At 42.5% G+C, this 1153433-nt stretch overlaps 3 protein-coding genes across 9 annotated transcripts; 1 reads left to right on the forward strand and 2 right to left on the reverse strand.

The window, feature by feature from the left end:
* Positions 1-354: 354 nt before the first annotated feature.
* On the reverse strand, positions 355-69969 carry GDAP2 (ganglioside induced differentiation associated protein 2). 4 transcript variants are annotated; one of them, XM_033943035.1, is made up of 14 exons: positions 69697-69969; positions 65469-65716; positions 63268-63407; positions 51380-51533; positions 50808-50896; positions 46953-47029; positions 42306-42465; positions 41567-41714; positions 33828-33925; positions 28071-28147; positions 26918-27057; positions 8326-8380; positions 5374-5517; positions 355-1785 (listed from the first exon to the last, which is right to left on the reverse strand). In XM_033943035.1, the coding sequence occupies exons 2-14, from the start codon at positions 65645-65647 to the stop codon at positions 1741-1743; spliced, it is 1506 nt and encodes a 501-aa protein (XP_033798926.1). In that variant the 5' UTR covers positions 65648-65716; positions 69697-69969; the 3' UTR covers positions 355-1740. The 4 variants fall into 4 exon arrangements, 3 of the variants coding, with proteins under 3 accessions (XP_033798926.1, XP_033798925.1, XP_033798927.1); XM_033943034.1 differs by having other exon boundaries at positions 65469-65719; XM_033943036.1 differs by having other exon boundaries at positions 356-1785; positions 33828-33904; positions 65469-65719.
* A 156-nt stretch (positions 69970-70125) lies between these two features.
* WDR3 (WD repeat domain 3) lies at positions 70126-207276 on the forward strand. 3 transcript variants are annotated; one of them, XM_033941948.1, is made up of 29 exons: positions 70179-70274; positions 81727-81873; positions 91107-91307; positions 99711-99920; positions 107896-108014; positions 113298-113376; positions 115817-115912; positions 133108-133200; positions 133320-133421; positions 133640-133737; positions 134569-134670; positions 149173-149403; positions 151255-151348; positions 152598-152699; positions 154178-154263; positions 156732-156873; positions 167875-167931; positions 171267-171367; positions 172011-172122; positions 173036-173170; positions 175687-175737; positions 177117-177182; positions 178627-178719; positions 181980-182027; positions 188549-188592; positions 196430-196558; positions 202305-202398; positions 203296-203513; positions 206651-207276. In XM_033941948.1, the coding sequence occupies exons 3-28, from the start codon at positions 91137-91139 to the stop codon at positions 203449-203451; spliced, it is 2811 nt and encodes a 936-aa protein (XP_033797839.1). In that variant the 5' UTR covers positions 70179-70274; positions 81727-81873; positions 91107-91136; the 3' UTR covers positions 203452-203513; positions 206651-207276. The 3 variants fall into 3 exon arrangements, with proteins under 3 accessions (XP_033797838.1, XP_033797839.1, XP_033797840.1); XM_033941947.1 differs by lacking the exon at positions 81727-81873 and having other exon boundaries at positions 70126-70274; XM_033941949.1 differs by lacking the exons at positions 70179-70274; positions 81727-81873 and adding an exon at positions 70326-70451.
* Positions 207277-218555: 11279 nt separating this feature from the next.
* On the reverse strand, positions 218556-961206 carry SPAG17 (sperm associated antigen 17). Of its 2 annotated transcripts, XM_033941512.1 has the most exons (49): positions 960710-961206; positions 948837-948977; positions 947917-947982; positions 911930-912061; positions 879255-879417; positions 867234-867407; positions 849384-849559; positions 832441-832602; positions 828924-829020; positions 802108-802199; positions 775196-775333; positions 768836-768949; positions 745262-745412; positions 718138-718368; positions 717640-717692; positions 656086-656199; positions 646290-646444; positions 643473-643642; positions 641175-641260; positions 624029-624283; positions 592185-592296; positions 589886-590014; positions 577918-578031; positions 568586-568764; positions 554555-554657; positions 522988-523154; positions 510103-510250; positions 458372-458592; positions 454955-455096; positions 451423-451577; positions 442852-443040; positions 429043-429188; positions 392185-392315; positions 391891-392018; positions 376690-376872; positions 345483-345596; positions 329956-330010; positions 317480-317570; positions 298582-298632; positions 292530-292632; positions 291262-291373; positions 288755-288832; positions 287133-287339; positions 265545-265714; positions 264980-265146; positions 247916-247976; positions 226788-226929; positions 219587-219724; positions 218556-218905 (listed from the first exon to the last, which is right to left on the reverse strand). In XM_033941512.1, exons 1-48 carry the CDS (start codon positions 960800-960802, stop codon positions 219588-219590), a joined length of 6498 nt encoding a protein of 2165 aa, XP_033797403.1. In that variant the 5' UTR covers positions 960803-961206; the 3' UTR covers positions 218556-218905; position 219587. The 2 variants fall into 2 exon arrangements, with proteins under 2 accessions (XP_033797403.1, XP_033797404.1); XM_033941513.1 differs by lacking the exons at positions 219587-219724; positions 226788-226929.
* Positions 961207-1153433: the final 192227 nt, after the last annotated feature.

The raw sequence follows: 1153433 nt of genomic DNA on the forward strand, positions 1-1153433 counted from the left end.
CACTAAAGCAGTATTTCGGGAAAAATACACCATACAATATCAAGAGATACTACTGAAAGAAGCCAGTCAAGTCAACATTGTGTAAGACCATTTTTTATAGTTAACGGTAAACAAATAATTTTTTTTTCCTTTGCCGATTTTAAGCTCTTGACAGTACACCAGATGATGGACCAAACATAGTTCAACCAATCAAGAAGATATGTAGACAATTTTTTTTGCTCTAACTCAGTGGTTCCCAACCCTGTCCTAGAGGACCCCCAGGCCAATCGGGTTTTCAGGATAGCCCTAATGAATATGCATGAGAGAGATTTGCATATAATGGAAGTGACAGGCATGCAAATCTGCTCCATGCATATTCATTAGGGCTATCCTGAAAACCCGATTGGCCTGGGGGTCCTCTAGGACAGGGTTGGGAACCACTGCTCTAACTTGTAAACTAATGTTAAAAATTCTTACTGGGCTCCTTATTGCACAATTAAATTTATTAACCATGGTTTGAGCAATATGTATTTTATTTGCTGCTTCTAGGGTCACAGAATCCATTTCCTTATTTAATCAAAATGGAAATTGTACCATAGCTAGCAAAAGACATGGGTATTTGCTTTATAAACACTGTGGTGATGTGAATAAAAATATGCCTTGGCCCTAAATTTTGCAAAAAAAATGTCAGATACCAGACACTTCTGAAGACTAAGCAAAGTTCAACACAAAAACTCATAATAAACAAGTAAACATTCTGTTTATAACCTGGAGATGTTCTCTCTCCTATGCTACAAGTAAGCTGGTGTTGGACAATGTGATACTTAGGGCTCCTTTTACAAAGCTGCAATAGCGTTTTTAGCGCACGCAGAATTTTAGTGCGCGCCAAACCCGCGCTACGCGGCTAGAACTAACGCCAGCTCAATGCTGGCATTAGCGTCTAGCGTGCACGGCAATTTAGCGCAAAAACCACTAGTGCAGCTTTGTAAAAGGAGCCCTTAGTTTTAGGAAAGAAGCAGTGAGGAAGACATATAGCATCTCCTACTGATCATTCAAGCACAGTACTCCAATAGGTTGTCAGTCCATTGCTGGTATTGTAGGTCGGGCTCCAAGAGCTGCACATTCTGCAATGGGCAAGGAAGCAGAGAACAAAAGGCATAGAACACTCCAGTAGAATTGCAAGATCTGTAATGGGAATTTCTCTATATGGTTCAGAAATAACTGGATAGCTCTAGAAGAGATTACTTTGGCAGAGATTAAGCTCACTAGCCAGACTGTTTCCTCCTTCAAATGTCCATTGTTTAATGTTTACCAAATATAGTTGCTTCCGGTGTTCTGCTGTTCTTTATGATTACAAAAAAGAGTTTGAAATAAATGGTAATAGCTTGAAATAAACGGTTACACCTTGAACTTTTCCCTGAAAACAGATTAAGAATCACCATGAAGTGTAAAAGTTTTCAGATGTGCAGAAATCAATTCTGTAGATTATCATGAATAAAATTAGGTGTCCACTCTTAGTTTAAAAAGAGAAAATAAATAAACCATTAGTTGACTCCCAAATCAAATGCTCTTCACAGTGGCATTACGTTCTCAGATTTCTTGAAACCATTCCTTTGTCAATGCAAAACAAAAATAGTAGAGATGGCAACAAACTATCTCGTGACAATATTTTGTTTGTTATTACACATGTTCAATGCCTCCATATATCAACTGTTGGTAGCGTGGTCCAGAGAGACATGAAAAGTGCTAGCCGTGATGTAATCAAAGATCAGGAGAAAAAGGATATGAATAATAAGGTCCATATTCCTGAGAAGAAAAAAAAGAATAAAATTAATTTTTAGGATTGGATGTATGAGCACAAAAGAGATCACTGGAAGAGAGGACAAACCTTACAACTCTTTACTATTATATAACAATACTCCCTTTCACGGTTTGGTCAGATTCCCTTATTTCTGATTTCTTATTTGTGAATGACAACTTATTTTCTTCTTTTTATTCCTTTTCACTATTACAGATCCAAGTACTCTGCAGTACACTTGTCTAACTATTCTATGAATCCCATGCTAGTGTCCTCTTTTGAAATCATTGATGGCTGGAGAAGAAAATCTGAAGAAGTTGTAGCTAGCTATAATAAAACCATGCACATCTGTTATTCCAAAAAATTGTCAGAAATGGGTTCAAAGGAAATAAAAAGAGGTAACATAGGTGAAGAGACAGAAGAACTGCATGAAAAGTAGCTACATTAAAAAAAAAAGAAAATCAGAGCTTAGGGCTAGATTCACTAAAGTCAGCGATTGTTGCTAAACCTGTTTTCATAGGTTTAGCAAGGATCGCTGCTAACCGACTGATTCACTAAACAGCCCACTGCGTGCTTTTCCCCTCGATCGCCCATTTTTCAATCTGGCCATGCAAATTAGTAAAACCACATGCAAAATAGCCAAGCGATTGATTCACTTATATTACTTGGCTATTTAGTATCGGGTTTTACTGATCCTAAAACCCGATTGCTGTAGACCTGTCCCTTAAAAAAAAAAAGAAAAAAATCCCCACCGCTTACGCTGGCCCTCCCCAACAACCCCTGACAATCTTGCGCCCCCCCCACCCCAATTGTGGCGACCTAACCAAATTTAAAACAAATAGCTGGAGGGATGCCCACGCCCTCTTCTACCCCGAAGAAAAAGGCAGGAGGGATGTCCACTCCCTCCTGCCCCAAAGGCGCCCACCCGCTTCCTGAAAAAACAGCAGAAGGGATGCACAAACCCTCCTGCCACTGAAGCCCCCTCACCCCCTCCTCCTCCAGGCCCCTGTACCTTTGATATTGGGAGCAGGAGGTACTGAAAACACCTCCTGTCCCAGCTCCTCCGCAACCACACCCTCCCCAGTGCATCGTGTAATGCATGGGGAGGGGCCTAAGGCTATGATTGGCTCAGACACCTAGGGCTCCTCCTTTGGGAGTAGACTGAGATGTCTGAGGCAATCAGGGCTTATGCCCCTCCCGTGCATCACATGATGCACTGTGGAGGGACCTAAGGCCCAGTGTTGTCGTGGAGCTGGAAGTGTTTTCAGTACCTCCTGCTCTCAACGTCAAAGATATGGGGGCCTGGAGGGGGGCCTCCGGTGGCAGGAGGGAGTAGGCATGCTTCCTGCCATTTTTTGGGAGGGGGAGCGGGTGGGCGCCTTCGAGGCAGGAAGTAGTGGACATCCCTCTTGCTGTTTTTGGGGGTGGCACCTTCGGGGACAGGAGGGAGTGGACATCTCTCCTGCCTTTTTCTTTGAGGTTCGGGGGGGGGGGGGGGGGTAGCTCAGGAGTGCTCGTGCCGGGGGGGGGGGGATGCTTAATGGGACAGAACATCTGTTCCATTAAAAAAAACAAACCCAGAAGCCCTGACAGCAGTGACAGGAGGCTGCTTCCCCTGTCACTACTGTTAGGGCTCTGAATTGTATCAATTGCTCACTGAGCAATTGAGTTGATGGGTTTGCATGCAAATGATTTGCACCTCCATGCTTAATAGTGAATTAATTGCTTAACTTAATAGTAACTTAATAGTGAATTAATCGCTGTACAAAAAGCATCCCCCCTCAACTAAATTCCTAGAAATTAGACCCTATCTTCCAGAGGAGTTCCTAAACAATTAGGACAGTGGTTTTTGTTAATTTTTCAGTTAGAGCTAGTATAGATCCAAACAAGCTGAAGGAAAACCACCAAATATCTTCCTAGGCAGGTTCGCAACACTGCTGATTAGCATGTATCAATGACATCCATCCCTTAATTATTATTTGAATTTTTTTCCCGCCCTCCCTCAGAATGTGTTACACATCAGGTACTCAAGCATTTTCCCCATCTATCCTGGTGGGCTCACAATCTAATCTAATGTATCTGGGTCAATGGAGGATTAAGTGACTAGCCCAGGATCACAAGGAGCAGAGTGGGGTTTGAACCCATAACCTCAGGGTGCTGAGGCTGTAGCTCTAACCACTACACCACACACTCTCTCTCCCTTCTAGTCCCCCTTCAAATTTTCCTTTTGGGGTATCCTCAAAGAGGTGGGTGTTTCTAAATAAGTTTAAGTTTATTTGGGTCTTGATATACCGCTTTTATAAGTAAAGCGGTTTCCAATTTATACAAAGGGGTCCTTTTATCAAGCCGTGCTAATGGGATTAGTGCGTCGGACATTTCATCACGCGCTAACCCTCAAGGCTGGCTAAAAAACTAACGCCTGCTCAATGCAGGCATTAGCGGCTAGTGTGGCAAACGGTTTAATGCACGTTAAACCCCTACCGCAGCTTGATAAAAGGACCCCAAAGTATTAAAATGTTTTTTAAAAAAAATATATAAAATAGAGGGAACAAATTCATGTTTAGGCTACGGACATAACATGATACACATGGGCAGATGGGTAAGATACATTGCTTAAAATAAAAGAAAGAGGAGGTAAAAAACAAAAGGAATAAAGGGGATCTTTATTGTAGGGCCTGAGGTCCGAAGTTTTTTGAATAAGAGATTAAGTATAAATTTCAAAAGCATCTCTGACGAGAAATGTTTTAAGATTAGATTTATTTTATTTTATTTTTTTAATTCTTTATTCAGTTTTAACTCTTGCAACAAGTGTACAATATTCAATCATATAATTCGTACAAATCACTTGACATTCTAACAATTATTGTCAAATGCATATAAAAAAGACCCCTCTCCCACCCATCCCATTCATCAGGAATAAACCCATTAAATCACATAACATACCTCCCCATTCCCACATTAAATATAGTCCTATGTAATAAAAAGGTGTCCAAGGTGTCTATGGCCCCCAAATCTTTTTGAAAATATTAGATTTAAAATTATTGAGATTCTTTTCTTGTCTCAGTGTCAGAGGTAAAGCATTCCACAATGTGGGAGCAGTTACAGAGAAGACTGTTTATGTGTTGTGTCATAAAATAATTGACGAACTGAAGGGATCGCTAAAAGGTATTGTTGGGAGCAATGGCTTATGCATATGGCTCTCACCCCATCTGCTTCCTCCTTTGTTCACTACCTTAAAACAGCAAAAAAGGGGAACCCAGAATCACAATGGAGGCTGCCCAGAGGTCTCAAAGGGCCGCCACTGGCTACCAGGCCTTGCATTGAAGAACATTGAATTAGGAATAAGATATGATTGTCATTCACTGCTCAGTTATTCAATCTTTAAAACGTTTATATGAAAAAAAAATGTTTAGAAAGCAGAACAAAATAAAGTTGAAAATTGCTTCTTTTTAAGAGACAGTAAATAATTGATATTTTTCCCCATATGCTTTAATAAAATAGGAGTAACCAGCTATACTGGGATAGAAAGTGAGAGAACAGCAGAATAACTGTACAATCACCCTTGGTTAGAAGTGAGCTTCCTTTTAGGCTCTTACCCTGGCATCATACTCCAGGACAAAAGGTGGGAAGTCAATCTGTTCAGGGTCTATGGTTGTAAACAGCTGCTGAAGTCTGTCCACATGATGAACTTTTTCTTTCAGGCCAGACACTGTGAAAGTTGTAAAAAACCATGTTGATATCTAAAACACAGAGGTGGGGAAAATAAAACAAATAAATTAAAAAGTTAGTAATTAAATCTGTAGCAAAATAAAATGTAGTTACAGAATGTAATTATAAATAGCATTTCACTTTTGGTTCTGTTCAGGCTGATGCCAAAAATTTAAACCTCTTCAGAAACATTAAATTTTGGATGACTGTTACTGCCCACAGTTGGAGGCCCAAAAATCATGAACTTTTGGTCTAGGTTATCTTGGTGGCAAAATTAAAGCTTTGTAGAGTCTCCAATAATTTACATAAACAATTCTACAATACTTGTGGGTTTATATAGTATTTAACAAGCACAATTCCAATAGCAGGCACACACCTTAGGTACAGTCATATGAAAAAATTAGGACACCCTGTGAAATATTCAGTGCTTTCTTAAGAAATGTTCACATATTGATGTCAAATCTTTTTTTAGTTATTTATCTTTGGAAAAGAAAGTGATGTAATTGCAGGTAAACAACAAAAATTTTCCTTAATTTACTCATGAAACAAAAGATATCCACAAAAATGTGTATTCTAACTGAGGAATAAATTGAGACACTATACCCTAATAGCTAGTGTTACCCCCTTTGGCTGAAATAACTGCAGTGAGACGCTTCTTGTTGTCATCTACCAGTCTCTGACATCAGTCTGAGGAAAGTTTGGCCCACTACTCAATGCAGAATTCAGCTGTGAGATGTTTGAGGGGCTTCTTGCATGTACAGCCTGTTTCAAATCACCCCACAGCATCTCAATGGGATTAAGATCAGGGCTTTGACTCGGCCACTCCAGGACTCTCCATTTCTTAGTTTTCAGCCAGTCCTCGGTGGATTAACTGTTTTAGGTCATTGTTGTGTTGCAGGGTCCAGTTCCGTTTCAGCTTTAATTTTCTTACAGATGGTCTCACATGTTCCTCAAGCATCCTCTGATGCATGGTAGAATTCATGGTGAATTCTATGATGGTGAGCTGGCCAGGTCCTGCTGCAGCAAAGCATCCCCCAACCCATGACATTTCCACCTCCATGCTTCACAGTGATATGAGGTTCTTTCCCTGGAATGCTGTATTTGGTATACACCAAACATGTCCTCTTTTCTGGTAACCAAATAATTTAATTTTAGACTCATCTGTCTATAGAACACTATTCCAGAAGTCCAGTGTTTGTCTACGTTCTCTCTGGCAAACTTCAATCTGGCCTTAATGTTTCTCTTAGAGAGCAAAGGTTTCCTCCTTGCAAACCTCCAATGCAAGTTAAATTTGTGCAGTTTCTTTCCGATTATAGTGGCATGCACTTTCATATCAACAGTAGGTCCCCATAATGACATTTTAGGTCCCGTGATGACATATTTGGGTTTTTGGAGACTTCTTTTAGCATCTTGCGGTCTGCTCGGGGAGTCAACTTGCTTGGATGGCCAGACCTGGACATGTTGGCAGTTGTTTGGAAAGTCCTCCACTTATACACTATTTTGTGGGGTCGGTAACCAAGATCACCTGTTTACTCTGGGCACATCTCTTGAAGCCACTGGGGGTCTTCTTGGACATCGCAAAAAGTATCATAGCTAAATTAAACTCCTCAATGGTGAACAAAAGAGCAGGCTCAAATTAAGGTCAAACTCTGGTCAAAAAACAGGCCTTACACCATGAAAATAGACTAAAACCTATAAAGGCAGCAAAAACAAATAAACAAAAATACACAAGGAAGGATAAAATAGAAATCTGAAGAAAACGAGAAAACAAAATTAGGAACCTGAAGGGAGGATACTCAACTGTGCAAACGAAAATTTCCAAGAACTTTGAAATGTGCTCTCTCAGCTTCATGGAAAAAGACTGAGGGACTTCTGCTAGCACGTTAGGTGGGAAAGCGCCTGTGTGGTACAACGAGGCTAGAAGTTTCTATTTTAAAAGCTAGTTAGCTCTGTGCCAGGCTATATCAGATGACGTCACCAAGCTATTAGAATTAATGGCCAACTTGTCCTCGGAGAATGAACATTACTATGTGTTAGCATGTGCTAAATTTAGTCCATAATCTGCATATCTGTGTACACTCCAAGGGAAATTTAACACAATGTAGTTCAGAACACTTCAGTTTTGGCCAACACTGTCCTGCCCCAGTGCACAAGCCCAGAAACCAATTTCAATAAGAGTGGTACACAAGAAGATAAAGTCAGAGTAATATACCACACAGGTAATTATCTCAATGTCATACCTTTACTGTGAACACCAAAGTAGCATCATATATGATCTCTCTGTATTGTAAAAGTAAAGGACAATTCTGCCGTGTGCTCTGCAGAGCTTGAGCTTGTTCTAATATAGCATTTTATGAACTCTGATCTTATTACCAATAAATCTCAAGCACCAGTTTAACAAGGATACTAAAAATTTCCTTCTGGTGCCTAGGATTTGTATGCCCTGTTACCACTACTGGAACAAGAGCTTCCTCCTTTAGATTATGTGGCTATGTGTCAAGTTTGAATTACTTGATACAGGAATCCTTCTTTGGTCTTAGAATCAAAACGAGGGTTAGCTGGGGGCTGCTTGTTATGTATTTCTGTCAGAGGCCTGCAGTGGTGCATTCATGGATTCATTTTAGTAAGCTCTCTTTTCCCTTGGACATAAAAATGGGATAAACACTTATTAAGTGAGGCCCCAAAGGAGCTACAGTAGTCCTCATAGAAGATTCCTATCAAAGCTTGTTCCGTTCCACTCCCATCATTAGTGGAAACAGCTAGAGAAAGGATTGTCTCAGAAAATTTCAAGTGGCTGGTTACAGGCTGAAATGGCTATTTTTTGTTTGAATGGACATTACCTTTGAGCGAAATGTTGGATGAACAAAGTACAATGCCCTCAAGTTCTTCTTGTACCTGGTTTAAGGAATAAAAACAAAATTTTCAATTGGTTTTTTTCTCACATTAAAAACACTGTTCTAGTTTTTATTTGCCTTTGTGAACATTTAACATTTTAGTGGAATCAGAACTTTGTTCTTTGAGGAAATACACATTAGAGAGCTGACACACAGTATCTGCATACTCAAAAGACATTAGACACAACAGTGAAAACAAGGTTAGTTTGAACTCTTTGCATTGTAAGTCAAAGAGACCCTTGTGGCACTAGGAATCTGGTGCAGTGCCCACTGTACTCTGCCCCAAAATGTTGCATTAAGCAGCATACCATACAAAAATGAAGCTCTGAGCCAGTGTTTATGCTTGTATGTTTCAGTTAGCTTTAATTATTTTTTTTACTCAGCCACATGCCTGCACTGTGAACTTACAGATATTTTAGTCTGGTTTTCAGGATATCCGGAATGAATATGCATCTAAAAGATTTCTGTATATTGGTGGTAGTACATTCAAATCTCTAATACAGGGGTGCCCAAATGGTCAATCGTAAAGGCAACGTGAGTTGATTGCGTTGCCTTCGCAATCTTGTTCTTCCTGCTTCCCCAAGCCGAGTCAGGCCAGGCGCATACAAGCACCGGACTCACAAGCCTTCACCTCCGACGGAAGTTCTGGGCCAGTCAATTGCTGCCTGGCTGGCCTGGAACTTCCTCTCCGACATCAGAATTGATGTCGGGGCGGGGGGGGGGGGGTAGGCTTGTAGGCCCGGCACTTGTACGCGCCAGGTCTGGCTTGGGGAAGTAGGGAGAAATCGGCGTGATGACTAGGGATTAGGGCGAGAGAATCAGGGAAATGGAGAAATCGGTGTGATGGCTTTGGGGGAGCGGGGTGGCATGGGGAGAGAGAAAGAAAGAAAGAGACAGAAAGAAAAGGGGAGGGGGCAGAAAGAAAGAAATATTGGATTTACAGAAGAAGGAAGTGCAATTAGAGACTCATGAAATCACCAGAAAAAAAGGTAGGAAAAATGATTTTATTTTCAATTTATTGATCAAAATGTGTCTGTTTTGAGAATTTATATCTGCTGTCTATATTTTGAACTATGGCCCCTTTTACTAAACCGCGATAGTGGTTTTTAGCGCAGGGAGCCTATGAGCATTGGGAGCTGCGAGGGGCATTGAGCGTAGCTCCCTGCGCTAAAAACCACTATCACGGTTTAGTAAAAGGGGAGGGGGTATATTTGTCTATTTTTGTATAGTTGTTATTGAGGTGACATTGCATATTTTAAAGTCATCTGCCTTGACCTCTGAAACCCCCCTCGAATAGTGTGCTTTGTGTTTTTTAAAATTTTATTGTTGGTAGATCATTTTGACTTGGCCATTTTAAAAGTAGCTCGCAAGCCAAAAAAGTGCGGGCACACCTGCTCTAATACATAGTCATTCTGAATATCCTGAAAACCACACTGGTTAGAGAATCATTACATTACATTACATTACATTAGTGATTTCTATTCCGCTTGTGCCTTGCGGTTCTAAGCGGAATCACTGCCCTAAAGTACACACCAACCATAAAAATTCTTGCTCTGTCATTTACAATCTCATTCAAAACTAATGATTCTCTTACTAATCCTGATGGACAGTCTTTTGAACTCCCAGAAACTACAGATGGCAAAAGTGACCCTTTCAGCCACATATTCTATCAAATTACATAAACGTACATGAATATTACAGCTTAAGTTTTATATGCTGTAAAACAGATTTGATGGGTATTGTTTCTAACTTTACTACTGCCATCTACAGGAGTTCTGCAACTGACATGATGGACCCTTGCAGATAAGGCTTATATTCATTCACAATTCATAATACATAGAACAGGACAAAAGGAGAGGGGGCGGAGAAGGAAAAGCAATCTAGCAAAGTAGAAATGAGTTTTTCATTGTGTTTATACCCAAAGGTATAACTTATCCTTCCCCTCTCTACACGGTATTCGCTATACAGGCAAACTGGGAAAATCCCTTCTCTTCAGAATCACAGGTCTTTGGAACGACCTTACTACCCCGCTGCGGAACCTGGGCTCCCTCCAATTATTTTGCAAGCAACTGAAAACCTGGCTTTTCACTAAAATGTAATTCTATCCCCCCTTACTCTTCTCTTCTATATATAAGTTCATGTAAACCTTTTTTTTTTTCCTTCTCTTCCTATATTTTAAGTTCTTGTAAACCGTGCCGAGCTCCACAACATCCGTGAAGATCAAGTTTCAAGTTTATTAGGATTTTATATACCGCCTATCAAGGTTATCTAAGCGGTTTTACAATCAGGTACTCAAACTTAAGGTTTAGTTTAGTTTAGTTAGTTTGTTAAAAAAAAAAAAAAAAAGAGAAAATGAACAAAAGCTATTGATTTCCAAATGCCTCTAACCATCACATATGAGAGTTACTAAAAGTTTGGGTTCTGCTGGCCATTGCTGAAAATTGTTTCGCCAGAGGTTCTATGGTCAGTTTATCTGTATAACTGTGTTGCTTAACAACCACCATCAAGGTAGAGTTACCGGTAAATCTTAAAGAGACAAATCTGTCTCGTAAGTAAAGTGAAAAGTATTTAAAAAAAAACAAACCCAAAACACAAGTACTAAACTTCTACAATGATCAAACTGACAGGACATAAGCTTCATTACTTGTGTAGAACAAATACTGACTAAATGACTGAGTTCCAGTGACTAATAATCATCTATCTATTTCTGTACTGAAATGTATCACATCATCTGCTCATAATCATTAAATCATTAAAAAAAAAAAAATGAACATACAAATAAAACTGGGGTGAGAACTAGTCACCCCGACTCTTGTGGGGTGGAAATAAAAGCGCTTAGAGGATTACCTCAGGGACAATTATGTAAGGAGTAATGAACAATTCAAGTTTGCAATGTATTTCTTGAGATGTAGTAGGAGGCATTATGTCACTTGTGAAACATGGCAAAGGCATAAGGTAGGTATTATTCATCTTTAAGTAACCAAACTCAGAGACCTACAGCATCAAAAATTAGAGACCTGTGGGTAGAGGTCTCAATTGCATCTTTGGGAAAAACACACACACACACACACACACACACACATACAGGAGTGGTTATATTGCTGAGTAAGACCCTTGTGGCCACAGCAAAAATTGTGGTTAAGGATGTAGTAGGGAGACATTTAGCAGTTAGAAGATACAGGGGAAAGAAGTCCTAGTTGCTCCAGCATATGCACCAAACATCCACGATAGCAGGAATACATTGCAGAACTGTATGGGGTTTTTAGATCATCTTTTTTGACACGACTGTCAATCAACCTGCCTCTCCTATCACTCCATAAATACCATGGCTATCCTGGCCAGATAGCAGGCTCCAAAGGCTGCCATTCTGTTTGGTATGTATAGTAACAGTAGCAGTCATTGTCTTCTATAATAATTTCCTCTCTGTCCCCCTGTAATATAAATTCCTATTTCAGATTCTCTTACAAATTTCTCTGTACCCTAGCTTCCTATTGCTGGGCAACAGGGAAGAGGAGAAAAAATTGCTGGACTAATGATCTGACACAATCTACATTTCTTCCTTACTGTACATTTATTCTTAATGCCAGTGATTTTCCACATTTTTCATCTCATAGCACACTGTCAAGGCACACCATCAGTTATATTTTAAAGATATGTATTTTCTATACCACAAGGAAATTATAATAGTTTCAAAAAGATTTGGGGGTCATTGATTGAATATTCTAATGATTAGACACCTTGGACACCTTTTTATTACATAGGACTATATTTAATGTGGGGATGGGGAGGTATGTTATGTGATTTAATGGGTTTATTCCTGATGAATGGGATGGGTGGGAGAGGGATCTTTTTTATATGCATTTGATAATAATTGTTAGAATGTCAAGTGATTTGTACGAATTATTTGATTGAATTTTGTACACTTGTTGCAAAAGTTAAAACTGAATAAAGAATTTAAAAAAAAAAGATGTATTTTATCATTTATCAAACAAGTATTAAGATTGTGTTTAAAATTTAATAATCAAATGTTTAATTATTGTGTTACCTTTATAGCTGAATATATTTATTGAAGACAAGAACTGACCAAAGGTCAACAATATGAAGGGCCACTGAAAAGTTCTCAGCCCAACCAACAAAGCTGGGGCAGTCTCCATCAAGGGTTATACACTTACCACCCTGTTTTACTAAGGTGCGCTAAGCGTTTTAACGCACGTTTAGCAAACGCTAAATCTACGCATGCACTAACCGCTAACGCTTCCATAGACTAACATGCACATGTTAGTATTTAGTGTGCGCTAAAAAAGTATACCTTGGTAAAATGAGCCCTTAGTCTAGCGATTTCCCACTTTTTTCATTCTATATTTTTACAATAGAAATGCTTTTTTGAGGAAAAATCTTTCTGAAGAAAGCTTTCTATTTAAGATACATTATAGTCCAAAAGTTAATCATCATGAAAGAAGGATTAGTTTTTAATTATATAGCATGAGGCTGTATATTCATGCATCATCTTTCCCAGAACCGAGGTCAAGCTCACCAGCCTGTAGTTTCCTGGGTCACCCCTTGAACCCTTTTTAAAGATGGGCGTGATATTTGCTATTTTCCAGTCCTCCGGTATCTCCCCAGTTTTTAAGGATAGGTTACATATTTGGCGAAGTGGTTCCGCTATTTCGTTCCTTAGCTCTTTGAGTACTCTTGGGTGGATGCCGTCCGGACCCGGTGATTTGTCACTCTTTAGTCTTATAAAATCTGTCGGAGGACATCCTCTTGTCTTACCTCTAGTTGGACCAGCTTTTCATCCTGATCCCCATTTATGATCTCCTCGGGTTCTAGAATATTGGATGTGTCCTCTCTCGTGAAGACTGACGAGTAGAACTTATTTAACCTGTCAGCTATCTCTTTTTCCTCCTTTACTACTCCCTTCTTGTCTTCATCATCCAGTGGTCCCACTTCTTCCCTGGCCGGTTGCTTCCCCTTTACGTACCTGAAGAACGATTTGAAGTTGGTTGCTTCCCCCGCCAGTCTCTCCTCATATTCTCTTTTTGCTTTCCTAATCACTCGGTGACATTCTCTTTGGTGTCTTTTGTGTTCCTTCTGGTTGTCCTTTGTTTGGTTCTTTTTCCATTTTCTGAATAATGCTTTCTTGTCACTTACTGCCTTTTTCACTGCATTTGTTATCCACACTGGGTTTTTTGTTCGATTTTTTTGCACCCTTTCCTGAACAGGTTCTGTGCCTCGTGCACCTTGCCTTTGAGTAGGGACCAGGCTTTTTCTACGGTCTCCATCTTCCCTGAGTTGCCGCTGAGTTTCTTTCCCACCATTTTCCTCATGGCATCGTAATTCCCTTTTCTGAAATTGAGTGCTGTCGTTGTGGTTCTTATCACCTTTGATGACCCACTTTCTAGCTTGCATTGGATTATGTTGTGATCGCTATTTCCTAGTGGCGCTAGTACCGCCACCTCCTTTGCGGGTCCCCCTAGCCCATTGAGGATTAGGTCAAGAGTGGCATCTCCCTGTGTTGATTCCGTGACCAGCTGTTCCATGAAACAGTCCCTCATAGCCTCCAGGAATTTGGTCTCTCTCGTGCAGTTTGAATGTCCAATACTCCAGTCTATCCCAGGGTAGTTGAAGTCCCCCATCACCAACACATTTCCGCTTTTGCATACCTGCCTCAATTCAGCCTCCAGGTCCTGGTCGATTTTTTCCGGTTGTCCAGGTGGGCGATAGTACAGTCCCAATTTGATGTCTGCTCCAGTTCCCCTTTGTAGCTTAACCCAGAGTGATTCCAAGCCGTCCGCCCTTACTGTTGTTTCCATCCTGGTTGAAGGAATGGAGTCCTTTACATATATCACTATTCCTCCACCCTTCTTGTGTGACCTGTCTCTCCTATAGAGTTTGTACCCTGGTATGACCACATCCCATTTGTTGTCATCAGTCCACCATGTTTCTGTGACTCCAATTATGTCCAGGTCCTTTTCACTGGCGATGACTTCCAGTTCTCCTATTTTGGCTCTTAGGCTCCTAGCATTAGTGTATAGGCAATTAAGTCCTGGTCCTCTCTGGTTTTCCTCGTGGTTTGGCGCTCCTGCCCTCATGGGTTGCCAGCCCCCGAGCTTTGTTACGTTCATCCCCATCCTGCGGTGTGTCTGTGTCGTTCTCAGCCTGCTTCCCCATGTTAGGATGCCCCTCTGGCTCCTGTTGTTCTCTCTTAATCCTGCTTGCTAGGATCATTTGTGCTTTGGGACCTTGCATTGCATCCTTGGGTCCTATTTCCAAAAGTTCCCACTCAGTCCCGAGCCCTCTTTTACAATTCCCTGGTTCAGCATCCTTGTTTGATACTTTGGTCTGATGTGTCGAGGTCAGATCGACTATCGGCTTTCCCCTTCTCCTCAGTTTAAAGCCAAGTCTATGCCGCTCTGGACATTGCGTGCCAGCATCCTCGTCTCAGCCGTGCTCAGGTGCAGTCTGTCCCTCCTGTAGAGCTTGTTCTTCCCCCCAAAAGTTGTCCAGTTCCGTACAAAGTGGAAACCCTCCTCTTCGCACCATCTCCTCAGCCAACCGTTTATTGCTTGCAGCTTGGTCTGCCTCCTTGCATCTGCCCTCGGTACTGGCAGGATCTCTGAGAAGGCTATCTTCCTTGTCCTCAGCTTCAGTTTCCTCCCCAGGATCTTGAACTGCTCAGTTAGTTCCTCCTGCTGACGTCATTGTTTCCAACGTGGATTATTACTGCTGTCTCCTCCGTCTCAGCTCCTTCCAGGATTCTCTCAATTCTGTCGAAAGCCTATATTTTTCACACACTAATCCTAAACGTTCTCTCACATCTCTTAAGGTAGGTACATTTAGCGGATGCCATTGCAGAGCTAGTGTGAGACTAGCAGCTATGAATGTCAAGTCCTTAAGTTTAGATTGAGAAGATGTTGGACCCTCTATTCTTACTCCCAGCAATGCCATTTCAGCATTCAGCTTAAGTGAAGTTTGAATTAATCTGCTTATATATTCAAAAACTTGCTCCCAAAAGTTCTGGACCCTTTGACATTTGCACCACATATGATAGAATGTACCTCTTTCACCACATCCTTTCCAACACGTAGGATCACTCTGTTTGGTACATTTACTAATTAAAACCACCAAAGTGGCAGCCCTAGCTGTCTAAAAGAGATGCAATACAATTACCCTCCACTCATCTACAGACCAATCCTTCTCCAAAACTTTTTCCCATGCTTTCATATATGATGTTTTGGTTACTTTATTTTCATTTATAATTTTATATAACCAAGAAACGCACCCTTTTGCTACTGGTTCTCCTAACCTTTTTTCAAGTTCAGATTTCTTTAAAATTCCATTGCTCTTCATCTTATATGTTAATATATAATTTTTTATCTGTAGGTAAGGAAAAAGATCTCTCGTTTCTAGTTGAAATTGATCCTGAATATCTATAAAGGCTTTAACTTCACTTTCTTCAATTAGTTGACCAAAACATGCTAACCCTTTTGCTTCCCACTTCTTAAATATGCCTGGTATAAAGTCTTGTGCATATAATATAAGCGAGAAAAAAATGCTTTTTTCTGTTCCTAAAAGTTTTTTCCTAACACTTTTCCAGGTTTTCAGAGAGCATTTGCTAAAGGGATTATTTATATTTGTTAAGTCTTTTTCTCCCACCCATGGTAAATATTTCAAATCTCTTATTCCTTCTCTCCTATCTATCATTGCTTGTTCTATTTTTACCCAAAGCTTAGAAGGGGATGAATGCCATTCAACTATTGCTCTCAACTGTGCTGCTTTGTAATAATTCTCCAAAGAAGAATTCTCTAAAGAATAATAATTTTCCAAAGAATAATTATCTAGCATGCTAGTCCTCCTTCCGCCTTAGACTTAAACAGTGCAACTTTCCTCCCCATAAAAATCCCAATATCATATTATTCCATTTTTGGAAAAACTTTTGGGATTTCTATCGGTAGTACTTGGAATAAATAAAGAAACCTAGGGAGAATCATCATCTTTACCACTTCCATACGTCCTAACCAGGAGATAAACAATTTATTCCACCTATCTAAGTCTTTCTGAATGTCCTTTATCAATGGTAAGTAATTTTGCTGGAACAAAAGTATCCAATCTGCTCCCAAAGTTATTCCCAGATAGCGTGTGGAGCCCTTTACCCATCTCAGGGGTACTGATAAGGAAAAAAAAAATTGATTCGATTCAGTCTATTGAATTGGTTTTTCAATTCGATTTTCCTGCCCAATTGGGTGGTTTTTTTTTTTTTTTTTCAAACATCCTGGTGGGTTTATTTTATAGCTTCTTCACCCCCTTTGGCTTCTCCTAACCACACTGGCGCTGTGGTATAAACTAAATAAAGAAACAAAAAGGACTTTTCCTCTCTCTGTTAAGTCCTAGCTCACGTATCCAGCTCTGGCAGGATACACTTTTCAAATCTGACATATTGTAATCACAAAACAGAAAATAAAATTATTTTTTCTACCTTTTGTTGTCTGGTCAATATTCAAATCTTGTTGGTCCCAGCCTCTGGTTGTCTTCTGATAACTTGCTTGCCAGGGTCTCCTTCTTTCTTCTTGCTAACCATCTATCTGCCATCTCTGTCCGCCCCTTCCATTTCCCTTCCCTCCCCCGGAGGTCTGTCATCTTTTCTTTTTTTCATCTCCATCCACAGATCCACCTTTTCTCAACTACCCTTTCATCCAGCATCTCTCCCTCCTTCCCCACCACCCCAGGGTCCACCATCTCTCTCTTCTTTTCCCAACACCCTCCTATCCAGTATATCTATCCCCCCTTCCACACCATCCCTTGTGTCCAACTTCTCTCCCTTTCCTTTCTTCCCTCCCTAAATCCCATTGCCCATCATCTCTTTCCCTCTCCTCTATTTTTAGACCAATTATTTCTTCCCCCCCAAGTCTGGCATATGCACGTCTCTTTGAACCCCCTCTTCCCTCTCTCCGTGTACTTCTACACCAGGGCCCATTCCCCTGAAGGTTTGTCCCCCCCCCTGAAGGCCTGCTTGTCCTTCCTGAAGGCCTGCACCCAAGGCCTGATGTCAGAGGAGGGGCGGGACCATGGCAGAGAGAAGGCTGCTCGGAAGACCTGATGGTAGCTTACAAAGATTGCTAGCACTAGCGATCTTATCCAGGCTGCTGAAATTAGGTAAATTGATGCCGGGAGGCCAGGGGGGAAGCTGTACAGAAGCACTTTCCGACTGACACTCCACACTCGCCCTCTAAAGCAGGAGCGGCAGCAGCTGGCCAGCAAGAGGCAGTGCTGCTGATCCTGCTTTAGGGGGCGAGGAGGGAAGGGTCAGTTGCCGAATCAGGAGGTTGATTTTTTTTGTTTTTGAATCGATTCGAACCGATTTACCCAAAATGAATCAGTGAATCGATTTGAATCGTGAATCGGGTAGCACTAGTTCTGACCTTTGTAATTCCGTAATCTTTTCTGTTGGTGCTGAAATATTCATCCCTTCTGTCTTGTTTAAATTAGCTTTAAAGCCTGATAATTGGCCATATTCACCCATAATATCTTTAAGGGCAATTAGAGATTTCTCAGATGACTCAACAATGGCTAATATGTCATCTGCAAACAGAGACAGCTTTTGTTCTTCACCCACCACCCTTTCTCCTTTTACCTGTTGGGATTGTCTAATTTTCTGTGCTAAAGGCTCGATAATTAATGCAAAAATCAAGGGGGACAAAGGGCATCCCTGTCTTGTTCCTCTTTAGAGTTCGAATGTAGTGGAATAGGTTCCATTTATTTTAACACATGCAATTATATATTGTAAATATCCAATCCCTATACCTTTTCCCAAGGCCTAAATGCCCCAAGACAGCATCCATAAACCTCCATTCAACTCGGTCAAATGCTTTTTCAACATTGACCGAGACTTCCACCCATCCTGTTCTTTCCTTTTTTGCCCTCCATACCAAATCTAACACCTTTCTGATCCCGTTGGATGCTTATCTCCCGATAATAAAACCTACTTGATCCAGATGGATAAGTGATGGCATATATGATGATAATCTATTAGCAAGAACTCTGGCCATAATTTTTGTATCTATTCCCAGCAGGGAAATGGGTCTATAGCTAGCACAGTATGTATTATCTTTTCCTGTTTTAGGTATTATTGTGATTCCCACCAGTCTCATAAAATATGGTAATTGTTCTCTATCTTTTAAATTATTAAACAATTTTGCTAAGAGAGGAGTTACATAAAATATAAACTTTTTATAAAACATTTCTATAAATTCATCCATTCCTGGAGACTTGCCCATTTTAATTTGATTTATTACTCCTTAAATCTCTCCTCAGTTATATCTTCATCCAGTCTCTAGGCTTCTGAATCTTGAAGCTTATTTAATTCTAGCTGAGACAAGTATTGTGTCAGGGATATTTCCTGTCCCTGATACTCTGATGTATATAATTTCTTATAAAATTCTACAAACCTATCACAGATCTCCTTCTCTTTTGAGAAGAGGTCACTGTGTTCGGATTGTATGCTCGTAATATTACCTTGTTGATGTTGGACTTTGATGCGATGTGCTAATAATTTTCCTGCACGATTCCCAGATTCATAGTGTTTAAGTCTGAGGCGGTCTATATTAAATTGAATGGCTTCATCTTCCATTTTTTCTAAGCTCACAGGAATCTCTTTTATTTGGGTCCTAATCTGTTCACCCGAGAGTCTTAAAGGAATTGAAGGTTGAAATCGGAGAGTTATTGCAAAAACTTGCAAACCTGACAATCAGAACTGGACAGATACCGGACGACTGGAGGATAGCGAACGTCACGCCAATTTTTAAAAAAGGATTGAGAGGGGAACCTGGCAACTATAGGCCTGTGAGTCTTACGTCTGTCCCCGGCAAGATGGTTGAAGCACTGATCAAGGATAGCATAGTCTGGCACTTGGACGCACACGACTTGATGAAACCCAGTCAACATGGATTCAGGAAAGGGAAATCATGTTTGACGAATTTACTCCAATTTTTTGAGACTGTGAACGAGCAAATTGATAGTGGGAAGCCGGTGGACATAATATACTTGGACTTCCAGAAAGCGTTCGACAAAGTTCCACACGAAAGACTTCTCAGGAAACTACAAAGCCATGGCATAGAGAGGGATATACAAAGGTGGATAGGCAAATGGCTGGAAAACCGAAAGCAGAGAGTGGGCATAAATGGGAAGTTCTCCGACTGGGAGAAAGTGACTAGTGGTGTACCACAGGGCTCGGTACTTGGGCCGATCCTTTTTAATATTTATATCAATGACCTGGAGGAAGGAACAACCAGTGAGATCATCAAGTTTGCAGATGATACAAAACTATGCCGGGCAATCAGATCGCAGGAGGATAGAGAGGAACTCCAGAGCGACTTGTGTCGGTTAGAAACATGGGCGGAGAAATGGCAGATGAAGTTCAATGTGGAGAAATGCAAGGTAATGCATTTAGGCAATAAGAATAAGGAATACGAGTATACAATGTCAGGTGCAACTCTGGGGAAGAGTGAACAAGAAAAGGACCTGGGTGTACTGATAGATAGGACCCTGAAGCCGTCGGCACAATGCGCGGCAGCGGCAAAGAAGGCAAATAGAATGTTGGGCATGATAAAGAAAGGAATCTCGAGTAGATCGGAGAAAGTTATAATGCCGCTTTATAGGGCAATGGTCAGACCACACTTGGAATACTGCGTCCAACATTGGTCTCCCTACCTAAAGAAGGATATAAAACTGCTGGAGAGGGTGCAGAGACGAGCAACAAAACTGGTGAAGGGTATGGAGAAACTGGAATACGAGGATAGACTTATAACACTAGGATTGTTCTCCCTAGAGAAAAGGAGACTGCGTGGGGATATGATCGAGACCTTCAAAATACTGAAAGGAATCGACAAAATAGAGCAGAGAAGATTATTTACATTGTCCAATTTGACACGGACTAGAGGACATGAAATGAAGCTAAGGGGGGACAGGTTCAGGACTAATGTCAGGAAGTTCTGCTTCACTCAGAGAGTGGTTGACGCCTGGAATGCCCTCCCAGAGGAGATTATTGCGGAATCGACCGTCCTAGGCTTCAAGAGCAAACTAGATGCATATCTCCTTAAGAGAGGCATATAAAGATATGATGGACTATAAATTACGCCAGGGTACACCTGGCAGGGCCTCCGCGTGCGCGGATCGCCGGACTTGATGGACCAAAGGTCTGATCCGGAGATGGCAGTTCTTATGTTCTTTTTATCTTGTATTGCTAATCCCATCAGTTTTTCTCTTAATCTTTTTTCCTCGGGTCTTTTTCCTATAGGAGCTATAGAAATCAACTCTCCCCATAAGACAGTTTTTAAGGATTCACAAATTGTGATGGGTGAATAATGATCAGTACTGTTGTTTGCAAAAATTTCTGAAAGATTGTTCTATTTTCTGGACTACCTTAGGATCTTTTAATAAAGTATCATTTAATTTCTAATATCATATCCCTATTTTAGCATATCCCCATGCTATATCTACCCATAATGGAGCGTGGTCTGCCCAATTGGTTTCCTCTATTGTTGCATCGATTAACTTACCTCCTAAAGATTTATCCACTCAAATCATATCAATATGAGAGTAAACCTTATGTGGGAAATAGTAGTAAGTATAATCTCTTCCTAACATATGTATGTTCCGCCATCCATCCAATAGATTTAATACTTTGAGAAATCTTTTTAATTGTTTCCTATCTTTTTTAGTTCTATCACTTTTAGTAGTCGTAGTATCCCAACGAGGATCCATGACTAGGTTAAAATCCCATCCTGTTAACAGTAAACCTTCCTGTTTTTTTAAGATTATACTCAAAGGGTCTTCAAAAAATTTCCCTTGGTTGAGGTTAGGTGCGTAAAGGTTCACCAAAGTCATCTTTACCCCATTCAATTCACCCACCCAAATAATCCATCTACCTTCATCATCCCTCCATTCCCCTTTTGTCAGGACTTTCAGGTTTTTTTCAAATAGTATTCCCACTCCTGCTTTCTTTTTCTCCTTTTTATTAGAAGCCCAAACTCTCACCGGATAGTCTTTAAACTGGACCATCCTTTCTCCCGTTTTTTGTAGATGCGTTTCTTGTACATAGCATATATCAAGCTTCAGCCTTCTCATCTCATTTAAAAGCAACTGGCGTTTCCGAGATATATTAAGTCCATTCACATTTAGACTTCCTAATCTTATCTTACTTTCATACATTTTTTCAAACCCGGTTATAGTTTCTTTTCTAGCTTTCCTAGGTTGCAAATCCTGTAGTTTTTTCCTAAGTCGCCTTATCTCCTCCACTATCCCCCCTTCCCATCCAATCATACCTAAAAAGACAACTAATTTACCCTCCACCCCCTTTCCCTCCTCCCCCCGAAATCTCTCTCATCTTCTGTCCCTGGTTCTAGATCCAGACACCAGTCGTCGATAGGACCAGATGCTAGATCCATTTCCAGACATCAGAGTCGAAGAAAGTTAACCTTGACCCGGCACTCCAAACATTTATTGGATAAAAATATTAGTATCAGCAATTATTCTCATTGTCTCTGTAATCTCATTTTTTGTTCTACTCTATGCCATCTCTGACTTGGTGGATCCATAGGTGGAGGTTGTGATGGTTCCTTTTGCAGTTTTCCTCCCTCGGTAGTCCAAAGTTTAGCCTATATAAGTAGCTGTTGGGCTTCTAAAGCTGATGTAACTTTATGTAGCTTGCTTTCTAGCATAAAAGAAATCCCAAATGGGTAGTGCCATTTATAGCGAATATTACTCTGCTGCAAACATCTGGTTACTTTGCAACAGTCTCGTCGTCGTTTCAGAGTCACTGATGAAATGTCTGCAAACAGTTCCAGTTTTGCGTTATTCCACATCAGATATTTATCTACACAATTATGGACTGAAGAGAATTGCTGGAGGTTCTGTTCGAAGTAACTACAAAGTGAGGACTAAACTACTGAAGAAGAGACTTCATAAGTACCTGAAAACCTGAACTTACCACGTAAAGACTAAACGACTGTTGCCACCCGGATGTTAAGCTTAGAACAACAGAGTGAACTTTCTTTTGTTTTCTTGCAACTATGGACTTGCTGTTGATTTGCATTTTTTTATCTTTTTTACGGACTTATGCAGTACTGGTTTATGTGCATTACCAAGTGTGTACAATGACAAGATAGTGACAGACCCATTAATAAATTTATGCGCTTTACTGAATGCAACTTTTAGGAAATCCAGTATGTATTTTTTCATCCTGTTTTGAATCCTGTAACTGCACCTTAACTGTCTCCCACTTCAGGTGATTCTTCCAATGCCTTTCTTGCTGTTCGGCTGAAGTGAAGTGAAGCGAAGCAAAGAAAAGAATAAAGATGCCATTGGCAGATGCTGTTGTAAAGAACATGATCTCATGATTTCAACTGCACTGCGGAACATGAGAACATGACTTCATCACCTCGACCTGAAAGCATGACCTGAAAATCTGGAGTTAACCACGTCTGCACAGATCTCAGCTTTCTTGGTAGGACATAGCAACAATCTAGCTTAAAGTGATGAGTTTTGTTAACTTGTTCCTTTAATAATAATAATAATAATAATTTATTTCTTATATACCGCTATACTGTGCGGTATTTATACAGCTATACCGTGCGGTATTTAAGTGCGGTAAACTCATGACAGGATGAAGCTGTAAGGTATATCTAAATGTCCAAAAGTATAAGAATCATATTCAAGTGGATAGGATGTTTTGCTTAAGTAACTATTCTTACCCGTACAAATGTAAGTGGGTATCTGTTTTTTCCATGCGATTTACTACTGCAGAATTGTCTGTTTATGTTCTTTTGCTTTATCATATAGTTTTGCTCTAAATGCTTTTTGTTTATAATGTGATGTCATTACCAAACTGGGATAGATAGGGTTGGGTTAACACGCTTCTCTCTGGATTGCTGCACTAAGTCTTGGGCTGTGCTCTCTCTCTTCCCAGCCACCCCCATCCATCACATCACCGACCTTCAATCTTCAACGAACCTGCCTGCCCCAAACTGCCAATGGGTGATGCCCCTTCTGGGGTATCAGGGGCATCAAGAGGGGAATGAGGAAGACCTCTGTGGGACCCCAACATCATCAGGCTCTGGCATGGGGGTCAAAGGACAGAGAGAAGCAGGCCAACCACTGAAAATTGATTTTTATGTAGCTCCAACTATAAAACTTTAACAGACTTTCTCTCATGTACTGTGTAAAACTTAAAGTTCAGATGCCGTTTCTGCAAATTATTTGGCAATTTCCTACAAGACTGGACTGACCATTGAGATAAGCAGGCACACAAGAAAAAGAACAATCTGCAAATTTTCAGGGAAAGAAAGTTATAATACTATTGCCCAGCAAAAAGGCTGAGATGGACCAGCAGAAATGGGATGCAGATGTGGGACCCTCCAGCACTGAACCCTGAATTCCTTGTAAAGAATCAGGCCTGGTCAAGCAAAGAAAAGCATGCCAAGCATAAGGACTAGAACATAAGAAATGCCGCTGCTGGGTCCATCATGCCCAGCAATCCACTCCGCGGTGGCCCTTAGGTCAAAGACCAGTGCCCTAATTGAGTCTAGCCTTACCAGTGTATATTCTGGTTCAGCAGGAACTTGTCTAACTTTGTCTTGAATCCCTGGAGGGTGTTTTCCCCTAGAATAGCCTCCGGAAGAGCACAATATAGACTCTGTGCATCTGCAAACTTCTAGTATTCTTGTCTTACTGACAGTTTCCAAGCCATAGATGGGCCAATTTCAGAATAAGCGCTTGAGGATATTGGTACAGCATCAGTGGGCATCATTTAACACTTGAGACCAGCACAGAGAGGCAGAAATAACTGCATTTGCCTTGGCCCATGGAAGCTTGAACACCAGCTGGCCAGCACGTACGCATAGAAGAATGAGGAACCATGAGAGGGTGTGGGGCCACTTGGGAAAGACAGAGGTCATGCTCAGATGACTTTAGTAAAAAGCCCCCAAAGACAGCGTGTTGGAAACAAATAAGGCAGGTGGTTTTTGGTCACCACTTCAAGTTTGGAAATGGCATGCGTAAATGCTAATGATGTACGTTAGTAAAGGGCATAATCAATTAGGAGAGTAAATATGCATCTATGGCCAATCAATTAAAATAGTAGTTAAGATATCAAGATAGCTGCCAATCATATTAGCGTAGCACTAGTATAATGGATTTGTAAAAGGATAAAAGTAGTTGGAAAAGAGGAACTTAGTTAGAGCAGACTCGGGGCTCCCAGACAAGCATGCATCTGGGGGTGTCATTTCTGCTCCCACAGTTGCTGTGTACCTGTCTTTCTGATTCATCTCATGTAAGCTGCCATTTACTTTATTACTCATTAAACCTAAATAATTTGAAACAGCAATTGTGTTGGTGTCAAGGTCATTTCATGAAGGGCTAAGCAGCCGGCCTTTCAAACTTCTCTCTTGGAATCAGGCTTACTGAGGGTTAGACACTAGGCTAGCATTCCTCCCCTCAAGGGTCACCTGTGGAGTCTGATCTCTAATAAAGTCCTCAGAGTTCAGTAGGATTTATCATCCACCCAACCAGGATGATGAAATAGACTAACATGCATACAGAATAGTCGGGTTACTAATGTTAGCAACATAATAACATGAGATATCAAATGGCAAAAGTCTCATGGCAAAACCTCAGGAAAATTAGGGGAAGATTCTCAAAACCCACCATGCCTTTAACGAGGGTCACTAAACCTGTTCCAGCCGGTTTAGAATGGAAATATTCTACTGGCCAATTCTCAAAAGGGCTCACCATGGTCTTTTCTGAGCTTCCTGGTAGACTCTGATTCTACCATGCAAATGAATTACAAGAGGTCATTAATATTTAAATGAGAATTTCAAGTGATTCTCTATTACCTCTCTGATCTACATTTGTGGGCAAATTTTCCGGCAGGTCTGAGCTGTTATAACCTTATTTTCTGGTCAGTGCCTGAGTGCTGATTGGCTCAGGCACTGACAGGAAAGTAAGACTTTTGACAGCTTAGACCTTGCAAAAATTTTTGCCCCCCCCCAACAGGAGGGATGTCCACTCCCTCCTGCCACCAGTGATTCCCAGCCCCCAGCAGGAGGGTTGCCCTTTCCCTCTTGCTGCTGGTGATACCCTTCCCTTCGACACCTCCATACCTCTCAGTCCAAGGCCAGCCGGAGGGATGCCTATTCCTATAACCCACTGGAGGGGCCTTAAGCACCTGGGCCAATCAGAGCCTTAGGCCCCTACCTGTTACATTCCAGGATGCACCAGGGAAGGGAAGACCCTCTATTTTGAAGAGGCGGGCATACTGGCCAGAGAGAGTAGGCATCCCTCTGGCCAACCTTGGACTGGAGGAGTATGGCGGTGTCAAGGGTGGGCATCACCGGGTGGCCAGAGGAAGTGGGCATCCCTGCTGCCGTTTTTTAATTCAGGTGACTAAAAAAAAAGTGTGTGTGTATTCTGTGCATATGCTGATCACTATCACCATCGACTCATAATATGTAAATATAGTGACCCTCTGCGAACCTCATTTGCATGTGTGGGTTTTTGAGAATGACTTATCTTTTGCAAAACATTAAATTTACGCCTGCGACAGCGGCCTGTCGGATTTTACCAAGATGTTTTGAGCATCTTACCCTAAGTTTCTAGACACCATCAAAGAACTGCTTCATGGAGCAACTGGTCCTAGAACAAATGAAGCTTATCTTAGTTCTTATTCTCATAGGGTAAATAATGGTGGACCTGCTTGGCAGTACTGGCTATATTAAAAACAAATTTGAGATAATAACTGCTGGGGGGGGGGGAGAGAAAGAGGAGGGGACAAAAATGAAACTAAGCTGTTTACCTATTGATGAGTTTTCCCAAAGCCTACAAAATTGATCTGATGCAGAAAGAGGTAAGTCACTGGACAGTACTGAAACAAACAGCTCAGAACTAGCGTAAAAATTCTCCACATGTCTGGCCCTTCCCATATTCAGTAGTTCCTTTAGTTAGTTCCATAGTTCAAGAAGTACAACTCTGATAAATGCATCAGAGAGATTGTTGACCCTAACTGTGGATTATCCTGAAAATCACACTGGGAAGGAGAGTACTACAAAACTGGCTTGAGAAACACTGAACTAGAAGACCCAACATAAAAGTACATTTTTTTCTGCTTAAGAACAAACTGGAATTTGTTGCCAGAAGATGTGGTCAATGCATTTATCATAGCTGGGTTTGAATAGACACATTCTAGTCCATAACTTATTATTAGCCAGGTAAATGTGGAAAGCCCAAGTACCACCGTGAATCCACAGTATGAGAACTGCCAGATACCTCCTAGTGATCTGAACTGGTCACTGTCTCATATGGGATGCTGGGCACAACAGACCTTTTGCCCTGGTTTAAGATGCACTTTGTATGTTCTTTCTAAGAACATTCCACTTGTCCTTTATGTTTATTCATATGGCTAATTTTAAAGTACCTTAAATAAAATACAGTAATTTTCCACTCTACTTCATTACTGTTCAGGAGCTAGAAGTAACTGGCTCATACTTACTTGAAGTCAACAATATCATACATTTTCTTCAGGAATTCAGAATCCAAGTGGTTGTGCTCACTTGTAAGCGTGTGGAAATACACAATAACAAACTCTTTTACAGCAATATGATCCATGACATGGATAAAATATAAGAGAGCCTGGAATGGAAAAGTTTAAACAAAATTTTAATCAGAAAATTTCAGAATCATTAAGTCAATTATATTCATTGTTTTCATACAGGAAACCATTATGCTATAGTCGGCCTCCACTTTAGACTTAAGACCTTCCAGGCCCAATTCTATAAAAGATGCCTAGATTAGGTACCATAACGATGGACACCTAACGGCCCCTTTTATCAAGCTGCGCTAGAGGTTTTCAGTGTGGGCTGGTGCGATAAATGCTTTGATGCTCACAGAATTCCTATGAGCGTCAGAGCACTTATCTCACTGGCCTGTGCTAAAAACCTCTAGCACAGCTTGATGAAAGGGGGGGGGGAGAGGCAAGATTAGCGTGCAACTAAATTGTTTTTTAATTGGTTAAATGGTATGGCAATTGACCATTCCATTAAAAACCAATTAAAAAAAAAAAAATTATACCAATTAAGGCTCCGTGCGGATATCAGCATGGTGCCTAGTGGCACTTAAATCAAGGCGCCCTCTGATGTCTAACAATGCCTACCAGAAAAGTGGGTGTGGTTATGGGCAGAGAATAGGCATGGTAAACGTTGGCATCATTAGGCATGCAAGTTAGGTGCCAATAAATTAGGCCAGGTAAACCCTGGCCTAATATACCGATGCCTACCTCAATGATGCCTAGCAGTTGACTGACAACCATGCAGACTGACCCAAGTTAGGCGCTGTTTATAGAATCAGGCCCTCCCTGTTTAAGAAACTGTGCCCTAGTTAGTTATAGGAGTGAACTGAGGAAGTTAAAAATAGAAATTACTCCTTTTTTTTAACCATCAAAACTAATCTTAATCTGTATTTACAAAAGTAAAATAGGTGTTCAGTGAAAGAAACAGGGGTGCTGTTTTTCCAGATTAACAGGGGTTGCCTGAAGGAAACAAACAAACAAAAAAATCCCATCTGAAATTTGACCATTGCAAGACAGAGATTTATTTAATGGACCAGGACAGAAACTCCGCCCCCCCAAAATCCCAGATCATATTTACCTTCTCCATGTCTATTAGTGTTACAGGAATATTTCGTCCGACAACTACCATAACTGTCCGGCCACAGTTATCCACACCTGCACAAGCATAAAATACACTTCATTTTGTGGTAAATTAAACATATACGTGTGAGTGCGTGTGTCTCTATATTTATACCGTATATGCCTGTTTTATATACTAATTCCTTATATAACTAGACTAGATTATTTCAATCATCTTTACTATGGCTTACATAAAAAAATATTGTTCACTCACACTAAAGATGGCACTATTTAACTCTATTTCATTAATGGTTGGGAATCATAACACACAAATCTCCAATACTTTACCCAACCTCCAAAATATCCAGGACACACGCACAAGCTACACTGCCTCCAATGGTTACCTTACATTCTGGGACGTTGCCCGCATCATTGCTGTAACTTCATGCAAGCGCTTTCCTACGTCTGTACGTGATTGTGAGGTGGAGTGGAGAGGACAATCGCGTACAGACGCAGGAAAGCGCTTGCGTGAGGTTACAGCAGTGAGATGGGCAACGTTCCAGAACACGATCGCCAGACACTTAAGGCACAAGTTTTCCATAAAGAATCATTCTTTATAATAATAATAATAATAATTTTATTTCTTATATACTGCCCAACCAGAAGATCTGGGCGGTTCACAGCAAGAGAACTGAGGCATATCAGCGAAGATGCAAGATACAGTAGGAATCAGTAGAATTCAATGCTATACAATACAATAAAATACAACATGATACAATGTAGAGTGATACAAAGCAAAGTCATCGCATAAATTTACCAAACAGGTTTTCAGTGATTTTCTAAACTCATAGTAAGATTGGGAGTGGGCAATCAGAGAACACATCCAAGAGTTCATTCTCCCCGCTTGAAAGGCTAGAGTTTTGTCAAAAAAACTTTTATAGAGGCAGGCTTTCGGAGTAGAGTACATGAACATGCCCGAGTTTCTTGTGTTCTTGCTTGATGTGAAAGGATTTAATTGGGAAGATAAGTATGATGGTAGTAATCCAAAGATAGCTTTATAGCAGAAGCAGCTGAATTTAAAAATGACTCTAGCTTCAAAAGGGAGCCAATGGAGTTGCATGTAAAAAGGGGTTATATGGTCAAACTTTTTCAGTCCAAAGATCAAACGTACAGCTGCATTTTGAACCAGGTGAAGTCTTTGTAGTGTTTTCTTGGTTGACCCTAGATATGTGATATTACAATAATCTAAGGTGGAAAGGATAGTGGATTGAACTAGTATCTATACAGGGCCTCAAAATAGTACCTGGTGGGCCACATGCGGCCCCCGGGCCGTGAGTTTGAGACCACTGCTGTATGTAAACTGCTTTGAGTATGGTTGTATAACTATAAAAAGACAGTATACAAGTCCCAATCCTTTTCCCTTCATCCCACAGACTGACATCCTTAAACTGACAGGGCAATACTGAACTTGCTTATCAATAATGCTATATCACAAATGTAACCCAACTTGCTATAAGCCACAATGATTCCATGTTGAAATTTGCAGGATATAAGAAATTGTATTGTATTGTTATATTGTATTCTTGTCGATTTAAAAGCAGGTTGATTGTGAGTTGCTGATAATAAAACTGGTTAAGTAGTACCAGGAGAAAAGCCACAGCTGACTTGACTTATTTCTTTGTTGGATTATAAAGGTTATTTCTTTTAAGCTAGAAAACCTTATAGAGAGTACACTCCTGGTAGAAACAGGTGACTGGGCTCAGTTAACAGAGGAACCCTTACCAGCCAAAGGAAGTTGGTTTTAACTCTGTATCCAGCCTCAGGCGAAGCAGATCAAGGGAGACTTATTTAGGTGAGAATTAAAAACTTTACTCACATAATCCTCTTGAGGGAACATGACAGGTCTACTGAGACCTTGCAATACCAGATACCTTGTTCTTCTGATAGCTCCTCAAACAGTGGCTACTCCTTGACCTCAAGGCAAAAAGAATCCATCGAGAGCAAGATGATGCACCAGAGTGAGCAACCAAAGAGCCCCTTTAATGAACCAGGTGACATCTGGGCGAGAGGTCAGAAAGATTCTTCCCCCTGAACTTGGAAGCAGGAAGGACCTGCTATATGCACTTTCAGTGACCCAACTGATAGATCCTCTGAAGTCTCTCAAGCAAAAAGCCCAGGACTACCAAAATTGAAGCTCGCGAGAGTACCTCCTGTGGGCTAGAAAAATGGGAATGTAGAGATAGGCTTGTCAAATTGCAAGAAATTCTCCCGGCGCAACTGCTGCTATGACCAACCAAGCAGAAGTGTGGCACTTTCAGTGTAGCGCTGTCTGACTTGAGGTCCAAAATTGGCCTCCAGTCATCTGAGCCTTTCTTCGGAACTATGAAGTATCCACCCAAGACTGATTTTTCATCCAGGACTGACTCTATGGCACAAAGATCTAGTAGTCTTTTTACCATTGCCTTGATTCCGAGGACTCTTTTTGGCTGAGGAATCTACAAAAAAGTCTGGGAGGCACAGAACTTGATTTTGTAACCTTCTCTAACAACTTCTTGGACCAACAGTCTGGGTAAATCTGAGCCCATTCTGACCAATAGGCCCAACAGCTTGTTTCCTATCTGGGAGGGCTTGGCCCCTGTCCTGGCATCATTGCACTTTCTTGGAGGCTGGAGAGGGGTAAGAGCCAGAGGCTTGCTGTCTCCTGCCACCGCTGAACCTCTGCCGTGATCCCTAAAAGGACCTCTTCATTGCTTGGCCTCCTGCATAAGAACGGCATCTTTGAGAGCCTTAAATTCCCATTTCCTGGACCCCATGCCATCCAGGGTCTGCTGTCCAACATGGCCTTAAGGCGACAGTCCACAAACATTGGCCATCAATTCATCCTGACCTTTGCCAAATAGCATCTGCCCCTGCAAGGGAAGCCTGCTCAGTGTGGCTTTAGAAGCTGAATCTCCTGCCCACTAGATGCTGATCCAGAGCATCTGCTGGATAGAGACAGCATAGGCTGACATCTTGCTCATGACTCTGACAATGTCAAATAAAATGTCCACTATATAATTCACCCCCAGATAGGAGCATTTGGGGTTTTTCATCTTCCTCCGAGACCAGAACTTGAAAAAGTTGGGTGTGGCAAGCATACATTACAAAGGAAGCTGCAGCTGCTGCCTTAATCCCTAGGACTAAAGCTTCAAACTGTCTCCAGGACTACATGCACTTTACGGTCCTGAGTATCACACCTCCTTCACTAGGCAAGGAGGTTTGCTTGGTGATATGAGCTACCAGCAAATCCACCTTCAACTGAACAGCTACAAGAAATCCAGAGTCACAGAGTAAAGCCTAGCCATAGACTTAACCACTCACAAGGACCCCTCTGGCAACTCCCAGTGTTCTGTGACCAGCTTTGTGATGTCCGGATGTGAGGGAAAGAATGCAGTTGGAATAATTGAGCACTGCGATTAGGGGGCTGGAGGAACTTCCAGCTTCAGTTCTCACAGTGAGGTACAAATAAAGCCCGAGAGCAGAGAGGCTTTAAACAGCTGGTGTACCGTGAGGCCTTCCTCCTGCTGCAAGGCCACTACTGCTTCTTAAACATTGTTCTCATGCAGAGAACCAGACTGTCGGAGAAACTGCATCCTGGGACAATAATGGCATAGAATTGGACTTTCTAGCCTCCCAGTCTATGTTAGACCAAACATCCTAGTCCAACTTTGTGTCCTTGTCTGGTCAGGGTGCAAGCTGAGGGGATATCCCCTGCACTTCCACTTTCATTGCGCTTAATACAGGCACTGAGGTCTCTCAGCAGTTCAAATAGGCATTCCATATGAGGATCACAAAATCCAGGGTGAAGCCTTATACTGGAAGTCTCGAGAACCACGGCAATGAATCCATGCAGGTCCTCCTGGGTTCAGTGGCAACCACGCATCTGCACATAGTCAATGCACCTTCGGAGGGTTCTGGAAATGGGCTCTTGTGGATCCCCTAGCATGATACAGGGGTAAAAAGGCCTGAAAGGTCCATTCCTATTGATTTTAAGCAAAATTGAGGGGTTTTGAAGTAAATGGAGGCTTTAGAAAAAAAAAAAAAGATAGTTTAAAATCTAAGATGGCTGTGCCAGCAAAATCACACCAAAAATGGCCCATGAGAACTCTCCTGAAGTACAAAAAAAAAAAATGCAGAGAAAGGTGTTTTAGAGAGGGAGGGGGGAATCTTGGCTCTGGCTGCAGAAACCTTAAAACTCCACTTTTGGAGACACCCCCTCCCTCCCGTTTTCCCCATAGGCTTCAATAGTCTTACTTACTGTGTCATACGCTTGCATGCTTCAGTTTAGGAGAACAGCTGGGACAACTGGAGAAGAACTATAACTCAAACTTGGGTCTTCGGACTGCCAGCCCATTATTAAGCCCAGCCAAGTTGGGACAAAACCAAACAGCCTGCGCTCAAGCTCCTGATAAATCAGGGATGCGAGCAGCTATGCAGGGGAAAGCCCCTGAGCGCCAAAAAATACAAAAGCAGGCTGGTTAGCTAGGTGTCCCCAAGGGCTGATCCTGCTAGTGGAAGACTTCCACAACACGAGTCTGCAGCTTCTTCCAGAAGAGGTCCCAAAAAGTGAGTACTCTGGGCAACGAGCCTCCAACCAAACACTAAGAAAAAAATACCCGAATATAATAAAATCGCAGGAGCAGAGCAACTCAAATTATTTCGACATTCTATTTGCTGGTAGCTCTGAAAAACTGATAAAAGCATTTACAAACGTTACAAAATACAACAAGATTATGTTGTGGTTGAAGCCTTAATCTAACTCTTCTTCTGAAAATATTGCTATTAGAGGCTCATGTGACCTTCAAAATATATTATGGTATTCAGAATTCATAGCTTAACCTTGTCCTATATGCTTCCATTGTTGACCTTTTCTTCATCAAACTGAATTTTACATAATAGAAGTCGATCAATAATTTATTTTTCATCTGCAGAGAATACAAAATGTAAACTAATCTTTTCATCGTTTTATTATCAAGCAGCAAAAATTTAGAATATTTTATTAAAAAATAATCTGATTCAGATCAAATATATGGACTTTCACAGGAAGCTGAAAATTTTTTTTTTTCCTGAACTGTGCAACACTTAACTCTATTGTATTCTAATGTGACACCCGAGTGATTTTGAATGGTCTCTAATGTAATCTGCAATGAACCAGTGATCTGTTAATTGCAAATATAGGCAATGCATTATATTGTACTGTATTGTATAACAACTGACCATAATGAGGAAAAATAATTTTTATCTCACTTTTTATATATGGACAGAAAACTAGTGCTTAGTCACCCATTTCTCCTTATAGAGCTCTAAGGAAAAAAAAAAAAAAGGAAAACTAGGAGATTATTACTCCTGTTAGAAGCTGCTGAACTGTTAAATTTGCAGTAATCCCAGTGCCAAAAGTAAGGTTGGGCTTCCACATCCTCAATACTACACTGTAAAATGTTCAAACTTCTACTGATTAGAAAAACTGGTAAGAAATTAGAATGTATACGGATTTTTAATGGCATGGTAAACTTGACTAATCATGCTGTCTCGAAAAAAGACAATACATTAGCAAATGATGCTATGATGTCCATTTATGAATATTTTATAGATGCATCATGAATAGGTGACACCCAAGTTATGATTCCATGAAATTATTTTTGTGAGTCTGTATAATGATAGGATGCTATATAAATACCCAAATTAAAATCTTTACGAGTGTGGTTCCATACTGCAATTTCACAGAGTTAAAACTCACCTGTCTGGTACAGAGCTCTTAGGGCTGCAATATCAGATAGGTCTTCTGTTCTAGCTCGTGATAACCAGCGATTATAACTAGAACAAAGAAAAATTAAACTACATCTTACATCATTTTGAACTTTCTGTTGCAGAACCAAGTTCAAACTTATTACCCTCCATAAGAACCACCATCTTATCATTAAGGCAAAAAAACAGGAAGACTGGACATAAAGGAGGGGAATTCTATACTCAACACCGATATCAGCAGCTGCCTCAGAAGCGGCCTACGATAGTGTGTCATTCATGAACCAGCACCGATGATAGAATTTTGCTTTTTTTTGTTTTTACACCGGGGCCTTAAAAATAGGACAGCATTTTAGAAGACTACATTTAAGGTGCCGGTGTCGCACTTAAAGAAGAATGTAAGGCAACTTGTGGCGCAAGCCATGCCCTGTTGGCCTAATGCGGCCTAAGTGCTTCAGTAAGTGCAACAGTGGAACCGTAAATGAAGAAATGTTCACGCCTCCATTATTTTTATTTTAGAAAACGTGCTTCCAGATTGGTTGGTTAGCCAGCGGTAGGGCGCCCTACCACCGGCTAACCTTCAGCGCGTCTTCAATAATTTTCCCCCAAAAGACAACAAGACAATGAGATATATGAATTGCAGATCTACAAATTCATGCTACAGCACTAAAACAAACCCATTTTCTCACCCCCAAGTTCTACAGAAATCTGTTTAATCAGCAAGCAAGATGTTTGATGTGCATGGCGCTTCTGTAGATAATCTCTTTAAGCTGCACTATGCTTATAAAATGCTAAACATGCAAGGTAAACAGCCAACAACCAGGTGGCAGCACCAAAAAGCCCAGCTACTGACATATCAAAGCTGCTTCTAACTGGAATTCCATTCCTGCTTTTAGCAATATCTCTCCTACCTCAGACTAAAAGAGTTGCACAGGGACAGAAATCCTGCCAGCCCCCACCCATCCCTGGCAGAATCTCCTCCGTCCATGCGAGGAATCCCTGCCTGACCGCCCATAAATATTGTAATATGCACACCATATAAATGATTCTGTTAACTTTCACATGAATATATAAAGCAAAATAAAAAAATGGTGGTCTTAATGTTTACTTTAACCACAAAGTAAACTAGTATATCAATACAGTGGTACCTTAGATTACGAGCATAATCCGTTCCAGGAGCATGCTCGTAATCCAAAATGCTCGTTTATCAAAGCGAGTTTCCCCATAGGAAATAATGGAAACTCGCTTTGATAGGTTCCCACCCTCCACCCCACTCCCCCAGGCCAGCAGCGCTGTTTCCCCCCCTCACGATAACCGGCATTGCTCCCCCCAAAGGCCCCCCCTGCGAACCGGCTCCCTCCCCCCCGCGACCTGAGGTCCCCCAACCCACTCGAACCCTCTTCTTACTTCAGTGTAGCCTCCGCACCGGCACCAGCATGTCCTGCCGGTGCCTGAAGATCTGCCTCCAGTGCTGGGCCTTGAGCATGTGCACATGCTCAAGGCCTGAGAGTTCACATGCTCAAGGCCCAGCACAGGAGGCAGATCTTCGGGCACCGGCAGGACATGCTGGTGCGGAGGCTACACTGAAGTAAGAAGAGGGTTCGAGTGGGTTGGGGGACCTCAGGTCGCGACGGGTGGGGGGGTGCCCGATGGCAGCGGGGGGGGGGGGGGGGCGCTCGCAAATCGAGGCGTGCTCGGTTTCCAAGGCGCCGATTTTGTGAATGTTTTGCTCGTCTTGCAAAACACTCGCAAACCGGTGCACTCGTAAACCGAGGTACCACTGTATTACTAATCACACTTGCACTTGTCTCAAGGCCTCTCTTTCCCTTCACCATAGGAAATGCCTATACCAAGAACACAGAGCCAAATGCCATCACCATTGCTTGCATTTCCTCCTCAATGCCACATGTCTCTATGCTCACTTTTAGGCCTTCTTTTAGTTCTATCCTATTATCATCCTCCTACCCCCCCCCCCCCAAGCTACAGCTCTCATTCTCCTATACCCCACACTCAGGGGCCTCTTCCCTCAGTTTTCTTTCTTGCACAGAAAGAACCAGCGGTGAAATGATAAATCTCATCCCTACAGCTCCGTTCCACTATAGTGAAATGGAGCTGCAGGGATGAGATTTATCATTGAAGCACTGCATTACCCAGCACACACTGACACTCTCCCTACAAGAGGATTTAATCCCTATTTACGTCGGCCTTGTTCTTCTGATAGCTCCTCCAACAGTGGCTACTCCTTGACCTCAAGGCAAAAAAAAAATCCAGCGAGAGCAAGATGATGCCTCAGGAGGAAGCATGGCTATAGGTTATCTCACCAATCACCATGCGCACATGCCTGATGTTTGGCGAGTGCAACCTCTCAGTCCCGCCCCCTGATCAGTGAGATTGAAAGGAAACTCTGCAATGAGATGAAGTTAAGAGTAGAGAGCTGCACGGGAACGGGGATGACAGGAATCCCGCGGGTTCCCCCTTTGGGTCACGGGGATCCCATGGGGATGCCCCCTAGGGTCGCAGGGATCCCGTGGGCACGCCTCCGAGGGTCGCGGGGTTCCTGCGGGGTTGGATCGCAGTGCATGACTTGAGCCGCGAGGGTAGTCTTCTTCTCCTTACCTGCCCTGCCGCAGCACACAGCCGACCGGAAGTCTTCCCGATGTCAGTGCTGACGTCGGAGGGAGGGCTTAAGCAAAGCCCTCCCTTCCTCCGACGTCAGCGCTGACATCGGGAAGACTTCCGGTCGGCTGTGTGCGGCAGGGCAGGTAGGGAGAAGGCAATGGTGTACGAAAGAGAGTGGGGGGAGAGGTCCGCCCCGGGGAATGTGCACAGCCGGTCAGGTCCCCCGATCGACCGACAACAGGCCCGGCCGACAAACCTCCCTGCCCTGTAGCCGCGAATCTAAATTACCTCTTACAGCAGCTTCAATACTCCAGCTGCTGTAAGAAGGTAATTTAGATTTGCGGCTAAGGACAGGGAGATTTGTCCAACCAGGCCTGTTATGTTGTCGGTCGGGTGGGGAAGCGCCACAAAGGTAAGGGGCAGGGAGGGAGAAAGGAAGGAAAGGTGGAGTGGAGAATAAAAGACGCTTAAGGGAAATGGGTAAAACTGAGGGGGGAGAAGGCTGCTGAAAGCACTTGGGAAGACAAAGGGGTGGAGAAGGACGCTGAAAGGACATGGGGAAGACGGGAGGGGGGGGAAGGATGCTGAAAAAGCACATGGGGAAGACAGAGGGGGGAGAAGGACGCTGAAAGCACATGGGAAAGACAGAGGAGGGAGAAGGACGCTGAAAGGACATGGGGAAGACAGGGAGGAGGACACTAAAAGGACATGGGGAAGACAGAGGGGGGAGAAGGACGCTGAAAGGACATGGGGAAGGCAGAGGGGGGAGAAGGATGCTGCCTGACAGGACATGGGGAAGATGGGGGGGAGAAGGACGCTGAAAGGAAATGGGGAAGAGAGAGTGAGGAGCAGACGCTGGCAGGGAAGAAGACAGAGATGCCAGACTATGGGGGGAGCAGAGGGAAGAAGATGGGTTCCAGACCAATTTGGGAGGGGGGAGAAAGGAAGAGGCACAGTAACAGAGCAAATGGAAGACACAGAGAGAAGAGAGACAGTGGATGGAAGGAATTGAATGAGAACATGAAGAAAGCAGAAACCAGGCAACAAAGGTAGGAAAAAAATTCTTTTTTTTTTTTTGCTTCAGGATAAAGTAGTATATTAGTTGTGTTGATAAAAATTTATAAACATTAGAGGCTCTGGTAGAAACCCGTTTACAAAGTATGTATTCTTCCCAATTAATATTTCCAAATTAATAAAGTCTTTTTGCTTATTTTTAAATGGGTTTCTACCAGAGTCTTTAATTCAGTAGCATAATTAAATGAAATAACTATTTCTGTAGTTTATAGGGACGGGCGGGGACGTAGGGGATTCCTCGCGAGGATGGGTGGGGACGGAGGGATTCCTCGCGGGGATGGGTGGGGGCCCCACTGTTCCCTCTAAGCTGAGCAGGAGTCCTCCACCCACAGTCTCACCAATAGAGGGTGCTGTTTTACTGTCACATTTTTCAATTGTGAGGGACATGCAAGTTCTGCAGGACTCCAGGGAACATACCTGTCCTTAGCGACTGAAAATATTCCACCCCCTAGTGGTAGCAATGCAGCTGGAGGACACCTGCTCAGCTTAGAGGGAACACTGAAGTCGGGTGGGAGTCCTCACGGGGACGGGTGGGACTTTGGCGGGGATGGGTGGGATTTCTGTCCCCGCGCAACTCTCTAGTTAAGAGGTGATAGGCTCTGGAGTAATCTAAGAAATTACATTTTACAGAAAGGGTGGTTGATGCATGGAACAGTGTCTCAGAAGAGGTGGTGGAGACAGAGACTGTGTCTGAATTCAAGAGGATCTGGGATAAGAACTTGGGATCTCTCGGAGAGAGAAAGAGATAATGGTTACTGCGGATAGGCACACTAGATTGGCCTTTGCAATTTTCTTGTGGAAGGTAATAGATTTTGAGGCACAGGATTGAACCCCAAGTTGAAACATAAAAACAGGAAGACAGAAAGTGCCAAAAAAGTAGTCGGACCAAGGGACTTGTTCCCAACGAACATCTTCAATTAAAGTTTTATAATCATTAAGGTCGAAAAAGCTGATATCAAGACAGTGCCCCTTTTCATGGGTTGGAGAGGTCTTAAGAGAGGGAAAGCCCAGAGAAGTAAGAAAACTGCTGAATTCAATTACATCCTTACTAGTGTTATTATTTAGATGGAGATTAATATTACCAATAATTAGTTTGTTGGGATAGACTCAGACTTGAAAAAGGAGGAGGAACTACAATCAGTATAGGATAGAGACAGAAAAAGAGAAAAACAAAAAGGGGTTACATTGATTGTTGCTTGTCTGCTTTCATGACACTGTCAAATAAGCACTAAGATGGATTATTCAAAAGCGTCCCTAAATAGGTAACTTTTTAGTTTCCCTTTAAAGTTGTCAAGGGATTTTTCTTCCTGTACCTGGGCCGGTAATAGATTCCAAATTTGAGGGGCAGTGACTAAAAAAAGTGTATTACGCCTGGTGTTGATGGTACGCAAGGATGGAATTGTAAGATTTTTATCTTCTGATTGTAGAGTACAAAATGGACTGTAAGGAGTAATGACTCTATCCAGGAATAGTGAGGCATTGAATACTTTAAATGTACTCAGTGCCAGTTTATATGTAATTCTATGATTGATGGGGAGCCTATGTGCATTGTTCAGAAGGGGCGTTACATGATCAAATTTCCTTTATCCTGTAATTATTTTTATTGTAGTATTTTGTATTATTTGTAACCTTCTAACTTCTTTTTGAGCGATACCTTTGTAAAGATCCTTGAGAAGACCATATTATTGCAAATCCGGGCCTTCATTGACAACAGAATGCCCTCTCCCCTTACCAATCTGGCTTCAGAAAATTCCATAGCACAGAAACAGTCCTAGTGGACATTAATCGATGACTGCTGGAACATACTAGACAAAGGAAACGATGGGCTACTGGACCTTCTAGACATCTGTGTCAACTTCAGTACCATCGATCACCCCTGCCTCCTCACCAGACTCGCATATATTGGAATCAATGATCAAGTACTACAGTGGTTCTCATCATTCATAAGCAATAGGACCCAAAATGTCCTACTAAGATCGGTGACCCATCAAAAGCGCGGCGACAATCCCATGGCGATAATTGCACGCAAGATGTATGCACGCTGCCAGTCCCGCCACTTTAAACCTGTACTGCCACAGACCCTCACAGCGCTAACACTACATGAACAAGTCCTCGCGCTTCTGTTTGGGTGTTTATGTGTGGGGGGAATACCCCCCACTACACTGAAAAACTGCCGACCACCAAAAACTGAAAGGAAAACAGAAGTTTTCAATGTACTTGCCGTGGGGTGGGGGGGGGGGAGTGCGAGGATTTGTACATGTACTAGGGGTTCCCTCCATGCCCCCCCTCACAGCACTAACGGTAAGGCTTTAAAGCAGCAGAACCGGCAGCGCGTATACGTCTTGCGCGCAATTGTCGGAGTGTTTTTGTCCTGCACTCAATTATTATGGTACCACTAAGATCTATTCTATCAAATCTAAACCAATAAAATATGGAATACCAGAGTGTGCTCTCCTGTCCCCTCTGCTTTTCAACCTCTTTATTAGACGGTGATAGACATCACCTTAAAATACCAAATAAAGATCTACTCGTTTGCCGATGACATATAAACTGTACCTAATGCTAGACTCAAACCAAGACACTCAAATCTCCAAACTACACAACTACCTCTCAGACATAAAAAGCTGGTGATCCAAAACAAGATGCAATTAAATGTGGCAAAAACAGAGCTCCTCTGGATATGAAGAAGTGATCCCGAACGCACCCACCCGTCAATCTCTTGGGAATCTGCCACCCTGACAGCCAACAACAGAATACGCAGCCTAGGGGGTGATCTTTGACAGCAACCTTTCACTACTCTCTCCCAAGTAGCATCCGTCTCGTTCTACTACCTCTAGCAAATATGGAAAATCAGACTTCTCTTAACTACTCTACGCCTTCGTCCTCTCCCATATGGACTATTGCAACGCACTCCTAAATTGGCTCACTACAAAAAACCTCCACTGACTATGAGTACAAAGTATTGCCATCTGGCTCCTAAAGAATCTTCACATATGAGACCCAATCAACCCAGCAGTGTGCACTGCCCATTGGCTGCCGATCAACAAACAATGTATATTTCAAGGCCTAATAATGGCCTACAAACTCTTTCACAACATGGTACCAGCCTATATGGCCTCCATATTTCTGCCCTACACCCTGAATTAACTGTTTTGCTCGCAAGAATAAAACGGATAACACACGCCCTCAAGACGCACCCTCCACCTTGAGAACACCTGGAAAAGATCTTACTCACACTACCTACTGTGCCTCTGGAACAAACTACCCACATAAGATCATTAGAAGGTTTACTGAACTTCAAGCAGGCAATAAAATTTCACCTCTTCCCTTGACCCTCTCTCTACGAGTGCGTGCCGACCTAAATTCCCCAGACCTTAGGAGAAAGAGCACTGAACCACCACTGTTTCAAGTCTCAAATGCTAATGTGATTCGTTCTGTCATGCACATAGTTTTGCCCATCATATAATGTTCTACCATACCATGTTCCCACTGATATGTATGGTCCCACTAAACTATGTCTGACCATGCCATGTTTTTTCATACAATGTTTTGCCACACTTTGTCATACTGTCACCATTTTTGTCATAGCATTCTATATGTCGTGTTTACTATATTATGTCTACTATGCTATGATTTCTCATGCTATGTCTGCCACACAATGTTTGACATTCCATGTCTACCATGTCATGTTTAATTATGCTGTGCTTCCCTTACTATTTTTGCCATGCCTGTAATACCATGCTCACCATGCTATAGCTCACATATTGTTTTACCATGCTTTGTTAAATATTATAATTTTTGTCAGACAATGTTTTGCCATATTATGTTTAACATCACTTTGTATAAATATGCTTTATTATGCATGTAAACCTGTAACCCATTCTGAGCTCTTCTGGGAGGATGGATGGATATAAAACCAAATAAATAAATTGGCAATAGAAAAAAAACCCATCAAAGGAAAGCTCAAGCCTACTCAAGTTTTGAAACTGCAGGCAAGAAAATTATAAAACATAACTATTAACACACATGGAGATAACTCACTTTCTCTGGTGTTGCTTCTGCAGAGCTACCTCTGACATCTGACCCTGAAGAATCAGACGCCTTCGTTTGTCCACATCTTCTTCCATGCGAGCAAAAGCATGAGAGCCAATGGAAGACAAATCCATTTCCAACTCATCATCAGACCCATCTAAAATAGAAGGGTACAAAAATATTTTTGGGGTAGCAAGAGTTTATGACAGAAAACACTTTTCATGCTCGCCTACACAAAGAGAAACTGAAGGGGGCAGCAGATTCCTGAGAGAAGGAGAAGGTTTCAAAAGGCGTGATTGACATCTTTCTACAGTATGCTCGTGAGAATGGACAGAGTACCTTAAAGTTCATTCCTATTGCACTGGAAAGCTGAGTTGCAATTAGATCTTATTTTAAAAGCACTGTTGATCTAGCTACAGTGAACCTTCTCTGGGAGTTTTCCTATATAAAGTGTTTCATAGCAACATCAAGCAAAATAAATCAGAAATTACACAAAAATAACGATTTCAAGATTATAAAATACATTTAACATGTGTAGATGGTACAATGAATAATGAAGAGTTGCACATTTGACAGCTGCAACAGCTATAAATTGGTGTTGCTTAACTGAGCAGCCTCTGGAGCTTGTCCCTTTAATTACTACATCAAAAGAATTAACCAATACTTTCTCTTGATGTAGTAATTAAAGGGAAAAGCTCCAGAGCCTGGTCAACTAAGCAACACAAAAACTCAGATTAATATGACTTACCATCAGGTAGACCTGGTTTTTCACTGATTCGGATTTGCCGCTCTGGTACAACTGGCTCCCCTTCAGCATTTCCAATATCTGCAGGAAGACATGCAAAGGACCTACTTTCTTCTTTCAGTGTCCTTGGGAAATACAGAGGCAACAACTTTTTGTATGTCGCCTATAAAGAAATAAGACGAGAAACTCACAGAGGCCTATGTAATAAAACATGTTACAGTAAAAGTGTATTAAAAATGTATTTAAAAAGTTGACTCCTACTGCAGTAAACTATTTTAGCTCATTCATTTGCATATTCATACAAAATGTGTATACAAAACATGAGTGAAAAAGGGTGATAGTGTACTTTTTTATATTGGAAGGTAAGCCATAAATGGTAGTAAAGGTATATTTTACATTTATATTTGTTTTACTTATATACCATATATAAAATAAAATATCTAGAAGTTTACATAGTCAAAAATGTTTTGGGAAAGAAATGCGAGAAATGATAACAAGTGGTCTGGGTTACTTTACTACTGTTTTAACTTTCAGCTTTTCTAACTTAAGGTCTAGTCTAAGGGTTAGATTCACTAAGCTCACCGATTGTGTGCCGACCAGTTTGCAAACCTTTTCTGACCCCGACTCGATTCACTAACCTTCTGCCCGATCCTATCCGCACATGCAAATGAGGGGAAATGCATGCATAAGTAGGCAGCGATTCAATAAACAGAAGAAGGAACACTGACTGGGCTTGCCGATCTAAAAAGAAGCACTGCTGAGGGACAGCTGCTCACTTCCTTGCCAACTGTCCTGCTCTCTGCCGCCCTGAAATCATCAAAATAAAAAAACATCTCCCTTCTGGGTCATTCCATGTCAAGTGGATCAATACTGAAAACCGCCTACGCTCGACCCCCTTGAAATCCAACCAAATTTTATAGGGGTGTTGTCTAGGGTCTCAAATGAAACTGCAAAATTTTTGGCATCTATCTCAATTTGGTCAGGAGTTAGGGGTGGTTGAACAAAAGCATCAATCCACTCTCGTGCCTCGTGTGACCTAAAACGTCAACTTTGCTTAAGCACTGCGGCAGAAGGAAACTACTTAGGAGTCTGAAATTTTGCAGTTTGGTACAACACCTTGGGGCAAGTTTCTGTGCAAAGTTTGAAATCTTTTGCGAAGGTGCTTCCATTTCTACAGGTCATCAACCTGGAGAATACTTAGCTTGCATATATGACAATTCTTGGTGGATTGGTCATGTATGTGAAATTTCAATGGAAGAATGCGACATCCTGGTTAATTTTTTGCATCCACAAGGTCCTGCATGGTCATTTCACTGGTCTCCCCGCAGAGACATATGCTGGATCCCTGAACAGCATATTATTGCAGGCCTTAATGCACCTATGACCACTTCATCAGGCAAACAGTACACTTATCCACAAGCTATTTCAGCAAATATTGACCAGACTTTCAAAACCATGTGCAAGAAACTGAGTTAAAAGTTGAATTTAAACGATTTCCTGATCTTTGTCAGTATGTATGCGCACTTTAAATAAGTGTGGTTTTTTCACTTTTCTTTTTTGTCTTTAATAAAGCTTAGAAATTTGAGGTTGCTGACGTGGTTGTTGCTGTTGTCTCTGTCGCCTAGGCTGAGACCGAGGCTGGGCCATAGGCTTTGCAGCAAACCGTCACTGATATGACGATTGTGGCCTAAAAAGACGAAAAGGTGGAGGCTTCTTCTTGGGTTGACTAGAGTGTCCCATCTAGTCTCATGAGCAGACAACTTCTGGGGAGCCATGTCCATTGAGGCACCAAAAAGCTTGACCCCAGACAAGGTGATTCACATCTAGCTCTGACACCCGAAGCCAAGCTAGGCGCCACATTGTTGTCGCACGTGAAGTGAGCTCGAAAGTGTCATAAGTGGATCTCACAATGTACTTGCGGAGCTGAAGCAAGTCGGTGATGAAGTGCTGAAAAGCAGGAAGTTTACATTCTGGGAGATATTTTTGAAACGTAGCAACTTGTTTCGAAAGATGTTCCATATAAAATGAAAAATGAAAATTATAGTTACCAGACCAGTTGGATAACATTGCATTTTTATAGTGGCGTTTGCCAAACCAGTCCATAGCTTTGCCCTCTCTGCCAGGAGGTACAGAGGCATAAACACTTGATCCCGAAGATTTCTTTAATGTTGACTCCACTAGGAGAGACTCATATAGAAGCTGTGGTTTGTCAAAACCCAGGATAGGAACCACTCTATAAAGAGAGTCTAATTTGCGAATGGTCAGAGGTGTTTCCAAGTTTTTATAGAAAGTTTCCCTCAGGATATTAAGGAGAAACTTGAGGAGTTCCTTGGGTCGCTGATCATAGTCCAAGGCATCCAGGAATTGTTTTGATTTTTAAGAATCAGCCTCTAAGGGGATGGATAAAGTCTCAGACATCTCCCTGAGAAACATGGCAAAAGTTGACTTTTCAGATGGTAGAGGAGCCTCTTGAGAAGAGTGACGAGTAGAATTATCCTCCGAGGAATCCTCATCCTCAGAGAGAAGTTCCTGCTCAGAATCCCCCCAGAGATCCGAATCTCTAGTAGTTCAGGGTCAGTGTCGAGCAGATGGTACTGAAGGCTTTGACTTTTGCAGTGTCTTTCCAGACCGCACTGACACCATCTCAGGTGACGTTTGTGCAGAAGATGATCAGTATCGAGAAGTCAGTTCCCGCACCAGAATCGACGCCGCACTGGAGGCTCTTGAACAGGTGTAACTGGTGTCGATGGCTCAGACCTGACCGGCACTGGAGGAGTCAATGTCGACATGGGAGTCAGCATAAGCAGCTGAAATTGCTCTTTTAATTCCTGTTGCAGCAATTCCCTAATTTGCTGCTGAAGAGTGAGCACCGGTACCGCTGGCTTTTTAGCCAGTACTTCGATGCCGCTCTATGCTCCTGCTATGAGGAGGCCAATGTCAAGGAATTCACCAGGAGTGGAGTGTTTTTTGGGGTGCCTCGAGGTCAGCAGGACTTGACTCACTGCTTCCGTGGCCTGAGGACCCGAAGGAGTGGGGGAAAGCTTCTTAACTGGTTACCCACTTCATGCGATATTGAAGAGGGCTCTTCCGATGTCTAGAGTTGCGGTGCCGATTTAGACGGTGCCACCGATGCCGAGACTGATGTCGAGTCTCCTTCCATGCCGACGCCAAAAAGAAATCTCTGCTGGATGAAGCACGATTCTTAAGTGTCCGCTTCTGAACGACAAGCAGCGAGAACAAGTCTTTGGACGGTGCTCAGACCCCAGACACTGGAGACACCAGCGATGTGGATCAGATATTGAAATGGGGTGAGCACAACGTCCACACTTTTTAAAACTCGTTTGTGGACGAGACATTGATGGCAACACGGCCTCGGCAAAATCAAAATCTGTTGCTAAGGTGGAAAAGTAGGCCCCGTCGGGCCGAACCCGCGAAAGGGAAAAAGTAAAATTTTTTACTTAATTTAAAAACAAACAAACAATAAACAATACTGAAAGAAACAAAAACTGACTAAAAAGTCAGAGAACTGCGAGAACGGGAAGGCAGCGGAAAAAAAATTTCAACGATCGTTGAAAAGACGTGTCTTCTTAGCTCTGCGGAAACTAAGAAACCGAGGTACCGCACAACCACGTCGAGTGGGAAGGCACTCGCGCATGCATGGTTCGGGCTAATGTGAACTTTCTAAAGACTTAAAGTAGCGATGCACTTTTAAAGTGGTCCGTACCAGGGCTCCGTCGGTGACATCACCCATCCGTGAAAATATGCTGCCTGCTTGTCCTGGGATAACCCTATATACTCTCCAGGCTTCTTTTACCATATATACTCTAATATAAACTGAGATTCTTGGTCCAAAAAATGGGGGTATCAGTTTATATTCAGGTCCTCGAGTCTGCGCCTGCCATCCACCCCCACCTGGACCTGTTACAGGCTTCCCTGAAGCCCTGGTGGTCCAGAGGTGAGCTGGGACAGGAATGATCCTTCCCATGTTCTGTCCTTGGTGACAAAAAACCACCTTGCCTCCTCCCACCTTCCTAACCCCTTACCTTTGAAGCTCTGGTGGTCTAGCGGTGAATCGGGGCAAGGGCGATCTTCCTATGATCCTGCCCCATGAGAGCTGTGATAAAAAATACTTGCTGCGAAACTGCAACTTGGACTCACAGCAGGTATTTTTGATCTTGGCTCTCACAGAGCAGGAAGATAGGAAGATCACTCCTGTCCCGCTTCAAAACTGGACCACTAGAACTTTAAAGGTAAGGTGTGCAAGGGTCAGGGAGGTGGAAGGGATGCAAGGTGGTTTAGAGTCAGCCGGAACAGGATGTTGGGAGGATCGTTCCTGTTCCTACTCACAGCTGGACCACCAGGGCTTCAGGCAGCCTGTAGTGGACATCAGGGGCTGGGTAGGAAGGGAAGGAAGAAGGAAAGGTGGGCTGGGTGTAAGGCAGGACACTTGAATTTAAACCCCATCCCCCCAATTTATATTCGAATCAACCTTTTTTCCTCCTTTTTGGGGGAAAAATACTACCTCTGTTTATATTCAGGTTGATTTATATTCGAGTATATGTGGTATTCAAATTCAAAGTTTCTATATCACGTAATTCACTTAAAGAAAACATAACTTAGAAAACTTGGGCAGCAGAATGTTAAAAGTACCTCTTCTTGATCTGTGACAGCAAAAACCACAGTGTCAATGGTTTCTCCATGGATCTCCAAAAATCTTCGAACTGTTCCTATACAGAAGAGGATAGCGAGGTCAGAAACATAGAATAACCTAATGAGTACAGCACTGGGCTGAAAAAAAGGCAAATTGTGGTTCAAATTGCACCAACACTCCTTGTGACCTTGGGTAAGTCACTTAATCACCTCAACTACCAACTCAGATTGTAAGCCCACCAAGTGCTAACTGTACCTGAATGTAATGGAAGATTGGTTTTTCACCTTTAATAATCATCTTTCTGTTAGTTTCTTGAGGATTCAGTATGCTAGGTATTCAATCCCTTTCCACAATCCGAGAGTTGCAGAAGTCCAAACACTTTTCTGAGCATGTGCTCCTCCTACCTTAGAGAGAGAGTTAGAGCCTCCTACAGTTCAGTCCCAAAGCCAAGTAACATAATGGAACAAATCCATGACATATAAGGGGCACAGGGAAACCTCCCTAACAAACAATTTCTGTTCTGGGCTGCTCTGTAAAACACGAAAACAAATAATAAACAGGCAAAAGGCAACACAGAAAAACACTGAGGAACAACGCAAAACTAACCTGCTGTATGTAATGAGCACTCACATGAAGCAGCCATTGGTTTTATGCAAACTCACGGTGAACTCCCCATAGAATCCGTCTACTGGCTGGAAGATCCTGAAGCCTGTAAGGAGAATAACTGAGGCCAAAGAAAGCAGGCGATTTAGAACAACTAAACTTACACAGAGAGGATGGGCCATACTGAATCCTGCAGGGACTAACAGAAAGAAGAACATCGAAAGTGAAAACCTAATCTTCCATTCTGATACATTCCATAGACCACCCCCGAAGCTCCCATAGGAAGGAGGTCTACTTAGTGTTTGTGCAGTGCTTGCCTGTTGGCTCTTTTACACTGCAGTTGAATGGAGGAAAAGGATTTTATGCCTCAGAAACTACTCCAAAAGATCAAACAGACTCAGACTGTAACCTCCACCACCATGAAACCACTTCACGCGACAGGGAAATGCAGAGTGCGCCCTGAAACCCTGAGGGACTTTTACTTAGGACACATACAGCCTGCGCTTAAACCCTTGACAAAGTCAGAGGACAAGCAAACTCCCAGTTGAATGGGCCCGGAGTTCAAGAAGAGTGGCACAGAGCAGGCTAGCTTCACAGGTCCATCAAAGTTTCTCTGCAAAGCAGAAGTCTAGCTCTGCAGGACTCTGTTTTCCAACAGAGGGACCACCGCAAACGGGTCTCACAGGACTCAAGCCACCAAAAAACCCCCAACAACTTTTAAGCAAAAGAAAAAGATGCAGGGCAGAGCAGAAAACTTCTGCATGGATTGCTTGAAGAAACTGAAATTGTAGGGGGATCTAACTCATTCTCTAAGGTAGGAGGAGCACATGCTCAGAAAAGTGTTTGGATTTCTGTAACTCCTGGTTTGCAGGAAGGGACTGAACACCTACCGTACTGAATCCGGAAGAGACGTAACAGAATTTCCCTTTAACTGCTAATTGAAAGATGTGAAAAGTTCCAAAACCTACTTGAGAGTATTTGATTACATGCCTTAAAAATCTGACCTGAAGGTGATTTACACATACATAGATATAGAACCAAATAAGGAATAAGTCTGCCAGTAGTATCCTACCCAGAATCCACCAGATCCAATGAAGTCCTTGTGATTATCTTAAGAATCAATTTTTCATTCTGCAATTAATGCTGTATTTATAAATCACAATTTCTATTACGAGGTATAATATATAAATCATGTAAAATCACAATACAGTAGAGTCTCAGTTAACCGGAACTCTCACCCAAACTGCAAAAAAGTCACCAGTGAAAAATTAAAATGTCCCCGAAGTACCAGTGGTCCTGAGTCGCAACCCCCCCTCCCTTAAGCTCCGAAGAGCTTAAGGGGCAGCAGTCCTGAGCCACGAACCTCACCTCCCTCCTGGCCCAAAGTACCAGCACTGCAGCGTCCTGAGCCACAAATCCTCCCTCCCTCAAGCCTCCAAGCTGCTACAACCCCTCCTCCCACCCTGAAGCACCAGCGCAGCAGTGGTCCTAAGCTGCAAAAGCCCTCCTCTCTCATTCCCTCAAGCTTCTTAGTGGCAGAAGCAGGCGGCGGTCCCGAGTTGCAAACTCCCTCACTCTCTCTTCTTTACCCATCAGCAGGAGACAGCCTCAAAACAGGCTGTTCACGGCCAACCCCGACAGGGCCTTTCCTCTGATGCGTCACTTCTGACACATCAGAGGAAAGGCCCTGCCAGGGCTGGCCATGAACAGCTTGTTTTGAGGCTGCTTCCTGTTGACTACTGCACTTCGAGTAAGGAAGAGAGAGAGCAGGTATTCACGGCTCAGAACCACTGCCTGCTTCTGCCACTTTGGACTTGAAAGGGAGAGCATAAAACATAAGAACTGCCATCTCTGGATCAGACCTACGGTCCATCGAGTCCTGTGATCTGCACACGCGGAGGCCCAGTCAGGTGTACACCTGATGTAGTTTTAGTCACCCATATCCCTCTATGCCTCTTGTAAGGAGATGTGCATCTAATTTGCTTTTGAATACTAGAACGGTGGATTCCGCAATAACCTCCTCTGGGAGAGCATTCCAGGTGTCCACCACTCGCTGCATGAAGCAGAACTTCCTGACATTTGTCCTGGACTTGTCCCCCCCCCTTAGCTTCAGTCCATGTCCTCTTGTCCGTGTCACATTGGATATTGTAAATAATTATTTTCCCTGCTCTATTTTGTCGATGCCTTTCAGCATTTTGAAAGTCTCAATCATATCCCCTCGCAGTCTCTTCTCAAAGGAGAACAGTCCCAGTTTCTTAAGTCATTCATCATATTCCAAGTTCTCCATACCATTTATTAGCCTCATTGCTCGTCTCTGCACCCTCTCCAGCAGTTTTATATCCTTCTTTAGGTTGAGAGACCAATGTTGGACACAGTTTTCCAAGTGTGGTCTGACCATTGCCCTATAAAGCGGCATTAAAACTTTCTCCGATTTACTCGTGATTCCTTCCTTTATCATGTCTAACATTCTATTTGCTTTCTTTGCCGCTGGCGGGCATTGTGCTGATGGCTTCAGGGTCCTATATATCAGTACACCCAGGTCCTTTTCTTGTTTGCTCTTACCCAGAGTTGCACCTGACATTCTATACTCGTATTCATTGTTCTTACTGCCTAAATGCATCACTTTGCACTTTTCCACATTAAACTTCATCTGCCATTTCTCTGCCCATTTCTCGCAGTTCTTCTTGCCTCTTCTCATCCGCTCTCAGTACCGGGGGGATCTCGGAGAAGGCCACCTTCACCTCCCTGACTTTCAACTTTCTTCCGAGCGAGCGGAACTGGTCCTTCAGTTCTTCCCTGTCATATTTACGTCCACTCACATCGTTGGTTCCCACGTGGATAAGCACAGCAGTGTCCTCTCCTTCTATGTTGTCTATGATCCTGGTGATCCTGTTGGCCACATCCTTCACTCTTGCTCCGGGCAGGCAGGTGACAAGTCTATCTTCTTTTCCTCCTGCGGAAGGAGGGCTTTGTGGCTGAGGAATGCTGCCATGCTGGTGCTTTGAGGCGGAGGGGGGAATTGAGACTATGTTAAACAAGATTTCTAACACAATCTCAATTAATCAGAAAACAGTTATCCGGTATCCACCAATCCCCATGGATGCCGGATGGTTGAGATTCTACTGTATAAATCATATAAAAATCCAGAAAATGTTAAAAACAACAGCCTCAAACACTTTTAAATCAAGAATACCATCCTTGTCTCTGCAGTCTAGAACTAATCCTAGGAATCTGAAATATAATTTACTTACTGAGAGCTATATGGGTTGCATCTTCTAATGGGTAGCATCTCTTGGCAGATGCAATGACACAGAAACCCACAGACGACATAGCATATTCCCTAAGGTTAAAAAAATAAAATCAGGGATTAAAGATATAAAATATTACAAATTAATATCTTGCAAGTGAAGTACATTTATGTTATAAATGAGAAGAGGGTGAGCGGTTATGGAGCAGCACTGCAAAGTCTCAAGCAGCAACAGACAAGATAGAGGAGTTTACTTCAAGTATGAAGTTCACCAACCAGCATTTAACATACTAAAAGGTTCAAAAGCAAAATAAGACAAGAAAAAAACGACCATGAAGTATTTTCACCGAACTTAAGGGTTCCTTTTACTAAACAGCACTAGAGCTTTTAAGCCAGCAAGGTAAATGCTCCGACACTCATAGAATTCATATGAGCGTCGAAGCATTTACCTCACCGGCCCGTGCTAAAAACCTCTAATGCTGTTTAGTAAAACCCATCATAAGTCTCCAAGCTTTTTAAAAGTTATACAGCATGCAAGTTTTAGCGTGGACTAAAAAAAAATAAATAAAATCTTACTTTGCCAATTGTAAGACATTTCGATAGCAACTGTATAAGGAGCTCTCCGCTGCAGTGCGGTACTTGGGCTTGTATTTGGGTCCCACCGTATGAATGATGAAACGTGCTGCCAAGTTAAATCCTTTTGTCAGCTTTGCTTCACCTGTCCTGCAACCTTTATAAACAAATAAATAAACTTCCATGAGCCAGCGAGCCAGCATTGTATGTTTAAACTTGTTTATTTAAACTCTCACCTGAATGTAGAGGTTAAGAATTTTGCCTTGTTGAACTTCTTTATAAATCAATAAGATTTCTTAAATCACAAACTGGCAAACCATCACCAATGAGATTGTCAAAACAGACTTTAATCCAGTGGTGTAACTTGTATTCTGGATTGTTTTATTCAGTTATGACATGCTGATGATTTTTAGGATCAACTCAGATGCTTATTCTTAAATGGTGATGGGGTTTTTATACAGATGCTGTGCATTATTTCTCATTATTGTTAGGTTGTAATGTGTCTGATCTCTCTGCATAATTTTATACAGAATGATTTAGCTACACAGATATGAAAGTTTGGGAAAGTGAAGATTTTTAATGACCAATATTGTACTGTAATAATAACTAGGCTACTTTGCCTCATTTTGTTGTATATAAAAACATTCTGCATAATCAATTAATCCGAAGATTCTCAAAACTTAATGGTAAAATCCGATGGGATGCTACCGAAGTCGCTATTGTAACGAGTTCAAAAAGGCGAGTCATTCTCAAAAGTCATTCCCTGCATGCAAATGAGGTTCGCAGATGTTCACATAGGCTGCTAAATTTACTTGAGATGAGTTGCTGGTAGTAGCAATCAGCACATGCACCGAATACACCATGGACCAACGCAATCAAATATTTTCCTCATTAAAAATGCAAAATAGTTTAAAACTTAAAGAGCTGATCATATTTTGATGTTAATGTATGCCACTACTATAGAAACTTCAATGACCTGTGACCCTTATTTTCAGGCACTGTTTTGATTGAGTTGAAAAACAAACAACTTTTTCAAAGGGTCTGAAACATGCTCTTTCTAAGAGTTAGATTGAAAATGTTTCCAGAATACTCTTTTTTGTAAAAGTTTTTGAAAAATACCCAATTTTTTATATTTTTCATAAAAACAAACTTTAATTTGAAATTATAAAGGAACAAGATTGAAATCATATATTTGTAGAACAAAGTCATATCACAAAACAAGAAGACAAAAATTTTATGGGGACAGCTTCATTATTACAGAAGCCACAGAAGGTTAAACTTTGAAATTTTTTTAGCCTGGTCCATTTTTTCAGACCACTGAGGCTTTTCACATGTCAGTTTCAAAAAATGAAAATCTGCCTTAGTTCCATTGAATAGATCATAAAAAGTTGTATAAGATTGCCAAGTTTCATTTGATTAGCTTCTTCAAAAGCCAAGGAAATATTTTGACTCAAAGTTACCAAAATTGTGCAGGGATACTGTACATGTACGTGGTATGGTATCAAACAAAGAGCTATATCTCCACAAGTATTCCACTGGCAGATCTTAAACTTTGTACCAGAGTTTGTTTGGGTCATATAAGATTCAGCAAACAAAGTTTCATCAAAATCCGTGATGGTGAGGTCGGGCACTTGATACGGAAAGACCCACAAAAAAACCAAAACCAAATCAAAGATCGGCAGGAAAGATGCCCACTCTTTCCCACCACGCTAGAACATCTGCACACCCACACCTGGCAGCAGGAGGGATGCCCACTCCCTTCCTCCGCTGTCACACAACTTCCTGACATCCACCCCTGGCAGTGGGAGAGATGCCTTCTCCCTTCTGCCGCACAATCCCCTGACACTACTATCACCCCCCCTGTAGCAGGAGGGAAGCCCACTCCCTCCCACCATTGCCCAACCCCCCCAATGGCCCCCCAGCCCCTCCCTACCTTATCGACCAAGTCCAGCCAGATGGACGTCTACCTGCTCGGGCTGGCAGGCCTGCCCCTTCCCGGTGCATCCTGGGATATGCCGGGGAAAGGCCTAAGGCTCTGACTGGCCCAGGCGCTTAAGGCCTTCTGAAGGGTGCTGTGGCAGCTGCTCTAACTACTGGTTTCCTTTTACTGTAATACCTGAGGTTCTTTAAATTAAAATATAATACAAGAATGTAAATAAAAATGACAACCTAGATCAAGGCTTCGCACAGCCATTCTGGTGATTTTCACAATCAAATTTTTTAATAAAGCTTAAAACTAGACAAATAAAAGGGGGCTAAACTAGACCCACAACAGACAGGAATAAGTGAAAGTCACTGTAGTGTCACATGAGACTTATGTAGAGAGTCTTGGTGCTCATATCTCCCAGGTCAGAGAAAGCAGGGATCACATGCTGTAGTAGGACATATCAGAATCTGTACATGATAGATAAGGGTTTCAAGAACTGAAACTTAGCTAGCACACACACAACTTCCTGTTGTTGCTTTCCCGTCCAAATCACACAAGGATTAGCATTTGGGGTTTTTTTTTTTTTTGGTTTTTTTTTTAAATCTTTATTCATTTTCAAAAATTACAAGTGTACAACATTCATTCAGAAATACCTTAATTCATCACTTGACATTTTTATTTGTATTATTCCAAATAAATAATTATATAAGAAACCCACCCCTCCCACCCATATACCAATAAATAATAACTATCAATATATTATCCGTCATAATTCCACCCCCCCCCCCTTATCTTATCCAATATTCTGGTGTTTAAGATGTCTGATCACTAGAATAAATCGTCAATGGCCCCCAAATCTTTTTAAACTTATTATAATTACCTTGTTGCAAAGCAGATATACCCTTTCCATTTTATAAATATGGCACACTGAATTCCACCAAAAAGTATAATTTAGTTTAGTATAATCTTTCCAATTCCCTGTAATCTGCTGAATGGCAACCCCTGTTAATATTAATAAAAGTTTATTATTATTAGCTGAAATTGGGCTTTTAAATCTTATTGAAGTACCAAATAATATAGTATCATATGAAAGGGCAACATGATTATCTAACAATGAATTAATTTGGGGCCAAATTAACTTCCAAAAGGCATTAGCATTTGTTTTATAAACCAAATGCTTAGCACCTTGCTAACAAGAACAAATATTCAAAACATCTATTTCTGATATGTATAGATACAAATGGGATAGCTGATAAACTGCTACTTTGTCTCATTTTGTTGTATATAAACACTATCTAAATAACCAATTAATCCAAAGAGATTCAGTGCTGTAAAAAAACAAGTACAGTACTCCATTTCTCATTTTGTTTCCCCTTCATTTTTTGTTGGTACAGCAAATACTGTAAGCACCAACTACATTATCACAACATGCTCCTGTATGTCTTAACACTTGCACTATGCATTACATCAGTAAATACATCCAAATCTTGCTCAAGCAATTACAAGAAGTCTTAAGCAGCTGACAGAAAGAAGGGAAGATTAGGAAATAAAACTTGTTGGGCAAGGATAGGTCAGTTACTGAGACTGGTCAATTCTACCCCACCCCCCAAAAACAAAACAAAACACAAAAAACCTCACCTGGAAACAAGGTCAAAATTAATGTATTGATGACAGCAAAGTATTGTTCCACTGCACAAATTATCCTGTACACATTGTAACATGCTTAATAAACATTGCGATAGGACAAGATGGCGGCGGCGTGACTGCACTCGGTACCGGAGTTCCGTCTTACCTTGCTGCTTTTTCTTGCTAAATGGCTTTTTCTGCTTCGGATACAATGACCCATACTAAATGCAAGGGCATTCTCCGAGGGGGACTCCTCCACACCTGGACAATCGTTGATGGACCGGTTCCTGACGAGCTCACCGGTAATTGTAGGAGGGGGAAATGCGCCCGCTGATGCCCCGCTGGAAGGAGCCTCTGGAGCCTTGGGCTTTGAAACATCTCTCTCCCCTCCAGCAGCCCGCTCACTGCTGAATCCGGCGCAGGACAGTGCTCAGCGTGAGAGTTGAGCGATCGATGAGCCCGGCGTCTGCACACGGAGGGGGCTTTTGCACTGGACAGGATGCCGAGACAACATTCTCTGGGGTCGTTGAGAGCATGGACTCCTCTGCAGTGACTTTTGGAAGTATTTGGAAGAGTTTCCAGAGACTCGAAGCAGCGGCTACAAAATCATCTGAAGACATCTTTAAGGTAGCAACTAAATTGGATGATTTATCTTCCTCAGTACAAAATATTCAATCAGAAATGCATTAAAAGTTTAAATTAATGGACAAGGAAATTTCTTCACTAAAATCTATTTCTTCTACTATGGTTCAAGATAGAACCTTTCTTCAATGCAAAATTGAAAACTTGGAAAATTTCAGTAGAAGACTGAACTTAAGAGTGTTGAATTTTCCTAAGTTAGCTTTGGGTATACCTATTGAAGTTTTTAAAAGATATTTAGTGGAGACTTTAAAAATTTCACCAGAATGTATGCCACCTATAAACAAAATATATTACCTACCAAAGAAATCACAAAACTCTGACCCTCAGGAATTAGACTTAAACAACTTAACTGGTATTCTTGAAACTTCCCAGGAAGAAGTCCAATATCGAGGTACTATGATTGTTTCATTGGTGTTTGAGCAGGATTTAAACATGATAATGAAAACTTATTTCCGTTTTTCCCAAAACTTGTTTTTGGAAGAAAAAAAAAAAAAAAAGTGGGGATTTTCCCCGATGTTACTAAATCTACTCAAGAGCGGAGGAAATCATTCCTGAGTATGAGGAAAGAAACAACAAAAATGGGAACTACCTTTTTATTAAGCTATCCTTGTAAATGTGTGATAAAGTAGGCAGGAAACAAATATGTATATTTTGTACCGGAACAGCTTCATAGATTTCTGGACTCAAAAAAGTTGACTAATTAATAAAGAGCTGCTAGATAGATTATACCAGGATTAATCATGTTAAGCCTTTTTACCAATGATTAACATTGTTACAAGATCTCCTTATCTTTATCATCATCTTGTCCTTTTAAGAGTAGCTTTAGTGGTCTAAGGAAGAGTATATAATTAATTACTGGACAATATTGCATAATTAAAAAAAAACTTTTGCTTTATGTTTTATTATTATTATTCTTTATGTATCATGCAATATGTACAATATTTTGATTTTTGTTTATCTATTCCTCTGATTTTCTGTAACAAGAGGATTCTTGTATTATATTTTGAAATTCATAACTAAATAATTAAAAAATAAATAAATAAACGTTGCGATAATACATCAATATTATGCAGACAGAGATCTTTGGTGAGGTCTTTGTCAGCATGGCAGTGCTTTTCAGGGCTAACTACAGCAGCAAGCCTTAGTTGACCCAGCAAAGGCCTTTGGGAGTATCATGAATCTGAATCCTTGTATCATCCCTAGGGATGTCAGTAAAGACTGGCTATTTTACACATTTTAAAACTATTGCTTAGACCAGCGTTTCTCAACTCGGTCCTGGAGTACCCCCTTGCCAGTCAGATTTTCAGGCTATCCACAATGAATATGCATAAACTTGATTTGCATACACCGCCTCCATTATATGCAAATTTATTTCATGCATATCTGACTGACAAAGGGGTACTCCAGTTGAGAAACACTGGCTTAGACTAGCAAGATGACCCAGACATACAACTCCAGAAGCCAGGGTCTTCAAAAAGAACTCGCACCTACAGTCCATTATTACTATATGCGGCAGTATGGCTCCCGAAAATCTTTGTGAACCACAAATTCATGAATAACGAAAGACTGCGTCTATGGGAAAATAGATGTTAGATTACAGCATGCATATGGCTCCTCAAAACTGAAGAAAATGAATAATGGATCCTATAGGAAAACATGTTTATCTTAAAGGGTAAAAGGGATGGGACTTGATATACTGCTTTTTCTGTATGCAGTTATATGGGACAACACTTGACAAAAACCATAGTAGAACATTCAGAATGTTGTAAACATATTTGTATTTTTATTTGCAGTACTGATTATAGAAGTAACATCCTTAAGGGAAAAAATGTGCACAGAACAGTGCTGGAAAATAAATAAATGTACTATAGAGAATGACACAGGGAAAAAATCTGTCCGTGTCCCCACCCCATCTCCATGAGCTGAATCCCTATCTCCACCCTGTCCCCACAAGCTCGGTCCCCACCCCGTCCGCACAAACCATCTTTTCCCACCTGCGCAAGCCTCAAGTTATGATTTTATATTGAACTTATTTCATTAAAGTATAAAAAGAAACAATATTCTGTACAATTGTCATTTTATAAACACAAATACAGAGCAAGGATCAACAAAACCCCTGTCTCCCTGAATAAGCCAAATTATTATAGAATGCTACACAGAAAAATCAGGCTAACTGAATACCGCAGTCACACATGACAGGTATCGTGTTAGGGGAGTGCAACTAGGGTAATTGCCCCCTGGTCAGAGAGAACTCTAAGCCAACTGGAAGCTAAAGAAGCATGGCCTGGGCTTTGTGGTCCCCAGTTATGTCTGACACCAGCTCTTGCAGGATACATATTTCAAATCTGATATATTCTTTTTTTTTTTTAAATCTTTATTGATTTTTAAACTAAAAACAGTACCAAACAAATAAAGAACAGTAGGTATTACATACAATGCACTATTATCTGTACAGGCAACTTATATATCATTCGAGATTTTCAAATTTCATATATTAAATAATAACACAATTTAACATAATATATGATTTAAATAATTCTTAAAGTTACCTAAATGTCACCCTTCAGTACTTATTTATTTCCCTCCCTTCGCCCCCATGGATGTGTATAGGAAATGAATAAAAGAAATATTATCATATCTCCATAAATTTAGTCAATGGGCTCCAAATTTTATTAAATGCACCACTAAATCCCCTACATTCGGCGTTAATTCTTTCATATTTGTATGTAGTGCATACATTCACCCACCAAAAAGTTTAACTTAATCTGTTCTGATTTTTCCAATTACTCGTGATCAATTGCATGGCTATGCCCGTCATGATCAAATCTGATATATTCTAATCAGAAAATAGAAAATATATATATTTTTTTCTACCTTTTGTTGTCTCATCATTTTATTCTTCAAATCATGTTGGTCTCAAGCACTGGTCTCTGTTTTCTTTTGTCTTCTTTTAACTCACTTGCCAAGGTCTTCTGATCATTTGATATTTCTTCTTTCTCCATGCTCACCATCCATCTTCTATCTCTGTGTATGCATTGTTCCCCATGTTCAAACAACTAAGAGAAAGTCCAATAGGACAAAATGCCACAGGTACTCAGCAGCAAAGAAGACAGTGGGAACAGACAATGAACACTCCTGCAGGACTATGGGCAGACTAGATGGGCCATTTGGCCTTTATCTGCCGTCATGTTTCTATGACTAGTGGTGTGAAGTAAAACCTTGTTTATTTCAATCTGAGACGTACAGTACTGTTTCGCAAAACAGAAGCGCCTGCATCAGGCCTGCGCTGAATTTAAGAAGGAAACAGGAGATGGTACTCTGATATCGTGGAGGATTCTGGATTCTTGCTGCTATGAAGATTCTTGTTTTTATCCGTGAATCCAATGCTACAGTGACCCCTGATGCAGGTGCTTCTTTTCGCCAAAACATAGTACTGTGTCATGTCGGATCCATGTTACTGTATGTCTCAGATTGAAATAAACAAGGTTTTATTAATAATAATAATAACAACAACAACAATTTTTTATATACCGCAAGACCGTGAAGTTCTTTGCGGTTTACAATGAATAAAGATGTTACAGATAGAGTGGAATCACCAATAGTCCTGCAGTAGTGTTCATTGTCTGTTCCCATTGTCCTCTTTGTTGTTCCCCATGTTCAGCATCTCCCTTCTCTATGTCTCCTATACGTCCCTTTCTAGCATTTCCCTAGTGCCCAACTCCCTGCCTTCATCATCTCACCATTCTATGATCCCCTCCTCCTGTGTACAGTATCACTCCTCTATATCCCTATGCCCCCCATCCAGCATCTTACTTCTGTTTTTATTCTCCATGTCTAACCATCTTCTCCCATGTCCATATAACCTCCTATGTCTACAATTATCCCTGAGTTCATATACCACTCCCATGCAGCATTCCTCTTTTTATCCCTGTTCCTATGCTCTCCCTTCTTTTTGTATATCTCACTGTGTCCTCCCTCTCTCTCTTTCCTCCCTCTGCTACGTTCAATATTTCACTCACTCTTCCTTCATCCCCTTGGTTCAGCTTTTGTCTTTCCCTTTCCTTCTCTTTCTTCCTTCCTGCAGGTCCTGCACCTCTCTCCCTTCTCTCTAGCCCCCCTCCCATGGGTCCCCCCCTCCCTTCAGTGCCCAGGTTTAGGGCTGGCACCTCTCCCTTCCCTCCAGCTCCACTCCACCCACATGGGCCCAGCACCTATCTCTCCCCCCCCAATCCCCAGACTAGATACGGCAACTGTCTCCCTTCCTTTCAGCTCTAGCTGGTACAGCAGCCCAAGCAACCCCTCCCCCCTTTGCGGGTACAGCAGCAGCCCCCCCCACCTCGCGAGTCCAACAGCCCCCTCCCTATTGCGGGTCACCCAGTCAAAGAAATTAAGCAGATTTCTCTGACAAGACCTACCTCTAGTGAATCCATGTTGCCTCTGGTCCTGTAATCTATCGGATTCCAGAAACTTCACCATTCTCTGTTTTAAAAGTGTTTCCATTAATTTGCTTACCACAGAAGTCAGACTTACTAGCCTGTAATTCCCTACTTCCACTTTTGTGTAGAGGGACCGCATCCGTCCATCTAACATAGTAAATGACGGAAGATAAAGATCTGAATGGTCCATCCAGTCCTCTGGTACCACTCCCGACTCTAGAGAAGCACTGTCTATCACTTTGTCCATCTTTAATTTAGCTAGCTCCTCAAGAACACAACCCTCTAAAAATGGATCAGGGTCTACCACTCTTCCATCCCTATTCATATTTGTCTTCTGCAGTCCCGCTTCTGGCGCTTCAGCTGTGAACACAGAACTGAAATTCAGCCTTTTCTTTATCAGCTTCTACATATTCCTCTCCTTCACTTTTGAGTCTCACAGGCCCAGATGCTCTAAAGTCAGCAATCATTGCTAAACCTATTTTAACAGCTTTAGCGAGAATTACATTTGCAAACCCGATGCAGAAAAGGGCTCACTGCCTGGTTTTCTGAAAGATCGCTCTTCCCTGCAATCGAGGTCTGGCACAGCCAGACAAGAGAGCTCCCAAATAGGAAGCTTCGCCACAGACACCATAGACTCAAAAGGCACCGATGTGCCCGCTGGCTGTGTCAAACGAGTGGGATTTTAGGATATGATGTTCAGAGGAGCTGAACAAAATCTGGTGAAAAGGCCCATTCTGCAACCAGAGCAGGGCTCTGTTGAGGTACATGCATCTCGTCAAGAGTCCCAGACTCAGAACACAGGCATACTGCGCCATACCCCAGAACAGCCCCTGGGTGAGATTTTTTCAGAAGGCACAGACCCAGGCCGGCTCTTCAGTCCAAGAGGAAACGAAGGAGGTGAAGATTGCAGCTCCTGCCCCCTCCCTCTGTGTGCTACGGCATACAGTACAAAATCGCTGATTCAGTACACATCGACACAATCAATGTCCACATCATATAAATTAGCAGCTGGGGAGTCCATCCCAATCGATTTTGAGTCAAATCGAGGGTTTTTTGCAGCAGAAATAGAAGTTAGAAAAAAAGATCGATTTTAAAATCCAAGGTGCCGCCGTCACAAATTCATGCCAAAAATGGCGAAAATAAAAAAAATAGCAATTTGGGGTCTGGGGAGGTGGGGGACCTGAACCCTATCCACAGAAACTGTGAAAAACAAAGTTTAAATCGATCCACAAGCCACCCCCAAAGTTCCCATAGGAAATATTGGAGGTACTCACAGTCTCTGTAGTGCCTTTGCCTGTCAGCGTTTTTGAAAAAGGACTTTCTGTCTCAGAAACAGCTCCAAATTGCCTGGAATTGAAGATCTTCGGACTGCCAGACGGCCAGAGACTAACCACAACCTCCTTCCCCATGGATCCTCTGCCACACGGTCAGGGGCAGGAAAGGCAGCCTGCAACTTGAATTCTGGGTGGGTTTCTGTCCAGATGCACACAGCCTGCGCTAGAAACCTGTGACAGAGTCACCGGCCAGCAGACTTCCACGGGAAGGGTGAAGAAGGTAGCACACAGCAGGCTGGCTCCACAGATACACCAGAGTTTCTCTGTGAAGCTGCAGTCTGGCATCGCAGGACTGCATCCTTTTCTCTGACAGGGGACCACCAGGGAGGGGTCTCAAGGCACAGAAGCCACTAAAATTAACTTTAAGCGAAAAATTAAGAAACAGAAGCAGAACAAATGTGAAGACTTTTGCATGGAATGTTTGCAGAAATTGAAATTGGGATTGTTTACTAACTCTCAAGCTAAGGGGGTCGAGCATGTGTTCAGAAAAGATGTGGATTTGTGCAACACCTAGACTGTGGGTTGCGACTGAACACCTAACGTATGGAATCCGGAAGGGACGTAACAGAAAATGATTTGCTTTCCTCTCTTTTATCCCTTCTGCTCCACATTATTTTCTCTTTCCTGCATCCCTCCCTCAACCCTCTTGCAATTTTTTCTTATTCTCCTACAATTCTCTCACTTCCCCATTCATTCTATTTTGGCCTCACCAGCTGTATTCCACACCTCATTCTGGTACACCTATTGCTTCTTTCAGTGTGTTCCAAGTCTCACTCTGATTTTGAGTTCGTCCTATACAGAGTTAGTTTTTTTAGGCCTGGCCCCTTTTTTCTCCTCTCCTGGGCAACAGTGTCTGTGTGATGATGCACAACAGGCATTTACCGTATTTCCCCACATATAGGCCACAAAAAATGCCTATACGAGTATAAAAACTGGTAGATAAGACCACATTGTATTAGCCGTGGCTTATCTACCAGTAACTGGGGGCGGCCTATACAAGTTTTAAAAATCATCCCCCCCCCACCTTACCTCCCTCGCTGGACAGCCCAAATCACTGCCACCTCGAATCGTGGCCAGTGGTGCAGGGCAGGAGAGATCTTTTCGATCTCCATCCCGGCCCTGCACTGCTTCCTGCGTGCTGATTCTGTCAGTTCAGTTCTCACGAGACTTGCAAGTCCCGCTAAACCTGATGGTATCGGCATGCAGGAAGCAGCGCGGAGTCGGTATGGAGATAGAAAAGATCTCTCCTGCCCTGCACCGCTGGCTGCGATTCGAGGCGGCAGCGATTCAGGCCCTCCAACGAGGGAGGTAAGGTGGGAGGGATGATTTTTTAAACCTGTATAGGCCACCCCAATTTTGCAAGCTGCACCCACTGGAACGGCTTGCAAAACCCATATATAGGCCACAGCCTAAATATAGGAAAATACAGTATATCTCGGGCTCTGCCCCCAGACAAAACATTTAAAAAAAGCTGCCCGGACCCCCTACAGAGCCATAGAAAAGACAACATGCCCAGGAAAACCTGGACATATATGGTAACCCTATCCTCGACAAGCTCAGCACCTAGAATTCCTTCTTTATATCTACTCCAGGATGAAACAGGCCAGTTGAAGTCTCTGGTAGATCAGAATATATTGTGATGTAACTGAGTATTTTTAAGCTGCCCTGCATTGGTTAGAAGTCATAACTATATGCAAATTTCTATATGGATAAGGAAACCCAGCATCACTAAAATATTCACAGCCTGTTTGCCAACATTCTTCATACCAGTCATTTTTCTGTTGCCCTATTGCCAGGTAATTTTGTAAACAGGATGTAGACCTTAAATATAGAATCAGATTAAACATTATGATGAGGATGCTAGAGGCCCAATAATACCACCAACTAGATCACAAGAAGCTGCAGAATGGAGAACAAGGATCTTACCTTTAAGTTTCTGAAGATCTTCCTGAAGCTCTGGCCCTGCATATATTAATATGCTCTCAGATACAGGATTCTTATCAGTAAGAATCTCATTGCTGGTATTCACTATTGCTGTGCAGTTGAGTAATGCTACATCTCCTTTCCTGAGACATTAAAAAACTCAAATATCAGAAATCAGCATATGCTGAGCTTTATCAATCTCGTGCATATATATCACTACATAATTCTTACAGTTCTATTGGTTATATTCTGCTAGTAAAGGTAAATTTAAAATGAGAAAAATTACATACTATTAACAGACAATAAAAATCACACTTGGGGGATAATACCAATATATCATCATCTCAAACTATGTTTGTTGGTGAAACTAGGGAAATCTGGAACATTGTCAAATATGGCTTTCGAAACTCTAACCACATATGTATTTGGAAGAACGTTGTATAAAAAGTGCAGCATGCCTTTCAAAACAGGCAACTACAGTCCAAACGTTTATAGTTAGTATTTATGAAACATACTAAGCAGTATGGACTGGATAGACTTGTATAGGCCATATTTTCTGTATCTGTCACCATTTACTATCAATGCCAAAAAAGTATGGTGATAATTAATATCCCTTCCTTATATCCTGCCAGACCAGACAAGTAGGTTATGTCCCTCTGCCAACAAATGAAGCCAGAGGAAAAAAACCCAAAATCAAACCTGATGCATTCAATCACTTCATTGACACTCAGCCAGGAATGAGAATCCCATACACCAAAAGATACAACTACATTCAGAGTAAGCTATAACTTACTCATTGTTAACTTTATGTCTGAATTTGTCAAAAAGACGGAAAAGTTATGTTTTACCTTATAACTTTCTTTCCTTTAGCCCTATCAGACTAGTCCAGACAAATGGGTTGTGTCCATCTACCAGGCAAGACTCCACACAAATTACTCTGTATGCTGAAAAAAACATCTTTAAATCGAACCTGATAAGTACGGGTTTGAAAGAAGCCCTGAAAACATTGAAATATTTCTCCAGCTAATACCTATGGCATCCAAACATTTGAGCAATTTTTCATGATCAAGATCAAAAGCACAACTCAAGTTAAATTGTAATATCAGGGACTCCCATGCCTTTGCTAAGCAAAGTTTGCAAATGGTCCAGAAGTGAAGCTAACACTGTCTCAGTGCTTTATAAAGGTTGAAACCCCAATTCAGATACATGTAGAAGTGTATATTGCTCCAAATAATCCAACAGTTTTAAATATATTAATCCTTCCATCAATTTAACAAAAAAAAAAAAAAAAAAACAACAAACCAACAGAATGGCTACTATAGGTCTACAAATTAGAAACTTGAGTAATGGGCATCTTTCAACAGTTCTAATATTTCAGAACCTGTGTCCAAAGAACTCTGGCTTGATGCTCTTAAATTACAAACCTTCAAACAAAAATACTGAGATAACTCCTTTGAAGATGGAGGAATTTCCTGTGGGGCCTGCTTAAAATTGGCAACATCAAATATAGAAGCAACCAACCTAAATAATTTTTTTGTATTAATCAAATTATGCCCTACTCTAGTAGAGTAATATGCTCGTCTTTCTTTTATCATCCTTTTATAATCATGTACCCCCTTTCTCCACTACTCTTGATAGACATCACTTTCAGTTTTATGCCAATCTCGCTCTAGTTGTCTAATAAAGCATTTCAAATCCAAAAGTTCTTTATCAAACCCCAAATAAGTCTGTTTTCAAGGGGTGAGAGAAATCAGCCCCAAAAGGACCGATGCTCATTGCATCCTCTGGACTTGGTCTTTACTCCACTAGGAACCTGAGCCTACAGCAAAAGCCCACATTTGTACCATTTGCTGAAGCCAGAGAAATCCTAGGAAGCTGAATTCTGCACCAGTCCCCCTAAAAGATGAGTAAAGTCAGCTTGGAGGTATTTTTTTTTTTTTTTTCTAGCTCCAACCACTTGCAGAGGGACATAATCCACTCATCTGATTAGTCCTTTGATCAGGACTACCAATTAGTTCAGAAGTCAGTCTAGTTAAATTTGTTGGTTAAGATTAACCAGCTAAAATGGGTGGGTGGGGGGAGGGGAGAGGCACAAAGGGAAAGTTTAGTGTATATGGAGAATCCAGATTTAAACAACTAAAATAAAATTACCCAGGTCAAAACTCTATTATAACAGAAGCCGTTGTGTGCATCTGTGTTCTTACCACAATATGACTTTAGCATTTATATTTTTGCTACATGGGAAAGGTGAGTTAGCAGATCCATCCTGTTTGTTTTCCAGCTGGGCTTCTGAGGAGTCAACTTGATCATCCTCATATATGTCATTCCAACATGGCAAGGTCTCAATGTTCACAAAATGTGATGGTGCACCCAGTGGATCCATGAAACAATAACTGTTGCTCCTTGGCCTTCTAATCTGGCAGTCCCTGTGCCAACAACACTTTCTGGATTCCTACTGGAAATCAAAGAGAGTAATGTGAAATATGACAAACTCTGAAACATAACATTTTGCAAACACTAAGGGGCTCATTTTCAACTTAGACACAAAAAAGTAGGAAGTAAAATAATGGAAAAGCTTTTAAAACAGACAATAATGAAGTTACTGGAATCCAGTGGATTAGAAGACCTGAGGCAACATGGATTCACTAGAGGAAGATCTTATCAGACAAATCTGATCAATTTCTTTGACTGGGTGACCAGAGAACTGGATAGAGTATGCTAGATGTGGTGTATTTAGATTTCAGCAAAACCTTCAACAGTGTTCCACACAGGCGTCTAATAACATAGTAACATAGTAAATGACGGCAGATAAAGACCCAAATGGTCCATCCAGTCTGCCCTCAGTATGGGCCCCAAAATGAAAAGCTGGGTCAGAACTGGTTGAGTTACCAGTGGTGTGCTGGCCCGTGCCCTAGATAAAGAACTAGAAGCTTACGGAGGGGGGGGGGGGGGGGGTGAAGAAAAGTTTCAAGTTTATTAAAATAAATTTTAAACCGCTGAATCAGGTTTCTAAGCGGTGTACAATATAAAAATTAAATAAAAACAGATTAAAAGTTAGGAATACTAGACAATACCAAAATAACTTAGTGGAGTGGAGATGGTCAATGTTTCATCCCGTTATCATAACTACTATAACGGGATGAAACATTGACCATCTCCACTCCACTAAGTTATTTTGGTATTGTCTAGTATTCCTAACTTTTAATCTGTTTTTATTTAATTTTTATATTGTACACCGCTTAGAAACCTGATTCAGCGGTTTAAAATTTATTTTAATAAACTTGAAACTTTTCTTCACCCCCCCCCCCTCCGTAAGCTTCTAGTTCTTTATCTAGGGCACGGGCCAGCACACCACTGGTAACTCAACCAGTTCTGACCCAGCTTTTCATTTAAATTAAAGGGATTGTTTTATTGTGAATGTGCGATACCCAACCTTTCTGGAAGAGCGTGGCTGTGAATGGCTGTTGGAAACAGAGCCTGGATGAGCACACAGCATGGAGCGCGCTGTGATAAGAGTTGGCTGCATGTGCACGCTCGTGGTTGCTCCACTGTGCTGGAGGGGGCAGGCTCAGAACGAAGATGGAAGATGGGGGGCACAAAAACGGGGCTAGGCCAGTTCAGTGATGGGGCAAAGATGGTGTAGTAAGGAGACAGGATACGTCTGTTGTATAGAAGATATAAGAAAGAATAAGGTAGCACAAGGAGAGGATGGTGATTGGGTGGGGGGAGGGGATTCAGAAAGACAGTGGGGTAATGGAATTGAAAGAACAGGTTGAAGATGGGATGAAAGAGAGGATTAGTGCAACAGCAAGGAAGATAGGACACTGCAAGGAGGAGATGGGGAGAGGGCTGTTTGGAGATAAGCAGGAAGAACTCTCTTTGATATGAAGCATAGATGTGAGGAAGGGGTTCAGCACAGAGATGGAGAAGCAGATGCGAGAACTGACAGCAGCCATTCAGGGAGCAGTGTGGGGCCAGGCTGGAGCGTGAAAAGCTTGCTCCTGTCTTGTGCGCCGCTGGCCGCAAGATTTGATGAGACAGCCATCCAGTGAGAGAGGGGTAGAAGCGCAGAAAGCTTGCTCCTGCCAATACACCACTGGACCACCATAATTTAAAAAGGTACCGGGGGTGTGTATGTGTAAAAAATTGTTAGTCGGCTCCTGTCCCAGCCTACCACTAGATCACAAGGAGCGTGGGGTTGGGGGCAGAGCCTGGTAAGCAGTGAGGTGGGATTGGATGCAGAGCCTTGCAAGGAGTGAGGTTGGCTGAGTGCAGAGCCTGGTATATTTTATTAAATATATTAGTACACAATTTGGTTCAGAATGTTTTTTTCTTCATTTTCCTCCTCTAAACCTAGGTACGTCTTATGGTCAGGTGTATCTTATAGTGCAAAAAATACAGTAATTTGAGCATAGGGGTAGGTGGGCAGAAGCAGACAGTAGTTCACAGGTTGCAGTGAAAACTATCTTTAATGCAGAACCTCTACAACAGGGGTGCCCAATACGTCGATCACGATTGACTGGTAGATCGGGAAGGCAACGTGAGTCGATCTTGTGATAGACTTGTGTTGCCGTCCCAATCAGCCTTCCTCTCCCTCGGAGAAAAAGTTCTGGGCCAGCCAATCGAAGTCTGGCTGGCCTGGAACTTCCTCTCCGACGTCAGAGTTGACATGGGGAGCGGAATGCTGGTCAGCGCGACGCTTCTGCAGGAAGAGCTTGGGGCGGCGGTGGCTTGGGGGCCTGTTCCCAAATGGCAGTGACAGCAAACCTAGTGGCTTGGGGGAGGGCAGGGAGAAAGAAAGAAAGGGGGCAGGCAGGGAGACAGAAAGAAGGGGGCAGGGAGACAAAGAAAGATGGGAAACAGAAAGAAAGGGGGAACAGGGAGATAAAAAGAAAGGGGGCATGGAGAGAGAGAGAAAGAAAGAAGAGGCAGGGAGACAGAAAGAAAAAGTTAAGGGAGAGAATGAGTCTGGAGGAGAGGAAGCATACAGAAGGCTGAAAGAAGGGAAGAAATATTGGATGCAGTCAGAAGAAGAAAGTGCAACCAGAGACTCATGAAATCACCAAACAAAGATATGAAAAATGATTTTATTTTCAATTTAGTGATCAAAATGTGTCTGTTTTGAGAATTTATATCTGCTGTCTATATTTTGCACTATGGCTCCCTTTTACTAAACCGCAATAGCGGTTTTTAGCGCAGGGAGCCTATGAGCGTTGAGAGCAGCGCAGAGCATTCAGCGCAGCTCCCTGCGCTAAAAACTGCTATTGCTATAGGCTGAGGGTTAGGCACTAGGCCAGCATTCCTCCCCTCAAGGGTCACCTATGGAGTCCGATCTCTAAGAAAGTGCCATCCTATCATAATACAACTACTTATTTCCACAGCTCTGAAAGGCGTACGCAGTGCTGTACATTTAACATTCAACTGACGGTCCCTGCTCAGAAAATAGAATGCTAGGTATAATCAAGAAGGGTATTACAACCAGAACGAAAGAAGTTATCCTGCTGTTGTCTCGGGCGATGGTACGCCCGCATCTAGAGTACTGTGTCCAATATTGGTCGCCGTACCTAAAGAAGGATATGGCGACACGTTTGATTAAAGGTATGGAAAACCTTTCATACGCTGAAAGACTGGAGAAACTGGGGCTCTTTTCCCTGGAGAAGCGGAGACTTAGAGGGGATATGATTGAGACTTATAAGATCATGAAGGGCATAGAGAAAGTGGAGAGGGACAGATTCTTAAAACTTTTGAAAACTACAAGAACTAGAGGGCATTCGGAAAAATTAAAAGGTGACAGATTCAGAACCAATGCTAGGAAGTTCTTCTTCACCCAACAGATGGTGGACTTCCAGAGGGTGTGATAGGACAGGGTACGGTATTGGAGTTCAAGAAGGGATTGGACAACTTTCTGAAGGAAAAGGAGATAGAAGGGGCTGGGCATGATGGACCTCTGGTCTGACCCAGCAGAGGCACTGCTTATGTTCTTATGTTCAATCTAATTTAGACAGACAGGATATCTCTGAAAGAAATTCCCCAACCCCTATATGTCCTGCCTGTCTGTCCAACCTAGATTGTAAGCTCTTCTAAGAAGGAACCGTCTATTGTGTGTTGATTGCACAGCACTGCGTACCCTTTTCAGTGCTATAAAAATGATAAACATAGTAGTTGTAGGCATGACAGAGTGGGATCTTCCAAACCCACGTGAATTTGGAGGAGCCTTCTCTCCTGTTTCTTTCCCAACGGTAGCAGGATCTTTCTCCATAAACACAGACTTTGTTCGCTTTCACACTAGTGAGGTTTGTGGTCAGTGGGTAAAATGTCTTTCCCTTGTTTGGCATCACTATAACCCAACTTTCCATAACCTCTTCAAACTCCCTCCCTCCGGTGCAACTTCAAGGTCTCTGTCTCATCTCTTCCTCGTACCCAACAACCTACCAGAGATTCTCATCCGTCAGCCTCTCCGTCCTCAGGTTATGCAGTCTCTCGAGCCCTCATAGCGGGGCTCCCGACTTTACTCGCGCCACGGCATGAAACACTAAAATAACTACGCAGTCAATAGACTGTAACAATTCAACACCACCACCGTTAAGTTTCCAGCACCACAAAAGCTGATTTCCGCTGTCTAAGGTCCCCTGCCTCGTCAGCTGATCGCCAGCAACCGGAAATCACTCGAGCCAGAAGAAAAGTACTCCCCCCCCCCCCCCCAACAACCTCACACACAGGAAGTAAAATGCGCTTCGGTCACGCAACAGTAAATGCGCGCATGTATACCTCCAACGCTATTCCGGCTGGCTCTCTGTGAATTTCAAGCCTCATTCTGGGGCTCCAATAGTTTCTCTCGTTCTATTCAAGTCAGATTCTGGTGCTCCAATAGCTTCAGTCGGAGCGTTCCAGACCTCACTCTTGCTACTCACCTACTTCCTGCTGATGAACACTCCCCCCTTGACAACGTGATGATTGCTTGCAGTCTCCCATCCACCTAGAAGAGGCTTTTGGAAATAAGAAAACAAGGGGTAAGATTAAACTGATTTTATCTGTTGCTAGTTGCTCTGCTTTTAATCCTATATCCCCAGTATCTGGTTTTGTTCCTTTCTGTATGCAAGATGAGGAAGCAGATTGATTTGTAAAAGTTTTTCCTAACCTCAGGCAGGAGAAAGATGTGGGGTGATGTTAAAAGCAGATCGTTCATGGTAAGGCTCCTCTGTACTCACTGTTCACCGGGCAGGAATGTTGTTTATAATACAGGGGCTCACTTCTAAATATATTTACAAATATCTGGACTTTTGGTGCTGGTGCAGATGTGGATGAAAAACTGTGGTTGGTTTGTTCTGAAGTACAGTATTAATGTAATTTATGTTTTGGGTTGTCTATTTTATGTCATTTAAAATACTTTGTGAATCTGGCACAAGGTTCATTGGGAGATTGGTGTGATATGCGAGATAAAAGTTTTTTTAAAAAAATAAAAATAATATGACAAGGTGGAAAAAGTTTAACACAGTTGTTAATATTTCAAAAATGTGGAAGTCTTATAACTGATGAGTAGTATGGATCTTTTAATTCCTTTAAGTGCTAGCAAAAGTAGAATAGAAACATAGAAACATGACGGCAGATAAAGGCCAAACTGCCCAGCTGCAGTAACCATTATCTCTTTCTCTCTCCGAGAGATCCCACATGCCTATCCCAGGCCCTTTTGAATTCAGACACAGTCTCTGTCTCCACCACCTCTTCTGGGAGACTGTTCCATGCATCTACCATCCTTTCTGTAAAAAAAAAAAAAAAAGTAAAAGTATTTCCTTATATTACTCCAGAGTCTATCACCTCTTAACTTCAATCTATGCCCTCTCATTGCAGATTTCATTTCAAATGAAAGAGACTTGACTCATGTGCATTTACATTGCATAAGTATTTAAATGTCTGTCTTCCCTTAGCCTCTTTTTAGATGATGAGGCCTTTCTACAGGATTGGTGCGCGATTTTGAATAAATGCGCATTAGACCTTATGATTTTAATTGTAGAAACAGCAAGAAAGAAAAATGATTTTTTAAACATCAAAATAGAAGAACAATGCAATCAGTTAAAAGAAGAAGATGTCAATTTTGATTGTATTATGAATGGAGTAGAGAAGAAATTGGAATCCTTTACATTAGGGATCAAAAAGACCAAAAATTCTAAAATGCAACGTGATCTAGAAGATTACAATAAAGGGAGTATTTACCCTTGGAGTAAACCTAGAGAATTTCAGAAAAGAAGGAAAGTTTCAATTTTTAGAAACCAAGATCGTTTTTATCATACAAACCAAGGCAATCAAGGCCATCAAAGAAAGAATAAGGGAGATAAACAAGGCACCTCTGTTCCCATTATTCAGTCACCTAATGGTACCATTAATAATGGACCATCGACCTCGGGCACTCAAATGAGAAAAAGGATTAGGAGTGACTCAGATGAACTTTTTGTATCTCCACTTAAAAGCCCTATTATTCCTGCCTCTCATCTTGTTTCTCACACAGATTCTCATACAGATAATTTTTTAGAGAAAATATGGCCCGAAAAAGGGCCGATACATCTAAACAACTACAGACCATTAATAAAACATCAGGGTCTGAATACAAGAGGGGGTTATCAGTATTATCAACAAAACAGATATCCACAGCCTCAACAGTACCAAAACAGATCTTTTTATTCGAACAGAGGAAGAGGAAGAGGCAGAGGAAGAAGCAGAAGCAGAGGCAGTGTAAGTTATTAAATAATTCTCAATTCATGCTATCCCAAAATCAAAATCAGAGAGAAGAAATTCCCATATTTAATATTTCTAAATTTAGTCTATCTCAAGCTCAAACAGATGTTCTACGCAAAGGTTTATCCTTTGTCCCATCAAGTCCATATGATTCATTTCAAACTAAAATCGATCTTTTTAGATTTCAAAGAAAACTTCAAATTATGCACTTTTTTTCAAATAGTCCATCTTATACAGACATGTCTGTTCTTAAACCTGTATTGAATTGGTTTCCTCCGGGCCCTATAGACCCACTCATTGAAGCTTTTCAGTCATGTGTCACTCATGATATTGCCATTTTAGAAAAAGAGCACAAAAAGAAAATGTTCTTCAACCTTTCAAAACCTGAGCAATCTGCTATTAAAGAGTTAAAAGGAAATACTGACATTGTTATCAAGCCTGCTGATAAAGGTGGTGGGATAGTCATAATGGATCGTTTGTTATATATTTCTGAGGTAGAAAGACAAATTTTTGACCAAATATACTATGCACCTTTACAAATTGATCCTACCGAACAACTCAAAACGGAGATTGATTCTCTAGTCAAGATAGCTAAAGAAGCAGGGTATATCACTATGAAAGAGAGTGCTTTTTTGACTGTTGATTATCCTACTATCCCTACCATCTATATGTTACCAAAGATACACAAATCTAATACTAATCCTCCAGGTCGCCCTATTATTTCTGGAAATGGTTCCATCTTAGAACCTTTGTCCAAATTTGTAGATTTTTTTTCTAAGACCGTTTATTCCAGGCATTACATCATACATTAGAGATTCTTCACATATGATCAATATCATTGATGAATATGAAGGTTTGTTGAATGAAATCATATTGGTTACTATGGATATCGAATCATTGTATACGAATATTCCACAACTGTCTGCATTAGAAATCATTGAAAGAACACTCAGAAAAAGAGAGACACATAAAAGAATACCTAATCATTTCGTACTTACATTAGCAAGCATAGCATTAACAAATAATTATTTCTGTTTTCAAGGTCAATTTTTTCAACAGATTAAAGGTACAGCCATGGGATCATCCATGGCTCCGGACATTGCTAATCTCTAAGTTGCGAATTTTGAAGATGTTTTTTTACAAACACATCCCTTCCAAAATAATGTGGTGTTGTATAAAAGATATATTGATGATATTTTTATATTGTGGAGGGGTACAAATGAAGAACTTAACAATTTTCACCAATGGTTGAACACGTGTGATGAAAATCTGAAATTTAAGATGGAATATAATAGTGAATCTATTTCTTTTTTGGATATGAGAATTTTTAAAACGGTTTATGGTTTAAAAACCACCATTTTTAGAAAAGAAACTGATAGGAATTCCTATCTGCATTTTACAAGTTTTCACAACAGGAGTCTCAAGAAGAATCTTCCTTTTTCACAATTTTTAAGGTTACGCAGACTTTGCACAGATATGGAAGAATTTGAGAAACAGGCTCCGGCTATGCGATACAATTTTATAGCCAGGGGATATCCAGAAAAGTGTGTTGATGAATGTTACCAAAAAGCACTAACAAAACATAGAGATGACCTATTACATCAAGTTGCAGTCAGATCAAAACCTGAACTGGTGTGTACTCTGAGATTTTCATATCTTTCTAGTGATATACAGAATATCATTAGAAAAAATTGGCATATCTTACAGCCTCATGCTTGCTTCGAAAGTGTTAAACCAATAATAGCATATTCAAGAAATAGGAATCTAAGAGACATTTTAGTGCCATCTGCTTTACCAGAATCCCTAGTTATCAACAATGGTCCTGTGGGACACATACCTTGCGGACATTGTTCTGTATGTAAGCATAGTATGACGGTGACTAGTTATGAACATCCAGTGACTAGGGCTAAAATAAATCTAAAAGAATATAGCGACTGTCAGACATCTCAAGTGATTTATGCCATCATTTGTCCTTGTGATAAATGGTACATTGGTAAAACAAAACGTATGATCAAAACTCGATTAATAGAACATAGAAGCTGTATCAGTAGAAATGTACAATCTGCTCCGATCGTTGAACATTGGTATGATAAAGGACACTGCATTGCGGATTTAAAGTTTTTTGTTTTGAAAGTTGTTAAAACCAGATGGAGAGGTGGTAATTCTGATAATTTCCTTATAAAGGAGGAACAACGTTTTATACATAATTTCAATACCATCAGTCCACAAGGTCTTAACATAGATTTAGACTTGAGATCTTGTATGTGAGCCCCATATTTTTACACATTATTTATATTTTTTATACATATATTTTTTTGATGTTGATTATTGAAATATTTTATTATTTTTTCTTTTCAGTCATATTGATCTTTTTGCTTTATTTGTTTTTCCTCTTTTTTTCACATGTGCATATATATACATTTTTTTCATATATATATATCTTTTTCATATATATATTTCTTTATACATTTCTTTATATATATATATTTTTATATTTTTCATATGTTCAGTACGTTTTTGTTTTGTTTTGATGTGTTCTTCCTTTTGTGGGCATCTGTTCCTTTTGTTCTTATAGTTTTTTACTTTTGTTATAGTTTTTTACTTTTTTGAGAAGTTCATGGTGTTCTTTTTTCTAAAGGGTTTTGCTTTTTGTTCCTTTACAGACACGGATGACGTCATCACGTTCTTTACGTCATCACGTTTTTTCCGTTTTTTATTCACTGCGTTTTTGCGACCTGGTCACTTTTCAATTTTCTTTACAGCCAGCATTTACACGACGGCGTTCTGGTAAGAGCTCTCTTTTCCTTTCAGCTTTGTCTTTTAGTTTTGTTTTTCATTAGTTTATGGGGTTGTGGTTTCATAAGTTTTCCCCTTTACTTTTGGTGCTAGCATTTAAGCGACGGCGTTTCGACAACCGCCCTTATCTTCAGCTTTCCTTTTTAATTTTATTTTCAGCTTTGTCTTTTATTTTCATGGGTTTATTGAGCTGTGGTTCTTTTGTCTCACCTTTTGACTTTTTGCACTAGTTTTTTAGCGACTGCGTTTTGACAACCATCCTTATCTTTAGTTTTAATTTTTAATTTTTAATTTTCAGTGTCTATCGGTTTGAGATACTTCGGTTTGAGATACTTCAGTTTTATATATTACATCAGTTTCTTTTTTGTTACATATATATTTTTTAATAGGTGCACTATTTCCATTTTAGAGTAATACAGTTTTCTAAAGTGGTCCATACCAGAGGTTATTTACATCCAAAGATCTTTAAGGTACTGCAGTGTTCTAATATCTTCTTATGTTTCATTGATTTTACTTAGTATGCTTGGGTTATTTACATTCTGTCTTAATATTGCTTTTCTAGTTGTTCTTTTTTAATATTGATCATAATTTTTAATATTGATCATTGTTTTTGGTTTAATTCTAAGTATATTGTGGGACATTAAATCAATGATTTTACAAAATGTACTTAAATAATATTTTATATTTGTTTCTATTGTTTAAATACATTTAAATACATTTTAATTCTTTGTGGCTATTGATTATACAGTGGTTCAGACACATTGTTTGATTTTAACTTGTATATTATATATGTTTTATACAGTTTTTTTACTGCATAATTTACAATATATTAATTTCTAGGAATTATACATTGGTTATTTTCAATCTCCTTGGGATAATACATTGATCTTTTTTAATTATTTAATTAATATTTATTTTAATTACTTAATTAGTAATTATTAACTTTTAATTACTTGAGTAATAATTTTTAATAATTTAATCAGTAATAATTATTATTTTTCAATTACATGATTATTCATTTTTGATTCGTTGATATATGAATATGTTTAAATTGCTTTGCTGTGACATCTAGATTATGTTTGATTCTAATTTCATGTGTTGATATGATAAATTTATACGATATTAGTTATTTATACATTTGTATTAAAATATATGGTTGTTTGCATTGATGTATGATTGTCCAGATGAGTTGAAAGACATCCTTATTTGTTGCACCTTTGCTTATTGGACATTCCACTTATTTTCATTGTTCTATCTTTTGTGGATTTGTTTCCCCTGTGTTTTGCTTCCCTTAGCGCCAGCAGCAGATGAATCCAGAGACAGGTGGGATAGCACACATCTACCAGCAGGTGGAGATAGAGAACTAACTTGCAGGAGTATATCATGGATGGAACCCCTCCTTGCCAGTTAGCAGCCATCCAACCTGCTGGAGATAAAGCATACTATTTTGCTAGCTCTTGGCTTCAGCTCCAGGTCTTGGAAGGCTATTTGCTCCTTTGGCTGCAGCCTTAGTAGAGCTTAGGAGTGTTGGCCAGATGGAGCCAACTTTGGGGGCAAGACCTGGGCCCTTCCCCACCCTTCCCGCCGGTGGAAAAAGGAGGACTTGTTTCGGAGGTCATCTTCTTCCCATTGGAAAAAACCCCCAGTCCCCTAGTCAAGTTTGCCTGCACAGTGGCTGTGTACTTCAAGCAGGAAACACTCCTTTTGCCTTTCAATAGGATAGGTGCATGTGAGTACTATTTTTCTGTGCAAGTTTTAGTCGGGCTGGAGCAGAGTAGCTGGGAGGGGGAGGCGGTATGCATGACGTAAGCAGCTAAACTGTGTTCCCGCTTTGGGAAGTGGAAAACACTGGTGGGAGTTTGTTCTGTTGCTTGTTCGGGGGGTACGGGTGCGGTGATAATGGCGCAGGAAGGCTTGCCTGCTTACCACACGAGCGATGCGGGGTTGGAAGTAAAGGTGTTGCCTGTGCCGGCTCACGAATAGGCCTCCTTGGCGATGGGTTCTATCAATCTTCTGGAGCTGAGGGCAATCAGGCTGGCTCTGTTGAAGTTTCTGCCACTGATTCAGGGCAGGCCGACCAGGGTTCTATCAGACAGTGTTCCTGCCCATCATGTTTCCCCTCTCCAGCCTTTCTGCTAAAGTATAAATATTGAGATCTTTATGTCTGTCCCTATACGCCTTATGATGAAGACCACGCACCATTTTAGTAGCCTTCTTCTGGACCAACTCCATCCTTTTTATATCTTTTTGAAGATGTGGTCTCCAGAATTCTACACAATATTATAAATGACATCTCATCAGAGTCTTATACAGAGGCATCAATACCTCCTTTTTCCTACTGGCCATACGTCTTCCTATGCACCCTAGCATCTTTCTAGCTTTCGCTATCACCTTTTCAACCTGTTTGGCCACCTTAAGATCATCACATGCAGTCACACCCAAGTCCCGCTCTTCTGTCATGCACATAAGTTCTTCACCCCCTAAACTGTACTGTTTCCTCGGGAATTTACAGCCCAAATGCATGACCTTGCATTTCTTAGCATTAAGTTTTAGCTGCCAAATTTCAGACAATTCTTCGAGCTTCGCCAGGTTTTTCTTCATGTTATTCACATTATCCGGCGGGTCTACTCTATTGCAGATTTTGATATCATCCGCAAAGATGCAAATCTTACCCGATAACCTTTCAGCAATATCATTTATAAAAATGTTAAAAAGAACAGACCCAATGACAGAACCTTGAGGCACACCACTGATAACATCCCTTTCCTCAGAGCGATCTCCTTTGATCACTACCCTCTGTTGCCTTCCAGTCAACCAGTTCCTCACCCAGCCCATCACTTTGGGACCCATCTGTGTGGGACTCTGTCAAAGGCTTGCTAAAATCTAAATACACCAAGTTCAAGTTCAAGTTCACTTTATTTTTGATGGATCGCCTATTTAAAACATTCTAAGCGATGTACACTTAAAAACAGATTATAAAAAAACATTCAGTCATATTAGTAAAACATTATAAAAGTAAAAACCAAAAAACACATATTTGTTAATTAATTAAATTAAATAATACATTAAAAACAAACATGAAAAAGGGAGGAAAGGGGGGAAAAGTTACATATTTTCAATTGGTGAAAAAAACATATATTGGGAAAAAAACATAAAGTAGGGATGTAAAATAAAAAAAAGGAAAATTATTCATTATTCATAAAAGCCTGGCTGTTAAGGGATGTAAAATAAAAAGCAGAAAAGTTATTCATTAAAAGCGTCATTAAATAAAAAAGTTTTTAAGAGTTTTTTAAAAGAGATAATATCTCTCTCCTTTCTAATAAAAAGAGGCAGAGTGTTCCAGAGTTGGGGGGCTAAAACAGAGAACATATCATTTCTCCTTGTTCCCACAATTTTGAGTGAGGGGACCAAAAGTAACTCTTGTTGAGATGAGCGAAGTGTTCTATTAGAATGATAGGGGATAATCATTCTAGAAATGAATTGAGGGGTGTTATATATTAGAACCTTAAAGACTAAAAATGCTATTTTAAAAGTTATGCCACATCTAGCGCATATCCTCTATCCAATTCTCTGGTCACCCAGTCAAAGAAATTGATCAGATTTGTCTGACAAGACCTACCTCTAGTGAATCCATATTGCCTCTGGTCCTATAATCCACAGGATTCCAGAAACTTGACCATTCTCTGTTTTAAAAGCATTTCCATTAATTTGCTTACCACAGAAGTCAGCATTACTGGCCTGTAGTTCCCTACTTCTTCCTTACTTCCACTTTTGTGGAGAGGGACCACATCCGCCCTTCTCCAGTCCTCCAGTTCCGGTACCACTCTCGACTCTAGAGACTCATTGAAAAGGTCAGTCAGCGGAGTCATCAGAACTTCCCTAAGTTCCTTCAGCACCCTTGGATGTACACCTTCTGGCCCCATTGCTTTGTCTAGCTTTATTTTAGCTAGCTCCTCACGAACACAACCCTCTGAAAATCGATCAGGATCTATTACTCCTCCATCCATGACTATGTTTTGTTTTTATGTACTCTACTATTTATCACTTCTATAGAGCTGAAGGGCATGCGCAGCTCTGTACATTTTGACATTTAATAAATGGTCCCTGCTCAGAAGAGCTTACAATCTAACTCGGACAGACAGATATAACATATAGAGTTAGGGATGCAGAACCTAAGGTGAGAGGAGTTAGGAGTTGAAAGCAGCCTCGAAGAGGAAGGCTTTTAACTTGAACTTGAGCACTACCAGAAACGGAGCCCATCGTAGGGATTCGGGCAGTTTGTAGCAGGCATATGGCAACCCCCCCCCCCCCCTTTTAGACAGGATCTCACTTTAATGCATTCTTTACTGCTATCTGTCTAGTGAAGTCTGTGCATATGTCTGCTGACAATGAAGGAATAACACAGATGTGGTGAGTACAGAGTAGAAAAGCATATTTAGGACTTCTTGTATTCTAAAAGGGAATGTGCCTTTCCAGACTCATTTTAGGAGTCCTAAAAAATGTATCTTAAACTTTTGGGTTATAGCTTAGATGTGACTATTGTAGATCACAATATTTTTTTTTCTGTTAATGATTACAAAATCATGTTCTTGCTTACTCTCAGCATCCTATTTTGATAAATTATCCAACCTACTATGCAGGGTATGCTATTTATATGAGATGTTCTGAATACAAACATGAAATAGTTTCAAATTTTATTGAAAATTTGATATACTGCTCAGAGTGAAAAGTGGTGTACAGGAGAATATAACTTTCTTTGTCATCAGCAGCAGATGAATCTAGAGACTAGTGGGATTACATTCATCAACCAGCAGATAGAGAGCACTTGATTTATCCTCGGGTATATCTTGGATGCACAGCCTTCTGGCCAACCAATATACTCTATCTCTAGCAGGCTGATGGATGGGTTTCTCACAGCTCCTGCAGTGGATTTCGAGCCAGGCTTGGCTGCAGCTACCAGCACCAGTTTCCTGGATCTGAAAAATGGCTGCTATCGTTCTGGTTCCTGGGTGTGGCTCTTGAGGACAGAAGGCTGTTTGCTCCTGTTGCTGCGGCTTCAGTAGAGCCCAGGGGTGTTGGCATAACATTCCAACTTTGGTCCCTTCCCCACCCTCCCAGCTGGTAGAGAAAAGAAGCTGATGTGCTCGGAGAGTCCTTTCCCATAAGAAGAAAAGCCCGACTACGGATGCCATCACAGTTCCCTGGGCGCTGCAGCACTAGCACTTCTCCCTTTGCCTTCCAGTAGTGCAGGAGCACGTGAGTACATGTGTTTGGCCTCAGTAGAGAGAAATGTTCCTGTGGCTTAAGCCTCGGAAGAGAAATGGGCCTGGGGGTGTTCCTGTGGCTTGAGGCTTCAGTTAAGACATGAGCCTGCGGCTTAGGCCTCGGTTGAGACATGGGCCTGCTGCTTAGGCCACGGTTGAGCTGCGGGATGGAGGCTGAACAGTGCCATTTTGGTGGGGGCAACACCTGGTCTCCTAGGTCCTTTCCCTCCCTACCCCCTGAAGAACCTGGATACCTAAGTCCCATAAGCTCACTCGTTCTGTGGGCGTGGGGCTACAGAGATCACCATTCTCTTTGGAGAGGCGCCGGTGGCAGGAGTTGTTACTCTTTTGCCGCGTAGGGCAGCACAGGCTGCCTCAGCCGTAGTCGCGTATGGCCACTGGCTTGCAGCTTGGGCAGGCAGCAGTGGGCGGTAGGAGACCCTGAGGGTAGTCGGCCAAGGCCTTTCCCTCATGCTGCGAAAGGGGGGAGGGGGGTTGCTGCAGTTGCCGGCACCGCCCCTGTCAATCTTTCTCCTCTCGGAGGAGGGACGCTGCCTCTGACAGTAATGCCTTTGCCCTCACTATTTGGCAAGCCCCAGGAGGTTGGCCGGGGCGCCATTTTGCTTGCAGCCTAGTGTACCTTGTTTAATCCCGGCCAGCTGACAGTTAGCTGGGGCTAGGCTAGTTGCGGGCTCGTTGCAGCTCTTTCTCTCTGGCTCAGAGTTTTTCTTTCCACTCCTTCTGGGTCATTCATGTGGAGGAGTGGGCTAAAACTTGGATCAACCGTCTCAGTGTCTGAGGTTGTAACTGTATCTCTTTGGGGGTTCTGTGAAAAGCACTTCTCATTTCGGGGCCCAGGTACAGTTTTGGTGTCTTGCCTCTTCTCTGGCATTCTTATTGACTTTGGTCAGCAGTTTGTCTCCTGTGAGAGCCCTATGGATTTGTGCTTCAAAGGGCTTCAGTTAGAGAATGAGTCTCCCTTGTCCCGTTCCAGGCTTGATGCCCTAGCCTAGACCCTTGCAAGGGAAAGAAGGTCTGGTCTGTGGTGGTGCTCATGGGTTTTAACATCAGCTAAGGACCATTGCCAGGAATGATTGTTCCATTCCACAGGAAGTTATTTGAGGCCTGGCGGTCATGATAGGAGGTTTCTTTGCACTCATTCTATTCATGGAGGGCGATGTAGCTGTGGTTTCCTCAGCATGGTGCTCTTAGGTGAGGATGGCTCCTGCTCACATGTGCTAGGGAAGTTAGCCTCTGTATGATCGTGAGTGATATACTCTCTGGAATGTAGTATTTCCTTGGATGCATGCTGCAGGGCAGGATTTGGGGTGAGGGATTTCCCGTTCGCTTGTTTATTTCCCTCCCTACGTTTGGACTGCTTTGGTACATCCCACTAATCTCTGGATTCATCTGCCGTTGCTGACAAGGAAGGTAAAATTATGTCCTTACCTGATAATTTTCTTTCCTTTAGTCACAGCAAATTAATCCAGAGCCCCACCATGTTGCAGGGCTTTGTCACTCTCGGACGCGGTTTCAGCATGCTTTCGGCTGAAATTGCATTCTCGATTTTGAAACATCAATGGTGTGGGTAGCATATATGTGTCTTATGTTTCATATGTCTCATGCCTTTTATGTGCTTTACTTTGTGTTTTCATTCAACTGCTTTGAGAAGACCTATACTGGTTGGCCAGGAGGCTGTGCATTCAAGATATACCCCAGGATAAATTAAGTGCTCTCGATCTCCACCTGCTGGTTGATGGATATAATCCCACTAGTCTCTGGATTCATCTGCTTTGACTAAAGGAAATAAAATTATCAGGTAAGGACATAATTTTACCATACACAGTGGGTACATGGTTAATAAAAAGATAAAAGTAGTTGTGAAAAAAAAGAAAAGGGGGGAAGTGAAGATTTAGAAGGAAAGGAACTCCATTATTAATAGAAAAGAGTAGATAAAATAAGGGAGAACTGAGATGGGATGGGCAGCAGTGCCAGTGTGCTGAGGTGGAGGCTCAACCAGCCACTCTCTAAGAAGAAGTCAGAGATAATGGCAAAAATATTAGTCAGGGAAGGCTTCGTGGAATAGATGAGCTTTGAGGGAACTGTGGAAATCTGAATAAAATGTTAAGAGATCTAAGTTCTGGAGGTAAAATGTTCCATAATGTAGGGCCAACTTCACTGAAGGTTTGTTCTGATAGAATCATGGCAAATCTGTTGGAGGGATGGTTTGTGTAGTAGATTGGTTTGGGAAGATCTTAAGGTACGGGAAGGCATATATTTTATTTATTTTAAAAATTTCTAGACCGTTTTTAGACCAAAACGGTTTACAAAACTGTTACATACATAAAATTTAAAACAAGTTAAGACAACTTTCAAACACAAATTAAAACAAATAAGGGCATAAGGATTCAATTCTTTCAAGAAATCAGCAAAGAAAATCAAATGCTTAAAGGAAGGCATTTACAAATAAATGTGTTTTAAGTAACTTTCTAAATTCTCCTCTATCACTGCTTTTCCTAATTTGCCCTACAAAGGAATTCCACAATTTTACTCCTGCACATGAAAAGGTCATCGCATTAGTTTCCACATATTTTGGATTGATATTTGTCTTCAACAGCGCAGAATTTTCAGAACGCAATGCTCTTGCTGGTTGGTAACTAGACATTTTATTCTTGAAGAATTCAGGGATCGTATCATTTAATATGAAATTAATATAGCATGAAAGATAAAAGGATATGGCTGAAGAGGGTACCTTATGGACCAAGGAGAGAATAAATAGTTCATAGTTTATTAAAATTTGATTGAACACTAATCATAAAATTCAAAGCATTGTACAATAAAAAAATAGTTTAAATATAGATGGGGAACAAACAATATAAACATAATCCCTATACACCAGACAAACTTGATTAGGGAAAGGAAGTCAAAACGATACAATTTAAAAATAATTTGGATTTATTTGACTTGGAGTTATCTGTTATTACTGTGCATCTGAATGTTTTTGTTCATTATTGCACGTACATGTAAATTTGCAATAGCCATATGACAAAATAATGGTGTTTGGGGTTGAAACAATCTTCAAAATATACCAAGGATAAAATGCACTTACATGCTCCCCCAACCTAATAATTTGCTTTTGATGGCTAGGGAATGGGGGTAGGTAGGGGTGGGGATTACAGTAGCAGCAGTACGCACTGACCTCCAAATTCTGTATTTGGCACCTTAATTTGTATACGCAAATCAGTGAGCACAGCTGATTTGTGTGCACAACTTAATTAAACTAAACTAAAACTTAGTTTTATAGACCGGGTCATCAACCAAAAAGGAGCTCGACTTGGTTAACAGTAATGTAATACATAATACATAAACTTGACAAGGAAAGTAGACTAGAATAGTTAGTTTCCAATATGTTTAGCAAACAAAAAGGTTTTCAGAGCTTTCCGGAATAAAGCAAAAGAACCTAAATGTATTAATGTAAGCGGTAGAGCATTCCAGAATTCGGTTAATTTAAAAGCAAAAGAATGACTAAATCTCTTGAAGGTTCTGTTTTTACCACTGAGAGAGGGAAATGTATGTTTTAATTTTTGAGAACTTCTGGCAAGATGAGACCTATGCACATTCCAGTTTAAAGGAATCGAAGTGATGAAAATGCCAAATAAGATCTTAAATGCAATACAAATGCACTTGAATTGAATTCTGAGATACACTGGGAGTCAATGTAATTCCTTGAGCAAAGCTTAGCTGCAGTATTCTGTATTAGTTGAAGTCTCTGCAGACTAGCCTTTGAAAGGCCTAAATACATTGAGTTACAATAATCCAACCTTGACAAAATGATTGATTGAACCAATAATGAGAAATGTTGCTGATGAAAGAGTGCTCTCACTCTTCTCAGAACACAGAGGCTGAAAAAAACACTTTTTTACAAGCAAACTTAATTGTTCCTTGAATGTAAGTGATGAATCGATGACAACATAAGAACATAAGAAATGCCTGGGGTCCATCCAGTCCGGTGGTCCGCACACATGGAGGCTCAGCCAGGCGTACCTGGGCGAATACCTTAATCATTTGTATCCCTCAATGTGTTCCGCAAGAAGATGTGCATCCAATTTTACCTTAAATCCTAAAATGGTGGTTTCCTCCACCACATCCTCTGGGAGAGTGTTCCAGGCATTCACCACCCGCTGTGCGAAGCAGAACTTTCTGACATTGGTCATGGCCGTGACCCCTCTCAGCTTCAGTCCATGACCTCTTGTCCGAGTCACATTTGACAAAGTGAATAACGCTGTTTCTTGCTCTCCATCCTTTCCCCTTGTGAGTGAGCTTGCTCCATTTTGTCGATTCCTTTTAATATTTTAAAAGTCTCTATTAGATCCGCTCTCAGTCTTCTCTTTTCAAGGGTGAATAATCCCAGATTTCTGAGGCGTTCTTTGTAGCTCACATTCTCCATACCTTTTACTAGCTTCGTCGCTCACCTCTGCACCCTCTCCAGCAGTGTTGTATCCAATACCCAATATTAGCAAGGAAAACTCAATTTTTTTTGTTTAACAAACCTAATTGGCTAATTAGCAATTAACACCTCATAATTGACTATAATTGGCACTAATTAAAAGGTATACATACAACTTGAACCCGGATGCACTAAAATGGTCATTAAAACCGAGTGGGTCGCTATGAACTGATCCCTTGCCCGATTTTTAAAACGGTGATCGATGCTCAACCAACTTTGCATGCAAATTAGTTTTGTGGAGTTCAGTCTTAATCCCACCCTACATGCACAGAGTTGGCAGGGGAATCCCCAAAGTAGCCTTCTGCTGCTCAGTTGTTCTGGACAGGAATCCTTTTTTTTTAATGGGCACAAATGTTGTGCATGTGTTATATACGCATAATACCTGTCTCCATTAAAAAAGTTATGCCACCTCTGCTGCCCCCCTCCCCCTGACTACAGCCACCCCACTGATGACAACCATATGCGGGCCTCCCAATTACATGCTGCCAACAGCCGCTGCACCCCCTTAATGACAGCCCCCACAAAATAAGAGAGTCAGGAGGGATGCCCACTCTCTCCTGCCTTTGCAATCCAGCCTTATGTAGTGCAACCGGGCCACCCCACCACACTCCTATGGTAGAGGCCTTAGGTATCTGGGCCATTCAGAGCCTTAAGCCTCTCCCTGGTGCATCCCAGGATGCACTGGGAAGGGGAAGGACCGCCATTTTGAAGAGGTGGGTCTGCTGGCAAGAGGAAGAAGGCATCCCTAGTGTCTGATTTCTACGACAAGGTATTGGAGAGGGGAGGTTTGGGGTGTATGCATGAGCTGGGGGGATTATGAGCTGACTGCCCCCAGCCCATCAGGGCCTTCTTTTGGGTACTTATTGGAGTGGTGGGAAGGGTTGGTGGGGTGGTGGGAAGGAGCCTTCATGTCAGAGAGAGAGTGTGTGGGTAGGTGGGTGGGGGGTGGTGGGGTCCAGATGCACTACAAAAGGCCAGGATGCTGAGGTAGAAGGGAGTGGGCATCCCTCCTGACTCTCTTATTTTTGGGGGACCATCGTCAGGGGGTGCAGCGGCTGTCATCGTGGACCCTGCAGTTGTCGTTGGAGGGGGGTAACCCACAGCTGTTGTCAGGTGGGGGGGGCAGTACAGCTTTTTTTAAATGGGGATCGGTATTGTGTGTGTGTAACGCATGCACAACATCTGTGCCCATTTAAAATAATGAAAAAAATATGGCAGTTCTGCACCTGTTGTTTTTTTAGTGTCATTTTGAAGTAATGGCTAAATTTAGTGCTTGGCGAAGCAATGTTTGGGCATCGATCGGTGGGCTAGTTTTAATATTAATGACCTCGTTGTAATACTAATGAGGTTGTTTGCATGGCAAATTCAGAGAATGTATGAACATGTGGAAAAGCATGCAGTGGGCCTCTGTGTACATCAGGTCAGCAAATTAGGTTGTCGCTAAACCAGTCAAACTGGTTTAGCGATGATTAAAAACATAAGAAGTTGCCTCCGCTGAGGCAGACCATAGGTCCATCCTGCCCAGCGGTCCGCTCCCGCGGCGGTCCATCAGGCCCATTGCCTGAGTAATGGTCTATACTATCTATACCCCTCAATCCCTTTTTCTTCTAGGAATCTATCCAAACCTTCTTTGAAACCATTTAATGTTTTCTTGTCTACAACAGCCTCTGGAAGCGCGTTCCATGTATCCACCACCCTCTGAGTGAAAAAGAACTTCCTAGCGTTTGTTCTAAACCTGTCCCCTTTCAATTTCTCCGAGTGCCCCCTTGTACTTGTGGTGCCCCTTAATTAGAAAAATCTGTCCCTGTCTACTTTTTCTATGCCCTTCAGGATCTTGAAGGTTTCTATCATGTCTCCTCTAAGTCTCCGCTTTTCCAGGGAGAAAAGTCCCAACTGCTTCAATCTGTCGGTATATGGGAGATTTTCCATTCCCTTTATCAGTTTAGTTGCTCTTCTTTGTACTCCCTCAAGTACCGCCATGTCTTTCTTGAGGTACGGTGACCAGTACTGGACACAGTACTCCAGATGCGGCCGTACCATTGCACGATACAGCGGCATGATAACTTCCTTCGTCCTGGTCGTAATACCCTTCTTAATGATACCCAACATTCTGTTTGCTTTCCTTGAGGCCGTGTTGCATTGCGCCGATGCCTTCAGTGTTGCGTCTACCATCACTCCCAGGTCTCTCTCCAGGTTACTGACCCCTAGTGGTGTTCCCCCCATTTTGTATGTGAACATCGGGTTCTTTTTCCCCACGTGCATGACCTTGCATTTCCCCACGTTGAAGCTCATCTGCCATTTTTCGGCCCACTTTTCCAGCTGCGTTAGATCCTTTTGGAGTTCTTCGCAGTCTTCCCTGGTTTGAGCCCTGCTGTATAGTTTGGTGTCATCTGCAAATTTAATGACTTCACACTTGGTTCCCGCCTCTAGGTCGTTTATGTAGATATTGAACAGGAGCGGTCCCAGCACCGACCCCTGCGGAACTCCGCTCGTGACCCTTTTCCAGTCTGAGTAGTGGCCCTTTACGCCAACCCTCTGCTTCCTGTTTGCCAGCCAGTTTTTGATCCATCGGTGGACCTCCCCTTGTACCCCGTGGTTCCATATCTTTTTAAGCAGTCTCTCGTGTGGCACCTTGTCGAAGGCTTTTTGGAAGTCAAGGTAAATGATGTCTATAGATTCCCCTTTATCCACCTGGCTGTTCACCCCCTCAAAGAAGTACAATAAGTTTGTGAGGCATGACCTACCCTTGCAGAAGCCATGTTGACTCGGTTTTAGCTGCCCATTTTTTTCGATGTGCTCACAGATGCTGTCTTTAATCAGTGCCTCCATCATCTTTCCCGGGACTGAGGTCAGGCTCACCGGCCTGTAGTTTCCTGGGTCTCCCCTTGCGCCCTTCTTGAAGATGGGCGTGACATTTGCTATTTTCCAATCCTCCGGGATCTCTCCGGTTTTTAAGGATAGGTTGCATATCTGTCGAAGTGGCTCTGCTATTTCGTCTTTTAGTTCCTTGAGTACCCTTGGGTGAATGCCGTCCGGACCTGGCGATTTGTCGCTCTTTAGTCTGTCAATCTGCTTGAGTACATCCTCTTGGCTTACCTCTAAATTGACCAGCTTATCGTCTTGGTCTCCTATTATGATCTCCTTGGGTTCCGGAATGTTGGTTATATTCTCCATCGTGAAGACTGACGTGAAGAACTCATTTAACCTGTCAGCTATCTCTTTCTCTTCTTTTACTACTCCCTTTCTGTCTCCATCGTCCAATGGTCCCACTTCTTCTCTCGCCGGTTGCTTCCCCTTGACGTATCTGAAGAACGACTTGAAGTTTGTTGCTTCCTCTGCCAGTCTCTCTTCGTATTCTCTTTTTGCTATTCTAACCACTCGGTGACATTCCCTCTGGTGTTCTTTGTGCACATTTTGGTTCTCCTCTGTTTGGTCCTTTTTCCATTTTCGGAACGATGTTTTCTTGTCGCTTATCGCCTTCTTCACTGCATTTGTTATCCACACTGGGTTTTTTGTTCTATTTTTTTTGCACCCTTTTCTGAACTTGGGGATGCATAGGTTTTGCGCTTCGTGCACAGTCCCCTTGAGTAAGGTCCAGGCTTTTTCTACGGATTCCGTCTTCCCTATATTGCCTTTGAGTTTCTTTCCCACCATTTTCCTCATGGCATCATAATTTCCTTTTTTGAAGTTGAATGCCGTCGTTGTGGTTCTTTTCCCCTTTGATGATCCAATTTCAAGCCTGCACTGGATCGTGTTGTGATCGCTGTTACCTAGCGGGGCTAATACCGCCACCTCCTTTGCTGGCCCCCCTAGTCCGTTGAAGATTAGGTCAAGAGTGGCATCGGAGATGATTGGAGAGTTTAGTGCATCTGGGCCTTGGTAGGCACATTCTATAAAGTGCTGCACTTCAGTTCTAGGGTGTGAATCTGAAAAGGGGATGTGACCAAGAGAGGAGCATGAGCAGATTGTGGGTGTTTTTTAGGCTGACACCATTACAGGGCAGAAGTTCCCGTGGTCTTCATGGAGCAGAAGTCCTAGTGAAGATGATTGCATAGTGACACGGGTCATATCAAGCTTTCTGCCAATTGGTCAATGGATGTTAAATGTGGTTGGAATATGTTCGGTTATAGTAATTTTTCTTGATCTCCTGACGAAGCCACGGGCAAAACAGGCCCCATTGAGATCACGATTGTGAAGTTTCATTGCTGTTTAAAGCTAAGTTCCACACTTATAATGTTTACATTTATGATATTTATAATATTTATTGTTTTAACACGATAAGATTTTGCATTAAGGTTGGTGGTGGTGATTGACCAGTGATGATAAATTAATCCCCTGAATGGATCAGCTTAGGCTGTCCTACAGTGAGTTGGTGAATGAATTTCTGAGATCTCACCACAAATGAGTTTTTTATATTTTGAATGAAAGCTCAGTCTTACCACTCTTTTCAGTATTGATTAATGAATTATTTATGATCTTTGGTAATAGTTATTTCACCCCACATTTTTGTTGTTTATCATTTCTTTAATAAGACATTAACTTTTTTCTGAGGCCCTCCAAGTACCTACAAATCCAAAATGTGGCCCTGCAAAAGATTTGAGTTTGAGACCACTGGCTTAAATGGATGCTCCTAAAAGTTATGATGCACACTGTTGCTATAACATGCATATAAATTTTATAGAAAAGTGCTAATTCCATTCTAATCACCAATTTAATTTGGGCTTCGTATATAGAATTTGAACCTGAGTGCATTTCTGCCCACAGAAAATAACAACCTTCTCTCTTTTTCCCTGTTCCCCAGCTTTGGTACAGTCTTTCTCTACTCTCCAAGCTCATGTGCATGTCTTTGTCCCTTCCAGTTACCCCCTCAGTGTCATCTTCTTCCCCTTTGATGGGGAAGGATAAACATGATGACAGGTAAAGGCCAAAAGGCCCATCCAGTCTGCCCATTCTCAAATTCCACTATCTCGTCCTCTCTTATGTGCCTGTCCAACGCTTTCTTGAATTCAAAGTCTTTGTCTCCACCGCCTCTACCAGGATACGATTCCATGCATTTACTACCCTTTCTGTCAAAAGTATTTCCTTAGATTACACCTGAGCCTATTACCTCTTAACTTCATCCTATGCCCTCTCACCCTGGTGTTTCCTTTCAATTGAAAGAGACTGGCCTCATGTCTATTTATGCAACATAGATATTTAAACGTCTCTATCATATCTCCCCTCTACCGACTTTTCTCCAAAGTATACATATTGAGATCTTTAAGTTTGTTAGCATATGCCTTATGACGAAGACCATGCACCATTTTAGTAGCCTTCCTCTGGACTGACTACATCCTTTTTATATCTTTTTGAAGGTGCGGCCTCCAGAATTATACACAATATTCTAAATGAGGTTTCACCAGAGTCTTATACAGGGGCATCAGTGCCTCCTTTTTCCTACTGGCCATACCTCTCCCTATGCACCCTAGCATCCTTCTAGCTTTCGCTGTCACCTTTTCAACCTTTTTGGCCACCTTAAGATCATCACATACAGTGACACCCAAGTCTCACTCTTTTATAAGCACATAAGCATTGACTCTGCCGAGTCAGACCATAGGTCCATCATGCCCAGCAGTCCGCTCCTGCGGCGGCCCCCCAGGTCAATGACCTGTAGTGATCTATTACTTTACAGCCTTTTGTACTGTATAGTAACCCTCTAATTGTACCCCTGGATCCCCTTTTCCTTCAGAAACTCGTCCAATCCCCTTTTGAACCCCAAAGTCGTACTCTGCTCTACCATCTCTTCTGGAAGCGCATTCCAGGTGTCCACTACCCTCTGTGTGAAGAAGAACTTCCTAGCATTTGTTCTGAACCTATCTCCCTGTTGTGTTCATAAGTTCCTCACCCCCTAAACTGTACCATTCCTTTGGATTTTTGCAGCCCAAATAATTGACCTTGCATTTCATTAGGTCCTTGCTCATATTATCCACACCATCAGGGGTGTTTACGTCATTACAGAAGTTGGTATCATCTATAAAGAGGCAAATCTTACCTGACAGCCCTTCAGCAATATCGCTTACAAAAATGTTAGAAAGAACAGGGCCAAGAACCGAACCTTGAGGCACACCACTGGTAACATCCCTTTCCTCTGAGCGATCTCCATTGTCCACTATTCTCTTGTCACCTTCCTGGTATTGTGTTGCTGCCTGTCCTTCAGCACTCGAAATTGTTGCCCTCTGCCATCTGTCACTTTCTGTGGGCAGGAGTGTTGTCCAAAGTACTCTTTATACCAGTTACTACTTACACTTGGCAGTGGCTGTGGGGTGAATTTTTTTCCTACAGGTCATTCTGCCATGTCCTAATATCAATAGGAGGTGTTTGTTGGCCCTCAGTGAAAGTCAGCTCTCCTTAGGGAAGCTTGGTTTTTCCATCCCTAATGTTAGAAAAGTTTAACTGTTGCTCTCAAGATATTTATTATGCGTGACTTTCCTGGATACATTAGTAACAGATCACCATTTAATATCTTTTGTCTCTTCTTCCCCCCACCACATCTTTTTACCTTGCAGTGCTTGATGTAATCGGAAGCTTTTGATAGCATGGGTCTCACTAAACAGTACTTGCGCTATGTTAGCAGTGCAGTGTTTGGGGTGATTGCAAGCCAGAAAGCTAATGTTGTGTTTTTGAACCTGCGAGGTGAGAAGGGACGTTATGTAGCTGTGGCTGCTTGTGAACATGTCTTTATCTGGGATGTTCGGAAAGGTGAGAAGGTAAGTAACATGTTCTTTTCTCTTTCCTCTTTCATGCACAAAAGACTTCTTCAAGTTTTTTGGTGCAACCAGAGGGCTAACAGGAATCATGTAGAGATAACTGATAGTCTATCCAATGAATAGTAAATACAGTAAAACCTTGGATTGCAAGTAACTTGGTATGTAAGTGTTTTGCAAGACAAGCAAAACATTATATTAAATTTTAACTTGATATATAAGCAAGGTCTTGCAATACAAGTACATAGAGTATACACACATCACATCATCACAATTGAGCCAATGGTTCTCTTGCTCTCTCTCTCTCTCTCTGACACTGTAGGAGTGTAGTGACTGTTCTAAACAAGCAAGGTCTTGAAATACGAGTACGTAAAGTATTTTCTATTAAAGCAGGGGTGTCCAACCTGTGGCCCGAGGGCCGCATGCGGCCCTGTGAAGTATTTTGTGCGGCCCTGGTCAAGGGTGATGCAGTGTTTTCCTCTGCTGCCCCTGGGTGTTTACCGTCTTGCCAGCTTCCTCCTCTGTCTTGCTGCAGCATTTGCGAGTTTACGCGGCCCCAGAAACATTTTTTTCGGCCAATGCGGCCCAGGGAAAACAAAAGGTTGGAAACCCCTGTATTAAAGCTTTTGGGTTGTGGAGTTTCTCCATTATTTCTTATGGGGAAATTCATTTTGATATACGAGTGTTTTGGATTACAAGCATGTTTTCGGAATGAATTATGCTTGCAAACCAAGGTTTTACTGTAGAAACAAATGGAACCCAGCACATCAAACCAATATATAAACCAAATTCCATAAATTATTTGGCACAAATCACCCCCCATATTTGTTGAGGAGGTGAACGTTTTGAATGCCGAAATCCCATTGCCTTGAAGTAGCATTTTTTAGCGAAATGCTGGCCTTGGGAGGGGCACCAAATTGGGACAAAGGCTGGAAGGAAGGGAGGGGGCATGACACAGAAGGAAGAGAGGGAGCGCATTGGGACACAGAAGGGAGGGGGGCATGAACGCCAGATACCAGAGGGAAGGCTTCCGGGTCAGCAGACCGCATGCACGAGCCGCCAATCGCAGCTAAAGCTACTAATTACAGCTTTGACAACAGAAGTGCAGCTAGGAGGAGGGAGCTGGCAAGAGGAGGTAAATGCAGGAGGCACGAATTTGGGACATGGAAGGTAGGAGGAGGGTCGCGTTAGACCAGGAAGGGAGGAAGAGGGACTGTGTTGTCATAGGAAGGGAGAAGCAGGGTCACATTGGGATACAGAAGGAAGGGAGGAGACACAAACTTTGGACAAAGGATGGAAGAAAGAAGGGAGGGAGCATGCATATGGGACACAGAATGGAGTGAGGGGGGGAGCATGAACTTGGAACATAGGATGGAAGAATGGAGGAAGTGAGGGAAAGAAATGCTGAGGTCAGGAGGGAATAGAAAGGGAGAATTGTTAGGCATGGATGTCTGAGTGAGAGAGAAAGAGAGATGATGCACATGGGGAAATAACGAAAGCAGGTGAATTGTTGGGCATAGGAAGGGAGAAAGAAATATTGGACATGATGGTGGGAGAGGCATAAGGTACAGATGTTTGGGGAAGAGAGAGGGAGAAATGTTGGATATGGTGGTAGAGAAGGAAAAAGTGGGACTGATGAAGAACAAAAATAAATGTAAACCTCCTATCTTTTCTTTCTATTAAAACTACAGGACTTTATTTTGAAGACTGTTTCTTTAATGTTTGATGTTTTTATAGACTGTGTACTGTACAGGATCGGAGTTACATACAAATTCAACTTAAGAACAGTTTAAAAAATGGAACTCATTCTTAACCCGGGGACTGCCTTTATGTAGGTGACATGGGCATAGATTTATGGGCAAAGCCACAAAGTAGATTATAAAAAGTACTTCCATAGCAAAGCAGCAGATGAATCCAGACTAGTGGGTATAGCTCACATCGACCAGCAGGTGGAGATAGAGAACTGATTAACAGTTGGCCTTAAAGCCTGGTGTTCCGTCTGTTGATTCAGTTTTGCTCTATCTCCCAGCAGGGACTGAGCTAGCCCTCTAGCTCTTGGATTCTGGATGCTGACGGAGATATTGGTGTTCGGTGGACTTCCTCTGTTGAGACTCTGTCTCTTCAGTAGGATAGGGGTGCCTGGCTGAGTGGTGCCGGCTTTAGGAGTTACACCTGGGCCCCCCCAGGTCCCTACTCCACCCTCCCCTCCGGGTGATTGAGGGTTTGTTTGTCCTGCAGGAGTCTTCTTTCTTTCTTCATTCCAGTAAAAAAAAAAAAAAAAAAAAAAGAATCGACTTCCTGTTTCTGGCTGAGCTTGGCAATCTGTGCTTTGCTTGCAGTACACTTACCAGCTGTGTCCTGGCGTCTGGGGTCGCGGGAGCAGAGGGGTGAGTGTATTCCCTGCCTCGGGGCTTGGGTGTCGCGTTCCCGACTGTAGGGGCGGTTAGGGGCGGAGTCGGGAGTCGGCGGCGTTTGCCGCGTGTAAGAAAAAAAAAAAAAAAAAAAGACGCGGCATGGCAACGGAGGCCGGTCAGCGGTGTTCGCGCTGTGGAGCGCGCAGAACACCGTCGGGCCTTTGCTCGGCCGAGTGTGAGCTTGCACTGGCTGAAGGTGCCTTGTTGCAGGCCTGTGAGATGGCGATTACCCGGGTCACAGAGGCACGGGACATGTCCCCGGCACGCAAGGGTGAGTCAGAGCTGCGAAGCTCTTCCTTAGCATGGGGGAGTTCAGCGGCAGTGGGGGAGGCGGGAGCAATTGCGGAAGTCGCGGCCCCGCTCCCCGGCCCAGAGCAGGGCGGTTCAGCGGCCCTTCAGTGGGGTTCATTTTCGCCGGAATTTGTGATGCTGCTGCACCGGGCGTTTTTGTTACAGGGTGCGCAGCCCGCCCCGCCGGTACCGGTGGTCGATGTGTCCCTTCCGGTGCCCTCGATGTCGGCGGTGGTGCCTGGGGAGACAGGCAAACCGGCTGAGGGCACGGTGGGGTCGCCAGCGGGGGCGCTGGGTGTAAAGAAGCGCAGGCTGGCGACCGTGGAAGCTGAGGATATTCTGGCGAGATCCCCTTTTTCTCTTCCAGAATCGTTGGAGGAGGGGGAGGTCCTGGATTGGGATGCAGGGGATCCCCCGGGTCAGGAAGTGGATGACCCGTCTGCTCTACGGTTATTTCATAGAGAGGAACTGTCTTCCTTAATTTCAAAAGCTTTACAGGGGCTGAATATTTCTCAGGCGGATACTGCGGTATCAGGTAATCCCCTGATGGCTGGCACGCGTAGGCCACCTAAGTCTTTTCCGGTGCATGAAGCCATGCAGGAGCTGATCTCGGCGCAATGGGATACGCCGGAAGCCAGTTTAAGGGTTGCAAAAGCCATGCGGCTCTTGTATCCGGTTGACCCGGCGGAACTGGATAAGTTTAGATTGCCCAGGGTAGATGCTTTGGTGGCCGCGGTAACCAAACGGACTACCTTACCGGTGGAGGGGGGAGTGACGTTGAAGGATGCGCAGGATAGGAAGATTGAATCTTCCTTAAAAATGTCCTTTGAGGTCGCGGCAGTTACCTTGCAGGCCGCCATCTGCAGTTCTTATGCGGCACGAGCATGTCTGCAGTGGGCGCAAGGGATGTCAGATAATTTAATGGAGTCTGGAGATTCGGTCCATTCGGAGCTGGCAGATTTGGAGTCCGGCTTGGCTTATTTGGCTGACTCCTTATATGATATTATTAGGGCGTCTGCGAAGCAGATGTCTCTTTCAGTGGTATCTCGCAGATCCCTATGGCTACGGCATTGGGCGGCCGATGCTGCTTCTAAGCTTCGGCTGGTAAGGCTCCCTTTTAAAGGGGGTTTCTTGTTTGGTGAAGATTTAGATAAACTGGTGAAGGATTTTGGGGATACCAAAACTCAGCGTTTACCAGAGGATAGGGCTAGGCCCCCGGTGAGGCCCTCATCGTCGAGACCGCGCTTCAGGGATGTGCGGAGATCCAGGTCGGGTAAGCCTTTCTTCAGATCGGCTGTTGGTTCGTCCTCTGCTTCGAGACCAAGGTTTCAGCAGAGGGGTTCCTTTCGTACGACGAGACCCTCGTCGGGGCAGTCCACACGTACCCCAGCCACTCGCACTCCACAATGACGGGGGCGTGGCTCCCTCCGCCTTTCCCTTAGGGGGCCGGCTTTCGGAGTTCCGGGCGGAGTGGGCCACGATCACGTCAGATCAGTGGGTGTTGGACATTGTTCAAGAAGGGTACAAGTTAGAGTTCGCCTCTCCCGTCGTAGATTCTTTCTTGGTGTCCCCGTGCAATGGGGCGGCCAAGGGAGACGCGGTCCGGTTGACTCTTCAGGGGCTGCTCGAGCTAGGGGCAGTGGTACCGGTGCCCCCGGAAGAGGTAGGCACCGGTATATATTCCCTTTACTTCATTGTGCCAAAGAAGGGGGGGTCCTTCAGGCCGGTGCTGGATCTCAAAAGAGTCAACAGATTTCTCAGTGTTCGCCATTTCCGGATGGAGACGGTGCGCTCGGTTATTGCGGCTGTACGACCGGGAGAGTTCCTCACGTCCCTAGATCTCAAGGAGGCATACCTCCATATTCCGATCTGGCCTCCGCATCAGCGGTATCTGCAGTTTGCGATTCTGGGCCAGCATTATCAGTTTCGGGCAATGCCCTTTGGCTTGGCAACGGCCCCCCGCACCTTTTCCAAGGTCATGGTGGTGGTAGCCGCCTTCCTCCGCAAGGAAGGGATTCGGGTACACCCTTACCTAGACGACTGGTTAATCCGCGCCTCGTCCAGACAGGAGAGTGTGGCGGTTACTCAGCGAGTGATTTCTCTCCTACAGTCATTGGGGTGGATTGTTAACTTTCCCAAAAGTTTTCTGTCCCCGTCGCAGTCGTTGGTGCATCTGGGGGTGCGGTTCGACACGGCTCTGGGGAAGGTGTTTCTACCCCGAGACCGGGGGGAGAAATTACAGGCTCAAATTCGCCTACTTCTCGGTACGGCCAGACCACGAGCTTGGGATTATGTACAGGTATGGGTTCCATGGTGGCGACTCTGGAGGTGGTCCCCTGGGCGCGGAGCCACATGAGGCCCTTGCAACAGTCTCTGCTCTCTCGCTGGTCCCCAGCTTCTCTGAACTACAATGTGCGTCTCCCATGGAGTCGTCGAGCAGCTCACAGCATGCAGTGGTGGCTCCACGAGTTGCATCTGTGGAAGGGCATGCCGTTGGCCACGCCGGACTGGATAGTGGTCACCACGGATGCCAGTCTGCGGGGTTGGGGGGCCCAGTGCCTGCAGGCGTCAGTGCAGGGAAGGTGGTCCGTCCAGGAGGCCCAGTGGCCCATCAATTTGTTGGAATTAAAGGCGGTCAGGCTGGCGCTGCTGGCTTTTCAGTCACTGATTCAGGACAAGCCGACCAGAGTCTTTTCGGACAGTGTCACGGCGGTCGCCTATGTCAATCGGCAGGGGGGCACCCGGAGTCCGCAGTTAGCAGAAGAGGCAAGAAATTTGTTTCGATGGGCGGAGAGGCATGTGCCGCTTCTGTCGGCGGCATACATTGCAGGTCACGAAAACGTGCAAGCGGACTTTCTCAGCAGAAATCTTCTGGATCCGGGAGAGTGGGAGTTGTCTCCTCGAGCGTTCAGCCGGCTAGTCCGTCGGTGGGGCTTGCCGGAGATGGATCTCATGGCCTCGTCCCGCAATGCGAAGTTGCCTCGGTTCTTCAGCAGACGCAAGACAGAGGGTTCGGAGGGGGTGGACGCGTTAGCTCTCCCATGGCCTCCGAATTCCCTTCTGTATGTGTTCCCGCCGTGGCCCATGATAGGGCGAGTGTTGCAGCGCATCTCTCGCTTTCGCGGCAGAGTCATCCTGGTGGCTCCGGATTGGCCGCGTCGGCCGTGGTACGCAGATCTGATTCAGCTGTCGGTAGGCGAGCGGGTGACGTTCCAGGTAACGCCGGACTTACTGACTCAGGGGCCCATATGGATAGAAGATCCGGCCCGCTTTGGTCTTACGGCCTGGCTATTGAGCGGTCAAGGCTAAAAAAGAAGGGCTATTCAGAGAGGGTGATCGCCACTCTGCTTAAAGCCAAGAAACTTTCGACGTCAGCCTCCTATGCGAGAGTCTGGAAGATTTTTGAGGCATGGTGCGGTCGCCAGGGAGTGGCGCCCTTCAAGGCTTCTCTGCCGGCTATTCTTGCTTTCCTGCAGGAGGGCGTGGAGAAAGGGTTAGCCTACAACTCTTTAAAGGTTCAGGTGGCGGCCATTGCCTGTTACAGGGGCCGGGTGGATCGCTCGGCTCTCGCGTCGCAGCCGGACGTGGTCCGTTTCCTCAAGGGGGTGAACCATATCCGCCCGCCGGTAAAGCGTATTTGTCCAACGTGGGATCTGAAACTCGTCCTTGGGAAGTTGCAGGGGGCACCTTTTGAGCCCCTGTCAGCGGCCACGTTGAAAGATGTCACACTGAAAACAGTTTTTTTGGTGGCGATGGCTTCAGCAAGGTGAGTATCGGAGCTGCAGGCGCTTTCTTGCAGAGAACCCTTTTTGCGTTTTTCGGAGACGGGGGTGTCGGTGCGTACGGTGCCGTCCTTCCTGCCGAAGGTTATTTCTTCCTTTCATGTGAACCAGAGTTTGTTCCTGCCTTCCTTTCGGAGGGAGGATTGGGGGAAACGTTTTGTGTCTTTACGGCTGCTAGATGTACGCCGTATGCTTCTCCATTATTTGGAAGTGACGAATGATTTTCGTCGGTCGGACCATCTCTTTGTCGCTTTCGCGGGTAAAAACAAGGGTGGCGGCGTCTAAAGCGTCCATTGCGCGTTGGGTCAAGGACACTATTGCTTCGGCGTATGTGTTGTCAGGGAAGAAGGTACCGGAGCACCTTCATGCTCATTCCACTCGGGCTTTGGCGGCCTCTTGGGCGGAGTCCGGGGGGATGTCTTTAGAGGAAATTTGCCGAGCGGCCACTTGGTCGTCGACAAATACTTTTTCACAGCATTATCGTTTAGATGTGGCGGCCCGTGCAGAGGCGAGTTTTGGCGCGGCAGTGCTGACAGAGGTGGCATTGGCGTCCCACCCAGTTTGAGTTTGCTTTGCTACATCCCACTAGTCTGGATTCATCTGCTGCTTTGCTATGGAAGGTAAAATTATGGTCTTACCTGTTAATTTTCTTTCCTTTAGAAGCAGCAGATGAATCCAGAGCCCCTCCCCAAAGGCACTGGTTGTGTGTAGGGTGTTTAGTTGATTGGGTTGGTTGGGGCTATGGTTGGTAAGTGTATTATTTCATTACTGAAAAAAAAAAAAAAAAAGGTACAAGAGAGAGACATATGATCATATTAAGAAGAGAAAGACACATTTTCTACTGGAATGGAGTTTTGTTGCGGCTCATTCTCCTTTCGGGGTGCTTGGGCAGAGTGCATAACTGAATCAATAGACGGAACACCAGGCTTTAAGGCCAACTGTTAATCAGTTCTCTATCTCCACCTGCTGGTCAATGTGAGCTATACCCACTAGTCTGGATTCATCTGCTGCTTCTAAAGGAAAGAAAATTAACAGGTAAGACCATAATTTTACCATACATTACTGAAGCACACTTGCATGTGCATATTATACACCTGCCCCTGAGCTGGTGTAAATGTGACTATATTGTAGCCACAATTTTGTTAGGTTTTGTGCTGCTATTTATAAATCTTGTCAGGTCTTGATTCATAGTTTCATAGTTTATTTAAGTTTTCATTAAACGCTTATCCAAAAGTAAAAAGCGTTGTACAAAATATTTAAAAATAGCTGAGAGATGAACATTTTACATTATTAGACATACATGAACCGATTATTGGACATACACGAACTAAACAAACATACTTAAGACTTGAAAACAATGGGAAAAGAGGGAAGAACTACAATTTTATAGAAAGAATACATAGAAGGTCAATGTTGGAAAAAAGATACTGGGCTTGATGGACTTTGGCTTTTTCTAGTATGGCAAATCTTACGTTCTTAAGAGGGGACATTTTCAAAACAACATCCAAGTCGGAACTGAGAGGTCCAATTCATAACATTCCAAAAACTGACCATCTTACAGCCGTTTTTTAACAGGAAAAATGTCGAGATTTCCTGTTTGAAAAATCTGTGAGGACATTCTTATGCTGAAAACGTCCAAAATAAATAGACATTTTCCAAAATGAAACATCCAAAAAAGCAAGTAAAAATGTCTGTCTGGCATCTTTTGTACAAAAAATGACCACACAAACATCGTTGCAGAGCAGAGAGACAGCCTAGTGTTCAGTGCAGTGGACTTTATACAGTGGGACCCAGGTTGATATTTTACCTTAATTCTACTATGTGGTGGTGTGAGCCCCCCAAGAACAGCTGCCATATAGAAATGTTGCAATGATTTGTATGTAATTTTTTTCCTTTAACTTTCTTTTGCAAAATCCTAGGTTCTTATCCTTTCAGGACTCAAACATGAAGTCACTTATTTGTGTCCTTCTCCTGATGGGTTGTACTTAGCAGTCGGGTATGAAGATGGATCCATTCGAATTTTTAGCCTTCTCAGTGGAGAAAGTAATATAACTTTCAATGGGCACAAAGCTGCTGTCACAGCTTTAAACTATGATCATCTGGGAGGCAGACTGGTTTCAGGATCTAAGGTAAGAATCATCTGCCCTTTGTGTAAAAACCAGGGATGAACAGCCAGAAAATTTAGTTTTCTTTTTTGTTTGAAAACAAATGTTAGTAGTGCACACTGTTAACATTCTAGGGTCCACCTTGGAGATTAGCACTAGAGAATGACACGGTGAAAAAATTGGTCCCCGTCACCGCCCCGTCCTCGTCTCACCATCCCCGTCACCGCCCCGTCCCCGTCTCACCATCCCCGTCACCGCCCCGTCCCCGTCTCACCATCCTCTTCACCGCCCCGTCACCGCCACTGCCATCCCATTCACCGCCCCGTCACCGTCACTGCTGCATACATAAAAGCCTCAAACAGGTACGATTTTATATACTTTTCTAATATCTCCCCTATGTATCTGCCATTGCCCCCCCCTGTGTCCATATTCCATCCACATGGCATGTCCCCTTTTTGTCTCTGTCCCTATGCCCCAATGCACATAATTTCCCCTCTTTCTGTTACCTTCCTGTGTCCAGATTTCTCCTATCTTCCTCTTCCATACCAGTGTGTCTCTTCTTTTCAACCCCATCTAGCTTTTTTCCCTCTTTCTTCCCCCCCCCCTGCTTCTAGCATCTGGCTCACCTGCCTGTCCTTCCCTTTCTTTCCTGCTGTGGGTTTTTCTTTCCGTTTTCATCACCTTGGCCCAGAATCCTTTTCCCTTTCACTCCCTCCTTACAGTCTGAGCCGGGAACACTAGCGATCGCACGGTCCTCGCAGCCCCCACCCGCCTGCCCAATCGATCCTAGTGTTTAGCCAGCTCTCTCCCTTCTCCTCACCTTAATTTGCAGGCTTTCTTTTTCAGCGACCTGCACGCTTTCCCAAAGAGCCGCACACGCGCGGCTGCTCAGTGTTCAATCTTCTGCTCTGCTGCAACTTCCTGTTTCCGGTTGCGTCAGAGCAGAAGATCGAAACTGAGCAGCAGCGGGTGCGCGGCTCTCTGATAGCGTGCGGGTCGCCGAAAAAGAAAATCTACAAACTAAGGTGAGGCGAAGGGAGAGAGCTGGCTAAACACTAGAATCGATTGGGCAGGCGGGTGTGAGCTGCGGGGACCGTGCGATCCTTCATGCCTCACTGCGGGGACAAGACCCATTCACCGCCCCGCGGGCGGTGAATGGCCTTGTCCCCGTCGCCGCAGCGACTGCTAGTTTTCTTCCCCGTTTTCGGCGGTGACCCGCGGCTAAAATGCGGTGACCGCGGGTAAACCGCCACCGTGTCATTCTCTAATTAGCACCCAAGAAAAGGTTCTGGGTATCATCGTAGACAATACGATGAAACCTTCCACCCAATGTGTGGCGGCGGCCAAAAAAGTAAACTGGATGCTAGGAATTATTAAAAAAGGGATGGTTAACAAGAATGTTGTCATGCCCCTGTATCGCACCATGGTGCGTCCTCATCTGGAGTATTGCATTCAATTCTGGTCTCCTTATATCAAGAAAGATATAGAGGCACTAGAAAAGGTTCAAGGAAGAGCAACTAAGATGGTAAAGTGGATGGAACTCCTCTCATATGAGGAGGGAGAACGAGAGCCAGAAGGCCTTGAGCATGCACAGATACACAAGGCCCAGTCGGAGGAGAGGTACGATCTTCGGGCACCGGCACCTCCTGTGAGTTGGTGCTGCATGACAGTGCCACATTGGGGGGTAAGCTTTCAGTTTGGGTGGGCGGGGGATGCCAGTTCACACGTGGGGGCGATGCCGGTTAGTGGGCAGGGGGACTCGCAAATCGAGTCAATGCTCGGTTTGTGAGTCACGATTTGTGAGAATGTTTTGCTCGTCTTGCAAAACACTCGCAAAACGGTGCACTCGTAAACCGAGGTTTGACTGTTTTTCCTTCGTGGCCAATGATAGGAAGGATCCTCCAAAGGATCGCAAGCCATTGGGGACAGATCATTCTCATGGCTCTAGACTGGCTGCGCAAACTGTGGTATGCGGATCTAGTGCATGATTCTGGTCTTTGGCTGCAAGTGCAACCAGACATTCTTTCTTCAAGGTTCAGTGATCAGAGAAGATCTGGATCGCTTTGCACTTAAGACATGGCTCTTGAGCGCGAGGCATTAGCATACAAGGGGTACTCGGAAGTTGTCATTGCTACTTTACTTGGGTCTTTATGGAAGAAGATGTAAGAGATCTACCAGAACTGGAAATGGTATTCAAGGGTGATGATGTGGAGGAACTGAAAGAAATCTCTATGAATCTGGAAGATGTACTAAGCCAAATAGACAAATTAAAAAGGGATAAATCACCTGGACTGGATGGTATACATCCCAGGGTTCTAAAGGAACTCAAACATGAAATTGCTGACCTGCTGTTAGTGATCTGTAACCTGTCGCTAAAATTAGTCAGAGACCACTGTTCAGGCAGTGGGCCTGATGGGCTGCCGCGGGAGCGGACCGCTGGGCGAGATGGACCTCTGGTCTGACTCAGCGGAGGCAACTTCTTATGTTCTTATGTTCATCTGTAGTACCTGAAGATTGGAGGGTGGCCAGTGTTACACCGATTTTTAAAAAGGGTTCCAGGTGAGATCTGGGAAATTACAGACCAGTAAGCCTGACTTCAGTACCAGGCAAAATGGTGGAAACAATTATAAAAAATAAAATTGTGGAACACGTAGACTAGGTCCCCAAAGTCTCTCCTTGAGGGCTAAATCCAGTCAGGTTTTCAGGATTTTCCCCAATGAATATGCATTGAAAGCAGTGCATGCACATAGATCTCATGCATATTCATTGGGGAAATCCTGAAAACTCGACTGGATTCAGCCCTCAAGGAGGGACTTAGGGACCCCTGATGTAGACAAACATGATTTAATGAGACAGAGTCAGCATGGGTTCAGCTGAGGGAGATCTTGCCTCACCAATTTGCTTGACTTCTTTGAAAGTGCAAATACAAAGGTGAGCCGGTTGATATAGTGTATCTAGATTTTCAAAAATACTTTTAAAACCAATAGGAGGAAATATTAACCACCAGAGGGTGGTGGTTAATGGAAGTCGCTCGAAGGAAGGAAAGGTGACTAGTGGAGTCCCTCAGGGTTCGGTGCTGGGGCCAATCCTGTTCAATATGTATGTAAGTGACATTGCTGAAGGGTTAGAAGGAAAAGTGTGCCTTTTTGCAGATGATACCAAGATTTGTAACAGAGTAGACACCGAAGAGGGAGTGGAAAATATGAAAAAGGATCTGCAAAAGTTAGAGGAATGGTCTAATGCCTGGCAACTAAAATTCAATGCAAAGAAATGCAGAGTAATGCATTTGGGGATTAATAATAGGAAGGAACCGTATATGCTGGGAGGAGAGAAGCTGATATGCACGGACGGGGAGAGGGACCTTGGGGTGATAGTGTCCGAAGATCTAAAGGCGAAAAAACAGTGTGACAAGGCAGTGGCTGCTGCCAGAAGGATTCTGGGCTGTATAAAGAGAGGCGTAGTCAGTAGAAGAAAGAAGGTGTTGATGCCCCTGTACAGGTCATTGGTGAGGCCCCACTTGGAGTATTGTGTTCAGTTTTGGAGACCGTATCTGGCGAAAAACGTAAGAAGACTTGAGGCGGTCCAGAGGAGGGCGACGAAAATGATAGGAGGCTTGCACCAGAAGACATATAAGGAGAGACTGGAAGCCCTGAATATGTATACCCTAGAGGAAAGGAGAGACAGGGGAGATATGATTCAGACGTTCAAATACTTAAAGGGTATTAACGTAGAACAAAATCTTTTCCAGAGAAAGGAAAATGGTAAAACCAGAGGACATAATTTGAGGTTGAGGGGTGGTAGATTCAGGGGCAATGTTAGGAAATTCTACTTTACGGAGAGGGTGGTGGATGCCTGGAATGCGCTCCCGAGAGAGGTGGTGGAGAGTAAAACTGTGACTGAGTTCAAAGAAGCGTGGGATGAACACAGAAGATTTAGAATCAGAAAATAATATTAAAGATTGAACTAGGCCAGTTACTGGGCAGACTTGTACGGTCTGTGTCTGTGTATGGCCATTTGGAGGAGGATGGGCAGGGGAGGGCTTCAATGGCTGGGAGGGTGTAGATGGGCTGGAGTAAGTCTTAACAGAGATTTCGGCAGTTGGAACCCAAGCACAGTACCGGGTAAAGCTTTGGATTCTCGCCCAGAAATACCTAAGAAGAAAAAAAAAAAAAAAAAAAAAAATTTAAATTGAATCAGATTGGGCAGACTGGATGGACCATTCGGGTCTTTATCTGCCGTCATCTACTATGTTACTATGTTACTCAGATAATAGTTATGCCAGAGGTTATGGTAAAAGCGTAGCTGGTTTTAAGAAAGGTTTGGACAAATTCCTGGAGGAAAAGTTATTTAGACATTGGGGAAGCCTCTGTTTTAGTGCTGCCCGATTCAGGAAAAAAAAATTTCAATTTGATTCAGCCTACTGAATTGGTTTTTCGTTTCGATTCGATTTTCCTGCCCATTTGGCTGTTTTTTTCAAACATCCTGGTGGGTTTATTTTATAGCCTCTTCACCCCCTTTGCCTTCTCCTAACCACACTGGCGCTGTGGTGTAAACAAAATAAACAAACAAAAAAGACTTTTCCTCTCTCTCTTAAATCCTAGCTCACGTTTGCTGTCTAACACCAGCTCTGGCAGGATACACGTTTCAAATCTGAAATATTGTAATCACAAAATGGAAAAGAAAATTAGTTTTTCTACCTTTTGTTGTCTGGTCATTAGTCAAATCTTGTTGGTCCCAGGCTCTGGTTTTCTTCTAACAAATTGCTTGCCAGTGTCTCCTTCTTTCTTCTTTCTCCGTTCTAACCATCCATCTGCCATCTCTGTCCTCCCCTTCCATTTTCCTTCCCTCCCCCGGAGAGAAGAGAGTTCCAAAGCCGTACAGCAGCTAGCAATGATTGCTAGCGCCAGCGATCTTATTGCAGGCTGCTGAAATTAGGAAAATTCATTCCGGGAGGCCAGTGGGGAAGACGAACAGGACAGCATATCAGCGGGAGGCCAGCGGGTAAGCCACTTCCTGACTGACCCTCCCCACTCGCCCTCTAAAGCAGGAGCGGCAGGCTAACAAAAGGCAGCGCTATCACTCCTGCTTTAGAGGGCGAGTGGGGAGGGTCAGTCAATGAATCGGGAGGCCGATTTTTTTTGTCGGGGTAAATCGATTCAAATCGATTCACCCGAAATGAATCGGTGAATTGATTTCGAATCATGAATCGGGCAGCACTACTGTGCCCTGGATTAGTAGCATGGAATGTTGCTACTCTTTGGGTTTTGGCCAGGTACTAGTGATCTGGATTGGCCACTGTGAGAACGAGCTACTGAGCTTGATGGACCATTGATCTGACTCAGTAAGGCAATTCTTATGTTCTAATGGTCTCTGCCTATGCTAAGGCTTGGGAAACTTTACAGTATCAAAGGCAATAGACAGGTCAAGAAGGATGAGAATCGATCTGGCCAGGAATAGGTCACTGTAGACTTTGGTGAGGGCAGTCTCTGTAGAGTGTAAGAGGTGAAATCCTGATTGTAGATGATCAAGTCTTTTGAGCTGAAAGGAAGTCAAGGCAGTGACAGACAGCATGCTCAAGAAGCTTGGATAGGAACGGAAGAAGGGAGACAGGACGATAGTTGGGAGGGCAAGTGGAGTACTGCAAGGCTTTTTGAGAAGCAGCTTAACCATAGCATGTTTGAAAGCATCAGGGACAATTGCCATGGAAATGGATAAGTTGAGGATATGGCAGATGGGAAGGATAACAGTTGTGAGATGGGGTCAAGTAGAGAGGTGGGAATAGGATCTGAGGGAAATATAGTAGGCTTGGCTGAGGATAGTTGTGCAGTTTCTTCCTCTGTAATTTCAGAGAATGAAGAAAAGTCAGTGGTAGCTGGAGGGTTGAGAGGGTGGGACCAGGCAAGGGGAGGATGGGCAGGTGCTTCCTAATTTGGGCGAAGGAAGAAGGGATGGTATGAGCTTGAGGGTCAGGAGAATGGATGATAGAAAGGGGAGAAGGATGTGACTTTGTAATGAATTCAACGGCGATCTTGTGAACCTTGTCATGGAAGTATTCAGCTATCATCTGGGGAGAGAAAGATGGAGGGGTTGGAAGGGGGGCCACTTTGAGGAGGGAGTTCAGTGTGGTAAAGAGACGGCAGAGGTTGGAAGAAAGAGAGTTAGCTGGATGTAGTAGTCTTGCATGACCAGTGTAAGAGCAGAATTAAATGAGGTCCGCATAAATTTAAAGTGAAGGAAGTCAGCACGTGTGCAAGATTTGAGCCGAAGGCACTCGGCACAATGGGTACAGGAATGTAAGTAGTGGATACTGGGAGTGAGCCAAGGTTGAGGTTTGGCATGACTTGCAGAGTGAGGAACAAGGGGAGCAAGGGTATCCAGAGTAGAGGAGGGAATAGAGTTGTGCGATGAATCAGCCTTGTGGACAGATGTGGATAACGGTGGAGGTGAGGAGAGGTGAAACAGTAGTTGAGAATGTGGAAGGATCAAGGGCTTGAAAATTTCGAAATAGTTCAAGCAAATATTTCTTCATTTCTACTTATTTCAACTGTGATTTGATGTAGATAAGACTCACTTTAATCAGTTTTTGAAGATAGTTTCCATTCAAAACTGCATAATTTGGACACTAGTAGTTTGTAAAGTTTGAAAAAATAAAAATCTGCCCCTAAAATTGACACATCCTAGTATGGCAGGGTGGGGGAGAGACTAATGGTGTCAGAGATGCAGTGGGATGTAAAGGGATCATCTCTTCCTCTCCCAATCTTACCCTGTTTCCCCGAAAATAAGCCCTAGCGTGATTTTTAAAGATGCTCCTAATATAAGCCCTACCCCAAAAATAAACCCTAATTAAGATCATCCCCCGAAGCCCCTTCCCCCCCGAATGTCCCCAACACTCCCTGACTCCATCCCTGCCTGATTCGCCAAAAAAATCGGACTCGTCGATTCAGCAACCCCCACTCCAGTGAGACTTACATACCTCCGCTCCGAGACCTCCTAAAGCAGCAGCGGCGGCCGCACTCTAAATGAGCTGCTTCACGGCCTTCCCCGCCAGGGCCTTCCCTCTGTCGCATCACTGAGCGCTACCGCCGCTGCTGTTTTTGGAGGCCTCAGAGCGGAGGTATGTCAGTCTCATGGTGGGAGGGTGGGTGGGGTCCTGCTGCACAGGTGGATGGGAGGGAGGGATAGAAAATGCTGCACAAGGGGATGGGTGAGAGGGAAGGAAAGATGCTGCACATGGGGGGGGAGGGAGAAAGAAAAGAGGAAGAATTGGGATGGAGGAGAGGAAGAGAGAGATAATTGTTGAACATGAAAAAAAATAAGACATCCCCCGAAAATATGCCCTAATGCATTTTTGGGACCCAAAATTAATATAAGGCACTGTCTTATTTTTGGGGAAACATGGTCGATCCCGTTATCATCCTTCCTTCTTATTCTGTGCTCCCTGATTTCCTTCTATGCCTCTGTTCTCCCTTCATCACCTGTCTTTCTGGCCTTCTTGTCTTAGATCCCTTCTCTGAGATTTCCCCTTTCTCTTTCTCCTTCCTTCCTAGCACTGATCACTAAAATCACCTACTCACACCAATATAAAAGGGCCAAATAAATACTCTGAACACAGAAAGCTGTTAGAAAACTTTTGTAGAGTCATATTTTACATAATTTAATTTGCAGATATATGGTGCATTATGCAAATAATCCTCCTCACCCCTTCCAGTTGGCCTTAAGTGTGGCCTGACATTGAAACAAGTTTACACACTGCCTGGCCAGTGTGCCTTTATTCTACTGTACAATTTAAATGGTTCGAGAGGCCAGTCTTCTAGAGTGTGGTTAATAATTTTCATACAATTCTATAGATCTGAATTTAATTGTGACAAAATGATTCTTGAACTACAATAGGATGTTAAATTATTATTTCTTGCATCAATATGCACTGTGAATGCCATACAGCATTGACAAGTATTGCATTGTCATCTATTGCATTTGTTAATATAACTTGTCTTTACAGGACACCAACGTGATAGTTTGGGATGTGATTAATGAAAGTGGCTTATATAGATTGAAGGGTCATAAGGATGCAGTCACTGAGGCCATTTTCTTCAGAGAGAAGAACTTGCTTGTTACAAGGTGAGAGCTATAGCATAAGAAATTAATACAAAGACATGAAGTAGGTTCCAGTCTCAAACTTTCCTTAAATTTGTCTCTCTTTTCTGTTTGGTTTGTATGAGTGTTTCTCTTTTTAAATCATTTATATTAAATGAAAATAACTTGTGTTCTTCAGTACTTTGTATAATTCACTTCAGATTACAGTGTACACACTAGGTCATCCCTAGGAAATCCCAGAATAGAAATTAAAAGTTATCTAATACAAACTTCAGGGCTTTCTTATACACCATGCAATCTTTGATCATTTTAATATCTAAAAGTAGAACATTCCATATCAATAGAGTTTAAAAATTTCATAATTTTAATACTTGGAAATTTAAAGTAGAGCCAAATTTCAGAGGAAATGCACCCTCATATCTTGAGATAATTGAATATGTGCCAATGTATAAGGGGCATAACCATATAAAACTTTATGGGGTCCTTTTATCAAGCTGTGGTAGGGGTTTAACGCATTAAACCGGCTGCCACGCTAGCCGCTAGCGCCTGCATTGAGCAGGCATTAGTTTTTTAGCCGGCCGCGGGGGTTAGCGCGTGATTAAATGTCCGACGGGCTAACCCCGCTAGCGCGGCTTGATAAAAGGACCCCTTTATGTTTAAATTGCATGCGAGTCATAACCGGTAGCCAGTGAAGTTCACAGTAGAAAGAAGTTATCCTGTCAAATTTTGATGCACCACAAATCAAATGAACAGCAGTATTCTGCACAGTTTACATTTTTTGTATAAGAGATGTAGAGCATCCTAGTTATACTATGTTGCAATAGTCCATTGTAGATAAAATGAAACTTGGACTAAAAGATGAAAAATAGCAAAATCAAAAAAAAATCTAATATTTCTCAGTTTCCTCAATAGTAAGAAAGAGCTTTTTACTAACAAACTGACCTGTTTTCCACAGTGAATAGGCTTTCTATTTGAACTCCTAATACTCAAGTAGAAGTGTCAAATTTATACTGAACAACCTTAGTCACTAAAGTTGGATTTATCATAAGAACATAAGAATTGCCGCTGCTGGGTCAGACCAGTGGTCCATCGTGCCCAGCAGTCCGCTCATGCGGTGGCCCTTAGGTCAAAGACCAGTGCCCTATTAGAGTCTAGCCTTACCTGCGTATGTTCTGTTCCAGTAGGAACTTATCCAACCTTGTCTTGAATTCCTGAAGGGGTTTTCCCCTATAACAGCCTCCGGAAAAGCATTCCAGGTTTCTACCATTCTGGGTGAAGAAAAACTTCCTTACATTTGTACGGAATCTTTTCCCTTCTAACTTCAGCAAGTGCCCTCTCTTCACCTTGGAGAGGGTGAACAGTCTCGCTTTCTCTACTAAGTCAATTTCCTTCAAAATCTTGAATGTTTCGATCATGTCCCCTCTCAGTCTTCTCTTCTCAAGGGAGAAGTGGCCCAGTTTCTTTAGCCTCTCGTTGTAAGGCAACTCCCCCAGTCCCTTAACCATTTTTGTCGCTCTTTTCTGGACCCTTTCCAGTAGTACTATGTGTTTTTTCATGTACGGCAACTTGTGTTGGATGCAGTATTCCAGGTGGGGGCGTACCATGGCCCGGTATAAAGGCATAATAACCTTTTCAGATCTGTTTGTGATCCCCTTCTTAATCATTCCTAGCATTCTGTTAGCCCTTTTTGCTGCTGCCGCGCATTGCATGGACAGTTTCATTGACTTGTCTACAAGTACTCCCAAGTCTCTTTTCTGGGGGCTCTCTCCAAATATAGCTCCGGACGTCCTATATTCGTGTATACAATTTTTGTATCTTTAATTTCAGTCTATAAGTAGATACCCATTCTTGACTATAGGCAGGCATAATTGTCTTTGTTTAGTGTTTAATTCCCACCCTCCCCAACTCCCATCCATCCAATTAGAAGGCTAAAAAAGTAATTTCATTGCAATAGGTGAGACATACCGTATTTTCGCGGATATAACGCGCGCGTTATACGCGATTTTACCTACCGCGCATACCCCTCGCGCGTTATATGCCTGAGCGCGGTATAGAAAAGTTTTTAAACATAGTTCCCACCCCGCCCGACGCCCGATTCACCCCCCCAGCAGGACCGCTCGCACCCCCACCCCGAACGACCGCTCGCACGCGCTCCCACCCGCACCCGCATCCACGATCGGAGCAAGAGGGAGCCCAAGCCCTCTTGCCCGGCCGACTCCCCGACGTCCGATACATCCCCCCCCCCGGCAGGACCACTCGCACCCTCACCCCGAAGGACCGCCGACTCCCCAACAATATCGGGCCAGGAGGGAGCCCAAACCCTCCTGGCCACGGCGACCCTCTAACCCCACCCCGCACTACATTACGGGCAGGAGGGATCCCAGGCCCTCCTGCCCTCGACGCAAACCCCCTCCCCCCAACGACCGCCCCCCCCCAAGAACCTCCGCCCGTCCCCCAGCCGACCCGCGACCCCCCTGGCCGACCCCCACGACACCCCCACCCGCCTTCCCCGTACTTTGTGTAGTTGGGCCAGAAGGGAGCCCAAACCCTCCTGGCCACGGCGACCCCCTAACCCCACCCCGCACTACATTACGGGCAGGAGGGATCCCAGGCCCTCCTGCCCTCGATGCAAACCCCCCCCCCCCCCCAACGCCCGCCCCCCCCAAGAACCTCCGCCCGTCCCCCAGCCGACCCGCGACCCCCCTGGCCGACCCCCACGACCCCCCCACCCCCCTTCCCCGTACCTTTGGAAGTTGGCCGGACAGACGGGAGCCAAACCCGCCTGTCCGGCAGGCAGCCAACGAAGGAATGAGGCCGGATTGGCCCATCCGTCCTAAAGCTCCGCCTACTGGTGGGGCCTAAGGCGCGTGGGCCAATCAGAATAGGCCCTGGAGCCTTAGGTCCCACCTGGGGGCGCGGCCTGAGGCACATGGGCCAAACCCGACCATGTGTCTCAGGCCGCGCCCCCAGGTGGGACCTAAGGCTCCAGGGCCTATTCTGATTGGCCCACGCGCCTTAGGCCCCACCAGTAGGCGGAACTTTAGGACGGATGGGCCAATCCGGCCTCATTCCTTCGTTGGCTGCCTGCCGGACAGGCGGGTTTGGCTCCCGTCTGTCCGGCCAACTTCCAAAGGTACGGGGAAGGGGGGTGGGGGGGTCGTGGGGGTCGGCCAGGGGGGTCGCGGGTCGGCTGGGGGACGGGCGGAGGTTCTTGGGGGGGGCGGTCGTTGGGGGGGGAGGGGGGTTTGCGTCGAGGGCAGGAGGGCCTGGGATCCCTCCTGCCCGTAATGTAGTGCGGGGTGGGGTTAGGGGGTCGCCGTGGCCAGGAGGGTTTGGGCTCCCTTCTGGCCCAACTACACAAAGTACGGGGAAGGCGGGTGGGGGTGTCGTGGGGGTCGGCCAGGGGGGTCGCGGGTCGGCTGGGGGACGGGCGGAGGTTCTTGGGGGGGGGCGGTCGTTGGGGGGAGGGGGTTTGCGTCGAGGGCAGGAGGGCCTGGGATCCCTCCTGCCCGTAATGTAGTGCGGGGTGGGGTTAGGGGGTCGCCGTGGCCAGGAGGGTTTGGGCTCCCTCCTGGCCCGATATTGTTGGGGAGTCGGCGGTCCTTCGGGGTGAGGGTGCGAGTGGTCCTGCCGGGGGGGGGGATGTATCGGACGTCGGGGGGGGGCATCAGGCTTTCAGGATGGGGACAGACCTTCAAGGGGGGACAGGACTTCAAGGGGGGACAGTGCACGGAAAGTCAGGGGGGGTGAACGGAGAGTCAGGACAGCGCACGGAAAGTCAGGGCAGTGCACGGAAGTCAGGGGGGGTGAACGGAGAGTCGGGACAGCGCACGGAAAGTCAGGGCGGGCGAAAGGAGCGTCGGGCATCATGCGCGTTATATGCCTGAGCGCGGTATAGAAAAGTTTTTGGTACATATCATCGTGATTTCTGCGCGCTATACCCCTGTGCGCGTTTTACACAGGTGCGCGTTATATCCGCGAAAATACGGTAGATAGATGGATAGTATCCCCATGGCCGCATAGCATTTGCAGAAGGAATCCACTGGATTTTTCTCTGTGTCCCTGCTCTACTTCACTGGGCTCCTTAGCTTCCTCTACAGCAGTGTCTCGCAAACTTTGCGAGCCGCAGCACACTAAAGTGGAGACCATGGCTCGAGGGCACCCGGAAGTGCACGGACGTCAATGCGATGTCACGTTCAGGGTTTGAAATGGCAGACATACTCACCAGTTTTTGTATCTTCCCCAACCATGATAAAGGATTGCAAAACACATCGGCAAGGGGATGAACTATGCATAAATTTAAAATAAAATTTACCTCAAATCTGGTTTTGATCAGGATTTACACCACAGCAAGTTATGCTACTCGGGTGGCAGTCTGACAATCCTTAACAGCACTAACTGGATTACTGTAATTCACACTATACTAGTCTAACTACAAAAGGTCGTCCCTAGCTCCAATTGATTCAGAATGCAGCAATAAGACTAATAAAAGGTGGTTGGTTTTTTTTTTTTTTAAATTCTTTATTCATTTTTACAAATTACAACATGTGTATAAGAAAAATCATTCGAACTTATAAATATACACTTGATTAACTTTCATATATCATTAAAAATATAACTTTTCAGCCAATACCTATATTCTATAATATTTTGAATATTATGAGCTATTCCTAGTATCTAAACAATTGATATCAAGTTAGAAAACCCTCCCAACCCCTCCCTCCCCTTACAAAAGTTCCATTCCCAATACATCACTAATAAAAGGTTGTAAATGATGTGACGACCTCATCATTTTTGAAAAAAACTTCACTACAATACGAAACTCTGTCTGATTTTCAAGGCCCTCAAAGGAAATGGCAGTACTTGAAGAACAGGATCTCATGCTATATATCTCCAAGGCCGCTAAAGTCCTTTGTAGATGGGATCCTTAAGTATACCCTCTACAAAGGACATCATACAGTGTGATACTCACCACCCAGCCTTCTCTGGAATGCACCCCCCTGACAGGCTGTGCTTAACACAAGACTCTTGAGGAAATAGGTGAAAGCTTAGCTCTTCAATGAGGCCTTTAATTGAAGAAGTAACTAACTTGCTACAGACAGACACATTTGCTTTAACCACGTTGATAAGTATTATAAAGCTTTAGGCTTTGTGCTTCTTTCCTGGCTTTATTTTTTATTCTCTTTTGTGGCTTTGTTCATCTGTATATTGTCTCAGCGCTCATAAACTCCTCTGATAACTTGTTGAAAGGCAGAATGGAATGTATAAATAAATATAGCTATAGACACAGATTCTTTTTATTTTCAGTGCCAAAGATACACTGGTGAAATTGTGGGACCTGGACACTCAGCACTGCTTTAAAACTATGGTTGGACACCGTACAGAGGTAAATGCAAATAGACGAAAAGACCACAAGAAAACTCAGGTTTAAAAATTGGTAAATAGGTTGCTGAAAGCCCATTCCTATGAAGTGGAGATTTAAGGTTATTTTAGAATGCTTGTGTAAATAATGGTATGGAAGGACCTTTTGTTGTGTGGGCCCTTGTATCCTCTATAATAAAACCCTTACCCACGCATGCGCAGTTGAAATGGCATAATCCCTGCTGCCGTGATTTGTGCTTCCGTGCCGTGTACCATTTGCGGCGCATGCGGCAGTGAGAGCAACAGCAGGAGGGTGTCCTTCAAGGTCCTGCGAGGCGTCTGGTTGCTACTGTTGCACAGGGAAGTGGAGGGGGAGAGGAAAAAGTGGCTGCTTTGGGGGGAGGGGTGTGCTCTGGGCAGGCAGCAATTTTGGTTTGCTCAGGGGCCCAGAGAGAGATAGGCAGAGGGCAAGGGAGAGAGACAGAGAGATAGACAGAAAGAAGTGGAGGGGGAAAGAGAAAAGGGGCTGCATTGGGGGGAGGGGTGTTCTGGGGGGCAGGCTACAATCTTGGTTTGCTCGGGGGGCCAGAGAGAGATAGGCAGGGAGCCAGGGAGAGAAACAGACAGAAAGAATGACAACAGACAGGGGGCTAGAGAGACAGACAGACAGCGGCCAAGGAGTGAGAAAGAAAGACAGACAGACAGTGGCTAAGGAGACAGAGAGACAGAAAGAAAGACAGACAGACACATCTATTCTAGCACCGTTAATGTAACGGGCTTAAAGACTAGTTTAAAATAATCATCCTTTGATGTAAAGGGCTGTTTAGGAGAATCTTAAGGCTTTGTTGTTTTTAAAGATTATTTTGAATAATAGTATGGACAGCTAGGGTAACCTATTCTGATTTTATTAATTGTATTAGAAAACTCTTTTTATTTTATAATGTAATCTGCTACATTGCTTTCCAAATAATAAATCAGTAAACTGTAATAAGTGCTAACCCGTGCTTAGTGCTGCTTAAAATGCCTTACAGCAGGTTTAGTGTTGTCTAGAAAAACCTAAGGACCCCTTTTACAAAGTGTTTTAGCACAGGCCGGTGCGGTAAATGTCCCAAAGCCCTAAGGGATTTTAAAGGGCTTTGGGAGTTTTGCTGCACGGCACGCACTAGAGCCACTTTGTAAAAGGGGGCCTAAAGTTAGAAAAACTGTACAACTTGACGTTTTTCCCATTAATTTGATTGTGCTTGATTAGAAACTAATTTTTTTAAAAAGTTTGAAAGCCCATCCTAGGGCCCCTCAAAGTGGTCTAGGACAATTCATCACAGCCATTTCAATGCGATGAACTGGCTGCGATTAATCCAATTCAGTGTTTGGGGGGCAGTGCCCCCACTCCCCAAAAATTATACGGCATTGCCCCTCCCACAACACCCCCAGAATTAGCAGCAGGCTCTGAAGCAGCAGGCCACAGGGCAAGAGGGGGTAGGGGGAGCCAGCGGTGAGCAGCAGGCCTTCTTAGGGTGAGGCTGGGAAACGTGTGGGCGGTGGTGGCTGGTGGGGAGCCTTGGAACCTGGGCCGGAGCTGCTCTTTAGCTGCGTCATAGATAGGGCCCTGGGGGAAGAAGCTATCGCCAGAACTACTCATCACAACAAGCAGTTGACAACGGCTGGCAGGGAGGCTGGCCGGAGCTTTTAGTTATTTATCTCTGAAGCCCAGCCTCTCTGTAATGGGATGATTCATCATGGCCATTTCATTACAGCCATGATGAAACGGCCACAATGAATCGTCCCATTTCTTGGGATTATAGCTTTAACTTTTATGTTTCACACTCAGCAATGATACATTGATAAAAAGAAATTTTATGTCATCTGTTTTATTGAAAAAGAACAATAAATCAGTACAGAAATAACACTAGAGTCTCCAATATGCTTATTATAACAAGTGGTGACGGATTCCTTAAAACCCCACTAATACAATGTTACAACCAGAAAAGAATAGGAAAACATTCTCCTGTCATCAAATAATGATAGACATTTTATGCAAAATATTTAGCAGTATTTTATTAAATGAACCTTCAATATCTGCACTTTATTGTGGAAATTTAACATATTTATCTAATAGCTAAACACGTACACTTTGGTGTAGTCATCTGCCAATGGCGTTCCAAACACTCAAGCATTCAATATCTTCTTGAGATAGGATGAAGCTGTATTGCATGAGGCTTCAAAACACTCAAAGTGTTTCCACAATTTTGGCCATTAGTGTAGATGCCCTAAATATAGTTTGGTTTATAGATGCCAGCATTATTTCAGTGCACACACTTCAGCAGTGACCTTCATGTTTGCTATTGAGAGAGAGATTAATATTAACACTGTTGGGTATTTCCTTTTTTTTTTTTTTTTTTCTTGTGATGATCACATCTTTTATCCTTTCAATATTTCCATAAAGTACTAAATTTGTGTTTTGGTAGGTTTGGGGAATGGCCTTACTTGTGAAGGAGAAAAGAATTCTTACTGGCTCAGGAGACAGTGAACTAAGAATCTGGGACATCGCTTATCAAGGAGAGGTATAAAAGAACCAACCAAATGAACAAACCCTCCCCACCTCTGTCACCCACCTTAAGCCTCTCTCAGCTACTGTGGATTTTATTTGGACACATTCAGAACAATTTTATAAATTAGCCATTAACATAAACGTGTTCATAATGCATGTAAATGTTGAAAATGCCAGCATACTGTCCCTGCTTAACTTATATAGCATGTATTTGCAAGGGAGTTTAGAATGGGCAGGACTCCCACTTAACACACATAATTAAGGAATACTATAAGGGTATGTGGGTGTCTTCCACCCTTAGCTGCTTGCACTTACATTGACTGTATGGTGGTTGTAAGTGTTTGTGCCTAAATGTTAAGCATGTATATACCAAGTTATGCTAGAATACTAATAGAGAAATTAGGCACCTACTTTTCTTTATAGAATAGGCTCCTACTGTATGCTCTCTAAGGCACCTAATTGTAGGTGCCATGTTATACACTAGAATTGCCCCCATTCTATTGGTAAAAGTAAGACAATTCTTGTAGGCAAAAAAAAAAAAAAGGTTAGGCTTTTCCTGCCAGTGCTTATTGGTACAAACTGGAACACACATTTCATTGAGTAAAGGCACTGGGGGCGTGGCTTGGACGCGAACTCTGACGGTTGGATGAGAGAGTAGCTCCGCATAAACAAGCTATATATATAAGAATACTACCAAAAAAAATATATATTTTAAAAAGAAAATAACTGAAATATATCAGAACATGGCTTCAAACAAACAAAATAAATCTGACTTGGGAGCCGGAGTATCTGGAACAGGTAGCAACAAGAGGTCGAAACCAGAACCGGGTACACCCTCTAAAGTGCCGCTGCCGTCAGAAAAAAATCTTGACGTTATGGAAGAACTGAGACAAATAAAAGAGATTGTCTTAGATAGTAATAAAAAACTACAAAAAGCGATTGAAGAAGCTGCAATCCTTACAAAAAGAGTAGACATGACAGAAAACAGAATTTCTACATTGGAGGATAATTCAGAACAACTAAACATAGATATGAGATACAGCAAAACCATTTGGAAAGAGGTGACAGAAATTAAAAGAAATCTTGAAGATAGCCGGAATCGTGAGCGAAGGAACAATTTAAGAATTATTGGACTACCGGAAGGAGTGGAAAAAAACGATCCGATAGCCTTTCTGGAAAAATTTTTACCTAAAATATTACCATTAAAATTTAAAACAGAATTGGAAATAGAAAGAGCACATAGGATTCCAACACAAAGAAATAATACTCAAACGGGACCAAGGACTTTAATATTTAGACTTTTAAGACATCAACAAGCAATGGAAATATGTCAACTAGCCAAGGAAAACAAAAATCTAAAATGTCAAGACTCAAAAATACATATTGTACCAGACTTCGCAAAAGAAACAGCATCAAAAAGAAAACAATTCCTGGACATGAGACCCCAACTGAGATCCTTAGGAGCTAGGTTTGGTCTCCTTTATCCAGCGATAATGAAAGTTACTATCGCTAACAAAACCCAAAACTTTATGGAACCCAAAAAACTACAAGAATTTATGGACCAACTTGATCAACCAATGACAACTTAAAAACAATTGATGGCTACTTTTAATATTTATTTACTTATATATACTCATATAGTAAATAAATCTTTCAATATAGAAGAAAATTGAAAACATCGGTTAAAGATTTAAAACTCTCAGGTCAACGGAAAATTTGCACGAGGACCGAATTAAAAATTTGAACAGCATACAACATTCTCAATAGGAAGCAAAGAAGAAATAAAAATCTAAAGAAATCCACATGATTCAATTCTAGAACTTTTAAACAAGAATAGACTTACATGTAAAACTCTTAACTGGACAGAGATCCATCTTGAAATGGTGACGAAGGAAGATTTTCTCTTTGACAAAAGAATAAGGGATGTGCTGATTGGTTAGAAACTATTAGGGGCGGAGTATAGAAAGAAAACAGAGCCATCCTTCAATCATAACATGATTGGTTTAATCGGGTGATTTCCTGTAAGAGGCGGTACTTCCGGCTAAACTTGCGTTTCAAATACAATAGATTGCGTTTCAATAGAAAATATATACAAAAATCTCAATCTGAAACGAAAGTTTACCGGAAAAGTTTTTGATTTATTTTATGGAGTCTCTTATACCTCATAAATATTCCTCATATAAATATATATATATACATTACAGGAAAGCACTTTTAAACTGAATGATGACCTGTGGCTGCCAATGCTGGACACTGGCCTATGACAGACAGTTACTGCCAAAGCACCACCCCAGGGTTGCTCCAGAGCACCCTCTTAGCTGAGGGCTTCTATTCCGTGCGATGCACCCTGCCTCACTGTGGTTTGCGACGTTGTAAGAAGTGTGAAATACAAAACTGGTAGCATTTTAATAGCCTGAAATTAAAAGTAATGTACTCTGGTGCCATGAAAGTGTGTCTGTGTGTCCGTCCCTTTACCACAGACTTCAATTCCTGACATCATTCTGTGTGGACAGTACCATATCTACAAAATATTTATAGTGGATAAATTTAAAATAACAAACTCTGATACTTTGGAAAACAGTAATGGGAGAATGAATTTCTTTTGATATTAATTTTTTTTTTTTTTTATATATTAATTTGATTTAAAAATCTATTGATATATAAAGAAAAAAAAAAATTGGTAGTAATTTAGATAATTTATTAATAGCTTGGGGGAGTTATTTAAATCTAACCTCAATCTGCGTATCCAAGTTTTCGTAATAAAAAGGGGAGGGAAGGGAGGGATGGGAGGGAATAGAGGGGGGATATATAAGAAATGGATGGATAAGGGGAGGGGAAAGGATATAAAATATTTAAATTACTGGGAAAATTTTTTCTTAAAATCATTTATTGTTTACTATCTGAAAATTAAAAAATAAAATAAAATAAAATAAATGGATTTTAAAATAATGTCCTTAAATGTTAATGGTCTAAATCATATGATAAAAAGGAAAAAAGCTTTATCATTTTTAAAGAGGCAAAATTCAGATATATGCTTCATACAAGAGACCCACCTTTCACATATTGAATCTAATAAGCTGGAAGGAGGTTGGGTCAAACACTGTTTTTTCTCACCAGCTATAGGGAAAAAGGCAGGTGTTGCTATTCTAGTTAGTAAAAAATGTTCTGCTTCATTCAAATTAAAAGCTTCAGATACTCATGGAAGATGGGTAATAGTGGAAATGAATATGGGAAATACTACCATGATGTTGATTAATATATATGCCCCTAATTCGAACCAAAATGAATTTTTTAAAACCCTTCAACAACTGATCTTACCACTAGCTACTTCAAATCTAATAGTAGCAGGGGATTTCAATGCTGTAATGGATCCTTTATTAGATAAAAACCCAAGTAGAGTTATGAAATCTATGGGATTAGAAAATTTGACACAATCTTGTGATTTAACAGATATTTGGAGAATACTTCATTTTAATGATCGGGAATTTTCCTTTTGTTCTCATGTTCACAATTCTTTTTCAAGAATAGATTATATATTTATTTCAAATCATCTAGCACAGCAAGTGACACAAGCAGCCATTGATCCTATTGTTTTATCTGATCATGGTGGAGTATGGATAAAAATTAAAATTATTGATCAAAATAATAATAGACCAATTTGGAAGTTCGATAATACATTGTTGGCTGATCCAATTTTTTGTGAAAATCTTTTAATAAAAATGAAAGAATTTTTTCAAATTAATGATAAAGATGAGATTAATAGAGAAATTTTATGGGATGCTTTTAAAGCATCAATTAGAGGACAAATAATTTCCTATTCGGCTTTTCTCAAAAAACAAAATAAAAAACAATTTTTAATTTTAGAAAAAGAGATTAAAAATTTGGAAACAAAATTAATAGAAAAATGGGAATATTCAATTCAACAAGAATTATTAAAATTAAAAATTAAATATAATGAAATCTCATCTAAAATGATTAGAAAAGAATTATTTTCTCAGCAAACATTATATTATGGTAACTCAAATAAGTCGGGAAGAATATTAGCAAACTATCTTAAAACAAAAAAAAGAAAAACAAAATTAATAGCTATAAAAAATGAAAATGGAGACACATTCACACAAATTGAACCTATATTAAAACAATTCCTAAAATTTTATAAATCTCTTTATTCTTCCGAGACTTATAAAAATAAAGAAAAAGATGGTTTAGAATTTTTGAAAATGTTAGAGGGTCCAAAAGTTCCTGAACATATAAAACGAAGTTTAGAAGAACCAATATCAATAAAAGAATTAGGAACAGCTTTGAAATCCCTTAGAGTTGGATCCGCTCCAGGTGGTGATGGATATACAGTTGAATTTTATAAAACATTTCAAAATTTTTTACTACCCTATCTACTAAATCTTTATCAATATCAACTTAATAAAGGTTGTATTAAAGGCACTATATCAGAATCTTTAACTATTGTTTTGCCAAAACCTAATAAAGATCCCACTTTGGTCTCAAACTATAGGCCAATATCTTTAATAAATGTAGACGGAAAATTATTAGCAAAAATACTTGCGTTAAGATTGGCTAATGCTCTCCCCCACATTATAGGTATGCATCAAACAGGATTCGTTGCTCAAAGACATTCATCTCACAATACCAGATTAGCATTCCATATGCTATATTTAACAAAGAAAATGAATGAACCTACTTTTGCTATTTCATTGGATGCAGAAAAGGCTTTCGATAGAGTAGAATGGCCTTTTATGTACCAGGCAATGGAATGGTTTGGTATAGGTCCTGGATTCACACAAATGATAAAAACATTGTATAGCTCCCCTTCTGCAAGATTATATATCAATAATACTTTTTCAGAAAAATTTAATCTACAGAGAGGAGTTAGACAAGGATGTCCCTTGTCTCCTTTACTGTTTGATATTGTTTTAGAACCCTTAATATTAGCTATCCAACAAACAAAGGAGATACAGGGTATACCTCACTCAGACAGAGAATATAAAATATCTGCTTGACGATTTATGCAGACGATTTATTATTATATTTGAGAAATCCAGAATCTACCATTCCATATCTACTTGAATTAATTGAGAAATTTGGAACTTTTTCAGGATATAAAATTAATTGGAATAAATCAGAAGTTCTTCCTCTAAATGTATATTGTACAAAAGATTTATTTGATACATTCTCTTTTGTTTGGAAGGAAGAATCTATTAAATATCTTGGAATTTGGATAACAAAAACAATAGATGAAACAATGAAAATTAATGAAAAATGTCTAATACAGAAAGTGACAGAATTCTGTGAGCAATGGAATCCTTTACATTTATCTTGGTGGGGAAGAGTACAAACAGTTAAAATGATGATTTTGCCTGTAGTTTGCTACCAAATGGGAATGATACCAATTTTCTTTCAAGAATCTTTTTATACAAAATTAAATAGAATTTTGACAAAATTTATTTGGCTTAATAAAAAACCAAGAATTGCTTTAGTGTCGCTGCAAAAAACAATTAAAGAGGGAGGGGTAAATTTTCCCAACTTTTATAGGTATCATCAAGCCTATATTTTACAACATGGTATGTATTGGATCCTCCCAGAACCCACTGATAATATTCCAGACTGGTTTTGGCTGGAATGGAGACTTATATTTCCATTACGTCTTAGTCATGTAATTAGTATCAAAATGCCAAAGTTATACAAAGATCATAAAATATTTATGGATACCTGGAAAACTCTAAGATACATAAGTAATATAACTCAAATTCCAATTAATAAATCAACTACTCAAACAATATGGCTAAACCCCAAGATCAAAATTGGCAGTTTTAAAGTCATCTGGAAACATTGGATGATAGCAGGTATTCGTATTTTAGATGATGTGATAAAAAATGACAAATTGATGGAGTTTTCACAATTGCAACATAAATTTGGTCTTAATAAAACACAATATTTTAAATGGTTGCAATTGAAGCAATCTATTCAGGAAGGGTTCCCTGAATGGAAAAACCTTGCTAAATATCACAGTTTAGAATTCTTATGTTTCCAGATGGACTCAATAGGACATAAAGCCGCACAGTGGTATAAATTAATATCTGGATTTATAAATAAAAAACCAAAAAATACTCTTAGAGACATTTGGAGCATTGAGATAAAACACCAAATTAGTGCATCTCAATGGCCACAACTTTGGTCTTGGAGGCTAAAATGTACGGTATCAGCATCTATGAGACAAACTTGGTTTTTTCTTCTTCACAGAGCATTTTGGACCCCTACACGTTTACATAGAATAGATAGCTCTAAATCCAATAGATGCTGGCACTGTCATGTTGAAATTGGGACATTAGACCATCTTTTATTCTTTTGTCCATTTATCTTATCATTCTGGAAATCAATTTGGCCCCAAATTAATAGAATACACTGCACAACAATTTTTTGGTTAAGTCTTGATTCCTGAAAAGTTTTTGGTGATTATGACAGGTACCAACTTGGTATGCTCAAATATGGTTTTGGTTTTACTGCATCACGTAAGAACTATGAGAAATAGACATTTTTATGTTTACTGACAATAAAATATATAGTCAAGTTTACGTTTCGCACAAGCGACTAAATGAAACAGAATTAAAAGTGTTTTGCTCCCGAGTTTCTTTTATATTCAGTGTCTGGTGCATCACGTTGTAGCATCCAACAATAGTCGGCAAGCATTGACGGATTCCAATTGCCCTGGTATCGTTTCTCCATCGTAGCTATGTCTTGATGAAACCTTTCACCGTGCTCGTCACTCACAGCACCGAGATTTGCGGGGAAGAAGTCCAAGTGTGAATGGAGGAAATGAATCTTGAGTGACATATTGCACTTCATTCTCTTGTATGCTTTGAGAAGTTTGTCTACCAGCTGAATGTAGTTTGGGGCTCTGTAATTGCCCAGAAAATTGTCAACAACGTCTTTCAAGGCTTTCCAGCCAATTTTTTCCGGCCCAACTAACAGATCTTCAAATCGCTTGTCACTCATAACATGTCTGATCTGGGGGCCAACAAAAATACCCTCTTTGATCTTGGCATCAGTTATTCTTGGGAACATCTGTCTTAAATAACGAAAACCTTCCCCTTCCTTGTTCATTGCTTTCACAAAATTCTTCATGAGTCCCAGTTTAATGTGAAGAGGAGGCAAAAATATCTTTGTCGGGTCAACAAGCGATTCATGTGCTACATTTTTCTGTCCTGGAACTAACTTTTTACGGAGTGGCCAGTTCTTTCTAGAATAGTGCGACTCTCTGTCTCGGCTGTCCCATTCGCAGATGAAACAGCAGTACTTTGTATAGCCAAGCTGCAGTCCTAGTAACAGAGCAACGACTTTGAGGTCTCCACAGATATTCCAGTTATACCTGGTATACTGGACATACTTTAGTAACATTTCCATATTCTCATATGTTTCTTTCATATGTGCTGCATAGCCAACAGGTACTGAAGGATAAACGTTGCCATTGTGCAACAGAACAGCTTTCAGGCTTAACATTGACGAATCAATGAAAAGACGCCACTCTTCCGGGTTGTGATCACAACCAAAGACCGAGAACAATCCTTCAATGTCACAACAGAAACAGAGACTGTCGACTTGTGCAAAAAATTTGGTTATATCATGATGCCGGTCTCGAAACACAGAAATTTTCGTACCTGGTGATAGCAAACACCATTCCTGCAGTCTCGAACCTAGCAGCTCAGCTTTTGCTTTTGACAGACCCAAATCTCTGACCAAATCGTTCAATTCGGACTGTGTTATCAGATGTGGATCGCCTGATGAGGATGGTTCAAAATCCGGGTCAATGTCACTGTTAGAACCCTGCACTGCAGTTTCTTCATCTGGTTCGTCTAAGGTCCAATCCTCTGGTGGTTTCGGAACTGGAAGACTGTCATCATGTGGCATGGGTCTCATTGCTGAAGGCAGATTAGGATATTCAATTGACTTCTTGTTTTTGGCAGAGAAACCAGACACATTAGTCAAACAGAAATAACAGTCCGTCACATGGTCTTTCTGTTCTCGCCATATCATCGGAACAGCAAATGGCATCGTCTTTCGAGTACCTCTGAGCCAGGCTCTCAGACTAACAGCACATGTCGCACAGCAAATGTGAGGCGCCCATTGCTTGTCTTGATCACCTATTTTGCAGCCAAAATACAGATGATAGGCTTTCTTTACAAGGGCAGTCATCGAACGTCTCTGAGGCGTAAGTGTATATTCCCCACAGATATAGCAGAATGTGTCGCGGCTGTTACGACACCGACGAGACATATTGCCCGACACCAAAACGTCTATATAAGAACATAAGAACATAAGAATTGCCATCTCCGGATCAGACCCATGGTCCATCGAGTCCGGCGATCCGCACACGCGGAGGCCCCAGTCAGGTATACACCTGATTGTTCTAATCACCCATATCCCTCTATGCCTCTCATAAGGAGATGTGCATCTAATTTGCCTTTGAATCCTAGCACAGTGGATTCCTTAATAACCTCCTGTGGAAGAGCATTCCATGCGTCCACCACTCGCTGCGTAAAGCAGAACTTCCTGACATTTGTCCTGGACTTGTCACCCCTTAGCTTCAGACCATGTCCTCTTGTCCGTGTCACATTGGACAATGTAAATAATTTGTTTTTCTGCTCTATTTTATCGATGTCTTTCAGTATTTTGAACGTCTCTATCATGTCCCCTCGCAGCCTCCTCTTCTCAAGGGAGAACAATCCTAGTTTCTTGAGTCGTTCCTCATATTCCAATTTCTCCATACCTCTTATTAGTTTCGTTGCTCGTCTCTGCACCCTCTCCAGCAGTTTTATATCCTTCTTTAGGTTGGGAGACCAATGTTGTACACAGTACTCCAAGTGTGGTCTGACCATTGCTCTATAAAGCGGCATTATGACTTTCTCCGATCTACTCGTGATTCCTTTCTTTATCATGCCCAACATTCTGTTTGCTTTCTTTGCCGCTGCCGCACATTGTGCCGACGGCTTCAGGGTCCTATCTATCAGTACACCCAGGTCCTTTTCTTGTTCGCTCTTACCCAGAGTTGCTCCTGACATTCTATACTCGTGTTCCTTATTCTTACTACCTAAATGCATTACTTTGCATTTCTCCACGTTGAACTTCATCTGCCATTGCTCTGCCCATTTCTCTAGCTGATACAAGTCGCTCTGGAGTTCCTCGCTATCTTCCTGCGATCTGATTTCCCGGCATAGCTTTGTGTCGTCTGCAAACTTAATGATCTCACTGGATATTCCGCCTTCCAGGTCATTGATATATATATTAAATAGAATCGGCCCAAGTACCGAGCCCTGGGGCACACCACTAGTCACTTTCTCCCAGTCTGAGAACTTCCCATTTATGCCCACTCTCTGCTTCCTGTTTTCCAGCCATTTGCCTATCCACCTTTGTATATCTCCCTCTATTCCATGGCTTTGTAGTTTCCTGAGAAGTCTTTCATGCGGAACTTTGTCGAATGCTTTCTGGAAGTCCAAATAAATTATGTCCACCGGCATTCCACTATCAATTTGCTTGTTCACGGTCTCAAAAAATTGAAGCAAATTCGTTAAACATGATTTCCCTTTCCTGAACCCATGTTGACTGGGTTTCAGCAAGTCGTGTGTATCTAAGTGCCGGACTATGCTATCCTTGATCAGTGCTTCAACCATCTTTCCAGGGACAGACGTAAGGCTCACTGGTCTGTAGTTGCCCGGTTCTCCTCTCGATCCTTTCTTGAAAATTGGCGTGACATTCGCTATCTTCCAGTCATCTGGTATCTGTCCAGTTCTGATTGTCAGATTGGTGAGTTTTTGCAATAACTCTCCGATTTCAATCTTCAATTCTTTTAAGACTCTCGGATGAATTCCATCCGGTCCAGGGGATTTGTCACTTTTAAGTTTGTCGATCTGGTAGTATATCTGGTCCAACTCCACTTCAACTGTGGTGAGGCTGTCTTCTATTACTCCATTAAACACTTTCATTGCCTCTGGTATTTTTGCAGTATCCTCCTCCGTAAAGACAGACGCAAAGAAGGAATTTAGTTTGTCCGCAATTTGTTTATCTTCCTTAATGTACCCTTTTCTTCCCTGGTCGTCCAGGGGTCCCACCGCCTCTTTTGCGGGTTTTTTCCCTTTCACGTATCTAAAGAAGGGCTTGAAGTTCTTGGCCTCTTGCGCTATTTTTTCTTCATAGTCCTTTTTGGCATCCCTCACCGCCTTGTGACATTTCTTCTGTTCGTCTTTATGTTTTTTCCATGCTTCGGTCGTTTTGATGTGTTTCCATTTTTTGAAAGAGTCCTTCTTTTCTTTTATGGCTTCCTTCACCTGTCTGGTAAGCCATGCCGGTTCTCCCTTACCTTTTGTTCTCCCTTCTTTGGAGATCCTCGGAATGTGTAGGTTTTGTGCTTCTGTGATAGTACTTTTCAGTAGGGACCATGCCTGGTCTACTGTTTCAATTTTATCCACCTTTTTCTTGAGTCGTTGTTTCACCATGGCTCTCATGCGATCGTATTTGCCCTTTTTAAAGTTAAAGGTTTTGGTTAAGGTTTTGGCACTTTTTCTATTCCCGATGTCAAGCTTAAAGATGATCACATTGTGATCGCTCGTCCCCAGCGGTACCGTAACTTCTACTTCTTTTGTCGGTCCCGTGAGGCCATTTAGCACCAAGTCCAGGGTGACGTTGCCTCTTGTCGGCTCTTTCACCATTTGTTCCAGGAAGCAATCCCCTAGCGCCTCCAGGAACTTGGCCTCCTTGCCGCAGTTGGAGGTTCCTAGTTTCCAGTCTATCCTCGGGAAATTGAAGTCTCCCAATATTATTACATTGCCCGTCTTGCATTCTCGTTTGATTTCCTCTATCATTTCTAAGTCAGTTTCATCCGCCTGTCCCGGGGGACGATAAAAAAGGCCAATTTTCGTGGCTGCACTGTTTTGTCCAGGAATCTTGACCCAGAGGGACTCTAGCTTCTCTTTCGTTTCCATCGTAGCCACTTCAACAGATTCTATTCCTTCCTGCACATATAGGGCATCAAGCTTACTTACTGTTATATTGCTACAGCTACTATACTACTATACTTTACTATACTGATACTATATACACACACGGACTATCTATATTAACCAAATGAGCAGGATCGGTGTATGGAAGCCACCATTATAGCATGGTGAGACATATAGCATCAAGCTTACTTACTGTTATATTGCTACAGCTACTATACTACTATACTTTACTATACTGATACTATATACACACACGGACTATCTATATTAACCAAATGAGCAGGATCGGTGTATGGAAGCCACCATTATAGCATGGTGAGACAGCGCAAGCTCGTTCAGACCTGCCCAGACATGCCCAGGATGTCATCTTCCATAAAACAGCTTCCAACCTGGCTAGATTTTATGCATGGACATACCCAGGCGGCACAAACCTTTGTTGATAAGACACTTATGGGAGAAAAAATTGTTTGCATCCAAATATAAGAAAAAATCACGACAAAATTGAAGATTTCTCTGAAATGGTACGTGATGGGTAATTTTTGATGTAATATTCATGATCAGCACCCAAAATTCTATAAGAAACACCCAGCAGTGTTCAGGAAGCAAAAACTTTGTTGTGCAGTGATATTAGAAAATCCAGTAGCCTTGACATATGATACTATATTATTTGGAACAACCATGAGAGCAAAGAGCCAAATCTCATCAAGTAATAACAAACTTTTATTTATCCTAACTGGAATAGCAATACAACAAATTACATTTAATTGGAAACAACATGATAGATTGAATTATATGTTCTGGTGGAATTCTGTATGCCATATATATAAAATGGAACTCGCTATTGCAACACATAAAGGATATATGAATAAATTTCAAAAAATATGGGGACCATTAAAAGATTTTTGCAAAGAATGATAAACTTTCTCATGAATAAAATTTGGAAAAATCTGAAGACCGTTAACAGATTTCTTTAATGGATGATTAACTTTTCCCATGATAACATTTGAATAGAGGGGAATGGGGTGGGCTTTTAATTCTGATTATTATATAATAATTAATATATGAATGAATTACAATTAAAAATTGATTTATGTATTAATGATTGGGAGGGAGGGAGGGAGGGAAAGGGGATTATTATATCTAATAAGAATTATATAAATTTTGATTTCTTGCATAATATTATAACTTTATATAATATTAAATTTCTAATGAAATGTTAAATTTGATATTAATATATGAGTTAATCAAGTGTGTATATTCAAATTTCTAATGAGTTTATTGAAACACTTGTTGTAACATAAGAAAATGAATAAAGATTTTAAAAAAGAGTAAAGGCACTGCATTCCTGTAGTGCCATATCAAGTTTCCATGGTATTCACAATAATAACTAATAATAATTGTATTTTTATATATCGCCATGCCACAAATAGTTCAAAGCGGTTTACAGGGGAAGAGACTGTATACAGACAGCGACATTACAGAGAACATTCTAAATTACATTGGCATGTTAAGCTACAGCATCAAGTCTCTTGATGCAGACCACGCATCGACCGCATCTGTAGGTTGTCTCTTCTCCTAGGTGTGCATCCTCTTCGAGGTCACCCTCTCCGAGACAACCTGCTGCACCGATAGTACTGGCTGGTGAGCCTTCAGTACTGGTGCATGCTGCTTGGCAGGCATCACAGGCCTCGAGTCTCTTGATGCAGATCAAAAGACGATGTCATCATTCTGCTGAGCTGCAAGTTGTTTTTCCCATATGGGGTACGTCTTCTGCCAGGTCACCCACACCGAAACAGCCTGCTGCACTGACAGTACTGGCTGTTGAGCAATTGCTACTGGTGCATTCTTTTTGAGAGAAGCTTGATGAATTATTTCACAGGGAGATTGCCACTGTTTTTAGGTCGCATTGCATGCATGTCCTACACTCAACTCCCTTGGTACTAGCCCATCCTGCTCATACCACTGTGAAGCATCAAGGTACCGATAACACTGATCCATTGGAGCAACAAAATACTGCTCAGGGATCTTCTATGAGGTGTCATGGTTCTACCTCTCAGTGCTGATCTTTCTCCAGGCATGGTTCTTTGTATTGAAGTTGTACTACTTCTCAACAATGCTCTCGTTCGAGACCTAGAGCTGCTACTTCGGGCCATAAGTCCTCTTCTTTTGTGAGGCGTTCCAGGCTAAGACATTGGAGTTCCTCTTCCACTTGACCTCCTCTTTTGAAGAGACATCAGGAACTTCATCGATCCACTTCTGCCTCTTCATTAGACCAGTACCAAAAACGTTGCAGAACTTCTTCTAGACATTTTTTCACAGAAGTTTTTCTCGGATTTTAAGTCTGACTCGGAGTGTGGTGTTTCCCTTTCTGAACCTGAGTCTGCTGGTGCAAAAGAAGGTCTTCTCCTGAAGAATTCTCCTTTGCCACTTATATTAACCAATTATGCAAGGATTTGTCTCTTTCAGTGGAGGCTGATGCCTCATTTAATGCTGAACACAATATATTGAACTTACGTGGACCTTCCAAAGATCTCTTCAAACTGCCGTTGCATGAACTTTTCAAAAATTGTTAGATGCTTTTATCTGTCAAGGCTGCTCTGGGAAAGATGAATTAGCTTTACAGAATTTTCTCTACTTCAGGATTTGATAGTCCCCAACTTTGCATGAACTGTTTAAACAAATCCTTTTCAAAAATTGGTAGATGCTTTTATCTGTCAAGGCTGCTCTGGGAAAGATGAATTAGCTTTACAGAATTTTCTCTACTTCAGGATTTGATAGTCCACAACTTTGCATGAACTGTTTAAACAAATCCTTTTCAAAAATGGGAGATGCCTTTATCTGTCAAGGCTGCTCTGGGAAAGATGAATTCACTTTACAGAATTTTCTCTACTTCAGGTTTTGATAATCCACAACTTCCTCATCATTCATTATTAGTGGACAACCCTCAAAAAATATTTTCCTACCAGAGTGCATGCCTCATTGACTCTGGGACATGAAGGCCGTACCATGGACAAGTTTGGATGTCGCCTTTATCAAAAATCTATGCTGCTGAGCAGAATTCTTAATTACACTTTCTACATGTCTTTGTATCTTCAACAACATGTTCAATTGTTGACTGATTTCGAGCAATACATTCCTTCAGAGCATCTTCTGGAACTTCAGTGGACTATACATACTCTCTCGCAGACTGCAACGTATCTTCCAAGATCACTCTCTGATGCTTTTCAACTGTCTTCCAGAGCGTCCACTATGTCAGTAGCTATGAGACACCTAGCTTGGCTTAGACTCTGATATAGAGCTCAATCTTCAAAAAAGATTAGCCAGTATTCCATGACTAGGGAAGGAGCTTTTTGGTGAGCCCATCGAGGTTGATGCACAAAAGTTAGCTCAACATGAGCAGATTTGGAATAATTTAAATAAAGAAAAGTCTAAGGTCCTCTTCTATCAAACTGCGCTAGAGTTCCTATGAGTGTCAGGAGCAGCGGGGGCCATTCAGCGTGGCTCTCTGCACTAAAAACTGCTAGTGTAGTTTGATAGAAGAGGCCCCAAGTCTTATTCTTTAAAGAGATCTACTAAACAACCTCTTTCACAGCAGAGACATTCTCCTTCTACGCCTTCTGGTTCTGGGCAGCCTCTGAAAGAGCGGCAAATGTGCTAGAGGCCTTGAACTGATTCAGTGGGACTTGTTCATGATTCTGCTCAATTATTCTAGATCCATCGAAGCTTGCCTTTACTATACTATCAACATTGGTCTCTCATATTAACTGCAAAAATAAACATAACCAGTTGGTCGCGACCCGCATTCAATCTCAAATTTCTTGATTTTCAGCGGCATTTATACTTCATATTCCTATGAGCTCCGCTGTGCAAACTCACATTAGTAGGAAATCCACCATGGGTGTAGACCCTTTAAGGTGTTTTTTCCCAACTGCCTGGACTCTACTCCACTGAGAAGGGAATCTAACATGGGTGGAGAGTCTGTAAAGTTAGATTCCTCCACATGTTTTTCAGTAAGAATAACATCAATTGCCATTCATCAATCAAGCTACAATTACTTCAGGATGCCACCATGCAGTGTTGAGCCTGTAAGGTGGTTATTTTTCCTGCTGCTAATATACATGAATATAAGGATATGATGAGATATAACAGGGTTGTAAAACCTGCAAGTTAGATTCCTACTACTGCTTTATTTTCGAAGCAGAACCAATCAAGTTTTTCTTGAAACATGTCTTTCACTATACCATCAATGTTTATACAGTACCTTCCAGAAGGCATCCATTTACTTCAACTATTTTCCATACACCTGTTTGTTCATGAACATTCCCCCAAAACTTTTTACTCCATCTCCTTTTGATTCCAAAAAGCCAGGAGGTTTGGGAGTGGCTGTAGGGGAGGAAGAGGCCACTACATCCTTTTTAGGATGTTGTTGTTTTTGTTTTTTTTGCTTCAGTTTATCTCAGTCCTAGTCTCTGGACTGATGGTTTCTTCTATATGACTACAATTAGATGCTTATGCATTCTGCAGTCAGTATGCACATTAAAACCTGTTCCTACTGGGTTTTCCATACAGGTCTCTTAACATTTCTTTCACTTTTGCTTACGCACACAGAAATTTCTGTGCTCAAGTGTACCTCATTTGAATTTTTCCTTGTTGCTGAGTCACTCAAGTTGCACTGTACTATATACCTCAGCCAGAGATTCTAATTCTCTGTCTCTCTATCAGTGGACCGAGAATATTTAGCCCTAGGAAAGAACTTGGCATACATATTTTAATCATAAATCACCTTTTTGTTCTAGACAATCTTCTCCTCATTGTCTATTAATGGTGGCTTTTCTCCTGGATGGAATGGACTAATCCCTCTGTGCGTTTCCTGCAATTCTTCTCTTGCTCAATTTGCCAGTTCAGCTCCCTCAGGAAATTGGCCTCCATGCTTTTTGTACCCTCTTGTGTGCCAGACAGCCATGATACTTCTTTTTCTTCTAGCCAGAGACAAAAGTTTTGGAGTCTGGAATAATACTGCATACTGTGCTAGCTTTCTTGTTGTAGATAGTATCCAATTTTTGCACTAACCAGGAAGTTTAGTTGGCTGCATTTACACCTTTGAGGTCCAAGTAGAGTGATGACGTTTTGAGAATGTAGGGCATTTGCAGGGTATTATTTCGTTCTCTGGAAGTGACGGGAGTTCCAGTGGTTGGATCATCCCTTTGTGCTAGCTGCGGCTGCCTACAGGGGCGATCAGCTTCAAAAGCGACCATTTCAGGAAGGATTCATATGATCATTTCTTCAGCAGGAAGTGTCTTCCCGTATCATTAAAGGCGCATTCTATTAGAAGTGTGGCTTCCCCCTGGGTGGAGTCTAGATTAGTTTTCACCAAGGAAATCTGTAGCTTGGCCACATGGTCCTCCCTCCATATTTTAATAAAGTTTTATAGGGTGGACATAGCAGCAAAATTCAATACCATATTTGGGTCTTCAGTACTTGCAGCAGACTCATCTGTCCTGCTCTAGGTTCCAGGGACTACTTTGATACATCCTGAATGTTCAAGAATGAGTATCTTGTTGTATTAGAAGGGGAGATTAGGTGCTTACCGCAATAATCTTTCTAGTAAATAGGCACATCTTCCCTGAAGCCTGCCCTGTCAGATGTTCATTAGCCTTCTTGTGGTCTCACACATGTTCATATTACCGGATTCTTTTTTTCTGTCCCTTGTCCAGTACAGTCAGGGATGGTGGGGATGGGTAATTGCTAATGGGAAGAGACCGTGGAGTATTTTTTTTCAGAATTCAGACTGTTGGTTCAGCTTGCACTCAGGTAAGGTGGCTTGTTCATTCCACTTCATTATGTAGTTAAATGTTCATGACCCCATACCCCTCCCTCTTATGTTTCATTTCTAGGGCTGACTGTCTGCTTTGATATGAACTGAGGAATTACAGGACAACCTAGAGTGATGGGAGGTGGAGTGAAAAAATTCTCATGATGCTCTCTACACAGAATCTTACAAGGAGGGATTGACTACCCGAGTATTCAAGAATGATGTGCCTATTTATTAGAAAGAAGATTATCAAGATAAGTACCTAATCTTCCCATCACAGCATTACATCAGATGAAGAGATCTATTAAAATGTTGCTGGATTGTGTGTGAAATTTTTTTTATTTGTCAGTGGGGATACAACTAATTTTAATATTATATTTACTTCAAAAGACAAACGACCCAGAAGAGCCAAAATTTAAAAAATACAAAGGCCTACCTAGCAACGAGGAGAACACTGAAGAGTCAGAGGAGAGTCCTGAAGAGGTAACATTATAGATCTTTCATAGCACTATCTGCTCTGAGTATTGCAGACATTTAGGGGAACCTCAGAAGCCTGTCTGCAGTAATTATGTATCACCATAATTTTCTTCTTTCTTTGCCAGCGCATCTTGAAATGTCACAAAGCTGGTTCCATTATGCGAGAGGGAAGGGATAGAGTTGTTTCCCTGAGAGTGGACCATACAGGAAGGATTCTGGCTTGCCATGTGAGTTACCCATTCTCCCAGCTGGCTTGACTGAATGTCTTTTAGAACCTTGGGTCTGTCTGCCAGGAGGGATGTTTCATGTGGCCTGGTATTTCATTAGCGGATGATTAAATCTGTGTGTTGAAGTCTTTGGTCACTTTGGGCAGGTTGCTAGCTATTTTCACATAACAACTATCCAGTGGTAATGTGCATAAAGATTATCTGGCTTATTTTATAAGGGAACAGATGCTGTTCTGGAAGTATTTTGTATCTTCAGTGAGGATGAAATAAACAAGAAAATGGAAAAGAAAATGAAGAAAGCAAAGAAAAAGGCAAAGTAAGTTCACTTTAAATCTAATAAAATCTACTACTACTATTACTATTAATTATTTCTATAGCACTACCAGATATATACAACGCTGTACATAGTCATGAAGGAGACAGTCACTGCTTGAAAGAGCTTACAGTCTAAACAAACCAGACAGAGAAAAAACAGGATTCTATGGATACAGTTAGGGGGAATGGGTAATCTTCTGGCTAGGTCAGTGGGGAGTAGAGTTATGGATTGAAGGCTACATCAAAAAGGTGGGTTTTCAGTATGCTTTTAAACAAAGTAAGGGAAAGGGTGTGGTGGACAAACTCAGGCAGTTTATTCCAGGCATACAGGGCAACTAGATGAAAGGAACGAAGTCTGGAAAAATCTCGAGCTTTCTCAGAGGCAGTGCTGCTGCACATTCCATGCAGAGAGAACTGAGCTTGGTTTTCTGGCTTGTGTGTTCTGCTCTGTGGGTTGGCTCCTAGTTGAGAACTGTCAGGTCAGTGATTAGGCTAAATGATCTGGCAGGGAAATATAATAAAAGAGGGGAAAAATGCCATGGTTAGGCATGCACTAAGGCTTATGACATTACAGTCTAATGAAATATGGTTATGATTGAGCTGACAGGCCAAAGGAAACTGCTGAGTCAAACTCTCACCTCTCAAGATTAAAACCTAGGATAAGAAAATAATATTTTCTATGATAATATGCAAGTATGATAATATTCCAAAGGCCAGGCCTTGCACTTTTACAACAAAGATTCTAGTCTGTTTATAGTTTGCATTTCCTTATTATGTATGTATAGGCAGCCAATATATCTCTGTAATTTTATTATCTGGCTTCTTTTTCCAGGAAATCTAATGTGGAAGACAATGAAACGGAGCCTGATGTAGAAATAACTCTTCAAGATGAGATACAGAGGCTTATTAAAATCAAAGCTTCTTCCAAAGTCAAGTGAGAAATTTATGTTTTCGTTTTCCCTCTGCAGTTATAGTGCTTTGTGCTATAAAGAAGTGTTTTGCAAGCTGGTCTTGTAACATCCCCTAAACAGTTGGGTTTTCAGGGTATCAGCAATAAATATGTACAAGAGAGATTTGCTTGCATACCACCTGTGTTGTAAGGTGTACACCAGGACCAGTTTGAAAACAATGCTGTAGGAGTCTGCACAGCTTGCTAGGAATATGATGAATTGGGGTGGGCACATTGTTGAAGGGTGTGATTGGGTACAATAGTAATGCAGAAGATCTGGGCTTGGTGTTGAATGCTTGGTGGTGTTTGGGTAAATTGTGGCAGGATTGTATCTACAGAAACTTTTAAGAACTGTAATGCAATAAATGCAGTCAGTGAATGCTTAATTTCTATTCGTCTTCAACAAACCCCCATTAGTATAACTACTATTCAACTATAAGTGCCAACAACGGATGCAGAAGAGGACAAAGTTGATCAGTTCTAAAAAGTACAAACTGAAATGGACAGAACATTCAAACAAGATATATTCCCAACTTTCGCATTCTGGTCATGAGTGATTGGAACATAAAGCTGGCAACAAAGAAGTCCAAGTGGTTAGAAATAATGGGCTCAGCAATAGGAATGGTCTTAGCACGAAGGAAAGAGGAAGAACTTAAGGGTTATTCTGTCAGGTCATACCAAGAATGCAAGTAGCCCACTATCCTATTTCCAAAAGTGGCCAATCCAGGTCTCAAGCTACTTTTTGAAACTCTGAGCTAGATGCACTAACACAGGATTGGTAAGACTGCGTGGGTCCACTCCAATCCAATTTTTTGCCGATTCTAAAAGAGCTATCGATGCACTCAAAATTTTGCATGCAAATGATTCGTGCGGAGGTTCGTCGTAATTCCTGTCTCTCTTGTCTGATTGATCGTTGTTAGAGCAACTTTCACACATCCGCAGAGCCGACAGGGGAAGCCTTCTTCCACTCAGCTGTTCGGAGCAGGAAACCAGAAAACCTTTTTTTTTTTTTTTAAATGGACACAGATGCTGTAGTGTGTTACACATGCACAATATCTCCCCCATTAAAAAAGAAAAAGGCCTTCCCCCCGCCAATGATGGCCCTCCCTGACATCTCCCCCCAACGAACTGGCACCAGTCACCAGAAGAGAGATGGAAGAAAAGATGGGAATAGGGGAGAAGAAAGAGGGAAATGATACACATGGATGGAAGAGAAGGAAGGGGAAGGGCAGAGAGAGAGAAAGGAGATGGTGCATATGGATAGATGGGAAGGGAAGACATGGAAAAGTAGGTAGATCTGAGAATGGAGCAGAAAATTTGAAGAAAGCTGAATATTAAAAGTTAATGTCAATGATTTCGAAGTAGGTATTTTCCAAAAAATAATGGGATTTTTGCTTCAAAGCAATCACTAATTTGGGGCTAAAGGCTAAATTCTATCAAAAAATACCCAAACAGGTAAATGTCCGCAATTTAACAGTATAATTTTGACATTTAGGGCTCCTTTTACGAAGGTGCATTAGGGCCTTAATGCGCGGAGCTAGCCACTACCGCCTCCTCTTGAGCAGGCGGTAGTTTTTCAGTTAGCGCCCACTAATCCGGTGCGTGCACTAAAAACGCTAACGCACCTTCGTAAAAGGAGCCCTTAAATTATTATCTGAATATGCTCATAGACAAAAAGTTTGCAGGGCGCCATACAGTGAAGAAATTCTACCAGTGGTGCATACTGCATCATGCCACATATCTTGGTCAGAGCACCTAGGCTTCAAGTAGCTTAAGAGAAACATAGAAAATGACGGCAGAAAAGGGCCAAGGCCCATCTAGTTTACCCACATTAATGGCCCACCCCTTAACTACCTCCTTGAAGAGATCCTACATGAAGAGATTTTTGTTTGGTTTGTAACACTAACATTTATCTGTTTTATTTTTATTAATTAATGTTATTATTATTGTACATCGCCTAGTAATCTAAATAGGCGATTTATCAAGAACGATTAAACTTGAAACTTGAGATCCCACATGCCAATCCCATCTTTTCTTAAAATCTGGCATGCTGCTGGCCTCAATTACCTGTTGTGGAAGATTATTCCAGCGGTCAACCACCCTTTCGGTGAAGAAATATTTTCTGGTGTCGCCATGAAATTTCCCACCCCTGATTTTCAACGGATGCCCTCTTGTTGCCGTGGGTCCTTTAAGGAAAAAGAGATCCTCTTCCACCTCAATACGGCCCGTGACATATTTGAACGTCTTGATCATGTCTGCGTTCCTCGAATGAGTACAGCTGCAACTTACCCAGTCGTTCCTCATACGGGAGATCCTTGAGTCCTGAGACCATCCTGGTGGCCATTCGCTGAACCGACTCAACTCTCCGCACATCTTTTTGATAATGCGGCCTCCAGAATTGTACACAGTATTCCAGATGGGGTCTCACCATGGATCTGTACAACGGCATTATGTTAATATGATGTCTCTTTAGATTTTTTTTAAAGAATGAGAATCAAACACTTATCTGAAGAAACTGTTCATGTGGGAGATAGTTTGACGTGCTGGATGTGAGGTGTTTTGGGGGGGCTGATACTGTGCCTCATTTTTCACCACTGTTTTTGATATAGTGAAGACACACAAGTGGAGTTTTTAAGCCATATGAAGCTTAACTGAGGCTTTTTCTCCACTTTTTTTCTGTGTCTTCTTTTTTTCAGACTGTGGGTGTATGTGTGATGTGTGGGTGGCCTTGCAGTGTCCCATAAGACTCTTGAATGTTCTATTTAGGGCGCATTTTGAGGTAAATGGTGATTATTTGTGTCTCTATCCTAAGTTAGTTTGGAGATAGTAAACCCCAGCTTCGACATGTATGTAGGGCAGATGGATGTAGGGTAGAAAGTGAAGGAGAGAAATACAGCAAATGCATAAGAAGACCCTGAAAACAGAGTTAAGAGCACAGTCAGAAAGAAGTGCAACCAGAGACTGGGAAAAAATGATTAGAAAACTAAAATCACCAGACAACAGAGGTAGGAAAAATGATTTTATTTTCAACTTAGTGATTTTTTTTTTTTTAATAATTCTTTATTCGTTTTCAAATTGAACAGCAAGTGCACAAAAGAATGTTATGCAAATTATTACCACAATAGCACATTAATATCTACCACATAAAAATCTAGTGATGCAATAACCCCCACCCAACCACCCACCCTTCATCAACTTAGTGATTGAAATATGCCAGTTTTGAGAATTTGCATTTGCTGTCTATATTTTGCATTGTTTAGGAAGCAATGCATTTGTTTCTTTTTCTCCGGTGTTGTACTGCATGCTGAGTCTGGTTTAGTTTGTGTATATTAGGGTTTAGTTTGTTTATATTAGGATTTTTAGTTTGTGGTCCTGTATTTGCATAGGGTTTATCTGTGTTCTGCATATGTGACCAAGGCCAGATGTTCTGGTAGGAATGAATGTCAAGAAGCGTTATTGGTGTCGTGGCCCAAAGTAGGAAGATATTTTATTGGCTCTCCTTCATCCCTTTTGGACCCAAAACAGCCCTCGCTTAAAATTAGCAAAGACCACTGATTTGGATTTTTCAAAGAAATTAAAGCAATAGGGGTCTCAATTGGTACTACTTCATCTTCCAGCTTTGGGTGTGATAAAACTTTCAACTACCAGAAAAAGAGTATTTTCATATACAGTAGTACCTTGGATTATGAGTATAATCCGTTCCAGGAGCATGCTCGTAATCCAAAATGCTCGTTTATCAAAGCGAGTTTCCCCATAGGAAATAATGGAAACTCGCTTTGAAGCGTTCCCTCCCCCCCCCCCGAGAACCGGCATTGTTCCCCTCGAAGGCCCCCCCCTGCGATCAGGCACCCCCCCCCTGCGATCCAGCACCCCCCCTGCCTCGAACCGGCACCCCCCTGCCACGATCCGACCCCCCCCGACACGATCCGACCCCCCCCCCCCCCCCCGACACGACTGGGCATTCCCCCCGACACGATCCGACATCCCCCCGACACAATTGGGCACCCCCCCCCCCCACCGCTTCTTACCCTCATCTGGGCACTCTAGAAGATCGGACTCCTCGTCTGCAGGGCCTTGAGCATCTGACTGCGAGTTCACGTTCACGTTCAGAACGTGAACTCGCAGGCCTTGAGCATGCTCAGATGCTCAAGGCCCAGCAGACGAGGGCCGATCTTCAAGAGTGCCCAGATGAGGGTAAGAAGCGGGGGGGGGTGCCCAATTGTGTCGGGGGGGAGGATCGGATCGTGTTGGGGGGGGAGTTGGATCGTGTCGGGAGGGTCGGATCGTGGCGGGGGGCTGCCGGTTCGAGGCAGGGGGGGTGCCGGATCGCAGGGGGGGGTGCCGGATTGCGGGGGGGGGGGGGGTTGCTCGTAAATCGAGCCATGCTCGGTTTCCGAGGCACCGATTTTGCTAATGTTTTGCTCGTCTTGCAAAACACTCGCAAACCGGTGCACTCGTAAACCGAGGTACCACTGTACTGGGCTTTTTCCTTGGATTTAATTACCAGATTAAATTTGCAACACCATCTCATATTTGGGTTTTTGTAACCTTTTGTGAAAACATGAGTTTTTCAGCAGTGTTATTATGCTTAAATAGGAGAGAGTAATTTTTTTGGGAAACTTGTCAATTGATGAGACAATTTTTTCAGCATATATTATATTTGTTTAATTATATATTGTAAGCTACCTTTACATTCTGATAAAGGATGTATATAAAATAAATCTTTTTTTTTTTTTTTAATTCTTTATTCTTTTTCAAATTGAACAGCAAGTACACAAAATAATATATTATACAAATTATTCCACAATAGCACATTAATATCTACCACATAAAAATTTAGTGATGCAATAACCCCCCCCAACCACCCATCCTTTATCATATTTTCAATAGGAATATACACGTGGAGGGGCATAATCAAAAAAAGCGTCTAAGTCCCCTTTTGGCCTAAGTCCTTAAACGTTCAATGCAGAAGCAGGGAAAGTTTCCATAACCAAAACAAACGTCCTTGTTTTGATTATGGCCTTCCTCTGCCTAAACGCCCAATCTCCACTACGTCTACATGTATACCTACACGACGTCTACACTTTTTAGCCATAATGAAACAAAAAAATGCCTAAGCTCCAAACGTCCAACAGAAGGGCTTTTAGGTGAAGGAGGAGCCAGTCCTTCACCTAAAAGCTGGATTCTGTAACTGGTGTCTGTCAAAAACAACACCGGTTACAGAATCCCCCCCCAACCATCCAGGCAGGCCCAAGCCCTCCTGCCATGTCAAACGCGACCCCCCCCCCTCCCGTCAACATCGGGGCAAGAGGGAGCTCAAGCCCTCTTGCCCCGGCCAACCGCGGCACCCCCAACGATATCGGGGCAAGAGGGAGGCCAAGCCCTCTTGCCCCGATGATTAACATCGGGCCAGGAGAGAGCCCAAGCTCTCCTGGCCCCAGTGACCACCCCCCCCCCCCCGCGACTGGCTTGGGCCAGGAGGGAGCCCAAGCCCTCCTGGCCCAGGTGACCCCCTACCCCCAGCCCACACTACATTACGGGCAGGAGAGATCCCAGGCCCTCCTGCCCTCAACGCAATCCCCCTCCCCCCAATGATTGCACCCCCCAGAACCCCCGATCCCCCCCCAGCCGACCTGCAACCCCCCGGCCGACCCCATGACCCCCCCACCCCCACCCCCCTTCCCCTTCCCCGTACCTTTTTTCCAGTTGGCCGGACAGACGGGTGCCAAACCCGCCTGTCTGGCAGGCAGCGAACGGCAGAATGGGGCCGGATTGGCCCAGCCGTCCCAAAGCCCCGCCCATAGGTGGGGCCTAAGGCGCCTGGGCCAATCAGAATAGGCCCGGGAGCCTTAGGCCCCTCCTGGGGGCCAGGCCTGAGGCACATGGGCCCAACCCGGTTCATGTGCCTCAGGCCCCGCCCCCAGGAGGGGCCTAATGCTCCCGGGCCTATTCTGATTGGCCCAGGCGCCTTAGACCCCACCTGTGGGTGGGGCTTTGGGACGGCTGGGCCAATCCGGCCCCATTCTACTGTTGGCTGCCTGCCGGACAGGCGGGTTTGGCACCCGTCTGTCCGGCCAACTGGAAAAAAGGTACGGGGAAGAGGGGTGGGGGCGTCGTGGGGGTCATGTGTCGGCTGGGGGGGCAATCGGGGGTTCTGGGAGGGGGCGGTCGTTGGGGGGAGGGGGGTTGCATCGAGGACAGGAGGGCCTGGGATCCCTCCTGCCCGTAATGTAGTGGGGGTAAGGGGTCGCCTGGGCCAGGAGGGCTTGGGCTCCCTCCTGGCCCAAGCCAGTCGCGGTGGGGGAGGGTCGCCGGGGCCAGGAGAGCTTGGGCTCTCTCCTGGCCCAATGTTAATTGCAAGGGGGGGGTGATGGATCGCGGCAGGAGAGATGCCTCATCTCCCCTACCGCGATGCCATCACTCCTCTACCGGAACTGCCGCGAACCACGGCAGGAGAGATAGGGCATCTCTCCTGCCACGGGTCGCAACATTTCCGGTAGAGGAGTGATGGCATCGCGGTAGGGGAGATGAGGCATCTCTCCTGCTGTGATGGTTGCGGTGGGTAGGTTGCCAGGCCGCTGAACTGATGGCGCCAGCGGCCATCAGTTCAACGGCCCCTTTTTCGGCACTTAGACCTGGTTTAACTACGTCTAAGTCAAAAAGGTCTAATTGCTGACTAGGCAACCTGTAAATATTTTGGTTATACCTGTTGTACGCCTAGGTGTAGGTCGGCCCACCTCCCGCCCACTGCCTGCCCTTTCCCCTCCTCTAAACACACCTCTTTTCTCTCTGTGCGTCTAGAAGCAGGGGAAAGGCCTAAGCTGTTTTTAGATACGTCTAAAAACCAGCTTTGGTTATAGGTACTTGGACGATCAGGCTTTTTGATCGTCCAAGTAGCCATTTAGGACACTTTTTAGACTTTTTTTTTAATTATTATTACCCCCATATTATATAGCATATTATAACATATTATGTAAAATTATTCCCAACTCCCTCCCCCCTTTAGTGTGCTAAAAAAGAAAAGAAAAGGAGAAGAGAAGATGACTATTCACCACAATATTTTGCCAATGGCCCCCATATTTTTATAAAGTTAGTATATGTCCCTCTTTGTACTGCTATTGCTCATTCCATTTAAAATATATGACATAATGAATTCCACCAAAATGTGTAACTAAGGTTTCTGTGATTTTTCCAATTATTGGTTATATGTTGGATGGCAACCCCTGTCATAACTAATAAAAGCTTGTTGTTATATGATGATATTTGACTCTTTTTTTCTCATCATCATGCCAAATAACACTGTATCGTAAGAAAGTGCAACATAAATCAAATTCCATGCTCTTAAGGCAGTTTTTAGTGGCAACCGATATTTTTATCTTCAGCCATTTTAATAATTTTTGCTGATCTTTTCTTATTTCTTTGTGCTGGATTATTTTTTTCCTCCACCTTTAAATATTTATGTACACCCCCCTGTTCAAGTTCCTTATATGTTACAGTCTTCAGTTAGCATTATATGTTCAATTTTACTCCACTTTATTTTAAAGACGATTGACTTGGCACATTTATCCAGGCTAAAAGTCATCCAAATATGTGAAAAATCTTTTACCTCTCTAAATTGTTCTATTAAAAGTGATGATCAGTGGAGTTCTTAAGCTTCAAAAACGAAAGAAAACCACAGGTAAAGGGAGAAACCAAAAGAAAAAGGAAATTATGGAAAAGATGTTCCTGATACAGGTGTTTTTTCAATCCAACACATAGATAAAATATGTACATCAATCCACATAAGATATTAATGGTGCAGTTTCATTTAGAAATCCACATATAATGTCAATACAGTTTCATACAATAATCCACATCAGATGTCAGGGTCCACTCTATTCAGACTCAAAGTGGTGGAAAGGTCCAGAAAAAGCCTGGTGAACTCAAAATTTCACACTCGATTCTTTATTTCTTTAATACACCATATGTTGACTTGACATGCGCATGTTTTGGCCAAATAGGCTTGCATCAGGAGTCTCATAAAACATCCAATGTTCATTACATAGTAACATATATCGTGCTGTAAAATAACACTACCATTAGCCAACTGTATACGGATCCACTCTATTGATATCTGATCAGGTTTCTCAGCCGCTACAGGCTATGGAGGGAGCTTTTTTGGCGGGAAAGTCGCCATCTTCTCTGTCTGGCCCCTCCATTTTGTCTTCCACCTCAAGTGACCTTCCCCCTGTTTTGACTATGCAGGGGCAGGTTTCTGCTGGGTCCCCTGCTGTGGCAGGGAGTCCCTTGGGACCCTCGGGGGTTTTTTCTCCTGATTTCTTTTTTTCATTATGCCGAGCCTATTTTCAGGCGGCTGGGGGTCCCGGTTGCGCCCAGGGGGTTTCGGGGGGTGGGGTCTCCTCCGCGCTCCCTGCGGCTTTGCCTCTCTCGTCTGGTGTGGCATCCCCTCCGCCGCCTCCCTTGTCGAAGCGTCCGCGGGACGAGGATTTGTGGTCGGAGGAACGTGTCGGTCTGGAGGAGGACCTGGACCCTTCTGAGGAATTCCAGGACCCTCTGGAGGGGACGGAAGCTGGCGGCGGGTTGTCGGGTTTCCCGTTCTCCAGTGAAGAGGCGTCCGTGGTGCGCCTTTTTCAGAGAAATGAGCTGCCTGACCTTATTCAACAGGTTTCTTCGGTTTTGCGTTTTGAGGACGCGCCGCCGGAGACTCCGCGTGTGGGGGACCCTCTGTTACGGGGGATCCGTTCCGTTTCCCGCTCTTTTCCTATGCATCAGGATATTCGGGATATTATTCTAGAGCAGTGGAAAACGCCGGAGACGCCGTTTCGGCTGGCGCGCAGCATGGCTCGCTTGTATCCCATTCCAGAAGGGGATCGGGCTACGTTAGCTTCGCCAGTCGTTGATGCGGTGGTCTCGGCAATTTCCAAACGGCATACCGTGCCTGTTGAGGGCGGTTCTGCCTTGCGGGACTCCGAGGAGCGCAAGTTGGAGAACATCCTTAAGCAAAATTTTCAGGTTTCTGCTTTTGGGGTCCAGGCGGCTATTTGTGGGGGCCTGGTCACTCGCGCCGTGTTTCGGTGGGCGGAGCGTGTCTTGGATCGGGAGTCTGATGACTGGTCTCTGGTGGATCAGGAGGTAGCGAAGATTGAGATGGCTGCCTCATTCCTCTCAGATGCTCTATATGACTTGGTGCGGATCTCGGCTAAGTCTATGGCTTTTGGCGTGGCCGCAAGGCGTGTTTTGTGGCTGCGCGCTTGGGCGGCGGATGCTGCGTCCAAAGCTAAGCTTACTAAATTTCCCTTTCGGGGGTCGTTTTTATTTGGGGAGGAATTGGATAAGTTGATTCAGACTCTGTCGGACTCGAAAGTGCCCCGTCTGCCGGAGGTCCATGCCCGCCCTGCGTCTCGGGGTGGTGCGGCCCGGGGGCGTTTGCGGGAATTTCGCAAGTATCGCCCTGGGCGTGGGGCTGCTTCTTTCCAGTCTCCGGGGTTTTCCCGGGGTCGGTTCTTCCAGCGCATGCAGCCCTTTCGGGGGGCCCGTCGGGGGGCAGGGAATCCCTCCGCCGGTTCCCCCGCTTCCCGTCCTGCACAATGACGCCTTGCCGGCACCCCCGTTGGTTCCGGTGGGGGCCCGACTGCGCGACTTTTTCCCCAAATGGGCCGAGATCACGTCCGATCAGTGAGTCCTGGAGGTGGTGCGGGACGGTTATGCCCTGGAGTTCACCCGCTCTCTGCCGGACTTTTTCCTCGCTTCTCCATGTCAGACTCCTGGGAAGACGCAGGCTTTTCGCCAGACCCTTCAGCGCTTGCTAGATCTCAGGGCAGTTGTTCCAGTGCCCCCTCCGGAGTGGGGCACGGGCAGGTACTCCATTTACTTTGTGGTGCCCAAGAAGGAGGGGACCTTTCGGCCCATCCTCGATTTGAAAGGGGTCAACAGGGCTCTCAAGATTCCCTCTTTCCGTATGGAAACTCTGCGGTCGGTCATTCTGGCGGTTCAGCCGGGGGAGTTTCTCACTTCTCTCGATCTGACGGAGGCCTACTTGCATGTTCCCATTCGGGCCTCTCATCAGCGTTTCCTGCGCTTTGCGATCTTGGGTCAGCACTATCAGTTCTGTGCGCTTCCCTTTGGGCTGGCCACGGCTCCCTGGACGTTCACCAAGGTGATGGTGGTCGTCGCGGCAGCCTTGCGGTCGGAGGGCATCCTGGTACACCACTACCTGGACGACTGGTTGATTCGGGCAAAGTCGTTGCAGGAAAGCTCCCGGGTTACGGCTCGGGTGGTGGAGTTTCTCCGGTCGCTGGGCTGGGTGGTCAACCTTTCCAAGAGCCGGTTGGTCCCGGCTCAGCGTCTGGAGTACCTTGGGGTTCTGTTCGACACCTCCTTGGGGAGGGTCTTCCTCCCAGAGGCCCGGGTGAGCATATTGCAATCTCAGATTCGCCTGCTTTTGGCGTCCCTGTGTCCTCGGGCGCGAGATTTCCTCCAGGTCTTGGGGTCGATGGCGGCGTCCCTGGACGTGGTGAGGTGGGCGCGTGCCCACATGCGTCCTCTCCAGTATGCTCTGCTCCGGAGGTGGTCTCCCCAGAGGCACGGGATGGATGTTCAGGTTCCCCTGCGAGGCTTGGCGCGCTGCAGTCTGCGTTGGTGGCTCCGGACCCCTCACCTAGTTCAGGGGGTGGGTCTGGATCTTCCGCAGTGGACGGTGCTCCTTACGGATGCGAGTCTCCTGGGTTGGGGGGCTCAGTGTCTGGGTCACTCAGCTCAGGGTACCTGGTCCGCGGAGGAGGCCTCCTGGTCGATCAACGTGTTGGAGACCAGAGCGGTCCGGCTGGTGCTGTTGGCTTTCCACTCCCTTTTGTTGGGCAAGTCGGTCAGAGTCCTGTCGGACAATGCCACGGCGGTGGCTTATGTCAATCGTCAGGGGGGCACCAAGAGCACTCAGGTGGCGCAGGAGGCGGCTCGGCTCATGGTTTGGGCGGAGTCACATCTTCTGGACCTCTCGGCCTCTCACATTGCCGGGGTAGAAAATGTTCAGGCGGACTTCCTCAGTCGTCACTTCTTGGATCCAGGAGAGTGGTGTCTCGGCGCCGTGGCGTTTCAGTTGATAGTGCAGGCTTGGGGGCAGCCCCTGATGGATCTGATGGCCACAAGTGGCAACGCCAAAGTGCCCCGCTTCTTCAGTCGTCGCAGGGACGGTCTGGCCGAGGGTCTGGATGCTCTGGTCCATCCGTGGCCAACGGAGGGACTGTTGTATGTGTTCCCTCCTTGGCCATTAGTGGGCAGAGTACTGCTTCGCATTGTTCGCCATCCGGGGTTGGTGGTTTTGGTGGCTCCGGATTGGCCTCGTCGTCCGTGGTATGCGGATCTGGTGGCGGATCCTCTTCCTCTGCCTCTCGTGTGCGATCTTCTGATGCAGGGTCCCATTCCCATGTTCGACCCGTCTCCCTTTTGTCTTACGGCTTGGCTCTTGAAAGGGGCCGCCTTAGTAAGAAGGGATATTCAGATAAGGTGATCTCTACACTTTTGGGGTCCCGGAGGCTTTCTACCTCTCGGGCTTATGTGCGGGTTTGGCGTCTTTTTGAGGAATGGTGCCGGGCGCGGAGAGTGGTCTCTTTTCACGCTTCCCTGTCTAACATTCTAGAGTTCTTGCAGGATGGCCTGGATAGAGGCCTGGCTTGGTCTTCTCTCCGGATTCAACTGGCGGCCCTGTCGGCTTTTCGGGGGCTGGTGACAGGTCAGCGTTTGTCGGCCATTCCTGATGTAATTCGCTTTCTTCGGGCAGCCAAGTTGCTCAGGCCTCCCATTCGGCCCTCGATTCCCTCTTGGGATCTCAATCTGGTTCTCGCGGTTTTGGTGCGCCCGCCTTTCGAGCCGGTGGATGGCTGTTCTTTGAAGGACCTTACGCTGAAGTCGGTCTTTTTGGTGGCCATTACTTCCGCTAGGCGGGTTTCTGAGCTACAGGCTTTCTCTTGTAGGGCTCCCTTCTTGGAATTTTCGAGGGAGCGGGTTGTTTTGCGGCCTGTTCCTTCTTTTCTGCCGAAAGTAGTTTCTCCTTTTCATGTCAATCAATCGGTGGTCCTCCCGGTCTTGGGTAGTCGGGAGGGCTCTTCTGAGCAACGGCAGCTGCGCAAGTTGGATGTCGGTCGGGTCCTCCGCGCTTATGTGCAGCGGACCCGGGAATTTCAGAGCTCCGATCATCTCTTTGTTCTTCTGGCGGGTCCTCGTCGGGGGGCTGGTGCTTCTAAGGCTACTATTGCGCGCTGGATCAAGGAGACGATTGCTTCCGCTTATCTTCTGAGTCAGAAGCCGGTTCCGGAGTTTCTCAAGGCTCATTCCACTCGGGGTCAGGCGGCTTCTTGGGCTGAGTCGTCGCTCGTGCCTCCGGTGGATATTTGTAAGGCTGCGGTTTGGTCCTCCTTGCATTCCTTTGTTAGACATTATCGGGTAGATGTTCAGGCGCGTCGGGACGCGGTGTTCGGTGAGCGTGTTCTGGTATCGGCCTTTCGGGGGTCCCGCCCGTGAGAGAGGGACTGCTTTGGTACGTCCCATTCGTAAAGATTAACCTCTACTGGTCTGGAGAGTGCTAAAGAAGGAGAAATTAGGTTCTTACCTGCTAATTTACTTTCTTTTAGCTTCTCCAGACCAGTAGAGGTCCCCACCCTGTCTGTTGTTGTTATTGTTGGGGCTGTTTCGCGGGCAGTTTTTGTTTTTTGCTGCGGGTTCTAGTATTTTTCTAGGGCCGGGGAGAATTAAAGAACAGCGGCTGTGGCTCGGCTGGCTTAGCTGGCGAGCTGTGGGGACATTTTCCTTCGGGTATTTCTCCTCTGCATTTTCCAACAGCATTTGGGTATGTTATTTGTTACTCCTGTTCGGAGTATTGTTTTCTTTCTGTTTTCCAGTTCTTGGTTCTGCTTGGCTATTCGGCAGACTGAGGGAAATAGAGAAGGGAGGATAGTATATACTGTCCCAAAGTTTTGTTTTCAGTCTCCACCTGCTGGTCATGATTGGATATATACCCATTCGTAAAGATTAACCTCTACTGGTCTGGAGAAGCTAAAAGAAAGTAAATTAGCAGGTAAGAACCTAATTTCTCCTTATTGAGGTCGAATGACCAATACTTATTGGTCATTCCCTCTCTCAAAATTATTAACACACGGCGGCAATCTATCTTTTCCATTACAGCTCCTCAAACATGGAATTCACTTCCAATTTATTTAAGAGAGGAAAAGAATTTGGAACAATTCAAGAGCAAACTCAAGGGTTTTCTTTTTAAAGATGCATTCAATGATTAAATGAATTGCATATGACTTTCATTTTATCTTCATTTTTTTGAGAGTTTTCGCCTTCCCTTTTCTATTGTTCTTAACCTTAATTGTTTTTCTTTATATTAATCAGATTGTATTTCTTTCCTAGCCTTTCCTTGTGTTTTATTATGTTTGTATAAGTTGGTTTACATTATGTTTAGTAGTTTTAGTCCCTTTGTTAGTTATGTTTGTTTCCCCTAACTCTGTAATTTTTATCTATTTGTACATCGCTTAGAACTCGGAATAGGCGATTAATCAATCAAATATTATAATAAACTTGAAAGCTACTAAATAGTGACTTAAAGGGCAATTTTAAAATTGGGTGCAAGATAATTGGCACTTATGTGTATATGTGCCCTACTTGATGCTATATAGTACATATTTGCTATAGTACATAACTGCAAGAGGGGGAGGGTTTTAGGTATGACTAGTTTATGCGTGTAGCTTATAGTTATGACCATCACATGCCTCACATAAGTGTATCTGTGTACTTCTGCAATTGACCTGGTGTAAATGTAAATTTAGACTCACTAAAATGGATTTACACTAGAGAGTTGCATAGGGACAGAAATCCCATCCATCCCCGCCCGTCCCCACCAGGATCCTCTCCGTCCCCACCCGTCCCCGTCAGGATCCTTTCCGTCCCCACCCGTCCCCGTCAGGATCCTTTCCGTCCCCACCCATCCCCGCAAGGAATTACCTCCATCCCCGCCCGTCCCCATAAAAAGCAGCAATTACTTCTGACAGGATCATCAATTCCACAGTTTCTTTTGTGTTTGCGCTGCTGTTTTCCTTGTGGAATCTCTTTGGTGGAACCCTTTTTTTTGTTTTCTGTTCAGGTAATTAACTTATAAACCCCCTCTTTTACTAAGGCTGACGTGTCCATTATATTATATGGACGAACCCTGCTTCCAAAGCCTTCCATCCCCGTGGGAATCCTGTTGGCTAGAGGGGGGTCCCCGTGGAAGTCCCTTGGGCCAGAGGGGGGTACCAGTGGGAGTCCCGTGGGTTAAGGGGGGATTCCCGCGAGACCCCCGCGATCCCCGTTCCCGTGCAGACCTCTAATTTACACTAATATTCCATTATATAATGGGCATGTTCGGTACTGCAATGGGGTGTCTAAACCAGATATCCTGTTATAGAATTGCCCCATATAGTAAAATCTTGCTCTTTTTTATTCTGATCACAGATCATTTGACCTGGTGATGTGTTCAAAGGGGGAGCTGAAGATTGCGTTACTGCTTCAGAATAACTGCCTTGAGTCTTACACCCTGAACACGATGGCAAAGGTTCCTGACTGCAACAAGACGGCCAGAATCACCATTGGGGGCCACCGCAGTGATGTGAGGACGCTGTCATTTAGCTCGGACAATATTGCAGTTCTGTCTGCTTCTGCTGAAACAGTGAAAATATGGAACAGGTTTGGGTTTTTGTTTCTACCACATCTTTCATGAACTGATTCAAAGTCTTCTCCTTTGTGTCCAGGCAAAATAGTTTGAATTTTATTTCTTATTTAAATATGCACAGATTGACTTTTGTCAAAAGCTGTCTGCTCTTAGTAAATAGAGATTTTCTTTAGTAACATTATACTTTTATTCTTCCAAGAGGATTTAAGCCGGTCTTCAGCCTTCTTTATCCACCTTTACTTGAGTCTTTTTCTTAGTGCTGTAGGTGTAAAATGCCTCCAGATTTTTTGATATTGGTTTCCTGCTAAACAAGAGTGAGTGAATTATGGCTTTCTTGTTGGAATTTTTGTTATTGTAATATGGACATGTGGTTGGTCCTTAACGTGGGCATCTACATTTATTGTAGGTTATTACAAAAATGTATTTCCTCCCTTTCTTCAACAATGAAAACATGACTTTTCCTGGACCCTAGTCATTGGTCTTGTCTCCTTTAGCCTCTTTGACCCTACTACAGAAGTCAGTTTGTGGATCTCCCCTGGGTCTTGTAAACAAATAAAGATTGTTGACTTGGGTGATAACTGTTGCATATTGCAAGCACACATAGGTTCTCCTTTGCCTGTGATTTGTTTGTGAGATGATGGGTTCCTGATAAGTCGTATGCTAACATGTAAACCTCACCTTAGATGCACTGCCACGGAATCTGTATACTTGTATATTTCCCTTCAGTAATAAATTGTTAGCCTTAATATTGTACCTAAGCTCTCTCTACTTTATAACCTCCGTGCTCTTCTATTACCCCGCTCTCTGAATCTGTGTTTGTTCTACTGTTACCTGCCCTGAGCTTTCTGGGAGGGTAGGATATAAATCAAAATAAATAAATAAATATTTTGTTCTCATAAGCCTTGAGACTAGAGACTTTCCCCCTCTTATACTAAGGTGCGCTAACCGATTTAGCGCGCGCTAATCGCTAACGCGTGCATGTTAGTATATCAGTTTGCGCGCGCTAAATCGGTTAGCGCACCTTAGTAGGGGGTTTGTGTAAATACAGATGTATTATCTCTCTAAAAAGAAAAAAAGTGAAAGTTTCGTTGCTGTTGCATCTTGTGCAGCAGTTGGATTGCAGCCAGAGGTCTGAACCACCGGTGACTGCTTTGCTCATTTTCAGTTCTGTCCATAACAAACTACAAGTCCAGTGTGTGCAAATATCTCATGTGTATTCATTGTGACAGTCATGAAGACTCAACTGGCTAGGCGCGCCCCTAGAGTCAGAGTTGGGAAGAACTAGTTGGCTTGAAGCAACTACAGATGTGAATACAGCATCAGGATATGCTTAAGAACTAACCCCTTCTTCTACAAAGCCACGCGGTAACAGCCCCGAAGCCCATAGAGCAGGGGTAGGGACCTCCGGTCCTCGAGAGTCGTATTCCAGTCGGGTTTTCAGGATTTCCCCAATGAATATGCATGAGATCTATTTGCATGCACTGCTTTCAATGCATATTCATTGGGGAAATCCTGAAAACCCGACTGGAATACGGCTCTCGAGGACTGGAGTTCCCTACCCCTGCCATAGAGGTTTAAAGGGCTTCGGGGCTGTTGCCGCGCGGCAGCCGCTAGTGTGGCTTTGTAGAAGAGGGGGAAAGTGGCTCATCTGCAGAAACTGTTTCTTGATATTAAAAAAAAGATTGTTGTCGCAGAGCTTACTTGAAGTGTAAAATAACATTTTGGTTGTTAATTTACTTATTAAAATATTACCATCACTTTTGTAGTTCTGTAATATAAATCCGTTCTCATTAAAGTGAGGTGCAGAAGCAATAGTGTGCTTTCTCTCTAGCCTTATCTTAATTAATGCGTGTTTATTCTCTCAGATCAACTCTACAATGTATTCGGACGATGTCTTGTGAGTATGCTCTGTGCTCTCTCTTCGTACCAGGAGACAGACAAGTTATCATCGGAACAAAGGTACCCTTCAAGAACCTCGGGGCACTCAGCCAGTCACTGAAATTTTTGTGTGTGTGGAGGGGGGGGGGGGGTAGAGGGGAGCTTGCAAAGTACCAAAATACTATCATATGGTTTGGAGAAGTGTTTCTCAACTCGGTCCTGGAGTACCCCCTTGCCAGTCAGGTTTTCAGGATATCCACAATGGATATGCATGAAAGAAATTTGCATATAATGGAGGCAGTTTAATGCAAATTAAGTCTATGCATATTCATTGCGCATATCCTGAAAACCTGACTGGCAAGGGGGTACTCCAGGACAGAGTTGAGAAACACTGGTTTGAAGAACACAAAATCTTTTGGAAATTTGAGTGCCATGGTATTTGAGTCACGTGAAAACCCATTTTACAACATGGAGAGAGGAAATGAGACATAACAGTTCCCCCTGTATTTTACAAAGGCTCTGGCAAATGTGGAACCTTTTGTAAAGTATCTAGATAAACCCTGGCAATTTGTAGGTATGCCCCTAGAGAGCAGTGATTTTTTTAAAAAAAACTGCATATGTTCTGCTTCGAGAGGGCAGAATTTTAAAATTGCTGCTCTCAACTTCCATTTATCACTGAGCCTCCCTTGAAGCAAGTAACTTCCTCTCTGAACCATCCCCTCCAGGTAGGTCTCTACCTGTATAAACCCCCCTTCCCCACCTGGCCAGTCAAGTCATGCTGTCTAAACTGCTCCCCTTTCCACTGGGGATCAATAGTACACTATTTGGAATCCAGTTGGTGACAAGTGGGATCAGATGATTGGGAAGGGGATCTGAACTGCCAGTGGGATTAGGAGTTCGGAGAGGGAGGGGTCTTTACTTGGTTGAGGTAATTACCAGTTTAAAGTAGAAAGGATATCCCTTGCACCTGACTCTTCAAGCTGGTAGTTGTACAAGTGTAAAAGACAATGTTGAAAATATTTGGCCAGCATATCTGCTCTTGTAAAATGGAAAATACTTGTCTATATTTTGACCCACCCCACCCATGCCCTATCTATCCCTCCAAACAAACCCCCTTGAAATCTTTATGTAATGTGGATCTCCAAGGATAAATAGCAGATTTCTGAAATCACTATTTATATGTGTAGCCAATCTACATATACACACGCACATGCTACCATTTACCTATACGATACTTCTAATATAACCTCCAAGAGGTATTGGATGTGGTCTTCACCTGATAGAGAAATGGTAATTGTTTGTAATTCTCAGCTGAATGTTGTGTCCTCAGACAGGAAAGCTACAGCTGTTTGATTTGGCATCTGGGAGTTTGCTGGAGACTATCGATGCTCATGATGGAGCCTTATGGTCTATATGTCTTGCACCTGACCAGGTAACTGATTTAGTAAAGTTTGTAAAATCATGTAATAAAACATATCTAAATACAAGTAACAACTGACTGATCAAAAGTCTTTGCAAACATATGAGTACATGTGAGCTTCAGCATAAATAAACCTGATGATCTAAAGAGGGGTGTGATGCCAGGAGGGGTCAATAGCCATTTGGTAATAATCAGATAAAATTAATTTGAACAGTTTTGGTTAAATTTATCCAAATATTCAAAAGTGGTTTGTTTAACTTTTGAATCCAAATGGAGAGACAGATATCTACAGCACCATAGAAATACTAGAGTAGGCAATGGAAAATAACATATAACACCCAAAATGTTTGTGGATCAACATTCTATGCTGGGAGCAATTTGTCAGCCAAGAACTTCCCGTTTGTTTCTCTGCTCTCTGCCTGAGGTGTGAGAGCTTGCCCCACCCCTTTTGCTGATGTCCAACACCACTGGAATATAAAGGTGGCCACTAGGGGCGCATTGCTGCTTGGCACATTGCCTAAGGCGCAAGTCAAAAGCACTCTCCTTTGCGCATTCGGAAAAGTTAAGAGGGGACAGATTCAGAACCAAAGCTAGGAAGTTTTTCTTTACCCAAAGGGTGGTGGATACCTGGAATATGCTTCCAGAGAGTGTGATAGGACAAAGTACGGTATTGGGGGTTCAAGAAGGGAGGGGGAAGTGTAGAGTCTTAGAAGATTATCAATTTGGTTGCACAAAAATTAGGTTTTTAACAATCTCTTAAACATCCTAACAATGCTACATGCGTTCATATGGCCTGGTATAGCATTCCATATGACTGAACTAGTCACTGAAAGGTATCATATAGACCAGTATATTGCAAACTGTGTGCCGCAGCAGATTCCAGGTGTACCGTGAGACGCCCGAGGCGGAAAGGTGCCGGCACCAGCTGAATGCTTACAGGATTTGCCTCTTGTGACGAGAGGCACGTCCTATAGGCAGTCAACCGGTGCCGGTGCCTCTCCTGCTTTTTGCATCTCTCCTTCTCTAGAACCCCACCACCGGCAGCAATAGGAGTCTCAGGGCTGCAGCTGGAGCACATCCGCGCATGCGCGGACATCTACATGATGATGTCGTACATGACATCATCACATCAACATCTGCATATTTGTAGATACCCTCCAGCCGCCGGCCCACGTTTAGTGTCCCACGGCTTTGAAAAGTTTGCATCACACTGGTATAGACTCTAATAATATAATGGCAATAGAGCAGAAGACCAATGCTGTAGTTTTGTTGGGGGGGGGGGTTACTGTTGCATGCTGAGCAGATTTCAATGTATTTTCCACAATGAAACATAAATCTTTTTCTTGGGTGATGATTACTAATGCAGAGTCACTGTCAAAGAAAAAGATCTTTCTAGCATACAGATTTACTATAAATTTTTACATGGTTTAATTAGTGAAACTAGTTGAGCCTGTATTTTTATTTAAATAAAATTTTCCCCCTTGTTTAAGCGGGGTTTTGTTACAGGTGGAGCTGATAAATGTGTGAAGTTCTGGGAGTTTGAGCTGGTGAAAGATGAGAACAACCCCCAAAACAGGTTTGAAACGAAAGACCTTCTGTTAACGTATTAGATTGGTTAAGACACATTCCTATGTTCACTTTCAGTTATGAGTACACTTCTCCCTCCAAATCCGCAGTTTCAGTATCCGCAATTTTTTCTTTTTCTACAAAAAACCTAGTTTCATTTTTGGGCTATTTTTAAGCCGTCCAAGTCTCCCCAGAACCTTACCTGGTGGTCTAGCAGTGAAGCGGGGCAGGAGCGATCTTCTTATGCTCCTGCCCCGTGCAGAGCCGTCATCAGAATGGCTGCCGTGAGTTCCCGGCTATCAACGCCCCCGACAAGCGCCTCTTACCTGCATCCTCCCGCCGCCGCCTCTTCACTCCCCCAGCCCGACACCAAAGCGGGGAAAGAGGAGACTGAAGCACCCGCACTGGCCCTTCTCAAACACACAAAACACACGGAGGGAGGCGATCGGAGGCAGAGACCACCAGGTAAGGTCCTGGGGTGGTTCAGAGCTTGCACAAAGTTATTTGTGATTTTTCACACTTTGCAGTCCGGCTCTGCCCCTAACCCACACAAATACCGAGGGAGAAGTGTAGTATCATGTGATTTCTTTTGATATAGTGCTGTAAGACTGTAGTCCAAACAGTGAGGAGAGAGACTACTTTTACTTATGAGTGTCTGCTTTGGTACCTTTTGATATATTGTCAAAATACATATGTAGTGAGATGAAAAAAGTGGTGTAGGTATAGGAGAAAGAGCATGAGTATTTGAAATATACACTCAGAAAATTGGAGATAAACTTAATAAAATCAAATTTAGCAAGAATAGATAATATGAATAAATATTTTATTTTGGGGATTCTAATACTTTACCAAAAAAGAGTAAATATAAGAAACTATAGTTCAATAATCCAGTCAAATAAAGGCAGCAAAGAGAGAAGAACTTTGACTCACAATTCATAGCCCCTTTCTTGGGGAGATAAAAGATTACAACTCTGAGGTTAGAACAAAACCTATGTCATTAATATACATCTATTCCAGTCCTTCCAATCATAAATCCCAAAGAAAAAAGGTCTGTAAAGTAATGGAAATGGCCAGATCCAGATCCAAATTTTATCTGCTCCAGAATTTACTAATATACACACATCTAACTCCCTGATAAATTACTGACCACTGTCAGCATTGTGATTACAGCAGCACAAGCAACCCAGGGTCCTGGTTTCCTGTACTGGAGTGCTAAGAGAGAGAAAGAACTTCACACACACACACAAGCAAGGATCAATGTAATTAACCACGAAAGCGTTCTGAAGGCAGAACCTGGTCAGTTTAAAGCAGGGATCTCAAAGTTCCTCCTTGAGGGCCGCAATCCAGTCAGGTGAAAGCAGTGCATGCACATAGATCTCATGCATATTCATTGGGGAAATCCTGAAAACCTGACTGGATTGCGGCCCTCAAGGAGGGACTTTGAGACCCCTGGTTTAAAGGCAACTGAATCCTCAGGTCTGTCTCATAGTATCTTTGCCAGTCTCATGTCTAAGCTGCAGGAAAATCAGGGGCGGGAAACTGCACGGGGACACCAGGAAATTCTTTTTCACTGAAAGGGTGGTTGATAGCTGGAATAGTCTTCCACTTCAGGTTATTGAGGCCAGCAGCGTGCCTGATTTTAAGGCCAAATGGGATAGACAAGTGGGATCTATTCACAGAGAAAGGTAGGGGAGGGTCATTGGGGTGGGCAGACTAGATGGGCCGTGGCCCTTATCTGCCGTCTATTTCTATGTTTCTATGATGGTTATTTATAAGCATCCATGAACATATATGTGTTTATATGACAGCTTTGAAGTCATTTATATATGTATTTGCTGCCTAACTTTAAGTGGCTCCTTATAGAATTACATCCTTAGTTTATCGCTTTGGTAGCCCATTTAAAATTTCATGATGTTAAAAGTTATCGGACTCTTATTAACTGGAGTTCTTTTTGCTGAAGTAGGTTGATAGTTTTTATTTTCTCGATAGGAAGGCAGGACTTAAATGGGAAGCCAAGGTGGCAAGGGAGCCCCTTCTGATGATTCAGACAGGTCTTGACCTGTTTTGGGCCGCCGCGGGAGCGGACTGCTGGGCGGGATGGACCTGTGGTCTGACCCGGCGGAGGCACTGCTTATGTTCTTATGTTCTTAAGTCTCCTCAAAGTGTATATTTTTTTCTTCTCCTGTATCTCTTCCACTTTAACAGTTTTGTGGTGTATTTGTCCTTTGGTTCTGTAGCAAATAAATACTGATAGTACAAAAAATTTTGTCATTTCATGCTGATGACAATTTAACATCCTACTAAGATATGACAGAAAAAAAGATGTCTGTCAGTCAATAATGTTATTGGCTGGTGGACTTGCAGTGGTTCTTTCATGTTACCAAGTGCTGATGATGTCAGATTGCCTGTATTTTAGTGCTAGGAATTCATTTTACAGGCATCTACTTATGGCAATGTTCCTTTTATGTTTTGCTTCAGTCGGCGCCTATCAGTGAAGCAGACACGTGTCCTCCAGCTAGATGAAGATGTCCTTTGTGTGCGTTACAGTCCCAGTCAGAAGCTCTTGACAGTTTCCTTACTCGATTGCACTGTGAAAATCTTCTACACAGACACACTTAAGGTACCAGGATTGGTGGGGACATTTACAGCCTTGTTTTTAGACAGGTTGAAGAAGTTGGAATTGAGACCTGCAGGCCAACATGTCTCAAGTTTCACCAGTATTTTAAAACAGAATCTGCCAATGTAGAGCCTATTCCAAAATACAGGAGAAAAGGACGTTTATTCACCAGGTCCATGCAGTATAAGCATTCATTTTAGGAAAATAAACATATATTAATGCATTCAAAGCTAGCACAACAAAGGTATGTGCTGGTACATAATCAGTTATCCTTGTGCTCTTAGAAACAAAACCAGATATTATCTCAGTGCCGTCACAGTGACTGGTTTCCCTTGCCAGTTTGGCTTTTGAAGGGAACAAAAAACATTGAGAGATTAAAGAGAATCTCCCTCACCCCATCCCTCTAGTGGACTTCTGCTCAATAGCAGCTTTAACCAAATCCTTTAAAGTGTTTGGTAACTTCCAGGTTGATCTTTTAGGACAGGGAGGTTAATCCCCTTTTGAAATGATGAATAAATGAACATTTAAGGACAGGGATAGAAGAATCAGCACTATTAAATGCATTTCTAGATCCAAATTCTATAATCCATAATTTTCTTGTGAATTTGAAAAGATCTAATCTAGTTTGAAATGCATTATAGTGCTGGTTGTTACAAAATTTAAGCCCTTCTTAAGTACATTTGTTTCATCCTGTATTAGATGCGTATCTGAAAGGTTAAAGACAAGGACATTACGTCTATAGGACTTTTTATTCATGTGCTTTTACATGTAATTTATTTTGAGTTTATAGAAACAAAGGATTGTTTGTCTCAAGGTTGACGTGTTCTATCTCACTCCCCACTTTTGCTCTTTCTGAATAAATGAACATGCCATGCCCTTGTCCTACCCAAAACACATCCAGAAAATACCCCCTTGCCATTTGCATGCACTTGAATTTGATGCATGCATATCCCAGCTTTGTAAAATGGGAACTTAAAGACATTTATGCAAGATAAACATTCAGGGTTGTGGAGTCAATACACCAAACTGCAACCAAGATTCCTACTGATATTAGGCTTTAAATTTTTTTATTTTTTTTTTAAATTCTTTATTCATTTTTAGAACATCAATTGTGCATAAAAGAAGATGCATTTACATAAATTATCATCATTACAGCACAATATACTTAATAGAATAAAAACAAGACTTATGTTATATCTTTAAAATGGAAAAGTTTATGGCCATTCAGAAGGGTTATTATAAAAAATTTATGGAAGTTTGGGAACCATTAACTAAATATTGTAAAGATTGATTTATTTGTATAAACTGAGCGAAACGTACACATCCGGGAGAGGGGAGGGAGATATGCTTTGGCATTTGTTAAGAAATATAGAAGGGTTGATTACAAGTATTTTTATGAGGTGTTTGTAAATTGGAAAGTGGGTGAGAGAAAATAAGGCTTAAAATTTTTGTTCTGGATCTGATGTTCTGGTAAATATAACTTATAAGAACATAGGACAGACCGAAGACTCATCAAGCCCAGTATCCTGCTTCCAAGAGTGACTAGTCCAGGTCCCAAGTACCTAGCTAGATCCCAAGTAATAGAACAGATTTTATGCTGCTTATCCTAAGAAAAAGTGGTGGATTTCCCTAAGCCTTTTCAATAATGGCCTATGGATTTGCCTTTTAGGAATTTATCCAAACCTTTTTTTTAACCCTGCTAAGCTAACTGATTTCACCACATTCTCCAACAACAAATTCCAGAGATTAATTAAATGTTGTGTGAAGAAATATTTTCTCTGGTTGTTTTGTTTCTCCGGTAGTTTCTTCACATGCCCCCTAGTCCTAGTATTTTTGGAAAGAGTTCATATCTACCCTTTCCATTCCATTCAGTATTTTATAGACCTCTATCGTATCACCCCTGAGATGTCTCTTCTCCAAGCTGAAGAGCCCTAGCCGCTTTAGCCTTTCCTCATAGGGAAATCATCCTATCCCTTTTATCATTTTCGTTGCCATTCTCTGTACCTTTTCTAATTCTGCTATATCTTTTTTGAGATACGTGACCAGAATTGCATACAGTATTTGAGGTGTGGCCTTACCATAGAGTGATAAAAGGGCATTATAACATTTGCATCTTTGTTTTCCATTACTTTCCTGATGATTCCTAACATTCTATTTGTTTTCTTAGCCACCGCCACACATTGAGCTGAGAATTTCAACGTATCCTCAGCATTGATATCTAGATCCTTTTCCTGGAGGGGGCGTGGCTTGGACGCGAATGATGACGGTTGGGTGAGGAAAGGGCTCCGTATAAACAAGCTTAATTTTCAGATAAAACTACAAAAAAAAGATTTTTTTTGCGTTCTTGATGATGATAGATTGAAGTCTACTTCCTTAATTGAGTCGGAGAGATGTTTTGGAGGTGAGAATCGGGAGATAGGGGTGCCGTTTTTGTTTCCTGGGAGGCGAGGTGTGGAGGGCTGAATCCGTCTCAGCGGCTCTTCAGTATTGCCAGAGGAGGCTAATCCGGACGCCGTGGGGCCGAAGAGGCTCTCTTTCCCCTCCTCTTTGGCATGGTCAAATTTCTGCAGCGTAAAGCGCCAGTGGAAAAGTTTCCCGTGGGGTTTTGTGGGCGGTTGCTCAGTGCACCACGACCGCGGCCATCTTGGATCGAAAAAAAAAAAGATTTACAAAGTCTGGGTTTGCCGGTGAGCTGCCTAGCGACAGGGATAAAGGTTTTTTTTTTTGAAATGCCTGATGCCTGTCATACTAGGGAAATAAGCTGTTTTGAAGTAACTGTCCTTTGCTGGAGATGAAGCGAGGTCTGCAGTAAAATCTACTTGGCAACGGTTTTTTTTTTTAACTATTTCCTTGCTGCTAACTTCGGGGGAAAAAAAAAGAAATTGTGTAGGATAAATATAAATATCAATATAAATATCAATCTCTGCTGCTGTAATTGAAAAGATTAGATATAGGAGATTGTAGGTTTTTTCAGCGTTTGGGCTGTGAGAAAAGGACAAATAAAAGGATTAATGATTTCTTTAACCTGAAGAAAAGTGACATTAAGGCAATTGAGAGACGCTGAAAATACATATACATACACATTGAAAGACTAAAGTAAATATACTGGATGGAATATTGCTCTCCTCGGTAAAGGCTGCGATTGGGCTTATAAGAGGAGAGTCAGAAAAGAAGGCTACAATTTTTTTCAGCGCTGAAGCTAGATGTCAACAACGAGTTTGATAAATTAAATCTATAAAAGAATAAACAGCCATATCTAAAAAAGATCTAAGGAAAAGAAAGGCTACTAATTTGAATGTTATTGCCTTCATTGAGACTGAGATTGGGATTGAAAGAGAATAAAAAGAAAGAAAGACTACCGACAGTTTTTTTTTTTTCACAGCAATAGAACCTAAGATAAATAACTTACAGTTGCTTTAAGAATACTGTAAAAAAAAGGAGGGTGGCTTGGACGGATGGTTGGATAAACGAATAGCTCCTTATATGCAAATATATTAAAAAGAATTACTACCAAATATTCTTAAAGAAACTAAAATATATATTGAAATATGACTTCAACTAAACAAAATAAAGCTGACTTGGGAGCTGGAACATCGGGAAGCAATAAGAGGTCGAAACCAGAGCCAGGTACACCCTCTAAAATCCCATTACCAACAGAAAAAAATCTGGATGTTATGGAAGAACTAAGACAAATAAAAGAAATTGTCTTAGATAGTAACAAAAAACTACAAAAAGCAATGGAAGATGCTGCAATCCTAACTAAAAGAGTGGACATCACAGAAAATAGAATTTCAACATTAGAAGATATTACAGAACAATTAAATACAGATATGAATTACAGCAAAATCATATGGAAAGAAATAACAGAGATAAAAAAAAAAATCTTGAAGACAGCCGGAACCGTGAAAGACGGAATAATTTAAGAATAATCGGATTACCTGAAGGAGTGGAAAAGAATGATCCGATTGCATTTCTTGAAAAATTTCTACCTAAAATACTACCATTGAAATTTAAAACGGAACTGGAAATTGAAAGAGCTCATAGGATTCCAACACAAAGAAATAACACTCAAACAGGTCCAAGAACTTTAATTTTCAAACTTTTAAGACATCAACAAGCAATTGAAATATGCCAAATAGCTAAGGAAATCAAAAATCTTAAATGCCAAGATTCAAAAATATACATTGTCCCGGACTTTGCAAAAGAAACAGCAACAAGAAGAAAACAATTCTTAGATATGAGACCACAACTAAGATCTCTAGGAGCTAGATTTGGGCTCCTTTACCCGGCGATTATGAAGGTAACCATTGCTAACAAAACGCAAAACTTTACGGATCCAAAAAAACTACAAGAATTTATGAATCAACTGGAGCAACCTATGACAATCTAAAGAACATTTAATGGGTTCATACTAAAGACTATTGACCAATTTGTGAAAACTTTGACTTATATGATAATGAACTTCAATAAAAGAACATTGGTTAAAGAAAGATCGGAACGGAAAGCAATGGAAAAAGAACACACAAGGATCGAATTAAAGACTTAAACAACTTGCAACATTCTCCATGGAAAACAAGAAAACTGGAAAAGAAATATACAAAAATTCTAGAATTCTACTCAGAATAAATAGAATAACTTACTGGCAAGAACGAAAATGAATTGAAACACATCTCCGAACTCAAATGATGACGAAAAAAGTTTTTTCAACAAACTTAAAGATGTACTGATTGGTTGAGAAATTTTGAAGGTGGAGTAATGATGAGAAGGAGAATCATCCTTCAATCACAGAGAAGATTATATAAAAAAAAAGAAAGACGAAGTGATTGGTTTGTTATAATTCCTGTTGATGGCGGTAATTCAGGTTTAATTTTGCGTTTCAAATACATTAAAATGCGTTTCAAATACGATATATATGAAAAGAATATATCTGAAACGCAAAAATTGCCTGAAAAGTTTTTTAAAAAATATATATCTCAAATTTCATATTTCATCTTTATAGATAATTGTTCTTTTATTTATTAAGTTGAATTTTAGTACCCACAATTTGTTCAACCTGGCAATCCTCTATGGGAGATAAAGGGAGAGTTTTTGGCACAGGACTTCACTCTCGTCTGCACAGGCCTCAGATACTTTAAAATCATAGATGTCTGGAGAGTATGCTATTGAGACAGAGCTTACAAGAACACAGATGGGATTGTTAGCTTCTCTTAATTGACAACTATCTCGTGAATCATAGGAAAATAGTGAGCATAAGAGATGAGGGGATTCCTGTGCTGAAGACTCTTGTTACAGTTCTGAGGAAAGAGACTAAATTAGAATGCTCTTAACATGATAAACTTATTATACCCAGGTATGAAAGCTTTTTAAAGTAAAAATAATATACCACCTGAAAAGAAATGAATTGTAATTGAAATGTTCTTAGATATAAGTAATGTAATATAATCATTCTTATGGATTTAAAGACATACAAATATAGAAAATAATCTTTCAATATATAAGAATGAAAAACTTTTTACTTATTCTTATAATTAATAATAAAATAAGAGAAAATATACAGAAATAGAGAAAAAATGGTAGTACTTTAGATAATTATTAATAGCTTGTGGGAGTTATCTAAATCTAACCTCAACCTGCGTATCCAAGTTTTCGTAATTAATGAGGGGGGGAAGGGAGGGATAAGAGGGGTGGGAGGGAATAAAAAGGAAATATATATGGTAATCATGGGTGAAAAGGAAAAAAGAGAAATGAAATACTTAAAACATTGGGAAAATATACATAATTTAATATCTGAAAATTTAAAAATAAATGGATATTAAAATTATGTCTTTAAATGTTAACGGTCTAAATCATATGATAAAAAGGAAAAAAGCACTATCATTTTTAAAAAGGCAAGATGCAGATATATGCCTTATACAAGAGACCCACCTCTCACATATAGAATCTAAAAAGCTAGAAGGAGGTTGGGTCAAAAAATGTTTTTTCTCACCAGCTATAGGGAAAAAAGCAGGTGTTGCTATTTTAATTAATAAAAAATGCTCTGCTTCATTTAAACTAAAAGCTTCAGATATTCATGGAAGATGGATAATGGTGGAAATGAATATGGGAAATACTACCATGACGTTAATCAATATATACGCCCCTAATTCGAACCAAAATGAATTCTTTAAAACTCTTCAACAACTGATCATACCACTGGCTACTTCAAATCTTATAGTAGCAGGGGACTTCAATGCTGTAATGGATCCTTTATTAGATAAAAACCCAAGTAGAGTTATGAAATCTATGGGACTAGATAATTTGATTCAATCTTGTGATTTAATAGATATATGGAGAATACTTCATTTTGATGGTCGGGAATTTTCTTTCTGTTCTCATGTTCACAATTCCTTTTCAAGAATAGATTATATCTTTACTTCAAATCATCTTGCACATCAAGTGACACAAGCTGCCATTGATCCAATTATTCTATCTGACCATGGTGGAGTGTGGATTAAAATTAAAACTACAGATCAAAATAATAACAGACCAATTTGGAAAATGGATAATACACTGTTGGTTGACCAAAACTTTTGTGAAAATCTTCTAACAAAAATGAAAGAATTTTTTCAAATAAATGATAAAGATGATATTAACAGAGAAACTTTATGGGATGCTTTTAAGGCATCAATTAGAGGACAAATAATTTCTTATTCGGCTTTTCTAAAAAAACAAATTAAAAAACAATTTTTAATCTTAGAAAAAGAGATAAAAAATTTAGAATCAAAACTTATAGAAAAATGGGAATATTCTATTCAACAAGAATTATTAAAATTAAAAGGTAAATATAATGAGATCTCATCTAAGATGATTAGGAAAGATTTATTTTCTCAACAAACATTGTACTATGGTAATTCTAACAAATCAGGAAGAATATTGGCAAACTATCTTAAAGCGAAAAAAAGAAAAACGAAATTAATAGCAATAAAAGATGAAAATGGAAATACATATACACAAATTGAACCTATTTTAAAACAATTCTTGAAATTTTATAAATCTCTTTATTCTTCCGAAAATTATCTAAATAAAGAAAAAGATGGTTTTGAATTTTTAAAAATGTTAGAGGGTCCAAAAATTCCTGAACATATAAAACGAAGTCTGGAAGAACCAATATCACTAAAAGAATTAGGAATAGCTTTGAAGTCCCTTAGAGTTGGATCCGCTCCAGGTGGTGATGGATATACAGTGGAATTTTATAAAACATTTCAAAATTTTTTATTACCCTATTTATTAAATCTCTATCAATATCAGCTCAATAAAGGTTGTATTAAAGGCACTATAGCAGAATCTTTGACTATTGTTTTGCCAAAGTCCAATAAAGATCCCACTTTGGTCTCAAACTATAGACCAATATCTTTAATAAATGTAGATGGAAAATTATTAGCAAAAATACTTGCGCTAAGATTAGCTAAAGCTCTCCCCCATATAATAGGTATGCATCAAACAGGATTCGTTGCTCAAAGACATTCATCTCACAATACCAGATTAACATTCCATATGTTATATTTAACAAAGAAAATGAATGAACCTACTTTTGCAATTTCATTAGACGCAGAAAAGGCCTTTGATAGAGTAGAATGGCCTTTTATGTATCAAGCAATGGAATGGTTTGGTATAGGTCCTGGATTTATACAAATGATACAAACAATGTATAGCTCCCCTTCTGCTAGATTATATATTAATAATACGTTTTCAGAAAAATTTAATTTACAGAGAGGAGTTAGACAAGGATGTCCCTTATCCCCTTTGCTGTTTGATATAGTTTTAGAACCCTTAATATTAGCCATCCAACAAGCTAAGGAGATACAGGGTATACCTCATTCAGATAAAGAATATAAGATATCTGCTTATGCAGATGATTTATTACTATATCTGAAGAATCCAGAATCCACCATTCCATATCTACTTGAATTGATTGAGAAATTTGGAAATTTTTCAGGATATAAAATTAATTGGAATAAATCAGAGATTCTTCCACTAAATATACATTGTACAAAAGGTCTATTTGATACATTCCCTTTTGTTTGGAAGGAAGAATATATTAAATACCTTGGAATTTTGATAACAAAAACAGTAGATGAAACAATGAAAATTAATGAAAAATGCTTATTACAAAAAATAATAGAAATGTGTGAGCAATGGAATCCTTTGCATTTATCTTGGTGGGGAAGAGTACAAACTGTAAAAATGATGATTTTACCGGTAGTATGTTACCAAATGGGGATGATACCAGTTTTTTTTCAAGATTCGTTTTATACAAAAATAAATAGGACTTTGACAAAATTTATATGGCTTAATAAAAAACCAAGAATTGCTCTAGCGTCATTACAAAGACCAATTAAGGAGGGAGGGGTAAATTTTCCCAACTTTTATAGGTATCATCAAGCCTATATCTTACGTCATGGTATGTATTGGATCCTCCCAGAACCCACAGATAATATTCCAGACTGGTTTTGGCTAGAATGGAGGCTTATGTTTCCATTACGTCTTAATCATGTAATTAGTATCAAAATGCCAAGGTTATACAAAGATCATAAAATATTTATGGATACCTGGAAAACTCTAAAATACATAAGTAATCTTACTCAAATTCCAATTAGTAAATCAACCAACCAAACTCTATGGCTAAACCCCAAGATCAAAATTGGCGGTTTTAAAGTAATCTGGAAACATTGGATGATAGCAGGCATTCGCACTTTGGATGATGTAATTAAAAATGATAAATTGCTGGAGTTTTCACAATTGCAACAAAAATTTGGTCTCAATAAAACACAATATTTTAAATGGTTGCAATTGAAGCAATCTATTCAGAAAGGGTTCCCTGAATGGAAAGATCTCGCTAAATATCACAGTTTGGAATTCTTATGTTTCCAGATGGACTCAATAGGTCACAAAGCCGCACAGTGGTATAAATTAATATCCGGATATATAAATAAAAAACCAAAAAATGGTCTTAGAGACATTTGGAGCATTGAGATAAAACACCAAATTAGTGCATCTCAATGGCCACGACTTTGGTCTTGGAGGCTAAAATGTACGGTGTCAGCATCTATGAGACAAACTTGGTTTTTTCTTCTTCATAGAGCTTTTTGGACCCCTACTCGTTTACAAAAAATAGATAGTTCAAGATCTAATAGATGCTGGCACTGTCATATTGAAATTGGGACATTAGATCATCTTTTATTCTTTTGTCCATTTATCCTATCATTCTGGAAATCAATTTGGCCCCAAATTAACAGAATGTTAGAAAATCCAGTAGCCTTGACATATGATACTATATTATTTGGAACAACTATGAGAGCAAAAAGCCAAATTTCATCCAGTAATAACAAACTTTTATTTATTTTAACTGGAATTGCAATACAACAAATTACATTCAATTGGAAACAACATGATAGATTGAATTATATGTTCTGGTGGAATTCGGTATGCCACATATATAAAATGGAACTCGCTATTGCAACACACAAAGGATACATGAATAAATTTAAAAAAATATGGGGACCATTAACCGATTTTTGTAAAGAAGGATAATTTTTCCTATAAATAAAACTTGGAAATATCTGAAGACCGTTAACATGATTTCTCTAATGAACTTTTCCCATGATAAGATAATTGTAAAGAGGGAAATGGGGTGGGCTTTTCAATTTTGATTATTACATACTAAATTAATATTTAAAGAATGTACAATAAAATTGATTATGTATTATTGGTTGGGAAGGAGGGTGGGACAGGGGATTATTATATTAATGTTAAACTTGATATTAATATATGAGTTAGTCAAGTGTGTATTTAAGTTTCTATTGAGTTTATTTGTAACACTTGTTGTAACACAAAAAAATGAATAAAGATTTAAAACAAAAAGATAGATCCTTTTCCTGGGCAGTGACTCCTAACATTGAACCTTGCATCACATAGCTATTATTTGGGCTCTTCTTTGCGACATGCTTCACTTTTTAAACATCATCTGCCATTTTGATGCCCAGTCTCACAAGGTCCTCTTGCAATTTTTCACAATCCTCTTGTGATTTAACAGCTTTGTATCATCAGCAAATGTAATTATTTTAATAGTTATTCCCATCTCTAGATCATTGATAAATATGTTAAAAAGCAGCGGTGCCAACACAAACCCCTGGGGAATTCTACTACTTACTCGCAATAACTATAAGCTGCAAATACACTTCCCCCTCCCCATTCGCGGTTTCCACACTCGCGGTTTCACATATTCGTGATTTTTTTTTGGGGGGGGGGAACCCATATTTTACCACGTTTCCGCCTCTCTCCAGCCTTCCTCCCGGCATCCCGGCCTTACCTGGTAGTCTAGCAGGCTTTTAGGGTAGGAGCGATCTTCCTACGCTCCTGCCCCGTGTAGATCGCCAGTAGGAAATAGCTGCTGTGAGCTCCCATCGCAGGGAGGGGGGGGATTTTAAGTATAACATCTTATATAAAGTAATTTAATTACTTATTATGAAGGGAAGGGAAGGAGATAAGATTTTATGATTGGTATTATTGCTGAATATTAAGTGATATTCTCAATGTGTAAATGTGTTTATGTATTATCACACTTATTGTATGTATAAAAATGAATAAAAATTTACAAAAAAAAAAAAGATAATTTTTAAATCATAAGGACTATCTGTCCATATTTACAAAATCAGTTTGTGATGAACTCCTTAAGTGCCAAGCATTAATTTTAAACAGTCTCTTCAACTTGTATCAATTTCTAAACTAACAAAAACTTATCTGTGATATCTTGTGAGGACCAGCTGCTGACATGAATTCAAGTTTTGGTGTCTGCATCAGGGGAGGTGGTTTCCTAAATGTCATTAAGCAACACCTTCATTCCTTATGATTTAAATGTTGTGGATGGTCCTCAAATTTCTATTACCCCCTATGTTAAAGGTTCAGTATTCTAATTTCATTTGTAGGATTGTTTCTATAAAGTCATCTTGCCACTTTCTTTTGCAGTTTTTCCTCTCCCTTTATGGACACAAGCTGCCTGTGCTCTGCATGGATATATCTCATGTGAGTGATATTTGGTTACGTATATTAGAAAAAGTGTGGCTGGAAGGCACATTTGATTGGAGAGGTTTTTGCTACAGTTTTTTGGGATAGTATAGTGGGGGGGGGGTTGTTTATATATATATATATATGAGTTATATATATATATATATATATATATATATATATATATATATATATATATAAGAATTCCCAAACATTTTCACTTGGGATGTAGTTTCCTAAAAATGAAAGGCAGATGACATATGTAAACAGAATTTTGCCTTTTTAAGGGGTTATTTTATAACAGGAGGTCTACGTGAAAAGTCAAAACGCCTATTTTATAAAGATGCCTATGTGCCTTTATAATAGGGAAGGGCAACCTCAGTTCTTGAGGGCCGCAACCCAGTTGAGTATTCAGAATTTCCCTAATGAATATGTATACCACAATATAAGTAACACTGGGATTTATAATGTTGATTCAATAGCTCTCATACATTAAAACATAACTCATAATTAGAAAGAGCTATACAATTAGCATAAATATTATAACTATTGCCACTTGCCCAAATAATGTGTTCACAAATTTATTACTTTTTTTTAAATTACATTACAGAAGTCTATCTACTTATAATTCATACCTATAAATATATTAAACATACACAATCTGTCCAAACACCTCACTAAAAGTTCATTCTTAAAGTGCAACAATGTCCTTATAATTTACTGCAATATCTTCAATACTGTATTAATTTTCCTTTGTCAGTTGTATTCTTTCTAATGTAGTCCTTCATACGTCATATTCCATTTTTCTTCAAAATACTGGCGTGTCTATTCAGTTTTATGAAGAAAAATGGAGTATGACGTATAAAGAAGGAAGGGGAAGGTAAATTTTCCCAATTTTTATAGGTATCAAGCCTATATTTTGCACCAAGGTATGTATTGGGTCCTCCCAGAGCCCACTGATAATATTCCAGATTGGTTGTGGTTGGAATGGCGACTCATTTTTCCTCTGCGATTAAACCATGTTCTTAGTATCAAAATGCCTAGGATATATAAAGAAAACAGAGTGTTAGTTGATACATGGAAAACTTTGAGATTTGTGAATAATTTAACACCTGTTCCTATACATAAATCAACAAATCAAACTATATGGCTTAACTCCAAGATTCAAATAGGCGGATTTAAATTCATCTGGAAGTATTGGGTTATGGCAGGTATAAGAACTTTGGACGATGTTATTTCTAATGGTAAACTGCTTGATTTTTCACAGTTGCAACATAAATTTGGTCTTAATAAATCACAAAGTTATAGATGGTTGCAACTGAAGCAGGCCATTCAGGCAGGGTTCCCTGAATGGAAAAATCTTAATAATCAATATAGTCTAGAGTTCTTGTGTTTTCAGGTGGACTTCTTGGGACACCAGGCCGCACAGTGGTATAAATTGATGTCTGGATTTATGAATAAAAAACCAAAAACTGGTCTTAGAGACATTTGGAGCATTGAGATTAAGCATCAAATTATTGCATCTCAATGGCCACGAATTTGGTCTTGGAGGATGAGTTGTACAATGTCTGCATCTATGAGACAAATTTGTTTTTTTCTGTTGCATGGAGCTTTCTGGACCCCTGTTCGTTTACAAAAATTAGATAGCTCTAAGTCTAATAGATGTTGGCATTGTCATCTCGAAGCAGGGACTTTAGATCATTTATTGTTCTATTGTCCATTCATTTTGGCTTTTTGAAAATCGATTTGGGGCCAAATAAATTGTTTGTTTGAAAATCCTGTGGCTTTATCCTATGATACTATATTATTTGGAAAATCAATGAAGAAGAAAAGTCAAATTTCTGCAAAGAATAATAAGCTATGACTTATTATGACAGGAGTTGCCATTCAGCAGATTACATTTAATTGGAAAAATTGGACTAGATTAGATTATGGTTTTTGGTGGAATTCATTATGTCATATGTACAAGATGGAAAGAATGTTAGCCTTGCAGAAAGGTAATTTTAATAACTTTCAGGAAGTTTTGAGGCCATTAATAGAATATTGGATTATCATTTTTCCCTAATAGGTATAATTGTAAAGTATGGGGGGGTGGGATTTCCGATTTGATATTTAATGATTAGATTAATAGGACAGAATATATAATATATTATATGATATATGTACTATATATGAATTAGCAGGGTTGGGAGGGAGGGTTTAAATATTATGATTTAAGTTAAATTGATAGAGAATCAAGTGATAGTGTATAAATTTAAATGTTATTTTATGATACACTTGTAAGATGTAAAATGAATAAAGAATTTAAAAAGAAAAAGAAAGAACTTATTCTAACAGTTTTGAATTGTATGGGAATATAGTGCCAGATTACAGCATTGGAAAGCAGAATTATGACATTATTTAACTGATTTCCGCCCCCCCCCCCTTTTTTTTTTAAACTAAACCGCAATAAAGGTTTGTACCATGGCCTGGAGTGCTAAATGTTCTGACGCTTCTCTGACACTGATAGAATTCTATAAGTGTCGGAGCATTTAGCTTCCCAGGCCACAGTGGAAACCTCTACCATGGCTTAGTATAAGAGGGCCGTAATGCAGTATTTTTGGACATTTTTGACATATTCTTCACAACTGGATATTTATTTCACAGACTATTTAGTTTATTTCACTTTGGAGATCCAAGAGACCCCTTTATGTTCTCAGTAACCATATTCCTTTGTGGAAGATCCAAAAAAAAGCTCCCATGAGAGAGCAACTGTTACTTTTTAAAAAAAGGAACAGTTAACTGAGGGCCCTCGTTTATTGACTATTTTATTTTTAGCACTGTATGGTAGGTTGTTTCTTCTAAACGGCGATAGTCTTACATTTGAATGCGATATAATTTATATAATTTAATGAGGGTATTTTTTTTATATTTATACTTTTGAATGTATCTGCTTGAGTCAGTATAGTACTGGAAACACTAGGCTAGGGATCAGTCAGCAGGTGAGGGAGCCCTCATTTTCTCTAGTAAAATTTTGCCCCCTACAAGTGAAAGAATTGCCTGTGGAGCATACTGCATTCTGTCCAGTGCTGGCATTGCATTTTAAAACTTCTGGGAGGGCTGAAATTCTTTTCTTTTCTGTGAAATAAATATCCAGTTGTGAAGACTATGTCAAAAATGTCCAAAAATACTGCATTACGGCCCTCTTATACTAAACCGTGGTAGAGGTTTCCTTTCCTGATCATTAAAACATTATTTGCTTAGTTTCCATAGTTATACTTACATACACGAGCTTGTATCTGGAATTCTGGTTAACACTGGTGAGAATGGAAGGCTGTACTTTTAATGCTTTCTGGTTCTGCTTTTTGCTATAGGATAGCACACTGATTGCCACAGGCTCGGCAGACAGGAATGTGAAGATCTGGGGCTTGGACTTTGGAGACTGTCACAGATCTCTCTTTGCCCATGATGACAGGTAGATATCTGAGCGAGAATATTCATCTTGAATAAAGAATGTACATCCTAAATGGAACTTTTTACTGTTTGTAAAGCAGCTCTTCTCTAGCCATGCTTCACCCTCAAGTACAGTCAATTTTTTCAAACCGCATCAAAAGTTACCAAAGAGAAAGAGAGAGTAATTTTATAACAAAGCGCCGAGACAGGAAAATGCACATTAACACATATGTTGCAGCTAAACCGTAATGGCAATGCAAGTGCATTTATAAAATATCCCATCAAAAAGCTGCCATAGTTGCTTGTTTTACTTTGTGACTAAAAAAATAGATTGTAGATATGTGCAGAATGTCATGTATTTCCAATCCCTCCATGGAAAGAGTATTTCCAGATGTTGCTCTTAAGTCTCTCACTCCTCTTTTCTCATCGCACTACAATAGTGATTGAATTGTGACAAGCATCTAAGATGTTATATAGTTGGTTTTGCAGAGAAACATAGTCTTTGCTGTCCTGTGATGATAGTTTTTATTCAGTGATGTCCCAAGACTGCCATCTTGTATCGTGAGTGGGTCACAAATAAGTTGTGCAGTGGGATAAGTGACATGAGTTCTAGGCTAACAGGCATTTCCAGTCTTGACGTTGTTTTGTTTTTGTGTGTTCTCCAGTGTGATGTATCTACAGTTTGTACCAAAGTCCCATCTCTTTTTCACAGCTGGAAAGGATCAGAAAATTAAGCAGTGGGATGCAGATAAGTTTGAGCATGTTCAAACCTTAGAGGTACTTCACACACAAAACAACTGTGAATGATAAGATTATTGAATTGCATAATTGTTCTGATTATTGGAAACTTGTAGCTTGTCACATTTCCTGTGTCAGGACTACACACAGCTAGAATGATCAGATGCAGCTTCAAAAATACAGAATATGAATTTGAAAAACTCATGAAATAGGACACCATTTTGATTGTGTTATTGACTGTTTTCTTCTATCTATTTCATAGTCTGCTTCTGTTACTACTGCTACTACTTATCATTTCTATAGCACTGCTAGACGTACGCAGTGCTGTATATTAAACATGTAAGAGACCATCCCTGCTCAGAAGAGTTTACATTTTAATTAGAAAGGGGTTAGGGAGTTCTCACAGAGGGAATGATAAAATGGGTATCTTACAAGAGAGGCGTAAAAAAAATCCTTGAAAAAGTGGGCTTTTAGCCTGGATTTCAATACTGACAGAGATGGAGCTTGATGTATTGACTCAGTCTGTTCCAGGCATAAGGTGCAGCAAAATAGAAGTGATAAAGCCTGGAGTTGGCAGTGGAGGAGAAGGGTACAGATAAGAGAGATTTACCCAAAGAACGTGTTACTATTCAGAAGCTACTAGTGTATGTGGATTTGGTTTTTTTTTAATTAAATACCCACACCCCATTTTCTAATTACTTTTAAAATATTTACCTTCTGTTTTGGATATATTTGATTGCTTTGGGGTTATAATTAACGCCACCTCCCAATTTTCTCATAGCCACAATGTTGGAATCTGTATTGCTTTTTTCTTTGGAAAAAAAATAAAAGAATAAAAGTTGATCTGATTTGGTTTAACTTTCTCTGAGTAACTGTTCAGTGTTCTGCTATTGCAGAAGCCTTAGTGTGTTGTGTGATTGTGGTCAGTTTGCATCTTCTGTGTGCTTTGCAGGGCCACCACCAGGAAGTGTGGTGTTTGGCAATCAGTCCCAACGGCGATTACATTGTGTCTTCATCTCATGATAAATCCCTGCGTCTGTGGGAAAGAACAAGAGAGCCATTGATTCTTGAAGAAGAGAGAGAGATGGTATAGTATGAGCTTATATAATAGAAGTCCTGGCACGCTCAGCACGCTTTTCCCCCTACAAATCCGAAGCAATCTCTCAGGTCCCCCCCTCACTTCCCTTGCCTTACAACCCCTCTTACTTTTCCTCCCCTTACTACCCTTTTCTTCTGTAACATTCCCCCTCATGCATTTGTAATTCGCTGAATGTCCAGCCTTCTTTCGATGTGAACCGCCTACAGAAGTAGTCTGACTATGGCGGTATAGAAAAATAAAGTTATTATTAATATTATTATTAAAAAGTAGGGATGGGCATTCGTTTGAAACAAATACCGTTCACTGTCAACAGCACGCACTGCGCACATATAGGACTAGATTCAGTGAATGGCACTGAACAATATTATATAATGGGTGTTTTAGAATAGCGCATAGTGCCAGGATCCACAGTCAACTTTGGGCATAAGGATTTACACTAGGTGTAAATCCTCGCGCATAAGATAGGTGAGGATCCCCAGTATTTGGTAATACTGAATGCCCCTGACCTGCTCATGGTCATGCCCCCCTTTCAGTTGCACACTAAAAGATTTGCAGGTGGATCTTTATAGAATAATGTCTAGCAAGATGCACGTGCAGATCCATACTGTTGCCAAGGAACGCCAATAATTGGTTGTTAGTGCCCAATTATTTGCTAATTAAGTGCTCGTTATTAAATTAAGTTGCGCATGCAATTTAGACACCATATGTGGAATCTGGGGGATAGTGTGCACTCTCTTTAAAGAATGTGCACTATTGCACTTAGGGCTCCTTTTACTAAGGTGCGCTAGCGTTTTTAGCGCGTGCTAAACAAAAACTACTAACGCAAGCTCTATGGAGGCGTTAGCATTTAGCGCGTGCGGTCAAACCGCTAGCACACCTTAGTAGAAGGAGTCCTTAGTGTACGCTCTTTCCCAATAGCACATGCATGCACAGTAGCTCTTCACATGGGTGTGCGTTGGAAAAGAATGCACACTAGGTGTAAATAACACAGTTTTTGAGGAGCGCACAATCTATACTGTGTATGCATAGTGCGCACTAAAGTCTTTTATGAAAATGAAAAAAAAAACCCAGCTGAACACAGCTATTGTGTGCCCACACCTAATAAAAATTGGCATCTTATGTTACCTCATTGTAATTGTTTGTTGACTTTGAATCAGTTTGTTCTTTATTATGGTACATATCCAGGGCAGGGGGAGAAAGGGATTCTTTATGTCATAAATTGATTTTTCAATATTTATAATTGGGATGGGCGTGAAGATATCATTATTCAGAATAGATAGGATATTTATGATAATATATGTTTGTGTTATACGGAATGATAATTGTTTGGGTGGATGGGTGGGGGGGGGAAAAGGATGATTATGAACATGAGAAAGATGAATGTGCTTTTATTGTATTACTATGAGTTGCATTGGTTGCACTGTTGTAGATTTGAAAATTAATAAAGAATTAAAAAAAAAAAAGTAGCATAAACATGGAATGATAAAATATTTAACTGTGAAGAACACAGTGAGTGGTTGTGTTCTGATATACTACAAGAAACCCTTCTTGGCTTTGAACTGACTTTTAAAGTATGAAATGACCACAAATAGTGGCAGAAAGTGCCCCTTATTCCTACGGTAGCATCCAAGATTTAGGTAATAACTTGCATGGGGAAACACTAGGCAGGCGAGTGGGATATCATTAAAAGCAGCTTTTTATTGTATAAATAAAGGACTTGACACAGGTCATGTTTCGGCAAAAGCCTTCATCAGGAGTCCTCAAACAATCCACTTGTATGTTGCAGATTACACAATAAAAAAGAGCAGTATGTCAACAATATGCTTCGAAAGATGAGAGAAGCTAGAAAATAATTTATAGGATCCTAAAAACTGCAGATCTTACATTGTGGCTTCTGATTCATTTGCCTAGTTTTTGGAGGAAAATTCTAGAATGGGGAGCCTATAAGGAGCCTATTCTATAAGGAAACATAGACACCTACTAGTTTTTTTAATAGTATATTTTAGGTATGATCACTTACACCATCTATAGTGACAGTGTAAATTCTTATGCCTGTATTGTTAATTATAATATTTTATATTGTATGTGTGTAAATGTGTATCCTGCCCATGCAAGCACATGCCGTTGAATATAGCTGTGTGCTTGCTGAATGGGGACTAGCCAAAATATGGTCATTTACACGCTTATGTAACACATGTGGTACATAACTTGAATGCATTTTCTTGTGGCCTAAATCTAGGCAGCTCCTTATAGAGTTACCCCCTTAGGTGCCTAGTGCTGAAATTCAGTGCTAAGCTCCTAATATATTTTACTCCACTCTATAATCAGCCACTTTTTAGGTTCCTAAATTAGGAGCCTAGAGTTATAAGATCAGCCCTAATAAATTTTCAAAGGTGTCAATTTAGGATCTTTGAGCACTTAAACCCTCTGAAAATTAGCCTAAAAGTTTTTAATTACCTGTCAACAGTGAATTTATTAAATATTTCCCCTCTTCTTTTTTGCAGCAAAGAGAAGCAAAATATGAGGAAAGTATGGCCAAAGGGGAGGAACCTGTGGTAAGTTCAGAGTAAAAGTAACTAAATATAAGAGGATGTAACCATCACACGCCACAATATTTCTGCTAGAGTTTTACAAAATAAGTCAAATATATGAAAATAGTTCCTTCCCCTAATATTCAATGCTATTTAAACAGCCAGAAATGTCTGCTGACCATTTAAATAGCGTTTTGGCACCTAACCCTGAATATTCAGTGTGAGATAACTGGTTATCTCTGCTGAACATTCATGGTCGGTGCCAAAAAGTTAACTGGCTATATCACACAATAGCCAATAATAATTGGCACAGACCAGTCAAGTTTAGTGGCCAAATCAGGCAATATAAACAACAGGCCTATCTTTGGCCTCTATTAATTAACCAGCCAACACTGAAAATTCTTAGCCGCTTAAGTTAGCACCAGCCAAAAAAAAAAAGATATTCAATGCCAGTCACCAGAAATAGCCCAGCATTACATATTGGGTCAGCGCTGACTATGGGACTTGTGTGGACTGCCTGAATATTGGCCCCTGTAAAATGTGTTCAAACACTCTGGACTGGACTGATCTATAACTATCAAAGACTGTTTTGTGGACTGAATATACATTTGTCATGTTAAGCTTGAGCACATATTAGCAGTACACCATATTTAAAAGATGTTTACTGAATGGTCTGTGTAATGGTATTTGAGTTCTGTTGGAAAGATTGCTCTGGATTTAACATGGCACAGAATTTTGAGGTATAGAGGTTGGCAACAGATTGTATGTACTTTTATTAATTTTAACAGGGGTCGCCATTCAGCAAATTACTCAGAACTGGAAAGATTATACTAAATTAAACTACACTTTCTGGTGGAATTTGACTTGTCATATATATAAAATGGAAAAAGTACTGGCATTACAACAAGGTTATATTAAAAAATTTAATAAAATATGGGGACCATTGACAAATTTTTCTAATGATCAGATATCATAGCACATATACAGAACATATAAAAAGGGCAGGGAGGGGAAATTATTGTAATAATATTTAGATATAAAACTCTGATAAGGGGGGGGTTTAATTTACAATGTAAGAACAATTATTAAAAATTTTCAAGTGTTTAATATAAATGAATGTAATACATGTATTTCACTTGTTGTAAGAATTAAAAAAAAAAAAAGAATAAAAAATATATTGGAAAAAAATATGTACTGTATTAAAGAAAAGATTTTCTGGCAGAATTTGCACACAGATTTTCATCTTTTAAAGCATGAGTGGGCTAGGGTGCTCAGAATGAAATCTCCCCTTTTTAGAGGGATTTCTGGTGGAGGAAGGGATACTATAAATACTGTCCACTCTCCAGATTTGAGTGGCAAGAGGGGATGCTTTCTTTAAGTGGCTTGCTTGTTTTTTTTGGTAGGTTGCCGGTGAGATCCCAGGAGAGTCTGGATTGGCAGGAAAGAAAACCATTGAAACCATTAAAGCAGTAAGTGAATCTGCGATGAGTGACCCTTGACTACTTGCTTCTTCACATCCTGTTGATGTCTCATCCTTGCACTAGGATGCATTGTGTACTTGAATCTCCTGCATACATTTCTAGTCACTTGTTTGAACATGGTACAATAATTTAATACAAAAATACTTCTAAAAGCACATAAAAAGCCAATGATGAAATGTCCTGATAAGAGGCAACAATTTCTAATACTTCAAAAGAGTTGTGTGTTAAAAAAACACATTTTTAAAAGTCTGCAAAAATGAAAATGCTCTTAAATTAGGTGAATAGAGGTTCCTTGCATCACTGCCACCATTTTTTTTTATCTTGAGCAAGTTGTTTATGTTCTATATGAAAGCATGAATGAAATAAATTAGACAAAGGAAAGTGAACCATTAGTTCATGTTTAACAACTCTATTCTGAGGCAGGGGCATAGCCAGACCTCCAATTTTGGAGGCCTCCAAAAGTAGACTGTGGGGAGCAATGCATTCATCCCCCTCCCCTGCACACATGTGCTAAAAATATCTTTTGCTGGTGGGGATATTGAGGCCTGCCAGCCAAATAAAAACAGGGCTCAGGCCAAGCCCCTCCTCCTCACTCTGCTTCCTTAAGCTGCCAACTTCTGCATTAAGGAAGCAGTGTGAAGAGGAGGGGAACAACTTGGACGCTGTATTTATTTGACTGGCGGGGCGTTGGCATCCACACCAGCAAAGATAAAACAGTGCTGCAGTTCTGCAGGTTGGGCACGAGCCCAAAGTAGACCACATGCCCCCCCCCCCCCATGGTTTTGCCATTGTTCTGAGATTCCAAGAAAGCACCCACTCTTTAGCCGTAGTTCTCACATTGCAATATGAACTTTTGATACGCTGTATGAGAAGTTGGCAATGTTTCTAAAATGTCCTTTCTCTTAAATTCTGGATAACTGAGATTCTACTATATTGTATGTATTCCAAACTTGAAGGTAGTTGTAAAACTTCCCTTTCTTCTATAATTGTTTGACTCGAGACATGCTTCCTTAAACATTTCATAGAGGAGACTGGTACGCAAGTATTATTCACACTCTTTACTTGTAGTTCTCACATTGCAATATGAACTTCTGATATGCTCTAATACTTTGATCATGATTTTATAAGGCCCTTGTATGAGAAGTTGGCAATGTTTCTAAAATGTCCTTTCAGTTAAATACCCTTTTTAGGTAATTATGCCACATATAAATTTACTTAAGGAGAATGCACTTTTATATTATTGGCAGTAATAAACCATTGGAAAATAACAAAATGCCATTGACTCTATCAGCAAACAGATGGATAAGTTGTCAAGTCTAGATGAAATTTTGAAATATATTCAGAATTCTATACAGCAAAGTTTGTTCACAGTAAACATTATGTAACTAATTTTCTCTGTGCCTGCATATTTTTTTTTTCTGCTGCTTGTCAGGCTGAGCGGATCATGGAAGCCATCGAACTCTACAGGGAAGAGACTAAAAAACGAGAGGAACACAAAGCAATTTGCAAAGCAGCTGAGAAAGAGGTGAACAAACCAAAACATGTTTTGGAGATCATTTTAGAAGCACCTACACATGGAAAGAGTGGCATTTACATATACTTCAAGTAGGACCTCACCAACAACTTGTACACCTCTTTTCTTATGCTGCATCCTGGCCACGACTAGCATATCTTTCCAGAGAAGGGGAAGCGGTAGAACTAGAGGTCATGAACGTAGGTAGTGGGCGGGGTCGACTTAGGAGGTCAGAGAGAACTTTTTCACAGAAAGGGTGGTGGATGTCTGGAATGCCCTCCCGTGGGAGGTGGTGGAGACAAAAATGGTAACAGAATTCAAAAATGTGTGGGATAAAATGCAAAGGATTTCTGCAAGGAAAGAGAATGGAAGCAAAAAACAAACAAAACCCAACTTAATGGCGCTTAGACAATAACTCCAGTAATTAGGAAATCTGTGGTCTGTGCCCTAATTATGGCTAGAATCATCTGGATGGGCTGGAGTGGGCTTGCAACACATGCTACGAGATTATCTTGTTGGGCAGACTAGACAGATCATGCAGGTCTTTATCTGCTGTCGCAAGCATGTGTAAAGGGCAATTTAAGAAAGCCAGGATACAGAGATTTCAAAGGGGCGTGGTTTGAGTGAGTTGAAATATTATACATGTATATTTGAAAAACCCTTTGCGCCAGTTTTTACCCCTGTTTCAAGGCATGCCCTAGCGTTTGCAGCCTGATCATTTGGATCTGGATTTTCTACCAGTGATTCAGGGGGCATTTATTTATTAACCACCTTTATGAAGAGATTCACCAAGGCAGTGCACAGCAGGTACAGTTTAACATAAAACTTTTTAACAGCATAACAATAGTAAAATGACTAAATGTATACACAAATATGTCAAATAAGGTACTCTTGGAAAATTGTGCTAACCTCTGCACTGCCTTAACACCATCTTTAAAATTCATTTCAATCAGCTACTTAATTGGCTGCTGTCCCAGCACTAAAGTATATTATATTGAAACCCTCACATGCTGCTTATAGTATTTGTGCACTGTTCCTGCATAATGTACTATGAATTATGTATTGTGCCCTGAGTGGTGACTCGTTTCACTTGAGCATATTCTCAATAGCTTATGACTCGTCTCACTGTTCATCGGACTACTGTGTTTTTATTATCCATAACTTTATCAGATAAAATGTCATTGCTGATTTTTTACTAGGGCTGCACGTTAATCACAATTAATGCTGTGAGTAATATGTTAATTATTAATCACAGTTAAAAATCTAATTGCGATTAAAAATTAATGACTTGCAGCTCTTCTGAATGCCTCCCTTCCTCCCCTCCCCGCATAGTCCGTCATCTCTTCTTCCCCTCGCAATCAAGGCTTGTTTCCCTCGCAGTGGCATTCAACTTATTTTTCCAAACCACTCTTTGGCCCTGCAGTCAGCCACAATCCTACAAAAGACTGCCTGCATCAGGCCTTTTCCTCTGACCTGGCTCGCCCTTTTAAAAACAGGAAGTTACATCATAAGGGGATAAGTAGTAATCAATAAGTAGTAATGGTGGTGGGGGGGGGGTAGTTGAAGCCCCATCAGCCAAAGAAATCTGCTGTCTGAATCAACCCCTTCCTCCTCATACTGCCTCAGGAGCAGAGAAGTCAATGGCACACCTGCAGTCACTGACACTTGCACTCTCCAAGCATGCTCAATTCACCCATGAACTGAGCAGGCTTGGGGAGTGCCGGCATCGGTGCCTGAAGGCACCCTGCTGACTTTCTCGGTCTTGAGACAGCATTTGGAGGAAGGAGGCAGCTTTAGGAATGGATTTCTTTGACCAGAAGTGAAAGGCTGCTACTTTACCTCAGGTCCGATGTGATAATAAAAATAAAAACCAACAGGATTACATTGTATATTCCAAAGCAAATAATTTTTTATTCTAGTAATTAGTATTATAGCAGCATTTGACAAATCAGAAATAAATCAGTGCCGGTATCTTTCTGTAAGCATGGCGCAATTTTGCTAAAGAGACTGCCACAGCATGGGGGATTTATACAGGAAATATCTTTTACTAGTAAGACCTTCCCTTGGCTATTATGTACCACCCTATTGGATAATCCAAATGCCTATCTAACTCCCTCTCCTAGTCCACACCTCCATTCTTCCCTTGGGGGTCCTGGACAGGCATAGCTTCTAGAACTTTCTTCTTCTTGAAATTTCCATTCTTCACAAGGGTACAGCATCACTTTATCAGTTCTTAGGTTCCCGGATGGAGAATCTCGCTGACTTGCATTTTCCTTTCAGCACTGTTCATTGTCTTTCCAGCACTGGTTAGTGTCCTTGAAATACACACTCACATGCCACACATTAGCATCTCAGCATCTGAATTGAAACCAGTTTGCACAAGCCCGTGCCTAACAACTTCAGTTCAGCAAAAGGTAGGAATAGGTCTCGCAACCTGTAAAAGTCTCCCATAGGCTCCTGCCATCTATCTCAGACCTAAGGTGAGGAGGAGGAGGGAGAAGAAATGTGTGCCTCCCTTAGTCCTCTCCCAGGTGCCCCCTGCATGATTAATCATGATTAAACATTTTAATCAAAGTGCAGCCTTATTTATATTTTCTTCATATTAACTATCAGTTGTCAAAGGACCAGCAAGTGATGTGATCCATGTTGCGTGCTCACTGCCTCGGGGGGTTTGTTCCCTTTTTTTTGCTGTTGCCATCCTTGACTCAGTGCTTTTGCATTGCAGCAAGCAAAGGGGGTCTAACTCACCAAGGAAATGAGTTTGTAACAAATTTGTAAGCCCTAGCCCGAGCATTATGGAAAAAAACCCTTAAGTGGTTTTTCCTGCACATTAAAGCCATTTTTACCGTTCCTTTAAAATGTCCGATTTTCTATTTTTTTTTATTTTTTTTTTGTATTAATCACTGTGTGCTAATGTTGCCTTAGCATGCAGCCATTTAAAAAAAGATTAACACTTGAACACTTACCACCACTCATTTTGTAGTCTGTAAGGGCTCACATGGTATTTCTGCACCAACCAGTTAGTGTCTGTTAATGTAAATGCGGTTTAGTGCCGGAACACCCATTCTCTGCCTCTGACATGCCCTCTCAAAGAAAAAATTTAAATACTTTTTAGCATGCAGTTAGAATGCATACATTTGGCAGCTACTGCAGGTTACTCTTCTACTTTAATAACAGCATGGGTTGATACTAAGGCAGCATATTTTCATTGATGTTCCATATTTGTACATGTACGTCATTGTGTATATATCATGTATGTTTTATTTTTGCAGGTTCCCTTTCTGATCAACCCCATTCTACAGGCTTATGGTAATATTTCAGTAAGTGGAATTTCAGAAAAACTTCAACTCACAGTTTTTATTTAGTACTGTGAATTTGTTGTGTTCTTTTGAGAATATAAATGGGTAGAATGCACAAGTCATAGGAAGATTTACTTGAGAGAGGTGTATTGAGGCTAAAGACAGCAGCAGTACATGATCCCCCCTTCTGTTTGTTTTGGGGACATCATTAGAGATTGATTCCATAGCTACATTGTGTATACATCCCACCCTGCCCCTCATCCCACCCACCTCTAGGTTCGCAATACATGTATACTCCTATTAATCATCCTCAGCAATCCTCCAGCTGATCCTGAGAAATGAAAATCATCAATAATTGTAGATCCTACTTCCAAACCTTTATCAGGTGACTTTCTAACCTTGACTATCACCAATTCACCCTTTCCTTATACTTAGAACCACTGCTTCTATACCCAGAAGTTGTGGGATCAAATCCCAGCACTTCTTCTGACCCTCAACAAGTCTCTTAATCTTCCACTTCCTTCCACCTTGAATATGTAACCACAAGAATACAATACACAACTCCCATTCCCTCTCCTCTTCACTTATAACTGCTACTTCAGAGTAATCTCTATACCACATCCATCCTCCTCATCAAGCAGACCTTACAATCCACCAGCAGACTCCTCCGCTAGGATATTCCCTGACCCATCTAAATCTACCTCACTCCAGATATCATTTCCTTCTCCTAGTCTATGGCTGCATTACACCTTTTCTTGTTACTGACCTTACCCAATCTCCCCCTCCACCCCAAACTACTGCATTTCTCAAGTCCCTTCTTTCTCCCACCTTCTTCACAGCTCTAAAGCTTCAACAGTTTCTTCCCGTCATTCAACCCTCCCCATCTTGTCTGATCGCATTGCCATCATCGCACCTCTCCTACTCTGCTCTGCAGTCTCCTACTACTTTTGCTCACTGCAGGGGACATCAACCCCAATCCTGGTCTTCCTAATCAACTCTCACCCTGCTCATGCAGACCTCACCACAACATCTCCAACCTTATTTCTGTTCCTCTTCTCTCCCCTTCTTCTCTACTTTTCTCATGTGCCCTGTGGAATGCTCACTTCATCCCCAACAAGATCGCTTACATTCATCACCTCTTTCTCTTTCATTCTTTCCACCTACTTGCACTAACTGAAACTCTGTCTCAGTCGCTGCCCTGTGTCATGGAGGTTACCACTTCTCCCATACACCTCACCCAGTAGGTTGCAGAAGAGGGGTTGGGTTGCTACTTTCACCCTCCTGTAGATTTCAACCTCTTCCCCTACCTCAGTCTCACTGCTTCTCCTCCTTTGAAGTCCAATCTGTCTGTCTATTTGCTCCCCCCTCTCTGAATAGCAGTTATTTATCAACCTCCTGACAAATCCATTTCTTTATTTATCGCTGACCTTGACTCCTGGCTCTCCATCTCGAACCATCGTCTTCTTCTCTTATCATTGATGAGTTCAGCATTCATACTGAGGACATCTCTGACTCCTACACCTCAAAGTTTTTTGCTTTAATATCCTCATTCAGTTTTCAGCTGTTCTCCGCTATCCTACATACCAGAATGGCCACTGCCTTGACCTTGTTCTGTTCTCTAACTCCTCAGTTGCCAGTTTTCTCCATCTCAATTTTCCTGCTCTCTGACCATCATCTAATAACCTTCACGACTTGACACGCTCCCCCCCATACACATCCAATCCTCACTAATACATTCAGGAATCTTCAGGTTATTGACCCATGTGCTCTCTTCTCCACTATCTTCCCGCCCCCCCTTCTCTCAAACACTATACAAATCTGTCAATGCAGCAGTCTCTTCTTATAATATTGTTCTCTCCTCTGCCCTTGATACCCTTGCCCCTCCCATTTCATGTCCTCCAAGGTAGCCCCCTAAGGCAGACAGGCAGGCTTCCCCCCTCCCAGGTGTATCCCCCAGGCAGGCAGGCAAGCCTACCCTCTCCCAGGTAGCCCCCCCCAGGCAGGCAGGCCCAACCTCACCCTTCTTATTTTTAATTCAGCAGGCAGGCAGGCCCCCACCCCCCGTACCTATTTTTAATTAGGCAGGGCTGCTCCTAGCTTCCCTCCCCCCTCACCATTACCTTTTTAAAATTCTGAGGCCCTCCCTCGCTGGACTCGGCTGCCTGGAGCACTGACAGCTGACACGGCTTCCTCAGTTTTCTTCTCTTGTGGCAGAACGGCGCGTATGGCTGTCGGCCTGGTCCCGCACCACTTCCCGTGAGAACTCTCCTATTAAGAACTCTCGCGGGAAGTGGCACGGGACCAGGCTGGCAGCCTTATGTGCCGCTCTGCCGCAAGAGAAGAAGACTCCGAGGAAGCTGTGTCAGCTATCAGCGCTCCAGGCAGCCGCATCCAGCGAGGGAGGGCCTCAGAATTTTAAAAAGGTAACGGGGAGGGGAGGGAGGCCAGGAGCTGCCCTGCCTAATTAAAAATAGGTTCCGGGGGGAACGGGGGCCTGCCTCATCAGCCGCATCAACTGTCAGTGCTCCAGACAGTCGCATCCAACGAGGGAGGGCCTCAGAATTTTAAAAAGGTAACAGGAGGGGTTTGGGTATTCGCTTCATAAGCCGCACCCTTATTTCCACCCCCTTTTTGGGGGTGGAAAAAGTGTGTCTTAAGGAGCAAAAAATACAGTAATTTCTGCTGACCTTTTTCCAATCCGCCTTTTTGCTTGCGAAACAAGACTACTATGCTCACTTGACTGATATTCTTGGATTCAACCCTCACCATCTTTGCCATGCTTAACTCGTGACTCAGAGTGCCCTCACCTCCATCACTTTCTCCTCAGACCATGGCTGAGTACTTCCACAACAAGGTTAACCAGATTAGCCTTGAATTCTCGACTGAATTGCCTCTGCCTCTTCCTTCTCCCGTCTGCCCCGCTGACCCATGCCACCACTTCCAAAAAATGGCAAACAGTAGAACATGCCTGGTCTTTTTTCAAAGACACAGTGAGCGAGGCACAAAATCTGCACATCCCCAGATTCAGAAAGGGGTGCAAAAAGGGTCGAACAAAAGACCCAGTATGGATGACTAAAATAGTGAAGGAAGCGATAGGCAATAAGAAAAATTCATTCAGGGAATGGAAAAAGGACAAAACTGAAGGGAACCAGAAGGAGCACAGGAAGTATCAAAAAGAATGTCACCATGTGGTTCGAAAAGCCAAAAGAGAGTATGAAGAGAGGCTAGCCAGGGAGGCACGAAATTTCAAACCGTTCTTCAGATATGTTAAAGGGAAACAGCCAGCTAGGGAGGAGGTAGGACCGCTGGACGAAGGAGACAGGAAGGGAGCGGTGAAGGAGGAGAAAGAAGTCGCAGAAAGACTCAACATGTTCTTCTCGTCTGTATTTACAAACGAAGACACAACCAACATACCGGAACCTGAACAAATATTCAATGGAAATCAAGCAGAAAAATTAACATCCATGGAAGTGAGCCTTGATGATGTACACAGGCAGATAGAAAAACTTAAAACTGACAAATCCCCGGGTCCGGACGGAATCCATCCCAGGGTTCTGAAGGAATTAAAGGAGGAGATAGCGGAACTACTGCAGCAAATTTGCAACCTATCCTTGAAAACAGGCATGATCCCGGAGGATTGGAAGATAGCCAATGTCACGCCCATCTTTAAAAAGGGATCAAGAGGTGACCCGGGAAACTACAGACCAGTGAGTTTGACTTCGGTTCCGGGGAAACTGACGGAAGCACTGATTAAAGAACACATCGATGAACATCTGGAAAGAAACGAACTTTTGTAAACAACCCAACATGGTTTCTGCAGGGGGAGATCGTGCCTAACGAACTTATTGCACTTCTTCGAAGGAATTAACAAACGGATGGACAGAGGAGACCCCATAGACATCATATACCTTGATTTCCAAAAAGCCTTTGACAAGGTGCCTCACGAACGTCTACTCCGGAAACTGAAGAACCATGGAGTGGACGGAGACGTACATAGATGGATCAGAAACTGGTTGGCGGGTAGGAAACAGAGGGTAGGGGTGAAGGGCCACTACTCGGACTGGATGGGGGTCACGAGTGGTGTTCCGCAGGGCTCAGTGCTCGGGCCGCTGCTATTTAATATATTCATAAATGATCTAGAAACAGGCACGAAGTGTGAGATAATAAAATTTGCGGACGATACAAAACTATTTAGTGGAACTGGGACTAAAGAGGAATGCGAAGAATTGCAAAGGGACTTGAACAAATTGGGGGAATGGGCGGCGAGATGGCAGATGAAGTTCAACGTTGAGAAATGTAAAGTATTGCATGTTGGAAACAGAAACCCGAGGTACAACTATACGATGGGAGGGATATTATTGAATGAGAGCAACCAAGAAAGGGACTTGGGGGTAATGGTGGACATGACAATGAAGCCGACGGCACAGTGCGCAACAGCCGCTAAGAAAGCAAATAGAATGCTAGGCATAATCAAGAAGGGTATTACAACAAGGACAAAAGAAGTTATCCTGCCATTGTATCGGGCGATGGTGCGCCCGCATCTGGAATACTGCGTCCAATATTGGTCTCCGTACCTTAGGAAGGATATGGCGTTACTCGAGAGGGTTCAGAGGAGAGCGACACGCTTGATAAAAGGGATGGAAAACCTCATACGCTGAGAGATTGGAGAAACTGGGTCTCTTTTCCCTGGAGAAGAGGAGACTTAGAGGGGATATGATAGAGACTTATAAGATCATGAAGGGCATAGAGAGAGTAGAGAAGGACAGATTCTTCAAACTTTCGAAAAATAAAAGAACAAGAGGACACTTGGAAAAGTTGAAAGGGGACAGATTTAAAACGAATGCTAGGAAGTTCTTCTTTACCCAACGAGTGGTGGACACCTGGAATGCGCTTCCAGAGGGCGTAATAGGGCAGAGTACAGTACAGGGGTTTAAGAAAGGATTGGACAATTTCCTGCTGGAAAAGGGGATAGAGGGGTATAAATAGAGGATTACTGCACAGGTCCTGGACCTGTTGGGCCACCGCGTGAGCGGACTGCTGGGCATGATGGACCTCAGGTCTGACCCAGCAGAGGCATTGCTTATGTTCTTATGTTCTTCCTTCTCTAAAATCACAGAGGAAGAAACCGCACATTTTCTCCCCTCTAAATTTTCCACCTGTTCCTCCGATCCTATTTCCTTCTTTCTACTGATCACCATATGTCCTACTATCATATTCACTATTTGCCACATCCTCAACCTATTCTGCTCTACTGTGACTGTGCCTGATGCCTTCAAACACGCCATAGTTACGCCACTCCTAAAAAAACCCTTGCTGGACCCTACCTGCACCTCCAACTATTTATTTCAGGGATTCTTTAGTGTCCCTCCAGACCAGCACAGAATGGATGGGTTTTTACTCTCCTCTGCCAGCAAGTGGAGACTGAGACAATGCCTTTTGGCTGTAGTACAAGTGGGCTGTGCAGTCCCATCTCTAATCAGGACTACATATCTTGCATATTCTCAGAAAAAGTAAAATGGCTGTACTGTAACAGGTGTTCAAGTTCAACAAGATATTAGTCCTCGTGAAACCTACTCCCCTAGGCTTCATGAGGACTAATTAAGGGCTTCTCTTAATTTTTTGTGTGGAACTGATGTTATCCTGTGTGGTTCCCCATGCATGAATATTACAAAGCAGTAACTGTGGTAGTTCAGAGAACTTGGTCATGGTTCATGTTCTACATTGTCTGCCAGTTAGAGAGACAGTGCTGTATACTTCCTATTTACACTATAGAAATAATAATTAATAGTTATAGAGAGATGTTAAGTACTATAGGCCATTTTCTATATATAGCACCCAAAAAATCAGTGCTTAGAATGGCACTTAGCTCGATTCTATAAAAGGTATGCGTACCTTATAGAATCACGCTGTGCCAGTGCGTCGCATAACCAGTCCTAAATACCTGAGCCTAACTTATGTGTGCATAAGGCATAATCTATAAAAGTGCATACATTTTAGGAACACTCAATCCATCCATGCTCCTCCCCTGACCATGCCCCTCTTTCAGATTCATGCACTAGAACAGGCACACAGCTGTCCAAGTTGTGTACATAACTTATTAGTGTCAATTAGCATCAGTTATGTGGAATTAATTGCCAATTATCAATACCAATTGGTCTTGTTAAATAAGTTGTGCACACAAATTGGCTGTGTGCACCGATTTGCAGATATAACATAAGGTGCCATATACAGAATTTGGGGGCAAATACAAAAAAAGCTCTAATAAGGGAATTTATTAATTTATATCCTGCAGCATCTCCAATCTAGGTGAGTTACAAACTTACACACCAAAAACATGTATTGCTTTATTTTTTAATCTGAGTGCTGTGTAAATGCATAAAAACAGTGACCTATAAAAGCTTATTTGGATTTTACTATACATCACATTCTGTGTTGTATAAATAAACCCATTCATTGGTGTACTGCAGAGTAATTGGAAGTGTCAAATCAGTCTTTTTAAGGTCTGACAGCAGATGTCATCAGTTCTTTATTTCTCTTAACAGCCATCAGCTTACGTGTTGGAGGTTTTCAAGAAAGTTAAATCCAGGTAGGTTAATGAAGCTTAAGTGGTGTCTCACATTTCCCCTCAGTATGTAGCATAATAGGATATTCTTGTGCAAAAGACATTAGTCTTGAACCAGTGGCTTATTCACCTCTACTTGCAAGTTTCTGTAGAAGGCATCATCTACATTTTCAAGCTATACCTCCCCTGCCTCTGAATTTTGCTTTTGCTCCTTAGTTTCTCCTTCTACACCCGAGTTAAAGGTGTCTTTCTGATCTTCTCTGCTTTTGGTTTGTAATTTTTGGGTATTTTAGTCTCATTTTTTAGAGGCTTATAAGTGCTACAGGTCCCCAGGTTCCATGGAGCAACTCTACCTAGGTGAAGACTCAAAAATCTCGCTGTCAGAGGTCTGTAGCTGGGAGGGCAACCTTTTTTTCAGGGCACCTACCTAACCAGCCTTCACTAACACTTTTGGTGGGTTGGGGACCATTCCCCTGGTAGCGAAGCTCACTCCTGATCATTACCAGAGCTAGAGCGCAGGCTGTGTGGCATCTATATTGTTCACAAGGACTTTATTGGTTGCCAGCTGCATTTCCCCCCTGAAGACACGTGAGGAGCTGTGGGGGTTTGGGGACTCGGGCTTTAACATGAACTTGGCGGTTCATAAAAACAAGCATCTGGAACTATTTTTGCATACTTGTCTGAGGCAGTAGTCTTTCCCCATCTTCCAGCTGCTCTTTCAGCTGAAGCAGGTACAGCACCAGCAGAACTGTAATCTATCAGAGACATAGGGGGGTTTGTGGCCCCGACAGTATGCCACCTTTTGAAGCTTGCGGCTTTGCTGGAGGTCATTACAGAATCCTTGCAATTATTGAAGCTTGAACCACAGACCTCTGCTGCTCAGCATTCTGTCATGAGCAGCTCTAAACCTCAGACCACCTTTTCTCTTTCACATCCAGACATTAAAATGATGTTAACAGAGCACTGGGAGACTCCAGAAGGTCCCTTGCGGGTTACCAGGACTATGACAAAGCTGTATTCGTTGGCTCCTGATTTCCAAGAGCTGTTTGTCCCTGTTAAAATGGATTTGTTTGTGTCACAGGTTTCCAAATATATTTCTTACCTAATGAAAGTGGAGTAATTCTAAAGGATGCACAAGACTAGAGGGTAAATTTAGTCCTCAAAATACAATTTGAGGCCTTGGCTCTTGGGCTCAAGGCAGCAGCAGTGGCTTCTTTTGTCACACATGCCTGCTCATACTATCCTGCGGCAAGGTCCAACAGCAGAGGAATACTCCTCCCAGTTGCTAATTTCGGATGTGGATTATGTAGTGTATGCTTTATGTGACATGCTCAAGGTCATGGGCAAAGTCTCTGCTTATTCTGTTTCTGCCTGTAGAATGCTCTGGATCAGGCAATGGGCAGGAGAGTTCCAATGCTACTTCCAAGACTACTTTGAACAGGCTACTTCCAAGGCTACTTTGAGTAGACTACCTTTCAAGGCCGTATGCTCTTTGGCAAGAGGTTGGAGGATTTGACCAGTGTGACAAATCATCTTCCTAAATTTGAGAGAGCTACAAGTTGGAATTCCATCATCCTCTGCTGGATTTATTTATGGACTCTCCAGCCAGCCAGAAAAAACGATCAGAGTCTGAGCAATGGTAAAACGGCTCCTGGATATTCAAGCTGTTGAACCCATCCCAACCGATAAAATTGGGCTTGAGCAGATATCATGCCCAAGAAAGATTCAGACAACTGGAGGCCAATCCTGGATTTTTAGTCAGTCAATGCAGCACTGAAAGTGCCCTGATTCCTGATGGAGACCATTCGGCCATTGCTTTGGTGGCACGGGGGAATTTCTAGCCTTACTGGATTTGACAGAGGCTTCATTTAATATTTCCATATTTCCAGCTCACAGGAAGTTTCTGAGATTCCATGTGCTGGAGAGACCTTTCCAATTCTCAGCATTCCCATTCAATCTGGCAGCGGTGCCTCACACCTTTACCAAGGCGATAGTTATTGGGGTTGTGCACTTGCACAAGGCAGGGATCCATGTGCATCCATATTTGAACGATTGATTGATCCGAGCCCCTTTCAAAGCTGACTGTGGTAAAGCAGTGTTACAAGTTGTCCTATTGCTGCAGGACCTGGTTTGCATCATCAATTTTTGGAGGAGCTTTCTGGAGCTGACACAATCCCTAGAGTACTTGGAGATCTGCTTCGACATGGCAAAAGGCCATGTTTTTCTTCCAGAAACATGCAAACTGAAACTGTGATGCCAGATTTTGGAGATGCTGGCAATACCAGCTCCCACTGCTTGGCTGTATCTCCAGGTGCTAGGGATGATGGTCATGACCATAGAGATTGTTTCTTAGGCAAAAGCTCACGTATGCCCTCCTTAGGACGCATTGTTGTCCTATTGGTCTCCGCAGATGGATTCCCTCCAGATGCCACTGACCTGGACAGTGGGGGCGTGTCTAAAGTTTCATTGGTGGCTCCATCCAGAGTTATTGTCGAAAGTTTTGTCTCTCCTTATCTCCTCTTGGGTGATCCTGATGACAGATGGCAGTCTTTATATCTTGAGGGGGTGTCATTGTGAGGGTCATCCAGTTCAGGGCCGATGGTCACCATATCAGGAAACGGCCCATCAACAGATTGGTGAGAGCCTTTTATTTAATTCTACAGACATTGGAGACTACCCTGGAAGGCAAGACAGTCAAGGTCTTCTTGGACAAGCCACACCTATGACATATGTCAACAGACAGGGGGCATCAAGAGTGCCCCATTGAGAATGAAGGCCTAGTTGTTATTTCAATGGGCAGAAGTCCACCTTCAAGCACTATCAGTAGTACATGGGGTGGGAGTGCAGACTGACTATCTCAGCCAGCAGACCCTAGATTCGGGAGGGGGGGTAGTCTCTTTTTTTGGAAGGACTTCAACAGCATTATGAATCACTGGGGATATCAGACGTTCAATCTTATGGCATTGGAAGCCAACAGAAAAGTATCTTGCTTCTTTATTCAAGCCCAGAAGCACCAGTATGGATGTTCTAGTACAACCTTGGCCAGAGAAGGTAATGTTGTACATGTTTCACCCATGGCCCTTGATAGGCTGGGTCATTCAAAAATAGCGACCCACCTGGGGTTGGTAATCCTGTTTGCCTCAGATTGGTCCATCTACAGCGGGACCAATGTGTCAAACAGCTGCTTCATTCAACTCTTCTCTCACAGGGTCCAGTGGCCATAGGGGATTGGAAACAATTTGGGCTCATAGCATAGCCCTTGAGCATGCAGCTTTAGCAAGCAAGGGCAACTAGGAGGTGGTCATGGCTGCCCTCCAAATATCTAAGAAACTTGGGACTATTGCATCCTATGCTAAGGCTTGGAAGACTTTTCAGTGCTGGAGCACTAAGCAGAATGTGGAGCCTTTTCATACTCTGTTGTCAATTGTTCTAACGTTTCTTCAGGACAGGCTAAAGAAAGTCCTGGCAGTCGATTGCCTCAAAGTACAGGTGGCAGGCTTTAGGGCTCGAGTTGAAAAAGTTTCTTTGGCTTCATATCCTGATGTGGCAAGATTTTTGAAGGGAATGATGCAGCTGTAGCCGTTTTCAACTTTGAATCTTAACATTGTTTTGCATTCTCTCGGCAAGGCCCTATATGAGCCCTTGCAAGATGTGTCACTGATGGATCTTACCGTTAAAACAGTTTTTCTGGTAGCAATCACCTTGGTGAGAAGGGTCTCGGAGCTGCAGGCTTTGTCGTGCAGAGAGCCTTTCCCCAGGTTTAAGGTTTATGGAAGCAGGGGTCTCACTGTGCCCGATACCTTCCTTTCTACCAAAAGTGGTCTCAGCCTTCCATATAAATCAGGAAGTTCTGCTACCTGCAATCTATGCCGCGGATTTGAAGAAGGACAAAGTCTTGGCATTGCTGGATACTAGGAGAGTTCCTCGTTATCTTGAGGTGATAATTGATTGTCATCTCTCAGATCATCTTTTTATGCAAACGAGTCCTAGTTGCATAGGAAAGCTGGCTTCTGAGGCTTCCATTTCAAGATGGATTCTCTCCAATTCTTTATTCATTTTATAACTTACATCAAGTACATTAATATTGATATTAACATTGTAACATAGATAATTCACTTGAGACTTTACAATTAAACTTTATCAAATTAAATTTATCCCCCTCCCTCCCTTCATTTTATATTTCATAAAATCATTTTCTTCAATAATAAAATCCCCCTCCCCCCGCCCAATTTTTCATTTGTACTAAACAGGGAAGAAAAATATATACTTATTCTTTACAATATTCTGATAATGGCCTCCACACATCCTGAAATTTATTAAAATTCCCTTTTTGAATGGCTAATGTTCTTTCCATTTTATAAATATGACATACTGAATTCCACCAAAAACTAAAGTTCAGTCTATTCCAACTATTCCAATTATGTGTTATTTGTTGTATGGCAACCCCTGTCAAAATGAGCAATAATTTATTATTATTAGAGGTTATTTGGTTCTTGGCTCTCATTGCCATGCCAAATAATACCGTGTCATATGTTAATGCCACATGATTTTCTAATAAGCAATTTATCTGGCTCCAAATTGATTTCCAAAATTCCATAATAAATAATAGGGCAGAGTACGGTACTGGGGTTCAAGAAAGGATTGGGCAATTTCCTGCTGGAAAAGGGGATAAAGGGTATAGATAGAGAATTACTGCACAGGTCCTGGACCTGTTGGGCCGCCGTGTGAGCGGACTGCTGGGCACGATGGACCTAAGGTCTGGCCCAGCAGAGGCATTGCTTATGTTATGTTCTTATGTGGTGAGCAACCACAGATTTCTTTGAGAGCACACTATGAGGAGTCTGGCTTCTTTATGGGTGGAGTGCTGAGCAGTTCCGTTCTAGGAGATTTGTAGGGTGGCTATGTAGTCCACCCTCCATACTTTCACAAAATTTTATAGGGTGGATGTTGCAGCATGAATGGATGTTGCTTTTGGGTCCTTGATGTTAGCAGCTCACCTGCCCCGCCCTAAACTCAGGGGACTGCTTTGGTACATCCCACTGTTTCAAGACTCCTATCCCTTTGCACTAGAAGGGAAAATTAAGCTCTTACCTCCATCCTGTCAAATTTTCATTTAGCCTGCTTACTGTCTCAGACATGTATTTATTTTTTAGATGCTTGACCTGGATTCTACCTTGTTTTTTATGTTCATTTTGTCATTGGTTTTCTTTAATTGTAGTTGAAAAAGATCAAAGCAGACTTGACTTCATCAGGGAGTTCCACATGCCCCTCCTTTTTCTTTTTCCTGTTGTAATAATTGTCAACTGCTTTGGTACGAACTGAGGAACAAGAGCACAGTGCAGAGATAGGGGTGGCAGAGCTGAAAAATGTAGATGACACCTTTTACACAAACCCACGAGTAGAGGTGAATAACCCACTGGTTCAAGACATATGCTTTTCTACTAGAAAGAAGATTATTGATGTAAGGACCTAATCTTCCCATAATTTACTATCAGATTAGAGCAACAGTACTGGTTAAACAATAACACTAATTCTGTTGATAATATTTTGCCTTCTTCTTAGGTTGAGAGGAAGATCTTCTGTATGCATATCCTCCAATTCCTCTAGTAGAAATGACTCTCTTCAGAGCACTTAAGAAAATAGCCAAGAGAGATCTATTTCTTGTCCTATGTGAATTGTCCATCATGGAACTGCTTTGGCAGTCAGGAAAATTGGTTACTTCCAGCATCAGCTCCCTGGCCCTTACAACTTGAGTACTGAGAAACTAACATTAGGTCACTGAATCTGTCTAATAACATTTCTCAAATCTTCCTGGCTTTTGTTCAGGCAATTAAAAAACATATATCTAATCTAATCCTTAGGTTTGTATACCTATATCTATCTAAATCTATATATCTATATATATCTAAATTTAGTTCATGCCACCCTAGTATATTAGCTCCTCCTAGTAAATTGGGACATTATTTGCCAGTCCTCATCAGAGGCATTATGCTGATAAGTCTACAACACGGAAACAAGTGGAAAAAAGATTAGGGTAAGCCAGTGGCTGACAAATTTCTTTTTCCCTTCTTCATTAAAATAATTCTTACCCCTGTGAACTATTTATTGTCTGCCTCACTCTCTTGTTCATTTCCATCCAGAAACCCCATTGTTGCTCCTCATTTGGCTCTTTCAAGACATTTGAGCTGTTTGCTGTTTTTAAGAGGTTGGCTAAGCAGGTTCTTGAGAACAGAGCACAAGCAGTAGGCACAGCAGAGCCATGTTGGAGTGGTAATAGTGGTGGTGGTGGTGGTGATGGTACATCCTCATTCCTACCACATTGTGATCTACAACTCGGGGCATGGTCATAAGCGTGTACAATAAGCAATTGCAGAACAATTCTATAAATTAGGTGCTAGCATGTACTTGGCCTTTGCATGCATAAATTTATAGAATACTAGCACTTATATGCATAAGTGTACACTTATCTGTGAAACATGTACCTTTGAAACTCCCACTTATACACATAATTTACAAAATATTTGTAAGTTGTACACGCGCTCATAGTTTCACCAGGTTTCAAGTTTCCAAGTTTATTTAAAATTTGTTAAACCGCCTATACAAGGTTTCTAGGCGGTGTACAATTAAAATGGGTCTTTACTTAAAAACAATGTACATAAAGGAAAGAAACAAATAAGGTTAAAAAAAACCTGAGGCTGCAGATGCTGTTATAGATTAGGCTCCTTCTGCACATCCTCCAGACACCTAAACAGAGATGCCCAGTTGTATAATTGTTCCCTTAGGATTTAATAAAGCAGATCTAAAAGAAGCAGCAAGATACCAGTACAGTTGCTTTAACGCCATAATCCAGCACCTCAGCTGTGTCTGTTGGAATGCTTTTTTTTATATCAGTATCCCTCTTTTTAATTTTTTTTTTTTTTGTTTAGAAAATGTAAACAATAAAGTAGTGAATTACATTCTATCATTATAGTCTAATAATTAATTACCAATCTGATTATCTGTTGTTCCAACTTCAAAACAATTTTTGGTGTATTTTTGTTTGGTCAGAAATGCCTGTAGTATTTATGATAGTTTAAATATTTTAAAATCAAGTACTGTAATACCATTACAATCAGTGGGTACACAGTGATATTTATCTCTATAAAGTTGAGAAGCATTAGACAAAAAAGGACCTTTAAGCAAAGCTAAGAAGTTGTATTTGTGGCCAACAGGACAAGAGAGACCTTGAAAGGTAGTATTTTTAGCACATGCACAATTTTTTTTTTTGGGGGGGAGGATGGGCTGGAGAGGGCTTCAATGGCTGGGAGGGTTTACATGGGCTGGAGTAGGTTTTAACAGAGATTTCGGCAGTTGGAACTCAAGCACAGTACTGGGTAGAGCTTTGGATTCTTATCAAAAATAGCTAAGAAGAAAAAATTTAAATTGAATCAGGTTGGGCAGACTGGATGGACTATTCGGGTCTTTATCTGCCGTCATCTACTATGTTACTATGAAAGAAACAAAGGGGTCCTTTTACTAAGGCGCACTAGCCATTTTAGTGTGCATTAAACGCTAACGCGTCCATAGACTATAATGGATGCGGTAGCGTTTAGCGCGCTTTAAAATGGCTAGCATGCCTTAGTAAAAGGACCCCAAAATGTGAAAACTTCTGCCCCCATGTTAGGCAATAGAAAGAGACAGAACATATTTCCTTGCATATGATAACACCGAACATAGAGCCCATGAGTATGGCCAGCTGTGTAAATACTTATACATAAATACTAGGTCACTTACCCTCAAGTTATGAACTTTTAAGCAGGACTTAAAAACTATACTGTAGTGAAATTCTAATTTTTTTTTTGTTTCCTTTTTTCTGTACTAGTGAGTTGGAAGAGTCTCTTCTGGTGCTACCATTCTCTTATGTTCCAGATCTGCTCACCCTCTTTAATGAATATATTCAGCATGGTTTGGTTGTGGAGCTTATCTGCCGTTGCCTCTTTTTCATACTCAGGTAATCTTTTTTTTCTACTGCTTTTCCAGCCTCAACTTTCCCCTCAAACCTTCGCTTATGGAATGCTATTTCATTTAAGAGCCTAAGTGCTAAGCTAGCTTAAAACTGATTTACAGAAACCTGCATCCAGTCCCAATATGTGCAAGATGCAAATGGAAAAGATCCTTTTCCTATTGCTTGTTCCATAAGTAAGAGGTAGTGATAGTCCTATCAGTCTGTCCAATTACAGAGCTGATATTTAGAAACTTATTTAAATCTTTTTAAAACCCAGCTGTACTAGTAATGTTGGCCACAGGGCTGGCTGTTTTTGAACAGGTAATAGGAAATATACTATAAAGATAAATTCCAAACTGAAGAAGTACAAAGTGTTCTAATGCTATGAGCAGTGGGGTGAGAACCAGGGAATCCAGATTTCAAATTGCAATCTTTGGTTGACTCATGTTATCTGTGATTACCTCATCTTCATATACCCACCTAAGGGCCATCTAATATACATCATGGGTAAAAATTGTGTACTAAAATTTAGAGTATATTTTTAAAACTTATGCGTAAAAAAATAATACTTCACATTTTTCAAGGACAACAAGGCATAATATTCTCACATGGAACCCGGTACAGACACTGCCAAGTGCACTTTCACTTTAAATCTTTAGTTGTGATGTAAACCGCTTTGATCCTTTTGGGCTATATAGGCAGTATATAAAGATTTTAATAAACATAAACCATGCACGTACTGGTGCCTTTGTGCCTGAAGTTGGCTTGCAAGCCTGTCAATTCTTAGTTTTCTGCGGAGCCAAGAAGCTGTGTTTTTGGTTTTTCCTCAAACTTAAGTCATTGGTCCTTCCCAAATCTTAGTTTTTGTCTTTTTCCTCGTAATTCTTCAACATTTATCTATTCATTCAATTTTTTATACCGTTCTCCCCAGGGAGCTCAGAACAGTTCATATGAATTTATTCAGGTACTCAAGAATTCTTCTCTGTCTGTCCTGGTGGGCTCACAATCTATCTAATATACCTGGGGCAATAGGGGGACTAAATGACTTGCCCAGGGTTACAGGGAGCAGCGTGGGTTTGAATCCGCAACCTCAGGGTGCTGAGGCTGTAGCTTTTAACCACTGCACCACACTCTCCCCCTCTCAGTATACTTTTTACTAGAGCTTCCTGGGACATCCAGTCCTTTGATGTTGCATTGGCTGTTTTTCGCTCTGTGTCCAAAGAAAGTGCCGAGTAGCCTCAAGAAATGTACTCTGTGGAATAATTGGACCATTTCAAGCTCTGATTAGAGAATGACATGGGGACAAACTTTGGCCCCCACCTTCACCTCGTCCCTGTGTTTGGTCCCCATCTTCGCAAACCCTGTCTGATTCCATCCGCATAGGCCTCAAATAATTATGATTTTATATTGAGAAATCATTTTATTAAAGTATAAAAAGAAACAAAATTCTGTAAAACTGTCATTTTATAAATTACAAATACAGAACAAGCATCAACAAAACTCCTGTCTCCCCTCCTCCTCATAAATATTTCCTCCACTATCAAGAAAACTGAACAAGCCATATTACTACAGAAAGCTAAATAGAAAAATCATGCTAACAGAATACCTCAGTTATACATGGCAGGAATAGTGTTAGGGGAGTGCACCTAGGGCAACTTCCCCCTGGCCAGAGAGAGCCCTAAGCCTGCTGGAAGCTAAAGAAACATGACCTAGTAGTGGGCTTTATGGTCCCCAGTTATGTCTAATAACAGCATACAGTCATGTGAAATATTCAGTTCTTTCTTAAGTAATGTTCACATATTGATGTCATAAGAACATAAGAATAGCCTTACTGGGTCAGACCAATGGTCCATCAAGCCCAGTAGCCTGTTCTTACAGTGGCCAATCCAGGTCACTAGTTCCTGGCCAAAACACAAGGAGTAGAAACATTCCATACCACCAATCCAGGGCAAGCAGTGGCTTCCCCCCAAACTATGGACTTTTCCTCCAGGAAATTGTCCAAATCTTTCTTAAAACCAACTACGCTATCTGCTCTTACCATAACCTCTGGCAAAGCATTCCAGAGCTTAACTATTCTCTGAGTGAAAAAAAAATTTCTTCTTATTGGTTTTAAAAGTAAATCCCTGCAATTTCATCGAGTGTCCCTTAGTCTTTGTAATTTTTGACAGAGTGAAAAATCGATCCACTTGAACCCGTTCTACTCCACTCAGGATTTTGTAGACTTCAATCATATCTCCCCTCAGCCGACTCTTTTCCAAGATGAAGAGCCCCAACCTTTTTTGTCTTTCCTCATACGAGAGGAGTTCCATCCCATTTATCATCTTGGTTGCTCTTCTAGCGCCACTATATCTTTCTTGAGATAAGGAGACCAGAATTGAACGCAGTATTCCAGATGAGGTCACACCGATGCTAATTGACACTAATAAGTTATGTACACAACTTGGACAGCATATTCTACAAAGTGCTGTGTGCGTGAATCTGAAAGAGGGGCATGGTCAGGGGAGGAGCATGGGTGGATTCCTAAAAATTATGCACTTCTTTTATAGATTACGCCTGATGCACACATAAGTTAGGCACCCTATAGCATTTCGCTAGGATCTTGTATATTCAATGTTTAACCTCTTCCATTGATATGATCCTGGTAGCTTGGGAGTTTCCACATATGAGAATATTATGCCTGCTTGTCCTCGGAGAAAGCAAAGATATTTACCTGTAGCAGGTGTTCTCTAAGGACAGCAGGCATATATTCTCACAACCCACCCATCTCACCTAGTTGGCGTCTTAGCTTTGTTATTGAACTGCAGGTCCCGTGAGCCAACATCAGGCAGGAAGGCACTGCCTAAAGATTTAAACTGACTGCTGTTGGCAGTGTCCGTACCGAGTTCCATGGATGATGTTGCCCACATGTGAGAATACTTACCTGTTGTCCTTGGAGAGCACCTGCTACAGGTAAATATCTTTGCTATTCAGAAAACAATTAGTAGTGCACAGTATATGTAGCCTAATGGTTAACAGCTGTGGCTGAGAACCAGGAAAGCCAAGGTTCAAATCCAGCTGATGTCACTCCTTGTGATGTTGGGTAAGTCATTTAACCCTCCATTCCCTCAGGTACAGACTTAGATTGTAAGCCCTTGGGGACAAGAAACTACCAAATATACCTGAATATGATTTGCCTTGAACTATTGTTTAAAAAAAAAAAAAGGCCCAAGCTAAATTTTATTTTATTAGGTATTTATATACCGTCTATCAAGGTTATTTAAGTGGTTTACAATCAGGTACTCAAGCATTTCCCCTGTCTGACCCAGTGGACTCACAGTTTATCTAACGCGCCTGGGGCATTGGAGGATTGAGTGACTTACCCATGGTCACAAGGAGTAGTGCAGGGTTTGAACCCACAACCTCAGGGTGCTGAGGCTATAATTCTAACCACTAAGCCACTCCTTCCTCCTGCATGTAAATGTTTTGTGAGTTTTGTTTTGTTTTTAAAGAAAAAGCACACTAATAAAAAAAATATGCATACATACATGGGAAAGTTAGTACATTGAGTGGGTCTTATATATGGTTAGTATGTGTTACCTGTTACAGGACCTCCTGGAATAAAATGGGTTTTGGCTGAAAACATGTGCATTAGTAAAAGACCCTCAAAATTTAGTGCACCTTTTTCACACTGGAAAATGGGCTAAAATTATACTAAGGTATCTAATTTTACTACTGTTTTTAATTTCAATGATTTGGAGTGAAATTTGAATTAATGAAATCTAGCCTGGGACCCCTAAGCCACTAACGTATACCCACTAGTGCTGCCTAATTCAGAAAAAAATATTTTGATTCAATTTGATTCAGCCTATTGAATCGATTTTCCTGCCCAAATGGGTGGGAGTTTTATCAAACATCCTGGTGGGTTTATTTTATAGCCTCTTCACCCTCTTTGCCCTCTCCTACCCACACTGGAGCTGTGGTATAAACAAAAAAGACTTTTCCTCTCTCTGTTACATCCTAGCTCACATTCGCGGTCTAACACCACCTCTGGCAGAATACACATTTCAAATCTGACATATTGTAATCACAAAATAGAAAATAAAATTATTTTTTCTACCTTTTGTTGTCTGGTCATTATTCAGATTTTGTTGGTCCCAGGCTCTGGTTGTCTTCTGATAACTTGCTTCTTGCTTGCCAGGGTCTTCTTCTTTCTTCTTTCTCCATGCTAACCATCCATCCGCCATCTCTGTCCTCCCCTTCCATTTCCCTTCCCTCCCCCGGAGGTCTGGCATCTATCCTTTTTTTCGTCTCCATCCCCAGATCCACCTTTTCTCTACTACCCTTTCATCCAGCATCTCTCCCTCCTTCCCCACCAACCCAGGTTCCACCAGCTCTCCCTTTCTCTTCCCAACTACCCCCCCACCCCATGTACAACTTCTCTCCCTTTCTGTTCCTTCCCTCCCTAAATCCCATTGTCCACCATCTCTGTCCCTCTCCTGTTTTTAGATCCATTATTTCTTCTATCCCTCCCCTCTCCCCTAAGTTCTTCTCTCCCTCCTCCAAGTCCATCCATCTTCCCCCCTCCATCTTCTCCCCATCTCTCCTTCTCCAGTCCACCAACTCCAAGTCCATCTCCCCTCTCCCCCCAGCTCTGACTCCCAACACAGAAGCCAAGTATTTGGCTGTCAGAGGGTAACACTCGTGCATTGTGGCACCTACCAAGAGCTCTGGGTGCTTCGCAAAGCGGACATACACTTTTCCTGTGAGCTGCAGAAGATGCAGCCTTGCAAAAGCCAAGTGAAAAGCGTCTCCACACTGCAGCACTTCCAATGCGCTCACACTGCTCCTCGAGAGCCCCAAAAGCGATACGTCACCCGGTGCTTGCAGGTGCGCAGGGCTCTGGTCGTCATGTGGCCGATGAAAGGCCAGCCACTGGCAGGACCCGGAAAAGCAGGCGTGCGCCACTGAGCAGCAGCAGCAGCAAGAGCGGTGCATGCAGGTGGTGGATTGGGGGCATTTGCCGGACTTCGGGGGCAGAGGGAAAGCCCGAACGGATCTCTAGCAAGGGGGCCGATGAATCGGTCAGTTCGATTTTTTTACAAAATCGAATTGATTCACACGAAGTGAATCGGTGAATCGATTCGAATCGCGAATCGGGCATCACTAATACCCAACACCCATCTAAATTCTGGAGCTTGTGTTAGTTTGTGGTTCTGTATCAACAAGATCCCTTACCTGCAGTTCCCAGGTGTAGTATCTATCCAAGCTACCTGAGTCTAGGATTCCCACAGCCTAGAACTCTAGGTCTGGTAGCATGCAGCCTCAGCATCATAGATTGACACTAGCTCCAGAACTGTGAAATATCTGGGAGTTAAATTTCATGCATTAACAATTCATGATTTAAGCCTTCAGGGCCTTAAAACACCTGCCAGCACTGGGGAGTTATAACTAATCTTTTCATTTAAATGGGATTTTCATGGCGGTACAGCAATTTTAGCACATCCAGAGTAAGTTTAGCTTGAAAAATAAAGCATTAAAATATGAATTAAAAGGTTTACTACATGTAGAGAAATGTATTGGCTTCTTAGATTTTAAGCCCTTTGCTAACAAAGCTGCAAACTGCACTAAACATTATTTAGAAAGGTAGGATAAAAAATATTCAAATAAGAGACTGACAATGACAGGTGTGTATTGACTTTCAATTAAAATACCTAACTACAGTTGAAAGGATCTATGTAAATTTGATTACTTTTTTTTCCTTTGATCCTTATAGGATTCACTTTGGACAGATCACTAGCAATCAGCTCTTGCTGTCAGTTATTGAGAGTCTGAAGAACAGCACTATTTCCAGAGTCACTCAAGTTAGGGTCAGTATCTTCTCTCAAACATTCTGACTTTGTCGTTCTTATATATATTCATTTTCAGAAGATTCTGCATATCATTAAGAGAAAATTATGGTATTTCTATTTATCTGGTACAGTTGTAATGCACGTTGAAGTTGGGGGACTGGAGGGCATTTTGTTTGTGAAAAGAATAATTTATCTACAATATCAACTAATCTGATAAGTGAAAAATTCAATTAAGTATCAAACAGCTGATTTGTACAGAAATAATTTTCATTCACCAAGTATGTGAAACAGCAAATGTACGTTATATAATAAGGTGCTAGTGAAGAGGTCTTTAAACTAGAATCATAGGAGCAGGGTGATCAAAGCCTGCAGATGAGTATAAGCCCTCAAGTAAGTGAATCACTAAATATGTCTACCCAAATGGGAGAAGGAGGCAATGTCTGGAAAGCAGTATATACTAATGTTTGAAGTATGGAACTTGAAGGGACTCAGAGAGGGCATGGAATATTGCTACTATTTGGGTTTTTGTCAGGTACTTGTGACCAGGATTGGCAATCATGAAGAATAGGATACTGGGCTTGATGCACCATTGGTCTTACCCAGTAAGGCTATTCTTATGAGATGTGATGCTGGACTGGACTGAGGGGGTGGGCAGGGAAGGGAGATGCTGGATCCACAGGAACAGGTAGTACAACCTGTGCTAGCTTTTGTGCCCCCCAAAGATTGGCACCCGTCCTGCTGTGCTTATCAGGTTGCAACGGCCCTGATTCTCCTTCTACACTGCATTACTCAAGCAACCTTACCTCTATCAGTGAATAATATTGAACAATAGTACCCTACAGAAACAACTTCAAAGTAATTAGCTTAATGTTTAGTGTGACCTCTCATTTTCTGTTCCTTATGTTTTATATTTAGGATGGTCTGGGATTTAACATGGCTGGTCTTCAGTTTCTTAAGAGAGAAATAGAAGCCAAGGAGGAAGTAACTTTTTTTGCTGATGCCATAGCCAAGTTCGAAGAGAAGAAGAGGAAGAGAAAAAAGCGCGAGAAAATAATCCTTGCAATTGTTTAGGGTTTTTACAAGATAATTAACAGATTTTTATTGAGGTCATATTTGAAAGTGTCATTGTTCAAATTTCCAATTTTATAAGGCAGTAAAGATCTATTATACTAAGGTTAATAATATAGATCGAAAATAACAAAAGCCCTTAGATATACATATAGTTTGTCCCGTTTAAGACCTCAGCGGTGCTAACTGTGAGAAATTTTCATTCACAGATTACAAGCACAAAAGTCTTCATCGGTCATAATTTTTCATAGTTTTTTTCTTATATAAATAAATTTTTTGAAAAAATACTCATCTCTTTGTTAGAGAAGCATAGCAGGGGTTCTTCACCAACATAGGCTATGTTTCGCCCAGGGGGCTTTATCAAGGTATTTCCCCTGACAAAAGAAGAGAGAGTTTTACTATACATAACTTCAACTATTATTCATTTTACAGAACTAACTTATACAAGCATAGCTTAGAGCCTATATCAGTAGTCTGACACAATTTAGAAAATGCTCAAAAATATTTAAAGCCCGTACCTTTAGTATGCCTGTTCCATGAGTGCTGCCGAAAAAGTTTTTTAGAGCAGAGACATGGCGGCGGCGTTCTTTAAACAAAACTGTCAACGTAATGACCTCATACAAACGTACCCTATCAGAATCAAAAACGAGCATGGAGACATTTAAACCAGTGTCATCCACTCCACTTCAGCATTCAGCCCGTTCGGTTTAACTGTGTTAAGTGAAAAAATCATCTTTTGTTCCATGAAATTTAAACGTTCAACATGATTTCCACCCTCCCACCCTATCTCAATGCAATCAATTATTCTCCATTTTAGATCACTAATTTTATGCCTCATAGTCTGCCAATGCTGAACTAATGGCGCTTCTACACTTCCGGTATTAATTTTAGACTTGTGCTCTGTTAATCTAACCATAATTTTTCTATTAGTTCTCCCTATATATACCAAATGACATGGGCATTGTATTGCATAGATAACATGCATACTATTGCATGAAGTGTTCATCCTTGATTTAAAGACTCTCTTAGTACCTGGATGGATCCATTCTGGGCCCACCATTGCTTGAGAGCACCACTGGCATTGTCCACATATTTCCTGTGTATAGACTTGCTCAATAGGAATAGCTTCATATTTTTCCTCAAACTTTTGAAAAGCCAAAAATTCACCGATAGTCCGCCCTCTCTTAAAAGAAGCTATCGGGAGTTGTTGAAAACATGGATGAAGTTTCAGTATTGACCAGTGGGATTTTATACTTTGAAAAAACGTATTACTTAAATCGTTATAGGGAAGCACACAGATCAGATTTTCTTCTATTTCATTGTTTTTACATTCCTGAATCAGCAAAGATCTTTGTGCATATTTCGCTCGAAGATACGCTTTCCTAATAGATTTTTTAGGATAATATCTATCACAAAATCTCTGAGTCAGAATTTTAGACTGTTTCTCAAATTCTTCTCGATCTGAGCATATACGTCTTATCCGTAGGAACTGGCTAACCGGTATATTATATTTCAAAAAATATGGATGGTAGCTCAAAAAGTGCAAAAAATTATTTCGTTCAACTTCTTTCCTATAGAGAGTAGTTTTCACAACTTGATCTTTAATTATCATTATATCCAGGTAAGCAATCTTATAAGGATGAGATGTCATAGTAAAGGTGAGGTGTGGATCCAAGGTATTAATCCATGTAAAAAAATTTTCCAATTCAGCATAAGATCCTCCCCAGAAGAAGAGTACATCGTCCAGATAGCGTTTCCCTAACTTTACATTATGAAAAACTGGGGCTGGATATATTAAGTCAGCTTCAAATTTAGAAACATATAAATTAGCCACTGAGGGGGCAAGAGTCGCCCCCATCGCGACTCCTTGAGACTGAAAATAAAAATCCCCTCGATACCAGAAGTAGTTGGATTTAACCACTAGAGTAGCTAGTTTCATAAGCCAGTCTTTATTAAAACGGCCCAAATCCATATTCAGTAAAGTGTCTTCCACAATCTGCAAAGCAGCATTCTGAGGTATGCTGGTATACAATGAAGTAATATCTAAGGTGACTAAATATGTAATTTCAGAAAGATTGTTTATTGTTTCCAAACATCTTAGCAAGTGAGCTGAATCTTTCAAATAAGAAGGGGCTTTCTTCACTTCTGATTTCAAAAAATAATCAATAAGTTTAGATAATGGTTCCAACACAGAATTTCTAGTAGAGACGATAGGGCGCCCTGGAGGATTCCTAAGATTTTTATGAATCTTTGGGAGTAAATATAGTTTAGGAGTAGATGGAAATGGTTCTATTAAAAATTGCGCTTCCTTTTTTGTAATCATTTTTCTTTTTGAACCTTCCTCCACCATCTCCTTTATCTCCAATTTCAATTGCATAACAGGATCTTCATCGGTTTTAACATATGCAGAAGTATCGGCTAGTTGTCTCAAAGCCTCTTCATGATAATCAGAGCGATCCCAAATCGTAATGGCCCCACCTTTATCAGCCCGAACCACCAGTATATCAAACCTTTTTTGCAGATCTTTCAAAGCCGTCATCTCGTTTCTAGAGAGATTGAATTTCCTATGCTGAGAGGAATAAACCTCCTCCATGGTCTCTAGATCTTTTAAAACAAGATCCCGGTATGTACTTAAAAAAGGTTGCAAGGCACCAGGAGGGCACCATCTGGATTCTTTTTTAACAATAGAAATATCCAAAGTAGGAGGATATTCCTCAAAGAAAACCTTAAGTTGTAACTTGCGAAAAAGTTGAAGAAGGCAATTCGCATCCGAAAAGGATCATAAGCTGTAGTAGGGACAAATCCCAAACCATATTGTAGAACCTCGGTCTGCTGTGTAGAAAGAGGAGTAGAGGATATATTAATTATTGTTGATAGCGATTCATTCGAGTTCGAACATTTGGTCCCTGTGTGTCTTTCGATCTCTGGATTTGTTTTCCTCTCCCTTTTGGTTGATCTCCTTGTCGGGCGAAACATAGCCTATGTTGGTGAAGAACCCCTGCTATGCTTCTCTAACAAAGAGATGAGTATTTTTTCAAAAAATTTATTTATATAAGAAAAAAACTATGAAAAATTATGACCGATGAAGACTTTTGTGCTTGTAATCTGTGAATGAAAATTTCTCACAGTTAGCACCGCTGAGGTCTTAAACGGGACAAACTATATGTATATCTAAGGGCTTTTGTTATTTTCGATTGTTCAAATTTGCCATTCTACATATTGGGGGGGGGGGGGTGTGAAAGAATCAAGTAGGCTCTGTGGGCCAAATTCTATAAATGATGCCTAGATTAGGCTCCCTAATGGGGCCACCTAGCCAAGTTTCACGTGGAGCTCAAAATTGACTATTGAGCTTAATTGGCATGGTAATTGGTCATGCCATTAAAAAACTAAGAGTTCCATGCAGAACTTGGAGCAGCACCTAACAATGCCTACCTCAAAAGTGGGTATGGTTAAGGGCAGAGAATAGGCACGATATTACTTAGGTGACTATGTTAAGCGCTGGTAAATTAGGCCAGAATAACCCTGGCCTAATATACTGGCATCTAACATTAGAATGCCTAAGTCAAGCACCAGCAGGTGCAATTCTGTAAAAGGTGCCTAGCGGTTGATTGACAACCATGCCATGCAGCACCTAGGAGTTATGCGCTGTTTAAACAATCAGGCCCTGTCTCTCTTGTTAATGATAAAAGCAACCGTTAAAGTTACCCATACTAAAGTTATTAGCATTCCCTCAGAGCTTTTCTTGGGGAGAATGATGGACTATAAGCTTAAATAGAAACAGAAGTATAATAATTTAAAAAAAAAAAACAAAACAACAACTGTATTGTAGATTTGTTTGGGATTATCAGCTGGTTTAAAGTCCTGCCAAGCTCACTCTTGTACTATGTGTTTTTATACTGCAGTAAAATAAATTATAAGTTTCTTGTCAAATGATTGTTTCTTTATATTGATTAACTGGTATGCATGTCTGAATAAATATTGATTAAATATTAGAATTCATATAACACAGTAAATGATAGCAGATAAAAACCCATATGGTCCATCCAGTCTGCCCAACAAGGTAGCCAGATCCATAACTGACACTGTGTGTGGGCCCCAGCTGCCCATGTTTAAACACTGGTTGTCAAGTCTCCACCATGCCAAACATACAGGCAGCCAAACATGATGGGAGTCTTGGTTATAAACCTCTATCATCCCTAAGTATATATTGCTGACAGTACTCAATTTACCAGTCAAAATATTTTCTCATCCCCCTGAGTCACACAGTACCCTTATTTGCAGCATATGGCAATGACGTGATCTACAGTATTGGCATTGCTGAAGCTTAAACTCTCTTTTGCCATTTGTGGCACACTCACTATAGAAGATTGTCTGGCATTGGCCTTGGTTTCCCCTATGCTGATGTTGTTGAATCTTCAGTCTTTTGCCATTAAATATTATAAGTGAAGCAGTGAGATATAATGATAAAATTATGCATAAATTATGTAGGAGTAGAATAGTGTCTGGCTCAAACTTATTTATAAATTACCTACAAAGAGATTTAGAAGGTCCAGAATAAACTAGGACATAGCAGAAGGTGACGCTTTCCTAGATTACAGAATGCAGTAAAATATGCATGGTAGTATTCATAGATTATCTAAAACAAATTCCTTTAGGACATGTCAACCACTCAAATCTGTGGTGCTTATATTTGTCCCTTCCCATATTTAAGATGTAGATGGTATATTGTTCAAAGTTGCACTCCAGCTGAGGTTTAGAAAAAAAGCCATTACTTAACATATTTGCTGTGACAAATTTTAAATCAAATAAAGTTTACTTACCTGTAGTATTTTTTTAAAAAGTCCCACAAGTGGATGACAACATTGTATGGCACATAATGATGTGCCTTGTTTAAGATACAGTGCATAGCAAATTGACTTTTTTCAAAAGCCAGTAACCTCCAGTTGTCATACCTAGGTTAAGAATGGGTTTGTGCTGTTGTAGTAAACATTTTGGGAGCTTTGATGTTTGGGATATTGCTTTCTTCATGGGCAAGCAAGTTAAACAAGAAGGAAAGATTAGGTTCTTACTTCGATAATCTTTCCAGTATAAGAGTACAGTTGGCTTGACCAGTTCCTTTTCCCCAACCGCAAAGATTGCAGAAGGCATCATTTACATTTTTTTTAACTGCCTCCTCCTGTCCCTGGGCAGTTCCTCAGCTCCTTGGTTCATACAAAAGTAATTGCTATCCCCTAAAAAAGGAAACATAACCAGAAGAGCATGAGGAACCCCCTGACCAATTAAGTCTTTTTTGCTCTGCAACAAGAACAATTAATTTAAGCCAATGGACAGTTATCAGAAACAACAGTTGAACCAAACAAGCTAAGTGCAGACAGCATTAACATTTATGCAGCTCCTATAGCCTCTCACAAAAGATTTTGCTATAGAGCTACCTGATAACTCTTCTTGCGTGTGTAACAGAAGAACATTAATAATAATAATAGCTTTATTTATATCCCGTCAAACCTTTTCAGTTCAAGACAGTATACAGTGTTGAAGCAAACAGCGTGATTACATGGTATTGGTTTAGTTACAGGTTTGTGGAGAGTACAGGCGTATCACAACAATACAATATGGATTTGGGGAGTGAATAGATGGAGGGGAGCAAGGTAAAGAAAGGAAGAGGGGATATGTTGGGAGGTTAGTCATTGGGAGGAAGTTGGCAATTCAGACGAATTTGTCAAATAGGTGGGTTTTCAGAGCTTTTCTGAAACATTGGTATGTAGGGGAGTTCAAGAGGAGGTCACTTAGGGTGTTGTTCCAGATGCCTGCTTGGAAGGATAGAGTTCTATCCATGAATCTTTTTAATTGGCATCCCTTGGGGTTCGGGAAAGCAAATAGTAATGGTTTGCAAGAGAGGCGGGGTTTAACCTGTAGGACAAAGTGTCTCAGGAGGTAGGTGGGTGAGGTGCCGAACAGTGTCTTGTAACATAGGTACCCGAACTTGAAGGTAATTCTGGCCTTGATCAGTAGCCAGTGGAGTTTTTTGAAATATGGGGTGATGTGGTCAGACTTTTTCAGTCTGAAGATTAGTCTTACTGCCATGTTTGGATCGTTCTCAGACTTTTTATGTTATTTTTTGTGGGATCCTAGGTAGATTATGTTGTAGTAGTCCAGGGAGCTTAAGATTAGTGATTGTACTAACAATCTGAACGATGCAAAGTCAAAGTAGGGTTTTAGTGTGCGTAGTTTCCATAGAAGGCTGAAACACTTTTTGATTAGGATGTTGGTGTGGGCTTCGAGTGGTAGTTGTTGGTCATGAGTAAAGCCTAGGATTTTTATGGTATGGTTGATTGGGAAGTTTTTTCCATTTGAGTTGATTAAAGTATCGGTGAGCTTTTTTGTTGAGATGGTCATGAAGAATTTGGGTTTTTCTGGGTTTAGTTTGAGTTTGAAGATTTTTTGTCCAGTGTGTTACCTGGTCGATGATTCATGAGATGAAGCGTTTGGTTTCTGTCGACAGGGTAGATATTGGGATGACGATTGTGATGTCAGCCACATAGATGTAGGATTTGAGGTTCAGTTTTGATAGTTCATGGTTTAGAGAGGACATGTATACATTGAAAAGGGTGAGGGAGAGAGGGGAGCCTTGAAGGACGCCACAGGGATTGATTTATGATTGTAAGTAGACTTTGTTCACTGATGACTTGGTGGGAGCGATTTTTTAGGAAGTCATTGAACCTGTTGAGTACATGGCCCGAGATACCTATTGCATCCAGACATCTGAGAAGTATGTCGTGATCTACCAGGTCAAAGGTACTGCTTGGGTCGAATTGAATCGGTGCCTGGATTCCTGAGCTGAGTATGTGAGAGATGTGATCCACGATGGGGGCTAGAGTAGTTTTGGTGCTGTGGTGCGCACAGAATCCTGATTGGTATTCATGTAGTGAGAATTTATCCAGGTAGTCGGTCAGCGCCATGTTGATCAGTCCTTTCATCAATCTGATGAAGGGGATGTTGGCTACTGGCCTGTAGTTGGAGGTTAAGGGGATGGGGTCTTTGTGGTTTTTCACGATGGGTGTGATGAGGATGTGGCCTATTTTGGATGGGAACTCACCTTTGGTCATCCGTTGTGAGATTCAGTCATAGATCAAAGCTTTAAAGGGAGAGGGGGCTGTTTTCATGATGCAAAATTCTACGAAAATCACATCGTAAAACTAAGATTTTTAGACTTTAACATATGCAATTTTAAAAAAGAGGAACTCACTGCTTGAGATACTTGTGCATTTATTGTCAACTTGGAGTCCAATACAACACCCAACATGCGTAACTCATTCTGTACTAGTATTAACACACAAATTCACTGTTGTAGGCCAGGCCTCATTATCTTGTTTTCTTACAAACATAACTTGTGTTTTAGACACATTTAAAACCAAATTATTCCCCAGTTTGTGTCCTCGGAAGCTTGTCTCGACTCCCTATACAAGCAACTGGCAGAAACCCAAATAGTAGCAACGCTCTGTGCTACAAATCCCAGGCAAGCAGTAGCTTCTCCCATGTCTCTCTCAATAGATCAGATGGTGCTGCTGAGTATCCCCTCTAATCATCTCTAAGCCACAACTGCCTATGTTGTGGGCAGTCTAGAGGCAGAATTGGCATTTATCCAGTTAAGTGATATTCAGCATTTAACTGGATAAGTTAACCAGCCAAATTAGACTATATAGAATATAGTCCTATCTTTGGTTCAACTTATCCAGTTGGCTGAATACTGGCCCCTACCAGGATAAGTACTGACAATACACACATACCTAGAAATTAAATGCTGGTGGTTGGATATGGTCTAGTATTTAATATCTAGACATAAAGCCAGCAGCGTGAAAAAAATTGCTGCTGGCTGAATGAGAGCAATTTCCAAAAGTCAAGTGTACAAGTAAAAGGACTATATGAAAATTAATCGTCCACTGCCCCTATGGTTAAAATTGCACCGATAGCTACATACATTTAGGGCTCCTTTTACGAAGGTGCGCTAGCGTTTTTAGCACGAGCTACAATGCTGCACGCGCTAACTCCACGCTACACGGAAAATACTAACGCCAGCTCTATGAAGGCGTTAGCATCTAGAGTGCTAAAACCACTAGCGCACCTTCGTAAAAGGAGCCCTTAAAGATCAGGATCTACTATTTTGCTTTGACTGTAGCCATTCATTACTGCTGCCCTAGACAACTGCTAATCTGCTCAATAGTTAAACGACTGGCCCTCACTGAGGGGGAGATAGAATGTGGGCTGGCACTGGAAAAAAATCCCCCACCCTATGATGGTCCTAGTTCTCATAATGTTTTTCTTCAAAGTGGCCTTTTGAAAACTAGTGAAGATTGCTGACCTCTCATGATTGTAGTGCGACCATATTTTACAAGATGGAGACTAGCTTTGCTATCTTAAAGTGTATGCAATACAGTCATGTGAAAAAAATTCTTTATTTGTTTTTAAAATTTCTATTCCATTTTATTCCAAAACGGTTTACAATGAAATTACATACATAAAATATTGAAACAGGTCAGAACAGATAAAAGCAAAAGCAGAAAGATTCAATCCTTAGAATAGGTCAATTGCTCAAAGAAATGCATCAACAAATAATTGCATTTTCAGCAGTTTCCTGAATGAACTCCTATCACCACATTTCCAAATTTGGCTATTCCACAGTTTTACTCCTGCACACGAAAAGGTCATAGCATTCGTTTCCACATATTTGGGATTGGCCTTTGTTTTCAACAGTGCTGAATATTCAGAACGCAAAAAATTCGGGAATCGTGCCATATAGAAATTGATGACATAGCATAGTTGCTTTATATTGGATTCTAAATACAACTGGTAGCCAATGCAGTTGTCAGAGATATAGGGTAATATGCTCATATCTTGGCGTTTGGTTAGCAATCTGGGTGCGGCGTTCTTGATCACCTGCAATGCCCTGCACCTGGTTTTAGTTATTCCCAGGTACAGGACATTGCAGTAGTCCAGCTGTGACAAAATCATTGCTTGTACAACAGCACGAAAGTCAATTAGTGATAGCATTGGTTTTAAATGATATAATAAATGTATCTGTGCAAAGCATACTTGCACTTTCTTTACCACTTGACAACTCACTGTAAGTCCTGGGTCCAATTTTACTCCCAGGACTATCATGGACTCCCTCACCAGCAATACCTCATCTATCACTTTTAATGTTTTTGGCCAATTGACCCAGTAAGATTTACCCACAAACATTACCTCTGTCTTTTCTACGTTCAATCTCAAGCCTTGCTTTTCCATCCATCCAGTAATTTCACTAATATAATTACTCATCAATTTTTCTAACTCATCTCCCCATACACACACTGGGAAGAAGAAAATGATATTATCTGCATATATGCGGTATTCAACCCCTAAAGATTGGAATAACACCAACTGTGGCCATATAAATATTGAATAGTAACACTGAAAGCGCCGATCCCTGGGGGACTCCACTCCTCACCTGAAATTTACTCGAGATCTTATTCCCATTTCTTACTTGAAAAGAGTGATCTATCAAATACAAATTAAGCCATTTGAGGACTGTACCACCCACCCCGAGATCTTTCGATCTTAACAACAATTTCTGAAGGTCTGAGTCAAAAGCTCCTGATATATCTAAAGATATTAAACAGAAAGTTACATGTTGATTCAATCCCAATCGTAAGGTGTCTTAATAATGATGTCAGTAATAGCTCTTGCACTATGAGCTTTCCGAAAACCAAATTGGTTACGATCCAAGCACCCAGTTTCCTGCACAGAATCATCTAACTGAGGCAAAACAATTTTCTCCAAAATTTTACCTTTAAAAGGCACTATCAAAATTGGTCTAAAATTTTTCAACACTCATATCCAGACCTTTTCGTTTACATATTGATATCAAATCTTTTTTTTTTTTTAATTTATCTCTGGAAAAGAAAGTGATGTAATTGCAGGTAAACAACAAACATTTTCCTTGATTTACTCATGAAACAAAAGATATCCACAAAAAAGTGTATTCTGAGGAATAAATTAGGACACCAGTGGTCCCAAACTCAAACCCTTTCTAGGGCCATATTTTGGATTTGTAGGTATTTGGAGGGCCTCAGAAAAAAATAGTTAATGTCTTATTAAAGAAATGACAGTTTTGCATGAGGTAAAACTCTTTATCTATATATATAAAATCGGAGGTATGTATGTGTGTATGTGCCGCGATCACGCAAAAACGGCTTGACCGATTTGAACGAAACTTGGTATGCAGATCCCTCACTACCTGGGGTGATATGTTCTGGGGGTCTCGCGGCCCACCTGCACACGTGGGTGGAGCTACAAACAGATAATCAGATTTCACCCATTCATGTCAATGGAAAAAATGTAAAATGCTGCCATTCTCACAGTAATTCAAAATCGGCTTGACCGATTTGAACGAAACTTGGTATGCAGATCCCTCACTACCTGGGGTGATATGTTCTGGGGGTCTCGCGGCCCACAACTCAATGTTGCTTGCTCAAGGGTGGGTTCACCCAAGAATTTATATGTTCTTGCTCCTGGAGGTGAAACTAAAAATGTTGTTTATAATCAAGTTTTGCGTTAGTTGTATTGTATTCATTTTGTCAAATATTTCACATTATAATTTGAATATATGTGTGTGTGTGTATGTATGTATGTTCCAGCATAACTCTTCAATGCATGGACAGATTTCAACCAAACTTGACATACACATTACTTACTATCTGAGGACAAACACTGTGGGGTTGGGAAGGGGGGATATGTAAAAATGATTGAAAATGACAGATTTTAGTATCTACCCCATAGTGTTTTCGGGCTCACAGATGAATACTCAGCATAACTCTGAAACGCATGGAGAGATTTCAACCAAACTTGGTATACATATGACTTACTATCTGGGGAAAAATATTGTGCAGGTGGGACGGGGTAAAATACTGTGGGGGTGGGAAGGGGGTGATATGTTAAAATTATCAAAAGCGACAGATATTAATGTCCAACCCATAGTTTTCGGGCTCGCAGAGATGAATACCGACACTCCCGATGCCGTTTAAGTCTAACTTCAGCCCCATAGAGAGGGACATTCCTTTTGGGACATATGGAGGATAGGGGGTTGGGACATGGGGGTGAGGCATATGGGACATGTGGGGGGGGTAACGTGGGGGGTGGGACATGTAGGGGGTTGGACATTTTGAGATAAATAAATATCCGGGCAACGCCGGGTAATCAGCTAGTAGTTTATAAATCTTTCCTTTTGGCTAAGTCTTAATAATAGTATTGTAATTTATAGCTAAAGAGACATATGATTAAGAAACTGTTTTATTTTACTTTTGTGATTATGATAAACATACTGAGGGCCTCAAAATAGTACCTGGCTTGCCGCATATGGCCCCCGGGCTGCGAGTTTGAGACCACTGTCCTATACCCCAATAGCTAGTATTACCCCCTTTGGCTGAAATAGCTTCAGTGAGAAGCTTTTTGTAGCCATCTACCAGTCTCTGGCATCGGTCTGAAGAAAGTTTGACCCACTTCTCAATGCAGAATTCTTTCAGCTATGAGATGTTTGAGGGGCTTCTTGCATGTGCAGCCCGTTTCATATCACCCCACAGCATCTCAATGGGATTAAAATCAGGGCTTTGATTCAGCCACTCCAGGACTCTCCATTTCTTAGGTTTTCAGCCAATCAATGGTGGATTTACTGGTATGTTTTGAGTCATTGTCATGTTGCAGGATCCAGTTCTGTTTCAGCTTTAATTTTCTTACAGATGATCTCACATGTTCCTCAAGCACCCTCTGATGCATGGTAGAATTCATGGTGGATTCTATGATGGTGAGCTGGCCAGGTCCTGCTGCAGCAAAGCATCCCCAAACCATGACACTACCACCTCCATTGCTTCACAGTTAGTATGAGATTCTTTTCCTGGAATGCTATATGCCAAACATGTCCTCTTTTCTGCTGTCCAAATAATTCAATTTTAGACTCGTGTTCATAGAACACAATTCCAGAAGTCTTGGTGTTTGTCTACGTTCTCTCTGACAAACTTCAGTCTGGCCTTCATGTTTCTCTTAGAGAACAAAGGTTTCCTCCTTGCACACCTCCTATGCAAGTTAAATTTGTGCAGTAACTTTCTGATTGTAGAAGTATGCACTTTCACATCAACAGTAGCAAGAGTCTGCTGTAGGTCACGTGACAACATTTTAGGGTTTTTGGAGACTTGTTTTAATATCTTGCGTTCTGCTCTGGGGTCAACTTGGATGGTCAGACCTGGGCATGTTGGCAGTTGTTTGGAAAGTCCTCTGCTTGTACACTATTTTCCAGACCGTGGAATGGCTAATGTCAAATTCTTTCGAAATCTTTTTAAATCCCTTACCAGACTTATAAGCTGCTACAATCTTCTTTCTGAAGGCTTCAGCCAGCTCTTTTGATCTCACCATAGTGTTCACTCTCAGTGCAACAGTTATGAGTACACCAAACTAAGGGCTCCTTTTACTAAGGTATGCTAGCGTTTTTAGCGCATGCAGGAAATTACATAGAAACATAGAAAATGACGGCAGAAAAGGGCTACAGCCCATGAAGTCTGCCCACTCTGCTTACCCACCCACCTATGCCCTAATGACCCAATTTCCTTATCTTGACCCTCGTAGGGATCCCACATGGGTATCCCATTTATTCTTAAAGTCTGTCACGCTGTCTGCCTCACAATTACTGCACACTACGCTTCTAGAACTAACGCCAGCTCAATGCTAGCGCATGCGCAGCAATGTAGCGCACGCTATTCCGTGCGTTAAAGCCCTAGCACACCTTCGTAAAAGGAGCCCTAAATGTCTGAGGTTTAAGTAGAGCAAACTTCCTTCAAAATGCTGAGTAACAATATTCTAATCATATGCATCTGATGTGATGCACCTGCGTGTGATTTGAACCACTTTAAATGGGAGGATATGTGGGGGTGTCCTAATTTATTCCTCAGCTAGAATACACATTTTTGTGGCTATCTTTTGTTTCATGAGTAAGTCAAGGGAAATTTTGTTGTTTACCTGCAATTACATCACTTTCTTTTCCAGAGATAAATAAAAAATAGATTTGATATCGATAAGTGAATATTTCTTTTTTTTTTTTTAATATCTTTATTCCTTTATACATTATACAAACAAGTGTACAATAAATCAAGTCATACTATACATTCTTCACTTGAAACTTTACAATCATCTTATACCATAAATTACCTCCCCTCCCTCCCTTTCCAAATATTTTTGTAACTACTCATCCTAATGTCATAAAACCCACCCATCCACCCTATACATACTAAATGGGGATAAATTCATTTATTTATTACAGTGGTGCCTCACACAACGAACTTAATTCGTTCCAGGAGCAAGTTTGTTATGCGAAAAGTTCGTTATGTGAAACGCGTTTTCCCATAACAATACATGTTAAAAAAAATAATTCGTTCTGCAGCATAAAATATGCTAAGATGACATAAAAAAAGATAAATTTGTCAAAATGGTGAAAATGGTGGTCTTGCTGAGGCCAAACTCTTTGACGAGGTCACACTGTTTTACCCCACATTCACTCCTTCTAATTATTTCCCGTTTCATTTCAACAGAAATCACCTTCCTGCTTCATGATATATAAAAAATATTGAGTTTATCTTAAAAGGACGACTGTATACAGTGAGAGAGGGCAGTTAAGTGCAGTGCCTGCGCGGAAGGATGCAATACATCGGCAGCTCGGGCGACTTCGTTGTGTGAAACGAAGTTCGTTGTGTGAAACGAAGTTCGTTGTGTGAATCAAGACATGAAGTTCGTTGTGTGCAGCGTTCGCTGTGCGAGGCGTTCGTTGTGTGAGGCACCACTGTATAGTAATCAATTAATGGTCCCCACACATCTTTAAATTTCTTATAATATCCTCTCTTAATCGCCAATGTTTTTTCCATTTCATACACATGACACACCGAACTCCACCAGAAACAGTAATTCAACCCCCTGTAGTCTTTCCAATTGTATGTTATTTGTTGGATGGCAACTCCTGTTAAAATCATTAACAGCTTATTATTATTCGAGGAGATTTGACTTTTGGCCCTCATAGACATCCCAAACAAAACTGTGTCATATGACAGGGCCACATGATTCTCTAACATACAATTTATTTGTCCCCAGATCAATTTCCAAAAATTATTAATAAGAGGACAATAAAATAATAAATGATCTAGGGTTCCAGCCTCAAGATGACAATGCCAACATCTATTAGACTTAGAGCAATCCAATTTTTGTAAACGAACAGGGGTCCAGAGTGCTCTATGCAACAGGAAAAACCATGTTTGCCTCATAGACGCAGACAATGTACATCTTATCCTCCAAGACCAAATACGTGGCCATTGAGATGCATTAATTTTATGCTTAATCTCAATGCTCCAAATATCTCTAAGTACAGTCCTTGGTTTTTTATTTAAATAGCCAGATAATGTTTTATACCACTGCGCGGCCTGGTGACCCAGAAAATCTGCCTGGAAGCATAAGAATTCTAGAGTAAAATGAGTATTTAAAGACTTCCATTCAGGGAACCCTGCCTGAATGGCCTGCTTCAATTGCAACCATTTATAACTTTGTTTTTTATCAAGACCAAATTTATGTTGCAATTGTGAAAACTCCAGCAGCTTACCATCATTAATAACATCATTTAAAGTACGTATTCCTGCCTCAATCCAATCCTTCCAGACAATCATAAAACCGCCTATTCGTATCTTGGAGTTCAGCCAAATGTTTTGACAAGTAGATTTTTGAATAGTAATAGGAGTTAAGTTGTTAACATATTTTAATGTTGTCCATATGTCCATTAATATCCTATTGGTTTTCCTTATTCTAGGCATTTTAATACTAAGCAGATGACGAAGCCTGATAGGAGACATGAGCTGCCACTCCAACCATAACCAATCTGGAAGCTTCTCCATGAGTTCTGGGAGGACCCAATACATACCTTGGCGCAAGATATAGGATTGATGAAACCTATAAAAATTTGGAAAATTTACCCCTCCCTCCTCAATTGGTTTTTGTAAAGTCACTAGAGCAATTCTTACAGTTTTACCCAGCCAAATAAATTTACTAAGAATATTGTTTAATTTTTTAGATAAGTGAATATTTCTTAAGAAAGAATTGAATATTTCATGGGGTGTCCTAATTTTTTCACATGACTGTAATTCAATCACCATCATAAGAATATTATAAAGATTATTGTAGTGTTAAGATCCTTCTCATCATGAAATATACACCAACTTTGTCAGTAAATCTTAAATAATATACATGTGACTATCAAAATGAAATTGTTTCTAATTTATTGCTACATAATAAAAAATATATTCAGTTGGCATTTTGGGGAGTGCAAACAATTAATTCAAATATTTTTTGCTTTAGAGTCCTTTTAGTATCTTTCTTTGAAGTTTGGAAGTTCAGTCTGTAAGAAAAAAATTAAGAGTTTTCAATATTAGTATATAATTTAGGCATATATTTTAAAACCCACAAGCAAGTATACATCAGCTATAACCACACATATGTATAGATATGATATAATTTTATAAGAGGCCTTTTCTGTACAGAAAAGGTTTATAGAATTATCTTCTTAGTGCCTTAAACTACAAGTTTAGAATACAGAGAATTATTTATATGTGAGGTAAGAGGCCAATCAAATTTTGATTTCAATTTTGGTTCTGAAATCAGCTCAGAATCCATATACAGTGCTGTTTTGATCTCTGCTGAAAAGCCTAGTATGCTTTTAGCTTAAACTTAAACTTTGTACTGTGTCCAGTAGCTCCCCCACCTTCCACGAACAGATTGTTTATGGTCTAGCAAGGAAATCAAGGCAAGAGTCACCCTCATTCCAGCCCACGCTAGCTCTGCTGTCAAAATGGTTGCTGTGACCTTCACTGGTACTTTCACACGACTATAGGGCAGAAGCAAGTGAGACTCGTGTGTAAGGTAGGCTTGAGTGGGGGGTGGTCTACAGGTGGGTGAAGGCAGGCACTTTGGAGGAGGGGGATCTGGTTTTGGTTGGAACTGAGGAATGAATTTTGGTTGCAAATTAGGATTTGGCTAAAACTATTACACCCCATTTCACAAGGTCTCCACTATTACTTACCTTATGTAGGAATTTTGTTTGGCTGTATTTTTCCTAAAGTGGAGCGAGGTCTTGTAGGGACTTCTCGGACTGAGGGAGCTTTTCCTCCTTGGGGGAAGCCTTCTGGTCTATTTTCATAACAATATTCTGACAGAACTAGTGAGGCTATAGTTAAGGGAAATTCTTTTTTTTATTAGCTATCTTTGTTTAGTAGCTTCAATAATGATGCTCAGAACAATTATCAAGGGTCAGCTTTCCAGACTATATACACTACTTCATAAAAAAAAGTCTTCATACCCTGGTACATTTTTCATATTCTGCATTCTAAAAAACACGATTCAAAATGCATTAAAACAGGAATATATTTCACTCTATCTATGCAACATTATCCATACATTCAAAATGAAATAACAATGGTAGAAAGGCTTAAAATTAATTATGGATTTCAGGTGATGATAACATAAGATGGAAGCAAAGCTCTGGTGCTCTGCAAATACAGGTGAGATTAGCATATTAGCTCAGCAAAATGCCAATAATGCAGAGCTAACTAGCGAATCTGGAGTAGTATCAGAGGTAATGGCCCAGAAAAAAGCCATAGACTCAAGTTTCGTTTGTTGGTGTCTAGATGCAGAAGACTAGAAAAAAATGTTTGTTGAATTCAAGAAAGAGTGGGACAAGCATGTGAGATTTCTTAAGAAGAGGAGGAGATAGTCAATGCTAGGGATGGGCAGATTGGATGAGCCATCTGTCAAAAATAAGGGGTATTGAGGCAGATGGCTGCCACGATAGCAATTCTGGTGCCTAAAACAGCCTGTGGAGAAAAGAAATGCAAACTAAAATATGCAGGGAATGGGTTTTGGGAGATGAAGGACACGATTCCTCACCTCAGAAACCTTTAAAAAGGTTTTTAAGGAATCCCCCCTCTCCAATTTTCCCCATAGGCTGCAATAGCCTTACTCTCTGTGTCATGCTTCTGTGCTGGAGCTACATAGGGAAACCTCTGATCAAAGGGGAGATTTATTCCTCAGATAAGTCTGGAGTCCAACAGATGGCTTGTCCATATGCCATCCAGTTTCCAATATATACCCCTGCTGGGGCTACAGAATGTCATGGAGGGACGATTAACCACCACGGGAACCGCTCAGTCTGTGCTTAAGCCCACTGTGAACAAAACCTGAGGCAAGCCACTCAAGCCTATTGCAGACAAATCTGGGGCGAGAATGCTCCCAACTGTATGGACCGTGAGGTCTGAGAACTACTGATGCAGACTGGCCACATAGAAATCATATGAGGCATGTGCCTGTGGGAGACTTATCTTCTCACAGCTAGAGATGCCCAGGGGTGACTAGGATCTTCTGCAGCCACACTTCTCATCGAATGTGCTTGAAGATCGGTAGCTGCAATGAAGTTACTTGGAAATATTTTTAAAACCCAAGCACAGTACTGGGTAAAGCTTTGGATTCTTGCCCAGAAATAGCTAAGAAGAAAAAATTTTTTTAAAAAAAAATTTAAATTGAATCAGGTTGGGCAGACTGGATGGACCATTCGGGTCTTTATCTGCCATCATCTACTATGTTACTATAAAACAAATAGGAGGAAATATTTTTTCACTCAACAAATAGTTAAGCTCTAGAACTTGTTGCTGGAAGATGTGGTAACAGCAGTTAGCACATCTTAGTATTAGCTTCAATTTTAAGTCACCTTTATGTTTTTTTTAGCACAGGTACTAGTACTTTAATTTTACAACTGGATCTTAGCAGTGCATTCGACTTGGTCGATCATGAAACCAATTTTAAACTAAAATTGATTACAGAAAAGACAAAAATCTTTTTAGCAAGTCCAAATGACAAAATAACTAAGACATCGCTTCACCTGAATGGTCATGACTATCCAATTTTAAAATCTATAAAAATATTGGGAGTCACCTTAGACACCCATTTAACTTTGGTAGAGCACACAAATTTGGTGGTGAAAAAATGCTTTTTTATATTATGGAAGTTAAAGACTATCAAAAATTATTTTGATTTCTTAGCTTTTAGACTGTTGGTGCAGGCATTGGTATTATCCATATTGGACTACCGTAATATTGTCTACTTGGGTGCACCGAAGAAAGTTGTGAAAAAATTAAGAATTGTGCAGAATACGGCTGTTTGTCTGATATTCAGACTAAAGAAAAGTGATCATATCAGTCCTTATTACCGATTACTGCACTGGTTGCCAGTGGAGGCACGAGTAATGTTTAAATTCTCATGCCTTTGTTTCATTTTGTGTTATATGCGGATAACCAGGAACTGCAACCTATTTGCTTACCCGAAGATTTTAAGCTGTAAATTCAGGTCTTATTTAGATAGGATGCTTGCTTTCCAAACAAGCAAACAACAGTGCTGGTTGGGTAACTATATCAGCGGAGCCATGTTGTCCTATAGCGCTTTTAGAAAAGAAATCAAGACAATGTTATTTGATAAATTCATCTCTTAATCTGTGCTTTTATCTTTATTTTTAAACATAACTAATCTTATCCTATCAATTTTAAACTTTTTATGTCTTTTTATTCAACAAGCTGTATTCATTTTTTACTATTTTGTATTTCACTGATTGTCCAGTTTTTCTCTTTTGTGGAAACCACCTAGAATTATTTTGATTAAGGCGGTATAGAAAAATAAAGTTGTTATGTTATATTATCTGGGTTTAAAAAAGGTTTGAACAAATTCCTTTTCTACTATTGAGACAGACATGGGGAAAGTCACTGCTTGCTCTAGGATTGGTAGCATGGAATGTTGCTACTATTTGGGTTTGTGATCTGAACTGGCCACTGTTGGAAACAGGATACTGGGCTATAGACCATTGTCTGACCCATTATGGCTATTCTTATGTTCTAAGTCATGGCAGCCATTTTTCAGAGGCAGCTACTTTGGATAAAAGCAAGTAGACATCATTCCTTCCTGTTCCCCCACTAGGTATCCAGTGGGGAGGGGAATTTGGAATGGACTTGACATTTGTTCGAGGGTGCTTAGGGAGGGGGATTGGAATGTTGGGAGGCAGGGGTTTGGGACCTGGCTAAATTCTCTTATGCCAGTGGTCTCCCAACACACAGCCCAAGCAGTCCTCCTTTGTGGCCCTCAACACTCCCTGCAGTTGGCACGTTCCAACTTTTGGCTCCGTTCATACCCCTGCCTTAGCTCTCTGAACTTTCCTCAAGTACTGCCATGCCAAAGGCATGCCACTTCTTTCACTGCTCAAGGCCTCTCTCTAGCAACGTCCTTCTCTGACAGAGCTTTAGGCCCCTCTCTGGTGGTGGCCATCTTGGATTTTTATCAATCTTTTCTTCAAAGTTTTATTTCTGCCTCAAAACCCCTCAATTTGCCTAAAATCATTTGGGATGGACTCCCCATCCCCTAATGGTAGTTGTGGTGGCCTTTCTCCACCAGCGGTAGTGCTGCCCAATTCACCAATTCAAATCAATTCACCAATTCACTTTGGTGAATCAATTTGAATTGATTTTGTTTCCTTAAAAAATCAGACTCACCAATGCAGTGATTCCAGAGTTTCCTCCGAGTCTCCTAAAGCAGCAGCAGTGCTGTTAATAAATGCTAATAAATAATGAAAATGGAACTAAGGTGATATCTTTTCATTGAACTAATTTTAATACATTTTTGATTGATGTTGGCAGACCAAACCCTCCCTTTCTCATGTCAGAACAAGGTACCATAACTGCTGTATTCTGTCCTGACCTGAGGAAAGAAGTTTTGGCTTGTAAAAGCTAATTGAAAAATGTATTTAGTCCAATGAAATGGTATCATATTACCCAAAATTTGTTTTATCTGTGTTTGTTACCTATTGTGTAATGATTGTAATATATCAGTTTTTGAAATTTATTTCTGCTATCTTTATAGTTTACACAGTATTGGGAAACATGCATCACTTTTTCTCTTTCTCCAATGTTACATTGTGGCTTCTTGGGAGAGTACTGGAAAATAGGCTGGAGAATATGTGGGGGCAGTAGAGGACAGTATCAGGGAGGGGACTGGAGAACATGGGGAGAGGGGCTATAGAAGAGAACATTAGGGAAGAGGCTAGAAAGCATGTAAATTCATTTAAGCAGGGATTACCGGTATCTCCTTTGTGACTCTCTACAGTACTACATAGTGCATACGCCTTGTGCATACTCTAGAAATAATAGTAGTAGTGCTGTAGAGGAAAGCATCAGGGAGGTGTTGTAGATCAGTGTTCTTCAACCTTTTTACACCTATGGACTGGCGGAAATAAAATAATTATTTCGTGGACTGGCAAACTACTAAGACTGAAATTTTTTTTAAAAACCATCGCCGCCCCGTCCCCGCGAGCTCGGTCTCACAAACCATCTGATCCCATCCGCACAAGCCTCAAATAGTTATGATTTTATATTGAACATATTTTATTAAAGTATAAAAAGAAACAATATTCTATACAATTGTCATTTTATAAATACAAATAATACAGGGTAAAGATCAACAAAACCCCTGTCTCCCCTCCCCTTCACATATATCCCCTCTACTATCAAGAAAACTGAATAAGCCAAATTATTACAGAATGCTACACAAATATCATGTAACAGAATACCACAGTCACACATGACAGGAATGGTGTTAGGGGAGTGGAACTAGGGCAACTGCCCCCTGGTCAGAGAGAGCCCTAAGCCAGCTGGAAGCTAAAGAAGCATTGCCTGGGCTTTGCACTCCCCAGTTATGTCTAGCAAGATACATATTTCAAATCTGATATATTTGAATCACAAGATAGAAATAATTTTTTTTTTCTACCTTTTGTTGTCTCTGGTTTCTGCTTTCATTGCCTTTTCACTCTCTTCCATCCAGCGTCTGCCCTAAGAACATAAGAACATAAGAATTGCCACTGCTGGGTCAGACCAGTGGTCCATCATGCCCAGCAGTCCGCTCACGCGGCGGCCCTCTGGTCTAAGACCAGCACCCTAACTGAGACTAGCCCTACCAGCGCATGTTCATGTTCAGCAGAAACTTGTCTAACTTTGTCTTGAATCCTTGAAAGGTGTTTTCCCCTATAACAGCCTCTGGAAGAGCATTCCAGCTTTCTACCACTCTCTGGGTTAAGAAGAACTTCCTTACGTTTGTACGGAATCTATCCCCTTTCAACTTTAGAGAGTGCCCTCTCTTTCTCCCTACCTTGGAGAGGGTGAATAATGTCTTTCTTTACTAAGTCTATTCCCTTCAGTATCTTGAATGTTTCGATCATGTCCCCTCTTAATCTCCTCTGTTCGAGGGAGAAGAGGCCCGGTTTCTCTAATCTTTCGCTGTACGGCAGCTCCTCCAACCCCTTAACCATCTTAGTCGCTCTTCTCTGGACCCTTTCAAGTAGTACCGTGTCCTTCTTCATGTACACTGACCAGTGCTGGACGCAGTACTCCAGGTGAGGGCGTACCATGGCCCGGTACAGCAGCATGATAACCTTCTCTGTCTCTTCAGTCCAGCATCTGCCCCTTCCATTCACTGTCTGTCTTTCCATGCCATCTCTCATCCTGCCCTCCTCCCCCCCAATTTGGTCTGGCATCCATCATCTTCCTTCTGTTCCCCTCATGGTCTGGAATCTCTGTCTTCCCTCCCCCCTGTGGTTTTTAGCATCTCTCTCTTCTCATTTCCTCCACTCAAATCTGATATCGTTCTCTGCTCTCTCTTCCCTTTTCTTCTCTGGTCTTCCTTCTCTATTTTCTGCCTCCATCTAAATTAAATTCTTTCTTACTATTTAGTCCTGTTTACCTCTTTTCACTGTGTCTACCCACAGCTTGTCACCCCTTTCCCTCACTCCTCTATTATCTTACTATTTTCTTCCCCCTTTATTTATATCCTCCTTCCATCCAGTATGTGTTCTTTCCCCACTTCCATTCAGCATCTGTTCTCCCCTCTCAATTGACATCCATCTGCCTTCTGCTCTCTCTCCCTTCTTCTCACTTCCATCATCTGTCCCCTTCTCTCTCTCATCTCCTCCATTCCATCATCTGCCCCTTCTCTCTCTCCCCCCCAACTTCCATCATCTACCCCCCTTCCCCTCACCTTTGCGGGTCACTTTCTTTCCCCTGAGGGTGGCTCATGTCAGAGGGGAAGCTTTGGCCAAGCAGAACCGCTTGCAAGGAACAGTGGAACTTACTTTATGTCGATGTTGGGGCCCGTTGCTATTTGAAGAAAAAAAAAAAAAGGTGGAAAAAAGGGACCTGCAAAGGTGAGAGGAAGGGAAACCTCCAGGACAGCTGCTCTTTGCCCTCCTTCAGTGGCCCAAGAGTCTTTAGGCAAGTGGCAGCTCTGTGTGCTTTTAACTTCGGCACAGAGCTGCCCCTAAGCAGTAGTTTAGCGTGGTTTCATGAGGCAGCCTCGGGGCCTTTTTGAGTTAATTAGATATGGAGTGGTATAACTGAATTAAATACAGTAAAACCTTGGTTTGCGAGCATAATTCGTTTCGAAAGAATGCTTGTAATCCAAAGCACTCGTATATCAAAGCGAATTTCCCCATAGAAAATAATGGAAACTCAAGACGATTTGTTTCACAATCCAAAAACTTTAATACAAAGTAGGGTACTCTGCGTACTTGTATTGCAAGACCTTGCTTGTTTTGAACAGTCACTACACTGCAGTCAAATTGGGTGTGATGCTTGTATTACGTTCATCTGCGCTCAGCGATGCGACACGCATATATTGTGCGTACTTGACGTGACGCACGTATACGTGCTTGTAGTGCAAAACTATGCTCGTTTATCGAGTTAAAATTTAATAAAATATTTTGCTCCTCTTGCAAACCACTCGCACACCATGTTACTCGCTATCCACGGTTTGACTGTAGTGTAGTAGATGGAATTCCTATTAAAGGCTGAGAAAGGAGAGGTTTTTTATGTGACAATCTAGGTGTTTGACTTTTATTACATTTTAAATAGAGTTAGAATTGGTTGATTAATCTTGTTGTATTAGCTGCTTTAAGAGGGAGAGAGAGGAAAACCTCCTTTCAGAACACGGCATTAAGGAATGCAGATGCTTCAGTGTGCTTTGTGTAGTTTAATATTGTGGTTACCATTATATACTGTTAATAAGATTATATTGCATGTATTCTGTACTTTTCCTCGTTCCCTTTTTATAATAAGTAACAACTGGAAGTCCTGCCTTTACATACAATATTATAACTGTACAAAATACTGATTCTTTTATTTTCACGGTATCTGAAAGGATATTAGCACTGACAGGCAGGTAAAAGGTCTCTGCCTCTGTATGGATCTCAATCTGATGCTCTACCTTTCTAATTCTTTCAGAACTTTCAGAAACTTTCATAGGATACAACTCCACTTCCAAGATAGTCTTCAATCCTGATGCCAACTACAGAAGGAAAATCAATAAGTGAGGGATCATCTTATATGTTTGTTATTCTTTCCAATCCAATAGTTGTAGGAAAAATTATATACAAGAAGTTTGTTTGTCCCTCTGTTTGGAGTGGGGGAGGGGGGGATGGGGGGCCCTCTCTGGGTTGGCATGCTTTTCCCTTTCTTTCGGCATTGGACTTCTGTTGCCCTGCCTTTTCCATCCCGCTGACAAACTGACCGAACAGCTGCCCGCTGACTCCTCTGTGCTTTCTGCCGCAGTCCGAGCCCATAAAGAAATAGGAAGTCGTGTCAATGGGAGCAGAGCGTGGAGAAAGGAACGCATGGAGGAGGCTGCAGACAGTGCTTTGGTCAGTTTGTCAGCAGGATGGGGAAGACAGGGTGGCATCGGACTGACACCAAAAGAAGGGGAAAGGCAAGGCATGCCGGCCGAGGAAGCCCTCTGGACCAGCTAGCTTCTTTTTTTTTAGTAGAACGGGGGAGGGAGTTAAAGAAGTTCCAGACTATGGGTGAGGGAGGTGACATGAAGGGGAAGAACTTGTGAAGCCCAGAAAAAGGAAATTTAGAAAGATGGTGGGCAAAGGTCTGAAGGAATACAAGAGAAAAGGAGAGAAGTTGGACGTGGGGTTGTGTGGAGGGAGGGAGAAAGAACCACTTGAAGGGAAGACAGTTGGGAAGAGAAAGTGAGAGATGGTGGACCTGAGGGAGGGAAAGATATAGAGGATGGGAGAGTAGGGTAGTTGGAAAGAGAAAGGAGGGAGATGGTGAACCTGTGAGGAAAGGAGAGAGATAGGGGGTATTTGGGAAGAGAAAGGGAGAGAAGTTGGGCATTGGGATGGAAGGGAGGGAGGGAGAAAGAAATATTAGGTTTGGGAGAGGAAGGGAGGGAGGGATGCAGCATCTTTTATTCTTTCTATCTTATTCAGCTCAAGAGGGAAGAAGAACAGAAAAGAGAGGGAGAAATGTTGAACAATGGGGGGGGGGGGTGAGAGAGAGAGAGAAGAGAAGAGATGGACCCATAGGAGAGCAGGAAGAAGAGAGGTGGGATAAGAAGATGCTAGGGGATGAGGAGAAAGGGACGGGGATATAGCCTGACAAGATGGAGAGAGGGAAGGGGATTCTGGAAATGATGGAGCCATGTGGAAGAGATCAAAAGGGTGATGACAAGAAGATGAATGAGACAACAGTGAGAGAGAAGTGAGTACAGTGGTAGAAATATGGTAATGGGGAGTAGGAAGAAGAAAATAGGAGGCTGGGAATGAAGTGAGACGGGAAATGGGAGAGCCAAAGCATGAAAAATGGAGAAGGAAAGTTGGTAGGTAGTTGAAAAGTAAAATAGAAGGGTGAAATTTGAGTGGATATAGAGGCAGAAAAGAAAAAAGGGTGAGAAGAGCTAATAAGGAAAGATCAATATATCAAGTACAGGTACAGAGGGAATGAAACAGGACAAGAGAGAGGAGAAATGGCATATGGACAGTAACCACTAGAAAGAGAATTATCAGAAGACATAAGAAAGCAGAAGTGACAAATGGACCAACAAGACGGAAAAATAAAATATCCAGACAACAAAGGTAGAAAAAGCACAGTTACTTACCGTAACAGGTGTTATTCAGGAACAGAAGGCAGATATTCTCAAGTATGGGTGACGTCACCTATGGAGCCCCAGTACGGACCACTTTAAAAGTGCATCGCCACTCTATGACTTTAGAAAGTTTGCGAGTAACTTTCCAACATAGGGCGCGCGGTCCCTCAGTTAAGATAAGCCAGCTAAGAAGCCAACCTGGGGAGGTGGATGGGTGGTGAGAATATCTGCCTGCTGTCCCTGGATAACACCTGTTACGGTAAGTAACTGTGCATTATCCCAGAACAAGCAGACAGCATATTCTTACGTATGGGTGACCTCTAAGCTAACAGAAATGGGATGGTGGGAGTGTTGGCCTTTAGGAAAATAAATTTTGTAATACAGATTGACCGAAGTGCCCATCCCGTCTGGATAGATTCCAGACAGTAGTGAGAAGTGAATGTATGAACGGAGGACCAGGTGGCAGCTTTACAGATTTCCTCAATGAGAGTAGATCTGAGGAAAGCAACAGAAGCAGCCATAGCTCTAATTTTGTGGGCTGTAACACGACTCTCCAGTGCCAGTCCAGTCTGAGCATAACAGAATGAGATACAGGCAGCCAGCCAGTTGGAAATCTTTCTCTTGGAAACATGATGCCCCAACTTTTGGGGAAATGTTCAATGTGGCTTTGTCCGGTCAATGTAATAGGCCAAAGCCTGTTTATAGTCCAGAGTATCTAAAGCAGTTTCTCTGGCATGAGAATGAGGCTTAGGAAAAAACACTGGTAGAACAATTGACTGATTAAGATGAAATTCAGTGACAACTGTTAGAAGAAACTTTGGATATGTTCATAGAACCACATTGTCATGATGAAAAACTGTGAAGGGTGGATCTGCTACCAAGGTTTGCAATTCACTGACCCTCCTGGCAGAGGTGAGAGCAATAAGGAAGACAACTTTCCAGGTGAGAAACTTGAGATGAGCTGTGGCTATTGGTTCAAATGGTGGCTTCATCAAACTGGAAAGTCCACATTAAAGTGAGGCTTGAGAGGTGGTTTAACATTGTATGAATCTGGAGACTAAAGGATGAGCAGTAAGAGGTTTTCCCTCGATAGGCGTGTGGAAAGCTGTAATAACTCTGAGATGGACTGTGACAGATGTAGATTTGAGGCCAGAATCAGATAGATGAAGCAGATAATTCAATACCAAAACCACTGATAAGGAAGTTGGATCGTGATGATGAAGGAGACACCGGGAAGAGAACTTAGTCCACTTTTGTTGATAATATTGCTGAGTGGCTGCTTTCCTGGATACATTAAGAATTTGTCTAACAGGCTAAGAAAGATGTAAGTTAGATGGATTCAGCCCGAGAGAAACCAAGCTGTCAGGTGTAGTGATTGCAGGTTGGGATGCAAAAGAGATTCCTGATTCTGAGTAAGCAGAGTAGGAAATAATAATAATAATAATAACTTTATTTTTGTATACCGCAATAACACAAACAGTTCAGAGCGGTTCACAATGCAAGAGACTGTACATACACAGCGAAGATACAATGTAAGGGAATGCAGTTGAGAGCAGCTTACAATGCAGGGGACTGTATATATTCAGCATGGGTGTTTATATAGCGAAGATACAATGCAGATTTACAATGCAAGAGCCTGTACATATACAGCGGAGATATTTATACAGTGAAAATACAGTGCGAGAGGCTTATAGAACGGATACGATGAGCGAGACTGTACAATGCGGTTGAAGTTGATTACTATGCAAAGATAGTTACATATATAGCAAGGATACTGAGTGGTGAATGACAAGAAGAATGCAACTAGTATCAGTTATGAGAGGGTGCCGAGGGGTAGGGGTAGGTAGGGGGAAGGCAGTAATGGATTGAGGGGGAGGAAGGGGAGGTCGGGGGAAGGAGAGGTGATAGAGTTTGGTTATTTGGGGGGAGAGGTTCAAGAAATTTATCATAGAGGTAAGATTTGAGAGATTTCCTGAAGGATGGATAAGATGGGGCAGATGAGATGAGGGTGGTCAGGCAACCTGTCCATCTGCCAGCTTGGAATGAGAGAGTTCTATTAAGGAATCTTTTGTAGGTGCATCCTTTTGGGGATGGGTAAGCAAACAGATAGGCATTGCGCGTTCGATTGGTGCCTGGGAACGCAAAGTGGTGAGACAGATATATCGGGGACAAGCCAGTTAAGGTTTTGAAGCAGAGGCAGGCGAATTTGAAGATGACTCTCGCTTTTATTAGCAACCAGTGAAGTTTTCTGTAGTAAGGGTTGATATGGTCTGATTTTTTGAGGCCATAGATTAGGCGGACGACGGTGTTTTGGATGAGTCTCAGTCGTTTGATGGTTTTCTTGTAGGAGCCCAAATATATGATATTACAGTAATCCAGGGTGCTTAAGATTAGGGATTGGACCAGTAGTCTGAAGGAGGGGAAGTCAAAGTAATATTTGATGGTACGGAGTTTCCAGAGGGTGTAAAGCACAGTTACTTACCGTAACAGGTGTTATCCAGGGACAGCAGGCAGATATTCTTAACGTATGGGTGACGTCACCGACGGAGCCCCGGTACGGACCTTTTTAACTAGAAAGTTCTAGTTGGCCGCACCGCGCATGCGCGAGTGCCTTCCCGCCCGACGGAGGAGTGCGTGGTCTCCAGTTAAGATAAGCCAGCTAAGAAGCCAACCCGGGGAGGTGGGTGGGTCGTAAGAATATCTGCCTGCTGTCCCTGGATAACACCTGTTACGGTAAGTAACTGTGCTTTATCCCAGGACAAGCAGGCAGCATATTCTTAACGTATGGGTGACCTCCAAGCTAACAGAGAGGGAGGAGGGATGGTTGGCCGTTAGGAAAATAAATTCTGTAACACAGATTGACCAAAGTGTCCATCCCGTCTGGAGAAGGTATCCAGACAGTAGTGAGTAGTGAATGTGTGAACTGAAGACCAAGTGGCCGCCTTGCAGATTTCCTCAATAGGCGTGGAACGGAGGAAAGCCACAGAAGCAGCCATAGCTCTGACCCTGTGGGCCGTGACAGCTCCTTCCAGTGATAGGCCGGCCCGAGCATAACAGAACGCAATACAGGCAGCAAGCCAATTGGAAAGCGTTCGTTTAGAGACAGGACGACCCAGACGGTTGGGATCGAAGGTCAGAAAAAGCTGAGGAGAGGAGCGGTGAGCCCTGGTACGGTCAAGGTAGTATGCAAGGGCACGCATACAATCCAGCGTGTGTAACGCCTGTTCCCCAGGATGAGAATGGGGTTTTGGGAAGAAGACAGGCAGCACAATGGACTGGTTGAGGTGAAAGGCTGAAACCACCTTGGGGAGGAATTTAGGATGGGTACGCAGAACCACCTTGTCATGGTGAAAAACAGTGAACGGTGGATCGGCGACCAGTGCATGCAGCTCACTGACCCTCCTGGCAGAGGTGATGGCAATGAGGAAAAGCACCTTCCATGTGAGAAGTTTGAGCGAAGTAGTAGCAAGAGGCTCAAAAGGAGGTTTCATGAGGGCTGATAAAACCACATTGAGGTCCCAGACGACAGGAGGAGGCTGTAGAGGTGGTTTGATATTGAAGAGGCCTCTCATGAACCGGGAAACCAGGGGATGAGCCGTGAGAGGTTTTCCGAGGATAGGCTCATGAAAAGCAGTGATGGCACTGAGGTGGACTCTGATTGAGGTAGACTTGAGGCCAGCATTGGACAGAGAGAGCAAATAGTCCAGTACGGTCTCCACCGCCAATGAGGTGGGATTGTGATGATGCAGGAGGCACCAAGAGGAAAACCGGGTCCACTTCTGATGGTAACATTGGAGCGTGGTGGGTTTCCTGGAGGCATCCAAAATGCGACGGACAGGCTGGGACAGATTCTCTGGAGAGGTCAGCCCGAGAGAAACCAAGCTGTCAGGTGGAGGGAAGACAGATTGGGATGCAGTAGAGACTGATGCCGCTGCGTAAGTAGAGTAGGAAACACAGGAAGAGGAATGGGCTCCCTGGAGCTGAGCTGAAACAGGAGGGAGAACCAGTGCTGTCGGGGCCACCGGGGGGCGATGAGAATCATGGTGGCCCTGTCCTTACGGAGTTTGAACAAGGTCCGCAACATCAGAGGTAGTGGAGGAAAGGCATAGAGGAACCGATCCGTCCAGTCGAGCAGGAATGCATCCGGGGCCAGGCGATGCGGAGAGAAGAGTCTGGAACAGAACTGGGGCAGCTGGTGGTTGTGAGGAGCTGCAAAGAGGTCCACCTGCAGGGTGCCCCAGCGAGCAAAGATGGAGTGGAGAGTGGGAGGGTCCAGGGTCCACTCGTGAGGTTGAAGGATGCGGCTGAGATGGTCGGCCATGGAGTTCTGTTCGCCCTGGATATAGACAGCCTTGAGGTAAAGATTGTGGGCCGTGGCCCAGGTCCAGATACGGAGGGCCTCCTGACACAGGAGACGAGATCCGGTGCCGCCTTGCTTGTTTATGTAGTACATGGCGACTTGGTTGTCCGTGCACAGGAGAAGAACCTGAGGGTAGAGAAGGTGCTGGAAGGCCTTGAGAGCATAAAACATGGCTCTGAGCTCCAGGAAATTGATGTGATGTTGACGCTCCTGAGGGGTCCAGAGTCCCTGGGTGCGGAGATCTCCTATGTGAGCCCCCCATGCATAGGGGGAGGCATCTGTGGTGATGATCATGGAATGAGGGGGTGGATGAAAGAGGAGGCCCCTGGAAAGATTTGAGGAGTTCAACCACCATTGAAGAGATTGCTGAAGAGACGATGTCACAGAGATGGGATGAGAAAGAAGATCCGTGGTCTGTGACCATTGGTTGGAAAGGGTCCATTGAGGTATCCTGAGGTGGAGTCGCGCCAGAGGAATCACATGGACTGTCGAAGCCATGTGGCCCAGAAGGACCATCATCTGGTGAGCAGGGATGGATGGATGAAGGAGCACCTGCCGACAGAGGTGAAGCAGGGTCCGGTGCCGGTCGGCAGGAAGGAACGCCCTCATCTGATTGGTATCGAGAACTGCTCCGATGAACTGAAGGCGCTGCGTGGGAAGCAGATGCGACTTGGGATAATTGATCTCGAACCCCAAGAGATGGAGGAAAGAGATGGTGTGATGAGTGGCTTGCAGCACAAGTGGAGATGTAGTTGCTTTCACCAACCAATCGTCCAAGTAGGGGAACACTTGTAGGTTGTGGGACCTGAGACAGGCCGCTACCACAATCAGGCATTTGGTGAACACCCTGGGTGATGATGCGAGACCAAAGGGCAGTACTTTGTACTGATAGTGGTGATTCTGTATCTGGAATCGGAGGTAGCGACGTGAAGCCTGATGGATTGGAATGTGAGTGTAGGCCTCCTTGAGGTCCAGGGAACATAGCCAGTCATGTTGAGATAGAAGAGGATAAAGCGTGGCAAGGGAGAGCATTCTGAACTTTTCCTTGACCAAACACTTGTTGAGGTTCCTGAGGTCTAGGATGGGACGAAGATCTCCCGTTTTCTTGGGTACCAGGAAGTAGCGGGAGTAAAATCCCTGACCTCTTTGGTCTGGAGGAACTTCTTCGATGGCATTGAGGAGGAGGAGGGATTGGACCTCCCTGAGGAGGAGTGGAGTTTGGGAGGAGTGAGAAGCAGAGTCTACGGGAGGATGGTCTACAGGAAGAGTCTGGAACCTTAGTGAGTATCCGTGACGGATGATGTTGAGAACCCACAGGTCTGATGTGATGGCCTCCCAGCGTTGGAGAAAGATGGTGAGGCGGCCTCCGATAGGTTGAGGAAGAGGCATCGACGGTTGGAGACTGGCTATGCCCTGGAGAAAGGAGTCAAAAGGGCTGAGGAGGTTTAGTCTGAGGGAGAGGCTTGGTCGCCTGGTGAGACTGAGAGCGAGCCTGAGTGTGCTGTTGTTGGCGAGGCCGACGGGATTGCTGTTGAGGAGGATTAAGTGGCCTAGCAGAGAAGCGACGTTGGTAAGAGGACTGAGGTCTGTATGGTCGCGCAGGTGGAGTCTTCTTTTTAGGCTTAATGAGGGTGTCCCATCTGGTCTCATGAGCCGAAAGTTTTTGTGTTGTGGTATCTAGAGACTCCCCAAAAAGTTCATCACCAAGGCAGGGTGCGTTGGCGAGACGGTCTTGGTGGTTCACATCAAGATCAGACACCCTCAGCCAGGCAAGGCGTCGCATGGCTACCGCCAGTGCAGAAGCTCGGGAAGTGAGCTCGAAGGAATCATAAATCGAGTGCACCATGAATTTTCTGAGCTGAAGGAGGGTGGAAATCTGTTGCTGGAAGAGCGGGACCTTACGCTCAGGTACATATTTTTGCAGAGCAGAAAGTTGTTGGACCAGGTGTTTCATATAAAATGAAAAATGAAAGGTGTAGTTGTTGGCCCTGTTAGCCAGCATGGCATTCTGGTACAGGCGCTTTCCAAATTTGTCCATTGTTTTCCCCTCTCTGCCAGGAGGGGTGGAGGCATAAACACTGGAACCCTGAGATTTTTTGAGAGTGGACTCTACGAGGAGGCTCTCATGGGGTAATTGGGGTTTATCAAATCCCGGAATAGGGATGACCCGGTATAAACTGTCCAGTTTTCTAGGGGCACCTGGAACAGTAAGGGGATTTTCCAAATTTTTATAAAATGTTTCCCGTAGGATATCATGTACGGGCAGTTTGAGAAATTCCTTGGGAGGTTGGTCGAAGTCCAAGGCTTCTAAAAAGGCCTGGGACTTCTTCGAGTCGGACTCAAGTGGTATGGAGAGAGCCGCAGACATCTCCCGAAGGAATTTCGTGAAGGAGGATTGCTCGGGCTTGGAGGTGGATTCAGCCATGGAGGGTTCCTCATCTGTAGAAGAGGCATCCTCCTCGGTACCGAGTGGGGATTGCTCCCATAAGTCTGGGTCCCTGATAGCCAGCTCAGTATGGCGGGTTTTAGAAAGGGACTTGCCAGATCGCATGGATACGGTGCCGGGAGATGAAGACCGGCGTCGATCCCTGTCCCGGGAGGAATGGTGCGGATCCCGGTCCCGAGACGACCGGCGTCGATCTTGGGCCCGGGAGGGGTCCTCTGCAGAGCAAGTCTGAAGTGCAGGCTGGGCAGATAAGACCGGCATGGAAGTGTCCATCGGTACCGAGGGGGTGGACACTGGTGGAGTGGTGCGAGGCTCGGGCCGGACCGGTACCGGAAGGAGCGGTGCCAGTAGGGTCGGAAGGAGCTGTTGGAGTTGCTGTTGTAGCTGCTCCTGGAGTTTGTCCTGGAGGATGGCCGAGATGCGGTCCTCCAATGGGGGCACCGGTACCGTTTTAGATTTCTTCGGTACCATAGGTGCTGCTCGACGCTCCGGCGATGAGGAGGCCGATGACGAGGCACTCACCGAGATCGGAGCGGAGCGTTTACGGGATCGGCGGGACGCCGGAAGGTCCGGGGTCACCGCTGTAACTGGAGGGCGCTCAAGGGAAGTGGAAGGCTTCTTAGCCGGCTTACCTGGCGCTATCGACCCCGAAGGAGGATCAGGCGGTGTCGATGTGGTCGGTGCCGATTTAGGCGGTGCCGTCGACGTCGGGGCCTGATCCATGGTAGAACCGGTGCCGAAAAGAATATTTTGCTGTATTTGCCGGTTCTTAAGAGTGCGTTTCTTAAGAGTAGCACAGCGGGTGCAGGTGTCAGCCCGATGCTCTGGACCCAAACACTGAAGGCACCAGTTGTGTGGGTCAGTTAGAGAGATCGGGCGTGCACACCGCTGGCACTTCTTGAAGCCCGGTTGAGGGGGCATGAAGGGAAACACAGCCTCCGCGAAATCAAACCCGGAGGCTTGGATGATTACAACAGGCCCCGCCGGGGCCGGCTGCAAAAAACAAAGAAAAAAAGACACGAGTTTTTTTTTTTTTAGAAAATTAAGTCGAAAGACAAAAAATAGAACAAAAAGGGATCAAAAAATCGCGAGCGGGAAGGCAAAAATAGAGTTTTCAACGGCCGTTGAAAAGCACATGCGTCTTCTTCGCTCCGCGGAAACGAAGAAACTGGAGACCACGCACTCCTCCGTCGGGCGGGAAGGCACTCGCGCATGTGCGGTGCGGCCAACTAGAACTTTCTAGTTAAAAAGGTCCGTACCGGGGCTCCGTCGGTGACGTCACCCATACGTTAAGAATATGCTGCCTGCTTGTCCTGGGATAAAAGCATTTTTTTGGACCTGAGCATTGGTGTGGTCCACGAAAGTCAAGCAGCGGTATAGGATGACTCCAAGGATTTTGATGGTGGGGTTGATAGGGTAAGTTAGACCGTTGAGTTGTAGGGTGGTGGTTGTTAATTTGTGGTTAGGACTTGCAAGGAAGAGTTTAGTCTTTTCTGGATTTAGTTTTAGTTTGAACCGGGTGGTCCAGTGTTCAACCATGGTGAGTATTGAAGAGATGTGCTGTTCTGTTTCTTGTGACAGTGAGGAGATGAGGATGACAATTGTAATGTCATCTGCATAAATGTAGGATTTTAGGTTTCATGCAGATAACATGTGTCCCAGTGAAGCCATGTAGATATTGAATAGGGAGGGAGATAGGGGGGAGCTTTGTGGAACTCCACAGGGGTTGGACCAGGTATGGAGTAGGTTCCCTCGTTGTGGACTTGGTAGGTGGGGTTTTTTAGGAAGCCTTTGAGCCATGTTAGTACCGGTCCCATAATGCCTATAGAATCGAGGCAACTAAGCAGGATGTCATGGTCTACCAGGTCAAAGGCACTACTGAGGTCGAACTGGAGTAGCAGAGTGCTGTTTTCCTGGGAGAATAGTTGGAGGAGGTAGTCGGTTAGTGACGCTAGGATGGTTTCCGTGCTGTAGTTAGTGCGGAATCCAGACTGGGAGTCATGAAGGATGTCGAACTTCTCGAGGTATGACATGAGATCCCAGTTGACAAGGCCTTCCATGATTTTGAGGAAGAGGGGTATGTTGGCAATTGGTCTGTAGTTGGTGGCTGTGGAGCGTGGTTCTTTGGGGTTTTTGATAGTTGGAGATATGAGGATGTGGCCGAGTTCCAGCGGGAAGTAGCCGGTGAACAGGCAGAGAGTGAACCAGTTGAAGAGCTCCACTTTGAAGGGGGAGGAGCTATTTTCATGATGGAGGGTGGGCAGTTATCTAGTAGGCAGTTGGATTTGGAATATTTAGAGTATAACTCAAGAAATAGGTTCCAGTCTGGGTTTTCAAAACGATTCCAAGTCATGTCGGCAGTTGAACCTTCATTGTTTGAGGTAGGTAGGTTGGTTGGTGGACTGGTGTTTGTTGTTGCAAGTGAGGTTTTTAAGTTATGAATTTTTTTGGCGCAGTAGTTGGCTAGGTTTATAGGGGAGGGTGGAAGATCTGTGAGGGAGCTTTTGTATGAGTTAATGTCAAATAATGAGTTGACTAGTCTGAAGAGTTTATTGCTGTTCAGGGATGGGGTATTGATTGATTGGGCGTAATATTTGGAGCGTTTTTCTTTGATCATTCTTTTGTATTCAATAACTTTTATGCGCCAAGAGTATCTGTCAGTGTCTGTGCCGGACTTGCACCAAATTCTTTCTAGTTTGCGCATTTCTTGTTTCAGAGCTAGATGGTTTGCGTCAAACCAGTTGGCAGATGAGCGGTGTTTTTTCTTGCAGGGTTTCAGTGGAGCCAAGTCGTTTAGAACCTGGGTGCTGAAGTTATTCCAAGTTGGGATGAAGTTGGGGTTTGGGTCTGTGATGGGTGTTGGGTTATAATGGGACCAGAATTCTTCAGGGTTTAGTTGGCCTCTAGTCCATATTGTTTTTTCTTTATGGGTAGTTCTTGGTGGCCTTTGGTTTTGTTTTTTGAGCCAGTGTAAGTTAAAGTTGCATCGGAGGTGATCTGACCAAGGGGTGGTGATCCAGGATTCGTCTTTAAGGCTTATGCTGGGGGAAGCAGAGGTATTGGGAAGGAATTAGATCAGGTCTAGGTGATGTCATTTAGTATGTGTTTTGGTTGGGGGTGGTTTAGAGAATCCTAGGGATGTTAGGAAGGAGAAGAGGTCAGAAACATTGGAATTCTCTGCTTGCTCCAGGTGTAGATTTATATCGCCAGCGAGAAGGGCATGGGTGCCAGCAGTGGAGTTTGCGAGGAGGAATTCGTAGAGATCTTCTTTAGCTTGGTTCCATTTGTTAGGGGGGGGGGGTGTAGAATACTGTAATGGTCAGGTTATCTTTACAGTCTGCTTTGGATAATTTGCAGGAGAGGATTTCCAGGTCATTGGTCATTTTGGAGTCTAGAGTTTGGAATTGGAAGTGGTCCCAGAGGATTATAGCTATGCCGCCTCCTCTCCTGGTATGTCTTGATAGCGGGATGATTTTGTAGTTTATAGGAAGTAGATCTCCAATGATGGTGTCTTGATCGGAAATTAACCATGTTTTGGTTAAGAGAAGTATGTCGAGGTGGGTTTCTTCTAGCCAATCTTTAATCAGTTGGGCTTTGTTTCTAACCGAGCGAATGTTCAGATAGGCACCACTAATTGTGTGGTGCTCTGTGGGGCTTATGGGCTGTGTGATTGGTAGGCTTTTTAGGAGTCGGTTTCTTTTGTGTGATGGTCTGGGGAAGTGTCGGGAAGTATTGACCACGGGGATAGGGAAGAGGCCTGTTTCCTTGTAGTCATGGAGGGTACGGGGGGAAAGAGTGGTTTGCCTGGTTTGGTGATTCTGTTCCAGGTGGAGTAGATGGGGATGGGTTCGAATGCTAAGGCTCTGGGGATCTATTTCCTTGAGCTAAGAAGATAGAGGAGGAGGAGGGCTAGCAGTTTTCTTGTGAAGTTGGACATGGTGCTCCTTATTGAATTGGTGAGAGAGTGGGGCGTGAGGTGGGAAGGATAAGGGAGATGAGGGGGCTGGTTGAGAGAATTGGGGGAGGATGGGACTGGCTAGGTTATGGAATAGCCAGGAGATAGAAGATCAGGTATACAGGAGTTAGGATTGATCTGGTAGAGGATAATACTGGCGTGTGTTGGGTTGGTCAGATAAGACAGAGTATGTGGTGTCCAGGTTGGCTTGTAGCATGCAGTTGTTAAGGTATGCAGGAGGGCAGAGTCATGCAGGTACTTAGTAGTTGAGTCGGTCCGAGCTGTTGGTAGGACATGCAAGAGGATAGAGTCATGCAATTACTTAACTGTTGAGTCGGTCCGGATTGCTGGTGGGATGTCCTGGTCTAGATTGAAATAGTTGAAGCTTGTTGTTTGCAGGGGGTTCCCTCGATTGCTGGGAAAGTCTTGAAGGACCGGTTCTGGAAGCTGGATAGGAGGCGATTTTGTGCTCCGCTCAGTCACTTCGCAAAGGCGCGCACTACGGCACGCACCTTTGCCGTGCGCCTTAGCCGGAGCGCCAAACGGATGTGCGCCGTTGAGCAGCCAAAGTTTAGTTCTCCCGGCAGGCAGGGGCTGGGGGGCAGAGCAAACTCACACGCCCGGCTCAGCAGTAAGAAAGGCGTCGGGTGAGGCGGCTGGGGCTGGAATCAAGGCAGGCAGCTGCCGAAGAAAAGTTCTCCCGGCAGGCAGGCAGGCTCTGAGTTGCGGGGCAAAGGCTGCAACGGCTGCAAGATGGCTCCTCCAGAATTGAGCAGCCGAAGTTAGTTCTCCCGGCAGACAGGGGCTGGGGGGCGGAGCAAGCTCACACGCCCGGCCCAGCAGTAAGAAAGGCGTTGGGTGAGGTGGCTGGGGCTGGAATCAAGGGAGGCAGCTGCCGAAGAAAAGTTCTCCCGGCAGCAGGCAGGCTCTGAGTCGCGGGGCAAAGGCAGCAATGGCTGCAAGATGGCTCCTCCAGAGTTGAGCAGCCGAAGTTTAGTTCTCCCGGCAGACAGGGGCTGGGGGGCAGAGCAAGCTCACACGCCCGGCCCAGCAGTAAGAAAGGCATCGGGTGAGGCGGCTGAGGCTGGAATCAAGGCAGGCAGCTGCTGAAGAAAAGTTCTCCCGGCAGGCAGGCAGGCTCTGAGTTGCGGGGCAAAGGCAGCAACGGCTGCAAGATGGCTCCTCCAGAGTTGAGCAGCCAAAGTTTAGTTCTCCCGGCAGGCAGGGGCTGGGGGGCGGAGCAAGTTCACACGCCCGGCCCAGCAGTAAGAAAGGCGTCGGGTGAGGCGGCTGGGGCTGGAATCAAGGCAGGCAGCTGCCGAAGAAAAGTTCTCCCGGCAGGCAGGCAGGCTCTGAGTCGCGGGGCAAAGGCAGCAACGGCTGCAAGAGGTATGGGCTCCCTGGAACCGAGTTGAAGCAGAAGGGGGAACCAATGTTGTCTGGGCCACCATGGAGCAATGAGAATCATGGTGGCTGCTTCTTGCTTCAGCTTGAATAGAGATCTCAACTTGAGAAGGATTGGAGGAAATGCATATAGAAACAGGCCCATCTAATCCAGGAGAAAGGCATCTGCTTCCAGACGGAGAGGAGAGTGAAGACTGGAGCACAACTGGGGCAACTGGTGATTGTGAGGAGCCACAAACAAGTCCACTTGTGGGGTGCCCCATTGAGCAAAGATGGACTGGAGAGTTACAGAGTTAAGAGTACATTCGTGAGGCTGAAGGATTCTAATGAGGTTTTCTGCTAGGGAATTCTTCTCCCCTTGAATGTCTACAGCCTTTAAGAAAAGGTTGCGAGCTGTCCCCCAAGTCCAGATTTTCTGGGCTTCCTGACACAACAGGAGAGAACCCATGTTTCCTTGCTTGTTTATATAGTACATTGCTACTTGATTGTGCAAAGGAGGAGGACTTGAGGGCAGAGAAGATGATGAAAGGTCTTGAGGGCATGAAACATTGCTCTGATTTCCAGAAAACTGTTGTGAAATTTCCTTTCGTTGGCGATCCAAAGACCCCGAGTCTGAAGACCGTCCATATGAGCCCCCCCAGGCATAAGCGGATGTGTCCATCATGATGACTTTGTGATGAGGGGGCAAATGAAAAAGGAGATCTCTGGAGAGATTGGAAGAGGTCATCCACCATCGAAGTGACTGCAGAAGTGATGAGGTCACAGATATATGTTGTGAGAAACAATCTGTCACTTGAGATGATTGAGAAGCAAGGGTCCACTGAGGAGTGCGAAGGTGTAGTCTTGCCAGTGGTGTCACATGGACAGTGGAAGCCATGTGGCCTAGAAGAACCATCATGTGCCTAGCAGAGATGGATTGAAGAGAAAGCAATTGCTGACAAAGGTGGATGAGAGCCTGAAGATGGTCTTGAGGAAGAAATGGTCTCATGAGAGTGGTGTCTAGGATTGTCCCAATGAACTGCAAACATTGAGTTGGAAGATGTGATTTGGGGAAGTTGACTTCAAATCCTAGAACCTGAAGAAAAGAAATGGTCTGAGATGTTGCTTGGACCACTTCCTGAGATGGTCCATCCTTGATCAACCAGTCATCCAGGTAAGGGAAGACTTGGAGGCCGTGGGAATGGAGAGATGCGGCCACTACAATATGGCACTTCATGAAGTCTCTGGAAGAAAATGCCAGGACTGGTAATGACATCGATTGATTTGAAAACGGAAGTATTTCCTGGAAGCCGCATGAATTGGAATATGTGTGTAGGCTTCCTTGAGATCCAGAGAGCATAGCTAGTCATTCTGATTGAGGAGAGGATAAAGCAGGGTGAGGGATAGCATCCTGAATTTCTCCTTGACTAGAAATTTGTTAAAAGCTCTGAGATCCAGGATGGGTCTCAGTCCTCCAGTCTTCTTGGGAACTAAGAAGTAATGGGAATAGAATCCCTGCTTCTGCTGATTAAGGGGAACTTCCTCGATGGTATTCAGCAGGAGAAGGGATTGAACTTCTTGCAGAAGAAGGGAGGACTGTGCAGGGTCCAAAATAGATTCGTTTGGAGGATGGTCTGGTGGCAGAGTGTGAAAATTGAGAGTGCAATCCTGATGAATGATGGAGAGGACCCAAAGGCCTGATGTTATGAGCTCCCAGTAAGCAATAAAGAACTAGAGACGATCTCCGATGGGCTGAGGCAAAGTCTGCAGAATGGTAGCATTGGCTATGCTCTGAAGAAACATGTCAAAAAGGCAGTGTAGGCTTTTGGGGGGCAGCCTGTTGCTTTTGCTGTTGACGTGGTTGTTTCTGTCTATGCCTCCTGGGTTGAGGTGGAGCAGGGGATGCAGTTTTTGCAGCAAACCTCTGATATGAAAAAGCCGGTCTGAAGGGATGAGAAGGTGGAGGCTTCTTTTTGGGCTTAACCAGAGTGTCCCATCGGGTCTCATGAGCAGACAACTTCTGGGTAGCCATGTCCATGGAGGCACCATAAAGCTCGTCCCCCAGACAAGGTGCATTGGCTAACCTGTCTTGATGGTTGACTTCTAGTTCAGAAGCTCGGGGATACTGCTGCTAGCTGCAAAGCTTAGAGATTTCTAGTTACAAGACCAGAGGAGGTGGTCTTCAACTGGTAGTGCTTTGGGATCCCCACCAGCAAGGGAGGTGGCTAATTTTAGGAGATTCTGGGCCCAGGACCAGCGCAGGATTACCGTATTTTCACGTAGATAACGCGCACCCGTGTAAAACATGCACACGGGAATAGCGCGTGGAAAACACAAATTTATGTACAGAAATTTTTATATATCGCGCACACCCGTATACCGCGCATGCTGCCCGACTCTCCTTTTGCCCGCCCGACTCTCCTCTGGCCACCCCGACTCTCCTCTCCCCCTTGAAGTCCTGTCCCCACCCTGAAAGCCTGATGCCCCCCCCTCCGACGTCCGATTCACCCCCCGCTGGACCGCTCGCACCCCCACCCCGAAGGACCGCTCAAACGCACTCCCACCCGCACCCCCACCATGAAGGACCGCTCGCACCCCCACAGCCTCCCGACCCCCCCCCATCATGTAGAAGCTCCTACCGGTGTCCTGCTGCTTCCTCTTCCGGCGGTTCGCCCTTTCTCTAACGTCAATCCCTCTTGCCCCGCCGACTCCCCGACTCCCCGACACGATTGGGGCAAGAGGGAGTTCAAGACCTCTTGCCCCAGCCAACCGCAGCACCCCCGACACGATCGGGGTAAAAGGGAGCCCAAGCCCTCTTGCCCCGCCGACTCCCCAACTCCCCGACAATATCGGGCCAGGAGGGAGCCCAAACCCTCCTGGCCACGGCGACCCCTACCCACACCCCGCACTACATTACGGCAGGAGGGATCCCAGGCCCTCCTGCCCTCGACGCAAACCCCCCTCCCCCCAACGACCGCCCCCCCAAATAACCTCCGACCGCCCCCCCAGCCGACCCGCGACCCGCCTGGCCGACCCCCACGACACCCCCACCCCCTTCCCCGTACCTTTGTGTAGTTGGCCAGACTGACGGGAGCCAAACCCGCCTGTCCGGCAGGCAGCCAACGACGGAATGAGGCCGGATTGGCCCATCCGTCCCAAAGCTCTGCCTATTGGTGGGGCCTAAGGCACCTGGGCCAATCAGAATAGGCCCAGGAGCCTTAGGTCCCTCCTGGGGGCGGGGCCTGAGGCACGTGGGCCCAACCCGACCATGTGCGCAAGGCCCCGCCCCCAGGAGGGACCTAAGGCTCCCGTGCCTATTCTGATTGGCCCAGGCACCTTAGGCTCCACCAGTAGGCGGAGCTTTGGGACGGATGGGCCAATCCGGCCTCATTCCGTCGTTGGCTGCCTGCCGGACAGGCGGGTTTGGCTCCCGTCTGTCCGGCCAACTACACAAAGGTACGGGGAAGGGGGGTGGGGGTGTCGTGGGGGTCGGCCAGGGGGGTCGCGGGTCGGCTGGGGGGTGCGGTCGGAGGTTCTTTGGGGGGGCGGTCGTTGGGGGGAGGGGGGTTTGCGTTGAGGGCAGGAGGGCCTGGGATCCCTCCTGCCCGTAATGTAGTGCAGGGTGGGGGTAGGGGGGTCGCCGTGGCCAGGAGGGTTTGGGCTCCCTCCTGGCCCGATATTGTCGGGGAGTTGGGGAGTCGGCGGGGCAAGAAGGCTTGGGCTCCCTTTTGCCCCTATCGTGTCGGGGGTGCCGCCGTTGGCAGGGGCAAGAGGGCTTGAGCTCCCTCTTGCCCCGATCGTGTCGGGGGTGCCGCGGTTGACTGGGGCAAGAGAGCTTGAGCTCCCTCTTGCCCCGATCGTGTCGGGGAGTCGGCGGGGCAAGAGGGCTTGACGTTAGAGAAAGGGCGAACCGCCGGAAGAGGAAGCAGCAGGACACCGGTAGGAGCTTCTACATGATGGGGGGGGGGTGCGGGTGGGAGTGCGTGCGAGCGGTCCTTCGGGGTGGGGGTGTGTCGCGGGAGGGAACTATGTAAAAAAAATTTTATATAGCGCGCTCATGCGTATACCGCGCAAGGCTATGCACGGTTTGTAAAAACACGTATAACGCGCGCGTTATATGCGTGAAAATACGGTAACCAATAGTCCAAGTAGACACGTGCCTAGGGCCCAAAATGGTCAAAGGGGCCCGATGAAGGAGGGCATCAACATTGTTTTTTCCAAATGGCAATGGGCCCTCCAGCATCGATTGGCAACACGCCCCTCCCCCCCGATCAGCAACGCGGCCCCCCCTAATCGACGGAAAGTAAGACAAGCAAGCAACACAGGTAAGAAAGGAAACGGGTACTGTAATTTTGGAAGCGGTGCTGCTTGCCCAAAGCTTCCCTCTGACGCAGCTTCCTTTTCTGCCTGGGCGCATGGTGGGATGGGGCGGGGCAGGGGCCCAGTGTACTTGGGTGCCTAGGGGCCCTCGACGAATTAATCCTGCCCTGCCGAGGACCCCTATGTGTCCAGTACTGGTTTTCTTTCTCTTGCTGAGTTTAATTTCTTGGGGTTTCCAGTTCTATATTTGGTAAAGGTCTGTATTTTGTGTGTGAAGAAGCTATTTAAAGTTGTTTTTATATGTGGTAGTAATGGCAGGAGAGGAGATTAGAGGGAGGAGGCAAGGAAGAGAAAGGATCAACAGTCCCCTCCTTATTTTCTGCCCTGTTACACAGGGGGATAGGAGGGAGGGATGGAAAGCTGTTATACGAGGGGGGGGGGGGGAGAGGAATAAAAAATCAAATAGGCAGGAGACTCTGGTGAGCAAGTTAACAGAAAACAAACAGAAACCAGAGCCTGGGACCAATCTGGGGAGGATGGGTTATAAAAATAAACAAATAAAATTACTAAAAATATTTTTTTTAATGGGGAGGGGGTGGTTAATAAAAATGATCGGTCCCGGGTATCACATACCCTAGGTATGCCACTGGTCATAAATGACAGGCTTGATATTCAAAAGCACTTAAGTGAAGCTTTAACTAATCTGGGTTGCAAAGTGGATGAACTTTGGCTGTATAAGTTGACATCTGTTTAATTTTAGACAGATAAATAGGATACAAAATAGACCAATATATTTGACAATTCAATAGCCACGGCATGGCACTACTAGTAGGGGTCTTTTTTCTAAGCCTTGGTATAGTCTGCAGTTACTGCAGTTTAATAGGGAACTTAATAGGGCAGTCTTGCTTGGTCTGTGTCTGTACATGGCCGTTTAGTTGAGGATGGGCTGGGGAGGGCTTCAAAGGATGGGAGGGTGTAGATGGGCTGGAGTGAGCTTTGACGGATACTTCAGTAGTTGGAACCCAAGCACAGTACCGGGTAGAGCTTGTCCAGAAATAGCTAAGAAGAAATTTTTTTTATTTTTTAAATTGAATCAGGTTGGGCACACTGGATGGACCATTTGGGTCTTTATCTGCCGTTATCTACTATGTTACTATGTTTTTACCATGCAGTAGCTACAGATTTAACATGGTTACCATTGGGGGTATTCCCAGCATTTCAAGATATAAATGCTATGATAATTTCCACATAGTGCAGAATATTGTGCTTGGAGTTAGCACAGAAGCACTTAGCAAATCCTATCTATCTATTTATTTATTTCTAAAATTTCTAAACTGCCTATAACTAAGTGGTTAACAATTAAAACATTCACAGTAGTTCATAGACAATGCATTTACAAAATGCATTCAAATTACATTGCAATTGCATAATAATTTAATCCACTTAAGCTCAATTAATTTACACGTTAACCATCCCCACTAAATAAAGTGCAACGATCACAGTTCAGGATTTTTATTAAATATGCCTACCAACATAATTTCAGAGAAAAGCCTCTACAAACAATTGTGTTTTCAACATCTTTCTAAACTGTAAACGGTCTTTGGAGGCATAAGTGGTCCTGTCCTAATTGCAAAAGTAGCAATTAGTGCGTGTTATTTGCAAAACATCTTCCACACCCATTCTGCACCCATGACACTCCCTCCCCAATAAAAGTACTTAATGAGTGGTTTACTGTGTGTTAACATAGTTATACACTAGCAGTTACCGTGTGGTAATTCATGCATTCATGCAGCCTATTAAAAGGCTCCCTTAATTTGGATAATGTCCTCTCTGACACAACTTGAATGGTCACCATCGTTTGCGCTCACACTTTCCAACTTTTTATGCTATGACTCATTTACTACAGAATACTGCTTGAGTTTCTTGCCCTTCAGTCTTGTGTACACTAAACTGCTAGCATATAATTCTATGCTAAGATTTGCTGTAAGATCCACAAAAGCAGTGTTTATTAAATGCAGAAGAGAAAACGAGTATCAGGTGAAATGAAACTGCAAATGGAAGGACAGAATACACACTGTCATACATTTGGTAGGAATCTATTAGGTTTTCAGGATATCCACAATGAATATTCATAACAGAGATTTTACATGTATTGTCTCCAATACATGTAAATCTCTCTCATGAATATTTATTAACAATTTCCTGAAAATCTGACTGACTGGGGGTCCCCAGGACAGATTTGAGAACCATTGTAATAGAATAGAATACAGGAAAAACACCAACATTTTGCTGCACATACTGTATACACAGTCAAAAAGACTAAGGGCCTCTTCTATCAAGCTGCGCTGAATGGCCCACGCTGCTCCCGACGCTCATAGAGTTCCTATGAGCGTCGGGAGCAGTGTGGGCCATTCAGCATGGCTCTCTGCACTAAAAACTGCTAAGGCAGTTTGATAGAAGAGGCCCTAAATGTAAAAGATATGTAAATGCACCACACCATGATGTTTAGTATTGTAAAACCATCACAGAAACGCTAACTCTGTATTGCAACAACTTTGCAGAAGCTCAAGTATTGTAACACCTTGTAAACCGCTTTGAATTGACTCACCCAGTCATCAGTAGCGGTGTAGAAGCTTTCAATAAACATAAACATAATCATATATAATAAAGGGACATTTATATACCTTTAAGAAGTTATTGAAAAGACACTTATTTTGTAACATGAAATATGGGGAATGAGTTTATTATAATGGTATAAGCGCTAGTCACTGATTTATTGGTATTTTAACCATGGTGTATGTATATATGTTTTAAACACTGTGTATATTCTTATTGTAAACAGTTCAGTAAAAAGCGGGTTATAAATGAATAAAAACAAAACAAACAAAACACTACTCGTAATCTAATTTCATAAAAATAAACACACATATTTACTTACAGGTCCTGGTGTATAACTCACTCGCAATCCTGTGCTAGGTGGGGGCTGCTTCACCCAAAATCTGGTGGAAAGAGCATTCATAATCAGTATGCCATCTGAACTGCAAAGGGTAATGTGAGATACTGAAACCTATTAATGTACGAGGGGCATTCAAATTTATCTACCTGAGTATGAAAGAAAGTAGCAAGCCTGTTGAAACAAGTCTGTGCATGTTGTGACATGTCTCAAGGTTACTCATGCATAGTTGCGGCTCAGTGCGAGTCTAACAGTCCAAAAGACAGGATGCCAAGAAAGTCTTGACTGCTAGATTTGTAGCACCGTTCAGCGATAAAATTTCTCACAGAAGAAGGGAAAAAGCCAAAGGATATCTATGAATGCATGACTACAGTTTATGGTGAGTCTGCCCCGCCCCATCATTCTACAAAGTAAAATTCTGGAACAAGCAGTTTAAGTGGGGTAGAGAGTCCATTGAAGATCACCCTCAGAATGGGCGGCCTGTGAAAGAAACTTCCACAGAAATGTGCAAGAAAGTTGATTTAATTTTATCAGGTAGACGAATTAAGGTTTTCCGAATAGCTAAAGAAATGGGTATCTCGGCAGGTACCTTGGAAAATAATTAATGAAAAGTTGGGCATGACCAAGATTAGTGCAAGATGGGTTCCAAGAAAGCTGACGCCATGTCAGAAGGCCAAGAGGCTCCAGTCCTTGGAGATGCTCTATGAAGACCAAGATAATTGTTTTCATCGTTTGGTGACTAGAGATGAGACTTGGGCTTATCACATAGATCCTGAGTCCAAAATGGAGTCAATGCAGTGGAAGCACAAGTCATATTCCACCCCAAAAAAGTTCAAGACAGAAAAATCTGCAGGCAAAGTCATGGCAACTGTCTTCTGTGACAATGAAGGACTTTGTTTCTGGAATTTATTCCACATAAAACAACCATAACAAGGGAGAGTTACACCAACACAGTGATCGCTTTACGGGAGTCAGTCAAGGAGAAAAGACGAGGAAAACTCACAGCAGGTGTGCTGCTTCTTTATGACAATGCACTGGTCCATATGTCACAACAATCAAAGGCTGCCATCCAATAATGTGGGTTTCAGCAGCTGAACCATCCACCCTACAGTCCTGACCTGCCTCCCTCGGCTTATTTTCTGTTCTGAGAAGAAATATCTGTGAACAACGGTTTTCAAGTGATGAAGATTTCAAGGAAGCTGTGATATCCTGGTTTGAAGGTCAAAAAGAAGAATTCTTTTCCAAGGGGTTAAAGTCATTGCAAAAAAAGTGGATGAAGTGTATGGAGCTATCAGGGGACTATATTGACAAATAAAACAACAATTTTTGTAAACTCTTCTTTCCTACTGAGGTAGATAAATTGACCGCCCCTCGTAATGAAGGTTTTCAACAGCATGTGTACATAAGGCTAATACCTTCTAAAGAATTGTAATACTTGTATTAATGTTATATATGCTGAAGCAAACACTCTGGGCTCTTCATCAATGGTGGCTCAAGTCCATTTATAAATTTAAAAAATAATAAAATGCAAACATCACGATACCAACTTGAAATGAAAGAATACAAGAGCCATGGACAAAAAAATGTATTTTTGAACAGGCTAGGTTTTTTAAATTCCCCCCATTTTGGAACATTCTACAGTAAACGACCAACATGCTTTCCTCAAGGTAAATTGATCAAGAAGTTGAAAAACATTTTGCAGACAAGACATGTACCCTAACATTTTTAAAGGACTTGAAGGCTTTGGTTAAAGCATATTTTGTACATTATCACTAGAATAGCTTTAAGATTTTGATTACAAGTCTGGCTTCCAGCTTGTATGGGTTCTACATCACCTTGCAGAGCCCAGGAAGAATATTAGAGAAGTTGTGAAAATCTATTTGATCCTCTCTTTATATATATATATATATATATATATAAAATCGGAGGTATGTATGTGTGTATGTATGTGTGTGTGTGTGTATGTGCTGCGATCACGCAAAAACGGCTTGACCGATTTGAACGAAACTTGGTATGCAGATCCCTCACTACCTGGGGTGATATGTTCTGGGGGTCTCGCGGCCCTTCTGCACACGTGGGCGGAGCTACAAACAGAAAATCAGATTTCACCCATTCATGTCAATGGAAAAAATGTAAAAAGCTGCCATTCTCACTGTAAGTCAAAAACGGCTTGACCGATTTGAACGAAACTTGGTATGCAGATCCCTCACTACCTGGGGTGATATGTTCTGGGGGTCTCGCGGCCCACCTGCACACGTGGGCGGAGCTACAAACAGAAAATCAGATTTCACCCATTTATGTCAATGGAAAAAATGTAAAAAGCTGCCATTCTCACAGTAATTCAAAAACGGCTTGACCGATTTGAACGAAACTTGGTATGCAGGTCCCTCACTACCTGGGGTGATATGTTATGGGGGTCTCGCGGCCAACAACTCTATGTTGCTTACTCAAGGGTGGGTTCACCCAAGAATTTATATGTTCTTGCTCCTGGAGGTGAAACTAAAATTGTTGTTTATAATCAAGTTTTGCGTTAGTTGTATTGTATTCATTTTGTCAAATATTTCACATTATAATTTGAATATATGTGTGTGTGTGTATGTATGTATGTTCCAGCATAACTCTTCAATGCATGGACAGATTTCAACCAAACTTGACATACACATTACTTACTATCTGAGGACAAACACTGTGGGGGTGGGAAGGGGGGATATGTAAAAATGATTGAAAATGACAGATTTTAGTATCTACCCCATAGTGTTTTCGGGCTCACAGATGAATACTCAGCATAACTCTGAAACGCATGGAGAGATTTCAACCAAACTTGGTACACATATGACTTACTATCTGGGGAAAAATATTGTGCAGGTGGGACGGGGTAAAATACTGTGGGGGTGGGAAGGGGGTGATATGTTAAAATTATCAAAAGCGACAGATATTAATGTCCAACCCATAGTTTTCGGGCTCGCAGAGATGAATACCGACACTCCCGATGCCGTTTAAGTCTAAGTTCAGCCCCATAGAGAGGGACATTCCTTTGGGACATGTGGAGGGTAGGGGGTTGGGACATGGGGGTGGGGCATATGGGACATGTGGGGGGGATAACGTGGGGGGTGGGACATGTGGGACATAGGGGGGTGGGACATGTAGGGGGGTTAGACATTTTGGGATAAATAAATATCCGGGCAACGCCGGGTAATCAGCTAGTATATATATATATATATATATATATATATATATATTCTTTATTCATTTTTAAAACTTCAATTGTGCACAAAAGATGATGCATTTACATAAATTAATATCATTACAGCACAATATACTTAAAAGAATAAAGACAAGACTTATTTTCTCCTACCCACTTTCCAATTTACAAACACCTCATAAAATTACTTGTAATCAACCCTTCTATATTTCTTAACAAATGCCAAAACATATCCCCCTCCCCCCTCCCTGGATGTGGATGTTTTCCCCAAATTATACAAATAAATCAATCTCTACAATATTTAGTTAATGGTTCCCAAACTTCCATAAATTTTTTATAATAACCCTTCTGAATGGACATAAACTTTTCCATTTTAAAGATATATCATAGGGATTCCCACCAGAATGAATAATTTAATCTATCCCAATTTTTCCAGTTCTTTAAAATAAACTCCATGACAACTCCCATCATTATAAACAAAAGTTTGTTATTTTTTGCCAAAATTTGACTTTTTGCCCTCATAAATGTTCCAAATAAAATGGTATCATATGATAGTGCCACTGGATTTTCTAATAAATTATTACCTTGATCTCAAATCTAGCTCCAGAATTTTAGTATCAAAGGACAATAATATAGTAAATGATCTAACGTCCAACTTCCAGATGACAATGCCAACATCTATTAGATTTAGAACTATCTACTCTATGCAAACGAACTGGGGTCCAAAATACTCTATGTAATAAGAAAAAACATGTTTGTCTCATAGATGCAGACGTTGTAAATCTCATCCTCCAAGACCAAATTCGTGGCCATTGAGACGCAGTAATTTGATGCTTTATCTCAATGCTCCAAATGTCACGCAGACCAGTTTTTGGTTTCTTATTCAAAAATCCAGATATTAATTTATACCACTGAGTGGCCTGGTAACCCAGGAAGTCTATCTGAAAACATAAGACCGGCAAGCTATTTTGAACCTCCAAATTTTTCCATTCAGGGAACCCTTCCTGAATGGCCTGCTTCAACTGCAACCATCTATACTTTTGTGTTTTATTAAGACCAAATGTAATGTAGGCCTAGGTTTAAAAGTGCCTAAGTTTGATGGAGAATTGCAGCTAGCAGCGCCTAAGGTCATCTCTGCCCCAAACCACACCTACTTTGACCATGCTTAGACACGATTCCAGCACCTACATTTTTTTAAAATAAGCTTTTGTTTTTTTTAAATAGCATAGTCAATTACTGCATCAATTAAAGCAATTTAAGCTGCAATAAAATCAACTACCATCACCTAACTTATGGCGCTGTTTCTAGAATCCAGGCCTTTTCCGGTTTTGCCCTTTGTAAAAAAAATAATTAAATGAAAGTAATCCAGAAACCATAAAATGGTGTAAAAGAGTGGAATTCAGACCCTCATAAAGATTCCATAAGACATAGAGGGGCATAATTAAAAAATGTCCAAGTCCGTTTTGGGCCGAGTCACTAGTCACCCAAAGTGGGACATGCCAAAAGTCCATTTTTGAAAAATATGTCCAAAATATTATTTTTTCCGAAAATCGTCTAACTGTACGTCCAGACCACTATGTCGTCTATCTTTATACCCCATTTTCGTCCAAAAATTCATCCAACTCATAAACGCCTAGAACAAGATATTTTGGACGTGGGAGTGGCCAGCAGAGTGATGGACTGGACACCCGGACATGGCAACAGAGTAGTGGGGCACCTTACAGGGCACTGCTGTGAACTTCACAAAAAGGATGCCACATAAATATCTCACCATAAGCTGGATTCTGTAACCGATGTCTGTCAAAAAGAACACCGTTACAGAATTCACAGCAACCCCCCCCAGCAAGTATCGCGGCAGGAGAGATGGCTCATCTCCCCTGCCGCGATACCGATCCCAATGTGCCACCAACCGCGGCACATCAGATTGCTATCGTGACAGGAGAGATAATCTCTCCTGCCACGATCCCCCCCTGAAATGACCGAGGCAAGAAGGAGCCCATGCCCTCCTGCCCGAACAACCCCCACCCTCTCCAACATGATCGGGACAAGAGGGAGCACAACCTCTCCTGACGAACAACCCCCCACCCTTCTCGACATGACAGCGAAACAGAAGGAAGTTCTGTAAGGAGCGCATATGAGCTCCAGCCCAAAGTATCACTTCTATCATGGCCACCATTGAACCCAGGACTTAAAGATAGTTCCAGGCCAATAGAGATTTTTTAGCCAGAAGAGCTGAAATCTGGCCTCAAAGCTTCTGTTTGCATGGTTCTGGAATTTTAAAAAAAACTCATTCTGTCTCTATATTGAACAGAACACCCAGGTACTCCAGCGACTGGACTGGCTGCAATTGGCTCTTTTTCAAGTTGACAATCCAGCCCAGACTCTGAAGGGTCACCATGACAGCCTGAACTGCTCTCTCCACTTCCTCTTTCAAGGGGACTTAGGTGAGCCAGTCATCAAAGTAAGGGTGGAAAAGCCAACCCATTTTGCGGCGGTGGGTTGTCTCAGCTACCATCACCTTAGTGAAGGTCCACAGAGCTGTGGCAAGACTAAAGGGCAGGGCCGTGAACTGAAAATGCTGTTCCAGGACATGAAAATGAAGGAAACGCCTGTGATCCACAAAGATGGGAATGTGTAGATATGCTTCCGTCAGGTCCAAAGCTGCTAGGCAACTCCCCTGGCGGCACTGAGGCAAAGCAAAAACGTGGCACTGTGAGAGCCACATTGATGTGCTTGAGATCTAGGATCGGTCTCCGATCCTCGGAGCCTTTCTTGGGCATAATGAAGTATATGGAGTATCTGCCAATGCCCGAGTCTGTGTCTGACACCTATTCAATCGCCTGAATGTCAAACAATCTATTTAGGGTCACTTGGACATGGGTGGTTCTTTCCGGTCAGCCTGAAATCAGGCAGAGAGAAGATGGGCAAACTTCAGCTTGTAGCCATCTCTGATAACTTCCGGTACCCAATGGACAGTCTTGATAGCTTCCCATGCTTCCAGAAAATCCATCAGCCGGCCTCCAATCTTGATCGGGGGGGGGGGGGGGGGGGAGGGGGCAGAAGCCTGACATCATTTGATTTCAAGGGCTGCCAATCTGGACAAGGGGTGGATCTCTGGGACTTTCTATTCCCAGTTAACCTCTGCCATGGGCTCTGAAAGGATCTCTGGGATGAGGATCCAGAAGTGACTAGGCATCCATGGCGTGAGCCTCAAAAGGACCCATGGGTTTGCACTTTTGCAGTCCAAGGTCTGCTGGATGGTGGTTCTGGATGCTAGCCATGAGATCATCCAATCCCTGGCCAAATAACATTTGGCCCCTGAAAGGAAGCCTGCTGAGAATGGCTTTGGATATAGAGTTTCCAGCTCAATGTCTGATCCACAGAATTCAGCGGGCAGAGACATAATAAACAGAGACCTTGCCCATCACCCCGGGCAGGTCTTAAAGAACATAAGCCACATAGTACACTCCCACAAGCAACAGCTGGGATGGTGGCTCTGAAGCCGCTCCTCCTGGGCTACACAATTTAGAGTGGCATGCTTGGACAACAAACATAGAAACATAGAAGATGACGGCAGAAAAGGGCTACAGCCCATCAAGTCTGCCCACTCTGCTTACCCACCCCCTGTCTATGCCCTAATGACCCAATTTTCTTATCTTGACCCTCGTAGGGATCCCACATGGATATCCTATTTATTCTTAAAGTCTGGCACGCTGTCTGCCTCGATTACCTGCACTGGAAGCTTGTTCCAATGATCAACCACTCTCTCTGTGAAGAAATACTTTCTGGTGTCGCCATGAAATTTTTCGCCCCTGAGTTTGAGCGGGTGCCCTCTTGTGGCCAAGGGTCCCTTGAGAAAGAAAATATCATCTTCCACTTCGACACGTCCCGTGAGGTACTTAAATGTTTCGATCATGTTTCCCCTCTCCCTACGTTCCTCGAGAGTGTAGAGCTGCAATTTGTTCAGTCTCTCTTCATACGAGAGACCCTTGAGCCCCGAGATCATCCTGGTGGCCGTCCGCTGAACCGATTCAATTCTGCGCACATCTTTACTGTAATGTGGCCTCCAGAATTTCCACCACAGCAGAGTCAAAGTTTCAAACTGCCTCTTGAGCAACATGTCCAGACTATAATCCTGTTGATTCTTGAGCACCATGCCTCCCTTGCTGGGTAGGGTGTGCGCTTTGTCATCTGAGCCACAAGAAAGTCAATTTTAGTCATGGCAAACACCTGCTGGAACTCCTGGTCCATAGGATACAACTTGGAGCCCCCAGGGTTATCTCATTGTTCAGAAGTCAGAACTTTCATATCCAGATGTCACGGAAAGGCAGTAGATTGAGAGTGGATCCCACTGAGCAGAGAACATTGGGTAGTAGGCTGGGGAGGATCAATTTTATAAGGTTCCTCAGGGTAGCAGACTTGAACAGACTGTGAACAGAGGGGTCTTTGCCCTGGTCCGCAGCAGCACTTACTCCCTGGTTCACTTCACTCAGAATTGCATCATCCTTGAGTGAGGTTTCACTCTGGGAAAGAGGAAAAGCATTCAGATCAACCTCCTCAGTGACCCCATCTGACCAATTGTCGGAGACTGTGGGAGATGCAGGTCTTCTTAGTGGAACAGACGCTGGACTTTGGGAAGGCTGCTTGGCCAATTGCTGTCCAGTGGACCCAGAAGGTGCGCTAATGCCACTGACATAAGCTTGCCAGAGCAAGTTTACATAGTTAGGCATAAAGGACTGAGAATCCCCTACAAGAGGAGGTTTAGAGTGCTTTCTTTTCAATCTAGGGCCATCAGAGCCCTTACTAGGCACTGGCGCCACACTCTGGGACTCAAGAGAGGCTATAACCATCCCCCAACCTTCCAAATAATCTTTTGGCAGCCTTAATGAGGTGATCAGAGGCTGGACCAGAGGTTCCCGCCTCCCCATCTTGTGTGGAGGAACACGCAGCACAAAGATGCTCTTCCAGTTCCCAACCGGAACAAATTTCACATATATTCTTGTTAGTGGAACCAGAGGACTCCATCCCTGGTAATCAGAATCAAAAATCAAGCTTTTTAAAGAAGTCGGAGAACTTAAAAATCCAAAGTGAGAAAAATCCAAGATGGCCACTACCAGGATTTCCTGTTGAAAAAATGGCTGTAATTTCAACAGAAGACAGCAAAAAACAGAGATTTTAGGATTTTTCCAATGAGGAAACAAGGCTACATCAAATTAAACCTTCAAAAACAACAACTTTCGAACCCCCACCCCGCACTGCCCTGTGGGTTATGACTAAGTTTACCATATGGCTCCAGAAAAGGAGGTCAGATTGAGACATCTGGGTTTTATTTCCATTGCTTTCAATGGAAGTAAAACCTAGATGATTCAGTCTATCCTCCTTACTTCTATTGTTTTCAATGGAAGTAAAACCCAGATATCTATCTATCCTCTTTTTTTTCTGGAGTCATATGGTATCCCAGCTATGACAACCCTATTCACAGACCAGACACTGGAAGAAGTGCTGCAGACTGCCTTAGCTCCCTAAGGACAGCTGGAAACCGGAGAGGACCTCTGACTCCAGGAAAGCTGTCTCTTCTGAATCTTCAGCTGCCAGTCAGACCACTGCTGGACTAAGCCTCAACCAAGATCCAAATGCTGCAAAGAGGGGGGAGGAAAGTGCAGCCGATACCATGTACTTTCTGAAGAAACACAATTGGTGCCTGTACAGCATGCACTAGCACTCCTGATCAAGTCAAGGAGTGAGTCAAGCAGTAGGGGAAAACCCAGAGCTCCACAGTTCAGCAGGCTCTCTGAGCAGGTCCCCGCAGGATTCATTTATCATCTGCAGACCAAAGTCTGCTCCTCTCACGCAGGCTAGGCAGTCACTAGAGCTTTACTGGAACATATAGTACTGCATGAAAATTGCAAAAAAGGAAACCGAGCAGATCCAAGTTGCTCATGCAGGCTTGTTTGCTGAAGAAATAACTGACAGAGGGCAGCAGAGAGCAGGGAAAAGGAGGCGGTGCTGAAAATGGTGATCAGCATCTCCTGCAAAGAACTCGAGGAAGCAGATCGAAGACCCTTAGTTCAGCATGCCATCCCTATTGCACTGGAAAGGACCCTAAGTTAACTGGACAAATCTGACCACATACAGTACAGCTCAACTTTTTATCTGGTTTCACTTAGGTGGTTTAGTACTGAATATTGCACTTCACTGGACAAGAGACAGCTGGCCACATAGGCGTTGGAACGGGGGGCCACAGGGGCCATGGTCTCTCCCAAAATTACCTCTCCTGTAGATGATCTAGTGGGGGGAACCCCCCCCCCACACACACACACACACAAACGCACTTCTTGCGAGGCTGGGAGCTTACTACCAGCCAGCATGTCTCTCTAACATGCCCTACCAGTATCTACTTCTCCCCCCTCCTCTCTCCCACCTGCTCACCCTCCCGCTGTGTTTAACTTTTTAGAAAGCACTGCACTGCTGCTGGCCCACCCTCTCTTACAACTTCTTGTTTCTGATAGGCCGGCCGCAGTGGAGAGAAAATGCTGAGGCTAGCAGCAGCACGGCGCGCTTTCTATGATGTTAAATGCACTTTTCTATGAAGTTAAATGCTGCAGGCGGGTAAGCAGGTGGGAAGGGGGAGGAGTAGATGCCTGCTGGAGCGCATTACAGAGTGCCGACAGCTAGGTATAGAAGGGAGAAGCATGTGGGTCTGGGGAAGGTAGAAATATGGACAGAAGTAAGAGAAGGAAAGATGGACATGGGGAAAGGGTGAAATGGATGTGGAGGCGGCAAGATGGGTAGAGGGAGATTGATTCAGGGAGGGGACAGAAGGGGGAGGGAGAGATATGTACAGAGGAAGTAAGAGAGGGAGAGATGGACATGAGGGAAGGTGGAGGGGGAGAAATGGATGTGGAGGGGGCAAGATTGGGAGAGGGAGAGAGATTCAGGGAGGGGACAGAAGAGGGAGGGAGAAATGGACAACTCGAGGAAAGAAAAAGGAAGAGAAGACATGGCTAGGAACAGGAGGAGGCAGTGGCGTACCTAGGGTATGTGGCACCTGGGGCCCATCATTTTTTGACCCCCCCCATGTAAAAAAATATTTTATGTAATGACCATGAAACGGAATAAATGGTCAGAATAGAAACAGGCAGTGAAAATTTTCTTGTATTGAACCTCATACATGTAACCATTATTCCAAACATACCATAACATAACATAAATTATGTCTGAATTGTCATGACATCAGAAGTACATATGGAGTAGTTGCAGGTGATGCTTGGGACAGTTCTGATTATGTTAGTTCGGTTTTATGTGTTTTTTGAATAGAAGGGTTTTTATTTCTTTTTGAAGGTTTTGCAGTCTGTGGTCGATGTCAATTGGTTGTAGAGTTGGGGGTCGAGTGTTGCAGCTCGAATGGCTAGGAGGTTGTCGAACAGTTTTTTTCTTTTGACGTTTTTAGTTGGAGGGTGTGTGAATGGTGCGAGAGTTCTCCTATGTCTGTTTGAAGTAGATTGAATTATTTAGCTGAAGAAATTAGTTACCCCCTCATCCCACACACATTAATTCTCTTCCATTTTTGTTCCCATTATAAAAAACACTGATAAGTTCCCAGAAAAAAAATACATTAAAATAAGAAGTGAAAACAAAGGCCCCTACAGATGAGAACATAACATAAGAATAGCCTAACTGGGTCAGACCAATGGTCCATCATGCCCAGTAGCCCATTCTCATGGTAGCCAATCCAGGACACTAATACCTGGTCAAAACCCAAAGAGTAGCAACATTCCATGCTACCGATCCAGGGCAAGCAGACACTTCCCCCATGTCTTAATAACAGATTATGGACTTTTCCTCCAGGAATTTGTCCAAATCTTTCTTAAAACCAGCTACACTATCTGCTTTTATCATAACTTCTGGACACTTCATTTTTAAGTTTAGATCTTTCCTTTCAAACAGAGACCTTGCTAGATGTCAAATACAGCACAAGGTAACTTCACATGGACTTAGCTGTGCAGGAAATGTGAATCTCCTCATACACCCACCATACAGTGCAAAAATGTGCAAAGGTCTGTTTTTTTCTTTCGATCACTACATAGCCTAATGCCACACAAGCAGCGCTGTTACAAACATATTCTGTAGGTCAATGCTAAGGATAACAAAGTTTCCTTCCTTGGACCAGAAGGAGATACTGATAAACCACTGGAAGAGATCCCAAAACAACACCCAAAGACCCACTCAGTGTGTGAACCAGTTGAGTGGAGTGGACTAACTGGGGGGGAGGAAATGGGCCCGGAGTTTGCTCAGCAGAATTTCCCAGACCACCTCTTCCTCTCAACACATTGACACGCTGCCACCACCACCACTAGGAACACCTCACTGGGTAGGCCAGCTATGCTATAAACTTTATAAAACACATTATTATATTTTCTTATAAAGCACATATTTTAACTGAACTCTCTGACATCCTCAGCCTTTCCATTCACAAAAATAGAAGGAAGAAAAGTTCCCGTTTCCTGCTGTCTCATGTCCCCGGCCTATACAATATTTTTTTTCTGCAGACCCTTCAAAAGTCTGACCAAATCCTCGTTTCACTTGCATTATAAAGTACTGAGGATGCCATCTCTCCCCAATCCCAGGTCCTAAAGTCTAAGACAGTAGTGCAAATTAATGCTGCCAGATTCAGGAAAAAAAAATTTGATTCGATTCAGCCTATTGAATTGGTTTTTCAATTCGATTTTCCTGCCCAGTTGGGTGATTTTTTTCAAAACTCCTGGTGGGTTTTATAGCTTTTTCACCCCCTTTGGCTTCTCCTAACCACACTGGCGCTGTGGTGTAAATAAAATAAAGAAACAAAAAGGACTTTTCCTCTCTCTGTTAAATCCTATCTCACGTTTGCGGTCCAACACCAGCTCTGGCAGGATACACATTTCAAATCTGACATATTGTAATCACAAAACAGAAAATAAAATTAATTTTTCTACCTTTTGTTGTCTGGTTATATTTCAAATCTTGTTGGTCCAAGGCTCTGGTTTTCTTCTGATAACTTGCTTGCCAGGGTCTCCTTCTTTCTGCATGCTAACCATCCATCTGCCAACTCTGTCCTTCCTTTCCATTTCCCTTCCCTCCCCAGGAAGTCTAGTATCTTTCCTTTTTTTCATCTCCCTCCACAGATCCACCTTTTCTTAACTACCCTTTCATCCGGTATCTCTCCCTCCTTCCCCACCACCCCAGAGTCCACCATCTCTCCCTTTCTTTTCCCAATTACTTTCCTATCCAGTATCTCTATCCCTCCTCCACACCATCCCTTGTGTCCAATTTCTCTCCCTTTCTGTTCCTTCCCTCCCTCCCTAAATCCCATGGTCCATCATCTCTCTCCCTCTCTTCTATTTTCAGACCCATTATTTCTTCCCCCCCCCCAAAGTTTGGCATATGCACATCTCTTTGAACACCCCCTTCCCTCCGTGTACTTCTAAACCAGGGTCCCCCCAAAGGCCTGTCCCCCTTAAAGGTCTGCCTGTCCCCCCTTGAAGACTTGCACCCCCTTGAAGGCCTGTCCCACCCCCTTGTAGGCCTGTCCCCCCCTTGAAGGTCTGTACCCCCTGAAGGCCTGCACCCCCCCGAAGGCCTGTCCCCCCCTTGAAGGCCTGTCCCACCCCCTTGTAGGCCTGTCCCACCCTTGAAGGCCTGCCTGCCTGTCCCCCCCTTGAAGACCTGTCCCCCCCTTGAAGGCCTGCACCCCCTTGAAGGTCTGCACCCCCCCAAAGGCCTGTCCCCCCCTTGAAGGCCTGCACCCCCCCGAAGGCCTGTCCCCCCCCTTGAAGGCCTGTCCCACCCCCCCCTGTAGGCCTGTCCCACCCCCTTGTAGGCCTGTCCCCCCTTGAAGGCCTGTCTGCCTGTCCCCCCCTTAAAGGCCTGCACCCCCTTGAAGGTCTGCACCCCCCCCCAAAGGCCTGCACCCTCCCCCGAAGGCCTGCCCCCCCCTTGAAGGCCTGTCCCACCCCCTTGTAGGCCTGTCCCTCCCCCTTGTAGGCCTGTCCCCCCCTTGAAGGCCTGCCTGCCCCCCCTTAAAGGCCTGTCCCTCCCCCTTGAAGGCCTGCACCCCTTGAAGGTCTGCACACACCCCGAAGACCTGTCCCCCCCTAGAAGGCCTGCCTCCCCCCTTGAAGGCCAGCCTGTCCCCCCCCTTGAAGGTCTGCCTGCCTGCCTGTTACCCCCCTCCCCCTTGAAAGCCAGCCTGCCTGCCTGCCTGCCCACCCGCCCCACCCTGAAGGCCTGATGCCCCGACCCACTCCGAAGGACCGCTCGCCCCCTGGCCTCCCCGCACCACCTATGAAGCAGCCGCAGCAGGATAGCGACGTCAGCGATCCCTGCGCTGCTTAGGCGCTGCTTCCTGCACTGCGGCCCCGCCCCTCCTCTGACGTCAGAGGAGGAGCGGGATTGCGGCGCAGGAAGCAGCGCCCAAGCAGCTCAGGAATCGCTGACGTCGCGATCCTGCTTCAGGCTGCTTCATAGGTGGTGCAGGAAGGTCAGTGGGGCGAGCGGTCCTTCGGGGGTGGGGGGGGACTGAACGGCAAGGCCGGGAGTACCCCCTCAGGACTGGCATCCGGGGCGGACCGCCCCTCCCGCCCCCCCTTGGTACGCCACTGGGCGGAGGCAATATGGACTGGGGACTGTGAGACGTGAGAGATGTTATGCTTGGGAGCACACCGGGACCTTTGGCCATACTCTGCTGCTGCTACCTGTGGCTTTATGAAAAGAGAAGTGCAGCTGGATAGAATGAGGAGGAGACCTACTTGGAAGTTTTAGAGCAGTGTTCTTCAACTGCCGGTCCGTGGACCGGTGCCAGTCTGCAAAAATTTTCTGCCAGTCCACAGGGCCAGCATGTCCATGTCCAGCATGTCCAGCATGTTCTTTAGCCATCAGTCCATGGTGCGATCAACGCGGCATCTTCGGGCCAGTTCCCTGAGTGCTGCAGTGCACAAAGCCATGGAAAAAGGCTCCTACCTGCGTCCTGCGCCTGAATCGTAAGCCTTCTCTCTGATGTCGCAATGTCAAAGGGAAGGCTTCCAGATGAGGCGTGAGGAGTTGCTGCCCACAGCTTTGTGCAATGCAGCACTCAGGGAGCCAGCCCGAAGAAGCTGCGTTGATCGCACCATAGACCGGTCCAAAGATAACACCGGGGGGGGGGGGGGGGCAGGCCAGAAGGCAAGGCAAGGCACATGGAGGGAGAGAGACAACAACGGTAGGAGAAATGCTTTTATTTTTTTTATTTAGTGATTGATTTGTTTGTTCAGGAAGAAATGCATTTGTTTCTTTTCCTCTGGGGTTGTACTGCTTGCAGAGTCTTGCATCTTAGGGTTTGTTTGTAAATATTAATACTTTTCATTTTTGGTCCTGCATTTGCATGGGGTTATCTATTTTCTGGTAGGAATGAATGTTGAAAAGCATACAGTGCGCTTTGTGTATTTTAATTTTGTGGTTAACCATTATGTGTTGTTAATACAATTATATTGTGTGTATATATGAAAAATGAATGGAAAAAATGGTGTTACAATTAGTACTATTATGGGGGCGGGGTCTGGGGCAGAGATTGAGTGGAGATGAGCATGACTTAGCCCATTGTTCTTCAACTGCCAGTCTGTAGACCGATGCCGGTCCACAAAATAATTATTTTATTTCTGCCGATCCATAGGTGTCAAAAGGTTGAAGAACACTGTTTTAGAGCCAGCCAGAACACAGGTACAGACTCTTTGGAGGGGGCATGAACTTGGGACACAGGAGAGAAGGAGGGAGGGGGTATGAATTTGGGACATAGGATGGAAGGATGGGTGAAAGAGATGCTGAGGTGGGGAGGGAATAGAAAGGGAGAATTGTTAAGCATGGGTGTGAGTAAGAGGGAAAGAGATGGTGTATACTTCTCCCTCCGTATTCACTGTGATAGGGGATTAACAGAACCGCAAATACTGAAAAATCACGAATAATTTTTTTATATGTTATTTGCTGTTTTCTATTAAAAACTATCGTGAATATGGTGAAACCACGAATAACATGGTGGGAGACCTGGCCTGTTTCTGAAGGAGAGGAGGCAAAAACAAGGTGAAAAAAGTCCTAGGAATCAGCGATTTTCTATGTAAACACTTAAAGTCGGCGATTTCTCTACGCAAGCTGATGTAATTTGGGGGGAGGAGCCAGCAAGCTAAAAAACATGAATAATCAAAACTGCGAATGCTGAAACCGTGAATACGGAGGGAGAAGTGTACATGGGGAAAGGAAGAAAGAGGAGAATTATTGGACATGGTGATGGAGAGGTGTGAGGTGGAGAGAGATAAGAGGGAGAAATTTTGGATGTGGTGGTGGAGAGGAACAGTGGGACAGATGGAAATGGATGCAAGAGGGAGGAATGTTGGACATGATGGTGGAAGGAATGGAGGAAGAGATGTGGCATAGAGCTGGAGAAGGGTGATAGAAGCAGAAATGTTGGACATGGGACTGGTGGGCAGGGGCGAAAGATACTGCACACAGTCCAGGAGATAAGAGAGAGAGAAATATTGCATGTGGCAGTAGAGGGGGTGGGAGAGAGGCACCCTGGATCCCTCTCTCTCTCTTTCCCCATTCCCTTTGCAGCAAGGAAGGGAATGAGAGAGAGGAAGACGTTGCACATGGGGGTGGAGGAGAGAAGAAGAAATGCTGTGCAGTGGTGGGAAGGGGAAAAAGAATGCACTTTGTGTAGTTTAATTTTGTGGTTACCATTGTGTATTATTAATAAGATTATATTATGTGTATATGAAAAATGAATGGAAGAAATGGTGTTTACAATTAGTACTATTATTATGGGGGTGAGGTCTGGGGAGGAGCTTGGGTAGGTCTGGGGCGGTGTCTAGGTTGGAGCTTTTGGACCCCCCAAACAAAAAGGAGAACCCACGCACTATTCACACACCCTCCAACCAAAAACATCAAAAGAAAGAAACTGTACGAAAACCTCCTAGCCACTCGAGCTGCAACACTCGACCTCCAACTCTACAACCTTTTGACCTCGACCACAGACTACAAAACCTTCAAAAAAGAAATAAAAACCCTTCTATTCAAAAAACACATAAAACTGAACTAACTCAATCTAACTAAATGTCCCAAGCATCACCTGCAACTACTCCATATGTACTTCTAATACCATGACAATTCAAATGTAATCCTTAGCAACTCAAAGAAATGTACAAACTACTCCCTAAATACTTCTAATGTCCTGACAAACCACTTGTAATCTGCCTTGAACCGCAAGGTAATGGCGGAATAGAAATTCCTAATATAATGTAATTCCACTGCCTTTGGCTGGCCATATAAACTCAGATAGATATTCAAAGCAAATTCTCACACCCAAAAATAATCTTTAATTTTGAAAGTAAGCTTAGAGAACCATAAGTTTATGCTTCTCTATAGGTGAAGGCAACTGGTAAAAAATTATTTGACATGCTGAAACACAGTGATCTCTGGGCTCCCATGGATAAAGTAGACTCTGTACAATTATGTAGGGGTGGTAACTCCTGCAAATGCTTAGTAAAATTTCATACAAAGCACTAAAGCTATGAAAACATTGCTCTGACAGTGGGCTGTCTTTGATGATGTCACCTACTTGTGAAGGCTGTTATCCTGCTTATTCTTAGCTGAAAAGAGATTTTCTTGCATAAATCTTGAATAGTATTTGTATACATATAACAAATCTGCTCCTTAATATGAATTTGTTAGAGGCATTTCCTATGATTTATTTTGTCTTCTTTTTTTAACCTCAAATGTAAAATCAATAAAATAATCCTGATATTGGAGTATATAGTTGTAAGATTGTAATTTCATTTATATCTAACCTGGGAAAGTCCACACCTACATTCTTCATAATAACGCTGACAGAGTGAGTGCAGCCCTCTTTGAGAACGCCAAAATCTACCTTATGTGGCATGAGATGAAAGCCACCAGGTAGGGGCTTCATATTATTTATGTTTTTCCACAATCCAGAATGTTCTACACCGGCAAACTGGAATCAAAGGTAAAGAAGTTTGGTTTATATATACACATTTATATTTACTGAAAAGGATATATTTGGCAAGAAGAAATGTGCACACATTTTTGAATATAAATCCACATTATGAATACCACAGCGTATATATATATATATATATATTTTAAATTGAGGATTTAAATTGAAAAAAAAAAATTCTGTATTTATCCAGGGATATTATCTTCCATGTACAGCTGCAAGAATACAAGCGAAGCTAAGCTGAAATTTTTTTATTCGTTTCCAAGTGTTAAGGCAGTTTGGAACAAGATTCATTTTTCCTGCTTAATCCCTTAAGACCTCAGAATTCTAGGTCACTGAATTTTCAGCTCTTGTTCTACTACATAATTCTTGCATAAGCATAGCAGCAATCAAACCTTTGTCTTGAGTACTGATGATGGTTTAGAGCTAAGAATGGAAGCTGGTAGTTTTACTCTCTCTTTCCTTGGTTGCCCGGTGACATCCACCATCAAGCTTTGGAAGCGGGAACTTTTTTTTCCTCCAGAAGATATAGGAGCAAAATTAAGTACCGGTATGTCTTCTTTATCTGTTAAAATGGGAAGAATATTTTACTTTGTGCTATAGAGAATTTATTTTGAATAAGATTAGGATTCTAGTCCTTTCAGAAGAAAAAGCAGAGGATAGCAGTTACATAGTTCTGATACATATGTAACAGAGCCTTTGATGGGGAAAAAAAATTGAAGCAACAAGTTCTTGAAGCTAAGGGCTTTTTAGAATGGTGAACTTGTGTGGTGCTTCCGGTGTCTGTATTATCATGAAGAGCAGGGGGGACTTTGTGAGGACTATGTAACTACTGACTTCACAGAACCCATGTTACAGGGAAGTAGCTTTATTTTCTCCAAGGACAAGCATGTCATACAGTTCTGAGTGACACATGGAAATCCCTAGCTGCAGTTTGCTTTTAACAAAAAAGGAAACAATGGAAAAATAGAGGGCTAGAGTCACTAAGGACACAGATCATGTCCCGACCATTTGGCAACCACTTTGCGACCCAATTTTCCTCCAACCCGATTCACCAACCTTGTGGCCGATCATCCTCCGATTTGAACAGGCAAATGAGGGGAAACGAAACGGCATGCAAAGTAGGAAGGACGCAGTTTCATTAAACTAAAGAAGGCAAACCGACTGGGCTGGCCAATCCAAAAACAAGTGACTGGTGAGGACCAGTCGCTTGAGCAAAAACCCTACTCTCTACCCCGATTCTCCTGCACTTGGTGCCCTGGTCTCTGCCCCGATTCTGCTTCTCTGCCCTGATTCTCATGCTCTTGGTGCCCTGTTCTCTGCCCCGATCCTGCTTCTCTGCTCTCTGCTCCGATCTCCTGCTTCTCCTGCTCTCTGACCTGATTCTGCTTCACTGCCCTGACTCCGTGGTTTTAACCCGTGGTGTAGCCTTGCTTTCAACCCATGGGTTAAAACCACGGGCTAGTGAAAGTTTCCTGCTTGATAACCCCCCCAAAAAAATTTCAAATGCAGTGAGCATGCACAGACCATCTACAGGCAAAGGAGATGGTCTGCACATGCGTCAGGATCACTGGAGAGCAATTCATGCGGTCAGTGGGGGGGGAGGGGGGAATGATTATGATCGCCCTCATTTGCATGAGGGCACTTCGTGAATCAGGCCCCCGGCCACGGATCGGATCGCTCACAGATCGGATCCAATCCGTGGCCTTAGTGAATCTAGCCCAGAGTGCTGATGTTTTCTATGGCTTTAAATTTTTAAGAAGGTAACCTGAAGTTTAATGAAAGATCCAAGGGGGAAAAGTGGGGAGGAAGGAGTTGGATTCTAAACCTCAAAGAATTTCCTCATGACACATATGAAAAATCTACTGTTGCATCAGGAATTCCTTTTCAAACAACAGTGTAATGTGAATGTGTGGAAAGCTTTGAAAATCTCTTACATGGAGTCCAGTCTCAGGACCACTACTGATGCTACCATAAGTAGTTCTGACACTATGGGCTAGATTCACTAAGGCCATGGATCAAGTTTCAAGTTTTATTTTAGTTTGATGAATCACTTATTTAGTTTTACTAAGTGAGATACAACATTAATAATAAAAAAAAAAGCATATATTTAAACATATCGTTTAAAATTTAAAATAATGGGTTAGACAGACAGACTTACAGACTAATCAATACACAAGGTAAAGAGGGACAGAACTACAATTCAATATTTTAAAGTACAGAAGAGAACCATAATAGAAGAGAACATTAGGGAGGGAAAAATGGAAACCTGAAAGAAACTAATGTAAAAATTTGAACATAATTTAAAGATTAAAGGCATCTTTAAAAAGGAAACTCTTTAAGTTACTTTTAAAATGACTCAAATTATTTTCCTGTGTGATCTGATCCGTGGACAGGGGGCTGATTCACAAAGCACCCTCATGCAAATAAGGGCGATCTTAATCATGCCCCTCACTGACCGCACGAATCGCTCTCCAGAAATCCTGACGCATGTGCAGACCATCTCCTTTGCCTGTAGATCAAAGGTGTCAAAATCCCTCCTCGAGGGCCGCAATCCAGTTGGGTTTTCAGGATTTTTCCAATGAATAAGCATGAGATCTATTAGCATACAATGAAAGCAATGCATGCAAATAAATCTCATGCATATTCATTGGGGAAATTCTGAAAACCAGACTGGATTGCGGCCCTTGAGGGACTTTGACACCCCTGCTGTAGATGGTTTGCACATGCTCACTGCACTTTAAACATTTTTTTTTTTTGTTATTAAGCTGGAAACATTTGTGAGTCTGTGGTTTTAACCTGTGGGTTGAAAGCAGGGCTGCACAGCGGGTTAAAACCATGGAGTCGGGGCAGAGAGCAGGAGATTAGAACAGAGAGCAGAGAAGCAGAATCGGGGCAGAGAGCAGGGCACCAAGAGCAGGAGAATCGGGGCAGAGAGTAGGGTTTTTGCTCAAGCGACTGGTCCTCACCTGTCGCTTGTTTTTGGAATGGCCAGCCCAGTTGGTGTGCCTTCTTTAGTTTAGTAAATTGCATCCTTCCTACTTTACATGCCGTTTCCCCTCATTTGCATGATTGGATCAGAGGATCATTGGCCACGAGGTTAGTGAACCGGGTTGGAGGAAAATCGGGTCACAAAATGGTTGGGACACAATCCTTAGTGAATCTAGCCCTATGAGTCTTGCATGTACTTTGATGGTCAACTTTGCCTAGGCATGTCTGAAAGAGATGTACTCTGTTATCCAGATTGAAAAGGTACATTTGGCTATATCAGTCTCAAGGTAATTGGGGCTAAAATGAAAATCTGGCTGTAATTTAATCCACTCCAAGTAGAAAGTAAATCATCTCTTGAAATCCAAAGTGTTCAAGATACATCCACCTTCATGATAATGTGGCCTTGGGAAAATACTAGGACAACTGATTGGTTATAGTACTAATATTACTACTATTATTAATTGTTTCAATAGTGTTACCAGACATATGCAGCTCTGTACAGTCACAAAGAAGACAGTTCCTGCTCAAGAGCTTACAATCTAAACAAACAAGACAGAAACAGGATGTCATAGATATAGTTAAGGGGAACGGTTAATCTGCTGGCTAGGTTGGTGGGAAGTGGGGAGTAGGGTTATGGATTGAATGCTCCATCAAAAAGATGAGTTTCAGTCTGTTTTTAAACAAGGGAAGGGGCGCCTTGATAAAACTACCCACTCACCTAAGGATCAGGGTCTGTAAATTCTACTTTTATACTCAAATCAATACCCTATATGGAACTGACAAAAGGCTCTACAACACTAAAAGGCCTCAATCAAACACACCATACATTCACACAACCACAAGTGGAAAAACCAAAAGAAGAACAGGAAAGAAACAAAGAAAAAAAGAAAGAAATGGAGAAAAAGCCTCAGTTCTGCTTCATCTGGCAAAAAACTCCACTTCATAAGATAACCTCTTGCACATATGAACATAAAAAGTGAAAAAAAATGAAAAAAGGCACTGAAATAGCCTGTAGAGTAATGCCATACAGCACGCCAGGGAACAAAACCCCAAACCGTGATATTGTGGGTAATTGAGCACTTCCGCACTACAGTCACTGATATTGCATAGGAAGCAGAATAAAACAGAAAAACTTAGCTGCCAATAATGTCCAGGTTCTCTTCAATCCCATCTCTCAATCCTAGACCCTGCACCTAGTTGACCCGACGGGGAACTCTCCATTTCGCTTCGTCTCGCTGCATCAGGGGTATCAGTTCCACTGCTTCACAAGCAATATATCAAGACCCACTGTGCATATCAGGCTCCCATTCCACTTTCCAAATCACTTCTGGCGCAAAGAGATACGCAGTCACAGGCTGATAAACTTTCCAAAAGCTACGCCCCTCATTACCACTTACCAATCAGAACGCATCATGAGCCAAAGAACGCCGCCCATTCAATCCAGGCATTTAATCCCTTAGGGTGAACCGATTACATGGTGTAGATCCAACGCTGTTCCTTCTGTCGGAGTAGATGCCTTCAATCTCCATGACAAACTGGGTAACAAATATGTTCAATCACAGTGCATCGCAATACCCCAAACTCATGGTGAGCCTCCAAACAAAGCACCACCAAAGGCTCCTCCAGACGTCGGGTATTTAAACAGGATCTGTGCTCAATTAGTCGAGTCTTAAAACGATGGTACATGTGTCTCATATACAGTTTTAAACAGGGGCACATGATGATATATACTACCCCTTCTGTTAAGCATGAGGTGGAACTCTGTAACTTGAACACTTGGCCAATCCCAGGATGAACAAACTCATCAGACTCTATCATCTGGGGGCACAGAGAGCACTGACCACAGCTTCGCTGGCCAGGTTCTACCGCTGTATTTAGTTCAAATGTTATTGGTCTAAGCACATTAGGACTTAAGATGTCACAAAGATTCCAATTACGCCCATAGGAAAATAAAATCCTGAGATGTTGAAAACTCGGGTGTATCCGTACAATGTTCAAATGCCTAAGGATCACCTGCTGTGAAGTTCTAGACATCTGATTAAACGTGGATACAAATGGAATCATGTCCTGTGGAGATTGTACATTACGATATTTAAGTAGGGATTACCTGTGATTATAAAGAGCCCTCTTGGCAGCTCTTGCTACCACAGAGGCAGGATAACCCCTCTGATCAAACTTCTCCTGTAATCTGGCAGATTGATGACAAAATTCTAAATTGGTACTACAGATGCGTCTGTAACGTAAAAACTGAACAAAAGGAATGCTCGTCTTCATTGCATATGGGTGCATACTATTAAACTGTAAAAGGGAATTACGATCACATGTATAGTGGTGTGCACCAAACCATCCACTATCTCCACACTGACATCTAGAAAAGCAATCTTAGTTTGATGGAATTTCATCTCAAATCTCAATGAGGGATGGCATGTATTGATGTAATCTCTGAATGACAAAAGTTCATCCAGAGAGCCTCGCCACAGACAAAAAATATCATCTATGAAGCGGTCCACCCCATCATCGCCTGAAAAAATCTAGAGGAATAAATGAACCGTTCTTCAAAATAACCCATGAACAAGTTCGCTATTGTGGGAGCGAAGATAGCACCCATAGCCACCCTAGAGAGTTGCATATAGAACTGTCCCTCAAATAAAAAATAGTTCTTCTTCATAGCTAGAGAGATCAGTCCAACAAAAACTCTGGGGGAACCAGCCAAGGACGAGGCAATTGACTCAAAAACTGTTGTAAAACCTCCAAAACCTCATCCTGAGGGATGGAGGTATACAAGGAGGCTACATCAAATGTCACTAAAAAGCTGACTTCAGATAATCCAGGTTCCCAACTTTCCAACAATTTCAAAAAATGTGTGGTATTTTTCAATAAAGATTTCACAGATAAAAGACAAGGTTGAAAATGAGCATCCACATACTTACACACTCTCTAATAAGGAATCTCTATAGGTCTACCTGGGAGGGTTTCCATATTCTTATGTATTTTCAGAAGTAAATAAAAGACAGGCACCTTAAAATATTTAAAAGTCAAAAAGCTATATTCAGCTAATGTAAGGAAACCTTCCTTTTTACCTTTATTCACCATCCCCACCAGTGTGTCAAACATTTCATCCAAAGGGTCTCTGTCCAGGGGGAGATAATTGTTAGCCTGATAGAGTTGATTATTAGCTTCTGCCAAATATTGCTCCCGTCCCCAAATCACAATAGCACCCCCCTTATCCGCCTGTCGTATCACCACTGAAGTCTCGGTTTTCAACCTCAACAATGCGTCTCGTTTGATGCATGTCAAATTATGGTGAAAACGCCTATCCAGCCTCTCCACCTCTGTAATATCTTTTAAAACAGCGAGGCAAAAAGCACTGAGAACAGGATCCAACCAGATTTATTTCTAGCAACTGAGTGGTCTAAAGGGGGATCCAGAGTTTGATCAAAAATAATCTCAACTGTAGCTTCCTAATAAAATTCTCTAGTTCCACCTGGAATTGGAAAGGGGAATGTTTTTCAGTTGGTACAAATGACAATCCCCTAGCTAACAAACTCTCCTCTGCTGCACTGGACAGGGCATACCCTGAAATATTTACCACAGCTGATTTGCTCTGGACTGGGACCTCGTTTGATATTTCCTGCTGCGACTCCTGCAATTGCTGCTTCGCCCCCCGGTTTGCTTGGGATCCCCTTCCTTCTCAGCTCTCTGAGAAGAATCATCACTGCCACTGGTCCCACCCAATGATAATTGAAATCTAGTGGCCTTATTCTGAATCCCCTTATCATTCACACCATTGTCTTGTTTCATCCATACATATACAAAACAGAGGAATAATCTCTCTGGTCTCTTTAAAACTTCTTGATTTTTTGCTGACGTAATTCCCCTTTAAACCTATCAGCTTTAAACCGCATGTCATTTAATTTACTCTCATAGGCCTCAGAGGTTTTAAGGGCCTCTAGTGCCTCTGTTACAATCTGTTGCTCCCCCTGAATTCGGGTCTGTGCCATTTGAATCAACAACAACATTAAATTGAGGGAGCAACGATTTATTCCAGTGGTCTACAAAACTGGGATCATCCTCAAATAACCGGGGGGGAGGAAGGGGGGGGGGACACGAGACATCCAAAGCCCCCTCGGGATAATTTCCAGTTTGCAATAATCAACCAGCGAGGCACTATGCAATTCTAGGCATATGAGGTCTTTTTGTTTATTAAAGACATCCATCCAACCATCATCAAGAGCCACTGTAGTATTATCCATTCCTAGGGATGGAGCTGTTAAAATCTCAGCTCTCAGCCCAGATAAAACCCCTTCGGGTGAAACATGTTGGCAGTATAAATCTCTGAAAGCATGACCACAAGTTTTAAGCTAAGCATTTAAACTATTTATACTCTAAGGTGGAAAAAAGTATTTATAAATTTAATAGCAAAGTATGGAAGATCCGGTGAGGAAGTAGTACATAAAGCCTGACACAATGAATTTGTATGAGTGCTAGGTGGTACTTCTGAGGAACTATAAACGTTGTACTATTTACTGTGAAGAGAGTTAGGAGGGGTAAGAGAATATACACCCGTCCAATCTGAAGTTTATTTATCATTACACACAAATTAATATTCTATCAATATTGTATAGTGCTTATATTTTATTAACCCTCCCATTTATTTATGTTTTGATATTCCTTTTTAATGTTTATATTTATTGTGAATTTCATTATTTGCAATTTTGTTTGTCTTGATCATTTGTATTACGCTTGATTGTCTTTTTACTGTATGAAAGGGTGGGTGGGTGGGGAAGGGATATGTATTTATTATATCATTTGATGGAATTAAGTGCTGTTTATTTTGTACATTGTTTGATAATATGTTGCACTTGATGTTGGTTTTTAAAATGAATAAAGATATGGAAAAAAAATTTAAAAAATTTTTTTTAGTTGTTCTATTCCTTGAAGAAGGCAGTTTTCCTGCCTAAACCAGGATCCTTGTTGGGACTATATCTATAATAAAGCTTAACCTTGGTTGGATTAAGACATCTACTTTTGCCTTTTTCTTGTGGTTAAGGAGAGGGTCACGAGTGTAGCAAGGTTGGTAGAAGATGAATCATGCAGCAGAGTTTTGCACAGATTGCAGGGGGAAGAGGCAGCACTAAGGGAGATCAGTTAAAAGTAGATTGCAGTAATCTAAGCATGAGGTTATGAGAGTGAGGACAAGGATCCGGGTAGTGTGCTCAGAGAGGACGGGGCAAATTTTGTTGAAGTAGAGATAGAAGCAATATGCCTTAGCAGTTTGTTGGATGAGCATATAAATTGAGAGGTCAGAATCAAAGATGACTCCAAGGTTGCGAACATATTAGACTGGAATATTTACAGAGATGGAGAATGGAGGAAGCGGAGCAGCTCAGTCTTAGACACCCCCTTAGGCAGGAGCTTTGTTTATGTGTACAAATTCCCCCTATTGTTAGAAACATTTTATAGGATACATTACCAAAGTTTCTTCCAAAAGCAATCTCAGGTTTTCATACCAATCAACCAATAACCAAACCAGTTTTTCACCCACTACTTCATATGAATGGCAAGCAATGACTTCACATGTTAAATGCATTTGAAGTATTCTCCTAAAGTCTATGTAAAATAGCTTCTACTAACGGACCTTCTCAACTTTTCCTTTCTTTTGATCTGAACAGGAAAAATATTGCAGTTAATGAAAGAAAATTGTCTTCATGGATTCAGACTGCATAGCCTTGTGCTACCAAGAAGCAAACTTATGCTCATCAGGGAAACTCACCTTTCCCTCCTCCGAATGAATTCCATTAACCACCACCTTCTGGCATCTGCCCATCAACCAGTTTCTATTCCAGTTCACCACTTTGGGCCCTAACTTCAGCCTATGGAGTTTATTCAAGAGCCTCCTATGAGGAACCATGTCAAAGGCTTTGCTGAAATCTAACTAAATTGCATCTAGTGCACATCCTTGGTCCAATTCTCTGGTCACGTCACCCAGTCAAAGAATTCAATCAGATTCGTTTGTTACAATTTACCTTTAATAAACCCATGTTGCCTCGGATCTTGTAATCCATTAGTTTCTAAGAATTTCACTCTTTTCCTTTGGTAATGTTTCCATTATTTTTCCAATAACCGAAGTGAGGCTTACTGGCATGTAGTCTCCTGCTTCATCTCTTTGACCACATCCACTCTTCTCCAGTCCCGTGGAACCTCTCCCTTCTCTAAAGATTTATCACACAACTCTTTCAGAGGACCCGCCATAACCTCTCGGAGCTCCCTCAATATCCTGAGATGGATCCCGTCTGGTCTCATAGCTTTGTCCATCTTCAATTTTTCAAGTTGTTCATAAACACTTTCTTCCGTGAATGGCGCAGTATCAACTCCATTCTCAGGTGTAACTTTGCTAACCAATCGCGGTCCTTCTCCAGGTTTTTCTTCTGTATTTGTTTAACAGGTTTGCTTTTTCCTCATCACTCTCCACATAGCGGTTCATACCTTCTTTCAGTCTCGTAATTCTAGTTTTTGTCTTCCTTCCTTTCACTAATATACCAGAAAAAGGTTTTGCCTCCCTTTTTAAAATTTCTATCAATTTGCTCTTCTGCTTTCACCAGACATCTCTCTCTCTCTTGGCTTCTTTCAATTTCATCCAATATTCCTTTCTGTACTCCTCTTCTTCAGTTTTTCTATATTTCATGAACACCAACACTTTTGCCTTTATTTTTCCGCCACTAGTTTGGAGAACTACTTTGGTTTCCTTTTTCTCTTATTTTTATTTATTTTCCTCACATAAAGGTCAGTAGCTCTTTTTATTGCACCTTTCAACTTGGACCACTGTTTTCCATGTCCCTTATGTTTTCATATCCAATCAGCTCTTTCTTCAGGTACTCCCCCACTCTACTAAAGTCTGCACGTTTGAAGTCCAGGATTTTGAGGTTTGTGTGGCCATTCTCCACTTTGGATGTTATATCAAACCAAACCGTATGATAGTTGCTACTTCCCAGGTGGATCCCCACTTGGACATTAGACACACTTTCCCCATTTGTGAGCACCAGATCCAGTATCATTTTTCCCTCATCAATTCTGTCACCATTTGTCTGAGCAGAGCTACTTGAAGGGAACCCACTATATCTCTACTTCTTTCCGATTCCACAGACAGAATTTTTCAATCAGCATCTGGCAGGTTGAAATCCCCCAGCAACAGTACCTCTCCTTTCTTTCCCAGCTTTTGGATATCTGCAACAAGATCTTCATCAATTTGCTGCTCTTGAGTCGGAGGTTTGTAGACAACACCCACATAGATAGAAGTTCCATCTTCTCTTTCCAAAGCTATCCATATCGCTTCTTCTTTTCCTCAAGCCCCCTGCATTTTAGTCGCTTGGATATCAGTCTTCACATAGAGAGCTACTCATCCACCCTTTTGACTATCTCTGTCCTTCCTAAAAAGGTTATAGCCTGGTATGGTTGTATCCCATCCATAGGAATCACTGAACCAGGTCTCTTTGATCGCTATGATATCCAAGTCTGCCTCTAATATTAGGGCTTGCAGATCATGATTTTTGTTGCTCAGACTGCGAGCATTTGTGATCATTGCTTTCCAACTACTTTTCTGTGGCAATTTCATTTTTTGTCTAGTTTGTTTAGTCTCACTGCCTGTTGCCTTGCTAAGAAGGGTATTGCAAATATTGTTGTATACTACATATCTTTACTACTGTCACATCTTGACTTCTAGCCTGAGATATGACAAGCACAAATAACACTATTTAATAAAATTTTATAAGGTGCTCTTTCTTAATTGCCTATTCCACAAAAGTATAGAAAATGGTTATCATTCCCCTCCAACTTTGCTTTTGTGATAAGGATGTTGATATTTTGAAATTTACCTTTTATGCAGATCTTAAGCCCACCAGCTCAGTTCCAACTGCCTAAGTAGTATCATATATCTACATTGTTTTAGATGGCATCATAGAGAATGACATGAGGATAAATTTATCCTCAGTTCACGGGATCTATCTCCATCCCTGTCCCATCCCCATTAATTCTATCCCTGCAAGCTCTGTCCTCATCTGCACAAGTATCAAACATTTATGATTTTAAAGTGTTTGAGGAATGTGCAGACGTTGACAGAGCTTGCAGGGATGGGGCAGGGGCAGGTCCCACAGAGATGGGGACGAATTTGTTCCTGTGTCATTCTCTAGTGTAGTGTATCACAAACTGTGTGCCACCACAATATTCCAGGTGTGCCGTGAGATGCTGGTGAGGAGGAGAGGCGTCTTTGCTGGCTAACTGCTTACAGGACTTGCCTCTCACAGTGAGAGGCACATCCTATATCAGTTAGCCTGCGCCTCTGCTCCTTCTCCTCACCTTTCCTTCTGCAGCAACCCCCAATGGCAGTAATGGTAGGCTTAGGGCTGCAGCTGGAGGACATCCACAAATGCACAGACATTGATGTGATGATGTCACACATGCATGTGTGATGTCATCGCGTTACTGTCTACATTTCCGGGTGTCCTCCAGCCACAGCCTGAGATTAATGTGCTGCAACTTTTTTTTTGTAATCTTTATTGATTTTTAATCTAAAACAGTGCCAAACAAATAAAAGAACAAATAAATACTCCATAGAAGCATCTGCTAAGATGTGCAGTGCCTACAAGGCATATTTCATCATGCCTGCTGGGAATCAAAACAAATCTTGGGCACCTCACTTCACATGCGAACACTGCCAAAAAAACTCTGGAAGGTAAGACAATTTTGTTTCTCACTAGGATGATGAAATTTTCTGCTATAAAATTTCTTAGAATGTTTAATTTTAAGAAATATTTAAATTGACAAATTCAGTGTTATTTAAAAATATATCATATATGAAATATGTTGTGAGAATCTCATACACATTAGTCATAGGTGAAATAAATGTATTGTTTTCATTACCATAATTTCATTTTGTTCTTCTACAGGATGTTACAGAGGGGAAAAGAGAGCAACGGAGTTTGCTATCCCACTGACCACTCAAGCAACTGCTACTTCTACATGTTGAACTGGCAAGAATGCATTTGTAATCACATATCTGGACATTTCTTCATCCATCGCCTCAGTGCCACATTGCCCTGAGCTGCCCATTCCCACTTCCTCAGAGAAACAGCAGCTATTTTCAGAAAAGAGCAGCAAGTCAGAGAGTGAGGGAGATGTAGATCCAGTTTACAATATCAGTGGTGCAGCTGATGAGAGAAACCCATACAATCCAAACTATTTTATTATGTGTGTTTTTATTTACCTGTGTATTACTATGGGATGCAGTGGGCTATACATTTTTAAATAAATAAGACCTCAATGACTTGAGCAGAGAGCTTGGTCTCATCAAGTCCAATGCCAAGCTTTTGACGTCTAGGCTCAAACAGTGGAACTTCTTGGATGAAAGTGAGCAAGTCACAAATCTAGGGTTACCATATGGCTCCAGAAAGAGGAGGACGGATTGAGACATTTGGGTTTAATTTCATTGAAAGCACTGGAAGTAAAACCTGGATGTCTCTTTTTTTAAAAAAATAATTCTTTATTCATTTTCAAATTAAACAAGTGCACAAAAGAGTATATTACAAACAAATTATTCCAAAATAGCACTTTGATATCTGCCATATAAACTTCTAGTAAAATCAATAACCCCCTACCACCCACCCTTCATCATATTTTCAATAAAAATATACACATATTATATATCATAGTATAACATATTATGTAAAATTATTTCCAACTCCCTCCCCCCATTAGTGTGCTAAAAAAGAAAACGAAAAGGAGAAGAGAAGAAGTGATGACTATTCACTACAATATTTTGCCAATGGCCCCCATATTTTTATAAACTTAGTATATGTCCCTCTTTGTACTGCTATTGCTCGTTCCATTTTAAATATATGGCATAATGTATTCCACCAAAATGTATAACTAAGGTTTCTGTGATTTTTCCAATTGTTGGTTATGTGTTGGATGGCAACCCCTGTCATAACTAATAAAAGCTTGTTGTTCTCTGATGATATTTGACTCTTTTCCCTCATCATCATGCCAAATAGCACTGTATCGTAAGAGAGTGCCACATGATTTTCCAATAATGTATTTACTTGAAAACCCGGATGTCTCAATCCATCTTCCTTTTTCTGGATCCATATGGTAACCCTACACAGATCAGAGGAGGTGTCACCAGGCTTTTCCCACCTTCTTCACTCATCAAGGTGGGCTCTGCTTCTGCCACAATATGACCAGTCTGAGGTAATTGGAATCGACTGTAACTCGAAAGAGTGGTGTTTCTTCATTGATAGCTCATCCAAGATAATCAAAGCTGTGTTGCTCCAAAATGGGAACAAGTACCTGTCTCTTCCACTAGCTCACTCAGTACACCTCAAAGAGGATTACAACAGCATTAAGACCTTACTAGGCACCTTGAAGTATGATGAGTACAACTGACAGGACATTGGGAACTTCAAAATGGTAGCATTTTGAACGGGTCTCGAAGGCAGTTTTACCAAGTTTCCCTTCTATCTCTGCCTTTGGGACAGCAGGAACACAAAAAGGAACACAAAGACACCCTACCAAAGGCAGGACTGGCCAAAGTGGACCAAGTTCGCTGTGGGGAGAAACAACATCAAATGTGAACCACTGGTGCACCCCCGGAAGGTGCTGATGCCACCACTGCACATCAAATTAGGCCTAATGAAAAATTTGTCAGAGCTATAGCTAAGGAGTCAACAGCCTTCAAGTACCTTCAAGACATTGTCTCTAATCTCTTTGAGGCAAAAGGCAAAGCTGGTGTCTTCGTCGGACTACAGATAAAGAAGATTTTGGAGTGCAAAGAATTTCCCAATAAGCTAATTAGGAAGGAGAAAGCAGCTTGGAACAGCTTCCTGGGCAATCACATGGGCAAAAACTATGTGGATTTGGTTGAGAATATGCTGAAGAATTACAGTAAAATGGGCTGTAGGATGTCTCTCAAATGGGCTGTAGGATGTCTCTCAAAGAACATGGGAGCATACTCAGAGGAGCAAGGTGATTTCTTCCACCAGGATATACTGAACTTTACACACCACTACCAAGGACAAAATATTGAGAACGTGATGGGAGACTAAATCTGGGGGCTGATTCATGAAAGTGACTTACAATATAATCACAAATCTCAAAAAAACTATTCACTTCTAAATATGTGATTCATTTGTTGCTTTTTCTTACTTTATAAGAATGAAAAGATAAACATTTGGTATTTTCACATTACATACAGGTAAATTGCAAAAACTTACTATCCTGGTCAAAAAAACAAAGATTTTTTAGAAATAAGACATTTTCTATACTTTTTAGGCTTGAGCAATTAGGAAATTATACTAAATGCCCAGGAATAAAAATCATGCTACTTGGAGGGGCAGTTTTGAAAGGACGTCTAACTTAATATTTGGATGTTTTGAGAAGTATATCCAAAATTTGGGTGCTGAAAATGTCCATTTTGTGAAACCACTAGACACCCATCTTTTTTTCCCCGAAAATGATCTATTTAGATGTCTTGGACTCCTAACTTTTTGGTCTTTTTTAACCACAAAAATGTTCAAGTTCAAAACATCCAAAATCAAGTCATTTGGATTTAGGCGGGGCCACCATTTAAACTACATTGGCCACATAGACAGACATGCTAGCAAAGCAGTGGGGCACCTTAGAGGGCACTGCTGTAAACTTCATATAAAAAGTTTCAGGTGTACATCTTACCAGAACTCCCTTATAAGGTATGGTGAACCTTCCAAAACTCCCTAAAGCCTACTATACCTACTTGTCTACCACCCCAATAGCCCTTATGTCTCCAGATGGCACCTACTATATGGCAGTATAGCAGGATTTTGGTGGGCTCACACTTACCACCATAAATGCAGTGGTTAGAGTGGGATATAGGCCTGGGTCTTCCTCTCTATGGTTTGCTACACCACCTACCATGTTACTCTAGACACCTGCTTGCTGTTCTACTAGGCTTTCCCATACCAAATGCTGCTGTTCTAGACAAGTATGTATTGTTTCATTCAAATCTTTCAGGAGTGGGAGGGGTCAGTGACCACTGGAGAAGTGTGTGTGGGGGGGTCCTTAATTCCTCTAGTGGTCATATGGTCAGTTTGGGTACATTTTTGGCACTTAGACACTTCTAAAATAGGTCTAACTCCTGACATCTAAATTGCGTCTTGGACATCTTGGGAAAGGTTTAATGATCACTGCAAGACATTCTAGTGCTAAGACTGCCCATAATACACCTCCAACATGCTCACTTGAACTTTGGATGCATAGCAACCAAGAAGCCTTACAAGATGTCCAGAAAGTCAGTTTTGAAAATTGGCACTTGGACATTTTGGCAAGAAAAACATCCAAGTGCCGGTTTATGCCATTTTTTGGAGATCTTGGTGTTTTGAAAATGAGCCTCATAGTGTAATGGGTGTCATCTTGTACATCAGTCACATATCTTGGAATCACCGGCAGCAGTGAAATCAAATGTCTCAGTGTGAAAAAAAATCAACCAGTGCCCCTCTATGTACTGGATATAGTGCAGACTGCCGCTGTGCCAAAAATTAAGGAAAACTTGAAAACACAATTAAAAAAAACCCAAACAACACCCCTACCCAGGGGGTTTGTAAGTAAAAAATGGAGCAAAAATGTAGGTGTCAATCCAAGGAACCTGGCAAAAGTGGCAGAAAAGTTAGCTATGAAATTTGACTCAGTTATATATTTGGATGATTTCCCACTTGCTCTTTTCTGCTTGTTCATATGGTTGTTCTTCTTGTTCATGGTACCTGATTGTCCCTAGGTGACCATGGAAACAAGATATATATCATAATGGCTCCAGAAGAAAAAATAAAAATGAGATGGCCTCATATGATGATACTGATATGAGAAACATCATTACCATTGACAGCAACATGGAAGATTTAGAACATGTTAAAATGCAATCCTATCTTTTATGCAGTTCTTCATAGCTGATTAAGAGCCAAATATTGCACTGACACTGTATACCTGGAAATTCAATTCCAGAGCTTAGACATGGCACAGAATTGAATTTCCTGTTAATGGCGCCAGCTGAATATTTGGCCCAAAGTTTTCTGGAACAGACTCTGTTGGTGATATCATTCACATATTAGAGGTATTGAATCTGCTTGTCCTCAGAGAAAAGGTCTAGACCAGTATCTCTCAAATTTTTTTAGCTCTAGCACACTAAATGGAGCAAATGTTTTTCGTGGCATATTATAATTGAAATTATAAAATTGCAAAACCAACAAAATATGAAATCTGAGATTTATTTATTTATTTAAAGTTCTTTAAGTTATGTGGGTAATTGTAACAATGGTGAAATTAAAGTAGATAGAATAGAATTGCTAATCAAAGCAATGGATATGCTTGTTTTTGAGTGCAATTAACTCAAAACACGGCTCGATAGTCGACAAGCAAACACACATTTCATCATTCACCATCTGCAGTCATTCTCTTTTTTTCAATTTAATTTCTGTCAGCTGAAAATCCAAGTTCTTTAAAGATAAGAAGATCCAAACTGTAACAAAACCTTGATTGTTTTGTTGCTCGTTAACTACTGCATAAAAAATAAAATTAAAATTGCTTGCCATTAGTTTTCAAATCACATCTAAGAATGATGCTTGTCTGGGCAGTTGTATCCTTATGCACACAGACGCTCATAATATTGACAGACTCTCGCATACACAATGTATACTTATGAAGGGAATTTTTTAAAATAAAGTAAATTTATGGAATCTCTCATGGCACACCCGGAATCTCTTCAGGGCACACCACTGTGCTGAGGCACACAGTTTGAGAGAAACTGGTCTAGTCTAAGAGGGCATACATCCCCTGCTGTTCTTTGCACTCTTCTACAACAAACAGCCCTCAAGTGAACATAATACATTATAATTAACAAATAGCTGTATAAAGTGTAATATAAATCATTTAGGGCTCCTTTTACTAAACTGCGGAAGAGCTTCTTACAGCAGGCCAGCAAGATAAATGTTCCTTCCGATGCTCATTCTATTCCTATTAGCATCAGAGCATTTGCCTCGCCAGCCCACGGTAAGAAGCTCTTCCACGGTTTAGTAAAACTCAGTATTAAATATAAAAAATCATTTTCTATACACAAAACCAAAATTTGTAAATACAATTCTATTGCACCAAAATTTAAAACTGAAAAGAAAACCAATTTGCTAAAGAATAAGGGGTCCTTTTACTAAACTGAGGTAAACACTAGCACACATTTACTGCATCTTAAAATGGTTTACAGGACATGCTCAGACATTCTGCGGTAAGTTCCAAATCTAAAAGTGCTACCCAGAAGCTAAAAAAAATATTTCAAAATTTTTGTTGCAAGCGGCACTTCTGGGGAGTGGAGCAGGTATTCCTGCACTAATCATTGCTTCCACATTACTGCACGCTAACTGGTTAGTGCAGAACTACCACATGAACCATTACCACCTGCAAAATAGGTGTTGATGTTACCATGCTAATTCTTTTTAATGACCATGTGCTAATGACAACATTAGCACATGTTCTTAGTGCACAAAGGCCTAAATTCACTAAGCAAACCAATCATGTACCAATCGGTTTACGAGCACTTTGTGACCAAATTTCCCTCCAATCCCATTCACTAAAGCCTGTAGTGATCCTCCCATGCAAATTAGCAAAATAGCCAAGTGATTGATTCACTAACAATTGCTTGGCTATTTTGAATCGGGTTTTACTATTAGCCCGAGGCGTCTCAGCCAATCAGTGCCTTAGGCCCCTCCCCGTGTATCAGATGATGCGCTGGGGCAGGGCCTATGGCCGCTATTGGGTGGCAGCTGGACGGAGGAGCAGGAAGACTTTCCTCTGGCTCCAGAAAATTGGCGTAGGAGCAGGAGGTTCTGGGCAATCCTCCTGCTCCCGAAGATGGAGGGAGCCTTCGGGAGCCTTGTCGCAAGGAGCAGGAGGGACCGGGCACCCTTCCTGCTCTCAACTATTTTAAAGGTACCAGGGTGGGTGGGCCGGGCCCGACCGCTTGAGCCGACCAGGGTGGTTTGGGGTGGGCCAGGGGGTTGGAGGCCTAGGAGCAGGAGGGACTGAGCACCCCTCCTGCTCCCAACTTTTTGGTGTCGGGGGGTGGGCCGTACCGGGTGGGCCATGCCGGGAGAGGGGATGAGGGCTGTGCTGTGCCGAGCCAAGGGAGGGCAAGGGAGAGATCAGGACAGAGCATGGCAGGCAGGAGATATCGGTGCCTGTGGGGGTGTCTGGCAGAGCTGGTGTGTCGGGCTAGTGTAGGCTCTCCTGCCTGCCCTGCTCTGCCCCAATCTCTGTTGCCTGCTCACCGGACTCTCCTGCTCTCTGCCGCCGTTCCCCACAGTGCAGGCCCATTTTAAAACCACGGGCTTGCACTGCAGGGAACAGCGGCCGAGAGCAGGAGAGTCCGGCGAGCAGGCAAGAGAGATCAGGGCAGAGCAGGGCAGGCAGGAGAGATCAGGGCTGAGCCCTGACAGCAGTGACAGGAGGCTGCTTCTCCTGTCACTACTGTCAGGGTGTGCGCATGAGCGGGATTGCTTTCTAGTGATCCTGGCTGTGGATAGAGGGTGTGTTAACGATCGTCCGTATTTGCATGCAGGCCTTTAGTGAATTCGTCGGCCGGCATACAAACGGAAACAGAACACACACATTTTGGAGGTTTAGTGAATCTTGGCCAAAAACCTGTGTAAAGGCAAGCTAATGCCACTTTTTACCATAGTTTAGTCCAGGGAAACCTAATTGAATAAATGAAAATATACTTGCATAGAACAGAAATAAAGAAGAGCAGGAAGGGAATGTAGTGTATAAGAAGAATCTTTAAAGGATTGGTGAATGGGTCTAAAGTCTGGGATGGATAATGTTTTATAAGTCTCGGTATCACGTTTTACATTTTTAGCACAATGATGAAATGGTAAGTTTTTATCTTAGACTCTGCATTAAGATGTTTTATATTTCTTTTTAACTTTTTTATTACTGTATTATTTAATTGTAATGTGTTAACCACGGGACAGCTATTTTCTGGGAGAATGGTACATAAAAATAACTGTAATGGAAATATAGGGGGTCAAAATTCAAGTAGGCAGGAGAGGCTTTTACTCATTTAAATTGCATTCAGTGAGCCAGGTACCAATATTCAGTGGCACTTAACTGGTCAGTGCTGCTGAACATTGGCATTGTTCAAACCCAAAGCTGGGCAGCGGAGTGATGGACTGGGGTGGAGTCAAAGAGGAGCTGGCATGGGTCTATTCAGTGCTGGTGCCTGCATAGCTAAGCAGCCAGATAGGACCACACAAAAAGCTGTCCTATCTTCTAGCTATGGTACTCAATATTGTCTGAGATCACTTAAACACAACAATAAGAGATCCTAAATTTACCAAGCAAAAACAAAACGAACTAGATCTCAATCTACCAAAAATGGAGGAAAAAAGCCTCTGAGTAGAGAATGACACGGGGAAAAAAATCTGTCTCTGTCACTGCCCCATCACCGCCATTCCCTTCACTGCCCCGTCACCGTCACTGCCATCCCATTCACTGCCCCCGCAGCATCCATATAAGCCTCAGTACTGCAATATTTAGCTTATTCCTTCCTTATAAATCAAAGTTCTGGCTGCTGAACTAGAGAAAGAGATGTTCATCTGGCAGGGCTTTGTTTATAAAATTTTATCAACTACTTTATCCTAAAGCAAAAAAAAAAAAGAAAATAAATAGAATTTTTTTTTTCTAGCTTTGTTGTCTGGTTTCTGCTTTCCTCATCTTCTCATTCAATTCCTTCCATCCACTGTGTGTCTTCTCTCTGCGTCTTCCATTTGCTCTGTTACTGTGCCTCTCCCTTCACTCCCCCCCCCCAATTGGTCTGGCATCCATCTTCTTCCCTCCGCTCCCCCATAGTCTGGCATCTGTCTTCTTCCCTTCCAGCATCTTCTCCCCACTCTGTCTTCCACATTTCCCTTCAGGGTCTGTTCTTCTCCAACCTCCTTCAATGTCTGTTCTATTCCTTTCCACCACCACCATCTGTTCCTTTCTACCACCCTACAGCTCTTCTCACGTGGCCTATCTATCTAACTTCCTCCCTCTTACTTTCGTGGCACGTTACAATGTGTGCAAACCGCTGGAGCCTGCGAGCTCAGTCCCCAAACAATCTCGCTTCTGTGTTCCTATTTTCCCCATTTCTAATATCTCCCCTATGTATCTGGCATTGCCCCCCTGTGTTCATATACCATCCCTATGGCATGTATTTTCCCTTTATGTCTCTGTCCCTATGCCCCCATGCACATAATTTCCCCTCTGTTTCTGTTACCTTCCTGAGTCCAGATTTCCCCTCTCTTCCTCTTCCACACCAATGTGTCTCTTCTCTTCAACCCCATCTAGCTTCTATCCCTCTTTCTTTTCCCCCCCCCCTGCTCCCAGCATCTGGCTCACCTGCCTGTCCTCCCCTTTCTTTCCTGCTGTGGGTTTCTTTCTCTCCCTCTTCATTCCCTTGGTCCAGAATCTCTTTCCCTTTCACTCCCTCCTTCCTAGTGTGAGGCGGGAACACGCGTGATCGTGCAGTCCAGCAGCCCCCTCACGTCCGATTGCAGTATTCCGTCAGCTCCCTCCCTCTACCTCACCTTAGATGCTGAGTTTGCCGGCTTTCTTTTTTGCCCAGCCACACACGCGGCTGCTCAGTTGTTCAATCTTCTCCTCTGACGCAACCGGAAACAGGAAGTTGCAGCAGAGGAGAAGATTGAACAACTCGAGCAGCCGCATGTGCGGCTGGGCGAAAAAGAAAGCTGGCAAACTCTGCATATAAGGTGAGGTGGAGGGAGGGAGATGGCAGAACGCTGCGATCGGGCAGGTGGGGGCTGCTGGACCACGCGATCCTTGATTGCCTCACTGCGGAGACAAGACCATCCACCACCCAGCAGCGACCACTATTTTTTCTTTCCCCATTTCGGCGGGTTACCCAAGGCTACTCGCAGCTAGCCGTGGGTAACAACCACCGTGTCATTCTCTACCTCTGAGGTCCAGAGGTGAGTCGCTATATCAGCATATATATCAACACTCCATACATGGACTCAATGTCTTTCTTAGACACAAAAAACCTCCATGATCAAATTCAGCATGTGATGATAATAAACCAGCACTTATCTTGTGGCCTGAGGGGGGACCCGTATCATATTCAAGCTTCTTCAGGGGATCCAAGTGTTGTGTCTGGAACAGAGTGTATTAAGACTTCAAAATGCCTCAATGTGCTTCTCAACCTTCAGAAAAGGTTCAGAGAAGCACGTTAAGGCATGGCCTGAGGAAGCTTGAATGTGAAATGGGACCCCATTGGGCCACAAGATAAGTGCTGGTTTATTATTATCACATGCTGAGTTTGATTATGGAGGTTTATTTTGCCTACTCAATATTGTCCAACACTCAAATAACTTTCAGGCCACCAATTCCATCTTTCCGCAAACTCCCCCATTTGGACTCCTAAATGGTAATGATGGCTTCTCATTTCAGTTCTCCTGAATTCAATTCAAAGACCCCCCTCTCCTGATTGGTGCCGGATCCAAACCCCACTCTTTCAAGTAAGTGCCTTTTCTAAAGCTACACCCTACACACATGTACAGCCCTCCTCAAGATCCCCTTCAACCCTTGAACTTACCCAGAACTTACCCCAACCTCTAGTGGCAGTACTGCAAGACAACCACTGGAGATCAGCCTTCCATATATAACTGACTCCCTAGTGGTTGTACCATGAGAATACTGCTAGGGGGGTCAGCCCCATCACATAAAGTAGGTCCTAGTGGCTGCCTCCTAGTTGATCATGCCCGGATATTCAAGGTCAGTGCCTGGACATGACCTGACATTGAATATCCAGGCCTAATTTAATTGGTGTTGTCAGTGCATAAAAACATGCTGATTCCCTACAGGTTAAATATTAGAGGGATAGTCTCTGCAGCATTATTGCAATGAGAGTCAAATTCTCATATCTTTACCTATTTGAGATATACAACTGAGATTTTCATTTGACTTAATTGAGGGACTAGAAGATTTCAGAAATTCAGGCCTCTCTTCTATGCTTTCAGAAGATTGGAGATAAATGGCCATCTCTTCTATGTTACTGGTAGATGACATAAGGATGTCTGTTTCTTCTTCATAATCGGAATACAGATCTCTTTCTTCACACACCATAGTTTTTTGGTCTAAAAAATGAAAACAGAAACAGTTTACCCAGCAAAATCTTGACCTCTCCAGTATGCAAGCTGCCTTCAATGTAAGTAAATTTTGGTGACTAGAACACTTGCAAATATTATCAATTTAGGAATAAATCCTTTTATATTGTTGATTTATTTTAAATAAATTTATTAAGAACAAAGAAACAGGACCAGCTGAGTGACACCACTGTGTGCTGCTCTGTAGAAGTTCCTGATTTAATTCTTTGATTTGCACCCTAGGTTATCTGTAGCTGGGAATGCATGGCGACATTGTTTGTAGCACCAGGAAGCCAGGGAGTTGTAGTCATCAATAAGAGTGATATTTGGAGGCTGAATTTGGAGTTCATAGAGGTTATTTTTGAAGACGTCTCAAAATGGCCAAAACAGCTAAAAAGCAATTTTTGGCCATTTTCTACTGAGTTTGTCTAAATAACAAGGGTATATGTTGTGGGCATGTTTTGGGAAGAACTATGGTAGGCTCAAAATGAGAGCATCTTTCAGTGATAATGGAACAGGAAAACATATCCAAGTCTAAAAGGAAGTATGTTTTTTATCTAGATCTGCTTCAATTACGTCCAATTTAAAAAAGATACTTTAAGTGACCTAACTGACCACTGGATGGATTAAGGCTTGATTCCCTCCTTGTGGATGCTGTCCTCCTCCCCCTCCCCTGAGAGGGGATACCAGGCACTATGATAGCATTAGTTATTACAAACATACTCAACATAGCAGCAAGCAGCTGCCAAGAGCAGCCTACTGGTCAGTGCAATGGATTGTGAACAAAGGGATCCAGGTCCAAATCCCACTTCACCTAGTACATTTGTGGTGGAAATTGTGAGCCCTCCCAAATCACCAAATTACCTGCTGTACCTAAATATAGGAGACATATGCAGTATGGAAGGCAATTGTAATAGTGTACAGTTAGGTACAGTAGGTTTTATTCTATTTCTGGAGAGCTCAGAATACAAAATGGAGTTATGATGGGAATTGTACCTGGGTGCCAAGTTCACTGCACTGACTATTAGGCTGCCCCTCTGATCTGCAGGGACATCTGTGTGGCCATATCTCTTAAAATGATGCCAGACAATGTTCTTGTGCTTGTTTTTTTTGGCATTTATAAGTTAGACGTGTCAGTTTTGAAAATGGCTCTCCTTTTTATACATCTTTCTGTACAAATACATCCATTTTAGAGCCATTTCAAAAGGGAAATCCAGTCTTTTTCCTGTTTGAAAGTGGTTCTAAGATGGATGTGTTTTTTATAACAAAATGAGCTTAATGCTCCAATACTGACTTGAAAGTTTTTTCAAAAATGTCCCTTCATGTTATAGTTCCTACTGCAGAACCATCTACTTGTTCTTTGCTTTCCTTTTCCTTTTCTCTTTATAAGGTTTCTCTGTGCTTACCCCGGGCTTTTGAGAATTCTCTTACTGACGGTGCATCCATTAAATCCATTGGGAGGTCCCATGTGCTCATCACAATTTCTACGAAAAAAAGATTTCCTTATGTTACTCCTGAATACACTCTTTAAACCTCATATTCTTAGAAGGTGATTTCAGAAAGGCCACATACTTGTATGCAACTGAAAAAATGTCTAAAACAAGAGAATATGAATATACCTTTCCTTCTAAAAGCTTGACTTTTTTGCACAACCTGTATTAGCTGGCACATGTATATAATGTACTTAAGCCTGCTCTGAAGCAAACATAAATAAAATGAAGTTACTTACCCATGGTGCCTCAAGAGGAGACATTCAGCCACACTTAACCTGGCAGTGTCACTGAATATCTTGGCAGACTGCCGTGGCAGTCTAGAAGTAGAATCAGGGCCAAGCTAGAATGTACTCAACCCCCCTTTTACTAAGATGTGGTAGAGGTTTTTACCACAGCCTGGAGTGCTGAAAGCTCTGACGATTATAGAATTCCTGAGTGTTGGAGCAGCATCAGAGCATTTAGCACCCTGGGCAGTGGTAGAAATCTCCACTGAGGTTTAGTAAAAGAGGGCCTCAGTTAGTAGCAATATTCAATCTGCTAACTGGGTAAGTAAGTAGATAAAGACAGGGCAGCAAAAATGCTGTCCTAACTTTATCTGCTGATATAACCCGACATTGAGGGTTCCTTTTACGAAGCTGCGTTAGAGGTTTAATGCGTGTAATAGCGTGCACTAATTTGCTGGCCACGCTAGCCACTACCGCCTCCTCTTGAGCAGGCGGTAGTTTTTCGGCTAGCGCGGGGGTTAGCGCACACTACAAAGGTGCGTGCGCTAAACCCGCTAACGCAGCTTCGTAAAAGGAGCCCTGAATATCTATGCTTAATTCAGTACATGGTTATCAGCAGCTTAAAAACTATCGACTACCATAGGCTGAATATCGGCTCCTAAATTATTCACTACATATGAATCATATTTTCTAACATTCTGTGGAATTATGATGTGCTATTAAATTTCTAATTTTGAACAGAATTTTAAAGAAATAATTTCAACATGGCCATGCAATGATCAACTTCATGGAAAAACCATGGGTGTAGAGCTTTTCATGATCCACAAAATTATGGAACTACTGTACTGTAATAACTTTCTAATACTCAGAAATCTGCTAAAGGAAGTTGCTATATTTTATTTTGGTATTATTGTTCAAAATTATTGGCATTCAGTTTAATGCACAATCCTACTAAAATCCATCTTATTTGCATATCTCCAAGTATCCTGCAGTAGCCTAGGGATAGAATGCTGCAGAAAGTTTCTGAAATTCTCCGATAATTCTATAGCATATTTGAATAACTAATATGCAAAATGATATAAATGGGCTCTTTTACAAAGCAGCGCTAACAGCTGCTGCGCGGCAACAGCCCCAAAGCCCTTTAAATCTCCTTGGGCTTTGGGGCCGTTAGCACAGCACAGCCGCTAGCGCAGCTTTGTAAATGAGGCCGAAAATATACAAATTTGTATTGCCTAATAAAAAATATTTTCAATCCTTACCTTATGCCTAAATAACAAAAAAAGTATTTTTCTACCCTTGTTTTGTGTCTCTATAATTTATTTTGTTGTTTTGGGAATTTTATGGGGGCAGGATAAGAGGCAATCTCAGGAATGGGCAGAGGGAAGGATGGAGGAAAATGAAAGTGGACTAGGAATAAAGCAAGAAGAAAATAGGATCAGAGTTTGCAAGTGAGAAGTGGAAGGCAGAAGGACTTGGAATACAGGAGATGGAGGGAAGATCAGGAATAGAGGATAAGAATAGGGGAAAACATGGGAGAGAGATTCTTGACTCTTAGGAGAGACACAGAGGTTTCCCTTTCATAGACCCAGACCCAGCTCTTTGTCTCCTTATATTCCCACAATCTTTATTTTCCTCTTTCCTTTCATGGTCCACTCCTGCTCTTCATCCTTTGATTTTCTTCTTCTGCCCATCCGATACGCTATCTCTCCTTTATTCTCCCCACCTTTAGCTCACTTTCTCCAGCTGTCCTCTCTCTTACTTACCATCTCAAATACCAATACAAACATACACAATTATCCTCTCCCTAACTCCTATTCTCTTGACTCTGCCGAACTTCTTTTAGCTCTTCAATGGACCAGTGGAGGAGGTGGGAAGTAGCAGCATTTTTATAAGCTATGTCCTTCTTTTCTGCTGCTTGTGGCCCAACTGCTACTTTGAATTTTATACGATGCCCATTCTGCAGTGCAAGACTTCAGGCAACAGAAGAAGATGACATAAGCTGAGATGCTGCCACTTACCAGTGCAGGGAAGGGGGAACTGATTTGCAAAAGGTGAGAGGTGGTAAGGAGCTGTTTCAGATCCCATTCACCTATTGGGATTAGCCAATTTCTCAACTATAGTCAGATTTTGCAGCTCTGTCCACAAGCACAGAACTGTGGTAGACCAAGGACTCTCCCACCCATATTTAAGAGTTACCTGTATAGGTGTCAGGAGCACTACCAGTTGATTCCATATCTGTGTCAAGCATCCATGTCTCTTTCTTGGTGGGTGGTGGTGTAGGTTTACAATCTGATTTCTTAGCATGATCCTGGGAAAAACCTTAAATTGCAGTTCACAATTGCTAACAAAAGAAGACAACCCAATATTTCCACAGCAAAAGTGAAGTCCAGAAATCAAAACAAAAGAGACTGTGGAAAGAGATGTTCCTGATGCAGGTTTGTTTATTCAAGGTTTTTTGCATCCAAAATTCAGTCAATAACAATCCACATAAGACTAGAAAGGAGAGGAATCAACACGGTCCATGTTTTGGCGAACATGCCTTCCTCAGGGATCCTAAATAATGGTTTTAATTCCAAAAGGCAAATGTGTATATAAAGCAATAGACATAAAACCACTACTTCAATTCCAATTGCAAAAGACTGTATTGCACTTAGCAAGCAAAAGAAGTTCACAATTGCTAACCAGAATACCAGAAAATTAAGCAATACAATCAATTCCATCTGAATGCTTTCAAAATATTTGCACATTTCAAAAATATGTACAAATTTTTGATATGAGTGTTGATGGCATGTGAAGGAAATTATAAACCTATGTTTTCTGCTGTTATGAATTGTGCAGAGGCAGGATGCACAATGCTCCGATACCATGGTATTTTTTTACTGTGGTGTCAGAGCGTTGTGCATCCTACCCTCAGCGTTTCACTCTGGGTTGGTTTTGGGGATGCTCTTTCCTGTTTGAAGGATCCCAAAGCCCCTCTGGGTGATGCCACTCTTTAGTGGTTGAGTGGCTTCCAGGCCTATCTCGTCACATCCAATGTATAACATTATATAAAAACAATTAAATTGACAGTATTTTTGTTATTACTCTCATACAGACAATGCCTTGTTTATATTGATGGTAGAACAAATGGCAAAGTGGAAAACACTAGAACATGCAATTAAAAAAAAAAAATCAGATTATCCTGAAATACAAAAAATGATGACAGATTAAGACCATTCATCCTTATCCACTCTGTCATCCATACCAATTTCAGTTCTACAATCCCTTCTTGTCTCTCAGAGATCCTCTGTGCTTGCCCAATGCTTTCTTTAATTCAAATAATGTCTTCATCTTTACTACTTCCACTGGGAGTGGGCAAGTGGAGAGGTGGGAAGAAGGGTGTGCTCTACACAACCAGTATCAACATCCTTCATCAATTTGGAAGCAAGTGCATACTGTGAAATAAAAGTATGAATTTCTATTACCTGTTTTAGCAAAAGTGTCTTGCTGATATCTGATTCAAAGTAGGGAGGGACTATTCGATCTCTTATTGCATTTAGATACTTCTCTGTTTCACGAATCTCCTTTCTGCCATTTCATACAGAGACAGGAAAATATTACTATTACTCAATAAAAGGCATGTGAAGCAGAATAACAGTTTTTACTTTTTTACGTTATCAAGACTTGTGTGCTCTCTTGAAAAATTTACTGGAACTTCTCTAGGTAGTAGTGGCTCCTTTCTAGATAAGTCCCCCTCACTGTGTCATACCCAGATTTTTAATAGCACTTACCTGAATATTACCACCAAAAATCTGGTCTGACCACCTATGCATTATCCAGGCAGTGCCATACTGGGAGCAGAGTATGGACAGAGCAGGGAGTTACCCAGCGGCTTTGTAAAAAAGGCCAAAAATGATACAAATTTTGCAATATTTAGTCCACTACAAATGAGCAATACAGTGGTGCCTCGCATAACGGACGCCTCGCACAGCGAACGCTGCGCACAACGAACTTTATGTCTTGATTCGTACAACGAACTTCGTTTCACACAACGAAGTCGCCCGAGCTGCATCCTTCCGCGCAGGCACTGCGCTTAACTGCCCTCTCTCCGCCTGGCTCCCTCTTGCCCCCCCCCCCCCGACTCCCCGACACGATCGGGGCAAGAGGGAGCCCAAGCCCTCTTGCCCCCCCGACTCCCCGACACGATCGGGGCAAGAGGGAGCCCAAGCCCTCTTGCCCCCCCGACTCCCCGACACGATCGGGGCAAGAGGGAGCTCAAGCCCTCTTGCCCCCCCGACTCCCCGACACGATCGGGGCAAGAGGGAGCTCAAGCCCTCTTGCCCCCCCCGACGCCCCGACACGATCGGGGCAAGAGGGAGCCCAAGCCCTCTTGCCCCCCCGACTCCCCGACACGATCGGGCCAGGAGGGAGCCCAAGTCCTCCTGGCCACGGCGTCCCCCTAACCCCACCCTGCACTACATTACGGGCAGGAGGGATCCCAGGCCCTCCTGCCCTCGACGCAAACCCCCCCTCCCCCCAACGACCGCCCCCCCCAAGAACCTCCGACCGCCCCCCAGCCGACCCGCGACCCCCCTGGCTGACCCCCACGACACCCCCAACCCCCTTCCCCGTACCTTTCTGTAGTTGGCCGGACAGACGGGAGCCAAACCCGCCTGTCCGGCAGGCAGCCAACGACGGAATGAGGCCGGATTGGCCCATCCGTCCCAAAGCTCCGCCTACTGGTGGGGCCTAAGGCGCCTGGGCCAATCAGAATAGGCCCGGGAGCCTTAGGTCCCTCCTGGGGGCGGGGCCTGAGGCACATGGGCCCAACCCGACCATGTGCCTCAGGCCCTGCCCCCAGGAGGGACCTAAGGCTCCCGGGCCTATTCTGATTGGCCCAGGCGCCTTAGGCCCCACCAGTAGGCGGAGCTTTGGGACGGATGGGCCAATCCGGCCTCATTCCGTCGTTGGCTGCCTGCCGGACAGGCGGGTTTGGCTCCCGTCTGTCCGGCCAACTACAGAAAGGTACGGGGAAGGGGGTTGGGGGTGTCGTGGGGGTCGGCCAGGGGGGTCACGGGTCGGCTGGGGGGGCGGTCGGAGGTTCTTGGGGGGGGCGGTCGTTGGGGGGAGGGGGGGTTTGCGTCGAGGGCAGGAGGGCCTGGGATCCCTCCTGCCCGTAATGTAGTGCAGGGTGGGGTTAGGGGGTCGCCGTGGCCAGGAGGACTTTGGCTCCCTCCTGGCCCGATATTGTCGGGGAGTTGGGGAATCGGCGGGGCAAGAGGGCTTGGGCTCCCTCTTGCCCCGATCGTGTCGGGGGGGCGGGGGGGGCAAGAGGGCTTGGGCGCCCTCTTGCCCCGATCGTGTCGGGGAGTCGGGGGGCAAGAGGGCTTGGGCTCCCTCTTGCCCCGATCGTGTCTGGGAGTCGGGGGGGGGGGCAAGAGGGCTTGGGCTCCCTCTTGCCCCGATCGTGTCGGGGGGTCGGGGGGGCAAGAGGGCTTGGGCTCCCTCTTGCCCCGATCGTGTCGGGGAGTCGGGGGGCAAGAGGGCTTGGGCTCCCTCTTGCCCCGATCGTGTCGGGGAGTCGGGGGGGCAAGAGGGCTTGAGCTCCCTCTTGCCCCGATCGTGTCGGGGGTGCCAGGGACCTCACGGAGTCACCCACCGTACCACCCGATTCGGGTAAGCGCAGGTATCGGTGGGTGGCTTATTTGCGGGGGGGTGCCTTATTTTACATTTTTTTCTAAAAAGGGGGGGCTGTCTTATTTGATGGCCCTGCCTTATCATCGGGGAAACACGGTAGAAAAAAAAAAAATGAACAGTTAAGTCCCAGTTTTTGCCGCTGAGACTCTGCCCTCTCTCACTGTAAAATTAGACTCTACTTAGTCTGTCTTTAAATTTAAAAAATGTGTGTTGTTTTAAAAAACAATTATGTTTTTAGATGTATCTAAATAAAAATAATAACCAAAAATTTATCTTTTTTTATGTCATCTTAGCATATTTTATGCTGCAGAACGAATTATTTTTTTTTACATGTATTCTTATGGGAAAACGCGTTTCACATAACGAACGTTTCGCATAACAAACTTGCTCCTGGAACCAATTAAGTTCGTTGTGTGAGGCACCACTGTATTTAGTCCACTAATAGGATAACAATCTGGATAAAGTTAGGACAGCACAAAGTTATCTAGCTCCTGGTCTGAAATTGCCCAGATAAGATACCTGAATATTCAGTACTAGGATCCAGGTATGGTCCAGTGCTCAATATTCGGTTGAAGACCTCCAATATTTATATAAGTTCTTATTAGGGTGTGGGGGGGAGGGGTGGGAATTAATACATACTAGATAATAGATACATACTAGATAACATATGTTTGTTTTAGAATGGTAAGATAGATACAAAATTTCTGCTTCTTAACAGTAAAGTAAAGCTGTTCACTTGTAATAAGTGTTCTCTACAGACTGCAAGATTAATTATGTATACAAGTGGGTGACGTTAATCTTATTGCAATGGAAACAGCTCTTCCTGAGCTCAGATCTTCCTCAAGTTAAAGATCGAAATCAGCTCTCATGAAAGTGGGTGAGGTGGTACAGTGAACATCTGTAACAGGTAAGAAACTTCCTCACTCAACAAGCAGCATTGAATCAGGCACTCAAGTGGGTGACTACTAAGCTCTGGGTTGTTCCCACATTTGAGAAAAATGTTCTGTTACAGAATAATCTGCTAAAATGTTTCCTGTGAGAGTTAAGTAATACATATGGGCATATTGTTCAGCACTACTTGACTAAACACACTGTCCTTAACTGAAGACAGAGCCAGGCAATAATGTGAAGGAAAAGTATGAAATAAGTACCAGGTAGCTTCTTTGAACACTCACATGATGTAGATAGAGACCTATGGAAATAGTAGTGGCTCTAATTTGATGAGGGTTGACTTTTGACAAAGGAATTTAAACTTGATTAATTATTTCATAAATTTAATACATGATAGCCATAGAAATACCAAGTGTCTTAGGGTCTTTTTACTAAAGCATGTTAGCACTTAATGTAAAAATCAGTACACAGTAACTGTCAGTGGACAAGCATGGTAACTCCTACTGCAGTGGTATGATAATGTGAACTAATTCAGGCATTAACTGCATGTTATGTTGGGGCAGGAATTAGGCGGGTCATGAATGGAGAATGGAGACATCAGAGGGAAGGCTTTTAGCTCAACCATGGGACGTGTGTAGGAGCCACTGCCCACAGCTTTGTGCAGAGAAATGACTGTGGCTATTAGGAGAGAGTCGGCCAGAAGAAGGTAAACACCCACTGGAAGGAGGCACGTACTTGGGGCACAGAATGGAGGGAGGGAGAGAGAGGGGCATGTTGGGACATGGGAGGGAGGGAGCACAAATTTCAGACAAATGAGGTCAAGAAGGCATGAACTTGGGACATAGAATGAAGGGAGGGGAGCATGAGCCATAGGATGGAAGAATGGAGGGAGTGAGAGAAAGAGATGCTGAGGTGGGAGAAAGAATAGAAATGGAGAATTGGGTGTCTGAGTGAAAGAGAGATGATGCACATGGGGAGATGAAGAAAGAGAATTGTTGGGCATAGGGAGGGAGAGAGAATTATTGGACATGGTGGTGGGAGAGGAGTGAGGTAGAGATGAATGGGGAAGAAAGAGATGAGAGGGAGTAATGTTGGATGTGGTGGTGGAGAAGGAACAGTGGGATGGATGGAAAGGAATGTAAGAGGGACCTCAAGGAGATGGAGAAGGAGGGAAGAATACTAGGATCTGAGTTACATATAAATTCAACTTAATGGTTTAAAACACAAAACCCGTTCTTAACCCGGGGCTGCCTGTAGAAGAAAATGTTTGGTATGAAATGGTATGTTTACTACATGCTGACTGGCAACCATATGGTTAACAAAAGTTCACTTACTGCCTCCTCAAGAGGAGGCACAAGGACCTGATTCTATATAGGACACTGGTCTTGGCGGCCACCTAAGAAGTGGCTGAAAATCACATACCGGCATCCTATGCAGAATCATGTTTACCAGAAAGGACAGATGCCTCCCCCCCCCAAGTCTCCAATTGGTGCTGATGTCAACCGGTGCCAATTATAGAATCATGCTTGCCTGATCGCAAAGATAGGCAGCTCAACTGCCTAACCCTAACCTTTGCTATCAACTGATTGCGGCATGGGAATCCCCAATCAGCTGAGCCAGCAGGACTCCCCAAAACCATGACACAAAATACCCCTGCCACGATTAGCTGAGTTGGCTGCAGCAGAGGACCCCTATCCCCCAGCATCTGTGATCAGCAAGAGGGATGCCCACTCCCTCCTGCTGCCAAGCCCCCTCGATTCACCAATCCCTCCAACACTCCTGACACCAGGAAGAAAGCCCCCTTGGTCTTTTCAAAATAGAAGTGGTCTCCTCTATCCTTGACCTTGTTGGACAGAAGAAAGAAACAAGATATCCAGTAATACTGATAAGCTTGAGACAGCAAACATGCTAATGAACATCTGACAGGATGACAGAAAGATTATCAAGGTAAGTACCTAATCTTCCCTTCTAGTGCAACAGGAACATTAGTCTTGAACCTGTGGGATGTACCAAAGCAGTCCCCAGATGAGCCTGCTGAAAATACTGAAGATCCGAATGCGGTATTCAATTTAGCTGCTACATCCACTGCAGATGGAAATGGAGAAGGAATTTCTGCCTCAGCCAAGCAAGGGTAACTCCAGCGACTTGTTTCTTCTGGCTAATTTTTACTCAGGTTCCAAAAACCTGATACCTTTGACCCCTCACACCCACATGATATTTCAGGAGGGGTGACACAGCCAACCTCTGCCAAGCCTCATGGCCAGTCATGGGTCAGATCAGCCTGAGCACACGCGCTTGACTCCGCAGGAGCAACACTGCTCCCAGGGAACCTATTCCCGAGCTCCAAGTGTTACATCAGGTCAGCCAGGCAGGTGCTTCTTTTAAAAGTGTGACCCTGCTTGCTTCAGGCCCCAATATCTGGCCTTTCTCCCAAGCAGAGCTATCTCAGGACTATTGTGAACATCTTAGCACAGGGAAACCTTGAACAAGAATGGATTAAATCCAGAAAATAAAAAAAAAAAGCTAGTGTAGAGTGGATGAAAAGACATCTTCTCAACTTGCTTGGAGAAGTTAAGACTGAGGAGAGGGGGCACTGCCCAGAGAGATAAGAGAATAGAGAGAAGAAAATGATTGATGTCTTCTGCAAGAAACTCATGAGTTGAGGTGCTTAACCCATCCGTAAGGAATCGTGTGCTGTTTGTACAGGAAATCCTGCTTGATGACAAGAGAATCTAAATTACCTATACATATCATTATTTCTACGATCTCTACACTTCACTTTAAATAATAAGCTTAAAAACAATTTTTGCCTGACCATTTAAAAATATCTTCTTTCATTTTACAAATATAATAGGTGATATTTATGGTGACACCATTCCATCAATATCTGTGTTTACAAGTGTGAACATTATTAAATTAAGCACAAACTTTCATTTCATGAAGTATTACCTGGTTTGTTCCAATTTCTCTGGCCATTGAGATCCCCGCTTCATTTTTTGTCTGTATGTTTAGAAAAGAGATATAACAAAAATGAGATCAAGGCATCTTAAAAGCAATTCCATAAATTGGGTGCTAACATTAACAATTATAGTACTGAATTTATCTGCACATGTGCTAGCAAAGAGCCTCAGTGCTATTTTGCAAATACTTAATTAATTTACATAGCATATGTTTGCAAGTGGGAATACAGAACAGCAAAGCATGGGTGGGACAAAGGCAAGGCAGGGCTTAAGTTACATGTATAACTTCAGAATACTATAAGTTATGGAAGTCCTGTCACATTGCTGCCAGACAGAGATTGCTGCCAGACAGAGTTTGGAAGTCCTGTATTGCCTATGGTGAAGTGAAAGGTTCACACCATAAGGTAATGTTTTGCTCCTGATGCAGCCCTTTTTAGGTGAAACACATCCTTGTCAGGCTTGATTTTATATTTGATTCTCCAATAAAATATCTTTTATCCTCCATTAACCCTGTCTGCTTCAGTGCCTAAATATTAGGTATACTGATAATGAATTATGCTAGTATTCTACAATGGAATTTAATTGCCTAGATTTCATTATAGAATAGGCTCCTAACATAGGCTCCTAACATACAGTCCCAAGCCACCAACTTATAGAATTGCCTCATTTGAAGACCGTTATAAAGAATTTAGGGGGAATTCATCAAGCAGCATTAGGGCCTTCGCACAGCAGTTATGGTCTTAATGTATGTTAAGGGAATTCATATGTTAAATGCTAAGAAGCCCATTTTATACCTGTGGGCTTCTTAGCATTTAGCATGTGTTAATTCTCTTAAGTTATGTTAAGGCCCTAACGCTGCTTGATAAATTTCCCCCCTCATGCTCCTAACTTTGAAAGTTATGCTCCTAAATTAGTTTCTTTATAAATTTACTACGGCTGTGTGCCTAAATTTCTATTAAAAATTTCATTAAATTCTAAAATTTAGGAGCATTAAATGTGATGGGCAAGAGTCAGATTTTGGATGGGAAAGTAAACTTAGGACCTTAGCATTGACTTTCAGTACTAAACTCATAAATTTGGCTTATAATTCTAGGCAAATGAATGGCAGTCCTAAATTTATAATCATAACTTTAAAGCTCCTAAATTAATTTGAATTTTCAGCTGAAAACTTACAGTAGGCTCCTTAACTTGGTTGAAAATAGGGCACAAATATAGAAGCCTAACTTAGGGCCTAAATTTAAGAGATCAGAATTTTGTTCAATTTTGGACTGATTGCATACAAAACAATTCAGTCTGGCTTCTGACTTATAAACGAGTATAGTATAGTCAGCAGCCCATTTTTATGGCGACCCAGAGGTGGATTAGAGGAGCTATGCATTTCCTCTCTGCTCTCTTACCCACACCCATGATAAAAAATCTTACCACTCCTGGCAGGATTGTCAAAGCCCCACCAGCTGAAGAGATCTGCTACCCAAATCCCTCCACTCCCAGTGCTGTTTCAGCAGCAAAGAAGTTGGCAGCATGCTTTCCAGCTGCTTCCGCTGGCACTCTTCATGTGTGCCCAATTTGTACATTCAAGGGTGCTGCAATTTTGGAAGGGGGCTTGAGTCCAATATGGGGGGCCCAGGAATCCAAGCTTTCCCCCTCATGGCTATGCAACTAGTATGCATGACTATTTTCCACCATTGTTGAATTCTTTCAAGTTTTGATATGGATTAAAAAATCTTACAGAAAAATGTACCAATGTATAGTATGTCAAGATGATTTCTCAATATGTTCCAAATAGCACTGTTATTTACTGTAACAGATGTTATCCAGGGACAGCAGGCAGATACTACTATTAAATATTTCTATAACACTACCAGACACACGCAGCACTGCACAGAGTCACAAAGAGTAAGAAAACAGTCCCTGCTCAAAAAAGCTTACAATTTAAACAGGCAAGACAGACAAACAGGATGTCATGGATACAGTTAAGGGGAACAGTTAATCAGCGGGCTGGGTTGGAGGGCAGAGGAGTAGTGTTAAGGATTGAAAGTTATATCAAAAAGGTGGGTTTTCAGTCTGCTTTTAAACAAGGGAAGGGAAGGGGCTTTACGGTCAAACTCAGGTAATTTATTCCAGACATAGGAGGCAGCTAGATGAAAGGAACGAAATCTGGAATTGGCAGAGGAGGAGAAGGGTAATGCTAAGAGTGACTTATCTGAGGAATGGAGTTCTCTGGTAGGTGTATATGGAGAGAGAAGCGAGGAGAGATATTGAGGGGCAGCAGAATGAACACACTTGTAGATCAGCAATAAAATCTTGAACTGTATGCGATGGCAGATAGGGAGCCATTGAAGAGACTTAAGGAGAGGGGAGACATGAGCATATCGAGGTTGGTTGAAGATGAGATGCGCAGCAGAGTTTTGCATAGATTGCAAGGGGGAGAGGTGACACTGCGGGATACCAGTTAGGAGTAGATTGCAGTAATCTAAGGGTGAGGTTATGAGAGCTTTGACAAGGGTCCGGGTAGTGTGCTCAGAGAGGAAGGGCCAAATTTTGTTGATATTGAAGAGATAGATGCGACAGGTCTTAGCAGCTTGTTGGATATACATAGAAAATGAGAAGTGAGAATCGAAGACCATTCCAAGGTTGCGAGCAGAGGAGACTGGAACAATGACAGTATTATTTACAGAGATGGAGAAAGGAGGAGGAGCAGAGGGTTTAGGAGGAAAGAGGAGCAGCTCAGTCTTGGACATATTTAGTTTCAGATGACGGCAGGACATCCAGGCAGCAATGCCAGCCAAACAAGCAGAGACTTTTTCTTGGACTTTAGGTGAAATTTCAGGTGTAGAGAGGTAGATCTGGGAGTCATCAGCATATAGGTGATACTAGAAGCCATGGGAGGAGATCAGGGTAGAGAGAAAAGAGAAGAGGTCCTAAGACAGAACCCTGGGGTACACCAACCGCTAGTGGGGTAGCAACAGAAGGGAACCCACCAACACATACACTAAAGGTGCATTGGGAAAGGTAGGAGGCAAACCAGGAGAGAACAGACTCACGGAATCCAAACGAGGACAGCATATCAAGGAGTAAGCTGTGATTTACAGTATCAAAGGCAGCAGACAGGTCAAGAAGGACCTTAAATCTGGCCATGAATAAGTCACTACAGACCTTAGTGTTGGGGGCGAAAACCAGATTGTAGAGGTTCAAGAATCTGTCGAGTTGAAAGGAAGTCCAGGCAGTGACAGAGAATATCACGCTCAAGTATCTTGAATAGGAATGGAAGAAGGGAGACAGGGCGATAGTTGGACGGGCAGGAGGTATCCAGTGAGGGTTTTTTGAGAAGTGGCTTAACCACCGCATGTTTGAAGGCAGCAGGGACAGTTGCAGTGGAAAGAGATAGATTGAAAATATGGCATGTGGGAGGGATAACAGTATATGAGATGAGGTTGAGTAGAGTGGTGGGAATAGGGTCAGAGGGGCATGTAGTAGGCTTGGCTGAAGACAGAAGTTGAGCAGTTTCTTCCTCTGTGATTACAGAGAAGGCAGAAAAGTCATCAGTAGTTGACAGAGGGACAAGCGGGTGGGACCAGACAGGAAAAGCTTCCTGAGCTTTTTGGGTGAAGGATGGAGGGGACGTGCGAGGTTGAAGTTCAGGAGACTAGGTGGTGGGTAGGGGAGAAGGATGTGACTTTGTAGTGAACTCAAGGGCGATCTTGCGGACCTTGTTATGGAAGTAATCAGCCTTAATCTCGGGAGAGAGAGAAGGAGAGGTCAGAAGTGGGGGCGCATTGAGGAGTGAGTTAAGTGTGGCAAAGAGATGACGAGGGTTGGAAGAAAGGGAGTTAGTTAGTTGGATGTAGTAGTCTTGCTTGACTGTGTAAGTGCAGAATTAAAGGAGGTCATCATAAATTTAAAGTGAATAAAGTCAGCACATGTGCAAGATTTGAGTCAAAGGCGCTCAGCACAGCAGGTGCAGGAACATAAGTAACTGACGCTGGGAGTGAGCCAAGATTGAGGTTTGGTACGCCTGACAAAGCGAGAAATAGGGGGAGCAAGGGAGTCCAGAGCAGAGGAGAGAATAGAGTTGTACGACAAGACAGCCTCGTGGACAGACTTAGATAACATAGTGGAGGCAAGGAGAGGTGGATATTCTCACATGTGGGTGACGTCATCCACAGAGCCCCGATGCAGACAGCTGCAAAAGCATTTTTGCTTGAAGAACTTTAGAAATTTTGTGACTGACATCACCACGCATGCCCTCCTGTCCAACATAGGGCGCACGTCTCCTCACTTTAGATAGCTAGCTAAGAAGCCAACCAGGGGAGGTGGGTGGGTTGTGAGAATATCTGCCTGCTGTCCCTGGATAACATCTGTTACAGTAAGTAACTGCTTTATCCCAGGACAAGCAGGCAGCATATTCTCACATGTGGGTGACTTCCAAGCTAACCAGTATGGTATGGTGGGATTGTTGGCATTGTAGAAAATCAAATTTGAAATACTGAACGGCCAAAGGGCCCATCCCATCTGGAAAAAAGTTCCAGACAATAATGAAAGGTGAAAGATATGAACCGAGGAGAAAAAGAGTGACTTCAACTATTCTGTCAATCGAAATAGATTGAGAAAATAATACTGAATCTGCCAAACTCGAACCTTTGAAGGGTTGTGACTCGACTCTCTAATTGCAGCCCAGCCTGAATATAACAAAACAAGATGCATGCAGCTAACTTGTTGGATATTAATCCTCTGGAAACAGGATGTCCCAACTTATTAATGTCAAAAGAGACAAAAAGTTGTAGAGGTGATCTGTATGATATAGTCTTCTGCAAATAAGCAGCTAATGCTCGTTTGCAGTCTATAGTATGAAGAGTCGATTCTCCTAGATAAGAATAAGACTTGGAAAAAATACTGGTAGCACAATTGATTGATTGGAATAAAAATCAGTGATAATCTATGAGAAGAAGTTTGGATTCAGTGACAACTATTGATAAGAACTTTGAATGAATGTGAAGCACAATATTGTCTTGGAAGGAACGCTGTAAAAAGTGGATCCGCTACTTATGGTTCAAGTCCATTCACTCATCTGGCAGAAGTGCAAAAGAGATGAGAAAGAGAACTTTTCAAGTAGGAAAATGGAAGGCATTTATTCAAATGTAAACTTCCGTAAATGGACAGGAACCACATTGAGATTCTATACCATTGAGAGGTGGTTGCACATTGAAAAGACCTTTCATAAATCTAGGAATGAGAAGATGAACAGAAATAGATGCATCATCCACTGGCCAATGAAAGGCAGAAATAGTACTAAGACGGGCTCTAATAGAAGAGAGAGTCAAAATTAGAGAAAAAACAAAGAGATGACTTCAGATCCTAATGAGGAATAAGACACCTAGCAGAAAAAATGTGTCCATTGTTGCTGGGAACACTGTGAAATGGCAGGTGTTCTTGAAGCTGTTAATATCAATGCACTAGGCTGAGAGAAATGAGGAATAGCTGAATTCTACCTGAGAAATACCAAACTGTCAGGAGCTAAAGCTGAAGACTTGAATGTACACCAAACCTTGACTCTGCGTAAGAATAGATGGAAAGATTGGCAGATGGCATCAAATAAGTTGAAAAAGAAGGAAAATCAAGGTTGCCACTGAGGCGTTATCTGAATCATGGTGGCAATCTCCCACTTGAGCTGGACAAGTGTCTGAAAAGAAGAGGAAGACTGGACACATCTGAAACTTGTTTGTCCAGTTTAGAACAACGTCCAGTTCTAGGAGATGAGGCATATACAGCCTGGAATAAAACCAGAGTAGCTGATCATCGAGGAAAGATGCCAGGAAATTTACTTGTGGAGTGTACCATAAAGAGGAGATGGAATGGAGAGTTGCTTAAACCAAATTCCATTCATGAGGTTGAAAAAGTGCTTCTGTACGAGTTCGTGAGAAAAAAAAATTACACTCCCTTTGAATGTAAACAGCCTGAGATAAGTGTTGTGAGGAAGTGTTGCAAGAGAATGTGTATCAGCTACTAACATTGTGAAGGCAGGGGCCATTAAGGTATCCGTAGATGAAGCCATACAAAGGGAGTCACTTGGACTGTGGAGGCTATGTGCTCTATGATGGGAGTAGAAAAATAGGATCAAAAAATGGCCAAATGGAAATAGGGTGTTCTGATATTGTTGAGTAAGGAACACTTTGAGTTAAATAGAGTCTGGTAGAGCTCAGATGAACTGGAGCTTCTGAGATGGATGAAGTTGAAATTTTTGAAAAAAAACAAATTTCAAGTGCGAAAAGTAAAGGAATAGCAAAAGTCTGTTGTGTCGCTAAGAGCACACCCTGAGACATAAGATACTGAATAAGCTAGTTGATCAAAGAAAACCGAAAGGCCCAGCGACCTCTAGGTCACTGCCACCAAACCAGGTGCTTGGTTAATGTTCTGAAAGAGGATACCAAGCTGGTAGAGAAAAATGGAATATGCGCAGGGGTATCTGGCCATACTATAGATCTGAACCCCCGGGCCATGGAAAATGGCATAGTGTCTTTAACCATCGAACCACCGGAACTTCCCATGAGAGACTATCAGGAATCCAGATGAAAAATAAAAGATAGGCAATCAGTGCAATCAAAGAAGGATAGAAAATTGCCAGAGATAAGATGCAAAATTTCTCTTTGAGAAGAAAATTGTTAAGAGCTCGTAAAAATAAGAGTGGTCAAACCATCTCTTTAGTGAAGACAATAAGGCTGTTGGTACCCTGAAGAGGGAAGGCAAAGCCGAGTCATAAAGGCAAAGGTAAATATATCTTGCAAAAGAATATTCTATATGCAGGGTTCAGGAGGAAAAAGAAAAATTCCCCAAGATTGAGAGAGTATAAACAGTCAATTAAAGAGGGAAACAGAAGTTACACAGTGGAAATGTGTGCTGTTTGTGAACGAAGAAAAGGGAAGTACCATATTTTTCGCTCCATAAGACACATCTGACCATAAGACGCACCCTAGATTTAGAGGAGGAAAACAAGAAAAAAAACATTCTGAACGAAATTCTCCCTGCCAGGCTCTGCATCCAATCCCACACTCCTTGCCAAGCTCTGTACCATGTCCTCCCTCCCTGCCAGGCTCTGTACCCTGTCCTCCTCTGGTGGTTTAGTGGTAGGCTGAGACAGGGCAAGCAGGCCTAATAGCTGGCGGGCAGGTAGGCTTAGCGGCTGGCAGGCAGGTAAACAGGGCACTGGGCAGGCAGGCCTAGTATCTGGCAGCCAGGCAGGCCCCCCGAACCTGTTTTTAATCCCGGCGCTTCCCTCGCTGGATGGCTGCGGTAGCAAGAGGCAAAGCAGCGAACAAGGCAGGCGCAAGCTTTTCGCACGCCTGCTTGATCCCACGCTGCTGCCTGAATGGCTGCCTTCAGTTCTCATGAAGAAGAGAGAGGGTGATGCATCTTCCCTTCCCCCCCTCCTAATGGTGCAGCAAGACTACTACCCTCTCCATTAGGCATCCCTAAACTACTGCCCTAGCTTCAGCAGCATTTAAGAAAACAAACACCATGCAAATCTGCCAACATTCACACTCAGATGCAGGCAGCACTAGAAAATCTCACTTCCTCCCCAGTACGGCAGCATAAACAAAGTGCCGCCCCCTTAGTAAACAGCTCCTGGAGGACTGTGAGAAAGCCACACACTTTCATACTTCTAATTAACAGTGGGGTTTCTGAAGTTGTATTTAGCCGCCTGTGTGGGAGCTGACTTGCTCTTTCTCTGGCGGCTGTGCAGATGGCTAATTCGTTTGTGTGGGTTGGTGGCTGGGGGCCGGTCGGTAGTTAGCACAGAGCCGGAAGTGGAGGGATAGCACTGTCTGAACCGGTTGTGGTGTGGAAGCTTCTGCGTGGTGGGCACGTAGTGTTCCGCTTCGGGTGTGCATGACGGAGCATGCTTGCTACATGGATCCTACTGGAACTGGGGGTCCTGAGTGCTAAAGAGTTGCGAGAACTTTAACCCTGCTAGCTGCTGATCACCTTTGCATAGGACTCGGAGCCCCCTTGCCCTAGGAGTCTGCCTCCCCCTCATTCCTGTTGCATGAAAGGAGAGTTTTCTCTCTGGGTTCCGGTACTGGCCTCGGTTCTATGAGCAGCAGGGAGAGGGATGGGCCGCCGCACCTCACTACCACAGCTGTCCAGTAAGGAAAACGCCACGATTAAAATCAGATATGTGTGTGTGTGTGTGTTGGGGGGGGGGAGGGGTTGTGGTATTCGCTTCATAAGATGCACCCTTATTTTCACCCACTTTTTTGGGGAAAAAAGTGTGTTTTATGGAGTGAAAAATATGGTAAGCCCCTGTTGTCCAACTGACATAATTAGGGAAAAAACATCCTGAAAGGGATTTAGTAGCCTCTATTGCCACTCCCAAACCTCCAGGATATGAGACCCAGGATAAAGGATATAGAAGAAAAAAGTTGAGGTAATGGAACGCTTGTTGGAAACACAGGCTACAATTGGTGATACAGTGGGAGGCATGATTAAAGAATAAAACCCAGTTGATCCTGCTTGTAGAAATATTCGTTGCAAGGTCTAAAGTGGAGGAAAACTAATCTACAGGCTGTATACCCTTGTTAGTTTCTGCCATATCATGCTCGGAGTGTTGAGGAATCAACCCAAAAGAAAGAGCATAGAAACATCAAAAAACACCTGCTGGAAAAACACAGGCCATGAATTGATTAGAAATGAAGATCCGAAGCTTCAGGCATGGAGAACATGCAGTAGAGAGATGCTTGGTTTTGGTAGCATGTTTCCCTGATTTTGAGGATGGAGAGCGTGGAGACGAATGTCTGAAACAACTAGACCTGTGCCCAGAACAACATTGATGATATAGTGGCAAGCATGATGAACAGCTTAACATTGGCGATACAGTGGAAACATGATTTTGAAGTGACAGAAGATTAACCGACACGCTCTCCGTTATATCATGTCTGAAGGCTTTTTTTTTTTAAAAAAAACATGCTTCCAAACTCTAACTTAAAGAGAGCATCGAGCTTCTCTTTAAATACTTGCACCGATACCTGGGGTGTAGAAGCCGGTATCACTCGTGTGAACAATTAGAAGCACCTGTAGAAGGAAAAAACACAGGCTAACATTGACGGTGCAGTGGCAGCTTGATCCTGATTTGAAAAAGGTTGACATGGTCCTAATCCAGTATTTCAAATACGAGGTGCAGTAAAAGTTATAATAGAAGACTCTAGTGGCCAACATAGAGTTTCAGTATAACCGCTTCCCAAACAGGCTGTTGCCCTAAGACATTGGTGGTACAGTGGCAATATGATTCTGAAGTGGCAGGACATTGGTGGTGCAATATCATGTCCAAAGACCATAACATGTCTTGAGCGTTCATGAAGAACCAAGGACATCGGGGACAAAATTGAAATGATACTGGAAGGGGCGGAGACAGAAGAGACCGCTGTAGTGATCCACATCGGGACGAACGATGTCAGCAGGAGAGACTACAAAAGAAGCACGCTGTTAGAACAATTCAAGATTCTGGGAAGGAAGCTGAAGATGAGAGCCCAGAAGATAGTGTTCTCTGAGATCCTACCAGTACCGAGGGCAGATGTGAAAAGGCAGGAGGAACTACAATCAATAAATACGTGGATGAGGAGATGGTGTGAGGAAGAAGGATTCCACTTCGTGAGGAACTGGACGGCGTTCTGGGGCAAGAGCAAGCTATACAGGAAAGATGGACTGCACCTGAGCGCAGCAGGAACTAGACTCCTAGCAAACAACGTCAAGAGAGGAATAGAACAGGCTTTAAACTAAGAAGAAGGGGAAAGCCGACAGTTGACAAAGGGTCGACGATTCGGAAGACGGTATCCTGTGAAGATACCGAGGGGAAAAATGGATGGGAAGGAACAAGGGACAAACTGCAGGAGTCGACTAACCCAGAAGAAGTGATTACAATGTCTGTAGCAAAAGAGAAGAAAATATGGACCGAAGCACAGGGAAAAGAAAGGAGGACAGCAAAATACCAGGATCTAAAGTGCATATATGCTAATGCAAGGAGCCTAAGAAACAAAATGGGGGAACTAGAAGCCTTGGCCAACGCAGAAGACATCGACATCATTGGAATCTCTGAAACATGGTGGAATGAGGAAAGCAAATGGGATACAGCACTACCGGGATACAAGCTCTATCGCCAGGACAGAACAGGACAAAAAGGAGGTGGAATAGCCCTATACATAAAAGAAGGCATACAATCCACACAAATGGACACAGCAGAGACGGCCAGCAAGCCGGAATCTCTATGGGTTAAAATACCAGGAAGGAAAGGGCCTGAAATAAAGATGGGCCTGTTTTATCGCCCACCGGGGCAAACCAGAGATATCGATGAGGAAATGGAAGCCGAGATGAAGCGTGAATGCAAAAGCGGCAACATGGTTATTATGGGAGACTTCAACTACCCTGGGATAGACTGGAGGCTTGGAAGCTCGAAATGTGCTAGGGAGACAAAATTCCTGGAAGCTACACAGGATTGTTTCATGGAACAGCTTGTTAGAGAACCGACGAGAGGAAATGCCACTCTGGATCTAATCCTAAATGGGTTAAGGGGACCTGCAAAGGAAGTAGAAGTAGTGGGACCGTTGGGAAACAGCGATCATAATATGATCAAGTTCAAGGTTGAGGTAGGAGTGTCAAAAGGCAAGAGATCCATTGCGACAACTTTTAACTTCAGGAAAGGAAACTACGAAGCAATGAGGGAATTGGTAAGGAAGAAACTTAGGAACACTTCCAAAACATGGCTAACGGTAAATCATGCCTGGTCCTTCTTCAGGGACATGGTGAGCGAGGCGCAAAATCTGTATATCCCCAGATTCAGGAAGGGGTGTAAAAAGAATTGAACAAAAGACCCGGCGTGGATAACCAAAACAGTGAAGGAAGCGATAGGCAATAAGAAAATATCATTTAAGAAATGGAAAAAGGACAAAACTGAGGGGAGCTGGAAAGAGCACAAAAATCATCAAAAAGAATGTCACCGTGAGGTTCGGAAAGCCAAAAGAGAGTATGAAGAGAGGCTAGCCAGGGAAGCAAGAAATTTCAAACCATTCTTCAGATATGTTAAAGGGAAGCAGCCGGCTAGAGAGGAAGTGGGACCGCTGGACGACGGAGACAGGAAGGGAGTGGTGAAGGAGGAGAAGGTAGTGGCAGAAAGGCTTAACATGTTCTTCTCGTCTGTATTTACAAACGAAAACACGTCCAACATACCGGAACCTGAGCAATTCTTCAACGGAAGTCAGGCAGAAAAATTAACATCCATAGAAGTGAGCCTTGAGGACGTTCGTAGGCAGATAGAAAAACTAAAAACTGACAAATCCCCGGGTCCGGATGGCATACATCCAAGGGTTCTGAAGGAATTAAAGGAGGAGATAGCGGAACTACTGCAGCAAATTTGCAACTTATCCCTGAAAACAGGCGAGATCCCGGAAGATTGGAAGATAGCCTACGTTACGCCCATCTTTAAAAAGGGATCAAGAGGTGACCCGGGAAACTACAGGCCGGTGAGCCTGACTTCGGTTCCAGGGAAAATGGCAGAAGCACTGATAAAAGAAAACATCGATCAACATTTTGAAAAAAATGAACTTCTGATAACCAGCCAGCATGGTTTCTGCAAGGGAAGATCGTGCCTAACGAACTTATTGCACTTCTTCGAAGGGATCAACAAACGGATGGACAAAGGAGACCCCATAGACATCATATATCTAGATTTCCAAAAAGCCTTTGACAAGGTGCCCCATGAACGTCTACTCCGGAAACTGAAGAACCATGGGGTGGAAGGAGACGTACATAGATGGATCAGAAACTGGTTGGAGGGTAGAAAACAAAGGGTAGGAGTGAAGGGTCACTACTCCGACTGGAGGAGGGTCACGAGTGGTGTCCCGCAGGGCTCGGTGCTCGGGCCGCTGCTATTTAATATCTTCATAAATGATCTAGAAACAGGAACGAAGTGCGAGATAATAAAATTTGCGGACGACACCAAACTATTTAATGGAGCTCGGACTACAGAGGACTGCGAAAAGTTGCAAAGGGACTTGAACAAATTAGAAGAATGGGCGGCGAAATGGCAGATGAAGTTCAACATTGAAAAATGTAAAGTATTACATGTGGGGAGCAGAAACTCAAGGTACAACTATACAATGGGAGGGATGTTATTGAATAAGAGTACCCAGGAAAGGGACTTGGGGGTAATGGTGGACATGACAATGAAGCCGTCGGCACAGTGTGCAGCGGCCGCTAAGAGAGCGAATAGAATGCTTGGTATAATCAAAAAGGGTATTACAGCCAGAACGAAAGAAGTTATCCTGCCGTTGTATCGGGCGATGGTGCGCCCGCATTTGGAGTACTGCGTCCAATATTGGTCGCCGTATCTTAAGAAGGATATGGCATTAGTCGAGAGGGTTCAAAGGAGAGCAACACGTCTGATAATAGGTATGGAAAACCTGTCATATTCTGAGAGATTGGAGAAGCTGGGTCTCTTTTCCCTGGAGAAGAGGAGACTTAGAGGGGATATGATAGAGACTTACAAGATCATGAAGGGCATAGAGAGAGTAGAGAGGGACAGATTCTTCGAACTTTCGAAAAATAAGAGAACAAGAGGGCATTCGGAAAAGTTGAAAGGGGACAGATTCAAAACAAATGCTAGGAAGTTCTTCTTTACCCAACGTGTGGTGGACACCTGGAATGCGCTTCCAGAGGATGTTATAAGGCAGAGTACGGTACTGGGGTTCAAGAAAGGATTGGACAAATTCCTACTGGAAATGGGGATAGAGGGGTATAGATAGAAGATTACTGCACAGGTCCTGGACCTGTTGGGCCGCCGCGTGAGCGGACTGCTGGGCACGATGGACCTTGGGTCTGATCCAGCAGAGGCATTTCTTATGTTCTTATGTAACTCATTTAAACCAGTACCGAGCGATTGAACATCGATGAACATCAATGGTACCGGATAGTTGAATAGACATGGTCAGTACCGATATTCCGTCATTAGGGAAATAGAGTTGTTCTCGAAGAGAAAAAATCCCATCGATACCACTGGTTACGCAGCCGGTACCCAGTATTGTTGACAGTACCTTCGGCATCATCAGTACCACATAACTTTCGATACACTCGGAACCCTCGGTACCACATCGGTTTATCAGTATCGTTGGAACATGTCCTATTCCATCATATAGAGTTCTTCTCAAAGAGTAAAAATCTCACCGGTAACATTGGTCATGCAGCCGGTACGCAATATTGTTGCCGGTACCTTCGGCATCATCAGTACCACATAACTTCCAATGCCCTTGGTACCCTTGGTACATAAGAACATAAGAATTGCCGCTGCTGGGTCAGACCAGTGGTCCATCATGCCCAACAGTCCGCTCACGCGGTGGCCCTCTGGTCAAAGACCAGCACCCTGAGACTAGCTCTACCAGCGTACTTATCTAATTTTGTCTAACTATCCCTACCAGGAACTTGTCTAACTTTGTCTTGAATCCCTGGAGGGTGTTTTCCACTATGACAGACTTCGGAAGAGCATTCCAGTTTTCTACCACTCTCTGGGTGAAGAAGAACTTCCTTACATTCATACGGAATCTATCCCCTTTCACCCTCTTGTTCTCCCTACCTTGGAGAGGGTGAACAACCTGTCTTTATCTACTAAGCCTATCCCCTTCAGTACCTTGAATGTTTCGATCATGTCCCCTCTCAATCTCCTCTGTTCGAGGCAGAAGAGGTCCAGTTTCTCTAATCTTTCGCTGTACGACAGCAACTCCAACCCCTTAACCATCTTAGTCACTTTTCTCTGGACCCTTTCGAGTAGTACTGTGTCCTTCTTCATGTATGGCGACCAGTGCTGGACGCAGTACTCCAGGTGAGGGTGCACCATGGCCCGGTACAGTGGCATGATAACCTTTTCCGATCTGTTTGTGATCCCCTTATTAATCATTCCTAGCATTCTGTGAGGAGTTGCACTTGCTCGTGGGCTAAAGGGGGCGTTATAAAGCGGCAATGGCATGGATAGTGTGCAAGACGTGTTTGTGGAGTATAATGTGGATTTTGTCTACATATAATGCCTGCTTTTCGTATGGTTCTGGGTAACTCTAGTTAGATATAAACATATGTGTTAGTTAAGGCCACGCCCAATAGAAGCATATGGAAAAGTGGCGCATGAAAATCTGAATATGGATGTAGCCAGGGTCAAAAAAACACACTACAGATTAATATTAAGGAAAAGTATAATAATATTCTCTTTAGGTATTTTGCTATTAAATCAGACCATAGAGGAAATCAGGTATAGATATACATAATACATAGAGGTATTAAGAACTCCATCTTGTTTCAATGACTCCATCTTGTTTTCTGTCTTTCTGTCTCTCTTTGTTCTCTTTGAGTGTTCCCGCCTTGAGCCTCATGGCTCTAATTAATACCAGACCTCTCAGTCTGGCTTGTGGAAGATATAGGGTTTCACATTTTTGAATACAGCTAGTTATATGTATCTTATGAATGCAATATAACATGTTGGGTGTGTGACGGGATCCCATGAGTGATTGTGTGTGTGAATGAGAATGTGTTATTAAACATGAGAATTGGTTTTGAAAAACATATTTTATATATTTTAAACCTGAAAAAACTTTAAGGGAGCCTGAGAACAACATCTGGAAATAGTTAGAGCCAGAGACACTGTACTAGTCTTTGAGAGGTCCAGAGCAGGAAAGGTCATCTAGTTTGACCTCCAGCATAGGAGGGAGGGGGAGTAGGTTTTTCCTGCTTCACTTTTAATACAGGGACACAAACTTATCAGCAGGCTGGCTTTAACAGACGAACTGTTTGATTTAAGTTTTGAGAATGACAAAAAGTGTATTGGATATGTTATAATGGTTTATGCATATTTAGAAATTAATATAAACAAAAATATGATTGGTGAAACTTTTTCTCTATGTCAAAAGGAATGTTCTTTGTTCAAACTTAAGGACAGCCTCTGTTGGCGATTGGTTGACAAGTGATGATGTCATACTGGATAGAAAATATATATTGGTGAACAACGAAGTATAGGTTGGGATTCTTTGCTAGGAATGCCAGATTTTGGCCTCTGTAAAGACCCCCAATTACACAAATAATCTTTTGATAGTTGTTATGGAAATAAATAAAAGCAATAAATTTTTTGGAACATTTTGCGTCATTTGCCATCATTCCTGTACACTTTACACACCTAAGAGCAAGCCTAGCTGCTCATCTGTTCGCCCTTTTCGCTGCCGTCGCACATTGTGTGGATGGCTTCATCGACTTGTTGATCAGAAATCCCAAGTCCCTTTCCTGGGAGGTCTCTCCAAGTACCGCCCCGGACATCCTGTATTCGTGCATGAGATTTTTGCTACCAACATGCATCACTTTACATTTATCTATGTTGAACCTCATCTGCCATGTCGATGCCCATTCCTTAGATCTTCACAATCCCCCTGTGTCTTCACTACTCTGAATAGCTTTGTATCGTTCGCAAATTTAATCACCTCGCTCGTCGTACCTATGTCCAGATCGTTTATAAAGATGTTGAAGAGCACAGGTCCAAGCACCGAGCCCTGCGGTACTGTTGGAACATGTCTCCAACTCTAAATTAAGAGCGCTTCTCTTGGAAAGTCTACCCTGAGACCTAGAGCATGGATGCTCGTATCACTGGTGCTGCAATTAGAGCCTTTCATTTACCAATGTGTTAAGAAGCACTGGTACCATTGCTCTCGGTACGAGTATTCTTCGGTATCCTCACTACCATCGACACTCTGGGCACCCTCGGTGCTGGTGGCAGATGTAAGACACCGGTACCTTTGAGGCCTGTCAGCTGGTACCTTAAGTGTCACAACTCACCCAAAGAGGGAGCTAAGAATAAGATGGAACCCTCGTTGAAGATAGGTGAGCTGCAAGGTGGTTGCTGGAAAATCGGCACAAATGAACTCAATGCAATAATGACTTGCGACATAGTTGAGTGAAATTTCCCCAATAGGCAAAATAACATCAGTGAGGAAAACCACCGCAGCCAAAATTTAATCCAAAGCTGAGGCGATGTGAAGAGGCCCTGCTGAGAAAACTCTTTTTTTTTTTTTTTGAGTCGTTTAACAAAAGAGTAAACTAAAAGAAATAAATAGAATTAAAGAAAAAATACGTGTGAGCGGGAAGGCAAGACACAAAAAATGAAGAGCATTTGAAAAGATGACTTCTTAGCTCTGCGGAAAGCAGAAAACTGAGGAGATGCACGCCCTATGTCATGCAGGAGGGCACTCATGCATGCACGATCAGTCACAAATTTTCTAAAGTTCTTCAAGCAACAATGCTTTTGCAGCTATCCGCATCGGGGCTCCGTGGATGACGTCACCCACATGTGAGAATATGCTGCCTGCTTGTCCTGGAATAAAGGACACACTAATTTTTTTTTTTTTTGTCTCTCCAGAGTGGGGTGCAGTATGTTTTCTCTTAGAGGCTGACTGAATTTTGGATTCTGTTTCATCCCGAAACCAGCTTGAAATTCTGATTCAGTCTTGTTTTGGTTTTGGCCAAAAATGCCGGTGCATTTTCAACTGAAACCAAAACTACCCCCTCTTGACTAAAATTGCTGCCTACTCTGTCCACTTGACCTAAATTACCACCAACCTGCCACCATTCCTAGGCCCTCCCCAAACCTAACTTAGGAGCCCTGGTAGTCTAATGATAAGAACCGACTGTTTATACTTTTTAAGAAACTGATGTACTTTTATGAATTCTATATTCCTGAATGTTCAGCTTACTTGTTGTGAACCGCTAGAACCATCCGTGGTCTGGCGGTATATAAGAATAAAGTTATTATTATTATTATTATTATTATTAATGCAGTGTTTCTCAACTTCTTCAAGCCAAGTACCCCCTAAGTTTAACAAATATCAAATGAGTACCCCCACCTTAAGCTCTTCCCCAGACCCATAAGGCTCCACTCCAGACCCCACCCCCATAATACTACTAATTGTAATGCAATTTCTTCCATCCATTTTTCATATACACACAATATAATCTTATTAATAATAATGGTAACCACAAAATTTTTTAAAAAAACCCCAAAACACAGTACATAGAGAAAATCTTAAATCATTTAAATTCTTTTTTTTTTCAGAGGTCAAGGCAGATGACTTTAAAATATGCAATATCACCTCAGTAACAACTATAGAAAAATAGACAAAAGAAAGACAGATCTAAATTCTCAAAACAGACAGTTTCACTAAATTGAAAATAAAATCATTTTTCCTACCTTTGTTGTCTGGTGATTTTATGAGTCTCTGGTTACACTTCCTTCTGACTGTGCATCCAATATTTCTTTCTTTCTGCCTGCTGCATGCTTCATCTTCTACAGACCTCATTACCTTCCCCCAACCAACATCTCTCTCTGTCCCTCCATGAGTCCAACTTTTCTTCCTCTCTCCTCCACCCCTATTGGCAACATGTCTCCCTCTCTCTCTCTCTCTGTCCATCTGTCTTGAGAGATCCAGGCATCTCTCCCACCACCTCTATTGCCACATCCAACATTTCTCCCTCTCTCATCCCCTGGAGCATGTGCAGCATTTTTCACCACTGCCCATCAGCTGCATGCCTGTTTCTCCTAAACCGTAGGGTTCTGCATATGATGAACCTGCAAGTTGCTTTTAGAAAACTTGTCAATCATGTTTTCAACTCCACCTCCTTTGTTTCTGGTGCAATTCTGTCATCAAAAAAGGCAAGTGCTGCTAAGTGATCATAAAGAAACCATAGATATCTGGAAATGGCTATGAGTGCCTTGTTTGCGACAGTTTTATTTGTGTAGTTTCTTCAATTTCCTAATGCAAGAGTCTATGTGTTGTGTCGGTATCCTGGCTTGATCCCTTACTACCACTGCTGACTCACATGCCAACTTATAGCTTTCAGGTAAAGGTTTCCTTCATCATAGTGATGCATACTTGGGTGTCCTCTAAATATTGTCTAATCAAGCAGAAATTTGACACATGAGTAAGACATACCAAGGTAAAAAGGCCCTGGTAAGACATACCAAGGTAAAAAGGGTTCACCCCTGTTGATTTTAAGCAAAATTGAGGGGTTTTGAGGCAGATGAAAGCTTTAGAAAAAAAAAGATCATTTAAAATCCAAGACGGCTGCTGCCAGGAAAATTGTGCCATAAATAGCTCTTGGAGACCTCCCTAATGGTCATAAAAACACACACACAGGGAAAGGGGTTTTAGAGGAGGAGAACATAGGCTCTGGTTGCAGAAACAATCAAAATTGACTTTTGAAGAGCCTCTCCCACAACTCCACCCTGCCTATGCAATTTTCCTCATAGGCTGTAATAGCCTTACTCACTGTTCCATGTGGTGCCTGCCTGCTTCAGCATAGGAACTCAGCTGGAACAAATGGAGAAGATATCTGCCCTACAGATTCACTCAGGGATGTGAGCAGCTATGCAGGGGATGACCCCTAAGCTATAAAAAATACCAGCAGGCTGGTTAACTAGATGTCCCCGAAGGGTGATCCTGCTAACAGCAGACTTCCATGGTATGAGTCAGCATCTTCTCCCAGGCAGAGTCCCAACAACCTCTGGGCACTGAGCTTACAAGAAAACAATGAGAAAAAATATCTGAAAATAATAAAACCGCAGAGCAGAAACACTTCTGAGCAACTTACTTGTAGAAAACAAACTGAGGGGGCAGAAGCAGCTCTGTGGGAAGGAGGTGGAGTTGAAAACATGATTGACAGTTTTCTGTAAGCAACTTGCGGGTTCAAATGCAGAACCCTACGGTTCAGGACCACTAGACGTTGCACTAGACAATGATTTTAAAGTTTAAATTCTGGATTTTCAAGGAAGAGTTACTGTTCAATACAAAAGGACTGATATAGAATCTCCATCTCACCCATACCTATCCAAGTCCTTAGAATCTCTCTCTTTTTCAGTCTGATTTAGTCGAGACTGTGAAGACACTGCATGTTCATATATCTTAGCAATATCAGCTGCAATTCCAAAGAAAGACATAATCACAGGCAAAAACAAAATTAAATTCAGATTGCAGTAATTACAGTACTTAGGTTAGAGGGTAATTATAAATGATATATTATAAAACAGTGTTTACCACTCTTTGGGGACCTTTTACAAATGTGGTAGTGATGCTACTGCAGTAAGTTATCCCTAATATGTGTCGAGTTAGGATAAAAACTTGTACTTGAAAAAGCTTGTACTGTAACTATTACAAATTGTTAATAGTTACCTGTTAACTATATGTTAGCCTGTAACCCGTTCTGAGCTCTTTGTGGAGGATGGGATAGAAAATGAAATAAATGCACCAAAGCCCATTCAATTCTTATGGGCTTCGGTACATTTACCATGGTAGCATTGCTACCGCAGCTTTGTAAAAGGTGCCCTCAATAGCTGTGACCCCATTATAGTGGCCAGATAAAACTGTATGAACCTGACAATGCAGAATAATGTACTTATGAAGAGCTCATCCAGGTGATGACCCTAAATGTTGGTTTTGTGACCACATTTGAGGTCCTGACTCACAGTTTGAGAAGCTCTACATTCTGATCTCTTTGAAATACTTAAGGCATAATTTTATTTGATGATTTGTTAAGAAAGGAAAGTTTCTTATCCATAAAATGAGTTCTCTGAAGACACGACCAGGATAGAAGTCTTTGTGTATGAATTACATCATCCAGTAGAGCTTGAACCAGTGAGATACGTTTCAGAGTTCTCAGAAATTTAAAAGCCTTTCTGTGCAGTGTACTACATATAGTATGTGCATAGATTCCCATACTGCTGGCATCAGACAGCATCACCTTGGTTTTATACACAGCTAATTACTTGAGCAGGTGTCATGATGACTTCTATGCTACTTTCCTCAGATAACTGCATTTGGTAAATAATTTTGCTCTCTTAACAAAGGTGATGGTGAGTCCTCATATGGAAATCCCTAGTTACTATGTTGCTTTTAACAAAGGAAGAATGGAAAAAGACAGAGGGCCTGATTCTAAAAGAGGTGCATAGGTTAGGTGCTGCCAGGCACCTACATTGAGAACGCCTATCGATGTCTAACTTAAATCTGCAAGTAAGTTAATTATTCTAAATCGAGTTAAATGATGTGGTAATTGACCACGCCATTAATTTTTAAAAAAAATATCAATTAAGGTTGCATGTGGAATACCATGTGATGCCTAAGCTGAGGCACCTTGCATCGCCAAATGACACCTATCTGAAAAGTAGGCATGCTTAGGGGCGGAGAATAGGTATGATTGACATAAGCATTGTTAGGTATCTGTTAAGTGTTGGTAAATTAGGCCAGAAAAAACCTGGTGATGCCTAAGTTCACTTAGGCACCGCTAGGCGTGATTCTATAAAAGACCATGGAAAGGCCTGTAAATAATAAACAAATAGTTTTAGGAGGGATAGAGTTGGATTTTAGACCTCAAAGAGATTTCTCAGTACAGACTGATCAAATATGCACATTAAGCCTCACTCTCCAAACATTTATGAGATATAAAATCACAGAAGCCCAATTTTCAAGTAGACTATGAAGCTACCATGATCTGACACTATGAACCTTGACATGTCCTTCTAGGTTCAAGCCCACCAGGGTGTAAGTGAAAAGGTGCAATCAGATAAGCAATTAGGATATGTTTGACCGTGGGAAACCAAACGTTATTTAGGCTAAATGAAACAAAAACTGAGTACATCTTTTTTTTTTAAATTTATTAAATGTAAAAAAAAATAAAGAGCACAAGCATTCAGTGTATGCATGTTGCTTCTTCAATGCACCCACCTCATAATCAAAACAAACCAGCCAACAGCAATTCTCCATTCCCATTCCCTTATCCTCCAATAGTCCACAACTCAGACAAAGTAATCCTTATAATCTGTAAAGTCTGTTTAGTCATTAACAATACATGTGGAAGGGCATAATCAAAAGAAACATCTAAGTCCGTTTTTGGTGTAGGGTGCTAGTCGTCCAAAGTCGGCAGTGGGAAAATGCCCATTCTCGAAAAATATGTCTAAAATATATATTTTTTGAGAATCATCTATCTGTATGTCCAGGTGTTTGATTGTCCAGCTGCCAAGTCATCTATCTTTATACCATGTTCTTGACCCAAAATTTGTCCAAGTCCCAAACGCCCAGAACAAGACCTTTTGGACATGGGAGGAGCCAATCTTTTAATGGACTGGCCACTCAGACATGGCAACAGAGTAGAGGGGCACCTTAGAAGTCACTGCTGTGAACTTCACAAAAAGGATGCCATATAAACATCTCATCAGAACTACCATATAGGTTATGATGAGCCCCCCCAACACCCCCCAAACCCACTATACCCACCTGTCTACAACCCCAATAGCCCTTATGGCTGCAGGTGGCACCTATATGGCAGTACAGTAGGGTATTTTTTTTTTTTGGGGGGGGGGCGTTGGTGGACTCACATTTTCCACCATGAATGTCATGGTTAGAGTGGCCTGGGTCCTCCTATCTATGGTTCACTAGCCCACTCCCCAGACTACTTAAGCCACCTCTGTTCAGCTCTACTAGGCTTTCCTATGCCAGATGCTGATGTTCCTGAGGCAGGTATGTACATTTTTATTCTGATCTTTGTGGGGGTGCAAAAGGTAACTAATAAACAGTGTTGTTCAAAGTACATGGTCAAAGTACTTACATAAGAGTAAAATTAAATATACTTTTTAATACTAAAGTACAAGTGTAGTGAAGAACACATTACAAATCTTACTAAAGTGGAAATAGAAAAGTTATTGCCTAATATAAACTTTCAGTAAAAGTACCACAACTACAATGAATGCAACTATTGTTAAGATTTTTATCCCAACAACTTTATTGCTCTAAACTTCAATACACTTTGGGGCTCATTTTCAAAAAACATAGACATCTAAAAGACAGTATAAACCAGCACTTGGACATTTTACTAGTACAAATGTCCAAGTGGGCATTTTCAAAACTAACTTTTAGATGTTTTTCTGATTGTTTGTTTCCAGTGCATCTAAATCTTAATGTTATAGGCATGTTTTGGGCAGGATTATGGCAGGCTTAGCACTTAGACATTTTACAATGATACATTTTTACAAAATGTCCAGGGCACAATTTTGATGTTTTGGACTAGACCCAGTCTTAAAACAAAAAAGGGCCAAAAAGGTACCTAAACTGACCAGATGACCACTGGAGGGATGAAAATATGGCTCCCACACATTCCCCCAGAGGTCAAACTCTCCATCTCCCATATATCTGCATTTGTATGAAGTAGAAAAGTGCATGGAATTTCCCTATCTGTCCCAAAATTGGGATTACAATATAGCTAAAGTGCCTAAGAAGTAATGATATAAACCAGGGATCTCAAAGTCCCTCCTTGAGGGCCCCAATCCAGTCGGGTTTTCAGGATTTCCACAATGAATATGCATGAGATCTATGTGCGGCAACTGCTTTCAATGAAAACCCGACTGGATTGCGGCCCTCAGGGAGGAATTGAGATCCCTGATGTAGAGTGACAATCATCCAATCTCTGAAGATGGGATAGCAGGCTGACCACAGATCTCCCGATGCCAAGCCCCATACACTCCATCTCCTTTCCCAACAGATAGGAGAATGGCACACAATAGACCCTGGACTCCTGATGACATGAGAGGGAGTCGTGCCAAAATTGCTGTCGCCAGTGGAGAAACAGCTGCAGGGCCCAACAGTCAGCCTCTTCCAACAGGGCCAATTCACCGGAATCTTTGGTTAGAAACATAGAAATAGACGGCAGATAAGGGCCACGGCCTATCTAGTCTGCCCACCCCAATGACCCTCCCCTACCTTTCTCTGTGAATAGATCCCACGTGTCTAACCCATTTGGCCTTAAAATCAGGCACGCTGCTGGCCTCAATAACCTGAAGTGGAAGACTATTCCAGCGATCAACCACCCTTTCAGTGAAAAAGAATTTCCTGGTGTCCCCGTGCAGTTTCCCGCCCCTGATTTTCCACAGATGCCCCCTTGTTGCCGCGGGACCCTTGAAAAAGAAGATATCTTCTTCCACCTCGATGTGACCCTTATCCTTGAGTCCCGAGACCATACGGGTGGCCATTCTCTGGACCGACTCCAGTCTCAGCACATCCTTACAATAATGCGGCCTCCAGAATTGCACATAGTATTCCAGGTGGGGCCTCACCATGGATCTATACAATGGCATAATGACTTCAGGCTTACGGCTGACGAAACTCCTGTGTATGCAACCTATGATTTTCCTTGCCTTGGATGAAGCTTGCTCCACTTGATTGGCAGTCTTCATGTTCTCACTGACGATCACCCCTAAGTCTCGTTCTGCTTCAGTTCTTGTTAGGATCTCGCCATTAAGGGTGTAAGTCTTGCATGGATTTTGGCTGCCCAGGTGCATGACTTTGCATTTTTTGGCATTGAAGCTGAGTTGCCAGGACCTAGACCAGCGCTCCAGTAGGAGTAGGTCGTGCATCATGTCGTCGGACATTGAATTTATGTCTGTTGTGCTTTTGCCCACTACATTGCTTAGTTTGGCGTCATCGGCGGATAATGTTATTTTACCTCACAGCCCTTCTGCCAAGTCTCTTATAAAGATGTTGAATAGGATCGGGCCCAGGACCGAGCCCTGCGGCACTCCACTGATTACCTCCGTCATTTCTGAGGGGGTGCCGTTCACCACTACCCTCTGAAGCCTACCTCCAAGCCAGTTCTCAACCCATTTCGTCAATGTGTCGCCCAATCCTATAGAACTCATCTTGCTCAGCAACCTGCGGTGTGGTACGCTATCGAATGCTTTACTGAAGTCCAGGTATACGATGTACTGGGACTCCCCAACATCCAGCTTCCTCGTCACCCAGTCAAAGAAGCTGATCAGGTTGGATTGGCAGGATCTCCCCATGTTGACGGGGATCCCGTAGATTCTCCTCGTTCAGGATCGTATCCAATTGGCGTTTGATTAGAGTTTCCATTAGTTTGCACACTATTGATGTGAGACTCACCGGTCTGTAGTTTGCTGTCTCCATCTTGGAGCCTTTCTTGTGGAGTGGAATGACGTTAGCCGTCTTCCAGTCCAACTGGACGTTACCCGTACTAAGGGAGAGATTGAAGAGCGCGGATAGCGGTTCCGCCAAGACATCACACAACTCCCTGAGCACCCTGGGGTGTAGGTTGTCAGGCCCCATTGCCTTGTTAACCTTAAGCTTTGACAGCTCGCAGTAGACACCGCTGGGTGTAAACTCGAAATTACTAAATGGGTCATCTGCGTCAACCCTTGTCTGTAGCTGAGGGCCGAGTCCTGGCGCCTCGCGGGTGAAGACTGAGCAGAAGTATTCATTTAACAGTTGGGCTTTTTCTGAGTCCACTTCTACATAGTCTCCGTCTGGTTTCCTAAGACGTACTCTGCCACCGGGAGCTGCTTCTGCTACACTAGCGACCTCGGGCTGCGTGGGAGCCCTGCTCCGCCCCCCGAAACCCCAGCAACACTACTGCCTCTTCAAAAGCAGTTCCTTTACCACCGGGAGCTGCTTCTGCTACACTAGCGACCTCGGGCCGCGTGGGAGCCCTGCTCCACCCCCCGAAACCCCAGCAACACTACTGCCTCTTCAAAAGCAGCTCCTCTGCCACCGGGAGCTGCTTCTGTTACACTAGCGACCTCAGGCCACGTGGGAGCTCTGCTCCGCCCCCCGAAACCCCAGCGACACTACTGCCTCTTCAAAAGCAGCTCCTCTGCCACCGGGAGCTGCTTCTGCTACACTAGCGACCTCGGGCCGCGTGGGAGCCCTGGTCCACCCCCGAAACCCCAGCGACACTACTGCCTCTTCAAAAGCAGCTCCTCTGCCACCAGGAGCTGCTTCTGCTACACTAGCGACCTCGAGCCGTGTGGGAGCCCTGCTCCGCTCCCCAAAACCGCAGCGTCTCTGGTCCAATCCACTCACTCGCCAACACTCTGATCCAATCCACGCACTCATCCCCAGACACCAAACATGAAGCTAGCCCTGAAAACACACACTCAAGCCACCCTACTGATAATCCTCCTCATCACCAGATGGAAAGTAAAAGCAAACAACCTGCCCACCACACCCACATGTTCCACTGCAACCAATATCCAGCATCTCAACAGAAGACCCCTCACAACAAGAAATTCGAACCACCATACCAGCTCTCAACATCCTATCACCCTAACCTGGAGAAGAAGACCTACGCATCCCAAAACCAAACCTCAACCTCTTTCCAAAGCACTCATATACCCTAAAACAGCTCACTATCATCAAACAGACATCGCCTCACTGAATTGTGCCTATGTAAACATCAGAGCCTTAGGACCCAAAACAGAACACATAAAAAATTGGATAAAAACCGAAAACCTAGACTGCATCTTCCTCACAGAAACCTGGTTAACCTCTGAAACAGACCCCAGAATAACAGAGGTATGCCCTCAGGGGTACAAAATAACAGTGACCTGCAGGGAGAAAAAAAGAGGAGGAGGACTAGCAATAATAATAAAGGACTCCCTAACCCTATACATACTAGAAAAAACTTCCACCCCGCAAATGGACTTCCTAGCCTGTCACCTTACAAGCACTACACTAAAAAACTCACTAAACTGCTTGCTCTGTTATATAACACCAGGTAACTGGACAACAGTGAGACCGGAATTCGAAAACTTCATCTACCAAAACTCTCTAACAGCAGAATATAACTTCATCCTTGGAGACTTAAATCTTCACCTAGAAGACCCAGCCTCCACACCAGCAAAAAACTGTCTATCTTTTCTCAATGCCCTATCCTTCCAAATCCTAAATCCACAAACCACACATGAAAAAGGCCATCAACTGGACATTGCAGCATTCATGACCCACCAAACATCCACCCCAGCAATCCTAACTCCCAACGGAACCTGGTTCCCCTCCCTCTGGTCAGACCACTGCACATACAACTTCAACCTCAGCTGGACCAAGACTAAAACTACACCTCAATCCAAAAAAATAACATACACCTCATGCAAACATATCGAGCCAACCACTTTCTGGTCAAAAGTAGATGAAACAATCCAAGACTGCGACCCAATAGACTTCATCTCTCATTGGAAAAATCTATCAACCAACATCCTTGATGAAATAGCCCCACTACAAACCAAAACCAGAAACAGCAGGAGATCAGACCAATGGTTCGACAATGAACGGCTCCAACTCAAAAGACAGTGTAGAAGACTAGAAAGAAAATGGAGAAAAACAAACCTAGATCAAACTAAAATCGCTTGGAAAAAAATCAACAAACAATACAAACTTCTACTAAAGGACAAGAGAAAAACTCATTACACAAATCTTATAGGCACAGAAACCCAAGACTCCAAAAAACTATTTCAAATCTTAAAAGACCTCACAGATACCAAACCCTACACAACCACTAATAATACCCCTCCCCCCTCAGCTACCCTCCTGGCAGAACACTTCAAAAACAAAATTACAAATGCCAGAGCCACCCACCCTCAATGTTACCCCATCCCTCCTAAACATAATCACAACTCACCCTACAGACAAAGATTCAACTGCAGTAGACAGAACTTGGTCACATTTCTCCAAAATACAATGGTCCGAACTCAACAATCTCTACAAAAAATACAGCCACGCCTCCTGTGACCTCAACCACTGCCCTTCATATCTCCTTACTACCTCCAGTGTAAAATTCCGTACTCTACTTCTACAATGGATTCAAACCACGCTCAAAGACGTCATTTTCCCCTCAGTCCTCAGCGAAATCATCATCACCCCAATCCAAAAAGACCCAAAAGGTCCACCAGATCAACCATCCAACTTCAGACCTATTGCCTCAATACCACTATACGTCAAACTCACAGAAAGCCTAGTAGCCAAACTCCTCACCAACTATCTGGATGACCATAACCTACTCCACCCCATGCAATCTGGCTTCAGAACAAATTTCAGCACAAAGACACTACTTGGCTCCCTCATGGATACAATCAGACAACTAAGCACAGGAAAAAAAATACTTCTCATACAACTGGACCTAACTGCAGCATTCGATCTAGTAGACCATAATATCCTTCTGCAAATATTGGATACAATAGGTATCTCAGACAAAGTATACTCTTGGTTTGAAGGTTTCCTAAAATCCAGAACCTACAGTGTAAAATCTAACAAAGAAAAATCAAAACCTTGGTCAAACCCCTGCGGAGTACCACAGGGATCCCCACTATCCCCTACCCTCTTCAACCTATACACTGCCTCTCTCGGAACACATCTAGACAATCTAGGCATAACCACCTACAGTTACGCGGATGACATTACCATTCTCATACCCTATGATCAATCAAAGTCCTCCCTGACTAAAACACTACAATGAACACTAGACTCCATTACGACCTGGATGAAAGATCACAAACTTAAACTCAACCCAGACAAAACCAAATTCATTCTCTTCGAAAATGACAAAATCAAAACCATAGCCAACCTAGAACTCAACTCAATCAACTACCCCATCCAAACCACCATAAAACTACTAGGAATAACTATAGACAGATGCTGTACCATGCAACCGCAAATAAACAACACAATACAGAAATCCTTCGCTATCATGAGAAATCTCAGACAAATTCGGAAATTCTTTGAAAGAACACAATTCCAACTTATAGTACAATCCCTAATCCTAGGACTACTGGACTATTGCAACATCCTCTACCTCCCATGCCCAACCTTTATGACCAAACAACTACAAACAATCCAAAATACAGCTTTAAGACTCATCTACTCATTGAGAAAACATGACCATATCACAGAAGCCTACATCAACTCACATTGGCTACCAATCCAAGAAAGAATACAATTCAAATTCTACTGCATGTTATTTAAAACTCTTAACGGAGACAGCCCGTCCTACCTGAACAACCGCCTCATCCCAGCATCCACAACCAGACACAGAAAAACACAATCCCCATTCATTCCCCCCCGATCAAAGAAGTAAAACGATCAAAACTACACGACGGCCTCCTAGCCACTCAAGCAGCAAGACTGGACAACCGGATCTCCAACCTTCTGATGTCCACCCCTGACTACAAGACATTCAGAAAAGAACTAAAAACTATACTTTTCAAGAAATTCCTGAAACAGCCCTAACCTCACGTACTCTCAACAACACTAAAATAGACAAAGGATCTACCCTTTACTATCATAGCAAGGACAATTGTAGTTTATAAATCTTCTGTTAAGCCTCCCTGTTCTTAACTACCAAAGAAATATCAAAAGATCTACTCTCTACCACTCTAGCAAATCTATTGTTCTCCCATTGTAACCCTGTTTATAAATCTTTTGTAAGCCGCCTTGAACCTCAAGGTGATGGCGGAATAGAAATTCCTAATTTAATGTAATGTAATGTACTAGCCCGCCTGAGTTCTTATTTCTGTCACTGATATACCTGAAGAAGGATTTATCTCCTTTCTGGATGTTCTTCGCTAGAGACTCCTCCATGGTTGTGTGCTGCTTTGGTTGAGGGCCTCTGCTACCCCATCTCCGGCTCCATTAGCCGCAGGCGCCGGTGGCTCTTCATCATCTGACTCTGTCTCATTCCTGAGCAGGGGGTGAGGCCCACAGAGAGGACTTAACACCATCACCCCGATCCCTGCCAAACCACACCATTGGGCAGAGAACCGGAGCAGGCCACCGCACAGCAGGAGAATAAGGCTAAAAGGTCTCTCCGATCGCTGCTGGGCTTTCCAACCGAGCGGGCTGGATCTGAGGCAGAATGATTACACCCTCTTTGGCATTTTGGATGTCACCAAGGGCTTCAACCTCCATCGACTTGCATCTTTCAAAATGCGCCGCTCTCACCTTGCGCCGCACAGAGGGAACATCGATCTCCCCGTCACTGTCCTCCATTGCCACAGCACACCACCAAATACCAGTGAACTAATGAAAAAAAATCACTCAGCACAAGGTAGGTAGAATGACCACTGCCATTGAAACCGTTAGGGCATAGAACCAATGGTCATACCACAGTGGAATAAGATGAAAAATTAAATTACCGTTAAGGCAAAAAAGTTCAAATCATGTTAGAAACAAAAGGAAAAGTTAAAAGATTAAAAATTAATGAAAGATGATGAAGAAAAATGAAAATAAATTCAAAATAAAAGAAATAAGGGATGGAGGCACTACCACCTATGACCTATAACCTATGACCTATAGGCGCCATTTTGAAATAAAAACCCAAACAAACCTCAGCACAGACTGCACAAGCTTACCACTCCACCTGCTAGAGACTGAGAACAGACTGATTGTAATAGGGACTGCACAGCCCACTTGTACTGAAGCCAAAAGTTAATGTCTCAGTCTCCACCTTCTGGCAGAGGAGCGTAAACCCATCTGTTTTTGTGCTGGTCTAGAGGGACGCTAAAGAACAGTAGGTATTTTTCTGTTCCTTGAGGGCTCACAATTTTTAAAAAATCACAAACAGCTGGTGGGATTTCAATCTGGGTCCCCTGATGGCCAGCCTACTTCTCTAACCATTAGTCTAGCCTTCTGCTCTGCATGGATTGTTGTGTGGCCATTTTATAAGATATATGTTCCTATGTTGCTACTCAGATATCTATGTCTCTTGTTTTCCCTGTCCTATTGTAAAGTGATCTTTTCCAGGATTGTTCCTCTCAGACATTTTCCTGCCAGTTTGGTTGTTTTCTGTGGGGGTTTTTTTAATATTTTGTTTTCCCAAGATTCAAGTTGGCGGATTTAAGATTGTCTGGAAGCATTGGATAATTGCAGGAATAAGAACGTTAAATGATGTTCTTTTAAATGGAAAGATGCTTGATTTTACACAATTGCAACATAAATTTGGACTTAATAAATCACAAGGTTTTTGTTGGATTCAATTGAAGCAGGCCATTCAGTCAGGGTTCCCTGAATGGAAAAGTCTTATTTCTCAATACAGTTTGGAGTTTTTATGCTTCCAGGCAGATTTTCTGGGTCACCAGGCCGCACAGTGGTATAAAGCTATTAATGATTTGGTTAACAAAAAACCTAAAAATGGTCTTAGGGATATTTGGAGCATTGAGATTAAGCAGCAAATTTCTGCATCTCAATGGCCACAAATTTGGTCTTGGAGAATAAGATGTACGATGTCAGCATCTATGAGACAAACATGGTTTTTTCTTCTTCATAGAGCATTTTGAACCCCTGTTAGATTGCAAAAGTTGAATAGTTCTTTGTCTAATAGATGTTGGCATTGTAATCTTGAGGTAGGGACTTTGGATCATCTTTTGTTTTATTGTCCCTATATTTTGGCCTTTTGGAAATCAATCTGGGTTCAAATAAATTGTTTATTGGAAAATCATGTAGCGTTATCTTATGATACTGTGATATTTGGCATGTCTATGAGGAAAAAGAGTCAGATATCATCATGTAACAATAAACTTTTATTGATTATGACAGGAGTTGCCATTCAACATATTACTAATAACTGGAAAGACCACAGAAGGCTTAGTTTTAATTTTTGGTGGAACTCATTATGTCATCTGTATAAAATGGAAAGATTAATAGCGGTACAAAAAGGAAATTATAGAAACTTTATTAAAATTTGGGAGCCATTAGCATTGTATTGTCAAGATTAGATACCATGTTTTCTGTGAATGATACACCATTTTATAGTAGAAGGGGGGTGGGAGGGTATTGGAGAGTTATTTGGAAATTAATATCAGGGGGGGAGGAGGAATTATTATTTATATAAAGACACTGCTGATAAGATTTTCAAGTGATTTATTAAGTGTTGATATGTGTATTGTACACTTGTTGAAAGATGAAAAAATGAATAAAGAATTATTTAAAAAAAAAAAATCTTGTTTTCCCGTGTTCATAATTTGGAAGTTTCAGTTTGTAAAATGGATGTTCTCAGTACATGGATGTTCATTTGACATGTATTTTAGAACAGGCTGTATCCTGTTCTAAAATATATGTGAGATGGATGTCCATTTGTGATGTTCTGAGTTGGACACCTTTCTAAAATGCAGATCCATATCACTATAAAGCAGCAGCCACAATTAATGGTCAGTTTCAGGGTACATGCTTACTGAGTTTTGGAGACCGTCGACCAAGGATTATCTCTGCAATGGCTGACCAGACAGGGAGAAAGGCTTTTAAATAAGGGACACCTTGGGTGGTGCATAGCTCCAGTAAGAAGCCAGCTTCAAATTAAATGGAAGCATAAAAGAGCAGGAGAAAATTGCTTGTCCAAAAAAAGTGCAAGACCTATAGAATTACTTTACACATTCCTTTAACCTGAAAAGATCATAGAGAATGACAATGCACTGTTTTAAATATATCTAGTAATCAATTTTAATAAGAAAGCATCTCAAAAGTAAGCATTATGGTACCTTTATTTTCCTTTCTGCTCAGATGTTCTGGAGAAGCATTTGGATCCGAGAATGACTATATTGGAGGATAAAGATGTTTAAGTTTCCTGAATCCTTGTTTATAAATACAATCATCCTAAAGAATTTGCATTCTCAGGTCTCAAAGATGTATGAGCTTACCTTGAGACTCCTGGCTAACTCTTAAATGCTAGTTTCATAACAGAGCACCTAATAATGTTGAGACACATAAGTGAACACATTACAATTATTTTATGAGGGTTCTTCAAAATGTTTCTGCGCTTTCACATTTTCATAGGAAATGGTTGGGGCGGGAGAAGTGATAAGAGAGCGCGTTGTAGAATGTGATGTGACTAGTCAGTCAGGCAAGCCGGCTCACCTTGCAGGTAGTGATGCAATTTGCTTGCGATATTTAATGGTACTAAAAAAAAATAAAAGTATGCAAACTTTTTGAAGATCCCTCATATAAAGGCAATATATGCACCTTTATAAAATGATCACATTCAAAGCTCCCACACAAAGTTATACCTGCTGTAAGGGTGAGTATAATTTTATCTAAGTTGGCAAGGATATACAAAAATCTCACAGATCTACTCTGCATTGGGAATGATATTCATATATCATACAAAAGTATTTACTATCCCCCAGATTTTATATTTGGTGCCCAAAATTAGGCGCTGCTATTTGGGAGCCGAGCCAAAATATGTGCCCAATTAAATTGGCTAAGGCCAATTTATAGCCACTAGGTGCTAATGGGCACTAGTCAGCACCAATTTGGAAATGGGTGCACATCTTGTTACACGTTATTTTATAACAATGTGTGCAAAAACCTCATGGTGTGCCACTCAAAAGGGGCATGGCCTTGGAAGGTGAATGATGAGAACAGGGGCAATCCTAAAATTTGCACACAGCATTGTAGAATAGCAGGGATGTTCACCTAAATTGGGTACTGGAATTTACACTTGGTTTCAACAGGTGTAAGTTCTGGTGCTTAAATAATAATAATAATAATAACTTTATTTTTCTATACCGCCATAATCTTACGACTTCTAGGCGGTTCACAATAAAGAGAGCTGTACAATCAGCGAATTACAATCTTAAAGACCAATGAATTACAATCTTAACAATCAGCGAACTACAATATAGTATTAACATGTTACAGTGAAAGGGCTGGATGGCCAATACAAATGGAGAGGAAGACACTGAAAAGACAGAGAGCACAGCTTTGATGTTCCTGGATAAGCTGTCAATGAAGAGATGCCACTCTTCAGGGTTAGAGACGATTCCAATTGCCTCAAACAGAATAGTCACATTGTGGTAGAAGCAGAGCCCATCTTGATTGGTGAAGAAGGTGGACAAAGCTTGGCGAAGCTTTCTCTGATCTGTGGCTTGAACACTTTCATCCAGCAAGTTCCACTGCTTGAGCTTAGACATCAAAAGCTCAGGACTGGACTTGGTGAGACCAATATCTCTGATCCAGTCATTGAGGTCTTTTTGGTTTGGATTCTCTCATCAGCTGCACTACTGATAAATTGGATCTACAACATCCCCCTCACTCTCTGACTTGCTGCTCTTTTCTGAAGACAGCTGCTCTCTCTTTCTAGGGAAGTAGGTATAGGGAGCTCAGGGCAATGTGGCACCGAGACAATGGATGAAGAAATGTCTGGATATGTGATTGCAGATGTATGTTTGCTAGTTCGATGTTTGGAAAGGTCCACCATGCAGAAGTAGCAGTTGCTTGAGTGGTCAGTGGGTTCCTGTCAAAATCTGTAAGTGCCTGTTATAAAATAACACTGAGCATTGATTTTTAAGTGCCATTTACTGAATCTAGCTGTAGGGGGGTAATTCCATAACAATAGGTTAAAGTTAGGCTCTACAATGCTGGGTGCTATGTGCAAATTCTATACTGACAATTAAGAGCACAATTGCTGTTATAAAACATTAGTATAAGACTGTAATTTAGCACCTAACTTTAGTCATCAACGCTTATGCTCCCGTCTAACTGCTCAGTTATTCACATAATAGACAGTATGCTATAATCTTAGCGTATAGGTTCTGGGAATGCCCCTGACCCGCCCATGCCCCTCCCACATCTGCATCCGCTTAGCAGTTGCATGCTAAAGGAATTATGCTCTTTGGTTATGGAATTACAACTAAGGGCATTTACAGACATTATTGCAAAAATGGCAGATTGGGCACACGTACTGCTGAGCCATGGAGAAGAAGTGGAAGAGGCGGCAGTACTGGGCTTGTCATCTAAGCAGTGGCGTACCTAGGGTATGTGGCACCCGTACCAATCATTTTTTGACACCCCCCCCCATGTAAAAAAATATTTTTTGTAATAACCATGAAAAATAAATGGTCATAATAGAAAAAGGCACTGAAAATTTTCTTTTATTGAACCTCATATATGTAACCATTAATCCAAACATAACATAAATTATGTCTGAATTGTCATGACATCAGAAGTACATATGGAGTAGTTGCAGGTGATGCTTGGGACAGTTCTGATTGTGTTAGTTCGGTTTTATGTGTTTTTGAATAGAAGGGTTTTTATTTCTTTTTTGAAGGTTTTGTAGTCTGTGGTCGAGGTCAATAGGTTGTAGAGTTGGGGGTCGAGTGTTAGGAGGTTGTCGAATAGTTTTTTTTCTTTTGACGATTTTGGTTGGAGGGTGTGTGAATGGTGCGTGAGTTCTCCTATGTCTGGTTGAAGTGGATTTAATTATTTAGCTGAAGAAATTAGTAAACCCCCCCATTCCACACACATTAATTCTCTTCCATTTTTGTTCCCATTCTAAAAAACACTGATAAGTTCCCACAAAAAAAAAAATACATTAAAATAAGAAGTGAAAACAAAGGCCCCTACAGATGAGAACATAACATAAGAATAGCCTAACTGGGTCAGACCAATGGTCCATCATGCCCAGTAGCCCATTCTCATGGTAACCAATCCAGGTCACTAGTACCTGGTCAAAACCCAAAGAGTAGCAACATTCCATGCCACTGATCCAGGGCAAGCAGACACTTCCCCCATGTCTTAATAACAGACTATGGACTTTTCCTCCAGGAATTTGTCCAAACCTTTCTTAAAATCAGCAATGCTATCTGCTTTTACCATAACTTCTGGCCACTTCATTTTTAAGCTTAGTTCTTTCCTTCCAAACAGAGACCTTGCTAGATGTCAAATACAGAAAGAACAAGGTAACTTCACAAGGACTTAGATGTGCAGGAAATGTGAATCTCCTCATACACCCACCATATAGTGCAAAAATGTGCAAAGATCTGTTTTTTTCTTTCAATCACTACATAGTCTAATGCCACACAAGCAGCGCTGTTACAAACATATTGTGAAGGTCAATGTTAAGGTTAACAAAGTTTCCTTCCTTGGACCACAAGGAGATACTGACAAACCACTAGAAGAGATCCCAAAACAACTACCCAGGCACAACACCCAAAGACCCACTCAGTGTGTGAACCAGTTGAGTGGAGTGGACTAACTGGGGGGGTGGAAATGGGCCCAGAGTTTGCTCAGCAGAATTTCCCAGACCACCTCTTCCTCTTAACACATTGACACGCTGCCGCCACCACTACCACCATTAGGAACACCTCAACGGGTAGGCCAGCAATGCTTATAAACTTTATAAAACACATTATTATATTTTCTTATAAAGCACATATTTTAATTGAACTCTCTGACATCCTCAGCCTTGCCATTCACAAAAATAGAAGGAAGAAAAGTTCCCGTTTCCTGCTGTCTCATGTCCCCGGCCTATACAATATTTTTCTTCTGCAGACCCTTCAAAAGTCTGACCAAATCCTCGTTTCACTTGCATTATAAAGTACTGAGGATGCCATCTCTCTCCAATCCCAAGTCCTAAAGTCTAAGACAGTATCGCAAACTAGTGCTGCCCGATTCAAGAAAAAAAATTTTTCGATTTGATTCAGCCTATTGAATTGGTTTTTCGATTCAACTTTCCTGCCCAATTGGGTGTTTGTTTGTTTTTTTTAAAACATCCTGGTGGGTTTATTTTATAGCTTTTTCACCCCCTTTGGCTTCTCCTAACCAAACTGGCGCTGTGGTATAAATAAAATAAAGAAACAAAAAGGACTTTTCCTCTCTGTTAAATCCTAGCTCACGTTTGCGGTCTAACACCAGCTCTGGCAGGATACACATTTCAAATCTGACATATTGTAAATCACAAAAACAGAAAATAAAATTAGTTTTTCTACCTTTTGCCGTCTGGTTATTTTTCAAATCTTGTTGGTCCAAGGCTCTGGTTGTCTTCTGATAACTTGCTTGCCAGGGTCTCCTTCTTCCTTCTTTCTGCATGCTAACCATCCATCTGCCATCTCTGTCCTCCCCATTTCCCTTCCCTCCCCAGGAGGTCTGGCATCTATCCTTTTTTCATCTCCCTCCACAGATCTATCTTTTCTTAACTACCCTTTCATCCAGCATCTCTCCCTCCTTCCCCACCACCCCAGGGTCCACCATCTCTCCCTTTCTTTTCCCAACTACCCTCCTATCCAGTATCTCTATCCCCCCCTCCACACCATCCCTTGTGTCCAACTTCTCTCCCTTTCTGTTCCTTCCCTCTCTAAAAACTATGGTCCATCATCTCTCCCTCTTCTCTATTTTCAGACCCATTATTTCTTCCCACCCAAAGTCCGGCATATGCGCGTCTCTTTGAACCCCCTCATTCCCTCTGTGTATTTCTACACCAGAGCCCCCCTCCCTGAAGGCCTGTCCCCCTTTAAAGGTCTGCATCCCACCCCTGAAGGCCTGCACTCCCCCCGAAGGCCTGCACCCCTCCTCCGAAGGCCTGCACCCCCCTTGAAGGCCTGCCTGCCTGTCCCCCCCCCTGAAGGTCTGCCTGCCTGATCCCCTTGAAGGCCTATCCCCCCTTGAAGGCCTGCCTGTCCCCCCCCCTTGAAGGCTTGTCCCTCCCTTGAAAGCCTGCCTGCCTGGCCCCCCCTTGAAGGCCTGTCCCTCCCTTGAAAGCCTGCCTGCCTGCCTGACCCCATCCCCTTGAAGGCCTGTCCCCCCTTTGAAGGCCTGCCTGTCACCCCCCCTTGAAGGCCTGCCTGCCTGTCACCCCTCCCTCCCCCTTGAAGGCCTGCCTGCAGGCCTGCCTGCCCGCCCCACCCCGAAGGACCGCTCGCCCCTCCTGGCCTCCCTGCACCACCTGAATCAGGCCCTGAGGAGGTGCTCCCGGCCTTGAGTTCAGTCCCCCACCCCCACCCCCGAAGGACCGCTCGCCCCCCTGGCCTCCCTGCACCACCTGAATCAGCCCGCAGCAGGATCGCGATGTCAGCGATCCCTTCGCTGCTTCGGAGCTGCTTCCTCCACCGCGGTCCCGCCTCTTCTCCGACGTCAGAGGAGGGGAGGGGCGGGACCGCGGCGCAGGAAGCAGCGCCAAAGCAGCTCAGGGATCGCCGACATCGCGATCCCGCTGCGGGCTGCTTCATAGGTGGTGCAGGGAAGCCAGGGGGCGAGCGGTCCTTCGGTGGTGGGGGGGACTGAACGGCAAGGCCGAGAGCACCCCCCTCAGGGCTGACACCCAGGGCGGACCGCCCCCCCCCCCGTCCCCCCTTAGTACGCTACTGCATCTAAGCCCAATTCCTGGAAAGATTCAGCAATGAAGTCAGGGAGTGCTGCAACCTTAAATAAGTGTCCCACAAACTGGTCTGCTCCAGGATCCGGAGTCCTCAAGGGATCCATGGATCCTGTATCCCAAACCAGATCCTCCAATTCGGGGAAAAATAATCAGCGAGGTCCAGATTCACCACTGTAGTCTCCAGCACAGACTGTGAAACAGCCGGGGAGGTCTAAAAGACTGATTTCCCCGAAGAAATACCTGCGTTGTGCGATGCCATAAGGGTAACAGACACCTTAATTGAAACTCAGACCACAAAAATTTCATGAGCTCTGAGAAGGCATCTGGACCCTGGGGCATAGAGTCACCCTTAGATGCCTTAGACTTGCGCTTTTTAGGCTGCGGAGAGTCCATCTTGCAGCAGGACAATAAATGCGCAGTCCCAAGCCCCAAAAATAAAGATGGCCACCCCAATGGGCTAGCTGAGCATTGTATCACCTGCTTCTGCAGAAGGGAGGCTGAACCCATAGTTACCAACCGCGCAGCATGTGGTGCATGGATACTCCAAAAGCAGCAAATTTGCACAAATTTTACATGAATCCACACTAGGAGACCCAGAGGACTCCATCTCAGCAGTTTTCCTTGCAAAAATTTGATGAAGCAGGGAAAAGTTTAAAAAAAAGATTGCTAAAAATCTAAGATGGCTGCCGGATCAAAATTGCGCCAAAAGACGGCCTTCCCGAAATTAAATAATTTGGAAAATAACAGAATTCGGGTTAGGGAACCCCGGGAAGCTCTAGAAAACCCTCAAAACCCTTCGAAATTAGATTTTTAAATTGCTGATAGAGCCTGTTAGCTCCTCTTACTCACAGTACTAAAGACAGAAGCTGCACTTGCTCTCTAGCCTCTGTGAAAAGCCAGAATCAGAATTCACTGCCACACTGCTGGGAAAGCTGATATCAAGCTGATTCTTCAGGCTGCTGGTCAGACTGACTGTCTGACTATGCCTCCACCTCGGCTGACCACCGATTGCGCACCAGGATGGGCAGAGGCGCAAAATGCAGCCTGCACGCTGCGGAACACCACTAAGCCCCCTAAGCATGCTAAACGGTCTCCACTTAAGAGGGAGCGAGACCAGGTCAGGGACGGTCCTGAGTTCCAAGAAAGACTAACAGACCGGCTAACAGGTACCCCAAAGGGATCGGCCTGTCAGCTACAGACTGAAGTCTGTGAATTCTCAAGCAGGCAGCTTTTCAAAGTGCTTGAAACGCAAAGAACTGTGAAAGGGAACAAAACTACGTCGAATTAAATCCGTGTGCCCAATCACTCAGGAGGGGGGGGGGGGGTTGGTTCAGTGGGATTGAAAGTGTGGATGTGTATGCGTGTGAATGGGTTGACTGGATGTTCTGCTTTGGAGGACTTTTTCCTGTTTCTTTTTTTTTTCCCCCTCTTAAAAATGGAAGGTACTGAACAGTCTGTTTTATGTCTGTTATTTGCCACTGGCTTTCTACTCTTGGGGTTGTTGGGGACCAGCCCTGGAGGGAGTGCGAGGGGCCTCGGCCTCACCCTCTCTAGCTTGTATGCTGTGTACTTTGCACTTGGTAACTTTGTCTCCATAGACTGTATGTGCACTGTTGCTTGTTCTGTATGTTCAATACTTTCTGCTCAATAAAAATTATTTCAAACAAAAAAATAAATAAATAAATGTGGGAGAGCAGAACTCTAACACCAGCACCATGCATGCAGAAGAGAAAGATGAGGAGGAGCTAAGCTAGCCTATGACGTACCCTGGAAGTAGAGTGGAAAACCTGGAATGGTTCTCTTCTGCAGTCCATGCGGATAAAGGGAAATAACCCTATGGTCTAGAATGTCTCATCTATTACACTGGAAAGCCTATTATTGGTAGTTAGTTCCAATTAGTGCTAAATTTAACAATTATGTTATATTATTATTATTTATTCATTTTTCTATACCACTCTTCCAAGGGAGCCCAGAACGGTTTACATGAATTTATTCAGGTACCACAACTGCTTTTATTCCAGTGGTTCCCAAACCTGTCCTGGTGGACCACCAGGCCAATCGGGTTTTCAGGATAGCCCTAATGAATATGCATGGAGCAGATTTGTATGCCTGTCACTTCCATTATATGCAAATCTCTCTCATGCATATTTATTAGGGCTAGCTTGAAAACCCGATTGGCCTGGTGGTCCTCCAGGACAGGGTTGGGAACCACTGTTTTATTCTATAACCTGCAGGCACAAATTTGCATACTAAGTGCAAAAATGTGCAGGCAAGATTATGGATTCAAAGTGTATGGGGGTCATAAAAACATAAGAATAGCCTTACTGGGTCAGCCCAATGGTCCATCAAGCCCAGTAGCCCATTCTCACAGTGGCCAATCCAGGTCACTAGTACCTGGCCAAAACCCAGAGAGTAGCAACATTCCATGCTACCGATCTAAGGCAAGCAGAGGTTTTCCCCCATATCTTAATAACAGACTATGGACTTTTCCTTCAGGAATTTGTCTAAACCTTTCTTAAAACCAGCTATGCTATTCGCTTTTACCACAACTTCTGGCAACACATTCCAGAGCTTAACTATTCTCTGAGTGAAAAAATATTTCTTCCTATTGGTTTTAAAAGTATTTCCCATAAGAACATAAGAATAGCCTTACTGGGCACCTCCATTTAGGTGCCCTAATGCAGCCCTACAATTAAGGTGTCCACAGTTATACTAACCTGGCATAACTGTGGGCACCTAAATACAGCATAGGAGCATATAACTTACAGAATACTGTAAGTTATATGATTATGTGGCAGCCCCACCTATGTCTCTTCCATGCTCCACCCATGTATATGCCTGCACACATGATACTTATGCACACCCTTATGAAATAGAACGTAGACCGCTTGTGGATATAACTGCTAGTTTTCTTTCATTTACATGTGCATGATGCATGTACCTGCATGCACTGAATTTAGAAAGATTAGGTTCTTAAGTTGGTAATCTTCTTTCTAGTAGATGTGTTTAGTGGCCTTCAATGCTGGGGTCTTGTATCTGAACCAGCAAGTTGCTTGCAGAAAAACTGTCAATCATGTTTCCAATTCCACTTCCTTCCCAGGGAGCTGTTCTTGCTCTTCAGTTTGTACAAAAGCAATCAAGTAGCACTGTAATAAAAGACATAACAAGAAGGAGGAGAACGGGGAAAAATCCCCAGCACTACAATTTTATTCTGCTCTGTAACAAACATAGGAAATAACATATCATCCAAACTTGTGCAACCAGCACCAATTATGTATAGAGCTCAAAGCTGGTGACAAATACCTGTGGAAGCAGAGTTTGCTGATTGAGAAAGTCGGCCTGCCTGCACATTTTCCACTGTTCCAGGTTCCAGGCGATTTATGGACCACTTCTGCTAAGTTGGATTCCACACTGTTGCAATGATCTTCCAAGCCATAAAGACTATCATTGATCATTAGTATCTCCCAGGAGGAGATCCAAAGAGGCATGTCCTTGGAAAAGGCAGCTAGCCTCAGCCACCACTTCAGGCTGCACTTCGCTGTAGGTAGCCAGGAAAGCAGCTGTTGTAGTGAGTCCAATTGAGGGGACAAGCAAGACAGAACAGAGTCTTGGACAGGTCTTATTTACACTCTGGTGCAAGGAACCCCCTCTATGGTCACTGCCATTGACTCCAGGACATGCAGATAACGCCATGTCATGGCAGCCAGTCTTTGAAGTAGCTCAGAAATCTGCTTCTGTAGCTTCAGTCTGCATGGCTCTGGAAGAAACACTTAGCCCAAGACCATGTCGAACAAGACTCCCAGGTACTCCGAGTGCTGAGTTGGTTCCAGCTGACTCTTCTTTAAGTTGACTATCCAGCCCAAGCTCTGGAGGAGTTGCACCACTCAAAACCACCAGCTTCCCTTCCTCCTTGGATGGAGCTCTGATAAAACAATCATCCAAATATGGGTGCACCTGAATCCACCTTTGTGGAGGTGCACAGCTACCACTACCATCACCTTGATAAAGGTGCGAGGTGCTGTGGCCAGGCCAAAAGGAAGTATGGAGAACTGAAAATGCTGCTCCAGCACATGAAATCACAAGTGCCTCCTGTGGGTAGGGAAAATGGGAATGTGAAGATACAGAGGGACGTAAGGGAGGCAAGAAATTCCCCCCGGTGCTACTGCTGCTGTGACCAACTGAACAGTCTCCATGTAGAAGTATCTTCAGAGCCGCATTGACTGATTTGAGGTCTAGAATTGGTCTGCAGTTTTCTGAGCCTTTTGTTGGCATGATGAAGAATATAAAGTATCTGCCTGAGCCCATCTGTGTCCGGGACCAGCTCTGTGGCCCAAAGAGCCAGTAGTCTTTTCACAGTAGTCTGAACTTTGAGGGTTCTCTCCATCTGGCCAGATGGCTGGAGATGTTACAAAGTGGTCTGGCAGGGGGGCACAGAGCTCTATTTTGTACCCTTCCCAGATTACATCTAGAACCTAATGGTCTGTGCTGATCTGAGACCAGACTACCCAAAAGATTGACAGCCTGCTCCTTATAATAATAATAACAACTTTATTTTTGTATACCGCAATACAAGCAGTTCAGAGCGGTTTACAGGGGAAGAGACTGTATACAGACAGCGATGTTACAGAAAAGGACTTTCAAATTACTTTAGCATGCCAAGAGTAGTCAAGATTTGTCCAGAAGCATTTCAAAGATACAGCAAGGCAGGAAAAGAGTCAGAGAAATTTATCAAAGAGATAAGTTTTAATTGATTTCCTGAAGGTTTGGTAGGAGGATACATTTGAAATGAAGGTGGTTAGAAATTTATTCCATTTGCCTGCTTGGAATGATAGTGATCTATCAAGGAATCAATTGTAGATACAGCCCTTCAAGGATGGAAAAGCAAACAGATAGGCACTACGTGTGCAAGTGGTGCCTGGAAATTCAAAATGGTGGGACAGGTAGATTGGAGATGAACCAGTTATGGTTTTGAAGCAGAGGCAGGCAAATTTGAAAATGACCCTTGCTTCCATTGGCAGCCAGTGTAGTTTTATGTAATACGGGCTTACATGATCTGATTTTTTGAGACCATAAATGATACGGACGGCAGCATTCTGAATGACTCTTAATCGTGTGATGGATTTTTAAAGGATCCCAAATATATAATATTGCAGTAATCTAAAATGCTTAAGATCAGAGATTGAACCAGCAGTCAAAAAGAGAGAAAGTCAAAATAGTGTTTGATGGTACGAAGTTTCCATAGGGTGAAAAAACATTTTTTAACTTGAGCATTAGAATGGTCTTCAAAAGTTAAGCATCGGTCCAGTACGACTCCAAGGATTTTGGTAGTAAAGTTGATTGGGTAATCTAATCTGTTTAATCTCAAAGAGGTATTCATTATCTTGTAATTAGGACTTGCCAAGAAAATCTTGAAAGAGCTCAACTTCTGTCCTGACATCATTGTGCTTTCTGAATGGTTGGGGGAGGAGCAAGATCCCAATGCTTGCTATCTCCAGCCCCCACTGAATCTGACACGATCCCTGAAAGTGTCTGCCTCCTGAATAGATATGAAATCTTTGGGATCCTCAAAAATGTTCTTACCCAAACTCCGGGCTGTCCAGGGTCTGCTGACTGGTAAGGATTTGGGGCAAAAGTCAGTCACACTGGCCATCATGTCATTTAGACCAGTGTTCTTCAACCACCGGTCCATGGACCAGTGCCGGTCCACAGAAATTTCCTGCCGGTCCACAGGGCCAGCACATGCATCAGGCCCAAAACAGTGTTCTTCAACTGCTGGTCCACGGTGCGATTGATGCGGCGTTATCTTCGAGCCAGCTCCCTCTTCCTAACTGATTTAGAGCACAAAGCCACGGGCAGCGGCTCCTACGGGCATCCTGCGCCTAAACAGGAAGCCTTCTCTGACGTTGCAATGTCAGAGGGAAGGTTCCAGATGAGGCACGGGACGTGCAAGGTGCAATTAGTACTATTATGGGGGTGGGGTCTGGGGTGGAGATTGGGTAGAGATGGGCGTGATCTGGCCCACGACTTAACACAGTGTTCTTCAACCGCCGACCCACAGAATAATTCTTTTATTTCTGCCGGTCCATAGGTGTAAAAAGGTTGAAAAACACTGATTTAGACCCTTGCCAAAGAGTATTTGCCCCTGAAATGGAAGCCTGTTTAGCATAGCTTTAGAGCAGGGGTCTCAAAGTCCATCCTTGAGGGCCGCAATCCAGTCAGGTTTTCAGATTTTCCCCAATGAATATGCATGAGATCTATGTGCATGCACTGCTTTCAATGCATATTCATTGGGGAAATCCTGAAAACTTGACTTGATTGCGGCCCTCAAGGAGGGACTTTGAGAACCCTGCTTTAGAGGTAGCATCTCCTGCCCAATGTCTGATCCAGAGCATCCATTGGGTAGAGACAGCATAGGCTGAGACTTTGCTCATAACTCTTGATAAGATCATACAGAGCATCAGCAATATAATTCACCCCAAAGAGGAACTTTTGGGTCCGAGACAGGCAAGTGTGACAAGCGCCACAAAGGAAGATGAGGATGCCGCCTAAATCTCTGGGACCAAAGCTTCAAATTGATGCTTGAGGAGTAAGTCCACTTTGCAGTCCTGAGGATCCTTTAATATTACCTCTCCTTCACTAGGGAGGGAGGTTTATTTCCTGACCTGTGCCACCAGCAAATCCATTTTCAGCTGCACAATCAGCTGCTGGAAATCTGGTGCACTCTGATACAGCTTGGCCATAGTTTTAGCCACTCAAAGGGATCCCTCTGGTGACTAAATGGTCAGAGACCAGCTTAGTGATGTCTGGATGATAGGGAAAGAATGCTTTCAGAGCCATAGAACTGTTCATTACTGAGCATTGAGAAGAAACTGACAGAATTTCCAGCTTCAACTCTTGCAGCAAGGTGGAAACAACGCTTGAAAGTGCAGAGGCCCTGAGCAACCAACGTATTGTGAAGTATTTCCCCTGATCCAGTTTTGTCACCACCTCCTGACCACTGTCCTGCATGGAAGCAGACTGCCAGAGACACTTCATCCTGTGATAAAAGTGGTATGGAATCAGACTTGCTATCCTCCCAGTCCGTAACAGACAACCTCCTGCTCCAAGTCTGCATCCTCATCTGGTTGGTGTGCCTGTCGTGGGGGGGAGGGAACACCTGTGCTGATTCGCTGATAACAACCACTGAGGACTCTTAGCAGTTCAAATAAGACATAAGGCTCACAAAATCCAATGTGAATCCTTGTACAAGGGGTCTCTGTGATCCTGGCAGGGACTCCCTGCTGGTCCTCCTGCGCTCCGTGACTGTGCTTGGCCAATACAGATTTGGAGGGTCCTAGGAGGGGTCTCTTCCCCTGGGGCTGTACCTCCTGCAGATTCCTAGCCCTGGAGAACTTGGAGGCCAAGGCTCCCACCACTCTCCATTCTTGTGAGAATTGTTATTGCTCAGAATAAGACTTTCTTAACATACCATCCATCCTATGATTAATATCCCATAAATCCTTGAGAGTACCTTTCTGCTTATCAGTTACAGGTACAATCAATTGGGAGTCCAAAGATGCAAGTACTTGAGGCATCTCAGTAAAGGTCACTTTCAATTCACTTTGTCGTCCCTTTTGATATCCTGTTTCTGACGGGGGTCCTTCCAACAGGGTTCCCCTATCACAAATTTCAGAAGGAGAAGGGGGAATATGATCCAGGGGAGAGCCCTGATTCTTACTATGATTCAGGGAACTTCCTGAAATTATATGATGATCCATAGGGCCAGCAGACACTGGAGTAGAAACTTTAACTTTTGCTTTATGCTTCTCCATTATAAACAAATATAGAAAGAAGATCAAGAAAATAAATCAAAAGTACTTCTGATATTTACTTCACGTCATTCTATGGGGCTCCCAAGGGGAAGGGTATGCCCCTCTGGGCACACCCCTTTGGCCATTCCCTGCAGCTGTGCGCCACAGAGATGTGAATCTCTTGTAGGGAGCCACAAGGTCCCTTATGATGTCAATGGGGCAGCCTCTTCTTTGCCTGATGGAATTGGCGGTAAGGCACTGGATAACCCGCTAAACCAGAAACATGGGTTTCAAGTCCCCTAAAAGACGCTCCAGGAAACAACTTCTCTCCATCCCAGTCGATTTTGAGCAAAATCGAGGGGTTTTGAGGCAGATGAAGGCTTCACAAAAATAGATCGTTTAAAATCCAAGATGGCTGCCACCAGAAAATGTGCGCCAAAAATGGCCCATGGAGACCTTCCTGAAGGAAATAAATCACAGGGAAAGGGGTTTTGGAGGTGGGAGACCTGGGCTCTGAGGTCAGAAACCCTCAAATTCAACTTTTAAGAACCCTCCCCCCCCCCCCCCCAATTTTCCTCATAGGCTTCAATAGCCTTACTCATTCTGCCATGTGGTCCCTGCCTTCTTCAGCATAGGATTTCTGCTGGACTCAAAGAGAAGAAATTTGCCTCACAGGTTCACTGGACAAACCTAGTCTTCCGGCTGCCAGTCAGACTGAGGTTAGACTAAACCTCAACCCCTGGAAAAACATGCTATGAAAAGGTGGAGAACCAGGCAGCCAGCCCACTGTTAGTCAAGGCTGAGCCAGATAGAAACCCACACTAAATCAGGGATGTGAGCAGCTATGCAGGGGACAGCCCCTGAGCTCTAAAAAAATGCCAACAGGCTGGCTAGCTGGATGTCCACAAGTGGCTGATCCTGCTAGCAGCAGACTTCTGATGTGCAAGTCTATGTCTTCTCCCAGGCAGAGGACCCACCAAGTGGGAACCTTCAGGCACCAAGCCTCTAAACAACACTGAGCAAAAATACCCCAAAATAATAAAACTGCAGAGCAGATGAAAACACTTCTGAGCAACTTGCTTGAAGAACACAAACTGATGGGGTAGGAGAAGCTCCCTGGGAAGTAGGTGGTTCAGATACAAGACCATAGCATTCAGGACCATTAGACACATTGCACTAGAAATAAAATTGCCTTTCATATGTCAATAGTGTATACTTTTATGCATGTATATCCCCACAACTTATAGACATGCTTATTTCTCTATATAAATACTATTTTCCATGAAAACAACAGAAGATCAGAAACATATTGCTGTCTATAGACTAGATGACTCCATTATATGTTACTGACAAGAACCAATTCCATTTACTGCTGACTCCATGGTACAGATAATCAAATAGAGACACGTTACATATTGACAAGATTTAAAATATATTTGTAAGACTAAATTATATATTTGCTATAATGCCAGAGTTCCAGTTTATATTTTAAAACCAATCATGAGCTCTATGTTCTATTACTGTATGGTATTGACAATGAATTATCATAGGAACAAATACCTTAAGGCAAATATTCAACGTGGCAGGTGTCTCAAAGAAGATTTCTGTAATTTTATGCCTGATATTCATACTGAATACTGCAGACTAAAGCTATTGAAATAATTTACGCTGGGTTCTACTAAATGGCGGTAGAGGTTTCTACCATGGGCCAGAGAGTTAAATGCTACAATGCTCATAGAATTCCTATGAGCGCTGGAGCATTTAACTCGCCAGCCTGCCGTAGAAACCTCTGCTGCCGTATAGTATAAGAAGCCTTTAACTAGTTATCTTATATACTTGTAATATTCAATACTAAAGTATAGGAGTATGGTGTTTTTTTGGGAATTGATAAACTGTTTGTGGATTAAAAGTTTCCATGAACTTTGTCTCAGTGCAGGTAGTTTGAAATTTGCCTTTATATTCTCTAGGATAAAATCAAATTAGGACAATAAAGAGTTTTATATGTACGTACATTGATCTTGAAAGTAGTAACACAAATCTTAAACCAATGTATTTAAAATTTGCTTGGGTGTATATATCTCTATCTCTATCCATATCCATATATACAGTATTATGATTATCTTACCAGCACCAGTTTCAGGATGTCAGCTGCATGCATCTTTTCCTCTTCGCTTCTGGGGTCCTTCAAGCACATATCTTGCTCCTCCTCCTCCAGTTTCAAGATGCTGCTTATGTATTTCTTATAGAAGAAAGTAGGGCAAATGATAAAATTTTGCATTTATACAATGGTTACTTGGTTTCTTTCCAATTATATAAAAAAAATAATCAGTCAATATTTAGCTACTGTACATGCCCAGTTATTTTTTTTTTTTAAGTTCAATCATGTTTATTGAAGTTTGTAAATAGTAGAAAACACAAAACGAAAAACAACAAGCCATGTATTATAGCAATACAATCAACGAGTCAAAAGATGTGCAGTAAAAGAAAGTCAGTTAAGGCTAATTGCAGTCATTGAAAAGCAGGGTAAGCGTAGTCAAACACATCTCAAAGAGAACATTATGAAAAGACTCTAACAACAGTTTGATTAAGATTATGTTTGTCTACTTCATTTTGCAATAGACTAAAACAGGAGACCATACTTTGTTATAGGTGTGACAAGAGTTCGTCTTGTCAGCAGCTATGAGTTCAAATTTTGAAAATAAACATACAGTATTCCACCACGAATTGTGATGCAAAGATGAGAAGTCTTTCCAATTTGATAAGATAGTTTTAATTTCAATGAGAATTAAACATTTAAGCAATCGGGCTCCATACTTATCCAGATGATGATTCTTTAAGGCACTCGACCCATAGATGATAATAGCAAATGATAGATCTTCTCTTAAGTGTAGTATCTGACTAATAGTTGTCCATACATCTGACCAGAACGGTGTCAATTGGATACAATGATAAATCATGTGATCTAAGGTACCTACAGCGTCCATGCAAGACCAACATTTGTTGGAAACAGAAGACCCAATTTTGGACAATTTGAGCGGTGTCCAATACGCCCGATGATACAGGAAGAGGACAGTGTGCAAGGTGGTAGAGGATTTCAGAGCCTTGAATGAGGTTAGCCAAATTTTCTCCCAGTCATACTGTTCAGCAGGTACAGAGGCATCATGAGCCCATATATCATATAGGGCTAAAGGTGGTGTAAATTTCTGTTTGTGCAGTAACTTGTACCAAGCAGATGCCTGACCCGCTTTAGAGTTGATCAAGGCAGACCATTTGAGTAGAGTAGGCGTGTCAGTTGATAATTTGGTCCTCTTAAAACAAGAAGTTAAGCAATGTTTCAGTTGTAGCCATTTATAATGGTGAGATGATGCCGGATCATATGTCTTAGCGAAAGTATCAAAGTCTAGAAACTTAGCGTCTGATAATAACTTGCTGATGGACCAGATGCCCTTCTTGTGCCAAGATTTCCATTCGATATAGCGACCCTGAATTTGTACGCAAGGATTTCGCCATATAGATGAACTAGTGGTAGTATTCCATCGTATAGGAGCAAAACCATCCAGTTCCTGAAGTGCAGAAATGATAGAAGAAAATATAATATTACTGCCAAGCGTACTTTCTCTGGTAGTAAATGGTACATAACTGAGGTTTTCATCAGGAAGTAAAGCACGTTCTAGTTTCAACCAAGCAGGAATGTGCGACGTAGCTGTAGGTACAATCCAATGCGATCCTTGTCTGCACAAAAAGGCCACATGATAGTCATAAAGACTAGGAAAGTTGACTCCTCCATGTTCTTTGGTGCATTTTAGTTTCTTCAGGGTGATTCGAGGTGGTTTAGCATTCCATAGAAATTTAACCAGTGCAGACTCGAATTTCTTATAAGCAGCAAGAGGGAAGCGAAAAGGAATCATAGATAGAATGTAAGTAATTTTTGGTGCTAAGACCATTTTAATACAGTCCAACCTACCCCACCAGGATAATTTCAGTGGTGACCATCTGGTGGTGGTGGTAGTGATAATGTCCAAGATATAGGTAATATTATAATCTTGAGTCTCTTCAATGGAAGCTCCAAAATAGACTCCCAAATACTTCAATTTAGTTGGGGCATACTTAAGACCCAAAGCCCTAACCTCTGCACCACAGGGCAATCCAGAAAGTGGCATGACTTCTGATTTGGTCAAGTTGAGTTTGTATCCAGATATAGAGGAATAGGCGTCAATGGTGTGTAATACTGTTGGTATAGACTCCAGTAAGGTGTATATTTGAATGTCATCCGCATAAGCTGTTTGTTTGATGGATAAATCAGCCATTTGGAAACCCCGGATAGAAGAGTTGGATCTAATGTCAATCAGTAGAGGCTCTAAAGCCAAATTAAACAGCAGGGGGGAAAGTGGACAGCCTTGCCTCGTGCCCCTCGATGGAGAAAACATCTCAGAAAGGAAGTTATTGATACGGAGTCTAATTGCTGGGTAAGCGTACAGTACCTTTACCATTTGAATAAAAGGGTCTCGAAAGCCAAACCAAGTTAGAACTTTGAACATAAAGGTCCACTCCACTCGATCGAACGCCTTTTCCGCATCTAAGGCAATGGCAACATGGGATGATGTCGACCCAGAAACTTGTGATATGATGTGAGAGAATAGACGAGAGTTATCACTAGCTAGACGGCCTCTCATGAAGCCATTTTGATCAGTGTGAATTAATTTCGGTAAAACAAGTTGCAATCTAGATGCCAATACTTTTGCGTATATCTTGGCATCGACGTTTATCAAAGATAGAGGTCTGTAATGTTGAACATAAAGTGGGTCCTTGCCAGGTTTCGGTAAGATAATAATCAATGCTTCAGTAAACGAACCCATTGCTCTGCCCTGATCGATAAGATGAGTTAAATAGGATGGCAATGTTGGCAATAGAGCATCTTGAAAGACCACATAAAACTCAACTGATAGGCTGTCAGGTCCTGGAGCTATATTTTTGGCCATAGAATTCAGTGTCTCTTTGAGATGATCCAAGTCCAGTGGTGTCGATAAAAGTTCAACGTCATCCTCATCTAATCTGGGTCCATCAAGATTAGCAAGGTACTCGTCCATCAATGTCAAAGAAGGGTTCTCAGACTTGTAGAGATCTCGATAGAAGCAGAGAAACTGGTTACATATCTCTTTGTCGGATGTTAAAATCTCATTATTATTCGTTTTAATGGCTGGTATAGTTGTTTTCTCCATTTTCAGTTTCAGATATTGTGCCAGTTGGTGGCCAGCCTTATTAGAAGTGGCGTAATAGTGTGAAGCTTGAATGAGCACCTCAGAGGCAGCGGCCGTACTTAAATGCAAATTATAGTCATAGTGGAGTTTGTTTAATTCAGTTTGAAGGATGATGTTGGAAGAATCAGCGGTATGTAAGGATTCTAGTGTCGATATCTGTGATTCCATCAATTGTAGTTGTCTTCTAGATTCAGATTTTTTCTTAGCAGCATAGGAGATAATTATTCCCCGGATATACGACTTAAATGCATCCCATGTTGTTTGCCAGGAGGTCTTTTCCACTTTGTTATAGGCAAAATAATCACTAATATGCTGTTTGATATGCTCTATGAAAGAAGGATCTGTTAACAATGTAGAGTTAAATCTCCAGACACCTGATGTCTTCGGAAGTGCAATATCTTTAAATGTAAGCGTAATTGAAGAATGATCTGATACAGATATAGGCTGAATCTCAGAAGAGTCCACTTTATGTAGTAATGAGTAGCTGAGGAGAAAAAAGTCAATTCTCGAATATGATGAGTAGGGAGGGGAGAAAAAGGTGAACACCTCCTCATTTTGATGCAGTAGTCTCCATGGGTCCACTAATTTCAGTTGGTAGAGAAGGTCCTGTAGACAATGCCAAGCCCTGGACTTTTTGTAGGGAGTCTTGGATTTCCGATCATGTTCCGGATTCAAGATCAGGTTAAAGTCACCACCCAACAATATTGGATGAGTGGCAGCAGCACTGATATCATCTGCCAATGCTTCAAAATAAATAGGGCAGTCTTGATTAGGTGCGTATATATTATAAGTGTGTATAAAACAATTGCCCACTTGCAGAGTAACTCTAAGCCACCTACCATCCATGTCATGTGAGGATGAAATTATTCTGATATCTGGTCTTTTTCTGATCAAGGTAATAACTCCATTTTTTCTCCCCGCAGCAGGAGAAAACAAAGGAGCAACGCCCAACGAGGAGCAATCTTTAGGGCTTCGGTAGCACTAAGGTGTGTTTCTTGATAGAATATGACATCAGGATTATATTGTTCAGTGTAGCGCAATAATTTAAGCCTTTTCACCGAATTGTGGAACTCTTTCACATACAGGGAGAAACATGTTAAAGACATACAATCAAAATCATAACAATACGCATTGAGTCAGTATAATAAGCATTATATGGCAGTGGAATATATTCAAAGAAGCATGGAATTATAAAAATTAGCCTAAGGCATGAAAGACAGTCAACTTCTGCACAAAAATTGAGCAAGAATAGCTGCAACATCACAATAAACTGTATTAAACAGGGTAAAGTCACCATGGGTCAGAAAGCTGACAAGAGAGAGAAGCCTAAACTGCAGGCTCCAACAGTTCAGGAATTGGGAAATTAGACATCACTATCGTAATAAGCAAACAGTAAAACTAATGACAACAACAAGTTGTGATAATAGGTAATGAGCTGCCTATACCATGTAAAGCAGAGTGAGCAAGCAGTACCCAAGCATATCAGGTGTAAAGTGGTCAGGTTTTGTCTATAGATGTAGGTTTCACACTCTCAATAAAATCAGCCAGGTCTGCAGGATTGAGGTAATCCTTAGTGGAGTTATTAAAGGTAACCCCCAGGCGTGCTGGATATAACATGCCAAATTTGGCACCAAGATTTTTAAGTTGAGGTCTATAGGATAATAAGAGCTTCCTCCTCTTCGCTGTCTCCTTAGCCAGATCAGGAACAATTAGAATTTTGTTGCCCTCCAACGTAATGGGTGAATGCAGCTTGGCCTGTTGCATGATTTTAAGAACCTGCTGGTGCCTCAATAGTGTAATAAGTACAGGTCTGGGCAGTGGCGTACCTAGGGTATGTGGCACCCGGGGCCCATCATTTTTTGACACCCCCCCCCCCTCATGTAAAATTTTTTTTTTTTTTTTTTTTTGCAATAACCATGAAATGGAATAAATGGTCAGAATAGAAACAGGCAGTGAAAATTTTCTTTTTTTTTTTTTTTCCAAAGTATTTTTATTGAGAATGGCAAAAGGTCCAGACAAGCAACCATGGTCTGTACAGAAACTTATACATTATCAAAAAGAACACAGAATGAGAGTAACAGCAACAACAAGCATGAACAAGCCTCTCCCAAGAGAAAATTGCCAATGAGAGGCATAGCAATACACAACAAAAGGCCAAAACTTGGGGCAAGCAAACAAATCCCACCCCAGAACCCACAAGAATAATAAGCCGGACTAGACCCTCAGCCATATTTTATAATGAAAAAACCCCCCACAAGCAACAACACCCAGACCGCTCACCAGACACACCAATCCGCACAACAAGCACCCAAGAAACACCCAGCCACCACCCAGACAAAACTACCAGACACACCTACCCCACCAAGCCCAGACCCAACCCCCCCTCCCCAGAGAGTGCAAGCGCAAAGTGGACCGTGAAAAGGGCAGCTGCAGAAGTGGAAAGCCCCAGATAAGTAGGTTAGCTAAAGAAAGCCCACAGATAGAAGAAATCAGGATAACAGAAGTTCCAACAAATGCTCCCACAGAAAATTTTCTTTTATTGAACCTCATTTATGTAACCATTATTCCAAACATAACATAACATAAATTATGTCTGAATTGTCATGACATCAGAAGTACATATGGAGTAGTTGCAGGTGATGCTTGGGACAGTTCTGATTATGTTAGTTTGGTTTTATGTGTTTTTTTAATAGAAGGGTTTTTATTTCTTTTTTTAAGGTTTTGTAGTTTGTGGTCGAGGTCAATAGGTTGTAGAGTTGGGGGTCAAGTGTTGCAGCTCGAATGGCTAGGAGGTTGTCGAACAGTTTTTTTCTTTTGACGTTTTTGGTTGGAGGGTGTGTGAATGGTGCGTGAGTTCTCCTATGTCTGTTTGAAGTGGATTGAATTATTTAGCTGAAGAAATTAGTTACCCCCCCCCATTCCACACACATTAATTCTCTTCCATTTTTGTTCCCATTATAAAAAAACACTGATAAGTTCCCAGGAAAAAAATACATTAAAATAAGAAGTGAAAACAAAGGCCCCTACAGATGAGAACATAACATAAGAATAGCCTAACTGGGTCACACCAATGGTCCATCATGCCCAGTAGCCCATTCTCATGGTAGCCAATAGTGCTGCCCGATTCAGAGAAAAATATTTCATTCGATCCGATTCACCCTGTTGAATCGATTTTTCGATTAGATTCACTGTTAATGACACCGCTTTTTAAGTTTAAACAAAGTATAACAATAAATTTCACAACAACAATAAATTTCACAAAGTACTTAAAAAAAAAAAAAATCACATTTTTCCATTAAAGCAGTTCTGGAGACATTTGCTTGAACAGTCTTTTTTCCCAGTCCATAAGCAAGCAATATGAAAAAGATTTCCTTAATTATCTACTCAAACATTTTTGCTATTTACTTTCATTGTACCTATACTATTATTCAGTAGAAAAAATGGACTTAACTGTGCAGGAAATGAATCTCCTCATACACCCACCATATAGTGCAAAAATGTGCAAAGGTCTGTTTTTTTCTTTCGATCACTACATAGCCTAATGCCACACAAGCAGCGCTGTTACAAACATATTCTGAAGGTCAATGCTAAGGTTGACAAAGTTTCCTTCCTTGGACCAGAAGGAGATACTGACAAACCACTGGAAGAGATTCTAAAACAACTACCCAGAAATAACACCCAAAGACCCACTCAGTGTGTGAACCAGTTGAGTGGAGTGGACTAACTGGGGGTGGAAATGGGCCCAGAGTTTGCTCAGCAGAATTTCCCAGACTACCTCTTCCTCTCAACACACTGACATGCTACCACCACCACCAACACTAGGAACACCTCACCGAGTATGCCAGCAATGCTTATAAACTTTATAAAACACATTATTATATTTTCTTATAAAGCATATATTTTAACTGAACTCAGCCTTGCCATTCACAAAAATAGAAAAGTTCCCATTTCAAGCTGTCTCATGTACACTTTTCAAATCTAACATATTGTAATCACAAAACAGAAAATAAAATTATTTTTTCTACCTTTTGTTCTCTGATCAATATTCAAATCTTGTTGGTCCCAGGCTCTTGTTGTCTTGCTTGCCAGGGTCTCCTTTCTCCGTGCTAACCATCCGTCTGCCATCTCTGTTCTCCCCTTCCGTTTCCCTTCCCTCTCCCGGAGATCTGGCATCTTTCCTTTTTTTTGTCTCCATCCACAGATTCACCTTTTCTCAACTCCCCACCACCCCAGGATCCACCATCTCTCCCTTTCTGTTCCCAACTATCCTCCTATCCAGTATCTCTATCCCCCCTCCACACCATCCCCTGTTTCCAAGTTCTCTCCCTTTCTGTTCCTTCCCTCCCTAAATCCCATTATGCACCATCTCTCTCCCACTCCTCTGTTTTTAGACCCATTATTTCTAACCCCCAAAGTCTGGCATATGCATGTATCTTTGAACCCCCCCTTCCCTCTCTCCCTCTGTGTACTTTTACACCAGGACCCCCCTCCCCCGAAGGTCTGTCCCCCCTCCGAAGGGCTACACCCCACCCCTGAAGACCTGCACCCCCCGAAGGACTTTACCTCCCACCCGAAGGTCTGTCCCCCTCTGAAGGCCTAAACCCCCCCCCTGAAGGACTGCACCCCCCCCCCGAAGGCCTGCACTCCCTTGAAGGTCTGCACCCCCCCGAAGGCCTGTCCCCCCCTTGAAGGCCTGTCCCACCCCCTTGTAGGCCTGTCCCCCCTTTAAGGCCTGCCTGCCTGCCTTCCCCCCCCTTGAAGGCCTGTCTCCCCCTTGAAGGCCTGCCCCCCCCCTTGAAGGCCTGCCCCCCCCTTGAAGGCCTGCCCCCCCCCTTGAAGGCCTGCACCCCCCCCCTTGAAGGCCTGTCCCCCCCCTTGTAGGCCTGTCCCCCCCCCCTTGTAGGCCTGTCCCCCCCTTGAAGGCCTGCCTGCCTTTCCCCCCTTGAAGGCCTGCACCCCCCTTGAAGGCCTGCACCCCCCCTTGAAGGCCTGCACCCCCCCTTGAAGGCCTGTCCCCCCCCCTTGTAGGCCTGTCCCCCCCTTGTAGGCCTGTCCCCCCCCCTTGTAGGCCTGTCCCCCCCCTTGTAGGCCTGTCCCCCCCCTTGTAGGCCTGTCCCCCCCCCTTGTAGGCCTGTCCCCCCCTTGAAGGCCTGCCTGCCTTTCCCCCCTTGAAGGCCTGCACCCCCTTGAAGGTCTGCACCCCCCCAAAGGCCTACACCCCCCCCCCCCGAAGGTCTGCACCCCCCTGAAGGCCTGCCTGCCTCCCTTGAAGGCCTGCACCCCCCCCCCCGAAGGCCTGTCCCCCCTTGAAGGCCTGCCTGCCTGCCTGTCACCCCCTCCCCCTTGAAAGCCTGCTTGCCTGCCCGCCCGCCCCACCCTGAAGGCCTGATGCCCCGACCCACCCCGAAGGGACCCGCTCGCCCCCCTGGCCTCCCCGCACCACCTATGAACAGCCGCAGCAGGATCGCGAAGTCAGCGTCGGGTACCAGCCCTAAGGGGGTGTTCCCGGCCTTGCCGTTCAGTCCCCCGCCCCCCCCGAAGGACCGCTCGCCCCCCTGGCCTCCCCGCACCACCTATGAACAGCCGCAGCAGGATCGCGAAGTCAGCGTCAGCGATCCCTGCTGCTTCCTGCGCCACGGTCCCGCCCCTCCTCTGACGTCAGAGGAGGGGCGGGATCGCGTCGTAGGAAGCAGCGCAGGGATGCTGACGCTGACTTCGCGATCCTGCTGCGGCTGTTCATAGGTGGTGCGAGGAGGCCAGGGGGGCGAGCGGTCCTTCGGGGGTGGCGGGGGACTGAACGGCAAGGCCGGGAACACCCCCTTAGGGCTGGTACCCGGGGCGGCCCGCCCCCCCCCGCCCCCCCCCTAGGTACGCCACTGGGTCTGGGATACTTCTTGTGAAAAACATTAGGTTGTGGGAGACGGAAGGCACAGTCAAAATCTAACTTGGTGTCATCGCTCATTTTTAAGATTTGAGGCAGGAGAACCGCAAGGAAGTCCACAATATCACAAGCCTCCTGTCCCTCCGGGAGACCTAAAAGACGAAAGCTGGTTTTCCTCGCGCGGTTGTCCGTGTCTTCAAGCGCACGCTCTAGCGCTGCCACGCGGTTCATCTGTTTGAGCAGCATTTTTATTGAGCACTCAGCAGCCGTGGTCCTAGTCTCCAAAAGAGCCACCGTGGTTTGCATCGCTGCAAGCTCTTCCTTCATGGCAGTGAAGTCAGCTTTCAAATCGCCGATATCCTGCTTGGTTTCAACAAGCAGCTCTCTGATTGCCCTCAGCTCACCTAAAATGGCCACCGAGGTCGTGTCATCAGTCTTACCGGCATCCGATTTTGACGGCGACGAAGGTTCAGCGCTTTTGCGCTTGTGTGGCTTACCGGCAGACATTGACCATTATATTCGAGAAAAGAGGATTTTACAGTGAGTGATAATGATGTCGTTTGATTGATTTTTGAGCCTGAACGGCCAGAGCTCGCGCGTTCAGCTACCTAACTCATCGGGCTCACCAGCGCCCCCTTGCCCAGTTATTTATACAGGTACCAGCACTCCAAGATCATCCCCTGGACTGCCCTGGTACTAATTGGTGAGAGCCATGATGGTCACATCATATTTTCAGAAGCACTGTGTGGTTAACTATTGCTCAATATCCATGGATGGCCTGCTCACAACAAATTTTAAGTAGAAGTCTCTCCTGCTTGGTTAAATCATTCTGTATATTGACATAATTTCACCAACAAGATCCTCCCAGGTACTCAGCTGCACAAAAAACCCTACCCTATGACAAACCTAACCTTTCATTTTCTGTTCTCTCTTCTAGTTTGAACAGATACAGCAGTATAGGTAGACAGGATGAATGCATGAATGTCAATGGATGGTGAGCAGGAGCAAATTTTGAAGATTTAAGGACTGACACTCTTCATCACAACTTTTAGATATGAGCTAAATCATTTTTCTTTCATTAGTTATTTTCAGAATTAAAATGTAGTTTTATAACTGGGATAATGGGTTAAGATTCAAAAATATTTAGGAGAGGTGACCTAAGATGGTGGATTCATTCTTTCCAAACATAGAGAAAGGGATTCTGTCTCTGCCCAGGAGAAGCAAGTGATGCAAACAGAAAAAAGGCAAGGCTGATGTCCTTTTTCAACCAAGGCAAACTTTATTTTATGTAGAAATCATAAAAACTGATCCCAAAGGGGATTCCAGTTTTGGTATAAAACTGCCTTCTTCAGGGGACAAAAAGCTACTTATTAACTTGAGAGATAAATTGAAATAGTAGCATCATAAATAACGCCTTTAATTAGAACATGAAAACTAGTAATATCTACCACACTCTAAAACCGTCTTTCAACATGCTTTGATCAAACCCCCAACTGCTTATTTCCTTAAGTTTTCTTGATCTAATTGATTTCCTCAATGTGGAAAAGAAGGGGGCAGACTTGTACTTAGCCCAAAGACAAGCTTTCCCCAGTAGTTGTGGGTCTGATGGACCTCTTCAGAATGAGCAGTGGAGGACCCAGACTGAGTGTGTCACTGTAAGAGGAGATGGGGAAAGGAGAACCACTCTCTCTGTTTAATGCTAACACCTCATGGAGTCCAGAGACAAGAGACTCACTGCAAAATCTGCTGAGCTCACAGAAGAGTAAGGAGCAGCATTCATGCCATTTAAAGCATATGGTGCTTAATCAGCAGGGTCAGCTCATCCAACAGTGCCAATGGAAGGGGAAGACTTGGCTTTCACGCTGATGATAGAGACATACGGTATGTTGAAGGACCTGAGGCCTGCTCAAGAACTTCAGCATGACATTCAGAAAACAGCACACATTTTGGAGGAGCTGCATAAACTTGCTTTGCGTGGTAAACCTAAAGTTTCAAGTTTATTTAAAATTTCTTATATCATCCAATCAAACCTTCTAGGCGGTGTACAAAAATGTTAAAACCATCTACTGACTAAAATACAGTTTAAAAAACACGCAACAACACTACGGCAAATACTAGCTTTTAAGGACTAATAAACTAACAAAAAATTAATGAACAGAGAGAGAGACAAGTAGGAAAGGAGGGCTGGAACTACAATATGTAAAAAAAAAAAGAGAACATGTAAAGGAGAAGAACAATAGGAAGGGGAACAGGTATTAAGATTCCTTCTAAATACTGGGTAGTCCTTAAAAGGATAATTAGGTGTCAAACGCATTGAGAAAGAGAAATGTCTTTAGTTTTGATTATAAGTGTTTTTCGCGTAAGTAGTTTGGAATACTGTTCCAAAGAGAAGGGGCGCTAACAGATAAAATTGCGGTCCTTAATGTATTTATATGTTTCAATGATGGGATAACAAGAAGGTTTTGAACTGATTACACTTGATGTTATATGGGAAGCTTTTAACTAAGTTAGACATTTCTTTTTCAAGTAAGTTGAAACTTTTGGCCTCTCAACTATCTTTGAACTAGGGATCTTTATTGGAGGCTCAAAACAAAATTTCCAGTTTCGAAAAGGATTTAAATTCTTTCAAGTAGAGGTTAAAGCGGTTTCTTTATTTCTTTATTTATTAATTTTCAAATTTAATTACCACGTAGAACTTGTACAGAAAACAAATATTAGTCATTTACATATTTCATTGCTTTAAAGTATTCACTTTAACAATAATCAACAAGAAAAATACACTTTGGCTAATTATGCTCAAGTCCTCCAATAAAATCCAAGATGTTAAGATTTAGCGAGCACAAAAAGAAAATATATTAAAGATTAATACTGGCTATAGAGCTGACAGTGTAGGTGCATATTTCATGTTATTAGGGCTCAAGTTTTTCCATCTTCAAGCGGGATAATGACAAAAAAGTTGTCTACTGACAGCTCAATAAAGACATATTTAACAGCACGGTAACACACAATGCACTTACAAGGATGCCATAAGTAACCCCAGATCTCATCAAAAGACATTCACGGTGACGCTTCTGCGTCTCCCTTGTAAGATCTGGAAACATTTGTACTTTAAGACCCATAAATTCTTTTTGCCTGTTTTTGAAGAAAAGTTTCAATAGCCATGTTTTATGAAGTTTCAAGTTTCAAGTTTAATATGTATTTGATTAATCGCTTTGTCATTATTCAAAGCGATTTACACGTAATTAAAATTACAATATAAAAGAAATTTTAAAATAGATAAAGACTAACGGGACACAGACAATTACGACACGAACTGGAAACGAAGGGATAGGTAGGGGAAGAAATTACAATATATTATAGCAGAGTGGGAGACAAAAATGGAAAACACATATGGAAGGGATAAAAATAAAGATGATTGAATAAAGGTTGTGGAGAAAGGAAAAGGTTAGTTCCAAGACTTATAAAATATTATTAAAAGAAATCAATAGTGTTAAATTGCGAAGGCATCGTTAAAAAGGAAAGTTTTCAGTTTACTTTTGAATTTTTCTAAATTGATTTCTTCTCGTAGATAACTGGGGAGAGAATTCCAGATTTGGGGAGCTGTGACTGAAAAGATATACTGCCGGCGTGTATTTATTATTTTTAGCGAGGGGATCGTTAATAAATGCTGTTCATCTGATCTTAAAGTTCTATTAGAAGAGTAAGGGATTAATAATTTATGAATAAAAGCCGGAGTTTTGAAAAGAAGAGATTTAAATGTGAGTAAGCTAAATTTGTATATTATTCTGTGGGCCACTGGAAGCCAATGGGCTTCCTTAAGAAGAGGAGTTATATGCTCGAATTTTTTAGCTTTTGAAATAAGCCTAATGGCTGTGTTTTGTATAATCTGTAGACGTTTGATTTCTTTTTGTGCTATTCCCTTAAACAAAGCGTTACAGTAATCTAATTTCGAAATAACGAGAGAATGAATGAGAATTTTCAGAGAGTCGGTACTGAGTAATTGTGAGATAGAACGTATTTGTCTAAGTCTAAAGAATGAGGACTTAACGACGCTACTGATATGGTCATTAAAGGAGAGTTTGTGATCCAAAATTACTCCGAGTATTTTGGTTTTTTGTACAACTTGTACAATTGAAAGAGCTACAGATATAATCAAAGTAGCTGGGACTGCTGCCTCTTTATCTGATATCTCCAACATTTCTGATACATTCAAATGCTCTTGATCTGGAGAACTTTTTCAAAATTGATTTTTATCAGGCAGATAATATACATGAGAGAATGGAGGTAATGCTTCCTCTGAAATTCCCAATATTTCTAATAAATATCTCATTAATAATAATAATAATAATAATAATAACAACTTTATTTTTCTATACCGCCATAGTCAGGCGACTTCTAGGCGGTTTACATTGAAAGAAGGCTGGACAGTCAGCGAATAATGAAGAGCCTAAAATAGAAAAATTACATAAACAAGTTACATACTAATTTAAGTTCCATGGGTAAAGGATACATGAAAAATTGGAGCTACCTGAGAGATTGAATAGCGTTTATGGGGGTTTGTTTTAGTTTGAGGGTGGTCTGTTTTGGTCAATGAATTTGTCGAATAGGGCGTTTTTTATTGCTTTTCGGAATGCATTGTAAGTCAGTTTGGGTTCATTTATGCAGTTTCGCAACCAGACTTGTTGTCTATTCACTTGGAACATGAAGGTTCTATCCAAGAAGAATTTGTATCTGCAGCCTGAGATCTTTGGGTAGGCAAATATGTTTTTGTTTTTGGTTGTTCGTGTGGGGTTGTGCAGAATGAAGTGAGTTTGCAGGTAGGAAGGTGCTAGTCCCCAGACTTGTTTGAAACAGATACATGCAAATTTGAATAGTATTCGCGCTTCTATTGGTAACCAGTGTAGTTTTTTATAGTAGGGGCTGATATGGTCTTTTTTTCTCAGATCGAAGATTAAGCGAACAGTGGTGTTTTGTACTAATCTCAATTTTTTTACTGTTTTTTGTGGGATACCCAGGTAGATGATGTTACAGTGGTCAAGGAGGGATAGGATCAGCGATTGCACCAGCAACCTGAAGGATGTTGGGTCGAAGTATTTTTTTATGGTCCTTAGCTTCCACAGCGTTTAAAAACATTTTTTCACCAGTAAGTTTGTGTGGTCAGCCATGGTTAGGTGTGTATCTAGAGTGATACCCAGTATTTTTATGGTATTGGATATTGGGTATTCGTGGTTGTTGATTTTTAGCGATGTTCTCGTAATTTTGTCATTGGGGCTTGCCAAAAAGACTTTTGTTTTCGCTGTGTTTAATTTCAGTTTGAAGGTGGTGGTCCATTTTTCGATTTCTGTCATTGTGTTTGAGAGGTTGTCGATAATTTCATTTGTGATGTCGGTTAGAGGGATTAAGATGGATATGTCGTCTGCGTATATGTAGTGCTTTAAGTTTAGTTTTTGTAGGAGGTGACCTAAGGATGCAACATAGATGTTGAACAGAGTGGGCAATAGGGGGGAGCTTTGGGGCACGCCCGATGGGTTATTCCATGGGTTGGAGTGATGTCCATTGCTGGTTACTCGATAGGATCTATTTGTTAGGAATTCTTGGAACCATTTCAACTTTCAAGTTTTATTAATGCTTGATAAATCGCTTATTTAATTTCCTAAGCGATGTACAGTACAAATTAAAATATAACAACTAATAAAATAACAAATAAAGGACAAACTAAATAAGACTATACATGAGTCGGGAAGGGAAGAAGGAAAAAGTTACAATTTCTTTTAAGGAGTTGAAAAACATAAAAGGGAAATTCCCATTGCGTCAAGGCACAGTAGCATGATCTCATGGTCTACCAGGTCGAACGCACTGCTGAGATCTAGTGGTAGAATCAGTGCACTTTTACCTTTGCTAAAAAGATTATAAAGGTGGTTTAGTATGGAGGCTATGACGGTTTCTGTGTTGTATCCTTTTCTGAAACCTGATTGGTGTTCACTAAGGATGTTAAATTTGTCTAGGAAGTTTACTAGTTGTAGGTTGACCAAGTCTTCCTGTATCTTTGTGAAAAGGGGAATACTTGCTATGGGTCTGTAGTTGGATGTCAGCGCTGTAGAGGTATTCTGATCTTTGGGGATAGGAGTGATCAGTATGTGTCCCATGTTCTTATTTAATGTTTCGTTTATAAGGGCGGTTGTTAGCCATGTGAATAGTTCCTTTTTGAAGTCTAGAGGGGCAACTGTCATGATTTTGGGGGGACATGCATCAAGTAGACAGTTTGATTTGGTGTATTTGTTGAATAATTTTAGAAACTGGTGCCAGTCTAGGAACTCGAAGTGGTCCCAGATCATGTCTGTCTGGAGTCTTGGTCATGGTGTTCAAGGTAGTGAATTGTGTTTATTGTGGGTGTGGGTAGGGTTGCTCTTAGGTTTGTGATTTTATTTTTTTAAAAGTTGGCTTGGATCTGGGCAGATGGGGTGCACTCATTGTCCTTTTTCAGGATTCATGTTGTATCTGTTAATGTTTTTACTAGTTTGAACAATTCTTTACTGTTTATTTTTGTAGTACCTATTTTATGTGCATAGTGCTTTGTGCGTTTTTCTTTGATCAGATTTTTGTATATTTTCATTTTTTGTTTCCTGTTTGTCTTGTCTGTTTCTCTGTTTGTTTTTTGCCAGGTTCTCTCCAGTTTTCTTAGTTCTTGTTTGGTGGTTAGTAATTCTGCGTCAAACCATTCATTTGGTGGTCTATCTGTTTTTATGTATGTTTGGTATGGGGATATTTGGTCTAAGAGTCCTTTGCTGAAATTTTCCCATCTTGTTGGGAAGTCCTGAATTTCTTTGGTTGTAGGACTTAGCTCATAATGAGTCCAGAATTCAGTAGGGTTTATAGTACCGCAACTGGTTATTGTTTTCGTGTTGTCGCTTTTGTGTTTAGGTTGTGTGCTCTGTTTTTGCCAGCGTAGGCTGACCTTGCCAATATAGTGATCTGACCAGATGTATTTATCCCAGGACCCTGGGTAGCATTGTATTTTAGGGTCTATTGTATCTTTGTGGGAGAAGGTGATTATGTCTAGTTTATGTCCTTTTTCATGAGTTATTTCTGTGTCTGGATTTGGAAAGTCGAGTGACATTAGGAAGCTGGCGATTTCGGTTACTTCTGGTTTTGTCTTTTGTAATAGGTGTGTATTTATGTCCCCCAAAAGTAGGTTGTATGATCCTTTTAGGGTAGTTACTGTTAGGAATTCAAAGAATTCTTTTGCGTTTGGCCATTTTTTGGGTGGGATATAGAATAGAGTTGTGATTAGTGATTCTTTTAACTGTGCGTTAGTGATTTTGCAAGTAAGTATTTCAAGGTTTTCTGAAGGTTTTCTGAAGTTTTGGAGTCGGTCTTGATGTAGTCAAAGTGTTCTTTTAGAATAATCGCTAGGCCTCCTCCTTTTTTCCAGCTTCTTGATAGTGGGATTATTTTGTATCCCTGTGGTAAGATTTCTTTCTTGATAGTGTCTGTGTCAGAGGTCATCCATGTTTTGGTCAGAAACAGGAGGTCAGGCTTTGTTTGTAGTATCCAGTCGTTTAGTATGTGTGCTATGTTTCTCATGGAGCGGGTATTTAGGTAGTATGCCTTAATCTTTTCGTAACTGGTTGGGGTTGGAGGTTCGGAATGTGTTATTTTTTTTAGGTTTCTGTTGGTCTTGTTCCTGTATGGTTTGTGTTGTTTGCGGGTGGTGTTTAGCACTGAGATTTGATGTGGGCCTTGTTCTGGGTGGTATTGTAGGAGTTGGGGAGTGTTGGTAGGATTAGTTAGTTCGACTGGTCTGTGCCAGGAGGGATAGGTGTGAATGGGTTGGGGAGGGTTAGCTTCGTTGCCCCAGCATTTAGAGCATATTAGGTACAGTATCCCTAGTAGTAGTTGGTGTTTGTTAAAGTTTGCCATGTTGCGTGATGAGTTGAAGATGTGAGTGGTATATAAGGTATGGGCGGGGATCGACAGGACTCTGCAGTCAGCAACTGGCTGACTTATGGGCTGTGTGTGTAGGAGGTGGGTGTTATACCTGAGGTAGTAGGTTAGAAACATAGAAACATGACGGCAGAAAAGGGCCAAAGCCCATCAAGTAGGTTGAGCATACGGTAAACATACAGTATATATGCAGTGATAGGTTGAGCAGACGGTAGACATTGTAGCATGGCCGGCCCTCGAGGCTTGCGGTAACCGGACCACACTTAAAATATTCTCCCCAGCGTGCTTCCCCAAGAGGGAGGAAGTCCCTGTTGTGAATAAACTTATCCTATGTGCATAAAACAGAATGGCCTCACATAGGTAAGTAATGAAATAAAGAAATCAGATTTATTGTTCAACTGAACAGGTCCAAGCAAAAATGCATGAAATGAAAAAGGACTCAAAAGGTCTTGGCCATAATAATGAAGAACAAAATAATATGTTGGTAACCAGCCTGGTCTGGATAACTTTTCCAAAGTTCTTTTATCAATGTCCCAGGTATAACAGAGTCTCTGACAGTCCTTGACTCTCCCAGAGTCTTACTTGTTAATTGACAAATAAACTGTGTCACACTGCACTGTGCAGCGTTGCCCTCTCAAAAGCAGTGGCAGAAGGCTGGCGGATTCGCCAAAGCGGCTCCTTGTTACCAAGAGCAAAATAACCTGCAAATCTTCCACTATGGTGTTGGGCAAATTCTGCCCCAGCTTTCAGGATATTCACTCCTTATGAAAGCAATTGCTGAAGTTTTAACACAGCAGCCATCTTGGCATAGAGAGAAAAAAAAAAATTCTCATACAAGCAAACACTTTGCTAGCATACATTCCTTTAGCTAGCAGGCTCAAGGAAAATCCTTATGCCCAGCAGAAATGGAAACATTCAAAACTTAACTTAAAAAAAACAATTCCAAACTACCGTATTTTCACGCATATAACGCGCGCGTTATACGCGTTTTTACCTACCGCGCATACCCCTCGCGCGTTATATGCGTGAGCGCAGTATACAAAAGTTTTAAAACATAGTTCCCACCCCGCCCGACGCCCGATTCACCCCCCCAGCAGGACCGCTCGCACCCCCACCCCGAACGACCACTCGCACGCGCTCCCACCCGCACCCGCATCCACGATCGGAGCAAGAGGGAGCCCAAGCCCTCTTGCCCGGCCGACTCCCCGACGTCCGATACATCCCCCCCCCCGGCAGGACCGCCGACTTCCCGACAATAGCGGGCCAGAAGGGAGCCCAAACCCTCCTGGCCACGGCGACCCCCTAACCCCACCCCGCACTACATTACGGGCAGGAGGGATCCCAGGCCCTCCTGCCCTCGACGCAAACCCCCCTCCCCCCCAACGACCGCCCCCCCCAAGAACCTCCGACCGCCCCCCAGCCGACCCGCGATCCCCCTGGCGACCCCCACGACCCCCCCACCCCCCTTCCCCGTACCTTTGGTAGTTGGCCGGACAGACGGGAGCCAAACCCGCCTGTCCGGCAGGCAGCCAACGAAGGAATGAGGCCGGATTGGCCCATCCATCCTAAAGCTCCGCCTACTGGTGGGGCCTAAGGCACGTGGGCCAATCAGAATAGGCCCTGGAGCCTTAGGTCCCACCTGGGGGCGCGGCCTGAGGCACATGGGCCCAACCCGACCATGTGCCTCAGGCCGCGCCCCCAGGTGGGACCTAAGGCTCCAGGGCCTATTCTGATTGGCCCACGCGCCTTAGGCCCCACCAGTAGGCGGAGCTTTAGGATGGATGGGCCAATCCGGCCTCATTCCTTCGTTGGCTGCCTGCCGGACAGGCGGGTTTGGCTCCCGTCTGTCCGGCCAACTACCAGAGGTACGGGGAAGGGGGGTGGGGGGTCGTGGGGGTCGCCAGGGGGGTCGCGGGTCGGCTGGGGGGGCGGTCGTTGGGGGAGAGGGGGGTTTGCGTCGAGGGCAGGAGGGCCTGGGATCCCTCCTGCCCGTAATGTAGTGCGGGGTGGGGTTAGGGGGTCGCCGTGGCCAGGAGGGTTTGGCTCCCTTCTGGCCCAACTACCAAAGGTACGGGGAAGGGGGTGGGGGGGTCGTGGGGGTCGCCAGGGGGGTCGCGGGTCGGCTGGGGGGGCGGTCGGAGGTTCTTGGGGGGGGGCGGTCGTTGGGGGGAGGGGGGTTTGCGTCGAGGGCAGGAGGGCCTGGGATCCCTCCTGCCCGTAATGTAGTGCGGGGTGGGGTTAGGGGGTCGCCGTGGCCAGGAGGATTTGGGCTCCCTCCTGGCCCGATATTGTTGGGGAGTCGGCGGTCCTTCGGGGGGAGGGATGTATCGGACGTCGGGGGGGGGGGCATCAGGCTTTCAGGATGGGGACAGACCTTCAAGGGGGGACAGTGCACGGAAGTCAGGGGGGGTGAACGGAGAGTCGGGACAGCGCACGGAAAGTCAGGGCGGGCGAAAGGAGCGTCGGGCAGCATGCGCGGTATACCCGTGAGCGCGGTATACCAAAGTTTTTGTACATATCATCGTGATTTCTGCGCGCTATACCCGTGTGCGCGTTTTATACGGGTGCGCGTTATTTGCGTGAAAATACGGTAATTGATATCCATTTCCTCAAATAGTCCCACCTCTGGTAAAGTACTGCAATCCATAGCTTCACATTCTGGATTTACCAGGGTTGTTCCTTCTGGTTCAGAGTCCAGCATTTCAATGTCCTTTGGCTCTGGGGAACTTGGAGGCTCCTTCCACCTGAGAGCTTCTCTACTGTCTCCCCTTCTCCTGGACAGCCAGCTCTCCAAATGATGCAAAGCTGCTGTACCACGCCCAGCCCTACTCAGGGGCTGAACTTCCTTCAGCTGAGGCTGCCTTCTCCCCTGCTTAGCCAGCTTCTCACAAAATGGAGGATTTAAAGGGGCCCTACCAGTTTTCACCAGGCTGTGTTCTGCAGCAGGTCTGAACACAGCCTGTGCTTCCTGGTCTTGTTCCTGCCTAACAGGGACAACGTGGTTAGCCCGGACTAGTTTCAGGGGATGTTTTTTATGACTCTTCCCTGGCACAAGGCCGGCATTGGGCTCGGGTTTGTGACAACATGCAGTATATATGCAGTGATAGATACCTGGGGTAGCAGTTTAGACATGTAGTATACAGGTTGTGTCAGGTTAAATATGTAGTTAACAGGTTGTAGCTGATAATATGTGCGGTAACAGGTTATACATGCAGTTGCAGGTTGTTCGTGCAGTAACAGTAACAGGTTATACGTGCGGACGCAAGCTATACATGCGGTATCAGGCTAAATAAACTGGCTGTACATGCGGTTATTCATGAGATAGTAGGCTATGTATGCTAGTTATGCATTCAGTTTATACAAGCAGACTCTAATTGAAGATTATACAATTGAGGAATCGTATGTTCTGGGTTTTGGACGATTCGCACAGACGCCGGCGTGCCGCGCAGCTGCGCTCCGTTCTCTCTGTGCAGTTTAATTGGTTTCAGCAAAGTTGGTTTCAGGGAAGGGGGGCAGAGCCGGCTCACATGCCCAGGTTGGAGGGGGGGGAGGCAGTTTCGCTAGAGGCTCCGTGGAGGAACCAGCCCCAAGGTGTGATTGCTGCCGATTGCAGTTGTGAGTGCCCGCAGAGGCTCTGTGGAAGAACGGGCCCAAAGACGGCAAACTCCACCAGCTGCAGGCTCAGCACAATGCAAAAGCAATAGCAATGGGCCTCAGGCGGGACCAATGGACTCCCCCTCTGTCGGTGTGGGCTGGTCCCCGCCGCTGGAGCTCAAAGAAGAGGAAAAAAAAAGTCTCCTCTCCTGGCTGGCAAAGGGGAGGAGGCTGAGCGGGGCTCGAGTGACCTGCAGGCAGGTCCGATGGAGGCTTTCTGTGGTGGCGTGGGCTGGTTCCCGCTGAACTTCGATGAAAAAAAGTCTCCTCTCCTGGCTGGCAAAGGGGAGGAGGCTGAGCAGGGCTCGAGTGACCTGCAGGCATGTCCGATGGAGGCTTTCTGTGGCGGCGTGGGCTGGTTCCCGCCGAACTTTGATTTTGCACCGAGACGGGCTTCCCTAGGAGTTACCAACATAAGCCTAGGGAAATTAATCAATCTTAAGTTATTATAGCGTGAATTGTTTTCAAGCATTTCCACTTTTCTTCTAAGATTGATATAGTCCTTCATTAAGTTATCATGCAATTGTTTAGGAGTTGTTATTTCCTGTTCATGTTTCGGAACCAAAGAATTAGAGGCAGTTACTTCAGTTTTCAAATCTTTTAACTCTTTAGAATGTTCAAGTAGTTTCCCTTCAATTTGCTGAAGATTGGGACTTATGGCCTTCACCAAACCAGCCATAAGATCACATAAAGACTCCAGGGTTACCACTGAGGGCTTTTCAAGTGGTATTAAAGATTGGCTAGTGAAAAGGTGCTCATCAGTCTGTAAAATTTCTTGTTGTCCACCCGCTTGGCCCAGTCCATCCTCTGACATTGGAATTGCCCCATGCATTTCAATTGGGCTCCCTTGAATTGGAGCACCAACCTCCAGACTCATCGCTGTAATGATAATCGCCTCTGGAGAATGGAATACCCCGAGCTCCGGGGTTTCCATGCCCCTTGGAGAGCTGGTAATCTGAGACTGCAGGGGTGGCACCCTTACGTCGGTTCTAAGAGTTGTTTCTAGCCCAGGAGGAACCACCAAGGTCTCACCTGTTCCCTGTACACTCTGCAGGCTACTTCCTGACTCCACCGACACCACCTGCATCTGTCTCAAGAGCTCCTCGATATTACCGATAATGGGCATCCCAGTCCGCCGTGAGGTAGCAGCCACACTCTGGCCTCTCCGTTTCGGCATCGTAAGTAATTATCCTCTTAGAAGAAAAGTTTAAATTCAATTTCGCACAGCTGTAGTGCGATCTTCTCAGCATGTCCAGCCAGTTGCCATCTTGGATCCAAGGTTAAAGCAGTTTCTAATACCCAAGCAAGGTTAATTAAAGAGAACATGGTAATAAACCACAGGCTTTAAGTTTTAGAAAATTAATTATGTTGGAAAACTTTAAGATTTGTAAATTTTCCTACAGTAATCGCTGTGGCTTCATTAATGATTTTTAAAAGATATTTTTCTGAAGTTTATTAAATACCAGAGCAATCATACCCATGAATTACAAAAGCTTATTATTTACTAAAAGTGGCTGAAAAGCCACTGATCAAGACTTGCTCCTAGGTCAGATGTTTCTTTTGATGAATTAAATGTGACTCAGATTATTACCAGAGAAGATCAAGAAGCTGTTCCAGCAACTTTAATAGAAAATTTTGGGCTCCTTTGCCTAACCATAGAAGTTTTACTGTGGGCCAGCGAGGTAAATGCTCCAATTCTCATTCAATTCCTGTGAGCGTTGAAGCATTTACCTCACTGGTCCCCGGTAAGAAGCTCTTCTATGGTTTAGTTAAATCAGTGTTTGTTCTTGAACCTGATAGAGACTACCGGTAGGTATTGTGTTTGTTGTTTAGAAAAAGAGAGCAAAAGTTTCCGAATTGCTTAGTTCAATCCAGTAATGACAAAAACTGTTTCTTGCAATGAGAGCTAAGGTACTACAATTAGGTGGGTTATTCTGGTTGAATTTTTTATGTAAATGTATAATCAAATTAGAGTCTATTAGATGTATTTTCTATAAACCAACTCATTTGAATGTTTTCTTGTTATCTAAAAGTAGAGACTCTTCAAAGACCTTAGGAATGCCTATTGGAAAATCTACACCTTGATATAAGACGGTTCTGCTCTTTACTATATATACATAATGTTGAGTGACAAGTTTATTTCTTGGAATTATGCCTAAGATCTCTCCCTCTAGTGGACTGATATGGGTGATTATTATATAATTTCCCATTTTAACAAGGTGATGTTTTCTTTTACTTAGTATTAAGATGTATAATAATTTTCCTATTTCACCAAGTAGGATTTCCCCTGTGTAAAAATGAGATTTCATTAAAGTCAAAAATATTTAGGAGCCTATTTACTAACCCCCTTTTTTATCAAGTTGCACTGCCGAGCAGCACGAGCTAAAAGCCGAGCTGCCCATAGGATTAAAATGGGCGGCTCAGCAGAGCGGCTTGATAAAAGGAAGGGGTGATTAAATTCTTAAAATACTTTAGGTTCAGAATCTAAGCAGAACCAAAGTTAAGGTAATTAGATATGAAACATCTGTGTTAACTTTTGGAGGGTGTTCTCAGCATTTTGGGGAAGGCATTCATACAGTTAACATGGAGCAATGGTCGCTATTTATTTATTTATTAAGTAACTGCCTTTAATGCATAGTTGATAATGTAGAGTTAGGTATAGTTAACTGCAGCATGTTATCTGCCACACTTAAAGTTAATGCATAGTAATAACTTAAACTCAAGGTGATATTCCTGTCCATGTAGTGCTCCTTAATGGGAATTTCTGCATTAGATCAAGCAGCTACAAGCATCCATAATCAACTGTTAAATCCATAATCAATTAGTACATGTTCAAAACTTCCTCTTCCTCACCACGAGCTTGTGTTTCACAGCTTGCTTTGTCAGGAGGAAGAACTCTGTCTGAGCAGAACAGGATAACAGGATTACCAGCAGGAAGATTTAGCAGAGTGAGTGAGGGTTGGGTACAGAGCCTTAACATATACAGCCTCTCAGAGGGTTGAAGATAAAAGAAAACCACTTTATTCAAAAGAAGGTTATAGCCTGTCACTTTCACAGGCTTGATGAAATGAGAACAAAAGCAGTCTTCTGAATTCAAGGATAATCTCCCTGTAGCCTATCCTTGACAGGACCAGTGTGTACTAGTCATTGTATTCAAGCCTGGCTTCCAAGATTATAATTTCCTCAGGTTTCTAAGATAAAACTTGGCCTGCCTAAATCAAACTTCTGCTGCTTATACATATTTGGTGAAGGCATATACTGGAGGGCAGCTCTTGTCTTCCCTGGGCCTCTCCGGCTTAGCTGAACTCTAGAGTTTTATTTTGCCTGGACCATGCCCTCTCTGATCTGAATTGTGGGGTTTAATGTCATTTAGGGGAATTGGTAACTTCCTATACATTCCCTCACAGGGGGTAATTCTGTAACTGAGAACCCATAAATAGGTACTCATAGGATGTCTTGTAGGAGTCTATTCTTTAAAATAATGTAGGTGCTTACTTTTCATTATAGGATACTAGAATAACAATGAAAATATGTGGCTGTAAGTTAGGTGCAAGCTCTGTGTGAATCCTACCCACAATCTGTCCAGACGCTGCCTATGTGTATTGTGACCAGTCAGGCTCCATGCCTGCCAAGGTCCCTGTGGGTGCCAGGAGGAAAGGGGATAGGAAACCCAGAAAGGGGATGCCAAGGGCCCGGCCCCGTCACAATGTGGATTTCCCTGAGCCTACTAACAATCTAGAGTCAGGGATTGGGAAAATTCCTCACAAACCTCAGGAACACAGCAGAGCTAGGACCCAGGAGGGTAAAGTAGGACCTGAAAGCAAGCCAAGGTCCTATTATCTAGGTCACCGGGGGAGCCAAAGAGAGGAGCAGATCCCTACTGACTCAGGTAGATCAGGGCGTGTCCCTCCCCTAGAAAGGCCAGCAGTCCTCAACAAATTGTTAGGCAGGATAGGGAGGAAGCTGAGGGCTCTCTCCCATGAGGATCTCCCTGGCTCAAGCAGGAGTAATGGCTGTGCACCTATGGAGGTGGAGGAAGCTGGAACCCCTCCAGAATTACCAGTAACGGATGAAGAAACTCCCATGGAATTACAAGAGAGCTGTCTGCTGAGGAGCTGTGTGTGATTCCAAAACCGATAGATGTGGGAGTGGCTGTTCGACCAGCTCCGTCTGAGCTAAGACTGTGAATGTTTGTTCCTATTTTTGTGGCTGGGTTCTTTTTCCTGCTCCCAGTCGACGTTCTGGGGCAAGAGCAAGCTCTACAGGAGAGATGGACTGCACCTGAGCGCAGCGGGAACTAGACTTCTAGCAAACAACATCAAGAGAGGAATAGAACAGGCTTTAAACTAACAAGAAGGGGAAAGCCGACAGTCGACCAAGCGTCGATGATTCGGAAAAAGGTATCTTGTGAAGATACTAAGGAGAAAAAAGGCTGGGATGAGACAAGGGACAAATTACAGGAGTCGACTAACAAAGGAGAGGAGATTAGAAAGATCATAACCAAAGAGAAGAATCTAATGACCAAAACACAGGGAAAGGAAATGAAGGCAACAAAATTCCAGGAGCTAAATTGCATATATACTAATGCAAGGAGCCTAAGAAACAAAATGGGAGAATTAGAAGCCATGGCCGTTGCAGAGAACATAGACATCATTGGAATCTCCGAAACATGGTGGAATGAGGAAAGCAGATGGGATACAGCACTGCCGGGGTACAAACTCTATCGCCGAGACAGATTAGGACAGAAAGGCGGAGGAATAGCACTATACATAAAAGAAAACATACAATCGACAAGAATGGACATAGCAGAGACGGCCAACAAGCTAGAATCGCTATGGGTTAAAATACCAGGAAGGAAAGGGCCTGAAATAAAGATAGGTCTATACTATCGTCCACCCGGAGAAATCGATGAAGAAATGGAAGCCGAGATGAAGCGAGAATGTAAAAGCGGTAACACAGTTATTATGGGAGACTTCAACTACCCTGGGATAGACTGGAGTCTTGGAAGCTCAAGATGCGCCAGGGAGGCAGACTTTCTGGAGGCTGTACAAGATTGCTTCATGGAGCAGCTTGTTAGAGAACCGACGAGAGGAAATGCCACTCTGGATCTAATCCTAAATGGGCTAAGGGGACCTGCAAAGGAAGTGGAAGTAGTGGGACCGTTGGGAAACAGCGATCATAATATGATCAAGTTCAAGGTGGAAATAGGAATACTGAAAGGAAAGAGAACCAAAGCGACAACTTTCAACTTCAAGAAGGGAAACTACGAAGCAATGAGAAGAATGGTAAAGAAGAAACTTAGGAACACTACCAAAAAATGGCATACGGTAGAACATGCCTGGTCCTTTTTCAAGAATACAGTGAGCGAGGCGCAAAATCTGTATATCCCCAAATTCAGAAAAGGGTGCAACAAGAGTCGAACAAAAGACCCGGCGTGGATAACTAAAATAGTGAAGGAAGCGATAGGCAATAAGAAAAAGTCATTCAGAAAATGGAAGAAGGACAAATCTGAGGGAAACTGGAAAGAACACAGAAAGTATCAAAAGGAATGTCATCGTGTGGTTCGAAAAGCCAAAAAAGAGTATGAAGAGAGGCTAGCCAGGGAAGCACGAAATTTCAAGCCGTTCTTTAGATATATTAAAGGGAAACAGCTGGCTAGGGAAGAAATGGGACCACTGGACGACGGAGACCGGAAGGGAGCGGTGAAGGAAGAGAAAGAGGTCACAGAAAGACTTAACATGTTCTTTTCATCGGTATTTACAAGCGAAGACACAACCAACATACCGGAACCTGAACAAATCTTCAAGGGAAATCAAGCACAAAAGTTAACATCCATGGAAGTGAGCCTTGATGAGGTGCGCAGGCAGATAGAAAAACTAAAAACTGACAAATCGCCGGGTCCGGATGGAATCCATCCAAGGGTTCTGAAGGAACTAAAGGAGGAAATAGCAGAACTACTGCAGCAAATTTGCAACCTATCTCTGAAACAGGTGTGATTCCGGAGGATTGGAAGATAGCCAACGTAACGCCCATCTTTAAAAAGGGATCAAGAGGGGACCCGGGAAACTACAGACCGGTGAGTCTGACCTCGGTTCCGGGGAAAATGGCGGAAGCACTGATAAAAGAAAACATCGATGAACATTTTGAAAGAAACGAACTTCTGAAAACCAGCCAACATGGTTTCTGCAGGGGAAGATCGTGCCTGACTAACTTACTGCACTTCTTCGAAGGAATTAACAAACAAATGGACAGAGGAGACCCCATAGACATCATATACCTAGATTTCCAGAAAGCCTTTGACAAGGTGCCTCATGAACGTCTACTCCGGAAACTGAAGAACCATGGGGTGGACGGAGACGTGCATAGATGGATCAGAAACTGGTTAGAAAGTAGGAAACAGAGGGTAGGGGTGAAGGGCCACTACTCAGACTGGAGAAAGGTCACGAGTGGTGTTCCGCAGGGCTCGGTGCTCGGGCCACTGCTTTTTAACATATTCATAAATGATCTAGAAACAGGGACGAAGTGTGAGATAATAAAATTTGCGGACGACACCAAACTATTTAGTAGAGCTCGGACAAAGGAGGACTGCGAAGAATTGCAAAGAAACTTGGACAAACTAGGGGAATGGGCAGAGAGATGGCAGATGAAATTCAATGTTGGGAAGTGTAAAGTATTGCATGTGGGAAGCAAAAACTCGAGGTATAATTATGCGATGGGAGGGAAGTTTTTGAATGAGAGTGCCCAAGAAAGGGACTTGGGGGTGATGGTAGACATGACAATGAAGCCGACAGCACAGTGCGCAGCTGCCGCTAAGAGAGCGAATAGAATGCTAGGTATAATCAAGAAAGGTATTACAACCAGAACGAAAGAAGTTATCCTGCCGCTGTATCGGGCAATGGTGCGCCCGCATCTTGAGTACTGCGTCCAGTATTGGTCACCGTACCTTAAGAAGGATATGGCATTGCTCGAGAGAGTTCAGAGGAGAGCAACACGACTGATTAAGGGGATGGAAAGCCTTTCATATGCTGAGAGATTGGAAAAACTGGGACTCTTTTCCCTAGAAAAGAGAAGATTAAGAGGGGATATGATAGAGACTTACAAGATCATGAAGGGCATAGAGAGAGTAGAGAGGGACAGATTCTTCAAACTTTCAGAGAATAAAAAAACAAGAGGGCATTCGGAAAAGTTGAAAGGAGGCAAATTCAAAACTAATGCTAGGAAGTTCTTCTTTACACAACGGGTGGTGGACACCTGGAATACAATTCCAGAGGAAGTTATAGGGCAGAGTACAGTACTGGGGTTTAAGAAAGGTTTGGACAAATTCCTGCTGGAAAAGGGGATAGAGGGGTATAGATAGAAATTTACTGCACAGGTCCTGAACCTGTTGGGCCGCCGCGTGAGCGGACTGCTGGGCGCGATGGACCTCGGGTCTGACCCAGCGGAGGCATTTCTTATGTTCTTATGTTCAGTCATTTTGCAAGGACTGTCTGAATGGTGCATTTGTGAGTAAAGCTAAGAGTGAGTGGGGGGAGAAGTTTGCTTACATACGGGAGGGAATTTTTGAAAGCTTTTGAAAAGGCAAACTTATAGCACTCCTCTGTGCCCAGCCCTGATATATTTTAGGCTGGAGCGCTTTATGTTTTGGTATTTTCTTTTTTTTTTTTTTTAATTCTTTATTCATTTTTGCATGTTACAACAAGTGTAGCAGTTAAACTCATATGAACTTAAAGATACACACTTGATTAACTCTCTTATATGCATTAAGTATAACATTTCATTACAAATTAATATTCATAATATTTTAAATATTATATAAGAAATCTAATCTATAAATTATTCTTATTGAATAGAATAACCTCCCACTAAGGATCTTGGAGTGAAAAAGCATATTCTACAGACACTGTTTTGAATACTGTGGATTACATTTACCTGAGCTCTGCTGTGGAGCAGACTTGGGGAAAAGAAGTTTGGGATATAAGCAGCCCTGTGAAAGAATATATCACAAGCAGGACTGAATCATTGAGAAAAGATATCCTGAATGCTGGCAGGGTTTTTCCTTGCCTTGTTTTTTTTTTGTTTTCTTGTTTGAACATTTATTTGCTACAATGAACTCTGAACCATTTTGATTGGGCCATTCTGACGTTATTTTGAGAAGTAAATTTGCTTTATTGCCATTCAAACAACTGTGTTGGTGTTTTGATTGAGTTCCTTAAAAATCCTGCAGGGTGACTCCAGTCTAAGTCACACACCGGTGCACTTTTTGTTGGTGGCTGCTGGAGACCCAGCTGAGTCCTGGCCTAGGGCTCCAGTGCTGGCTCCAGTATGCCCAACTGTAAAATATACAGCAAGGTCAATGTCAGTGTATTTTGGTTCGAAAACCCCAGCTATATTATTTCATTGTACTTAATATTGTTTTTATTTCTTTTTTAGTTGTATTTTACTATAAAACTTATTGTAAACTGTTTAGTTATTGTATGAAAGATGGTATATCAAGCAACTAATATACTTGGTAAGTAAGATACATGTGTATAAACAGGATAGCAATTAGGTGGCATGCTATCATTTACACATATACATCTATATGCCATTATTCTAAGGCATTATATGCCCACCACATGTCTAACACTGCAGACAGTGAACATTAACAATTAATGCAGCAGTGTACTGTTAGCATGCATTAAAAATTGTATTTAATATTGTGATGAGGCTCTGGGCCCTTAACCCTTCAGGGCAGTTTGGGCCCGCCTTCCCTTGTAGTTTTGTGGGAGAGCCAGCTGGACACTTGACCTTCAGTGATGCAGATAGGACCTAGCTGCACATTTAGTTCAGCAAATAGTAGTTCCAATTCTGAAGATCTGTACACTTAGGGTGATTTCCCAAGATCCCTCTTTTCTTACAGCAATCTTTAATTATTTTCCTGCTGTTACTCCCACATCAAACTGGTTAATTCCTGAGCCTCTTGACTCTGAACAGACTTGGTTAAAACAGACTTGGTTAAAGTTTAGGACATATGCACATTAGGCTTTCTCCAGACTCAAACATTATGCAACTCCCTCCATTACGCTCCTCTAACCAATTCTGTAGGGGAAATTCCTTCTCATAGCACTGCTTCAGCTGAGTCCTCTTTAATAGGTAACAGGGAAACAGCTACCATACCTGGATCGGACAAAACTTCAATGTGATCTTATGGTCCTGTTCTCCACCCCCAGCTGTTTGGCTCTGTTCAAAATCACAGTTCAAAGTCCATGGTTAAAGCATAGATAAGTACGGTACCTTTTCCCCCTTTGATTCAGGTGTAATGGGTCCAGCTCCCTTCCATTACTAGGCTATAGATACTTTTGCTTCTCCCCATTCTTCTCTCTGGGCCTCTTCCTATTGCCTACTTTCCACCCTAGGAGTCCCGTTGGGCCATGGCTGTTTGCGACCACTAAGATAAGTGTGGTCTGTTCAATTGAGCATGTTATATTGATTCAAGCATCAAGCATGAGTTTTAAATGTTGCATGAAGTTAATAGAAGGAAATTAAAATATTAAAAGTATTAAAAAACAAGCAAATAGAGAGAGGTTTTTCAGGATCGATGATAGAAACATGGAACCTTGTAAGACTTGGTTAAGATTTATTCCTTAACATTAAGCAGGTTTAACCTTTTCCTCTCATATAAACATTTATTGTAGAGTGTTAAGGGGGATTTAGTGCATTCTTTGTGGAGTGTTCCATACCAATCCTCCATACCATCTTGTTTAGTGGAACAGTGTAGTCCTAAGACCTTTCTCATCTTTTTAATTCCCACCTATAAGAGCACTTTCCCCTCCCCCTCCCAATTTGAACAGAAGCCTTATTCCTCCCAAGCACTCTAAATATGGACAATGCTTCCTATGGATTAACAGGCTCTCTCTGCCTCCACCCTTCTATAACCTTCCTCTCATAGAAGTCACCACTGGGCTAAAATATTCCTGGTTTCTCTCCCCTTTACTTAAATGGGCAATTATCCTAACAAGTTCTAGGTCTATCAGATCTTATAGGGGAAATACAACCCTCACTCTCCCCATTTAGCTTAAACAGGGATATCAGGGAGCCAGAGTTCCCTCTTGTGCCAGCTCTGTGACCTGTCACAATATCTAATGCAACTTATTAAATAGACTCAATACTGGGAAGACAATTTTGAAAAAAGGCTATGACTTTTATCTGCATGTAGAAGGGCATACTTGTGGAGTCAGGACAGGCACTCCAACAATGTGCATAGCTTGTATTTCTAAAACTATGTTTGTTGGGGGGTTTTAATTGTTGTTGGAGGTGCACCTTTCAAAGTAAAAATAAAAGTACCTTCAATTTGGAGAAAACTGATACAAAATCTGAAAGTAAAAAAGTACCCAGGACTTCACAACAATTCAGGCAGCAAGAAAATTGCCCTCTTAAGAAAAGTCTTAGAGACCCCCTTGCATTAATTACTATGGCTTGGTTGCTGCTGCAGTAATCACTCCGACGACCTTAGGGATTTAATGAGCGTCAGAGCACTTTCTGCGCGGCAGCCACTACTGCAACTTTGTAAAAGGGGTGATATATGTTTTGCATTTTTTTTTGTGTAGTTTTCTTACCAGGAAAGAAAGCTGAAGCTGCCTTCTGAGCTCTTGGTTTATTGGCTCATACTGGATCAGCTGACGGACCTGAAGCACATTAGGACACTTCAACACAGGGACTGGATTAGCAGGCATGTACTCGGATCTGATGTATAGGCCCTTCCCTGCTGTAGACCCAAATGGAGGGCCCATGGTTTTCCTCTAAAAAAGTTAAGTGACAACACAATCAGGTGTGAGAGTCTTGAAAACATTCTTTCTATTGCACCGGAAATCATTACTTTTTAGTTATATAATACCATATTTTTATTCTTAACTTTTAATTGTCCAAAAGACAAACTATACACACAGCTAAAAAAAAATCCAAAATTGACAAGTTCAAGGTAGGTAATGCTTGCTAAAATACAAATCTCTGCTACAGAAGTATAAACTCTGCTTTGTTATAGTACAGCTAGACATCTGCCTAGTGTAAACCAGGTAGGCTAGGACCAGGGACACACACTCTTGTTTCTTTGTAGAATAACCATAAGACTTTAAATCCATATTTCCATTAATAATTCAGACTACACAAAGTCTCTATTCTTCTGAACCAAATCTTTACTGCTCCTTTACTTGCTAAAGAAACAGAGAAAGGTATTTGTAAAACGTGCAGCCAACTATGTAGTTCTGCCTCCTCTCCTCTAGAAGCACAAAAGTATTTGGCGATCTCCTGCTGAATATTAGTGGTTAGCAGGCCAAACGCTATTTCATCAGCTAGGAGCTGTTCCTGGCCGGTTAAATAACAATGAATAATGGGAGGAAAGAGTCTATTCAAGGTACCTGCTATATCAACCTGATTCCCTGTTCCAAATCTTAAGGGGCAAAGTTCCACCTAGGGCAGAAGGGTGTAAGATCTTTTAAGGATTTATAACACCATCTACAGAGCCTCAGTGTTTATCACCTGTCTTTGACTGTTATTAACTTAACTAAAAGCACTGAATATTTGCTTAGCGGGTTACTTTAAAGCCAGCCAAGAAAACCCAACACCCAGCCCTGGATATTTAATGCTGGTCACTAAAACAGCCCAGCATTGAATCTCCGGGTTGAGCGCCTGGTACCAGCTGAATAAAGGCCCCTTCTCTCTCTGGACTTTTTAGGAGTGTAGAGGTTCCCCATACCTCCACACTGCACAAACCAGCAACCTCTTCAGTTCTCGTACTTGACCCTAGTCCATAAATTCTTGCTCTGATGCCTCTATAGTGCTAATCTGTGAGGATATAATAGGCTGACTCTTTATTCAGGATACTGCTGCAGGCATTGCAAGAAGAGGTCTCTCTGTGAACTATGGGTCAAAGGCAGGAGTTAGTACCTAAGACAAGTTAAGGTACACAGAGTGGGCTTATATAATATAGGGAGAGAAGGGGCACTACTGCAGCAGCAGCTGCCACCAGACCGTTCCCTCTGTTTATCACAGGGCGAGTCTGGAAGTTTTTTTATGAGGATCTGCCAGACACTCTGCTGAGATAAGTGGACATTTTCTTGAGCATTTTGAAGGAGCTTATCGGGTGCCTGATGTTTGATTAACATTTTGGGGAAGCACTGATATGTTACTCATATAAAAATTTTATGGAGAGGAGGTTTTTATGCCTATGAGGTTTCTTCCAAGTAATAATCTGTTAGCATAGAATTTGATGAAGTAGATGAGAGTCTGAAGCTTTTCTTGCTTTTCTTAGAGTTAGTTTCTTTAAAAGCCCTTCCAAGGTGGCAGGAGTTTATGGGTTTTTGTTTTGTTTTTGCTGTGAAGTCGATTTCTCCCCAGCTTAAATTACTAGAGCAGACAGTAACTCTGGTGGAAGAGAATTTGAACGATTTGGAGACAAAAATCTGTTACAACTCAGGTTCAGAAACTGGAATACTTACTCTAAACTATATGATAAATATGTTAAATCATATTGTATTTTGGACTTGACATATAATTTAAAGAATGGTAAATTTCCTATTAATAAAGGTCATATTATAATTACTCCAATTCTTAAAAATCCTAAGGAGTCGATTGAATTATCAACCAATTATAGGCCAATAGCATCCATTCCACTATTCTCTTTTTTTTTTTAGTTTGAACATTTTATTGATTTTAATATACAATGTACAATAAGTACAGAAAGAGAAATGTTAACGAGGCAAGATACAGACATGTTGAACATATAAATGAAATTCAAACAATAATATCCACGTGATACAACAAGCTGATCTAAGCCTATATATATAGAAGAGGAATGTCGACACAACATGCAGCCACAGTTACTAGAGCGTTCAAGGTACAGAGAGACAACGTGACTATAGACCGAAACCAGATCAAAAATGAGCCATAACATGTGAGAGTTATGGTGGAACACGGTTTGCCTCACAGTGAAATATGAAAGTGTTATAGCTCCTATGCTAAGATTTGGAGCCCGGTCCACACCTTTTGCAATATTCTCTTTTACATGAATCCCAGTCAGGTTTTAGACCTTTGTTTAGTACTGAAACAGTGATCACTGCTATCCTGGACAATTGATATAATTTGTTTAGTAAGGGTCTTAATGCTTTGATTATGCAGTTCAACATGAGTTCTGCTTTTGATTTGGTTGACCACAACAAACTATTGGAATGCTTGGATGCAATTGGCATTGGAGGAGAGATGTTGGAGTGGTTTTGGGGCTGTCTCACGTTTTGTACCTATCAGGTTCATTTTAATGATGATCTCTCAGGAATCTGGAATAATTCATCTGGTATTCCTCAGGGCTCACCATTATCCCCACTGTTTTCAAAGTTTTTATGTCCTCTCTGGGTTCTCGATTTGGGGATAAAATTGTTTAATTACGTGGATGATATTAAGATCATCATCCCCTTTGCTGATTCCCTCTCAGAAGTAGCTCTGTTTTAAATCTTTATTCATTTTTTTGTGTTACAACAAGTGTTACAAATAAACTCAATAGAAACTTAAATACACACTTGACTAACTCATATATTAATATCAAGTTTAACATTAATATAATAATCCCCTGTCCCACCCTCCTTCCCAACCAATTATACATAAATCAATTTTATTGTACATTCTTTAACTATTAATTTAGTATGTAATAATCAAAATTGAAAAGCCCACCCCATTCCCCTCTTTATAATTATCTTATCATGGGAAAAGTTCATTAGAGAAATCATGTTAACGGTCTTCAAATATTTCCGAGTTTTATTTATAGGAAAAATTATCCTTCTTTACAAAAATCGGTTAATGGTCCCCATATTTTTTTAAATTTATTCATGTATCCTTTGTGTGTTGCAATAGCGAGTTCCATTTTATATATGTGGCATACCGAATTCCACCAGAACATATAATTCAATCTATCATGTTGTTTCCAATTGAATGTAATTTGTTGTATTGCGATTCCAGTTAAAATAAATAAAAGTTTGTTATTACTGGATGAAATTTGGCTTTTTGCTCTCATAGTTGTTCCAAATAATATAGTATCATATGTCAAGGCTACCGGATTTTCTAACATTCTGTTAATTTGGGGCCAAATTGATTTCCAGAATGATAGGATAAATGGACAAAAGAATAAAAGATGATCTAATGTCCCAATTTCAATATGACAGTGCCAGCATCTATTTGATCTTGAACTATCTATTTTTTGTAAACGAGTAGGGGTCCAAAAAGCTCTATGAAGAAGAAAAAACCAAGTTTGTCTCATAGATGCTGACACCGTACATTTTAGCCTCCAAGACCAAAGTCGTGGCCATTGAGATGCACTAATTTGGTGTTTTATCTCAATGCTCCAAATGTCTCTAAGACCATTTTTTGGTTTTTTATTTATATATCCGGATATTAATTTATACCACTGTGCGGCTTTGTGACCTATTGAGTCCATCTGGAAACATAAGAATTCCAAACTGTGATATTTAGCGAGATCTTTCCATTCAGGGAACCCTTTCTGAATAGATTGCTTCAATTGCAACCATTTAAAATATTGTGTTTTATTGAGACCAAATTTTTGTTGCAATTGTGAAAACTCCAGCAATTTATCATTTTTAATTACATCATCCAAAGTGCGAATGCCTGCTATCATCCAATGTTTCCAGATGACTTTAAAACCGCCAATTTTGATCTTGGGGTTTAGCCATATAGTTTGGTTAGTTGATTTACTAATTGGAATTTGAGTAAGATTACTTATGTATTTTAGAGTTTTCCAGGTATCCATAAATATTTTATGATCTTTGTATAACCTTCGTTAGAAAAACATACAGGGACTCATATGTGAATACTAGTCAGTAAATTGAATGAAATAATAAATAGAAGACTGACTATGTAAATACTATGTACCAGTGGGAAGAGAAGTCAGTCTTCTATTTATTATTATTATTATTCTTTGTATAACCTTGGCATTTTGATACTAACTACATGATTAAGACGTAATGGAAACATAAGCCTCCATTCTAGCCAAAACCAGTCTGGAATATTATCTGTGGGTTCTGGGAGGATCCAATACATACCATGACGTAAGATATAGGCTTGATGATACCTATAAAAGTTGGGAAAATTTACCCCTCCCTCTTTAATTGGTCTTTGTAATGACGCTAGAGCAATTCTTGGTTTTTTATTAAGCCATATAAATTTTGTCAAAGTCCTATTTATTTTTGTATAAAAAGAATCTTGAAAAAAAACTGGAATCATCCCCATTTGGTAACATACTACCGGTAAAATCATCATTTTTACAGTTTGTACTCTTCCCCACCAAGATAGATGCAAAGGATTCCATTGCTCACACATTTCTATTATTTTTTGTAATAAGCATTTTTCATTAATTTTCATTGTTTCATCTACTGTTTTTGTTATCAAAATTCCAAGGTATTTAATATATTCTTCCTTCCAAACAAAAGGGAATGTTTTAAATAAACCTTTTGTACAATGTATATTTAGTGGAAGAATCTCTGATTTATTCCAATTAATTTTATATCCTGAAAAATTTCCAAATTTCTCAATCAATTCAAGTAGATGTGGAATGGTGGATTCTGGATTCTTCAGATATAGTAATAAATCATCTGCATAAGCAGATATCTTATATTCCTTATCTGAATGAGGTATACCCTGTATCTCCTTAGCTTGTTGGATGGCTAATATTAAGGGTTCTAAAACAATATCAAACAGCAAAGGGGATAAGGGACATCCTTGTCTAACTCCTCTCTGTAGATTAAATTTTTCTGAAAACGTATTATTAATATATAGTCTAGCAGAGGGGGAGCTGTACATTGTTTGTATCATTTGTATAAATCCAGGACCTATACCAAACCATTCCATTGCTTGATACATAAAAGGCCATTCTACTCTATCAAAGGCCTTTTCTGCATCTAATGAAATTGCAAAAGTAGGTTCATTCATTTTCTTTGTTAAATATAACATATGGAATGTTAATCTGGTATTGTGAGATGAATGTCTTTGAGCAACGAATCCTGTTTGATGCATACCTATTATATGGGGGAGAGCTTTAGCTAATCTTAGCGCAAGTATTTTTGCTAATAATTTTCCATCTACATTTATTAAAGATATTGGTCTATAGTTTGAGACCAAAGTGGGATCTTTATTGGACTTTGGCAAAACAATAGTCAAAGATTCTGCTATAGTGCCTTTAATACAACCTTTATTGAGCTGATATTGATAAAGATTTAATAAATAGGGTAATAAAAAATTTTGAAATGTTTTATAAAATTCCACTGTATATCCATCACCACCTGGAGCGGATCCAACTCTAAGGGACTTCAAAGCTGTTCCTAATTCTTTTAGTGATATTGGTTCTTCCAAACTTCGTTTTATATGTTCAGGAATTTTTGGACCCTCTAACATTTTTAAAAATTCAAAACCATCTTTTTCTTTATTTAGATAATTTTCGGAAGAATAAAGAGATTTATAAAATTTTAAGAATTGTTTTAAAATAGGTTCAATTTGTGTATATGTATTTCCATTTTCATCTTTTATTGCTATTAATTTTGTTTTTCTTTTTTTCGCTTTAAGATAATTTGCCAATATTCTTCCTGATTTGTTTGAATTACCATAGTACAATGTTTGTTGAGAAAATAAATCTTTCCTAATCATCTTAGATGAGATCTCATTATATTTACCTTTCAATTTTAATAATTCTTGTTGAATAGAATATTCCCATTTTTCTATAAGTTTTGATTCTAAATTTTTAATCTCTTTTTCTAAGATTAAAAATTGTTTTTTAATTTGTTTTTTTAGAAAAGCCGAATAAGAAATTATTTGTCCTCTAATTGATGCCTTAAAAGCATCCCATAAAATTTCTCTGTTAATATCATCATTATCATTTATTTGAAAAAATTCTTTCATTTTTGTTAGGAGATTTTCACAAAAGTTTTGGTCAACCAACAATGTATTATCCATTTTCCAAATTGGTCTGTTATTATTTTGATCTGTAGTTTTAATTTTGATCCACACTCCACCATGGTCAGATAGAATTATTGGATCAATGGCTGCTTGTGTCACTTGATGTGCAAGATGATTTGAAGTAAAGATATAATCTATTCTTGAAAAGGAATTGTGAACATGAGAACAGAAAGAAAATTCCCGACCATCAAAATGAAGTATTCTCCATATATCTATTAAATCACAAGATTGAATCAAATTATCTAGTCCCATAGATTTCATAACTCTACTTGGGTTTTTATCTAATAAAGGATCCATTACAGCATTGAAGTCCCCTGCTACTATAAGATTTGAAGTAGCCAGTGGTATGATCAGTTGTTGAAGAGTTTTAAAGAATTCATTTTGGTTCGAATTAGGGGCGTATATATTGATTAACGTCATGGTAGTATTTCCCATATTCATTTCCACCATTATCCATCTTCCATGAATATCTGAAGCTTTTAGTTTAAATGAAGCAGAGCATTTTTTATTAATTAAAATAGCAACACCTGCTTTTTTCCCTATAGCTGGTGAGAAAAAACATTGTTTGACCCAGCCTCCTTCTAGCTTACTAGATTCTATATGTGAGAGGTGGGTCTCTTGTATAAGGCATATATCTGCATCTTGCCTTTTTAAAAATGATAGTGCTTTTTTCCTTTTTATCATATGATTTAGACCGTTAACATTTAAAGACATAATTTTAATATCCATTTATTTTTAAATTTTCAGGTATTAAATTATGTATATTTTCCCAATGTTTTAAGTATTTCATTTCTCTTTTTTCCTTTACACCCATGATTACCTTATATATTTCCTTATTATTCCCTCCCATCCCTCTTATCCCTCCCTTCCCCCCCTTATTAATTACGAAAACTTGGATACGCAGGTTGAGGTTAGATTTAGATAACTCCCACAAGCTATTAATAATTATCTAAAGTACTACCATCTTTTCTCTATTTCTGTATATTTTATCTTATTTTATTATTAATTATAAGAATAAGTAAAAAGTTTTTCATTCTTATATATTGAAAGATTATTTTCTATATTTATATGTCTTTAAATCCATAAGAATGATTATATTACATTACTTATATCTGAGAACATTTCAATTACAATTCATTTCTTTTCAGGTGGTAAATTATTTTTACTTTAAAAAGCTTTCATACCTGGGTATAATACGTTTATCATGTTAAGAGCATTCGAATTTAGCCTCTTTCCTCAGAACTGTAACTAGAGTCTTCAGCACAGGAATTCCTTCATCTCTTATGCTCACTATTTTCCTATGATTCACGAGAGAGTTGTCAATTAAGAGAAGCTAATAATCCCATCAGTGTTCTATTCATGAGCCTGGACCCTAATTCAAACTAGAGAATGACATGGAGACGAATCTGTTCCTTTCCTTCAGGAACTAAATTTCCTTATCTCGTCTTTGCCCCATTGTTGTAAGCTCTGTCTCAATAGCATACTCTCCAGACCCTTATGATTTTAAAGTATCTGAGGCCTGTGTAGACGAGAGTGAAGTCCTGTGCCAAAAACTCCCCTTATATCTCCCGTAGAGGATTGCCAGGTTGAACAAATTGTGGGTATTAAAATTCAACTTAATAAATAAAAGAGCAATTGTCTATAAAGATGAAACATGAAATTTGAGATATATATATGTAAAAAACTTTTCAGGCAATCTTTGCGTTTCAGATATATTCTTTTCATATATATCGTATTTAAAACGCATTTTAATGTATTTGAAACGCAAAATTAAACCTGAAGTACCGCCTTCAACAGGAAATATAACAAACCAATCACTTCGTCTTTTTTTATAATCTTCTCTGTGATTGAAGGATGATTCTCCTTCTCACCATTACTCCGCCTTCAAAGTTTCTCAACTAATCAGTACATCTTTAAGTTTGTTGAAAAAACTTTCTTCGTCATCATTTGAGTTCGGAGATGTGTTTCAATTCATTTTCGTTTCTGCCAGTAAGTTTATTCTATTTATTCTATGTAGAATTCTAGAATTTTTGTATTTTTTCCGTTTTCTTGTTTTCCATGGAGAATGTTGCAAGTTGTTTAAGTCTTTAATTCGATCTTTGTGTGTTCTTTTTCCATTGCTTTCCGTTCCGATATAATCTGTAACCGATGTTCTTTTATTGAAATTCCTTATCATATAAGTCAAAGTTTTCACAAATTGGTCAATAGTCTTTAGTATGAACCCATTAAATGTTCTTTAGATTGTCATAGGTTGCTCCAGTTGATTCATAAATTCCTGTAGTTTTTTTGGATCCGTAAAGTTTTGCGTTTTGTTAGCAATGGTAACCTTCATAATCGCCGGGTAAAGGAGCCCAAATCTAGCTCCTAGAGATCTTAGTTGTGGTCTCATGTCTAAGAATTGTTTTCTTCTTGTTGCTGTTTCTTTTGCAAAGTCCGGGACAATGTATATTTTTGAATCTTGGCATTTAAGATTTTTGATTTCCTTGGCTATTTGGCATATTTCAATTGCTTGTTGGTGTCTTAAAAGTTTGAAAATTAAAGTTCTTGGACCTGTTTGAGTGTTATTTCTTTGTGTTGGAATCCTATGAGCTCTTTCAATTTCCAGTTCCGTTTTAAATTTCAGTGGTAGTATTTTAGGTAGAAATTTTTCAAGAAATGCAATCGGATCATTCTTTTCCACTCCTTCAGGTAATCCGATTATTCTTAAATTATTCCGTCTTTCACGATTCCGGCTGTCTTCAAGATTTTTTTTTATCTCTGTTATTTCTTTCCATATGATTTTGCTGTGATTCATATCTGTATTTAATTGTTCTGTAATATCTTCTAATGTTGAAATTCTATTTTCTGTGATGTCCACTCTTTTTGTTAGGATTGCAGCATCTTCCATTGCTTTTTGTAGTTTTTTGTTACTATCTAAGACAATTTCTTTTATTTGTCTTAGTTCTTCCATAACATCCAGATTTTTTTCTGTTGGTAATGGGATTTTAGAGGGTGTACCTGGCTCTGGTTTCGACCTCTTATTGCTACCCGATGTTCCAGCTCCCAAATCAGCTTTATTTTGTTTAGTTGAAGTCATATTTCAATATATATTTTAGTTTCTTTAAAATATTTGGTAGTAATTCTTTTTAATATGTTTGCATATAAGGAGCTATTCGTTTATCCAACCTTCCGTCCAAGCCACGCCCCCTTTTTTACAGTATTCTTAAAGCAACTGTAAATTATTTGTCTTAAGTTCTATTGCTGTGAAAAAAAAAAAATGTCGGTAGTCTTTCTTTCTGTTTCTTCTCCTTCAAGCCCTATCTCAGTCTCTATGAAGGCAATAATATTCCAATTAGTAGCCTTTCTTTTCCTTAGATCTTTTTTAGATATGGCTGGTTATTTTTTTTATAGATTTAATTTACCAAACTCGTTGTTGACATCAAGCTTCAGCGCTGAAAAAATTTTGTAGCCTTCTTTTTCTGGCTCTCCTCTTATAAGCCCAATCGCAGCCTTTATCAAGGAGAGCAATATTCCATCCAATATATTTTCTTTCAATGTGTATGTATATGTATTTTCAGCGTCTCTCAATTGCCTCGATGTCACTTTTCTTCAGGTTAAAGAAATCGTTAATCCTTTTATTTGTCCGTTTCTTACAGCCCAAGCGCTAAAAAAAAAAAAATCTACAATCTCCTATATCTAAATCTTTTCAATTACAGCAGCGGAGATTGATATTTATATTTATATTTATCCTTCACAATTTCTTTTTTTTCCCCGAAGTTAGCAGCAAGGAAATAGTTAAAAAACCGTTGCCAAGTAGATTTTACTGCAGACCTCGCTTCATCTCCAGCAGAGGGCAGCTACTTTAAAACAGCTTGTCTCCCTGTTATAGCAGGCATCCGGCACTTTAAAAAAAACAAAAAACTTTTATCTCTGTCGCTAGGCAGCTCACCGGCAGTCCCAGACTCTGTCAATCTCCAGCCTTTTATACCTCGTCTCTCAGGAAACAAAAACGGCACCTCTATCTCTCGATTCTCACTTTTAAAACGTCTCTTCGACTCAACTAAAGAGGTAGACTCTAATTTATCATATCATCAAGAACGTAAAAAATCTTTTTTTGTAGTTTTTTCTGAAAATTAAGCTTGTTTATACGGAGCTTTTTTTTCACCCAACCGTCATCATTCGCGTCCAAGCCACGCCCCTCCTCTCAGAAGTAGCTCTTATGGTAACAGAAGCATTAGGATTAATGGAACAGTGGGTGACTGAGTTTAAATTAAAGCTGAACTCAGAAAAAACAAAGTTCTTTATTGCTTCTCCACGTCCATGTGATAGTGATACATCTTTGATCATAAATAAACATAGCTATCCTGCTCAATCAACCATTAAGATATTGGGTGTGATATTGGATCAGGGCCTGACAATGAGGAATTAGGTGGACTCTTTAGTTAGGAAGAGATTTTTTACCCTCTGGAAGCTTCAATCCATTTGGGCTTACTTTGATATTTCATCGTTCAGACTTTTGGTGCAATCCCTTATACTTATTCAACTTGATTACTGTAATATTGCTTATTTGGCAGTATCTCAAAGACATATGCAGCAACTATTCATAATTCAGAACACTGCGGTTAGATTGATTATTGGACTGAAGAAGTATGACTATATAACACCTTTTTGGGGGGAATTGCACTGGTTGCCGGTGGAGGCGCGGGTGAAGTTTAAGTTCGGGTGTTTTTGTTACAGGGTTTTGTTTGGTCTTACCCCTAAATATTTAATTGATCTTTTCTCTTTTGCAACTAATAAAAACAGAAGAAGTTTGCATTTGAATTTTATCTTTCTGCCCGTAAAAGATTGTGAACTTAAAAAAAAATCACCAACATCTTCTATCTTACGAGGCGGCTTTATGGGGCAAGGATTTATAGTGTTTGATCATGTCTCCAGTTCTTACTTGGAATTTAGGAGGCATTTAAAAACATACTTATTTGTCAAATATTTGAGTAACTAATTTTTCCATCTAATTGTACATCTTACTTTTTGTAAACCACATAGAACTTTAAGGTCCTGCGGTACATAAGCTGATTGTTATATTCTGTTATGTGAAACAGATATGTCTGAATTTCAAAGTGTTCAAACAACTACTCGTATTATATAAGATTTATCACCTTAAAAAAATAAGTCAGGGCAGTTTCAGAACTTTATTTCAAACTGGGCCTCTATCCTGAATGTGCCTCCTCCTTCTTCCTGCAACAGGAGTGACTGCAGAGGTAGCTCTCCAGCCTCCATCTCTCTTGTTGCCTAACTCTAACTCCTACTCCTTCTGCCTCTGGCTGGCTGGTTGTAGCCCCTCCCAAGAAAGCATTCAGGTGACCTCACTAGCCTTGCTCCATATTTAATCTCAGCCAGCCCTGTCTGGGCAGTACCCTTTACAAACTGGGCCTCTGTTCTGCATGGGCCTCCTACTCCTTTCTGCAACTGGTCTCGTTGTACAATTCTATTCTTTCCTTTGCTCTGGACACCCTTGCTTCCCCTGTTCCCCACTCTGGCAGGAGTACCAAACTTCAATCTTGGCTCACTCCCAGTATCTGCTACTTACGTCCCTGTACCCACTGTGCTGCGTGCCTTTGGCTCAAATCAAACACACATGCTGACTTCCTTCACTTTAAATTTATGCTGACCGCCTTTAATTCTGCTTTTACACTAGTTAAGCAAGACTACTACATCCAACTAACTCCCTTTCTTCCAATACACAACATCTCTTTGCCACACTGAATTCCCTCCTCAAAGCAACCCCTCCCTCCTGATCCCTCTCTCCCAGATGATGGCTGACTACTTCCATGACGAGGTTCACAAGATTGACCTTGAATTTACTTCAAAGTCATATCCTTCTCCCCATCCACCATGCACTCTCCAGACCTTCAAGCTCACACCACCCCTTTTTCATTCACCCAAACAACTCAGGATGCTCCCCTTACCTGGTCTCACCCTCTTGACCCTCCATCAACTACCACTGACTTTCTTCTTTCTCTGAAATCACAGAGGAAGAAACCACACAACTTCTGTCCTCAGCCAAGCATATTACATGTCCCTCATACACTATTCCCACCCACTTGATTCCATCTCACATACTGTTATCCCTCCCATCTGCCATATTCTCAACCTATCCATTTCTACTGCAACTGTCCCTGATGCCTTCAAACATGTGGTGGTAAAGCTGCTTCTCAAAAAACCCTCACTGGTCCCCATCTGCCTGTCCAACTATCGCTCTGTCTCCTTTCTTCCATTCCTATCCAAGCTACTCAAACATGCTGTTCTCCGTGCTGCCTTGACATCCTTTCATCTTGACAGATTCTTGATCCTCTACAATCAGGCTTTTGCCCCTGACACTCCTCAGAGACAGCCCTCACCAAAGCTGCAGTGACCTGTTCATGGCCAGATCTAGGGTCTTTACTTGATCCTCATCCTTCTTGACTTGTCTGCTGCCTTTACTGTCACATATTGTATTTCTCCCCCCATTTCCCTTAAGGGTTTGTTCATGTCTATCGTTTTGTCTATGTTGATGAGGTCGTCTCCCCATAACGAGAAATGTATTACATGTTTTTTTAGACTTGTTCATCGCTTTGTATTAAGATTAAGCGAGTCATCAAATTTTAATAAAACTTGAAACTTTATACTGTTAATCACTGCTTGCTCCTTGATATGCTGTCCTCGCTTTGATTCCACGAATCAGGCCTCTCCTGTTGCACCTTTAGTATATGCATTGGTGGGTCCTCCTCTGCTGCAATTCCGCTAGTGATTGGCATACCCCAGGGTTCTATCTTAGGACCTCTTCTTTTCTCTCTCTATACCTCTTCCCATGGTGGACTGATCTCCTCCATGGCATCCATTATCACCTATATTTTGAAGACTCACAGATCTACCTCTCTACACCCAAAATTTCATCTAAAGTCCAACAAAAAGTTTCAGCCTGTCTGGCAGACATTGCTGCCTGAATGTCTCGTTGTCACTTGAAACTAAACACGTCCAAGACTGAGCTACTCCTCTTTCTTCCTAAATCCTCTGCTCTGCTCCCTTTCCTTCATTCTCCATCTCTGTTAATACTATTATTCCAGTCTGCTCTGCTCGCAACCTTGGAGTCATCTTGGACTCTGACCTCTCATTTTCTGCACACATTCAACAGACTACTATAGCCTGACGCTTCTATTAGAGAATGACACGGGGAAAAAAATTTGTCACCAACCCCATGACCACCAACCCTGTCCCCGCCCCATCCCTACGACCACTGTACCCGCCTCATCCCCGTGACCACTGTCCCCGCCCCATCACCGTCCCCACGACATCCTCACAGCATCCATACAAGCCTCAGTACTGCAATATTTAGCTTATTCCTTCCTTATAAATCAAAGTTCTGGCTGCTGAACTAGAGAAAGAGATGTTCAGCTAGCAGGGCTTTGTTTATAAATGTTTATCAACACATCTAATATACTACTTTATCCTAAAGCAAAAAATAAAATAAAATAAATATAATTTTTTTCTACCTTTGTTGTCTGGTTTCTGCTTTCCTCATCTTTCTCCTCATTCATTTCCTTCCATCCACTGTCTGCCTTCTCTGTATCTTCCATATGCTCTGTTACTGTGCCTCTCCCTTCCATCTCTCCCTCTATCCCCCACCCCCAATTGGTCTGGTACCCATCTTCTTCCCTCCGTTCCTCCCATAATCTGGAATCTCTCTCTTCCCCATTTCCCTTCAGCGTCTGTTCCTCCCCATTTCCCTTCGGTGTCTGTTCCTCCCCACCCCACCTTCCACAGTTCCCTTCAGCATCTGTTCCTCCCCAGTTCCCTTCGGTGTCTGTTCCTCCCCACCCCACCTTCCACAGTTCCCTTCAGTGTCTGTTCCTCCCCACCCCACCTTTCCCAGTTCCCTCCAGCGTCTGTTCCTCTGCACTCCACCTTCCCCAGTTCCCTTCGTCTGTTCCTCTCTACCCCACCTTCCCCAGTTCCCTTCAGCGTCTGTTCCTCTGCACCCCACCTTCCCCAGTTCTCTTCAGCATCTGTTCCTCTCTACCCCATTTTTCCCAGTTCCCTTCAGCATCTGTTCCTCTGCATCCCCACCTTCCCCAGTTCCCTTCGGTGTCTGTTCTTCTCTACCCCACCTTCCCCAGTTCCCTCCACCCCACCTTTCCTACCTTTTTCCCTTCCTGCCCCTTACCTTCGCGGCAGGCGATTTCTCTAAATGTGCTTCTTACGAGCAGCCGGAGCACTGAAATCGTGTATGGCTGCAGGAAAGGTTGTCTCTGATGCAACTTCCAGTTGTGTCAGAAATGACTTTTACGGCAGCCACACGCAATTTCAACGCTCTGGCTGCTCATAGGAAGCGCATTTAGAGAAATTGCCTGCCGCGAAGGTAAGGGGTAGGGAGGGAGATGCTCAGGCGGTGGCGATCAGGTAGCAGCGATCCATAAGGAGGGAGGGAGATGTTTGGGCAGCAGCAGTGGCAATTGGGCGGCGGCAGCAGCGGCTATCAGTAAGGAGGGAGGAAGCGCGATTGGTGACCGCGCATGTTCCCTCCCTTAACTGCGGAGACAAGGCCATTCACCATTTGACTTTTAAATACATTTGAGTCATCCATTCTAGCTACTCTTGAATTTTACTTTTAAATATATTTGAATCAGTCAGATCATCGGTTGCATTTATTTTTGTTTTCCTGGATTTTCTTGGTTTTGTGAAACACTGATATTTTTTTAAATTTTATAAATCTTTACGTTGCAAATTAAAATAAACCTTTTTTAATCTATAGCTAAATGACAGCTAAAATATTCATTGTGCAAAGCTATTTTTACCTCAACAGGAGGGAAATTCTCCCAAGTTCTTGACATGAGAGGTGGAGGAATAATATCCTCTGGATCCTTCTTCATGGACCACGGAGAAGCTTCATTAAAAGGTCGGAGGACAGTAATACCAAGAACACCTGATTCAAAGAAAAACAGTGCCAACTCAAATTTATAAAACATTCTCCCAAGTGGCTTATTGTTTAGCAATTTGTTCTAGATATAAGATCTATCAGAATAATGTCAAATTAAATTATTTTATTTCAGCCTTTTGTGCAATTGGAGTAATCATCAAATTCTCTCTACCTGGATAGTCTGGGATGGGCTCCTTTATAATGGCAATGGTAGGATCCAAGTAACATGCAGCAATATATTCCTCTACCTCTTTTTCCCGAAGGAGTTCCAATCCTGATCCATTCTCATTGATAACGAACAACCTAAGGTATGCATTCAACAGATCATTAATCCCTAGATAAAGAAATCAAACAGCAAGCTAGATTCCTCCAAATATCAACTCACACAATTCTAGACTTTACTATGTTTCCATTTGGACCTTTTCATGTTTTTTTCTCATATTAAGAACAACTTACAAACAATTTTACCTATGTAACTAAGAAATTGCTATTATAAATAGAGTTCAAAACCGTTTCACAATGCAATATTTTTACCCATGCCACAAAAGGGCAGGCCCAGAGGAAGGCAGAGCTGGGTAGTAATGTGCAAGGATATCATTTTGAAATCCCCATGTGGATTCAGCTACTGACTGTTCCTGTGGGCCTATACCCCCTGTGCAAAGTTTTGCAACTATCCCTATTATATTTTATTGTATGAATTGTTATATATATATTTTTTTAAATAACAGCTTTATAATTTTTATTATTGTCATGACTGGAGTATACATACAAATCCATTTCTTTAAGCTACTTAAGCTTTATTCATATGTCATGTATTAGAAATACATTCTGATGAGGACCATCATGCCAATTATGTTATCTGGATTCAGAATGGTGGGAACATTCAAAGGTTTTTCAACTAATAGCACAGAAAGCACAGTTACTTACCGTAACAGGTGTTATCCAGGGACAGCAGGCAGCTATTCTCACATGTGGGTGACGTCATCCGACGGAGCCCCGATGTGGACGCCTCACAAGCAGACTTGCTTGAAGAAACTAGAAGTTTCGAGTCGCCCGCACCGCACATGCGCAAGTGTCTTCCCGCCCAGCACAGGGCGCATCTCCTCAGTTCAGATAGCTAGCAGAGAAGCCAACCAGGGGAGGTGGGTGAGTTGTGAGAATAGCTGCCTGCTGTCCCTGGATAACACCTGTTACGGTAAGTACTGTGCTTTATCCCAGGACAAGCAGGCAGGCAATTCTCACATGTGGGTGACCTCCAAGCTAACCAGAATGGGATGGTGGGAGTGTTGGCAACTTAGGAGAATACATTTTGTAATACTGTTTGGCCAAACTGTCCATCCCGTCTGGAGAAAGTATCCAGACAATAGTGAGAAGTGAAGGTATGAACCGAGGACCAAGTAGCAGCCTTGCAAATTTCCTCAATAGGTGTAGATCTGAGGAAAGCTACTGAAGCTGCCATTGCCCTGACTTTATGGGCTGTGACTTTACTGTGAAGGGGTAATCCAGCCTGGGCATAGCAGAATGAGGTACAAGCCGCCATCCAGTTGGAGATGGTACGCTTAGAAATAGGATGTCCCAATTTATTTGGATCGAAGGAGACAAAAAGTTGAAAAGCAGTTCTGTGTGATTTGGTGAGTTCCAAGTAGAAGGCCAAAGCACGTTTACAGTCCAGAGTATGAAGAGCTGATTCTCCAGGGTGAGAATGTGGTTTTGGAAAAAACACTGGAAGAACGATGGATTGGTTGAGATGAAATTCTGAGACCACTTTAGGTAGGAATTTAGGATGAGTATGAAGAATCACCTTATCATGATGGAACACAGTGAAAGATAGGTCAGTAACTAAGGCTTGTGGCTCACTAACTCGTCGAGCAGAAGTGAGAAACACCATTTTCCAAGTGAGATATTTCAGATGAGCCTTATCAATTGGTTCAAATGGAGGCTTCATGAGTTGAAAAAGGACAACATTGAGGTCCCAAACCACAGGTGGTGGTTTGAGAGGAGGTTTGACATTGAAAAGTCCTTTCATGAATTGGGAAACCACCATATGAGGAAAGGCTGAATAAATTGCAGCTATACTCACTCGAGGAACGTAGAGAGAGAGGAGACATGATAGAGATGTTTAAATATATCACGGGCCGTATTGAGGTGGAGGATGATATCTTCTTTCTTAAAGGTCCCTCGGCCACAAGAAGGCATCCGCTGAAAATCAGGGGTGGGAAATTTCATGGCGACACTACGAAGTTCTTCTTCACCGAAAGGGTGGTCGATTGTTGGAATGAACTTCCACTTCAGGTGATTCAGGCCAGCAGTGTGCCAGATTTTAAAAGGAAATGGGATACACATGTGGGATCTCTAGGGGGGTAAACATGGAAATGGGATACACATGTGGTATCTCTAGAGGGGTAAATTCAAGGGGGTGGGGTCGTTAGAGTGGGCAGACTTGATGGGCTATGGCCCTTTTCTGCTGTCATCTTCTATGTTTCTATGTTTCTAAAGGGGTTTCCCTTCAATAGGCTGATGAAAAGCTGCAATTGCACTAAGATGGACTCATATAGATGTAGACTTGAGGCCAGAATTGGATAAGTGCAAAAGATAGTCCAAAACAGAAGATAAGGAGGAATGCTGAGGCTCCTTATGATGAGAAAAACACCATGTAGAAAATATAGTCCATTTTTGGTGATAGCATTGTCTAGTGGTAAGCTTTCTAGAAGCTTCTAAAACATCTCTTACAGATTGAGAAAACTGAAGAGGGGTTATGTTGAGAGGTACCAAGCTGTCAGGTGTAGAGACTGTAGGTTAGGATGAAGCAGAGATAAGAACATAAGAACATAAGCAGTGCCTCCGCCGGGTCAGACCATAGGTCCATCCTGCCCAGCAGTCCGCTCCCGCGGCGGCCCAAACAGGTCACGACCTGTCTGAATCACCAGAAGGGGCTCCCTTGCCACCTTGGTTTCTCATTGAAGTCCTATCTTCCCATCGAAGTCCTAACCCTCCGGTCTTGCACATGCACGACCTGATTGGGTTTCTATACTTATTACCTGGTTAGCTTTCTATACTTGTGTTACATCCCAGCACCTCTCTCAGTATCCCACGATCCCTTTATCCCTCAGAAATCCGTCCAATCCCTGTTTGAATCCCTGTACCGTACTCTGCCTGATCACTTCCTCCGGTAGTGCATTCCAAGTGTCCACGACCCTTTGTGTGAAAAAAAACTTCCTTGCATTTGTTTTGAACCTATCTCCCTTCAGTTTCTCCGAATGCCCCCTCGTACCTGTTGTCCCCTTCAGCCTGAAGAATCTGTCCCTATCCACCCTCTCTATGCCCCTCATGATCTTGAAGGTCTCTATCATATCTCCCCTGAGCCTCCTTTTTTCCAGAGAGAAGAGCCCCAGCCTATCCAACCTCTCGGCGTATGGGCAGTGTTCCAGCCCTCTTACCAGTTTCGTTGCTCTCCTTTGGACTCTCTCAAATACTGCCATGTCCTTCTTGAGGTACGGCGACCAATATTGAACGCAGTATTCCAGATGTGGACGCACCATCACTCGATACAATGGCAAGATGACTTCCCGCGTCCTGGTTGTTATGCCCCTCTTTATGATGCCCAGCATCCTGTTGGCTTTTTTCGAGGCTGCTGCGCACTGTGCAGATGGCTTCAGTGATGCATCCACCAGCACACCCAAGTCTCTCTCAAGACTGCTGTCTCCCAACAATGCCCCCCCCAATTTGTAGTTGAACAACGGGTTCTTTTTCCCTATATGCATGACCTTGCATTTTTCCACGTTAAAGCGCATTTGCCATTTGTTTGCCCAGTCTTCCAGTTTGTCCAGGTCCCTTTGTAGGTCCTCACACTCCTCCCTGGTCTTAACTCTGCCGCACAGTTTGGTATCGTCTGCAAATTTTATAACCTCGCACTTTGCCTCCTTTTCCAGGTCATTGATAAATATGTTGAAGAGTAACAGCCCCAGCACCGATCCCTGTGGTACACCGCTCGTGACTCCCCGCCAGTCAGAATATTGTCCCTTTACTCCGACCCTCTGCAGTCTACCCGACAACCAGTGCTCGATCCATCTGTGCACATCCCCTCCCACCCCGTGGTTCCACAGCTTCCTAAGCAGCCTTTCATGTGGCACCTTGTCGAAAGCCTTTTGAAAATCGAGGTAAATGATGTCTATAGGTTCCCCATTGTCCACCCGACTGCTTATTCCCTCGAAGAAGTACAGAAGGTTCGTTAAGCATGACCTTCCCTTACAGAATCCATGCTGGCTTGTTCTCAGTAGGCCATTTCTCTCGATGTGCTCGCAAATACTGTCCTTGATCATAGCTTCCACCATCTTCCCTATAATTGAAGTCAGGCTCACAGGCCTGTAGTTCCCGGGGTCACCCCTCGATCCCTTCTTGAAGATAGGTGTGACATTCGCCAATTTCCAAGTTTTCAAGGATAGGTTGCAAACATGCTGGATTGTGCCCGCTATTTCTTGTCTTAGTTCCTTTAGAACCCTTGGGTGGATCCCGTCTGGGCCCGGCGATTTGCCGCATTTTAACCTATCTATCTGTTTGAGGACATCCTCCTTACTTACCTCTATGTGTTCCAATTGTTCCCCACTCATGAGCTCCTCTGAGTCCGGTATATTAGATGTGCCTTCTCTCGTGAAAACCGACGAGAAGAACGTGTTCAACCTCTCAGCTACCTGTTTATCCTCCTTAATCACTCCCTTCCTATCCCCATCTGATCCCTGACTCTGTGTAAGCAGAGAAGGAAAAACTGGTAGAAGGAATGGCTCCCTGCTGCTGAGTTGAAGTAGAAGGGAGTACCAGGGTTGCCTCGGCCATCGAGGAGTGATTAGAATCATGGTGGCATGATCATTCTTCAACTTGACCAGAGTCTTGAGAATGAGAGGAAAAGGAGGAAATGTGTAGAGGAAAAGACTCGTACATTCCAGAAGAAAAGCATCTGCCTCAAGGCGGTGAGGAGAGTATATCCTGGAGCAGAACTGAGGCAGCTTGTAGTTGTGGGGAGCTGCCCCAAAGAGGTCTATCTGAGGCGTTCCCCACCGTGAAAAAATGTGATGAAGAGGCGAGGAATGGAGTGTCCATTTGTGAGATTGCAGGAGACGACTCAAGTTGTCCGCCAAGCAATTCTTCGCCCCTTGAATGTAGACAGCCTTGAGGAAGGTGTTGTGACGGATTGTCCAGTCCCAAACTTCCAGAGCTTCTTGACAAAGGGAGGCAGACCCTGTCCCTCCCTGTTTGTTGACATAATACATGGTGACTTGGTTGTCCGTGCGAATGAGGACTACTGTGTCGTGAAGGAGATGTTGAAAAGCATGGAGAGCTTTGAGGATCGCTCTGAGTTCCAACTGATTGATATGACACTGATGATCCGTACTGGTCCAGAGGCCTTGAGTACGGAGACCATCGATATGAGTGCCCCAAGTGTAGGTCGAAGTGTCTGCTGTGAGGACCTTCTGATGAGGGGGCATTTGAAAAAGTAAGCCTCTGGAAAGATTGGAAGAGAGCATCCACCAATGGAGAGACTTCTTGAAGGAAGGAGTGACTGAAATGTGTCGGGAAGGAGAGTCGCAAACTTGCGTCCATTGAGATGCCAGGGTCCACTGAGGAATTCTGAGGTGAAGTCTGGCAAAAGGAGTCACGTGTACTGTGGAGGCCATGTGACCCAGAAGTACCATCATGTGTCTCGCTGAGATGGAAGAGCGGGAAGACACTGTGTGACAAAGTTGTAGAAGAGCCTCCAGATGTTGTTGAGGAAGGAATGCTCTGAGTTGGACAGTGTCCAGAACAGATCCAATGAATTGTAGATTCTATGAGGGTTGAAGTGGAGATTTGGGAAAGTTGATTTTGAATCCCAAACTTTGTAGGAACCAGATAGTCCGTTGGGTCGCTACAATAACCCCTTGAGATGTGGAATCTTTGATGAGCCAGTCATCTAGTTAGGGAAATATCTGAAGACCATGATTCCGTAGAGCTGCTGATACCACTACCAGGCACTTGGAGAACACCCTGGGAGATGAGGCCAGGCCAAAGGGTTGAACTCTGTATTGGTAATGCAGATTCCCCATCCGAAATCTGAGGTATTGATGGGAGGCCGGATGGATGGGAATGAGTATAGGCCTTCTTGAGATCCATAGAGTATAACCAGTCGTTCTGCTTGAGAAGGGGATAAAGAGATGCCAGGGACAACATTCAAAATTTTTCTTTGAGTAAAAATTTGTTGAGAGCCGTGAAATCCAGAATGGGTCGCAGATCGCCCGTCTTCTTCGGAACAAGGAAGTAACGGGAGTAAAACCCCTTGTTTTGCTGTTCCAAGGGAACTGGCTCAATGGCCAGTATTAAGGAGGAGCTCTGCAAACTTAAACAGGAATTGAATACAATTAAAGCAGCTTCCATCACTCCACAAAATCATACCAACTTACCACCTCTACCTCAAAGAATAAAACAGCCCAGGAATAAATGGGTCACAGTAGGCTCAGGAAGACTGCGACATGTAACACAGAAACATCCACCTTCACTAATATTACCTCTACAGAATTCCTTCGCTCCACTAGTGCACTGCGATACTCAGGAAAACAGAAGGGAGGTGGGACTGGAACCAATGAAGGTAACTCAAGAGAACAAGCGCACCCTAAGTACAAATAAAAAAGCCAAAAACAGAAAACTATTACTGTTGGGGGATTCCATCATCAGAGGCATTAACCTTGGAACACAGGGCGAGGAGACCAAAATAGTGAAATGTCTTCCAGGATCCTCAGCTACCAGGAGTTCCAGGCAAATACTGACTATAATTAAGGAAGAAACTAAGGATTTTAACACTGATGTTGTTATCCATCTGGGAACAAATGACCTGGCCAACAACTCTACACTTGCAGCACAGAAAGCTTTTCGGGAGCTTGGTGAGGGCGTGAAACCTTTTGTAAAGACTTTAGCTTTTTCTGAAATATTGCCTGCATATGGAAAAGGAGAGCAAAGAGTGAAAAACACAGAGGACTTTAATAGATGGCTCAGAGCCTGGTGTCATCAAGAAGGCTTCAGGTACATAGGAGGATGGGGAAATACATGGAAGGACAAGAAGCTATATTGCACTGATGGGCTACATATTACTACAGCAGGAAAAAGAAACCTTGCAGAGAAATTTAGACAATATTTTTCTAGGCATTTAAACTAGAAGATGGGGGTGGTGTATGTACGAAGGACAATTATAGAGACCACCCCGGCAAAAGAAAAGATGTGAGAGTAGTAAAGGCTGCAACATAAGCAATATCAGCAACTCATTTCTTAGTATTGCAACGGAAAGTGAAACGACACAAAAATCCATACAAAAAAGGAGATTATCGCTGAAAAATAGCTGGAAAGCGATGACCACAAATGCTCGCAGTCTAAGCAACAAAGTTCATGATCTGCAAACCTTGATGTTAGAGGCAGATCTAGATATTGTTGCTATCACAGAGACATGGTTCAGTGAATCACATGGATGGGATGCAAACATACCGGGATATAATCTTTTTAGGAAGGACAGAGATGGTCATAAAGGTGGAGGAGTAGCTCTCTATGTAAAGATCAATATCCAAGCGACTGAAATGCAAGGAACCTGGGGAGAGGAAGAAGCGATATGGATTGCTCTGAAAAGAGAAGATGGAACTTCTATCTATGTGGGTGTAGTCTACAGACCTCCGACTCAATCGCAGCAAATTGATAAGGATCTGATTGTGGATATCCAAAAGTTTGGAAGGAAAGAGGAGGTTCTGCTGTTGGGAGATTTCAACCTTCCGGATGCGGACTGGAATGTTCCGTCTGCGGAATCGGAAAGAAGTAGGGAGATTGTGGATGCCTTTCAAGAGGCTCTGCTCAGACAATTGGTGATGGAACCCACAAGGGAAAAAGTGATATTGGATCTGGTCCTCACAAATGGAGAGAGTATCTCTAATGTTCGAGTGGGTGCTCACCTGGGTAGTAGCGATCATCAAACGGTTTGGTTTGATATAACGGCTAAAGTGGAGAGCGGCCGCACGATACTTAAAGTCCTAGATTTCAAACGTACGGACTTTAATGCAATGGGAAAGTACCTGAAGAAAGAGCTGTTAGGATGGGAGGACATAAGAGAAGTGGAAAGACAGTGGTCTAAGCTGAAAGGAGCGATAAAAATGGCTACGGACCTTTATGTGAAGAAAATCAATAAAAACAAGAGAAAAAGGAAGCCGATATGGTTCTCCAACCTAGTGGCTGAGAAAATAAAGGCGAAAGAGTTGGCGTTCATGAAATATAAAAAAAACCAAGAAGAGGAGAGCAGAAAGGACTACAGGGTGAAACTGAAAGAAGCCAAGAGAGAGATACGTTTGGCGAAGGCACAGGCGGAAGAACAAATGGCTAAAAATGTAAAAAAGGGAGATAAAATTTTTTTCAGATATATTAGTAAAGGAGGAAAATAAAAAATGGAATTGCTAGGCTAAAAGATGCTGGGAACAAATATGTGGAGAGTGATGAGGAGAAAGCAAATGTGCTAAACAAATACTTCTGTTCTGTGTTCACAGAAGAAAATCCTGGAGAAGGACCGAGATTGTCTGGCAAAGTTACACGAGAAAATGGAGTAGATTCTGCGCCGTTCACGGAGGAGGGTGTTTATGAGCAACTTGAAAAACTGAAGGTGGACAAAGCGATGGGACCAGATGGGATCCATCCCAGGATACTAAGGGAGCTCAGAGAGGTTCTGGCGAGTCCTATTAAAGACTTGTTCAACAAATCTCTGGAGACGGGAGTGATTCCTGGGGATTGGAGGAGAGCAGATGTGGTCCCTATTCATAAAAGTGGTCACAGGGATGAAGCAGGAAACTACAGGCCGGTGAGCCTCACTTCAGTTGTTGGAAAAATAATGGAAGTGTTGCTGAAAGAAAGGATAGTGTATTTCCTTGAATCTAATGGGTTACAGGATCCGAGGCAACATGGCTTTACAAAAGGTAAATCGTGCCAAACGAACCTGATTGAATTTTTTGATTGGGTAACCAGAGAGCTGGATCGAGGACATATGCTAGATGTAATTTACTTGGATTTCAGCAAAGCCTTTGATACAGTTCCTCATAGGAGGCTGTTGAACAAACTTGAAGGGCTGAAGTTAGGACCCAAAGTGGTGAACTGGGTCAGAAACTGGCTGTCGGACAGACGCCAGAGGGTGGTGGTTAATGGAAGTTGCTCGAAGGAAGGAAAGGTGACTAGTGGAGTCCCTCAGGGTTCGGTACTGGGGCCAATCCTGTTCAATATGTATGTAAGTGACATTGCTGAAGGGTTAGAAGGAAAAGTGTGCCTTTTTGCAGATGATACCAAGATTTGTAACAGAGTAGACACCGAAGAGGGAGTGGAGAATATGAAAAAGGATCTGCAAAAGTTAGAGGAATGGTCTAATGCCTGGCAACTAAAATTCAATGCAAAGAAATGCAGAGTAATGCATTTGGGGATTAATAATAGGAAGGAACCGTATATGCTGGGAGGAGAGAAGCTGATATGCAAGGACGGGGAGAGGGACCTTGGGGTGATAGTGTCCGAAGATCTAAAGGTGAAAAAACAGTGTGACAAGGCAGTGGCTGCTGCCAGAAGGATTCTGGGCTGTATAAAGAGAGGCATAGTCAGTAGAAGGAAGAAGGTGTTGATGCCCCTGTACAGGTCATTGGTGAGGCCCCACTTGGAGTATTGTGTTCAGTTTTGGAGACCGTATCTGGCGAAAGACGTAAGAAGACTTGAGGCGGTCCAGAGGAGGGCGACGAAAATGATAGGAGGCTTGCGCCAGAAGACGTATGAGGAAAGACTGGAAGCCCTGAATATGTAGACCCTAGAGGAAAGGAGAGACAGGGGAGATATGATTCAGACGTTCAAATACTTAAAGGGTATTAACGTAGAACAAAATCTTTTCCAGAGAAAGGAAAATGGTAAAACCAGAGAACATAATTTGAGGTTGAGGGGTGGTAGATTCAGGGGCAATGTTAGGAAATTCTACTTTACGGAGAGGGTGGTGGATGCCTGGAATGCGCTCCCGAGAGAGGTGGTGGAGAGTAAAACTGTGACTGAGTTCAAAGAAGTGTGGGATGAACACAGAAGATTTAGAATCAGAAAATAATATTAAATATTGAACTAAGGCCAGTTACTGGGCAGACTTGCACGGTCTGTGTCTGTGTATGGCCGTTTGGTGGAGGATGGGCAGGGGAGGGCTTCAATGGCTGGGAGGGTGTAGATGGGCTGGAGTAAGTCTTAACAGAGATTTCGGCAGGTGGAACCCAAGCATAGTACCGGGTAAAGCTTTGGATTCTTGCCCAGAAATAGCTAAGAAAAAAAAAAAAATTTTTTAATTGAATCAGGTTGGGCAGACTGGATGGACCATTCGGGTCTTTATCTGCCGTCATCTACTATGTTACTATGTTAGCTTGAGCTTCCTGAAGAAGAAGGGCGGTCTGGGATGGATTGGAAGGATACTCTCTTGGAGGAAGCTCTGGTGGAACCTGATGGAAATGGAGAGAATATCCTTCCTTGATGATGGTAAGAACCCAGAGGTCGGATGTAATTAGTGTCCATCGATTGTAAAAATGATGGAGATGACCTCCTATAGGGGGAAAAGGAGACAGAGACAGAATGATGGAGGTTATGCTCTGTTGTAAACAGTCAAAAAGGCTGAGAAGCCTTAGGTGCAGCAGAAGGTTGGGATTGCTGTTGCTTCTGAGGATGCTGATTTTTCAGAGGAGGGCGAGTATAAGGGGCTGACTGGAAGAAAACGCCTTTGATAGATGACAGGAGGGCGTGTAGGCTTGGCTGGAGCTGGCTTTGGCTTGGGTCTGACGATGGAAGCAAACGATTTCGCATGGTCAGATAATTTCTTGGTGGCCGCCTCGATAGATTCATCAAAGAGGTCGTTGCCTTGACAAGGAAGGTTAGCTAAGCGATCTTGAAGGTTAGAGTCCATGTCAATGGTTCGAAGCCAGGCAAGACGATGCATAGCCACTGAGCAAGCAGCCGCTCGGGCAGATAACTCAAAAGCATCATAAGATGATTGAAGGAGATAGAGACGTAATTGAGAGAAAGAAGCAATCATTTCTTGAAACTCAAAATGCATTTGGTTGTCCATATGAGCCAAAATCTTCGGCAGAAGGGAAAGAAGAAATTCAAAATAAGTAATAAAATAAAAATTATAGTTGAGGACTTTAGAGGACATCATAGCATTCTGGTAGATGTGACGTCCAAATATGTCCATAGTTTTCCCCTCTCTCCCAGGAGGAACTGTGGCATAGACCTTGGAAGGATGGGATCTCTTCAAGGAGGATTCAACAAGCAATATCATGTATCAATTAGATCACCAAAAATCAGTAATACTCATTTCACTAGACTTATCGTCGGTCTTCGATACCATAGATCACCAATTGTTAATCCATAGGCTTGGCGACATAGGAATCTCCGATCAAGTACTAGATTGGTTTATATCATATTTTAAAGATCATTCCTCTAAAGTCCGGTTTAACGGTTCTACCTCTAATACTTTTTCTAATAGTTATGGGATCCCACAAGGTTCCATTCTGTCACCTATGTTGTTTAACATCTTCCTCGCACCACTCATCACACTAGGGCAATCAATAGGGTTTTCTATCTTCGCTTATGCGGATGATATTCAACTTATTCATCCCGTTGACCTGGAAAACCCCGCAGATATTTCTTCCATCAATTTGAAACTGAATCAGATATGCCACTGGTTAAACACAAATATGTTAGCCCTCAACATCAGTAAAACCAAAGCAATGATTTTTCCCAGTTAAGGAAGATTTCTCCCCTTTCGTCCCTATTACATTAAACTCTGTTCCCGTTTAAATAGTTACTTCTGTTAAAATTCTTGGAGTTATCCTCGACGGAAAATTCTCATTTCATGACCACATAAGTTCAGTAGTCAAGAAATGTTTCTACCGCCTCCGAATGATTAGATCTCTTGCTACTATATTAGACCAAACTTCTTTAAAAATTCTTATTCATTCGCTAGTCATTTCTTGTCTGGACTATAGCAATGCATTATATAAAGGCATTACTAAGAAAGAAATAAAATGCCTCCAAATTGTTCAAAATACTGCCATCAAAATCATTTCAAAATCCCGAAAATTCGATTATGTCACCCCACTTCTGATAAACGCCCATTGGCTTCCCATAAACTTATAAAATAATATTACTGATACATAAGACCATAGCTTCCAGTCTACCTGATTTCATCAATAGGTTATTAATCCCCCACACCCCCCATCGCACATTACGTTCTTCTAATTAAAACCTGTTATCTATTCCCTCTTTAAGACACATTAGCACCATGCTTACTAATATTTTTTCTGTTACGGCCCCTACCATCTGGAACTCAGCACCAAATTACATAAGAGAAATTTCATCACTTGATAAATTTAAAAGTAATTTGAAGGCCTTTCTTTTTAAAGACGTATTTGGAGTATAATAGTCCTTTTAAGGACTCCAAAGGAATTTCGTTCCTTGCTTTTTCTTATTCATTTTAATCTTTCCCACAAAGTGCTAGATTATTTATTTTTGTGTTCCCCTCCCTTTTGTTTTGATCCTTCTCCCTCTCTTTTTCATTATACAAATGTATTTCCACCCTTTTTCATTTTGTTTCGGTAAGTTAATGTTTGTCTGTTTTATTAACTATAATTTGTTTTTAACCTATGCCTTTTTATTCTCTGTTTTTATATATTATGTAAAACCGCTTTGAATTTTGATAAGGCGGTATATTGAATTTTTAAATAAACCTGAAACCTGAGTTGTCAAAGCCCTTGTGATGCACAGTTTTATACCTCGAGTCCAATTTTCCTGGAACTGCTGGTATGGAAAAAGGGGTCTCCATGCACCGAGCAAAAGTCTGATTCAAAAGCTTATGAAGTGGAAGCTTGAATATTCCTTAGAATATTTGGAGCCAGTATCCAATTTGACATCCAAGTCCATAGCCATCTGTCACAGGAAAGACGAAAAAAATAGCTGATCTGGTAAGGCTTGGTCTCGAGAAGGACTCGAGGACATCGAGGCAGCTTGTGTCGAAGAAGAAGCTTCGGCATGGAAAAAAGCATTGAAGGAACCTAGTGACTTGGATGAGGCAACTGAGACCAGAACATCCTCGAGGTCCAGCATCGGAGACCTCGACCGAGGAGTCGGTGGTCTGGTCGAGGTTGGAGTAGAACGAGGCTTCAAGGAAGAAGGAATGTCCTGCGAAGAACGATGCCTGGAAGAATGCCTCGATGAAGGCCTCCAACGATGGTGAGAGCTGTGTCTAGAACCAGATCTCAAGGATTGAGGAAATTTCGCCTCGGAGACACAAGCAGCCAATGCCAATGTGTGAATAGGGCTAGAGGCTGTAGATTGAAGCTCCAGAGGCTTGGAGGAGGAACCTCGATGCACTCGCAAAGACTCTGCTCCTTGCTGAGAGTGTGAGGATTCTCTTCGATGCACTCACAAAGAATCTACTCCTTGCTGTTCGTGCTTGGATGGCAGACCAGACACTCGCAGAGACTCTGCTCCCTGCAAAGAATGTGAAAGCCCTGACTGGGACATTGGAAGCGGCTTGACCTCGCGGGAGTCTGCTGAATGCCCAGGCAGGATAATAGGAAGCAGTTAGGACCCATAATAGTAAGGTACTGGAACGTTTGACAATAGACGCTTTAAATGTTACTGAACTATTAGAAACTACTCTTTCCGAATCCACAGAGAGAGCCACAATGTTCATATCGTTTGTTTTCGAACAAGATATGAATGCAATTATGCGTTTATATTTCCGAAATCCTCAACAAATGTTTCTTGGAAAGAAAGTATGGATTTTTCCAGACGTCACAAGAACAACGCAGGAGTGAAGAAAATTATTCTTAGCAATGAGAGTAGAGACTTTGACCCTTGGAGCAACATTCTTATTAGCATATCCATGCAAATGTTTAATTAAATATCAAGGTGTTAAATATGTCTACTATGCACCAGAACAGTTACGCACCTTTTTAGATTTAAGGAATCTTGCTACCTGGAATGTTTAAGAGTAGGAAGAAAAGAGGGGGTTAAAGACTGTTAAGCCTTTCAAGAATATAGTTATTACTTATGCTTGTTATCTCTTCAATATATTCATCTCCTCTCCCTCCTGAGTTAGTGGTCTAAGAAAGAATGAATTTTTTTTTCTGATAGCAGTAATTGTGAGTTTATTTAATTTGTTTTTTTTCTGCTTTACTTGTACAAGAGGAATATTCTTGTGAATTATATAAAATTTCAATAAATTAAAAAAAAAAAAAAATAGTAAGGTACTGAAGAAACTGCTTCTCTAATTTGGTCTGGAAAGTTTAAGTTTAAGTTTATTAGGATTTTATATACCGCCTATCAAGGTTATCTAAGCGGTTTTACAATCAGGTACTCAAGCATTTTCCCTGTCTGTCCCGGTGGGCTCACAATCTAACTAACATACCTGGGGCTATGGAGGATTAAGTGACTTGCCCAGGGTCACAAGGAGCAGCGCGGGATTTGAACCCACAGCCCCAGGGTGCTGAGGCTGTAGCTTCAACCACCACGTCACACACTCCTCCTGAAAGAAGCCGGCAAGGGTGGATCCGTGTCTGAAACCGGTCCACCTGCCTTGGCTGGAGATTCCTTCGAGGCAGTGTGAGTGTGCTTCGACTTAGTAGTCTTGGACACTTTAATCACCACTGGTGGAACTGACTGCTGAGCTATATGACCGGAGGAAACAGGGGAAGATACAGCAGGTGATGTCGAAGCAAGAGCCGCTGCAAACGATGAAGGTTTGATGAGGCTCGAGGTGGAAGCAGGAAGCGCAGAAGGAACCTTGATGGAAGCCGAGGTCGAAGACGCCTTCGAGGTCGAGGGATCAGCTGGAGACTCCATGTTGAAGAGCTTATCCACCAAAATGCAACGACGCTTGAAAGCAAGAGGCTGGGGGAGCTGCTTCACCTCTTGTGCTGGGACGTCGGAGGAGACTCTGTTTCGCTGCCCCGTGTCTCCCGCAGCAGCGGCAGGGCTCGGTGGTGGAATCGGGCAGCCACTGTAAGAGACGGACCCCTGACGTCATTGGGTCCGTCTCTGCTAATTGATTTCCTTCAAATTGGATACCGCTGCTGCGGTTTACTGGGAGCAGCTTCACCTCTTGTGCTGGGACGTCGGAGACTCTGTTTCGCTGCCCCTTTTCTCCCGCAGCAGCGGCAGGGCTCGGTGGTGGAATCGGGCAGGCACTGTAAGAGACGGACCCCTGAAGTCATTGGGTCCGTCTCTGCTGATTGATTTCCTTCAAATTGGATACCGCTACCGCAGTTGCGGCCACAGCCGCGCGGAAGCAGGGCATAGCCGAAGGGGTGTGCCCAAAGGGGCAGGTCTCGCCCCTTAGAGCAACGAGGAGCCGGGGAGCGGGAATTCAGGTCGTATAACATTAATCTGTCATATCATGGGGAAAAGGAAAATTAAGCCTAAGAGCTCAACACCTGCTGTATCTGGTCCCATGGACAGGCATTTGACTTTTTCTACAGACAATCCACCACAACCTTTACTTGATATGAACTCTTCTATATCGGGTGCATCAATGAGCCACCTTGAAAGGACCCCCCTTCACCCAGTATCAAGTGATAGCGGGAAAATTATCCCCGCTATTTCTACTGAATATGTGGTACCCTCTACTCAGATAAGTAAATTAGCCTTTACTGAATGCCTAAACCACTTGAATTTTCAGGTGTAGTAGAGCAGTGTTCTTCAACCTTTTTACACCTATGGACCGGCGGGAAAAAAAAAAATTATTTTGTGGACCGGCAAACTACTAGGACTGAAATTTAAAAACCCCATTTCCGCTCGTCTCCGCGAGCTCGGTCCTCGCAAACCATCTGATCCCATCCGCACAAGCCTCAGTTATGATTGTATACTGAATGTATTTTATTAAAGAAACAATATTCTGTACAATTGTCATTTTATAAATACAAATAATACAGAGCAAGGATCAACAAAACCCCTGTCTCCCCTCCCCTTCACATATATCCCCTCTACTATCAAGAAAAGTGAATAAGACAAATTATTGCAGAATGCTACACAGAAATATCATGCTAACAGAATACCGCAGTCACACATAGCAGGAATAGGGTTAGGAGAGTGCAACTGGGGCAACTGCCCCCCTGGTCAGAGAGCCCTAAGCCACTGCCTGGACTTTGCAGTCCACAGTCATGTCTAACACCAGTTCTAGCAGGATATATATTTCAAATCTGATATATTCTAATCACAAAATAGGAATATAATTATTTGTTTCTACCTTTTGTTGTCTCTGGTTTCTGCTTTCATCTTCTTTTCACTCTCTTCCTTCCAGCGTCTGCCCTCTCTGTCTCTTCAATCCAGCATCTGCCCCTTCCATCTACTGTCTGACCTCTCCCCTTCCATATGGTATTTGTCTTCTTTCTATGGCCCCCTCCCCTTTCCATCCAGCCTATGCCCCTCTCTCCTTTTTACATGATTCATTCCACCTTCACTGCTCTCTTCATTTTTATCTCTCCTACACCAGATCTAGCATCTTTGTTCCTCTCAATTTCTCTGCTGACCCCCCTTCCCATCTCATTTCTGTCTCTCCCCTTCCCCTCCTCTAATCTCCCTGCAAGCTGTTTCCTTCCTTTTTTCTTCTCCCTTCCCTCCTCCCCCTGTCCAGCAGTAACTCTCTTCCATTTCCTTTCCCTCCTCCCCTCTCAGCAGCATCTCTCCTTCTCCCAACCTCCAGGTACAGTAGCAGCTGTCCCTTTTTTCCCCTTGCCCAGCAGCTTCCCAGACTCCTTTCCCTCCTCCCCTCCCAGCAGCATCTCTCCTTCTCCCTCTCCAGGTCCAGTAGCAGCTGTCTCTTTTTCCCCTTGCCCAGCAGCTTCCCAGACTCCTTTCCCTCCTCCCCTCCCAGCAGCATCTCTCCTTCTTCCTCTCCAGGTCCAGTAGCAGCTGTCCCTTTTTCCCCTTGCCCAGCAGCTTCCCAGACTCCTTTCCCTCCTCCCCTCCCAGCAGCATCTCTCCTTCTCCCTCTCTAGGTCCAGTAGCAGCTATCCCTTTTTCACCATGCCCAGCAGCTTCCCAGACTCCTTTCCCTCCTCCCCTCCCAGCAGCATCTCTCCTTCTCCCTCTCTAGGTCCAGTAGCAGCTATCCCTTTTTCACCATGCCCAGCAGCTTCCCAGACTCCTTTCCCTCCTCCCCTCCCAGCAGCATCTCTCCTTCTTCCTCTCCAGGTCCAGTAGCAGCTGTCCCTTTTTCCACTTACCCAGTAGCTTCCCAGCCTCCTTTCCTTCTTCTCCTCCCAGCAGCATCTCTCCTTGTCCCTCTCCAGGTCCACTAACAGCTGTCCCTTTTTTTTTTTCACCATGCCCAGCAGCTTTCTCCTCTCCCAGCAACTCTCCTTATTTGCAAGTGCTGCGATGGCAGCCTCGGGTCCTTTGTTGGGTCGCACCGCCCTGAGGAAAGCAGAAGTTGCATCATCAGAGGCGGCCCAACTCAGCAAAAGCTCCAAGGCTTCCTTCCTGAATCGCTGTGCTTGTAAGGAGAGCCGCTGGGAGGTAAGAAAGCACAGTCTGAGGCTCCCCATTATCTCTCCGGCCCTGCGCTCCTCGATCTTGCCGGTCCTGTGCGGACTGGCAGGAAATTGAAGATGTTGATCTCTCTGGTCCTGAGCGGACCGGCAGGAATTTTCTGCGGACCGGCGGTTGAAGAACTGTGTAGTAGAGGATCAACCACTAGCAGTGGAAAAACAAGATATTACCCTTAAAGATTTGTGGTTAGGTATTTCTAGAGTTGAAAGGTTTCTCAGAGAATCAGTGAAACAAACATTGGACTATTCACAGTCTGTGTCTCAAAAGTTTGAGAATGTGGATTCCAATTTAAGTTGTTTGGATAAAAGATTAAGTGTGGTTGAAACTCAAAGTAATACACTGCAAGCTGTCTCAGTATCTACTGTTAAGGATTTTACGGTGTTACATTCTAAATTGGAAATGATGGAAAATATGCATAGAGCGAGGAATCTCCGCTTCGTTAATTTCCCAGTGACTCATTTATTATCTCCTGAAATTTTGTTAAGGAAATTTTTTAAAGAAATACTGGGATTACCCAATGCGGAAAATTTCCCAATAAATAATAATTATTATATTCCGCAAAGGAAAATAGATCTGTCCAGGAGATGGACCACCCATTCACAAATGAAATAAATTTTTGGAAGATAGTCAGGATGTGATCCAGAGTAGGTCCACTATGGTAATAACATGCTTGAGTGAGATAGATAAAATGCTGATAATGAAACTTTACTTTAAAAATAGGTTGACAAAATTTTGTGGAGATTTGGCCAGAATTTTTCCCGATGTTTCAAGAGCTACACAATTAAGAAGGAAATAATTTTTGAAATTAAGAACAAGAGTTTTAGCACTTGAGGCATCATTCTATCTAAAATTTCCATGTAAATGTCTTGTTAAATTACAGGACATTGAATATGTATTTTGGGATCCCATTCAATTGCAACAATTTCTAATAGCTCGAGAACAGAAATGAGTTTTTCTTTTTCTAAATGTTTCACTACTGAGAAAATTGGAGGATGTAAGAATTCCAAATAGTAGGGAATGGTCAAAGATTCATATGAATCAAGAACCAATTCTTAGTTTTCTTCTTATTTTTGAAGTTGAAAATGTAGCATGTCTTCCCATTGTTGTGGGCTTGAAAAGGAATTTTGTGTTGTATGTATAAGTATCATTAAAATTTTGTGTAAGAATCCTTTTTTTCTTGGTATCATCTGATATTGTAATTATTAAATCTGTACATAAATTTAAAAAAAAAAAAGAAAGCACGAGGCTGAAGTGTTTGGCAAGGCAGGCACGACGTTGGATGATGTTTCGGCCCAAGGCACTTGAGGCAGCGTCTGTGAGGGTCCGTGAGGGAGATTGCGCGCCGATACTTGCTACACTTCTTAAAGCCTGTAGCAGACTGGGACATAGGCCGAAAAATAGCCACCGCAAAGTTAAAGCTCGCGGGTTGCGGCCGAGCGGCCCGTCCCGGAGAACGTTCGGAAGACAAAATAAAACAGCAATTCGTGAATAAAAAACACCAACCGCGGTCATAGAGAAGGCAAAAAGTGAACGAAGTTGAACGCAGAGAGTCAAAGACGGACATCTCGGCTCCGCAGAAAATTAAGAACTGAGGAGACGCGCCCTGTGCTGGGCAGGAAGGCACTCGCGCATGCGTGATGCGGGCGACTCAAAACTTCTAGTTTCTTCAAGCAAGTCTGTTTGTGAGGTGTCCGTATCGGGGCTCCGTCGGATGACGTCACCCACATGTGAGAATAGCCTACCTGCTTGTCCTGGGATAACAATGTATTACTTCAATTTAAACTAGATACAAATAAAAAAAAATTGTATTGCTTAGAGATTGTGAAACTAATTTATTAGCACTAATGTTGCATTTTATTTGACTCACCTTTGCACTTCCATATTTATTCAAGGGGTTGCAGGGACAGTATGACCCAACATTTTTGCACCAATATTAAAGACCTGCTAGAAAAGCATATCTTTCTAATGAATTCATTTTTATCATCATCTTGCATGACTAATTTAGGGGCTCTTTTAATATGGTGTGGTAAATTTTTCATTTACCACATGTTTACTTAAAAAATTAATATGCAGTAATCCCCAAAGTCTATAAAGTCCGCCTAAAGTTAGGCACCTACATTGGTGCATCTAGCCGATGTAGGTTCCTAATAGAAAGTGACACAAGGACAAAAATGCATCCCTGTCCTCTCACCGTCCCTGCATTTTCATCCCCATCCCTTAACCACCCCACAGTGAAGTACATTTTTTTCAATCCCCCATCCCCTCACTGTCCCTGCAGTCTTAATTTTCTTGCCTGCATCTCTTTGCTCAAAGCAGAAAGATTATTTTAAGCAATTTTATGGGCCCATGGCATTACAAATAAAAATTTTAAGCCTATATTGGGGAGTTTCTAACTTCTATTTTGATTGAAAGAACATCAATAAAAGTACAACTTGTGAGGCATGCTGTCCTGGGTTGCGTACAGAAAATCAAGCATCAGGACCAAGCTGACTTGAGTAAAAATGGAAGATTAGGTTCTTATCTCAGTAATCTTCTTTCTATTAGAAGACATATGATTCTGTACTGAAGCTGTTATCTTCCCAGTCACAAACTCTGAAGAAGTGTATCACTTATACATACCTTTCAACTCTTCCCCTTCACTAGTGGAGAATAGCTTCCTCTTTAGTTAGTACCAAAACAATCTAACTCCACTGAAACAGAAGAGGAGGAGAGGCATGGGGAACTTCCCTGAGACGAGCTACATTTCTGTTCTGTTCTGTAAATTATGTCAAAAAAACAATGATTAACAATAATTAGTATGAACTTGAATTTAGGGGTATCCAACCTGCTATCTTATAAGACCTCAAAGGATAAAAGGGAGAGCTGTAATATCTTTTTTTGGGGGGGTTCCCTACTCATCCAAATGACAGGAACTGAAGACCTGTGATGGATACCAGCAATGTCCAAAGCAGAAAACAGGTGAATCAAAGGTCTGCACAGGGCGGGCTATACATAATCCTATGTCTTCTAACATAAAGAAGATTACCGACGGGACTGCTATCATAGCCATTCCAGTAGCGAATTAAACAAAGCGAGTCATTCTCAAAAAAAAAACGCTCATGCAAATGAGGTTGGTGGAGAGTAGCAAAGACTTACTAAATTTGCATGTGCCCATCGCTGGTGATAGTAATAGGCACATGCGCAAATGCAAAAGCAAAAACAAAAACAAAACAGCGGGAGAGATGTTCAAGCTTTCCCGCTGCCAACCAACACCTTCCCCTGAAACGGGAGAGACGCCCACTCTCCCCTGCTGCCAAGTGAATCCCCATCCCCTCAACAGAGGGAGAGATGCCCATTCTCTCCCGCCACAAATACCACCTAATCTGCAGTGGTGACCCCCCCCCCAGCAGCGGGAGAGATACCCACTCTCTTGCACCATAAACACCCCCACCCCCGCATCAATGACCCTCCCCAGCAGTGGGATAGATGCCCACTCTCTCCTGCTGCCATACAACACTCCCCCCAGCATCGGGAGAGATGCCCATTCTCTCCTTGGTACTTCAGGCAGGCTCATCAGTCCCTCCCTAGACATCTGGCACTGCTTTGTTTGGATGGGAACAGCTGAACGAAGTAGAAAAGCAGTGGGCAAAACTGAAAGGAGCTATTCTAAAGGCGACAAACCTTTATGTTATAAATTATTTATTATTTATTATTTATTATATAAATTATAAATTATTTATGTTATGTTATGTTTAAGTACATAAAGGTAAAAGGAAAAGAAAGCCATTTTGGTTCTCAAATGTAGTAGCTGAAAAAGTGAGAGAAAAGGTTAGCCTTCATAAATTACAAGACATTGCAGAAAAAGGAAGACAGACAAAAGTATATGGAAAAGCTATGAGAAGTGGGAAAAGCTGTAAGAAAAGAAAAGATGCAAATGAAAGAAAAGATAGCCAATATGGTAATATTGGGGGACAAAATGTTTTCTAGATATATAAGTGATAGGGCTTACAAGGTTTGCCTATGCAGATGATGTCCAATTAACACACCCGATAGATCTAAATAATCCTTTAGAAATAAAGTTTATAAACCAAAAATTGGAAAAGATTAACTCTTGGTTGGACGTACATATGCTTTCGTTGAACATTGAAAAATCCAAAGTAATGCTGTTTTCCAACAAGGAAGGACTTCCTCTTACATTCAAATCTCAACCTATTAAAACAGTACCTGCACTTAAATTATTTGGAGTAACTTTTGTTAATAAATTTAATTATCATCTTCATATCAGTACAGTGGTCCAACGTTGTTTTTATAGGCTACGTATGATCAGATCACTATCGAAACTATTAGATGCTACATCTTTGAACATTTTGATTCACTCTCTCGTGATTTCGTGCATTGACTATTGTAATGCCCTTTATAAAGGTATAACAAAAAAAGAAATACGAAGACTTCAGATAATACAAATCACCGCTGTAAAAATCATATTCAATGCAAAGAAATCTGACAATGTCACCCCCTTGTTTTAAGAAGTCCACTGGTTGCCAGTGGAACATAGAATCACATACAAAATTCTTCTGTTAACATTTAAGACTAGACAAAACAATCAACCGGAATTTATAAATAATTTTCCTACCCTTTATATTCCTTCTAGGTCCCTAAGATCCATACCGTCACTGAAGTTTATATACACAATGAGATCTTCTCTATCACTGCCCCCTCTCTCTGGAATAGTATTCCAAATTATTTACACGAAGAATCAAATCTTAATAATTTTAAGACGAAGCTAAAGACATTTCTCTTCCATGATGCCTTTGAGGCCTAACTGTCCTTTTAAGGGCAATTGAGTGAAATTACTACTGAGCTTACAGCAGCCCTCCCTCTTGCTTTTTTCCTTAATTGTTTTTTTTTACTTTGCCTAATGTAGTTCTTGCCTTTTACCCAATGTTCTTGTTTGTCTGTGTTTTTAATAGTTTTTTTTAAAAAAGAAAAGAAAAAAAAGGAATTTTGGACTGGTCATGGTAAAACATAAAAGAAAATACAGGATGGATAACATTGTGTTGTCGGAGCAGTAGGCGCAGGAGACCCGCTGTCATTGGCTCCGCATTAAATCAGAAACCACTAAATTAGAAGTGACCAGTGGGAGTATCAATCGTTGTAACTTTTTTAAAAATTCATTCTGATTCGTATTTGGAGCATTCACATTAAACAAATCCAGGGTATTATTTCCCAAGCTCATTTTCACATGAACCCATCTACTCAAGGGATCAAAATCAATCAATTGAAAATTAGCTGTGCATTTTTTATTAATTAATATGGCCACCCCACTTTTTTCCCAATTGCAGGGGCAAAAAAACTTTGTTTTACCCAACCCCCTTCCAATTTTTTTGATTCTACTAATGATAGGTGTGTCTCTTGTATGTAACATATGTCCGAATTCTGTTGCTTCAAGAAGGCTAGCATTTTTTCTTTTTTATTTGATGATTAAGGCCATTAACATTTAGTGAGAAGATTTTAATCTCCATTATATATTTTTATTCCCAGATTCATAATCCCACAATAAATTCTAAATTTATTTAACTTAATATGAATAGACACTAGTGCCCCATACTTAAAACTTTTGAAGTAAAAATTCTCCTTTCCAAATTTTCTCAACCCCCTTTTTATGAAATCCCCCTCCCTTATCCCACCCCTGCCACCTACAGAAATTTACTGTCTTGGAACGCACATAGGATTAGTAATCACAATGTCTTGAAAAATCAAACAAGTAACAGAAGGTATGAATGAAGCAAAACAAAAATTGGAAAGTAAGATTCAGCAGTTTTCTGAAAGACTTTTCATCCTGACACTTTTGAGAAAATGTGAAAATCATTTGGAAAACAGACAGTCATGCTTATGAAGTAACACATAAAGAAAACAGCTAATGAAGAATAGAAGAAATGTATGAAATATCAGAATTTAGCAATGCGTATGGACTGACAAAGACTAGATCTCTCTTAATTGAGAAAAAAGAGAGGACAGAAGTATGTACCTTGGACAAAGAGACAATTGTCTTGAAAGAAGAAATGGAGTGGATAGAAAATGAAAATGTCCACCTAAATGCTTTGAATCTACGGAAGAATGCCCTCATGCAAGAATTGTTGGAACTCCAGCAAAATTTAAAAGATATCGAAGAAAATATAACCAAAACTATAAATATCACAAAAGCTTTGGAAGTAGGAAAGATGCACTTATTCAAAAACCATAACTGAATCCAGAGTGTTTAAGGCTTAAGAAAGAGTTGGAACTCAATAAAGAAGATGATATGGAAATATTAGGGAATCTCTTCGCACTGAAAGACATTTTGCAGATGAAAATACTTTAAAATGTGAACAAGTAACTTACCAACAATCAGAATGCACATCTACAATATACCATTCGGCTAATTTGTTTTTTATTTCAACTATCCCTTATCTTACTTAAGTCTTATCCAGAAGATACCATTTCCACTCTGTTAGCTTCTGTCTCTGGACAGCAACTCTAGTTGTACTTAATTTTTATTTGTCAGGTTGTGCAGTTGCATATGCTCACTTTTGATATGATATGATATGGTTTTTTAATAGGTCTTAATTTAAGAAGTTGACTTCTGTTGAATGAATTTTAGGGAGAAGATTAATAAAACTCTAATTTATATGATGTTAGAATGGGGGGAAGGAAAGAGAAAGAAAAAAAGGAAAAAAAAAGAGAGTTCATTTTCAATATTTTGGAAACATGAATTGATTAATAGAGAAGGTGATTTTTCTCTGATTTTAAAGGTTCTATATAAGATTAACTTGGATTATATTGAGAAGGATTTTAATATTTGCAAAGAGTGAATTGATTAAATGTGAAATGATTTAAATTATACAAAACATGGGGGAATAGTTTTTAACTGGAAGTTTAAGAGTTGATTAAGAATACTGTCTTGATAAAAAGGGTCATAATGTTTTATTTCTTTCATTTTAAAAGGAATTAAAATGATTTATGGAAATGGTCAGATATAATCTTGTAAAACTGTTTTAATTGGAAAAGATTTAAAATGGGATTTATGAAAACATTTTTTAATATAAATAAGTAGAATTTCATAATAATATGGGTAATTATTTGAGGGAGTATTTGATTTCTAATGCATTAAAGTATAAGTTTATTACTTTTAAATATTGTCAAGGGAAAGGGATGATGGAAGTTGCCTGGGGGAGGGGATATTGTGATTACTAATCCTATGTGCGTTCCAAGACAGTAAATTTCTGTAGGTGGCAGGGGTGGGATAAGGGAGGGGGATTTCATAAAAAGGGGGTTGAGAAAATTTGGAAAGGAGAATTTTTACTTCAAAAGTTTTAAGTATGGGGCACTATTGTCTATTCATATTAAGTTAAATAAATTTAGAATTTATTGTGGGATTATGAATCTGGGAATAAAAATATATAATGGAGATTAAAATCTTCTCACTAAAAGTTAATGGCCTTAATCATCAAATAAAAAAGAAAAAAATGCTGGCCTTCTTGAAGCAACAGAATGCGGACATATGTTACATACAAGAGACACACCTATCATTAGTAGAATCAAAAAAATTGGAAGGGGGTTGGGTAAAACAAAGTTTTTTTGCCCCTGCAATTGGGAAAAAAGTGGGGTGGCCATATTAATTAATAAAAAATGCACAGCTAATTTTCAATTGATTGATTTTGATCCCTTGAGTAGATGGGTTCATGTGAAAATGAGCTTGGGAAATAATACCCTGGATTTGTTTAATGTGAATGCTCCAAATACGAATCAGAATTAATTTTTAAAAAAGTTACAACAATTGATACTCCCACTGGTCACTTCTAATTTAGTGGTAGCTGGAGATTTCAATACTGTCATGGATTCATTAATGGATAAAAACCCAAGTAAAATGATGAAATCATTAGGATTAGATAATTTGGTTCAATCTTGTGATTTGAAGGATATATGGTGGATACTTCATTTTGATGGATCGGGAATATTCTTTTTGCTCACAAATTCATAAATCCTTTTCAAGAATAGACTATATTTTTGTCTCAAATCAATTAGTACAAGTGACAAAAGCCTCCATAGATCCTATAATTTTGTCTGATCATGGAGGTGTATGGATTGATTTTAAGTTTGATGAGCAGGATTTTAGCAAGTCTGTAGGAAGATTCGATAATACATTGATTGTGGACTCAAAATTCCTTGAAGAATTTAAATTAAAAATTATTGAATTTTTTCAAATTAACACTTCAGAAGAAATTACCATTGAAACATTATGGAATCCATTTAAGGCCACTATGAGAGGTAATATTATTTCATATTCAGCTTATATTAGAAAACAACTTAAAAATCAATTTTTCAATTTGGAAAAAGAAATTAAACAGTTGGAAGCAAAATTAGTTGAAAAGTGGGAGCAAAGTACCCTACAGGCTATATTAAAAGCAAAGGGTAAATATAATGATATATCTTCAAAATTGGTAAGGAAAGATTTATTTTCCCAACAAACTCTGTATTATGGAAGCTCAAATAAGGCGGGAAGATTATTGGCAAATTATCTTAAAGAAAAAGAAAAGAACAAAAATTATTGCAATAAAAGATGATAAAGGAGAAATACATACTCAAATTGGTAGTATTTTAAGTCAATTTTTAAATTTTTATAAAGACCTATACTCCTCTGAGCCTTATGAAGATAGGGAAAAAGATGGTTTAGAATTTTTGAAGTTATTAAAAGTGCCGAAAGTTCCTGAGCATATAAAATTTTTTTTAGAAGGGCCTATATCATTAAAAGAAGTGGAAACAGCGTTCAAGTCTCCTAGAGTTGGATCCGCTCCAGGTGGTGATGGTTTCACGGTAGAATTTAATAAATCATTTCAAATTACCCTATTACCTCATTTAGTAAATTTATATCAGACTCAACTAACTAAGGGTTTGTATTACAGGTACTATGGCAGAATCAATGACTATAGTTTTGCCAAAGCCAAATAAGGATCCCATGTTGGAATGGTTTGGAATAGGTTCAAGATTTATACAAATGATTCAAACATTGTATAGCTCCCCTGTTGCAAAATTATATATTAATAATAACTTTTCAGAACGCTTTAATTTGTGGTGGGAAGTTAGACAAGGTTGTCCCCCTATCTCCTTTGCTTTTTGATATTGTTTTGGAACCCTTGTTATTAGCTATTCAGCAAGTAAAGGAGATACAGGGTATTCCTTATTCAGATCGGGAATACAAAGTCTCTGCATATGCAGATGATATTTTGCTTAATTTGAGAAATCCAGAAACAACCCCACGAACAGCTGCTTAAGAAGCTGTGAAACCACGGGGTGCAAGGGGATGTCCACCGTTGGATCAAACACTGGCTGGCAGGCAGGAAACAGAGGGTTGGAGTAAAGGGCCACTACTCAGACTGGCAATGGGTCACGAGCGGAGTTCCACAGGGGTCAGTGCTGGGACCGCTCCTGTTCAATATATTTATTAACGACCTGGAGGCAGGAACAAAATGTGAGGTTATTAAATTTGGGGATGACACCAAACTCTGCAGCAGGGTTAGAACCGTGGAAGACTGCGAAGACCTGCAAATGGACCTAATGAGGCTGGAAGAGTGGGCAAAAAAGTGGCAAATGAGCTTTAACATAGAGAAATGCAAGGTCATGCATGTAGGGAAAAAGAACCCGATGTTCAGCTACAAAATGGGGGGATCATTGCTAGGAGTAAGCAACCTTGAAAGAGACCTGGGGGTGATGGTGGACACAACATTGAAAGCATCAGCATAGTGTGCGACAGCCTCAAAGAAAGCGAACAGAATGTTGGGTACCATTAAAAAGGGTATCACGACCAGGATGAAGGAAGTCATCATGCCGCTGTATCGTGCAATGGTGCACCCACATCTGGAGTACTGTGTCCAGTACTGGTCGCCGTACCTCAAGAAGGACATGGCAGTACTTGAGGGAGTTCAGAGAAGAGCGACTAAACTGATAAAAGGTATGGAAAACTTTTCATACGCTGACAGGTTGGAAATACTGGGGCTATACTCCCTGGAAAAGCGGAGACTTAGAGGAGACATGATAGAAACCTTCAAAATCCTGAAGGGCATAGAGAAGGTAGATAGGGACAGATTCTTCAGACTGTGGGAAACTACAAGTACAAGTGGGCACTCGGAGAAATTGAAAGGGGACAGGTTTAGAACAAACGCTAGAAAGTTCTTTTTTACCCAGAGGGTGGTGGACACATGGAACACGCTTCCGGAGGTTTTGATAGGCCAGATCACGCTACAGGGGTTCAAGGAAGGTTTATATAGGTTCCTAAAGGATAAGGGGATTGAGGGGTACAGATAGAAGTAGAGGTAGGTTATAGGAATAGTCAGGGACCACTTCACAGGTCATAGGCCTGATGGGCCGCCGCGGGAGCGGACCGCTGGGCGCGATGGACCTCTGGTCTGACCCAGTGGAGGCAACTTCTTATGTTCTTAACCACTCCATGCTTACTTGAATTGATTGAGAAATTTGGAAAATGTTCAGGATACAAGATAAACTGGAGTAAATCTGAAGTTCTTCCACTAAACGTTGTAGCGGAGCCGGTACCTGTGACTTCAGTGTTGCCGGACTCTGCTCACTTAAATGCAACCTCGACGTGCTTCCTTAAGGTAGGAAGTCCTGCTGGAACACTCTTCATAATGCAGAAAACCAGAATTAGTACAAAAACAGTTCTTGTTGAAAGATCAAGTATCTTTATTATGCACTGGAATGCTGGAGTCTATTTTCACACGCAGTCCTGACTCCACAATTATAAAGATATTCCACTAACAAAAATATAGCTGAGTCCACACAGTAAGGCTCAGCTACCACCTTAATGCAGGTAAGTAAAGGCATAACATAGTCCAAAAAACCTTGTCCTCAGATAGTCCAAATAAACATCAAAAAACATGCTGCTGCTTTTAAACTCCAATAGTCTTTCAGCCTTATAGCTAGCACTCTTAGTAGTGCTGGAACCAAGCCTTGAAGTTCAGCTGGCTTCTTCCCAATCAGCTTCCCTGAACTGATGTGGGGGAGGGGAGTAAGTGAATCCACTATTAAACTTTTCTGTAAAACAGAATGCCATGAATGGCCCCACTAACCCTCCTTGTATGGAAAGTGGATTCTCCCCAACTACTCACTTCCCTCAGTTAATTATAACAGCCAGAAAGAAAACTAAATAAACTTCTGATCTTCTGGCATTTAAAGTTTAGAACAGAACAAAAACGTTTTTTTTTCTTTCTGCTTTAAATCAGCATAGCAGTATCACACTCATTCCCCTTACAGGGTAATTTGCTTTAAGCAACACACAGAGCAATTATTACTGCTACCTTGTAACCTAAGCAGACCTGCCACTTAACTTAGATCCATGGAAGAATCTTCAGGCAGTCCCTCAGTATGGGTCCAGTCCATGGACTCTGGAACTGTTTGCTGGCTGGTCACAGAGTCAGCGTCAGCTCCCCTCATCTCGATGTCCTGTATCTCGAGAGCAATATCAGGTGAGTACTCTCCTGAAGCAGGTCCAGGAGGAACTAACTTTTTCCTCCTGAGAACCTCCTCTAAATGGCACAACCGAGCACGCCCCGTTCTTAGAGAAGGAGGAGCTATCTGTGCTGCAGGCTTAGCTCTTCCTGGTTTCTTGATTATTCCCTTCAGCTGGGGACTAGCAGAGAGAGCAGGCTGCCCTAGAGGCTGTTCTAGGCTATTCCCCAGAGTACCCTCTACTCCCTGAAGGTTATTTGTTTCTTCATTAAAGGGCCAGTCAGTACTTTCTTTTCTACTGCTACTCACCCTATCTATTTGAAGAGCCTTTTGTAACCTAGGGCTAGCTTTAGCCCTAACAAGGCTAGGCATGAGTCTAGCTTTAGGGCTAGGATCGTGACAACGTGTATTGTACAAAAGGCTTGTTTAGATTCATTTTCTTTTGTATGGAAGGAAAGTGGATTAAAATACTTGGGAATTTGGATAAAAAACACGTTGGAAGACACAATGAAAGAGAATGAAAAATCTTTATTGCAAAAGGTAATAGAAATGTGCGAGCAATGGAATCCACTACATTTGTCTTGGTGGGGGAGAGTTCAAACTATTAAAATGATGATATTGCCTGTGGTTTGTTATCAGATGGGAATGTTACCAGTTTTTTTTAATGGGTCCTTTTATAAAAAGTTAAACAGTATTCTTACACAATTTATTTGGCTGGGCAAAACTCCTAGAATTGCTTTAGTACAGTGGTCTCAAACTCGAACCCTTAGTGCGGCCACATTTTGGATTTGTAGGTACTTGGAGGGCCGCAGAAAAAATAGTTAATATCTTACTAAAGAAATGACAACTTTGCATGAGGTAAAACTCTTTATAGTTTATAAATCTTTCCTTTAACAGTTAAAGGAAAGATTTATAAACTATAAAGAGTTTTACTTTATGAAAAATTGTCATTAAGTATTTTTTCTGCGGCCCTCAAAGCATCCTATTTTTTCTGCAGCCCTCACATTTAAAGTTTAATATCTTTCCTTTCTCAAAACTGACACATTTCAATCACTATATTGAAAATAAAATCATTTTCCCTACCTTTGTTGTCTGGTGACTTTATTTTTCTGTGCATTTAACTATGTTTCCAGGGTCTTCTTGTCCTTTGACTGGTTTTCTCTCCATCTTCACTTTCTGCCTTGCATCCATCTTTGTTTTCTGCTTTCTTTTCAAAATCTACGTTTCCATGTCTTCCCTTCCCTTCTATCTCTCTCTTCTTCTGTCCCTATTTCCATGGTCTGAAATCTCTTTCTTTCCTTTCTCTCCCTCCTTCCTTCCTTCCTTTCTCCTGGTCTGGCATCTGTCTCCTTCCCTCCCCCAACTTTTTATTTCTTTCACCCTGCCCCCTTCTTTCTTTCTCTCTCTCTCCGTGCCCCCTTTCTTTCTGTCTTTCTGTCTCCATGCCCCTTTCTGTCTGTGTCCCGTCTCCCTTCTTTCTTTCTGTCTCCCTGTCCCCCCTTTCTTTCTTTACTTCTCCCTGCCCTCCCCCAAGCCACTACCATCGGGGAACAGGCCGCCACCACCGCAATCGGGGAATAGGCCGCTACCGCCGCAATCAGGGAACAGTTCGTGCCGAGGTCTTAACTCTCCCTGCTTATCTTCTCCAGCGCAGGGCCGACCAATTCTCGCCACTCGACGCAATTCTAAAGTCGGGGAGGAACTTTTGGGCCAGCCAGTCAGCGATTGGCTGGTCCGGAACTTCCTCCCTGACGTTAGAATTGATGACAGGTGGCGAGAATTGGTCGGCTCCGAGCTGGGGAAGATAAGCAGGGAGAGGTAAGACTTCAGGTGCTGGCCTGTTCCCCGATTGCGGTGGCTTGGGAGAGGGCAGTTGGAAGGGAAGTAGATTGGAGACCCCTGCTTTAGTCGAGGACAGATTGCGGGCCGCAAAATAGTCCCTGGGGAGCTGCATGCGGCCCGTGGACCGCGTGTTTGAGACCGCTGCTTTAGTATCTTTTGCGGAGGGTGGGGTAAATTTTCCTAATTTCTATAGGTATCATCAAGCCTATATTTTGCACCAGGGTATGTATTGGGTCCTCCCAGAGCTCATTGATAATACCCCAGATTGGTTGTGGTTGGAGTGGCGACTCATGTTCCTTCTACGTCTATGTCATGTTCTTAGTATAAAAATGCCTAGATTGTATAAAGAAAACAGAATATTAATGGATACATGTAAAACTCTGAGATATGTTAGTAATTTACCATCTATTCCAATCTATAAATCGACAAATCAAACTATATGGTTAAACTCCAAGATTCAAATTGGCGGATGTAAGGTCATCTGGAAGCATTGGATGATAGCAGGTATACGGATTTTAGATGATGCTACTTCAAATGGTATACTGCTTGACTTTTCACAATTGCAGCATAAATATGGTCTTAATAAATCACAAAGCTTTAGATGGTTGCAATTGAAGCAGGCCATTCAGGCAGGGTTCCCTGAATGGAAGAATCTTAATACGCAATATAGTTTAGAACTTTTATGCTTTCAGGTGGACTTCTTGGGATACCAGGCCGCACAGTGGTATAAATTGATAAACGGATTTGTAAATAAAAAACATAAAAATGCACTTATGGATATTTGGAACATTGAGATCAAGCATCAAATTACTGCGTCTCAATGGCCACATCTATGAGACAAAGTTGTTTTTTTCTTTTGCATAGAGCTTTCTGGACCCCTGTTCGTTTACAAAAATTAGATAGCTCTAAGTCTAATAGATGCTGGCATTGTAATCTTGAGACTGGGACATTAGATCATTTGTTATACTATTGTCCCTTTATTTTGACCTTTTGGAAATCAATCTGGACCCAAATAAATTGTTTATTAGAGAATCCTGTAACTTTGTCTTATGACACATTTCTATTTGGTATGTCAATGAGAACAAAGAGCCAAATTTCATCAAATAATAACAAGCTTTTATTGATTATGACAGGAGTTGCCATTCAACATATCATGCATAATTGGAAAAATTGGAGTAGGCTTAATTACAGTTTTTGGTGGAACTCATTGTGTCACATCTATAAGATGGAGAGAATAATAGCCATACAAAAAGGGAATCATAAATAATTTAAGGAGATATGGGGGCCATTAACAAATTATTGCAATGAATAGATACCATTGTTCCATGATAAGTACAATACAAGTGAAGGGATGGGAGGGAGGGAATTCTGAATTTTATTACATTATTATATCAGTAAAAAGAATTTTCATAAGAATTATTTGATTACATTTGTTATGGTAGGGATGGGAGGGAAGGGGTTAAATTTTATATATTATTGTTAAATATGACAGAAATTCAAGTAATTATTTAAATTTCAATTGTCAATTTATTGATACACTTGTAATATGTAAAAATGAATAAAGATTTATAAAAAAAAAGTTTTTATAGTTTTAGTTTGGTGACGTAATGTCACTTCAAACTTTTATTTTACCTAAAGTTTGTCCTTTGTTTTTACAAATTAGTACACCGCCTAGAAGACTGGTTGGGTGGTATAAGAAATTTTAAATAAACTTGAAGTGTCAAAATGGCATAGTGAGGCTCAAGGGTGAAGGGAACAAATATGCAGAAACCAATAAGGAAAAGGCAGAACTGCTTAACTTTATCTGTTCTGTGTTCACTCTGTGTTCACAGAAGAAAAACCTGGGGTAGGACTGCAGAAAACGAACACAAATGGGAATAGATATGTAGTAGATTGGGAAAGATTCTCATAAGATTATATTTGTGAGGAGCTAGCTAAATTAAAAATAGACAAAGTAATGGGGTCTGACAGGATACATCTGAGGGTACACAAGGAACTCAGAGAGGTTCTGGTGGCTCCGGTGTCTTATCATTTCAATGCTTCCTTAGAGTCTGTTGTGGTCCTAGAGGATTGGAGAAGGGCAGATGTGGTCACTCTGCATAAGAACAGAAGTAAGGAGGAAGTTGGGAATTAAAGGCTGGTTGGTCTGACTTCAGTAGTGAGTAAACTAATGGAAATGCTCCTTAAGCAGAGAATAGTGAGATTTCTAGAATTGAATGGATTGCTGGACCCGAGGCAGCATGGGTTTTTTTGTGTTTGTTTGTTTTAGTTTGGGGGGGGGTTATTCTTTATTTATAATTTTCAAATATTTGACAACAATATCGGTCAAAAAGAAAAAATACAGTGAACTGAAACAATTTCATTGTAAAGGGTCAAAAACAGATGATCCCTACTTTTAGGATAATAACAACTTATCAAAGTATGGTTAGTCCACAATGACAGAGAACGGAGCTAAAAGAATTGACTGAGAAACATCATAAGGGTAACTAAAGAGAAAAAGAAAATAAAGACGGCTTGATAGCCAATAACAAGGGTTCCAAAATAATATCAAATAGCAATGGAGATAACGGACATCCCTGCCTAACTCCCCTTTTCAAGTAAAAATGTACTGAAAAAGTATTATTAGTATATAATCTAGCAGAAGGGGAGCTATACAAGGTTTGAATCATTTGTATAAATCCAGAACCAATACCAAACCAATCCATAGTCTGATACATGAAAGACCATTCTACTCGATCAAAAGCCTTCTCTGCATCTAAGGATACAGAAAATGCCGGATTATCCAAATTTTTTGTCAAATTTAGCATATGAAAGGCCAATCTAGTGTTATTTGAAGAATGTCTATGAGCAACGAACCCCGTTTGGTGAATACCAATAATATAAGGAAGAGCTTTTGCCAAATGTAAAGCTAATAACTTAACTAATATTTTCCCATCTACATTAATCAAAGAAATCGGCCTGTAATTAGAAACCAACATGGGATCTTTATTTGGCTTGGGCAAAACAATAGTTAATGATTCTGCCACAGTACCTGTTATACAACCATTTTTCAGTTGATCTTGATATAAATTTAGTAGATGAGGTAACAATATGTTTTGAAATAATGTATAAAATTCTACCGTATATCCATCACCACCTGGAGCGGATCCAACTCTAAGGGACTTCAATGCAGATTGTATTTCTTTTTGTGAAATGGGTGCTTCTAATTTCCTTTTTTCATGCTCGGGAATTTTAGGCCCCTCAATCAACTTCAAAAATTCTAACCCTTCTTCCTCTTTAGTTAAATAATGCTCAGAATACAAGCTTGTATAAAATTTCAAAAACTGTTTTAGTATATTATTAGTTTGATATTGAATTTCCTTTTTTTCATCTATAATTGCTGTAATATTTATTGTCTTTTTTGCTTTTAAATAATTAGCCAGTAATCTTCCTGCCTTATTTGAATTTCCATAATATAAAGCTTTATGAGACACCAACTGTTTTCTATCCAACTGAGAAGAAATTTCATTGTACCTTAATTTTGGGCCTGAAAAGTATTTGAATTCCAATTTGACTTCAATTGTCTCTCTAAATTTTTAATACTTTGTTCTAAGATAAGAAATTCTTTATTTAGTTGTTTTCTAATATATGAAGAATAAGAAATTATATCTCCTCTCATGGTAGCCTTAAAGGCATCCCATAATGTTTCTATAGATATTTCATTTGTAGCATTAATCTGAAAACATTCATTCATTTTCAATTGAAATTCCTTTTTAAAGTTGGAGTCTGCCAGCAATCTATTATTGAATCTCCATACAGATCTATTATTTTCTTGTCCATCTATACTATATTCAATCCAGACACCTCCATGATCCGATAAAATAATCAGATCTATGGTTGCCTTTGTTACATAATGAACTAAATTATCTGATACAAATATATAATCAATTCTTGAAAATGATTTATGTACATGAGAGCAAAATGAAAATTCACGATCATCAAAATGAAGAATCCTCCACATATCTTTTAAATACACAAGATTTTACCAAATTATCCAAACCTAATGATTTTAAAATTTTATTAGGTTTTTTATCCAATATTGGATCCATAATCGCATTAAAGTCCCCTGCCAATATTAAATTGAAGGCTGGCGATAATAATACCGATTTTTGGAGCTTGTTAAAAAATTCCACTTGGTTCGAATTAGGGGCATATATGTTAAACAGCATCAAGGTATCTTTCCCTGAGATCATTTCTATTTGAATCCATCTTTTATTTATTTTTTTATTTCTCACAGGCAGTGAGTGGGATTCAAACCAACAATGTCAGGGTAGAAGGCTGTAGGTCTTATCAGTGTGCCACAGAGTGAGCTAGCATGCTCCATAGCAACTGTAAAGCAAGTATACTTTTGAGCATGGTTTGGGTGATTGATAGACTTAAGTTAGGTGGACGGGACTTAGGCGGGCTTTGAATGTCTCCAATGCATTTCGCTAAATAGTTTTTTATTTTTGCTTTAATAAGCTCAAAATACATAAACAGAGCACATTAATACAAAGATATTGCATGCAAAACCTTCTATTTATGTGGGAAAACAGCAATGTTATTTGCTAATTATAGGAAAAGATCTATTAACTGAAGCAGAGCACATGGAAAAGATACCCTTTTTTTCTGACTAAAGAGTGCTGCAATGAGCTAATTCTTGAAAAAGCTGTATCAAGCAAGCAAAGCACATGACAAAATATATATATATTGCAGATAACTTCATTTCCAAAAGTTAAGTACTGAAAAAAAGAGATACAGACCTCAGCATGGCTTGTAGTTCATTGCAAATGGAGGTCTCCAGATGCACAATGGTGATGTCACTATGAAATCATCAAGGTGCACTTAGAAGGTAAAATGCCACAATTAAAATAGGGATATGTGCTGGGGGAGTTGACCATACTTGGGATTCAAACCCATGACATTGGTCAATGAAAGCAGTGCTCTAAACCACTGAGCTAGAGCTGCTTTCTTTCAGGTGGCTGTGATATGATACCTGAAGAGATCATACCTTAAGAGATCCCTAAGGTATCATATCATAGGGCACAAAGAGCCACCTGAATGGAAGCTGCTGTAGCTCAATGGGTAAAAACTCTGTTATTTTCTAAAGGTCATGGGTTTGAATCCCAAGTATGGTCAGCTCAAATGGACATTTTGATTGGAAAATAGCAAAAATTTGGGGCAGCTTCACCTCAGGACATCTGATTATAACGTGAGCATCATGTGACATCCCCCCCAGCTTATTTTTCTTCTTATGTTAATGGAGAAATTATTAATAAATTAAAAATCAGTATCAATTAAAGTCACTACTACTAGAAATCCTTGAAGACAAACTAACACTCATCCCAATTTTCTGAAGCAACCCGCTCTACTCCTCAATTCCTCTGGAAATGGTCAGATAACTCTTTTTGCAAGGTAATGGCGGAATAGAAATCACTAATGTAATGTACTATTAATTATTTCTATAGCACTACCAGATGCACGTAGTGCTGCACAGAGTCACAAAGAGTAAGAAAACAGTCCCTGCTCGAAAGAGCTTACAAGGCCACATAAGGTAAACATTGCAATAAAATATCAATATGCATTCCCCAACACATACCCCCTCTTCTACAAAACTGTGCTAGCGTTTTTTAACACAGAGAGCTGTGCTGAATGGCCCGCACTGCTCCCAATGCTCATAGGAAATCAATGAGCGTTGGGAGCAGTGTGGGCCATTCAGCGTGGCTCTCTGCGCTAAAAATCACTAGCGCGGTTTTGTAGAAGAGGGGGTTAGTGCAATCCCACTTCCCAATCTTAGGAGAAAAACAACCTATTACAATAATAAACAAACAATCTCCCTTTCTAAAAATAATTGCCATATAAAATCCTTATTATCTCTGCAGAACAGTAATAGAAATAGCTACATGGTTATAATTTCTAAAATATGAAGTGCAAGAACACTTTTATAGCCTCAAAATCCATTAGACAGCATGCACCTTGGTGTCTTATTACTTACTAGCAAATTATCATGGACTAATTAGACTGTAGAATTTTGTGGACTACTTTTATATTGCACAATTATAGCCTGTGATGGTATTTCATACTTTACCTTGGAGCATGGTTTTGATAAGAGAAAGGACGGCGCTTTACTTGTTTACTCTGTTGGGAAATGTCTTCTTCCATAACTGTCTCTTCCCCAATAAATGAAGGTTCATTGTTGGGATTAAATACTGATGTTTCCCCATCAACCATGACCTGAATGACAAATATATCAAGAATTACAGAGTCACTAGGATCAATGAGGCTTGGGTGCCATGAAAGTATGTGGCATGAAAAAATGTAAAGTCAAAGATCAAAAGGATGGTAATGGCTCAGATACCATTACAAAATTTTTATTCATATCTGTCACCTTATATCAGAGAATTGGATAGAGGATGTGCGCTAGATGTGGTGTATTTAGATTTTAGCAAAGCCTTTGACAGTGTTTCACACAGACATCTGATAAATAAACTGAGTTCCCTTGGGATAGATCCCAAAGTGACGAGCTGGGTCAGGAACTGGTTGAGAGGAAGGAGACAGAGGGTAGTGATCAATGTAGATCGCTCTGAGGCAGTGGCGTACCAAGGGGGGGAGAACCGCCCCGGGTGCATGCCCCAAGGGGGTGCACAGCTGGCCACCCACCAGGGAATAGGCTGCCGCCGGGGAAAGGCTTCCACTGCCGTCATCGGGAACAAGTCAGCCGAGTTCTCCCTTCTTTTCTTCCCTGCAGGGCCGACCAACTCTCGCCGCCCAATATCAATTCTGACGTCGGAGAGGATGTTCTGGGCCAGCCAATCGCTGCCTGGCTGGCCTGGAACATCCTCTCTGACATTAGAATTGCCGTCGGGTGGCGAGAGTTGGTCGGCCCCGTGGGGAAGAGAAAGAAGCAGGGGAAACTCGGAGCAGGTGGCAGCATTTTCCCAATGGCGGTGGCATGGGGGAGGGGAGGGAGAAAGAAAGAAACGGGGGTGGGGGGACAGGGAGCCAGAAAGAAAGGGGGCAGGGTGAAACAAAGAAAAATAAAAGAAAATGGGGCACGGGGAGAGAGAGAGAGAGAGAAAGACAGAGAGAAAGAAAGAAGGGGCAGGGTGAAAGAAAGAAATTGGGCATGGAGAGAGAGAGACATAGAGAAAGAAGGGGGCAGGGTGAAAGAAAGAAATGGGGCACGGAGAGAGAGAGAAAGACAGACATAGAGAAAGAAAGGAGTCATGGAGAGAGAAAGAAAGAAGGGGGCAGGGTGAAAGAAAGAAATGGGGCATGGAGAGAGAGAGAAAGACAGACATAGAGAAAGAAAGGGGACATGGAGAGAGAAAGAAAAAAGGGGGCAGGGTGAAATAAAGAAGAAGTTTGGGGAGGAAATTAGGTCTGGAGGAGAGGAAGCACACAGGAGGCTGAAAGAAGGGAAGAAATATTGGATGCACAGGCAGAAGAATAAAGTGCAACCAAAGACTGATGAAATTACCAAACCGAGGGAGGAAAAATGATTTTATTTTTAATTTAGTGATCAAAATGTGTCCGTTTTGAGAATTTATATATGCTGTCTATATTTTGCACTATGGCCCCCTTTTACTAAACCGCAATAGCGTTTTTTAGCACAGGGAGTCTATGAGCGTTGAGAGCAGAGTGGGGCATTCAGCGCAGCTCCCTGTGCTAAAAACCGCTATCGCGGTTTAGTAAAAAGGGAGGGGGTATATTTGTCTATTTTTGTATAGTTGTTACTGAGGTGACATTGATAAAGTCATCTGCCTTGACCTCTTTGAAAACCCGCAGAATATAAATGACAATTAACATTTTCTCTGCATACAGTGTGCTTTGTGTTTTTAAAATTTTATTGTTGGTAGATCATTTTGACTTGGCCACGAAGGTAAGGGGGAGGGAGGGAGGGGAGCTGCTGAAAGACATCTAGTAATCCTTGCAGGCTTGACTGTGCAGGAAATTATTTTTGTAAAATCATGTTTTGTTATGTGACTGGCATTATTTAGACTTTAATTTCTATGAATGAATAGAATGAAAATGATATAAAATTACTTGCTTGTTTTTATGTGCGTGCACTGAAGGAAAGTGGAGAGAGAGTGGGCTGAGGACGCTGAAGGGAAATGGGGAAGAGAGAGTGGGGAGAAGACGCTGATTTATAAATTGAAAATTGTACAGAATATTGTTTATTTTATACTTTAATATAATAAGTTCAATATAAAACAATTCAAGGCTTGTATGGATGGAATCAGGTGGTTTGCGGGGATGGGGATCGAGCTTACGGGGATTAGTCCAATAAAATGGTATTTTCTTATTTCTCATTATTTGTTTTATTTTTATTTGTTAATTTGTAAAGTGGTGATTGTTATGTATCAGTTTTTTCAAATTTACATCTACTGTCTTTATATTTTGCACAGTATTAGAGGACATGTATTACTGTTTTTGTGGTGTTGTAGTGTTGCATTGTATGCAGAGTCTGGTTTCTTGGTGGTTCAGTTTAACTTTTGTCTACATATTTCTATTTTTAATTTGTGATTATTCCATATTGGGCGAGGGTGTATCTGTCTGTGTGTATGAAAGGGACAGGCTTTCTGATAGCATCAACTGTACAGGATCAATTGACTGTGCAGGATCTGGCTTGTTTAGTTTTACAATGTATGTGTTGATGTTCTAGTGCTCACTGCAGTGTTTAAGATGATGCCTTTTCCTAGGTACACTCTTGTGCGATATGTGAATTGTTACTAAAAATCATATTTTTCATATAGATGGGGGGGGGGGGGTGTGTCAAAAAATGATGGGCCCCGGGTGTCACATATGCTAGGTACGCCACTGCTCTGAGGAAAGGGATGCTACCAGTGGTGTGCCTCAAGGTTCTGTTCTTGGGCCTGTTCTTTTTAACATTTTTATAAATGATATTGCCTCTGTATAAGACCCTGGTGAGACCTCTTTTAGAATATTGTGTACAATTCTGGAGGCCGCATATTCAAAAAGATATAAAAAGGATTGAGTCAGTCCGGAGGAAGGTTACTAAAATGGTGTGTGGACTTTGTGATAAGGCATATAGGAACAGATTTAAAGATCTCAATCTGTATACTTTGGAGGAAAAGTGGGAGAGGGGAGATATGATAGAGACATTTAAATATCTACGTAATATAAATGTGCATGAGTCAAGTCTCTTTCATTAGAAAGGAAACAGTGCAGTGAGAGGGCATAGGATGAAGTTAAGAGGTGATACGCTCTGGAGTAATCTGAGGAAATACATTTTTATGGAAAGGGTGGTAGATGCATGGAACAATCTCCCAGAAGAGATGGTGGATACAGAGACTGTGTCTGAATTCAAGAGGGCCTGTTGGATAGGCATGGGAGAGGGGTTCCACTTACATTAGGGAAGAAAAAAAAGACTTAGGGCTCCTTTTACAAAGCGTTTTAGTGTGCGTGTTAGTGTATGGACATGTTAGCGTTTAGCAAGCGCTAAAAATGCTTTAGCGCACCTTAGTAAAACAGAGGGTTAGACAAATTTAAAGGGGCTTTATAATGTTTCCTCTTTAAAGACACCTTCGAGCTTTAATGTTTCCCCATATTTTCTAAATAGTAAGCTGCAGCTATAAATACAACCTTCTCCTCCTCTCTTCCTCTTGTATTTACTTCTTTATGCCAGACTTTTGTTGGAAGAAAGATGGAGAGGAAAGGGGAAGAAGATGTTCAGACATCTGTGGGAAGAAATATGGGGAGGAAAGATGAACATGCCAGACCTCTGTGGGAAGAAAGATGGAGAGGAAAAGGGAAGCGCAGAGAAAGGAAGATAGTGCACATGGATGGAGAGGAGGGGAAGTCATGGAAAAATAAACAGAGAAGGAAGCAGAAAATGAAAGAAAGACAAATGTTAAAAGTTAGTGCGAAAGATGGATGTAGGGCAGAAAGTGAAGGAGAGAAAAACAGAAAATGGATAAGGTCCTAGAAAAAGAGTTAAGAACACAGACAAACGAAAGTGCAGCCACAGCCTGGGAAAAGATGATTAGAAAAATAAAAAAAATCACCAGACAACAAAGGTACAAAAAATGATTTTATTTTCAATTCAGTAATTGAAATATGTCTGTTTTGAGAATTTACATATGTTGTCTATATTTTGCAAACTTCAGGAAGAAATGTATTTCGCTCTATTTCTCTGGTGGTGTACTGCATGCAGAGTTTGGCATCATGGGTTTCAGTTGTGTATATTAGGACTTTTAGCTTGTGGCTCTTATTTGTATAGGGTTCATCTATGTTCTGTATTATGTGACTAAGGCCACCTGTTCTGGTAGGAATAAATGTCGAGAAGTGCTATTAACATCATGGTCCCATGTAGGAAGATATTTGTTGACTCTCCTTCAGTCCTTTTGGACCCAAATTGGCCCTCGCTTAAAAATTAGTGAAGACCACTGCTCTAGTTCTACTGCTTCTCCATCTCTGAAAAAAATTAATTTGCATATTTATACCTTTTAAGTATTTAAACATCTGTATCATATCCCCCCATCCCTCCTTTCCTCTAGGATATACATATTGTGGTCTTAAAGTTTTTTCTCATATCTTTTTTAGCACAAGCTCCATATCATTGCTGCTGCCTCCATATCATTGGCCTAAAACCAAATCAGTAAATATCAAGCAATCCATTTTCATGTATAAACTCTTGTAATTGATAAAATATCAATTTTTCAAAATGTTTTGCTAAAATAGCCAAAGATGTGGACATAATTAGTTGATAATGATGGATCTAAAGATTCTCCCTTTATCAAGATTTCTTTAAGCAATCTAGTAATATTCCTTTATCCATTGATCTGTTTGATAAACCTTTAACAGATTCTGCAATATAATCTTTTAATGTTTTAAAAACTGAGATTGAACATGGATCAAGACTACATGATGTGTTTATAGGTAAATGAATTGAGATTCAAAGTCCTGGAGCCATTGTCTTTGATTAGGTGCTTAGAGCCAGTGTTTAGCAGGAAAGGGCCATTTTTCTCAGGTACCTGCATTTCTTGGGGACTGCTCTGGGAGAAAGATTGTTTTACATACTTCTAAAAGCTAAGTTATTCAAAATTTCATATTTCTGGTCTTACTCTTATAGCATTTTATACCTACCTTGATCCTCTTCTCCTTTCTATCCTCTTACTACTAAGAACCACCTCCCCCTTCTGTTCCTAACTGTATTGGGAAGTTTGGCTCTCTGCTTGTGCAATTGTTTTTAAATCCTGTGTATACTTGTCTAGGACAAGGAAGATTATAAATTTTGAAAATCCTGTTTTATCCTTCTCATAGGAAAAAGGATAAGATTTATAGTTCCATCCACCCCAGTGTTTGCTACTCACATATAGACTAACAAATCAAAATTACTCTGTCAACTCCCATTCCAACCAATCAGGATGACTTCTATTCAGTGCAATCATTGTGGTGCTTTAGTTCCAAGGCACACTATTTGGAAGCTTAAGGCTTATCCCATCTGTCTTCAGCGTGCTAGTATTAAAGAGGAGCTCTATAAACTTAAGCAGGAATTGGATGCAATTAAAGCAGCTTTTATTACTCCACAGAATCATATCAATTTACCACCATTGCCTCAAAGGATAAAACAATCCAGGAATAAATAGGTCACAATAAGATCAGGTTGACTGCAATATGTAACACAGAAACATCCACCATCACAATTATTACCCCTACAGAATTCCTTTGCTCCAAAATTCCTTTGCTATAGCAGGAAAAAAATCCTTGCTGAGAAATTCAGGTAATATGTTTCTAGGCATTTAAACTAGAAGATGGGGTGGTGTATGTATGAAACACAGTTATGGAGACCACCCCCAGCAAAAGACAAGATATGATATAGTACAGATAGCAACACAAACCATATTAGCAACTCACTTCTTAGCAATATAACAGGAAGTGAAACTAAACATAAACCTAAACAAAAGGCAAGTTTACCACTGAAAGATAGCTAGAAAGCAATGACCACAAATGCCTGAAGTCTAAACAGCAAATCTTAGAAATGTATTACATATTTTTATTTTAATCAGGTACATTAGCTAGATTGTGAGCCTTCGGGACAGATAGGGTAGTTTTTCTCAAGTACGGAATTTTGTTTTAGTTTGATACATTGTAAACCGCTTAGGTCAGTAAAATGCAGGAGCAGTATATCAAATCTTAAATAAACATAATATATTCTCCTTAAAAATCACAGGGAGGAGATCGGTAACATAGAAACATAGAAAGATGACGGCAGAAAAGGGCTACAGCCCATCAAGTCTGCCCACTCCATTTACCCACCCTATTAAGTCTGAGTGCTAATGACCTAGTTCCTTAACTCGACCGTCATAGGGATCCCAAGTGGATGTCCCATTTATTCTTAAAGTCGAGCACACTGGTGGCCTTGATCACCTGCACCGGAAGTTTGTTCCAGTGATCTATCACCCTTTCTGTGAAGAAATACTTCCTGATGTCACCACTAAATTTCCCTCCTCTGAGTTTGAGCGGGTGCCCCCTTGTGACCGAGGGTCCCTTGGGAAAGAATATATCGTTTTCCACCTCTACACGACCTGTGACATACTTGAATGTCTCAATCATGTCACCCCTTTCCCTGCGCTCCTCTAGGGTATAGAGCTGCAGTTTGCCCAGTCTTTCTTCGTATGAGAGACCCTTGAGTCCGGCGACCATCCTAGTGGCCATCCGCTGGACCAACTCAGCTCGAAGCACATCTTTACGGTAATGTGGCCTCCAGAACTGCACACAGTATTCCAGATGAAGTCTCACCATGGTTCTGTAGAGTGGCATTATGACTTCAGGTTTGCGGCTGACGAAGCTTCTATTATAAGAACATAAGAACATAAGAAGCGCCATCTCCGGATCAGACCTTCGGTCCATCAAGTCCGGCGATCCGCACACGCGGAGGCCCTGCTAGGTATACACCTGGCTTATTTTATAGCCAACCATATCTTTATATGCCTCTCTCAAGGAGATATGCATCTAGTTTGCTTTTGAAGCCTAGGACTGTCGATTCCGCAATAATCTCCCCTGGGAGAGTATTCCAGATGTCAACCACTCTCTGTGTGAAGCAGAACTTCCTGATATTAGTCCTGAACTTGCCCCCCCCTTAGCTTCATTTCATGTCCTCTTGTCCGTGTCAAATTGGACAATGTAAATAGTTTTTTCTGCTCTATTTTGTCGATTCCTTTCAGTATTTTGAAGGTTTCGATCATATCCCCACGCAGTCTCCTTTTCTCAAGGGAGAACAATCCCAGTGTTTTAAGTCGATCCTCATATTCCAGTTTCTCCATACCCTTCACTAGTTTAGTTGCTCGTCTCTGCACCCTCTCCAGCAGTTTTATATCCTTCTTTAAGTAGGGAGACCAATGTTGGACGCAGTATTCCAAGTGGGGTCTGACCATTGCCCTATAAAGCGGCATTATAACTTTCTCCGATCTACTCGAGATTCCTTTCTTTATCATGCCCAACATTCTATTTGCCTTATTTGCCGCTGCCGCGCATTGTGCCGACGGCTTCAGGGTCCTATCTATCAGTACACCCAGATCCCTTTCTTGTTCACTTTTTCCCAGAGTTGCACCTGACATTCTGTACTCGTATTCCTTATTTTTACTGCCTAAATGCATTACCTTGCATTTCTCCACGTTGAACTTCATCTGCCATTTCTCCGCCCATTTTTCTAACCGACACAAGTCGCTCTGGAGTTCCTCACTGTCCTCCTGCGATCTGATTGCCCGGCAGAGTTTTGTGTCGTCTGCAAACTTGATGATCTCACTGGATGTTCCGTTTTCCAGGTCATTGATATAAATATTAAAAAGGATCGGCCCAAGTACCGAGCCTTGGGGTACACCACTAGTCACTTTCTCCCAGTCGGAGAACTTCCCATTTATGCCCACTCTCTGCTTCCTGTTTTCCAGCATTTGCCTATCCATCTTTGTATATCTCCCTCTATGCCATGGCTTTGTAGTTTCCTAAGAAGTCTTTTGTGTGGAACTTTGTCAAATGCTTTCTGGAAGTCCAAGTATATTATGTCCACCGGCTTTCCACTATCAATTTGCTCGTTCACGGTCTCAAAGAATTGGAGTAAATTCGTCAAACACGATTTCCCTTTCCTGAATCCATGTTGACTGGGTTTCATCAAGTCATGTGTGTCCAAGTGCTGAACTATGCTATCCTTGATCAGTGATTCAATCATCTTGCCGGGGACAGATGTAAGACTCACAGGTCTATAGTTGCCCGGTTCTCCTCTCGATCCTTTTTTGAAAATTGGCGTGACGTTCGCTTTCCTCCAGTCGTCTGGTATCTGACCAGTTCTGATTGACAGGTTTGCAAGTTTTTGCAGTAACTCTCCGATTTCGACCTTCAATTCCTTCAAGACTCTCGGGTGAATTTCATCCGGTCCAGGGGATTTGTCACTTTTAAGTTTGTCGATCTGGTAGTATATCTGATCTAAGTTCACTTCAACTGTGGTGAGGCTGTCCTTTATTTCTCCCATCATTTGCCTTGCCTTGGATGAGGCCTTCTCTACTTGTTTGGCAGCCTTCATGTCTGCGCTGATGATCACTCCCAAGTCCCGTTCTTCTGAAGTCCTAGTTAGTGTTTCTCCATTCAAGGTGTATGTTCTGCATGGATTTCTGCTACCGAGATGCATGACCTTACACTTCTTAGCGTTGAAGCCCAGCTGCCATGTCGAGGACCAGTTTTCCAATGTGATCAGATCCTGCATCATACTATCCTTGAGATTGCTTTCACCTACTATATTACACAGTTTGGCATCATTGGCAAACAGTGCTACTTTACCCTGAAGCCCTCAGGTCAAGTCCCTTATGAATATGTTGAAAAGGGATGGTCCCAGGACTGAGCCCTGCGGCACTCCGCTAGTCACTTCCGATGTCTCAGAGAGGGTACCATTGACCACCACTCTCTGAAGTCTTCCACTCAGCCACTCCTTGACCCATGCAGTTAGTTTCTCACCTAACCCCATTGATTTCATCTTGTTTAATAGTCTACGGTGTGGAACACTGTCAAAATCCAAGTACACTATGTCCAGAGACTCTCCCAAGTCCAGCTTTCCTGTCACCCAGTCAAAGAAGCTGATAAGATTGGACTGGCATGACCTGCCCCTAGTGAATCCATGTTGGCAGGGATCCCTCAGATTCCCCTCATCCAGTATTGTGTCTAGTTTGCCTTTAAGTAGAGTTTCCATGAGTTTACACACTATTGATGTGAGAATCACTGGTCTGTAATTCACAGCCTCCGCTTTGCAACCCTTCTTGTGCAGAGGAACAACGTTGGCAGTTTTCCAGTCCAGGGGGACTCTCCCCGTTCTCAGGGAGAGATTGAAGAGCACGGCTAACGGTTCCGCCAAAACATCGCATAGCTCTCTGAGCACTCTTGGGTGCAAATTATCCGGTCCCATGGCTTTGTTCACCTTGAGTTTTGACAGTTCTCTGTAAACATCAGCTGGTGTGAACTCAAAATTCTGAAATGGGTCTTCCATGCTTTGCTTTGCTTCCAGCCGTGGCCCGTGCCCTGGTGCCTCGCAGGTAAAGACTGAACAGAAGTAATCATTCAGTATTTTGGCTTTATCGGAATCTGTTTCCACATAATTCCCGTCTGGCGTTCTAAGGCGTATTATCCCATTTGCGTTCTTTTTCCTGTCGCTAATGTATCTGAAGAAGGATTTGTCCCCTTTCTTAATGTTCTTCGCTAGAATTTCTTCCGTTCGAAGTTTGGCCTCCCTGACTGCTGTTTTGACCGCTGCAGACTTTGTCCTGTATTCAATGTTAGCTTCTTTTTCCCCGGTGCGTTTGTATGAGAGAAATGCTTTTTTCTTCTCCTTGACTAGGTACGAGACCTCATCTGTGAACCATTGGGGTTTCTTTTTATATATAAGTAAATTTTTAAACATCGAACATACCTGATTTAAATTCTGAATCTTGGCAGCTGCTCCTTTTAGTTTTATTTTAATAATTTTCCTCATTTTATCACAGTTGCCCTTTTGAAAGTTAAATGCTGATGCAGTAGATTTCCTTAGTATCTTCATTCCAGTTATTTATTCAAATCTGATCATGTTATGATCACTACTGTCATAAGAACATAAGTATTGCCATACTGGGACATACCAAAATCCATCAAGCCCTACAGTAGCCAATCCAGGTCACAAGTACTTGGAAAGATATCAAAATAGAAAAAAAACATAGGCGCCAGCTCTGTGGGTGCCTGAGCACCCCCAATATTTTTGGGACCTTACATGACTGCAAGCCAATAGCGGCTCACGCAGCAGTCTGGATTACATTCCCCCCCCCACACACATAGGAATGTAGGTTGGTCACAGGGGGATTGCGGGTGTAGTGTAAGGGGTCATTAGAGAAATGCTGGACCACAGGATGGAGAGAAAAAAAAAGAGATGCTATACCTCCAGGGCAGGGAAGGGAAAGAGAAGGGGGAGTACAGAGATACCAGACCATGGTAGGGAGGAGGAGGAGGGAAGGAGAGAATATACCAGATCACAAGAAGGGAGAAAGAGAAGGAGAAAAATGTCAGACTATTGGAGGGAGAAGGAAGGACAAAGAAATGCCAAACCAAGGAAGAGGAGAGAGGTAGGTGAAAGAGGGAAGAGAAGGGCAGGGAGATGTGAGACCACAAAGGGGGAATATAGAAGGGAAGGAGGGGAGAGAGATGCCAGACTGGGAAGGAGAGGAGAAAGATGACAGACCACCAGAGGGGGAAAGAAAGGGAGGAGATGCTGCACAGGTATGGAGATGAAGATGAAGTGAAGAGAGAGAGATTGTGAAAAATTGCAGACAGACCTTAGAAAATTGGAAGACTAGGCATCCAAGTGGCAGATGAAATTTAATGTAGACAAATGCAAAGTGATGCACATTGGGAAGAATAACCCAAATCATACGGATGCTAGGGTTCACCTTGGGGTTTAGCACCCAAGAAAAGGATCTTGGTGTCATCATACACGATACAATGAAACCTTCCACCCAATGTGTGGCAGGGCCAAAAAAGCACACAGGATGCTAGGAATTATTTAAAAATGAATGGTTAACAAGAGTAAAAATATTATAATGCCCCTGTATCGCTCCATGGTGCAACATCATCTGGAGTATTGTGTTCAATTCTGGTCTCCCTAGCTCAAGAAAGATATAGTGGCGCTAGAAAAGGTTCAAAGAAGAGCGATCAAGATGATAAAGGGGATGGAACTCCTTTCATATGAGGAAAGACTAAAAATGTTAGGGCTCTTCAGCTTGGAAAAGATATGGCTGAGGGGAGATATGATTAAAGTCTACAAAATCCTAAGTGGAGTAGAACGGGTACAAGTGGATCCATTTTTCACTCCGTCAAAAATTACAAAGACTAGGGGCCACTTGATGAAGTTACAGGGAAATACTTTTAAAACCAATAGGAGGAAATATTTTTTCACTCAGAGAATAGTTAAGCTCTGGAACACATTGCCAGAGGTTGTGTTAAGAGCGGATAGCGTAGCTGGTTTTAAGAAAGGTTTAGACAATTTCCTGGAGGAAAAGTCCATAGTCTGTTATTGAGAAAGACATGGGAGAAGCCACAGCTTGTCCTGGATCGGTAGCATGGAATCTTGTTACTCCTTGGATTTTGTCCAGATACTAGGGACCTGGATTGGCCACTGTGAAAACGGGCTACTGGGCTTGATGGACCATTTGACTGACCCAGTAAGGCTATTCTTATGTTTTTTTGAGGGAGGAGTATTTGCACAGGGGAGGGATGGGGAAGGGAAGAGAGATGCAAGAAATACTGTTTAAGAAACGATGGGAATAGGGGAGAAGATAGAGGGAGGAGATGGAACACATGGATGGAGGGGCGAAGAGGAAAAGGGCAGAGAGAGGGAGGAGATGCTGTGCATGGATAGATGGGAAGGGAAGACATGAAACAATAGATAGATTTGAGAAGGAAGCAGAAAAATTGAACAAAGTTGAATATTAAAAGTTAATGCCAGATAGATATAGGGCAGAAAGTGAATGAGAGAAAAGGGGAGAGTGTGGCGCAGTGGTTAAAGCTACAGCCTCAGCTCCTTGGGGTTGTAGGTTCAAACCCACACTGCTTCTTGTGACCTTGGGCAAGTCACTTAATCCCCCCATTGCTCCAGGTATATTAGACAGATTGTGAGCCCACTGGGACAGACAGGGAAAATTGCTTGAGTACCTGAATAAGCTCATGCAAACCATTCTGATCTCTCCTGGGGGAACAGTATAGAAATAAATAAACAGCAAATAGATCAGCAGGTCCTTGAAACGCAGTTAAATGCACAGACAGAAGAAAGTTCAACCAGAGGCTGGAAAAAGATGATTAGAAAAATAAAATCACCAGAAAACAAAGATAGGAATAATTATTTTATTTTTAATTTAGTGATTAAAATATGTCAGTTTTGAGAATTTGCATCTGCTGTCTATTTTTTGCACTGTTCAGGAAGAAATGCATTTATTTCTAATTCTCTGGTGTTGTACTGTATGCAGAATCTGGCATTTTAGGATTTCATTTGTATATATTAGGACTTTTAGTTTGTGGTCCTGTATTTGCATAGCATCTATCTGTGTTCTCTAAAAATGAATGTTGAGAAGCGCCAAACTGTGTGCTTTATGTAGTTTTTGTGATTATTAATAAGATTATATTGTGTGTATATATGAAAAGTGAATGGAAAAATGGCATTACAATTAGTACTATTGTTACAGGGTAGGGTCTGGGGCAAAGTTTGAGCTCCCCCAATCATTTTGAAAAGTTGGCTCCTATGGTAAAATATATGTTATGCTGCTATCCCAGAAATAAGCAGATGATTTTCCCAAACTCCATCTTAATAATGGGAGTGTCAGGGGTTCAGAGAGGGTTTTGGGGAGTGTTGCCAAGAGGATGTGGGCATCCCTCCTGCCGATCTCGGGGCGGGAGGGGGTTCGGTCAGGAGGGAGTAGGCATCCCTTCTGCTGATCTCGAGGGGGTGATGTTTGAGGGTGTCAGGCAGGAGGGAGAGGGCATCCCTCCTGCTGATCTCAGGGGGTGTCAGGCAGGAGGGAGAGGGCATCCCTCCTGCCAATCTCGGGGGGGGGGAGATATCAGACAGGAGGGTGTGGGCATCCCTCCTGCTGATATTGGGTGTGTGTGTCGGGGGGGAGGTCCTCTGCCCCAATCAGCTGAGTCGGCAGGACTCCCCGAAGCCATGGTTTTGGAGAATCCTGCTGGCTCAGCTGATTGGGGATTCTAGTGCTGCAATCAATTGATGGCAAGGGATCCCTCGGCAAAATAGGCAGCTGAGCCACCTATCTTTGCAATCGGACAGACATGATTCTCTATCCAGCGCCAGCTAACATGGGTACCAGTTGGATAATTGGTGGTGGTGGTGGTGGGGGGGGGGTAAGGCATATGTGCCTAAGGTAGACATGATTCTGTATAGGACACTGGTGAGTGATTGACATGCGATTCTTGACCGCTGCTTAAGAGGCTGCTGAGACTGGCAACCTATACAGAATCAGGCCCGTTATCCAGGTACTTTCTCTGTCCCTAATGGGCTCATAATCTAAGTTTTTTGTGCCTAGGGCAATGGAGGGTTAAGTAACTTGTGAAGTCACAAGGAGCTGCAGTGGGAAAATGACTTCAGTCTGTTGCATTAGCCATTTGGCTATTCCTCCACTCATGCTTCCACTCAAAACATACTGTTGGGTGTGCTTCTTCACAATCCAGTGAAATGTATGTATGTTGTGAAATCCCAATTGAGGGTGGGCAGTTTTCAGACAGCCTTAATTGCCATTTCTGAGAACAGTTTAGTTAGTAGTTTTCAACAGTAATTGCTATCAAATAAAAATGTATTTTATACCATATGCCACTCACTTGTCTGCTAGGTAAAAAAAATTGTAGGGCGGGTGTTTACCTGAAAAAGATTGCCTTCAGGATCCATAGCTTCACAAATAACATACGCGGTATGCTTCATGAGATAATATTCAGAAATGTTCCCTGAGTCATTATTGTAAGCAAGTCTGGAAGAATTCTCTATCTTAGAGGAATACATCATGTTTCCCTCTAGGTCAATGGAGAAATAGCCTTTAATGGAAGGAAACACCTATAAAAACAGAGCAAGAAGAAACACTGAGGCCAGTATTTAAAAGATATTATTTATTTAAAACTTTTTATACCATTTACAAAAAACTAACAGTTTACATCAGTTAAAGCATATATAAGGTAAAACCAAACCATACCATAAAATCAACATAATCAATTTCTTCTCTTCACTTGTCATCTAATTTATCACAAGAGTGCAATAGTAAACATGGTTAAACAGATTCTTTTCTTCAAAAGCGGACTAATAAATCACAAAAATGAAGTAACATATAGCTGAATTTTCAACTGCTTCTTAAATTGAAACTGGTTTACACACAGATGTAATTGGCCCACCAGGGCATTCTACATTTTTACACCAGCAATACAGAAAGCCATCGCTCTACTTTCTGCATAATTTCCCTGCACTATTAGAATTAATAGCTTCTGATTTTCAGATCATCCTCTATAATAAAACCCTAAGCGCACATGTGCACTTACAACTCCATGTTCCCTGACAGCATAATGTGTGCCTCCGTGCCGAATTCGATTTCAGGCGCATGTGGCGGCTTGTGGTGGCTTGAGGCGCATGGGGTGGCTTGCGATGGCAGTTTGACTCCTGCGCTGCTGCTGCTGGGATGCCTCTTCTCACCCCCGATCCAGCAAACGCAGCAGTCGTGGGGCATTTGCTAGACCGGCCCACTTCGATAATGCGGGGTAGGCCGCCCTAGCAAAAGCCCCGAGGTTGCCCGGGCTAGCGGATGCTGGACAGGGGGAGCAGAGAAAGGAGAAGGCCTACTGCTGGACAGGAGGGATCAGATAAGAGGTGCTGCTGGACAGGGGGGAGATAAAAGGAAGGGAGAAGGCCTATTGCTGCACAGGGGGAGCAGGGAAGAGGTGCTGCTGGACAGGGGGGAGGTAAAACAAAGGGAGAAGGGCTGCTGCTGGACAGGGGGAACAGGGAAAAACTGCTGCTGGATAGGGGAGGAGGTAAAAGGAAGGGAGAAGGTCTACTGCTGGACATAGGGGAGGTAAAAGGAAGGGAGAAGGCCTACTACTGGACAAGGGGGAGCAGGGAAGAGGTGCTGCTGGACAGGGGGGGAGGTAAAACGAAGGGAGAAGGGCTGCTGCTGGACAGGGGGGAGGTAAAATGAAGGGAAAAGGGCTGCTGCTGAACAGGGGGTGCAGGGAAGGAGTGCTGCTGGACACGGGGGAGGTAAAAGGAAGGGAGAACATAAGAACATAAGAAGTTGCCTCCGCTGAGGCAGACCAGAGGTCCATCTCGCCCAGCGGTCCGCTCCCGCGGCGGCCCATCAGGCCCATTGCCTGAGCAGTGGTCCCAGACTATCCCTAAAACTACCTCTACTCCTATCTGTACCCCCTCAATTCCTTTATCCTCTAGGAACCTATCCAAACCTTCTTTGAAGCCTTGTAACGTGCTTCGGCCTATCACAGCCTCCGGAAGCGCATTCCATGTATCCACCACCCTCTGGGTGAAAAAGAACCTTCTGGCATTTGTTCTAAACCTGTCCCCTTTTAATTTCTCCGAGTGCCCCCTTGTACTTGTGGTTCCCCATAATCTGAAAAATCTGTCCCTGTCTATCCTTTCTATACCCTTCAGGATCTTGAAGGTTTCTATCATGTCTCCTCTAAGTCTCCGCTTTTCCAGGGAGAACAGCCTCAGCTCTTTCAGTCTGTCAGTATATGAGAGGTTTTCCATACCCTTTATCAGTTTAGTTGCTCTTCTCTGGACTCCCTCAAGTAGAAACATAGAAACATAGAAAAAAACGGCAGATAAGGGCCGCGGCCCATCTAGTCTGCCCACCCCAATGACCCTCCCCTATTTATCTCTGTGCAGAGATCCCACGTGACGATCCCATTTCTTCTTAAAATCAGGCACGCTGCTTGCCTCGATCACCTGAAGTGGAAGTCTATTTCAGCGATCAACCACTCTTTCGGTGAAAAAGTATTTCCTGGTATCGCCGTGCAATTTCCCGCCCCTGATTTTCCATTGATGTCCTCTTGTCGCCGTCGGACCTTTGAAAAAGAAGATATCTTCTTCTACCTTGATACGGCCCGTGAGGTATTTGAACGTCTCGATCATGTCTCCCCTCTCTCTGCGTTCCTCGAGTGAGTATAGCCGTAATTTATCCAGCCGTTCCTCGTACGGGAGATCCTTGAGTCCCGAGACCATCCGGGTGGCCATTCGCTGGACTGACTCAAGCCTCAGTACATCCTTGCAGTAATGAGGCCTCCAGAATTGTACGCAGTATTCCAGATGAGGCCTCACCATGGATCTATACAATGGCATAATGACTTCAGGCTTGCGGCTGACGAAACTCCTACATATACATCCTATGATCTGCCTAGCCTTAGATGAAGCCCGCTCCACTTGATTGGCAGTCTTCATGTCTTCACTGATGATTACCCCCAAGTCCCGTTCTGCAACAGTCCTTGCTAGGATCTCGCCATTTAGGGTGTAAGTCTCGCATGGATTTTGACTGCCAAGGTGCATGACTTTGCATTTCTTGGCATTGAAGCTCAGTTGCCAGGTCCTAGACCATTGCTCCAATAGGAGTAGGTCGTGTTTCATATTGTCCGTTGTGCTCTTGCTTGATATGTTACACAGTTTGGCGTCATTGGCTAATAACGTTATTTTACCGCGAAGCCCCTCAGCCAAGTCTCTTATAAAGATATTGAAAAGGATCGGGCCCAAGACCGAGCCCTGCGGCACTCCGCTGATCACTGCCGTCATTACAGAGGGGGTGCCGTTTACCACCACCCTCTGAAGCCTACCACCAAGCCAGTCCCCAACCCATTTAGTCAAAGTGTCACCTAATCCTATAGAACTCATTTTGCACAATAACCTGCGGTGAGGGACACTATCAAATGCTTTGCTGAAGTCCAAGTATACAATGTCCAAGGACTCTCCAACATCAAGCTTCCCCGTCACCCAGTCAAAGAAGCTGATCAAGTTGGATTGGCAGGATTTCCCCTTGGTAAATCCATGCTGACAGGGATCCCGCAGATTCTCCTCATCCAGGATCATATCTAATTGGTGTTTGATTAGAGTTTCCATTAGTTTGCTCACTATTGATGTGAGACTCACTGGTCTGTAGTTCTCAGCCTCTGTCCTGCAACCTTTTTTGTGAAGTGGAATGACGTTAGCCGTTTTCCAGTCCAACGGGACTCTACCTGTACTAAGGGAGAGATTGAAGAGCACGGATAGTGGTTCCGCCAGAACGTCCCTACTGCTGGACAGGGGGAGCAGGCAAGGGGTAGTGGTGGACAGCCGAGGAAAGAAAGATACAGAAAGAAAGAAAGACAGACAGCGGCCGAGAAGAGAGATAGAAAGACAGAAAGAAAGAAAGACAGACAGAAAGCGGCCAAGGAGAGAGAGAAAGAGAGAGAAAGAAAGAAAGACAGACAGAAAGCGGCCAAGGAGAGAGAGAAAGAGAGAGAAAGAAATATAGACACACACATCTATTCTAGCACCCATTAATGTAACGGGCTTAAAGACTAGTAAAGATATATTAGGCTTACAAAGTGCCACAACTTGTCAAAAGTACCATGGTGTTTGATGGTAAATAGTCTGATGGACCACAGAAACAACATTATGTTGCACCCAAAATACAACTGGTAACCAATGTAATTGCTTTAGAATTGGCATAATATGTGCCATCCTGTCAACTCTCATTACTAATGTTGTTGCTGCATTTTGTACCAAATGTAACGCTCTCCCTCTCGTTTTCAAAATTCCAAGATAGAGAGTGTTACAATAGTCTAACCTAGACAGAACCATCCCCTGCATAACAGTCCAAAAATCAGAAGGCAAAATCAACAATTTCAAGCAATAAAGCATATGAAGTTGGCTAAAAAAACATGCCTTACCAGTCTTAACTATTTGCAGCTTCATAGTCAGGCCTGAATCCAAAACAACCCCCAGAACAGTCATTTCTTTCCTCCTAGGTAGTGTCATCCCCAAAACACTTAAGGAATCAGGCCTCAGCTCTTCCCCACTTCTTCCAACAAACATTACCTCTGGTTTTCTCACATTTAAGCATAAACTATGCTTTCTCATCCAGTCTTCTATCTTTAACATGTAATGATTTGTGGACTGTTGCAAATCCATCCCCCACTTATGTACTGGAGACTGGGGCATCAAAATGGCAGATGACGTTTAATGCGAGCAAGTGCACAGTGATGCATGTGGAAAAGAGGAACCCAAACTTTAGCTACATGATGCTGTGTTGTATGTTAGGAATCATTTCCCATGAAAAGGATCTAGGTATCACTGTTGGGGATACGTCCAAACCCTCAGCTCAATATGTGGTGACGGCGGCAGCTGATAAAACAAATAGAATGTTAGAAATTATCAGGAAAGGAATGGAAAACAATGATGAAAATGTTATAATACTCTTGTAACACTCTATGGTATAGCTGCAACCTGAATACTGTGTGCAGTTCTAGTCACTGTATCTGAAAATAGATATAGTGGAATGAAAAAAGGTACAGAGAAGGGCGACAAAAATTATAAAAGGTTTGGGATGCCTTCCCTATGATAAAAGGCTAAAGTGGCTAGGGCTCTTCAGCTTGGAGAAGAGACGGCTCAGGGGTGATATGATAGAGGTCTATAAATTACTGAGTGGAAAGGGTAGATGTGAAATGCTTGTTCACTTTTCTACAAATACTAGGGGGCATGCGATGAAGCTACTAAGTAGTAAATTTAAACAAACCAAAAAAAATATTTAAACTCTGGAATTCATTGCTGGAGAATGTGGTGAAATGTTAGCTTAGTGGGGTTTAAAAAAGGCTTGGAAGGCTTTCAGAATGCTTTAATTTGCGGAGGGGGGTTAGACAAGGTTGTTCCCTATCTCCTTTGCTTTTTGATATTGTTTTGGAACCCTTGTTATTAGCTATTCAGCAAGTAAAGGAGATACAGGGTATTCCTTATTCAGATCGGGAATACAAAGTCTCTGCATATGCAGATGATATATTGCTTCATTTGAGAAATCCAGAAACAACCGTTCCATGCTTACTTGATTTGATTGAGAAATTTGGAAAATTTTCAGGATATAAGATAAATTGGAGTAAATTTGAAGTACTTCCACTAAACGTGTATTGTACAAAAGGCTTGTTTGATTAATTTTCTTTTGTATGGAAGGAAGGTAGATTAAAATATTTGTGTATTTGGATAAAAAACACGCTGGAAGACACAATGAAAGAGAATGAAAAACTTTTATTGCAGAAGGTAACAGAAATGTGCGAGCAATGGAATCCATTACATCTGTCTTGGTGGAGGAGAGTTCAAACTATTAAAATGATGATATTGCCTGTGGTATGTTATCAGATGGGAATGTTACCAGTTTTTTTTAAGGGGACCTTTTATAAAAAGTTAAACAGTATTCTTACAAAATTTGTTTGGCTGGGCAAAACTCCTAGAATTGCTTTAGTATCTCTACAAAAATCAATTGCAGAAGGTGGGGTAAATTTTCCCAATTTCTATAGGTATCATCAAGCCTATATTTTGAGACAGGGTATGTATTGGATCCTCCCAGAGCTCATTGATAATACTCCAGATTGGTTGTGGTTGGAATGGCGACTCATGTTCCCTTTGAGACTATGTCATGTTCTTAGTATTAAAATGCCTAGGTTATATAGAGAAAACAGAATATTTGGAAAACTCTCCGGTATATTAGTAATTTAACGCCTATTCCAATCCATAAATCAATTAATCAAACTATATGGTTAAACTCCAAGATTCAAATTGGCGGATTTAAGGTCATCTGGAAGCATAAGAACATAAGAAGTTGCCTCCGCTGGGTGCATTGGATGATTGCAGGTATACGAAGTTTGGGTGATGTTATTTCAAATGGTAAGCTGCTTGACTTTTCACAGTTGCAACATAAATATGGTCTTAATAAATCACAAAGCTTTAGATGGTTGCAACTGACACAGGCTATTCAGAAGGGGTTCCCTGAATGGAAAAATCTCAATTAGTATAGTATGGAGTTCTTATGCTTTCAGGTGGACTTCTTGGGTCACCAGGCCGCACAGTGGTATAAATTGATAAATGGATTTATAAATAAAAAACCTAAAAATGGACTTAGGGACATCTAGAGCAATGAGATAAAGCATCAAATTACGGCGTCTCAATGGCCACAAATTTGGTCTTGGAGAATGAGATCTACAGTGTCTGCATCTATGAGACAATCTTGGTTTTTTCTTTTGCATTGAGCATTTTGGACCCCAGTTAGATTACACAAGGTGGATAGCTCTAAGTCTAATAGATGCTGGCATTGTAATCTGGAAGCAGGGATTTTAGATCATTTAATATTCTATTGTCCCTTTATCATGGCAGTTTGGAAATCAATTTGGTCTCAAATTAATTGTTTTTTTAGAAAACTATGCAGCATTATCATATGATACAATAATGTTCAGTATGTCAATGAGAACAAAAAGTCAAATTTCATCAAGCAATAATAAACTTTTATTGATCATGACAGGAGTCGCCATACAACACATTATCAGTAATTGGAAAAATTACAGTAGACTAAACTATACCTTCTGGTGGAATTTGTTATGCCATATTTACAAAATGGAAAGAGTACCGTATTTTCACGTAGATAACGTGCACCCATGTAAAACGCGCACACGGGTATAGCGCGCGGGAAACCGAAATATATGTTTAAAAAATTTTGTATACCGCGCATGCTGCCTGACTCTCCTGTCGCCGCCCGACTCTCCTTTCGCCCGCCCCGACTCTCCTCTGGCCACCCCGACTCTCCTTTTGCCCGCCCCGACTCTCCTCTACCCCTGAAAGCCTGATGCCCCCCCGACGTCTGATTCACCCCCCCCAGCAGGACCGCTCGCACCCCCACCCCGAAGCACCGCTCGCATGCACCCGCACCCCCACCCTGAAGGACCGCTCACACCCCCACAGCCTCCCGACCCCCCCATCATGTAGAAGCTCCTACCGGTGTCCTGCTGCTTCCTCTTGGCGGTCCCGCCCTTTCTCTGACGTCAAGCCCTCTTGCCCCGCCGACTCCCCGACTCCCCGACATGATCGGGGCAAGAGGGAGCTCAAGCCCTCTTGCCTCAGCCAACCACGGCACCCCCGACATGATCAGGGCAAGAGGGAGCTCAAGCCCTCTTGCCCCCCCGACTCCCCGACGCGATCGGGGCAAAAGGGAGCCCAAGCCCTCTTGCCCTGCCGACTCCCCAACTCCCCGACAATATCGGGCCAGGAGGGAGCCCAAGCCCTCCTGGCTCTGGCGACCCCCCCCCCCCCCCCGCTAGTTGTTCGGGCCAGGAGGGAGCCCAAGTCCTCCTGGCCCTGGCGACCCCCCCGCTAGTTGTTCAGGCCAGGAGAGAGCCCAAACCCTCCTGGCCACGGCAACCCCCTACCCCCACCCCGCACTACAATCGGACGTCGGGGGGGGAACTATGTAAAAAAAATTTTGTACAACGCGCTCACGCGTATAACACGCAAGGTTATGCTTGGTTTGTAAAAATCATGTATAATGCGCGCGTTATATGCGTGAAAATACGGTAATTGCCATACAAAGAGGGAATTATAATAATTTTAAAAAGATTTGGGGGCTATTAACAAGTTATTGCAATGATTAGACACCATTATCCATTGAAAGTACACTTATACATAGGGGGAGGGTATAAAGTTATATTAAGATTCGATCAATTGATAATATTTATATGATATTTCTGATTAAAATATTTGTGGGATGGTGGCAGGGGAGGGTATAAATGTATGTTTTTAAGATTATGTTAAAAGAAATACAAGTAATGTTTACAAGATTTAAATGATGTAATATTGTGTTCTTGATGTAAGATGGAAAAATGAATAAAGAATTTGGAAAAAAAGAAAGAAAGAAAAAAAAAAGGGCTTGGATAATTTCCTAAAAGAGAAGTCCATAGGCAATTATTGAGATGGCTTGGGGAAATCCACTGCTTGATCCCAGGATAAGCAGCATACGGTCTGCTTTACTGCTAGGTACTTAGGACCTGGGTTGGAATACTGTTGGAAACAGAATACTGTCCCAGTATGGCAATTCGTATATTTCTAAAGCACTGCTTGCACATCTGGGTTGTCAGGAACTACTCTATCCACAAGGCTTAGTGATGTTCCATCAATATTCTGCTACATAAAAGATGCTTCAGAGACAGCCAAAACAGAGATCTCTACCGCGCTATAACTGTTCCTGGTTGATATGCATCCAGGATAAGTTGTCTTGCCATCAGAATCTGGAAGAAAGAGTCTGGTTTCCCCATTCCTTTTCTCCATCTCATCACAGGTAGATGAAAAAACAAGCAAATTATTTTTTGGACAAAAGAGAGCTCAGATCAGGGCTTCCGCATAACAATTATTTTTGAGGGTAGAAAGGCTTACCTCATAGATTCCTTCTGGCTTTATTTTAACAGATGTCCCATCCCCAAATCTAGTATAATAATTATTCTCATCACAATGCATTATGGCTGTAGCAAAATCCTTGTGTTCCACTTGTACACACCTCACTTCTTTTGTGAATGTCTGTTGGATTTCCTCTAAGCAAAAACACATGACAAAACAGAATCAATCTCCCAGATTCAGTCAATAATTAAAGTTCATGTGATAAAGAATTTTTAGAATATACCTCAACCAACAAAACTGCTTTGTTAGTTTTAATGAACTGGAAACTGAGCCCCTGATTCCTCAGCCCTAGATGTACCAGAGGGGAATAAGCCCAGGACTTCTGTCTCCCCCATCACATGTATTGCGGCACATGGATGTTCCTCAGCTGACCATCCAGCACAAACCTAGCATGATACAGGTTGGAAAGGTCTGAGGAGTCCATATTAACCGATTTTAAGTAAAACTGAGGCAATTTGAGGCAGATAGAGGCTTTTTAATTAAACTGGGAACTCCAAGATGACCACCTGGGTAGTGTTTTAGCACCAAAAAACAGCATGGGGAAAGCCACAGCAAATAATAAAAAAAACTAAAGAAAGGAGATTTTGGAGGTGGTAGACCCTATCCAGCCACAGAAACCTCCAAAACTGACTCTGAGACACCTCCCTCCCCCCCCCCTGATTTTCCCATAGGTTGTAATGGCCTTACTCACTGTGCTGTACTGGTGCTAGCCTGCTTCAGCTCTCACTGCAGCTGGACAATGGAGAAGACCCTTGCCTCAAATAAGTAAATCCTCAGTCCAGAACCCTTCAACCTTCAGGCTGCCAGTCGGGCTGATGCCAGACTCATACCTCAGACCCCCAAGAATCCTGCACACCTTGAAGGAGGAAGGAAAACACAGCCAGCACCCATCAAATCCCTCCCAGGCTACCGTGGGACCAAAGACCCTGAGCTCAAACTCCTGATAAAACAGGGGCATGCCATGCTCCCAGGGGAATGGTTCTTAAATGATAGAGTAGGCTGGCTAGACATGTTCCTTTACAGTTGTCTTGCCAACAGCAGACAGCTCATCAGAGTTTCTGTGTCCTCTCTCAGGCAGAGCTGCCCCAGGGCTATTGGGAATCTCTTGAGCACTGCAAGCATCAAAATCAGATTTTAAAAAACCTGAAAATAATAAAAACTTCTCAGAGCCAACAGAAAAACACCTTCCAGCTTGCAAGCAAAAGGAAAAACTGAAGAGTGCAGTACAGCACACTGAGGAAGGAGGCAGAGCTGAAGAAAAAGTATTGACCCTTTCTCGCAACAGCTTGCGATTTGGAATTTGTCAAGACTCGTATGAGTTGTGTAACAGAATAAAAATTATTTTTTAGTGCATGAGAAGTGCATGCTGATACAAAAGGTACCTTGGGATGCCTGAGCACACCCTGCAGTAGTGCATTTTTGCCTGAGATAAGCAAGCATTAGTGCTTACCGCAGCTTAGTAAAAGGGCCTGCTAGTTTTTTATATTGATCTTTTCACTCTTATGGCCAGATCGTGGGGGGGTGGGGTGTTGGGAATCGCGGTGCAAGAGGGCTTGGGCTTCCTTTTGCCCCAAACATAATTGGGGGTTCGGTGTGCTGCCGGGGCAAGAAGACTTGGGCTCCCTCTTGCCCCAAACATAATTGGGGGTTCGGGGTGCCGCCGGGGCAAGAGGGCTTGGGCTCCTTCTTGCCCTGAACATAGTCGGGGGTTTGGGGTGCCAAGGGCCAGGAGGGCTTGGGCTCCCTCCTGCCCGGATCGTTGTGTGTGTGTGTGTGGGGATTCTGTAATCGGTGTTGTTTTTGATAGACACCGATTACAGAATCCAGCTTTTAGACGAAGGACTGGCTCCTCCTTCGTCTAAAAGCCCTTGTTTTGGGCGTTTGGGACTTAGGCTTTTTGTAGGTTGATTATATGGTGTAAGTTTAGATGTAGTGGTGGTCTGGGCGTTTAAATAGCGGAACGTAGAGGTAGGCCATTATAAAAAAAAACCTCCTTTTGGATGTTTTTTTTAAAATAATGGACATTTTCCCTGCTTCTACTTTCAACATTTAAGACCTTAGACCAAAAGGGGACTTAGACGTTTTGTTTGATTATGCCCCTCCAGATGTCCCAATTTTTTTTAAATCATCTACTTAGACATCTGGGCCACCAGGACATCCAACCTTAGGATGTCCAACTTTATTCATCATTTTTGACCACAGAAACGTCCAAGTGCAAAACATCCAGATCCAGGCCATTTGGACATAGGAGGGACCAGCATTGTAATGGATTGGCCACCCAGACATTCCAACAGAGCAGTAGGGCACCATAGAAGGCACTGCTATGAACTTCACATCTCACCATAACCCCCTTAGAATTTATGCTGAGCCCTCCAAAACTCCTCAAAAACCTTCTATACTCTCCTGTCTACCACCCCAATAGCCCTTATGAATGCAGATGGTACCTATATGGAAGTATAGGAAAGGGAAGGCGATTAGGACATATACTACCTTTTTAGTCATACAATCACACTCAAAGCGGTTTACGTACAGGTACTTCAAGCATATTTTACCCTATCCGTCCTGGTGGGCTCACAATCTATTTAATGTACCTGGGACAGTGGAGGATTAAAGTGACTTGCCCAGGGTCACAGGGAGCAGCACAGGGATTGAACCAACAACCATAGTGTGCCAAGACTGAAGCTCTAACCACTGCACCACACTCTCCTCCATATAGTAGGATTTTTGTGGGTTTTGTGGGGCTCATATTTTCCACCATAAATGTAGTAGTTCAAATAGCTTATGAACCTAGGTCCTCCTCTCCATGGCTCACTAGCCCACTCACCAGGTTCTGCTGTTCTAGAGGCAGGTATGTACTGTTTCATTCAGATTTTTGAGGGGTGGGAGAGTCATTACTTAATCCCTTCAGTGGTCATCTGGTCAGTTTGGGTACCTTTTTGGCACTTAGACACTTTGAAAACAGGTCTAGCTCAGAATATCCAAGTTCTGTCTTGGACATCTTGGGAAACATTTGATTATTGCTGCAAAACATTCAAGTCTAAGACTGCCCAAAGCCTGCTCAGAATACAACTCCAATATGCCCCCCTTTAGTTTTGGATGCACAGTGGGTCAGGTGCCTCACAAGACATCTAGAAAGATGATTACTAAAATTGGCACTTGGATGTCTTGGCGAGTAGGATGTCCAAGTGCCGATTTATGACTTTTTTTGGATGCCTTTATTTTTTTGAAAATGCCTATATATGCTTTTGTGTATGAGGGGCAGGCTTTCCTATAATAAACGGAATTTCCTTTTAATTTTATTATTTGTTGTTTCTTGTGTTTGTTCTGAAAAGTAAGGTGAAATATCATATTAAAAAAAACATAAAAATAAAATTCTTTTGATTACATACTCATTGTGACAAACTCATTTATTAGAAAGAGAAACATATCCTCTTCATCCGTGTTTGTAAATTTTACACTTTCCTCTCCCTATTCTTTCTTTTTCTTCATCCCATCTATTTTATAATCTTACCTGTCTCTTCATTTTCATCAGCCAGAGGGAACTCAGCAGTCTTGAAAGAGGTAGTTATCCTAGTACCATCAGCATGATCCACTATTATAGTACCATCTTTCTTTAGAACGGTTATTACTTTGTCTTCTCGGGTTACTATCACCTGTGTGGACAATGATTGCAGGTAAAATCTCCATTGGGTAATAGTTTCCTTTATTTTTTCTTGAACTGCACCATTCTAATTTGAAGGGGAAGTTGCAATGCAAGAATAACGAAGATTTTGAGGGGCAATTTGGACTTTTGTTAATTGTCTTTCCTCGAGTCTTGCTGGACTAGACCAGATGAGTAGTTTATGAGCCCCTGTCAGCAGAGAGAAGAAGAGAAAAATATCAGAGCTGACTTCATTCTTTTTATAGGGGGCTGGTGCTTCTCAGCTAAAGCCCAGTGCAAAACCTGATGAAATCAAAACATTTCATGTCCACCAACAGGAACAGGATAATTTCATATATTAAGAGTACAACTAATTTGAGACCAGGATGCAACATACTCACTGATAGCTTTTTGCATTTGACATATTGTGAAACCTTCTTGGCCAATGTTTTCATGGTCGGGTTCAGGCCAGACCTGCATTCTTATGCTGAGAACAAATGCAATGGAAGCAAAGGCACTAGCCTTCATTATTCTCTGGAATACAGATTCTAATTCTGCCTATTAAGACTCTTGAGCTCCAACTGAATGAGGGCACCAAACCTCTTGCTGTTGTGGTTTAAGATGATCATCTCCTTGACTCTTCCTGAAACTGATTTCTTAAAAACCACTGTACTTTATTAGTATGCATCAATAGACCAAAGACCTATCCAAAATTTAGATACCTACAAACATCTGAAAAATCACTGACAACTAATTTGAGAATGGTCACCATTGTCTTGACCTACTTTACTGACTTCTTTACCACTGGGAGAGCCTGATTCTTCCAGAACAAAACACTACCCCCAGAAGAGGAGACCATAGGGGACAGACATATATTTTCCTTTAAAATTACCCAAGGAGACTAACCTCTGCCCCCAAGATCTATAAGTGCTGTCTGGCAAAGCTTGAGAGCAAGGAAGATCTGAGCCCAGGTTCCAAAAATGGTATTGTTCAATTCCCCAGAGAAGAATATTCCATCCTTGGCAGCTTGCTTTCCTTTGATCACACATGCTGGGGGGTGGGGGGCTGCCTGATTCTCTACATGCCTCGCCTAAAGGACGCATATTGCTAGACTTCATCTGGCCATATGATGCAACTAGCACCCAAGTGAAGGTAGAAAATGACTTCTTAATCTTGTCTAAAAGGTTGGTCCTAAATGACTCTTTTAAAGTTGTGCATGTCATTAATGGTTTGGCATCTTTCTCCTCTCCTTTCCTCTCCCCAGGTCTGTTATCTTAGTTTCTGTCCCTTCCTTCTCTCCCATCCCACCCCATTGTCTGGCATCTGTTTCCTTTCCTTCCATCTCTTCTTCACCCCCCCCCCCCCACCATGCTCTGTCATTTCTTTCCTCCCCTCTTCATACCTCCCCCCACTCTCATAGTCCAAGTGGCAGATGAAATACAGTTACCGGTTGCTGGGGTCCACCTTGGGGGTTAGCGCCCAAGAAAAGGATATGGATATCACTGTAGATAATATGATGAAACCTTCTGCCCAATGTGTGGCGGGGGCCAAAAAATCAAACAGGATGTTGGGAATTATTAAAAAAGGGATGGTTAACAAGACTAAGAATGTCATAATGCCCATATATCACTCCATGGTGCGACCTCATTTGGAGTATTGCATTCAATTCTGGTCTCCTTATCTCAAGAAAGATATAGTGGCACTAGAAAAGGTTCAAAGAAGAGCAACCAAGATGGTAAAGGAGATGGAATTCCTCTCGTATGAGGAAAGACTAAAATGGTTAGGGCTCTTCAGCTTGGAAAAGAGACGGCTGAGGGGAGATATGATTGAAGTCTACAAAATCCTGAGTGGAGTAGAACGGGTACAAGTGGATCGATTTTTCACTCCATCAAAAATTACAAAGACTAGGGGACACTTGATGAAGTTACAGGGAAATACTTTTAAAACCAATAGGATACATTTTTTTCACTCAGAGAATAGTTAAGCTCTGGAACACGTTGCTAGAGGATGTGGTAAGAGCAGATAGCGTAGCTTGTTTTAAGAAAGGTTTGGACAAGTTCCTGGAGGAAAAGTCCATAGTCTGTTATTGAGAAAGACATGGGGGAAGCCACTGCATGCCCTGTATTGGTAGCATGGAATGTTGTTACTCCTTGGGTTTTAGCCAGGTACTAGTGACCTGGATTGGCCACTGTGAGAATGGGCTACTGGCTTGATGGACCATTGGTCTGACCCAGTAAGGCTATTCTTATGTTCCCTGCCCCCACTCCATGTTCTGGAATCTCTGTCTTTTTCCCTTCCCTTCCATCTCTCTCCCCCTCCCCTGTGGTTTAGAATCTCCCTCTTTTGCTTTCCTTTCCTTCCTTCCCTCATCCTGTGATCTGGCATCTATCTCCCCCTTTCCTTCCCTGGACTTCCTTCTTTCCTTTCTCCCTCCCTCTCAATTTGGTTTTCTCCTTTACCCCCTCCCCCCAATCAAGTTCCCCCAGTTTCCCCATTGGATGGGTAACTCTTCTCATTTTTCTCCTCCAGGACAGGCTGCCGCTTCCAATGTTTGGGACATCGGCAGCTTAAGTCAGCTGAATATGCCACCTTTGACGGCCCCAGAAGCTTTCCCTCAGTGTCAATTTCATTTCACTGCAGAGGCACAGCTTCCAGGACACTGAAGGCAGCTTGTTCAGCTGTCTGAGCTGCTGGCGGCCTAAAAAAATGCAAGCTTGCCTTCAATGGACTAGAGCACCATGCGGACACTTGGACATAATGAAAAATGGGCAAAAGCTGCCCAGACACCTGATGGAGCCCTCATAAAGAGGACATGTCTGGGGAAACCTGGACATCTGGTAACCCTAGCCATACAGAGAGCTGATGCACAAAAATGAAAGAAAACAAATTAAAAAAAAAAAAAAGCAAAAATCAAAGCCTAATAAAATGCTATTTAGGGACGATACCCAAGAGATCCAAACCAGGAGATATTAGAAAACAGGTTTTACAGAATAAAATACCTCAGAAAGAGGAAATAAAGCAAGAGTTCACCACAAATCTACCATTGGATTCTATGGAAAATCAAACTGGGAGAGACCTTGCATACCCACTGCCATGAAAGAAGTATACTGCACCTGCTAAGGTGAGCATTTTTCAGAGCTTTAGATATACAGTTTTAGCCTTTAGCTCTACCGGATGACAAAATCCATAAGTGAATATTTTATTCATCCTTGGAGAATATGCTAAATATATTGTTAGCAGCCACACTACAAGTTTCTGTTAAATTAACTAGGGTTTTGGATAGCATACCGTTTCATTAACAGGATCAGTAATTTTATAGTATAACACTGGCTCCAGATCCAGTCTTTCTGCTCCTTTGGTTCCTACTCGCAGGCCTGATGGCGTGGTTGTTATCCAGGTTCCTGCCTGAACCTCAGGCACACCTGGCCCGACAAGATGTGTTGAGAGTATAGGTTCTAGAATCTCAGGTTTGACGACTGAGGCTGGGTTGTGCTTGTGCCCACCCCTTCCTGCAGAAGAACAGTCAAAAAATAACTGCAAATAATTGAATGATTACAGTAGCATTTCAAAGAAATTGTATTCTTAGGAGCCCTTTTACTAAATCTTAACATGTGCTAACAAAATTAATGTGCACTAAATGTCAAGAAGCCCATTGGTTAAAATAGCATGTGGCATGAATTAAGCTTTAGTAAAAGGGCCCTTTAATCTGTCTGAGGTAAACACATTATTTTATAAATATTTTATTATTATTATATGTTTTAAACTTCTTTAGCAGATATAGAGAGGCATTTTTGATATTATGTCTAAATCCAAATTCAGATGTTTTGTGGAGCATGCACAGTAGAGAATGACAAGGTGACAAAATTCATCACCGTTCCCGTCCCCGCAGATAACCGCGGGAAATAATCCCATGTCATTTTCTAGTGTCTATTTCAACCTCGGTCCTTCTACACCAGCATTCTTCAAAGCAAAGCTTGCGGGTCAGTGGTTGTGCCCAATTATACTCTGATTCTTCCCTCTCTCCTTAAAGAATGACATGAAGATGGTTTCCCGCGGTTATCCGCGGGGACGGGAACGGTGATGAATTTTATCACCGTGTCATTCTCTAATGCACAGAAATCCAGTACCAAACATCCTCATTTTCAAAACTGCAAAACACCTATCTTGGTTTTTTGAAAATGGATGTGTTTGTGCTCAGTATGTCTTATCATTTTGAATCCTTTTCAAACAAATCAAGACCAAAAAAACCGCACAGAGCAAGCCATTGGGATGTAGGAGGGGCCAGCATTCTTAGTAGATTGGCCTCACAGAAATCCCAGCAGAGCAGGGAGGCACTGCAATAAACCTCACTTAAAAAATGTATCAGGTACACATCTCACCATATTCCCCTTATATTGTAGGGTGAGCCCTCCAAAACCCACTGGACCCAACTGTAAACCACACCAATAGCTCTTATGCCTGCAGTGATACCTATATATGGGTACAGTGGGATTAGGATGAGGTTTGGAAGGCCCACAAATTACACCATAAGTGTAGAGGTTAGAATGGAGTATGGGCCTGATTTCCCATCTCTATGGTTCACTACACCACCCACCAGGCTACTCCAGGAACCTGCTTGCTGCTCTAAAAGAACTGGCCATAATATCTAAAGCTGTAACACAAGCAGGTACACACTGTTTCATTGACATCTTTGTGGGATTGGAGGGGGTGAGTGATCACTGGGGAAGTATAGGATGGTCATGCTTACATCCATTAAGTGGTCATCTGGTCAGTTTAGGCATATTTTTGGCACCTATACATTGTTAAAAGAGGTCTAGCCCCAGACGACAAATTTGTACCCTGGATGAATTCTTAAATGTTTGATTATGGCAGAAAAACATTCAAGTCATAAGCCTGCCCATATTAAACCTCTAATACACCCCCTTGAGATTTAGACAAACTGCAGAAGGAAAGATTAGGTTCTTATCTCAATAATCTTCTTTCTAGTAGATATACAGTACACTTTATTTCTGAACTTGTGGGTAGTCAACCTTTTCTCATGAGAACTCTTCTAGGGAGTTCCATTTCCATTCTTTTTTGCTCCTCCTCCCTTACATCTGGGCTACGGGGACTCTCCCCGAGAAACATGTCTGTTCTGCTCATATCATCAAACATATTATCAAACATATAACAGATAACCAAATGCAAACATTTGCAATACATAACAAGATGAAAATCAAACAAGTCACTAACCTGAGAATAACCTGCACTAAGACTGTGGGAGATATGTATAGATACCCCCTGGAAAGTAGCCACAACCTCCATTCTTGTCAAGACTAGACTGAAGAAACAAGATGTCTGAATTGTCAGGTCTTATTGAAGCAGGCTAATTCACAGCTGACAGGGTGGGCTTCAGGAATAGAGTGTATGTCTACTAGAAAGAAGATTATCGAGCTAAGAACCTAATCTTTCCTTCTAGTACAACAGACACTCTATTCCTGAATCTTTGGGATGTAACAGAGCAGTCCCTCAAGCTTAGGGTGGGAGAGATGAGCCTTATACCAGAATTGAAGGTCCAAATGTGAAGTCCTGCTTAGCTGCCATGTCTACTCTGTAAACCTTCATGAACGTATGCAGAGAAGTGGTGGCTCTACAGACCTCTTCTGGGGAAACCGCAGAGGATTCCACTCATGAGGACGCAACACCTCGCGTGGAATGGGCCATCACAGACATACCGTATTTTTCACTCCATAAGACACACTTTTTTTCCACCCAAAAAAGGGTGGAAATGGTGTGTCTTATGCAGCAAAGATACAAATTTTTACCCCCCAATACCTTTTAAAAACACCCCCAGCCCCATCCTACCTTTTAAAAACACCCCCGCCCCGTCCTACCTTTTAAAAACACCCTTATAGCCTGGTGGTCAAGTGTGTAATGGCACGGGCAGGAGGCAGCTTTCTGTGTTGCTGCCTGGGCCCGCCCTGCTTTTTGACTGGCTGCCGTCAGTTCTTGGGAGTCCCGCGAGAACTGATGGCAACCAGTCAGGAAGCGGCGCGGGCCCAGGCAGCATCACGGAAAGCTGCCTCCTGCCCATGTCGTTACACGCTGGACCACCAGGCTATAAGGGTGTTTTTAAAAGGTAGGACGGGGCGGGAGAGATGTTTTTAAAAGGTATGATGGATGTTTTTAAAAGGTTTCACTGCATAACTGGGAAGGGGAGGGGGGTTTTGGGTGGGGGTTCGGGAGAGCCGAGGATTTGTGTGTCTTGGAAGGGGTTTCACTGGGGTTCACAAGAGTCTAGGGCCTTGGTGTGTTATGTTGTTCCAGTAGGTTGGGGGTGTGTTTTGATTTCTATTAGTGATGATCATGGCATGTCCTCCTGGTAGGCTGTGATTCCCTTCTTGGGCTTGTCGGACAGTTAGGTATTCTTTTTGTATAGTCAAGGTTTGATCTCTATTGTTCGCATCCACCGGTATCTCTTGGGCTGGAGTGGGGTGGAGGGTGGAGGGGTATTTGTGTTGTTTTACTGTGATGCACTCTTCACTGTTGTATTCCCACTTTTGTACTTGTTGCAATGTCAAATTCCTGTATTGTTCTGTCTTTTTTTTTTTTTTGTTATAATTTGAAAACCTAATGCTGGACTTTAGATGCTCCTTGTAGCACTCTTCACTGTTGTATTCCCACTTTTGTACTTGTTGCAAATGTCAAATTCCTGTATTGTTCTGTCTTTTTTTTTTTGTTGTTATAATTTGAAAACCTAATGCTGGACTTTAGATGTTCCTTGTAGCACTCTTCACTGTTATATTCCCACTTTTGTACTTGTTGCAATGTCAAATTCCTGTATTGTTCTGTCTTTTTTTTTTTTTTTGTTATAATTTGAAAACCTAATGCTGGACTTTAGATGTTCCTTGTAGCACTCTTCACTGTTGTATTCCCACTTTTGTACTTGTTGCAAATGTCAAATTCCTGTATTGTTCTGTCTTTTTTTTTTTTTTGTTATAATTTGAAAACCTGATGCTGGACTTTAGATGTTCCTTGTAGCTACATTCCTGCATTTGACATTGGTGATTGTATTTGTTTCCCGGCTTTGTTTCTGGATAGCATCAATAAAAATTGTTTGATCATAAAATATATGAAGGGGTGGGGGGTTATAAAGGTACAGGGGGCGGGGGGTGTTTTTAAAAGGTACTGGGGGGAACAGGTTGCAGAGCCTGGCAGGGAGGGGGGACAGGGTGCAGAGCCTGGCAAGGAGTGTGGGGTTGAGTGAAGGGCCTGGCAGAGAGGGGGGACGGGGTATAGAGCCTTGCAAGGAGTGTGGGTGGGGTGCAGAGCCTGGCAGGGAGTGAGGGGGGCTAGTTGCAGAGCCTAGGTTCAGAATGTTTTTTTCTTGTTTTCCTCCTCTAAATCTAGGGTGTGTCTTATAATCAGGTGCGTCTTATGGAACAAAAAATATGGTAGGTGGTCACTTTCCACTTCTGATATAGGTGAAAGAAATGACCATGCAGATCCACCTTGAAATCGATGCTGGCTGCCCTTTATGGGCTGCTCCAGACAGCACAAACAGATATCTGACAATTGAAAATCATTCGTAACTTCTAGGTACCGCATTAAAAATCAGCGCACATCCAAAGATTTTAACAACTTATCATGTTTTCTCGAACCAGAGGGTGTGTAGACAGGCAAGTGTACTTCTTGGTTGATGTGGAAGCTGGTTATCACTTTTGGCAAGAAAGATGGGACCAAGACCGGTGTTGGGGGGAGAGGGGGGGGGCAAACAGGCCAGCTGCCCTAGGCCTCAAAGCTCCAGGGGGCACCATCGTCCAGGTAACACCTGGTAATGAAGAGCCCTCTGCCACCCTTCCACTGCCATCCTTCCACGTAGTCCAGAGTCCATACATGGCCCCCAACACCAGTGCTAACTTAAATGGCAAATAGCTTTCGATTCTATCTGCTCGTAAGGCCCTATGGTATCGTCCCTCTGAAGCATACGTGTCAAAGTGGGTGGAGCCAGCAGGGCCTTCCCAAGCACAGGGACTTGAAAGCTCTTCATCACTGAAATTAGTGCCAGTGCTGGGTCTTGTGTGGACTCATCATCGATGAAGCGGAGCCATATGGCGATATGGATCATCCATGTAGATGGATATAACAGACGTTCCTCAAAATTTGAAACGTAAAGATTAGCCACACTGGCTACCCCGTGTGTTTGGAGATAAAACTCCCCACGTACTTCAAAAAAGTTCTTTTGTAACACCAAGGTGGCCAATTGCATAAGGAAAGCTTTGGTTATACGATAGTGAGGCCCCGTTGATAGATGATGTTCAACAATCTTTAAGGCTTCAGTCTGAGGTATATTGCTATATAAAGCTTCCAAATCCATGGTTACCAGAAGATCGGACTGCTGCACCTGGATAATGTCAATTCTATTAAGAAAATTGGTGGTGTCCAGAACAAAAGACCGTGCCTGAGCAACCTGGGGTTTCAAAAAATGGTCAACCATTTTGGACAAGGGTTCAAGGATGGTACCCCGGAGCGACACAATAGGTCTACCCGGGGGGTCATTAAGAGTTTTATGAATTTTGGGTACAGTGTAAAAGTGGGGGTTACGGCTGGGAGCCTGGGATAAATATCTGGCCTCAGATTTAGTGATAATGTTATTCTGCAGTGCCTCCTGCACCACAACTGCAATCTCCTGACGCAGAGCGGGGGAGGGATCCTCCTCAAGTTTAACATACCAGTCTGCGTTGGAGATGTGCGCGTCCACCTGAGCATTGTACTGGGTCAAAGATTGAACGACCACAGCTCCGCCCTTATCAGCGGGTTTGATGTCCAAGTCAGGGGTGTCCTGGCGCAGTTTTTCCGTTTGTGTGACAGTTTTGGATAAGTACTGCTTATTTTTGGATATGTTTTTCACTTTTTGGTATGGTTTTTGATTTTGTTTGTGATTTTGTGCGTGCTTTTTGAGGAGGTTTGGCTGGCAGGGTTTGTGTGGGGGTCGCTAAGGTTGTTTGTGTTGAGTTTCATTTACTCATTTTGATTGTTGATTGGTTTGATTCTTGCACACACAGGGCGCTCGATGATGGTGTGCGGGTGGAGGCTTATTGCCTTGACCCAGAAGTGAAGTGTCGGAGCTGCGCTCCTATCACTGAGGGTTCACACTGAGAGCGCCCTACAACATTATACAGTGTGACATGGTTTTTGACATGTTACACTGTATTTGGCTTGTAAGTTGTGAGCCAAGTTTGGCACTTTGAGCTTCCCCCACGCAGGCCTTGATGTGACTTGGTTGCCTTCCTTGTTTTTTCTAGTTTAGGATTTGTTTGGCAAATCAGGAGTGTGTTGTTGTTGGAAATTAGAAGCCAACAGGTAGAATTTGGACATGGTCTTAGCTACCCACAGAGAGCCCTCCGGCGCATTCCAGTACTCTGCAATTAACTTAGTGATGTCTGGATGCGAAGGAAAGAACGTGGTCTGAGCTATGGAGCCACTCATAACTAAGCACTGTAAAGCTGAGGCAGCAAATCCATAATAATGTCTGGGAGCAATGCTGTCTCGAACAGGTAATGCACTGTAGGGTTCTCCCCTTGGTCTAGGGTCACCACAGCCTCTTGACCACTGGACTCACATTGAGAACCAACATCTTCCAGGAGAGGAGCAACTCCCTGTGACAGTAAAGGCATGGATTCAGACCCCCAATCATCCCATTCCTTCTCCAACTGGATCTCTTGGTCCTGGGCTGGGTATGACTTCAGCAGGAGAGTATTCTGAGAATCCATGAATGCTCCACCCCTGATGCATCTTCAGAAAACACAGGAGGACCCCAACAATTTAAATAGGCACTCCACATCAGACTTAGAAAATCCAGAGTAAAGTACTGTCCTGTCGGCCCAAAGGACCCCCGCAGGGACTCAATCTGTTTCCTTGGTAACTGCACATCTGCACTTCATCAATTCACTGTCTGAAGGCTCCTGCAGAGATCTCTTCCTTGGAAAACAAACCCCTGCTGATCCCCAGTCTTAGAGGTCTCAGAGGTGATGGAGCACATAGTTCCTGTTCCCCCTCTCACATGCCCTGTAGCACATGGAACACAGACACTCCTCAACCGACCATCCAGCACAAACCTGGCATAATAGAGAATTAGAAAACCTTGAGGAGTCCATTCCTGTCAATTTTAATTGAGGGGTTTTGAGGCATTAGAGGCTTTTAAAATGAAATCAGGAAATCCAAAATGGCCACCGCATCAATGATTTTGGCACCAAAAGCAGCCTAGGAAAGTCAAACTCTGCAATAGCCTTACTCACTGTGCAATGAGGTGCCTGCCTGCTTCAGCTCAGAACTGCAGCTAGGAAACTAGAGAAAATCTCTGTTTCAAATTAACTCCACAATCTGTGGTCTTCGGGCTGCCAGTTGGACCAATGTCGGACTGAGCCTCAACCCTCTTTAATTCTCGCACCATGAAGGGATGAGGAAACACAGCTGATTCCTAATAAAGCCCAAACAGCTAGACACAGAGCCAAACAGCCTGCATGTAAGCTCCTGATAAATCAGAGATGTGAGCAAGCTAATAGGGGAACGGACCCCAAGCTCCAAAAATAGTAAAGAAAGATGGCTAGACAGGTATCCTCAAAGGTTGATTCAGGCAGCTGCAGACTTCAGCGCAGCGAGTCTGCATCTTCTTCCAAGCAGAGGTCCCAGGTTATTGGGAAACTCAGGACACCAAACCTGAAAAAACTGGATCCAAAAAAACAAAACCAGAAAATAATAAATATGTAGAGCAGATCAGAAAGACATCTTTCCTACTTGCTTGCAGAAGGGAAAATTGAAAGGGCATGGGCCAACCTACTGGGAAGGAAGTGGAAATGAAAGATGTGCGACATCCTTCTGCAATCAACTTGTGGGTTCAGGGACATAACTCTAGACACATTGCACTAGAATGGAGAATAATATTTATAATTTTTCCTCTCAGTTCAATCTCTGACCATAGCCCCTCTCAATACCAGAGTTGCTCAGAGAAAGTAAGTTTTAAAAGAGAGATTTCCAGTTCATGGAATTTCATGTTTCCACAACCTTGTTCCCTTTCTCCATCCTTCTAATGAAATACCTTAATTATCCCTGTGACTGCAAGGTTGGAAGAAAAGAGAAGATACCCAAACTGACCCAGCTTAATTAGCAATATAACACATTCCCACCCAGTGATTCTTGGCCTTGCTCAGGTATGGGGAGCAGCTGATAGATTTCAAACCATGCCCCCCAAAATCTAAAAATGTTTTTTTTTTTGTTTCTGATTTATTTTTTTTCTTCCTAGTTCCAACTCTCCTACCACTTCCATCCCTCCAACCTGATCCTCTTTCTCAGAATCCTGGGGATTGGAGAAGAGTGGATGTGGTCACTATTCACAAAAGTGGTCACAGAGATGAAGCGGGAAAGTACAGGCTGTTAAGCCTCACTTTGGTTGCTGGAAAAATAATGGAAGTATTGCTGAAAGAAAGGATAGTGAACTTCCTAGAATCTAATGGGTTACAGGATCCAAGGCAACAAGGCTTTACTAAAGGTAAATCGTGCCAAACAATCCTGATTGAATTTTTTGATTGGGTGACCAGAGAACTGGATCGAGGACATGTGCTAGATGTTATTTACTTAGATTTCAGCAAAGGCTTTGACACAGCTCCTCATAGGAGGCTCTTAAACAAACTTGAAGGGCTGAAGTTAGGACCCAAAGTGGTGAACTAGATTAGAACTGGTTGTCGGACAGATGCCAAAGGGTGGTAGTTAATGGAAGTTGCTCGGACAAAGGAAAGTTGAGTAGTGGAGTCCCTCAGGGTTTGGTGCTGGGGCTGGTCCTGTTCAATATGTTTATGAATGACATTGCTGAAAGGATAGAAGGTAAGGTTTGCCTTTTTGTGGACACCAAGATTTGTAACAGAATAGACACAATGGAGGGAGTAGAAAACATGAAAAAGGATCTGCAAAAGTTAGAAGAATTGTCTAATATCTGGCAACTAAAATTCAGTGCAAAGAAATGCAGAGTAATGCATTTGGGGATTAATAATCGGAAGTGACAGGCTGGGTCAAAAACTGGTTGAGTGGAAGGCGACAGAGGGTAGTGATCAACAGAGATCGCTCTGAAGGAAATGGATGTTACCAGGGGTGTGCCTCAAGGTTCTATTCTTTTTAACATTTTTATAAATGATATTGCTGAAGGGTTGTCAGGTAAGATTTGCCTCTTCGCAGATGATACCAAAATCTGCAACAGAGTAGACATGCCGGATGGTGTGAATAACATGAAGAATGACCTGGCGAAGCTTAAAGAATGGTCTGAAATTTGGCAGCTAAAATTTAATACTAAGAAATGCAAGGTCATGCATTTGGGCTGCAAAAACCCAAGGGAATGGTACAGATTAGGGAGTGAAGAGCTTATGTGCACGACAGAAGAGCGGGACTTGGGTTTGATTGTATGTAATGATCTTAAGGTGGCCAAACAAGTTGAAAAGGTGATGGCGAAAGCTAGAAGGATGCTAGGTTGCATAGGGAGAGGTATGGCTAGTAGGAAAAAGGAGGTATTGATGCCCCTGTATAAGACTTTGGTGAGACCTCATTTAGAATATTGTGTACATTTCTGGAGACCGTACCTTCAAAAAGATATAAAAAGGATGGAGGTCAGTCCAGAGGAATGCTACTAAAATGGTATGTGGTCTTCATCATAAGGCGTATGGGGACAGACTTAAAGATCTCAATCTCTATACTTTGGAGGAAAGGTGAGAGAGGAGAGATATGATAGAGACATTTAAATACCTATGTAATGTAAATGCACACGAGTCGAGTATCTTTAATTTGAAAGGAAACTCTGCAATGAGAGGGCATAGGATGAAGTTAAGAGGTGATAGGCTCCAGAGTAATCTAAGGAAATACTTTTTTACAGAAAGGGTGGTAGATGCATGGAACAGTCTCCCAGAAGAGGTGGTGGAGGCAGAGACTGTGTCTGAATTCAAAAGGGCCTGGGATAGGCACGTGGGATCTCTCGGAGAGAGAAAGAGATAATGGTTACTGCGGATGGGCAGACTAGATTGGCCATTTGGCCTTTACCTGCGGTCATGTTTCTATGTTTCTATGAACTGTATATGCTGGGAGGTGAGAGGCTGATATGCACTGAGGGGGAGAGGGACCTGAAGATCTAAAGGCGAAAAAACAGTGTAACAAGGCAGTGGCTGCTGCCAGAAGGATGCTGGGCTGTATATAGAGAGGCGTAACCAATAGAAGAAAGAAGGTGTTGATGCCCCTGCACAGGTCGTTGGTGAGGCCCCACTTGGAGTACTGTGTTCAGTTTTGGAGACTGTATCTGGCAAAGGACATAAGAAGACTTGAAGCAGTCCAGAGGGTGACAAAAATGATAGGAGGTTTGCGCCAAAAGATGTATGGAAGCCCTGAATATGTATGCCCTAGAGGAAAGGAGAGACAGGGGAGATATGATTCAGACATTTAAGTACAGTAAAACCTTGGATTGCAAGTAATTTGGTTTGCAAATGTTTTGCAAGACAAGCAAAACATTTGATTAAATTTTATCTTGATATAAAAGCAATGTCTTGCAATACAAGTACATACAATATACACACATCACAATTGAGCTGATGGTTCTTCTCTCTCTGACACTGCAAGAGTGTAGTCACTGCTCTAAACAAGCAAATTCTTGCAATACGAGTATATTACATACATGCAATATGAGTACATACAGTATACATGCGTCGCATCAAAACTGAGCCGATGGTTCTTCCCTCTCTGACACTGAGGGAGTGTAGTGACTGTTCCAAATGAGTGAGGTCTTGCAATACGTATAATATTTTGTATTAAAGAACGAATCGTCTGAATTTCCATTATTTCCTATGGGGAAATTTGCTTTGATATACGAGTGCTTAGGATTACAAGCATGCTTCTGGAACGAATTATGCTCGCAAACCAAGGATTAACTGTACTTGAAAGGTATTAACATAGAACAAAATCTTTTTACGAGAAAGGAAAATGGTAAAACCATAGGGCGTAATTTGAGGCTGAGAGGTGGGAAACTCAAGAGCACTGTAAGGAAATTCTTCTTTAAGGAGAGGGTGGTGGAGAGGAAAACGGTGACAGAGTTCAAAAGAGCATGGGAGGAACATAGAGGATCTAGAATCAGAAAATAATAGTAAATATTGAAGAATTAAGGCCAGTACTGGGCAGACTTCATGGTCTGTGTCTGTATAAGGCCGTTTGGTTGAGGATGGGCTGGGGAGGGCTGCAATGGCTGGGATGGTGCAGATGGGCTGGAGTGAGCTCTGACGGAGACTTCAGTAGTTAGAACCTAAGCACAGTACTGGGCAGAGCTTTGGATTCTTGTCCAGAAATAGCTAAGAAGAAAAAAAATTTTTTTAATTGAATCAGGTTGGGCAGACTGTATGGACCATTCGGGTCTTCATCTACTGTCATCTACTATGTAACCCTTTTTTCAGCTTATTTCCCCTATCAGCCCCTCCTCTTTCAACCCCACACAATTCGTCTTCCTGTCCTAATTTCTTCAGCACATTCCTCACCTACTTATCTTTGTATCACAGCCCATGTCTCCATCAACTCTGTTCTTCCCTTTGTATTCCCTATCTCTTCCCTCAGCCCCTTACAGCCCAAGTACTCCAGCTCTCACTGCCTATATCTACTGTTTCCTTCCTCATTCCTTTTCTAGTGCCTCCCTCAGCACTTTTCCTCCTCTCTGTGGAAGACCAACGGTTGTAACCTACAATGCAACTCTTCTCTGCCCTGCTATTAAGCCCATAAGAACATAAGAATAGCCTTACTGGGTCAGACCAATGGTCCATCTAGTACAGTAGACTGTCCTCACAGTCGCCAATCCAGATCACTAGTACCTGGCAGAAACCCAAATACTAGTAACATTCCATGCTGTCGCCTGGCCGGACCCGCTAAGGGCAATGCGGTTACCCACTACCAGGCAGCACTGAATACTAGGTCTGCCCCTCAAAATGAAGATGGCCCTACAGGCAGTGCTGGCTGTAAAGCTTTGCCAATGCACCTTTACAGACCACCCAGAAATGCTCACAGGAATCACAAAGGCAAAGGTATAATTGTTGAAAACAAGAATAGACTTTTATTACGCAGTCTTTGAAAAATAAACAGGTTTTCAGGAAAAACAAAACCAATTCAAAAACAGGTCAAAAACGTAAAACAGAAATCAAATAATGCAGCACTTTAAGCCAACATAGTTCAGAATGGTAAGTATAGGCAATGGTTAACTGCTTGCATTCAGTGGGTCTTTGGGCTTCCTTCAGCCTGGTTGGATACCATGCCTGGCCTCTGATTAGGTCTTGTTTCAGGATATCAGGAGGCTCATAAGAGAGGAAAAATAAACAGGGCAGGATTAATTCTTCAAGGGCCCCTAGGCATACAAGTACACTAGCCCTGCCCCATTTATTTACCTGTTTTCTTATTTACTTCTTTATTTCCACTTGTATTTCTTTTTTTCTTTTATTATAAAATTCAAAACAAACAACAAAGATTACCTTACCAGTGCCAGTGTACAGTTTTAGTTTTATGCAATCCCGAAACATCTCTGAACAAATCCCCCCTTCCTCCCACCTACTTACCCAGGACTTTAACTCTGAACCCTTTCCATACGTATATAAAAGTATTCAAATGCATACTATCTGAAACATAAGACTGTATTAATAACCACTTCTCTTAACTACTCTATGTCATCCAACTTTAACCCAAATATCTATATACAGTATATAAAATTGGATGTATGTGTGTGTATGTATGTATGTATGTATGTATGTTCCAGCATAACTCTGAAATGCATGGACAGATTTCAACCAAACTTGGTATACATATGACTTACTATCTGGGAAAAAATACTGTGGGGGTGGGAATGGGGTAACATGTAAAAATTATAAAAAAAAAAAAAAAAACCCCGACAGATATTAGTGTCTAACCCATAGTTTTTCGGCTCACTGAGATGAATACTGATACTCCCAATGCCGTTTAAGTCCAAGTTCAGCCCCATAGAGAGAGATATTCTTGTGGGAAGGGGGTGACATGTAAAAAATAATCAAAACAACAGATATTAAGTGTATAAACCATAGCTTTTGGGCTCCCTGAGATTAATACTGACACTCCCAATGACGTTTAAATCCAAGTTCAGCCCCACACAGAGGGACATCCTTGCTGCTAAAAATGAAGATGTCCACAAAATAAACAATAAAATACTTCCCGTTTTACCAAGCATAATCAATGAATACAATCTATTGATACTGGAAGATTGGGATAAATAAATAACCGGGCAATGCCGGGTGATCAGTTAATTAATTAATTAATTTAAAAATTTATATACCGCATACAACTATGCGGTTTCCATATCACATACATAAAGTCTTGTTTCCCTATGATTATCACAACATAGACATGTCTAAACAACATCATTAATTGTTCCTGTTATAAACAGGGATAGAGCCCAAATTCAATCAATTCAGAAATACAAGCAAGCTTTAAATCATACATTGCTGTCAAAAAAAATTCTAAAAGCGATTATCAACTGAAATATACCTTTGCATAAGAAGGCATTGGCAAATAATTGAGTTTTCAGTATTTTCTTAAAATTCATCCTCCCCATACAAAACCGCAGGATACCAGGCAAGGCATTCCATAGTTCTAAGCCAACTACATATATCATTTTGCTGTCACAGATTGGGATTTTTTCTGTAAGTTATATTCAAAGTATGCAAAAAAATACTGCCAATTAGATATTTGTCCGAGAAATGTACTGAAGAACGCATCATTTACTTTTAGAGCTCATCTTTATAAATAGATTATTCTTCAGTTGCAGAAGGGACAATTCGAGCAAAATTTAGGAAGGACCATAATTACACCTATTGTAAAAAAATTCCAAGGAATCACTTACATGTGAAAATAACTATAGACCAGTAGCTAGAATTCCACTGTCTGAAAAAATAATGGAGGGACTGGTAAATGCTGGATTAGTAAAATATCTGGATAAATTTAACATTTTACATGATTATCAATCAGGGTTTCGTTCAGGATATATAGCACAGAAACAGTAATAGCATCATTACTAAATCAGCTCACTATTCTATTTAGCACTGGCACTAGTGCCCTTATACTGCAGTTGGATCTGAGCAGCGCTTTTGATCTAGTGGATCATGATCTACTGTTGAGCTGCTTGGATTCAACTGGGATCAGGGGCAACGTTCCTTTGTTGTGAACTTCCTAGAACTGTTGGTGGGAGCGGTCAGGGCCGCCATCAGAAATTTCTGGGCCCCTTACTGAGCAATCCTATTGGGCCCCCCACGCACCCCTTCCCCCCCCCCCCCCCCTTCTTCCATGGGCCGAATACACACATACTTTTCTCTGTCACCGCACTCTTTGACCAAAAGATTTGTAAGCCTGCAACCACGTCAAGGTAGACTCTTTCAGCAGGGCCCTAACCTAACCTAAACTAAACTAATCTATATCTATCTATTCTAAACTAACATATGTCTAGCGCACACAAACCCCTGCTCTACGTGGGAAAAATAACACCAGCTCAATGCTGGCGTTAGCATCTAGCGCGCGTGGCGTACGCTAAAGCCACTATCGTAACTTAGTAAAAGGAGCCCTATTTTTATTAGTTAATTATTATTATTATTTTCCAATGCTCAATATGACTTCCTTTTTTAAGGTTTGACACTTGTGCCAGAATATTTTTACTAAATTTAAGAAGTATTTGCCCTCTTTTAAATGGTATAGAAGTTAAAAAAAGGGACAGGCGTTAATGAAGTCATTAGGTTCAATCTAGCCATTTATTTCTGCATGAATTTAAACAAATAAAAAAAAGATAAATATAGTTCATCCAGTCATACAAGAAATGGTTCTACAGCAGGGGTGCCCACACTTTTTGGGCTTGCGAGCTACTTTTAAAATGACCAAGTCAAAATGATCTACCAACAATAAAATTTAAAAAAACCCACAAAGCACACTGTATGCAGAGAAAATGTTAATTATCATTTATATTCCGCGGGTTTTCAAAGAGGTCAAGTCAGACGATTCTATGCAATGTCACCTCAGGAACAACTATACAAAAATAGACAAATATACCCCCTCCCTTTTTACTAAATCGCAATAGCGGTTTTTAGAGCAGGGAGATGCACTGAATGCCCTGTGCTGCTCTCGATGCTCATAGGCTCCCTGCGCTAAAAACCGCTATTGCAGATATAAATTATCTAAACAGACACATTTTGATCACTAAACTGAAAATAAAATCATTTTTCCTACCTTTTTGTCTGGTGATTTCATGAGTCTCTGTTTGCACTTCCTTCTTCTGACTATAAATCCAATATTTTTTCTTTCTGCCCCTCCCCTTTTCTTTCTGTCTCCCCCCGCCCCCCCCAAGCCATCGCGCCAATTTCTCCCCTTCCCCGATTCTTTCCCTACCCCCTAAGCCACCATGCCGATTTCTCCCTGCTTCCACGAGCCAGGCCAGGAATGTACAAGCGCCGGACTCACAAGATTTCACCTCTGATGTCAATTCTAACGACGGAGAGGAAGTTCCAGGCCAGCCAGGCAGCGATTGGCTGGCCCAGAACTTCCTCTCTGATGTCAGAATTGACGTCGGAAGTGAAGTCTTGTGAGTCCGGCACTTCTACACGCCTGGCCTGGCTCAGGGAGGCAGGAAGAAAAAGATTGCCAAGGCAACGCGATCGACTCACATTGCCTTTGTGATCTACTGGTTGATCGCGCTCGACCATTTGGGCACCCCTGCTGTTATGGCATCCTGTCCTGACCTGAGGAAAGGGGTTTAGTCCCCAAAAAACTGCCTTATTTCCATTTCCTATTTATAAACTTTAATCAATAGATACAATAGTACTTGATTCTACGTAAAGCAACAAAACAATTTTTTCTACCTTTTGTCGTTTTTGCTTTAATCATCTTGTCTTCACTCTTCTTTCTAGCCAGCATCTGTCCGCTCTGTCTTCCATACAGCATCAGCCCCTTCCATCCACTGTCCGCCCTCTCCCCATTCCATATGGCATCTTCCCTCTTTTAATGCTCCTTCAATAAACTGTCTATCCTGTGCCCCTTCTCTTCTCCTTTGTACATGATTGATTTCAGCTCTGCCACCTCTCCATTTTTCTCTCTCTGTCACCACCCCGTCCCCTATGCTCTGGCATCTCTCTCTTCTCCTTTCTTTCCTTCGCACTCCACAGTCTGGTATCTTCCCTTCCCTGATTCTCTAGCATCTCACTCCTTTCCTTTTCTTCCATCTCTCCCTCCCCCTCCATGCTCTGACATCTCCTCCTTCCTTTTCCCTTGGTCTGGCATACTTTCCTCCTTCCCTCCATGCCCTGGCATCTCTTCCTCCCTCCCTTCCCTCCAATCCCTGGCATCTCGTTTCATTCCCTCCCTCATCTTCTTTCTCCCTCCAGTTGGGTGCAGTAAGTCTCTCCCCCTCTGCTCCCTTTCCTCCTTCTGTCACCCATGACCTGGAGTCATGAACTTCTTCAGGCAGCAGCATTCACAATTCGCTGCTGTTGCCAGCTTTGGGCCTTCTTCTGTCGGGTCCTGCCTTCATGGAAACAGAAGTAGGCAGGACCCGGCAGAGAGAAAGGCCTGAAGCTGGCAACAGCAGTGAATTGTAAATGCTGATGCTAGCGAAGAAGTTTATGACGAACACCCGGGGTAGACTGCTACTCTCCCCCCCCATGACCCTCCTATCTCTCCCTCCCTCCCATCACAAGACTCTAAACAGCACTGCTCTACTCTAAGCAGGCTGCTTCAGGGCTTTCTCCTGCCGTGATTCCCTCTGGCACGTCACTGATGAGGGAAGGAGGGAGAGATAGGAGGGTCGGATCGGGTAGGGGGTCACCCGGGATGATGATGAGGCTGCTGCTGCTGCCAGGCAGGCCCCCCCCTGACTATTTCGGGCCCTAGGCCTGTGCCTACTGGGCCTATCCTTTAATCTGGCCCTGCTTCCCCCCCCCATATACCCTGACATCTCTCTCTTCCACTCCATGGTATGGTATCTCCTTTCCCTCCCACCCATGGCATCTCTTTCAAGTTTTCAAGTTTTTTTCAAGTTCAAGTTTATTAGGATTTTATATACCGCCTATCAAGGTTATCTAAGCGGTTTTTTACAATCAGGTACTCAAGCATTTTCCCTCTCTGTCCCGGTGGGCTCACAATCTATCTAACGTACCTGGAAAAATGGTGAGGTGGCAGAGCTGAAATCAATCATGTACAAAGGAGAAGAGAAGGGGCACAGGATAGACAGTTTATTGAAGGAGCATAAAAAGAGGGAAGATGCCATATGGAACCTCCTTTTCCTGATCTTCCTTCTCCCTCCTTCCCTCTATCTCCCCAATTGGGTGCAGCAGTATTTCTCTTCCCCCTCCCTCCACTGGGTATAGCAGTATCATCAACAGCAGAAGCAGCATTTCTCTTCCCCCCCCCCCCCTAATTGGATGCAGCAGCATTACTCCTCCCATTCCCCCCACCCCCCGTCTCACACACCCGGCAGATTCGCTACAGACAAAGGCAAGTTGTAAGTTTCCCTTGGTCGCTGACCTATCTCCCAAAGAGCAGCGACAGAGGGAAGTTTACAACTTGCTGCTCTTGCTTACTTCGGGCCTTTCTCGTTGCCGGGTCCTGCCTTCACGGAAACAGAAAGTAGGCAGGACCCGGCAGCGAGAAAGGCCCGGAGTAAGCACCGTGGCTGGCCTATCTCCCGCATGCTCCGAGGCTCTAATGGTCCATGCCGGCTTCTCTTCTCTACCCCCCCCCCCCCGACGTAACTTCCGGTTTCGGAGGGAAGCCGGGTTCGAGTCGCTTGCTGGGGGTTTTTTTTGTTTAAAGTCCGGCGGATTTTTCGGCGGCTCTTCAGGCTGCGCATTAAGCAGTGGCGGCAGCAGGATTCAGCAGATGACAGCCGGGCGGGCATCTAAATTTGCTGGGCGTTGCGCCCGGCTGAAAAGCGCTGGGGAGAACACTGGGGAGCCTGGGCCCTCTGTCAGCTCCGGGCCCCTGAATGCAGGACTGGTAGTACTGCCCTGATGGCGGCCCTGGGAGCGGTATACAAGAAAATAAATTATTATTATTATCATTGATGCTCCGATCCTAGCATGCATACTCGACATTCTATCCTTAAACTTAATTTCATCCCATTTACATCTCTAAGCTCTCTTCTCAGTTTATAGATCTAAAAGAATTCTTGTAAGATCTTTGGGAAAGCATGATATAATGTCTGATGTATAATCACAACAATCTTAAACTGCACTCTTTGTTGCATAGGTAACCAGTGTAGTTTCTTCAACAACGGAGTTATATGGGTACTCCTGGGAAACCCCTGTGATTAATCTTGCAGCAGAGTTGATAAGCATTTGCAAAGTCCTCACCTTCCCTTTCACAATTCCTAAATATAGTGAATTACAATAATCCACCCTACTCAGAATCAATGTCTGAACCACAGTACGGAAATCATATGCTAGTAATATTGACTTCAATCTTTAAAGCATTTGAAGTTGCATGTATCCCACCCTGATTTTTTTTAATATTTGGTTTTCCATTGTCAAACAACTATCTAAGCACACCATGTATGTTAATTTGTAACAAAACAACAAGGCAAGTGGTCCACCAAAGAATCCAACGTGGAAGAAAAGAAGATCGGCAGACAATAAGGAGATTCAAATCAGGTTTATTCAAGGTGTTCCTGGGAACCAAGCCTGAAGCATTTCGCCAAACAAGGCTGGTCAATGCTAAAAGAAAACCATGTCTTTCATAGACACAGGACACAGAACCACCCTCACCCAGTATGGAATAAGTAATCACAAACTAACTCCATTTTATTTATTTTTTTACAAAAGCACGGAAAAGGTTTTTACTACTAGCTGGCATGCTGAATGCTCTGCACTGTTCCGATGGTCATAGAATTCCTATGATCATCAGAACAGTGCAGAGCATTCAGCATGCTGGCTTGTTCTACAAACTGAAGGAATGGTATAGTTCAGGGGGTTAAAAAGCAGTGATGCCTATCTTCCAATATTGAACAAAATCTAAAAATAGCAAATGTAAATTTGAAAAAAGAGAAATAACAAATTACTTTACAAATTAACAAATAAAAATAAAACAAAAAATGGACAATAAGATAATATCATTTTATTGGACTAATACATTTTTAAATTAGCTTTCAGAGGTCAAACCCTCTTTCCTTAGGACAGTAAAGTATACTGCTGTTACAGTATCCTGTCCTGACCTGAGGAAGGCGAATTTGGCTTCTAAAAGTTAGTCAAAAATGTATTAAAATTAGTCCAATAAAACCATCACCATATTTCCATTTTCTATTTATAAACATTTATCAACATAGCTACAATACTACTTTATCCTATAGCAAAAAAATTTAAAAATATAATTTTTTTTTCCGACCTTTGTCGTCTTGATTTTCAAATAGGCTTTCTATCAGCTGAATTATGTGTTTGGGTATTCCTATTTGCACTAGAGTTCTATATAGTTTATTGTAATCCACACAGTCAAAAGTCGAAGAAGCAAAGGTATAGGGGGTTTTGGACTAGGAATTGAGCACGAGTTGATGGCACCTAACAACCTTTGTCTCTCAGTTTCTGCTTTCCTCATCCTGTAATTTTCTTCCTTCCATCCACTGTCTGCCCCTTCCATAAACTGTCTGCCAACCCCCTTCCATCTTTCCATTTCTCCTCCTGCCCTCCCTTTGCCCCCTTGGTTTGGCATCCATCTTCTTTCCTCTGTTCCCCTCATGGTCTGGCATCTCTCCTTCTATCTCTCCTTCCTTCCCTCTTCTCATTTCCTCCACTCAGATCTGATATTTCTGTCTCCTTCCCCCTTTCCCTCATGCTCTGGCATCTCTCTCGTCTCTATTTTCTGCTTCTGTCTAAATTAAATTGTCTCTTACTATTCAGTCCTCAGTTTCCCTCTTTTCACTGTGTCTACCCACAGATTGTCACCCTTCACCCCTCCACTGTATCACTAACACTCTTCTTCCCCCCACCCAGCATATTCCCTTTTTCTTTATCCCCCTCCTTCCATCCAGTATGTGTTCTCTTTTTCCACTTCTATTCAGCATCTGCTCTCCCCTCTCAACTGACATCCAACGTCTGCCCTCTTCTCTATCTCCCTTCTCCCCACTTCCATCATCTTCCCCCTTCTCTTCCTCCACCCCAATTCCATTGCGTTATCCTGCCCCCTCACCTCCTCACCGCTGCTGCTTTCCCACATGCTCCTGACGCTGATAGCATAAATTCTTTCCACTTCCATCATCTGCCCCTTCTCTCTCTCTCTCTTATCCCCACTTCCATCATCTGCCCTCTTTTCTCTCTTTCCCCCCACTTCCATCATCTGCCCTCTTCTCTCTCTCTCCCTTTTCCCCACTTCCATCATCTGCCCACTTAACCTCTCCCCCTAGTTGACCCATCTCTCTCCTCCTCACCTTTGTGGATCATCTTTCCGATGTTTTCTTTGTCAAATAGGCCCCGGCATCAATAGCAAATATTATTTTGCAAGCGGTGCTAGGCTCAAAGTTTCCCTCTGCCGCGAGCCGCCAAGGCGGAAACAGGAAGCTGCATCAGAGGGGAAGCTTTGGGCTGAGCACCACTTGTAAGATAATACCGTGTTCCCAAAAAATAAGACAGTGTCTTATAATAATTTTGGGTCCAAAAAACGCACTAGGGCTTATTTTCAGGGGATGTCTTCTTTTTTTTCATGTACAATTATCATCTCTCCCTTCCTCTCCTCCACCCCAATTCTTCCTCTTTCCTTTCTCTCCCCCACATCTGCAGCATCTTTCCTCTCCTCTCACCCATCCCCTTGTGCCTTCCCTCTGCAGCATCTTTCTATACTCCCTCCCAGCCTCTCCATGAAGCAGAACCTTTGAGCAGCATCTTTTTATCCCTCCCTCTCAGCCCCCTCCATGAAGCAGAAACCCTTGAGCAGCATCTTTCTATCCCTCCCTCCCAGCCCCCTCCATGAAGCAGAACCTTTTGAGCAGCATCTTTTTATCCCTCCCTCCAGCCCCCCCGTGAAGTAGAACCCTTGAGCAGCATCTTTCCATCCCTCCCTCCCATCCCCCATGAAGCAGAACCCTTGCACAGCATCTTTCTATCCCTTTCTCCCATCCCCTGTGGAGTAGAACCCTTGAGCAGCATCTTTTTATTCCCCCCCTGCCCACTGCGCAGCCGAACCCCCACTGACTCTCCCATCTTTCCATCTCTCTCTCTCTCTCTCCCATCCGAATCCCGCTGACCCTCCGACTGCGAGATGACCAACATATCTCCCTCAAAAGCAGTGTCAGCAGCACTTTAAACAGGCTGCTTCGTGGCTTTCTTCTGCCGTGATTCCCTCTGCTGCATCACTGATGATGTCATCAGCAACGCGGCACAAGGAGGGCCCCGGCGAAGGCCGTGAAGCAGCCTGTTTAGAGTGCTGCCAACGCTGCCGTTGAGGGAGATATGTCGGTTGTCTCGCGGTTGGAGGGTCAGCGGGGATTCGGCTGTGCGGCGGGTGAGCGGGGGAAGCGCTGCTGTCAGTGAATCCAGCAATGGAGTCAGCCACGAAGGTGAGGGAGATGGGCCAGTTAGTGGAAGAAATGTCCGGACCGCGAGTATCCAAACGGCCCTACAGCACCGCACCGGCAGGCCCCCCTGACATTTTCGGATCCTAGGCACGTGCCTACTGGGCCTACCCTTTAATCTGGCCCTGAAAACAAAATAACCTTGAATAAGTTTTAACCACAGTCACAACTTCACAGTTTCATTTATCAGCAGTACTGAATTGGTGTTGCTCAGTTAACTCCAAACAGTGTGCATAGTGTAGCATAGGTTTCAAACAATGCAAAGAAAAAACTCCTTATTTGGAAAACACAGATCTTGCACAACTCAAGTAAACTGAAAGAGTTTCTCCTTAGACTTAGTACAGGTTCCACAGTTGAGTTATATTCATGCAACCAGTCCCAGAACAAAACAAAAAAACAAAAAACACATCCAGAAAAAAGAAACAAAATTCAAACTGATTCCTCTCAGGTGAGAGCAATAAAGGCACTTTCCTTCTAGTTTGTAGCATCCAAAAACAAAAACACTGTGGGGAAGATGATGTCCAATATGCAGGCTTTATTGAAAATACGGTCAATTAATCCACAAGATGAAATGTCTAGGACCCAAATGATTGGGGACTATGGACCCAACACGGTGTGTTCTTCAACAACCCTGTCTTCCTCAGGGCTCCTATGAGTAATAAAATATTGAATGGAATGTGTCCTAAAATGATATATAGTTTATTTGGAAAGAATGTACAGTGAATTGTGATGAAAATAACAAGTTGAAAAGTGACTGGTATCAAAGTGGTGTTTAGTGAATATAGTGTTAGAGAGTATCTAAAAGTGACTGAATAACAATTGTGTGTAGAAGTGACCAAATCGTAACTGTGAGCTCCACATTTAAGAATAGTGAACTTACATCTAATCAAGTTTCAAGTTTATTAGGATTTTATATACCGCCTATCAAGGTTATCTAAGCGGTTTTTACAATCAGGTACTCAAGCATTTTCCCTATCTGTCCCGGTAGGCTCACAATCTATCTAACGTACCTGGGGCTATGGAGGACTGAGTGACTTGCCCAGGGTCACAAGGAGCAGTGCGGGGTTTGAACCCACAACCCCAGGGTGCTGAGGCTGTAGATCCAACCACTGCACCACACACTCCTCCTCTAATAGTGTGAGAGTGGCGTTTGACATGGTGTGAGTGAATCTAAAAAGATGCCCTTCCAGTGATTTGCATAATAGATGCCATGATGCCTACAGGGGAGGAGGATGAATCTAATCTAATCTAATCCTTAAGTTTGTATACCGCATCATCTCCACGTTCGTAGAGCTCGGCGCGGTTTACAGTAGAAGAAATAGGAACTACAACAGAGGGTTAGAGATAGAAGTGTGAAGAAAGTTTAGAGGGCTTGGGATGCCAAGATATAAGAGTTTCCTTGATTCCTAAGTTGGAGGGAGACTTACATTTTTGAGAAAAGCCAGGTTTTCAGATGTTTGCAGAAAACTTGGAGAGAGTTCAAGTTCCGAAAAGGGGAGGTAAGGTTGTTCCAGAGCTGAGTGATTTTGAAGTGAAGGGAGGTCCCTAGCTTTCCTGTGTGGGAAATGCCTTTTAGTGAGGGGAAGGATAGTTTTAATTTGTGGGAGGATCTGGTGGTATTAGGGTTTGAGGAATTCCAAGAAAGAGGGATAAAGGGAGGGAGGATACCGTGTAGGATTTTGAAAGCTAAACAGGAGCATTTATAGTGGACCCTGGCGATAATCGGAAGCCAGTGGAGCTTGGCCAGGAGCGGGGAGACATGGTCAAATTTACTTTTAGCGAAGATGAGCTTGGCCGCGGCATTCTGAATCCGTTGGAGTCTGTGGAGGTTTTTCTTAGTTAGGCTTAAGTAGATAGAGTTGCAATAGTCCAATCTGGAAAGGATGATGAATTGGACAAGGAGGTAAAATGTTTTTGATGGAAGCAGGATCTAACTTTCCTCAGCATATGAAGGCTGAAAAAGCATTTTTTTACCAAGGATTGGAGGTGGTCATTGAAGGACAATGTGGAATCGATGGTGATGCCCAAGACCTTGCTCGAGAACTCAATCTGCAGAGAGGAGCAGAGGGTAGTGAGATAGAGGTGGGTAGGTGGCCTAGTTTTGGGCCGAGCCAAAGAAGTCTTGTTTTGGACACATTCAATTTCATTTGCACAGTGTGAGCCCAGGATTGTAGGTTCGTTATACAAGAGGATATGTTCTTAGACAGGTTGGTGAGGTTCGAATCGGTCTCGAGGAGGACAAGGATGTTGTCTGCATAAGTGTAAATTGTTTCAAGGGGGGATAAGTGGAGGAGTTTTAGGGAGGACATATAGATGTTGAAAAGGAATAGGAGATAGTGGAGAGCCTTGTGGGACTCCACAATTTCGATTTCCAGGGGGGAGGATGAGATTGCCATTCATGTTAACAATGTAAGAACGAGGAGCGGAGGAATTTTAGAGAACCAATCTAGGACTGTGAAGTTGATGCCCAATCTTAGAGAGTTGGTAAACAAGAATATCATGGTGGACAACATCGAAAGCAGCGGAAAGGTCAAATTGTAGGAGGATGGCGAACTTGTTTCGAGAGTGAAGTTGTTGAACCCTTGAAAATCAGGGAAGACAGTAGGGATTCGGTGCTGAAGTTAGGACGAAAGCCATGTTGATAGGGTAGAAGAATAAAGAATCTCTCTAAGTATGATGAGAGTTGGGTAGAAATGATGGACTCTAGCATCTTGGTTAGGAGAGGGATATTTGCAATTGGGCGATAGCTGGATGGTATGGAAGGGTCAAGGTCAGATTTTTTCAGTAGTGGAGTCAAGGCGATATGACCTATTTCTGGGGAGAAATGGCCCGACTGAAGGGCGGAGTTTATGAGATTGGTGATAGAAGAGATAGCCTGAGCGGGAATGTTCTCGTATAGGTAGGAGGGGAATGGGTCCAAGGAGCAATTACAGGATTTCAGTTTGAGGCAGAGATTGAGGACCAGGGATTCAGATATGCACTCAAAGGTGGTCCAGGATCTGTCAGCTGGGATAGGGTTGGAGACCATTAGGGTGGGAGTGGAATCAGTGGGCACTAGGAAGTTGTAGGAGACTGAAGGAGGGAAGGAGCATCTCAAGGAAGAAACCTTATCGTTGAAGGAATTTTGCTAGAACATCGGCTGAGGGAGAGGAGGGGAGCACGGTGGGGTCCTCTTTTGGAGGTAGGGAGTGCCAGATGTTGAATAGTGTACTGCTCTGATGTTGGACCTGGAGATTTTGTCGCCATAGAAGTTCTTTCTTGCTTTTTTTTTTGCGCAGTACTGTACAGCTTGATATTGACTCTCCAGGACTGTCTGTCTGTCTATGGGACATTTTGATTTTTTTCCATATGGACTCAGAGCTCAACATTTCTGTTTTAGCTCTCTGTGATATGGGAGGTAGCAAGGGGCCTTGCGGGGGTAGGAGATGGATTTAGTGGAAAGAGGGGCGAGGGAAAGATAGGTGGATTCGTAGAGAGTGACCCAGTTATGCCAATTAGTACCTGAATCTGCAGGCTTAGGGGCAGAGGAGGATAGATTGAGAAATTTAGACCAGAACAGATTACTTGTGATTTTTTTGTGGAAGGTAATGGGGTTGGAAGTGCGAGGTGGAGCCCCAAGGTGCGACATAAAGATGGGGAGACAGAAAGCCCCTAGAAAGTGGTCAGACCAGGGGACATGTTCCCAGCGAGTGTTGTCAACTGACGTCTTGTGAGCGGTAAGATCGAGGAAGCTAATGAGATCTAGTGTGTGCCCCTTTTCATGGGTTGGGGATGGTGTAGGGGGGGAGGCCAAGGGAGGTGAGGAAGCTAATAAGTTCAATCGTATCCTTGCTGGTAATGTCGTCTAGGTGGAGAATGATGTCAGTAATGAAAGATTAGGTTTCTTACCTCTGCTAATCTTCCTTCTTGTAGATCTCCTCTGGAGCCTGAATTAGCAGGTAGATGCATCCATTCCAGCCTTGGCTGCAGAACTTAAAATAAAACCAACCCCCTCTGCAAGGTCACCTGTGACAGCCACTCCCCTTGAAGTTCAGTAGGTAGCCAAAGCCAACAGTATCTAATACAAACAGGAAACACAAGAAAAAGTGAGGGAGGTGCGGGGAACTACACCGATACAAATCAATGCTGCTCATGATAACCAAATACATAATCAACAACTGCCAAAAAAAGGCCAACTTACCCAGTTACTGGCAGCGACGACCTGCGAATTGGACAAACAGATGGATGGGAGTTCAGGCTCCAGAGGATGATCTACAAGAGGAAGATTAGCAGAGGTAAGAACCTAATCTTCTTATTCTTGTACAATCCCTCTGGAGCCTAAACTAGCGGGATGTATCAAAGCAGTCCCAAATCTCAGGGGTGGGGGACAATGAGCCTGCCGCCAGAACAGAAGGGCCAAAGGCCGCATCACCCATAGCTGCCACATCATGCCGGTTAAAACCCAGAAAAATGTATAAAGGGAAACACATGTGGTACGTTTGCCAAATCTCCCTCAGGCAAGAGACCACATGAGTGTCAGCCCACGAGGAAGCCCTTCCTCCGGTAGAGTGAGCCCTTACGCCAAAGGGGAGGCTGCATTTCCCTCGCTGACAACATGGGCCACACATAACCAACGGCTAGAAAGGTAGCTTCGGAAGCAGGCACGACTCCAGCGTGTCGGAGGCCGCCAGGACAAACAGATGGTCCGACAGACCGTAGTCGTTAGTATCTCAAAAGGCATCTCAAAAGGAGCCGCCACACCTCCAGAGGCCACAAAACACGGGTCTAGACTTGGAACCCGAAAGAATAAAAGTGGGTAGCTGAACTACCTGGGTGACGTGGACAGATGATCCTCGTGCAGAAGAAGACACGGTCCTCAAAACAACCGCAGACTCCGTGATGCGGAGAAAAGGATCCCTGCATGACATAGCCTGAAGCTCTGACAGACCCTGAGCAGAAGCAAACCAGTCTTGACGGCAAATCTCTCAGATGAAATCCCATCCAGGGGTTTATAGATCATATGAGCCAGTGAGTGGAGAACCAGACCCAGATCCCTTGGAGAACACGGCAATCGCAAGGGAGGCCACAGCCCCCCCCCCCCGTAAGAAGCCCACAACATCTTGGGGAGACACCAGAGAACCCCCGAGAGAAGAGGGACCCGACAGTTCTGCAACGGGGACCTGGAAGAAGAAATCGCCTGAGGCCAGCCCACAGGAAGGCCAGAACAGGCGCTACCAATGGGGCCAAAGGATCCACATGAACTACTGCACACCAGGCCGAAAAGTACCTCTAGGCCTTCGTGGAGGCTGACCCCGTCGAATTTCTGTTGCCATGAAGAAACGTGGCAATGACAGCAGAAGAGAAACCCCTAGCCCTCAAGGCAGCGTGTAAGACCACCAGGTTGCAAGACCAAGCCGTCCGGAACCGGAAGGGCTATCGGCTTTGTGTGAGCAATCTCCGATGGCAAGGAAGACACAGACTCCTCACAGAGCTCAACCATACCAGGTCTGTGTACCAAGGACAGCCGGGCCAGTCTGAGGCCACTAGGAACAGCAGACCTGCATGAGATGCCACCCGGCCCAGAACATGCCCTATCATAGGCCACGGGAAAAAGCCATACAGAAGTTCCTCATCAGTCCATGGTTGAACCAGAGCGCCGAGCCCTGCTCTGCCAACCTCCCATTGGCGGTTAAAGAACCTGTCTGCCTTCTGGTTCTCTGAGGACGCTATCAGATCGAAGGCAGGGTGATCCCTTTGAAGAAACATGGCTTAGAATGCTAGCCCAGACAGGGACCATTCTCCCGGGTCCATTATCATACAACTGAGGAAGTCTACCGGAACATCGTCCACCCCTGCCACATGAGTGGAGGACAAGGCCATCAGATGCTTCTCCGCCTAGGCAGCAAACATCCGAGCCTCTAGGCTCAGCAGGGGACTCCTTGTGCCTTTTTGACAAGATGACATAGGCAAACCATTGGCGCAATGTCTGAAAATATGCAGAGAATCCCTTGAAATCACAGCAGGCCAGACAGATCCATACACATCTCCAGCTGATTGAACAACCATCTGCTCTCCAACGCAGTCACCAACAGTGGACTGGTAAACTGCTCCCCAACCAGAGAGAATTGCGTCCGTCGCCAGGGGCACTCAGTCTAAGATTGCGCAGAGGGAGCCCTCTGTACAGAGTAACCAGGTTCACCCACAAACACTATACAGCTGTGAGTTGTTGCCAAGCATGGCAACTTCACCCCAGCACATCCTGCTGAGGATTCCACCAGGACAGAAGGGACAACTGAAGAGGACGGATGTGAGCTCTTGCCCACGGATCACTTCCGTCAAAACTGCATTGCATCAAGGAGGCAGACAGAACTCCAAACTGTACATTCTGTCGGAATCACATGGTCTGAAACCAGGTTCCGTGTTCAAGACTAGCCGCCTGTCCGTTTTTATTTTTGGGCTACTGTGAAGAGCTGGCACTCTGCCTGGTGATCCGCAAGGTCTTGGAACCCACTGGTCTGGGTATCACCCAGATCCGCTAAGTTAGCCACCTCTGCTAATTCCGCTGAATAAACAGGCGACAGCAAACAGCACAGACACCAAAGCAGAAGCAAGGACAGGGACTCACCGCCTGCTTTCGGGCACCCCAGTAAAGGAACAAATCATCATGCTGGCATCCAAAAGTGGAACAGACTGTTGTACTGGAGTCTGAGTGAGTCTCCTGGTTTTTGGTTTTCTTTTTTACAGTCAGATACCTCAGAGCCCCAAATTCTGGGGAAAAACAGTCACCGGCGGCTGGAAACCATTCTGTGCGTCTCAGATCTCACAGGATTAGCTAAAGCTGAATAACTGTTGAGAAGGAAGCCGATCTTGATGTGAGGCTGCTGACGGTTGATTGTGGAGCTGTGACAGTTTGATACAGCCTTCTCCTGCCAGCGCTGAGACAGGCTGATAAAAAACTTTTTCCCTCCGTGCTAAAACGAATAGATATTGGGGGAGAGTAAAGCTAAACGGAGCTAGAGGGAAAAAGAGCTGACAAGATCTGTGAAAGGGAAATCAAAAATAAAATTTGCAGTTTTTTCTCAGCGCTGAAATGACGCGACATCGGGAGTGAGTAACTGACAGAGCTGTTAAAATTAACTGTTGAAAAAGATTGTGCCGCTGTAGCTAACGGAACCTACAGGAAATAGGAAATAATCTGTTTGATTAAATATTACCCTCCTCCGTTGAAAACTGAGACAGGTCTTGAGAGAGGAAAGCCAGAGGAAAAGATTACCGGCATTTTCTTTTCAAATACTGGAACGGAGAGGAACTGGAGATAAATAACTGACAGTTGCTTCTAAGAATACTCTTAAGAAAAGACTTGTGCTGTTTTAAAGATTGCAGTGGTCTTGCATTGAATTGCCCGATGATATAAAGAAAAAAAAAAAAAAGAAGTGTTTTTCCCTTTTGGTCTGATATCAGTGGAAAGCTGTTAGTTTCTAAAATATGGCGGTTTGAGATAGCCTTTCTTGCTAGTATTGAAGTGTAAACAGATCCTAAGTAGAGGAGTGTTATTTCTCAGTGCAAGATTGGTGGCAGTTACATAATAAAATTTTTTGGATGGAATGACTGACAAAGATTTTGACTACATTTCAGTGCTATATAAAACAACAAGAAAAACTGCTGATATAATAAGATATCAAAGTCAGATTATTGGGAATTGTGACTGAAAGATACTATTGTGTCTCCTAATAAATATAAATAAAGAAAAATCTAAGAAAAAGAAAATAACAACATGGCAAGTACCAGACAAAACAAAAATGAGGCTGGTATGTCAGCAAAAAGACAAAAGCAAGATCAAATAATCACCAAGCAAGATTCCACTTCCTGTTTGAAGAATCTGACATATTGAGTAGAGCTGAAGTTATGGAAGAACTAAGACAAATTAAGCAAATGCTAAAGGAAACTGTAACCAATATGTCAGATATGAAGGAAGAAATATTGAACATCCACAGACAACTGGAAGTTAATAATAAAAGAACAACTGTACTAGAATCTAAAATGGAGGTCATAGAAAGTGAAACAAACAGATGCAAAAATGACAGTCTGGAATTAAATAAATTGAAAGATCAACTAGAAGACTATGAGAATCGAGGAAGAAGGAAAAACATTAAACTTTTTGGAATACAAGAAAATTTAGAAGGAAAAAATACTATACTTTTTCTAGAAAACTTAATTCCAAAAATATTACAACTGGACTTGAAACAACCACTTGAAATAGAAAGAGCGCATAGGATTCCAGTTAAAAATGTAGAAAATAAAGACAGGCCAAGACCAATAATTTTCAAAATGCTTAGATACCAACAAGCATTAGAAATATTAAATGCTGCAAAGAAAGACAAAAATCTAAATTATAAAGGATCCAGAATATGGTTTTTGCCGGTACTTTGCTAAAAATACAGCAAATAAAAGAAAGAGATTATTAGACATGAGACCTCATCTAAAAGAAAAGGTTTTAAATACGGTCCTATATTATCCGGCAAAAATGAGAGTATCATCTGGAGATAAATCCTTGTATTTCGAGGATCCAGAAAAACTAAAAGCTTTTCTTTCTAAACCAGAACCTATGATATTTTAACATAAAACATTAAGATGGATTTTGATGACTTTATGAAAAATTATAAAAGTATGAAATATTGAAATATCTGAAGAAAGGGGAAAAAAAATGATATAAAGAAAAGATAATGAAAATTTATTTATGAAAAAATGACTAAAGTTATTAAAGGTTAATAATAGACAGATTAGAAGGGGAATTTGTTTGAATATTGAATATTGATTGCCCTAGGGGAGAGGAGAATGTTCGGGTTACAATTCCAATGTGTATCCTTAAGCAGCCTCATTGTATTGGGTGGGAAAGGGAGGGAAAAGGAGAGTATTTACTAGAATGATTAAGGAAAAAATAAACAAGAGATTAGATACTTTAGGGGTAAATATGTGTGTCATGAAAAACATTTTTTGGATTTTAAATATGAAAGAAGAGGGGAAGAAGATTATAATGAGAAATATTAAAATGTATAATGTCTTTTAAAATATATTCTTATTAATGTCAATGGCCCTGAATCACTTAATTAAATAGGAAAAAAAGTATTAACATTTTTAAAAAAGCAAAATGCGGATATTTACTGTCTGCAGGAGACCCATCTTAATATAAAGGAATCACAGAAACTATCGGGTGGATTGGGTAAAGGAATGTTTTTTTGCTCCAGCAGAGGGTAAAAAAGCAGGGGTAGCAATTTCTTATAAATAAAAAAATGTATGGCCAAGATTAAGGTAAAAAATTCAGATCCACATGGAAGATGGATACATATTGATATAGGTATGGGAAATGATACCCTGACGTTGTTTAATATATATGCCCCTAATTCGAATCAATCAGAATTTTTTAAAAAGTTACAGAATATGTTATTACCACTGGCTGACTTCTAATTTAGTGGTGGCTGGAGATTTTAATGCTGTAATGGATCCATTATTGGATAAAAAACCAAGTAAAAATATAAAATCTTTAGGTTTAGATAATTTGGTTCAATCATGTGATTTGAAGATATATGGCGTATTCTTCATTTTAATGATCAGGAATTTTCATTTTGTTCACAGGTTCATAAATCATTTTCAAGAATAGATTATATTTTTGTTTTAACAAATAAAGTGCAACAGGTGATTAAAGCTTCCATAGATCCTATTATCATTTCTGATCATGCGGGAGTATGGATAGAATTACAATTAGATCAATTAGAGAATGGTAGACCTCTTTGGAGATTTGATAATGCATTGCTTGTGGATGACAAATTTTTGGAAAATTTTAAAACACAAATTAACGATTTCTTTCAAATAAATTTAGTGGAGGATACATCTATAGAGAATGTATGGGATGCATTTAAAGCAACTATGAGGGGTAATATGGGATCCGGAAGGTTCGCCCCCCACATTTCGCCCCCAGCAATTCGCCCCTCACATTTCGCCCCCCACATTTCGCCCCCCAGACACATTTCGCCCCCACACATTTCGCCCCCGCACATTTCGCCCCCCGGATGTTTCGCCCCCACACATTTCGCCCCCGCACATTTCGCCCCTGAGTGTCAGACTATTCCTCTCGCAGGCGATTTCTTTGCCGACACGACGGCGCTCTCGATGAGGGAGAGGACGGTGGGGGCGGCCCGCCCGGAACTTGCGTGCGGGGTCCGCCCGCCTTAGAGCGCTGCGCCTTCTTGCCGATCGGCTTTCTGCCCTCGGCGTTTTTTTAAACTTGTTGCCGGCTCTCCCCGCGTGGAGCTGGGTGCAGGAGGGGGGGTGCGGCTTGCAAGGAGTCGGGGCGTCGGCCGCCGCCGGCTTTCAGGGCCGCCGACTCCTTCCTCCCTGGCCGCAGGTTGCTTTGCCGTTCGGGGTCGGCTAATCGTTGGGGGTGGGCGGCACCTCTGCCCCAGGCCGCGGGCCGTGTGTGAGCCAGCGGCTCGCGGCACCGAACAACTCTCTCTTCCTGGCAACTATATGAGCGGGGCGGGGTCGCCCCACACGTGCGGGCTGGTCCGCCTGCCCCGGGAGCGTCGGATTCGGATTCCTGCCCTTAGCCGGTAGTCTTCCCCTCCTCTCATACCGCGGGCCGCGTTGGAGCCAGCGGTCCGCGGCGCAAAAAACGCACCGTACCGGCGCTCCCCTCTCCCCGGCCGGGCCGCTTGGGGGCTCCTTCTCCCCCCTCGGCACCAATGGCGACCGCACCAGACCGGCGCTCCCCTTCCACCCCAGGCCGCGAGCCGCGTTAGGGCCAGCAGCTCGCGGCGCAGAACGCGCGTGCCGGCGCTCCCCCGCGTTGGGGTTGTCTGCTCGCGGTGGCGTTCGGGGGTCGGCTGGTCGTTGGGGGGGGGCCGCGCCTCTGCGCGGGCCGCGTTTGGGCTGGCGGCTCGCGGCGCCGAGCGACTCTCTTCGCGCTGGGGGGGTGGCGCCGGCGATTCGGGGGTGCATCAGCATACTCCCTGACTCCCTTAAAAAAAAAAAACCGCTACAAATTCAAAGTGCACAGCTGGCGGCCCTGCAGCTCCGGACTTCCCCACACCTGCTCTCTCCCCCCCCCCCCCGATCACTATTATTTTAAATGTTATGGCAGCCACGGCGCTGTATCCATCGGAGGAGACTTCTAACCTCGGCCTGCCCCGGAACTCTTCCTGCAACAGCAACTTCATGGCCGAGGTTAGAAGTCTCCTCCGATGGATACAGCGCCGTGGCTGCCATAACATTTAAAATAATAGTAATCGGGGGGGGGGGGGGAGAGCAGGTGTGGGGAAGTCCGGAGCTGCAGGGCCGACATTAGAGGCAGTGAGAACAGCCAGCTGTGCACTTTGAATTTGTAGCCTGCCGTCGTGTCGGCAAAGAAATCGCCTGCGAGAGGAATAGTCTGACACTCAGGGGCGAAATGTGCGGGGGGCGAAATGTGTGGGGGCGAAACATCCGGGGGGGCGAAATGTGCGGGGGCGAAATGTGTGGGGGCGAAACATCCGGGGGGCGAAATGTGCGGGGGCGAAATGTGAGGGGCGAATTGCTGGGGGCGAAATGTGGGGGGCGAAACTTCCGTGAACCGGGTAATATTATATCATATTCAGCTTTTATTAGGAAACAGATTAAAATACAATATTATAGAATTAAAAAAGGAAATAAAAATATTAGAAGCTAAATTGGTAAGTAAATGGGAATATGAAGTTTTGCAAGCTCTTTTGAAAGCAAAAGGTAAATATAATGAATTAACTTCAAAAATGATAAGAAGAGATTTGTTTTCCAAGCAAACAATGTATTATGGAAATTCTAATAAAGCGGGGAGATTATTGGCAAATTATCTTAAAGCAAAAAAAAGAAGAACTAATATTATTGGAATAAAAGATGATAATGGTATAATAACAAATCAAACAAAAATAATATTAAAACAATTTTTAAAATTTTATAAGGACCTGTATTCTTCTGAGCCTTATTTGGAGAGACAAAAAGATGGGAAAAATTTTTTAGATTTAATTAATGGACCTAAGGTTCCTGATCATATAAAACGGAGTTTAGATGAACCTATATCATTAAAGAATTAGAAACAGCATTGAGATCTCTTAGAGTTGGATCCGCTCCAGGTGGTGATGGTTATACAGTAGAATTTTATAAAACATTTCAAAATATCCTTTCCCCACATTTACTAAATTTATATCAGACACAACTTATAAAAGGTAATATTAAAGGTACTATGGCTGAATCAATAATAATTGTTTTGCCTAAGCCAAATAAAGATCCTACTTTGGTTTCAAACTACAGGCCTATATCTTTGATAAATGTTGATAATAAACTTTTGGCGAAAATTTTGGCTTTGAGATTAGCCAAAGCTCTCCCACATATTATAGATATGCATCAAACGGGTTTCGTTGCTAAAAGACATTCCTCTAATAACTCTAGACTATTGTTTCACATGTTAAACTTATCAAAAAAATGGATGAACCGGCTTTTACAGTTTCATTAGATGCTGAAAAAGCATTTGATAGGGTAGAATGGAATTTTATGTATCAGGCTTTAGAATGGTTTGGTATAGGTTCTGGATTTATACAAATGGTAAAAACATTGTATAGCTTCCCGATTGCAAGACTAAATATTAATAATAAGATATCTGATGGTTTTCAATTGCAGAGGGGAGTTAGACAAGGTTGTCCTTTATCTCCTTTGTTATTTGATGTTGTATTAGAACCCTTATTGTTAGCAATACAGCAAAAGAGGGAGATACAAGGTATTCCATATTCAGATATGGAATATAAAATTTCGGCTTATGCTGATGATATTTTACTTTATTTGAGAAATCCAGAGTCAACCTTATCTTCTTTATTGGAATTAATTGATAAGTTTGGTAAATTTTCAGGTTATAAAATTAATTGGAATAAATCTGAAATTATACCCTTGAATGTTCATTGTGTAAAAGGATTATTTGATATTTTTCCATTCATATGGAAAGAAGAAGGATTTAAATATCTTGGCATTCAAGTTAAAAATACAATTGAAGATACTGTAAAAGAAAATGAAAATATGTATTAAAAAAGTTACGGAGTTATGTGAACAATGGAACCCATTACATATTTCTTGGTGGGGAAGAGTTCAAACTATTAAAATGATGATGTTACCTGTAGTTTGCTACCAAATGAGTATGATACCTATTTATTTTCAGGGGTCCTTTTATAAAAAGCTCAATAGCATTTTAACAAAATTTCTTTGGCTTGGTAAAACACCTAGAATAGCTTTAGTAACTTTGCAAAAATCAATTAAGGAGGGAGGGGTAAATTTTCCAAATTTCTATAGGTACCATCAAGCCTATATTCTACGTCAGGGTATGTATTGGATCATCCCAGAACTTATGGATAATGCACCGGATTGGTTATATTTAGAATGGCGCCTTATGTTTCCCCTAAATTTAGTTCATCTACCAAGTATTAACATACCTAGAAGATACAGAGAAAATAAAATATTAATGGATACTTGGAAAACGTTGAGATTTATTGATAAATTAACACCTATCCCAATAAACAAATCAACTAATCAATCTATATGGATAAACTCCAAGATCAAAATTGGTGGAGCTCAAATCCTATGGAAGAACTGGATTATTGCAGGCATTAGATCTATAGACGATGTTATTTCAGAAGGTAAACTGCTGGATTTTTCACAATTGCAACATAGATTTGGTCTTAATAAAACACAAAGTTTTAAATGGTTGCAGTTGAAGCAGGCCATTCAGGTTGGGTTCCCTGAGTGGAAAACATTAAATAATCAATATAGTTTAAAGTTCTTATGTTTTCAAGCAGACTTCCTAGGACATCAAGCCACATTGTGGTATAAATTAATATCTGGATATTTGAATAAAAAACCAAAAAATGGTCTAAGAGATATTTGGAGCATTGAGATTAAGCATCAAATTAATGCATCTCAATGGCCACTAATTTGGTCTTGGAGAATGGGATGTACAGTGTCAGCATCTATGAGACAAACTTGGTTCTTTTTATTACATAGAGCTTTTTGGACCCCTACACGTTTGCAAAAATTAGACAGTTCTAAGTCAAATAAATGCTGGCACTGTAATTTAGAACCAGGGACATTAGATCATTTATTGTATCATTGTCCCTATATTAAAACTTTTTGGAATTCAATTTGGCCACAAATTAATAAATTGATGGAAAATCATATTGCAATATCATATGATACAATATTATTTGGAATGATGATGAGAAAAAAAAGTCAAATTTCACCAGAAAATAACAAGCTTTTATTAATTATGACAGGGGTTGCCATTCAGCATATAACTAACAACTGGAAGAATTATAACAACCTAAATTATACATTTTGGTGGAATACAATATGTCATATATTTAAAATGGAAAGAACAATAGCAATACAATATGGGGGCCATTGACAATATGGGGGCCATTGACAAAATACTGTAATGAATAAATAGTAGGATTTTTCTTCTTTTCTTCTTTTAAGGATTTTTTTTTTTATGACACACATAGAGGGGGGGTAAGGAAAATAATTTCTACATAATATGTTATAATATATTATACAATATGTAAGGTATGAATGAAAAACAATAGAAGGGTGGGGGGAGGGAGAGGGGATAAAATTTATTTAGAACATAATGTATTAGATATAAAAATGTTATTGAATATTCATCAATTGTATTCTAACATGTTGAACACTTTCTGTAAAATTTGAAAATTAAAAATATTATATTAAAGTAATAAAAGGGTGGGGGGAGGGTGAGGGGGAAAATTAAATTTAGATATATAATGTATTAGATATAAAAGTGATACTATGTATTTATCAATTGTATTTTAATATTTTGTACACTTTATGTAAAATTTGAAAATAAAAAATAATGAGAAAAAAAAAGGATTAGCAGACTGAGGAGATTTTTTTCCCGAAATTGCGCTTGCATTTCGCAAAAACGCCATCTGTGCCCTGTTTAGGCACCCCGGATGCAGCAATCACGACTCCGGTGGAATTAAAGGGCATTAGGGCCTCTCAGGAGGAGGGGAGCGTGGGATCTGCTCATGACTCACCCCCCCTTGTGGCCCTAGGCGCACGGGATAAACGGTCGCAAATCCAGCCGCCATCCGCCGCATCTAAATATCTAAGAAAAAGGACCATTTAAATTAAATTAATTTATGGAGCATGTATGGTTGGGCAGACTGGATGGACCATTCAGGTCTTTATCTGCCATCATTTACTATGTTACTAACTAAGGCATGAATCCATGCCATCTTGTCCTGAGGTTGCCATCTGTGAAGTTTGGAGCATAAACAAAGCTTCTAAGTCCAAAAATATACTTTTAAAAACTTTTAAGAAAATCCAAGATGGCCAGCGCAGGTGCCTATTTTGACAGAAAAACGGCCGTTAAAAACGCAGGAAAATGCTAAAAATGGTGATTTTAGGATTTTACAGGTGGGGGGACCAGGACATGCAGGGAAACCTCCCCAAAACCCCAATTTGAGGACCCCCCCAAATTGACAAATTCTGTGACTCACAAACACCACATATTCATGTGCTGCAATGCATTTCAATGGCAGCCAGCATTACAATGCATGCTTAAGAGGATACAGGGATGTATATCAATGTAGTCAGAAAATTGCTGAATGATAGAAAAAACAGACTGACTGTAGTAATAATGTTTAACAGTGAGGAGGGAGTGGAACTACTGGTGTTCAAAAAATGCTCAGAGAAGTGAAACCCTGAAGAGGGGGTGAAAACCACCTCTTGAAAGGAAGAGTTTACCATCCAATCATTGCATTTACATGTAGAAAATCACTCTCTGGTCACTGGTAAAAGTATAGGTTCATATACTCAATGCAGTATTATTCCAAAACTTATAACAAAAAGTTCTCTATATGGACAAAATGATGTAATGCACTTAGCTGCAAAAGACTTAAAAAGATTGAAAGTCTCAGGGGTCCCAACGTGGCCCCGTTTCGAGATCTTCTGCTTCAGGAGACCCAAACGTAGTTTGTTTTAAAGCCCTCTGTGCAGACTTAGTAGAGTCAATTATTTGCCAAGAGAAATCTGGAAAAAAATATACACACATTATTAAGAACCCCACATCGCAGCAGTATTCTCAAACTTACTGCAATGAGAGAACAAGTTAACATCTTTTATGGCAAAAACGAAGAGGAAGAGAAGGGCTGAAAACTCACATACCGGTCTTAAAATTCAAAAATTCCGAACGACAAGGAGCACGAACCACCTCACCCGATTTATATCAAACAAAGGGGGAGGGGAAGGTAACCTCCGTTGGAGCGTGATGACGTCAGCAAACGTCAAAAATATTTCTACTGACACAAGCTAACTGTTGTTGTATTACATAAAGCATGTTGAAAAAAGAAAGAAGAAAAAAGAAAAAAGAAAATCACAGAAAAGCAACCCACTTGATTTCATTGTTTAGTCCATATGGGTGTAAAGTGTTCAATGCAAAAATCCACTGCTGTTCTTTGCGCCACAATGTCCTTTGTACATCACCCCCCCCCGAGGGAGAATGACAATGTCCAAAATAGAAAATTTCAAATCAGCTATGCTGTGAGCATGATGAAGCCAGTGTTGAACCAGCGGGGCTTCTCGTACACCAGATCTTATTCTGCTGAGGTGTTCTCCTATGCGGGTCTTTATACTACGGATAGTATGGCCCACATATTTCATGCCACACGGGCATTGTATGATGTATACCACTTCTTTGGTATTGCAATTAGAAGCCAAAGAGGTGGGTGTCTTCTTCGTGGTTAAATTCATCTCCTGAATGGGGACACTGTGCGGACACATTTTACAGTTGCCGCACGGCGTGTGCCCACTCGCATCCAGGGAGGCTGCTACAGGTGTGCTAAAAAATTGTGAATGCACCAGGCGTTGTTTAAGATTCTGATTTTTAGTAAATGCAAAGCGTGGATAAACCTGAAACTCAGGGTGATACTGCATGATGTGCCACTTCTGCTTAATGATACGTTTGATGTGAAAGGCTAAGTGTGAGTATGGTAAAACACACACCAGGGGATGATCTACAGCTGTGGGTTGAGACTCCAACAACAGGGAACGGTTTGGCATACAGCCCCCTCTTGTATGCTTTACGAATGACTCCAGCTGGATACCCTCGTTCTTCGAATCTTGATTTCATAACTTCCGATTGCTGAATGTAATCTTGTGTTGTAGTGCAGAGTCTCCGGAGTCTCAAAAATTGTCCCGCGGGAATGTTGTCCCTCAGGTGTCTAGGGTGAAAGCTGTCATATTGTAGAAGATTATTGCGATCTGTGGGTTTACGGTATATAGTTGTTTGAAAATGACCATTAATCAGCAGCACATTAATGTCTAAAAAAGGAACTTGATGATAGTTGATGGTCATGGTAAATTGTAAATTACCATCACAATTGTTGAGCCATTCCAAAAACTGATGCAATTCACTGACTGTTCCCAACCATACTCCGAGTATATCGTCAATATATCTCTTCCAAAACAACATGTGTTGCCAATGAATTGAAGGGTACAGAAAAGTGTTCTCAAATTTAGACACATACAGGCAGGCAATGGACGGAGCCATTTTGGCTCCCATGGCTGTGCCCTTTACCTGTTTGTAAAAGACATCACCAAACTGAAAATAATTCATGCCTAATGCAATAGCGGCCAAGGTGGTCAAAAAAATCAATTCTGGTGTCTGAAATGTCCATAAGATGCAATTCTGCTTTGATGATGTCTATTGCCTCACGTTGGGGTATGTTGGTATACAGTGCAGCAATATCCAAGGTGAAAAGTATAGCACCCTCCGGGATGTTGTGAAATGTGTCTAAAAATCTGATGATGGAAGCTGAATCTAGAACGTATGAAGGTGCTAAAGGCACCCTATCCTTCAAATAGGAATCCAACATAGACGACAAAGGTTCCAGTATAGACCCTATCCCTGAAACTATGGGTCTTCCTGGGGGTGATTGTAAAGACTTATGAATTTTAGGAACGAAATAGATGACAGGGGTCCTAGGATTTTTACAAAATAAAAATCTATATTCCCGATCTGTAATAATGCCATGCTCCAATCCCTGGATTAAATGATGTGAAATGACATCCTGAATGTCTCCTACATTTTCAAACAACTATATACCGTAAACCCACAGATCGCAATAATCTTCTACAATATGACAGCTTTCACCCTAGACACCTGAGGGACAACATTCCCGCGGGACAATTTTTGAGACTCCGGAGACTCTGCACTACAACACAAGATTACATTCAGCAATCGGAAGTTATGAAATCAAGATTCGAAGAACGAGGGTATCCAGCTGGAGTCATTCGTAAAGCATACAAGAGGGGGCTGTATGCCAACCGTTCCCTGTTGTTGGAGTCTCAACCCACAGCTGTAGATCATCCCCTGGTGTGTGTTTTACCATACTCACACTTAGCCTTTCACATCAAACGTATCATTAAGCAGAAGTGGCACATCATGCAGTATCACCCTGAGTTTCAGGTTTATCCACGCTTTGCATTTACTAAAAATCAGAATCTTAAACAACGCCTGGTGCATTCACAATTTTTTAGCACACCTGTAGCAGCCTCCCTGGATGCGAGTGGGCACACGCCGTGCGGCAACTGTAAAATGTGTCCGCACAGTGTCCCCATTCAGGAGATGAATTTAACCACGAAGAAGACACCCACCTCTTTGGCTTCTAATTGCAATACCAAAGAAGTGGTATACATCATACAATGCCCGTGTGGCATGAAATATGTGGGCCATACTATCCGTAGTATAAAGACCCGCATAGGAGAACACCTCAGCAGAATAAGATCTGGTGTACGAGAAGCCCCGCTGGTTCAACACTGGCTTCATCATGCTCACAGCATAGCTGATTTGAAATTTTCTATTTTGGACATTGTCATTCTCCCTCGGGGGGGGTGATGTACAAAGGACATTGTGGCGCAAAGAACAGCAGTGGATTTTTGCATTGAACACTTTACACCCATATGGACTAAACAGTGAAATCGAGTGGGTTGCTTTTCTGTGATTTTCTTTTTTCTTCTTTCTTTTTTCAACATGCTTTATGTAATACAACAACAGTTAGCTTGTGTCAGTAGAAATATTTTTGACGTTTGCTGACGTCATCACGCTCCAACGGAGGTCACCTTCCCCTCCCCCTTTGTTTGATATAAATCGGGTGAGGTGGTTCGTGCTCCTTGTCGTTCGGAATTTTTGAATTTTAAGACCGGTATGTGAGTTTTCAGCCCTTCTCTTCCTCTTCGTTTTTGCCATAAAAGATGTTAACTTGTTCTCTCATTGCAGTAAGTTTGAGAATACTGCTGCGATGTGGGGTTCTTAATAATGTGTGTATATTTTTTTCCAGATTTCTCTTGGCAAATAATTGACTCTACTAAGTCTGCACAGAGGGCTTTAAACAAACTACGTTTGGGTCTCCTGAAGCAGAAGATCTCGAAACGGGGCCACGTTGGGACCCCTGAGACTTTCAATCTTTTTAAGTCTTTTGCAGCTAAGTGCATTACATCATTTTGTCCATATAGAGAACTTTTTGTTATAAGTTTTGGAATAATACTGCATTGAGTATATGAACCTATACTTTTACCAGTGACCAGAGAGTGATTTTCTACATGTAAATGCAATGATTGGATGGTAAACTCTTCCTTTCAAGAGGTGGTTTTCACCCCCTCTTCAGGGTTTCACTTCTCTGAGCATTTTTTGAACACCAGTAGTTCCACTCCCTCCTCACTGTTAAACATTATTACTACAGTCAGTCTGTTTTTTCTAGCATTACAATGCAAGCATAATAATAATAATAATAATTTATTGTTTATATATAGGGAGATCATTACCTCAGGAGCTAATTAAACTGGAATTTCAGATCTGGTCGCCTCAATTTCCCTGCCACTTCAGATCACGACCACCAGGACCCCTCAGGGAAATCAGGGAAGACACGCGGCATGGTTCCAATCCCAGCGTATCGCCTCGGAACCGCAGCAGCCTGCATTCTACCCCTTTGCGGACGAACCAGGGGAGAGATAGCTCCCGATCCTGGAGACCCGATCCAATCTGCAGGCTGTCCAGAGGGCTTACTGCAGATTCAGACTTACATAGCACCCTCCAGAAGCAGATAAACTTTAAAATGTCTGCGATCTCCCGCCGAAGGATCACTTGCACAGAGTTGATCCGCAGCACGAGGGCAAACCCGCGGTACCGAAGAAAATAAAAGACTAGGAATTGAGAAATAAAATCATGAGCAGAAGAAAACTAGAAGTTCTCAGCAAGGCTGCAGAATCAAAACTGAACTTCAAGGGGAGTGGCCGCACAGGTGACCTCGCAGAGGGGGGGGTGGTTTTATTTTATTTTATTTTTTTTAATATCTTTATTCATTTTTAACTCAAATAACAAGTGCACAAAAATGTATCATAAATAATTCCAATACAGCACTATAATATCTAACACATAAAATCTAATAGTATAAAAATCCCTACCCACCCTTCATCAAATTCTCAACCAGAAAACATTATACTATATTATGCAATATATTATAAACTCTGCGTGAAGACCATCATGGAGACTGGAAAGACCCAAGATGTGATGTCAAAAGGGGGAGGGGTCTAGTGCTGAGCTGACGTAACAGAGAGCGGAGGAACACGAAATGTGATGTCAAAAAAAGGAGGAGACTAGTGTAACTATGAAACTCATACTTAGCTGATGTAAATTAGGGGTGGAGATAGAGCATAGTGTCAATAAAAGGGGAGAAGGTCTAGTGCTAATCTGACACAGTATCAGAAGTAGATGATCTCCCGGACTGACATAAACGGATGTAATATAAGCCGACCATGGCGAGGGTATTATAGTAACAAGAAAGTTAGAAGAGTTTGGGGAAAACCAACTGAAACAAACGCAGACATTTAAACTAGAGGTATATGACCAGATAATAAAACCAAGGAGTGTGTTACAAATGATGAATTAATCAATTGCCGAATTGCAAAACCAAAATGTATATTTTATGATACGTATATGATAAATTAAATAATTACTGGAAGTTGAAACCAAAGTGTTTAGGCATATGATAAATTAATAAATAAATTACCCCTGTGGAAGGTACTTTGTAAACATATGGTGGTGAAGAATCATGAAAAATATTGTGGTCCCCCAGTTAGTTAAATACATAATGTAAAACACATCGATATGATAAATACGAATTAAGGGCTCCTTTTACAAAGGTGCGTTAGCGGTTTAACGCGCGTAATAGCATGCGCTAAACCGCCAGCCGCGCTAGCTGCTACCGCCTCCTCTTGAGCAGGTGGTAGTTTTCTGGCTAGTGCGGGAGTTAGTGTGTGAATTAAAGTCGCGCGTGATAAAGCCGCTAGTGTGGCTTCGTAAAAGGAGCCCTAAATGAAGCTGATGTAAAAAACCTAATGAGTTATACATAATAATGAAATATAGGGCAGAAGTATATGAGATAAAATACATAAGTACATGCTTGTAAGGATGTTAAATATGATGATAATTAATTAAACATAAAAGGTTGATGAATAGTAATAGTAATAGATAAACATAAGTAACATAAAAGATAGTTCATACTTAAATAGAGATTTATAAATTAATAAATATGAATGATACGTTAATAAAATGATTTTGAAAACCCAAAATATGGAACATGCAAATACCACTTGAGAAGGGAGAACAACCTCTAAAAATTTTTTGAAACGGCACAAAATAAACATTCAAACTATTACAGACTTTAGTATACTTTATGTTTTGACTTCAATGAATTTCAAGTACATCATAAAGGTGATAATATTTTAAGGATACCTAAAGTTTAATGACCAGAATAATGTAATAACCAATTTTACGCTAAAAAGAACTAACATAGCTTACAATCAAAATACAGTGGTACCTTGGATTACGAGCATAATCCGTTCCAGGAGCATGCTCGTAATTCAAAATGCTCGTTTATCAAAGCGAGTTTCCTCATAGGAAATAATGGAAACTCGCTTTGATTCGTTCCCACCCCCCACAACCGGCATCGCTCCCCCCCCCGCTCGCAAAGGCCCCCTCGCTCCAACCGGCACCCACCCACCGCGCGAACCGGCCCCCCGCCAGTACAACTTAAATTTACCCACCTCCCCGTCTAGCACCAGCACCGGCACCGGCACGCAGGCACAGCTCGTGTGCCTAAAAGATCTTTCGGCTTCGGTTCCATAGACAAAGCGCGCCTTTGTCCCGGCGCGCTTTTGACCTGATACCTCCGGCTTCTGCCTGCCTTGAGCATGCATCTGCGCATGCTTAAGGACTTCTATTCTCCAGCGAGAGGGAGAATAGAAGTCCTTGAGCATGCGCAGATGCATGCTCAAGGCAGGCAGAAGCCAGATGTGTCAGGACAAAAGCGCGCCGGGACAAAGGCGCGCTTTGTCTATGGAACCGAAGCCAGAAGATCTTTTAGGCACACGAGCTGTGCCTGCGTGCCGGTGCTGGTGCTAGTGCTAGACGGGGAGGTGGGTAAATTTAAGCTGTACTGGCGGGGGGGCCGGTTCGCGCAGTGGGGGGGGGGTGGCGGTTGGAGCGAGGGGGCCTTTGCGAGCGGGGGGGAAGCGATGCCGGTTATCGGGGGGGGGGGGGTGCTTGCAAATCGAGTCAACACTCGGTTTGCGAGTCAAAAGTTTGCTGAGTGTTTTGCTCGTCTTGCAAAACACTTGCAAAAAGGGTTACTCGCAAACCGAAGTTTGACTGTATATGTGAAAAGCATAAATGAAATACCGAAAAAATGCACACATAATTATCATATAGGTCACGTTACAGAAAGTGTACATATTCCAAATCCTGATTAAGGCCTGCAGGATATACTGTGTTTACTTCAAAGATAGCTCTTTGTTCTGATTGTAATAGCAATAGGTTTAAATCTCCACCTCTCCAATGGCGTTTAAAAGTCTTACATACAAAAAAATTTAAATCATTACTACAGTGTCCCAGTTACATCCAGTGATTAACTAGTGGAGCTGATGTGACCTCTCTGAGGATTCAGCTCCTGTGTTCGATGATCTGAGTCTTGATTTTCCTTTTCATTTTCCTAATATACAAAATTTCACAAGGACATTTAATGATGTATAGAACGTTTTCAGAGTTGCATTTGCTGTCAAATTTAAGTATATATTTCTTCCCTGTTCGGGGATGTATAAATTCATGAATAACCATGGTGTGCTTGCAGACAGAACAGGATTCACATGGTTTATGTCCCTGATGTATCTTGATCTTTTTTTTGGTTCAGGTAATGCAGAGGGTACTAGTTTATCTCTCAGGTTCCTGCTTCTTGATAGTGCAATGGTAGGTTTAATATTTCTAAAACATTTGTGAAGAGATAAAATGTGCCAATATTTAGAGAGGATTTTACGTATGTCCTGAGACAAGTGCGAGAATCTGAGTGTACACACTATGGGGTCCTTTTATCAAGGCACGGTAGGGGTTTAACGCGTGGAATACCGTGCGTTAAACCACCTGCTGCGCTAGTCGCTAACACCTCCATTGACCAGGCGTTAGTTTTTTTTGCTTGCCGAGGGGGTTAGCGTGTGATGAAATGTCCGACGCGTAACCCTGCTAGTGCGGCTTGATAAAAGGACCCCTATGTCAGGTGTTGTTTTAGTTTTGTGACCTGTTTTCAGTAAGTCTTCTCTATGTAATGATTTGGATCTCTGAAGGCCCTTTTGAATTTCTCGTTGCAGGTATCCTCTGTTTTCAAATCGGTCTGCCATTCTACTTGCCTGTGATTCAAACTCAGAATAGTTCGAGCAGAGTCTTTTTAATCTTAAAAACTGGCAGTATGGTAAATTATTTTTGAGCTGTGGTTGGTGGAAACTGGACTAGTGCAGAAAACTGTTCCTACCAGTAGGTTTTTTTATATATTGTGGTCTGAAAGAAATAACAATCTTTCTTAATCATGATGTCCAAGAAGGGTATATGACTAGAGTTAAATTCCATCTTAAATTACTGTCCCGTGAGTTGAGCCAGTTGAAAAAACTTTGTAATTCTGGCAACCACTTCCCTTTCAAATGATAAAAACATCATCAATGTATCTCTTGTACAGTCTAACTTCTTCTCTTGAAATGGGTTGGTCTTTAAGATGTTTGTGCTCAAAATGTGCAACATAGAAATTGACTATATCCGGAACCATTGAAGCTCCCATGTCACGGTACGTACTCCATTCTTGTTTGTAACTTTGCAAGACAGACAATCTTGGTCCTTCTCCGGGATCTTCTTCATGAACACAGAACGGAAGTATTTGTTTAGCATGTTTGCTTTTTCCTCATCCCTCTCCACATATCAATATATATCATTTTTTAGTCTCAAAATTAAATTTTTCATCTTTCTTTTACCAATATATCTGAAAATTTTTTTGTCTTCCTTTTTAACATTTCTAGCTATTTGCTCTTCTGCTTGTACAAATCTCTCTTGGCTTCTTTAAGTTTCACCTAGTAGTCCTTTCTGTACTCTTTTTCTTGAGGTTTTTGTTTTTTTTTAATATTCCACGAACACCAACTTTTTTGCCTTTATTTTCTCTGCCAATAGTTTGCCTTAGTTTTTTCTGCCATATCAGTTTTCTTTTTCTCTTGTTTTTATTTAATTTTCCTCACATAAAGGTCAGTAGCCATTCTGATTGCTCGTTTCGATTGCTTAGACCACTTTTTTCCACTTCCCTTATGTCCCTTCATCTTAACAGCTCTTTCTTCAGTTACACTTCCATTTTACTAAAGTCCGTATATTTGAAATCTAGGACTTTGAGTTTTGTCTGCCCGCCCTCCACTTTAGCTGTAATATCAAACCAAACCATTTGATGATTTCCCATGTGGGCACCACTCGAGCATTAGAGATCTCTCCTCATTTGTGAGGACCAGATCTAGTATCACTTTTTTCCCTTGTGGGTTCCATACCATTTGTCTGAGCAGAGCCTCTTAAAAGGCTCCCTACTTCTTTCCGATTCTGCAGATGGAACTTTCCAGTCCGTATCCGGCAACAACACCTCCTCTTTCTTTCCAAATTTTTGGATATCTGCAATCAGATTTTTATCAATTTGCTGTGATTGAGTCAGAGGTCTGTAGACTACATCCACATAGATAGAAGTTTCATCATCTCTTTTCAGAGTGATCCATATCGCTTCTTCCTCTCCCTACCTTTCAGTCACTTGGATTTCAATCTTTACATAGAGAGCTACTCCTCCACATTTTTGACCATCTCTGTCCTTTCTAAAAAGATTATATCCCGGTACGTTTGCATCCCATCCATGGGAATCACTTAACCATGTCTCTGTGATAGCAACAATATCAAGGTCTGCCTCTAACATCAGGGCTTGCAGATCATGAACTTTGTTGCTTAGACTGCAAGCGTTTGTAGTCATTGCTTTCCAGCTATCTTTAAGTGGTAAACTTGTCTTTTGTATAGGTTTATGTTTAGTTTCACTTCCTGTTATATTGCTAAGAAGTGAGTTGCTAATATTGTTTACACTGCTGTCTTTACTACCATCACATCTTGTCTTTTGCTGGGGGTGGCCTCCATAAGGAGAAATTAGGTTCTTGCTTGCTAATTTTCTTTCTGTTAGCTTGTAGACTGGTATAGTCCTTACGAGACACTAGTGGTGGGGAGCTCTGGATGCCTGCAGCGGCTGCTGACAGAGCTCCACTACTGCACCGGCCTGCACACTGCTTGCACAGGCCTGCTGCGAGTGCCTCGCGTCTGGAGCACAATGAGCACTTTTTCCCCTGCAAAATGTTCATTGTTCCATACACGACCTAGCTAGGAAAACAGTAAATACAGCAAATTTAAAGGGAAAGCAACCCTTGAGACTGGCACTACCTGAGGAATTTTTTTTCTTTTTTTTTAACAGAACAGACTCCACTGGCTCTCAAAGCAATATGCTTTGCTTGAATTAGGGGGCAAGGCTTACTGCTGAGGCACCTCTAAAAAAATATTGGGGAGGTGGAGGAAAAGGGGGGAGGGACCCAGCACGAGACCCGCTGGGTTTGACACCCCTGAGGTCAGACAGACCCCCAACCTCAATCCAGCACAATAACAGTGACCAGGATCCCTAAACAAATTCCAACAGCCCTACCAATGAAGATGGGTACAGCTCCTCACACCTGCTGAGACTGAAAGACGACCGATAGGAATAGGGGAAGGTACCTTTATGTACTATTCCACAGTTTTGTTACAGTCTTCAGTTGCTGATCATGATGAGATATATACCATTCATAAGGACTATACCAGTCTACCAGGCACTACAGAACTATATTTCATGCATACACCACCTCCACCTTCTGGGTTAAATGCCTAGAAACATTGTCTAAATTTCTCAGCAAGGATTCTTTTTCCTGCTATAGTGAGATGGAACCCATCATTACAATATAGTCTCTTGGCTTTTCATGTATTTCTCCATCCACCTAGGTAGCTAAAGCCTTCTTGATGACACCAGGCTTTGAGCCACCTATTGAAGTCCTCTCTGTTTTTTACTCTTTCCTCTCCCTTTCCATATGCAGGCAGTACTTCTGAAAAAGCTAGTCTTTACAAAAGGTTTCAAGCCCTCATCAAGCTCCTGAAAAGCTTTCAGCGCTGCAAGTGTGGAGTTGTTGGCCAAGTTCATTTGTTACCAGATGGATAACAACATCGGTGTTAGAATCCTTAGTTTCTTCCTTAATTATAGTCAGTAATTGCCCTGGTATTCTGGTAGCTGAGGATCCTGGTAGGCATTTCACTATTGTCTTCTGCCTTGTATTCCAAGGTTAATGCCTCTAATAATGGAATACCCCAGCAGCAATAGTTTTCTGTTTTGGGCTTTTTATTTATATACATTCAGTGGTTAACTGTTCAAATTTATTTTGAGAAACCACAAAGTCTTTATAAAATATCTAAGTGGTTCACAATATCAGTTAAAACTGGATAATAGGTTTAATAAAATAAAATGACAAGACAAAATAAGAACAGCCAAAAGGGAATAGAGGGGAAACACTAGGGAAAAATAAAGCAAAAGATAAAATATACAGTATCACAGGGGATAAGGAACAAAAGGGAAGAAAAGTATACCTTATTTATAGAATTATACCCTCATGGTGCTATGCACACTGGAAATTAATGCATATTCAATAGACTTAATTAAATCTAAACAATTCATATGCCTGAGAAAGGTAGCATACAAGAGTAGTCTATTTGCTAATGGAAACAACACATCCCATCAGAGTTGGAATTAGAGAGTTGCGCGGGGACAGAAATCCCACCTGTCATGCATTTCCTTTTCTTTTGAACACAATACAAAGACATCTGCTATATACATTTCCCAAAGCTAACATATTTTAGTCAATAAATTCAGTTTTTTACCTTTGTTGTCTGGAGACTTATTTTTCCATAAAGTTGGTCCCAGTTTCTTTTTTCCACTTTCCCATCTTTGGTAAATTCTTCTGTTGCTGTCCATTGGTTCCTCCTACCATGGTCCAGCATTTATCCCTTTCTCATCTTTCACCCCTGCCCACCAGTCCCATGCCCAACATTTCTCCTTCTATCACCCCTCTCCAGCACCATGCCACATTTCTTCCTCCATTCCCTTCACCAACATTCCTCCCTCTTGCATCCATTTCAATCTGTCCCACTGTTCCCTTTTCACCACAATATTTCTCCCTCTCATCTGTACTTCACTCCCTCCCTATGACCAAAATTTATTTCTTCCATTCCCCGTGTATACAACCATCTATTTCCTTCCCTTCCTCTCTCCCAAGTTCATGCCTTCTGGGCCTGATTCTCCAAAGTGCGTCCCGATTTTAGGCAGCTGTAGGCGTCCTACAGCTGTCTAATCAGCCAATCGGGATGCACGTTTTTTTAAAAAAATGCTCCCCAGGCAGGCCTGAAGGCGCCTCCGGGAGCCTAGGGAGACCCGCAAGATGCCTAAGCTCGCCTAAGGGCCTTAGGCGAACCTAGGCGGCCCTACGCATCTCCCTAGTAGAGGAGAAATGCTAAAATGTAGGCCAGCAAAATGCTGGTCTACATTGTAAGTAGACGCGGCCGCTACACTTATTGCAGCAAGGGATCTCTCTGCCGCTATAAGTATAGCGGGCCGCGGCTGTCCGATCGCTGGCAGGAGGGTGCCCAAACCCTCCTGCCAGAAGATGCCCCCCCCCCGACAATATCGATCGTTGGTGGGAGGGTGCCCAATCCCTCCTGCCCAAAGACGCACCCCCCCCCGGCGCTAACAACCCCCAAACCTCCACCCCACTGAACTAACCTTTTCTTAAGGCCAGACGGTTCTTGCCCGTCCAGCCGGCAGGCCTGCCTCGTCAAAATGAGGCGGGCCCGCCCCTTCCCGGCCCATCCCGCCGAAGCCTAAGGCCTGATTGGCCCAGGCTCTAGAAGCCTGGACCAATCAGGCCTTAGGCATAGCGGGTCCGCCCTTCCCCACTTAATCTAAGGCCTGATTGGCCAGATTAAGTGGGGATGGGCGGACCCGCTATGCCTAAGGCCTGATTGGTCCAGGCTTCTAGAGCCTGGGCCAGTCAGGCCTTAGGCTTCGGCGGGATGGGCCGGGAAGGGGCGGGCCCGCCTCATTTCGATGAGGCAGGTCTGCCGGCTGGACGGGCAAGAACCGTCTGGCCTTAAGAAAAGGTTAGTTTGGTGGGGTGGAGGTTTGGGGGTTGTTAGCGCCGGGGGGGAGGGTGCGTCTTTGGGCAGAAGGGATTGGGCAACCTCCTGTCAGCGATCGATATTGTCGGGGGGAGAGGCAATTTCTGGCAGGAGGGTTTGGGCACCCTCCTGCCAGCGATCGATATTGTCGGGGGGGGCATCTTCTGGCAGGAGGGTTTGGGCACCCTTCTGCCAGCGATCGGTAGTGTCAGGGTGGGAGGGAGATCGGTAATGTCGGGGGGGGGCGGTTGGTAGTGTCGGGGGGGGGGGGCAGTCGGTAGTGTCGGGAGGGGGCATCATCCTGCCAGCAATCGGTCAGGGGGCCGCGGCACGCTATACTTATAGCGGCAGAGAGATCCCTTGCCGCGATAAGTGTAGCGGGCCGTGTCTAATCTAACCCGATTCTCTAACCAGCATCTGTAACATGGACGGCGGTTACAGAATCGGGGTTTAGTGTAGGCCGATTCTGATTAGGACACCTCTCCCGGGCGTCCTATACAGAATCAGGGCCTAGGTGTCTTGCGGGCCTCGCCTTCAATATAGGCGGCCTGCCTGGGGAGCATTTTTTTTTAAAAAACGTGCATCCCGATTGGCTGATTAGACAGCTGTAGGACACCTACAGCTGCCTAAAATCGGACGCACGTTGGAGAATCAGGCCCTCTGTGTCCAAAAACGCATTCCCTCCCCCACCTCAGCTTCTCTTTCCCTCCCTTCCTCGCTCCCAAGTTCATGCCTTCTGTGTCCAAAAACGCATTCCCTCCCCACCTCAGCATCTCTTTCCCTCCCTTCCTCTCTCCCAAGTTCATGCCTTCTGTGTCCAAAAACGCATTCCCTCCCTCACCTCAGCCTCTCTTTCCCTCCCTTCCTCTTTCCCAAGTTCATGCCTTGTATCCAAAAATGCACTACCTCCCCCCTTTTGTGTTCTGTGTTTGTCTCCCAGCCCTCATCTGCAAGCAAATTATCTTAGCAACTTTCTCAGCCAAATGGAGCTCGACCCGCGAGGCTCGTCTTCTATTTCCTGCCTGCCCTGATACAGCACACATAGCCGACCAGAAGTCTTCCCCGATGTCTGCGCTGACATCGGAGGGACGGCTTTGCTTAAGCCCTCTCTCCAACATCAGCGCTGACATCGGGGAAGACTTCCAGTCGGCTACGTGTGCTGCGGCAGGGCAGGTAGGAAAAAGAAGACGAGCCTCGTGGCTCGAGTTGTATCGAATCCCGCAGGATCCCCGCGACCTTAGGAGGTGTCCTCAAGGGACCCCCATGACCCTAGGGGGTGTCCCCACGGGATCCCCATGACCTGAAGTTGGAACCCGTGAGATCATCGCAGGTCCTGCGGGATTTCCGTCGTCCCCGTTCCCGTGCAGCTCTCTAATTGGAATTCTAATTTCTTTAATACCCAGTGCAAGGACTAAAGGGATAATCACATATTCTTGCATCCCTTTAGGAGGAGAATGTGGCACAGTGGTTAAAGCTACAGCTTCGGCAGCCTGTTGTGGGTTCAAATCCATGCTGCTCCTTGTGACCCTGGGCAAGTCACTTAATCCCCCCATTGCCCATTAGATAGATTGTGAGCCCACCAGGACAGACAAGGAAAAATGCTTCATGTAAACTGTTCTGAGCTCCCCTGGGAGAACAGTATAGAAAATTGAATAAACAAATCAATAGATTGGTCTCATAAACTGATTCCATTTACAAAGATGGGTCTAAATAGGTATGGAATATTTTAAACTTCTGGAATATCAATACCTTTCCTGGGGCTGCTCTCATGTATGGGCTCTGGAAAGGATGCATCCGAACTCAATACTGATGATGGGGCAGTACTAGCAACTCGCTGGGACACAAAAACAGGTCCTGAATCAGGACTATTGCTCACTGTGCCATCAGCAAAGAGAACCTGAAAGAATTAGAAACATCCATAGTCTTCAAATTATTCTTAAATAATAAAATTTGCAGAAGACATTAACAGAGTTAATATTTTAAAAATAACTGTGATGCAATATAAAGAAACAGTTTACAAAAACGATGATTTCTTTCTTTGAAATTTGTTCCAAGATGCTCATCTGGTGTTTCAATACTATGGGTCAATTACGCAGAGAGGATCCTTGCAAAGGCAAATTTCTTAAGGCTGGCTATCCACTGATATTCAGCAACTCTTAACTGGATAGTACTGCAGAATATCAGTGTTGACCACCCCCCACACTATCCAGGTGGACCGGGGTGGAGTATACATGGAGCTGGCACTTATTTGGGTACTAGCAATATTTAGTACTAGTGCCCAAATAGCTAACAAGGCAGATAGGACCACATAAAAAGCGTCTTTTGTTTGCCTGATTAGCTAGCTGGGTATAGGCACTGAATATCGACTGATGTATGGATAATTTCCAGGTAGTAGTCCGAGCATAGATCTGCTCCCTACTCTCTCCCATATCAGCATGCCTCCTCCCAATCTCCCTCCCCCTAACAGCATATCTTTCCTGGACTTCCTTACCTCTTAATAGCAGTCCCCACCCACACACACACCTGTAGGCCCCACAGGCCTACCTGAAGCTCCCTGGAGATCTAGGGTGTCATTAGGGCATGATCAAAGCCAATGTGTTTGCTTCTGATTTCATTCAGTGATAGTTTCTTAGTTTTACCGCTAGGATCTTGATCACACTAGAGGTCATGGCTGTAATTTTAAGGCCAGAGCCAGCATGATCAGGAGCAATTGGGTTTACTTCTGCCATGACAATTCCTCAGACCACCAAAGAATTTCATATAGATCCAGAGGATGGGGGTAGGTTGAAGAGGGGGTCAGTTATAGTGAAGAGGGGGTAGGGAATGCTGGTTATAGTGTGGGGAGGGGAGTTCTGACCTTAATGGATATTCCAGCACAGGAAACAATTCTAGAAGCTTTTGAGTATATTCATCACACATTCCTGTCTGCAGCTGTCGTGCAGCTGCTCTGGGATTTGTTTCAGGAACTCTAGACACTACATTTAAATGAAGGCAAGCTTCCTCTTTACATTTACTTGAACTGGCCTGCTTTCTAAAGACATTTTTCATTATCATCAACTCAAGGATTTTGTCCAACGAAGAGTTAGCGGAGATCTTCACTTTAATGAAACAGCCATAAAACTGGCCTTGAAATGTGGCTGTGGCGGGAGTGGGGGGAATTACAGGTCTATATCATGCTCTGCTTCAATTCAATCTACCAGAAACGTAATACCATTTTCGTCACCTTCCTCTGGACCGCTTTAAGTCTTTTTATATCCTTCACCAGATACAGCCTCCAAAACTGAACACCATAGTCCAAGTGCGGCCTCACCAATGATCTATACAGGGGCATCAACACCTCCCTTCTTCTGCTGGTTACTCAAAGAAACATAGAGTATGACAGCAGAAAAGGGCCGGCGGCCCAACAAGTCTGCCCACTCAAGAACCCTCCCTCCCTTGAGAATCCATCTTTTAAGTATAACTCTGTAGCAACCCCACCTGTTTGTCCCTTCATCTCTTGAAGTCGAACACGCTACTGGCCTCGACCACCTGGCGTGGAAGACCATTCCATCAATCAATCACCCTTTCGGTGAAGAAGTACTTCCTAGTGTCACCATGAAATCTTCCCCCCTTAAGTTTTAGCGGATGCCCTCTTGTCGCCGTGGGACCCTTAAGAAAAAAGATTTCTTCCTCCACTTCAATGCGGCCCATGAAGTATTTGAATGTTTCTATCATGTCCCCCCTATCTCTGCGCTCTTCGAGAGAATATAAGCGCAGTCTGCTCAGACGTTCTTCATATGGGAGATCTTTAAGTCCTGAGACCATCCTAGTAGCCATTCTCGGGATCGACTCAATTCTCTTCACATCCTTTTGATAATGGATGTGAAAAGAATGGAGTCGATCCAGAGAATGGCCACTAGTATGGTCTCAGGACTCTTCTTTCTTTACAGCCTAGCATCCTTCTGGCTGCAGCCACTGCCTTATCACACTGTTTAGATGTCTTTAGAGCCTCAGAAACAATCACCCCAAGGTCCCTCTCTCCATCTGTGCTTATCAGCCTCTCACCTCCCAGCACATACAGTTCCCTTGGATTTCTAACCCCCAAATGTAGCACTCTACACTTCTTTGAATTGAATTTTAGTTGCCAGATGCTAGACCATTCTCTAACTTTTGCAGATCCTTTTCATGTTTTCCACTCCCCCTTCCCCCCGGATTATCCACTCTGTTACAAATCTTGGTATCACCCTCAAAAAGGTTAACCTTACCTTCTAACCCTTAAGCAATGTCACTCACAAACATATTGAACAGAATCGGTCCCAGCTCTGAGCCTTGAGGCACTTCATTACTCACTTGACCCTCCTCTGAGCTAATTCCATTTACCACTACACTCTGGCATCTGTCTGTCAATCAGTTTCTAATCCAGTTCACCACTTTGGGCCCTATCTTCAGCCCATGGAATTTGTTTAAGAGCCACCTATGAGGTTCTGCTCAGATCTAAGTAAATTACATCTAGCATACGCACTTGATCCAATTCTCTGGTCACCTAGTCCAGTGGTTCCCAACCCTGTCCTGGAGGAACACCAGGTCAATTGGGTTTTCAGGCTAGCCCTAATGAATATGCATGAAGCAAATTTGCATGCCTATCACTTCTATCATATGCAAATCTCTCTCATGCATATTCATTAGGGCTAGCCTGAAAACCCGATTGGCCTGGTGTTCCTCCAGGACAGGGTTGGGAATCACTGACCTAGTCAAAGAATTAAAAAGAGACTGGTCCAGGTCCAGGGATGCCGGTCAGTGTCACAGACTGCTAGAAACCCCTGTGTTGTGATGCAGCGGGAGAGATGCCCATTCTCTCCACTGCATCATAACACCCCTTCCCGGAACAGCGGCGGAAAACACCACCCTCCTCCCGGAACGGCAGCAACCTCCCCTGCAGCGGGAGAGATGCCCACATTCTCCCGCTGCACGAAAATCCTTGACCTGACCCTCGCAGTGGTAGAGATACCCATTCTCCCCCCTGTCACCGTCGCAGCCGTCTCTGCCAACCCCCCACCCCCGCAGCGGGAGAGATGGCCACTCTCCCCTGATGGCAAGTAACCCCCCACCACCACCGCTGTTTATATTGCCCTCCCTCCCCCTTACCTGAAAGTTGATGAGCCAGAGGGATGCAAACCCACTCCTCCCAGCTTCCTGCATCATCTAAAATGGGCCTTCCCCTCCCCAGTGCATCTTGGGATGCATCTGGGGAGGAGCCTAAGGTTCTGACTGGCCCAGATGCCTAAAGCCCCTCCACCTGCCAGTCATAATGAGCTATTACCCATCAGTGAAGCTGTAGTGGTCTGGAGAGGTGCTAAAGAATTTGGGTTTTATGTCTCCGTGGATGCAACGAACAAAGACTGTCCCACTGAAGACCTCTGTTCTCCCGATTCCTAGTTTATAGGTTAATGGGCCTGATATTAGTAGAGCCAGAAGATTCCTTCCTGCAACCCATACTACTCTCTTCAGGGCAGTTGGTCTTACTTCCTTGGGGTTACCGGAACTAGACATCTCCCCCCCCCCCAAGAAAGAGCATTATATGAGTGGGCAATCCCTTTTAAAGTGCCCTTCTTCCTCATACTTATAACATCTAGGAGGGGCTCAGATTAGAAGAGAGGGCCTACACCTTTAAGGTTCTGCTCTGCCTTTACGGTTCTGCTCTGCCTTTACGGTTCTGCTCTGCCTTTACTTTCCCCCTGAAGAGGAATGTGTCCCTGAAGAGGAATGCACACTAATCCATTAGCATGTGCTATTAGAACACCTTAGTAAAAAGACCCCTAAGTGCTACAAGTCATGCACAGCTACAAGTCATGACAAATGTGATTGCACTGTAATCAGTTAGTTTCTCTTTCTGGGGTCCTCTCTCCTGGAAAATAACTGGACAGGGCAGGTGATTTTTTTCGCAAAATTTTCCTGTGGTCTAATTTTCTCCCTTTTTTCTGACTCCAGGTAGTGTTCTGCTCAGCCTGCCTGGAGACCCACATCTGTCAGGTGTTGGCAGTATATTTAAGAATTTTTCCAGCACTATTTGGTTGACCACCTCAAGATTGGTTTGTTACTCAGGCCTTAGCTACCAAGTGGCCCAATCCAGCAAAGTTTGAGCTACTGCTCGTGATCATTTGTCTCTTTGGAATCCCCGATTTCTAAATTTCTTTTGATAGCCCTGACAATAGGCCTAGACAGTCTTGGATGGCTGCTTTAACTTCCTGATAATCTAGGCTTTTGGTTTCATCCAATGCTCAATATGTAGACTTGCCTCTTCGGTCAGGTAGAGCACCAGATGAATGGCCCCCTGGTCAAATGGTCATTGGGCTACTGTCACTATTCATTCAAATGTATTCAAGTAAGCCTCAGGGTCGTCTGGTCCTAACTTGGTAAAGACTAATACCTTAGTCCAATTCCTTGAATCCATTTGATGCAACTCTGGTCCCCCTCCCTCCTCAAGAGGTCTTTGGGTTGCTATTTGTTAGACCTCCCTCCATAAGACAATGTAATTCCCTTATTTGGGCCTCTAGTAGCTGCAATATAGGTTGTTGTCTTTGTCTTACTTGGGCTAAGGTCTGCGTGAAGCATCGTTCCATAGTTTTTTGTTAACTCTTTAGCTGGTCAGCCAACCATTTTAGTCCTGCCTCCAATGATATTTTTCTCTTTATTGAGCATTACATGGTTTCACGACTCCAACCCTGACACAAATTGTAGTGATATGGACTTTGCTCACCACTGGTCACTCAATGTACTTGGCCACTCCAGATTACTTCCAATCACTCAAGGTAATCTAGTCACACAGAGAGAGCTGGATCACTCTCTCCACTTTTCCAGGAAAGTTGCCCCTTTAGACATCAGGGTAAGACTGAAAATTCTTTTAGTAAAAGTTTGGAAGGTCTTGTTTTTTCTTTCTTTAGATCAGATTTATTCCACAGGTGAGGGGGTTCTCTCCTCTTTCCTGGGGCCATGATCGTGCCTTCAAAGAGGTATCTTCTCTGTTTGCAAATTCATGTGCAAATGAGCTTCAATGGTGTCTCTTCCTGGGGCTAAACCCATGCTGTCTTTTGATAGTAGTTTCCCAGTATAGATCCTTCTCAAGTCTGAGGATTCCAGTGACAGAAGGAATATCCCATCACATGCGTTCTTGCACAGGTTTTTACCCATGTGCTAAGGCCATGTTTACTGCAGCTATATAATGACAGATTTTCTATTTTTGTATCATGGCCATGTGCTAATGTTGCCATTAGTGCGCAGTCATTAAAAAATTATCACGTGAGCTCTTACCACTTCTCACTTTGTTTTGTTTTTTTTTAATTTATTAATTTTCCATTCTTACAGCAATTAATTCACATATAATATAATTATTACATAACATTTATAATTACAATCAATACATCATATCATAAATAATAAATCCCTCCCCTTTTTTCAATTCTTATTTCCAAAAATTATACAAATCCCTCCCCAATCCTATATATCTACTACCAATGTGCTAAGAAATCTGATCAGTAGAATAATTAGTCAATGGTTGCCATATTTTCTTAAAATTATGAAGATTCCCTTGTTGTAACGCTATTACTTTTTCCATTTTGTATATATGACAGACAGAGTTCCACCTGAATGTATAATTTAATTTGGTATAGTCCTTCCAATTTTGAGTTATTTGTTGCATGGCGACTCCTGTCAATATTAATAGCAGCTTATTATTATTTGCTGAGATCGGACTCTGAGTTCTCAATGCAGTGCCAAATAGTATGGTGTCATATGAGAGTCCTACATGATTTTCTAATAACTTATTAATTTGGGGCCAAATTAAATTCCAAAAGGCATTTTACACAGGAACAGAAAAAAATTAAATGATCTAACGTCCCTACTTCTATTCTACAATGCCAGCATCTATTGGATCTAGTACTATCTATCTTTTGCAGGCGCGTAGGGGTCCATAACACTCTATGTAACAAGAACATCCATATTTGATTCATAGATGCTGACCTTGTAGACCTTAATCTCCAGGACCAAAATCGTGGCCATTGAGAAGCAGAAATTGTCTGTCCAATCTCAATACTCCAAATATCCCTAAGTCCAGTTTTCTTTTTTTTATTTAAAAATCCATATAACAATTTATACCATTTTGCGGCTTGGTGACCCAAAATATCCGCCTGGAAACATAAAACCTGCAGACTATATTGAGTATTAAGATCTTTCCAATCAGGGAACCCTGCCTGAATGGCCTGCTTCAATTGCATCCATTTAAAATATTGTGTTTTATTTAAACCGAATTTATTTTGCAATTGTGAAAAACTAAGCATTGATCCTTCTGAAATGACATCATTCAATGTCCGTATACCTGCAATTATCCATTGTTTCCAGACGATCTTAAATCCGCCAATCTTGATCCTGGAGTTTACCCAAATAGATTGATTTAGTGATTTAGCTATTGGTTCTGGTAATAGATTACTGATATATCTTAATGTTTTCCAAGTATCTAATAAAATTCTGTTATCTTTGTATCTTCTAGGCATTGTTATACTAATTAAATGTTCTAAATGTAATGGGAACAGGAGCCGCCATTCTAAATATAACCAATCTGGTACATTCTCCATGAGATCTGGGAGGATCCAATACATACCCTGTCTTAGAATATAGGCTTGATGGTACCTATAAAAATTTGGAAAATTTACCCCTCCCTCCACAATTGGTCTTTGTAATGATACTAAAGCAATTCTGGGTCTTCCCAAACCAAACAAATTTTGTAAGAAGATTGTTTAATTTTTTATAAAATGACCCCTGAAAAAGTATTAGTGTGTGTATTACCTTGTATATCTTTAATTGCAATAATCTTAGATTTTCTTTTCTTTGCTTTAAGAAAATTTGCTAATAATCTTCCAGCTTTATTTGAATTACCATAGAATTGAACTTGTCTATAGAATATATCTTTCCTCACCAATTGAGAAGAAATCTCATTATATTTAACTTTTACTTTTAATAACTCTTGTAGTGTATTATTTTCCCATTTCTCAATTAATTTATTTTCTAATAATTTAATTTGTTTTTCCATATCAACAAATTGTTTTTTAAGTTGTTTTTTAATAAATGCTGAATATGAAATAATATTTCCTCTCATTGTTGCTTTAAAAGCATCCCACAAGATCTCAGCATTAATATTATCCGAATTATTAATTTGAAAAAATTCTTGCATTTTTAATTTAAGATCTTCCAGGAAGTTCGAATCCGCTAGTAAAGCATTATTAAATCTCCAAATTGAATTAAAGTGTTCAGTATCATAATTCTGAAGGTCAATCCACACACCAGCATGATCTGAAATTATAATGGGATCAATAACTGCTTTTAATACACGCTGCGCTATGTTATTGGAAACAAATATATAATCAATTCGTGAAAAGGATTTGTGGACCTGAGAACAAAAAGAAAATTCCTGATCATTAAAATGAAGAATACGCCATATATCAACTAAATCACAAGATTGAATCAAATTATCTAAACCTAACGATTTCATAATTCTACTTGGTCTCTTATCCAAAATCGGATCCATTACAGCATTGAAATCCCCTGCTACTATTAAATTAGAAGCAGCCAGTGGTAACAGTAATTGTTGAACTTGTTTGAAAAACTCCATTTGATTCGAATTAGGAGCATATAAATTGAATAAATCCAGGGTTGTATTTCTCAGAACCATTTTGATATGCACCCATATACCTAAAGGGTCATAATTTATTAATTTAAAATCTGCATTACATTTCTTATTTATCAGAACAGCCACCCCAGCTTTTTTCCCTATAGCCGGTGCAAATAAACATTTAGAAATCCAACCCCCAGATAACTTTTTAGATTCAATTTCAGAGAGATGCGTCTCTTGAATGAAATAAATGTCCGCATTTTGATTCTTAAGGAACGATAACACTTTCTTCTTCCTGATACCGTGTTTCCCCGATGGTAAGACACTGTCTTATTTTTTTTGGAAGGCCAAAATATGCTCTAGGGCTTATTTTCGGGGGGATGCCTTATTTACCCTTTCAATGTCTTTCCACCCTCCCTCCACTCCGGCCCAGCCCAGTATGAAATATTTCCTTTTGTTTCCCTCCCCTCTCTCTTCTCCTCCCTCACCCACGAGTCCTGCATCTGGCCCTCTCCCTTCTACCTGCACCTGGCAACATCCCCCTGCTCCGCGGCTCTCTTCAGCAACTCGTCAGCAGCGGTGATCAAGACAAGCTGCCGACATCGAGGCCTTCCCTCTACGAGTCCCGCCTTTGTGGAAAAAGGAAGTTGAAACAAGCGGGACTCGCAGAGGGTAGGCCCCGACGTCAGAAGCTTGTGTCGATCGCTGCTGCTGAGTTGCCGAAGAGAGCCGCGGAGCAGGTGATGTGGCCGGAAGCAGGTAGAAGGGAGAGGGAGATAGGAAGGCTGTAGATCTCCGGAGCATGACATCGACCCCGGCCAGGATGATTTCTTTTTCAGGCATGCAACTTACAAGTCCGGCGTCGCGGCGGGAAATAGCCATGCTGAGCAGTGAGCTCAGCACTACACAGATGAAAGCCTTGCTTGCTGATTGGTCCGGCGGCACGGCCGCCGGACCAATCAGCAAGCAAGGCTTTCATCTGTGTACGTGCTGAGCTCACTGCTCAGCATGGCTATTTCCCGCCGCGACGCCGGACTTGTAAGTTTCATTCCTGCGTGACACACTACCGGAGCCACGGCAAAGGTGGAAAAGAGCCACATGCGGCTCTGGAGCCGCGGGTTGCCGACCCCCGCGGTAGACGGAGGGACCACATGGAGTCACCCACCGTACCACCCGGTTCGGGTAAGCACAGGTATCGGTGGGTGGCTTATTTGCGGGGGGGGGGTGCCTTATTTTACAATTTTTTCTAAAAAGGGGGGGCTGTCTTATTTGATGGCCCTGCCTTATCATCGGGGAAACACGGTAGGATGATTTAAACCATTGACATTAATAGAATACATTTTTATATCCATTTATTTTATAATCAAATTTTAACCAATATTCTATGATAATATACATGACCAGATCTCAGCACATTTATTATATATATCTCCTTTTCCCAATTCCCCCAACCCTTCCCCCCCCCAAAAGATAAAATTATATAAAGACAATTCAAATTTTACTGTACTTCCATTTTCATTTCTCATAAATATATTAGTCCTCTGATCCCCTCTCCCTCCCTCTATTTTCCCTCCCCTCCCTCCCATAATCATTGTCTGACCTGGAATACACATTGGTAAGCAAAACCTAAATCCCCTCCCCCAGGCAACTAATATCTTTCCATATTACTTAATATATCCCAAAAATTCAACAATATTTTCCCCCCTTATATATAAATCTTTAATTACTTATCTATATATACTCATTCATTTAATATTCATTTCCATATTCTTATATAAAAGTATTTATATGAAATTCAATATAATTATCTATTAAATATAGTAATAATAGTCATATATTTTAATTAGATTACCATATTTCCTTACCTGCTCATTAATTAATTATCCCATCTTTAAAGGTACCAATTCTATATATTTAGCCCTTTATTTAATAATTTTTGTAATTCATTTCAATTAATATCTACGTGAATTTATAATTATAATAAGATCAATATGTAATTAAGTCATAAAATTATAAACATATCCTCAATTTAAAATAATATATTATCCCCTTCAATATACTTTTAACAAATCAATTTTAGCTATAATTCCATGTATATAAATATTCATTGTTTAAATTATATATACCCATTCATACAATTTATCTAAGTTAATAATAGTATTAATACAATCAATTTAAACATTCTCACATATCATCATTCATAATAAATTCAATATGAATAAGCATTTGAATAGAGTAGAAATTTCCATATCAATTAATAAATAGTCTAAAATTAATTTCTTCTTTATTAATTATCCCCCACTTAAATATCCATTCCCCTATCTTTATATCCTTTAAATTCTTATCATTCTTCTCAATTAATATTAGCATAAATAAATATGAATGTAATAACTGCCATAAATAAATTGATTTCTTAATAGATTAAAATTATTTCATAGCATTCAATATATTATAATTATATAATAAACAAAAACTTTCAAATGCATTAAAAATATTCTGTTCAATCATTAGTCATTGTCCTCTTCTTTCTTCTTATCCATCTTCTTCTTGTTCATTTTATATCCCATTTTTATTTCTTCTTTCTTCAGATGAATCTTTCCTATTTTCTCTGTTTCTTTTCATGTAGACCTGGTTCCACTTGTGCTAGAAATTCTTTAAGTTTTGCAGGATCTTGAAAATACATGGACTTATTCCCATTAGACACTCTCATTGTCGATGGATAGTATAAGCCATACATGTAGCCTTTTTCTTTTAATTGCTGCCTGAACGTGAGAAACTGTTTCCTTATATTTGCAGTGTATTTAGCAAAGTCTGGGACCAACATCAATTTAGACCCCTTATAATTCAAGTTTTTATTTGCTTTTGCCACCTTTAAGATTTCCAAAGCTTGCTGATACCTTAAAACTTTAAAAATCAAGGGTCTAGGGCCAGCCTGGTTTACTGGTCTTTTTGAAGGGATTCTGTGTGCACGTTCTATTTCTAACGGCCACTTAGAATTTAACTGTAACAGCTTAGGTAAAAGGTTCTCTAGAAACTGTATAGCGTCTCCCCCTTCTAGATTTTCAGCTAAACCAAGCACTCTTATGTTCTTTCTCTTTCCCCGATTTTCCAAGTCCACCAGTTGATTTTTTAAACTCACTACATCTTTCCTTTCCTCTTCACAGTTTTGTGTGATAGCTTCCAGCTGCTCGACTCTCTCTTCAACCACTGACATCCTTTGCCTGACAGTCTGGATCTCTTGCTTTAGACTGAGTACTTCCTCTTTGACTTCAGATATTTTACTTGCATTGTCAGTCAGCATTAGTTTAATTTTAAACAGTTCTGCCATAATATCCGCTTTGTCAGAAAATTCCTCAGTTTCCAGTGGGATTGGCACACTCGATGGTGATACCGTAGTGACTTTTGATCTTTTTGCTGATACACCGGATGTGCAGGGCTTCTCCGATTTCCCCTGCCTTGTAGCAGCCATTTCCGATGCTGTTTTTTGTTATTTTTAAGTCTGGTGAGCGAAGCAAAATCACTGTTATCTTTCAATTCGTTGCCTGGCTTTGAGGAGCTCTGCGGTTAAGCCTCCATTCCTTGGAACACGCAAGGAATGGAGGCTTAACCACTTCTCACTTTGAGCTCATATAAGAATGTCCACTCTCTGTCCTGACATGCCCCTCCAAAAAATACAGATATATATTTAGTGCCCACATTAGTGCATGACAGTTATTTCAGGATGCCTAAGCATGTCACAACAGTACAACGTTTTAAGCTGTGTTAGGCATGCATTAGTGCCTAATGCAGCATAGTAAAAAAGCCCCATAATTAAATCTCTGCAAATACTTTTCTTCCCTCAACATAACTCAAGTTTTTATGCAAAGTAAGAACACATTTATCTACATAAAAATTCTACATTATTGCTCTCCAAATTGGAATTTTGTCCAAGCAAATGGTGGTCTATGAAAAACTATTTAGCTAGAGAAAAAAGATGGCACAGGATACTGGGGGAAGGGGTAGGGAGTGGGAGGTACATTCACGGATCATTGTTAAACTTTGGCTGGTCAGCAAGGATATTCAGCCCTAGCTAATCAAAATTACCTGGGCAATCAAACAGTAGGTCTAATGTGAACCGGATTACTTTGGTTAACTTTAGACTAGATATTCAGCCCATATTTACTTAGGTTAAATATTATGATGTTAACTGGACAAAGTTGTCTGGTTAACTTTACCTGCAAATGGCCAAGTGAATATTGGTATCTTTGTGCTACATAGTCATTTCTAAACAGAGAGCAAATAAAATCTTTTAAAAATTCTCAGCTAACAGCAAAGTGGTAAAACTTATATAAAAATATGTAATAGCACTTATATGTTTTATTCTTTCCCTCACTGTATTAATTACATTCATTCAGTTTGATATTCATTAACAGTTTATGGTACCTCAGCGGGCCACCACCTACTCGATTACTCTCATAGTACGTGGCTTTATGCTCACCCTCCTCATTGGGACCAATATTTTTTAATTTTTATGCTTATTTGCAATATTATAAGTGCGTTATTCACTACTAAAGGTACTTAGCTTTAAGCTGTTGGCTTGTTTAGCAAGACGCTGTATATGGGAGTTTTTGTAACAGCTGTTACAAAAACTCCCATATACAGCGTCTTGCTAAACAAGCCAACAGCTTAAAGCTAAGTACCTTTAGTAGTGAATAACGCACTTATAATATTGCAAATAAGCATAAAAATTAAAAAATATTGGTCCCAATGAGGAGGGTGAGCATAAAGCCACGTACTATGAGAGTAATCGAGTAGGTGGTGGCCCGCTGAGGTACCATAAACTGTTAATGAATATCAAACTGAATGAATGTAATTAATACAGTGAGATAATTTCTCCCTGTTGAAGCACACTTGTATTAGCTGTACTTTTCATTCAAACTGAATTGAAAACAGTGCCTTAGTCTACATTTTATTCTTTCCCTCAGCAGAACATAATCTCCAATATAGTCCATTACCTGTGTAGATCCATCTGTCATATATTTGACTACAGTCCCATATTTGGTAATTATCCTTGATACCTCTACCACAACAGGGTTCTTCACAGATTTGCTGATTTGTGAGTTTTTCACCTTCATAGGATAACTTTGCCTTATCAATAACTTTGGGCCTTCAGATTTCAAATCTTCAAAAAAGCAGATTACATTTTTTAAAAATCTGTCATCAATGAAATGGGCAGTTAATTCATATTCAAATAAGGACAATTTTTAAGAGTACTTTCACAAGGGCAAAGTCTATAGGTAAGTGTTACCTATGGACTTAGTATTAATTCTTAAAACAAAAAATAAGTGTGTACTTTCCTTTAGAAAACTACCATGGTTAAACATAACAAAATTGCACCTGCATTTTCTTCAAGTACTTTTCTTGTGCAAAAGCTCTCTGAAACAGGGAAATACCTACTGTGCTTGGTAGCACTCACCTTGAGTTCAGATTAGAAAGATGAGAAATCCAAAACCAGATTTACTATATCATTAGCATGACAAACAAGGATTCTTTACATGAACCATTGTTCTTTGTACATCTGTAATTTTATTTCATCTTGTAAAAATACTTCTTCCTTATAGATGTTAAGTTCACCAGCTGGTGGCAGCATTCTGCAATCAAGGGCTGTCAGAACTAAAATGGTAAATTCCTAATGTAGTTAACATCCTTGGTGTGCTAAATGTTGTGCTTGAGCATACTACTTCTCGCCTTATACCTACTTGGTTTAAGAAGCAAGGCTACCGTCCTCCCTTACTTAATCCCACCCCCCATCTACTACTCTTCTATACATAACTTCAAGCCCAAACCTCCACTAACACAAATCAAGGTAACCCTTGATGACCGAGTTTCCACCCTTTCAGAGATCCCAGTTCTGACAACATTCTACAGACCTTCCAGACCACACATCAAAAAAGCCCGAGTTCTAAAAAACTTAGCTTCTTCCCATCTCTTCCCCAAAATCCCTCTTTGCTACTCTAATCTCAGAGGATCCTACCTAAATATAAGATCTATGAGGAACAAATCCCAATTAATTTACGACTGGCTAGCCGACATCAATCCTGACTTCGTCCTACTAACGGAGACCTGGTTACTCTCGGATGATGACATTATCATCCAAGAATGCCTCCCCCCTAATTTCAAAATTCTATCCTTAGCAAGAGAAAGAGGCAGGGGTGGTGGACTGGCAGTAATCTATAACATCAACTTAAACTGCACCATGCTAAGCTCTAAATACTCCTCCACCTTGGAAATCCTATCTCTAAAGCTACATTCAAAACTACTAGCAGACTCCCTAATAATCACTCTAGCATATATTCCTCCAAAAAAATGGTCCTCAGCCAAAGAAGAATTTCAAGAGTTCCTGTTAACCAATTCTCTAACAGGGCCTTACAATCTCTTATGCGGAAATTTAAACCTGCACCTAGAGAATTCAGATCTGCCAGAGACCACCGGATTCTGGTCCTTTCTAGCTTCACTGGGATTCCCTCACTCTCCTCCGGTTTCTACTCACAAAAAAGGCCACCAACTAGACTTAGTATCGCTGACCTCAATAAACGCAACAAATCCCACAATCCGATGGATATCAGAAACCTGGTCTGATTCACTATGGTCAGACCACAAAATATGTAACTTCGAACTGGAATGGGTACGGAAACCACCACAATGAAAGCCAAGAACAAATCCACACAATTTCAAACAAGCAGAGGCAAGATCAGCCCCGTAGAATTCTGGTCTCACTACGATATTATCCACAACCTTCATGAACTTCTGGATCTCCACCAGCACCCAAATCCTAAACGAAATGGCCCCGCTGAAAAAAAGAAGGCTAGACCTACAAACCTAATTGGCTGGTTTGACTGAGAGCTCCTCGAGATAAAGAGAGAGTTAAGAAGATTAGAAAGGAAATGGTCAAAATCAGGAACCCCAGAGTCTAGAGACGCCTGGAGCCAAATGCTAAATAACTATAAAAACATAACCAAAGAGAAGAAAAAAACCCTTCTATGCCCACATCATAGGTAACACCTCCTTAAACAGCAGCAAACTGTTTAAACTAGTCAATGACCTGTACGATACACTCCTTTACACAAACCCGGTAGAAGAATCTACAGTTACAGCAGACGACCTAGCCGATTTTTTCAACTCAAAAATAATAAAATCAAGACATGCTCTTCCAAGCACTCAAGACTCCCACTGGAACTACATCATCCACCAGGACCCAGATGCATCTAAAGCCGACATGAGTTGGTCCAACATCAAGGAGACTGATTGGCAAACATTCAGCAAGTTCTACAACAAATACGCCAAATCATACTGCAGATTGGACCCTTGCCCCCCTAATGTGATGAAATCAGCCCCTATCAATTTCAAAGCCAAACTACTAAACTGGATAAACCTACAACTATCCTCTGGCAAGTTCCCAGAAGACTTGGATCAAATTGTCATAACCCCTATAAAAAAGAACAAAAAAGAAACACCCAACAACATTTCCAATTTCAAACCTGTCGCAAACATCCCTCTGGCTGCCAAATTAATGGAAGGCCTGGTAAATGCTGAACTAAATACCTATCTAGACAAATTCAAACTACTGCACAATAACCAATCTAGTGTCAGATCCGGCTTCAGCACCAAAACTATAATGGCCTCTCTCCTAAACCATCTACATTCCCTTCTCAGTCAAGGCTCCAGTGCTATGATTCTCCAACTGGACCTAAGCTGTGCCTTCGACCTAGTTGACCACACCATCCTGTTGAACTGTCTTGAATCATTAGGCATCACAGGAAACACTTACAACTGGTTCCAGGGATTCCTCGAACTCAGATCCTATCAGGTATTCAAAGAAGACAAACTCTCCTTCAGCTGGAATAACAACTGCGGACTACCCCAGGGCTCTCTGTTATCTCCGACTCTATTCAACATCTACCTCATCTCATTGGGACACCTGCTACAAAGCCTAAATCTTAACTTCCATATCTACGCTGACGATATTACTGTTGTGCTACCACTATCCGGCCTATCACCAGACTTCATTAATCTCCTATCCAATACCCTAAATCAGATTGAGCTTTGGATGAAGGTCTTCAAACTAAAACTGAACACAGAAAAAACTAAATTTTTCCTGGCTTCTCCCAATGAAAAGATAAAAGACAACACGATTCATGTGAACGGCCGAGATTACGAAATTGACCAAACTATAAAAATACTAGGAGTTACCCTTGACAGACACCTAACCCTGGAAAAGCATACAGATCTAATGTTCAAAAAAAGTATCTCAGCCCTATGGAAGCTCCGCACCATCAAAAAATTCTTTGACGAATCATCTTTTTGATTACTTGTACAATCATCCATCTTGAGCACGCTGGACTACTGCAACATTATATATCTGGGAGCTTATAAGAAGACACGCCACAAGCTAAGATTAATCCAAAATACTGCAGTCCGACTCATCTTTGGATTAAAAAAATGGGAACACATCACCCTATACTTCCAAATACTCCACTGGTTGCCGGTAGAATCCAGAATACTATTCAAGCTTGCCTGCTTCAGCTACAAAGCGGTCTTTGGGATGCTACCAACTTACCTCGCCTCCCAATTTTTCCTTAACTACCCCAGTAAGAACTCTCGCAGAATAATTCTCTTTAATTACCCATCTCTGAAATCATGTCACTACAAGAAGTTCCTTGACAGAATGCTATCATTCCAGGCAGCCAAACTGAACACATGGCTTGTAAAACCCATACTCGAGGCCGCGTCTTACGCTGACTTCAGAAAATCACTGAAGACGTGACTATTTAACACAATTGAATTCTCTTCCATTGACAATTTTTACCCCTGAAAGTGCTTTCTCTTCCCATTACCCCTCATACCCCCATTGCATGCATCTTCTTGTAAACTGTCCTGATCTAATGTATCCTGTTGTAAACCGCTCTGTTCTTCTGTATCCTGTTGTAATCATTTGTTGCTTGTTCTAACTTCTCGTATTCTCATTGCATGTATCTTCTTGCAAACTTCTCTGAACTTATGTATCTTGTTGTAAACCACTCTGAATTTATGTATCTTGTTGTAAATTTATGTCTCTTGGTGTAATCATCGCATACTCTCACTGCATGAATCTTGTTGTAAACTGCTTCGAACTTATGATATAGCGGTATATAAGAAATAAAATTATTATTATTATTATTATTATTATATGGCACTTAATGCACACTAATCCATTAGCATGTGCTATTAGAACACCTTAGTAAAAAGACCCCTAAGTGCTACAAGTCATGCACAGCTACAAGTCATGACAAATGTGATTGCACTGTGATCAGTATTGCTTAGCTTTCATATTACCTTCACCCCTTGCACTGGGTCCTGTGTACCCGTGGAGGGGCATAATCAAAAAAAGCGTCTAAGTCCCCTTTTGGCCTAAGTCCCTAAACGTTCAACCCAGAAGCAGGGAAAGTGTCCATAACCAAAACAAACGTTCATGTTTTGATTATGGCCTTCAACTGCCTAAACGCCCACCTGGGTCATGTGCCTAAGGCCCCGCCCACAGGAGGGGCCTAAGGCTCCTGGGCCTATTCTGATTGGCCCAGGCGCCTTAGGCCCCACCAGTAGGCGGGGCTTTGGTACCGCTGGGCCAATCCGGCCCCATTCTTCGGTGGCCTGCATGTCGGACGGACAGGTTTGGCACCCGTCTGTCCAGCCAATGATGAAAAGGTACGGGGAAGGGGGGTGGGGGTGGGGGGTCGGGGGGGTCATCCGGGGGGGGGTCGCGGGTCGGCTGGGGGGGGGCGGACATTGGGGGGAGGGTGGTTCATCGAGGGCAGGAGGGCCTGGGATCCCTCCTGCCCATAATGAAGTGGGGGGTGGGGGTAGGGGGGGTCGCCTGGGCCAGGAGGGCTTGGTCTCCCTCCTGGCCCGAACGTGTCAGGGTGTAGGGGGGTCGCCTGGGCCAGGAGGGATTGGGCTCCCTCTTGGCCCAATCGAGTCGGTGGGGTCGCGACTTCAACGGGGCAAGAGGGCTTGGCCTCCCTCTTACCCCGATGTTGTTTGTGGGGGGAGGGAGTGATCCATCGCGGCAGGGGAGATGCCAACGGCCATCAGCTCAGCGGCCCGTTTTTCGGTACTTAGACCTGGTTTTATTTCGTCTAAGTGAAAAAGGTCTAAGTGCCGACTAAACTGTATTGGTTATACCTGTTGTACGGCTAGGTGTAGGTCGGCCCACCTCCCGCCCACTGCCTGCCCTTTCCCCTCCTCTAAACACACCTCTTTTCTCTCTGTGCGTTTAGAGGCAGGGGAAAGGCCTAAGTTGGTTTTAGATACGTCTAAAAACCAGCTTTGGTTATGGGTACTTGGATGATCAGGCTTTTTTTTTTTTTTTTTTATAATTCTTTATTCATTTTCATATTTTACATGAAGTGTACAAAATATTGAGTTACAACTAATGAATACACAATATCACTTTTATATCTATTACATAATATTCTGAACAAATTTTTTTTATCCCCTCTCTCACCCCCCACCCTTCAAGTACTTTCCAATCACCTTATACATATTGTATACCATAAATTATTTTCACTACCCCCCCCTCCATGTGTGCCATAAAGAAGACAAGAAAAAGAAGAAAAGAAGAAGATAAATCCTATTATTCATTCAGTACAATACTTTGTCAATGGCCCCCATATTTTTATAAATTTAGGATATGTCCCTCTTTGTATTGCTATTACTCTTTCCATTTTGAATATATGACAAATTGTATTCCACCAAAATGTATAATTAAGGTTACTATGATTCTTCCAGTTATTGGTTATATGCTGAATGGCAACCCCTGTCATGACTAGTAAAAGCTTGTTATTTTCTGGTGAAATTTGACTTTTTTTTCTCATCATCATTCCAAATAACACTGTATCATATGATATTGCTATATGATTTTCCATCAATTTATTAATTTGTGGCCAAATTGCATTCCAAAAACTTTTAATGTAGGGACAATGATATAGTAAATGATCCAACGTCCCAGGTTCCAGATTACAGTGCCAGCATTTATTGGACTTAGAACTATCTAATTTTTGCAAACGTGTAGGGGTCCAAAAAGCTCTATGTAATAAAAAGAACCAAGTTTGTCTCATAGATGCTGACACTGTACATCTCATTCTCCAAGACCAAATTAGTGGCCATTGAGATGCAGTAATTTGATGCTTAATCTCAATGCTCCAAATGTCTCTTAGACCATTTTTTGGTTTTTTATTCAAATATCCAGATATTAATTTATACCACAATGCGGCTTGATGCCCTAGGAAGTCTGCTTGGAAGCATAAGAACTCTAAACTATATTGATTATTCAATGTTTTCCATTCAGGGAACCCAACCTGAATGGCCTGCTTCAATTGCAACCATTTAAAACTTTGTTTTTTACTAAGACCAAATCTATGTTGCAATTGTGAAAATTCCAGCAGTTTACCTTCCGAAATAACATCATTCAGAGATCTAATGCCTGCAATAATCCATTCCTTCCAAAGGATTTGAGCTCCGCCAATTTTAATCTTGGAGTTTATCCATAAAGACTGATTAGTTGACTTGTTTATTGGGACAGGTGTTAATTTACTAATAAACCTCAACGTTTTCCAAGTATCCATTAATATCTTATTTTCTCTGTATCTTCTAGGCATGTTGATACTTGGAAGATGAACTAAATTTAGGGGAAACATAAGGCGCCATTCCAAATATAACCAATCCGGTGCATTATCTATCAGTTCTGGGAGGATCCAATACATACCCTGACGTAAAATATAGGCTTGATGGTACCTATAAAAATTTTGAAAATTTACCCCTCCCTCCTTAATTGATTTTTGCAAAGATACCAAAGCTATTCTATGCGTTTTACCAAGCCAAAGACATTTCGTTAAAATGCTATTAAGCTTTTTATAAAAGGACCCCTGAAAATAAATAGGTATCATACTCATTTGGTAGCAAACTACAGGCAAGATCATCATTTTAATAGTTTGAACTCTCCCCCACCAAGAAAGATGTAACGGATTCCATTGCTCACATAACTCTGTAACTCTTTTCAATACAAATTTTTCATTTTCTTTTACTGTATCTTCAATTGTATTTTTAACTTGAATGCCAAGATATTTAAATCCTTCTTCTTTCCATATGAACGGAAAAGCGTCAAATAATCCTTTTACACAATGAACATTTAAAGGTATAAGTTCAGACTTACTCCAATTAATTTTATAACCTGAAAATTTGCCAAACATATCTATTAATTCCAATAGACAAGATAAGGTAGACTCTGGATTCCTCAAATAAAGTAAAATATCATCCGCATAAGCTGAAATTTTATATTCCATATCAGAATATGGAATACCCTGTATCCCCCTTGCTTGCTGTATTGCTAACAATAAGGGTTCTAATACAACATCAAATAACAAAGGAGATAAAGGACAACCTTGTCTAACTTCCCTCTGCAATTGAAAACCATCAGATATCATATTATTAATATTTAATCTTGCAATCGGGAAGCTATACAATGTTTTTTACCATTTGTATAAATCCAGAACCTATACCAAACCATTCTAAAGCCTGATACATAAAATTCCATTCTACCCTATCAAACGCTTTTTCTGCATCCAAGGAAACTGTAAAAGCCGGTTCATCCATTTTTTTTGATAAATTTAACATATGAAACAATAATCTAGAGTTATTAGAGGAATGTCTTTTAGCAACGAAACCCGTATGATGCGTGTCTATAATATGTGGGAGAGCTTTGGCTAATCTCAAAGCCAAAATTTTCGCCAAAAGTTTATTATCCACATTTATTAAAGATATAGGCCTGTAGTCTGAAACCAAAGTAGGATCTTTATTTGGCTTAGGCAAAACAATTACTATTGATTCAGCCATAGTACCTTTAATATCACCTTTTATAAGTTGTGTCTGATATAAATTTAGTAAATATGGGGAAAGGACATTTTGAAATGTTTTATAAAATTCTACTGTATAACCATCACCACCTGGAGCGGATCCAACTCTAAGAGATCTCAACGCTGTTTCTAATTCTTTTAATGATATAGGTTCATCTAAACTCCGTTTTATATGATCAGGAACCTTAGGTCCAATAATTAAATCTAAAAAATTTTTACCATCTTTTTGCCTCTCCAAATAAGGCTCAGAAGAATACAGGTCCTTATAAAATTTTAGAAATTGCTTTAAAATTATATCCGTTTGATTGGTTATTATACCATTATCATCTTTTATCCCATTAATGTTAGTTCTTCTTTTTTTTGCTTTAAGATAATTTGCCAATAATCTTCCCGCCTTATTAGAATTTCCATAATACATTGTCTGTTTGGAAAACAAGTCTCTTCTTATCATTTTTGAAGCTAATTCGTTATATTTACCTTTTGCTTTCAAAAGAGCTTGTAATACATCATGTTCCCATTTGCTTACCAATTTAGTTTCTAGTATTTTAATTTCTTTTTCTAACTCTATATACTGTTTTTTAATCTGTTTCCTAACAAAAGCCGAATATGATATAATATGACCTCTCATAGTCGCTTTAAAAGCATCCCATACATTTTCAATAGATGTATCTTCCACTAAATTAATTTGAAAGAAATCACTAATTTGTGTTTTAAAATTTTCCAAAAATTTTTCATCCACAAGCAATGCATTATCAAATCTCCAAAGAGGTCTTCTATTTTCTAATTGATCTAATTGTAAATCTATCCATACTCCCGCATGATCCGAAATGATAATGGGATCAATGGAAGCCTTAATCACTTGCTGCACCTTATGTGATGAAATAAAAATATAATCTATTCTTGAAAATAATTTATGAACCTGTGAACAAAATGAAAATTCCTGATCATTAAAATGAAGAATACGCCATATATCCTTCAAATCACATGATTGAACCAAATTATCTAAACCTAAAGATTTTATACTTTTACCTGGTTTTTTATCCATTAATGGATCCATTACAGCATTAAAATCTCCAGCCACCACTAAATTAGAAGCAGCCAGTGGTAACAACATACTCTGCAATTTTTTAAAGAATTCTGATTGATTCGAATTAGGGGCATATATATTGAACAACGTCAGGGCATTATTTCCCATACTTATATCAACATGTAGCCATCTTCCATGTGGGTCCGAATTTACTATCTTAAAATTGGCCATATACTTTTTATTTATAAGAACTGCTACTCCTGCTTTTTTACCCTCTGCTGGAGCAAAAAAAAATTCTTTCACCCACCCACCCGTTAGTTTCTGTGATTCCTTTATATTAAGATGGGTCTCCTGCAGACAATAAACATCCACGTTTTGCTTCTTTAAAAATGATAATACCTTTTTCCTTTTGATTACATGATTTAGGCCATTGACATTAATAGAAAATATCTTAAAAGACATAATATATTTTATACTCCTTATCATAATCTTCCTCTTCCTTTCTTCCATAACTAAGATCTAAAAAACTTCTCCCCATGGCACACATTCTTACCTCCAAATTACCCAATCCCTTATTAATCTTTTCCTTAATCATCCTAGTAATATCTTTAATACCCACCTTCTTCCCACCCATCCCTCCCCAATATAATGACTGCTTAAGGACACACATTGGACAGTAATCCCAACTTCCCCCCTCCCCCCCCAGGCAACCAATATTTATTAATAACCCCTTTATCCTTTATTGAGACAAACTCACTACCTCTCCACAATATATCTAATTATATCTCTCTTCTAATCATAAAACCTTTTTTCTTTTTTTTTTTCCATTTTAAAGTAATTAATTTCTCTATCTATTATTTAACCTTTAGTCACATAACCATATTTATTTCCTAACATTCCATTAATGCATTTTTATCATTTCACCAATCTCTAATTCATTCCCCCAACATTTTATTTCATTCAAGAAAATTCTATCATAGTCATATATTTAATAAAAAGTATCATTTTCCTATATCTTATATTATCTAATCCATCTTCTCCTATCCTCCTTTAAATATCCAACAGCAAATATCCATCTCTTCATATATTTCTGTTAAAAAAAAAAACTTCAATTTTATAAGTTTTTATCCTCTATTTGTATTTAAACATTTGTGTTTCATTTTCAAAATAATTTTTTTCCCCCTTTTTATATTTCCTCTTCTCCAAATTAAATCCAATCTTTTTAAAACTATATTATCACAACATCAATCTTTACATTCCTTCAGCTACCAATAAATTCTTATGTATCTTTCTTTTATATTATTCATTTTCCTTTCCTTTACTTGCATTTAAATATCATATAACTTGTCCTTTCTATCATTAGTCCATTCTGCAATCTTTTCCTTATTGTCCTTTCATTCTTTACTTTCTCCTTTTCTGACTTATTAAATAAACTGAACTTTCATATTTATTTCTTATCTCCATCCATCCACTCTTAAAGACTTTTGACTGCCAATTGTCATTCATTTTTTTTTTTTTTTTTTATAATATCCTTTTAGTCTATCAGTCCTGCTTTCTCCTTCTTCACATCTATTTATTTTCCTATTCAGTCTTCACTTTTCCTTTTGTGTTAATTTGTCCAGTCCTTTAATCCTTCTTGTTCATTCTTTACTCCAGCCGTCCATCTTTCAGTCTCCTAAAAGTTCAGTCTAATAACTTCACTTTAATGTCTTTCCAGTCTATCCTTCTTTCTTCTTTACATTCTTTTATTTTCTTTTTCACTTGTCCATTTTTATTTCCTGTTCTTTGTTGCATATTCTTCTTTTTCCAACAAACAAAAGTCCCATAGTTCTTTATATTTAATTTTTTGTTCAATATCCACCAATCCAGTCTTAGTATTTATCCCTTCATTTCAACACCCATTGTGCTAAAATGACATAGGTTCTGATTTTGAAAGAAAGGTCTTTAGTTTTTCCGGATCAACAAAATACAAAGATTTATCCCCACAAGATACCCTCATTTTTGCTGGGTAATATAACCCATACTTATATCCTTTTTCCTTTAATTGAGATCTCAGATCAAGGAATTTCTTCCTAATATTTGCTGTATTTTTAGCAAAGTCTGGTAAAAACCATATTTTGGATCCTTTATAATTTAAGTTTTTATCTTTTTTGGCAGCATTTAAAATTTCTATTGCTTGCTGGTATCTTAACATCTTGAATATTAATGGTCTTGGTCTCCCTTGATTTTCCAGACTCTTTATTGGAATCCTGTGCGCCCGTTCTATTTCCAAAGGCTGTTTGAAATCCAACTGCAACAATCTAGGAATTAAATTTTCTAAAAACTGTATTGCATTTTTCCCTTCCAAAAAGGGAAAAAAAGTATTCCAAAAAGTTTTATATTCTTTCTTCTTCCACGGTTTTCGTAATCTTCCATCTGACTTTTCAATTGAATTATTTCCAAACTGTCATTTTTGCATCTTTTTCCTTCACATTCTAAGCTCTCCATTTTAACTTCTAACTCTGTTGTTCTTTTATTAGCTACTTCCATTTGTCTGTGTATATTCAGGATTTCTTCCTTCAGTTCTGCCATATTACTCACAGTCTCTGTCAGCATTTGTTTGATTTGCCTCAGTTCCCCCATAACTTCAGCTTTGCTTAACTCCTCTGATACATCAGCAGGAAGCGGAACCTTACTCGGGGTAATTTGATTCTGCTTCTGCCTTTTCACAGCCCCTCCGGTTTCACTCTTATTCTGTCGGGTGCTCGCCATGCTCCCGCTGTCCTCTCCGATGTTTTCAGCCGAAAACAGTTTAAAAGGAAATCTTTATTTATTCAACGGTTGCCCAGGTAAGAGGAGCGCTGCGATCACACGACCATTTTGTGTGCACGCTAAGCCACCCATGATGATCAGGCTTTTTGATCGTCCAAGTAGCCACTTAGGATACTTTTTAGACTTTTTTTTTTTTTTTTAATTATTACCCCCATAAGGACTAGATCTAAAGTTGTTTAATGAAGTAGTCGTTTGTTGCCTCTAGAAGTAGTCGTTTGTTGTTTACCACCCTAACATGTCCCAGTAAGGAACATTTTTAGGGTAACTGAAATCTTCCATTTTTATTCTGTTATCAAGTGTGTTAGTTCTCCTTGTGAGACTGGAAGACTGGGTGTCAAAATGGCAGATGATGTTGAATATGAACAAGGGCAAAGTGATGCATGTGAGAAAGAGGAACCCGAACTATAGCTATGTGATTCTGGGTTCTGTGTTAGGAGTCACTGCCCAAGAAAAGGATCTAGGTGTCATTGTTCAGGATATGTTGAAACTCTCAGCTCAATGTGTGGCAGCTGCTAAGAAAGCAAATAGAATGTTAGGAATTATCAGGAAAGGAATGGAAAACAAAGATGAAAATGTTATAATCCCTTGCATCGCTCTATGGTATGGCCGCACCTCAAATACTATGTGCAGTTCTGGTCTCCGTATCTCAAAAAAGATACAGCGGAATTAGAAAAGGTACAGAGAATGGCGACAAAAATGATAAAAGGAATGGGTCAACTTCCCTATGAGGAGAAGCTAAAGCGGCTAGGGCTCTTCAGCTTGAAGAAGAGACGGCTCAGGGGTGATATGATAAGAGGTCTATAAAACAATGAGTGGAGTGGAAAGGGTAGATATGAATCACTTGTTCACTCTTTCCAAAAATACTAGGACTATGGAACAAGCAATGAAGTTACTAAGTAGTAGATTTAAAACAAACCAAGAAAATATATTTCTTCACACAATGTGTAATTAAACTCTGGAATTCATAGTAACATAGTAAATGATGGCAGATAAACACCCAAATGGTCCATCCAGTCTGCCCAAACAATACAATACAATAAATCAATTTCTAGACCACATAACCAGGAAGTTCAAAGCAGTTTACAAGAGATTAGTAATACGTACATGATGAAATAGTTAAAGAATTAGTTGCCTATGAATTTTTTGAATAGATGAGTTTTCAACTGCTTTCTAAATTAAAGATAAGAATAAGATGTTAGGAACAGATTCTTAAAGTCACTATCATGCAATGCAACTTGAAAAGAAAGTTGTTGCTCATGAAATTTTTTATACTTGCATCCACTAACTGAAGGGAAAACAAATAAAGCGTGAGCTTTTCTTGGATTTTTCTGAGTTGAAAAGACAAATGAATCGGTCAAATATTGTGGAGCTTGACCAGTAGCGACTTTATAATAGAAACAGCCCAGCTTAAATATAATACATGCCTCCACTGGGAGCCAATGCAACTCTCGATACAGTGGAATAACATGGTCATACTTCCCATGATTATATAAAGTTTAATTGCCGTGTTCTAAATAATTTGCATTCTTAGGATTTTTTCTTAATTCCTGCAAGATATGCTATGTTGCAGTAATTTAATTGACTCAGAATTAAAGACTAAACTAGAAATCTGGATATTGGGGCTTCAAAATAGGATCTCAGTGTATGCAATTTCCACAGCATGGAGAAACCCTTCCAAATCACAGTATCAATTTAATGTTTCATAGTTAGATTGTAATCAAGGGTAACACCCAGAATTTTGATTGTGGAATGGATTGTATATTGCAAAGATTTGACGAATATATATGAATCATAGTTGTCGAGGGGAGGCAAAAATAATTTAGTCTTGTCGGGGTTCAACTTTAATTTGAACTCCGACATCCAAGTTTCTATAGTGTCAAAAATAGCCTTAATAATGTGGATTAAAATATGCAATGACGTTTTACAGGGAACTATTATTGTAATATCATCAGCATAACTGAACAATTTAGCACCTTAATTTGACCATCTTGGCCCGAGAGATAGATATTAAAGAGCGTTGGTGAAAGTGGCGATCCCTGTGTAACCCCATATGGGTTTTTCTAAGAGACTGAGTTGAAATTGTTGACCCAAACTTGGTAGGTATGAGATTCTAAGAACGCCCTGAAACCATGAGTAGACCTTGTCTTGGATGCCATACGGTATATTCTCTACAACTTGATGATTTACTTTAAATTGTTCTTTTTCTTAGATACTTTGGGACAGAAACCCAGAGCTCTGCCCATTACTATGCATAGGTTCCATCTACTGGAGTCTCCGACAAAGCTTACTCCAGCCCTTCTAAACCATCCCCAATCTATCCTCAACTGAATGGCCATATATACAGAACACAGACCATGCAAGTCTGCCCAGTACTGGCCTTAGTTCCTCAATATATACCATTATTTTCTGATTAGATACTCTCTGTGTTCATCCCATACTTTTTTGAACTCTGTCACTGTTTTCCTCTCCACCACCTCCCTCGGGAGCACATTCCAGGCAGCATCAACTGTCTCCATAAAGAAATATTTCCCAGGGGGGAGCACAATGTGACTTGCGGTGACGTAGCAGAAGCAAATGGCTGGGTAGCATGTGAGCTGGAATCTGCTCCACACTGAGAGAAGTGAAATCAGCCTTCTACCCTACTGGCTTTGAACTGGACTTGCTATATTCTAAATCTACTTCGGGAAATGAGCCGAAGCTATGGCAAACAAAAAAGCAAGACTGGACCTTAAAGCTTTTGAATTTCATGTGGGAGATCTGGCGGAAACAACGGTTTCAAAGATGGCGGTGAAACAGGGAGACACTGACCAGAATGCCCTTGGTAAAGAATTGATAGAATCTCTAGAAACAATCCCCGTGGAAATTACATTGGTTAGTAAAGAAGATCTGAAGCAGTGGATGGGTGATATCAAACTAGCGTTAACAATTTTTACAACAGATATTAAAGTTAACATTAATGGATTACATAAGAAAATGGATGATATGGGTCAGAGCCTTCAGGAATTTGAAGAGCGAGTAATCTCTCATGACCAGGAATTATCTGAAATCCAAAAACACTGTAGCCACTTGGATTCGACAATGGAGGATTTACTTCTTAAAATCGAAGACGGAGAAAATAGGGCAAGGTGGAACAATCTAAGAGTTCGTGGAATCCGGGAGAGTGAGGAACTTAAAGATCTAGTGGCTTTTATGCAATCCTTATGTCACAATTTTCTACAAGCGGAGGATCCAGAGACAAATCTACCTACTATAGATTTTGAACATGTCCATCGGGCTTTGGGCCATCGTCGATCGGAGAAGCCTAGGGATATAGTAGCATGCTTTTTGTGCTTTCTTCTGAAGGAGAAGGTGTTACAAGCAGCATAAAAAGTTGGGCACTTTATGCTGGATAATGTGAAGGTGGAATTATTTGCGGATATTTCTTCAGTTACTTTAGAGCGCTGCTGGGAATGCTGAGAAGTTAACAAATGCTTACAGCAAAATAACATTTGTTATAAATGGCATTACCTGTTTGGGTTATCTTTTATGTTAGAAAATAAGCGACATAAAGTAACTTCAGCAATAGAAGCTCATCAGATATTTACCCGGGCCAAACTTTGGAACAGGGAAGGAGAAAAACAACAGCTGGATCAATCAAATTCATTGACTCAGGGAATATCTGGTCAGAGGTGGCACTGAACTGATCAAAAGAAATGGCTACAGAGACAACCAGAGTAGCAATAATAATTGATTGATGGGGGCTACTGGTTAAGCAGTAGATCTGGTTTGATTTTTTATAAAGGATGGTTTGTTGAAGGTTAGATGTAGGTGTGATTGGGGATTTGATAATTTGAATAAGTTGTGAGGTTATCCTGACAATTCTGTTTTGGCTGTGTCTTTCGAAGTCAAGTCCTGTTTCTGGTTTATGGAACAGGGGAATAGAGTATGTATGGGTTGGGGGGGTGAGGATGGATTAGGTATGGGGAAAAGGTCAGGAGGTGACGTGTGTGTGGCGGAGATTGGAGGTTGAGAGTGGTATGAGTGAGATGAGATTTGAGGTGTGGTTTTATTTGATTGAATATGTCTTAAATATCAAAATTGTGTCTCAATAAATGTTTGTGAATTGAATTCCCCAAGGAAATGTCAACTTTTCTTTAAGGAAGCTGAATGTATGCATGTCAGTAGGTTTTGTCCAAGAGACTCATTTACTCCCAAGCTGTAAAAACTTTTGTGTCCATAAAAATTATTTTCACCTTTTTTTTTTTTTTGCCTCTAATAGAATTAAATCTAAATCAAATGGGGTTGCAATCCTTTTGGCAAATTCATTATCTCCCGTAGTGGAAGATGTTATCAGAAATAGGGAGGGAAGATTTTTATTATTAAAGGTAAAAATGGGAGGGAGATTGTATACCCTTTTAAATGTATATGCCCCTAATTCCAACCAAGGGAATTTTGTTGATAAATTAAGTGATTTACTGAAATCTTATACAGAAGGTAATTTGATAATAGGGGAATATTTCAATCTGACCCTTCAACCGGAGAGAGATAACTCCTCTCGTGTGGCTATGTATGGCAAAAAGGATAGGAAAAATCTGAAAAAGTTTTTGGAAGATTGGGACTTAATTGTTATTTGGCGTCTTCAACATCCATTGGATCAAGATTATACATTCTATTCAGAATCTCATGACACCTTTTCTAGAATAGATTTCTGGCTTGTGAGTAAGGTATTTACTCCTCAGGTAGGTAAGATCAAATATTGCTGCTCGAACATGGTCGGACCATGCTCCTGTAGCTATCACTGTCCGGATTTTGCAAAGGAAAGAAGGAGTTAAATATTGGAACTTGGATGATTCCCTATTGTTAGACCCACAAAATATAGAACAAATAGGGAAAGAATTGCAAGATTATTTAATCTTGGATGGGGGTTGCATCTCCGATAGCTATATGTGAAGCTTTGAAAGTTGTATTAAGGGGGAAACTTATTTCATTAGGTTCCTTTATTTCTAAGTCATGATTGCAAAAAAGAAGGGATTTATTATCTCAGATTTATCAATTAGAGCTTGAGTATATAAAAAAAAATAAAGGAGAATTTATAGATAAAAATGTGATAGAGAAACTTAAACAATTGAGATGGATCTGGCAGATATAAGTGTAAAATTGCAATCATTACAACAAGAATATTTTGAATCAGCTAATAAGATGGGGAAACTATTAGCACATAAATTACGTAAGAAAGCCTTAAGAAATTATATCACTAAAATAACTGATCAGCATAGTAAGCAATTTACAACTTCTTTCCAAATCTAAGAAGCTTTTATACAACAGTATAAGAAATTGTATACTCCGGAATATGAAGAATCAACTGATAATCTTTCTAAATTTTTTGAACAGTTGAATATTCCCTCCTTGTTGAAGGGAGAATATGAATAATTGTGTATGCCAATTAATGAAGAGGAGGTTTTATGAGCCATTAAGAATATGAAAATTGGAAAAGCATCTGGTTTAGATGGCTATTAAAAAAAAAAGTTTTATAAAGTATTTAAATGCTATTTGGTTAAACCACTTGTAGCCTTTTTTAATGGCATAGAGAGGGTTCTTTACTACCACATTCATGGAGACTAGCTGGAATCACTTTAATCTTGAAACCAGATACAGATCCAACCAGCTGTTGCTTATATCGGCTGATATCACTCCCAGCAGTAAATTATAAGATCTTTACAACAATTTTGGCAAATAGATTGCAATAATATGTGCCACAACTGGTGAAAGATGATCAGGCAGGATAATATCCGAAGAGTATGTCATTTATTGTGGAAAATTCAACATTCAGGAGAGTCAGCGTTTATTCTAGGAATAGACGCTGAGAAGGCCTTTGATGGGGTCTATTGACCCTATTTGTTTAAATTACTAGAGAAAATGGGTTTATGGGGACTTTCATGATCTGGGTGCAAGCACTTTATTCAGACCCCCTTGCTTGTCTAAGGATAAATGGACTATATTCAGAAAGTTTCCAATTAGAACAGGGGACCCGTCAAGGTTGTGCCTTGTCTTTGATACTTTTCTCCATAGCCATGGAACCATTGGCTCAATTAGTTTGTCACCATCCTGATATACAAGGTATAAAATGTGGGTGGGTAGAACAAAAAATATTATTATTTGCAGATGATGTTCTCTTTACTCTGGTTAACCCTGTAGATTCTTTGTCAGTAGTAATGCAGTTATTAGATCTATTTGCCCAGGTTTCAGGATTTAAAATCAATGCAAATAAGGCTGAGATCCTGGATCTATCCTTAAATGAGAGAGAAAAATTATATATAAAGGAAAAATTCCCCTTTAAATGGGCAGAGTATCAGATTTGTATCTAGCTAACTATCCAGACCTACTTAAAAATATTATGAATGATTTGAATAGATGAAAACATTTAAATGTTTCATGGTTAGGAATAGAGAATGACACGGTGGCGGTTTACCCGCGGCCACCGCATTTTAGCCGCGGGTCACCCGCCGAAAACGGGGAAGAAAACTAGCAGTCGCTGCGGCGACGGGGACAAGGCCATTCACCGCCCGCGGGGCGGTGAATGGTCTTGTCTCCGCAGTGAGGTATCAAGGATCGCGCGGTCCCCGCAGCCACCGCTCGCCCGCCCGTAGTATTTAGCCAGCTCCCTCCCTCCACCTCACCTTAAATTTCGAGTTTTCCGGATTCCTTTTTTCCGAGCCGCACGTGTTCAAAAATCCGTGCACGCGCGGCTGCGCGAGTCAATCAATCTTCTCCTCTGACGCAACCGGAAACAGGAAGTTGCAGGAGAGGAGAAGTTTGATTGACTCGCGCAGCCGCGCATGCACGGATTTTTGAACACGTGCGGCTCGGAAAAAAGGAAGCCGGAAAACTCGAAATTTAAGGTGAGGTGGAGGGAGGGAGCTGGCTAAATGCACGGCTTTTTGAACGCGTGCGGCTAGGGAAAAAGGAAGCCCGCAAACTCGGAACGAATATAAGGTGAGGTGGAGGGAGAGTGGGGGCTGCTGGACCATTCTTCATTACTTTGCCATACTAATTCCATTCTATGTTAGGTGCCACGGACTCAGATTCGAGTCCTAGCGATGATGAGTTAAAGATCACAAAAGAAGCCAACTTCTAAATCCAGTGGTTAGAGCTACACTACACTCCTTGTGACCCTGGGCAAGTCACTTAATCCCTATTGCTTCTGACACAATGGGCAGTTCCAAAGACCAAGACTGGCCAGTGTCAAAGACAGGATGCTGAGCTTGATAGACCCTTAGTCTCCACTGTTTTTAGTGATCAACAAAGTTCTATGTTTCTATAATCACCCTAATTCTGTTATCATTGGACTAGATATTCAAAATGATTTAAATGGCCAGGACAGGCTCCTGGCTGTTCAAATCATCTGTCCAGGGCTAACCAGGCATTTTCAATCTTCATGTTCAGCCCAAATGGTGTCACACAATTCAGCAAAAATACCCAATGTTGTTCCTCATAATTTAAATATTGCTCATAGAAGGAACAACATTGGGTATTTTTGCAAATGGAAGTTGGAGGGTTAATTCCCTTGAAACAGCCAATTGAGTGAAACATGAATTCATGCTGGGACACAAGATAGGTTGAATTTGTTTTGAATTTAAAAAGAAAAATGATCAATGAAGAATACTATAATGGCAAGAAAATATAATGATAAAACAGCAACTAATTTTGCCTATTTTTATATATTAAAAAAGTACTACATAAGGTGAATGTCCATATTGCTGTCTGTTGTTCTGCTGAGCACTGGCATTGAAACAGCAAAATGCATTTATTGCATACTTGTCCTCTGTCGGAAATATTATGGTGGTATATTAGTTGTGTTAATAAAAATTTATAAACAAAGCCCTGCCAGCTGAACATCTCTTTCTCTAGTTCAGCAGCAGGAACTTTGATTTATAAGAATGGAATACGCTAAATATTAGAGTACTAAGGCTTATATGGATGCTGCGGGGACGGTGACGGGGCGGTGAATGGGATGGCAGTGGCGGTGACGGGGCGGTGAAAGGGATGGCAGTGACGGTGACGGGGCGGTGAATGGAATGGCGGTGACGGGGCGGTGCAGAGGATGGTGGGCCGGGGACGGGGCGGTGACGGGGACAGATTTTTTCCCCGTGTCATTCTCTAGTTAGGAAGAGTATGGGATTTAAGAATAAAGTTGTTATTATTATTATTATTATTACATTCTATTAAAATGATTGTTCTTCCCAAATTACTGTATTTGTTCTCTGCAATTCTGTACAAATACCATCTTCCTTTTTTAAAGGATTGGAGAAAAACTTTTTATTTATATTTGGAATAATAGACATCCAAGGGTACAACATAATATGTATACCAGCCCAAAAAACTAGGTGGAATGGCGGTTCCTCACTTTCAATCATATTATCATGCAGCACAACTACAATACTTGATTAGCTGGAAGTATGAATCTCAGAAGGGTTGGGTAACTTTGGAGCAAAATTTATTAGAGGGAATTCCTCTATGGGTAATTCCATGGTTACCTATTGAATCTTTTTTTTTTTTTTTTTTTAATCTTTATTCATTTTCATATCTTACAACAAGTGTACAATATTTAATCAGAAAATTCTTACAAATCACTTGATATTCTTATATATTATTATCAAAAGCATAAAAAAGAAAAACCCTCCCTTATTATCCCTTCCATTAGGAGTCAACCAATTAAAACATATATCATACATCCCAATCCCACACTAATCATATTCCTATATATTGAATCTTTGAAAAAGTTAGCTTCCAATACTAATCCTATTATACAACTTATATTGACATTATGGATTAAATTACAAATTAAGTTGATGGAATCCCAAAATTAAGGTATGCCCCCTTCTTTGCTCCTGGAAAAATGGATAAGGCCTTTAATTATTGGGAAAGACAAGGTTTAAGATCTTTAGGTCAATTAATAAATGAAGGAAATTTAGTTTAATTTGCCTATTTGAAATCAGAATATGGCTTGGTAGAAAGAAAATTATTTCACTATAGACAATTAAAATATTTCTATCATAAGAGAGTATTAGTTTCAAGTTTATTAAAATATTTGTTATACCGCTTATTCAAATTTCTAAGCAGTGTACAGCAATAAAAAGTAAAGTTTATAAAACAAACATTTAGTATTAAAATAATAAAAACAAGACAGTGTTAGTCTAATAAGGGTTAAACAGGGAGCACGTAAGTTGACTACACACAAGTAGGAAAGGGGGAAGAACTACAATAATTTAAGTAAAGAGAACATTAAAGGTAAAAACACAAGGTAGGTAGGAAGACTAGCATAGTTTAGTCCTGAAAAGGACAATTTTTTTATTTATCCAAAGGCATCCTTAAATAAAAAAGTTTTGAAGTTTGCCTTAAATTGCTTTATTGAAGATTCCATTCGTAAATGATGAGGCAATGAATTCCATAGAGTAGGCGCGGTAACAGCGAAATTATTGATTCTTAAAGTATTGATAATCTTGAGAGATGGAACAGTTAAGAGATTTTGTGATGTAGAATAGAGAATGACACGGGGAGCGATCCCCGCAGGCAGCTGCGGCGTGGCTGCGGTTTGGCTGCGGGTTATGGAGACTCCAAAGCCAAATCACCGCAGACACGGGGACAAAAGTTTTCACCGCCCGCAAAAACGATGAAAAGATTTGTCCCCGCAGGCCAATGTGCCCCCTTCTAGGAACCGCTATTTACCTGTGTTTCACTGTGCTCCTCTTTTGTCAGATCAACCCTTCCTGCCAATAGAACCCGCCCCCCCCCCCCGACGATCGCCGGCAGGAAGGTGCTCAGCCCTTCATGCCGACAGAACCAGCCCTCCCCAACGATCGCGGCAGGAGGGTACCCATCCCCTCCTGCCTACCCCAACAGCCCCCCCGACGATCGCAGCAGGAGGATATCCAACCCCTCCTGCCAGCTCCCCAACAGCCCCCCTATGATCACTGGTAGGAGGGTGCCCAACCCCTACTGCCGACCCCCCCAACGGCCCCCTATATCGCCAATAGGAGGGTGCCCAACCCCTCCTGCCGGACCCTCCCCCAACAAACCCCGCCATCCCGAAACACCACCCTTAGTCTTACTTTCCAAGTTGGACCGGACAGCTCCTCGCTCGTCTGGCCAGCAGGCCTGCCTCCGGCCAAATGAGGCGGGCCCGCCCCTCCCCTCCCCTGCCTAACCCACAGGATCCTAGGGCCTGATTTGCCCAAGCACCTAAGGCCCCTCCTATAGCGGGAGTGGCTTTAGGTGCCTAGACCAATCAGGCCCTAGGATCCTGTGGGTTGGGCAGGGTAGGGGCGGGCCCGCCTCATTTGGACGGAGGCAAGCCTGCTGGCCATACGTGTGAGGAGCCGTCCAGTCCAACTTGGAAAGTAAGACTAAGGGGGTTCCGGGGTGGGAGGGTTCGTTGGGGGGGGTCCAGCAGGAGGGGTTGGGAACCCTCCTGCCGGCGATCTTAGGGGAGGCCATTGGGAGGACCGGCAGGAGGGGTTGGGTACCCTTCTGCTGCGATTGTCGGGAGGGCCGTTGGGGGGGGTCTACAGGAGGGGTTGGGTGCCCTCCTGCCGTGATCGCTGGGGGGAGGGGAGACTTGCAGCCGTAGCCGCGGTCACTATGCTAATCACGGCAGGGAGATCTTTGCCGCGATTAGGTACAGCGGCCGCGTCTACTTACCATGTAGGCTAACATTGTAAGCATTTAAAGTACATGTCGTGTTTGTTTTTGCATTGCTAGCCCCAGGGGTGGTGGAAGATTAGTGATTGAAAAATTGTATGAAAAATAACTATTTTAAATTTAGTGATCAAAATGTGTCAGTTTTGAGAATTTATATTAATTAATTTTTTCTCTGCGTGTTTTGTTTTTGTATAGTTATTAACTAATATTTAACTAAGTTTTAAAGTTTTAAAGAATGTTTCCTTTATACGTAAATAAAGAAAAGTATATAAAATCGTACCCATTTGAGGCTTTTATGTATGCAGCGGTGACGGTGACGGGGCGGTGAATGGGGTTGCAGTGGCGGTGACGGGGCGGTGAATGGGGTGGCAGTGGCGGTGACGGGGCGGTGAAGGGAATGGCGGTGATGGGGCGGTGCAGAGGATGGTGAGACGGGGACGGGGCGGTGACGGGGACCAATTTTTTCACCGTGTCATTCTCTAATGTAGAACGAAGAGATTTGGCAGGGTAATAGGGAATAAGTAATCGGTCAATAAATTCTGGTAAACTAAATGAACGAGTGGTGAAGATTAATAGTAAAATTTTATAGCTAATTCTATGTTCGACAGGTAACCAGTGGGCATTAATTAGAAGGGGGGAGACATGGTTGTATTTCCTAGCACCGTAAATGATTTTAATAGCAGTGTTTTGTATAATTTGGAGCCGCCTTATTTCCTTTTTAGTGATGCCCTTGTAGAGGGCGTTACAATAATCTATACAAGTAATTACTAAGGAATGAATTAGTACAAGGGTGCCCACACTTTTTGGGCTTGCGAGCTACTTTTTAAATGTCAAAATGATCTACCAACAATAAAATTAAAAAAAAAACACAAAGCACACTGTACGCATTGAAAATGTTAATTATCATTCCTATTCCAGGGTTTTTCAAAGAGGTCAAAGCAGATGACTCCATGCACTATCACCTCAGTAACAGCCATACAAAAATAGACAAATATACCCCCCTCCCTTTTTACTAAACCACGATAGCAGTTTTTAGCGCAGGGAGCTGCGCTGAATGCCCAGCACTGCTCTCGACACTCATAGGCTCCCTGCGCTAAAAACCTCTATTGCGGTTTAGTAAAAGGGGACCTTAGTGTAAAATATAGACAGCAAATATAAATTCAGACACATTTTGATCACTAAATTTAAAATAAAATCATTTTTCCTACCTTGTCTGGTGATTTCATGAGTCTTTGGTTGCACTTTCTTCTTCTGACTGTGCATACAATCTTTCTTCCCTTCTTTTAGCCTGTATGCTTCCTCTCCTCCAGACCTCATTCCTTCCCCCAACTTTTCCTTCCTCTTCCCTGCCCTTTCTTTCTCTCAGCCTCCCTTTCTTTTTTTTCTGTTTCTCTTCTTTCCTTCTGTCTCTCTGCCTGCCCTTTTTCTTTCTTTCTCCCTGCCCTCCCCCAAGCCACTGCCACTGCCATTGCCATCGGGGACCAGGACCCAAACGCCACCAATAACAGGCCCCAAGCTCTCCCTGCTTCGGCCAACCAGCATTCCTCTCCCCGACGCCAATTCTGCCGTCGGGAAGAGGAAGGCTGATCAGCCCAAGATCGTGATCAACCTATTGGGGGAAATGCTGCCGGGTCCTGCCTTCGTGGAAACAGAAAGTAGGCAGGACCCGGCAGGAAGAAGAACAAATGCTTCACTAACCTGTCTCCCTCATTAGCCCGTAGCGAACGCTTGCTTCAGGGCTCTCAACATGTGCGTGCAGCTTCCCTTCTTCCCCCCCCCCCCCGGACATAACTTCCGGTTTCGGAGGGAAGAGAAGAGAAGCCGGCACGCACACGTTAGAGCCCGGAGCATAAGTTCGCTAAGGGCTGAAATCTCCAAGCCATTTTTTTCGGGGGGGGGTTTAATGTTCAGCAGCGGCAGATGACAGCTGGGCGGACCGCCCAGCTAAAAGGCCCTAGGGAGAACACTGGAGAGGAAGGCTGATCGCCCATAGATCAGGACGGCAACACGAGTCTATCACGGAGCCCGGGATGGGCTCCGCGATCGACTCACGTTGCCTTCCTGAGCTACTGGTCGATCGCGATCGATGTGTTGGGCACCCCTGAATTAGTATATTAAGAGATGATAGATTTAACAGTTTGGAAAGAGAACGTATCATCCTGAGACGGTAAAAACATTTCTGGACCACTGTACTAATGTGGTTATGGTAGAAAAATTTACAGTCAAAAGTAACTCCCAAAAGTTTGAGAGTAGAGACCACTTTAATTGGAATTGATTCAAATTTCAGGGGGGCCTGAAGGGTTAGTCCCTCTTTAAGAGGGAAAATCATCAGTTTAGATTTATTGATGTTAAGTGACAACATGTTGGTATCGAGCCATAGTTTAATTTTTTCGAGTTTTAGATTAATGGAGGCAATTTCATCAGAATTATTCAGATCAATGGGGTGTATTAGCTGCACATCATCAGCATATGCGAAGGTGGTAAAGCCAATAGTGGAGAATGGTTACAAAATACTATATCAATAGTATTATACCCCTGTACGTTTAAAAGCTATATTTGATAAGGGTACAGATCAATGTTAGAGATTGTGTGGATTTCAAGGTTCCTTTATTCATATTTGGTGAAATTGTCCTAAGGTACAAATTTTTTGGGAACAAGTATGAGTTTCATATCAGAGGTGTTGGGGTTTTAGGTATACAAACCTAAGGAATGTTGTTTATTAAATATGGTTACATCAGCGATATTAATTCATCATAGGAAATGGATTGGTTTAGTAATGACAGCAGCATGGATTGTACTAGCTGCATATTGGAAGAAAAAAGATTTACTATCAATTAAGATAGTTCAATGTAAGGTATAATTTGTTTATAACATCTAAACTAACTGCTATGCAAAGAAATCAGCTATCTTCATTTCAAAAAATATGGTCTAAATATAAAACTTGGGAAGAATTTGTTATACTAGAAAAGACTATAATGGTTTGAATCTAGAATAGTTAAGTCACCTCATGATCTCTATGGGTGGAGGGGTGGTAGGGTTCATGTCCCCTGGACTGGAAAACTGCCAACGTTATCCCACTCCACAAAAAGGGATGCAGGTCAGAAGCTGAAAATTATAGACCGGTGAGTCTCACATCAATAGTGAGTAAACTGATGGAGAAGTTGATCAAGAACAGATTGGACACATTTCTAGATGATGAAAGATTAAGGGATCCCCACCAGCATGGCTTTATAAAGGGAAGGTCATGTCAATCCAAGCTTCTTTGACTGGGTAACGAAAAAACTGGATGAGGGTGAGTCCCTGGATATCGTGTATTTAGACTTTAGTAAGGCTTTTGATAGTGTTCCATAGAAACATAGAAGATGACGGCAGAAAAGGGCTACAGCCCATCAAGTCTGCCCACTCTGCTTACCCACCCCCTGTCTATGCCCTAATGACCCAATTTCCTTATCTTGACCCTCGTAGGGATCCCACATGGGTATCCCATTTATTCTTAAAGTCTGGCACGCTGTCTGCCTCGATCACCTGCACTGGAAGCTTGTTCCAATGATCAACCACTCTCTCTGTGAAGAAATACTTTCTGGTGTCGCCATGAAATTTTCCGCCCCTGAGTTTGAGCGGGTGCTCTCTTGTGGCCGAGGGTCCCTTGAGAAAGAAAATATCATCTTCCACTTCGACACGTCCCGTGAGGTACTTAAATGTTTCGATCATGTCTCCCCTCTCCCTACGTTCCTCAAGAGTGTAGAGCTGCAATTTGTTCAGTCTCTCTTCGTACGAGAGACCCTTGAGCCCCGAGATCATCCTGGTGGCCGTCCGTTGAACCGATTCAATTCTGCGCACATCTTTACTGTAATGTGACCTCCAGAATTGCACACAGTACTCAAGATGAGGTCTCACCATGGCCCTGTACAACGGCATTATGACTTCAGGCTTTCGGCTGACGAAACTTCTATTGATACAACCCAATATCTGCCTTGCCTTAGATGAAGCCTTCTCCACTTGATTGGCAGTTTTCATGTCTGCACTGATGATTACTCCTAAAAATCGTTCTGCTGAAGTCCTAGTTAAAGTTTCTCCGTTCAAGAAGTACGTCCTGCATGGATTTCCGCTTCCGAGGTGCATGACCTTACATTTCTTAGCATTGAAGCCTAGCTGCCAGGTTGAGGACCAACTTTCCAATGTAAGCAGGTCCTGCGCCATATAATTCTGTAAACTGCATTCACTTACTATATTACATAGTTTGGCGTCATCGGCGAATAGTGTTATTTTACCTTGAAGCCCTTGAGTCAGATCCCCTATGAATATGTTGAAAAGGAGTGGACCCAGGACCGAGCCCTGCGGCACTCCACTGGTCACCTCCGATGTTTTAGAGAGGGTACCATTAACCACCACCCTCTGAAGTCTGCCACTCAGCCAGTCATTGACCCATGCAGTTAGTGTCTCTCCTAACCCCATCGATTCCATCTTGCTTAGCAACCTGCGGTGTGGGACACTGTCAAAAGCTTTACTGAAGTCCAGGTACACGACGTCCAAAGACTCTCCCAAGTCCAACTTTCTTGTTACCCAGTCAAAGAAGCTGATGAGATTGGATTGGCAGGACCTACCCTTGTTGAATCCATGCTGACTGGGATCCCGTAGATTCCCTTCATTCAAGATAGTGTCCAATTTGCTTTTAATTAGTGTTTCCATGAGTTTGCACACTATTGATGTGAGACTCACCGGTCTATAATTCGCAGCCTCTGCCCTGCAACCCTTTTTATGCAGAGGAACGACATTAGCTAATTTCCAGTCCAGGGGAACTTTCCCCTTATTTAGGGAGAGATTGAATAGCTCAGCCAACGGTTTCGCCAGGACAGCGCTCAATTCTCTGAGCACTCTTGGGTGCAAATTGTCTGGTCCCATGGCTTTGTTCACCTTGAGTCTTGCCAGTTCACTGTAAACTTCACCTGGTGTGAACTCAAAATTCTGAAACGGGTCTTCTGTGCTTTGTGTTGCCTTCAACTGCGGACCGTGTCCCGGTGCCTCACAGGTGAAGACTGAGCAGAAGTATTCATTCAGTAGTTCGGCTTTATCGGAATCTGCTTCCACGTAACTTCCGTCCGGTCTTCTAAGACGTACTATCCTGCCTGTGTTCCTTTTTCTGTCACTAATATACCTGAAGAAGGATTTGTCCCCCTTTTTAATGTTTTTTGCCAGAATTTCTTCCACTTGAAGTTTTGCCTCCCTAACTGCCATTTTAACCGCTGTAGACCTGGTCCTATATTCTACTTTTGCCTCTCTTTTCTCCGTGCGCTTGTAGGAGAGAAACGCTTTTTTCTTCTCCTTAATGAGGTGCGAGATCTCCGCGGTGAACCATTGGGGTTTATTGTTTCTTTGTCGTTTATTTACTGATTTTATGAAGCGGCTAGTTGCTTCATGTATGGTTGATTTCAGTGTTAACCACTTAGCTTCTACATCATCAGTCTCCGCTTGGTCCTGCAGCGTCTGATGGACGAAATCTCCCATGCGTGCGAAGTCTGTGCCCCGGAAATTGAGTACCTTTGTTTTCATGTTTGATCTAGGGAAGCCTTTCCTAAGGTTGAACCATACTATGTTGTGGTCGCTGGAGGCTAGCGTATCTCCTACTGAGACCTCTGAAACGCTTTCCCCGTTGGTGAGTACCAGGTCGAGGATCGCCTGGGCCCTAGAGGGCTCCGTTACCATTTGTTTGAGACGTGCTCCCTTTATGGAGGTTAAGAGCCTCCTGCTACAGCTGGTTGTCGCTGAAAATGAGTTCCAGTCTGCATCAGGCATATTGAAGTCCCCTAGCAGTACAGCTTCTCCTCGTAGAGTGATATTCTCTATGTCTTCAATTAATTCTGCGTCCATGTCTTCCAGTTGTCTTGGGGGTCTGTATACCACACCTAGATACAGGCATTTTTCTCTGCCTCTTGCCAGGTTTACCCAGAGGGACTCCCCAGTGTACTTGACATCTGTGATCCTGGTGGTTTTGATGTCCTCTTTAATGTATAGAGCTACCCCCCCTCCTAACCTGCCCTCTCTGTCCTGACGAAGTAGATTGTAGCCCGGTATAGCCATATCCCACCCATGTGAGTCCGTGAACCAAGTTTCAGATATTGCCACCGTAGGTTATTGAACACGATGTACTCGTTAGGACTAAGAAAAACACTGACAGCATGGGTACAAGACTGGCTTAGCGGCAGGCTTCAAAGAGTAATGGTGAACGGTATCCCCTCAAAAACGTCAAAGGTGACCAGCGGAGTGCCACAGGGCCCGATGCTATTTAATATCTTTATTGGGGACCTAACACAGGGACTTCGAGGCAAAATTACATTATTTGCTGATGATGCAAAACTATGCAACATTGTGGGCAGAGCAACCGGGCCCAGCACTATGGAGAAGGACCTGCTTTTGTTGGAACAATGGTCCAGTACTTGGCAACTGAACTTTAATGCCAAAAAATGTAAAGTAATGCACCTTGGGAGTGGAAACCCATGCAGAACATACATCTTGAATGGTGAAAACTTAGCGAGATCCACTGCAGAAAGGGACTTGGGAGTTCTCATCCGAGAAGATATGAAGGCTGCCAATCAGGTGGAGAAAACTTCAGCAAAGGCTAGACAAATGCTGGGTTGCATCAGAAGGAGCTTTATCAGTCGAAAGCCTGAAGTAATACTACCATTATATAGATCCATGGTGAGACCTCACCTGGAGTACTGTGTCCAGTTCTGGAGGCTGCATTATCAAAAAGATGTGAAGAGAATGGAGTCGATCCAGAGAATGGCCACTAGGATGATCTCAGGACTTAAAGACATCACATATGAAGAATGTCTGACCAGACTTTGCCTATATTCTCTCGAGGAGCGCAGAGAAAGAGGGGACATGATAGAAACATTCAAATACATCACGGGTCGCATTGAAGTGGAGGAAGAATTATTTTTTCTTATAGGTCCCACGGCAACAAGAGGGCATCTGCTAAAACTGAAGGGGAGAAGATTTCATGGTAACACCAGGAAATACTTCTTCACCGAACGGGTGATTGATCGATGGAATAAACTTCCACGCCAGGTGGTCGAGGCTAGTAGCGTACTCGACTTCAAAAATCGATGGGACAAACAGGTGGGGGTGCTACAGAGTTATGCATAAAAGATAGGTACACCACGGAGGGAGGATTCTTGAGTGGGCAGACTTGTTGGGCCGCCGGCCCTCTTCTGCCATCATATTCTATATTTCTATGTTGCTATGGTTTATGGTATTGGTGGGAGGGATGTGATTTAAGGATTAGTGATGAATATTATAAGGAAAGATTGTGATTATGATTATATTTTTTTCTAAATTGTGATATATGTTGGAAATTTGGATGGAAGGAGGGAAACTTATTATCACAATAGTGTATACAGTTGTTATGGAGCATGATTTTAATGTTTTTGTATTTTGAAATTACTTTAATAAAGAATTTTTTTTTTTTTAAAAGAAGAATTTCCTAACATCACTCTTGTCTACCACCCCTCAACCTCAGATTATGCCCTCTGGTTTTATCATTTTCCTTTCTCTGGAAAATATTTTGTTCTTCGTTAGGACCTTTCAAATATTTGAACATATGGGCTCAAAGTAAGATGGAACTCAGCTGGTAGATAGTAGGTTATCAGAATACTAGTATGGGTGCAGATGCAGACAGGGCCTGCAAAGTGCTTGCTGAGACTCTGAAGTGGTCAAATATTTAGCTCCTGATAGATGCTAGGGAGTGCTGAAAATACAGTATGCTGCATAACAACCATAATACATATAATTATACAATGGATATTTAGCAACTGGTTTCCAATATCTGTACAAAATGAAGGAGCATTAAAGAAAAATACTGTTAGAAAAACAGATTAGCCAGCCCTCAGACCTCTATTTTATATGGCTTAACCCTCAAATTCTGTACAAGGTGTCATAAGTTGCATCAAGTAGAAAAATATATTGGGAGAAAAATAAAAAAATAATAAATAAACAATAATAAGATCTAATTAAAAAAAGATCTTAACCATAACAAAAAATGTGAAACAGTTGTGCTCAGTCAGATTAACACCATCTCCACTGGAAGTGGTGTAATCAAAAACCACCATAATATGTTAATAAAATTATAGAGAATGTTACTTAGCTTGCTGAATCTTGTCAGGAGGCCAGATGGATGATGTAGTGGTGAAGTTCCTCAAACACACTGCCAGTGTGTTTCACAAGGTGCGAAGATCCACAAATGTGAAAATAATATTCAAAAATCCAGTATAGATCAAGGAGCTACAAGCATCCATAGTTTACCATTAAATCCATAATCAATTAGTACATGATCAAAACTTCCTCTTCCTCAACATGAGTTCATGTTTCACAGTTTGCTTCATCAGGAGGAAGAACTCAGTCCGAGCAGAACAGGATAACAGGATTGCCAGCAGTTTGATGAGGAATTTCACAACTACATCTTCCATACTGCCTTCTGTTGACAAGATTCAGCAAGATAAGTAATATTCTCTATAATTTTATTAACAATTTATGGCGGTAGGCAGGTGATGCTATGATGTTTTTTTATTACACCAGTGCCAGTGGGGATGGTTTTAATCTGACTGAGAACAACTTTATCACATTTTTTGTTTTGTTTAAGATTTTTTTTTTTTAAATTACTAGATCTTTTTATTGTTTGGCCATAAGTTGCATGTCATGTACCGACACTAATTGTCACTAATTAGAAGTTATGCGGACAATTTGGTAGGCACATTCTATAAAGTGATGCACATCATTTCTAGTGTGCGAATCTCAAAAGGTGATGTGACCATGGGAGGAGTATGGATGGATCATGGGCATTAGAATATGCCCAATCTGCGCACAACTTAAGTGTAGGCATTTAGGCCTAGTTTTCCTTGGCATAAATAGTGCCTAAATGTTATGCTGCATACAACTGATAAGCATGATTCACACTAAGTGCTGTGCTGATTGGCATCATATATAGAATTGGGGCCTAACTTTATCTATATGAGGCTTTGAAAAATGAAAGATTCCCATTTGGCTTTTATAAAACAGAGTTCATAAAAAGATTCACAATCAGCCAATTATTTAATGTGGTGATGTGCTATCTCCATGACAAACCTGCAGATCTTTCTTTAAGATAAGTCACGAATAGCCCATTGGGACAAGATATATTCAAGCTCTGAAACACAGTGACATCTTCTGGACCCAGTAGAGGTTCCATCTACAAAACATAAAGCTAGTTAGTATGACAATTTGTTTTAAAAAATGAAAAATCCATTTCTAATAAACCCAACAGTAATATTTAAACCCCGAAGTTAGAATTGGATTAATTTTAATTTGTACCCAGATTTTCAGCACTGACTGATACTAGGATATCAGCACTGAAATATCCACATATGGAGCGGCTGATGGAAGTTATCCAGGAACTACTAATATTCATTGCTGGTACCCAAATAACCATCTGGTTAATTTAGGACAGCAAAACAGCTCTGCAAAAGATAGGCATTGGTGCTGAATAACAGTAGCACCGAGATAACTTCCAGCTATGCCTTGGCTCTGTCCTGGACTGTAATGGCACTACCCAGATAATGTTAAGGTAGTCAGAGATCATTTTCAGCAACATTACCAGATAATGCAATGGAAACATAGTTAAAAGCACAGAAAAATAAAGCCACCAGACAACAAAGGTATGGAAAATGATTTTATTTTCAATATAGTGATTGAAATGTGTCAGTTTTGAGAATTTATATCTGCTGTGTATATTGTATGTATATGAAAAATGAATGGAAAAAATTGCATTACAATCAGTAAAGGGGGTATGATCTGGGGAAGAGCTTGGGTGGGTCTAGGCTGGAGTTTGTGAGGTCTGTGGTTAGGGGTATTCAGTTGAAATTTCTTAGGCTTCCCTGCTGGCACTCCCTACTGGCATTTCAGGGCCTGACTGGAGGGCCTTTGCGCGTGCGTGGATGTCGACGTGATGATGTTACGCATGCACATGATGTCTTCATGGCAACGTCTGCGCATTTCTTGGTGCCTCGAGAAATTTGAGACACTGATTTAGAGGAAGTAAAGGCATTGATTGTGATCCCTAGTCATCCCAGTCTTTCTCTGACTGGACCTCCGGTTCCTGCAGGTGAACATCCAGAAGTGGCACTGTGCTCTGTGAGGACAAACCCTTCATGTGCAAAAGCTAGCATGATCCCCGTTGGTACAGCTAGATTCCTATAAATCATATAGACTTCTAATATAAAACCAACAGGGGCTATTCTTGTCTCCTCATTGGTCCAGAAGTGCCCACGCATTTGTGCTGCATCAAAGATACTATGTCACTAACTAAGGGCTCTGGAGGGGATCTTTGTCCCAAAAACATGAGCACCTGTGACTCCATCACCCTAGAGGGACCATAAGAGGCTAAGCCTAGTGCTCCTGCCTCCCCCCCCCAACATGCCCATGGCACGTGAAACATGGACACTCCTCAGCCGGCCATCCAGCACAAATCTGGCATGAATCATGGTTAAAACATCCTGAGAAGTGCATCCATAGTGATTTTAGTCAAAACTGAGAAGTTCTGAGGCAGATAAATTGGAAAATCCAAGATGGCCATTGTGGTACTGTTTTGGCACAAAAAAACGGTCCAGGAAGGTTAACTAAAAGCACAAAAATTCAGAAATAGTTTTTGGAGGTAGAGGACCCAAATCCTAGCCTCAGAAACCCCCCAAAATGCAATCACAGAACTGCCCCATGTCTCCCATAGGCAGCAATACTGTACTTACAGTCTGCTGGTGCTGTGCCTGCATCAGCTGAAACAGCAGCTGGGAAATGGAGATTTCTACCTTAGACAAGCATGTGAAAACAGTCCTAGTTCTTGTTTCTTTGGGCTGCCATTCAGACCCTAAAAGAGTCTAAAGATCCAGATCCCCACAGCTCCATACACATTGTGTGTGTGTGTGTATGGGGGGGGGGGAAACAAATGCAGCCAGCTTCTGATAAAGGCCTAAGGACTAACACGGAGCCACACAGCCTGAACTCAAGCTCCGGTAATAACCAGGAGCAAGCCTTGCTCCTAGGGGACCGATCCCCGAGCCTTCCAAAAGAGTTAAAGCAGGCTAGCTAGGCAGGTGCCCTGTAAAAGTGTTGCCCTCCCAGCTACAGACTTCTGACAGCAGAGTCTGTATCTTCTCTCAGACAGAGCTGCCCCAGGTAAACTGGGCACCTCTGAAGCACTGAGATGCCTCAAATTCAGGATAAAATCCTGAAAATAACAAACCAAAATCAGAGTAGATTAAAGAAGATACCTTAAACTTGCATGTAAAAGGGAAAAAACTGAGGAGCTACATCATAGCCTAGGGATGCAGGACGCAGAGCTGACAAATGTAGTTGATGCCTTCTATGCAAGTTGTGATTAGGGGTGAATAACCCACTGGTTCAAGATTCATATATCTTTTGCACTAGAAGCACTGTTCTTTATTATGACTTGATCTAAGCAGTAGTGGCAAGTGAACTTATGAAGCGAGGAACATATTATTGCTTAGATTGAATTCAGCGAGGCAGACCTTAGGAGTGCTATTGTAGCTGCAGCAGTGAGATTTTAGTTTAGAGCTTAGAGGAGCAGCTGTTTGTTCCTAAAAGAACTGGAAGTAAGAAGCTAGCAATTTGCTAGAGTTTGTTTTGAGAGTGATATGCCAGTGGGTATAGTACCAAGATAACCAGGGAAGCCTGGTTCAAAACCCACTGCTACCCACTGTGATCCTGGGCAAGCCACTTAACTCTCCATTTCCTCAGATACTGTATAAACTTAGGCAGGCTTTTATAAAGGTGTGCTGCCAAATGCCAAGCCGCCCATAGGAATAGAATGGACAGCACAGCATTTAGTGTGTGCTGCTTGGCAGTGCATCTTTGACAAAAGACCCATTAGATTGTAAGCCCTCCAGGAACAGGGGCATACCAAGTGAATCTGAATGTAACTCACCTTGAGCTACTATTGAAAAAGATTTGAGCTAGAAACCACATCCAGCGTGGCAACCATGAAGCCTAGAATTTGAAGATAATCTCACGTCGAAGGAGCCGGCTGCTCCAAAAACGCAGAAATCTGTACACACAGCTTCTGTCTGCGAGTCCTGGGCAGGCAGACATAGCCCACAGCTGTACCGACGAGGACTCCCAAGCATGCTGACCTCATGGCTGCAGAGGACTCATTCTGAGGATGATAATCCAGCCCAAGTCCTCCAACACCTGAAGCACCTGCTCCACTGTGCGTCATCCCTCGGCCAATGAGGGAGCTCTGATCCACCAGTCGTCTAGATAAGGGTAAGCTGCCATCACCACCATCACCTTGGTGAAGGTCTGAGGCGCCATCACCAGCCCAAAGTGCAGGGCTGAGAACTGATAAAGCTGCTCCAGAACATGATACCGCAGAAACTTGTGGTGGGTCAGAAATATGGGAATGTGTAAGCACAGAAGCTGCTCCAGAACATGAAACCGCAGAAACTTATGGTGGGCCGGTAATATGGGAATGTGTAAGCACGCCTCTGTAAGATTTAGAGAGGCCAGAAAGTCCCCCGGAGCGACTGCTGCAATGACCGACCACACAGTCTCCATTCGGAAGCGGGGAAGAAACAGCCTCCATTTGGAAGTGAGGAAGTTTGAGAGCCGCATTCACATGCTGAAGATCCAGAATAGGCCTCCAATCATCGGAGCCATTCTTTGGCACGCTAAAGTATACAGAGTATCTGAGGATGCATGACACCGGTTCTATAGCTTGAATATCCAGCAAGCACTGAACAGTAGCCTGGACTCTGAACGCCTTGTCCGGTCATCTGGACAGAGAAACCATGAACCAGTCTAACAGAGGCTGGGAAAATTCCAGCTTGTATCCTGATCGAATAATGTCCAAGACCCACTGGTCTGCTGTAATGTGCATCCAAGCAGGCAGAAACTTCAAGAGCCATCCCCCTATCCGCAGAGGGGCATTCAGCATCCTGGCTTCATCGCATCTTTTTCTTATGTTTTGCAGGATGGGTGGCAGAAGGTTGGGAAAGCCTGTAGCTCGCATACTAACCTCGGGAGTTCTGGAAAAATTTCTGCAACATGGAATGTGCATACTGTCCGGAGCGTCTGGAACCACAAAAATTAGAACACCTAGAACCCCTGTAGGGTCTGGGTCTACTATCAGGTAGGGATTTTGGGTGACGGTCTATTACCAAATCCAGGCCTGTGCCAAACAATAACTGTTCCTGACAAGACAGCCTCGCTTAAGTTGCCGTGGAATTGGAAACACCAGTCCACTGCCTGACCCAGAGCATTCAGCGGGCTGAAAGGGAGAACGCTAACACCTTTGCCAGCACTATTAAAAGGTCATATAAGGCATCCGCTATATAAAGTGTCCCAGCCAGCTGCAGTTATGGATGAGGCTCCACCACATCAGTCTTTAGCATGCGCAGCTGAGAGAGACAAGCACGTGCAACAAAAGACGTTGCCACAGCAGCTGAGATGCCCAAATTGGCTGTTTCCAAAAGTTTCCTGAGGACCACAGCCACATGGCAGTCCTGCATAGCTTTCAACACAACACCTCCTGCACTGGGAAGAGAAGTGCGTTTAATCACTTGTGCCATCAAGGAATCCACCTTGTGCTGCCCCAAAAGCTGCTGACACTCCTGCACCAGGGGATACAAGCAGGAAATAGCTCTAGCACTCTTCAAAGTACCTTCTGGAGAGTCAAACTGCTCAGAGACCATAAAACTGATGCCAGGGAAAGGTCGCAGAATGCGAGTATCCACTACAAAACCTGGGCGGAGCCGGCTGAGTGGTTAAGCTCAAGTCTTGCAAAGATGCAGTAGTAAGAACAGGTAGAGCCTCAAACTTGATTAAGTGCAGGACAGTAAGTAATGGAGGCTGCCCCAGTGGAATGGCTGAGCACCTGCTTCTGTGGGGAAAAAGCTAAGTCGGTCGCTACAGCCTCCCCCCCAGCTGTGCCATGCGGCATGTGACACAAAGCCGCTCTAAAAATGCTACATTTGCACAATCCTGGCCTGAATTCACTTGAGGAGACCCCAAGGACTCCATCCCAGCAGTTTTCCATGCAAAAATCACAGTTTTGAAGAAGCAGGGAGAAGAAAAAAAGATTGCTAGAAATCCAAGATGGCTGCTGGCACCACATTCGCACCAGAAACACGATATTTCTCACACTTCCCAAAGTCCAAAATGGCAATTTTAGGATTTTTCAGGAGGGGGAACACAGTGGAACATGCAGAAACTCATGAAACCCCACTTTTTAAACTTTCCCCAACATCTCTCACAACTAGTGTCAGCTCCTTGTACTCACTGTGACCCGATACACTGGAATCCACCTGTTCACAGCTCTAATTCAGTAGCTGTATAAGAATTCACTACCACAATACTGGGAATGCTCTCACAAAGTTGATCTTCGGGCTGCCACTGTCTGACTATGCCTCCACTACAGCAGACCACCGGATGTGCACCAGGTCGGGCGGAGGTGCAAAAATGCAGCTGGCATGCTGCGGAACACCTCTAAGTAGGCCTAACAGTCTGCACTCAACCCCTGTTTAACAGAAGGTGAGACTACTTCAAGGACAGCCCTGAACTCCAAGGAAAACTATGCAGATTGGCTAACAGGTACCCAAAAGGGATCGGCCTGTCAGGTACAGACCGAAGTCTGTGAATTCTCAAGCAGACAGAGCTCCAAATTTGCTTCAAACACGAAAACACCCACAAAGGGGATGAAACTAAATTGAATTTAAAGCAATGGGGAGAGCAGAATACACACAGCTGCAGACATGTGTGCAAAAGGAAAGACTGTAGAGGGCGCTAGACCAATCTCACCTATTGCACTGGAAAATGACTTACCCAGCTTCAATGGTTGTCAGCTGACTGTTGCAGAGCTGCCAAGTTACCCAGCTCCAGAAGGGAAACTTTTTAGTCATCCTGTTTTTGAACTTCTATCCCAATTCAGTGATCTATTTGTAGCCCCTCATACCTAAAGTGACCATTTTTTTCCCCATTAAAACGGGAAAGGACCCCACCTGCCCCCCCCCCCCCCATCTCCCAGGATTTCCCCCCCACCCGGACACCTCCGGATCCTCCCACCCTTTAAATATAGTGCAAAATATAGACAGCAGATATAAATTCTCATAACTGATACATTTTGATCACTAAATTGAAAATAAAATCATTTTTCTTACCTTTTTTTGTCAGGCGATTTCATGAGTCTCCGGTTGCACTTCATTCTGACTGTGCATCCTTTCTTTATTTCTGTCTCTCTACCTGCCCCCCCCCCTTTCTTTCTGTCTTTCTTTCACTCTCCCGGCCTCCTTTTTTTGTCTTTCTTTCTCTTTCCCTGCCCCCTCAGCCACCCGCCAACGACCCTTCAAGCCACCGATGACGACTCCTCAAGCCGCCGCCCCCTTAAGCCTTTTTCCCTATCTGTCTCAGTGGAATCACAATCTATCTAACATACCTGGGGCTGTGGAGGACTGAGTGACTTGCCCAGGATCACTTATTCACCAGGGTCTCTTGCCCATTTGAAGTTTTCTTCTTTTCCACATGCTCACCATTCATCTTTCATCTCTGTGCATTCCCTTCCACTACCATATGCAACATTTCTGTTTCATTCACACTGTCTACCATCTCGCTCTCTCTCCCTGCCTTGTGCCCTGGGTCAAACCTCTCTATTTTCCTCCATGCATCTCTCTCTCCCTTCCTCCCCTCCATTATCATGTGCAATATTTATTTTTCTCTCCCCATGCACCATTTCTCCCTGTCCGCCACCCTAAGTACAACATTTTTCTCTTTTATCCATTCATGTCTCCCTCCCCTCCACCATATGCAAGATTTCTCCCTCTCATCCCTTTATACCTCTTTGTTTACTCCTGGCAGAATTCTGAGCAAAAAAAATTCAAAATTCTGCACACAAAATTAGCAAATTCTGCAAGTTTATTAGTCAAAATTTAAACAATACTTTTGCTAATTATTATCCATATTCTATTTAAACAGTTAAAATAAAATGTTTTTCTTCTACTTTTGTTGTCTGGGGTTTCATTTTTCCATCATATTGGTTCCAGTTTATTTTTTCTGCTTTCCTGTCTTCTGCTAATTCTCCTTCAAGTGGTTGCTATCCATTTGTTTTTTCTACTCTTTCCTGTCTATTCTCTCACTATACCTGCCTCAGACATATTGATCATTCCTTTTTAGATCTCTTCTGCCTCTTTCTTACCCTTCTCCTCTTTTCTACTTTTCAGCTACCTATCAAATTTCCATCTTCTCTCCCATTCCCTATCTCATTCCTTCCTCAGCCCTCCATTCCCTTTCATCTTCAATGTACCTCTATTACCATATTTCTACTCTCTGTTATATCTATCCTCTTATCCATTTCCTTGTCACCTTCTCCTTCCTCTCGAGATTCTACCATTCTCAGCATCTCTCTTCCTCCACCCTTATAGCCCAGCATCTCCTCTCTACCCTTGTAGCCTGGTATCTCCCTATCTCTTCCCTGATGCAATCTCCCACTATCTTCCCTCAATCCCATTTCCAGGCATCTCCCCAGCACTCCATTCTGCTCCTGGATCCAACATATCCCTCCTTCTCCCCTTCCACCTTGTGACAAATCTAGCTCTCCTGCTACTTTTGTCTCAGGTTTAACTAGAAGGAACAGTAAACCCCTATGCAGGAGAGCTGACAAGGTTGGCCCTGCCAATTATGAAAGCGCTGACCTCATTTGTACCGACATTGAGCCAGACATTGACTGCCAGGGAGAGTTCAGTCCAGTTGCAGGTTACTCTCCCAAGCCTGCTATTAGATCTCAAAGAAACTCAGGAGCTAGGAAACTATAGCTCCCATAACGCCAGAGTCATAGCAGGAAGTTGTCACATAGGCAGACACAGCTGCAGAGAGAGTTTTCTCCCTTCCCCCTCTTCAGAGCAGGGAGAGGCAAATTGGAGGCTGTTAAAACAGGGCAGCTGAGTCCCAGAGAGGGTAAGGAGCAAAGGGGGCTGCAAGGAGAGCCTCAGAGGCAGCAAGGCTTGCCTCTCCAGCTGAATTCTGACGAGCTGGGCAAGGATTGGGACATGGTGGACATTTCAGACGAACCTAAGACTACAGCTGAGAGGCAGCTAGAAGACTGGGAACCCATGGACATTAGTGTGCCAGTTATTCCTGGATGGAAACTGGATGCAATGGACACAAGCTGAGCAAGGTTGGAAGTGTTTTTGCTATTTTTTGTTTCTTACCTTTTTGTCTGAATTGTTTGAGCTTCCCAGAGCTAGCCTCTGAAGCACTCAAGAACCTGAACTGTTGCCTTGGACTGTGTAACATTCCAAACTACTCAGCGTTTGTGTTTTTCCCTCTCAGCTCATTTGGAGGCTAATTAGTTGGAGAAAAGATACTGAAGGAAGGTAAGACACAGAGGAGCTCCATGTGAATGAGTTCCCTATCTGCAGGTATTCTGTGGGAGAGCTTCAAGGTTAGCAGTTTTCCTTTTTGGTTTTGTAAAACTTTATTTTTCATACTGCAAGAGTTTTGTTTGCTCCTCTCTCCTGCTCTTTCCTGGTGAGGGAATATTGCTGGGACTATCCTAATCTCAGAGGGTTGGTGAAGAGGACTGAGGTAGAAAGACTAAAGTCCAGCCAAAGTCTTGTATGATTCTGTGTTTTAAATTGGAGCCAGGCTGTTTGTGAAGCCAGTGTGGCCAGGTTAGCCCAGAGCTCTCTGTTTTGGTTCTTATACAAAATGTTCTGCAAACTGCTAATAATACCAGGCAGTTTTAACCAGAGGTCAAAAATAAAAATACACCTTTACTTTTGGACATTCCTGGGTGTGTGCATTTTCCCTTGCCTGTATTCACTGTGAACATTGGACCGTATTGTTTTCACCCTAGGCGGTTGCCTAGATAGCCTGAAGGATTCCATGGTTGAAGGGAACGCGCTGGGAGCAGTTACGGTCACGGGGAACCCAGCTCGCTGCAGTGATCAGGAGCCCGTGGGTTGCGACAACCTCCTGTGTATCTTCTCTCCCTCTCATCTACCCCAACACCTCTCTCTCTCTCTCCCTTCTTTGTGCTCTATGTCAAATCACCCTTCCTCCCCTCCATTATGTGCAATTTTATCCTTCACCATGCATGTCTCCCTCTTCTCCCCTGTGCCACCATCTTTCCTTCCTCTCACCCTCCCCTCCCCCTGTGCCACCAACTTTCCTTTCTTTCACTCCTTCCCTCCCCCTGTGCCAACAACTTTCCTTTCTCTCCTCCCCTGTACTCCAAGGTGTGCTTCTTCAGGTCACGGTATCAGCAGTGACTCTCACATGCTGCCTGCTGCTAACCTAGAAATCACCTCTCTGCTGTGGAGAGACTTCTGGGTCAGCGGCAGGCAGAGTGTGGGAATTGCTACCGATACTGTGACATGGCAAGATTTGATGCTGACATGGCCGTCACGTTGAGATTCTGTGTGGGAAAAGGGAATTCCATTCCTCCCTTCTATCCCCCTGTGCAGCACTTCCCGATCGACTCCCCACCTCAATTTTTGAGTTTCCAAAAGCAGCAGCAGTGGTGAACAAGCTGCTCGAATCGTGGCCTACCCACTAGGGCTTCCCTCTGCCACATCATTAGTGATGTCATCTGTGATGAGGCAGAGGGAAGGCCCTGGCAGGCAAGCCAGGAGGAGGCTGCTGCTGCTGCTGCTTCTTTAGGAGACTCAGGATTCACTGAATCGGTGAATCTGATTTTTTAAGGACACAAATTGATTCACCGAAGTGAATCAGTAAATCGGACAGCACTACTCCAGGCTGGCCTCTCTTCCTGACTTTTCTTGCAGGTTTCCTCACTTCTCCTCGGGCCTCATGTCCGGCATGCACTAGGTGAAAGGGAGGAGAGGAGATTCCAACATCAGGTGACTGGCTCATGCGACAAGTCAGAGCTGTGCATGGCGTTTATACGTCAATGACTGCTGCTGCTGGGTCCTCCAAACTCCAGAGCAGTGCAGCGCTAAGTTTTAATTTTCGGCAGGTTGCCACCCATCACAGACACAGCTGCCCTCTACCGTTGCTGCCACCATCCCCAACTGCTGCCGCAGTGCCCCCTAAACGCTGAAACAAATGAGAGCAAATAGGAAAGCCACTTGGATGCTCCAATAGACCGCCAAAAGGACATGTCTGAGGAAACCCAGACATCTGGTAACCTTAATCTGACCTCACACAAGAATCATTCTGCTATTCATATTTGGATCTTTCAGTATCTCCCTCAGCTTTTCCCTCTCCCCCCTGCTCCCCAAACCTACCTCTGCATCATACTGGAACAAAGACACTGTGCCCAGAGGGAATTTATCCATCTATGCTCTGAGAAAATTCTACTACTATGAATACTTATGTTATATTTACTCAATAAAACATATCTCAGAAAATATGAGGGGTATCTGCATGTGTATCAGCATTGGGGGGTTTAACTTCTGCTCATGTATAATCTAACATTTGGGATTTAGTTATACAACAGCAGCAAACCAATATGGTTTTTGATGCCTTTATGTACTTTAAGAAGCCAAGTATATTTAAGTGAGGTTCTGTTATTTTCTGTAATGGTAAGGAAACCTCTCTAGACATATGCAGAATGAATCTTAGGAAAGAAACACCTTGATAATGAGATTAATTTTGAGGAGCATCGCCATAACGTGCTCTTCTTCTAAAGACACACAGTATTTTCTAGCCTCTTTGAGAGAGCTATGAATGAGATTAAGAAAGATATAAAGAATGCCCCCATTGTGATTCAGGCCCATATACTCAAAACTCACTGTGCATTTAATGATCGACGCTAAACCAGCATTTCAGTGGTCGATAACCAAAATGGCAAATCACGGTCTTTTCCATGGTTTGTAGCAGCCTCTGATAATCATATGTAAATAGATTACAATGAGCATTCCAATTGATGCCCAGATGATGCACACAATGAATCACCAGTTTTTAACACTCTGATGGGGGTGGTTGGTGGTGGTGGGGGGGAGGGGGTTGGCAATGGCAGCAGCAGGAGGGAGTGGGCATTCCTCCTGCCTATCTTCAGTAGATCTTTACAGTAGTTTTTTTACACATTCATTGAGTATCTTCTACAGGAACAAATGTGATTCTTTTGGCAGAGTCCACCAAATAGATGGAGAGGATTCATCTAGTACTGTAACAGAATGAAGTGAATGCAAGAGATGTTTGTTCTTCAAATGAAAAATGAGAACATGTTTGTGCTGACTCTGTGCTGTCAGTGCTCAGTGACCCTTGTGCTGGAGCAGCCGCTTCTTGATTTGTACTGGTTTGTGGTGCTAAGCGACTGATCTAATGTCTGCGCTAGTGTAGCAAAATAAGGGTCAGTACTATTTTCAGGTCAGAACATCACTGATGATGCAGATACTGCAGAAAATGGCTGTACAAGTCTGCACAGGGGCAACATCCAGAGTGACATCTGCTATGAGGTTCCTGTTCTCTCCTCCACTTTAGCTGGAACCTTTGAGACTGCTTTGACATTAAACCTGTGCATATGTGCTGAAAATAAAAATGTGCTTTAAACCTGGATGCCTCTGAGGAGGTCCATGCCATCTTGCTCCTTGGTGCCTGGACCTTTCAAGTCACTATGAAGGAAGGTAGAAACAATCTCTACAAAGTTCATTTCTGTCATGGTGTGTGCATAATGAATCTATCTGGAGATATTGCTCCCATGAGCATCTACTAGAGCAGTGTCTCGCAAACTTTGTCGAGCCATGGCACACATGCGCATAAACTAAGGTCATCCAGACAGGCCCTGAGCTACCAGTGGAGGGGAGGAAGGGTGGCAAGGAAGATGCATAGGGAGAAGGAGAGGCGCTGGTGCCAGTGGATTGCCTTCAAGATGTGCCTTTCACCACCAAAGGCACATCCTGTAGGTAGTTAGCCTGCGCTGGCGCTTCTCCTCCTCAGCGTCTTGCGGCACACCTGAAATCTCAGGAGGCACACTAATGTGAATGACCCTACACACTCTAGTACAGTGTATCGCAAACTGTCTCTACATATACAATGTTTTTGCTTTCTATGCCAAAAAACCTTTTTCAATTTCATAATGACTGCAGAGGTGATTAATGAGATTTTTTTTCAGGCTCATAAAGTCATTCTGACACAATTCTTCTAGTCAGCCTAGTTATATTTTGAGCTTACATATATAAGGTGGAAGATAACTAAAAGGAGGCTGGATCCAAGATGGCTGCGAGATGCTGAGTGTTTGTGAGACACTCTCAGAACTCGGCAACTAATTATCTTTCCTGATGCTGAAGAGGAGAGGGAAAAGGGCTTCTGGAGCCTCGAGGCGCTTGGAGACCCCTCCACAAATGACTATGGATGACTTTCTGAAAAGTCTACGGCAGGAATCGATACTGTCGGGGAATTTCCCACTGGAACCACAAGCTAGGAGTGAGGCTGCTGTGAGTTTCCTTGGGCTCGAGTCGACGCTGAGCCCTGACGCCAGGACCCCGCCCCCTCAACCGCAGAATGCTAGCTCTCCACGGGAAAGCAGCCAGTCCGAAGAGACTCCATTTCTCGGGAGGCTAAATTGAGCGAAGCACTGGAAGAGATCGTACCCATGGTGAAGACAACGATGGGGCAAGGAGAAAGACAAGACTTACAGGGGGAGAAGATCCCGGGAACTGCTCAAGCTGGATTAACATCGGCAAGTATATTTTCAATTTCTAAACCCACCAATGTTACCCTTGACTCTCTATGGGACTTGGTAGCTATGTTAGGACGGATTTTGTTACCACAAATTAAAGATTTAGAAAAGAAAGTTTTGGAACAAAAGGAGGGATTAAATGGACTTAAACAGGATAATATGGTTGTAAAAGCTAGCATGAAAAAAATTGAGAAAGAGATATTGGAAGTAAATCATGTACAAACAACCTTAATTAGAGACAGCCTTAATTTAAGAAGAAAGGTGGAAATGTTGGAAAACAATAATCGATTAAATCGTAGATTACTGAATTTTCCAAAAGTACCATCATTGTCTGCTATAGAAGTCTTAAAGAAATATTTTTTCGAAGTACTTAATGTTCCAGAAGATACCTTTCCTCCTTTTTCAAAAATATACTACCTTCCTACAAAAATATTGGAGGAACAACATCCGTTAGAGGGTGAACAGATGGATTTAACAACGATTCTGGGAACCTCAATGAAGGAGGTAGCTAGGCCAGCTACCTTATTAGCTACAGTGGTTCTGTCACACGATAAGAATTGGATTTTAAAGTTGTACTTCAAGAATAGACACAAAGAATTTTTGGGACAGAAAGTTCAAATATTTCCTGATGTGACAAAAGAAACCCAGAAATGTAGAAAACAGTTCTTGCTTCTTAAGCCATGGGTCACTGTGATGGGTGCATTATTTTTATTACGTTATCCATGCAAGTGTATTGTAAAGTATGTCTTCTAATTATGTATTCTTCGAACCTTCACAGCTGATGGGATTTCTCTCCATGAAACGTATTGAAGGGGAGATAGTAACAACTTAATTAATTAGAATATTTCTGTAATCACTTTCAGCTATCCACCTAATTGGTAATTTGATATTGTCTTTACTTTTCATTTTGTTTTCTCACTCATGATTAGTATCTTGGATCTCTGTATTTGGGACTTTAAAATTGATTAAGCAAATAATTATTCTTGTGAATTAGTGTTTTTTTTTTCTTTTTCACTATTGATTGTCTTGATCATATTCTGTACAAGAAGTTTATTCTTGATAATTTGTTTAAATAAAATAAATATATAATAAAACAACTTGATTGGATATCAGATCTCTAGCTCCTTCTTTCACACTAGCTGTAACCCTGACTTCGTCAGTGACATTCTTTCTAGGAATACAGGAGAAATAAACTAGCAAAAGAAACCAATAACTTTGTAAAGATAAAAGGAAAAATAACAACCTCAGAGACAACAAAAGGTGAACATCTCTTTAAAAACGGGGAGGGGCTAAAAAAACACCACTGCACATGAGAAGGGCTGCACATGCTGAGAACATTACTCTTAGTTCTGTACTCTGGGAGAGCTGTTCAGCCCAGTGCAGGATGATGCCGTCTACTTGTGTGCAGATTAATCCTGATTGTTGAAGAAAAATAAAGGAATGTAATTAATAAATAAGTAAAATAGACCTACCTTTATTTCTATTTGCTTGGCTGCTTCATCAATAAATTCTGGAGAGGTTGCTGATTTTGGACCTCTAACAGATTTCCTTGTCTTTGTTGAAGGGGTTGCAGAAGGAGGAGCTGGGATAATGCTGGCATTTTGAATAGTGGGGAAATTCAGCATGGCTGTTAAAATGGGATCTGTTTCCACTGGAAAAAAAAAAAAGCAAGCAATATACAGTAAACTCTCAAAGCATGGCAACACTTAACTCAATAATTTTCTTTAACACAGCGCACCAGTCCTGAGAAGTGGATTGAATCCCCCAAATTGTGAGCTGTTGCAGAAGGAATCAATACTTTTTCTTCAGCTTCACCTCCTTCCTCAGTGGGCTGTCCTGCCTCTCTTCAGTCTGTATCAAAGCATTTGATAATCACTACAATAGGAAACATAAGAAGGTGGGGTACAGGGTATCTTCCCCAACAAGACACTTCTGTTTTGCTCTTTAACAAGTATAATGAACAATGTTAATTAAAACATATAATATAAAACAAGGTGGAACAACCAAGCCACCTATCTGAGTGCAACCAGAACTAACATTTATGGAGTTTGCATACTCTCAATTGCATTTGTAATGATACTATTGCATTGTATTCATACCATGAGAAGATCTCAAGTTCTGGACATACATACTTGTCTGAGCCATTAATTTAAATAAGCTCTCCACATAAGACTCACAAATTCAGGGGTAAAATCCTGAGTAGGAAGCCCTTCAGGGACTTACCTTGTCATTTCTTGGGCTCTCCAGCATCCATGCAGCTGCGTTTCACCAATTCGCTCTCTGAGGGTTCCGGGAAGGATCTCCTTCCTGGCAAACAAACCCTTTGTGACTCCCCAGCCCTGGAGGAACCAGAGGGGCTAAAGCCCAGGAATCCCTCCCCCCCCTCATGTGCACCGCAGCATGTGGCACATAGATGCTCCTTTGTTGATCATCCAGTGAAAACCTGGCATCATACAGGGGCAGGAAGATCTGAAGAGTCCATAATAATCAATTTTAAGCAAAATTGAGATGTTTTGAGGCTTTTAAAATAAAATCAGGAAATTCAAGATTGCCACCTCAGCAGGATTTTGGTGTCAAAAAAATGGCCAAGGAAAGCTACAGCAAACTATATATATTTAACAAAACAAAGGGGTTTTTGGAGGTGAGGGTTCCTTTATCTAGCCCCAGAAACCTCCCAAACTGACAGTTATTATTTATTTTGCACTGTCAGTAAGTTTCTATGCAGATCATATTCAGGTACTCAAGTTTTATTCCCTGTCTGTCCCAGTGGGCTCAACTCTATCTAGCGTATGTGGGACAATGGGGGATTGAATGACTTGCCCAGGGCCCCAGGGCCAAAGCAAAGTTTGAGCCCTCAACCTCAGGGTGCTGAGGCTGTAGCTCTAACCACTAGGTCCAACTCCCCCCCTCACACACACACACAGCTGGATAGTACAAAAGACCTTTGCCTCAAACATTCTGCTCCCTGGCTGCCTGTACTTGTATCCTGCGCCGTTTATGTACAGTCTTTAGATAACTATGCTAACCATATCTAACTCCATGGTATATTGCACTATACAAATACAATTTTATGTTATGCTTATGTTATGTTAGTCCAGGATCCTTCATTCTTCTGGCTGCCAGTCAGGCTGATGCCAGGCTGAGACCTCAGATCTCCTTGAACATGTGTGCTGCAACAGGGGGAGGAAAACATAGCTGGCACCCATCAAAGACGTCCTGGACTAATGTGGGGGCCAAAAAGCCTGCGCTCAAGCACCTGATAAATCAAGGAGAAGCCTAGCTCCCAGGGGAACAATCCCCAATCTCCTTAACTGTTAGTGCAGGCTGGCTAGACAGGTTCCTTTACAGTTGCCCTGCTAGCACTTTCCAGCTCACTTTCAAAAGGAAAAACTGAAGAAAGGCAGGACAGCCCATTGAGGAAGGAGGTGGAGCTGAAGAAAAAGTATTGATCCTTCTGAAACAGCTTGTGATTTGGGGGATTCTACCCACTTGTCAGGACTTGTATGCTTTGTGTAAAGAAATCTAAATATAGAAAAATACTTTGCTGACTCAGGAGCAGTGCTGGGAAGAACTGACCTTAAAGACTGTTCATATGGAGGCCATCTAATTGCAAAACCTCAGGGCCAAGTTTAACAATTAGGTACCCCTAGGTGCTAGAGACTGAAGTAGAGCCTCCTCAGAGAAAATGGCAGTCATGGGGAGTAGAGGATATAGAGCAGTCCTCATCTAAAGATGCACTCTCTCCTTCCTCCCAACAGTCACAGCGACTTCAATTTCCTGAGTGGTGTGTCCTGTTGTATACACTTCATTAAAAGTGCAGGGATTAGCCAATTTGGGAGTGATTCTAATTTACAGTCCTAATGTCACAAACACGCATGCCCATCCACCTTTAAGGGATGGGGGTCCAACAGGAGAATGGCATTACCACTTAGAGAAATCCTCTTCTGTAATCCGCCTTGAACCGCAAGGTAATGGCAGAATAAAAATCACTAATGTAATGTACTTCTAGTAGGTTACATATACAAATACCTATTGGCAAATCTGGACCTGTAAAACTCGGTATGCCTGGGAAGAGGGGACAAGAAAGAGGAGGAGCTGTATGGGGGGTGGGGGAGATCAGGGAGGCTTAAAAGACAAATAAATTATTTGGGCCCTAGCTGATATTTAGCCGAGACTCACATTCACACTCACTCATATATTCACCAGGCTGAATATCTGATCTTTCAGATAGCCCCAGATATTTAGTGTGGTACCCAGACATGGTCTAGCACTGAATATCGGGGGCTAATCCAATTGGTAATGGTTAGCATTTAAATAAAGCTGACCTCCACTGGCTGAATATTGGCCAGACTGTGCATGTACACAAATATGCTGTACAGTCTAATCTAATCTAATCTTCTATTTGTGAGTCGCACAAACCTATACAAGCTCAAGGCAACAGATAAAAGAGGAAGAGAGAAATTAGAGGAGGGGGAACATGGAAGAAGTAAGGGGAGGGGCCTAGAAGTAGGGGGTGCAATACAGAAGCTGAAACAGTTAAATGTCAAAGAGGTGGGTCTTTAGGTTTTTCCTGAAAGCGGTGTAGTTTGTCTCTTTCCTGATTGCTTCTGGGAGGTCATGCCAGGTTTTTACACCCAGATAGGTTATCATAGAGTGGAAAATTCGCTTGTAGTGGAGGTATTTTGTGGATGGCAGGTTTAGTTGAATTCTGTTAAGGATTCTTCTTGATGTCGACCAAACAGTATAGAATAGTTGGATGAGAGGGACTGCTGAGTTTCCGTACAGAATCTGGTGTAGGATACATGAAGTTTTGAAAGTTATTCAGGATGATATTGGGAGCCAGTGTAGTTGCCTGATGAAGGTTGTGATTGAATCGTATTTCTTTAATTTATAGATTAGTTTAACAGCTGTGTTCTGGATGAGCTGCAGTTTGTGGATAAGAGTGGTGTTGATGCCAAGGTAGGCAGAGTTGCAATAGTCCAGCTGAGGTAAGACCATCATCTGAACGATCAGAGCAAAGTGATGTGAGTGGAACTATGGTCTTGTAAGATGCAGTTGACGCATAGTGTAGATGGTCTTTTTCCGTAGGTTAGAGATTTGTGGTTCCATTGTGAGAGTGTCTTCTAAGATGCAACTGAGTACCTTGGTGCATTTTTCTATTATGAAAGTGATGCCTTATGAACGAGTGAGGTTGGGTATGACGTTCTGTTGTGCGGTGTAGAAATCAATTGCTTTGGTCTTGGTGGCTTTCAATTTCAGCTTGTTGTTCGTTGCCCATGTTTGGATTTTATTTATATTGTTTGAGATTTTTTCAGCAATGTTAGGATGGTTATTGGTTATGGGGATGAGGAGGAAGATGTCATTGGCATAGGATAGTATAGTTTTGTCTTCTATTTTGATGTGTCCCAGTGAGCTCATGAATAAATTGAATAGGATAGGGGATAATGAGGAGCCTTGTGGGACACCACAGAATGCCTTCCAAGGGTTGGAGTATGCTTCTTGCTTTTTGACCATGTATTTGCGATTTTGTAGGAAGTCGGCAAACCATTTCAGTACAGTCCCTGTTATTCCGATTTCTGAGAGTTTGGCTAGGAGTAGTTGGTGATCCACTGAGTCGAAGGTTGCGGAGATATCAAATTGGAGCAATATTGCCTGATGACCCGAGCTTAGCAACTGCTTGATATTTGTGATTAGAGTGATGATGAAGAGCTTGGTGCTGTGTTTTTTTCGGAAGCCGAATTGGGATGTGTGAAGGCAGGAGTGTTGCTCTTTGTATGAGACAAGCTGCTTACTGACATGGGACTCAAGGATTTTAATGAGGATCGAAATGCCAGCAATCGGTCTGTAGTTAGATGCTATGGAGAAGTCTGCTTGGGCTGTTTTTGGTATAGGGGTTAAGGCTATTTTACCCATTTCTTTAGGTAGGTGTCCTTGGTTCAGGGAACTATTTAGGAGGTTGGTGAGCCAGTTAATGATATGATGCAGAGCTGCTGAAAGAAGGTATGAAGGACAGTTGTCTAGGGAACTGCTTCGCAAAGCTAGTTTTGATATTAGTTTATTGGTATCGGGGACGGTAAGGTTAGTGAATGAAGTCCAGATTTGGTCTGCTTTTATGGGTCCAGTGTATTCCATAGAGTTGTGTTGGAAAGTGTTTGTATTGGCTGTCTTTGAAACTTCCAATTGGACCAATTTGACTTTATTGAGGAAGAAATCTGCTAGTACTTGGGCTGAGATTTTATTAGAGTGGGTTGCAGATTCTTGGTTCAGGGGGAAGGGGGATGTCAGTTGTCATACCAGAAGGAACAATTTTTTGCTGTCGGTTGTGTTGCTTCCTAGTTTACTGTCATAGTAGTTTTTCTTGGTTTTGGATATATTGTTCTTATATTTATTTACTAGTGTTTAAGCCCGTTACATTAACGGGTGCTAGAATATATATCTGTCTGTCTTTCTTTCATTCTGTCTCTCTCCCTGCCCCTGTCTCTTTTTTCCTTTCTTTCTGTCTGTCTCTCTCTCTCTCTCCCTCTCGCTGTTTGTTTGTCTTTCTTTCTATCTGTCTCTCTCCCTGGCCCCCTTTGTCTCTCTGTCTTTCTGTCTCTCTCCCTGCCCCTGTCTCTTTTTTCCTTTCTTTCTGTCTCTCTCCCTCCTGATGCCTATCTTTCTTTCTTTCTTTCTCTTTCCCTCCCGCTGTCTGTCTATTTCTTTCTGTCTGTCTCTATCCCTGTCCCCTGTCTGTCTGTCTTTCTCTCTCCCTGGCCACCTTTGTCTGTCTTTCTTTCTTTCTGTCTGTCTGTCTCTCTCTGGCCCCTTTGTCTGTCTGTCTCTCTCTCTGGCCCCCTTTGTCTGTCTTTCTTTCTGTCTCTCTTCCTGCCCACTGTCTTTCGTTCTCATGCACTGCCTGCCTGTCTTTCTGTCTCTCTCTGTGGCCCCCTTCTGTCTCCCCCCAAAGCAAACCAAGATTGCTCCCTGCCCACCAGCACACCCCTCCCCCCAAAGCAAAGTAAGTTCGCTCCCTGGCTCCTTTCCCCTTCCCCCCCCCACTTCCCTGTGCAGCAGCAGCAGCATTTCCCTCCCCTCACTTCCCTGTGCAGCAGCATTCCCTCCCCCTCCATTTCCCTGTGCAGCAGCATTTCCCTCCCCCACCCTACTTCCCTGTCATGGTACATGTCTGCTGGTAAAGTTGTACCTTCAGCTGACTTACCTACCAACAGCAGTATTGAGCCAAACTTTACCAAAAATTTTTGTTCATGAATTTTTTTGCCTACTTTGCTGACCTGTAGAAATGGAAGCATGTTTGCAAAAGATTTCAAACTTGGCACAGAATCTTGCCCTGAGGTATTGTACCAAACTGCATAATTTCAGACTCCTAGGTAGTTTCCTTCTGTTGCAGTGCTTAAGCGAAGTTGGAGTTTTAGGTCACACGAGGCATGGGAGTGGATCGATTGCTTTTGTTCAACCACTCCTAGCTCTTGACCAAATTGAGATAGATCCAAAAAGTTTTGCAGAGTTTCATTTGAGACCCTAGACAACACCCCTGTAAAATCTGGTTGGATTTCAAGGGGGGTCGAGCGTGAGCGGTTTTCAGTATTGGCCCACTTGACATGGAAATGACCCAAAGTGAAAAGATGGTAAATAAGTAGTTCATTAAAGCTAATTTTAATGCTCATGGAGGTTGATAAAGGTATAAAGTACATAGAAGAAATTGCTACAGGTATTTCATCAAGACAGGCCTAGAGAAAATCTTCGGTTGGTTCCAAACAAATGGAGTGGAAATAGCCCATGTTACCAACTGACTCTGAATGGCAACACCATAAAATCATTCATGGAAGGAGTGAGAAACCTAGGAGTATGGCTAGACCCAAACCTAGACATGACAATACACATCCAACGCATTGTGAAAAATGCTTAAGGCAAACTCTACTGGGTCAGAGGACTAAAACCCTACCTAACCCATCAAGCAATGTCCAACGTAGTAATATCCCTGGTATTCTCAATGTTTGACTACTGCAATGTGATCCTGAAGTACATGATCAGGTAGATCCAAATAGTACAAAACACTGCAGCTAGATTTCTGCTGGGAAATTCGAAGCAGACAAGTGCCACCCCAATTGAAAGCAGGGTGAAATTCAAGATCATGTTGCTGACATACAAAATCATTCGTCTTTCAGAAATGCAATATCTTGCAAACAATTGACAACCATAAACCAACTCGTGCCCTACGTTCGAGCCTAGAATACCTACTGAAAATACAGTATCCTCCTTCAGAAACAGCAAATAGAAAAGTGTCAGGAAGAGAATGTTCTTGGTGATTGCCCCAATGTGGTGGAACTCCATTCCGAGGGACTTAAAACCAGAAAAGGACACCAAAAAGTTCAAGAAAGGAATAAAGAAGATACTCTTCACAGAACATTTTAGCAAATAAAGAAACAATTAGGTGGAATAGCACAGAACACTTTAGCAAATAATTAGGGGGAATAGCAACATGGAGGAAACAGAAGACTACTACCCACTTGGAACATGAAAGGGTGAACTTACAAATAATACAAAGAAAGATGAATATATGACATACAGAAACTATAATAATACTATATGTTCAACCTTGGATAAGGAAGACATATGTACACCAATATGCATTGATTTAAGCCCCATACAAACTGATACCAAAGTTAAACCTTTGGGGGGTCATCCTTGATAAAAAAAAAATCTCCATTTCTATGATCAGATTAGTGCAGTTACCCAACGATGCTTCTAGAAACTTAGACTCATACAATTGATACAGTCACTTTTCGACTCACTTTCCATCAAGATCCTGGTTCACTCACTCATTATTTCCCACATTGATTACTGCAACTCCTTATACCAGGGCATAACACAAAAAGAAATACACCAACTGCAACTCTTACAAAATACTATCGTTAAACTCATTTACAAGCCAAAATTTTTTTTCTCATGCCACCCCTTTACTCTGCGAAGCCCACTGGCTACCCATTTCACATCGTACATCATACAAAATTATTTTTCTCACTTACAAAATTAAACATACAAATTCTCCAGCATTCCTTGACAAATATCTGATTCCTTACATCTCGTCCCGGGCACTGCAATCCAAAAATAAAACTTACTTTCAATTCCTTCCATACGGGAACTATTCTACGACACGACTCACAAAACCATATTCTCCGTCACAGCACTCACTTTATGGAACGTGCTTCCATCAGATATCAGACTTGAAACATCTCTAGATAAATTTAAGTCCAAACTAAAAACATTCCTCTTTAAGGATGCTTACCAAACTTGAGAAAACTTATACTCAGTTAACGTGATCTACACTTGCAAATAAGAAACACTTTCCTGAAGCGACCTCCCCCTCCCCATTGTTTTGTCCATTACCTCTTTCCTCCCTTTTATTTTTTTATCTTGATGTATTTTTTACTCTCCTGCCCCCTCCATCCCCCGTGCTCCAGTAAGTACTTTTGTCTCGACTACCCCTTCTTATTTTAACTTTTTAAAAGTATTTCTACTTTTTTTTTTTTAAATTAGTATTGTAAACCGTCTAGGTATTTCTTGATAGATAATATATCAAGTACTGAATAAACTTGGAAACTATAAGATACTCATATACTTAACTCATTTATTGTAACACCTTTACTGAAGCTCATGCAAACTGCTCTGAATTGACTCCCCAGTTTTTTAGTCGCGGCATAAAAGGTATGTGTGGCAACAAGAAAGCATACACTTTATATGACCTGTGTGTAGATGTATTCATGGGCAGAGTTGTGACCATACTGGACAATATTCAAATTGATTAAATTGAGTAGAAGAGGCTCCTGCCTGTTTAAATTGCTTGTCTATGGCTAACCATAACATAATAACATAACTTTATTCTTCTATACCGCCACGATCATACGACTTCTATGCGGTTTACACTGAAGAGAACTGGACAACCAGCCAATTACAGAATACAAATAGTAAAACTACAACATGTTTCTCAAGAATAGTCAGTATAGAATTATTAATTTTAAAATGATTTCTGTTTATGAGATAAATCTGTCAAACAATGCAGCCTTAATTTCTTTCCGAAATGCGCCATAAGTCAACCTGTCTCCATTGATGTAATTGCCTAACCAAGACTGCTGTTTACTTGCTTGAAACATAAAAGTTCTATCCAGAAAGGACCTGTATTTACAACCAGTGATCCTTGGATATTCAGTGACAACCTGTTAGCACTGTTGTACATTTATGGTTACTACCTGTGCTGAAGTTAGCTAACTTGTGGGTGCCACAGGTGTGGAGTTAGCACTTATGAAGTGTCAATATTCAGCACTTGACCACATAAGATAACTGCTTAAACTGGGATGCAGAAATGGCAGTCCTATCTTTACAGGGTTCAGCTTATACAGTCAAGGGCTGAATATTGCACTTAACTGCATACGCTTTAGCAGCCAACCTAAAACTGGATATTAAATGCTGATGCCAGGACATTGACTATACAGGAATACAGCTGAAGGTGGACATAAAAATGCTGACTGCTAGTGGCTAAATATCATACATGTATTTTACACATAAAAATTTATGCCTGCTCCTAAAGAAGCATAAATAACCAAAGCTTCAACTAAGCACAATTTCTGCCAGTTTATCCCTAGTATTTCATAAAGACACATAGATGCATGAGTTTTTTCATAAAATAGGCTAAAAATAGACACCTATGTGGCCTTCACACAGAGACTACATAAAATACTTTGATTATTATTGGTTTAGAGAACATATACACTGTGCAAGGATACCACCAGTTTTTTTACTTGATTACCTGTACTTTTCCCAGTTGGCCCATAGTTGCTCAGTGACAGATGCATTCCATTTTTCAAGACAGCAGAAAATGATCCAAACTTACTCACAGTTTTCTTCTTATATGCTGGCTTCTCTAGAAAATATAATACAACTTTTGTAGTCTCTTAGCTAACATCACCTACAATATTAATTGTGAATAAAATAATATCTAGGTCATTCTAAAAACAATTGAATGTGTTTAATGTTATTAAAAAAAAGTCATGCCATTTGCACCAAGTTGTGGATGATGATGGTTCATTGAAATCTTTTGTTGATTTAAAGAGGGAATATTGTCTTTCCGCTCAAGATTTTCTTACTTACTCACATTTACGTCATTATGGGCTCCTTTTACAAAGGTGCGCTATGGTTTTTAGCACACACACTGGATTAGCGCACGCTACTCCAAAAACTGCCACCTGCTCAAGAGGAGGCGGTAGCGCACTATTCCACGCGTTAAGGCCGTAATGCACCTTTGTAAAAGGAGCCCTATGTGTTAACCTTACCTTAGACAGCCTTAACATCAGATTCTTTTGAATTGTTGAAAAAGCTCTGTTTAGATGATCCATTGAGCTTCCATCACAAGTTCTTGCAAGAAATTTTGCCAGATTATGATTATTCTAAGCTTAGTTAGTGGATGTGAGATCTAGGAGTTAAAATTTCAACGGAGACTATATAATCTACTTAAAAGAAATGTCTGAATTAAAATTGTCGGTCTTTCTTTGGGAAAGGAGCTATAAGCTAGTCATGCAACTTTATTTATCTCCCAAACGTGCAAAACAAACAGAGAGCCGGAGATTCGGGGGAGCTAGATAGTCAGGGCAAGCAGAGAACAGGAGAGTCGGGGCAGGCAGAAAGCAGAAGAGCAGGAAGAGTCGTGGGAGCTAGAGAGAGTTGGGGTAGGCAGAGAGAGCAGGGGAGCCAGAGAGAAGAGTAGGGGCAAAGCAGTTTTTTACACAAGTGACTGGTCCTCACCAGTCGCTTGTTCTTGATAGGCCAGCCAGTCGGTGTGTAGGGAAAAAAGTGTAGTGAATCACGCCCTTCCTGCTTTGCATGCCGATTCCCCTCATTTACATGCACAGATCGGGATGGGATCGCTACACAGGTTAGTGAATTGTGTCGGAGGGAAATCTGGTTGCAAAGGGGCTGCAAACCGATTGGTACACAATCGGTTTGCTTTGTAAATCTAGCCCTCAGTACTTTGCCTAAAAGCACCCTGCTGTGCCACATCTGTGTAAAAGCTCAGCTGCTACTGATAATACCTTTTGAACGGAGCAAGGGCTGGAAGCTGTGGCAGTGAAATTAAAACAATAACAGGAACCCCAGAGCTGAGGTTTGGCTTTCCCAGTTCAGGCAACAGCATAAAATTAACTTGGCTGTGTTATTAGAGAAGCTGGACACTGTATATAACAAATCAAGCTGGTGACTTTGACTTTATTATGCTATGCTGACACTGTGCCAGCCTTCTTTTTTTTTTTATTATTATTTATTTATAAATTTCAAATTAACAAATCAAGATAAATCTTGTACAGAAAGTGATTACAACAAAAGAACAAAGAGAAAACCTCATAAATTTACATAGAAAACAAATTTTTGTATAATCTCTCAAGTCCACCATTATGATCCATGATGTAAATTAAACGGTATTAACAAAGAACTATGCATTAAAGATAACTGGTACGTGGTTAACTGAAGTTCAGGCGTCTTATATCTTGAAGCCCTCATTCTTTCCCCTTTTCTAGGCGGGACAAGGAGAGAAGGGCCGTCAACTGGTTTGGTTCAAAGAAAACATATTTCTGAGAATTATATTGAATTATACACTTGCAGGGATGGCGAAGATAGAAAGTTCCCCCAAGAGCCAAAACTCCAGGTTTTAATAGTAGAAACTCCTTTCTACGTCTTTGTGTATCTCTTGCCAAATCTGGGAACATCTGTATCTTTAAATCAAGAAACTTTTTCTCTTTATTTTTGAAGAATAGTCTCAAAAGCCAGCCTTCTATGTTTTGATTTTTTTTTTTTTTTGGGGGGGGAGTTCTTTTTGGATTTATTTTCATGGCATCTAAGGACTGTGATATGATTTGCCACTTACCTGAACCCTGGTGAAGAGGACTGTCTTGACTAATGTAAAGTCCAGGGAATTAGCTTGAATGCCATATCTGAACTTTGAGTACTGCTGTTAAGTGCACGAGTAGATCGGAGAAAGTCATAATACCGCTTTATAGAGCAATGGTCAGACCACACTTGGAATACTGTGTCCAACATTGGTCTCCCAACCTAAAGAAGGATATAAAACTGTTGGAGAGGGTACAGAGACGAGCAACGAAGTTAATAAGAGGTATGGAGAACTTGGAATATGAGGAACGACTCAAGAAACTGGGACTGTTCTCCCTTGAGAAGAGAAGGCTGCGAGGGGACATGATCGAGACGTTCAAAATGCTGAAAGGCATCGATAAAATAGAGCAGGAAAATAAATTATTTACATTGTCCAACGCGACACGGACAAGAGGACATGGTTTGAAGCTAAGGGGGGACAAGTCCAGGACAAATGTCAGGAAGTTCTGTTTTACGCAGCGAGTGGTAGACGCCTGGAATGCTCTCCCAAAGGAGGTTATTAAAGAATCCACTGTGCTGGGATTCAAAGGCAAATTAGATGCACATCTCCTTATGAGAGGCATAGAGGGATATGGGTGACTAAAACTACATCAGGTGTATACCTGACTGGGCCTCCGCGTGTGCGGATCGCCGGACTCGATGGACCATGGGTCTGATCCGGAGATGGCAGTTCTTATGTTCTTATGTTCTTAATCATTTTTGTGTTATTTGATCTTAATTTATGAATTACATAACTAGGGCTGTCTGGGCTCAGCCAACCTACCAAATAAAGCCTAGAGTTTTTGATTTAACTGAACTTGGACTGCTTCTCCAATTCTTTGTGAATTCCTCAATCAATGTGGCCTGGGCAGACTAATCAAGGGCCTAGGTCTGTTTCACCTGAAAGGCCTTCCCCTTTCCTGAGGAAGCCACGCCAACAGGCCAGAAGAAAACACTGCTAAAACCATCTGTAGACCTAGGCAGAAGTTTAGTGCGGTAACAAGATAAGATGGCACCCAACTCCCCTCAAAAACTAGACAGTGGCAGTTGTAGGCGCATTGGACTCCCGCTTTCAATCGCTCATGGAACAACTACTCTCTCTACATGGAGTGTGTTCAGATATAGCCAAACGCACTGATGAGCTGGAACTGCGGGTCTCCGACCTGAAGGACTTATCTCAAACTTCTCAATCCAAGGTTGCCCAGGTACAGAAGAAGTATGGGATGCCATGGAAAAAAATCGACAATCTGGAAAATAGATTGAGGTGAGATAATCTTCACTTTTTGGGATTTCCAGAGACACTTTCTGATGCCCAGGACTGGTTAACCAAACAATTTCCACTGCCAGCGGATAGCAGACCATATCGGATTGAATGAGCTCATCGCCTGGGTCGGAGACGTGAAAGGAGAGTTAGGCCTCGACCAGTCATTGCAAAATTTCACAGCTACAAGCAAAAAGTTGAGATTCTACATCACTCTAAGATGAAGTGTGCGGATCTTCATTATGAAAACTTGTCCATTTGGATCTTCCAGGATTATTCTCAAGCCCTATCTGATCATCAATGGGCCTATCATGAAGTCTGCACCAGTCTGGTGGAACGCAAGATGTGCTTCATGCTTCTTTATCCAGCCCAACTGAAGGTGAACATTGACAGCAGCTGGTGTGTTTTTCATTCTGTGGAAGAGGCGCACACCTAGCTTGCTTCATTGCCGTAACCCCCTTTTTATCTGGGCTGGACTCTGATACTGACATCTTTGATTGGACTTATTATTTGACTACTGCTTTGACTGCCTTGTTACTGCGGGGTTGATTTCACGTGCTACGCATTTCCTAGGAGCCCTGTTTGTGCATTTTGACTGCCTGCTTTGTGACAACTTCTTTGACAAGTGGTCTTTGCTATGTTGGCCTTCTCATTGGGGTATTTCAACGTTCGTGTTTTGCAGATACACTGTGGGGAGAACTGGGGGGTATCTCGTTAGCTTATTACACATGATTTCTCCATGTTTTCCTCTGGTGCTTTGGAGCCATTGGAAAAGATTGGGGGGTTTGGTAGGGGGAGTTGGAGAGTGAGGGGAGGGGGTGGAAGGGTTTTGGAATGGGGTTCTTTTGTGGTTGGGAATGGGTGGGTAGGATGGGAATGTGAGGGACGGTATAATGGTGACTGTATGGGGTTTTGTATGATGTTGCATTTTTCAGGCTTAGCTGCTGAACTGTTGGATACCCGTGGTGAAGGCTGGGCACCCGGGTGTCCCCTAATTGATTTCATGCGACTTACTCTTTTCTTTGTTTGGGATGCTTGGGGCTAAATCTCCTTCATCGCTGAAAGTGGCGACTTGGAATGTGTCAGGTGTGAATTCTCCTATTAAATGGGCTACAAGAAACCAAATTGGCTGAGGTAGAACATATGAAACAAAAAACTGGATGGGTGGGAGAGGTTTACTGTTCCTCCACTAATTGCAAGAAAGGTGGGGTTGCAGTACTTATTAGCAAACATCTGCAGTCCCAAACTAACCTGATTGCCAAAGATACTTATGGCTGCTTTGTGCTCCTGCAGGTGACTTTGAGTGCATTCAGTTTTAATCTACTAGTAATGTATGCTCCTACTAATTATGAGTATGCCTTTTTTCAATCCCTAGTTAAAACTGCTTTAAGATCAGATGCAAGCCTCCTGATTTTGGCGGGGGATTTGAATCAAATACTTGACCCTTCCCTAGACAGGTCTTCCCCAGGTCAGCAGCCTTCCAATTCTAATAAGGGGGTCCCTTACTTATGCTCTACTCTGGATTTAGTTGACCCTTGGAGACTGTTACACCCCACAGACAGAGACTATATGCATCACTCCCGCTTCTATTCTATTTAGTCTCTATAGATTATGTTCTTGTATCTCAGTCCTTATTCTCTCGGGTTCTCTCCTGTTATTGGTCCACAGGCAATTTCTGATCATGCTATGGTGCTCATGGATATAGAGGTGGAGAATCGCAGAGGTGGTAGTTGGCGCTTTCCTGCATATCTGTATGATGATCCTCATTTTCAACAATATTTTGTGGAACAGTGGGCAGATTATGCACATTTTAATGCTGAGCATGCTGCTGACCCAGTCCTTACTGGGAAGCCTCTAAGGCAGTCCTTCGTGGGGATGTCATTGCTTACGTCACTGCGCAGAAACGCTGTATTGCTGCTACAATTATTTCCCTTGAATGCCAGTTTCAACGTGCTAAGACCTATTTCCGTCGCCCTACACTGGTGCATAAGGAATGTATGTTGACCGTGCAGGTAGCTTTAAACACTTTGCTTCATGAACGGGCTAAGTGTGGCACAATCTACAGAAAATTTAGATTCTTTCATTTCGGGAATCGTCCCGGGCGCTTTCTTGTTCGACTTACTAAGGCTTGGAGTGGGCCTCGGTTGGTTCACTCCATTCATCTATCCAATGGGATCATTACTAATGTAACCGATAAGATTTCCAAATCCTTTTGTGATTATTTTTCCCGTCTGTATACAGCTAATTCACTCTCTCAACCCTCTTTGGTACGGTTTATTACATGCATGCAGTTGTACTAACTAAGGAGGTGCCCGGAGCAGCTGATTGGATCTTTACCCACCATTTAAGCTAAGTTACTTTTGTTTATGTATATTTGTTATATTTTGTTATACTTTGGTGGGCAAGACTGTGAACAATGATGATGGTCTCTTTCACAGCTACTTCGTGAATTTTTTCACTGGGATGAAAGTTGTGGGTCTGAGTGTTCACTATTCAGCACCAGCTGATAATAAAGTTTATTGAATGTGATTGAGCTTAGAGATAATATAAGGTGATTAATGAAAGTGTTTGATATTGATATCACCTTTGATAATATATATTCCCTTGCATAGTACGATATAACATATTATAACATATCTTATAAAATTATTCCCAACTCCACCCTCCCCCCTTGAGTGTGCTAAATACAACTAAGAAAGAAAAGAAAAGGAAAAGAAAAGAATTGACAACTATTTATCACAATATTTTGCCAATGGCCCCCATATCTTTACAAAATTATTATATGTCCCTTTTTGTACTGCTATTGCTCTTTCCATCTTTAAAAATATGGCATAATGAATTCCACCAGAATGTGTAATTAAGATTCTTGTAATTTTTCCAATTATTGGTAATATGTTGAATGGCAACCCCTGTCATGACTAATAAAAGTTTGTTGTTATGTGATGATATTTGACTCTTCTTCTCCTAGCCATACCGAATAAAACAGTATCATAGGAAAGCGCAACATGATTTTCCAATAATGAGTTTACTTGAGACCAGATTGAATTCCAAAATATCTTAATATAGGGACAATAATAAAGTAGATGATCCAATGTCCCTGGTTCCAGATTACAGTGCCAGCATTTATTGGACTTATAACTATCTAATTTTTGTAAACGAACAGGGGGGTCCAAAACGCTCTATGTAATAAAAAGAACCAAGTTTGCCTCATTGATGCTGACACTGTAGATCTCATCCTCCAAGACCAAATTCGTGGTCATTGAGATGCAGAAATCTGTTGCTTAATCTCAATGCTCCAAATGTCTCTAAGACCACATTTTGGTTTTTTATTCAAGTATCCAGATAATAATTTATACCACAATGCAGCTTGATGTCCTAGGAAGTCTGCTTGGAAGCATAGGAACTCCAGACTATATTGATTGTTAAGAGTCTTCCATTCAGGGAACCCCACCTGATTAGCCTGCTTCAACTGCAACCATTTAAAACTTTGTGTTTTACTAAGACCAAATCTATGTTGCAGTTGTAAAAATTCAAGCAGTTTACCATCTGAAATATCATCATTTAGAGTTCGAATGCCTGCTATTATCCAGTACTTCCAGAGGACTTGGTATCCACCAATTTTAATCTTGGAGTTTATCCATAAGGATTGGTTAGTTGATTTATTAATTGGAATAAGTGTTAAGTTGCTAGTATATCTCAATGTTTTCCAAGTATCCATTAAAATTTTGTTCTCCCTATATCTCCTAGGCATGTTAATACTTGGAACATGAACTAAATTCAAAGGAAACAAAAGGCGCCATTCCAAATATAACCAATCTGGTGCATTATCTATGAGTTCTGGGAGGATCCAATGCATACCCCGACGTAAAATATAGGCTTGATGGTACCTATAAAAATTTGGAAAATTCAACAGGTTATCAGGTCTTTGTCCATTTGCAATGCCCGGACACGACAGGTTTCCCACAGAGTATTATAAATTACTTCTCTATCATCTTCCGGGCGTGCTGGTACGTTACTTTAATACTTGTGTGGAAGATGCTGCCTTTCCTCCAGGTGCCACAGACACCCTTATTACTCTAATTCCAAAACAAGGAAAGGATCCTCTGTGTGTCGAATCTTATTGCCCTATCTCCCTCCTTAACACTAATCTTAAGATTTTTGCGCAGGTGTTGGCAGTAGATTGACTTCCTAAGGGGAAAAAATAGGTTGGCTTTGTGCATGGCCGCCAGTCCGTACTGAATGTGTGTAAGGTTCTGATGGATGTGTGTAAGGTGGTGATGGATCAGGCAACTGCAACACCAGGTTTGTTGGCCAATCTGAATGCAGAAAAAGCCTTCGACTGGGTGGAATAGTCCTTCCTCTTTCCTGCATTGTCTCACAAGGGCATATCTGGTTGGTTCTTTGATAGTTTGCATACATTATATGCTGGCCCTCGTGTGTCAATACTGATCAATGGAACTCATTCCTCCCCCTTTGTTATCTCATGGGGGACCCGTCAGGGGTGTCCCCTCTCCCCGTTACCATTCCTCTTATACCTGGAACCTTTATTGAGATTTTTGAAGCGATTTGTTCATATTACTGGCCTCCATATTGCTGATTATGAGTTAAAAGCCTTGGCATTCGTGGATGACATGATGCTTATCTTGACAAATCCGGAATGTTCTTTGCCTCATCTGCTTAATGCCTTGGCTGAATATGGTTTTCATTCTGGTTGATCAGAAGTCAGTAGCCCTCCCATTCCAATTGACTTTGCCAGCACAATGGACTGATCCTTTCCCATTAACCTGGGTGCCTGGAAAAGTTGTATATTTGGAGATTACAATTCTGCAGGATATCATTCAACTGCATGATTTTAATACCCAGCCCTTGTTGGACAAGACCAAATCACACTTGCTGACTTGGCGGCATTTTCCTATTTCTTTGATGGGGCACATTGCTTTTTATAGCATGATGATACTTCCTCAATGGCTGTATGTTTATCAGATGCTGCCCCTGTCTTTCTCTAACACTGTTGAGCATCAGTTGGATAATATCCTACCTGGGTTTCTTTGGTTAGGTGGCCGCCCATGCCTTCCTTTGCACCTTGTGGCTTTGCCAATAGATGGGGGTTGCCTTTGCGGAGATTTGTAGAGGCCTGTCATATGCAGAATATCCATGATTGGTTTCTCTCTTTATCTTACTTCTCATGGACTCCAGTAGAATTATAGTTTTTGAAGCCCAATCATTTCAGTTATCTCTTGCATACCCCTCGAGTTGAGGCTGCTGTCCTGGGGAACCCCTATTATTTTTTTCTTGCCCCCTTGAGATCCACCTAGCAACAAGTGTGTGCCCGGTTGAAATTAAATTTTCAAATTCCACCTCTATTGCCCATCTGTGGAAATGGTTTCTTTCTACCAGGTATGACAGCTGCCGGATTTCTGGTAGATAGGAGGGGAAACATTTCCTATCTGTATTAGATCCTTACTGATAAGGGTACTATACCAACCCTTTCCCAGTTGTGCACTACTTATGGTTGGAGCAGATTGGATGTCTTTTCTTATCTCCAACTCAGGCACTATACGACTTCTTTGCCTCCCTCGACATTGCTTGCTTCCACTTATGAAACTCTGTCTGATGTTTATTGATTAGATGCCCTACTGATGGTACCCCTAAAATATTTCCACCGCTTACTGTTGGAGGTCTCTTCTCCTTTAGACTATGCAAAGGTGGCCCAGGCTTGGAGTACTGAATTGCAGATTCAGTTGCAGGGCCCTCACATACAATGCTTCCTGAAATTGCTTCATGGCCTTTTGCCTGACATTTCCTACTTTGAAATGGGCTATAAGTTTCTTTGAAGGCTGTATATAGCGCTTTGGCGTGCATATAGAGCAGCGGTCTCAAACACACGGCCCGCGGGCCACAAGTGGCTCTCCAAGTTTTATTTGCGGCCCGCGGTCTGGACTGGATAATTCCTTCCTTTTGGAGCAGCAGCGGGTCTGGCCAGTTCGTTCCGTTCAAAGCCGCGGGTTGGCGGCTCCTTGCACTATTCGCTCCTGCATCGGAAGCCTCTTTGACATCACAACATCAGAGAGGCTTCAGACACAGGCGCGAATCTCGCAAGGAGCCGCCACCCGCAGCTTTGAATGGAATGAGCCGGCCAGACACGCTGCTGCTCCAGTGGCGTACCAAGGGGGGGGCAGTCCGCACAGCTGGTCACCCTCCACTGTTCTTCATAGAGTGCGGCTCGCGGCTCCTCTAGAGCAGGGGTGCCCAACTGCTTCCCTTCCCTTCTCACTGCCGGCACCATGCTCTTTGATCTCCTTGCTTCTCTCGCCGCCCGACCTCAATTCTGACGTCGAGAGGACATTCTGGCTAGCCAATCGCTGCCTGGCTGCCCGGAACGTCCTTTCCGACGTTAGAATTGACGTCGGGCAGCGAGAGTTGGTCGGCCCCGTGGAGATCTCGGCCTGTTCCCGATGGCGCCGGCAGCAGCCTATTCCCCGGCGGCGGTGGCATGGGGGAGGGCAGGAAGGAAGGAAGAAAGAAAGAAAGAAAGAAAGAAAGAAGGAGGGGGGCAGGGAGCCAGAAGAAAAAAGAAAGAAGGGGGGGGACAGGGAGCCAGAAGGAAAAAAGAAAGAAGGGGGGGGGGGGACAGGGAGCCAGAAGGAAAAAAAGAAAGAAGGGGAGGGACAGGGAGCCAGAAAGAAGGGGGGGGGTGGCAGGGAGCCAGAAGGAAAAAAGAAAAAAGGGGGGGGACAAGGATCCAGAAACAAAGCAAAAAATGGGACAAGGAATCAGAGAAAGACAGACTTAGAAAAAAGAAAGAAAAAGTTGGGGGAGGGAATGAGGTCTGGAGGAGAGGAAGCATACAGGAGGCTGAAAGAAGAGAAGAAATATTGGATGCACAGCCAGAAGAATAAAGTGCAACCAGAGACTGATGAAATTACCAAACAAAGGTAGGAAAATGATTTTATTTTCAATTTAGTAATAGAAATGTGCCAGTTTTCAGAAAGAAAAGATATTAAACTTTAAATGTGAATGCTGCAGAAAAAATAGAGTACTTGGAGGGCCGCAGAAAAAATAGTTAATGTCTTATTAAAGAAATGACAATTTTGCATAAGGTAAAACTGTTAAAGGAAAGTTTTATAAACTATAAAGAGTTTAACCTTATGCAAAATTGTCATTTCTTTAATAAGACATTAACTATTTTTTTCTGCGGCCCTCCAAGTACCTACAAATCCAAAATGTGGCCCCGCAAAGGGTTTGAGTTTGAGACCACTGATATAGAGCAACACTTGCCTCTGCGGGCTTTTGCCCGAAGTGTGATCATCCTAAAGCCCCCTTTCACAAATGCTCTGGGACTGTCCCATGGTACAACCCTTCTGGTCTGATATTTTTTCCAGTGTCTGCAGTATGTGGCAAACCAGATGGCACTGTAATAGCTATAGTCTGTTTTGGCTTTTTGACCTTCAGCATCCTATCCCCAGAGGCCTTAAAGGTTTCTTAGACAGGCGATTCTCTCGGGCCTGAAGGTTATACTTTCTCTTTGGATACGACCCCTAAGTCCTACTTATGGCTACTGGCGCTCTCTTATGCTACACCGCCTGACTATGGGATACAAAATGGGGCGAGTGTTGCTTACTATTTGGCAGCCCTTCTTGGATACCTTAACTCCACATGCATGCAGCCGGGTCTTACTTGGTTGCTCCTGACTTTAGTTTTTGTTGTCCTTTTCCCTCACATTCTTGGGATGGGGGGGATGGGATAGACAGTTAATTGCATTGTTGGCCTTTGTGATACTGTCATTGTTGTTTGTTTGTTTTGTTCTATATGACAGCTTTGCTTCTGTGCTGCATTGTTGTACTTGATGGTATTTATCTAAAAATTTAATAAACATGATTGGAAAAAAAGAGTCACCTAGTCAAATACTTACCTGATATTATGCTGAAAGGCATGATATATTTGTTTGAGGTTTGAATATTATCACTAACTATAATGGTATAATCAATGCAAATTTAATCACACATGAATGGTAAATTAGCTTTGCTATTCATTTATATTTAAATTTAATTTCCTTGTTTAAACAACATCTGATAATTAAGGTTTGTTATCTAAGCAATATCATATACTTTTTTTTTTTTTTTATTCATTTTAAATCATAAACAAGTGTACAATAATATATCCATTAAAATTTCAATATAACACTTGAAATTCTTGAACATATCATCTAACACAAAAATATATATCCCCAACCCCACTCTACTTAAATTAACCAAAATTCTTGAATCATTTTAAAACAGACATACACTTCAGTGTGTATAAAACAACAATTGGACATACCTATTTAATTTTTTTTCATCCTCAATTGTTATTATTTTTTTAAGTTGTAACAAATAAATACAAATATAAATGTTTAACCTCTGTGTTGGTGTGAATTGAAGGGGAAATCTATTGAAATATCTAACCATGATTATAACATCTCATACATTTAATTTTAACATTTAAATTGAAATGTAATTACATCACATCATCAATAGGGGGTTTTACAACTATTTGAAGTTTATTCTTCAGTTTAGGTAGGACCCAACTTTGGCTCTTATTGGGTTTTATTTTCACAAACCTTTTTCTACAAGATGTTCGGTAGATGTATTTTCTTCTTGATTCTGTATCTGACTATTTGTTGGGTCTGTAATGTGTACGAAGAAACTATGCCCATCTTTCATTACGTTAACTTTTACGTAGGTCAAGCCTGAGAAAAAAATGACAGAAAAATATCATAGAAGAAAGTACAATAAAAAGTAAATAAAATGTAATCTTGCAGCCCTAAAAATATAAATACATGCAAACATGAACACATTTATTAAAACAAAATCTGCCTTCCATATATTTTCTGTGGGCCTCCTTTTTTATTTCTCTGAACCACAAACAAAAGGCAAAAGTGAAAAATGTTTTCTTATTCAGTTTTGCTGGAACTGAGGGGAGAATAAAAGGAGAGAAAGAGAGAGACCTGGAGCAAAGAAGAGGGAGGGGATGCAGACTGTGGGAAAGAAAGCAGGGGAATGGGAGAGAGAAAAACCCAGAGTAAGGGAGAGGGGAAAAAATGTTGGTCTAGTTGGTTGGTTGAGGGTTTAGAGAGAGAGAGAGAGAATGGACTGAGGAGAGAGATGCTGGTAGTGAAGTTCTGGCTCATACCTGATGACTACCTCAGGAACACATGGTGATCTGCAACCATCGCTCTCAGACACTAATAGGAAAGCTTTAATATTTTCAGCATTTTCAAAATCCTGCTAAACACCTTCTGTATAGCTTCAGCTTAGCAGGATACAATAGGTAGAATGTCATGTTCTTACCATATAACAGTTTCTTTATTGTCATAGATTACACTTGTTTCTGAGAAAATTAGAATGTGGCAATCATTACATTTCAATTAGACCCAGCATCTGGGTCTTCCTGAATATTTACTCCTTAATTTGGAAGTGCAGAAATTTTATTAAGAAGCCTAGGCCACTTGTTCAAATGTGGGCCCTCCTGGGGACTGGTGTGTCTGTTCTGTATCAAAGGCCAGGACTTGACCATCCATGGCTAACACCTCCATTGAAAATTTCTTAATAAACATAATCCTGGACAATATTCAAAGTAATATAGATGGCCAGAAGAGGCTTCTGGTCATTGTTTGTCCTCTCACTCCTGCCCAGTGCAGTTTGCTGTTGAAAATATTTGCTGCAACACTTGAAATACCACAAAGCTGTTGTTGGAGGTCCTGGCAGCCATTTTCAAGAGCAGGCCACACCAGGCAGGAGAAAGTGGACATTGCTCCATCCCATTTAACCCTAGACCACTAGGGATCAGCAAAGATAAGCTTGGGGACCCTACAGAGGTTGCAGTGCTAGGGTCTCTTTATATTTTCTTTGCGGGGGGTAGAGTGGGAGGGAGGATAGAAAGGGAGGACCTGCAGAAACACATGTGCCGCTACCGGAGGTTAACCAGGCACTGGCTGATATTCAGACTTGATGTTCAATTAATGTCCTCACATAAAGTTAGGACAATCTTTTGAAGTGTGTGTATGTGTTGTGGGGGGAGGGATGGGATAATTATGAAGGTTCAGGGGTGGGAGAGTAATATCAAAAGGGGCATATTCTTCTCTGGAGGTGAGAGGGAAAATGGAAGGGGGGACATGGACAGATAATCTTATATGGGTCCTGGCCAAGTTGAATATTGGCTTCTGCAACCACAGCCTTTAATATTTGCAAATTAGACTAAAATTCAGCCCTTATCAACCACAGCTCCTCTAATATGTGATTTTCAGTTGTTCCATTCTTTACTGTCCACCATGTCATCACTATTCACAGCCTTACTATCATTCATCTCACTGGCCTATCACTAATAATCTGTTATATGTCCCAATTTTCTAATCAAGTTAATTTTGAGATGCATTTTGTCACTTTTGAAGAAGATATTGAGAAAACATGTTTGGATATGTATTTGAAGTTTATGCACTTGAAGTTATATACAGTATTTTAAAGAGTGATGAAGAAAAGAGTCAGGCAGATACAGATCACTGTCTGACTACCGTCCCTAGGATTAATCTTACATATTCTAAAAGGTTATAGAGTGGTGTGGTTTTTGAGGTGATAATTATCCATTATAAGTTATATGTAACGGAGTATATAGGCCATTTTCTCCAAGGTACTGTAGGTCTGCTGGGTCAACATGCTTAATTGCCACACTCCATCATGTTTAACTGCTAATTACTGGAGGGCCGAGAGCAGAAATCAGGGAGATGAGGCAGAACCCAGATAGAGCTTCTGTAGAAAGCAACTACTGCAACTATACTCCCTAGCACTTCCACCCCCAGATAGTATTGCTTTGACTATATTGGAAACAGCAGTTATTGGTTTGTAATTGTAAAATAAAGTCACCTTTTTCATACTTTAGTGTTTCCACATGAATCTGCCCTCCATCAGTGGGATAGAAGAAGCGACTCCCTCCTGATACCTGGATGAAGTTGTCCCCCAAGTCATAGCCACAAAACTAGAACAGGATACATTATAATGTGCAAGGAAAAATTAAAATGCAGTCATGAACCTATGAACAGAAGATTACACCTCTCATTTTCTTGTTCTGGGATTCGAACTACAAAACTATGATTAGATTGCAGAAACAATGAGTGGTCTGATGAAGCATTAGAAGTATTACATGCTGTTAAGCATGAAATGTAATTCCAGAACCCAGCTTCAACTTCTCAGATTGACTGGTGTTGATGCTGCACATGCAGCATTCATAAGGTGACTATATATCCCATTTTGAACGGGACTGTGCCCTTTTTAGATCCCCTATCCCGTTGTCCCCACGCACAGCTTTGGAACGCTGAAATGTCCCGTTTTCAGAGACAACGTCCCGAAGCTGTGCGTGGGGACAACAGGACAGGCGATCGCTTCCCCTCCCTCCCTCTCTCCAGCGTTGAAGCCGAAGCCTGCCCCCCAACCCGGGCTGGCCCCCGCTGCTGCTACCTACCCGCCTGGCCTACCGCTGCTTCAAACACCCTCCCCCCATCCACCACCGCCCGCCGCAACTAAAGCAAAAGAAGGTCCAGGCGCCAGCCCACAAACCTTCTTCCCGACGTCAATTCTGACATCGGAGAGGAATTTCCAGGCCAGCCAGATTGAGATACCAGACATTTGTAATAGTGACTTAGGAAGAGTAATTTTCAAAAGCACTTTCATGGGTATAATAGTATTTTATGTGTAGAAAAATGTTTTTTTACAAATTGTCCACCAAATATGTAGATAAACTCATAGGCAGCAGTCTCTGCCCTAGACCCTGCCCAATCTCCACACCAGACCCCGCCCCCATAATAATTCTAATTGTAGTACTATTTTTTCCATTCATTTTTCAAATATACATAATGGTTAACCACAAAATTAAACTACACAAAGCACACTGTACGTATGCTTCACAACATTCATTCCTACCAGAATATAAATAACTTCTATGCACATAAGGGACCACAAACTAAACGTATTAATTTATATATAAACGAAACCCTAAGATTCAAGACTCTACATGTAGTACAACCCCAGAGAAATAGAAACAAATGCATTTCTTCCTTAACAGTGCAAAATATAACAGCAGATGTAATTTCTCAAAACTGACACAATTCAATCATTAAACTGAAAATAAAATCATTTCCCTTACCTTCGTTGTCTGCTGATTTTGGTTTTCAAACCATCTTTCCCAGTCTCTAGCTGCACTTCCTTCTGCCTGTGCTCTTAACGGTGTATCCAGGGCCACCTTATCTATTTGCTGTTTTTCTCTCTTTCACTTTCTGCCATGCATCCATCTTTGATGAATATGGAAGAATCTGACTTCAATGAAAGTACTGTCTTCAGAGAGTGATCCAATTTTATATGGTGTGCACAGAGATATGAAACTCCAGAAGTGGGGAATTTTTGTGCAAACATTCAGCAGTGATACGACCATAAATCACAGAGATTTATAAACGTGCTAAAGCCTTACTTCAAATTGAGAATTTTGTAAACTTCCAATTGGGTCTCCTGAAGCAGATCTCGAAATGGGGCCATGTTGGGACCCCCCAGATCATTTTTCGAAAGATAAGTGAAGTGTTTATTCACTATTCCAGTGATTTTTTTCGTCTACATACAATTTAAGATATTTAATTTATATAAGAACAAGAAAAGTTGATACAATTTAAAAAGTTAAAAATATACATAAAATTTACTTCAAGTCTCAGAGAGTGATTTTATATATATATATGAAGTTCGCGATGACTGCACGGTAAACTCTTACCGCGAGGGGGGGTATTCCCCCCTTCTGGAGTTTCATATCTCTGAGCACGCCATATAAAATTGGCTCACTCTCTGGAGACAGTACTTTCATTAAAGTCAGATTTTTCCATATTCATCGTAAATACTTCTCTGACTTCCAGCACTGAAGTTACGTTCCCTGATCCTTCTAAGGAAATGGATACATCCATCTTTAGGATTAACTTTTAACATTTAACTTTCTTCCATTTTTCTGCTTTCTTCTCAAAATCTACTTTTCCATGCCTTCCCTTCCCATCTATCCATGTGTACCAACTCCTCCCTCTTTCTTCTCCCCTACTCCCATCTATCCATAAGAAGCTTCTTATTTCTTCCCTGCCACACCCATTGCTGTGCATCATCTCCTCCCTCTGTCTTCCCTTCCCCTCCATCCCTATGCACCATCTCATCCCTCTCCCATGGTCAGACATCTCTGTTTACCCCTCCCTCATATGGTCTGGCATCTTTCTCTTCTCCTTCCCATAACCTGGAATCTCTCTCTTCTCTCATGGTCTGGCATCTCTCTCTCCTTCCCTCCCTCTTCTGGAGGTCTAACATCTCTCTTTTCTCCTTTCTGCCGTCTGGCATCTCTCTCTCCCCTCTTTCCCTTCCATTCTGTGGTCTGGCATCTCTCTCTCTCCTTCCCATTCCAGTGGTCTGACATCTCTCCCTTCTTTGAGTCAGCTCTCCTCCCTCCAAAGTAACATTTCTCCCTCCCTCCTCTTCACAAGTATCATGTCCAACAATTCTCCTTCTTTCTTCCTTTCCCTATATATATCATCTCTTTCCCTCTCACGCCATATACTTATGTCCAACAATTCTCCATTCCTTTTCCCTCCCCCACAGCAGCATTTCTTTCTCTCCCTTCCCACTATCCCACCTGTGCAACATCTCTCTTTTCCTAACCCCCCAGCCCGTGCAATTGTCCTTCCCAACCCTCTCCCAGTATGTGCAGTATCTGTCTTTCCCAACCTCCCGAGCATCTGTCCTCCCTGCCTTCCCAACTCCCTATCCCCAGATTAAGGCATGTATGTTATTTCCTTCCTTCCCCCCTAGCGGGACCCTGCCACACGGCCTCTTTATTCGGCTTTCAACTATTGACTCTGTGACTCCCAAACTCTCCCACATACCTACCTCTTTCCCGGTGTTTGTTTTTTTAAATCTTCAGGCAGCATCGACAAAATCATCATCTTGCGATCGATCTGCCCTGTAAGTCTTCTTTGAGCAGCAGTTCACCTACACAGAAACAGGAAATCGCTGCTGAAAGACTTCTGGGGCAGGCTGATGGCAAGTTGCTGATCATGTTTGATGCTGCCCGAAGATTTAAAAAAACACAAACACCGGGGAAGAGGTAGGTGTGTGGGAGAATTTGGGAGTCAGGAGTCAAGAGTTGAAAGCCGAAGAAAGAGGTCGTGCTGCAGGGTTCCGCTAGGGGGAAAGGAAGGAAATTCCATATATACTTGAATATAAGTTGATACGAATATCTCGTGACCCCCATTTTCCTCCCAAAAAGGAGGAAAAATGTTGACTCGAATATAAGTAGGTGGCTTAATATTCAAGTGCCCTGCTCTGCACCCAGTCCCCCTACCCTCCCCTGTCAGGCTCTGCATCCAGCCCCCTCCCTGCCAGGCTCTGCACCCAGACCCCTTCCCTCCTTCCCTCTCCTATCAGGCACTGCACCCAACCTCCCTTCCACCCCTCCTCCCCTGTAAGGCACTGCTACCAGCCCCTTTCCTCCCCGCCCCTCCCTTCCCTGTCAGATTTTGCACCCAGCCCCCTCCCTGCCAGGCTCTGCACCCAGCCCCCCTTCCCTCCCTTTCTCCTCTGTCAGGGTCTGCACCCAGTCCCCCTCCCTCCCTGCCCTGTCCTACCAGATTTTATACCCTGCTCCCCTCCCTGCCCTGTCTGTGTATCTCCTCTGCCAATCCCTGATGGTCCAGAGATGCAGCAGGCAGGAGCGAGATTTCCGCGCTCCTGCCCTGCTGCTAACCTGGTCGTCATTAACTATCAGGGGTAGGCAATTCCGGTCCTCAAGAACCGGAGCCAGGTCAGGTTTTCAGGATATCCACAATGAATATGTATGAGATGGATTTGCATGCACTGTCTCCTTGAGATGCAAATCCATTTATTGTGGATATCCTGAAAACCTGACCTGGCTCCGGCTCTCGAGGACTGGAATTGCCTACCCCTGAACTATACAGATAGAGCAGAATATTACTTGCATAGGCAGCAGAATGCTTTTTTGTTTGAGGGAGCCCAAAATCTTTGCCCTAGACCCCACTCATGCTCCATCCTAGACCTACACAAACTCTGCCTCAGAACTGTCCCCCTTAATAATTTAATAACAGTAATGCTATTTCTTCCATTCATTCTTCATATACACACATTATAATCTTATTAACAATACATAATGGTAACCACAAAATTAAACTACACATAGCACACTGTATGCAGAGAAAATTTTAATTATCATTTATATTCTGCTTTTCCAAAGTGGTTAAAGCATATGACTTTAAAATATGCAATGTCACACAATGCTCTTCTCTACAACCCCCCATGCTCTTGAGTCCCCCTCCCAAATATTCTCTTGTACAGCACCCCATGCTCTCTAGGCCCCTCCCTGATGCACTTCTATACAGCTTCCCCATATTCTCCAGGCCAGGATGCACTTGAGAGAGGAAAGCCCATTTTGAAAGAAGTGAGCCAGCTGGCCAGAGGGAATAGGCATCCCTCAGGTCAGCCATCTAATTAAAGGTACAGGGGAGAGGGTTCAGAGGTGGGGGGGAGGGGCGAGAGAGAATGGACAACTCTCCCGCTGTTGGGGTTGTTTTTTTTTGCTTTGCAGCAGGAGAGTGTGGTCATCTCTCCCGCTGCAGGGGGTGGTGTTGTGTGGTAGCGGGAGAGAATGGGCATCTCTCCTCCTGCATGGGGAGTTCGAACTCCGCCTCCCGGCAGCCCTAGCAGCGCCTATTTTGAAAAACTCTCCTCTTCAGAGCAGCTCCTCTACCATCAGGAGTTGCCCCAGCGCCTCTACAAGCTCCACGCTACCGGACTGCTGCTTGGGACAGTGTGGGAGACTAACTCCGCCTCCTGGCAGCCCTAGCAGCGCCTATTTTGAAAAACTCTCCTCTTCAGAGCAGCTCTTCTACCATCGGGAGCTGCCCCAGCGCCTCTACAAGCTCTACGCTGCCGGACTGCTGCTTGGGACGGTGTGGGAGACGAACTCCGCCTCCCAGCAGCCCTAGCAGCGCCTATTTTGAAAAACTCTCCTCTTCAGAGCAGCTCCTCTACCATCAGGAGCTTCCCCGGCAGCCCTAGCAACTTAAAACCTAAAAAAACCCCAAAAAACCCAAAACCCTGCTTCAAAAGATATTGGGCTCTTATTCCAAACATATCTCTTGTGAATCTAAAGATCATCTACTTCTCCTCTCTCCGCCCTGAACTATTTATGCTGGTCAGCTCGGGCTCGTCTCCGCTTTTTCAAAGTTCCGGCCTCTCTCCAGCCCGTTTGAGGGCCACCAAAAATTCTCCCCCAAAGCCGCTTTCTAGAGCTGAGGAAACAGGAAGCCATTGCCATCCCCACTCTCCATCCTTCGCCTGGCACCACTTGAGCATGAAGAGACTGAACTTATTACCAAATCGTTCCTCAGCTATATACTAATAGTCTTCCTCTGACCAAGTCCTTACATGTAACAAATAACTGACAATCTCCGCCTCAGTTTCTATCTTACCAGTAGCAACTGTTAAGCTCCACCTCCGTTTGTTATCTCATTAGAAACAATTGGGTGCTAAATCTTCCTCAGTTTTAGTCCTTCCTCCGTTTCACTCAGACCTCACTTCTACTCAATTTTCCATCCTCCCTGTCTTCAAGCTCTGCCCCTAGCCCGCCTACTTCGGAAGGCTTTAAACTAGGTAAGTTGGGGGAGGGTACATACACACATTCCAGAGCAACAAGGATCCACCCTGGGGAAGCAAGTAGCACCCACACTTCTGAGCCTAGGGTAAGTACCCATAGTATACACAAAAAAATAGGAGCCACACTAAAAGGGACAGGCATCTCTTCACAGGTTTGGAGAGCTATGTATGTTAACGCACACAGCTTGGGCAACAAAATCCTGGAACTAGAAACAGAGATAAGGAATGCTGATCTTGACGTAGTAGCGATATCCGAGACCTGGTTCACAGACTCGCATGGGTGAGATATGGTTATACCAGGCTACAATCTACTTCGTCGAGACAGAGAGGGCAAGTTAGGAGGGGGGGTAGCACTATACACTAAGGATAATATAAAAACTACCAGAATCACAGAGGTTAGATACACAGGGGAATCACTTTGGGTAAACCTGGCCAGAGGGAATGAAAAATGCCTTTACCTCGGTGTGGTATACAGACCCCCAAGACAACAGGAAGAAAAAGACAAGGAATTGATTGAAGACATAGAGACACACGTGGTGTCACAGTACTGTTAGGGGACTTCAATATGCCAGATGCAGATTGGAGCACACTCTCCGCGACTACAAGTGGTAGCAGAAGAATATTAACCTCCATTAAGGGTGCACAACTCAAACAAATGGTATTAGAGCCCACAAGGGAACAGACAATACTGGACCTGGTACTCACCAATGGAGACAGTGTCTCAGAGGTATCAGTAGGAGACACGTTGGCCTCCAGTGACCACAACATGGTATGGCTCAACCTCAGGAAAGGCTTCTCTAAATCAAACACAGCAATAAGGGTCCTCAACTTTAGGGGCGCAGACTTCGACCACATGAGAGACTTTGTCCATCAAGAGCTGCAAAACCATGCAGAAACTGACAATCCGGAAACTATGTGGTCAAATCTGAAATCCATCCTGAACGAAGCAACTAACCGCTACATTAATACAGTAAGCAAACGCCGGAGAAACAAAAGACCACAATGGTTCAACAAGGAAATTTCGGACCTCATTAAAAAGAAAAAAGAAGCATTTATCACCTACAAACATCTTGGGAAGAGGGAGGAGGCAAGGGAAGACTATCTGGTCAGATCGAAAGCTGTCAAAAAGGCAGTCAGGGAGGCCAAACTACGAACAGAAGAAGATCTAGCACGGAACATTAAAAAAGGGGATAAATCCTTCTTCAGGTACATTAGCAACAGGAAGAGAAACAAGGATGGGATAGAGCGCCTTAGGCAGTCAGATGGAAACTACGCGGAATCTGATTCTACCAAGGCAGAACTACTAAACGAATACTTCTGCTCAGTATTCACCTGTGAAGCACTGGGAGCTGGTCCGCAACTACAGACAAGAGACAGCCAAAAAGACCTGTTTCAAGATTTCGAGTTTACACCCAGTAGCGTCTACTACGAACTTTCAAGACTCAAAGTAGACAAAGCCATGGGACCAGACAATCTACACCCCAGGGTGCTCAGAGAGCTGTGTGAAATTCTAGCTGAACCACTATCCGTGCTCTTCAATCTTTCCATTCGCACGGGAAGAGTACCCCTGGACTGGAAAACAGCTAACGTAATTCCACTCCACAAAAAGGGCTGCAGAACAGAGACAGAAAATTACAGACTCACTATGGTGAGTCTCACATCCATAGTGTGCAAACTCATGGAAACACTGATCAAACAGGAACTCGACCAAATACTAGACGAAGAAAATCTACGTGATCCACACCAACACAGATTTACCAGGGGAAGGTCCTGCCAATCTAATCTGATTGACTTCTTTGACTGGGTGACTAGTCATCTGGATGCCGGGGAGTCCCTGGACGTGATTTATTTGGACTTCAGCAAAGCTTTTGATAGCGTCCCACACCGCAGGCTGTTAAACAAACTAAAATCTATGGGATTAGGGGATACACTCACTACATGGGTTAGGGATTAGCTAAGCGGTAGGCTTCAAAGGGTGATGGTAAACGGTACCCCCTCCAAAACGTCAGCAGTGACAAGTGGAGTACCACAGGGCTCCGTCTTAGGGCCGATTCTATTCAATTTATTCATAGGAGATATGACCCAAGGGCTTAGAGGAAAAGTATCACTGTTTGCCCACGACGCCAAACTATGCAACATAGTAGGTAAAAGCAGTGTGCCTGACATTATGACGCAGGACCTACGGCAGCTGGAACAGTGGTCATCAACTTGGCAGCGAAGCTTCAATGCTAAAAAATGTAAAGTGATGCACCTAGGTAAAAAAAAATCCACACAGAACTTACACACTAAATGGTGAAACCTTGTCCAGGACCAAGGCAGAACGTGATTTAGGAGTGATCATTAGTGATGATATGAAGGCTGCCAATCAGGTGGAGAAGGCTTCGTCCAAGGCAAGACAAATGATGGGCTGCATCCGTAGGGGTTTTGTCAGCAGAAAACCTGAAGTCATAATGCCGTTGTACAGATCCATGGTGAGACCTCATCTGGAGTATTGTGTTCAATTCTGGAGACCGCACCACCGGAAAGATGTGTTGAGAATTGAGTCGGTTCAGCGAATGGCTACCAGGATGGTCTTGGGGCTCAGGGAACTCACGTACGAAGAAAGGCTAAAAAAACTGCGGATGTACTCGCTGGAAGAACGAAGAGAGAGGGGAGACATGATTGAGACCTTTAAGTATATTACGGGACGTATAGAGGTCAAAGATGCTATCTTCTGTCTTACAGGGTCCTCGGTTACAAGAGGGCACTCGCTGAAAGTCAGGGGAGGGAAATTTCATGGTGATACCAGGAAGTACTTCTTCACCGAAAGGGTAATCGATCATTGGAACGAGCTACCTCAGCAGGTGATTGAGGCCAACAACGTGTCAGATTTTAAGAGAAAATGAGATATTCACGTGGGATCTCTAGGGGAATAAAAGTCAGGGAGTGGGTCATTGGTGTGGGCAGACTTGATGGGCTAAGGCCCTTTTCTGCCGTCAATTTCTATGTTTCTATGTTTCTATCCTCTCACTGGTTTCTCCTTGATCTCATCATGAAGCCACCCTCCTCCTACTCTGCTCTTTCACCAACACTTCCCACTGTCAAAAATCTCTCTCCCCCAACTTACTTGACTCCACAAACTCCAATAACACCTGCCCTGGCCTCGGAATCCCTGTAATAGTACGCACTAGAACCCACCCCTTCAAAAAACCCCGAGGAGTCAACCACACCTCCTTAAAGCCTGTTCCTCCAGCCAACCTACCCAACCTTACCTCTGACTCTCTCACCCCAGTTCCAACACTCTACTGTAATGCCAGATCTGTCCGCAATAAAACCCAAATACTAAAAGACCTACCTGGAGACCTTGATCCGGGCTTCTTGTGCATCACAGAATCATGGATCGAAAAAGATGATATATTCACACAAAACGAACTCTGTCCCCCTGGTTACTATGGCCTCTTCTCTCCCAGAATCAACCGGAAAGGAGGTGGAATGGCTCTGCTTTACAAATCATTCTTCGATGTCCAACTCCTTGAAAAGGGCAGCCATACTTCTTTCAAATTCATGTTAGCTTCAGTCAACGATGAATTCCACCCCTACCCATTAGGTATCCTGTTACTATACTGACCACCAACCCCCTGGAACAAATCCTCCAAACTTGTTCTCGAGACCATAACAAGGGCCTTCCTAAAATTCCAGAGACTATTGATCATTGGCAATATTAATCTCCACCTAGACGATAACACCAGCAAGGATGCAACCGAATTCAACAACTTCCTCACCTCCCTAGGCTTCACCACTCCTTCGCCCGCCCCTACCCACGAAAAGGGACACACACTAGACATCATCAGCTTCCTCGACCTGACCGAGCACAAAACTTCTGCAGAAGAGGCCCGTTGGAACATGTCCCCTGGTCCGATCACCTTCTAGGCTCTTTCTGCCTTCCCATTTTCATGTCTCATCTTGGCACTCCACCCCGAGCCACAAATTCTATTACCTACCGCAAAAAAATTACGAGCAAACTGTTCTGGACCCAATTTCTAAACCAACTTCCCTCTTTTCCTAAACCTGCTGAACCAGACTCCAACTGGCACAACTGGGTAACCCTTTCCGAGACTACCTACCGTGCTCTTGCCCCTTTATCTACAAAGCCTATCTCCTACTCTTGCAAGGCTCCCTGGTATCTTCCTCACCACAGGGAATTAAAGCAGAAATGTCGAGCCCTGGAGCGTAAATGGAAAAAAAATCAAAATCCCCTCCACACAGACAATCCTGGAGAGACAATATCAAGTTCTATAACACAGTATTAAAAAAAGCAAGGAAGAATTTCTATGGAGATAAAATTTCCAGATCTAAAAACCAAAATAGTACACTGTTCAACATCTGGCGCAACTTAACCTAAAAAAAAACCCTCCACCTTCCCCCCCCCATCCGCAGACGACCTAGCTAAATTCTTCAACGAGAAGATTACTACCATAAAGAGTTCCTTCCCCCCAACAGTCTCTTACAATTCTCTGGCCCCCAACGACTCTAACCCTATCCCTGCTGATAGATCCTGGACTGCCTTTGAACCCGTATCTGAACCCCAGATCTCTAAACTCTGTCTCAAACTGAAATCCTGCAAATGCGTCCTGGATCCTTTCCCTTCCTACCTCTACAAGAACATTCCTGCGCAGGCCATCTCCTCCCTTACCAGACTTATAAACTCTGCTTTATTATCGGGCCTGTTCTCCACAGAAATGGGACACATTGCCTTGTCCCCTCTACTGAAAAAGGCTGATCTCAACCCCTCCTTACCATCTCATCTAACTACCGCCCCATAGCAAATATCCCTCTCCTAATCAAGATGCTAGAAACCATCATCTCTACCCAGCTCTCATCTTACCTAGAGAGATTCTCCATTCTCCTTCCCTACCAATATGGCTTCAGACCCAGCTTCAGCACTGAATCCCTCCTAGTCTCCTTAATTTCAAAAGTGCAACAATTACATTCCCAAAACAAGTTCGCTTTCCTTTTGCAATTCGATCTCTCTGCAGCTTTCGATGTTGTCCACCACGATATACTGCTCTATCAACTTTCCGAGATAGGCATTGACTCCACCTCAAACTTCCTTCACTCTCGTTCCTACACTGTCAACACGAATGGCACCATGTCCGTTCCTTGGACACCATCCTGCGGTGTCCCTCAGGGATCAACTCTATCCCCTACTCTCTTTAACATCTATATGTCCTCCCTGAAATTCCTCCAACTATCCCCCTGTGAAACAATCTACACATACGCTGATGACATCCTCGTCCTTCTTGAGACAGACCAGAACCTCACCAACCTCCATGAGAACATTACAGCTTGCATAACGAGACTCCACTCCTGGTCCCTCTCGATACAGATAAAATTGAATGACTCTAAAACAAAACTACTCTGGCTCGGCCCAAAATTAGAACACCTGCCCACCCTCTTCGCACTATCGTCTGGCGCCACACTGCAGCTTGAGTTCTCTAGCAAGGTCCTTGGCATCATTATCAATTCATCCCTCTCCTTCAATGACCACCTCAACTCCTTGGCAAAATCATGCTTTTTCAGCCTCCACATGCTGAGGAAAGTAAGGGCCTACTTCCGCCAACAACATTTTGCCATCTTTGTCCAATCTATCATCCTCTCCAAACTAGACTACTGCAATGCCATTTACTTAAGTCTAACAAAAAAAGGTCTTCAAAGACTCCAGCTAATCCAGAATACTGCGGCCAAGTTGATCTTCGCAAAACGCAAATCTGACCATGTCTCCCCACTCTTGGCCAAACTTCACTGGCTCCCAGTGATTTCCAGAATCCATTTCAAATGCACCTGCCTGGCTTTTAAGATCATTCATGGCATCCTCCCTCCCCTTATCCCACTCTCTTATAACTCCTCGAGTCCCGACTCCACCAGACCCACCCAAAGACATAAATTATCCTTCCCCTCTCTTCATAGTATTCTCTATGTGGGTAAACTGGGAAAATCCCTCCTCTTCAAAATCACAGGGCTTTAGAATGGTCTTACTATCCTGCTGCGGAACCTGGGCTCCATCCAATTATTCCGTAAGCACCTGAAAACTTGGCTTTTCACAAAAATGTAATTCTCCCTTCCCCTCCTCCCCATATGCAACCCCAACCTTTTTTCTCTTCCCATATTTTAAGTTCATGTAAACCTTATTCTTCTCTTCCTATATTTAAGTTCTTGTAAACCGTGCCGAGCTCCACATCTGTGGAGAAGATGCGGTATATAAACTTAAGGCTTAGTTTAGTTTAGTTCGCTTGGCAATGGGAGAGAGTGGGCATCTCTCCCACTGCAAGGGGGGTTTGCTTGGCAGGAAAGAGTGGGCATCTCTCCTGCTGCAGGGAAAGGGGATGTTGTGTGGTAGCAGGAAACAATGGGCATCTCTCCTGCTACTGGGGAGGTGGGTTCACTTCTCAAAACTGCTTTTCTAGCAGTCTCTGATACTGCCATGCTGGGGTTTTAAACAGTGCTGTCACTGTACTGGCACCCCTGGACCAGTCGCTGATTTTTGTCACCAAAAGCCTAAACCACTCTTGGAGAATGGCTTGGCGATTTTAAAGAATCCACCAGAGTGCTCATTTTAGTGTTGGAGACTGCTAGAAATCTCACTAAAAACAGAGATAAGCTGTTTTGATAATCTGCTGCTAAAATGAGTGCAGGCTAAACCGTTGGAAAACAGTTTAGCGACGGCGTTAAAGTTTTGAGAGTCTGGGCCTAAGTGACTTGCCCAGTGCCACAAGGAACAGCGCAGGGTTTGAACCCACTAACTCAGGGTGCTGAGGCTATAGCTCCAATCTCAATGGGAAACAGAAAAAAGAAGACCCAATATTCCACAGAAGGAGCAATCCAAACACAAAATGACTGTGGAAACTACAATGTTCTTGACTTTTATTTTTTGCAAAAATCTTTGAATGATGTTAACAACTTGTCCACATTGATTACATTGAAATTCAATGGGTCCGTTGAATCTCAATGTACCGTATTTTCATGCATATAACACGAGCGTTATACGTGGTTTTTACAAACCGCGCATAACCTTGCGCGTTATACAAAATTTTTTTTACATAGTTCCCCCCCCCGACGCCCGATTCATCACCCGGAAGGAGCGCTCACACTCTCACCCCGAAGGACCGCTCGCACCCCTACCCGAAGGACCGCTTGCACCCCCACAGCCTCCCCCCCTCCCCCATGGAGAAGCTGTCTACCTTGTTTCCGGATGCCAGCCCAGCTGCTTCCTCTGCTGGCGGTCCTGCCCCTTCTCAGAGCCCTGTGCTGCGCTGCTTCCTCTTCCGGCGGTCCCGCCCTTTCTCTGATGTCAGAGAAAGGGCGGGACCGCCGGAAGAGGAAGCAGCGCAGCAGGGCTCAGAAAAGGGGCGGGACCGCCGGCAGAGGAAACAGCTGGGCTCGCTGGCATCCAGAAACAAGGTAGACAGCTTCTCCATGGGGGAGGGGGGAGGCTGTGGGGGTGCGAGCGGTCCTTCAGGTGGGGGTGCGAGCAGTCCTTCGGGGTGGGAGTGCAAGCGCTCCTTCGGGGTGGGGGTGCGAGCGGTCCTGCGGGGGGGTGAATCGGACGTTGGGGGGGGGCATCAGGCTTTCAGGGTAGGGACAGGACTTCAAGGGGGAAAGGAGAGTCAGGGCGGGCAAAAAGAGAGTCGCGGTCTCCAGAGGAGAGTCAGGGCGGGCGAAAAGAGAGTCGGGCAGCATGCGCGGTATACGGGTGTGCGCGGTATATAAAAATTTCTGTACATAAATTTGTGTTTTCCGCGCGCTATACCCGTGTGCGCGTTTTACATGGGTGCGGGTTATCTACGTGAAAATACGGTAATTAATGTGGACAAGTTGTTAACATCATTCAAAGATTTTTGCAAAAAATAAAAATAAAAGTCAAGAACATTGTAATTATCACAGTCCTTTTGTATTTGGATTGCTCTAACCTCAATGCCACACTCTCCTCCCATTCTTCCCATTAACATTCTTCAGCTCCACCTCCTTCACCAGTGCTATAGTGCCCCCTTCAGTTTATACCAAAGCAATCGCACAGCACTAAAACAGAGAAATAAGAAAGAGGGGAACAGGAAGTCTCCCCACTAAAACATTTCGGTTCTGCTCTGTAAAAATTAACACAGTTGAACAACACCGTATATACAACATAGGTGGAACAAACAGAAGCTACCTGTCCAAAATGCAACCAGCATGAACTTATGGAGCTTATAGCGTCTCACTTATTGTGTTACACCTTTTTTTTTTCTTTTAGCATATATCTCACTGACAGGAGAAAATCTCACTTATTTGTCTGAACAGTAGGCATGCGAACTCCAGCCTGACAGGGCAGGGTGTCAGAACTCATATGTCCTTCCAGAAAGATTATCAAGGAAAATACATAATCTTCCCTTCTGGTGTAAAGGACATATAAGTCCTGATGATAGGTAACCTACAAAAGAAGTCTCCTGAATCTAGGGTGGGACAGATGAACCTGCCCTTAATACCAAGGACCCAAACATGGTTTCCTCTCTCACTGCCACATTCATCCTATGAACTTTGTAAATGTATGGAGAGTGGACCTTGTAATTGCTCTACAAATCTCTTCAGGAAGAATTGCCCTCATCTCTGCCCACAAAGATGCTACACTTCTAGTAGGGTGTGCTCTCAAGGCAAATGGAGGCTGGTCTCTATAGCCAATGTATACTGATGAAACAGCCATATAAATCCTTTAGATGCAGGCTTGGCTAGTTTTGCCATATTGGTTAAAACAAAAAGATGACCTGAAAGACGAAAGTAATTTTTTACTTCCAAGTATCGAAGATGATTTCTCTGTACATCCAGCAGTTCAATACTTTCTTCCTCCTCTTGGAACCCATGGTTTGAAAAGCAGGTAATCTGACTTCTTGATTGACATGGGATGATGACACCATCTTTGGCAAAAATGAAGGGACCATATGGAGAGAAACTCCCACTTCTGTAAACCAGAGGAATGGTTCTCTATATGAAAGTGCCTGCATCTTTGAGACTTTCCTCGCTGAAGCTAAGGCTACCAGAAAAAACTGCCTTCACTGTTCAATTCAGTAGGGATGTCTTCTGCAAAGGCTCGAAAGGTGCCTTGCTGAGGCTACTCAGGACAATGTTAAGGTGCCATATTGGAAACGGCTGTCTTACCAGAGGTTTCAACCTGAGCGCCCCCTTCAAATATCAGATGATATCTGGATGAGAGGCCAAGGAATCTTTTTCCACCCCGGCTCTGAAACATGAGAGACCTGCAACATGCACTTTGAAGAATCCTACTGCCAGCCCCTTTTCTAGCCTGGCCTGCAAAAAAGCCAAAACCACTGGCACTAGAGCTCTCCCAAGGATCCATGTAATCACTCGTGCACTACTGTTGAAACAACCTCCAGGCTTTAGTACAAGCTGTGACTGTGGCTGGTCTCTTTGCTCTAAGGAGGATAGCAGTAACCACCTCCAAATAGCCTTTCTGCACTAGGGCTGCGCAGTCAAGAGCCATGCTATAAAACCAAAGTGTTCCGGATTCTCTAAGGGAACTGGACAAGAGATTCCTGCTCACTGGTAGCCTGAGACCTTTGTCTCTTTGCAAGTGCACCGAGCCACAAGAATCACCCATCTGGGATCCAAAGGATGACAGTATATCATGGGCCACGCAGACCCTGCATTGGCCAATGTTGTACCAGAGTATCTAAATCTTTGCTTCCTGGTTCGGCTCATCTGCTGAAAAATCAGGCCACTTTCTTGTTGTCTGTTGATGTCATGAGGTTGATTATGCAATTGAATGCTCTCTGGGACAGTGACCACTCCCCTGGGTCTAAGGTCTTCCTGCTGAGATAGTTGACTTGCACATTATCTACCCTTGCAACATATGCTGCTGATATCTCTTGCAGATGGATCTCTGCCCAATTGAACAGCAGCTTTGCCTCCAAACTCAGTGGAGTACTTCTACTGCCTCCCTGCTGATTGACATTGTTTGAGAACACCCTGACCACTTTGCCTTCCAGGTGCTTCTTCAAAGTTTGCAAGGTGAGTCAAATGGATTGTAGCTCCAGATGGTTTATGGACCACTTCTTCTGTGAAACAGTCCATTGACCTTGGACTACATGCAAGCGAAAATGTCCTCCCCAGCCATAGAGGCTGGCATTGGTCATCAAAATCGCCCAAGAAGAGATGCGGAGCAACAAGCCTCTTGCCAGAGACTCCGGTCTCAACACCAATATAAGCTCCGCCGAGCCTGTATCATCCATTCCAGTGGCTTCTGGAGTGAATCCATCTGCAAGGATCAGAGGGACAACAGAGCATGCTGGAGAGACCACTTCTAAGGTCACTGTCATGGAGCCTAGGTTCTAGAGATAGTGCCATGCTGTAGGCTTCCATTTACATGGCTCAGGTTTCACCAGCTTCCGTTTACATGGTTCAGGAAGAAAGACCCTACCTGCCAGCCAGAAAGACCCAGCCAGTACTTCAATTGTTGAACAGACTCTAAGCGACTCTTGCAGAAGTTGATGATCCACCCCAGGTCCTGCAACAGCTGGACCATCTGAATCACCACATTCTCTCCTACAAATTTGGATGGGGCCCTGATCAGCTAATCGTCCAAATAGGGATGCACTTGAATTCACTACTTTCAAAGATGAGCCGCAAGCACCACCATTACCTTGGTGAAGGTGTATGGCATCATAGCAAGCCTGAATGGAAGGACAGAGAACTTGAAGTGTCCTCCCAGCACATAGAACCTCAAGAATCTCCTGTAAGCTAGATAAATTGGAATATGGAGCTAGGCTTCTGTCAAATCCAAGGATGCCAGAAACTCCCCTGGATCAACCACTACAATGACTGACCAAATGGTCTTCCTGTGGAAGCGTGGCACCTTCAAGGCCATATTGACTGATTTCTGGTCCAGGATTGGTCTCCATTCTTCTGAGTCTTTTATTTGGGCACTATGAAGTATATAGAATATTTTCCCAAGCCTGATTCTGCGGGCAGAATGGGTTATATGGCTCAAATGGCTAGCAGCCTGTCCACTGTTGCTCAGATTCTGACCACTTTTTCTAGTCATCTGGTCGATGAACCTACGAAACGATTCGCCAAGGGGTAGCTGAACTCAAGTTGGTATCGGTCTCGGATTATGTTCAGCACCCAGCAGTCCGACTTGATATGCACCCATGCCTACCAGAACTCCGTTAGCCTTCCTCCTATCTATGGAAGTTTGTCTATAGTCTTGGCATCATTGGGACTTCTTGGATGCCATGGTGGAGCATGGTCTGGAATGCTGGGCATGTTTAGAGTTACCGTACCTTTATCTGGAACTCTGTGCCACTCTCTGGGTAAAAAATCCTCTGGAGTACTGATGAAAATGCCTGGAGCCTTGAAAATTACTCCAAGTAGAATTCCGAGATATACTGTCTAGAAGAGACTTAGAATGACAATCAGCTACACTGGCCATAAGATCATCCGACCCTTTTCAAAAAGCATCAGCCCTTAAAGGAGTCTCCTTAGGGTGGCTTTAGAGGTCGAATCTCCTGACCATTATCTGATCAAAGCATTCTGTGGGCAGAGATGGAATATATAAACTGAGACTTTGCTCAGGATTCTACTGTAGGGGCGTTTAATTTTCGAAAGGGCGACTATGATAAAATGAGGAAAATGGTTAAAAAGAAGTTAAAAGGATCAGTTGCAAAGGTTAGGACTGTAAACCAGGCATAGGTGTTATTTAAAAATACTGTCATGGAAGCCCAGACTAGATGCATTCCACGTATCAGCAAAGGTGGAAAGAAGAGGAAAAGAGAGCCGGCGTGGTTAAAAGGTGAAGTGAAAGAGGCTATTAGAGCCAAAAAAACATCCTTTAAAGAATGAAAAAATGATCCGAATGAAAAAAATAGGAAGAAACACAAGCATTGGCAAGTTAGATGCAAAGCATTGCTAAAGACAGCTAAGAAATAATATGAAGAGAAACTTGCAAAAGAGGCAAAAACTCATAGCAATTTTTTTAGGTACATCAGAAGCAGAAAACCTGTGAAGGAATCTGTGGGACCGTTGGATGATCAAGGAGTGAAAGGGGCAATCAGGGAGGATAAGGCTATAGTGGAAGACTGAATGAATTCTTTGCTCCGGTCTTTACGGAAGAAGATGTAAGAGATCTACCTGAACCGGAAATGGTTTTCAAGGGTGATAATGTGAAGGAACTGAAAGAAATCTCAGTGAATCTGGAAGATGTACTGAGCTAAATTGACAAGTTAAAAAATGATAAATCGCCAGGACCAGATGGTATACATCACAGGGTATTAAAAGAACTCAAGAGTGAAATTGCTGCCCTGCTGTTAGTGATCTGTAACCAGTCGCTAAAATCATCTGTAGTACCTGAAGATTGGAGGGTGGCCAATGTTACGCCAATTTTTAAAAAGGGCTCCAGGGGAGATCCGGGAAATTACAGGCCAATAAGCTTCACTTCAGTGCCGGGCAAAATGGTAGAAACAATTATAAAAAATAAAATTGTGGGGAATCAAGATGGCGACGGCGTGTTAACACATAGCTGAGAACGCTCCGTCTTACCTTGCATTTTTCTACAGTGCCGTTTATCGGATTGACTTTCTTTCCCGATGCTTCATACCAAACGCAAGGGCCAGCTGCAGATGGACCCCCCTATGCCTAGGCAGACGACAATGGAGTGTTTCTTCGCTAGCTCACCATCGGTTTCAGGATTGGAGCTGTCTGCGTTTGCCTCGGAGGAAGGAGCCTCCGAGGCTTTAGGGCTTGAAATATCTTTTTCTCCTCCTGTTGCCCACATGACGCCGTAACCGGTGCTGGACCGAGAGGAAGGTACGACTGCTGCAGCCACATAGTGGGGGCTCTCACCCAGAACAGAACACCAAAATTGCATCGGGTTAGGAAGCAGTTTCCCGCTCCCCTGCGGCGACATTGGAAGCAATATGGACTACACTCCAAAGACTAGAAAATGCTGTGAATAAATTGTCTGAGGAAGTTTCATCTATTGTAAGTAAATTTGATAATTTAACATCTGTTCAAGATATGAAGACTGAAAGCTTTTCTAAGTTTGAACAAGTGGACATTACAAAATTTAACTGGTAACTTCGTTAAGAATAAGGTTGTTTATCAAAGGAAATTTGAACTTCTGCTGAGAAATTGTTTTTGAGCAAATGTTATATTTTGGGGAAGAAGTATATACTGAACTTCTGGTTGGCGGATGTTCCTCCCTCCTTCTGGTATTGGAGGAATAAATTACATAGCCTTCTCAGTGGGAGGCCACCCTGGCTTCTTCCTCACGGCGAAGGAGCAGAGACTTTGTTCATATTTGGACTCCCTATTTGGACAGTTTGTCTCCTAGGGTGCGTAGTAGTATCTTGAATAGACTGCAGTTGTATTCCAGTCCGCCTGTCTGATCTGGGGGAGGGGGCGGGGTGGGGTCTGCTTTGGGAGGGGTTGGGGGTCAGGGGTTCTTTGTAACCTGAGAGGACATCAGAGTCCAGTCCTCTTGGGAGGTGGGGAGCCCTGTTTTCTTTTGTTGGGGGGGGGGACAATTACCAATACTTTTGTCTGCTGTTTGTATTTGTGATGGCTTGTTGCTTAATAAAAAACAGATTTCACTTAAAAATCACAATAGAAGACTCAATTTGAGAATTATTAATTTCCCTAAATCACCAGGTGTTTCTCCTGGAGATATGCTAAAAAATACATGATGGAAAACTTGAAATTTACTTCAGAAACAATGCCTCCTCTAAACAGAGTCTTCTATTTACCAGCAAAAACAGAAAAAACACGTGAAATAAATCAAGGGAATTTGCCAGTACTGAATTTAAATAATATAACAGCAATTCTTGAAAACTCTGACGTTCAGATTGATTCTAGATGTACACTGTTGATATCTTTTGTTTTTGAACAGGATTTAAATGCTGTTATGAGAATGTTTTTTTCGTTTTTCTCAAATGTTATTTCATGGTGAAAAAGATTTCCAGATGTTATGAAGGACGAAGAAAATCCTTTCTTAGTATGAGACAAGATGTAAAAAAGCTGGGAGCCACTTTTATGTTAAGCTATCCCTGTAAATGCTTGATCAGATATATGGGGCTAAAGTATGTCTTTTTTGCTCCTGAGCAACTTCGCAGCTTTTTGGATTCTAAGAGTGTACTCCATAATGTGTAGAGCATTGTTTAATTATAAGATGGTTATCATCGATTCACGTTAAGTCTTTTTCTTTAGATATTTGCCTGTTTAAGGATCTCCTTATCTTTTCTTTTTTGATTCTCCACGCTTTAATGGTCTAAGGAAGAGTAATAATATGAACTTTAAGTGGATTTCTTCTTTGAATGTATTTCTTTAACTCTGTATTTCTGTTAACAAGTGGATGCTTATGGATATATTTGAAAATGCATATAAATTTAAAAAAAAAAAAAAAAATTGTGGAACACGTAGACAAACATGACTTAATGAGACGGAGTCAGCATGGGTTCAGCCGAGGGAGATCTTGCCTCACAAATTTGCTTGACTTCTTTGAAGGTATGAATAAACATGTGGATAAAGGTGAGCCGGTTGATATAGTATATCTAGATTTTTAGAAAGCTTTTGATAAAGTTCCTCATGAGAGGCTCCTGAGAAAATTAAAGTGTCATGGGATAGGTGGCAAAGTTCAGTTGTGGGTTAGGAATTGGTTATCTGATAGAAAACAGAGGGTAGGGTTAAATGGTTATTTTTCTCAATGGAGGAGAGTACGGTAAACAATGGAGTGCCGCAGGGGTCTGTACTGGGACCAGTTCTATTTACCTTATTTATAAATGATCTGGAAATTGGAACGACGAGTGAGGTGATTAAATTTTCAGATGACACTAAACTGTTCAAAGTTGTTAAAACGCATGCGGATTGTGAAAAATTACTTGGGCATCCAAATGGCAGATGAAATTTAATGTGGACAAATGCAAAGTGATGCACATTGGGAAGAATAACCTGAATCACAGTTATTGGATGCTAGGGTCCACCTTGGGGATTAGCGCCCAAGAAGGGATATGGTGTCATCGTAGATAATAAGATGAAATCTACTGCCCAATGTACGGCGGCAGCCAAAAAATCAAATAGGATGCTAGGAATTATTAAAAAAGAGATGGTTAACAAGACTAAGAATGTTATAATGCCCCTGTTTCGCTCCATGGTGCGACCTCATCTGGAGTATTGCATTCAATTCTGGTCTCCTTATCTCAAGAAAAGTATAGTGGCGCTAGAAAAGATTCAAAGAAGAGCGACCAAGATGGTGGAGTAGAACGGGTACAAGTGGATCGATTTTTCACTCCGTCAAAAATTACAAAGTCTAGGGAACACTTGATGAAGTTACAGGGAAATACTTTTAAAACCAATTGGAGGAAATTTTTTTTTCACTCAGAGAATAGTTAAGCTCTGGAACGCATTGCCAGAGGATGTGGTAAGAGCAGATAGCATAGCTGGTTTTAAAAAGGTTTGGACAAGTTCCTGGAGGAAAAGTCCATAGTCTGTTTTTGAGAAAGACACAGGGGAAGCCACTGCTTAGCCTGTATCGGTAGCATGGAATATTGCTACACCTTGGATTTTGGCCAGGTACTAGTGACCTGGATTGGCCATCATGAGAACGGGCTTCTGGGCTTGATGGACATTGGTCTGACCTAGTAAGGCTATTCTTATGTTCTTATGTAATGTCATATAGGATATCTGAAACACAGTCAATCCCTGCCATGACTAGTTGCAGGCACACCACATCGTCAGTGCCTGTGTTATGACAGGCACATGCCATAAAAGAGGTTGCACAGGCTGCCTTAAATCCCAAGGCTAAGGCTTCAAACTAACGTTTGAGGACTACATCCACTCTGTGGTGCTGTGCATCCTTCAAGACTACACCCACCTCACTAGGGACAGAAGTCAGCTTGGTAACCTGAGCTACCAGTGAGTCCAACTTGGATGGCCAAATAATTGCTGAAATTTAGGAGCCTGGGAAACAGCAAGTCATTGTCTTAGCTCCCCTTAGGGAGCTCTCTGTGACCTCCCAATGCTCCATAATTAGGGTAGTAATATCCGGATATGACAGAAAAATTGAAATCTGTGCCTGGTAAGCACTCACAATCCATCAATGCGATGCTGCAGTCTGTGGAGCTTCCAAGTTTAACATCCGCAGCAATTCTGGGATAAGCTTCAACAAAGCCGTTGCCTTAAAAAGGTAGCATTCTGTTGGGTCTAGAGAATGACATGGTGATGGGTACCTGCAGTTACCTGCAGGGCAGGGATGGGGACAAGGATAGAGCCCATGGGGACGTGTACAGGGACAAACTTTATCCCCATGTCATTCTCTAAAAACTTAAGATAGTGTTAATTTGTAAAAACTTAACACACCTTAGATTGACAACTGAATTCAATGATCAAAAAAACTGCAGAAGCTGCTTTTGGATTTCAATGAACTGCTGTTAGGTTCTCTTCTACACAATCCAATTACTTTCCCAGATTATGTAAAAACATAGGCAACTGAATCTTTGGGAAGGTTGTAACAAAACCAGTTTGAAATGGAAGGCTCTTTTTGTAATTTATAAACAGTTATACAGAATATTGTTCCTTTTTATAGTTTAATAAAAAGATTTAAATATAAAATACTACTACTTATCATTTCAACAGAGCTACTAGACATACGAGTGTTGTATATCAAAACATAGAAGAGACAGTCCATGCTCAAAAGAGTTTACAATCTCTTCAGGACAAATTCCTGGAGAAAAAATCCAGTCTGCTATAGAGATAGACATGGGGGAAGCCACTACTTGCCTTGGGATCAGTAGCATGGAATGTTGCTACTATTTGTGTTTCTATCAGGTACTGTGACTGGATTGGCCACTGTTGGAAACAGTAGTGTGGGCTAGATAGAACATTGGTCTGACCTTTCAGTAAGAGAACAAGACCAGGGGAATTACAAGTAGATGTATGGAATAGTCTCCCTTTAGAGGTGGTGGAGACAAAGACTGTGTCTGAATTCAAAAAAGCAATGGGCATGTGGGATCTCTTAGGGAGGGGAGGAGATAGTGGATGCTGCAGATGGGCAGACTGGATCATAAGTGTTCCAGATGTGTGCAAATGAGAACAGAGTCTGCGGGGACAGAGATGGAGCTTGCAGGGACGGGGCTGGAGAAGGGATGAGGACAGAGCTTGCAGAGATGGGCCAGGGACAAACTTTGTCCTTGTGTCATTCTCTAGTTGGGTCTTCTCCTTGTTCAAGGGAGACTACAGTCTCCTGACTGCCAGTCTCAGTTTGCGACTCAGAATCCCCCAGAAGGGACAATTCACTATGGTACAGTAAAAACATTAGAAGCTGACTTCCAGACTCCTTATCCATTCTCAGACTATTTCTCTTTATCCTGCTCAGGAATTTCCACTCAAAAATGTGGCCTTGGAGAGGAAACGTCCCCTTGTGCAGACAGCATTGCCCCCTCAACCGCTGTGGAAGACCTCTGACAGTTTAAATAAGTTGTTCACAATAATCCTTTTGGGCCTCACTTTGCCATTTCCTGGGCTCTGTAGCGTCCACAAAGCTTCACCTGTGCTCCATCCCAAGGCTCCAGAGAGGTTCTCTTCCCTGGACAAAGGGTCCTCTGTGATCCCCCAGCCTTAAGAGTACTAGATGGGGTTAAGCCTGAGACTCCTGCACCTTTATTATGTGCGCTGCAGCACACGGCTGCAGTTCAGTTGGCCATCCATTGCAAATCTAGCATGATATAGGGGTATCTCCACTTTAGGAGTCCATCCCATATGTTTTCAATCCAAATCGAAGGGGTTTGGCTGCCGCAGCAGTGTGGTTGCACTACAAAATGCCCCGGACACCCCCTAAAGGGTCATAAATTTCTGGGAAGGGATTTTTAGAAGTGGGGGACCCTAGCTACAGCCCCAGAAGCTCTTAAAAACAGAAAATTTAGAACCCAACCCTCTGATTTTTCTAGACTATAATAGGCAGTATTCACTGTTTGTCTGTGCTGGGTTAGCTTTCTGTGGCTGTCACAGAAGCTGGAAATGGAGAAGACTCTGTCTCTTGCTCAGTAAACCAGACCAGGTGCTGGGATCTTCGGGCTGTCAATCAGACTGAAGCCAGATCCATGGATCCATGCACGAACAGGGAATTTACGCAGCTAGTACCCATTAAGCCAAGCTGGACTGAAACTGGGGCCAAATAGCCTGCGCTCAAGCACCAAATAAATCAGGATGTGAACTAGCTTCCAGGGGAACAGACCCCAAGCTCCACAAGATCCAGTGCAGGCCAGCTGAACAGGAACCCAGAGGGCTGTCTTGCCAGCTGCAAACATTTGATCTAGAGTCTATGGGGGTAATAATAATAAAAAAAAACCGTCTAAAAAGTGTCCTAAATGGCTACTTGGACGATCAAAAAGCCTGATCGTCCAAATACCCATAACCAAAGCTGGTTTTTAGACGTATCTAAAACCAACTTAGGCCTTTCCCCTGCCTCTAAACGCACAGAGAGAAAAGAGGTGTGTTTAGAGGAGGGGAAAGGGCAGGCAGTGGGCGGGAGGTGGGCCGACCTACACCTAGCCGTACAACAGGTATAACCAATACAGTTTAGTTGGCACTTAGACCTTTTTCACTTAGACGAAATAAAACCTGGTCTAAGTGCCGAAAAAGGGGCCGCTGAGCTGATGGCCGCTGGCACCATCAGTTCAGTGGCCCGGCAACCTAACCATTGCGGCAGGAGAGATGCCTCATCTCCCCTACCGCGATGCCATCAATCTTCTACCCGAACTGCCGCGACCCGTGGCAGTTCGGGTAGAGGAGTGATGGCATCGCGGTAGGGGAGATGAGGCATCTCTCCTGCCGCGATGCATCACTCCCCCCCCCCACACACACAACATCGGAGCAAGAGGGAGGTCAAGCCCTCTTGCCCCAGCCAACCGCGGCACCTCCGACACGATCTGGATAAGAGGGAGCCCAAGCCCTCTTGCCCCGCCGACTCCCCAACTCCCCGACAATATCGGGCCAGGAGGGAGCCCAAGCCCTCCTGGCCCTGGCGACCCCCCCCCCGCTAGTTGTTCGGGCCAGGAGGGAGCCCAAACCCTCCTGACCACGGCGACCTCCCACCCCCCACCCCGCACTACATTACGGGCAGGAGGGATCCCAGGCCTTCCTGCCGTCGACGCAAACCCCCCTCCCCCAATGACCGCCCCCCCAAGAACCTCCGACCACCCCCCCAGCCGACCCGCGACCCCCCCCTGGCCGACCTCCACCCCCTTCCCCTTACCTTTGGTTTAGTTGGACGGACAGATGGGAGCCAAACCCGCCTGTCCGGCAGGCAGCCAACGACGGAATGAGGCCGGATTGGCCCATCCGTCCCAAAGCCCCGCCTACTGGTGGGGCCTAAGGCGCCTGGGCCAATCAGAATAGGCCTGGGAGCCTTAGGCCCCTCCTGGGGGCGGAGCCTTGGGAACATGGTCAGGTTGGGTCCATGTGCCTCAGGCTCCGCCCCCAGGAGGGGCTTAAGGCTCCCGGGCCTATTCTGATTGGCCCAGGCGCCTTAGGCCCCACCAGTAGGCGGGGCTTTGGATCGGATGGGCCAATCCGGCCTCATTCCGTCGTTGGCTGCCTGCCGGACAGGCGGGTTTGGCTCCCGTCTGTCCGGCCAACTAAACCAAAGGTACGGGGAAGGGGGGTGGGGGTATCGTGGGGGTAGGCCAGGGGGGTAGCAGGTCAGCTGGGGGGGCGGTCGGAGGTTCTTGGGGGGGGCGGTCGTTGGGGGGAGGGGGGTTTGCGTCGAGGGCAGGAGGGCCTGGGATCCCTCCTGCCCATAATGTAGTGCGGGGTGGGGGTAGGGGGTCGCCGTGGTCAGGAGGGTTTGGGCTCCCTCCTGGCCCGAACAACTAGCGAGGGGGGGGGGTCGCCAGGGCCAGGAGGGCTTGGGCTCCCTCCTGGCCTGATATTGTCGGGGAGTTGGGGAGTCGGCGGGGCAAGAGGGCTTGGGCTCCCTCTTGCCCCGATCGTGTCAGGGAGTCGGGGGGGCAAGAGGGCTTGAGCTCCCTCTTGCCCCGATCGTGTCGGGGGTGCCACGGTTGGCTGGGGCAAGAGGGCTTGAGCTCCCTCTTGCCCTGATCGTGTCGGGGAGTCAGGGGGGTAAGAGGGCTTGAGCTCCCTCTTGCCCCGATGTTGTCGGGAGGGGGGGTCGCGGTTTGACATGGCAGGAGGGCTTGGGCACCCTCCTGCCTCGATCATTGGGGGGGGATTCTGTAACCGGTGTTGTTTTTGACAGGCACCAGTTACAGAATCCAGCTTTTAGGCGAAGGACTGGCTCCTCCTTCGCCTAAAAGCCCTTCTGTTGGACGTTTGTGGCCTAGGCGTGTTTTTGTTTCATTATGGCTAAAAAGTGTAGACGTGCTCTGGGGGTTCTTGTAGACGTAGTGGAGATTGGGCGTTTAGGCAGAGGAAGGCCATAATCAAAACATGGACGTTTGTTTTGGTTATGGACACTTTCCCTGCTTATGGGTTGAACGTTTAGGGACTTAGGCCAAAAGGGGACTTAGACGCTTTTTTTGATTATGCCCCTCCACGTCTTCTCCCAGGCAGAGATGCTCTGGGGTTGCCAGGGACCTCTCCAGCACCAACAAGCCTCAAACTCAGATTAAAAAAAACAAAATAATAAATAATAGTAAAATATAATAAAAAATATCAGAGCACATCAGAATCACACATTCTCAACTCGTTTTCAGAAGGAAAAAACTGAGGGGGACACAACAGCATTGGTGAAGGATGCAGAGCTGAAGATTGTTAATTTCATTCTTCTGCAATCAACTCACGAGTACAGGAGTATCACCTATTATTAGGATTCATATGTCATATGTATTCGAAATTAATTTTCCTATGAACTGTTTTCCTACATTCTTCAACTCTATGTTTATAACCTAACTAATTTATTTTTCTCAAGTACTTTAGCAAGAATGTGAGCGTTTGGGACAGTCAGGGAACTCTAAGTACTTTCTCTTCATCTTAATTAATCTTACTTAATGCATTTCTTCTGTTTCTACTGTAAACCGCTTAGAACCTCACGGTACAGCGGTATATAAGAAATAAAATTATTATTATTATTTGCAACAGAATGGTAAAAGTATCACCTATATGGTAAAAGTTGGGTTTTACTGCACCTTGATTTCCCATGAGAGTACTACATATTAGTAACAAGCATATTAATAATGCCGCTTGTGAACAATCCTGCAAGCAGCATTACTGAAACTGCCCAGGAGCATCTGGCTGCTTCTTAAATAGGCTGGCCAAACTGCCAATGCCCTCCTATAACAATTCCATTTTGCAATGTCCCCTAATCCATTTACCCCCACCCCACTTCAAATAACCTGATGCCCCTTCTGTTCAAAGACACCCCCTCTGATGTCTGCCTGCCCTGAGACCTCTCTCCAATGTACCCCCAATCACTCCCAATACCCTCCCACCTTCCTCTCTAGCAATACTACTGTTAGCCATTAAGGTTGCATGCTTCAGGGTAGAGGGAAGGGGCATGGGAGGAGGTCTTTGGAACAGGGGGATTTGGTTGTGAGACTTCAAGAGAAGCTGTTGTATTCAAAGCAGGGGAAAATAGATTGGGGAGGCATTAGAAGGGGGTTGAAAGGGGGTGGCACTATTGGCCGTTTGAGTGGCCCCTTTAAGAAGCAATCTAGGGGCATCAGTCTGCAACTTTGTAGTTTGATGTTCCCTAGATAGGAAAATAGCACCAGCATTTTGCTGATGCTATTTTTCCAGGAATAACATGGCTGGTGGTATTCACCACAATCTGTACTATTCCATTAACATAGTAATGAGATGTTTTGCATGAATGCATATCATTATTACGTATCTCACAATAATGTGCATTTCATTAATATATCATGCATTAAGGAGCAGATAATGCGTATTAGGGCCATAAAAGGAGATTATGTATTTACCCTGGTAAGCTCTTTTCCAGTAGATAGGTGAGACATTCTAGACTATAGAGTTATTTCCCTTTACCCACATGGGCTGCAGAAGAGATCCATTCCAGCCTTTTCACTCTGCCTCTAGTGTACTTCACAGGCTAGCTTAGCTCCTCTCAGCAGTCAGTACCCAAGCATAGAGAGACACTCCCATCTATGAAGTAGAGGCACCTACAACGATAGGTTAAAACATTGTTCTGCTCAAAACAACAGTACCAATAACCGCCAACATAGGCTTAAAATGAGCACTGGAATTACTCCCAGAACAGTTTGAACTTATGTACAAATTGTTTTGGGTTTTTTTTTTTTCTGTCTTAGCCCCAAAGGGCTGAATGGTCTCCAAAAAATAGATTGGAGAAGCATAAGTAAACTGAAAGCAGGTACAGCAAGGACAGAAGAATAGCAGACTGGCCAACAGGTACCCCGAAGGGACTGGCCTGTCAGCTACAGACCGAAGTTTATGAATTCTCAAGCAGGCAGTATTTCAAATTTACTTTAAACGTGAAAGAACTGCAAAAGGGGATGAAACTACATTGAATTAAAAATAAAAAATGTGGGAGAGCAGAACACAAACTACTGCAGCTATGTATGCAGAGGAGAAAGACTGCTGGGAGCAGCTAAGCTAGCCTGTGAAGTACACTAGAGGTGGAGTGAAAACGTTGGAATAGATCTCTTCTGCAGCCCATGTGGGTAAAGGGAAATAATCCTATGATCTAGAACAGGGTTGCCCAAAAGGTCAATCGCGATCGATTAGTAGATCGCAAAGGCAACGTGAGTCGATCGCTGAGCCGCGATCGATTTGTGGTGTCTTTGCATTCTGTTCTTCCTGGTTCCCTGACGCCAGGCCAGGCGCTATGACAGGAATCTGGCTACACCTACTAGAATCAAGGAGAAAGTCCTTGTAAACCCCAGTAAAAACTCTGGGACCAGATTTAAGAAACATCCTGATCAGTGTGAAAATCCTGTTCACAACTTTGGGAAGGAACCCGCCCCTTTAAGAATGTCCAGAGCTCAGGCTGATATTGAGAAGGCAGGGCCCTTTAAGAGTTTGTCTAACCCTGCTAGGAGGGGGCGTGGCTTGTTGCCAAGGCTCCCATTTACTGAGCTTTCCTCCTCAGATAGGGAGGAGAGACAGCTGGGACAAGGAGCTGAGCAGAAGCTGGGAAGAAAGCCAGTCCTTCTAGCTGAATGATGGGCAGCACAAGGAAGTTTCCCTGAGGACTGGGAAATGGAGGAACTGGAAGCCAGCCAGACCAAACCAGTTGCAGAAGCCCAGCCTGAGGACTATGACATGGAGTGCCAGGAGGACTATGTCTTGCCTAACTGAGAAGAACCCTTAATGGAGTGTGAGTAGGCTGTTAAGCCAAGCAGTTTTTCTTTTCCTTTGTGGGAGTTTTGAGTTTATGTTTTTGGAGCAGCTTGTGCACTGCTCTGACTTGTGCTGGGGGTTGAAGAAGGAAAACCGGAGCCTGTCTCTTGGGAGGGCAGAAACACCTGTGGTGTATGGGCTCATCTCCTCCCTGCCTGTTGGGGATTCGGCTAACAGGGCCTCAGCCAGAGCCAGAGACAGCGTTTTCAGAGAACAAGTATTTTGGTGCATGTACTGTTTTGTTAGGCCCTGAGTAAGGTCAGAAGGACTGGACTGACTCTGAAAGCACAGCTTGTGCTAAAGTGAGACTTATTTGCTTCCTATGAGGAATGAATTGCATTCATGGAATCCTCTCCTTTTTGCTTGTGCCATTTCTGAAATTGTGTTTGAAGTTTTGTTTTCCATTAAAGTGTTTTGTTTTGATCAACCAGGAAATCTCAGTGTGCAATTCTTGGGAGGCACTGAGCACTGTGTTCCACTACCTTTATTTAAACTTTGGGACAGGGATTCAGCAAAGCAACTAGGCCTAGCCAAGATCCTGTCCCACAGCGCGTACAAGAGCCAGGCCCACAAGCCTTCCCCTCCCCCCCATCAATTCTAACATCGGAGAGGAAGTTCCAGGCCAGTCAATCGCTACCTGGCTGGCCCAGAACTCCCTCTCTGACATCAGAATTGACGTTGGGGGAAGGCTTGTGGGCCCGGCACTTGTACGCACCTGGCATCGGGAAAGCAGGGAGAAATTGGCTGCAGTGGCTTTGTGGGGGCAGGGAGAGAGAGAAAGAAAGAAAAAAAGAAAGGGGGTCAGGGAGAGAAAGGGAGAAAGACAGGGCAGGGAGAGAGAGAAAGACAGACAACAAAGGTAGGAAAAATTATTTTATTTTCAGTTTAGTGATCACAATGTGTCTGTTTTGAGAATTTATATCTGCTGTCTATATTTTGCACTCTGGCCCCCTTTTACTAAACTGCAATAGCATTTTTTAGCGCAGGGAGCCTATGAGCATTGGGAGCAGCGCGGGGCATTCGGCGCAGCTCCCTGCGCTAACAAACGCTATCGCGGTTTAGTAAGGGGAGGGGGTTTCTTAGTCTATTTTTGTATAGTTGCTACTGAGGTGACATTGCATATTTTAAAGTCATCTGCCTTGACCTCTTTGAAAAAACACCCGAATATAAATGATAATTAACATTTTCTCTGCATACAGTGTACTTTGTATTTTTTAAAATTTTATTGTTGGTAGATCATTTTGAATTGCTCATTTTAAAAGTAGCTCGCAAGCCAAAAAAGTGTGAGTGCCCCTGGTCTAGAATGTCTCACCTAATGCACTGGAACACACCTTAATAACTACTAGCTAAATGTTGAGGTAAAAACTTTTTTATATAACATGTGTGCACTTTTACAAGTTAATTTGCTCAGAGAAAACTGGTGGGTATAAGAGGAACCTTGAGGCCTGTCTTTGATGAGCTGAATGATGGAAGTCTTTGTAAAGTGTCAGCTTAATATTTCTGCAATCTAAGAAAAAGAGTTGTTTTGTTTCCATTTTATAATCTTGTGGTTGTTTGCCCTTTTACTAAAGTACAGTAAAATCTGGGTTTACTGAGTTCCAATGTGGAGCTTTCCCATGCACTAAGCCTAGGTTTACTTCCCCCTTTTTTAGCGCTGGCTGGTGTGCTGAATGCTCTGCGCTTTTCTGACTGTCATAGAGGCCCAAATTCTGTAACCAGCACCTAAAGTTAGGCACCTATTTCGGAGGCGCCCACCTAGATAGGCGCCTATCTAAATTGAATAACAAGCTCAATTAAGCTTTTTAATCAGCACTGATTGAAACATAGGCGCCTATCAAGAAAGCGTGATTCTGTAACAAGGTGCCTCTAAAAATTTAGGCGGCCTTCAAAAAAATAGGCACCATGCATATTAGGCGTTGGCGTGGCTATATGTTAGGCGCCTTGTTGCAGAATCACTGCTCTTAACCGTGTTTAAGCGCTCAATTAGGCGCCTAACATTTAGTTGTGCTAGAGCTGGCCTATTTATTGGGCGCCTCCAAAATAGGTGCCCAAATAGGTGCCACTCAGCGTGATTCACTAAACAGCACCCGATTTTACTTGAATCGTGCTGAACAGTGCTTAATTAGGCGCCTAACCTTTGGATGCTTCTTATAGAATTTGGCCTAGAGTTTCTATGAGTGTTGGAGCAGTGCAGAGCATTCAGTGCGCCAGCCGGTGCTAAACACCATTTGTGGTTTTGTAAAAGAGGGTGGGGTTAATGTAGCACTTTATAGGGCATTTCTTTTATTTATTTTCTTTGCAGGTTGTAAGCTAATGTCTTCATTAGTGTGCAGTGGTTGCAAAAAATTAACATAGGAGCACATACCACTTCCTATTTAGGAGGTGTTAAGTACTCCCACATTAACCCTGCATTATCCAGTTAGTACAGGTTAATCCTAAGGCATTAGTTGTATAACATAGGAATGTCTACTCTGCAATAACATACTAACTGCACATTAAGGGCTCAATGGCCTTAAGTAAAAAGAACCCCATAATTTGGTATTCATGTTTAAAAAAAAAAAAAAAAACCTTCATAATTTTTGAGAAAGGAAGGGAAAATACCTGTTAAGAATCCCTACTTACAATTCACAGCATACCATGATATATTTTATGATTATCCCTGATCCTAGTAACCTTCTTACCTTGAAAAATTTCTCAGCAGGTTGAGCTGGGATCACCTTTGTTACATTAATGGCTTGCTCAGATCTATCTGGTTCTTCTACAGGCTTGTCTTTTGTGGATTTCTGATAAGATGGCCCACTGCTCTTGCTTTCTGGAGATGCTGGTCTCTCTTTGCCCTTTCTAGACCTAGATTTAGATTTAGTCGGTTTGCTGAGTTTTTTCTCCAACTTTTGTCTTTCTTCCTCTTTAAGTCTTTCCTGTTCTGCCTTCCATGCCTTTAAAATCAATTAATCAATTAAAACATACAGAAGTCCAATAAGTAAGTAAATAAGCCAGTAACTAATTTACTTAGGGGCCATTTTACTAAGCTGTAGTAAGCACTAGCATATGCTTACCACAGAACACGTTCAGACATCCTGCAGTAGTTTTGGGATTGGTGAACACAACTTCAGGAGCTAAAAATTAATTTTTATTTATAGCGCTGGAATCGTGTTTGGAGGCTGAGAGTAGGCATGCCCTGCACTAACTGGTTAGTATGTGGGCATTGGCATGTGCCAACCAATTAGCACAAGATTAGTGTGGGAGCCCCTACCATCTACAAAATAGATGGTAGTAAAGGCTCATGTGCTAATGGCAATGTGCTAATCAAGAAATTAGTAAGTGGCCATTAATGGAAAAAAAAGAAAGTGCATTCATTTTACAGCTGCACTAAAACTAGACAGCCATATCTCCAATCTACTGATTTCAGCACCAAACTACAGAACCTTCATGAGGTTGTTCAAGAAATATGTCAAGAGAAACTCTTGATACAACCAATATCCTCACTCCATCACCAGACTCCTAATGTTACAACCAATAGCTTCCCTGTAATCTTCTGAAAATGACCAGAATCTCTTCCTTTTGTAATCCGCCTAGAACCACAAGGTATTGGTGGAAAAAAAAACCTAATCTAATGTAATGTAAAAGTGGCTTCAGTGCACAGGAAGTCCATATGCTAAAAGTTGTGCAGGCCACTTTGTAGAACAGCTTGGTAAAAGGGCCCCTAACTAACTAAAGGGTCCTTTTACAAGGGTGTGTTGCCAAGCAGTACACGCTAAATGCCAAGCTGCCCATTTTATTTTTATGAGTGGCTTGGCATTTAGGGATCCTTTTATCAAGCTGCACTAGCGGGGTTAGCGCGTTGGACATTTCATCACGCGCTAACCCCCACGGCTGGCTAAAAAACTAACGCCTGCTCAATGCAGGCGTTAGCGGCTAGCACTGCAGGTGATTTAATGCGCGGTATTACGCGCATTAAACCCCTACCACAGCTTGATAAAAGGACCCCTTAATATGTGCTGCTTGGCAGCACACCTTTGCAAAAGCCCAACTAAATAAATAAAACAAACATTTCCCTCATAATTTTGATGATTTCTATAATTAAAGTGCAAGAATATCATGTCACCATAAACAGGAATGTTCAGCTTCTTCACAATAAATGTAATTGAACACTGTAACAACGTGGCATTGGCATGTATGGTGAGAGTTGAGCATTAAATGCTAGTGTAGAGATATATTTTATTTTGGTTTATTTTTTATATTTGTTATGGAGTGGGAGAGGGGGTTATTTGGTAGGCATGGAATCGGAGTACCATATATACTCAAATATAAACTGAGATTTTGGGGCAAAAAAAAAAATGGGGGTCTCAGTTTATATTTGGGTCAGCGCCCATCTGCCCCCCTCATGAACCTGTTACAGGCCTCCACTGGGCCTGCTGTAAGACCTGGTGGTCCAGCAGTGGGCTGGGACAGGACGGATCCCTCATGCCTCCTCTCCAGGCCGACTCTAACAATTCTCAACTCCCTTCCTTCTCCCCAATTAGTAAACATGGTACCTTTAAAATGCCCGGGCTCCAATTCACTAAAGTCAGTGATCGATAAACCTGTTTTCCCATGTTTAGCGACGATCGCTGCTAACCTACCCGATTCACAAAACAGCCCACCATGCGTTTTCCCTCTCAATCACCCATTTTCTGATCTGGACATTCAAATTTGTAAAACCCTATGCAAAATAGCCAATTGATGGATTCAATAACATTTGCTTGGCTATTTTGCATCGGGTTTTACGATCCTAAAACCTGACTGCTGTAGACCTGTTGGTAATTGTTGTTAAGAAGGATACGGTTTCCTGTGTTAAAAACTAAAAATTTGGAGTCAATCCGGAAGAGATCTCTATGAGACAATGCCGTTCGGTCGGCTGTTACTGCAAGCAGTAGGACAAATTCTTATATTTTGAAAGAATTGAGGTAAGCCCATGAATAAGCTTTTGGAAAGGCAGCTCATGATTAACATCCCCCGTGGAAGACCCTTTTGGAGTTGAAACGCCCATACAAGGAAAGGGTGTCGGACGTTTCTACTACACGTCAACACTGATGGTGGCAGGATCCACTAAGATAAGTGTTGCTTTTCTCATAGGGTAAAAAGATTTTTTGGCCTATGATCCATATCAATGATTTTTAGAGATATTATTTATGGGTATTATAAATTAAAAGTTTAGCCATTAAAAATAAAACTAAAGACGAAATAGGGAATGGTAGGTGGTGGTTAGCACAAGACAGGGACTTGAAATGATATATACAGTGGTACCTTGGTTTGCGAGCATAATTCGTTCCAGCATCTCGGAGATTGTGAGAGCTAGAAGGCCTTGAGCATGCGCAGATGCTCAAGGCCCAGCAGCAGCCCAGCAGAGAACTGGCAGCAGGCACTTTCAACACCAGTGGCACACGGGTAAGGACAAGGCCGGTCAGTGGGGCGGAGGAGGCGATCGCGAAGGGAGTGAGCAGCACAGGTGGCCTCAGGGGAGCAACAAAGCTGGTTCCCAGGGGTTGGGGCTCACAAATCGAGTCAATGCTCGGTTTGCGAGTTACAGTTTGTTCGTCTTGCAAAACACTCGCAAACCGCATTACTCTCAAACCGAGGTTTGACTGTATATCATAAAAGATTCTGAAGATTGACGTCTGTATAGTTATGATGTACTTACCAATGGTTTAATTACTCAAAAGGGGAAATAAAAGGAGCATTGGTAAAAACAAGTAGTAGAAATTGGTGTCAGGAAACAGTTATGACGGTCTATTAGTTGTGATGACAATCAAGACATGATCAAAAATTCATCATAAAAAATTTAAATTAATCATCTTGGTGGACCATTTTTCGCAATAAAAGGTAGCTGCCGAATAAAAAAGAAAAAAATCCCTCTCCTTGACAAAGCGCCCCCTCCCTCTCCGAACCCCAAAAAATGACAGCAGGGATACCCACTCCCTCCTGCCATCTCCTCCCCCGCACAAACTGATATGGCAAGAGAGATGCCCACTCCCTCCTGCCATCGGCTCTCCTCCCGCGTGAACTGATATGGCAGGAGGGATACCCACTCCCTTCTGCCGTCGGTCCCCCCCACCAGTGCGTCACGTTGGGTCCCCCCACTGTTGCCATCGCCCTCCCTCTCCACTTAAGTTGGGAATAAGAGGGTGCTCTGTCCCTCCTGCTCCTCTGCCAGCCGCCGTCAGCAATGCGGGCCTTAGGCCCCGCAACAGTGCATCATGTGCATCAGAGACTTCCTTAAGGAGGAACCTAAGGAAGTCCTGGATTGGCCATTGTTTTGAATAATCAGGGACTTCCTCAGGCTCTTCCTTAAGTCCCTGATTAGCTCAGACACCTCTTGCCTCTCCCAAGGGAGGAGCCCGAGGTGCCTGAGCCAATCAGGGCCTTATGCCCCTCCCTCTGCATCACATGATGAACCGGGGCAGAGCTTAAGGACCACATTGCTGATGGCGGAGAAGTAGGAGGGACTGAGCACCCTTCCTGCTCCCGACTTAAAGGTACTGGGAGGGTGATGGCAACGGGGGGACCCGACCCGACGGCGGGATCGACGGCAGGAGGGAGTGGGCATTCCTTCATCCATCCTGTCATATCAGTTCGTGTGGGGGAGGCAATGGCAGAAGGGAGTGGGCATCCTTCCTGCCATTTTTTGGGGGTTCGGGGAGGGAGGGGAGCTTTTTTCTTTTTTATTGGGCAGATATTTTGCTTCTCCTGTCACTACTATCAGGGCTCTGCACCAACTCAATCGCGCATTGAGAGACTGAGTCAGTGAGTTAGCATGAAAATGATTTGCACCTCCGTGCAAATTATTTGCATGCAAACTTGATAGTGAATCAATCGCTGTTAGAGAATCGGCCAACAGCGATTGAGTCGCTATCTTTAGTGAATCTGGGCCCTGGTGCTCCAGCAGTGGGCCGGTCTAGGAGGGATCCCTTCCGTCTACTGTCCTGGGCTTTGGTGCTCCAGCGGTGGGCTGGACTAGGAGGGATTTCTTCTGTCTCCTGACCCTGCTGACTCTAACAATTCTCACCTCCCTCCCACCTCCCCAATTAGTAAATATGGTACCTTTAAAATCCCTGGTGGTCCAGTGGTGAACCAGGGCATGAGTGATCTTCCTATGCTCCTGCCCCATGCAGAGCTGCTATCTGAATGGTTGCCGTGAGTTCTCTGCTGCGAGGCAGGAGCACAAGAAGATTGCTCCTGCCCCAGTTCACTGCTTGGCCACCAGGGATTTTAAAGGTATCATATTTGCTAATCGGGGTGGCAGGAAAGAGGTGAGAATTGTTAGTCAGCTGGGATATGAAGTTGGAGGGATCCCTCTTGTCCCAGCCCACCGCTGGACCACTAGGTCTTACAACAGGCTTGGTGGAGACCTGCAAGGCATTGGGAGGGAGTGGGGACAGGGTGAAGAGTAGAGTTGAAGGACAGAAATTGAACCTGTCCCTGCTGGAATCAAACCCAGCCCCGCCCATCCCTGCTGGAAATCAAATCTGTGTATGGTTGAATTTTATGGAATATAATATGAGATGCCTGGGGAAGAGCTTTGAGTTCTTGATCTAAATGAGTGCTTTCAGGCATTCGTATGATAAAGAGGGGAGGGGTTTTATATAGGGAATTAAGGATGTGTATTGTTTATATGAGGGCACTATGGGTTAAGTGCATTGGAATATATTTTCAGGTCCCCTTTTGTTAGAAGGCTCAGTATGTGGAAATTATATTCATTAAACGTCAATGGAAAGGAGAAACAAGATGGCGTCTTAGTAGATGGACGCTCGGTTTGTAGCTTCTGTCTGAGCCAATTTTGCTTGATAAGCCTGTTAGCTTAATTATGCCTAAAAGAACAGGTAAAGCGGCGGTTGCCCGAACGCTGGAGCCTACCTTAAAACGACAGGGATCGATTACCGGTTTCTTCTCATCTTCGCCCTGGGGCGTTCCTGCTTTGTCTGATGTGAGGGAAGCATCGGACTCGGGGAGCGAAATCTCGCTCAGCCCTGCGGGACCAGCGCCTCCTTCGCAGCCAGGGGAAAGGGGAACGCGAGCAGCAACGCAATCAGCTGAAGTCACGCTACCTGCGGAGCTATCGGGTTTGCTGGCTCCCCATGACTCCATAGTTGGAACTGCGATACCGAAGGAGGCTTCAGGAATCTCAGCAGTGCGAGGGGAATTGCCAGCTCTTCACCCCCTCGAGAAACATGCTGAAATTACATTGGAATCCATTTGGACAGCACTGGACTCCCTCAACAAGGTATGTCTAGGAATCATACCACTTGTACAGAATCAAAATGTGACAATGCAAAAGTTTGAAGAGGATTTGAAAGTCCAAGGGGGAAAAAGTTAAAACTTTGGAAAATTCTGTGCAAGCAGTTCAATCTACTTGTACATCAATTGTTCAGGACAAATTGGTGCTTTTGAGGAAATTGGAAAATATGGAGAATTATACTAAACAGCTGAATTTACGGATTTTTTTTTTAATTCTTTATTTATTTGATTATTCGTTACAATGCCTTAATAACAAATATTCATGAATGACCACAAAAATACAAATTCCATATAAAGAATAACAAAACATATAAGGCAATTAATCAACCGTGTCTTAGTCCACATTATCACTGGTCGCCAGTATTTTAAAAAATAAAAGATTAAATCTATCTGTCTACTATCTAGGGACAGGCAAATGGCATTTATATATATTATACATCATCCTCCAAAAATAAAGTCAGTATTAGAAATTAAACTTTCAACAAAGGTTTCTCTTTAATAAAATCTTCCAACTGGACTGGATCATAAAACACATATTTATCACTCCCATACGAAATAAGGCATTTGCATGGAAATTTCAAAGATTTTGAATTTCCCCAAAACACTAACAATGTCCCCAAAAGATTTGTTCTATAAATTTTTGAAAGAAGTCTTTAAATACCCTGACAATGGAATTCCACCTCTACACAAAAATATTCTTTATACCTATTTCTGTTAAAAAAACAAAAACAACCCTCATCTTCAGACGTAAAATCAACCTAAGGAAGATTTGTCAAGTCCTATTGATATATCTAGGATATTGGAGACCTCAGATGATGAAGTGGTAGTTTGTACAACACTTCTAGTGACATTTGTTTTTTCACAAGACAAAGAAGTCTCCTTTATGAACGGAAAGATTTCTTTATTTTCAGATGTCTCTAGAACAACACAAACAAGAAGGAAAAGATTCCTAGAACTGAAAGATGTTAAGTCGTTGGATCAAAATAATTATGTTTTTTTTATGAACCTTCCCAATTGCAGTTTTTTTTGGAAGGGAAAGGAGTGTCAATGCAAAGTCCTAATTGATCCCAATTTCACTGGTCTGAAGTAAGAAAATAGATGAGTTACTAATGTGATTTTTGTTAATTTTAATTCCTTGGTTTTCCATTCCCAGTGGTTGTGAATTGTTTCTCCCTTCAATGAGGACCACTGTTCCCTCTAAGCTGTGTGCTTATGCGCACGCACACAACTTGCCGAACCCGCGCACACAAATTAAAATAGCGCGCACAAAAAAATAAATTTTTGCCTAAAATGATTTTCACTGCTAAAATGAATTGTTGCAGAAGACCAGCTGTTCCAATTTCCCATTTATCACATTTATTGAAGCGCTATAATATAAATTGTAAGTCATTCACATGATTCCATTATCTTTGGCAGTTGATCTTGACACGTCACGTGCCCCAATAAACACTTCCGATTCTTTGACTTCCTGAAGTTCCGCCATATTGTTTATTTTGTGGAATCGTAGTGTGCAGCATGGTACTGCGGTTGTATAACTGTATTCGTTTATTAAATTGCAACCAGATATAACTCTTAAAATGTCTAAACCGCGAATGGTGAAAAATGTAAAACGCAAGAGAGCTGCAACAGCTTTTAGGTCTGAATGGCTTGAAGAAATTGTTGAAACGGAGACACCAGAATCTCGAAATACAATGCATGTTCGACTGTGTGAAATATTTACCTATGATGAAGACAATGGAGTTGTGTGTTGTTATTGTCAAGATGCCAAAGCAACTGGAAAATTCTCTACTGGAAAAATATGGGATGATGTTTGGAAACTAGACTTTCTGAAACGCCATCTATCAAGTAAATCTCATACTGACAGTATTAGGAAACTCAGAAGTAAAAATCCGAATTTAAGAGGGGAACTGGTTAACATGTTGCTTGAAAGCCCAACCAAAAAAGAAAACAGGCAAATTAGTAATGAACGGAAGCGTTCCAATCCTGATGAAATTAAGGTTCTTGTTGGCAGTGTTGTGCTGGCCATTAAGATGAATATGTCAATGCTCTCTGTTCAAGATATCAATGAGCACATGGCGAAGTACGTTAGTATACCTGATAGCTAGAGAAGCAAAAACTATGCGTTTGAATTTCTTGGAATTATCAATGGCATCGTGCAAGATGATCGTATGGCAGACATTAAATTAGCAACGTATCATACGTTAACTGTTGATGAAAGCACAGACATTTCTGTCAACAAGTACTTAATACTCTACTTTAAGTATTGGCCAGTCAATTCAAATGAGTATAGGACATCATTTGGTGGGATGCTACAGTTGGAAGCATGTGATGCTACATCAACAGTAACAGCAATTAGGGAATTCTATAGGAAACATGAACTTGACCTGAATAAAATGGTTATGTTCACCTCTGATGGTGCCTCTGTTATGTTGGGCAAAATAGATGGTGTTGCAGCACAGCTGAGAAAAGATATTCCACATTTAGTGCAGCAACATTGTGTTGCACATCGGGAAGATTTGGGACTTTCTGATTCATGGGAAGAAGTAAAATTGATGAAGGAAGTAGAAACTGTAATGAGAACTGTGTACACTGTGTTCTGTCGGTCTTCTACTAAACAATGCAAATTTCAAGAAATAGCAGATGCATCTGAATGTGAATCAATTGCTTTCAGACCTCTGAATGAAGTGTGCTGGTTATCTAGACACTTTGCACTTAAAAGCAATTATTTGAAATTATGATCCCCTGTTAAAATATTTTGAAGAAGACAAAGATAATGATCCTATTGAAAGTACTGCTATAAGAAGCTGAACAGTGAGCAATTTCATATTACACTTGAAGTTTTGAATGATGTCTTATCAGAACTGGCTTCCTTAACCATGGAATTTCAAAAACGTGGTTTGACACCTTTGGAAGCTTATCATCTTGCACAGGGTAAATTGAACAAACTTCGAATGCAATACTTAGGGGACAAGGTTAAGTGGAGAGATAAAGTCAACAGTCTTCTTAACAACAGGATGAGGTCTGGATAAAAAGTTTCAGTGGATTCTAATTCCATATTAACCTTCATCAACATCCTATGTTTGCATCTGGGTGAAAGATTTCCTGAAAATGAAGTTGAGGAATGGTCTGCTTTTGACTGTACAGCAATATCACAATGCGACTTTGACTTCGGAAATGGACATATCAGATCTCTTTGTTTAAAGTATAAACAATTTCTTCCAGAGGAAAGTGTTATTATTCAGCAATACAATGACTTTAAATTCCTTGTTGCAGAAAAAAATCAAAAGCAATCTGATAAACAGCTTTCCAGATATGACGAAATTTGCATTTCAGAATGATCAATTTGCAGATTTAGCAAAATTGATGGAAATTGGTGCCACATTCTTAGCATCTAGTTCAGATTGTGAGCGTGGTTTTAGTCTAATGAACAATTTCAAGACTAAACAAAGGAATCGTTTACATTTTAGAGCATTTGGAAATGCTGATGCATGTTAAGAGTCACCTTCAAGATGGAGGCTCAACAGATCTTGACAGAATTTATTCGGACTGAATATGAAAGATTGCAGGGAAAAATTTTGAAAACTAAATTGCTGTTATTTTCTAAATTTTAAGTATAAAGTACAATGATACCTTATTTATAGGTAGCGCTCAATGAAACATAAATTATGTTTATTGAAATGAGACTTTATGTTACATAAAGTGTAACTAAAATTACATTGTGTTTTCGTTAATTCTGACTAAACTCAAAGACATGCCCATAACTGAACTCCGGGCCCTCTGGCAATCATTTTTATAGCGTACACAAATTTAGTTTTTCTTTTTTTAAAAAAAATATTTATTCATTTTCATATCTTACTACAAGTGCATAATATTCAATCAAACATTTTTACAAATCACTTGACATTCTTACTTATAATCATTAAAGTATAAAAGAATCCCTCCCCACCTACCCCATCCATTAATAATAAACCAATTAGCAAATATCATATTTCCAAATCCCACCCTACCTGTATCTTATATAATAACTAGGTGTTTAAGGTGTCTGATCATTAGAATATATAATAAATGGCCCCCAAATCTTTTTAAAATTATGATAATTTCCTTGCTGAATAGCAAGCACTCTCTCCATTTTATAAATATGACAAACTGAATTCCACCAAAAGGTATAATTAAGTTTAGCATAATCCTTCCAATTTCCAGTAATATGTTGAATGGCAACCCCCGTCAGTATTAATAAAAGTTTATTATTATTTCCTGAAATTGGACTCTTAAATCTCATAGATGTACCAAATAATATAGTATCATAGGAAAGGGCAACATGATTTTCTAACAATAATTTGGGACCAAATTAACTTCCAAAAGGCATTTATATAGGGATGTGTATTTTATTCAATTTAGTTTTTCTTTAAAATGCGCACAGATGAAATTTTTTGCGCACACAACCTATGAAAAATTAGAGGGAACATTGATGAGGACTATTCAAAAGTTTGATGTACTTAATTTGTAAATGAGATATTTTCCTTTTGCTCTATGAATTGGGAAAACTTTTGTTTTGTTCAATGAACTTATATTGTTGAAACTATGATAAATGCTTAAATTAAAAAAAAAGTCAATGGGCTCAATCATCCAGTCAAGAGAAAGAAAATTCTTAACTTCCTGAAACAAAATGCAGATATCTATTACATGCAACAAACTCACTTAAACACTTTTGAATCGAATAAATTGGCAAAAGGATGGGTTAAATATTGTTTTTCAGCTCCTGTGGTGGGGAAAAAAGCTGGAGTGGCTATATTAATTAACAAAAAGTGTATGGCTTCATTTAAATTTCTCTCTTGTGATCCTTCAGGGAGATGGGTTAAAGTAAGCATGAGCTCAGGGGAACATGTTCTGATGCTTATTAACATATATGCTCTTAATTCGAATCAAATTGAATTTTTTAAAGAAATTCAGCAGTTGATTCTACCACTGGCTGCCTCTGATTTAGTGGTAGCTGGGGACTACAATGCAGTTATGGATGCAATAGATTAAAAAAAACCTAGTAGGATCTTAAAATTATTAGGATTAGATAATTTGGTACATTCTTGTGGATTAAAGGATATATGGCAAATCCTAAATTATAATGCTCGATAATTCTCCTTTTATTCCCATGTTCATAAATCTTTTTCACGTATCGATTATGTTTTTGTGTTGGATTCTTTTGTGCAACGGGTTGTAAAAGCCATCATTGATCCAATCATTCTAATAGATCACGGTGGAGTATGGATTGAATTCACGGTTCAAGAGCAAGAATATAATAGACTTGTATGAAGGTTCAGTAATACATTGCTTTCAGATTATGGCTTTATTGAGGAATTTCAACTAAAAATGAAGGAGTACTTTCAAATAAATGATTCTGGAGAAATTTCTTTAGAAACTTTATGGGATGCTTTTAAAGCTAAAACAAAAAACAAACTGCAGACTCCTATGTACCAGATGCAGGCAATGTTTATTATACCAAATATTTTATGCAGTTGAAAATACCACCTTATAACAAACCAAGGGACCTGACAAAGTCCGTGTTTCGGAAAATACTCCTTCCTCAGAGGTCCATGGTTGCTAAGGTATAAAGTAAACCGCAAAAAAAGGTATAAAACAGCCGTCTGTATGGTATCCTTCTCCATTTAGAGTGTGCGACACAAAACTAGTAAAACAAAAGCAAAAAAAACAAACAAACTACTATGAGAGGGCAAATTACTTCATACACTGCTTATGCTAGAAAGCAGCTTAGATTGGAGTTCTCAAATTTGGAACAAAGTATTAAGGATTTGGAATCTCAATTAACCTTGAAGTAGGAACAAAATACGTTACAGGCCCTATTAAAAGCAAAATATAGATATAATGAAATTTATTCTCAAATGGCTAGGAAAGAGTGGTTTTCTCAAAAAGTTCTGTATTATGGAAAGTCAAATAAAGCGGGAAGATTATTGGCTAATTATCTTAAAGCTAAAAAAAGTAAAGTAAAAACTGTAGCCATTAAAGATGAAAGTGGAGAAATTCATTCCCAAATTGGAAATATTTTAAAACAATTTGTGAAATACTATAAGTCTTTATATTCTTCTGTGCTTTATTCAAATAAAGAAAAAGATGGATTAGAATTTTTAAAATCAATTAAGGGACCGAAAATTCCCGAGCATATACAAAAAAAATCTAGATGCCCCTATATTAATGAAGGAATTACAATTAGCATTGAAGTCCCTTAGAGTTGGATCCGCTCTAGGTGGTGATGGTTTCACTGTAGAGTTCTACAAAGCATTTCATAATACCCTATTACCTCATCTATTAAATTTATATCAGGCTCAACTGACTAAAGGTTGTATTACAGGTACTATGGAAGAATCTTTAACAATTTTCTTGCCAAAGCCAAAAAAAATCCCACTTTGATTTCAAACTACAGGCCTATTTCTTTGATTAACGTAGATGGTAAACTTTTAGCTAAGTTATTAGCTTTACGCTTAGCCAAGGCTCTCCCTTATATTATTGGTATGCATCAAACAGGGTTCATTGCTCAAAGACACTCTTCATATAACACCAGATTGGCTTTTCATATGTTGAATTTGACAAAAGCTATGGATGATCCGGCTTTTTCTGTATCTTTGTATGCAGAGAAGGCCTTTGATCATGTAGAATGGACCTTTATGTATCAAGCAATGGATTGGTTTGGTATTGGTTCTGGATTTATATAAATGATTCAAGCCTTGTATAATTCCCCTTTTGCCAGATTATATATTAATAATAGTTTTTCAGAACGTTTTTATCTGGAGAGGGGAGTTAGACAAGGATGTCTGCTATCTCCTTTGCTTTTTGATATTGTTTTGGAACCTTTGTTGTTAGCTATTCAGCAGGCAAATGAGATACAGGTCGGGAATATAAAGTCTCTGCTTACGCAGATATTTTGCTTCATTTGAGGAATTCTGAATCTACCATTCCACATTTACTGGATTTGATTGATCAATTTGGAAAATTCTCTGGTTATAAAATAAACTGGAGTAAATCGGAGGTTCTTCCACTAAATGTACATTGTTCAAAAGGATTATTTGATTCATTCCCCTTTCTTTGAAAGGAAGAGGGTATAAAATATTTAGGTATTTGAATAAAAAGTACATTGGAAGAAACGATGAAAGTAAATGAAAAATCCTTATTGCTAAAGGTCACGGAAATGTGTGAGCAATGGAACTCCTTACATCTGTCTTGGTGAGGGACAGTTCAAACAATTAAAATGATGATTTTTGCCTGTGGTTTGTTACCAACTGGGTATGTTGCCAGTGTTTTTGCAGGGGTCCTTTTGTAAAAAGTTAAACAGTAATCTGACTAAATTTATTTGGCTGGGGAAAGCTGTGAGAATTGCTTTAGTATCTTTGCAAAAACTAATTGAGGCGGGTGGGGTAAATTTTCCCAAATTCTATAGGTATCATCAAGCCTATATTATGCTTCAAGGTATGTATTGGATCCTTCCTGAGCTCATGGAAAATCTTCCGGATTGGCTGTGGTTGGAATGGCAACTCCTGTCTCCACTGAGATTAAGTCATGTGTTGAGTATCAAGTTTCCAAGATTATATAAGGACAATAGGATTTTGCTGGACACGTGGCAGACATTAAAATATATAAATAATTTAACACCCATTCCAATTCATAAGTCCACCTGTCAGTCCCTATGGCTTAACTCCAAGATTCAAATTGGCGGGTTTAAGATCATCTGGAAACATTGGATGAAGGCAGGCATACGTACTCTGGACGATGTAATATCTGATGGAAAGCTGTTTGAATTTTCACGATTGCAATATAAATTTGGTCTTAATAATTCACAAAAATATAGATGGTTGCAGTTGAAGCAGGCCATTTAGGAAGGGTTCCCTGAATGGAAAAATCTTAAAAATCAATAAAGCTTGCTGATCTTATGTTTTCAGGCGGACTTTCTGGGGCACTAGACTGCTGAGTGGTATAAATTGATATCTGGATTTTTGAATAAGAAACCAAAAACTGGTCTTCGTGACATTTGGAGCATTGAGATAAAGCAACAGATTACTGCGTCTCAATGGCCACGAATATGGACTTGGAGGATGAGATGTACGATGTCAGTATCTGTGAGACAAACTTGGTTCTTTTTATTGCACAGAGTTTTTTGGACCCCAGTTCGCTTACATAAATTAGATAGTTCCAAGCCTAATAGATGCTAGGATTGTCATCTTGAAGGAGAAATTTTAGATCATGTAGTATACTATTGTCCCTTGATACTGCAATTTTGGAGGTCTATTTGGGACCAAGTAAATACAATGGAACCTTGGTTTATGAGCATAATTTGTTCCAGAAGCATGCTCGTAAACCAAAATATTCGTATATCAAAGCGAGTTTCCCCATAGGAAATAATGGAAACTCGCTTTGATACGTTCTGTAGCCGACGAGCTCCAGGCGAGGTGTCTGGGGTCACCGGAACATGCAAACTCTTGTGAGCCGCTGCTGGCTGCACAAGGAAGTAATATTGTAGTGTTTAATGTAGAAGAAACCCTCAAATGTAATAGGCACAGCTTCAATGCAAGCAGGAATTTTAATCCTCAAAACAAAAAAATAACAGCATATTTGTCAGGATCATTTTGGTAGGTGCCAACTGGCTTCCCATACATATTTCCAAACTATCTCAGAAAATAGTCTCTGTAAGAGAAAAATAAGAGTCCAAAATCATCTAGCAAAATTTTTCCTTCACAGAGTTAAGTTATCTTTCAGTTGCAGTCCATTAAGAGTCCATAGCAAAAGAAAAAAAAACTTCAAAACAAAAGCAATAATTTCTGGTCTGTAACAATCCAGCTCCAAATTAGTGCTGCTGTACTGACTTCTTCAACAAGGAGCGCTGGAAAGACAGTGTGCGCCTTGTGGTCTTTAAACTGCCAATAATTAGGCCCACTATCCCACCACGAAACACGAAGCAAACCCCACTGTTTTTGACTATCACAGTTCACATTCCTAACCAGGAAGGAGCAATATCAACTTCCAAAAAGAAAACCAAGCTTCAAAATAAAAGTCCTTGTTCAGTTCAACAACAGAGAAATTTCACTCATTGGCAGGAGTAAGAATTATTCAGCTCTTGAAAAAGCAGGCAAAACAAACTTGCAGTATTCTTTAAGCAAACCTTTAGTTACATGTTTTCAGGAAACAAACTTCCATGGGTGTATCTTCAGGAGCCAACACAGCACTAGTATCAGGGCTCATTTCAAGATCCATGGCAAGCGGTTCCTCCATCAGACTGAGAGGCACTTCTTCCCCAGCCTCAATTAACTCCATAGATTCAGGAGTTTGGCTGCTATCAGGAGCTCCCAGTCCTGAGTGCTGTGACCTGTCCTGCTGCTGTTCCTCTACCCTCTGATTCTCCAGAAGACTAGTTCTCAGGGACAGCAGCTTGCAGCCCTGCCCCCAACCCTCAGGTGGAAAGGATTTCCGGTTAATCACCTTGGGACATAGAGGGGGATGGGAACTTAGTACTCCTGCTCTCCTACTCCCTCTACAGGACCTAGAAGGAAATTCAGCTTCTGAGTCAGAAAATGGTTTAAATGGAGGTGTATGAGAAGGGTCTGGATTAGAACTGCTACTTGCACTAGGGACACTCCTAGCATGCATAGTCTGCCTATCACAGTTCCCCCCCTCCCCCCCGAGGCCAGCGGCGCTGCTCCCCCTCCCCACCCCCGCTCGCAAAGACCCCCCCTCTGCGTGAACCGGCACCCCCAGCCCGAACAACTTAAACTTACTCCCCCATCTGGCACCGGCACGCAGCCCACAGGACGTGCCGGTGCTGCTAGAAGATCTTCCTGCCTCTGCCGGCCTTGAGCATGCATCTGTGCATGCTCAAGGCTTGCTAATTCTCCCTCTCGCCGAGAATCTTGGTGAGAGGGAGAATTAGAAGGCCTTGAGCATCCACAGATGTATGCTCAAGGCCGGCAGAGGCAGGAAGATCTTCTAGCGGCACCGACACGTCCTGTGGGCTGCGTGCCGGTGCCAGACGGAGGGGTAAGTTTAAGTTGTTTGGGCTGGGAGTGCCGGGTCGAACGGGGGGGGGGGGCCTTTGCAAGTGGGGGGGGAGAGATGCCGGTTATTGGAGGGGGGGTGGGGGTGCTCGCAAATCGAGTCAACACTCAGTTTGCGAGACAAGTTTTGAGAGAATGTTTTGCTCGTCTTGCAAAACACTCGCAAACCGGGTTACTCACAAACCAAGGTTTGACTGTAATATATTAGAAAATCCAGTGGCTTTATCTTATGATACTATTTAATTTATTTTATTTTATTTACTATGAGAGCTAAAAGTCAACTATCTGAGAGTAATAACAAGCTTCTATTAGTAATGACAGGGGATGCCATGCAGCTTATTTTGAGAAACTGGAAAAACTGGGATAGGTTAAGTTATTCATTTTGGTGGGAAACCCTATGTTTTACTTATAAAATGGAACGTTGTGTGATTCATTTGTTGCACAATTGTAGCTTAAAAAAATCAATAAAGATTTATTAAAAATAAATAAATAAATAGAAAAGTAAGTTCTGGAAAGGTTTAGCGCAGATAGAAGAAAATTTGTTTTAGTATAAGTTGAATACTAAGGGCTCCTTTTACAAAGCCGCGCTAGAGCCTTAACGCGCGGAATAGCACGTGCTACATTGCCGCATGCACTAGCCGCTACCACCTCCTTTTGAGCAGGTGGTAGATTTTCGGCTAGCGTGCGCTAATCCGGTGCGTGCGTTAAAAATGCTAGCGCACCTTTGTAAAAGGAGCCCTAACTTTAAAATAAAAATTTTTTTCAATAGCCTATTTTGTCATGTCCTTCAACCTGCTTGCACCCATGTATTCAAGCTTGCATCCAATCCCAGTGTATTTCTCTCAGTCTAAGATCGTTTGCACTCCCCTGGCTCAGATCCTAGCTAAGCCCATGAAATAGTGGATAAGGGGGAATCCAGGGGAACACCTTGAGTAATTTGCCATTTTTTGGAGATATCTCCCTACTAATTAACTTGTAAACATCTCCTCTTAAAGAAGCCCTCATCCACCTCCAAACATTCCCTCCTATATCCACCCTGTCCAATAAAGCTAAAAGCAAGTCATGGTTGACCAAATCAAATGCTGCTGATAAATCTAGTTGTATCAACAGCACTCCTACATTTTTAACAAAATAGCTCCTTACTTTAGACATAAATGCCAGAACTGCTTCAGTACTATATACAGTATCCTGATTGAAAAGGATCCAGTAAATCAAAACAAATATTCTTGTACTTGAGATGTTACAATCATTTCTATAACTTCTAAATCATTTTTCCCTTTGATCTGATCCCTGGTCAATTTTCTTTCTATCTTCTCTACTCTTCCAACTAGATGCTACAAATCTACCTAGCTTTTCATCTGCTACTTTCCTATGTTTGCATGCTCCCACTGGGCTTTGTATCCTTATCATCTGCCCCTTTTGCTAGCCCCTAGTCATGGCCATCTAAAAGGGTAGACTTACAGTATGTTCATCTTGCAAGTTCCTAGTTTCTCATTTGGCTTACCTTTAGGGATCCTTCTCTGATATAACGGTTCTCATGTAGGTCAGGTAGAGGTTCTAGTATCATGCGTTCTTTACTATCTTTGGGACCTGACATGAGAACAAAGTTTGAAATTGTTAAAACATGAAATCAGTTGGGAAAACATGGAAATATACCTTTGTGATATATAAAGCTAGAATAATTTTATCAGAGAAAAATAAATACTGCGGATGGGCAGACTAGATGGGCCATTTGGCCTTTATCTGCCATCATGTTTCTATATTGTCGAAAAAGATTGCATAGTTTCTGATGGAAGATCTGAACAAGCCCTTTTCTGACGCTACTCACTAGTAAAAACTTATCTAGCAGCTATTATGTGTAGCTTAATACTTTTCCTGTTTATTTTCTATTCCCTTATACTATGCAGACAAAGTACTGCAATAGAGATGCCAAGGATGGTCCATTCTAAAGCTGGAGATTTATTACCACTATGGTGGAGATCGAAGGCCAATGAGTTAGGATTCTTTTTATGGGCCCCTGAGATGAACATTCCAAAAATTGATATATCCTAGTAAATAATTAGAAAATAAATGTTTTCCACCTTTGTTATCTGGTCATTTTATTTTTCTGATTGTGTTGGTACCAGTCTCTGGTTTCTGAACATAAAAATTCTCATTCTGGGTCAGACCAATGGTCAATCTAGCTCAGTATCCTGATTCCAAAAATGGCTAAACCAGGTCACAAATATCTGGCAAAATCCTTGGTTTGAGAGCATAATTCGTTCCAGAAGCATGCTTGTAATCCAAAGTGCTTGTATATCAAAGTGAATTTCCCCATAGGAAATAATGGATACTCGGATGATTCGTTCCACATCCCAAAAACTTTGTACTAAACTGTACTGTATAAAGTAAAAATATTCATCTCCTTCTTACCGCCCTCCTTTTCATGTTGCTTCTGCTTCTAAGATGGGCACACAGGAGGCACTGATGAGATGGCACAAATAGCCTGCACTTTACTTTTGAACAGTCGTGACTGATGTGAGGCAGGAGAGGAGAGGATGAGGGTTATTGTGTAGGACAACTTAATCATTGCTATCTGTTGGCTCAGTGGAATCTGTTTCTTTCTGTATGACTTTAACAAAGAACCTATCCAATGACAGTTGCTTTTGAGGATTTCGTGGAAATGTGACAATGCATTGTCGTTTAACAGATTCACTGCTACAGCCTTATTTGGGTGGTGCTTATCTACAAAATTTTGCACTTTTTCCCCACATTTTAAACATCTCCCTAATCTTATTCGAAGTGAGAGATTCCTCTATCTTTTTTTCCTCCTTCTCAGATGAGATCTCCTCCATTACCTCTTGTTGCGTGCAATGCAGATCCATCAGTTCATCGGTGGCCAGCTCCTGGCCATGTTCTTCCACCAGCTCCTGGATGTCATCCTCATTCATCTCCAGTCCCATGGTCGTCCCCAAGGATACAATTTCATTGACAAGTGGTGGCTCATGTTCTTGACCAAACCCCTTCAAGCCATAGTCAAGAACGCAATCAGACCAGAGTTTTCTTCAAGCAGAATAGAGAGTTCTCTTGGTGACCCCATCCCAAGCTTTATTGATGATATTGAGGCAGTTAACAATGTGGAAATGATTTTTCAAAAACTCTCGGAGGGTAAGGTTTGTTCCATCAATTACCTCAAAGCATCGCTGAAATAGTGCTTTGGTGTAAAGCTTTTTAAAGTTTGAAATGACCTGCTGGTCCATGGGCTGGATTAGTGGAGTTGTGTTTGGAGGAAGGAACTTGACCTTAATGAACTGGAATTCCTCCAGTAAGTCATCCTCTAGTCCTGGAGGATGAGAAGGAGCATTATCCATAATTAGCAAGACTTTGAGTGGCACATTATATTCTAAAAGGTATTTCTTCACTGCAGGACTGAAGACCTCGTTGAGCCACTCAACGAACAAGAAATGAGTGACCCAAGCCCTGCTGTTGGACCTCCACAGAATGTTTAACTGGCTTTTCTGCACCTTGCATTTCTTGAAGGCTCGTGGATTCTCAGAATGATACACAAGCAGGAGCTTGACTTTGAAATCCCCACTTGCATTAGCAGAGAACAAGAGGGTGAGACTGTCTTTCTTGGGCTTGTGACAGGGCTTTGCATTCTCTTCTGCTTTAACTAATGCAATGTTATATAGCATGCTGTCATGTTAAGAGGGCATTTAGTATGTGAGCTAGAAAAGGGGCCTAAATCCATGTAAGTTAGGATGTCTGTTGTAAAATCCTTTCTAGAAAGCATAAAGCCAAATGTGTTTTAAAAATCACTCACTTCTGGATTTGCGTGGTGAAGTAGAACCAGGCCTCTTCATGCTTTCACTTTCTAAAAAAGCCTTTCGTTTGAGGGCCTCCAATTCCTTTGCTCTTTTTAACTCCTGATACTTTAGCTCTTCTAGCAATATCCAGTCTGAAATGGAGTCTGCCACAAACTCTACATAGTTCCTGAGAAGAGAAAAGAATATCTTTTAAAGAAGTGGAAGATGTTTAATAAACTTAATGGGCAATTCCCCCATATTTATCTCTTTGGGGGAAAAGGGCAACAGTAGGTGCAGAGTTAGGATGTATCTCCAAAATAATGTATGGAGGTTTCATTTTGAAATCTCCTCCTTTATTCACAGTACATACTTTACACAAGCTGCTGTAAGGAGCTTCCATTTGAACACTGGTTTGACAGCCCCAGAGGTGGCTTATAATTGGCCTGTATAAGTGTGTAATGCAATTGTGAAATTCCAAAGAGAGCTTGCAGGCTCATTGGTGCTTTGTAGCCATAGCTGACAAATACATTTGCACAGGTATACCCCCACAGAATTTTTTTGAAAATGGAAGAACGCATCCTCACAGTAGTATTAGTACTAAAGGAATTTATACCTGCTCTGCAAAAAAAAAAAAATAATTTTAAATGAGGCAAGTACTAGAGGACCAACAAGGGAAACAGGAAAATAGCACCAGTCCACAAGAATCTAAAATACAGACAGTTTATTGACAAGGGACCACCCATAACACAGGAACAACCCAACATAGCAACATCTTGCCAGAGCAGGATGCATAGGGGGTCACAATCTGTTAGAAATTGTTTTAAATAAAAAAACTTATGGCGAGAAGCTTTTTTTCATTGGCATGTGTTTGATATGTGGTATAAGCACCAATGAGGGCAGCCATTATTTAGTGCCATCCTTTCTGCAGTTTCACTGGGAAGCTTTTTTTCATCAACAAGCACCTGTTGTGAGGTATAGGCACCAATGAAAGCAGCTGGACCATCGCACTGCCACAAGGACCTTTCTATTCTTTAGTGTCATCCTATCTATGGGCATGTGGCCATGGGCACATGCCCAAAGGAATAGGTTCCACCTGTTCTGAGCCACTTCGGAGCTGAGCAGCAGGGAAGGCTGACCCCCATGGGTATGAAGAAGATCAAAAGTTCCATGAAGAAACTGACCGCTGTTGTTAGTCCAATAGATCAACATGTTTGTACCATCATATCAGGTAGTCAAGACTTCACATCCTCCTCTGCAGTGGCTTCCTTTTTCTCAGGTGATTGAACCCTGCCTTCAGATTTGGGAGGCGCCAAAGTTGTAGGTGTGGTGAGTGCTACTACAAATTTTATCTCCATTTCTTCTGAGATCCAAGTTTCCCTCATTAATGCCTGCCCTAGTTAAATAGCCAGCTGCTTCTTTTTATAACTCTGATAACACTTTGCCTATTGTTGATCATGTTCTTACATTAGAAGATGTTTTAAAGGCTGTGAAAAGAATGGAAAATACTTTGCAAGGGATCATTGGGTCAACTTTGTAGAATCATGGAATATTCCTCTAGAAAATTCATGCAGCATGTACTAGGACTTAAGACTCTTGAACAGAAAGCTTTGAATATTGACTCTAAAATAGTTACTATACAATCAGCCGTTAGTCTAGTAATTCATACTAGACTTGAAGGATTGCAGAATTGATTTAGGGATAGAAAGTTAAAATTTTTCAATTTTCCAGTAACTCTTTACCTTGCTGCTAAAGAATATACTTTTAAGGATATTCTTCAATTAGAACGGTGACAGTGACGGAATAATCGTGCGCCAGATGCCAGCGCGCCGACAATTCGGTGGAAGACAGAAGCGCGCGGGGGGAAAAAATAATTTTTAAAGAGCTCCGACTGGGGGTTTGTGGTGACAACTCCCCCACGTTATTGGTTAGTGTTCGTGCTGCCATTGTGGGGGGGAGGTGTGGGGGGTGAAACCCCCCACATTATAGAGAAAACGGAACTTTTCCTGAAAAAAATCAGAAAAAGTTCCGTTTTCGCTATAATGAAGGTTTCCAACCCCCCGAACTCCCCTCCAACAGCAGCGCGAACACTAACCAATAAAGTGTGGGGGGGGGGGTTGCCACCCCAAACCCCCCGTTGGAGATCTTTAAAAATTACTTTTCCCCCCGCGCGCTTCTGTCTTGTGCCGAATTGTCGGCACTGGATTGTCAGTGCGCTGATATCTTGCGTTCCACTATCTATGAACCGTAATCCCAATAGATTCCAGTCTTTGGCCTCATTATTCAATTAATGGAGGTGTTTACCTGGGTAAGTAGCTCCAATATAGACACCTCTCGGTAGACAAACTTTATAGAATCTGGGCCTTTATGTTCTGCAGATCTCGCCTATGTTCCCTTAATTCATGCTTTAACTATTCAACAGGCAACCTTAAACTAAATGGCATTCTAATCACCATTGTCATTCAACATATCTTTCAAAACTAGAAGTCCATTCAATTTCTAAACTATACCTTTTGGTGGAACTCAGTCTGCCTTTATAAATGATTTGAACTTTGTGCATCTGAAAAATGTCCTTCCTCCAAGTCTCAAAACAACTTGTGGACTCCTATAGACTTCTTTTTAAATCTGGACCATGCTACTATATAACAACCGATTATAAACATTTACTAAGAGTTTTAATTTTGCTCTCTACTACTCCTCATTGTCATCCTATTCCATCATTGTATGATAATGTTATTATTCATTGTTGTACTTGTTTTTCATTTTTTCATAAATTTTTCAATAAAAATATTTAACTAAAAATAAATAAATAAAAAGAAGCATTAAAAATACATTACCTAAATCCAACATTAGAGTGCAGTGCCATATCCCATGATGTTTGACTTTGGTGAAATTGGTCCATTGGATTGTGCAGCACCAAAAGGATAGTGTTATCCTGCATGTAGTAATAGGGATCAATACACGTATAATACTGGGTTGCATTCTGAAGCACCTAAAATAAATGTATAAATTGATTCTGAGAAAGGAAATACTTGTTTCCTGAAAGCATTAACTAATTACTTTTATTAAAAAAAAATCCAAAATATGCTCAGTCTGCACAGCAAGGTACTGAAATGTACTGTAGTTGCCTAGCAGTTACTATGATGCCATTTGTGAACATCTTTGGGAAAAGGTAACTAAGGTAGCAAAATGTTGAGAATGGCTGATTTTTCAGGTCATGGATCCATAAGCAGTCTGAAAATGATGCATGTTTGAATTTCTGTAACTTTTTTATTTTGCACATAAAAGAATGGGGTTTGGACAGTTATATTACAAATTGTTTACTCTAATAGAATTCATTAAACTTCATTTTGAGACTGGAAGACCTAAATAAGTATACTCTGGAGGAAAAGAGGGACAGTGGAGATATGATACAGATGTTTAAATACTTGAAAGGCATTAATATAGAACCAAATCTTTTACAGAGAAGAGAAAATGGAAAAACTAGAAGGCATAATTTGAGATTGTGGAGAGGAAGACTCAGGAGCAATGTTAGGAAATTCTTTTTCACGGAGAGTGTGGTAGATGCCTGGAATGCCCTCCCGAGGGAAGTGGTGGAAAGGAAAACGGAAATCGAATTCGAAAAAGCGTAAACATAGAGGATCTCTAATTAGAAACAAAGAATGTAAATTAAAGAGTTAAGTACGGTACTGGACAGATTTGCACGGTCTGTGGACCTTATGTGATGATTTGGTGTAGGATTGCGCTGGGGAGGGCATCAATGTGAACTCCTCTAATTTGGAACATGAGGATGTTACTGGCAAGACTTTATAGTAGATATCCTGCAAACAGGATGGTTGGATAGGCTGGAGTGAGCTTGGATGGCAACTTTAGCATTTGGAACCTAGGACAATACAAGGTGGACTTTACAGTCTATGACCCAGAAATATCAAAGAAGAGAGAAGTTAATTTAATCATGTATTTTTAATGGGTATAACTAATGGGCAGATTGGATGGACCGTTTAGGTCTTTATCTGCCGTCATTTACTATGTTACTAACAACCCATTATTGATGTTAACTGTCATCCATTAAAATTTGTGCAATCTAATTTATTAAGGATGGTGATTAAATCTAATAGCCAGCGCATAACTGAAAAGGGGGCATGGCCATAGGAGGGGCATGGGCATGTCAGAATCACTGTTACAGAACACTGTCTCAGCGCGCCTAACATGAGAACCGGTTTTAGGCATGGGAATAGATGCTAAGTGTGATTCCATTAAGGGCATGTATCCTTTATAGCAGTGATTCCCAACCCTGTCCTGGAGGAACACCAGGCCAATCGGGTTTTCAGGCTAGCCCTAATGAATATGCATGAGAGAGATTTGCATATGATGGAAGTGATAGGCATGCAAATTTGCTTCATGCATATTCATTAGGGCTAGCCTGAAAACCCAATTGGCCTGGTGTTCCTCCAGGACAGGGTTGGGAACCACTGCTTTATAGAACTACACAGCGCAGATTTTTTTCTGGCCCCAAATTTTGAGACCATTTATAGAATTTCCCCCAATTTATAAAGAAATTTAGTACCAAATGAAAGCCCTTAATTAGCTTTAAAATAAACAGCTAAGGGGTAGCTATCAAGCTGCTTTATGACACTAACCACATGATTTACAACTGACAGCTTGGTTACCCTTAATGTGTGTCAGAGGGCTCAAATGTTGGTTTTGGTGCCATAATGTAGTGTTATTTAGGTTATCCAAAAGTACATAATAATGAAATATAAAACATGTAAATGCATGTAAAGAAACTCGTAATTATGTAAATTCTATAGTGTGGCTTGCTCTTCTACTTCTGGGAACTTGGGAGAAAAAGAGCTCATCAGAAATTAAACTACTTGTTGTTCAAAACCCCTACTGATGCTGCTCAGTTTCTATGCAAGGTGTAGGTCAAGACCACATTAAAAAGTTAAAGAAAGCTAATCAATGTTCAAAACAACTTAGCAAATAATCTGAACAGAAAGATGTGAATACTGAGGTGATCCAACATACTTTTAAATCTAAAGATGCCTTAGTCAATGAAAACCAGTGGAAACAGGAAAACTGACAAGCACTGTAGAAAAACAGGACCTGAACTAGCCCCATGTGATAGCGCTGGTACCAGGGGCATAGCCAGCTTGCCCAGTTTGGGCTCAGGTTCGTCCATCACAGGCCGCCAACAGAGAGCTGCACAGGAACAGGGTTGTTGCAGGGGATGGTAGATGATCGGGAGTGTACCTGGCCAGCCTGCCTGCCTCCAACACTGCTGCCTTCAACAGACTGCTAGCAGTAGTTCCTCCTACACTCTGCTGGCGCAAAATACATGAGAGGGAAACCTTCCAGGTCAGCTGCCAGCAAAATGTAGGAACTACTGCTGGCGCACAGGCTGGGGGGAAAGGGAGGGTAAGAGAGATGCTGCATAAGCTGTGGGAGGAAGGGAGAATAAGAGAGACGCTGAATGGGCTGGGGGGAAGGGAGGGAAAAGAGATGCTGCAGGGGGTGGAAAGGGAGGGTTAGAGAGATGCTATACGGGCTAGTGGGGAGGGAGATGTTGCACAGGCTGGAAGGGTGGGAAGGGAGAGTAAAAGAAATGTTGCCAGTGGGGGGGGGAGGGGGGGGGTGAGAGAAAGGGAGAATGCTTGGACATGAGTGCATGGAGAAGGAGAGAAAGAGAGATGGTGCACATGGGGAAAGGAAGACAGTGGGTAAATTGTTGGACATAATGGTGGAGAGGGAGGGAGAGAGAAATATTTAATGTTATGGAGGGAGAAGGTTGTACAGACGAAAAGGGATGCAAAAGGGAGGAATGATGACCATGGCGATGAAGGGAAGAGAGAGATATGCTTCATGGTGCTGGAGAGGATTGATAGGAGGAGAAATATTGGGCATTGGGCTGGTGGGAAGGAGTGAAAGATGATGCACAGGGACCAGGAGACCATACATTTTTTTCAATTACCGCTCCCACTTTGTGGAACGCCGCTCCAAAGTATTTAAGAGAAAACATGACTATTTTAGACTTCAAGTCTAATCTCAAAACTTATCTATTCAATGACTTTAAACGCATGGGAGATTTCGTCCATCGGTCACTGCAAAACCAAGCTGAAACCGATAATGTAGAGGCTATGTGGTCAACCCTGAAAAGTATCCTACATGAAGCAACAAACCGCTATATAAAAATAGTAAGTAAACGACGGAGAAAAATAAACCCCAATGGTTCACTGCGAAGATCTTTGACCTCGTTAAAGAAAAGAAAAAAGCTTTTATTTCCTACAAGCAATCAGGAAAACGGGAGGCAAAGGAAGACTATCTGGTCAGGTCCAAAGCTGTCAAAACAGTAGGCAGAGAGGCCAAGCTTCGAATAGAAGAGAATCTAGCAAAGAACATTAAGAAAGGGGATAAATCCTTCTTCAGGTAAGTTAGGGACAGAAACTGAACCACAGATGGGATAGTACGCCTTAGGAAAATAGACGGGAATTTTGTAGAATCGGATTCTGATAAAGCCGAGCTACTAAATGAATACTTCTGCTCAGTCTTTACCTGTGAGGTGCCAGGGAACGGTCCACAGCTGCAGGCAAGGCATAGTTCGGAAGACCCGTTTAGGAATTTCGAGTTCAAACCCACTTGCACTGTTCCCTCTAAGCTGAGCAGGAGTCCTCCACCCACAGTCTCACCAATAGAGGGTGCTGTTTTACTGTCACATTTTTCAATTGTGAGGGACAGGCAAGTTCTGCAGGACTCCAGGGAACATACCTGTCCTTAGCGACTGAAAATATTCCATTCCCTAGTGGTAGCAATGCAGCTGGAGGACACCTGCTCAGCTTAGAGGGAACACTCTACTGCGAACTATCAAGATTCAAAGTGAACAAAGCCATGGACCTGGACAATCTACACCCCAGGGTGCTTAGGGAGTTGTGTGATGTCCTGGCAGAACCATTATCAGTGCTATTCAATCTTTCCCTGAGTACGGGAAGAGTCCCCTTGGACTGGAAAACAGCTAACGTCATTCCACTACACAAAAGGGTTCCAGGACGGAGGCTGCGAATTACAGACCGGTGATTCTCACATCAATAGTGAGTAAACACTAATTAAACATAAATTGGATTAGATCCTGAACGAGGAGAATCTACGGGATCCCCACCAGCATGGATTCACAAAGGGTAGGTCCTGCCAATCCAATCTAATTAGCTTCTTTGACTGGGTAACAAGAAAATTGGATATAGGGGAGTCCCTGGACGTTGGGTACTTGGACTTCAGTAAAGCTTTTGACAGCGTCCTATGCCGCAGGTTGTTGAGCAAGATGACATCTATGGGGTTAGGAGAAACATTAACTGCATGGGTCAGGGACTGGCTGTGCGGTAGACTTCAGAGGGTGGTGGTTAATGGCACCCTTTCCAATACATCAGAGGTGACCAGTGGGCGCAGGGCTCGGTCTTGGGCCCGATCCTTTTCAACATATTCATAAGAGACCTGACTCAGGGGCTTCAAGGTAAAATAACATTATTCGCAGATGACGCCAAACTATGCAACATAGTAGGTAAAAGCCCTTTGCCCGACAGCATGACGCAGGACCTACTCTTATTGGAACATTGGTCCTCGACTTGGCAGCTAGGCTTCAATGCTAAAAAATGTAAGGTCATGCACCTTGGCAGCAGAAATCCATGCAGAACTTACACTCTAAATGGTGAGACCTTAGCTAGGTCTAAGGCAGAAAGGGATTTAGGAGTGATCATTAGTGAAGACATGAAAACTGCCAGTCAAGTGGAGAAAGCTTCATCTAAGGCTAGACAAATGATGGGTTGTATCCATAGAGGTTTCATCAGCCGGAAGCCTGAAGTCATAATGCCTTTGTACAGGTCCATGGTGAGACCTCATCTGGAGTATTGTGTACAATTCTGGAGGCCGCATTATCAAAAAGATGTGCTGAGAATTGAGTCGGTTCAGCAAATGGCCACCAGGATGGTCTCAGGGCTCAAGAATCTCCCATATGAGGAAAGGCTGAATAAATTGCAACTATACTCACTCGAGGAACGTAGAGAGAGGGGAGATATGATTGAGACGTTTAAATATATCACAGGCCATATCGAGGTGGAAGACGATATCTTCTTTCTTAAAGGACCCTCGGCCACAAGAGGGCATTCACTAAAAATCAGGGGCGGGCAATTTCATGGTGACACCAGGAAGTATTTCTTCACCGAAAGGGTGGTTGATCATTGGAATGAACTTCCACTGCAGGTGATTAGGGCCAGCAGCGTGCTAGATTTTAAGAAGAAATGGGATATGCATGTGGGCTCTCTGGTAGGGTGAAGTTAGGGGGGCGGGTCATTATGGTGGGCAGACTTGATAGGCCGTGGCCCTTTTCTGCTGTCATTTTTCTATGTTTCTATGTTGCACGTGGGGGTGGAGAAGAGAGAGGAAGAAATGCCGTGAGGTGGCGAGGAGAAAAAGAGGGAGATGGATCCAGAACAGAAGGGAGTGAGGATGCTGTACAATGGGAGGAAAGAGAGAGGGAGAAATGCTGGACCATGGTAGGAGAAACAGAAGAAAGAACAAAGGGACATGATGATGCTGGTTGGGGAGTGGTGTGGAAGAGACTGCAAGATTTCAGGCTTTAAGGGTAGGGGGGATAAGAAGAAAGAACAGATACTGGGCAGGAAGGGTGAAGGGAGAGAGAAGCTGGGAATAGTGGCACCATGTGGGAGAGGTGGGGGAGAGAGAAGGGGGTTGGCAGATAAATGAATGAGCAGAGGATAGTGATTATAGTGAGTGAAAATATGGCAATGGGGAGTAGACTGAAGATAGTTCAGAACAGAAGAGTGGGTGGGAGAAGAAAATGGAAATTTGATACGTAGCTGAAAAGTGAAGGGTGAAATCTGAGTGGACTTAGAAAAGAAAAAAGGGAGGAAAGAGATGAATGGAAAGGTTAATATGTCAGAGGCAGTTGTAGTGAGGGAATACAAGACAGGACAGAAAAGAAAAGACCAATGGATGGCAACCACTTGAAGAAGAATTTGCAGAAAACAGGAAAGCAGAAAAAGAAAAAACTAAAACCAACTTGCTGGAAAAATAAATCTCCAAGCAACAAAGGTAAAAAATAAGGAATTTATTTACTGAAATATGTTAGCAGAAGTCTTTGTATTGTGTTCAACATAAAAGGCTAGCCCACTTTGGGTTTAGGCCCACCCAAAATAGGCTGCCTGGCTACGTCACTGGCTAGCCCAAGAAATCCTACATATGTGTAAATCTCCTTGTCACAAAGTTAGATAGTTTTGATACACTTTTTACTGTGTAGGGTCCCATCAGTTGGTGCCATCTGGTGCCATCTATCTATGAAGACTTAATATCTTGCTTGTCCTTAGAGAATGAAATTTCCTTATAGCCCAGGTTATCATATTATATGCTGGGATCCTGGCAGATTCTTCCAGCTATAAAGACTAGCACTAAAGGATTATTATCAAAGAGACTTGTTTCTAATTTTTGGCAATTAATGAGATTACTTTATTTTAGTTCTACCCCTATTCCTTATGTGTTAAGTTAGTCCGTAGTTGTTTTTGTCTATGTTATATATATTTTTTCTATACCCCCAATTTTATTATATAAGAACATAAGAATTGCCATCTCCAGATCAGACCCTTGGTCCATCAAGTCCGGTGATCCGCACATGCGGAGGCCCCGCCAGGTGTACCCTGGCATAGTTTTAGTCCCCATATCACTGTATGCTTCTCAAGGGAGATGTGCATCTAATTTACCCTTACCCATATCACTCTATGCCACTCTTAAGGAGATGTGCATCTAGTTTACCCTTAAATCCTAGAATGGTGGATTCTGCAATTACTTCCTCTGGGAGAGCATTCCAGGTGTCCACCACTCGCTACGTGAAACAGAACTTCCTGATATTCGTCCTGGACCTGTCCCTGTCCCCCTCAGTTTCAGTCTATGTCCTCTTGTCTGTGTCACATTGGACATTGTAAATAACTGCTTTCCCTGCTCCATTTTGTCGAATCCTTTCAGTATTTTGAAAGTCTCGATCAGATCCCTTCGCAGTCTCCTCTTCTCAAGGGAGAACAACCCCAGTCTCCTAAGTTGTTCCTCGTAGTCCAGGTTCTCCATACCTTTCACTAGCTTCATTGCTCATCTCTGCACCCTCTCTAGCAGTTTTATATCCTTCTTTAGATATGGAGACCAATGCTGGATGCAGTATTCCAGGTGCAATCTGACCATGGCTCTGTAGAGCGGTATTATAACTTTCTCTGATCTACTTGTACCGTATTTTCACGCAGATAACGCGCACCCGTGTATAACGCGCACACGGGTATAGCGCACAGAAACCACGATATTATGTATAAAAACTTTTGTATACCGCGCTCACGGGTATAACGCGCATGCTGCCCGACTGTCCTTTCGCCCGCCCCGACTCTCCTCTGGCCACCCCGACTCTCCTTTCGCCCGCTCCGACTCTCCTCTGGCCACCCCGACTCTCCTTTCGTCCTCCCCGACTCTCCGTGCGCTGTCCCGACTCTCCGTTTACCCGCCCTGCCCTGCCCCCCCCCCCCGGCAGGACCACTCACACCCCCACCCCGAAGGACCGCCGACTCCCCGACAATATCGGGCCAGAAGGGAGCCCAAACCCTCCTGGCCACAGCGACCCCCTACCCCCACCCCGCACTACATTACGGGCAGGAGGGATCCCAGGCCCTCCTGCCCTCGACGCAAACCCCCCTCCCTCCAATGACCGCCCCCCCCCCAAGAACCTCCGACCGCCCCCTCATAAATGCTTTTATTAGAAGCTTATGGCTTGCCCACTAAATATCCTCCCTTCTGGAAGACACAGCAGAGAGTCTAATAAGAGCCCACGAGATACAAAAGTTTTTCTACATAGTTCCCACCCCGCCCGACGCCCGATTCACCCCCCCAGCAGGACCGCTCGCACCCCCACCCCGAATGACCGCTCGCACGCGCTCCCACCCGCACCCGCGATCGGAGCAAGAGGGAGCCCAAGCCCTCTTGCCCGGCCGACTCCCCGACAATATCGGGCCAGGAGGGAGCCCAAACCCTCCTGGCCACGGCGACCCCCTACCCCCACCCCGCACTACATTACGGGCAGGAGGGATCCCAGGCCCTCCTGCCCTCGACGCAAACCCCCCTCCCTCCAACGACCCCCCCCCCCAAGACCCTCCGACCGCCCCCCCCAGCCGACCCGCGACCCCCCTGGCCGACCCCCACGACACCCCCACCCCCCTTCCCCGTACCTTTGGTAGTTGGCCGGACAGACGGGAGCCAAACCCGCCTGTCCGGCAGGCAGCCAACGACGGAATGAGGCCGGATTGGCCCATCCGTCCCAAAGCTCCGCCTACTGGTGGGGCCTAAGGCGCGTGGGCGTGGCCTGAGGCACATGGGCCCAACCCGACCATGTGCCTCAGGCCGCGCCCCCAGGTGGGACCTAAGGCTCCAGGGCCTATTCTGATTGGCCCACGCGCCTTTGGCCCCACCAGTAGGCGGAGCTTTGGGACGGATGGGCCAATCCGGCCTCATTCCGTCGTTGGCTGCCTGCCGGACAGGCGGGTTTGGCTCCCGTCTGTCCGGCCAACTACCAAAGGTACGGGGAAGGGGGGTGGGGGTGTCGTGGGGGTCGGCCAGGGGGGTCGCGGGTCGGCTGGGGGGGCGGTCAGAGGTTCTTGGGGGGGGCGGTCGTTGGAGGGAGGGGGGTTTGCGTCGAGGGCAGGAGGGCCTGGGATCCCTCCTGCCCGTAATGTAGTGCGGGGTGGGGGTAGGGGGTCGCCGTGGCCAGGAGGGTTTGGGCTCCCTCCTGGCCCGATATTGTTGGGGAGTCGGCTGGGCAAGAGGGCTTGGGCTCCCTCTTGCTCCGATCGCGGGTGCGGGTGGAAGCGCGTGCGAGCGGTCGTTCGGGGTGGGGGTGCGAGCGGTCCTGCTGGGGGGGTGAATCGGGCGTCGGGCGGGGTGGGAACTATGTAGAAAAACTTTTGTATACCGCGCTCACGCGTATAACGCGCGAGGGGTATGCGCGGTAGGTAAAAACGCGTATAACGCACGCATTATATGCGTGAAAATATGGTAATTCCCTTCTTTATCATGCCTAGCATTCTATTTGCTTTTTTCGCCACCGCCGCACATTGCGCCGACGGTTTCAGGTCCTATCTATCAGTACACCCAGGTCCTTTTCCTGTTCAGTCTTTCCCAGAGTTACACCTGACATACTATACTTTTGATCTTTATTTTTTCTGCCTAAACGCATTACTTTGCATTTTTCCACATTAAAATTCATCTGCCATTTATCTGCCCACTTCTCCATCAAATTTTAAATAAACCTGAAACCTGAAATGCAGGTTTGGGTAGTAATTTTAAATAATGAAGAAAATTAGAGCACAAGAAAAAAACCTTAACCAAACAAAAAAGAAATATATTCCCGTTTTCAAAAAGGGTAAAACTGATTTGAAGTGATATATGATCTTTTATTTAACCAACCTAGGGTTTTAGGTACTAATGAAATTAGCTAAACAGCTCATATAGCAGAGCCATTCCTCAGCAAAACCGAGGCTGTATATATCCACATCCTTGTGACTACAACTTTTTTCTCTCCCCAAAATAATAATTCAGATATACCTGGGCAAGAACATGTGGCTCATAACATTCAGCATAGTACCAATCATTCAGGGATCGATAATGCACTTCTTGCATCTTCAGTAGACCCGTGTAGAGGATCTCCTCTGAAATCTCCTAAAATTCACAAAAATATTCAAACATCTCACTGTGAGATACTTATTTATAATTATTATCAAAGCTGTACAACACAATAAAGAATGTATAGTATAATTTTCAAAGCTATTTTTATCTGCAGAAACGGACTATTTAAAAATGTTCACTCTTTAGGCAAGTACACAACACACAAGACATACTGATGTTGAGTAGACAAATTCCTGGGGTGAGGACAGCAAAAATACAAAAATGATCTACCCAAATAAATCAGGCGCAAGTGGCTGTGGTTACTTTGGAGGCAATTCTATAATTGCAAACCTCCATTTAGGTACCCCAGCACCACATGGTAGGAACCTATTCTATAATGGAACCTAAGTGCCTAGGTTCCATTATAGAATATTAGTGTAACTTGTTAACATTTAAGCACCTGCATTTATGCCAGTCATAGACAAGTAGAAAAATGTGTCAAGGCTGGAAGGCCTATTAGACTATTACAAGGAGTGTCATAAGAGCTACCTAGCTGAGTAAGATATTGATAAGTACTTGTAGTCTTTTGCAGCCAAGCATGAAGTTTCAAGTTGGCTAGCCTCTGTTTTGGTGTCATCATTCACGGTGAAGAAGACTTGGTATTTTATTTGTAAGAATATCACCTGGTTTGAGGGCACCTCTCTTGTTCCTGCTGCCTGACTGGTCTTGGCCTTCATGAACAAATCCTTCCATTTCTTACCAAGGTCCTCATAGTCCCAGTTATTATGGTGTAGGAGCTTGAACGATTCTTTAATATAAAAACCTGTACACACACATATACACACCCAGTCTGGACACACTTTGGAGGTGCAACAAAGCACAGTTACTTACCATAACAGGTGTTAGCCAGGTGTTATCCAGGCAGATATTCTCACTGATAGATGACATCACTGACAGAGCCCCGGTACTGACCACTTCAAAAGTGTATCACCATTTTAACCCCCTCTTTTACTAAGCTGCACTAGCGGTTTTAGCGCATGCTGCATTGCCCCGCGCGCTAGACACTAATGCCAGCATTGAGCTGGCGTTAGTTCTTGGCATGTAGCGCAGGGTTATCGCACACGGCAATGCAGCCCACGCTAAAAACGCTAGCGCACCTTAGTAAAAGAAGCCCTAAGTGTTTAGAAAGTTTGCGATAGCCCGCACCGCGCATGAACGAGTGCCTTCCCGCCCGATGTAGGCGCATGGTCCCTTCAGTTAAGATAAAACAGCTAAGAAGCCAACCTGGGAAGGTGGGTGAGTTGTGAGAATATCTGCTTGCTGTCCCTGGATAACACCTGTTATGTTAAGTAACTGTGCTTTATCCCAGGACAAGCAGGCAGCATATTCTCACACATGGGTGACCTCCAAGCTAACTAGAATTGGATGGTGGGAGAGTTGACCTTTAGAAGAATAAATTTTGTAATACAGATTGGCCGAAGTGCCCATCCTATCTGGAGGAAGACTCCAGACAATAGTGAGAAGTAAATGTATGAAATGAGGATCAGGTGGCAGCTTTACAAATTTCCTCAATAAGAGTAGATCTAAGGAAAGCTACTGAAGCTGTCATAGCTCAGATTTTGTAGAGTCTACAATGTAGACTGTGACATGACTCTCAAATGGCTGTCCATTCTGAGCATAGCAGAACGATATACAGGCAGCCAGCCAGTTGGAAATCGTTTTTTTGGAAACAGGAAGCCCCAACTGATTAGGATCAAATGAGATGAAGAGTTGTGGAGAAGTACGATGAGGCTTTGTCCTGTCGATGTAATAGGCCAAAGCACGTTTACAGTTCAGAGGGTGTAATGCCATTTCTCCTGCATGCAAATGAGGCTTAGGGAAAAACACTGGCAGAACAATCGACTGACTGAGATGAAACTTTGGGTGAGTACGCAGAACCATTTTATCATGGTGAAAAACTGTGAAATGTGGATCTGCCACCAAGGTTTGTAATTCACTTATCTTCCTTGCAGAGGTAAGAGTGATGAGAAAGACAACTTTCTAGGTGAGAAACTTGAGATGAGCTGTGGCCATTGGTTCAAATGGTAGCTTCATCGACCTGGAAGGAACTACGTTAAAGGTCTCAGATTACAGGTGGAGGTTTGAGAGGTGGTTTCACATTGAAAAGTCCCTTCATTAACTTGGATACCAAGGGATGAGCAGTAAGAGGTTTTCCCTCGACTAGTATATGAAAAGCTGTAATAACACTGAGATGAACTCTGATGGATGTAGATTTGAGCCCAGGTTCAAACAGAGAAAGTAAATAATCCAACACCAACTTTACAGACAAGGAAGTTGGATCATGATGATGAAGGAGACACCAGGAAGAAAACCTAGTCCACTTTTGTTGATAACATTGATGAGTGGTAGGTTTCCTGGATGCGTCAATAATATTGTGTACAGGCTGAGAAAGATGTAAAGTAGATGGATTTAGCCTGAGCGAAACCAAGCTGTCAGGTGTAATGATTGCAGGTTGGGATGTAGAAGAAATCCTGGATTCCGAGTAAGCAGCGTAGAAAAGATCGGCAGAGGAACTGGGTCCCTGATGCTGAGTTGAAGTTGTGACCAGGCAGGCGCTGGGCCTGCCAGCATCCCAGTAAAGTCAGAAGGGAAAGTAAAGGGTAAACACAGGAAGGGAGTTTATAAGGTCCGTCCTGGCCCTGATCCTGACAATTTCCCCCTCAACCACCAGGGGGAGCCTGATCTCACTGAGAATCTAGTAGGTAGTGGGTATTTGGGTCACCACCAGAGGAGCCCAAGAGCTACCCAATTCCCTGCTGACTCAGCTAGGTTAGGGCATGGCCCTAGAATAGAAAAGCCAGCAGTGAGGAACAAACAGACAGGCAGGATAGGGAGAAGATTAAGGCCTTTTCTCCCTGAGGATCTCCCTGGGCCAAGCAGGAGCAACAGTGGCACACCTATGGAGGTGGAGGAGGCCGGAGAAGCACTGGATTTATCTTTGCCTGACATGGAGCTTCCAATTGAAATACAAGAATCTTTGCCTGAGGAATTGGAGCACTTTTCTGAAGCCATGGAGGTTGGTTTATGCTCCAGCTGCAGGCAATAATCTACAAACAGTGAGTCTGTTTTGGGAACTGTTTGATTTTTTTGAACTGTTTGTTTTTGGAACTGTTTGGTTTTGAGCCCAGTATTTTGGTTCTTTCTTTATAAAGCTGGAAGTGTCTTTGGGGAGAGGTTTGCTGTCACCCTGGGAAGGAATTTTGAAAGCCATTGCAAAAAGCTTTTCTTAGCAAACCTAAGACACTCTCCTAATCCTAGCAGTGCTGCAAAATTGCGGCTAGAGGCTTTGTTTTGTGAAAGTGTGAACTGTTGGGAAGCAACACACATAACTAGAATTTGTTTTTACCCCTTGTTTGAAATACAAGCTGTGCTGGCTCTGGAGAGAGCCCTAGCTCAAAGCATTGCTGACTGAGTTTAAGGAAGAAAAGCTTGGAGTTTTTTTTTTCCTGTTTTGTTTATTTTTTCATTTGAATTTTGCCTTGAGAATTGTTATCTTTATTGGTGACATCCTAACATTTGTGGTTTAGAAACATAGAAAGATGACGGCAGAAAAGGGCTACAGCCCATCAAGTCTGCCCACTCTATTGACCCACCCCATTAAGTCTGAATGCTAATGACCTAGTTCCTTAACTCGACCCTCGTACGGATCCCACTGGATGTCCCATTTATTCTTAAAGTCGAGCACGCTGGTGGCCTTGATCACCTGCACCGGAAGTCTGTTCCAGTGATCTACCACCCTTTCTGTGAAGAAATACTTCCTGGTGTCACCACTAAATTTCCCTCCTCTGAGTTTGAGCGGGTGCCCCCTTGTGACCGAGGGTCCCTTGGGAAAGAATATATCGTTTTCCACCTCGACACGACCCGTGACGTACTTAAATGCCTCAATCATGTCATCCCTTTCCTTGCGCTCCTCTGGGGTATAGAGCTGCAGTTTACCCAGTCTTTCTTCGTATGAGAGACCCTTGAGCCCCGCGACCATCCAAGTGCCATCCGCTGGACCGACTCAGCTCGAAGCACATCTTTTCGGTAATGTGGCCTCCAGAATTGCACACAGTATTCCAGATGGGGTCTCACCATGGTTCTGTAGAGTGGCATTATGACTTCAGGTTTACGGCTGACGAAGCTTCTATTGATACATCCCATCATTTGCCTTGCCTTTGATGAAGCCTTCTCTACTTGTTTGGCAGCCTTCATGTCTGCACTGATGATTACCCCCAAGTCCCGTTCCTCTGAAGTCCTAGCTAGCGTTTCTCCATTCAAGGAGTATGTTCTGCATGGATTTCCGCTGCCGAGATGCATGGCCTTACATTTTTTAGCGTTGGAGCCTAGCTGCCATGTCGAGGACCAGTTTTCCAACGTGATCAGATCTTGTGTCATACTATCCTGGAGGTTGCTTTCACTTACTATGTTACACAGTTTGGCATCGTCGGCAAACAGTGCTACTTTACCCTGAAGCCCCTGGGTCAAGTCCCCTATGAATATGTTGAAAAGGGATGGTCCCAGGACTGAGCCCTGCGGCACTCCGCTAGTCACCTCCGATGTCTCAGAGAGGGTGCCGTTGACCACCACCCTCTGAAGTCTTCCACTCAGCCAATCACTGACCCATGCAGTTAGTTTCTCACCCAAACCCATCGATTTCATCTCGTTTAATAGTCTACAGTGTGGGACACTGTCGAAAGCTTTACTGAAATCCAAGTACACTATGTCCAGAGACTCTCCCGAGTCTAGCTTTCCTGTCACCCAATCGAAGAAGCTTATAAGATTGGATTGGCATGACCTGCCTCTGGTGAATCCATGTTGACAGGGATCCCTTAGATTCCCTTCATCCATTATCGTCTCTAATTTACCTTTAAGTAGAGTTTCCATGAGTTTACACACTATTGATGTGAGACTCACTGGTCTGTAATTTGCAGCCTCTGCTCTGCAACCCTTTTTGTACAGAGGAACGACGTTAGCTGTTTTCCAGTCCAGGGGGACTCTCCCCGTACTTAGGGAGAGATTGAAGAGCATGGCTAACGGTTCCGCCAGAACATCGCACAGCTCTCTGAGCACTCTTGGGTGCAAATTGTCCGGTCCCAAATAAAAGCGAAGCATTTTCATTGATACCTTCTTGGTGTGGTAAATGATTATTTTTGAGTTCCCACCTGTGTGTCAGTCCGATCCTGCAGGGTGGCTCCAGTCCAGGTCACATGCTGCTGTTCTTACTAAGGCTAGCCACTGGGGGGTGCCACTGAGTCCCGATCCGAGACTGCAGCGTGGTTACAAAGTAGAAGGGAGATGCCTGGGCCATCGAGGAGCAATAAGAACCATAGTGACTCTTGTTTGAGTTTGAAAAGAGTCTTCAACATGAGAGGAGTCGGAGGGAATGCATTCAGAAACAGGTCTGTCCAATCCAACAGAAATGCATCGGCCTCCAGATGGTGAGGAGAGGAGAATCTGGAGCAAAACTTGGGCAGCTTGTGATTGTGGGGAGCCTCAAATAAGTTCACTTGTGGAGTGCCCCATTAAGCAAAGATGGGAAGGAGAGCTGCCAAACAGATTCCATTCGTGAGGCTGAAGAATTCTGCTGAGGTTGTCTGCTAAGGAATTCTTCTCTCCTTGAATGTAGACAGCCTTCAAGAAAAGGTTGTGAGCAGTTGCCCAAGTCCAAATTTTCTGGGCTTCCTGGCATAACAGGAGAGAGCCCGTATCTCCTTGCTTGTTTATGTAGTACATTGCTACTTGATTGTCCGTGTGAAGGAGAAGGACTTGAGGGCATAGATGATGTTGAAAAGCCTTGAGGGCATAATACATCACTCTGAGCTCTAGGAGATTGATGTGAAACTTCTTCTCCATGGCAGACCAAAAGCCATGGGTCTGAAGGCAGTCCAGGTATGCCCTCCATGCATAAGGCGATACATCCGTCGTTAGTACCTGTTGATGAGGGGGCAAATGAACAGTAGACCTCTGGAGAGATTGGAAGATGTCAACCACCTTTGGAGCGACTGCAGAAGAAATGATGTCATAGAAATATGTTTGGAGAGATGATCTGGCACTTGAGACCACTGAGAAGCAAGGATCCATTGAGGAGTGTGAAGATGTAGTCTTGCTAAGGGCTTCACATGAATTGTGGATGCCATGTGGCCTAGAAAAACCATCATGCATCTTGCTGAGGTAGAGTGAATTTGAACCATCTGCTGACAGAGGTGAAATAGTGTGTTCATGTGATCTGGAGGGAGAAACGCTCTCATTAGAGTGATGTCCAGGATCTCCCCTATGAACTGTAGACATTGAGACGCAATGAGATGTGATTTGGGGAAGTTGACTTTGAATCCCAGAACCTGTAGGAAGGAGATAGTCCGAGATGTGTTGAAGAACACTTCCTGAGAGGAGAAAACTCTGATCAACCAGTTGTCCAGATAAGGAAAGACTTGTAGGCCATGCGAACGAAACGATGCAGCCACTACAATCAGGTACTTCATGAAAACTCTGGGAGACGATGTCAAGCTGAAAGGAAGGACTTTGTACTGGTATTGGTGCTGATTGACTTGAAAACGAAGATATTTGCAGAAAGTCATATAGATTGTTATGTGGGTATAGGCTTCCTTGAGATCCAGAGAGCATAGCCAGTCGTTCTGATCAAGAAGAGGATAAAGAAGAGCGAGGGAGAGCATCCGGAATTTCTCCTTGACTAGAAATTTGTTGAGATCTCTGAGATCCAGAATGGGTCGCAGTCCTCCCGTCTTCTTGGGAACTAAGAAGTAACAGGAGTAGAATCCCTGAATCCGCTGAGAGAGAGGAACTTCCTCAATGGCATTCAGTAGAAGAAGGGATTAAACCTCTTGAAGAAGAGGAGAGGACTGTGCAAGGTTCTAAACAGACTCTCTTAGAGGATGATCTGAAGGCAGGGTGTGAAAATGAACAGTGTAACCCTGACGAATGATGGTCAACACCCAGAGATCTGTGGTGATGAGCTCCCAACGACTGATGTAAAGTTGAAGCTGTCCTCTGATCGGCTGAGGTTAAAGTTGTAGAATGGGAACTGTGGCTATACTCTTGAGGAACACTTCAAAAAGGCTGTGTGAGTTTTTGCTGAGCAGCTTGTTGCTTAAGTTGTTGACATTGTTGCTGCTTTTGCTTCCTAGGCTGAGAAGGAGCAGGAGGAGCAGGCTTTTACAGCCAATGCTTTAAGCCCGGCAGCACCAGATTAGACGCTGTGGTTCAACTGTGGCCAGAGGAACCGATGTTATGTGTGTTCCCTCTGTGGCCCATGGTAGGTTAAGTTGCCCAGGGCTAGTGGCTCCGGATTGGCTGTGTTGGCCATGGTATGCAGATCTAGTTTGTCTCCAGAGGAACAAGAGTTTCAAATTATCAGTTCATTCGGATCTTCTCAGTCATGGTCCAGTACCCATGGAAGATCCGGAATGCTTCGGGCTTACAGCAGGGCTCTTGAGTGTGAAGCCTTAATAAAGAAAGGATACTCTGAAGTAGGTATTTCTATCCTTTTTGAAGCTAACAATCAGTCATGGTCTAGACCAAGGTTTTGAAAATGTTTCCGCAATGAACGGGATTTGGGAGTAATCATCAGTGCAGACATGAAGGCTGCCAATCAAGTAGAAAAGGCCTCATCTAAGGCAAGGCAAATGATGGGATGTATCAATAGAAGTTTTGTCAGCCGGAAACCTGAAGTCATAATGCCACTGTACAAAACCATGGTGAGACCTTATCTGGAATACTGTGTGCAATTCTGGAGGCCACATTACCGTAAAGACGTGCTTAGAATCGAGTCGGTTCAGCGGATGGCCACTAGGATGATCTCGGGGCTCAAGGGTCTCTCGTACGAAGAGAGACTGAACAAATTGCAGCTCTACACTCTAGAAGAACCCAGGGAGAGGGGGGACATGATTGAGACATTTAAATACATCACAGGACGTGTCGAGGTGGAAGATGACATCTTCTTTCTCAAAGGACCCTCGGTCACAAGAGGGCATCCGCTCAAACTCAGAGGAGGGAAATTTAATGGTGACACCAGGAAGTATTTCTTCACGGAAAGAATGGTAGATCATTGGAACAAGCTTCCAGTGCAGGTGGCCAAGGCCACCAGCGTGCTTGACTTTAAGAATAAATGGGACATCTACGTGGGATCCCTATGAAGGTCGAGTTAAGGAACTGGGTCATTAGCACACAGACTTAATGGGGTGGGTTGGTAGAGTGGGCAGACTTGATGGGCTATAGCCCTTTTCTGCCGTCATCTTTCTATGTTTCTATGGTGCATGACAAAGGTGAAAGAACCCTTACGAACCTCGATTTCTGTGGTCCTAGTCTTTCTGTAGCCTGAACTTGAAAAGGGGCTGTTGGTTGGCTGTTTTAAGGTGCAAGTGGCATGTCTCTCATGCTTTAGAGCTCAGGCTAAAGAGCGACAAATCGCCAGGTCCGGACGGCATTCACCCAAGGGTACTCAAGGAACTAAGGAACGAAATAGCTGAGCCACTTAGACAAATATGCAACCTATCCTTAAAAACTGGAGAGATTCCGAAAGACTGGAAAATAGCAAATGTCACGCCCATCTTTAAGAAAGGCTCAAGGGGAGACCCAGGAAACTACAGGCCGGTGAGCTTGACCTCGGTCCCGGGAAAGATGATGGAAGCGCTGATTAAAGACTGCATCTGGGAACACATCGAAAACACTGGGTAGCTAAAGCCGAGCCAGCATGGCTTCTGCAAGGGCAGGTCATGCCTCACTAACTTATTATACTTCTTTGAGGGGGTAAACAGCCAGGTGGATAAAGGGGAATCTATAGACATCATTTACCTTGACTTCCAAAAAGCCTTCGACAAGGTACCACATGAAAGACTGCTAAGGAAGCTATGGAACCACGGGGTGCAAGGGGAAGTCCACCGATGGATCAAAAACTGGCTGGCAGACAGGAAACAGAGGGTTGGAATAAAGGGCCATTACTCAGACTGGCAATGGGTCACGAGCGGAGTTCCGCAGGGGTCGGTGCTGGGACTGCTCCTGTTCAATATATTTATTAACGACCTGGAGGCAGGAACAAAATGTGAGGTTATTAAATTTGCGGATGACCCCAAATTATACAGCAGGGTTGAAAGCAAGGAGGACTGCAAAAATCTCCAAAAAGATCTGACAGCGCTGGAAGAGTGGGCCAAAAAGTGGCAAATGAGCTTCAACTTAGGGAAATGCAAGGTCATGCATGTAGGGAAAAAGAACCCGATGTTCACTTACAAAATGGGGGGATCACCGCTAGGGGTGAGTAACCTTGAAAGAGACCTGGGAGTGATGGTAGACACATCATTGAAGGCGTCGGCACAGTGCGCCACAGCCTCAAGGAAGGCAAACAGAATGTTGGGCATCATTAAGAAGGGTATCACGACCAGGACGAAGGAAGTCATCCTGCCACTGTATCGTGCAATGGTGCGCCCGCATCTGGAGTACTGTGTCCAGTACTGGTCGCTGTACCTCAAGAAGGACATGGCGGTACTTGAGAGAGTCCAGAGAAGAGCAACTAAGCTAATAAAGGGTATGGAAGACCTCTCATATACTGACAGACTGAAGAAGCTGGGGCTTTTCTCCCTGGAAAAGCGGAGACTTAGAGGAGACATGATAGAAACCTTCAAGATCATGAAGGGCAAAGAAAGAGTAGACAGGGACAGATTTTTCAAATTACGGGGAACCACATGCACAAGGGGGCACTCAGAGAAATTGAAAAGGGAAAGGTTTAGAACAAACGTCAGGAAGTTCTTTTTCACTCAGAGGGTGGTGGATACATAGAACGCGCTACCGGAGGATGTGATAAGCAGAAGCACGCTACAGGGCTTCAAAAAGGGTCTGGAAAGGTACCTGGAGGACAAAGGGATTGAGGGGTACAGATAGGAGTAGAGGTAGGTAATAGGGATAGGATTAGAGGATTAGAGGCAGTTACAAAATTAGTCAGGGACACTGTTCAGGCAATTAGGCCTGATGGGCCGCCGCGGGAGCGGACCGCTGGGCAGGATGGACCTCTGGTCTGCCCCAGCGGAGGCAACTTCTTATGTTCTTATGTTCTTAAGTGGAAAAGGGTTCTCTGGCAGCTTCTCCAAATGTGTCCAGGTTCTGGTAGAGGGCACTCAGTTTGTGTCCTCCGGAGCATATGCCTTTCCTATCAGGGAACCTTATCATTGGGTTAAAGGGGTTCTGTAAGGCTCCGTATGAGCCCCTACAGGATACATCACTGCTAGATTTTCCTGTTAAAACTATTCTAGTGGCAATCACTTCTGTAAGAAGAGATCCGGAGTTACAGACATTATTATGGAGAGAACAGTTTCTTAAGATAACAGAAGAGGGAAATTGCTTTACACACAGTTCCTTCTTTCTTACCAAAGGTTGTGTGGGCTTTCCACATCAAAAGCTGGATTTTTGCGTGAGAGAATATATTTTTGACAACTGTCTCTGGCTGAGAACCCAAATCCCCTAGAAATAACTGCTCACTCTGGGACAATAAAGGCATAGAACTGGACCCTCATTCTTCCCAGTCTCTATCTAATTGGCCTTCTGACCTCCTTTCCTAGGGGAGAGCGCTCTGCGAGAGAGACCCTCTTGTGCAGCCCCTGATATACCTGCAGATGGCGCAGGCGAATCCTGGCAATTTAAGTAATCTTTCCACATTAAGCTCACAAAGTCTGCATCCTCTCCCAGGCAGAGCTGCCCTAGAATAACTAGGCACTGAAGCCTCAAAATTTAGAGAAAAACTCTGAAAATAATAAAAGTTGTCAGAGCAGATTAGAAACACCTTATCAGTTGGCTTGCAGAAGGAAAAAACAAAGGTGGCAGTACAGTCCACTGGGGAAGGAGGCAGAACTGAAAGATGTGATTGACATCCTACTGCAGACAGTTCGTGGGAAGAGGGTTATAACCTATCATCCAGAATACTTTCCCCTTTGCACTACAATCCTTCTTCTTCTTCTTCTCTTCCCGGGGCTCTCTCTGAATGAATCCAATCTAGGGTAGACATATTCCTCATTGCCTGAGTCCCACTCCTCTGACTCAGCAGGGTTGTATTACTTTCCTCACTGTGGCTTACTCCTAAGCTAGTGCCCCCTTCTGTCCTGTGGTATAATATTAGTGAGGGAAAACCCCTTACTTCCTTATATATGGTATGTGGCAATTAGGTTGAGATACTTTTAGCCCTATTTTAGAAGGAATGTGGAAACCAGAATTCATATGTCCGGGTCAAGACATGGAGAATTCCTGTCATATTTTAAAAGAAGTTCTGCCAAATGTAGAGCCTCTTATAAAATAGTGTTGGACTGCCTGTATTGTGTATATCTCTCCATGTGCAAGAGGAGCAGTGATTTAAAAAAAAAAAACCAACACATGCAAGTACCTCTCACATGTGCTTTTAAAATTGCTGCTCCCATTTCAAATATACAAACTGAGCCAGCAGAGCTAGATTCCCCCTGACAACGATCACTCTACTGATTTATCCCACCCTGACATCAAATACCATTCTCCTCCAAGGCATCAGAAGACACCCTACTTCTCTATGACAGCTATCCTTCTTAAAGCATTCGATCCTCCCAGTGTGGTCACACTTTTTTCTCATGGTATAAACAACCCCTTCAGAGGCCTTCTTGTGGTACCCTCAGCTGACCCCCCCCCCCCCCCATACCATCCTCTGATCCCATCCTTGGCCTTATCAGAGATCCTTGGTATCTAATGGGGGCAAAAGTGACCGGGGCTCAAAAATGACTGATGTAGCCTCTAGTAGTTATCTTGCAGTACTGCTGCTAGGGGCCAGGCTCTCAAATAAAGGGATGGGAAGCCTACTAGAGGACTTTCATAGGGGGTGGTAGTTAATAGATCTTCTTTCAAGTAGGAGGTGCTTTGAGGGATAGATGTGTTAGGCAGGAGGAGAGGAGGAATTTGATATCTCCAGGGGCTCTGGGTGGGGGAAGCAACAAAGGCAAGCACAGGGTATCCAGGGGAGCACCAAGTCTGGAGGAAATAATTGTGTGTGAGGGGGGGACACCTCGGCAGTGGTACCTCTCTTTGAAGACATGCACTTATGTATTCCTTGGGGCAGGTGTAAATGCTAATGTTTACATATTTTTATATCTACATGGATTCACCTTGTAAGAGGAGGAATCAATATCGGTGTGTTAAATAGGCCCACACTACTTCCTTTGCATGCCACTACCATGCTATCTGGCAAGGTAAGTGAGGCATGCATTGCCACATATAAATAACCATCTTTCTAATAAAAAGGCATGTACATATGTATCTATAATAATAATCCTCTAAGCCCCCTGCGGAGAGTCGGGCCAACCTCTCCTTCCTCACCGACGCCGAAGAAGCTGCAGCTGGGGCAGTCGGGGCCTCCCCCACTGCGCCCAATACACCCAGGCCCCGCTCCCTCTCGAGCTCTGAGCACTCACGATTGGCTGAAGAGTGTTGTGCCAGTGCTGCAGCTACAGTGGGCTGCTTTTATTGGAGAGCAGACAGCTTTGGTCGGGGTGGGGGGGGGAAGACATAAGGGGGCCATGGAAAGACTGTCAGGGAGAGGGAAAGGGGGCTACTTTGGACTTTGGGGGGAGAGGTGTGCTGGGGGGCAGACAGCTTTGATCTGTGGGGGAAGACAGAAGGGGGCCATGGAGAGACAGTCACGGAGAGGGAAAGGGAGCTGCTTTGGAGGGAGGGGTATGCTGGGGGCAGACAGCTTTGATATGGGGGGGAAGACAGAAGGGGGCCATGGAAAGACAGTCAGGGAGAGGGAAAGGGGGCTGCTTTGGGGGAAGGGGTATGCTGGGGCAGACAGCTTTGCTCTGGGGGGGCGGGGGAATGACACAAGGACACAGACATGAAGAATGACACACAGGGGGCCAGAGAGACAGACAGAAAGGAAGACAGACAGACAGCATCTAAGGAGAGATAGCCAGTGTCCAAGGAGAGAGAAACAAATAAACATAGACAGACAGGCAGCGGCCAAGGGGAGAGAGAGAGAAAGAAAGAAAGACAGACACACACATCTATTCTAGCACCCGTTAATGTAACGGGCTTAAAGACTAGTAAGAACATAAGAACATAAGAACTGCCATCTCTGGATCAGATCTTCAGTCCTTCAAGTCCGGTGATCCGCACACGCAGAGGCCCAGCCAGATGTGCACCTGGCGTAGTTTTATTCACCCATATCCCTCTATGCTTCTCGTAAGGAGATGTGCATCTAGTTTGATTTTAAATCCTTGAACGGTGGATTCTGCAATAACCTCTGGGAGAGCATTCCAGGTGTCCACCATCCGCTGCGTGAAGCAGAATTTCCTAATATTCGTCCTGGACTTGTCCCCCATTAGCTTCAGTCCATGTCCTCTTGTCTGTGTCACATTAGACATTGTAAATAATTTTTTGTCCTGCTCTATTTTGTCGATTCCCTTAAGTATTTTGAAAGTCTCGATCATATCCCCTCGCAGTCTCCTCTTCTCAAGGGAGAACAATCCCAGTCTCTTAAGTCGTTCCTCGTATTCCAAGTTCTCCATATCTTTAACTAGCTTCGTTGCTCATCTCTGCACCCTCTCCAGCAGTTTTATATCCTTCTTTAGGTTGGGAGACCAATGTTGGACACAGTATTCCAAGTGTGGTCTTACCATCGCTCTATAAAGCGGCATTATAACTTTCTCCGATATACTCGTGATTCCTTTCTTTATCATGCCTAACATTCTATTTGCTTTCTTTGCAGCTGCCGCGCATTGTGCCGACGGCTTCAGGGACCTATCTATCAGTACACCCAGGTCCTTTTCTTGTTCACTCTTACCCAGAGTTGCAACTGACATTCTATACTCGTGTTCCTTGTTCTTTTTGCCTAAATGCATTACTTTGCATTTTTCCACATTAAACTTCATTTGCCATTTCTCCGCCCATTTCTCTAACTGACACAAGTCACTCTGGAGTTCCTCGCTATCCTTCTGCGATCTGATTGCCCGGCATAGCTTTGTGTCGTCTGCAAACTTGATGATCTCACTGGATGTTCCTTCTTCTAGGTCATTGATGAAAATATTAAATAAGATGGGCCCAAGTACCGAGCCCTGGGGCACACCGCTAGTCATTTTCTCCCAGTCTGAGAATTTCCCATTTATGCCCACTCTCTGCTTCCTGTTCTCCAGCCAATTGCCTATCCATCTTAGTATATCTCCCTCTATTCCATGGCTTTGTAGTTTCCTGAGAAGTCTCTCATGTGGAACCTGGTTGAACGCTTTCTGGAAGTCCAAATATATTATGTCCACCGGTTCCCCACTATCAATTTGTTTGTTCACGGTCTCAAAAAATTGAAGTAAATTCGTCAAACATGATTTTCCTTTCCTGAAGCCATGTTGACTGGCTCTCATCGGGTCATGTTTTTCCAAGTGCCGGATTATGCTATTTTAAATCAGTGCTTCAACCATCTTTCCAGGAACAGACGTAAGACTCACCGGTCTGTAGTTGCCTGGATCCCCTCTCGATCCTTTTTTGAAAATTGGCGTGACGTTCGCTATCTTCCAGTTGTCCGGTATCAGTCCAGTTCTAAGTTTTTGCAATAGTTCTCCGATTTCAACCTTCAGTTCTTTTAAGACTCTCGGGTTAATTCCATCCGGTCCAGGGGATTTGTCACTTTTGAGTCTGTTGATCTGGTAGTATATCTGGTCCAAGTCCACTTCTACTGTGGTGAGGCTGTCCTCTATTACTCCTTTGAACACTTTCACTACTTCTGGTATTGTTGCGGTGTCCTCCTTTGTAAAGACAGACGCAAAGAAGGAGTTTAGTCTGTCTGCAATCTGTTTGTTTTTCTCGATGTATCCTTTTCTTCCCTGGTCGTCCAGCGGTCCCACCACCTCCTTTGTGGGTTTTTTCCCTTTTATGTACCTAAAGAAGGGCTTGAAATTTTTGGCCTCTTGCGCTATTTTGTCCTCATAGTACTTTTTGGCTTCCCTCACTACCTTGTTACATTTCTTTTGATCATCTTTGTGTTTGTTCCAAGCTTCAGTCGTTTTCGTGCGTTTCCATTTTTTGAAAGAGTCTTTTTTTTTTTTCTTATGGCTTCCTTCACCTCTCTAGTAAGCCATGCTGGTTCGCCTTTGCCTTTAGTATTCCTTTCTTTAGAATTCTGCGGTATGTAGAGATTTTGTGATTCCGTGATAGTATTTTTCAGTAGGGACCATGCTTGATCTACCGTTCTAACTTTGTCAATCTTTTTTCTTGAGCCGTTGTTTCACCATAGCTCTTATGCTATCGTATCTTCCCTTTTTAAAGTTTAAGGTCGTGGTTAAGGTTTTGGTACGTTTCCCTTTCCCGATGTCAAGTTTAAAGTTGATCATGTTGTGATCGCTTGTCCCCAGCGGGACCGTGACTTCTACTTCTTTTGTCGGTCCCATAATGCCATTTAGGACCAAGTCCAAGGTGGCGTTTCCTCTCGTCGGCTCTCCCACCATTTGTTCCAGGAAGCAGTCCCCTAATGCTTCCAGGAACTTGGCCTCCTTGCCGCAGTTCGAGGTTCCCAGGTTCCAGTCTATCCCCGGGAAATTGAAGTCTCCCATGATTATTACATTTTTTTAAGTACCTTCTTACTTCTCATTTATAATCTTAATGTATATTTTCTTCAAACCGCTTAGAACCTAACGGATGTAGTGGTATATAAGAAATAAATTACATTACATTACCTTTCTTACATTTTTGTTTAATTTCCTCTATCATTTCTGAGTCTGCCTCCTCCGTCTGCCCTGGGGTCGATAGTAAAGGCCAATTTTTGTGTCTGCACCATTGTGTCTGGGAATCTTGATCCCGAGGAACTCCAGCTTCTCCTTCCTATCCGCCGTAGCTTCTCTAACAGATTCCACTCCCTCCTGAACATACAGGGCAATACCTCCTCCTTTCTGCCCTACTCTGTCTCTTCTGTACAGTTTGTATTCCTGTAGTACTGTGTCCCATTTGTTTTCATCTTTCCACCATGTTTCTGTTATGCCAATGATTTCCAGTTTATCGTGTCTTGCTATTGTCTCTAATTCCCCCATTTTGTTTCTCAGACTTCTAGCATTCGTATACATACATTTGAGTTCCCTTAGTGTTACCTTCTTGGACTTACTAAGTTTAGCAGTCTCTACTGTTTCTTTCATGGTATCCTTTTCTGTTCCTGAGTTGTCGCCCTTATTTGCTATGTGGTCGTCCCCTCCCGTGTCTGAGTAGTTGTCCATATTTTCTTCTTCGTGGGATCCTGTCTCCCGGGCCATTGACTGGTGGTCGACTGTCGGCTTTCTCCTGTCCTTTAGTTTAAAGCCTTCTCGATGGCCCTCTTCATGTTGCCTGCCAATACTCTTGCTCCTTCCTTGTTGAGGTGTAGTCCGTCCTTTCTGTAGTACTTGCTTTTTCCCCAGAACGCCGTCCAGTTGCGCACGAAGTCAAAGCCTTCCTCTTCACACCATCGTCTCATCCAGGCGTTGATCGCTTGAAATTCTCCTTGTCTCCTTCCATTTGCTCTTGGTATCGGGAGGATCTCGGAGAAAGCCACCTTCACCTCCCTGACCTTCAGTTTTCTTCTAAGTGAGCGGTGCTGGCCCTTCATCTCTTCCCTGTCATACTTCCGTTCGCTCACATCGTTGGTTCCCACGTGGATAAGCACAGCAGTGTCCTCTCCCCCTGCGCTGTCTATGATCCTGGAGATCCTGTTGGCCACATCCTTCACTCTTGCTCCAGGCAGGCAGGTGACGATTCTATCTGCTCTCCCTCCTGCGGTGTGGCTGTCCACATGTCGTATAATGGAGTCTCCTACGATAATCCCCATCTTCTTTATTCGGGGGTATGCCTGTCTATACTTGTAAAAAATGATTTTTTACATGTGGGGATGTTTCTTAAACAAGGACCATTGTCCTCTATACTTTTTGCTCATAAAAGGACTTAGCCTTTGCTGAGTCATGTGTCCAACTAGCCCCTAGACCCTCCACTAAGTGCAGGTCTATGCTGAAAATGCTCCAGAGGAGAAAGACACAACTTCCTAAAAACCAGTGGTTTATTATTGTGCCTTTAAGAAACACCAGTTTAGAGCCCGGGTTAAGGAGTGATGACCCCTTTAAGAATCTGCTTGAGGCTGCTAAGGGGGTGGGTCAAGGTAATGCAGAGTCCTTTATTCCAGGAAGTTCCCCCAGGTGAGAGGGTGAGAAATAGGGAGGAGCTCGAGGAAAGCCAGTACCACTCTGGTGACTAGAGAGATGACAATAATAATAATAGTTTATTTTTATACTAGTATTTAAGCCCGTTACATTAACGGGTGATAGAATAGATGTGTAGACTTTTAGCACAATGGGTCGCTGAGGCGTTTCTTTCTTTCTTACTTTATGTTTTTTATCTCTCTACCTGCCCCTTTTCTTTCTGTCTCTGTCCCCCTGTGTGTCTGTGTCTCTTCCCTGGCCCCCTGTCTTACTGTCTCTGTCCCTGGTTGTCTGTCAGTCTTTCTTTGTTTCTGTATCTTCTCCCTTTGCGAGTGTGGGGCAGTTGTAGGTGCACAAGCGCACTCCTTCCAGCCACGGACATACGGAACACGCAGGTAGGAGTGCACATGCGCCGCTTAGGGTTTTATTATGTAGTCATTAAGCCCGTTACATTAACGGGTGCTAGAATATATGTCTGTCTGTCTCCCTCCCGCTGACTCTCTCTCTCTCCCTAGCCCCCTTTCTCTGTCTGTCTTTCTGTCCCTCTCCCTGCCCATGTGTCTTTCTTTCTTTCTTTCTTTCTGTCTCCCTCCCTCCCGCTGTCTGTCTGTCTGTTATTTTTCCCCATTTCCCTGTGCAGCAGCATTTCCATCCCACTTCCCTATGCAGCATTTCCATCCCACTTCCCTCCTATCCCCCTCCCCTTCCCTGTGCAGAAGCAGCAGCGGTATTTCCCTTCCCCTCCAAGTCACTGTATAGCAGTAGCAGCATTTTCCCCACTCCCCTTTCCCTTCTCTTACTGCGATCTGCTCTTCTCTTATCTGTTCCGTTAGGCCCTCCCCCTTCTTTTACTGCTGTTGTTCTGCTGATCTGGCCTGCTCCTGACCCTCCCACCGCCGACAAATCTCTGGGCTCCAGCCGCGTAGGCAGCACTTTAAACACGCTGCTTCACGGCCTTCTACTGCCGATTTCCTTTCCCGCGTCTGTCTCCAATGATGTCATCAGAGACGCGGCAGAGGAAATCGGCAGTAGAAGGGCGCGAAGCAGCTGTTTATACAACTGCCCCACAGGGCCGCGAGTGTGGGGCAGTTGTATTCACGCATGCGCACTTCTTCAGGCCACGGACATACGGAACACACAAGTGGAAGTGCGCATGCGCGGCTTAGGGTTTTATTATAGAGATACCACCAAACCATCAGTTCATGGCGGTTTGCACAATAATAATTACACTAGGCAATTAGAAATACAAAGCCATATAACAATTATTCTAAATGAAATGGAGGAATGAAGTTCAAAGGAAGAAACCCTGGCAGAAGGTTGAGGCCCGGACCTAGCCATGCAGTGGGAGAATTCTTCATGTCCAGAACTTGAGGAGGAAGAGCACATGGACCTGTGACCATAGCCTAAATCAGGTTAAAGTGTTTGGGCATTAAGTTTGTGCAGCAGTGTTTGTTTTTCTGTTGCACAAAGGAGAGTTGTTTCTTTTTGTGTGCTTTTGCCAGAGTTGCTGGGGCGGAGCACAAGACTGTGAACTGAAACCTTGGGGAAACAAACGTTTTGTCTGAAGAAAAATGTTGTATTCTGTTTCCTCTCAAAATCTTGTTTTCTCTTACTGCACTGCTCCAAGACATTAGAGACAATGTGATAAATGTGGATTACTACAGTCTGATACTAAGGGAATGAAGCATTACTGTTTGCATAATTGTGTGCTTTACAGATTGGGCAGGAGGAATCCAACTGAAGGATAGCAAAGTTGCTTACCTGTAACAGATTTTCTCCATAGACAGCAGGGGAGAAAATCTGTTACAGGTAAGCAACTTGCCTGGTGAAGCCACACTTGCTGGTGAAGTCCCTTAACTGAGCCTGCATGCGGGAGCGCTCCCCAAAAATTAGTAGAATCTTCTTTTTTTTTTTCTACTGAGCATGTGCGGATTACCTTGACTCTGGAATTCCGTCTTCTAACTGTCAGTTATGTAACTAGCTAATAGAATTAGTGAAAAAAGGGAATGGCGGGTGAGCAAATGTGGCTGCATATCCCTGCTGTCTACGGAGAACACCTGTTACAGATAAGCAACTTTGCTTTCTCCGGAGACAAGCAGGGGTAATGCAGCCACACTTGCTGGTGAGTCACTAGCTGAAAAGTGAGATAGATGGTGGTAAAGAACTACAATGCAAATAAATTCTGAAGCACTGACTGTCCAAACTGTGTATCTTGTGAACTGTGATCCAAACAATAGTATTTTGTGAAGGTGTGAACAGAAGACCAAGTTGCTTTTTTGCAGATATCCTCTATTGGAACTGATCTTAAGTTTGCAATTCAAGAAACTGTAGCACAAAGTTGATGTGCTCCAATTTGACCTGGAGGCAATAACTGAGCCCTAGCATAGCAAAAAGAGATGCAATGAGCAATCCATGAAGAAATAGTTCTTGTAGATACTGCATTCTGTTGAGTAGCTAAATTAAAGGAGACGAAAAGCTGATTAGTCTTCTGGAGAGGTGCAGTCTTGTCCAGATAATAAAGCAATGCTCTCTTGCAATCCAGTGTGTGAAGACTTTGTTCCGCAGACAAAGAGTGAGGTGGAGGAAAAAACGATGGCAAGACTATAGATTGATTAATGTGAAAACTAGATGCCACTTTTGTGAGAAACTTGGGATGAGTGCGCAGGAGCACTTTGGTTGGAAAAAATTGAAGATATGGAGCATAGATGACTAATGCTTGTAATTCGCTAACTCGTCTTGCTGCGGTAAGAGCTACTAGATAGTGAAGCAGATTCCAGTGGTTCAAAGGGATCCTTCATCAAATGGTCCAAAACCACATTGAGGTCCCAGGATGAAGGTGGTGTACGAAATGGAAGAAGGTTTAGACTTTGCAGAAATTGAAATAGTAACGGATGTTGTGACATATGTTTGAAACAACCAATATTGGCCCACAGTCTATGTTCGAAATCGAATCTAATATAAATGTGAATATGTTGTTGAAGGAAAAGTTTGAAAACAATAATAATAATGTTGTCAATTTGGTTAGGTGGTCATAAATCCCTTAACCTCAAACGTCATTACTCCCATGGACCTTCAGTGTGAGCCATAAGAAAGGCGCTCGATATGTCTCAAAGGCTCAGGTAGTAACCCACGATGACTTGCATCATCCAAACTTTGATCTGGATTGGAGTTACTGCCTCATACATCATGTATGGTCCATAATAAGGGAGACAGACTTTAAATGTGAAAAATAATGTGAAAAACCCAAAAAATCAAAAAATGATGGAAAGTAAAAAATAAATGAATAAATGCCAAACTAACCCTCACAGTTCCTACTCATAAAGTGAAACCCCATAAATCACAAAGTCTCCCCAAGGCTAGTGTAATAAAATGTAAATGGCTAAAAATATCTGTGCTTAAGTACTGTATCCATATGTGAATGAAGTATCTGTGTGAATAAAGCAACCCAAAAAAAACTAGAAAAGTAAAAAACAATCCAAATAGGTAAAATATTGAGCTTGAAAAGGTACTTAGCTTCAATTACTGAAAGCAAAAAGTGTCCAGTATTGGTCTCCACTCGACGAAGCTCCGTTTCGTCGCCTTCATCAGGAGCGGGGATCCGGAGTAGTGGACAAACGGCAGACTGCAAATCGAGCTGTCAGCTGCCTGGACGATGGTTAAACATGAAAGCCATCAACTCTCTTGGTGAGGAGCGGTTCCAATTACTTCCATCTCCTCTCACCAAAGTGAAATTAAAAATGGCGCCTCGGGGGATTAAGACGCCGCGGGAGACCAGATTAGGCCACGCCCCCCTGTTACCACAATGACGTCAAAAGATCGAAAAATTTCTTTTGTTCACAAAAACATGAATGAATTCTCATACATTTAAATGGTGAAGCATCTATCAACATTTTCGTTGAGTCCTGTTGGAGGGAAGGATTTTAACTGAAAAATCCAATAGTTCTCACGTTGGAGTAAGTAAGTATTTCTGTCCCCGTTGAAATTGAAAGGGATTTGTTCCAATATACCCCATTTTAATTGAGAAAAATCATGGTGGTGAATTAAATTGTGAAGCACCATAGGAGCAGTATGTTTTTTTGTATTGAGACAGCTCCGATGTTCGATCAATCGTGTGCTTACTTTGCGGATCGTACATCCTACATAAATCAGTCCACACGGGCAGGAAATAACATACACCACAAATCGAGAGTTACAGGAAGTAGTGGATTTCAAAAAATAAGCTTGATTAGTAACGGGATGAACCCATTTGTCACCTGATATTGACGTGCTGCATAGTGAACATTTCCCACATGGGGAATGGTAACCTTTTGCTTTTTGGCCATAAGATTTTCTTTGGAAGTCCGAAGAAACTAAATGTTCAGATAGATTTTTTCCCCGGGTAAAAGCAATACAGGGATGATCTTGGAACACCGGATGGAGTTGTAAAATGTGCCAGTGAGCCCTGATGCTTGTTGCTATCTGAGAAGATTGAGTAGAATGAGATAGTACACAGATATGATTAGAGGGGTTATCACGAGTATTTCCTATCAGCATTAATTCTCGATTAGCATGCCATGCTCTTAAAAAGGCTTTGCGAAGGACATGCTTGGGATAACCCCTGGCTGAAAATTTATTATGTAGAATCTGAGCTTCTCTTTTAAAATCTTCGTCAGAAGTGCATATCCGCCTTGCCCGTAGGAACTGTCCAATAGGAATAGCAGCCTTAAGTCGTTTTGGGTGACAACTTGAGAAAGACAAAAAATTGTTTCTTTCAGTGATTTTATGGTGGACCTTGGTGGATAAATGTCCTTCTTCCATAGTAACATTGGTATCCAAAAAGATGATGGAATGTTTATGATAAGACATAGTGAATTTCAGGTAACTTGTGAGTGAATTCAGCCAATTGGTAAAGGAGAGCAATTGTTCTTCAGACCCCTTCCAAATAAAGAAGATGTCGTCTATAAATCGCATCCATCCTATCACTTGCTGGAATTGGGCATTTGTATATATTTGATCCTCTTCAAATTGGGACATAAATAAATTGGCAATGCTGGGAGCCGCGGTGGTGCCCATGGCGACTCCCTGCAATTGTTGATAAAACCTGTTGTCAAACCTGAAATAATTTTTGGTTAAGACAAGATATGCCAGTTGTATAAGAAATCTGGTTGGTATCCTCCCCGGAGTATCACGTAAGTCCAGAGTCTTAGCTACGATGTTTAAAGCTTGCTCCTGGGGGATACTAGTATAGAGCGCTACCACGTCCAGGGTAACCAGATATCCGTCCGGATTAAATCTTTCTAGACCCTGAAGTTTACTTAGAAAGTCCGTGGTGTCCTTAATATAAGATCTAGCTTTTCCAACAAATGGTTGAAGGAAGGAGTCCAAAAATTGAGACAGGGGTTCCAGAACTGTGTTTTTTAGGGAGACAATAGGTCTCCCCGGTGGATTGCGTAAAGACTTATGAATCTTTGGGACCGTGTAGAATACTGGAGTCCTTGGATGGCCTATTTGCAGGAAACGGCTTTCAGCTTTGGTCAATACCCCGTCATGTAAAGCTTCTTGAACCAGTTTGGAAATCTCCGATTGAAGCAATTTGACAGGGTCCTCAGAAAGCAAAATGTAATTATGAGAATCCCCCAACTGGCGCAGGACTTCAGTTTCATATTGTTGTCTATTTTGAATGACTATGGAGCCTCCTTTATCCGCTGGTTTTATGATAAGACGCTGATCTCTTTGGAGGGTCTGAAGTGCCTGAAACTCCTCAGATGTCATATTAAAAAATTGTTTATTAGGCTTTCGCTGAGGGGTCTCAATGGAAATCAAATCCTTCAGAATTAAATCCAGAAAGGTAGCTATGTGAGGGTCAATGGGACCAGGAGGTATCCATGATGACTTTGGACGAAACAGAGAAGTATCTGATTCGTTCTTATTGTGAGAAAAATACAGTTTGACTTGTAAATTACGTATGATGCGAGAAAGATCACATCTGGATTTAAAAGGATCATGTTTCACTGTTGGAACAAATGAAAGGCCCTTATTGAGAACTTTGGATTGTGTCCCCGTAAGAGTGAACCCTGAAATGTTGGTCACTAATAAGTCTTGGGACTGCTGGAGCGTGTCTGAGGGCGATTCTGTGCATTGTATTGTGGCCCCCCCCGTCCCCTGCGTCGACGGGTCCCCCGTCCCCGTCGATTTTGTTGACCTAAAAAAAGCACTCTGGAAGATTTTCGAAAAAAGCAGAAACAAGGCAAACTTAAAAAATTACACAGGGACACTCAGGATTATATAAACGGATCAGTTTATTCGTGGCTCTCCACACCAGACCAACAATCTCCTAATGGGTCCACGGTGCCTAATCAAGTCCAATCCGTTAACTTTCAAGGGTTTACGGACGACAATCACACATCATCAAGTGGCAGTGATTCCCGGTCCTCTTCTAGTAATAGATATTTTTTAGGTCAACAAAATCGACGGGGACGGGGGACCCGTCGACGCAGGGGACGGGGGGGGCCACAATACAATGCACAGAATCGCCCTCAGACACGCTCCAGCAGTCCCAAGACTTATTAGTGACCAACATTTCAGGGTTCACTCTTACGGGGACACAATCCAAAGTTCTCAATAAGGGCCTTTCATTTGTTCCAACAGTGAAACATGATCCTTTTAAATCCAGATGTGATCTTTCTCGCATCATACGTAATTTACAAGTCAAACTGTATTTTTCTCACAATAAGAACGAATCAGATACTTCTCTGTTTCGTCCAAAGTCATCATGGATACCTCCTGGTCCCATTGACCCTCACATAGCTACCTTTCGGGATTTAATTCTGAAGGATTTGATTTCCATTGAGACCCCTCAGCGAAAGCCTAATAAACAATTTTTTAATATGACATCTGAGGAGTTTCAGGCACTTCAGACCCTCCAAAGAGATCAGCGTCTTATCATAAAACCAGCGGATAAAGGAGGCTCCATAGTCATTCAAAATAGACAACAATATGAAACTGAAGTCCTGCGCCAGTTGGGGGATTCTCATAATTACATTTTGCTTTCTGAGGACCCTGTCAAATTGCTTCAATCGGAGATTTCCAAACTGGTTCAAGAAGCTTTACATGACGGGGTATTGACCAAAGCTGAAAGCCGTTTCCTGCAAATAGGCCATCCAAGGACTCCAGTATTCTACACGGTCCCAAAGATTCATAAGTCTTTACGCAATCCACCGGGGAGACCTATTGTCTCCCTAAAAAACACAGTTCTGGAACCCCTGTCTCAATTTTTGGACTCCTTCCTTCAACCATTTGTTGGAAAAGCTAGATCTTATATTAAGGACACCACGGACTTTCTAAGTAAACTTCAGGGTCTAGAAAGATTTAATCCGGACGGATATCTGGTTACCCTGGACGTGGTAGCGCTCTATACTAGTATCCCCCAGGAGCAAGCTTTAAACATCGTAGCTAAGACTCTGGACTTACGTGATACTCCGGGGAGGATACCAACCAGATTTCTTATACAACTGGCATATCTTGTCTTAACCAAAAATTATTTCAGGTTTGACAACAGGTTTTATCAACAATTGCAGGGAGTCGCCATGGGCACCACCGCGGCTCCCAGCATTGCCAATTTATTTATGTCCCAATTTGAAGAGGATCAAATATATACAAATGCCCAATTCCAGCAAGTGATAGGATGGATGCGATTTATAGACGACATCTTCTTTATTTGGAAGGGGTCTGAAGAACAATTGCTCTCCTTTACCAATTGGCTGAATTCACTCACAAGTTACCTGAAATTCACTATGTCTTATCATAAACATTCCATCATCTTTTTGGATACCAATGTTACTATGGAAGAAGGACATTTATCCACCAAGGTCCACCATAAAATCACTGAAAGAAACAATTTTTTGTCTTTCTCAAGTTGTCACCCAAAACGACTTAAGGCTGCTATTCCTATTGGACAGTTCCTACGGGCAAGGCGGATATGCACTTCTGACGAAGATTTTAAAAGAGAAGCTCAGATTCTACATAATAAATTTTCAGCCAGGGGTTATCCCAAGCATGTCCTTCGCAAAGCCTTTTTAAGAGCATGGCATGCTAATCGAGAATTAATGCTGATAGGAAATACTCGTGATAACCCCTCTAATCATATCTGTGTACTATCTCATTCTACTCAATCTTCTCAGATAGCAACAAGCATCAGGGCTCACTGGCACATTTTACAATTCCATCCGGTGTTCCAAGATCATCCCTGTATTGCTTTTACCCGGGGAAAAAATCTATCTGAACATTTAGTTTCTTCGGACTTCCAAAGAAAATCTTATGGCCAAAAAGCAAAAGGTTACCATTCCCCATGTGGGAAATGTTCACTATGCAGCACGTCAATATCAGGTGACAAATGGGTTCATCCCGTTACTAATCAAGCTTATTTTTTGAAATCCACTACTTCCTGTAACTCTCGATTTGTGGTGTATGTTATTTCCTGCCCGTGTGGACTGATTTATGTAGGATGTACGATCCGCAAAGTAAGCACACGATTGATCGAACATCGGAGCTGTCTCAATACAAAAAAACATACTGCTCCTATGGTGCTTCACAATTTAATTCACCACCATGATTTTTCTCAATTAAAATGGGGTATATTGGAACAAATCCCTTTCAATTTCAACGGGGACAGAAATACTTACTTACTCCAACGTGAGAACTATTGGATTTTTCAGTTAAAATCCTTCCCTCCAACAGGACTCAACGAAAATGTTGATAGATGCTTCACCATTTAAATGTATGAGAATTCATTCATGTTTTTGTGAACAAAAGAAATTTTTCGATCTTTTGACGTCATTGTGGTAACAGGGGGGCGTGGCCTAATCTGGTCTCCCGCGGCGTCTTAATCCCCCGAGGCGCCATTTTTAATTTCACTTTGGTGAGAGGAGATGGAAGTAATTGGAACCGCTCCTCACCAAGAGAGTTGATGGCTTTCATGTTTAACCATCGTCCAGGCAGCTGACAGCTCGATTTGCAGTCTGCCGTTTGTCCACTACTCCGGATCCCCGCTCCTGATGAAGGCGACGAAACGGAGCTTCGTCGAGTGGAGACCAATACTGGACACTTTTTGCTTTCAGTAATTGAAGCTAAGTACCTTTTCAAGCTCAATATTTTACCTATTTGGATTGTTTTTTACTTTTCTAGTTTTTTTTGGGTTGCTTTATTCACACAGATACTTCATTCACATATGGATACAGTACTTAAGCACAGATATTTTTAGCCATTTACATTTTATTACACTAGCCTTGGGGAGACTTTGTGATTTATGGGGTTTCACTTTATGAGTAGGAACTGTGAGGGTTAGTTTGGCATTTATTCATTTATTTTTTACTTTCCATCATTTTTTGATTTTTTGGGTTTTTCACATTATTTTTCACATTTAAAGTCTGTCTCCCTTATTATGGACCATACATGATGTATGAGGCAGTAACTCCAATCCAGATCAAAGTTTGGATGATGCAAGTCATCGTGGGTTACTACCTGAGCCTTTGAGACATATCGAGCGCCTTTCTTATGGCTCACACTGAAGGTCCATGGGAGTAATGACGTTTGAGGTTAAGGGATTTATGACCACCTAACCAAATTGACAACATTATTATTATTGTTTTCAAACTTTTCCTTCAACAACATATTCACATTTATATTAGATTCGATTTCGAACATAGACTGTGGGCCAATTTTGGTTGTTTCATACATTTTGGACTATATTGGCCACAAAGTCCTTTAGGGTTTTGAGTGGTTTGCGATTTGTTGTGACATATGTTTTCCATCTATCCAAGAGTGGTATGCAGAGATGACTGATAGATGTTAAAATGTATGTTGAAATGTCCAGTATGTTAAAATGTAGTTAATCGGGCAATGAAACAGATTCTTAGCCACCCTAACCTTAAACCTATTCCTCTTCTTCAATCCTCCTCTCTCCCTTTATCATGTGCCCTATGAAATGCTCATTCTGCCTCCAACAAACTGCCATACGTTCATGGCCTCTTTAGCTCCCAGTCCCTCCACCTGCTTCCTATAACTGAAACATGGATTTGCCCTGAGGACTCTACTGCAGCTGCTGCTATCTCCCATGGTGGCTACCACTTCTCCCATACACCTCGCCCTACAGGACGAGGTGGAGGTATTGGGCTTCTTCTCTCTCCTTTTTGCAGATTCTAACCTCTTCTCCCTCCATCCCACAGCCTTTCCTCATTTGAAGTGCACTCCATCCGCCTATTCACTCCTTTACCTCTGCGGATAGCAGTCATTTATCGCCCCCCCTCCCCTCCCAACAAGTCCCCTTCCTCCTTTCTCACTGAATTTGACTCCTGGCTTTTGGGCTTTCTTGAGTCATCTTCTCCTTCTCTCATTCTTGGGGACTTTAACTTTCACCCTGATGATCCCTCTGACAAGTATGCTGCTAGGTTTCTTGCCTTAACCTCCTTATTTGACCTCCAGCTTTGCTCCACAACCCCACTCACCAGGATTCCCACTGCCTTGACCTTGTCTTTTTATCCAACTGCTCTCTCTCTATAACTTCTCTATCTCACTGTTCCCCTTTTCTTATCATCTGATATCCTTCACCATTATTACTCCCCCTCCACCACGCCCAGTCACCTCCAAGAGGTTTCAAAATCTTCAAGCCCTTGATCCTTCCACGCTCTCATCCAGAGTTTCACCTCTCCTTGCCTCCACTATGTTATCTAAGTCTGTCCATGAGGCTGTCTCGTCGTACAACTCTATTCTCTCCTCTGCTCTGGACACCCTTGCTCCCCCCTATTTCTCGCTCTATCAGGCATACCAAACCTCAACCTTGGCTCACTTCTAGTGTCCATCCCTTACATTTCTGCACCTGCTGTGCTGAGCGCCTTTGGCTTAAATCTCACACATGTGCTGACTTTATTCACTTCAAATTTATGATGACCTCCTTTAATTCTGCACTTACATGGGTCAAGCTAGACTACTACATCCAACTAACTAACTCCCTTTCTTCCAACCTTTGTCGTATCTTTGCCATAACTCCCTCCTTAAAGTGCCCCCACTTCCGACTCCTTCTCTCTCTCCCAAGATTATGGCTGATTATTTCCATGACAAGGTCCACAAGATCAACTTGAGTTCACTACAAAGTCGCATCCTTCTCCCCTACCCACCATCCAGTCTCCTGAACTTCAACCTCGCACCTCCCCTCCCCTCCATCCTTCACCCAAACAGCTCAGGAAGCTTCTCCCTTCTGGTCCCACCCACTTGTCCCTCTGTCAACTACTGATGACTTTTCTGCCTTCTCTGTAAATACAGAGGAAAAAACTGCACAACCTCTGTCTTCAGCCAAGCCTACTACATGCCCCTTTGACCCTATTCCCACCCCTCTACTCGATCCAATCTCACATACTGTTATCCCTCTCATATGCCATATTCTCAATCTATCTCTTTCCACTGCAACTGTCCTTGCTGCCTTCAAACATGCAGTGGTTAAGCCTCTTCTCAAAAAACCCTCACTGGACCCCCTCCTGCCCATCCAACTAATGCCCTGTCTTCTTTCTTCCATTCCTATCCAAGATACTTGAGTGGAAATATGCTATCCAATTTAAAATTGAAATCGTATATATATCCGGATGACATTCCTATAACCTCACTGACCCAAGAGGCAAAACAATTCATCTCATCTGATCTAACCAAGGTAGAACAATGGACTATGCAATTTTAAACTAGAACTGAATTTGGAAAAAAAACTTAAGTTTTTTTGGCAAGTCCCAATAACAAGATCATGAACACCTCTCTGAGATTAAATGTGTCAGACTACCCAATTAAATTTACAATCAAAATCCTTGGTGTCATATTGGACTAAAGCCTGACTTTTGAAGATCACACCAATGCTCAGGTTAAAATATGTTTTTTCACTTTATAGAAACTTCGTACCATTAAACATTATTTTGATTTCTTCTCTTTTCGACTGCTGGTTCAATCTTTGATCTTAAATACCTTAGTCTACTGCAATATACTATACTTAGGATCTTTTAAGAAAACATCAAATGACTGAGAATCATCCAGAATGCCGCAGTCAGTCTCATTTTTGGCCTCAAGAAATCGGATCATGTAAGCTCGTATTACAAAAGACTACACTGGCTGCCTGTGGAAGCAAAAGTCATCTTTAAGTTTGCTTGCCTTTGCTTCAAAACCATAACAGGTTCATCCCCAATCTATCTGTCTCACCATTTTGAATTTCCAGGCACAACCTGCACACGTAGTGCTTATTTGTTCGCCTTTCCATCCTTAAAGGGTTGTATCTACAAGAGATTCCTTGATCGAACACTATCATTCCAGGCAGCCAAATGGAATAAATGTTTAACCAACTTTATTTAAGACGCACTTTCTTATCAAACTTTCAGGAAGTCAATCAAAACTTATCTCTTTGATAAATTTCTCTGACCCCACTTCTGCCTTGATGCATTACTAAAACACTCCCAGATAAACTCGATTAAAAAGTTTTTTGTATTATCACTGTCTGCATAAAGTCTCTTCCTCTGTAAACCGCTCTGAACTACTTGTGGTATTACAGAATATAAAAATAAAGTTATTATTATTTATTATTTTTTAGTTCAGTCAGGCAATAGTGTAACCTTTAGAGTCTGTTAGGGTTTAATACAAAACACAGTTTTAGCCTAGATTAATGATTTAGGTTGCATTTCAGGGCATATCATCACATTAGGGCACAAATAGCTGTTGAGGAAAGGCTCTGGTGTTAATTTAATTCCCTCCCACCCACCCCAAGGCAGAGCTTTTTGATTTATAGGCTCTCTAGCCAACCAGGAACAGGGAATTACTTTGACTGGGAAACATTGTTATCACCAAAACTGCTGCTCAGGTTACAACTTCTGTCTCTGTGCAGACAGAAAGTGTTACCCAGGCAGAGGGAGTAGTTCCATGTACAAGCTGTCTTCAGCTTGAATCCCTCATGAAGGAAATAAAAGAGCTGAGAGAGGAGGTGGCAAGGCTAAGAAGCATCCACGAGAATGAGAGGTACATCTATGAAATGGCTCATGAGGCATCAAAAATTTCCAGCAGTGGGGAAGAAGAGGCTGTGCTGAGAGAAGGCAGCTGGACTCAGATTATGGAACACTGCAAGACTGGTACTGTGACTCCCCCCGCCCTTGAACTGAAGAACCGATATGCTGTCCTGTAAGTGGAGAAGATGAGAGCATCCCAAGGAGAGGAAGGACAAAAGCTTGAGATCCCCAAAATTACTGAATCAGTGATCACTAGGAGGCGTAAGGTAGAGGTAGTTTGTGATTCCCTTCTAAGGGATACAGAAGCATCCATCTGCAGACCAGACATACTGTCACGAGAGGTATGCTGTCTACCTGGTGCCAAAATCCAAGATGTTACGGAGAGCTTGCCGAGATTCATCAAGCCTGATGACTACTATCTGATGCTGCTCATCCACATTGGCACTAACGATACTGCCAGGTACCCCTGCGAACGTGTCAAAAGTGACTTTTGTGGTTCTGGGAGAGAAGGTGTAGCAGTCATATGCATAGGTGATATTCTCGTCCATCCTCCCTTTCGAGGGTAAAGGCCAAGGCAGAGAAGCTCGAAACCTGGAGATAAATGCGTGGCTACGTGGATGGTGTCATAAAGAGTATTTTGGCTTCCTGGACCATGGGATGATTTTCCAAGGGCTGCTGAGCAGGGATGGTGTGCATCTATCAAAGAAGGGAAGAAGTGTCTTTGCTGACAGGCTGACTAAACTACTGAAGAGGGCTTTAAACTAGAAGTGATGGGGCAAGGTGATCAAAGCTCCCGGGTAAGTATAAGCCCTCAGGTAAGTAAATCACTGAATACCTCTACACGGATGGGAAAAGGGGGCAATGTCTGGAAAGCAGTATATACTAATGTTTTTAATATTTTAATTCCAAAATGTTTTGTTACTTTTAAAGACTCCTTTTTATTATTGCTGTACACCGCCTAGAAATTTGAATAAGCGGTATAACAAATATTTTAATAAACTTGAAACTTGAAACTCAAAGTATGGGAAACAAGATTCTGGATCTAGAAGCTTTGATGAAAGAAGAGGGGTTGGATATAGTGGTGATCACAGAGACGTGGTTCACGGAGAACCATGACTGGGATATAGTTATACCGGGCTATAATCTGTTCAGGAAAGACAGGGTAGGAAGAAAAGGAAGGGATGTAGCGTTATATGTTAAAGACCATATTAAAGCCACACAATTGCAGGATCTGCAGGGAAGGATCAATTTGGAAAGCGGGAATGGTGAATATATTTACATTGGTGTGATATACAGGCCTCCTTCACAGACAGAAAAAGTAGATAGAAATTTATATATCTAAGAAAGGGGAAGTCTTGCTAATAGGTGATTTTAACATGCCGGATGTTGATAGGGGTATCCCTATTGCGAGGTCTTCTAGAAGTAGGGAGATTCTGGATTCTCTACAAGGAGAACTATTCCAGCAATTGGTAATGGAACCCACGTGGGATGGTGGTCATACTGGACTTAGTGCTTACAAATGGGGAAAATGTTTCTGATATTACAGTGGGTGATCACTGCATGGTATGGTTTAATATTAAGATGCAACCAGTGATCACTGCATGATACAGTTTAACATTAAGATGCAACCAATGATCACTGCATGGTATGGTTTAATATTAAAATGGGTATAGAGAGGGCTCATTCAAAAGCAAAGGTTCTAGAGTAGTGTTCTTCAACCTTTTTACACCCGTGGACAGGCAGAAATAAAAGAATTATTTTGTGGACCGGCAAACTACTAGGACTAAAATTTAAAAACCCCGTTTACGCCCCATCTCCGCGAGCTCGGTCCCCACAAACCATCTGATCCCATCTGCACAAGCCGCAGTTATGATTTTATATTGAACGTATTTTACTAAAGTATAAAAAGAAACAATATTCTGAACAATTGTGATTTTATAAATACAAATATACAGAGCACGGACCAACAAAACCCCTGTCTCCCCTCCCCTTCACATATATCCCCTCTACTATCAAGAAAACTGAACAAGCCAAGTTATTATAGAATGCTACATAGAAATATCATGCTAACAGAATATGCAGTCCCCAGTTATGTCTCTAGCAGGATATATATTTCAAATCTGATATATTCTAATGACAAAATAGAAATAAAATTATTTTTTTCTATCTTTTGTCTCTGGTTTCTGCTTTCATCTTCTTTTCACTCTTTTCCTTCCAGCGTCTGCCCTGTCTCTTCAATCCAGCATCTGCACGTTCCATCCAATGTCTGCCCTCTCCCCCTTCCATATGTATCTGACTTCCTTCTATGCCCCTCTCCCCTGTCCATCCAGCCTGTGCCTCCTCTCTCCTTTTTACATCATTCATTCCAGCTTCACTGCCTTCTTCATTTTTATATCTCCTACACCAGATCTAGCATCTTTATCCCTCTCTCATTTCTCTGCTGACCCCCTTTCCAGCATCAATGTCTCTCTACTTTCTCATTCCTCTCTCTCCCTTTTCCCTCATCTGATCTCTCCTTTCCATCCTGACCCCCTTTCCCTCCTGTAATCTCCCTGCCAGCTGTTTCCTTCCTTTTTTCTTTATCCCTTCCCTCCTTCCTTTCTTCTTTCTCCCTTCCCTCCTTCCTTTTTTCCTTCTCCCTTCCCTCCTCCCTCTATCCAACATTAACTCTCTTCCCATCCCTTTCCCTCCTCCCCTCCCAGCAGCATCTCTTCTTCTTCTCCCTTCCCTCCTCCCTCTATCCAACATTAACTCTCTTCCCATCCCTTTCCCTCCTCCCCTCCCAGCAGCATCTCTCCTTCTTCTCCCTTCCCTCCTCCCTCTATCCAACATTAACTCTCTTCCCATCCCTTTCCCTCCTCCCCTCCCAGCAGCATCTCTCCTTCTAACTCCCTCCAAGTCCAGTAACAGCTCTCCCTTTATCCTGCAGCTTCCCAGCCTCCTACAGTGGCTTCCTCCCCTTCCAGCAGCTCTCAGTACTTGCCTGCAGGAAGTTGCCCGTAAATCACTGCCCTGGCAAGTAGGAGAGCTGGTGGGAGGGGAGACAGCCACTGTGAAGGCTCCCCAGAATCTTACTCTCACAGGCTGACCATCTCCCTCCCTCCACCTGTATCTGTATCTGCAGCTCTCTCTGTTCCAGTTGCAACTTCCCCGCGGCCCTCTTCAGTAACTCAGCAGGGACGGCGATCAAGACAGGCTGCTGACGTCGGGACCTTCACTCTATGAGTCCCGCCTATTTTGTTTCAACTTCCTGTTTCCTAACAGGCGAGACTCACAGAGGGAAGGCCCCGACGTCGGCAGCCTGTCTTGATCGCCTGAGGCTGGGAGGAACCGCAGCCGGCAGGAAATTTAACTGCTGACTTGACCTCACCGGGCCTGTGCAGACCGGCAGAAATTTTATGCGGACCGGCACCAGTCCGTGGACCGACAGTTGAAGAACAGTGTTCTAGAATTTAAAAAAAAATAAATGTTCGGATGGGGGTTTACATCAAGGAATTGTTGTGGAAGTGGGAACGTCTGGAAGGAGTGGAAATGCGGTGGGCAAAACTGAAAGGAGTGATTGTAAGGATGACAAACCTTTTTGTGAGGCAAGTAAGTAAAAGTAGAGGAAAAGAAGGCCGCTTTGGTTCTCAAAAGTAATAGCTGAGACGGTAAGGAATAAGAGGTTAGTTTTCATAAACTACAACAGATCACAGAAAGAGGAAGAGAGGCAAAAATATCTGGAAAAGTTAAGAGAGACTGGTTGTGTACTCAGGAAAGCAAAGATGTAAAAAAAAAAAAAATAGCTGACATGGTAAAACATGGAGACAAGACATTTTTTTAGCTATATTAGTGATAGGAAGAAGTGCAAAAGTGGCATTGAGAGACTCAAAGGTGAAGGGGAGGAATATGTACAAGCTGATAAAGAAAAGGCCATATTGCTTATAAATATTTCTGTTCTGTGTTCCGGCTGAAATGCTTGGAGTGGGACCGCAGAAGACAAACGTGAATAGGGATGGAGGAGTAATAGACCCCTGATCAATTTTCAGAGGGTTGTGTTCATGAGGAGCTAGCTTAAATAAAGGTAGATAAAGCGATGGGGCCAGATGGTGTACATCCAAGGATGCTAGGGAACTTAGGGAAGTTCTGGTAACTCTGCTGACTGACCTTTTCAATGCTTCTCTAGAGTCGGAAGTGGTACCGGAGGCCTGGAGAAGGGCGGATGTGATCCCTCTCCACAAAAGTAGAAGTAAAGAAAAAGTAGAGAATTACAGTCCAGTAAGTCTGACTTCTGTGATAATCAAATTAATGGAAATGCTTTTAAAACAGAGAATGGTCAAGTTTCTAGAATCCTGTGGATTATAGGACTGGAGGCAACATGGATTCACTAGAGGTAGGTCTTGTCAGACAAATCTGATCAATTTCTTTGACTGGGTGACCAGAGAATTGGATAGAGGATGTGCGCTAGATGTGGTGTATTTAGATTTTAGCAAAGCCTTTGACAGTGTTCCACACAGACATCTGATAAATAAACTGAATGTCCTTGGGATGGGTCCCAAAGTGATGGGCTGGGTCAGGAACTGGTTGAGTGGAAGGTGACAGACTAGCAGGGATGTCAAAGTCCTTCCTCGAGGGCCGCAATCTAGTCAGGTTTTCAGGATTTCCCCAATAAATATGCATGGGATCTATTTGCATGCACTGCTTTCATTGTATGATAATAGATCTCATGCATATTCATTGAGGAAATCCTGAAAACCCAAGTGGATTGCGGCCCTAGAGGACCGACTTTGACACCTGTGCGACAGAGGGTAGTGATCAATGGAGTTTGCTCTGAGGAAAGGGATATTACCAGTGGTGTGCCTCAAGGTTCTGTTCTTGGGCCTGTTCTTTTTAACATTTTTATAAATGATATTGCTGAAGGGTTGTCAGGTAAGATTTGCTTCTTTGCGGATGATACTAAAATCTGCAATAGAGTAGACACGCCAGATGGTGTTAATAACATGAAGAAAGACCTGGCAAAGCTTGACAAATGGTCTGAAATTTGGCAGCTAAAATTTAATGCTAAGAAATGCAAGGTCATGCATTTGGGCTGCAAAAACCAGAGGGAACGGTACAGTTTAGGGGGTGAATAAATGTGCATGATGGAAGAGCGGGACTTGGGTGTGATTGTATGTGATGATCCTAAGGTGGCCAAAGAGGTTAAAAAGGTGACAACGAAAGCTAGAAGGATGCTAGGTTGCACAGGGAGAGATATGGCCAGTATGAAAAAGGAGGTATTGATGCCTCTGTATAAGATTCTTGTGAGACCTCATTTAGAATATTGTGTATAATTCTGGAGGCTGCACCTTCAAAAAGATATAAAAAGAATGGAGTCGGAGGGCTACTAAAATGGTGTGTGGTTTTCGTGATAAGACATATGGGGACAGACTTAAAGATATCAATCTGTATACTTTGGAGGAAAGGCGGGAGGGGGAGATATGATAGAGAAGTTTAAATACCTACATAAAATAAATGTGCATGAGTCGAGTCTCTTTCATTTGAAAGGAAATTCTGCAATGAGAAGGCAAAGGATGAGGTTATGAGGTGATAGGCTCTAGAGTAATCTGATACTTTTTTACAGAAAGGGTGGAAGATGCGTGGAACAGTCTCTTGGAAGAGGTGGTGGAAACAGAGACTGTGTCTGAATTCAAGAGGGCCTGGGATAGGCACATGGGATCTCTCAGAGAGAGAAAGAGATAATGGTTACTGTGGATGGGCAGACTAGATGGGCCATTTGGCCTTTATCTGCTGTCATGTTTCTATGTTTCTATTATTATTGCTATTCTCCTTCGCTGCCTGGACTTCCTTTCAACACGACAGATTCATGATCCTCTACAATCTGGTTTTCACCCCAAACACTCCTCAGAGACTGCCCTCACTAAGGTCTGTAGTGACTTGTTCATGGCCAGATCTAAGGACCTTTACTCTAGCCTTATCCTTCTTGACCTGTCTGCTGCTTTTGATACTGTAAATCACAGCTTACTCCTTGATAAGCTGTCCTCGTTTAGATTCTGTGAATCTGTCCTCTCCTAGTTTGCCTCCTACCTTTCCCAACACATCTTTAATATATGTGTTGGTGGGTCCTCTTCTGCCACTACTCCGCTAGCGGTTGGTGCACCCCAGGGTTCTCTCTTAGGACCTCTTCTCTCTCTACACCTCTTCCCCCAGTATCACCTATATCATGATGACTCCCAGATCTACCTCGCTACATCTGAAATTTTACCTAAAGTCCAAGAAAAAGTTTCTGCTTGTTTGGCTGACATTACTGCCTGGATGTCCTGCCATTATTTGAAACTAAATATGTCCAAGACTGAGCTTCTCCTCTTTTCTCCATCTCTGTAAATAATACTGTCATTGTTCTAGTCTCCTCTGTTCGCAACCTTGGAGTGGTCTTCGATTTTGATCTCTCATTTCCTAAGTATATCCAACAAGCTGCTAAGACCTGTCACTTCTATCTCTTCAGTATCACCAAAATTTGCCCCTTCCTCTCTGAGTACACTACCCGGACCCTTGTCCAAGCTCTCGTAACATCATGTTTAGATTACTGCAATCTACTCCTAACTGGTATCCCACAGTGTCGCCTCTCCCCCTTGCAATCTGTGCAAAACTCTGCTGCACATCTCATCTTCTACCAAACTTGCTAAGCTCATGTCACCCCTCTCCTTAAGTCACTTCACCGGCTCCCTATCTGCCATCGCATATAGTTCAAGATCTGACCTACAAGTGTGTTCATTCTGCTGCCCCTCAATATCTCTTCTTGCTTCTCTCTCCTTATACACCTCCCAGATAACTCTGTTCCTCAACTAAGTCACTCTTAGCATTACCCTTCTCCTCCTCTGCCAATTCCAGACTTTATTCCTTTCATCTAGCTGCCACCTATGCATGGAATAAATTACCTGAGTTTGTCCGGAAAGCCCCTTCCCTTCCCTTGTTTAAAAGCAGACTGAAAACCCACCTTTTTGATATAACTTTCAATCCTTAACACTTCTCTGCCCTCCAACTCAGCCCGCTGATTAACTCTTTCCCTTAACTTTATCCTGTTTGTCTGTCTTGCCTGTTTAGATTGGAAGCTCTTTAAAGAAGGGACTGTTTTCATATTGTTTGTGACTGTGCAGCGCTGCATGCGTCTGGTAGCGCTATAGAAATATTTAATAGTAGTAGTAGCCTGTGAATGTTACCATATGGAAAAATGCTGCCACTTCAATTGATAAGATTTTCTTGTAGATAGTCTTCTTGTAGCCCGGAGAACTTCTTTTACTGATGAGGATACTGGGAGCTCTGCAAGGATTCTCCATTCAATTTTCATGCTGTGAGACTGAGGCTGTGAAGATCAGGATGCAACAGGTGACTGTTCTGCTGTGATTGAAGAGAGGGATGATCTCTTAACGGAAGTGGAGGAGTGACCAGAAGGTCCAGGAGTATCGGGTACTAGATTTGTCTGGGCCAGCAAGGCACAATGAGAATCAGCTGGGTTCCATCCGTGATGGTCTTCTGAAGAACTTTGGAGATCAACAGAGTTGGTGGGAAAGCGTAAAGTAGGGTCAGATTCCATGGCATGGAAAACGCATTTCTGGCGACTGCATGAGGATCAGGTCTTTGAGAGCAATACTGGGTACAGTGAGCATTGGTTGCCGAAGCAAACAGATCTATCGTGAGGTACCCCATTGGTGAAAAATGTTGTGTACCACCTCTGGATTCAGAGTCCACTCGTGAGGGAATCTTCGGCTGAGGGAATCTGCAATTGTGTTCAATTTCCCTGGAATGTATACTGCTTGCATATCTGTGGAAAGGGAAAGAGCGAGGTTCCTTAGGCAGTATGCTTCTCTGCAAAGAGGGAGAGACTCTGAGCCTCCTTGTTTGTTCAGGTAGAACATGGCCACTTGGTTGTTGGTTTGAATCAAGAGTCGTGTGTTGCAAATCCAAGGAGTGAATGCTCGAAGTACATAATAAATTGCTTGAAGCTCTAGAAGATGGATATGAAACAGTGTTTCTTTGTCTGACCATAGACCCTGAGTCTGGAGGGAGTTGAGATGTGCTCCCCAACTTTTGTTTGAGGCATCTGTTGTGATGGTGAGTAGTGGTGGCTGAAACTGCAATGGACAGCTTGCCTGAGGCATGGAGTTTGGATCCACCAGGCAAGAGAGGCCTTGACCTTGGTTAGCAAAGGAATTAGGATTGCCAAAGATTGAATGCTCTGATTCCAGATGAGCTTGAGATGCCATTGCAAAGGGCGTATGTGAAGTCTGGCACGTGGGACTAAAGCCAGGGATGCTACCATGTGACCCAGGAGCTGTAAAACTGTGCATGCTGGCAACGTTGCAACTTCTGTCATATGCTGCACAAGTGTAATTATTGTTCGATGTCGTTCTTCTGGTAGGTAAGCTCTGGCTGAGACTGTGTCCAAGTAGGCTCCTATATACTTAAGATTGTGGGTCGGCTGAAGATTGGCTTTTTCAAAATTGATGTTGTAATGAGTGCACTGTGGCTTGAATTGTAAGAAGCAACTGTTCCCTAGTATGTGCTACAAGGAGCCAGTCATCCAGGTAAAGAAATACCTAGTGATGGCGTCTTCTGAGATCGGCCGCTACTACCGCCAGACACTTTGTGAATACACGTGGCGTGGAGGCCAGACCGAAAAGTAGAACTTTGTACTGATAATTGTTCAAGAATTGAAATCTGAGGAATTTCCATTGGGATATTTGAATTAGGATGTGCGTGTAAGCATCCTTGAGATCGAGGGTGGCTAACCAGTCGTGATGTGGTGCTGTGGGAGTGAAATCATGTGAAACTTTTCTTTCTTGAGGAAAATATTCAGTGGACGAAGATCTAAAATTGGACAGAGATTGTGAGTTTTCTTGGGAATGAGGAAAATTTTTGAATAGAATCCTTGATAACGTTGTTGTTCAAGGACTTCATCTAGGCATTGTTTTAGAGTAATAGGGAAATCTCTTTTGTTAATTGTGGAATATGTTGATGCGGGACAATGGATGGAGGTGGGAGATGAGGATGAGGATGGGTTGAAAGAAAGTTGAGGAAGAACCTTTGAAAAATTATCCTGAGAACCCAAGAGTCTGATATGATTGACCCCCCGGTAGAGAGTCAAAAAGTAGGAGTTTATTTAAGTGGAGGAAAATGTGTAGTTGATGGTTGCTTACGCTCCCCTGGATGCTGTTTTTGTGAAAACGCAGACCCTTGGGACCTCAGAGGAGCTGACCTGAAATAAAGAATGTAACACCTGCGAGCATAGTACTGTTGAAAAAAATGATGGTATAATCTGCAATAAGATGATTGGGACACTGATGTACAGTAAGGTTGGGACTGTTCTGCCGTGTGTGCAGAAAGCTCACATATGGCCTTGGAGTCCTTTGTAAGTTGTGACACTGTTGCCTTCACCTTTTCTCCAAACAAACTATCACCTAGATAGGGAGCATCTGCCAATATGTCATATAAATCCATCCTGAGGTCCAAAGCTTTGAGCCAAGCTGCATGCCGTGTTGCAATAGCCACTACAGAAACTTGGGAGGTCATATCATAAGCATCATAATTTGTTCTTATGAGATGAAATGTAGACTCCTGCAATGCTATGTGAAGGTTTGGAATTTCGTCCAGGGCAGCTGATTCCAATTGTTGTAGGATGGAGTGCTGGAAGTGCAAAATCTGCAACTGGTGAGCCATGATTTTTGAAGTTAACATGGAGCCTTGGTACACCATTCTTCCAAATGAATCCAGGAAGCAATGGTTTTTTCTAGGAGGAGAATGGAAATGCATTTTTTAAACTAGATTTATGAATAGCAGATTCTGAAACCATTGAGTGTTTTTGTTCAAGTCATTTGGACACCGCAGAAACTGAATGAGGTTTTTGCCAGTTAGATAGCTGTAAATCCTGAAGCACTTGATGGACTGGTAGAGTAATCATACCCTTGGATGGAGTTTGACAAGCTTGAAAAATTGCTTGAAAGTCTTTTCTGTTAGGCGGAGTGATAGCCTGGCTAAGACTAAGCAGAGTAGAAAGTTTCTGAAGAAATTTCAAATAAGAGTATTCTTCCTGCAGAACTGGTTGAGATGGTGGATGTAGCTGGGCAGGGGGTCATCAGACAGAAGCAGGGACTCTGGTACCTCATACCAGTCCTGAGTAAGTGACATCTTCTGCTGCGGCGGTCAAAGAAAAAACTGACAATTGGAAGTTGGAATTCCAGAGGCAAGGTAATCTGCACATGCTCAGTAGAAAAAAAAAAAAAAGATTCTACTGATTCTAGGGGAGAGCTCCCGCATGCAGGCTCAGTCAAGGGACTTCACCAGCAAGTGTGGCTGCATTACCCCTGCTTGTCTCCAGAGAATTTGCTCTTCCCGTTCAGGCTGTTTGGTAATTACATTAGAGATTTCTATTCCGCCATTACCTTGCAGTTCAAGGCGGATTACAAAAGAGATTAAAAAACAGAGGGTTACAATGGAAGAACATTTGTCCTAAGCTGGTTACCAGCTGCAGCAAAAAGGAAAGCCTAAGAGTTTGAAACAGGAGTTGTGAAAAGAAACTGTTTTTGTTTTCCTTCCGAGTTTGAAGTGTGCTAGCTAAAGGGAAAACCCTGAGTTTCCAAAACCACAGTTTTGCCATCTGACATGTGAAATTTTATTAAACAGAATTTTGTTTTTCTTGACAAGAATTTGACTGTTTTTTTTTGGCACAGCTGCTAGTTGTACAGCCAGAGTATAGCAGTGGGTGTGGGAGTCACTGTGAGATTGACATTATGGTAGGGTACCCTGGTGGATTACCCTATGTCCAACCAAGTGCCTCTGCCACACCTTATACTATAAAACAGACATGCATATTCCAAAACAAATGATGCTTAGTTTTTAGAAATTCTTCTTATTTATAAAACAAGCTATTTTTTTGTGAAATAAACCTGTTGGAACTTATTTTGATCAAATGTAGGCATGGAGTAATATGGTTAAATGACAGTAGAATGCATAAGCTGCAGTCTCTTAAGAGAATACAAGAGAAAGAGCTACAGTAGTCAATGTGACTAAAGGAAAGTTACTTACCTGTACCAAGAGTTCTCAGAGGACAGCAGATATATATTCTCAAATGGAATCCGGTATGTACAAGTAACAAGTGTACTGTCACTTTAAATTTTAAGAATTGCCCATATCACACACATGCTGATACCTTCCTCCCCAATGTTGGCTTGCAGGACCTGTTCAGTAACAAAGCTAAAAAGCCAACTAGGGGAGGTGATGGGTTGGGAGAATATACTATATACTTACTGACCTCGGAGAACACCTGCTAAAGTTAAGTCTGTACAGGACCCACTGAGATAAGTGTTGCCTTTCTTTCTATAAGGATGTTTTAGTCATAAGATATCTCTGAAGGATTTTTGCTTGTACTATTTGTGATATAAAGAATTAAAAGTTCAAGTATTTTTAAAATAAAAGAAAAATTAGTTAGGGGGTGGTGTGCATAAATGATTATGAAACAAAAATAAAAACACAGGATGTGGATTTGTATCATTATAATATTCCCACTACCTGTTTAAAAGTTTAGGTGTTCAAATGGAAATGTGTGCAGTTTTGAGAAAAGAAAGGATCTGGAAATGATGCTAAGAAATGAGTTTATATTTAACAAGTTATAGTGACAATAAAAATTATTGATAAATTCCATATTAAAGATCATTTTGACCATCATTTTAACCCATTTGTTCTATAAAAGTTTTGATACGGGTTGGATGTTGTTTTTGAGGCTTTGTTCTTTAGTCTCTTAGGAGACAGTTAAGTTATATGGCAGTCCCTTGTCATTAGTCTTTTCTACCAGTTTGTAAATATATACTGCCAACCACCTTTGTAACCCCGCTGCTAATCTCTTTCTCGAGTTTTATTGTAGCTCGCTGACATTGGTCAATTTTGCCTCTTTTGTATACCAAATAGAACCGCAAGGCTTATACGATATATAAATAAAAATTGATGTGATGTTATGTTAAGTAAATTTGCTTTCTCCAAGAACAAGCAGGTATAATATTCTCACATGTGGTACTCCCAAGCTGCCAGAATCATGCCTCAAGGAAGAGGGTTACAGTTAACAAACATGAACTTAGCAAAACCCAGAAGAACTGAGGGGAAAGTTGGTGTTAGGAAAGGAATAAATTTTGCAGAACTGATTGCCCAAACCGACTACCATCTGGAATAGTGCTCTAAAAAGTAGTTGGAAGTGAAGGTATGGATTGAGGACTAAGTGGCTGCTTTAGAAATGTCTTCCATACGAGTAAAGAGAAAATGGGCTACTGAAGTTGCTTTGGCCCGAACTTTATGAGCAATGATATGGCTTTCAAGTATTAATCCAGTCTGAGTATATGCAAAGGAGATACAGTCCACTAGCCAAATGGAGGTGGTTCTCTTGGTGACAAGGACTTCAAGTCTGTTAAGGTTGAAGGACATGAAGAGTTGAGTGGTAGTTCTATGAGGCTTAGTGTGATTCAAATAGTTTGCAAGAACATGTTTACAGCCCAAGATGTGGAGTGCTGCTTCTCCAGGGTGAGAATGTGGCCTTAGAAAGAAGATTGGTAGACCTACAGACTTGTTGAGTTGAAACTCGGAGATGACTTTCCGGAGGAACATTGGATGTGTTCAGAGAACAACCCTATTATGGAAGAATCTTGTATAAGGTGATCTGATACCAGTGACTGAAGTTCACTGGCCCAGTTTACAGACATAAGGGCTATGAGGAACACTACTTTCCAAATAAGATATTTGAGGGAACATGTCAAGAGTGGTTCAAAAGGAGACTTCATCAATATGGATAGAAAGATGTTAATGTCCCAGGCAATAGCAAGAGGCTTGAGAGGAAGTTTGCTAATCTGAATCATGAATCTGGAAACCAAGGGATACAAAAATAATGGTATCTTTTCTAACAATGAATGGAAAGCACTTATAGTGCTTAGTTGGGCTTGCACTGAGTTAGTCTTTAACCCAGAGTTGGAAAGGTGAAGAAAGTATTCCAAAACTGATGGTAAAGGACAAGAGATGGGATCCAGCGAATGGAGGTCATACCACACAGTGAAGCAAATCAATTTGAAACAATAACATTGTTGTGTGGAAGGTTTTCTGGAAGCTTCAATGATAGCTGATACTGAAGCAGACAGGGTGAAAGCATCTACCTGTCCAGAAAGAGATGCCATGCTGTGAGTGTTAATGAGCATAGTCTGGGATGAAGGAGAGAACCTTCATTCTATATGAGTAGCTTGGGAAACATCTGAAGTATGATGGGTTCCCGATCAGTGAGCTGTATAAGCAGAGGAAACCAAGGCAGGCATGGCCAACAGGGCATGATGAGGATCATAGTGCCCCATTCTTGGTGAAGTTTGAGTAGAGTTTTCCCAATGAGAGGTATTTGAGGGAATACATAGCAGAACTTCTGTCATCAGTCCAGTAGAAAGACATTGGATTCCAGATGATTGGGAGTGTAGAATCTAGACCGGAAAGCAGAAAATTGTTGTTGTGGGAGGAAGCAAAGAGATCTATTTCAGGGGTCCCCAATTGGAGAAGATCTTTAACAAGGTAGATGTGGTTGATATACATTCTGCTTTCCTGTCAGATAAACCACTCAGAGAAATATGTTGTGAGCAATCACCCAAGTCCAAATTTCTATTGCTTCTTGACAGTGAAGGTGAGACCCTATGCCTCCCTGTTTGTTCAAGTAGAACATGGAAATTTGATTGTCAGTGCGGATGAGAACAATTTGATTCTGCAAGCAATTATTCAGGTGTGGAGGGTGTTGCAAATTGCTCAGAGCTCCAGGTGCTGAAGCTAGACCTAAAAATAGGACTCTGTACTGAAAATGGTGAGAACCCACTTGAAGTTGAAGAATATTTTCTGTGGGAAGGTAAGATTAGTGTGTGAGTGTACGTTTCTTAGAGGTCTAGAAAGCAGAGCTAATCGTTCTTCTCCAATAGTGGTAACAGAGTTCCCAGAGAGACCATGTGTTGAGAGCATGGAGATCTAGAATTGGGAGGAGATCTCCAGTCTTTTTTGGAATAAAGAAATACTCAGAGTAGAACCCTCAACCCCTCTCCTGAAGGAACTTGTTCTATTGCATTAAGCTGGAGAAGGGCTGAAAGCTCTTGGTGAAGGAGGGTCTTCTGCAGAAAGTTGAAAAGAGACTTTTTTGGAGGGTGGTTCGGAAGTGTTCATAGTAGGCAAAGGGCATAACCCTGAACCACTACTTGGGACACCCATTGATCCAATGTTATAAGAGACCAGCATTGGTGAAAATGATGAAGTTTGTACTGATTTTGAGACTGTAACTTCTGCTGACTCTGTTGTCTAGGATGTCTCTGGTGATTTGAGCATATAGACGAGGAAGGCTGGTTGTAACGATGTATGGAATTATAGTAAGAAGAATGTTTAGATGTATTGGAGTACCTATGAGATGACTGAGATATTTGAGGTGCCTGAGCCTTTAATGAAGTAATCATGTTTCTTAATTTTGTCTGCAGCTTCTTTGATGCATTCCCTGAAGAGAACATCACCTTTTCAAGGAACATTAGAGAGATGTTTCTGCACTGAAATCTCTAAGTCAGAATTTGGAGCCAAATGTACTTCCTGGTGGCCAAAGTTCTTAATAAGATGTAGAAACAGTTTTAGCTGGTCTGAAAAAAAATGTTCAAAGTCTGGCAACTGCTTTATTAAAGACTTTAAACAGATGGACATGTAGAGATGGTGATCCATTATTCTGTTAGTAAGAATGGATATCAGATTTTCTGGAAGATTCTCAGGACGTAATACAAGAGAGGTCCACCCTTCTAGTCTCCTGTATGAATGAATCAGATAAAATACTAATTTTGAAGCTTTATTTTAAAAATAAAGAAGCTAAGTTTTGTGGTGATAGGATTATGATTTTTCCGGACGCGGCCTGGCCTACACAATTGAGGAGAAAGGCCTTTTTGGTCATGAAACCTAAAGTTGTGAGTCTGGGGGCCATGTTATTCCTAAAGTATCCATGTAAATGTCTGCTTCACTTACAGAATAAGGATTACATTTTTGTGGAGCTAACACAACTTGAAGCATTTCTTCAAACAAATGAGAAATAATGTATATTATTTCCTTTGTTCAGATTTTGACTTAAGGTCATAGATTTATTATCAGTGCCTATTGGTATTGGGGATATAATTCCCAATTTTTTTCCTTTTCCTGGAGTTTAAAAGTTAGTACACTTTTCTCTCAATAATATGGGCTTGATGGACTTTGTAAAAAATTGAAATATTGAATTATCGAAAGTTATTTTTCCCTTTTTGTACTCTGACCTTTACTTTAAATGAGTAAGCATGGATGTCTGTAATACACATTTGCCAAACTTATCCAGGGTTCCAGCCTCTCTGCCTGGTGGAATATTGGCATATTAGCAAATCTCTGTATATCAAAACTTCAAGCCTGGACATAGTTTGTCCGGATGAAGCTTAATACAACTAAAACCAAATTATTATGGTTAGGCCCAAAATTGGATTGTCTTCCTCTTTCTGTAACTTTGGTTTCTGGATCTTCTCTACAGATTGAGTTTTCTGCTAAAGTTTTGGGAGTCCTCCTTGACTCCTCTCTCTCTTTTAAGGATCAAATTAATGTTTCTTTAACCTGCATTTATTGAGGAAGGTTAGACATCTCTTTCATCATCGACATTTTTCTATATTAGTTCAATCTATTTTATTATCTTGTCTAGATTATTGCAATGTTATCTACCTCAGTATCACAAAAACTTGGCTTTATAGATTGCAACTGATTCAAAATACTGCTGCGAAATTGATCTTTGGGAAACGTAAATTTGATCACATAACTCTGTTGCTCCAGAGTCTCCATTGGCTTCCGGTTTATTTTACAGTTCAATTTAAATGTGCCTGTGTTGTCTTTAAAATCCTATATGGTATCTTTACTCCTCCCCTTCCTTTATCTTGGAACATTTACAGATTCTTCTTTGCAAGAGGTAATCAACAATTTAAATTATCTCTTCCTTCCAAAAAAGGGATTAAAGGAGTCAAGATTTTTAGTCAATCTGATTTTTAAGTTCTCTCAACTTTGGAATGATCTTCCATTTCTTTTAAGGAGTTCTGGCTCATTTCAATTTTTTTGTAAATCTTTAAAAACCACTTTATTTACTAAACACTTTGAAAATTAATCTTCCAAAACTTAGTCTTATTCTTTATGGTTTTTATTTGTTAAGTTAACTATTGTAAACCGAGTCGAGCTTTCATGGAATGATGTCTCGGTATATAAAGCCAAGCCTTAGATTAGATTAGATATGAATGAGAACTGTTTGCATGTTTTAGGGCAGACACCACAACTAAAGTTGAGGTTTATCAAAGCCAGGGCAAGCCTGTATTCTATAAAGAGAGTCCAGTTTGTGGTAAGAGGTCTCCCAATTTATAAATATAGCATCTTTCATGACCATGTGGAGTGTAACTTTGATACACTCTTATAGGCCATTCCTCAAATTCCAGGAGTTTCATTAACTTTGCATGAAGTTCCTCCTCAAACTCCATTTTGATAGGAAAAGCCTGATCCATCTGGTGCACATAACTTATGAAAGATAAGTTTTCAGGTGGAGCTCTGTGATGTGGAGGAGGTGGAGAAGGATCAAATGAGATACAATAAGATTCATCTGCAGAGTAGTGAGGTAGGTCACCACTGGAATGTGATGATAGGTCAGAATAAGATTCAGATTGTGATATGCAGGCTATGCCAGCTAGGGTTGATCCTAGCCCTAAGCCAGTGGCTAGAACATATGACCCTCTGTCTCAGCAGTTTAAACCTCAAGGTGGTTCTTTTCCTGACATTTTTTCCAATTCCAGAAGAGGGAGCCGGGGAGTAGAATTACAGGCTTCCCCTCCCCCTTTCCTGCCCAAGGCTTCCAACCGGAAATGTGTTCCAGCTGGGGAGATTGGGCGGGGCTGTAAACTCCTGAACCTAAAGTCTGAGCAGTTAGTAAGGGAGAAGGAGGGTTGTAGGAGAGGAAACCAGTCCCAGGAACAGTTCCCTCTGGCTAGCTCAGGACTAGGAGCTCTGCAGAACCCTGAATGGCCTGAAGGCATGGAGCTTGGAGAAGCCGATGCGGTGCTGTCTCCCAGTTGCTCTGAGGATCCCCAGGCTATGGAATTGGGAGTGGAACCAATCCTGGAAGGACAACCGATGGACATAACCGTTGCCAAAGCAGTTCCCGGTCGACCTGACTAAGAGGTCACGAGAGCATAATTATCGTCCCTGCATTCCTGGGCCTCCTGCCTAAGGGTGCGGACGACAACTTGGTATCAGGAGTGGGATTGAGGGCTCTTTAATGTGGCATATATCAGCACGTGGAGCACACCACCTGGCCAGCCTTACTATCGGCTGACATAGTGCAGTGTTGAGACACTGCTCCTTTTGGGACATATTTTGTGTTCTATGAAAAAGAAAAAAAGACTGTTTGTATTTTTCTGCGTAGTGCAGCCAAGGACTTTAAAGTTAAGACTCCTGAGTACAGAGTCTTCCTTTTTCCTTTCCTTTGGGAGCTGTTTGGATTTATGATTTTTGGCAATATGTGACTATAACATTATGCTGTTTTCTTTCTTGTTTGGAAAGCTCCTTGATTTATTTGAAGGATTCAGAACCAAGTGTGTTGGCCCCTTTCTATAGTGGAACTTAATAAATCCAGTCCGGATTTTCATTTTGACTCCTTTGGTTTTTTTTGTGTTGGGGAAAATCCTGAATCACTATGCGTATATCCTGACATTCCTTGTGTATCCTACCTTAGGTCACAAGAGCATAATTATCGTCCCTGCATTCCTGGGCCTCTTGCTTAAGGGTGCGGACGACAACTTGGTATCAGGAGTGGGATCTTTACTGCCTCCTGCTGGACATATTGGTGAACTTTGGCTATTGGAAAAAAAAAAACAAACCGTTTTTGAATTTTTTTTGTTAGTTTGTTTTGTTGTTCCTGCATTAAGAGAGAGAGAGTTGTCTAAGAGAGGACGCTTCGGGTGGCTGCTGGAAGGGACGAGTCTTCCGGGTCGGAGAGCCGGACACCCAGAAGGAAGCCGTCGGAGGACGAAGCTGTGGGGACCAGAACTTACCTGTGCTGGACCTGTTCTGGAAGGTGGCCGATAAAGGACCAGACCCGAGGTCCGGAGGAACAAGCCGTGCGGAGAACGACTGGAGGCCAAGGAGGCCTAACAACCAAAGGCGGGTAAGAGTACCTAAGCTCAAGGGTGAGGGGGAACTGCAATATTGGCCAGTCTGTTCTGGGGTTCCGCACTTGGGTTTCTTTTCTTTGTGCTTCTTTTTCAGCCTCACGATGGATCTGCAACAACTATTCACCCTCTTGGCTTCGGAGAGGCAGAAGCAAACGGAAGATTTAAAAGTTGTGTTGCAAAGCAACCAAGACCTCTGGCGGGCGAGCCAAGCCGAGACTGGACGGCGACATGAGGAATTGGTCAAGTCTATGGAGGACCAAACAAGGACCATGGCACAGCTATTCCAGGGAGTTATTGGAGGGACTGCAGCGGGAGCACCCGCAACTATGGGAGCCTCGATGGCAGCGCAAGGCCTCCACTCCATGCAAGTATGTAAAATGGGGCCTACAGATGCTCCCGATGATTTTTTACATGCATTTGAACGAATGGCTGTGGCAGCAGGCTGGCCGGAGCACCAATGGGCTACGAGGCTGATACCATGCCTGGCTGGTAAAGCCTTGGCTGCCTATCAGACTCTTAGTCCTGAGCTGGCCAGTAACTATAGAGCCATAAAAAATCATGTGTTGGATTACTTAGGCTTTACCCGGGAACACTATCGCCAGCAATTTAGGGGTTCCATAATGGGAGAAAAAGAAAGGCCCAAGGCTCTTTTTCATAGGTTACGGAAGTTAGCTGAGAGGTGGCTGCAACCCTGTCTAGGGGACGCCCAGGCCTTACTTACCGAAATTCTGCATGAGCAGTTTCTTGAGGCGGTACCTAAGGGTTTGAAGGCCTGGATCCAGAGACAGGGCCAGCGATCGTTGTCTCAGGTAATTGACCCTGACTATCGGGGCAATGTCCTCATCTTAATGATGAACCATGCCGAGGAGGAATTCCAGGTGAGGAAGGGTGACTGTATTGCCCAACTAATATGCGAACGAATCTGGCACCCTAGGTTAGAACAGTGGAAGCAGTTGGCCCACACTGATAGGGGGGTCAAAGGATTTGGTTCCTCGGGGAGCCCTTCTGAGGGAGAGACCAACACCTCTACTGTGGGTATACTCCCGGGCAGCTGGGACGCGGTGGCAGAATTCGGGAAAACGGTAGAACAGCAGTTCGGCAAACTACATCAAGAACTGGCCCAGAGGCAGGTAGACCAGCGGCAACAGTGGGAGGAAATAGTCCAAGGCATACACGGTAGTTTAGGCACCAGGTTGAAGGAGACGGTGGGTCAAACTGACCAGGTGCTTAGGGCCACCCTAGAGGCAAACCTACAACAATATCAGAAGGACTTACAGGCATTAAGATCTAGTACCGAGAGCCTTAGAGAGCAGATAGGACATCTCGAGGCCCATGTGGAGGAACAACCGGACCACATAGCAGAAGTAAAGAACATCGCGTGTGCTGTTAGTGAGGTACGGGAAGAAGTAAGGAAGGTACAGATTCAGGTGGAGCTTATAGGTAGGAATGACCTGAAAGAAATGTGTGACTCGATGGCGGGGTTTGATACCCGCCTAGGTGCCTTAGAAGAAGAATATCCTCCAGGGAGGTCACTGACCGCGGATCTGTCTCAGTCGCAAGAATTAATTTGGGATGGAGACTTTTATACTGCGGGCCCCATTAAACCTTCCCCTAGGAGGGGAGGTAGACATAAGAAACATTAGGTCAGACGCTCTCCCACGCATGGGAGAGAAAGAGACACCTAGGCATAGGCCCTCCCCTAGCAGGCATTTAAGGGGGGGGGTATGTGATATGCAGGCTATGCCAGCTAGGGTTGATCCTAGCCCTAAGCCAGTGGCTAGAACATATGACCCTCTGTCTCAGCAGTTTAAACCTCAAGGTGGTTCTTTTCCTGACATTTTTTCCAATTCCAGAAGAGGGAGCCGGGGAGTAGAATTACAGGCTTCCCCTCCCCCTTTCCTGCCCAAGGCTTCCAACCGGAAATGTGTTCCAGCTGGGGAGATTGGGCGGGGCTGTAAACTCCTGAACCTAAAGTCTGAGCAGTTAGTAAGGGAGAAGGAGGGTTGTAGGAGAGGAAACCAGTCCCAGGAACAGTTCCCTCTGGCTAGCTCAGGACTAGGAGCTCTGCAGAACCCTGAATGGCCTGAAGGCATGGAGCTTGGAGAAGCCGATGCGGTGCTGTCTCCCAGTTGCTCTGAGGATCCCCAGGCTATGGAATTGGGAGTGGAACCAATCCTGGAAGGACAACCGATGGACATAACCGTTGCCAAAGCAGTTCCCGGTCGACCTGACTAAGAGGTCACGAGAGCATAATTATCGTCCCTGCATTCCTGGGCCTCCTGCCTAAGGGTGCGGACGACAACTTTCATCCAAGTATTCTCTTCTAGAAGTCTCTGAAGAAGAGCATCGAAATGAGCATAAAGGAGTGTCAAGTGAAACAGGTGAATTGTGTTTCCTTGAGAACAATGCATGTGTTGAGATCTTCCGGACGTTGATGTTCGACATTGAGAAGAAGGCCTGGAGCCTTTGACTGAAAAGACATGCCAACACATCTTTGGGCTTGGCTGAGGCAGGTGCAGAGGCCACAGGAGCCTGGGTAGGCTTCGATTGCAGTAGCCCTGTGAGGTCTTGTTGAAGTAATGTTCAAAGCTGCACTTGTATCAATGGTACTAGTACAGAAAGTGCTTTTCACTCTAGATGTCAAGGCACACCTCTGAGAAGACACCAGCTAGAGGGAAGGCGATTGGTCCTCCATGTATCAACATTTAGGATGTGTCAAGGCAGATGAAAGTTGAGAAGAAGCTGAGGCATGTTTGGAATGGGAGACATGTTTGTGCGTCTTAGCTTTCTTACATGGTTCCCAGGTGATACAGACGACAAAGTAGAATTCCAGCACTGCATTGACTCAGAGCGATGCGACGTTGACACAGTCTGTGTTGGGGTTGATACCATTGTACACTGAAGCCATACTTGATTTCCCCAGTGGGTGTATTGAAGTCCTTTTCTAATTTAAGTTTATGAGCCTTCAGCATCCTCTTCTGCATATGAGAGCAGAGGGCAAAAAATATGTCCTGATACTCAAGACCAAAACACTGAACACACCAGTTGTGCGGGTCAGTGCCTGAAATGGCCATGTTGCACTGAGTGTATCTCTTGAAGCTACTAATGAAGGGTATTGAAGGGAAAACTGCTGATGTGAAATCAAAGGGCTCAATGGCCCGGGGAGCTCAAGTAAAATTAAAGCCAAAAACAGCTTGATGTTCCTGGAAAGGGAAAAGGAATAAAGTGGCCCAAAGGCCCAAAAATGTAAAATGAAAAAAACTTGAAAAATTTGACTGAACGGGAGGAACTTGAAAGAAAACAACACACAAGAAAACCTGAAAGAAAACCCAAAGGGAAGGTACCTAAAAAGGCAAAGTTTGACAAGGAAAACTAAGAACTGCAGGTCTCGCAAGCTGATGTCATTCGAGAAGGCACCAGAATGCATACAGAATGGGTAATGCTTAAAATTTAACATTACACTTATTACCTGTCAGTACTGGTTCCGTGGATGATGTTGTCTACATGTGATAATATTATACCTGCTTGTCTTCAGAGAAAGCACAGTTACTTACCATAACAGGGATTATCCAGGGACAGCAGGCAGTTATTCTCATTGATGGGAGACATCACCAATGGAGCCCCAGTATGCACCACTTTAAAAGTACATCGCCATTTTAAGTCTTTAGAAAGTTTGCGATAGTCCACACCACACGTATGCGAGTGCCTTCCCGCCCGATGGCACACGATCCCTCAGTTAAGATAAGCCAGCTAAGAAGCCAACCCGGGGAGGTGGGTGGGTTGTGATAATATCTGCCTGCTGTCCCTGGATAACCCTTGTTACGGTAAGTAACTGTGCTTTATCCCAGGACAAGCAGGCAGCATATTCTCACTGATGGGTGACCTCCAAGCTAACAAGAATGGGATGGTGGGAGTCTTTTCTGTTACTGCTCCACAAATGTGGAACTCCTTGCCAATCTACCTAAGAAAAGAGCATGATATTGATAAATTCAAGATTAATTTAAAAACGTTCCTTTTTAAAGACGCTTTTGATTAATAACTTATAATCTGGAACACAATAATTCAATAATTAAAAAAAAAAAAAAAAAAAAAAATTCCTACCTTATGTTTTTCCCCAACCTTCTTTTTATTATATTTTGTAGTTCTTATCCCCTTTTCCCTTTACTCATGTTTTGTCAAATATGTATTTATTTATTTTTTTTTCTCTTTTAAATTAATTTTTAAGGTCATGTATAATTAATGTTTTAATTTCTATTTTTATATTGTAATATTAACTATTTCTATTTATATATATGTATGTTCATCGCTTTGAAAAAAAGACAAAGCGATTAATCAAAAATTTTAATAAACTTGAAACTTGATAAACTTGGCCTTTAGGAAAATAAATTTTGTAATACAGATTGGCCGAAGTGCCCATCCCCTCTGGAGAACGACTCAAGACAATAGTGAGAAGTGAAGGTATGAACTGAGGACCAGGTAGCAGCTTTACTAATTTCCTCAATGGGAGTAGATCTAAGAAAAGCAACAGAAGCTGCCATAGCTCTAATTTTGTGGGCTGTGACATGACTCTTCAGTGCCAGTTCAGTCTGAGTATAACATAACGGGATACATGCAACCAGCCAGTTGGAAATCGTTCTCTTGGAAACAGGATGTCTCAACTTGTTTGGATCAAATGAAATGAAGAATTGGGGAGAAGTAAGAAGAGGCTTTGTCCTGTCGATGTAATAGGTCAAAGCACGCTTACAGTCTAGAGTGTGCAAAGCGGTTTCTCTAGCGTGAGAATGAGGCTTAGGAAAAAACACTGACAGAACAATCGACAAATTGAGATGAAACTCCGTGACAACTTTCGATAGAAACTTAGGATGCTTGTGTAAAACCACTTTATCATGGTGAAAAATTGTGAAGGGTGGATCTGCCATTGCTTGTAACTCACTGACCCTCCTGGCAGAGGGGAGAGCAATAAGGAAGACATGGAGCAGTGGCAAGCCACTTGATGGTTCACATTCAGGTCAGACACACGAAGCCAGGCCAGATGTCTCATGGCTACAGACATGGCTGCAGCACGGGAGGTAAGTTCAAATGTGTCATAAATAGAACGTACCATATTTTCCTCAGCTGAAACAGATCAGAAATATGATGTTGAAAAGCGGGAAGTTTGCGCTCTGGAATGCATTTCTGGAAAGTGGAAATCTGTTTAATCAAGTTTTTGAGGTAAAAAGTAAAATGAAAATTATAGTTGCCAGAGCGCTTGACCAACATGGCATTTTGATAAAGGCATTTGCCAAACCGATCCATGGCTTTGCTCTCTCTGCCAAGGGGCACAGTTGCGTAAACCCTAGCCCCTGGAGACTTCTTTAATGTAGACTTCACCAGAAGAGACTCATGTGGACGTTGGGGTTTGTCAAACCCAGGAATAGGAATCACTCTGTACAGAGAATCCAACTTGCGAGGAGCCACAGGAATGGAAAATGGTGTTTCCAGATTTTTATAAAAAGTTTCCTGTAAAATGTCATGAAGGAGAAGCTTGAGCAATTCCTTGGGCAGTTGATCATAATCAAAAGCTTCCAAGAACTGTTTAGACCGTTTGGAGTCAGCTTCTAGTGAAATGGATAAAGTTTCTGACATTTGACAAAGAAATTTGGAATAAGATGACTTTTCAGACAACACAGGAGTCTCTTGAGAGGATTGTTGCGGTGACTCATCAGAAGAATAACCCACATCCTCAGACTGAAGAGGATCCTGTTCAAAGTCTCCCCACAAGTCTGAATCCTGAACAAAATGTGGACAGTGTCGAAACTCGGTGTTGAAGGCTCAATATGCTTTACTTTTTGCAATGCCTTTTGTGATCGCACCGGAGTTGACTCTGGCGATGTCTGCGTCGAGGACGACCGGTGCTGGCAAGTTGATGGTACCGATTCCTTGGTGGGAAGCTTCCGAACCGATGAAGTATCCACTGCAGGTGCAACCGGTGTCGAGGGCTCAGACCGGACTGGCGCCGGGGGAGTCAGTGTCGACACGGGCACAAATTGGATCGGCACCAGCATTTGAAAATGCTCACCCAGTTCCTCCCTAAGCAAATTGTCAATTTTTGCTTGAGGGTAAGCACTGGTACCCTGGCATTTTTGTCGGTACCTTTGGTGCGGCTCTATGCTCTGGCGATGATGAGGCCAATGATGAGGCATTCATCGATAGCGGAGCAGAGCACTTTTTGGGCTTCTTCGAGGTCAGCAGGACTTGGCTCACTGCTACTTTGACCTGAGGCCCAGATGGGGTGGGGAAAGGCTTCTCAGCCGGCTTACCCACAGAAGGTTGTGACACAGAAGTTGTTTCTGTTGGTGTCGACTTGGATAGCACCGTCAACGTTGGAAGCGATGTTGAGTCCCCATCCATCCCGATGCCGAGGTGACGTCGCTGTTGAATGAGGCAGTTCTTCAAAGTTCTTTTTTGTAGAGAAGAACAGCAGGAACAGGTCTCCGGACAGTACTCAGGCCCCAAACACTGGAGACACCAGCAGTGTGGGTCAGTCACGGAAATGGGGTGAGCACAATGCCCACACTTTTTAAAATCCGTCTGTGGGTGAGACATCGAAGGAAAAACGGCCCCGGCAAGATGGTTGAACAGGATCCGCCGGGCTGAACCTGCAAGAGGGAAAAATTGAAAATGTTTACTTTTTTTTTACACAAGTAAAAGAAAGAAATAAGTAATAAAGAAAAAAATGACTGAAACAGTCAAAGAAATCTGCGAGAGCGAGAAGACAGCGAGAAAAAATTTCAACAGCCATTGAAATGCATCTTCTTAGCTCCACAGAAACTAAGAAACTGAGGGACTGCACGCCTACGTCAGGCAGGAAGGCACTCGTGCATGCACAGTGTGGGCTATCGCAAATTTTCTAAAGATTTAAAGTGGCGATGCACTTTTAAAGTGGTCCTTACCGGGACTCCGTCAGTGATGACACCCATCAGTGAGAATATGCTGCCTGCTTGTCCTGGGATAATGACAAATACTAGAAGAGAGCAAATGGCAGTGAAGGGTACAAGCGATCTGACAGCATGCACACAACGGAGGGCAAAGAAGAAGGTGTGAAGGATATTGTTGATATGAGGTTTGAAGGAGAAAGCAGAGTCAAAGGTGACACCAAGAACTTTAATATGGCAGGATTCACTAAAGTCCCGAAATCTATCCGATTCATGTTCTATCCGTTTCTGAGTCATTGTAGGTGATTGATTCAGTAAAGCTTGTCCATGTAAATGATCCAATTGTAAACACGCCGCTATTAGCACTGAAACATCGATCGACACGCGTGCACACTGTATCCTTGTTGGGTTTAAAGCTCATAACGCATGCGCTAGCTCTTTAGGACTTCACTGCGTAGAAATGGGGTGTAGTTTAATCACGGAAGTCATTAGCGGGTTCCGAATGCGTCTACCGCAAAGCATTGTTGTGGTAAAAAAGGCAATATAACGAAGTCTTCTTACCAACCGTTATTTTTCTGAAGCTTCCTTGGCATACTCGTGTTCCAAAAGAAGCAGATAGTGTAGCCGATGAGCGCTGTCCATTCTCTCTGGAAAAGTACTGTTAAGTTTCTAGAAGGCACAACAGTTAACAGCTGTTGAATGCGCTGGGATCACGTGCTGTTATACATAACCTACAAATCCCAGGAGGCTGTGTGGCTCTATCAGCCATGAAGCAAGTAGCAATCACTAGTGACAGTCTGACGTTACATGCACGGGACAATCCAGCTGGAAGGAAGGAGGAGGGATAGCTGGGATATTTGATTTTGTATTTTTTTTATTTGGCATTGATATTTGAAATGTACAATGCGCAAGGAGAGCACGGGGTTAATCCGTGATTTTCTTGCCATGCGCATTACAAATCCGAGATTCACTCCCATGCTCGCTATGCGCATTCCAAAAAAAAAATATATATATATTTTTAACGCTTATGTACATGAACGTTTACATATATTTAAGTTTTGGAGGGGTATATATATATTTTTAATGGGGTTCTTAATATGCACGCGTCAGTTGCTAGACAGAAATAATCGGCAAGGATGTAAACGACTGGTCCTCAGCAGTCGTAACTTTTTGGACAGGAAAGGCCAGTCGGTTTGGATGAAATGGTTTCATGAATCGACGTGTTAAGAAATTTATAAGCCTTTTTACTCATTTGCATGAACAGATCGGATCGGGTGCGGATGGGGTCTGGAGGAAGGTTGGTAAATCGAGCCGGAGTTGGAAAGTGAGCGCAAACTGAGCGGTACACAATCGGTTTGCTTAGTGAATCTAGCCCATAGTATCTTAGAAAGGAAGGTGGAGATGAATGAAGGAGGCGAAGGAATGAGAACACATGGATTGGAGAAATGAATGGCTACATACTTACTAGCATTGAGATGAAGATGGTAGACAGATATTAAGTTCTGAAAGATCAGAAGAATCAGAGGTGAGATTGTATAAGATTTGAATGTCATCAGCACAGCAGAAAGAAAGGCAATAATTAGACTGGATGAGGGTAAGAAGAGATGCCAGAAATATATTGACGAGGATGGTTGCCAAGATGGAGTCTTGGGGAACACTAGAAAAAGATGGAGATTGAGAGCATTCATAGAAACATGATGGCAGATAAAGGTCAAATGGTCCATCTAGTCTGTCCATCCGCAGTAACCATCATCTCTTTCTCTCTCTAAGAGATCCCACATGCCTATCCCATGCCATCTTGGATTCAGACACTGTCTCTATCTCCACCACTTCTTCCGGGAGACTGTGCCACGCATTTATCACCCTTTCTATAAAAAAAAGTATTTCCCTAGATTACTCCGGAGCCTATCACTTCTTAACTTCATTGTATACTCTCTCATTCCAGAGCTTCCTTTCAAATGAAAGAGACTTGACTCATGCGCATTTAAGCCTCATAGGTATTTAAATGTCTCTCTCATATCTCCCCTCTCCTGCCTTTCCTCTAAAGTATACTGTACATATTGTGACAAGTCCTGCTTCTGGCTTGATACATTATAAAAGCAAAAAGAATAATGTTCCAAGGGTCAGAAAAACCCATCAGAGAAATTTTCCAGGCTCTCAAGCTGTCTATCCTAGCACAGATAGCACAATTACTTACCGTAACAGGTGTTATCCAGGGATAGCAGGCAGCTATTCTCACATATGGGTGACATCATCCACGGAGCCCGGATGCGGACAGCCTTGCAAGCAGACTTGCTTGTAGCAACTCGAAGTTTCGAGTCTGCCGCACTGCACATGCGCAAGTGCCTTCCCGCCCAGCACAGGACGAGTCTCCTCAGTTCAGATAGCTAGCAGAGAAGCCAACCAGGGGACAATAGCTGCCTGCTGTCCCTGGATAACAACTGTTACGTTAAGTAACTGTGCTTTATCCCAGGACAAGCAGGCAGCCCATTCTCACATATGGGTGACCTCCAAGCTAACCAGAATGGGATGGTGGGAGTGTTGGCAACTTAGGAGTATAAATTTTGTAATACTCTCTGGCCAAAATGGCCATCCCATCTGCAAATTTCCTCAATTGGAGTGGATCTGAGGAAAGCTATTGAAGCCAAGGCCATGTGACCTAGAAGTATCATCATGTGTCTTGCTGAGAGTGAAGAGCGGGAAGACATTTTGTGACAGAGCTGAAGAAGATCATCCAAACGTTGTTGAGGGAGGAATGCTCTGAGTTTAACAGTGTCCAGAACAGCTCCGATGAACTGTAGATTCTGAGAGGGCTGAAGGTGGGATTTGGGAAAGTTGATTTAAAATCCCAAGCTTTGTAGGAACCATGTAGTCCATTGGGTCACTACAATAACCCCGAGATGTGGAATCTTTGATGAGCCAGTCATTTAGACAGGGCAACACCTGAAGACCATGGTTCCTTAGGGTTGCTGCTACCACCACTAGGCACTTGGTGAACACTCTGGGAGATGACCTCAGGCCGAAGGGTAACACTCTGTATTGAAAATGCAGATTCCCCACCTGAAATCTGAGGTGCAAGGAGTCGAGTTTTTGCGAGTGCCTGGTCTGGAATCTACACACTCTATGCAAGGAGTCGAGTCTTTGCGAGTGTCTCGACAGGAATCCTCACACTCCATACAAGGAGCCGAGTCTTTGGGAGTGCTTCGAGATGCCTCGATCCAAACCACTGAGTCTATGGGTTTTCGATCTACAGCTTCTAGCCCTATTCAGCTCTAGGCACAGGCAGGGACTCGACCTTGTGTGAAATTGCTGATTGCTCAGGCTGGAGAGAAGCCTGTAATTGTGGATCTGAGTCTGAAACTGGACAACTTTCTGAGGCTAAATACTCCGAGGTGGCAGTAGAAGCATGCTTCAACTTGGAGGATTGATGCTTGGATAACTTGAGGACCACCGCAGGAATCTTCTGCTTAGGTATCTGACCTGAGGGAAATTCAGGGGAAGATAAGGCAGGTGTACTCGAGGCCAAAGATGATCCATACGAGGAAGGTTTGATGAGACTCGAGGTTGGAGTTGTGGAAACAGAAGGACCCCTTTGAAGTTCTGACCGAGTCAGAAATCGAGGTCGAGGATTTAGCTGAAGAGCCCATCTTGAACAGCTTTTCCACTTGAACCCGATGACGTTTAAGGGCTCAAGGTTGAAGAGTAGCATAGCGCGGGCACGACTTCGGACTATGGTCAGTTCTGACGTTGGGAGAAGGCTTGTGGGCCGGCGTCGTACAATCGCTGCAGCCTGGCCCTTTCTTTCCTGGAGTTACAGTGCAGTGGCGGTCAGCAGGGAGCAGCGGTGGTGAGCAAGAGCAGCGGCAGCAGGCGGTAGTCAGCCCGCGTACCCCCCAACAAGTGGGAGATTTTGAAAAGGTAACATGGGGTGGGTGGGGGGTGTTTTTAAAAAGTTACCTTCGCTTCATAAGGCACACCAAAATTTCCACCCAATTCTGGGTGGAAAAAAAGTGCGTCTTATGAAACGATGGAATTGGAGGAACCTGTTCAGCCCCCTCAGGTAGATTTGCCAGATCAAGAGGAGTGTATGGAAGTTGGGGAGGAATTGCCTTTTTCAAGGTGAGTGAACAGAAGCCATGGAAACTAACTGAGTTTAGTACTGCTATTTTGCCTTTATTGTGTTTTGAGGAGTTTTGCCATATTGTAAAAGAACTTTTGTGTGCTTTATTTTTGTGAAAAAGCCAGAGGAAAAGTTCCTTAATTACCCTCACCTGGAGAGCAGAAGAGGTTTTGTTTTGTTTCCATTTTGTGAATCTGTTTTGGAATGAGTGGGACAGAACTGTGAAACCATTGCTGGCACTAATAAGGAACTCTTTAAGGCTACTGGAGTAGAACAAGGACTGTTTAAATTAAGGACTGTTTTTTCTTTCCTGATATTTTGAAACCTGTGATTTTTCTTTCCTTCTGTTTGGGAAATTGACTAAGGGCAATCTAACCTGCACTGCTAGTGAATAGAACTGGTGGATGGGACTATATAATTGTGCCTTTTATTGAAAACTGATTCTTTTTCTTTTCTGGGGGTTTTTGTGGTAACAACCTGCTGACTTGAGTCAAGCCATAAGCAGGAGCAGGGTGTGGTGTGAAGCTAAGCTGAAGAAACCTAAGCAATCCACTGTAAATTGCATTATTTGCCAATGATGCTAAATTGTGCAACATAGTGGGAAGAGATACCATGCCCGACGCTATGACACAGGACATACTTTTTCTGGAGCACTGGTCTACTATTTGGCAGCTGGATTTTAATGCCAAGAAGTGTAAGGTTATGCACCTTGGTAGCAGAAACCCATGCAGAACATACACCCTGAATGGTGAGACCTTAACCAGAACGGGACCTGGGAGTAATCATTAGTGAAGATATGAAGGCAGCCAATTAAGTAGAGAAAGCCTCATCCAAGGCTAGACAAATGCTGGGTTGCATTCGGAGAAGCTTTGTCAGCCAAAAGCCCGAGGTGGTAATGCCGCTGTACAGGTCCATGGTGAGACCACATTTGGAATACTGTGTACAATTTTGGAGGCCACACTATCGGAAGGATGTGCTAAGAATGGAATCGGTTCAGCGATTGGCCACCAAGATGGTCTCAGGGCTCAAGGATGTCCCTTATGAAGAACGATTAGGTAAGTTGCACCTTTACTCTCTCGAGGAACGCAGAGAGAGGGGTGACATGATAGAGACGTTCAAATACGTTACTGGCCGTATTGAGGTGGAAGAAGACATCTTTTTCCTTACAGGCCTTACAGCGACAAGAGGGCATCCGCTAAAAATCAGGGGCGGGAAATTCCATAGTGACACTAGGAAGTACTTCTTCACCGAAAGGGTGGTTGACCGTTGGAATGATCTTCCACTTCAGGTTGTTGAGGCTAATAACGTGACTGACTTTAAGAACAAATGGGATCAACACGTGGGTTCACTTCAAAGAAGAACTTAGGGGGGAGGGTTATTTGAGTGGGCAGACTTGTTGGGCAGAGGGCCCTTTTCTGCCGTCATATTCTATGTTTCTATGTTTCTATTCATACTTGCTACATTGGACTGTGTTTGCTTAAGTGCTGTATTATTGGTTTTTTCCCATTTCTCTGCATTTTTTTTTTTGTTTGTTTTTGAATTGGCAAATCTGTTTTTGAAACTTGGAGAATTGCATAATAGAAACATAGAACAAATTACTACTAATACATGACTATGAAATCTCCCACCCCCACATTTTCTGTTCACAAAATCATAAAATCTTTTAAGTCTTAGGTTTATTATCTTCACAGCAGTTTCTGAACAGAAAGAACAATTCAAGTTTCTCTTACACCATATTTCCAATATTTTGGTAATATTACCTATAGAGATTAAATTGTATCATCAGCTATTAAAACTGTCCAGAATACCAATTGGTACAAACTGTAATGATACTTTTAATGATAATAATGTGCATAGTATCTACTAAAAAGTGGGTCTAGACTTACAAATTAAAGTATCTCATATGGATCATGTATGGAGCCTACATGGATCTCATACAGATCTTAGATTTCTTTGGATCAGACCATAGGCCTAAGGTTTATCATTCAGTTTGTCATATCACTCTAATAGCCCCGAAGAAAACTAATATCTCACCTTATCTGGAAATGAAACAACAAAATCTTCACTTTCTTGGTCCTCACGATGTACTGTAAATTGTAAAAAGACATCTATAATTTTCAAGTTCCAAAATTAAAGTAATGTAGATTGTATGTTAGTACACTTAAAATGAAGAAATGTCATGAGTCACATGGCCATTTTGTCATGGCAATGGTGAGAGAGGATCCCTTTAAAGTTGCAGGTATGTAAAAACGGAGATAAGGACAATTTATATGCAGTAGTGACCTTATTTATGCTGATCTACATGTCATTTCATTCCACAGACCATTGAAAATGATGTTGCTACTGCAGATTGGCCGAGTGGTACAGCTGTAGCCCAAAAGGACAACAGCAACATAGGTAATATTTCAGAGCATCCTGACAAAGAATCAGCTTTCCTGAGCTAAGAATTAAACACAGGTTGCCTATATACTAAACATTCTAAATAGCAAAATTGTTCAATTCTATAATGAGAACTCTGCTATCAGAATTTACCTGAATACAGAAATTGCTTTAGGGCATGTATCCCTTCTGTCCTGCTCGCTTTGTTCAGCTCTTTAGCAAATCTTTCTGGATCATCCCATGGTATACAATTTTCTTTGATCTCATCTGCAATCATATTACTAGAATCCTCCAGTTCACCAAATTCATCAAGGTCTAAGAGGTTCAAACTTTCAAAAGTGAATAATTTGAAGATTCTTTCTACTTCAACCCAACTCAAGAGTTCTGCAACAGAATACAAATCAAAACAGTGTGTACCATTTTAATAGAACCATATAAGGAATTTTTCAAAATTTAATTTAAGACTCTGATTGGCCAGATCACAACGGCCCCTCCCATGGGCTGGGAATGAGGCCTACGATTCTAGCTGGCCCTATAGGAGAGGCCTTAAGTGCCTTGGCCAATCAGGGCCTTTGGCCCCTCCCTGGCGCATCCCAAGATGCACCGGGAAGGGTAAGGCCCGCCATTCTGAAGAGGCGGGCCTGCCAGCCAGAGGGAGTGGGCATCCCTCCAGCTGGGGATGTTAGTGGGGGGTGGGGAGGGTGCTAGCAGGAGGACTTGCTTATCCTTCCTGCTGGGGATGTTTGCAGGGGGATGCCGGCAGGAGCAATTGGGCATCCTTCCTGCTGGGGATGTTGCGGGGGTGGCGGCAGGAGAGAGTGAGCATCCCTCCTGCCGACTTGCGATAGGGTTCGGGGGTTCTGTGCCGAGGCTGCTCAGCCGATCGCAGGAGGGGAATTTCCCCATGGGTGGCAGGGACTTCCCAAAGCTGCAATTCTGTAACCATCGCCCTAGAATGATTGACAGGCAATCCAAATTGGGCGCCGGTTACAGAATCACGGCTTTGGGGAGTCCTTGCTGCTCAGCTGATGACCCACCCCCACCTCCCGGACACCCCAGACCTTAACTGATGGTCTAGTAGTGATGCGGGGCAGGAGCGATCTTCCTATGCTCCTGCCCCTGCAGTGCCATCATCAAAAATGGCTGCCACGGGAACTCACGTCAGCCATTTTTGATGACGGCTCTGCACGGGGCAGGAGCATAGGAAGATCGCTTTTGCCACAAGTCACTGCTAGACCACAAGGTAAGGTATGGTGAGTCCAGGACACAGGAGGGAGGCGGGAGTGGGTCAGAGTCAGCCCTAAATTTTATCCGCGATTTTCCATATTCGCGGGCCAGCTCTGCCCTTAACCCTCGCGGATTCAGAGGGAGAAGTGTACTGCTGTTGTTTGAATGAAGTTTTTTGTTTCTTTTTGTTTTGCTGCAAATAAAAATAATATATAATAATATATTTTTGGTTTCTCCCTGACTGCTGGGCAGTGCACAGTGTGGCTGCCATAAGCGAAGAAAAACGGAGAAAGTAATGAACTGTGCCAGCACAAATTGAAAGCTGGCTGATGAACTATTTTTGTTTGAAGCATTTATTTTGTGGTGCCATTTTGAACTGTTTGTTATAACACCCAGGAGACTTAGGGAATTGGAGAGGATTTACCAACCATCTTTTGGAGTGGGGATGAGGGCAGAATTTTTCACAAAGTGCTAATATTTGGTGAATCCGCTAATTCTCCCTCCTGCAACTCTGTGGAGTTGAAGGTAAGCTGCATTTCAGTTTGGGGCAGCTGAGAGAAAGGCCATGTAGGAACAAGTTGGGAAAATTTCCTGCATTTTTATTTTGTGCTTTATATGAACTGTTTTTGGGAGACTGTTTGGCTCATGTGCTTCATGTGGAGAAACTGTTATATGAACTGTGAGGGAATTAGGCCTCACTATTGCTAAAGGAAAACTTCAAGTAGGGCAAGTGAAGCCCTGAGGTCCTGCTAGGCCAGGGGTCTGGATCTTTTGTTGAAAAGCATCCTAAACATTTTGGTTTTGTCCAGTTTTGTTTTGAGAGTGCAGTATCAAATAAATTTTGCCCTGTCTAATACCACCTAATACTGTCTGGATTTAAATTGATCTTAAGAATTCCACCTTGGCAGGGTCTTCCTCCATCTTGAGGAAGCACGCCGGCGCCTATATAAAGTGGTATATGCAGGGCCCTTCCGTTTACCAAGGGCCGGTCATGCTACAATATATATATTTGTAATCATTAATATATTTTTGTACTGCTTGCAATATTTTTCTAAGACATTTGTTTATTCTTCAAATAAATACGATTTATTCATACTTTGGCATCATTCTTCCAATAATATTTTTATTATTTTTATTTTTTAAGTATTTATATACCACTTTTAGCCTAAGTGGTTTACATTCAGGTATTCAAGCATGTTTTCCCTATCTGTTCCGGTAGGCTCACATTCTACCTAATGTACCTGGGGTAATGGGGGATTAAGTGACTTACCCAGGGTCACAAGGAGAAGCATGGGGTTTGAATCTATAACCTTAGGGTGCTGAGACTGTAGCTCTAACCACTGTGCCAAACACTCCCAATAAGATAGCAGAAGTAGAACTTCTGGGAATTATAAGATGCTCTTTCCCTAGCTATGAGTCCAGGATAATTACTGTACTGTGATTGTCTGTCTAATATATTAGCACCTGTCCTAAACCTCTTCCAAAAGAAAGTCCAAGGCACTCACTTCCATCCCCAATGGCACCAGAAAATGAGTATTCAGACTCCTAGCTCTTTTGAGAATAAATTTGACTCCCATAAATGGTAAGGAAAATTCTCAAATCCCAGAGCCTTCTGGACTCTGAACATAGAGTAAACCTTCTTATTAACAGGCTGCACAGAAAGAGTATTCTCCTATATTCTCCACATTCTTAAGGATTCTATAAATCAACATTGTCACAGCTTCCTTATTTTGGGTGTGTGGTGGGGCTCACAAATGGGAAGATATCCATTGTCTGTGCCCTGGACTCTTCCTATGTCTCTAAAGAAAACTGGACAGCCTTAGCTATCCTCCAAACAAACTCAGTGAATGAGAGTTCCTCTAAGGAGAACGTACCCCTCTCTTGTGGTGGGGAAGAAACTGATGGGAGACCAGTAAACTGCTTCGAGAAGGCTTCGGTTCCTCAAAACTCAAGCATACTCCAAATCAGATTCGTAGAAGTACTCAGCAGGAGATGTCTGAGTCTTTGCCAGTCTGAAATTGAAAGCTAAGAGACCTCCGATACAACAGGGAAGCATCCTCTCTCGATGGACTGGAGATCAATACCTGTATGGTCAGCATTGGCTCTGAGAACCTTTGAGAGCATGGTGTTGAAGTATCTCCAGCTGGCATCGCATGGGGCTTGACTATTGGTTAGACTACCTCAAGCCTCAACATCATTGCCATCAAAGTTGCCTCTTTCTATGAAGAAAAGAAGCACTCTAACCATTCCTTACACTTCTTCATGAATTTCTCCGCAAAGGTTGCCATCGATAAAGGCAGGGTATCATAAGTAGAGTGACCACATCTTCTTGAGTCACTTTGGATATATTAGAAACTAGGTCTCAGCTCCATAAAGGCTGATTGGGTGACCAGAGAATTGGATCAAGGACATATGCTAGATCTAATTTACTTAGATTTCAGCAAAGCCTTTGGCACGGTTCCTCATAGGAGGCTCTTGAACAAACTTGAAGGGGTGAAGTTAGGACCCAAAGTTGTGAACTGGATTAGAAACCTGGTGACAGAAAGACACCAGAGGGTGGTGGATAATGGAACTCACTCGGAGGAAGGAAAAGTGAGTAGTGGAATCCCTCAAGGATTGGTGATAGGGCCTATCCTGTTCAATATGTTTTTAAGCGACATTGATGAAGCGTTAGAAGGAAAGGTTTGGCTTTTTGCAGATGATGCCAAGATTTAGACACTAAGGAGGGTGTGGAAAACATGAAAAAGGATCTGCAAAATTTAGAGGAATGGTCTAATACAGGGGTGCCCACACTTTTTGGGCTTGGGAGCTACTTTTAAAATGGCCAAGTCAAAATGATCTACCAACAATAAAATTTTTTAAAAAACACAAAGCACACTGTATGCATAGAAAATGTTAATCATCATTCCTATTCCAGGGTTTTTCAAAGAGGTCAAAGCAGATGACTCTATGCACTGTCATCTCACTAACAACCATACAAAAACAGACAAATACCCCCCTCCCTTTTTACTAAACCACGATAGCAGTTTTTAGCGCAGGGAGCTGCGCTGAATGCCCAGCGCTGCTCTCGACGCTCATAGGCTCCCTGCGCTAAAAACCTCTATTGCGGTTTAGTAAAAGGGGACCACAGTGTAAAACATAGACAGCAGATATAAATTCAGATACATTTTGATCACTAAATTTAAAATAAAATCATTTTTCCTACCTTGTCTGGTGATTTCATGAGTCTCTGGTTGCACTTTCTTCTTCTGACTGTGCATCCAATCTTTCTTCCCTTCTTTTAGCCTGTATGCTTCCTCTCCTCCTGACCTCATTCCCCCCCCCCCAACGTTTTCTTCCTCTCTCCCTGCCCTCTCTTTCTTTCTCTCTTCATGCCCCCTTTCTTTTTTTCTGTTTCTTTTCTTTCCTTCTGTCTCCCTGCCTGCCCTCTTTCTCCCTCCCTGCCCTCCCCCAAGCCACTGCCATCGGATAACAGGCCGCCGGCCAAGCTCTCCCTGCTTCGGGTCCACCAGCATTCCTCTCTCCGACGTCAATTCTGCTGTTGGAGAGGAAGTTCCGCTGGCCAGAACTTCCTCTCTGACAGCAGAATTGACGTCGGGGAGAGGAAGGCTGATCGGCCCAAGATCGACCTATTGGGAGAAATGCTGCCGGGTCCTGCCTTTGAGGAAACAGAAAGTAGGCAGGACCTGGCAGCAAGAAGAGCAAATCGCAAGCTTAACTGACCTGTCTCCCGCTTTAGCCCACGAACAGGGCTCTAACATGTGCGTGCCGGCTTCCCTTCTCTTCCCCCCCCCCCCCCCCGACATAACTTCCGGTTTCAGATGGAAGAGAAGGGAAGCCGGTACAAGCACACGTTAGCCCCCGGAGCATAAGTTCTTCAAGCCGTTTTTTTTTTTTTAATGTTGAGCAGCGGCGGCAGCAGAAGAATTCAGGAGCGGGCTAGTCAGGAGGGGAAAAAAAGAGAAGGGAAGGGAACCCGCTCTGCGATCGACTGGGGTCGCCTGAGCGAGCGACCTGTCGATCGCGATCGACGCATTGGGCACCCCTGGTCTAATATCTGACAACTAAAATTCAATGCAAAGAATTGCAGAGTAATGCATTTGAGAATTAAAAATCGGAAGGAGCTGTATGTGCTGGGAGGTGAGAGGCTGATATGCACAGATGGGGAGAGGGACCTTGGGGTGATAGTGTCCGAAAATCTAAAGGCAAAAAAACAGTGTGACAAAGTGGTGGCAGTTGCTAGAAAAATGCTAGGCTGTACACTCCTCCCTCCGTACTCGCAGGGGTTAGGGGCAGAGCTGGCCCGCAAATAAGGAAAATTTGTGAATAACTTTTGGGCCGACTCTGACCCAATCCTGGACCTTACCTGGTGGTCTAGCGGTGACGCGGGGCATGAGCGATCTTCCTACACTCCTGCCCTGTGCAGAGCCATGCTGTGCACCCATGCTGTGAGTTCCCATGTAGTTTCAAGTTTAATATTTTTCTTGATTGATCGCTTAATCGAATTCTAAGCGATGAACAGTTTAAAATACATTCAAATAGAGGCAAAACAGTACAAACTTTAAATAATAACATTGAGTAGATAACTAGTACATTATTCTCATTACATAAGGTAAGATAGGGGTTTGGAAATGCAATTAATAAAGAAAAGCAAACAAAGGAAAAGCACAGTAGGGAAACAAATAACAACAAAACATGAGACTACTACAGGAACTCACAGTACGGGTGCACAGCATGGCTCTGCACGGGGAAAGAGTATAGGAAGATTGCTTACCTTAGATCACAAGGTAAGGTCCATGCATGAAGTTGCCACTGGAGCTGTGTCCATGGCTGAGGGCTGTGCTCCTGGGGAAGCTGCTTGCCTTCGATTGCCTCCTCCTCCTCCAATCGCCTCCTCCTTCTCACCCCGATTCAGGTCCTGGGGCCGATTCTAGTCGATGCGGGCTGCCTTCGAGTGATTCTCTAGGGGGGAGGGCGAGCAAAAAAATGACAATACCGCGATTGCTGAAACTGCAAATAGGGAGGGAAAAGTGTATAGAGAGAGGTGTTGTATATTCACAACTCAATTAGAATCAGTGGAAGCCCAAGGTCAAACCTGGATAAAAGACAGTGAGAACATTCATTATATATCAGAGACTTTGGAAAACATAGTCAGACGACAATCTTCGATTAATGAATTTTCCTTAAGTTTATTCAGTACCAGCTGTTGATATGTATAAAAGATACCTATCTGAAGTTCTGAAAATTCCAGAGACCTCCTATCCTCCGATTTCCAAGATATATTACCTTCCGCAGGGAAAGAAGAGTGCCTCAGCCCAGCAAGGTCTCTCAGTAGACAGTCTGAACCTAACAAATTTTCTTGAGAGGTCAGATACGGAGGTGGTGGTACCATCAACATTGTTATTACACCTGGCATTGGACTCTGACAGAGACTGGTTGTTGTTTTTTTTTTTTCAAATACCAAGGTGTGCATTTTTTGAATCAAAAAATTCATATGTATCCTGATGTAGCTAAAGTCACTTAGAAAAAGAGATGACAATTTTTATTGTTACATTCTCAATTTCTACAGTTGGGTGCTAATTTTTTTCTTAGATATCCTTGTAAATGTTTAATTATATTTCAAGAAGTTAGATATGTTTTCTTTGAATCCTCACAGTTGACTAAATTTATTTCAGGAAAAGCAATGGTTTCTTTAAGTACTACCTCTAATTTACAACTATAGTCTTCAACAGTCTTTTTGGGTCCATTTACAGGTATTCATTTCCCTATTTTTTGGTATGATATAAGGAAATAATTCCGCCTTTTTCTTATAAGCCATCCTCCATGATTGTGGACTAACTAGCAATGTGTTTTGAGAAAAAAAATTCCATGAATCATTTTTGTTACCTTGTTTATTTCTAAATGATTGTTAATTTCATCATGCAAAATATAATTACAATAAATAAATAAATATAATAAAAATTAAAGAGAGAGGCGTTACCAGTAGAAGAAAGAAGATGTTGATGCCCTTTAACAGGTTGTTGGTGAGGCCCTACTTGGAGTATTGTTTTCAGTTTTGGAGACCGTATCTGGCAAAGGACGTATGAAGACTTGAAGCGGTCCAGAGAAAGGCGACGAAAATGGTAGGAGGTTTGCACCAAAAGACATATGAGGAGATACTGGAAGCCCTGAATATGTATACCCTAGAGGAAATAAGGGACAGGGGAGATATGATTCAGATGTTCCAATACTTGAAATGTATTAACGTAGAACAAAATATTTTCCAGAGAAAGGAAAACGGTAAAAACCAGAGGGCATAATTTGAGGTTGAGGGGTGGTTGACTTAAGATTAACGTTAGGAAATTCTTCTTTACAGAGAGGATGGTTGATGCATGGAATGCACTCCCGAGGAAGGTGGTGGAGAAGAAAACGGTGACAGAGTTCAAAAAAGTGTGGGATGAATAGAGGATCTTTAATCAGAAAATAATGTTATATATTGAAGAACTAAGGCCAGTACTGGGCAGACTTGCATTGTCAGTGTCCTGTATATGGCCATTCATTTGAGGATGGGATGGTTTAGATGGGCTTAAGTGAACTTTGACGGAGACTCCAGTAGATGAAACCTAAGCACCATACCGGGCAGAGCTCTAGGTTTCTGGCCCAGAAATATCTAACAAAAAGACCAATTTAAATTAAATCATTAATTTATAGAGAGTGTATGGTTGGGCAGACTGGATGGACCATTCAGGTCTTTATCTGCCATCATTTACTATGTTTTATGTTACTATGTTGCATCCCTTATAATACCAAGCAGGATAAGCAATCTTCACTTCAGGGAAGCTTCAAGGACACTGGTGTCTTCTAAGTCTCATTACTCTCAATACCACACTCTGAAGGGACTCAATATCAGTGTGTTCCAGTCTTCATCTAACATCCAACATCCTTGTCCCTCTGCACCAATGAGGATGAGGATCAATCCTTTCTCTTCCTTGGATGGAAATCAGATGACTGACTGATCCCGATGGCCTCTATCAATACATGAAGTCAAGGGTGATCGAGGAATTCTCAATGTCAATGTATCCTCATTGTCCAATGCTACTCCTGGAGCCCTAGAGATTCAAGCTTCCAGTGCTGAGGTCAATAGACTGGTTTTATTAAAGCTAAAAATCAATTTGAATTGGTTTTCAAAACCACAAATTCCTCTTTTTGACATTTGTGAACATAGAATACTGTCAGAAGGATTATGGTCTGGCCCCAGGTACCACGTATGAGTATCCATGACAGATATGATCCTGCTACACAGGAAGATTTCTTAAAACCACTAGGGCTTTTTTTTCTGGGACATGTCCCAGAAAACAGTTGCATCAAAATCAAATGATTCGGTATAGCCTTATCCCCTATATAAGATATTTTTTTGGCTCCCTACTGGCAATATTTGATGTGGAGTATACCTGGGCTGTGAGGACTAGTGGCTCATGGCCAGTAGGGGGCGATGTCAATGGGACGGTAATGGAATGGACGTCAGGACATGATAGTGCAGTATTTTGTGGAGTTTTTCTACAAAATGCCTGCTTTTCGTATGATTCTGGGTAACTCTAGTTAGATACAAGCATATGTGTTAGTTAAGGCCACACCCAATAGAAGCGTATGAAAAGTTGGTGAATAAAAATCTGAATATGGATGTAGCCAAGGCCAGAAAAACACACTACAGATTAATATTAAGGAAAAGCATAATAATATTCTTTTTATGTACTTTGCTATTAAGCTAGATCATAGAGGAAATCAGGATATACATGAACTCCATCTTGAGGCAGTGAACTCCATTTTGTGTTCAGCCTATGTCCCTAGTCTTTGTTCAGGTTTTTGCCCACCTTGAGCTTCCCTCGTGGTCTAATTGATACCAGATGGGCTTGAGCTGGGTATACTGGGCATAATAGTGAAAGTTTTCTTGCATTAAATATGAATGAAATACATGTTATGTATGGAAGGGGCCCCGACCGAACGGACGAATGAATGGATGGATGAAAGATATATATGAAAGAATTTGTATTTAAAGTGAAATGTTTTATATAAGGAACACTAAGGAAAAATCCTGAGGTAACATCTGGGAATAATTAGAGTCAGAAACTGCTGTTCCAGTCTCCAGCATAGGAAGGGGGCATTGGTAGCCCACACTTAGGACTGTGTAGGTGTAACATGAAGCTGTCAGGTTTCAGGGAGAGGGGGTAACAGCCCCTCCTTCTCCTTTACTGTGCTGACAGGGAGAACCAAGAATTTCTCAGCACTTTGTAACAAATGCAGGTTCTCTTAATATACTTTTTTAAAACGACAAAAATAATATTGGATATGTAATAAAATGTTAATGTATATTCAAGGATGAATGTAAACAAAAAATTATGATTTCTGGAACTTTTATTCCATGTTAAAAAGAAGGTCTTTGTCTAAATTTAAGTACAGCCTCTGTTAGTTGACTGGCTGACGGCCAATGATGTCAAACTGGACTGAAGGTATATATTGGGGAGCTTTGAAAGTATCGGGTTGAGATCGTTATCAGAAGGCCAGCATTTTGACAACTATAATGACCTCCCGCTAACGCAACTAGCCTTTTGAGATCCATGATGGAAAAATTAAAGCAATAAATAATTATTTTGGTAAACCTTGCATTATGCGTCATTTCCATGTTTTTGTTATTTTGCACACCTTGAGTGAAAGCTAGCAGCTTAATTGGCAACTGCAGCTTTATGAGTGTGCTGGTGTCTCATTATCCATGCTCAATTGGCGCACGAACAGGGACTATGCGCACCATGCGCACTTCACACTCATTGGTGTTTTCACATGAAACTTTGGTGGACACGGTTTTCTCTTGGGGTGTTGAACATAAGGTGAAGTCTGTTCTCAGATTAACAGACTGGCGAATCCCATGGAAGTGTGGAACTTATCCACAATTCATATGCATATTTAAGATATGAGCAGGAGAGGATACAAGAGGAAAAAAATGGCGGAAAACGGAGAAAAAAAGGTAACCAAAAACAAAAAAATGTAAGTAGCATGTAATAAGTTGTAAATATGTAATTCATGTATAAATATGTACAGAGAGGGGTGTTGAGGTTATAATATGTAAAATCTGTATGTTAATGAAAAAATCAGAAAAGACAGAAAAAAAGGAAAATAAAACATCCAGGGGAGAAGCAGCATGGTTTCTGGATTCTTAGCTACAGTTCACATTGCTCCTCCCCTGTGAAAATGAGAAAGGAAAAAAACAACCCCTGCAGTAATGCCATCTTTTAAATTTGGTTTTTCTCTGCTGAGCTGCATGACGGAATTAAGTTACGGAGTCTGAAGAAAAAATTTGTTCTTCTCTGCTGTGTTTCTAAGTTGTCTCTCTGAATCTAATTTTCTTCTCTTTGAAAAGCAAAACAAAGATTTTCCTCTCTGTGAAAAAGTAAAAAAGTCAGTTCTACTCTGAACTTGTTTGGAAAAAAAGTTTTCCCTCGCTCTTTTCAGCTCCCTTTGTCTGAAAGGGCGGGCGGGCCTTTAAGTGAGGGATTTCACCCCCTCCTCTTTCTCCCTCGCCTTCCCCAGTGCCTGTCACGTGAGCTGGAAGGCGGGCTTTTTTGAAGGCTTTCCTTTGTTTCCTATGAGGAAGAGGGGGAGGGAGAGGGGAGGGAGAATTCAGCAGCATGGAGTTTTCTTTGTCATGAGGCTGGATACTTTTCAACAGGTATTTCTTAAAAATATGTTTAAATATTAGCGAGTTGAGAATTTTAAGATGTAATAGCTTGCAATTAAATTAAGAATGTGAGAATATAAGGACCTAGAGGGGCTTAGCATACAACATAGCCTCTCTGATTAAACTTTACCAGCAGTATGTCGGAGTTTTGCATGGCTGCGGGAATGTGTGTTTAGAGCAAAGGTTTCTTCTCTGTGTTTTTTGTTGAGACATCTCGGAGCAAATTTGTTTGCATATGGAAAACAAGGAAAGGACTTTATGTAGCTCGAATATTTTGAATTGCTAGCGTTATAGGAAAAGTATGGAGAAATAGGAGTCATGATATAAGTTTGATTAGAACTGGGTGTAGACTTTAGAGAATATATTTCTCTTGTTCCTTTATTTTTAAAAGTTTTAAGAGGGGACAGCAAACGTAGGCTTAGAAAGAATTGAGACAGTGGTTATAGACAGATGAGAGAGAATGAGGAAAGTGGGTTTTTAGACAAATAAAAGAGTATAAGGATGAGATTGGTGGTTTAATATTTGTCAAATGTGCAAGGCACCGGAACTAGATATTAAACGAAGTGGATTTTTTGCCATAAGTGAATGGACACAAGAAGTTTGAACAGCTAGATGGGTTTAACACCAAATTGTTATATTGGAATTGTATAGCAGTATAGAAAGGAACTGTTTCAAAGCAGGAAATAGAATGCATTGGAATGTGAGAAAAAGTTTTGTGAAATATGTTAAGGAAAGTGTTATGGAATGTATTTAGCAGTGAAAGAATACTTTTGTGCACAGAAAAAGATTTATTCTAACAACAGCTACCATGCTTAAAAGAAATCTTGTTTTTGTGAGGGCAAGGAGAAAAAAAACTCCCTGCCTTTGTATTTTTTATCCCAGTGTTTCAAATTATGAATTTGTATCCCCTGCATGGCTTATAAAGTATTTTTAGAATTGTGAATTGCCTGAATGTATGTTTAGGGATTGATCACATTTTAAATGTACTTTAAAATTAAACTGGGAAGTTTAAAATAAAAGACTAACAAAGATAGAGGTTAATTACCTATATTTTTCTGAAAATTAAAATATATGATAAACAACGGGCTTAATAACCTTGATAAAGGTAATGAACAATTATAATAAACCTTTATGTAAGTGGGTGAATTCGGAGCTGAGTTTTTGCTCAATTTTTACTAGTAAGCTCTTTGGGATAGGAACCTGATACAGAATATGGATTGAGAATAATTCCCTTGCACTAGCAGAAAGTCTAATTTTGCTCCGTAGATAATGGGTTGGCATTTAAATTTTCCTGCAGCCGTATTTGGTATCACAGGACCCTAAAAAAAGTTATTGAAACTGTACTTTGTCTTCCAGCAAATACAGATTACAGTCTCAGCAGAATTCCAGTCAGCTGTCTGCAGTATAGTGGGGGATGGGTCCCACCACGTTTTTCTTTGTGCTCTTGTTAATGAACATGTGCTTCCCTTGCAGGACCTACACTGACCAACAGTACCACATTCCACCACTAGAGCTGTGAAGAACACAGAGAAATCCAAAGCTGAGTTTTCGGCGGGAATTTCAGTTTTTCTTTGTCCTACTAATAATGTGCTTATTTTCAGCAGTAGCAGTGCATTCTTCAGTGTGCTTTACACTTGGACAAAGGAAAGAAAGAAGGCATCCATGTACTCCCTAGCATCTAGGAGCAGTTCCATAGAGATAGCAATGACAAGCTTGAATTTTTCCCGAAAATGCTGCAGCACGAACTTTTAAAGTCATTATCCAGTTTTATTTAAATTAATTCAGAGACTCTGCCTTACAAGTTGCTAAAATATTTGCAAAGACATTTTTTGTTCTCATAAAATTTTGAAAAAACTGATTTTATCTTAAACCACTTTACTTTAAAACACTTCATTTTTAATTAGGCTTCTGAACTTTAATTATGCTTATGCATAATTCAATAAGCTTATTATGACATCATGTTAGCAATTGTATTTTTTTTATCATTGTCCTCATGCATTGTTATCAGAGAATATTTTGGTTATCCTGTATTTTAAATTTTATTTCATATTACTGTATTCCATGTACTAAGCAGGTTCTAAGCTGTCACACATTGCAACAGTGTCGTTTAATTGGGTTTAACTGCTGATATCATTAGTCCTTTTAATGATTTTAATTTAAATTTGAGAAATGGGTTCTTGCATCACACACAGAAAAAGAAAAATTATATCTAGTGTGCATTCACTGTGTGCATTATCTGCACTTGGGTTAAATTTACATATTAAACATATATTTGGGTTTTCTTAGCACTCTGCAGTATTTTACATCTTATTGATTTGATTCTAGGTTACTATGTATAACACTTCTGAGCATAGGGACCAATTCTAAGTTAGGTAATACTAAGGTTCTCTTATTTTAGGGAAATCGAGGGATTTAGATATGTTTAATATATATCTAAGGTTCTATCTTTCTCTTAGCTATACTTTCTTTACATTTTCTGACCTTTATACCTCAAAAGTACTGGAGTTTCATTGATATCTCTATGAATAAAAGAACAGACACAAGTTTAGTCTCTGCTCTGCTCTAGGGCTATTGCACCTGGACACTACTTATATACCTGCCACTGGAATGATAAGTTTCCTGTATGGTGTAGCTTAGCCAGTAACTTACATAAATTACTTGAATGGGTTTTATCTAGGATAGTGGATTTGCTTGCATTCTCACTAGAGAATTCAAGTATGCTTTAGAAACATAGAAAAAGACGGCAGAAAAGGGCTATAGCCCACCAAGTCTGCCCATTCCAAATACCCGCCCCCCTTAAATTACTCCCTTAGGGATCCCATGTGAATATCCCATTTTCTCTTAAAGTCTGACACGCTGTTGGCCTCAATCACCTGCAGTGGGAGTTTGTTCCAATGATCCACTACTCTTTCAGTGAAGAAGTATTTTCTGTAGTCGCTATGGAACTTCCCTTCCCTGATTTTCAGCGGATGCCCCCTGGTGGTCGAGGGTCCCCTGAGGTAAAAGATATCTTCTTCCGACTCGATACGGCCCGTGATATACTTAAACGTTTCAATCATGTCTCCCCTCTCTCTTCGTTCCTCAAGTGAGTACAGCCGCAGTTTATTCAGTCTTTCTTCATATGTGAGATCCTTGAGTCCCAAGACCATCCTAGTGGCCATACGCTGAACCGACTCGATTCTCAGCACATCTTTCCGGTAGTGTGGTCTCCAGAATTGAACACAGTATTCCAAATGAGGCCTCACCATGGACCTGCTTTGGGTAAGATCTTTAAGCACCTGCCTTTGCAGGCCTAGGTAGTATATTTTTCTTGCTTTTGTGCAGTCAGTCCTGTTTAATTGGCATTAAAAGAATATACTTGCACAGACACACACTGACTGATCCATAAAAAGGGCAGTACCCAAAGAAACCCCCCTGAGAGCCAGAGGTAAGACCACGAGCACTCCAGGTGTGAATATCACGTGCGTGAACTTACGTGTTATTCAAGAGGAGATTGAGGACTAGTGGTTCATGGCCAGTAGGGGGCGATGTCTATGGGACGAGAATGGAATGGATGTCAAGACATGATAGTTCAGTATTTTGTGGAGTTTTTCTACAAAATGCCTGCTTTTCGTATGATTCTGGGTAACTCTAGTTAGATACAAGCATATGTGTTAGTTAAGGCCACACCCAATAGAAGCGTACGAAAAGTTGGTGAATAAAAATCTGAATATGGATGTAGCCAAGGCCAGAAAAACACACTACAGATTAATATTAAGGAAAAGCATAATAATATTCTTTTTATGTACTTTGCTATTAAGCTAGATCATAGAGGAAATCAGGATATACATGAACTCCATCTTGAGGCAGTGAACTCCATTTTGTGTTCAGCCTATGTCCCTAGTCTTTGTTCAGGTTTTTGCCCGCCTTGAGCTTCCCTCGTGGTCTAATTGATACCAGATGGGCTTGAGCTGGGTATACTGGGCATAATAGTGAAATATTTCTTGCATTAAATATGAATGAAATACATGTTATGTATGGAAGGGGCCCCAACCGAACGGACGAATGAATGGATGGATGAAAGATATATATGAAAGAATTTGTATTTAAAATGAAATGTTTTATATAAGGAACACTAAGGAAAAATCCTGAGGTAACATCTGGGAATAATTAGAGTCAGAAACTGCTGTTCCAGTCTCCAGCATAGGAAGGGGGGCATTGGTAGCCCACACTTAGGACTGTGTAGGTGTAACATGAAGCTGTCAGGTTTCAGGGAGAGGGGGAAACAGCCCCTCCTTCTCCTTTACTGTGCTGACAGGGAGAACCGAGAATTTCTTAGCACTTTGTAACAAATGCAAGTTCTCTTAATATACTTTTTTAAAAGGACAAAAAGAACATTGGATATGTAACAAAATGTTAATGTATATTCAAGGATGAATGTAAACAAAAAATTATGATTTCTGGAACTTTTATTCCATGTTAAAAAGAAGGTCTTTGTCTAAATTTAAGTACAGCCTCTGTTAGTTGATTGGCTGACAGCCAATGATGTCAAACTGGACTGAAGGTATATATTGGGGAGCTTCGAAGTATCAGGTTGAGATAGTTATCAGAAGGCCAGCATTTTGACAACTATAACGACCTCCCGCTAACGCAACTAGCCTTTTGAGGTCCATGATGGAAAAATAAAAGCAATAAATAATTATTTTGGTAAACCTTGCGTTATGCGTCATTTCCATGTTTTTGTTATTTTGCACACCTTGAGTGAAAGCTAGCAGCTTAATTGGCAATTGCAGCTTTATGAGTGCGCTGGTGTCTCATTATCCATGCTCAGCTGGTGTTGAGCTACCAGTGGCATCCAAATGGCGAATAGAAGTGGAAAAGCAAATGGGTCGTGTGATGGACAAGCTTCCAACTAGGCTGCCACATGAGAGAAGTGAGCCTGGCGGGGAGCTGTGGCAGGCCTCTGATGTGCCACCGCCGCTTCTCCTGGGATCGTTGGAAGAGGACTCTGAGCTGGGAGAGGATGATATGGCAGCTCCTAGAAAGACAGACTTGCATGGTTTGCTTGTGGCCGTATAGTCGGAGATCTTGGGGGTAGCAGAAAAAAATCAAGGAGGCCATGTTGGAGGTTCGTCAGGACTTTGTGGAGATGGGAAGCAGAATTGACACAGTTGAGTTGCGTATGGACACCTGCGAGGAAAAAGTTGTAGATGCACAGCGCAGCATGGAGGATTTACGCGGAGGACTCTGATTTAATTGATAAAAGTTGAAGATAAGGAAAACTGGGCTCATTGCAGCAACATCTGCGTATAGGGTGTCCCAGACATGCCCCCATATAAAGATGCTCGAGTGGCAATTGAAAAATTGTCCTCATGGCTCTTGCAAGCTGATACCCTTGATCTGTGTATTGAGCGAGCTCATCATTCTTTGGGACCCAAGCTGGGGGACCATCTCAAAGATATAGTGGTTTGTTTCCAGAGTTTTGTCCTGAGAGACTTTTGTGGACTGCCCGGGAACTGAAGTTGGTCATGTGGGAAAACAATCATCTGGAACTTTACGGGATCTAGCTGCTAGTACACAGCAGAAATGGTGGCATTTCTGGAAGTTACCAGATCCCTGACCTGGGCTAATATCCACTACAGATGGACTTTTCCTTTTGGGGTGCATAAGAAGATGGTCACTTTGGATGAAGCTAAGGCACTCCTACAGAAGGAAGGCATTGAAATGGTGGTGGTTCCAGAGGTGGCAGGATTGGCCCACTCTATACAGCAGCACCTGGCATCATTTTGTTGGCAGTGGGTGGGGCGGCGGTCCCGACCAGATCACAGCACAGCGGAGGCCATGGCCTCTGGGTTGGGGACTTGAGTTCTCTGCTTTTTGTTGTCCATGGTTCGCGTTGAATTATGTTCCTATTTTGAAGAGCTAATTCTTGTTTCCTGTTTTTGACATCCTCTTATGTTATATTTACTATTGTGCAGGATAGGCTGTACTTGGTGTTGGATGTGTGGGTAGGGTGAGTGTTTGAGTACGAATGTTGACCGGGGTGATGAGTGGTTCTGTGGGGAAAGGAATGTTTGGGGTTTTTCTTTTGGAGACCTCGGTTCTCTTTTGATTTGGTTTGTTGGGTGAGGGATGTTGTTTGGGTTTGATGCTTCGTTGCTTAACAGGTGAAGTTTTATGGGGCAAGGTTCCATGTGCATGACAGGGAACAGTATATATGTACTTGATCTGATTTTTGTTTGGGGACTTATTGATGTTAATTTCTTATTCTCTGAGTTTATATGGCACCTGAGGCTCACCGAGTTTATATGGCACCTGGGGATCACACTTCCTTTTATGCTGGTGGGAGGTCGGGAGGATTCCACTTTGTGGGGTAGGGATAGGGGGGTAGACAGGTGGGGGGTTGGTAACGGGGAATGGTTGGGTGGAGGAGTGGGTAAGAGATAGCTGCCCTTCTTTGGGCGTGGTTGGACGGTGGGGGGATTGGGTTCCTCATGGCGGGTTTGAGGGCCTTTTTTCGGGAGCTGGTTCGTTTGAAGGCTTCTATTTGTTTGGTCCAGGAGACACATTTGAAACAGGCCCATGAATCCCTTTTGAAAGATTCTAGGTTTCCTTTAGCTTTTTGGGCGACCAGGATAGGCACACCTCGCAGGGGTGGAGTAGGAATTTTAATTGCAAAGCATATTCATGCAGAGGTACATCGGGTGGTGTGAGACTCAGGGAAGATACCTTGGATTGGTTATCACGCTTGATTGTACATTATATACCCTGGAGTGTGTCTATGTGCCTAATGAAGGCCAGGGTAACTTGTTTTTGTGCTCTTTTTAAAGAGGGTTCTCTTATTGTAGGGGGAGATTTTAATCTTACAACGTTGCCTCACCTTGATAACACCAGAGGCGGTGGGGGGCTTCAATATGGGGTGCAGGTTAGGCGGCTCTATTTGGACTTTTGCTCAGAGCTTCATTTGGAAGATAGTTGGAGGTGGCTGCATCCCCATGATAGAGACTATACATTTTATTCCACGGCTCACCGATCATATTCTTGACTTGATTACTTATGGGTGGATAAAGACTTGTTATCTAGCTTAACTAAGATTGATATTGAAAAGATCACATGGTCAGAACATGCCCCAGTGTGGGTGCCGTTTGACCCTTCTCCGGGAGATCCTGGGCAATCATTCTAGCGGCTGAATGATAGTTTGCTTGATTATCCGACTTTTGCATCTAAGTTTCAGTCTTTAATTGAATATTACATTTCTTTTAATGCTACAGGGGAAGCCTCGCTGAGTGCAGTGTGGGAGGTTTCAAAGTAACACCTAGAGAGCACCAGAGGGCACCTGATTTCTTTGGCGGCCTTTTAGAAGCGACGAAGACAAAAGGAGTAGAATAGGCTGGTACTCTTAGTGGACCAGTTGGAGGGTGCTCATAAGAGTAGACCCTGGGATGGTTCTCTGTTGCGAAACTCCATGATGCTTATAGATAGCTATGTGATCTGGATCTAGCAAAAATTCAATTCCACCTGCAACTTTTGAAGCAACAGTATTTCAAGTACAATAACAAGTCTAGCCATCTGGTTGCCCATAGGCTTAAGTAACAGCATATACAGAGGAGTATTTTTTCTATGAAGGACTCTACTAGTGCAGTGGTTCGTGCCAGTCGGGAGATCAGAGATTGTTTTGTGCAGTTTTATAAACAACTATACTCGTCAGAGGATGAGATCCCTTCGGAACAGATAAAGGACTACCTCAACTAGCTTCCCCTGGAGTGAGTTGACATGGGTAATGCTCATCGGTTGGACAGGCCATTGACCCTTATTGAAGCGAGGTAGGAACTATGTGGGATGAAGATTGGTAGAGCTCCTGGTTTGGATGGCTATTCCATCAAGTTTTATAAACAATTTCAAAATCTCCTTTTGCCTCTTTTATTGGATTGTTGTAATTTGCTTCATTCTCAGAGTCATTTACCTTACTTTATGAGACTGGCGGGCATTAAAGTGTTGCTCAAGGAAGGGAAAGAAAGACCCTCTAAGCTGTGCTTCTTATCGAACCATCTATCTTCTGGGGGTTGAAACAAAGATCTTTGCTCACATCCTAGTGGATTGTTTGATGTCCTGGATCCCTCGGTTGGTGCATACGGATCAATTGGGCTTTCTGAAGGGTCAACAGGTGGGGGATAATATTTGAAGGGTATTAAATTTAAGGGAACGAGTTCTGCGATTGGGTGAGGAGGCTCTTTTTCTATCGATCGACGTGGAAAAGGTGTTCGACCGGGTTTCCTGGCCCTTCATGTTTCAAGTACTCGAGCGCTTTGGGTTTGGCCCCAGGTTGTTGGGATGGATACATTCATTGTATAATGAACCCCTTGGAAATGTTAAAGTTAATGGCCATTATTCTGAGCCTTTCTCTCTGCATAGGAGAACTAGGCAGGGCTGCTCTCTTTCTATGGTGCTTTTTGCTCTAGTTATTGAACCTTTAGCTCTTTGTATTCGATCTAACAGGGGTATAGAGCACTATTCTTCAACCGCTGGCAAGATTAAGGTGACCATAGGTCCCGTTTTCAGACCCTGTCCCTATCTGTCGCGCAAAAAAAAAATCCTCCCTCCTTCCTTTCCCCGGGTCGGCTGCTATCTTACCGCCCTGCTGCTGCTAAAGCCGACAGGAAGACTTCTTTCCGACGTCAATTATGACGTCTGAGAGGACGTTCTGGGCCAGCCAATCGCTGCCTTTCTGGCCCAGAACGTCCTCTCCGACGTCAGAATTGATGTCGGAAAGAAGACTTCCTGTCGGCTTTAGCAGCAACAGCAAGGCGGTAAGATAGCAGCTGACCCGGGGAAAAGAAGGAGGGAGGCTTTTTTTTTTGTGCGACAGGGAGGGAAGGAGGTAGGCAGGGAAACAGGCTGGCTTTGGCCAGGGAGGTAGACAGGCAGGCAGGCTGGCTTCGGGAGTGGGACAAAGTCTGGAAGGCAGTGAGAGGGACATAGGAAGAAGGCACTGGGGGCACTAAAGACATGGGAAGGATGCATTGGGGGCACTAACAACAGGAAGGGGCACTAAGGACATGGGAAGGAGGCACTGGGGCACTAAAGACATGGGAAGGATGCAGTAATTGTGGCTATCTTAGATAATCTGCGTCTATTGTTTAGCAAGGGCCTCAATGCCCTGATCATGCAATTTGATATGAGCTCTGCCTTTGATCTAGTAGACCATGGGAAAATGCTACAATGCCTAGACGCTATTGGTATCAGGGATGAGGTGTTGAACTGGTTTCGTGGCTTCCTTATGTCCCGTACCTATCAGGTACGTTTCAATTATGAGTGCAAGGAGCAGCAACGGGAAAACAATAAATGAACAATAAACAATAAATTATTAATTTGTGTATGAAAACCTCAGTGTGGATTGTGAAGTCAGATGAACGAATCAACGTTCAATATTACAATCCATGTGAGGGCACCAGCCCAACACACCACACCATTATAGAATCTTCATGTGTGTGATATTAAATAATGAAACAGTGTAAGTATGCTTACGATTCTTAGCATACTAATTATCGATTTTCACTTAAAAAGCTAAAATTACCCCTCCCTTTTTGTTCTTTCCTTTTATGTTTTTCTTTCTCTTCTATCCAAACATTGTAACTTTCTCCCCACTTACCCACACAATTCTTGTTAGTTTTAACCCATAAAGCACAGTTACTTACCGTAACAGTTGTTATCCAGGGACAGCAGGCAGATATTCCCACACATGGGTGACGTCACCGACGGAGCCCCGCAGCGGACAGCCTCGAAAGCAAACTTGCTTGAAGATCTCGATCTTTCGAGGACTGCACCGCGCATGCGCGCGTGCTTTCCCGCCCGAACTAGGGGGGCGCATCTCCTGAGAGGATCCTCAGTTCATATACCTAACCAAGAAGCCAACCAGGGGAGGTGGGAGGGTTGTGGGAATATCTGCCTGCTGTCCCTGGATAACAACTGTTACTGTAAGTAACTGTGCTTTATCTCAGGACAAGCAGGCAGCATATTCCCACACATGGGTGACCTCCAAGCTAAGGAAAAAGGGATGGAGGGAAGTTGGCAATTTACGAAAAAAGATTTTGCAAAACAGATTGGCCAAAATGGCCATCCCTCCTGGATAAGGTATCCAGACAATAATGAGAGGTGAAAGTATGAACCGATGACCAAGTGGCAGCCTTGCAGATTTCCTCAATAGGAGTTGATTGGAGGAAAGCTACAGATGCCGCCATGGCTCTAACTTTGTGGCCCGTCACTCGACCTTGCAGAGGAAGACCAGCCTGAGCGTAGCAGAAAGAAATGCAAGCAGCCATCCAGTTGGAGATTGTGCGTTTTAATATAGGACGTCCCAACTTGTTCGGATCAAAAGAGATGAAAAGTTGAGGAGATGTTCTGTGAAGCTGAGTGCGTTGGAGGTAGAAAGCCAAAGCACATTTACAGTCCAAAGTATGAAGAGCCGCCTCTCCTGGATGAGAATGAGGCTTTGGAAAAAATACAGGAAGAACAATAGACTGATTGATGTGAAATTCTGAAACAACTTTAGGTAAGAATTTAGGATGAGTACGTAGGACCACCTTATCATGGTGAAAAACTGTGAAAGGTGGATCTGCAACCAAAGCTTGTAACTCACTGACTCGTCGAGCAGATGTGAGGGCGATCAGGAACACAGCTTTCCAAGTGAGATACTTGAGGTGAGCTTTGTCAAGCGGTTCAAAAGGAGGTTTCATAAGTTGAGCTAAAACAACATTGAGATCCCAAACCACAGGAGGTGGTTTAAGCGGGGGATGGAGATTTAGAAGTCCTTTCATAAAGCGAGAAACCATAGGATGTGCAGAAAGAGGTTTTCCATCCAGAGGCTGATGAAAAGCAGCTATAGCACTAAGATGGACTCGAATAGATGTAGTTTGAAGTCCAGATTGGGACAAATGAAACAAGTAGTCCAAAACTGATGATAAAGAGGACGATATAGGTTGCAAGTGACGCGTAGAACACCAAGTAGAAAATCTTGTCCACTTCTGGTCATAACATTGTCTAGTCGATGGCTTTCTGGAAGCAAGTAAGATATCTTGAACAGACTGAGAAAATTGAGGAAAGTCTGTTATGCAGAAAGGTACCAAGCTGTTAAGTGTAGAGACTGCAGATTGGGATGAAGCAAAGATCCTTGACTCTGCTTGAGTAGAGAAGGAAAGATTGGCAGAAGTAGAGGCTCCCTGGTGCTGAGTTGAAGTAGTAGGAAGAACCAAGATTGCCTGGGCCACCGAGGAGCTATCAGAATCATGGTGGCATGTTCTGACTTCAGTTTGACTAGAGTCTTGAGAATCAGAGGAAACGGAGGAAAGGCATAAAGGAACTGATTCCTCCAATTCAGTAGAAACGCATCCGCTTCGAGACGTTGAGGAGTGTAAATGCGGGAGCAAAATTGAGGCAGCTTGAAGTTGAGAGGTGATGCAAACAGATCTATCTGCGGAGTTCCCCAACGAGCAAAGATTTGGTGAAGAGTAGGAGAATTGAGCGTCCATTCGTGAGGTTGTAGAAGACGACTCAATTTGTCCGCCAAACAATTGTGTTGACCCTGAATGTAAACAGCCCTGAGGTAGAGGTTGTGAAGAATTGCCCAATGCCACAATTTCAGAGCTTCTTGACATAGGGAATGAGATCCCGTCCCTCCCTGTTTGTTGACATAATACATGGCTACTTGGTTGTCGGTACGAACAAGAATCACCATGTCGTGAAGGAGATGTTGAAAAGCTTTGAGAGCATAGAATATCGCTCTGAGTTCCAACAGATTGATATGACACCGACAGTCTGCTTGAGTCCATAGACCCTGAGTGCGAAGACCGTCCACATGAGCTCTCCATGCGTACGTTGACGAGTTGGTTGTGAGGACTTTCTGATGAGGAAGAGGGTGGAACAGCAAGCCTCTGGAAAGATTGAAAGAGAGCATCCACCAACGGAGAGACTTCCGCTAAACGACGCATGGCTACTGCAAAGGCAGATACTCGAGAGGAGAGTTCAAAAGCATCATATGAGGCTTGTAACATGAAGAGTCGCAATTGAGAGAGAGTCTTGAGGATGAGTTTGAATTCTGAAAGACGAGTTGTGGAAATATCCGGGTAAAAAGATGGTAAAATCTTCAGAAAATGGTTGAAGTAAGAAGTGAAAATGTAGCTATAATTAAGAACTCTATTTGCCATCATAGAGTTCTGGTATAAACGGCGACCAAACTTATCCATGGTACGACCTTCTCTGCCTGGAGGAACTGAAGCGTAGATTTTAGAAGGATGTGCTTTCTTTAAAGATGATTCTACTACCAGGGATTGATGAGAAAGTTGAGATTTTTCATAACCCTTACATGGAACTGTTCTATAGCGAGATTCCAATTTAGAAGGAATGGCAGTGATGGAATAAGGAGTCTCCATGTTACGAGCAAAGGTTTGTTTGAGAACAGGAGTCATGGGTAAACGTAGTGACTCTTTAGGTGGATGAGGAAGCTCCATATCTGCCAAATATTCAGGAGTATATTTGGAATCAGAATGAAGATCTAGTTTGAGAGCTTGTCCCATATCAAAAATAAATTTGGCAAATGAAATGGATTTGGAATCAGATGCTTCCTCAGGAGACACACTGCGAGATCTAGGGAGTGCTGAGTATGAAGGAGAAGCCTCTCTGGAATATGGTGACAGTGGTTCCGATTCAAGGCGTAGAGTCACTGAAGAAGTTGCACTGTGAGATGGAGTAAGAGAATGTTTCCTCTTAAGGCTCCTGGATGGAGAAGTACCAGGTGTACGTGGTACTGAATGAGTTGAGGTCTGAGGTGAAGTGTCTCGACGAGCTGGTTTCGATGGATGAGTCTTCGGTTGAGAAGGACTTCGAGTCGATGCTCGATGGTGTCGAGATCTGTGCTTCGACTTCGAAGAAAGGGGAAGAGAAGTCTCGGTGTCCAAAGCTGAAGACTCTCTCCGAAGCTTAGAAGCACTATGTCTCGAAGGCTTCGATTGGTGCTTCGAAGGAGGTGAGTCCAGAGAAGAATCAGATGAAGGTATTCTCTTCGGTGTCCGGGATCGGCCTCGAGATACTGGATGCTCCGGTTGGGTGACAGGCTGATCCACCCGAGGCAAGGTCAAGGACGGAACCAATTGAGCCACTAAAGAGGAAATCTGAGTGGTCAGTATAGATTTTAGCATGTCTTCCAGCATCGGCACCGAGACAGAAGGTTCTGATCTCGTAGGTGCAGCAGTACGCTCCGAAGAGGGAGACCTCGAAGGTGAGTATTCCCTTGTCTTGGAGGTACGCTTGGAAGATGGACGTGCAGAGGACTCTGGTGGCTTCTTGGGTACGGTACCTGAAAGAGAACCCGGAGACTTACCCCCCATGGCAGATTTCATCGAGGACACCGTCTTCGAGGGAACCGAAGCAGGCAAGGTCGAGGCCTTCGAGACCGAAGCTCCAGCCGGAACTTGGGTCGAAGCCTTCGAGACCGTGGTCGTCGATGAAGTCGGAGTCGAAGCCTTCGATACCGGGGCAGCCGCCGAGGTCGAAGTCGAATCCGAAGGTTGCTCCATGTCTCCGAAGAGTTGAAAAAATTGGGCGCACCTGCGTTGAAAAGCCCGTGGAGTGAGAGTGAAGCAATGATGGCAATCTTCTGGTGAATGGGAAGGACCCAGGCACTGAAGGCAGCGACAGTGGGGATCGGTGACCGAAATCACACGATTACACTGACGACAACGTTTAAACCCGGTGAGAGGCCGGGACATAGAAAAAATAAAGTCCGTGTCGAATGGAAGGAGCAATTGGGCCTAGGCCCAAGGCTCACCGGCCGGACAAGTATAAAAGAGAAACAAAAATTCAATTTTTTTTTTTTTTTTTTAGTTTTGAAAAAGGAGAAATAAATTAAAGCACAGCGACCGAACTTTGTGAAAAAAAAGAAACAGCCGCGGTGAAGAGAAGGCAAAAGTGCTGCAGAGCTGAAGAAAAACGTGTCTTCTTGTCTCCGCGGAATTAAACGAACTGAGGATCCTCTCAGGAGATGCGCCCCCCTAGTTCGGGCAGGAAGGCACGCGCGCATGCGCGGTGCAGTCCTCGAAAATCGAGATCTTCAAGCAAGTTTGCTTTCGAGGCTGTCCGCTGCGAGGCTCCGTCGGTGACGTCACCCATGTGTGGGAATATGCTGCCTGCTTGTCCTGGGATAACAAAAGTTATTTTGTATGTATGTATTTTGTATGTTAATTTTTAACCCATAACAAAAGTCATTTTGTATGTTAACACTAATATTTTATTTGTATATTTTATTATGTTGTACATCGCTTAGTAATTTAAATAGGCGATTCATTAAGAACAAATAAACTTGAACTTGAACTTGAAACCAGTGTTAACAAAAGTCAGTGGCGTACCTAGGGTATGTGGCACCCGGGGCGCATCATTTTTTGACACCCCCCCCCCCCCCATGTAAAAAAATTTTTTTTTTTTTTTGAAGGTCTGCACCCCCCCCATGTAAAAAAATTTTTTTTTTTTTTTGAAGGTCTGCACCCCCCCCGAAGGCCTGTCCCCACTTGAAGGATGCCTGCCTGTCACCCCCTCCCCCTTGAAAGCCTGCTTGCCTGCCCGCCCGCCCCACCCTGAAGGCCTGATGCCCCGACCCACCCCGAAGGACTGTTCGCCCCCCTGGCCTCCCCGCACCACCTATGAACAGCCGCAGCAGGATCGCGAAGTCAGCGTCAGCGATCCCTGCGCTGCTTCCTGCGCCACGGTCCCGCCCCTCCTCTGACGTCAGGGGAGGGGCGGGATCGCGGCGCAGGAAGCAGCGCAGGGATCGCTGACGCTGACTTCGCTATCCTGCTGCGGCTGTTCATAGGTGGTGCGGGGAGGCCAGGGGGGCGAACGGTCCTTCGGGGGTGGCGGGGGACTGAACGGCAAGGCCGGGAACACCCCCTTAGGGCTGGTACCCGGGGCGGCCCGCCCCCCCCTAGGAACGCCACTGACAAAAGTCATAACAACTCATTAGTGTATATTCACCGGAGCTGCTCCAACACAGTCAGTAAAACAGTAGTACTGAACAAACAAAGAAAAATCACTTATCTCAATTGGGGCTCAATGAAAACATCAGTTCTCCCAAAGCATAGAAAGGCAGAGAAAGCCCATGGAAGAACTACAAGTAGAAAAGAGGCCGCTCCAAAGTAAAGGGTTCGACTGAGCTTCAGTTTCGGATACACATTCTTCTTCAGGAACCTTTTTAATTTTGCGAGCTCAAGAACAACCCAACAGCAAGTATGCAGGGAAGAACACCTGCTGGGTTGTTCTTGAGCTCGCAAAATGTAAAGGTTCCTGAAGAAGAATGTGTATCCGAAACTGAAGCTCAGTTGAACCCTTTACTTTGGAGCGGCCTCTTTTCTACTTGCAGCTCTTCCACGGGCTTTCTCTGCCTTTTTTCTGTTTGTACCATTTGCTCTGGTACCTATTTTCTCTGATTGTACCATTGTACCATTTTCGCTGATTGTCCAGTCCTTCTTCGTTGTAAACCCCTCGAACTACTATGGCTTTGGCGGTATATAAGAAATAAAATTATTATTATTATTATTTCTATGGTTTGGGAGCCCTGATGTTTTCATTGAGCCCCAATTGAGATAAGTGATTTTTCTTTGTGCAGTACTACTGTTTTACTGACTGTGTTGGAGCAGCTCCGGTGAATATACACTAATGAGTTATTATGACTTTTGTTAACACTGGTGTTATTACACTTTTTCATTATTTAATATCACACACATGAAGATTCTATAATGGTGTGGTGTGTTGGGCTGGTGCCCTCACATGGATTGTAATATTGAACGTTGATTTGTTCATCTGACTTCACAATCCACACTGAGGTCTTCATACACAAATTAATAATTTATTGTTCATTTATTGTTTTCCCGTTGCTGCTCCTTGCACTCTGTTCTATAGTGACACTATTGGGACTTTTTTCTTCAGTTGATGTGGATGTTCTAGAATATTTGGGTTTTGACAAAATTGATAGGACTCTGTCAGATGACATCACCCATATAATAATAATAATAATAAATTTATTTTTATATACCGTCTGATCAGGAATGGTTCTAGGCAGTTCACAACAAGTAAAACCGAACATGCAGCGAAAAATACAATTTAAAAGTGGGAATACATCAGATAATAGACATAGGAAATGCATAAAATTTTAAAAGGAGGATCAATGTATCCTACTTGTCTTCAGAGAAAATATTGATTTACCATAACTTGTAAAAAGCTTATTTCACTTTGACTGTCTTCCTATATATGTCAATCATTTACATATTGGACAATGCTGGTTAAGTTAACTAGTGTAACTATATAAAGAAATCAAATTACCATTTGAGCAATAATACATGAGCTCATGGATTTTGCTCAAGCGCTTGATATCATTCTCAGGTATAAATTGTGAGAAGTCAAGTTGCTGCATCAATGGAAACTTTTTTTGCATTTCTTGCTCAATGTCTGTTAGGCGTACATTTTCTTGTAACTGAAATAAGAGAGAAAAATGGCAGACACATGATAAAGATTTTCAAATATGCTATAGAAAAGGGTAGACAAACTATATAGCACATGGTCAAAACTAGTCAAACAACACATTTTTTTCTGCCTTCATTTATTTATTTGGATTTATTAACCACCTTTTCATGAAGAGATTCACTCAAAGTGGTTTACAATACATTAAATAGTAATCAGGTACTCTTAAGTATTTTCCTCATTTGTCCCCGCAAGCCCATAATCTAACTGTGGTACCTAGGAGGGATTATGTGTGTTGGCCAGAGTCACATGGAGTGGGCTAGGATCAAACTCACAACTTCAAGATGCTGAGGCAGAAAGAAGTTCTTACCACTAGGCCACTTCCTCCCATTTTTATTAAATTCCATTATCTCTGGCTGCCAATACTATAACTCCATGGCTACTTTGACAATGACATCAAGCAAGTTCCAAAGGACTGAATTCTAAATATTATGTCTAAAAAAATGGGTGCTGACCCTCCCCTCCCCCCTACATAAGCGCTATTTATAAATGATGCCTAAAGTTAGGTGTAATTTAAAGAATAGTGCTTACACCCGGGAGAAGCACCTAAGTTTAGGCGTGACCATTTGCACCACTGGAAACATAGTACAAAACCTCACACCTAAAGTTTGGTGCAAATGCTCCTTATTCTATAATTACATGTGCAACTTTGAGGAATACTCCAGATCCACCCATGACCCTCCCATTTCTGTGCCCCCTTTTTGGAACCGTGCATAAATTTTAAGAGTGGATCCTTCACCTAACTGTACACATATAATTTAAATTTAAACCAATTAATGTTAATAATTGCTTTTTAAGAAGCCAATTATTGGCTAATTATTCAATTATGTTGTATACAAATTGGGCACGCACCAAAATTTATGCATGCAACTCAAAGCACCATTTATATAATTCAGGGGAAATTGTCCACTTTGGGTGAGATATAATTCACTGATGAAATGTTGGAGCATCTGCAGACCTAGGTAGGGCGTTTATTGTATTTTCCCACTGACCTATCCCAAGACCCTCACCACCACTCCTGCTTTGCTATTTCTTCTGTTCCATAGTCCTGCCTGAAATGATTTTCTTCTGAGCTACTAAAAGTCTTGAGATGAAACAAAAGTTTTATTGAAAACAGAGGAGAAATATGCACTTTTTTATGTATAACAAAGCCTCATTTTTTAAAATAAATCCTTGGAGTATAAATAAAAAATTTAAGACTTTCCAAAATTGTAAAAATAAATTCACATTATTTCTCATTTCCCTTTCATAGTTATTTTTCAAAATCACTGTGAAACTCCTATTTTTATAAATAGAAGAAATCATCTGAGGTGGTCTGCAGCCACATGGCGAGGGACTGTGGGATAGTGTTTTTGAGTGTGAAGTCTGTGATTTATGGAAGATAATTTTTTTGTGGCATAGATTCATATTTGAATATTTAAGGTGAAAAACCCTCATTTTAAAAATATATTCAGTCTCTACTTGTGCCACTTGATCCTAATTTTGAAGCATCATAGACAATCTATTTCTTTTATGAGGGAAAATATGTAGTGGTTCAGTGGCTGCAGGACCCAGGAGGTGAAGGACTGAGAGATCCTGGATGCCGAAGCAGCTAAGTTGTTCTCTTTTTTTGCTGTGTTCCACGCTGAATCCTGGACTACTTTGCTACAGTGCTGATTTACCCATTTTTTCACAACTGAGGGCTGTGTGTCCCGGTGTGTTTTGTAACATCTCCCTGCAGGCTACCATAGAGCTTTTTCTACTGGTTCTATATTTTGGAGTACAGGGTTAGCCTTGAAAGGTGGAGTTTTTTGCCAGATGAAGCTGAACTGAGGCTTTTTCTCCACCTTTCTTTCCTTTCTTTTTCCCTGTTACTACCTGTTGTGTGATTGGCTTGTGTGTGTGTGAAATTAAAGCCTGTTAGTGTTGCAGAGGGGAGGTTTGTTGTCCATATGGGGTTCTGATTTAGAGGTAATATTATTGGAAAATATGCACCCAATGCCTCCCCCTCCAACTAGAGCTCAGAAGAAGTTCATCCACCTAGGCTCTGATATAAGTATGCTCAACTAATGTACTCTTGAGTGAAACAAAAAGTTGATATTGCCTGCAATTTGAATTTCCTTCAGTTTGCGTACCATATAAAAGCAAGGGGGGTAATAATAATAAAAAAAAAAAAAGTCTAAAAAGTGTCCTAAATGGCTACTTGGACGATCAAAAAGCCTGATCGTCCAAGTACCCATAACCAAAGCTGGTTTTTAGACGTATCTAAAAATAGCTTAGGCCTTTCCCCTGCCTCTAAACGCACAGAGAGAAAAGAGGTGTGTTTAGAGGAGGGGAAAGGGCAGGCAGTGGGCGGGAGGTGGGCCGACCTACACCTAGGCGTACAACAGGTATAACCAAAACAGTTTAGTCGGCACTTAGACCTTTTTGACATAGACGAAATAAAACCAGGTCTAAGTGCCGAAAAAGGGGCCGCTGAGCTAATGGCCGCTGGCGCCATCAGTTCAGCGGCCTGGCAACCTAACCATCGCGGCAGGAGAGATGCCTTATCTCCCCTACCGCGATGCCATCACTCCTCTACCTGAACTGCCGCGACCCGCATCTCTCCTGAGGCATCTCTCCTGCCGCGATGGATCACTCCCTCCCCCCACACAACATCAGGGCAAGAGGGAGCCCAAGCCCTCTTGCCCCGTGGCAGCCGTGACCCCCCCCCCCGACTCGATCGGGCCAGGAGGGAGCCCAAGCCCTCCTGGCCCAGGCGACCCCCTACCCCCACTCCCCACTACATTAAGGGCAGGAGGGATCCCAGGCCCTATTGCCCTCGACAAACCCCCCTCCCCACAATGTCCGCCCCCCCCGGAACCGGGTTGGGCCCATGTGCCTAAGGCCCCACCCACAGGAGGGGCCTAAGGCTCCCGGGCCTATTCTGATTGGCACCCGTCTGTCCGGCCAACGTAAAAAGGGTACGGGGAAGGGGATGAGGGGGGTCGTGGGGTCAGCAGGGGGGGTCGCGGGTCGGCTGGGGGGCCGATCGGAGGTTCTGGGGGGTGCGGACGTTGGGGGGAGGGGGGTTCATCGAGGGCAGGAGGGTCTGGGATCCCTCCTGCCCATAATATAGTGGAGGGTGGGGGTAGGGGTCATCTGTGCCAGGAGGGCTTGGTCTCTCTCCTGGCCCGATCGAGTCGGGGGGGTCGCGGCTGCCGTGGGGCAAGAGGGCTTGGGCTCCCTCTTGCCCCGATCATGTTGGGGGGTCGCGGCTGCCGCGGGGCAAGAGTGCTTGGGCTCCCTCTTGCTCCGATCGTGTCGGCCGGTCGCGGCTGCCGCGGGGCAAGAGGGCTTGGGCTCCCTCTTGCCCCGATCATGTCGGGGGGGGGGGTTGGTGGTTTGACATGGTAGGAGGGCTTGGGCACCCTCCTGCCTGGATCGTTGTGGGGGGGGGGGGATTCTGTAACCGATGTTGTTTTTGACAGATACCGGTTACAGAATCCAGCTTTTAGGCGAAGGACTGGCTCCTCCTTTGCCTAAAAGCCCTTCTGTTGGATGTTTGGGGCTTAGGCGTTTTTTTCTTTCATTATGGCTAAAAAGTGTAGACGTGGTGTGGGTGTACATTTGGAAGTAGTAGAGATTGGGTGTTTAGGCTGAGGAAGGCCATAATCAAAACATGGACGTTTGTTTTGGTTATGGACACTTTCCCTGCTTCTGGGTTGAACGTTTAGGGACTTAGGCCAAAAGGGGACTTAGACGCTTTTTTTGATTATGCCACTCCACGTGTTCTAGCTATCAGTCATTTTGCATTTTGCCTTGTTCCTAACCTTATCTTTGACAGTGACTCCGTGTTAACACTGCGTGGGAATGTGAACAAGGGTGGGTCGGGAGCCCTTGTAATTGGAGGGAAATACAAGAGAGGTATAAGATCTGTGATGCAAGTACAGCAGACCAACAAATATATAATGTAATGGCAAGAGCTTTAATTTAATCATATTTGCCTGAGGTGGCCACATTTTGCCTGAAGGCTGTGTCAGAGGCAAAAACTAGAGAGGTAAAACTAAAAAGCATGCTTCTCTCTAGAGTAACAATAAAGTTGAATTAGCCTTGCAGCAACCTTATAGTTACTCTAGAGAGAAATATGTTTTTTGGTTGTACCTCTCTAGTTTTTGTCTCTGACACAGCTGTCAGCCTTACATTGCTTAATGCTAGCTATCAACATTTTCTGATGGCCTAACCAGAGTGGCAACAAAGGAGTCCAGGATATTATTGAACAATCTGACTCTGGAATGTTAATGCAGATAGACCCTATAAGCCCACTGCACAGAATGTACCATTCCTGTAAAGAGTGTCACACCTTCCTTATCATTTAAGGACCACTGTCTCAAACAAGTATGGCAGAGAAAGATGCTGAAAAATATGTACTTAAAAACAACAGATTCCAACCTATAAAAAGCCTCCTCTCCTGACCACGCTCTTTCTCTGGAATCTTGCCTATCCCCCTCTCTGCCTCCTTTCTTCCCCCTCACAACACCTCCATATTTCACCTATTCAGACACACAAGAAAAACTGTCTTTTCTCTCTCATTCACAAAAGCATAGAAGCAATTCTAAATTCAACTATATACTCTGTATTTGTAAAAGCCTATTTATATATATATACAGAAAATATAAAATATATCTTTTACTTCCCACTGTTCCTCTGAGGTCTGGACTAAGGACTTTTCAGCACACCCACAAAAGACTAGCCAAAAAAGCACATTTTAAAAACAAAAGATTACATTCACATTTGGGAGACAATATGATCTTTTTGGGACTCATAAGCTCATCAGATGACAACAGGCTTCAGACGAAACATGGTCACCTCAGGCACAAGTGATTATTTGAATTAAAGCCCTTGCCATTACATTATATATTTGTTGGTCTGCTGTTTGTTCTGCTGCACTTATAATGAAGCCACACAGCGGGTTAACTGTGAACACAAAAATAACGTATTAATGTGCCAAGCAAGGGTGTTCTGTTCATTTCACAGGTAGGGAAGAATGAACACAAAATGTCATCCTGTGAGTCGCTCCTACAGGGCCATGGCATGTACTACTCTCTCAGAAAAAGCAGTGTACTTAGCTGGAATCCACACTGGCTCCAGAGATAAAGTTTCGTCTCTCACAAGATAACATCCACCGGCTGGTCTCCAGCTGCATTTCCATAAAAAGGACTGTAAAGTTCCTAGATGAACATGGCTTACTTTAACCTAGCAACTGTAAGTCACATGTATGTGGTAGAGGTATAAGTAAAGAGATTAGGTTCTTAGAAACATAGAAACATGATGGCAGATAAAGGCCAAATGGCCCATCTGTAGTAACCATTATCGCTTTCTCTCTCTCTCTGAGAGATCCTACATGCCTATCCCATGCCTTCTTGAATTCAAACACAATCTTTGTCTCTACCACTTCTTCCAGGAGACTGTTCCATGCATCTACCACCCTTTTTGTAAAATAGTATTTCCTTTGATTACTCCGGAGCCTTTCACTTCTTAACGTCATCCTATACCCTCTCATTCCAGAGATTCCTTTCAATTGACAGAGACTCAACTTATGTGCATTTATGCCACTTAGGTATTTAAACGTCTTTATCATATCTCCCCTCTCCCGCCTTTCCTCTAAAGTATACATATTGAGATCTTTAAGTCTAACACTATACACCTTATGATGAAGAACACAAACCATTTTAGCAGCCTTCCTCTGGACTGATTCCATTCTTTTTATATCTTTTTGAAGATATGGTCTCCAGAATTGTACACAATATTCTAAATGAGTTCTCACCAAAGTCTTTTACAGGGGCATCAATACCTCCTTTTTCCTACTGGCCATACCTCTTCCTATGCACCCAAGCATCTTTCTAGCTTTTGCTGTCACCTTTTCAACCTGTTTGGCCACCTTAAGATCATCACATACAATCATACCCAAGTCCCGCTCTTCTGTCGTGCACAAAAGTTCTTCACCCCCTAAACTATACCGTTTCTTCGTGTTTTTGCAGCCCAAATGCATGACCTTGCATTTGTTAGCATTAAATTTTAGCTGACAAATTTCAGGCCATTCTTCAAGCTTTGCTAGGTCTTTCTTCATGTCATTCACACTATCCGGTGTGTCTACTCTATTGCAGATTTTGGTATCATCCACAAAGCAGCAAATCTTACCGACAGATCTTCAACAATATTGCGTATAAAAATGTTAAAAAGAACAGGTCCAAGAACAGAATCTTGAGGCACACCACTAGTAACATCCCTTTCCTCAGAGCGATCTACCCTCTGTCATCTTCCACTTAACCAGTTCCTAACCCAGCCCAACACTTTGGGGATCATCCCAAGAGCACTTAGTTTATTTATTAGCAGACTGTGTGGTACACTGTCAAAGGCTTTGCTTTAAACTAGGTAAGTTGGGGGAGGGTTCATACATACATACCAGAGCAGCAAAGACCCGCCCTGGGGAAGCAAGTAAAACCCACACTTCTGAGCCTAAGGTAAGTGCCCATAGTATACACAAAAAAACAGGAGTCACACTAACGGGGATAGGCATCTCATCACAAATTTGGAGAGCAATGTATGTTAATGCACATAGCTTGGGCAACAAAATCCTGGAACTAGAAACAGAGATAAGGAATGCTGACCTTGACATAGTAGCGATATCCGAGACCTGGTTCACGGACTCGCATGGGTGGGATATGGTTATACCAGGCTACAATCTACTTCGTCGGGACAGAGAGGGCAAATTAGGAGGGGGGGGTAGCACTATACACTAAGGATAATATCAAAACTACCAGGATCACAGAGATTAGATACATAGGGGAATCACTTTGGGTAAGCCTGGCCAGAGGGAATGAAAAATGCCTTTACCTCGGTGTGGTATACAGGCCTCCGAGACAACAGGAAGACAAAGACAAGGAATTGATTGAGGACATAGAGAACATCACTTTGCGTGGTGACACAGTACTGTTAGGGGACTTCAACATGCCAGATGCAGACTGGAACACCCTCTCCGCGACTATGAGTAGTAGCAGAAGAATATTAACCTCCATTAAGGGTACACAACTCAAACAAATGGTATTAGAGCCCACCAGGGAAAAGGCAATACTGGACCTGGTACTCACAAATGGAGACAGTGTCTCGGAAGTATCAGTGGGAGACACGCTGGCTTCAAGTGACCACAACATGGTATGGCTCAACCTCAAGAAAGGCTTCTCTAAATCAATCACACCAACAAGGGTCCTCAACTTTAGGGGCACAGATTTCGACCACATGAGAGACTTTGTCCATCAGGAGCTGCAAAACCATGCAGAAACTGACAATCCGGAAACTATGTGGTCAAATCTAAAATCCATCCTGAATGAAGCATCTAGCCGCTATATAAATACAGTAAGCAAACGCCGAGAAACAAAAAACCACAATGGTTCAGCAAGGAAATTTCGGACCTCATTAAAAAGAAAAAAGAAGCATTTATCACCTACAAACATCTTGGGAAAAGGGAGGCAAAAGAAGACTATCTGGCCAGATCTAAGGCTGTCAAAAAGGCAGTCAGGGAAGCCAAACTTCGAACAGAGGAAGATCTAGCACGGAATATTAAAAAAGGGGACAAATCCTTCTTCAGGTACATTAGCGACAGGAAGAGAAACAAAGATGGGATAGTACGCCTTAGGCCAGGGGTGTCCAATGTCGGTCCTCGAGGGCCGCAGTCCAGTCGGGTTTTCAGGATTTCCCCAGTGAATATGCATGAGATCTATTAGCATACAATGAAAGCAGTGCATGCAAATAGACCTCATGTATATTCATTGGGGAAATCCTGAAATCCCGACTGGACTGCGGCCCTCGAGGACCGACATTGGACACCCCTGCCTTAGGCAATCAGACGGAAACTACACAGAATCGGATAATACCAAGGCAGAACTACTAAACGAATTCTTCTGCTCAGTATTCACCTGTGAAGCACCGGGAGCTGGTCCACAACTACAGATAAGGGACAGCCAAAATGACCTGTTTCATGATTACGAGTTTACACCCAGTAGCGTCTACCACAAACTTTCAAGACTCAAAGTAGACAAAGCCATAGGACCTGACAATCTACACCCCAGAGTACTCAGAGAGCTGAGTGAAGTTCTGGCTGAACCACTATCCGTGCTCTTCAATCTTTCCATGCGCACGGGAAAAGTACCCCTAGACTGGAAAACAGCTAACGTAATTCCATTCCACAAAAAGGGCTGCAGAACAGAGACAGAAAATTACAGACCGGTGAATCTTACATCCATAGTGTGCAAACTCATGGAAACACTGATCAAAAAGAAACTCGACAAAATTCTGGACGAAGAAAATTTACGTGATCCACACCAACACGGATTTATTTACCAGGGGAAGGTCTTGCCAATCTAATCTGATTGACTTCTTTGACTGGGTGACCAGTCATCTGGATGCCGGGGAGTCCCTGGATGTGATATATTTGGACTTCAGCAAAGCTTTTGATAGTGTTCCACACCGCAGGCTGTTGAACAAACTAAAATCGATGGGATTAGGGGATACATTCACTACATGGGTAAAGGATTGGCTAGATGGTAGGCTTCAAAGGGTGATGGTAAACGGTACCCCCTCCAAAACGTCAGCAGTGACGAGTGGAGTACCTCAGGGCTCCGTCTTAGGGCCGATTCTATTCAATTTATTCATAGGAGATTTGACCCAAGGGCTTAGAGGAAAAGTATCACTGTTTGCCGACGACGCCAAACTATGCAACATAGTAGGCAAAAGCAGTGTTCCGGACTTTATGACGCAGGACCTACGGTAGCTGGAACAGTGGTCATCAACTTGGCAGCTAGGCTTCAATGCTAAAAAATGTAAAGTAATGCACCTAGGCAAAAAAAATCCACACAGAACTTACACACTAAATGGTGAAACCTTGTCCAGGACCACGATGGAACATGATTTAGGAGTTATAATTAGCGATGATATGAAGGCTGCCAATCAGGTGGAGAAGGCTTCATCCAGGGCAAGACAAATGATGGGCTGCATCCATAGGGGTTTTGTCAGCAGAAAACCTGAAGTCATAATGCCACTATACAGATCCATGGTGAGACCTCATCTCGAGTATTGTGTTCAATTCTGGAGACCACACTATCGGAAAGATGTGTTGAGAATTGAGTCAGTTCAGTGAATGGCAACCAGGATGGTTTTGGGGCTCAGGGATCACACGTATGAAGAAAGGCTAAAAAAACTGCGGATGTACTCACTGGAGGAGCGAAGAGAGAGGGGGGACATGATTGAGACCTTTAAGTATATCACGGGGCGTATATAGGTGAAAGATGATATCTTTAGTCTTACAGGGCCCTCGGTAACCAGAGGACACTCGCTGAAAATCAGGGGAGGGAAATTTCAAGGTGATGCTAGGAAGTACTTCTTCACCGAAAGGGTGGTCGATCATTGGAACGAGCTGCCTCAGCAGGTGATTGAGGCCAACAGTGTGTCAGATTTTAAGAGAAAATGGGATATTCACGTGGGATCTATAGGGGAGTAAAAGTCAGGGAGTGGGTCATTGGTATGGGCAGACTCGATGGGCTATGGCCCTTTTCTGCCGTCAATTTCTATGTTTCTATGTTTCTAGCGCACTCCCTCTATCCAATTCTTTGGTCACCCATTCAAAGAAATTGATCAGATTTGTCTGACAAGACCTACCACTACTGAATCCATGTTGTCTCTAGTCCTGTAATCTATTGGATTCCAGAAACTTCACCATACTCTGTTTTAAAAGCATTTCCATTAATTTGCTTACCACAGAAGTCAGACTTACTGGCTTGTGATTCTCTATTTCTTCCTTACTTCCACCTTTGTGTAGAGGGACTACATCCACCCTTGGCCAGTCCTCTGGTACCACTCCTGACTCTAGAGAAGCATTGAAAAGGTCAGTCAGCAGAGCTACCAGAACTTCCCTAAGTTCCTTCAGCACCCTAGGATGTACACCATCCGGCCCCATCACTTTGTCTACCTTTAATTTAACTAGCTCCTCACGAACACAACCCTCTGAAAATTGTTCGGGGTCTACCACTCCACCATCCCTATTTGCATTTGTCTTCTGCAGTCCCACTCATGGATCTTCAACCGTGAACACAGAACATAAATATTTATTAAGCAATTCAGTCTTTTGTTTTTCAGCTTCTACATATTTCTCCCCTTCACTTTTGAGTCTCACAATGCCACTTTTGTACTTTTTCCTATCAATGATATATCTAAAAAATGTTTTGTCTCCCCGTTATACGGTGTCAGCTATTTTTTCTTCCATTTGTATCTTTGCTTTCTTGACTTCTCAACCAGCCTCTCTTAACTTTTCGAGATATTTTTGCCTGTCTTCCTCTTTCTGTGATCTTTAGTTTATGAAAGCTAACCTCTTATTCTTTACCTTCTCAGCTACTACTTTTGAGAACCAAAGCGGCCTTCTTTTCCTCTTACTTTTACTTACTTGCCTCACAAAAAGATTTGTCGCTCTTACAATAACTCCTTTCAATTTTGCCCACTACATTTCTACTCCTTCCAGACGTTCCCATCCAGACAATTCCTTGACGTAATCCCCCATCTGAACAAAGTTAATTTTTTTAAAACTCTAGAACCTTTACTTTTGAATGAGCCCTCTCTATAGCCGTCTTAATATTAAACTTTACCATGCAGTGATCACTGGATGCCAAATGATTACCTACTGTAACATCAGAAACACTTTCCCCGTTTGTAAGCACTAAGTCCAGTATGACACCCATCTAGCATGTGATCCATTACCAATTGCTGGAACAGTTCTCCTTGTAGAGAATCCAGGATCTCCCTACTGCTAGAAGACCCTGCAATAGGGATACCCCAATCAACATCCAGAATGTTAAAATCACCTATTAGTAAAACTTCCCCTTTTTAAGATAAGTTTCTAAATGTCTACTATTAAATTTCTGTCCACTTCTTCCGTCTGTGAAGGAGACCTGTATATCACACCAATGTAAATATATTTACCACTAGTCGTTAAGCCCGTTACATTAACGGGTGCTAGAATATATGTCTGTCTGTCTTTTTCTTTGTCTCTTTCCTCCCTCCATTTCCCTGTGTAGCGCTGCCTCTGCTTTCTTCCTCACTCTGCACTCTCCAGCTGTAACATTACTGCCTCGCTTTTTCTCCCTGCAAGCATCTCTGCTCTCTTTCTCATCCCCAGTCTCTTTGCTCTTTTTCTGTTCTTGCAGGGGTCTCTGCTCTCCTTTCTCTATATGTTCCTGATTCCTGCAAACTTCTGTTTTCTCTGTATGCTCCTGATCCTGTGTTTCCCTGTAGGTGTCTATTCCTTTTTTTTTTTAATTCCTTCTTCAGTCTCAGTTCTTTATCTGAACATTCTCTTCCTCAGTCTCTCCAACTGCAGCTCTCTTGCCCTCTAAGCCCCTGCTGTGCATGTCACTCCTGATCCCCTCTCACTGACCCTTGCAACTGCATTATTTTTATTATGCCGGCTGGGTTTCCATGGCAACCCTACTCGCGGGTCTGTGAGCGTAGGGCCGTTTTGCTTATTTCCTTGTGGGAAGCTGTTTTGCAAGCTAGTGGGTGTGAGGAGCAGCTGGGATCGCGAGTAATGCCCAATGTTCTGTTTTCGACCGTTACAATTGGGGCCTTTGTAGCCCTGACTCCCTTAGTTCTGTCCGAAGTTATTTTTAAATTCTAAGCCGCGGCAGCGGCTTCTCTCTCAATCCCTACCTGCGTTGGAAGCCTTCTCCGACGCAGGTGCGGCTCGTGAGAGGAGCCGCAGTGGCGGCTTAGAACTTAAAAATAACTTCGGCTACAACATTACTTTGGGGTCTGCTGAACTTAAAAATAACTTCTTTATGAACATTACCTTGGGTTCCGTGAGTGTGTAGAACCCTGGTGTCTGATCGGGTCCTGTTTGGTCTGCCACTGCCTGGAGGAACTGAAGAGCAGGGAGGCCCGCGTCCAGATTCTCTCCCGGCTGCCAGGGGTTAGGAAGAGGGGAGGAGTGAACCCGGCTGAGACTGGCAGGAAGAGGAAGGCAGGGCAGGTGAGCTGCCACCGCGAAAAACTTTAGTGAGCCAGCCAGACCGTGAGTGCGGGCCGTTGTAAGCTTGCATGTGCACTCTTGCCGGCCATGGACATATGGATCATGGAACACGCTGGCAAGAGTGCGCATGCGCGGCTAGCGTTTTATTATATAGGATTCCCTCTTTCTAAATTGATCTACAGTGCCTCTTCCTTGCCCTGTGTGTCTTTAATATGATCTTTAACATATAACGCTACTCCCCCTCCTTTTCTTCCTATCCTGTCTTTCCTGAACAGATTATAGCCCAATACAACTACATCCCAGTCATGGTTCTCTGTGAACCATGTCTCTGTGATCACCACTATATCCAACTCATCTTCTTCCATCACTTTTTCTAGATCAGACATGTCAGACATGTTTTCAAGTTTATTAAATATTTGATTAATCGCTTATTAACATTCCAGTAGAGAAATTTGTTCCAGTAGAGAAATCCATTTATCAATCCCTATGGTTAAACTCCAAGATTTAAATTGGTGGGTCTGGAATCTTTTGGAAGCATTGGATGCAAGCAGGTATACGTACATTAGAGGATGTTTTATCAAATAGTAACATGCTTGATTTTTCACGGCTGCAACAGTTATTTGGTATTTCAAAGTCACAAAGTTATAGGTGGTTGCAGTTGAAGCAGCAAAAAAAGAAATCCAACCGAATCTTGGTTGGTAAAAAGGTTTTTTTATTACTGCATTTTAACTTTGGTACAATAAATTCTTGCCTGCATCGTGTACATTGTCTGCAGTTTTTGTTTGGTTTGCAGTTGAAGCAGGCCATTCAGAGTGGGTTCCCTGACTGGCGTAATTAAAAAAATCATTATACCTTGCAGGTCCTATGTTTCCAGACAGATTTTTTAGGGCATCAGGCTGCCAGGTGATATAAATTGTTATCTGAATTCCTGAACAAAAAATCAAAATCCAGTCTTAGAGAAATTTGGAGCATCGAGATAAAGCAGTATATTTCTGTGTCTCGATGGCCACATATTTGGACTTGGAGGATGAGATATACAGCGTCAGCATCTATGAGACAAACCTGGTTTTTCTTGTTACACAGATCATTTTGGACACCTGTTAGGTTACAAAAGTTGGACAGTTCTAAATCTAATAGATTATGGCACTGTCATCTAGATATCGGGACATTGGATCATCTGTTGTTTTACTGTCCTTTGATACTCAACTTTTGGAAGTCAATATGGATCAAGCACTGGTTGTCGGGCAGACTGCAGAGGGTCGGAGTAAAGGGTCAATATTCTGACTGGCGGGGAGTCACAAGCGGTGTGCCACAGGGGTCGGTGCTGGGGCCGTTACTCTTTAACATATTTATCAATGACCTGGAAAAGGAGGCAAAGTGCGAGGCTATAAAATTTGCAGACGATACCAAACTGTGCGGCAGAGTTAGGACCAGGGAGGAGTGTGAGGACCTACAAAGAGACCTGGACAAGCTAGAAGACTGGGCAAACAAATGGCAAATGCGCTTTAACGTAGACAAATGCAAGGTCATGCATATAGGGAAAAAGAACCCGTTGTTCAACTACAAATTGGGGGGGGGTATTGTTGGGAGACAGCAGGCTTGAGAGAGACTTGGGTGTGCTGGTGGATGCATCACTGAAGCCATCTGCACAGTGCGCAGCAGCCTCGAAAAAAGCCAACAGGATGCTTGGCATCATAAAGAAGGGCATAACAACCAGAACACGGGAAGTCATCATGCCATTGTATCGAGCAATGGTGCGTCCACATCTGGAATACTGCGTTCAGTATTGGTCGCCGCACCTCAAGAAGGACATGGCGGTACTTGAGAGAGTCCAAAGGAGAGCAACGAAAATGGTAAAAGGGCTAGAACACTGCCCATACGCCGAGAGGTTGGATAGGCTGGGGCTCTTCTCTCTGGAAAAAAGGAGGCTCAGGGGAGATATGATAGAGACCTTCAAGATCATGAGGGGCATAGAGAGGGTGGATAGGGACAGATTCTTCAGACTGAAGGGGACAGCAAATATGAGGGGGCATTCGGAGAAACTGAGGGGAGATAGGTTCAAAACAAACGCAAGGAAGTTTTTTTTCACCCAAAGGGTCGTGGACACTTGGAATGCGCTACCGGAGGAAGTGATCAGGCAGAGTACGGTACAGGGATTCAAACAGGGTTTGGACGGATTCCTGAAGGATAAAGGGATCATGGGATACTGAGGGAGGAGCTGGGATGTAACACAAGTATAGAAAGCTAACCAGGTAATGAGTAGAAACTAAACCATGTCGTGTAGGTGCAAGACCGGAGGGTTAGGACTTTGATAGGAAGACAGGACTTAAATGAGAAACCAAGGTGGCAAGGGAGCCCCTTCTGATGATACAGACAGGTCGTGACCTGTTTGGGCCGCCGCGGGAGCGGACTGCTGGGCAGGATGGACCTGTGGTCTGACCCGGCGGAGGCACTGCTTATGTTCTTATGTTCTTAATATGGGGACAGATTAACCTCATATTGGAATCGACAATCCCATTGACTTATGAGGTAATTATATGTGGAACACTACTGTATGTTAAGCCCCCCATGGATTGTTATAAATATCGGCTTTTTCTGATTATGACTGGGGTAGCCATACAGATGATAACTCGAAATTGGAAAAACTGTGATCGTCTTAATTTTTCCTTTTGGTGAGTGAGCTTATGTTTAAGCTACAGGTATGAAAAGATGAATATATTTTAGGGCATTCTAAGATATTTAACTTAGTTTGGGGTCCTTTAACATCTTTTGTACAATTGTTATAGTTCGTTTAGCCTTCTTTTACTGAAGTAATTCAGACACATCTGGGGGGGAGGTATCTTTGGGGTGATCTTTAAGGTAATTGTGGGGGGAGGGCATATATTGTTGTACTAATACTGATTGTATTTAAGTGCTTATTTATTATTACTGATGTGAATATTGTGTTGCACTTTTTGTTAGTAATAAAAATTAATAAAGAATTTAAAAAAAAAAAGAGTGCATTGTCAGGGAAAATAAAGAAGTCATATTTGACACCAAGTGACACTAAGCTTCGTTATGACTCAATTGCAATTATGTATATCATCCAGTCATTAAAAATGACAAAGTGTGACAATCCAATAGAAATTAAGGGGCTCATAATCGAAAGAGAAAAACGTCCAAAAACTGGCCTAAGTCGGCACTTGGACGAACATTTCTCAAAAACATCCAAATGCCGATAATAAAACCGGGTTTTGGACGTATTTCTAAACGACCTAGGCCTTCATAGTGTCGCTCAACATCCAAAGCTAAACAGGGCATTTCAGGAGGCATGTCGAGGGCGGGAGTTGGGCGGGAAGTGGGCCAGCTTAGACTTAGTTGTACAGCATGTATAACTGTAAGTTTAACAACAGAGCCTAGACGGAACTTGGACGTTGTGACTTAGACCATGTAAAACAGTTCTTCAACCGCCGGTCCGCGGACGGGTGCCGGTCCGCAAAAACATCTTACCGGTCCGCGAAGGATTAGGGGTCCCCGCCGCAACGAAAGGTGCCGGCGTCAGCTGACTTGCAACTTCCTGTTGCCGTCGCTGTGTCGGGACTCCTGCCTTCACCGGGACTCCTGCCGCGTATGCTTCCTGCCTTGTCTCCGCACCTCCAGACCAGCAGCGGCAGCTCTGTGTGCTTTTAACTTCAGCACAGAGCTGCCCTTAAGCAGTAGTTTAGCGCGGTTTCATGAGGCAGCCTCGGGGCCTTTGCTAGGACGGCCCACATCGCATCATCGAAGCGGGCCGGCCTAGCAAAGGCCCCGAGGCTGCCTCATGAAACCGCGCTAAACTACTGCTTAGGGGCAGCTCTGTGCCAAAGTTAAAAGCACACAGAGCTGCCGCTTGCCTAAAGACTCTTGGGCTGCTGAAGGAGGGCAAAGAGCAGCTGTCCTGGAGGTTTCCCTTCCTCTCACCTTTGCAGGTCCCTTTTTTCCACCTTTTTTTTTCTTCAAACGGCAACGGGCCCCAGCATCGACATCAAGTAAGTTCCACTGTTCCTTGCAAGCGGTTCTGCTCGGCCAAAGCTTCCCCTCTGACATGAGCCACCCTCAGGGGAAAGAAAGTGACCCGCAAAGATGAGGGGAAGAGGGGCAGATGATGGAAGTTGGGGGGGAGAGAGAGAAGGGGCAGATGATGGAATGGAGGAGATGAGAGAGAGAAGGGGACAGATGATGGAAGTGAGAAGAAGGGAGAGAAAGAGCAGAAGGCAGATGGATGTCAGTTGAGAGGGGAGAGCAGATGCTGAATGGAAGTGGGGAAAGAACACATACTGGATGGAAGGAGGATATAAATAAAGGGGGAAGAAAATAGTAAGATAATGGAGGGGTGAGGGAAAGGGGTAACAAGCTGTGGGTAGACACAGTGAAAAGAGGAAAACAGGACTAAAGAGTAAGAAAGAATTTAATTTAGATAGAGGCAGAAAATAGAGAAGGAAGACCAGAGAAGAAAAGGGAAGAGAGAGCAGAGAACGATATCAGATCTGAGTGGAGGAAATGAGAAGAGAGAGATGCTAAAAACCACAGGGGGGAGGGAAGGACAGAGATGCCAGACCATGAGGAGAACAGAAGGAAGATGATGGATGCCAGACCAAATTGGGAGGGGGGCAGGATGAGAGATGGCAGGGAAAGACAGACAGTGAATGGAAGGGGCAGATGCTGGACTGAAGAGACAGAGAAGGTTATCATGCCGCTGTACCGGGCCATGGTACGCCCTCACCTGGAGTACTGCGTCCAGCACTGGTCACTGTACATGAAGAAGGACACGGTACTACTCGAAAGGGTCCAGAGAAGAGCGACTAAGATGGTTAAGGGGTTGGAGGAGCTGCCGTACAGCGAAAGATTAGAGAAACTGGGCCTCTACTCCCTCAAACAGAGGAGATTAAGAGGGGATATGATCGAAACATTCAAGATACTGAAGGGATTATACTTAGTAGAGAAAGACACTATTCACCCTCTCTAAGGTAGGGAGAACGAGAGGGTACTCTCTAAAGTTGAAAGGGGATAGATTCCGTACAAACGTAAGGAAGTTCTTCTTCACCCATAGAGTGGTAGAAAGCTGGAACGCTCTTCCAGAGGCTGTTATAGGGGAAAACACCCTCCAAGGATTCAAGACAAAGTTAGACAAGTTCCTGCTGAACAAGAACGTGCACTGGTAGGGCTAGTCTCAGGTAGGGTGCAGGTCTTAGACCAGAGGGCCGCTGTGTGAGCTGACTGCTGGGCATGATGGACCACTGGTCTGACCCAGCAATGGCAATTCTTATGTTCTTATGTTCTTAGGGCAGACGCTGGATGGAAGAGAGTGAAAAGGCAATGAAAGCAGAAACCAGAGACGACAAAAGGTAGAAAAAAATAATTTTAATTCTATCTTGTGATTCAAATATATCAGATTTGAAATATGTATCTTGCTAGACATAATTGGGGAGTGCAAAACCCAGGCAGTGCTTCTTTAGCTTCCAGCTGGCTTAGGGCTCTCTCTGACCAGGGGGCAGTTGCCCTAGTTCCACTCTCCTAACACCATTCCTGTCATGTGTGACTGTGGTATTCTGTTACATGATATTTGTGTAGCATTCTGTAATAATTTGGCTTATTCAGTTTTCTTGATAGTAGAGGGGATATATGTGAAGGGGAGGGGAGACAGGGGTTTTGTTGATCTTTGCACTGTATTATTTGTATTTATAAAATGACAATTGTATAGAATATTGTTTCTTTTTATACTTTAATAAAATATGTTTAATATAAAATCATAACTATTTGAGGCTTGTGCGGATGGGATCAGACAGTTTGTGGGACTGAGCTCGCGGGGACGGGGCGGTGATGGTTTTTTAAAAAAAATTCAGTCTTAGTAGTTTGCTGGTCCACAAAATAATTATTTTATTTCCGCCGGTCCATAGGTGTAAAAAGGTTGAAGAACACTGGTCTAAGGCACAAAAAACCACATAAACTAACCAGATAAGCACTTCAAACACATAACACAGACCCCCAGTGATCACCAACACCCCCCCCACCCCTATAAAAATTTTATTCACAACTTTAAATTTCAGCCTCCAGACCATCATCACCTGGCCGCCTGGCATAGGAAAGCCTAGTCGTCCAGCCCAGAGGCAGCTTAAGTCATCTTGGGGGTGGGTTAGGGACCCATAGAGAAGAGGACCCATGCCCTTAAGCCCCTGTAATCACTGCATTGATACTTAAACATGTGCACTCCCCTATACACCCCCAAAACCCTTTATGACTGGCATATAAGTGGCTCCTGAAGCCATAAGGGCTATTGGGGTGGTAGATAAGTGGGTCTAGGGGATTCTGGAGGTGGTTTGGGGGGCTTACTGTCACCTATAAGGGAGCTGTAGTGAGGAGAAGCCATGGCACTCTTTTTGTGAAGTTCACAGCAGTGCCCTGTAAGGTACCCTACTATTTAGGTGACATGTCTGAGAGTTCAGTCCATCACTTTGCAGACCCCTCCCACGTCCAACAGGTAAGGCTTGTTTTAGGCGTTTTGGACTTGGACGGAAAGTTGGACGGAAATGTGGTATAAAGATGGACGATTTAGCGGCTTGGATGATCAGATCGGCAGGACGTATAATTAGACGATTTTCGAAAGTTAAAAAAAGTTGGACGTCTCTTTCGAAAATGTGTCTTAGGCTCTTTTTAACTTTGGACGACTTCCGAGATGGACGTAAACGGACTTAGACGTCCCTTTCGATTATGCCCCTCCACGTATGTAATTAGTAACTATGTAGTACTCTGTACCCCAGGCTCCTCAGCTTAGGTATAAAGGTAGCATAATTGCTGATTCTGGCTTTAAGACAGATTGAGCAGTGCAGACGTGCTGGCACTCTGTTCAGGTAGAAGGAAAAGTGGAAATTATAGTTTCTAGCTCGGTTCACCAACATAGCATTTTGGTAAAGGTGTTTACCGAATTTGTCCATTGCCTTATCCTCTCTGCCAGGGGGTACTGAAGTATAGACACTAGATCCTACAGACTTTTCAAGATCGATTCCACCACAAGAGACTCAAAGAAGCTGAAGTTTATTGGACCCAGGAATAGGAACCATTCTGTATATAGAGTCAAGCTTTATAGGAGCCACAGGAATAAAAAGTGGAGTTTGCAGGTTTTTGTAGAAAGTCTCACGCAAAATGTCATGAAGTGGAAGCTTCAGCAGATCTTTTGGCAGATGGTCATAGAGTAGAGCCTCCAAGAATTGTTTACTATGCTTGGAGTCCACCTCCAGTGGAATGGAAAGGTCCTCAGACATTTGCCAAAGAAATCTGGAAAAAGTGGACTTCTCAGAAAAGGCAGCAGGTCCTTGAGAAGAACGCTGAGGTGAATCTGAACTAGCAGAGTCCTCATTATCAGAAGAGAGTGTTTCCTGCTCAGAGTCTCCCAATAAGTCAGAGTCCTGAATGGAATATGGACAGTGCCGAAGACTCGGTGTCGAAGGTTCAAGGTGTCACCTCTCTAGATGTTTGTGTCAAAGACAACTGGTGTCATGGAGACGGTTCTGTACACTCCAGTGTTGACAGTCTTGGCACCAGAGGAGCATTGGCTTGCGGTGTGGTCGGGGTCGTGACTGGACCAGCACCAGGGAAATCAGTGTCGACATGGGCATAAGCTGTGTCAGACCAACATGCTCACCCAATTCCTCCCGTAGCAAACTGTCAATCTTTTGCTTTAGGGAGAGCACTGGTACCGTTTGCTTTTTAGCTAGTATCACTGGTGCCACACTCCAGTCCGGTGATGAGGAGGCTGAAGTCGAGGCACTCACCGAGATCGGGACCAGGCACTTACGGGGCTTCTTCGAGGTCGGTATGACTTGACTCAATGCCATTTTGACCTGAATCTCAGATGGAGTAGCCTGCTTACTCACTGGTTGTTGCGACACCATAGGTATCTCTACCGGTGTCAATATGTGCGGTGTCATCTTGGTTAGCACTTATGTCGGTAGTGATGTTGGCTCCCCTTCCATAGTAACACTGAAGAGTTGTTGCTGTTGGAGAAGGTGGTTTTTCAAAGTTCTTTTCTGCAGCGAAGAAAAATGCGTACAGGTCTTGGGACTGTGCTCTGGCCCCAAATACTGGAGATACCAGCGATGAGGGTCAGTCACAGAGATGGGCTGAGCACACTTCCTGAATCCCGTCAGCGGGCGTGACATCGACAGGAACACCGCCTCAGTCAAATTGAAATTGGTGGCCAAGGCGGACGAACAGGTCCCGCTGTGCCAAAAACCCGTGAGGAAGAAAAGAACAATTTTTTTTTTTTAACCGAAGGCAAGGTAAAATAAAAAAGACAAAATGAAACACGAAAATGGCCTTTGAAACACTTCTTAGCTCCATGGAAACTAAGAAACTGAGGGACCGCACGCCTACGTCGGGTGGGAAGGCACTCGCGCATGCGCAGTGCAGGCTTATTGCGAACTTTCCTAAGACTTAAAGTGGCAATGCACTTTTGAAGTGGTCCGTACCAGGGCTTCGTCAGTGACGTCACCCATGTGTGAGAATATGCTGCTTGCTTGTCCTGGGATAACAAAGGTATTCTTTAGATCAGTGTAAATTTATCTTTCTCGCACTATTATTGGCTAAGACGGGTGTTCTGCGACACTGAATGGATGATACTGGCCCGGCGCTGGTCGAATGGCTATCCCAGATGTGGGAAATAGCGCAATGGGAGCTTCATGATAAAGAGGCAGTCAAGCGCAAGCGTGCCTCTCATTACTGGGACTTATGGACTTTGTGTTTATTAGTGCTGCCCGATTCAGGAAAAAAAACTTTGATTTGATTTGATTCAGCCTATTGAACCGATTTTTTGATTCGATTTTCCTGCCCAATGGCATTGTGGGCTGGACATAAAGAAACAGCATAATTCTTAACATAATTAATGACATATATATATATGTATATATATATATATATAAACAAAACGTATATTGTAATCAAAACAAGGTGAAAAAGAAACCATACATAGAAAGACAGCATAATTAGCTATTAATTAAAAGCAAAGTAGACCAATAAAATCAACCCTGATAGTTAAGTACAAATAAAAAGTACAGTGGAACCTCGGTTTGCGAGTAACCCGTTTTGCGAGGGTTTTGCAAGACGAGCAAAACACTTAGCAAACTTTTATCTCGCAAACTGAGCATGTTCCGCTACACGAGCACCTCCCCCCCGCTCTAACCGGCATCGCACCCCCATGCTGAAAGCGGCATCTGCCCACCCTTCTCCTAAACATGCTCCTTACCCCATCTGCCGGTTGTGCGACTGAAAGAAATCTCCCACCTCTTGCCTTGTATAGACAGACACGACATATAGGGTTGGGTTGCAGAACCCAAGGTAAAAGGAGTTAGGAGTTGAAAGCACTCTCAAAGAGGTGGACTTTTAACTGGGCCTTGAACACTGCCAGAGACAGAGCCCGCCGTAGGGATTCGGGCAGCTTATTCCAAGCATATGGTGCAGCAAGGCAGAAGGGACAGAGTCTGGAGTTGACAATTGAAGAGAAGGACACAGATAGGAGGGACTTACCAGCTGAGCAGAGATCACGGGGGGAAGGGGGAATCATAGGGTGAGTTAAGAGAGATAGTGAGGGGCAGCTGAGTGAGTGCATTTGTAGGTCAGTAAGAGGAGTTTGAATTGCAGTCTGAAATGGATGGGAAGCCAATGAAGTGACTTTAGGAGAGGGGTAACATGAGTATAGTGGCTCTCCCGGAATATGAGTCGTGCAGCCGAATTCAGGATGGATTTGAGTGAAGCGAGATGACTAAGCAGAAGGCCTGAGAGAAGCGAGTTGCAGTAATCTAAATGCGAGGTGATGAGAGTTTGGATAAGTGTTTTGGTAGTGTATTCAGAGAGGAAGGGTCAGATTTTGGTAATATTATAGAGAAAGAAGCAGCAGGTTTTAGCGATATGTTGTATCTGGGTGAAAAAGGAGAGAGAGAAGTCAAAGATGACCCCAAGATTACGAGCACATCCTCCTGGCTCCATCTTTCCTGCATCACCTCCTTTCTGGGCGGGAGTTTTAAGGTGGTTCTATAACTGTGAGGGAGTACCGTTAAAGGGGAAGCAGTAATTTCTATAGACTCCCTCACACACTGATAACAATCTCACCTTATATGATTTATTTTGCCAGGCAGTAATGAGTAGAGAGTGCTGTTTATGTAAAGGCTGCATTTTGTATAACTGTATTATTATGAAGCATGGTATTCTATAGAGCATGGAGGAGATATATTTTATAAATGGAAATAAATAAATAGATCAAATTATTATTATAAAACTTAGAATATGCATATTTTGAGTCAAAGACTATAGGGCTTATTTTCAAAGCACTTAGACTTACAAAGTTGTCTAAGTGCTTTGAAAATATGCTTCTTAGTTAGAAATCTCCTATTTAGTGCTACCCGGATAGTGCCTCAACAGTCTGTGCTGATATTTAGTGGCCCAATCCAGTTAAGTTAGGTTAGGAGGAAGGGCTGTGGCTCACTGGTTGAGCTGCTGCCTCTGTACCCAGAGATGTAAGATCAAATCCGAGTACACTTATCCCTCGGTATTCACGGTGGATAGGGGCAGGGCTGGACCGGGAATAACTTCTCATACGGCTCTGATCCACCCCCGCCTCCCTCCCAGCATCCCAGCCTTAGCTGGTGGTTTAGCAGGCTTTAGGGGCAGAAGCGATCTTTCAACGCTCCTGCCCCGTGCAGATCGCCAATAGGAAATGACTACCGTGAGTTCCCATAGTCTCTCGAGACTACGATGGGAGCTCAAGGCAGCCACTTCCTATTGGCGATCTACACGGGGCAGGAGCGTAGGAAGATCGCTCTTACCCCGAAAGCCCACTAGACCACCAGGTAAGGTCAGGATACCGGGAGGAAGGCTGAAGAGAGACGAGAATGTGCTAAACTAGGGGGGGGAGAGTCCCCTCTCCAAAAAAAATCACAAATATGTGAAACCGTGAGTGTCGAAACCGCGAATTGGGAGGGGGAAGTGTACTGCTTCCTGTGACCCTGGGCAAGTCACCTAATCTTCCAGTGCCCACCACTTTGAATGTCAGCTTTGCAATTCCAAGGCAACAAAAAGGTGGTATACAAGTCCCCGTTCCTTTTCCCCTTTAAGTACCATTGAATATCAGCAGGGGCAAGAGCTGTATCTGCCCAATTAAATCATGATTAATACATAATCCAACATGTTTATATGACTTTTTAAAAAATATGCAAGTTATTTTGCACTTCATTGCCATATGCACAAAACAGATGCTTTCAGAGAAAGTATTTTAATGTAATTTTCAAAGAGAAACCACCTACAATATGACAGTGACACTATAAAAATTGATTTTGTACCTTTAACTGGTATGTCCTCTGTGTTGCAATATCATGGTAATTTATCAGCTGAGGATAACTGGAAGGCTTTTGTTTTTGTTTAACTTCTTGAAACAGGAATACATTATATAAATTCTGCATAGAATTGAAAAATAAAGTATGTATTAGGCAAGTTAACAGAAGATATTATCACATGTATTCAAAACATTCTATTATTTCAAAAATAATTCTAGTCTGCTATTGAGATAGACATGGGGGAAGTGACTGCTTGCCCTGGGATTGGTAATACGGAATATTGCTACTATTTGGGTTTCTCTGCCAGGTACTTGTGACCTGGATTGGCCACTATTGGAAACAGGATACCAGGCTAGATGGACCATTGATCTGACCCAGTATGGCTATTCTTAAGTTCTTAAGGACAGAAGAGAGCAATTTACAAGCAATTAATATTGCTGAGCTTTATACCCTTTGAACACTTAGTGAAATGGGAAATGTCCAAATCAGTAGAACACACTCCCTGCCAAAGTCTAGTAACTGGGATTTAGAGTGACTAGATAAGACATTTGCCATTTTGTCCTCATAGACAAAACAGTAAGAAATTCATGTCTTATTATGCCTGAAACTAACAACTCTGGACCTGATATTCAGCCAGTGGCAATTGGCATTTTGCTGACCACTACCAGTGTTAAAATTCAATGTGGGTCATGTCCTGGCACCAGCACTGAATTTGCAGAATGCAGAGCCATCTAATACATGGCCGATTAAGTGTGATAGACATCTCTTAACCTGCTCTGGGTTACAGCATAAATACATGACTGACTTTTATGCGGTCCTATTTATGTGGTAAACATGACTGGTTAAGTGCCGATTCTGCCTATGGAATGCCACCAAATAGATGGTTTTCAGTTTGGCACTAACCAATTATTTTCAGTGATGCTAACCAGTTAAGTACTGCTGAAAAAAAAGAGCTTATGTCCTTGATAATATCTTTTCCAGTAGATAGGTATGTCATTCTAGACAAGTGTAGGTCCATCATGGGTGGAAACTAGAACAATCTCTCCAGAGAAGATTTGCAGAGTGGCAACTTGGTCCACTCTCCACACATATGCAAAGTTTTACTGGGTGGACGTTGCAGTGTTGTGGGCTGGCGCAATCAGCCCGGCCTAAATTCCTGGAACTGCTTTGGTATGTTCCGCTTGTCTAGAATGACACATCTATAGCACAGGAAAAAGAGATTATGTCCTTACCTTGATAATATATTTTCCAGTAGATAGGTATGTCATTCTAGACTCCCACCCTGTCCTTCCTGCGCCTGCCTACTGTCTCATTCTGTTTAAGCTTCTCCAAGTGATTTCTTTGATGCAGTCAGCCCTTTAGGGCCCTGAAGAATTTTGTATACTATGTTTTTGAATCTACAGGAGTACTACCTGAGCTCCTTTGATGCTTCTGTTGGCTGTTACTTGTTGGTTCAGTATTCAAGTATTATTTTGTTTAAGCAGAACAGTTGGTTTGTTTTGGGAAACTTTCCAGTTTTGTCCCTACTTCGCATTGTGTCCATGGAGCTCTGTAATGCTTGGGTACTAACTGCAGGTGACAGTAGAGATCTCAGGGAAGTAGGAGGGACACAGAAAAAATCCAGAGTGGATTCCTTCTGCATATGGCTCGTGGCTATGGGTAGATAACCCGCTTGTCTAGAATGGCACACCTATTGCACTGGAAAAGGAGATTATGTACTTACCATAGTAAGCTCTTTCCCAGTAAATAGGTAAGACATTCTAGACCAGGGATCTCAAAGTCCCTCCTTGAGGGCTGCAATCCAGTCGGGTTTTCAGGATTTCCAAAAGTTCAAAATAAAAGGGAAATAGAACAATAAATGATCTAAAGTTTCTGCTTCAAGATAACAATGCCAACATTTATTAGACTTAGAGTAATCTAATTTTTGTAAACGAACAGGGGTCCAGAATGCTCTGTGTAACAGGAAAAACCATGTTTGTCTCATAGATGCTGACAATGTACATCTCATTCTCCAAGACCGAATTCGTGACCATTGAGACGCAATAATTTGATGCTTAATCTCAATGCTCCAAATGTCTCTAAGACCAGTCTTTGGTTTTTTATTCATATATCCAGATATTAATTTATACCACTGTGCGGCCTGGTGTCCCAGAAAGTCCGCCTGAAAGCACAAGAATTCTAAACTATATTGATTATTAAGATTTTTCCATTCAGGGAACCCTGCCTGAATGGCCTGCTTCAGTTGCAACCATCTATAACTTTGTGATTTATCAAGTCCAAATTTTTGTTGCATCTGTGAAAAATCAAGCAGTTTACCATTAGATATAACATCATCTAAATATGTATACCTGCTATAATCCAATACTTCCAGACGACCTTAAACCCGTCAATTTGAATCTTGGAGTTCAGCCATATAGTTTGATTTGTAGATTTTTGTATTGGAATAGGTGTTAAATTATTGACATATCTTATAGTTTTTCATGTATCTATTAATATTCTGTTCTCTTTATACACTCTAGGCATTTTAATACCAAGAACATGGGAGAGCCTGGGAGGAAACAAAAGTTGCCATTCCAACTTCAACCAATCTGGGAGCTTATCTATGATCTCTGGGAGGACCAAATACATACCCTGGCGCATAATATAGGATTGATGATACCTATAGAAATTAGGAAAATTTACCCCACCCTCTGCAATTGGTTTTTGTAAAGACACTAAGGCAATTCTAGCAATTTTACCCAGCCAAATAAATTTTGTAAGAATATTGTTTAACTTTTTATAAAAAGACCCCTGAATAAAAACTGGTATCATACCCATTTGGTAACAAACTACAGGCAAAATCATCATCTTAATAGTTTGGACTCTCCCCCACCAAGACAAATGTAAAGGATTCCATTGCTCACATAATTCTGTTACCCTCTTTAATAAAAAATTTTCATTCAATTTCATCGTTTTTTCCAAATAAAAGGAAATGAATCAAATAAACCTTTTGTACAGTCCACATTGAGTGGAAGAACTTCTGGTTTGCTCCAGTTTATTTTATATCCTGAAAATTTCCCAAACTTTTCTATCAGTTCAAGCAAACATGGAATGGTTGTTTCAGGATTCCTCAAATGAAGCAATCTATCGTCTGCATAAGCAGAGATCTCCAACATTTGAACGATGCAATTTTTATTGTTCTGTTTGTTCTTCAAGGTGGATTTGAGTCCATTAGCCCTGATGCAGTCTACTGCGAAACAGTGGCTAGCCTGAGTCAGTGGTGGACAGGAGGGACAAGAAGAGAGAGAGAAAGAAAAGAGACTCTTTAAAGATAAATTATTGTTTCTAACGTGCATGTTGCTACACACTTTATTTCAGTTCCTGGATGTACAGTACTCCCCCCAAATTTGCAGGGGTTCCATTCCAGGAACTCCCGTGAATTTTGAAAAACCGCAAATGCAGTTTTTCACCTGTCAAAAGGCTGGGGAGGCAGAAGAGGGCAGCTGGAGTGGCAGGAAAGGGTGGCATGAACGCAGGCAGGTGATCTGACACGCAGCTCCTGATTGGTGTAGCCCAACTTTACGACAGGAAGAGGCGGTCGGAGCAGCCCGCGAATGATTGAGTCTGTGAACCGCGGACCGCAAATTTGCAGGGGAACACTGTACAACATAAAAAAATAATGATTTATGAAGCAAGATTTGTATGAGTGGACTGTGAATAAGCAGTGAAGAGGTTTTTAAGCTGATGAGGTGTCTTCCCTATCCAGTACTGCTTGCAAGTATTTAACTGGTGGCCTACGGGGAACTTAGGCTTTTCCTCCTTAAAGAGACATACAAAAGCAGTTTATGGTTAATCAACAGTATTGGAGGGAGCTTTTTCCCCTTCACAATATGAGAAATGATTCTGAAAAAGGACACAGTAAGAAACTATTTTGGGGAGGTATTTGTATGGATATATAAGAGAGTAAGCCACCTCTGGCTGCACCATGTGGCACAAGGACGCTCTAAAAGTGCTAAATTTGTGCAATCCTGGCAAGAACCCACATGAGGAGAGCCCAAGGACTCCAGTCCAACAAGTTTCTAGGCATAATTTGCAGTTTTGGAGATACAGGGAGCTTTAGAAAAAAAGATTACTATAAATCCAAGATAGCCACCCAAAAAAAAATTATGCAAAAATTGTGATATTTTTCACACTTCCTAAACTAAAAAAATGGCGATTTTAGGATATTTCAGGAGGAGGACCACAGGGGAACACTCAAAATCCCACTTTTCCAACCTCCCCTGATTCACCTCATAGGCTGACAGCCTGTACCCTTGTCTGAAGATCTGTACTGTAGCCTACCTCAGCTCTCGCACAGTAGCTGGATGAGAAAATCACTGCCTCAATGCTGAGAATGCTTCTGCAAAGCTGATCTTCAGGCTGCCAGTAAGACTCTATGCCTGACTATACATCAATCCCTGCAAACCAACGGATGCACATTGGGACGGGTAGAAGCAAAAAGACACAGATGACACCCTGCAAGACACCACCAAGTCTCCTAAGGGTGCCCAACAGCCTGATTAACAGTGGGTGAGATCACTTCAGGGATGGCCCTGAGCTCCAGAGAAAACAATGCAGGCTGGCTAACAGGTACCCAGCGGGATTGGCCTGTCAGCTATAGTACAGACCGAAGTCTGTGTATTCTCAAAGCAGGCTGAGCTGAAAAACGCTCCAAGCACAAAAAAGGGATGAAAATACACCAAATAAAATGGGGAGAGCAGAACGAACATTTCTGCATGGTTATTAATGATGCTTAAATAAGCAACTGTGCAAGATGATACTGGAGTAAGTAAAGCATTCTCTATTCTTTGCTCCAAATGTAGTCTGTGTTCTGGTCCTGCTCAAGATAGCTCTACTTCTGACCATTCACTCTGCAGGATCAGACGCTTGTTAATGTGGATTAGGCATCGCCAGGTTACTATTCTCAAACTAGGTAGTTCCTTTTTTTTTTTCAAATTCTTTATTCATTTTTCCATATTACATCAAGAACACAATATTACATCATTTAACCTTATAAACATCACTTGTATTTCTTCTAACATCATCTTAAAAACATAAATTTATACCCTCCCTACCCACCCTTCCCACAAATATTTTAATCAAAGCTATCATATAAATATTGTATTCTTATCTATTGATCAAATATTTAATATAACTTAATACCCTCCTCCCTATGCACGAGAATACTTTCATTGGATAATGGTGTCTAATCATTGCAATAATTTGTCAATGGCCCCCAAATCTTTTTAAAATTGTTATAATTCCCTCTTTGTATGGCAATTACTCTTTCCATTTTATAAATGTAGCATAACGAATTCCACCAGAAGGTATAGTTAAGTCTACTGTAATTTTTCCAATTACTGGTATTATGTTGTATGACGACTCCTGTCATGATCAATAAAAGTTTATTATTGTTTGATGAAATTTGACTTTTTGTTCTCATTGACATACCGAACATTATTGTATCATATGATAATGCTACATGGTTTTCTAATAAACAATTAATTTGGGACCAAATTGATTTCCAAAATGCCATGATACAGGGACAATAGAATATTAAATGATCTAAAGTCCCTGCTTCCAGATTACAATGCCAGCATCTATTAGACTTAGAGCTATCCAACTTCTGTAATCTAACTGGGGGTCCAAAATGCTCTATGTAAAAGAAAAAAACAAGTTTGTCTCATAGATGCGGACACTGTAGATCTCATCCTCCAAGACCAAATTTGTGGCCATTGAGACACAGTAATTTGATGCTTTATCTCAATGCTCCAAATGTCCCTAAGTCCATTTTTTTGGTTTTTTATTTATAAATCCGTTTATCAATTTATACCACTGTGCGGCCTGGTGACCCGAGAAGTCCACCTGAAAGCATAAAAACTCCAGACTATACTGATTACTGATTTTATTCAAACTGGGTAGTTCCAATGCATATGGCACGATATACTTCAGACTTTCCAATTATTCTAAATTTAATTTCAACTGAAATAGATAAATGCAAGTTCTTATGCCCAAGTACTTTAAAATAGTATAATTAATGTCAATTATCATTTCACTGTCTCTTAAACATCTTCAACAGATACTGAGCTGCTGGGAGGGTGTAGATGGGCTGAAGTAGGTTTTACCGGAGATTTCGGCAGTTGGAACCCAAGCACAGTACCGGGTAGTGCTTTGGATTCTTGCCCAGAAATAGCTAAGAAAAAAAATTAAAAAATTTAAATTGAATCAGGTTGGGCAGACTGGATGGACCATTCGGGTCTTTATCTACTGTCATCTACTATGTTACTATGTTAATTGCAGAAATTTTGTCTGAAAGAAAAACTGTTTCAAAGTATTATTTTTATATACCTTCCTTTCTTTCTCAGAGATACAGAGAGATGAAAGAAGAGAGATCATGTGATTTGCAACTTCATGTTCCAGTCCATCTGACCGAGGTTCAGAAGCCACCAAACCAGGTGGTGTAAGGCTTTCTTCAGTTGCAACAACCTGCAAAACAAACAGTGGAAAGATTTCTTTTTAATTCAAGAGACAGCTCCTATGGTCAGAATAAGAAGCATCAGAACTGAAAAAGCAAATGGTATACCACAAGCAAATTTTCCCACAATACTGTTTTATTTGTTCACGTTGTTCAGTTTGGGATACACAAAGCAGGCAAGATAAATGTGTTGGACTTATTCTATTAGGATGCATCATTACCTTAAATAATCTAGATTTTATAACTTTCTGGATTGAATTCTGTCTCCTTTATATATTGCATTTGTTGAAATACAGTGGTACCTTGGATTACGAGCATAATCCGTTCCAGGAGCATGCTCGTAATCCAAAATGCTCGTTTATCAAAGCGAGTTTCCCCATAGGAAATAATGGAAACTCGCTTTGATGCGTCCCCCCCCCCCCAGAACCGGCATTGCTCCCCTCGAAGGCCCCCCCTGCGATCTGGCACCCCCCCTGCGATCCGGCACACCCCCCGACGCGATCAGGCATCCCCCTGCCTCGATCCGGCACACCCCCCCGACGTGATTGGGCATACTCCTGCCACGATCAGACACCCCCCCGGCACGATTGGGCACCCCCCCGCCACGATCCGACACCCCCCCTGACACGTTTGGGCACCCCCCTGACACTTTTTACCCTCATCTGGGCTCCCCGAAGATCGGCCTCCTCGTCTGAATGTGAACTCGCAGGACTTGAGCATGCGCAGATGCTCAAGGCCCAGCAGACGAGGAGGCCGATCTTCGGGGTGCCCAGATGAGGGTAAGAAGCGGCGGGGGGTGCCCAATCGTGGCAGGGGGGTGTCGGATCATGGTAGGGGTGCCCAATCACGTCAGGGGGGTGCCGGATCATGGTGGGGGGGTGCCGAATCGCGTTGGGGGGTACCGGATCGCGGAGGGAGGGTGCCGGATCGCGGGGGGAAGGGTGCCGGATTGTGGGGGGGGGGGGGGGCGCTCGTAAATCGAGCCATGCTCGGTTTCTGAGGCACCGATTTTGCAAATGTTTTGCTCGTCTTGCAAAACACTCGCAAACCGATGCACTCGTAAACCGAGGTACCACTGTATCTGTATTTTAATTACAGGGCAAGATATTATAGTGTTCTCTTGCTGAATTTCAACAGCAATTTGATGACGCTAAGAGAACTGCTTGTTGCAATATCATACTGTCTGGAGAACTTATCACAGAATGTTCTGCTGTTTACAATACACAAAAATAAACTTGTGTCTCTATGAAGGCAATTTTCAAACTGCCTGATTTAATTCAAAGTATACATTCACATTTTATTTGTGGTTTTTGCACCAATTCTGAAAATGAAAACACGCAAGAATTTTATTAGATAGCTTGAAGTTGCTTTTTAAAGCCAGGTTCGTTGTGCTTTCTAAAGATTTTTAAGCTCTTCACTTGCTCTATTAACAGATGGGACCTTTTACTAAGGTGCACCCAAAAAATGGGCTTAGTGCCCCCTTACATGGATATAGAACATAACCCTCCTTCCTGCCATAATACATTCATGTATTACACACCTTAGCTTATTTTCAGTCTGCTATACTGGATTGTGATATCATCAGATTGCAATGAGCCCTGTGCTGAAAGGCTTTTCCTTGCAACTATGTAGGTCTCTTGGCCTTGACCCTGACATAGTCTATCCAGTGATATTCTGGCTCTATCTGGAGGCATGCAGTAGCCTTAGGCAAGGACATTTTGCTTATTCATCCATAGACTGCTTGAAATGAATATCCAGATAACATCAAACATCAAAAATGTACTTGTGGACACTTCTGATAAGGATATGTATAAAAAATGCACCTGCAAAAGGCACAGGATACTCATTTAGAAAAGTGTTTCTTAACATGTGATACGCGTACTCTTAGGGGTACATGGGTTGCTTGGCCACTGCAGAGGATATTTCCTGCCCATTAGTAGAAGCTGCTGTCACCGGGGATCCCTGCCTGCCCCCCCCCCCCAACTGAAGCCACTGCCGGGGTCCCTCCCTGCCTGCTCGCACTCCCCACCCCCGAAGCTGACCCAGTTACTTGATGGAGTTGAACTTGCTCCCTCCATCCCCAGCAAACTCCATGCAGGGATGCGATTCACATGCTGCATGTAAGCAACTGACATCAGATGGAAGGCTTGCAGGACAGCCATGTGCAATGTGTGAATCACTGCTCGCGCCGTCCCTGCAAGGAGTTTGCTGGGAAAGGAGGGAGCAAGTGTGGCTCCAACAAGTAACTGGATTGGCTTCGGAGGGGGGGACTCTGGCAGTGGCTTCAGCGGGATCAGAAGGGTAGGCAGGGATCCCCGGCATACAACTTAATTTTTGAACAAAGGTTGGAAGGCAGGGAAGGGGAGGAGAGCATGTACCCGACACAGAAGGAAGGAAGGAAGGGGGGCACTAACTTGGGAAATAGGAAGGAGGGAATAGAAAGGGAGAATTGTTGGGCATGAGTGTGTGAGTGAGAGATAGTGCACATGAGGAAAGGAAAATTGGGCAGAGAGAGAGAGAGGAGTGAGGCAGAGATGCATGGGGAATAGAAGGATGAGAGGGAGAAATGGTGGATATGGTGGTAGAGAGGAACCAGAGGGACAGATGGAAGGGGATGCAGGTTTAAAAGGACGAGGAGCTTGAGGCTTCTTCTTTGGTTTGACTAAAGTGTCCCACCGGGTCTCATGAGCCGAGAGCTTCTGGGTGGTAGTGTCTATTGATAGTCCAAAAAGTTAATCTTCTAGACACGGAGCATTGGCTAATCGATCCTGGTGGTTTACATCCAGTTTGGAGACACGCAGCTACATCAGTTACCTCATAGCCACCGATATGGCTGTGGCCTGCGAGGTGAGCTCAAAACATGTCATAAGTAGTCAGAACCATATATTTTCTAAGTTGGAAAACTGTAGAAATGAGATTTTAAATAAAAACAAGATAAAAGAAAAATCAAGTGACTAAAAGTCACAGAGCGTGAGAGTGGGAAGGCAAGGGAAAAAGTTTCACGTCGTCTTAGCTCTGGGGAAACTAAGAAACTGAGGGACCGCAGCGCCTACGTTGGGCGGGAAGGCACTTGCGCATGTGTGGTGTGGGCTATTGCAAACTTTCTTTTTTTTTTTTTAATTCTTTATTCATTTTTGCATATTACAAGTGTATTAGATAAAATCATATGAACCTATAAATACACACTTGATTAACTCTCATATAACACATTAAATATAGCATTTCATTACATATTTATATTCTATAATATCTTGAATATTATGTATTACACCTGATATCTAAACAATTATTATTAAACAGAAACCCTCCCATCCCATCCCCTCCCGTAACAGAATTTCATACAAATACAGTGAGACTATTGACATATTCATATGCATTATGAGATAAATAATAATAATACCCACCCTTTTCCCTTCTATCAAATATCTTACCTTGGGAAAATGTTATCATTCATTACAAAAGTCTGTTAATGGTCTCCATATTTTTTTAAATTTACCAAAATATCCTTTTTGTGTTGCTATTGTACGTTCCATTTTATATGTATGGCATACAGAATTCCACCAAAAGTTATAATTTAATCTGTCATAATTTTTCCAATTGTATGTTATTTGTTGAATTGCTACTCCAGTCAAAATAAATAAAAGTTTGTTATTTGACAAAATTTGACTCCTTGCTCTCATTGCCGTGCCAAATAAAATATTATCATATGTCAAGGCTACTGGATTTTCTAACATCCTATTTATTTGAGGCCAAATTGATTTCCAAAATAATAATAATAATAATAATCGTATCAAGCAGCCTTATGGGGCAAAGACTTAGATAAACTAATTACACACACAAACAACTATGGAGAATTTAGGAAACATCTAAAAACATACCTGTTCTCGAAATACCTAGGTAACGAATCAGGACAATAGCCCCCTTCGTAATCCCCCCAAATCTGATCTTGTAAACTGTCAACCTCTAATCACTAACTATGAATGCTCCAATCAATTTATGGAATTTTTCTAATTCATTGCAAACCGCATGGAACTTCACGGTCCTGCAGTATATACCTTGTTACTATTACTAATGCTGTTACTATCAGATGTACACTGCTATACTCTGTAAGTCGCTGCCTGCACAGTTTCTCTTTATTGTAAACCGCCTAGAAGTCGCAAGATTGTTGGCGGTATATAGATTCTAGAACTTGGACACGCAGGCAAATGGTCGGTTAATAGCTGTGCTCCATGTCAGACAAGCTAATATTTCAAATTTAAAGCTTCAAAATCGATTTATTCATTGAAAAAACAGTGGATAAGAAGAAAATGGCATCGGGCAAACAAAATAAAAACGATACAGGAGCCGGAGGATCAGGAACAAGCAGTAATAAAAGATCAAAGCCTGAACCAGGGACACCTTCAAAGGTTCCGCTGCCTTCAGAAGGAGAAACAGACATGATGATGGAAATAAGACAGATCAAAGATATCGTTTTAGATATCAAAAAACAACTTCAAAAGGCAATTGACGACGTAGCCATGCTTACAAAAAGAGTGGACCTAATAGATAACAAAATAACTCACTTAGAAGAAAAATCGGAAGAGGTACATACTGAAGTCATGCAAAATAAAAAAGCTTGGAAAGAAATGGAAATAATGAAGAGAGACTTGGAAGATTGTTTGAATAGGGAAAAAAGAAATAATTTAAGAATTATAGGGATGCCTGAAGGAGTGGAAAAAAATGATCCCATCACTTTCCTGGAACAATTTCTTCCAAAAATCCTGCCTCTTAAATCCAAAGTGCCTCTCGAAATTGAAAGAGCACACATAATACCAGGACAAAAAACAACATTACAAAAAGGTCCAAGAACTTTAATATTTAAACTATTAAGATACCAACATGTTGCTGAAATATGTCAACTGGCTAAAGAAAATAAAAATTTACGATGTCAAGATGCACGTATACACATTGTACCGGATTTTGCCAGAGAAACTGACTTAAAAAGAAAACAACTACTGGATTTAAGACCTCAATTAAGAGCACTAGGATCAAGATATGGACTTCTATATCCAGCGATTATGAAAGTAACTTTGGGAAATAAAACACAAAACTTCACAGATTACAAGAAATTAGCAGAATATATAGAACAATGTGAACAACCAATGACTTCTTAAATAAAACGCTGAGTAAGTTTATCAAGATTGATATTTTTTTTTTTTTTTTCAAATGAATGTGTTTATATTTCATATTATTTTAAATTGTTACTAAAAATAGACTTTGAAAAAAAAAACAGTTTGAATTAACTGATTTGAATATATAGAATCTTCCAACTTACTTTTAAAAAAAGAGAAAGATCGATGACACGAGCACGGAACCTGGCTCGGTGAGAGCATGAATGAGTGGCTGACATGGGGGAGGGGCGGAATGTTGACTTCATGCTATGTGTTGCTGCACAACTCAGGGAGTTGGAGGATTGAGTCGGATTTCAAATAGACTGAGAGGATTGCGAGGTGAATGTCTCCCTGCCATATAGTCCCTCAGAGACACAGAAATACCCGAGGTATGATGGTTGCTATGACACTGCCGAACAAAAACACGAAGAAGCATGCATCTACAGGAAATCTCTATTCAACCAATGAACTACACCGGAAATGAAAAAAAAAAAAAAAAAAGGTTGTTTTCACGTCATCACGTCTACGGAGGAAGAAGAGGAAACTTGAAGGAAAAAAAAAAGGCATTCATACCAACGGAACTATACGGAATGAAAATATATTTAATATAAAATATAGAATGAAATAAACAGTATTTACAAAGAAAATAATAATAACTTCATAGTAAGAATATGTTTTATGATTCAGATACAAGCTGAATCCATTCTCTATAAGATACAGTTCTTTACCGGATACAGAGAAAAAGGTTTATGGATAAGAATCATTAAAGTTTTCAATTGACCTATTAAAATAGGAATAAGAATGAGTAAGAGAATGGGTTATGATAGATTTTAATTTATTTTTTTTTCACAATTTTTACCTTTTAATTTTAGATGAATGTATCTCATAGAATAGAAATTATAATGAATGAGATGAATGATTGAAGTTATAAAAGATAAAATGTTTGCTTAAAGTATTCTAATAATCTTATCCTTTTTATAAATTCAAAATATCTTATATATATTTAATTTAGCTGAACACAACAAAATTTAGATAAATAAATAAAAGTATTCATATAAATAAGAAAACAAAGATATATAAATTGTTGAATTTTAATAGTAGTATATGGAGCTTGTGATATTAAAATATTTTATAGCTTGTAAGGAGTGATGTTAAACCTGATCTAATTTTGCATTTCCAAGTATTCGTATATGTATGGGGTGGGGAGGGAGGAAATAGGGGGGTATTAAATTTCAAGGGTCTGTGTACAATAGGTAATTCTTTATTTTATCTTATATGTGGGAAAAAAAAGATTAAAAAAAATATTGAAGATTGGGATGTTACATTACAAATTATATTAATGTATAATGGATCTTAAGATAATATCTTTAAACGTTAATGGTCTCAATCATCCGATTAAAAGAAAAAAAGCATTATCATTTTTAAAAAGACAGAACGCTGATATATGCTGCATACAAGAGACCCATCTTTCAAATAACGAATCTATAAAGCTAAAAGATGATTGGGTCAAACAATGTTACTTTTCTTCAGCAATAAAAAAAAAGCTGGTGTTGCTATATTAATAAATAAAAAATGTTCTGCTTCATTTAAATTTAAGGCAGCTGATCCTCTTGGAAGATGGATATATGTGGAAATGGACATGGGAAATACCACCATGACGCTCTTCAATATATATGCCCCTAATTCGAACCAGAATGAATTTTTTAAAACTCTGCAACAATTAATTCTTCCACTTGCTACTTCAAATCTAGTAGTAGCAGGGGATTTCAATGCTGTTATGGATCCACTGATGGATAAAAGTCCGAGAAGATTTATAAAATCACTAGGCCTTGATAATTTGGTACAATCTTGTGATTTAAAAGATATTTGGCGTATTCTTCATTTTGATGGTCGGGAATTTTCGTTTTGCTCACAGGTTCATAATTCTTTTTCTAGAATAGATTACATTTTTGTTTCTAATCAATTAGTACATCAAGTCACACAGGCTGTCATTGATCCAATTATACTATCTGATCATGCCGGAGTGTGGATTGAAATTAAAATAATAGATCAGAATGGAAATAGACCTATATGGAGATTAAATAATACATTGCTCACAGATGCTGATTTTTGTGAAAATCTTTTAGAAAAAATAAAAGATTATTTTCAAATTAATGATACAGAAGAAATTTCAATAGAGACTTTGTGGGATGCTTTTAAAACATATATTAGAGGACAAATTATTTCTTATTCAGCATTGCAAATAAAAAAAGAAAAAAAACAATTTACAGAATTGGAAAAAGTGGTGAAGTCTCTAGAATCAAAATTAATTGAAAAATGGAATTATTTGACACAACAAGAACTTTTAAAAGCTAAAGGTAAATATAATGAAATTTCTTCAAAAATTATTAGAAAAGATTTATTTGTACAGCAAGCTTTGTATTATGGAAATTCGAATAAGGCAGGAAGAATGCTAGCAAATTATCTTAAAGCGAAAAAAAGAAAAACAAAAATAATTGCTATTCAAAATGAGAATGGTGAAATTTTATCTCAAATTGATCCCATTATAAAACAATTTTTAAAATATTATAAAGATTTGTATTCTTCTGAGCCTTATTCGAAAAAGGAAAAGGATGGTTTAGATTTTTTAAAGTTAATAAAAGGACCAAAAATTCCTGAACATATAAAACGAAATTTAGAAGAACCAATATCCTTAAAAGAATTAGATACAGCTTTGAAATCCCTTAGGGTTGGATCCGCTCCAGGTGGAGATGGTTATACAGTGGAGTTTTATAAATCATTTCAAAACATTATAATGCCCTATTTATTAAAACTATATCAGACACAACTAAATAAAGGTTGTATTACAGGTACTATGGCTGAATCAATAACTATAGTTTTACCTAAGCCAAATAAAGATCCCACTTTGGTTTCAAATTATAGACCAATTTCTTTAATAAATGTGGATGGAAAAATTTTAACTAAGGCATTAGCATTAAGATTGGCTAAAGCTCTCCCTTTCATTATAGATATGCATCAGACAGGTTTCGTTGCTCAAAGACACTCATCTCATAATACTAGACTGGCACATCACATGTTATATTTGACAAAATCCATTAATGACCCAGCATTCTCTATTTCATTAGATGCTGAAAAAGCTTTTGATAGAGTGGAATGGATCTTCATGTTTCAGGCAATGGAATGGTTTGGAATAGGATCCGGATTTATACAAACAATAAAAGCATTGTATAGCTCCCCTGCTGCTAGATTATATATCAATAACAATTTTTCAGAAAGATTTATTCTACAAAGGGGGGTTAGACAAGGATGCCCACTATCTCCTTTGCTTTTTGATATCGTTTTAGAACCCTTATTATTAGCTATAGAACAGGTAAGGGAGATACAGGATATTCCGCATTCAGATAGAGAATATAAATTATCAGCATATGCGGATGATATTTTACTTTATTTGAGAAATCCGGAAACAACTATTCCAAATTTGCTTGAATTAATTGAAAAATTTGGAAAATTTTCAGGTTATAAAATAAACTGGAATAAATCAGAAGTGCTTCCACTCAATGTACATTGTACAAAAAGTTTATTTAACTCATTTTCTTTTATTTGGAAAGAAGAAGGATTAAAATACTTAGGAATTTGGATTACAAAAACTGTGGATGAGACTATGAAAATTAATGAAAAAAATTTATTACAAAAAGTGTCAGAAATGTGTGAACAATGGAATCCTTTATGCATATCTTGGTGGGGGAGAGTGCAAACTGTAAAAATGATGATATTACCAGTAGTTTGTTACCAAATGGGTATGATACCAATTTTTTTTCAGGGGTCTTTTTACAAAAAATTGGATAAGATGTTAACAAAATTTATTTGGCTTGGAAAAAACCCCAGAATTGCTCTAGTATCTTTACAAAGACCAATTGCGGAGGGAGGGGTAAATTTTCCAAATTTTTATAGGTACCATCAAGCCTATATTATGCGTCAGGGTATGTATTGGATCCTCCCAGAGCCCATTGAACATATACCAGATTGGTTCTGGTTAGAATGGAGATTAATGTTTCCTTTACGTCTGAGTCATGTAATCAGTATTCAAATGCCAAGGTTATATAAGGATCACAAAATATTTGTTGATACTTGGAAAACTATAAGATATATAAGTAATCTAACTCCTATTCCAATAACTAAATCAATGACTCAAACAATATGGCTCAATCCAAAGATCAAAGTTGGCGGTTTTAAAATTATCTGGAAACATTGGATGATTGCTGGAATTCGTATTTTAGAGGATGTAATGAATAAAGGTAAACTGCTTGAGTTTTCACAATTGCAAAATAAATTCGGTTTGAATAAATCACAATATTTCAGATGGATGCAATTGAAGCAGGCCATTCAGGTAGGGTTCCCTGAATGGAAAAATCTTAATAAGTATCATAGTATGGAATTCTTATGTTTTCAGATAGACTCCATGGGTCACCAGGCCGCAATGTGGTATAAATTAATATCTGAATTCGTAAATAAAAAGAAAAAAAATGGTCTTAGAGATATTTGGAGCATTGAGATTAAGCATCAGATTAATGCATCTCAATGGCCACGACTTTGGTCTTGGAGGTTAAAATGCACATTGTCAGCTTCTATGAGACAAACTTGGTTTTTTATTTTACATAGAGCTTTATGGACCCCCACACGTTTACATAGAATAGATAGCTCTAAGTCTAATAGATGCTGGCATTGTCATCTTGAACCAGGGACATTAGATCATCTTTTATTCTATTGTCCATTCATATTAATATTTTGGAAATCAATTTGGCCTCAAATTAATAGGATGTTAGAAAATCCGGTAGCCTTGACATATGATACGATTATGTTTGGTACTGCAATGAGAGCTCGAAGTCAAATTTCATCAAATAACAATAAACTATTATTTATATTGACCGGAGTAGCAGGACAGCAAATTACACATAATTGGAAAAATTATTACAGATTGAACTATAATTTTTGGTGGAACTCAGTTTGCCATATATATAAGATGGAGCGTACATTTGCAACACAAAAAGGATATATGGATAAGTTCAAGAAGATTTGGGGACCATTAACAGATTTTTGCAATGAATGATTTTAATTTTTTTTTTTCCCATAATAAGATAATGGTTAAAGAAGGGAGGGAGGGAAGGGGTAAGGAATTTATTCTCTTTATTATACATTATAAAAAATATATCATAATGAATAAATGATAGTCCTATGAGAAATTAATGTGATAAAGGGAGAGAAAAGGGTTCATAATTAAATAATAATTGATAAAATCATTACAATATATATGTTATATAAATTCATAAGAAAAATAATATAAAATATGGTTTATATAAAATACATTATAGAGATATCAAGTGTATTGTTAAGATAAATGTATGGAAAATTTATAACACTTGTTGATATGTGAAAAAATCAATTAAAAAAACTTAGAAAAAAAAAAAAGATTGTTGGCGGTATATAAGAATAAAGTTATTATTAGCGGTATATAAGAAATAAATTACATTACATTACATTACATTATTATTAAAAGATGATCTAATGTCCAAGCTTCAAGATGACAGTGCCAACATCTATTAGACTTAGAACTATCTAGTTTTTGTAAACGAACAGGGGTCCAAAAAGCTCTATGCAAAAGAAAAAACCATGTTTAATAAAATATGTTATAATATGTTATAGAACACGTATATATTCTATTTTGGTTAAAAATGTAATGAAGGGTGGGTGGTTGGGTGGGGGTTATTACATTACTAGATTTTTATGTGTTAGATATTATAGTGCTATTTTGGAATTACTTGTATAATGTATTTTTGTGCACTTGTTGTTCAATTTGAAAACGAATAAAGATTCTTAAAAAAAAAAAAGATGACAGTGCCAACATCTATTAGACCTAGAGCTATCTGGTTTTTGTAAATTAACAGGGGTCCAAAAAGCTCTATGCAAAAGAAAAAACCATGTTTGTCTCATAGATGCTGATACTGTACATCTTAACCTCCAAGACCAAAGTCGTGGCCATTGCAAACTTCTAAAGACTTAAAGTGGCGATGCGGTTTTTTAAGTGGTCTGTGACGGGGCTCCGTCAGTGACGTCACCCATATATTAGAATATGCTGCCTGCTTTCCACAGGAGATTCACAAACTCTACTACTATTTTTTATTTATAAAGTGCTACCAGATGCACACAGTGCTGTAAAACAAACGTGCAAGTCACATTCCCTGCTCGAATAGTTTACAATCTAATTAAGACAGACATAAGATAAAGGTAACTTATATATGACTTATATACAGTATGCTATTAAGGTGGGGGCACAAATAAGGGACAAGAGGTAGGGGAGTAAAGAGGAAATGACAACAGATATGGGTGCTTTACAAGGTGTCAGGGTAGGACATAAATGCATCGACAAGAGACTCACCTGACAAACAGAGCTTCCAGGGCAGAGTATAGGGAGAGACAAGGGAAGAGAGATACTGAGGAGCTGCAGAATGAATATACTTGTGGGTCAGTAAAAGGAGTTTGAACTTAATGCAGAGATGGACAGGGAGCCAGTGAAGTGATATGAGGAGGGGGCAACATGATCATAATGATACTGGCATACAGCAGAATTCTGAATAGTGTGCTCAGAAAGGAGAGGTCGAATTTTAGCAATGTTGTAGAGAAATAAATGACAAGTTCTGGTGGTCTGTTGGATATGTGAAGAGAAGAAAAAAGAGTTTTGAGCTGATCAGACAGGGTGGATGAAAGTGTTATCTACCAAGAAAGAGAACGGGAGATGAGGAGAGGCAGATTTAGGAAGTAAGATAAGGAGTTCAGTCTTGGGGCAGACTGGGAGCAAAGCCACATGTTAAAAATTGTCCCAGTGAAGGCTGTGAGAGAGCTCTGGTATGTCTTGAAAAAGATCAGAGCCAATGCAAGGATGGCAAGAAGTAGCACTTCCTAAAAAATATGCTGGAATAAAAGAGAAACCAACAAGAAGTGTAGTAAAGCCAAGGTGAACGGGGAATGGAAAAGTGGGATATCCCCATATGGAAGGAAAATAAAGAAACGTATATGCAAAGTTATTGTAGAAACCGGTCTCATCTTCAATTGAAAGGTGAGCAGTGAGCTCAGAAACTTGAGAATCAAGTAAGTGAATATATGAGAGCAGAGACACTTTGCTTCATCCTTGTACTCAAGGTTCTACTCTGCAATCCATATCAGCGAGACAGGTGATGCGACTCATGCGTCACATGGCCTCCACAGCTCTTGATACACCCTTCGCCAGATATCATGTCAGAACAGCTCAATTTACTGTAGCTTCTCAATGGTCTCAAGTTCTGGATCCCTTATGAAAGGAAGGAAAGGGGAACCAAGAGTTAACATAATGTGGTTACAAATAGTGGAGACCTACAGGAAGAAAAAAATATGTGTACTAATGGAAGTAGACAGTAGGATGATCAAAGGACAGTTTTTATTCTGTTCCCAATGTTGGGTTATTTTTGTTTGTTTTTGAAATGAGAATAGAAAAAACAAACTAGCTGAAGGTGATGGAACACCATAGAGTTGAAGGCAGCCAAATAAAATGGACAGAGGCAATGTGCCTTTGTGAGAGTTGCTTCATAGGTCTTTATTAAGAAGCAAGAGAGGTAGGCAGAGCTACAAAAAGAAGGTGGCTACAAAGCAATAGAGAGAAATAGAGTAACCGTGCAACCAGAAGGAAAGTATTATTGCACAGATAACATGAGAGTAAGAGAAATTTTGCAAGAAAGGATAGAAAGGCTGGTGGTAGAACAGAGAGTTCAATAGCCTAGTGGCAAAGAATCATAGACTCAATACGAGCCAATTTGCATTGTAGCAATAGAAGCCAGATAAACCATGGACAGCACTTACTGCTGGAAACTTTAATTCCAGCTAAAACATGTGATAGATACTAAGAGTGGAGGAAACCAGACATATTGATGTGAAGGAATGAAAAATAATAGTGCCACCCAAGAAATGCACAGAATCGACTTTGTAACACTGAAGAGTGAGTGCCTAGTAGCTACTGCAAACAGCATGGAGTTCCCAAGTAAAAGAAGCAAGTGAAATGTAACTTGGAGAGATTGCAGTGAGCTACAAAGTCAATATCACAGGATGTGAACAGAAGCGTTGTCATTAACCGAGATAGATTTTGATTGGAAAACCTGTGAAGTTCAGTGCACCGTAGTCACCAGCAGAGATTTCAATTTGTACAGCTGGTGGAGAAAGATTACATGTTGTCAGCTTTAGCCAGGAAGGGAGTCCTGTTGGTTCCTGTGAGCCAATAGACAGTGGGATGGCAGTGGAGGAGGATCCACTGTAACATACCCTGAAGGTACGACGAGAGAGATAGGAAGAAAACCAGGAGAGAACAGGACCCTGGAATTCCAGCAAGGACAACATGTCGAGGAAGAGGTGATGATCAACAGTGTTGAAGGCAGTAGACAGATCGAGAAGTATGAGGATAGAGTAAAGTCCATTGGATTTGGCCAGGAGCAGGTCGTTAGAGACTTTAACAAGGGCAGTTTCTGTAGAGTGGAGAGAGTGAAAGCCCGATTGAATAACTACATAAATAGAGCCAGTCTGACCTACGGCGTATTCCGAAAATCAATTAAAACCGTTCTGTTTGACAAGTTCATCTCCTAAACAGAAGCCTCTCCACTCACAATGATATTTTTCCCTCTATCTACCTTGATGTAATTTGCTGTCCTCTACCTATTTCTTATGTAACTTCTCTCTTCTGGCATCCTGTAATTCGCTGATTGTCCAGCCTTCTTCAAATGTGAACCGCCTAGAAGTCTTTCAATTATGGCGGTATAGATGAATAAAGTTATTATTATTATTGAAGAGGGTCAAGAATATTATGAGAGGAAAGGAAGTCCAGATAACGGCAGTGAACAGCGCGTTCGAGTAGTTTGGATGGGAAGGGGAGGAGGGAAATAGGACGGTAATAGAACTGAAATTGAATTTGTATCAGGGTCGGTTTACAGAGCCTTGCACGTGACCACTGAGTAATGGTGCAGACTTGCACGCTTGTCTCTTGTGTCTGTTCTTAGTTATACTCTACAGTAATAGACAGATAGAAAACAATAACACTCCAAAGGGGAGCAATATATAATTTGGAATAGAAGAAAACTTTTAACAAAGGTACGTCACTTTTCAGCAGAAGCCTTGGATTAATAGCTGCCTAAAAAAAGGTTTTTTTTAAGAGGACCAGAATGGATGTTGAATGAGTGTGAGCCTGCTCATAGTCTAGTTAGCTGCTGCTGAATGTCCCAGAATGGACGAGGAAAGGTGTAAGAACAGGTCTAAGCTTATATAGATAAAAAAACATCCTAAATAGGATGTGTACTAGCCTCCTCCTCCCCTACAGTCAGTCCCAAGCCTCCAAGGTCTTTAGAATAATGAAGGAGATGGAGAGGTTGATCTGAACACTGTCCATTTGACATTAGGAAAAAGACAGTAGGGTAAGAAATTCCTAAAAAATAGTGTGAATATCTCCCAAAGTACTGTATTAGCATTGATGGTACAGTGGTAGACGTTTTATATAGAAGAACCTAGTTGATCCTACTCACATCTTTTTTTAGAGTCTGGTTAATACCCCATTTTGCTTTAATGGAGCCTGCGCTTATCCCAGAAAGGGAGCAGTCCATCAGGGGACATTCCCTTTTAAAATGACCTTCCTCACAAATGTAGCGATCAGGGGTGGGCTAGCTTGTAGAGGCTCTTCCTTCCCCCTCCACTCTATCCTACGGGTTACCCCCTTTTGGGCCTCCGTGGGATACTCCTTTTCTCCCTCAAGATTTCTACCAGTTTACTGGAATCTGGTCAGAAAAAGAGGTTTCTTCCCCAGTATTTCCTTTGATCTCCCATTCCCCACCCTTTCAGCCTCTAGGTAATGTTCTGCTAATTCCGTGGCTTCTTCCAACAAAGCGTGGGCTTGTTGGGAGACCCATACTTGAACAGGAGGTGGCAAAATATTCAAAAATTGTTCCAGTACAACACGGTTCAGAACTTCCACTATTAATAGGATAAAGGAAAGGCATTGTGGCCGTCCTCAAAGTAATTAAGTGGACTAAAACGTTTGGACTCCAGTGTTGTACCGCATGAAATATACTGTGGTGCCTTGAACATACAGTAATAACCAATAGATAAATAAAGAAAGAAAACGCCTCTGGGGTTACAATCAATGAGTAAGTTTTGGGACACATCCCTAATGTGTTCACCTTTCTGGAGCTCCCAGTTCCTAATTTATTTTTCTATACCACTCGGGAGAAAGTCCCAGTATATCATGAATGGTGGCCTTAACTTCACGATAGTCCAGGGCTTTAGAAACATCCAATGCCCTATATGCAGCTTGCACTTATCTAGTTAAATAGGGGGTCACCAAGCTATGGTAGCTATCCTTTCAAATGTAGTAAGATATGTCTAGGATTGTCACCAGGCCCCAACTTAGTCAAGGTTAGACTTTTGGTCCAATCTCGTGAGTCTGGTCTAGAGGCCTCAGTTCCCTAGCCCGCATCTATATTCTAGTGAGTCACCTTTTGTTGAACCCCCCCTCAGCTAATCAGTGTAACTCCCTTGCTTGTGCTTCTAACAGTTGAATCACAGGCTGCTGTGATTGCCATAGTTGTTCTAGGGCCTCTGAGAACCATCGCTCCATGGCCTCTTGTCATGTTTGCATCTGCTCAGCCATCAACTTCAAACCAGCCTTGGATACCATCTTCTTAAAAAAAAAAAAAAAAAAGCAGGAAATAAAGAGAAACAAAACAAAATCCAAGTGTGGATTTTCAAGGATTACTGTCCCTCAGTCACCTTTCCCCAGCCCAGGTACCAGTTACCTGATCCGTTGGCCACCAAGGCGATATCCATCGATCTCACTCCTGACACCAAATGTGATGGTTTGAAACCCTCCAGTCACTCTGGTCTCTCATCACTCCAAACACTGGAAGCTCTGGCCACTTTGGCTTTCCATGGGTTAGACAAAAAGCCAGCATTCCTCCTCTGATGGTCACCTGAGAACCAGACCTACCCTGCCTTTCAGGGAGTTTTAGCCCTGTAATCTTATTGGAAGCCTCCCAAATTAGTTAAGATGAAGACCCGCCCCCCCCCGCCCCCGCCCAAATGCTAGTTGTCCCTTAGCAGTTAATTATAGGGAATCTTCCAAATCCTAAGATAAGGTTCCCCTTTGTTTCCCCCAAGTCCTCCTTTCTTTAGAGTTCATTGTCCCTTCAAAACAATCACTTTCCACTGTATGTAAATAAGTATGCAAATGAGCCTCATGTAGTCCTCTAATAGATGAGTCTAAGTTAGCCTCACAGTGGAACCCAAAGGCAGACCTAAACCCAAGTTGACTTGGTATACTATTTCCCCGGTGACAGGACATATAGTACACCACATCACAACCTTAGAATCATCTTCAATTCCGACATCTCATTTTCTACGCACATCCAACAAATTGCTAAGGCCTGTCACTTCTAACTCTGGCTCCCTATCCACCTTTGTATACAGTTCTAGCTCCTATAGCTGACCTACAAGTGTATTCATTCTGTTGCTCCTCAATATCTCTCCTCTCTTCTCTCTCCTTATACACATCCCATAGAACTCCATTCTTTAGATTAGCTGCTCATAGCTGCACCTGCCTCCTCTACTGCCAATTCCAGACTTCGTTCCTTTCATCTAGCTGCCCCCTATGCCTGGAATAAATTACCTGAGTTTGTCCACCAAGCCTCTTCCCTTACCTTGTTTAAAAGTAGACTGAAAATCCATCTTTTGATATAGCCTTCAATCGATAACCCTACTCCTCATTGCCCACCAACCTAGCCAGCAGATTAACCATTCCCCTTAACTGTATCTAGGACATCCTGTTTGTGATGGTGTGAGCCTTGCGACTAACCTATTAAGTACCAGCTCCTCCCAGGCTCCACCCAAGTTCTTTCCATAAACTGCCCTGGCACTAACTAGACCAGATGTGGGCAACTTCGGTCCTCGAGGGCCAGAATCCAATCGGGTTTTCAGGATTTCCCCAATGAATATGCATTGAAAGCAGTGCATGTAAATAGATCTCATGCATATTCATTGGGGAAATCCTGAAAACCCGATTGTATTCCGGCCCTTGAGGACCGGAGTTGCCCATGTCTGAACTCGACAGTGCAGGGGTGGTTAGTGGTGATATTCAGCAGCACTATCCAAATAAGTGATTGCGGATATAAGCAATTTAACCAGACAGGAGTTTCTCCTGCCTGTTTTTTTGTTTTTTTTTAGTTCAAAAGATTTTTATTAGGTTTTCATATAAACAACAGAATTAAATAAAAATACAAAATAGACAGTGAACTTCTATTCGCATACAAAATGAACTTTCGTAGGTAACAATATGAATAATGTAACAAGTCAAACTAAATAGTCATCATAAGTAGTCATCATAAGAAGTGTAGGGAACAGAAGGTATATACATGAACAACAGGAAGAATGAATGAAAGGAAGAAAGAAAGAAAGGAAATAAAAAGAGAGAGGAAAGGGGAGAGAGAAAGAACAAAGAAAAAAAAAAACAGGAGTGATCAACTAAGTACAGTGAATAAACTGATCAAGAAATTTCCAAGGTGAAGAGGGACCTGAGTAGCATAGAGATAATTTGGATATACATCGTTTTTTCAAAAGCATATTGTTCATATCTTTGGTACAGGCAAAGAGAGTTCCATCAAAAAGTATAGTCTAACAGATCGGCTGATTTCTAATTCTTGAGTATGTGCATAATGGCAGTAGTTATCATCGCATCTATCAGCTTTGAAGGACAGATCGATGTGGCAAAACAAGGATGTTGGGATCGGAGGATGACAATATCAAATGAAACATCTTCTGTACAAGATGTTACATCTTTAATAGTAGTCCAAATGCGGGACCAGAAGTGACGAATGGTTCGACAATGAAATAACATATGGTCTAGGGAGCCTTCTTCTTCTGAACAGTGCCAGCATTTCAGATCTGATTTCAACTTGGCTTTCCACATGCGAAGGGGAGTCCATACTGCATGCCACATGACATAATATAGTGATTATGATACTCTGGAGGACAGTAGAGGGCGATTAGTCATGGACCAAAATGAGTTCCAGTTAACATCTGAAAGGGGGATGTTCAGCATGGTCTCCCATTGATGCATAGATTGAGATAAGAAAGAGCAACGACCATAAGAACATAAGAACATAAGAACATAAGAAATGCCTCCGCTGGGTCAGACCTAAGGTCCATCGCGCCCAGCAGTCCGCTCACGCGGCGGCCCATCAGGTCCAGGACCTGTGCAGTAATCTTTTATCTATACCCCTCTATCTCCTTTTCCAGCAGGAAATTGTCCAATCCTTTCTTAAACCCCAGTACCGTTCGCTGCCCTATAACGTCCTCTGGAAGCGCATTCCAGGTGTCCACCACACGTTGGGTAAAGAAGAACTTCCTAGCATTTGTTTTGAATCTGTCCCCTTTCAACTTTTCCGAATGCCCTCTTGTTTTTTTATGTTCTGAAAGTTTGAAGAATCTGTCCCTCTCTACTCTCTCTATGCCCTTCATGATCTTGTAAGTCTCTATCATATCCCCTCTAAGTCTTCTCTTCTCCAGGGAAAAGAGACCCAGTTTCTCCAATCTCTCAGCATATGAAAGGCTTTCCATCCCCTTTATCAGTCGTGTCGCTCTCCTCTGAACTCTCTCGAGTAACACCATATCCTTCTTAAGGTATGGTGACCAATACTGGACGCAGTACTCAAGATGCGGACGCACCATCGCCCGGTACAGCGGCAGGATAACTTCTTTCGTTCTTGTTGTAATACCCTTCTTGATTATCCCCAGCATTTTATTCGCTCTCTTGGCGGCCGCTGCGCACTGTGCCGTCGGCTTCATTGTCATGTCCACCATTACCCCCAAGTCCCTTTCTTGGGTACTCTCATTCAATAACATCCCTCCCATCGTATAGCTGTGCCTCGGGTTTCTGATTCCCACATGCAATACTTTACATTTCTCAACATTGAACTTCATCTGCCATCTCTCTGCCCATTCTCCCAATTTGTCCAAGTCCCTTTGCAATTTTTCACAATCTTCCTTTGTCCGAGCTCCACTAAATAGTTTGGTGTCATCCGCAAATTTTATTATCTCACTCTTTGTTCCTGTTTCTAGATCATTTATGAATATATTAAATAGCAGTGGCCCGAGCACTGAGCCCTGCGGGACACCACTCGTGACTTTCCTCCAGTCTGAGTAGTGTCCCTTCACCCCTACCCTCTGTTTCCTACCCGCTAACCAGTTTCTGATCCATCTATGCACGGCTCCGTCCACCCCATGGTTCTTCAGTTTCCGGAGTAGACGTTCATGAGGCACCTTGTCAAAGGCTTTCTGGAAATCTAGGTATATGATGTCTATGGGGTCTCCTTTGTCCATCTGTTTGTTAATTCCCTCGAAGAAGTGCAATAAGTTGGTCAGACACGATCTCCCCCTGCAGAAACCATGTTGGCTGGTTATCAGAAGTTTGTGTTTTTCAAAATGTTCATCAATTTTTTCTTTTATTAGTGCTTCCGCCATTTTCCCCGGAACAGAGGTCAGACTCACCGGTCTGTAGTTTCCCGGGTCTCCTCTTGATCCCTTTTTAAAGATGGGCGTAACGTTGGCTATCTTCCAATCCTCCGGAATCACACCTGTTTTCAGAGACAGGTTGCAAATTTGCTGTAGTAGTTCCGCTATTTCCTCTTTTAGTTCCTTCAGCACCCTTGGATGGATTCCATCCGGACCCGGGGATTTGTCAGTTTTTAGTTTTTCTATCTGTCTGCGCACATCATCAAGGCTCACTTCTATGGATGTTAACTTTTGTGCTTGATTTCCATTGAAGAATTGCTCAGGTTCCGGTATGTTGGTTGTGTCTTCGTTTGTGAATACAGATGAAAAGAACATGTTAAGTCTTTCTGCGACCTCTTTCTCTTCCTTCACCGCTCCCTTCCTGTCTCCGTCATCCAGTGGTCCCACCTCCTCCCTAGCCGGCTGTTTCCCTTTAACATATCTAAAGAACGGTTTGAAATTTCGTGCTTCCCTGGCTAGTGTCTCTTCATACTCTCTTTTGGCTTTTCGTACCACACGGTGACATTCTTTTTGATACTTCCTGTGCTCTCTCCAGTTTACCTCAGTTTTGTCCCTTTTCCATTTTCTGAATGAATTTTTCTTATTGCTTATCACTTCCTTCACTATTTTAGTTATCCACGCCGGGTCTTTTATTCGACTCTTGTTGCACCCTTTTCTGAATTTGGGGATATATAGATTTTGCGCCTCGCTCACCGTGTCCTTGAAAAAGGACCAGGCATGTTCTACCGTCTGCCATTTTTGGGAAGTGTTCCTAAGTTTCTTCTTTCTCTCAGGATGTGGTAGAAGGTGGATATCGTTTTCCCTGAAGAGACAACTAAGGAAGTCCAGTGTAGCAAAGAGGACTCAAAAATTTTGTTTTATGGAAGTAAGGTCACATTAGCAATAGCCATAGTGAGAGTTAAGCCATTGCGAATGGCATGTTTGAAGAGAAGGGTATTGAGTACATAATTGCAAGAAAGGAGTCACCTGGCCATTGCAAATGAGCTGAGATACAGACCACAGTCCAGCTTTCTGCCATTTCTTCCAAGAGAAGGTTTTGCCATTATGCTTGAGTTTGTGATTGTCCCAAAGTGACATATCAGGACTATTATAAAAATAAGCATCTGCCATTACATCAAGAATACGTAGGGCTTGTTGTGTTGCACTCAGTAAGGAATTGGTTTAAATAGGAATTGGTTTAAATAGGAAGCAGCACTGTTTACTTTGCATATGACATTTCTCGCGAGTTTATCTTGCTAATGCACTCAGTAAGGAATACATCTTGAGTCATTTTGGAATGTTCATAGCACCTAAGATGTATAAAGGATATTAAGCACATATAAATGTCTCAAATTCCAACCAATAGAGAAAGTCTTGTGGAAGTGGTGTATGAATCCAGAAAGCACCATATTTGGCCAAAGATGCTGTTTGATACAAAGAAAAGTCAGGAAGATTCAATTTGGAGGCCATCAATTTAGATAGTGCTATACGAGGTTTTTTGTTATTCCAAATAAAGGTAGACAATTTCCCATTACTCCATTGAAATATAGGGGTTTTTTTTTTTTACAGCAGAAAGGCAACATGGACATTATATATGTGATTTGAGGGGCTAGGGTCATTTTCACTGATGCAATTCTACCCCACCAAGATAAGAACAGAGGGGACCATTTGGTTGTAGATTTGGTAATGATATGTTTAATCCTATCAACATTGAGCTCCATGATGTGTTAAGGATCTTTATGAATCAGGATACCAAGATATTTGACTCCTTCAGATGATCATTTGAATGGTAAATGAGATAAGTCCGTCATGGTGATAAACTAAACTAAACCTTAGGTTTATATACTGCGCCATCTCCACAAACGTAGAGCTCGGCACAGTTTACAGAGTTAGGATAGAAAGGAACTCCAATGAAGGGTTATAGGAAAGGAACAAGAAGAAAGAGAGGGACAAGGTTGTTTAATAGAAAGATTTCCGATTTTTCCCAGTTGACTAGGTTTCCCGATAAGGGGGAATATTGTGCAACTAGAGTGATGAGAGCTGGAAGGGAGGAAAGGGGGTCCCTGATGAAGATAAGGACATCATCTGCGTAAACAGCAAGTTTAATATGTCTGGGGTGAGAAGTGATACCCTTGATTGAAGTGCACTCGCGAATGGATGATAGAAGGGGTTCAAGTGCAAGATTGAATAAGAGTGGTAACAAGGGACATCCTTGTCTGGTGCCCCTGGAAAGGGAGAAGATTTTAGAAAGAAAATTATTAATGAGAATATGGGAGGATGGTTGTCAATAAAGTGTTTTGATCCATTTAATATAGTAATCACTGAAATTGAACCTATGTAAAACCCTTAGTAGGAATAATAATAGTAATAATTTATTTTGTATACCGCCATACCCAGCGAGTTCTAGGCGGTTCACATCAGTTAATCAAAGGTACAAATAATGAAGGCGTTGAAGTTAGCAGGTTAGAACGTACAATAAAAAAAGGAGGAAGAGATTCCTGGCAATTAGTGGATGGAAAGCCGTTCGGAAAGGTAGAGAAAAATAGTAGAAGTAAAATGTATTAAGAGTTCAGTCTGTGGAATAAGTGTGTTTTGAGTTGTTTTCTGAAGCTTCAGTATCAATGGTGAGGCCCACCACGGGTTCTGAAAGATGTTTAACATGAGCATTAATATGGTGAAAGAGTCGTAAGTTATCTCCAATATGACGATTTTTAATGAATCCTATTTGATCTTTATGAATTAAAGAGGAAATCACTTTGTTAAGTCTGAGTGATAGTATTTTGGCCAGGATTTTGTAGTCTAAATTAAGGAGGGATATTGGTCTAAAGTTTTTGACAAAGGTGGGCTCTTGTCCGGGTTTGGAAAGACCACTACGGTAGCTTCAGCAAATTTAAGCTGTTTCTCAGGGGAGCTATGGATGAAATTGTAGTAATCAAGAAGATGAGGGGCAAGGAGGTCATTAAATTTTTTGAAAAATTCATTGGTATATCCATCAGGACCAGGAGCTTTATTATTGGCCAAAGATGATATGGCAAGAAGTATTTCGGAGGAAGATATGGAAGATTCCAATTCTAATTTAGAGGGGTCACTCAGATGTGGAAGGTCAATATGAGTTAGGAATGAATCAATATCAGAATCAGAAGATGTAGATTTGGATTTATATAAGTTGGTGTAAAAGAGTTCAAATTGAGAAGTAATATCCTCATTAGAAGTTACAATTTGTCCAGAGGAGGTTTGAATGGAAGAAACATGTAGGGTTTTTTTTTCTTGTTTTGAGATATCTAGCTAGAGGTTTGCCCATGAGACTGTCACATATATAGTGACCTGATGCATGTAGAAAAAGGTCTTGTCTAGCTTTATATGAGATAAGGGAGTTGTACTCATATTTAAGCTTTAGAAGTTGTTGGTCTGTTAGAGGATCAGAAGTATGATCTAGCATATGTTTTGATTCTATCTGTTTGATGTTCATTTCCAACTCTTTTTCTTTCTTCATCATTTGCTTCTTCTTCCAAGAGGAAAGTTTAATTAATTCTCCTTGTAGGGAGGCTTTGTAAGCTTCCCATATAGTGGAAGGACAGATCTCTGGATCTGTAGAATTGAAGGTAAAGAATTCAGCAGTGAAATCCCAAATTTGTTTGACAATGTCATCATTTAGGAGAAGGTGATTATTAAGTCTCCAAGAGGAAGTTTTAGCCATTTTGTGGGATATGTAAGATGTAGAGAAATGGATGCATGGTCAGTGAGGGTAATTGTATGTATAATTACATCAGTCACTGAATGGATAAGATGGAAAGATAGGAGGTAGTAGTCAATTCTAATGTATGTGTTGTGTGGGGGAGAATAGTGGGAATATTCTTTGCCTTTAGGATTAAGGAGTCTCTATGGATCTATTAAGGAGAAGTTATCTATAAAATTGTGAAGTTCTAGATAAGTTTTGGATTTGGTGGGTTTGCATAGAGATGATCTATCAAGCAGTAAATCTTGTATTTGATTAAAGTCACCACCTGTGAAGGCAAGAAACAAATTCTAACAGAATTTGTTGGAGGTTTCTGAAGAAGTCAGGGTCATCGGTAACCGGGGCATAAATATTAAAAAAAATATATTCAACTGAGTGCAACACAGCATGTACCAAACACCATCTTCCCTCTGCATCTGCTCTATGTGTTTGAATGACAATAGGTAATTTGGTGTTAAAGAAAATAGAGCAACCATTTTTTTTTCCTATGAGTGGCCGGCGAATATAAGTGGGACGTGAATCCCTGGATGTGAAATTTAGATGCAGCAGCTGAGGGAAGATGGGTTTCCTGTAAAAAAATGACATCAGGATGTTTTGCAGTGAGATAATGAGATATTTTCTTATGTTTAATGGGGTGATTAAGCCCATTGACATTATGAGATATTATATGGAGTCAGCCATTGTTCATATTATGAGGTTCAGTAAAACATGAATCATAGCAGTGCTCATGAAATAGTAATACATAATACTGAAAGTGTGAGAGACCATTTCTAATAGATAAGTGACAAGAGAAAAAAAAAGAGAAAAGATAAGATAGAAAATTAGAGGAATGAACCCACTGCATGACTGTGAAAGAAGCCATGCAAGTGAGATAGAATCACAGTTCATGGGTGCTCCTGTAGAACACAGGGGAGAAACACAGGCAGTGTGTAACAGCTCCACATTATTAGTAGTAAAGTGACTAATGGGTATTCAAGCAAACAATGAAAATTAAGAATAGCAACAGGCCATTCAAGGGAGAAGAAAGTCATTGCATTTTCAGAGAGTCTAGAAAAGATTTCAGGTCATCCGGATCAGTGAATGAAGAGGTTTTGTTATTATACGTTACCCTCATCCTGGCCATATTTCCCACATATGTCTCTCAATTCCTGACGATATGAAAGGAATTCTTTGCGTTTAAGTGCAGTGGTCTTGGCAAGGTCAGGAACTATGAAGAATTTCTTGCCCTGATATAAGAGCCGTGGATGGAATTTTGCTGCAGAGTTGAGTTGGAAAGCATGTTGAAAACGTAGCAATTTCATAACGATAGGTCTCAGAGTAGTCAGGTGTGTGGAGGGCCAAGATGGAACACAGTGTGCACGTTCAAATTCTAGTGGTGCTGAAAAAGACAGGCCCAGAGTTTTCGGGAGAAAGTCAGTGAGGAATTTTTTACATAGCGGCTCCCTCAGAGGTCTCCGGAATACCGATGATACGAACGTTGTTTCTCCTACTGTGATTCGATAAATCTTCAACATCACGTTGCAGAGCTGAGATAAGTTTTTCATGTTTGTCTAACAAAAGGAGTTTAGGTTGTAATGAGGCAGTTTATTCCTCGAGCGCATTGAGTCGGTGTCTGGCGTCAACAAACTGAGCACTGATAGCTTCAATCTCCACTCGCAGTAGTTTGGTTTCTTCTACCTGTTCCTGCATGATGTGTTTAACAGAGCGCAGTTCTTTGATAAGAGTATCGAGCTGCGATTCCTCGTGTTTAGGCGCCATCTTTTCAGGCGTGCAGGGGTTGGTCTTCGGTCTTTTACCACTGGTACCACTGGTACCACTGGTTGGTGGAGACTCTCTTTTTGCAGTTTTCGGTGGAGTCATAGGAAGAGAAAATCTGATACTGTAGATGCGAAATATAGTAGGAAAATTGGCTTAAATACACTACAATAATCTAAATTTAGAAGCCAATGTGGAGGAGCAATCACTGCATGCGTCTGCTCATCTCGTTCGTCAGGCTCCACCCCCTCTCCTGCCTAGTTAAACTGCTTTGAATATCAGGCAGCTTGGCTTTTTGAATTTGCCTTTGTTTAAATCTGAATCCCTTTATTCTATTAGAACTAATGGAGATACAGTGGTGCCTCACACAACGAACGCCTCGCACAGCGAACGCTGCACACAACGAACTTCATGTCTTGATTCATACAACGAACTTCGTTTCACACAACGAAGTCGCCCGAGCTGCCGATGTATTGCATCCTTCCGCGCAGGCACTGCAGGCAGTCGTTAGTCACTGCGCTTAACTGCCCTCTCTCACAGCCCTTCGCCTGGCTCCCTGTGCAGTGGCGGACCGTCGGCTTGCCTCCTTTTATGGAGGGGCCCGGCGCCTACTGCTGATGCGTTGGGGGGGGGGGCGGAGCTACTCTCGCCGCTTCCCCGATGCTAGAAAAAAAAAAAAAAAAGAAAAGTTAAGTCCCAGTTTTTGCCGCTGAGACTCTGCCCTCTCTCACTGTATACAGTCGTCCTTTTAAGATAAACTCAATATTTTTTATATATCATGCCTTCTAAAAAAAGCAGGAAGGTGATTTCTGTTGAAATGAAACGGGAAATAATTAGAAGGAGTGAATGTGGGGTAAAACAGTGTGACCTCGTCAAAGAGTTTGGCCTCAGCAAGACCACCATTTTCACCATTTTGACAAATTTATCTTTTTTTATGTCATCTTAGCATATTTTATGCTGCAGAACGAATAATTTTTTTTAACATGTATTGTTATGGGAAAACGCGTTTCACATAACGAACTTTTCGCATAACAAACTTGCTCCTGGAACGAATTAAGTTCGTTGTGTGAGGCACCACTGTATTTGTATCTTATTTTGTAATTTTGGATAGTATTTGCAATATAGCTGTTTTTATTTCAAGGTTTCCTAGAGATTTTGTTATTGTGTTATTCTTATGTCACCATTTTCTACTGTTTGCTACCAAGAGCTCCTCTGGAAGATATGATCTAAAATGTAAGCAATAACCAGAACTTTAATTAATTATATATGTTGTAATTTTATGTTTGGATACTATGGGCGAAATAGTAAGCTCTCAATAAACTTGGAAATTTGGTGTTCTCCCTCTATCATTAAAATTCCTAAGATACTAGAGGTCTTAATGTAAATAACATTTATAAGTTCTTAAGAGAGAAATTTATATGCAAACACTGGGTAATTTACATACTTTACAAGCTCAGTGCCTCTTATCTTTAGAAATTTCTGAGACACAACTCTCCTCATATAGTACCATACTTGTGTGTTAAAATGTTGATATACACACCTGCTCCAGCATACAGTGTAGTATTACAGGGACAATAACACACTCCTCAGAAATACAGCTCAATAAATCATTGTAATACCTCATGTCCACATCTGCAGGCAAAAAAGAACCTAGTTACTAATATCCATTAAGGGATTAGTAGCATTGTCAAATTAACTTTCTCCACACTACGTCAAATTTGTTCTGTTTCAAAATTCTTATGTTCCAAGTCACTTAACACATTAATTCACTCACTGGTAATTTCAAAAATTGATTATTGTAATGCTCTATTTAAGGGAATAGCCCCAAAGGAAACAAGACATCTACAGATTATTCAAAATCACTCAATTAAACTTATTACAAAAGCCAAGAAATTTGACCATGTGTCTCCCCTCCTTAGGAATGCACATTGGCTTCCAATTGCTCATCACATAACATATAAAATATGTTTGCTAACTCTCAAGTCCCTTCTTTAAAAACTCCTGCCTTCATTCATAGATTCTTGATTCCTTACACTCCAGGAAGATTACCGCATTTTCACGTAGATAACGCGCACCCGTGTAGAACGCGCACACGGGTATAGCGTGTGGGAAATCGTTATATACCGCACACACCCGTATACCGCGCATGCTGCCCTGACTCTCCCGTCGCCGCCCGACTCTCCTTTCGCCCGCCCCGACTCTCCTCTGGCCACCCCGACTCTCCTTTCGCCCGCCCCGAATCTCCTCTCCCCCTTGAAGTCCTGTCCCCACCCTGAAAGCCTGATGCCCCCCCCCCGATGTCCGATTCACCCCCCCGCAGGACCGCTCGCACCCCCAACCCGAAGGACTGCTCGCACGCACCCGCACCCCCAACCCGAAGGACCGCTCGCACGTACTCCCACCCGCACCCGCACCACCACCCTGAAGGACCGCTCGCACCACCACAGCCTCCCGACCCCCCCTCCGCTCATCATGTAGAAGCTCCTACCGGTGTCCTGCTGCTTCCTCTTGGCGGTCCCGGCCCTTCTGTGAGCCCTGCGTCTGCGCTGCTTCGTCTTCCGGCGGTCCCGCCCTTTCTCTGACGTTTTTTCCTTATTTGTCTTATTTACTATCAAAAATTTGTATTTCTTTCCCCATTTTTTCTTTCTGTTTAGTATGTTCTGTCGGGTTAGTCATATTTGTTTGTGTTGTCCCCCCCCCCCCCCCCCCACGGAATTTGTAATTTTACTTTTTGTACATCGCTTAAAATTTTAAGTAAGCGATTAATCAAATTTTTAATATAATTGAAACTTGAATAATAATGTACAATCCCACCCTTTTACTAAGCCACAGTGGAGGTTTCTATAGCGACCTGGAGCGCTAAATGCTCCAACTCTGCTTCAACACTCATAGGAATTCCAGAGTATTTAATGCTCCGGGCTGTCATAGAAACCTCTACCACAGCCTAGGATAAGAGGGCCAATATTTGCCTTTTAAAACAAGTTAAATGGAAAAATCATGTATTATTTTACAGTAATTCTACCTTTAAAATATAACTGAAATGAAGACATCAATGACTTAAAAATATTTTTTCTTTTTATAAAAATGTCTTATTGTGAGAGTGAAATCACATAGAACCTTATACCATAGAGATAATCTAGAGTTACTAGTACAAACCCCATATGTAAAATTGGAGAACTGATGAATAATCATTTAATTCCATGCACTCTTCTACAGATGGCATTGCTTACTGTAATGCCACGTAACTGTTAATCAAGGGTGCATAGTAACACTCAAAGAAAGCATCAGAAGAATATGATATTTTATTACATAAACATCAGATAAAACAGATTATATATATATAGCCCACGTATGTTCTCGGTAACAGAGTTGAAACAAAGTTAAAATAAGAGTTGAAGCAGGCATGATGATTCACACAGACTGTTACGTACACTATACCCTGGCCATAGGCACAACACTTACCCCTCACCCTCTGTCTCAGAAACCATTTCCTCATCTTGGGATTTCTGAATGTAGTTTCTAACCTGCACCGAGACTGGAGCTTCCTTAAGCCTCAGGGGTTTTAATGCAGCCTTTGCTTCTCCAGAATTCCTTGCTTGGCTGGCTCCAGCTGGGATCTTTGCCTTGCATCCTGACATTATTAACTCTGGAAATGGCTGAATACATTCTAACTTTCTGATCCAGAAACAATTTATCTTTATATTTCAAGAAAATTTTTAATAGCCATCTCTATCTGAGTCCAGTGCTAACTGAACAAAGAGTATAGCTATCATCATCTGCTCTGTCTCCGAACTTTCCAAAATATTTGTTAAATCCAACACATCCAGATCTGGGCCTGTTGATTTTTAGACGTCTTCTTCTTCCCAGTTAGGAGATAATAAATTTTTGAAACTGGAGGGTAGGCATTTTGAGGAATCTTCAAATTCTCAATGACATACCTCTTGAACATATGAAGAGGAGAAGTCATTATCAATTTAGGGAAATTAATGAATCTTAGATTTTGTCTTCTTGAAGCATTCTCCAGCATTTCTAATTTAAAGTTAATATTTCCACTTTCTTTCATCAAGAGTTGATTTTGTATCCCCACAGTTTCCACTTTTTGTTTTTGTTCCACTAATTCAGTTTCTATTTTTTCCATTCTTTGCTGAAGATTCAATGAATCCGAAAGTATCCCAGAACAATAGGTAGTTAAATTTTGCATTTGAGATCCCAAAGAAGACTGTAACCCTGAAATAGCTTCCCAAATAGAGTTCAAGTTTTATATAATTGGGGGTTTCTTTAAATCACAAAATTTACTGAAGTAAGTTTAGTTTTCACAGTACCTGCTGAGGAAATTACTGACAAGAGGTTCTGTTGCTTCTCTGCTAACTCCAGGGGGGTCCCGTGGTGATAGCTAAATATCATCCCACTTCGTTTCCATCATGTTGGCCTTTTGGAATGTCAGCCAGGGGCAAACTTTGTGCTTATAGCTGGATTGGGGGCTGCAGACTTACAGTATACCCTATTGGAGCAGCATATCAGTAGAGCTTTGAAGAAAGCCCTCAAATTGACATCTGATATTACCCATTGGGAACTTCAACATAAGTTTCTACTTCGCCTTTATGTCTCTCCTACCCAGGCCTATCGGATGCATATCAGTCAGTCTCACTGTTGCCTTAAGTGTTCCACCATTTATGCCTCTTTGGGTCACCAATTTTGGTCCTGTCCGAGGGTCACAGCATTTTGAATGACTTTGGGTAGATATGTCTCGAATCTCTGGCGGCACAGTTGTAATCCTACACCAGCAGCTTTGTTTGGACAATACCAGATTGTAACTCCAAAGCTTTGAGGAATTGCAGCCTTTGTGAATCGAGTCATGCTGATGGGGAAGAAAGCCATATTGCATGTTGTGGTAAACAGCCTTTGCCTGCTAGTAGTGTCCATGGAGCAGTACACAGGTCTAAAGCAAGCCTTATTCAAATATCCCATTTAAACCACAATCTGAGTCATTAGATGACTTTCCCTCTTTGACCTATAGAGGGAGCGGGAGAACAGAAGTGCAGGTTTCCCATCCCCCACTCTATCCCAGATTAGTTCCCAGGAAATCATTTCCTCCTGAGGGTTTGTGGCGTGGCTGCAGACTGCTAACTCAGAGAGCTAGGCTGTTAGAGAGTCAGAAGCAGGAGGGACAGCCAGAGGACAGGCAGCAGCGCTCAGGGCTGAGAGCTCTGAATAACAGTCAACCTCCAGAATTCATGGAGCTGACAGAGGCTGGAGAAGAAGCGCCTCTCAGTATGCTGGAAAAGCCTCATGATATGGAGCTGGACCCAGGGCCAAATGCTGAACTGCCAAGTGAAGTCCTACCGATGGAAGTGTGCTGCATCAAAAGCAAGTAACCGAAACTGCGTTTGTGAGTACCTGAAGCCATGCTTATCTAAATTGCTTTCAAGTGTTTGATAATCTGGACAGAGCTGAAGCATGGTGGAGTGCTTATGAGAGCTGTAAAGGACTTATTTTGTTTTCTTTTGAAAGTTTGCTGTTTCCCTGGCGGGGGAGAAGTACTATTCCAGATACGGGCAGTGGGGTTTGCCCCGTGTTCAATGTGGTGGGATTGAGGGCCTATCGTTGGCACGGAGCACACCAGCACATCAACTGCTGGGAAAGTCAGCACAAGTGCGCTGACCTATGCTGGAGTTATCAGGCCTAAAGACTGTTTTGATTTTGGGTTTTTTTTTCCTCTGGTTTCTTTTTCATGAGTTTATGGACTGTGAATTGAAGGTGGAACCAGCCTTGCTGTGAGAAAGATTTTTGCTGTTTGCATTGGAAACTAATTTTAGTCAGTATCTTCTTAGAGACTGTTTGCTTATATATTGATTTTGAATTGCTATATTTGGGACCATTCTTATACACAGAACATCCTGACGAAGTTTGTGTATTATTCTGGTTGGAAGAATAAACCCAAGTTTGCATGAAGAATTACCTACCTGGTGTGGCGGTGTTTCTTACTCTGAACGCTTCACTTCTTTTCCTTGTGCCGCCCACAGCGGCGCACAAGAGTTTTCCCTTGTCCCGGAGCCCCAGGACCCATTGCCCTGAGGTTGCTGGTGACAATGTTTGGCTCTCTTCTGAGGCACCGTGGATGCAACACTGGCGATCACTTCTGATATTACAAGCAGCCTTGGAACGTTGCAGTATTTCAGATCTTGATTCCCCTTCAGGATGTTGTTTTTGTACCTTATGGGAGCATATTTGGACTGATTTCACGCCTCAGGCACGCAGCAGAATTCTGAATATATAACTTTAATGCCAGGTTAATTTTTTTTTTCATTTGCAGGAATGTATTATGATCAGTGGTGGGGGAGGGAGGGGAGGAGCTGTTGGGACTATAATATTCTTGAAGATGGTTGTTATGGTCTGTGCACTGCTGGTTTTGCTTTGTGTATTTTGTTCAAACCAATAAAAATATTTAAACATAACTTTAATTTCTGTGTTGTCCTTGAACCAATAGTTCATTCTATTCTTAGGTTTCTACTAGAAAATTTCTGTCCCCGTCACTGCCCCGTCCCTAGACCACAATCCTCTTCACCGCGTCCCCGCCGTCCTCTTCACCTCCCTGTCCCCGTCTCTGCCATCCCTGCTCTACCTTTCACCGCCCCGTCCCCATCTTCAGCGTCTTCTCCTCTCCATCCCCCCATCCCCAGCACCCTTCACACGGTCCAGCAGCTCCCTCCCGCCGGCCAGCCGTGCATTTCTCTCCCTCCCTCCCTCTTACCTTCTCTTGTGGCGAAACTGGCAATTTGTATAAGGCTATATGCTGTATTACAGCCGAAGCCTTGAAGTCGCGTCGGGTTGCCTGCTAGAAAAGTCTCCTTCGATGCAACAGGAAACAGGAAGTTGCTTCAGAGGAGATTTTTCCAACAAGCAACGCGATGCAACTTCAAGGCTCCGGCTGTAATACAGCTCATAGCCTTATAGAAATCGCCAGTTTCAACAAGAAAAGGTAAGGGAAAAGGAGGGAGGGGATGCATGGCCAGCAGGAGAGAGGGAGCTGCTGGATCGAACACTCGTTCATCGCGCGTGCTAACCATTCACCGCTCCACTGGGCGGTGAATGGCCTTGTCCCCGATCTCGCAGTGACCTTTTTTGGGGGGTCACCGTTTTGGCGAGTTACCCGCGGCTAGCTGTGGCTAGCCGCTGGTAACAACCACCGTGTCATTCTCTAGTTTCTACTTTATAGGCTTGCTCTTATGTTATTCTAATTTAAGCAACTGTAAACTGAGTCAAGCTCCTCCGGGAGATGACCCAGTATATAAACTGAAGATTGGATTGGATTGGATAGCTGTGTTGTTAAAGCAGTTAATGCCTGCTGTACAGCAAGTTCTTCTCCTTTGCTGCATTCACTTCCTTCACATGCTAACGGCTGGGAGAGTGGCTGCACTGGCGTTCTCTGCTCCTACGGAGAGAGACTGACCACCTCAAAAGAGGCTAAAGAGCACTCCGCCTGACTCTCGCCTTGAGCCAAGGACTTCTCTTCCATTTCTCCTCTAGGCTGCCTCTCGACGAAGACGTCCATTGGATCTGTTTGCACTGGTAATTGCCCGAATTCAGAAGGGAAAACCCAGGTCTTAGATTTTCTTTTCACCATCTTAGTTAGGCTCCTCCCTTTTGAAGACAGATTTATATTTTGATCGGAAATAGGCATGTCGATAATTACAGATTCTTATATGTTGTTCTTATGTATCTATCTCTTAATATTACCAAAATCTAACCTCTCCTTTTCGAGCACAACCAAAACCCTTTTCTACACTCTTATCACCTCTCGTTTAGCCTACTGCAATTTGCTTCTCTCAGGTCTTCCACTCAACCATCTCTCTCCCCCCTTCAGTCCATTCAAAATTATGCTATATAACTTTGAGCCACTATACTCACATTACCCCTCTCAAGTCACTTCATTGACTCGCGTATACAGTTCAAACTCCTCATACTGACTTACAAGTGTATTCACTCTGCACTCCCCAATATCTCTCCTCACTCATCTCCCCTTATGCTCCCTTCCCTCCCCCCCCCCCTCCGAACTCCGTTCATCGGGTAAGTCCCTTTTATCTCTAATCTTCTATTTGTGTGTCGCACATACTTATTCAGGCTCTTATCTAAACCCTTATCCTCCACTGTCAACTCTAGATTCCATCCCTTCTATCATGTTGCACCATATGTCTGGAAAAGACTGCCTAAGTCAATACATCAAGCTCTGTCTCTAGCTGTATTCAAATCCAAGCTAAAAAATATTTTTTCAAGGCTGCTTTCAACACCTAACTCCCATTCACCATAAAGATACCTAAGTCCATCATATCATATCATCCTCTCTGTCTGTTCAAATTAGATTGTAAGCTCTACTGAGAAGGGACTGTCTATTGTTTGTTAAATATACAGCACTGTGTATGCCTTTCAGCACTAGAAATGATAAATAGTAGTAGTAGTTATAGTAGTTACATCTGAGATATGAAAATCCCTTACATATAGCCATAGATGTCATCTTAGATAAAAGTTTTGGTTATGAATCTTTCTGTTGCCACTGAAGGAGAGACAGAGATATTTTGGGAACTTGGGGAAGATAAGTGAAAGGCATTTCTAAGCAGAGTATTGTGAGTATTACATTATTTCCCTAGGACTTGGGTAAAGGTTTAATAGGAGCAGTGGCGTACCAAGGGGGTCCGCCCTGGGTGCAGACCATAAAGGGGTACTCCCAGGGTTGGCGTCAGTGTCATGGTCCAGGAACTTCACTGCCTTGCCAGCGTCGGGCCTTTCTCTCTACCGGGTCCTCCCTTTGCAGAAGTAGACGGGACCCAGCAGAGAGGAAGGACTGACACCGGCAAAGCAGCAAATTAAGGCTGACTACAATGAGAAAACACTCTGAGCAGGTTTCTTGTGGGCTGCCGGAGCCTTCCCTCTGCCGCATCACAGATGACACGGCAGAAAGAAGCCCTGGCAGAGCAGGCCGCAAAAAAATCTTAGTGGGATGGGGGATTCAGTTGGGTCCAAAGGTGCTGCACATGAGGATGGGAGGAAGGGAGGGATGAAAAGCTGCTGCACAGGGAGATAGGAGGGAGTGATAGAAAGCTGCTGCACATGGGGGAGAGAGGAAGAATTGTTGGACATGGGCTGGAGAAGAGAAATGGAGATGCAAAAAAAAAAAAAAAAAAAGGTAGAAAGGGATGAGAGGGAGAAATCCTGCATATGGTGGAGGGGAGGGATACATGCATGGAGAAGAGAGGAGACATGGTGGACACAGGGTGGAGGGCAGGAAGAGATGGTGCATGGAGAAAGAGAAAGAAAGAAATGTTGCACATGATAATGAAGGTGAAGAAGGGAGAGATTCTGCATGGAAGGGAATAGAGAGGTTTGACCCAGAGCAAAAGGCAGGGAGAGAGAGATGATAGACAGTGGGAAAGAAACAGAAATGTTGGATATGGCAATGGAAGGGAAGGGAAGATACAGAGATGGAAGATGGATGGTGAGCATGGAGAAAGAAGTAAATGTCAAATGGGCAGGAGACTCTAGTGAGCGAGTTAACAGAAAACAAACAAAAACCAGGGCCTGAGACCAACATGATTTGAATAATGACCAGACAACAAAAGGTAGAAAAATCATTTTATTTTCTGTTTAATATATATTAATATATGTATTTGTAATGTATTGTAAAAGGACTATGTATGTTGTTTTGGAAACTGCCTAGATTTTAGGCGGGGTATAAATTTTTAAATAAATATTTTGTGATTACAATATGTCAGATTTGAAATGTGTATCCTGACAGAGCTAGTGTTAGACAGCAAGCATGAGCTAGGATCTAAGAGAGAGAGGAAAAGTCTTTTTTGTTTATTTTGTTTATTCTACAGTGCCGGCGAAAGGTTAGAAAGAATGTAACCCTATATAATATCATATTGTAACACTGTGAATATTAAACCGCGTTGAGCTCTCTGGGAAGGACGGAATATAAAACTAACTAAATAAATAAAATTACTAAAAATATGTTTATATGGGGGGGCGGGGGTTAAAAAATTATTGGCCCCAGGTAACACATACCCTAAGTACGTCACTGAAGAGCATAAGAACATAAGAATAGCCTTACTGGGTCAGACCAATGGTCCATCAAGCTCAGTACCCCATTCTCATGGTGGCCAACCCAGGCCACTAGAACCTGACAAAAACCCAAAGAGTAGTAACATTCCATGCTACCGATAAAGGGCAAGCAGTGGCTTCCCCCATTTCTTTCTCAATAACAGACTATGGACTTTTCCTCCAGGAAATTGTCTAAACCAGTGTTCTTCAACCTTTTTACACCTTTGGACCGGCGGAAATAAAATAATTATTTTGTGGACCGGCAAACTACTAAGAGTGAAATTTTTAAAAACCCCATCGCTGTCCCGTCCCCGTGAGCTCGGTCCCGCAAACCATCTGATCCCATCTGCATAAGCTTCAAATAGTTATGATTTTATATTGAACATATTTTATTAAAGTATAAAAAGAAACAATATTCTGTAAAATTGTCATTTTATAAATACAAATAATACAGAGCAACGATCAACAAAACCTCCATCTCCTCTCCCCTTCACATATCCCCTCTAATATCAAGAAAACTGAATAAGCCAAATTATTATAGATTGCTACACAAATATCATGCTAACAGAATACCGCAGTCACACATGGCAGGAATGGTATTAGGGGAAGTGCAACTAGGGCAACTGCCCCCTTGTCAGAGAGAGCCCTAAGCCAGCTGGAAGCTAAAGAAGCACTGCCTTGGCTTTCCATTCCCCAGTTATATATAACATCAGATCTAGCATGATACATATTTCAAATCTGATATATTCTAATCACAAGATAGAAATAAAATTATTTTTTTCTACCTTTTGTCGTCTCTGATTTCTGCTTTCATCATCTTTTCACTCTCTTCCATCCAGCATCTGCCCTCTGTCTCTTCAATCCAGCATCTGCCCCTTCCATCCACTGTCTGCCCACTCACCCTTCCATATGGTATCTGCCTTCTTTCTATGCCCCTCTCCCCTTTCCATTCAGCCTGTGCTCCCTCTCTAGAATCTTTGTCCCTCTCTTCTGGAGGTCCCTGGCACACCTAAAATCCTTCTCATCTGGCCCCCTTCCCAGCATCAATCTCTCTCTACTTTCTCATTCTTCTGTCTCTCCCCTTTCCCTCATCTGATCTCTCCATTCCATCCTGACTCCTTCTCCTCCTCTAATCTCCCTGCCAGCTGTTTCCTTCCTAATTTCCTCCTCCCCATCCCCTGTCCCTGTCCAGAAGTACCTCTTCTACCTTTCCTCCTCCCCTTATCCAAAAGTAACTCTCTTCCTTTCCCCTTCTCCCCTGTCCAGCAGTACCCCCTTCCCCTCCCTTGTCCAGGAGTACCCTTTCTCCCTTCACTCTCCAGCAAATGTTTCCTCTCTTTAGGCTAGCGGCAGCTCTGTGCTATTAACTTCGGCACACAGCTGCCCCTAAGCAGTAGTTTAGCTGCGGTTTCATGAGGCAGCCTTGGGGCCTTTGGTAGGCCGGCCCACATTGCATCATCGAAGCGGGTCGGCCTAGCAAAGGCCCCGAGGCTGTCTCATGAAACCGCGGCTAAACTACGGCTTAAGGGCAGCTGTGTGCCGAAGTTAAAAGCACACAGAGCTGCCGCTGCTGGTCTGGGGGTGCATAGACAAAGGCAGGAGGCATACGCTGCAGGAGTCCCAGCATACGCGATGGAAGGCAGGAGTCCCGGCATAGCGACGGCAACAGGAAGTTACAAGTCAGCTGATGCCGGCACCTTTTGTTGCGGCGGGGACCCGAATCCTTCACGGACCGGCAAGATTTATTTGCAGATCTGTACCAGTCCGCGAACCGGCGGTTGAACAACACTGGTCTAAACCTTTCTTAAAACCAGATACACTATCCACTCTTACCACAACGTCTGGCAATGCATTCCAGAGCTTAACTATTCTCTGAGTGAAAAAATATTTCCTCCTATTGGTTTTAAAAGTATTTCCCTGTAACTTCATCGAGTGTCTCCTAGTCTTTATAATTTTTGACGGAGTGAAAAATCGATCTACTTGTACCCATTCTATTCCACTCAGTGGCGTACCTAGCATATATGACGCCCGGGGCTCATCATTTTTTAACACCCCCCCATCTATATGAAAAATATGATTTTTAGTAACAATCCACATATCACACAACAAGAGTGTACCTAGGAAAAGGCAGCATCTTAAACACTGCAATGAGTACTAGAACATCAACACATACAATGTAAAACTAAACAAGCCAGATCCTGCACAGTCAATTGATCTTGAACAGTCGATGCTATCAGAAAGCCATGTCCCTTTCATATACACAGACAGATACACCCTTGCCCAATATGGAATAATCACAAACTAAAAATAGAAATATGTAGACAAAAGTTAAACTGAACTGCCAAGAAATCAGACTCTGCATACAATGCAACACCACAAAAACAGTAATACATGTCTTCTAATACTGTGCAAAATATAAATACAGTAGATGTAAATTTGAAAAAAATGATACATAATCATCACTTTACAAATTAACAAATAAAACAAATAATGAGAAATAAGAAAATACCATTTTATTGGACTAAACCCCGTAAGCTCGGTCCCCATCCCCACAAACCACCTGATTCCATCCACACAAGCCATGAATTTTTTTATATTGAACTTATTATATTAAGGTATAAAAAGAAACAATATTCTGTACAATTGTCAATTTATAAATCAGCGTCTTCTCCCCACTCTCTCTTGCCCATTTCCCTTCAGCATCCTCAGCCCACTCTCTCTCCACTTTCCTTCAGTGCACGCACATAAAAACAAGCAAGTAATTTTATATCATTTTCATTCTATTCATTCATAGAAATTAAAGTCTAAATAATGCCAGTCACATAGCAAAACATGATTTTACAAAAATAATTCCCTGCACAGTCAAGCCTGCAAGGATTACTAGATGTCTTTCAGCAGCTCCCCTCCCTCCCTCCCCCTTACCTTCGTGGCCAAGTCAAAATGATCTACCAACAATAAAATTTTAAAAACACAAAGCACACTGTACGCAGAGAAAATGTTAATTATCATTTATATTCTGCGGATTTTCAAAGAGGTCAAGGCAGATGACTTTATGCAATGTCACCTCAGTAACAACTATACAAAAATAGACAAATATACCCCCTCCCTTTTTACTAAACCCGACAGCATTTTTTAGCGCAGGGAGCTGCGCTGAATGCCCCACGCTGCTCTCGACACTCATAGGCTCCCTGCGCTAAAAATCGCTATTGCAGTTTAGTAAAAGGGGTCCATAGTGCAAAATATAGACAGCATATATAAATTCTCAAAAAAGACACATTTTGATCACTAAATTGAAAATAAAATCATTTTTCCTACCTTTGTTTGGTAATTTTATCAGTCTCTGATTGCACTTTATTGTTCTGACTGTGCATCTAATATTTCTTCCCTTCTTTCAGCCTCCTGTATGCTTCCTCTCCTCCAGACCTCATTCCCTCCCACAACTTTTTCTTTGTTTCATCCTGCCCCCTTCTTTCTTTCTCTCTCCAAGCCCCCTTTCTTTCTCTGTTTGTCTTTCTCTCTCTCTCTCCGTGCCCCATTTCTTTCTTTCTTTCACCCTGCCCCCTTCTTTCTTTCTCTCTCCCCATGCCCCCTTTCTTTCTCTGTTTGTCTTTATCTCTCTCTCTCCGTGCCCCATTTCTTTATTTCACCCTGCCCCCTTCTTTCTTTCTCTCTCCATGCCCCCTTTCTTTCTCTATGTTTGTCTTTCTCTCTCCCCATGCCCCATTTTTTTCTTTCTTTCTCTGTTTCACTCTGCTCCCTTTTTTTCTTTCTGGCTCCCTGTCCCCCCCATTCTTTCTTTCTGGCTCCCTGCCTCCCCCCCTTTTCTTTCTTTCTCCCTGCCCTCCCCCATGCCACCGCCATTGGAAACATGCTGCTGTCACCGCCGCCGGGGAAAGGCTGCCACTGCTGCCATCGGGAACAGGCCGGCGCCGAGTTCGCCCTGCTTCTCTTCCCAGCGATTGGCTGGCCCAGAACGTCCTCTCCGATGTCAGAATTGACATCGGGCGGCGAGAGTTGGTCGGCCCGCAGGGAAGAGAAGCAGGGAGGGAGAACTCGGCACCGGCCTGTTCCCGATGGCGGCAGTGGCAGCCTTTCCCCGGTGTCCAGCTGTACACCCCCTTGGGGCGTGCACCCAGGGCAGACTGCCCCCCCCCCCCCGCCATCCCCTTGGTACATAGGAACATGTAATGTACGAAGCATGTATCAAGGAAATCTGGAAATCGTTAAAGATCAAATGGAAAAAAATACATTTGATTTGATAGGGATCAGTGAGATCAAATGGTCAGGACAGGGCCATTTTCAATCAAATAAGCATTGGATCTGCTACTCTGGTTATGAAACACAGGCAAAATGGCATGGCATTCATCCTCAATAATAAGATTTCAAAGATGGTACTAAAGTGCTTCGTACATTACATGTTCCTATGTTGAGAATACCTTTACAGCTTCAGATCTCCCTTTTCTGTCCAGCAACATCAGCATCAGGATGTCCTGGCGGCTTTGATCCTTCAGCTTCATAAACACTGGGTATACTCTGAGAGACAGTCAGATCTTCCCTAGTAGTATGGTGAATGCCTTCTGACCTATGGGACCATCTTCAGCAATACATTATCAAGCACCCGGCAGCCGATCTCCCCTTTAAAAGGGGAGGAGCCAGCGGTGCGAGCCGCTCAGCGCAGCGAAGGCGAGCATCAAAGGCGCTCGCCTTTGCGAAGAGCCTTAAGAAGAGCCAAATCCTTGACAACAGGACACCTTTTTCTTTCTTTTTTCTCTTTTTGTTTAATTCTCTCATTTACTCACTAACAGGCAGACCTTAAATACAACTTGGATATGGCAGGGAGAACAAGAAGCGCGAAGTCTACATTCAAGACCGGCACTCCTTCCACCGGGGGGATCCAGGAGGCGACCACGGCTTGCGTACAGAAGGAGGAGGACCCAGGACAGCAGACGGAGGCCTCCGTGCAGACCGAGACCATCCCCCAGCAGTTCACTACAGTCTCTACACAGACAGAGGAGGTCGGTCAGCTGAATGAGGACATCATGCAGGAACTAAGGAGCCTCAGGGAGGAGGTCAAATGCCTGAGAAGCATCAGAGAGGATGAGGCCTACATCGATGAAGTAGTGAAGGAGCTGTCCCAAATCACCGAGCAGGCCCGTGACGGATCCTTCCTTGAGACGCCCAGACTGTCGGCCTTGAAACCAACCACAGGGGTCCAGGAGGTGGCTGGAGATGATGACTCCTGGCAGCTGGTGACATCCTCCACAGATAAACGTAGGAAACTCTCCCCCCCTCTTTCAATCTCTTCACCTTCTTCTTCTTCTTTTTCTTACCAGGGTAGCTCCACATCGACCCCTCAACTTATCCTGAGGAACAGATTCCAGGCCTTGCAGGAAGAGACTACCGACGAGGAACAGGAGCGGGTCCAACACAAGGCTCCATCTCCGGGGACAACGGATCGACCTCCCCAGAAGAAGCGTAGAGTAATAGTCATCGGGGACTCCATGCTGAGGGGCACCGAGGGACCTATTTGCAGACCAGACATGCAATCGAGGGAGGTCTGCTGTCTACCTGGAGCCAGAATCCGAGATGTGACCGCCTGTCTTGATAGGCTGCTCAAGCCCCAAGATCACTACCCCATGCTGCTCAACCATGTCGGAACAAATGACACTGCCAGGAACACACCGGAGGACACCACTAGAGACTTCAGAGCTCTGGGGGAGATGCTAAAGCGGACAGGAGCGCAGATGGTCTTCTCTTCAATCCTTCCAGTTAGAGGTAAGGGAAGGGCCAGAGATGAGCGTATCCTGAGGACAAACGAGTGGCTACATGGATGGTGCCGGAAAATGAATTTTGGATTTCTAAATCATGGAGAGACGCTGCAGGGACTTCGGGGACAAGACGGACTCCACCTGACCAGTAGAGGTAAGAATGTCTTCAGACACCGACTAGCCCGCCTGCTTCGCAGGGCTTTAAACTAGGTAAGTTTGGGGAGGGTACCCACTCATACCATACCAGAGCAGTAAGTAATAATCCTGATGAGGTGAGTCGAAACTCCGCTTCTAGGTCTGAGGTAAGTACCCTCACTACAAACGATTCTCTAGGAGTCACATTGACTCAGATGGGAAATTCTCTACAGGGACCTATCAAGCACAAGGTGTGGAGGGCTATGTATGTTAATGCACACAGTTTAGGCAATAAAATTCTAGAATTGGAGACCGAAATAATAAATGCCGACCTGGACGTAGTGGCAATATCCGAAACCTGGTTCACGGACTCTCATGGGTGGGACATGGCTATACCGGGCTACAACTTACTTCGTCAAGACAGAGAGGGTAAGTTAGGGGGAGGGGTAGCACTATACATTAAAGAGGACATCAAAACGACCAGGATCACAGATGTCAAGTACACCGGAGAATCCCTCTGGGTGAACCTGGCCAGAGGCAGAGAAAAATGCCTGTATCTTGGTGTGGTATATAGACCTCCAAAACAACTGGAAGACAAAGACACGGAACTAATTGAAGACATTGAGAATATCACTCTACGGGGGGATGCTGTTCTGCTAGGGGACTTCAACATGCCTGATGCGGACTGGAACACACTTTCAGCGACAACTAGCAGCAGCAGGAGGCTATTGATGTCCATGAAGGGAGCACGACTTAAACAAATGGTATTGGAGCCCACTAGGGCCCAGGTGATCCTGGACCTGGTACTCACCAACGGGGAAACCGTCTCGGAGGTCTCGGTAGGACATATGCTAGCCTCCAGTGACCACAACATGGTACAGTTTAACCTTAGGAAAGGTTTCCCTAGATCAAACACAAAAACAAAGGTACTCCACTTCCGAGGCACTGACTTCGAACGCATTTGTCCATCAGAGATTTTGTCCATCAGGCACTTCAGAAACAAGCAGAGACGGATGATGTTGAAGCTATGTGGTCAACCCTGAAATCTACCATACATGAAGCAACAAACCTCTACATTAGATCGGTAAACAAACGGCAGAGAAACAATAAACCCCAATGGTTCACTGCTGAGATCTCGTGCCTCGTTAAAGAAAAGAAAAAGGCATTTATTTCCTACAAACGTACGGAGGAAGTGGAAGCCAAACTAAAATATACATCCAGGGTTGCAGCGGTCAAAACGGCAGTCAAGGAGGCCAAACTTCGAGTGGAAGAAACTTTAGCGAAGAACCTCAAGAAGGGAGACAAATCCTTCTTCAGGTACATTAGCGACAGGAAAAGATACACAGACGGGATAGTACGCCTAAAAAAACAAGATGGAAAGTACGTGGAATCAGATTCCGAAAAAGCCGAACTTCTGAATGAGTACTTCTGCTCGGTCTTCACCAGCGAGGCACCGGAGCACGGTCCACACTTACAGACAAAGCAAAGAGCGAAAGACCCGTTTTGGAATTTCGAGTTCACACCCGGAGACGTCTACTGCGAACTTACAACACTCAAGGTGAATAAAGCCATGGGTCCGGACAATCTACACCCCAGAGTACTCAGGGAGTTGTGTGATGTCCTGGCAGAACCGCTATCCATACTCTTCAATCTCTCACTCAGTACGGGGAGAGTACCCATAGACTGGAAAACGGCTAACGTTGTTCCACTGCACAAAAAAGGTTGCAGAGCGGAGGCTGCAAATTACAGACCGGTGAGTCTAACATCAATAGTGTGTAAACTCATGGAAACACTAATCTAACGTAAAATAGACACGTTCCTGAATGAGGAGAATCTACGGGATCCCAGTCAACATGGATTCACCAAGGGTAGTCCTGTCAATCCAATCTCATTAGCTTCTTTGACTGGGTAACAAGAAAGCTGGACTTGGGAGAATCCCTAGACGTAGTGTACCTAGACTTCAGTAAAGCCTTCGATAGCGTCCCTCACCGTAGGCTGTTGAGCAAGATGAAATCGATGGGGTTGGGAGAAACGCTAACTGCATGGGTCAAGGATTGGCTAAGTGGTAGACTTCAGAGGGTGGTGGTTAACGGTACCCTCTCTAAAACGTCAGAAGTGACAAGTGGAGTACCGCAGGGCTCAGTCTTGGGCCCACTCCTTTTCAACTTATTCATAGGGAACCTGACTCAGGGGCTTCAAGGTAAAATAACACTATTTGCCGACGACACCAACTATGTAACATAGTGAGCGGCTCTGATTTACACGATAGTATGACGCATGACCTTTTTTAGTTGGAACGTTGGTCATCTACCTGGCAGCTGGGCTTCAACGCCAAGAAATGCAAGGTCATGCACCTCGGCAGTAGGAATCCGTGCAGAACTTACACCTTAAATGGTGAAACCTTAGCTAGGACTGTAACAGAACAAGATTTGGGAGTGATCATCAGTGCAGATATGAAAGCTGCCAATCAAGTGGAGAAGGCTTCATCTAAGGCAAGACAAATGTTAGGTTGTATCCGCAGAAGTTTTGTCAGCTGGAAGTCTGAGGTCATCATGCTGTTATACAGAACCATGGTGAGACCACATCTGGAATACTGTGTGCAATTCTGGAGGCCACATTACCGTAAAGATGTGCTAAGAGCAGAGTCAGTTCAGCGGATGGCCACCAGGATGGTCTCGGGGATCAAGGATCTCTCATACGAAGAGAGGCTGAACAAGCTGCGGCTCTACTCTCTCGAGGAACGTAGGGAGAGGAGAGACATGATTGAGACATTTAAATACATCTCCGGACGTATCAAGGTGGAAGATGATATTTTCCTTCTCCAGGGACCCTCAGCCACAAGAGGGCATCCGCTTAAACTCAGGGGTGGGAAATTTCATGGGGACACCAGAAAGTATTTCTTCACTGAAAGAGTGGTTGATCATTGGAACAAGCTTCCAATACAGGTAATCGAGGCCAAGCGTGCCAGATTTTAAGGGTAAATGGGATGCCCATGTGGGATCCTTAAGAGGGTGGAGTTAAGGATGGGTCATTAGGAGAGGGATCTCCAGGAGAGCAGACTCAGGGGGATGGGTCTGTGAAGTGGGCAGACTTGATGGGCTATGGCCCTTATCTGCCGTCATTTTTCTATGTTTCTAAGTTTTCTTGGCAGAATACAGAAGTAGATTGCTGGGCCTTTCTTCTGCGAAGTATAAAGTCGATGTTGTTGCCGTTGCTGCTTCAAATACGATCCTCCGCCTCCAACACTGCCCATCTGATGCCAGATGGGTGGTACATCATTAGTCTGACATCTAAACTAAACTAAACTAAAGCTTAACTTTAGGTCATCAACCTAAGGAAGCTCAACTCGGTTTACAACAATTAAATAAAAACTAAAGAAAGCAAAAACAAAGGTTTCAAAAGAAATTAGTTTTCAAAATGTTTGACAAATAGAAAAGTTTTTAGAAATTTACGGAAAGATTGGAAAGAACTGGGGCTCCTCAGAATTAGGGGAAGTTCATTCCATAATTGAGAAAGTTTAAAAGCCAAAGATTGACTGAAGATCTTAACTCCTTTAATTCCTTTTCTAGAAGGAAGGGAGAGTTAGAATTGTTGGATGCCTCTTGCAAAGGAAAATCTGTAACCAGTCCATAATAAGGGAACGAGGGGAATAAAAATGCCATATAAAATTTTGAAAGAGATGCAAGCACATTTGAAATGAATTCTAAGATAAACCAATGAAGACTCAGGAGCAAAGGGGTCACATGGTCAAATTTACTTTTTCCAAAAATCCGCTTCGCAGCAGTATTCTGGATTAATTGTAATCTTTGGAGACAGATCTTTGTGATTCCAAGATAAATAGCATTGCAATAATCTAGTCAAGATAATATGATTGATTGGACCAAGACAGAGAAATGTTGATGATGAAAAAGATGTCTAACCTTCCTCAATATTTGTAAACTAAAAAAGCATTTTTTGACAAGGGAATTTGGTCCTTAAAGGTAAGTGAGGAATCAAAAAGGACTCCCAATCTTAGAAGAAAACTTGATCTGCAAAGAGGCCCTAGATTCCAAAGCTACATTAGGAGGAAGACAGTCCAGTTTTGGACCTAACCAAAGAAGTTTAGTTTTAGTCGCATTAAGCTTCATCTGGACAGACATAGCCCAGGCTTGAAGGTTGGAAATGCAATGATTTACTTTAAAAACTAAATTGGTAATATCCAAATTGATTTCAATCAGTATAAAGATATCATCTGCCTTGGGAGGTCCTGCTGATAGTGAAACTACCGATAGTATAGCTTTCAGCTTCTCAGATGTGCACAAGCCCCAGTGGCACGTCAAGCCCATGTACCATGACTGGAGTGGTAAAGCCTAGGAAGAAGGTAACTGAGGAGAATTTCCAATGACAAAAGATGTCAAGCAACAGTGCTATTTTGAACTGAGTTTGGTTGACAATTTTTGCTATTTTGGACTTACAAAGTCTTGCTGGTGGGACATAGAATCATCTTCATATTTTGGAATTAAGTTAGAAGAGATGTATGAGCACAGAAACACACTTTGTTTTGTTTATGGTGCCTGGAACTGGGTGAAATAGTACAAAAGATTGAATCTGATTTCTGGATCAGAGTGTTTATTATGCTTCCAATCCCATACAGCCACTCCGGGATTGCTCAGCCTGGAGCTGTGCTGAGGTATAAGGGTGGGTAATATGCTACCCTTTTCCCTACCACATTATAAATTAATGAACACTATATGTGTCTCTGGGTAAAAAAACTCAGCTTTCCGCCGTGTTAAATAGAACTCCCAGGTATTCTAAAGACTGAGTCGAGACTAACTGGCTTGTCTGAAATTTATAATCCAGCCCATATTCTGTAAAGTTTTTACAACTGCCACCACTGTTCTTTCTCCCTTCTCTCGGGAGGTGGTTCTGATGAGCCAGTCGTCTAAATAAGGATGCACCAGCCAGCCTGCTCTGCAGAAATGAGCTGCTACCACCACCATCACCTTGGTGAAAGTCCGGCACTGTTCTCAGCCCAAAAGGCAGCACTGAGAATTCGAAGTGATTCTCCAAGACATGAAATCTCAGGAACTTTCTGTGTGCTGGGAAAATTGAAATATAGAGATCAGCTTTTGTCAAATCCAGGGCTGCCAGAAATTCTTCCAGTTGGAACACTGTAATGACAGGTCACCTCATCTCCATCTGGAACGGTGGAACCCTCAGGACTGCATCAATGAATTTGAGATCCAGGATGGGCCTCCAGTCATCAGAGCATTTCTTGGGCATGACAAAGTATATGGAGTATCTGCCCAAGCCCGATTTTTCTTCTGGAACTGGTTCTATGGCTTGAATATCCAGCAACTTGTTTAACGTTCCCTATACTTGAGCTGGCTGGTCCAGTTGGCCCACCGGATAATCCATGAACCAGTTGGATGGAGGGAATGCAAACTATCTTGTAACCCTCTCTGATAATATCCAAGACCCCAAATCTGTTGTAATATGTTCCCAGGGCTCCAGAAAGTCTGAAAGCTGACTTCCAATCTTCTGTGAGGCGGCTGGAGGACTAGCATCACTGTGGCTTCTTGGTTGCCATTGTGGCCTGGGAACCTGTAATCTGGATTTTCTGTGTTCCGGTTTCTGTGTTCATCCTGAAGTATACTGGCAAAAATGTATAAGCTCTGAAAAAAGCTCAGAATCTGGCTCCTAGTTGCTTGAGGTCTGCTGTCTGGTGACTTGGGGTGACGATCTTGCACATTGGCCATAAGATCATCCAGATCTTTGCCAAAAAGCATCTGTCCCTTAAAGAGGAGCCGGCTGAGCGTGACCTTAGAAGTCGAATTGCCCGCCCATTGCCTGAGCCACAGCAGAATATGGAATATGTGGAGATGCTTGCCAAGACTCTGATTACATCGTAGAGTGCATTCGCCATGTAGTCTACCCCTGACAGCACAAGCTGAGAGAATGGGTCAGCCACTGCAACATTCAGGGTTCGCATGCACATGCTATGAAGGAAGCTGCTGATGCTGCCTTAATTCCTAGGGCCAGGGCCTTGAACTGTCTCCTGAAGACCATATCCATCCTGCAGTCCTGTGCATCTTTCAACACGACTCCTCCCTCACTGGGCAGGGAAGTGAGTTTAGTTACCTAGGCTATCAAGGAATCTATTTTTGGCATAGCAAACATTTGCTGAAACTTGATTCATAGGATACAGCCTAGTCAAGGCTTTCACTCCTTTGAGGGAATCTTCTGGAACCTCCTAGGGCTCTGTAACTAGCAGTTTCATGTCTGGATGCCACAGATAAAACGTGGGCTGAGATCAGACCACGTTCAGTAGAGAACACTGAGATGACTGGGGCTGAGGTGGATCAATGTTGAGCTCGCAAAGAGTAATAATGTCCACTAGCACCGAAGACTTGAACAGCCATCTTATTAAGGGATCCTCTACCTGGTCCATGTCCAAGACCTCGTTCTGATCCTCTACACGGGAGGACAAATCTTCTTTCAGGGTTGCCTCACTTTGTGACAGTAAGAGGATCAAAACTGAACCTTTCATCCTCTGAATCTCTGTCTAACTGACAATCTGAGTCAGAAAGGAGCACCACTCTCATATAAGACGTGCTCTGAAGATCCCGAGAGAAGTGTGCAGAAGGTCATTCGTCAGAAGACCAGAAAGACATATGCCTGCCAGAGCAGATTAATGAACTCTGGGGTAAATAAATGCCTTTGAGGGCAACTCTCCATCCCCTTTAGAAGGGAGGAGATGCCTCCATCTGAATAGCCTTTATGTGCTAGTGTCATGCGTGCCATAAGACCAAAACGTTCTGGATCCTGCAGGGCAATTGGACCCTGTGTGAGCAACAAGGGATGGCATGGAAGTTTGAGACTTTGATCTCTTTTTAGATGGATCAGGTCTGCATACCACAGTCTTCTCAGCCAGTGTGGTGCTCCTACAATCACCTGCCCCTTGTGTAACATGATCCTGCATGGAAGTCTGCCTATCATGGGCCACACAGGGAAGGCGTAAAGAAGACCTGCCTTTGGCCATTATTGCACCAGGGTGTCCAGGCCTTTGCTTCCTGGCTCATATCTTTGACTGATGAACTGATCCGCCTTCTTGTTGGTTGCTGATGCCATCAGATTGAATTTTGGGCACCCCCACAGATTCACAATGCAGGTGAAGGCTTCCTGAGACTGTGACCACTTCCCATGATCTAGAGTTTTCTAGATGAGGAAATACGCTTGCACCACTGTCCACTCCTGTCACATGTGCCGCCGAGAGTGCCACGAGATGGACTTCCACCCATCGAAACAACTTCTGGGCTTCCAAACATAAAGCAGCCCTCTTGGTGCCCCCCCTGGCAATTGACATAGGCTACCGCCACTTTGTTGGCCAAGAAAATTCATACCGCTTTACTCAGTAGTATGCTCCAGAATGCCTGAAGCTCCAGTCAGATGGCTTGAAGTTCCAAGTGGTTGATCAACCACTACCTCTAGGAAGGTCCCTGAACCATATACCCCTTGCAATGTGCCTCCCAGCCATATAGGCTGGTGTCCATCATCAGTATCACTCATGCAGAGATACGAAGGGGAATTCCTCTAGTGAAAGACTAGGGCTCCAACCACCAGGCTAAACTGCAATGAGCTTCTGTTGTCCAAGGCAGCTGAAGTTGGAGCTTATCCCTCTGTGGGCACCATTGGGAGAGGAGCACATCCTGGAGTGGACATGAGTGCACCCTTGCCCAGGGAACTATGACCATGGTCATAACTATTGATCCCAGCACCTGCAAATATAGCCAGGCAGTTGGAGCAGTCTCGCTCTAAAACACCCGTATCTGATGCAGAAACTTCTCTCTGCGGGTTTCCGGGAGAAACACTTGTTTTTCTTTGTGAAGCAGTCTCCCAGATACTCCAACATCTGCATTGGCTCCAGGTGGCTTTTCTGAAAGTTGACCACCCAGCCCAGCTTCTGCAGCAGTTAAATCGCTCTTTGAAGAGCTAGTCTGTCTTTGGATTCGGATTGGACGCTTATTAGCCAATCATTAACTTAAGGATATACTTATATGCCCACTCTGCGCAGGTGTGCTGCAATAATCATCATTACGTTGGTGAAGATTTATGGTGCTGAGGTCAGCCCAAAGGGCAAGGCCACGTACAGGATGTGTTGTTCCAGCACATGGAATCACAAAAACTTTCTGTGCTCTGGAAAAATGGAAATGTGCAGATAGGCCTCCATCAAATCCAGGGAAACATGATGGCAGATAAAGGCTAAATGGCCCTAGTCTGCCCATCCGCAGTAACCATTATCTCTTTCTCTCTCTGAGAGATCCCACGTGCTTATCCCAGGAGATGAGAAATACCCACAGCGCCACTGATGCAATCACCAACTTCACCGTTTCCATTGGGAAACGAGATATCTTCTAGGATGCATCCACTGCTTTGAGGTCTAGAATCAGCTTTCAGTCTTCTGAGCCTCTCTTGGGCACTATGAAGTACATTGAATATCAGCCGAAGCACGAGTCTTCCTCTGGCAAAGGCTCTACCGCTTCCACCAGCCGGAGTTTGGCTGTTTTTTTTATTATTATTATTTTCGGCCTCCCAGATGGAGAGTCTAGAAAAGAGTCCATGAAGGGATGAAAGAACTGTAGCTTGTACCCCCTCCTGTATAATATCCAGTACCCAATGATCTGTGGTGATCTCTGCCTACACCCCCCAATAGGTTAATAACCTCCCTCCCTCCCTCCAAAGCTGACAGCTTGGCATCATAACTGCTTCTTGGGAGGTATGGCGGAGCGGGATCCTGAAAATTGGGAGCGCCTGGCCCCTCCAAATCTTTGTCTAGAGTCTTGAAAATATCTCTGGCCTGAAGGTCCTCCCAAGAACAGGTGATATTGTCTAGAGGTCTGAAAAGTACCACGACCTGACCCCCTAGGGGCTCAAGGTCTGCTGTACGTTAAAGACTTTGGCATACAATCCTGCACACTGGCCAAAAGATCATCCAGACCTTTTTCAAAGAATAAATGTCCCTTAAATGGTAATTTAAACAAGGTCACCTTGGAGGATAAATGTGTCACCCAGTGTCTGATCCACAGCATCCTGCGGGAGGAAATGGAATAAACAGACATTTTGTTCATGACTCTGAAAGGATCATACAGAGTATTAGCTACATAATCCACTCTAGACATTAGAAACTGGTGATCTGGCAATCTGCCTCCAGATCACAGTGCAACTTGGAGTGGCAAGCCCAGGCAACAAAAGACGAGCCCAGACAACAAAAGAAACCGCTGCAGCTGCTTTTAACCTGAGGTCGTGGCCTTGGAGCTGCTTATAAACAAAATCCAGCTTGCGGTCCTGGTCATCCTTTAATACCACACTGCTTTCATTGAGAAGGGAGGTATGCTTGGTAACCTGCATTACCAGGGAAACCAGGGAAAGAGCTGATTAAATTCAGCGTCCATCAAATAGAGCCTTGTCATGGCTTGGACCGCCCTAAGGGGCCCCTCTGGGACCTCTTAATGGTCTATGAGCATATTTGTAATGTCTTGATAAGAGGGAAAACAGGTGGTCTGTGCTTTTGTGCTGCTTAGAAACAAACACTGTGTAGTACAGGATCGTGGAATCTCAATCTTTAATTCCTGGAAGGATTCTATGATCAACTACAAAAGTGCTGAAGGCATGAACAGCCTGCACATAGTCAGGTCCTCTCCGAGATCAGGGGCCTCAACCAGATTCAGCCCCCCTAGAGTTGAAGCAGCATCTTCTGGATCCTGACTGGAAGAGTAAAGGCATTGAAAAAGATCAGCCCTCAAACTGGACCTCCCCATCTTGTGCATGGCACTGTTGCTGGGGCATTGCATTCATGTGGTGTAACACCTGGCACCTGCATGGCTGCGATCTCCGAGGATTTCATGTGGACCTTATTAATCCTGTAAGCTTCATAAGAACATAAGAAATGCCTTCACCGGATCAGACCGAGGTCTATCTAGTCCGGCGATCCGCATCATACTGGTGAATGGAGGAGGAAACACTCCTTTCTGTGGTTTTGCAGCTGCACAACGGCTGTGTTTTGCTAGGGATGTACTTGTGCTGCTTCCCGGCTCAAACCTCAAACTTTTTCCTGCAACATCTGGACACTAACGCCCCCCTCCCCTCCGAGGGACTAGAGGAGGCTAAGCCAGCGGCTGCTACAACCCCTCATGCGCCACATGGCACATAGGACACGGACAATCCTCAGATGACCATCCACTGCAAATTAAAAGTATCCTGGCCTGAGGAGCCCATCACACATTAAGCAAAATCGAGGTGTTTTTTTTAGGCAGATAAAGGCTTTTATTTTCAAATCGGAAAATCAAAGATGGCTGCTGTGGCAGCAATTTTAGCTTTTGTTTTTTCAGGCTGTCAGCCTGTTACTCACTGTGCTATGCTGTGTGCTTGGAGCTGCAAATTCTGAAGCTGCAAACAGCTTACAGGGAGAACTTTTGCCTCAACAAGCCTGGAATCCAGACTGCCTGTGTCTTCGGACTGCCTCTCGGGTCCAATGAACTGGCCTAAGACCTCAACCCCCATCAGACCTCATGCATGCAAACTGAAGGAAGAAGCAGTCGGCCCCAATTCCGGAAAAACTGCCACAGAGCCACTCAGCCTGTGCACAAGCCCACTGTGGATGAACCAGGGGCAAGCATTGCTCCTAAAAATACGAGCCCCTGAACTGGTATTGCAGGCTATCCAAATGGGTGCCCTGCAAAGCAGTTTACCCCTTGGAAGCAGATCCTCGACCTCAGAGTCTGCGCTCTCCCACAGCCAGAGATGTCTCAAAATTGGGATCCTCTGCAGCACCAAAAAGTCTCTTAAACAGTCCCAAAAAATTGAATATAATTTAAAAATAAACACGAGTAAAAAAGACCAGGTCTTACTTTACCATCTCACTTTTAGAGAGACAACTGAGGAACTGGAGGACAGCCCACAGGGATGGGAGCTGGAGCAAAAGAATGCTAATGAAGCTCTCTACAAGAGTTCTTGCAAGAAGAGATTGACTACCTACAGGTTTAAGAGTGTGTGTCATACTAGAACAGTGTTTTGAGACCCAGCTCTCACACTTTCTGTGACACATAACCCACAGAGGGAACAGAGGGGGCTAAGCCCATGGCTCCTGCCCCCACCCCCCTTGTGCACCCTGCAGCATATGGATGCTCCGCAGGTGCCCATCCAGTACAAACTTGGCATGATATAGGGATTAAACCATCTGAGGAGTCCATTACAATCGATTTAAACCAAAATCAAGGAGTTTTAGAGGCAGATAGAGGCTTTTAAAATAAAATCAGAAAATCCAAGTTGGCTGTCATGGCAGCATTTTGGGCTACAAAACAGCCCATGGGAGCAAAACTAAAAGTTCAAAAATGCTGAAAACAGGATTTTAGAGGTAGGGGACCCTTGTGATAATCCCAGAATACCTTAGTTTTGCCAATTTCTGATTCACCCCAATTTTCCCAGAGACAGCAATAAGCTGTATTCACAGAACTACCATGTGCTGTGCCTACATCAGCTTCTAATTGCAATTGGAAATGGAGAAGGAATTTCTGCCTCAGACAAGCAAGGGTGGCTCCAGCAGCTTGTGTCTTTGAGCTGCTTTTTATTCAGGTTCCAAAACCTGAAACCCTCAATCCCACACAATTCTTCAGGGGATGGGGGTGGGTTTTAGGCAGATGCAATTTACCTTCACCAAGCCTCCTGTTCAGTTGCGGGGTCTAATCAGCCTGCACTCAAGCGCCTGACTCTGCAGGGACGAGCACCATTCCCAGGGAACGTATTCCCGAGCTCCTAGAAGGGTTGCTTTCCTGGCTGTGCAGACCCCAGCATCTGACCCTTCTCCCAGGAAGAGCTGTCCCAGGACTAATGGGAACCTCTTAGCACAGGGAAGCCTCAACAAAGATCGGATTAGTACCCAAAAATAAAAAATCTAGTGCAGAGCAGAGGAAAAGACACCTTCTCAACTCGCTTGTAGAAGTTAAGACTGAAGAGAGAGAGAGCACTGTCCAGGGAGACAAGGAGGCGAAGTTGATGCCTTCTACAATCCAACTTGTGAGTTAGGGTATACAACCCATCCATAAGAAACTGTTTCCTGTTTGCACAGGAATTAGTTTTTATATGTAATATCTCCCCATATGTTATGCTTAGGAAAAAAATGTGCCCTTATCAGCCAAGAGGACTGGAGGGGGTGAAGGTGGAGAGGAAGGGAATCCCAAGAATTAACCTCAGTTCCACTCTTTCATCAAGGAGCCAACATAATAATGGAAGTTGTTCTAGCACCAACTTCCAGTAAGCACCATGGGATAGAAACCTTGATCATGAGACCAAGAAATACAAGACCAAAAGACTCGAAACATACCTGGTAATGGGGCTGGTGGAAGGATGGGTTGTATTTCATCTGCTTGTGTTTTCTTCTTACTAGGAGTTGTCGGAAGAGTGGGGGAAACACGGGGTATCTGAAAAAAAAAATGTGGAAAATTAGGAAAAACATACCAAAACACAGAGGTCCAGATTCTTAAAACTTTAATGCTGTCACTAAACTGTTTACCGATGGTTTAGCCTGCACACATTTTAGCGACGGATTATCAAAACGGATTATCTCTTTCTTTAGCGAGCTTTCTAGCAGTCTCTGACAATGACATGCAAATGGGCTCTTCAACATTGAAATGAGCCCTAAACTAAACTTTAAGTTTGTATACCGCATCATCTCCACAATCGTAGAGCTTGGCACGGTTTACAGTAACTGGTATAAAGAAGGAACTCCATAGTAAGGGTTACAGGAACTTAGTATAAAAATGAAATACCATAGCCATTGAGAATAGCCAAGTTTTCAGATGTTTTTAGAATAGTTGGAGGGAGCCCAGATTCCGAAGTGAGGTAGTAAGGTTATTCCAAAGTTCTGTGATTCTGAAGGAGAGGGATGTCCCTAGTTTTCCTGCATGGAATACACCTTTTAATGAGGGGAAGGATAGTTTGAATTTTGGGGTGGATCTGGTGGTATTAGGATTCGAGGAATTCCAAGATAGTGGAATTAGGGGAGGAAGGATGCCGTGTAGGTTCTTAAAAGTTAGGCAGGCACATTTAAAGTGAACCCTGGAGATTACTGGAAGCCAGTGAAGTTTGGACAGAAGCAGTGAGACATGGTCAAATTTACTTTTTGCGAAGATTAGCTTAGCCGCGGTGTTCTGAATCCGCTGAAGTCTTTGAAGGCTTTTCTTGGTTAAACTTAAGTAGAATGGAGTTACAATAGTCCAGTCTGTAAAGGATGATGGATTGTACAAGGACAGCAAAATGGTGTTGGTGGAAACAGGATCTCACTTTCCTCAGCATGTGAAGGCTAAAAAAGCATTTTTTTTACCAAGGAGTTGACGTGGTCGTTAAAGGAAAGTGTAGAGTCAATGATGATGCCCAGAACTTTGCTTGAGAACTCAAGCTGCAGTGTGGTGTCAGAGGACAGTGAGATGAGGGTGGGTATCTGATCTAATTTTGGGCCAAGCCAAAGTAGTTTTGTTTTGGATTCATTCAGTTTCATTTGTACAGTGAGGGCCCAGGATTGGAGGTTCGTTATACATGCTGTTATGTTCTCAGAGAGGTTAGTAAGCTTCGAGTCGGTCTCGAGGAGGACAAGGATGTCATCAGCATAAGTATAAAGTGTTTCCAGGGGAGATAGGTGGAAAAGTTTCAGGGAAGACATATAGATGTTGAAAAGAATAGGGGATAGAGGTAAACCCTGCGGTACTCCACATATCAGTTTCCAAGGAGAGGACGTGGTGCTATTCATGTTAACAGTGTAAGAGCAGGGACGTAAGAATTTCGAGAACCAGTCTAAGACTGTGGAGTTAATGCCTATCTCAGAAAGTTGTAAAATTAGAATATCGTGATGGACATCAAAAGCTGCAGAAAGGTCGAATTGTAGTAGAACAGCAAACTTATTACGAGAATGTAGTTGCTGAACCTTTGAAATTAATGAGGCCAATAGGGATTTGGTGCTGAAGTTTGGTCTAAAGCCATATTGGTAAGGTAGGAGAATGGAGAATTTCTCTAAATAGGATCAGAGTTGGGTAGATATGATGGACTCTAGCTTCTTGATCAGGAGAGGAATATTTGCTATTGGACGATAGATGGATAGCATGGAAGGGTCTAGATCTGTTTTTCACAGTAGTGGGGTCAAGGCAATATGTCCCATTTCTGCAGAAAATAGGCCCCATAGTAAGGCAGAGTTTATAAGTTTGGTGAGGGACGAGATGGCCTGTGCGGGAATTTTCTCATATAGGTAAGAGGGAAATGGGTCCAAGGTACAGTTGCAGGATTTCAGTTTGAGGCACAGTTTAGAGACCTGGGATTCGGATACATGCTCAAAGACAGTCCAGGATCTGTCAGCTGGGATAGGGTTAGAGTCGGCTAGGGGAGGGTTGGATTCTTAAAAAATGGCGAGCCTTTTTCTAAAAGTGGCATCGGTTTTTGGCGACAAAAATAAAAAGACTGGTCCGGGGGTCAGAGACTTCTAGAAAGCCAAGTTGTGATGCAGTGGGAAAGATGCCCATTCTCTCCCACTGCATAACAACACCCCTTCCCTGCAGTGGCAGCGAACACCCCTCCTCTGCAGCGGGAGAGATGCCAATTCTCTCCCGCTCCAACCCCCCCCCAGAAGCGGGAGACATGTCCAATCTCTCCCACCACAAACATCCCCCCCCCCCCGTAGCGGAGGCAAACCCCTTGCACTGAGGGTTGCTGATTCTCTTCCACCACAAACAATTCCCCCTGCAGCGGGAAAGATGCCCACTTTCTCCCCCTGCATCTGCCACCCCCCCCCCCCCGCTTCCGATGCCCCTGCCTCCATGTAGATGTCTGATCAGAGGGATGAGGATTCCCTCCATCCAGCTGGCCCGCCGCTTCAAAATGGGCCTTCCCCTCCCCTGTGCAAGTTGTTTAAGTCCCCTTCCATGGGAGGGTCCTTAGATGTCTGGGCCTATCAGAGCCTTAGGCCCCTTCCATGGGAGGGGCCTTAAACAACTTGGGCCAATCAGTGCTTCAGGCCCTTCCCTGGTGCATCCCAGGATGCACTGGAGAGAGGAAGGCCCATTTTGAAGCAGCTGGCCAGCTGGGTGGAGGGAATCCACATCCCTTTGGTCAGACATCTACATGGAGGTAGGGGGAGAGAGAGAGCATCTCTTCCGCTTCAAGGGGGGTTGTTTGTGGCGAGAGAAAATTAGCATCTGTCCCGCTGCAAGGGGGGTCGCCCTCTCTGCGGGGGGGGGAGGGGGGGTTGTTTGCGACGAGAGAGAGTGGGTTTGATGGGTTTTCTTTTCGCTTTTTTCTGCACATGTGCCCATCGCTATCATCAGTGATGGGCACATGCAAATTTAGCGAGTCTTCGCCACTCTCCACCAACCTCATTTACATGAGCGTTTTTGGGAGAATAACTTGCTTTTTAAAATTTGCTAGCAGAACAGCTGCAATAGCAGACCGTCGTTTTTTGAGAATCCTGGCCAGAGTGCTAAGAAAGTTTGTGAATCTGCTCTGAGAGTCTGTATTTTAGAATAATTTATACTTAAGAAATGATTAGATCCCAATCTAAATCCTGATAAAAGAAAAATATAACCTAAATGAACAAATAACTCAGACAAAAATGATATGTTTTGATTAATTACTAAGAAAAGGTTCAACACTAATAGTTCTTATATTAAAATAATGTGAAACCTCATTCAATAACTACTGGTATTTACTTCTTTCAAAGCCTCTCTTCCATAAGAACTCATGTCTCTCAAAGAAATCCATATTGGAAATCACTTAGATAATGATTAAACCAATATCTAAAAATGTCTCTGTTCTTGGAACCATAAATTCTGGATCTATTGCAAGTGATTCTCTATTACCTCAGAAAAAGATGGTTGAGTCACTAGACTCTTTTCTCCAGGTCCCAAAGGAATATTAATTAGTTTCATGTTGTTTAAATAATTCTGGTGCTGCCTTCTGCTAGCTACCCAGTCATACATCATAACAGCAATGTCTTGAAAAATTTCACTGGCAAAAGCTGTCTATTATAAAAGAAAACAAATATAAGAAATTCAGTTATCTGTATTTTCTTTCAAATAACAGTTTTTTTACATTGCTTTTCATATAAGTGAATAAGTCCATCTTTATGATAGCTCAAAATGCAATAAATATAAGACTAGGCTTGAACATTGAAAACAATATGCACACAAGCATGTAAAGCTCCATTTTGCACAGGAGCTCAATGTAGGAAATGGGACATCCAAGTCAGAATATTTGCCAAATGCAGAGCCATTTGTAAAATATGTGTAAGAACACTGATTAAATGCATATGTATTTGCCAGCACATGCAGTGGAAACAGCGATTTTAAAAAATAAATGTAGGTAAAAAAAGAGCAGCATCACTCTGCAGCTTCCACATATAAGTGCCAGCAATTATAGGTGAAAATGGCAATTTTGCCAGTACCACATACAAGTGCTAGCAATTATACGTGTGAAGGACAATTCCATATACTAGATATCTGCATTTAGGTGCCCCTTGTACACCTAAATGAGTAGAATGCAAACATTTATGTGCGTAAATAGACACCCAGAGCACCTAAGTGCTATTCTGTAACATTGCATCTAATTTATATAAATGTGAGGCTCCTACTTACACATGTAATTTACCTAAAAATGTAAATTTAAGCATGTTTCAGCCACATTTATACACCTACGGTAATGCCAGTCTATGGCTCATAGAACTGCAGACGTATAAATGTTAAGAACACTAATACCAGTTTATATGCTAATATTTTATAATGGAATCTAGGCATCCAGATGTCATTATAGCATAGGCTCTCAATGCATGTCCTTGGGTCACCTATATAGAAGCACCCAGTTGCTGAATTGTCCCCATAGAGGGTAATTCTATAATAGGGTGTATATTTGGAATTTATCCTAGAAAGGAAAGTTGATGCCTAATTTCCTTTAAAGAATATTAGCATAACATAGAAAATATGCAAATATATTTTAAAACAACTACTTATATCAGCCATATAGCTGGTATAAATACTCACACCTAGATTACTAAAAGCAAATATAAATTATAGTATTCTATAATTTAGTATTCTATAATTTAGGTGCATAACTGTGCAGTTTACCTACATTCTACCCACGTGTATGCCCACCTTAATAGGTGCCTGTTTATAAAATAGCATATAGTAGCTAGAATATTGACATTAATGGGGGTGTACATATATAGCATAGATACTCACCTGTAGTGGATGTTCTCTAAGGACAGCAGGTATACATTCTCACATATGGGTGATTCTTTTTTCAACAGATTAATATGGTTGCTTATCTGAGAAGATTTGTAACTCTGTGATGTATTGATATTTTATTAACTAGATTTATGTCTGTTAATACTTTAATCGGCTTAGATTTTAAGCAGCATAGACATTTTTAAAATAAATAAATCATCCACAGAACCCAGTATAGACAGTCAAAAAGTATACTGTCACTTTAAATTTTAGCACCGCCCATGCTGCACGTGTGCTGGTGCCTTCCTGTCCAACATCAACTTACAGGACCTGAAGTTCAGTGAGGAAGCTAAGAAGCCAACTGGGGGAGGTGGGCGGGTTGTGAGAATATATACCACTGTCCTCGAACACCTACTACAGTACAGGTGAGTAACTTTGCTTTCTTCAAGGACAAACAGTTATATATTCTCTGATATGGGACTCCCAAGCTACCAGAATCATGTCTCTAGGAAGAGGGTTGCATTAATAAACATGAACCTGGCAAATTGAAAGGGTTGGAGGGAGAGTTGAAATTTGGGAAGAGAATAAATTTTTCAAAACTGCTTGCCCAAACTGACTGTCCCATCTGAAATGGTGCTCCAAACAGTAGTATGGACTGAGGACTAAGTGGTTGCTTTACAGATGTCCTCAGTGGGTGTAGAATGGAGATGAGCTACTGAGATCACCATGGCTCAAACCTTATGAGCAGTTACATGGCCTTCTAGCATCAGCCCAGCCCGAGTTTATGCAAAAGGGATACAGAGGGCCATCGATAGGATGTCTAAGTCTGAATTTGGATGTTTCCCACAAGACATCCAAAGTCGGAAGCAGAGAAATGGAAGATTAGGTTTCTAGCTTTGATAATCTTATGTTAGTCCCTGTAGGATTCCATACGCTAGGTGTGCAATCCGGGAGTTGCAGAAATCCAACACTTTTCTGAGCACATGCTTCTCCCCTTAGACTGAGAACTAGAGCCATATCCAGTTGAATCTGAAAGCCAAGCAACATACCTAAACAAATCCATGACAAGGGGGATATGGGAAAAAATCCCCAGCAACATAAACAATTTCTGAACTGGTCTGCTCTGCAAAACATGAAACAAGTAATAAACAGGCACAAAGGCAACCCATAAAAACATTGAGGAACAATGAAGAACTAACCTGCTGTGTGCAATGAGCACCCACATGAGACAGCCTCCAGTTAAGCATACTCACAGAAGTGGAAAACTCTCCAAAGGATCCGTCAATGGGCTAGAAAGTCTTCAAGCCTACAAGGAGAATAATCGAGGCAGAAAGAAACAGGCTATTCCAAACAACTGAGAAAACACAGAGAGGGGTGGGTCATATGGAATCCTACAGGGACTAACAGAAAGAAGATTATTGAAGGTAAAAACCTAATCTTCCATTCTGTTTCCTCCCTTAAAGATTCCATGTGCTAGATGACATACCAAAGCAATGGTAGCAGCCAGGGAGGAACAGAAGAGTCTGCCCTTAACACCATGGTCTAAAAACTGGCATCTAAGCGAGCCACCACATCCACTCAGTAAAGACTGCCAGGAAAGGTATGAAGAAAGGACCAAGTATCCACCCTACAAATTTAATCTGGATGAATCGCGCGAGACTTTGCCTATGACATAGCAACACTTCTAGTCGAATGGGCCTTAAGAGAAACCAGCGGATAGTTGCTGCGGGTAATGTAAGATGTGGAAAATGTCCATTCAAACTCACTGAGTGATCGAGGACTTGAACACTGGCTGACTATGGTGAGGCGCAGAAGTTAGGATAAAGAGGTGATCAGACAGCTGAAAATCGTTAGTCCTCTCCAAAATAGTGGAGCAAGATTCTCCTGGCATCCAATTTGCGCAAGATCTGATCCTGTCACGCCAAACCTGAGGAAGGCAATAGAAGCAAATGAACCTCCTGGTTGACATGGAAGGTGGAAACCACCTTGGGTTGAAAGGAAGGTACAGTATGGAGAACAACTTCTGCGTCTGGAATACGGAGAAAGGGTTTCCTGAGTAAAAGAGCCTGAAGCACTGAAATACGCCATGCCAAGAAAATGGCGACCAGAAGGAAAGTCTTGATCTTCACATCCAGAAAAACAGCTGCCATCAGTGGCTCGAAAGCTCAAAAGAACAATGTTAAGATTCCATGAATGGAGAGTATAACACAAGGGAGGCCACAAACGAAATGCTCCTCTCATAAATCTGGTCACATCTGGATAAGCAGTAAGTGAACTAGCACCTCTGCATGCTAGGAAGCATGAAAAGCCTGCACCCTGAACTTCAAGAAAGGCCACTGCAAAAACCTTCTCTAGGCCTGCTGGTAGAAATGCCAGTACCTCTGAAATGGGAGGCCTCTCAGGTTCCACCTGGTCCTTAGCACACCACTGTGAAAAATCTCCCAGGCTGTGGCATAAGAAGCCATAGTAGAGGACGTTTTAATCGCAAAAATGTTGAAATGACTATATCTAAAGATCGAAACACAAAGGCAAAAACTGCTTTGGTGATGTACAAGATGCCGAGTCTTTAATGAACAATCATAAAAAATAAATATAAATATAGTCATAAAACAGTTTGTATCCAAAAGGATTGATGAACCCGGACCCGACACAGTCCGTGTTTCGAAGAAACACTCCTTCCTCAGGGGTCCTAAATAGTATCATATGCAAAAAAAAAACAACCTGATGGATAACAACTGGAATCGGTAGTAAACAGCTGAGCAAACTGTGAGAGCTCCTAAGCAGTGCAGGACAAAAGCGGAAGTTTTGTTGGATTCTTTGTTTGTTATTACAGCTAAAGATCTACATTATATCAAGGCTGAGTGTTCAAGAGCCATGCCATAAGACCAAAGCGCTGTGGATGCTCCATGGGCACTAGACCCAGACTGAGAAGGTATTTTATTTATTTATTTAAAAGATTTCTTAACTGCCTATAACTAGGCAGTTTTACAAAAGACAATCATATAAAATAAAAACATACAATACATATTATTCAAATAACAGGTCCTTCATATCAGCCATATTTTACAGCATTCGACATCATATCAATACAGAAATATTCATAATCCTGGAAAAAAGCATTTATTGAAATGCTTCTACAAATAAGGTAGCGATGAAGAGGAAGTTGAAGCCTCCTGTCCCACAGAAGACGAACGAGATCACGGACAATGAGGCCAGTCCGGAGTAACTAGAATCACGAGGTCGGGATGCATTGCTATCCAGCAGATGACCAAACCAGCCAGAGGCCATGAACGGAACACATAAAGGAGCCTGGGAGCCATCTAGCCCTAAGCCTCAACGCTCTGTTCTGCGACTGAAGAAGCGCCTGACCTTTGCGTCCTCTGCTGAAGCCATCAAATCCAGCTGGGGCTACCCTCAACGCTGCACAAGCAGATGGAAAGCTGACTGTGAGAGGGACCATGCTCCCAGATACTAGAGCTCAGAAGTCGAAGAGATGCTGCAAAGTAGTGTGGACTTTGATTCCTTTTCCAGCTGACCTACTGGTGAGTCCAGAAACAAATCCAGAGGCAGGCAAAAGAAATTTGACTTGTGCCCCTCCTGAATGATGTCCACCATCCATTTATCTGAGGACATAGTCCACTCCTAGTAAAACTTGGCTAGATGGCCCTTTGAAGGGCTGTTTAGGAGCATTAGCAGCACGGGATCCGGATGTTGGAGGATGGCTGGAATTGGAAGTGTTGTCACAGGGATTGGATCCCTGCAAATATCTCTGGGAGGAACAGCATGAGGATCTCTGATGAAAACGGCAGGAATGACGAAAATTACTACCGTCCCCTCCCAAAGTCCGGCAAGACTTGTTCACAGGGAGAGACGTAGGGTGGCGATCAACACCGGAGACGTAGGGTGGAGATCATCCAGAACTGTCCCAAAAAGAAGCTGACTCTTCAAAGGAAATCTGCTTAACATGTCCTTGGAGACAGCATCCCCAGCCCAAGGACAGATCTAAAGAGGCCTACACCCAGACACTGCATAAGCTGTAAGAATTTGAATGAGATCAGAAATGGCATTCGCCACATAATCCACAACAGCTAGCACTAGCTGGGGACAAACATCTAGTTCTGCAGAGGACACCCTGTGCAATCTCACCACAAAGGAGGTTGCTGCTGCCTTGAAACCAGAAGCCACTTCAAAAATGTTGTATTCTGTTTTGTTTTGTTTGTTTAAATAAAATATCCGCTGTGTGATCCTGGGAGTCCTTAACATATTCCTCCAACACCAGGAAGGGCCGTGTGCCGGGTATTCTGTGCCATGGCAGAATCTACCTTAGGGTGCTCAAAACTGCTGAAAAGAAGGAGCCAGCAGAGAAAGCTTAAGAGAGCCAGAAAAAGCAGCCTGGGCATCCTATTGTCCTGTAAACTGACCAAGAAGCTGTGAAAGGTAGAATAAGAAGGAATTGGTTTTTTGCTTTTCCAGAACTCCAGCAATAAAAGGGTAGACAAATCCAAGCATAAAAGGCCTACTGATGGAGGGGTCCTCATCCAAAACTGAACTGCCAGGGCGACCATCTGGACTAGTTCCAGCAAGGGTATCAGCCAGATCAAAAACAAAAGCAGTGTCAGGAGACAAAAGCAGCATAATATCCGAATGGCATAATGCAATCAAGCTCTGCCATAACCGGATGAAAGGGCTCCTGAAAAGGGACCTCTGCCACTGGCGCAACTGGATTAGAAGAAACCGACGCACCTGCCGGCTGCATCCAACAAGCTATGTCTGAAGAATATATTTTCCAGAGCCGCCGAAACAAAGTCCGGTGAAAAGCCATACCGTGAGCACTGCAGGGCCCTGCTGAGGCACTTGCACCATGCCAAAAGAGTCCACAGACTTGGAACGCAGGCATTTGGCACCAAATTCTAGAACAGTCTCTGGGCGAGATATTTCCTCGAAATAGTGGACCTGAAGGAGATGAAGCCTGAAGCTTATGCTCCCTCCCACAGCATGCTGTGGCATGTGGTACACGGTCGCAGATCTGGTGCCGATCCGCAGAACCAATGTATATATTCAACAGATTAGGAGCTGTGGAGTCCATCTCAGATGATTTTTAATCAAATCACGGGGGTTTTTGAGGCAGATATAAAACTTTGAAAAAAAGATTGTTTAAAATCCAAGATGGCTGCTGCCAGCGAATTTGCACCAAAAACGGCAAAATTAAATAAAATCCAAAAATAAAATGTGGCTATTTGGGGTCTGGGGAGGTGGGGAACCTGAACCCCATCCTCAGAAATTGTGAAAAATGAGTTTTAAAACATTTCACAAGCTACCCCCGAAATTCCCATAGAAATAATGGAGGGTTACTCACAGTTCTGCAGTGCCAGACTGTCAGCACTTTCACATAGCAACTTCAGTCTGTCAGCACTTTTACATAGCAGCTTCAGAACTGCTTCAAATGACCAGACTTGAAGATCTTCGGACTGCCAGTCAGCCAGACACCAACTGTAACCTCCAACCCCATGGATCCTCGCCACACGATCAAGGGTGGGAAATGCAGCCTGTGCCCTGAAACCCAGGGGTTCGCTTCAAATGAATACAGCCCGCGCTTAAACCCCTGAGGACTGGAAGGTGGCAAATGTTACGCCGATCTTCAAAAAAGGTTCGAGGGGAGATCTGGGAAACTACAGACCAGTGAGTCTGACCTCGGTACTGGGAAGGAAGGTAGAGGTGCTGATAAAGGACCGCATCATTGATCACCTTGACAGACACAGTCTGATGAGAACCAGCCAGCACGGTTTCAGCAAAGGTAGATCTTGTTTGACAAACTTGCTGCACTTCTTCAAGGGAGTAAACAGGCAGATAGACAAGGGCGACCCGGTCGACATTGTATATCTGGACTTTCAGAAGGCGTTCGACAAGGTTCCGCATGAACAACTACTTCGGAAAATTGCGAGCCATGGAATCAAGGGAGAAATACTCACGTGGATTAAAAACTGGCTGGAGCATAGGAAACAGAGACTGGGGGTAAATGGGCAATACTCGGACTGGAAGAGCGTCCCCAGTGGGGTGCCGCAAGGCTCGGTTCTTGGACTCATACTCTTCAACATCTTTATAAATGATCTGGACATACGACAAGCGAGGTGATTAAATTTGCGGACGACACAAAGTTATTCAATGTAGTGAAGACACAGGGGGATTGCGAAGATCCACAATGTGACATAACCAGGCTCGAGGAATGGGCATCGACATGGCAGATGAGATTCAACGTTGATAAGTGTAAAGTAATGCATGTCGGTAACAAGAATCTCAGGCAAGAGTACAGGATGTCCGGGGCGGTACTAGGAGAGAACTCCCAGGAAAGGGACTTGGGAGTTCTGATCGACAAGTCGATGAAGCCGTCTACGGGGCGGCAAAAAGGGCAAACAGAATGCTAGGAATGATAAAGAAGGGGATCACGAACAGATTGGAGAAGGTTATCATGCCACTGTACCGGGCCATGGTGCGCCCTCATCTGGAGTACTGTGTCCAGCACTGGTCGCCATACATGAAGAAGGACATGGTACTACTCGAAAGGGTCCAGAGAAGAACGACTAAGATGATTAAGGGGTTGGAGGAGCTGCCATACAGCGAAAGATTAGAGAAACTGGGCCTCTTCTCCCTCGAACAGAGGAGATTGAGAGGTGACATGATCGAAACATTCAAGATACTGAAGGGGATAGACTTAGTAGATAAGGTCAGGTTGTTCACCCTCTCCAAGGTAGGGAGAATGAGAGGGCACTCTTTAAAGTTGAAATGGGATAGATTCCGTACGAACGTAAGGAAGTTCTTCTTCACCCAGAGAGTGGTGAAAAACTGGAGTGCTCTCCCGGAGGCTGTCATAGGGGAAAACACCCTCCAGGGATTCAAGACAAAGTTAGACAAGTTCCTACTGAACAAGGATATACGCTGGTAGGGCTAGTCTCAGTTAGGGCACTGATCTTTGACCAAAAGGGCTGCCGCTTGAGCAGTCTGCTAGGCATGATGGATCACTAGTCTGACCCAGTAGCGGCATCTCTTATGTTCTTACAAGATCAGAGGGCAAGCAAACTCCCAGCAGAATGGACCCTGAGTCCAAGAAGAGTGGCACACAGCAGGCTGGCTCCAAAGATCCACAAAAGTTTCTCTGTGAAACAGCAGTCTGACTCTGCGGGTCTGCGTCCTTTCCTCTGACAGGGGACTACCGGAAAGGGATCTCAAGGCACTGAAGCCACCAAAATAGATGAACTTTAAGTGAAAAAATAAGAAAAAGAAGCAAAGCAATTCAAAATACTTCTGAACAGATTGCTTGCAGAAACTGAAACTGTATATGGCTCTAGCTCTCAGTTTAAGGGTGAGGAGCATGTGCTCAGAAAAATGGCAATGACTGCAGCCAATCACAGAGCAGAGCAGGACCAGGCATGAAGCGCAAAGATCGCACTCCTGCATTGTGCATCGCGTCGCTCTACAGAGAGGCAGCCGTCCAGAAGGAGACCGCGCTGGACCACCACTTCTTAAAAAAGGTACCGGGAGAGGGGGATGCACGGTGTATTCGGTCCATAAAGCGTACCTCCTTTTCCACCCCCTTTTTGGGGGTAGAAAAAGTGCTTCTTATGGTCCTAAAAATACGGTACCCCCAGGGATTATGCACATAGAAGTTGCATATTTTTATGTATGCATGTTCAGGAATGGAGTTTGGATGTAATAGGGGCAGAGTCATGATTTAGGTGCACTGTTTATGCAACTATGCAAGTAGGAAAATACTTCAAAGGCAGGCATAAATGTTCATGGCTTCAATGTAAGCACAATGACTGTCACTTTATTCCTAGTAATTTATAAAAGCACATAGGTACTTATGGCGCTCATTTTCAAAGCTGATGAATGTCTTTAAATGGCCCATAAAAACATCCAAATCATTATTTTTAACATAATTTGGGTGTCCTATACTGCAGAATATCCAAATAGCAATGAGGCATGTTTAGGGCTGGACTAGGGAGGACCCAAATTTAGGATGTCCAACAGTGATAACTGAACAAGAAGAAACATCCAAGTCAAAAAGAAGGGTGTTGTAAGTTAGACCTGTTCATGTTCAGAGTATAAAAAGGTGCCTTGATTGAGTAGTTGACCACTGGATAATGATATGCTTGACAATGAATACCGCGCAGGTTTTTTAAGGTTTGGGCGATTAAGGCTGTTTAAATAGTTATAACAGACTGTAAAAGTCTTCAACCCCTGATGAAGCATGAACTAGCAAAACGGCTGAGTTCCCATCGGGTGAGAGCTAAGTATTTTTGTTTAATCACAGTCTGGGTATAAATAACATTCAGCATTTCATTAAAACAGCCTATAACAGGTTGGATGTGAACTAGTGATGATATTCATACCCCAGTAAGCACTGGTTGGTTTGTGGGTGTTTGAAGTTCACAATCTTACTCATCAGTGATATCAGTTTATCTGGTTCAAAATACTTGTCTCATTTTTTTAGGACAAACACATCTGATAAATGGCCATTTTTGAAACAAAAAGATGGACATTTTCTTGTTTTGAAAAAGGTCATGTTCACTATTTAATTTTTGTGCGTGTTCCGCAAAACATGCAAACTCTGATTTAAATGTCATATCGAAAATTCTCCTCTTTATGAAATAGGTATCTATTTGTCCTTCACATATAGGTGATCTGTTATAATACGAGTATTACTTCCACAATTGGAAACAAAGTTGCTATAATGCAAAGTAACATAACAGAAAGCAAGTTAAAAGCAAGTTTTGATTTAGCAGAGGTCTACTACAACTAAGACAGTAAGATCTAAACTAAACCTAGAACTGGAAAATAAAACAGAAAAAGAGATTAGGTTCGTACCTTCCTAATATCTTTTCTAGTAGGTAGGTGGGTCATTCTGGATGGATGGGTAATATCCCAGTGCCCATGAGCCTTGCAGAAGGAATCCACTCTGGCTTTTGAATCCCTCCTACTTCACCACAGGGCTCTGCTGCCCCCTTCAGTTTTGTTCCAAAGCAGGTGATAGCCCCTTCTAGAAACAAATGTGAAGAAGGGGTACAGGGAGACTTCCTGAAGAACAAGCCTATTCTGCTCTGAAATTATAACAAACATGTTAAACATGAACAATCAAAACAGCAAAACAATTATGCCAAACAAAAATATTAATGGAGCTCAAATAATACCCCAAATTGACCTAATAAAAGACAATTCTTCATACTTTTAAGGTCAGATTGGCATCCAACTTGGGGGTCACCTGACATTCAATCTCATGGCAACAGCGCAGAACAAGAAGGCAGACATATTCTTCAGACTGTGCAATCTGGTATGACAGGCATGGGTCACAGAAGCCACTGTGGCCATTTTAATTCCTAAGGCTAAAGCCTTAAACTATCTTTTGAGAATCACACCCACTCTGCGATCCTGCATATCCTTTAACACCATGCCTCCTTTGCTTGACAGAGATGTATGTTTGGTAACCTGTGCTACCAAGGAAGCCAACTTGGGCTGAGCGAACATCTGGTGACACTCCTATGCCACTGAATACAGCCAAGTCATAGTCCTGGCCACTTTAAGGGACCATTCAAAAGCATCCAAATGCTCAGTCACCAAAACATTGATATCAGGATGCAAGGGAAACATAGAAGACTGGGCTCTCACTCCACTCAAAATAGAAGAAGCAGAGAGGACCTACTGGGATTCTAAGTTTAACTCCTGTAGAGAATCAGTAATAAGATCCAACAGAGCCAATCGTTTGAAGAGATAGAGGACCATAGGATCATCCCCATGATTGAGGGCCACTAAAGGGTCAAAAGCGCATGCACCTGTCTGCAACCCTACATCTCCTGAGAGGGAGGGTGAGCTCTGAGACAGTATGGACATAGTAAAAGACCCTTCATCCTCTGAATCTCCCTCGGAAAAGTTTCCTAGCTCCTGGCCAGTTGTAGCCAGTGTGGCAGATACACCCTGGGAGCCCTGCCCTCTCGTGCACCTACAGAAGCACTGCCAGACTTCCCTTCCCTGCTGTCCTGAAAGGATCTCCATCAGTGGCGTACCAAAGGCGGGGCACGAGGACGGTCTGCCCTGGGTGTACAGCAGGCACACTGGGTACGGAACCTCCCGCCCTTCCTGCACCTCCTCGTAGCTGTCAATCTAGCTCCTTCAAAGTCACTTACTTGTTCCAGAGCAGAATTGGCAGCCGTGGGAAGGTGCAACAAGGTCCCATGATGACTGCAATTGCTGACTCTGCTTCAGAACAAGTGATGTCAGAGGGGGTGGACTGCCAGCCAGTCATCGCAGGACCTTGCTGAACCTCTCTGCAGCTGCCAGTCCACTCCCTCCAATATCACTTACTTGTTCCAGCAGCCATAGTCATCGCGGGACCTTGCTGCATTGCATTGGGATGGAGGGATAGAGAAAGGAGCAGGATACTTGTATGTAAGGGTGGTGAAGGGAGAGGGAAGTGGGGTGGAGGGAGAGGGAAGGGAGCAGGATACTAGTGTGGAAGTGTGGTGGAAGGAGAGAAAGGGGGCAGATGTTGATGGAATTGGTGTGCAGGGAAAGGGAAGAGAGACATAAGGGGGGACGGATACTGGATTGAATTGGGTTGGAGGGAAAGAAAGGGGGCAGATGCTGATGGAAGATGGGTGGATGGAGAGAAAGGGCAGACATTGGATGTTAGTGGGGAGGGTAGAGGGGGAGCCTATGCTAGATGAAAGTGTGGTTGGGAGAGAGAAGGGAGCAGATGCTGGATGAAAGTAGGGAGGAGAGAGAAAAAGAGGGGAGCAGACTCAGGAAGGAAGAAGAGAGGAGAGAAAGAGGGAAGAAAACACTGAATGGAAGTGGAGAGAGGGGCAGACGCTGGATGGAAGTGGATAGAGAGAGAAGATGCTGGATGGAAGGGGTAGAGAAAGAGGGCATATGATGGAAGGAGGGGAATAAATAAAAACAGGGCATATGATGGGGGAAGAGGATTGAGTTAGTGAAATACTAGAGGGGGGGGTGATGGAAAAAGGTGGCAAACTGTAGGTAGACAGTGAAAAAGGAAATTGATGACAGAGTAAGAAGAACTTAATCTAGACAGATGCAGAAAATAAATTGAGAAGGAAGATGAGGAAAGAGGAAGGGAGAGGAGAGGGTGAAATGCCAGAACATGGGGGTGTGAGAGAGGGAAGGGAAAGAGAGGATAGGAAAGAGATGCAGACCATTGGAGGAAGGGAAGAAAGGGAAGAAGATGGATGCCAGACCAATGGAGGTGGAGGGAGAGATGGAAGGGGGAGGAATACAGTTTCTGGAAGGAGCATAGAAGGAGAGAAGTTGACATATAGAAGGAGTAGAGAGAGGGCAGACAGTGAATGGAAGAAAGAAAGTGACAAGAAGATAAAGAAAGTGACAAGAAGATAAAGAAAGCAGAAACCAGAGAAGACAAAGGTAGAAAAACATTTTCTATTTATTTATTTTTTTTGCTTTAGGATAAAGTAGTTGTAGCTGTATTGATAAATATTTATAAATAGAAAATGGAAATAAGATGATCCTTTTATTGGACTAATTGTAATACATTTTTAACTAAGTCAGAGACCAAAATCCCCTTCTTCAGGTCAGGACAGGATACTATAACAGTAGTATACTTTACTGACCTGAGAAAAAAGGTTCTGGCCTCTGAAAGCTAACCGAAAATGTATTAGTCCAATAAAATGGTATTATATTATTTTCCATTTTTGTTTTATTCCTCTCCCCCTGGGCCCCCTTTTATGGAGCTGCATTAGGCTTTTTTTTATCACCAGCCATGACGATATTAGCTCCGATGCTCATAGGAATTCTTTGAGCACTGGCGCTTTTGCTGCCGCGGTCTGCAATAAAAAAAACCCTAAAGCAGCTTCATAAAGAGGGGGAGGAGACGTTATTTGTTAATTTGTAAAGTGATGATCTCTTAGAGAGAAGAAGAGATAATGGTTACTGCAGATGGGCAGAATAGATAGGCCATTTGGCCTTTATCTGGTATCATGTTTCTATTTCTGTTTTTTTTCAAATTTACATCTGCTTATCTTTATATTTTGCACAATATTAAGGAACATGCATTACTGTTTCTGTGGTGTTGCATTGTATGCAGAGTCCAGCTTCTTGGTGGTTCAGTTTAATTTTTGTCTATGTATTTCTATTTTATCCACCCTTTTGCAAAACCATAGAGCGTTTTTTAGCGCCGGCCATGGTGATAACAGCTCTGACACTCAGAAATCTATGTAGAAAAGACATGATTCTCTGTTAGCATTGACTGTGCAGGCTCAATCTGTTCTAGTCTGGCTTGTTTAGTTTTACAATGGGTGTACTGTTGTTCTACTGCTCACTGCAGTATATAAGATGCTGCCTTTTCCTAGGTACAGTCTTGTTGTGTGACGTGTGGATTGTTACTAAAAATCATGTTTTTCATAAAGATTGGGGGGGATCAAAATATGATGGGCCCTGGGTGTCACATATGCTAGGTACACCAATGCTCTCCACATCAATGAATCTCCCTGGCCAGTTGTAGCTAGTGTGGCAGATGCATCCTGGGAGCCCTGCCCTCTTGTGCAACTTCAGAAGAACTGCCAGACTTCCCTTTGCAAGGATGGCTGCCCTGAAAGGCTCTCCGTATCAAATTAACAAATTCTGGAGAAAACACCATACTAGTCGAGTCTCATGAAGAAGACTCCAGCTTGCATCTCTTGGGCTCTACAGCTTCTGCACCCCTGCATTTAGGACTGCCATTCTGGGGCTCCGAAAAGAATATAACCCAACTAATGGGCTTCCCGCCTGTTCCTCAGCCCTAGAGAGCAGAGGGGAGGATAAGCTGACCATGGAACAAGGGCACTCTTCATCTAGCACAAACCTGGTATGAGTTAGAGTCATAACAGCCTGAAGACTCCATCCTTACCAGTTTTGAGGCAAAACGAGGTGATTTGGAGCTTCTGGAGAACTTTGAAAAAAAATTGGGAAATCCAAGATGGCTACCAAGGCAGTATTTTGGCACCAAAATATGACTCTAAAATATTAAAATAATATATATATATTTTTTTATTTATCAAATTTTCATCATTTTTACAGATAATAATAAAGAAAGGAAAAGTTACAGAAAATACAGAAAATAAAATATTTCAAATATTATTCACTATCTCCTCTAGTCCATAATGAGAGAATACATTCTGATATTAATTAATCAATATATTCAAACATAATCATGATTAAAAAAATCAATTATTATGGTGCATCATAAAGCTAAACTCCAAACTAATATTAATTCAGATGGTAGCCTTACATGTTACATGAAGTTGCAAAAATTGTTCCAATTGAATAGAGTCCCAATATACATATTCATTTTCTTTATATTTCACTAAGCATTTGCATGGAAACTTTAAATAAAATGTGACTCCCAAAGCCACCCCTGATTTCTTCTCAATGGTGTGGCTTGGGCCACATCTGGAAAAATCATTACATTATCTCCACAAAATTTAAGAAGCTTATTCTGAAAATAAGCTTTCATAATTAATGATTTATCTATCTCTCTTGCACAAGTTATCAATAGGGTATATCTAGTTTGAATTATATCCTGTGAGTCTTCCAGAAAACCAGTTAAATCAAACTCTAACTGTTCCAACTGGTCTACACCCAAATCTACAGGAATTTTCTTTTTCTGTGGGATATAGTATAAGTTTGTTATGGGCAATTTCTCTATGTCGGCCAAACCCAATACTTCTTTGAAATATTTACGAATTAAAATATGAAAATCTTTAACAGCTGATGAAGATACCGCTTGCAATGTAACAACATGGGACTCAGTTGTTATAATACATTTTTCCATAATCTTCAGGTTTGAATCAACATTTTGCAACTTATTAACAACTTCCTTTGAAAATTTTATGTTTTGGGTCACCACTGATGTTAATAACCCCTCCACTCTAGTGTTAATATGCCATAAATCTTAAAGGAAAACTTCCTGTGGCTCATCCTGTGTTTCTCTTACAACTAAAGCCTCCTCCTGAAAGGATAAGGCTTTGGGCATCTCCCCATAAACTAATGAGGTAGATTCCTGTTGGTCTGGTACTCCCACAGGTTGAGAACTAGAACCATTCTTGGGTTCCAGATCAGCAGTAGTATTAGGTGGAGGAGGGGGAGTTCTTTCTGGGGGACTGAGCGATGCCCCTGATAGTGAATCGGTACCTCGACTGTGGCCTAAGACACTGGTGGACACAAGGTGTCTATCTATGGGGCCAGCCATAATAGGTGTGGAAACTTTTGCATTCCCTTTTCTTTTCCCCATAATATATCAAGAAATTTCATACATACATATCACAAGTGTCTCCTGTGTCTCCCAGTGTCTCCAAGGGGCTCCCAAGGGGGCCTGACTTGCCCCTTAGAGCACGCCCCTTTGGCCACGCCCTGCGGCCACGCGCCGCAGTCGCAGCGTCCTTTTCACTCGTGGGTGCAGGACCCGAGTGACGTCAGGGCGTCTGTCTCCATGGGTGCCCGCTGAGATTCAGCACCTGATGTCTCCTGCTCTGGTGGTTGATGAGTACTGCTATCCAGGCACAGCAAACAGGTCCCTCAAATTGCACCTTAGATGCAAGGTTTTCTCCCTAAAATAATATTTTTAAAAACTAGTGATTTTAGGATTTTAGAAGAGGGGGGAACATCAGGGAACAAGCAGAAACAGTTAAATTTAACTTTTACAGACACCCCCGCTGGTTTTCCTCATATCCTGCAACAGCCTTATTCACTGTGACCTTTCCTGGAAATGTGCTGCAGCCTGTCTTGGCTCCAAAGGTTACTGGATCTGGGAGAAGAAATCACTGACTCAAACTGAATGTCCTTCCAGCTCTGAATCTTGGGGATGCTAGTCTGATCGGTGTCTGATTGAGCCTCAAATCCCCACGGACCCAATGACTTGAAAATGGGGGGAGGTGAAATGCAGCCTGTGAGACCTTGTTGACGCCTGTGAGTCCCCAATGGATATCTAACAGCCTGCACTCAAGCCCCTGCAACACAGGGCTATGCTACACAGGGAATGGACCTGAGCTCCAAAAACGCTTCTGCAGGCTGGCCAACAGGTACCAGAAGGGATTGGCCTGTCAGCTGCAGACCTCAGTTTGTTTCTCCTCCATGCAGGCAGAGCTGTACCCTTGAATAGGGGAGCTCTAAATACCGAAATGAAGCCAAAAGATCACCAAAAGACCAAAAAGTACTAACAAAAATAAAGAAATAAGCAGATCAGATTAGATCAGATCAGAAAGACTCCTTCAGACTTACATGCAGAAGAAAAAAACAGAAGAGGGCAGCAGAGCCCTCTGGTGAAGTAGGAGGGATTCAAAAGTCAAAGTGAATTCCTTCTGCAAGGCTTGTGGGCACTGAATTTTACTCGTCCGTCCAGAACAACATACCTATTGCAGTAGAACATTGTAATATTGACAATAAATCAAGAAAACTGTTGCAGACAAATTGCCATGTTTCATTAAACCATCGACACCATAATTTCTTACTACTATAATTGCTATAGAGGTCCATAATTGAGAAAAAGAAAAATGTAAATTGAAGGAGGAAACTTTTGCACTGACCATTACTGTGCTATTATGCCATGTTTTGGGGATGTTTTCTTCCTTCAACACATGGTGCAGCCTTGCAATATCAAAGAGCTTGGACTCGGGCTTCCCACTGTTTAGAATAGGATCTAAGTATTTCCAGAATATTTCCAAATCTTTGGTAACCTTCTGCTTCCTTTGTTTTTCAGTTTCTACCATATAAAATGCAACATAATAAGAATCAAACATAATTGTGGACATAGTTACTGTATTTTTTGCGCCATAAGATGCACCTGACCATAAGACGCACCCTAGATTTAGAGTAGGAAAACAAGAAAAAAAACATTCTGAACCAAATTGTGTACTAACATATATCAGGCTCTTCACCCAGCCACCTCACTCCCTGCCAGGCTCTGCATCCAACCCCACACTCTCTGCCAGGCTTTGCACCCTGTCCTCCCCCCTACAAATTCTAATGCAATTTTTTCCTTTCATTTTTCATATACACACACAGATATAAATTCTCAAAACTGACACATTTAGATCACTAAATTGAAAATAAAATCATTTTTCCTACCTTTGTTGTCTGGTGATTTAATTAGTTTCTGGTTGGACTTCTTTCTGACTGTGTATCCAACATTTCTTTCACAATCCAGCCCCAGCCCCTTTAGGTCCAGGTCTCTATCTCTTTTCCCTCTGCTTACCCTTCCTAGATCCGGTGTCAGTTCTCCTTTGTACCTACCACCACCTTTGTTCCAGGTCTCCCTGCCTCTCCCTCTTCTGATATGATCTTCCATTTCTCTGTTCTTCATCAGGGTCTCTCCCCTCTGTCTCTTCTGTCTGTACCTCCCATAGTCCAGCATCTGACTCCTGTCTTTCCCCTTGGTCCAGAGTAACTCAGGATGTATCAGAAGCAAAGTCTTGAGCTGTTCTCTGATGCAATGAAGGCCTCATATTGAAGGCACCAGCAACCTAATTGCCTCAGTGCTCTCAGCACTGTGCTTCAAAAAAATGAAAAGCTACCTAAAACCTACTGTACCTACATAAAGATGACAACTGCAAGCATAAGGGCTGTTGTGGTCCTGCATTTGCATGGGGTTATCTGTTTTCTGTTAGGAATGAATGTTAAAAAGCATACAGTGTGCTTTGTGTATTTTAATTTCGTGGTTAATCATTATGTGTTGTTAATTCAATTATATTGTATGTGTGTGTATATATGAAAAATGAATGGAAAAAATTGTGTTACACAATTAGTACTATTGGGGGGCCAGGGTCTGGGGCGGAGATTGAGTGGAGATGGGTATGACTTAGCTCAGTGTTCTTCAACTGCCAGTCTGTGGACCGGTGCCGGTCCACAAAATAATTATTTTATTTCTGCCAGTTCATAGGTGTCAAAAGGTTGAAGAACACTGGTCTTAGGAACCAAGACACCGCTCCTCTATCCGCCTCCAGGCGGGTCTGCCCACATGCAGATGCGCCCATATACATTTATTTGTAATTAGAAATAAATATTTCACAATATATAATTATATATTGTTTTTGTGATTAATCACTATGCTTTAATTATGTTCAATTTGTAACAATGAAAATACATCCTGCATATCAGATATTTAAGATTCATGACAGTAGCAAAATTACAGTTATGAAGTAGCAACGAAAATAATTTTATGGTTGGGGGTCACCACAACATGAGGAACTGTATTAAAGGGTCGCGGTATTAGGAAGGTTGAGAACCACTGCCCTAGAGTATCCCTCTAGTGTGCTCAGATGTATGTGAGGCCATTTTGCTAAGAATGATGGCTGCTTTACATCATAATGGCTTGTTTGTGTGCGTTTTTCTTTTGGATGGGTTTTTTTTTGGGGGGGGTTTAATGGTCAAAAAAGTTAGACACACTGAGGGTGAACAGGACTAGAAATGGTCATTTTTTAAAAAATAAAAGATAAGACATTTTGCTGTTTCAAAAATGGTGATCTTCTCTACTGGATTTTTGGATGCTTTTCCTAAAACATCCAAACTCAGACTTAGATGTCATATCGAAAATGCCCCTCATAGTCTTGATGCAATGGAAACATTTTTTAATCCCACCAGGTCCTTCTTTGGGGGACATCTTATCTGGATAAATAAGCACAATGAAATCAAACAATTGGATGATGAAAAATACCTCAAACGGGTGCTGAGACTTCAAGAGGCATATGGCAAACTATCATAAATAATAACAGAAACTAGCCCTGACTAGAGCTAATTACTGGGAAGAGTACTGCACAATAGCAACAAGACTTATATGTGATTACATTTTTTAAAACAAAAATTTTTCTGAAGCAATCACATTGAGAAAACACAAATGGCTGATATGGTCCTTTGCAACAGTGGGCAAGAGGTGAGCATGTCTGGAAGAGCACTGGAAAAGCACTGTTTTTCAGTGTTAGAGATAAGTTCTCTTGTGGGGTTCTGTCAGATGACATCAATCTGTGAGGATTTCCATATCTTACTTATCCTTGGAAAATACACTACCTTCTGAAAACTTCAGCCTCCCCTCTTGTAGCCAAAGCCCGAGGAACTGATCACATATTGCAAAATGTGTATTTACTTACTGTACAATCTGTCTTTTCATTACCACCACTGTGTATTGTATTCATTTTAACAACAATTATTAAAAAATAACCATCCAGAAGGATGGATGTTGTTTTTTAAGTACTTTCTCTTCTAAAATATTATGAAATTTAAACTCTTCAAATCTACTATTACAATCATGAATGCTGTTGGATACCTTGACAAGGAAATATCTCAATAAGAGGATTATAATCAAGGCCATTTTATTGAAGTAAAGCCATACTTTGCTTATGGAAATTTAGATATGTTGAACAATGTGCATACTGCATCTGCAGACTGGAGAGGGGTTCCTCAGAGCAGAAAAGGGGAAATCTTTTTTTTTTCTTTTCTTTTCTAAAATCTTTATTCATTTTTCATCTTATAACAAGTGCACAATATTACATCATAATAAATTTATACACATCACTTGAATTTCTTTCTATTATTATCTTAAATACATAAATTTATTCCCTCCCCACCCCCCTTCCCACAAATATTATAATCATAAATTTTGTATAAATATTACATTCTTCTCTAATGATTAAACCTTAAATAGAACTTTATGCCACCACCCCTCCCCGATATTATAAATGTACTTTTAATGGAAAATGGCGTTTATTCATTGCAATAAGTTGTTAATGGGAAATCTTGGTTTTATAAATCTAAGCATTTTTTCAGAGAGAAAATTTACATGCACAGAAAGTAGAAGCAAATCTTTGTTTGCAATTTTTCTTTATGAAATAATAAATCAACCCAATAAATACCCCCCCCCCTTTTTACAAAACCATGAAAGCGGGTTTTAGCGCCAGCTGCTGCACTGAAAGCTGTGCACTGCTCCACCGCTCATAGGAATTCTATGAGCGTTCAGCTGCTGGCACCCAATACTTATGATAGGTCTTTTTACAATCGACTGCAGAATTTTTTGATATTCCATGATACTCTTCCTATTATGATAGGTGGAGATTTTAACACTTTTTGGGATCCTCTTTTAGATAAATCCACCCTGCCTTCCAGAGGGCAATCTTTGGAGTCAAAAGGCCTCCCTCACTTGTCATCTCTTAGATATTGTTGATGTATGGCAAGTTTTGCAGCCCACTGAGAAGGATTTTACTCATATATCCAGAGCGCACTCTATGCAATCTCATATTGATTATTTGTTGGTCTCTAGAGAGCTTTTCACTAACATAGTGATGGCAGAGATAGAGTCTTATGCGATTTCGGATCATGCATGGGTCTGGATGGATTGGATACTTCCTGGTACACCCTGGTCCCGCTCACGATGGACATATCCTTTGTGGTTGGCCAGGGATCCTAAATTTTAAGATTTTCTTGTAAAGTGCTGGCAAGATTATTCATACCATGACCAAAGGCATGAGGAAGATCCTGTTTTATATTGGGAGACTGCAAAGGCAGTCCTTTGAGGACATACAGTATTACTAGCTATGTTAGTCAAGAATGGAAAGCACGTGACAGGGAAATTTTACAACTATCCTGCCAACTAGTGATGGCAAGTAAATGTTATGGAGCGTATTCCACCGCAGTCAATAAACAGGACCGTCTTACTCTTCTTTTTTTTAAAACTTCTTTATTTATTTTAATTCTTAATTTATCCGTCTTACTTTTCAAGTTACTCTTAATGAGAAACTTCATCAATGCACAACCAAATTTTGGGCATATTACAAATACCAACTATATGTACATGGCCACAAAACTGGTAGACTTTTGGCACGTCTGGTCTCTCCTCCAGGGAGCAGGAGGAAAATAGTGTCTTTATGTTCTGCAGGGGACGGGATGCTCACGCAAGATGAGATGTGTGTGGCATTCTGAGATTTTTGTGCACAGCTCTATGCCCTTCCAACAAAGAAAGGCTTGCCGGGAGACCTCTATCTTTGCTTGAATCTACCATGCCTGACTCCTGCACATCTTGAGGCTTTAAATGTCTCTGTGTTGGAGGGAGAGGTGGAGCTCGCAATTGGACAAAGTTCGAACCTGTAGGCTCCTGGATTAGATGGATATCGGGTTGAGTTTTACAAATTGATTAAATCAGAAATAGTGTCACCGCTTACTAAAATGTTTAATGTGATGGTCAACATGGAGGCAATGCCGGATTATCTTAAAGTGGCTCAGATTATTGTTCTTCCAAAGCTGTGGAGCGACCCTAGCCTTCCGGAATTCTACCACCCCATTCCCTTGCTTAACTTTGAAGTTAAGCTGTTAGCTAGGAGTCTGGCTAATTGATTGGTGAGAGCATTGCCTCGCTTACTTCATGATTCCCAGGTTGGATTCATCTGTGGCCACTCAGTGGCTAAGAACTTACCAAAGGATCTTGACATCCCTGGAGTTTCACACTCAGAAACACCTGCCTTCACTACTTATAAGTTTTGATGCAGAGAAAGCATTTGATAGAGTCCAGTGGGATTATTTATATGCTACTCTGAATAGTTATGGATTTTCTGGATGCATTGTCTCTGCCATTAAAGCACTTTACGCATTTCTGACAGCTGTTCTTTAGGTAAATGGTTGCAGGTCTTCATTTGAGATTCACAGGGGGCACAAGACAGGGATGTCCCTTATCCCCTTTGTTATTTATATTATCATTGGATCCTCTCATTCGGAATATTCTTGCAAACCCCAATATTCCAGTAGTGTGAATTAGGTATCACAGCTTTAAATTGGCGGCATTTGCGGATGATACCTTGGTTCATATTGCTGACCCTCAGAGGTCTTTAGGTGCCTTATTGGAGAATATCTGTGAATACGGTGACTATTTGGCCTTTAGTTTGAACCTCCACAAGTCAGAGGCTTTACTGTCTTTGGTTGAATTGTAAGGTTCGTGGGGCCCAGCCTTTCCACTTCGTTGGGCAACTGACTCCTTTAAATACCTGGGGATTCAACTTTCGCCCCGAGTGACTGGGCTCTATTCTGCCAACATCATTCTACTATTGCAAGATACACAGGTACAGCTCTAGAAAGATTTTCCCCTTACTCTTTTGGGCAAAATCACTTTGAATCAGATGGTGGTATTTCCCCAATGGCTTTATGTGTTGCAAATGTTGCCATTAAAATTATTAAAGAAAGACCTGCGAGAATTAGATCATATGGTTTCTCAATTCTGTTGGAACAGAAGTAAACCAAAGCTCTGTTATTGCTATCTGGGGGGGGGGGGGGGGTATCGGCGAGGGGGAGGCAGGGGGTCGGTCTCCTTGATTTTGGTCTCTGCAATATGGCTTATTTGATGCGCTATTTGAAGGATTGGTTGTTGGGATAACAACAATATACTTCAACTTATCTGGAAGCTGCCTTTTATGCCCCAAACTCTCTGCTTGCTCTGTTATACCTGGCACGGTAGGCACTGTTGAAATCTATGCATGCTGGGTGGGAGTTTCTTATACGCCATTTAGGAGGCGATCCTCAGATTACTAATCTGCTCCCTTTGAAAGGGAATCCTTCTTTTGTGACTGGCATGGATAACCCTGCTTTTTTTGAGGTGGGCGGAGAGGGGCTTTTCTCTGCTGAAACATCTTCTAGATGTTGAAGGTCAGTTACGCCATTTTCCTATTCTTGCGCTACCCTTAGGAAATCAGTGGGGCAACATTGTTAAGTTAAATATTATATTGCCTCCTTGCCGCAAATTGTATTGAGTCAGCCGGTGGGTCACTGAGTCCGTACCTTTTTTGCAGGGGTGGTAGCTTTTAATACCTATGTGTCAGTATTCCACCGGGCCTTAACTCATTATGCGAGATCCCAAAACATGCAATGTGTTAAATCTAATTGGGCGGTAGAGCTTCATATTCTCTTGGATCACTAGGACTTTTTGAGGAATTTCAAGGGGATTCCAAAATTAATCACTAGAGCAGTACTGCACGAATGCTACACCAGAATTTTGTACAGAGCGTATTTTATATAAGTGCAACTGCATAAGATAAGTGGCATTGTATCCCCTCTGTGTCTCAAATGTGGGGGAGAGCCTAATACCTTTCATACTCCTTTTGGGAATGCTGGCATATCCTCCATCTTCCCTCCCTGCCCTGCCGACCTGACCAGCACAACCAGCGTCGGAGCCTGATCCCGCCCCCAAGGACTGATCTGCCTTTCTTCAGCCCTTTGAAAAGGGCCACCGAGGGTGCTGCAGCCACTTTTTTCAAGCGGTAGAACAGAGAGGAAGGGATCCTCCATCTTCCCTCCCTGCCCTGCTAAGGGTTTTTTTTTTTGGTTTGTTTTTTCTTTTCTCTTTTTTGCCGCCGGCCTTTTCAGAGTGCTACAGCCATCGGGCCAGCTCCTGCTAGGAGCCTCGTTCCTGCCCTGTCCCCGCCGAGCGTGCGAGCCTATTCCACCCCCTCCCAACCTGCGGGGAACATTTAAATCTTACCAAGAGAACGGCACCCTGCCATTCGGTGCCCCAGCTAAGGCACACACTTTAGCTTGCGCCTTTGCGAAGCGGCAAGCAGAGCGGCAGAAGCTTCACCACTCCTACTCCCAGCAGCCAAGCACCGCACGGAGGGTCCCATCATTGGACCTTGTTGTCTTCTCCATCCATCACCTCATCAACTCTGGGACTACTCCAAACCCAGGGGACAAAAACCCAGTAGACAAATCGATAAGTATCTTGCATAGTTTCTATTATCCATTATCTATTCCAGATAAAGCTATCCTAAACTCTGTAGTATCGCTCAACTCATGATGGCTTCCATACACTACTATCTAACATTATTTCTTATGTTTTATTGGTCTTCTTACAAAAGATGGTTAACTGAGGCACTTCACTCCACCCTGATTCCAATCCTCTTAAAGCCTTGTTCTACCAAGCCAGAACCCCTACAGGTCTGCCCATCGTTTCATTCATGACTGCTCTGAAGGGGGCCCTTTTCAAATCCCGGTTGTTCCCCACTCATGAAAACCAAAGAGACCTTACAATAAAAAACACCAATCGTTGACGAAAGTTCCCTACTCAGTACCTGCCAACTCTCCCCACCACCAAAAGGTTCAGGGTTTCTACTTAAACATCCGATTTATCAGGAACAAATCACAGCTGGTTAAAGATTGGCTTGAGGAGACCAACCCTTTGTTCTTTTAACTGAAACATGGTTGACCTCCGACAATGACATCATAATTTGTGAGTGCCTCCCACCTGGGTTCAAAATTATATCTCATCCCAGATCCTGGGGAAGAGGGGGGAGGACTAGCCATCATAGAAAAGATTCATTCGAGTCCACCATCTTAGCCTCAAAATCCTCATCGGATCTCGAAATTTTCTCCTGTAAACTCCAGTCGGACTTGTTAGAAGATGGCCTAATTATCACCCTATTTTACATCCCTCCTAAGAAATGGTCCACCACCAAAAACAATTTCTACGAATTCCTCCTCACAAACTCAATTTCAGGTCCCTACAACCTACTGACCGGCAACCTGAACATTCACCTAGAACAGGTAGAGCAGACTGACCCCAAACACTTACTATCCTTCATCACTCTACTAGACCTCTTCATACCAACCCCAGAAAAGACCCATCAAAAAGGTCACCAACTTGACCTAGTTATCTTCTCCTCCAAAGAACAAGTCTACCCCAAAATTCTCTGGGAGCAATCCACTTGGACTGATTCCTTATGGTCAGACCACCGATTAAGCAACTTCCAACTCAGCTGGCAAACAAGATGCTCCTCATCCAATCCCAAGGTAACAAAAAGGATCAAAAAAGTGGTAGCCACAAGAGGCTTGGTAAATCCAGTGGAATTCTGGTCACACTACGACATCGCTGCCAACCCAGATCCTGACTCATTTACGGTAGACTCCTGGACCAATCTGAGCACGCAGATCCTAAACAAAATGGCCCCCATAAAATCAAGGAAATTGAGAAACAAAAATTTGAACAGCTGGTTCGACGCCGAACTAGGAATGGCGAAACGGGAGTTACGAAAACTTGAAAGAATATGGCTGAAATCTGGAGACAGTCAAGAGAGAGTGAACTGGAGAACAAAATTAAAAAAAGAGTACAAAAAACTCATAACAACTAAACGCACTAACTTTTACTCACTAAAAATCGGTTTTCCAGACACTGATATCAAAAATCTTTTCAAACTAGTTAACAATCTTTATGAAATTCAGACATTAACCTGTCCTACCCTAGACTTCCCACCTCTGGCAATGCCCTAGTCAAATATTTAAACAATAAAATCTCCAACCTGAAATCCACCCTTTCGGTCCCTACATCCAACCATCTGAATTACCCAGTTGCTCAACTCAACGATGAGCCTAGGGTAGACATGATCTGGAACACTTTTACCATCCCCAACTGGCAACAATTCTGCAAGTTCTATTCTAAATATGCTGATTCCTATTGCAAATTAGACTGTTGCCCACCAAATGTGATGAAAGTTGCCATGGTCACCTTCAAAACAAAGCTATACACTTGGCTTTCTTCCCTTCTACGGTAAGGCACTTTTCCAGAGTCCTTAGGCCAGATCCTGATTAGAGAATGACACGGTGGCTGTTACCCGCCAAAACGGTGACCAAAAAAAAAGGTCACCGCAAGATCGGGGAAAAGGCCATTCACCGCCCCGTGGAGCGGTGAATGGTTAGCACGGGGCGGTGAACGAACGTGAACGCACGGTGAAGAGCGTTTGATCCAGCAGCCCCCTCTCTCCTGCCGGCCGGCCGGCCATGCATCTCCCTCCCTCCTTTTCCCTTACCTTCTCTTGTTGTTGATACTGGCGATTTCTATAAGGCTATATGCTGTATTACAGTCGGAGCCTTGAAGTTGCGTCGCGTTGCCTGCTGGGAAAGTCTCCTCCGATGCAACTTCCTGTTTCCGGTTGCATCGGAGGAGACTTTTCTAGCAGGCAACCCGACGCGACTTCAAGGCTCCGGCTGTAATACAGCACATAGCCTTATAGAAATCGCCAGTTTCAACAAGAGAAGAGAAGGTAAGGGAAAGGGAGGGAGGGAAATCCACGGCTGGCCGGCAGGAGGAAGCTGCTGGACTGCGTGAAGGGTGCTGGGGGTGGGAGGATGGAGAGGAGAAGACGCTGAAGATGGGGCAGTCCATGGAAGATGCGAAGGGATGCAAAGCCTCATTTGGTTTCATCAGTAAGAGCAAGGAAATGGGGCCAAAATGTAAGAATAGTGAAAATGGTTAACCACACTGACAAGAACTTCAAAAGGTTAACCAACCAGGAGAAAAAAAAACCTTTTGAGGATCTTTTCATCAGTAAGAACAAGGAAATGGGGCCAAAATGTGAGGCCATGTGCTCAGTGGTGGGATCAGCCCTGCCTCATAGAAAAATCAAAACCTCCTCAGAATTGTGGTATGGGAGGAATTGTTGCATCCTTCCCTGCTCCCTGGAAACTCGGGTAAGGTGGGCCGCATCCCCACACTTTCTGCTTGCTTGCCTGCCCAGGGTTCCCGGGGGAGGGGAGGTTCTTTCTTTGCTCCAGTGTCGGGTTGAGCTAATCACAAGGGAATCCAAGATCAGCTATCATAAGTGGACTAAGTAGGGCGGTAGATAGATAAGCCACGCTAGAGGAGCTGAAGGGTGGTAGAAAGGAACAGATGGTGAAGGAGGAGGGAAGGGTGGTGGTAGAAAGGAATAGAACAGACATTGAAAGAGGGTAGAGAGGAACAGACCCTGAAGGGAAATGTGGAAGACAGAGTGGGGAGAAGACGCTGGAAGGGAAGAAAACAGATGCCAGACTACGGTGGAGCGGAGGGAAGAAGATGGGTGCTAGACCAATCCAATTGGGGGGGGGGGGGGCTGAAGGGAGAGGCACAGTAACAGCAAATGGAAGACGCAGAGAGAAGACACACAGTGGATGGAAGGAATTGAATGAGAAGATGTGGAAAGCAAAAACCAGACAACAAAGGTAGAAAAAAAAATTCTATTTATTTATTTATTTTTTGCTTTAGGATAAAGTAGTATATTAGTTGTGTTGATAAAAATTTATAAACAAAGCCCTGACAGCTGAACATCTCTTTCTCTAGTTCAGCAGCCAGAACTTTGATTTATAAGAAAGGAATAAGCTAAATATTGCAGTACTAAGGCTTATATGGATGCTGCGGGGACGGTGATGGGGCGGTGAATGGGATGGCAATGACGGTGACGGGGCGGTGAAGGGGATGGCGGTGACGGTGACGGGGCGGTGAAGGGAATGGCGGTGACGAGGTGGTGAAGGGGACGGTGGGCCGGGGACAGATTTTTTCCCCGTGTCATTCTCTAATCCTGATCACTCCGATAGTAAAAAATCCCAAAGAATCAATTAAACTGCCTTCTAATTACAGACCCATCGCAAGCATTCCCTTCTTTGTAAAATTGATGGAAGGCCTAGTCAACCAGGATTTAGTAACCTATCTGGACAAATTCAATATACTACATGACAACCAGTCAGGTTTTCGTTCTGGGCACAGCACTGAAACGATTATTGCCTCACTGCTAGATTCCCTCCACAGTTTATTTAGCCAGGGCACAAGTACACTGGTCCTGCAATTTGACCTAAGTAGTGCCTTCGACTTAGTTGATCATGCTATTCTTATGGACTGTTTGGAGTCAATCGGTCTCTCTGGTAATGTATTAAAATGGTTCCAGGGTTTTCTGAGTAAACGATCTTACCAAGTTTATAGCGACAACACTCATTCCTTCAGCTGGGTAAACTCAAGCGGAGTCCCACAGGGCTCACCCCTATCCCCCACTCTGTTCAACATTCACCTGGCCGCACTGGGGAACCTATTGCAAAGTTTAAAAATCAAATTTTACATCTACGCTGACGACATCACCATTATCTTTCCCCTAACAAACCTAACACCCGAGACAAAGAATCACCTGGTATCCATCTTAAAGCAAATCAAACTATGGATGGCCGATTTCAAATTAAAACTCAAATTTTTGTAATGATTAATAACATTTTCCCATAATAAGATATTTGTTAAGTGGGGATGGGGGTGGGTATTATTTTATTTATCTCATAATATGTATGAATTAATTAATACATTTTGATGTATTAGGTTAGATTTTCTGAAATAGGTAGGGAGGGATTAGGGGTTTTTCTATTTTATTTACATTTGTCATATTTATTAAATGTATTACATAATATTTAAATCATTATAAAATATGAATATAAGTATGATATATTTTACTTAAAGTGTTCATGAAGAAAATCAAGTGTGTATTTATAAGATTATATTAATTTTTCTGATACACTTGTTGTAATATGCAAAACTGAATTAAAAAAAAAAAAAAAATTAACACTCAACTCAGAATAAAAACAAATTCTTCCAGGCGAGCCCAAACAACAAAATCAAAGATTTATCAATTTCCTTGAATGGTCTAGTCTTTCCGATTGAGGATTCCATAAAAATTCTGGGAGTTACTCTGGATCGCTACCTTACCCTTGAAGCGCACACAGACTTGCTAGTCAGAAGAGGCTTCTCAACACTGTGGAAATTGAGAACCATCAGAAAGTACTTCGATACTATCTCATTCCGCTTACTGGTACAATCCTCCATTCTAAGCTCACTTAACTACTGTAACATCATTTATCTGGGGCCTTTCAAAAAATCACTCAAAGACTCCAAATCATCCAAAACTCGGCTCCGATTGATTTTTGGGTTAAAAAAATGGGAACACCTAACTCCCTACTACCAAAAGCTCGACTGGCTGCCCCTTGAAGCGAGAGTGGTATTCAAATTTGCATGCCTCTGTTTCAAATCCATTCTAGGTTCGGCCCCCTTATACTTGGTTCTCCGTTTCAACTTAGAATGTCCATCCAGACCCACATGCAGACTACACCTATTTAACCACCCAACACTAAAAGCCTGCCGTTACAAAAGATACCTGAACAGAACACTTGCCTTCCAAGCAGGTCAACTGAACGATTGGCTGGGTAACATTATCACGCCCTCTTCATCCTATCTAAGTTTCAGAAAACTTGTAAAAACAAACTTGTTTAACCAATTTGTAACCAAGTCCTCTCAAGCCTCTCCTCTCCAACCCTAACCGAATTGTTCCCAAAATCTCTTATGCCTCACCTCTGTATCATGCTCTCCTGTATTTTGATGATCTTATATTGTACCTGTATTTGCTGTTTGGTCCAGCTCTTTTTTGTTGTAAACCGCCTCGAACTACAACGGCTTTGGCGGTATATAAGAATAAAATTATTATTATTATTATTATTCAGAATTTTTGGTCGGGAGTGGTGCGATATTTAAGATCACTTTTGCACTGCTCCCTTCCAGGAACTGTAGAACAATTGGTGTTGGATATGCATGGAGCTTTATGAGGGATGCCTACCAGGGGGATTTTGTTCAGTTGTAAGGTGTGTCTCCTCAATCACAAATGTATATTGCAGTCCTGTACATCCTCGGACCCACCCGCCTTTTGGAGAGGGAGACCTCAAATTCATGAGCTGGCCACTTGGGAGGCATAGAAACATAGAAATAGACGGCAGATAAGGGCCACGGCCCATCTAGTCTGCCCACCCCAATGACCCTTCCTTACCTTACTCTGTGAATAGATCCCACGTGTCTATCCCATTTGGCCTTAAAATTAGGCATGCTGCTGGCCTCAATAACCTGAAGTGGAAGACTATTCCAGTGATCAACCACCCTTTCAGTGAAAAATAATTTCCTGCTGTCCCCGTGCAGTTTCCTGCCCCTGATTTTCCACGGATGCCCCCTTGTTGCCGCGGGACCCTTGAAAAAGAAGATATCTTCTTCCACCTCGATGCGGCCCGTGAGATACTTGAATGTCTCGATCATGTCACCCCTCTCTCTGCGTTCCTCAAGTGAGTACAACTGCAACTTATCCAGCTGTTCCACATACGGGAGATCCTTGAGTCCCGAGACCATCTGGGTGGCCATTCTCTGGACCGACTCCAGTCTCAGCACATCCTTACGGTAATGCGGCCTCCAGAATTGCACACAGTATTCCAGGTGGGGCCTCACCATGGATCTTTACAATGGCATAATGACTTCAGGCTTACGGCTGACAAAACTCCTGCGTATGCAACCTATGATTTGCCTTGCCTTGGATGAAGCTTGCTCCACTTGATTGGCAGTCTTCATGTTCTCACTGACGATCACCCCTAAGTCTCATTCTTCTTCAGTTCTTGTTAGGATCTCGCCATTTAGGGTGTAAGTCTTGCATGGATTTTGGCTGCCCAGGTGCATGACTTTGCATTTTTTGGCATTGAAGCTGAGTTGCCAGGACCTAGACCAGCGCTCCAGTAGGAGTAGGTCGTGCGTCATGTTGTCGGACATTGAATTTATGTCTGTTGTGCTTTTACCCAAAAGATTGCTTAGTTTGGCGTCATCGGCGAATAATGTTATTTTACCTCGCAGCCCTTCTGCCAAGTCTCTTATAAAGATGTTGAACAGCATCAGGCCCAGGACCGAGCCCTGCGGCACTCCACTGATTACCTCCGTCATTTCGGAGGGTGTGCCGTTCACCACTACCCTATGAAGCCTACCTCCAAGCCAGTTCCCAACCCATTTCATCAATGTGTAGCCCAATCCTATAGAACTCATCTTGGTCAGCAACCTGCGGTGTGGTACGCTATCGAATGCTTTACTGAAGTCCAGGTATACGATGTCCAGGGATTCCCCAACATCCAGCTTCCTCGTCACCCAGTCAAAGAAGCTGATCAGGTTGGATTGGCAGGATCACCCCTTAGTAAATCCATGTTGACGGGGATCCCGTAGATTCTCCTCGATCAGGATCGTATCCAATTGGCGTTTGATTAGAGTTTCCATTAGTTTGCACACTATTGATGTGAGACTCACCGGTCTGTAGTTTGCTGTCTCCATCTTGGAGCCTTTCTTGTGGAGTGGAATGACGTTAGCCGTCTTCCAGTCCAACGGGACGTTACCCGTACTAAGGGAGATATTGAAGAGCGCTGATAGCGGTTCCGCCAAGACATCACACAACTCCCTGAGCACTCTGGGGTGTAGGTTGTCAGGCCCCATTGTCTTGTTAACCTTAAGCTTTGACAGCTCGCAGTAGACACCCCTGGGTGTAAACTCGAAATTACTAAACGGGTCATCTGTGTCAACCCTTGTCTGTAGCTGAGGGCCGAGTCCTGGCGCCTCGCGGGTGAAGACTGAGCAGAAGTATTCATTTAATAGTTGGGCTTTTTCCGAATCCGCTTCTACATAGTCTCCGTCTGGTTTCCTAAGACGTACTATCCCGCCTGAGTTCTTATTTCTGTCACTGATATACCTGAAGAAGGATTTATCTCCTTTCTGGATGTTCTTCGCTAGAGACTCCTCCATGCGGAATTTGGCCTCCCTAACTGCTGTTTTGACGGCTTTTGACTTGGCCAGATAGACTTCCCTAGAGTCCTGTTTCCCTGATTGTTTGTAAGAGATGAATGCTTTTTTCTTCTCCTTGATGAGGTCCAAAATCTCCGCAGAGAACCACTGTGGCTTATTGTTCCTTCGCCGTTTACTTACTGATTTAACATAGCAGTTTGTTGCTTCTTGTATGGTGGCTTTCAAAGTCGACCACATTTCTTCCACGTTATCGGTTTCTGCTTGGCTTTGTAGCGCCTGGTGAACGAAGTCTCCCATTTCTTTGAAGTTTGTGTCCTTGAATTTGAGGACCTTGGTCAGTGTGGTAGATTTAGTGAAACCTTTCCTGAGATTGAACCATACCATGTTGTGGTCACTGGAGGCCAATGTGTCGCCCACCGAAACCTCTGTGACACTTTCTCCATTGGTAAGTATCAGGTCCAGTATTGCCTTATCCCTTGTTGGTTCCAACACCAGTTGCCTGAGTCTTGCTCCCTTCATAGAGTTTAATAGCCTCCTGCTGCTGCCGGAAGCAGAGGAAAGTGTGTCCCAATCCACATCAGGCATGTTGAAGTCACCTAACAATACTGTGTCTCCACGCAAGGTGATATTCTCTATATCTCCGATTAATTCCATATCTAGGTCATCCTGTTGTCTTGGGGGTCTGTATATTATGCCAAGATACAGGCATTTGTCCTTCCCTCTGGCCAAATTTACCCAAAGGGATTCCCCAGTGTAGTGGACATCTGTGATTCTGGTGACCTTAATGTCATCTTTAGTATATAATGCTACACCTCCTCCCATTTTGCCCTCCCTGTCCCGGCGAAGCAAGAAGTAACCCGGTATGACCATGTCCCACCCGTGGGAGTCCGTGAGCCAGGTCTCAGATATCGCCACCACATCCAGTCGGCATTCCTCATTTCTGTTTCTAATTCCAGGATCTTGTTTCCCAGACAAAAAAACAATAACAATGCTTACCTGGGAGGCTTATTTAGATTTGTTGACCCCATGTGGGCATAGTTTGTAAGTGAATATATAATGAGGGTAAGCTAATACTATAGTCTTTGATTATTTGTTGAGCAAATTTAGTGAAAAAAAAATTTTTTTGCATATGTATGGTGGGCAGAGGTGGGGAGGGGGATTCCTGTTTATGTTCCAGGGGCTATAAGAGCCCAGGTCTCTAGGGAGGTTTAAATCTAGAGTTTGGGATGAGGTTCATTATTGGGGGGGGGGGGGGGAGGTGGGCTGGGAGTTTCTTCTGCTATTTTAAAACTGTTTGATGAATAGAGAAAAATATTTATGACACTGTTATTGTTATCTGGATGTCTTTGACTTGAGCAGTTTTGATTGTGCTTCATATTCATTGGTCTTGTCATCAATAAAAACTGTTTCAAACTAAAGAAATAAAAAGAAATGAATTTCTTCCTGAACAGTTCAAAATATAAAACCAACAGATGCAAATTTTCAAAATTGACATATTTCAATCTCTAAATTGAAAATAAAAACATTTTCCTACTTCTGTTATCTGGCAATTTGTTTTCTGATCATCTTGTTACCTATGTGCTCTTAATTCTGTTTTCAAGGCATCCTTATGCATTTACTGTTTCTTTCCTCTCCTTCTTCATCTTTTGCACTACATCCATATTTGGCACTGATTTTCATATTCAGTTTTCTTCCATTTTTCTGCCTCCATCTCAAATCTATCTAACTTTATATCTCTTCCCCCTTTCTTCCATCCATGTGCACCATCTCTTCCCTCTCTCCTCTTCCCCACCCCTCCTTCCATAAGCACTATCTCTTCTCTCTCTCCTCCACCCTCCATCCATGTGTACCATCCCTTCCCTCTCTCCTTTTCCCCACCCTCCATGTGCACTATCTCTTTCCTCTCTCCTCTTCCCTACCCTCCATCCATGTGCACCATCTCCTATCTTTCCTACTGTTCCTCCCCCTCCATCCATATGCACCATCTCCTCTATCTTCCCTCCTATTCCTCTCCCTCCATCCATATGTATCATCTCCTTGCTCTCTTTCCTTTCCCCTCCATCCATGTGCACCATCTCCTCTCCCTCTATCCTCTATCCAAATGCACCATCTCCTCTCTCTCGCTTCCTTCTTCCTCTCCATCCATGTACACTCTCTCCTCTCGCTTCCCTCCTCTTCATCTCCCTTCCATCCATGTGCACCATCTCTAACCCTCCCCTCTTGCCTACCCCTACATCCATGTGCCACTATCTTCTTTCCCTCCCCTCTATCCATGTGTCCCTTGTTCATCTCCTTTCTGCCCCTCCAATTCAGCTCTCTCCCTTCTTCCTCCCTCCCTACCCCCGCGTTCCACCAAATAACCTTCCCACTCGGTTCCTAAGCCCCTCTGACCTCGAAAACTACAATGATATCGCTGATGCGGTAGCAATTCACTTATGCTACTCACGGCCTCCTCTGCATAGTTTCTTTGCCATGGCCCTCCCAACCAGAACAGGAGTTGCTTTACTGTGGGGGTAGACCATAGCAGACAAACAGTTCAGAGAAGGAACCCAGGAGCGCAGGAGAATTGGTGCCATACCAGCACCCTCCTTGCAGTTTTTGAGGTAAAGGGGGCCTTGGAACCCGGAGGGAAGATGTGAACTCCACAAGAGATCTTACCAACAATTTTTTGGGGAAGGCCATGGCCCCTGTGGGCCCCCCCATTCCAATGCCTATGCTTTCACTTTCAAAACTGATATAAAAATCCCTCATGTGCTCACTGATTTTTGCCCAATATTGATAATTTTATCTTTATGTGAAGTCAGATTTTCTTGGTATTCTGCTAGTGATCAGAATTTAGAAATGTCCTTTAATGGCATCTCTTTGTACATGGAAACATTTCTAAAAAAACAACTTGACTTTGACAGATTCACCTTAATATTGTATGCCATTTTTTGTCTGCATCTTATCACTTGCAAAGTATACATTTGCAAATCAGAAAATACTTTGTAAAACTAGAGTACTAAACTTGCTACAGAAGAATTTTCATTCACTATCATACCTTCAGGTAGTACACTAAGTTCTTGGTATGTAGCAAAAACTTTGTAGCTCTCAGAAGATATTTTTATCACAGTGGATACATTGATTCCAAGGTCAACCAAAAGAGGTAGAATTTGAGGATTGCGGAAACCCAGAATTATAATATAATGATCTGGACCATCATCTGGCTCATCATCTGTGTGAAAAGCAATATAACATTTATAAAAGATTTTGTAATGTACAGTCAATAAAATCACTAATCCCTCCTTTTATCAAGCTGCATGAGAGTTTTTTTTTTTTTTTATCGCAGGCCATGATGATGAAAGCTCCAATGCTCATAGGAATTCTATGAGCGTCGGAGCTTTTCTGCGATAAAAAAAAACCTTTTCGCAGCTTGACAAAAGGTGGCCTAAAGTAGCTGTTAACATTTTATAGAAAATTCTTAAAAATAGACTGTACCACTGATTTGTTGAAAGTACAAATCTATTCTTCTGCTCTTCTGTTTAGTGAATACACCTACCTGGAATAATGTTATATACAGTAATATAGCAAATGACATCAGAAAATACCATCCATCCCACCTACATGTACAAAATACAGACACAAACATACATGCATACAAAGTAATTGAACACAATTGCATGGAGCATGCTCTATATGCTTGCCTTACAGTGCACCCTTACCTCTCTGTTGCTACCCCTTATATCCAATTTCGTTTTCTTTGTGCTAAATTCTACTTTAAAATCTAGTAACTGAATCATTTAGTTTTTGTTATAGCTGCTATGTATAGTTGCATGTGCAGGGAAATTCCATAAACTAGGTACTAACATTATGTGCTCATTGGGAATGCAAATGTTTAGAATACTAGCATGTAGGCAAATATATGCCAATATGGCACCTAAGCACTATTCTGAAAATAAGCAACTATCCTGTATATTGCATATTTGCAAAAGGGGTGGGTAGGGTCTGTATACATGGGAAGAGCATGGGTGGAACATAAGCAAGACTCCCACTTAAATATGTAACCTACAGGAAACTGTAAATTATATACATCCCTGACACATTTAGGCACCTGTTCTTACACCTGCTCTAAATGTTAGGTACACCAATACCAGACTACACTAGTATTCTTTAACACAGTGGTTCCCAAACTTTTTCTGTTCACGGCTCACTTCATTTTTCAAATTTTTTCCATGGCTCTCCAGGTCAAACCTGATAGTTGTTAGCTTGAGACGATTATTAATTTAAGAATTTAAACAACTTATCATAAAGGTTATCACAATAATTTTGAATTATTTATTTGAAAAAAATTCAACAACGAATATAAAAAAAATAATCACAAAAAATATTGTTATAACTAGTGAGATGGATGAGCTTGCTGTTCATTACAGATCTTTTCAAACCCTGGAACCATATTTAATACAGACAATCTCATTTCTTGTTCCACATTGATTTTCGCTCAGTATTTGCTTTTTATCACAGTGAGCACCGAAAACCCAACCTCACATAAATAGGATGTCGCAAACGGAATTAAGATTCTCTATACTCTACTGCTTAACAGTGGATATTCATCTCTTACTGAACATCAAAATTCAGTAACATCCATGCTGCTAAATTGTGTCTTGAGCGTATTGTCGCAACACAGCTCAATGAGATTTTCTTCTTCAGAAGTAAAGTCACAGCTCAATGAGATTTTCTTCTTCAGAAGTAAAGTCTGATGGAATCCTGAATCCAGGCGAATTTCATGGGATCATCTACTTTATGATAGGTGATCTTGAAAAACTGATTTTATATTGTCAGACAAAACAACTTCATTGGAGATCATGAACTACTGCAATAAAGGGAAAACAATCTTTGCCACGGTCTTCACGCATTTTTCTCCACCATAATTGTAATTTTTTTTTTGAAAGCTGAAATCTTGATCAATTTCAAAATGTGCATGTTGCCAAAAATATCACACAAAGTTTTTGGCACACTCATGTTTTTCTTCTTCAAGTAAAATGTAGAGTTCTTGACGTAATTGAAATATATGGGCCAAGATATTGCCACAAGAAAGCCAGTGTGAGTGCAAGTAGTATAACAAAGATGTGTATTCAGCTACCATATCTTCACACAATTTTTTGAAAAATATTGCTTTTACTGGGCAAGTTTTTATAAAGTTTATCACATCCACCACGTATTCTAGGACCAAATTCAAAGTAGGACTCAAATATGAATATGAGTACTTATCTATGTATTATGCAATAGGTCCACATTGCAGCTGGAGCTTTCTTTCGAATAAGTGCTTGTAATCTTTCATAACGGTCTGACAATGAACAACCACCATCCGTACTGACCCCAATACACTTTATCCACACTAAACAAGTCCTGAGCCTTTGCATTTGCAGTCATTTTTTACAAAAAAATAAGTTCTTCCACATGATCCAAGTTGGCTGCAATGGTCTGACCTATGGGTGAGACACTCCCAGAATAATTTCCCCAAGTCTTACCTATATTTCCACAAAATACCGAAGAGAAGGGGCAAGAGCATCGCAGGAGCCTAACGGCGCCCAGGGACTCCTCCTCTGATAACTACTGATGAATTCTTGAGGTGCTTGCAGCAGGAGCAAGTATTGTTGGGGAATCGTCCACTGGAGGTTCCGGCAATAAGTGATGCTGTAGTGAACCACCCTGGGCTGGAAGTGACACTAAGCCCCGACGCTAGGATCCCACCTCCACAGCCGCAGAGAACCAGCTCACCGCGGGAAGACAGTCTATCCAAGGAGGTAGACTCTCTGTGCCGGGAGGCTTTACTGAGCCAGGCTTCAGAAGAAATCGGTCCTGCGGTGGAAACAGCAATGGAGCAGACAGAGGGACAAGGCAGAAAGGAGAGAAGCCCTATGACTGGGGAAACTCAACCAATACTTGCAAGTACATTTGCTTCTTCAAAACCCACTAATGTTACCCTTGATTCCCTTTAGGACCTAGTCGCAAGCCTGGGGCAGACATTATCCCCATAAATAAAGGAGCTGGAAAAAAGTTCTGGAGCAAAAGGAAGAATCTGAAAGCTTTAATCAAGATACTACTATAATGAAAACAAAGGTGGAAAAAAAAGGACTATTAGAAGTAAAACAGGTGCAGGGTACCCTAATTAGGGATAATACCAATTTAAGAAGAAAAGTGGAAAACCTAGAAAATAACTCTCGTTCTAATAATCTTAGGAAACTAAACTTTCTTAAAACTCCAATGATATCTGCAAAAGAGAAGTTAAAAAAATATCTCATTGAAATATTAAATGTCTCTAAAGATAAGTTTCCTCCTTTTACACAAATATTCTATCGTCCAATGAAAGAACATGAAGATTCTTCTCCGTTGATACAAAATCAGGACTTACAAATGAATGTAACAACAATCCTGGAAACATCTCTTAAAGATTTAGTAAAACCTGCTACCCTCATACTTACGGTGTTATAAACTGATAAAAATTGGTTATTGAAACTGTTTTTTAAAAACAGACAAAGAATTTCTTGGACAAAAGATACAGATGTTCCCAGATGTGACAAAGGAAACCCAAAAATGAAGACGACAGTTCTTGCTTCTTAATCCAGGGGTAACAGCAATGAGGGGGCTGCTTTCTTTTTGCGCTATCTGTGCAAATGTATTGTTAAATATAGATCTAATATATATATACTAGTCTTTAAGCCCGTTAGATTAACGGGTGCTAGAACATATGTGTGTGTGTCTGTCTTTTTTTCTCTCTCTCTCCTTAGCCGCTTTCTTTCTTTCTGCCTTTCTTTTTCCTTGGCTGTCCATCACCACCCCTTGCCTGCTCCCCCTGTCCATTTTCCCTTCCTTTTACCTCCACTGTGTCCACCACCACCCCTTCACTGCTCTCCTTATGCAGCAGCAGCCCTTCTCCCTTTGTTTTACCTCCCCCCCTGTCCAGCAGCACCTCTTTCCTTCTCCCCCTGTCCAACATTAGTCCTCCGTTATTTTTTCTTCACCTCCCATGTCCATCAGCATCTCTTTCCTTCTCCCCCTGTCCAGCAGTAGGCATCCCTTCCTTTTTTATCCTCCCTCCTCCTTCTTATCCCTATGATACTCTTACCTTGCTCTGCCCCTGATCAGAGGTTCCCGACAGCTGCCCAGTTGCACCCATTGGAAAAGTTCCCACTGCCGCATCCCGCACCCCTCCTGACGCGGCTCCCGCTGTCCTTTCTGTCTGTCTCTGTCCCTGGCCCCCTTTGCCTGTCTGTCTTTCTGTGTATCTCCCTGACCCTGTGTCTTTCTTCTTTCCTTTCTGTCTCCCTTCCTCCCTCTGTCTGTCTGTCCAAAGCAGCATTCCATCCCCCTCCCCCCACACCAGTTCCCTGTGCACCTGCCCCTGTGTCTTTCTTATTTTCTTTGTGTTTCCCTTCCTCTCTCTGTCTGTCCAAAGCAGCATTCCATCCCCCTCCATTTCCCTCCCCCCACACCAGTTCCCTGAGCACCTGCCCCTGTGTATTTCTTATTTTCTTTGTGTTTCCCTTCCTCTCTCTGTCTGTCTGTCCGTCCAAAGCAGCATTCCCTTCCCCTCCATTTCCCTCCCCCCCCCCAGTTCCCTGTGCAGCAGCATTAGCGTTTCCTCTACCCGCCCCTGTCCCTTCCCCTTCCCCTTCCCGCGGGCCGGACTACAAAGGTGGTGATTCCAGCAGCGCTTTTATCAGTCTCCACACGCTGCTTCGGGCCCTTCTGCCCTGATTTACTCTGGCACGTCCCTGATGACATCATCAGAGACGCGGCAGAGCAAATCAGGGCAGTAGAAGGGCCCGAAGCAGCGTGTGGAGACTGATGTACACGCTGCTTGAATCGCCATTCGGACCCGCGGGAAGAGAAGGGGGTGGGCGGCAAAGGAGAAACGGAGATCGGCGGCGGCGACAGGAGAAACGGATAACGTCGTCTGGCTGCGGTCCGGCTTGTGGAGGCGATCGGGTGGTGACGTATTCGCGCGCATGCGCACTCCTTCGGCCACAGACCTACAGCGCACGGAACACGAAAATAGGACTGCGCATGCGCGAGTTAGCCTTTTATTATATAGGACTAGTGTTTAAGCCCGTTAGATTAACGGGTGCTAGAATAGATGTGTGTGTCTGTTTTTCTTTCTTTCTCTCTCCCCTTGACCGCTGTCTGTCTGTCTATGTTTATTTGTTTTTCTCTCCTTGGACACTGGCTGTCTCTCCTTAGACGCTGGCTGTCTCTCCTTGGACGCTGCCTGAATGTCTTCCTTTCTGTCTGTCTCACTGGCCCCCTGTGTGTCATTCTTTGTGTCTGTGTCCTTGTATCATTGCCCCACCCCCCCAGAGCAAAGTTGTCTGCCCCCAGCATACCCCTTCCCCTCTCCCTGACTGTCTCTCCATGGCCCCCTTCTGTCTTCCCCTTCCCCCCCCCTCCGAGCAAAGCTGTCTGGCCCCCAGCAAACCTCTCCAACCAAAGCATCCCCCTATACCTGCAGCATCGGCACGACACCCTTCAGCCAATCGTGAGTGCTCAGAGCACGAGAGGGAGCGGGGCCTGCAACTTCTTCAGCGTCGGTGAGGAAGGAGAGGTTGGCCCAACTCAGGGGCTTTGTGAACAGTCTTCTGCGGCTCGAAGCCCTCCTCCCAGCAGCCACTTCCAGCAGCACTCCGTACTGCCTTCCTCCCGCCACCCAGAGTAGATGTCTGTATGTTTTTTGTTTTTTTTTAATTTGTCTCTCTCTCCCTGGACGCTGTCTGTCTGTCATTCTTTGTGTCTGTGTGTCTCCCTGGTCCTCTGTCTGTCCGTCTTTCTTTCTGTCTGTCTCCCTGGCCCCCCTGCTTGTCAAAACAGCCCCCTTTCCCTCTCCCCCTGTTCTGCAATGCCTACCTGCTCCGTGGCCCCCTTCTGTTCCTCCCCCACCTGATTGCTGTCTGCCCCCAGCACACCCTTCCCCCCAAAACAGCCCCTTTCCCTCTCCCCCTATTCTGCAATGCTTACCTGCTCCATGGTCCCTTTCTGTTCCCTCCCCCCCATGATTGCTGTCTGCACTCATCACAACCCTCCCACCAAAACAGCCCCCTTTCCTGTCTGCTCCATGCCCTTCTTTTTCCTCTTCCCCTCCCTGCATCCATGGTTTCTGCCACCGCTGCCACTCCTATTTAAAGCGGCCTGCTGAGGTTCGCGACCGGCTGTAGCGAATCTCGCAGGCCGCTGTCCACCTCAGTAGCATGTTCCCTCTGACGCGATCGCGTCAGAGGGAACGTGCTACCATGTGGAGAGCGGCCTGAGAGGTTCGCTACAGCCGGCCGCGAACCTCAGCAGGCCGCTTTGAACATGAGCGGTAGCGGCTGTTGTGGGAGGATGGGGGGGGGAGTCGTCGACGTGCAGACCGCTGTGAACAGGAGCGGCGGCAGGACCATGAGGCGGGAGTGAGCTGTTCGGCTTCCCCTAGCTGGGGAAACCGCCGTGCCGAGGAGAGCCGGGAGTGAGCTGTTCGACTTCCCCTATCTGGGGAAACCGCCGTTCCGAAAATGGTATTGCAGGAGAGCAATGCATTGTAAAATTTCTCAGCTGCGCGTGGGGCCTTAGTAAGCGCGAGGCATGCTGCACTGTTGGCGGCCACGGACCTACGGATCATGGAAGCACGCCGATAAGAATGCGCATGCGCCGCCTACGGTTTTATTATATAGATTTTTTGAACCATCACAGTTAACAGGGTTTCTCACTATGAAACGCCTTGAAGGGAATGTAGTAACAACAACTTAAAGTAATTAGAAATACTCCTGTAACCACAGTCAGATAATTGTTTTTCTTTTGATAAATTGGATGTGATTCCATTGCCACTTTTCTTTCACTCATTAAGATTCTTGGATCAATAATTTGGGACTAAGTATTGATTAAGAAAAGTATTTCTTCATTATTTTTTCCTTCTTTAGTATTACCTACCAACGCCTGGAAAAAGATTTGATATATAATGTAATATAACTGCTTTCATCCAATGTTACCAAATCTATATTCATTCTGTAACTATGTCTTACCCTAAATGTCACGTACCCTCCTGGAAATGTCCAGCTTCTTCTAATGTAATCCGCTTTGAACCGCAAGGTACAAGCGGAATAGAAATCACAAATGTAATGTAATGTAATGTAATGTAATGTCTTTTTCAATAATCTGAACAAGAAGTTGTTTCTTGATAATTTTTTTTAAACGCAAATTAAAAAAAGAAGTTCTCCCACAATGGCATTTCCATCTACAAAACATACATAACAAATCAAATGTGCATCTTTATCATTATCCATGGTCTCATCCAACTGCAAGCCAAATTCACTTTCTTTTAGTTTTTCAATCAATTGGTCATTGAGGTCTTCTGATATATGTTGAATTCTCTGATAGTATTATTAGATAAAGGTACATTCCCTGCTGATTCGCCAGTCATAATGTTCACCATATGTATAGCAGCAGGTAGAATCAGTTGTTCTGCAATGGTATGCAGTTTTTTACACTTAGCAACTCTATATGCAGCCTTGTATGAGGCTAGCAGAGCATTGTTTGGTATTGACAAATGCCGAGAAAATGTACCTTGCTGTCCTTTTAATTCTTTTAATTTTCTGGTAAAGAAGTCGTGAGTTTTATTAATTGAGTGTGAATGATTAGATTCTAAATGACGCTTCAGTTTACTTGGAAGCACACAGTCTGGTGCCAAAATTTTCAAACAAATTACACATTGCAGTTTTTCTTCTCCTTTAACATTTGTTGATGTGAAGCAAAAGTCCAAATAATTATTATCATATTTATGATATTTTTTCTTTTTTGCACACCTGCTACTCGTTTGTGTTGCATGCTCTCACTTATGTATATGACCATCAATGCCACTTATAAGCCTAATCAGCAGCATCATTTATATGACAGACCCATGAAGAAAATGATATCCTTCTGTCTCAAGAAGTCCTAAAAATACAAACATGGAAGTGATGACCCACAATAATAAATTGTGCTTTCCTGGTCTACTTTGTGGCATTTATTATTGTGGATCATCATCTCTCTACTTTTATGTTTTGCGAACTTCTTGAGGAAATAGGATGTCATTCTCTCCTTGGGTCTGTGTGGCTTCTCATTAATAAAGGTGTAGTGAATTGAATCCTATTTTCTTGATCTACTTTGTCTTTGGAATTTATTATTGTGGATCATCGCGTCTCCTTATCTGTGTTTTTCTAAGTTATGAGGCTTAATCAGTATCCAGAGGGCTTTATGAGTGAGGAATTAAAGTGATTGGATAATCGAGACAGATCTGGAAGAGTTAAATAAAGAGCTCCTAAAAAGGTTCCAGTTCTGGTCAGAAATATCAGTATCAGTGCCTACAGCCCAGGATTGTTTAAGCCCACTTAGTTCAGGAAACTGGGTATTTTTAAGAATCTTATAAAATTTTAAGGCTGCATGGCCAGCAGCAGAGATAGTATGACAAAACGAATGTATATCTGGAGTAGGATGCAAAGAAGAATGTGATAATATGCAATTATGTATTGTAGTTCTCAATTTGGAGCCAAGCATAGAACTAGGTGGACAACAGAGAATTTTCAGATTGAACCTGAGCAAAAGTTTTCCAGCTCTTTGTGGATGGATCAGTGCTGTGGTTCAAAAGAGCTCAAACCATCTTCACTGATACATTAATTTGTTATCTCCCAGCTTGATTACTGTAATGCTCCATACCAGAGGTGTCAAACTCAAATCACATAAGGGGCCGAAATCTAACACACAGGCTAAGTCATGGGCCGGATTTTTTATTAAGATACTTACCCCCTCCTTTGCTGATGCACAGTGTGGTTCCCAGCGCCGGTGGTGGCTCCAACACTCACAGGACTTCTGTGAGCGTCGGATCAATTGCCACCGTCGGCACAAACCCTACGTCGGCTACAAAATAAATAAAAAAGACTTTTCCTCTCTTTTAGGTCCTAGTTTATGCTTGCTGTCTAACACCAGCTCTATCATCCCACTATCATGCATCTTAGAGTACCTTATGTGTGTCGAGGTTATATTTTAATTTTAGTTCTTTATACTTGCAGCACTCCCCCGCCTTCAGGAAGGCTTGTGAAATGTGTCGGCGATAAAGGGGATGAGCACTTAAAATGAAAGCTAAATATTCTATGCTTATGAAAAGTTAAACAATGCAACTATGAAGAGATATGAATCTATTCATGAACTATTTATTAATTAATGAAATTATCAAGTAAAATATAAACAGAAAAAAAAAAATTAAAATAAGAAAAAGTGTAGCTTACTACCAACTCATTGGGACTAATGAGGATTGATACCATCTGATGCTATGTTACTTGGTGGTGGTCTGAAGATCCCATAGGAGTTAAGCCCAATACTAACTTAGATTCTGCATGATAGTGTGATTATTGACTGTCTTTTATACTAACAGCCTCTTTTCCAAAGCCATGCTAGTGGCTGCGCTGCGCTAACTGCCCCGAAGCCCATAGAGATTTAAAGGGCTTTGGGGCTGTTGCCGCACAGCTTTGTTAAAGAGGCCACAAGTTATAAAGGTTGGTTTGGTATCATAACACCAGCTCTGGCAGGATACACATTTCAAATTTTATTTTATTTTTTTAATATTTTATTAAGATTTTTCAAAAATAGAACAACACAAGATTAGCAAATTCACAACACAGCAAACCAAACAGCTAATCACCAGGTATCTTCACAGAAAAAGTGTGAATCCACCACCAACCAATTTCCTCCTGACCAACCCCCCACCCCACCCCCCAGATTCTAAAAAAACAGCCAAAAAAGGGGAGGGGGCTCTTAGGCACAAACAAAAGCAAAAAGGGGGAAAATAGTGCAGTCCCATTAAGGAGGCCGAGCCAGACCATAAGCCCCTGCCCAGAACCCCTAAGCAGACTGTTTCCAAGTCAGGTAGGCATCCCAGACCTTATGATAAAAGGGCAAAGTGTGACAACGGATAGCCGTCAACTTGGACATAAGCTGCAAATAGTCTAAGTGGGTACAGATGTATCGCATAGTTGGTAAGATCTTCTGCTTCCAACAAGCGGTCAGCTCAATACCACATTTCAAATTTGACATATTGTGATCACAAAATAGAAAATAAAATTATTTTTTCTACTTTTTGTTGTCTGGTCATTTTGCTTTTACTCCCAGTTTCTCTTTCTGATTTTATCTATCTTCAAATTCTCTTTTCCAGTGTCTGCTGTCCATTTTTTTCCTCCTCTTCTCTCTTGCTCCAGTCCCTGTCTCCAACATATTGATTTTTCCCTTTCAACTTTTCTCCTTTTTTCTTTTCTGCCTTTGTCCACTCAAATCTTGCCCTCTTTCTCATCCTTCTCCTTTTTAAATGTTCAGCTACCTATCAATTTTCCATCTTCTCTTATTCTGTAGCCCTCCCATTTCCCATCTCACTCCTTTCCCAGTCTCCTATTTCCTTCTATCTCTCCTCCTCTTTCCTCTTGGTCCAACATTTTGCTCCCAATCTTTTCTATTGTTCTTCTTCCTTCCCCTCTTGATGCTGAACAATGAGCTGAAAGGAAAAAAAAAAAAGAGATGCTGCATCTCTCTCTCCCTTCCACCCCCAGACCTAACATTTCTCCCTCCCTTCCATTTCCAAATCAAACTTCTCTCCCTTTCTCTTCCCAACTGCCCCCCATCCCATCTGTCCCCTTGTCTGCCTGCCTCCCTCCCTCCAGGTCCACTATTTCCCCTTTCTCTTCCTAACGGTTCTCCCTTCAAGTATTTTTTTCCCTCTTCCTCCATGCTACCTCAGGTCTAACCTCTCTCCCTTCATCTCACTCTCCTCACAGGCTTGCCTTTCCCTTCAGCACTGGTCCCTCTCTCCTCACAGCGCGGAATGTCTTTCCCTCCGGTGCTGGTCCGATGTCACCACTAAGCTGAGGAATCTGACGGCCTCAGTGATTCAGGAGTGTTGTACGTGGCTCCTTCTCCTGCTTTTTGCCTGCCGTGGTATGTCTCCAATGACGCGCAACTTCCTGTTTCCACCCGGGTGGACCGCGGCGGATGGAAGGCAGGAGGGGGAGCCACGAATAACACTGCCAAATTGTGGCAGACTTTCCGGCATGACGACAACATCGGACCAGCGCAGAAGGGGAAGTTCGAGAGAATTGCCGTGGGCTAGATAAAAAGGCCAGGCAGGCCGGATTTGGCCTTGTGTTTGCCTGCGGGCCTGCGGGCCTTGTGTTTGCCACATGTGCTCTATACAAAGGTATCACACAAAAAGAGCTTAGATGTCTTCAAATAGTCCAAAACACCACAATAAAGCTGATTACAAACGCTAGGAAATTTGATCATGTTACACCTCTGTTGATTAAGACCCACTGGCTCCCGATGTCCCATCGAATCACTTATAAGATCCTGTTATTGACTTTCAAAGCACAGACTACAAACTTCTCTGAATTCGTTAACAAACTCCTAATTCCATACACCCAAACAAAAACTCTTTGCTCAAACAATCAACATCTGCTATCTAGTCCCTCAATGAGAAATCTTAGCATGACACGTTCAACCATTTTCTCAATTACAGCCCCCATGCTTTGGAATGCTATACCTACCCAATTACATGAGGAAATGGTATAAGAACGATTTAAATCTAAACTAAAAACTTTTTCACTTAATGACGAGTTTGCTTTATATACTTTGCCTATTAATTTCTATTACAGATGGGCCCCACTCCTTCTGTCTCCCTATCCTATCAAGTCTGTCTCCCTATCCTATCTTTGATGTAATTCTTCCCTCTCTCCTAACGTTTCCTGTACGTCTTTGTGTCTTGGTCAATGTATCCCCAATTTTTAGCAATTTATGCCACTTAGAAAACTGATAAGTGGATTATCAAATTTTTAATAAAACTTGGAAACTTGGAAGGCACTTAAGCCCTACATACCTTAAGATTTGAGAAGTTGTGGAATCATCATAATGTGTATGATAATCATATTTTATAAACTTTCAAAGAAAAAGAAAACATCAATATAATTTCCTTTTGCTGAATGATGTTAAGGCAATACAAAGATTACACATGTCTATTGTCAGAAAGTGAAATACATACCAACAAATTTGTTGGAGGGCTCCTCTTCTCCACGACGCCTGAGTTGGGTATCCGGTTTAATTGGTGGGGCATCTGATGTCTTCTTTCCTTTTGCTAGTTTCTCAACAGACTTATACTTCAGAGAGCCTTTACTAGATTTTGATTGGCTTTTTAGCTCTGCTGACTAACAATAAAAAAGATAAGTTCAGTTCTCGCTCTAATGGCATGTGGTACTGATTAATTTTGAAAAAACGTATTGCTGTAAGTAAATTAGAAAAATGTTACCCATAAAACTTTTCTATTTACTCTGAATATGCTTGAAAACTACAGTTTGACTGTAGACAAGACTATAACACACAGCAGATGAAATCGTAAGTCCTCCAAAAGCAAATCAAAAAGTGTATTGTATTAGTCCAATAAAGCGGTATCACTTTATTTTTCATTTTTAGTTATTATTTATTTAACATTCTGAAATTTTATACATTTGCAACCAGTGTTCCCTCTAAGCGGGCGGGTGTTGTGAGCAAACTTTTTTCACTGTGAGCTAAAAATATCGGGCGCCAGCAAGTTATGAGCCAAATAAATATGTTGCTTTCTACCACAGAACTTCCTTACGTTTGTATGGAATCTATCCCCTTTCAACTTTAGAGAGTGCCCTCTCGTTCTCCCTGCCTTAGCTATTAAGTCTATTCCCTTCAGTACCTTGAATGTTTCTATCATGTCCCCTCTCAATCTCCTCTGCTCAAGGGAGAAGAGGCCCAGTTTCTCTAATCTTTCGCTGTACGGCAACTCCTCCAGCCCCTTAACCATTTTAGTTGCTCTTCTCTGGATCCTTTCGAGTAGTACCGTGTCCTTCTTAAAGTACCAGTGCTGGACGCAGTACTCCAGGTGAGGGCGTACCATGGCCCGGTACAGCAGCATGATAACCTTCTCTGTCTCTTCAGTCCAGCATCTGCCCCTTCCATTCACTGTCTGTCTTTCCCTGCCATCTCTCCTCCTGCCCCCCCCCTGCCCCCCAATTTGGTCTAGCATCCATCATCTTCCTTCTGTTCCCCTCATGGTCTGGCATCTCTATCCTTCCCTCCCCCCTGTGGTTTTTAGCATATCTCTCTTCTCATTTCCTCCACTCAGATCTGATCATTCTCTGCTCTCTCTTCCCTTTTCTTCTCTGGTCTTCCTTCTCTATTTTCTGCCTCCATCTAAATTAAATTCTTTCTTACTATTTAGTCCCGTTTCCCTCTTTTCACTGTGTCTACACACAGCTTGTCACCCCTTTCCCTCACCCCTCCATTATCTTACTATTTTCTTCCCCCTTTATTTATCTCCTCCTTCCATCCAGTATGTGTTCTTTCCCCACTTCCATTCAGCATCTGCTCTCCCTTCTCAACTGACATCCATCTGCCTTCTGCTCTCTCTCCCTTCTTCTCACTTCCATCATCTGTCCCCTTCTCTCTCTCATCTCCTCCATTCCATCATCTGCCCCTTCTCTCTCTCTCTCTCTCTCCCCCCCCCCCAACTTCCATCATCTGCCCCCCTTCCCCTCACCTTTGTGGGTCACTTTCTTTCCCCTGAGGGTGGCTCATGTCACAGGGGAAGCTTTGGCCGAGCAGAACCGCTTGATTGACAGTGGAACTTACTTGATTGATGTCGATGCTGGGGCCCGTTGCCGTTTGAAGGAAAAAAAAAAAGGTGGAAAAAAGGAACCTGTAAAGGCGAGAGGAAGGGAAACCTCCAGGACAGCTGCTTTTTGCCCTCCTTCAGCGGCCCAAGAGTTCAGACCAGCAGCGGCAGCTCTGTATGCTTTTAACTTCGGCACAGAGCTGCCCCTAATCAATAGTTTAGCGCGGTTTCATGAGGCAGCCTCGGGGCCTTTGATAGCCGGCCCGCTTCGATGATGCGATGTGGGCCGGCCTAGCAAAGGCCCCGAGGCTGCCTTATGAAACCGCGCTAAACTATTGATTAGGGGCAGCTCTGTGCCGAAGTTAAAAGCATACACAGCTGCCGCTGCTGGTCTGGAGGTGCGGAGACAAGGCAGGAGGCAAACGCGGTGGAAGGCAGGAGTCCCGGCGAAGGCAGGAGTCCCGGCACAGCGACTGCAACAGGAAGTTGCAAGTCAGCTGACGCCGGCCTTTCGTTGCGGCGGGGACCGAATCCTTCGCGGACCGGCAAGATTTTGTTTGCGGACCGGCGGTTGAAGAACTGTGCTCTACACTGTGTGCGCTGTGACGAGAAACTTGTGCGCTGCGAGGTAATATTTTGTGCGCCAGCGCACCCCAGCGCAGCTTAGCGGGAACACTGTTTGCAACCTAATTATTTGTACAAAGTTTAGGTCAATATCCATTAGAAAGGCAATGGTGAAAGCTAAAAGAATGCTAGGAGGGTGCATAGGGAGAAGTATGGCCAGTAGGAAAATTCTGGAGACCATACCTTTAAAAAGATATAAAAAGGATGGAGTTGGTTCAGAGGAAGGCTACTAAAATGGTCGGTGGCCTTAATCATAAGGCGTATCGGGCGTCAGACTTAAAGATCTCAATATCGGGGGTCAGACTTAAAGATCTTTACTTTAATTTCCTTTCTGTACAAGTTATGATCAATTCATAATGAAAATTAATAAATAAATTTTAAAAAATTTGATAACCCGCCAAAACAGATTTCAAGGCAGTTTAAATATTTAAAACAATAGGGGATAGGGGGCGTGGCTTGGACACGCAAGCAAATGGTCGGGTAATAGCTGTGCTCCATGCCAGACAAGCTAATATTTCAAATTTAAAGCTCCAAAATTGATTTTTTCACTGAAAAAAAACGGTGGATAAGAAGAAATGGCATCGGGCAAACAAAATAAAAACGATACAGGAGCCGGAGGATCAGGAACAAGCAGTAATAAAAGATCAAAGCCTGAACCAGGGACACCTTCAAAGGTTCCGCTGCCTTCAGAAGGAGAAACAGACATGATGGTGGAAATAAGACAGATCAAAGATATCGTTTTAGAAATCAAAAAACAACTTCAAAAGGCAATTGACGACGTAGCCATGCTTACAAAAAGAGTGGACCTAATAGATAACAAAATAACTCACTTAGAAGAAAAATCGGAAGAGGTACATACTGAAGTCATGCAAAATAAAAAAGCTTGGAAAGAAATGGAAATAATGAAGAGAGACTTGGAAGATTGTTTGAATAGGGAAAAAAGAAATAATTTAAGAATTATAGGGATGCCTAAAGGAGTGGAAAAAAATGATCCCATCACTTTCCTGGAACAATTTCTTCCAAAAATCCTGCCTCTTAAATCCAAAGTGCCTCTCGAAATTGAAAGAGCACACAGAATACCAGGACAAAAAACAACATTACAAAAAGGTCCAAGAACTTTAATATTTAAACTATTAAGATACCAACATGTTGCTGAAATATGTCAACTGGCTAAAGAAAATAAAAATTTACGATGTCAAGATGCACGTATACACATTGTACCGGATTTTGCCAGAGAAACTGCCTTAAAAAGAAAACAACTACTGGATTTAAGACCTCAATTAAGAGCACTAGGAGCAAGATATGGACTTCTATATCCAGCGATTATGAAAGTAACTTTGGGAAATAAAACACAAAACTTCACAGATTACAAGAAATTAGCAGAATATATAGAACAATGTGAACAACCAATGACTTCTTAAATAAAATGCTGAGTAAGTTTATCAAGATTGATATTTTTTTTTTTTTCAAATGAATGTGTTTATATTTCATATTATTTTAAATCGTTACTGAAAATAGACTTTGGAAAAAAAAAAAACAGTTTGAATTAACTGATTCGAATATATAGAATCTTCCAACTTACTTTTAAAAAAAGAGAAAGATCGATGACACGAGCACGGAACTTGGCTCGGTGAGAGCATGGATGAGTGGCTGACATGGGGGAGGGGCGGAATGTTGACTTCATGCTGTGTGTCGCTGCACGACTCAGGGAGTTGGAGGATTGAGTCGGATTTCAAATAGACTGAGAGGATTGCGAGGTGAATGTCTCCCTGCCATATAGTCCCTCAGAGACACAGAAATACCCGAGGTATGATGGTTGCTATGACACTGCCGAACAAAAACACGAAGAAGCATGCATTTACAGGAAATCTCTATTCAACCAATGAACTACACCGGAAATGAAAAAAAAAAAAAAAGGTTATTTTCACGTCATCACATCTACGGAGGAAGAAGAGGAAACTTGAAGGAAAAAAAAAAAGGCATTTATACCAACGGAACTATACGGAATGAAAATATATTTAATATTAGATATAAATTATAGAATGAAATAAACTGTATTTACAAAGAAAATAATAATAACTTCATAGTAAGAATAGGTTTTATGATTCAGATACAAGCTGAATCCATTCTCTATAAGATACAGTTCTTTACCGGATATAGAGAAAAAGGTTTATGGATAGGAATCATTAAAGTTTTCAATTGACCTATTAAAATAGGAATAAGAATGAGTAAGAGAATGGGTTATGATAGATTTTAATTTTTTTTTTTTTTTTCACAATTTTTACCTTTTAATTCTAGATGAATGTATCTCATAGAATAGAAATTATAATGAATGAGATGAATGATTGAAGTTATAAAAGATAAAATGTTTGCTTAAAGTATTCTAATAATCTTATCCTTTTTATAAATTCAAAATATCTTATATATATTTAATTTAGCTGAACATAACAAAATTTGGATAAATAAATAAAAGTATTCATATAAATAAAAAAACAAAGGTATATAAATTGTTGAATTTTAATAGTAGTATTTATATTATTACTATGGAGCTTGTGATATTAAAATATTTTATAGCTTGTAAGGAGTGATGTTAAACCTGATCTAATTTTGCGTTTCCAAGTATTCATATATGTATGGGGTGGGGAGGGAGGAAATAGGGGGGTATTAAATTTCAAGGGTCTGTGTACAATAGGTAATTCTTTTTTTTTTTAAAAGTTCTTTATTCATTTTAAATTTCTTACATCAAGTGATAAATATATAATACATATAATTTTCAATATACACTTGAATATCCATCAATATATATTTTAATACAAACATATATAAAAACCCCTTTTGCAATAAATTATATATCATCTGTTATTATAATATTGTACCCACCCTAACCCCTATTATATGATCTATCATTGTGCTATGATATCTGATCTTTAGAAAAAAGAGCCAATGGTCCCCAGATTTTATTAAATTTTTTAATATAACCATGTTGTAACGCTATTGCTTTTTCCATCTTATATATATGGCAAATAGAATTCCACCAAAAAGTGAAATTTAATTTTGTATGATCTTTCCAGTTTTGAGTAATTTGTTGTATGGCGACCCCTGTTAATATCAATAAAAGTTTATTATTGTTTGCTGATATTGGACTCTGTGTTCTCATTGCTGTTCCAAATAAAATTGTGTCATATGTAAGTCCAACATGATTTTCTAATAATATATTAATTTGGGGCCAAATTGTTTTCCAAAAGGCATTTATACAGGGACAAAAATAGATTAAATGATCTAATGTCCCAATTTCTACCTTACAATGCCAGCATCTATTAGATTTAGAACTATCTATTTTTTGTAACCGAGTAGGGGTCCATAAAACTCTATGTAATAAAAATAACCATGTTTGACTCATAGATGCTGACATTGTAGTATGTATTCTCCAGGACCAAAATTTTTGCCATTGAGTTGCAGAAATTGTCTGTCCTATCTCAATACTCCAAATGTCCCTAAGTCCTGTTCTTTTTTTTTTATTTAAAAATCCATATAATAATTTATACCATTTTGCGGCTTGGTGTCCCAAAAAATCTGCCTGAAAGCAAAGGATTTGCAAACTATATTGAGTATTAAGATTTTTCCATTCAGGGAACCCTTCCTGGATGGCTTGCTTCAATTGCATCCATTTAAAATATTGTGTTATGTTCAATCCAAATTTTTGTTGCAATTGTGAAAAACTAAGCATGGATCCATTTACTATAACATCATTTAAAGACCGTATACCTGCAATTATCCATTGCTTCCATATTATTTTGAATCCACCAATTTTGATCCTGGAGTTTACCCAAATGGATTGATGTAACGATTTAGTTATTGGATCTGTTGTAATATTACTAATAAATCTTATTGTTTTCCATGTATCTAATAAAATTCTGTGATCTTTATATCTCTTGGGCATTGTTATACTTATAAGATGTTCCGGATATAATGGAAACAGGAGTCGCCATTCTAAATATAACCAGTCTGGTACATTCTCCATGAGGTCTGGGAGGATCCAATACATACCCTGTCTTAAAATATAGGCTTGATGATACCTATAAAAATTTGGAAAATTTACCCCTCCCTCTCTAATTGTTTTTTGTAATGTTGCTAAAGCGATTCTTGGCCTTTTCCCAAACCAAACAAATTTTGTAAGTATTCTATTTAATTTTTTATAAAATGACCCCTGAAAAAATATCGGAATCATACTCATTTGATAACAAACCACAGGTAAGATCATCATTTTTATTGTTTGAACTCTTCCCCACCATGAAAGATGTAAAGGATTCCATTGCTCGCACATTTCTGTTATTTTTTTTAATAAAATTTTTTCATTTTCTGTTACTGTATCATCAATTGTATTTTTAATAACAATTCCTAAATATTTTATTCCTTCCTCTTTCCATTGGAATGAATATGAATCAAATAATCCTTTGGTACAATGGACATTAATTGGAAGAACTTCAGATTTTTCCCAATTTATTTTGTATCCAGAAAATTTACCAAATTTATCTAATAAATTTAATAAACATGGAATGGTATCTTCCGGTTTCCTCAAATATAAAAGAATATCATCTGCATATGCAGATAATTTATATTCCCAATTTGAAAATGTGATCCCCTTTATTCCCTTAGTTTGATTTATTGCAATTAATAAGGGTTCAAGAACAATATCAAAAAGTAAGGGAGATAAAGGACAACCTTGTCTAACCCCCCGTAACAAGTTAAATCTTTCTGAAATGTTATTATTTATATTTAATCTTGCTCCAGGAGAGCTATACAATGTTTGAATCATTTTAATAAAAAAGGGACCTATTCCAAACCATTTTAAAGCTTGATACATAAATTTCCACTCCACTCTATCAAATGCTTTCTCTGCATCTAACGATATTAAGAAAGCTGGTTCATTCATAGTTTTCGCTAAGTTTAAAGAATGAAGTGCCAGTCTGGTATTATGTGAGGAATGTCTTTTAGCAACGAATCCTGTTTGGTGTACATCTATAATAAAAGGAAGAGCTTTTGCCAATCTTAATGCTAATACTTTAGCAAGCAATTTTTCATCTACATTCAACAATGATATGGGCCTGTAGTTTGAAACCAATGTAGGATCCCTGTTTGGTTTTGGTAAGACAATAATTACAGAATCTGCCATAGTACCTGATATATTTTCATTATGTATCTGATATTGATATAAATTTAATAAATAAGGCAATATAATATTTTGAAATGTTTTATAAAATTCAACAGTATATCCATCTCCACCTGGAGCGGATCCAACTCTAAGAGATTTCAATGCTAGTTCTATTTCTTTTAATGATATATGTTCTTCTAAACTTCCTTTTATATGTTCTGGAATATTTGGTCCAATAATTGAATTTAAAAACTCTAAGCCATCTTGTTCTTTATTTTCACAAGAATCTGAAGTATATAGACTCTTATAAAAATCAAGAAATTGTTTTACAATATCTTTAGTGCTGGTGTGTGTATTACCTTTTGTATCTTTTATTGCAATAATTTTAGTTTTTCTTTTTTTTGCTTTAAGAAAATTTGCCAACATTTTTCCAGCTTTATTTGAGTTTCCATAATATCTAAATTGCTGACAGAACATTTCTTTTCTAACAAATTGTGAAGAGAGTTCATTATATTTAGTTTTAACTTTTAATAGTTTTTGTAATACTACATTTTCCCATTTAATAATTAATTTTTTTTCTAATGATTTAATTTCTTCCTCTAATTCCATAAATTGTTTTTTAAGCTGTTTTTTCATAAAAGCCGAATATGATATAATGTTTCCTCTCATTGTAGCTTTACAAGCATCCCATATAATTTCAATATTCATATTGTCTGTGCTATTAATTTGAAAAAACTCTTTCATCTTTACTTTTAGGTCTGTTACAAAATTTTCATCAGCAAGTAAGGCATTATCAAATTTCCAAATTGATGTAAAATTTGTTTTTATATCATTTTTTAGATCAATCCACACACCAGCATGATCAGAAATTATAATAGGATCAATAACTGCTTTCATAACTTTTTGTGCTAAATTACTAGAAACAAATATATAATCAATTCTTGAAAATGATTTATGGACCTGAGAACAAAAAGAATATTCCTGATCATTAAAATGAAGAATACGCCATATATCTACCAAATCACAAGATTGTATCAAATTTTCTAGCCCTAATGATTTTATAATTTTACTAGGTTTCTTATCCAAAATAGGATCCATAACAGCATTGAAATCTCCAGCTACTATCAAATTTGAAGTAGCCAATGGTAGTAATATCTGTTGAATTTTTTTAAAAAACTCCATTTGATTTGAATTAGGAGCATATAAATTAAATAAGTCCAGGGTTGTATTTCCCATTATCATTTTGATATGTACCCATCTTCCTAATGGATCAATTTTTATAAGTTTAAAATCAGCAGTACATTTCTTATTAATAAGTATGGCTACTCCTGCCTTTTTCCCTAAGGCAGGAGCAAAAAAACATTTAGATACCCATCCCCCAATTAGTTTATTAGATTCATTCCCTGTAAGATGTGTCTCTTGCATGAAATAGATATCCGCATTTTGCTTGTGAAGGAAACCTAACATTTTTTTTCTTTTTACTGGGTGATTCAGACCATTGACGTTAATGGAAAAAATTTTAATTGTCATTTAATAATTTGAGTAAAATAAAATATCTTCTTAATAATAAAATTTTGATCAGATATCTGCACTTTTCTTTAATTATTCTAGATTTAATTATTAATTTTCCCCTCTTCCTATTCCCATCCCCCACCCCACCCTCCCTTTTAATTAAAAATTGTGTATACTTGGTAACACGCATCCTAAGTCGATAATAAAGCACTCCATAAGACCTGTTCTTATTGTATTCTATAAATTAAAACATTTGTTATTTAAATGAAATATAATATAATTTAGCCATGTTACACACATATATATATATATATATAATATTCAAAGCATATTATATTGTTAATTTATCTAAATTGTTATTTTTGTAATAAATATATATCAATAAATAATCCCTTATTTGTTTTATTTTAAATAATATGGGAATTCAATGATATATAATTAAGTATTTTATGATCAAAAAATTCCCCTCCTATGGAGGAACCCACCGTAAAAGCACATCTCGATTTCACATATATATTTCTTTTACTTTTATGTTAGTTGAATCCAGAAGAGAGAATAATTTCAATACAAACTCATTTCCTTCAAGTATATCTCAGTCCATCTTTATTCTTGATTGTAGTTTTCTATTCCGTTTTGAATTTTCATTTTCTCTTCTTTTCTTCTTTTTCCAATGTATGTAGTTCTTCTCTTTATATGATCAATACGATGCAACAACAAGATCTGTCCATAAGTTCAACGGTTATACAAAAGTCTTTCTTTATAGTTCCGGTGTCTGCTCTGTCCATCACATGTAGTTCCCTCGCTTTGACATCTGGGAATCTGAGTCTTTATTCTCTCCTCTGTATCTAGTGTTATATATGTTCGAGATGCACCCTCACTGCGCATCCCTCCATGGAGGAAGATCTTTACTTTATATTGTATTAAATTAATTAAAATTATAAAATTATAAAGTAGTCTTTCAAATATTTTCTATTTTTCTAAAAATGAAAATCATTTATCTGAAAATTATTAATTAATATTGAATGTTCCTAAACATCTTTCCTTATAAATTCATTCTTTAATATTATATTATATTTTCCTTTAATACATTCATATCTTCCTTTAATAAACTTAGTTCATGTTTAAAACATTCGCTTATTCCCTTAATAGAAGTTTTTTTTTTTTTTGGAATTTTGATTTCATTTGAATTCCATTTTTGAATATCGTTAGTGTAGAATATTTGAATTGATTTGAATATATTACATTCTATATAGTTTTTCCAAATCAATTTAAAATACCTTTTTATCAAATTAGTTATTTAACTATATTCAGTTATCTATATATAGGAACTAAAATATGATAAACAATTTAAGAAGACATTGGTACTTCCTGGTTTTGAATAAATTTTTCTAATTTCTCTGGATCATTGAAAGATAAAGTTTTGTTTCCAATTGTCACTTTCATAGTAGCAGGGTATACCAATCCAAACTTCGCTCCTAATTCTCTCAGCTTTGGTCTTAAATCCAATAATTTCTTTCTTTTTACAGCTGTATTTTTTGCGAAATCCGGCACTAGATGTATAAAAGCATCCTGATACTTCAAACCTTTATTTTTCTTGGCCAGTTGTAATATTTCTATGGCCTGTTGGTGTCGCAATAGTTTAAAAATAAAAGGTCTTGGTCCTTGCTGGTTTACTGCTCTTTTTAAAGGCACTCTATGTGCTCTTTCTATTTCTATGGGAAATTTCGTTTGCAAAGGAAGTAGCTTGGGAAGTAATTTTTCAATGAAGGTGACAGGATTTCCTAATTCTGCTCCTTCCGGCAAGCCAATCAGACGGATGTTACTTCTTCGTTCACGATTCGAAAAATCTTCCAGGTCTTTAATAAGTATTTCAATTTTTTTCCTGTCTGCTTGGCTATAACAGATTTCCTCTTCAACTGTCAGCATTCTTTCTTCTAAGTTGTTAGATTTCAATTCAAGCACATCCATCTTCTTATTTATATTTGAAACCTCTTCTGTTAAATCGGTAACTTTTTTAGTAATAATAGAAAGCATTTCTTTAATTTCTTTTAACTCTTTCATAACTTCTGTGTCTGTCAGTTTTAAACTGCTCTCCTGCTCCGGTTTTGCCCTTTTGCTACTTCCTGATACAGCGAAGTCGTTTTTATTCTGTTTACCAGTTGCCATCCTTTTTTCTTCTTTATTATTCATAGGACCAGTGAAATTTTAATATTTCTTCCGTTTTCATTCAATTTATTTAATCTTTCAAGGTCTTTTTAATGGAGCTCTTCAATTACACGACTTTCTTCATGCGTGTCCAAGCCACGCCCCCCTACAATAGGTAATTCTTTATTTTATCTTATATGTGGGAAAAAAAAAAAAGATTAAAATAAATATTGAAGATTGGGATGTTACATTACAAATTATATTAATGCATAATGGGTCTTAAGATAATATCTTTAAACGTTAATGGTCTCAATCACCCGATTAAAAGAAAAAAAGCATTATTATTTTTAAAAAGACAGAACGCTGATATATGCTGCATACAAGAGACCCATCTTTCAAATAACGAATCTATAAAGCTAAAAGGTGATTGGGTCAAACAATGTTACTTTTCTTCAGCAATAGGAAAAAAAGCTGGTGTTGCTATATTAATAAATAAAAAATGTTCTGCTTCATTTAAATTTAATATCGTTCTCTAAAAAGTATCCACTGGATCAAAACGTTTCAAATCCCTGTGTATTTTACTTAGGACGCCTCAGCCCCACCACTCCACCGCTGTAATAGATTTATTATAGCGGGAAGGCTGTGTGGTGCCTCATCATCGGCAATCCATTATTTGATTTTTTAATTTATGTTTTAAAGTAGTGAGTCACAAGTGTTCAAATATTTCTCAACCGAAACTTTTTTAGTTTCAAATACTGAACTTAGTAAAAGTATAAATATTCACTTATCTCAGCCACCTTGGGAGCCAGACCCGACATGTTTCGCACTACACGAGTGCTGTTTCAAGGGTCTCCCGGGGCTGCCGCTGTCATCCGACTCATATAGTAGGGCTGTAGGTGTTCTGATTTCCATAGTCTGTATACGAGTTTTACTGCTGCATTTTGAGCTAGTTGTAGACGCGACAGCAACATTTTAGAGCAAAGAACTAGTGTAATATTACAGTAGTCTAGTAGAGATAGGATTAAGGATTATACTAAAATTCAGAAAGTATTTTCTGATGGATCTTAGCTTTCTCATCACAAGGAAAGATTGTTCTATTATTGATTTTATGTGATTGTTATTGATTGTATGTGCACTATTGTTCAAAGGTCTTTAAGGACGCTTTCAACTGAATTGCTTGAATTCTATAAGACTCATATATTCTACAGTGGACTAAAATCCTTTAAATGAAAATTGAGTGGGTAACAATTCCCTATCCTATTGTCTTAATCTCTATGTTCTCTTTATTTTTTTATGCATTGTAGTTAAACACGTCCTCCTCTTGTTTCATGTAGTGTCACAGTCTTTTTGTTTTTTTACTGTGTTTTAGCTCGATAATTTTTTTTGTATTCTTTATTCATTTTTAGAATTTACAAGTGCATCAGAAAGAACAACATTTTAACTTGGATACAACACTTGATAATCTGCAGTAATCAAATTAATAAAGTTTATCCCCTTCCCTCCCACCTCTTTCATTACACATACCAAACACGTATACCATATAATACATTCTTTCCTACCAATCCAACTATTAATGAAAGACCAAAAAACTCCCCCTCCTCCCCCTCTTATATTTGTACTGTTAAGGGAAAAATAGTATCTATTCATTACAATAATTTGTTAATGGCCCCCAAACATCTTGAAATTTATTAAAATTCCCTTTCTGTGTGGCTAATGTTCTTTCCATTTTATATATATGACATAAAAAATTCCACCAGAAACTATAGTTCAATCTATTCCAATTCTTTCTGTTACATGTAATCTGTTGTATGGCAACTCCTTTCATAACAAGTAAAAGCTTATTGTTTTTTGAAGATATTTGGCTCTTAGCCCTCATTGACATGCCAAATAATACAGTATTGTACGATAATGCCACTGGATTTTCTAACAGATAATTTATTTGGCCCCATATTGATTTCCAAAAAGCCAAAATAAATGGACAATAGAATAATAAATGATCTAAAGTCCCTGCTTCAAGATGACAATGCCAACATCTATTAGACTTAGAGCTATCCAATTTTTGTAAACAAACAGGGGTCCAGAATGCTCTATGTAACAGAAAAAAACAAGTTTTTCTCATAGATGCAGACACTGTATACCTCATCCTCCAAGACCAAATTCGTGGCCATTGAGATGCAGTAATTTGATGCTTAATTTCAATGCTCCAAATGTCCATAAGACCAGTTTTTGGTTTTTTATTCATAAATCCAGATATCAATTTATACCACTGTGCGGCCTGGTGTCCCAGGAAGTCCACCTTAAAGCATAAGAACTCTAAACTATATTGATTATTAAGATTTTTTCATTCAGGGAACCCCGCCTGAATGGCCTGCTTCAGTTGCAACCATCTAAAACTTTGTGATTTATTAAGACCAAATTTATGTTGCAACTATGAAAAGTCAAGCAGCTTACCCTTAGATATAACATCGTCTAAAATATGTATACCTGCTATCATCCAATACTTCCAGATGATCTTAACTCCGCCAATTTGAATCTTGGAGTTCAGCTATATAGTTTGATTTGTTGGTTTATGTATTGGAATAGGTGTTAAATTATTCACATATATTAAGGTTTTCTCTGTATCTACTAATATTCTGTTTTCTTTATATAACCTAGGCATTTTGATACTAAGAACATGGCATAATCGCAGAGGAAACATGAGTCTCCATTCCAAATACAACCAATCTGGTATATTTTCGATGAGCTCTGGGAGGAACCAATACATGCCCTGGCGCATAATATAGGATTAATGATACCTATAAAAATTGGGAAAATTTACCCCTCCCTCTGTAATTGGCTTTTATAAAGATACTAAAGCAATTCTAGCAATTTTACCCAGCCAAATAAATTTTGTAAGAATACTGTTTCATTTTTTATAAAAAGACCCCTGAAAAAAAACTGGTATCATACCCATTTGATAACAAACCACAGGCAAAATCATCATTTTAATAGTTTGGATTCTTCCCCCACCAAGAAAGCTGTAAAGGATTCCATTGCTCACACATTTCTGTTACCTTCTGTAACAAAAATTTTTCATTCACTTTCATTGTTTCTTCCAGTGTATTTTTTATCCAAATGCCTAAATATTTTATTCCATCCTCTTTCCATAGAAAGGGAAATGAATCAAACAAACCTTTTGTACAGTGCAAATTAAGTGGAAGAACTTCTGATTTACTCCAATTTATCTTATATCCTGAAAATTTTCCAAATTTCTCTATCAATTCAAGTAAGCATGGAATGGTTGTTTCAGAATTTCTCAAATGAAGCAGTATATCATCTGCATAAGCAGACTCTTTATATTCCCGATCTGAATAAGGAATGCCCTATATCTCCTTCACTTGCTGAATAGCTAATAGCAAGGGTTCTAATACAATATCAAAAAGTAAAGGAGACAAGGGACAGCCTTGTCTAACCTCCCTCTGCAAACTGAATCGTTCTGAAAGATTATTAATATAAAATCTAGCAGCAGGGGAACTATACAAAGTTTGGATCATTTCTATAAATCCCAAACCTATACCAAACCAATCCAATGCTTGATACATGAAGGTCCATTACACCCGATCAAAGGCATTCTCTGCATCCAAGGACACAGAAAAAGCCGGATCTTTCATGGCTTTTGTCAAATTTAACATATGATACGCCAACCTGGTATTATTAGAAGAATGTCTCTGAGCAACAAACCCTGTTTGGTGCATACCAATAATAAAAGGCCTGTCGGCACGGAGCTAGTATTTCACCCGACCGTTTGCATGTGCTTCCAAGCCATGCCCCATGTAGTGTCACAGTCTTAAAGTATGAGTGTCGATGTTTCAGGCTTTTTAGGGCCAAGTTCCTTTCTCTGCATCTCAGATATGGCGATACTCGAGAGGGTCCAAAGAAGAGCAACAAGGATGATAATAGGCATGAAAAACCTTTCATATGCTGAAAGGCTAGAGAAGCTGGGGCTCTTTTCCCTGGAAAAGCGGAGACTTAGAGGGGACATGATAGAAACTTATAAGATCATGAAGGGTATAGAGAAAGTAGAGAGGGACAAACTCATCAGACTAGCGGTAGCAATAAAAACAAGAGGGCATTCAGAAAAATTGAAAGGAGACAGATTCAGAACAAATGCTAGGAAGTTCTTCTTCACTCAGAGGGTGGTGGACACCTGGAATGCGCTTCCAGAGGAGGTGGTAGGGCAGAGTACGATTTTGGGTTTCAAAATGGGATTAGATGATTTTCTGAAGGAAAAGGGGATTGAAGGGTATAGTTAGAGGGTTACTATACAGGATATTAAATGATTAGGGAATAACATGTTTTAAGTAAAAGATCACTTACAGGTCATGGACCTGGGGGGGGCCGCCACGAGAGCGGACTGCTGGGCATGATGGACCCATGGTCTGACCCGGCAGAGGCGATGCTTATGTTCTTATGAGTGTTTTTTATTAAACCCTGATTTTACTACTATTTGTAAATCACAAATATGATGGAATATGATGTTGCGATCACAGCACTGCTCTGCTGCTGGCCCTGGTGCCTTTTCTCCACTGCGGCCCGCCCCAGCAGAAACAGGAAGTTGTCAGAGAGTGGGCCGCAGTGGAGAGAAGGTGCTGGGGCCAGATGCAGAGCAGTGCTGTATGTTGCTATTGCCGCCCAGCAACTTTAACAACAAATTTAAGGTAAACAGGTGTGCTAGGGGGGTTTAAAAGGAGTAGATACTGGGGAAGGAACACAAAAGAAAGAGCCGCTGGCAGAAACAGGATACCATTCCCACCAGAATGCCGCCTAGAAATAATGCCCCTCCTGAAACATGTTGGATTCGGAAGAGAGGTAGAAGGATAATAACAGCTTCTCAGCGCCACGAAAAACTGAAAACTGTTGGTCCTGTGAGCCGACGTCAGACGGGAAGTCACCAGCATGTGCACGGTACAGGTGGTCTTAAAGATTTAAAGTGACAGTACACTTTTTGACTGTCCATACTCGGGTTAAATGGATGACATTACCCACATGTGAGAATATACTGCCTGCTTGTCCTCAGATAAATAGAGACTACTGGCAGGAATTCCATTGCTAGCCAAGGTCTGTCTCTGAGTTTTTTCTTATAGGCAAGGGCTATTGCTTTTGATAGGCAGGCCTGCTGCACTCTGAGGCTGCTGAGCTGATCGTCCCTGGGACAACACATAAATGTCCATTTCTCCTGTATTTTAGACCAGGATCTAGACTATATATCTTTTCTGAGATGTGGCCACCAGAATTGCACACAATACTCAAGATATGGATATGGCACTAGGTGATAGGCATTATTACATTACATTAGTGATTTCTATTCTGCCATTACCTTGCGGTTCAAGGCGGATTACATAAAGGAGTTATCTGGACAGTTTCGGTGGTATTACATAGTGGAGTGGGTTGCTATTGAGATGATTCTTGCTATGTTAGTTTGTCTTTAAAGATTCCTTTTTTATTTTTTTTTTAATTTCTTTATTCTTTTTCAAACTTACATCAAGTGCACAAAAAGAACAACATGAAATACTATCATATAACACTTGAACATCATACATTATATTCTTAATATGTAAATTAATTAAAAACCCTCCCCCCTCCCATCTTTCTTTTTTTTTTTTAAGTTTTTTTATTGATTTTTTCACATATCAACAAGTGTTATAAATTTTCCATACATTTATGTTAACAATACACTTGATATCTCTATAATGTATTTTATATAAACCATATTTTATATTATTTTTCTTATGAATTTATATAACATATATATATTGTAATGATTTTATCAATTATTATTTAATTATGAACCCTTTTCTCTCCCTTTATCACATTAATTTCTCATAGGACTATCATTCATTCATTATGATATATTTTTTATAATGTATAATAAAGAGAATAAATTCTTTACCCCTTCCCTCCCTCCCTTCTTTAACCATTATCTTATTATGGGAAAAAATTAAAATCAGTCATTGCAAAAATCTGTTAATGGTCCCCAAATTTTCTTGAACTTATCCATATATCCTTTTTGTGTTGCAAATGTACGCTCCATCTTATATATATGGCAAACTGAGTTCCACCAAAAATTATAGTTTAATCTGTCATAATTTTTCCAATTATGTATAATTTGCTGTACTGCTACTCCAGTCAATATAAATAAAAGTTTATTGTTATTTGATGAAATTTGACTTCGAGCTCTCATTGCAGTACCAAACAGAATCGTATCATATGTCAAGGCTACCGGATTTTCTAACATCCTATTAATTTGAGGCCAAATTGATTTCCAAAATATTAATATGAATGGACAATAGAATAAAAGATGATCTAATGTCCCTGCTTCAAGATGACAATGCCAGCATCTATTAGACTTAGAGCTATCTATTCTATGTAAACGTGTGGGGGTCCATAAAGCTCTATGTAAAATAAAAAACCAAGTTTGTCTCATAGAAGCTGACAATGTGCATTTTAACCTCCAAGACCAAAGTCGTGGCCATTGAGATGCATTAATCTGATGCTTAATCTCAATGCTCCAAATATCTCTAAGACCATTTTTTTTCTTTTTATGTACGAATCCAGATATTAATTTATACCACATTGCGGCCTGGTGACCCATGGAGTCTATCTGAAAACATAAGAATTCCATACTATGATAGTTATTAAGATTTTTCCATTCAGGGAACCCTACCTGAATGGCCTGCTTCAATTGCATCCATCTGAAATATTGTGATTTATTCAAACCGAATTTATTTTGCAATTGTGAAAACTCAAGCAGTTTACCTTTATTCATTACATCCTCTAAAATACGAATTCCAGCAATCATCCAATGTTTCCAGATAATTTTAAAACCGCCAACTTTGATCTTTGGATTGAGCCATATTGTTTGAGTCGTTGATTTAGTTATTGGAATAGGAGTTAGATTACTTATATATCTTATAGTTTTCCAAGTATCAACAAATATTTTGTGATCCTTATATAACCTTGGCATTTGAATACTGATTACATGACTCAGACGTAAAGGAAACATTAATCTCCATTCTAACCAGAACCAATCTGGTATATGTTCAATGGGCTCTGGGAGGATCCAATACATACCCTGACGCATAATATAGGCTTGATGGTACCTATAAAAATTTGGAAAATTTACCCCTCCCTCCGCAATTGGTCTTTGTAAAGATACTAGAGCAATTCTGGGGTTTTTTCCAAGCCAAATAAATTTTGTTAACATCTTATCCAATTTTTTGTAAAAAGACCCCTGAAAAAAAATTGGTATCATACCCATTTGGTAACAAACTACTGGTAATATCATCATTTTTACAGTTTGCACTCTTCCCCACCAAGATATGCATAAAGGATTCCATTGTTCACACATTTCTGACACTTTTTGTAATAAATTTTTTTCATTAATTTTCATAGTCTCATCCACAGTTTTTGTAATCCAAATTCCTAAGTATTTTAATCCTTCTTCTTTCCAAATAAAAGAAAATGAGTTAAATAAACTTTTTGTACAATGTACATTGAGTGGAAGCACTTCTGATTTATTCCAGTTTATTTTATAACCTGAAAATTTTCCAAATTTTTCAATTAATTCAAGCAAATTTGGAATAGTTGTTTCCGGATTTCTCAAATAAAGTAAAATATCATCCGCATATGCTGATAATTTATATTCTCTATCTGAATGCGGAATACCCTGTATCTCCCTTACCTGTTCTATAGCTAATAATAAGGGTTCTAAAACGATATCAAAAAGCAAAGGAGATAGTGGGCATCCTTGTCTAACCCCCTTTTGTAGAATAAATCTTTCTGAAAAATTGTTATTGATATATAATCTAGCAGCAGGGGAGCTATACAATGCTTTTATTGTTTGTATAAATCCGGATCCTATTCCAAACCATTCCATTGCCTGAAACATGAAGATCCATTCCACTCTATCAAAAGCTTTTTCAGCATCTAATGAAATAGAGAATGCTGGGTCATTAATGGATTTTGTCAAATATAACATGTGATGTGCCAGTCTAGTATTATGAGATGAGTGTCTTTGAGCAACGAAACCTGTCTGATGCATATCTATAATGAAAGGGAGAGCTTTAGCCAATCTTAATGCTAATGCCTTAGTTAAAATTTTTCCATCCACATTTATTAAAGAAATTGGTCTATAATTTGAAACCAAAGTGGGATCTTTATTTGGCTTAGGTAAAACTATAGTTATTGATTCAGCCATAGTACCTGTAATACAACCTTTATTTAGTTGTGTCTGATATAGTTTTAATAAATAGGGCATTATAATGTTTTGAAATGATTTATAAAACTCCACTGTATAACCATCTCCACCTGGAGCGGAACCAACCCTAAGGGATTTCAAAGCTGTATCTAATTCTTTTAAGGATATTGGTTCTTCTAAACTTCGTTTTATATGTTCAGGAATTTTTGGTCCTTTTATTAACTTTAAAAAATCTAAACCATCCTTTTCCTTTTTCGAATAAGGCTCAGAAGAATACAAATCTTTATAATATTTTAAAAATTGTTTTATAATGGGATCAATTTGAGATAAAATTTCACCATTCTCATTTTGAATAGCAATTATTTTTGTTTTTCTTTTTTTCGCTTTAAGATAATTTGCTAGCATTCTTCCTGCCTTATTCGAATTTCCATAATACAAAGCTTGCTGTACAAATAAATCTTTTCTAATAATTTTTGAAGAAATTTCATTATATTTACCTTTAGCTTTTAAAAGTTCTTGTTGTGTCAAATAATTCCATTTTTCAATTAATTTTGATTCTAGAGACTTCACCACTTTTTCCAATTCTGTAAATTGTTTTTTTTCTTTTTTTATTTGCAATGCTGAATAAGAAATAATTTGTCCTCTAATATATGCTTTAAAAGCATCCCACAAAGTCTCTATTGAAATTTCTTCTGTATCATTAATTTGAAAATAATCTTTTATTTTTTCTAAAAGATTTTCACAAAAATCAGCATCTGTGAGCAATGTATTATTTAATCTCCATATAGGTCTATTTCCATTCTGATCTATTATTTTAATTTCAATCCACACTCCGGCATGATCAGATAGTATAATTGGATCAATGACAGCCTGTGTGACTTGATGTACTAATTGATTAGAAACAAAAATGTAATCTATTCTAGAAAAAGAATTATGAACCTGTGAGCAAAACGAAAATTCCCGACCATCAAAATGAAGAATACGCCAAATATCTTTTAAATCACAAGATTGTACCAAATTATCAAGGCCTAGTGATTTTATAAATCTTCTCGGACTTTTATCCATCAGTGGATCCATAACAGCATTGAAATCCCCTGCTACTACTAGATTTGAAGTAGCAAGTGGAAGAATTAATTGTTGCAGAGTTTTAAAAAATTCATTCTGGTTCGAATTAGGGGCATATATATTGAAGAGCGTCATGGTGGTATTTCCCATGTCCATTTCCACATATATCCATCTTCCAAGAGGATCAGCTGCCTTAAATTTAAATGATATGGAAATAGTAGTTATCTGGATACAGGTGAAGCTTCACCTGTATCCAGATAACTACTATTTCCATATTATTTAAGGTTTTGACTGGATACACAACATAGAACAAAACTTTTTGCCACATTTTGCAGCTTTAAATTTAAATGAAGCAGAACATTTTTTATTTATTAATATAGCAACACCAGCTTTTTTTTTATTGCTGAAGAAAAGTAACATTGTTTGACCCAATCATCTTTTAGCTTTATAGATTCGTTATTTGAAAGATGGGTCTCTTGTATGCAGCATATATCAACGTTCTGTCTTTTTAAAAATGATAATGCTTTTTTTCTTTTAATCGGGTGATTGAGACCATTAACGTTTAAAGATATTATCTTAAGATCCATTATGCATTAATATAATTTGTAATGTAACATCCCAATCTTCAATATTTTTTTTAATCTTTTTTTTCCCACATATAAGATAAAATAAAGAATTACCTATTGTACACAGACCCTTGAAATTTAATACCCCCCTATTTCCTCCCTCCCCACCCCATACATATACGAATACTTGGAAACGCAAAATTAGATCAGGTTTAACATCACTCCTTACAAGCTATAAAATATTTTAATATCACAAGCTCCATATACTACTATTAAAATTCAACAATTTATATATCTTTGTTTTCTTATTTATATGAATACTTTTATTTATTTATCTAAATTTTGTTGTGTTCAGCTAAATTAAATATATATATAAGATATTTTGAATTTATAAAAAGGATAAGATTATTAGAATACTTTAAGCAAACATTTTATCTTTTATAAATTCAATCATTCATCTCATTCATTATAATTTTTATTCTATGAGATACATTCATCTAAAATTAAAAGGTAAAAATTGTGAAAAAAAAAAAAAAATTTAAATCTATCATAACCCATTCTCTTTAAAGATTTCTTGAATATCAGGGTTTTTATTGCATTTCTGAAGGTTTTTCAGTCTGAGGTCGAGATCAGTAAATTGGAGAGTTGGTGGTCTAGTTTTGCTGCTTGAGTGGCTAGGAGGTTATCGTACATTTTTTTTCGTTTGACGTTTCTGATTGGAGGGTGCGTGAATGGAGTGTGGGTTCTCCTATATCTGGTTCTGGTTGTTTGGATTAGTCGGTTGTTCAAGTAGTCTGGGCAGTCTCCGTTTATGGTCTTAAACAGTAGACAGTAGAATTTGAATAGTATTCTTGCTTGTATTGGGAGCCAGTGTGAATCGAAGTAAGCCGCTGTGATGTGGTCATGTTTCCTCAGTGAGTAGATAAATCTCAGAGCTGTGTTTTGTACTGTTTGTTGTTGTTTTATCATGGTTGCGGGGCAGGGGAGATAGAGGATGTTGCAGTAGTCTAGAAGACCCAGGACTAGGGACTGGACAATGAGCTGGAATTGTTTTCTGTCGCTGAATTTTTGAACTTGCCTTAGGTTTCTCATGACTGCGAATGATTTCTGAATTGTTTTGTTGATTTGTGGCTGCATGGTACAACCTCTGTCTATCAACATATGACATATTCTGTATTATTCTCTATTCCTTTCCTAGTAACTTACAGCATTCTGTTTGGGAGGGGGGGGGTTTGCAGTTGTTGTCACAAACTGAAAAGATTTCCATAATGATGCCTACATTATTTTTCTGGACTTCTAATGTGGAACCTGCCCTTGTACAACTAACATTTGGGCTATTCTTTCCTATGTTTATCACTTTGCCATTGTTCACATTAAATACCATTTGCCATCTGGATGCCCATTCTTTTAGTCTCACAATTTCTTACAATCTGCTTGTGATTTCACAACTGTCAACAGTTATGAGTTGTCTGTAAATGTGATCACTACACTCACTGATCACATTTCTAAATCATTTATAAATGTTAAAAAAAAACCTATCCTAGTACAGATCCCTGGCACACTCTATTTACCATTCTCCATTGAGAAAACTAACCATTATGTCCAACTTTCTGCTTTCTTTTAGCCATTTCCCAATAATATGACACTGCCTACTATCCTATAGCGGTGCAAAGGAAGGTGGATCAATAATGAGCTCATAAAATTGCTATCTATCTATTTACATTAAGGAGATTATGTACTTATCCTGGTAAGCACTTTTCCAGTAGATAAATGAGACATTCTAAACAAGTGGGTTGTGTCTCAATGGCCGCGTGCCATATGCAGAAGGAATCCAAACTGGATTTTATTCTGTGACTGCTATACTTCAGTGTGACTCTGGCTCCACCTCTAATTAGTACTCAAGCACCGAGAGCCACCTTACAAACATGAAGTAGAGACACCCGTGATAATGAAGGCCATAAACAAGTGTTCTGCTCAAGAATTAACAGAATAACATTAACTATAAACACGTAACAAATGCACCAAAGGAGTTCAATCACGACCCCTGCATAAAACAGAAACATATATGCATATTCTTCCCAGCCCAAGGGCTGAAAGACATCCAAGAAACAACTTGGAAAAGAAGAAACAGACAGTAGGCAGGCATAGTGAGGACAGGGCGGGAGTGTAGAATGTCTCACCTATCTACTGGAAAAGAGTTTACCAGGGAAAGTATAAAATCTCTTTTTCCAGTGCAATAGGTGAAACATTCTAGACAAGTGGGACATACCAAAGCAGTCCCTAAATGCTAGGGTGGGCTAACTGCACCGGCCCTTAAAACCAAGGACTCAAAGATCAAGTCCTATCTCGCCACCACATCCATGCAGTAAAACTTGACAAACGGGTGCAAGGAGGACCACGTTGCTGTCCTGCAGATCTCCTCGGGGGAGACCACACTAGCTTTGGTCAACGAAGAAGCAATTGTCTTAGTAGAATGTACCTTAACGTAGGCGGGAGACTGCATCCTGGACAGAATAAAAGCCGATAAAATGGCCCTACGGATCCATCTGGATAACGTCGCCTCAGAAGCACTCCGCTTGACCGAATAAATCTGCACAAACAGATGGCCTGAGAGACAACGAAAGATTAGGTTCTTACCTTTGCTAATCTTCTTTCTTGTAAATCCATACTTTATTCTGGGACCAGTGGTTTTTCCCTCTACCCACCAGGATCTGTAGGAAGCCTCAAACTTTAGAGGAGAGAATGTAATAAGTTACTTTAATAATATAATATTCATAAATAAATTTATCCATTTCATATATAATAAAACTAACCATTAGCTAAAATTAGTCTTTAAGAATCCTTAAATTATTAATCCATCTATGTTAAATAATCTAGTAATGATATCTTAATTAATGTATTCTAATCTTATATTTGTTTACCAATCTAATCATATATTCCCCCTTCAATGTAATGTCTTTAATACTATTTCCATGAAGAAAACCATTCCCCCTATAAATAATTCTGATAGTTAATTTTGTCTTTGAAAATTATATTTAACATTAAATATTTGCATCAATAAAATTTTATTATATCGATGTGAACTCTCAGATTAAATAAATAATGAATAAATAATGAATGAGTGAAGAAATTAATATCTTACTCATGGTTTTACCTAGTAAATCAATAATACGGTACGGTTTAATATTAAGATGGGTATAGAGAGGGCTCATTCAAAAGCAAAGGTTCTAGACTTTTATGGCTTAGCCCCTAAATATATAACTGACTTTTTCTCCTTCACAACCAACAGATTCAGGTAAACCTCACATCTGAACTTTGTAAATTTAAAAGTCATCACCAAAATCTTTTCTCACATCAAGCAGCATTATGGGGTAAAGACCTGGAACAACTGCTCGTGCCTACTACTTATAGGGAATTCAGGAAACGCCTAAAAACACATCTGTTCCTGAAGTACTTAGGTAACTAACCTATACAATCTTAGCACTCAACAAATGATCTTTAGAACTGTTATTCACTAACACTGAACTTTATTTATTCCACTCAATCTGTAATACCTTTTAATCATTGTAAACCGCATAGAACTTTACGGTCCTGCGGTATATAAACTATTATTATTATTATTATTAAAAAACTAACTTTGTTCAGATGGGGGTTTAAGTCAAGGAATTATTGTCTGGATGGGAATGTCTGGAAGGAGTGGCAAAGCGGTGGGCAAAACTGAAAGGAACGATTGTAAGGGTGACAAAACTTTCTGTGAGGCAAATAAGCAAAAGTAAGAGGAAAAGAAGGCCACTTTGGTTCTCAAAAATAGTAGCTGAGAAGGTAAGGAATAAGAGGTTAGCTTTCATAAACTACAAAACATCACAGAAAAAGGAAGACAGGCAAAAAATATCTAGAAAAGTTAAGAGAGGCTGGTCATGTAGTCAGGAAAGCAAATATGCAAATGGAAGAAAAATAGCTGACACGGTAAAACGGGGAGACAAGACATTTTTTAGATATATTAGTGATAGGAAGAAGTACAAAAATGGCATTGTGAGACTCAAAGGTGAAGGGGAGGAATATGTAGCAGCTGATAAAGAAAAGGCCGAATTGCTTAACAGATATTTCTGTTCTGTATTCACGGCTGAAGTGCTGGGAGCGGGACACAAAAGACAAACCTGAATAGGTTGTGTTCATGAGGAACTAGCTAAAATAAAGGTAGACAAAGTGATGGGGCCAGATGGTGTACATTTGAGGGTGCTGAAGGAACTTAGGGAAGTTCTGGTAGCTCAGCTGACTGACCTTTTCAAAGAGTTTCTAGAGTCGGGAGTGGTACCAGAGGATTGGAGAAGGGCGGATGTGGTCTATCTTCACAAAAGTGGAAGTAAGGAAGAAGTAGGGAATTACAGGCCAGTAAATCTGGCTTCTGTGGCAAGCAAATTAATGGAAACATTTTTAAAAAAGAGAATGGTCAAGTTTCTGAAATCCTGTGGATTACAGGACCTGAGGCAATATGACTTGGTGACCAGAGACTTGGATAGAGGATGTGCGCTAGATGTGGTGTATTTAGATTTTAGCAAAGCCTTTGACAGTGTTCCACACAGACATCTAATAAATAAACTGAGTGTCCTCGGAACGGGCTGGGTCAAGAACTGGTTGAGTGGAAGGCGACAGAGGGTAGTGATCAATGGAGATTGCTCTGAGGAAAGGGATGTTGCCAGTAGTGTGCCTCAAGATTCTGTTCTTGGGCCTGTTCTTTTTAATAATTTTATAAACGATATTGCTGAAGGGTTGTTGGGTAAGATTTGCCTCTTTGCGGATGATACCAAAATCTGCAAAAGAGTAAACACGCCAAATGGTATGAATAACATGAAGAAAGATCTGGCAAAGCTTGAAGAATAGTCTGAAACTTGGCAGCTAAAATTTAATGCTAAGAAATGTAAGGTCAAGCATCTGGGCTGCAAAAATCCGAGGGAACGGTACAGTTTAGGGGGTGAAGAACTTATGTGCATGACAGAAGAGCAGGACTTGGGTGTGATTGTATGTGATGATCTTAAGGTGGCCAAACAGGTTGAAAAGGTGACGGTGAAAGCTAGAAGGATGCTAGGTTGCATAGGGAGAGGTATGGCCAGTAGGAAAAAGGAGGTATTGACCTCATTTAAAATATTGTGCACAATTCTGGAAGCCGCACCTTCGAAAAAGATATAAAAAGGATGGAGTCAGTCCAGAGGAAGGCTGCTAAAATGGTATGTTATAATCATAAGGCGTATGGGGACAGACTGTATACTTTGGAGAAAAGGCGGGAGATGGGAGATATGATAGAGATGTTTAAATACCTACGTAATGTAAATGCGCATGAGTCAAGTCTCTTTCAATTGAAAAGAAACTCTGCAATGGGAGGGCATATGATAAAGTTAAGAGGTGATAGGCTCCAGAGTAATCTAAGGAAATACTTTTTTTTTTTTACAGAAAGGGTGGTAGATGCATGGAACAGTCTCCCAGAAGAGGTGGTGGAGACAGAGACTCTGTCTGAATTCAAAAGAGAATGAAACACTTCTGATTGAATGAGTCATTACCCCGAGGTGGGTGGAGGCTTCTTACCGGCTGCCATATAAGCTGTGGAAATAGCCATGTGAATCCCTCTGAGGGCAAGACCCACCAAAACAAACAGGTGGTCAGAGAGGCAAAATTTATTGGTAACTTCCAGATTCCGCAATAAACCTCTGCGCACATCCAAGGACCGTAATACCTGATCCCACTTCCTTGAACTGGAGGAAACAAAAGCAAGAAGCTGGACTTCCTAATTCAAATGGAAAGCGGAAATCACTTTTGGAAGAAAAGGAGGAACAGTATGCAGCATCACAGCGGAATCCATAATACACAGAAAGGGATCCCTGCAGAAGAGAGCCTGACGCTCCAAAATTGTCTTGATCATAAGATCCATCAGAGATACCTGTTCAAGAGGCTCATACAGTGCACGAGCCAGAGTGAAGAACCAGATTAAGGTTCCAGGTCGGACAGGTAATGCGCCTTAGTTGCAACACACCCCGCAGAAAACAAACCATATCTAGATGAACTACCAATGAGCCCCTCAGGGAAGGAGGGCCCAAACATGAAAGACCAGCAATCTGTACCTGGAGCAAAGCCACTGCTAGACCTAAATTCAGGCCATTCTGCAGAAACTCCAGGACCCAAGGAATCAATGGAAGAGAAGGGTCCACCTTTCTCAGCGCACACCATGCCTGGTAACATCTCCAAGCCTTCACATAGGCTGCCACTGTGGACTTCCATTTGCTGAGAAACAACATGGCAATCGCTGTTGAAGAATAGCTCTGGCTAGTCAAGGCTGTGAGCTCAAGAGCTATGCTGTAAGACCAAAGCGGTCCGGATCCTGCATCGCAATCGGACCCTGTGTGAGGAGGTGAGAATGACAAGGAAGCCGGAGCCCCTGATCCTGCTGGAGCTGAACCAAGTCAGCATACTATGGCTAATTAGGCAAATTGAGTACCACCAGACTCACCAGACCATCGTGGGCTGCTATCTGCCTCAACAGACCAATCATGGGCCACAGAGGGAAGACATAAAGAAGACCCTCCCAGGGCCAGGGCTGAACCAGAGCATCCAGGCCTTCGCAGCTGGCTTCTCGATGACGACTGAAGAACTAATTGGCATGAGGTCAAACGTGGAGCACCCCCACTGATCCACCATGCAATCGAATGCTCTTTTAGAGAGTGACTACTCTCCTGTGTCCAGCGTCTGACGACTGAGAAAGTCTGCTTGAATGTTGTTCACTCCTGCCACATGTGCCGCAGACAGCGTCTAAAGGTGTCTCTCCGCCCACCAAAAAAGCAGCTGAGCCTCTACTCTCAGAGAGGGACTCTTCATGCCCCCCTGATGATTGACGTAAGCCACTGCCTTGACATTGTCCAAGAATACTCGGACGGCTCGATGACGGAGACGAACCTTGAAGTGGAGAAGGGCCAGCTGAATTGCCCACAGTTCCAGGTGATTGATTGATCACTTGCGCTCTGAGGGTGCCTACGGGCCCTGAACATGGACAGTCATGCACACTGCTACCCAGCCTTTGAGACTCACATCTATTGACAGGATCACCCAATCCGAGATCTGGTCGGAAGTCCCCGGGACAGCAAGAGAGGACACAACCACCACACTAGACTTTTGCGTGCCACCATCGTCCAGGGCAGGAGTGCATTTAGTGGGTCCCGATGTGAATTCCAGAGCAAAAGCAGAGCATCCTGCAGCAGACACAAATGGGCTCTGGCCCAAGGAACCACATTAATCATTGCCACCATGGTCCTCATAACCTGGAGGTACTGCCATGCCATCGGGACCAGAGTGGCCAGAAGGTCCCTTATAACCTATTGTTGCTTCTCCTGATGAGCCATGGGGCAGAAACACTATGTTCTGACTTGTGTGAAATCGAATTCCCAGGTATTCCAAATCCTCCCAGGTATTCCAAATCCTGGGTCGGCTCGAGGTGACTCATCCTGAAGTTGATCACCCAGACCAGCCATTGAAGCAACTGTATCACCTAATTTCCAGCCTGATGCCCCTCGGACAGTGAGGTAGTTCTGATCAACCAGTTGTCCAGATACGGGTAAAACAGGACACCCAAGCTGCGGAGATGGGCCGCCACCACCACGATCACTTTGGTGAAGATCCAGGATGCCGTCGCCAATCCAAAGGGCAGTACCACAAACTGGAAATGTCGCCCCAGCACATGAAACCACAGATACTTCCGGTGGTCTAGGAAAATGGAAATGTGGAGATACGCCTCCGTCAGATCTAGGGAGGCTAGAAACTCCCCGGGTGTCACCGATACAATCATTGAATGCACCATCTCCATGTGGAATCGAGGGACTTTCAGGGCTGCATAGACTGCCTTGAGGTCCAGAATTGGTCTCCAATCATCAGATCCTTTCTTTAGAATGATGAAATATATCAAGTATCTCCCAGAGCCCAAGTCTTGCTCCAGCACAGGTTCAATTGTCTACGGACTGTGGCCTCCACCTGAACCACCTTCTTGGGGCAGCCCACAGGGGAATCCAGAAAATACTCGGTCAGAGGACAGAGAAACTCCAATTTGTATCTATCTCTAAGAATTTCCAGAACCCAGCAGTCAAAGGTGATGGCCTTCCATTCACCCAGAAAGGCTGACAACTGCCCCCAATGCGCGAAGGAGACAGCGGCCTGGTGTCAAAACTGTTTCTTGCTGGAAGCCACTGGCCAACTTACCACTGACTGCTACCAGCGAGACCCACTGAAGTGCGGTTTTACATACAAAGAAGACTGCTGTCCTGTGGAAGGACCCTAGTATGAATGAAAATGCCAGAAGGGATGAAAATTAGAACACCCAGAACTACTAGAAGGGTGGGACTTGCTCCCAGGCAACACCTTGGGTTTACGATCCTGCACACTAGCCATAAGGTCATCCAGACCATGGCCAAACAAGAACTTACCTTTGAAGGGCAACCGGCTCAATCTAGCTTTAGAAGATGAATCACTTCCAAGGGCTCCCTGATGCCATTTTTTGCAGGTGTCGGGGCAGAAAGCACATGAAGATCGAAGGCACCATATCTGGGCAAACCTTGCCCTCCTCGTGGGCCACAGCGTACGTGGAACATGGCTGCACATCCAGCAGCCTTCCATTGCAAATGAGGCATGAATCCATCCCATCCTGCCCTGGGGAAGCCATCTATGAGGTTTTCTTGCAAAATTGAAGCTGGGAAGTATGAAAAATAACTTTTAATTCAAATCGGGAAAAATCCAAGATGGCCACCGCGAGTGCCGATTTTAATTAAAAAATAGCCTGGGAAAATCACAGGGACCCACATAAAATGGCAATTTCGGGATTTTAGAGGTGGGGGAGATGTAGGGCATACAGGGAAACCACCCAAAAAATGCTTTTTAATACCCCCCCAAAATCGCAGATTTAGGCCTTTTACTCACTGTGACATGTGCTGAATGAAAGAAACTGTAGGTAGACCTGAAACAGCTCACAAGTAGATCCTGTGCCTCAATTAACTTGGAAAACTGGATTTCCAGTCTTCTGACTGCCCCACTGACCACCATGGCCGGAGATCTCCACCATCTTTGGACATGTCGTGCAAATGCCTGGCAGAGGAACGTAATCTGGCTCTGATCCCGTCGTGCCTCTAGGGAACCACTCAACCTGTGCTCCACCCACTAGTGGATGAACCTGGGGTGAGCAAGCTCCCATAGGAATGGTCCCTGAGCTCCAATCTGATGGGCAGGCTATCTAGGGGGCTTACTGCTAAGCAGGGAACCCCTCCAGAAGCAGACATTCTCCAACAGTTTGCAATCTTCCACAGTCAAGGATGTCCCCGCAGGGAACCGCCACAGCAAGAGGGTGAAAATCGCCAATGAAAAACACTGAAATATCACAAAAGTAAACATGAGCAGAAAAGAAAAGCTCCTACAGCCTGGCTTGCAAGAAGAAAGACTGGTGAGCAGAGAAGCATGCATGAGGTATAAGGGGGAGGGGGTAAAAGTCTCTGAAGCTTGAGGCTTCCCACAGATCCTGGAGGGTGGAGGGAAATAACCACTGGTCTTGGAATAAAGTACAAGAAAACTCATTAGAGACCACTTGATAGTGAAGGAGCACTCTGCGTATATCCAGCTTCCTCAAAATGCAATTCTGTTTCTTAGAACCCATAGGCTGAAAAACAGGCAAACAAACTTTCTGATTAACATGGAAAGACGAAATCACCTTTGGCAGAAAAGAAGGAACTGTGCGCAAGGAAAGACCAGACACTGTGAAGCAGAAGAGGGGCTCACTACAAGAAAGAGCTTGAAATTCTGAGACACGTCTCGCTGATGTAACAGCGACCAGAAAGACAGTCTTGAAAAGACAAGGCTAAGAGAGAAGCATCCTGAATAGGCTCAAAGGGAGCTGTGGTAAGGTCAGACAGTACCAGGTTGAAGTCCTGTGAAGGGAGCAGTGGTGTCAATTGACGGTCCAATGCAAAAAGCTAGCAACAGCTGGGTGAGATACCAAAAACTAATGATGGGGTCCCAGGCTCTGAAACTGAAGCGTTTCTTAGGCTGTGGAGTGTCTACAGCCTTTTGCATGGAACCAACATGTGCCAAGCTCCGAAAACAAAATACACCATCACACCAGGCTAGCTGAGAGTTTAGTCACCTGCTTAATTAGGGGGAGAGGCTAAGCCTTGCGCTTCTGCCCCTCCTGGCTGCGCCACACGGCACATAGCATAAGGATGCTCTAAAAGCATTAAATTTGTGCAATCTTGGCAAGAATTCACATTAGGAGAGCCCAAGGACTCCATCCCAACAGGTTTTGAGGCAAAAACTGCAGTTTTGAAAAAGCAGGGAGCTTTTGAAAAAAAGATTGCTAAAAATCCAAGATGGCCACTGCTAAGAAATTTGCACCAAAATTGTGATATTTTTCACATTAAACAAACTCCAAAAATGGCAATTTTAGAATTTTTGAAGAGGGTGAACACAGTGGGACATGCAGAAACCTTAAAAACATTGAAATTCAGACCATCCCCCCCCCCCCCCCCCTCGATTCACCTCACAGGCTGTGACAGCCTTTACTCACTGTGCCTTGTGCTGGAAATGTGCTGCAGCCTGCCTCAGTTCTCTTACAGTAACTGGAATCAGAGAACCACTATCTCATGCTGGGAAAGCCTCCTTCATACCGATCTTCGGATTGCCAGTCAGAATCTGTTTCTGACTGTACCTCCACCCTTGCGGACTGACAGATGCACTCAGAAACGGGTGGAAGCGTGGAATGCAGCTGGCATCCTGCAAGACACTAGCAGTAGGAGAAGCGAGGATGGCCTAAACTCCTTAGAAGCAGATGCAGGCTGGCTGACAGGTACCACCAGGGATTGGCCTGACAGCTGCAGATTGAAATCTGTGTGTTTTTCACACAGGCAGAGCAGAAGAATCACTCCGAGCACAAGAAATCCCGAAAAAAGGGATGAAAGACACTGATTAAAATAATAAAAAGGAGAGAGTAGAACAAATACACTCCTGCTGGCATGGGTACAGAAGGGAAAAACTAGAAGTAGAGCCAGAGAGCACACTGAAGTAGAGCAGTCAAAGAAAAAATCTGGCCATTGGGATACGACCCACTTGTCTAGAATGTCTCACCTATTGCACTTAACATGAGTTGTCAATATTTAGCTGCAGTCAGTATTTTTTAAACATTGCTGCCAGATATATTAGACCTAGACATTCAATGCAGGGGCCCATAGAACTTCCAGTTGAACCATGGCTTTGCTCCTAGACAGCCATGACATCTGGTGAATGCTACATTAGCCAAAGCAGATCAGTGGCATTTCCAGTTGGGTCCTGCTGAAAATCCATTCCCAACCCACTTAGTGTGATTTAATCAGGCAGGAGCTCAAACTCAGGGGCGGAAAATTTCATGGCGACACCAGAAAGTATTTCTTCACAGAGAGAGTGGTTGATCATTGGAACAAGCTTCCAGTGCAGGTGATCGAGGCAGACAGCGTGCCAGACTTTAAGAATAAATGGGATACCCATGTGGGATCCCTACGAGGGTCAAGATAAGGAAATTGGGTCATTAGGGCATAGACAGGGGGTGGGTAAGCAGAGTGGGCAGGCTTGATGGGCTGTAGCCCTTTTCTGCCGTCATCTTCTATGTTTCTATGTTTCTATAAGCCTCTCCTGTCTTCTTAACTTGCTTTGAATATTGACCCCCCCATAGTATCTTCAGTTTTCTGCTATCCCTTCATCGGTCATCACATTTGATACACATCCATACCTTTTTCTCTGCAGCCCTTCTCTGCAGGTCTTTTTGTTTCACACAAAGCAGCTGAAATTTCAGGAGTTTTGCTAACAGTGCAGGGGGTAGTTGTTCACCACTTTCATGAATGAATTTTGCTATTTCCAATATCTATAAATACAGAAAAAGATATTTTTAATAAAGTCACATCACAACTTTACTATGCTATACTCTATATATGATTCTCAGAAGGTGGGATACCTCTCATTTCATGGATTTGATTTAGGAACAATTTTAATTACAATAATAAAAATGTTAAACTGTGATTGGTTGGAAGTCATCATATTTTTTATATTAAGTTGCAATCCAAAAAGAAAACAGTCTGTGGAGAACCACAATGTTCTTGAATTGCCTTTATTTCTTAAAGATATCTTCGGACAATGGTAAAAATAAACCACATCAAACATGAAAAAACTACCATGACCCGACACGGGCCGTGTTTCGGCAGACAAGCCTTTTTCAAGGGTCCTAAGGTTAAAAACAAACAGAACGAAGAAAATAAACAAAACGAAAAAAAATGTATACATCAACAAATGGAAAGAATGTATGTAAAAATAATACCAATAAAGATATTAAGTTGCAGCATATCAATTAGATAATACTACAGAAATCTAGTTATGAATAAGTGTGGCAGCTGTGTACTCAGCATTGCTCTTTGCATTTGGTTTTGGCTCCCTGCCTGTTACTTTCTTCCTCTTAACAAAGATTTCATCGAAACACGGCCTGTGTTGAGGAAGTGTGAGGAGATGTTAGAAGATTGGTTGCCTGTTATGGCATTTCATCTCTGCTTGTGAAGATTTTGAAAATGCTCTCTGTCCTCTTGGTTTGAGACCTTCTTGATTATCTAACTTATTATACTGTTTACTGACAGCAAGTTTGCACTTGCACCTGCACTTTGTGATATGGAGGTTGGATTTGAACTCTAATCTGCCTGGGATGTTGGTTTTTTGATATTTTTCCTTTCTGGATGGCCCACAATCATCTTGCTTGCTTTACTCCTTGTGGACATTGTTCCAGGAAGACTTTGAACTTTCAAGCTAAGTGATCTATGAACTTTTGAACACAGCTATATTTATATATCATTGTATGATCTTTTGTGTGGCCTTTTCCAGCTTGGTTTGATAGTGCTTGTTATATGTTACATGTTATATGTTGTTATATTTTGTCTGCTTCGTTTGGTTTGTTTGTAGTGTTTGTATGGTGTTCTGTGTATGCTATTCTATGAAAATTTTGTGATATTTTTGCAAATTTTAAATTAATAAATATGTAACATATTTCTAACTTTGCAATTTGAGTACATTGCTCTGATATTATAGTATTTTTCTGTGGTATATATTTTTAGGGATTTATTTTCCTTATCTTTAAGTATATAAATATATCAGGTAAACCAAGCCTAATATCCTGTTTCAAACAGTGGTCAATGTAGGTTACAAGTACCTGGGCATGATGTCAAAAAGTAGCAAGATTTCATGTTGTCTTACCCCAAGGAGTCTCCCACATGTTTGGTCAACTTTTACTCATACGTTTAACAAACAGATGGATCCTTTTACTCATACTAAGCTGCGCAGCAAATGCTCCGATGCTCATTCAAGAAATTAAACATAGACACGCGGCGGGCGGAAGAGAGGGAGGAAGAGGGGGGAAGAGTAGATGCTGGCGAAGGGAAGCGGCAGAGAGTGCCAACCAGCGGGCATGCTGGCTGGTAGCAAGGTACCTCTTCCACCGGAATGCCCTAGAAATAAGGCTCCACCAGAGACATTTCAGATTCGGGGAGAAGTAGAATATCTATATAGAGGGAGCATATAGGACTTGGGAGAGAGACTGAGGGAAGGGAGAAATGTTGGGCTCAAGATGAGGGAAGGAGGGAGAGATGTGAGGAATGAAGTAAAGGAGGGAGGTAAAGATGTCAGATGTGTGAGGGACAGGGAGAGATGGACTTGGAGAAGACAGAGGGGTTAAAAGGATGACAAGGTAAGGTGGCAGGGGGGCAGAAAGGTGACAATGAAAGATGGATTTGGAAAAGGACAGAGGGAGCAAGAGAGGGACAGATGGGCATGGGGAAGGCAGGGGGAAGGGAGAAATGGATGTGGAAGGGGCAAAATGGGGAGAGGAAGAGATAGATTTGGTGGAGAGAGCAAGATGGGGAAAGGGAAAGGAGGGGACAGAAGGAGGAGAGGAGACAGAAGGGGGAGGGGACAGAAGGAGGAGAGACATATGGATAGCACGGGGAAAGCAGAGAAGGAAGAGAAGACATGGCTAGGGAAAGGCGAAGGGGATATGGACTGGGATAGATGAGAGACGTGGACGTGCAGAAAGAAGAGATGTTGGACTTGTTGGAGGGAGAGAGTAAGGAAATGCTGGGTGGAATAAGCAACAAGGAGGGGAGATGCTAGAAGTGGTGGATTCATGTGAGAGTTGTCAAGGAGATGAGTGAGCAGATTAATGAGTATACAAGGGTAGAAATGTGGTAAAGGGAAGCAAATAAAAGAGAATACCAGGATGAGAAATGTGAAAGCTAGGGAGTGAAAGAAGGAGATCCTGTTTGTCATCTTGTCTGTTTAGATTGTAAGCTCTTTCGAGCAGGGACTGTCTTTTTTTGTACAGCACTGTGTATGTCTGGTACTGCTATATAAATAATTAATAGTAATTGTAATAGTAGAATTAGAAATTTGTTTAGATAAAAAGTGAAAAGGTATAAAGTAATGTTCACTCTAAGCTGCATGGCCACACACCTTTTCGTAGCAGGCCACGCAGCCAGCACACCAGGACCTCTGTTCATACTCTGCTGTTGCTGCCTGTGGCTTTGTGAAGAAAGAAGTGCAACTGGAAAGAAGGAGGAGGAGACCTACTTGGATGTTTTAGAGCAGGGGTCTCAAAGTCCCTCCTTGAGGGCCGCAATCCAGTCGGGTTTTCAGGATTTCCCCAATGAATATGCATGAGATCTATGTGCATGCACTGCTTTCGATGCATATTCATTGGGGAAATCCTGAAAACCCGACTGGATTGTGGCCCTCAAGGAGGGACTTTGAGATCCCTGTTTTAGAGCCAGCCAGAACACAGTTACACACTCTTGGGAGGGGGCATGAACTTGGGACACAGAAGGGAGGGAGAGAGGCACATTGGGTCATAGGAGGGAAGGAGAGGGCCACATTGAGACAAGGAAGGAAAGAAGGGAGCATGAACTTGAGTCAAATGAGGGAGGGGACATAAATTTAGGACAAAGAATGGAGAGAGGGGACGTGTTAGAACACAGAAACGAGAGAGGGGGCCCCAAACAAAAAAGTATTCCACTGCCTATGATACAAACAGTACATGTCTTAAAAAAGTTTCTACATCCCCTGGAGAAGGATTTTACATCCCCTGGAGAAGGAATTTACTCATGTTTCTTGGGCCCAAACATCGTTATCTCGTATTGATTATATTTTACTCTCACGTTCTCTGTTTTCGGAGCTCCTTGATACCAAGCTCGGTCCTATCGAGATCTCTGATCATGCGTGGGTGGCGGCTGAGTGGCAGCTCTGTCCATTGGCGGGGGCCCCACAGAGGTGACGTTTTCCCAGCTATCTCTACAGGGATAGTAAGTTTCATGCTCTTCTTGTAGCTCAGTGGCGTTTGTTCCAGGAGACTAATGCAGCTCATTTTGATACCGCATTGTTGGCTTAGGAGACCGCAAAGGCTGTTCTTCAGGGAAAGATCATCTCTTATGTTAGTTTTCAGCATAGGGCTCGTCAATGGGAGTTGCTTCGCTTGGAGCGTCTGGTCTCGTCGCTGCGTCACCGCTATGGTCATATGCATACTCTTGGTGATCGGGCCCGGTTGTTGGAGGCCCAGTGCTCGCTTAATTCTCTTCTGCATCAACAGGAGCAGCGGTCTATGGAACATTACCAATTCCACCTTTACCGTTTTGCTTACAAGAGTAGTAAGCTTTTAGCGAAATTGGTGCAGCAACAGAGAGGTAGTTCTCGTATTGCCACCCTGATGGCGAGGGGTGTTGAGGTTGTGCATACTGATAAGGATTATTAATCGAGTATTTCACGATTTTTTGCATAGCTGTATTCCAGTCCTGCTGACCCCCGGTTGGATGGGGACCTCTATTTGTCAGGCCATGTTCTTCCGACACTTTCGGTTGCATCTAGAGAGAAGTTGGAGCAGGGGTTCACGCTGGAGGAGATCGAGGGAGCGATTCAGTCTAGTGCTTTGGGTAAATCTCCTGGGCCTGATGGCATGCGTAGTGAGTTTTATAAGATCTTAAGGGTGGACATTGCGCCGCTGTTGGCTTCCATGTTTAATGCGGCAGTCGAATCCAGGACGCTACCTCGACATTTGAATATAGCCCAAATAATAGTACTGTTAAAGCCGGGCAAGGACCCGCAGCGCCCTGAGTCATATAGACCCATTTCTTTGCTGAGCTTTTTGCAAAGGTCTTGGCGAATCGTTTGGCGCTGGAATTACCTCATTTTGGACCAGCAGGTCGGTTTTGTGAAGGGGCGGGCTATTGCAAAGAATCTCAGGCGTATCCTGGCTGCCTTGGAACAGGCGGCCCAGGACCAGCTTCCTTCCCTGGTGATTAGTTTCGATGCTGAAAAAGCCTTTGATCAGGTAGATTGAGGTTTTTTATTTGCAGTCCTGCAAACTTATGGCTTGGGCCCTTGGTTTATTCAAGCTGTGCAAACCCTCTATGCTGATCCCCGGGCGCAGGTGTGGGCGAATGATGTTCTGTCCGATTCGTTTCCTATTTGCCATGGCACCCATCAGGGGTGTCCCCTTTCACCCTTGTTATTCATTTTAACACTGGATCCTCTTATTCGGGACATCCAGACAAATCCGGAAATCTTAGGGATGGTGGTGGGGGCTCATCATTTCAAAGTGGCGGCTTTTGCTGACGACCTTTTGGTATATTGGACCAATCCTCGGGCCTCCTTGCTAGTCCTTTTGGAGAGTTTTTGGGAATATGGGGATTTTTTGGGCTTTCGTCTGAATCACCAAGAGTCGGAGGCTCTTGCTTTTCTGGACTCTCTTCGGGTGGACTGGGGCCCCAGGTTCCCTTTCCACTGGGCCGATCATTCCTTTCATTACCTTGGTATTCAGCTGTCCATGGATGTTCGGGCCTTATACCGGTAGATCGTTTCTTGACTGAGACTAAAGGGCTCCTGCGACGCTGGATGAATCTTCCTCTCTCGTTGATGGGCAATGTTCACTTATTTTGCATGGTTATCTTTCCTAAGTGGTTTTTTCTGTTACAAACGCTTCCCTTGTTTCTTTTGAAGAAAGACCTAGCCAGTCTTCAACGATTGGTTTTCTCCTTCTGTTGGGGGGACAGGAAAAGTAAGATAAACAGTACTTTCCTTTATGGCTCCTGGTCCACGGGTGGCTTGGGGCTTCCCTCAGTTCATCTTTATAATCTGGCCTGTTTTCTCCGCCACCTGCGGGACTGGCTTTTTGCTGGTTCTCACTACACGGATGTTGCCTTGGAGGCTGACTATTTTTTTCCTTGGGCTTTGCCTTACCTATTACATTGGGATGGGAAACTGCGGTTGGGACCGGGGGCTCATAGCTGTCTGGTTCGATCGCTGCACAGGGCTTGGTGGTGTGTATCGCAGTTTTGGGGCCACTCGTATTCTAGCTCAGTGTTCTTACTGAAGTAAAGGCTGCTTTGTTTACCTCATTGGAATAACTACAAGATGGCATTGTATCTTCCAAAACAGACAATATTCGTTTATTGTTAGTATAAAAACTTACAGTAATACAGCAGCAAAGACATATTGGAAAAAAATATATTGTCAGTTCAGAATATGCAATGGAGAGAAGAATGTGCACCCATATGCTTAGCAGGGGGCTAGCAGTTCCCCGTAGCATAAGTAAGTGAATCTCTCTGGCTTTACCTAGAATACATGTGTTTTTTATACAGAGCAATTCTTCCTTTGTTCCAAGAAAGTCCATCCCCGAATTCTGGTTATGTAATTCCCTATTGGTACATAAAAATAATGTAAATCTAACTCCTCCCTTCCGTCCACGCCTCTCTCACCTCCACCCCCCCCCTCCCTAGTAAAAGGGGGGCCTTGCAGAAACAGAGAACTCTTGGTGAACTTTCTTTCCCAAGCGCTGAGATCACTTTATCACTTTGTAGATGCTAATTAGTGGTTTTACAATTCTGTGCATATTCGGGATGCTGTCCTTGTAAACTGAAAGTTTGCAAAGGTGACCTTTCAACAATCCAGCTGTCTGGTTCCCATAGCTTGGTTCAAAGACAGAGAGCAAATGTTTTGGTACCAAGTTCTTTCATCTCGTTACACCCACATGAGCAGGGCTCCTTGCTCATTATAGAGGTTTTATGGCTTTCTAGGGTGTCTGGCATAAGTCATACAGCACTGATAACAGTTCAGCAGAACCTTGAAGGGATATCCTCCCAGCAGGGAATGGAAACAAGAACATCATTGTTAGCATTGCAAAGGCTGAAGATGTTTACAGACAGCAAGGTACAGGCTGGCTATGGGAAAATATGTCTGTAGTGTCCAGCATACACAAGTGAAAATATAGGTCTGTAGTGTCCAGTTGAATCATCTGTATGTCCAGGGTATGCATGTCATTACCCATGGTGGGCAACGCGGCCTTTTGTCCGGGCCAGGATAATGTGGTTTTTAAATGTTGGGCGCGGAAGGGGCTTTGCAATCTGGGGCATTTACTTCAGGCGGATGGGAGTCTTTCTCCTTTCCCGGCTCTTTAGGCGTCCTGGTCACTGAGTGGCTTGGATCATTTTGCATATAGGCAGCTTGCTCACTATGTTGCTACTCTGCCCAGGGACTCCCTCCAGCACGCTTTTCTAGTTACCTTGCAGGAATTCCTTTTTGATGATAATTGGGATTGGCTCTCGGTGTCTCAATACCATCAACGGCTGGTGGCTCTGCAGCCACGGAGGGACTATCGCCAGCTTCTGTCTCTGTGGACTTGGGACTTGGGTTGCTGCCCTCGGGTTGCATCCTTGTCTCTGTTAGTGCAGCAGATACCCCGGGTGGTACAGAGCGCTGAGCTCCAGGAATGTCAATTTTGTGTCCTTCATCGGGGTAATGTTTCCCAGAAGCAGGCCTTTCACTTCGGGTGTGCCTCTACCTCTACGTGTCTGAAATGCCACTGGGTTGATAACTCTCTGGCATATGGTCCTGTGCGGTCATTGCTGCCTTTTGGCAGGAGGTTCGTTGTTACTTGCAGACCCTGGTGGGCTATGCACTTCCTTCTCAAGTGGAGGGGATCCTATTTTTGGCTACGGGTTATTTGGGTGGGCTCTCTGCTGGGGATTCTTTACTTATTCGCAAGGGTAATATAGTGGGTAAGAAATGTATTCTCAATCATTGGCTCCAGGACTTCCCACCCACCATTTGGTATTGGCGCAATAAATTCCATCTGCTAATGGTCTGGGAATCCCTGACGGCTCGGTTTTCTCATCGTAGTAAGCTTTTTTTGTCTGTTTGGGTGCTTTATTTAGAAACCCTGCCCCCTCTGACTAAAAGCCAAGTTCTCAACCGGTTGCGGAAGCCAGTGGTACCCTTGTTGCCAGTGGGTTAAAAGGGGAGGGGGGACTGGGGTAGGGGGTAGTAGGGGGGGAGGTTTTTCTTGTTTGGTGGGGCTGGGCCGAATCTGGGTATAAGAACCCAGCTCAGACTCTACCGGTTTCCGCCCGTTTGGGTGGTTTGTTGTTTCCGTTCCTGAATACTGTGGATCGAAAATGTTGTTGCCTTGCTATGTTTGTTTGACTATTGTCATTTAATAAACTGTTTTGCAAAAAAAAAAAAGTTTCTAAGATATTAAAATATCATTTTTAACATCTATATTTTAAGCATATTTTGTTCCATTCAGAAAAAAAACTACATGTTTTACCTGGCAGCTTTCTTTTCTTTAGTCCTACCAGACCAGTCAAGAACAAGTGTGATATTTGAGTATAAAATGTTATATTTACTGTTACACTTGTTGTAAGTATTGAAAATAATAAAGAAATGAAAAAAAACAGAACAAGTGGGTTATGTCTGTTGACCAGCGGATGAACACAGAGAAAAAATGTAAGAACATAATAAGTATTGCCTTACTGGGACAGACCAAAGGTCCATCATGCCCAGTATCCTGTTTCCAACAGAGGCTAATCCAGGTCACAAGTACCTGGCAAGATCCCAAACGAGTAAAATAGACTGTTGCTTATTCTAGAAATAATCAGTGGATTTTTCCAAGTCCATCTTATTAATTTACATTTACATGGCTTATGGGCATTTCTTTTAGGAAATTGTCCAAATCTTTTTAAACATTGCTAAAATAACTGCTTTTACCACATTTTCTGGCAATGAATTCCACATTGAATTTAATTACACATTGAATGAAGAAAGTTTTCTCCAGTTTGTTTTGAATTTACTACTTAGTAATTTCAATCCATGCCCCCTAGTCCTAGTATTTTTGAAAAGAGTAAACAAGTGATTCACATCTAGCTGTTCCACTCCACTTATTTTATAGACCTCTATCATATCTTCCCTCAGATGTCTCTTCTTCAAGTTTTAGAGCCCTAGCCTCTTTATCCTTCCCTCATAAGGAAGTTGTCCCATCCCCTTATCATTTTCATCACCCTTCTCAGTACCTTTTCTAATTCTACTATATCTTTTGTGAGATGCGGTGACCAAAACTGCACACAGTATTTGAGGTGTGGTCGTACCATGTAGTGATACAAAGACATACCATTCTCATTCTTGTTTTTGATTCCTTTTCTAATAATTCTTAACATTCTATTTGCTTTCTTCACCACTACTGCACACTGAGCAGAGGGTTTTAATGTATCATCAGCGATGACATCTAGATCCTTTTCTTGGGTGGTGACGCCTAATGTGGAACCTTGCATCAAGTAGCTATAGTTTGGGTTCCTTTTTCCTACATGCATCACTTTGCACTTGCTTACATTAAATATCATCTGCCATTTGATGCCCGGTGTCCTAGTCTCGCAAGGTCAATTTTTCACAATCCTTTTGTGATTTAACAACTTTGAATAACTCTGAGCCATCTGCAAATTTGATCACCTTACTCATTATTCACATTTATAAATCATTTATAAATAATGTTAAAAAGCAGTGGTCCTAGCACAGACCTCTTGGGAATCCTACTATTTACTCCTCTCCATTGAGAATATTAACCATTTAACCCTATTCTTTCTTTTCTTTTAGTTTATTTAAACTTGATATAATAGGAAGGTACCTCCTATCCCATAACTTTAATTTCCTCAGCAGTCATTCATGAGGTACTTTGTCAAATGTCTTCTGAAAATCCAGATACACGATATCAACCTTCATCCACATGCACCAGATTGGTGAAGCAAGATTTCCCTTGACTAAATCCATGTTGGCTTTGTCCCATTAATCTATGCTCATGTTTTTCTTTATAATAGCCTCTACCATTTTTCTCAACACCAGCATCAGGCTCACTGGTCTATACTTTCCTAGGTCAACTCTGAAACCCTTTTTAAAAATTGGCTTTACATTGGCGACCCTCCAATCTTCTAGAACCATGCTTGATTTTAAAGATAAATTGCATAATACTAATAATATCTCTGCCAAGTTATTATTTTTTTTTTTTAGTTCTATCAGTACTCTGGGACATATATCATCTGGTCCAAGTGATTTGCTGCTAGTTTGGCGAATTGCCCCATTACATCTATCAGGTTTTCGAGAGTTGTCTAGCTCCTCTGACTCATCACCATTAAATACCATTTCTGGCACTGGTATAGCTCCCACATCTTTCTCAGTGAAGATCAAAGCAAATAATTCATTTAGTCTCTCCACTATGACCTTGTCTTTCCTGAATGTCCCTTTTACCCCTTGGTTATCTAGCAGTCCAACTGATTCTTTTACTGGCTTCTTGCTTCTAATATACTTTAAAAAAAAAGTATATAGGGTATCTTCTTTTCAAAGTCTCTCTTTAACTTCCTTATCGTTTTGAATTTGACTTGCTATTCCTTATGCTGTTTTTTATTATCTGTAGTTGGATCCTTCTTCCATTTTCTGAAGGATGTCCTTTTAGCTCTAATAGTTCCTTCACCTCACTTTTAAACTATGCTGGCAGATGTTTGACCTTCCTTCCACTTTTTTAAATAAATGGAATATATCTGGTCTGGGCTTCTAGGATGGTATTTTTATGCCTGATGTAAATTTTTGATCTCTGCAGCTGCTCCTCTAAGGTGGTTTTGTTTTGTTTTTTTACCATTCTCATTTTATTATAGTCTCCTCTTTGAAAGTTAAATGCTAATGTATTGGATTTCCTGTGTGTACTTACTCCAGTTATTAAATCAAATCGGATCATGTTATAATCACTACTGTCAAGTGGTCTCAGAACTGTAACCTCTTGCACATGGTTCACCAATTAGTAGCTCTAGAATTGCTTCGCTTCTTGTTGGTTACTAAACCAGCTGCTCTTAAAGGAGTTCAAAAACCAAAAGAAAACTGTGAACAATATGTTCCTGATGCAGGTCTTTATTCAATTGATTAAAAGATGCAATAAAAGTCCAAATCCAATAAAAATCCACATTTGCATTACATAAGGACCCAACACGGTCCATGTTTTGACAAACACATCTTCTTCAGGGGTCCAAATTGGAAGTGTAAAATCAGAGAAAGTAAGTGTGGATATTTTACAAAGGCACGCTAGGGCCTTAACGCGCAGAATAGCGCGCACTAAAATGCCGCATGCTACCGCCTCCTTTTGAGCAGGCAGTAGATTTTTAGCTAGCACACACTAATCCAGTGTGTGCGGTAAAACCCGTAGCGCACCTTCGTAAAAGGAGCCCTTAGTGATGCCTATTATATCTATATTTTCATTTAGTGCAATGTATTCTAACTTGCCCATCTTATTTTTTAGGTGTCTAGCATTCACAAACACTATAAATAATATTTTATTCCTATTAACAATTTGCTTAGTAGAAGATTTAACCTAAAAATTTTAAACTTTACATTATATTTCCCTGTATTTCCCCATTGGATATTTTCAAGAAATATATTATAGAGCTATTAAAATTTTCCCCTAAAGGGTTACCTCCTATAAATAAGATTTATTACCTACCTGTTTCTTTCAAAAAGTAATCAGGGGGAGGTTTGGGATCCTAGACATGGCTTATCTCTGCATGTTAACAATATTTCTGCCATTTTGGAAGAATCAATATCTGAGTTATCAGAAAGGACTATGCTTTGAGTGTCTTTAGTTTATCAGCAAGATGTCATTGTGAGCTCTATCATGAAGCAATATTTAAGACACTCTCAGGACCTATTTTATGGTCAGAAATTGTGGATTTAGCTAGATGTCCTGAAAGTCACCCAGGAGAGGAGAAAGACTTTTTCTGGCAATATGTCAGGAAGTAAAAAGTTTGACTGCCTATCCTTGTAAATGTAGAATCAGATATGGACAGACCAAGTATGTCTTCTTTGCACCTGAACAATTACAAGCTTTCTCAGATATATAAAAGATAGCTTGAAGGAATCTTTTGTTTGCAATATTAATAATTGAAGGTTGTACTTGTTATTGCTGTCACTTCTTTTTTCTTATAAATGTAGGCCTTCTCCCTACAGTTTTTGTGGTCTAAGGAAGATTGAAATAATGATTTGTTCACCGATTCTTTATTAATGTTTCCTCTTTATATTATCTGTTCAAGAGTAATTTTGTAAGACATTGTATAGATCTGATATATGAAAAGTAAAATAAATAAATAAACCAACAACTGCTCAGCAGTTGACAGTGATGATTTGCAATCTTTCAAGTCTGTCTGCTCTTTAGTTAAAGACTGTTCATAGACAACGGTGCGAAAGAAAAGCGCGCGCCGACAATTGAGCGCCGCGCGCGCCGCCGCGCCGCTCTAAATTACAGTTTTTAGGGGCTCCGACGGGGGGTTTTGTTGGGGAACCCACCCAGTTTACTTAATAGACATCGCGCCGGCGTTATGGAGGGTTTGGGGGGTTGTAACCATCCACATTTTACTGTAAACTGAACTTTTTCCCTAAAAACAGGGAAAAAGTGAAGTTTTCAGTAAAATGTGGGGGGTTACAACCCCCCACACCCCCAACGCCTCCACAACGTGGCGCGATGTCTATTAAGTAAAGTGGGGGGGTTCCCCCCCACGCCCCCCCGTCGGAGCGCTAAAAACAGTAATTTAGAGCGGCGCGCGCTGCGCTCATTTGTCTGGGCGCGCCTTTATCCCGGCGCGCTTTTGACCTGATACCGTTAAAGACATGTGAAGGGGCATTTTCAAAAGAACGTCTAAGTCCAACTTTGAATGTTTCCCACAAAACATCCAAAGTTGGAGGTGAACAAATAGCCATTTTCAAACAGCAAAACCGCTAGATGCCTAAAAAGTTTATTTTTTGTTTTAAATCGGCTACTTGAATGTTCAAGGTCAAATTTATTGTTTCTTGATATCCCGCAAATCACAGGGTAACTAGGTGGTTTACAAACCAATTTAAAATGAAGTACAATAAAATAATACCATTTAACAAAGATAATAAAAATAAATTATAAAAATGACTTACAAACCAAAGAGGAATGGGGAGAACAATATGTGATAGAAAAGAAGGGGAAAGGGAAACATATAAGTTAGGGCAGCATTCAATTGCTCTTCAAGGGAGTCTCATATTACATTGTGTTATAAGTTCAATTGCCTATGAGAATATCTTGGCCACCAGGATGTTCAACCTTAGGAAGCCCAACTTTATTCTCCATTTTCAACCACAAAAACATCCAATTACAAAATGTATTTTAGGATTTTGGTGCGTTTTGGTGGTTTCACACTTTCCACCATAAATGTGGGCCTGGTCTTCCTCTCTATGACTCACTAGCACATCTACTAGGCTGCTTAAGACACCTGTGTGCAGCTCTATTGGGCTTTGCCATACCAGGTGCTGCTGTTCTAGAGACAGGTATGTACTGTTTCATTCAGATTTGGGGGATGGGAGGGGGGGTCAGTGACCACTGGAGGAGTGAGGGGGTCATTACTTAATCCCTCCAGTGGACATCTGGTCAGTTTGGATAACCTTTTGGCTTTTAAAACAGGTCTAGCTCACAATTTCTAAGTGCCATCCAGGACATCTTGGGAAAGGTCCAATTATTACCACAAGACATCCAAGTCTAAGCCTACCTAAAGCCCGCCCAGAACATGTCTGCAACATGCCCCCATTTAATCTTTGATGCACAGTAGGTAGAACGACTCACAAGACATTTAGAAAGATGGTTTTGAAAATCAGCACTTGACATCCTGGCAATTAGGACATCCAAGTGCCGATTTATGCCAGTATTTGGACATTTTAGTTTTTTTGAAAATGCCCCTGCTGGTTTACTGTGGCCTTTATTTCAATATTGAAGCCTCACTATTGGGATGCCTTGTCTTTCCTGTTTTAGTGATATCCTTCAAAGATACCCTGTTCCAAACAGCTTTTAATGGCTATCGGTCTTCCTCCAGTTTCTAGGTTAAAAGTAGTTATATCTGATTTCCCCGTAAGGGTATCATGCAGCCACAGAATGCTCAGTATTTTAAACAGCTAAGCAATGGTGCTCATGTTCATACTGCCAGTGAACACCAAAGATTTGTGGCAAAGAACAACAGGTTACACTCGGCCAATATCAATTCCAGTAATGAAGGCAGAGACTCTACTGACATGCAGTCATTTTACTGAGTCAGGAACCTGAAGCAACGGAGTATACTAATTCAGCATGAGAAAGAAGCAATGGTATCTGCAAACTAAGACAAAGAGGAAGATAAACACCCCATAGCACAAATAAAACTATCCAGGGAAGGTTCCTGGACTAATTTAATAGGACTAAAGGAATGAAAGCTATCAGGTAAGACATAACTTTTCCTTCCTTAGCATCCTACCAGACAAGTCCAGAACAAATGGGATATAACAAAGCAGATCCCCAAAAAGGGTTGGATTAGAAGCTTAAAACAAAAATTGTCCCATTTGTTTCCATGTCTGAATCACAGATGACAATTTCAAAATTTAAACTGAAACCAAAAATTCAGAAGAAATAGCATAGCTGAATTATTCAGCTTAGGAAAGGGAACTGAGATATTCAGCTTGAAAAAGGAAGAAGAGCTATTCAGCTTGTGGAAAAAAAGAGCAGAGTTATTCAGCTTGAGAAGAGAACTGATTTATTTAGAGGAAAAGAAGTGCTGAGCCATTCAGTTTGAGAAGAGAGCTGAGTTATTCAATTTAATAATAGAGAGGTGTTATTCAGATTAGAAAGAAAGCTGAATCATCTGGTCTGAGAAGAGAGCTCAGCCATTAAGAATATAAGAATAGTCATACTAGATGAGACCAAGGGGCCATCTTGCCTACTATAATAAATCTAAGAGTGGCTGATCCAGGCCACGCACGTATTCCTAGCAGAATCCCACAGAGTAGCAAGATTCTATGCTACCTATATTCCAGGGATAAGTAGTGGCTTTCACCATGTCTATCTTAATAGTAGATTATGGATTTCTCCTCCACGGAACTTGTCCAAATTTTTTAAATCCAGATACACTAACTGCTATTACCACATCCTTCAGCAACACCTTCCAGAGCTTAACTATTCATTGAGTGAAAAAATATTTTCTCCTATTTGTTTTAAATGTGCCACTACATAAATTTGTGGATTGTCCCCTAGTCCTTGTATTTTTTTTCAAAGAATATACAATCGATTTACATTTGCTTGATCCACAGCATTCAAAATTTTATAGACCTCTGTCATATCTCCCCCCTCAACTGTCTCTTCCAAGCTGAACAGTCTTAGATCCAGATTCTCAAAAGTTTAACGCCATCGCTAAACTGTTTTCCAACGGTTTAGCCTGCATGCATTTTAGCAGCAGACTATCAAAATGGCTTATCTCTGTTTTTAGCAAGGTTTCCAGCATTAAAATAAAATGTGCACTCCGGTGGATTCTTAAAAATCGCTGAGCCATTCTCCAAGAATAGTGTCAAATCAGCAACTGGTCCAAGGGTGCTGGTACAGTGACAACACTGTTTAAACACAGTGTTTAAAACCCCGGCATGGCAGTGTTGGAGACTGCTAGAAAGCACAGCTACTTACCGTAACAGGTGGTATCCAGGGACAGCAGGCAGATATTCTCATGTATGGGTGACGTGACCGACGGAGCCCCAGTACAGACCACTTTAAAAGTGTATCACCACTTTAAGTCTTTAGAAAGTTCATGATAGCCTGAACCGCGCATGCGCGAGTGCCTTTCCGTCCGACGTAGGTCGAGTGTTCCCTCAGATAAGATAAGCCAGCTAAGAAACCAACCTGGAGAGGTGGGTGTGTTGTGAGACTATCTGCCTGTTGTCCCTGGATAACACCTGTTATGGTAAGATATAAAGGAAACATGAGTCGCCATTCCAAATACAACCAATCTGGGGCATTTTCCATGAGCTCTGGGAGGACCCAATACATACCCTGGGGTAAAATATAGGCTTGATGATACCTATAAAAGTTTGGAAAATTTACCCCACCCGCTGCAATTGTTTTTTGTAAAGATACTAAAGCAATTCTAGGCATTTTACCCAGCCAAACAAATTTTGTAAGAATACCATTCAACTTTTTATAAAAGGACCCTTGAAAAAAAACTGGTATCATACTCATTTGATAACAAACCACAGGCAATATCATCATTTTAATAGTTTGGACTCTCCCCCAATAAGAAAGATGTAAAGGATTCTATTGCTCACACATTTCTGTTACTTTTTTAATAAAAATTTTTCATTCTCTTTCATTGTGTCTTCCTGTGTATTTTTTATCCTAATACCTAAATATTTTAATCCATCTTCCTTCCATACAAATGAGAATGAATCAAATAAGCCTTTAGTACAATGCATATTAAGTGGAAGAATTTCTGATTTGCTCCAATTTATCTTATACCCTGAAAATTTTCCAAATTTCTCTATCAACTCTAGTAAGCATGGAATGGTAATTTCTGGATTTCTCAAATAGCACAGTTATTTACTGTAATAGGTGTTATCCAGGGACAGCAGACAGCTATTCTCACATATGGATGACGTCATCGACGGAGCCCGGATGCGGACACCTTACAAGCAGACTTGCGTATGCGCGAGTGCCTTCCCGCCCAGCGCAGGGTGCGTCTCCTCAGTTCAGATAGCTAGCAGAAAAGCCAACCAGGGGAGGTGGTTGGGTTGTGAGAATAGCTGCCTGCTGTCTCTGGATAACACCTGTTACGGTAAGTAACTGTGCTTTATCCCAGGACAAGCAGGCAGGTATTCTCACATATGGGTGACCTCCAAGCTAACCAGAATGGGATGGTGGGAGTGTTGGCCATTTAGGAGAATAAATTTTTTAATACTGTTTGGCCAAACTGTCCATCCCATCTGGAGAAAGTATCCAGACAATAGTGAGAAGTGAAGGTATGAACCGAGGATCAAGTAGCAGCCTTACAAATTTCTTCAACAGGTGCAGATCTGAGGATAGCTACTGAAGCTGCCATTGCTCTGACTTTATTGGGCTGTGACTTTACTGTGAAGGGGTAATCCAGCCTGGGCATAGCAGAATGAGATACAAGCCGCCATCCAGTTGGAGATGGTACACTTAGAAATAGGATGTCCCAACTTATTTGGATCGAAGGAAAGAAAAAGTTGAGGAGCAGTTCTGTGTGGTTTGGTGCGTTCCAAGTAGAAGGCCAAAGCACGTTTACAATCCAGAGTATGAAGAGCTGATTCTCCAGGATGAGAATGAGGCTTTGGAAAAAACACTAGAAGAACGATGGATTGGTTGAGATGAAATTCCGAGACCACTTTAGGGAGGAATTTAGGATGAGTACGAAGAACCACTTTGTCATGATGGAACACCATGAATGGTGGGTCAGCAACTAAAGCTTGCAGCTCACTGACTCGTCGAGCAGAAGTGAGGGCAATGAGAAACACCACTTTCCAAGTGAGATACTTCAGATGAGCCTTATCAATTGGTTCAAATGGAGGCTTCATGAGTTGAGTAAGGACAACATTGAGGTCCCAAACCACAGGAGGCGGTTTGAGAGGAGGTTTGACATTGCAAACCAAACCGCCTCCTGTGGTTTGGGACCTCAATGTTGTCCTTACTCAACTCATGAAGCCTCCATTTGAACCAATTGATAAGGCTCATCTGAAGTATCTCACTTGCTATTGAGACAGAGCTTACAAGAACACTGATGGGATTGTTAGCTTCTCTTAATTGACAACTCTCTCGTGAATCATAGGAAAATAGTGAGCATAAGAGATGAGGGGATTCCTGTGCTGAAGACTCTTGTTACAGTTCTGAGGAAAGAGGCTAAATTAGAATGCTCTTAACATGATAAACTTATTATACCCAGGTATGAAAGCTTTTTAAAGTAAAAATAATATACCACCTGAAAAGAAATGAATTGTAATTGAAATGTTCTTAGATATAAGTAATGTAATATAATCATTCTTATGGATTTAAAGACATACAAATATAGAAAATAATCTTTCAATATATAAGAATGAAAAACTTTTTACTTATTCTTATAATTAATAATAAAATAAGAGAAAATATACAGAAATAGAGAAAAAATGGTAGTACTTTAGATAATTATTAATAGCTTGTGGGAGTTATCTAAATCTAACCTCAACCTGCGTATCCAAGTTTTCGTAATTAATGAGGGGGGGAAGGGAGGGATAAGAGGGGTGGGAGGGAATAAAAAGGAAATATATAGGGTAATCATGGGTGTAAAGGAAAAAAGAGAAATGAAATACTTAAAACATTGGGAAAATATACATAATTTAATATCTGAAAATTTAAAAATAAATGGATATTAAAATTATGTCTTTAAATGTTAACGGTCTAAATCATATGATAAAAAGGAAAAAAGCACTATCATTTTTAAAAAGGCAAGATGCAGATATATGCCTTATACAAGAGACCCACCTCTCACATATAGAATCTAAAAAGCTAGAAGGAGGTTGGGTCAAAAAATGTTTTTTCTCACCAGCTATAGGGAAAAAAGCAGGTGTTGCTATTTTAATTAATAAAAAATGCTCTGCTTCATTTAAACTAAAAGCTTCAGATATTCATGGAAGATGGATAATGGTGGAAATGAATATGGGAAATACTACCATGACGTTAATCAATATATACGCCCCTAATTCGAACCAAAATGAATTCTTTAAAACTCTTCAACAACTGATCATACCACTGGCTACTTCAAATCTTATAGTAGCAGGGGACTTCAATGCTGTAATGGATCCTTTATTAGATAAAAACCCAAGTAGAGTTATGAAATCTATGGGACTAGATAATTTGATTCAATCTTGTGATTTAATAGATATATGGAGAATACTTCATTTTGATGGTCGGGAATTTTCTTTCTGTTCTCATGTTCACAATTCCTTTTCAAGAATAGATTATATCTTTACTTTAAATCATCTTGCACATCAAGTGACACAAGCTGCCATTGATCCAATTATTCTATCTGACCATGGTGGAGTGTGGATTAAAATTAAAACTACAGATCAAAATAATAACAGACCAATTTGGAAAATGGATAATACACTGTTGGTTGACCAAAACTTTTGTGAAAATCTTCTAACAAAAATGAAAGAATTTTTTCAAATAAATGATAAAGATGATATTAACAGAGAAACTTTATGGGATGCTTTTAAGGCATCAATTAGAGGACAAATAATTTCTTATTCGGCTTTTCTAAAAAAACAAATTAAAAAACAATTTTTAATCTTAGAAAAAGAGATAAAAAATTTAGAATCAAAACTTATAGAAAAATGGGAATATTCTATTCAACAAGAATTATTAAAATTAAAAGGTAAATATAATGAGATCTCATCTAAGATGATTAGGAAAGATTTATTTTCTCAACAAACATTGTACTATGGTAATTCTAACAAATCAGGAAGAATATTGGCAAACTATCTTAAAGCGAAAAAAAGAAAAACGAAATTAATAGCAATAAAAGATGAAAATGGAAATACATATACACAAATTGAACCTATTTTAAAACAATTCTTGAAATTTTATAAATCTCTTTATTCTTCCGAAAATTATCTAAATAAAGAAAAAGATGGTTTTGAATTTTTAAAAATGTTAGAGGGTCCAAAAATTCCTGAACATATAAAACGAAGTCTGGAAGAACCAATATCACTAAAAGAATTAGGAATAGCTTTGAAGTCCCTTAGAGTTGGATCCGCTCCAGGTGGTGATGGATATACAGTGGAATTTTATAAAACATTTCAAAATTTTTTATTACCCTATTTATTAAATCTCTATCAATATCAGCTCAATAAAGGTTGTATTAAAGGCACTATAGCAGAATCTTTGACTATTGTTTTGCCAAAGTCCAATAAAGATCCCACTTTGGTCTCAAACTATAGACCAATATCTTTAATAAATGTAGATGGAAAATTATTAGCAAAAATACTTGCGCTAAGATTAGCTAAAGCTCTCCCCCATATAATAGGTATGCATCAAACAGGATTCGTTGCTCAAAGACATTCATCTCACAATACCAGATTAACATTCCATATGTTATATTTAACAAAGAAAATGAATGAACCTACTTTTGCAATTTCATTAGACGCAGAAAAGGCCTTTGATAGAGTAGAATGGCCTTTTATGTATCAAGCAATGGAATGGTTTGGTATAGGTCCTGGATTTATACAAATGATACAAACAATGTATAGCTCCCCTTCTGCTAGATTATATATTAATAATACGTTTTCAGAAAAATTTAATTTACAGAGAGGAGTTAGACAAGGATGTCCCTTATCCCCTTTGCTGTTTGATATAGTTTTAGAACCCTTAATATTAGCCATCCAACAAGCTAAGGAGATACAGGGTATACCTCATTCAGATAAAGAATATAAGATATCTGCTTATGCAGATGATTTATTACTATATCTGAAGAATCCAGAATCCACCATTCCACATCTACTTGAATTGATTGAGAAATTTGGAAATTTTTCAGGATATAAAATTAATTGGAATAAATCAGAGATTCTTCCACTAAATATACATTGTACAAAAGGTTTATTTGATACATTCCCTTTTGTTTGGAAGGAAGAATATATTAAATACCTTGGAATTTTGATAACAAAAACAGTAGATGAAACAATGAAAATTAATGAAAAATGCTTATTACAAAAAATAATAGAAATGTGTGAGCAATGGAATCCTTTGCATTTATCTTGGTGGGGAAGAGTACAAACTGTAAAAATGATGATTTTACCGGTAGTATGTTACCAAATGGGGATGATACCAGTTTTTTTTCAAGATTCGTTTTATACAAAAATAAATAGGACTTTGACAAAATTTATATGGCTTAATAAAAAACCAAGAATTGCTCTAGCGTCATTACAAAGACCAATTAAGGAGGGAGGGGTAAATTTTCCCAACTTTTATAGGTATCATCAAGCCTATATCTTACGTCATGGTATGTATTGGATCCTCCCAGAACCCACAGATAATATTCCAGACTGGTTTTGGCTAGAATGGAGGCTTATGTTTCCATTACGTCTTAATCATGTAATTAGTATCAAAATGCCAAGGTTATACAAAGATCATAAAATATTTATGGATACCTGGAAAACTCTAAAATACATAAGTAATCTTACTCAAATTCCAATTAGTAAATCAACCAACCAAACTATATGGCTAAACCCCAAGATCAAAATTGGCGGTTTTAAAGTCATCTGGAAACATTGGATGATAGCAGGCATTCGCACTTTGGATGATGTAATTAAAAATGATAAATTGCTGGAGTTTTCACAATTGCAACAAAAATTTGGTCTCAATAAAACACAATATTTTAAATGGTTGCAATTGAAGCAATCTATTCAGAAAGGGTTCCCTGAATGGAAAGATCTCGCTAAATATCACAGTTTGGAATTCTTATGTTTCCAGATGGACTCAATAGGTCACAAAGCCGCACAGTGGTATAAATTAATATCCGGATATATAAATAAAAAACCAAAAAATGGTCTTAGAGACATTTGGAGCATTGAGATAAAACACCAAATTAGTGCATCTCAATGGCCACGACTTTGGTCTTGGAGGCTAAAATGTACGGTGTCAGCATCTATGAGACAAACTTGGTTTTTTCTTCTTCATAGAGCTTTTTGGACCCCTACTCGTTTACAAAAAATAGATAGTTCAAGATCTAATAGATGCTGGCACTGTCATATTGAAATTGGGACATTAGATCATCTTTTATTCTTTTGTCCATTTATCCTATCATTCTGGAAATCAATTTGGCCCCAAATTAACAGAATGTTAGAAAATCCAGTAGCCTTGACATATGATACTATATTATTTGGAACAACTATGAGAGCAAAAAGCCAAATTTCATCCAGTAATAACAAACTTTTATTTATTTTAACTGGAATTGCAATACAACAAATTACATTCAATTGGAAACAACATGATAGATTGAATTATATGTTCTGGTGGAATTCGGTATGCCACATATATAAAATGGAACTCGCTATTGCAACACACAAAGGATACATGAATAAATTTTAAAAAATATGGGGACCATTAACCGATTTTTGTAAAGAAGGATAATTTTTCCCATAAATAAAACTGGAAACATCTGAAGACCGTTAACATGATTTCTCTAATGAACTTTTCCCATGATAAGATAATTATAAAGAGGGAAATGGGGTGGGTTTTTCAATTTTGATTATTACATACTAAATTAATATTTAAAGAATGTATAATAAAATTGATTTATGTATTATTGGTTGGGAAGGAGGGTGGGACAGGGGATTATTATATTAATGTTAAACTTGATATTAATATATGAGTTAGTCAAGTGTGTATTTAAGTTTCTATTGAGTTTATTTGTAACACTTGTTGTAACACAAAAAAATGAATAAAGATTTAAAACAGGACATTGCAAAGTCCTTTCATGAATCTGGAAACCACCAGATAATCAGAGAGGGGTTTCCCTTCAATAGGCTGATGGAAAGCCACAATTACACTGAGATGGACTCGGATAGATGTAGACTTGAAGCCAGAATTTGATAAGTGCAAAAGATAGTCCAAAACAGAAGATAAGGAGGAATGCTGAGGCTCCTTATGATGAGAAAAATACCACGTAGAAAATCTAGTCCATTTTTGGTGATAGCATTATCTAGTGGTAGGCTTCCTAGAAGCTTCTAAAACATCTCTTACAGACTGAGAAAACTGAAGAGGGATTATGTTGAGAGGTACCAAGCTGTCAGGTGCAGAGACTGTAGGTTGGGATGAAGCAGAGATCCTTTACTCTGTGTAAGCAGAGAAGGAAAAACTGGTAGAAGGTATGGCTCCCTGCTGCTGAGTTGAAGTAGAAGGGAGTACCAAGGTTGTCTCGGCCACCGAGGAGCGATTAGAATCATGGTGGCATGATTGTTCTTCAACTTGACCAGAGTCTTGAGAATGAGAGGGAATGGAGGGAATGCATAGAGGAATAGATTTGTCCATTCCAGAAGAAAAGCATCTGCCTCGAGGCGATGAGGAGAGTATATCCTGGAACAGAACTGAGGCAGTTTGTAGTTGTGGGGAGCCGCAAAGAGGTATATATGAGGCGTTCCCCACTGTGAAAAAATGTGATGAAGAGGCGAAGAATGGAGTGTCCATTCATGAGGTTGCAGTAGACGACTCAAGTTGTCCGCCAAGCAATACTTTGCCCCTTGAATGTAGACAGCTTTGAGGAAGATGTTGTGGCGGATTGCACAGTCCCAAAGCTCCAGAGCTTCTTGACAAAGGGAGGCAGACCCTGTCCCTCCCTGTTTGTTGACATAATACATGGCGACTTGGATGTCCGTCCAAATGAGGACTACTTTGTCATGAAGCAGATGTTGAAAAGCATGGAGAGCTTAGAGGATCACTCTGAGTTCCAACAGATTGATATGACACTGACGATCCGTACTGGTCCAAAGGCCTTGAGTACGGAGACCATCAAGATGAGCGCCCCAAGCGTAGGTCGAAGAGTCTGTCGTGAGGACCTTCTGATGAGGGGGTATTTGAAAAGGCAAGCCTCTGGAAAGATTGGAAGAGAGCATCCACCAACGGAGAGACTGCTTCAAAGAAGGAGTGACTGTGATGTATCGAGAAAGTGGATCGCAAACCTGGGTCCATTGAGATGCCAGGGTCCACTGAGGAATTCTGAGGTGAAGTCTGGCAAAAGGAATCACGTGTACTGTGGAGGCCATGTGACCTAGGAGTATCATCATGTGTCTCGCTGAGATGGAAGATCAGGAAGACACTGTATGACAGAGTTGAAGTAGAGCTTTCAGACGTTGCTGTGGAAGGAATGCTCTGAGCTGGACAGTGTCCAGAACAGCTTCAATGAATTGTAGAGTTTGTGAGGGTTGAAGCTGAGATTTGGGAAAATTGATCTCGAATCCCAAACTTTGTAGGAACCAGGTAGTCTGTTGGGTTGCTACAATAACCCCTTGAGACGTGGAATCTTTGATGAGCCAGTCGTCGAGGTAGGGAAACACCTGAAGACTATGATTCCTTAGAGCTGCTGCTACCACTACCAAGCACTTGGTGAACACTCTGGGAGACGAGGCCAGGCCGAATGGTAGTACTCTGTATTGATAATGCATATTCCCCACCCGAAATCTGAGGTACTGATAGGAGGCCGGATGAATGGGGATATGCGTGTAAGCCTCCTTGAGATCCAGAGAGCATAACCAGTCGTTCTGCTCGAAAAGGGGATAAAGGGATGCCAGGGACAACATTCAAAACTTTTCTTTGACTAGAAATTTATTAAGAGCCCTGAGATCCAGAATGGGTCACAGATCGCCCGTCTTCTTCGGAACAAGGAAGTAACGGGAGTAAAAACCCCTGTTTTGCTGCTCCAAGGGAACTGGTTTGATGGTATGGAGACGAAGCAGAGCTTGAGCTTCCTGAAGAAGAAGGGCGGTATGGGATGGATTGGAAGGATACTCTCTTGGAGGAAGCTCTGGTGGAACCTGAGTGAAATGAAGAGAGTATCCTTCCCTGATGATGGTAAGCACCCAGAGGTCGGAGGTAATTAACATCCATCGGTCGTAAAAATGATGGAGACGACCTCCTATAGGGAGAAAAAGAGACAGAGTCAGAACGGTGGAGGTTATGCTCTGTTGTAAACAGTCAAAAAGGCTGAGAAGCCTTAGGTGCAGCAGAAGGTTGAGGTTGCTGTTTCTTAAGAGGAGAGCTAGTGTAAGGAGCTGGCTTAGGAGCATAACACCGTTGATAGATAAGAGCAGGGCGTGCAGGCTTGGCAGGAGCTGGCTTTGGCTTAGGTCTGACAATCGAAGCGAAAGATTTTTCATGGTCAGACAATTTCTTGGTGGCTGCCTCGATAGATCCATCAAAGAGGTCATTGCCCTCACAAGGAATATTAGCTAAGCGGTCTTGAAGATTAGGGTCCATGTCAATGGTACGAAGCCAGGCAAGATGACGCATAGCCACAGAGCAAGCAGCTGTTCAAGCAGACAATTCGAATGCATCATAAGATGACTGGAGAAGATGCAAACTGTAATACTGCCGGTGCCGCTTTATACAATGGCCCCGGTCAGCGCCCAGAATAACCGGCGTCTCACGTGCTTCCAGTAGAAGTTGGAAGTCCTGCTGGTTTTTTAGTCACTAAGCAAAAAATAAAGTCTTAATTTATTGACTTCACAAAATCCTGCACAGGTTTTAATCCATTTACTCCATGGACAAAAGCAAACAGGAACAAAAAAACTGGGTTGTTAAAACAAACACCCCCACACCTTCTTTCCAAGTATCACAGGTGAGTAGTTCCTTAAACTGTAATAGATCAGTCTTAATGAGTCTGCCTTAGCAAGCAGGCAAGAATAACGTTATAACACTTCCTTTCAGGAATGAAAGTGTTGCGCCCAGGCCTGGATTGAGGCAGGCCTGGCCCCAACCAACTCAGCAGTAGTTGGTGGGGGAGGGGAGTAGCAGAATCCACTAATTTAAATCTGTGTTTAAACAGAATGCCACAAATGGCCCCACAAACCCAACCAAGGATATTATGTGGATTCTTCCCCAAAACTACCATCCCAGGCACACATTCAAAATTGAAGCTTTTCTTGCTTTCAAAAAAAAAACATAAACCAAATAGTCCAGCAAAATAAACCTGGCAAAAGGTTTTCAGTTCCAGGCACCTTGCAGTGAGCTCTGCACTGCTCACTTGCTTCACACAGGTGCAAACGAGTTCCAATAAACAAACTCAAACAGTTCACAAACTTAAGCACAACCAAGCAAAACCAATGTACTTAGCTTTCCTCCATAGCACAAGGTTCTGTATCCATGCTAGTCTCCATGCAGTCCATGGGCTCTGGTTCAGCTAGCTGGTTGGCTTCAGAGACAGGGGCTGTATCCACCATCTCCACATCCTCAAAGCTCTGAGGTTCAGGAGAGCTGTCCTGTGAACCTCCCTCCTGGGCTGACCCAGGGTAGACTGACTGGTTTCTCCTCAGTGCTGCCTCTAAAGCACTGAGGCGACCACACCCTGTTCTGTGAGGGGGCAGGGCAGCCTGTAACTTGGGCTGAGATTTCCCTGAGCTTCTAACTAAGCTCTGCAGCTGTGGGTTAGCTGAACTGGTGGATTTGCTCCGAGGCTGTTCTAGGCTGTTCCCTCCAGATTCCTCACCTCCCCAGGGTTTTGTGAGCTGGGTTTTGAATGGGAAATCAGAACTTTCTTTTTGTTTTATGTCTAACCTATCACATTGGTTAGTTCTATTTAAGGTAAGGCTAGGGTTAGGAGGGGCCCTATCGGGAGACAATCTAGCTTCCCGGCTAGGGTTGTGACAAAACGGAGTTGAGACAAAGAAGCAATAACTTCTTGAAATTCAAAGTGCATTTGAGTATCCAGATAATGGAAGAACTTCGGTAATAAAGAAATAAGAAATTCAAAATAAGTGATGAATTGAAAATTATAATTGAGGACTTTAGAGGACATTATAGCATTTTGATAGATGCGGCATCCAAATTTTTCCATAGTTTTCCCTTCCCTTCCAGGAGGAACGGTGGCATAAACTTTGGAAGGATGGGACCTCTTTAAGGAGGACTCGACAAGGAGGGATTGATGAGATAACTGTGAGTTGTCAAATCCTTTGCGATGCACAGGATGCACCTAGAGTCCAATTTGCCTGGAACAGCTGGTATGAAAAAAGGTGTTTCCATGCATCGACCAAAGGTCTGATTCAAAAGTTTATGAAGTGGAAGCTTAAGAGACTCTGCCGGAGGTTGAGGAAGATGCATGACTTCTAGATACTCCTTAGAATATTTGGAGACAGTATCTAATTGAAGATCCAAGTCCACAGGCATTTGACGAAGGAAAGATGAGAAAGATAGCTGATCTGCCAATGCTTTGCCTCGAGAAGGACTCGAGGACGTCGAGGCAGCCTGTGTCGAAGATGAAGCTTCGCCAGGGAAAAAGGCATTAAAGGAACCTGGTGACTTGGACGAGGCAATCAAAATCGGGATATCCTCGAGGTCCAGCATCGGAGACCTTGAACGAGGAGTCGGTGGTCGGGTCGAGGTTGGAGTAGATCGAGGCTTAGAGGAAGATGGTCTGTCTTGAGAGGAAGAACTATGCCTGGAAGGATGCCTCGATGAAGGCCTCGAACGTCGGTGAGAACTGTGTCTGGAACCAGATCTCTAGGATCGAGGAGACTTCGCCTCGGAGACGAGAGCAGCCGATGCCATCGGATGAATAGGACTAGAGGCTGTAGATCAAAACTCTAGAGGCTTGGTGGAGGAACCTCTATGCACTCCCAAAGACTCTGCTCCTTGCATAGAGTGTGAGGATTCCCGTCGAGGCACTCGCAAAGAATCTGCTCCTTGCTTCACGTGCTTGGATGCCAGACCAGACACTAGCAGAGACTCTGCTCCCTGCAAAGAGTGTGTAAGTTTAGACTGGGGCAAAGGAAGCGGCTCGACCTCGCTGGAATCTGTTGAATGTCCAGGCTGGATAAGAGGAAGTAGTTTGGGTCCCATGTTAGTAAGGAACTGAATACACTGCTTCTCTAACATGGTCTGGAAAGAAGCCGGCAAGGATGGATCTGCGTCTGAAACCGGACCACCTGCTTTGGCTGGAGGTTCCTTTGAAGTAGTGTGAGTGTGCTTCAACCTGGGTGTCTTAGACACTTTAATCACTACCGGTGGAAACGATAGCTGAGCTATCTGACCTGAGGAAACAGGGGAAGATACAGCAGATGACATCGAAGAAAGAGCCGCTGCAAACGACGAAGGTCTGATGAGGCTCGAGGTGGAAGTGGTAGGCACAGGAGGGGCCTCGGTAGGAGTCGAGGCCGAGGACGCCTTCGAAGTCAAGGGATCAGTAGAAGACTCCATCTCGAAGAGCTTGTCCACCTAAATACAATGACGCTTGAAAGCATGAGGCTGAAGTGTTTGGCAAGGCAGGCATGACCTAGGATGATGTTTCAGCCCAAAGCACCTGAAGCAGCGTCTGTGAGGGACTGTAAGAGAGATCGCGCGCTGACAAGTTTCAAGTTTCAAGTTTATTAGGATTCTTGATTAATCGCTTAATCAGACTTCTAAGCGATGTACAAATTAAAATTTTCATTTTTAAGTAACAATACAGTAAATAAAAAAAAGACAAAATTACGCTCAATTTACATATTCATAACATTAGGTAAGGGGGAAAGAAATACAAATCTTAAAGTAAAGAGAGAACATTAGGGAAAATACAAGAGGGTAACAAAATAAATATGATACAAATAGCATGGGGTTAGCTGGATAATAAAATTAGTTTGCAAAGGCATCCTTGAAGAGGAATGTTTTTAAGTTACTTTTAAATTTTCCAAGTTCCTTCTCTTCTCTTGAAAATATAGGGAGGGCATTCCAAATCTGTGGCGCAGTAACTGAAAAAATAAATTGTCGTCTTGTATTTATAATTTTCAATGAAGGGATAGACAGTAGGTTTTGTTCATTAGATCTTAAGTTTCTTCTTGTAGAATATGGAATTAGTAGTTTAAATAAGAAAGCAGGAGTCTTATTATAAATGGTTTTGAAGGTAATTATACAAAGTTTATATGTTATTCTATGAATAACTGGAAGCCAGTGGGCTTTTTTAAGTAGAGGTGTTACATAATCAAACTTTCCTGATTTAGTTATAAGTTTAATTGAAGCATTTTGTATAATTTGTAGACGTTTTATTTCATTTAAGGCAATTCCTTTAAAAAGGGAATTGCAATAATCGATTTTAGACATCACCAAAGAGTGAATAAGAATATTAAGTGATTTGGGACATAGAAATTTAGAAATAGATCGAATTTTCCGTAGTCTGTAAAAGGTAGTTTTAACAATGTTACTAATATGATCGTGAAAATTTAGTTTGTTATCGAAAATCACCCCTAAGATTTTAATATTATTAACTGATTGTAAGGGGATTTTTTGAATAGAGATTGGAGTAACAAGGGGAAAACTATCTTTCCATGGAAAAAGCATAACATTTGTTTTTTTAATGTTTAGAGCCAATCTGTTTGTATTCAGCCAGTGATAAATTTGGTCAAGTTTTTCATTAATCTCTGAGATTTCAGCAGTATTATTATTATTTAATGGATGTAGTAGCTGGATATCATCTGCATAGGCAAAAACTTGAAAGCCTACAGATTGGCATAAAGTTATTAGTGAAGCAAGTGGACACTTGCTACACCTCTTGAAGCCTGTGGCAGGCCAGGACATAGACGGAAAAATAGCCACCGCAAGATCGAAGCCCTCGGGCTGCAGCCGAGCGGCCTGTCCCGAAAAACGGACGGAAGAAAATTTTTTTTTTTTACGAAAAATAAAAGAAATAAAATAAGAACAGCGATTCGTGAGGAAAAAAATACAAACCGCAGTTCAGAGAAGGCACAAAGGAATGAAGTTAAACGCAGAGAGTCAAAGACTGACTTCTCAGCTCTGCGGAAAACTGAGAACTGAGGAGATGCGCCCTGCGCTGGGCGGGAAGGCACTCGCGCGATGCGGGCTACTCAAAACTTCGAGTTTCTTCAAGCAAGTCTGCTTGTGAGGCGTCCACATCCGGGCTTCATCGATGACGTCACCCATATGTGAGAATACCTGCCTGCTTGTCCTGGGATAAAAAGCAGTATATCACATGCATATGCAGAGACTTTATATTCCCAATCTGTACGAGGAATACCTTGTATCCCTTTGTTTGTTGAATGGCTAATAACAAGGGTTCTAATACAATATCAAAAAGCAAAGGAGATAATTGACAGCCTTGTCTAACCCCCCTCTGCAAATTAAAATGCTCTGATAAATTATTATTAATATATAATCTTGCAGCAGAGGAGCTATACAATGTTTGAATCATTTGTATACATCCCAAACCTATACCAAACCAATCTAATGCTTGATACATGAAAGTCCACTCAACCCGATCAAAGGCTTTCTCCGCGTCCAAAGAGACAGAGAAAGCCAGATCTTTTATGGCTTTTGTTAAATTTAACATATGAAAAGCCAGTCTGGTATTATTAATGTCTCTTAGCAACAAATCCCATTTGGTGCATATCAATAATAAAAGGGAGAGCCTTAGCCAAGCGTAAAGCCAATGTCTTAGCTAAAAGTTTTCCATCAACATTGATAAGCGAGATAGGCCTGTAGTTTGAAACCAAAGTGGGATCCTTGTTTGGCTTTGGCAAAACGATTGTTAATGATTCTGCCATAGTACCTGTAATGCAACCCTTAATTAGTTGGGACTGATATAAATTTAATAAATGAGGTAATAGGGTAATTTGAAATGATTTATAAAACTCTACTGTGAAAACCATCACCACCTGGAGCGGATCCAACTCTAAGAGATTTCAACACTGTTTCTAATTCTTTTAGTGATATAGGCTCTTCCAAACTTCTTTTTATATGTTCTTTTTATATGTTTTATATATCCAGCGTTGAAAATAAAGTGGATGGACTTAATTAGTTGGGACTGATATAAATTTAATAAATGAGGTAATAGGGTAATTTGAAATGATTTATAAAATTCTACTGTGAAACCATCACCACCTGGAGCGGATCCAACTCTAAGAGATTTCAACGCTGTTTCTAATTCTTTTAGTGATATAGGCTCTTCCAAACTTCTTTTTATATGTTCTTTTTATATGTTTTATATATCCAGCGTTGAAAATAAAGTGGATGGACATGAAACTAGAATAAAAACAGTGGAGTCCCAGGCTTCGGTCTGGGTAAGAGATAGTGGAAACCTTAATTTTAAGGTGGAAACCATCTTCGGACCAATAATTAGATTAAAAAATTCTAAACCATCTTCATAAGGCTCAGAAGAATTTAGAAAAATTTAGAAATTGACTTAAAATGCTTCCAATTTGAGTATGTGTCTCTCCTTTCTCATCTTTTATTGCAATAATTTTTGTTCTTCTTTTCTTCGCTTTAAGATAATTTGCCAATAATCTTCCTGCCTTATTTGAATTACCATAATACAAAGTTTGTTGGGAAAACAAATCATTCCTTACAAATTTTGATGACATCTCATTATATTTACCTTTTGCTTTTAATAAAACCTGTAGGGTACTTTGCTCCCCATTTATCAACTAATTTAGCTTACAAATGTTTAATTTCTTTCTCCAATTCTGAAAATTGTTTAAGTTTTTTCCTAATATATGCCGAATATGAAATAATATTTTCTCTCATGGTAGCCTTAAATGCATCCCATAATGTTTGTATGGTAATTTCTTTTGAAGTATTAATTTGAAATGCTCGTAGGCACCTGGGCCAATCAGGCCTTAGGATTAGTGGGGATGGGTGGACCCGCTATGCCTAAGGCCTGATTGGTCCAGGCTTCTAGAGCCTGGGCCAATCAGGCCTTAGACTTAGCGGGGATGGACCGGGAAGGGGCGGGCCCATCTCATTTCGACGAGGCGGGCCTGTTTGTTGGACAGCAGCAAGACCCGTCCAGCCGGCCAACATTTAAAGGTTAGTTGGGGGAGGAGGTTAGTTGGGGGGCAGGCTATGGGAATCATTGGGGGGGAGGTCGTTAGCATGGGGGGTCCGGAGGGGGTCCGGCTTTCCGGCAGGAGGGGTTGGGCACCCTCCTGCCGGCGATTGGGAGTTTGGGGGGGTTCTGGCAGGAGGGGTATGACACCCTCCTGCCGGCGATCTACAGTTTCGGGGGGCTGGGGCGGCTTTATGGCAGGAGGGGTTCAGCACCCTCCTGCCGGCGATTGGGAGTTTGGTGGCGGAGTTCCGGCAGGAGGGGTTCAGCACCCTCCTGCCGGTGATCGGACAGGCGGCCGCGGCCACTATACTTATTGCGGCAGGGAGATCCCTTGCCGCGATAAGTATAACGGCCGTGTCTACTTACAATGTAGGCCAGCATTTTGCTGGCCTACATTTTAAGCGTCTCTTCCTCTACTAGGGAGACGCGTAGGGCCACCTAGATTCGCCTAAGGCCCTTAGACGAGCTTAGGCGTCTTGTGGGCCTCCCTAGGCTCCCGGAGGCGCCTTCAATATAGGCGGCCTGCCTGGGGAGCATTTTTTTAAAAAACGTGCATCCCGATTGGCTGATTAGACAGCTGTAGGACGCCTACAGCTGCCTAAAATCGGGACGGCACTTTGCAGAATCAGGGCCTCTCTGTGTATATGTAACAGATGACCAACAGCACAGGAACTCTGGTTATAAAAATCCAGCAAGATTTCAAAAACCTTCCCAAACCCTCCCATTCTCACCCTTTTCAACTGATTCTCATCCATTCCCAAACCCCCACTCACTCTCACTATTCTGATCCTCTTATCCCACTTCATACATTCATAGATCACCATACTCCCATGAACACAGACAGCAGGAGAGGGCTTCTATGTTAGGACCCCATTCTTCCTCAATTAAGAAATCAAATTATAAACAGTGTATGGCAAACACTATGTAACATGCTAGATATGGCAAAAAGCATTTCAAGACAATAAATGATAACAGAGACATATTAGTAAAGGAGCAAATAGAGCATCACAGTCAAAGTAAACTGGTGTCCATTTTCAATGGCTTTTCATCAAATGGTGGTGTTGTAGGCTCCAATGTATTAACAAAAGCTTGCATGGTTACTAGAAAGCCATATACATGCCAACACCCATTGTGAAACACTTTTAAAATAGAAGGATACATCAGCCTAAAACACACCTTTCTCTTATAAAGTTTACTACAAAGAGGTGTAAAGCCCCTGTGCTTTTCTTGTAACGCTAGGAAAAAATCTTGCAAAATACGGATTATAGACTCCTCATATTTCTTTTTTTTTTTAATTCTTTATTTTCATTTTATAGTATTGACATAATATTAGTCAAAACAAAGAAAATAATACAACTCCAGTTCAAACTTTAAAATGAGACCATAATCAATAAAGAAAATATACATTAGAAATACAAAAACAAAGCAAAAGTTTTCCTTTCTCATACGGCAAAAACATTAGACCAAATATAAATTTTTACTGGTTTGTATCATTAGACCTCAATTAAGAGGGGAGAAAGCTTTACAATGGCTGAAATCTTTATCAAATAATACAAAGAAAATAAAAGATGGTAGCAAGGAAGAACAAAAACCTTGTACTTGAGCTAGGTTGAGACTGAAATTCTCTCAAGAATTTTAAATTTGCTCTTTAGCAGAAATAAATTTTGTCAACTGCTGAGGTTCAAAGAAAATAAATCTATTCCCTTGATAGGTCATTACACATTTACAGGGGAATCTGAGTACAAACGTCGCACCTAACTGCAGAACCCTTGGTCTCAAAATAAGAAATTGTTTTCTTCTCTTTTGGGTCATTCGTGACACATCTGGATACATTCTCACTATTTTAGTCATAAATGGTACATCTTTAAACTTAAAAAACATTTTAAGCATCCATTCCCTGTCAGCATCAATAGCAAGTTGTACAAGTAGCGTAGCAGTTGCTGGTATCTCTTCACCTGACCTCTCCAGAAAATTTGTCAAATCCAAACTATCAGCAAACAAATTCTGCTAGTTTGTTTTTTGAGCAGATACTCTGGTTGGTAAATAATATATTTTAGTGAGAGGCGGATAGGAGGTTTCGGGAACTTTCAAAACTTCTTTCAAATACTTTTTAAATGTATCCTGCGCTGAGATAAGTGGTAATTTTGGAAAGTTAATAATCCGAAGATTACTTCTTCTAGTCATATTTTCCAACATTTCCACCTTAAAATTAAGATTTCCACTATCTCTTACCCAGACCGAAGCCTGGGACTCCACTGTTTTTATTCTAGTTTCATGTCCATCCACTTTATTTTCAACGCTGGATATCCTATTTTTCATTTCCAAATTTTCAGACACAACAGAGGTATAACGTGTGGTAAATTGCTGCATTTGGGTTCCCAAAGAGATTTGCAAACTAGATATTGTTTCCCAGATTGTCTCCATATTGAAAACCTTGGGCCTCTGCATTGGTATTAGTTCAGCACCCAGATCCTCTGATGAAAAAGTACCTGGAACTTCAGCAGGCGATGAAGTCAGTGTCAGGAAATCCTGAGGTAATTTCTGTTCCAACTCCTCCGAATGCTCTGATAGTTGATTTGGCTTCATCACTCCTCCTGCTGGGCCGACTCCCGATCTCAGCAGGTCTGGAGAGTGAACACCCCTGGACATTTCCTCCACCGTCGACTGGCCAAACGCCCCCGAACAACTCGGAGGACTTTGCTCTTCCATCGACTGGTCAAACGCCCCCGGGCGACTCGGAGGACTCCGCTCTTTCGGGGTTAGTGATGTTGCCTCGAGAGAGAGCTGTGACGCTTCAGCCGGCGTGTCTCTCCCAGCCGAGAAATCCTCCGGCTGTGTTGGCGTCCCTCGCTGAAGAAAAGTGTCCATTGGGCCCGAAGCTGCTGGCAAAGATTCATCGGGAAAAACCCGAATTTTAGATTTTCATTTCACCATTTCAAAGGTAAGAGCAGCCCGGGAACATCCGTGGCGTCTAACTCCAGCTACCCGCGGCCATCTTCCTTAAGCCACTCCCCCTCCCTCATATTTCAATAGATCTTTCTTGAGCCTATAAGCACAAACTAATTCAACTTTATGAATACAGTGGTACCTTGGATTACGAGCATAATCCGTTCCAGGAGCATGCTCGTAATCCAAAATGCTCGTATATCAAAGCAAGTTTCTCCATAGGAAGTAAGGGAAACTTGCTTTGATATGTCCCCACCCCAAACCTCCCCCCCCCCCCGAGGCCAGCAGCGCTGCTCCCCCCCCCCCCCCACGAGAACCGGCATTGCTCCCCCCGAAGGCCCCCCCCCGTGAACGGGCACTTTCCCCCTCGCGATCCGGCACCCCCCCGCTGCCATCATGCACACACACCCCCGCTGCCATCGGGCATCCCCCGCCGCCACCGGCACCCCCCCCCGCCACTTGAGATCCCCCAACCCTCTTCTTACTTCCAGTGTAGCCTCCGCATCGGCATCGCCGGCATCAGCATGTCCTGTGCCCGAAAATCTGCTTCCTGTGCCGGGCCTTGAGCATGCACACATGCTCAAGGCCCAGCACAGGAAGCAGATTTTCGGGCACAGAACATGCTGGTGCCGATGCGGAGGCTACATTGGAAGTAAGAAGATGGTTCGGGTGGGTTGGGGAATCTCAGGTGGCAGCGGGGGGGTGCCCGATGGCGGTGGGGGGGTGCCCGTTGGCGGCGGTGGGGGGTGCCGGATCATGGGGGGGAGGGTGCCGGTTCGCGGGGGGGGGGGCGCTCGTACAGCGAGGCAAACTCGGTTTACGAGGCACCAAATTTGCAAATGTTTTGCTCGTCTTGCAAAACACTCGCAAACCGGTGCACTCGTAAACCAAAGTACCACTGTATATTTATGTGCCTTGGATATCACCTCTCAGGGCCTGGCTTCTGATGACAATCTGTTGCCCAGCCGATGGGTCTGCTTTAAACACAAAAGCCCCACCCCAGAAGGCAGGGACAGCTCCACAGCTAACCACTGCTCCAAAATAACAAACAGTTTTGCTTCTGGAATGGATTCAGGCAGGCCAATAAACCAAAGATTACTCCTTTGAGCTTGAGTCTCTAAATCTTCTAGTTTTTCTGCCTGGTTGTGAAGCTGATCTTTAACAGAAACAAGGTCTGCCGTCTGCAGAGCTATCCTCAAGATTTGAGATCCACTGCTCAAGCACTTCCGTTCACTTAGATGTTTCTTCAATTAAAGATTCCATGTGGGTCATTTGTGTTGATATTTGTGCCAATCAAAGATCCAAAGCTTGTACAACTGCCAATTTGAGTTTGTTGATATGTTCCACTGACAATGAGGGAACCCAATCATCAGGCCCCTCAGACATTTTGTCTTTCAGTGTTTTACTTTTATCACAATCTTTTCTTATAGCTTTGAACCCCATATGCTCGATTCTTTTGCAAAAATACTTGTCCATATAAATTCAATGCAAAATCATCCACAAATTAGGGGTTCAGGAGCAATTACTGTTACCAATGCCGTTGAACAGAATAATGTGGTCCAGAACAGAGCTCAAACCCATTCAGCTTGCTCAGTACAACACATGATCCTCTTCCTTGTGAGGATTTATTGTGCTGCTCGTTACTGAAGATAGGACTTCACTGTTATTATACAACTAAAATGTGGACTGGACCTAACCTCATTTGGGTGACCGGTGTGAAAACTGAACATGCCAGGTGCCATATAAAGCAAAGATAGGACCTTCAGATAAAGAAAGAGAGTGGTCTGCTTATTCAAACTCTGTAATCCTAGCATGTGACACCCAAGAAGAAGTGCCTGAGTGGCTCACTGCTTACAGAATTTACTAAAGCAGTAAAATTATTCTATAGTAAATCCCTTTTACAAAAAAAAAAAAAAAAAAAGATTCCTTTTGGGTTGTGATACTTTATTCCAAAGATCATTTAACATTGTGGATATATGGATTCAAAATAAAAAGGAAGAATTATGCTATCAAATGTATGGAAACAATGTAGTTCAAGTTTGACTCTAGAACAAAAATGCTATCCTACCTCATGGAACATGGGCAAGTCTTTGTCTTTGGTCTTCTTTCCCTTTGTACTTCCATATTCATTGATCTATAAATATATAAGAATCATTCGATAAATAAAATATAATAAATAATTGTCATGAGGAAAGGATACTTGATGAACCTCTGGTCTGACCCAGCAGATGCACTGCTTATGTTCTTATGTTCTTAAACATCCACAATCATTTTGCACTTAGCTGTCATTAAACTAGATAGGAAACACCTGTGTTGTACAGCTGATCTGCTGTCTTTCTCTTACTGGTATTTTGAATCTCATACATTTGCACTTTTTCTATTAAAATCAATTTGGGTCAATATTCAGCTGTTGCCATTCAATGTTGACATTATACCTGGAAATTCAATGTCAGGCTATGTCTTGGCTTTGGCATTGAATTTCTGGATTTCCAAAGCCATCTACAACAAAGCTGGTTAAGTGCAATATTCAGCACTTAACTAGGATGCACTGCAAAAAGATAGGACTGGATTTCTATGCACTCCTATTTATGCAATTACTTTAGCTAGCTAACCCCCTCTTTTACAAAGCTGTGCTAGCGGCTGCAGCGCAGCAACAGCCCCGAAGCCCTTTAAATCTCTATAGGCTTCTGGGCCATTAACGCGCAGCAGCCACTAACGCGGCTTTGTAAAAGAGGGGGTAAGTATTGAATATTATGCACTTGACTGGTTGTGTTGAGTTCACCCCAGAACACCTCCAAAATAGAAGATTTTGAGATATGAACTAACCAGACATTTTCAGTAGCACTAACTGGTTAAATACCATTGAAAATGCTTGATTAGCCCCGAATCAGCAATTTAACCAGCCAGGAGCCATTTCTAGCCAGTTGAATTGCTGTGAATATTGACCTGCTTATTAACATTCACATTAAAAGAGAAAACCCAACATACCAGTTGAAGTATTCTTTCCCATGATATCACACTGAACAGTCTACGCAATGGAATCTCCACAGCAAGAGAGAGCGCTTTTGTATTGATTTCATCTTCTATTTGGCCTTCAACCACAAATATAACGCAGGCTTTCCACTGTTCCTGTTACAATTTTTAAAAGTGAAAAATATACTGTTTAAAATCTACGTAGAATAATCCAACTCTCCTGGTTTTCTACTGCTTCTCTGGGAAGTTCTGCTGAGTTCATTTTGTTGGGATGGGTGCGGGGGATTCTTAGGGGGTTGACATGACCTATTGCATAGAATGTGTTCTATTTTCATAGACTGTTTATAATTCTCTCTACATATGATTGTATGGTAGTATTGTATGGGGAGGGGATATAGAGGGGTCAATGTTATTGGATTCAAAACATACATTTCTTTTCTTGGTATTGCTTTGTTGGAATTGTTTAGTTTGTTAATAATAAAGATTTAAAATAAAATCTATGTAGAATATGCAGTATCTTAAAAAGCCCTTTGCAGCATTTACTTAAATCTTTATATCTGCTGCTTTCCCAAACCACACACCTTCACTATACATCATCTCTTCTTCTGTCCTTAAATAGAATTCAAACCTTCTGTCCTTAAACAGAACTCAAACCAAACTGACTTTTAATCAGCAAGTAACTGATTTTCATGTTTTTGCTTTCTTAGAGACCTTATGGAACATACTGTATATACAATTTTTAAAAACTCTTTGGAGAAAGTTAGGTTTTTAAATTTGCTTTATGTATCCATTGTTGGCTTTTGCTCTATGCAACCACAAGGTGCCACTATCATACTATAAAATAACATATCAACTATTACTAAGACTGAGATCTAGATGAACTAGTCAGTGATCATCTAACGAACATGATAGTGGTGGAGAGGAGGGAAGGAAAAATGTTACACTGGGAGGGAGGAGAGATGACTCAAAAAAGGGAGAGATGTCAGATTCCGAAGAAAGGTAACAGGAGGAGGGAAGAGAGAGATGCTAGACCACGGAATATAAGGGAAGAAGGGGAGAGATATATGATAAACTGCAGGAAGGAGAGATGCCAGACCACGTAGAGGAGAGAAGTTTACATGGCATTTCAATATTAATGAGCTTATTTGCATGGTTTTCTACACGATCACTCATTCTCTGATCCAACCATGCAACACCGAGGCCCCAAATGTAACTGTAACACTGAAGCCCCAAATATGGCATCAGACTGAGCCACCACATCCACTCACCGCGCTACAAATTTTGGCAGGATTAATCGTGCGAGACTGCCCACAATGCTGTAACACTCTTGGTCCAGTGAGCTATGATAGAAAATGATGGCTGCTTACCACAGGCAATGTAAGTCAAGGAAATGGCCATGTGGATCTATTGGGCAATAGAGGCCTTAGATGCCATCCTGCCCCACCTGGACTGGCTAGTCAGGACAAACAGATGGTCAGAGAGACGGAAGGCCCAAAGAAAAACCTATAATTTGCCAAAATGTATATTTCAGAAACGAAGAAAACAATTGGCAACAAAGTTTCAATCCCAGAGGGAACACCAGTGTCTAAATCCAATAGTAACACTGTATATAGACTTCAGTACAGGTATACCAAAATGTATTATTTTTGGTTTCTTTACCCCTGGCAGGCAACTCATAGTTGACTGGCAGCAGATGCAAGTCATTGGTCTTCTCTAAGTAGTAAAACAAAACTCTGTGCAGATCCTTCTTTATCGACCCTGTGGAATGAAAAGTAGGCAGATGAACTTCCTGGTTTTCATGAAATTCTGAAACTACTTTCGGAAGAAAGGAAGGAACAATACAGAGGGAAACTCCCACCTCCTTAATCCAAAGAAAGGTTTCCCTACAAGAGAAGGCCTAAAGCTCCAAAATACGTTGTGCTGAGACAATTGTCACAAAGAATATTTTTTCAAGTTTTCAAGTTTATTTATTCATTTGATGAATCGCCTATTAAAATTGCTAGGCGATGTACAAAATCCAAGTAGAGAATAATACAAAGAAACTAACATTTTAACAATATAATTACATAGCATACAGACATGAAGCGGGAAGGAAAAGATAAAAGTTACAATCTTAAATTTGGTAGAAAAAGGAAAAAACAAAAGGTAAGGGGTTATTAATCCAAAGCACAGTTAGAGAAATCCCTAAAGCATATAAAAATTTCAGATATTAAAAGCGTCATTAAATAGATAAGTTTTTAAAAATTTTTTAAATGTTGCGATATCGTTTTCAGTTCTAATATATTGAGGAAGGGCGTTCCACCATTGTGGTCCCATCACTGTGAACATATCTGATCTCCTTGTACCTATGATTTTCAAAGAGGGTACTGCAAGCAGGTTTTGACCAGATGATCGAAGTGGACGTTGAGTACTGTGTGGGATTAGAGATCTAGAAATAAATTGTGGTTCATTAGATGCTAATGTTTTGAAAATAAGTAACATTATTTTGAAAATAATCCTATGGCTGATTGGCAGCCAGTGGGCGTATTTTAGTAATGGAGAAACATGGTCATATTTTTTCGCGTTATATATATATTTTTTTTATTTCAAATATATTTATTGATTTTCAGTAACAAAAAACAGAGTTGTATAAACCGTATTTTGTATTATTTGCAGTCTCCTTTTTTCTTTCTGAGTGATATTAAGGAGACTATAAGGTCCAGAATAGATGCCTCCTTCAGTGGTTCAAAAAGAGGTTCAGCAAGTCCCTTCGGGACAATATTGAGGTTTCAGGTAGGAAAAGGCTGTTGTAGGGGAAGGTGCAAATGAAGTGCCCCCTGAGAAACCTGGTTACATCAGGATGAGCCATAAGCAAAGAAGAACCGTTGTGCACTCAGAAACAGGAAAGGCCTGCCACCTGTACCTTGAAAGAAGCTACCACTAGTCCCTTGTCTAAACCGGTCTGCAGGAAGGGTAGGACCACCAGAATGGGAGCCCACAACAGCTCCACCTGGTTTCTGGCACAAAATTACAGGAAAGCTTTCCAAGCCTTGGTGTAAGCCAGAGGGAAGGACAAATGCCTGTATCTTGGCGTAATATACAGACCCCCCAAAAAAACAGGATGACCTAGATATGGAATTAATCGGAGATATAGAGAATATCACCTTGCGTGGGGACACAGTATTGTTAGGTGACTTCAACATGCCTGATGTGGATTGGCTGCTACAAACCTCCCCAACCCCAAGAAAACCAACTGACAAGGGGGAGAGACAAGAAGAAACCTCAATCTAAATTAATCAGCAAATTACACATAGTGTGAAACAGGAGAACCCTCAGTAACACAGCCGCCCACTAAGGGAAAGGCTGTCACCGGCTGACACTCAGAAAGAGTGTAAACTGTGAAACATCCCCGGGTTCTTCCTGTAGGTGAGAATAAATCAAGTGCACCCCCAAAAAGTGCTACGTGTGAAAAAAGATTCTAGAAATCAAAAAAACACACTATAAGGTTAAGAAATTCTTGTCTCTACTCCTTGCCAGGGGGGCCAAACAAGGAAGGAAAGTGTCCAAATCTGTCCAAATCAGAACCAAGCCAGTCAATGAATGGAAGTACTTAGCTTCTTTAGACTGTAGAACAGCCAGCCGATGTGTGACATCATCCGTCCAACGGGACTCCGTTTCGGGGGTGCACACCCCCTTCCTCAGGAACAACTGGACTGTAATAAGACTGGTGATTCCTCCGGCGTAGCTTGGAAAGTAAGGCAGAAAATGGCACCTCATGTGGATTGGGACACGCTTTCCTCTGCTTCCGGCAGCAGCAGGAGGCTATTAAACTCTATGAAGGGAGCAAGACTCAGGCAACTGTGCTGGAACCAACAAGGGATCAGGCAATACTGGACCTGATACTTACCAATGGAGAAAGTGTCACAGAGGTCTCGGTGGGCGACACATTGGCCTCCAGTGACCACAACATGGTATGGTTCAATCTCAGGAAAGGTTTCACTAAATCTACCACACTGACCAAGGTCCTCAAATTCAAGGACACAAACTTCAAAGAAATGGGAGACTTCGTTCACCAGGTGCTACAAAGCCAAACAGAAACCGATAACGTGGAAGAAATGTGGTCAACTTTGAAAGCCACCATACAGGAAGCAACAAACCACTATGTTAAATCAGTAAGTAAACGGCAAAGGAACAATAAGCCACAGTGGTTCTCTGCGGAGATTTCGGACCTCATCAAGGAGAAGAAAAAAGCATTCATCTCTTACAAACAATCAGGGAAACAGGACTCTAGGGAAGTCTATCTGGCCAAGTCAAAAGCCGTCAAAACAGCAGTTAGGGAGGCCAAATTCCGCATGGAGGAGTCTCTAGCAAAGAACATCCAGAAAGGAGATAAATCCTTCTTCAGGTATATCAGTGACAGAAATAAGAACTCAGGCGGGATAGTACGTCTTAGGAAACCAGACGGAGACTATGTAGAAGCGGACTCGGAAAAAGCCCAACTGTTAAATGAATACTTCTGCTCAGTCTTCACCCGCGAGGCGCCAGGACTCGGCCCTCAGCTACAGACAAGGGTTGACGCAGATGACCCGTTTAGTAATTTCGAGTTTACACCCAGGGGTGTCTACTGCGAGCTGTCAAAGCTTAAGGTTAACAAGACAATGGGGCCTGACAACCTACACCCCAGGGTGCTCAGGGAGTTGTGTGATGTCTTGGCGGAACCGCTATCCGCGCTCTTCAATCTCTCCCTTAGTACGGGTAACGTCCCGTTGGACTGGAAGACGGCTAACGTCATTCCACTCCACAAGAAAGGCTCCAAAATGGAGACAGCAAACTACAGACCGGTGAGTCTCACATCAATAGTGTGCAAACTAATGGAAACTCTAATCAAATGCCAATTGGATACGATCCTGAACGAGGAGAATCTACGGGATCCCCATCAACATGTATTTACTAATGGGAGATCCTGCCAATCCAACCTGATCAGCTTCTTTGACTGGGTGACGAGGAAGCTGGATGTTGGGGAGTCCCTGGACATCGTATACCTGGACTTCAGTAAAGCATTCGATAGCGTACCACACCGCAGGTTGCTGACCAAGATGAGTTCTATAGGATTGGGCGACACATTGACAAAATGGGTTGGGAACTGGCTTGGAGGTAGGCTTCAGAGGGTAGTGGTGAACGGCACCCCCTCCGAAATGACGGAGGTAATCAGTGGAGTGCCGCAGGGCTCGGTCCTGGGCCTGATCCTGTTCAACATCTTTATAAGAGACTTAGCAGAAGGGCTGTGAGGTAAAATAACATTATTCGCCGATGACGCCAAACTAAGCAATCTTTTGGGCAAAAGCACAACAGACATAAATTCAATGTCCGACAACATGACGCACGACCTACTCCTACTGGAGCGCTGGTCTAGGTCCTGGCAACTCAGCTTCAATGCCAAAAAATGCAAAGTCATGCACCTGGGCAGCCAAAATCCATGCAAGACTTACACCCTTAACGGCGAGATCCTAACTAGAGGTCTGCACGGGAACGGGGATCGCGGGGATCCCGCGGGTCCCGCGGGGATCCCGCGGGTTCCCCCCCTGGCCCACGGGACTCCCACGGGGACGCCCCCTGGCCCACGGGACTCCCACGGGGATGCCCCCCTGACCCACGGGACTCCCACGGGGACGCCCCCTTGCCCACGGGACTCCCACGGGGATGAAAACAACCTACCTAAATTCTGGCGATGCAAGTCTGGCGTCGCGTCGGGAAATAGCCATGTTGAGCAGTGAGCTCAGCACGTACACAGATGAAAGCCTTGCTTGCTGATTGGTCCGGCGGCCCCGCCCCACCGTGCCGCCGGACCAATCAGCAAGCAAGGCTTTCATCTGTGTACGTGCTGAGCTCACTGCTCAACATGGCTATTTCCCGACGCGGGCATTAGGCTGTTTTTTGTCATTTCGGGTGGGGGATGGCAGCGGCAGCAGCAGCCTGAAAAAGAAATCATCCTGGCCGGGTTCGGTGTCATGCTCCGGAGCTTCTACAGCCTTCCTATCTCCCTCTCCCTTCTACCTGCGGCTCTCTTCGGCAACTTAGCAGCAACGATCGACACAAGCTTCTGGCGTCGGGGCCTACCCTCTGCGAGTCCCGCTTGTTTCAACTTCCTTTTTCCACAAAGGTGGGACTCGTAGAGGGAAGGCCTCGATGTCGGCAGCTTGTCTTGATCACCGCTGCTGACGAGTTGCTTAAGAGAGCCGCGGAGCAGGGGGGTGTTGCCAGGTGCAGGTAGAAGGGAGAGGGCCAGATGCAGGACTCGTGGGTGAGGGAGGAGAAGAGAGAGGGGAGAGAAACAAAAGGAAATATTTCATACTGGGCTGGGCCGGAGTGGAGAGAGGGTGGAAAGATTCTGGCTACAGGGTGCATTAACAAAGGAAAAAGGGGGAAAGCTGAAAATGGAGATAGTGACACAAAGAAGAGAAAGGGTAAGCAGGACCTTCTGAATAAGGATAGAGATACAGAGGGGACATGAAGAGGAGGTGAAATAGAGACATAGAAGTAATGCTGAAAAAGTGTGTGTGGGGGGGGGAGATAAAGACATTGAAAGGGCAAATGGTGAATATGGGGTAAAGACAAGGACAGAGACAAATGAAGATTCTGAAAAAGTGGTGAGATAGGGATATAGGTGAGATGGACACAAAGAAGGGTGATGCTGGAAAATAGGTGGAATGGTAATTCTGACAGACACAGAAGGGAAATGCTGGATCAAGGAGAGATGGGGCTCAGGCTGGATGGAATGAGGAGAAATGCCTTGTTGGCCCGGAACTTCCTCTCCTACGTCAGAATTGACGTCAGGGAGCGGAATGCTGGTCAGCGCGACGCTTCTGCAGGGAAAGCTTGGGACAGCGGTGGCTTGGGGACTATTCCCCGATGGCGGTGGCAGCAAACCGAGTGGCTTGGGGGAGGGCACGGAGAAAGAAAGAAAGGGGGCAGACAGAGAGACAGAAAGAAGGGGGAACAGGGAGACAGAAAGAAAAAGTTGGGGGAGAGAATGAGGTCTGGAGGAGAGGAAACATACAGGAGGCTGAAAGAAAGGAAGAAAGATTGGATGCACAGTCAGAAGAAGAAAGTGCAACCAGAGACTCATGAAATCACCAAACAGCAAAGGTAGGAAAAATGATTTTATTTTCAATTTAGTGATCAAAATGTGTCTGTTTTGAGAATTTATATCTGCTGTCTATATTTTGCACTATGGCTCCCTTTTACTAAACCGCAATATTGTTTTTTAGCGCAGGGAGCCTATGAGCATTGAGAGCAGCGCGAGGCATTCAGCGTAACTCCCTGTGCTAAAACCTACTATTGTGGTTTAGTAAAAAGGGAGGGGGTGTATTTGTCTATTTTTGTATTTTGTTACCGAGGTGACATTGCATAGAGTCATCTGCCTTGGGAAATGTATATGGCAGATATCTTTGTTTTGTGTTCAAAAGAAAAGGAAATGCATTTCTGGTTTTATTTCTACAGTGTTGAAGTACTTGTTGGCCCTTGCTGTGACTGGTGGGGATCCCCAAGCACCGCCAGCAGAGGACCTCCTCTAGAGATGGTCAGAACTCCCCTCCACCAAGCGCAGCAGTCGCTGGCAGCATCCATGAGCCACTGAGGTGCCAGCATCTGTGACTCAGGGACGCTACTGCTGCCTGCCAAGCTTGGCAAAAGGGACCCCAGGCCAACTGCAAAGGAAGTCCTCAGCTGACAGTTTGTGGGTTCTCATCAGCTGAGTATTTATATTTTATATTTACATTAGAGGTTCTGGTAGAAACCCATTTACAAAGTATGTATTCTTCCCAATTAATATTTCCAAATTAATAGTCTCTTTGCTTATTTGTAAATGGGTCTCTACCAGAGCCTTTAATTCAGTAGCATAATTAAATAAAATAACTATTTCTGAAGTTTATAGGGAAGAATGGTGACGGAGGGGATTCCTCGCGGGGACGGGTGGGGACGGAGGGGATTCCTCGCGGGGACGGGTGGGGACGGAGGGGATTCCTCGCGGGGACGGGTGGGGACGGAGGGATTCCTCACGGGGACGGGTGGGGACGGAGGGATTCCTCACGGGGACGGGTGGGGATGGGTGGGATTTTGGCGGGGACGGGTGGGGACGGGTGGGATTTCTGTCCCCGCGCAACTCTCTAATCCTAACAAGAACTGAAGCAGAACGAGACTTAGGTGTGTTCGTCAGTGAGAACATGAAGACTGCCAATCAAGTGGAGCAAGCTTCATCCAAGGCAAGGCAAATCATAGGTTGCATAAGCAGGAGTTTCGTCAGCCGTAAGCCTGAAGTCGTTATGCCATTGTATAGATCCATGGTGAGGCCCCACCTGGAATACTGTGTGCAATTCTGGAGGCTGCATTACCGTAAGGATGTGCTGAGACTGGAGTTGGTCCAGAGAATGGCCACCCGGATGGTCTCGGGACTCAAGGATCTCCCGTATGGGGAACGGCTGGATAAGTTGCAGCTGTACTCACTCGAGGAATGCAGAGAGGGGTGACATGATCAAGACATTCAAGTATCTCACGGGCCGCATCGAGGTGGAAGAAGATATCTTCTTTTTCAAGGGTCCCGCAGCAACAAGGGGGCATCTGTGGAAAATCAGGGGTGGGGAACTGCACGGGGACACCAGGAAATTCTTTTTCACTGAAGACTATTCCACTTCAGGTTATTGAGGCCAGCAGCGTGCCTGATTTTAAGGCCAAATGGGATAGACACGTGGGATCTATTCACAGAGAAAGGTAGGGGAGGGTCATTGGGGTGGCAGACTAGATGGGTCGTGGCCCTTATCTGCCGTCTATTTCTATGTTTCTATAGTAGATGGCTTCTTGGACTTCAAAAGAGTGACAATGACCACATCAGAGTAGCCTCTTTGAGTTTAGGCCTTACACTCGAGAGCCATGCCGTAAGACCAAAGCACTGTGAATTCTCCATAGGAACCAGCTTCTGAGAGAGAAGACTGCAATGACACGGGAGCTTGAGCTTCTTGTCTCGCTGAAGACACATCAGATCCGCACACCATGGGTGGCGAGGCCAGTCCAGTGCCATTAGTATCACCAGGCCCGGATGAGTCACAATCCTGCAAACAACCTGACCCACCATGGGCCAGGGTAGAAAGGCATAAAGGAGCTCCCGGGTTGGCCAAGACTGAACTAACACATTGAGACCTAAGCTTCCAGGTCCTTTTCTTCGAATGAAAAAGCGCTCGACTTTGCAGTTGGCTGAAGCCATCAAGTCCATTGCAGGCCTGCCCTATAACTTACAATGAGGTGAAATGCTCTCTGTGAGAGCGACCTCTCTCCCAGGTCCAGGATTTGGCGACTGAGAAAGTCCACTTATATATTGGCTATGCTAACCACATGTTACATAAGTTACATAAGAACCGCCATCTCCGGATCAGACCTTTGGTCCATCAAGTCTGGTGATCCGCACACGTGAAGGCCCAGCCAGATGTACATCTGGCGTAATTTTAGTCACCCATATCCCTCTATGCCTCTCGTAAGGAGATGTGCATCTAGTTTGCTTTTAAATCCTAGGACGGTGGATTCCGCAATAACCTCCTCTGGGAGAGCATTCCAGGTGTCCACCACTCGCTGCGTGAAGCAGAACTTCCTGATATTTGTCCTGGACTTGTCCCTCCCCAGCTTCAGTCCGTGTCCTCTTGTCCGTGTCACATTGGACATTGTAAATAACTTATTTTCCTGCTCTATTTTGTCGATTCCTTTCAGTATTTTGAGTCTCGATCATATCCCCTCACAGTCTCCTCTTCCCAAGGGAGAACAATCCCAGTCTCCTAAGTCGTTCCTCGTATTCCAAGTTCTCTATACCTTTTACCAGCTTCGTTGCTCGTTTCTGCACCCTCTCCAGCAGTTTTATATCCTTCTTTAGGTTCGGAGACCAATGTTGGACACAGTATTCCAAGTATGGTCTTACCATTGCTCTATAAAGCGGCATTATAACCCTCTCCGATCTACTCGTGATTCCCTTTTTTATCATGCCTAACATTCTATTTGCTTTCTTTGCCGCTGCCGCACATTCTGCTGACGGTTTCAGGATCCTGTCTATCAGTACACCCAGGTCCTTTTCTTGTTCGTTCCTACCCAGAGTTGCACCTGACATTTTATACTCGTGTTCCTTGTTCTTTCTGCCTAAATTCTTTACTTTGCACTTTTCCACATTAAACTTCATCTGCCATTTCTCTGCCCATTTCTCTAAATGACACAAATCACTCTGGAGTTCCTCGCTATCCTTCTGCGATCTTATTGCCTGGCATAGCTTTGTGTCTTCTGCAAACTTGATGATCTCACTGGATGTTCCTTCTTCTAGGTCATTGATGAAAATATTAAATAAGATGGGCCCTGGGGCACACCGCTAGTCACTTTCTCCCAGTCTGAGAACTTCCCTTTTATGCCCACTCTCTGCTTTCTGTTCTCCAGCCATTTGTCTACCCATCTTAGTATATCTCCCTATATTCCATGGCTTTGTAGTTTCCTGAGAAGTCTTTCATGTGGAACCTTGTCAAACGCTTTCTGGAGGTCCAAGTATATTATGTCCACCGGTTCTCCACTATCAATTTGAAAGAGCCAGAAGCTGGACTTCTGCCCACCAGAAAAGCATTTGAGCCTCCTGAGGTACGGGAGCACTTCTGGTGCCCTTTGATGATTCACGTACACCAGAGCTGTGGCATTGTCAGAAAACACCCATACTGCTATAGTGTTTTGTAGAACCCTTAGCGCCAACCAAATGGCTCTGAGTTTGAGATGGTTGATTGACCAGCGCCTCTGATGGACTGACCACTGGTCTTGCATGGAATGATCCTCGTAATGAGTCCCCCAGCCCAAGACTCTTGCATCTGTTGTAAGAGTAATCCACTCTGTGATTCTTTTTGAGAGCAGCTCCCCAAATCCACCAGCACAGACTGTTCCGCGCTGGTTCTGTCCAGGGAAGAGGCATCTAAAGGGAATGATGCTGCGGGAACCACTAGGACAGGAAGAACTGCTGTAGTGGTAGCATATGCGCCCGGGTCCAGGGCACCACCTCCAGGGAGACCACCATGGATCTCAAGACTTGCAGTGGGAATCGGAATCGCCAAAAGAGCCACGATTTGTTTCTGGAGCTTCTGTTTGTGTGGCTTGGGAAGAAAAAAACAGCCTTGGAGTGTGTCAAACTGAACTCCAAGATAGTCCAATGTCTGAGATGGAGGAAAAAGAGGAGGAGCTGAAAAGCTGTGATTTACTTCTTCTGCAGGGTGCTATATGAGAGGATAACCCTACTGTTCAGCATACCATTCCTATTGCACTGGAAATGAATTGCTATGGTTGTACCTAAGCCAATATAGTTGCTCAAGCTCACAAGTTACAGGGAGAAGCAGCATTTGAATTCTAGATTCCCTAGTTCTCACCCCATTGCTCTAGCCACTAAGCTGGTCTTTACTTTGCAACCACTGATCCCAGGGAGACAGTTCTTCCCAGCACATCACATCGCCTGCCATGCTGTTAGCCTAGTGCTGCTGGTGTAGGTAGTGGAGAAAGGATCCCATTTGACTATTCAGAGTGAGGGCGGGGTCAAGACATGGTTTGTTTGGTTGTTATTGGGTTGGTTTGTTTTTTTAGCACTATGGTAGTGCCTCTTTTAAACAATGATGCTCCCATCATTTTATCAGGGATATTTTTCCCACCCACCCCCCAATCACTGATTCCTAGTGCCCTCCTTTCAGCCCCGGCCAAAGGGAGACTCTTCGGGCTCCAGTTAATCAATGGCCCCGAGAAAGCTCCAAAACTTCAGGTACATCATTCGTCTGGGGAGGCTCCACTCCAGCATATTATGGGGGGTCACTGCAAAAGCCCTTTCCAGCACATCAGTGACTCTGGTTCGTGCCTCTTACCTCGTCCAAAGAAGCAGCAATAAGTCCTTGTTCCCAGGCTTTCGGAACAGCAGCGGGAATGGAAGAGGAGCTTCTCACTTTCTTGGGTGCCATGACTTGCAAGAACCACTTACGGAGAAGGATGGGGACCGTGTGGCCCGAAAAACACTCCCTTCCCACTTTGGCTAAGGAGCGGGGGTGTGGCTCGCGGCGCCGCCGGTGGGATAGCTCAACTGGTCTGTGGGTGCAGAATGATACCGAGATAGGAAAGTTGAAAACCACCGGAGACTCTGCGCTAAGCTAGGCCTGGAGACAGACGCCGCGCTCGGTTACCCAGGCAACGCCGACAATGCGACTGGAGATCGCACGTGACCCAAAAGGAGCGCCTCTCGCGTGCATTCTCTCGTACTTGTCTCAATCTCTGTGCTGTACTAGTATTGTTTTGCTTGCATTTTTTTTTACCGCCTCTTTTTTCTTTTCTTAGGGCATATTCTTTCATTGAACCGGCATTTCATCTTATCTCGTCCTTTTCTTTTCTAACACTTTAATATCTTTTCTTCCGTGATTGTCCTTCAAATCTGAGTAAAACGGTGTAGTAAGCCATATTAGTCTAACTCTAAAAGGTAATATAAATAAAACAAAGCTGAAAGAAGTAAGGTAATATATATATATATATATATTTTTTTTTTTTTTGGACAGCACAGCTGAAAATGTTATAACGCCTTTGTATCGGCTCCAAGGTGCGGTCGCACCTTGAATACTGTGCAATTTTGGTCACCGCACCTCAAAAATTCGATAAGTAGAGAAGGGCAATGAAAATTATAAAAGGGATGGGATGACTTCACTATGAGGAAAGGCTAATAAAGTGGAGAAGAGAAAGCTCAGGTGAGATATGATAGAGGTCTAGAAAATACTGAATGGAGTGGAGCAGGTAGATGTGAATCACTTGTATACTTTTTCCCAAAATACTAGAGGGCATGTATAAGGTGACCATAAACTGTCCTTTTTTAGATCCCCTGTCCCGTTGTCCCCACGCACAGCTTTGGAACGCCAAAATGTCCAGTTTTCAGGGACAGCGTCCCAAAGCTGTCTGTGGGGACAATGGAACAGGCGATTGCTTCCCCTCCCTCCAGAACCGAAGCCTGCACCCCCCCTGGACCGGCCCCCGCTGCTGCTGCCTACCGCCGCTTCAACACACACACACCCCGGTCTGCCGCCGCTGATGACCGCCGCAACTAAAGCGAAGTAAGGTCCAGGCGCCGGCCCACAAACATTCTTCCCGATGTCAATTCTGACATCGGAGAGAAACTTACTCTCTGACATCAGAATTGATGTCGGGAAGAAGGTTTGTGAGCCGTCACCTGGACCTTACTTTGCTTTAGTTGCGGCAGTTGGCAGTGGTGGCGGACCGGTGTGTGTGTGTTGAAGCGGCGGTAGGCAGCAGCAGCGGGGGCCGGTCCAGGGGGGGTGCAGGCTTCGGGGAGGGGGGGAGCAGGGATGGAGGTAGGTAGGCTGGCTAGCTTCGGGGGAGGGGTGGAACAAAGGCTGGAAGGCAGTGATGGGGACAGGAAGGAGCACTAAGGACATGGGAAGGAGGCACTTGGGGCACTAAGGACATGGGAAGGAGGCACAGGGGGCACTAAGGACATGGGAAGGAGGCACCGGGGGCACTAAGGACATAGGAAGGAGCACTGGGGGCACTAAGGACATGGGAAGGAGGCACTGGGGGCACTAAGGACATAGGGAGGGGCACTAAGGACATGGGAAGGAGGCACAGGGGGCACTAAGGACATAGGAAGGGGCACTAAGGACATGGGAAGGAGGCACTGGGGGCACTAAGGACATAGGAAGGAAGGAGGGAGGGAATAGAAAGGGACAATTATTGTGCCTGAGTGCAGAAAGAAAGGATGCACAGTCAGAAGGAAATGCAACCAGAGACTCTTGAAATCACCAGACAGCAAAGGTAGGAAAAATGATTTTATTTTCTATTTAGTGATCAAAATGTGTCAGTTTTGAGAATTTATATCTGCTGTTTATATTTTGCACTATATGGGGCTCATAATCGAAAGAGAAAAACGTCCAAAAACCAGCCTAAGTTGGCACTTGGATGAACATTTCTCAAAAACTTCCAAGTGCCGATAATAAAAATGGGTTTTGGACGGGGGTCTCAAAGTCCCTCCTTGAGGGCCGCAATCCAGTCGGGTTTTCAGGAATTCCCCAATGAATATGCACATAGATCTCATGCATATTCATTGGGGAAATCCTGAAAACCTGACTGGATTGCGGCCCTCAAGGAGGAACTTTGAGATCCCTGGTTTTGGATGTATTTCTAAACGACCTAAGCCTTCATAGTGCCCCATGGGGGTTTGGGGACTCTTACCGCTGCTGCCAGCTTGCCTGCTTTAGCGGCTGGCGTGATTCAGGCCTCAGGGGTTCCATTTTTGATGAGCTCTGCTCTGTTTTTGGCAGGAAGCACCTCCATCTTGTCTGTAGCCTCAGGTGACCTTCCCCTTGTATTGGAGAGACATGGGCAGGTATCTGCTGGGTCCCCTGCTGTATAAGGCTTATTTTCAGGTGGCTAGGGGGTCCTGCTTCCGCCCCGGGGGTCTCGAGGGGGTTCCCTTCATATCCACTCTGGTTCAGCCCCCCTTAGCGCCGGTTGCGTCCGCGTCTACTCCTCTCTTGTCCAAGCGGCCGAGGGTCTCTTGGGACAATGATTTTGCCTATGAGGAGCAGTTTTCTATTGATTAGGACCTGGACCTTTTGGGAGACCTCCAGGATCCTCATGGGGGGGACAGATGCCATTAGCAGCAGCATTGCAGTTCCGACTGCTGGCGAGGATGCATCCATGGTGCGCATTTTTCAGCGGGAAGAGCTCCAGGAGCTTATTCTTCAGGTCTCCTCGGTGTTGTGTTTTGAGGAAGACTTGTAGGAGCCCTGAGGTGGACCCTCTGCTTAGGGGGGATCTGCTCTACATCCCATTATTTTCCTATGCATCAGGATATTCGGGATATTGTTCTTGCACAGTGGAAAGTGCCGGAGACGTCCTTTTGTTTTGCACGTTCTATGGCCCGCCTGTATCCCATCCCAGCGGTGGATAAGGATACCTTGAAGTCACCTGTTGTGGACACGGTGGTCTCCACCATCACGAAGCAGCATATTGTGTCCGTTGAGGGCAGATCAGCCTTAAGGGACTCTGAGGGGCGTAGGTTAGAGTCTCTTCTTAAACAGAATTTTGCTTTATCCCAGGACAAGCAGGCAGCATATTCTTGACTGATGGGTGACGGCACCGACGGAGCCCCAGTACGGACAATTTTAGAGTGATTGCACTCTAAGAACTTTAGAAAGTTCTAGCTAGGCCGCACCGCGCGTGCGCGAGTGCCTTCCCGCCCGACGGAGGCGCGCGGTCCCCAGTTTCTTAGTTTCCGCGGAGCTAAGAAGACGCGTGTTTCCAACGGCTGTTGGAAATTTTTTTCACAGTTTTTCGCCTTCCCGCTCGCGCGTTTATTCTCTTCGAGAATATTTTCTTTTCCTTATTTTATTTTGTTCGTGTTAAAAAAAAACAAAAAACACTTTATTTTCGTTTTTTTGCGATCGGCCCCAGCGGGGCCTGTTGGCACCATCGAAGCCTCGGGCTTCGATTTTGCTACAGCCGTTTTTCCATTCATGCCCCCGTCATCGGGTTTTAAAAAGTGCCAGCGGTGTGCGCGCCCTATATCTCTTTCCGACCCGCACAAGTGGTGCCTACAGTGTCTGGGTCCGGACCACAGGACTGAAACCTGCACCCGCTGTAGTTCTCTTCAAAAGAGAACTTTGAAAAACCGGCAAATACAACAGCGGATCCTGTTTGGTACCTCTATGGAAGTTCCTCCGGTATCGACGTCGGCAACTTCCTCCAAACCGACACCGATAGTTTCGGCACCGCAAACTCCATCTCCGGTGTCGCAACCAGTAGGTAAGCCGGCTAAGAAGCCTTCCCCTACTGTCCTCGGGCCGCCAGTCGAGCAAGCAGTGAGCCAAGTCCTGCAGACTGCGCGCCGGCCCCGTAAGCGCTCTGCTCCCATTGAAGTTACTGCCTCATCATCGGCATCGACTTCACCCGAGCGTCGAGCTGCACCGCAGGTACCGAGCAAGAAAAAAGCGGTACCGGTGCCATCGGGACCAACGTTCGATGAGCGTATTGCCTCTATCCTTCAGGCCCAACTTAAGGAGCAACTGCACCGAGTCTTCCAGTGTCGGTACCTACTGAGACTTCGGTACCGATTGCCGATCAGCCTCTATTATCAGCGTCGGCATTATCGGCACCGCAGAAATCTTTATCCATGCCTATTCTATCAGCAGAACCAAAGTCTCATCGACGCACTGTTCCCTCAGCTTCTGATCCGGTACCGGTCTCTGAAACCCGTACCGCAGTGCAATCACCAGGTACCGTATCGACCCGTTCGGGGAAATCGGTACGCAAGACCAAACATACCGAGACATCCACTCCACTCTCTCAGGGCCATCTTCAATCAATACGGGACCCTGACTTGTGGGACGACTCTGATGATCCCCTCGGTACCGAGGAAGATTATTCGTCTGATGAGGATGATCCATCGGTGCAGGATCCTGCTACTAAACCAGAGCACTCCTCCTTCACCAAATTCTTAAAGGAGATGTCAGACACTCTTTCTATTCCTCTAGAGTCTGACTCTAAAAAATCCAAAGCATTTCTCGATGCTTTGGATTTTGACCAACCTCCTAAAGAGTTTTTAAAGTTGCCCCTCCATGACATCTTGAGGGAAACTTTCTATAAAAATTTGGAAACTCCTTTGACAATCCCAGGAGCCCCGAGAAAACTAGAATCTCTTTATAAAGTGATTCCTATTCCAGGGTTTGACAAACACCAACTTCCCCATGAGTCTCTGCTGGTGGAGTCGACCCTGAAGAAATCTACGGGAACTAGTGTTTACGCCTCTGTCCCTCCTGGCAGAGAGGGCAAGGCCATGGATAAATTTGGGAAACGCCTTTACCAAAATGCGATGTTGGCCAACCGTTCAGGTAACTACGCATTTCACTTCTCTTTTTACCTTAAACATCTCATCCAACAGGTGACCTCTTTTCAAAAGTATATTCCGGACCGTAAATTTCCTGCTTTTCAGCAATGCACCTCTAGCCTTTTGCAACTCAGAAATTCTTAAAGAAAGTTTATGGTCCGTTCAATTTATGATACTTTTGAACTGACATCACGGGCCACTGCTATGTCTGTGGCAATGAGAAGGTTGGCATGGCTCCGAGTCTCAGACCTGGATGTAAATCACCAGGACCGACTTGCCAATGCGCCCTGCCTAGGGGATGAGCTGTTTGGGGAATCCATGGATACCACCACCCAAAAGCTATCTGCCCATGAAACTAGGTGGGATACCTTGTTAAAAAACAAGAAGAAACCTCCTCCTCCTCGTCCATTTAGACAACAATCTTCGTATCAGAGGAGATTTTCGGCTCGTCCGGCTCAGCCTCATCCTCCCCAACCTCGGAGGCAACGCCAACAGCACCAACAGGCACGTCAGCAGCAACAGCCTAACGTTAAACCTGCTCCTCAACCTAAGCCGACACAGCCCTTTTGACTCCCTTCTCCAGGGCATCGCCAGTCTTCCTCCCTCCTGTTCTCTTCCTCAGCCCATAGGAGGTCGACTTCAAATTTTTCTCTCTCGCTAGGAAGTAATCACCTCCGACCAGTGGGTTCTTTCAATCATAGCCCACGGCTACTCCCTAAACTTCCAGACTCCTCCACCATTAGGCCTACCAAAAGAGTCTGCTTCCACCCACTCTCAGTCCCTCCTACTTGCTCAGGAGGTTCACTCCCTCCTTCTTCTCAATGCCATCGAACCAGTTCCTCAAGACCAGCGAGGCCTGGGATTTTACTCCCGGTACTTTCTAGTACCCAAAAAGACCGGAGACCTCAGACCAATATTAGATCTCAGAGATCTCAACAAGTGTCTGGTCAAGGAGAAGTTCAAAATGTTATCTCTTCCAACCCTATATCCTCTTCTCTCTCAGGGCGACTGGCTATGCTCTCTCGATCTCAAGGAGGCGTACACTCACATTCCTATCCATCTAACGTCCAGGCAATATCTACGCTTCCTCGTCAACCAGCATCATTACCAGTACAAGGTGTTACCCTTCGGTCTAGCCTCCTCTCCCAGGGTATTCACCAAATGTCTGATTGTGGTCGCGGCTTATCTCCGCTCTCACAATTTTCAAGTCTTCCCTTATCTGGACGACTGGCTGATCAAGGCTTATTCTCCTCAAGCCGTTCAACTTGCCACCAATCAGACCATTCTCTTCCTTCAACTGTTAGGGTTCGAAATCAATCTACCCAAGTCGCATCTAATTCCAACTCAGCGACTTCAATTCATTGGAGCCATTCTGGACACACTTCAGATGAGGGCATTTCTTCCAACAAATCGCCTTCACAACATTCTTCATCTCTGTCAACGGGTGTTGCAGCAAACGTCCATCTCTGCAAATCACATGATGGTGCTCTTGGGGCACATGGCCTCCACAGTGCATGTCACCCCCTTCGCAAGTCTCCACCTACGTGCTCCTCAATGGACCTTAGCGCACCAGTGGTCCCAAGCGACGGATCCTTGTTCACAACTCATATCTGTGACCTCGTCTCTTCGGCAGTCGCTTCTTTGGTGGTTGACATCTTCAAATCTATCCAGAGGTCTGCTGTTCCATCTACCTCCTCATCAACTGGTCATCACCACGGATTCCTCCCCCTATGCTTGGGGAGCTCACTTGAACAAGTTCCAAACTCAGGGGTTTTGGACTACCCAGGAAAAGAAACACCACATCAATTTCCTGGAACTCCGAGCGATGTTTTACGCCCTCAAGGCTTTCCAACATCTTCTTTTTCCTCAGGTACTTCTCATTTGCACAGACAACCAAGTTGCAATGTACTACATCAACAAACAGGGAGGGACGGGATCCCGTCTCTTGTGTCAGGAAGCTCAAAGGATTTGGACCTGGGCAACTGCTCGTCACTTATTCCTGAAGGCGGTCTACATCCAAGGGGAACAGAATTGCTTAGCAGACAATCTCAGCAGAATTCTTCAACCTCACGAATGGACTCTCGATCCCTTGACCCTCCAGTCCATTTTCTCTCAATGGGGCACACCTCAAGTGGATCTTTTTGCAGCTCCCCACAACCATCAACTGCCCCTGTTTTGCTCCAGACTTTACTCTCCTCACCGTCTGGAACCCGATGCATTTCTCCTGGATTGGACCAATCTCTACCTTTATGCATTTCCTCCTCTTCCGCTCATGCTGCGCACATTATTCAAACTCAAGAGGGAACAAGCCACCATGATTCTCATCGCTCCAAGGTGGCCCAGACAGCATTGGTTCTCCCTTCTACTTCAACTCAGTTCCAGGGAACCCATACCTCTTCCACTGTTTCCTTCACTACTTACACAGCATCAGCAAACTCTACTTCATCCCAGCTTACAGTCTCTGCACCTGACAGCTTGGTATCTCTCGGGCTGACTTCGGCTCACTCTCTCCTTTCTCAGCCTGTCCGTTCTATTATTGATGCCTCCAGAAAACCGGCTACTCTTCAATGTTACCAACAAAAGTGGTCTCGGTTTTCTTCCTGGTGCCTCTTACATCACCATAATCCCATGTCTATAGCAGTAGGACTGGTGTTAGACTATCTTCTGTCCTTATCTGACTCTGGTCTTAAATCCTCTTCGATAAGAGTTCACCTTAGTGCTATTGCAGCTTTTCATGAGCCGATTCATGGAAAACCCCTCTCAGCTCATCCCTTGGTTTCTAGGTTCATGAAGGGCCTTTTCAATGTGAAGCCACCTCTCAGGGCCCCTCCTGTTGTATGGGATCTTAATGTGGTTCTTTCTGCGTTAATGAAACCTCCTTTCGAGCCTTTGGCCACAGCGCATTTTAAATTTCTAACTTGGAAAGTGGTCTTTCTTATAGCTCTCACTTCTGCCAGGAGGGTCAGTGAGCTCCATGCACTGGTGGCTGATCCACCTTTCACTGTTTTTCACCATGATAAGGTCGTCCTCCGTACACATCCAAAATTCCTTCCTAAGGTTGTGTCTGAGTTTCATCTTAACCAATCCATCGTCCTACCTGTTTTTTTCCCAAAGCCTCATTCTAATCCAGGTGAACAGGCTTTGCATACCTTGGATTGTAAACGTGTTCTGGCTTACTATCTTGAACGCACCAAACCTCACAGATCATCTCCTCAACTGTTTTTGTCCTTTGATCCTAACAAGTTGGGTCATCCTGTATCTAAACGCACCCTGTCCAATTGGCTTGCTGCTTGCGTTTCATTCTGTTATGCTCAGTCGGGCCTGACACTGGAAGGTTCTGTCACGGGCCACAAGATTAGAGCTATGGCAGCGTCTGTAGCTTTCCTCCGTTCCACTTCCATTGAGGAAATCTGCAAGGCTGCTACTTGGTCCTCAGTTCATACTTTTACATCTCACTATTGTCTGGATGCATTCTCCAGACGGGATGGACACTTCGGCCAATCTGTTTTACAAAATTTGTTTTCCTAATGGCCAACCTTCCCTCCGTCCCTCTTTTTGTTAGCTTGGAGGTCACCCATCAGTCAAGAATATGCTGCCTGCTTGTCCTGGGATAAAGCACAGTTACTTACCGTAACAGGTGTTATCCAGGGACAGCAGGCAGATATTCTTGCGTCCCTCCCACCTCCCCGGGTTGGCTTCTTAGCTGGCTTATCCTAACTGGGGACCGCGCGCCTCCGTCGGGCGGGAAGGCACTCGCGCACGCGCGGTGCGGCCTAGCTAGAACTTTCTAAAGTTCTTAGAGTGCAATCACTCTAAAATTGTCCGTACCGGGGCTCCGTCGGTGCCGTCACCCATCAGTCAAGAATATCTGCCTGCTGTCCCTGGATAACACCTGTTACGGTAAGTAACTGTGCTGACTCTGCCTTAGCAGTTCAGGCAATATGTTGCAGTCTGGTGGCTTGGGCCTGTTTTCGGTGGGCCGAGTGTGTCCTTTACTGTGAGTCTGATGTCTGGTCCTTGATGGATCAGGACGTAGCCAAAATTGAGATGGGTGCCTTTTATCTCTCTGATACTTTGTAAAACCTGTTGCGAGCATCGGCTAAGTTCGTGGCACTCATCGTACCTTGTGGCTTCGAACTTGTTTGGCGGATGCGCCACCTAAGGCTAAGCTGACAAAATTTCCCTTTCGGGGGTCTTTTATGTTTGGCGAGGATTTGGACAAATTGGTCCAAACCTTGATGGACTCTAAGGTGCCCTGTCTCCCTCAGGACCGTTCCTGCACGCCTGCGCAGGGAGGCGTTGCTCGGGGGCGTTTGCGTGATTTCTGCAGATATCGCCCTGGTCGAAGGGCTGCTTTCTTCCCGGCCTTGGGGTCGCCCCGGGGCCATTTCAACACATGCAGTCCTTTCGGGGGGGGGGGGGGGCCCATTGGGGAGGGCGCGATTCCTCCGCCAGTTCCCCAGCTGCCCAGCCCAATTACTCCTTGCCGGCACCTCCCTTTGTTCTGGTGGACGCTCGGTTGCAAGAGTTTTACCAAGGGTGGTCGGCTATCACTTCAGATCAGTGGGTCTTGGAGGTGATTCTGGACGGCTATGCTCTAGAATTTTCTTGCTCCTTGCCAGATTGTTTTCATCATCTAGTGACTTCAAAGTTTGAAGGGGTGTGCATCATCCCAGATCAATCAGGTGCATCATAAGATTTCCCTTTATGTTGGAATAGAAAGTTGTTCAGAGGGAAGACTTCCAGGGTATAAGGTTGACTTTAAGAGGGTGTTTTAATATTAAGAGATGAAACAGTCCACACTGAAAGGTCTGTGAAGAACTGCTCCGTGCTGAAAGGACCACTCTGAAAGGGCCATGCTGAAACGGCTGTGCTGAACTGTCCCATTCCCATCCCTCCTCATACTTACAAAGTCATTCCTATGGCCAGGCTGTAGGAGTAGCTTTTTGATCTGGAGAGTATTATCGGTGCCAAAATCAAACAGTCTCACAAAGGATGGCATTTTGACACTGTCCCTTTGGTTTCAATTACAACATGTACTTTGTATACTTGTGAGCGTGTCCAGAACACTGGACACCACACCACATATAGGCATGTACATTTATCACAGTCTGAGCCCCGATTCTGTAAAAGGCACATCCGTTGACTCACCCTTTCTAGAATTCTTGTATACATTTGGGCTCACCCATTTGTCTGTGTGCACATTCATTGATGTGACCTATATAGAATTCTGCTTCATCAGTATATGATGGGGGGATTGTTTCTGAGGGAGGAGAATCCTAGAGCCCCCTTCCCAGAGGGATTGATTAGCCTGATATACTGCTGCCTTTATTTCTCAGAAAGTACATATCTTAATGCAGGGCTGTGCATATTATATGTCTTAATATACACTGACTTTCCAGCAGCTGCTATCTTCCTGCTCCCCTCCCTTGCCACCTGTTCTTTAAGTCACACACACACACAATTACAAACTCCTGCAAGATCATATGTACTCATATTTTAAATGACTGAAGAAACAAAACTGCGCTATATGGGTTATACCCTAGAATTTGCTGAACCCCCAGATCTAGTGAGCAGCTGCAGCCTAACTGCCTTCTCTCCTATGTCAGCTGTCTGTTACACATCAGTCTTCCATCTCTCCTCCAAATCTCTACTGATCAGATTTCACATTTTGAGAACTCTTGCCTTTAACTCCTTTTACTGATATAATTAGTAATTAAGGAAAAAATGTCAGCAAGTTTCCTCTTAGCATAAACAGACATTCAATACCCATCCATCAAACAAGGAAATTCACATTCAGGCAAAGAGCTGTGGCTTATTTTTCTATCAAAGGGTTTTACTGGCTGTACAGGATCTTCTGCATTAATTGATGAAATTGATTTGCTTAAAGCCTTCCAGCTTCAAACAAACTGTTATGGCCTTAAGTACTGAGTATGCATGCATAAGAATACAGAACATTTCTTTAGGCGGCAATGTATCCAAATGGGTTAGTTTCACACATACCAGGGAAAATTCTATGTATGGTGCCCAAAGAAATCAATTAAGTTGTATGCTCAAATTGGGCACATGACATGACCAAATTTGCACTCAAAGAATCGGGGCGGGAGGGGGGCATAACAGTAATGAACCTCACTTCTAAGTCAGGGTATGAGGAGCATTTTGCAGTTCCTACCTCCAGCTGATGTTGACAAAGAAAGCTGTGTGTTGGGCCAGTACAGGGCCTTGAGCATGTGTAGATATCTGCATCAGCCCAGCACCTTTCTTTGCCAGCAACCCCGAGGAGTGGGTGTAATGGGGGTGTGGAGGAATAAATGCTGGCAACTTTAATGAGTGGGTGGGGAGGGCTGGGGTTAAAAAATGCTGGCAACTAGAAGGAATTGGTGTGGGAGGTTCTGTGGAGGATGAAATGCTGGCAAATGTGAGGAGTGGGAGGGGTGTGTGGAGGAAGGAAAGCTGGTAAACCACAGGGAGGTGGGTTGGGAAGAAAGAAATGCTCATCAGGAGTACGTGGGAAGGAGAAGTTACTGTATACTTGAATATAAACACTCACCCCCCCCCTGTTTATATTTGAGTTAACAGTTTGCTTCCTGGGGGAGGAAACTTATCTTGGTTTATACTCAAATAAGTTTATATTTGAGTACATAAGGTAATTTAAACCACTTAGGGCTCCCTTTACAAAGCCGCGCTAGCGGTTTTATTGCACGCACCGGATTAGCGCGCGCTAGCTGGAAATCTACCGCCTGCTCAAAAGGAGGCAGTACTGGCTAGCGCACATAGCAATTTAGCGCACACTGTTCTGCGGGTTAAGGCCCTAGCGTGGCTTTGTAAAAGGAGCCCTTAGCTATGCAAATACCCCTATTCTATAAATGACGTGCATACTCCCACACAAAAAATGTGCATTCACTTTATAGACTACCTCAGTAACACGTGTAACAAAATTGTTTGATTAGACCAAAATTGGCAGTTAAATTTCATTAACTACATAGAATTACCTATTTATTGATTTGTGTGTGTCTGACCTGTCAATCTGAAGGGAAACCAGACATTATGCGCTAACTAGAACTAATTGGAGCTAATTAGCCATTTGCATGAATTTGTGAGGTATGCCATTATTCAATAAAATTGGCTGGATATGGGCAGGTCAGGAAGGTGCTGAGTACTTTAGCAATCACATTACAGATTATGAACATGTTACAGATATGAACACATCTGTTGCATTTTGGTGGGAGGAGTTATACCTACTCTATTAAGTGACCACACCTATATCTAGGCACATCTTTGCTGATTTAAGCTAGTATTCTGTAATGCTTCAAATTTGCTATTCGGATATTATAGAATACTGGATTAGAGCTCACTTTTTAGGCACCCTAGCAGTTAAGGGCTCCTTTTACTAAGCCGCGTTAGGGCTTTAACGCGTGGAATAGTGCGCGCTAAATTGCCATGTGCACTAGACCTTAACGCCAGCATTGAGCTGGCGTTAGTTCTAGAAGCGTAGCACGTGGTAATTTCCTGCGTGCGCTAAAAACGCTTGCGCACCTTAGTAAAAGGAGCCCTAAATATCACCACCATATGGATAGCTGGTGGCAGCAAACACATTCTGCATGTTTTCTGTACTGCCATCTATCCATATAATAGTGGCACTGAATATATAAAATTTTTTAAATGCTGTGTTCAGCATTTTAAAAAAATTGAAAATTGACCTGAATATTATATGCAGATAATGCATATAGTAAGCATCCTCTCTCTACCCCATTTGAGTTTATAAATTAGCTTGTGTACCTTTTGGGTAATTTTGAAATCAACAAGTTACCGGTAAATTCCTTTTACTGAGCAACGGTAGTGATTCTCCCATTGCAAATGCACCAAAGCCCATAGGAATTGAATGAGCTTTGGTGCATTTGCCGCAAGAGAATCACTACCGCGGCTTTGTAAAAGGGGCCTTTAGTCTGTTAGTGGTAAACAATCATGACACCTTTGAAAATAGAAGACAGAATTACCTATCTGAGCATGAATTTGCATGCCTGTCACTTCCATTGTATGCAAATCTCTCTCATGCATATTCATTAGGTCTAGCCTGAAAACCCGATTGGCCTGGTGGTCCTCCAGGTCAGGGTTGGGAACCACTGCTCTAGGCCATTCAATTGGCTTGATACGTACACCATTATATATTTCAGTTACTGTAAAATTTATATTACACCTACACTGTGTACATACTGTACCTAGATATGGAGTACTTGCCTTGCACAGCTGTATCTATCTGTATTTCCTGTGCTTATCTCACATACACAATTTAATCCCATAATCTAGAGGGAAATGCCAAGCTCACATATAAAGATTCCATTCCTTCTTATTCAGACCAGTCACAGATAGCTCAATTATGCAAAGCCTAGTAGTGCAAAATTGTGGCATAATGATGAACCAATCCATGGAATTACTCAAGTGGAATTAGAAAGTTTTTGGCTGGTCAGATTTGGAGCATTAACCCATCAGAATCAAGAATGTTTTCAATTAATTTGTAATTAAATCATGGAAGCAATTTAGTCCCTGCTCCCAGAGATCATCCAGTGAAGGGTTTATCTCATTTGTCAGAGCTTTACATTCCTGCTATATATAATCATTGTTTATATCTCAGACATGTCATATGATCAGACCTGGGCAAGTAATTTAATCAAATACTAATATTTTCCTTCTATTAAATAACTGTGTCATACTAAGACTGTCATTTAACCCCACACTAGCCAAAAGCAAGTCAGCTGCTCTGTATTTCTGTGCTATATTGTCTTGCTTACATTCCCAAAAATCTGTAAAGGGCTAAAAGCTATAACTTATATAAATTAAATTACTTTCAGGAGGTGTTCTGACAGACAAATTGATTAAATATAATTAATAATAATGTTCTTATATTTAGTGTAACATAAGGTTTCCAAAAAATAGATTAAAAGATGCAAACAAATCTACTGTTAACACTTCAGAATATGAATTTAACAAACCTAGGAGCAATATATTTACTCATTTAAGCAATATGTTAATATAGATACAAACTTTGATCTTCTATTTTGCGAGTATGAATCATTTTGGGTCTGCTCAACATTATATTTAAATAGTGGGTCTCACTCCCATCCCTTGTGGTCCCTTAAGGTTAGATAGCAAGTGAGGAAAGAACATAAGAAATTGCCTCTGCTGGGTCAGACCAGGGTTCCATCGCGCCCAGCAGTCCGCTCCCGCGGCGGCCCATCAGGTCCATGACCTGTAAGTGATCCTGTGACTAAAACCTTTCAATCCTCATTAACCTATGTCTACCTCTATCTATATCCCTCAATCCCCGTATCCTTCAGGAACTTGTCCAATCCCTCTTTGTATCCCTTTAATGTACTCTGTCCTATCACAGCCTCCGGAAGCGCATTCCAGGTGTCCACCACCCTCTGAGTGAAGAAAAATTTCCTAGCATTAGTTCTAAACCTGTCCCCCTTCAATTTCTCTGAGTGCCCCCTTGTTCTTGTAGTTCCCAATAGACTGAAGAATCTGTCCCTTTCCACCTTCTCCATGCCCTTCATGATCTTGTAAGTCTCTATCATGTCTCCTCTGAGTCTCCTCTTTTCCAGGGTGAAGAGTAAGACCCCCAGCCTTTCTAGCCTCTCAAGGTATGAAAGGTTTTCCATATCTTTTATCATTCTTTTCACTCATCTCTGAACCCTCTCAAGTATTTCCATGTCCTTCTTTAGGTACGGCGACCAATATTGGACGCAGTATTCCAGATGCGGTCGCACCATCGCGCAATACAGCGGCATGATAACTTCCTTCGTTCTGGGAGTAATACCCTTCTTAATAATACCCAACATTCTGTTTGCCTTCTTTGAGGCTGCTGCACATTGTGCCGTTGACTTCATTGTTGTGTCCACCAACACACCCAAGTCTTTTTCAAGGTTACTTCCCTCTAGTACTACCGTATTTTCTCGCATATAACGCGCGCGTTATACATGGTTTTTACATACCGCGCATACCCTTGCACGTCATACGCGTGAGCGCGTTGTACAAAATTTTTTTTACATAGTTTCCCTCCCCCGACGTCCGATTCACCCCCCCCGCAGGACCGCTCGTACCCCCACCCCGAAGAACCACTCGCACGCACTCCCACCCGCACCCCCAGCCTGAAGGACTGCTCGCACCCCCACAGCCTCCCGATCCCCCCCCATCATATAGAAGCTCCTACCGGTGTCCTGCTGCTTCCTCTTGGCGGTCCTGGCCCTTCTGTGAGCCCTGCGCCTTCCGCTGCTTCTTCTGGCGGTCCCGCCCTTTCTCTGACATCAAGCCCTCTTGCCCCGACGACTCCCCGACACGATCAGGGCAAGAGGGAGCTCAAGCCCTCTTGCCCCAGCCAACCGCGGCACCCCCGACACGATCGGGGCAAGAGGGAGCTCAAGCCCTCTTGCCCCCCCGACTCCCCGACACGATTGGGGCAAAAGGGAGCCCAAGCCCTCTTGCCCCACCGACTCCCCAACTCCCCGACAATATCAGGCCAGGAGGGAGCCCAAGCCCTCCTGGTTCTGGCGACCCCCCCCCCCGCTAGTTGTTCGGGCCAGGAGGGAGCCCAAATCCTCCTGGCCCTGGCGACCCCCACCCCGCTAGTTGTTCGGACCAGGAGGGAGCCCAAACCCTCCTGGCCACGGCGACCCCCCACCCCGCACTACATTACGGGCAGGAGGGATCCCAGGCCCTCCTGCCCTCGACACAAACCCCCATCCCCCCAACGACCGCCCCCCCCAAGAGCCTCCTACTGCCCCCCCAGCCGATCCGCGACCCCCCTGGCCGACCCCCACGACACCCCCACTCCCCTTCCCCGTACCTTTGTATAGTTGGCCGGACAGACGAGAGCCAAACCCGCCTGTCCGGCAGGCAGCCGATGGAATGAGGCCGGATTGGCCCATCCGTCCCAAAGCTCCGCCTACTGGTGGGGCTTAAGGTGCCTGGGCCAATCAGAATAGGCCCGGGAGCCATAGGTCCCTCCTGGGGGCGGGGCCTTGGGCACATGGTCGGGTTGGGCCCATGTGCCTCAGGCCCCGCCCCCAGGAGGGACCTAAGGCTTCCGGGCCTATTCTGATTGGCCCAGGCGCCTTAGGCCCCACCAGTAGGCGGAGCTTTGGGACGGATGGGCCAATCCGGCCTCATTCCGTCGGCTGCCTGCCGGACAGGCGGGTTTGGCTCCCGTCTGTCCTGCCAACTACACAAAGGTACGGGGAAGGGGGTTGGGGGTGTCGTGGGGGTCGGCCAGGGGGGTCGCAAGTCGGCTGGGGGGGCGGTCGGAGGTTCTTGGGGGGGCGGTCGTTGGGGGGAGGGGGGTTTGCGTCGAGGGCAGGAGGGCCTGGGAACCCTTCTGCCCATAATGTAGTGCGGGGTGGGGTAGGGGGTCGCCGTGGCCAGGAGGGTTTGGGCTCCCTACTGGCCCGAACAACTAGCAGGGGGGGGGTCGCCAGGGCCAGGAGGGCTCCCTCCTGGCTCGATATTGTCGGGGAGTTGGGGAGTCGGCGGGGCAAGAGGGCTTGGGCTCCCTTTTGCCCCGATCGTGTCGGGGGTGCCGCGGTTGGCTGGGGCAAGAGGGCTTGAGCTCCCTCTTGCCCCGATCGTGTTGGGGAGTCGGGGAGTCGGCGGGGCAAGAGGGCTTGACGTCAGAGAAAGGGCGGGACCGCCAAGAGGAAGCAGCAGGACACCGGTAGGAGCTTCTACATGATGGGGGGGGGTCGGGAGGCTGTGGGGGTGCGAGCGGTCCTTCAGGGTGGGGATGCGGGAGCGTGCGAGCGGTCCTTCGGGGTGGGGGTGAGAGCGGTCCTGCGGGGGGGGGTGAATCGGACGTCGGGGGGGGCATCAGGCTTTCAGGGTGGGGACAGGACTTCAAGGGGGAGAGGAGAGTCGGGGCGGGCGAAAGGAGAGTCGGGGTGGCCAGAGGAGAGTCGGGACGGGCGACGGGAGAGTCGGGCAGCATGCGCGGTATATGGGTGTGCGTGGTATATAAAAATTTCTGTACATAAATTTGTGTTTTTCACGCGCTATACCCGTGTGCGCGTTTTACACGGGTGCGCGTTATCTATGTGAAAATACGGTAATCCCCCCATTTGGTAGCTGAACATCGGGTTCTTTTTCCCTATATGCATGACCTTGCATTTCCCTACATTGAAGCTCATCTGCCATTTTTTTGCCCACTCCTCCAGTTTGTTCAGGTCCCTTTGTAGGTCCTCACATTCTTCCACAGTTCTAACCCTGCTAGAGTTTAGTGTCATCCGCAAATTTTATAACATCACATTTCGTCCCCATTTCTAGGTCATTAATAAATACATTGAACAGCAGCGGTCCGAGTACCGACCCCTGCGGAACTCCGCTCTTGACTCTCCTCCAGTCCGAGTAGTGGTCCTTCACTCCAACCCTTTGCTTCCTGCCTGCCAACCAGTGTTTAACCCATCTGTGTACGTCCCCTTCCACCCCGTGGTTCCATAGCTTCCTAAGTAGCCGCTCATGGGGTACCTTGTCGAAGGCAAAAGAGCTTCCTCCATGTTTCCAGGGCACCAGATCAGAATTTGAGAGGAAAATAATATAGATACTGTGGTAGGGGATTGACAATGGGATGAGATGGAGAGGAAATGAGACTGGAAAGGGAGAGTGAAAAGATACTAAAAGTAGATTGATGGGAAAACAAAAGAAATAAAAAGAAGAAAAGAAAATGATGGTAAAGAAAAAAGAGTAATGAATCTAGAGAGTGGAAGAAGGAGAAAGGAAAGGGATGAGAAAATCTAGATAAAAGCATCAGAGTTGGAAATGAGATTTATAGAGGGAAATTTTGTAAAAATGGGCATAATTTAATACTAGATAACCAGGTATACAGTATGTGTATGCTGTACGCCAACCATAGAGCTGATATGTTTCTAATGCTTAAATGCCAGAGATATATACTTATAGTATTCTATAAGTTATTCATATTAATCATGAGTTCTACATACTTTATAGCCACTCTCCACCTACCTGGTTGCTTACCTACCAAATAAATGCTATGTAAGAGGCACATATTTACAAAATGGCACTGTGGTTTGGAAGGCTAGCCTGGCTTGCTAGGAGAAATTAGCACACAAACACTTTTCACATAAACAAAAACACTTTGCTTTACATAGAAACAGAAAATGGTGGCAGAAAAGGGCCATAGCCCATCGAGTCTGCCCCTGCCAATTATCCGCCCCCCCTGAATTTACTCCCTTAAAGATCCCACTTGAGCATCCCATTTTCTCTTGAAATCCGTCACGCTGCTGGCCTCTATTACCTGCAGTGGGAGTCTGTTCCACTGATCCACCACTCTTTCGGTGAAGAAGTACTTTCTGGAGTCGCTATGAAACTTCCCTCCCCTGATTTTCAGCGGATGCCCTCTGGTGGTCGAGGGACCCATGAGACAGAACATATTATCTTCCGACTCGATGCGGCCCGTGATGTACTTGAACGTTTCAATCATGTCTCCCCTCTCTCTTCGTTCCTCAAGTGAATACAGCCGCAACTTTTTTAGACTTTCTTCATACATTATATCCTTGAGCCCCGAGACCATCCTGGTGGCCATTCGCTGAACTGACTCGATCCTCAGCATGTCCTTACGGTAGTGTGGTCTCCAGAATTGAACGCAGTACTCCAAGTGAGGCCTCACCATGGATCTGTACAAGGGCATAATGACTTCAGGTCTCCTGCTGATAAAACCTCTATGGATACAACCTATCATTTGTCTTGCCCTGGAGGAAGCTTTCTCCACCTGATTGGCAGCCTTCATGTCCTCACTAATGATCACCCCTAGATCACGTTCCGCCGTGGTCGTAACCAAGGTCTCACCATTTAGTGCATAAGTTCTGCTCGGGTTTCTCTTGCCCAGGTGCATTACCTTGCATTTTTTAGCATTGAAGCCCAGCTGCCAAGTCGTTGTTTGTCTCACACCAATCAAAGAATATACTGTAGCTGTGGCTTACCTGAGCCAGCTGCTACAGGCATTAGTCTGTTTTCCCAAGGTTTGCCTTCACCTATATCTAGGGAAAACTTGAGAGTTCCTCTTTCTGCCTCAGGGACCTCTCTAGGATAAACCCAGCCTGGGTAGAAATACATACCTCTGCCCTGTGAATCCCACCCCTGTGACTCAACACTGAACTCCATAGCCCAGTGCATACTGGGACCTGTAGTTCCACATTTGATTAGCACCTCCTGCTGCCTGTGGGGTATAATATTTGCATGGGAGAGGGAAAACCCCTTAATCTTTTACAGGCACTTAGTAGAATTTTGGCATTTACATGCATATGTGCACACAAACATGTATATATGGAATTATTCGTAACATTTATGCACTTTATAGAATTACCCTAATACAGATAGGGAAGAATACATTAAAGGATTACGATTATAATTAATGATGTTATTTGCATGTTCTGCTGATTCATCCAACACTAAAGACAAAACCCTATCATCTCTGCTTTGAGAAAAGAAAGGAATATTTTACAAATAAAGTATGGAGACTTTGATTGCATAAGACTAGGCACTAATGAATTCTGATTAGAATACTAAATGAAATATAGGTGATGGTGAATCATTTGATTAAGGAGGCAGAAAAGGAAGACGAAGGGCTGGTGAGCATGGGCTACACAGGTTTTCTCTTTTCTTTTACCCCTGCTACTTAAAGAATTCTCAGGTACACACCATGAAAATGTGGTGAACATACTTCATCTGAAGTAAAACTATGGACAGTTTGTCATTCCTAATATCAAGATCCAGAGAGACATAGGGAGACTCCCTGTTGCCACTTTTGTTTTGTATGGCATTTAATCCATCAAGTATCCTTATTAACTATTTGGGCTACGGAATTATTTATTTACGAGAGGCCGCTGAAAGGTTCTCAGCCCAGCCAAGAAGGGAATGATGTGGAGCCATGAAACATAAGTTATTCCACACTTTTCTTGACACTTTTCATTTCAATGATATGAAATTAAATGAAAAGTGTCAAGAAAAGTGTGGAATAATTTGTAAGTTTCATAGCTCCACATCATTCTTTTCTTGGTTGGGCTGAGAACTTTTCAGCGGCCTCTCATAGTTATATACTGCCTGCAAGCTTGAAAGCTTTTGAAGCAGTGTACATTCAGATGCTGTAAGTTTTAGCTTTAATCCTAAAGATACAGTAGTAATGATCCAGAGGTTACATCACACTTATTATTTGTATAAATAATAAATAGTAGTAGTAATAGTAGTAGATAACTTGAAACTCTACATTTCCGAAGATCAACAATTAGATGTATAAATCTGTGTAGTGAAAAGATTCTCAAATGATATCAAGATAACTTTTGGTCTGGACAAATGTGCTAGGGCAACTTTCCTTATAAGAAAATTAAGCAGAAATGAAAACATTCTTCTGACTCAAGACTGAAATAAAGGAACTTGAATGTGTATATAAATATCTCGGAGTGGAAGAAAGATTAACAATTAAGCACAAATCAATAAGAGACAAGACTATTACTGAAGACTAAATTTGATACTGAAGAGTGCTTTTGTAAAACAAAAAGGAACCAACAAAACTGCAGTAAATATGCGACAACAGAAAAAAAAAAACTAACTGCAGGAAATGTACAAGGTACAGGAATTTTATTCAAAACAATAAAATAGAAATCAATAAAGTTATATATCCAAAATAAGACCTTGATATAAAATGATATGGTTCCCGACATGGACCATGTTTCGAAAAATACTTCTTCCTCAGGGGTCCATGATGTTCAGTACATTTGCATTCAAGAACAGTATGGACAAAAGCAATTGAACAGAAAGCACTTGAAACACAGGTGATAAAAATACTCTTTCTGCAAGAACTTAGTTCTTGCAGGAAGTGACACAGGGTCAGGCAGGCAGGCAGGCAGGGAAAAGAAAAGGACTCGGAGGCAGCCACGTCAGCTGTCAGTGCTTGCAGGAACCAGCGAGGACCAGGCATGCAGCTGCGTCCAGTAAGGGAAGGTGTCAGAATTTTTAAAAGGTGACGGAGGGGGTTGTGTATTCGCTCCATAAGACGCACCCCTTATTTCCCCTCCCCTTTTTTGGGGGTGGAAAAAGTGTGTCTTATGGAGCGATAAATATGGTATTTCAAATTCATGCTGACATCATTCCAGTCTGCCCTCTCACTTGCCAAACAAGAATATTATACCCAATTAACCACCTCTCTTAGTTCCAACCCTTCCTATTCAAAGCACCCTCAGTTCCTATCCCCTCTTCAATTTCTCCCCAGATTATGGCAGAGTTCTTCTATGATATGATCCAGAAGATTCACCTTGAACACTCAACCAGGTCACCTATTCCTCCCCTCCCTCCATCTGTCCCTTCTGCTAACCTCCCCTCAACACCTGCCATCCTTTCTTCCTCTGAAATAACTGAGAAGGAAACTGCACATCTCTCTTCCTCCAAACCCATTACCTGCCCCTCTGATCTGATTCCCACTCACCTACTCGGTGCTATCTCTTACACTGTCATCCCTCCTTTCTGTCACATCCTTAGCTCTCCACTGCAACTGTCCTTGATGCCTTCAAATAATGTCATAGTCATATCCCTCCTCAAAAAAACCTCACTAGACCCCAAGTGCCCCTCCAACTATTCCACCATCAACCTCCTCCCCTTCTTATCTAAGTTACTTGGATGTGCCTGGACTTCTTTTCATCCCAAACTATTCTTGATCCACCTCAGTCAGGCTTTCACCCGCCGCATTCCACGGAAACTTCCCTTACTAAAGTTTCTAATGATCTGTTCCTAGCCAGATCCAAAGGCCTGTACTCTATCCTCATCCTTCTGGATCTATCTACCACCTTTGATACTGTTGATCACCATCTACTTGATATGCTGTCCTTGCTTGGATTCCAGGTTTATGCTCTCTCCTGGTTTTCTTCCTATCTTTCCCATCGCACCTTCAGTGTATGCAATGGTGGTTCCTACTTCACAACCACCCCACTATCAGTTGGTGTACCTCAAGGGTCTGTCCTGGGACCACTCCTTTTCTCAATCTACACCTGCTCACTTGGAGCATTGATTTTCTCCCATGGTTTCCAGTATCACCTCAATGCTTACAACTCCCACATCTACCTCTCTACACCAGATATCTCTACTGAAACCCAAACCTGAGTCTCAGCCAACCTGTCTGACATTGCTGCCTGGATGTCTCACCACCATCTCAAACTGAATATGGAGCTGCTCATCATCCCACCTAAACCCATCTCCACTTCTCCCATTCTGTATCTCTTGTGACACACTTATCCCTTGCTCTAACCAGCAGAGGGACTAAGTGTGCTGAGTTCTGGCCTGTCGGCGTGGCCTCCTCAGGTTGGAGGAAGGCTTTTCAGGGTAGAACAGACCTAGGCGCCTGCCTAGTCTGCCAGGCCACACTGAGAGTAACTTATAAAGAGAAGACCACACAGGTAAGTCTTGTTACAAAAGAATGTTCTTGAGCTTTATTGAACCCGGGGTCTGAATACCATCAGCCACCCATATGTCATGGCAAAAATTATAAAACACAAAATAACTTGCAGTTATCCCAGGACAAGCAGGCATGATATTCTCACATGTGGGTGACGTCATCTACGGAGCCCCAGCGCGGACAGCTTTTCAAGCAAACTTGATTGAAGTTTCAAGTCTGCTACACTGCACCACGCATGTGCATGCCTTCTTGCCCACTAGAGGGTGCATCCCCACCTCGTGGTCCTCAGTTCAGTTTTTTCCGCGGAGCCAGAAGCCCTGTGGAAATTGAGCTCCTGTTTTTCTGCCTTCTGACACCGCGTCTGGGTTGTTTTGCTCGGTCGCTGTGCTTTATTTGTTGTTTTCCTTCTTAGTCACGTCGTTTATCGTCGAAAAAAAAAAAAAAAAATAATAATAATAAAGTTTACTTTTTCCGGGGGCTCCCGGGAGCCGCGGCCGCGGGACGTCGTTCGTTCCCGGCCCCCTTTCTTTTTCATGTCCCGTCCCTTGACGGGCTTTAAGAAATGCACCCGGTGTGATTGGTTGCTGTCAATTACCAATCCGCACCGGTGGTGCTTGATTTGCTTGGGTCCCGAGCACCCTACTGACTCTTGTGAGAGGTGCTCCACTTTCCAGTCCAGAGCGCTCCGCCGATGCCGTGCCCGGATGGCGGAGCTCTTTTCTGCAGACCCCGCGGCGGGGAAGGCCTCGACATCGGCCTCGGCTTCGGCCTCGGGATCCTCGCCGCGTCCAACGACTTCATCAAAGCCTGCTGCTCCGACAAAGCCTTCCTTGGGTAAGTCCCCGCTTCCCTCCTCAGCTCCGGGTTCAGCGAAGAAGCCATCCTCGGGCTCTTCGACAGCGGGTGGGTCGGCCTCGGCCCAGCCCAAGGTTGGCAAATCTAGTGCCCCGAGGGAATACTCGAGACCGAGGAGTACCCCCCGGCCTCGGACCTACCGATCATGATGGGGATCCCGGCCTTTCAAGACTTGCTCCGAGCGTTGATTACCTCGGAGCTGTCCGGAGCCATCGAGCAACTGCAGCAGGCTTCGTCCTCGACTGCGCCGGTCTCGACGGCCCAGGCCTCGGCGACCTCGGCCTCGGTGCCCTCGACTTCGGGTACCGGTCCGGCCCCGACTTCGGCCCCGACCTTGCCCTCGACTTCGCCCTCGGAGGCCCAGCCTGAGAGAACCGTTAGGCCTAGGGACAATATGCGTCGGGTCAGGAGGATATCCTCGTCCTCTTCTTCAAGGTCTTCCCGGGGCTCCTCGCCCTCGGGCCGGCCTCGGGCGAGGCGTCGTCCGAGGAAACCCAAACGCTCTCGGGGTTCTCCTCGGAGGCGTGGCCGCTCTTCGCCGCTCGAGGGCGAGACCTTGCGTGTCTCCGAGCTCCGCCTCGACAACCCAATCCTGATTCATTCCCCCGTGAGAGGGGGTTCAAGAGACTCTTCCCCGAAACGGAGGGGGCGCGCCTCGGTGCCTCGGACTCCCGGGGTTTCACCCAAGGGTTCTTCGGGGCACAGGCGTTCCCCGACCCCTTCGAGGTCGCTTGATGTGGCCTCCTGGGGATCGGGGTCTGGCAGGGAACCGCGGTATTCCCGCGAGGCTTCCCCCTTCTGTTCGGCGGGGAGATCTCGGACCCCCTCACCGGCCGCCAGAACATCCTCCTCCAGGTTCGTGCAGGATATGGCACAAGCCTTGGGGCTTGACCTACTGGCGGGGTCTCAATATACTAAAGAGTTCCTAGAGGAGCAGGATCTTCCTACTCCTCCGAGGGAAACTCCTCGCCTTCCCCTGAATAAGGTTCTACATCAAACCTTCCTTAAGAACTTGGATTCCCCTCTTACAATCACTGCGGTGCCGTCGAAGATGGAGTCCAAATACTGGACCATTCCATCTAAAGGGTTCGATAAGCCTCAACTCTCCCACCAATCGTTGATTGTGGAGTCGGCGCTTAAAAAGACTCAACCCTCCAGAGTCTCGGCGGCGGTCCCGCCTGGAAGGGAGGGCAGGACCCTGGACAAGTTTGGTCATCACCTCTATTCTAATTCCCTCATGGCCATCAGGGTCCTCAACTACGCATTTACATTTTCATCCTATTTGTGTAGCATGGTGAAGGACCTACCCCAGTATCGAGAGGTCATGCCTGCTTCCCATCGAGAGGGGTTCGCCACATTCATGTCAAATTTGTCTCAATTGCGGCTGTACCTGTTCCACGCTGTGTACGACGCGTTTGAGCTTGCTTCGAGGGTCTCGGCCTTTGCGGTGGCTATGCGCCGGCTGGCCTGGCTCCGTACCCTCGATATGGATCCTAATCTACAAGAACGCCTGGCCAATTTACCATGCGTGGGTTCGGAATTGTTTGATGAATCATTGGAGGCGGCGACCAAACGTTTGTTGGAACAGGAGCGCTCCTTAGCCTCCTTGGTCCGTGCTAAACCTTGTGCCCCGCCGCAAAAATATTTCCGGCCGCCCCCGAGGAGATACCCGCAGAAGTCTACCCCTGCATTTTCCAGACTTCCGGCATGGCGCCCTCCCCAGCAGGGGAGAGGGGGACAGCCGAAACCTCTGGCGCAGGGAGCGTCCAAGCCGGCCCCGTCCTTTTGACGGGCTGGGTGGATGGGGGCGGGCCCCCTCCGCAATATCACCGGACCCCCTCCCAATCGGGGGCCGACTCAGGTCCTTTTCTGTGGCTTGGACCGAGATTACATCCGACGCATGGGTGCTCCAGATCATCTCCGAGGGCTACTCGCTGAATTTCTCAGCCACGCCGCCGGACCATCCACCTGGAACGTGTCCGTCCAACCGCAGCCAACTTCCCCTTCTCCTTCTGTGTGTGGCGCAGAGGTTGGATCTACAGCCTCAGCACCCTGGGGTTGTGGGTTCAAACCCCGCGCTGCTCCTTGTGACCCTGGGCAAGTCACTTAATCCTCCATAGCCCCAGGTACGTTAGATAGATTGTGAGCCCACCGGGACAGAGAGGGAAAATGCTTGAGTACCTGATTGTAAAAACCGCTTAGATAACCTTGATAGGCGGTATATAAAATCCTAATAAACTTGAAACTTGAAACTTGAGCCTACGGGCGGTGGAACCAGTGCCCCCAGAACAACGGGGAACGGGGTTGTACTCCCGTTACTTTTTGGTCCCAAAGAAGACAGGGGACTTGCGCCCCATTTTGGACCTCCGAAAGCTCAACAAATTCCTGGTCCGGGAGAAGTTCCGGATGTTGTCACTTCCGGTTTTATACCCTCTGTTGGAGGAGGGGGATTGGATGTGCTCCCTAGACTTGAAGGAAGCTTACACTCATGTTCCGGTGCATCCCGCTTTCCGCAAGTATTTACGGTTCAGGGTGGAAGATTGGCACCTTCAATATCGGGTCCTCCCATTTGGTCTGGCTTCGTCCCCTCGAGTCTTCACGAAGTGTATGGTGGTGGTTGCGACAGCTCTGAGATCCCAGGGACTTCAGGTCTTTCCCTACCTGGACGATTGGCTCATCAAGGCCTCCACCAGAGAGGGGGTTATCTCAGCGACCCAACAGACTATCATCTTCCTTCAACGTCTGGGGTTCGAGGTGAACTTCCCCAAGTCTCAGTTGAACCCGACTCAATCCATTCAGTTCATCGGAGCCGTGCTGGACACGGTTCACCTCCGTTCCTTCCTTCCTCCTCCTCGGTTGCAGGCACTGCTTCGATTGAGTCGACAGGTTTCGCTGATGCCCGCAGTTTCGGCTCATCGCATGTTGGTGCTCCTGGGCCACATGGCGTCGACGGTCCATGTCACTCCGTTCGCCCGATTACACATGAGGCTTCCCCAGTGGACCTTGGCCTCCCAATGGCGTCAGGAGTGCGATCCACTCTCTTGCCAGATAAGGGTGACTCCCTCTTTGAGACGCTCGCTCCGTTGGTGGACAAACTCTTCCAATCTTTCAGGGGGTTTGCTCTTTCTCGTTCCGCCGCATCGCAAGGTCCTGACCACGGACTCCTTGGAGTACGCGTGGGGGGCTCATCTCGACGGTCTGCGGACCCAGGGTCTATGGTCGGAGGGGGACCGCCTTTGTCACATCAATGTGTTGGAGCTTCGTGCCATTTTTCTGGCAGCTCGAGCGTTCGGCCACCTGCTCCACGACCAGGTAGTCCTCGTACGCACGGACAACCAGGTGGCGATGTATTATGTAAACAAACAAGGGGGTACGGGTTCTTGGGCCTTGTGCCAGGAAGCCCTGCGCCTTTGGGAATGGGCGGTCTCCCAGAACATCTTCCTGCGTGCGGTTTACATCCAAGGGGAAAAGAATTGTCTCGCAGACAAACTCAGTCGTCTTCTCCAGCTGCACGAGTGGTCGCTAAACTCCCGAGTCCTACGTGAGGTCTTCGACCGCTGGGGGACCCCTCAGGTGGATCTCTTTGCTTCCCCGGAGACTCGCAAACTGCCCCTCTATTGTTCCCGGATGTTCGCCCAGGACCGTCTCGAGGCAGATGCCTTCCTTCTCGACTGGGGAGAGAGATTCCTTTATGCGTTTCCTCCTTTTCCTCTGATAATGAGGACGTTGGTTCATCTCAAGTCCTCCAGAGCCACTATGATTCTCATAGCGCCGCGTTGGCCTCGTCAGCACTGGTTTTCCCTGCTCCTTCAACTCAGTGCCAGGGAGCCTCTACTTCTGCCAGTTTTTCCCTCTCTGCTGTCTCAGGGTCAGGGTTCGCTGTTACATCCCAATCTTCAGTCATTACATCTGACGGCTTGGTTCCTTTCCCCCTGACTCCGGCGGTCAGGGAGGTGTTGGAAGCCTCACGCAAGGCCTCGACTCGGCTTTGTTATTCCCAGAAGTGGACCAGATTTTCATCCTGGTGTGCCTCGCACCATTTGGACCCGAGTTTGGTTCCGGTGTCCTCGGTTCTGGAATATTTGCTGCATTTGTCCAAGTCTGGGCTGAAGACGACTTCCATCCGGGTGCATCTTAGTGCTATTGCTGCTTTCCATCGGCTTCTAGAGGGTCGTTCTCTCTCTCTTCATCCTCTAGTGGTTCTTTTCATGAAGGGTTTAGTTAATGTTAATCCTCCTCTGAAACCTCCTCCTGTAGTTTGGGATCTGAATGTGGTCCTGGCTCAGTTGATGAAACCTCCCTTTGAGCCGATGGACAAGTCTCTTCCTAAGTTTCTCACTTGGAAAGTGATCTTTTTACTGGCGCTCACGTCTGCTCGTCGAATTAGTGAGCTTTGGTTGCGGACCCGCCCTTTACTGTGTTCCATCATGACAAGGTGGTTCTTCGCACCCATCCCAAATTTCTACCTAAGGTTGTGTCTGATTTCCACCTCAATCAGTCTATTGTCCTTCCGGTGTTCTTCCCGAAGCCCCACTCCCATCCTGGTGAGGCGGCACTTCACACGCTGGACTGTAAGAGGGCGTTGGCTTTTTATCTCCAACGTACTAAGTCTTATCGGAAGGTTCCTCAATTATTTTTGTCCTTTGATCCTAATAGGCTGGGACATCCTATTTCCAAGCGCACCTTGTCCAATTGGCTAGCTGCTTGTATTTCGTTTTGCTACGCTCAGGCTGGTCTCACGCTCCATGGTCAAGTCACGGGGCATAAGGTCAGGGCTATGGCAGCTTCTGTTGCTTTCCTCCGGTCTACTCCTGTGGAGGACATATGTAAAGCTGCCACTTGGTCTTCGGTTCATACGTTCACCTCCCACTACTGTCTGGACACTTTGTCCAGAAGCGACGGCCGGTTTGGCCAGTCGGTGTTACGTAACCTATTTTCCTAAATTGCCATCCTCCCACCTGCCCTTTTTTGGTTGGCTTGGAGGTCACCCACATGTGAGAATATCATGCCTGCTTGTCCTGGGATAAAGCACAGTTACTTACCGTAACAGGTGTTATCCAGGGACAGCAGGCATATATTCTCACAACCCGCCCACCTCCCCGGGGATGGCTTCTTTGCTGGTTATGGAACTGAGGACCACGAGGTGGGGATGCGCCCTCTAGTGGGCAAGAAGGCATGCACATGCGTGGTGCAGTGTAGCAGACTTGAAACTTCAATCAAGTTTGCTTGAAAAGCTGTCCGCGCTGGGGCTCCGTAGATGACGTCACCCACATGTGAGAATATATGCCTGCTGTCCCTGGATAACACCTGTTACGGTAAGTAACTGTGCTTTGTCAGAATGGCTTGCTATAAATGCCACATACAGTTCAATACCCTGGACTTTCCAGTTTAACTACAGTCCTGTTCACCAGGGGAAAAGGCAAATGAAAAATATCAGGAAAATAAAACTTTCAAACTTTGCACACCTTGTGACTACAGCCAGAGTAATTACAGTTTCAAAACCTAGCACTGAATTTCTTAAACGTTTCAGCTTACCTAGCTGAGACACGGACAGGCTTGCAGAGCAGGCTTCACAGCTCGTTATTATCAGCTGGGCTTCCTGGCTGACGGAACACAGCAAGGCATTATATAAGCTGTGAACTTTACTTGGGTTTTTCCCACGGAGCTTTCACACCCCTACAGATAAAGTTCCTAGAACAAACAAAGCTCTCCGGGCAGTCATACAGAGTAGCGGAGAGATTTTCCTGCTCTTCTCCTAATCTCTGTCAGCTGGGCTTTGGTTACGGGAGACAGCACAAGCACAGCCTTGCTTCCTTCCCCTTAACAACTAACCTCCATGTCAGTGGGGAAATGGTTAGCTTCCAGCAATGGCTCAGCGATGTCCATTGCCTCTGTCTACTCAGCAGCCTCTGGGGTGGAGTTGAGGTAGTCCTCCGTCATCTCCACGTCCTCACTGCTGTGGGCTGGAGGAGAGAGACTTCTCCCCTCATCTGCCTCCAAGCTCTGCTGTCTCTCCTGCCGCTGCCTGAGCTCGTTAGCCCCAGCTCCGTCCCGGCTTTCCCTGCTCTCCTTACTGAGATTCCATACTCTGTTTTTATGTTGGTTAAAGCCCCACCCCTCTCTCCTCAGAGCAGCTGTGTTAGGCAGGAAATCCCTAGGGAAATAACTCAGGTTTCTCCTAGGCTGGTAATGAGCATACCTTCCAGCCCTAGGACTCCACTTCTCCATAAGAGTCCTCTCAGGCTTTCTAGGGTACCTGTCCTGAGATGGCGCTCTCTGCTGGATGTACCTATGTTCCTGCCTCTCCTGCTCTACCTCACTGTCTGAGGGGTAGTCAGCCAAAACCAACTTTTACTTTTAACCTGGTCAGCCCTTCTGACCAGGGACTGTGTTTTTCTTTTATCCCTTACAGGGATAAAGCTGGCCACAGGTTTGTCACAATCCCCCCCACTTAAAGGATGACTATCCTGAAGACTTTGAGGGTGTCCTGTGTTCTCTGAAATTCTGGAAAGGATAAAACCTCCACGTCAATAACATTTCTTATTCTTACTTTTCTTACTTGTGTACTGAGTAGACCCAGGTCCCTGTGAATTCCCCCCAGGCTGACTGGGACATAAATGAGGAAACAACTGTGCCCACAGTTCGGGCGAGAGTTGCACCTTCTCCCCAACCGAGGCAATTCTGCTTCAAACCTAGCTCTTTCCTCCTCATCACTCGTCATGATCTCCCGGCTCCCTTTTCCCGAGCCCTGAAGATCATCACCCCACTGTAGCCTAGGATATTGGGTAGATTCTATATATTCCCCCACATCCTGTTGGTTTCTGTCTTCTATATTGTCCACTTTCTGAGCTAAGGAGGCTACTGCCTTGGTGACCTCACTCAGTTCTCCCTTTTGCATGTTCTTAACTTGAAGCTGTAGATTGCCTACATTGTCTCCTACTTCTGTCAGTGACCTCTCAAGTTTCCCCAATAACGTGTTATGGTGTTCTAGCTGGGTGTGGAGAGCTTGGTTTTGTTCTCCCCATTTCTCGGTTGTTACCCCACTATTTTTACTCTTCCCCTGAAGGTTTTATATTTTGTTTAATTGGTGTTTTACTGTTTCCTGTTGGGTTTGTTGCTCAGTGACCTGCTTCCCTATCTGTGATAGTTGGTCAGTGACCTGCATCATAGCATCTCTCAAAGTGGTATTATCCTGCTGGCACTGATCCAGTATTTCCCGGGAGATTTCCTTAACTGCTGTTTCATGAGAGGCTGTAATGAGTCCTACTACTTGTTTCAATTCCTGCTTTATTATCTCCATATCCTCTCTCAAGGTAGGACTTCCCCTTTCCTTCATTGTGGCTGCTTCATCCTCATGAAGAAGCGCCTCTGGGTTAGATCCTTGGGCCGCTACTTGCTGATTCATGGGGTGCGATTTGTCAGATGACCCAAATCCTTTCCCCCCTCTCTCTGTGGTAGGGAACTGCGCCCAGCGCTCTAATCGGGGCTGCCAGATCTGTTTGCACAACATCTGTGCTATGCGATCCCCAGGCTTTACTACATAAGGGGTCTCCGCGTGGTTGACCAGTAGGACAGCCACGTTTCCCCTAAAATCCGGGTCTATGACTCCCGCTGCTACATCTAAAGCCTTTGTTAAAGCCAGACCCGAACGAGAAGCAATCCTCAAATATGAGCATACCTTCCAGCCCTAGGACTCCACTTCTCCATAAGAGTCCTCTCAGGCTTTCTAGGGTACCTGTCCTGAGATGGCGCTCTCTGCTGGATGTACCTATGTTCCTGCCTCTCCTGCTCTACCTCACTGTCTGAGGGGTAGTCAGCCAAAACCAAACTTTTACTTTTAACCTGGTCAGCCCTTCTGATCAGGGACTGTGTTTTGCTTTTATACCTTACAGGGACAAAGCTGGCCACAGGTTTGTCACACTCTGTGGACAACACTGTCGTCCTCCTTGTTTAGTCTGCTCACAATCTCAGGGTCATCTTTGATTCCTCTCTTCTTTCCACCCAGATACAACATAGTGCTAAAACCTGCCACTTCTTCCTCTATAATATTCCCAAAATCTGACCCTTACTCTCTGAGCACACTATCAAAACCCTTATCCGTGCCCTCATCATCTCATGCTTAGATTACTGCAACTCGCTACTGTCAGGTCTTCTGCTCAGCCATCTTTCTCCCCTTCAATCCATTCAAAATTCAGCTACACAACTCATATTCTGTGGGAGCCGCAAAACTCACATTACCCCTCTCCTAAAGTCACTTCATTGGCTCCCCATCCGTTTCCGAATACAATTAAGGCTCCTCATACTGACCTACAAATGCATTCAGTCAACAGTCCCTCATTATCTCTCCTTACTTCTCCCCCTATGTCTCCCCCCCACACACACAGTGAGCTCCACTCAGCTGGTAGGTCCCTCCTATCTGGGCCGTCTCTTCCACTACCAACTCCAGATTCCATCCCTTTAGTCTTGCTGCGCCATATGCCTGGAACTTCTGGTGGGCTACTTCTGGTGGGCTCTGTCTCTGACAGTGTTCAGGTCCAAGTCTTCGAGACTGCTTTCAACTCCTCTTACCTTGGCTTTGGCATCCCCAACCCTATGTATCATGTCTGTCTGTCCAAGTTAGACTAAGCTGAGCAGGGACTGTCTATTAAATGCTATAAAAGTGATAAATAGTAGTGGTAGATGATACATTATATTTTTATAAAGAAAGAAACAACAAGGTGGTTATGTCTCTTCATTCTAACGTTACAACATTGTTATATTACAAGGGAATAGAATAGAATTGGAATTGATTCAATGATTTTATGAATAATTTCATGAAGGTTTTATTATATTTGATTATTAGTTGGAAGGGTGGGGGAAATTTCATTATGCAGTAGTATTTGTAAGTTTTGTTGCGTTTATTATGCAATGTACAAATATGTGAATCATTTATTGCGCATTTGTAGTTTGAAAAATCAATAAAGAATTGTAAAAAGAAATAATAATTTTTTCAGCTATAAGTCTTCCAGTCACTTTACTACCCCTGTGCCTTCTGAGGTTGCTGAGGAGTAGATGGTTCACATGATATAATATTTGATTTTTGGTAATTTGCAATTACCATTTTTTTTTTTTTTTTTCTGTGACCTTGTATCCAGTATTTATGTCTTTTTCCTTTATTATTTTTTCTTTTGTTGATTTCCACTCCATGATTGCCATGCTATTTTTTTCTGTACAAGTATTATATACTTGAGGGCCCTTTTACTAAACTGTAGTAAGTGCTATCACACCCATGCTGCAGGCTTAAACTGCATAGAATGTATCCTGTGGTAGATGGGCACTTTTGCGTGCATACAGGATATGGAAAAATATTTATTTTTCTGCTAGTGGGTATCTGGGGTAGAGAGCGGGCATGACAATGCTAATCAGTTAGGGCCTTACTCTATAAATGGCAGCTAAATCAGTAGACACATAGGAAAATGGCACCTACCATCTGTTATTTAAAGTTAGGTTCCATGCCTAGTGGTGCCTAACTAGAGTTAGGCATCAGTAGGTGTCTATAACTTAGGTGCTGGTATATTAGGCTAAGGTTTTCATGGCTTAAAATACCAGCACCTAAGGTAGGGGCTAACTTATTCCACACCCAAACTCCACCCCTAAACTTGCCTATGTTTTGGGTAGGCACCTCATGTAGACACCTACATGGTGCCTGAGTTAGGCACCTACCCCAAAATTATTTTTTTTATATTGGTTTTTAATTGATTTTTAATGGCACTATTCAATTAACAACACTGACTCCTTTTTTGGGAAGCATTGAGTGAGGTAGGAGTTTCAGCACACCTGATCAGGTTAATCTGATCACTCTACTACGATCAAGAAGCTACAGTGTGAACTAGGTTTGGAGATACAGAATGGTTCAAGATCAAAAAGGGTACAAAACAAGGATGCATTCTCTCTCCGTTTCAACCTAAACTAAACTAAACCTTAAGTTTATATACTGCATCATCTCCACAGATGTGGAGCTCGGCACAGTTTACAAGAACAGAAGTAATCTTGAGGAAGCTGGACTTAGATGATTCTAGTGTTGGGGTGAAAAATAGGCAGAAGAACCATCAGCAATCTGAGATATGCAAATGATACAACCCTGTTGGTAGAGAGTGAGAAGGACCTCAAGAAGTTGATCCCGAAGCTGAAAGAAGAAAGCGGGAATATAGGACTTTATCTGAACATCAAGAAGATCAAAAGCATGACTACCACCAACAAGAAAGTCCACATAAAGATCAACAATGAAGAAATAGAAGTGGTTGACAGCTTTGTTTTCCTTGGGTCCCTCATTGATTGCAGTGGCAGTTCGACAGCAGAGATCAAGCGTTGATTAGCAGTAGAGTCTGCAGCCATGGTGAGCATGGACCAAATATAGAAGTGCAAGGATGTCTCGATCACCATCAAACAAAGACTGATAACTGCCATTGTGTTCCCAATCACGACATATGTCTGCGAGACATGGACATTCATGAAAGCAGATAAAAGAAAAAGTGATGCCTTCATGCTGTGGTGCTGGAGAAGACTTCTACAAATTCCATGGACAGCTAAGATCACCAACAAAGATGTTCTTGATCATATAAACCCAGAGTTTCCCCTGGAAGGCAAGATTACCAGAGAAAAACTGACTTATTTTGGACATGTTAAGAGGGTGAATTCACTAAAAAGGAAGTGCTACTTGGAATGGTCAGTGATAAGAAGAGGATAAGCACTGTAAAAACGCTAGAGCAAGCTTGGTCCCTTTATAAGGACACAGTCACTGAGGCGCAAAATCTATATATACCGTGTATCAACAAGGGATCCAAGAGGAAAAAGAACAAACTGAACACATTTTTTTTGCATCTGTATTTACCGAAGAAGATGTACACAGCATACCGGAACCCATCAGGCTATATGCTGGAAATGAAGATGGAAAGCTGACAGGATTGACAGTCAGTCTAGAGGAGGTATGCAGGCAGATTGATAGGCTTAAGAGCGATAAATCCCCGGGACCGGATGGCATCCATCCGAGGGTCATCAAGGAACTGAAAGGGACCATAGCTAAACTGCTTCAACTAATAGCCAATCTGTCGATCAAATTGGGAAAGATTCTGGAAGACTGGAAGGTGGCGAATGTTACACCGATATTCAAGAAAGGTTCGAGGGGAGATCCGGGGAACTACAGACCGGTGAGTCTGACCTCGGTACCGAGAAAGATGGTAGAGTCACTAATAAAGGACAGCATCATTGATCACCTTGACGGACACGGGCTGATGAGGACCAGTCAGCACGGTTTTAGCAAAGGCAGATCGTGTTTGACGAACTTGCTGCACTTCTTTGAGGGAGTAAACAGACAAATAGACAAGGGCGATCCGGTTGACATTGTATAACTGGATTTTCAGAAGGCGTTCGACAAGGTTCCGCATGAACAACTACTTCGGAAAATTGCAAGCCATGGAAATGAGGGTGAAATACTCAGGTGGATTAAAAACTGGCTGGAGCATAGGAAACAGAGAGTGGGGGTAAATGGACAATACTCGGACTGGAAGAGCGTCACTAGTGGGGTGCCGCAGGGCTCGGTGCTTGGACCCGTGCTCTTTAACATCTTTATAAATGATCTGGACATAGGAACGACGAGCGAGGCGATTAAATTTACATTACATTACATTACATTAGTGATTTCTATTCCGCCTGTGCCTTGCGGTTCTAGGCGGATTACAATTTAGAAGATATCTGGGCATTTCCAGTAGAATTGCATAACAGGAAGTGAGTATATTACAGGTTACGGTAGAGAATAATAACACATTCAAGTTACAGAAGATGGTTACATAACATTGAAGGAAGAAGTTTTCTAGTTACAGATGATGATTGCTTATTTAGGTTTCTTAAAATATTTCTTATTTAGGTTTCTTAATTTGCGGATGATACGAAGTTATTCAGAGTAGTAAAGATGCAGGGGGATTGTGAAGATCTGCAACGTGACATAATCAAGCTCGAGGAATGGGCATCGACATGGCAGATGAGGTTCAACGTGGATAAGTGTAAAGTGATGCTTGTCGGTAACAAAAATCTCATGCACGAATACAGGATGTCCGGGGCGGTACTTGGAGAGACCTCCCAGGAAAGCGACTTGGGAGTTCTGATCGACAAGTCGATGAAGCCGTCCACATAATGTGCAGTGGCAGCAAAAAGGGCAAACAGAATGCTAGGAATGATAAAGAAGGGGATCACGAACAAATCAGAGAAGGTTATCATGCCACTGTACCGGGGCCATGGTACGCCCTCACCTGGAGTACTGCATCCAGCACTGGTCGCCGTACATGAAGAAGAACACGGTACTACTCGAAAGGGTCCAGAGAAGAGCGACTAAGATGGTTAAGGGGTTGGAGTTGCTGTCGTACAGCGAAAGATTAGAGAAACTGGGCCTCTTCTCCTTCGAACAATGGAGATTGAGAGGGGACATGATCGAAACATTCAAGGTACTGAAGGGGATACTTAGTAGATAAGGACAGGTTGTTCACCCTCTCCAAGGTAAGGAGAACAAGAGGGCACTCTCTAAAGTTGAAAAGGGATAGATTCTGTACAAACGTAAGGAAGTTCTTCTTCACCCAGAGAGTGGTAGAAAGCTGGAACGCTCTTCCAGAGGCTGTTATAGGGGAAAACACGCTCCAAGTATTCAAGACAAAGTTAGAAACATTGGAGACCAAACGCCTGTTGGCTGGATACCATCAAGACACAGGAACATCAAGCAATTGAAAGAAGCTGTAGAAAGCGGCAAGAACTGGCCTACAGAGTATCCAAGGGTCGGACATGACTGCATGGATAGTAGTAGCTACTAAACCACAAAAGAGCTTTTTACCATGGGCTGGTGAGGTAAATGGTCTGACGCTCATTGAATTCCTATGAGTGTTGGAGCATTTACCTTACTGGCCCGTGGTAAGCTTTTCTGCAGTTTAGTAAAACTCAGCATAAGTTAGGCATCTAGATTGGTTAGGCACGCTGTTCTAGGCACCTAGGCCTTTGTGCTTGAGGCATTACTGCATGCTAATTAATTAGCACAGAGCTAGTTTGGGAACTCATAACGCCAGAATCTGTAAACAGAGCTGAGTGGTGCCTACATTGTAGATGCAGCTTGGTGCGATTGTCATTAAAAAAAATGGCACTATTTATAAAATATTTCACTGTATTAGGGAGATAATGAATCTAATCCTGTGATGATTATTTCAAAGACTCTATATCAAATCTCAGCTCTAATAATTATTAAATAAATATTTAAATAATAGTAAAGTGCTCAGACCAGTAGCCCATAATTTAGTGATAACACCAAACTGTGGTGCCTAAGCGGACGTAGGCACTGCTGGGCATCCTAGATATAGGCGCTGCTCCATTAGGCCAGCTTTTCACTCACCTAATTTGGTGACACCTATGTTGGATGCCTAAGTCAATATTGCACTCCTGTTGATCACAGTTATGTCTTCTAAATATATTATTTCTTAAAACTTATAAGATAATATGAATATATATCATAAGGTGATGTGCTCAGACCTTTTACCCAATAAATAGTGTAGTCACTACAATGGGTTTAACAAGGGGACCATCATTGCAACCACCTGTCCCCGCCCTCCCTCAATGTTCTTTGCCTAATTATAACACTAAGTTGGTACTTATCTGAGTGGGGAGGCTTAGTGTAGATGAACTTGTCTTTGTTAAACCTCATCGGTGACCAAATTAAAGTGATAACGTGCAGTGTTAAAATCCAAAACCGAAATTTCAAATATCTTTCCCGTCCCCCCGACTCGAGTTTCGTTTCCTTCGTCGGGGAGGGACACTATAAAAGAAAATACACTAGTTAGATCTGCTTATCTTTGTTAGATTTATAAAAGATCTAAGCTATAGCTATTAATACTGTTGTTTCAATTAAAGACTATTCAAAGTAGTATATTACCTGAAAACGGCAAACAGAGGTCAAACTGCTTCAAAATCTGGGAACTGAGTACCTCCTGTTACCCAGAATCTGTATTTATGTAGAACGTTAAGCGGAAAAGGTTGGGCTATAGACTTTCCCGGATGTTAACTCTGCCTGGGAAGTATCGTATTTCATTATATAGCTAACCAGTCTATTTCTGTTTGCCGTTTTCAGGTAATATACTACTTTGAATAGTCTTTAATTGAAACAACAGTATTAATAGCTATAGCTTAGATCTTTTATAAATCTAACAAAGATAAGCAGATCTAACTAGTGTATTTTCTTTTATAGTGTCCCTCCCCGACGAAGGAAACGAAACTCGAGTCGGGGGGACGGGAAAGATATTTGAAATTTCGGTTTTGGATTTTAACACTGCACGTTATCACTTTAATTTGGTCACCGATGAGGTTTAACAAAGACAAGTTCATCTACACTAAGCCTCCCCACTCAGATAAGTACCAACTTAGTGTTATAATTAGGCAAAGAACATTGAGGGAGGGCGGGGACAGGTGGTTGCAATGATGGTCCCCTTGTTAAACCCATTGTAGTGACTACACTATTTATTGGGTAAAAGGTCTGAGCACATCACCTTATGATATATATTCATATTATCTTATAAGTTTTAAGAAATAATATATTTAGAAGACATAACTGTGATCAACAGGAGTGCAATATTAACGAGAAAAGTCACAGAATAAAACATAATATCTCCCCATTTATACCACACTGGATGCCTAAGTCAACCATGCCTATTCTCTGCTCATAACCATGCCTACTTTTTAAACACAGGCATCGTTAGGCATTGCATAGTGCCTCCATTTATGAATCACTAGGCATCCTAAACGTTCAGCCCAAATTCTTAAAATGATTAATTTTTTGTTTTGATTGGCTGAAAACTCATGTGCCAATTACCACACTGATTAAACCAATTAAAAAATTAAGTTCAGCCCGAACTTAGGTGTCGCTAGGAGGCCATGATTAGGGTGCCGTTTAATAATAATAATAATAATAATAACTTTATTTTTCTATACCGCCATAATCTTGCGACTTCTAGGCGGTTCACAGAGAAGAATAGCTGTACAGTCAGCGAATTACAACATACAGATAGAGAAGAGGTCACAGAGTGATCAGAGATTACATGGTGCAAATTGGCAAGAAAAATGATATACATAGGTTACAATATAATTTTAACATGTTACATTGAAAAGGTTGGAAAGCCAGCGAATAACAGAATACAAATGGTGAAGAAGACATTGAAGAGTCAAAGAATACGGAATACAAAGTACCATTAGTGGGGGAAAAAGTGGATTCGGTGTGGTGAGCGGTAACTTTGAGAGGGGGGAAGTCTGGCTATGAAATAAATTTTTTGAACAGAGTGGTCTTTAATTCTTTCCGAAAAGCACCGTATGTCAACCTGGCACCATCTATGAAGTAGCCTAGCCAAGTTTGCTGCCTACCAGCTTGAAACCTGAATGTTCTATCTAGGAAGGTTCGGTATCTGCAGCCTGTAATCTTCGGGTAGGCAAAAAGGTTGTGATTTCTGGTTATCCTTGTGGGGGTGTAAAGTTCGAAATGTGGTAGTAAATAGTTGGGGGCCATTCCCCACACCAGTTTAAAGCAAGAGAATTTGAATAAAATTTGAGCCTCAATAGCTAACCAATGCAGCAGTTTGTAGAAGGGACTAACGTGATCACTTTTCTTTAATCTGAATATTAAGCAGATGGCAGTGTTTTGAACTATTCTTAATTTTCTCATGGTTTTTTTAGGTATACCCACATAAATGATGTTGCAGTAGTCCAGGGTGGATAGAATCAGTGACTGTACCAGTAGTCTGAAGGATAGGGGGTCGAAGTATTTTTTTATGGTTTTTAATTTTCAAAAAGTGTGGAGAAGCACTTTTTTGTCACCGAATTTGTGTGTTCGATCAAGGTCAGGTAGGTATCTAAGGTGACTCCTAGTATTTTTATAATTTTAGATATTGGGTGATCGTGGCCGTTTAGATCAGGGGTGCCCAATACGTCGATCGCGATCGACCGGTTGCTCAGGAAGGCAACGTGAGTCGATCGCAGAGCCCATCCCGGGCTCCGTGATAGACTCGTGTTGCCATCCCGAGCTACCGAGCCTATCAGTCTTCCTCTCCCCGACGTCACGATGCCAGGCATCCACTTTAGGCTGTTTTTTGTCATTTCAGGGGGGGGGGGCATGGCAACAGCAGCCTGAAACAGAAATCATCCTGGCCCGGGTTGGTGTCATACTCCGGAACATCTACCTCTTCCAGCAGCCTTCCTATCTTGCCCTCTCCCTTCTACCTGCTTCCGGCCACACCCCCTGCTCCGCGGCTCTCTTCGGCAACTCAGCAGTAGCGATGGACACAAACTTCTGACGTCGGGGCCAACCCTCTGCGAGTCCCTCTTGTTTCAACTTCCTTTTTCCACAAAGGCGGGACTCGTAGAGGGAAGGCCTCGATGTCGGCAGCCGGTCTTGATCACCGCTGCTGACGAGTTGCTGAAGAGAGCCGCGGAGCAGGGGGTGTTGCCGGGTGCAGGTAGAAGGGAGAGGGCCAGATGCAGGACTCGTGGGTGAGGGAGCAGAAGAGAGAGAGAAAGAGAGAGGGGAGGAAACAAAAGGAAATATTTCATACTGGGCTGGGCCGGAATGGAGGGAGAGTGGAAAGATTCTGGCTACAGGGTGCATTAACAAAGGAAAAGGGGGGAAAGCTGAAAATGGAGATAGTGACACAAAGGGTAAGCAGAACCTACTGAATAAGGATAGAGATACAGAGGGGACATGAAGAGGAGGTGAAATAGAGACATAGAAGTAATGCTGAAAAAGTGTGTGTGGGGGGGAGATAAAGACTGAAAGGGCAAATGGTGAACATGGGGTAAAGACAAGGACAGAAACAAATGAAGATTCTGAAAAAGTGGTGAGATAGGGATTTAGGTGAGATGGACACAAAGAAGGGTGATGCTGGAAAATAGGTGGAATGGTAATTCTGACAGACACAGAAGGGAAATGCTGGATCAAGGAGATATGGGGCTCAGGCTGGATGGAATGGGGAGAAATGCCTTGTTGGCCCGGAACTTCCTCTCCTACGTCAGAATTGACGTCAGGGAGCAGAATGCTGGTCAGCGTGATGCTTCTGCAAGGAAAGCTTGGGACGGCGGTGGCTTGGGGGCTATTCCCCGATGGCGGTGGCAGCAAACTGAGTGGCTTGGGGGAGGGCACGGAGAAAGAAAGAAAGGGGGCAGACAGGGAGACAGAAAGAAAAAGTTGGGGGAGAGAATGAGGTCTGGAGGAGAGGAAACATACAGGAGGCTGAAAGAAAGGAAGAAAGATTGGATGCACAGTCAGAAGAAGAAAATGCAACCAGAGACTCATGAAATCACCAAACAACAAAGGTAGGAAAAATGATTTTATTTTCAATTTAGTGATCAAAATGTGTCTGTTTTGAGAATTTATATCTGCTGTCTATATTTTGCACTATGGCTCCCTTTTACTAAACCGCAATATCGTTTTTTAGCGCAGGGAGCCTATGAGCATTGAGAGCAGTGCGAGGCATTCAGCGTAACTCCCTGTGCTAAACCTACTATTGTGGTTTAGTAAAAAGGGAGGGGATGTATTTGTATATTTTTGTATTTTGTTACTGAGGTGACATTGCATAGAATCATCTGCCGTGACCTCTTTGAAAAAACCCGGATATGAATAATTAACATTTTCTCTGCCTTTCAGTGTGCTTTGTGTTTTTAAAAAAATTTTATTGTTGGTAGATCATTTTGACTTAGTCATTATAAAAGTAGCTCGCAAGCCCATAAAGTGTGGGCACCTCTGGTTTAGATGTATTGATGTTGTAGTGATTTTGTCCTTTGGGCTTGCCAAGAAAATTTTCATCTTTTCTGAGTTGAGTTTCAGTTTAAAATTGATAGTCCATTGTTCAATTTCAGTATTGATGTGGGAGATGTGTTTTGAGGTGGCATTGGTCACGTTGGTCACTGGAATTAGGATAGAGATGTCATCAGCGTATATATAATAAATTAGGTTTAGCTTTTGTAGCAGATGTCCTAAGGAAGAGATATAGATATTAAACAAGGTGGGAGATAGAGGGGAACCCTGAGGAACTCCCAAAGGGCTTTTCCAAGAGTTACAGTAGTTCCCTTCATAGATCACTTGATAAGATCGTTTTGTTAAAAAGCCTTAGAACCAGGTCCAAACTCTTCCCGAGAGACCCATTGCATCTAGGCAATTCAGCATTATTTCATGGTCAACAAGATCAAAAGCACTACTAAAGTCTAGTTGTAAGATCAGGGCACTGGTATCTTTACTGAAGAGATCGTATAGGTGGTTGAGGATAGAGCCTAGGACTGTCTCGGTGCTGTATCCTTTTCTAAAACCCGATTGATATTCGTTGAGGAGATTGAAATTATCTAGGTGGTTTACTAGTTCCAGGTTGACCAGCCTTTCCAGCAATTTGGTGAACAAGGGGGTACTCGTTATGGGTCTAAAATTGGACGCCAATGTGATAGAGTTTATAGAATGTTTATAGAATATGGCCATTATGGCCTACAAAATAGGAGGTGGTAGAGGCTCAAGTGCTAATTTTACTAATGGCAGCACACTAATGGCAAAATTAGCACAAGACTACTAATTCGGAAAATGGAAAAATTAGCCCTTTTCCAGGTGTAAAAAAAGTGACCTTAGTGCTCAGAAAAGACCCACGTAAGGGACACACTAAAGCCACTTTTTTGCCGCAGTTTAGTAAAAGGACCCCTAGGTTATTACTGTGTTATATTGCAAATTTCAAAATAATAATACTAATAAAAATTCATGCACACATGTTCGTGCATACACACAAAACAAATTTTAATGTTTTAAATTATGTTGTCCAATTATGTATTTTTACAGACTCACCTTGGAAGGAGTAGGCTTCAATTTATCGTAATTGAGTAAATATTAAAATCCTAGGGAATGGAGGACCTAGGAGTCTGAAATATAATAGAGAGGAGAACATAAGACTGAAGGTTATCCCTGTGCTTCTTACGCCAGTCCTTCATTGAGATAGTGGCATAGTAAGGGGGTGGTGGTTGGACTGTCTCGGATGCTGTCTAGGTGGCGGTGCCAGCACTTCTTCACACCTCCCCCCCAGCCATGTTTGTGCCCTTCCTTCCCCTCTCCCTTACCTCTTTAAAATCTTTGCCAGCGTGAGCAAATACTCTAGCCTGCTGCTTGCGCCAGTCTGACTCCCCTGAAATCACTTCTGGGTGGCGGTGACATCCAATGATAGCACGCGCAGCAGGTCAGAGAAGCTGCTTGTGCTGGTGAAGATTTAAAGAGGTGTGGTGGGAAGGGAGGGCACGAGTGTGGCATTGGGGGAGAGGAGAGCGCAGGGGGGTGTTAGCGAGGGGGGGTGGCAGAGAGGAGGGCACGGTGGGTGCCATCACCCTGGGCACCTCCTACCCTCACTACGCCACTGCCTAGGAGACAGTGCATGCAAATCTATATCATGAATATTCATTGTGGATATCCTGTAAGCCTGACTGGCTGATGTGTATCCCGAGGACTGGGCTGAGAATCAGTGGATTAACCTAAGGAATAAGTCTTACAGGACTTGGGATTGCATTGTCATTAGTCACCACTAGAGGTAGTTTATTACAGCATTTCCACATCAGCACTAGTCTGTGCTTTGATTTTCCAACCTTTTGTCAGATTCCATCATTACAGCGATCCATGTTATTCTTAGAGACTTGCCGGAGTATTACCACATCTCTGAATTTGGTAAAGGAATGCTATTATCTTCATTTGGAATAAAGACTTAATTGTAATTGCTCCCATCTTTTCAGATTCACTAGTGGAGTCAGGCCATCTGAATATACAACATTTCATCCATTTTCTGCTGCTGCATGGAGTTGCTTTGTCTGTTAAAGTAAAAGTGCCTAGAGTTAGGAGATGTAAAGAGAGACAGTTTGTGATGCTCTAGAATGAAAATAAACAGTACCGAGGACACCTTTGTATTACTGCTTACTTTGGCAGTCATCATTGAAGAAAATACGAGTTATAAATTGTGCTTGAGGAGTCTAGTAAAGAATTAGTGAGGATATGAGAACATTGTATTATGTAATAGGGATGAGCTGCCATTTGCAATGATATGTCAATTACACATCCCATGCCATTGCATGTTTTATCAAATAAAACAGCAGAAAAAAACATGAATATTTGTGTTTTATTGTTTGCTGATAATTGGGTTTACTTTTCAAGAGAGTACACACTATTTGCAAAGAGGGTGTCCATTGTGCATGCATGAATTATCATGCTTGCATGAACCACATTATTTTGGGAAGTGTGCCCTCTTTGCACATTGTGCATCCTCTTTCAAAAAAAATCACACTCAAAGGGGGTCTTTTACAAAGCTACGGTCACGATGCTGTCACAGTAAATGCACCAAAGTCCATTCTAGTGCAATAGCTGTGTCATTCTGGACAGTAGGGCATTCTCCCCATGCTCACGAGCCACGCAGAAGGAATCCACTCCAGGTTTTCTCCTCCAGAAGGCTCTGCAGTCCCCCTCAGTTTTTTTTTTGCCCGTGAGCAGGAAAGTATCTTTCTGATCTGCTCTGGATATTTCTTTATTATTTTTATTATTTTTCATGTTTTTTTCCCCAATCCACAACATTAATGCTATGCGTTTCCACTGTCCAGTTTTATAGTACCATTCATTAATCAATTTTTAAAAAAAAAAACCAATTGATCATACAGTTTCAAAATTATTTTACTTTCAGCTCTGATTCCACCAGTTTAATTCTTTGGCACATCGGTATTAGATTAAGGTTGTGTTTACAAATTTAGTAGTTCTACTCACACTTTGACAACATGGACGTGGTTTATTTGTCTCTTTGCTACAAGAGGATACAGAGGGTCATTCTTCTCACTTTAAAACTTCCTTTAGCTATGCTGGAACACCATTTAGTTATTTTTATTTCTGTAAACGCTATAATTCATTGTAACTTACTTTATAGTCACTTATAGTAGTTCACGTTTCTATGTAACCAGACATTTAGCTTTATGTTCTTTAATCAGCATGGGTTTCCAATTGTCCTTCACTTTGCAATTTCAATCAACTCCCTATGTTCCATTCGGCACATCATCACGTAGTTGCCCTCTGAGCGAGGCGCAAAATCTATATATCCCCAGATTCAGAAAAGGGTGCAACAAGAGTCGAATAAAAGACCCGGCGTGGATAACTAAAATAGTGAAGGAAGCGATAAGCAATAAGAAAAATTCATTCAGAAAATGGAAAAGGGACAAAACTGAGGTAAACTGGAGAGAGCACAGGAAGTATCAAAAAGAATGTCACCGTGTGGTTCGAAAAGCCAAAAGAGAGTATGAAGAGAGACTAGCCAGGGAAGCACGAAATTTCAAACCGTTCTTTAGATATGTTAAAGGGAAACAGCCGGCTAGGGAGGAGGTGGGACCACTGGATGACGGAGACAGGAAGGGAGCGGTGAAGGAAGAGAAAGAGGTCGCAGAAAGACTTAACATGTTCTTTTCATCTGTATTCACAAACGAAGACACAACCAACATACCGGAACCTGAGCAATTCTTCAATGGAAATCAAGCACAAAAGTTAACATCCATAGAAGTGAGCCTTGATGATGTGCGCAGACAGATAGAAAAACTAAAAACTGACAAATCCCCGGGTCCGGATGGAATCCATCCAAGGGTGCTGAAGGAACTAAAGGAGGAAATAGCGGAACTACTACAGCAAATTTGCAACCTATCTCTGAAAACAGGTGTGATTCCGGAGGATTGGAAGATAGCCAACGTTACGCCCATCTTTAAAAAGGGATCAAGAGGAGACCCGGGAAACTACAGACCGGTGAGTCTGACCTCTGTTCCGGGGAAAATGGCAGAAGCACTAATAAAAGAAAAAATTGATGAACATTTTGAAAAACACGAACTTCTGATAACCAGCCAACATGGTTTCTGCAGGGGGAGATCGTGTCTGACCAACTTATTGCACTTCTTCGAGGGAATTAACAAACAGATGGACAAAGGAGACCCCATAGACATCATATACCTAGATTTCCAGAAAGCCTTTGACAAGGTGCCTCATGAACGTCTACTCCGGAAACTGAAGAACCATGGGGTGGACGGAGACGTGCATAGATGGATCAGAAACTGGTTAGCGGGTAGGAAACAGAGGGTAGGGGTGAAGGGACACTACTCAGACTGGAGGAAGGTCACGAGTGGTGTTCCGCAGGGCTCAGTGCTCGGGCCGCTGCTATTCAATATATTCATAAATGATCTAGAAACAGGAACAAAGAGTGAGATAATAAAATTTGCGGACGACACCAAACTATTTAGTGAAGCTCGGACAAAGGAGGACTGTGAAAAATTGCAAAGGGACTTGGACAAATTGGGAGAATGGGCAGAGAGATGGCAGATGAAGTTCAATGTTGAGAAATGTAAAGTACTGCATGTGGGAATCAGAAACCCGAGGCACAGCTATACGATGGGAGGGATGTTATTGAATGAGAGTACCCAAGAAAGGGACTTGGGGGTAATGGTGGACATGACAATGAAGCCGACGGCACAGTGCGCAGCGGCCGCCAAGAGAGCGAATAAAATGCTGGGGATAATCAAGAAGGGTATTACAACAAGAACGAAAGAAGTTATCCTGCCGCTGTACCGGGCAATGGTGCGTCCGCATCTTGAGTACTGCGTCCAGTATTGGTCACCATACCTTAAGAAGGATATGGTGTTACTCGAGAGAGTTCAGAGGAGAGCGACACGACTGATAAAGGGGATGGAAAGCCTTTCATATGCTGAGAGATTGGAGAAACTGGGTCTCTTTTCCCTGGAGAAGAGAAGACTTAGAGGGGATATGATAGAGACTTACAAGATCATGAAGGGCATAGAGAGAGTAGAGAGGGACAGATTCTTCAAACTTTCAGAACATAAAAAAACAAGAGGGCATTCGGAAAAGTTGAAAGGGGACAGATTCAAAACGAATGCTAGGAAGTTCTTCTATACCCAACGTGTGGTGGACACCTGGAATGCGCTTCCAGAGGACGTTATAGGGCAGCGAACGGTACTGGGGTTTAAGAAAGGATTGGACAATTTCCTGCTGGAAAAGGGGATAGAGGGGTATAGATAAAAGATTACTGCACAGGTCCTGGACCTGATGGGCCGCCGCGTGAGCGGACTGCTGGGCGCGATGGACCTCAGGTCTGACCCAGCGGAGGCATTTCTTATGTTCTTATGTTCTTAAATCATGGAAGTGATCTCTCAGTTGCTCTGACTAACCAGCTGCAGTTAAGAGTGTCTTAAGTCCTAGCTTGGAAATTTTATGGTATATTTACTTTTGGTCCTAGCTTGGAATTTTCTCAGTATAGTAACTATGGGCTAGATTCACTAAGCAAACCGATTATGTACCAATTGGTTTGCAACCCGATTTTCCACCGACCCAATTCACTAACCTCTGTGCTGATCCGATTCAGATCCTTGCATGCAAATGAGGGGAAATGGCATGCAAAGTAGGCAGGCAGCGGTTCACTAAACAAATCTGGGACACCGACTGGGCTGGTCGATTAAACAGAAGAAGCGACTGCTGGGGACCAGTTGCTCATGTTCTTTCCGACTGTCCTCACCCTGAAATCCCAGCCCTGCAGCCCATCAAAAAAGCCCCCTGCATCTCTGCCACTCTGCTTTCTGCCCTGAAAGGTGTGACCTGCTCTCTGCCTCTCCGACTCTCTCTCTGCCTCCCTGGCTCTCCTGCTCTCTGCCGCGACCTGCTTTCTGACTCCCCTATTCTCTCTTTGCCACCCCGAACCTCTGGTGCTCTCTGCCTCCCCAACTCTCTCTTTGCCTCCCCGTGCAGTGTCTTTCTTCTTCTCCCCCCCGTCTCTGTACTTCCATGTCTCCCTGTGCGCCTGGTAAATGACAAGACTCTCTGACTCACCGCCCCAACTGTCCTGCCCTTCCCCAAGCAGTGCGAGCCCATGGTTTTAAAGCAGGTTAAAACCATGGGCTCGCAAAGTAAAGTAAAAAAGTTATAAAAGTAAAATAAAAATCGCAGCTCTTCCTTCATAATGAGTATGCGCAGACCATCTACTAAGAAGGCAAAGAAGATGGTCTGCGCATGCTTCAGGATCGCTCACTAGCGATCCGTGTGGCCAGTGGGGGGAGTTCTTCCGATCGCCTCCATTTGCATTCTTACCTGTTATGGATCAGTCGGCCTGCCGCGGATCTGCCACGGATCGGGCACGATCGGGCAGGTTAGTGAATCTAGCCCTTTGTCTTTCTCACACAATGAAGTCTCACTATTCCAGCTCTTCCATTGCACTTGAGCAATTATGTTTTAAGATTTCAGTGTCATTATTCCACAGTTTAACTTTTTTTCAGTAAGTGGTAATTGTGGATTCATCAATTAATTGTATTTTCAAATTATCATTGTAAAACAGCCTCTTTGAACTGTCCAGTAGTTGAGTATCTGAATAAATTCATGTAAAATTGTAAACCATTCTGAGCTCCCTTGGGAGAACGGTATAGAAAATTGAATGAATGAAAAGTATATCATAGGTACAGATGGAAGGCACAGAACTTCGGTGGTACAGTTTTTATATAGTCATAAGAGCAGTCAAAAGTAGGACTTCAAATCATATACATATAATTCGTTCCAGAAGCATGCTCGTAAACCAATTTACTCGTATATCAAAGCGAGTTTCCCCATAGAAAGTAAGGGAAACTTGCTTGATACATCCCCCCCCCCCGAGGCCACTGGTGCTGCTCCATCTTACCCCCCATCTCTGAGGCCACCGGCGCTGCTCCACTTCCCCCCCCCCCCCCCCCTGTGATCCGGCATCCCCCCGATCTGGCATTCCCCACTCATGTCATACACACACCCTCCCCTGCCACCATGATCCAGCATCCCCCACCCACCCAAGCACAATTTCTTACCCCGATGTAGCACCAGCACCAATGCACAGGACATGCCGGTGCTGGTGCCTGAAAATCCTCCCTCTTCCTTAGGCTGGGCCTTGAGCATCTGCGCATTATCAAAGCCTTCTAGTTCTCGCTCTCTCCGAGATTCTTGCATTGATACCAGTGCCACATCGGGGTAAGAGATTGTGCTTGGGTGGGTGGGTGAGTGGAGGATGTTGGATCGTGGCAGCAGGGGGCGGCGACGTGAGTGGGGGGGATGCCAGATCCTGGGGAGGATAACGGATCACGGGGGTGGGGGGGCACTCGCAAATCGAGTCAACGCTCGGTTTGCGAGGCGCAGATTTTGCAAATGTTTTGCTCGTCTTGCAAAACACTCACAAACCGCGGCACTCGTAAACCGAGGCTTGACTGTATATGCTTTTTACATCACTACACATGGTATACCTATAGGTTGTTACACATCATGCTTCATGTACCTGATTTTTTTTCACTTTTTTAGTTTGTCACTTCATGACTTTGATTTTCACAGCATCATGCATTAGTGCAAAAACTTTTCATTGTGCACTAGCCTTTGTCACACTATCATGGAATTTGCAGTTAGTTAATCTCTATTTCTGGCATCATTATTTTCACTTGATGCGGGCATCTGGGAGCAGGGCCGCCATCAGGGCAGTACTACCAGTCCTGCATTCAGGGGCCTGGAGCTGACAGGGGGCCCGGGCTCCCCCAGGGTTGCAAGCATAGTCTCCTCTCCTTCTCCTTACCTGCCCTGCCGCAGCACACAGCCGAATGGAAGTCTTCCCGATGTCAGCGCTGACGTCGGAGGGAGGGCTTAAGCAAAGCCCTCCCTTCCTCCGACGTCAGCGCTGACATCGGGAAGACTTCCGGTCGGCTGCTTGCGGCAGGGCAGGTAAGGAAAAGGCAGTCATGTACCGAAGGGGGGGGAGGGGCGATCTGCCCCGGGTGCAGTCATGGGAGGGAGTGTGCACAGCCGATCAGGTCCCCTTAGCCTTGTGGCGCTTCCCCCGACCGACCGACAACAGGCCCGGCCGACAAACCTCCCTGCCCTGTAGCAGCGAATCTAAATTACCTTCTTACAGCAGCTTCAATACTCCAGCTGGTGTAAGAAGGTAATTTAGATTCGCGGCTACAGGGCAGGAAGGTTTGTCCGACCGGGCCTGTTCTGTTGTCGGTCGGGTAGGGAAGCGCCACAAAGGTAAGGGGCAGGGAGGGAGAAAGGGAGGAAAGGTGGAGTGGAGAAGAAAAGACGCTTAAGGGAAATGGGTAAAACTGAGGGGGGGGGGAGAAGGCCGCTGAAAGCACTGGGGAAGACAAAGGGGTGGAGAAGGACGCTGAAAGGACATGGGGAAGACAAAGGGGTGGAGAAGGACCCTGAAAGGACATGGGGAAGACAGGGGGGATTTCTGTCCCCGCGCAATTTAAACATGCACCTTTCTTCCTCCATCCTATGCACCTTTCTTCCTCCATCCCATAACACACACAGCCTGGTGGTGATGATTGTCAGATAGATTCATGAATATATAATGATGTTATGAGTGTGCACCTCTTCCTTCCCATCCTCCTTAGCATGTCACATACAGCATGTTACATTACACAAAGTCTGTGTAATGTAACATACTGTATGTGACATGCTGAGGAGGATGGGATGGAAGAGGTGCACACTCATAACATCATTATATATTCATCCATAGCTGCATAATGAATTGCTCATATGCACTTATTTATCATCATAACATATACATCATCATTAACATGCAGCTGTGGATGTGTAAGGACAGGCTGAGGAGGATGGATGGGAAGGAAGGAAGGTGCACATATCAACATATCGTACATTTTTAACATGCATGATGCAGCTATAGGCAAGCTGAGGAGGATGGGATCATACAGATGTGTATGTTTAGATATGCGCTCAGATGTGTAGTTTTTTCTGATATATTTATTAAGCTTACAGTATTTATAAAAACACATTTAATACTTGTTACAAAAAATATTGTGCAATTGTGATCTACTTCTGGCCTACAAAGATCAAAAGAAATCCTTAACTGAGATTTTACATTCAAAAGTGAATTATAGCTACTAGCACTATTATTTATTAGTTATTTATTATGCAGATGTTTGTTAGTTTGTTATTAGTTCAGTATTAGACATATGTTAGTTTAGTATAGATAGGTATAGATTAGTTTAGTTTAGGTTAGGTTAGGGCTCTGCTGAAAGAGTCTACCTTGACGTGGTTGCAGGCTTACAAATCTTTTGGTCAAAGAGTGCAGCGACAGAGAAAAGTATGTGTGTATTCGGCCCATGGAAGAAGGAGGGTCGGGGGGGAAGGGGTGCTTGGGGGGCCCAATAGGATTGCTCAGTAAGGGTCCCAGAAATTTCTGATGGCGGCCCTGGCTGGGAGGAAGGAGTCCACGTCTCTCCAGGTCATATATTATGAGGTGAGGGGGAGGGGGGGCGGCGTAGATGGGGGAGGTGGGGGGTCACTTGCTAGTGGGGGAGAGTGGGCATCTCTCCCGCTGTGGGGAAGGGGGTTGGGGATTTTAGGGCAGCGGGAGAGTGTGGACTTCTGTCCTGGTGCTTGATGGGAACTGCAGCACTGATTTCAGTGGACAGAATCATAGTCTACAAATGCTATACTGCTTTCGAATGTAAGTTCAAAACCAGGACCAGCCGAAAAATCTTCCTCCTGGAATGGATATCTTGGCAGCTCTGGGGTTATGCATTTCTGCCAACTACCTATGAGTCACTTTTCTAATCTGGATTAGTTTGAGTCTTTTGATTCTCATCACAATAGCATGATCATTAGTTCTGACCTACAGAGAACAAGGTAATCTCAATAATAATGAGTGGTTTAGTCAGGGTTGCTATGTGACCCCATTTTTGGAGGACAGATTGAACTTGCTTCAGACTTGGTTTTACCCCATTTCATGTCTGAACTTGTAGTTCTGATTTTTTCCAGGGAAGCCAATGGGAAAGGATAAACCTCTTCAAAAATGGAGCCATGTGGTCATTTCTACAGCAAAGTGACTTCACCAAAGCCTAAAGAGTTTATATATTTAATTAAAATATTTCTTAACTGCCTATAACTAGGCAGTTTTACAAAAAAAACAGTTATATATATAAAAAACAAACAACACATGTTATACAAACAATAAATACAACAATTTCTTCATATCAGCCATTATTTAAGGCACTCAACAACGTATCAGTACAAGAACATTCATAACCCAGGATAGATATTTATTGAAATGCATAGCTGAAAGCCAAAATTTCAAGCAGTTGTTCTCTCAGCATAGTTCTGAAATGAGATTACCTTGCCTCTTTAAGCAGAACGTGGTCATGTTGCCTTCACTCAAAGCTCTTTATTGGGTTTTCCTTGTGTGTTCTGCCTCTCTTAACTAGATTGTTAAATGGGTAGAACTCTAGTAGGTACAATACTGTGTTTCCCCGAAAATAAGACAGTGTCTTATATTAATTTTAGGCCCCAAAACGCACTAGATCATATTTTCGAGGTATGCACATGATCATCTCTCCTTTCCTCTCCTTCACCCCAATTCTTCCTCTTTCCTTTCTCTCCCCCACATGTGCAGCATCTTTCCTCCCCTCTCTCCCATCCCTCGTGCAGCAGGACCCTAGCCCAGCTTCTATCCTTCCCTCCCTCCCATCCCTCATGCAGCAGGACCCTTGCCCAGCTTCGCTTCCCTTCCCTCCCTCCCATCCCTCGTGCAGTAGAACCCTTGCCCAGCTTCCATCCTTCCCTCCCTCCCATCCCTAGTGTAGCAGGACCCTAGTCCAGCTTCCCTTCCCTTCCCTCCCTCCCACCCCTTGTGCAGCAGAACTCTTGAGCGAGCACCGCCCCCCTGAGCACCCGCACCCACCCCTGGTACGCAACCGAACCCCCATCCTTCCTCCCTTCCATCTGAACCCTGCTGATTGTGAGCGAGCCTAAATACCTCCGTAAGCAGCGTCGGGCCAGCAACACTCTAAACAGGCTGCTTCAGCCTTTTCCGCCCGTGATTTCACTCTACCTCGTTACTGAAACAGCCTGTTTAGAGTGCTGCTGGCCCAACGCTGCTTAGGGGCTTAGGGCTCGTTCATGGTTGATGGAGTTCGGATGGGAGGGAGGGAAGGATGGGGATTTGGCTGTGCGGTTGGGACGGGAGCTCAGGGGGAGGGGTTCAAGGGTTCTGCTGTATGAGGGAAGGAAGGAAGGGAAGGGAAATTGCTGGTGAATCCCGGGACTAGGGCTTATTTTGGGGTTGGGGCTTATATTAAGGCCTACCCTGAAAATCCTGCTAGGGCTTATTTGCAGGGTAGGTCTTATTTTCAGGGAAACATGGTAGTAAACCAAGAGCCAGGGTTCAAAGCCTGCTTCTATCATTCACACTTTTTATGTCCTTGAGCAAATCAGTTTATTCTCCATTATTTAAGGTTCAGCCTTAAGGCCTCTTCTACTAATGTGTGCTAATGAGTTAAGGCACGCAAGTTATGTACTTACTGGTCAATATTGAGTCGGCAGCAGGGAGCCACATATGCATAAAAATGACTTGATAAAATGACCCCTATCAAATAGAGGCCCCCTTTTATGAAGCTGTGTTAGGCTTTTTTATCACCAGCAGTGGCGGTATTAGCTTTGACGCTCATAGGAAGTCTATGAGAGTCAGTGTTTTTACCACCATGGCCTGCAATACAAAAGTCTAATGCGGCTTAATAAAAGAGAGGGGGGAGGGGGTAATGTTTTGCAGTCAGCCCAGAGTTGCAAATTAACTTTCATGATGAATACATGTGGTGTATACTATACAAATCCTGATTATTATAATATGGTGTCCAGAGAAATGAATGACAGACAGACAGACAGAATCATCAGTGTGAAAAATTTAACTGATTTTCCCTTTTGAAGGCAAAGCTGAACATCAGTTCCATGTCTCAGAGTGTTGATTATCCCCTGAAAACCTGAAAAAAAATTGTTGTTTTCTCTGCAGCGGGGGATGGAGGAAAACACCAGAATGTAATTACACAAAATGGAGAGGGAAAATTTAGAGTCATAACTATGCTGACAAGATTAACATGCAGTTGATGGGAAGCTTTTTCACACCAGGGTGCTAACAAATAAACACAATTCAAACATGTCGCCCTTGAAGCCCCAGCGGAGGGCAGATTCTCAAACTGGAAATGGAAAGGGGAGAGAATGAGAGAGCGAGAACTGTGTGCCGCAGCAAAGCTCTCATGCTTAAAATTCCTCAAGAAGGATCAGATAGCAGGATGGCTACCCAGGGCAGCCAAACTAATATTAATGTTAGAGTATAGCTAGTACACTGAAGAGGGGAAAGGCAGACAAGTGAGAAAAGCTTAAAAGTCCAGACTGCCTTTTTATATACAACCACACTCAAAGCAGTTACATACAGGTACTTCAAGCATTTTCCCCTATCTGTCCCAGGCCTAGATGCACTAAGAGGATCGGTAAGATCGTGTGGATCTGCTCTGATCCGATTTTTTGGCCAATTCAGAAAGAGCTATTGATGCACTAAAACGTTTGCATGCAAATGATTTAGGTGGATGTTCGTCATAATCTCTGACTCTGCTATCTGATTGATAGCTGTAAGAGTGACTCTCACACTTGCGCAGAGCCGGCATGGGTTGCTCCGAAAGTAGTCTCCTGACACTTAGCTGTTTGGGGCAGAAAACCTTTTTTTAAAATAGGCACAGATGCTGTGCATGTTACACAAGCACAATATCTGGCCCATTAAAAAAAAAAAAAAAAGCCCACCTCTCCCCACCGATAATGGCTCTCCCCAAAGATCCTCAATGAACGCAGCACCGACAATCCTCCCCACACTAGGGAAAATCGGCAGGAGGGATGCCCTTTCCCTCCTATCATTCGCTCACCCCCTGTACGAGACAAAAATGCAAGGAAGGATGCCCACTCCCTCCTGCCATGCCAAACCCCCCCCCCCCATGGCAGCGAAATTGCATGAAGGATGCCCACTTCCTCCTGCCACCAAAGAGTCACCCCTGTGCCAGGTGCTCCCAAACATCTCCTTCCTCCACCCCCCAAAAAAAAAAAAGGCAGGAGGGATGCCCATTGACTCCTGAACCAATCATGGTCTTAGACTCCCCCTTGTATCTCGGGATACAGAGGGAGAAGCCTAAGACCCTGATTGGCTCAGATGCCCCCCTTGAGAGGGGCTTTAGGCATCTGAGTCAATCATGATCTTAGGCACCTCCCTGTGCATCACATGATGTACTGCAGAGGGAAAACCCCACCATTATGGACTGGTGGACCTACAAGTGGGACCGACTGAGCTTCCCTCCTGCTCCAATTTCTCTGTAAAGGTACGGGGTGCTTGGAGGGTTAGCCTGGGGTTTCAGGGAACCTCCGGTGGCAGTAGGGAGTGGACACCCCTCTGTATTTTTTTTCAGATGGTAAAGGGGGAGGGTAGGGGATATTTTGCTGCCGTGGGTGGGGGGAGTCGCCATGGCAGGAGAGAGTGGGCATCCCTCCTGCCAATTTTCTTTTACAGGGGTGGGGGTTCAGCATGGCAGGAAGAAGGGGGCATTTCTGCCATTTTCACTGCCACAGGGTGGTGGGGTCAGTTTGTTGGGGAGGGTCATCATCGGTGGGGGTGGGGTGCTTTTAAAAAAAAAAAAATTTAATGGAGCAGATATTGTGCATGTGTAACACATCACACTCTCTTCTGAAAATCTACAAGCTAGAGAGAGAACTGTTTTGTGCATCCAAGAGAATAAAAGAGAACTGAGAAGGGAAAATATGGGAGAGGGTCTTGAAATACCAAAATTAGAGAGCTCTATAAATGTAGGTTTAGAGGTACAGAGAGATGGAAAGCAGGTTTTTCTTTGAAATAGATTTCAAAAATATTTTCTTTTTTTGAAATCTGGGGTAGTTGAATGGATGAAGGGGACAGGATTTGGGCCACTCTGAGGATAATCACTGGGTTTTACTAAACAGCAGTAGAGGTTTTTACCATAGGCCATACTCCGATGCTCAATTTTTCTATTTTCACTATTAATGCAAAATGTAGGCATGCTCATTTGAACCAGTTCCATAGCCTGTATTAGTCAGCATGCCTTAAAATGTGTTTTCGTCAATTTTCTCACTTGTCACTAATATTTATAAAGAAAAGGCTTAGAATAGGCACATTTTGGATGCTTTAAAGTAGTCACCCTGCAATAGAATTACCTTTCATATATCTAGAAGACCTGCAAAATTACACATATCACTTCAAATATCTACCTTAAACGTTACATATGGATATTCAGCCAGCAGCACCTAAACAGATAACACTATTGAATAGATAGATAGATTTGACCCTCATATAAATGAAGCTTTTTAGAATATGCGTTCTCTTTGCAGCTGACTATTGACCTAAAAGTGTTCTTTTAGTTTATTTATCCACTCTTTGTATATAATTTAGGGCTTATAATATTTTATATGTCCACAATTATCTGTCCAACTACCTCGGATTTCAAAACATAAAACGTGTTCAGCACTTTTAGGATCCAGTCAAAGTAAAAATTGCTTTACATCTCTCTCTGTGTCTCTAAACTAAACTCATGGCTTGCCCAAATTGTACTTGACGCCCCCTCCTACCTTGACTTCAGAAAAAAACTCAAAACTCACTTATTCCACGAACAGAACCCCTAACACACCCTCACCTCCTTAATACCCTTCAATCCACCTGAACCTCCACCGTCCCCTCTTATTGTGCCCACCAAACCAATTTAAGTGTCATCGACCGGTTTTTCTTGTAAATAAACTTTTTTACCTTACTATTGTACATTTATAGTATTGTAATTCCAATGCTTTTTTTTCACTGTTTGTAATCTTAATTAATTGCTGTGAACCGCCTAGAACTCTCTGGAAATGGCGGTATACAAAAATAAAGTTATTATTATTATTATTATTAAACCTACTCTCTCTTCATTTAGGAGCAGAGGGGGAGAGTGTGGCGCAGTGGTTAAAGCTACAGCCACAGCACCCTGAGGTTGTGGGTTCAAACCCATGCTGCTCCTTGTGACTCTGGGCAAGTCACTTAATCCCCCCATTGCCCCAGGTACATTAGATAGACTGTGAGCCCACCGGGACAGAAAGGGAAAAATTTGAGTGCCTGAATAAATTCATGTAAACCATTCTGAGCTCTCCTGGGAGAACAGTATAGGAAATTGAATAAAAATAAATAAATAAAAATTTATTAAGCTTTTCCCTTAGTAAAAAAATGTTCCGGATTTATCAATAAAAATATAATAATGTTTCCAATGAAAAAAATACTAATAACTGTAGATGTAAGTTTTGATTTTTCACACTTAGAGATCAGGAAGGAATTATGTTGAATAATCTGCAATGAATTTACTTTCCCTTAGATCAGTATGTACTATGGTAAAACTTTATGCTTAGTTATATAACAGCGTTCTCAAACTCGCGGGCCATATGCGGCCCCCAGGTACTATTTTGCGGTCTGGATGACTCCCTTGCTGAAGTCATTCTTCAGTTCAAAGCTGCAGGCGGCGGTGGCTCCTCGCAATCCACACCTGCGTAAGAAGCCTCTCTGAAGGTTGGCTCCCTTGCCAAAGTCATTTTTCAGTTCAAAGCCGCTGCCAGAGAGAAGGCTTCCAAAGCAGGTGCAGATTGTGCGAGGAACTGCCACTGCCGCCTGTGGCTTTGAACTGAAAAATGACTTCGGCAAGGGAGCCGACCAGAAACAAGGAAGAGAAATGCTGCTGCCACTGCTGCACAGGGGTGGGGTGGGAAGGGAAATGCTGCTGCTGCACAAGGAAGGGGGGGGGGGAGAGGAAATGCTGCTGCATGGGGAAGAGAGAGGGAAGGAGGGAGAAGGAAGACAAAGGAGAGGAGAGGAATGAGATATGCCTAGTCCACGGGAGGGAGAGAAAGGAAAGAAGGAAAGGAAATACCAGACCATGGATGGGGAGGGTGAGATCCAGATGAAGGTAGAGAAAGGAAGGAGAGAGATGTCAGAACATGGAAATAGAGAGGGAAGGAGAGAGAGATAGGAAGGGAAGACATGGAAAAGTAGATTTTGAGAAGAAAGCAGAAAAACTTTTCAAAAAGAAATCAAAACCCTAATTTTCAAAAAATTTATCCAGATATCTTAACCCAACCCTTCCCCTTCCTCCTAGTTAAACTCTCCCACAAAACCTCCACTTAAATAATCTCTTCCTCCCCAAAACACCAAGTATTCAGATCCCTGAAATGTAATGTAATCTTATTTGTACTCTAACTGTAATCTGTTTGTTATATCACACCGTACACTGTAATCTATTTGTTATATCACAGTCAATTTAATAGCCAATTTGAAAGTTCTTCCGGAATTAATCCAGCTACCTCTCCTCTCTTGTAACCCCCCCCCCCCAAAAAAAAAAAAATGTTGTAACTTTACAGGAAATGTCCAGTTAGCTCTTTTGTAATCCGCCTTGAACTGCAAGGTATAGGCGGAATAGAAGTCCCTAATGTAATGGAATGGAAAAATTGAATGTTAAATTAATACCAAAGATGGATGCAAGGCAGAAAGTGAAGACTGAGAGAAAAACAGTCAATGGACAAGAAGGCTCTGGAAACATAGTTAAAAGCACAGAAAAATAAAGGCCTCCTTTTACGAAACTGCGATAGCAGTTTCTAGCGTGGAGAGCCGTGCTGAATGGCCCCCACTACTCCCGACGCTTATTGAGTTCCTATGAGCTTCAGGATCAGCACGGCTCCCCGCACTAGAAACTGCTATTGCAGTTTCGTAAAAGAGGGGGAAAGTCACCAGACAACAAAGGTAGGGAAAATGATTTTACTTTCAATATAGTGATAGAAATGTGCCAGTTTTGAGAAAGGAACTTTAACTGTGAGGGCTGCAGATAAAATAGTTAATGTCTTATTAAAGAAATGACAAGTACGTACAAATCCAAAATGTGGCCCTACAAATGGTTTGAGTTTGAGACCACTGTTATATAACATATATCAGATGGAAACAAATACAGTAAAACCTTGGATTGCAAGTAACTTGGTTTGCAAGTTTTTTGCAAAACAAGCAAAACATTTGATTAAATTTTAACTTGATATACAAGCAATGTCTTGCAATACAAGTACTTAGAGTATACACACATCACAACTGAGCCGATGGTTCTTCTCTCTTACACTGCAGGAGTGAAGTGACTGTTCTAAATGAGCGAGGTCTTGCAATACAAGTATGTTGGGTTGAGATAGGCTGAGTTATAGCTTTCGGTGGAACTCTGTGTCACATATTCAAAATGGAAAGGATAATTGCCATGTAGCAGGGGAATTTTAAGAAATTTCAGGTTATTTGGGAGCCATTAACAAGATACTGTAAAGATTGAAATTACTGCATAGAATAAATATTAATTTTTTCCCTTTTGTTCATACACGTCCAGGGTGGGGGGGAGGTGGGAATATTTTATGATTTTTCTGCATAAGAATAAGTGTTGGATGTAAGGGAGGGGGGATATTTGATGAGAGTTCGAATTTGATGATATATTTAAGTGATGTTAAAGTATAAATAATGGTATTTTATGTTACACTTATTATGAGTTTTAAAAATGAATAAAGATTAAAAAAAAAAAAAAAGAAAGAAAGAAATACAAGTACGTAGAGTATTTTGTATTAAAGTTTTTGGGTTGTGGAACAAATCGTCTGAGTGTCCATTATTTCCTATGGGGAAAATTGCTTTGATATACGAGTGCTTTGGATTACAAGCATGCTTCTGAAATGAATTATGCTCACAAACCAAGGTTTCACTGTATTTCAATACCATGTTAAATTAGTGAATGCTGTCTGAGTTATCATTTAGGGGTGATTCAAAAAAGGATTGTATTGTGTCCAAATACATAGTATGTGGGGTTGCATTTTTTCATGTGGCATGAACTTAAAAACGCAGACTCTATGATAAAATCATCCCTAACGAGTGCCAAGAAACCAGTATAGAATATCCTTGTTGTGTCATCAGAGATATCAAGTAAGCCACCTGACCACACAATGATACCCAATGTCAGTGATTTATTTTAGTTTTTTAAACTAAATAGCATGCGTTTGGCTACTTTGCTTTCATTCTTGTCAACTGTCCAGAGAATGACACCTTAGTCCTTTTCTTGCCCAGGTTCTATTTCAGACCATCAGCGTGATACCAATGCTACATTTGTGTAACAGGCAATGTTCTCTCCTGACCTTGGGGTCAAGGACATGGTACCAGTCTAGGGACAACAATAATAGTTCTGTTGACAGATGTATTTCACCAACTGTACTGGAGCTGTGCCGAGTTCACAGTTAACTCATACCATACCGTACTGATGGAATTCATCTGAATGAACGCTGACTCTTAGCACTGCTGAGCAGGACTTGTTGAAGAGCAAGTACAAGGCTCAGTCCCAATTGGGCTCATTCATTGGCAAAAAGATGATAATGCACAATTCTTTCACTAGGATTTAAAACAGTTTCTCAACTCGTCCGCAAAACACGGTTTTATGGAGGACGTTTTCGTGAAACATACTGTGATATTCTCATTGATATTAAGGTGAAGCAGCGTTTGCGTTGCAGCAGAACTTTGATAAAGCCTCTTCTATTTGTTTGGGAGTATTTGACACAGCTCATTTCTGTTTAAGGAAAGGGGAAATAGCATTGTTAGAGTCAGTGTTAATACAGGCATATCCCTAGAGAATTAGTGCCCCTTCCCCCCTCTCCAATTTACCACACAAAAGACACATGACTTAATGTTTAAAAAATAGGTTTATGATTCTTTATTACCATATTTCTAGCAATAATCCAGTCAATTTTCAGTAAAACATCTGAGGGATAATTTAAAACATCTGGGGGCCCTTTTACCAAACAGTTGTAAAAAGTGACCATAGTGGGCCATTCTAACACTGTAAGACCATTTTTACTGCTGGGGTAAAATGGCCAATATCCCTATTTTTCATATTAATGGGCATGTGCTAATTTTTCCTTCAGTGTATAGCCATTAGCACATAAGCCCCAGCCTCGCCCCCCTGACCTGCCCCCCTCAAATGCTCGGAGCTGCATTGGGAGGGCATATGCGCAGGTGTTTGTGTTTATTAGTACGTTAAAACCTTGGTTTACATGCATAATTCATTCTGAAAACATGCTTGTAATCCAAAACACTCATATATCAAACCGAATTTCCCCATAAGAAATAATGGAAAATTAGATGATTCGTTCCACAACCCAAAAACTTTAATACAAAATACTATACGTACTTGTATTGCAAGATCTCGCTTGTTTAGAACTGTCGCTACACTCCTGCAGCGTCAGAGAGAGAAGAACCATCTCAATTATGATGATGTGAAGCGTGTATACTATACAGTATGTACATATTGCAAGACTTTGCTTGTTTAGAACAGTCATGACACTCTTGCAGTATCAGAGAGAGAAGAACCATCGGCTCAGTTCTGTTGTGTGTATACTGTATGTACTTGTCTTGCAAGACATTACTTGTATTTCAAGTTAAAATTTAATCAAATGTTTTGCTTGTCTTGCAAAACACTTGCAAACCAAGTTACTTGCAATCCAAGGTTTTACTGTGTATATGTATATATATATATATATATATGTATATATATATATATATATATATACCACTCTTTGTTACAACAGCAGTGCAGTGTACATCAATTTAAAAGAAAAGCGCCAATATTTAAGTACAGGTATAGAGAAAGAGAGAAGAGAAAAAAAATGATTATTTGGTTGCTGTTAAATGATGATTTTAAAAGAAAAAATGTAATTCATAATAAAAGTAAAAGGAAATGTTTCATGGTTAAAAGAAGAGACAGACTAGATAAGGTACACTGATAAGTTGGGAATCAGAGGGCAGGATGGTGAAAAATTTGAAAAGCCGTCTGGACGCCCGGACATGTCCTCTAAAAAGAGGGCATCTGGTAACTCTAATTGAGGCGTCACTAGACGCCATTGAGGTAGGGACTAGTACATTAGGTCAGATTTTACTGGTCCTAATTTACTGGTGCTTAACTCGGATGCATAGTGATGCCTAAGTCAACTACACCTATTCTCTGCCCCTAACCACAACTACTTTTCAGCTAGGCATTGTTAGGCACCGAGGGCACCTTGACTTAGGCATCGCTATGCATTGCTCTTTCTACATGGAACTCTTAATTGTGTAATTATTTTTCATATATCAATTAACTTCAATGGTGTGGTCAATTACCATGCCATTTAAGCTAATTAACATAATTTGGGTCATGTGCGGATTTTAGTTAGGTGTTTTAGGTGTCCACGATCAGGGTACCTAACGACACCTAACACTGGTGCTGTTTTTAGAATCTAGCCCTTAGTGCCAGGATCTGTGCCCAGTTTTAGATGCAAGGATTTATACCAGCTGAACCCTGGTGTAAATCCCTAAGCCTAAATTAGGTGCGGATCCCTCAGATTCTATAATAATGTGCACATTTTAAGTGAATGCCTCTGAACCTCCCATTCCCCTCCTGTGACCTCATCCCCATTTCAGTAGCATGCTAAAAAAATGTCAGAAAAAATGAACATGCACATCTTTACCACTTAGCAAGATGCGCGCATAAATTCAAATTGTTGCAAATTAGTGCCATTATTTATTAGTGCCCAATTATTAGTGCTAATTGCCTCATTATTCAATTAAATTGTGCCGGTGCCTCAATTTGTACACTTAGTTTTGAGCACCATTTATAGAATTTGTGGATTTATGTGCATGAATGGGCCTTTCTAAAATTAGATCACGCCCAAAAGTGTAGGTGGTATGAGCTGGCACATAATGGGGCAGTAGAATGGCCCAGGAATGGAATTTGGGTGTAGTATGGGTTAGGGCGCAAAGTGCGAGGTCTGACATGAACTTGCCACCATGCGCTTACGTTGGCAGCACTGTAGAAACAGCTCGGTAAGGTTTCATAACCTTGGTATATCAGTGTCTCACAGCTGTGTTCATGTTGATGTGTGGCGATGTCTTACTGAGTGGCGTTCATTATTGTCATTGCAGGTTTTTGTGTGCCGTCGCAAGAATGTCGGAGCTTGAATTAGAGCAACAAACAAACATTTAATTTCTTGTTAAACTTGGCAAGAGTGGAAGTGAAATCATGGTTTTGTTAGTCCAAGTTTAAGGGGATAATGCCATGAAGAAAATGGCAGTGTATAAATCCAAGTTTCCAAGTTTATTTTATACTTGATATACCGTCTATCAACGTATATCTAGATCAGGGGTGTCCAATGTCAGTCCTCGAGGGCCGCAGTCCAGTCGGATTTTCAGGATTTCCCCAATGAATATACATGAGGTCTATTTGCATGCACTGCTTTCATTGTATGCTAATAGATCTCATGCATATTCATTGGGGAAATCCTGAAAACCCGACTGGATTGCGGCCCTCGAGGACCGACATTGGACACCCCTGATCTAGATGGTTTACAATACTAAATTTAAAAGAAAAAATGTAATTCATAATAAAAGTAAAGGGAAATGTTTCATGGTTAAAAGAAGAGACAGACTAGATAAGGTACACTGATAAGTTGGGAATCAGAGGGCAGGATGGTGAAAAATACATTGAGATAAAAGAAAAAATGAAAAGGGAGATAGGAGGAGGTAGAAAAATCATGGCAGGGAGAGTCACTTTTGAAAAGTGGTTCTTATTCATTTCTAAGGTTTGATCGTGTTAGCTGTGTAAAGCGTCCTTTCTTAGGTCTGATAAGCATCCCTAAATAGAAAAGTTTTTAATTTGGATTTAAATTTGTCAAGTGATTTTTCGAGTCTTATATCTGATGGAAGAATATTTCATAGTGTGGAGGCTGTGACAGAGAATATGGAGTTGTGGGTCGTGTCATAAAACAATTCCCTTATGGATGGAATTGTTAGTAAATTTTGATTGTTAGATCTCAATGCTCATGGGGAAGCATAAGGAATTACATAGATATTTGTCTAGAAAGGCTGGGGTGTGGGTGTGTTTTATCTCGAAGGCAAGTAGGAGAATTTTATAAATGTTTTCCTGAGGGGAGGGAAAGCGTCACTGATGAAGAGAGGTCAGGATGGCCAGTAACGAGCAGAACTGATGAAAACATTGCAAATATTTGTCGAACTGTGTATTAAAATCATCAGCTGAGTATGAGAAGCATAGCAGACCAAGTAAACACTGGTAGAGAAATAGGAAAATTTTAATTGAAAATCTTGGCATGAGAAAGATGTGTGCAAAAATGGTCTCTCATGGTTCTTGAATCACGACAATGCACCAGCTCACACGGCATCATCTGTGAGGGAATTTTTAGCCAGTAAACAAATAACTGTATTGGAACACTCTCCCTATTCACCTGATCTGGCTCCCAATGATTTTTATCTTTATCTGAAGATAAAGGAAATATTGAAAGGAAGACATTTTGATGACATCCATGACATCAAGGTTAATACGATGACAGCTCTGATGGGCATTCCAGAAACAGAGTTTCCAAAATTGCTTTGAAGGGTGGACTAGTCGCTGGCATCGGTGCACAGCTTCCAAAGAAGAGTACTTCAAAGGTGACCGTAATGATACTCAGCAATGAGGTATGTAGCACTTTTTCTAGGATGAGTTCATGAACTTAATTGTCAGATCTTGTATGTACATATTTTATAAATACTTATCCCTTCAAAAAATATTGTCACTGACTAATCACCCTTTACAAAAAATGATGGAAAATATGGAATGGCATGCTCTTCCTCAACTTTAGTAGTTCTATTAACTCCTTTAAATGAAGTATCTTGATGATTATTATAGTACAAAACTTTTTCTGGGGAAAGGTGACCTCAAGTCAAACAGCTGCAAGCACTTGAAGTCACCTTTCCCCAGAAAAAGTTTTGCACTATAATAATCATCTAGATGCTTTATTTAAATGAGTTAATAAAACTACTAAAGTTGAGAAGGAGCATACCATTCCATATTTTCCATCATATTTTATAAATGCACGCATACACTCAAGCAGGTGTAATGTCCACACCTTGAACGAAGGTCTATAGCTCCAGGATTTGTGCTACTATTTTTTACAGTCCAAGTCAGCATCAGGACACTCTGCTTATAACGTCCAATAAACCTGTCTCACTGCCATTTTTGAACAAAAAATATGTCAGGATTTTCTATTTGAAAATACGGGAGCATGTCCAAAATGAATAGCCATTTTACAAATTGGGTGGGAGGGGGTGGGGAGAAGGATACGTACTTATTAAATCATTTGATGAATTTGAGTGCTGTTTATTCTCTTAACTGTATGATAATATATTGCACTTTGTGTTGGCTTTTAAAATGAATAAAGATTATTATTTTTTTTTAAAAAGAAATATCCAAAATATAGTATGAACACAAGAAAGCTTATCTGCATTTTTTCATAAGTGGCCACAAAGACATTCTTGCAGAGCAAAGAGGCAGCCTAGTGGTCCATGCAGTGGGATGTGAACCAGGGCACCCATGGTCATGTTCCCCTACAACTCTTTTATTTTAAATCCTGAAACCTCAAGCAACAGGGAAATACCTGCTGTATGTTTATGTTTGATTAGACAGTTTACAATACAAATATTTTATGAAAGGAACTCCATTAAAGATAGGAAAGTAAAGAGATAGGATACATATAGCATAATGTTATAAGAGGCTAGGGAAGTGTGTGGGGTTCAAACCCATGCTGCTTCCCTCCCCCCCCCTTTTGCTAATTGGATGAACTGCAGTGTATGCTTTCCAAATTCTGCTTTTACAAAATCACAATTTGGATGTTTCTGGCAGATGGAATTTTTTTTTTTTTTGGGGGGGGGGCATTTTGAAACATCTCCACTTGCTTTGAAAATGAGCCCCTATGTGTCTTTATAAAATAGTGTCAAAGCAGGCACCTTGCTTCTCACTTAACCTAGGAACCCTGCTATAAAATTCTAATCTATTCTGGTTGCTTATATCCTGCTATATCCCACAAAGGTTTAAAGCTGGTAACAAGAAAAGAAGTTCAGACAAAACTAAAGATATACACTAACCACCCAATATTCAGCGCTATTTAACTGGCCAGTAACGGCTCCTGGCTGGTTAAATAGAACTAACCGCGAATATTCAGATTCGTGGCTGGTTAAATAGCCACTTAACTGTGAATATTCAGATCCTAACTTTTCCAGCCTTTCACATGAGGGATCTCCATCCTAAGTGCAAACAACCTTAAACTTGCAATGTACTCTTCAACTTCATCAGTTATTTAAAAAGTGCTGACTGCAGTAGGTTTTTAGTATAAGTCAGGGGTGTCTAACCTTTTGGCTTCCCTGGGCCGCAATAGCCGAAAAAAAATTTTCTGGGGCCGCACAAACATGCAAACACTGCAGCAAGACAGAGGAGGGATCTGGCAAGATGGTAAACACCCGAGGGCAGCAGAGGAAAACACTACATCGTCCTCGACCAGGGCCGCACAAAATACTTCATGGGGCCGCAGGTTGGACACCCCTGGTATAAGTTATGTGCGTAAAATTGTGCCCTACTCTTTAAAGATTTATAAAATTTGTTTAAATTCCTTTCTTTCCTATCTTGATATGGTAATGCATATCACAATGCAGGGGCTATTGTCTGCCTAAACTAACAGGATAGTACCAGTGTGGTCGTCACTCTTTCTATATATTCAGTACTGCTGCCTATATAGATAGCAGCACTGGATAAATATGGTTTATGATAAACACCGGTGATGGCGATTGTACAGGCTGAATATCAGACTTTGTACTTTTTGTCAGTTGATTTGTATGTATATGACATAAATAGATATGCATTTGTATTGTACTTTCAAAAGCTCTTTAGAAAATGTGCAGTATTTTAGCTTTCTTAGTGCAGCAGCTGAAAAATGCAAAATCAAAAAGGCAATTCTGTTGACTAAATTTCACAACAGATTGGAAATATTTCACTGTCATAGTTTCATTCCAAAGGATTCTGCAATTTATCAGAAGAGAAGGAATATACTTTTTCCTTAAAGAAGCTTCTATTCTTCCCGCCAAATTTCCCTCTTCCCCCCCCCCCCCCTCCCTCCCCAATATTTCTACTGCTCTGGAGATAGTGAATTTTTCTTTTGCTAAACTGTTTTACATAAGGTCAGGGTGTACTTTATCCACCTGGGACTCAGATTCCCCAGCCATGTGCTGATGGATTGAATAAAGCAATTAATCGTTAAGTGAAAGTTAAACCAGACAAGAGGGACAGTCTTCCGATTTGGGGATTTGGCAGATCTCAGGTCAAACAGCTGAAGTTAAGACATAGGGTGCTGACGGAACACATTAATTACTGTCATCAAGGTTTTAGACACACTTGAGAATAACTAGCAATTCCTTCTTTCTGAACTAAAATAGATAGTGCTTGTAAAAATGAAAAAAAAAAATAAATTAAATGAAAATAAGTGAAATGTTTAAATTACTTATGGAAATTAGGTCCACAGTTATGTAAACTCTGACCTTTTGTGGTGTCCAAATACCCTTGGCTTAACTTAAAGTCTTCAGAACAGAGGTTCGTGGTTCTAGCCCTTGGGTGCCTCATTACACCAGACGTCACCAGGTCTCTTTTTCAGACTATGAATATTCATGAGACGTATTTGCCACTTCATGGTCTCTGTTAATTACAGCATGGGATCTCAAATTCAGTCCTCAAAGAAGTACTGGCCCACTGCATTTTGATCACCCTTGAAATGGTGCTGCCGGTTCCTCTATAAAAAGTTATACCTATCCCACTCCCTGGCTTATATGTTCATGGAAGGACACTCAAACCCCTTCTCCTTTTCTCCTTCTTCCAGAATATAGGCAATCCCAATTCTGAAAGGCTGTCTACAAGGAAGAAAGAAAGAGCCTCCTACCAACACCATTGTAGTTACCATAGATGCCATTCTAAGGCGGATGTTTACACTGCACTCTAAAGTGTGGTGTACTGTATAGATCATTAAACATAACATATCTTCATATAATATAACATACCATAATATAACATAACAAGCCATTTATATACCGCAATACTTCTCAGTACTATACAGTTAACAAATGTAAAAACTGTACATGCACAGGGAATTATAAAGTTATTTATACAATTTATCAAATAAGTGAATTTTCAACATCCTTCTAAAGATTTGATACGAGCTAGAACTTAATATCAAATTACTAAAACTCTTACCCCAAAAACCAGCCCTATAAGCTAATGTTATATTTAAAAAGCGCTTATAAATACAACCCTTTACTGTTGGAAATGAAAATAGGTTAAGTTTAAGGCCCCCTAAATAAATACAACTTAATAAAGATTTGGGACTATCATATCAGAGGCTTAAATTTTCTCATAGATAAAGTTCCTTTACCAATAGGTCAGCATGTAGCGCATTTCTATAAATTGCCTTTGGAGTTAGATGCATTTTATAGAATCACATGTAGCACCCATCCACGCAACATCATTTAGCTGCAGACATTTATGCCAATGAAAACCAAGTGTAAATGCCTGCTTCTAAGTTGTGCACAGATCAGGCATATTCCGTAACAGTGTGCCTAACTTTTATGAAGACCCATGATCCACTCACATTCCTCCCCTGGTCACACCCTCTTTCAAGATCCACACACTAGAGTTTACATGCATCACTTTATATAAGTTTTCTTCAAAATGTTTCTGCACTTCATATTTTACATTTTACATTACATTACATTTGTGATTTCTATTCCGCCTGTGCCTTGCGGTTCTAAGCGGATTACAGTTAAAAGAGATCAGGACATTACCGAGAGAATTATATTATAACGATTTAAGTAAATTACATGTTGTGGTATAGAAATACAAGTATAAGATATCTGGATTTATCGATAGAATAGCTTGACAGGGTTCAAGTAGTTACAAGGTTCAGTGGGGAAAACAATATAGGCAACTGAAGAAAGATACCTAACTTTGAAGGAATCAGTTGAGTGGATACCTAAGGGAGATGCTTATTTAGGAGAAGGTTAAATGGATACCTAAGGGAGATGCTTATTTAGGAGTTTGGATATTTTTGGTAAATGAGGTTCAAGGGGATGACTAGTGTGTTATTTGCTGGGGAAAGTGCATGTGTGATTGGGGAGGGGAATATTAAGTAAGGACATGTTTTTTGAAAATAAATGTTTTGATTTCTTTCCGAAACACTTTGATGTCTGTTGTTTTGATCATCAGTTTGATGATGGTGGGGTCAATTTTCGCTGCCTGAGTTGCTAGAAGGCTGTCGTAAAGTTTCTTACGTCGGGTACCATTATGAGGGGGGAAGGTGAAAAGATTCTGAGTTCTTCTTGATCTGGGTAGTCGGTAGCGGTAAAGACGGTTGTTCAGGTAATTGGGGGCCATACCATGGGTTACTTTGAAAAGTAAGCAGTAGAGTTTGAATTGAGTTCTTGCTTTTATCGGAAGCCAGTGAGAGTCTACATAGGCGGGTGTGACGTGGTCGAATTTGCTGAGCGAGTAGATGAGTCTGATAGCTGTGTTCTGAACGGTCTGTAATTGTTTTATCATAGTATTTGGGCAAGGTAGGTAGAGGCTGTTGCAGTAATCTAAGGAGCTGAGTATGAGGGATTGTACAATGATCTTGAAGTGTTCTTTGGAAAATAATTTTCTTATTTTTCTTAGGTTTCGCATGGTGAAGAATGCTTTTTTTATGGTTTTGTGTATTTGTGTTTGCATTGTGCAGCCTCTGTCTAGGTGTGTTCCCAGAATTTTGAGAGTATTCTGTATTGGATATTTGATTGTGTTTACATCTAGTTCTGTTAGGGATGGTTTTTGTTCCTTCTCTAGTAGTAGGAATTTTGTTTTCTCCGCATTCAGTTTTAACTTGTGGTTCGTCATCCATTTTTCTACAGTTTCCAATGTTGTTTTCAGGCGTCCGTTGGAGGTGGGGTCTTGAATGTCGAAGGGGAGGAGGATGGTTATATCATCCGCGTAGCTGAAGGATGTAATGTTTAGGGCGTCTAGGGCCGTGCCTAGGGATGAAGAGGTTGAAAAGTATGGGCGATAGAGGGGATCCTTGTGGAACTCCGCAGGGATTTGACCATGAGTCGGATAGAAGATCATTTGACTTGACTCTGTATGATCTTGTTTTGAGGAATCCTTGGAACCAGTTGAGAACATTACCTGATATTCCTTTGGCATCTAGTATCTGGAGTAGTATGGAATGGTCAACTAAGTCGAATGCTGCTGAAAGATCGAGTTGGATGATTAGTAACTTATTTCCTTTGCTGAGGTGCTGACGGGCTATGTCTAGTAGGGAAACCAGAAGTGTTTCAGTACTGTGATTGGTTCTGAATCCGGATTGAGTAGGGTGTAGGATGTGGTGGTCTTCTAGGTAACTGGCGAGATATTATGCTACTAGACCCTCTATGAGTTTGACGTATAGAGGTATAGAAGCGATTGGTCTATAATTTGTTGGGCTGTCTATTGGGCCTTTGGGGTCTTTTAGTATGGGAGTAATTATGATTTCGCCAAGTTCCGGGGGGAACTGACCTTCCCTTAGGGTGGTTTGCAGCCATAGCGTGAGACCAGCTGTGAATTTAGTGGACGCTGTAGCTAGTAGATAAGGAGGACAATTGTTCAAATCACATGAAGATTTGCTGTATTTTTTGTACAGCCGGTCTAGGTCTGACCATTGTGTTGTTGGGAAGTCGGTCCAGATCCTATCTGCTGAAGTGGCTTCGTCTTTTGTGGGTTTTGTTAGTATCTCTTCTAAGATGTTTCGAGAGTTGTTGAATGTGGATCTGATTGTGATGATTTTGTGTTTGTATTTTCACGGGAAATGGTTGGGGCAGGAGAAGTGGTAAGAGGACATGTCATAGAATAGAATCATAAAAACAGGAACATGATGGTAGGTAAAGGCCAAATGGCCCATCCAGTCTTCCCATCCACAGTAGCCATTATCTCTTCTTCACTCTAAGAGATCCAATGTGCCTACCCCACACTTTCTTAAATTCAGACAGTCTTTGTCTCCACCACCTCTTCCAGCAAACTGTTCTATGCATCTACTACAATTCTGTAAAAAAGTATGTTCTTAGATTACTTCTGAGCCTATCACCTCTTAACTTCATCCTATGTCCTCTCATTCCAGAGTTTTCTTCCAAATGAAAGAGACTCAACTCATGTACATTTATGCCACGTAGGCATTTAAATGTCTCTATCATATCTCCTCTCTCCTGCCTTTCCTCCAAAGTATACATATTGAGATCCTTAAGTCTGTCCTCATATACCTTATGGCGAAGACCATGCACCATTTTAGTAGCCTTCCTCTGGACAGACTCCATCCTTTTTATATCTTTTTGAAGGTGTGGTCTCCAGAATTGTACACAGTAGTCTAAATTAGATCTCACCAGTCTTATACAGGGGCATCAATACCCCCTTTTTCCTACTGGCCATACCTCTTCCTATGCACCCCAGCATCCTTCTAGCTTTTACCATCACCTTTTCAACCTGTTTGGTCACCTTAAGATCATCACATACAATCACACCCTAGTCCCACTGTTCTGTCATGCACATAAGTTCTTCACCCCCTAAACTGTTCCATTTCCTTGGGTTTTTGCAGACCAAATGCATGACCTTGCATTTCTTAGCATTAAATTTTAGCTACCAAATTTCAAACCATTTATCTAGCTTCACTAGGTCTTTCTTCATATCATTCACACCATCCAGGGTGTCTATTGCAGATTTTGGTATCATCCACAAAGAGGCAAATCTTACCTGACAACCCTTCAGCAATATCGCTTATAAAAATGTCAAAAAGAACAGGCCCAAGAACAGAATCTTGCGGCACACTACTGGTAACATCCCTTTCTTCAGATTGATCTCCATTGACCACTCCCCTTTGTCACCTTCCACTCAACCAGTTCTTAACCCAGCCCATCACTTTTGGGCCTATCCCGAGGACACTCAGTTTGTTTATTAGACGCCTATGTGGAACACCGTCAAAGGCTCAATGCACAGTGTTGGGGATTTATGTTGATATAGCAGTGAGCATGGGCTTAATATAACAGAAATCAGCACACCAAGATGACAAATTATAAGATAAGTAACACATAAAAAGTTTAATGAGCATTAACAGTGTAATTAATGTAATCAATACCTTGGTGGATTGGGACTGGTAGATGTGATGATGGTCCCTTTACTAGCCTATGCTCATTTTTAATTGAGCACGTAAACTAGTGGTCTGAGCACTTCACTTTATAATTTCAATCACATTGATATTGATTGAAAGTGATATTGATGCGCAGCCTGTGATACATGGGGAATAATAAAATCTAAATACACCACATCTAGCGCACTCCCTCTATCCAATTCTCTGGTCATTCAGTCAAAGAAATTGATTAGATTTGTCTGACAAGACCTACCTCTAATGAATCTATGTTACCTCTGATCCTGTAATCCTCTGGATTCCTGAAACTTCACCATTCTCTGTTTTAAAAGTGTTTCCATTAATTTGCTTACCACAGAAATCAGACTTGCCAGCCTGTAATTCCCTACTTCTTCCTTACTTCCACTTTTGTGGAGAGGGACCACATCCGATCTTCTCTAGTCCTTCAGTACCACTCCTGACTCCAGAGATGCATTGAAAAGGTCAGTCAGCGGAGTCACCAAAACTTCCATAAGTTCCTTCAGCACCCTTTGGATGTACTCTATCTGGCCCCACCGCTTTGCCTACCTTTAATTTAGCAAGCTCCTCATGAACACAACTCTCTGAAAATAAATCAGGGTCAACCACTCCTCCATCCATATTTGCATTTGTCTTCTGCAGTCCTGCTCCCGGTGCTTCAGCCATGAACGCCGAACAAAAATATTTGTTAAGCAATTCAGCCTTTTCTTTTTCAGTTTCTACATATTTCTCCCCTTCAATTTTGAGTCTCACAATGCCACTTTTGAACTTCTTCCTATCACTGATATACCATAAAATGTCTTGTCTCCCTGTTTTACGGTATCAGCTATTTTTTTCTTCCATTTGCATTATGTTTTCCTCTTAACTTTTCTAGATATTTTTGCCTGTTCCTCTTTCTGCGATCTTTTGTAGCTTATGAAAGCTAACCACTTTTTCCTTATCTTCTCAGCTACTACTTTTGAGAACCAAAGCAGCCTTCTTTTCCACTTAATTGCCTCACAAAAGATCTTTTGCCCTTTCAGTTTTGCCCACCGCATTTCCATTCCTTCCAGATGTTCCCACCCACACAACAAACCTCCATTCGAACAAAGTTAGGTTTTTTAAGACTAGAACCTTTACTTTTGAATGAACCCTCTCTATACCCGTCTTAATATTAAACCGTACTATGCAGTGATCACTGGATGCCAGATGATCACCCACTATAACAACAAAAACACTTGCCCTATTTGTAAGCACTAAGTCCAGTATGGCTCCCTTCCCGCATAGGTTCCATTACCAACTGTTGGAAAAGTTTTCCTTGTAGAGAATCCAGGATCTCCCTAATTCTAGAAGACCCCACAATAGGGATACCCCAATTAACATCTGGCATATTAAAATCACCTATTAGTAAAACTTCCCCTTTTTCAGATATATTCTGAATGTCTACTATTAAATCTCTGTCCACTTCTTCCGTCTGTGAAGGAGGCCTGTATACCACACCAATGTAAATATGTTTACCATTCTCTTTCCAAATTGATCCACAGTGCCTCTTTCTTCCCTGCAGATCCGGCAATTGTTTGGATTAAATATAATCTTTAACATATAATGCTACTCCCCCTCTTTTTCTTTTTCTTCCTACCCTGTCTTTCCTGAAGAAGATTATAGCCCTGTATAGCTACATCCCAGTCATGGGTCTCTGCGAACCACATCTCCATGATCACAACTATATTCAACTCATCTTCTTCCATCACAGCTTCTAGATCCAGAATCTTGTTTCCCATACTTTGAGCATTAGTATATACTGCTTTCCAGACATTGCCCCCTTTTCCCATCTGTGTAGAGGTATACCTGAGGGATTATACTCACCCAGGAGCTTTGATCACCCTGCTTCTAGTTTAAGGCCCTCTTAAGTAGATTAGCCAGCCTGCTGCCAAATACACTTCTTCCCTTCCTTTCTCAGTAGCCCTTGGGAAATCATCCCATGGACCTGGAAGCCAAAACACTCTCGATGACACCATCCACATAGTTATGCAGTCATCTCCAGGATGCGTGCTTCTTTGACCTGGTCCTTATACTTGACAGGGAGGATTGTCGAGAATACCACCTGTGCACCTGACTGCTTCACCTTCTCTCCCAGAGCATAAAGCCACTTGTGATACATCCGCAGGGGTATCTGGCAGTATCATTAATGTCATGAATGAGCAGCATTGGATAACAGTTATGAGGCTTGATGAGCCTCGGCAAGCTCTCCATAACATCTTGGATTTTGGCACCAGGCAGACAGCATACCTCCCAGGACATCATGTCTGGTCTACAGATGGATGCTTCTGTACCCCTCAGAATGGAATCACCAACCGCCAGTACCTTATGCCTCCTAGTGGTCAGGGATCTAGTAATGTTTGGGATTTCAAGCTTTGGTCCTTCCTCTCCCTGGGATGCTCTCATTTCCTCCACTTCCAGATCTGCATACCAGTTTTTCAGTTCAAGGGCAGATGGAGTCACAGTACTAATGTTGCATGGTTTCGTAATCTAAGTCCAGTTGTCTTTCCTCAACACAGCCTCTTCTTCCCCACTGCTGGAAATCTTGATGCCTCACGATAAATTTCATCGATGTACCTCAGTTTCATGGATGCTTCTCAGTCTTGCCATCTCCTCTCTCAGTTTTTTTACTTCCTTCATGAGAGATTCAGACTGAAGACAGTTTGCACATGGAACCACTCCATCTGCCTGGGTAAAATTTTATGTTGCAGCAGCAGCATTGGTGACATAATGTTTCCCAGTCATACTGTGGTTGCAGAAGTACTTACACCTGGAAGAAAAAAGGAGCAGAAAAATCCTACCAAAGCAATGCCCTGTTCCTGTTTAGCTGAAAAGTCAATAAATCAAAAGGCTCCTCCTTAGGGTGGGCGGGAGTGAATTTACACCAAACAGACTTTCCTCAACAGTTATTTGTGCTCTAATCTGATCTAAAGTCCTGAAATAAAGTCTAAAATGCTGATCTAGTCAGATAGTAATTCACAGGTTGCTGTGAAAACTATTTTTAATTCTGAGCCTCTACAATTTCTCTCTTAGAACCAGACTTAATGAGGGTTAAGCACTAGGCCAGCATTCCTCCCCTCAAGACTCACCTGTGGAGTCTGATCTCTAATAAAGTCCCCAGAGTTCAGTCTCCTCCTCAGAGTTCAGTTATGTGACTAGTCAATCAGGCAAACCGTTTCACCTTATTGGAAAATTGAAGTAATTTGCTTTTGAGGTATTTAATAAATGGTGTTTAAAAATATAAAAGTGCAGAAACTTTTTGAAGATTCCTTATAGAATACACTTAGAAAGTTATGCACATAAATTCTAATTAGTGCCAATAATAAACAGCAATGCAAATACAACTTTGGCCAAAGTATACAGAATCTGTCCCTAACTACTTAATGCACTTTAGTAAAAGGGCCACTAAATTTTATAGTGTGCATTTGTGATATCTGTATAGCTTATTAAAAACAACGTGAGAAAGAAAAAAAAAATCATGTGCTGCTTTTCAGTGGCCTTCTGCTGAAATGAAAAAAAAATGTGTTTGTCATTTATAACACCTCTGTTAAACCATCTCTCTCTGTACTAGCTGAATTGTACATTTTTTATATTCATGGTACGGGCATGTTGCTATCGCCGTGCACAATCCACAGAGCAGTAAACATATCCTGCATGCACAGCAGATCTCTTTAAGTCACTGTTTTACTCTTCCCTGGAGCCACCCATCATCCCACCTGTCACTTTATTTCAGTCTGGCTGAAAGGTCAGGTTAAAGGTCTCCAACCTGCTATTAAAAGAATTAAGTGATCTTTGTCCAGGATTAACTTACCAAATCTTTTGCTTCTAGTCTAGAACTAATTCTTTTAGAAATAAAATAGCCATTTGCACAGCAGTTAAGACATTTATTAGCAAAGTTTTGTATTTGAAAATATTTACAAACTAATGCTTTTACTTTGGTTTATTTAAATTCGTAACAAATTTGATCTTCTTGGAATACTCATATGCATCAGAATGACACTTCCAGCTGTCTTCTTCACGTCCTGACTATTTTGACTGTCATTCTATGGAAGTTTTTTGCCAATGATGTGGTGGTGGTGGTTTGAGCTTGGGCTTTGCCGATAAAACCTGAGGCTTTTCTTCCATTTGAGTAGACTCTCAGCTTTACACAAGTGGAATTTGCAGCATTATGTTTATAATTTCCCACTTCACCTTTTTGTAGTATTTTAGTAATTTAATAAATTATGAGCCATTTTGCCCCTGAAAATGCTTCTATGATAAAGTGGACTTTTACTGGTTTTCCTCTTGTTTTTTCCGTGTTCAGCTGAAGAAATGTGGGCAAACCTGCAAGAGCCTAACCAAGCTCCATTCTAGTTATGTTTATACAGTATGCTTCCTAACAAAATCTCACATAAAGTTGATTTATGGAAAAAGCAAATTTGACCATGTGACTCCTTTGCTTTTGAGCCTTCATTGGCTCCCGGTTCATCTCAGGATTCAATTTAAATGTGTATGCATTACTTTCAAAATTTTATTTGGTATTTTTACTCCTCTTGTTCCTCTGCTATGGAACATTTACAGATTTTCCTATGCAAGAGGCATTCAACAATTTAAACTTTCCCTCCCTTCCAGGAAAGGAATTAAAGGAGTCAAGAACTTTAGCCTTTCTTTGGCTTTTAAATTATCTCAATTATGGAATGAACTCCCTTTAATTTCTAAGAAAAGATCCCTTTATCCAGGACCCAAGGAACACAAGATATTAAGTAAGAGGGAAGATATGTCATAGTGAATTACCTAAGGAAGAGGAGGAGATGATGTGGGAAGAGCAAAGGGACAAGGAGAGTATTTCTATTGACCTATCTGAGGAGGGGGAGACAAAGGAAGATATGGAATTGGATGCTAAGGGAAGGATGGTGACAATTTGGGGAGAGAAACCCTAATAGCATTCTATGTGGTTGGTGAATTATTCTCCTTATCCTGTGTCATTGAGATAGGGAAGTTCCCAAAGGGATTCAGGAAGACTGAACTAATGAAGTATCATGCTTCTATAAAGAAAGCTTTGGTTTATATGGCTCCTGGATAACTCAGAGTAAAACCAGGAGGAAATTTGCATATGGACAAATTTGCATGTGTAATAGTTTTAGCAAGACCAAAAAGTGGACTAAATACTCTTCCTAAATCAAGCCTATTGAATTGAAATTGAATTGTTGAACTTGAGTATTGCATGGGATGACCATTTATGATATGGACCTATTAAGGCAATAATCAATTTCTTCCTCACCTTAACCCTTATAGTACTGTTTGAGATTAACCTTTGGAGTTTTTTTTAGGTGAGAGGCATCCCTTTGGGTATGAATGGTGGTTAATCTCTGATAAGCCTCTCTGAAGTCCTAAGAAAGTCCTAAGACTGTTGTGAGATGAAAACATCTGATCTAAGAAGTCTCAACTGTGGTGGATCAGAAGAGCTAAATCCCATTCATCTGGAGGATCCAACAGAAGAACTATGATTGTCTGGAGAATCCATGATATGATGTATTTAAAATATAGGTGCAAATTTGAGCTGTTATGCTAGTATTCTGTTAAGAAAAGTAGTTACATATTTTTCTTTAAAGAGCAGGCTCCAAGTAGGTACATTCTTGACACCTGAAAATTATAAAATTGTCCTCATAGAGTAATTTTATCATACCATAAGAGCACAAACTTGCATGAATCACTCAACAAGAGCCTACCTAGGAAATATTGAAGTGAACATTAGAATATCAATAAAGTAGACTCTCAGTTAAACGGTACCCATGGGGATTGATAGATGCTGGATAAATGTAGTTTCTGGTTGCTTGAGAGTTACTATTAAAAAGAGGCTTAACTAATACTCATGTTTAAACTGTTCCAGCCAAACTACCAGACATGTGGTAGGCAAAGTGTGGGCATACTCAGTTGTGACGTGACAAGTTTATACTTTCCTCCAGAAATTGATTTTATTTTTGTTTTTATTTAAAGTATTACAGTATTTCTTAGATTTTTTTTCTGATTGCTTGAGAGTTAGGATGAATTGAGTTCCGATTAACAGTCTACTATACATCCAGTCCTCTTTGAGACATGCAGAACACTTAACACAAACTAAAACAAACCATGCAAACACAAATTAACCCTTCTTTTAGTAAATCTCAAAATAAAATACTGTACAGCAGACCCTCAATATTTGCAGGGTTTAGGAGCAGAGCCGGCCCGCGGATAGGGAAAATCGTGAATAATTTTTTGGGCTGGCTCTGACCTACCCCTGCCTCCCTCCTACCTCCCTCATGCGTCCCCGACCTTACCTGGTGGTCTAGTGGCAACGCGGGGCAGGAGCAATCTTATGCTCCTGCTCCGTGCAGAGCCATCATCAAAATGGTTGCTGTGAGTTCCTTTTGTAATCTTGTGATGAACAAGGAAGGCAAAGATTTTATTTATCTAAGACAGATGTTTCCAAGAGTAACTGACACCAAGATTAAGGAAGGCATTTTTGTCGGTCCACAGATCAGACACATCATCAATGACGAGAGATTTTAAGATCTGTTAGTCCGGCCAGAGAAAATCATCTGGAAAGCATTCAAGGCTGTCGTTGAGAATTTTCATGACAGTTACAGAGCACCAAATTATATTCAACTGGTTGACAAAATTCTTAGAGCATACAAAACCATGAAGTGTAACATGTCACTGAAGATGTACTTTCTACATTCACACTTGGACTTCTCCACAAATCTTGGTGCAGTCAGCGACGAGCATGGCGAAAGGTTTCACCAGGATGTTGCCACTATGGTAAAAAGATATTAGGGCAACTGGAATCCATCAATGCTGGCTGTCTATTGTTGGACACTGCAACAAGATGCACCAGATACTGAGTACAAATGAAAATCAGCAGGAAAAGTGGGATTGGACAAAGGTCTTTCCTAATAAAGATGAGCCAAAAGGAATATATAACTACATAAATTTATTGTATGGATCCACAAAGATGTTAACCTCACATGGCAATTGTGTTTCGGCATATACGCCTGCCTCAGGGATGAAAAGCACACTAAAATATAAAAACAAATTAAAAACATGAATAGCAAGCATATAATATATATAATAAATAACAACGTACTATTAAACAATAATACAACAAACTAACAAAATAAATTACACACAAAAACACTGAATTAAAATCAAACCTGGGTAAGATTGTCGTTAATACAACCACCAGTATATATACAATAATGCATTGTGGATCTGTAAATTAAAAAAAATATATTTTAAAAACATCTTAAAAAATTATATATTTATGTTATCCATGTTAAAAGACATAAGCAGAAACCATAGAAAATTACCAAGTACTAATGTTTCCATGTGTATCAATATTTATTTTAAAAAAATGAAATGGATGCATAAAATTATTCATCAAATTATGAACTCGCCATACCACAACCATACTGAATAATTAAAATGACAGCTTAATGTAAAAACAACAAAAATGAAAACACCTATAAATATGTATGTTCAAAGTATATTATAGAGAAAGCTATTTTCTAATTTAGGGGTCCTTTTACTAAGGTGCACTGACCGATTTAGCACGCGCTAAATCGGTTATTTGTTATAGGTTAATTTATTATTAAAGATTCTATAATATGTTTTACTTTTTTAGGAGCTCTCCTTGAAAAAGCAGCATTGCCATGTTGGAAAGAATTCTCTAATTGATTAGCTGATATGAATGATGAGTACAATAGTTTAAATATGTACTTATTGAGAAACATATCTCTCTGAAAAGATTAATTTAATCTGTATGAGCTAAATGTAATTAATGTAAAATTGAACCAGTGAAGGTGGTGGAGTGTAATATTCTTTGGATAAAAAATTTACAACCTGTGGAGCATCACCATACAAAAGAAAAATAAATGAAATACTTATCTGCAAATGAAAATCCTCCCCGAAACCAGCACGGTTGAACCTTCTCTCCTGGCGCGGTTTTCTGCATTGCAGTTTTGTGATTTTCATTTGCAGATAAGTATTTACATAGAAACATAGAAATAGACGGCAGATAAGGGCCCACGGCCCATCTAGTCTGCCCACCTTAATGTCCCGTCCCTTACCTTTGCCCTGTGAATAGATCCCATGTGCCGATCCCATTTGGCCTTAAAATCAGGCACGCTGCTGGCCTCAATCACCTGTAGTGGAAGACTATTCCAGCGATCAACCACTCTTTCAGTGAAAAAGAATTTCCTGGTGTCACCTCGTAGTTTCCCGCCCCTGATTTTCAACGGATGCCCTCTTGTTGTCGTGGGACCCTTGAAAAAGAAGATATCTTCCTCCGCCTCGATGCGGCCCGTAAGATACTTGAACGTCTCGATCATGTCCCCCCTCTCTCTGCGCTCCTTGAGCGAGTATAGCTGTAATTTGTCAAGCCGTTTTTCGTATGGTAGATCCTTGAGTCCCGAGACCATCCGGGTGGCCATTCTTTGCACCGACTCCAGTCTCAGCACATCCTTGCGATAATGCGGCCTCCAGAATTGCACACAGTATTCCAGGTGGGGCCTCACCATGGATCTATACAATGGCATAATGACTTCCGCCTTACGACTGACGAAACCCCTTCGTATGCAGCCCATGATTTGTCTTGCCTTGGACGAAGCCTGCTCCACTTGATTGGCAGACTTCATGTCCTCACTGACGATTACCCCCAAGTCTCGTTCTGCTACCGTTTTTGCTAGGATCTCACCATTAAGGGTATAAGACTTGCATGGATTCTGGCTGCCCAGGTGCATAACTTTGCATTTTTTGGCATTGAAGTTGAGTTGCCATGTCCTAGACCATCGCTCCAGTAGGAGTAGGTCGTGCATCATGTTGTCGGGCACTGAATCTTCGTCTGTTGTGCATTTGCCCACTACATTACTCAGTTTGGCGTCATCGGCGAATAATGTTATTTTACCTCGAAGCCCTTCTGCCAAGTCTCTTATAAAGATGTTGAATAGGATTGGGCCCAAGACTGAGCCCTGTGGTACTCCACTAATCACCTCCATCATTTCGGAGGGGGTGATTTTTTGATTTTGTGGTTGCATTTTTCGGGGGGTTCGGCTGGCAGGGTTCGTTTGGGAGTCACTCAGGTTACATTGACTCATTTACATTGATTTATTCACTTGTTCATTTATTGGTTTAATTGGTGAAAGTTTTGCTTTGATTTCCAGCACACTCAGGGTGCTCTATGATGGTGTGCGAGTGGGGGCTTATCGCCTCTACCCAGTGGCGTACCAAGGGGGGGCGGAAGGGGCGATCCGCCCCGGGTGCCAGCCCTGAGGGGGTGCTCCCGGCCTTGCCGTTCAGTCCCTTCCCCCACCCCCAAAGGACCGCTCGCCCCACTGACCTTCTTGCACCACCTGTGAAGCAGCCCGCAGCAGGATTGCGACATCAGCGATCCCTGAGCTGCTTGGGCGCTGTTTCCTGCGCCGCGGTCCCGCCCCTTCTCTGACGTCAGAAGTCGCAAGATTGTTGGCGGTATATAAGAATAAAGTTATTATTATTATTATTATTATTATTACAAGGGGGTGGGACAGGCCTTCAAGGGGGGGACAGGCCTTCAGGGGGGGTGCAGGTCTTCAGGGGGGTGCAGGCCTTCGGGGGGGTGCAGGCCTTCGGGGGGGGTGCAGACCTTCAAGGGGGTGCAGGCCTTCAAGGGGGGGGACAGGCCTTCAAGGGGGGACAGGCAGGCAGGCCTTCAAGGGGGGGACAGGCCTACAAGGGGGTGGGACAGGCCTTCAAAGGGGGTGCAGGCCTTCGGGGGGGGTGCAGGCCTTCAGGGGGGTGCAGGCCTTCGGGGGGGTGCAGACCTTCAAGGGGGGACAGGCAGGCAGGCCTTCAAGGGGGGGGACAGGCCTACAAGGGGGTGGGACAGGCCTTCAAGGGGGGTGCAGGCCTTCAAGGGGGGACAGGCAGACCTTTAAGGGGGGACAGGCCTTTGGGGGGGACCCTGGTTTAGAAGTACACGGAGGGAAGGGGGTGTTCAAAGAGACGTGCATATGCCAAACTTTGGGGGGGGGGAGGAAGAAATAATGGGTCTGAAAATAGAGGAGAGGGAGAGAGATGATGGACCACGGGATTTATGGAGGGAAGGAACTGAAAGGGAGATAAATTGGACACAAGGGATGGTGTGGAAGAGGGATAGAGATACTGGATAGGAGGGTAATTGGGAAAAGAAAGGGAGAGATGGTGGACTCTGGGGTGGTGGGGAAGGAGGGAGAGATGCCGGATGAAAGGGTAGTTAAGAAAAGGTGGATCTGTGGAGGGAGATGAAAAAAAGGAAAGATACCAGACTTCCTGGGGAGGGAAGGGAAATGGAAAGGAAGGACAGAGTTGGCAGATGGATGGTTAGCACGCAGAAAGAAGAAAGAAGGAGACCCTGGCAAGCAAGTTATCAGAAGAAAACCAGAGCCTTGGACCAACAAGATTTGAAATATAACCAGACAACAAAAGATAGAAAAATTAATTTTATTTTCTGTTTTGTGATTATAATATGTCAGATTTGAAATGTGTATCCTGACAGAGCTGGTGTTGGACTGCAAACGTGAGCTAGGATTTAACAGAGAGAGGAAAAGTCTTTTTGTTTCTTTATTTTATTTACACCACAGCGCCAGTGTGGTTAGGAGAAGCCAAAGGGGGTGAAAAAGCTATAAAACCCACCAGGAGGAACTGGGCAGGAAAATCGAATTGAAAAACCAATTCAATAGGCTGAATCGAATCAAAATTTTTTTTCCTGAATCTGGCAGCATTAGTTTGCGCTACTGTCTTAGACTTTAGGACCTGGGATTGGGGAGAGATGGCATCCTCAGTACTTTATAATGCAAGTGAAATGAGGATTTGGTCAGACTTTTGAAGGGTCTGCAGAAAAAAATATTGTATAGGCCGGGGACATGAAACAGCAGGAAATGGGAACTTTTCTTCCTTCTATTTTTGTGAATGGAAAGGCTGAGGATGTCAGAGAGTTCAGTTAAAATATGTGCTTTATAAGAAAATATAATAATGTGTTTTATAAAGTTTATAGCATAGCTGGCCTACCCAGTGAGGTGTTCCTAGTGGTGGTGGTGGCAGCATGTCAATGTGTTGAGAGGAAGAGGTGGTCTGGGAAATTCTGCTGAGCCAACTCCGGGCCCATTTCCACCCCCCAGTTAGTCCACTCCACTCAACTGGTTCACACACTGAGTGGGTCTTTGGGTGTTGTGTTGGGATCTCTTCCAGTGGTTTATCAGTATCTCCTTCTGGTCCAAGGAAGGAAACTTTGTTATCCTTAGCATTGACCTACAGAATATGTTTGTAACAGCGCTGCTTGTGTGGCATTAGGCTATGTAGTGATCGAAAGAAAAAAACAGACCTTTGCACATTTTGCACTATATGGTGGGTGTATGAGGAGATTCACATTTCCTGCACAGCTAAGTCCATGTGAAGTTACCTTGTGCTGTATTTGACATCTAGCAAGGTCTCTGTTTGAAAGGAAAGATCTAAACTTAAAAATGAAGTGGCCAGAAGTTATGGTAAAAGCAGATAGTGTAGCTGGTTTTAAGAAAGATTTGGACAAATTCCTGGAGGAAAAGTCCATAATCTGTTATTAAGACATGGGGGAAGTGTCTGCTTGCCCTGGATCGGTACCATGGAATGTTGCTACTCTTTGGGTTTTGACCAGGTATTGGTATCCTGGATTGGCTACCATGAGAATGGGCTACTGGGCATGATGGACCATTGGTCTGACCCAGTTAGGCTATTCTTATGTTATGTTCTCATCTGTAGGGGCCTTTGTTTTCACTTCTTATTTTAATGTATTTTTTTTCTGGGAACTTATCAGTGTTTTTTATAATGGGAACAAAAATGGAAGAGAATTAATGTGTGTGGGATGAGGGGGTAACTAATTTCTTCAGCTAAATAATTCAATCCACTTCAAACAGACATAGGAGAACTCACGCACCATTCACACACCCTCCAACCAAAAACGTCAAAAGAAAAAAACTGTTCGACAACCTCCTAGCCATTCGAGCTGTAACACTCGACCCCCAACTCTACAACCAATTGACATCGACCACAGACTGCAAAACCTTCAAAAAGAAATAAAAACCCTTCTATTCAAAAAACACATAAAACCGAACTAACACAATCAGAACTTCCCAAGCATCACCTGCAACTACTCCATATGTACTTCTGATGTCATGACAATTCAGACATAATTTTTGTTATGTTATGTTTGGAATATAAGAAAATTTTCACTGCCTGTTTATGTTCTGACCATTTATTCCGTTTCATGGTCATTACAAAAAATATTTTTTTACATGGGGGGTGTCAAAAAATGATGGGCCCCGGGTGCCACATACCCTAGGTACGCCACTGCCTCTACCTAGAAGTGAAGTGTTGGAGCACCTTTCACTTTGATCTCATTCACACGATACTGAACGTGGTTTGTGTGTATAGTCTGTATTCCTGAGCGTCCTCCGAATGAATCTTGATGTGACTAGGTCTGCCTTTTTGTGTTGTTGCTAGTTTAGGGTTTTGGCAGTATTGGAGTGTAATCCTTGTGTTTATAACATAGTAGCACCACTGGAAACCTACTAACCTGGACGTCCTTATTCTGAGTTGGATGTCCTGTATAAAATGCCATTCCACACTATAACAGTAATATACAGCTGCGGTCTCAAAAAGCTAGTCAAAAAAAATATTGTCTTATAAAGAGGTATCACCTTATTTTTCATGTTGTTTTATTTTTATTTATTAATTAATTTAGTGATTAAATTATACTGGACAACAAATATTTCCAAATGTTTTGCTTCCTTAAAACAAAATGATGATTATGATAGACCCATTCAAAATAAACAAAATATAATTTCCCACTGACTGTATCACGTAGGAATTTTGAGAAACACAATGGGATCTTTAATTGACTATAACGTTTTAATGCACAAAGTTTCTGATATGCTGTCATAGTTCACTGTGGCTAAAAGTGTTTTCCTGCTGATTTTCGTTTGTATTCAGTATCTGGTGCATCTTGTTGCAGTGTCCAACAATAGTCAGCCAGCATTGATGGATTCCAGTGCAATCTTATTTTCAAGGTCTCTTTTTGCCTGTCTTTTTAGTGTCTTGCATTTGTCTTGCCATTTCTTGTACTGTTTACAATTATTTTCAGTCAGATCCTTTTTCCACTTTCTGAAAGATTCTCTTTTAGCTCTAATAGCTTCCTTCACCTCACCCATGCTGGCTACCATTTGGTCTTCCTTCCTCCTTTTTTAATACATGGAATATATCTAGTCTGGACTTCCAGGATGGTTTTCTTTAAATAACATCTACACCTGATGTAAGTTTTTGACCTTTGAAGCTGCTCCTCTATGTTTCTTTTTTACCATTCTCCTCATGTTATCATAGTTTCCTTTTTGTAAGTTAAATGCTATTGTATTGGCTTTCCTGTGTGAATTTATTCTCTCTGGAGCAACTTATGTTATTTTCTTCATCATATTGTTGGGAGCATATATATAAATTATACATATATTTGAAGTCATTGGGCATAATGAAGTATACACATCACTTCAGCTAGTGACTATGCATGTGATAAAGTCACAGATAATTGATTATGTTAATATTTTGCCCATAACTTGTTTTGCTGTTTGGTATGACTAAGGCTTTCCTTGACAATCTTTTAATCCCCTGTATACCCTCTCATACCCTCCGCTCACAACATCTTCTTACTATACTCTTTTTCAGACAAATAACTTATGACTCAACTTTCAAAACTATCTTCTCAGTAGTCAAACCCACGTTGTAGAATTCTCTTCCCAATGAACTTAGACAGGAATCTGCCCAAGATCGCTTTAAGACTATGTTCAAGACATTTCTTTTCAAGGGCGCTTTCACTTAGTACACTCATACCCCCACTTTCTTCTCCTTTAAGGTTCTGAATCTGGGAGGGAAGCCCTGCATAGCTGCACAGTGTTCTAGTTTACTTTCTCTACTCTTATCTTGTCGAAGATTGTACAGTAGTTCCTATTTCTTTCCCTCCCTCTACTAATACTATTTAAAATATTATAATGTAAAACCGCATTGGTGTACTATGAAATGTGGCATATCAAGCATAGTAAACTTGAAGTACTAACAACAAATATTTTTTTTAAAATGAAACACATTGAAATAAATTACAATTCAGGATGAATAACAAAAATTATGGGGTCCTTTTACTAAGGCGTGCTAACTGATTTAGCGTGCACTAAATCGGTTAGCGTGCCTTAGGGCTCCTTTTACTAAGCTGCGCTAGTGGTTTTAGCGCGCGCTGCATTGCTGGGTGCTCTAGATGCTAATGCCAGCATTGAGCTGGCATTAGTTCTTGGCGCATAGCGCGGGGTTAGCACGCAAAGCAATGCAGCACATGCTAAAAATGCTAGCTCACCTTAGTAAAAGGAGCCCTATATAATTTACAATATCACAAGCGTTGCATATTCTGTAATTATTTCCACCCAGTCATTTCCTTCTTGTCTCTTCCCAGCTATTTCATTTCATCCTGAATGTACACAGCAGTGCTATTACTAACACCACTTACAAACAGTACTCTCATAAAAATACTTTCTACTTTAATTGGAAGTGATAGCATTCATTTTGAATTGACTTGATAGGGGAAAAAATTATAAACATGTGTTTTTTCTTTTAGATGCAACCTTGTCAATATGTATGAGCCAACAGCAAAAGTGTAGCAGGAGCCGTTCACAAAACAAAATGGTCAATTTCCTTTCACTGACATACACAGAACCTTCCTCTAAACATACAGACCTGCCTTGGGGAGCAGTTTCTGATGGCAAATAAAGAGGCCCGAAGAACTATCCAGTTTTTCTTATATTTGACCTGCAAAGGGTTTAAATTCTCAACAGTCAGTTCTGTAAATGCTTTCTCTTACATGCTTATGATCATGACGCACCTGAGGTAACATTTAACATTTTACTTTCTGAATATCATCTTTTTTGCAGGTTATTTGATTTGTGCTGCTTGATTGAAATAACGTAGTACAGTGTTCTTCAATCTTTTGACACCTATGGACCGGCAGAAATAAAATAATTATTTTGTGGACCGGCACCGGTCCACGGACCAGCAATTGAAGAACACTGGGCTAAGTCGTGGGCCAGACTCCACCCATCTCCACCCAATCTCTGCCCCAGATCCTGCTCCCATAATAGTACTAATTGTAACACCATTTTCTCCATTCATTTTTCATATATACGTACACACAAACACACAATATAATCGTATTAACAACACATAATGGTTAACCACAAAATTAAACTATACAAAGCACACTGAATGTTTCTCAATATTCATTCCTGCCAGAACACATAACCCCATGCAAATAAGGGACCAAAAACTAAAAGTACTAATATATACAAACTAACCCTAAGGTGCAAGACTGTGCATGTAGAACAACACCAGAGGAAAATAAACACATACGTTTCTTCCTGAACAGTCAGCAGATGTAAATCAATCACTAAATTAAAAAATAAAATCATTCCTCTACCGTTGTCTCCCTCCCTCCATGCTGTGCTTTGCCTTCTAGCCTGCTCCCCCTCCCCCGATGTTATCTTTGGGCCGGCTCCCTCTTTTTCAGTGTTGAAGTGCACAAAGCCGTGGGCAGCGGCAACTTATGCGTCCCGCACCTCATCTGGAAGCCTTCCCTCTGACGTTGCGACTTTAGAGAGAAGGCTTCCGGTTCAGGCGCAGGACGCGCGTAGGAGCCTCTGCCCACAGCTTTGTGCACTGCAGCACTAAGGAAGAGGGAACTAGCCCGAAGACAACGCCGCATCAATCGCACCGTGGACCGGCAGCTGAAGAGCATTGTCTGGAACCCGATGCACGTGCCGGCCCTGTGGACCGGCAGGAAATTTCTGTGGACTGGCACCGGTCCTCAGACTGATGTAGTAAATGCCAGACTGATGTAGTAAATGAGCGGTTGAGATATAATTTATAGGTTGAGATGGTATAATCTTATGGTTTTTGCTATATATGGGATCTTTATGTTTTGCAAATCCTGAAATATGTATGTAATACTGTGAGCCGCCTTGGATAAAGGCGGATTAAAAATGTTTTAAGTAAATAAAATAAATAAATAAATGGGCGGTTCATGATAATGTTTAATTAACATATGCAAGATAAGGGCTATGCTTTTTTATGCAAGTGGAGTATAGTACAACCAGTAAAATAAAGAATGCTTACTATCCCATTGCGGAACCTGGGCTCTCTCCAACTATTCCGCAAGCAACTGAAAACTTGGCTCTTCTCTAACATGTAATTCTATTTTCCCCCTTACTCTTCCATTATATATATAAGCTCATGTAAACTTTTTCCTTTCTCTTCTTATATTTTAAGTTATTGTAAACCATGCCGAGCTCCACTTCCATGGAGAGGATGTGGTATATAAACTTAAGGTTTAGTTTAGTTTAGGTTTGGTCATAAAGCACTGGAAGTAGGAGCACCTATGTAAAATACCTGGATTTATGCGCCCACATTTTAACCATCTTGTGGTTTGAACTGCCAGTCCCACAAATTTCAAATTGTGAGATGATGCAGCATTCTCTACCTCCCCTTACACGGGCGTATTATCTTCCAATACTGTCTCAAGACCAACAGGAAGAACAAGTTGATCAGCAAGAAACACCATTAGATATCACTGCAATGCTTGAAACTTCAGACCAAGAGGTAGCTACTCTCTTAATTACAGTGGCAGTATCCCCAGATAAAGACTGGATTTTGAAATTAATTTTCAGAAATAGAATGAAGGAGTTTTTTGGGCTGAACATTCAAATATTTCCAGATCTTTTGAAAGAAACACAGAAAAAGTGACACCAATTTATTTTGTTAAAACCTGGGGTGATAGAGATTGGTGGAGTTTTTTTTTTTCCTTCACTAACCATGCAAATGCATAGTTAGGTACCGTTCCCTGAAATATGTTTTCTTCGATCCATGTCAGCTGACGAGTTTTCTATCCCCAAAACGTGTGGAAAATGAAGGATTAACAACAACTTCTCAAGAATAAATTTCTGTTTCTTGCCTAGTAGCAGACAAACAAATTTTTCTTTTATAAAGTTTTATAATTCTTGGATCTGATTTTGAGGACTTGAGTACGATTAATGTAATTAAGTTAAAAGGTTATTCTTTTTTCTTTGTTTTCTATATTTAACCTTAAAATTCAATCCTCCTTATTTGTTTTAAACATATTATCTGTACAAGTTTTATATGCTTGGAAATTATTTTTCAAAATAAAATAAATAAATAATAATAATAAAAAGAACATATACAGCAGAATCCCATCGTGCAGGTTAAACTAATCTGGATTACTGAACTTTACAAATATATATTCAACGTTAAGTAAGGTAATATAGTTTTTATGTTTATCCACTTGAATGGTTACATTAAAACGAAAACCATATGTTGTCATTGACTTCAGATAAAAATCAGCATGGTCATCTAATCGGCTGTTCCATGTTCCATGCTCTGTGCACTTCTGAAAGCATGAAAGTCATTTACATGTTGCTATGAATGAAAATGCTTTAATACTGTAATTCCATCCTCTTGCTATATAGGAATCCTCTGTGTTTAACCCACACCTTATGAGACTGGTTTTGTCTCCAGCACCTTCAGCAGAAGAGCAGTCCAGGCATTCATCACTCTGTGAAAAAAGTATTTCCGGATGTTGCTTTTAAGTTCCCCTTCTTGCAGCTTCATTTCATGACCTCTAGTTCTGTAGCTCTCCCGTTTTTTTGAAAAGGTCTATTTGATCATTAATATCTTTCAAGTATATATTTATTTTTTAAAAGGAAAAAAAAAAAATGACGAAAAACTCCACACTCTGTAGTCAGTAAACAAACAACAAAAAGTGGAGTAACCCCCATAGCTGACCAGGGTGCGTTTCAGCACGAGGTTCATTCCAGGCAACGCTTAATACAGACAAACTTTATATAAATATGAGTGAACAGTTTTATCTGTGCATTGCAAACCTCTCACAAACCCCAGCATCACCACCAGCGTTCCCTCACTGTGACACCCCCAATATAGCCCCTTTCACTCCTCCCAACATGCACAGTTCCCCCCGTACCCCAGTTACACACCCTCCCTCTCCGCAATACACAGAGACCAACATCTGGGCTCCCATTGCTTACTTCCCTCTCCCCTTGCCCTGGCCTCGGCCTCTACCATGTTTCTTCTGGGATCTTCCTGACCCCCCTTTTGTTGCAACAGAAGCTGAGGAGGCTGTCTCCCAAGCATAATGAACTAATTTCCCCACAAGTACGTGACCATTGGCATGTGAGCCCCCCCCCCCCCCAACATCTATTTTGTAGGCCACAAGGGCTCATGTGCTAATCATGCACTAATCAGTTAGTACATGGCAATGTGCATAGCTGCACTAACTAATTAGCTCAGAGTATGCCCTCTCCCAGATCCACCCCCAGGAAGTGCAGATCCCAAATTTGCCATGGGACACCTGAACACACCCTATGGCAAGGCAGTTTTTGCTGCAGTAAGCATGCATTATTGCTTACTGCAGTTTAGTAAAAGGACCCCTAAATTTGTACCTGACACAATGGAGGGTTAAGTGATTTGCCTAAGGTCACAAGAAGCTGAACTGGGATTAGAAGAGGAATTCTCTAGTTTTCAACCTGCTGCTCCAGCCATTAGCCTACTGTTTAATATAATTTATACTAATAGTTATTTTGGTTACATTTATACAGCAATGTTTTGTACTATGTACTACCGTATGTAGCCTTCAATCCTTAACCCTACTCCTCTGCACGCCAACCCACCCAGCTGATTAACCATTCCCCTTAACCGTATCCATGACATCCTGTTTGTCTGTCTTGGCTGTTTAGATTTTAGGTCTTTCGAACAGCGACTGTTATCTTCTTTGTGACTCTGTACAGCGCTGTACGTCTAATAGCGCTATAGAAATAATTAATATTAGTAGTATGTGAATGTTTTATGTGGGTATTTTAGATTGTTGTACATTTGAGATGTCTATTTACAAATAAAAAGTTTAGAAATGTGTTAAGCAAAATGAAATGAAAGGCTCTGCAATCCTATCCACCTACTGCAAGTATTTTCAACTTGGCAGACATTGTACTTACCATGTCAAGACACGACTCTATGCCGCTCTGCTGCCTTTGAAGCTGAACAATATAGCAACATGCAATCAACAGCATAAGTACTTCGGTGATTACTATGAACCATAGCTAATGACCGACATTAGGATTAGGGCTGTGAGCATTAATACATTGCTGCCAACAGGCTTCAAGTGCTTTGAGCTAATAGGAAAGACTTAACTTACTTGGACTGAGGTGATTAGCTGTGACAGAAAAGCATTTCTTGATTGTCAATTGAGTGAGGCTGGAATAACTCTAGTAAAATGCCAAGTACCTGTACTGCAGTGGCATGGCTATACGTAGGCTTGGATTGGCCCAGGCCCACCCAGCAACAGCACCTCACTCCCCTGTCTCCCTCCCCTCAACCAGACATCAAGTATCCTCCACAGTTTACTTCAGAGGCTCCTGGCAGCTGAAGGCTCCTCCAGGAAATGACATGAATGAGAGTGGTGATGACATAGCTCCCATGAGGAAAGGTTTCTACAGTATCATTCTGTGTTTCTTTCTAAAAACCAGAAAAGTAAAATGCCGACAAAGCAAAAAAGGTTTGTTCTGTCATTAAAAGACAAAATGCGCATTGTGAAGAAGTTAAAAAGGGAGGGTCAGGAAAATAATTAGCAGAAGAATATGATTTAGGAACACAACAATATCCAGGAAACAATTGTTTTGGTAGTTTAAAAAGACTCAGTGCATCTTTTTCCTTCTGACTTGTTGGTGGCACTAATCTTTTGACTGCATTTCCTCTTGTAATTTTTCAATTACGGCATGCTATTTGTACAAAAAGGCTCCTAAGGAAGGGTATTCTACCTGAAACTGGGCTCAGTTGAGCTGAGCAACCTGGGTAAAAGTAACACCAGGAATTGAACTGTGAACACAGGGGTGCCGATTTATGGAACTCTGAGAACGCACGTGGAAAAGTCTGAGATAAGTATACTATTGTGAAACATGCCAGTATTGAGCATTTAATTTTAAGAAGTTGGTTACAATATGAAACAAATATGAACGTTTTGTTGTTTTTTTAAAAAAACACTGTCACATCAGAGGTGACCAGTGGAGTGCCGCAGGGCTCGGTCCTGGGTCCACTCCTTTTCAACATATTCATAGGGGATCTGACTCAAGGGCTTCAAGGTAAAATAACACTATTTGCCGATGACGCCAAACTATGTAATATAGTAAGTGAATGTAGTTTACAGAATTATATGGCGCATGACCTGCTTACATTGGAAAGTTGGTCCTCAACCTGGCAGCTAAGCTTCAATGCTAAGAAATGTAAGGTCATGCACCTCGGAAGCAGAAATCCATGCAGGACGTACTTCTTGAACGGAGAAACTTTAACTAGGACTTCAGCAGAACGAGATTTAGGAGTAATCATCAGTGCAGACATGAAAACTGCCAATCAAGTGGAGAAGGCTTCATCTAAGGCAAGGCAGATATTGGGTTGTATCAATAGAAGTTTCGTCAGTCGAAAGCCTGAAGTCATAATGCCGTTATACAGGGCCATGGTGAGACCTCATCTGGAATACTGTGTGCAATTCTGGAGGCCACATTACAGTAAAGATGTGCGCAGAATTGAATTGGTTCAGCGGACAGCCACCAGGATGATCTCGGGGCTCAAGGGTCTCTCGTACGAAGAGAGACTGAACAAATTGCAGCTCTACACTCTTGAGGAACGTAGGGAGAGGGGAGACATGATCGAAACATTTAAGTACCTCACGGGATGTGTCGAAGTGGAAGATGATATTTTCTTTCTCAAGGGACCCTCGGCCACAAGAGGGCACCCACTCAAACTCAGGGGCAGAAAATTTAATGGCGACACCAGAAAGTATTTCTTCACAGAGAGAGTGGTTGATCATTGGAACAAGCTTCCAGTGCAGGTGATCGAGGCAGACAGCGTGCCAGACTTTAAGAATAAATGGGATACCCCTGTGGGATCCCTACGAGGGTCAAGATAAGGAAATTGGGTCATTAGGGCATAGACAGGGGGTGGGTAAGCAGAGTGGGCAGACTTGATGGGCTGTAGCCCTTTTCTGCCGTCATCTTCTGTTTCTGTTTCTGTATTGAGTGTGTTGCACTTTATAATTTATTGCACAGGGTGTATGTCCATGATGTGCGTTGCAGGGCGTGAAAAAGAGCCCGCTCATTACATTTAAGCCTGGAACTCTGGTTCTTCCAGCGTCCCAATAGCTTTTACTATCGCATTGAGGGTACACCTATTAAAAAATTGAACACTATATAATTTATTAATAAAGAGGTTCTGGTTTGTTGCCAACTTCTCTTAATTATTTCACAGGGATCATTGCTTTTTGATTGATCTGTATTTGTGGATGGCATTCTCATCCTTTTTGGTTCTTTTGGATCATAAATTTTAGAACATCTTTGATGCCTCTCTTTCCTCTTCTTTGCCCACATTTAAAATTCAGCTAAATTGAGTAATTTCTTCCTTTTTAACATAACTAAAGTCTGTTTTTCCTTTCTAATTATGTTATCAAAATGCAGTGGCGAACCTAGCATATGTGACACCTGGGACCCATCATTTTTTGACACCCCCCATCTGTACGAAAAACATGATTTTTAGTAACAAGCCACATGTCACACATAAATACCTAGGAAAAGGCAGCATCTTACATATTGCAGTGAGCAGTACATCAATACACCCATTGTAAAACTAAACAAGCCAGACTAGTACAGATCAATCCTACACCGTCAATCCTAACAGAAAACCAAGTCTTTCGAACACACAGAACACAGAAAATACCTTCGCCTAGTATAGAATATGTCATCACAAACTAACCTCTCCCTCTTTTACAAAACTGTAGTGTGGATTTTAGCCACGGTGGTAACAGCTCTGACGCTCATAGAATTCTGAGCATCAGAGCTGCTACCACCACGGCTGGTGCAAAAAAATGCTCCACAGTTTTGTAAAAGGGGGGATAAAATAGAAATACATAGACAAAGGTTAAATTGAACCAGTAAGAAGCTGGACTCTGCATACAGTGCACCACAGAAATAGTGACACATGTCTCCTAAAGCAATAAATAAATAGAAAATTTTTTTCTACCTTTGTCTTCTGTGGTTTCTGCTTTCCTCATCTTCTTGTAACTCTCTTTCTTCCATCAGCTGTCTGCTGTCTCTCTTCCCCTATATGACATATTCTCTCTTTCTATGCCCCTTCCAGAAACTGTATGCCTCCCCCTTCCATCTCTCCTTTCACCCCCATTGGTCTGGCATCTCTCTCCTCTCCTTCCCTCTCCCACACCTCTCCTCTGCAATCCCTTTTCCTTTTTTCCCTCATTTTCCTTTTCAATTTATTTTCTGCATCTGTCTAGATTACGTTCTTACTACCCTCTCATCAATGTCCTTTTTTACTATCTACCTAAAGCTTGCCACCTCTTTCCCTCACCCCTCCAGTGTTTCCATAACTCAATCCTTTTCTCCCCATCATGTGCCCTCCTTTTATTTATCCCCTCCTTCCATCATGTACCCTCTTTCTCCAACCCTTCCATCTAGTACATTCTCTCTCTGTCCACTTCCATCCAGCGTCTGCTCCCCTCTTTCTCTCCTCCCATTTCCTTCCTGCATTTGCTCCCTTATCTCTCCCATCTGCACTTCCATCCAGCATAGGCTCCCCACTACCATCCAATGTCTGCCCTTTCTCTCGCCATCCACCCCTCTTCAATCAGCATCTTTCCCTCCAATATTCTTCCCCCTTATGTCTCTCCCCTTTCTCTGTACATCAATTCCATCAACACCACCCTTCCATACCACAATGCCCCCTTTCTTTCCCTCCACCACTCTTCCATTCCAGCAATCCTGCTCCTTTCTCTCCCTTCATGCAGCAAAGTCTCACGATGACTGTAGCTGCCGGCTGCCAGTCCACCCCACTCCGACGTACTTGCTCTGGAGCAGACTCAGCAGCTGCATGCTGGAAGGTCCCGCGATGACTCTGATGGCTCTGCTCTGGAAGAAGTAAGTTACGTCGGAGGGGGTGGACCCGGCAGACGCAGGGAGTTGTGGCAAAGTCCCGCAATGACTCTGTCTCCCGGGTCCACCCCCTCCAACATAACTTACTTCTTTCGGAGCAGAGCCAGCAGACGAGTCATCATGGGACCTTCCTGCACCTTAGCGTGGCTGCTGACTCTGCTGCAGAGAAAGTAAGTCAGAGGTAACGTGACCATTTATTTTTTTCATCAAAAGAGGAAATCTATTAATTGACTGTGTATCCTTTCTTTCATTTCTTTCTTTCTGCACTCAGGCCCAACAATTGTCCCTTTCTATTCCCTCCCTCCTTCCTTCCCATGTTCTTAGTGCCCCCAGTGCCTCCTTCCCATGTCCTTAGTGCCCCTAGTGCCTCTGTCCTGTATCCTTAGTGCCCCCAGTGCCTCCTTATCATGTCCTTAGTGCCCCCAATACCTCCGTCCTGTGTCCATAGTGCCCCCAGTGCCTCCTTCCAGTGTCCATAGTGCCCCCAGTGCCTCCTTCCCATGTCCATAGTGCCCCTAGTGCCCCGTCCTGTGTCCTTAGTGCCCCCAGTGCCTCCGTCCTGTGTCCATAGTGCTCCCAGTGCCCCTGTCCTGTGTCCTTAGTGCCCCCAGTGCCTCCGTCCTGTGTCCTTAGTGCCCCCAGTGCCTCCGTCCTGTATCCACAGTGCCCCCAGTGCCTCCGTCCTGTGTCCATAGTGCCCCCATCCTGTGTCCTTAGTGCCCCTAGTGCCTCCTTCCTGTGTCCATGGTGCCCCCAGTGCCTCCTTCCTTTGTCCATAGTGCCCCCTTCTTATGTCCCCTCACTACCTTCCAGATTTTGTCCACCCCCAAAGCCTGCCTGCCTACCTATATCCCTCTCTCCCTGCCGCGTTAAAGGCAGCCAGCTTGCTTGCCTACATCCTTTCCTCCCTGCTGCAGAAAAAAAAAGCGCCTCTCTCCTTCCTTTCCCCTGGTCCGCGCCTGCAATCTTATCTCCCCGCTGCTGCTGCTAATCGCCGACAAGAAGTCTTCTTTCGGACGTCAATTCTGACATCGGAGAGGACATTCTGGGCCAGCCAATCGCTGCCTTGCTGGCCCAGAACATCCTCTCCGACGTCAGAATTGACGTCAGAAAGAAGAATTCTTGTCAGCGATTAGCAGTAGAAGCGGGGAGGTAAGATTGCAGGCGCGGACCGTGGGAAAGGAAGGGCTGGAGGACCCGGACCTGGCAGGAGGGCAGGAGGACCCAGACCTGGCCGGCTGTGCACCCCCCCAAGCCGTGCACCCGGGGCGGACCGCACCCCCCAACACCCCCTTGGTACGCCACTGTGAAAATGCCCAGCCACTCCTTCATCACCTCCTGCTTAGATTATGCCAACCAGTTCTCACAGAATTTCTCATCTTTCTCAGCTGCAATCTATTCAAAGTGCAGCTCCACAGCTTCCATCAACATCATTGCAAATATGTGACCCCTCACCTCATGTCATTACTTTGGCTCAATATCTACTTCCATATACTGTTCAAGCTTCTATTGTTCACAAACAAAGGCATTCACTCTGTAGCTCCATATTGTTTCTCTTCTCTCTCATTACAACTTTACTCATGAACGCTCCTCATCTGACAAGTCACTCTCACCTATATGTGCTCTTCTTATCCACTGCTCACTCCTGACTGCTCTTGCAAACTTATTGCATGTCCTGAATCAGTGTGTTTCAACAAAGCTGAGAATATTATAATGCTTCTGTATTGCTCTATGGTGCAACCACACCTTAAATACGAATGTGCAGTTCTGGTTACTTCATCTCACAAAAGAAAAAGCAGAATTAGAAAAGGTACAGAGAAGGGCAAAGAAAATGATAAAGGGGACAGGATGACTCCTGTGAGGAAAGGCTAAAGTGGCTAGGCTCTTCAGCTTGAAGAAGAGACACCTGACGGGAGATATGCCAGAGGTATATAAAATACTGAGTGGATTGGAATGAGTAGATATGAATTGCCTATTTATTCGTTCCAAAAACACAAGGACTAGGGATCGATCACACAATGAAGCTATTAGGGTCAAATTCTGCCGGTTGCAGAATTGTGGTCAGGTGTAAAATAGATGCCGGAAATGTAGGCCAGGGTTTTACTGGCCTACATTTTTGGCACCTATATTACACAAGACTCAGATTCATAGGGGCTCCCATCATTAGGAAAATCCACTGCTATTTTACTCTTTTGGGATCTTGCCAGGTACTTGTTACCTCTGTGTAAGTAGTGAAACATGTCTATATTTGTGATCATATTCTAAGAAATGGTTGTTGAGTTCTCTCATTTCCAGAGCTGTTTATATAATATTGCTGGGTCTTTTTTGGCTGGCAGGTACAAATTATTAGTATATCAACTACTTTACAGTGTCTTTATTGTCTGTGAGATTATAATTTAATATACTGTTTCTGGAATGGTAGCTTCTGGCGCAAGCCATTCCCACTTTGTAGGTGCCGGTAGGCACCTCTGTGGATGGGACATTGGCGGCCTGTTCAAAATTAGTTTTAATTGATTTTAAATGATGCAGCCAATTACTGCATCATTTATTGCCAATTAAACCAATTACATTTCAGCATCCCTATGAGAATCAGGGCCTTAGGTAGTAAATTTAAAACAAACAGGAGAAATATTTCTTCACTCGACATGTAATTAAACTCTAGAATTCATTGCCAGAGAATGTGGTGAAAGCAGTCAGCTTAGCAGGATTTTTAAAAAGTTTGGATAATTCCTAAAAGAAAAGCCCATAAGCCATCATTAGGAAAATCCACTGCTATTTTACTCTTTTGGGATCTTGCCAGGTACTTGTTACCTGGATTGGCAACTGTTGGAAACAGAACACTGGGTTTCATGAAACTTTGTTCTGTCTCAGTATGGCAATACTTATGTTCTTACAGTATAAGGTTATTATTATTTCATATACCATTTATCAAGCTCACATAAAAGCTCCATTTACATAGCTGTATTCAAATCCAGACTTTTCAAGGTTATTTTTACATCTTGACCATATCCCTATAGAAATTCTATAATTTATTGTTTAACATGCAGTACTCCCCCGAAATTCACGGGGTTTCTGCTCCAGGAACCCCTGCGAATTTCAAAAAACTGCGAATACGGTTTTTTACCTGTCAAAAGGCAGGAGAGGCAGGAAAGGGCAGCTGGGGCAGAAAATCACTCAAAGTATGCTCTGACCCTCTTCCTGTTACTAAAGTCAGGGGTTTAAGAAAGCATTGGACAATTCCCTGCTGGAAAGGGGGATAGAAGGATTAAATAGAGGATCACTGCACAGGTCCTGAACCTGTTGGGCCGCCGCGTGAGTGGACTGCTGGGCACGATGGACCTCAGGTCTGACCCAGCAGAGGCATTGCTTATGTTCTTATGTTCTTACACCAATCAGGAGCTGCTTTGGCACGCCAGATAGCGTATCAAAGTAGCTCCTGATTGGTGTAACCATGACTTTAGAACAAGGAAGTGGCGGTCGGAAAATACCACAAATTACTGAGTCCACAATTCGCAAACTGTGAATTTGCAGGGGTTTACTGTATATGTTGTTCTTGACAAGATTATAAGCTGTCTAGAAAAGAGACTGTTTCTCCTACATGTGTTTGTTCAGTGGTGCACAGTGCTTTATAAATCATAAGTAGCAGTAGTAAGTAGTGAAAAGTCTATATTTGTGATCATATTCTAAGAAATGGTTGTTGGGTTCTCTCATTTCCAGAGCTGTTTATATAACACTGCTGGGTCTTTTTTGGCTGGCAGGTACAAATTATTAGTATATCAACTACTTTACAGTGTCTTTATTGTCTGTGAGATTATAATCTGATATACTGTTTCTGGAATGCATCCAATCTAAGCTACTTTTCATTCTCCTCAGATTCTCCTCTAGATTACCATAATGATCTCTGACAACCTTACAGCGGCTTCTAACATCTCTAAAAACCTGATAAAATGAAAACAGCAAAATACTAACATTTGATTTATAAAAATGTCCCTCCTACTATTTAGTATTGATGGAGAAAAATGATTGCTAATTGCTATAAATTTTAATTCTGCTTTTCTTCTCAGCTCTACAAATTTACAAAACAATAGAATACTATGGAGGATAGTTTAGAAGCATTGCCCACAATCTATATGTGTAAACATATTTATAAATGACCTGGAAATTGGTACGATGAGCGAGGTAATTAAATGTGCAGACGATACAAAGTTATTCAGAGTAGTGAAGACACAGAATTGCGAAGACCTGCAACGTGACATAAACACGCTCGAGAAATGGGCCACGACAAGGCAAATGAGATTTAACGTGGATAAGTGTAAGGTGATGCATGTCGGTAACAAAAAATCTTATACACGAATACAGGATGTCCAAAGTGAAGAGAACGAGAGGCCACTCACTAAAGTTAGAAGGGAAAAGATTCTATATAAACGTAAGGAAGCTTTTCTTCACCCAGAGAGTGGTAGAAACCTGGAATGCTCTTCCAGAGGCTGTTATAGGGGAAAACACCCTTCAGGGATTCAAGACAAGGTTGGATAAGTTCCTACTGGAACAGAACATATGCAAGTAAGGCTAGACTCTAATAGGGCACTGGTCTTTGACTTAAGGGCTGACGTGTGAGTGGACTGCTGGGCAAGATGGACCACTGGTCTGACCCAGCAGTGGCAATTCTTATCTTCTTAGCCTTCAGTCCATAACCCTACTCCCCACTGCCCACCAACCCAGCCAGCAGATTAACCGTTCTCCTTAAATGTATCCATCACATCCTGTTTGTCTGTCTTGTCTGTTTAGATTGTAAGCTCTTTTGAGCAGGGACTGTCTTCTTTCTAATCTAATCTTCTATTTGTGTGTCGCACATATCTATTCAGGCTCTAGGCGATATTCAGAGAGGGGTTGAAAGGGGATCAGGAGGAGGGAATAAATGGGGGCTTTGATAGGGGTGAGGTAAGAGGGGGGCTAGAAATCATTGTTGTCTAGGAGCTCATCTAGCGAAAGAGGTGGGAAGATTCATTTCTGAGAAGTCAAGTAGGTTCAGCTGTCAAAGAGGAAGGCTTCAGTTTTCTTTGTCACTCTGTACCGTGCTGCGTACGTCTGGTAGCGCTATAGAAATAATTCATAGTAGTAAATAAAGGAGGGGGAGAGAGATAGAGTTTAAATTTAGTTTTCACTTTTTTTTTTTTTAATTGAAAATCAAGGCAAGCTATATTCAGGACAATAGATATTTTACTGTTCCTATAGGCCTTACAAATAGGGTTATCATATGATTCCAGAAAAAGGAGCAAAAACAAAAAATTCAAAAGTTCCACAGCCAACAATTGCAGAAATCAAGACAAAATGGAACTGTAACTATGAAACTTAATAAACCATTAACTCATCTGGCATAATCTTTCATAAACTTTTTATGAAAGAGTATGCCAGATGAGTTAATGGTTTATTAAGTTTCATAGTTCCAGTTCCAGAAAAAGGAAGACAGATTGAGACTTCCAGGTTTTACTCCCATGCCTTTCTATGGAAGCAAAAAACCCAGATGTCTCAATCTGTCCTTTTTCTGGAGCCATATGGTAACCCAACTTACAAACTAAGCTTGTACCTAAGGAAATAGAGGGTTAAATAATGTGTATGTTATTGATGCCTGTCTTAAGTTCTCTGTTGCATGTTTGTTATTGATCTTCAGTGGAATCACCACCAAAGAACTCAAGTGCCTCCAGTGAGTGCAGAACTCTGCAATCCGCCTCCTACACGACCTCGACTACCACGACCCCATCTCCCCATCCCTCCATGAGGAACATTGACTGCCGATTAACAAGTGCTGTGTATTCAAAGCCCTTGTAATGGCCTACACGAGATTCCACCTCACCACCCCAGCCTACATCATATCCAAACTCCCACAGAACACTCCTGCCCGCTCACTCCGCTCTGAAACTGAGAAATGTCTGCACATCTCTGCAGGAGGATCCCTCCTAATGGAAATGGCTCATAAATGCTCATACAGTCACTTCATCCACCGTCTCTGGAGTCAGTTGCCTGCCAAGATAAGATCTCAAGTCTTGCTGATGACCTTCCGGAAAACGCTGAAGACCCATCTCTTCACCTGAACAGTGCTAATGATCAGCCTACTCCCTGATCTCCTGCTCTCTTCCTATTCCTCCTGCCCCTCCCCCCTCCCCAACTCCCTGCCTTCTTGTGCTCCCCCTCCCCTCCTCTCTCTCCTTTTCTCACTCTCCTGTCTCTTCTAGGAATGCCTTGTCCTATAATTTTTTGTGAATGTCAACTGTAACCCATTCTGAGCCCCTGGGAGAACGGATTAGACATCGAATTAAATAAATAAATAAAATAAATGAAGACTTCTGTGTAACCAGTTCTGGACTCCTGGGAAGGACGGGCTATATAACTGAACAAACAAATAAATAACTTGTCCAATATCACAAGGAGCCACAATGGGATCTGACTGGGCTTCCCTTAGGTAGAGAAGAAGATACAAACAGCAGTATTTGCAAGGCTGGCTCAACTGTTGGACCAGGTAAGGCTCTGGCCCCTGAGCTCACTGCCAGTGCTTTCACCTGGTCCAAAGCTTTCTCTTCCTTCTCTCTTGGTTCAGCATTTCTCCCCTTTTCTCTCTAGCCCCTAATCTAGCATTGTTCGCTCTCCTCTCTCCCTCCTTCCTCCTTGCTTGCTGGGTTTTCCCTCTGCTGCGTCCCACCTGCAAATACTTAACTGCAGAAGGCAGCAAAACGAAGACCCAGGGCTGGTCTACAGCAGCTTGCTGTGCATGCTATTGCTACCAGCAATCAAGGTAATGCTTAGGGGACTGAGGAGGAAGGAGGGAGAGAAGAGAGGGAGCAATGCTGGGGCTTGGGGGGTGGAGGGGGAGCTGCCGCCATCAAAGTTGGCTGAGGGCACCATAACCCTTTGAGCTGGCCCTGAGTATTTGCATGTCTACATTACATACAAGTGTAAATTGTGAGCTCAGAACATTGCTATTAACACATGTGGATGCCCCAGGTAACCTAGATCCAAAGGGGTCATGTCTTGAGCATTATTTATTTAGTCAGTTTTCTATACCGTTCTCCCAAGGGAGCTCAGAACAGTTCACATGAATTTATTCAGGTACTTAAGCATTTTTCCCTGTCTGTCCTGGCAGGTTCACAATCTATCTAATGTACCTGGGGCAATAGTGGGATTAAGTGACTTGCCCAGGGTCACTACTGAAATATTGTACTGCTTTTCTGTGTGCTTTGTATCATCACTGGAGTGTCCAGTCCTCTTTATTCTGTGAACCGCCTAGAACTTTTTGAATGCTGGCGGTATAGAAAAATAAAGTCATTATTACAAGGAAAAGCGTGGGTTTGAACCCAGGATTCTCAGGGTGCTGAGGCTGTAGCTTTAACCACTGCACCACACTCTCCCCTTATTATTATTATTTTTTTTTGGGGGGGGCGGGGGAATTATTTGTGTATTTCATATTTTATAGTAGGAATGCACAGATATTTTGAAATATTTCCCTATTGGCTTTTGTATTTCCTCTGAAGCACATATAAGTGTTTGTTTTGCCCAGGGCTTGAACCAAGTGGGTCAAGTGTGCTTATCACTCCCTTACTTTGTGTAGCCTGTAAAATATAAAAATGTAACTTTGGGAGGTTTACTCCATAATTGGCTGTCCTTATGTTTTGGGAATGGGATTTGATATGCTACTTTTCTGTGGTTACAATTAAAGCAGTTTATATTTTCTATACAGATGATTATTTTGTACCTGGTGTAATGGAGGGTTAAGTGGCTTGCTCAACAGGGAGCTGCTGTGGGAACTGAGCCCAATTCCCCTTGTTTGCAAGTCACTACACTAACCATTAGGCTACTCCTTCATTCAATTGCTTTTCTACCTATAATTGCTGCCATTTATACAGCAAAATAGCAAAAATCAGTACTTCTGTGTCTAATTGCTGGCACCTATATGAGAAAGCTGCTGAGTGCTGATGCTCATTTTCTGTATATACAGTATAGGTTTTTGAAATCAATGATCCTGCGTACCTGCCGGCAAATATATATGTATTTCCTGGTGTCATATATATTTTACAAAGGGCTCAATGGCCAGCAGAGCTTTTAGTAAAATACTTAGGGAACTGAGAATGTCCCAAACCATAATTCACATTTCATACTTCAACATCATATGCAAAAATGGGGTTTCATTTATTTACATTGTTATATTTTTGCTTATCTCAATTTTTTTGTTTTTGCTTTTCTGTTTTCTTCTTAAAAATTGTTTCTTAGTTGATACTTCAGTTGAATGAGTTGTTACAGCTTGCAGTCATTTTGATCTGTTATATTTTAACTCATTGTACACTTCTCCCTTGGTATTCACGGGGGTTAGGTGCAGAGCCAGACCGCGAATTGTGAATAACTTCTCGGCCGGCTCTGACCCACCCCCACCTCCCTCCTGTATCCCCGGGAACTTCCGGCAGCCATTCTGATGACGGCTCTGCACGGGGCAGGAGCATAGGAAGACCGCTCCTGCCTCGCTTTACCGCTAGACCACTAGGTAAGGTTCCAGAGAGGCTTGGACAGCTTGAAAATAGCCAAAATGTGAAAATGGGTTGTTTGTAAAAAAAAAAAAAAAAAATCGCGAATAACCGAATCCGCAGATACTGAAACTGCGGATTCAGAGGGAGAAGTGTAAATAGTTTTGCTATGTTCCGAAAAGTAATACATCAAACAATTAACTAAAGTAAAGTCCAATCAGATAGTTATCTGCTGCTGGTTCACACTTGCATTACAGTCACTTTTCTACCATCAAAAGAGTATTTAGCTCTCTCTCAGACACCTAGATATGGCCCTGAAAAATGTTGAAGACAGATTTTTTTTCTGGTGTTTTCCTCTTGCTCCTTCAGGCTTTTAACTCAAACTTGATTCAATGGAGCTGAAGTGTCACATACCTAAGATTTTTACTTCTCCCTCAAACTACACTGTGATTGTGATTGGTGCAAGGGGCAAACCAATTAACTTTCATTGCCTCAGATACAAGCTATGAGGCGCTTTTACTAAAGTATGTTAAGCTCTAACGTGTGCTAAACACTGGAACAGTGGCGTACCTAGTGGGGGGCGGTCCGCCCCAGGTGCACAGGCCCAAGGAGGTGCACAGCTGGCCTGCCACTGGGGAAAGGCTGCCATTGCCATCATCAGAAAGAAGCCGGCACCAGTTCTCCCTCCCTCCGAATTTGCCCTGCTTCTTTTCCCGCGGGCCAACCAACTATAGCCGTCCGACATCAATTCTGACGTCGGAGAGGACGTTCTGGGCCAGCCAATCACTGCCTGGCTGGCCCGGAACGTCCTCTCCGACGTTAGAATTGATGTCGGACAGCCAGAGTTGGTCGGCCCGCGGGAAACGAAGCAGGGCGATTTCGGTGCCGGCCTGTTTCTGATGGCCAGTGGCAGCCTTTCCCAGGTGGTGGCGGCAGCATGGTGGTGGTGGCGGCGGCGGTGGCATGGGGGAGAGCAGGGAGAAAGAAAGAAAGTTGGGGAAGACAGGGAGCCAGAAAGAAAGAAAGGGGGGGATAGGGATCCAGAAAGAAAGAAAGGGGGGACAGGGATCCAGAAAGAAAGAAAGGGGGCAGGGTGAAAGAAAGAAAAAAATGAGGCATGGGGCGAGAGAGAGAAAGACAGACACAGAGAAAGAAAGGGGGCATGGAGAGAGAAAGAAGGGGGCAGGGTGAAAGAAATAAATGGGGCACGGAGAGAGAGAGAGACAGACATACAGAAAGAAAGGGGGCATGGAGAGAGAAAGAAAGAAGGGGGCAGGATGAAAGAAAGAAAAAGTTGGGGGAGGGAATGAGGTCTGGAGGAGAGGAAACATGCAGGAGGCTGAAAGAAGGGAAGAAAGATTGGATGCACAGTCAGAAGAATAAAGTGCCACCAGAGACTGATGAAATTACCAAATACAGGTAGGAAAATGATTTTATTTTCAATTTAGTGATCAAAATGTGTCCGTTTTGAGAATTTATATATGCTGTCTATATTTTGCACTATGGGCCCCTTTTACTAAACTGCAATAGCAGTTTTTAGCGCAGGGAACCTATGAGCGTCGAGAGCAGCATGGGGCATTCAGCGCAGCTCCCTGCGCTAAAAACCGCTATTGCAGTTTAGTAAAAAGGGAGGGGGAATATTTGTCTATTTTTGTATAGTTGTTAGTGAGGTGACATTGCATAAAGTAATCTGCCTCTTTGAAAACCCGCGGAATATAAATGATAATTAACATTTTCTCTGCGTACAGCATGCTTTGTGTTTTTAAAATTTTATTGTTGGTAGATCATTTTGACTTGGCCACAAAAGTAAGGGGGAGAGAGGGAGGGGAGCTGCTGAAAGACATCTAGTAATCCTTGCAGGCTTGACTGTGCAGGGAATTATTTTTGTAAAATCATGTTTTGTTATGTGACTGGCATTATTTAGACTTTAATTTCTATGAATGAATAGAATGAAAATGATATAAAATTACTTGCTTGTTTTTATGTGCGTGCGCTGAAGGAAAGTGGAGAGATAGTGGGCTGAGGACGCTGAAGGGAAATGGGGAAGAGAGAGTGGGGAGAAGACGCTGATTTATAAATTGACAATTGTACAGAATATTGTTTCTTTTTATTCTTTAATATAAACAATTCAAGGCTTGTATGGATGGAATCAGGTGGTTTGCGGGGATGGGGACCGAGCTTACCGAGATTAGTACAATAAAATGGTATTTTTTTATTTCTCATTATTTGTTTTATTTTTATTTGTTAATTTGTAAAGTGGTGATTGTTATGTATCAGTTTTTTTCAAATTTACATCTACTGTTTTTATATTTTGCACTGTATTACAGGACATGTGTTACTGTTTTTGTGGTGTTGCATTGTATCCAGGGTCTGGTTTCTTGGCGGTTCAGTTTAACTTTTGTCTATATATTTCTATTTTTAGTTTGTGATTATTCCATATTGGGCGAGGGTGTATCTCTGTTCTGTGTGTATGAAAAAAACATAGTTTTCAGTTGGCATTGACTACAGGATCAATTGACTGTGCGGGATCTGGCTTGTTTAGTTTTACAATGTATGTGTTGGTGTTCTAGTGCTCACTGCAGTGTTTAAGATGCTGCCTTTTCCTAGGTACACTCTTGTTGTGCGATATGTGGATTGTTACTAAAAATCATATTTTTCATATAGATGGGGGGGGTGTCAAAAAATGATGGGCCCCGGGTGCCACATACCCTAGGTACGCCACTGCACTGGAATAATGGCCTAATGGAGGATGCATCAAAGCATTTGTTTTAGTTATGACATTTGCCTGCGCTAATCACATGGTATTTATTTACAGCATTTATTTTGGAGAGAATGAGCGTGGAAGCGCTATTTAGTTAGTGCCCTGATATTAGCATGCACTTAGGCCCATATTCTATTACTGGCACTTTAATTTGAAAACGCTGATTAAAAAAAATTAAAAGTAACTTAAAACAAAAATGTAGGTGTCCACCAGTGCCTTAAAAAATGATACCTGCATTGCACCTATGGAGGAGCTTTATTACACATAATGCCACTGTAGGCATGGCTAATGCCGAACGTAGCATTAGGCACCATAAAATGCCCCTGTAGATGCAATTTACATAAAAGATAGGTGCCGGCAATTTAGGCCTTGAAAACTATGGCCTACATTCCTGGCACCTACCTTCCCCAAAGCCGCGATTCTATAAATGCACCGTCATGTGATTGGCATGTAATCGGCAGCCATTTTTAAGGTGACCACCAATGACGGCACCATTTATAGAATCCGGGCCTAACTATATAAAGCTGACTGAACCTGGCAGCCTCCCTAGCAGGCACTAAGGCCCAAATTCTGCAACCGGCGCCTATTATGGAGGCGCCCATCTAAATAGGTGCCTATCTAAATTGAATAACGAGCTCAATTAAGCTTTATAATTAGTAATAATTGAAATGTAGGTGCCTATTAAGAAAGAGCGATTCTGTAACAAGGCCTCTCTAAAAATTTAGGAGGCCTTCAAAAATATAGGTGCTATGCATATTACGCATGGGCGTGGCTTTGTGTTAGGCATCTTATTACAGAATCACTGCTCTTAAGCATGCTTAAGAACTCACATGGGCGCCTAACTTTTAGTTGTACCTAGAGCTGGCCTATTTATTGGGCGCTTCCAAAATAATTGCCGCTCGGTGTGATTCACTAAACTGCACCCAATTTTATTGAATCATGCTGAACGGAACCTATTTCGGCGCCAAACTTTTGGGTGCTTCTTATAGAATTTGCTACTAAGGTCTCCCTTGTTAATTTTTATTTTAGTAGCTGTGCACTAATGCTAACATTAGCCCATGGCCAGAAAAAGAAATATTTGAAAAGGTTGAATTTACAGCCACACTAGGATACGCTAAGTCCATTTACTAGCACAGTTTATTAAAAGAGTTCCTTTATTGCAAGCCATCTGGGGACAGGAAATACCTACAGCACCTAAATGTGATTCACCTTGAGTTACAACTGAAAACGATGTGATATAGAAATCCAAAATCTCATTTCAGTCCATTGTATTCATTGTGGCACAACTCCTCTGGCTACGGTGCACAGCTTACACTATATTTTGAAGAACCAGACACAATGATGTTCCTCATTGAGTCATCACTATTCTGTAACCCCCCCCCCCCCTCCCATTCAGTTAACCTGAGGAACAGGAGTAGGGCCTGGAAAAGAATCCTTGGTATCCCTAGTGGCAGCTGCTGGGCCATCAGGGTGGCCCTTGTTCAATACTTAATCTTCTAATTCTTAGTTTGTTTCCAGGGTATCCCTTCTGGGACAATGTCCAGGTTTGTATAGCTCCAGAAATGATGGTTTAACTTTCGTCCCCTTTCCTTTTTCTAGTACACAGAGGTCCCTTGTGAAAACATGAATATCATATGCACTGTCATGTGTCTGTAGAACTGAGTCTGTAAAGGGATTTAATTTTCCCCAAGCAGAGGAGAGGATACATTCTTTAGTGAAAAGAGCTTTCCTCTGTGGTGTTTTATTGCTGCTTCTTTATCCTGAAAATGTTCCTTATTTTCAGGCATCCCTGGTTTTAAATACTTACATAGAGAGAGATTTCAGATTTATGCACCTAATCATGTCTTTATTGCACAAACTTTCAAATTCATATATGCTTTTACTGTACTGTGCACTGGCAGATCCTCGCATTCTTTCCATGTTTTTCATCCATTTAGGAGCCTCTTTGCTAAATTGTGGTAAGGTTTAGTAATTACCACAATAGTATTTGCCAAAATTAACAGGACAAAATGTCTGCATTAACTGTTGAGAGGGAGGGCAAGTTCTCAGCATCTTCTCACAGTTACAGCAGAGAAAAATCCTTTACTGCGCATCAACTGCATTGTAGGTAAAACAATGCAGTTAGCTACGCATACAGAGGTGGCATTAACTAGGGGTTTGCAGGCAAAAAAGTTTCATTCAGTTTCATTTTGGGGTCCCTGTACTAAGCTGTGGTAAGAACTAGTGTGTGCTTACTGTAGTTTAAAAAGGCTTTTCTTGTGGGGCAGCTCAGGTATCCCTCAGTAAGTTCCACATGTGTGCACGCTACCTGCATGCCACATTTTTTGGATTTGGCTGAGGAGCCATATCAGGTGATGAAGAGTGGGCATTTCTATGTCAATCAGTTAGCGTGGCATGCTGATTAGTGCAGGATTAGAATATGAGCCCATACTGCCTACAAAATAGGTGATAATTCAACCAGAAATGGGGAAAAGAGGCATAAGAACATAAGAATAGCCTTACTGGGTCAAACCAATGGTCCATCTAGCCCAGTAGACCATCCTCATGGTGGCCAATCTAGGTCCCTAGTCCCTGTCCAAAACCCAAGGAGTAGCAATATTCCAATGCTACCGACCCCAGGCAAGCAGCGACTTCCCCCCTGTCTGTCTCAACAACAGACTATGAACTTTTCCTCCAGCAAATTGTCCAAACCTTTCTTAAAACCAGTTACGTTAACTACTCTTCTACAACTTCTGGCAATATGTTCCAGAATTTAATTATTCTCTGAGTGAAAAAAATATTTTCTCCTATTAGTTTTAAAAGTATTTCCTTGTAACTTTATTGAGTGTCCCCTAGTTTTGTAATTTTTTGATGAAGTAAAAAAAAAAAAAATACACTTGTATCCATTATACACCACTCAGGATTTTGTAGACTTCAGTCATATCTGCCATCAGCCATCTCTTTTTCAAGCTGAAGAGCCCTAATCTTTTTAGTCTTTCCTCATTATCTTGGTCGCTCTTCTTTGAACCTTTTCTAATTCTGCTATATCATTCTTGAGATATGGTGACCAGAACTGAATAAAATACTCACGGTGAGGTTGCAAGGTGAGGTTATAATGTAGAGGCATTATAACATTCTTAGTCTTGTTAACCATCCCTTTTTAAATAATTCCTAGCATCTTGTTTGCTCTTTTGGCCCTTGTTGCACATTGGGCAGGTCTCATCATATTGTCTACAATGACACCCAGATATTTTTCTTGGGTGCTAATCCCCAAGGTGGACCCTAGCAACTGGTAACTATGATTTGGGTTATTCTTCCCAATGTGCATTACTTTGCATTTGTCCACATTAAATTTCATCTGCCACTTGGATGCCCAGTCTTCCAATTTCCTAAGGTCTGCCTGCAATTTTTCACAATCTGCATGCATTTTAACAACTTTGAACAGGTTAGTTCCAATTTCCAGATCATATACAGTATAAATAAGTTAAATAGCATCAGTCCCAGTACAGATCTCTGTGGCACTCCACTATTTACTCTCCTCCACTGAGAAAAATGGCCATTTAACTCTACCATTTCTATCTGATAACCATTTCCTAATCCACAACTAAACTTTGCCACCTATCCCATGACTAATGTTCTTAGGAACCTCTCATGAGGAACTTTGTCAAAAGCTTTCTGAAAATCTAGATACATTATATCTACTGACTCACCTTTATCCACATGTTTATTCACACCTTCAAAGAAGTCAAGCAAATTGGTAAGGCAAGATCTCCCTCAGCTGAATCCATGCTGACTCTATCTCATTAAATCATGTTTGGTTACGTGCTCCACAATTTTATATTTTATAATTCTTTCCACTATTTTGCTCGGCACTGAAGTCAGGATTACCAGTCTGTAATTTCCTGGATCTCCCCTGGAACCCTTTTTAAAAATCTGCATAACATTAGCCACCTTCCAATCTTCAGGTACTAGCGATGATTTTAGTGACAGGAGATCACTAACAGCAGGTCAGCAATTTCATATTTGAGTTCTTTTAGTACCCTGGGATGTATGAGGTCTGTTCAAAAAGTTCCAGTACTGATTTTATAATAATTTATTAAACAATATTACAACTTATTCCATTGGGTCCCCTTCAAAGTACCCCCTTTCCTACATATACACTTTTCCCAATGTCTTTAGGAATCGCCAAAAGTTGTTGCATTGAATTTTGCTTTATGTTTTCAGTGGTGTTGGAACTACTTTCCTTTCAGCGTGGATTTAAGTTTAGGAAACAAGAAGTCAGCATGGGCCAAGTCAGGAGAGTAAGGTAGCTGGGAAGAACTGTTATCGTGTTTTTATACAAAATTCGTGAATTTTGATGCATTCAAAACACCTTCTATGACTCATGACATGTTCCCCATATGCCACTTTCAACATTTCTTAAGTTTCTGTAGGTCTTACCCAATTTAAAACAGAACTTTACGCTGCAGCACTGCTCAATGAAGTCGCACATTATGAAAAATAGCCAATCACAAAAACACATTTTTACAAAAACTGCTGTAGCTTCACAAAAAAAATCTTCATTCATCACATCAACATTTGCTGTCTGTTCCTTCTTTCAGCTATTTCTCAATGTCCACAGAAATTCTTCTTTCTCAGTCATGGCTCCTATTCTCTGGAATTCGCTCCCCCTCTATCTTTGCATTGAAAAATCATTTCCAACATTTAAAACCCAGTTAAAAGATCACTACTTGTCCAAATGGTTACAGAGTTAACCCATGATGTTCTCCCCAAGGACAAAGTTATCACTTTAAATGATATATGGCTTACTGTGAATAGAATTGAATCTTCATTGCAGAATACTGTTTTGAAATTGTGTCAGTTCTCCACAGAAACCTCAACTAAAGTAAATGAGCATGAAAATCAAATAACAGAGCTAGGAAATAAAGTAGATAAATTGAATCAATCTGTGGGTAATTTACAGAGTACTGCTCTTGCTAATGTTAAAGATAGTATATTGTTCCATGCTAAGATGGAAAGAATGGAGAATTATATGAGTCAGGAATCTTTGTTTCCTCAATTTCCCTATTACACACTACCTATCTCCATTGGAACTAGTAAGAATGTATATGAGGGAGATTTTGCAATATGCTAATGTGGACACATTTGAACCTGATAACCTCTATTACATTCCGAGGGCTTCCAAGGAAGAGGTAGATGAAGGGGAAATTGATAAATTAATTTCACCTGATAGTCTGGATTTATCTCAATTTTTGGAGCCATCTAAAGACACAATTACAAAATGGGCTACACTCTTGGTAGTTTTCAAAACGGAGCTAGAGAAGCAAACTATTTTGAAGTTATATTTTACTAAAAAAACAAGCTCTGTTTTGTGGCCAGCGAGTGATCATTTTCCCCGATGTCTCTAAACAGACTCAATTCAAAAGGAAGCAATTCCTAGCGCTTAGGCCTAGAGCTTTAGTGGTGGGTGCGACCTTTTTTAAAAAAAATTTCCTTGTAAATGCCTTATCTCATATGCAAGTGTTAAATATGTCTTCTCACTTGTTCCAATTTCCAGATCATATACAGTATAAATAAGTTAAATAGCACCAGTTCCAGTACAGATCTCTGTGGCACTCCACTATTTACTCTCCTCCACTGAGAAAAATGACCATTTAACGCTCCCATTTGTTTTCTATCCAATAACCAATTCCTAATACACAACTAAACTTTGCCACCTATCCCATGATTCTAATTTTCTTAGGAACCTCTCAAGAGGAACTTTGTCAAAAGCTTTCTGAAAATCTAGATACATTATATCAACTGGCTCACCTTTATCCACATGTTTATTCACACCTTCAAAGAAGTCAAGCAAATTGGTAAGGCAAGATCGCCCTCAGCTGAATCCATGCTGACTCTGCATTGAAAAATAGCACCAGAAATTTTTTTCTAAAAGATAAATCAGTGCAGATAATACCTTAGTTTATTATTCAGTTTTTCTTACTAGGGAGGATAATTGACGACATGTAAAATATATGCCACACTCTGCCTGCCAAGAAGTTTGATAGTTTTTATTTACTGAGTGTGATCTGCTAAAATTGGTACTAGTGCCCAGATAACGTGGACTAGATCATTGAATTCTTAGTTTCTTTAGATTGTATTATTGAGCATTTTTTTATGCTGATGGCTCTAATTGATATTCTTTTATGTTTGTTATATAATTTAATAAAAAGGATGTGAAAGGAAAGAAAAAAACAAAAGGTAAAATAAGAGGGGGAGAAAGGATTATAGGGAATATGCCTGAAAGAAGTAGTGATCTTTTTTATTATTTATTACTTCTTTCAGGCATATTCCCTATAATCCTTTTTCCCCCTCTTATTTTACCTTTTGTTTTTTTTCTTTCCTTTCACATCCTTTTTATCATTCATTCCTCTCGCTTCCAGTCGTATTTGTTTGTTTGTTTTAATGCCCCTCCTCTTTTTTTAATCTTTTTATTGTACACTGCTTAGATTTTAACCTTGGTTTTACGAGGGTCATTTCATAAATAATGCACACTATTTTTTTGACTTTACATGGTTTTTGTTTTTTTTTTCCAAGTATTTCTTTACAATCCTTCAATATAGTCTCCCTGCTTTGCAATGCAAAGTCCCAATGTCTGGGAAGATTCATTATTCCATCCAAGACACCATTTTTGTTCAGTTGCCGAATGGCTGAGGTAACAACGGAAGAAAGATCTTCCAGAGATGCAAAACGATGTCCACGCATAGGTTGTTTCAACTTTAGAAAAAGGTCAAAATCTGGTGGACTCATGTTTGGACTGTAGGGAGCATGAGGTAACACCTCTCAGCTGTATTCATGTAGTTTTTCAATGACGACATTCCCTACTTGCAGGAAAGCGTTGTCATGAAGAATGAGTGGCCCATCCAAGAGTAACTGAGGTTGGGTTTTGTGCATTTTTCTGCACATTTTTTGCAAAAAATCACCATGTGGAGTCGGTGTCATCATTATTATCGTGACACTTCTTCCACCTCGAACTTTGTCTGTGATGATGATGCCTTCATGATAATAAGCAATAATCATCATTTGTTTGACTTTTGATTGAGTTCGTCAAAATTTTTTGGGTCATGGGGAAGATGGAGCTCTTCACAAGTTGGCTGTGAGTTCAGCTCCAGCTCAAAGTTTCTGACCCATGTTTCATCAATAGCAACAATGTGATTCAAGAATGCCTGACCTTCAACATTGAATCTATATTTCAGCACGGTTGCATTGTCCAGGTGTCTCTGCTGCTGTTCAGCAATCAAGAAGTGGGGGACCCATCGCGCAGAAATTTTTTTAAAAAAATTATTTGTCAGAATTCAGTATACTGATGTCGGTGGAATCCCTGTGGTTTCAGAAAGGTCCTTGTATGTCGCACGACGATCTTGTTCAAGAGCATCAGCCACAAGTTTCACACATTGTTCATCGATTGTTGATTTCGGCCTTCCTGGTCTTTCATCATCATCTATGCTCACACGACCACTCAGAAAACAAGTTGCACACTGAGAAACTGTACTACAGTCCACTGTTAACTCACCACAAACTTCATGTAATGCACTGTGGATTTCTGTCGGGTTTTTGCCACGTAGAGTTTCAATCTTAATGTACGATCTCTGATTGTCAACAGATACAGTACCAGAGCCACCTGCTGCCTCCATTTCCCACACTTGTCACAGCCACACTATGTACACTACAGAGCTCCTATACACACGTCGTGCTGCTTCAAACACTGAAGTGAAAGCGAAACAAGGTTTACTGCAATTGCATCATTCACCCCCCAATGTTGCCATTATTTATGAAATGACCCTATGACGGTATATCAAATAAATTGAACTTCAACTTCAACTACACAACTACCTTGTCCAAAGGGCTTCCCATCAGCTGATCATGGCAGGGGAATTTTGATCAGCTTAGCCAGTTTCGTAGGGTCCTGGTGGCTCAGCTGAACTGGCAGGATCAGCTGAACTAGCAAAGAAAGCTGTGATTTCGTCCTCTCTCCCTCCCTCATACTCACTGATCCCTCCCAGCCCCCCTCTACAGAAAGCCACTGTCCTCCAAGAACTAAACCCATCCCCCCAACATCCCCTGACACTCCAACACCCCCCAACATCCTCTGATGGAAAATCAGCAGGAGGGAAAGCACACTCCCTCCTGCTGAAAGGGCTACTCTTCAGAATGATGGGCCTTCCCTCTTTCAATTCATTTTGAGATGCAATGAGAGGGGACTAAGACCCAGATTGACTCAAAATGGTGGGCCTTCTATTTTGAATAGTGGAGAATTTTGGAGAAATGTCAGGGATGATGGGGGTGTCTAGGGATGTTGGAGAAGGGGTGTAGAGCTTGGAGGACAGTAGGTCTCTGTGGAGGGGGGCTGGAGGGGGGATTGGTGGGTGTGAGAGAGGTAGGCAGGGAGAGAGGAATCATGGCTCTCTCTGCCAGTTCAGCTGATCCTGGCAGGATTAACATAAGAACATAAGAAATGCCTTCACCGAATCAGACCCTTGGTCCATCCAGTCCGGTGACCCGCACACGCGGAGGCTCAACTAGGTGCTTGCTAATGAAGGCCTAGGTGGTCCCAGATGAGACTTTATTTACCTATATCCCTCAATGTGATTAGCAAGGAGGTGTGCATCCAACTTGCTCTTGAATCCTATAGTGGAGGTCTCCATCACAACCTCCTCCAGGAGAGCGTTCCAAGCGTCCACCACTCGCTGTGTGAAACAGAACTACCTAACATTTGTCCTGGGCCTGTCGCCTCTCAACTTCAGTCCATGATCTCTCGTCCGAGTCACATTTGACAACGTGAATAACGCTGCATCTTGCTGGATTTTGTCAAATCCTTTTAGTATTTTAAAAGTCTCTATCATATCCCCACGCATTCTTCTCTTCTCTAGGGTGAACAAGTTCAGTTTTTTGAGGCGTTCTTTGTAGCTCAAATTTTCCATACCTTTTACTAGCTTTGTGGCTCGCCTCTGCACCCTCTCCAGCAGGGTTATATCTTTCTTTAGGTTGGGAGACCAGTGTTGGGTACAATACTCCAGTTGTGGCCTAACCATTGCTCTGTAAAGCGGCATTATGACGTTAGCCGATCTACTTGTGATTCCCTTCTTAATCATGCCCAACATCCTGTTCGCTTTCTTTGCAGCCGCCGCACATTGTGCCGACGGCTTCAGGGTCCGGTCTCAGCTGATCGGGATTCCTCTGTCTCAATCAGTTGATGGGAAGCTGTTTGGATAGGGTAGGACAATTGGAAAGTACTGATTTTCCTCCATCTTTGGGTGGTGGGAGGGGGTTCGGTGGGGAGTAAGGGGGGGGGGACTCATGTCTTAATCTCTCCAGTGGTCAGTTTGGGTACCTTTTTAGCATTTAGATGCTTTTAAAACAGGTTTAGCTCCAAACATCTAAAAAAGCCCTGGATTTTTTTTTTTTTAAAGGCTTGATTATCCCTTCTGAGTGTCTAAGGGCTAGATTCACAAAGCAAACCGATCGTGTACCGATCGGTTTGCGACCCGTTTGCGACCAGATTTCCCTCGGGCCCCATTCACTAACCTCTCCTGCGATCCACTTCAAATCTGTGCATGCAAATAAGGAAAAACACATGCAAAGTAGACAGGGATGCGATTCACCAACCAAATTTTCCAAACCGACTGGGCTGGCCGATCATCTCAAGAAGCAACTGCTGGGGACCAGTCAAAAACGTCTTTCCAACTCACCGAAGCCCTACTCTCTGCACGCCCTTCTCTTTGCTGCTCCAAATCTCTCCTGCCTTCCACCCCGATGCTCTTCTCCTGCCTGCTCTGCCCCGATGCTATTCTCCTGCCTGCCCTGAATGCCTCCTGCAGCCCCTATTCTCCCACTGCCCCGGATCGCCTGTGTTAAATGATTACCAGTACAAGGTAATCCAGCAGTCTCTGCTGCTTAAAGGAAATCATTTACAGCCCAAATGAGCAGACACAGCCGCCAGAAAACAGTGCAGATCCCCCCACTAAAAGTACAGCGCTCAGCTGTTAAGCATAAATTGTTGGGACACTCTCCTCCTGTGCTCCGAACTGCCCTGATCTCCTGCCTGCCCCGACTCTCCCACCCTTCCCCGCAGTGCAAACCGTGGTTTTAACCCACGGGCTTAAGCGGATTAAAACCATGGGCACCAAAAATTTTTTTAAAAAAAATCTGTTCTGGGCCCAGAGGTCCAGCGCATGCCATAGAGCGATCTGGGCAGGCAGATGGGGGCGTTGCTCTGATCGCCCCCATCTGCATATTGTCGTTTGTAGAATTCATCGGACCTGCCCGGATCGGGCCTGATCGGGAAGGTTCGTGATTCTAGCCCTAAGTCCTAAGCCTGTCCAAAACACGCCTCTAACACCCCCCTTTAAGATTTTAATGCACTGAAGACAAAACGACGAGACAGATTTCTAGAAAGTCTGTTTTGAGAATACCCACTTGGACGTTTTGATTAGTAAGATGTCCAAGTGCCTGTTTATGCTGTCTTTTGGACATCTATCTTTTTTTTTTTTTATGAGCCTGATAGACTGTATATAGTTTCAGTTAGTTTTGGTTTTCATTTGTTTCATTCAGTGAAGCTCGGTAATAGTGAGCTGTCACTGAATATCATATGTTATTCTGTAATAGTGTGTGGTATTTATTGCATACTAAACATACATGTGCTATTACTAACCATAACAAAATACTAGAAAACTGTGTATTGCTACCATTAACTACCAGTGTTTCTGCATTAACTATAAGGTGCAGATCTTGCCTGTTCTCTGCTCCCGTTCCACATTAGCTGTTAATGTGGTGATTAATGACCTGCTATATTTGGCCTGAATTAACTGCTGGTGTGGCACCTGAGCTTTTAATGCACATTCATTGCTAACACAGCTTAATAAATATGTCTTAGGGGTCTTTTTACTAACATGTGGTAAAAAGGGGCTATAACACACTCTTACAGGGGTCTTTCCCAAATGCTAAGGCTCTCTGTATTGCAGTCATCAAAATGGCTGTTTTCTATTTTTTTTTTCCTATTAATGGCCATGTGCTGATATTTATAAAAAAAATAATGTGTTCAATACAGATATGGCCAGATTCTCTAAAGGGCACCTAAACTTAAGTGCCTCTTAGGTGCCTAGCTTAAGCCCCCTTTTATGAAGCTGCATTAAGGTTTTTATAACCGGCCGTGGTGGTAAAAGCTCTGATACTCATAGAATTCCTATGAGCGTCAGAGGCATCGGAGCTTTTACTGCTGTGGTTGGTGATTAATAACCCTAATGAGGCTTCATAAAAGGAGGGGGGGGGGGTTAATTGGCAACATACCCTTAATAAACTCAATAAATAAGCTAAAAAAAACCTCTGCTGTTTACCCAAAACTTAAATGGCTTAACTATAGTATCAAAGAACTGATGATAATCCAGCTTTTTTTCCTCTATGCTCTCTTTCTTATGTACTCTAGTCTTAATTACATGTGAACCGAGTCGAGCTCCGTTGGGAGATTAGACTAGATTAGATTTGATGATAGGCATCTTTCCAGTTCTATGAAAGATAGGCCCCGATTGTATGGCGCTTAGTGGTGCCTTATGCCTAAGTGGTCGTTTCTATTTGAAGAGCATGACTTAGGCACCACTAGACGTGATTCTCCAAGAACACAGGCACCTTTAAAACCCTCGCCTACATTTCGGGTGCCTAAGTTTTTACATAGGCGCTGCTAGCCGCGATTCTGTAAATGGTGCCTGTGCGATTGACATACAGCCAGTGCCATTCTTTAGGCGCCGTTTATAGAATCCGCCCCATACTGTTTCAATTCTCATCAAGAAAATGTTTTGTACATAGAATTCATCAATATCTTATTTATTTTTTTCTCTCAAATGTACTTGTGCAATCTTGTGCCAATACTTCTCACATAAACAACTGTATATCCATACCTAACATCAGGTTGTGCTACATTTTTTTCTCTATTATCCTGCTGTTCACTTCTAATCATATTGCCACGAGCTCATGGTATTAGCTCATTAAAAAATTACCACCTGACAACTTACCATCACTCATTTTGTAGATAGTAAATGCCCACACAGTATTTCTCACTCTGCTAACTGGTTAGTATGAGCTAATGTAGATGCACTAAGGCCTTGATTCTGTAAAAGATGCCTAATTCTAGGCAACTAGATTGGCATAACTGCTTTAGGCACCTAACTTAATTATTCAATCAGGCCTAATTGCGCTGTTAATTGAAAAGTGCAATTAAGGATCAATTCTAAAACAATTAATTAGTTTATTGTCATTTCTAGCCCACCTTTATCCATGGCAGATTATAAAATATATATACACAATAAACAATTAAAATGCACACACAACAATTAACAAAACTACTTGCCCATAAACCCAGCGCCTTGCCAAGTACTATACTTAATGGCACATACCTTCCTATCCACTGTCAAATTATTCTATCATACTAAGGCCCAAATTTTGTAACTGGCGCCTAATGTTAGGCACCTATTTTGGAGGCACCCAACTAGATAAGTTGAATAAAAAGCTCAATTAAGCTTATTAATCAGCAATAATTGAAACTTATGCGCCTATCAAGAAAGAGCGATTTTGTTTCAAGGCGCTCAAAAAATTTAGGCGGCCTTCAAAAACATAGGCGCTATACATGTTAGGTGTAGGCGTGGCTACGTGCTGGGCGCCTTGTTATACAATCGCTGCTCTTGAGCATGCTTAAGCGCTCCCATGGCCGCCGAAATTTTAGTTGTGCCTTGTGCTGGCCTATTTATTGGGCTTCTCCAAAATAGGTGCAGCTCAGCGTGATTCACTAAACAGCACCCAATTTTACTTGAATCGTGTTGAACGGTGCCTATCTCGGTGCCTAACTTTTGGGTACTTCTTATAGAATTTGCCCCTATGTGTCATATTCATGATGCAGAGCAAGTGGGTTTTTCTTTTTTAAAAAAACATTTGCTTAAATTCCTGCGGATCTTTCAACTGTCGCAAATACACAGGTAATTTATTCCACTCCGTAGGCCCTGCACAATAAATTATACCTTTCATTGTAGTCTCATAGTGAAGACTTTTTGAAGAAGGAACAATCAAATTAGATGGTAGGTGCCTAATTTGGTGGGCATCTAGACCGAGGTGGTTACTAGAAAGTAGGCATGGTTAGGGGCGTTTCGTGGGCAGATCTTGGGCGTGTTTTGCATCTGGGTGCCTAAATTGGACTTAGGCACCCGCTTTGAATGTGTAACCACAAAAAGGTGATATACAAGTCCTATTCACTATTTAGACAAAGAAAACCTTGACATAAATAGGGGGTGCCTAAGGTTTTGACGCCTATTGGCGCCTAAGTACAATTTAGGTACCACCATACACGATTCTGTAAACAGCACCAAACTCGTGATTGACGGCTACTATGCGCCGCATTGCTCGGCGCCTACGTTTTAGGTGGTATTTATAGAATCAGAGTCTCACTGTTTAGCACTGGAATTCTCACTCTCCGCCCCTGACACGCCCACTTCAAAAAAAAATAAAAATATGTTTTAGCACATGGCTAATGTGTGCACATTTGGCTCATACCACAAGATGCTTGAATAGATGTGCATTCACACCTAATGTAGTTTAGTAAAATTTTCAAATCAACTTATCTAAAAGTAGGTAAAATGGGTTGGATAAAAACTTGCCCTTCTCGGCTCAGCTAAAAGTATATCCTGATTTCTATTTCCTCCTCTGTACTGCTCATGCAAATAGAAGACTTACAACATGTAGGTATTTTCAGCACATTTAAGAGTTACTGTACATTAGATATTCATAGATTGTAAGCCCACCGGGATAGATGGGGAAAATGCTTGAAGTACCTGTATGTAAACCACTTTGAGTGTGGTTGTAAAATTACAAAAAAGGCGGTATGCAAGTCCCAATCTCTTTCTCTACTTTATGTTATTTAATTCTAAAAGACCCAATCTCTTTCTCTACTTTATGTTATTTAATTCTAAAAGAGAAACTCCCTGAGTCAGAATAGTGTTTCTCCTAGAGCAGTGTCCCGCAAACTTTTTTTTTTTTGCTCTGACACACTAGAGGAGCAAATGTTTTTCTGTGGCACACCCACAACCCTGCCCCGCTCTGCCCACAACCCTGCTCCACAGGAACCTTGTCTCATTTTTCCTGAGCTTAGGGGCCATATCTGTTGTTGATGCATGCGTGCATGCACACGGTGTCATCACGTTGACATATACGCATGCTCAGAGCCCTCTAGATACTGCCCCAAACTCAGGGAAAACAAGATAAGGTTCGTGTGAGGGTGGAGAGGAAGAGAGGCACCGATTATCAGAAGTGACACTCATGTGCCCTTCAATCCCTGGCGGTACACTCAGAATCTCACCGTGGCACACTAGTGTACTATGGCACACAGTTTGCAATTCACTAGCCTAGAGGATGGATTCAAAATCCATGATTGCAAGATTCTGGAAGCAGCCCAGTTTCATGGTCCCTAGAAGGACTGTCACTATGGTTTCCAAGTACATTGAGAGAAATTGAAATGCAACATTGAGGGAAGAAATTTCTCAATACCTGAAAATGAAGGCTTAAGGCATCAAATTCTAGCACTGGCTCTTACTGAGCTGGAAGTACAAAGGAGTTGGAGGAAACTGCTGTGTCAAAATATTAAAAATACAAAAAAATGAAATGTTGCTCTTTGTGCCTCAACACATACCTACCGAGCCTTAACATGGGACAAAGGTTAGGTTGAGTACCATTGCTTTAGAGTTTCTCTTCCTAAGTGTTTACTTCTACCTGCTGGTGTACATGCAGTGGCAAAGATCACGTTCTCATTATCTGACATGCTGGGGAGCAGTGTTCCCAAACTTCCTGTGTTCTCCATATTCCTGTCTGGCCTTGTCATGGGGAAGGCTATTAATATAGATGTTTGGTGAATGGAATCTTGTGCAGTAAAAAATCAGCTCTATACAGCCTTGTGGAAAATCCATCATTTGCCATATTTGTGAAAAGATTGTGCGGTAGAAATATCCTTGAAGTGGAACCTGCTTGTGGATGGGGTCCTGCCCTAGCCCTGCGTGACAGCAGAAGGAAGGGAAGTGGTTGGTATGCTTCCTGTTGCAAAGGAATGCAGCCTCATTGTTCACTGTTCTGGACAGCGAGATTTGCAAGTGTTCGGAGTCTGTTATCAATTATATTTTCAGAGGCACACGGCTGTTTAAAATGGTGCGAAGTGCAGGTTCAACCTTCTTGTGAACTCTGCCGGGAGAAGGGAGCAGGGTTTTACATACATTTGCAATGCATTCAGCAGTAGGTGTCCCCATCCTTGATTCAAACAAACTACTTGATGTTTGCAATAGCAAACCAGTCTTGATGGCTAGGCACGGAGGAATCATCTCAGACCAACACTGTTCCAGAACCTTCTAATTGGCATGGTATTGTAGTTCTACCTGCATTAGGCAACCACAAAAAATTAGAGCATTTTTAAAAAATTTAAAATAGGCCTAAACTGAATAATACCGGCTTTAATCAGACTGATATTCAAAGTGATTTAACTAGACAGAAATGACTTCTAGTCAGTTAAATCATTTGTTCAAGGCTGACCAGTCATTTCAGCAACACTTAACTGGTTCCTGCTACTGAAAATGGCCAGTTAGTGCCCAACTCGAAATCAGCTATTTTAAATAGTAACATAGTAAATGACAGTATATAAAGACCCGAATGGTCCATCCAGTCTGCCCACCCATACACTTTCTATAATCTAATTTAAATTGTTCTTTTCTTAAATATTTCTGGGAGCTCTGCCCAGTACTGTGCTTAGGTTCCATCTACTGGAGTCTTCAGCCCATCGAAACCATCCCAGCCATCGAAGTCCTCCCCAGCCCATCCTCAACTAAATGACCATATACAGGACAGAGAATGCAAGTCTGACCAGTACTGGCCTTAGTTCTTCAATATATACCATTATTTTTGATTCAAGATCCTCTGTGTTCATCCCATGCTTTTTTGAACTCTGTCACCATTTTCCTTCCACCTCAGAAGCACATTCCAGACATCAGCCACCCTCTTTGTAAAGAAGAATTTCTTTAAATTACTTGAGTCTACCACCCATTAACCTCAAATTATGTCCTCTGGTTTTACCATTTTCCTTTCTCTGGAAAAGATTTTGTTCTACGTTAATGCCTTTCAAGTATTTGAACATCTGAATCATATCTTTCCTGTCCTTCCTTTCCTTTAGGGTATACTGTATATATTCAGGACTTCCAGTCTCTCCTCCTATTTCTTTTGGTGCAGACCTCCTACCATTTTCCTTGCTATCCTCTGGACCAATTCAAGTCTTCTTATGTCCTTTGCCAGATACGGTCTCCAAAACTGAACACAATACTCCAAATGGGGCCTCACCAACAACCTGTACAGGGGCATCAACACCTTCTTTCTTCTACTGGTTACACCTCTCTCTGTACAGCCTAGCATCCTTCTGGCAACAGCCACCGCCTTGTCACACTATTTGTTTGCCTTTAGATCTTCAGACACAATCACCCCCAAGGTCCCTCTCCCCATCCGTGCATATCAGCCTCTCACCTCCCAGCACATAAGACTCCTTCCGATTACTAATCTCCAAATGCATTACTCTGCATATCCTTGCATTGAATTTTAGTTGCCAGATATTAGACCATTCCTCTAACTTTTGTAGATCCTTTTTCATGGTGGTATAGTAAGGGTGAGCGGCATCCCTCCCCACCCTCTTTCCTGCCCCCCTCCCCCGCCGCGCTTGTGCCCCCTTCTATTTCCCCATACCTTTTTAACTTCTCCAGCATGAGCAGCATACTCACATCAGTGTTGGCTCGCCCTTTGACATCACTTCCTAGGCACGGGTCCCGCAAGTGACGTCAGACAGAGCGCTGATGCCAATGTGGGCAGCACCCCGGGGAAGTAAAAAAGGTATGGGGAAAGAAAGGGGTGTGCGAGCACTGCAAGGAGAGGAGTTGGGGGGAGCAAGAGAAGAAGAGTTGCCAGGGGGACATAGAGGAGGAGAGGAACCACACCCTTAGGAAGACCACACTTCGGGCCGGGCTGTCATCCTGCCCCTTCCTTACTACGCCATTGTATGTAAATCTACTATATTTAAACTACATTAAAAAAATTAATTATTAAATAGTTTAACTACATTCATAGTTGTTAACAATAAAAAAAACCTCAGTTTTTTTTAAAGTTCTTCTGCACTGCTTACTTACTCACTCACTAACACCCCAGCTAGTGTAGTTCTCTTCTGATATATAATATCTTTGGTTCTGGAGCACTTGATTGGATAAAATGAGAAACTGTATTGTGATTGGATGGATAGAAAAGATGGAATAAAGATGTAATAAACAAATATTCTACTTGCAAATCAAACAGGCTTTAGGCAGTATCACTCTATGGAACAATCGTTAATTGGCATGACTACCTCTATCCTTTATTATCTGGATCACCACAAATCTGTCCTTTTAATTTCCCTCAAGTTCTCATCCGCCTTCGATACAGTTGACCATAACCTTTTTTTGGATAGATTAGAGGCTTTTGGTATCACTGATCAGGTTCTCTTGTGGCTTAGATCCTATTTTACTAATCGATCCCCGACTGTGTCATTTAACAATGCTACCTCTGAAAATTTCTCAACAACTTATGATATTCCTCAAGGCTCCATTCTCTCACCACTCTTGTTTAATATCTTTCTTGCATCCTTGATGACCCTCTGCCAATCCATCAGTTTTAACGCATTCACTTACACTGATGATATTCAGCTTTTACACCCATTGGACACTGATAACCCCTTGGATGCCTTAGCAATCAATACGAAACTTGAACAAATCCATCAATGGCTTGACGGTAATAGATTGGCTCTCAATGTTAACAATCGAATGGAATGCTCTTTCCCTGGAAAGACGGCTTTAAACTCAACGTTCCTATCACTCTTAAGGGTATCACACTTCAGATGACCAGCAATATCAAGATTCTAGGGGTTACTTTTGATCACAAATTAACTTATCATGACCATATTAGTAGCATTGTCAAATCGACTTTCTTCAGACTATGTCAAATTCATTCCGTATTAAAATTCTTATGTCTTAAGTCACTTAACATACTAATACATTCTCTGGTGATTTCTAAAATCGACCACTGTAACGCCCTATTTAAGGGAATAGCCCAAAAGAAAATAAGACGACTACAAATTAACCAAAATGCCTCAATTATACTTATCATGAAAGCCAAGAAATTTGACCATTCTACAATGTACACGTATGTTAACCTGTAACCCATTCTGAGGTCGTCGGGAGGACAGAATATAAAATGAATTGAATAAATAAATAAATATGTACTTGTATGTTCTAAGCACTAACATTTGCACCTACTTCTCTCCAAGTTTTTATGCTTTTCCTAAAATTCAGGAGCCCTTCAAGGGATATGTGGATTAGCATATTTAATAATCACTGTGCATGCCCCTAGCAACACTTACAATAAAAGCAACATGCCAACATATGCACTTTCAATGAATTTATAAAATTGCTCCCTTTAATTTCTTTAATATGTGCCTGTTGAAATTGTTAAATTTATGTATTCAACCTTAGTCAATGGTCAAAAGGGCCAATTTAGGTTAAGAGAAGTTAAGTATCTAATGCATTTGAAACATGTCTTTTCCCAAGATTTTTATAAGATACATATTTTAAAGTGGGACATGTTTTCTTCAAAACATTAGATCTATCGTGATGAACAACTACTTTTAAAAAAGTACATGATTCATATATTCCTGTGATATTTTGATCAAGAAGGTTAAGTTGGAATATTAGTTTTATGAGTCCACATGAATATTTCAAATTGTTTTATTTGTAGTCAACAGTATACCATGAATGTGGCCATTCTCGCCTCTTTAGTCTTTCTTTAGTTGGTGCTTCTTTTTTCTAATGTTGAGGCCACATAAAGATTCTACACATTCCATCTATGAGAACATCTTTAGGGTTAGAAGGAGTAAACATTCAATTAAAGTCTTGCAGAAGCAAATGAGAAAGACTAAAACATCCACCACATAATCTAGCATGACACCAATCATAGTAAATTTCCGATATGATGGATAACAGGCCAACTAACTGTACTGTTTAAGTTACTCTTCTCTCTTAGGGAACATATTGATCTGTTCATGTGCATGGGATAAACAATCATTAATCACACTGCAGGATAGAGCACATAGATGGCTCAAAGTTGCAAATGTGGTCTGGTTAGTATCAGATGATTTTTTAATACCTTTTTCCACTGGGGGTATTGAAATATATTGGAATCTGCTGGAGAGTAAAAAAAGAGGGAGAATGCTGATGGTTATAAGGGGGAGGGGGGAGGCAGAAGGAAAGAAAAGAAGGGCCTAGTATTCAAAGGGTTTATGTTTCTAACTTTGAGACTTATGCTCTTAAATTGGCCTTGGTACCTATATTTATACTCAAAATTTCAGTAAACCTCTAAATTTGGAAGCATGAAAGGGTAGGAAAGGGGGAGGGGCAGTAGATTTAGGATGGTGATAAATGTCGAGCTTAGCACAGATTTTTAATACTAGGCTCATAAAACTAGAGAAATGAACAGCAGGCCTAACTTTATTCTAACTTTTAAGTTCCTAAATTAAGATGAATTTTCAACTGAAAACTCTGAGCAGCAGTTTGGTCCCGATCAGGATGTCTCAAGTTCCACTAATTTCTGAGGAACAGGAACTGCTGACGTAGAGCCTGTTTTAAAATACACAGAAAAATGGATCTGCGCATGCGGGATTGTAGCTCACATAAACAATCAGGTCTAAGTCGGCACAGGAGGAGGAAGTGACCCACTGTGAAGCAGTTTACTTCCTCCTCTACTGCTCATGTCTGCATTGAATTCTGCACATGTGCGGAATTCTGTGTCCTGAAGGGTTAAGGAATTCTGCACGGAATTCTGCATTCACAGAATTCCTAGTCTAGGAGTAATTTATGCACCGATTATATTTATTTATTTATTCAATTTTCTATACCGTTCTCCCAGGGGAGCTCAGAACAGTTTACATGCATTTATTCAGGTACTTATGCAGTTTTCCCTGTCTGTCCCGGCGGGCTCACAATCTATCTAATGTACCTGGGGCAATGGGGGGATTAAGTGACTTGCCCATGGTCACAAGGAGCTGCATGGGTTTGAACCCACAACCTCAGGGTGCTGAGGCTGTAGTTTTAACCACTGTGCCACACTCTCCCCTAGAGCCCTCCCCAGGCCTGTCCAGTTCCTCCCAAAGTGCCGGGTTTTGAAAAGCCGTCCGGACCCCCAGATATGTCCTCAAAAGGAGGACATGTCTGGGAAAATATGGACGTCTGGTAACCCTATATGGCATGAGCTTCCATTTGAGCAAAATGAGCACCTAAACTCTCAATGGGGCAAAACAGGAACAGGAACGTGCTGCAACACAGACGTTCATGTCAGCCATGTTAGAAATTCAGACTTACTGTTTTTTTGGACTTAGATATTCATTCCCTTTTTTGAAATTAGGAAAAACTGTCTTTCTTTTGGACCCACCCTAGTCATGCCTAAAACATGCCATGACCAGATCTTTTTGCCATATGGACATTCTTCAGTTTCAGATGTTCATATTCTAGTTGTAAAATTGAAATTTAGATGTTCATGCTGGTTTTTGGATGCCTAAAACATGAATAGTACTTCTAAAATAATAATTTTAGGCTCCTAAGTTCAACTGATAATAGACAGCGCAGGATTAACCAATAGGCCAAGTAGGCACGTGCCTAGGGCCTGAAATGGTCAGGGGGGCCCGTTGAAGGAAGGCATCAACACTGTTTTTTCCAAACGGCAATGGGCCCCTCCAGTATCGATCGGCAACGCGGGCCCCCCTGATCAGCCCCCCACCCCATTGATGGAAAGTAAGACAAGCAAGCAACGTGGGTAAGAAAGGCAACAGGAACTGTAATTGTGCAAAGCTTCCCTCTGACGCAGCTTCCTGTTTCCACCTGGGTGCATGGTGGGGTAGGGCGTGGCAGGGGCCCCAGTGTACTTATGTGCCTAGGGGCCCTCAACGAATTAATCCTGCCCTGATAATAAGGTACAAATTTATGAACCTATCTTATGAGCTCATCTTTTTTTTTTATATCAGGCCTTAAACATATATGTCATGAGTCTAACTGTGTAGTGGGAAGGCCCACTTGGTAAGAACATTGAAGATCTTGTTAATTCTGGGTATATACGATGAAATTTGATAAGATCAGTATGTGGCTTACAGTAGTCTATGTTGGAAGAGATTATAACTCAGTTCTGGGATTTTCAAATCCCTTCAACAGTCAGTTATCCCTTTTATATATTGTCCTTCCTACTGATATTCAAAGTGATTTAAACGGGCAGAAGAACCCAACCACTAATATTCTGTGGCACTTAACTAGGCAATGGCACTGGTTATTGGCTCTGACTGACCATGTCCAAAGTAGGCAGGTCAGGAGCGGTATAAGGGAAGGCGTTGGGGAGCAGCCAGCAGTTATATGGGTGTTAGCAATGTTCCGTGCCGGCATTCACATAGCTAACATGGCAAACTTAGGACAGCTTCAAAAGCTGTTCTAAATTTGGTTGGTTAGCTGTTTGTGTGCTGGCACTGAAAATCAGCTGACACCCTCAATATAGACATTTAGCCCCCTTGATCCCTCTTCTCTCCAGCCTGTAACATACCCCCCCCCTCCCCGCAGCCTATCTTAGATCCCCTTGGTCCAGTGGAGGCAGAGGCAGGAACAAATTCTACTCAATGCTACTCCTAGTGGCTGCTGTGACCTCTCATGGCAATCTTGTGATACTACCAGCAGTACTATAAGGCTGCTGAAAGAAGTCATAGCGGCCATTTTAATGATGCAGCCACTAGGGACAGGAGTGAGTGGGGTTTTATCCTACCCCCATCACTCCCACTAGATCACTAGGGCTGTGAGGTAGGTCCGGGTGGAGGTGGGGGGCTATTGTGACTAAGGGGTTAGGAGTAGGGTGAGGATGGAAGGGAAGGGGATCAGATAGGGCTAAATGATCATATTGCGGGTTATTCTGGTGCCGGCTGATATTCAGTGTAGAAGGATAATTTCCTAAACTGTACTTCCTATTAGAGATGGGTGATTCAAAACTTTTTCTTTGTGTTGTTTCCCTTGTCATTTATAAGAACTTTAATTTTGTTTGTCTGGGGTTTTTTTCCCCATCACAGGAATAAGATTGTTGCTAGTGCACATTCTTCTGAAATAAGGCTCACTCTTTGTGAATAATGCAGGTTCTTTATGAAAAGTGTGCACTCTTTCAGAAGAGTGCACACTATAAATAACACATGAAAACCCCAAATTTGTAGGCGTTTCCTTGTCATTTTGGGCAGAAAAAAACCATGAAACAACATAGACCTTTACTTCCACTTTCCCTCTGCTAGGTATTCTCAGTATGGATCCCATGTTTATTTGAGTTAAATTGTTGCTTTTGTCTGTACTATCTCTGCCTTTTGCCCTACTACCCTTTATCTTCTCCTGAGTCTTCCCCCTCTAGCTTCTTCACCTTCCTTTGCACTGAAAACTTCTTCCCTCTTGTGCATTATACAATCCCAGAACTTAAATATTTCTATTATGTCCCCTATTATTTGACTAGAGTCCTATAACTGGTTAAGATAATGACAGCTTTCAATGTTTTGGCAGGAAACAGGACTTTCAGCTTTCAAGTAACCCTGGAAAAGAAATAAAATGACATCTATAGATATCTCAAGTTTTCTACTAATTATTCTTAGGATTTATTTTTACATCTGTTTTAGCAGTTAATGTTGCTTTTGCATCCATCAAATAGGAAAACCTCCAGACAATAATGACCATAATTACTACCAGACACTAAAAAATAAGTCAAAACAAACTCAAGAAGAATATATACATATGTAAACACACTAGGAGCCAGGTTCACTAAGCTTCCTATTCACAGGTCCAGTTTCTACACATGGCGCTGTTATCACCGGCATCAAAATGGCCTCTGATCAGGTGTCAATCATGCAATGGCAGCATTTGGAGAATTGTGGCTAAGTGAAAGGTAGGCACCGGAAATATAGGCTAAGGTTTTAAAGACCTACATTTCTGGCACCTACCTTCCATAAGAATCATGTCTAAAGAAGCGCTTAAGGTCACTTTTGGCATTACCTATGCCTACAGTGGCCATAGCTGCTCTTAGGTGCCTCTTTAGTTGGGACAGAGGCACCTAAGGGTGTCTCCTTTTATAATTGTTTTAATTGTTTTTTGTTTATAATTGTTTTAATTGTTTTTTTTTCCGATTGAATCAATTAAAACAATTAAGTTAGATGGTGGTAGAGCATCTACTGCTGCCTAACCAGTGCATACCAAGGGTGGGGGGGGGGGGGGCAGTCTACCCTGGGTGTGGATCATAAGGGAGTTTTCCCGAGACATCATGCTCTGGGAACTTCACTGCTCTGCTGGCATTGGGCCTTCCTCTCTGCCACGTCCTGCCTTGATGGAAGCAGGAAGTAGGTGTGACCTAGCAGACAGGAAGGCCCAATGCCAGCAGAGCAACGAGTTAAGGCTGACGACAATGAAAGAATGCTCTGAACAGGCTTCTTGTGGGCTGCCAGGTTCTTCCCTCTGCCGTGTCACTGATGACATAGCAGAGAGAAGCCCTGGAGGAGCAGGCTGCAAAAAATCGCAATGGCAGTTGCAGTGGCAGGGAAAGTAGAGAGATGGATGATGGATGGTGAACATGAAAAGAAAACATTAAATGAGCAAGAGACCCTGGCGAGTGAGTTAACAAGACAAACAGAAACCAGTGCCTGGGATCAACATGATTTGAATAATGACCAGACAACGAAAGGCGGAAAAATAATTTTAGTATCTATTCTGTGATTACAATATGTCAGATTTGAAATCAGAGCTGGTGTTAGACAGCAAGCGTGAGCTAGGACCTAAAAGAGAAAAGAAAAGTCTTTGTTTTGTTTATTTTGTTTATACCACAGCACCAGCATGAGGTAGGAGAGGTTGTAACCCTATGTAATGTTATATTGTAACACTGTGAATGTAAAACTGTAACCTGTTCTGAGCTCTTTGAGGAGGACGGGAGTTAAAACTAACTAAGCCCCCCTTTTACTAAACCACGATAGCGGTTATTAGCACAGGAAGTCGCGCTGAATGCTGCACTCTGCTCCAGACACTCACAACTGCTATCACGGTTAAGTAAAAGGGGGGGGGAGGGTAACTAAATAAATAAAATTACTAAAAATATTTTTTATATTGGGAGGGGGTGTTAAAAAAATTAGCGGCCCCTGGTATCACATGCCCTAGGTGCGCCACTGTGCCTAACTAATGACACCATTTTGAGAATTTGCTCCAAAAAGATCAGCACCAAACTCTTATATATGTAAATAATTTAATAACCAGAGTAAGCATGCAAAGGAAATCCACTACCTTAGCAGTTAATCTTTAAAAAGGGCACTGTGATAAAATGAGGAAAATGGTTAAAAAAATTAGAGGAGCATCTGCAAAGGTTAAAGGTTTACATTAGGTGTGGACGATGTTCAATGAAACCCATGTTGGAAGCCAAGACCAGATATATTCTACCTATTTTAAAAGGTGGAAGGAAGGCTAAGTGACTGCCAGCATGGTTAAAAAATGAGGTGAAAGAGGCTATTAGAGGTAAAAGAATATCTTTCAGAAAATGGAAGAAATACAAATTAAACTTATATTCTGCAAATGACCAATTATAGTCTTATGTGGATTTCATAAAGATTACCTAGACAGTCTTAAGATGTACAATCATGAGAAAATAACCAAAACAAAATGAATTTATTCACAAAAATATTTCTTAAGCCAGTAAGAGAATCAGTTCCATGCATTCACCACCCTTTCCACAAAGAGGTATTTCCATAGGCTACTCCTAAGTCTGTCCCCTTTCACTTTCATTTTAGGCCCCTTCATTCCAGAGTTTCCTTTCAGTTGAGTCTCCTCCTCTGTGTATTTATGCCATGAAGGTATATAAACATCTCCCCTTATCAACTTTCCTTCCAAAGTATACATATTGAGATCTTTAAGTCTATCCTCAAATGCTTTATGACTGACTATTTTAGTATCCTGTTAATAGGAGCCAAAGTGCCGGGTTTTGAAAAGCTGTCCAGACCCTAGTCTGGTAGGCCAGAGGAGACGCAGATCCTGGGGACTTCACTCGCTGTCTCCCCTGTCCATTGGGATGAAGAAACAAGCAGAAACCAAGAGGTAAACTGGAATGAATTGAACAATTTATTAACTCCCCTGGGAGAATGGTATAGAAAATTGAATGAATAAAAACTTGCTTGCAGATGGTTGCAATCAACTATTTACATATCCACAGGCATCAGTCAATGGTTGAGTACAAAACTGTCAAGTCCATAAAAGTACAGAATCACTTTCAGGTTACTTCAAATCCAGTTGTAGTTCTCTCCCAAACTTGCTTGGGAGTCTCCCTCTTTCTAAGGGCTCTGGCTGGAGAAAGGAACAACCAAAAAGCCTTGAACTTCCTCTTACACTGTCCTTTATAACCTTCCCCCTCTCCTTCAGGCTGTGCTAAAACAAATTGCAAACTCAGTGACCCCCTGGAAAATCTTGTACAACTGTCCTTTTCACCAAAGAGATTTTCCAGAGGGGAGGGGGTATCATACATGTAATGTATGAATATAAGCTCTATGTAACACTTATGTTATTTATTACCCACTTATGTTATTTATTACCCACCTAGAACTGCAACATCGGAGAGAAGGCTTCCGGTTCAGGCACAGGTTGCGCGTAGGAGCCACTGTCTGTTTCTTTGTGCACTGAATCAGTGAGGAAGAGGGAGATGGCTCAAAGCTAACGCCGCATCGATTGCACTGTGGACCGGTGGTTGAAGAACTCTGTTTTGGGCTTGATGCACTTGCTGGTCCTGTGGGACCGGCAGGAAATTTCTGTGGACCGGCACCGGTCCATGGACTGGTAGTTGAAGAACACTGGTCTATCCTATTGCAGATTTTTGTATCATCTGCAAAGAGGCAACCTTACCAGAAAGGCTTTCAGTAATATTGCTCACAAAAATGTTAAAAAGAATTAGTCCCAAAACCGATCCTTGTGTCACACTACTTGTAATGTCCCTTTCCTCAGAATAAGCTCCATTTACCATTACTCTGTTATCTTCAACTCAACCAATTCCTAAACCAGGGGCAGATGCACAGAGGTAGACTAGAACCTTCACTTTTGAATGAACCTTCTCCACATCTGTCTTAATGAAAACAATAAAAAAAATTGGTTTGCACAGCTCCAATTAGGAGTCATTCTGTCCGCACATAGAGTATGAACTGCCGATCGTAGACTCCACATATTTCTAGTCCATTCTACTATCTCCCATTGGGATGGAATTTAAAGGACTTTCAAAGAGATCCTATAAGTAAGATTTATTTCACATTAATAAAAGAGAACTTTGCATGTATTCTTTAAGGAATCACCATCATATGAGGCGGTTAATGAAGCATATGTCTGAGCGTAGCAGCCAAACTCTGAAAAAGTATATCCATTTGAGGTTTAACCCCCAATGTTTAGGAATGATCATAGGTCAGACTACTGGCAGAGACTATGGAGGATGGAGTGAATTTTGGAAGTGCTCCAAGACATATGTATGATCCAAAACCTATTAAAATAAAATGAATTTCATGCAACTAAATTAATCTGAGCTCATCTTACTGTGATGAACAGACCAACCACACCACCTTCTTAATACTGTAATACTTTCCCCAGGTTTCTGAAAATCCTCAAGATAACATCATGTCTATTATGGATTAAAAAAAATGCACTGGCACCTTGTCTGAGTCCATCATTAATGGCAACAAAACCTCCAGAAGTGATATTACTGTACAGCAGTGGTTCCCAACCCTGTCCTGGAGGACCCCTAGGCCAGTCGGATTTTCAGGATAGCCCTAATGAATATGCATGAGAGAGATCTGCATATAATGGAGATGCCAGGCAAGCAAATCTGCTCCATGCATATTCATTAGGGCTATCCTGAAAACCCGACTGGCCTAGGGGTCCTCCAGGACAGGGTTGGGAACTACTGCTTTGTAGGAAGAAACAGTTATCAAAGAAAGAAGCCAACAGCCAAGAATAATATGTTCTGAAACATTCCTGACATCTATTGCCTCAGCTTTTACTGTGCTATTAACAGTGCAGTGCTACAGAAATCACCACTTCAAGATCTGAAGATCTATAACAATGTGCTTCTAATTATTTCCACCTTGTACAAAACACTGCAGACCTGAGAACTGAGAATTTTGTTTTCCAAATCTTAGTTACGTGGCAGATGTAAATATTAAACTTTAGGCTCCTTTTCTGACATCCTTTAATACTCCATGTGAGGACCTTGGATTGCTGATTGTCATTGGGGCAATCTTTGGTTTTCCTATGGAGGATGCAGGCCAGCAAATATAAAATACCTCTATGGGTTAATTTCTTGTCCACTGTGAACGTGTAGAGTATTAGGTTCATCAAAGAAGGGCAATTTTCAAGCAGTTGATTTACATGCATACAGCCCTTCTTCCCCATGTAAATTGCTTCAATGTTGAGGCAGAGGCAGCCCTATGAATTGCCTGATACAGTGACTTTAGCCTGCAGAGCAGGGAGCTAGGCCTGTGCTCTGTTGCAGGCAACCAGCGCAACCTACCATCTGCCCCTAACCACGCCCACATTTAGGTATATGCTTTGGACTTGGCACCTGTTTTTTTTATAGAATTTCAGTTTTTGAATTAGGTGCTTAACTTTCAAATAAGTCAAATTAAATTCAATGAACAATAATTATGAGGTGTTAAGTATCTATCATTGGTGCCAATTAAGCCTATTAATAAAGTTAAGCACCTACATTGGCTTGGCGTTCCAATAAAGGCAAATAACTTTAGGCGGACTATATAGAATTTGGGGGGTTAGAGGGTAATTCCATAAAGGGATGCCTACATCAACATTGTACCTATTTGGAGCCTATTTTATAAAAAAAAGTAGGTGCCACTTTTCCTCATAAAATACTAGCATTAACATGACAAAAATGTGCCTATATTCTAGGCAGGATCAGCTCTACCAGTCTTAGAGCTGGTATAAGAAGAGCTGACACCGATATTCCTAAAGACTGCATGTAGATTATAGTATTCTATAATCTACGTGTATATGCGTACCTTGCCCACACTCTACTTAAACTCTGCCCATGTACATGTACAGTATGTGTCATCACAAGCCGCATTAATTGATGCATGTAGTAATGAGGTGTTTTGAATGTATTTGCATGTTTCACATCTCATTATTGTGTATCCGTGGTAACTTATTTTAGTGTATATTATGGTAATACAACATATGTTATTGCCCTTTGGCATGTGCTAAGGGTAAATAACGTGTGTTAGGGTTGTAACGCATGTTATTAACTCCCCATTTAGGAGCTATGTTACAGAATAGCACATAGGCAAAAGCTATAACAAGTCAAGCATCAATAATAAGAAAAACAGCCATGGTGAAACAACCATGAGGAAAAAGACCTCAAACGCCCAGATGTGAACAAAATCTACACCTTTAATAGGGTACTCAGTGTTATCACTGGCTGGCCCGGAATGTCCTCTCCGACGTCAGAATTGACGTCGGAAAGAAGACTTCTTGGCGATTAGCAGTAGCAGCAGCAGTGAGGTAAGACAGCAGCAGCGGCGGACCGGGGGAAAGGATGGAGGGAGGCCTTTTTTTTTTTTTTTTTTTGCGGCAGGGAGGGTAGGAGGTAGGCAAGCAAGCAGGCTAGCTTTGGCGTGGCAGGGAGGGAGGGAGGTAGACAGGCAGGCAGGCTGGCTTCGGGGTGGGGGTGGCACAAAGTCTGGAAGGCAGTGAGGGGGACATGGGAACAGGGCAGGATTAATTCATCGAGGGCCCCTAGGCACACAAGTACACTAGGCCCTCTGCCCCACCCCACCATGCCCCACCCTGCCCCCACCCCACCCCACCATGCCCTGCCCCCATGTATTTACTTCTTTATTTCCATTTTCTTTATTTTATTTTAAAATTCAAAAAAACAAAGATTACCATACCAGTGCCAGTGTACAGTTTTTCTTCTATGCAACCTCCAAACATCTCTGAACAAAACTCACCTTCCTTCCTAGAGGAAGAGATCTTCAGCTGGCAGGGCTTTGGGAAGCCCACCAATTTATATTTTGTATTTGGGTAGGAGGCATGGGGCATAGCAGGAAGAAAATTTAGTGCCCATCATTTTATTGAACTAATCCATTTTTTTCTTAGCTTTCAGAGGTTAAAACCTCTTTCTTCAGATCAGTAAACTATACTGCTGTTACAGTATCCCTGTCCTGATCTGAGGAAAGAAGTTATGGTCTCTGAATTTGTAAAAAATGTATTAAAATTAGTTCAATAAACAGTATCATCTTATTTCCATTTTCTATTAATAAACAATTATCAAAACAGCTACAATAATACCTTATCCTAAAGCAAAAATAAATATATAAAAAATAGAAATTTTTTCTACCCTTGTTGTCTGGTTTCTGCTTTCCTCGTCTTCTCATCATTCTCTTCCTTCCATCCATTATCTGCCCCTTCCAGAAAATGTTTGTCTCTCTCTGCCATCTCTGCTCCTGCCCCCTCCCCCCTCCCCCCCTTGGTCTGGCATCCATCACCTTCCCTCTGTTCCCCTCCTAGTCTGGCATCTCTCTCCTCCCCTCCTTCCCTGTGGTTTTTAGCATCTCTCTTCTCATTTCCTTCACTCGAATGTGATATCTCCTTGTCCTTCCCCGTTCTTTGGAATCTCTCTCCTCTCTCTTCCCTTTCCTTTTCTTCTCTGGTCTTCCTTCTCTATTTTCTGTCTCTGTCTAAATTAAATTCTTTTTTACTATTCAGTTTTCCTCTTTTCACTGTGTCTACTCACAGCTTGCCACCCCTTTACTTCACCCCTCCACTATCTCAATAACTATCTTCTTCCCTCCATCCAGCATGTGGGAAAGCAGTAGCAGTGATGAGGAGGTGAGGGCTGGGCAAAAGTTCTCCCCACTTCCATCATCTGCCCTGCTCCCTTCTGTCTCCCTTCTCTCCACTTCCATCATCTGTCCTGCCCTGCCCCTTTCTTCCCACATCCATCATCTGCCCTGCTCCCTTCTACCCACTTCCATCATCTGTCCAGCCCTTTTATTTCCACATCCATCATCTGCCCTGATCCCTTCTGTGTCCCTTCTCCTCACTTCCATCACCTGCCCTGCCCCTTTCTTCCCACATCCATCACCTGCCCTGCTCTGCCTTGCCGCCTTCTCTCTCTCTCCCTCCACACCAGGCCCATCTCACCACTCACCTTTCACTCCAATTTTTTTTTTAGAACAGCGACACCCCCAAAGCATTGATTGGCAATGCGGGCCCCCCTGATTGGCAACACGGGCCCCCCAATCGGCAACGCGAGCCCCCCCCGATCGGCAATGCGGCCTCCCCATCGATGGACAGTAAAACAAACAAGCAACGCGGGTAAGAAAGGCAATGGGAACTGTAATTTTGCAAGCGGTGCTGCTTGCCCAAAGCTTCTCTCTGATGCGCCCAGGCGGTAACAGGAAGCTGCATCATAGGGAAACTTTGGGCAAGCAGCACCGCTTGCAAAATTACAGTTCCCGTTGCCTGTCTTATCCACATTGCTTGTTTGTTTTACTTTCCATTGATGGGGGGTCACATTGCTGATCGGGGGAATCCCACGTTGCCGATCGGGGGGGGGGGGCTGTGTTGTTGATCAATGCTGGAGGGGCAAATCGCGTTTGAAAAAAGAATGCTGATGCCCTCCTTCATCAGGCCCACCTGACCCTTTAGGGCCCTAGGCACGTGCCTACTGGGCCTATTGGTTAATCCGGCCCTGAATGGGAAGGAGGCACTGGAGGCACTAAGGATATAAGAAGGAGGCACTGGGGGCACTAAGGACATGGGAAGGGACACTAAGGACATAGGAAGGAGGCACTGGGGGCACTAAGGACATAGGAAGGAGGCACTGGGCACACTAAGGACATAGGAAGGAGGCACTAAGGGCATGGGAAGGAGGCACTGGGGGCACTAAGGACATAGGAAGAAAGGAGGGAGGGAATAGAAAGGGACAATTGTTGGGCCTGAGTACAGAAAGAAATGAAAAAAAGGATGCATAGTCAGAAGGAAATGCAACCAGAGACTCATGAAATCACCAGATAGCAAAGGTAGGAAAAATGATTTTATTTTCAATTTAGTGATCAAAATGTGTCAGTTTTGAGAATTTATATCTGCTGTCTATATTTTGCACTATATTTGTCTATTTTTCTATAATTACTGAGGTGACATTGTATATTTTAAAGTCATCTGCCTTGACATCTTTGAAACCCCCCTAAATATAAATGATAATTAACATTTTCTCTGCATATAGTGTGCTTTGTAGTTTTTGTAAAATTTTATGGTTACCATTATGAATTAATAAGATATAAAGGGGCTCTTAATCGAAAGAGAAAAACGTCCACAAACCAGCCTAAGTCAGCACTTGGACGAACATTGTCAAAATACGTCCAAGTGCCAATAATGAAAATGGGTTTTGGACGTATTTCTAAACGACCTAGGCCTTCATATGCCACTGAACGACCAAAGCTAAACAGGGCATTTCAGGAGGAGTGTTGAAGGCAGGAGTTGGGCGGGATGTGGGCCGGCTTAGACTTAGTCGTACAGCATGTATAACCGAAAGTTATATAGACGAAATTTGGACGTTGTGACTTAGACCATTTAAAACATGGTCTAAGTCACAAAAACCCACCTAAAGTCACCAGATAAACACTGCAAACACATAATACAGACCCCCACACACTACCCCAGTGATCACCGCCCCGCCCCCCCCAACCCCATAAAAATTGTACTCACACCTTTAAAATTCAACCTCCAGACCATTATCATCACCTGGCAGCCTGGCATAGGAAAGCCTAGTCATCCAGCACAGAGGCAGATTAAGCCATCTTGGGGATGGGTTAGAGACCCATGGAGAGGAGGACCCATGCCCATAAGCCCCTGTAATCACTGCATTGATACTTAAACATGTGCAATCCCTTATACACCCCCAAAACAATTTTATACTGCCATTTAAGTGACTCCTGCAGCCATAAGGGCTATTGGGGTGGTAGATAAGTGGGTCTAGGGGATTCTGGAGGTGGTTTGGGGGCTCACCATGACCTATAAGGGAGCGGTAGTGAGATGACATGGCACCCTTTTTGTGAAGTTCACAGCAGTGCCCTGTAAGGTATCCCACTATTTAGGTGCAATGTCTGGGTGTTCAGTCCATCACTTTGCAGACCCCTCCCACATCCAACAGGGCTTGTTCTAGGCATTTTTGACTTGGATGAAAAGTTGGATGAAAATGTGATATAAAGATGGACGATTTAGCGACTTGGACGATCAGATCGGCAGGACGTATAGTTAGACGATTTTCAAAACAAAAAAAGATGTGTCCTAGGCTGTTTTTTACTTTGGACGACTTGTGACTTAGACGAAAACGGACTTAGACGTTCCTTTTGGTTATGCTCCTCCATGTGTACATGAAAAATGAATGGAAGAAATTGGGGGCGGGATTGGAGGCAGGGCTAGGGCAGGATTGGGGCAGGACTTACAATTAATAGATGTCCCCTTTTGATGAAAAAAAAAAAAATGGTCACGTTAGTTATACCATTTTCCTTTCTCTGGAAAAGATTTGTTTCTGTAGTAATACCTTTCAAGAATTTAAACGCCTCTGTCATATCTCCCCTGTCCCTCCTCTCTTCTAGAGTATACATATTCAGGTCTTCCAGTCTTTTCTTGTACGTCTTTTGGCACAAGACCCATACCATTTTCGTCACTTTTCTGTGGACCGCTTCAAGTCTTTTTACATTCTTAGCCTGAAATGGCCTCCAAAACTGAACATAGTACTCCAGGTGAGGCCTTACTGATGATCTGTAAAAGGGCATCAATGCTCCCTTTCTTCTGATGGTTATGCCTCTTTCTATACAGCCCAGCTTCCTTCTGGCTACAGGCACCACCTTGTCATGCTTTAGAAGCCACTGGATCAAACCAGAAAAAAACCATACCCCTCCCCCCCATTTATCAAGCCGCGCTGCCAAGCCACCCATTCTAATCCTATTGGTGTCTCGGCGTTTAGGTCGCACTGCTCGGCAGCACAGCTTGATAAAAAGGGGAGTTACCGTAGTTATTTCACAATATACATTGGCAAAACTGGGAAAGAAATTCTTGAGCTTGCAAATAACTTATAAAACTGCCCAGTTAAATCGCTTTGAATATCAGCTGGTATGTTTTTAAACCAGCTTTGAACTTTAAATATGAATTCTCAAGTCACCTGGCAGATTATTCCAGATTATTTCATTTTAAAACTAAACCACAAGTAAACAAGTACAGTAGCTTTATTAAAATTTCCTGCTTTGTTTCAGATAAAAGCACATCCCTTACAGGAAGTCTTTCTGTACTCATTGTGGAGCTATTCTAGAACTCTAATGCTTCTCAGTGCCTGGCTCAAACGTATCAATTACTACAAGTCTGCTTCACTATGCAAATTAGTGTCATAATTAGGAATAATGTTCTTACAAATTATCTTGATTTTTATGTCAGCTGTGGACATAATTGATCCTCAGTGCCCAGGTTCCACTGACGCAAAGTCCCTTGTTTGTAAGAAGACTCTGCATTCCCTGACACCTCTAAAATGACTCTTTTGTAATAAGCTGTTACAATTTTGACATGGCACAAAAGTGGAACCTACAACTGAACTTTCTAAATTTGAGTTATAGCAGTGTTAAGAAAACATATGATGTGACCATTTGTTTGCAGAGGGAAGGTAGAGGGGGTAGGGGAATCATAAGCTTTTTTTATTAACTGTGTCTTGATGTGTTTCTGGAGCCCAGATAGAAGGCTTTTAAATCAATGAATACAGCTGTTCTTGCTTCTCTAGTCTCAGCAGGTGTATTTGCCCACTTTGCCTGCCACATCCCTCCACTCATGTAACAAATAATGTCTTACACATACCAGCCATCCATCACAATTATGGCCAGTCCCAGTGAGGCCTGTTTTCTCAGAATAGCTTTTATTTCCCTCATACAGTAGAACTACTCTATCCATGGATTATTAGTCACACTTTCTGGGCTTGTTTTATTGAATAACCTTTGACCCTTGTGTGGAGGGGGGGAAACACAGTGTTTATTTGTGCTGAACGACAATAGGAATATTGTGAATGGTGAAATCAATTAGTCTTCCTTGCTGAGAGAGGGTCCACATCTGGTGAGATTTAAGTCAATATAATAGAAAACTATAGAAGCCAATCCTACAGAGTTCTCAAATCAACAGGTGCTAAAGAGAGAATAAAAATCTAATACACCAAAAGGGTGCAGGCAGCAGCGCTATAAAATTAAAACTATGTTTTAGGGAGGTAAATTAAAGCTGAATTATAACCAGGTAATAAAAATATGTACCTTTCATGGTTAGATGATGTAACATGAGGTCAGCCACTTGGAGGAATTTTGAAAGGCGCTTGCCACAGCCTGTGTATTTCCTTAAATGTTGCATGGGTCAAATCTTAGAAAAGTGAAATGGCTGAAGCAAGCGATGCATGCAGCCTCCTAATGCATGTGAATGTATAGTCAATCATTTGGAGAAGGGGCTTAGCTGATATATTTCAACCATTCCATGATATAAATAAGAGCAAAGCAGAATTGTATACTAGTACAATATCGATGATGGGACAACAGCACGAGGGACAAATGTGCGCCAGTGACGGGACAAAAGCGCATGGGACAAACGCACGCCGACATTTCAGAGCGGACAATTGAGCGCATGACTTCAGCATGCCACCCTAAAAGCTTATTTTAAAGTGTCCGACGGGGAGTGTGGGAGGAAACCCCCTCCACTTTACTTAATAGTGTTCACGCTGCCATGTTGGGGAGGTGTGGGGGGGTGTAACCCCCCACATTATACAGAAAACTTAACTTTTCCCCTAAAAAATAGGTAAAAAGTTAAGTTTCCTCTATAATGGGGGGTTACGACCTACAAAACCACCCCCAACGGCAGCGCCAACACTATTAAGTAAACTGAGAGCGGGGTTCCCCCACACACCCCCGTCGGAGCCCTTTAAAATAAGCTTTTATGGCGGCGTGCTAAAGTCTTGTGCTCAATTGTCTGCTCTGAAATGTCGGCGCGCGTTTGTCCCGCGCGCTTATGATTATGAACCACAATATCAGCCATATAATATTTCAGTATCCTAGGGCTGATTTAAGTGCAGGTACCTACTGTACCTTCATGCAACTTACAGCATTTTATAAGCTGCGCAAGTAAGTGGGAGCCCCACCTATATGACCTGGCCATACTCTTCCTCCTTGTATACCCTCTTGCAAATACCCACTGTATATACAGAGTAGTGTTTAGGGTGACTATTGACATGTACATGTACTTGTAAATTTCAGTACACTGTACATTTACACCAATGGGCCTTGGTTCTATAAACAGCGCCTATAAAGTACGTGCCAAGGATTGTGGCACACATCGCTTGTCAATCTTCAGTTAGGCACCGTTTATAGAATTGTACCTATTGGCACCTAAATTAGACTTAAGTGCCAGTAGGCGTCAATCTTAGGCATCCCTTATGCCGGGGTATTCTCGGCCTAAATACCAGCACCTAAGTCCAATTTAGGCACCTGGATACAAAACATGCCCATGATCTGCCCACGCTCTGCCCCTAACTATGCCCACATATTGGTAGGCGCCTTGGCCTAGGTGCCTACCTGAAAGTGGTAGGCACCTACTGAGTTAGGCACCTACCACCCAATTAATTTTAATTTTTGCCAATTATGAGCTCATTATTTCTTATTAATGGTACTAATTAAAAAAAACTACGTTAGGGGCATGGATAGACACCTAACTTCAGGCACTGCTTATAGATTCTGGGCCATAATGCACATATAAATGTTAATACCTGGTTTACAGAATTGCCCTTTAGATGAATGTGCTAAAATGATTTTGTTTGTTACACTAGAGAAACATGACCAGGAAATCAGAGAGTAGGCTTTGGCTAATCCATGAATCTTCACTGTGGGGATCTTGTAGAGTATTATTGGTTTCAAAATGCACTACACCTAAGTTTACCACAGTTTACTAGGGCAGATTTGTAGCCAGTTCTGAAAATCCACACTTTCAAGTGTGTCGCTCTCTTAGAAGATGCTACCCATCTCAGACACCCAAAGAGTATGTACTTTTGGAGTTTATTACCAGGCCAACAGCCAATCTTTGCACAATTATTCATGCCTAGAAATGTATCCTTTCATTTGGCATCCATATTAAGAACATAAGAACATAAGAAATGCCTCTACTGGGTCAGACCTGAGGTCCATCGTGCCCAGCAGTCCGCTCACGCGGCGGCCCAACAGGTCCAGGACCTGTGCAGTAATCCTCTATCTATACCCCTCTATTCCCTTTTCCAGCAGAAAGTTGTCCAATTCCCTCTTGAACCCCAGTACCGTACTCTGCCCTATCACGCCCTCTGGAAGCGCATTCCAGGTGTCCACCACACGCTGGGTAAAGAAGAACTTCCTAGCATTCATTCTGAATCTGTCCCCTTTCAACTTTTCTGAATGCCCTCCTGTTCTTTTATTTTTTGAAAGTGTGAAGAATCTGTCCCTCTCTACTCTCTCTATGCCCTTCATGATCTTGTAAGTCTCTATCATATCCCCTCTAAGTCTTCTCTTCTCCAGGGAAAAAAGTCCCAGTTTTTCCAATCTCTCAGCGTATGAAAGGTATTCCATCCCTTTTATCAGACGTGTCGCTCTCCTCTGAACCCTCTTGAGTATCGCCATATCCTTCTTAAGGTACGGCGACCAATATTGGATGCAGTACTCCAGATGCGGACGCACCATTGCTCGATACAATGGCAAGATAACTTCTTTCGTTCTGGTTGTAATACCCTTTTTGATGATGCCTAGCATTCTATTTGCCTTCTTAGCAGCCGCTGCGCACTGTGCCGACGGCTTCATTGTCAAGTCCACCATCACCCCCAGGTCCCTTTCTTGGGTACTCTCATTTAAAAACATCCCTCCCATCGTATAGTTGTACCTCGGGTTTCTGTTTCCCACATGTAATACTTTACATTTCTCAACATTGAACTTCATCTGCCATCTCGTTGCCCATTCCCCTAGTTTGTTCAAGTCCCTTTGCAGTTTTTCACAGTCTTCTTTAGTCCGAGCTCTACTCTATTAGGTCTTAAGTTGTGACTGGGTGTGGCACAAAGAGAATATACATTTTTCTGGGGTGGGGGAGGGGGAAGGATTTTATGTTGTGTGAAATGAACATCATGATAGTACAGTGGCGTACCAAGGGGGGGGGGGGGACATCCGCCCCAGGTGCAAGGCCCGAGGGGGTGTTCAGCTGGCCACTTACCAGGCAATAGGCTGCCGCCGGGGAAAGGCTGCTATTGCCGTCAACAGAAAGAAGCTGGCGCTGAATTCTTCCTCCCTGCTGCTTCTCTTCCCCGAGCCGAGCAACTCTAGCCATCCGACGTCAATTCTGACGTCCGAGAGAACGTTCTGGGCCAGCCAATCGCTGCCTGGCTGGCCCGGAACGTCCTCTCCGACGTTAGAATTGACGTCGGGCAGCCAGAGTTGGTCAGCCCGCAGGAAAAGAAGGAGGGCGAATTCAGCGCCGGCCTGTTTCTGATGGCCAGTAGCAGCCTTTCCCCGGCGGTGGTGGCAGCATGATGGTGGTAGCGGCGGTGGCATAGGGGAGGGAAGGGAGAAAGAAAGAAAGAAAGGGGGGGGGGTGAGCCAGGGAGCCAGAAAGAAAGCAAGGGGGGGACAGGGATCCAGAAAGAAAGAAAGGGGGAAGGGTGAAAGAAAGAAAAAAAAATGGGGCATGGGGAAAGAGAGAGAAAGAAAGGGGGGCATGGAGAGAGAAAGAAAGAAGGGGACAGGGTGAAAGAAAAAAATGGGGCACGGAGAGAGAGAGAAAGACAGACATACAGAAAGAAAGGGGGCATGGAGAGAGAAAGAAAGAAGGGGACAGGATGAAACAAAGAAAAAGTTGGGGGAGGGAATGAAGTCTGGAGGAGAGGAAGCATACAGTAGGTTGAAAGAAGGGAAGAAATATTGGATGCACAGTCAGAAGAATAAAGTGCAGAGACTGATGAAATTACCAAACAAAGGTAGGAAAAATGATTTTATTTTCAATTTAGTGATCAAAATGTGTCCGTTTTGAGAATTTATATATGCTGTCTATATTTTGCACTATGGGCCCCTTTTACTAAACTGCAATAGCAGTTTTTAGCGCAGGGAGCATCGAGAGCATTCAGCGCAGCTCCCTGCGCTAAAAAACGCTATCGCGGTTTAATAAAAAGGGAGGGGGTATATTTGTCTATTTTTGTATAGTTGTTACTGAGGTGACATTGCATAAAGTCATCTGCCTTGACCTCTTTGAAAACCCGCGGAATATAAATGATAATTAACATTTTCTCTGCGTACAGCATGCTTTGTGTTTTTAAAATTTTATTGTTGGTAGATCATTTTGACTTGGCCGAAGGTAACGGGGAGGGAGGGAGGGGAGCTGCTGAAAGACATCTAGTAATCCTTGCAGGCTTGACTGCAGGGAATTATTTTTGTAAAATCATGTTTTGTTATGTGACTGGCATTATTTAGACTTTAATTTCTATGAATGAATAGAATGAAAATGATATAAAATTACTTGCTTGTTTTTATGTGCGTGCGCTGAAGGAAAGTGGAGAGAGAGTGGGCTGAGGACGCTGTAGGGAAATTGGGAAGAGAGAGTGGGGAGAAGACGCTGATTTATAAATTGACAATTGTACAGAATATTGTTTCTTTTTATACTTTAATATAAAAAGCTCAATATAAAACAATTCAAAGCTTGTGTGGATGGAATCAGGTGGTTTGTGGGGATGAGGACCGAGCGGAGGAGCGTGTGGCGCAGTGGTTGGAGCTACAGCCTCAGCACCCTGGGGTTGTGGGTTCAAACCCCGTGCTGTTCCTTGTGACCCTGGGCAAGTCACTCAGTCCTCCATAGCCCCAGGTACATTAGCTAGATTGTGAGCCCACCGGGACAGTTAGGGAAAATACTTGAATACCTGATTGTAAAACCGCTTAGATACCCTTGATAGGCGGTATATAAAAACCTAATAAATTTAAAAACTAAAACTTATGAGGATTAGTCCAATAAAATGGTATTTTCTTATTTCTCATTATTTGTTTTATTTTTATTTGTTAATTTGTAAAGTGGTGATTGTTATATATCAGTTTTTTCAAATTTACATCTACTGTCTTTATATTTTGCACAGTATTAGAGGACATGTATTACCTTGTTTTTGTGGTGTTGTGGTGTTGCATTGTATGCAAAGTCTGGTTTCTTGGCAGTTCAGTTTAACATTTGTCTACATATTTCTATTTTTAGTTTGTGATTATTCCATATTGGGCTAGGGTGTATCTGTCTTTGTGTATAAAAGGGACATGGCTTTCTGATAGCATCGACTGTACAGGATCTGGTTTGTTTAGTTTTAAAAATGTATGTGTTGGTGTTCTAGTGCTCACTGCAGTGTTTAAGATGCTGCCTTTTCCTAGGTACACTCTTGTTGTGCGATATGTAGATTGTTACTAAAAATCATATTTTTCATATAGATGGGGGGGGGGGGTGTCAAAAAATGATGGGCCCCGGGTGTCACATATGCTAGGTACGCCACTGTGATAGTACCATTTGGTATGATATGCCTAACTCAAGGATCTTAAAAATATGTATAGTATATGTACATAGCATTATTTTCATTAAGAAATTAATCTGCTTCAAAATATGTAATGTACCTAAAATTTCCTTTGAATTAACAATAATAAATAAACTGAAAACTGCAAGGTGACCTGAAACTACTTCAAAGTTACACTTTGGAAGCAAAGAAAGCTGATTACATGTTATTCCTTGGTCTGTAAACTACCAGTACCAAACTTCCTTTGTTATTTATTTATTTAATTCATTTTCTAACCCGTTGATTGTAAAATATTGGCTATGGGGCTCATAATAATAATTTTTAAAAAGCCATCTAAAAAGTGGTCTAAACGGGTAATTGGAAGATCAAAAAGCTTAAACCAGCTTAGGCCTTTCCCCTGCCTCTAAACGCATAGAGCGAAAAGAGGCATTTTTAGAGGAGGGGAAAAGGCGGGAGGCGGGCCAACCTAGACATAGTTGTAGAGCAGGTATTACCAAAGGTTTAGGCAGGTTGCCTAGTTGGCACTTATACGTTTTGACTTAGACTAAGTCAAAACAGGTATAAGTGCCAAAAAAGGGGCTGGTGAGCTGCTGGCGGCTGCCACAATCAGCTCAGCGGCCCTGGCAACCTGCCTACCCACCCCCCCCCAGCAACGATTGCGGCAGGAGAGATGGCTCATCGTTCCTGCCGCGATAGTGATCGCCCACCGCCCCAAACCGTGGCACTTCAGGGTGAGGATCGTGGCAGGGGAGATGCCCTGCCGTGATCTTCACCCTGAAGTGCCATGTTTGGGGGGGGGCAGGGGAGAGTCCAAGCCCTCCAACCTGAAGAACCGCCACCCTCCCCAACACGATCGGGGCAGGAGGGAGCCCAAGCCCTCCTGCACCAGAGACCGGCACCCTACCCGACATAATCGGGGCACGAGGGAGGCCAAGCCCTCCTGCCACTGTGACCCCCCTACCCCCCACCCCCACTAAAATACAGGCAGGAGGGATCCTAGGCCCTTCTGCTCCGATGCAACCCCCAATGTCCGGCCCCTCGAACCTCCAAACACCCCCCTACCTGCTGACCCATGAGACCCTCCACCGACCCCACCCCGACACCCCCGTACCTTAAGAACATTGGCTGGATGGACGGGTCCCAAGCCTGTCCGTCCAGCAGGCCCGCCATCCTCAGAATGGCAGGCCTTAGGGCCTGATTGGCCCAGGTGCCTCAAGCCCCACCCACAGGTGGAGCCTTAGGCACCTAGGCCAACCAGAATAGGCCCAGTTGCCTTAGGCCCCTCCTGTGGGTGGGGCCTTAGGCACATGGACTGGGTTGGGAGTTCTCTGGGAGGTGTATAAGGAGAGAGAAGCGAGGAGAGAAATTGATGGGCAGCAGAATTAACTTACTTGTTGGTCAGCAATAAGATCTTGAACTATATGCAATGGCAGATAGGGAGCCAGTGAAGTGACTTAAGGAGAGGGGTGACATGAACGTAGTGAATTTGGTAGAAGATGAGTCGCACAGCAGAGTTTTGCACAGATTGCCTAAGTCCTAATGATATCACTTGGATCCTTTTTTTAGGATGTTATGCGGTATATAAAGTTTTTAATAAACATAAACACACCTACAGTACTTTGGAGTAGGCGCCATTAGGCGTCTCTCTCATGTAGAATCATGTCTAAGAAGATAGGCGCCTATCAGCCAATTAATTATTTATTTTTTCAATGAGCTTATTAAAGCTCATAATTGAAGCCAATTAAATTAGGTGCCTGACATAGGTGCCTATTTATTTAGGTGCCTATTTGGTGCCTTCTAGAGAATTTTCCTCTAACTCTTTAACTCCTAATTCTATGTCTCGGCACCTACATTTACACACCAAGGGATAAATTCTACAAATGATGGTCAGAGTTCATTGACCAAAAAATTGACACTGAACAGTATTCTATAATTGGTGCCAATTATAGAATAGCATGTACGAGGATTCACACTCAACTTTGAGTGAGAAGTTACACCAACTGAAACCAGGTATAAATCCTGCCACACAAGTTGGGTGCAGATCCCTCAAATTCTGTAACACTACACACATTTTAAGAAAATGCCTCTGACTTGTCCATCTCCCTTCTGTGGCCACACCCCCTTTGTAGGGTGCCTATTTTCTTTATAAACTCTGCTAGAAGTAGTTCTTAAATTAGTCAGGCAGCTATAGAATTACCCTCCACCCAGTGGTGTAGCAAGGTTAGGAGGCGCCCGGGGCAGTGGCAACCCCCATGCCCTCCTCTCTGACCCCACCCACTCTTTCCATGCCAACCCCCCACATTTATGTGTCCTCATGCTCTCTTGTGCCCTCCCTTCACACCCCATACCTTTTAAAATCTTCACCAACGCGAGCAGATTTTCAGGTCTGCTGCTCACACTGGCATTGATTTTTCCTCTGATGTCACTTCCTGGCCCCGTGACCCGGAAGTGATTTCAGAGGGAAACAGACTGGTGCGAGCAGCAGGCTAGAGTAGTTACTCATGCTGGTGAAGATTTTAAAGAGGTTTAGGGTGCAGGGAAGGCAGGGCCTGAGCGTAACATGGGGGGCAGAGAGGTGCCGGCGCCCCCACCGTTTGCGCCTGTGGTGGTTCATCCCCTACCCCTCACCTCACCCTTACTATGCCACTGCCTCCACCCACAGAATGTCCTAATCCTATCCAATTTTTTTGACAATTAACTTTCAGACCTTCAAAATTTATCTGTTCAACCCCCTGAAATTTTTAAGAAGCTCCTGCCAACCTCATAAGTACTTATGAGAGAGAAACGAGGAGAGAAATTGAGGGGCAGCAGCAAATTTATCATTTCTATAGCACTGAAAAGTGTATGCAGCACTGTACATTTAACATGTAATACACAGTCCTTGCTCATGAGAGCTTATGATTTAATTAGGACAGACGGGGCAAATGGGAGATAGGGGTTGGTGAGTTTCTTCCAGAGAGAAATGATAGGATGGGCATAGAAATCTTACAATGAGTGGGAGTTAGGCTTTGAAAGCAGCCTCAAATAGTGGGCTTTTATCTTGGATTTGAATACTGCTAGAGATGGAGCTTGATGTATTGATTTAGGCAGTCTGTTCCAGGCATACGGTGCAGCAAGATAGAAGGGATGGAGCTGACAGTGGAGGAGAAGGATACAGATAGGAGGACTTACCCAATGAACGTAGTTCGTGGGTAGGGAGAGCATAGAAGAGATACGAGTAAGTGAGGAGAGATATTGAGGGGCTGCAGAGTGAATGCACTTGTCAGTAAGAGGAGTCTGTATTTGAAAATGGCTGGGGAGCCAATGAGGTGACTTGAGGAGAGGGGTGATGTGAGTATGGCAGTTCTGGTGGAATAAAGTCATGCAGCAGAATTTTGAATGAAGGGGAGAGAGATGGTTGAATGGAAGACCTGAGAAAAGCCAGTTGCAATAATCCAAGTGAGATGTGATGAGAGGTGGTTAAGAGTTTTGATAATGGCGTGGGAGTGCACTCCGCCTCTCCCCCCTCCCGACAGGACTGCACATGGCCGACATCGCTGGACCCAGGAGCAGGTAGGGAGGCTTGCTGGCGTGGGAGTGCACTCTGCCCCTCCCCCCACCTGACAGGACTACACTGAGCCAGTTGGAAGGCTCAGGGAGTCTCCCAGCACCCATTTTTAGTTTGTCTCTTTTTCTTTTTGCTTTATTTGAATCTCACTTTGGCCGACATCGCTGGACCCAGGAGCAGGCAGGGAGGCTTGCCGGCGTGGGAGCGCACTCCGCCCCTCCTCCCCACCCGACAGGACTACGCTGAACCAATAAAAGATTCAGCGCCTAACAGCACGCTGTCTAAGACGCTCATAGCACCTTTGTGAAGCGACCAAAAAGCGATCCACCCCACAACACTACCAAACGTAAAACCAACTGAAAAACAGCAGCCAAATCACCAAAGACCCTTCTACCACCTTTCACCAACCACCAACCACCAACCACCAAAAAACAAACAAACCAAAATGAAGCTACTCACGAGCCCAGCACTTCATACTGTTAATCCTTCTTTTAACCAGCAGGAAGACAGCAGCAAATAACCTCCTCCCTACACCCGCTACAGATATAAATAAATCTCTCTTCCAAAATAGGAGAACATCAAGTGACAGAAACTCAAACCTACAATCTAACACTCTACACTCCATTACCATAGCATGGGGAAGAAGACCAACACACACTAAGACTAACCCACACCGGCATACCAAATCATTTATATATCCAAACACAACCCACAACTATCACACAGAGATATCCACACTCAAATGCGCCTACTTAAATATCAGAGCGCTAGGTCCAAAAACAGAGTTTATAAAAACCTGGATAACACAAGAAAACCTGGACTGTCTTTTCCTCACAGAAACCTGGCTAACCTCTGACTCAGACCCCAGAATAACTGAAGTCTGCCCACAATGAAAAAAAAGAGGCGGAGGCCTAGCAATCTTAATCAAACAAGATCTAACCCTTAATATAATTGAGAAAACATCTAACCCTTACATGGACCTTTTAGCTTGCCAACTCTCAAGCACCACACTAAAAGACACACTAAACTGCATGCTCTGCTACATAGCGCCAGGAAACTGATCTTTAGCAAGAACCAAAGTGGAAGACTTCATATACCAAAACTCACTAATAGCAACCTACAACCTACTCCTAGGAGACCTAAATCTACACCTAGATCAGCGGTCTCAAACACGCGGGCCGCATGTGGCTCTCCAAGTTTTATTTGCGGCCCGCAGTCTGGACTGGATCATTCTCTTCCTTTTGGAGCAGCAGCATGTCTGGCCGGTTTGTTCCGTTCAAAGCTGCGGGTTGGCGGCTCCTTGCGCTATCCACTCCTGCATCGGAAACCTCTCTGACATCACAACATCAGAGAGGCTTCAGACGCAGGCGCGGATCTCGCAAGGAGCCGCCACCCACGGCTTTGAACGGAACGAGCCGGCCAGACACGCTGCTGCTCCAGTGGCGTACCAAGAGGGGGGGGCGTTCCGTACAGCTGGCCACTCTCCACTGTTCTCCCTAGAGTGCGGCTTGTCTAGAGCAGTGGTGCCCAACCTGCTTCCCTTCCCTTCTCACTGCTGCCATCGGGGAACAGGCCGGCACCGTGTTCTTTGATCTCCCTGCTTCTCTCGCCACCTGACTTCAGTTCTGACGTCGAGAGGACATTCTGGCTAGCCAATCGCTGCCTGGCTGCCCGGAACGTCCTTTCCAATGTTAGAATTGATGTCGGGCGGCGAGAGTTAGTCGGCCCCGTGGAGAAGAGAAGCGTGGAGATCTTGATGGCGGCAGCAGCAGCAGCCTATTCCCCGGCGGCAGTGGCATGGGGGAGGGCAGGAAGAAAGAAAGAAAGAAGGGGGGGGACAGGGAGCCAGAAACAAAGCAAAAAATGGGACACGGAATCAGAGAAAGACAGACATAGAGAAAGAAAGAAAAAGTTGGGGGAGGGAATGAGGTCTGGAGGAGAGGTAGCATACAGGAGGCTGAAAGAAGGGAAGAAATATTGGATGCACAGTCAGAGGAATAAAGTGCATCCAGAGACTGATGAAATTACCAAACAAAGGTAGGAAAATGATTTTATTTTCAGTTTAGTTATTGAAATGTGCCAGTTTTGAGAAAGAAAAGATATTAAACTTTAAATGTGAGTGCTGCAGAAAAAATAGAGTACTTGGAGGGCCGCAGAAAAAATAGTTAATGTCTTATTAAAGAAATGACAATTTTGCATAAGGTAAAACTCTTTATAGTTTATATATCTTTCCTTTTAACTGTTAAAGGAAAGTTTTATAAACTATAAAGAGTTTAACCTCATGCAAAATTGTCATTTCTTTAATAAGACATTAACTATTTTTTTCTGCGGCCCTCCAAGTACCTACAAATCCAAAATGTGGCCCCGCAAAGGGTTTGAGTTTGAGACCACTGACCTAGATGATCAATCATCCAAACAAGTAGACAACTTTCTCTCATTTCTCAAAGCCTTATCCTTCCAAATGCTAAATCCACAAACAACTCATGAAAAAGGCCACCAACTTGATATTGCAGCCTTCATGACCCACCAACCATCCTTAACAGAAATTCATACATCTAACGGAACATGGTCCAGATCCATCTGTTCAGACCACTACACCTTACACTTTCAACATCAACTAGACCAAAAAAAACAAAAAACTATACCAAAACTCAATAAAGTAACATACACTTCATGCAAACACATCGAACCTTCCATATTCTGGTCTAAAATAGATGAAACTATTCTAGAAACCAACCTCGAAGACTTCATCTTACATTGGGAAAGACTTTGCTCCAACACACTTGATGATTTAGCTCCACTGCAAACCAAATCCAGACCCAGCAGGAGATCAGATAAATGGTTCGACTCCGAACTGCTACAACTCAAAAGACAATGTAGATGACTAGAGAGAAAATGGAGAAAATCAAACTCGGATCATACAAAATCCGCCTGGAAAAAAATCAACAAACAATACAAATCACAATTAAAGGACAAGAGAAAAGCACACTACACCAACCTAATAGGCACTGAAACCCAAGACACTAAAAAACTATTCTGCATACACCCTAACCGACACCAAACCCTACCTGACCACTAACAATACTACCCCCCCTCAGCCACTCTATTAGCAGAACACTTCCAAAATAAAATTACCAATGCAAGAGCTACCCTCAATGACACCTCTACCCATCCTAACAAATTCACAATTCTCCCCATAGATAGAGATTCTACTGCAGTAGATAGAATATGGTCTCAATTCTCCAACATACAATGGACCGAATTCAACAAATACTACAAAAAATACAGCCATGCATCCTGTGACCTCAACAACTGTCCACCATATCTCCTAAAAACATCCAGCACAAAATTCTGCGCTCTTCTTCTAAACTGGATACAAATCTCGCTAATAAATGGCCACTACCCTACCAACCTCAGCGAAATCATCATCACCCCGATCCTCAAAGACCCCAAAGGACCGATAGACCAAACAGCCAACTACAGACCCATTGCCTCTATTCCACTCTACGTCAAAAATAATAGAAGGACTAGTTGCCAAATTCCTCTCCAATTACCTAGAAAACCATAACATACTCCATCCCACACAATCCGGCTTCAGAAACAACTTCAGCACGGAAACACTACTAGGATCTCTCTTGGACACAGCCAGACAAAATCTCAGCACAGGAAAAAAAATGATGCTCATACAACTAGACCTTACCACTGCATTCGACTTGGTGGACCATAACATTCTACTACAAATCCTGGATACAATAGGTATCACAGATAAAGTATACATATAGTTTGAAGGATTCCTTAAATCAAGAACCTATAGAGTAAAATCAGACAAACAAAAATCTGAACCTTGGTCAAACCCCTGCGGAGTTCCCCAAGGATCCCCTCTATCCCCGACTCTCTTCAATATCTATACAGCCTCCCTCAGCTCTCACCTGGATAAACATGGCATAACCTCCTACAGCTATGCCGATGACATTACCATTCTCATACCCTTCGATCAACCTGAACTCTCCATGACGAACACAATATACCAAACACTAAAATCAATAGCAACCTGGATGAAAGATCACAAACTGTATTCAGACTCATTGTATTATATTGTATGCAGAATTATTGTATTGCATTAAGACCTCTTGTAATTCGCTGAATGTCCAGCCTTCTTACCATGTTAACCGCCTAGAAGTCGCCTGACTATGGCGGTATAGAAAAATAAAGTTATTATTATTATTATTATTATAAACTGAAATTGAACCCAGATAAAACAAAATTCATCCTCCTAGAAAACAACAAAATACCAAACATAACCAATATTGAAATCAACGCAATCAACTACCCCATACAAACCACCCTAAAACTGCTAGGAATAACTATCAACAGATGCTGCATCATGCAACCGCAAATCAATAAAACAATACAAAAGTCATTCTTAGTCATGAGAAACTTAAGACAAGTTCAGAAATTCTTCGAGAAAACTCAATTCCAGCTCATAGTTCAGTCCTTAATACTAGGCCTACTTGACTACTGTAATATCCTCTACCTCCCATGCCCTACAACCATAACAAAACAAATACAAACTATCCAAAACACAGCATTAAGACTCATCTACTCATTAAAGAAACATGATCACATTACAGAAGCATATCTCCAATCGCACTGGCTTCCGATCCCAGCAAGAATACAATTAAAATTCTACTGCCTACTATTTAAGACTTTATACGGAGACAGTCCAAACTACCTGAATAACCGCCTCATCCACAACACCACAACCAGACATAGGAAAACTCACACCCCATTCTCATACCCCCCAATTAAGGAGGTCAAACGGAAAAAAACTATATGATGGCCACTTGGCCACTCAAGCAGCCAAACTAGACAACCAAATCGCCAATCTACTGACGGCATCCCTCGACTACAAGACTTTTAGAAAAGAAATAAAGACCATACTCTTCAAGAAAACTGAAAAAAGAAATAATACCGCAAGTCTCAAACTCCACCTCTCACTAAAGCCAACTACCCCAAACAAATAACCTTACCCATTTCTCACTCTTTTTGAAAATGACCAATTTTTTTTTTTTTTGGTAAGTTCTTGTTGTAATACATCTTGGATAATTCTTTTGTAATCCGCCTTGAACTGCAAGGTAATGGTGGAATAGAAATCCCTAATGTAATGTAGTGTGCTCGGAGAGGTCAGATTTTGGTAATATTATAGAGGAAGAAGTTTGGTGGATCTGATCAGAGAAAGAGAGATAGGAGTCAAAGATGATCCTGAGGTTGCAAGTTAACACGACAGGGAGGAGGAAACTGTTGTCCACAGAAATAGAAAATGATGGTGGGGAGTGGGTTTAGGTGGAAAGATAAGGAGTTCGGTCTTAGCATTTCAGTTTTAGATGGCAGTGAGACATCCAGGTGGCAATGTCAGACAGGCAGGCTGACACTCGGGCCTGGATTATTGTAGAAATATCAGGAGAGATAGATATGGGAGTCATTAGCAACGAGGTGATACACATAATCATGGGAGGAGATCAGTGCACCAAGGGAGTGGGTATAGATAGAGAAAAGGAAAGGTCCTAAGACAGAGCCTTGGGGTATACCGATTGATAGTGGGATAGAAGTGGAGGAGGATCTACCATTACATACATTGACAATGTGATGGAAGAGATAGGAAGAAAACCACGAGAGAACAGAAAGATATCCTAAAGTAGTGATTCCCTAACTTTTTAATATGAAACCCTTAAAATATTTTTCATATGCGGACCCTCCCAAGTCCCATCCAGCTTTTGCTCTCCTTCTATGTTCCCTCTAAGCTGAACACTTGAGCAATTGCTCATACATTCTAGAAAGTTGTATATGGGGTAATTCTATATAATTCGCCAAAAGTTAGGTACCAATAAGGCACCAGTTAATGGAAGTTAAGTGCCAAAATGAAGTTGTAATGTCAGTGAGATGTGTAAGTGCATTTAGTCACTTTTCTATAACAGCATCTAATTTTACACAACTGCAAAAGAGGTGTTTACTAGTGCTGCCCGATTCAGAGAACATTTTTTTGATTCGATTCAGCCTATTGAATCAATTTTTCGATTCTATTTGATGTACTATTCCTGCCCAACTGGGCATTTTTTTTTTTCAAATGTCCTAGCGGGTTTATTTTGTCTGCTGGGGTCTTCCCTCTCCCACATCACCGATGATGTCATCAGTGATGTGGTGGAGGGAAGGCCCCGGCAGGGAAGGCTGTGAATCAGCCCGTTCAAAGCGCTGCCACTGCTGCTGTTTTAGGAGGCCTCGGAGATATGTCTGGTCTCACCAGGGTGGGGATCGCTGAATTGGTGAGTCTGATTTTCTCGGACAACAAATCGATTCACCAATGTGAATCAGTAAATCAATTTGAATTGGCAAATCGGGCAACACTAGTGTTCACATGGGAGGGACATGGATGGGTCATGGGCATTCTATTTCAACGTGTTTTATTGAATGCTTTCAGCTAGATGTCTAACTGCTGCATTTAGGCATACTCATTTATACCTGGCATAGGATGTGATTGGTGGTGTCTAAATTTGGGTGCCTAGTTGCTAACATGCTAGTATTCTATAATACATTAGGAACCTAATTCTATATATGGCGCCAAAATTCTGCGACAAAAACCTATGCTTAGCGCTCACCTAAAAATCGCATCTTTAATTAGGCGTGGTTTATGGAATACACATAGCATCTGTTCCTACAACTAAAATTGAGGCATGGCCTTTTATGGCAACTAAAACCTGGTGTAAATGCCCATACCTAATTTAGGCATAGATTGTGCATATTCTATAACAGTGTGTGCAAATCGTCTCCAGAAATCGTCCATGCCCCTCCCCTGACCACACCTCCTTTTGAGATCCATGTGATAGAATATATGCACACAGCTTTATAGAATACACTTAGCAAGTTATGTGCCTAAATTCTAATTAGTGCCAGTTTGTGCTGATAATTGTTTAAGTGGTAATTATCAGTGCTGATTGGCTTAACCAATTAAGTTCTGCATGCAAATCAGCAACTTTAGTCCCTTATATAGAGTTGGAGAGTAGGTGCACAAATTTTCTATTATAGAACACTAGTTTAGCATCTAAATTTTTAGTGCCTAACTTTTAGCATCCTTTATTGAATCATTTCCACAGTGCATAGTTGCGAAAAAAAAGGCCATTTACGCATATATGTGTGCACAAAAATACTGAAATATAATTTACTGGCCTGTATTATATTACAATTAGCTTATTAGCCTATAAAGTAATTCATCCTTGCAATGCATAGCTAATGAAATATGCAGAAGCTTCAGTCATTCTAACTTCTTCTTGGCTTAATCGTTTCCTGTCTGTTTGTTAAACAATTAAGCTGCCACTGCAAATTTTCCAGCTGTGAAAGAAGCAAATGCACAATCTCTTTGTGCTCCATCTGGGAAGAAAGGGGAAGTTTTCTCCTTCATGGCAAAAGGCCATAAATTTAGGCCTACCGGAGACCCTCTCTGTAGGTTGTAATATACAGCACCAGCATGGAGCATTGGTGGTGAGATACTGTGCTTGTTGCAGGTCAAGACCTTGCAGAACCTGTCAGCAGGGTTTAGTGAGCTTATATTTCTCATACAGACTCTACTCAGCAGTACTTCTGTCAGAGCTTGATAAATCAGCAAGGATATTTCCAAGTTTAAAGAGGATATAAAGCACATTTTTTCTCATCCTTGATGGATTTCTTGATCATCTTCTGCTACTATATGCCACAAAGATATTGAGATGTAGAGAAATACATTCGAAAAATCATTGCCCATCCGGTTTTCTTAGCTTTGAAAAAGAAAGCTTCATTTTGTCCAATAAACAATTATATAAGCATATAGGTCAGTAGTCAAAAGGATTTATACATTCAGGGGGGGGGGGGTGTTAATTCTCAAAAGGTCGTCTAAAGTTAGGCACTTAGGAGATGCACAGTCAGCCAAATTCTATAACGGCAGTTGTACGTGCAACAGTCATTATTGAATACTAGTTTAAGTCCATGATGTGCACCTATCTGTAGACACGAAAGCTCATGATAGCTCAGTGGATGGTGTAAAGGCTTGCACCTAACTTGTAGGCAGCTAGAGTATTCTAACCCACATATGTATCTGCCTGACATGTCCCCAACCTGCCCATATCTATCTCAGGTCTATGCTCTCCCTTGAAGTTGTGCACTCTGGAATTAAAGAATGCAAATTAAGGGTAGTTATGCGTGTCACTGCTCATTGGTGCCAATTAAGGCTTTATATCTTTAGAAAACTGATAAAACCTTTTATTTCTAATGGTTGTTAAATGAATAATTTTGTTTGAACACGTGGTGGGGCATAATCAAAAAAAGCGTCTAAGTCCCCTTTTGGCTAAGTCCTTAAACGTTCAATGCAGAAGCAGGGAAAGTGTCCATAACCAAAACAAACGTCCTTGTTTTGATTATGGCCTTCCTCTACCTAAACGCCCAATCTCTACTATGTCTACAAGTACACCTACACGACATCTACACTTTTTAGCCATAATGAAACTAAAAAACGCCTAAGCACCAAACGTCCAACAGAAGAGCTTTTAGGTGAAGGAGGAGCCAGTCCTTCGCCTAAAAGCTGGATTCTGTAACCGGTGTCTGTCAAAAACAACACCGGTTACAGAATCCCCCCCCCCCCACAACCATCCAGGCAGGAGGGTGCCCAAGCCCTCCTGCTATGTCGAACCGTGACCCCCCTCCCAACAACATCGGGGCAAGAGGGAGCTCAAGCCCTTTTGCCCCGGCCAACCGCGGCACCCCCGATGATATCAGGGCAAGAGGGAGCCCAAGCCCTCTTGCCCCACCAACTCCCCGACGATATCAGGGCAAGAGGGAGCCCAAGCCCTTTTGCCCTGCCGATTAACATTGGGCCATGAGAGAGCCCAAGCCCTCCTGGCCCCGGCGACCCCCCCCCCCCCGCTGCTACTTGAATGGGCCAGGAGGGAGCCCAAACCCTCCTGGCCCCGGCGACCCCCCCCACGCCGCTACTTGAATGGGCCAGGAGGGAGCCCAAACCCTCCTGGCCCCGGCGACCCCTCCGCCGCGACTCATTCAGGCCAGGAAGGAGCCCAAGCCCTCCTGGCCCCGGCGACCCCCTACCCCCACCCCGCACTACATTACGGGCAAGAGGGATCCCAGGCCCTCCTGCCCTCGATGCAACCCCCCCTCCCACCAACGACCGCCCCCCCAGAACCCCCGATCGCCCCCCAAGCCAACCCGCAACCCCCAGCTGACCCCATGCCCCCCCCACCCCCATCCTCCTTCCCCGTACCTTTTTTCAAGTTGGCCGGTCAGAAGGGTGCCAAACCCGCCTGTCCGGCAGGCAGCCAACGGCAGAATGGGGCCAGATTGGTCCAGCCATCCCAAAGCCCTGACCACAAGTATGCAAAACAGGGCCAACCTGGCCACACTGGCTTCACAAGCACTAGAATGAATGTTATACCAAAAATCAAAAAGTAAAGAAAACACAAAACCAGAATTATGGCTGGACTTCAGTCTCTGTAACTCAGTCCTCTTCCCCAGCCTTAATGGGTTCATCAAAGCTCTCTTTCCTGGGAAAGAGCAGTAAAGAAAAATACACACAGTTCTTGTAGCTTGGAGAATAAACTTTCATAAGCTCAAAAGGTAAACTGCTAAAGCTAGGGAAATCTGGCACTGGCTGACTGCAGCTAAGGAACTTATACAGATGGAGCTCTTCCGTGGCTGACGTTCTCTGCAGTTTATCAGTAGCTAAAGAGTCTCCAGCTGTGCAGAGAGAAGCGTAAGGAAAAGGCTCCGTACTTAAATGTTCAAGCAGTCTAAGGCAATAACAATGTAACAGCAGGCTTCAGAGGTTAGCATTGAAAGTTAGACAATTCTGCTGTACACAAAAATAAACTCAGTCCCAAGACTTCACCAAGAAAGAAAACAGGTAAGGAAAAATGTATCAAAACACTTCCCACCTTTCAGCTTGTGTCCATAACTTCCAACCTCTCACTAGGCACCCTAGGCATACTAATATCCACAGGTTCCCAGCCCTCCAACTGCTTCTCAATGGTGGGATCAGAGACTCCTCAGAAAGGTCCACCATCTCACACTCTTCTCCCAGCTCATTAGCATTCAGAGAGAGAAGTCATGCTGCCTCTCAGGATCATGTTCCCAGCTTCTCTGCTCCTCCCCCTCTCTTGGTCTCAACTGCCTCATTTTAACAGGCTCCAAATCACCCCTCCATGCTCTGAAGAGGGGGAAGGAAGAAAGCTCCCTCTGCATCTGTGATGGGTCATGTGACAGCTTCCTGCTGGTTCTCTGCCTTTCTGGGACATGTAGTTTCCTGGCCCATGAGGTCTTATGAGATCTAATAGCAGGCTTGGGAGAGTAACCTGCAACTGGCCTGAACTCTTCCAGGCAGTCGCTGTCTGTCTCATCAATATTGGTATAAGGGAGGTCAGCGCTATCACACTCCGCAGAGCCAACCTGGTCAGCTCTCCTGCATAGGGGCTTACTGCTCTTTCTAGTTACTCCTGTGACAAAGCTAGGAGGAGAGCTAGGTTTGTCACAATATGATTACCCTGGCCAGCATTATTGTACAGTAACTAAGTAAATGTAACTATTACTGCACTTGTTGTTACTTTTTTGTTACTTTTATTTGTAAAGAAGTCCAGGATAACATTTGTTACCTTTACTTTTACTAAAATAATAATTGCACCATGTTTCACTACTTTTACCGTGTTTCCCCCAAAATAAGCCCTAGCATGATTCTCGGGGTAGGTCTTAATATATAAGCCCTAGTTGTCGGCAGCATCAGTAGCACTTCTCCCGCCCGCCCACCGCCACGGACCCCCCTCCACTCCCCTCCCCTCCCCGCTGACTGATCTCTCCCTCCCATCCGAACCGCGAGAAAGGAATACCTTATAACAATGTCAGCAGCAATCTACAGAGGCTGCTTCATGGCCTTTTTCTCCTGGGCATTCCTCTGCTGCATCACTGATGATGTCATCAGCAATGCAGCAGAGGAACGCCCGGGAGATAGTATGTGATGATCTTAAGATGGCCAAACAGTTTGAAAAGGTGACGGCAAAAGCTAGAAGGATGCTAGGTTGCATAGGGAGATGTATGGTCAGTAGGAATAAGGAGGTATTGATGCCTCTGTATAAGACTCTGGTGAGCACCTCATTTAGAATATTGTGTACAATTCTGGAGGATGCACCTTCAAAAAGATATAAAAAGGATGGAGTTGGTCCAGAGGAAGGCTACTAAAATGGTGTGTGGTCTTTGTGATAAGGCATATGGGGACAGACTTAAATATCTCAATCTGTATACTTTGGAGGAAAGGCGGGAGAGGGAAGATAAGATAGAGACGTTTAAATACCTACATAATATAAATGTGCATGAGTTGAGTTTCTTTCATTTGAAAGGAAACTCTGCAATGAGAGGGCATAGGATGAAGTTAAGAGATGATAGGCTCTGGAGTAATCAGGAAATACAGTCAAACCTCAGTTTGCGAGTAATGCGGTTTGCGAGCGTTTTGCAAGATGAGCAAAACATTTTCATACATCGTGACTTGCAAACTGAGCATTGACTCGATTTGCGAGTCCCCCCGCCCGCGAATGCCGCCCCCCCCCGCTAACTGGCATCACTCCCTCTCATGATCGCCTGCCCACCCAAACTGAAGCCTTACCCCTATCTGGCACCGGCATGCAGCATCAACCCACAGGAGGTGCCGGTGCCGGTGCCCGAAGATCTTGCTGCTTACCATACTGGGTCTTGAGCATCTGCGCATGCTCAAGGCCTTCAGGCTCTCGTTCTCTCTGAGAATCTTGGAGAGATGCGGGTGCCAGAAGGCCTTGAGCATGCGCAGATGCTCAAAGCCCAGTCCGGCAAGCAGCTTGATTGGTTCCGCCTCCTCCCCCCCATGAGGCCACCGGCCCTGCTCCATCGTACCCCACCACATCCCCAAAAGACCCCCCACCCCCGAGGCCACTGGTGCGCTTCCACATCCCTCACTCCTGACCTAACAACCTCACAAATCATCTCTGCTTTCCTGACTCACAACCCTCACTTTTCTTCATCCAGCCCGCAAAACAACAGTGGAAATCGGCCTGCCAAACCCTCTCCCTCCCTCCAGTTCCCAAAGCAGCAGCCGGTCTGACAAATCACTCCCTCCCTCCAGCCCCCGAAGCAGCAGTGGCAGCTGGCCTGACAACCTCAACTCCCTCCCTCATAGCAGAAAGAGCCAATATCTCTTACCTGCGCTCTCCTGAAGCATCAGTGGCCAGTCAACAGAGGCAGCACTGTAAACAGGCTGTTTACAGCCAGCCCTGGAAGGGCCTTTCTTATGTCGCATCTTGTCTGTCATTTGGGGTGTGTATGTGTGTGTGTGTGTGTGTGTGTTCCGATGCACACTTTTTTATTATGCCCTGAACAGCTGAGCAGCAAAAGGCTGCTTTAGGACTTCCCCTGCTGCTCAGCTGTTTGGGGCTTCCGCTGCTGGCTCTGCACATATGTCAGTCACTTTCTCCAATGACTGATTGGATGGGATTACGGCAGACCTCTGTAAAACTCATTTGCATGCAAAACTGTTTCAACATCAATCATCATTTTCAAATCAGACTATTTAAATACATAAATAAATAATTTAAATAATTTATTTTTGTATACCGCCATACACAGGAATTCTAGGCGGTTCATAACAGTCAGATGAAAATACATGCAGTGCGGTTGGAATTGGAGAACATAGCAAAGCAATCAAAGAGGCAAATTAGTCTTATGTTTACAATTTAGGTGAGGGAAGGGCTATATACAGTGCATGCAGTAAGATAATACATTAAATAAGAGAAGGAAATAAATGCATAACAAGTTAAATGGAGGGAGCTGGCACTACTGGCACTACAGCGACCCACAGGATTTTAACTGCGATTTTATAGTTTATAATTTTATTAAAAATTTGATATAATCGCCTATTCAAGATTTCTAGATGAAATACAAAAATAAAATTATACAGGGATAAAAAAATTTATAAATATAACATCAGACTTAACAGTCATACTGAAACATGAGGGTAGACGGGGAGGAACTACAATTGTTGAGAAAAGAAGAACATTCAAGGATAGTACAGTTAGGGGGGGGGTGTTAGATGAGAGAGAATAGGTTCTTTCTTTGAGAATAGCAATGTTAAGTAGCTTTGAGGTTATGTCGAAAATGCATCTTTAAATAGATGGCCTTCCAATTTCCCCTTAAAACGGTCTAATAGTTGTTTTTCTCTTAGTTCTAAGGGAAGAGCCTTCCACAGCTGTGAAGCTGTGGCAGAAAAATATCTCCAATCGTCCTGTCCCAATTATTTTTAACGAAGGTACAAATAATATTTGTTGGTCGATAGATCGTGGTGTGTGTAACGGAGTGCATGGTATTAATAGTTTGTACATATGTTTTTGCCTTAATTGTTTTATGCAGTAATAGGCATATCTTATAATCTATTCTATGTTCAACAGGGAGCCAGTGAGCTTTCTTTAGAAGCAGAGAGACATGATCGTATTTTTTGGCATTTGAAATAATTTTTATTGCTGCATTTTGAATTATTTGAAGGCGCCTTATTTCTTTTTGAGTGATTCCTTTAAATAAAGAATTACAGTAATCTAACTTTGATATCACCAGAGAATGAATTAAGGCATTCAAGGATTTGGATTCCAGAAATTTTGAGATTGATCAGATCAGTTGAAGTTTGTAAAAACAAGATCTGACTACGTTGCTGATATGCTCATGATATGAGAATTTCTTATCAAAGGTAACTCCCAGAGCTTTTATTGAGGTTACTTGATGTAAGGGACTATTGTTAATGACAATTGGGCTAATTAGTTTTAGTCCTTCCTTCCATGGGAATAACAATGTTTTAGTTTTGGCCACATAAGCACCCAGTACCAGACACAGAAAAACGCACTCCCCATTCATACCCCCCCCCCCAATCAAAGAAGTAAAAAGAACAAAACTACACGACGGCCTCCTAGCCACTCAAGCCGCAAGACTGGACAACCAGATCTCCAACCTTCTGATGACCACCCCAGACTATAGGACATTCAGAAAAGAAATAAAAACCACACTCTTCAAGAAATTCCTGAAACAGCAATAACAACACGACCTCTAAATGCTCTTAAGATCTACAACTTACCTCTCTAGCTAATCATTGTAATTCTGTCCTTTTTAAATTAACCTTTTGTAATCCGCCTTGAACCGCAAGGTAATGGCGGAATAGAAACCCCTAATGTAATGTAATGTAATGTAATGTAATTTAGTCCTTAGAGTGTTCCCCAGAAAATACACATCTCTCTGCACTCAATCCAGTATTTTCTGGGGAAAGCTCTAAGGACTTGAAAATGTATTTTCCCAGAGCAGACAGGATCATTATAATAAGCAAATGATTGCAGCCTGTCTATATATACCTTTTATGGAGTTACAAATTCGTTCCTGCTCCTGATGAAGTTTGTGAAACGGAGCTCTGTCGAGCAGTGACAGTATTTCATGGGGATTCAGATAACGTTTTCAATTGTTCTAATTTTATAACTGCAAGATATTAACTTCTCCATAGATCATTTATGGACTTGCTATAAGCAATTTTTTAATTTCATCCCACTAAAAAGAGCACTGTGAGTAAAATTGCATTATAAGATTTGCACAGGACACTTAAAAAAGCACTTAAAATTTCTTCCAAGACTGACCTCCTCTTCTACAAAGCTGCACTAGCGGCTGCCGTGCGGTAATGGCCCCGAAGCCCATAGAGATTTAAAGGGCTTCGGGGCTGTTGCTGTTTGACTTTGTAGAAGAGGGGGGTTAGTGATGTACGGGATGGACTCATTTAGGTATTCACCCAGTGCTTGTCATCCATGAGTCGTTGGCCTGGGGAAAAAACTGTAAAGCACTTTCCAGTTTTCCCAGTACTGAGGTCTTTTCTAATCATTTAGTTAATTGGCATTTTGTGACTCCCACAGATGCTTGTTTATTAGGGCAGAAATTAAATAAGTTTTTTTTTGCCATTCACTTTGTTCCTTTGATGTTTTGTTTTGTGACTGCCACTACCATCAGGCTAACCAGCTAATGTATCATCTGAACATTTACTGAGTTGGACAAGTTTGTCATGTTTTTGAAAGCATATTGTTCTGACAGCCTGACACATGTCTCTCTCTAAAGCAGATAAATATTTTTAAATGCTGGTCTCTATGGGCAAAATCCAAATCTTAAAATTCAGTAGCAGTATCTTGAGTGGCTGCCAGTGACTAACTGGAGTTTGCTGTTAGTGCTGCAGTTATCTGGATAGCAGCGAAATTTAGCCACTATCTGGAGCCAGTCCATATGCACATAGCACAGCCTTTGTGTTATGTGAATATTTATCCAGATAGAGGCACTGGAAACTGTTGCTGTATGGATTAGTGCTGGCTCCTCCCCAGCTCCACCCACAATCTGCCTCTGCACTATCCAGATAGTGCTGCAATGGTCAGAGGAAATATTCAGTGGCATTATCTGGATAGTGCTGCTGAATATTAATCTCACTGGGAGTTACCCAGTTATCAGGTTCTTTCTTCTAACCAAATACACTTCCCCCTCCGTATTCGCGGGGGTTAGGGGCAGAGCTGGCCCGCGAATATGAAAAAACCATGAATAATATTTGGGACGGTTCTGCCCCTAACCCCTACTTCCCCTGGCTATTTTAAGCCCTGAAAGCCCCCCCTTAAGCCTTACCTGGTGGTCTAGCGGGTTTTCAGGCAGGAGCGATCTTCCCACGCTCCTGCCCTGTGCAGATCGCTCACAGGAAATGGCTGCCTTGAGCTCCCCTAGTCTCTCGAGCCATTTCCTGTGAGCGATCTGCACGGGGCAGGAGCGTGGGAAGATCGCTCCTGCCCCTAAAACCCGACAGACCACCAGGTAAGGCTTAAGAGGGGGCTTAAAGGGCTTAAAATAACCCAAAAAATGAAAGTGATTTTTTTTCTTTAAAAACTGCAAATAAGCAAATCCATAGATACGGAATTCGCGAATACTGGGGGGGAAGTAGCCCTTTTGAATATTGGCCCCTTTAATTGCCCCCTTAAATATTAGTTTTGCTGACTTATGCAGCTGTTTAAGAGTTAGTCGCTGAATAACTGGAATGTGTTTCAAGGGCATAATAAGTCGGTATTCCCCTGTCTGCTTTTCTGCATTTATAGTTTCATCAGAGGTCTTTGTAACCATTTGCCACTATCTGTCTTGAAGTTCCTTTAGAAATACATATTAATCAGCCTGTGGAGAGAGTACACATTGCAGCTTTAAAGTTTTAAAAGCCTGCAGTAAATAAGCTGCCAACCCAGAGGCTGGAGAGTGTGCATATAAAAATCTTCAGTGTCAATTAAAATGCTCCAGGCTATTACAAAGAAGGCACATTTTTTTATCTCATTCCTTCCATCTAGTGCCTACAGCTGAGACTTTTCAGCTACGGTTTTCCAATTTGGAGGCATTCTGTCATAATAATGAGTGGAGTTTAGAGCTCTGCAGTTTTCTTATGATTATTTCTACGGCTAGCGGCAGTAGTAAAGTTGTAGCCCAGAAGTCAGGAGTATGCTTGTGAAAAACGTTTTTTTTTTTATTTCATTTGGATTTTGATCTGTTTACACTTTTTTGCTTTCTTTTATTTCCTTTCTGCTTTAACACATGCTAAAACAATTTTGCAATGAAAAAATGACAGAAAACAAAACATTTGTGCTGCCATTTCAGTTTAGATGTATTTTCAGTAGCATATTGTTCATTATCTGATTCTGTATTTTTAGTTGTGAGTCAATGCCTTCATTTAGCACCTGGAGGGCACCTATATGGAGTCTGCTCTCTATTTTTAAAAATGTGCCTATTTTCCTTTATAGAAAACCAGCATACCTGGCTATATACACTATGAACTGAAAAGAAAATTTACATTATACATCAACATTCAGGACAAGGCACACAAAGGGCTCCTTTTACAAAGACGCACTAGAGGTTTAACGCATGTAATAGCGTGCGCTAAACCACCGGACGCGCTAGCCACTACCGCCTCCCCTTGAGCAGGCAGTAGTTTTTGGCCAGCGCGGGGGTTAGCGCGTGATGAAAAGTCGTGCGCGTGAACCCCACTAGCGTGCCTTTGTAAAAGGAGCCCTAAGGGTTCCTTTTACAAAAGTGCACTAGCGGTTTTAGCACACGCCTTGCGCTACTGCTACTGCCTCCTTTTAAGCAGGCGGTAATTTTTTGGCTAGCACACGCTATAACGCATGCTAATCTTGTGCATGCGCTAAAAACGCTAGCGCACCTTTGTAAAAGGAGCCCTAAATTTCATAAGAATTGGACGAGTTCTGTGGAAGATATGACATAAAACATTTTGGTATGGGGTTTTTTTCGGTTCACAGTGAATATGTGCATATGTGTTTATGCTTGAGTACCTACGTCAGCCATAGAGCTGGTGTAAATGTTTGTAAATGTTTGTGCCTAGATCTCATAGCATTGCCTACTTCTGTTGCAGAAGCTACAATCAAGTACAATATTTAGCCATTAGAATTCTCTGTAAAACCAGTTGTGATCAAATGTCTCCTTTCTTGAAACAGTACCATTGACTGCAAGTGTCCCAAAGAATAAAATTTACAGTTCCCACACTTATGCACCCAACATTTTACTCAGGTATCCCTCTATAAGTATCTTTCCTCCCATATCATCCATTAAGCTCCTTCGCTCTCTGAATGACCATTTATTTTATATCTCTTTCTTCCATACATTACGGGACTCATTTTCAAAAAAAATGTCCAAAAGTCAGCATTAACTACCACATTCTGGCTTCTGTCTCTCAACTAGTTTCTAATCCAGTTCACCACTTTGGGCCCTAACTTCAACCTGTCAAATGTATTCAAGAGCCTCCTATGAAGAACTGTATTAAAGGCTTTGCTGAAATCTATGTAAATTACATCTAGCACATATCCTCAATCCAATTCTGTGGTTGTCCAATCAAAGAATTCAATTAGATCTGTTTGGCATGATTTACCTTTAGTAAAACCATGTTGTCTCGAATCTTGTAATCCATTAGATTCTAGGAAATTCATTATCCTTTAAATCAGCTACACTTCCATTATTTTTCCAATAACTGAACTGATGCTTATCAGCCTGTAGTTTCCCGTTTCATCTCTGTGACCACTTTTGTGAAGAGAGACCACATCTTCTCTTCTCCAATCCCATGGAACCTCTCTCATCTTCAAAGATTTAGTGAACACATTTTTAAGAGGACTCACCAAAACCTCTCTGAGCTCCCTTAATATCCTGGGATGAATCCCATCTGGTCCCATGGCTTTGTCCCCCTTCAATTTTTCAACTTGTTCATAAACACTTTCTTCTGTAAATGGTACGGTATCCACTCCATTCTCATGTGTAAGTTTGCCAGCCAATTATGATTCTTCTCTACAATTTTCTTCTGTGAACACAGAAGTATTTATTTAGCACATTTGCCTTTTCCTCACCACTCTCCACATAGCAGTTCATAGCTTCTTTCAGTCTCACAATTTCATCTTTTGTCTTCATCCTTTCACTAATACGCCTGAAAAGTTTTTGTCTCCCTTTTTTACATTTCTAACCATTTGCTCTTCCTCTTGTTCTTTTGCCAGACGTATCTCTCTCTTGGCTTATGGTATTCTTTTATGCACTCTTCTTCTTGAACACTAAGGGGCTCATAATCAAAATGGAAATACATCTAAAAACCAGCCTAAATAGGCATTTGGATGATCAGTAAGACAAGTTGTCCAAGTGCTGATAATTGAACCGGGTTTCAGACATATTTAAAAATGATTTAGGCCTTCTCAGTACTGCTGTATGCCCAGAGCTAAAAGGGGCATTTTAGAAGTAGTGGTGAGGGCGGGATTTGGGCGGGACATGGGCCAACCTAGACTTAGTCATACTGCAAGTATAAACGAAAGTTTAACAAGGCTGCCTAGATGGAACTTATATGTAGCAACTTAGGCGATTGAAAACCAGGTCTAAGTGCCCAGAAAGTATCCAAAGTGACCAGATAACCACTGTAAAGATGTGGTAGAGACCCCCACACACTCCCCCAGTGATCACTGACCTCCCCCTGCCATAAAAATCGTAATAAAAACTTTACATATCTGCCTCCAGAACATCAGCACCTGGCATAGGAAAGCCTAGGAGAGAAGCATAGAGATGTCTTAAGTAGGCTGGGGGGGTTGGGGGTGGGGGGGGGGTGGGCTAGTGAACCATAGAGAGGAGGACCCAGGCCCATAAGCTACTAACCACTGCATTAATGGTGAAAAATATGCACCCCCCAAAATCCTACTGTACTGCCATACAGGTGGCACCTGCAGCCATAAGAGATATTAAGGTGGTAAACAGGTAGCTATAGTAGGTTTTGGGGGTGTTTGGGGGGGCTCACCATGACCTATAAGGGAATTGTGGTGAGATGTTTATATGGCACCCTTTTTGTGAAGTTCGCAGCAGTGCCCTATAAGGTGCCCCACTACTGTGTTGCCATGTCTGAGTGTCCAGTTCATCACTTTGCTGGCCCTCTCACATCCAAAAGGTTTGGTTCTAGGTGTTTTTGACTTGGACAAATTTTTGGATGAGAATGGGGTATAAAGATAGACGACTTAGCGGTCTGGTCGATCAAACGAATGGACGTATAATTAGATGATTTTCGAAAAAAGAAATATTTTGGACGTATTTTTCGGGAATGGACTTTAGATACTGCTGACTTTGGGGCCTAGCGATTTAGGCCCAAACGGATTTAGACGTATCTTTTGATTATGCCCCTCCACCTGTTTTGCTTTATTTTCTCCAACACTTGTTTGGAGAACCATATTGGTTTCCTTTTTCTATTGCTTTTATTTAATTTCCTCACATAAAGGTCGGTAGCCATTTATATTGCTCATTTCAGCTTGGACTACTGTTTATCCACATCTCTTATGTCTTCTCATCCTATCAGCTCTTTCTTCAGGTACTCTCCCAATTTACTAAAGTCTGCATGTTTGAGTTTTGTGTGGCTGCCCTCCACTTTAGCTGTTATATCAAACCAAACTGTTTGATGATTGCTACCTCCCAGGTGTGCACCCATTCAGATATTACAGACACTTTCCCCATATGTGAGCACCAGATCCAGTATTGATTTTTCCCTCAGTTCTGTCACAATTTGTCTGAGCAGAGCACTTTGAAAGGCATCTGTGATCACTCTACTTCTCTCTGATTCCACAGATGGAACTTTCCTAATTGAATCCGACAGGTTGAAATCACCCAGCAAAAACACCCTCCCTTTCCCAACTGCTGGATATCTACAACCAGATCTTTGTCAATTTGCTGCGATTGTGTCAGAGGTCTGTAGACAATACCAATGTAGATAGAATTTCCATCTTCACTTTTCAAAGTGATCCATATCACTTCTTCCTTTCCCCAGGCCCTCTGCATTTCAGTTGCTTAGATATTATTCACATAGACAGCTACTCCTCCACCTTTTCAACCATTGCTATCCTTCCTAAAAAGATTATAGCCCAGTATGCTTGTGTCTCATCCATAGGAATCACTAAACCATATCTCTGTGATATCAACAATATGCAAGTCTGCCTCTAACATCAGGGCTTGCAAATCATTAATTTTGTTGCTTAGACCAGTGGTTCTCAACCCTGTCCTGGAAGACCACCAGGCCAATCGGGTTTTCGTGCTAGCCCTAATGAATATGCATGAAAGAGATTTGCATATAAAGGAAGTAAGAGGCACACAAATCTGCTCCATGCATATTCATTAGGGCTATCCTGAAAACCCGATTGGCCTGGTGGTCCTCCAGGACAGGGTTGGGAACCACTGGCTTAGACTGTGAGCATTTGTGGTCATTGCTTTCTAGCTACCTTTCAGTGGAAATCTCATTTTTTGTATAGGTTTTTGCTTAGTCTCACTTCCTGTTGCACTGCTAAGAAGTGAATTACTAATATTGTTGTTTACATTTCTATCTTTACTACTGCCACTTCTTGTCTTTTGCTGGGGTTGGCCTCTGGAAGTAACCTGCATACATATGCCAACCCTACCTTCTCATTTAAATGCCTAGAAACATATTGCCTGAATTTCTCAGCAAGGATTATTTTTCCTGCCATAATAAGATGCAGCCCATCATTACAATATAGTCTCTTGTTTTTCCATGTATTACCCCATTCTCCTATGTACCTGAAGCCTTCTTGATGACACCAGGCTTTGAGTCACCTATTGAAATTCTCAGCATTTCGTCATCTTTCCTCTCCCTTACCATATGTAGGCAGTACTTCTGAAAAACTATGATCTTTATAAAATGTTTTTACCCTCCCTCAGTTCCCAAAAAGCTTTCTGCGCTGCAAGTGGGGTACTGTTGGCCAGATCATTTGTTCCCAGGTGGATAACAATATCATTGTTACAGTTCTTAGTTTCTTTCCTAATTGTAGTCAGTACACTATTTGCCTGATACTCCTGGTAGCTGAAGATCCTGGAAGACATTTCACTATTTTTGGCTCCTTGACATTGTGTTCCAAGATTAATGCCTCTGATGATGGAATCCCCTAGCAACAATAATTTTCTTGTTTGAAGTTTTGTATTTGTACTTTAGAGGTGCTTTTCTTCTTGAGCTACCTTCACTGGTTCTTGTTCTACCTCAGTTCTTGTCTCTCTCTCTTTTTTTTTTTTTAGCATCGCAGTGCTCTAATGCAGTGGTTCCCAACCCTGTCCTGGAGGAACACCAGGCCAATTGGGTTTTCAGGCTAGCCCTAATGAATATGCATGAAGCAAATTTGCATGCCTATCACTTCCATCATATGCAAATCTCTCTCATGCATATTCATTAGGGCTAGCCTGAAAACCCGATTGGCCTGGTGTTCCTCCAGGACAGGGTTGGGAATCACTGCTCTAATGGAGCAAAGAAATTTTGTAGGGATAACAATTGTGAGGGTGGATGTTTCTGTGTTACATGTTGCAGTCTTCATGAGCCTACTATGACCCATTTATTCCTAGGTTGTTATATTCTTTGAGGCAGGGGTAGTAAATTGATATGATTCTATGGAATGATGGAAAATGTTTTAATTGCATCCATTTCCTGCTTAAGTTTACAGAGCTCCTCTTTAATACTAGCAAACTGAAGAGAGATTGGGCAAGCCTTAAGCCTCCAGATGATGTGCATTGGAACTAAAGCACCACAATGATTGCACTGAATAAAAGTCATTTCATTTAAGAAGCAGCTGAAAACATTTTTATTTGTCAAAGCTTTTTATTAGCTTTGTAGAACATTGTATATTTTTTTAAATGTATTTTTATTGAGAATTGTAAACAGCCCAGACAGGTAAGTACAAGCAACAAAAGAACATTACAAGAAGAAGATGAATAGTAGGACAAGTAAGTATAAACCTCCCCTCTAAGGGAGAAGGTCCAGCTGGGAGCAGACCGGAGTCCAGTTCATATAGGATGAACATTTTTATTGGCATTATGCTAGTTTTAGCGATTATATTTGGAATAGGATAGGATGCATATATTATAATATGTTTGAGTATGTCCTGAATATGTATGTTTTCTACTGTAACCTGCTTAGATAATAAGCAGGGAAGACATTTTTTAAATAAATAAATTATATCTTGATTGGTTGGAATGAGAATTGACTGAGGAGTATTCTTGATTATTGGGCTATCTTTATATAAGTAGAAAACCCAAGTTCCCTAGCAAACAGTTCTGTAGGAGGGGCTAGCAATGAGACTGTTTGATAGGGAACTTGGTTGTGCCACAGTAATGACCTTTCTAGACGTGTTCGCCCTTAGTGTGTCTTTCTTTTTTGACAACTTTCAAAAAAGAAACTATCTAAACAAAAACCATACAAAACAAGCTATTCTAGCATGTCTAGTAGACTGGATACACAGTCATCCTAGCAGAGCAGAGGGGCACCTTAGGGAGCACTGCAGTGAACGTAACATCAAAGGTCCCAGGTACACATCTCATTATAATCCTCTTATGAAGTGTATGGAGAGTCCTCTAAAATCTATCCAAAACCTACTGGACCCAACTATACACCAACCTAATAGCCCCTATGCCTGCAGGCGTTATCTATATGATGGCATGGTAGGTTTTGGGTGGATTTCGGTAGGTTCACACTCTCCACCACAAGTATAGTAGTTAGTGTTGGATATGGACCTGGGTCCCCTTCTCTGGAGTCCACTGCACTGACCACTAAGCTACTTCGGAGATGTTTGCTGATCTCATAGGACTGGCCATTACATCTGCAGCTGTCATTCAGGAAGGTATGCACTGTTTCATTCAAATCTTTGGGGAGTGGGAGAGGGTCAGTGACCCTTAGGGGGGAGTGTGTGTTTGGGGGAGGGAGTCATGCTTCCATCTCTCCAATGGTCATCTGGTCAGTCTGGACACCTTCTTGGTACTTATGCATTATTACAACAGATCTAGCCCTAAACATCCAAATTGTGCCCTGGACATTTTGCAAAATGTTATTATTGCTGCAAAATGTCCAGGTCATAAGCCCACCCTGTTTCTGCCCAAAACACACCTCCAACATGTCCCCTTAAAATTTAGACAAACTACTGACAAACAGCATAGAAAACTACCTAGAAAATATGTTTTTAAAATAGCAATTTGGACAGTTTGGTGAAAAAAATGTCCATCTGGACTTTATGCCACTTTTTGGATGTTTTTCTCTTTTGAAAATGAGTCCCATAGACAGAGAAGAAAATATTTGTCCCCAAATGTTGATAAAATTTTCTTTATTTCTGTAACTCAGTTAAAAAAAATTAGTTTTGTTTTCTTCCAAACAGGCTGTGAAAAATTGATGCAGCACTACTAAGGTAGAGGTGAGCTGGCATATCTGCTTAATAAGATATACTGTAAATAAATAATATGATCTGTTTTGTCTCCTATGCCACCCCTCTTACTCTCTCTTGAATATAGTTTAGTATTTGCAATAAGATTACTATGTTTTAGGGCTGTCCCAAGTTGAACCTTCAGCCATGCTCCCCCCCCCCCATCCTCCATCGCACCCCACTCCACTCCACCACACCTAATCTACACCACCACCACCAAATGACAGCTCACAGATCAAGGGTCTCCCTCTCCTCTGCTGTTTATGAAGGCCCATTTACAAGAGGATGGTAGTTAAAAGCCCATCCTCTTCCCTGCCTTATGACACATGTCACACCACTACACTTGTCAGTAAATTTAAAATACTAATTTGATTATCTAGTGCAATGCCTCCTCCTCCATTATAATGAATGAGTTGGATCTAGGCTATTATTTCCTAGCTTATGTATTTCTCTTTCTCCAAAATCATTTATAATCACATTTCAACACAACTGTTGATGGTAAGGTTCAGCACCAAGACTTCAGATTCACAGTTGATGCACCAGAGTAAAAAAAGGGGGGAAAAAACCACACCCTCACATTGTCTGTCAGATTATCTGGGCTTGTACGATTGGAAATTTGTATCTACAAATGATCCAATTTTATGATCTTTTTATTCAAAAGTCTCGCAGAAGGCTTAATCCCAGACCTTTGCTTTTTGCTTCATTCAGCATGTATGAAGCTCCACTGTATTTTCTGTTACAAACATGACTTCACTCCAAGTATTCTAGCACCTGAACTCAAGTGAGTATAATAAATGTCAAAGGAATATTTATAGTTTGGTAGATGGAGAATTTCCAGTTCCCCATACTGCACTAACATCCAGCTGGTAACTCCATTAGATATGCATTTTAACAGATATAGGCTGAAAATAGAAAAGTGTCATGTACCCTATAGCTGCTTTTACATCCATTTAAACTGAAGCAGATTATTGAATTAAAAATTGATGGACACAAGTTCTTCAAACCCACGCCTTTCTTTAAAACTTGTTTTGAACAAGAAACCAAAAGAAAAATAATGAAGAATAGAAAGTTTTGTCTCTCACATGTTCTCAAGACCAGTTTGGCAAAACTCCCTTCCAAATAACTTATTGTCTGTACTGTTCAGTTTGTCATCCAAGAAGACAGGATAAAAGTGCATATTATGACATGATTTCTTATAAATTGAATTTGTACCTAAGAAAAGATATTGTGGCCCACCTGGCAGGGCATAAGCTTAAAGAGGGACTTCCAGATCTGGAAGAACATTAAATAATATTTACAGAAAAATCAATCCTTTCATCAACTCATGCTCTACACTCGCTTTACTCTTATGGCAGATATTTATGATTGAAATAAGGTAGTCCTGCATTCTTCCTGATCCTGCAGTGAAATTATAATTCCATGTGCTTAGACCAAGAGGCAGTCTCTTTAGAAAGTGAAATAAAGGTATGAGGGGGTGCTGAAAAGTTCTCAGCTCAACCAAGAAGAGAATGACATGGATATGGTTCAATCAACGATCTGAAACAATGTCAAAACATAGAATGTAATTTCTGCAGATTGGTACTTAATGAAATAAGATAACACTCTTTTCAGCTACAGTGGCAAAATAACGCTCAGGATTTAGGAAGCTGGCTGGTTGGGCTGAGAACTTTTCAGCACCCCCTCATATAAGACGGAAGATTAGATTAGATATATGGAAATATTGTCCAAACCCCTCTCATGTTCTACCATGTATATGCCCTCCTTGCATTTACATGCTATGCCACTTACACGCACCCTTACAGGACAGAATTTACCTCCCCCCTTTTATTAAGCCATGGTAGAGGTTTCTACTGCAGCCCAGAGCACTAAATGCTCCAATGTTCATAGGAATTCTCTAAGCGTTGGAGCATTTAGCCCTCCAGGTTGTGGTAGTAACCTCTACCACATCTTAGTAAAAGAGAGAGTTTCTTGTTTTGCTGTCACTAGTGCTTGTAAATGTACACTTAGGGCCAGATTCAGTAAATGACACTCCAAGTTAGGTGGCAATGGAAAATCTGCACTAGAGCACTATTCTATAATGGGCACTCCCAGCTGAGCCCCCTTTATACAATGACATTAAGAGAGGATTCCCAAACCCAACTTTGGGTATGAGGATTTATGCCAGATGAAACGAAGTGTTGGGTGCCTAATCCCAGTATTCTATAACACTGTGACTACTGTATATATTCAGAATGTCCCTGACCTGCCTATGCCTCTCCCATGTCCACACACCCTTTTGGGTTGCACACAAGGCATTTTGGGCACATAAGAACATAAGAATAGCCTTACTGGGTCAGACAAATGCTTCATCAAGCCCAGTAGCCCATTCTCACAGTGGCCAATCCGGGTCACTAGTACCTGGCAAGAACCCAAAGAGTAGCAACATTCCATGCTACCGATCCAGGGCAAGCAGTGGCTTGCCCCATGTCTTTTTCAATAACAGACTATGCACTTTTCCTCCAGGAAATTGTTCAAACCCTTCATAAAACCAGCTACACTATCCGCTCTACAACCTCTAGCAATGCGTTCCAGAACTTAACTATTCTCTGTGTGAAAAAATATTTCCTTCTATTGGTTTTAAAAGTATTTCCCTGTAACTTCATCGAGTGTCTCCTAATCTTTGTAATTTTTAATGGAGTGAAAAATCGATCCACTTGTACCCGTTCTACACCACTCAGGATTTTGTAGACTTGAATCATACTTCCCCTCAGCCATTTCTTTTCCAAGCTGAAGTGCCCTAACCTTTTTATTCTTCCTCATATGAGAGGAGTTCCATCCCCTTTAACATCTTGGTTGCTCTTCTTTGAACCTTTTCTAGTGCCACTATATCCTTTTTGAGATAAGGAAACCAGAATTGAATGCAATATTCTAGGTGAGGCCACACCATGGAGCGATACAGAGGCAGTGTAACATTCTTAATCTTGTTAACCATCCCTTTTAAAATAATTCCTAGCATCTTGTTTGCTTTATTGGCCACTGCCGCACATTGGGTGGAAGTTTTAATTGTATTATCTACAATGACACCCAGATACTTTTCTTGGGCGCTAACCTTCAAGGTGGACCCTAGCATCTGGTAATTCTTCCCAATATGCATCACTTTGCATTTGTCCACATTAAATTTCATCTGCTACTTGGACTCCAAGTCTTCCAATTTCCTAAGGTCTGCCTGTAATTTTTCACAATCTGCATGCGTTTTACACAACTTTGAACAGTTTAGTGTCATCTGAAAATTTAATCACCTCACTCATTATTCCAATTTCCAGATCATTTATAAATAAGTTAAATAGCACCAGTCCCTGCGGCACACCACTATTTACTCTCCTCCATTGAGAAAAATGACCATTTAACCCTACCCTTTGTTTTCTATCCGATAATCAATTCACATATACTGATGACATCTTCATCTTATTAGAAGTAGACCCAATGCTGATCAACTTTCCATCAAATATTAACTCTTATATTTCCAGATTACAAGCCTGGACTACATCTTTTCAAATTAAGCTCAATGAGGCAAAAACGAAACTATTGTAGTTTGGCCCGAAAATTGATCTTTTACCTTCTTCTATAACTTTGAGTTCTGGAGTTCTAATCTAATCTTTGGTTATATACTGGGTCATCTACCAGTGGCGCTCGACTCGGTTCACATATAATTAAAACTAGAGTACATTGCAGAAAACATAGGAGAAGGAAGAACTAATTAAAAACTAAAGTACATTAGAAAAGCATAAGATAGAAGATAGATTTTTCATCTAGGGTACTGGGTATTTTGTTGGACTCTTCTCTTTCCTTTCAAAGTCAGGTGAATCATATTTTAAAAAATTGTTTCTTTAGTCTTTGAATGTTACGGATGGTGCGTCAGCTATTCTGTAAGCAAAATTTTGCTGATTGGTTGAAGCCATCATTTTGGCTCAGTTAGATTATTGCAATTCTATTTACATTTGCTTGAGTAAAGGAAATATCAATCGGTTACAACTGATTCAGAATACAGCGGCCAAATTGATTTTTGGAAAAAGGAAATTTGATCATGTATTTCCATTACTGAGAAATATTCACTGGCTCCTTGTTCATCTTAGAATTTGATTTAAATGCGCTTATATGATATTCAAAATTATCCATGGTCTGTTTTTGCCTATAGTCCCTCTAACAAGGAATTCTCTTTGGTCTTTTGTTTCAAGGAATTTCAGAAATACAAACTCATTTCCTTCAGTGAAAGGGATAAAGCTTGTTGGTAATATCTCTTGCTCCTTTTTGTATAGGTTTACAACAATTTGGAATGAAATTCCTAGTTATATGAGAACTCTTTTCTCTCTCCAGATTTTTCGTAAATTGATGAAAACAATGCTATTTCAACAGTTTTGGGGAAATGGTACTAAGGAGTGTTAATTGTCTTTTGTTTAGTAATTCACATGTTAGTTAAACTGATTTTAAATTAAGTCTCTGTTTTGAAAAGCACAAAGATTTGTAGAGGTGCAGTATATAAGAATTTTTAAATAAAATACAAAAAGTACACATGTGAAAGTTCAAATAAGTGCCAATTAAGTGCCAATCAATTCCAACTTATGTCAATAATTGGTTGCTAGTACCCAGTTAACTAGTTTGTGCCACATCTGGACTCCGGACACAGATTTGAGCGATCTATATAAAGTCCTCTAGTTATCCATGAAAGTGCTGGTGTTCTGTACATTTACACATACAAGTGGCTTGGAAATGTGAGCGCCCAGATAAAATTGTGTTTGGGGGTACATTTAGAAGGGTTTTATTCAACAAGAAGTTTTACATTGATAAAATCTGAAAAGGCAAACTCAAAAAAATTATGTGCGATTTCCCCAATGCCATCATAAATTTAAAACTTTGAATTTGTAATGAAATTTAAAGGAATAAAGGTACTTTGGGGCAAAATCTACTTATACTTTATACCTGTGGGCTTTGCACTGATTCATGTATGCATGCTCTCTTAGAACATAAAAACATAAGTGTTACTATACTGTGACAGAGCAAAGGTCCATCAGCCAATGTATCCTGTTTCCAATAGTGGTCAACCCAGGTCACAAGTAATTGGTAATATCCCAAAGAGTTAACATATTTTATGCTGCTTATCCTAGGAATAAGCAGTGAATTTCCGCACATCCATCTTAATAATGGCTCATGGGCTTCTCTTTTAAGTTGTCCGAATCTTTTCTAAACCCTGGTAACTGTTTTTAACACATTCTCTGGCAATGAATTCCAAAGTTTTATTACGTTGAGTGAAAAAATATTTTCTCTGGTTTGTTTTAAATCTACTATTTAGTGGCTTCATTGCATGTCCCCTGGTACTAGTATTTTTAGAAAAAATAAACAAGCAATTCACATCTACCCATTCCATTCCATTCAGTATTTTATAGACCTCTGTCTTATCTCCCTTGATCTATTTCCTATGCTATATCTTTATTTTAGATGCGGCGACCAGAATTGCACACATTATTTGAGGTGATCCAGCAAGCCCGCTGCGACACAGAGAGATAGCATCTGAATATTAGCAGCTCAGGGATCTGAATATTAGCAGCGACTTGACAGCGGGGGAGGGGGAAGAAACCACAAGTAAGCCATGCTCTGTCCTCTCAAGAGCTCAAGCATCTGAATATTTGCAGCTATGTGGAAGTCTTTTTAAAAAAGGTATGTTAATCGTCTTATCCAGGGGTGGCTGCACATTTCTCTTTATAGGCAGAGCAGGGAAGAGGGACAGGGGGAGCAGGGAAGAGGTTGACTGCTGAGAGAAAAGAGGAGCAGATAAAGCTCTTCAAGCTATTGGAGATGATTCTATAATGTAATCACTGGGAGGGAGGAGTGATGCGTTATGTTAAAGAGAAGCTACAAATGAAGCTAGGGTGGATTGTTTGTACCTGCACACAGGCGAACTACCACTCAGGCACTTGAGGGGAAATTCTAAAACCGGTGTCTAAATTTAGGCGCTGATAGGCGCCCTACCAACACCTAAATTAATTGGAAAATGCTGTTAGAAATGGCTGTAATTGTACTTACATAGGTGCTTTAGGACACAATGCCATGAGACAGGTGTCTAAAATCTAGGCCCGGAAAGCCATGGCCTACATTTCAGCCGCCTATCCTTGCCACTAGGCCATCAGCTGATCACGGCAGCGGAATTTCCCCCGCTCAGCTGAGTTGGCAGTACTCGCCAAAACCATGGATTCGGAGAATCCTGCCAACTCAGCTGATTGGGGGAAATGTCCGTGCTGTGATCACTTTAGCCAGCTGCAATGGGCAGAGGACCCCCTAACCCCCCCTCCCAACATTGGCAGGAGGGATGCCCATTCCCTCCTGCCTAAACAACCCATTTGCAGTCCAAAAATCCAAGGGAACAACATGTGTTAGGAGGGAAGAGGCTGACTACATAGTCCAGGAGAGAGACCTTGGAATGTTAGTGTCTGAGGATCTCAAAGTGACAAAATAATGTGACAAGACACTGGTAAGACCTCACTTGGAATAGTGTGTTCAATTTTGGAGGCTGTATTTTGCTAAGGATATACAGAGGCTGGAGGTGATATAGAAGAAAGTTTGCCTGTGTGTAGGTTACAGTCAATCCACCCTAGTTTATTTGTAGCTTCTCCTCAACATAATCCATCACTCCTTCCTCCCAATCAGTGTTTATATTACAGGAATCATCATTACATGTTAGAAGACGTTTGAGAAGGGACTGGAGATTCTAAATATGTTTACTCTAGAGGAGAGAAGGGACAAAGGAGACATGATACAGACTTTGAAATTGTTGAAAGGTATTACAGAACAAACTTGTCTTTTCCAAATGAAGGGAAGCTCTAAACCTAGAGCAAATGATACGTATGAGGAAGTAGAATTAAAAGCAACCTTATGAAATATTTTTTTTACAGAAAGCGAAGTGAATTCCTGAAATGGCCTCTAGCAGGAGGTGGTAGAGGCAAGACAGTGCAGGAATTCAGAAAAGTGGGGGATAAATATAGTTGACACTAAAAGCCACGAGGCTGAAAACCAAGAATTGGCCGCCTCAACTCAAAACAGCTTTGAAATGACTATTGTGCTTATCCTATGAAACCAAGGGGAAAGTACCATATCACTTTTTATCTTTATTTATTTACATTACATTACATTAATGACTTCTATTCCGCCTGTACCTTGCAGTTCTACGTTTTCTATCCTGTCCTCCTCAAAGAGCCCAGGATGGATTACAGGTCAACATACAAAATATACAGTAAACAGGTTACAATTTGCTATAAATAACAGTACAAGTTTTTACCTAACTCAACACATACTAGGGATTTAATACCAATATCCATAATATACAGTTTACAGGTTAAATTAACCATAGTTACTGTGCAAGATTTTTCAATACAAGTTTTTATCCTAATGTGACACATATCAAGGATCTTGGATCAATATACATTTCTTTGTAATCTATTGGTCGTGTGTGGGGAGTTAGGTGAACATGTATGTTTTTATTGCTTTTCTAAAGTTGAGGAGTCCTTTAAGGGATCTAATCTGTGAGGGGAGTAATCAATTCCAGTGGCTTGGTCAGAAGTGGGAGTAGGAACGTCATTTGTTGGTTTGCAGTTGAAGGGCACAACCAGGGGGCGCTTTGAGGTGTATTTCATCCTGGGAGTGAAGGGACCTGTTCAGCATGTACATAGGAAGCTTGGTCATCATGCAGCCCAGTGCCATGTCATGCAAGGATTTGAACGCTAGCATCAAGCCCTTGAAGACACAATGTTTGGCTATTGGCAGCCTGTGAGCTGATGACAGAGCTTGGGAGACAGGGTTGTGGTGATGGAGGTTTTTTAGAAGTCTGATTGCTGTGTTTTGTACACAGCTGGAGACGTTGTGTGTTCTTCACCATGAGACCACTGAATAGCGTGTTGCAGTAGTCAATGTGGGAGAGAACTAAAGCATAGAGTAGCTTGGTGAAGTTGGACTCAGAAAAGTAGTTCTTTATTTTCCAGGTAGTAAAATGAGAGATGTGGTTGGAAAGCGATAGGTTGGAGTCTAGGCGTATTCCTAGGTTGTGCACTTGGTCTTTTGCAGTTATGGCAGTCGAGTCCAAGCATAGAGAGTGATGGATGTAGTTGCATGGTCTTTGTGGTTCCAAAGGAGTTCCGTTTTGGAGGCGATTAATTGTAATTTGTTGATGGACATCCAGTTTTTGATTTCTGAGAGGCAGTTTAGATATTTTGCAATCTGGGCATCACGGATTTCTTCAAGCGGTAGGTATAATTGGATGTCATCCGCAAAGGACTGTATTTGATATTTGCAGGCTATGTGTTGGACATGTCTAATGTAGAGATTGAATAATAGAGGAGATAGTGGAGCCCCCTGTGGAACACTGTATTTGATCAGTTTGGTTTTGATAGGGCATCGTTGAGCAGTACATTTTGGAATCTATTATTCAGGAAGGAGGCAAACCATCGTAACGCGGTGTCTCAGATACCAATTTCAGAGAGCCGTGCAAAGAGGAGAGGATGGTCAATAGTGTTGAACGCCATGCTGAGATGAAGCAGCACCAGAAGGACATCGTTACCCTTATCCATGAGTTTCAAACAATCATCGATGATGTCAAGAAGGATGGTTTCAGTCCTGTAGAATATGCCATCATTCACTACTATGATACTATGGTTACTTTGTAATCTTGTAATTGCTTGGCCTTTTATTTTAATGCATATGTGTAAGTTGTTTATTGTATGCTGTTATTTTAATAATTTGCTATGTTCTGTTTTATTATGCATGTAATGTTTTGTTTTAATTATGTATGTATCGTTGTTATCCGCATAGATGGTTGATATGCGGGCTTCAAGTGTTTTAAATAAATAAATACTACATAAAATGGGCATTTGGCCTTGAATTGGCTTTTTAAGAAAAGCAGAAAAACAGCTCAAAGTTGTATCTTGGTTACCATGCGAATGAGTAGTTGTGCTTACAAACTGATCATTTAAATCTGGCTCTTTTAGCTTTAGAACTCAATGCTGGACACTCAAATTCTGCCTGGAATGAATTAAAAAATAATGAAGCTGATACACAGAGTTTATTGCTCCAATTAATCCCTTTTCTTCAATCTAGGAATCACTGGGTGGAATAGTAAAAACTACTATGGTTAGGGACAGATTTAACTCTTCAGGCTTTCTTTAGGCAGTTGGATAGCTGTCTGTTTCTTGTCCCTCAAAATTCATGACCAGGAAAAAGAGGACATCCTTTGTAGTCTCAGAAGGCTTGTGGTGGAGATTGTGTCAACCATTTTCTTATATAATGATGCAGTTGCACATGGGGCCCTGGAATGTACTCATGGTAGCCACACCACAAGTCATATCAATGATTTGTAGGTTATTACTCGATGTCTACAGGTCACAGTCCTCAGATCACAAAGTTTACAGGCATCTCGTCGTAGACATGACAGTAGAAATACAATCAATAAACTAAAGGAATATGCAGCAGAAATTTGGATAACTTTCTTATTTTCTTTCCTTTTTAATTTTGTTTTACAAATTTTTAGGGGTTTTTTTTCAAGTTATTTTCTCACATTTAGTTTAATAGTGAATATTTAGTGCATTAATTTACCCTCCCCCCCCCTTTATCAAGGTGGGCTAAAAGTTTTTAGTGCAGGCCTGCGAGGTAATGCTCTGGCATTTACTGCGCCGGCCTGTGCTATAAACCTCTGGCACAGCTTGATAAAGGGGGGGGGGGGTGTAGGGAGGTAGCAGCATAGGCTTCTGTTAAGTTGTGCTATTTTCACACAAATCAGGTTATTTCAGCATAGGATTTCATTGCTTAAAATGGAACCAGGTTGATAGCTTCCCCCCTTAATGTATACTAACAAATGAATTAAGGTTTCCTAAATTAATTACACATGGAATGTCTGCGAACCAACACACATGCCTACTAAACTCTTTTAGCAAAGAGCAATGGCCCCCATTTAAATGTTAACCACCATTCCTCAAATTAAACTAAAAGGATGCAGGTACTTTGCACCCCTATTTCTGCAACTGAAAATGCAAGTGTATGTGCACCATTAACTCCAACATCCCAGATACACTCCTGAGACAGGTCTTCATAATCTGGATAAAAACTATGGGGCCTTTGCAAGTCAGTGCATAGTTTTTTCTGCACTGAGAATGACAAATTTCAGTCAGGGCCTAAAATGCCTTTGAAAACGTCCCTCCATATTTCCAATCACCAGCTTGATGACTAATTGCTTGTTTACACTGTCTACTGGAGGGATCAGGTTCAAACTATTAGCAGGATAAAGCTCTTATCCTTTCATCACATTTCATTCCACAGGCATAGAAACATGCTTCACTTGTATAATAACCTGCCTGATCAGTACAGGGAAAGGGATTGGGACTTGTATACCACCTTTTTGTAGTTATATAATCACATTCAAAGTGGTTTACATACAGGTACTTCAAGCATTTTCCCTATCTGTCCCAGTGGGCTCATAATCCATCTAATGTACCCGGGGCAGTGGAGGACTAAGTGACTTGCCCAGGGTTACAGGGAGCAGCATGGGATTTGAACCCACAACCTCATGGTGCTGAGGCTGTAGCTCTAACCACTTCGTCACACTCTCCTCAAAGGAGAAATGAGGGTGTCATTTCTGTTATTCAACTATCCCTGTAGCTTCATTCCCCATGCAACTCATGCCAGTTAGGCATGGCATAGAATTAAACCCATATGCAGAGGTCGAGGATACAGGATAGCAGATTTACTAAACCATTGTACTTGCTTTAGGTTGCAGGAGCTAGTGTATCCTAAGGAGTTGATGTGATTTTAAAATGGAATAAAATCATCAGTGATATTGTTATTATTATCCCCCACCCCTTTACTATGTCATGATAGAGGTTTTTACCGTGTCCCAGAGCACTAAATATTCTGACACTCAAAGAATTCCTATGAGTGTTGGGGCAGTGTTGGAGCATTTAGAGCCCCCAGGCTGCGATAAAAACCTCTATTGTGAATTAAATTCCCCTGAATGAATTGGGGCTCAAATTGGGATATTCATCTGTTGGTACTTAGATTTTGTCATTTAATGAATTGATAAATTTTCTTTATGAACTGTTTAGTGTGAATCGGGACTGTGTAGCTTTAACATTCACAAATGAAAATCTTTTTATAGATGAATTTTTGAACGATATAAATTTTTAGTCACAACTTCACATTTTTTATATTTCTTGTATTTTTGGCACATGAAGGCTTTTTGCACTTTTTGACCAAGGCACTTTAGGGGTTTTGCGAGTCGTTTTTTCGTCCTTCTATTATATTTTCTCTCAGAATTGTGCACATTTTTCATTTATAACAACTGAGGCCACATGATGTACGGGGCAGAGCTTATTTAGGTTTAAAACCTAGTGCTGGTCACTTATGAATCTCTACCCGGGGCCCTTAAAAAAGTCATTTGATAATACCCAGGCCCGTACTGAGGTGTCTCTTATTCACTTATTTATTAATCCATTCATTAATTCATCAATTTATTTATCGGTCTGTGAATATTCTATGAGAATCTAATATTAGGTACTGTCAATGCTTTTTTGTTCAGTTATTAGATATTTTGACAGTTTTTTCAGAGTTCTTTTCTTGCCTGTTTAGTAAAGGAGGGCCATTATTAAATTGTTTTCCATCTGAAATGCCACAAACACAAGCAATATACTGTTTTTGTCTTGTATGTCTTTTTAGCACGTCTTAGTGCTTCAGCATATAGTAAGTTTCAATGTACGACCCTTACAAAATCCGCCAAGAAAATACATACACTAAGAAACAACCATAACTTGAGTTAAAAATGAAATAAATGGAAAATGAAAAACGTGACAATTTTTTTCATGCACCTGCCTCGTGTGCAAAGCCAAAAAAAGGAACTGCAGATGAATGTACATGATGAAGGCAAAGTTTATTAAAATAAACAAACAAACCATTTGTTGCGTTCAAATAGGCCATTTGCTACAGAATATGGGACCCGACATGGTACGTGTTTCGATCAACATGTCTTCTTCAGGGGTCCTAATAAAGATATGTATATTTAATCACTAATATATATAATGTAGGTACAAATATGTGGTGTATTAAGGTGTAGTGACAGTGGAAGTATATATGAACCAGTGGAAAACAGCCAAAGGTGAGGGGTAAGTACATGGTGGAACCCAAGCATTATATACACCTAGAAAAATAATGTGAATACTAGTGTGGTGATGTAACTTCTGAATGTACTGGTGGAAAGACTGTGGAATTTGTGAAATGCTATTGATGATGAGAAAGATGAAAAGTGAGAACTACTATAAGTGCCAAGGGCAGAGGATGACTGCTGTGTGTTATGCAGTGATTAAGGAAAGGAGGATATAAAAAAAAGGGGGATGTAAAAAAGGGGATACATACTCATGAACCGGTAGTATTAAAGGACATGCAACAAATTTGCTAAAGGATGAAAATAATAATGTTGTAATGCTCTGCAGATTAAAGATAATAGAAATAATAATAATAGCCAAAACTAAAGATAAAGATCTAATAAAAAGCAGAAAATGTGAAAAAAGAGGCAGGGATGATAAATAATAATAATAATGATAATAATGCGAGTATAAAAAACATAATTAAAAAACTACACCTTAATACACCACATATTTACACCCACATTTTACATATATATATATATATATATATTTTTATTTTTATTTTTAGTGATTAAATATACATTTCTTTTTAGAATCCCTGAAGAAGACGTTTTGATCGAAACACGGACCGTGTTGGGTCACATATTCTGTAGCATGTGGACTATTTGTATGGAACAAATTGTTTGTTGGTTTTAATAAACTTTTCCTGCATGTTGTACATTCGTCTGCAGTTCCTTTTTTGTCTTTCTTCCACTGCATCCTCACTGGAGATCTGTTGGATTTGTTCTTTGTCCAATACCTGCCTCGTGCATCCCTGACTTGATAATGAGCACAGCCTTGCACTGAAGAACTCTGGTATAGAAGGACTGAGGTTGAGATAGACACTAAAGAATGAAATGGGGTGGTTTCCCACAGTTATCTGCAGGGACGTTACTTTACGCATTTTAAGGGCCAGGATCAGTAAGTTGGATGGCAACAAGGCACCACAAATCCACTCGTTCAGCACTCTCCTCTGCCTCCTTAAAGTAGTCTAGGCCTGCTTGCAGACGAGATCTAAACTAAAACTTTAAAAAAAAAATTATTTATTTATTCATTTTCAATAAATATATCACAAGATTATACTTGTTACAGCAACATGGAAGTATCAATTTTCCAGAGGAAAGGAAAATAGATATACCAAAAATTTTAATCTCCTAAATAGTCCACAGTAAGAGGGGAGTGAGTTCACAATAAAAGGAGTATCAATTGAAGAAAAAAAAAAAAGAAAGAAATAAAGCATAATGCATCCACACAATTCCAGTGATATATCTCTTACTTGACCATTATACACTTGACTTCAAACAATCTTTTTGAGATCAATAAAAAATTTCAACTGTTCAGGAATAAAACAATATAATTCAAGCCCCCCAAACATATCAGGCATTTACATGGATAGAACAACTTAAATGAGGCTCCCAGATCCAAAACTTCCTATGTAAGGTTTAAAAAAACACTTCCTGCGTTCTTGCATTACTTTAGTCACATCTAGAAATACCAAAATTTTCTAACCAAATAAAAGAGCTTTTGAATTACGGAAATACATTTTCATGATATTATTCAGATCTTGTTCAAAAAACAAAATTCAGCAGCTAAAGTAACTGGTTGAAGACTTTCTGTCACTGATTGCTCCAAAATCTCAGATAAATTATTCAAATCCAATTTCTGATTTTCAAGACCAACAGAAGATTGCATTGGAACTTCACCATCTTGGGTACTTCTCTTAGGCATTTTCAAATAAAAAACTGTTTCAAGTGTAATCGCTATGCAAGGCCCGGAGCTTCCAACTCTAGAGTCACTTCGCTGTTCATAGCATCGTTCCAGCGGGGAGCCGCCCTCACTTGGAGCCTCTGGCAATCATATTCCAACCAAACCAGCTTGCATCATCGGCGAACCCACCTCCAACGCAGGACACGGCAGATGAGTCAATTTCGTTGACGAAAGAGTAACATCAGACCCAGAAAGCTCGGTGACTCCTTCCACACGTGCTTTATCAGGTCTCTCACAACCGGTCAAAATCGCTGGATTCCCAGAGAGATATTTCTCAATGTTTTACTGCAACGGTTAGGAAGTGCAGTCCAGTGAGGAGGTAACCCACACATTTTGCGACATCATAAATTGCGGCATCATAAATTGTGGCACAAATTAAGAATAATTCTCATCTCAACACAAAAGAGAAGCAGAGTTACTCCCCTTGAATCTGAACTAAAACTTTTTATTCAAATTTGAATTTCTTCAGGGAACTTAGGATAACATTCAGTAACACTATACACAAATGAAAAGGTGAAGACAATGTTGTCAGATTTAGTACAGAGCTTTTCTGGGTTAGCGGCTCCTGGTAGAGTATTTATTTAGCTGTGTATCATCTAAAGCCCTGCTTCATAGAGAGTCAGCTAGCTATAAGCCCTTTTTGTATTTTAGTAGAACTCTCTGAGCCTAGTCCTTTTAAGATGGGATCTCCCCAGATGAGAGATGAGCTTGAAGGATCAATAGAGGTCATCTTCTTAGGTCTTCTCTTGATCTTCAGGCTGATCTTTTTACCCCCCACTCCGACCCCTTTTAATCTCCTGAATCTGGGTCTGCAGCAGGAAAAGAAGGAGATAGAGAGTGAAAGCATCTACAGACTGGAAAAGGATATCCTTACTTTGCAAATCTCCTGTCTGCTATTGAAGCCTGCTGCCTTTACTTGTTTGCCATTGCAACTCCTAACTTTTTTAGCACAGCCTTCACAAAAAAAAAAAGAAGAAAGGAATACGAGGTTACCAGAAGGCCTTTTACCTCAAAGGCTGAGGGCCACTGGGAAGGATGTTGTCATCAATACTCCCATAAGGACCAGCAGGAGGACGCCATCAAAATTCTTTCTAAGGCACCATCACAACAGAGCCAGCCCTAACAGCAGGTGTGGAGAAACACAAGGGAATAGAAGAACAGAAGAAAGTCAGAATATAAGTCCCTCTCCAGACACTATTCAGCTGGTGGCGGTCAATGTGTTTTTTAAACACTAACTGTTGCCAGCCAACTTAGCCCCCCTATCCCTGCTGATAGATCCTGGACTGCCTTCGAAATAGCCTCCGAATCCCAGATCTCTAAACTTTGTCTCAAACTGAAATCCTGCAAATGTATCCTAGATCCTTTCCCATCCTACCTTTACGATAACATTCCTGCGCAGGCCATCTCCTCCCTTACCAATCTTGTAAATACTGCCCTACTATCTGGCCTGTTCTCCACAGAAATGGTACACATTGCCTTATCCCCTCTTCTGAAAAAAGCTGATCTCGACCCTTCCTCACCATCGAACTACCGCCCCATAGCAAATATCCCCCTCCTAACCAAACTGCTTGAGTCCATAGTCGCTACCCAGCTATCTTCTTACCTAGAGAGATTCTCCATTCTCCCCCCTATCAACATGGCTTTAGACCCAGCTTCAGCACCGAGTCCCTCCTTGTCTCCCTAATATCAAAGGTGCAACAACTACATTCTCGAAACAAATTCGCTGTTCTATTACAATTCGACCTCTCTGCTGCTTTCGATGTCGTTCACCACGACATACTACTATAGCAACTTTCTGAGATAGAAATTGATTCCACCGTTCTTAATTGGTTCTCAAACTTCCTTCGCTCTCGCTCCTACACTGTCAACTCTAATGGCACCATGTCCGCTCCTTGGTCTCCTTCTTGCGATGTCCCTCAGGGATCACCCCTATCCCCTATCCTTTTTAATATCTATATGTCCTCACTGAAGCTCTTCCAGCTTTCCCCCCTTGAAACAATCTACACATACACCGATGATATCCTTGTCCTTCTTGAAACCTCACCAACCTCCACGATAACATAACATCCTGCATAATGAGACTCCACTCCTGGTCCCTCTCGGTACAGATGAAACTAAATGAATCAAAAACAAAATTACTCTGGCTCGGCCCAAAGTTAGAACACCTGCTCTCCCTCTTCGCACTACCCTCAGGCGCTGCCTTATACCTTGAGTTCTCAAGCAAGGTCCTTGGCGTCATTATTGACTCCTCTCTCTCCCTCACCGACCACCTCAACTCCTTGACAAAATCATGCTTTTTAAGCCTCCACATGCTAAGGAAAGCAAGACCCTACTTCCGCCAAAAACATTTCGCTGTCCTTGTCCAATCCATCATCCTCTCCAAACTTGACTACTCTAATGCCATTTACCTATGCTTAACAAAAAATAGCCTCCAAAGACTCCAGCTTATTCAGAATACAGCAGCCAAGCTGATCTTTGCAAAATGTAATTCTGACCACGTCTCCCCACTCCTGGCCAATCTTCACTGGCTCCCAGTGATTTCCAGAATCCAATTCAAATGCACTTGCCTGGCTTTTAAGATTATTCACGGCATCCTTCCTTCCCTATTCCCACTTTCCTTCAACTCCTCGTGCCCTGACTCCATCAGGACCGCCCATAAATTAAAAATATCCTTCCCCTCCCTACATGGTATTCTCCACACAGGTAAACTGGGAAAATCACTTCTATTCAAAATCACAGGTCTCTGAAATGACCTTACCATCCCGCTGCGGAACCTGAGCTCCCTCCATTTATTCCGCAAGCAACTAAAAACCTGGCTCTTCTCTAACATGTAATTTCTTTTTTCCCTTACTTTTCCACTCAACTTATAAACTTATGTAAACCTTTTCCTATCCTTTCTCATTTTTAAGTTCTTGTAAACCGTGCCGAGCTCTACTTCCGTGGAGATGATGCGGTATATAAACTTAAGGTTTAGTTTAGTTTAGTATTCAGTGCCAGGCCCTGTCTGGTCATTGACACTGAATATCTAGGGCTAATTGAAAAGGCCCTGGTCACTGGAGGTTATACGAGTCCCAGTCGATATTCAGTCGAGGCCTGCATAAGATAGTTACAGGTGATCACAATTTTTGTTCAAATCACCCTTATTTTCACTTAATGTATGAGCTTGTCATTATTACCTTATCGTTTAGTTTGACTTAATGGTTTATTTGTAGAGAGTTCATATTGTGAATGCAGAGACATATTTCTCCTTTAATAATTTTATATCAGGACAAAAGTTTTAGGCAATGGTTTATCGATTTCTTTTCTCTTTTTATTCAAGTAGTAAGATGCTTCTATTTATAATAAATGAGTTTAATACACCAGAAATTGATGTCCTTCCAGGCTCCTTAGAACTACGAGTGTTATAATTTTATTACCTGTTTTCTGTATGTATGTGATCTGGACTGGGCCGCTGCTCCAGGTTGCTGTAGTTGTCTTCTGTTCTCTCCTGTCTTTGCAGTCACCCCTGACTGACTCTGTTCTCTATAGCCACCTCTGGTTGCTTCTCAGGCTTAACAAGGGTTAGGCCAGAAGCTAGCATTCCTCCCTTCACTGATTGCCTGCAGGAGCCATAACTCTAAGGAAATATTTGGAGATCAGTCTCAGAATAAAAAGGGCCAAAACAGCCCTTTTCCCTTCAGGGTAAGTGGATTTCCAAAACCCCAAAACAGAATCTCTTTGTTCTCCTTATCAAGTCCAAAGGTTACTCCAACATTCACCAATATTCTCAAAATTCCCAAAACGGCACAAAAATTTGCTTTCAAACAGCAGTTCTCTCCATATGCAAACATGTGCAAATTACTATGCAAACTAGCTCCTCTTCATTCAGAAGTAGAAAACACTCCAGCAATGGTAGGTCTCAGGGGAAGATTCTCAAGACCCACTGTACCTTTAAGGATGGTTGCTAAACCGGTTCCATGTAATTTGAACCCACAACCTTAGAATGCTAAGGCTATAGCTCTAACCACTGTGCCACACACTCTCCATGATTGGGCGAGCTGACATTTATGCCTATGTGGAAGCAGGGCTAAATGTTAGCACTTGAAGTATGCATCATGCAACAGCTTTTAATGTGCATAAAAGGTTTATAAAATTAACCTCAGAGTAGAAAAACAGCTTTAATAAATCTGGTCCTAATGAGCTGTGGCAGAGTTTGGCTTGGGATACCCCAATTTCTCCTTCCAAACTTCATGGAGACAGCAGGGTAGAAGATATATCATGAATATCTATATATTTTCCAGCTCATTTGCATATCATGAATATTCACATTTTTACTAATTTGCATACCATGAATGTTCAAAACAACTGGCATAACTGGGTAAAACTATCTGAGACCACCTATTGTGCTCTTGCCCCTTTATCTACTAAATCTATCTCCTACGCCCACAAGGCCCCTTGGTATCTTCCGTACCACAAAGAACTGAAGCAGAAATGTCGAGCACTAGAGTGTAAATGGAAAAAAATCTAAATCCTCTGCGGACAGACAGTCTTGGAGGGATACTATCAAGTTCTATAACACAGTGCTAAAAAAAGAAAGGAAGAACTTCTATGGTGATAAAATCTCCAGATCCAACAACCAGAGTAGCACATTGTTTAACTTCTGGCGCTCCTTAACCTCTAAAAACGACTCCACCATTCTCCCCTCCTCCCCATCAACAGATGACCTAGCAAAATTCTTCAACGAAAAGATCACTACTATAGGAAGCTCCTTTCCACCAGCAGTCCCTTACAACTCTCTGGTTCCCAGCGATTCTAACCCTATTCCAGCTGACTCTAACCCTACCCCAGCTGACATATCCTGGACTGTCGTTGAGCATATATCCAAATCCCAGATTTCTAAACTCTGCCTTAAACTGAAATCTTGCAAATGTGCCCTGGACCCATTCCCTTCCTACCTATACGAGAAAATTCCCGCGCAGGCCATCTCATCCCTCACCAGACTTATAAACTCCACTTTACTATCGGACCTATTTTCTGCAGAAATGGGACATATCGCCTTGACTCCATTACTGAAAAAAGCCGATCTTGACCCTTCCTCACCTTCTAACTATTGCCCCATAGCTAATATCCCTTTCTTGACCAAAATGTTAGAGGCCATTATATCTACCCAACTCTCATCTTACCTAGAGAGATTCTCAATTCTCTTACCTTACCAATATGGCTTCAGACCCAACTTCAGCACCGAATCCCTACTAGCCTCATTAATCTCAAAGGTGCAACAACTATACTCTTGTAATAAGTTTGCTGTCCTATTACAATTCGATCTCTCTGCAGCTTTTGATGTTGTCCATCATGATATTCTAATTTATCAACTCTCCGAGATAGGCATTGACTCCACAGTTTTAGAGTGGTTCTTGAAATTCTTACGATCCCGCTCCTACACTGTTAACACAAATGGCACCACGTCCTCTCCTTGGAAACCAATTTGCAGAGTTCTGCAGGGATCACCTCTATCCCCTATTCTCTTCAACATCTATATTGGTTTAAAGGTTGTGTTGATCACTTAGACTTCTGAGGTAGGTTTTTAAAGCTGAACCACAATTCATGTCAAGTCAAATGTGTCAAAGTTTAATAGAGTTTGGTGGACACTGCTCCTTCAACAATCCCACTATTTCTCCTATCCTGACTGTCTGTGGTAGAGCTGTTGTATGTATGAAAAGGCATAGAAGGGGCTTAATCCCCCGATATTCACCCAGCAGTGAACAAAGCTATCTGCCAGCAGCACTAAAACTAGAAATTCATTGCTGAGCCCTGTCTGGGCTTTGGCATTGAATTTCCAGTTTTGTTTTTTTTTTTAGTTGGATAGTAGCTAATTTATATTCAGACTTAATCGGTCATGGGATAGCAGATAAAGAAAG

Source organism: Geotrypetes seraphini, chromosome 4 (genome assembly GCF_902459505.1).
Source record: "Geotrypetes seraphini chromosome 4, aGeoSer1.1, whole genome shotgun sequence".
Lineage (NCBI taxonomy): Eukaryota > Metazoa > Chordata > Amphibia > Gymnophiona > Dermophiidae > Geotrypetes > Geotrypetes seraphini.

Bases quoted from the DNA above. Each gene is read 5' to 3' on its own strand.
- SPAG17 (XM_033941512.1), bottom strand. From the start codon at position 960,802: ATGGCACCCAAGAAAGTGAGAAGCTCCTCTTCCATTCCCGCTGCTGTT. The intron at 912,062-947,916 runs GTAGGATAGCAT...CTGTATTTATAG, and splicing joins ACTTGCCCATGTTCCATGAG to ATATTGGAAATAGCAAAATT. The intron at 802,200-828,923 runs GTATGTTTCGAG...TTTTGCCTGCAG, and splicing joins TCCACCAGCCCCATTACCAG to ATGTGGACATGAGGTATTAC.
- GDAP2 (XM_033943035.1), bottom strand. From the start codon at position 65,647: ATGGATCCACTGGGTGCACCATCACATTTTGTGAACATTGAGACCTTG. The intron at 8,381-26,917 runs GTAAGTATGAGC...TCCTTAAACCAG, and splicing joins TATGATATTGTTGACTTCAA to GTACAAGAAGAACTTGAGGG. The intron at 1,786-5,373 runs GTAAGAGCCTAA...TTTTCTTCTCAG, and splicing joins TCCTGGAGTATGATGCCAGG to GAATATGGACCTTATTATTC.
- WDR3 (XM_033941947.1), top strand. From the start codon at position 91,137: ATGGGTCTCACTAAACAGTACTTGCGCTATGTTAGCAGTGCAGTGTTT. The intron at 133,422-133,639 runs GTGAGTTACCCA...TTATTTTATAAG, and splicing joins GAAGGATTCTGGCTTGCCAT to GGAACAGATGCTGTTCTGGA. The intron at 188,593-196,429 runs GTAGGTTAATGA...TTTCTGTACTAG, and splicing joins TTCAAGAAAGTTAAATCCAG to TGAGTTGGAAGAGTCTCTTC.